The 1153433-nt window shown below is 37.1% G+C and overlaps 4 protein-coding genes, 4 long non-coding RNA genes, 3 other non-coding genes and 9 pseudogenes across 55 annotated transcripts in view; 9 read left to right on the forward strand and 11 right to left on the reverse strand.

The window, feature by feature from the left end:
* Nucleotides 1–20474: 20474 nt before the first annotated feature.
* LOC143665372 (uncharacterized) lies at nt 20475–47422 on the reverse strand. Its single transcript, XR_013166920.1, has 3 exons — nt 47244–47422; nt 21901–22432; nt 20475–21012 (listed from the first exon to the last, which is right to left on the reverse strand). It is a non-coding gene; the product is annotated as an uncharacterized LOC143665372 (long non-coding RNA).
* On the forward strand, nt 45138–45209 carry TRNAG-UCC (transfer RNA glycine (anticodon UCC)). The gene has a single exon. It is a non-coding gene; the product is annotated as a tRNA-Gly (tRNA).
* Nucleotides 47423–49447: 2025 nt separating the features above from the next.
* LOC143665617 (V-type proton ATPase subunit S1-like protein) lies at nt 49448–107740 on the reverse strand. Of its 22 annotated transcripts, none has more exons than XM_077139228.1 (13): nt 107362–107438; nt 106535–106621; nt 105491–105562; nt 96884–96989; nt 96161–96309; nt 94615–94762; nt 65261–65361; nt 61935–61975; nt 61623–61681; nt 60265–60500; nt 55188–55238; nt 53509–53749; nt 49448–49879 (listed from the first exon to the last, which is right to left on the reverse strand). In XM_077139228.1, exons 6-13 carry the CDS (start codon nt 94627–94629, stop codon nt 49577–49579), a joined length of 1047 nt encoding a protein of 348 aa, XP_076995343.1. In that variant the 5' UTR covers nt 94630–94762; nt 96161–96309; nt 96884–96989; nt 105491–105562; nt 106535–106621; nt 107362–107438; the 3' UTR covers nt 49448–49576. The 22 variants fall into 22 exon arrangements, with proteins under 22 accessions (XP_076995343.1, XP_076995342.1, XP_076995340.1 ...); XM_077139227.1 differs by having other exon boundaries at nt 105491–105631; XM_077139225.1 differs by lacking the exons at nt 105491–105562; nt 107362–107438 and adding an exon at nt 107593–107740.
* On the forward strand, nt 107661–109663 carry RPS23 (ribosomal protein S23). Its single transcript, XM_077139245.1, has 4 exons — nt 107661–107825; nt 108306–108465; nt 109222–109342; nt 109466–109663. Exons 1-4 carry the CDS (start codon nt 107822–107824, stop codon nt 109610–109612), a joined length of 432 nt encoding a protein of 143 aa, XP_076995360.1. The 5' UTR covers nt 107661–107821; the 3' UTR covers nt 109613–109663.
* Nucleotides 109664–113571: 3908 nt separating this feature from the next.
* On the reverse strand, nt 113572–550749 carry ATG10 (autophagy related 10). 5 transcript variants are annotated; one of them, XM_077139249.1, is made up of 8 exons: nt 550581–550749; nt 537520–537639; nt 376182–376289; nt 272105–272243; nt 224084–224181; nt 127536–127633; nt 126780–126899; nt 113572–113737 (listed from the first exon to the last, which is right to left on the reverse strand). In XM_077139249.1, exons 2-7 carry the CDS (start codon nt 537625–537627, stop codon nt 126800–126802), a joined length of 651 nt encoding a protein of 216 aa, XP_076995364.1. In that variant the 5' UTR covers nt 537628–537639; nt 550581–550749; the 3' UTR covers nt 113572–113737; nt 126780–126799. The 5 variants fall into 5 exon arrangements, with proteins under 5 accessions (XP_076995364.1, XP_076995361.1, XP_076995366.1 ...); XM_077139246.1 differs by lacking the exon at nt 113572–113737 and adding an exon at nt 113803–117144; XM_077139248.1 differs by lacking the exon at nt 113572–113737 and adding an exon at nt 119863–119954.
* Nucleotides 118860–120266, reverse strand: LOC143665621 (cytochrome b-c1 complex subunit 2, mitochondrial pseudogene; annotated as a pseudogene).
* Nucleotides 292566–292665, forward strand: LOC143665817 (U6 spliceosomal RNA; annotated as a pseudogene).
* LOC143665623 (uncharacterized) lies at nt 302156–358721 on the reverse strand. Its single transcript, XR_013167119.1, has 4 exons — nt 356971–358721; nt 354048–354120; nt 303748–303886; nt 302156–302700 (listed from the first exon to the last, which is right to left on the reverse strand). It is a non-coding gene; the product is annotated as an uncharacterized LOC143665623 (long non-coding RNA).
* Nucleotides 380113–412255, forward strand: LOC143665781 (high mobility group protein B1 pseudogene; annotated as a pseudogene).
* Nucleotides 500745–502965, reverse strand: LOC143665373 (pleckstrin homology domain-containing family A member 1 pseudogene; annotated as a pseudogene).
* On the forward strand, nt 517033–517504 carry LOC143665620 (mitochondrial import inner membrane translocase subunit Tim17-A pseudogene; annotated as a pseudogene).
* Nucleotides 550750–630688: 79939 nt separating the features above from the next.
* LOC143665207 (large ribosomal subunit protein uL6 pseudogene) lies at nt 630689–666368 on the reverse strand (annotated as a pseudogene).
* A 79974-nt stretch (nt 666369–746342) lies between these two features.
* Nucleotides 746343–750775, reverse strand: LOC143665208 (motile sperm domain-containing protein 1 pseudogene; annotated as a pseudogene).
* Nucleotides 750776–773735: 22960 nt separating this feature from the next.
* LOC143665628 (uncharacterized) lies at nt 773736–781555 on the reverse strand. The gene is made up of 3 exons (XR_013167122.1): nt 781465–781555; nt 774527–774658; nt 773736–773952 (listed from the first exon to the last, which is right to left on the reverse strand). It is a non-coding gene; the product is annotated as an uncharacterized LOC143665628 (long non-coding RNA).
* Nucleotides 780381–1126260, forward strand: SSBP2 (single stranded DNA binding protein 2). Of its 19 annotated transcripts, XM_077139277.1 has the most exons (21): nt 872003–872064; nt 872637–872738; nt 874555–874627; nt 888941–889075; nt 893913–893962; nt 894563–894729; nt 894936–894997; nt 912391–912475; nt 1037581–1037670; nt 1057347–1057406; nt 1067743–1067809; nt 1068515–1068585; nt 1074496–1074563; nt 1079559–1079607; nt 1094571–1094606; nt 1096492–1096546; nt 1100159–1100229; nt 1103743–1103821; nt 1105999–1106027; nt 1112310–1112408; nt 1120391–1126260. In XM_077139277.1, the coding sequence occupies exons 6-21, from the start codon at nt 894661–894663 to the stop codon at nt 1120418–1120420; spliced, it is 1020 nt and encodes a 339-aa protein (XP_076995392.1). In that variant the 5' UTR covers nt 872003–872064; nt 872637–872738; nt 874555–874627; nt 888941–889075; nt 893913–893962; nt 894563–894660; the 3' UTR covers nt 1120421–1126260. The 19 variants fall into 19 exon arrangements, with proteins under 19 accessions (XP_076995400.1, XP_076995398.1, XP_076995384.1 ...); XM_077139281.1 differs by lacking the exons at nt 872003–872064; nt 872637–872738 and adding an exon at nt 782199–792109; XM_077139276.1 differs by lacking the exon at nt 888941–889075.
* Nucleotides 912176–912282, forward strand: LOC143665873 (U6 spliceosomal RNA). The gene has a single exon (XR_013167268.1). It is a non-coding gene; the product is annotated as a U6 spliceosomal RNA (small nuclear RNA).
* On the forward strand, nt 1026114–1026220 carry LOC143665827 (U6 spliceosomal RNA). Its single transcript, XR_013167228.1, has one exon. It is a non-coding gene; the product is annotated as a U6 spliceosomal RNA (small nuclear RNA).
* On the reverse strand, nt 1061265–1061370 carry LOC143665839 (small nucleolar RNA SNORA70; annotated as a pseudogene).
* LOC143665627 (uncharacterized) overlaps nt 1121514–1153433 on the reverse strand; it is a 39731-nt gene continuing 7811 nt past the window's right edge. The window contains exons 2-3 of one of the 2 annotated variants that reach the window (XR_013167120.1): nt 1124639–1124685; nt 1121514–1122180 (exon numbers count right to left, since the gene is read on the reverse strand). This is a non-coding gene — a long non-coding RNA (uncharacterized LOC143665627). Of the gene's footprint in view, nt 1122229–1124638; nt 1124686–1153433 lie in introns of both variants that reach the window. The other variant, XR_013167121.1, reaches the window with a different exon arrangement.
* The window catches only part of LOC143665626 (transmembrane emp24 domain-containing protein 7 pseudogene), a 5819-nt pseudogene continuing 5337 nt past the window's right edge, over nt 1152952–1153433 (forward strand).

The following is a 1153433-nucleotide window of genomic DNA, read 5'->3' on the forward strand; positions in this document are numbered from 1 at the left end:
AAGAGGCCAGATTAGATGTTTGCTGGGTCAGAAGGAAAACTACAGTTCCCTCATCTCCATCAAGGAATCACGGAACTTTCAGTGATAGAGATTTTTGCATTTTTTTCCGATGTACTTTTATTTCTCCCTCCCTTCTCTTCCTTAACTGGTTTACAACATTTGCCTTAAGTAACTTTGAAAACCTTGCCCATTTTCATTACTTCACACTGGTGGCCCACAGGACAAACCACCTTGTCCCTCAAAAGAGTTTTAATAAGAGTGTATTTCTTTCATGCATTCTATGGACTCCTACATCTCATTTCACCCTTGACATTGATTTATTCTTTTGTTCCTCGTTCCCATACCTTGGATGTAACTTGGATTCATGCCCTCCCAGATACTAACAAGGAGATCCCAGAGATACCTGGAAAGCGTTTCCTGAGGAGCATCGAGATGGTCTACCCCAGGAATTAAATTTCTTTAAGGATTACAAATGCCACGTTTATTCATGACAGCACATTTATTGCATTTCCTTAGAAAAATGCAGAACTGTTTCTGTACCCCATTTGCACATATAAAACTTTATACCAATTATGCGTCACACACACAGAGGCCTCTGGAACTGCTAAACTCCTGGCACTTGAGTATCCCTGCTAGCTATTGGGTCTGTCTCTAGAAAACAAAAAAATTGGGATTAAAGTCTGTTTTGCTGCTCACGTTTTGTTTTAGGAATTATTTTAAAATATAAAAAGTTTCCAATTATTCTAAAACTCAAACACAAATTGGAAGAACCTACATTTTGCTGCCAATTTCAAGACAAATTCAGACCTTAATCTTGGCTGGGTCATAAAAAAAAATCCATCTCAGTTTTGAAATTATTTTTCTAAATTGTGCTGCTTCAGATGGTCACTTGTCAAAATACGTATACAACAATTAAAAAGATAATAATAGTCCTTTTACAGATGGTATAATAATACCATAAGGAACGAGCAAATACCAAGTGTCTCTGGCTACACAACTAAAAGGCCTTCCTTCCCATTTCCACCTCAAAATCAACCATAGAAACAGAAAGCATAACAGAAATATACATAAAATTTAATAGTAATTCGTCCTCCCTTTCCGCCCCATTCTATACAAAATAAGCAAAGAGAATGAAATGTACGTAATCTTCCCAGATGAGACTCGAAGCTACAACAAAGAAGATGCACAAATTTTTGCTAAGACAAAATGAACTCAAAAGAATTACACAAGTGGAGACTGAAGGGACAAATATTCTAGTACGTGCTGGTTTGTTGGTTCATGGCGAAGCTCAGGAAACTGAGGTACTATATATTTAAAAGGAGGAGAGTCAAAAGGCAAGAGTAAATAGAGAGTAAAACTAAATTTTATAGGGAATTCAAATATGACCCTTCCAGACAGAGAAATAGCACTCCCACAGATTTGTGACAGAAACAATAAAAGTGTCTATTTTAATCTAAAGCCTTATTATGTACACTTTCTCACTGCAATTTTATTTTCCTTTCCCAAATTTTCTTACCTAACTACTGAAAGTATATAGATATGCATGTTAGTGTGTGTGTGTGAGACTGTGTGTGTGTATATATATGTGATATTAAAGTGTATACTCACAAAATATACTAGAAAGACATTCCTCTTGAATTAGGGATTTTTCTTCTTTTTATTAGACAAGTTGTGGGTTTACAGAGCGATTATCATAAAAAGCAGGATTCCCTTATACACCCTTATTCCTGACACCTTGCATTGATGTGGTACATTTTTACAATTGATGAAAGCATATTTTTATAATTTTAGCATTAACTATAACCTGTAGTTTAACATAAGGTGCACTGTGGTATGCATGCAGTTGAATGGAATTTTTTTAAGTATTCACTCTAGCAATATATATATACAACCTAACATTTCCCCATTTAACCACATTCAGATCTGCATTTCAGCGCAGTTAACTCTTTACCTTGTTTTGCTACTGTCACCCTCATCCATTACCAAAACTTTCTACCACCCCAAATAGAGCTACTTTATAATTTAAGCCTCAGCTCCTATTTGCTACCCCCACCCCTTTCCCTGGTAGCCTGCATTCTCCATTCTGACTCTATGAGTTTTCTTTTTCTAATTATTTCAAGTCAGTGAGATAGTAAAATACTTGTCCTTTTGTGTCTGGTTTATTTCACTCAACATGAGGTCTTCAAGGTTCATCCATGTTATCTCTTATATCTGAATGCCATTCCTTTTCTGATCAAACAATATTCCATTTTGTATAAATGACACATACTGTTTATCCATTTATCAGTTAATGGACTCTTGGGCTGCTTCCATCTTTTGGCAATTGTGAATAATGCCACTACGAACATGGGTGTGCAAATATCTGTTCGAGCCCCTTCTTTCAATTCTTTTGGGTAAATACCTAGTAGAGGGATTGCTAGTTCATATGGTCGTTCTATATTTAACTTTCTGAGGAATTGCCAGACTGTCTTTCACAGCAGCTGCACCATTTTACATTACCACTGGCAATGGATGAGTGTTCCTATTTCTCCACATCCTTTCCAACATTTGTAACTATATTTTAAGACCTCCTGGCTTTGAACACTAATAGAAGGAGATGGATTGTATCAATAGCAACGAGGTACGGGCTGCGAGCCCATCATCTGTAAACCTTATCTGAGCTGCTGCTTTGACTTGAAGTTCTGTTCCAAGATTATAAACAGGTCCCTCTGATTCATAAACCCCCGACGGCAGATGAAACCCTTTCCACTTTGTTGTAAGTAGCCTGCATTCTGGAAGGAGGTACAGAGGACCTACAGAATTTGGACCCACATTTGGGCAGTTTTTCACTTTCACAAGAGCATTCTATTTCCCAGGACACCCGCAAATCAATGGTTGGTCCACACACACAAAACAGATATGTAGCTATACATGACTGACTGATGGGGAGTTGGGTCCTAGAGCTTTTTAATCAAGGGGTTAAAGAGGAGGAGGAAAAGAAGCAGGAAAACTTTCTTTTCTTTTGTTTCCTTAGTTCAATCCAACTCTGAAAGCACAGAGTCTTTGAGTAACACTTGACAATATTTCTACTGCATGGTCAAAATCAAGGACCATGAACTTGGTGTAATAATAAGCTAGCTTCTCAGCTACTTTCATCCACAGAGCGAAAACCAACAATCCAGACATTATTCCCATTGAGGCCAGGTTCTTACTGACCAGACGGACCAATGGGATGCCTTCGGCATGGAGACACCTTCTCCAGTGGGTAGTTTCACCTTTGCTCCTAAAACTAAAGTAAACCAGTCATTTGAATCCCCTTTCCCCTTTGCGCGCGCGCGTGTGTGTGCGTGTGCATGTGTATAAATTTTAATTTTGCAAGATAACACCTGGCATCTAGTGTGCTCACCTCTTGAACAATGAGCCTGTAGCCCACCACATCCTGCTGCCACACTCGAGGCTTCTGAGAAGACAGGGAACACTCTGAATTGTTTACTTCCTACTGAGAGTTTCTGTGACAACCCCTTCCTCTCATCCCCGAATCTGCTGAGCTCAGTTTCTCTTCCTTCCCTGAGATCCATGAGCTCTCCATATACAAAGCCAGGCAAAGCACCTTGCCCTGACCTTCCATCTCCTATGCTCCTCTCAATCCTATGAAGGTTAGAACATGGAATTTGCAGAAATTTTCATTTTATTCAACATCTATTTTCTAAAATCACGAGAAGTTCAGAAAAAAATTTTTAAGTATCAACTTAAGAGTTGGCATCATAATCCCTCTTAGGAAAGAAACCATCTTTCTTTTGGATAATGTCTTATGATAAAACCATCTTTCTTTTGGATAATCTCTTTGTACCTGAAGGTACAAAGTTCATCAGGCACAAAGGCACAGAGGAAACAGCTACACTGCTCTGCTAGTGTTCCACAGGAGAGAGTGAGAGGGCCCTGGGGTTGCTCTAAAATGAGAGAGGGAGAAGAGGAGAGGTGACAAGCCCTACGAAGGACCTGGTCTGGGGATAAGGAACTGTGTAAGGCCAGGGAAGAATCCACCCCCTTGAGCTGATTGAGAGACTTTTAAGAATAAAAATGGCTAAAATTAAGAACTGGTGCAAAAAAAAGAAAACAAAATAGTTCAAAGTTGCTTGCATTTCTGCAGTGAATCCCTTCTTTAACTCTCCATCCATCCCCGAAGGCACGAAGGCACGTGGAGGTCCAGTGAGTGGCACCCCCTGGTGTCCTGCATGTTGCCTGTGGGGCCATTCACTGAGACCATTGTTTGTAGTTCCTTGTTTCTTTCAGGCTGTGCCACTCCATACCACACCAATTACTCAAATCTTTATAAATAATTAAAAGAAAGAAGTAATGCAGTAAATTCATAAATTTGGTAAATTCAGCAAATTGGGTTTTGGTAAGTTGAACCAATTGTCTCAGAGCTAGGGGAGCAAAATCATTTCCAGGCTTTGGCAAGTCTGCCCACTTCAGAGCTCTGATGTTCACTCTCCCCATTCCTCTACTTTCCCCCATAAATATCAAAGTGTCTGAAATTTGAGGACCAGCCCTCATTCTCTAAGGGAGTGATCAGTGGTGTAGACTCAGGCCCAGAGAGATGACCTCTGACAAAAGCTCAGACATACAGGCCGCCTTTAGGCAAAAAGTTTAGAGAACATTATTAACTAGGTTCTAGTCATAAGAAGAAATAGCCACAAATGAGCGAATCCACTGTCAACCCTGGGTGAGATGACTTCAGAAGTGGGGCATGGACCAATGGTTATATTGGTGATGGGGCCCAGGGCAAGATGGTGAGGTCGTTTTGTGCAGAGGCCCGCCATTCAGCCCCACCTTTCATTCCATGCCATCTAGATGGGGAAGGCAGAGGAGGCAGATGGCACTGCCCAAGAATCAAGCTCATGCCCTTCTCCTTTTTCTCTCTGTCATTCTCTCATTATATCCTTCAGGATTTCAACCCCATGCTATGGAGTAGGCAGTGCTCAGACCCTTTTCAGGTGAAGGCATTCTCTGCCCTCTGGAGAAACATTCCTTCCCTGCGACTGAGTAGCAGCATGAGACGGCATTACTTCCCTGGTGCCGCTCTTCTCACATGGCCCAAGGATGCGCTCCAGAAAAATCCCTAAGTGTGACCACTTCATGGGATTGCTCTGCCTCAGAGCAGAGCTGGGTCCTGCCAGGAGAAATAGAGGCAGAAGGGACTTTGGAGCTGGGGAAGAAGGAGAGAACAGCATCTGTTCTTCTTACTTTATTCAGTCCCCTTATAATCATCTCTCTCCTTCACCAAGAAAGATAAAGAAAGCTAAACATATCCAGAAGAGAGGTTTTATTGCAGTGACCTGGAAAACTCCTGCTGGGAGCACTAAAAGCACAAACAAGCATCCACTGTACATGACACCCCCTTTGGCAGCCCCTGGAGCTGGATCAGCCAACCCTCTGCATCTCGACAGCCAAAGACACATCTGCAGAAATGCACATGATCCCATAGTCGCATTAGAATCTCATCCTGGGGATGCAGGTAGATGAGGATGTGAGCCTCCCCCATCACCCCATGCACAGCTCCCCAAGATTTTGCCTAGCAACAAGCCAAGGAAAGTGCTCTCCATCCATGCCTATTGAGGTAGGACAAAGTGGGGATGTCAATGTACCCAACATCAAACCTGGGATCTTCCTGCAATGGCCATTTAAGCAGTGGACTAGTTACCTTAATTATACAGAACAGGACGTTGTATGAATAAGGACCCAGCATCTCTAGTCTCAAGTATTTAAAGCTAGTATTATCATGAAGAAATGAAGTCCCTCTTGGGCCTTGTAGTCAGATTTGGGGAAGAGATAGGTTTGTACAGCTCTGTATTATGGAACTTAAAGCAAAGGCCAAAAGACTTGTGCACAGCTAGTTCTCTCTAGCAATCTCTGGAGAAATACAACCTATTATTAATAATACTCCTTGATTTACTGAAGTGGGGCCATCCCACAGGCTGCAGGATCAAATACTCAGCACGGAGCTGCGATAGATCCCAGTGGCATCATCTGTAGCTGCATGCACACTTTTCAGAAACCATCAAATTTAATACCCCAAATAACGAAGGTGGAGCCTTTCAGGAGAGGCCAATGCAGCCCATGATTATTTTTAAATGACACATGGCTCTGAAATTTGAGAGGAGGTCTGACAGGGTCAGCCTGACAGGGTCAGCGGGAAAAGACCCACAGTCCTGTGGGAAACCACCACAAGCCTTCCAGAAACAGCTTGTTCTACTGTCTCCCCAGACCTCAGTTCATTCCACTTCCTGGGCTTAGATGAGAACAAGGCAAGGAAACAGAAATGGTTCAGATTTCATCCTCCAGCCCCAGAACTACAAAGCCCCCAGTTACACAGCTTCCTCTTAGGGTTCCCAGAGTGCAGCTGCTTCCAGGATGGACCTGGATCGGCCCTCTCTGGCCCCTGGCTCAGCTGTGGTGTGCAGTGACGTTTCACACCATCACCTCGTTGTGAAGACAGCCTGGCACAGAGTCCTCCTGTCCTGATGGCACATTTAATTTCATTGGTTTCAAGTCAAGTCACAAAAGTTGAGAGGGACCTCTTTCCCAGGAGATAAGTTTATGAGTTTGAGAGGGAATTTGGCTCTGCTAGGGGCCTTATCTCTGCATTAGAAGAGCCTTTTAAATGTCATCAGGCAAAGATCACAAGCAAAAACTTTCTAGCGGATTTCCTCTTTGACCTCTGTAACCCAAAATATCTCTGCTATTCATCTGAGGAGCTCCTGGGTTCTAGTTCCCCAGGCAAGATGGAAGCTCCTGGGTACGATGCTATAGAATGTGTCAGGAGAGCAAAAGTTACAGAATTCAGAGCTCCAGAATCCCCTGGCTTCTTCACCAGGTGGCCACTTCACAGAGACTGAAAGATAAAACACATGGACAGGGCACATAAGGAGCTGAGTGTAACTCAGCTGCTTCTCTCACCATGGCTGGGTAAGCAGCTGTAAGAGCAGGAAATCAGAAGGAATGGAGATGGGCAAGAGCTCATCTTTAACCTCTCTGGTCCCTTGGCCAAGCAATGTTAGGTGAGGCTCAGGACTGAGTAGGGTTCCTGCCACAGAACAATAAGCTCCTATGGTGCCCGGAAATTAGCCAACGAATCAGCCATTTTTGTTGCCCACCTCTGCTGGCTCTCACTGAGCTGAGCTTGTGGAGAAGCCAGAAGCCCAAGATATGGTCCTCAAAGAGAGTAACACAGAACAGGCAAGGCAGGGTGGGCAAGGACTCCAGATCCACTCTGCCTGGTTTAAATCCAAATTCCATTGCTCGTTAGTTGTGGAATTTGGGGCAACATAGCAATAAGACCAATCTTAGAAGAACTGTTGTGAGAATCAAATGAGCTGATGTGCATAGGCCACTAACTTATATAGAGGTCAGCTATTACTAGGATAAGAGAAAAAGATCCAATGGGAAGCCAAAAAAGATAAGGGGACAGATGGGATCCTAGTCCACTAATTCAGGTGGGGTAAGAAATATCACTTCTTTACATTTTCTTCAGATCAGCTGGGATCCAACTGAAGCCCTCCAGCAATGCGATTGCATACATTTTTGAGGCCCCCTCTCTTCCAGAGGTGAGCAATGCCTTCCACAGCCCCAGGACATGAGGGAAGCCTTCTTCATCCATCACCTGCCTCCGTGCTGGTTTCTGCTGAGGTGCTTGATGTCCCAGCCCATAAGATCCCTTCAGGGCTGACAGCTGTGCCACCATCCTCCTCCTCTTATAGAGGCTTCACAATCTAACCCCTTTTCTTTGGGGTGTCCCTCTTTTCTCTTCCTGCTTGTCCACAATGGAGGTCTCCATGGCCCCACACTATCTCTCCATCCCAGCCAGGACACCTCGCATAAGCACTCCATAAAAAGCAGGAAGACCTCACTTCAAGCAGTTTCTGGTTTCCTCCCAGAGGCATTGATTGAAAAGGGCCTGCCAACCACCTGCTTAAATGGGGAAAGGAAAACATGCAGCAAGGAAAACACAAATTAATAATATTCTGCTGCAATAGCACATCAGTCATTAAATGTTAAATTGTACAAGCTGATGGCAGGGTGACCAGGAACAATGATGTTAAATAAAACCTTCGTGCTCAACATCTTCTCAGCCAGTTCAAGTTTGGGATGGGCCAAGGCAGCTGTCTGGTCACTTTAGCCCATTTGAGGGTAGGAGCAGAGACAGAAATCTAAGCCTGGGGTAGGGAAGTCTTCCTATAGGGGAAAAGGCCTTTGGCAGCCATGCAATGCCTCAGGGTAAAAGGACATATTTAAAGATAAGCAATTTAAAGCATTGTTTTCATAATAAGACAACTGTAGGTCTATTAGTGAGCAAACTGCAAGATTTGAGTAAATCAAAAAGATAAAACAGGAACATTTTTTCACTTATAAAGAAGACATCCCCATATTCCCTGAGGATTTCATTCATCCTCTTTAGTTCCTGTCATGGCCTGGTTCATATGCCAACTTGGCCAGGTGGTGGTGCCTGATTGTCTAGTCTTCTGCAATGAGTGATGCTTAATCTAATCACCAGAAGGCTCTTAAGTAAGATTCGGAAGAGTCATTCTTCCTGCTACAGCTGGCGAGCCTCTCCTGAAAGTTCATTGAGGATTTTCATTGGCACTGCCAGCTTGTGGACTGCCCCACAGACCTTGGCCTCTACATCCCCATGGTTATGTGAGACACTTTTATAAACTTTATATTTGTCGATATCTCCTGCTGATTCTGTTTCTCTAGAGAACCCTAGCTAATACAGTTCCTAAATGCCTTTCCATAGAGATTTTGAATTCTTTAGATTAATAACTTTCCATTATTTTAAACAGGATTCCAACTTAAAAACAAAACAATTCATTGCCACCCAGTACACACACACACACACACACACACGTAACTACTAAATATTACATATAGTGTTATTCTCACTATATGAGAATAATTCTCTTTTCTGGTGCAGTCTACACTAATCTAGTCTAATTAATTTTGGTTAAAACTTTTGTCACAGATCAATAAACTGATTTCATGACCCACTGTTGGGTCTCTACTCACAGTCTGAGAAACACTGCCTTGTGGAGCCACTGGAAACATTTCAACTAGAAAGTGACCCAATTGGATCTGTGTTTTAATAAATCACTGTCCAGGCTGTGTAGAACTTCACTTTGAGGTGGATTAATGAAGGAGGGCAGACCAGTCAGGAAGTTGTTTAAATTCTTGGTATGACCCTCATAAGTGTCCCATACTAAGGAAGAAACAATAGGGATAAAGAGGCAGCATCAGTTGCAAATACTTAGGAGCTAGCATCAATAGGACTTGGCACTCAATGGGACATGGATCTTGAAGAGGCAAAAAGGCTTCTAGCTTCTAGTTATAACTATACAGACTGATATGTTGGAATCATCAGTATATGGGTAGCAATTAAAACTGTGGGAGTGGGTTTGATCACCCAGAGAGACTTCTACAGTGCCTGGCACATAGATGGTTGTTTCACTGTTGGGGTGTGAGATACATGTATACACACACACACACAGTATTTTACATACAGAATTAATTTATTGCTGTCATATTTTATTCCTCCCCCTACCACACACACACACGCATGCACACATGCACAGAAAACAAAATTAGCAAAGTAATCCCAGACCTCAAAGTGTAACTCAGAGTTGGAAGATATGCTGTTGTCATCTGTCCCATCAAAGCAATGTGGATCTCCCCTCTTATGCAAGGCCATAAGCTCCGCGAGGCTGGCTTTTTGCTTCACCTGCATATTCAGTCCATTGCTCAGCATGGTACCTGGCACACAGTAGGCACTTGGTGGAAATTACTAATGAATGAAGCGGTCATCCAGCCTCCATATTTTAACCATCGCATCCACGCATTGATGTACTCTAAGGTCAGGATTTCTGTGTGAATGGTAAAGGACCATTCTATTATAGAAAAGAGGCACAAATGATGACTATATAATGTGGATTACTTAGAAATATGGCCATTTTGGGGGGCAAAATATGACAAAAATTAAATCTATACCTAAATTCACAATATATGACAGAAAAAAAATGCAATCTTCTACTGTGAGAATGTGATTACTGTATTCCTAACAAGTCTAAGAGTCATGCTCAAATGAATTAAATGAATAGGTCCTCTGCTTTGACTAAAATGCATTTCCTTACACAAATACATGATTTCACCAAGATGCCACATCAAATAATTTAAAAGTATATCAGTGGCTTATAAAAAAAACATTTCATTTTAAACTTTTAAAAATATCTTTAAATATGTAATGGATAAATAAATCATTAAATCAATAAATTATTCCATTCTTTAAAGTAATATGTCCTTTTTCCACTTGAGCACACATTAAAAACAAAAGATGACTGAGACCATTTCATAAATTGGTTGAATGAAAGGCAAAAGGACCACATAAAACCTTCTAACCAGGATTCAGATTTGTTTTTGTTTGACATTTTTATTCTTTCTATGCATAGAAGGAGCTTAATCATATCTTCAATGATGGTACCACAGAGACTAATGGTTTTTAAGGCTGTGTTACATTGCCTTTCATTTATTATAAAATACTTCTGAGTAAACAGGGTGATAAAAATGTGTGTGAGCCCTAGTTTAGCCTGAATGCTGCAGGAGCAGTTAGTGTTCAAAATACCCTATTTTGGAATTGCCCCAGAGAAGCCTACTACAAGCAACTTTAAATATTACTTTCCAAAACTCCATCAGAAGATATAATTAGCATAAAGGATGTCGAGACAAATTTTCACTGGTGAAATAAAAGGTAATCCAAAGATGTGGTCAGATAAAAAGAGTGTGCAGACACCACAACCTTCATATTGAACCAAATATAGCCATTTGCGAAGTTTACCATCAGTGAAGCACCCTCGGTCTGGAGCTCCATTTGGACCAGTCTTCTGCCACTTAACAGAGGATTTTGTTGCCTGTTCAAACTAGAAGACCTTTTTTTCCCTTCCAAGAATATTGCTCTATCTACGTCAAAGTGATCTTTCATGCAAGGTATTTGTCTGAGTGCCTAAAAGGCACTAAGACCTCATCAAGCTTTAGGGAAGCAGATCACATGACACCTTCTTAATGAACAGATTATATGGTAGAATTCATCTTGAGACTTGTGTCCACTAGAACCTAACAACTAGTGACTAGGATGTGAGTAAGGACATATCCAGTTCCCACTTACTTCTAACAGTTGGAGTTACCAATATTTACCAAAAGAAGCTGATATTTTCAATGGCCAAATTGGCTTATGTGAATTCTCAACACTCTAATGGAGAGACAACCAGGGATATCCAGAAATAGACGAGCTGAGTCCCTTTCCTGTACAACTGGAAGCCTGATTCTTCCTATACTCTGAATATCCTCCAAAAAAAAAAAAAGACATATAAGATTAAAGATATAAAGCTTCTTGAGCTAATAAACAAATTCAATAAAGTGGCAGAATATAAGATGAATGTACAAAAATCAGGAATGTTTCTATACACAAGAAATGACCTAACTGAGGAGAAAATTAAGGGAAAAATTCCATTCAAAGTAGCAACTAAAAGAATCAAGTACCTAGGAATAAATTTAACTAGGAATATAAAAGATCTGTATACAGAAAACTATATAACATTGCTAAAAGAAATCAAAGAAGATCTAAATAGGTGGAAACGCATGGCCTGCTCATGGATAGGAAGGTTAATTGTAGTCAAGATGTCAATTCTACCCAAACTGACCAACAGATTCAACACTATACCAATCAAAATTCCAATAGCCTACTTCAAAGATTTGGAAGGACTAGTTATCAAATTCATTTGGGAGGGAAAAGGAATTCAAATAGCTAAAAATATGCTAAAAAGGAAGAACGAAGTGGGAGGATTACCACTTTCTGATTTTAAAGCTTATTATAAAGTCACAGTGGTCAAACGGCATGATACTGGCACAAAGATAGAACTATTTGACCAATGGAATCGAATCAAGAGTACAGAAACAGAAAACCAAATCTATGGTCAACTGATCTTTGACAAGGCCCCCATATCTGCTAAACTGGGCCAAGATAGTCTTTCCAATAAATGGGCATAGGAGAACTAGATATCAATAGCCAGAAGAATGAAAGAAGACCTTTACCTTACACCCTATACAAAAAATTATTTCAAAGTGGATCAAAAACCAAATATAGGAGCCAATACCATAAAACACCTAGAAGAAAATACAGGAAACATCTTGAAGTAGTAATATGAGGTAGCTTCCTAAACTATGCCCACAGCACAAGCAATTAAAGAAAAAATAGATTACTGGGAACTCCTCAAAATCAAATTCTTCTGTGCCTCAAAAGATTTTCTCAAGAAAGTGAAGAGGTATCCAACTCAATGGGAGAAAATATTTGGAATTTGCCTATCAGATAAAGGTTTCACATCATGTACACATAAAGAAATCATACAACTCAACAACAAAAGAACAAACAACCCAATTATAAAATGGGCTAAAGATATGAACAGACATTTTTACCAAAGAACAAATGCAGATGGCTAAAAAGCACATGAAGAGATGCTCATTTTCATTAGCTGTAAAGGAAATGCAGATCAAGACTATACAATGAAATATCACTTCACACCTATAAGAACAGCTGTTATTAAACAGACAACTACAAATGTTGGAGAGGATGTGGAGAAATTGAAAGATTTATGCCTTGCTGGTGGGAATGTGTAAAGGTGCAGCCACTATGCTAGACAGTTTGGTGGTTCCTTAGAAAACTAAATATTGTGTTGCCCTATGACCCAGTAATACTACTACTTGGTATATACCCGAAAGAGCTGAAAGCAGTGACACAAATAGACATTTTCACACTGATGTTCATAGCATCATTATTCACAATCACCAAAAGATGGAATAATTCAAGTACCTATCAGCAGATGATTGATTAACAGGGTGTGGTATATATATATATATACGATGGACTATTATGCAGCAGTCAGATGAAATGAGGCCCTGAAGTACATGACAACATGGATGAAACTTGATGACATAATGCTGAGTGAAATAAGCCAGGCACAAAAGGATAGATAATGTACGATTTCACTTTTATGACCTTGGTAAAGGTAAATTCAGAGGCTTATGATACAGGATATAGGGGACTTAGCAATACACAGAAGCTAGAGATGGGTGAACGATTAGCTAATGAGGTTGAACTTAAATGTAAAGGAATGAATAGACGTGAAGGCGGCTCATTAGTTGGTCTATAAGTAATATTGCCATATTGAAGGTGAACATGATTGAAAGGGGTTGGATAGAGCCATGGATCCCAGTGATTAATACTACAAATATAAATAAGTTCTTGTATGAACTACTTCAAAGATACAAATCTTGTACAAAGAATAAATAATATCAAAGTACAGGGGGAAAACTACTATTGCATGCTATGGGCTATAACAACAGGAGACAGCAACAGTGTAACAGCAATACCAGGGGTAAATAATTGGGGAGGAGGGACAAGAGCTATGGGGAGGTTTGGACTTTCTGGGTGAGGGTGTGTTTATTGGTTATTTTGCTCTTGGGAGCAATGAAAGTTGTCTAAAATTGAGAGTGTTGATGATTATACCACTAAGTGAGGATAACGTAAGACATGGACTGTTAACTTTGGACATTATACATGATGCCCAATGGATGGAGGTGCTGAAGGAGGCACTCACTGAGAAAGAGAATGGTAAACTGTGGTGTATACATATGATGGAATATCCTGCTACTCCAGAAAGGAATGAAGTCATGAGGCACGCAATGTGAATAAATTTGTGGGATGTTATGTGATGCAAAATAAGCCAGAAACAAAAGAGCAAATATTGTATGGTCACATATAGAAAATACTTATGAGAATACTGGGGCCTAGATTGTAAGCTCTTACAGCAGTCACATTTAGTCCAGAGCTGTAATTGTTATTTCTAGATTTTAAAAGGCTGTACTATGTATGTATAACCTGATATTTCCCTGGAACTTTGGGTACCTAAGTGACACAAAGACTCAGAGTAGGAGTAGGAAGGCAGCATTGCCACATAAAACAACTGTTAAGAAAATTGAAAAAGGTATCAGGCTTCAGAGATAAGAACAAAGCTGATCAGGTCAGGACTAAGGTAAATCAAAATACAGGGGTAAGGAGGACATTGTCTGCATTTTAGAACCTCAGCTACTCTATGAGACCAAAGGAAGAGAAGTTTATTTTTACCAAAACCTAAATTTTCTTAGCACAAAATGTACCTCAACTTGTCTGGATAGAGCATTTAAACAGCCCAAACACAAGGATCCCAGAATGGGAACGAGGGCCTGTAATTCTGTAGAGCTTAATGTAATGCCCAGACACATCCCCAGGGTATGGTGAGCAGATAATCAAAAAGTATTGTCAAAGTTCCTTGAGGAATGGGAGAAAAAATATAGAACTATTAAATTTTCCCACTGGGGAAACCCCAGATACTGCCTCAAACATTAGGGACTCCCACCTCAATAGGCCAAGCTACTGGTGTTGAGGCTTGCTCTGGTGAAGCTTACTTATGTGGCAGAGAAGCTAAGCCTGCCTATGGTTATGCCTGAGAGTTGCTTCCAGGTACCTTCTTTTGTTGCTAAAATTACTACCGTCCCCTCTATGTGGGACATGACATTCAGCGGTGAAAGTCTCCTGAGCACCGTGGACTCAACAAATGCTTTTCTGACCAAAACGGGGAAAATAATTGCAACAAAATAAGGTATCAGTGGCTGAGAGAGTTCAAATAGAGTCAAGAGGCTACTTCAGAGGCTACTCTTATGCAAGCTTCAGCTAGATATTGCTATTTACCATAGTTTGCCAAACCCTAACCAAAACCATTCCTGCCAACCCTAAAGAACACCTTGGGCTCTATCTGAGATTCTACAGAGGCTCCTTGTACCACGGTTACTTTCAAGAAACCTACAACCTCCAGATGGGTTCCTAGGCCAGATAAGTCCTGAAACTCAGAGAGGCCAGCCCCTCCAGAACATCAGCTAGTTCTATCCCTCCATCCTATATTATTGACAGCCCTTTACAACATGAAAAAGTTAGAATGGGCATAGCCCAAATACCTGCTAAGGATTGGGAGAAAGATCAAAGGAGAAGTTGGCGTTATAATAGAGAAGATAGGATTTAACAAATGTGTATGACTGCTGAATAAGAGATTTCTTTTAGTCTCCAGTATATTAGAGCAGCTAGAAGGAAAAAACTAAAATTGTGGAACTGCAACCCATACTAAACTCTGAAATCGGTTCTATAATTAATTGTTGCGACGTGCTTTGAAATTTATTGCTGTTTTGTATATCTGTTATTCTTCACAATAAAAAAATAAATTAAAAAAAAGATTAAAAGTATAGAACCACTGAACTAGTCTAACTCTCATATTACAGAAGAAAGAACTTCAGTCCAGAGAAAGAAGAGACCAGACACCCACAGGGCGCTGTGACGGCCCCACCCACTGCTGCAACACAAGCTGAAGCCTGGGCGGCAGAGAAGACTCCGCCCCACTCTGTCCTGAATGCAGGACTGGCTCTTCCTTGCCTGTGGTGATTCAAGGGTTATGGAAAGACTGTCACTCTGAAGCACTACTGCCCACAGGGTGCCGTCAGTTTTTATATGTTCTGACATGGATTTGAAGTTTGAATGGGTTAGATAATCAGAACAAATACCAAAAGATGAAGATGTTTGAGATTGGGTCTATGGCTGAAATTTCAGTCAGGGGCTTAGCCTATAGGATTTAGCACGGCTTTCTCCATGTTTAAAGACACCACATTTATCCAGCGAATATTATTTGAGCATCTATTGTATACCAGGTATTGCACTAGGTACCAGGAACACAGAAATTAAAAAGACAAAACTGCTGCCTAAATCGTCACCCAGTCCTGGAAATGACATGTTCTTAGTAACAACTTCATAGGACTTAATTTATCTGCATGTTTTCCTATAAAACCGGGAAGGACCTGGGACATACCGAGAGCAATCTGAGTTAATAAAGGGGAGTTCAGGTAAAGTACATTATAAGGAGGGGAGAGACACCAAAAAAGGTTCCTTCTGAAGTCAGGCTTCCCAGCATCGCCCCTTTGCCCTAGGGCCTGCCCTAACTCTAAATGAGATCACTGAACTTATTAATGAGGTGAGGGAGGAAGGACCCATTGTCAAAATGTAGATCCCCAGGAGACAGAGCTAGCTCTTGTCTTGAGAAGAATAGAAACTTAATACTTCTTCTCTAAGTATTCACGCTTTTTCCTGTTTGCTCCCAAATCCTTCCAGTGAAGAGACGCTTCTTCTTTTCAGTTTCTATCATCCATATGAACTCAGAGTAATCTGGAGTTTGCACCATACAAAGCCTCCAGTGAAGCAGAGGTAGAAGAAAGTAAAACACATCCTGTCCCTCCCGCCAAGTTAGAAAATAGACCCAAATCAGGCCCAGATGTGTAAATCATGCCATATCATATTTTACCCTTCCAGAACTCTGCTCCTCGGAGAACACTTAGAAGCAGGGGCAGGTAAATGCTGACTGCTACAGAACTTTTCTCTGAGAGGGAAACAAGGCTTTCAGACGCAAGCAGAAAACTTGAATTCTCTGGTGCAGAGTATTGGGTTTGCCCTTGGCAACATACTTAGAACTCTTTGAAAAAGTCAAAAGGCTTGTTAGACATCCAAAACTCTGAACAATGTTTTAATGATTTAAGTGTAAATGAATCCTTGACACATGTGGATTAAATTTCCTTTACAAGGCACATGCTGAAAACCTGAAAGGAAATGTCCCTGACAAGTCGCATGTTCACCTCACTTCCTGGGTGATGGGGCACCTGTGGGTACAGTTGTGTGCCCTCCTGCTGGACGAGTGCCCTCCCCACAGGTGGACATATCTCAGGCCCTCACCAAGGCTCCTCCATCCGACAACTTCAAAGTGCGCTGGAGGGGCACAATGGGACTTACCACTCACAGCTCCTTCCCTTTGTCCTCCTTGACCCTACCTTTCCTCAGTACTAGATCCTAGGTCTCTGATACAATACCAAATGTATTTGATTGAATAAGCATTTGAGATATAAAATAGTTTAGGCAAATAGAGTAAAATAATGGAGTTAAACCTTCAGAGCCTGTAAGCAACTCATAACATGGGCATTGTATTTTTAACTGGAGAGACAAAGTTCTGGGGCTATCAGCTTTCCTAAACATGTTATGGTCAGTGAAAACGGGAAAGTAACTGAAACTGGCCTCCTCATGTTTCCTACATGAAAGATACTGTTTATTATGATGGGCACAAAAGCTGTAAATCCCAGAGCACACATTTATTCCCAGAGGAAGCTGGACGGTCTTCACTAGAAACACAACCATGCCTTGCCTTTGCCACAGTTGGATTCATCAACCTCTCTACTCAAATCATCAAAAAAGTCATGATGACAACATCCTGGAAATCTACAGGACACCACCTCAGCTCTGCATGTTGTGAAAAAGGACAAATAACAGAATCTCCAAACTTGGGATTCTCTTCAAGTGTTTCACTTTCAGAAGTTTTACAACTTTTCCCAGCTCCTGGGAAAGTGCTGAAAACATCAAAGGATTGAACTGTGTCTATAAGGTCACATCAAGGCATGTAAACCAGACCAGCTGGCCGGGGCTCGGCCTGGCAGAAGGTTGCCTGGGCTTAAAAGAAACATGCGACAGGCATCTTCAGATTTCCATGAAGATAAAAAAATTTTACAAAAATCATTATCTTTGTGATACAAGCAAGAATGGGAAGAGATCATGGGAATTTAGCAAAGCTTGCAGAAAGTACACAAGAATCTTAAAAGGTCATTATTTTTAACTTCTCAGCAATATTAAGTAAATCATTATCCACTTGGAAAAATAAGAGTCTAAGGGGGTAAAAATAAATAAATAAATACATGAAATATAGATTTGCTAATACTCCTGCTTTGGTTTACTGGGTTCTAAAGTAATCTTCTTGGCAAGAGAAAACTGAACATTTTGAAAGCTAAAAAGTCTAGATTCATCTTGGGACAAAAAACTAAGACTCTTATTATTTGGGGAAAAATAATTAAGTTTTATGTGTGTGTGAATCCACAGTACATTCATAGAAAACAAGACAGTCATAACTCTAGGAAGTAAGAAACTAAGGTTTCTTCAGAAAGCAGCAATAATGCAAAATAATTCCAAACCTGAATGTGTGACTAAGCCCATTCATCTAAAGCTAAATCTGGGTGAAAGTGTGAAGTGTAGTGTCATAAAATTTAGAGATGAGTGAGGAACAATAGCAGTTGAGTAATTGTCCTGACTGGTCTTCTCTGGATTTTATGTCCATGACACTTCTCTAGCCACATGTAAATGTTTGAAAATGCATTAAGAAACAAAATCAGCTGTCCTAGCATGGGTTGACTGTTTTATCTTTGGATCCAACTGATTTCATTTTTATATTTTCTAGAAAAAATCATTGCAACTATTGCTAACTCCCAAAAACATTCCGTAAGAAGGTTCTAAGATAGTCTGTGTGTAAAAAGAAAGATGAGAAGAAAGGAAGGGAGGGACTGAGGGAGAGAGGAACTAATGACATACCAGAGCATTGGAACAGTTATAAGTGCACAGTTATAAGACTTGATTATTAGACTGTGCACTTGAAAATCAGAAGTAAGATGAAAAATATAAGAGAAAGCCGAGTAAAGAGAAACAAAAGGCAAATCAGGAAAATTTATTTTAAGCCATAAGCATTCTTGTGGAATGAAATGGGAGTTTTAGATGAAAGAATGGGTAGGGAAAACCCTAGCTAATTTTGATTTTTTTTTCAATTTTCCTATTTCCATACTGAATTTCAAACACATTTTAAACTGCCCACTCTATCCTCAAACGATTTGATTTCATGTTTCATCACTTGGTGGGTTTAATCAGTTCCATAAAGGAAGAAATGAATGATGGTCAAGTGAAAACATAAACTTTGAGAGCTTGGGGATCATTAGCCAGGAAGCCTGCTCAGCTGTGGACACTGCCCAGAATGAGAATCTCTTCTGAAGTTACTAGCACCTTAAGACAAAGAGTGAAAAGTGGAAAATACAGAATCGGATTATAAAAGACCAATTCTCACTAATTACTCAGCCAAGATCTTTTTTGGAAGCAGCAATAAGAGTTTCATGTATTTCACATTTCTCCCTAGAACGGATTTTACCAAATTTTAGTCAAGACACATGGAGAGAATTCTTTCTGGGCATTAACGTGAATCTCTTTTTCAATACTTATTTTTAGACACTGAGTCCTGTGGTTGGCATTACAGAAGTGTTTCTGGAGAGCAGCCACGTTGCCAATGATTTTTAATGGATGCCAAAGAAGAAAAGAAACATTCTAGCATGGAAGGAATAATTTAGGCCAGAGAAGAAAGCATCAGGCAGTCTAAATGCAAACCATCTTTGTTAAATAAATGCAGCCATTCCGAAATAATACAGTTAGAGCCTCAGACAAAGAATATTGCAATATTCTTATGGGTTCCAGAGAACCATATAAGAAACATTACAGGAATGATCCTTTTTTGCACTGGGGAAAATTAGAGTATTTGTCTCAAACATTGTGCTATGGGTAAAACCCAGTCCTAGCCACAAATTCCTTCTTCCTTGCCAAACTAAAGCAGATATGTGAGCAAGAGTATCTCAGGGTACCAGATGGATGATGAAGCCTGAGGACAGAGGTGGTGTGAAGTAATGCAAGTGTCCCAAAAGGAAGTCCAAAGACTCAGATCTAGTTCTAGGTAGGTCATTTGCTAAATACAAACCACGAGAAAGTATCCATCTATTAATCAACTTCTATTTCTCATTAATAATAAAGGGATGATAATTATTGCCCTCTTGAGGTTTTTAGAAAGATCAAGTGGCAAGTTGATAGTAAATTTGAGGGACCAATAATAAATCTTTATATTCTGAATCATTTAGCAGGGAGAGAATGCCTTCTGCCTTAAAGAAGAAAGATGGAGCTTCAGTTTTGCAACAGAACAAGTTTAAGTGATATCAGAGAGTACTAACATACATTTAAGAATTGCAAGATTGAAATTTTAATTTGAACCTCAGACAGGGTCAATGAAAGTTTCTTTGGTGCCCAAGGCACTGACAGTTCATCAATTCAGCATCTAGGGATTCTCAAAGGCATTTTTATTCCAATATAACATCACTCGATGCCATCCCATGGATGACGTAGAGAGTTTTTCTAGACTCTCACGCAAACAGAATCTTTCTCAGGCTCCATCTTTCTCAGTCTCACTGGAAAAAGCACGTGGAAAAAAAAAAGGTTAACTTATTTGACTACAACAGGGTATTGAGTTTCTCATGTCAGGGCTCTAGAAATAAGACATTATTCTTAGCCGGGTTTACTAGTGAAATATTTTGCAGTGGCGGTTGACTATTCTAGGAATGACTGATTTGGGAAGGGATCAGTTTGGTGCCTCCACTACAAAAAATGTCTGTTCTGTGAAGAAGGAAGCATAGGGATTGTAACTTCAGTTCAAATGTTTTAAACAATCTTATGTACAAACAGAAGTTCCTGTAACCCATTTCCTCAGCTTAATTCACCCATGGCTCTGAGATTACTTGTGAAAGGTGAGGGGTATTTCCAGTTAGCATGGCCTTCACTGCTACGTTATTTGATTAAACTCACTACTTCCACCGATGAAAGATGGAAATTTTATATGCAAGGAAAGGCTTTGGACATCCTCAACACATGCCACAAATATCTCCCTAAACGGCTTACCATAACTCCTCATATTCAATACTGGAATCAGTCCACAGCCTGCCCCAAAGCATTAGAAGTCACAGTTAGAGGCACAGAAACAGGGAACTGGAGTGAGAGACTTGAGGAAGCAAAAGCCAACGTTAGGGCCCAGTTTGCATCTGAAGGCTGGATAACATGCAAGCATGCTTTGCTTTGTTGACAATTTTAAACATGGTGGGCTGTGGACATGAAAAATAGTTCATCATTGTCCATGTCCAGGCTTTTGCAAGATCACAGCTCATATCCAACCTCTTGTATTCCACCTGTCAAAGAAGAAGAATCTATAATAGTTCATCAATGTACTTCCAATCACGATGTAATTTAATCTAGATGAGTATAGCACTTAGAAGTTGTAAGGCATTTAGAAAGTCCCCAGGACATAGTAATTGCTATATAAAAGTTAAATAAAATTTAAGAATTTACTTCACCCATTTTTAAATGTCAACATAATTATAAGCTCCTTGGGACTTCTAAAAAAATTTTTCCCACAGTTCTATCAGAGTTCTGGTAACATATTAATCAGATAATAAATACTATTTTCTAATTGGTTAATTTCTATTTATTCATTACTCTATTTATTTAATACCTGTAGGGTCATTCCAAAAGAATGGAACACTTTCAAAATTTATTGCTCAGTAACTAAATTGTGCATGAACATATTGTCAAAATGAATTTGTAAAGGTATCATCACAAGCATTTCTTTACTTTTGTAGACACTCATTCCAAGCCTGCATGTCACATGGCAGCCCTCAATCCTGCATCTAATTCTTCCTAGACTTCTACAGCATCTCACCATCATTGGTGGAAATGGCAGCCTCAGTATGGTCTTTCATGTCTTCAGATCTGAGAGAATGAGGTGGTCCAAACACAATATTCGTGACATACTCCCAAAGGAAGGAGTCTCATGGCATGCAATCTGGGGCTCTCGGGCTATAGCTCCAGAATAGGTAGGAGCAAGGCTCTAAACTCAGGGCAACATGCTGGGTTTATTGAGACCAGGCAATGCTACCCACATTAAGGTTAAACAAACAAACAAAAAACCTTCCCCTAAAAGAACTTTTCTCTGAACCTTAAAAGTTATTTCTCATTCTCCTTCTCAGCACACTTACCTTACATCAGTAAATAATGACTCATGCTTTTCTCATACTCACATTTCATTCTCCTACTTGTTTCTTTCAGACATTTCTCACTTTTTCCATTTAAATTCCCCACTTCTGGAAATTCTTCTCAGTCTATCTGCTCTTCTTGAGAACCAAATTTCAGGGTAAAGGACTTATTTTCCCAATACGTACAGTTTGCCATTCATCGGTATCTACATGAGCATCAACTTTAGGTCCTGTTCACCAAGTTTTAATCTTTCCTCTTCTTCAGATGAACTATACTTTCCAAAAATCCGCTCCTAGATTTCAGAACTTTCTGTCTCGTGTGTTCACTTGGCATTGGAAGGCTCTCTTAGTATGCCTCTTGCCCAGTTTCAGTTACATATTATTTTCCAGAAAATTATTTTCAAAGACGTTCAATAAACCGAAACCACATGACCTCTTCTTTGCTCTCCCCAATCCAGTAAATATCCAGATAGTCTCAGCCCTTGCTTCTTGTAGCATGTTTCCACTCACAGGTAGCAAAAAAACAGACAGTCCTGTTCATCTATAAGTAGCTTCATAAGTCAGATTTCACCATATCCTAAAAGAAATGCTGAATTAAAATACAGTCAAATCTACCCTTTACTCTTTTTTGGTCCCCTAACAAAACTGTAGCCTCAAGAGCAGATACCCAGTATGTAATAAATGAGTAGTTCATGGAAACACAACTCTGCTCAAGATTATTATCATTTCATCAGTGGTGAGCCCAAGAAATTCCAGAGATGCAAGAGGGGGTACCACATGAATTATCTCCAGAAAAGTTACTTCCTCATTTTATTGACCTCAAGGCAACACTTTTACTCTTCCTTCCATGCATAAAAGGCCTCAGAGAAGATACTTCTTTTAAGACAAGGAAAAAATGAAAAGACCTAGGACCCAAAGGACTGAGAGGGATTTTTCTGAAGTCAGTTTTTCCCAGGCTGAGGCTGAATTTATTCCAATAACTGAAAACCAAGGATCTGATACATATTGCTCCCTCATATACATATTGCTCCCCTCACAACCTATTTTAGTTTCCTTGGATGCATAAGCAAATACTGTGAAATGGGTTGGGTTAAACAGTGGTGATTTATTTGCCTATGGTTTTGAGACCAGGCAAATGTCAACATCAAGGCATTACCAAGGCAGTGCTTTCTCCCCAAAGATTGAGGCATTCTGGGGATGACTGCCCGTAATCCTGGGGTCCTTAGCGTGTCACGTGGCAAGGCACGTGGCCAGATCTCCTGTTCTCTCCTTTCTTTTCTGGGTTCAGTTTCTTGCCTTCTGCCTCTCTCTCTCTCTAAGTTTCATTCATTCATAAGGGACTCCAGTAATAGGATTAAGACCCAACCTGATTGAGACTGGGCACACCTTAACTGAAGTAGCCTCATCCAAAGGTCCTATTTGAAATGGGTTCACACACAGGATACAGAGTAAATTTAAGAACATGTTTTTCTGGAACATCAGCTTTGAACCACCATACATTCCAACAAAAATAAGCCCATTCCTACCATGCATTTTCCCAGGGGCTCTATTTGTTCTTCCACCAACTTCCCACCATGTTCCCCTTCTCAGCCCTCTGCTCCCCAAATTCAAGGGCATGAGCAAGGAACAGGAAGACTGTAACATCATCGCCCTGACCTCCACCAGGATTACAGACTACATAATATGACTGAATGGGTCATTGATTCATGGGATGTCAGATCTCATAGGAACTGGACATTCAGTGTTCAACAAATGTTATTTACTATTCAACTGGCCTCTGAGCAAGGCAGGTCATCTCACTTTTCTCCCCAAAATGCCTCTAATCCCTACCAGAGCATCTGGGATCTAGTAGGTGCTCAGTATCTGTTTGTTGAATAAATGAACAAATGAATAAATGAGCAGGTGAGTGGGTGGGAATTCAAGATCACTAATACCAGATATCTGTTTTAAGCATGATTCTATACAGCAATAATAATGGGCATGCCACATTTGCTCTTTAAAGTCCTACAGCATTTCAGGTTTTAAATAATATAAAATAATTTAAATCGCTTGCCTAGTTTCTCACACTTCTAATACCATCTTCTTGGTGCTCCTAAGCTCCAAATAATATTCAGGTTGTGAAACCAGCTCCAGTAGGACCATGTGAATCTGTATACATTCACAGGCACAAACCCAAAATAAAATTTTTAAAAATATATTGATATGTTAATAAAACGTGAATATTCATAAAATATGCACTATAATTTAATGTAATTTATGCACTATAATTTAGATGCTACTATGCTATTCAGGCACTTGTTGATCACTGACTAAATAATTAATATCACCTTGAAATTAGTAAGAGAATGTCAAGCTAATGCCAACTTTGCTAGTTGGTCAATGTTTGCATGTTGACCATTTGTTTGAGTTAGCTGTAAAAGCAAGTCCTATAGGGGAAAAGTTATGGGATGATTGGAAATAGAAGTAAGGTGTTTTTATATCATCAGCACAGTGAAATACATGTCTGCATTTTGAAATTGCAGGTTGGGTTCTATGTTCACTAAAGAGAAAGGTGGAGGATTTCAGCAACTGTCCAGGTATTTCAAAAGGAAAAACACATTTACTTATTCCACTAGATATTTCATATGACACTAAGAGCTGATTTTGTTTCACACAATCTGGTAAATAGCCTCAGTACCCTCCTAATAATCTGGGAGTTACAGGTAACAAATAATTTTTCTTCCGTGGGGAAACCTAGTTTTAGTTGATTCACTGGTCAACTAGGTTATATGTGTTGTAAAATGGGCTACATTTTATTATATTACTAATCTAGGATAAAAGAACATAAAAACTGAATATGTTGATCTAGAAGAAGGGAAAGAATAGCTTTGTTTATTAACCCACATGTTATATAATAAACATTATGTATTAGTTAGGGCTCTCTAGAGAAACAGAATCAACAGGGAACACTAGCAAATATAAAATTTATAAAAGTACCTCACGTGACCACAGGAACGCAGAGTTCAAAATCTGCAGGGCAGGCTATGAAGCTGACAATTCCGATGGAGGGTCTGTACAAACTCCACAGGAGACGCTCACCAGACAAAACAGGAAGGGCCTGTCTCTTCTGAATCCTCCTTAAAAGCCTTCCAGTGATTAGATTAAGCATCACTCATTGCAGAAGACACTCCCCTTGGCTGATTACAAATGGAATCAGCTGTGGATGCAGCTGACGTACTCATGATCTAATTCTATGAAATGTCCTCATTGTCCACAGGCCAGCACTTGCCCAACTAGACAAACAGGTAACTTGTTTGGCCAAGTTGACACATGAACCTGACCATGACACATCATATCTTTGACTCTAAATACAAATGAATCTAGTCAGATACAAAACAATTACTACCCATCACACAGACTGAGAAATCCACCACCGTGCATGATGGGAAACAAGGCCTGCCGCATACTATTCTGAAACAAGTGCCAGCTGATGGTAAAGCGATGACTCATTAACTTAGTTTTCTCAGAGAGAGAAACAGATTGTGTGTGTTGATCCATATTCTTAAAATGCAAATATTTTGAAGATTTAAAAAAAGGAAACTTGGTCCCCAAAAACAAATGCAGATTTAGAAGAATAGTTCTTAAGAAAAGACTGGATGTGTCTAGATTTTCCTTCCTGAATACTGCAACCAATTAAATAATTTAATGTGCAAAGCTTGTTAGCAGGATAGAACTGGAAATAAATGTACTCATTCTGACAGGTTTTCTATTAGAAATATCAAGGAACGACTGATGTCTCTTGGAAAGGACTTAAAACAACACCCTTTTGGCAATCAGCTGTGTTTTCTTTGGTCTAATTTTTTTCCCGTCTTCCACAGCAGAATTTGCGTAAAGACACCTGTCCCTGATCTGCCTGGCTCTCTTCCATGGGAATCAGAACTTCTATGTGATGCCTTGTCTGCTTTCCCACAGCGAGCAGGGATGTCATCCTGAGGCTCATGGGGCTTGTTCTCTCAGGGCAGTGAACACCCTGAGAGATGAACCATAGAAAGGGAAAACATTTCCCATTACCAAAAGCAAAAGCAGAAAACCAAGAGAAAAAAAGAAATCCTTGGTTCTGAGGTTGGAGGCAAATATCTGCTGCCTTCCAAAGAGTATATTAGAGAGGACAGAATCTTTCTGTCTCAATGCACATCTTGCAACAACCCTAGAAGCTTTTTGAGGAAACAGTGCAGGAGCCTAAATGGTTTTCTGTTTTGACATTCAAACAAAGAAATGTGGCTGTTTGGGAAAACCCTACTGACTACAAAGGAACCATGTGGAACTTATTATGATATCCTGCCTTATTAAAAACCACCATTTCACTTTTGTACTTTGAGTTTCTCCACTGTAGCTAATTAAGATTTCTCCCATGCCTACCACGATTCATATAGCTGTATATACCCAAAGCTTTCTCAGAGTTGTGTCGAGATTATTGTCATGAGTGGCAGAGAGTTACAGATTTCTCCAGGTTTTGTTTTTTGTTTTGAAAGACATTTTCCAAGTCCTCTTCAACAGATAGAAGGAATAGTTTCAGAGCAGATTTGTGGTTTACATCATTGTAGCATTACATTTGGACACCATGAATGCAATGCACTCTTGTCCCTGCAGGATTGTGAGTTCTTTGCATTCAGGAGATTTTACAGATTCAGAATACATGAAGTCCAGCCCCTCCCTCCATATCCTGTGAGAGACAAAGAGGTTGCATATCATCTCCTACCCTCAGAGTGTCAGACCCTGGACCAAATGAAATAAATCCTTCCTCTTGCAGGTTACTGACTAGAGGTAGATGGCTCAGTGGTGGCATACCTATGATGAACTATATTTCAAATATTCCCTTTTAAGAGGATGACTTTAAAGAAGCTTCTAGAGTCTCTAAAATCCATCTACTTCTTTGTTCAGTTACTAACTAAAAACTGAACTGGAAAAGAGGTAACATTAGTTTTGGTGGGTGATTATCTTTTAAACCATAGGAAAAGGATGAGACTTCTTACTAAAGAGGTAGGAAGATAGTCATCCTATTTTGCCAAAGAGTAGTTTCTTTTTCCCATGAAAGAACTGTAAGCAACATGTCGGGAAAAAAAAGAAAATATTTTTGAAAGTAAGTCTCTTGATTCTATCCTTCTTTCCCTGCTGGCCATTTCCCTACCCCAGAGTCTGGCTGGGTCAAGCAAAAGAGAGAAAAGAGCAACTGGACTACTTGTGGAATCTCTGGCAAAAGGTTTAGTGAAGGACAAGGTTCAACCTAATTTCTACAGAAAATTTTTCGAGTATTATTGGTACAAACTCAGCCTGTTCCCCATTACCACAGATACCAGGAATTAACTGTAATTTTGCTTGTATTTGATTCCCCGTAGGGACAAAACCACACTTTTAATGCCAACACATGCACATTCTAACATTACAGCAAACGTTTTTCTGACGCATTTACAGATTCACACACACACACAAGGAGATAAACTGAAATACTTGGCTTAGATTTAGTTCCTTCACTGAGATCCAATATTTCAAAAAACTGTGCAAAGCAGAAATTAATAAATCCATTCTTTAAAAACCCTCAGGTTAAAGTCTGAATCACTAGAAAAAGAAAGAAATGCAAATTGTTTATTATTTTCACATGTACAGTAAATTCAAAAAATTGTACTTCTTTCGAGAACCATATGGGAGAAACTTTCTTTTCATCAGGAGTGGTTCTGCTTGTTGAGCCAAGAGCTAAAAAGATGTTTTTAATAACCAAAGCCAGTTTGTTAAACAATCTGTCTGGATCTTGCTTTTGAGAGAGATGAGGATGACTTGGGTAGGAACTACACGGTGACGGAGGAGTTGTCTGAGATGACAGAAAAGTTAGATGAAACCACAACCCAAAGGGAGCATCTTTAACTCATGGTTCTTACCAGAACTGTGTATTTCACTGGGTATTTTACTGTGGAGCCATGAAAGGTTACTGAGGCTCCTTTTGTAAATGTAATTGTGTTCTTTAGGCGGGGGATGTAGCAATGAACTGGGTGTTGCAGACATGCCTCCTAAATACACAAGTTTGGTGCAAGTCAGGGTTTCACCCAACAACAGCCTGGCAGGACCTTGGAAAACATGACTGCTCACCTTGAACCAAAGGAAGGCTGGTATCCTGCCTCAGGGTCTAGGAAAAGAAGTTATGAGGAATGAGAGTGATCCTCAGAGAGTCACCTAGATGTTTCTTAGTACACCTGTTTTTCAAAAAAACATAGATTGGAGTATGAGGGTATCTTGCTGGTAGAATTCCTGCCTGCCATGCAGGAGACCTGGGTTCGATTCCCAGCCCATGCACATTCCAAACAAACAAAGAAACCAACCAAACAAACAAACACAAATTCAATAAATGATGCTGCAATAACAGGATAACTCACGTGGAAAAATAATGAAATGTGACCCACCATACAGCATAAAAAGAAAAGAAAAAATATATATATAGGTCAAAAACTAGTGCCAGACCATGGTGAAGTTTGCATGGTCCATGATGAAGTGAGAAAATTAAGAAAAATGTAGTGCATTTTACATAAGGTTAAATGAATCTATTTTAAGGGCCAGTCCGTTATTGTAAAAGTATGTCCTTCCTGTATTTCTCCAGTTAAAATATGCTTTAACATATTAAGTTGAACCACAGGAAATTGCCAATATTTGTTTTTGACCTCCAAAATGATTCAAACTTACCCTAAATGGTGATGATTGGACATGAGAGCTTCCAAATTGCCTTGCATGATAAAATAAAGAGCTAGTAACCATATGTCACCAACCAAATTGGTTCTGAAAATGTCTAGCCCATAAAATCCAGAGGTGGTCATTGAAGGTGCCATATAACTATAAAATGCTACTGAAGGGCATCCCAACTGTCAACCTTCCAGATTTTGACTACTGTAAAACAAATTAAAACAAAAGAGAAATGGAAGAAAGACCTAGGAATGCTGACTGGGGTATGGACAGTGGGAGTTAGCTCTATGTAAAGGAGAGGTTGTAACGCCCGAGCCTTGGAATGCAGGAGCACCATAAAGAATTAAAAGGGGCACTGTGTGAGAGAAAATTTCTTGTTCCCTGCCCAACCTGTCAGTTTAAGGAGAAAAGTACTTGCTGACCACCCTCATTCATATTCCTTCAAGTGAAGGACACAGAAGTCAATCTTCCATTGAACTACAAAGGTAAAAATCTACCAATAGTGTGGTAGAAAAGGAGTTCCAGAAATTTGGCAGTAGATGTGAAGGAGAGAATTCAGACCTCTCACTTGTACAGAAGACGTGACTGTGTAAGACTCCCTATGCCGAGGAAGAGTATTTTTACTGGCTCTGCCGGTCCAACAACCACCTCACTGTAGACAAACCAGATCCTCTTTGACTAGGAATCTGGATTTATGGAAGATGAGCTAGAAGGTCACAAAGTCTTGAGGCTGAGGCTACTATTTTGAAATGGCCATGATAGCCAAGCAAACAAGCAGAATGGATGAGAGATTTCATACCAAAGAGAAAGAGATGAAAAGACAACATGGCAATGAAAAGACCTCCCTTGTTTCCAAATTGCATTCCAGTCTCCTGGTCTAGCCTCCCTCAGAAGGCTCTCTGGAGATCCTTGAGATAGCCCCTAAGACTAATTTTCCTTACTTAAGCTAGCTTGGTGGGTTTCTGATTCTTATACACAAAACATCCCTGAAGAGTTACAAGTGAACCGTTGAGTTGAAGGAGAAATGGAATTACAGAACCAGTTAAGGATAATAGCAATCCAACTCCATATTCCTTTTAAATCTCACCACTTCCACGTGGTTCATTCTCTGCCCTTTATTTCCTTTTATGAGGCAGGTGTGTTTTTCTAACCCCTCATTTGGAGATGCAGCTAACCTTGGATGGCAAATCAGTAAGTATTGGCTGCACAACAAACCACTCCAAGATGTAGTGGCTAAACAAAGCCACTGAGAAGAGAGTAGGCTGGGACTTACCTGATATAGCTGGAGAGCCTCCAAGATTCCTAGCATTAGCTTGGAATAACACTTGAAATTTCCACCATTAGAGTAATCCCTTTTGTGGCTAAGACATAGTAAAAAAAATCACGATGAAAACATAAATGTGTTTCAAATACATTTGAAAATATAACTCAGTGACTCAATAACAATTTCTCATTTTTCCTCTGGAGAGTTCAGATCCTGAGAAAAAATAATCAAAAAGTAAATTTTGATGAGAAAATCTGATAGGTCAGGTGGAGGAGGCAAGAAGGAGCTCATGTAACCAGGTGTTTGCATAAGGATAGAGGGCATGGAAGAAGGGGTAGAAGGAATGATCTTGCAGTGAGGCCCCACTTCGCATCCTTCATAAGTTTGTCTGGAGTCAGCCTTGTGGTGAAGGATGTAGACTGGGGAGGGGAAGAGGAATGTATGGTGAGTATGACAGTTAAATTCATATATCAACTCAGCCAGGTTATGGTGTCCAGGAGTTTGATCAAGCAAGCACCAGCATGACTGTTCCTGGATGATATTTCATGGATTTAAATAATCAGTGAGTTGATTGCATCTGTTGCTAATTACATCTACAATCAACTGAGGAGTTTGTCTTCAATAATGATAGAAATCTCATCCAATCAGTTGAAGGCCTTAAAGGGAGAACTTATGATCACAAAGTCAGAAGGAAAACTTCCATCGCTCTTTCCACCAGCCAGCTTCATCCAGGGAATTCATTCAAAGCCTTCATCAGAGTTCCCAGCTTGTGATCTGTTTTGGACTTGCCCATCCCCACAGTCACAGGAGCCCAATTCCTATAAAAATTCTCATAATATTTATATTATAACTATATAAGATATGGATTATATGTGGATCCTTGCTATTACATTGAGTCCATCTGGATAATTCAAGATAAGATCCTAATTTCTAGATCCTTAACCATATCTTGAAAAGTCCTTTTACAATGTACGGTATCATATACATAGATTCCAGGAATTAGGTCATGAACATCTTTGGGAGGTCATTTTCCAGCTTATCACAGGATCCATATTCAACACACACGTGAGTCTAGGAATTATATATCCTTTTTCAATATAATTAACACTAGCACAGATCAAAAGTTGAATCCTGTGAAGTTATGGATAAGGAATGCATTAATTCTCTTTGGCACCACAAAGGACCTGTTTTCCCATTGCTGAGTCCTGGCTAGCAATAGAACAAAATCAAGAACTTGACAATGATAAAATGTCCATCACCCATTGTTTCAGTTTGCTAAAGCTGCCAGAATGCAATATACCAGAAATTGGGTGGCTTTTTCAATGGGAGTTTACTAGGTTACAAATTTACAGTTCTAAGGCCATGAAAATGTCTAAATTAAGGCATCAAGAGGAAAATACATTCTCGGAGGAAAGGATTCGTCATCTAGGGTTCCTCTGCTACATGGGAAGGTACATGGCAACTCTGGTAGTCTTTCCTTCAAAATGTTTCTGGGCTTCTGTGGGTCCCAGCTTCTTTCTCCCAGGGCATTTCTGTCTCTAAACGCTCTCCAAAATGCCTCTGTCTTTTTTCCTCTCTTAAAGGATAATTCCAGCAAGGGAATTAAGACCCACCTTGAATGGTCTGGGTCACATCTCCATGGCAACAATCTAAGCAAAAGGTCCCACCCACAACAGGTCTGCACCCACAGATGGATTAAAAGAACAAAGGTGGGTGGTGCAATGGTGGCTCAGCGGCAGAGTTCTTGCCTGCCATGCCACAGACCTTGGTTCGATGCCCTATGCCTGCCCATAAAAAAAAGAGAAAAGAACAAAGGCTTTCCTGGGGTATGTATCAGATTCAAACCAGCACACCCATCATGATAGGTGCTTTCACCCCAGAGACTAACTACTTTTCTCACCCCAACCTGAAGGCAGAAGTATAGAGCTCATTCCAGCTGGAAGGACTCTTAGAGATGATAGACCTTGTGTAACAGGTAAACAAACTATATATGGTAGTTAGGTTCAGGTGTCAACTTGGCCAGGTGAACGTACCTAGTTCTATTGCTATGCACATGAGCCATTGGCATGTAAACCTCATGTGTTGCTGAATACATCTGCAGTGGCTAGGAGGAGTGCCTACTGCAATTAATGATGTTTGAGTTAATTGGCTGGTGCTTAAATGACAGACCTCAATGTAGCACAGCCCAAGCAGCTCAGCATACCTCATCTCAGAACTTGGAGATCAGCCCAGACCTTTGGAGATGCAGGAAGGAATCTCCCTGGGGAAAGTTGTTAGAACCCAGAGGCCTGGAAAAGAAAACCAGCAGATATTGCCCTGTATCTTCCCACATAAGAAAGAACCTCAGTTGAAAGTTAGCTGCCTTTCCTCTGAAGAGCTACACATTTTTAACTAAATAAATCCCCTTTTACTAAAAGCCAGTCCATCTCTGGTGTGTTGCATTCTGGCAGCTAGCAAACTAGAGCACTATACCCAAACAGATTAAAGATTTGACAATGGTCACTGTGCCGGTCCAAATCTGGTGGACCCCAGAAAAGCCATGCCCTTTAATCCTCATTCAATATTTCTGGGTGGGAGCATTTTGATTGTTTCCATGAAAATGTGACCCACCCAATTGTGGGTGGTAACTTTTGATGATGATTTCCATGGAGGTGTGTCTCCACCCACTGAAGTTAGAGTTGCTTACCGGAATCCTTTAAAAGCAGAAACATTTTGGGGAGAGTCCTTTTTTGGTAGAGCCACTAGGAAACCACCAGACACCGCCATGTTCGCCATGTGCCCTTCCAGTTGATACAGAAAAGAACGTCGTCAGCCTTCTTGAACCAAGGTATCTTTCCTCAGATGCCTTAAACTGGCTTAAACTGGACATTTCTATGAACTTGTTTTAATTGGGACATTTTCTCAGCCTTAGAACTGTAAACTTGCAACTTATTAAATTCCCCTTTTTTAAAAGTCATTCTGTTTCTGGTATATTGCATTCTGGCAACTAGCAAACTGGAACAGTCACACAGAGACAAATGACTAGTCCCCTAAGTACAAATTCAGCATTGCCTCTACTGAAAATGATCTTGTCTTTTCCCCTAAATCCCTCATGTACTCAAGCCACAAAGTATTTTAGTTCAAGTTATAGGCTTAACATTGGGAGAAAAAAATTTGAGAGCTAAAAATTGCAAATAAAGCAAATCCAAAAGTATTTAAAGAATCCCAAGAAAAAATAGAATTTTAAAATAATTACTGAGCAGTTATAATTCGGTTTAAGGATTTTTTTTTGTTGTTCCCCATGAGCTAAAGAAATGATGTACTATTCTAGTTCCCACAAAAGATCATTTAATCATAGGGTCATGAAGCTGGCAGAGATCATGGGATCCAATAGTTTTCAAACTTTAGTTAGCAGTGGAACCCTTTATTCAAATGAAATAGTAAGCAGGAATCTAATACATAAAACAGTTAAGAGAGGAGTTATTCTGATTGATGCATTAATCCAGGAGTCTCACTCACTCACCCCCATATCTCACATTTTAGATACTGAATTTATTATGATATTTCCTTGGAACTCTTGTTTTCTGAAAAAATGCAGTTAAAACATCACTGTCATTGTCCAGTCCTTCTTCTGTTATGGGTTAAGGATCTTTGCCCCCAGAACCAGAATTCAAACAAGTCAGGGTACCCAAGAGCCATTTCCAGAGGTCTCCTTTGTTTACAGCCCCAACAGGGCTCGGGAGAAAATACCCAGCCAGACAGTACTGCTGAGCCTCACGGGACTCAGGCTGTCAGACAAAGAGGTGGGACATATGCTGCTCCCTCATCTCGTGGAGGAATGTGTAGTGTGAAAAGACACCTCACCCTGAAGTAGAAGAGCAATTAAATAGCTCACTTCAGTCCAAAAAAGGATCCTTGACTATTGGCAGAGACAGATGTTTTTAGGAGGGAAAGGTATGGAGTGACACATATTGTCCTCCCTCAGAAAGTGCTGTTACCCATCTCAATACAAATAAGACATGATGACAATGTGATAACAAGCCGAAGAGAAACACGGGATCACTGTGAGGAAGCAGAAATAGCAATGTCACTGAAGTGGTGACAACCCCCAAAGGTAGATCAGGAATCCAACTTCAGGAGTGCCTTCATGACAGCAATGCCAAACTCACAGCCAAGTCTGCAAGGGAACTGAAATGTCTACTGGGGAAATGACAGGAGCCACTATAGGAGACAACTAGAGAGAAGGAGGAGTGAAAGGAAGAAATGGGACTAAAAATCTATAGGTGAAAGCTTGAAACCAGTAAGCCAGTACACCTTGGGTATGCAAGTATAACAGGAATGAGGAAATCAGCTTCTAAGTGTTTACAAAATAATTACTTAACACTAAAAACCAGTCAAAAGATTCTTAGTTATATTTAAAGAAGCATCTAAATAAAGTCAAGTGTAAATTTTTAATTCACTATTATAACCCCATTACTTTAGTCTGCTAAAGCTGCCAGACAGCAATACACCAGAGATGAATCGGTATTTGTGTGTGGTGTGTGTGTGTGCTGTATGGCAGGGTCACATTTCATTCTTTTTTCACGTGAGTAGCCCATCATCGCAGCACCATTTGTTGAATTTTGTTCGTTTTTGTTGGTTTCTTTGTTTTCTTTTGGGAAGTGCATGGGCTGGGAATTGAACCCAGGTCTCCGCATGGCAGATGAGAATTCTACCACTGAACTACCCTTGCACCCCTGGATCAGCTTTTAATAAGGGGATTTATTTCATTAAAAATGTATAGTTCTTTGGAGGAAAGGCAGCTAGCTTTCACCTCAGTTTCTCTGTTCCATAGGAAGGCACACGGTGACAGCTGCTGGCCTTCTCTCCTGGCTTCTGGGTCCCACTGGCCTTCTATGGGACAATTCCTTTCTGCATCTCCAGGAATCTGGGCTGAACTGCAAGTGCTGAGATGAGGTATGGCAAGCTGCTGAGTTCTCATCTGACTTCTCTCATTTAAGCTTCCAGCTGATTAAATTAACCCTCATTCATTATGGAAGGCACTCCCTTTAGCTGACCACAAATGTAATCAGCCAAAGATGAATTTCACATACTGATGATTTAAGTCCACAGAAACAGAACTATGGGCATCATCACCTGCCAAGTTGACACCTGAAGCTAACTACCACATGTTCACCCTTTGTCAGCTTGGCAACTACCATTGGTTCCACATATAATGAATGCAGTAAATCTTTCCATATACAAAATACATTCATTTCATCATAATATCACAAAAGCCTTAAATCATTTCAGTGACAATACAAATACAATACAAAGTTAAAACCAGTACAAAATTTCAACAAAATCTGCTACAGGCATGATCTGTTCTAAGGCAAAAATTCTCTTCTGGCTCTGGACTTGTGAAACTCAGAACAAGTTACCTACTGCCAAGATACAAAGGAGGTATGGCTATAGAACACATGTTGTCATTACCATAGGAAGAAATCGAATGGGACACAGTGGTCACCAGACCCAAACAGTCCTGAAAACGTTCAGGGAAAATGCCACTGGATTTCAAAGTCTGAAAGTAATTTGTTTTGGGTGCTTTAGAAAGTGGCAGTCCACACCTTCCAAGGGCCCAGGTTTATGTGTCCCACCCTCTCCAATGCGTGGGGTGGGAAAACTTCCTGAGCAATGAAGCAGAAGGTCCACCCTCTGCTCCTGGGGAAAAGTCACCCTCTCCACATATATGGGTGGGTCCACTCTCCTGACGCGAGGCTTCTTGACTTCAGACCTTAGCTTCCATGGATCTCTGTCTCTGTAAACTCCAATTTGTCTCTTTTCTGTCCCTTTCTGTCCAGACTGGCAGTGATTCTGTTTACACCAATAGTCTCTTCAAAGCACTCCAGGCCTTCTCTATCAAGCTCCTCATAATTCTTCCAAAATCTTCCCCTTATCCATTAAAATTTTTTAAAAAAACCATTCCAACATATTTGGTATTTACAAACTTTAGCAGCACCCCATTTTTCTGGTACCAAATCTGTTTCAGTTTTCTGAAGCTGCCAGAATGCAGCACACCAGAGATAGATTAGCTTTTAATGAGAGGATTTATTTGGTTTAACATTTATAGTTCTTCAGAGGAAAGGCAGCTAGCTTTCACCTGAGGTTCTCTGTCATATGGGAAGGCACATGGTGACATGTGCTGGCCTTCTCTCCCAGCTTCTGGGTACCAATGGCCTTTACTGGAGTGAGTCCTTTCTGCATCCCCAAACTTCTATGCTGAGCTGGGAGTGCTGAGATGAGGTATCCTGAGCTGCTGAGCTCTCCTCTAACCATTCTCTTTTAAGCCTCCAGCTGATTAAATTAAACCTCACTCATTGTGGAGGGCACTCCCTTTAGCTGACCACAAATGAAATCAGCCATAGATGAATTTCACATGCTGATGATTTAAGTCCACAGCAACAGAACAAGTGGGCACCATCACCTGGCCAAGTTGACCGGGAACCTAAGTACCACCTCCATGATACCATACAGACTTAGCTATTCCCTTTCAGTATTATCATCTCCCATTGTGAAGAGGTCATTATGTAGGAAACTTTCCTTCAGGATTTCTTCCTCAGATTAATTTTTCTTTCCATTCATCTATCTCCCTGTTTTTAATTTATTCTGGACATAGGAGTAATTGGATGAAAGATGAAGTCATAGTGACTAGATGGGGGCCCATCAATTTTGTGGTGGTGGAGGAAAAACAATAACCCAGGTACCTGAGGAGAGAACATTTTAGCCCTCAGACGAGTCAGCGAAGCGAGGAGGAGGAAAAATGTTTGTCTTTTATAACTGCAGGAAAATGACCTAGGATTGCTCTCTCAAACTGCTGCACACACCTTAAATTTCACTGACAGCTTGCTCTGCTGTAATTGGCCATGTGGCTCTGGATGCAATTTGCTCACCAATCCTCTTAACCTTACTGAGAAGTCTACCACAAATGCAAGCAAGTGATGGCGCTTGAATTTGGGGGGACACTTTATCACTGAAATATATTTGGAATTAAAACTTAGCTCCTAAACCAAAAGCTAATAAGTTTGCATTCTACAGACAAGTGATCTGGGAAGGAGAAAACTTTTTTTTAGGTTTCCAAGCTTTTCCATGATAAGTTTTTCATTGAAGAGCTAATATGCATCTTCCATGGCCTAAATTAATATGATTTTAAAAATATTTTCTAACATTAAAAAAACCACATTTGTCCTACATATGTAACAGGATAGAAAGGTGATGATGATGATGATGATGATGATGATGATTACATATAAATATATAAGAGAAATAACAGATTTGTAGATAGATGATGATAGCTAGGCCAACAGATAGGTAGAGATGGACACACAAACCAATAGCTGTCATTTTAAACCTGGCTGCAGTTTGAACTGAATAGCTCAAATAGAAAGAATTCTTTTGATTAAGAACCATTCTTTTCTTCAGGATTAACACCATACTCGGCAGGTTGTCCATGAAAGGTGAAGCTTTCAAGTCTAACCTAGATAAGAGAGCTCCAAAAAATAAAAATTAAATTGCTCCAAATTAAGGAAGAGAAATGTGGAGTCTTTCACATGGGCTGGGAAGAGAAGGTTTTGTAGGTCCTGGGACTGGGGAGATGCACAGAGATTTGGGGAGGAAGAAAAGGGGAGGTCTCCAAGATGGTGAAAAGTTCAGGACCAAAAGAGGAACATGGCTAGTGAGAAATACTCTGCCACAGGTAGTGAGCATTAAACTTCCATGAAGAAAGAATTTGAAATTATTTCTGCCCTACGCTGTGATCATCCTGTTACACCCCAACTGGCAGTAAAGTCTCTGTGCTACTTCATGGGCATCAGGCAGCAGCTCCAGGAACAGAGAGCGATTAGAGAGAGACCCCTCCAGAGAATGATTAGGGAAGAGACTGAGCATCAACAGAGGCAGCAGATCATAACTAAAAGAAATAAAAATGTAAGTCACTATCCTTGATACTACCAAACTACCCCCTGCTGAACTCTCAGAAATCTTGGGGAGCAGACTTATTTCTCATATTAAGGGGACTCAAACCATTTTTATTAGGGGAGAAAATGAAAAGGTTGACTCTAGAAGGCTGGAGGATTTGGGGACATCCAAGAGTGGCCAACATCTGAATGCTATATGTTGCCTATTAAATTTGATCACCTACATTTGCCCTATTTTTTCCTTAGTAACAAAATCAGAAAATTCAAATGACATTTTAAATTCCATTTATTTGGAGTTAAAGGTTTAGTGCTTAGCATTTGGTCCACAAAAAATATTGTTGCTCTCAGGAGCTAAAAGCATCATGTAGCAAACATTGCAAGTCCTACGATGTAAAGAGAAATCTGAAATAAAGGCAGGTTGTCTCAGTCACATTGTGAAGCTGGTTTTATTCATTTCATTAATTATCTTTCAACCCTTGAGGTGTGAGGGCTCATGGCACAAGCAGCGAGACACAGAAGGACAGCTGCTCAGAAGGTGGCATCTTCCCTCCTCCAGAAGAGAATCCTGTAACACTACAGTTTCTCTGAGGACCTTGTTCCACCCATTTTATCCCCTCTCTAGTATATATATATATATTTTAATCGAACTTTATGGAGGCAAAATGTATATATATATATATATATATAATTCACCTATTTCAGTTATACAATTAGATGATTTTTTAGTTGTGCAACCATCACCCTAAATCAGTTTTAGAACATTTTCATAATCCCAATAAAATTCTTCTTATTCATTAACTATCAATCCCTGTCCCCAACCTGGTCTCTATAGATTTGTCTTTTCTGGACATTTCATCTAGTATGTTGTTCTAGTTTGCTAGCTGCCGGAATACAATATACCAGAAATGGAATGGCTTTTAAAAAGGGGAATTTAATAAGTTGCTAGTTTAAAGTTCTAAGGCTGAGAAAATGTCTCAATTAAAACAAGTCTATAGAAATGTCCAATCTAAGGCATCCAGGGAAAGATATCTTGGTTCGGGAAGGTCGATGAAGTTCGGGGTTTCTCTTGCAAGTGAGAAGGCGCCTGGCAAAATACGGTCAGGGTCTCTTCCTCATCTGGAAAGGCACGTGGTGAACACAGCGTCATCTGCTAGCTTTCTCTCCTGGCTCCCTGTATCATGAAGCTCCCTGGGAGGCATTTTCCTTCTTCATCTCCAAAGGTCGCTGGCAGATGGACTCTCTGCTTCGTGGTGCTGTAGCATTCTCTGCTCTCTCTGAATCTCTCGCATTCTCCAAAATGTTTCCTCTTTTATAGGATTCCAGTAAACTACTCAAGACCCACCCAAATGGGTGGAGATACGCCTCCACCTAAACCAGTTTAACAGCCACTATTGATAAAATCACATCTCCAGGGACATGATCTAATTACAGTTTCAAACATGCAATACTGAATAGGGATTAGAAAAAACGGCTGCCTTTACAAATTGGAATTAGGATTAAAAATGGCTTTTCTAGGGTACATACATCATTTCAAACCAGTCCATATGTACTTTTTTTGGGGGGGTGGGGTGCATGATCTGGAAATCGAGCACACGTGTCCTGCATGGAAGGCGGGCATTCTAACCACCCATGCACCTCTAGTCCATACTTTTTCATCTTTCCCTTTTCCCTAATTCCTTCCTCCCAATGCAAGGGTTCTCAGCTGCAGAGACAAATCAACTTGGTAAGGTGCCCATGCAGCTTCTTGATAATGATTTTACATACTGATTACATAAATTAGAGAGTATGCAAGGGTGGCAGTGTCAAATACCACTCTCTAATTCAGATATGCTTTTGTTTTTTACTTAGAAAGTCCCAGTTTACCCTCTGGGAATTGTCTGTATCCCACAACCTATCTCAGTTAAACCATGGACAATGTGTAGCCAGATATTAAGACTATGTAGCTGCAGAGCCCTGAAAACTGGGGTATGAAGGTACCAGCCTCTGAGGATTTCTATAGGAGTGCATTACACATGTGAATACCAGTATGAATAACGTCACAGCAGGCAAACAAAACCAAAACCAAAAACCCTCAAACCCCTTGGTTTACCCCATAACACGCTCAACCTTCTTCCATCTTACTGAAATGACTGTCTTAAATTTTTTCTGAAAGAAAACAGTTAAACATTGTTTTAATTTTTTAAAGTCTCTGTAAAAGTCTGTATCCCAATTTAAGGAAGGTTTATATTCAAAGGGACCATTTCTCCTTGTCTCAATTGGATAGAATAGAAACACAAGAGTTAGTGTAATAACCTCAGGCTAGTGACAATGGAACTGTGACTATGTCTGAGTGCCAATGGACAAGAAAAAGAAGTTACCGAAACCCAGAAAGAGAGAGTTATGTAGAAGAAGTCATCCTGAGAGGAATAGTGAACTTGAGAAAAGATACAACCCATCCAAGTATTACCTTTAGGAGAAAATTGGGGGAATAAATACCTTGAGCACTCTCTACTCCTTCTTTTCCATGAGTATGATGTTCATCAATGACAAGCAACTAGCCATATCCAAGGAATAGACACTTCTTAGTTCTTTTCTTAATTGATTTCTACCCAGCATTTGATAAGGTTGCCTGCTCCCTTATCTTGAAAGTATTTTTTACACTATTCTGTCTTGATTTGCCTCCTTCCTGGTTTCTCCTTTTCTAGCTCCTTTACAGATTTCTCCTTCTTCTCCTCCTCCATCAATGATGGTGCTGCTCAGGGTTCTATGGTCAGCCTACTCTCTTCTTGCTGACCTTATTTATTCCTCCACCTCAACTACCACCTTGGCCTTGACTTCCCCCATATGCTCATTACTGCTTGTCTCAGTTTGAGTTTCCTGAAAAGCAGACCCTGAGACAAGAATTTGAATGAAAGTAGTTTATTGTGGAGGCCACACCAGGAAATACCATGAAGGGAGCAGGGGAGTGAGACAGGGAAGAAAAGGAAATCAATAAAGTGAACATTGCCCAGCAAGATAATGGGAGTGGGCAAGACAACTTAGTTCTGCTGGGGAGCTTCTGGAAATAGTGTATAAAACACACTACCCAGAGTGGAAAACCAAAGGAGCTGGGCATTTATACAGAAGTTCTAACAGTCACTGGTTGAGGGCAACTCCTGGTCATTAATTCCTCAGCACTTCCAATTCTACCTGCATGGACACAGGCAGAGTGCCTCTGAGGGCATGTTTTTTGGGAGATAGGCCAACATGTACTGAAATGATAAGGACAGAGCATTATGGGTAGGACATTGACACATCTTCTATATTCCTAAATTTCTATGTCTAGTTCAAATCACTCTATTTTACTCTAGGTCCATATATTAAACTACCAATTTAGATCTCTACTACACAAAACAAAATGCTATTTTAGTTTTAGAATTTTTGTCACATTTCCTACAACCACCCTCACATGATTAATCCCTGATTTCAGAGCCTGATGCCACCATCTCCTCAGAAGCCCAAATTAGACACTTACATTCAGTTGTGACTTGCCAACTGGTTACCAAGTCTTACTGAAGCCACCTCTTCTAGCTCCTTTCCTCCACCCCATCCTCTTAGTTCAGGTCCCATTATTGTTTACCTAAACTATTGCAATAATCTAATTGGCATTTCAGTCTCTTTTCTAGTGACAATTACATATTGTGTAATCCTCTTAAAATACTTCAACAGCCTACCATCACCTAAAGTCAAGTTTTGAAGTCTTTGAACTTCAAAAGACAGATAGCATCTATCTTTATGTCCAACTTCATTCCTTTTTTATATTCTTTGTTCCTGTCCACATAGATCTATTCAGATTTCTCCACACATGATAGAGTCCAGCCTTTGTATACGTGTTTTCTTGTGCCAGATTTGCCTTTCTCTAACTACCTACCTGGTCAACTCTTAATCGAGGGTCAAATATCATTTACTTGGTCATCTTATTCCAGATCTCTCAGGGAGACAGGTACCTCTAGGCTGTGTACCCACAGCACACACAATCACAGAGCAATAATCACATAACTGCCAGGTTATTATCCACCAGAATGGCATAGGTTCCTTTTTATTGAGAAATATCCACACACATACAGTCCAACCATATTATACAATCAGTGCCTCATAATATCATCCATAGTTGTGTATTTCTCACTATGATCACCTTTAGAAAATCTGTATCACTACAGAAATAGAAATAAAAATAAAAATAAAGAACTCTTACATCCCATACCCCTGACCCCTCTCTCTCATTGACCTCACGGTATTTCAATCTACCCAACTTTTACCATTTATCTCCCCATATTATTTATTTATTTATTTTACTCATCTGTTCATACCCTGGATAAAAGGAGCATCAGACACAGGGTTTTCACAATCACACAGTGGCACTGTAAAAGCTATATACACGTATACAGTCTTCAAGAATCAAGGCTTCCCTCTAGCCACTCCAATACATCATAAACTAAAAAGGGATATCTATATAATGCGAAAAGTATAACCTCCAAGGATAATCTCTCAACTCTGAAATCTCTCAGCCACTAAGACTTTATTTTGTCTCATTTATCTCTTCCCCCTTTTGAGTAAGAAGACTTTCTCATTCCCATGATGACAGGTTCTGGTTCATCCCCAGGAGTCAGGTCCCACATTGCCAGGGAGATTTACACCCCAGGTAGAGGGGAGGAAGTGAGTTCACCTGCCAAGTTAGCTTAGAGAGAGAAGTCACATCTGAGCAACAAAACAGGTTTTCTGGGGGTGACTCTTAGGCATAATTACTAGTAGGCTTAGCTTCTCCTTTGTGGGAATAAGCTTCATAGGGGCAAGCTGCAAGATTGAGGGCTCAGCCTATTGATTTGACTGTCCCCACTGCTTGTGAGAATATCAGGAATTCCCCAGATGGGGAAGTTGGATATTTCTTCCTTTCTTCCCAGCCCCCTCAAGGGAAATTTGCAAATATTTTTTTATTCTCTGCCCAAATTACTCTGGGATTATCAGGACATCAAATTAACCTATACAAACCAACACGATCCATGCCCTATTCAAGATTCCATGTAATTATCAAATTGAGTGTTCAGAAATAAACCCTCTCATCTATGGACAACTGATCTTTGATTAGAAGATCAAGCCAACCCACCTGGGAGAAAGCAGCCTTTACAATAAATGGCATTTGGAGAACTGTATATTCATATGCAAAGGAATTAAACAGTACCCCTATCTCATACCTTATTCAAAAATTAACTCAAAATGGATCAAAGACCTAAACATTAGAGTTAAGACCATCAAACTGTTAGAAGAAATAACTTATAAATCTTGTAATAGGAGGTGGTTTCCTAGACCTTATACCCAAAACACAAGCATTGATAAAAGAAATAGATAAATGGGATCTCCTCAAAAGTAAACACTTTGGGGCATCAAATAACTTTGTCAGGTAAGTAAAAAAGCAGCATACACAATGGGAGACAATACTTGGAAACCACATATCAGATAAGCATTTAATATCCAGAATATATAAAGAGATTCTTCAATTCAACAACAACAAAAGCCCAATTAAAAAATGAGCAGAAAACATGAACAGACACTTTTCAGAAGAGGAAATACAAATAGCTAAATGGTGCATGAAAAGATGCTCAACTTCACTGGCTATTAGGGAAATGCAAATCAAAACCACAAAGAGATATTATCTCACACCCACTAGAATGTAAAACCACAATGAGATATCATTTCACATCCACTAGAATGGCCATTATAAAAAAAAAAAAACTAGTGTTGGAGAGAATGAGGAGAAAGGCGTGCACACTTTCCACTGTTGGTGGGAATATAAAATGGCATAACTGCTCTGGAAGACAGTTTGGTGGTTCCTCAAGAAGCTAAGTATAGAATTGCCATATGAACCAGCAATACCATAACTAGGTATATATTCAGAGAAACTGAAGGTAAGGACATAAATGGACATTTGCATACCAATGTTTATAGCAGCATTATTTACGATTGCCAAAAGATGGAAACAGCCCAAATATCCATCAGCAATATGAGTAGTTAAACAAACTGTGGTATATACATACAATGGAATACTACACAGATGTGAGACAGAATTAAGTCATGAAGCATGTAACAATATGGATAAACTTCACCTGAGGACATTATGCTGAGTGGGATTAACTGGAAACAAAAGGACAAATACTGTATGATCTCACTAATATGAACCAATATTAATGGGTGAACTTCGAGGGTTGAAGTTAAGAACACAGGTTATTAGGAAATAGAAAGAGGGTAGAATTTGGGCATTTGGTGCTGAAAGAATATAGACTGTGCACAGGACTGACTGTAAAAATTCAGAAATGGAAAGCACAATACTACTTTATGTTAGCACAATAATAAAAATACACTGCCTGAAGCCGAATGTGAGTATGGGTGAGGAAGAAGGGCTGGGGGCATGTATGAAACCAGAAGGAAAGATAGAGGATAAAGACTGAGACAGTATAAGTTAGGAATACTGTTGTAGTTTGCTAGCTGCCAGAATGCAACACACCAGAGATGGATTGGCTTTTAATAAAAGGGGATTTATTTTGTTAGTTCTTCAGAGGAAAGACAGCTAACTTTCAACTGAAGTTCTTTCTTATGTGGGAAGGCACAGGATGGTCTATGTTGGCCTTCTCTCCAGGCCTCTGGGTTCCAACAACTTTCCCCGGGGTGATTCTTTCTGCATCTCCAAAGGCCTGGGCTGAGCTGCAAGTGCTGAGATGAGGTATGCTGAGCTGCTTGGGCTGTGCTACTTTGAGCTCTCTCATTTAAGCACCAGCCAATTAAGTCAAATGTCATTCATGCCTCCTAGCCAACTGCAGATGTCATTAGCAATAGATGAGATTCACGTACCATTGGCTCATGTCCACAGCAACAGAACTAGGTGCCTTCACCTGGCCAAGCTGACAACTGAATCTAACTACCGCAAATACCTAGAGTGGACAATAATGATGATTAAAGATACAGTACAAAAACGTTTTTGCATGAGGGAGAATAAATGAATGCCAACATTGCAAGGGTTTGAAAATAGATGATATACAGGAAAAGGTACAATCAATGCAAGCTAGGGTCTATAGTCAACAGTAATATTGTAATATTCTTTCACGGAAGATTACAAAGGCATTATGCCAAAGCAGTGTATGGATTCTTTGTGAAAGAAAAGGAAATATCTTCATATAGATTGTAGTGGGAAAGGCATGTCTATTTACTTAGGTTGGATTGTATGATGTGTGAGTAAAATTGTTTAAAAGTAAGCAGAGAGGGGCAGGCCATGGTGACTCAGCAGGCAGAGTTCTTGCCTGCCATGCTGGAAACCCGGGTTCGATTACCAGTGCCTGCCCATGTTAAAAAAAAAGAACATTTAGCTTTAGGGTGCATGGGTAGTTCAGTGGTTAGAATGCCTGCCTTCCATGCGGGAGACCCAGGTTCAATTCCTGGACCATGCATCCCACCCCACCCCACCCCCCCAAAAAAGTAAGCAGAGAGAAATAAGTGCTAGAGAAAATGTCGAGAAAGAGATGTATCTATTCACTGTTGGTAGGGAAGCTGAGAGGTGCAGCCCCTCTGAAGGGCAGTGTGGTGGTTCCACAGGAGGTTAGGAGTGGGGCTGCCATATGATCTTGCAGCTCTGTTGCTAGCTATATACCTGGAGGAACTGAGCGTGGGGGTATAAATGGACATTTGCACACTGTGGCAGTGTTTGTAATTCACAATGGATGGAGGTGGCCTAAGGATCAACAACTGAGGAATGGGGTATTTACATACAATGGACTACTAAGCAGCTACAAGAAGGAATGAAGCTGTGAGACATTCACTAGGTGAATGAACCTTAAGGATAATATGTTAAGTAAAATGTTGGAAACAAAAAGACAAATGTAAGAGTCACCCCCAGAGAACCTCTTTTGTTGCTCAGAAGTGACCTCTCCCTCTAAGCCAGCTTGGCAGTTGAACTCGCTGCCCTCTCCCATATCTCAGACATGACTCCCAGCAATATAAGTCTTACTGGCAACACGGGACCTGACTTCTGAGGATAAGTCAGGACCCAGCATTAGGGGAATGAGAAAGCCGTCTTGACCAAAAGTGGGGAGAGAGAAATGAAACAAAATAAAGTCTCAGTGGCTGAGAGATTTCAAACAGAGTTGAGACGTTATCCTGTAGGTAATTCTTACGCATTATACAGATATCCCTTTTTAGTTTGTGGTATATTGGAGTGGCTAGCAAGATGTACCTGAAACTGTAGTGCTGTGCTCCAGTAGCCTTGATTCTTAAAGAAGACTGTATACCTATATAGCTTTTACAATGCCACTGTGTGATTGTGAAAACCTTGTGTCTGGTGCCCCTTTTACCCAGAGTATGAACAGATGAGTAAATAAATAAATAAATAAGGATAATAAATAATAGGCAGAGATAAAGAGTAAAAATTGGGTAATTGGAATACCGCGGGTGAAGGAGAGAGAGGGGTTGGTGGTATGGGACATATGAGATTTTTCTTCTTTTTATTTCTTTTTCTGGAATGATGTAAATGTTCTAAAATTGATTATGGTGAAGAATATACAACTATACGATGATATTGTGAACCATATTGTGTCCTCCCTCAGTGACATCCACATTCTGACACCTGGAAAGTGTGACTATGTTACTTGCGTGGTAAACGAGACTCTGCAATGTGATGATACTGTGAGCCAGTGATTGTGTAGTTTGAATGGTTTGCATGGTGTGTGAATATACTCAATAAAATTGTATTCAAAAAGAGAAGAAAAAACTAGCACATTTAATCCAAAATCTCTGATAAGAGAACCCTTGACAAAAATTCAGCCCAGTCTAAAATTATGCACCTTGCTTCCTAGTCTAGCACCTCCAGTATCCATTCCCATATGTACTTCCCAAAGTCTTTTTTAAATCAGCAAACCCTTGCAGTTCTTTTGAAATTCATCTCATGTTCTCACAGATTTAACTTTGCAGTTGGTTCCCTGGGATATGCTAGAATGTGACTCTAATTACCTAGAGGCAGTGGGAAAATTGGCACCCCTGGCAAGATAACTGTCTTTGGTGAGGTCACTACAGGGCATTCGCGCAAGGCAGGAATAGCTTCAGCACACAAGGGCTTCCTTTGCACGCAAAAAAAACAATGAAGTTTGGGGGAAGTGTGTCAATATTCTTGTAGTTATCTAAATCCTCCCACATATCACTAGTCCCACTCTCAAGAGTCTTCTCTTTCCTAGTCAATGTTTAATGTTCACCTAAGAGGCATGGCAAAGCTTTGAATTCCACTTTCAATGCAGTTTAGCAACTTGCAGATCAAATCTGATCCTGATTTTCAACTATGTCAGCCTTTTGGCAAAACGTAAAAGATGCTTTTAGGGAAGTCATAAAAAAATCTCCCAAGATCTTTGACCTTGTCTTGAGCTTTGAATTCAAGAACTTCAACTATTATTTTCTTTCTGAAAGCCCTCCAATAGGGTTAGAATGAGGCAGCTTACCCACAGGACATCATCCAAACCTAGGGTGACTGTACAGCCTGGCATCATCTGTTTATGTCGGTAGGCTTGGGCTTTCACTCTCGGTGTCCCGATTTTAATAAAAAATTATATGTAGAGGGCACGCAATGGTGGCTCAGTGGCAGAGTTCTTGCTTGCCATGCCGGAGACCTGGGTTCAATTCCTGGTACCTGCCCATGTTAAAAAGAGGAAAAAAAATATGCATAGACCCTTTCTATATTTCTAGCCAATCACAGTAGCCATTCATATCAGCAATAGTCACTTCAATCAAGCCAACCACATTGATAATCTGCTTCATTACTGAATGACATGAATTATCAATTCCCCATAATCTAATGCTAACAGCATCCCATCTGGTTTTAAACCAAACAGACTTAGATAATCAATACTAGAAACCCATTTTCTCAAGGGTGTGTCCCTGCAAATATCTCTGGTACAAGTAATTATATAAGCCAAGATCCTTAGTTGCAGACTACAGAATCTAGTCTTGGTAGAAAAGCAGAAATGAATTTACTATAGAGTATTAGTTGCTTAAAGAATTCCAAGAGGGCTGGAACCAAAACTACATTCACAGCTATGAAAATACAGTTAGAAAAATGCCCAACATCAGTCTGTTCTGGCAGAAACTCAATTGTCATTTCCACCCACTGTTTGGCACCTAAGATGGGAATAGACATGCAGAACCCATCATCGCAGGTACACATTTCTCTGTGTGTGCCCTTCCACCTCTGACCTACTGTTTTACATCTGCATTTTACGTTTTGTGCAGTAGCATCTTCTTAGTGGAACTAGGTCATGTATGGGGCTGTAGTTTGAGAAAATGTAATGTACTTTGTACATTTAAGATCTCTTTAACAAAGACATATTAGAAGTTTGGTGGGGGTGCCCAGTGAGCTGATCTTCAGTATCTGCTAAAAACAGAAAAAGCTGGAGAAATCCATGTGGAGAAGGGTGGTGAGAGGACCAGTGGTGGCACCATAATTTCTCCTAAGGAGAGTTTAGGGGAGAGAGAATGACACTCTCTCCTCAGGTGGGGAATTAGGGGATTTGCCTTGAGACTATGTTTGTATAGCAAGCACAAAGTTCTGACTTAGCTCAGTTGCTTATTTCAAGTGGCACATTAGGGCAGCTTTCAGGGGTCTAAATCAAACCAACAAATCAGACAAAACTTGGCACTACCATCAGATGAGTATGGTAAGCTACTGCCAAGACTATTATCCCTACTTCAGGACTGACCTGGGCTACCGCAGAACTGCAAAGTGACAGGAATGAGGCAGGTTAGATAGGGAAGGAGGGAGGGTGAAGCGACCCTATGACCCATAACAAGAAGTTCCCTTTGGTGTGTGCACACCTAGCCCTCACTCAGGTCAGCACCCAAAAAAAAAAACCAATAAAAGTTGCAGCTCATCAACCCCTTATTAGCATAATGAGCGGAAGGCCCCTTGTTCAAGCCCTTATAATGCAAGGATCCCGACTTCAGAGCCCTTCTCTTCCTTTGGAGAATGCCTGCGCTCAACCCGTTTGAGTGCATACTTTCACTACACATTAACGTTTTGGACTGTACACGCTGACCAGTCCTTGAATTCTTTCCTGGCTGGCTCAAGAACTTTCATGGTGTCAGCCCCCGAGGTCTTCACTTCTCTGAAAATTCCTGGGGCTCTCTGGCAGCGAGCTTATTAAACTATCTGGCTGTATAGTCTGACTAGTCCTTGAATTCTTTCCTGCAGCTGAGTCAAGAACTCTCATGGCACCAGCCCTTGGTTGAGGTCCTGATTTCTCTGGGAACTCCAGGGCTGTACAGCATCAGAAAGGCCTTAGAATATTCTGCAATATTGAATAGGAGTTTTCTGCTAACATTTCTGTGAAAGGGAGGGGAAGATCCAAATTTGGACATAATTTCTGAAAAGTACCAATTACGTTACAAAACAATACAAAATGTCAATTCCGAATTTTCAGATAACCTTTGGCTTACTATTTCTACACCTATCACAGGCAAACTGGTATAAACAAAGAGGACCATCTGCATTGTACTGTTCTTTTTTGGTCCCATTAACTTGAAACATCCCTTTGCTTTCAAGACAGATCTGGGGCAACAATCAGGTTTTGTCTCTATGAGATCCCTGGGATGCCTTTTTCATCTAAATAGGCCAATAGATGTTTCAAAAGCAACTCATTACGCATTTGCTTTCATTTTAAAAAATCAAGCCATTTGGTGGAAAGATTTAATGGATAAGTCAAACAACACAGAACAACAGAAACATCTCCTGGCAGAGCCCACTGTGGGGGCTGTAAAGGAGAGAGACAGGTCTCCCCTGCTAAACATAAATTTTGCAGATCTGCTGGCTTCTCAGTTCATAGCATTCTACTCCCTGGCTCCTCAGTAACTCCTTCTCTTCTGCCACATCTCGAGCTTTCACCTGTGGGAAGTGGGCAGGAGAGGCAATGAAATCGTAGTGCTGATCCAGATGCCGCAAGTAGATGAGCATATGCAGGGCATAGGCCAGCACCAGCAGCAGAACGAGGGACACTGCCAGGCCAATCAGGATGGCCGGCGAGAAGGAAGAGGCGCAGTCTCGGGCCTTGGCAAACTGTTCTCCCTTGATGGCAAAGCCCTGGATCTGTCAGGAGAAAGAAAAGAGATGGGGTGACTTATTCTTTCTCTCCTAAGATCTACTGCCAGTTGGACTGTGGGTTTCTGGGCCCTTGTTAGCAAAATTTAAGTTACAGTGCCCAAATTTTCTGAATAACTTGAACATATGACCTAACAAATGTGAGTATGCTATGAGGACAATGAAACCATTTAAAATCAGGACTAATGGGGAAACTCTGGGATATATGGCTGTCATAATTAAGAGGCTCATGATACTCAAGGCTCTGAAATAAAACTTTTATTATTCTGATATGCAGGAATATTCCGGTTCATCTAAAACCACTACAGCTGTGATATCTCTAAAATTCAAAGCATACTAGAAATTTCATAAGCGTTAGTACAAGTTTCATAAAGAGTTTGAAAACTGTGTTCTGCCTTTGAGCTTACTGATTGGAATTGAACAGGAAGAGTCTTTTGAGGTGGGAAATCATGATTTCCAAGGAGATAAAACATAACAAAGGCTAACACTTACTATAGGTTTCTTTATGTACCTCACCCTGTCTTAACACATTTAATACTCGCAAACTCACAGGACCCTATGAGTAAGTTACTATTTTATGGATGAGGAAACAGGCCATAGAAGCTTCAGTAACTTACCCAGAGCCACACAGCTAAGAAGTTCTGTGAAGCTGGACATCAAACCCGGGCAGTCTGGCTCTAGAGTCACCTTTCAGTTGATGACTCTACTGCTGCTGCTATGCTCCATTTCTTCTTCCTCCCACCACTACCTCTCCCTCTTTATCAATTGTACCATCAGACTTGGTACCATTTTTGGATGAGCCACATACCAGCCCTCTCTTGTATCCTACACAGAGAATAGAAAGAAAAGCTTTCTCATTTGAGTAAATGAAGTAGTTTGTTTACTTGGAACTCGGAGAGGCTCAAATAAACAACTCACCCTGATGCCTAAATATTGTCAAAGTGTTTTTTTAAAAGGGGGCAGGGATTCTACATCTACTTCTCTGGAAGTAGAACCCAGACTAGATCATTTCTGGAAAGCAGCCTCTGCATCTTGTCGGTTTTTAGAGTAATAACCCTTCATTCAGTCACCTTGCTGGCTTCCATATGGCACATTAAAAAGTTGACTTATCCATTAGCGGCTTACTGAAAATTCATTTTTATGACCTAAGTGAGCATTTTAGCATTTTTCCATGCTAAAATTATTGTGGGTGCCCATTACACCACAGACCTCGGGGGCCTTATCTGCCCAGTTGTCTATGTTCTAGACTGAATCCAAAACTACTCTGAAAGAGCTTCCTGGCCTGGCCTCTGGGACTCTTGGCCTGCCTCCCTCCATGAGCACACAGAATGCCTTCCCTGCAGACCAGTGTCTGAAGAGTCAACTCCTCAATGACAAAAGATGACTGCAGCACTGGATGCAGCAACTCCAAAGAGAAATTCTCAAAGAGAATGTCCTCAGATTGACTAATTCTTCACAAGACTTGGTTGAGAAAGCAGAGTGCCTGAAGGACATGTTGTTTATTCATTCTTCTGGACTAGAGATTGTACACTCTGTATCTAGACCACAGGTGAGTTCTGTTTGGCCCCAAATTCTGAATACTCAGACATTTTCCCATAAAAATCCAGATTCCTGTCTTCTGTTGAAAAGTCAGAAGACTCAGTGACCTTGGGCCAGCATTCTTCTAAAACAAAAGTCAGCTGGAGTTGAACTAAAAATGCTCCTGTAATATTGGCTACAATTTGTCATAGTCCCCAATTGGCCTACCTCACTCATTTCCTGGAGGCATCTGAGTTTGCCAGGTCTGCTCCAATCTCTTTATACTTTATTCCTCAACCAACCCAATGAAGCAAAACTGCAGCCATGGACTGCAGCCTTTTGTCTATATGCCTTAGACACCACCACCACCACCACCACCAATCACCTTTTCCCTGGACTCCGCATTCTGCCACTGTTTACATTAAGGATGTTTTAATAAGGGCCCATGTGTTTACTGAAAAGATGCTGTTGAGGTTGTGGGTACATGTTGCACAATACCAGGGGTAGATACACTTCTCAAAAGCAAATTTTCAGTAGTCGGGTGGATCCTGTGAACATGTACCTCAGTGTGTTTCTTTCTGATGTCAGATGCTCCAAAATCTCAGAGCCAGATTACCATGCCCAGCCAAGACAGACACACAGTTTTGTGGTTAGATGTTCCAACCTCACTGGTGGCGCTAGTTGATCTTTTCTTCCTTTGTTTTACCTTTGTCTCCTTGCCTTTACCCTTTTTAAAAGTTATTTTTCTTGGAGTATTTCCATATGTCACCTTAAGTCATTTTTAGAACATGGTAGAGGTATAAATCAATCAATTCCTTGTTTTAATTAGGCAAAACTATGCATAAATTATTCCTCTTTTAATTATTACCTCCTCACTGCTTTCCCTACCTGTTCCCGCTTTGTTTAAAAAGAGAGAGAGAGGGAGAGAAAGACAGAGAGAATGAGATTGTATTATTTTTTGAAGCCAGGCAGCCCCAGGATTCAAATTCTGCTGCTACCACTTACCAGTTGAATTGCTTTGAAAAGTTATTAAATTATTAAAAATTATTTACACCTCCTATGTAAAATAGGAATCATAACAGCTAACTTGCAGAGTTATAACTTCCAGGGTATGTAAATCAACTGCGACAGTCCCAACACACAGAGGGGACTCATAAGTATGGATTCACAGTCATGTTTTATCTATGCCCAACACGGTGCTGGGTGCTTTCACATATATTAGGCCATGTACGCTTTACATCCATAAACATAGGTGAGAATTTGAAAGAGGTTATGCACCTTGCCCAGGGGGCCGAGTCGGAATTTGAAACCATATAGGTCTGCTCCAAAACGCAAACTCCTTAGCTACTCCCTTTCCTTAACACTGACCCTCTCCAGGAAGGGGGTGGGGGTGGGGGAGGAAGAAAAAGGCGTATGTATATAAAGGTTGGAAAGTACAAATCCCGCCTTTCAGTGGGGTGGAGGAGCAAGTTCATCTTCTCTCTCAGGTAAACAGTGAGCAGGGAACTGGACAGAAGGTCTCAGCCCCAGACGCGTGGTGAAAAGGAACCTCTTAGGCCCCCACGCCTTCCCCCAAATACTTTCAAAAGTATCTTTGGGATATTTTTGACTCTCTGGCTGACAGTTCCTTTTCTACTAACTGCCAAAGCTGTCGCTCACGCTCCAGTTGTACTTCTTATCTGCGCTGATAGGATCACTGCTGCACTCTCCGGAAGGAAATAAAATAATCGTCCGGTAATTCCTCCCCCTAGAAGGGCCTCTCACTGCAGGAAGCGTCGGTCACTGGGCTTCACGCCACAGCTTCGCTCAGCCTGGATTGCTGGCATTCCTCACTGATAATTACTAGTGACCTGATAAACCTGCATGTAGAAGCGAGCCCCCCACCCCATTTTGTTCTGCGCGAGAGGAGGGGGCGGCACAGGAGAGGAAACCCTCCATCCCATTCCTTTTCACACCTTGGAAGACAAAGATGAAAACACCGGTCTATTTGAAAGGTGCCGCACCTCTCCTCGGGAAGCATCTAGGTTCCAGGTGTTTTTAGGCTAAGCCTGAATATTTGGGGCACCAAACACCTATGTTTTCATGTATTTATTTATTACCTGGAAATCAACGAAGGTGACCTCCCACAGGCTGGAGGCCCCGTGGGCGCGGCGGGGCAGCAGGAGCGCGCCGGCCCGCTGCAGGGTGCTGACGCGCTGGCAGCGGTAGGAGTGGCTGGTGGGCGCGGAGATGCCAGTTGCATTAAAGGTTGCTTGGATTGAATTATTGGAAATTATCTCGACGCGGTGTAAACTAAACCAGCTCTGAATGGACAACTTTTTGTAACTGGTAAGGATGAATCTGAAAATGATTATAAAACAGCATTACCCCCTGCCCTTGGTGAGGCAGGACGTCGTCTATGAGCAGTACAATAGCGCCCTCTTTCGTCAGGCACTAGAACTGGCTCGGGCAGAGCGCTCAGAGCAGGAGCCTCCCGGGGGGCGGAAATCAAGGCAATAATGACAGGACAGTCCCCCAAAGTAAGCGACACACATTCCACAAAAGGAAGACCACAAAAAGCTTGTTTGTTTTCTTTTTTAGAATCAGCAGTCGATTATGCGCTTATTGCAAAAAATGAGAAAAACTTAAATGTATGTGAAAACAGAATTCATTAAATAAACTATGGTTAAGAAGAATAAAAACAGCTTTTACTATGTGCCAGACACCCTTCTATGTTCTTTATGTGTGTTATTTCATTTAATCTTCACAACAACACCATGAGAGAGATGATACTATTATCCTCATTTCACAGTGAGGAATCTAAGAGGTGGAAGATAGAAATAACTTAAAAGGATTAGAGCTGGCATTCAAATCCTATCTGATTACTGAGCTCTTTATCATGGCCATTTTGAAATGGACCATTCTCTACCCCAAATTATAAGTCTATATGCTGTGATTTTTTTCATTAGAATATTGCATAGAAAAAGTCTGGAAGGACAGAAGTCAAAACATTAATGCGATTACAACTGGTGGTTGGATTATGATTACGGGCAAATTTTAATTTTCTTCTTTTTATAGTTTAATATTTTCTGATTTTTCCTTTTTCAATGGACATGTACTACCTCATCTTAGTGGGGGTTCTTTCAGAAGCAGATTCTGAGACAAGGATGTGGGGATAATAAGTAATTTGAGAGGGCAATCCCAAATTTATTCGGGAATTTATTCATTCAAAAATATGTAGAGTGTGGTTCAGTGGTAAAATGCTCACCTTCCATATGGGAGACCCGGGTTCAATTCCCGGACCATGTACCTAGAAATATATATATATTTATATATATGTAGAGTGGAGAATGACGAAGGAAAGGTAGCCAAAAAAGGGGAGCATTATTAAACAAGTTTCCACTGTTGGCAACTAGGACTTAATCCTCTTGATCCTTGAAGTTATCTCACCCGAGGGAGAGGGAGCTGGGGTATATGTTCACTTCTGCCAGTCATTGGTTGAAGCAGTAGTGTTGGGAGGCAGTGGGTGCATCTGGCCAGAGGAAACCTTTAGGCAAAGGGATGCTGACAGCTGAAGGTGGAGTGGTGAGCTGTGCTGCTCTCAAATAGAAAGGCCACGACAGTACAGACAGGGCGCTGACAGTGTCTGCTGCATAGTTTCATTGTAAGAAAATAAATAATAAAGCTATTTTCCATTGTTCCCCACTTCTCTATGAAACACATACTTACAGGTACTTGATCACCTTCTGGGCTTATGTTTTCCTTATAAAGTTGTTCTGAAAGAAGTCTTAAAACTTACCTTACAGCAAGAACCCTGGAGTTTTCAGCATCACCAAACTTCAGAGAAAGCCTGAGAAAACAGCAACAACACATTCCTCAAAATAGAAATGAACCTCATCTCACACTATACATAAAATTAACTCAAAACAGATCAGAGACCTACATGTAATACCTAAAGCTACAAAACTTATAGAATAAAATGTCTTTGCAATCTTGGGATAGGCATTCATTTACTGACTACAACATAAAAAAGTATGAACCATAAAAGAGAAAGTTGATAAATTGGGCTTCTTTAAAATCAAAATCTCTCACTCTGTGAAAGACACTGTTAAGAAAATAAAAAAGGCAGGCAACAAGATGAGGGAAAAATATTCACAACACATATATAAAAAGATCTTGTATCCAGAATACATAAATAACATTAACAATTCAACTAAAAATGGGCAAAAGACTTGACCCTTCACAAAGGAAGATACACAAATAGCCAATAAGTACACAAAAAGATGCTCAGCATCATTAGTCATCGAGGAAATATAAAGTAAAACCACCCTGAGATACCATGTACACCTATTAGAATATTTAAAACAAAACATAAAACCTGGCTAAGTTTTTAATCTCTATATTTATTCACACTATCCTGACAGTAAATACAGAATTTCCCAGAGCAGGGACAAACTAGATATTACTTACCTATAGCAATAACTGCATCAGTTCCTATTTAACCCAATTCTTTCCCCCTGGGCAATGTAATGAGAGCCAGATGTCATCCTACTCATACTGGAATTTGTAATACAGGTGAGGAATCCCCAAAATATGAATCTTGGGGTTTATACAGAAGCGGGAGAGCTGCCCTCCTCCCTAATTCACCTTTTGAGACAGCGAGAGAAATCTCTGCTCTCTCAGAGTAAACAAATTCTCCTTGGAAAACAAAGGGGTAAGAATCCTGGGTCCCTACCCTAGAATATAAGCAGCAGAGTTACAACCCCCACCCACACCATCCCCACCCACCCTACCCTGGCAATGTCTCCAGAGTCCTGGACTTCATTACCCCTTGAAATGTAAACAGATACTTCTGAGGAGGTAAATCTCTTACAAACTCCCAAGGCTTATCTGTTAATTGAGATCCCAACAAAATTTGTTTTGAAAGTTACTAACCCTGAAGAAACAAAAATATTTTCTCTACAGCTCCATATTGACCATACCAAGTGTTGGTGAGGATGTGAAGCAGCTGGAGCTCTCATAGAGTGTCGGTGGAAAGGTGGAATGGTACAACCACTTTGAAGAACAACTTGGCAATGGCTTAAAAAGTTAAACATTCACAAACAGATGATCCAGTCATTCCAGTCAATCACTGATCCAATCATCTACTCTTAGGTAATTACCCAAGAGAAATGAAAAGATGTGCCCCCTCATATTCACGAATGCTTATAGCAACTTCATTTGCAATAGATTAAAAAATGGAAAAAAGTTCCCATCAACAAAAAATTTTTGTACATCCATACAATGGAATACTACTCAGCAATAAAAAGAAACAATCTCTGATACATGGAACAATATAGAAGACTATCAAAGGCATTATGCTAAGCAAAAAAAAGCCCAGCTTAACAATATTCCACATTCTATGATTACATATCTTTAAAAATCTGGAAAATGTAAACTAATCCATACGGATAGAAAGCAGATAAGTGATTGCCTAGAGATATGGGGATGGCAAGAAGGATAGATTACAAAGTAGCACAAGGAAATCTGGGGGGATGATGAAAATGTTATCTTGGTTGTATCAATGCTTTTGTGGCTGTATATATTGCGTCAAAACATCAGATTGTTCACTTCAAATATTCAGTTTAGTTTACTTTACTTATATTTCAATAAGATTGAAAAATAGGAATGACAACATAAACAAATAATTGAAATGTGAAAAATGTAAATGCACAAAGGATGAAGCAGCTCTGTGACATAATGTCTGTAAGTCAAAGCACCTCAAAATACATTTTAAAACCAGAAAAACAAAATTAGATCGGTTATTTAATGTTTAAATATAAGTTTGAAAAAAATACCGCACATATATAATCTCATTAATTTGGTCCCACAACTTTCAGCGGTGGCTTGAATTTTATATTAATATTATTTATGAGGAAAAGTGCAGTATTTGAAAATAAAACATATAAATGAGATTTCTAAGAAGTATTTTTATTTCCTAACAGCATAAACATTTTAGAAGCACTCATTTACAAATAAGCTAATTTACTCATTAAGGCAAAGACTTTTCCCTAACAATATTTTAATAGTCTGTTACAAATAAAATCCTTTAAAGAAATAAAATGCATTTCTTGAAGGTATTTTATAAATCTGACTTTTCACTTATTCTAAAAAGAATTTCCTAGTTCTTCTATGGTATTGGAACAGCTGGGCTCTCCAGCTAAAGGACTAAACCTTAAAGTAAAGCACTTGCCAAGTCCACCCTAATCTCTGTCGCATCTCCTGACGGAACAGTTTAAAAGCCTCCATGCTTCAGATCCTCAGGGGGTTTCAGTGGAAGCTTAACACCGCTCTGCTTCAGAGGAAAGAACATGAGACCTGATTTCCACAAAATAAATTCAACACTCATTCACTGAGGCTCTTCCAAGTGCCCAAACTGGGCATACACAGGAGAAATACAACCCTAGAGCAAGAGAGCAGCTCAAAAACTGGAACTCCTTTTATTCTTTCAAGCACCCTACTCTTCCATATTTAAAACAGGTTCTGAATTCTTCAGACTGTAATTGCCTAAATTCAAAATATACATAGACACTGGGATTACATTCTATTTGTGGAGCTTTCAAGATTCAAAAAGATTTCTGTATAAATCTGCCTACCAACAATATGCGTCTTCTGAACATATTGTTACCAAGAGCTAAAACATGGTCATCCTTTTTTAATCCACGCTTTGACCTTGCATAGTTATGTCTTTTCCTGGGTCTGTTCTTTCAGCAACACCTATTCTGGTTCTTGAGGACATAAGACTTCCTTGCCCACACAACAAAGGCACCTCACTAATCTGCTATTCACAGGAATCAAGGACACTAAATCTCAGCAGCTGGCCCTTAAGCAGCTCCTGCTCCTTGGGTGCGGCAGGAGCACTTAAGCAGGACCCCAAGTAGTGAATTCTACATACCCAGGGGGTGAAGGCTGAGTAGAGCTCTAGGGCAGTGATCGAGAAGACAAAAAGTTGGTCCTGCCGAATCATGAATTTGTGTGCTATGAAAGCCAAAGTACCTGAGCTTCTCCACCAGGTAACTAGATGCTTGTTTTACTTACCCTTAGTAGGTCAGGGAGACAATACGACTGCTTTGATTAGAACTTGACAAGTTCTCAAAGGGCTTCTGCATACATTTCCTCATTGACTTTATTTTTTACAATCCAGTGCTTTTTAATATATCTGCTAGGTTGTGCAACTATCACCACGATCAATCTTAGATTGATCATTTCATCATCCCCCAAAGAAACCCTATATCCATTAGCAGTCACTACCCAATCTCTCCTTCCCACTAGTCATTTAGTTTTCACACCACTGTGAGATGGAGAGATAAAATACCATTTGTAGCAAGTTTCTTAACCCCTTTGAGCCTAGGTGTCCTCGCCTGAAGCAGGGAAGCACAGATGACATTAGCAGTTGTGACTCAGGGAGTTATTCCTTCTGCCTGTGAGGACTCAGCACAGTATCTGGCCCAGGGAAAGGGCCTGAAGGTCACGAGCTGCGATTAACAGATGCCAGCATCTCTGCATCTCCATCTCCACCTCCCACAGGATGATCCTAGCCTTCTGCTCATAGTCACACAGTTTACCGGGCCTAGAAGCCAACTTCTCATTCTTTCCATCTCTAAGTTCCCAGTGACCACTACGTTTTCTAGAGCCCAGCACAAGCTGCGGCACCCTGATTTTCCCCACTAACACCCTTGGGTCAGGATACATGGAATCATGGGAGCCAGTCAGCCACGGGTAGGCAAAATTATCCCCAGGCAACCAGCCTCTTCGTGCAACTGGCCACAAAGAAAGAACCTTGATTAGAGTCTGAGGAAAAGTCCTGAGCTTTCAGCTATTGCTGGATCTCTGATAAAAGATATAAAAGAATAAACAAATCTGGGTCAACTCTGGATGCCTAAATTTACAATTCCCTAAATCCCTAACAAAAGAGAGTCAACTGAATAGCAAAATACTTAGTAATGACTTGTAAATAAATGTTAATACAATTAATTTTTATTAAGAATTTTTGAATGAGAAGTAAAATTCAGGTATAAAAAGGTGTTTCCAGCCAAAGTATGTAAAGTAGATAAGGAACACACACACACACACAGCATGTATGATGCATACAGAGCATCCTGCCTAACTAAACTAGGCCAAAGCAAATGCAGAGACTCTTCCAAAAGCATCCATTATAACCTCAAATACTGAAAGAGGGGTGTATAGAAAACAAGTGTGTAGAAAGCAGGCTTTCTCCAACTGGACCAAAACAAAGAATTTTTGCCTGGATGACTAAAAAGCTGAGAAAAGAAATGGGAACTGATTCCTTCTTAGATATTTGTTTAGCCTGCTTATTTCATATCAAAATTACGTATTCTAATAATTTTAAAACGTCCTAAAGAATTATCTGAAATCTGGCCATTCAAAGGTACCCTTGCGCATTTGCAAACAGGCAAAGTCCCACACTTCAGAATACCCCTTACAAGACAAGCATGTGCTCTGCCTAGTGTCGGGCAACCTGTTTTACCCTCTAGAGTATGTCCCTGCTCTGTGATTATAATGTCTTCCCTTGGTGACAACTGACTTTGGGAGTTGATACCAAGCCTGGAATCTCTTTTTTTTTTTTTCTGAATGAGTTTGGGTACTTCATTTCCAGGACCTTCATTTTCCACAAGTTATTAGGATTACTTAAATTTTCAGAAGAAAATTGCTGGGACGAAGGTAACAACTTTTAAAAATTTATCACGGACTTGTTCTTTCCTTTTGGACTTTAAACACTTACTCAAAAAGACTATTTCCAGGACATATTCAAAAAAGCCTACTTCTCTTTCCTGAAAGGATGGAAAACTGGACAGCCAGTTAATGGATCAACTTACGTGGCACTTTCTTCACTGCAGTTTGAGTTGCCAGAGTCCACTGTCGCCTTCTGCCCAAATGCTTCATCAGTAAGGTCCAGTTGGGTCTGATTCTTAAATTTAATTGTTATTCTTTTGGACCAGAAGAGAATGCAGGGAACTCCACCGACGGAAACGTTAACTGGGCTCTGATGGCTGAATGCATTCCAAGGTTCTTTTTCTAAATGATCTTGTTTGCTCAGACTGTTGTTGAGAGTCTAATTGAACAAATAAAAGAAATTTAAGAGACCAGTTTTTTTTTCCATGCCACAAAAGTCTTCCCAGAAATAACAGGGTTTATTGTTAGTCTGTTATCACTCTAATCTGCCCAGCTCCAGAGCCTGTGCTCTTGTGGGGGAGAGGAGAAGATGCACAGGACCATATAAGTCTAAATTGATAGGTATACCTGGAAGGTACCTTAACTCAATTCCACAAAGTACCAAAAATGGAAAGCACTAAAGTGTAAAAACAAATGGACAAACAAAATTAAAAAAAACTTTGGAAAGAATACTATTCACAATATTGAACACTTTTAAAAATGCACTATGCTATGAAACTAATAGTGATAATCTTAGAAACTAATAGCATAAGAACCCAAATACCATACAGATTTAAATAAGCAAATGAACATCCTAAACAAAGAAACAAGAGGCTCCTAGAAGTCAATCATAATTTCTTCATCAATGTCCAGTAGAAGGTTCTCCAGTGACTAGTGTGACTGAGGAACTTAATTTTTAATTTTTTTAATGTTAATTAATTTGAATTGAAATTTTAAAAGCCACATATGGCTAGTGGCTACTGTATTAGTTAGTGCAGCTCTGGACAATTTTATCTATATAAACTAGCAAGGCATTCTTACTGTTCTATATCTTATGAAATCATCAGTCAATTTCCAAGAAGCCCAAGACAATGCATTTCAGTATCTGACTCAGGTTACAAAGGAAATTTCATATCAGATCTGATCAGTCATCTAGACCAACTATTCCATACTAATTACTCCTGTTTAAACATGGAGAAAACAAAAAATTAGTTAGCAGGTATTAGCGCCTAAGTTCAATGGAAACAAAGGGTAAACTTTTATAGTAGTGATCCTACCTGGGCAGCAACAAAAGTAAAACTGAATATTGTAATGAAAATAGAAGAGAGCAAGTAAAATTTGCTACTTTGGGCCTTTCCTAAATATAAGATTACCATAATATATTTGCCTACCCAAAATTTAAACAAGATTATATTAGCTATTAACAGAATTATTTATATTTTCACAGTGGCTCTGATATGATTGAAATGTAATTAAATCTCTTGTTAAAGATATAATCTGGCTTTTCCTGACACAGCCATACCTGTGTGATTGGTATTGTGAAATTCTGCATTGGCTTCATATCTCCATTATTCTGTTGATCTGTCAAATAAATAATGTGAGTATAAAGACTAAATCTCATCAATTTATTAATGTAATTGAGTATAAATAATATGCTAAGCATCTTGTAAACCCAGAGATAAATAGTATAGGTTCTAGGCTCTTTGGGCTTATAATTTAGAATATACTAGTTTAAAGGTTCTAACATGAGAAACTCTGTATCAATGAAATCCAGCCCCCCAAAAAGCCCTTCTTCAACCCTGCAAAGCAAGCATAAGGTCAATTACAATCTTACCATTGTTTATAACCACCTCTTTATTTGATGATATCCAAGAACTGAAATTGGAAAAAAAAAAAAAAAAGATGAATACATATCTACAATTCAGATTTCATATTAAGCTTCAAGAGGGATGATTCCATTTATTACATCTCAGAGCAGAGAAGCAGAGTCTTAGCCTGCAAAATGGTCCATTTTTAATAGTGAATTTCTGATCTGAAAAGTAATACATTTTCTTTAAAGAAAATGTGGAAAGCGAAGAACATTCTAAAATATGTTTCATAAATGGCCTATAATCCTTATTCATTCAATAATATGTTTTGAGAGACTACTACATGCCAGGTAGTATCCTAGAAACTATGTCTTAACCAAACTTATGGCATAATAAAATGTTTTACGTTGAAATTTTATACTTACAGAGTACTGTTAACTTAGTAAAGCCCAAATATCCAACCCTTTTTATTTAAAAACAAGGACAGTCGGAATTACCAAAAAGGTATTTCTGAGGATATAAATTTTGTATATATACTTCCCACCTCTCTCTTTACATATACACACTCCACATACACACATAATTTGCTTTTTACAAAATTTAAAAAGAGATTTTTGTGAATATACTAATTTGGAGCTTGTAATTTTTAACTTAAAAACAGATCACCAATATTTCCCATATTATTACATATTTTTGGCATAATTTTGAATGCAGTATAGTATTATGTCATAAGTATATCATAATTTATTTAGCCAAATTCCTAAATATTTTTTAGTTGTTTCCAATTTTGTGATATAATAATAGTACTGCAAAGAACGTTCATATGAATTGTTTGTAGCCATAATTAGTGTTGTAAGATAAATTCTAAAAATTTAATTGCTAAGTTAGAAGATGAACACTTTTATTATGGAGAAGTTCATCTATATGCAAACATAAACACTTTTTTCTTTAATTTATTAGAAGTGTCTTGGTATAATTAATGCTTTAAAACCATACACATTCATTACTCTGATAAATTTTGTAATGCTTTTGAAGATGCTCTCATTTAAGACTTGATAAATTGATATTCTAGTTTATACTCTGAGTCTCCTAGGTGGTTAGTGTGAACCCAGTCACATCTAGGGGCACTAACAAAACTGAATTTCCTGAGCAGAAAGTTAGACTACAATCAAAGTAATCATGTAATTATAATAAACAAAAGATCTCTACTTACCTACATTCCAAACTGTATAATACAAGTCAAAATGTAACTGAATATATGAAAGAAACACTAATACCCAGGCAATACTTCTTAAAGAGCATCAAGCTTTCTGATCATAGAACCATATGCAAGAAGATTTTTAAAATTTCCTTAATTCGAACTTTATTCATTCAAAAATCATGTTTCATGATACAGGTTAACTATTTAATGTTTAAATGTCTTAATGAACAAAAACATAGAAAATTATGATATATAATTTCTACATAAGATAAACATTTATTAAATTTTGGAAGTATTTAGTTAGCAGTTTAATAAATAAGGGGAGTTTAATAAATGTTTATTGATTACGTGTCAGAATGAATGAATGAATGTTTATTGATTATGTGTCAGAATGAATGAATGAATACCATTAACATGCTTTGCTTGAGACGTTTTTTACTAATCAAAATGTCCATGTGTTCACTAATGAAAGACTTCTACTAGACAACCCAGGCTTACTGTAATTTCAGTGAGTCTGTAATAATGAATATATGATAATGCTGCTGCATTCCTTTCTTAAATAGATTATAATTCAGATAAGCCTTGCCCATACCCATAAGCCTGAACTAATTAAGTTTTCTGGAAATCATGACACATGAAAGTCAAAATACACATGCTTCTTTCCATCACAATATAGTCTCTCCACTAAAGTAAAAAATAAAAAATTATCTGGTTAAGAATTATCTGTGTGAATAAACTCAAAAACACTGGTTAAAAAAATTAAAGCTATATTGTCACTAAAATATTCAGATTCTTTCCTAGTAAAAGGGATTACTCGTCTCTGCAAAACCTGAAAAAGTAATCAAGAAACTTAGGCTTGTAGTAGCTACTGCTATATTTGTTATTTACCAGGTCTTCCATGGTGAATCTCCCAAGGATGCCTTCATGAAGGTGAACGAGAAGCAAGTCCTTCATCATCCTACTAACAGATTTCCAAACTTAGGATAATGATCACATTCCCATCCTACAAGGTCCTAAAAGACCTCTACATGCCAACTGTGTCTGCCTCATTTCAGCTTTTTCTTGCTTCGTCTGCTCCAGCTACACTAACATTCTTTCATTCCCTGCAGGCTTCAAGTTTATTCTTTCCTCATAAAGGCCGTAGCACATGCTGTTCCTCTACCTGGAAGATTTTCCATCCTTCCTTCCCCCCATCTCCTAGTGATTTCCTATACATCCTCCAGAACACAGCTCACTTCCTAGGAAAACTGTCACTGACTTCTCAAACCAGTTCATATGGCCCTGTTATTATTAAATGTGCTTATAGTTTCCTCTATTTTTCTTTCAGGGAACTTTTCAAAGTTAATTTGTAATAACATATATCATTTGATTAATAAGCATCTCTCCCACTAGACTTAAAGTTCCATAAGAGTAGGGATTATGTCTGTTTTGTTCACCATAGTAAGCACATAACATCTAGCACAGTTTCTAGCTACTTAAAAGTACCAAGTATTAAAAACTGTGTGTTACTTGCAAGAATGAACGAATGAAAATGAATGAATAAACTCTGAAAAGGAGGTGGAAAAACACACACAAGATCTATTTGAGAAGGGGAAGATTGGTTCAAGCATAATTAAATTTGAGGAAGGAATATGTAAAGAAAAATGGTGACCCCTACTGTCTATATGCTTAGGAAACATGTGTTAAGCTTAAAATAAAATCATCCTTCTTAGAGACTTAACAATATTGAATTGACTCATGTATAGTTGAAAGATGTTTTTAATTTTAGATTCATAATTGAAAGAACATTCAGAAAACAGCAACTATGTTCTCTTTCAAAATGAATTCATATGCCTTCTATTAGATTCAAATGAATACTGGTTTATGAGATTTCTAAGGCCCTTCTGAAACTAAGATTATTTTAACCCATTGATCCCTTTCAAAATGGTGTTTTTTAAAGTTCTTGGGGTACATTTTAGTAGTGTAATACACAAATCAGTCTTTCTGTAAAAACCAGACAGGGAAACATTATCAAGCTTTAACCATCTAAAGAGTAGAAGTCATTTGCTATTTAAAAGTGAACCTAAAGGAAAGCAGTAATTGATTTGGAAATAATGGAGGAAAAAATTTTTAAATGCCTGTACTTAAAGCATTTATCTACTGGTGACTTACATATTCTTTAACACGTGTCTTAGCAGATCACCTTTGCTGCTGGCCTTTGTGTTCACACAAAATTCCCTGATGAATTTGTTGAGATGGCACATTATGAATAACTGGGAAATACGACATAAATTAATTGCTATTCCAGATTCTAAATATTCTTCTTCATAGATACATCCCTGTGTCCTCTTATATGGTATAAAAATAAGCCAAAATACAATAGAAATATAAATAGAAATTTTGTTTGTTAATTTTAAATAATATGTATTCACAGAGAGTTACCAACTCCTGCCAGTTAAAATGACTTACTTTTTTTTTAGTATATGACAGCTTACATATTTCTGAGGGTTTTTTCCCCCCTTACTCCATTCTAACATAATAAGGGCAGGAGAAACTGTAAAATTAACATTTACTTCTAAGTATAAAATGAACACTGATACAAGGAATCATTTTCTCACAATTATATGCTTTGATTCATAATGCAAATGTTTCATGGTATTTTGAACAAATAATTCTTGCCACTTATAATAAAGATTATATTTTTATCTCTTTTTACAAACTCTAATTCAATGATCTTAGTAGCTAAATGAATGATCTAATAATGTAGCTTAATGATTTTGAATTGTAAACAAAATGTAGCGATGCAGCAATATAAAGAAACTACAGAACCACCTAATTTCACACCTGTACTTAAGTTTAAGAATGCATTGCATTAAAAGATGTGCAATTAAAAAAATAAGTGCAATTACTCACCTTACATTCTTTCTGGCAAGTATCTGCTCCAAAGTTAGTGAAAATCCCACAAATAAAAAAATGAGTGAAACACTAAACAAGATTTTTCTTCCCATCAAGAATCAGTTTCTTTAAACCAAAGCGCATCTGTTAATTCATAAATGCAAACAGAGCAGGGGCAGTACTTTTCATGCCATGTAACTGATAGCATATTCAACCAATTAAAGGACAGCTTTTCCAGGCTGCATTATGTATGGAAGACAGTAGAGGGCGGGTAAATTTAGCATTTAGAGTGAAACCAATGTGTATATTTAGATTGTTTGATTATTCATCTTAATGAAAAATTATTAGATATTTTAGAGAAAATATATCTGCTAGATAAGCTTTTAGAAATCCACAGTATTTTGATACTGTCATAAACTCTTTTTTTTTTTTCCCCATGGGCAGGCACCAGGAATCAAACCCGGGTCTCTGGCATGGCAGGTGAGAACGCTGCCTGCTGAGCCACCATGGCCCACCCTGTCATAAACTCTTAATAAGAATCACATACTACTTTTCAGGATGCTAGTAAATTTCTACCCCCAAACTATAAAATATATATTATTATATGCATTTTTCAGGTGAACAAGTAAGTTTAAAGCTCTTAAACTTACTTAAATTTACATATGTTTCCTGGTTCACAGTTTATTGTTAGATTATTTCCTCGGTTCCAAAATGCATAATTGGAATAGATATACTCAGCACCTGGCAGAATCCCTACACTGGATCTCTGACTTATGGAATGAGAGCTATGATATAGCAAAGGCCAATTGGAAGCCTCTACCTAGCAAAACAGTAAAGCAAAAGCAACACTGCATTCCCGGAAGGAGATTAGTGCCACCATCAAAGACTTGAAGGATGAAGGCATGGTGATTCTACCACATCTTCGCTCAATACTCATATTAGGCCTGTTCAAATAATAGATAGATCTTGGATGATGGTAGATTATCAAAAGCTTAACCAGGTGGTGACTCCCATTGCAGCTACTATTCCAGAGCAAATCAGCACGTCCCCTGGTACGTGGTATACAGCTATTGATCTGGTAAATGCTTTTTCTCAATACCTGTTAGTAAGGATCACAAAAAATAGTTTGCTTTCAGCTGACAAGGCCAGCAATAAACTTCACTGTCATATGTCAAGGGTATATCAATTCTCCAACTCTATGTCATAATGTAGTCTGCAAGGACCTTGATCACCTCTCCCCTCCACAAAAACCATCACAATATTATATTGAAGATATTACGTTGATTGGACCTAGTCAGCCAGAAGTAGCAACTACTCTAGACTTATTAGTAAGGCATTTGCTCGCTAGAACGTGGGATATAAATTCAAAACAAATTCAGGGGACATCCACATCAGTGAAATTTTCTGTGTCCAGTGATGTGAGGCACGTTGAGATATCCTTTCTAAGGTGAAGGATAAGCTGTTGCATCTGGTCCTTCCTACAACCAAAAAAGGCATAATGTTTAGTTGGCCACTTCATATTTTGGAGAAAATATATTCTTTATTTGGGTATGTTATTCTAGCCCATTTACCATATGACCCAAAGAGTTTTGAGCAGGGACTGGAACAAGAGGAGGCTCTGCAACAGAGATCCTGGCTGCTGTGCAAGCAGCTCTGCCACTTGGGCCATATGATCCAGAGATCCAGTGGTGCTGGAAGTTTCAGTGGCACAGAGAGATGTTGTTTAGAATCTTTGGCAGGCCCCTTAAGGAGAATAACAGGGCAGTCCCTTAGATTTCGAGGCAAAGTCTTGCCATCTTCTGCAGTTAACTGCTTTCCTTTTGAAAAACAGCTTTTGGCCTGGTACTGAACCTTGGTAGAGACTGAGTGCTTAACCATGGGCTGCCAAGTTAACAAAAGACCTGAATTGCCTGTCATGAAATGGGTATTATTTGACCCACCAAGTCATAAAGTTGGGCATGCACAGCAGCTCTCCATCATAAAATGGAAGTACTATATATGCAACTGGCCTCAAGTAGGCTCTGAAGACACAAGTAAGTTACATGAGAAGTAGCCCAAATGCCAATGACCTCCTGTTCTAATTTGCAAGCTGCCAGAATGCAATATACCAGAAGCGTAATTGTTTTTAAAAATGGGAATTTATTAAGTTGCTAACTTACAGTCCTATGGCCATGAAAATGTCCCAATCAAAGCAAGTCTATAAAAATGTCCAAATTAAGGCACCAACAAGAGGCTAATTACACTCAAGAAAGGCTGATGAACTTCAGTATTTTTCTCTCAACTGGAAAGGCACATGGTGAACACGGTGACATCTGCTAGCTTTCTCTCCAGCCTTCTTGTTTCATGAAGCTCCCCCGGGGGCATTTTCCTTCTTCATTTCTAAAGGCCTCTGGCTGTGTGGGCTCTCACGGTTCTTATGGCTCTCTCATCTCATGGCTCTGTTGCTCTCTCCAAAATGCTTCCTCTTTTAAAGCATTCCAGTAAACTAATCAAGACCACGTGGAATGGGTGGAGTCACAACTTCATGGAAGTCATGTAATCAAAAGTTAATACCCACAATTGGGTGTGTCACATTTCCACAGAGATAATTTAATCAAAAGATCCCACCCTACATTATTGAATAGGGATGAAAAGAAATGGTTGCTCCCATAATATTGGATCAGGATTAAAACATGGCTTTTCTAGAGTACAATATCCTTTCAAACCAAAACACAATTATCTGGTTTATTCCTGCCACATTATCTTCTCTTTCCCAGCCTGTACCTATAGCCTCTGGGGTAGTTCCCTATGATTAAGCTGACTGAGGAAAAGAAAAGTCAGGCCTAGTTTACAAATGGTTTTACACGATATACAGGTACCACCTGTAGTGAGTGGCTGCAGCACTACAGCCCATTTCTGAGACATCCCTGAAGGACAGCACTGAAGAGAAATGCTCCCACTAGGCAGAACCTTGAGCAGTCACCTGGTTGTTCATATTGCTTGTGAGGAGAAATGGTTGGGGATGCATTTGGATAGTGATTCATGGGCTGTGTCCAGTGGTTTAGATGGATAGTCAGGGACTTGGAAGGATCATGATTTGAAAATTACTGGCAAAGAGGTTTGAGAGAGAGGTATGTAGACAGACCTTTCTGAGTGGGTAAAAAAACACAAAGATATTTGTGTCCCATGTGAATTTTCACCAGAGGGTGATTTCAGAGAGGAGGATTTTAATAATCAAGTGCATAGGATGACCCATTCTGTGGATACCTGTCAGCCTGTTTCACCAGCCACTCCTGTCATTGCCCAATAGGATTATGAACAAGTGGGCATAGTGGTAGGAATGCAGGTTATGCATGGACTCAGCAAGAGTGACTTTCACTCATTAAGGCCAACCTAGCTACAGCCACTGATGAGTACCCAAATTGCCAGCATCAGAGACCAACACTCAGTTCCTGATATGGCACCATTTCCTGAGATGGTCAGCTTGCTACCTAGACAGGTTAACTACCTCCAACATTTCTGTCATGGAAGGGGCAGCATTTTGTTCTAATTGGAATAGACACATACTCTGGATACAGACTTGCCTTCCCTGAACACAGGGAATGCTTCTCCTAAAACTACCATCTATGGACCTACAAAATGCCTTATCCATGGTCATGGAATTTCACATAGCACTGCTTCTGACCAAAAACCTACTTATCGGCAAATGAAGTGCAAGAATGGGCACATGTTTATGGAATTCACTGGTTTTACCATATTCTCAATCATCCTGAAGCAGGTGGGTTGATAGAATAGTAGAATGGCCTTTTGAAGACTCAGTTATGCACCAACTGGGGGGCGAAACATTGCAGAACTGAAATAATGTTCTCTAGGAGGCTATATCTGCTGTAAATCAGTAGGCACTCTATTGTACTTTTTCCTCCCCTAGCCAAGATTCACAGATCCAGGAATCAAGGAGTAGAAATGGGACTTGCATCACTAATTATCACCCACAGTGATACACAGAAAAATTTTTGCTTTCTGTTCCTGCAGCCTTAAGCTCTGCTAGTCTACAGGTCTTAGTTCCAAAAGGAGGAACGCTTCTACTAGGAGACACAAGAATGTTTCCACTGAACTGGAAGTTTCCACTGAACTGTCACCTGGCCACTTTGGACTCCTCATGCTTCTGAGTCAACAGGCAAAGAAGGGAATTACTTTATTGGCTGGAGTGATTGAACCTACTATCAAAGGGAAATAGGATTTCAACTACACAACGGAGGTAAAGAAGAGCTTGCCTGGAATCCTGCAGAACTCTTAGGGTGTCTCTTAATACTACCTGCCCTTGATTAAAGTCAATGAGAAACTACAACAACCCAATCCAGCAGGACTACTGAGGCCTGAAAACTTCAAGAATGGACATTTGGGTTACCCCACCAGGCAAAGAACCATGACCAGGTGGGATGTGTACTAAGGATAAAGGGAATGTGATGGAAGGTGGTGGAAGAAGGTAGTTATTAAAAAAAAGCTATGACCACATGACCAGTTATAGACACAACGACTATAATGGTTATGAATATTTCTTCCTTGTTTTGAGTACATTTATATATACAAAAAAGCAAATATCTTTGTTTTCTTCCCTACCTTATCCCCCAATAATTTAACATAAGTTGTATTAACTTTCTCATAGTATTTAAGTTACAGGATATCAAGTTGAAAAGTAAATATTACCCAATGACTTGTAACCTTTTCTGGGGAAAGAATTAACACGTTTCCAGTTGTATATAAGAGTTGAATATTTTTTTAGGTGCAAATATGAATGTTATTGTTTTTATTTAGAGATTAAGTGTAGCTTAATGATGTGTGTATGGGTGCCATTGACAAGGCGTGGATTGTGATGGTTAAGGTCATGTGTCAACTTGGCCAGGTGATGGTGTCCTGTTGTTTGGTCCAACAAGCACTGGCCTGATTTTTATTGTGAATATATTCATGAATTTAAATCATCAGTTGTATCTATTGCATCTCTGGTTGATTACATCTACAATCAACTGAGAAGATTGCCTTCAACAATAAGTCTCAACCAATTAGTTGAAGACCTTAAAGAAAGAACTGATGATTTCAATAGTCAGAAGGAAGAATTTCTATCTCTACTTCAGCCAGTCAGCTTCTCCTGGGGAATTCAATGAAAACCTTTATCAGTGTTCCCAGCCTGATGCCTGCCTTGGAGTTCAGACATGTTCATTCTCACAGTTACATGAGTCAATTCCTACCATACATCTCATAATATTTATGTTATGCATATTATGTCAGTTCAGTTTTCCTAGAGAACCCTAACTAATACAAATGAGCATAAACAAAAATCTCTTCTTTCTTCAATGCCTAGATAAATAAAGAATACCTGTTATTTCTTTATTGCCTACCTCTACTCCTGTTTCTGTTTACTAAAGTTGTCAGAATGCAATATACCAGAAATGGGTTGGCTTTTTCAAAAAGGATTTATTAGATTACATTTTTATAGTTCTAAGGCCATGAAAATGTCCAAATTAAGGCATCAAGAGGGAGATATCTTCTTTGAGGAAAGACTGCTGGCATCTGGGTTTCCTCTGTCACATGGGAAGGTGCATGGCAACATCTGCCAGTCCTTCTTTCTTGGATTCTGGTTTTATAATGGCTCTCTCAGTGTCTGTGGGTCCTTTCTCTCCTGGGGAATTTTCTTTCTCTCTCCAAATGTCTTTCAGCTCTCTCTCTCTCTGCTTTTACTATCTTTTTATTCTCTCACAAAGGACTCCAATAAAGAGGAATAAGACCCATCTTGAAATGAGTGGGTCACATATACATGAAAACAACCTAATCAAAAGGTCCCACCCATAACAGGTCTGTACTCACAAGGACAGATTTGAAGAACATGGCTTTTCTCCACAAAGCCAAAAATAAATAAATAACAGTTTCAAACCAGCACATTCCTCTTTGTTGGTTTTCACCATCAAAATCAGCTAAGGTAAGGTCTGTCCTCTAGCTGTGGACTTATGAAACCCACAGCAAGTTATCTGCTTCCAATATACAAAGGAGGGACAGTCATAGGATAAATGTTGCCTTTTCCACAGGGAAAATCTGGAAGGAAACCAGGGTCAAAGATCCCAAACAGTTCTGAAAACCTGCAAGGCAAACTCCATTAGATTTCAAAGTTTGAAAGTCATCTACAGAAAGACATTTTATCCTCAGGGCTTGAGAGAGTGGAAGTCCATCCTTTCCCAGAGCTTACTTAATGGCCCTGCTCTCTTCAAACACTGTGGTGAGGCTTTAATATCTCCAAGTATTTGGAAGACCACCTTGTTCTTGGTCCCATCCTCCTCAAGCATCTGGGTCACACCCTGGACTCTCTGCTATCTCTAGAGCACATGCTCAATCCCTTCAGAACAGTGGCAAGGTGGCCAAGCTCTCCCCAATCCCTGGGGAATATGTGTCACCCTCTCTGAGGTCTGGGACAGTAGAATTTTTCCTAAACGCAGCTGAGCTCTCCTCAATTCCCCTGGCATCTGAGAACCCTAAGACAGAAGCACTCTTCCTGAGTAACAGAGTGGAAGACCCATCCTCTGCAAACTCACCCTTTCCACGTGCATAAGCAGGTCTGCTCTCCTGGCACAAGGTTTCTTTGCTCCAGACCTCAGTTTCCATGGTTCTGCATTTAAAGTTATGTTTCCTTCAATCTGTCCCTTTCAGTCCAGACTGGCAGCGATTCTGTTTTTACAGATCTCACCACAAACTTGTCTGTTTTCCATGCAGCATACTGGGGTCCCAACTATCAGATAAGAGGACTTTCCACAAAATTGGATAGCTGCGATTCCAATCCTGATTCCCACTGACATGGCTGATTGGTTCTTGCATGTTTGGTTAAATCCTCACATGGGGCACCAGCCATTGGGGTCTTCCTTTTTGGAAGCCCAGAATTTTTCAGACCATCAATTTCTGATTTCTTTGTACACTAGAGTTCAGTTCTCAGCTTGTCCCTTTCCTGTCACATTTTATTATAAGCTGCAAGGAGAAGACAGGATGCATTTTTCACATTTAGTTTAGAAAATTCCTCAGCTAGATATCCCTGCTCATCACTTTCAAATTCTGCCTTCCATCCTATACCAGGATTCAATTTTGCAAATTCTGTCACTTTAAAACAAGGGCTACCTTTCTTCCAGATTGCAATGATACATTCATCATTTCTGTCTAAGCCTTATCAGAAGTATCTTTAGATTCCACATTTCTACCAACAGTCTCTTCAGAGTAATCCAGGCCTCTCTTATCAAACACCTCACAATTCTTCCAGAATCTTCCCCTTATCCATTTATAAAGCCATTCCAGCATTTTTGGAACTTGCAAATCCCAGCACCCCACTTTTCTGGTACCAAAGTCTGTTTCAGTTTGCTAAAGCTGCTGAAATGCAATATACCAGGAATGGGTTAGCTTTTAACAATGGGGATTTATTAAGTTACAAGTTACAATTCTAAGGCCATGTAAATGTCTAAATTAAGGTATAAACAAAAGGATACCTTCACTGAAGAAAGGCTCCTGGCATTGGGGTTCCTCTGTCACATGGGAAGGCACATGGCTATGTTTGCTAGTTCTTCTCTCCTGTATTCTGGTTTCAAAATGACTCTCTCAGCTCCTGTGGTCCTTCTGGCTTCTCCTGGGGCATTTTATTTCTCTGAACTCTCTCCAAAATTTCTCAGTCTTTCGTCCTCTCATAAAGGACTCCAGCAAGGGGATTAAGACCTATCTTGAATGGGCTGAGTCACATCTCCATGGAAACGACCTAAGCAAAAGTTCCCACCAAACAATAGGTATGCTCCCATAGGAATGGATTAAAAGAACATAGTCTTTCCTGGGGTAGATAACAGATTCAAACAAGCAAAACTCCCATTCCTACCCCCAAGGCATACAAAAACAAAACAACAAAATCTCTAAATGTTATTTTGCACTAAAAAATGCAACTACCATGTCACAGTAAAGAAAAACCTCTAAAATGAAAGAATCAGCATTTTAGGCACTTAGGAAATTTGATCTCTTTAGTGGTAAAGCATGTATAGCTGAAAATAGCTATTTGTAAGTTAAGTTTCAGGAAGATGATGAATTATAGGAATGCTTGGGAATAACATTGAGGAGAAATTCCTCCTCACCATCCACTTTGCACACACAACCCTTTCTCCCACCATGGATCTAGAGACCCCATAGAAAATGAGAATAAATCAAAGCACAACAAGGGGAAGGAGAGGAAGCAGGAATAAGGAGGAAAGTTACAATAAAAATTTGTTAAATAACAAAAGGCCACTGGCTATAAATGTGGTCTTTCCATGTTCTGTCTTATTTCCACTTCCCTTCAAATTCCCTTTTCTTCTGTTATTTCATTTCACCCAACTCTCATTTGTCACCTCTCCTTTTACCTTCCCATCCTTTCCCCAAGTCTGTGTAATTTCAAGTACAAGATGGGTTTGGACAGGAGGCGTTTAGACTTAGTTATTTTTGCCAGAGAAAATACAAGACACCTAGTTAAATTTGAATTTCAAATAAACAGCAAATAATTCTAATATAAGTATTTCCATGCAATAATTGGGGCATATTATACTAAAAATTATTTGTTTTATATTAAAATTAAATAGCTGGGAGCCCTGTATTTTTATTTGCTAAATATGGAAATCCTAAGCATAGGGACTCTCTGCTACTCAAATTTTAATGTGCATACAAATCACTTGGGACTTATTAAAATGAAAATTCTGATTCAGTAAATCTGGGGTGTGGCATGATTCCTGCATATCTAACAAGGTCCCAGATGAAGCTGCTGCTACTGCTCTGAACACTGCCCTTTGAGCAGCAAAGCTCTAGAACAGCATTGTCAAACAGAAATACACTGAAAGCCACTTGTGTAATTTTTTTCATCAGTTTTTTTTTAACTTTTTTTATTGTATAGTATAACATATATACAAAATAAAGAGACAAAAAAGCAATAGTGTTCAAAGCACTCTACAACAAGTGGTTACAGGACAGATTGAAGAGTTTCTCATGGGCTACCATACAATTCTCTCGCATTTTTCCTCCAGAATATAGGAGGCTAGAGCATTTAAATAATTTTTTATCACAATTGACTTTTTCCTTTTGTGTGTGTGTGTGTGTGTGTGTGAAAAATAGCACCGCACCACAATTAGCTGTAGAACATATTTCAGAGTTTGACAGGGGTTACAGTTTCACAATTTTAGGTTTTTACTTCTAGCTGTTCTAAAATACTGGAGACTAAAAGAGATATCAATTGAATGATTCAGCATCCATATTCATTTTTTAATCCTATCTTTTTCTATGTATAACTCCACCATCACCTTTGATCTTTCCATACCTCTCACCGGGGTTGTTTGGCCTATGGCAATTATAAATTTTTGATATTGGAAAGGTCTGTCACTAATATGGGGTAGGGAGATGGAACTATTTGATGTTCTGGAGAGGCTGGGCTAGGTTTCAGGACTTATCTGGACCAGGGACCCATCTGGAGGTTGTAGGTTTCTGGCAAGTTACTCTATTACATGGAACCCTTGTGGAAACTTATATATTGCCCTAGGTGCTCTTTAGGATTGACTGGAATGGTCCTGGTTGGGGGTTGGCAGGTTGGTAGTAAGGTCTAACTGAAGCTTGCATAAGAGCACTCCCCAGAGTAGCCTCTTTACTCTATTTGAACTCTCTCTGCCACTGATACTTTATTCATTATACTTCTTTTCCCCCTTTTGGTCAGGATGGAATTGTTGATCCCATGGTGCCAGGTCCGGATTCATCCCTGGGAGTCATCTCCCATATCGCCAGGGAGACTTTCACCCCTGGATGTTTTGTCCCACATAGGGGGGAGGCCAATGATTTCACTTGCAGAGTTGGGCTAAGAGAGACTGAGGTCATCTGAGCAACAGAGGTCCTCCAGAAGTAACTCTTAGGCATGCCTATAGGTATTCTAAGCTTCTCCACTACCTACATAAGTTTCAGAAGAGCAAGCCTCATGATCAAGGGCATGGCCTATTGATTTGGGTGTCCCTAAAGTTTGACACAGTATCAGGGGATTCCCTGATGGTAAGGTTTAATAATTCCGTATTTTTTCCCCTTCCTTAGGGGTCTTTGCCAATACTTTTTGATTATCTGATTAATATACTTTAGAACGTTTCCAGGCATTACAACAATCTATACAGGTTTAAAGGACCTCTTTCTTATTCTGTGCTTCCTTAGTTTCAGTTGCTCAAATGAGTATACAGATAGGTTGAATTAGCTTATGCACTACAGAAAATTTCAGCTGCAGATCAAATAAACCTTTCTTCCAGTAGTTCTAAAATATAGACACTGTCTTCCTTACCCCTATGTTTTGAATTACTTTAAGCCAACCTGTTCGGCTTCATTCTTATCTCTAAATATCAGACTATATATATAAAACAGCCTCTCAAAATCCAGAAATAATAATCACCACTCCAGACCTAATGCATCTGCTCTAAAAGCTTACAATCTAGGCCCCTGTCTTCTAATAAACATTTTCTAAAGGTGACCACACCATTGTTGTTCTTTTGTGTCTAGCTTATGTTGTCTCACCAAATGTCCTACATGTCCATTCACATCATTGCATGCTTCACAACTTTGTCCCTTTTTGTAGCAGCATAACCTTCATTCATAAGTATACACCATAGCACACCAATCTACTACTCCATCAGTGCATCCTCAGCCACCTGCATTCATTGGGTATCATGTAGAAGGCCCAAAGTCCATAGTCCACCAACATTCTCAATTTTATATAATTTCATTTTCCCAAGAGAAAGAAAACCAATAAACACACCTTTGCCAAATAGGAAATCAAAACCTCCTCTTAACTCTTGTCCCTCCCCCCATTATTTACCCCTGCTATTGCTGTGGTACTGCTGATAGTTTCCTTTTGAATATAGCTCATAGCATGCAATAGCAGTTTTCCCCCTGTACCCTGGACTTATATACTCTTTATACAAGAATCATATCTTTGAAGTAATTCTTGTGAGAACTAATTCATATTTCTAGTGTGAATCAATGGGACACGTGGGTCTATACAACCCCTTTCAATCTTGTTCATCTTCACTATGGTAATATTACTTATAAACCCACTAGAGAATCACCTTTGCTCCTATCTATTCCCTTACATTGGAGCTCAACCTCATTAGCTAATGGTTCACCCATCCCTAGCTTCTATGTGTCTCTAAGTCACCTATATTCTGTATTATAAGCCTCTGATTATACCTTTATGCTGGTCATAAAAGTGGAATCATTACAGTATCTATTCTTTCATGTCTGGCTAATTTTGCTCAGCATTATGTCCTCAAGGCTCATCCATCTTGTCATGTGCTTCAGGACATCATTTTGTCTTACTGCTGCATAATATTCCATTGAACGTATATACCACATTTTTTGATCCACTGTCTGCTGATGGGCATTTGGTTTGTTTCCATCTTTTTTGGCGATTGTGAATAATGCTGCTGTGAAAATCAGTGTACAAATGTCTGTTTGTGTCATTGCTTTCAGCTCTTCTGTGTATATACCAAGTAGTGCCATTGCTGGGTCAATATTTAGTTTCCTAAGGAACTGCCAAACAGTCTTCCATAATGGCTGCACCCACCAGCACTGCATAAGTATTCCAGTTTCTCCACATCCTCTCCAGCATTTATAGTCTCCTGTTTGTTTAATAGCAGCCATTCTTATAGGTGTGAAGTGGTATCTCATTGTAGTCTTGATCTGTATTTCCCTTATAGCCAGTGAAAAGGAGCAACTCTTCATTTGCTTTCAAGCCATCTGTACTTGCTCTTCAGAAAAATGCCTATGCATAACTTTATTCCATTTTATAATTGGGTTGTTTGTTCTTTTGTTGTTGAGTTGTATAATTTCTTTGTATATACAGGAAATCAAACCTTTCTCTGATATGTGATTTCCAAATATTTTCTCCCATTGAGTTGGCTGCCTCTTCACCTTTTTGACAAGGTCTTTTGAGGTGTAAAAGTATTTGATTTTGAGGAGTTCCCATTTACCTATTTTTATTTTTGTTGCTTGCACTTGGGTATAAAGTTTAGGAAGCTACCTCCTATTACTAGGTCTTGAAGATGTTTCCCTACATTTTCTTCTAGAAGCTTTATGGTGTTAGTTCTTATATTTAGGTGTTTGATCCATTTTGAGTGAATTTTTGTGTAGGGTGTAAGGTAGGGGTCTTCTTTCATTCTCTTGGCTATTGATATCCAGTTCTTCCATGCCCAATTATTGAAAAGACTATTTTATCCCAGTTCAGAGGATTTGGGGACCTTGTCAAAAATCAGTTGACCACAGATTTGGTGGTCTATTTCTGCACTCTCAATTCAATTCCATTCTGTCTTTGTGCCTGTTCCATGCTGTTTTGACCACTGTGGATTTATAATAAGTTTTAAAGTCAGGGAGTGTTAACCCTCCCACTTCATTCTTCTTTTTTAGGATGCTTTTAGCTATCTGGGGTCTCTTTCCCTTCCAGATGAATTTGGTAGTTAGCTTTTCCAAACCTTCAAAGTAGGCTGTTGCAATTTTGATTGGTACTGTATTGAGTTTGTAGATCAATTTGGGGAGGAATTGACATCTTAACTATATTTAGCCTTCCTATCCATGAGCGGGGAAGGTCTTTTCACCTATTTAGATCTCCTTTGATTTCTTTCAGCAATGTTATGTAGTTTTCTGTGTACAACTCCTTTACGTCCCTAGTTAAGTTCATTCCTAAATATTTGATTCTTTTAGTTGCTATTTTGAACGGAATTTTTTCCTTAACTGACTCCTCAGCTAGGTCATTGCTTGTGTATAGAAATGTTACTGATTTTTGCACGTTAATTTTATATCCCACCACCTTGCTGAATTTATTAGCTCAAGCAATTTTGCTGTAGATTTCTCAGGATCCTTCAAGGATAGTATCATATCATCTGCAAATAATGAGAGTTTTACTTCTTCCTTTCCAATTTGGATGCCTTTTATTTCTTCGTCCTGCCTGATTACCTAGCTAGACCTTCTAGCACAATTTTGAATAACAGTGGTGACAGCGGGCATTCTTGTCTTGTACCTGATCTTAGGGTGAAAGCTTTCAGTTTCTCCATTGGGTACGATGCTGGTTATTGGTTTTTCATATATTCCCTTTATTATATTGAGGTAGTTATCTTTGATTCCTATCTTTTGGAGTGTTTTTATCAGAAAAGGATGCTGAATTTCGTCTAATATTTTTTCAGCATCAATTGAGATGATCATGTGATTTTTCCCTTTCAATTTGTTCATGTGCTGTATTACATTAATTGATTTTCTTATGTTGAATCATCCTTACATTCTTGGTATAAATTCCACTTGGTCATAGTGTGTAATTCTTTTAATGTGCTGTTGGATTCGATTTGCTAATATTTTATTGAAAATATTTGCATCTATGTTCATTAGGGAGATTGGCCTGTAATTTTCCCTTCTTATAGCATCTTTACCGAGTTTTTTATATTAAAATGATATTAGCTTCATAAAATAAGTTAGGTAGAGGAAATCCTCTTTCCTCAAGTTTTAGAAAAAGTTTGAACAGGATTGGTGTTTGTTCTTTCTGGAATGTTTGATAAATTTCCCCTGTGAAGCCATCTGGCCCTGGGCTTTTCTTTGTAGGAAGATTTTTGATGACTGATTGAATCTCTACTTGTGATTGGTTTGCTGAGATCTCCTATTTCTTCCTGAGTCAGTGTAGCTTGTTTGTGCATCTCCAGGAATTTGTCCATTTTATCTAAGTTGTCTAGTTTGTTGGTATATAGTTGTTCAAGGTATCCTCTTATGATTTTTTTTATTTCCTCAGGGTTTATGGCAATGCACCCTTTCTCATTCTTATTTTGTTTATTTGCATCCTCTTTTTTTCTTTGTCAGTCTTGCTAGTGGCCCATCAATTTTATTGATTTTCTCAAAGAACCAACTTTTGTTTTTATTGATTCTATTGTTCTTTTGTTCTCCCATTCATTTATCTCTGCTTTAATCTTTGTTATTTCTCTTCTCCTATTTGCTTTGGGATTAGTTTGCTGTTCTATCTCAAGTTCCTCCAGGTGTGTTGTCAGGTCCTGGTTTTTGCTCTTTCTTGTTTTTTAATATAGGCATTTAAGGCAATAAATTTCCCTCCCAGCGCAGCCTTTGCCTTTATCTCATAAGTTCTGATAAGTTGTATACTCATTTTCATTCATCTCCAGACAACTGCTGATTTCTCTAACAATTTCTTCTTTGGCCCACTGGTTGTTTAGGAGTGTGTTAGTTAATCTCCATATATTTGTGAATGTTCTCGTTCTTTGGTGGTTATTGAGATCCAGCTTCATCTCACTGTAATCAGAGAGAGTGCTTTGAATAATTTCAATGTTTTTAAATTTATACTTGTGCAATTTTAAACTGTGTAGAGCCACATTGAAAAAACTAAAAGTAAACAGGTGAAATTAATTTTAATAATGTATTTTATTTAACCACTATATCTAAAATAATATAATTTCAAATGCAATCAAATTAAAAATTATTAATGAAATATTTTACATTCCTTTTCTGTAGTAAGCTTTTGAAATCTGCTATGTAATTTACATTAACAGCACCTCTCAATTTGGACTACCTAAATTCCAAGTGTTCAGTAGCCACATATGATCAGCAGCCTCTGCATCAGACAGTCTAGCTCTACAAACTTGTCCTCCAGCTGCCAAAGCAACATCTCACATTCTCCCATGGCAGCAGCAGTGCCTGATCACATTGCTTTCTAAATCCCTGATCAGGAGGAAAGTGAGAGTCCAAACTCCTGATGATCCTTCACTGTTTCTGTATACTGAGAAAGCATAGTGTTAGCCCCTTAGCAATTACCATATAAGAATCTTGCAGGGAAAAATGGTTGGATTATATTTTCAGACACACACAATACACATACACTTTTTTATTTTAAATTAAGTATAATTTTAATATGTTTTATGTCTTGATGATGCTAAAAAATTTTTGATACTAAAATTCTAACAAAGCATTCCTTCTGTTGTTGAACCATTCTCCCATTTGGCTAAGAATATTTAAGACAGAATAATTAGAGAAGTTTCACACATGTGTTTTAGAATAGAAGTCACACTTAAGTTGTAATCATCTGAGAATAGCTCATCTTGTGACTTTGGAAGAGAAAAGCGGTGACAAAAAAATGCAAATATGATATCTTACCAGCTGCAAATCACCAAGGTATCACCTGCCTGGCATTGTTCCTGCCTACCTAGATTACTGAGGAGTCTCTGTCAAGAACTGTGAAGGGTCTGAGATCTTACCCAACTTGCATGCTAAGTCTCTTATAATAGGCAGTAAGCCTACCTGCCCTTTGCATTAGACAGATGTTTTTACCTTTCAAGGCTATTATTTATACAGACATTTTAGAAAAGATATTTCATAGCCAAGAGCAGTTAGTTACTCATTCACAAGACATGCAGAAATGTGAGAGCCCCATGAAAATTTTTCAACAGTCACTGTGAGAGAATAAGAAGTTGTACATCCACCAGGATGTACAACTATCTGCTTTTCGACTGAAAAAGAACTCAGGTGTGCTTCAGTTTTGATTTACCATATAATATTAAATGAAACTTAAAAACTAGAACAGCAAAAATCTATCTTCACATAATCATTTATTACCATATAGAACTGTCTTCTCAAAGAAAAAAAATAGATCTAACCTAACCCTAATATTTGCCTTAAGGAACACTTAACATTTGTCAGAGCACAGTCTATTTATCCAAAGCTCTCAGACCAAAAATCCCATTAGTAAAATGTTTAAATCAATTATAATGGTATTTGCACAGTTATTCAAAATCCAAATGCACCCACATCCTACAAAGCCCTGTAAGACCTGGCCCTGCTGTTTTCTCTTGCCTCATTTCATACCAACTCCTCTGCCCCCACTACACTCCAGGCACACTTGTTTGCACTCAGCTTCTCAACACCCTCAACATGCCAAGTTCTTTTTTCTATTTTAAAGCATTTATTGAGCACCGAACTATGCTTTCTAAACAAGAGCTTAAATGATATGTAATTTATATACAATGCAATTCACATATTTAAAGTGTTCAATGGTTTTTAGTATGTTTGCAGAGTTGTTCATCTATTACCACAGTCAATTTTTTTCATTAGAAAAATTGTAGGTTTACAGAAAAATCATGTAAAAAACAGTGTTCCCATGTACTCTCTCCCTATTATTTACACTTTACATTAGTGTGGTACCTTTGTTATAATTAATGAAAGAATATTATAATTGTATTATTAACTATAGTCCATAGTTCACATTAGAGTGTATTTTTTCCCATTACCACCAGTGATGATTAGGTTCATGTGTCAACTTGGCCAGGTGATGGTGCCAGTTGTCTGGTCAAGCAAACAACTGGCCTACCTGTTGTTGTGAGGACATTTCATGAACTTAAGTCATCAGCACATTGATTGCAACTATAGCTGGTTGCATCTTCAGTCAGCTAAGGGGAGTGTCTTTCACAATGAGTGACATTTAATCTAATTAGTTTGAAGGCTTTAAAGGAGAAGTCAAAGAGAATCTCTCTTACTCCACTTCAGCCAGCTAGACTCTCCTGGGGAATTCTTCAAAGCCTTAATCAGAGCTGCCAGCTCACAGACTGCAAATGGAATTTGGACATGTGCATCCCCACATTTGCATGAGAAACTTTTATAAAACCTCATATTTACAGATATCTGCTATTGGTTCTGTTTCCCTACAGAACCCTGACTACTACAGCTTTTGTAACAGGAGTGGTCCTTGAGAAACAAAATCTTGAAAGCGTTTTTCTTTCCTTAGGGTTCACTTTTTTATTGTATGGTTCTATGTGTTAAATTGAAATATCTTCATGCACAATACAATACATCCAAAGTATACAATCAATAGCTTACAATATCATCACATAGTTGTGTATTCATGACCATGATTATTTTTAGAACATTTGCATAACTCCAGTAAAGAAATACATAGACAAAAGAAAAAAAAACCCATACATCACAAACTCCTTACTTCTCCCTCCTACTCCCTCAATGACTACTATTGCAATCTACTCAGCTTTTCACCCCTTATCCACCCCATTATTTATTTATATTTTTGTCATTTTTAAGTCAGTCTTTTTTTATTATTGTGAAAAATAACATTTATACAAAAAAGCAATAAATTTGAAAACACACCACAACAATCGTTATGGAACATATTTCAAAGTTTAGTATGGGTTACAGTTTCACAATTTTAGGTTTTTCCTCCAAGACACTGGAGACTAAAAGAAATATCAATATAATGATTCAGCGGTCATACTCATTTGTTAAATCCTATTTTCTCTGTTATAACTCCACCTTCTCCTTTGTTTTTTACTCCCAATCTTTAGGGTATTTGGGCTATTCCCATTCTAACATTTGCATGTTGGAAAGGGCTGTCAATAATATGGGATAGAGGGATGGAAGTAGTTGATGTTCTAGAGAGGCTGGCCCCTCTGGGTTTCAGGACTTATCTGGCCTAGGAACCCATCTGGGGTTGTAGGTTTCTGAAAAGTAATCATAGTGCATGGAGCTTTTGTAGAAACTCATACAGAGCCCTAGGTGTTCTTTAGGGTTGGCAGGAATGACTTGTTGGGGTTTGGCAAACCATGATAAATAGCAATATCTAGCTGAAGCTTATATAACAGAGCCTCTAGAATAGCCTCGTGACACTATTTGAACTCTCTCAGTCACTGATACCTTACTTTTTTCCTGCCTTACAATTCTTTTCCCCCTTTTGTTCAGGAAGGCATTGTTGATCCCATGATGCCAGGGCTAGGCTCATCCCTAGGAGTCATATCCCACATTGCCAGGGAGACTTTCAGCCCTGGATGTCATATCCCATGTAGGGAAGAGGGTAATAATTTTACTTGCAGAGTTGGGCTTGGGGGGGGGGGGGTCCACATCTGAGCAACAAAAGAGGTCCTCTGGGATTAACTCTTAGGCAAAACTATAGGTAGGCTTGACTTTTCTGCTACACAAATAAGCTTCAAAAGAGCAAGCCTCAAGATCAAGCACTTGGCCTATTGACTTGAGAGTCCCTAATGTTTGACACGGTATCAGGGGTTTCCCCAGTCGCAAAGTTCAATAGTTGCATATTTTTTCTCCCATCCCTCAAGGGATTTAGCCAATACTTTTAAATTATCTGCTCAACAAACTCTGTGATGTATCTTGGTATTACATTAAGCTATACAGAATTACAAGCCCCCATTCCTTGCAAATGTGTTTTTGCAATTGGTTTTCTACTCTGATTAAACTCAAAGGCTCTAATGACTCTGGTTCCAATAATCAAAAGGGCACTAACAGTCTATGGTGTGAGTTGGCAACAGAGAGATGCAAAATATTATGACTTGATTCCCCTAATTGTATGCTTATTCAAGGCAAGATTCTGGGTGACAGTGTTTTTGACACCTTAAAAAAAAAGAGGTGTTGGATAGTTATGAAAGAAAGGAATGAGCTGAAGGCTTCAAATTTACAGCTTCAACACTGTATGAAAGAGGTAAAAGTTTTTATGTGTGCCCTGAAAGAAAATCCTATTTCCTCTGGCCACAGACTTGGGATCTCTGAAAACCAGACCAAGGGTCTCATTGTTTGAGCAGCACATTTGAAACATAAACTGAAATACCAACTTTGGAGAGTGTCTGCTTTTAAAGTAAAAGCATTGCTTGGAAAGGAGTAGGATCCTAAAAACTGGCGTGGGGATATATGACTTGATATGCCAATCCTGACTTTTTCTGAAATGACTAACTGGTTCCATGTTCGATTAAATTCTTGTGTGAGGCACTATCCTCTGGGGTCTCACTTTCTGGAAGCCTAGAATTTTCCAGACCACCAATTTATCTTTGTACCCAAGAGTTTAGTTCTCAATTTATCCCTTTCCTGTTGTATTTTAATATAAGCTGCAAGGATAAACCAGGCTGCATTTTTCACATTTAGTTTCGAAATTTCATCAGCTAGATATCTCAGCTGGTCACTTTCAAATTCTCCCTTCCTTTCAGCACCAGGACACAATTTTGCCAAATTCTCTGCTCCTTTAAAACAAGGATGGCCTTTCTTCCACTTTGCAATGACACATTCATCATTTCTGTCTAAAGCTTCATCAGAGGAATCTTTAGAGTCCACATTTCTACCAAAGTCTTTTCAAAACAATTCAGGCCTTTCCTATTCACCTACTCACAATTCTTCCAGAATCTTCCCCTTATCCATATAAAAAGCTGTTCTAGCATTTTTGGAATTTGCATTTCACACTCTGGTGCCAAAATCTGTTTTGGTTTGCCAATGCTGCCAGAAAGCAATATACCAGAAATAGACTGCTTTATAATGGGGATTTATTAAGTTACAAGTTTACAGTTCTAAGTCCATAAAAATGTCCAAATAAATGCATCAACAAGAGGATACCTTCACTCAAGAAAGGCTGATTCTCCAGCCAATAAAAAAGTATTTGAAAAGTCCCCTTGGGGGAATGGTGAGAAAGTGGGAAAATTCAACTTCCCCCAAGTGGAGAATTCTTGATATTCTCACAAGCAATGGGGACAACCAAAGGATAGGCTGACCCTACTTAAAATTAGGCCTAAGAGTCACCCCCAAGAGAACCTCTTTTGCTGCTCAGATGTGGCCTCTCTCTCTCTCAGCCAACATGACAAAATTAACTCACTACCCTCCCCCTCTCTACATGGGACATGACTCCCAGGGGTGTGGCAGCGTGGGACAGAAGTCCTAGAATGAGCCAGGACTCAGCATCAAGGGATTGAGAAAACCTTCTCGACCAAAAGCAAAATGAGACAAAGTAAAGTGTCAATGGCTGAGAGATTCCAAACAGAGTCAAGGGGTTATCCTGGAAGTTATTCTTATGCATTTTATAGATATCATCTTTTTAGTTAAGGTGTAATGGAGAGGCCAGAGGGAACTGCCTGAAAATGTAGAGCTGTGTTCCAGTAGCCATGTTTCTTGAAGATGATTGTATAATAGAGCTTTCACAATGTGACTGTGTGATTGTGAAAACCTTGTGTCTGATGCTCTTTTTATCTACCTTATCGACAGATGAGTAAAACATGTGGATTAAAAATAAATAAATAATAGGGGAACAAATGTTAAAATAAGTTTAGTAGATTAAAATGCAAGTGATCAATGAAAGGGAGGGGTAAGGGGTATGGCATGTATGAATTTTTCTGTTTTCTTTTTATTTGTCTTTCTGAATTGATGCAAATGTTCTAAGAAATGATCATGACGATGAATATAAACTATGTGATGACATTGTAAGTTACTGATTATATATCAAGAAAGGAATGATCACATAGTAAGAATGTTTGTGTTTGTATGTGGTTATGTTCAATAAATAAATATTTATTGAACTACGAAAAAAGAAACTATAAAAAAAAAAGGTTGATTCTCATCAGGGGTTTCTCTGTCACATGGGAAGGTGCATGGTGATGTCTGTTGATCCTTTTACTCCTGGATTTTGTTACTTTCAGGTGCTGATTCCAGTGGCCTCCTTTCTGAGCTTCTGTATGTCTCAAGCATCTTCAAATGCTGAATCTGTTACTGCTCTGAATTGTTTTGCTCTCCACAAGCTCTCCCAAAGACTCCAATAAACTAATTAAGAACCACCTTGAATGGGCAGAGTTACTTCTCCATCTAATCAAAAGGTCACACCCACAATTGGGTGTGTCACATCTCCATGGGAACAACACAATCAACAGGTTCCACCCTAAACAATAACTCTGCCCCGACTAGATTTGATTAGGATTAAAAGACATGCCTTTTCTGGGGAGCATAACACTTTCAAACTAACACATGTATGCCTAAGAGTCACCCCGAGAAAATCTCTTTTGTTGCTCAGATGTGGCCTCTCTCCAAGCCATCTCCACAGGTAAACAAACTCACTGCCCTCTGCCCTACATGGAACATGACTCCCAGGGATTAAATCTCCCTGGCAACATGGGACATGATATCAGCAGATGAACCTGGCCTTGGCATCATGGAAATGAGAACGTCTTCTTGACCAAAAGAGGGAAATGAAATAAAACAAAACAAAGATTCAGTGGCTGAGAGATTTCAAATAAGAGTTGAGAGGTCATTCTGGAGGTTATTCTTATTCAGTACATAGATATCCCTTCTCTAACTTAGAGTTTTAATGTGTGAAAATGTGACTGTGAAAACCTTGTGACCAACACTCCCCTTATCCAGTGTATGGACAGATGAGTAAGGAAAAAAAAAGACAAAATAAATAAATTATGGGGGGGGGCAAGGGGGTATGGGATGTTTGGGTGTTCTTTTTTACTCTTATTTTTACTTCTATTCTTATTTACTTTTTTTAAAATATAATAAAATATTCAAAAATCAATTGTGATGCTGAATGCACAGCTATACAATGATACTCTGAACCACTGATCGTACATTTTGGATTATAAGACATATGGATATATATCTCAACAAAACCGCATTTTAAAATAAAAGGTGACCAACATTACCTGAGGTTGAAATGCCAGAACTGCCTTGGTATAATGTAGATGAGGGGATCCAAAGGCTTAGAGAAATTGAAATGTTAGAGTGGATTTACTATGGAAGACCTGTCCAAATATCCTAAGCATGTCCAGAGGACACACCTTTTATCAGGACTGTGAAGAATAAATTTGTGAGACTAGCACCATCATCCCTGAAGAGCTCTGTAGTCGCCCTTTTCTATAGGTCAGATATTACTGGGGTATGTACTGTCCCTGAGCTGCAATCCTTAAACACAATGAGGATGACTGGATCCTGAGTTGGCAGAAGCCAGATCACGGCACTTAACTGCAAAGACAAGGTGGGCCAGGCTGTCATAATGGGCAGCAGACTCAAAACAGCAGTCAAAATACTTTGGCTCAGAGAGACCTATGGCACTAGTGAGTAGATCATGGGGTACCTACAAGTAAAATAGATGAACACTCTACTAAATTCTTGTTTGAGCTGTATAAGCAGAAGAGTTCTAGGTCAAGTGAACAAAAGTCTAATTTGAATTACAAAAACAGAGAGCCATGGCCCATCTTCCTCCCAGCCTTCCCCAAGGAGACCTATGGCCTTTTACCAGGGCAACTGTGCACTGAGGAAAAGGAAATGATCATATATTTGGGGAATTATTAGACAGTAGCTCAGAAGTGACATTAATCCCAGTAGAACCAAAATATCACTCTGGTCCACTTGTCAGAGTAGGGGCTTAAGGAGATCAGGTAATAGATGGAGTCTTAACTCAGGTCCATTTCACAGGGGTCCAATGGGTCCCCAGACCCATTCTGTAGTTACTGCCCCAGTTCCAGAATGTGTGATTAGAATAGACATACTGAACAACTGGCAGAATCCCCATCTTGGTTCCCTGACTTGTGGAGTGAGGGCTATTGTAGTATGAAAGGCCAAGTGGAAGCCATTAGAATTGCCCCTGCCTAGCAAAATAGTGAATTAGAAGCAATACTTGATTCCTGGAGGGATTTCAGAGATTAGTGCTACTCTTAAGGACTTGAAGGATGCAGGGGTGGTGCATCCCTCCAAGTTCCCACTCAGATTTCTTACTGGGCCTACACAGAAAACATATGGGTACTGAAGGATGACAGTGGATTATAGTAAACTTAGCCAGGTGGTAACTCCAATTGCAGCTGCTTTTCCAGATGTGGAATCATTGTTTGAGCAAACCAACACATCCTCCAACACCCGAAATGTAGCTACTGATCTGGCAAATGTTTTTTTCTCAATAGTTCTTTCTAAGGACCACCAGAAGCAGTTTGCTTTCAGTTGGCAAGGCCAGCAGTATACCTTCACTGTCCTATCTCAAGGACATATAAACTCTCTAGCCCTACGTCATAGTCTTGTCACAGGGACCTTGATCGTTTCTCTCTCAATCAGGACATCACACTGGTCCATTATATTGATGATATCATATTGATTGGACCTAGTGAGCAAGAAGTAGCGCTGCTCTAGACTTGTTGGTAGGGCATTTTGTGTGTAAAAGGATGGGAGATAAATCCAACAAAACATGGGGGACTTCCATCTCAGTGAAATTTCTAGGTGTTCAGTGGTATGGGCCATGTTGAGATACCCATTTTAAAGTGAAGAATAAGCTATTGCATCTGGCCTCTTCTGGGACCAAAAAAAGAGGCACAATGTCTAGTTGACCTCTTGGGATTTTGGAGACAACATATTCCTCATTTGGGTGTGCTACTACAGCTAATTTACCATGTGACCAGAAAAGCTGCTAGTTTTAAGTGGGGAGCTGTGCTAGTCAGGGTTTTCTAGAGAAACAGAACCAACAGTAGATATATGGAAATATGAGATTTATAAAGGTGTCTCATGCAACCACAGGAATGGAAGTCTACAAAATCTGTAGTTCAGGCTATGAAGCTGGAGGCTCTGAGGAAGGGTCCAGACGAACTCCATAGGTGAGGCTTGCTGGCTGAAGAAGCAGTTAAAGAATCTCTTCTTCCAGTCTTCAACTGATTGAATTATCTTGTTATGGGAGACATGCTTTAACTGATTGCAGATGTAATCAGGTACAGATGCAATTAACTGACAAATGATTTAATACACCAGTCTTCCAGTTAATCAACCAGCTATGAAATATCTTTGCCTGACCAGACAACTGGGCATAATCACTTGGCCGAGTTGAAACCAGAACCTAACCATCACAGGACCAGAACAACAGGAGGCTTTGCAACAGGTTCAGGCTGCTTTATAACCTGCTCTGCCAATTGGGCCATACGATCCAGCAGCTCCAACGGTGCTGGTAGCATAAGTGGCAAATAGAGAACTATATGGAACCTTTGACAGGTCCCATAGGAGAATCACAATGCAGGCCCTTAGGATTTTGGAGTAAGGCCTTGTCATCCTCTGCAGATAATTACTCTCCTTTTGAGAAACAGCTTTTCGCCTGCTACTGGGCCTCAGTAAGACCAAATGCTTAACCATGGGCCACCAAGTTACCATGAGACCTGAGCTGCCTATTATTAGCTGGGTGCTATCTGGCTCACCAAACTATAAAGTTGGGCATGCACAGCAGCACTCCATCATAAAATGGAAATGATATATATGAATTAGGGCCTGAGTGAGACCTGAAGGCAAAAGTAAGTTACATGAGGAAGTGGCCCAAATGCCCATGGCCCCTAGTCCTGCCACATTACCATCTCTTTCCCAGTCCAGAGCTATGACCTCTTGGGGAGTTCCTTACAGTCAATTGGCTGAGGAAGAGAAAACCTGAGCCTGATTTACAGAGGGTTCTGCAGGATATGCAGGTACCACCCAGAAGTGGACAGCTGCAGTACTCTAGCTCCTTTCTGGGATGGCCCTGAAGGACAGTTGTAAAGGGAAATCCTCCCACTGGGTGGAACTTTGAGCAGTGCACCTGATTTCTGCTTGAATGGAGAACTAGCAGGAGGTGGCCTTGGATACTTGGCTATTCATGGGCTATTGTTAATGGTTTGGCTGGATGGTCAGGAACTTCAAAGGAGCATGATTGGAAGATAAGTGACAAAGAGGTCTCAGGAAAAGGCATGCAGACAGACCTTTCTGAATGGCTAAAAAACATTAAGATATTTGTGTCCCAAGTGAATGCTCACCAGAGGGTGACTTCAGTAGAGGATGTTTACTACTCAAGTGTATAAGATGACCCATTCTATGGAAACCAGTCTCTTTCCCACCCATTCCTGTCATTGCCCAATGAGCTCATGAACAAAGTGGGCAGGGTGGTAGAGATGGAGGTTATGCAGGGGCTCAGCAACATGAACTTCCACTCACCAAGGCTAACCTGGCTATGGACACTGCTCAGTGCCTAATCTCCCAACAGCAAAGGCCCACACTCAGTCCCTGATATGGCACCATTCCCTGAAGTAATCACCATGCTATGCGGTGGCATGTTGATTATATTGGACCACTTCCATTATGAAAAGAACAGTGATTTGTTTTAACTGAAATAGACACATATACGGGATATGGGATTTTCCTTCCCTGTATGCAATGCTTCTGCCAAAACTACCACCATGGACTTACAGAATGCCTTATCAACTGTCATGGTATCCCATATAGCACTGCTTTTGATCAAGGAACCCATTTCTCCACAAATGAAGTGCTGGAATGGGCACACGCTCATGGAATTCTCCAGTCTTACCATATTCTCCATCATCCTGAAGCAACTGAATTGATAGAATAGTGGAATGGCCTTTTGAAGACTCAATTATGGCACCAAGTAGGTGGAAATACCTTTCAGGGCAGTGTTCCTCAGGATGTTGTGTATGCTCTGAATCAGCATCCAGTCTATGTTACTGTCTCTCTCATAGCCAGCATTCACAAATCCAGGAATCAAGGGGTAGAAATCGGAGTGGCACCACTCACTACTACTCCTAGTAAAATTTTTTGCTTCCTGTCTCTGCAACCCTGAGCTCTGCTGGTCTACAGGTCTTAGCTCTAGAAGAAAGAGTGCTTCCACCAGGAGACACAACAACTATTCTATTGAACTGTGGCCACCTGGCCACTTTGGGCTTCTCGTGTCTCTAAATTAATGAACATTAAAAGAGGATTACTATACTGGCTGGGGCAACTGATCCTGACTATCAAGGGCAACAAGACTGCAACTACAAAATGGAGGTAAAGAAGAGTTTTCCAGGAATGCAGAACTCTGAGGGCATTTCTTAGTACTACTATGCTGTGTGTTTAAAATCAATGGAAAAAATGCAACAACCAAAATCAGGCAGGAGTACCAATGGTCCAAAAACTTCAAGAATGAAGGTTTGGGTCACCCCTCCAGGTAATGAATCATGGCCAGCTGAGGTGCTTCTGAGGATAAAGGGAACATGGAATGGGTAGTAGAAGAAGGTAATGATAAATATGAACTATAATCATGAAACCAATTACAGAAATGAGGACTGTGATGGTATGAATATTTCTTCTTTGTTTTGTTATGAGTATGTTTGTATTTGTACATAAAGCAAATATCTTTGCTTTCTTCTCTATCTTATCCCTTTATCATGTCCATGTTATAGTATTTAATTTTTATAGTATATCAAGTTTAAGAGTGAATATTACCCAAGGACTTGCACTCTATTCTGGAGAAATTTAGTGCATTTCTGCTTTTATGAAGGACTGTTGTATATTGTTAGATGAAAAATATGTCTGCTATTGTTTTTAATTTAGAAATTAAGCCTGGTTTAAGTTGATGTGTGTAGCTGCCAGGTTGACAAGGAGTGGACTGTGATGATAAGTTCATGTGTTGACTTTGCCAGGTGTTGTTGCCCAGTTGTCTGGTCAAGGAAGCACTGGGCTATCTGTTACAGTGAAGACATTTTGTGGACTTAAGTCATCAGTACATTGATTGCATCTATGGCTGATTACATTTGCAACTGGTGAAGGGGAGTGTCCCCCACAATGAATGGCATTTAATTCAATCAGTTGAAGGTTTTAAAGGAGAAGTTAGAAGAGAGAATAACTCTCTCCACTTCAGCTGGCCAGCCTCTCCTGGGGACTTAATCGAAGACATTCATAGGAGTTACCAGCTCATGGCCTTTGGAATTTGAACTTGTGCATCCTCACAGTTACATGAGATACTTTTATAAAATCTCATATTTACAGATAATTCCTGTTGGTTCTATTTCCCTATAGAATCTGACTACAACTCCCAGGTTATACCAGATCAATAGCAAAATACCATGGTATACACTCCTTGCTCTTTGTGTTGGCCTATTATTCTTTACTAAGTTTAGAAGCTAATGCTACAATGATTCCTCCCAATTCCCATCAAGTCAGTTTCTAATTCGATTAGAATCATGATAATCAAATAGTTGTAAGTGCTTTTGATTTAAAAACTAAAATTTCTCACTTTAAATATTCCTTTGACTTCATGGAACATGGAAAATATACCATATTATTGCTATATTTTAATATTCTGTGTGTTCAATCTAAACTGAGATAGCAGTCCTGCTCTTTCATAAATGTGTCCATTCTACAACCACTGATCGGTACTGTGCTAGATGCTAGGAATGCAAGGTAGAAAAGAGACAATATTTATCCTCAAGAAATTCCCAGTCCAGTAATTCACAGAATGTGAACACACAACTGATGTGATGAACACCTGAGATGTTCACCCAGAAAACAAGATAGGAGGCCACACCTCCATCCCAGCCAAATGGCTAATTAAATAAGGGACAGAGAGAGAGGCCATTTTTAATAGGTAAAGAGACAAGAGACCAGACAGATCTCTTTTGAAGAATTTAAGCAACTTTCCAATTCTTGGTTCTGTACTCTTTCACGGTTAATGTGCATTTCTTGCTGTTGGGGGTTGCAAGTCACCTCAGTGTCCTTGCAAAAACTTGGCTTTCATTCTTAACACAATTTAAAATACTTTCTGTTACTTGCAGTGCAAAAGAACCTTTACTAGAAAGATTTGCTAAATAAGGAGTTTAGAGTAGTATGGTCATGAAGTGTGAGGCTGTGAGGCTTGAGGTCAGGGATCAGACCCACAGACCTATGTCCCAGAGAGGAAAAGGCCTCCAGTTCCCTGAGATATGCTCTCACCAGGCACCTGCAGTGTGCCTGCCTGGAAAGAGAGAGGAATCAGAGTTTAAATGACTGAGATAAAATTCATCTTGAGAATATGTGTGGTGTGATGTTGTTCTATATTTTAGACTAGCATTTATAGCAAAAGTAAAATGGATTCTTTGGAGTAAAGTTAACCAGTTTCAAAGCATACTCAGTGTCAAGGAGAATATGGCACATAATTATTCAGTAACAAATCCAAGATTCTAGATAATTAACATACATTTGGAAAGTTAAACTTGAAATCCATGTGAGCCGGCTTGAAAGGATTTATGTACCTTAGAAAAACCATGTTTTAATACTAATCCCATTTTGTAAACAGCCATTTCTTCTAATCCCTATTCAATACTATATGTTGGAAACTTTAATTAGATTATCCCCATGGAGATGAGACTCAATCAAGTGTGGGCATTAAACTTGATTAGGTAGAAACATGTCTCTGCCCGTTCTAAGTGGACCTTGATTAGTTTACTGGGATCCTATAAAAGAGGAGATATTTTTGGAGAGAATGCCTTTTGAGAATGATGAGAAAGCCACAGCAGTACCAAGCAGAGCCATGAGGCTGAGAGAACCAGAGAGTCCAGCAGCCAGCAACATTTGGAGATTCTGAGAGAGCAGAGAGGGGCAACAAAATGCCACAGAAGAATGAAGCAGAGTCCACCAGCCAGTGACTTTGGGAGATGAAGAAGGAAACGCCTTCTGGAGAGCTTCATGAAACAAGAAGCCAGAAAAGAAAGCTAGTGACTTCACCATGTGCCCTCCATCCGAGAGAGAAAAACCCTGAATGTCATCAGCCTTCTTGAACCAAGGTATCTTTTTCTGGATGCCTTAAATTGGACATTTCTATAGATTTGTTTTAATTGGGACATTTTCTTGGCCTTAGAACTGTAAACTAGCAACTTATCAAATTCCCCTTTTTAAAAGTCATTCCATATCTGGTATATTGCATTCCAACAACTAGCAAACTAGAACACCATGTAAGTCAGCTTAAAAATTCATTGATACATGACTACATTATTTCACAGAATGGGAAATGACCATATCTATTAACTGGTTACAGACGCACTCACGCTGGTTATCTTCATAACCAATAATGATGCCTAGAACCAACAAGATCAAGAAGTCATTTTAAAAATCAGTGGAAAGGGCAGGCCACAGTGGCTCAGCAGGTAGAGTTCTTGCTTGCTGTGCTGGAGACCTGGGTTCGATTCCCAGTGCCTGCCCATGCAAAAGAAAAGAAAAAAAAAAAATCAGTGAAAAATTACTCCTACCCTTTTGTGTAATTATATAAACCCAGAACTCCCTCTCTTCTTTTCTTCCCTTTTCCTTCCTTTTTTTCTTACTATTTTTTCTTTCAGTTCAAGGGGGAAAAAAATCTTGTTTTATACTATTTAAATAACAGACTTACTAACATAAAATGCTAGTATGTTAAATGTGCAAGTAGTGCACATTTACTTTTATTAGGGGGGTTTCTATTTACTTATTTGCGTGTTATTACATTTATATAATCTAAAATATAATCTAAAAATAATCATGATGAATCTTCATTTTATTGTAAACTTGAAGGGTCACAACAATCACCCCCTCCTATTCTCCATCACTAAAGACTAACTGGTCCTCCATGACCTCAGAAACAGCACAGGTCTGGCCCATTCACCTGCTCCTTAAATATTCCCAGGTAAGGAGATTCTAAAACTTAATATTCTTTTGCAGTGAGAAAAAATGATCCTTCCTTTCCTAGGAAGAAAGATTATCTTTTCTATTATTATTATTATTATAAGCCAAAAGTCCCTGCTAATATAGAAGGCTGTTTCCTTTGTTCGGGTCTTCACCAAATTAGAGAACACCTGGAGAATAATAGAACTTTCAATATGCATATTAAAATTAGTTTCCTTCCAGGAACTTCAAAAGGTCATCAAAGAACAGCCTTGTCAATTCCCTCTAGATTTTGCACAGAGGCTTAATTATTAACAGGAACTTAAAGATCTGAATATCAGTAAGATTATATGACAACATACACATTTCTTTAGCTTCACTTTGGCAATCAATGTGAGAGAAAATAGTCACTGCACTGAAAAGTAGCTAGAATGAGAGGATAAGAAATCCCCATTTGTTGTGGATAAAGGGAAAATTATGTTTAATAATTTAATCAGATAAAGTGAAGCACTCAACATTCATCACTAGTAGTTTTAGAGAACATGTAATCCTCAGTTTTATTCTTATTGGCTCTTCATTCTCACTTAGACCTGTTATTTTATCTGGTCACATTTCCATAGCGACTGCTACCTCAATTTTTAAAGTCCAAGCCCTAGGAATCATTTTTATTCGAATGTTCCCATATCAGTTGTCAATATTGTTAAAAACCCTTGGCTGCTCTTCACAAAAACTTCTCAGTGTAGTCATTTGGCATCACTGTAGTAGAAAGAATCAGCACCACTCTTGACCTAAATTTCCTTATCAACTGATATGATTTGTGAATACCAAGACTAATCTTTCTTCTTAGTTGTGAGAAAGGGTTTCTTGAGATGAGTCAAATAATGACACCCCTCTACCTGAACTAAGAAGGCTGAATCAATTGAGAAGTAAAACAAGGAGTAAGACAATTAGTAGCCCTACCTCCTTTTTGCTGTGAAAAGTCAGGATGGAGGACAAAGCTTACCGTAGGAGTCAAATGGATGGTAACTGAATCTCATGCCTAGAATTAGACAGCCATAACAGCCAGGTGTGGCAGCACTGGGCGCTCAATAGGGAAGAGAGGCCTGCCCCTAAAGAAAAAGAAAATGTATACTCTGTGAGTAGGCTGGATCCCAAAACAGAAAAACAAAAGAACATGCCCAGTTTATTCTTCTTAAATTTACCAAAAACGATGCTATCACTCCTTACCTGGAATAGAATGAGTTAAAATAGCAGAAAGAGAAAGAGAAAGGGAGAGTAGGAGTTAACTAACTGTTATGTTCTACAAAAAGGAAATATCAAGAAAGAGGGATAATTGTTCTCCTTTCCATTTCTACTTCCCCAACATTGCAAGACCTACCAAATATGATAATTCTGACAGTGTCTATCAGTTTTCATATACCTCTGGTAACCAGTTACGGGTTGAATTGTGCCCCTTAAAAAGATAAACTCAAGTCCTAATGCTCAGCCCTGTAAAGGTGACCTTATTTGGAAATAGGGTCTTTGAAGGGATTTAGGGTAGGTCCTAATCTAATATGGTTGCTGTTCGTATAAGAGGAAATGTGGACATAGAAATAGACAGACATGAGAGGGCAGACAGCCATGAAACAATCGAGGCAGAGACTGAAGTGCTGTAGCAGCAAACCAAAGAATGCTAAGGATTACCAGCAAACACCTGAGGCTAGAAGAGACCAAGAAGGATTTTCCTCTACAGGTTTCATAAGGAGCTTGGCCTGCCAACACCTTGATTTCAAACTTCTAGGCTCTAGTACTGTGAAAACAATAAACTCATGTTATTTAAGGCACACAGTTTGTAATACTTTGCTATGGCAGCCTTAGGAAATGAAGACCTAACCCAAGGATATCAGGTTGCAATTTACATAAAGAATACTTTCATTTTAACAACTATAACCCCTTACTTTTTCTGGTGTTTTGCTTGCTAGAACTATTTTCCATCTACTTTGTGCCTTATTTACTAAACACTCATTAAGTTATTTTCTAAACTCCTTAAAAATCAAGATTCTGCCCTATTACTAATTGGTAAAACAACAAATATGCTCCGGTTAAGCAAGTTAACTTCTTTAACTCTCAGTTTCTCTTTGTAAAATGGGGCTAATGATAGTACCTACACATAAGGGTTGTTCCGAGGATTGAAGGAAATTCTGCATCAAGTTCTTAGCACTCCTATACCTGCCACCTAAATAGTACTCAACACATGCTAAACAGTGGTGGTGTGGATGATGATGCCAATAATTTTGTTCCTTCTCTCATATACCAACTCAAAAACATATCCTGAACCTTACTACCTCTTTCTACGTCCAATGCTGCTTCATATGATTTTTCAACTGGGCCATGCCAACAGCCCCCTTATTTGACAACCCACTTTCTTTCTCGCCCTTCTATGGTCATTCTTCACAACGTAGTCACACTGATCTTTAAAAAGGTAAATTAGATCTTGTCCCTTCCCTACTTGAAGCCCTCCAATGACTTCCCATCACACTTAGAATAAAATCCATACTCCTTACTCTGTGTCACAGACGGGACAGGAGCCGGCCCTGCCCGTGTCTCTAACTCCACCTTCCTCTGCCCACCCACTGGCTCACTTCTCTTCAGCCACATAGGAGCTCTTTCCTTTACTCTAATTCCTCCGACTGATTCTTGTTTGGGGGCTCTTTTAGGGAAAGTTAGGGCCCAAGATTAAAAGAAGATTTCCTTCTCCTTTCAGGTCTCAAATTCAGTAATATGTTCTTCATAAGTAAATGAAAGCTTCCAGAAACAAAAACTAAATCTCTATTTTTTTCTTTTCTGAGCTATAGGAATCATAATCCTTAATTCATAATAAACTATGATTATTGGCTCATGCTTTCTTTGTTTCTTTTTTTTTTATAATAATGCAATAATTAAGTCTACCATTCAAAGCAAACCTATGATTCTCCCCTACCCACACCTAACACACTACCGCCCTAGTTACAGGCTACAGAAAACCTGAACAGCACTAACAACCACGCTGGTTAATTAACATTTCCAGAAAATTCCACCCAGCATCAACAAAACACACTATCTTTTCAATGTACGTGGAAAATTCACTGAGTCTGTATTCTAAGCCATAAAGAAAACCTCAGCAAAGTTTTAAAAAACAGAAATAAAAATGCATGTTCTTAGACCATAATAAAATTAAACTAGGAATCAACAATGTAAAGTTATCTGGCAACTTCTCAAATATTTGGAAATTAAATAGCAGACTTTCAAAGAATTTATAGGTCAAAGAGTAAATCATAAGGGAAGTTAGCAAAGATTTCAAACAGTTAAAATTAAAACATAACACATGAAAACTTGCAGCATGCCGTTTAAGGAGTACTTACAGGCATATTTATAGTATTAAATATTATTAGAAAGATCATTTACTCAAGTTTCCACTTTAAAAAAAAAAAACAAAAACTAGAAAAGAGATGCAAGGGTAGTTCAGTGGCAGAATTCTTGCCTGCCATGTGGGAGACCCAGGTTTGATTCCTAGTCCGTGCATTTCCCAAAAAAACAAAGAAACAAATTCATCAAATGGGGCTGCAATAATGGGATACTCACATGGAAAAAGAATGAAATGTGACCCCCACTGTACAGCATACAAAACAAACAAACAAATTAGAAAAAGAAGAGTAAATTTAAATCAAAACAAGCAGAACAATATAAATAATAAAGAAAAGAGCAGAAATAAATGAAATTGAAAACAGAAAAATAGAGAAAATCCATAAAACCAATAGCTGGTTTTCTAATGGTCAAAAAAACGATTGGTGTGCATGGGCAGTTCAGTGGTAGAATACTTGCCTGCCATGTGGGAGACCTGGATTCAATTCCCAGTCCATGCACTTCCCGCCCGCACTCACCCCCCAAAAATTCAACAAATGGAACTGCAATAACAGGATACTCACATGGAAAAAGAACAAAATGTGACCCCCACCATACAGCATACACACACACACACAAAAAGCAATTACCAAAATCAGGAATGAAAGAGGATACATTACTATAAATCTATGGATATTAAAAGGTTAATAAGGGATTATTACAAACAATTTTATGCCCATAAATTCGACAACTTAGATGAACAAATTCTTTGAAAGGCACATTCAACCAAAGTTCACTTAAGAAGAAACAGATACTCTGAATAGCACTATAGCTACTAAAAAAATTGAATTCATACTTAAAAACCTTCCAACAACAAAATAAATATACCTACCTATATATATACATATGCAAGCATAATACTGTCATACAGTTTTTATGACAATATTTTGTAAACTTAAGTGAAATGGACAAATTCCTAGAAAAATGACTCACCAAATCTGACTCAAATAGAAATCAATAGTTCAATGGACAGTTCTTCAACTATTAGAGAAATTAAGGCTGTGGTTAACAATGCTTCTATTTAGAAAAAAAACAGAGATGGTTTTACAGAATGTTTTATTAAACTTCCAAGGAACAAATCATCACATTTTAATATGAACATTTCTAGACAATTCAAAAGGGAATACTCCCTGTGCCAGTCTGGTGGTGGACCCCAGAAAAGCCATGTCCTTTAATCCTCATTCAATATTGCTGCGTGGGAGCTTTTTGATTATCCAGGAGATGTGGCTCAACCCAATTGTGGGTGGTAACTTTTGATTAGATGGTTTCCATGCAGATGTGTCTCTACCCATTCAAGATGGGGTTGCTCACTGGAGTCCTTTAAGAGGGAACCATTTTGGAAAAAGCTTTAAAACTAACAGAGCCAAGAGAACCACACAGCCAGAGATCTTTAGAGATGCAGAAGGAAAACACCTCTGGAGAATCCTTATGAAATGAGAAGTCAGGAGTGAAAGACAGCAGATGTTGTCATATGCCTTTCCAGCAGACAGAGGTGTCTTGGACATTGGCCTTTCTTGAATCAAGGTATCTTTCCCTGGATGCCTTAATTTGGACATTTTCATGGCCTTAGAACTATAAACTTGCAACTTAATAAATTCATTTTTTAAAAAGCCATTTCATTTCTGGTATATTGCATTCCAGCAGCTTACAAGCTAAAACAGATTTTGGTACTGAGAATGGGGTGCAGCTATGATTTACAAATACCAAGCATGTTGGTACTGGTTTTCCCACTTCTACAAAGTAGGCTGTTTGTACTTTGATTGGGATTGCACTGAATCTGTAAATCAATTTTATTAGAATTGACATCTGAACTATACTTAATCTTTCAATCAATGGACATGGATTGTCTTTCCATTTATTTAGGTCTTCTCTGATTTATTTTAGGAATATAAAATATTCCTAAAATAAATTCCTATATTACAGTTTTCTGAATGCAGGTCCTTTACATACTTGGTTAAATTTACTCCAAGATATTTGATTCTTTTAGTTGCTATTGTAAATGGATTTTTTCCTTGATTTCCTACCTACAATAATCATTATTAGTGTAAGAAACACTACCAATTTTTGCGTTTTGATCTTTCAACCTGCCATTTGCTGAACTCTAGCAGCTCTGTCATAGATTTTTCAGGACTTTCTACTATGGGATCACATCATATGCAAATACTGAAAGTTGTACTTCTTCCTCTCCTGTTTGGATGCCTTTTATTTCTTTTTCTTGTCTAATTGCTCTAGCCAGGACTTCTAGCACAATGTTGAATACAACTGGTGACAGTGGGCATCCTTGTCTTGTTCCTGATCATAAAGGGAAAGTTTTCAGTCTTTCACAATTGAGTAGGTTGTTAGCTGTCTTCTCGCCACCATGGTTTCTAATAAGGAGTCAGAACTTAATCTAATTGGGACTCCCTACTATGTAAAATGTTGCTTTCCTCTTGCAGCTCTCAGAAATCTTTCCTTGTTCTTTGCATCTGATGGTGTGATCACTATATGATGGGACAACATTGTTCTTCGTGTTTATCCTATTTGGTGCTCTCTCAGCTTCTTGGATGTACATATTCATGTCTTCTGCTAAGTTCTGGAAGTTGTCTGTTGTATTGGTTTGTTAAAGCTGCTGGAATGCAATATGCCAGAAATTAAAAAATGGCTTTTACAAAGGGAATTTATCAAGTTCCAAGTTTACAGTTCTAAGGCCATAAAAATGTCCAAACTAAGGCATCCAGAGAAAGGTACCTTGACTCAAGAAAGGCCAATGTTTGTCACATGTGATGGCATGTAGCTGGCATCTTTGGGCCTTGTTCCTGGTTCCACCGCTTCCAGTTTCTGATGCCAGTGTTTTCCTCTTTAAGTGTCTGTGGGCCTTTACTTAGCTCCTCTGGGACACAACTTTCAAGTTCTAGCTTGCATAGCATCTCATGGGAAGGCACATGGTGATATCTGTTGGGCTCTGCATCTCCAAACACCCATTCAAAGGCATCTCTGTCACTACTGAAGCAACTGTTCTCCAAACATCTGAGGTTTCTCAAAAATGTTTCCCTTTTTAAAGGACTCCAGTAAACAATCAAGGTCTACCTTGAATGGGTATAGTCATATTTCCATATAACCAAAAGATCATAACCACAACTAGGTGTGTCACATCTCCAAGGAAGTAATCTAACCAAAAGGTTACATGCACAATTGAGTGGGTCAATCTCCATGGAAACAATCTAATCAAATTTCCACCCTAAACAATAGGTTTGGCCCCACAAGACTGGATCAGGATTAAAACATTTCTTTTCTGGGGTACATAACTGGTATGTCTGTCATTTTATACCTCTGAATATTCCTTCTATCCTTTTCTCTTCTTCTGGGAATCAATAACGTGTATATTGATATACTTCATGGTATTCCAGAGGTGTCATAGACTATTTACGCTTTTAAGATTTCTTTTTTCTTTCTGCTTTTAGCTTGAACATTTCAAGTGTCTTGCCTTCAAGTTCAGTGTTTCTTTCTTCCGCCAGCACCAATCTACTCTTGAAACCCTTCTGGGTTTCAGTTATTCTGAGCTTCAACTCCAGGAGTTCTATTTCTTTTTAAAATTTTACTAAGATTGTCTTATTATTCATTCACAGTTTTCCTAATATCTTTTAGTTCTCTTTCTGTATTTTCCTCGAAGATTTCTTTTTTTTTTTTGTATGCTCTATGGCAGGGGTCACACTTCATTCTTTTCCATTTGAGTATCCCATTATTGTACCACCATTTGTTGAATTTTGTTTGCTTTTTCCTTTGTTTATTTGTTTTGGTGAAGTGCATGGGCCAGGAATTGAACTCAGGTCTCCCACTGGCAGGCGAGAATTTTACCAATGAACTATTCTTGCACCTCCCCCTCCCCCACTACCTTTGCACGCCACTCCTCAAGCATTTTTAAGGTCAATTTTTAAATGGCTTTGTTTGGTATATACACATTCTCATCTTCTTTGTTGGTGTTTTCTGGATTTTTATCAACTTCCACTGGATGGGCCATCACATCCTGTTTCTTTGTTTAATATTCTTTTATTGCACACTGCACATTTTAAATATTTAAAAATGTTAACTCCAGGATTTATTTCCCAAGATGTCTAGCTTCTGGTTTTGTAAACAGCCAGCAATAAGAGATTTTCTTGATCTTCAGCCCTCCTATCAGGAAGGTCTGCTCAAGATGAATGCAGTGTGTAGCATTTTCCCTGTCATTCTGAGTCATTGTCTCATCCTGGGCTTTTGCTTATTAACTGTTTTGGGGTTCTCCTGCTTACAGGAGTTTGTTCCCTATTTCCCAAGAAACAGACCTCACGCTCCTGGGTGTTCGAAGCTGGCAAGCCTTTATCCCAGACTATTCAACTCTACAGCTTTTTACACCCCTTTCATTGTCTCAAGCTGCTTTTACCTAGAAGGCAAATACTGGGATGAGAGGCACCCACACAGGATTTTCCCAAGTAAGTTTTTTCCAGAAAAAACAGGGCCAAGGACACATGATGGGGCTACAGGCCAGCTCCAATGTGCCCTGGGGATGGGATCAGGAAGGGTGCCAAGAGCTTCTCCAATCCCTCCCCAGAGCTGAGCTTTCCTGGCCTGTACAGCAAGCACAGCCCTTCAGCTAACTGTCCCCATGTTCTAGTTTGCTAGCTGCCAAAATGCAATATACCAGAAATAGAATGGCTTTTAAAAAGGGAAATTTAATGAGTTGCTAGTTTACAGTTCTAAGGCTGAGAAAATGTCCCAATTAAAACAAGTCTATAGAAATGTCCAATCAAAGGAATCCAGGGAAAGATACCTTGGTTCAAGGAGGCCAATGAAGTTCAGGGTTTCTCTCTCATCTGGAAAGGCACATGGTGAACATGGCATCATCTGCTAGTTTCTTCTTCTGCCTTCCTATTTCATGAAGCTCTCCAGCATTTTCCTTCTTCATCTCCAAAGGTCGCTGGCTGGTGGACTCTCAGCTTCTCGTGGCTATGTCTTTCTGCTCTGCTCTCTCTGAATCTTTTTCATTCTCCAAAATGTTTCCTCTTTTATAGGACTCCAGAAACTTATCAAGACCCACTCAAATGGGTAGAGACATGTCGTCACCTAATCCAATTTAACAACCACTCTGGATTAAATCACATCTCCAGGGAGATGATCTAATTACAGATTCAAACATACAGTATTGAATAGGGATTATTCTGCCTTTACGAAATGGGACTTAGATTAAAACATGGCTTTTCTATGGGACAAACATCCTTTCAAACCAGCACACCCCCACAGTCCAGAGGAAGTGCAGTATCTTTAAATCTCCACCACTACCACCCCTGTTCATGGCAGGTTGAAACAATGGCTGCCACCACCTTTGTCCCAGAGGGTTGAGATAATGGCTGCCCTCAGAGTTGGGCCTGCAGTGACCCGAACTTGCTAATCAAAACCTGTGATCAGTGACTGGCTGTGAAAAAGAGGATTTTTATATGCCTCTTTCTGTCGCGTGTGATAGCCAGGGGCTGGGCGCCCCCAGCAGCCTGCCATGAGAGTGGGGGTGGGCACGAGTAGCTGCCACACAGAGAGGACAATTTACTGTTCTTTACAGTAATGTATCAGCCTTTTCCTCCCACACTTCCCTGGATGCTATACAGTTTCTTCTGGCCTCTGGAGTTCAAAGCGCTGTTTCAGATCGGTCCTGGCTCTTTACTGTTTTGTGGAAGGACTGAGTCCTGGGACTCCCTACTTCACCATCTTCCCACAATTGCCCATCTTTTGCTAATTTCTGTTTTAATGGCTTGTTTATTCTTTTCTTGTTGTATAGAATATAATCCTTTGTCAATTTTATGACTATCTACTCGCAGTTTGTAACTTACCTTTTGGCTCTCTTTCAAGTGTTTTGATGAATGGAGGTTCTAAATTTTAGTACGGTCAAATTTATCATTCTTTTGTTGTCTTGTTTTGAAATATTTTCCTTTCTCATGTCAAAGATATTTACCTCTGTTTTCTATTAAGAGTTTTAAGGCTTTGTTGCTGACTTTTAAGTCCTTAATCCCTCTGGAGTTGAGTTTTTATTTTAGTATGAAACAAAGATCCAAATTAATATTTTATGTATGTATGTAGCTCCATCTGTTTGGCATTCTCTCCTTTACCCATTGATCTGACATCTACTTTGGTCATTTGATAATATCTTATATTCATGTAGGTTTATTCTGGGTTCTCTATTCTATTCATTGGTCGATATCTCTTCTATACTAATAGCACCTGGTTTATTTGCTTAGCTTCGAAGAAATTTCTTATATCTGATAGGGCAAGTCCTTCTCTGGAAATATCCTGGCTATCTTGGCTCTTTGTTCTTCCAGCTCTGAACCCGAAGTCCATGACTGTTATCCTTTCCTTGCAATCCTCCTCAACTCTCTTGCCCTTCCTCCGTCACATTTATCTGAGTAGACCCCAACCATTAGCCTGTTTAAATCCGGTTCTCCACCTACAGAGGCACTACGCCCAAACACCTGAATGCATCTGAAGATACACACAAAAACATGCTAATTGATGTCACTTCAAATTTATAAATACATATTTCAAATGTCCCTCAGAACTGTCCAGCAACTTTATGCTATCTTGCCAGTGTACCTCCAACTTTCCTAGATTAGGAGATGAGATCTTGTAGCACTTAACTGTAAGGCTCTAATTCTAGATTTCCTGAGTTCAAATTTTAATTCTTTCACTAAATATGTAACTTTTGGCAAGTTAAACTTCCCATTCGCAAAATACTAGAAAATATTTATCGTTTAGAGTTGTTTTGAGGATTAATTAATCAATAAATGTAAGACACCTAAAATAGTGTCTGCCACATAGTAGGTACTATCTAGGGCTAGTATTGTTATCCTAGATGATGATTTCACACATTACCTTCTCTCCTTAAACAACTTCTCCCTACTCCTCCTCTCCACTGGTGGCATTGCTTCTTATTTCTTTGAGAAACTAATAGTTAAATGAGCAGTTCCATGTTTTCCCATCAGCTTGCATCTGTATCCATATACTCTGTCTTCTCTACCATTGATAAAATTTTATTACTCCTAAGGTCAGCTCCTCCAATCAAGCACTGCTCTAGTCTACTCAAGGACTTCCTTCTACAAATATCCCTTTCTCTACTGAACTCTTCATTTTTCCTCCTCTACTGGAATAACCCATCAGCATAAAATACATTGTAATATCTATCATCTTAATGAAACCCACCTTGACTCCATACATAGCGACTTTTCTCTGAATGTTTTAGAAAAACTCCTTGAAAAAGTGTCTACAGTTGCTGTCTAATCTTCCTTTCCTCTCATATTCTCTTGACTCCAGTCCAATCAGGGTGTTATTTTCAGCACTCTGTGGATCCTCACATTGCCAAATCCAAAGAAGGACTATTCTCAGTCCTCATCCTACCCTCCTTTCTAGCTTTGGTTAGAGGTATATAGCATTGGCTCGGTATATTTCTCAATCTCTTTTGCTTTATCTGCCTTCTCTTCCTTATTACTAAATAAGGAAGTATCCAAGGGTTCAGGCCTCCAATCTTCATCTGTTCTATCTATAGTCACCCCATTGGCTATCTCATTCAGAGACAAGGTTCTCATTATCTAGTCACTGATGACTCTCTTAAACCCATACTCACATATCCAATTGCTCGCTTCACATCCCTACTTGAACATCTAAAAGGCATCTCAAACATAATACATCAAAAATAGAACTCTCGATTTCCCCCTTCAAAATCAGTTCCTCCCCCAGTATTCCCCACTTAGTAAATTAACACCATGATCCACCTAATTGCTCAGGTTAAAAATCATGGAGTCCTCACTCACAACCTACAGCCTTTTAGGAAATCCTGTTGGTTCTACCACCAAAGAGAATATAAAATCCAACCACATCTAACCGTCTCCACTGAGGAGCCAAGCCACCATCAACTCTCACCTGGACTCCTGTAATATTCCAAGTGGTCTCACAGCTTCATCTCTTGCTCCCGAACAGATTTTTCTCCACACAACAGCCAGAGTGATCCTATAAAAATGTAAACCATATCTCCTGTTAAAAACCTTCCAATGACGTTCAGTCACGGAGGAGTAAAATCTTTACTACTGTCCACAAGTCTCCACATTATGTGATCCCCTGTGCACCACAGCCCTTATCTAGGGCCACACTACTCTTCACCCGCTGGGCTCTACCCCAGGGACTGTCAATTCTTCAAAAGCCCCAGCTCATTCTCCTTAGGGGTAACTCCTGGAAGGCTCCACTCCCTATAGACTTGTCTCACTGGGTCCTTCTCTCCAGGATCTTGGTTCAAACATAAATGTTCACAGACGCCTCCCAAAGCCCCCCTATCCAAGGCGGCCGCTCCTAACCCAAAGTCACTAATATCTAACCATTTCCATGTTCTCTCTCTACAGTGCTTCTCAATATGTGAACGCAACCTTTTTGTTTACTTATATTGTCTGTCTTCCTGAAAATATAAACTTTGTTAAGACAAGAAATCTTCACTGTCCTGTTCACTGCTGTATCCCCGGTGCCTAGAAGGGTGCCCGGCCCAGGGAAGACATTCAAAAATATATTTGCTGAACGAACCGACATCTCAGAAAACTCATTATCACTCCATTTTACAGTAGAAAATGAGGTTTAAAGAGACTAAACGAATGACCCAAGGTCGCACAACCAGTTAACAGCAACTTTGGGAGTTAAAGCCTAGTCTGACTCCGAAGTTTGGGCTTTTAATAACTCCACCAAATTGCCTCGTTATGTTTTACAATTTACTATGCCGCTTGTGCGTATGAGCCAGCTCGGAGATCTAACTTTCCAAACTGTAGGCTGAAGCTACACAAACACCCCGCCAGGAACTTAGCCTTCGTCACGCCAAGCTCCGCGGCGGCCTCTGCCGGGAGCGCCCGCGCGAACAGCCGGCCTCACGCAGAGGGTTCTGGGATCGGTAGTCACGTTCTTTTTGTCCCTGCAATTGACATAAAAAAGAAATAAACCACCATGAAAGTTAGATTTCTCTGAGTTTCATGCAAGTTAAACAAGGCTCAAATTCTGGCTCAGGAGAGCGCCGCCAACGCGACTTTTTCGTATGAGAGGCACCAGCCTTGGGTCAGGCGGTGCGCTGACAGCCCCTGGGGGGTCCTTGAGTGGGCGGGGCTTGCTCGCGATGGCTTGTGGGTCCTTCCGGTGCTGCTTCTCTCTTTCGCTCGGGCTCGCGGCGCCGGCAAGATGGGTGAGTGTTTCGGGGTCGGCTGAGGAGACCGCCAGCGGTATCTGGGCTCTTGGGGATGGCACGGGAATGGGTCGGAGCAGGGCAGGGTCACGCTGTAGAGAAGTCTGACGGGAAAGGGAGGCGCAGCTCCCACAGGCACGTGGCCGAGCGCCTAAGGGGTCCACGCGGCGTGGAGGTGCGGATCTCACCTTACCGACGGGCGCAGGGCTGCGGACGCTGCTGCCGAGCATTGACGTGGGGTTTTCATTGCCTTGGGTGGGTGAATGCACCTTGGGATGTCCTCACCTCTCGTAACTTGAGTGTTTGATACAAGGAATCTTGTGGTTTGGCCTTATGTTTGGCTCTTAGGCCTAGCTAGATGTGTTGCAAAATGCCGGTTTGAGAGTTTAGTCCAGGTGAGTTAGTTTTAGAAGATGTAAAAAAAAGATCCCGTGGCGTGTTTTTTGCAGAGCACCTTAGTCATTTCTTAAAAATTTTTAGGCAAGTGTCGCGGTCTTCGTACTGCCAGGAAACTCCGTAGCCACCGACGGGACCAGAAGTGGCATGATAAACAGTACAAGAAAGCCCATTTGGGCACAGCCCTGAAGGCCAACCCCTTTGGAGGCGCTTCCCATGCAAAGGGAATCGTGTTGGAAAAAGTGTAAGTAAAAGACCGCTGTTTCTTTGTAATTTGCCGTATTACGGCAATTCGAGACATTTGTCCAGTGCTTTTAAAAGAAGTGATAGAGATTCTGGAGTTTTGGGGTGTATGTTTGGGTATTTGGGTAAAATTTCAGAACACTTTGATTTAAAATCTGGTAAGATTAGAGATAGATATCTAAGATTTTTATTCTTGTTAACATTCAGTAAATCAAAGAGGAAATGGAAAAAGTAGTAAATATGTGGAGGATACAGGTGACCATTTGCTATGTGAAAAAAGCAATGACATCGATCAACTTTTCAAAAAAATTTTATAGTCACATTATGTGGTCTTTTCTATTTGAGAAAGTCATACAGCTAAGGTTGAACCATAAGGATTTGCCAGTATTTGACTTTTTTTTTTAACTAATAAAGATGGTAATTTCATGTCTATCAATTAAGTGGCAGAGTCAGGGTTTAAATCTAGAATTTCCAGCTGTTTCTTTGTTGTTTTAGATACCTTTGCAAGTTTATAGGGGCTAGAAATTCTCCACTTGTGCTTAACTGAGGAAAAACTTGGTTGAAATCAGAGGATTTTAATGATTTAAAATAAGATTGGAAACACTGAAATAAGCATTGAGTTTTTTATTTCTGATCTTAAAAATACTGCATTTTTTGTATCACAAACCATATAATTTCTAGTAGGTTCTGTCTAATGAACTTGGAAATGTATCCCTTTACTGAAAGCCAGTTCACTTTGCCATGCCGTTTGTTTCAGAGGGGTTGAAGCCAAACAGCCAAATTCTGCCATCAGGAAGTGTGTCAGGGTCCAGCTGATCAAGAATGGCAAGAAAATCACCGCCTTCGTGCCCAATGATGGTTGCTTGAACTTTATTGAGGTGAATGCTTCAGATCTATTCTAGCTTCTGTTCTTGGAGTGATTCCCCTCTGCCCCCCAGATTTTTACATGACGGAGTTTCCTGATTACAGCTAACACCAGAAGTAAACTGTTTTTATTCTAGGAAAACGATGAAGTTCTGGTTGCTGGATTTGGTCGCAAAGGTCATGCTGTTGGTGACATTCCTGGAGTCCGCTTTAAGGTTGTCAAAGTAGCCAATGTCTCACTTTTGGCTCTATATAAAGGCAAAAAGGAAAGACCAAGATCATAAATTTTGGTGATGTAAAGCAAACAGTAGTAATAAATTTTCATATACCAGAAATACGTTTTGCCTCTTATTTTTCCTCTACCCACCACAAAAGATTCATTGGGTGCTTAACCAATTTTAGGAGATGTGGGATTTATAACCTAAGAAAGTGTTCTCCCGTCTCACTTGTGTAAACATAATAACACGTATAGATCTTTTAAGTTACAATGAATATTGGATACCCTTAGAAATGTATGGCCTTGAAGACATAACTTTATTGTGTCATACAGCATGTACAAAGCAAAGAAAGAAGAAAGCAATAATCTTCAAAGCACTCCTCAACAAGTAGTTACAGGAGAGCTCCCAGAATCTGTCATGGGCTACCATACCATCATCTCAGATTTTTCCTTCTAGCAAGGCAGTTTTAAGAATTTTACCATAATCTTGCCTATAATTGGATGCCTTCTGACCTCATGGTTTATTTCAAGGTACCCAAAGCTGTGGAAGTGATGAGATCTTGTGGCAAAATTGGTTTTTTTGTTTTTTGGCTTTTTTTTTGGCATAGGCAGATTCCGGGAATTGAACCCCAGGTTGCCACTTTAGGTAAGAATTCTGCCACTGAGCCACTGTTGCACTGCCCCAAAATTGGTTTTTATAGTTGACGCTGATTGTTGGGTACATGGATATTTTTGCTGACTGTAAGTTTTTGTTGGAAAATTGGAATAGAAAATAAGATTTTGATTAAAAAATGAGGTTATTAGCCTTTCAATTTAAGTCATCTGAGGAGCTGTTCACTTTGTAAATAAATTTATTTCAGTGTTTGGCTCCACTAAGTTTTAATTGTGAAAAATAACATACTAAACAAGTTTCACAGCACACAGCAACTAGTTACACAACAGTTTTCAAAGTTTGGTATAGGTTACAATTTTAGGTTTTTCCTTCTAGCTGCCAAGACACTGGAGGCTAAAACATACCAACCAACGTAATGAATTTAGCAGTCAGGCTCCATTGCTAAATACTATCTTTAATGAGTTAGGGGATGGATCTAGTTGATGTTCTTGGAGAGGCTGGCCCCTCTGGGTTTCAGTACTTACTGGCCTATGAACCATCTGGAGGTTGTAGGTTTCTGGAAGGTAATAGTTCATGGAAACTAAAATCTGAGTCTGAGCTGTTCTTCAGGGTTGGCAGGATGGTTTTGGTTGGGGTTTGGCAAACTGATAAAAATAGCAATATGTAGCTAAAGCTTGCCTAAGATGTAGCTTCTGGGCTCTATTTGAATTCTCTCAGCCACTGATAGCTTACAGTTCCCACTGTGCCAGGGCCAGGGTCATCCCTGACAGTCATATCCTGTTCTAGTTTGCTAGCTGCCAGAATGCAATATACCAGAAATGGAATGGCTTTTAAAGGGGGGAATTTAATAAGTTGCTAGTTTACAGTTCTAAGGTCAAGAAAATGTCTCACTTAAAACAGGTCTATGGCGGGCCGCGGTGGCTCAGCGGGCAAGAGTGCTTGCCTGCCATGCCGGAGGACCCCGGTTCGATTCCCGGCCCCAGCCCATGTAAAAAACAAACAAACAAACAAAATATAATAAAAACAAGAAAATGTTTAAAAAGATGTTTCCCTTTCTTCCTCCCTTCCTTCCTTCCATCCTTCCTTCCTTCTCTCTGTCTTTCCTTCCCTTCCTCCCTCTCTCTTTAAAAAAAAAAAAAAAAAAAAAAAAAACAGGTCTATAGAAATGTCCAATCTGAGGCATCCTGGGAAAGATACCTTGGTTCAAGAAAGCCTATGACATTGTTCTCTCAGCTGGAAGGGCACATGGTGGTCTCTCCTGGCTTTCTTGTGACTCTACAAAAGGGCCTCCAAAATGTTTTCTCTCTTGAAAGGATTCCAGTAAGCAAGTCTACCTCCAATGGGTGGAGACACACCTCCATGGAAGTCATCTACCACCCCGCAATACTGAATGAGGATTAAAAGACATGGCTTTTCTGGGGTCCACCGCGGATTCAAACCAGCAGATCCTCCTTGCCAGGGAGACTTTCACCCCTGGATGTCATGACACATGTAGGGCAGAGCAATGATTGTACTTGCAGACTTGGGCTTAGAGAGGAGTAGGCTAAGGTCTTTTACCAAAAAAAAAAGGAAAAGAAAAGGAAATTCGTGGCTTCCCATTCCCCACAGGGGAAAGACCTAAGACGTTACCACAGCACAGAACTGTTGTCTGTTTTCAGCCTTGCTCCAGCCTTCCTGCTCTTTGCTCTCCAAGCTTCAGCAACACTGACTTCTCATTTGGAGTCTATTCACCGTCTAGCCTGAGACCTCACACTTCACTTCTATCGCAGCTCTCTCTGGCCTTTCAGGCTCCTCCGGTACCGTTCCTCTCGTCACCGAAATTTGTACGATGACGCTCCTCCCCCACAAGGGCGGAGAGGTGGCTCCCGCTTTCTATCCAAGCGTCTAGCGCGTGTGGTTGCAGAGTCCATATTTAAGCCATTCCTAAAAGCTGGTAGGCCGCTTTCGGATGAGTTCCGCTTAACTCAGATCTGCGGCTAAGAGAAGATTCCCAGACGCTGCTCACCTGGCTGCAGACGCCAGCCTGCCCTGAGAAAGGAGAGGCCGCGGACGACTGGGGGGCCCCGCCCCGGGCGTCAGGTGCGGCGCGGACAGCCTCGCGGGGGGCGGGACCTCGGGCCTGCGGCAGCCGGAACGGCGGCGCGCCGCGACCCTGGCCCGGCGGCGCAAGGAGAGCGCCGGCGAGAGCCTCTGCGCGGGCGCCCCTGGGCCCAGCAGCGGGTCTCCACGTCCCTGTAGTGCTTAGGCGCCAGCCGATCCGCTAAAGAGGAGCGCGCCTAAGAGCGTTCCGGACACCTTCGCCATGGCTTCACACGCGTAGTCCTCAGGCACCCCGACAGTAGACCCGATTAGGCTACTGCGCTGTCCTCCCGTGACCGAGTGGCTGCGGGGATCGACCCTGCAGTTCCCCTCCTGCTCGGCAGCGCCACACGCAGAACTCCACCCCAGATGCTTGCAACCGGTCTCTGTCCTTCTGCGTCCTCCCTCTACCCCCTTCCTTGCCCCTCGCCTTACCCCCGCTGGTTCCCTATCCGCCTTTGATGTATCCAGAATAGAGGGTGCAAGGCCGGGTCTAAGGTGAGAAATGAGGCACTCACCTTGCGTGCAAAATTAAGGGAATGGAAAAAAAAACCCTCAGTAATCAAGATATAAGGCATAAAATATTTGATGATTGCTGAGGATACAGTAATGAATGATAGAAAACGAAGAGCCCCAGGCCATAGTCAACTTGGGTTTATAATCCGTTTCTCTCAGAATTTCGCTACCAGCCTCCCGCAACCTCTGGCGGAATTGATCCAGTAGCCTCCTAACTGCCTAGAGTTTGACCTTGTTTGGCTGATGCGCCCTCGTTCCTCTGGAGCAACGTGTTTAAATGCACAATAGCTTCAGCTAAGCTCCCCAATCATGCCATTAGGAAATGTGGGTAAGTCTAGTCTGTAAATAATGGCAACAAAAGTACAGCCTCTGTTCTCAGTGATAGTTGCTTGACATTTACTGAAGGAAATAATTCACATATTTAAAAGAATATTTGGGAACGGAAGGGTACTTCCTCCTAAATAGTTATCTGAATGCTTCCTTCTAATGTCTAGAAAAGGCAAGGATGTCTACTTTTGCCACTCCTACAACTAAAACTCCTATGTACTGGAAGTCTTAACGTAATAAGCAAGACAAGGAAATAAAACGTCCCTATTTACAGATGACACGTTGTCTACAACGTGAAGTTGCCACTTCATTCAGACTGTCACTACAAGTTGTCTACAAAGAAATGCCCAAAAAAACTAGCAGGATACAAGGTCAATGCACAAAAATAAATGATATGTCTACATAATAGTAATTAATGGTCAGAAATAGAAATTTAAAACAAGACCATTTATAATCTCTCCTTAAAATTAAATATTTAGGAATAAATCTAACAAAAAAATGTACCGGATCGGTGGTTGCCAGCGATCAGGGGTGGGGGCAGGATCTGATTATACAAGGGTAGCAGGAGGGAATTTCTTTGTGGTGATGAAACAGTTCTGACGCCCTCATTGTGGTGATGGTTAAACAAATCAATACATGTGAGGAAACTTCACAGCACTACACACAAAAACAGAAAATAAAAAGTACATATAAAAATAATAATAAAATCCAAATAAGGCTTGTTAGTTTAGTTAATAGTATTATACCAGTATCCTTTGGTTTTGGAAATGTACTCTGAATAGGAAAGTTGATATTATTAGGGAAAGCTAGGCGAAGGTACACATAAACTCTATACTAGTTTTACAACTTCTTGTGAAGTCATTTATAAAAGTAAACAAATATATAAGGATGGTTAGTTATGTTAGTCTTATTTAATCCGTGTTAGCTCTTTCATTGGCTCTAGTAAAGCTCAAACAAATCAAATTGTTAGCGCAGAAGGAATCTGAAAAGCACTCGAATTTGTGGTTCACAAATCCAGGGAACATCAGACTTCCTTAAGGCACTTATTAAATTACAGATACTCCCAATCTTCTGGAAGAGAATCTCTACAGTATCTCAGGAGAAATTTGTCTTTATGTTGAGCTCTTAGATGGTGCTCCCCCAACTTACAGGAATTACTGACCGTATCCAGCCACCTCATCTTATAAGTTAGAAGCCTAGAGGAGGTAGCTTTTAAGCATTTTAGAAATAACCTATTCAAGTGGTTGGCACAGTTGAGATCAAAACCAATGTTTGTCTTCTGATTCCTAAATGAAACTTGCTATCAGAAATCCACTCATAGCTTCACAGGTAGCTGCTGAGCCAGTTCAGGCATAAGTGATGGTAGGTAATTAGACTAACAATTACTTGTATAATCTTTATTTTGACCTACAAAATCGGTTTAAAGGAATCATTCAAGTATTAACTCACATTTCTTATGACATTGTTTGGGGATTGTTTTAGCGTTTGGCTGTATTGAGCATTCTTTGTTTCAAGCATAACCCCTATCCATACTGTTTGGTAAAGTGAGGCTGTGTTTAGGTTTTGTTAGCACATGAGGAGGAGAAGTGGATTTCAAACTTATTGTCACTGTAATGCCACCATAGGAGTCCTAGAGAAATGCATGAAAACATTTAACAATTAAACGATATCAGCATAAATTGTCCAATAGGTGAAAATCGTTTTTAGAGAAGCACATGTGAAGGAAACCATGAGTGACAGATAACCATGTCCACATAAGCACATGCACAGTTGCCACTTCATTCAGACTGTCACTTAAGCCTTTAATATGTGAGGTATATCTTCAGAGAAGAGGGAGCCACTCACACCTGCCTCGGGGACTTCGGCCTGCATGACAGGCACCATCGCAAATCCCTTCCTTCAATGCACCTGCTTCCCAGGAGACCTGCTGCTTTCAAACAGCAACCCTGATGCCCAGAAGTTCTCCCTTAGGAGGCAATGTGGCAGTCACTGTCCCCCACATAGCTCCTTCAATTTCAGTCTGGGAAATACCAGCTCCTTCCCTCAGATCCTTTCCAGTCATCTGTTTGATTATCTGCAGAAATATGTTATTGACATGAATGCTGTTCTTCCATCTATCCATATGTGGGTTTTTTTTTTTAATCTAGCTTTCTAATGCTTTTTCATTGTCGTTAATTAGCAGTAGGATAAGAGATTATGTTATTTGGCCGGATTAAAAGTGTAGGACATACTGAGTATACCAAATTTTCAAATAAGTTTAGATGCTAATGAATATATTATAACGCTTTGGTACCTCCATTAGTAGCCAGCTAGTGTTTAAAACTGACAGTAGTGGCCAGTTTGTACAGTAGTGGGCAGTTGAAGCCACATTTAAAATTTTTCATTTCAATCACAGCTGAGAACAGTTCAGAGAAATGTTACTTGTCAAAACATGTTTTATCCATTAATACCTGCTTTGGAAACAGTGATATGAAATAGATTTTGTCACATTTTTTTCTCTATAGCTTTGTGATTTTATTTATTCAGCTTATAATAAAACAATTTTTTCTGTATAGTTGACAGCATCATGTACTCTGTTTGGTGTATATTTGCAGGTAGGCAGGACCATTTTCCCCCTCCTTAGGTTATCAGTAGGTTCCAAGTGTTTCCCTAGGCTTTTAATTCCAGTATGCAATAGTTCATTTACTCATTCTGTATTTTATACATTTTCTTATGTTTATAGTTAGGTATTGTTTTTTCTTTCATTATCCCTGTCTCTCCTGCCACCGTATGTATGTAAGTATGTATGTATGTATACTCCCAATCTTCTATATGTGTGTAGACATATATAATTGTATATATATATCCATTTATATACATATGTGTGTGTGTATAAATAGAAGAAAGCCATTCTGAATGGAATTTGGACCTAAGGTTTGTTCCATAAATAGATTTCAGAGGGTCTGTGAATCTCTTGAAACTATATGCAGAATTTTCTAATTTTATATATACACATTCTCACACACATTTTTCTGGAAATGAGTTCTATACCATTTCATAATTTCAAAAAGTTTCCTAACCCAAGAAGCCAGCTGATACTTAATCTGGTTCAGTGGGAAGATCTAGTGATTTTCCCATAATTTTTCATTTACTCACAGCCAAGAACAGTAGAGGTAAGTTGTCTGCGATTTGACAGAAGTTGTCTATGGTTTGTCATTTATCAAACGTCTAAGTGAAGCAAGGTAAATAAGGACAAATATTTTGCTTATATGAAATATCTAGAAATAGCACATTTGTAGAGATAGAAAGATTAGAGGTTAAGAGAGGACAGGGAAGAGCAGTTGTTGTTTAGTGGGTAGAAGTTTTGGAAAATTTAAAGTAAAAACTTTTAAGTAAATAATGGCAGGAGCATTTTAGCTTAATGGTTCATAGAATGTAAGTTTACTTAGCTCTGGCTGCAGGCATTAGGAAGAGATAAAAACTATAAATACCTGGGTCACAACAAAGCCCAATTCTTTAGGCCTGAAGAACACTGGAATTCTTAGGTTATAAAACTGAGGATGTGATAAAATTTGTGATGTACATATAGGAGTCCTTAATGCTATCATTTCTCAGTGAACCCCACAACAGCCTTGTGAAATGGGCACTGTTATTAGCATCCCCATTTTACAGAGGAGGGAACTCAGACTTAGATTTTTAAGCTCTTCTGACCTGGTTGTCCCTCTGCATGAGCGCCTTCTTTGGGTCCCAGTGGTGGTTCTCAGGCTTCAGTATATGTAACACTCATCTAGAGAGCTCTCTGAGAAGGTAGATTCTGGAAATTCTGGTACAGAGGGCATGGGAAGGACCCAGAATTTATCATTTTAATAAGCATCTGAGGGGATATTAGCGCAAAATGAATAAATTTTCACACCCAAGCACAATCCACACGGTCCACACTCCTTGGCCTGATGATCAAGACCCTATACAAGCTGTCCCTGAGGACATTTCTGCAAAACTCCTGCTCACACTTCAAGTCCAGTTCAGAAGACATCTCTGTCATAAGGTCTGGCCAAACACCTACACACCAGGCAAAATGAAGCATTCTAAAAGAAAAAGAAATTGTGGACAAATTTAGTCACATACGAAATATATTTTCATTTTAATCACAGTTGAGAGCAGTTACCATAATTTATGAAATGCTCCCAATGTAGTGAGTTCTGGAGGGCAGTGCATCTGTGGATGGATGATCCAGTCTGAAAAAACCCACTATGGGCATATTTTACATTCTGCTTTGGTTACATTGCTGACCTAATTATGGAACATGGGCCACTTTAGGGAAAGTTTCCCCAAAGGTAGTCAAGGTAAAGAGGTATAAGCCCAACCCTCACAAATCAAAGTGGAGGACCAAAACCCAAAGGTGTTTTTTTTTTTTTTTTTTTTTTTAGAGAGAGGGAGGAAGGGAAGGAAAGACAGAGAGAAGGAAGGAAGGATGGAAGGAAGGAAGGGAAACATCTTTAAACATTTTCTTGTTTTATTGTATTTTGTTTGTTTGTTTGTTTTTTACATGGGCTGGGGCCGGGAATCGAACCGAGGTCCTCCGGCATGGCAGGCAAGCACTTTGCCCGCTGAGCCACCGCGGCCCGCCCCCAAAGGTGTTTTTAACATCTAAGAATGGAGTAAAAATTCACAGAATAAGCAAAAAAAATTTTTTTTAAATTGTAGAACATACCACAATGTCTGTGATTTGCTTTAAAAATATTTCAGCAAAGAAAAGAAAATGAAAAAAGGGATAAATGAAGCAATTATGGCAAAATCTTGCTGACTCTCATTTATAGGTACGTGGGGGTTCATTTTTCATAACAATTAAAAAAATTATGTGCACATCACAATTGTGTAACTGCTACATTCTCTGGTTATACTAGCTCCAGTACAAGTACAGTCAGCTCTGCCAGAAGCACAGTGGAAAAGTAGGGGCAATCAGGTAGACGAGGAAGAAGCTGGGAAAACTAAATCCGGCAGTACTGAGAAATATAGAACCTATCAGGATGAAAAGAAGCTGAGAATCTATGAAAATTTCAACAAGACAGAGATAAATGTACAATTTGGTAATAAAAGCAAAGTAAAATGAAATTATTTCAAAGATTTAAGGAAATGATAAAACACAAACTGCTTTTGGAATGTAAATTGGTATACCTTACTGGTGAACAATTTAGCAACATGAATCAAAGTCTTAAAAGATGCAATATTCTTTGATCTGTTAATTCTCTTAAGAACTGTAACCTAAGGAGACAAGACGTGAGCAACTGTTTCTACACAGATTTCTCATTGCATTACTTTCTGCAAGCTCCCTGAAGGAAGGGGCTTTGATTTATTGACCACTATGTCCCTACCACAGTCCTGACCCTGTAGGAAGTAGATGCTTAATGAATGAATTTTATTTTATTTATTTATTTTTTACATAGGCAGGCACCCCGAATTGAACCCAGGTCCTCTGGCATCGCAGGCAAACATTCCTGCCTGCTGAGCCACCGTGGCTCGCCCAATGAATGAATTTTAAATGAACATTGAAGAATTAGAAACAAGTTCAACAATCGGTGAACTATTTGGTATATTCTGATATAGAGTAAGACCTAGTTAATCTTTTTTTTTTTTTTTTTTTTTACATTTAAACAGAATATTTTATTTACTTTAGGTCAGCTGGGAGTAACTGCCTGCACTGAGAAAAAAGATAAATGTTTTATTAGAGACTTTTAACTTTCAAACATCTGCAGCTCTGGACTGAGAAAATGTTTGTTCTCCTGTAATACGTGCTTCATTATTACAACTTGTCAACGAAAGGTGCATGCCCCAAATTTCCACTTGCTGCCATTGACTTCTTGCCAGAAACAAACTTCTTTGCTGCATCTGTGCTATCAGCAGCAGCCACTGAGTCAGTCTGCTGAAGGACTGTGGTTGGTGGCGCATACGAACCAGCAACCAGAGCCTGGGACCCAACTTCATCCAAGAAACCCTCAGAAGACTTTTCTGACATTAGGCATCCAGCTTTCAGCTTGTCCTTGGCAAATTGGACATCTGTATTGGAAAGGTTTCCTTGAGCGAATGTTTTTACTTGGTTATAGGCAGCCTTGATAACATCTCCAGCAGCTGCAGACTGTGAGAGAGGACAAATCCCAAAAAGTCCAGATTCCGAGTGACTGGCATTAAAAGAAGAGATATCAAGTGGTGGCGAATTGCTTTGGCAATAGCCTGTTATAGAGAGCTGGTAGAGGTGCTGCCCCTCTTGACATGTGGTCCAGCACTGAGGACATGCTGGAGAACACTAGATGCACTGGCTCTGCACTTCCTGTGGCAGAACTTTCTGTTACAAGAGCAGCATGGACAAGACTGTCTCCATTCTGTTCTCGAATTTCATCTCCACAGTATCTGGCCTTTGTGCCGGATAAACCAAGCCCTCATGTTGAGAAACTGTTGACCAACGTGCTTTTTAGAACAGGATGGCTCACACCAAGTCCAGTCAAAGCCACTCTTGCACTTGTAAAATAGTTCTGAACATAGTAATGTAACTCTTCTGGTGTCACTGTTCCAATCCTATAATGAGGACAACATAAGGAGATAGCCAAGGCATTCTGGTAAACTGGAACATGTAAATTTTCAATGATACAAGCTTGTGGATTCTGAAAAGCCACAGCTTTTTCAATCTTCAGCAGAGGCTGAAGGGCAGAGACTTCCCAACAATGAAATTCTGGTGCTGTGTTGACACTGAGCAGGAGCCCCAAAAGAATCTCAGTATCAGCCCACCAGCATTCTACAGTGTAAGCCAAGTTTTCCTTTGTTGCAGTCACATTTAATTTACCACCAACTGCTTCAATTCCACGGGTTATCTTGAAAGATGAAGTTCCTTTTGTAGTCAAACCTGTTGCAAGATGCAGCAAATAAGAAGTTCCCAAATTACTACAGTCCCATATCTACTGCCTGCCTTAATGAACAAACCAATTCTTGATGTAGGAGCATAATTTTCCAGAGAAGCAATCACTAAGCTATTCAGTAATTTGGTAAACTCAAGATCCCGAGGATATGGAGGTGCTCTGGAGGGGCAGCTATGGCTTTAACTTTGGGACCAACTTTGAGGGAGTAAAACCTCAAAAAAGACCCCCCTTTGGTTAGCAGCTTCATAGCTAAAGATTGCTCTAACCCACAGTCATTACCGGCCAAAAGGAAAGCAAGATGGTCCTAGTTAGTAATTTTAAATTGTACTTAAAAAACAAACATTAAATGATATGAGAAAATGTTCTAGAAATAATGTTAAGGAGAAAAATTCAGGGTGTAAAACCACATGTAGAATGATCCCAATTAAATATGTTTAAAATTTGTAGAAGGAAATATATAAAAATATATATTAAAAATTTAGCTGTAGTTACCTCTGGGTAATACACACTTAGGTGATTTTTAAGTTTTCTCCTTCAAATGTTTCTGTTCCTTGCCCCTCCCCACCCCCACCCCAATTTTCTCTAAGGACAGAAATCGTTTATTAAAAAATGTATTTTCACTTCCACGTTCTATGGTCAGTTATGTGTAACATTACAAAAAGAGCAAAAGTCATTTTTGACCCCCAATTCCAACCTGAGTTTCCATTCTCTCCGATCACATGCAGCTTCCCTTGTAACTGAAGTTGGTATGTGTCCTTCTAGACCATTTCTTGTATTTTTGCACACACGTATATATGTGCCTATAGAAAATGTGTGATATTAGTGTGGTTTGATATATATATATATTATCAAGCTGTATGCATGGTTCAGCATCTTGTTTGGTGTTTTTTGTTGTTTTGTTTTTTATTTTGATTTTTAACTCAACAATCTGCTGAGGAGGCCTGCCACTATGGAGTCTCAATTCATTCTTCTTTACTGCTATGTAGTACCACACTATTTAGCCATTTTCCTACTAAGTTCCTGGTTAAGCAGGAAAGTTCCTGGTTATACTTTCTCTGAATCTATTGAAAGAGGAGGCTGAGACTATATCCCACTCTGTTGCTGGTAGCAGGGGAGGAAAATCTTCCCCAAAAGTGAGTGGTATTCATTTCCCAGCGCCTGCCCACCAGAGCATGCCAAAAAAAAAAAAAAAAAAAAAAGTGACTGGTAGCTCCCAAAAGGGAAAGCAGGCCCAGTCCCTGTACCTGCAGACAGGAGACCACAAGAGCTGGTCTGAGCCTGAGCAGGGTCTCCCAGTTTAGAATCTAAGACAGACAAGTCATGACAATTGTCTCTTATTTCTCTCCACAGCCTGTTCTGGTTCTTGCAAAGTCTCTGACATTAGTCCCTTTGTCTTTTCTCTGTCACCAGCCTAATTTAGGAACTCACTAACTTCACTCTATTTTAGCTTCTTTGCACACTCCTCCCCAAGTCTCTCTTCCTTTTAATTTATCCACACAGTACTCAAATGAGTACTCCCAAAGCAACTCCATAAATCACCTTTACATGTTAAAACCCTTTAAAGGTGCCCTATTGCATTTCTCTGACCTAGTCACAATTCCCAGTTCAGACTTCTGGGGCTTCTAATTTACATGCCCTTGGGCCTCTAGTCTCTTATGAAATTTTTGTCTGTACTTCAAATTCCACTTTCCTTGAGCTCAGTGATTCACCCATATATCCAGGCATTCGGCAAAGAATTATTGAGTGCTACCAAGTGCCAGGCACTGCGCTAGAACCTGAAGATGTGGCATCGAAACAATGAATCAAAGGCTGCAGATATACAGGACTATGATTTCTCATTACTTTATCAAGCCATGCTTTGTCAATTTCTATCTCATCAATACAGCTAACAGTGACTTCTGGGTATGTGGAAAGCTTCAAAGTAATCCAAGAAAGCATCGCACAAGTTATCAGCTTTATTTATTCCTATGCATATTTAATTTGAATGTAGGAACATATGAATCTTCAGCTTTTTCCAAAAATAATTTGCCAAATAGGACTTGGTGACCTCGAAAGAACACATCCAGCTCTGTCTAGAATACTGGGCACTTGCAATAGGGCTCTTTTACCACTAGGTGTTGCTATTGCTAACATAAGAGTTAACTGAGAGTGAGGGCTTTACATTTCAGTACTGCTTGAAGGAACACTATCAAATGTAAGAACAGAAATGTGACAGTACTTTTATAGACAACCCTTATAAAAATTCCAAAGAATAGCTGCAGAGACCTATGTCTACATTAAAGTAGCCTAGTGTCATGAGCACAGTAATAGTTCAGTTCTTCCTATATCTTTTAGAACAGCCTTTAGCAACTTAATGGTGAGCCAGCACAAGAAGGGCTATTATTCATTAGTTTTCAAATATTTGCTTTCTGGAACTAGAAATACATTCTATATCACAATCCAGCACTCACACACACATGCATACACACACACACACACACAAAGTTTCACAAAAATATACCCTTATTGATATATATAGAGACAGAAATATATATATATTTATATATATATAGAAAATATACCCTTTGATATTTTCTTTATGTATTCTATTTTACTTTTAAAATACCAGCTATATATCAATAAATTGATTTTATTTGATTTAATACCATTCTTTCCATTAATACATCAGGAAACAGACTCAGAGGGATGAGGTGTCCTGCCCCAGATAATACAGTAAGCCAGGACTCCTCAAGACACTGGCAGGTTTTTGTTTTGGAAGGCCCAAGGTAAAAATAAAAAAGTGTCCTGGACACACACCCAACCCCTCCTGCACTCCTCTTCCTTTTAAGCCTATAGCCAGAAAAAAACCTGCAAAGTGTGTGTGTGTAATTAGTTATACGCAGTAGTCATTTTACAAATATAGGTTCTTTCTAAAATTTAACTCTTCTGCTTGATTCTCGTCAGTAGTTCCTTGTGGCTTTCGATACCGAAGCCAAAGTCTCACTGTGGCAATTAAGGCCCTTCCAGAATTGTGCCAGTCCCATTAGCCAGCCTCATTCTTCACCACTTCCCCAATAGCACCTTCAAGGCCTTTCCCCTATTCTTGACTGTCTAAAATCTAAGGTTTTCAAGACTCTACTCATTCTTCTTCTGCAAAGCTTTCCCTGGCACATACTTTCCACACCCCTGTCACAGCCTCATCCCACTGCTCAGAATCTTCTCCTTGTCTGTCTTCTCCACTAGACTGTAGCATGCTTATGTGTCAGTCCTGTCTTTTGGTTTGGTATCCCTGGCACCTCGTCCAAGGCTTGGCACATAAAAGGAGCTCAATAAATATTTGCACAGTCTTACACTCAAAGTTTTAGTCCTAAAAAACAAAACAAAACAAAAACCCTACAAACATTTCATTGGAATATCAGCTCTCTGAATTATGTAAGAGCTGTTTTGACAATGCATATCTCCATTTTATAATATCCTGACAGTATGGATGTAAAGAGGACATACTTATCTCAGGAGGAATGGATGTGAAAACCTAGTTTTGACTTCCTTTTTTTTTTGCATGGGCAGGCACTGGGAAATGAACCTGGGTCTCTGGCATGGCAGGCGAGAACTCTGCCACTGAGCCACCATGGCCTGCCCTTGACTTCTTTTTATCCACTTTATTTTAATAAGTTTTTTTTTTTAGTTTATAGGTTTCCTAATTAGATTGTTACTCACAGAACTGACCCATCCACTCAAATCCTTCTTGAATCCACTTATAATGGGCAAACAACAACCCTTATGTACATACCTCTATAGAATATACCAAAAAAAAAGTGGCCATCTCCTTAACTCATTCACTATCAATCATTAATGAGGGGAAGAAATCGGAGTGAAAGAGAGACACTGAAGTGCTCAGAATGAGTAATTACAGGGCGCAGTGAAGGGCGCGCTCTCTCAGCAGGGCTGTGGTCGTGAGAGCTGGCCTTGTGAAGAGGGAACCACACAGAACAGGCAAGACCTGGGCAGCAGCATGAGGAAGGAAGACCTCCTAGACGGGACCCCGCAAGAGCAGTGTCCAGATGAGGATGGAGACAGAGAAGACTCTCCTATCAGAGAGCACATTTTGCTTGGGGAGGAGTTCAGCATGGAATGAGATAGGAAGGAGTAGACACCTGGAGCCCACATTTCCAAGGCCCTTGAGAAAGCCAGACAGGCGGCGGGGCCAGCCACAGTTAGCAATAATTGCCCCTGTTCCATGAGGCTTCTGTTGTTCTGCAGCACATTCAGATTTATATATCGTTTCGCTCTTCTTTGTATTCTCGTTAATTGCTGGTCACACAGCCAGCAAGAGGTCCAATCAGGCTCGACCCCAGGTAGCCGGACAGTCTAGCTCTCTAGGTTTCACCCTGGTTCATGGATTCAAGTACTGGAGGGAGCCTCAGAAGTTGCATGGCTGGACTTCCCCATTGCACAAATGAGTTAACTAAGAAACTAGGAGATGAAGCAATTTTTCCTAAAACCCAAATTTTAGAAAACTGGCAGGTAGCATCTTTAACCAGGCTGATTTCTGACTGAAAGTGCATTACCTGTTAGCTGAGGAGGAAACTAAGAGGGGAAAAAACCTCATATTGCACAGAAAGAACAGCTATTTTGGCAAAACAAATATTTTCTTATTTTTAAAAAATGTTTTATACCCATTGGGATGTCAGTCTATTAGCACAGCTGCATTTTTAAAAATGGAAATTTTCATCAACCAAAAGTTAAAAGTTTAAAATATATATATTTACTTATTTAATTTTACATTTTTACAAACACATTTAAAAGTTCAGAAATGTAAAAGGTGCCTGAGGAGATGGATCTTTAGAATATTTTTTTTTTTGCCACAGATGAATTTTTAGGTCTTCAGTGATCAGAGAAAAAAACTAAACACTGCACCCTCAAATGATGCAACAGTATTCTCAGTATCTCTTAAATGATGACTAATATTTCCAGATAAGTACCTCATCCACAAATAATCCATTATTAGGATTTTTTTTTTAACACCAGAAATGACATGGCTTGAGAAACCTGTTTACATTAGGGAGAGTCAGGGGAAGGGGGGATAGGAGAGGAAATCCATTGCAGAAATTGAAAAGATGTTAAATGGTAAATACTAAAATGCCCAGCAAGCATTTAAGCAAGCTCTCATCCTAGCATGAATATGTACAGCTCAGCATTTTAAAATTTACTTTTGGCTTTTCTAGCAGTTTGAATTAACCCTTGTTTATTCCTGCATTCTTTTTGTGAGAGTTTGGCCCTTAACCTAGAAATGTGGACTGGAGGGGCTGTCCTGCTCCTTCATGATTCACAGATAATTCCCTCAACATAAGCATGCCACCTTTTGAACATGTCTCCTAAATGTCTTCAATATCCAGTGATGCCCAGATGGAGTTTAGGATGTTAGTTCAACTTGCCATAGCTATACACAGAATTGGAAAAGGTGAGTTGGGAGACTGAAACAATACAAATAAATGCAACAATAAAGGTAAATTCAGAACAGAGTTTCTCCAAGGAGCATGTGCATCAGGGCCACCACGGGAGGCTGTTTCAGAAGGCTGAGCATGGGCCACCAGTACTTGTGGTTATAAAAGTTTCTCACATAATTCTAATGTACATCCTCATTGAAGGACACTAATCTAAATTCTCTAAAGACCCAATTTTTTTTTCTCTTCATTCAAGCTCCTAGCGGGTTAAAATGAAAAACAAAACAAGCAACTCAAGCCAGAAAATTCTTCCAGATCAGGTTCATCTTAAGACCTTACTAGCTATTAAACTTATTTACAGACTGAGTGAATGATGATCAAATATAAGAAAGGTCAGCATTTGATGGATATTTGCACACTACTTACAATATTTTATCATGCATTACTGGTTTCATGTGGTTCTCACAACAATGCTTTGAAGTAACCTGCTGTTCTCATATTAGAGATAAGGAAGAGTCTTAGAGACATGAAGATTTTTTCAATGTCCCTCACATAGTACAGTAGGGCAGTTGCAGGTTTGATAACTAAAGGAACAAAATGACCATGGTTTCATTACTATAGTAAAAGGACTAAAAATTTTTTTTTTACAACAGGACATTAGCTTTTAGGACATGTAAATCCTGCATTTTAATTTTATTTTCTCATATCAAAATGAACATACAAATTCATTTCTCAATCAATTCCCATATCATAGGAAGGGATATGAAGTGGTTGACAAAGGAGAGAATGACCTGGAATTGCCCTAATAATGCCAATATTTCTAGTATTACTGTGTTAAATTCATTTTTTGCTTCTTATAGTGATTTGTGTCTTTGATGTGTTTCTTTTAAATATTCAGTATGTCATTTGCTGTTAGATGTTTGCTTCCAAGGTGGAAGAAAAAAAATCTATGTCATCATCTAAGTAAGATAAAATATTGCATGGTATTGGTTAAAACCAGGGCTGGCCAAGACAAACTCTAGGCATCCTTCTTCCAACAATTTCTAAGAACTTTGAGCTCAATGGAAGAATATAAAAAAGAATAATAAAACAAAAGTGAAAAGAATAACATCAACTGACTAGTAAAGAGATATTTCAAGGATATCAATGGTAAAATAAAACTATCCTGTTCTATAGTTGGATGGGTGTTATTTATAGCAAAGTAAAATGCTTCCTAAATTAATCAGTGGGACACTCATTGGAAAATTGCAGAAGTAAGTCAGTGCTCAGCCCATCAATGATGAAAGCAAACTTAATATATGGTGGGGCCAGCAGGGGCATATCTAAGTCCAACAAAGACACCATGGTCATTGTAACAGCAAAACATTAAATCCAAGCTTTTCTTTTTACCTTGTCAATTAATCAGCATTTCATTCATCCTGAGAAGTTGCTGTAGCATAACTCAGAGGTAGATTCAGCCCAACAACTGGCCCTACAATGCTCAGCCATGAAGTGATGTAGTTGACATTCCTGGGAAACAAGTGAAAATTCAGACAACACTAATGCTTCCGTTGTGGTTTGGATGAATTATAGAAAATCAGTCTGTCAACAACAAAAGTGCAAGTGAGGCTTTCTTCAAAGATAAGTGCTCACCATTTGAACTCCTAGCATTTTCAAATGCCAGTTCTATTAACTAACAAGGATCTGAGATCCAAAGAGACTGTGAGGATCCCTCACTGAGTAGTTAAAGTGTGAGGCAAGGCATAGACTCCCCTTTGATGATTCAAATTCTACATGTAGAACTGCATTTGCTCAAGTAGCATGGCTCCAGAGCAAAAATGCCTGGGTTCAGATCCCAAGTCCACCATTTAACTAGCTGGGTGGCATTGGCCAAGTAGTTGAATCCCTCTGTGTTTAGCTTCATCCTCTATAAACTCGGTAAAATAATGGTACCTGGTTCGTAAGATTGTTATTAAAAATCAAATGTGTTAACTATATCTTAAACATTTAGAACAGTGCCTAGCACACGGTAAAAATCAGTAAATGTTAGCCACTGTTACTATTACAAAGAATATTTCTTTTCAGACTGGCTTTTAGAGTCACATAAAAAGATTTACACTTTTAAAATAAGAATATAAGTCAGTGTATCTTGATGGTGTTTCTTACCTATTGATTTTTCGAGACTCCTTTAATATAGGAGACATGAATTCATTCGTCTTGCAGGGATGAAGTACAAAAAAAGGTTGCCCAAGTATTGGATGTTCCTGTAAGAATTAAAGTTGATCCAGGATTGTCAGTGTGAGTTATTTTGAAAAAGTTAAAACAATCTGTTTTACTTCTTTAAAATAAAGGCCTGCTTTAAATTCTAAGTTATTAAATTAATACAGGCTGATTTCCTTTTTGAAACATAATTTATAATCCAAATAAGAGAATTTGTGAGAAGGAGCAACTGATAAATAGTATGGTTGAGTGCAGCAGGACAGACTTTTGCTTACATGGTACAAACTGTAAATATATTTTATCAATTCCTCTAACTCTATGTGAACGAATGTTTCCCTTTGGCCTACAATTATTCTTCAGTTTCTTCCTGAAGGAAGTCCACAAAGCCCAGCAGCCTGAACATCTGAACAATGTATTTCGTTCACACTGTTGTCAATGGTAAGGCCACCAAAATCATTCACACATTTTTTTCCCCATAAATATTACCAGTGGATTCAAGCCTAATTGCATCCAGTGCCAATGGATGCAAGTTCACTGAGTAGTATGGGGGTGGCTGGAGGTGAAATGGCCTTCATTATTTAAATTGTTCTATTACTACTTGCCTATTTTGCTCTCTCATGTTTCTCTGTTTATGTTTCTCTCCCAATCCTATAGGGCTGAGTTCCTACAATTTAAAAACTCACATGATGCAACTCCACTGCCTTTATAAAAGAATGACTGGATATAAGGTAAGGGCCAGACTGCTGCTAGATTATGAAATGTAGACATCATTTGGCAAGCAATGGGGGGCACTAGAAGGTTTCTCTGTAGGTGAGTGATCTATGCACAAATTCTAGAAACACAAAAACTGTTTCTGATGATACAGGATTAACTCTCTTATGCCGTAGACTGCAAAATCAAATACTCTGTGAAGATCAGATAAGTGGCCTAAAGGGGTGATGCCAGTTACAAACCACAGTAGATGCTGGGTGTTGTGGGGAGCTAGAGACTGTGCCCAACCAAGGATGTGCTTGCTACTCTAACCAACTGTGCCACATAGAATGTGGGTTCAGTTTGCCAGATCTTCTCATTTTTTCAAAATAATCTGAAAATCATGTATTTTAAGTACAAATACCTTTGTTGGCATAATTTTTGTTTTAAATATGGTTTGGACCAAATAAGGCAAGCCTATAGGCTGGAATTTGACTAGGGGCTGCCTAGTTCCTTCAGTTTTCTTCTCTTCTCAGCCAGACCAAGGAAAAGCTGAACTCGGAGCTATCGATGAAAGGAATCATGGGGTTGTCTCTGCTGCCTCCACCCTCCAATGCCAAAACATTCATGTGTGCATGGATGTGCATACACACACATAAGAAATAGGAGGGATAATTCCATCTGTATTGGTGACCCTGGGTGTAGAGACTGTTGTTGTGTGAGGGTTGAGGGATCCACTGGTTGTAGGTAGCTGTGTTTCTCCAGTAGTTTTAGCTCCACTTGGTATTTTATCTCTTTGAGTCCCACCTGCAGATGTCTCTGCCCAATAGCCTGATTCTTAAAGCAATGCCTGAGCTTCCTCTCTCTCACTCTCTCTCTACTCCACATCTTCATCCCAATCTAGTTCTGGAGTCATAGCCCAGTTGTATTAAGACTAAATAGGTGTGGGTGGTTTAGTGGTAGAATGCTCGCCTTCTATGTAGGAGACCCAGGTTCAATTCCTAGACCATGCACCCCCCTAAAAAAATAGACCATAGAAAGTTCTGATCTTCAGTTTTTATCTGGCTTCCCTTATTGCCTTAACTAATATTTATTAATTCAAGACATATTTATTGATCATGTCTTTGTATCTTTCAGGTAAAGTTTTAGATATATTTATAGAGATCATTCTCTCCTCTAAGGTCCCTGATCTCATGGAACTTGGACTCCAGTGCAGGTGAAAGACAATGAGCACACAGAATGAATTAATAAACAAACAAAATAATTCCAAATAATGATAAATGCTATTAAGGAAATATGATTCTGGAGGGAGAATGATGATCATTTAGATTTGGTGCAGGGGAATACCTTACTGAGAAGGTGATATTTGAACTGAGATCAGAATTACAAGAAAGAACCAACCATGCAACTCTGGGGACAGAGTGTTGGAGGCAGAAAAACCCTAATAGGAAGGAAGTAAACAGGAAACGCAAAAGTAATTTAGAATTATCCTGGACTAAAAGTTACTATTTGGAGATTTAGGATTAAAAAAGCTGAGTCTATCTTAATCTCTTTTTGGATTTCTTATGCAATCAACAATTGAAGGAATAAAGACTGCAATTAAATCTTATCAGTGTGAAGACATGCTTCTTTCTTTCTAATAAGAGTATCCTCCAAGACATCTTAACTCTTCACAGTTCAGTTTCCTCTCTGAGGACTTGGTGACTCTCATGAGGAATGGCTTCATCATACAGGCAAGACCTACCTCGTACTTACAGATCTCTGGCCTAACCCTTACAAGTCCTCAAAAGAATAACCATATTAGAGCATAACATACACCCAAAATAAACATAAACACAATTCAGGGACTACTTTCTAAAAGCAGACTTAGATCTATGTCATATTGCAGCTCTGCTCATTTGATGTTGCTTAGTAAAGTCTCGGTCTTCACGTCCCCAAATCATCTTTTGCTCATTCCATATAGCAAATGAGCATGGGTTCTGTATGTTTGGGATCAGGTCTCCCTCCATCACTTAGTAGCTGTGTGCTTTTGGGCAAACCAATTAACCATTCTGTGTCTCTGTTGCCTACTCTGATAATTAGAGCTAATGATAGCCTCTATCTCACAGATTTATTATGAGCCCTAAAACAGAGACAATAGCAGAAAAGTGCTTAGAATAGTGCCTGACACATAGTAAGCACCTCATAGGCTATTATTATTTAAACACACTAATGTCTAAACAGACAGGGATAACAGCATCTGAATTGAGTTTTATGAACCTCAATATTAAAGCCTAATTTCAATATTAAAAACAGGAAACTCCTAGAGCTATGCAGCATGGTAAAAAAATATCCCTGATTACTGTCTAAATGTTTAGGAACAGTTGATAATTGATTATAACAGAAAGGAAAAGAAGTCTGAATTAATACAAAGTCTAGGTATATATGGCAACTAGATCTAGCAATATACAGATACAAAGGACAAATTAATGAAAACTAATTTAAATAAATTTAAATTAAAATAAACTAAAAGCTTATGCACTTGAAAATCACTTCAGCAGCCTGCCTCAATCAAGATGGTGGAGTGAGACACTCCAGAGTTCCATTCCCTCAAAGAAGCTTTGAACAGCCAACAAGAACTGGCAGAAACATCTTTCTCCAAGCTCCTGAAAATAGGTAAAGGACTGTAGCAACAGGGCAAGCACTGAATCAAGAAAAAGGCGACTGAAAAATAGTAGAACCTCCTGTTATCCTGGCTGGCTCCTCCCCCGTTCCTTCACCAGCTTGGTGCAGAGCCAGCCCAATGGTTTCAGTGCAGGTGCCTGGTCATGGTTCTGGTGGAAGGAGCATAACCCTCATGCACATACTGGGGGCACATATGTCTGTGCCATTCTTCCTAGTGGCAGCCTCAAGGACTGAACCAGGACACACAGTATGGGTTTATGTCCCAGGACTTGCCGGGCATGTAGAAGTACCAGTTTCTCTTTGGAAACCACAAAGGCAAGAAAGTGGTGGGATGCCACACTGAAAGTGCTACAAGGAAAAAAAAATGCCTACTAAGAATTCTATATTTGGTAAAACTGTCTTTCAAAAATGAGGCACAGATTAAGACATTCCCAGATAAACAAAAGCTGAGAGAGTTCAACAGTACTAAACTGGCCCTTGAGCAATGTTAAAGGGAGTTCTGAAGAGTGAAAGGAATGGATACTAGACAATAGATTGGAGCATCATGAAGAAATAAAGAATTATGGTAAAGGTTCTAGTAATGGATGATGGTAAAGGTATATAACATTGTGAATATAATTTATTCTGCTGAATGATATGCTTAGAAGTGATAGAGATGGGAAATTTTATATTGAATATATGTTTCCACAATTAAAAAAAAAAGAAAAGAAATAGCAACTAAAGAGATAATGACAATTAAACATAATATGTGATTCTGGATGGGATCGAAAAATGGAGGAAAAAAGGCCCAAAAGGACATTAATGGGATACATGAAAAAAAATGGAATATAGACTGTAAGCTTTATATCAGTGTTGAAGTTCTTGAACTTGATACTGTACTTAAGATGATTAAATATGTGAATATCCTTGTTTTTAGGAAATATGCATGGGAATACTAAGTGGTCAAGGGGCATGATATATATATAACACTCTCAAATGTTCAAAAAAATAGATATATGCATGGATGATGGATAGGTAGGTAGGTGGGTAGATAGATAGAAAAAAGAAAGATAGGAAAATAGGTAGAATGATTTGGTAAATATAGTAAACTGTTAAAATTGGTGGATCTGGATATCAGGGGGTAAGGGAGTATCATGGAGTTCTTTGTATGAGGTTTGTATTACATTTACAACTGCCCCATAAGTTTGAAATTATTTCAAAATAAATGCTTAAAGGAAAAAAAAAACACTTCATTAATCTACAACATTTTAATATTCATTTTTCCTTAAACACTTTATTTTGTTTCATTTCTTTTCCCCCTTTTGATCAAGAAGACATTCTCAATCCCATGATGCCAGGGCCAGGCTCATCCCTGGGAGTCATGTCCCACAATGCCAGGGAGACTTACACCCCTGGGAGTCATGCCGCACATAGTGGGGGAGGGTAGTGTGCTTATTTGCAGAGTTTGCTTACAGAGAGGCCACATCTGAGAAACAAAAGAGGTTCTCTGGGCAGTGACTCTCAGGCATAATTAGGCATTCAGAACTGCAGAACTCAGAGTTAAGAGTCTCAGGTGTTACACAGATACCAAAAGTTCCAGGGAACTACCAGGTTATACACAAAAAGCACAGCATCTCAGAATTAAGAAATAACAGTTAACACTTAGGAACAGATGTAACTGCTGTAAGAGCTTACAATCTAGGAACTTTTATAGTCAACCTTATTAAATATCCTGTACTTCTTAATCATTGATTGCCCAATATCTGCCCATTCTTTTTCCCCAGATAACCTATGCTCTCAAATTCAATTCTCAGAGTTTGCTCAGTATAGCTTATATTAGTGAGACCTTACAATATTTGTCCCTGGTATATTAGATTTTTTAAAATGGATTTTTAAAAATTATGTTGCTTGGTAAGATGCTTTGATTTAAAAAAAATCAAGCTGTGATATATTAGATCAGCTTAAAATAGCAATTATGATAAGGCATTTTTCTATATCTTTTAAAAAATTAATAAATAAATAACAGTGTGAGGTGGGACTTCCAGCTATGGCAGAATGAAGAGGTCAACAAATTGTCTCCAGAAAACAAGTGTAAAGCTGAAGAAGAATGTCAAAACGACTATTTCAGGGCTTTCATAAATAACCAAAAAGAAGTAAAAAGTTGGAGAAGTGATTGATTCATGAAAGGCTGCTGTACCTGCAGTTAGAAACAAAGGGTGTCTACATCCATCTTGCCTAGAAATGCTCCCATATCTGGTCTCCTCCCTCTGTAAATCAGTAGCTGGGCTGCTAGAGGGGCTTATGATTTCTAATAGAAGGTGAGAACTCCTGCCCAGCAATGTTGTCAATAAAAATAGAAAAATAGTTCACAAATGAACAAGTTAAACCACAGCTCTGCTAGCCAGAGGTTGCTCTCACAGTTGGGGCAAGCAATAGACCAGCCAGAAATTTAATGGACAGATTTTGGAACTGAAAGAGGTGTAGAATGACCAGACAAGCTCTCCAGGAGTTCTTGGCTGGCTGGGAATCTATGTGGGTTTACAGGGGAGACATGAGAGGGCCTGATGGAAAGTAAAAGAAAGACTTGAAAATTACCTGAATTTTGAATATGCTTCCCAACCCCCACTTATGTCCATCAGCAAAGGAGCAAAACCTTATGGGTTTATTTGAGCACAATCTCTGTCCAATTACTGGGTCACAGGCAAGATATGCAGACATAGCTTGGCAAGCTCTAGGGAGCCAGGCTGAAAAATAAAACTAAGAATAAAAAAAGAGATAGCAGAAACATTATGTTACACAGGTGCAACAAATTTTGCAGATGAAGAATGGGCAAATTATGAAAAAACAGAAACAAAAAGAAAACAAAATGACAATAAAAAACCTAATCCTCAGGGAGAAAAATCAGAATTCAGACTTGCTACAGTATATTATCTCATATGTCCAGTTCTCAAAGAAATTTATGAGACATGCAAAGAAAGAGAAAAGTGTGATGCAAATTCAGAAAAAGTCACTAATATAAAAACTCAATAGCATGGGCCCGCCCAGCTTTTGGGTTTAGCAGATAAGTCAAAGCAGTTAATATAAGTATGTTCAAGGAATTAAAGAAAATTATGTTTAAAGAATAAAAGGGAGAAAATTATAATAATAATTCTACAAATAGGGAATCTCAATAAAGAAATAGAAACCATATAAAAGAAACAAACAAAAAATTCTATAGCTGAAAAGCACAAAACCAGTGATAAAAATTCATTAGGCAGGCTCAATAGCAGATATGAGATGGCAGTAGCAAGACTTGGTGATTTAAAGTTATATTGATGAAAATTATTCTTTTTGAAGAGAAGAAAGGAAAAAATTATTGAAGAAAAATGAACAGAACTTCAGAGACTTGTGGGACAACATCGAGCATTTCAACACATATGTAGTGGGACTCTGAGAAGGTGTGCAGAGAAAGAAAGGGGCAGATAAAATATTTGAAGAAATAATGGCTGAAAACTTTCAAAATTTGATGAAAAACACTAATATAGAGATCCAAGAAGTTCTACAAACTCTAAATGGAAATACAAAGGGATTCCTACATCATAGTCAAATAGCTGAAAGCCAAAGACAAGGAGAAAAATCTTAAAAGCAACCAGAGAAAAAAGATTCATCACATAAAGAGATATAACAAAACAATTAATGCCTAACTTCTCATCAGTCCAGAAAACAGAAGAATGACATATTCAGAGTGTGAATCAAGAATCCTGGGCCTAGCAAAACTACCCTTCAAAAATGAAGGTGACATAAATACATTCCCCGGCAAATAGCCTGAGGAAATTCCTTGCTAGCATCCTGTCTCATAAGATATACTAAAAGAAGTCTTCAGGAAATAATATCAGAGGGTAACTCAAATCCACAGGAAAAAATAAAGGACAACATAAATGATAAATATAAAAGACCATTTAACTAATTTTTGTTTTCTTAATTTCTTTAAAGATATAAGATTATATAAAGCAAAAAAATAATATTCTATTGTTGGGTTTACATATAGATGTAATACACATGAGAATAATGGCACAAAGTTGGGGAGATGAAATGGTGCCATACTGGAAAAAAGTTGCTATGTTTTAGTGGAAGTAAGCCAGTTAGCAGTTAGCATTATTTTTGAGACCATTAGGAATCCAACAGCTCCTTCTTGATGCTGAATAAATCCTTTTAGTATGTGTTGATCATGGCCACTCTTCTTCTGGCAATGGGTTAAAAGCATCTATAATTAACTATTTAGGTAAATTGTACATTGTTCATCACCCAATACTTCATCACATGTATCAGTTTCTGTTGTGGCAAATTAGCAAAATCATTAATAAGTTTTCAAATACAGATGGAATTGATTTTAGAAATACTCAGAGTAAATTCTTGGTTTCAAATATAAGGTTATAAATATATAATGATTAAGTTAGGAAGAATATAAATAATGGTTATATTATATAGAAAAACATAAAGTTTCCCTGATGTGATTAGAATTCATATGTTCTCTCATTCATTGATTTAGCAAACATTAAGTCTTCTTGTGTGAAAATTTTATAATTATTTAACCTTAACTAAAGGTCAAAGGTATGTACCTAAAATGTGGTTAATTTTATGGATATATTAATGCTGTAGAAATGACAGAATTCAAAGTTAGCCTTGTGATTTGAGTCGATACTATTTTTAGTCACATTCAATCAGCTGATCCCACAAGCCCAGCAATTTGTTTTCAGACAGAGTAGAGAAATTACAATAGATTTGAGGCAGTTGATCAGTGAAGATCAATCTGAATAGTATCCTCCAAAACCCATTTTTCTGAGATGGAGATTATTTAAGGTTTATTTTATCAGGGAATATTATCTGTATTTTCCATTTTCTCCTTCAGACAGCCAAAATTAAAGATGAAAGGAGTCTTCAGTTGGATTGAGAATTAGAAAGAATGTGTTTGAGTTCACAAAATCCTAAAATCCTACACCTTATTTATTTAACATACCATTTTCGGAAATGGAAGAACATCAAAACTGTCAGGATCTTTTTAGTGACATTTCTTAGATCAATTCAGAAGGTAAATTCATGTGAAAGTGCTACCATCTGCTGTCAGTACTAATGAACTGATGCAAATCTGCGCTGAGAAAAATGTCAGTGTGGAAATACATGCAGCCAATGAACTGTGTTAGTCTTACAACTCAATAAACATTTTCTCTGGAACAAAGTTATGCTAAATGGTTTTCTGTGAAGATAGAATTGATGGGTCAGATGTCTATCTCTGGAACTCTAGAGCAGTTATAGAGGCCCATTCCTTTATGAAATTTAATTTAGCAATGGGTAAATGTCTCATAAAATAAGTCTGACATGCATACGGTGAACTGGTTTCAGAACTATTAGATATGACTATCATAAGAAAATGATAATACTGCACCTTCATTCTTACATCTAATAAATATGAGTTACTTGGTTCACTTCTTAATTTTGTTGGCTCTCCAGGAGGGCATGAATGTAATTTCACATATGAAGCTTTCATCCAGTTTCATATTTCAGACTGATCAAGTCTACCTCCCACTATCTTCCTCACTATACTTCCTCAGGCAGGGAACGGAAAATGACTACTGAGCACCTACTAAGCACCAAGTGCTTACCACAGTTAATTGATCACAATAATTCTTCGAGGAAGGCTTTACAATTGCCACGACAGGAAACAGGTTTAAAGAGCTTCCATGTGCGTAAGGTCATTCGTGTAGTGAGGGACAAAGCGCCCCCACACATCGAAAATTCCCCCTTTACCCTGGAACTCCTCACCCCACCGATCAGATTTAGTGTCAAGTTTAATCCTGGCTTCAGTCTCTCTAGTCCACCACTTGACAACTTTATTTCTTTAAAAATAAAGAAAAAGTAAGGTGCTTGTAGGAAATTATATGAGTAATACATATAGAGCTTTCATAAAATATAGAAAAGAACAAAAATTAAAAGCAGGATAATCTAAAACTTCCCCACTCAGATTTAATCACTGTTTGGTGAGTTTTCTTTCAGACATTTTTGTAACCATATATATATGTAGTTTTTTATTTTATTTACCAGTATTTATAGAGTGCCTACAATGTGCCAGTGCCTGTCATATCCTTGTTTTCTATTTTACTAATTTCTTCACTTTACTACCTCTCTCCACCTTTACTTTATTTTGTTGCTCTTGTTTAATTTTTTAATGTTTCATGTATGCTTAAAATATGCATAAAGAATATATAATTCTTCAGTTGTTGGCTACAGTGTTTCTACATATGCCCGTTAGACCAAGCTTGTTAAACGTGTTTTTCACATCTTCTATATCCCTGTCTGCTTGATCTGCCAATTTCTAGGAGTTCAAAGCTCTCTTGTGATGGTAGATTTGTCCATTGCGGCTCAAGTTTGTGAATTTCTGCTTTATATATTCTCAAGCTGTGTTATGGAAATGCATAAAAGTATATCTTCCCTAGAGAACTGAAACTTTAATTGATGTGATCACATTTATTTCTAATTATGCTTTCTGCCAATAAAAGTCTTTTTATCTGATATTAATATAGCTACACTAGTTTTCTATTTACCTTATGCATATTCTTTTTTTTTTTTTTACTTTCAATCTTGCTGTGTCCTCATGTTTGAGACATTTCCTGTAAAAGGAACATAGATGGATTTTTAAAAATATGCCCTGGCAATCTGTCTCTTAACTGGAATGTTTAGTTCACTTACAGGCATTGTGATTGCTGATATAATTTGATTTCATTCCTTCCATCATATTTTGGGCTTTTTACTTATTCTATTTTTAATGCTGCTTCTTTTTCTTTTCTTTTTTCTTTTTTTTTTCTTCCCTAGCCTTTCTTTGGATTGACTGAGGATAGACTTTTAAAAATTATTTTTCTCATCAATTTTTCTCTTTTTATTAGTTTGAAAGTTACATATATTTCTAAGCTTTTGATATCCTAAAAATTTTAAATAAATATTTCACTTATAAAGTCTATAGTTATTCAATATCTTTACCTTCCTCCCAAACAATTCAAGAACCTGAGGATGCTTAACTCTTATCATTCTTCCTGCATGTACTATTGTTATCCAATATTTCCTTTCATCTCATTTTTTTTTTTTTAATTACATGGGCAGGTACCAGGAATTGAACCCTGGCCTACAGCATGGCAGGCGAGAACTCTGCCTCTGAGCCACTGTTGCCCATCCTCACCTCTTGTTTTTTAATCCCACAATTAGCTGTTTTTAGTGTTTTATAAATAAATATTTGTTGAGATTTACTTATATTCTTATTATTCTTTTTGCTCACCATTTTTTCCTGTATCTCAGACCTTCCTTCTGGGATTATTTTCTTTTTTGTTGAACTATGTCCTTCTGTACACCTTTTACTGAAGATCTGTAGGTAGTAAATGGCCCCATACTGTGAGTGCTTTATCCTATCCTCACTTTTGAAAAATAATTTTTTACAGGTATAAAATTCTAGGTAACAATCTCATCCTGTCAGCATTTTGAATGTTCTATCCCATTTTCTTATGGCTTCCATTTTTTTTCTATTTAGTAATCAACTAACAGTTTAAGGTCATGATCTTTTAAGATCATTTTTCTCTCTGATATTTCACTACACTGTGTCTAAGTGTGAATTTATTTTTATTTATCCCACTTTGGATTCATTGACCTTATTTAATCTGAAGATCTCTTTTTGGAACTCTTATTAACATGTGCTAGTCTTCCTCTATTCCTTATATCTCCTAACCTGTTATCAAAATGTCTTCCTCTTTATCACTGTTATATATGTAATTTCTTCAGATCCATCTTTCAGTATTTACTTCTCTCTTAAACTGTATTTATCAGTTTTTTTTTTTGGTCTAGGCCTTCTAATTTATTATATATTTTTCTTCCTAAAAGTTCTATTTGATTATTTCTTAAATTTGCCTGATCAGTTTTGATAGTCTCTCCTTCTTCTTTAAGTATGCACAACATAGTTTTGGTAGTCTTTTCCATATTTCTTTAAATGTAGTCAACAAATTTATTTTATATTTTTGCACCCAATCGTTTCAATATCTGAATTGGTCTGATACTGGAGTTTGTTGTTTCTGTTGGCCCTCTTTCATAGTGTTTTGTTATAAATTCTGTACTTTTTTACTGTGAACTTATAGTGGGACTATAAATATGGTAATTCTTAGAAGCCTGGGACTCCAAGTTCCTCCCTCTAGAGTTTATAGATGCTTCTGCCTGGTACCCAGGAGAGGGTAGGGAAAAGAGGGATTCCAACGCCATTACGTGAGGGCAGACCTGTGGTTAGGAATTCTCTAGGAAAAAAATCTCTTTTTATCTGTTTGACAGAGTCAAAGCTGAGAGAATCAAATGGGGAGAGAGAAAATATTTAAAATATATAAAGAATGATGATGATGGAGGACGATTTTAGATAAGTTGGTTAGGGAAGGCCTCTTTGCAGAGGCAATATTTGAGCTGGATTTGACCAAATGAGGGAGCAAGCCACTAAATATTTTGGAAGAGAGCATTTCCAGCTTGCCAACAAGTGCAAAGAGCCTAATGTGGGCTTGGAATGTTCAAAGAACAACAAGGAGGCCAGTATGGTCAGGTAAAACGAGAAGGAGAAGTGGAAGGAAGGAAGTTGATGAGATAGCTAATAGGCAAGTTAATGCAGGTACTTGTAAAGTATGGAAATGACTTGGGATTTTATTCTGAGTTTGATAGGGGAACTGAAGAAGATTCTGAACAGAGACATTATGTGATCTGATTTACATTTTAAAATATTATTTTTTGATATTGTAGAAGGGCAAGAGGGCAAGCAGGGAAAGGAATTAGGAGGCTATTGCAGTAGCCTAGGCAAGATGAATTGTGGACTGTACTAGTGATAGTAGTGGGAGTGGGGAAGAATGGTCAGATTTGGGATTTGCCTTGAAGGTTAACTAAAAAATTAGATATATGGCATGAGAAAAAGGAAAAAGCCAAGGATTACTCTAAGGTGAAATATCTGTTCAGGCTTTCTTGACCATTTGTCTATTGAGGTTTTATGAGGGTTTTTTTTTTATTATTAATTTATATTAGCTTGTTAGTATCTTTTGAGGATCCTGACCCTTTCTACTCATTCAAGTACCAAGTAAGCCATGCACAGTTTACTATTAGTTATCTGTGGGGGCATAAACAGAGGCAATGTCTGCTCTCGTATAAGTTGCTCAAATATTTATGCAAAATATTTTTCTTTCCAGATTGGTACGTGCCTTTATGTTCATGATGATTTTAAAATTGGACTGTATTATTAGAAAATTAATTTTTCTCCTTTGTGATTTACTCTATCACTTCTATGTTTGAAAAATCTTATTCAGAACTATAAATCAGATATTTATCTATAGTTTAGCATTAATCTACTTGCAGTTTCCCAAATGCACTGCCCTCTTTTATCTACAAGCCTCTCCATGCTGTTCTCTCCACCTGGAACATACTCCCCCTCCCGCCTTCACCTGACATATGTCCATTTTCCCCCAGAGATCTCAGCATTTTTTTGTAACTTCAATTTTGAATCAGATGCCTTCCCTCTGGGTTCCCACTGCACTCCATGCTAAAATCTACTGTTTACTTCTCACACTGTTCTGTATAGATAATTGTTTACAGGAGCCTTCCTCTATTATATGGTAATTCCCTCAGGGCAAAGGTAGTATTCTGATTATTATTTTAATCTCAGCATCTAGGACAGTGTGGCGTTCAATAAATATTGATAAGATTAATGCATAGGTAAGGATATGCTCTTGTGCCCAAGTGAATTACTGGCACAGGTAGATTGCTCCATAAAGGAGAACATTTATGTGGAAAGTACCGGTGGCTGTCTATGCCACTGCAGGGACAAAGAGAGCTGGAAACATTCTCTTGGCATAAAATCAGGGACAGTACCTCATTGTACATTTATGTGGATCCTCAGGTAATATAAGAAGCTCAGTACCTGTTTTCTCGAATATTTTTTTCACAGAGTATCTAAAAGGAAAGGAGAGGGCCTGAAGGCATAGTTAGGAATAACTCTCCACGTTTGATTTACTTTAAAATTTATCTCAATTATGCAATATATTTTCAAATCTATTGGTTTCCAAATACAATATTTTTAATTGCCACTGAAAAAAAATGGATGCACCAAGATGCATATTTTAATTCTGTGAGTTAGTCTACCCTCTGCCACATCACTGTATGCCTCCAAATCAAATGAAACATGGCACCTTCTCTCCTTGCCATGCTCCTGCAGGGCATCTGCAGGTATCATGCGCATATAAAACAAATTATGAACCTGGCCACCCAAAAGTTACAAAATCAAGGAGTGTGGGAATTCAGAGAACAAAGAGGTCACTTCTGACTGGTGGAACCAGCAAAGGCTTCCTCAAAATGTGGTATTTAATCTGGTACAAGCCCTAAAGGGTGGGCAGGATTCGGGAGGCACAGGAAGGGAAGAACATGTTAGCAGAATTTAAAACAGAAAGATTACAATCCAAGTTTAATGGGAAAGGAATTGTGAAAAATACACAGACTTTCACCTACTAATATGAGAAGTTTGATAAATTTGGAGAAGGAAAAAAGTCTTTTGTTGTTTTGTTTTGCATTAGTTTTCGTGGTTTTTTTCTTGGGTGTTGTTAAATGATTGAGGCAATCCTTGTTAGATTCAAAGTATTCTCTGGAAGTAAACAACAAAGGACATAGGCACCACCTATATAAGACAAAGAAATAAGGTTTGATATACAAGAAATCTTATTTTACACTTGGAACTTGGAGGGTACCTGAAGATACAGATAGACAGAAAGACAATGAAAAAATGTAATAATTTTAAAAATTATATAATCATAGAAAAGAAATGAAAGTCTCACCAAAGTACCCAGAAAGGTCAGCAAGTTTCTTATTCCCGCGATGGGCAGAGGGAACCAAGTGAAGCCACTCTTTGCTCTTAGCAGCAACTGTTGATATTTTGTGGCCAGTTAATTAGGAAGAAAATTCTAATGGCATTTAGGAAGGTGGGTTTAAAAAAAGAAAATTCATATGCTGAACAGAAGCCACCAGACTTCCTAGAATTTTTATTAAAAATTACAGACATCACAGTAATCATTTCCAGATACCACCTCCTCTGCTAGCAAAAATCTTCCTTTCATGGCTCCAAAGGGAGCTCAGAAACTAATTCTCTCACCCTGCAAAACTCTACAAAGAACTCCCTCCCTGGGCTTCTGACAGTTTCAACTCCAACTCCTGGATTAGAATAGAAAGTTTAAATATATTTACAGAATCTAAAGAGGTTGTTGCTCTAAGCAACACCATTAATATGCCAGAACTCTGAGTTCCCTAATTTACTCAGTTATCAATTTTTTGTACATAATTTAATCTCTACATTTTGATATGCAAAATGAAAATAGCATTGCTGATGCTTCACAGGGTGAAAAGGAGATAACCAATAAGACCATTATAAAGCTTGCTGGGGGGGAAAAGAGCTTTTGTAAATGTCTATTAATTAAACAGCAATGGCTGCACAACTAGGTCAGGCATGATGACAAGACTGAAGAACTCAACCCAGCCACCAGCGTAAGAAGAAGAAATGAACATTTAATCCTAATAGCACTTGTTGAATTTTATAAAGAGTATTAAATTGTAATATCTGTAACAAAACACATAGTAACATATTTCACACCATTTTCAAAGAATTCTTGACAGAATGTAAACGGATTAGAGACAACGGCCAAAAACAAAAACAAAAAAAAAGCAAAGCAATTACTAATGAAGCACTTGTAAAAAGCTAATCAAAGCTCTCATCCAGAGAAAATGAGAAAATCTGAGGCTCAGAATGATTTTGTATATTGATGAGATTTTATATAGCATCACAGAAAGGAAAACAAAACAGATTTAAATGAAGACAGAAAAGACTCTAAGTCTCTATTTAAAAGGCTTGTTATGTTCCATATCAGTGTTGTTATTAAAATGTTCTGTTCGGTGATAACATCCATTTTTCTAAAATACCTGATGGGAGGTGTTGTCAAGAAGGAACATCCTCGATCGCATTGTCTTTCTAGTCATATCTTTGAGGGTCAGGCAGAAGGGGAGGGTGAGGCAGAGGAAACTTCATTCAGTCCACCCAAAAACTGCAGCAGGCAGTATGGTTGAGAATATAGTCCCAACTATTTTTCACCATGTCAAAGAAAAAAAATTGTTTTGGGGAGTAATGAACCTAGCGTGAAGATATGAGGAGAATCACAAGAAGAATGTGAGATTAAAGATGGAAGAGACTGAATGGAAAACAGTGGAAATAAAGTCTCAGGAGAAGTGGGCAATAAAAAAACAGAGCAAGCCTTCTCAGAGTGTAAACCAAAGATCACCAGAACATTTTGGGGTGCTCATTGACCATGCAGATTCCTGGGCCCTCCCCCAAATCTATGATCAACTCCATAGGTGATTTGCATTCATACTAAAGATTGAGCACCCTTTTCCTCCATAGGGGAAAAAGTTAGCTTTTTCCAACACAAGTAGAGGGTAAGAAAGAAGATGATTGCAATGATGTGCTGAGTTGAAAGGGTAATACAAAGAAGATAGTTACTGTGCCAGTTTGAAAGGATTATGTTCCCTAGAAAAGCCAAATTTTAATCCTGATTCAATCTTGTGGAGGCAGCCATTTCTTTTAATCCCTATTCAGCACTGTAGGTTGGAAGCTAGATTAGATTATGTTCATGGAGATGACTCATTCAATTGTGGGTGTTAGCCTTGGATTAGAGGGAGTTGTGACTCCATCCATTCCAGGTGGGTATTGATTATTACTGGAATCCTTTAAAAGAGGAAGCCAGCAGATGTCACCATGTTTGCCATGTGCCTTTCCAGTTGAGAGAGAAACCCTGAATTTTATTGGTCTTTCTTAAGTGAAGGTAACCTCTTGTTGGTGCCTTAATTTGGACACTTTTATAGTCTTGCTTTAATTTGGAAATTCCCACAGCCTTAGAATTGTAAACTACAAACTTATTGATTCGCTTTTTTAAAAAACCATTCCATTTCTGGTATATTGCATTCTGGTAGCTAGCAAAGTAGAACAGTTCCTCACTCCTCAGTAAAATAGGGGGTATATTTATCCCCTAGAAGTCTGTTCAGAACAACTGATGAATTGGGAGAAAATTGTGTGTGATTCCCATTCCAGGTGTGTGCCCCAAAAGAAGAGAGATCTGACAGGCAGGAGTGAGGATCAGGATTAAGTGGGGCAGCACAAACATATAATGGGCAACTTTTGAAAGTCACTGCATTTTCCTCCAGCAATGCTTTGCCAAACAAAAAGGAGTAGGCCATGACGCCGCGCTAATCGTGCCACCCTGGGCGACTTGCTGGTTGAGTCTGTGTCCAGTTGGCAGACCCTGGAAAGCACTGAGGAGGGTTTGGTGCTGAGGATCTGTTGCGGAGCTCTTATACATTTCTTCTTGCTCTACATCTGGAGGTTTCTGTAGTGTGGGGAAGGACACTCCAAAAGCGGCCTATAGGTCTAGAGGTTCAGCAACCGTGTTTTTCCTGCCCTGCAAGCACCCCAGGCTCATGGGCGCCTTGAAGCTTTAAAGGGAGAAACAGTTCCAGAGTTCCAGGTCCAGCATCTGATTGGGAGATCAAATAAAAACCTAATGCAGAACTTCCGGAGAAGATGGTGGCTTAGTAAGACGCGCGGATCTTAGTTCCTCCTCCAGAACAGCTACTAGGGGAGTAGAAACGATACAGAACAGCTCCCGGAGCCACAACACAGATCAAAAAGACAGCATACCCCATCCTGGAACGGCTGACTGGCTGGGAGAACCCGCTGCGGTGAGATCGCCGAGGGGCGTGGGCTTCCCCAGGCCGGGGCGGCAAGCGGCCGGAGTCCCTCCCTTCCTCCTTCCCGGGCCAGCTGGGACAATTGGACAGGCAGTCCCCTCAAGCCGTGGCGGCTGGCGCCCACCCCCCACATGCGGCCCCCCGGATCAACTGGGAGAATTGGATCGGAGATCCCCAGGCCGCAGAGAACGGTGACCGGGGTCCCTTCCAAACACGTGACTTCCCGGTCCGGCTGGGAACGGTGCACTCTCCCAGACCACGGCGGCTGGTGCCCTCCTGCCACGCTTGGCGCCCTGGGCCGAATAGGCGATTCGGACGGGCTCTATCCCGGGCTGCGGCGGCTGGCGACCCTCCCTGCGTTCGGATCCCCGGGCCAGCTGGCACTCTTCCAAGCCGCTTCGGCTGGCGAACCTCCGCCAGGGCAAGAGTTTTCCAAAGTTAAAGGACCCACAGCACCTTTTACTGGTGGGATCCGCAGACAAAGGTGTGCCACGAGCGCCACCTACTGGGCAGGATAAGAAAAACAGAACCCAGAGATTTCACAGAAAAATCTTTCAACCTGTTGGGTCCAACACCCAGGGAATTCTGACTAAATGCCCAGACGCCAGCAGAAGATAACGGATCACACTCAGAAAACTGAAAACATGGCCCAGTCAAAAGAACAAACCAATAGTTCAAATGAGATACAGGAGATGAGACAACTAATCCTGAATATACGAACAGAAATGGAAAACCTCTTCAAAAGTGAAATCGATAAATTGAGGGAGGACATAAAGAAGACATGGGCTGAACAAAAAGAAGAAATAGAAAAACTGAAAAAACAAATCACAGAACTTATGGAAGTGAAGGATAAAGTAGAAAAGATGGAAAAAACAATGGACACCTACAATGATAGATTTAAAGAGACAGAAGACAGAATTAGTGATTTGGAGAATGGAACATCTGAATGCCAAAAAGAAACAGAAACTATCGGGAAAAGAATGGAAAAATTTGAACAGGGGATCAGGGAACTGAAGGACAATTTGAACCGCACAAATATACGTGTTGTGGGTGTCCCAGAAGGAGAAGAGAAGGGAAAAGGAGGAGAAAAACTAATGGAAGAAATTATCACTGAAAATTTCCCAACTCTTATGAAAAACCTAAAATTACAGATCCAAGAAGTGCAGCACACCCCAAAGAGAATAGATCCAAATAGGCGTTCTCCAAGACACTTACTAGTTAGAATGTCAGAGGTCAAAGAGAAAGAGAGGATCTTGAAAGCAGCAATAGAAAAACAATCCATCACATACAAGGGAAACCCAATAAGACTATGTGTAGATTTCTCAGCAGAAACCATGGAAGCTAGAAGACAGTGGGATGATATATTTAAATTACTAAAAGAGAAAAACTGCCAACCAAGACTCCTATATCCAGCAAAATTGTCCTTCAAAAATGAGGGAGAAATTAAAACATTCTCAGACAAAAAGTCACTGAGAGAATTTGTGACCAAGAGACCAGCTCTGCAAGAAATACTAAAGGGAGCACTAGAGTCAGAACCGAAAAGACAGAAGAGAGAGGTATGGAGAAGAGTGTAGAAAGAAGGAAAGTCAAACATGATATATATAATACAAAAGGCAAAATGGTAGAGGAAAATATTATCCAAACAGTAATAACACTAAATGTTAATGGACTGAATTCCCCAATCAAAAGACATAGACTGGCAGAATGGATTAAAAAACAGGATCCTTCTATATGCTGTCTACAGGAAACACATCTTAGACCCAAAGATAAACACAGATTGAAAGTGAAAGGTTGGGAAAAGATATTTCATGCAAATAACAACCAGAAAAGAGCAGGAGTAGCTATACTAATATCCAACAAATTAGACTTCAAATGTAAAACAGTCAAAAGAGACAAAGAAGGACACTATATACTAATAAAAGGAACAATTAAACAAGAAGACATAACAATCATAAATATTTATGCACCAAACCAGAATGCCCCAAAATACGTGAGGAATACACTGCAAACTCTGAAAAGGGAAATAGACACATATACCATAATAGTTGGAGACTTCAATTCACCACTCTCATCAATGGACAGAACATCTAGACAGAGGATCAATAAAGAAATAGAGAATCTGAATATTACTATAAATGAGCTAGACTTAACAGACATTTATAGGACATTACATCCCACGACAGCAGGATACACCTTTTTCTCAAGTGCTCATGGATCATTCTCAAAGATAGACCATATGCTGGGTCACAAAGCAAGTCTTAACAAATTTAAAAAGATTGAAATCATACACAACACTTTCTCGGATCATAAAGGAATGAAGTTGGAAATCAATAATAGGCGGAGTGCCAGAAAATTCACAAATACGTGGAGGCTCAACAACACACTCTTAAACAAGGAGTGGGTCAAAGAAGAAATTGCAAGAGAAATTAGTAAATACCTCGAGGCGGATGAAAATGAAAACACAACATATCAAAACTTATGGGACGCAGCAAAGGCAGTGCTAAGAGGGAAATTTATTGCTCTAAATGCCTATATCAGAAAAGAAGAAAAGGCAAAAATTCAGGAATTAACTGTCCACTTGGAAGAACTGGAGAAAGAACAGCAAACGAATCCCAAAGCAAGCAAAAGGAAAGAAATAACAAAGATTAGAGCAGAAATAAATGAAATTGAAAACATGAAAACAATAGAGAAAATCAATAAGACCAGAAGTTGGTTCTATGAGAAAATCAATAAGATTGATGGGCCCTTAGCAAGATTGACAAAAAGAAGAAGAGAGAGGATGCAACTAAATAAGATCAGAAATGGAAGAGGAGACATAACAACTGACCTCACAGAAATAAAGGAGATAATAACAGGATACTATGAACAACTTTATGCTAATAAATACAACAATTTAGATGAAATGGACGGGTTCCTGGAAAGACATGAACAACCAACTTTGACTTAAGAAGAAACAGATGACCTCAACAAACCAATCACAAGCAAAGAGATTGAATTAGTCATTCAAAAGCTTCCTAAAAAAAAAAGTCCAGGACCAGACGGCTTCACATCTGAATTCTATCAAACATTCCAGAAAGAATTAGTATCAACTCTCCTCAAACTCTTCAAAAAAATCGAAGTGGAGGGAAAACTACCTAATTCATTCTATGAAGCCAACATCACCCTCATACCAAAACCAGGCAAAGATATTACAAAAAAAGAAAACTACAGACCAATCTCTCTAATGAACATAGATGCAAAAATCCTCAATAAAATTCTAGCAAATCGTATCCAACAACACATTAAAAGAATTATACATCTTGACCAAGTAGGATTCATCCCAGGTATGCAAGGATGGTTCAACATAAGAAAATCAATTAATGTAATACACCATATCAACAAATCAAAGCAGAAAAATCACATGATCATCTCAATTGATGCAGAGAAGGCATTTGACAAGATTCAACATCCTTTCCTGTTGAAAACACTTCAAAAGATAGGAATACAAGGGAACTTCCTTAAAATGATAGAGGGAATATATGAAAAACCCACAGCTAATATCATCCTCAATGGGGAAAAATTGAAAACTTTCCCCCTAATATCAGGAACAAGACAAGGATGTCCACTATCACCACTATTATTCAACATTGTGTTGGAGGTTCTAGCCAGAGCAATTAGACAAGAAAAAGAAATACAAGGCATCAAAATTGGAAAGGAAGAAGTAAAACTATCACTGTGTGCAGACGATATGATACTATACGTCGAAAACCCGGAAAAATCCACAACAAAACTACTAGAGCTAATAAATGAGTACAGCAAAGTAGCAGGTTACAAGATCAACATTCAAAAATCTGTAGCATTTCTATACACTAGTAATGAACAAGCTGAGGGGGAAATCAAGAAACGAATCCCATTTACAATTGCAACTAAAAGAATAAAATACCTAGGAATAAATTTAGCTAAAGAGACAAAAAACCTATATAAAGAAAACTACAAAAAACTGCTAAAAGAAATCACAGAAGACCTAAATAGATGGAAGGGCATACCGTGTTCATGGATTGGAAGACTAAATATAGTTAAGATGTCAATCCTACCTAAATTGATCTACAGATTCAATGCAATACCAATCAAAATCCCAACAACTTATTTTTCAGAAATAGAAAAACCAATAAGCAAATTTATCTGGAAGAGCAGGGTGCCCCGAATTGCTAAAAACATCTTGAGGAAAAAAAACGAAATTGGAAGTCTCACGCTGCCTGACTTTAAGGCATATTATGAAGCCACAGTGGTCAAAACAGCATGGTATTGGCATAAAGATAGATATATCGACCAATGGAATCGAATAGAGTGCTCAGATATAGACCCTCTCATCTATGGACATTTGATCTTTGATAAGGCAGTCAAGCCAACTCACCTGGGACAGAACAGTCTCTTCAATAAATGGTGCCTAGAGAACTGGATATCCATATGCAAAAGAATGAAAGAAGACCCATATCTCACACCCTATACAAAAGTTAACTCAAAATGGATCAAAGATCTAAACATTAGGTCTAAGACCATAAAACAGTTAGAGGAAAATGTTGGGAGATATCTCATGAAACTTACAATTGGAGGCGGTTTTATGGACCTTAAACCTAAAGCAAGAGCACTGAAGAAGGAAATAAATAAATGGGAGCTCCTCAAAATTAAACACTTTTGTGCATCAAAGAACTTCATCAAGAAAGTAGAAAGACAGCCTACACAATGGGAGACAATATTTGGAAATGACATATCAGATAAAGGTCTAGTATCCAGAATTTATAAAGAGATTGTCCAACTCAACCACAAAAAGACAGCCAACCCAATTACAAAATGGGAAAAGGACTTGAACAGACACCTATCAGAAGAGGAAATACAAATGGCCAAAAAGCACATGAAGAGATGCTCAATGTCCCTGGCCATTAGAGAAATGCAAATCAAAACCACAATGAGATATCATCTCACACCCACCAGAATGGCCATTATCAACAAAACAGAAAATGACAAGTGCTGGAGAGGATGCGGAGAAAGAGGCACACTTATCCACTGTTGGTGGGAATGTCAAATGGTGCAACCACTGTGGAAGGCAATTTGGCGGTTCCTCAAAAAGCTGAATATAGAATTGCCATACGACCCAGCAACACCATTGCTGGGTATCTACTCAAAGGACTTAAGGGCAAAGACACAAACGGACATTTGCACACCAATGTTTATAGCAGCGTTATTTACAATTGCAAAGAGATGGAAACAGCCAAAATGTCCATCAACAGAAGAGTGGCTAAACAAACTGTGGTATATACATACGATGGAATATTATGCAGCTTTAAGACAGACTAAACTTATGAAGCATGTAATAACATGGATGGACCTAGAGAACATTATGCTGAGTGAGTCTAGCCAAAAATTAAAGGACAAATACTGTATGGTCCCACTGATGTGAACCGACATTTGAGAATAAACTTGGAATAGGTCATTGGTAACAGAGTCCAGCAGGAGTTAGAAACAGGGTAAGATAATGGGTGATTGGAGCTGAAGGGATACAGACTGTGCAACAGGTCTAGATATAAAAACTCAAAAATGGACAGCACAATAATACCTAATTGTAAAGTAATCATGTTAAAACACTGAATGAAGCTGCATCTGAGCTATAGGTTTTTTTTTGTCTGTCTGTTCATTTGTTTGTCTTTTTTTTTTTTGTACTATTATTATTATTTTTATTTTTTTCTCTATATTAACATTCTATATCTTTTTCTGTTGTTTTGCTAGTTCTTCTTCTAAATCGATGCAAATGTACTAAGAAATGATGATCATGCATCTATGTGATGATATTAAGAATTACTGGCGGGCTGCGGTGGCTCAGCGGGCAAGAGTGCTTGCCTGCCGTGCCGGAGGACCCCGGTTCGATTCCCGGCCCCAGCCCATGTGGGAAACAAACAAACAAACAAAATATAATAAAAAACAAGAAAATGTTTAAAAAATGTTTCCCTTTCTTCTATCCTTCCTTCCTTCTCTGTCTTTCCTTCCCTTCCTCCCTTTCAAAAAAAAAAGAATTACTGATTGCATATGTAGAATGGAATGATTTCTAAATATTGGGTTAATTTCTTTTTTTTTCTTTAATTAATAAAAAAAAAAGGAGTAGAGGAAAGGAATTAGGCAGCAGAACACAGCATGTGGGTGGTGAGCATATTAGGGAAGGTGAGTCTGAGGAGGCTGTGAACTCAGGCATCCATTGAAAAGGAAACAATAATGACACAAATGCTTGCCAGGTATTGATCACTTACTAGGATTTTTACTTAACACTAACAACAACACAGAGATTGATATAAAACTATTCTGAAGATGAGAAAAATGAGGTGTAGAGATGCTAAAAAACTTACATAAGTTCAAACAACTTTGAGGTTTGATTTCAAAGTCTGCTTTGCTTTCTAAGTTTTTCCAGGGCTGGCTTGGCCTTCTATTAATGTGCATGACAAATGACACTCAATTCCTATCATGTCTCCATGTCTGAGGGAGTTTGGGGCCCAGGATGCAGAAAGAGGCAATGGGCTAAACTGTCTCCGCCCAAATCCAGGGCGGGGTTGACACAGACCCGTCCAGCACTGGCCCTGCAGGCACAGGCCCAACCTCTGCTCAGGGCCAAGGACAGTGAGAGGTGGAGTTCAGGTAGCCGGGGACAGAGAGGCCTGGGCCTTCGCTCAGGTTATCTGTGTAACTACAAAACTAGGCGGCATCTGCATCTGGAACCCAGACGTTGTGCCAGCTAATGCAGCTAGAGGATCTACTGGGAACAGCTCTAGGGACTGGAGATGCCACAGTGTAAGGGCAGGTGCACACAATTAAATTCCTCAGTTTAAAGCAATGATGATTAAGAATGATGTAAAAAGAAGGTAAACAAGAACCCAAAGGCAGATTTTAAAATTTGAAAGAGGCAAGTCTAAGACAAATAAAAGAAGGAACTATCTTAGGGATAAGTACAGTTAAAATATATATATATATTTTTTCTGTTTAATTTATGGATGATAGATTGCTTCTGGGATATCATAGGCAAAAAGGTGTTGCCTATGATAGGTGTTAAAGGGATAATCCCTTAATCATTTTAGGCTTATATTACAGTAAGTACCCTAGTGATGGTGCCAAAGATGGAGTACAAGCCCTCCTTTCTGAATTCCCATGTTCCTTGATCTGTACTTTTTAATTGGGCAGGATCATAATCTGTTGTAGATTACAGTGATTTCTCCAAACCAAAAATGCTACATCTAACAAATTAGACACCTAAGGTATAACTAAAATATGACACTTCCTCTCCTCTTCCCAAGCTCCATCAGGGCACCTGCAATTCAAGGGTTACAAGAGGAAAACATTGCCTACTTAGATTTTGCTCAAGTGACTGAAGAACTAGAAAAGTCAATATTGCATACTAAATGAAAAAATACATATACCTGGAAATTTTTTTCCAAAGAAATTGCTGCATTTCTTAATTAGTCTTATATAAAGGCATCAGCCCCACATCTTTTATATAGTTTAATAATTGCAGAGCCATATTTTAAATCTTAACTTTTCAACCACTTCATAAAATGTCCTTCTTCACCGAGTAGCCACATGCCCACTTTGTGGCAGGTGCTGGGTGCTTGTCATAGGTGCTGTGAATATGGTGGTCTACAGTGGGGAAGAAGACAGACGAAGCCCTGACGGAGCTTCTATTCTAGTGGCCACCTCACTGAGGAGGCCTGAGTTGAAACCTGAAGGTTGAGAAGGAACCTGGGGAAAAGCTTTCTAGGCAGAGACAGGAGTAAGAATAAAGGCCCTTGGGATGAGAGCTGCATGTGTTCAGATTGCAGCAAAGGAGGCAGTGTGGCTGGAATACAGGGAGGGAAGAGAGTGCAAACAGGCCTCAGGAAGGAATGTGCAGTCATTGTACTTTTTAAAAATGTGTGGGAGACCACTGAAGGGTTTAAAGTGGTGAATGGCATGATCTGTTTTTTTAATTTATTTTTGTTTTGTTTTGTTTTTGCATCGGCAGGCATGACAGGTGAGAACTCTGCCACTGAGCCACCGTTGCCCTCCCGACATGATCCATTTTTCACTTTGAAAAAACCACCCCAGCCACTCCATTCTCTGGATGGAGGATGGGTCACAGGAAGGCAAGAGAGGTGGGGAAGAAACCGAGGCTCCAGCACTGAGAAAGAAGATGATCAGATTAGAGTTGAAAATGGAGAGATAAATGAATCTGAGATATATCTTGGAATAGAAATAAGAGGCATTACTATCACATTGGGATTAAGGAAAGGAAGAAATCAAAGATACGCATTAGTATATATCATCCAATTAAATTTTCACAGTGCTATAAAGTTGGGTATTGGTCTTCCCATTTTGGAGAAATTTGCTCAGAGGTGTGGCTTAGCTAAGGTTATGTAAATGTAAATGATGTAACTGAGACTCATATCCAGGTTCAAGAATAGAACTTAGACCTTCCTTACCAAAGCCAAGCTTGCTAAGACTAAATACAGAAATTTAGCGTGAAGCAACCTTCAGGCACTATAATTATTTTATTTTTATCTTAGAAGAAAACAACTGGGAGCCTGTACCTTCCAAGTATTAATCCTTTTGTTTTCTCCTTCCATTACATTATGTAATGGTGACAACTTTGGGCTTGTTAAGTCTATTTCTGAGATATACACTAAAATGGTGATACCACTTTTAGAGCTAGGCAGGTTGGGGAGCAGACTGGTGAATCAGTAATCAGAAATCCAGGGATTTTCAGCAACAAACTCACAAAAACAGCCTGATTTATTCATAACCAGCAGCGATCACACAGGAAGATTATTTTTTGAGCAACACAAAATAAAATAGCAATTTGTTAGTACACTGTTCTAGTTTGCTAGCTGCCGGAATGCAACACACCAGAGATGGATTGGCTTTTAATAAAAGGGATTTATTTTGTTAGTTCTTCAGAGGAAAGGCAGCTAACTTTCAACTGAGGTTCTTTCTTACATGGGAAGGCACAGGGTGATCTCTCCTGGCCTTCTCTCCAGGCTTCTGGGTTCCAACAACTTTCCCCGGGGTGATTCCTTTCTGCATCTCCAAAGGCCTGGCCTGAGCTGCAAGTGCTGAGATGAGGTATGCTGAGCTGCTTGGGCTGTGCTACATTGAGCTCTCTCATTTAAGTACTAGCCAATTAAATCAAACATCATTCATTACACCAGGCATGCCTCCTAGCTGACTGCAGATGTAATCAGGAACAGCTGAGGCTCACATGCCATTGGCTCATATCCATAACAACAGAACTAGGCACCTTCACCTAGCCTAGTTGACACCTGAACCGAACTACCACATACAGTATAATTCATAGGGTGGTATAGAATAGACTATTAAAGCAACAGAAAAACACACAGATGATTGTTCAAGATAATTTTTTAAAATACCATAATGCTTTTCTTTAAATAAATATAATCAATGCAAATTTCTAATAAAGCATTCCAGTTTACAACTAGAGCTCCTAATAATTATGTACTTCCTTCCTGCTTCTTACTCAACTTTGATAATAAAAAGATTCCTTTTATTCCCAGGAGCAGCTTTCCCAGTGAATTCTCTAAGCTAAAATTAGTTTTTCTCTTTAGAAATTGTTTCAAAATATATATATATATAATATATAAATTTATCTATATATAAAATATATGAATATATATAAAATATATATAATATATAAATATATATAAAATATATTTTTTCTGTTTATTTTCTGTTTATTTTTTCTGTTTATTTTCTTCATCCATGAAGAAAATTCACCCTAATTCTTCATCCATGAGGAAAATTCCTAAGGATGCAATAAACTAATAACAAAATCTGTTATTCCCCTCCTAACAATGAAAACTGTTAGGTAAAGACCTGATATATAAAAACTTAGCTGCTATGGAATATTTTTGCCACTTTCTAGACTACAAATAATTTGAAACTAGGTAATAACAATACTAACAAGAGGCAGTATTAAGAAATCATAGTCTTCTCTATATAAACATAATCATAGACTTTTCCTGACAGAATTGTATTCTGGTGTCTTGCAGACAAGTTTAGAAAGAAGAATAAACAGATACATATGGGCAAGAATGACAGTTTCTTATTTTTTAAAGTATTTTACTAAAAATTTAGTAACAATTATGTCAAGATAAAATAATGTACAGTCTAATTCCATTTCCTGATCATATTAAGTCCTTACACTTCTCCATAGTCACTTCTATTGGAATGCTAAGAATTGATTTTATTTTTTTACTTAAAAAAACCCAAATTTATTAATTCTATTGTTCTGGAGATCAGAAATCCAAAATGAGTATTGGGCTAAAATCAAGATGTTGGCAGGGCTGTATTCCTTTTGGAAGCTTCAAGGGAGAATCTGTTTCCTTGCCTTTTAAGAACTGATTTTTATAGTTTGGATCTAGTTCAACATTTTCTAGAACAGAGAGTCTAGGTTCCAAAAAGAGAGTCTAAGATCCAAAAAGAAAACAGGTACCAGGAATGACAGACACAGGCTTTCCATACAAATTCATCAGATGAGCCATGATTTAAAGGCTGAACTCTCAACTTATTACTCCCTGAGTGGTCCTTCAGACTAGCAAAGTTCAAGAAATCTCAGGATTGCTTCAGAATGGGGCATCTTTGAACTCTTTATTTCCCCTTCTACTGAAAGACTGATTTACTTCCAAACTTTAATAATTAGCTATTTATCTATCATCTACCAAAACTCTCATCTGTTTATCTATCATAGTTGGGTATACAGTCAATATATAGTTTTGTCATTTAGTTTTTCCTCTTATCTCTTCACATTATTTCATTTGTAATTTTCTATATTTTGCATAACCCTTCTATCTTTTCTTTTAGCTATATAATATTCCACCTGATTAATATCGCATAATGGATTCAATCATTTTCCACTGTTAGACACTTAGAACATTTTCCAGTTTTATACTATTACAAATTATGCATCTATATCTATATATCTTCTTTCTCATGGATTTGTTCCTTATAATAAAATTTCAAGAATGAGTTACACAGTCGGAATATGTATATGGCTGTTGTATATGGCTGTTGATCTAAATTATCACATCTCCCTCCAAAAAGATTAAACTAATTTATATTGCCACCAATATAAACTGTTTTACCAGTCCCTCACTGTTTTAAGTAGCACTTTTTTAATGTTAGAACTAAACCCTTCTTTGAAACATTTCACAAAAACATCACATAGACCATATAAAGGCCCTGTGGGGAATCAGTACAGGCTTTATGCCATGTTCAACTTGGGCATATGATATAACCCTTGGGAGGACTGGCTTGACGCAGGAGAACATATGGGGATGGGTGAGAGCTTGGGGTAGGTGGAGTTGGGTGATTTTCTGGAATGACTGTAAGCACAATATGTCCCTGGATGCTGCTTTTCCAAATTGGCTAGGGTGTGGGGTCAGCAACTTTTTAAAAATACTATGCCAAGGCTCTGATCTCTCAGAGCAGGACTGCATTATCTGACTTGAGTCTCTAACAACCTGGTAGCTGGGCTCAAAGAGCCATGAAAATAGGCCATAGTAAATCATATTAACTAATGCTCATGCTCTCCTAGGATTCTGCACGAGTGGTATAAATATGGCTACAGTATTATCATATCACTGCTCTAAAAAGCCTCCTTTCCTTGGCAAGGCTCTGAAAAATAATGTTAAGTGTAAAAACTAGCTCCCAAAATTGTATATTCTCTATGGTTACAACCACGGATATGCTGGCATGAAACCTGCCCAGTGAGAAAGCAGAATCCAAACTTTCAACTTGAGACCTGGCATGCATTAAAAATAAAGACTAAAATTGTACACGTCAAACCTATAGAAATACAATCAGCAGTGAACACACCTTAGGACAAGTACATTTTCTTTAGCATTTTTTTTATATATATAGAAAATAATCAATTTCTAGCCTTGCAAAAATAATCACATTCCTTGCAAGAGTTCCATTTATTCTTTCCTGATCTGGCTGGTGTGCCTGAGTTAGTAAGAGGTGCCATTCCCAGCACAAAGTAAAATGGTCTCAGAAAGTCCATCAGAGCAGTCCCAATCTCTCCACTTCTGCCGCAGGGCAGGGATCTACTCGGAGCCGGCCCCTCCAGCTAATAGCCCAAAGGACAAAACCAGCTCCCCAGCAAAGGCAACAGCTCTCTCCCAGGCATCATTCATTAACTTAGCAGCAAAAGCACTCTTTGCCCTCTGACCTTTCTGTGAAACACTAGAGAGCCTTCAGTCAAATGAGTCCACATAGTCAAACTGGCTCTGCCAGGGGAACTTCATAGTTCTGTAATTTTACTTAGTTCTCCAACTTTATATATTAATCATAAGAAAAGCGTCTTTCTTAAGTACTTAGCTAAATATTCAGAAAAACCTAAATTATACAGACAATTTTATATCTCTAGTTTCACTTACATCTTTACTCCTAGAAATCAGTGTTTTATTCTGTCTTTGAAGTTTTTGCTTGCATTCCCCTAAATCTTAAGAAGATATATTCATATGTCCCTAGGTACATAAGTGGATCTCAAAAATTTTTCATTAAACAGTTACAAAGGATGCAATATCCAGTGTATTGGAAATATTGACATTTTAAATAAAACTATTACATCACTCTTTTTAATATATTCAATTGGATATAAATGTCACAGTATTATGACATCCACCATCATCCATTTTCAAAATATAGGAAAAATTAAGAATTTTATGTTTTTCTCCTTGAATTCACAACCCCATTCTGCTTATCTCAAAAACTTTATCCTAATAGTTTATACTTAAAAGCCTTCTATTGGTCTTCTTGTAACCAAAAAGTATAGAGGAAAAGGAGCTAATTTGTTAAATTTCTGTGATACTTATGCTTTGAGTGTTAACTTAGGTGTTTGATTGAGTTGTCATTACAATTATTGGTAGTATTCAATTGATCAAAACCACATAAGTAAGTTATAAATTTTGATAAATCTTGATAATAAATATTTAACGTAAAATGATTGGAATATTATTAATAACATCATAGTCTACTACTATGTCACATTTAAAAATATATATGTATCCTCATAATATCCTACTATTCATTCATCCTCACAATAGCCTACTATTATTATCACTACTTTACAGATAAGGAAACTGAGTATGCTAGTTTGATAGTATTGTGTGCCCCAGAAAAGCCATGTCCTTTTATCCTGATTCAATACTGTAGGGTAGAAACCCTTGTGATTAGATTGTCTCCTTGGAGATGTGGCATGCCTAACTGTGGGTGTGGCCTTTTGGTTAGATGGAGATGTGAATCGTCCCATTCAAAGCGGATCTTGATTAGTTTACTGGAGTCCTTCAAAGGGGGAAACATTTTGGAGCAACCTTAGATACAGACACTTGGAAGCAGCCAACAAAGCTGGCAGAGACACCTGGAGAACAGCTGCTTCAGAGCCAACAGGAGATCCAGACGTTTGGAGATCCAGAAAGAAAACGACCTCGAGGAAGCTGTTTGAGACCCGAAGCCAAAGGACCAGCACCAACCACGAGCCTTCCCAGCTGGGTTCTGGGCCTATCGGTCCTTCTTGAGTCAAGGTATCTTTCCCTGGATGCCTTAGTTTGGGCATTTTTAATTGCCTTAGAACTGTAAATTTGTAACATAGTACATTCCCTTTTTAAAAGCCATTCCATTTCTGGTACATTGCATTCCAGCAGCTTTAGCAAACCAAAAGACCGAGGTAAAAGAAGTTTAAATGACTACTCAAGGTTGCTAGTAAGTTGCTGAGTCTGGATCCAAACACAGACCAAACTCTCTGATTCCACAGGCCAGGCATTTAACTACGACCCTATACTTCCTGACTCTTAACAATATGGATAGGGGGGCTGCATGGGTGGTTCAGTGGTGGAATGCTTGCCTTCCATGTGGGAGACGTGGGTTCAATTTCCGGACCATATACCCCCCCATCCTCCAACCCCCAAATATATATATATATATATATATATATATATGGATAGGGGCCTAGGGGCACTTTAAATCAAGGAGTTGTCAAATTGCTTCTTTGTTTGATGCCGTGGCTAAGCAATGCATCATGGTAAGGGACGGGATGTGCCTTCCTTTAGTATAGTGAGAGAAAAGGGGAGGTGTGAAAGGAGAACTTCAACTATGACCACAAGTCCCTTCTCAGGCAGATGAATTTTACAAAAGGGGATATGTGGAGGCTGAAGATCTGGAATTAATTCATTTAAAACTCTGCATGTTCATAAATCCTTTGGGAAAGCTTCACGTATAGCCAATTGTACATGTACTCCGGTCTAAATGCCATTGGTCCATTCAATCTCTGATACAATATAAATTAGAGAAGATTTTGTAAAACATTTTTAATGCTTTAGAAACAAAATTTAATTAAAATTTAAATTATTTTAACCCTTAAATTTTATTTTAAAATGGCAGTTAATTTCAATAATTTGGAAGAACGCAAATGCTAAAATGTAACCGGATAGTAATAACCATAACTATAATCTACATGGTAGGTTTATAATGATTAGATGTAATGCATGAAAAGATAGCAGGTCAGTAATATAGCCACGTGTAAAATGCTCCTCTCAAAATCTTTATTTGCATTTCTATTACTGGAATCATTTCCTAATAATGAAGTTGCCATGAGAGAAGCTCCATTACTAAGGAATCAATGCTACAGAAACAACGTTATTAAAGCATTGCTATGTACAGGAACTTTTATTCGGGTGATACAAGTTATATATCATTGTAATAAAGCTTCCATTATAATCCTAATTGCATAAAGCTGTGTTACAGTATAGCAATGCTAGAGCTGTAGGACTTTTAATAAAGTCAAAATAATGTTTTCATAATAGGATTGTTTAGAATTCTAATATTTCAGGGAAAACTGACTGACTAATGGATACTGTTAGTATCGCTGACTATACATGCTCTATCAAGAAATTAAAAGAAAAAAAAGAAAAGAGTCAGGCACATGCAGTGTCAAAAATGTATGTGCTCAGGCTTATATACTAGCTACCTTTGATATAAGTCCATGTCTCCAACTCACTTACTGGTACAAGATAGCAAATTATTAATATGGAAATTTATAATTGTGATTATTAAAATACTTAATTTTCACAATTACATATACCCACAAAATGCCCACAGACAATGACAGAAAAATCTTCAGAGAAATGTGAGTTTTGTGGAGGCAGAGAGAAGGGAATGTGGGGAGAATGGATTCACTTATTTTAAGAGGTTAATTCTTCTGCTTCCTCCATCAAACAGTAGAATATTTAAATAGTATATAGATAATTCACAATAACATGCTACTTTAAATTACACATAAACAATATAGTGATCCTTCTGAGTTATGGCTAGAAATTAGTATTGGATTTGGGTTCACACTAGAGACTGGTAGAGGACTCATTCAAATGTTTGTTTTTGTGTTTGCCCTAACTGAATCTGTTCCCTCTAGAAACCTATACAATTTTTGCCACCAGAGACCGCCAGAGTGCCATCCAATCATCCCTTTGGTTCTGAGACAGTAGTTATAACATACCTGCTGTTGTGGCAAAAGGCAAAGAAGGCACCAGGCTGTCTGTAAAGGGCTTTGGTACAGGTTAAGGTAGAAGAAGCCCTCACCAGTGGTCTTACACAGACATATTTTCCATTTGATAATGGGGCCAAGGCCATTTCGATTTTGACACCATTTGCGGCTTGCCTAAATAGCAGCAGCTGGATTGACTTGGGATCTGCTTCAGAAGCAAAGTGCTTTTAAAACAGCATCTCCTTTCCATAGCTCCTTCTTGACCTCTGCCTTCCATAGGGAAGATCTGCAAACAGTAGGGTGGGGTCAATTTACAACCCAGGAGGTTCATTTTCCCTGCTGTCTAAGGTGATTAAGGCAGAGGTTAGTATTCTCCTAATATTATGGTCTGGGAATCTTAGCATTACCTGAGGGGGAAGTACACGAGTGTTTGAATGCTAAGTTATCCGGAAAAAATTCTTTTTCAGGATTCTAATCTTTTCTTCCATTAAATTGACAGACTGTAACCATTTTTGAAATACCTACAAAATTTGAAATCTTCTCTTGGCTTGGGACTGTATGACCTTGAAAGAGTGGAAGGGCTTAATTAATTAATTGGTTCATCAAATGGCTACAAAACAGGGAACCCATTAAAAATAGCTAAAGAAATGTCAACTTCCATGACTTTTAACCAGCTATTTGAAATCATATGCTTTTGAAATAAATTATTTTAATTTTGGCATTCATGTTCATGTAATTTTGCAGTTCACCATTCAGTGATGTCCTTATCTTAAATATATTGGAGGACATTCCAAACTTTCTAATCAGAACTTGCGAGAAAAGTCACACTTCCCGTTGTGACAGGAACAGAGTCCTCACATGAAAGCCTTCCACGGAAGTGGTGAAGATGCAAGAGATCTGAGTAAATATATGTTGACTGATTTATTAGGAAACTGATTCTAATTTTTCTACCTCTTATTCTCTCATCTTCTCCACAAGCATTCTGTCAGCACCCCAAAGCATTAGTTTTCCTATGAACAACCTCTCTCTCTCTCTCTCTCTCCTTTAAGGCAATGAGGCCCATACATGGGACACTGCAACCATCTTTTCACCTCTCCGCCCTCCAGAGCTTTCTCCCTGGTTTCCTCTGCTCCAGGGTCCACTCTCTCCTGTCCCTCACCCCACAAATACATACCTTCTTCATAGTCCCAATTACCCATTGTATGTCAGTCCACTGTTAAAAAATATTCCGTATTACCTCATGCTTATTAGGTGACGCTTAACCTTTTGGGTACAAGGATCCCTTTCAATAACTGTTGAAAATTATGGACCTCAGATAATGCATACTGCACACAGTCTCAGCATAAATTTAAGAGTTCACTCATCTCCTGAAAACTGGAGATTTATTATCACCCCATGTTAAAAACCCAATCCTATCTAATAAATTTTAAACTGCATTCCCTTCTATTCAATTTCCCTGAAAGTTGGCATCAAACTATTTTTTCATCCTTATCTTCTGTCAGATGCCCCTGATTGCAGATAAGAGTGAAGACTTTGTTGAGTACCTACCACCATGCCAGGGATTATTCTAAGCCCTAAATACACAGCAGTGAATAAGATAAGGCTTTTGTGTTCTAGCAACTCATTAGTAATCCTGTGGATTCTTACACCTTGACCTACTACTATTCCACGTCCCCAAGGATATGCAATTCCTAGTATTAGAGGTCTGGCTCAACATGTATTTTCTACTCTTGTTAAACTGGTTTGCTCTCTACTCCTACTTCACATAGTGCTTCCTCACCTCCGTGCCTCACCTCCCCCTACCTGAAATACTCCTCCATATGTCTTCCCTTCTACCAAATCTTCAAAGAGAGTCTCAAGCTCTTCTTCTCCTCCCCCACCCCCAAATCTTTGCAGAACCATTTCAGCCTCAATGAACAAACTCTCCTCTTCTAATCTCTACTGATGACCTGGCACTTCACCCTATACTGCCTTGTGGCACTTCTTTAAAGTTGTCTTCTTATCTAATTTATTATTATTGATTATTCTACATAAGCTATGCATTATCTTCCTATCTTCGGAGAGAGGAAATTATGCTATATATTTGTTTCCTGAATAATGCTATCACAGTACCTATTACACATAACAAATCTCTATTTGTTAGCTATTGCTGATTGATTGCAAGAGATGATGCTACTGAGATGATAAAAGTTAATTCTAACTTTCAGTGGTGATCCATAGAAATTTTGGAGAACCTTTCTCTGCTTGGGGATTGATAATATGACAAAGGTGATGCACAACTTAGCAAACCAACCTAACCACTGTTATTCATCATTCTGACTAAGAGTCACACATGTGCAGTCATTGGCAGGCAGACAATGTGTAAGAAGATTCTTTTTATTCCCAATAATAATTTGCTTTTGCTACCTACATCCAGTAGAAATTGGAAGCATTCTTATCAGATCTTACTTTCATGTTAATACCTGAATCACATTCTTTGAAGGCAACAAAAGCTACCCTAAAACAAACAAACAAACCAGATAGTAAATGATAATGATATAGGAATGAAGCCTTGTTTGGTGCTATTAGTCACTGTGAATGCATTTGCTATCTCTGGTCTGCATCTATAACACTCACCCTCATTTCCTTGCAGACTAAACAAATGATGCTTATAAACTTCCAAACACAGCCAGTCTTTGTAGGATTTTCAAACCTACCAACTTGCTTAAGAGAATCAAATGCCTTATTAAAACCAAGTTATAAGGCATACAAATTATACTGCTATTCTTAGGACTGTATCATGGATGGTGTGACTAAATTTCTTAAGTATGATACTTGTTTTTTTGAAACCTGAAAGAACAATATGTCCTGATTGTTTTTCTGGCATATACAGTTCTACTCATGCCTGTGCAACTGCATAGTTGACATGGAATTTGAAATCCTGAAGAATGCTTTCTGCCTTCCAGAACCTCGGGCAATCTCCATGTGGGTTGGTATTTACCTACATGGCAGGTTTCCACACAGCTATAATCACTACCAGATGGTCCACCAAATGATGATCGGTTGGATGGCAAAAATATAAGTATGATATTATTTTACTTGAGCTCATGTCCTATACAATCCACATAGTAGCATCAATTGTGGATATGATGACTGAATTATTGGAGACTATGTTTATCAACTTGAGATATGATCATTAATAATAATCATAGCTAATATTGTGTGATTGTATACTATGTGCTAGTGACTATTCTAAGCACCTTTTATTTAAAATTTAATTTAATCCATGTAGCACCTCTGTGTGGCATATATATTACTACTGTCATTATTTTTACAATTGAGGAAACTAAGGCAAGGTTCAGTACCTTCCAGTTTTTGCAGCTAATATGGAAAAGCTCTCATTTAAATCTAGGTAGTATGGCGCTCAATGGAATGCTCATAAGCATGTTATACTATTACTCATTTAATTAGTTTCATTCTTAAAATAGGAAATTTGGGTGTCACTAACTATACTCTGTCTTGCCATATGAGGGGGAAAAATGATGTCATATATATATCATGACTCCAACTATATGGCAATTGGTTGGTCTCTAGGTTTATAGTTACTGGTATTAATAATTTTGGGTTTTCCTCCATTCATGTAAGGGAATTTTACTTTCATTATGAAAGATGCTTCCTACCATTGTTTATATTATAGGCTTTGCGATGGCCAACAGTTTGCCTAACTAGATGGTACCAGTTTAAACAAACACAAAATCACCGAGAATGAGGCTATTTCTACAACACTGGGGAGAAGGTACTAGACAAACCATCACAGAAATTTTCTCTGATAACATCTACTTCTCTAATATAGGAAGAAATGCACTAATCAATATCCCATTTTGACCTACTTCAAGCATGACCTTTAATGCAACTCTGATACAAGCTTCTCTGCTAGTACAATCACTAAAAGACTAGCAGCATGTTTCTTTAGGTTATATTCTGGCTGGAGTACAAAGTCAGGGCTTCAACTTCAGAATTAATTTTGAATTTGCAAACTATATACTCAAGGTCTAATGGTCTTCAATGTCTCCTCTATATTCCTTTAGCATATAAAATTCTGAACCATTCATTGGTACTTAGCATTTACTTGCTGCCATCACTATATTTATTTAATATATATAGACATAAGTTGGAGATACTATGAGTTCAGGTTCAGGCCACCACAATAAAGCAGATATCACAACAGAGTGAGTCACATGAATTTTTTTGTTTCTCAGTGCAAATAAAAGTTATGTTTACACTATACTATAGTCTATTAAGTGTGTAATAACAAAAACAAGTCCATACCTTAATTTAAAAATATTTTATTGCTAAAAGATGCTAATCATTATTTGAACGTTCAGGAAATCATCCTTTTTGCTAGTGAGGGTCTTGGCTAGATGTTGATGGCAAGCTGACTGATCAGGGTGGTGGCTGCTCGAAGGCTGGGGTGGTTGTGGCAATTTCATAAAATAAGACAGCAATGAAGTTTACTGCATTGATCAACCCTTCCTTTCATGAAAGATTTCCCTGTAGCATGTGATGCTGTTTAATACCATTTTACCCATAGTAGAAAATTGGAGTCAATCTTCACAACCCTGCCAGTGCTTTATCAACTGAGTTAATATAATATTCTAAATATTTTTTTGTCATTTCAGCAATGTTCAGAGCATCTTCACCAGGAGTAGTTTTCATCTCAAGAAACCACTTTCTTTGCTCATCTAATAAGAAGCAACTCCTCATTTATTAAAGTTTTATCATGAGATTGCAGCAATTCAGTCACATATTCAGGCTCCATTTCTAATTCTCATCCTCTTGCTATTTCTACCACATCTGGAGTTACTTCTGCCACTGAAGTCTTGAATCCCCCAAAATCATTCATGAGGGCTGAAATCAACTTCTTCCAAACTCCTGTTACTGTTGATATGTTAACCTCTTCTCATGAATCACGAATGTTCTTAATGGCTTCCAGGATGGTAAATCCTTTCCACAAAGTTTTCAATTTACTTTGCCCAGATCCATTGGAGGAATCATGATCTATGGCAGCCATAACCCTACAAAATGTATTTCTTTTTTTTTTTTTTTGGCATGGGCAGGCTCCGGGAATTGAACCCAAGTCTCTGGCGCAGCAGGTGAGAATTTTACCACTTGAGCCACTGTTGCCTGCCCCAAAATGGATTTCTTAAAAAATAAGATTTGAAAGTTGAAATGACTCCTTGATCCACTGGCTACAGAATGGATATTGCACTAGTAGGCTTGGAAACAACATTAACTTTGTCGTATATCTCCATCAGAGCTCTAGGTGACCAGGTGCATTGTCCATAAGCAGTCCTATTTTGAAAGGGATCTTTTTTCTGAGCAGATCTCAACAGAGGGCTTAAAAAGTTCAGTAAATCATGTTGTAAATAGATATGCTGCCATTCAAGCTTTGTTATCCCATTTATAGAGCATAGGCAGGAAAGATTTAGCATAATTCTTAAGGGCCCTAGGATTTTTGTAAGGGTAAATGAGCATTAGCTTCAACTTAAAGTCACCACATGTATTAGCCCCTAACCAATCAGCCTGTACTTGAAAGCTTCAAAGCCAGGCATTGACTTGTCCTCTGTAGCTATGAATGTCCAAGATGGGATCTTCTTCCAATATGAGGCTGTTTTGTCTACATTGAAAAAACTGTTGTTTAAATGTAGCCACTTTTAGATCTGGATAACTTGCTGCAGCTTCTACATCAGCACTTGCTGCTTCACCTTTCATTTTTTATGATATGGAGATAGTTTCTTTCTTCAAACTTCATAAACCAAACTCTGTCAGCTTCAGACCTTTCTTCTGCAATTTCATCACCTAGCAAGTTAGGGCTTTGTTCTGGATTAGGCTTTGGTTTGAGGGAATGTTGTGGCTGGTTTGATCTTCTACCCAGACCATTAAAACTTTCTCTGTATCAGCAATAAGGCGGCTTCATTTTCTTACCTTTCATGTTTTCCCTGGGGTAGAACTTTTAATTTCCTTCAAGAACTTTTCCTTTGCATTCACAACTTCACTAAATGTTTGGTGCAAGAGGTTTAGCTTTTGGGCTATGTCGGCTTTTGACATGCCTTCTTCACTGAGCTTTATCATTTTTAGCTTTTGATTTAAAATGAGAGATGTGCTAGTCTTCCTTTCACTTGAACTTAGAGGCAATTGTAGGGTTATTTACTGGCCTAATATAAATTTCTATATTGTTGTATCTCAGGGAATAGGAAGGCCTGAAGAGAGGGAGAGAGATGAAAGGATGGCCGGTTGGTGGAGAGGTCAGAACATACACAAATTTATTGATTAAATTTACTATCTTATGTAGGTGTGGTTCATGGCACCCCAAAACAATAACAATAGTAGCAGTAAAAAAATCACAGGCCCATAACAGATATAATAATAATGAAACAGTTTGAAATATTGTGAGAATTACCAAAATGCAATACAGAGACATGAAGTGAGCATATATTGTTGAAAATGGTGCCAAAACACTTGCTCAATGCTGGGATGCCAACAACCTTCAATTTGTAAAAAAACACAATATCTGCAAAGCACAATAAAGTGAAGCAAAATACAGCAAGGTACGCTATATTTTTTTGCATAACTATATCTTCTATTGCTAGCATCAGGTCTTTGAACTATCGCTACCATGTGGATTTTGAGTTCAGTCAAATGGCCTGATGCTGTCATGGCTGTTTGGCTCCCCTGGCTGTTGGAGAGCCTGCGTGCACAGACACTGGCAACATCTGGACATGCTGACTGGGTTCCCTGTCCCTGTGATTATTTGATGTCTGGGTGTCTTGTAAATTTTTATGAAGCTTAGTACCTGCTTTGCAATCTGAAGAAATATATATAGTATGCTCATCTATAAGAAGTAGCTCCTCATTTATTAAAGTTTTATCATGAGATTGCAGCAATTCAGTCCTATATTCAGGCTCCACTTCTAATTCTCATTCTCTTGCTATTTCCACCACATCTGCAGTTACTTCCACCACTGAAGTCTTGAATTACTTCAAGTGAATTCATATATATATATATATATATATATATATATATATATATATATATGCATGTATGTATGTATATGGAAAGAACCACAGAAGCAAAGGCTTGGATTCATGAAACAGTATTGTGTACACAGGTAACCATAAGAGAGCTGGAGAACACAGGAAGAAGTTGGAGTTGGGTAGGATCATGTACTTCTTTAACCTGCCCTCTAAGTCTTATAGATTTTCCTCCTGATGATTCCTTCTAACATTATTTCCCAACTAATAATAATATTCTTCTCCATCCCAATTATTATTGGCCCACCACAATAGTCTCCTAACCAAAAAGGGGGTTCTACTGCTTAAAGCAAAGAAAGTTGGAGAATCACTGCCTATATGATATGCCCTCCTTGATATGTCCTCTCTGTTTGTCCTGCTCAGTTTCTAATCCTCTTCCATGATCCCAGGCACCAGCATTAAGCTCTGACCGGTCTGGTCATACTGCTCACTTTCTCTCCCTTATGCCCTTCCCCACATATATGACCAACAAGTTCCTATTCGCTGGAAGAGTACTCCTTCTATGAGTAATCCATCTGCTCATTCTCCTAGGCAGAAAATGGCACTTGTTTGTTCCCTAGCTGCTTACTATACACATTTCATATTGGCTCTTACTCTGCTGTTTTGCAATTGCTTGTTTGCAGAGCTGTCTCTCCACCAGAATGGACATACTTCAGGATCAGGACTATGTATTAACTGTGTTCTACCTCTGGCACTAACCACACCTCCTTGCTCATAATAGGTACTCATTAAATGTGATGCAAAAGAGGAAGCTAAAAACAAAATCAAGCATTTCTGCTTTCTCCCCAGATTCTAACAATAAGCCCAGAAGTAATAAAGCATGCAGATCAAACAAAATATTAAAAATCAGTATATGTAAAGGTAATGCTTCCTTGTGAGGTAAGGCTTCTCCTGTACCCAGGTGAACCCCAGCCAGTAGGCTTTGAAGGGGTTGCAAGTGTCTGCTCTGACAGTCCCAACTAGGACAGTGCAGTTGAACTGGCATTTGGCTGCTGGCCTGACTCCTCCAGCAACATAAGCATTGGGAAATCTGGCTTGTGAAATTCTTCTCTGTCTAAAAAGCTACAGCTAAGCAGAGAGGACTATTTGGGTGAAAAAACCATTGCACACTAAGACTATTTCTGGAGAACCTAGTAAACAGTCAGTGCCTATTAATGTTTACTATTAATATGGCTTTTTCACTAAAAGAGAAGGAAATCAGTAGAACCAACATCCTAGCAGGCTAATTAATTCTCTGTGTGAAAAGAAGTACTAATCTCCATTTTAAAGCATCAATCATGGAAAAGAAACTGAAATGTGACCAGATTTTAAAATGCTCCTTGTTCTAAAATCAGATGTAAATGAAAGCTTCCAAGATTCAGAGACGATAACATGGTGCTAAGAAACCCCATTTAAACTGAATGTTCTAGGAAACTTTAAAATATTTTTTCCAGTTTAAAACTGTTTCTTAATATCACCTTTTACATGCTTTCTTGTCTAAGAAGCTTTGTTCAACAAAAATTTCTCTCAATTTCTAATTGAAATATTACAGAATTTCCCAGAAGCATTAGCAATGGTTCCTTAGCAACTGTTGATGTGTCTCAAAACAACCTGAGACAATCTTGTCCGAGACATGTAGTCTCTCCCTCTCTCTGCTAACAGATTCCACAATATGGCACAAAAGATTCGTGGGTCTAAAAATAGCTTCCAACACACATTTTAAAAGTTGAAGGAGTCCTAATGATTTAAGTCTTCCATATCACAGCTTTGGTTAGGTGTGCTTCAACAACGGTATATCAACGGGTTCTGTGCAGAGAGATTTTAGAATCTTTTCCCTTTTTAATCACACCATTAACACTCTTGACATTTCAGAAATAATGTTTATCGATTTTGGTGTTAGTACTCCCATAAATTAAGTGATGTAATGGACAGAATTATTGTAGTACTATAAAGAAAGTGTCATTCAGATTGTTAACTACATATTAGAAAAAGTACAGAGTCTGGATTCATGTAAAAATAGCCCCAGATATGGATCGTAAATAGGAAATGAAGGAAGCTGATATATTCCAGTGAATATGTCTATCCTTACAATTCCCTCCTGCTAGTGTCTGAACACAACTGAACTTGTTTAAAAAAGAAAAAAAAAAATCAAGCCACAGTAGCAACAACCATATTGTACAAAAAAATGACCAAAAGATGAAAATAAGACCTATGAATTCAAGTTTATCATTCCAAAGAAATAAGTATAAATGAAAAGTATTAGGAATGGAGAAAACAAACTATTTAGATCCTGCTGCAAAAAAAGAACCATGTGGTACAGAAAGCAGAAAGGCCCAAATAATCTGTGGGGCTAGAAGCTTCCACAAGGAACTTCCTACTATCATTCTAGTAGAAGAGAGAAGAGATTAACTAAAATCTGTGACTCTAGGTGTATATGAGGGTATAATAGGTATATGGATACATGTGGGAGAAGAAATGTAAAATTACAGTCTCATAGGGTACTAATGAGGAGTAAGTAAGCTGATGCACATAACTCAATACAGCACCTAGTACATAACAAGTGTTTATCAAAGGTTAGCTGTGATCATTGTCATCACCACCACCATCATTTCCCCCATTTTATATAGGAAGACAATGAGCTTCCAGAGAAGTTAGGTAACTCACCCAAGGTCACACAGCTAGCAAAGGGCTGGACAGAGACTTATGTCTGTTTAATTGCAAAGCACGTGACCTTCCTAGTTTCACCACAGGGCTATCATTCTTACTGAATGGATAAGTGTTCAGCGTTTATGAAATGAGTTTCAAGTAGAAAGAGAATATAGTCACTATTATCATCTTCATTCTTAGAGTTGTAACTCAAATAAATCTAATGGAAACTCTAATAGCATGAGTTTTATTGGCTAGGTATATTATAATTATCTGTCAGTAGGCTAGGACATTTCCTGGTCAGAGGGCAAGTGTCTAGAAGTGGCTTTTGCTGAAGTGTTGCCAGTTTATCAATGATCTCTCATTCTCTACATATGCAATTAGTATTCTTGAAGTCATACAAGTTGCTGAGGTTTTGTTATTTTAAACCTGATTTTGTTATTTTAAAACAATAATATTACTATGGATATAATGACTATTTTTTACCATATTAGAATATCAAAATTCATTCATTAAAGAATCCATCAAATAAATCTAGACATAAATTAATAATATATGTCTGCATTGTGGCTTGGATATTAAGAAGGAAAGTTACTTGAAAATAAAAGGACAGAAGATTTATTTTTAGTATAGAATATGCTTAGAGTTAATCGTTCTAAGCCAGTCTGGCTCAGGGCCAGAGCAAAATTCACTAATTTGAATTTCTTTCTGTTGCCCTTCCTCTTTACTCTCAAGTAGACAAGCTAATAAGCGGTGGGGAACAGATCTAGGATCTACAGAATATGTCTGAAGTTTCTATTTTCAAAATCATCAAGCTATTCTTTAGTTTCATAGAGAAGTTTTTCAATTGTTGAGGATCATTCTAGAGAAAGGCAATTTGACTTCTATCCTTGGCTCTTTGATTTTACAGTCCCTCATTACTAAACATTGATTAAAGCCTTGCAATACACTCCATTGTATTTGAGTCTTTTAATTCTCATAAGGTCATATTTATTACAATGTAAAAATCTGGAAATATTTTAAAATTTGGTCAATACAGGTACAGTATTTATCAGTGTTAGCCTGTTTTGTTTCAAGAAAAAAATAAACTGATGTTTCTTAACAAATAGGACATTTAGTTCAAATGTTTTGAAAAAGGATATATGAAAAATAAACACTCTTTCTTTTTTCAGAATCATCACTGTGATGTCTTGAAGTAGTATGTACCCGAGAAAAAACATGTTCTTAAATCTAATCCACTCTGTGTATGAACCCATTGTAAGTAGGATCTTATGATGAGGCTACTTCAATTAAGATATGACCCACCTCATTCAGTGTAAGTCTTAATCTTCTTACTAGAGTCCTTTATAAATGGAATGAATATGAGAGATAGCCACAGAAGCAAGAAGCTAAAAGCAATGAAACCTGGAAAAGAAGGGATAGACCAGCAGCTGCTGCCTTGCCATGTGATAGAGGAGCCAAGGATTGCTGGCTGCTGGTCTTGGGGAAGAAAGCGTCACCTTGATGATACCTTAATTCAGATATTCTCATGACCTTAAACTGTACACTAATAAACTCCCACTGCTTCAAGCTAACCCACTTCATGGTATTTGTTGTGGGAAGCCTAGAAAATGAAAACAATCATTAAAAAACCTCAAGGTCTATGATAGATAGCCTTCTAAATGGGTCTCAAAAATCCTGGTCTCCTGGTATGCATTCCCTTGGGTAATCCCCTCTCCTTGAGTGGAGGCTGGACGTAGTGACTTGCTTCTAAACAGAATATGGCAAAAGTGATACCCTAGTCATTTCCATGATTAGGTTACAAAAGACTGTGATTTCCATCTTGCTAGCATTCTCTCTTGCCAGCACTGTCCCTTGCTCATTTACTTTCTGGCTCTGACAGAGCAAGCTGCCATGTTGGGAAATAGAGGGAGGCCTCAGTCTAAACGCATGTGAGGAACCGACTTCTATCAACAACCACGTGAGTAAGCCACAATGTGGGTCCATCCCAGTCAAGCCCAGTGAGTGGTGGAGAATCAGAAGACCCAGTTAAGCTGTACTAGAATTCCTGGCCCACAGAAACTGTGAAATAAAAAATGTCACTTTAAGGCATAAATGGTGAGGTAACATGTTACACAGCAATAAATAACCAAATAAGAGGTCTAAAATATATAATATCATCATTAATATTACTTAATAAATATTTAATAAAAGCCTATTATGTGCCAGGCACTTGGCTACATACTGGGAAGACAGTAGAGAATGAAGCACACATGGCCCTTCTCCTTGGACACTGTGTGCTCTCTCCTGGTTGCCAATTTGTACTTGGTTTCTCCCAGGAATGTTAAGGAGTGTGAGCTGTCTTCTGACAAGAGAGCCCCTCCACCTTGAGAGATACACTGCTGCAGAGGCCTTCGGTAGGCTGTAGCATGGTCTGGACATAGGCCCCATGCTGAAGGTGTGATGGTCCTTCCCTCAAACAGAGTAAGATCCCTGACACACGTAAGTAGTGATTCTATTATTTAGATTCTTTCACACATGAAGGGTAAGAATGAGTTTTGAATAAATTTTCCTTATATTAAAAAAACATGCCATTACTCTAATCATAATAGTAATTATAATTGGAAGCCAATTATAATCGTTGCAACAACAATGAAACTTCAAATCATTTGTAAATGAGTAGTCTTCATCTGCTTCTACTAAATTATTCCTATCAAGCTGATGAAATATAATAGATTTAGCTTATTATAATGCCTATTTATTTTATTCTAATTTGATCTATCAGGAAAGTTGACCATATTCACATGATCTTCAGATTTTGAGGCACATTCTTTTGGTGGTAAATCTATATTCTTAAAGATCAGTTTCATTCTTGGAAGTCTTAAGTCATCCATATTAAGTCTTTGTGAATTATGGAGTAGTGTCCAAAGGTTACCATGAGCACAACGGTATGAGTAGACACTTTCCTCTACCAGCTTCTGGAAGCACAATTGGGCCAATAAGCAGTTCAGGCAGTTTACAGAGATGACAGTGAGGTAGAACCTCAATTAAATTAGTGAAATCAATCCCAAGAGTCTGGGACAAAATTTGTTCAAAACTCCCCTTAAAAGACAATATCTAGGGTGGTGCAATGGTGGCTCAGTGGCAGAGTTCTCACCTGCCATGCCGGAGACCCAGGTTTGATTCCTAGTGCTTGCCCATGCTAAAAAAAACAATATCTAATGCCCAAAGTGAAGAGGCAGCAACTCTGGCTAGAGTAATTCAGAAAGAACATGTCAACAAAAGACAGATATATCATATAGATCAGGAAAAATGGATTCAGAAGAGTAGACTTTGGCAGTGCTCACCTAGCACCACCCAGGGCAGAAAATTCTTGGAATATTCATCCAAGTACTAAGTGCTGGGTTTAATAAGACATGAATCCTGCTTTCACGAAGCCTACATTCTAGTGGATCCAATGACAAGCTAACTGATCTAGTAGGCAGGAATATACATGGTAGAACTGACCGTAACAAGCTAAATGTTACTGTTAACATTATCTAACTCCTCTTAAAATGCTTTAAGTTCACCAAATAATAATTCTTGTTATAAGATGGCATCCAATAATCTTCCAATAATCCAATGCTCATCAGCTGACACGAGCTTTCCCATACATTTTTAAGTTATCATTTATAATTATATAGTTATAAAATTATGTTTTAGTTTTCTATATCAGTTAATTAAATGCTTATTCAGCAGTCTCTGTTTTTTGTTTTCCAAAGAGGTGGTGTCCAGAGATAGAAAGGTCACCAGGCAGAACTCAGAGATAGCTGGAAGCAGCCAAGGTGGGGATAGATGGAAAGCCAGGACTGTTGGCAGGAGGGAACATGCTCCTAGCCTAGAAGATAATTTGCTTGAAGTCCAAAGGGGAAGCTTAAAAGAGAAATTGGAGAATATAAGGAACTAAGACAATATTTTAGAGTTAAGTTAAAAAACAGAATAAAATAAAGGAATGAATAGAGGCAAAAAGTTCAGGACTAAGTAAACTTAAAAATGCTGCTACGTTTTTAGCCTGAGAAACCAGGAGGACAGTGATATCATTTATTGAAATGGAAAAGATTTGGTTGGAGGAGGAATAGATCTGGGGAGAAGGAGATTCAATACTGTTTGGCCACATTAAGTTTGAGATAACATCCAATTATCATAGAGGCCGTTCGGATAAACCAGTCTGGAATGCAGATGAGATTCTGAGCTGAAGATTTAACTTCATGAGTTACTTACTGGCAGATAAATGGTATTTAAAAGCATGGAAATGGGGATATCAACATTTCTTGGCTTAATAGAGGATGAACTCCAAGAAGTGGGATTCCTGGGTCAAATAGCAGATGCATTTGCAATTTTTACAGTTATTGTCAGATTAACCTCTATTGAGGTTGCATGTGTTTACTCCCAACAGCACAGTAGGAAGGTTCCTTTTCCCCAAACCCTTCCCAATACTATGTGTTTTCATACTTTTAGTATCTTTGCCAGTATGGTAGATTAAAATGGAATTATAGTGTAGTTTTAATTTGCATTACATTTTTTATGATTGAGCTTGAGCATCCTTTCAAAATTTGAGACATTTGTTTTTACCTGCCTGTGAACTGCCTATTAATAATCTCTGAAGGAAGGTTTCTCAAGATGGGTGATAATAAAGACATTTGTATAGTAAAGGGATGGATGCCACAGCAGGGAGACATGGTGATACAAGAGAGAAGGTATAAATGCAAGAAGCATCATGCCCTTGACAAGAAAGAGGGCACAGGATCCAGAGCACAAGGGAAGGATGTGGTATTGGAAAAGGGTAGGTCTACTTTGCAGTCACTAGAGTAAAGGCAGAGTGTGTGGGTACAGATGTTGGTAGGCTCTAGAATTGGTGGTAAGAAGATGACGTGGCTCTCTTCTGATTATAGCTCTTCTTACTATGAGGTATGAGTGACAGAAGAGGAGTCTGAGTCATGAAGAGAGAGAAAAAGGTGTGAAAGAGTGCCCTCAGGGAGAGGGTGAATTTACCAGGAGAAAGTATAGTATGACTTGGTGTTTTGCTTATCCTTTTGAGATCTGAGGTCATCATTTTGAAGTTAGTCCTGACATTGTGTTCATATGATTTTTCACCAGAGATGCTCAATTGTTCAAAGTGAGAGAGACAGAAGGATAAGAAGGTACTTGTTTGAAAAAGAAGGGTTATTGTCTTGAGCCACAAAATCTGCACTGTGTATCAGATGTGAGAACATGCAGGTGCGAACAGATAGTGAAAAGCAGTAGGGTAATCGGATTCTCAGTGAGGTTAGGGGACTGTTTGGTCAGTACATGAGAGCAATCAGGAGGGTGGGGGGTGGGTTAGCATGGGCTTCCAATGAGCTGGAGTTCACACAAGGAGGAGGGAGTTCAGAGCCTGAAATAGTTTGAAATGCTCAGGAAAGACAAACCTCCTGTAGTGACGGTTGCAGAGGAAGCAGGATCCTGTTGAGAGAGCCAGGGTTCAATTTAGGACAGTGGCTAAGAAAATGTTCAGTGGAAATGCTGACAATGTGGGGAACTTTTTTCCCCAGGGATGAAGAATTCTAGACAGCACAATGCAAAGTATGGCATGGAGGAGAATAATGGGAAACAGACAGGAGAGAGAAAGGACAGAAGCTCAGGAGAGGCTAGGTGAGTTGAGATACTTACATTGTAAGCAGAGAATAATCCAGAATCTGTAGGTATAGAAATAATAAAATCATAATACAGGTTAAGATATGAAGAAATGAGGCAATTGTATGCTACAATGAATATTTAGAATAGTAAATTCTTAGCAGATAACATTGAAACTGGTTCCCTTTGGACTTAAGATTTTAAAATCTCATTTTTAAATCCTCATGGAAGGAAGCTAGTTCAGTGTTTTACAACTGGGAGCTAGAGTACTGAAATTAAAACCAGGAAGTTTTCTTTATAACAATAAGCCTCCTTATCTCTACAGGAGAAACTTTAAGTCCTAATTAAACTTCTAAATTAACCTAAATGGAAGCCCAGCTCATTTAATAAAATCCTAGAATTTCAAATTACATGGAAACTTAGTTGTCATCTAGTTCAACCAGCCTCTTCCTAAACAAGGAAAAAAACCACACCTCTCATATTAACCCTCCCTACCCCAAACTCTCCAATTTCTTCAACCTCTTCCCCACATATATCCTTTAACTGTTGTCCTGACTAAAACCTGGCAGCTGCTGAGGACAGCTTCCCTTACAACCTTTTCAAGTAGAAACTCAGTGTCTGGAGGTGGGGCAGGTACATCACTTCCTACTCCCATTTCCAAAGATTTTCTCCCTGGACCTTCTCCAAAACCCCCAACTCAAATGAGTTCCATGCCCAGGAATTAGGAAAGCCGAAAAAAAATTATTGTTTGTGTGAAGACATCAAGGAGCTACCGAAATACTGAAGGGTTGCAAGACAGACAATCAGAAGAGGAAAACCAGAGAAGTGAAGCTGGCCTTTGGAGCTGTCTTTACCTTTTGTGATTGTGGATTCTGAAAGTTCCAGTATCTACCAAGAAGGAAGAGCCCTGGTAAAAACAAGGATTTCAGTTGGGAGTGAAAAGGCCTACATTTTAAAACTAATGGTACTTTGAACAGATCAGCCCTGATAAGGAATGAAACCCAACTTCAAACATCTCAGTCCTTGGCTAGATTAATGTGATTGGCAATTACTAGTATCCCTAAACTAGCTGCCTCCCTGAAGCAGAAGTGAATCCTCTCCAGAGGAAAATAGCATTTCCCAGGGCCTTAAATTATCTCTAAATATTTTTCATACACACAACACTTGGCTATAAACAAAAAAGGAGCTACTTATATAAGGAAAGACTTTGCCAAAAAACAAGAGAAGAAACAAATAATAGAAACTATCCACATAATCCAGATAAAGGAGTTATCAGACATGACTCTCAAACTTCTGTTAACAGGCTCAGGACAACCTCAGAATTTTGGTATGGAACTGGATTTTTTTTTTTTAAGAACCAAATGAAAATGCCAAACCTGAAAATACTTAACTCAAATTAAGAACTCAGTGAAAGGTTTTCATAGCAGATTAGACAAAGTAAAATTAAAGCTAGTTGTTCTAGTTTGCTAGCTGCCAGAATGTAACACACCAGAGATGGATTGGCTTTTAATAAAAGGGGATTTATTTTGTTGGTTCTTCAGAGGAAAGGCAGCTAACTTTCCACTGAGGTTCTTTCTTACGTGGAAGGCACAGGATGGTCTCTGCTGGTCTTCTCTCCAGGCCCCTGGGTTCCAACAACTTTCCCCGGGGTGATTTCTTTCTCCATCTCCAAGGGCCTGGGCTGAGCTGCAAGTGCTGAGATGAGGAATGCCAAGCTGCTAGGCTGTGCTATGTTGCGATCTCTCATTTAAGCACCAGCCAATTAAGTCAAACGTCACTCATTGCAGCAGACACGCCTCCTAGCCGACTGCAGATGTAATTGGCAACAGATGAGGTTCACGTACCGCTTATGTCCGCAGCAACAAGATTAGGTATGCTCACCTGGCCAAGTTGACAACTGAATCTAACTAACACACTAGTTCAGAAAGAAATATCCAGAATAAAGCATAAAGAAATAAGAGCGGGGGAAAAACTATAATAGATATAGGGGATCTGGTTAAGAGGTCTAAATATCTGTAGTTGGAGTCAAAGAAAGGGAAGATAGAAAGACTGAAACAGAAACAATGTATTTAAAGAGGAAATGGCTAATTTTTAAAAATCAAAGATAATCATCAAGCCACAGATTCAAAGGGAACCATGAATCCCAAAGAGGATACATATAAAAAATAGAACACATACCCCTGTAATAGTAAAAAAAAAAAAAAAAAAAAAAAAAAGGTTAGTCTTAAGAGCATCCAGAGAATAATAGCTGAATAATACTATATCTATTGAAGAAATTGGATATTTTATTAAAAACCTTCTCCGGATCCAGATTGTTTCATTGACTGATTCTTTCAAACATTTAAAGAAGAAATAAAACCAACATAACACAAACTCCTCCAGAGAATAGAAAATGAAGGTTCCTTCCCAACTTATTTATTTGATGGTAACATATGCTTGGTATCTAAACTGACAAGGACACTATAAGAAAGAAAAATTACAGACCAATTTCTCCTATGAATATGGATGAAAATGTTCTAAGCAAAATATTAGCAAACTATAATCTAGCAATATATTAAAAGGATAGTGTGTCATAACAGAGTTGGACTTTTTCCCAGGAATGCAAGGCTGAATTGACATTTGAAAATCAATCAATGCAATTTATCAAATTAAAAGAATAAAAGAGTCTAAGTATATACTCAAATGAACTGAAACCAGGGATTCAGACAGAGATTTGTATACTGATGTTCATAGGATTATTTACAAAGTCAAAAGATAGAAGCAACCCAAGTGTCTTATTAACAGATGAATAGATAAACAAAATGTGGCCTATATAAACATGTAATGCTAGTAAGCCATAAAAAGGAATGAAGTTCCGAGACATGCTGCTATATGGATGAATCTTGATGACATCATGTTGAGTGAAATAAGTCAGACACAACAAAATAGATATTGTATGATTCCACTTAGAAGAATTAGATAGAAAATGTAAACTCATAGAGAAAGAAAGTATAGTACAGGTTACCAGGGTGGAGATGGGTGGCCAGGGGGGATAGAGAGACAGTGCATTAAAGTTGTTGGGCTTCTGTCTGGGGTGATGGGAACGTTCTGGCGATGGATGCTGGTGAAGGAAGAACAACATTGTATTATGACTGATTCCACTGAGTGGTATGCTTAGGAGTGACTGGGATGGGCAAGTTTATTTTGTATGTTATGTTTCCACAGTTAAGCAACTAAAGAGGCAATGGCAAGTAAAAATATAATACTTGATCCTGGATAGGATCTAGTAATGGAGAAAATGCACAAAAGACCATTATTGGGACAGAAGAAAAAATTGGAATACAGACTGTAGGTTTTATATTAATGGTAAATTTCTTAAGGTTTGTACTTACGTGAATATTTTTGTTCTTAGGAAATGTACATGGAAGTATTATGTGCTCAAGAGCATGGTGAATACAATGTTCAGAAAATAGATAGCTGAAAAAGGGAGAATGAGAGAGAGTGAGAGAGAAATATGGCAAATGTGACACAAAAAGTTAAAATAGGTAGATCTAGCTGGCTGGGGGTGGGTATGCTGGAGTTCTTAATACAGGTTTTGCATTATTGGGGCAACTGTTCTCTAAGTTTGAAATTATTTCAACATAAAAAGTTTAAAAAATGAAAATAATAGAAAATAATTATCTGGTCATCTCAAAATATGCAGATAAGGCATTTAATAAAATATTAACATCTCAAAAGCATTTTAGTGAACTAGGAATAGAAGGAAACTTCCTTAATTAGATAAAGAATATCTACAAGAAAATCTAACACAAATCTCATACCTAAAATACTGAAAATTTTCCCTCTGCAACTGCGAATGAGATAAGAATGTCCATATCAACACTTGATTCAACAATGTACTAGAGGTCCTAGGCAAAGCAAGAAGGCAAGACAAAGGAATAAAATATATGACAATTGAAAAGGAAAATTAAAATGTCATTATGTGCAGGATCTTATATATAAAGAAATCCAAAAGAATCTACTGATTAACTATTAGAATTAGTATATGACTTAGCAAGGTTATCAGATACATCGTTAATAAACAAAATCAGTTAAATTTCTATATATCAGTAACGAATAAGTAGAAAATGAAATTTTAAAAAGATAAAATTTACAGTAAAATAATAGAAATGAAGGTCTGTATGATATTTATGAATACATTCTTTAAAAGATATGCATATTAAATGAATACTATAAAAATGCTGAAAGAATTAAAAAAAAAACCAAACCTGCATGAATAGAGGGATATATTAATACAATGTTCATTGATTAGAAGAATCAGTAATTTATAATTTTCTACTCTCTCCAAATTAACTCCTAGATCCAATTTAATTCCAATCAAAGTTCCAGTATGATTTGTGAAAATTGACAAGCTGAATCTAAAATGTACATGGAAATGAAAAGTGTCAAATAGCTAAGAAAAAGAATGAAGTTATTTAACTTTTTCTACTGATTGTCAAAGTCAATTATAAACGTACAGTAATAAAGATAGTGTGGTATTCACACACAGACAAACAGTTGAATAGAACAGAGAATCTAGAATCAAGCACATACATATGTGGAAACTTAATATATGACAAAGGTGACAGAGCAATATGGAAAGGACAATCTTTTTAATAAATGGTACTAGGCTAATTGGATGTCCAAATGGAAAAAAAAGGAAATTTGACCTATATACCTCATGCCATAAATAAAAACCAACTCCTGCTGTCTCATGGAAATAATCTGAAAGGTAAAATAATAAAGAATCTAGAATTGTGCTGTCCGACATGGTAGCTCTTAGCTACATTTGGCTTTTAAATTTAAATTAATTAAAATTAAATACATTAAAAAATCCACTTACTGATCTTCACTATCCTCATTTCCAGTGCTCAGTAGCCACAGTCATATGTGGCATTGAACAATGAAGATACAAACATCTACAATACTGCATTAGTTTCTATTGGACACTGCTATTCTAGAAATAACAGACTCTCATCATGACTTTGGCTATACAACACCCCAATACCTCTTAAAGAGGCCACAAAAAACATTAATCACAGGCACAAAGATAAATAAATTAGACTACGTGAAATTAAAGACTTCTGTTTATCAAAAGGCATCATTAGAGAGTCAAAAGGCAGGCTACAATGTAGAAGAGATTACCTGCAATACATATACCTACAAAGGAGGTCATCTCCAAAATACAGTAGGACTACAAATCAATAAGAAGACAGGTGACCCAACAAACAGGCAAGAGGACTGAACAGGTACTTCATAAAAGAGGAGATCCAAATGGCAATAAATCATTAAAGGGTGCTCAACCTCATTAATTATCAGATAAATCAAATTTAAACCAACATAAGATACCAAAATGCATCCATCAGAATGGCTACATTTGAAAAACTGACAATACCAAACATTGGTCAGAATATGAAGCAACTGAAACTTTTGATTACATACCACCAATGAGAGTGAATATTGCTTCAATAAGTTTGAAAAACTCTTTGCTACTACATATTAAAGTTGAACATATGCACACCCTAGACCCAGAAATTCCATTCTTTGTATATACCCAACAGAAATGTGCAAATATATGCTTCAAAAGATATGACCATAAGTGATCATAGCCAAAAATGAAAACAACTCATATGTCCATCAATAGTAGAAATAAATTATGGTGCAGTCATACAAATTATAGCATGGTCATACAATGAAATACTATACTACACAACAATAATTAATGAACTTCTGCTACATGTAACATCATGGATGAATCTCACAAACACTATATTTTGCGTAAAAAACAAAATTGAAAGAATACAATTCATAGTATACAACTCCATTTATATAAAATTTTAACAACAGGCAAAACTAATAGAAGGTTTTAGAAGTTGGAATGGTGATTATATTTATGGAGAAGGGAGAGAAAGTAATTGGGAGGGGTATGAGTTGGGGGCTTCTGGAATCTTAGAAGTTCTATTTTTTGACTGGATAGTGGCAACACTGGAAGAATTACTTTGTGATAATGAATGATCTGTATATTTCTGATCTGTATATTTTCTGAATATATGTGATACCGCAATAAGATAAAGTTTAAAAAAAATCAGCTCCTTTGAAGCTCATACCGTCTGGCTATACTAACTTCTAGCCACTCTTTATTACTATTATTTACTGACCTAGCATCTCTCTGTGATTTTAGTATTCACTTCAATCTTTCCTTTTACCTCAAGCCCCACCATCATCCAAGGTGACCTTATATCCATGTGGATGACCCATCCAAAACTCAGGCCTCTCTTTCATAACTTCAGCTAAGCATTCCCATAACTACACTCAGGAACTTATCAATACCAAGAGTCACTTCCCCTCTAAAACCACTCTCAGACCAAAACATATCATCTTTTCAGACCTCTTAATCAACTCGTCCCAAGATTTCCATTATTCAACATTATTGGGACCTCTAGACCATATTTTCTATGAGCTCACCTACTCTCTCCCTTATTAAGCTTTGATTCTGTTACCACTTCAACCAATTTCTAACCAATATTCTCAACTTCCTTGCTTACTGTCTCTCCTGGTTTTATCACCTGAAAAAACCGCAATTTTGTGCAATTCTACCTTTTATCCTTGTGTTCCACCTATTATACCTTGTATCTAGGTCATTGGGCACTGCTTGAGAAAATCACAAAAGTTGGCATATTTCAAGAGGAACCTACATGCTGGTCATGAAGCATTCTCTAGTCTACTTTTCCATTCATCATGGAAGGAATTAAAATATTCTCCATTCTTTCTAAAGCTCTGAAATCCCTCTTGTCAGCAGATGAGTTTGCTTCCAATTTCACAGGAAAAATAGAAACTATAAAATGTCCTTTCTTGTCAAACTAAAAATATACCTGCATGATACCCATATTCTGTCCTCTAAATCTTCTGTTACAATACAAGATCCATTCTTTGTCCCTCATCACCTCCACCTTTGCTCTTTCCAACCTCTACCAACTTTTTCTGGGGCTTTGCTCTTTCTTTTTTCTCCCTCCTGTATCTTCTCTCTGTGTTGGATCTTTCCCATTAGTTTTTAAAATACTCTAGACTTCTCTACCTTAAATTAATTGCAATGAAAAATAAAGTTCTGTTCCTGTACTGGAGAAAGGCAGTGGATTTTTTTGCCCAGTGTGCTCAATGCCCAATTCTGGAGACACTGGGATTTCAAAGAGAAAAAGTTTATTACTAGGCATATAACAGGAGAACAGATGGCCTATCGGCCCAAAGTTTGTCTCCTCAAACTGCAGTAATTCTGATAGTTTTAGTAGAGGAAAACATGGGCAGGGTTTAGAATAATAAGCACAGTGGCCCCAGATGATGTAATTAGAGGTAATCTAATTATTGAGCATGTGCAGACTGATTACATGCTTAGTCATAGAACATATGTAAGAAAATGGCAGAATAGATATAAGTAACTTGTAGGTTAAAGTCTAAGCTACTGTGCATATCAAGTGGGCCCAATTTGCTTAGATCCAGTCTCAGTTATCAAGATAACTCTGGACTTAGGGTGAGTTCATTTTGGGCTGACCAAAGACCCCTCATTAACAAACATTAGGGGCTGTCAGTGATTACAAGACTCTGAAGTGAAAAAACTGGATAAGTGGGTATAAATGAAGGTTAGTCACAAGGTTTTTACAATCACAAGGGCAGAAGATAAAGGCTATACAATTATTTCAAGAGATCAAGGCAGGTGGATTACAACTTAGAGATTTCAGTTCCCTCAGTCTACTCCAATATACCAAAAAAGCAAAATGGAATATCTATATAATGATTCAGTAATCAAAACAATCCCTTAAATTCTGATTTTTCTGTTACACTCCCATTCCATGTCCCCTTTAACTATCACACTATTTCCCTCTCCCACTTCTTGGAAGAATTATTTATTCTGTGTCTACTTCCTTTTCTCCCCATTCAAGGAATCAAACCACAAGTTTACTTTTACCCATCACAAGTACACAAATGACCGCGTGTTGCTGAACTCAATCGGCACATTTCAATTTTGTGTTATGTGAATTCTCTGAAGCACCCAACACACTCACGGTGCTGAAAACCATGCCTCCCCAGCTCCAAGGCTTCAGAATCTCCTCACTTTCCTCCTGCACTTTTGGCCATGTTTCTTAGAGCCTTTCATAGGCAGTTTTCTGTTCATACTTAAAATGATAGTGTACTTCGGAATTCTCTCTTAGGCCATTTTGTTTTTTCATTTTACATATGCCTGGGTAACTACATCTATACCCATGGCTTCAATGACCATTCCCTGCTTATTACTCCCAAATCCATATTTATATTTCCAACATGTCTCATGAGGCTCAGAGAAATGCCATTCTAATATCTCACATCCTTCCTAAACTTAGGATCTTGAAAACTAAACTCATCCAATCTCTCTCCTGTGGATAGCATCATCTACCTCCCAATTTCCCCAATACTGCCAATACCCTTATTCTCCCTCTCACAAAAATATAGCTTCTCTTTACCTCTAGTGTTTTTATTTCCACATGCCTCCACCTCAGTCTATACCATAATCATATTTTTCCTGGATCATTATATCTCTCTCTTAACTGATTTCCTGACCTCAGTCCTGCACCCTTCTAATCATCACACTGTAATCAGAGTAAAATGAAATTGTTTAAACATTTGCCTTCTCATTAAATTATAAGATTCATGAGAACAGGAACCAGTCTATATTGCTCATCACTGTAAACCACTGAATTTACTAGAGATACTGGTACATAATGAAATTGAAAAAATATTTGTGCAAGAGATGTGTAAGTATTGGAGACTTCATCTAATATGGAAATAATATAGAAATAACCCTACACAGGAATGCCATGTCTGTTTTTGCTCTCCATTGTATCCCAGATATCAGCACAAATCTGGCCCATATTTGGTGAATCAATAAATGTGGATAAAAATGAAATATGAGATAGTAAAGTACTCTGGAAAATTAAACATACAATGAATAAAGCAGCAATATTTCTTATATAGAGAAGGGAGCTAACTTGCGAGTTTAAAATTGCCACCTCTACCCTACCACTATTTCCTACCCTACTTCCCTGATTTATATTTTCCATAACACTTTTCACCTGCTATCACATCGTAAAATTTACTTATTTATTTTGCTGGTTGTTGTCTTCCACCACTACAATGCAAGCTTAATAAAAACAGTGATTTTTAAAAATCTCTTATATTGTTTAACATATAATACTTGCTCAATAGATAACTATTCAATTAAATTGACTGTGTCTACATATTTCAAACTTTCATCTTATTTAATCTTTAAAATAACACTGCCCAACATCACATTCAAAGATTATTTACTGACTAAGTAGGATTTATCCCAGGAAGGCAAGGGTAGTTCAACCTAAGAAAATCAATCAACAGAACATACCACATTAACAGAATTAAGGGGGAAGAACACATGATCATTTCAGTTGATGTAGAAAAGGGATTTAACAAAATTAATCACCTTTTCCTGAAAAAAAAAACCAAATAGAAAACTAGGAATAGAAGGAAACATCTTCACATGATGAAGGACATATATAAAAAAAATACATTAAGAATTACTGATTGTATATGTAGAATGGAATGATATCTTAATGTTTTTTTGGTTAATTTTTTTTAATTAATAAAAAAGTTAAAAAAAAATACACATCGAACTCAATGGTATAAAAGATTGAAAACTTCCCCTTATAATCAGAGATAAGACAAGTGAGCCCAATTGCACTTTGTTATTCAACCTTGTACTGAAAATGCTAACCAGAGCAATTAGAAAAGAGAAAGTCATTAAAGACATTCAAATTCCAAAGGAAGAAGTAAAATTACCCCTATTGTCAGATGACATGTTCCTATATAGAGAAAATCCCAAAGAGTTTACACAAAAACTACTAGAGCCAATAAGTGAATTCAGTGAAGCAGTGGGGTCCAAAATCAATATACAAAATTCAGTGGTATTCCATACACAAGCAATGAACAATCAAAAAAGGAAACTTAAAAAACAATTCTATTTACAATAGTGACTAAAGGATCAAACATTAGTAATAAATTTAACCAAGGATGGAAAGAACTTGAACATGGAAAAATATAAAACACCACTGAAATAAATTTCTGAAGACCTAAATAAATGGAAAGATAACTCATGTTCATGAATTGGAAGATTTAATATCATTAAGATGGCAATACTATCCGTGCTTGTTTGAAAGGACATATGTCCCCTAGAAAAGCCATGTTTTAATCTAAATCCCATTTCATAAAGGCAGAAGAATCCCTATTCAATACTGTATGTTTGAAACTGTAATCAGATCAACTCCCTGGATATGTGATTTAATCAAGAGTGGTTGTTAAGCTGGATTAGGTGACAACATATCTCCACCCATGTGGGTGGGTCTTGAGAAGTTTCTGGAGTCCTATAAAACAGGAAACATTTTGGAGATTGAAGAGATTCACAGAGAGCAGAGCAGAGCAGAACGACATAACCACAAGAAGCAGAGTCCACCAGCTAGCGACTTTTGGAGATGAAAAAGGAAAATGCCCCCCGGGGAGCTCCATGAAACAGGAAGCCAGAAGAAGAAGCTAGCAGATGATGCTGTGTTCACTATGTGCCCTTCTAGATGAGAGAGGAACCCTGACCATGTTCACCATGTGCCTTTCCAGATGAGAGAGAAATTCTGACTGTGTTCGCCATTTGCCTTCTCACTTGAGAGAGAAACCCTGAGCTTCATCAGCCTTCCTGAACCAAGGTATCCTTCCCTGGATGCCTCTGATTGGACATTTCTATGGATTTGTTGTAATTGGTATATTTTCTCAGCCTTAGAACTGTAAACTAGAAACTTATTAAATTCCCCTTTTTAAAAGCCATTCCATTTCTGGTATATTGCATTCCAGCAGCTAACAAACTAGAACACTACCCAAAACACTTTAAAGATTCAAATACATCCCAAACAAATTCCAACAGCCTTCTTTGCAGAAATCGAAAATCAAATCATCAAATTCATATGCAATGGCAAGGAGCCCTGAATAGTCAAAAACATTTGAAAAAGAAGAACATAGTTGGAGGACTCACATTTCCTGATTTTGAAACTTATTACAAAACAGTGTGGTACTGGTAATTGAAAGTTTAGGAAAAAAACCCACACATCTAAGGCAAACTGATTTTCAACAAGTGTTCTAGTTTGCTAGCTGCCAGAATGTGTTATACCAGAAACAAAAGGCTTTTAAGGGGAATTTATTAAGTTGAAAGTTTACAGTTTTAAAGCCATGAAAATTTAAAGCAGGGCTATAGAAATGTCCAATCTAAGGCATCCAGGAAAAGATAACTTGGTTCAAGAAGACCAATGATGTTCAGGGTTTCTCTCTCAATTGGAAAGACACATGGTAAACCTGCAACATCTGCTAGCTTTTTCTTTAAGCTTCTTGTTTCATGAAGCTCCCCCAGGGGCATTTTCTTTCTTCATCTCCAAAGGTCTCTGGCTGCGTGGGCTCTTGTGATTCTCATGGCTCTGTGGCTCTCTCCAAAATGTTTCCTCTTTGAAAGGATTCCAGTAAACTAATGAAAACCCACTTGGAACGAGTGGAGTCACATCTCCCTCTAATCAAAGGATAATACCCACAGTTGGGCAAGTCACATTTCCATGGTCATAATCTAATCAATTTTCCAACCTACAGTACCGAATAGGGATTAAAAGAAATGTCTGCCTCCATGACATGGATTAGGATTAAAACATGGCTTTTCTAGCATACATAATCCTTTCAAATCAGCACAACAAGTATGCCATGTCAAGTCCACAAAATGGGGAAAGAATAGTATCTTCAAATATGGTACTGAGAAAACTAGAGAGCCATATGAAAAAGAAAGAAACCTACCTCATGCCATATATACAAATTAACTCAAAATGGATCAACAACATAAATATAAGAGCTAAAACTATGAAACTCCTAGAGGAAATCATAAAGAAATATCTTCAGGACCTTGTATTACACAATGGTCCTTAGACTTCACACCAAAAGCATGTACAGCAAATACAAAATAGATAAAAGGGACTTCTTTAAAATTAAAAAACCTTTGGATATCAAAGGACATTATCAAGAAACTGACAGCCTAAAGAATGGGAAAGAGTACCATTATCTAACATGGGTATAATATCCAAAAATATAAAGAACCACAAGTCAATACAAAAAAGACAAACAACACAATATAAAATGAGTAGAAAACCTGAACAGGTATTTCTCCAAATAAGATATACAAATGACCAAAAATCTATTTGATAAGATTCTTAGCATCATTAGCCAAATCAAGACCACAAAGATCAAAAAGAAAAGACCAAAATGAGATACTACTTCATATCCACTAGAATGTCTAATATTAAAAAAAAGGAAAATAAATGTTGGCAAGGATGCAGGAAATGTCCACTGTTGGTGGGTGTGTAAAATGGTGCAGCCGCTGTGGGAAACAGTTTGGCATTCTTCAAAAAGTTAAACTAGAATTACCATATGACAGCCAATCCCATTTCTAGGTATGTACCCCAAAAAATTAGAAGCAGAGACTCAAAGAGATGTTTGTATACCAACATACATAGCAGCATTATTCACAAAACCAAAGGGTGGAAGCAACCCACGTGTTCATCAACAGATGAATGGATAAATAAATGTAGCATATACATACAATGGAATACTAATCAGTCATAAAAAGCAATGAAGTTCTGATACATGGGACAGCAAGGATGGATCTTGAAGACATTATGCTGAGTAAAATATGCCCAACACAAAAGAATGGATATTTCTTGATTTCCTTTAAATGAAATAACTAGATACGCCAATTCATGGAGAAAAAAGTAGACTACAGAATACTAGGGGTGAGAATGGGGGATGGGAATGGAGAGTTAATACATAAAGGTTGCAAGGTTTCAGTTTGCGGTAATGGTAAAAGTTCTGGTAATGGACAGTGGCAAAGAAGAACAAAATTGTGATTGTGATTAATACTGCTGAACTTCATACTTATAAGTAGTTAAAATATGAAATTTTATGTTGTACATATGTTACCACAGTAAAAAAAATTAAAAACTCAAAAAAAACTAATATCCTGGGTAGATCCTTTTATTTCCATTTTAAGGTAAAGAAAGGGAGCTGAATAAAAGTTAAATTAGTTGTTAAACATGTAGCAGAATATTATGGAAGGACATAGAGGATGAACAGAAACACAAGATGTAAGAAAAAATCCAAACATATCAGTCATCATAATAAAGGTAAACAGATTAAATCTCTGGTTTAAAGATAAAAACTACAGACTAGATTTTTAGAAGCATAATATATGAACACATATTACATAGTTAAGTGACATATAAAACTTAAAACATAAGGACCCAGATTTTCTAGTGCCAGTTAAGTGAGCCCTCTACAAACTACCGCTCCCATTGATTTCAAGTAAAACTTCAAAAAAAAAATTTAAAAAGCAACTACCCAAAGACTCTGAAGAGTTATCAATAGCAGCAGATTGGGTAGAGTAGCCCAAACTTCAAGAATAACATCTGTGAGGATAAATTCCTTGTTTTTCCTCTTTTATCGCTTAGCTTTGACTCAAGTGTGATCTGCTATGGAACTGCTCAGGGAGTAAAGGAAATGAAAGCACAGAGAGAAACCCCCCTTCCAGCCAAATAACTGGGAAAAGGAGCCGGTAGGAACTGCAGGGGATGAGGAAGAGTGCCATTATTTTTTTTTCATTTCTTTTTCATCTATTTTTCAGAGTTCTGACCCAGGGATAGCCTCATTCATGGAACTGCACTGCTTAAAATCTGAGAGAAGTCTTACTAGCCATAGGAACCTGGAAAAGGGGCACTAGGGTCTGAAGACCATAGAGGAATACCAGTTTTTTCTTCTCTTTTCTCTTCTTGATTTGCCAAGAGGGCAATTACAGTAGCATGGAACAGAGCAGGAAGATTAAACTCTAAGAAAAACCCTGCCTTTCTAGCCAGAGGATCAAGAAAAGGAGCCCCTGGGTCCAGAGTGGGTGGGAGAAATTTTGGAGAGAAGTGAACTGGATAATTAGATCCCTTCCATCTGTATATGAATCAACAGAAATCCTAGACTCACCCCCAAGTTGTGAATGTTAAGTGTCAGGTATCAGAAAATAAAACTTAATATACAAAATGGATTCTGTGACATGGGGCCCCCTTCAGTTTCTCTCCCTCAGCAGCTCTTCTGACAGAATGTGATGTGACAGCAAGATAGCAGCTCAAATGTGCCGACACTCCACCCACCAGAGACCAGACCAGATAACCATGAGTGTGAAGTCATAATCTGCACCCAACTGATATCTCCTGGTGATGCCTGCGGCCACACGTCACTCACACCCCTCTTCACATGGTTTTTCCTATAAAACCACAAGCTGTCAGAAAAAGAGTTGGAGCCATTTTTCCTTTGTTTTTGCTGGCAGGTTTTGCTGGCTCCCACCTGCCTGCTCTTCCTTTGCTCTCTGTCAATCTGTTTATTTAAAGTCTAATAAACTATTAGGCTTTATTGCGCTGTCTCATGTGAATCCTTTAGAGACCCTGTGCCTAACTGTGAGGAGCAGACCCCAACCACCTAGTAAGGCCTTTGAGAACTGAACTGCAATATAAACCCAAATCCTGGACTAACCCCTGAGAAAAGCAGGCAAAGGAGTGCTGCAAAGCAGCATGGCAAATGCTTTGAAAATTAAACTAATATTGGAAATACCACTCAGAGAAGATGAGACATAATTTGCAGTCTAAATCTAAGTGGATTGATTGCCTGCTAGAACAAACAGACAAACAAACAAACAAAATTAAGACTCTTCATAGGATTTTAACAGGACCCAGAGTCTTATAACCGAATAGTCAAAATTCCTAAGATACAATTTTGGATTAGATTTCCAAGATTATTTGATGAAGAACCAGAAAAATGTGACAAATTCTCAAGGGAAAAGGCAGTCAACAGACGGCAATCTCAGGACATCCCCAATGTTGGAATTATAAATCACAAACTTTAAAGTAGCTATTATAACTATGTTCGTGAAGTAAAGCTAAATATACTTGAAATGAATGGAAATATATAATTACCACAGATAAAGAGAAACTATACAAAATAAACAAATGAAAATTTTATAACTGAAAAATACAATATCCAGAGGGGAATGAAGATGACAGAGGAATAAGTCAGAAAACCTGAATGTAGATCAAGAGATACTATTTAATCCAAAGGACAGAGAGGAAAAAGGATTGAAAAAAAAGGTGCCTCAGGGACCTGCAGGTATATATAAAAAGGTTCACTGGCTATTCATGCCTCCAGATAAAGACCAAACAAAACAAAAATCCTACAAACTGTAGATCAATATCTCTCATGAAAACAGATGCAAAAATCTTCAGCAAAATATTAGCAAATCATAGCTAAGTATATATAAAGAGGATAATATAACCAAGTGAGAGTTATCCAACAAATGCAAACCTGGTCCAGCATTCAAAAATAAATTAACGTAATGCATAATATTAATGGCCTGAAGAAGAAAAATTACATGACCATTTGAATGAATGCATAAAAAGTATTTGACAAAATTTAACATCCATTTATGATTTTTTAAAAAAAATCTCAGCAAACTAGAAAGGAGAGAATTTCTTTAATCTGTTTCAAAGCATCTAGAACGGGGCATCTAAAGTCAATATTAAACTCAATAGAGAAAGATTGAATGCTTTTCTTTTAAGATTAGGGGAAAAGTATGGATGTCAGCTCTCATCACCAGTCAACCTCATTCTCTAAGTCCTCACCATTGCAATATGGAAAGAGGAAAGAAAAAAGATATACAGATTAGAAAAGTAGATATAAAACTGTCCCTTTCACACAGATGACAAAATTCTCAATGTATAACATCCCCCCACCCCACCCCAAATTAGAACTAGTGAGAGTAGCAGGGTCTCAGGATAAAAGGCTGATATATAAAAAAATGTATTTGTATATAGTAGCAATGAAAAACTGGAATTTGAAATAAAAAGTAGTAATTATAGTAGCAACAAAATTGAAATATTTATGTAAAAATTTAAGAAAATATGTATGTGGCCTGTAAGTTCAAAGTTATAAAACACTGATGAAAGAAAGCACAGAAAGCATGCAAAAATGTTGAGTTATACTTTGTTCATAATTTGGAAGGTTCATTATTATTAAGATGTTATTTCTCCCCAAATTGATACATAGCTCCAACATTTTCCCAATTAAAATACCAATAGGATTTTTTTTTAATTTACATGGGAAGACAAAGGAAATAGGACAGCTGACACAAATTTGAAAACAGAACAGTTGGAGGACTCATACTCTGTAATTTTTAAGGCTACATTAGTCAAGATAGTGTAGAATTGGTCAAAGGATCAAAAAATAAATCTCCAGAGAGAATCAACAGAACAGAGTTCAAAATAGACCCACTCATATATAGCAAATTGATTTTTTGAAAAAAAGTGCAAAGGTAACACAAACAACAAAGAAAAGTTTTCAATAAATGGTGCTGGACAAATTTGGATATCCATATGCAGATATATACATCTCAACCCAAACTTCACACCTTATATAAAAACTAACTCAAAAGGGATCACAGACATAAGCAAAAAAGTAAAGTATAGAGAGACTTCCAGGAAGATAGAAAATAGGACAAGCAGAGCTAACTTTTCCACCATGGAATAAACAGAGAAAAGGCAGAAAACAACAGGGATAGAAGTTCTAGGGTACAAGCAGCCAGAGAGGGACTTCTTTATATAGGGAGGACCTGGATGAAAAAGCAGAGAAATTATAATTGAAAGGATTCGGTGGATTTACTTTATTGTGGCTGTCAGGTGCCCGCCCAGAGTGGGTAAGGGAGGAGCTGAGCACTCTTGCATTCCCATCTCGGCAACCAGTTGGGGAGTCATCTGTCAGCCCCACAGCCAGGAGCTCCCACAGAGGAATTCTGGAGTCAACAGACTTATTTTAGCCGCACACAGACACTTTGCTGTGGCCCACAGTCCCTATACCCCAACCCTGAGGCAGGCCACTGCAGGGACCTGGTTTGGGGAAGATTGGGGCACCCTCTCTTTGGGAGACAAGGAAACACAGAGCAAAGGAGAGCCTGCCTGACAATTAGCAGGTGAGAAAGATGCTCGTTTTGCTGCCTATACCCTTTCTCCACAGAGGTCCGCTGTGTTCATGGTGTGTATTGGCATAGAGGCAGGGACATGGAAGAGAGCCACACAGAAACATCTAGAGATCCTTCCACACTCCAGTGGCCTGCAGGTACATGGTGGGCAAGGATCTTGTGGGCTGCCGACTAGCAGGGCACTTTTAAGCTGGTTGAGAGCTGGGGATGGTGAAACTCTCAGCCCTACAGTCCAAGGTTTTTCCATTCAGAAGCCTGGTATCACTAGACTCAACATGCCCTCAAGAGGATTCTCTGCTAAAGTGCACAGTGCCTATCTCTCACCCCCCTGGGGCGGGGGGGAGGGGGCGGTCTCCAGCATGTATGGAAACCTCCTACATTGACTAGAATTTCACCTGGTTTGGATCCCACCCAGCCAGAAGCCACAGTCATGGAAAAGCAAGGTTGAGGGGAAGGGATGGCCTATGAGTGCCATCTTCTGGGAAGCAGGGAAAGTGCAGTCTTGATCATTTGACTTGCCCATATCTTCTTGTATCTTCATGTGCTTGGTTATTTTCTGCTGAGTTCTTCAGATTTTATTATCTTGACTAGATTCTTTGCAAGTTGATTTTCCTCACTCACCTAAGATTATAGTGGCTTGGGTTTGCATTAAAATCTTATGTGAGTTAGGGAAATCAACTTTCGAAAGAATCTTATCAAGATAATCAAATCTGAAGAACTCAGCAGAAAATAACCAAGCACATGAAGATAACAAGAAGATATGGCCAAGTCAAATTAGCAAATTAAAAAAGCCAGAGGAGACTGAGGATTTGAAACTAATCAAAGAAGTACTTACAAATCTCCAAAATAACTTCAATGGGCTGGCCAAAGACATAAAGGATATCAAGAAGACACTAGAAAAGCATAAAGAAGAATTTGAAAAAGTAAATAGAAAAGTAGCAGATCTTAAGGAAATGAAAGATACTGTAAACACAAAATTATACTAAAGACAGACAACATCAGCTTTGAAGAAAAAAGAATAAGTGAACTAGAGGATAGGACAATTGAATGAAAATGCACAAAAGAAAAATGGTAAAAAAAAAAAAAAAGATGGAAAAATTTGAGTTGAATCTCAGAGAAATGACGGACAACATGAAGTGCACAAATATAAGAATCACCAGTGTCCCAAAAGGAGAAGAGTAGGGTAAATGGCTAGGAAGAGTATTTGAAGAGATAATTGGGGAAAACTTCCCAACATAAATATGCAAATCAAAGAAGACCAACAAACTCCAAATAGAATAGATCCACATAGACCCACTCCAAGACACATACTAATCAGATTGTGAAATGCTAAAGAGGAGAAAGTCCTGAAAGCATTAAGAGAAACGTGATTCACCACATACAAGGGAAGTCCCAAAAGACTAATACTGACTATTCAACAGGCACCATGGAGGTGAAAAGGCAGTGGTATGACATACTTAAAATTCTAAAAGAGAAAATTGTCAGCCAAGAATTCTTTATCCAGAAAAGTTGTCCTTCAAAAGTGAGGGAGAGTTTAAAATCTTCTCAGACAGACAAATGCTGAGAGAATATGCTAAAAAGGGACTATCCCTGTAGGAAACACTGAAAGGAGTTCTGTTGGCTGAGAAAAAAAGACAAGAGAGAGGTCTGGAGAAGGGCACAGAATTTAAAAGTATTAGTAAGGGTAACCTAAAGGATAAAGAAAGAGAGAGGGAAAAAATAGATTTGACAAATAAACTCCAAAGGATAAGATGGTTGTTTCAAGTATTGCCTTTACAGTGGTAACTTAAAATGTGAATGGATTAAACTCCCCCAATTAAAAGATATAGATTTGCAAAATGGATTAAAATGTATGATCCAGCTATATGCTGTTTACAAGAGGATCATCTTAGACCCAAGGATATAAATAGATTGAAAGTGGAAGGATGGAAAAAAAATATTCCATACAAACTGTACCCAGGGGAAGTTATACTAATATTAGAAAAAACAGACTTTAAATGCAAAGAAGTCATAAAAGACAAGGAAGTACACTTCATTTCAATAAAAGAGACAACTCCTCAAGAAGAAATAACAACCACAAATGTTTATGCACCCAATCAAGGAGCTCCAAAGGTACATACGGCAAACACTGGTAAAACTGAAGGGAGAAATACTACTCTCCTCTATAGATAGAGCAACCAGACAGAGGATCAATAAAGAAATAGAGAACCTAAAGAATGAGACCAATGAATTAGACCTAATAGATATATACAGATGATTGCATTCTAAAACACCAGGATATAAAGTCTTATCTAGTGTTCATGGAACACTCTCCAGGATAAAGTATATGCTGGGGCACAAAACAGGCCCCAGTAAATTAAAAAAGACTGAAATTATTCAAAGCACTTTTTCTGACCATAGTGGGATGGAACTGGAAATCAGTAACTACCAAAGAAACAGAAATTTCACAAGTAAATGGAATTAAACAACACACTCTTAAACAACCAGTGGGTCAAAGAAGAAATTGAAAAAGAAATTGATAAATAACTGGAAACAAATGAAAACAAGAAAATAACATATCAAAGCCTATGGGATGTAGTGAAGGTGGTGCTGAGAGGGAAATTTATAGCTCTAAATGCATATATTAAAAAGGTAGAGCTAAAACCGAAAACCTAACTGAACACCTGAAGAAATTAGAGAAAGAACAACAAACTAACCCTAAAGCAAGTAGAAGAAAAGAAATAACAAAGATTAAAGCAGAAATAAATGAAATGGAGAACAAAATAAATAATAGAGAGAATGAATAAAACCAAAATTGGCTCTTTGAGAAGATCAACAAGATTGACAAACCTTAGCTAGACTGACAAAGCCAAAAAGAGAGATGTAAATCAACAAAATCAGAAATGAGAGGAGGGATCATCACTATGGATCCTGAAGAAACAAAAAAAATCATAAAAAGGCACTATGAACAACTGTATGTCAACAAACTAGACAACTTAGGGGAAATGGACAATTTCCTAGAAGCACATGAACATCCTATACTGACTTAAGAAAAAATAGAAGACCTCAACAAATCAATCACAAATAAAGAGATACAATTAGTTATCAAAAGTCTTTCCACAAAGAAAAGCACAGGCTTCACAGAGGAATTTTACGAAACATTCCAGAAAGAACTATCTCAAACTCTTCCAAAATATTGAAGAAAAAGGAACACCACCTAACTCATTTTATGAAGCTGACATCACTCTAATATCAAAACTGGAAAAGATTACAAGAAAGGAAAACTACAGGCTCATCACCAAAAGGAAAACTACAGGCTCATCACCAAAAGGAAAACTACAGGCTCATCACCCTAATGAATATAGGTGCAACAATTCTCAACAAAACATTTGCAAATCAAATCCAAAGGCACATTAACAGAATTATACACCATGACCAACTGGAATTCATTCCAGGCATGCAAGAGTGGCTCAATTTAAGAAAATCAATCAATGTAATAAAGCACATTAACAAACTGAAGGAGAAAAATCACGATTTCGATTGATGCTCAAAGAGCATTTGACAAAATTCAGCACCCTTTTCTGATAAGAAAGCTTCAAAAGGTAGCAATTGAAAGAAACTTCCTCAGTATGATAAAAGACATATATGAAGAACCCACAGCCATCATCATACTCAACCTCGAGAAATTGAAAGCCTTCCCCTTAAGATTGGGAATGAAACAAGAATGCTTACCTTCACTACTACTATTCAACATTGTGCTAGAAATTCTAGCTAGAGCAATTTGGCAAGAAAAAGTAATAAAAGGCATCCAAATTGGAAAGGAAATAGTAAAATACCAATTATTTGCAGAAGGTATGACCCTATATTAGGAAAATCCTGAGAAATCCAGGACAAAGCTACTTGAGCTAATAAATTCAGCAAAGCAGCAGGATATAAGATTGATGTACAAAAATCAGTAATGTTTCTGTACATTAGTAATGACCTAACTGAGCAGACAACTAAGAAAAAATTTATACTCACAAAAGCAATTAAAAGAATCAAATATCGATATAAAAGTGACTTCCTGGAAGATGGCGGCTTAGTAAGACGCGCGGATCTTAGTTTCTTCTCCAGGACACCTACTAGGGGAGTAGAAACGATACAGAAAGCGCCCAAAGCCACAACAGAGATAAAAAAGACAGCGTATCCCATCCTGGAACGGCTGGCTGGCTGAGAGAAGCAGCTCGGGTGAGATCGCCGAGGCGCGCGGGCCTTACCGGGCGGGGTGGCAAGCGGCCGGAGTTACTCCCTTCCCCCTTCCCGGGCCGGCTGGGAGAATTGGAGAGGTGGTCCCCTGAAACCAAGGCGACTGGCGCCCACACCACGCGCAGCCCCCGGACCAACTGAGAGAATTGGATCGGAAACCCCCAGGCCGCGGAGAACGGTGACCCCGTGACTCCCGGGGAACGTGCACTCTCTCGGGCGGGCCGCTGCCACTGGCGCCCTCCCGCCACGCTTGTTGCCCAGGGCCAACTAGGAAATTCGGACGGGCTCTTTCCCTGGCTGCGGCGACCAGCAACCCTCCCTGCGTTCGGACACCCTCCCTGCGTTCGGACCCCGGGCCGGCTCAAGCCACTTCGGCTAGCGAACCCCCAGGACGGCGAGAGTTTTCCAAAGTTAAAGGTCCCACAGCACCTTTTACTGGTGGGACCCGCAGACAAACGTGTGCCACGAGCGCCACCTACTGGGCAGGATAAGAAAAACAGAACCCAGAGATTTCACAGAAAAATATTACAACCTTGCTGGGTCCAACACCAAGAGAAATCTGAATAAATGCCCAGACGCCAGCAGCAGAAGATAACTGTCCACGCTCAAAAGATTGAGAATATGGCTCAGTCAAAGGAACAAACCAATAGCTCAAATGAGACACAAGAGCTGAGACAACTAATGCTGAATATACGAACAGAAATGGAAAACCTCTTCAAAAATGAAATCGATAAATTGAGGGAGGACATGAAGAGGACATGGGCTGAACATAAAGAAGAAATAGAAAAACTGAAAAAACAAATCGCAGAACTTATGGAAGTGAAGGATAAAGTAGCAAACATAGAAAAAATAATGGATAGCTACAATGATAGATTTAAAGAGACAGAAGATAGAATTAGTGATTTGGAGGATGGAACATCTGAATTCCAAAAAGAAACAGAAACTATAGGGAAAAGAATGGAAAAATTTGAACAGGGTATCAGGGAACTCAAGGACAATATGAACCGCACAAATATACGTGTTGTGGGTGTCCCAGAAGGAGAAGAGAAGGGAAAAGGAGGAGAAAAACTAATGGAAGAAATTATCACTGAAAATTTCCCAACTCTTATGAAAGACCTAAAATTACAGATCCAAGAAGTGCAGCGCACCCCAAAGAGATTAGACCCAAATAGGCGTTCTCCAAGACACTTACTAGTTAGAATGTCAGAGGTCAAAGAGAAAGAGAAGATCTTGAAAGCAGCAAGAGAAAAACAATCCATTACATACAAGGGAAACCCAATAAGACTTTGTGTAGATTTCTCAGCAGAAACCATGGAAGCTAGAAGACAGTGGGATGATATATTTAAAATACTAAAAGAGAAAAACTGCCAACCAAGACTCCTATATCCAGCAAAATTATCCTTCAAAAATGAGGGAGAAATTAAAACATTCTCAGACAAAAAGTCACTGAAAGAATTTGTGACCAAGAGACCAGCTCTGCAAGAAATACTAAAGGGAGCACTAGAGTCAGATACAAAAAGACAGAAGAGAGAGATATGGAAAAGAGTGTAGAAAGAAGGAAAATCAGATATGATATATATAATACAAAAGGCAAAATGTTGGAGGAAAATATTATCCAAACAGTAATAACACTAAATGTCAATGGACTGAATTCCCCAATCAAAAGACATAGATTGGCAGAATGGATTAAAAAACAGGATCCTTCGATATGCTGTCTACAGGAAACACATCTTAGACCCAAAGATAAACATAGGTTGAAAGTGAAAGGTTGGGAAAAGATATTTCATGCAAATAACAACCAGAAAAGAGCAGGAGTGGCTATGCTAATATCCAACAAATTAGACTTCAAATGTAAAACAGTTAAAAGAGACAAAGAAGGACACTATATACTAATAAAAGGAACAATTAAACAAGAAGACATAACAATCATAAATATTTACGCACCGAATCAGAATGCCCCAAAATACGTGAGGAATATACTGCAAACACTGAAAAGGGAAATAGACTCATATACCATAATAGTTGGAGACTTCAACTCACCACTCTCATCAAGGGACAGAACATCTAGACAGAGGATCAACAAAGAAATAGAGAATCTGAATATTACTATAAATGAACTAGACTTAATAGACATTTATAGGACATTACATCCCACAACAGCAGGATACACCTTTTTCTCAAGTGCTCATGGATCATTCTCAAAGATAGACCATATGCTGGGTCACAAAGCAAGTCTTAACAAATTTAAAAAGATTGAAATCTTACACAACACTTTCTCGGACCATAAAGGAATGATGTTGGAAATCAATAATAGGCAGAGTGCCAGAAAATTCACAAATACGTGGAGGCTCAACAACACACTCCTAAACAACGACTGGGTCAAAGAAGAAATTGCAAGAGAAATTAGCAAATACCTCGAGGCGAATGAAAATGAAAACACAACATATCAAAACTTATGGGACGCAGCAAAGGCAGTGCTAAGAGGGAAATTTATTGCTCTAAATGCCTATATCAGAAAAGAAGAAAAGGCAAAAATTCAGGAATTAACTATCCATTTGGAAGAACTGGAGAAAGAACAGCAAGCTAACCCCAAAGCAAGCAAAAGGAAAGAAATAACAAAGATTAGAGCACAAATAAATGAAATTGAAAACATGAAAACAATAGAGAAAATCAATAAGGCCAGAAGTTGGTTCTATGAGAAAATCAATAAGATTGATGGGCCCTTAGCAAGATTGACAAAAAGAAGAAGAGAGAGGATGCAAATAAATAAGATCAGAAATGGAAGAGGAGACATAACTACTGACCTCACAGAAATAAAGGAGGTAATAACAGGATACTATGAACAACTTTACGCTAATAAATACAACAATTTAGAGGAAATGGACGGGTTCCTGGAAAGACATGAACAACCAACTTTGACTCAAGAAGACATAGATGACCTCAACAAACCAATCACAAGTAAAGAAATTGAATTAGTCATTCAAAAGCTTTCTAAAAAGAAAAGTCCAGGACCAGATGGCTTCACATGTGAATTCTACCAAACGTTCCAGAAAGAATTAGTACCAATTCTCTTCAAACTCTTCAAAAAAATCGAAGTGGAGGGAAAACTACCTAATTCATTCTATGAAGCCAACATCACCCTCATACCAAAACCAGGCAAAGATATTACAAAAAAAGAAAACTACAGACCAATCTCTCTAATGAATACAGATGCAAAAATCCTCAATAAAATTCTAGCAAATCGTATCCAACAACACATTAAAAGAATTATACATCATGACCAAGTAGAATTCATCCCAGGTATGCAAGGACGGGTCAACATAAGAAAATCAATTAATGTAATACACCATATCAACAAATCAAAGCAGAAAAATCACATGATCATCTCAATTGATGCAGAGAAGGCATTCGACAAGATTCAACATCCTTTCCTGTTGAAAACACTTCAAAAGATAGGAATACAAGGGAACTTCCTTAAAATGATAGAGGGAATATATGAAAAACCCACAGCTAATATCATCCTCAATGGGGAAAAATTGAAAACTTTCCCCCTAAGATCAGGAACAAGACAAGGATGTCCACTATCACCACTATTATTCAACATTGTGTTGGAGGTTCTAGCCAGAGCAATTAGACAAGAAAAAGAAATACAAGGCATCAAAATTGGAAAGGAAGAAGTAAAACTATCACTGTTTGCAGACGATATGATACTATACGTCGAAAACCCGGAAAAATCCACAACAAAACTACTAGAGCTAATAAATGAGTACAGCAAAGTAGCAGGTTACAAGATCAACATTCAAAAATCTGTAGCATTTCTATATACCAGTAATAAACAAGCTGAGGGGGAAATCAAGAAACGAATCCCATTTACAATTGCAACTAAAAGAATAAAATACCTAGGAATAAATTTAACTAAAGAGACAAAAAACCTATATAAAGAAAACTACAAAAAACTGCTAAAAGAAATCACAGAAGACCTAAATAGATGGAAGGGCATACCGTGTTCATGGATTGGAAGACTAAATATAGTTAAGATGTCAATCCTACCTAAATTGATTTACAGATTCAATGCAATACCAATCAAAATCCCAACAACTTATTTTTCAGAAATAGAAAAACCAATAAGCAAATTTATCTGGAAGGGCAGGGTGCCCCGAATTGCTAAAAACATCTTGAGGAAAAAAAACGAAGCTGGAGGTCTCGCGCTGCCTGACTTTAAGGCATATTATGAAGCCACAGTGGTCAAAACAGCATGGTTTGGCATAAAGATAGATATATCGACCAATGGAATCGAATAGAGTGCTCAGATATAGACCCTCTCATCTATGGACATTTGATCTTTGATAAGGTAGTCAAGCCAACTCACCTGGGACAGAGTAGTCTCTTCAATAAATGGTGCCTAGAGAACTGGATATCCATATGCAAAAGAATGAAAAAAGACCCATCTCTCACACCCTATACAAAAGTTAACTCAAAATGGATCAAAGATCTAAACATTAGGTCTAAGACCATAAAACAGATAGAGGAAAATGTTGGGAGATATCTTATGGATCTTACAACTGGAGGTGGTTTTATGGACCTTAAACCTAAAGCAAGAACACTGAAGAAGGAAATAAATAAATGGGAGCTCCTCAAAATTAAACACTTTTGTGCATCAGAGAACTTCATCAAGAAAGTAGAAAGACAGCCTACACAATGGGAGACAATATTTGGAAACGACATATCAGATAAAGGTCTAGTATCCAGAATTTATAAAGAGATTATTCAACTCAACAACAAAAAGACAGCCAACCCAATTACAAAATGGGAAAAAGACTTAAACAGACACCTACCGGAAGAAGAAATACGGATGGCCAAGAGGCACATGAAGAGATGCTCAATGTCCCTGGCCATTAGAGAAATGCAAATCAAAACCACAATGAGATATCATCTCACACCCACCAGAATGGCCATTATCAACAAAACAGAAAATGACAAGTGCTGGAGAGGATGCGGAGAAAGAGGCACACTTATCCACTGTTGGTGGGAATGTCAAAGGGTGCAACCACTGTGGAAGGCAGTTTGGCGGTTCCTCAAAAAGCTGAATATAGAATTGCCATACGACCCAGCAATACCTTTGCTAGGTATCTACTCAAAGGACTTAAGGGCAAAGACACAAACGGACATTTGCACACCAATGTTTATAGCGGCATTATTTACAATTGCAAAGAGATGGAAACAGCCAAAATCTCCATCAACAGAAGAGTGGCTAAACAAACTGTGGTATATACATACGATGGAATATTATGCAGCTTTAAGACAAGATAAACTTATGAAGCATGTAATAACATGGATGGACCTAGAGAATATTATGCTGAGTGAATCCAGCCAAAAACTAAAGGACAAATACTGTATGTTCCCACTGATGTGAACGGACATTCGAGAATAAACTTGAAATATGTCATTGGTAACAGAGTTCAGCAGGAGTTAGAAACAGGGTAAGACAATGGGTAATTGAAGCTGAAGGGATACAGACTGTGCAACAGGACTAGATACAAAAACTCAAAAATGGACAGCACAATAATACCTAATTGTAAAGTAATCATGTTAAAACACTGAATGAAGCTGCATCTGAGCTATAGGTTTTTGTTTTGTTTTGTTTTGATTTTACTATTATTACTTTTATTTTTTTCTCTATATTAACATTCTATATCTTTTTCGGTTATGTTGCTAGTTCTTCTAAACCAATGCAAATGTACTAAGAAATGATGATCATGCATCTATGTGATGATGTTAAGAATTAATGATTGCATGTGTAGAATGGTATGATCTCTAAATGTTGGGTTAATTTCTTTTTTTCCGTTAATTAAAAAAAAAAAAAAAAAAGAGAAGGGATAATTGGAGATGAAGGGATACAGACTGTACAACGGGACTGGATATAAAAACTCAGAAATGGACAGCACAATACTACCCAATTGTAATGCAATTATGTTAAAACACTGAATGAAGCGGCATGTGAGGTATAGGTTTTTTGTTTTTGTTTTTTTTGTTTTTTTTTCTTTCTAGTATTGTTTTAATTCTTATTCTGTTGTCTTTTTATTTCTTTTTCTAAATTGATGCAAATGTACTAAGAAATGATGAATATGCAACTATGTGATGTTATTGAGAATTACTGATTGTACATGTAGATTGGAATGATTTCTAATTGTTTTGTTAATTCTTTTTTTAATTAATAAAAAAAAAAAAAAGAATCAAATATCTATGAATAAGCTTTACCAAGGATTAAAGCATCTCTACAAAGAAAACTACGAAACTTTGCTAAAAGAAAACCTAAATAGGTGGAAAGATATTCCATTTTCATGGATAGGAGGATTAAATGTTCTGAAAATGTCAATTCAACCCTAACTGTTCTACCAATCAAAATTCCAACAACCTAACTTGCAGACTTGGAAAAGGTAGCTACCAAATAAATTTGGAAGGGAAACAGACCTCAAATTGCCAAAGACATCCTAAAAAAGAAGAACAAAGTGGGGGGACTTACAGTTACTAACTTTAAGGTTTATTATAAAGCCATAGTAGTCAAAACAGCATGGTATTGGCACAAAGATAGAAATATTGATCAAAGGAATCGAATTGAGATTTTGGAAATAGACCCCCCGATGTATGGTCAGTTGATCTTCAACAAGGCCTCCAAATCTCCAAATCCCCTGGAACAGAACTGGAACAGAATAGTCTTTTTAATAAATAGGGCTGGGAGAAGTAGATATCCATAGCCAAAAGATGTCAACTTCTTTCATAACCATAGCACAATTATCAAGAATGGGAAATTAATATTGAAACAATGCTACAATCTAATTTGTTGACCTTATTCAAATTTTGCCAATTTTCCCACTAATAGTCTCTCTTTTTTTGGGCAGAGGGGGTCCAAGATAAATCTAGAATCACACATTACATTTAGCAGTCATATCTGCTTTAATCTGGAACAGTTCCTAAGTCTTTTTTTCTTTCATTTTTTTTTTTATTAGAAAAGTTATAGGTTTACAGAAAAATCATGCAGGAAATACAAATTTCACATATACCATATCTCACAAAATGGTTTTCCTTATTAACATTTAGCATTAGTTTGGTACCTTTATAATAATTGATGAAACAATATTATTATAAGTATATTATTAACTATAGTTCATAGTTTATATTAGTGTTCATTGTTCATGTTGTATAGTCTCTTATTGTGTGAACATAGTCCCAAGTTTGTGTTGTATACTTTTTTTTATTCTGTAAACATATACATCCCAAAATTCCCCCTTTTAACTACATTCAAACATATAATTCAATGGTGATAATTACATTCACAATGTTGTGTTACCATCACCACCATCAATCACCAAAATTTTTCCATCATCCCAAGCAGAAATCCTGTAACCAATTAAACACTAGTTCCCCATTCCTTACCCCTTACCGCAGCCCCTAATAACCTGTATTCTAATATCTGATTCTATGAATGTGTTTATTCTAATCATTTCACATCAGTGAGATGATAAAGTATTGATCTTTCTGTGTTTGGCTTATTTCCTTTAACATGATGTCTTTGAGGTTCATCTATGTTATCACATGTATCATTACTTCATTCCTATTTTTTTGGGTGGGGTGGGGTGCATGGTCTTGGAATCAAACTGAGTCTCCCACATAAAAGGCGAGCATTCTAGCACTGAACCATTCATGTACCCACTTTATTCCTTTTTATGACTGAATCACACTACATTGTATGTATACTAGACATTTCGTTTATTCATTCATCAGTTGATAGACACTTGGGTTGCTTTCATCTTTTCGTAATTGTGAATAATGCCACTAGGAACTTCAGTGCGCAAATATCTGTTTGAATTCGTGCCTACAATTCTTTTGGGGATAAACCTAAAAGTGGAGTTTTACCAAGTTATATAGCAATTCTACATTTAACTGAGGAACAGTTAAGTCATTTTCCCCAATAGCTGCTCCATTTTACATTCCCACCAGCAATGAATGAATGTTCCTATTTCTCCACATCCTCTTCAACACTTATTTCCTAATGTTTTAATAATACCCATTCTAGTGGATGTGAAATGTTATCTCATTTGGTTTTGATCTGTATTTTAAGTATGTTGAGCATTTTTTCATGTGCTTTTTTGGCCACCTGTAAAACTTCTCTGGAGTCCATTCAAACTTTTTGCCCATTTTAAAAAATGTGCTGTTTGCCTTTTTGTTGTTGAGTTGTAGAGTTTCTTTATATATTCAGGATACTAAACCCTTATCAGATATGTGGTTTCCAAATATTTTCTCCCATTCTTTAGGTTATTTTTTTTACTTTCATGATGAGTCCTTTCATGGGCTAAAGTTTTTAGTATTGATGAGGTCCCATTTATCAAACTTTTATTTCGTTGCTTCTGCTTTTGGTATAAATTCTCAGAATCTATTGCCTAATGAAAGGTCCTGAAAATATTTAACTATTTTTTCTTCTAAGAATATTATAATTTTGGTTCTTACATTTAGGTCTTCGATACATTTTGCATTAATTTTTGTTTATGGTATGAGGTAGGGGTCCACCTTCATTCTGTTGCATACGGATATCCAATTCTATCACATCATTTATTGAAGAGACTATTCTTTAACTATCAAGTGGACTTGGCACCCTTGTCAAAAATCAGTTGGTCATAAATGTAAGGGTTGAATTCTGAGCTCTCAATTACATTTCATTGGTCTATATTCCTGTCCTTTGTGCTAGTACCATACTGTTTTGAGTATTATAGCTTTAACAAGTTTTAAAATTGGAATGCATGTCTTCCAACTTTGTTCTTTGTCAAGATGGTTTTCGATATTTGGGGCCCCTTAAACTTCTATCTAGATATAATGATTGGCTTCTCTATTTCTGCATAAAAGGCTGTCAAAATTTTGATTGGGATCATATTGAAAAATAATTTTATTCTTAATCATCAAAAACTGGAAACAACCCAAAGGTCCTTCAGTAGATGAATGGATAAACAAAATGTTGTAAATTCAAACAATAGACTATAATAAAAAAGCAATGAAAACTCACAAACTATCAATATACACAATCTGAATGAACTTCAAGAGGTTACCCAAAGTGAAAGAAGCCAGACTCAAACCCCATATATTGTATAAATCTATTTATATGACATTCTGGAAAAGATAAAACATAGGGACAAAGAATAGGCATTTGGGATGGGAAGTGAAGATGACTACAAAGGGCAGCACTTTCCTGTCTCTTGATTGTGGAACTTTCCTGTCTCTTGATTGTGGTGAAAGTTACACATCCCTATGCATTAGTCAAAACATACCATAAAAGAGCAAATTTTACTTGTATGCAAATTTAAAAGGTCATGTTCTACTTACCAAAAAAATGAAGACACAGAAAGATTACAATTTAAAGGATAGAGATAGATTTATCAGACCAAACCTCACCAAAAGAAAGATAGGTAGCTATCTTAATGTCAGGCAAAATAATTTTTAGGTAATTTGTCTCAAGACATATAGCTCATAAGGGGTAGATCCAGTCTCTAAACCTAGCTCTTTCATGCTATAAAGTCTGTGTTCTTTCCAATACATAAAAGACTCACATTCTCATTATTAAGACTTGGGGAATTTGTTTAAAAGGAAGAGCATTAGAAAATCTCTCACCAATATACAACTTCTACCACAAAATAAATGTAGTTTTTATATTTTGAGAAAAGTCTATAGAAATCAATAAATATATACATCCTAGAAAATGTTTGCTTAATTAATATCATTGAAACTGTTTTTGTTTAACTTGGAGATACCTTGTTTTCTTTTAATAATAACAGAATTCATCAAAACTCTCACCTAAAATTTCAAAAATTGTATTAGATTTCTTTTTAGAAATCAAGATTAGTATTTAGCTTGAAGAATTCCTCATGGTTATGATAAATGACCAGAGGAACTGACCTGCTTTTAACTTAAAACATTTGCAGGAAAACTAAGGAAAAATTGGATACATAATGTATCAGTGCATCAGCTGAATGTGCACATTTACCTGGAAATACATACCACACATCACGCTCCTAACAGGAATTTAAAGGTAAATGATGGTATAAAACATTAAGTGATATTTTCACTGACAAAAATAAGGATGTTTAGTTTTCATAAAAATTTATGTGAAAAGTCAAGCAAAACAACAATTAAATAAAGTTTCAACCAAGTCCCTAAATCCCAAGAAAATATTCTAAAACTGTTCCCTTATGGGAACTTTTTCAATTAAAATACAAAAGCCATCTGTCCCTAAAATATGGCAAAATGAGAGCTTTAACCCTAGACCAGGGATTCAGGTTGTGAAATCTCTGCTTGTGACAGTGAACTTAAAGTTAAGCTAAAGCCACAGAAAATAAAATGTGCATCCTCATCCTAACATTTTATTTTATTTATTAAATGCGGATCTGGTTTCTTTTACTCACCTATATGTCACTTGAGAGGAAAACTGAATTTATTATGCCATTCTCTTTATATGTGGTCTAATATTACTTCATTGTAATGTCTAGAAAGTAAATTTCCACAAAAACTTAGACTTGGATGGGTGAATTAAATGAAAAAATCTCAAAGGAAAGACACTGCATTACCAGTATTACCAGTATTATTTAAATCTCCTTAAATAACATATCCCTAGGCCATTCCCTACTCATCTGCCAATTTCCCTCATGAGGGCTTCTCTTTCCATGAAAAGGGCATGTTGCACCATGTATAAACCAGGGCCTGGAGAAAACATTCATAGATCAGGAAAAGGACTTTACTTCCTGCTAAATCTCAGTTTTTGGCAAAAGAATTCTCTGGGCATAGGGGCTAAGCAAAGGAAGGCCACTTGAATCCTTGAATGTGATAAAGTGTAATGATCTTGGTATGGGTGTATATATGTATTTTATCTATAGATTGATTGACAGATAGATAGAGGTATAGATATAAACTAAGGGATAGCTCAAAGGCATAATCAAAGTAGGATGCAATTACCCATAAGAGAATGTGGATGGACAGAAAATAGGAATGTTTCTCCTATGCCCATCCTTCCTTTGTATATTGGAAGCAGATAACTTATTCTGTAGGTTTCACAGGTCTACAGACAGGGCAACCATGCCCCAGGACAGAACAAACTCATAAGCGGCTTTGATGAGACTTTGTCCTTGGCATTATTACTCAAATGACTTAAGGCTTTTGGGATGTTGTTATGGAATGAATGCATTTTGCATGTGGGAAGAACATGCCTTGTGAGGTCCAGAGGATAGACTGTGGTAGTTTGGAGAAAAACATGTTTTGCAACTTAATCCGTTCTTGTAGGCATGAACTCTTATAATTTGGACTTTTGATGACATTACTTTAGTTAAGGTTTGGCTCACCGGAATCAGGATGAGTCCTAATCTTATTACCAAATACCTTATGGGAGCAGCCAGATGCACGAAGTCAGTGGAACCAGAAAAGAAAGGAGAAAACAGGAGAGGCTACCATGTACATTGCCATGTGAAAGAAAAGCCAACAAACAAGGATTGCTGGCAGCCAGCCCCAAAACACCAGTCTTATGGGAGCCTTGGTGATACCTTGATTTTGGGCTTCTCTTAGCCTCAAAACCATGAGTCAATGAATTTCCATTGTTTAAGCCAATCCATTGCATGGAATTTATTTAGCAGCTAGGGAACTAAAACAGATGCCAAGGTGATTAAATACTTTGTTAAAAATAATTGTTCTGGGACAACTGACTACTCATGTATCAAAGAATGAATTTGGACCCTTACTTCATACCTTACATAAAAATTAAGTCAAAATGGATCAAAGTAAGAATGGACCAAATGTAAAAGGCAGAACTATAAAACTCCTAGACGAAAACATAATTATAAATATTCCTGATCTTGGATTAGACAAGTTTCTTAGATATGACATCTAAAGCATAAGCAAGCAAAGAAAAATTAGATAAACTGGACTTCATTAAAATTAAAAACTTCATGAGCCAGAGGACACAATTAAGAAAGTGAAAATACAAGACACAGAATGGGAGAAAATATTTGCAAAACATATATCTTACAAAAATCTAGCATTCATAATATGTAACATAACTCTTACCATTCAATAATAAAATGACATATAACTAAATTTAAAGATAACAAAAGATTTGAGTAGATATTTCTTCAAAGAAGCATACAAATGGCCAATAAGTTTGTGAAAAGATGCTCAACATCATTAGTCATTCAGGAAATGCAAATTAAAACTACAATGAGTTACCACTTCACACCCACTAGAATAGTTATAGTCAATGGCCAATTACAATAACAATAACAAGTGTTGGCAAGGATGTTCAGAAATTGAAATAATCATATATTGATAGTGGGAATGTAAAATGTTGCAGCCTCTATGGGAAACAGTTCCTCTATGGAGAGTTGGCAGTTTCTCAAAAAGTTAAACTTAGAGTTGCCATATGACCCATATGTGCCATATGTGTATATGCATACATAAATTGAAAACATATGTCCATGTAAAACTTGTACATGCTCATAGCAATACTATTCACGATAATCATAATAGTCAAAAAGTGGAAACAACCAAAATGTCCATTAACTGATGAAATGTGGCATATTTCCATACAATGGAATATTACAACATGGATGAACCTTGAAAATATTATGCCTAGTAAAGGAAGCCAGACACAAGAGGCCACATACTGTATGATCCTATTTATATAAAATCCCCAGGATAGACAATCCAGAGACAGAAGGTAGAGTAGTGGTTGCCAAAAACTGAGGGGAGGGGGATTGAGTAATGATTGCTGATGGCTATACAGTTTCTTTTGGGGGTGATGAAAATATTCTGGAATTAGATAGTGGTGATGATTATATAATCTTGTGAATATATTTTAAATGACTGACTTATATACTTTAAAAGGGTGAATCTTTAAATAAGTGAATTATATCTCAATTTAAAAAATCAAGACAGGCCAAAGGTATTCCTGATGGAATATGTATTACCAGCACTGTGCTACAATATATTAAATCATCTAAATATATTTGTAATATGGCCAAAATTATTCAATTTAAAACCAGCTGCAATACAAAAACAAAGAAAGAAATAAACCACGTATCAAACAAAACCAGATTTGAATCCTGGTTCTGCCATTAATTAGCTTGGAGGCAAAGATTATTTATAATCTTTGAGCCCCAGTTTTCTCATACTTAAATTAGGAATGACAATACCTACTTTTTAGGTCATAATGAAGATTGGCTACAACATATCTTAAAGCATGTAGCAGAGCATTTGACATGTGGTAGGTACTCAAGAAATGGCAAGTAATAAGTTATTGGCAGACTTCCAAAGCAAAGTGGCCAGTATATAGGATTCAGACCTTGCCATTAATTTTAATCAATTTGGAGTTTTTTCTTCACCTAACATAACAATTTCTCCTTTGTCCAAGACCTGACTAACAGCCCAACTGGCAAACCCAATCTCTGATAATAAGATCTCTCTGCCCTCCAGCATGAACACCTCCCAGATATCCTTTGGGCCAACCCTCACTGACCCACACTTCATTCATTCCCTTCCATCACCCACAATATCATTGTTGCTTTTAGACAAACTGGTTCTGAAAAAATCCTATTTCAGAGTGACAGGTTGGTCATTCTGTACTTCAGATTTTCAGATAATGTCCAAAAAGAATTGGGTATAGTTAGGTCAGGTCCTGCCAAATTTGGGGGTGAGAGTATTGCTTGTTGGCCAGCAAAAGAGAGGAGGAATTTTCTTCAAGTGACATAGGGAACAAAGATCCAGGTCAGTGTTGGTAAAGGAGAGCTGAGGCTTTTGCGTGAAGATGATTGCTCTCAAGTACCAAGATACCAGGACCAGACTGGGTTCAACATTGGGGTTACACAGCAAAGTACTTGAAGGCAGGCATGAATGAGACAGGAGTGAAAGCAGACTGCGAATAAAAAAGAAAAAGGGGGTGTCCTGTACAATGTTCCTGAACTCTTGGCATGTGTGCATGTTGGCCATTGTTAAGATCCCAGTGAGCTAGATTAGTTTACAGAGCCAGACGCAAGAGGGATACTATCAGCAGGGGTAGAAACTTAGGCTCTTTAGGTTCGAAGATTAACTGGCTATATTTTCTGATTCTAAGGGAACTCCAGAACATATCCGGAAGATAAAATGTCTCACTTCAATAATGTGCAAGGATGAAGAGCTACATTCAAACAATCGAATCACCTTCTTACTGAGTCATAACAGTGGTTTAAGAGGCCTCAGTTTGAAAGAATGAACTCCGTAATATCCAAGGTTGTGGATTCTAAGAAGCACTTTTTTTCATTCAACAAAATAACTTTGGCAGATAAAAAGGCAGGCTTGGACATACTGATCTTCATAAACCGAAAGGGCTTTTTTTCTGAGCTACCTGGTAGAAGCAATAAAGACTTACATGTTCCTGATATGACTACCTCAAAAGGTAGACCAGGCATATTCAATATGAAGATTTCTTTTTATCAATGCGCAAGGCAATGTTAATTGTCTGGCTTTAACCTGATAGTCTTTAAAATCATATCTAGGCAATGTGTCCAATATCTCAAAAGTTTTTAAACTTTTTAAAGCAGCAGAACACTTTTCAAAAATAAAACTTTACCAAACACACACACACACACACAGAAGAAAGTGGAGGTACTTTGGTTGAAATAAGGTGGAGGGCTCCAAAGACCCATCTATTTTATATGGTCTCTTCCAAATGTGTCGCCTCCACCATGATATACATCCAAACACACATAGAACAGTTCCTGAAATAACTCTACTCACACTTAGGGCTTTGCTGAACCCAGTATGAAACCCAAATTAGCTGACACAACAACATCATGAGATGAATATATGAAACAATAACGATATGATTAAAGCTCCACCCCTATAGGAAAGACCTATTTTGAGAAGATTGTTCCCTTAGCCTTCTTAATGATGAGGGAAAACCTTTGACCAAATTTGTCTAAAGTTACAACATAATTCTCTGAAATCACAGTCCAAGTGGAAACATCATTCTCATATTTAAGAGGTCAGCACCCTTGATTGTTCAGCTTTTTCTGGTGACAATAATGTCACATGTCAAAAGTGCATGTGAAGAATTTGAATAAAATTATTCAAAATGTGGAAAATAGTTGCATTTTTCCAATCACTTCTACTTATGAGATGGACTTTAGAGGATCAAAAGTGATCACTATATAGGACTCTTAAACTTATTTTCTTCCTTAATAAACTGTTGGCAATTAATTTGACTGTGTGCAGACCTGCAAGTAAACGGGGGAGAGGAAGGACTTAGGAACCTTTAAAGTTAACCATAAGTAACCTTAAAAAGTCTAAGGCTTTGAATGTATGGCCATCTTCTGGTGCTTTCCCACTGGCTACAGAGCAACAAGTTTGAGTCTGAAAATCTTGCCTGGATCGCTCTGTGAGAGTGTGAGGGATGGGCCGCTGCACACTGGGTTATTAAAGACTTTTCAAATGGGGCCAGGTGCACAGGTGGAGAAGAACGCCCAGCAGAAAAAGAGCATCTTGATCAGAGAAACTACCTAGACATTATTCAGTTTAACTCCTTTCACAAGCAAGTATTTTAAAAGTTGACTACATGATTGATAATTGTTCAATTCTAGATATGTAGTAGGGTTTGTTAAAATGTGTCTATGTTTCAACAGGAAGCTATAAGTTTAGCCACAAGACAATGACAGTTATAAACTGTAGATAAAATAATGGCATGGCTCACAGAAAGGCTCTGTGGAGGCTGATTCCAACCCAAGCCTAGGTGGATTCCTCCCACTGCCTTTGCAGCCTTGGGATATTCCTCCCAAGATTTGCCAATTTCATCTGGTAACCAGCAAATCCAATTAGCCATCTAAAGATGAACTTCTTTCCTAAATAAGGAATTTTGCTACCAGAATTTTTTTGAATCCTCTTTTGAATGAGAATTACAAAACTATTTATCTAACTGAATAAGTAAATGTGATCCCTACATACTCTATGTTAGCTTCCTCCTCAATAACCTGTCAGACTGGGTCTGTGAAAATATTGCTGCAAGAAACCAGACTTGAAGCGCAACAACTCTTCTGTCTACTGCAATGTTCAATTTTATACAGAATAGAAATTACGCCTACTGCTCTTACTTTTCTCAACATTTATAGATTAATACTAATAATAATAGCTACTATTCATATTATCAACTATGTATCAGGCACTATGCTAAGCATATAACATGTATTGACTCATATTATTCTCACAACAACCCAGTGAAATAGTCCTTATAATTTCCTCATTATGGAATACTTTCCTATGTTGCAGATGGGGAAGGTGGAAGGTCAAATAACTTGTTCTCAGTCACTCTGACAGCAAGTGGAAGAATCTAAATAAGAACCTAAGTGTTTGTGATTTCAGAGCCAAACTACCAACCTGTTGAAGAAACTATCTTTGGATCAAGATTCAGTTCCAAAAAAACAAACTCTACCCTGGCTAAATGAAACCTCCATAGGTAAGGCTGAAGAAACAAATTCTAAATAGCTCTCCAAGAACAATTTGCAAAGCAATACTACAGAACTGGACACCATGGGGCCCACTGCTTCTTCTAGGACAAGGAATCTATCATGCTAGAATCACAACCCCACTGCCATGATCCGAAAGCTACCTCTACTGCAGCCACCTCCAGAGCTACACAAAACCTGCTGCAATTCTCAACACCAAAATGTTTGCCCCATGGTCTGCCTCTCAACACACAAAGTGACTGATTGGCTACTGGAGACTCTGCTGATGTCTCAGACGACGCCCATGACCAGCAATGCTTCCAGCAAAGTGTAGCCTTCACACATTTCTGCCCTCCTAATCCTCCACCAATGCATCAAAATCAAAATCCAAGTTGGAGTGCTATCTGCGAGGGAGCCTGAGAAATGTTTTAGCTTTCCAGTATCTACAGTACAGGCTTTCCTATACCGCACAAGAAGAGGTTGAAATGGATGTTGAGTTCTACTCCATTATAGACATGACAAATTCCGTGGATTTTTGATGTTGTGCAGAGGTCCAGGGGACTCCGGACTAGAGTTGCAAAATTATGTGTGTCTGGGAAAAGATTCCAGAGATTCTCAGATTCTCAAAGGTGTTTACAACCCTAAAAAGGATAATACCTACTTTAATATAATATCTTTATATGTTCATTTTAAACATAAGGTTAAGACTGTGGCAGATTTTAGACAATGGCATCCCCACAGTTGCGTGAGACACTTTTATAAATCTCATATCCAGACAGATCTCCTACTGGTTCTGTTTCCCTAATAACCCTGACTAATACATATGGTAAGTAGATAACCAATAATTCCAGCTCCCAGAAACCTTGCAATCCAGGATCATAACTGCCATGCTTAAGGGGCAGGATTTGAGGGCTTCCATGGAGTTCAATTATTTGCACAAATCCCAAGAAGTTTACAAAGGAAAGCCTAGGCCCTAGTGGCACATACTCCTGCAGATCACCTGTGGGCAACAGAAACAATTCTCAGTCTTGGCAGAAATAAAAAAAAGGGGTATGGGATATATGGGCTGTTTCTTTTTTCTTTTTATTGCTTTTTCTGGAGTGATGCAAATGTTCTAAAAATGATTATGGTGCTGAATACACAACTATGTGATGATATTGGGAGCCACTGATTGTATAACTATAATTGGACTGTGTAAGTGTGATGATTTCACAACAAAAATATTTTTTAAAAAAGAATAAAATCAGAAACTTTAATTCCAACAACATGTCTGCTTGTGTCTAAAATATGTCAATCAACTGCAAGAGAAAACACATTTCAGTAACCCATCAGTATCCTCTGTAATTTGCTCACAGAGCTACAACTGTACATTGCTCCCTTCCCCTCTCCTAGAGTTAGTTTAGTGATATCTACAAGGAAGACATTTTTAAAAACACTTGCAAAATGACTGTCCTCGAGTTTAACAAAAGAAAAATTTTGTCTCTTTCAATAAACTTGTCCACTTCTTTCCATAACAGAATACAACAATGTAGTTGGTCTTTTTACTTTTTGTCCTAGATCAGAAATCAACAGAAATCATCCTTTGCGTAGGTTTTCTGATACAACTGTCCTCTTCCCTCTATTACCTAGTTCTTACTCATTTATTCTGATGGGTATAGTATACTTATGTACTATTACTATATTAGAGTGCATGTATTTATACATATATATAAATAAAGCACCACTTAAAATATTTTTAAATTCAGAGGGAAGTAGAAATGAATAAATATACTGAAAAAAAAAGTCGCCATACAATAAAACTGTCATGACATACACAAATACTTTATATATTTTATTATTATTATCTCTTTTGGCTGCAATTTTAATTATAAACTATGGACTATGACTATAATATGGGCAATTTAGCAGATGATATGGAAAAGAACAAGGGAAAAAGGTGAAAAGAGAAACAGCTAAAGGGGACAGGAAGTGGAATTATAAAGCTAAAATAATTTCACTGTAGAATATATATGTGCAGCAATCATCAAAATATAAAATAAAACAAATAGAATCTTATGGAGGACTCAAAAAGTATCCAATGAGCCTATCAGTAGAGTATACCCCTTATTTCCTCTTTGAGTCTGTGCTGCCTTTAAATTCTTCAGCCTTTTTACCCCCAGGGCTTCTCCACCTATGACTAGCCACTGCTTCACCAGTGGGCTCAACATAACCTCTTTCTCAAAAACTGGAAATGAAAATATAAATATTCCTAAATTGAAATTTTGGAACATATTTATTAAAAATTAAAAATTGATGGTGGGTAATTATCAAAATGAAATGTGCTAAAATTAATAATATTAAAATTAATTATTAAATATTTTAAATGATATTTTATTTTTGTATTTATAAGCTGCTCCTTTTTTATGAATAGCAATACCAGGGGTCAGTGAAATGCTGGGAAATTTTTTAAAGGGTGTATATAAATTCAACATATGTGCTGAGTTCAAAGTAGAACTTTAAGGGTTAAAAGCTAAGCAATATTCTGATCAACCAGATATAAATATTACAAAGAATATAAACCTGCCTCTTGCTTTTATTATCTGGTGAAAACAACTTCAATTTAAAAAAGGTAAAACCCAAAAATAACAGTATAACCTGCTTATTAAATAAGAAGCACATTCCTTGTTTAACTATATATCTCAAAATCTCATTAAAATGGAACAAAACAAAACATCCTAGAAGTTAATTTAATAAGACAGGAGTCTTGAATAATAAATCATCCTCCCTTTTATTTAGATTAATCTGAACACTCAATTAATGGTTAGTGGTCAGAAAAGTTTAGAAAGTAAAAGTTGGATGAGAAAATAATATTACATTAATACCTATAAAACATTTAATATGCAGTTAGGACATTGCAAAAACACTCTGGAGAGGGGGCAAAAATTTTGGGAGAAAAATAAACTACTCAAAGATAATGAGAAAGAAGTTTTATATACTATTTAATATAAGGAAAGTCTAAGGAACAAACAAAATTCATTAAAATTTTGTGTTCTCCCCAAATAAAAAAAAAAGTATAATGGAGTATGAATCACAATGAATCAATAACAAAAATGAATATGGGAAGTGAAGTACTCTGACTATATATGGTACCCACAGCATCAGTGTTCAATAAATATTAAAAACCACAATGCATGTACACACTGATGACCCAAAACAATTACTAATGCAGAGAGAAGTACTGTCATTATTACCCTGAGATACCAAAGAAAGTGAGGATGCAACATTTAAAGCATAGCTCACCCTTAAGACCCCTAAGTCAAGAAAGTGTGGTAGAATCACTGAGTACTGTTCAAACATTGGAAGTTTTCTACAAGAAGCCTTCAAATTGGATACTAGGTTTATTATGGCACCAAAAATCTACCCACTAAAGTGACTTATTAATGACCCAACCTAATACCTAGAAACCGATTCAACAAATCAGGAGCAAATTGCAGAGAAAACAATTACATGTTGTCTGTGGTCCCATTTAAATTTAATTTTATCTCCACCATGAAAGAAGTCAGCAATGGAGCTGGCAGTGATTGCTGAAGAAGCAGCAGCAATCCATAAAGCCTTCTTAATTTTATTGTCATTTAAGAATTAAGCCACTTCCAGGTCACACGATCCTACCAGGTGCATTAAATTGATGTCATTATGAGACATCAGGAAATACCCACCGAGACCTATACCAACACTGGGAAGTTTTGTTCAACAGCTGTGTGTTTTAATTGATTTGTATGATTCAAAGCAGGAACAGTTAAAAGTCAGTTATCGGATGTTGTGTAAAAGAGATGCCTAAAGACTCCAGGGAGACTAAGTTCAGAAGAAAGCCAATCACTGGAACTTCACTCGAGCACTTAAGATTATTACTAGAGGAAGCACAATTAAATCATCTTAGTTTATCAGCTATCATTATAAATCACCAGGCAACATATCAAGCTTCATTATAGAAGAATTGTTAACCAGAGACTTCCTGCTTTGTTTGAGAGCCAAAAGCAATCTATTTACCAAAAAGAACCTAAGGAGTTTGGCTTTTTGTTGTTTTGATTTTTTTTAACTCTGATAAATTTACTATGGTAAGAAAGTAAAAACTCACTGAAGTTAATTATCATATTTTTGCATGTTTTAGACATGCCAAAATTTTCAAAATGAAACCAGTGGTATTTGGGATATGCAAAATGTACATTGTACAGGCTCCTCCCATTCCGCTCCCTACAAATATTTAACTCAGTTCCTTCACAGTGCTTGTGTGGGGGGCTTATGTGAGAAATAATAATCAATGATTTTCTTGCCACTATCCATTGAACCCCATTCATTTATACATAATGACAGCCTTCCCCAGTCAGACATGTGGAATCAAAAAACTTTAGTTCCCAAATGTAAGGTGCACAGTTCAGGTGTTAGAAAGCATATATTTGAAAGGAGATGATGAGTTTTGTACATAGCCCCCTCTCCATGCTGAGCTGGGAAGTAAAGTAAGGACTTGGAGAGAAGGCAATTTTAAAAAGGCCATTCTCCAAGAAAGATTTATGCATATGTGTGTACACGCATGCACATGTGCACATAAGATGACACAACACAACAGAACTCCTTGTGCTTTGGGAATTTACAAATAAAGGGGACCTGACTTTAGCTTCATGGGTTTCAGGAGCTGGCAAACCTCAGAGAAAAGTTCCTTTCCTCATCATCATGTCTAGGCAACAGTAAAGTCAAAATGGCAGCAAAACTTTTCTGGCCATGAGAGGGCTGCAGATGCCATTTGAGTTTTCTGCAGCCCTGTTATGGTAGCAGAAAGGAGTGGTGTACAGTACAGCCAACTTGTCCAATCACCAAGCAACATATCAAGCTTCATTATATAAGAATTGTTAACCAGAGACTTTCTGCTTTGAGAGCCAAAAGCAATCTATTTACCAAAAGGAACCTAAGGAGTTTTGCTTTTTGTTGTTTTGATTTTTTTTTAACTCTGATAAATTTATTACAGTAAGAAAGCGAAAACTGAAATTATCATATTTTTGCATGCTTTAGACATATAGAGATAATCCAATCAGTTGAAGGCTTTAAGGAAGAAGAAAGATTCTTTCCCTGCTTCTTCAGCCAGCAAGCCTCTCCTGGGGCGTTCGTCCAGACCCTTCATCAAAGCCTCCAGCTTCACAGCCTGCCCTACAGACTGTGGACTCTTCCATTACCATGGTTGCCTGAGACACCTTTATAAATCTCGCATTTACAGATCTCTCCTGTTGTTCTGTTTCTCTACAGAATCCTAACACAGGGGTCAAATCCTGAATCTAGTTTAACCATCAAATGACTGAAAAAATTAATGACATAACTGGGTTTACCAGGACATAATAATGATTATGATAATTACTTAATATATTTACCACTGATAACATGCTGAGTGGTGTTCAAAGTATTTTGCATACATTAATCCAGTTAATCTTCCCACCAACTCTATGAAGATGCTGCATTTTATCTCTAATGGGAAGGTGAAACTAAAGCACCAAGAGTCTTAGTCATTTTCCCAAGGTCATCCAGAGAGGAGTGGTGGTGCTCCGAGTCCAACCACACTGGCTCCAGCACCCAGCTGAAAGGAATTATGCCGCCTTGGAGAAATGGCTGACTCCAAGTCTAGACAGGAATTGCACAACGTGAAAGTGCCAATACTTATACCAAAGCTAGGAAGCCATCAAAGCTACTTGGCTATATCAAAATGACTCAGGAGCCAACTTGAAGGGGCTTTCACTGGCCAAAGATGGGATAATTTAAGCATCGATATGGCTCTCACAACAATGGTGTGACATGCATAAAACATTTATATCTACGGGTTAAGATATATTTTTTAAAGTTTTTGGTTATCTTTGGACAATGGTAAAGAATAAACATTTTTTTGAAAGTTAGAACATAAAGGGAAAGAAGTAAGCATTTATCCTGATGCTCCATACGAAGCATACCTCCAGTAACTAAGCTGACGAGGGAAACTTTGTCATTATGGAAGTAGGCCAGCTAATAAACAGTGAATGACAGAATTAGAACATCATTTTGCAATCCCTAGTGAGGCCATAATCATCAATGGCTGCTCACATCTCAAGGAGAGAGCTATGTGATTTCCATGGTACCTAAACCACCTATGAAGTATTCTCGCCAAAAAAAATCAATTCTGAATCTGATCAAGCCTCAAGATACAGCTGCTAGCTTATAGGAAATATAGAGGGGAACATATTAACAACACTGTGGTACACTTACTAAAAGATCCAGACTATGAAACACTGCAAGACAAACAATCTTGTTCCTTTAACAAAAATTTACAAGGAAAAAAAGAAAGAGCAAGAGGAAGGAGAAACTTTAAATTTTTAAAGTGTTAAGAGATGTTAACCATTTTAATGTGTAAACCTTATTTGGATTCCGAGGCAAACAAACTGTATAAAAAAATATGAAACAACTGGGGAAATTTAAACATTAATGATATTAAGGAATTATTAAAAATTTTAGTTGTACAAATTGAATTGTCTTCACATTTTAAACAGTTTTTACCTTTTCAAATTTTAGACAATTTACTATCTAAATAATAATAAATCTAAATCTAGATAAATAATAAATTAGATAATAATTTGCTTATTTTACATAATTGCAGATTCAAGTGCAGTAGTAAGAAATAATACAAATATATCCTTCATACTTTTTACCCAATTCTCCCAGGAAGTAATATTTTGCAAAACTATAGTACAATATCAAAACCAAAACATTGACATCAATGTGGTGACAATATAGGACACTGCCATCAGTACAGGGATCCCTCATGTTGCCTTTTGTATGTACCCACTTCCCTTCCACCCATACCTGACTGCTCCTTAACTCCTGGTAACCACTAATCTGTTCTTCATTTATATAATTTTATCATTTCAAGAATGGTATATAAATGGAATCATATACCATGTATCCTTTTGGAATTGGCTTTTTTCTTTTTAATTTAGGATAATTCTCTGAAGGTTCAGTCAGGTTTTTGCATGTACGGATAGCCCTTCCTATTATTTGCTGAATAGAATTCCATGGTGTGGATGTACCACAGTCTCTTTAACCATTCACCTGTTGAAGGACGTCTGGAATATTTCCAGTTTGGATTGTTATGAATACAGCTCTTCTAAATATTCATGAAGTGCCCTTACCTTTTCAAGATGCATGCTTCAGTATTTATGGATAAAATCATACATCTAGAATTTGCTTTATTAAAATCCCAGATTGGTTAAGATACAGAAAAAATAAGATTGGCCATGGAATAAGTGCCTTATACTAGTATCTCTACTTTTGCATATGTTTAAAATTGCCAACAATGCAAAGTTTTAAAAAAAGAAGGTAGGAAAAATTTCTTATTAGACCACTACACATCCTTACACATAAACACACACATTTCATGTAAAATTGCAAGTATGCATTTTTAACCTTCTGTCTTTAGCCCATGCCAAGATCACTGGAGTTCTTTGTCTAAAATAGAGTGCTCACACCTTCCAGTGACCATTATTGTAATATTCACTAGAGACCAATTTAGGTAGATACAACCCAAGCATCTGTTTAACTCTCTTTAGGAAGTCCTCTACTCTACAGAGTTGAAGTAATAGGTAGTCCGTTACGTTGGACAAAAGCAGGTAAGTGATCACCATAATCAAATGTATGAGATTTAAGAGTGGCTTCTCTTCAAAAGAGAAGGTTCATGTCTGACATGAACAGGTCCTCATCATCAAGATAAATTTTCAGAGAACAGAAGTGTGATTACTAAAGATGAAGAGCAGCACACTATATGGGGACAATCAGTCCTGAAAATGAAGAGCAGTGCATTTTATATTTTGCAAAGACTGCTTTTGTTTTTAAGCCACTCTGGAGGACAGGATATTATTATCATGTTCCGTTTGCAAGTAAATGGTTCTTTTGCATAATTCTGCAGAACTGTGTCTACTATTAGGTGCCACTTATACTCTAGCAGCTCAGGCTCTCCTAGTGCCAGATCACATCCCTCACACACTCCACTTCACTGAGGACATCTTGGTTTTCTCCACATGGGGCTTCACAAAACTGAAGTCCCACTCTCTTAAAGATCTAAAGCAAAGAAGAGCATATGCATATCTACTTGTTATTCCGATCTGGGATTAAAAGCCAAGACCTCCAAAGAAAATATTCATGTGACTTTAAACTGCCAAGCAGTATAATGGCCACAAATGAGTTTTGCTTGCTTGTGCTTTAATGCCTGGACATGTGTTATGATGAGACAATTCTAAGGCTTACATAAAGTTTGCTATAAAAAAGTGGGACACCTGGCCACAGATCAAATCCTAATAAGACAAATTCTAAAGGACCATCAGAATGTTAGTTGTGTTATAGTTTGGGCATATCAAGTATCACTTCTATTCAGTCAACCCCAGCCTTGTTGTTAGAAATAGTAATGCTTGTTATGATAGGATTTGATCTGTGCTACCATACTACAATAGGTAGGAAAAAGATGGTCCACCAATAGGCTATCTGTATGACACTTAAGTGTCTATAAATTGAAGTAAATTCCACTAAAAATAATCACTTTACAGACTGGTTCAGTCACTAAGGGAAAGAAATCTATTGGCAACATTATGTTAGGACAGTAAAAAAAAATGAAGTTACAGTCAAAACCTTGTTCATATGTCATGAGGAAGAACAAAGACATGAAATTAAAAACCAAAATGACAGGCAGCACCAGGAATTGTGCTACAGACTTGCACTGAAGTCCTTAATAACAGGGCTGCTATGACAGAAAAAAGAAAAGGATAGGAATTAGTGGAAAAAGTAATTGAGATATAGCTAAGAAAAAACGTATGAAAGTTAAATCCATATGTACCTTTGGATATTCTCTTCCCCTACCCCTTGCAGTCTTTTTGACTTTCATAACCAAACCTTTTCTGGGTCCTGTGGATTCAGACTCCACAGTATACATTTCTGGACAGTTTGTGGTCATTGACAAAACACTGGAAATTGAAACTCTTCAGACTCACCTTGATATACTGGAAGGTTAACCTAAAATAGTTTGCATAAAATCAAATGCTCTTGCCAAAAATATTTAGGGCTGATTTGCTCATAATCACATTATTCTTCTTCATGTCTATTCTTCATGTCTGGTTTATAGAACTTGAATTTCACAGGAGGTCATTATTGTGGGCTGAAGTGATATCAGAAATTGGAAAGTATAAGAGAGCAGGGAGAAAATATACAGAACAAAGAGGGGAGGAATTAAAGTGAGAAAGAATTGTACAAGTTAGGCTCAAGGAAATGAGTAATCCACTTTGGCTTAAGGCTGTCTGGAGGGGAGGAGTAGGAGACAAGTTTAAAAGAGTGGGGTGGGGCCAGGAAGTGGCAGCCACTGAAGCACAGGGTAGGAATTTAGACCACATCCCATAGGCTCTTGGAGAGCTACTGCAGATTTGAGCATGGGTCAGATATAAGTAAAGCAGTGGATAAGAAGACTAGTAGTAAGGGGCAAGGAGGAAAGGAGCACAAGACCAAAGATAGGAAGCATTACTAATCGTGCCTGGTGAGGTCATAGGGCTTGATTCAGGAGGGTGAAAATGGGAAGGGAAAGGAGAGGACCAATTTGAGGGGCAGTGTGAAGTATTTAAATCTAGTTTTGTCCTCAATTAAAACCTAGAGAATGGTCACTTGCAGTCATTGTCAAAGCACTACTTATGTGTTGCTAAGGATTCTTAACTTGATTAGGAGATAAACTATCATTATTATGATCAAACATATAAGGGGCCATAAAAATTCTAATGGCTGATAAAAGTCATTTTTAGAGAAAGCTTTGACTAAACTTAACCAAGAGTAGGGAAAATAGGATTTTTAATATAAGCAAAAATGAATTTTAAGGAGAACATGATTGGTTGCAAGTTGATGAGTATTTTTAAATTTCTAAAATAATTAACTGCTGATTTTAGCAAAGCAGTAACGACTTCTATGATTGACAGATCTATTTTTCCTACTTTTAAAAATCCACTTTCTACATCCACCTTTGCAGATCTATTCTCTATTTTTGCAAATCACTATTGCAAATCTATTTTTAATAAAAGATTACTTTGTTTTGTACATGGATCTACTATCCAAACCTTGAAGCATTAGAGATGATAAGCTAAACCATCCGTTTCTCAGTATACATATGCCAACTTAGTGTCTATTCTTATTTACTTAATAAATTTTTCTTCAGCACCTACTATTTTGCTAAGAACTGTGTTAGGCATACAATGAAGAGTAAAACAGACATGGTCTACCTTCATGGGAGCTCACAGGCTAGTGGGAAATACAGACATTCATACAAAAGTCACACCAATATATCATTGACAATTATGATACGTGATATGAAAGAAAATTATAGGGTGCTATAAGAGCTTATAACAAGGGGCCTGAACCAAGTTGGGATCTGGGAAGATATTTTTGAGGAAATGGTCTTTGAAATGAAATCTGTAAGCATGTGGAGCTGTGGAATAGGGAAATGGGTAGGGGAGAGAGAACTTTATAAAAAAGATAAGGAGAGGGAAAGAATCACATAATAGAATGAAATATTCCCCAACCTGTTGGGTAATAGTCTCCCATGGTCCTTGCACAAGCCGTGTCCTATAGCACTCATGGACTCCTTCCCATATGTCCTTCAGAGTTAAAGGTCTTCCATCTGTGAAGACACATATTAAAAATGGTGTTAGTAATCCCATGTGACACAATAGTGCTTAGTTTCTATCAAAAAGAATACTATGATTTTCAAAATATCTTTACCACTGGCACAGGCTGTTTATATATCCAGAGAGTGCTGTATGAATTACTACCTTCTTCCTGAGGGAAATTTAAACATTCAGGTTTTTCTCCTTTGTATTCATCTAGCAGTTAAATTATGTGTAAATTATGTGCCTGCTCACTGCCTCCAGGAATCTTACAAAATAAATAAAACCGAAATGTGTTTTAGGGAGAACTGAATGATGAAAGGATAGGCAGAGGATCAGGTAGACAGATTCCCTTATTCACAAGGGTGCACTACGGATAACTCTGGAGTCTTAATACTTCCTCTAGTCCTTAAAATCGAAGAGACCACACTGATGTTTCTTTGACTCTCTCATTTATTGCGTACTTTTAATGTTCAAGACTCTCCAAAAGGCATCCTAGGGAATGCAGAGTAGAAGAACACACAATTTCTCCTGGTAAGGAGCTTACCAACTACTAAGGAAACTATGACAAGTATATCAATAATGAAAGTACTAGGTAGAGAGTAGAACTGCCAGAGGAAAATTACAGTTCTATGACAGTCAACAAGAGAGAGACATTAACAACACTCAGGAGAGAAGGGGGACAGCTGGGGGTAGAGGGAGGTGAGAGGGGTTAGCTCAAAGAGATTAGTAAACCCTTTAGTGTACAATAATTTCTTTTATCTGCTTAAACAGCCACATTATCCACCAGTATTCAGGAACTAACCCAAATAATGTGTTTTATGAAGACTGCCATGGCACTTAAAATATACACAAGAGAAGAAGAGTGGAAAAAAGAAAGCATGAAGAAAGACTTTTAAACCACTTACTGCTCGAAAGAAAGTAATCAAACTGATGGAATTTAGTGCTACTTGGCCTGTTCACAGCTATCAAGCCCTTAAGACTAATGGGTATGCTCCTTTCCTTAGGATAAAGAAGGCATATGATGGCAAATCAAAAATGTAATTTAAAGAAACCATGTTAATATTCTAAGTTATTAGATGCAGAGAAATATTTCAACATCAAGTACAGCAAAACTTGGGGAAATAAAAAATTTTTTTTTAAACTCCCTGAATTCAGATTTCTAGAAGTTTAAGTAGAGATATGGAGTATAGCAAGCAGAAAGAGCACTAGATGTGGAGTCCAGGCTGAGTTTGAATCCTGGTACTGGTGCTTACTCTCTGTTAGACCTCAAGTTATTTTGCTTTAAGCTTCACCTGCAAAATGAGGAAAATAATACTTTCCAAATGGTGTTCTCATGAAGCTTACATTAGTGAAAGCATGGAAGGCCATGTCAGGCACACAATAAAAGCTAGATAAATAGTATGCATCTCCTTTCAGGCCCCACTCTGCTCTTCTAGTAATTCTCACATTGATGTAAAGCTCAAAGATTCATTCCTAGAACTGTATTTCTTAGAATTTCCCAATGGTTCTATATTATGTGCATTGTGCTTGATATAAGCAATCCATAGGCAGGGCATTTCTCAAGGTAGATCTGAAAAGCTGAACTTTTCCTCAACCTTTATTTTCAATAAATAGCAACAGAAAATTTTGATACATTTTCAATAAGTATCTTCATCTTGGCATTTATCTGGTGGCAAGAGACCATTATCTTGTGATAAATAGTTTTATTCCATTGACATTTTCATGTCTGTAAAATGAACAAGATTTATTCATCCAATTAACATTTGAATGTCATGTTTAGCTACAAGTTAAAAACAAGCTGCCTTGAATATCTGTGTTATATTGTTTTCTGAAGACATTTATAGAGTAGGGCCAAACTTTGCCATTAAGGTAAGCACTACACATCTTCAAAATAGAAACATGCACACACACGTGTGAGTGTATGTATTGATGTTGGAAGAGGATCTTAAGGACTTTAACGTCAAATAGTAAGCTAAATAATCAAGTTATAAAGAGATGACGTGCTTTCAAAATAACTTTAACTTGTCATAGTTAGAAGAAATCAAGACAGAGAATGATAAAAATGTTAGCGCTGACATAACCACCAATTTTTATAAGACAACCAAAGCCTTGGGAGATGTATACCTGCCAACATTATATAGTCATTTTATGACTAACCTGGAGCTGGAATCCAGGTCTCAGAACTCACAATCCAGAGCTCTTTCTACTATTCTATGCTGCCTCTGAGGGCCTGGGCTGCATCTATTCCAGTTACTACTGCTATCCCTCTGTTTAGTTCGATGCCTCACACATTGCAAATGATTTATAAATCTTTACTGAATAATGATAAAGGAAAGAATCCTTGCTTACTCTGTTTTCCTCTAAGAGAGATCAAGGCTTTGTAGATCTAGAGAAGCACGCTAGGCTTAATAAATAGTAATCGGTAATTCTTTAATTTTATTCCTCAAAAGATTTCCATTAACAATCTAAGAATGGAGTCATGGTTTGAATCTTACAACTGTCAGAAAGTTGCACACTCTGCTAGAAACATTCATACAAAATGCAGTAATCAGCAACATAGCAACAATGTGGAGAGACCCATGACGAAAGTTGTGGAATATTTTTATTATACGATGCTGAAATTGAGGATATGTGCCACAAGTTTTCAGGCAACACCAAATTTAAAGAAAAAAATGTAGTACCTTAGAATATAGAAATTTTAAAATGATCTGGAAAAAATTATCTAGCAGATAATCATAAGGAATTGAAAATAATTTATAAAAACTGAATGCACATTTTCATATGTACAATAATGCATTTATTTTAAATGATGAGCACTTTCTATGTTTTTCCTTTTTCTAGTTTTTTAAAAGACAATACCACATTAGTAGCATTTAGGCCTTTTCTATGTCATTTAATAAAAGAGAATTATTAATAGAAACACATTTTATATATCTCCTGATTTTAACTTAATTCCAAAAATTACAGTAAAGAAAATAATCTTATTTCTACTTTTTAAAAAAACTTTTTTTATTGTATAATATAACATCTACGCAAAGCAAAGAAAGAAAAAAGCAATAGTTTTCAAAGCATTCTTCAACAAGTAGTTACAGAATAGATCCCAGAGTTTGTCATGGGCTACCATACCATCATCTCAGATTTTTCTTTCTAGCTGCTCTAGAACACTGGAGGCTAGAAGGAGTAAATACTTTTTTTTTTTATCATCACAATCGACTTTTTTGTGGGTGTGAAAAATAACATACACACAAAAAGCAATAAATTTCAAAGCACATAACCACAATTAGTTGTAGAACAGATTTCAGAGTTTGACATGGGTTACAGTTCCACAATTTTAGGTTTTTATTTCTAGCTGCTCTTAGATACTGGAGACTAAAAGGGATATCAATTTGATGATTCAGCAATCATATTCACTTGTTAAATCATATCTTCTCTGTACAACTCCACCATCACCTTTGATCTTTCTATCTCTCTCTTTAGGGGTATTTGGGTTATGGCCATTCTAAGTTTTTCATGTTGGAAAGGGCTGTCATTAATATTGGTAGGGACATGGAACCATCTGATGTTCTGGAGAGGTTGGGCTAGGTTACAGGATTTATCTGGACCAGGGACTCATCCGGAGGTTGTAGGTTTCTGGAAAGTTACTCTAGTGCATGGAACCTTTGAAGAATCTTATATGTTGCCCTAGATGTTCTTTAGGATTGGCTGGAATGGTTTTGGTTGTTGGGGTTTGGCAAGTTATGATAGGTAGCAATGTCTAACTGAAGCCTGCATAAAAGCAACCTCCAGAGTAGCTTATTGACTCTATTTGAACTCTCTGCCACTGATACTTTATTAGTTGTATTTCTTTTCCCCCTTTTTGTCAGGATGGAATAGTTGATCCCATGGTGCCAGGGCCAGACTCATCCCTGGGAGTCATCTATCATGCCGCCAGGGAGAGTTTCACTCCTGGATATCATGCCCCATGTAGAGGGGAGAGCAATGCTTTCACTTGCAGAGTTGGGCTTAGAGAAACTGAGACCACATCTGAGCAACAAAAGAGGTCTTCCAGAAGTAACTCTTAGGCATACGTATAGGTAGGCTAAGCTTCTCCACTACCTACATAAGCTTCACAACAGTAAGTCTCAAGATCAAGGGCTTGGCCTATTGATTTGGGTGTTACTAAAGTTTGACAAAGTATCAGGGGATTCTCTGATGGTAACGTTTAATAGTTTCACATTTTTTCTCCCATCCCTCAAGGGACTTTGCCAATACTTTTTATCTGCTTCAACCCCTGTGTTTTTAATTGCCTCAATCCCGACCTGATCAACTTCATTCTCATCTCTACATACCAGGTTATACATATATAAAACAGCTTCTCAAAATCCAGAAATAATAATTACCACTTGGGACTAAATGTGATGCTATAAGAGCTTATAATCTAGGCCCCTGTTTTCTTATAAGCATTTTCTAAAGGACACCATACAATAATTGCTCTTTTGTTTCTGGCTTATTTTGCCTCACCAAGTGTCCCACAGGTTCATTCACCATGTTGCATGTCCCACAACTTTGCTTCTTTTTGTAGTAGCACAATATTAGATCATATATATATAAACCATCATTCACCAATCTACATCTCAGTCAGTGCATCCTTCAGCCACCTGCACTCATTAGGCATCACATATAATGCCCAAAGTCCACAATCCATCAACACTCTTAATTTTAGATAATTTCATTGTTCCAAAGAGAAAGATAACCAATAAACCCACCCTCACCAAACAGGAAATCAAAATCTCCCCTTAACTTTTGTCCCTCCCCCATTATTTACCCCTGCTGTTGCTGTGGTACTGCTGATGTTTTCCTGATAAACGCAGCCCATAGCATGCAATAGCAGTTATCCCCCTGTACCTGAACTTAAAACACTCTTTGCACAAAATCATAGCTTTGAAGTAATTCATGCAAGAACTTATTTATATTTGTAGTGTTAATTGGTGGGACACCACATAGGTCTATACTACCCCTTTCAATCATGTTCACCTTCAATACGGTAATATTACTTATAGACCCACTAGTGAACTGCCTTCACTTCTACCTATTCCCTCATATTTGAGTTCAACCTCATTAGCTAACTGTTCACCCATCTTTAGCTTCCATATATCTCTAACTCCCTTATATTCTGTATTATAAGCCTCTGATTTTACCTTTACCATGGTCGTAAAAGTGGAATCATACAGTATCTACCCTTTTGTGTCTGGCTTATTTCACTCAGCATTATATCTTCAAGGCTCATCTTGTCATGAGCTTCAGGATGTCATTTCATCTTACTGCTTCAGGACGTCATTTCGTCTCACTGTTGCATGATATCCCATCATATGTATATACCACATTTTGTTAATTCATTCGTCTGTTGACGGGCATTTGGATTGTTTCTATCTTTTGGCAATTAAAGCTGCGATGAACATCAGTGTGAAAATGTCTATTTATGTCACTGCTTTCATCTCTTCTGGGTATATACCAAGTAGTGCTATTGCTGGGTCTAGGGCAACTAGATATTTAATTTTCTAAGGAAATATCAAACTTCCATGGCAGCTGTACCATTACACATTCCCACCAGAAGTACATAAGGGTCCTAATTTCTCCACAATCTCTCCAGTGTTTGTAGTTTCCTGTTTGTTTAATAGCAGCCATTCTTAAGGTGTGAGGTCGTATCTCATTGTAGTCTTGAGCTGTATTTCCTTTAGAGCTAATAAAAAGGAGCATCTCTTCATGAGCTTTTGAGCCATCTGTATTTGTTCTTCAGAAAAATGCCTATTCATATCTTTAGCCCATTTTATAACTGGGTTGTTTGTTCTTTTGTTGTTGAGTTGTATGATTTCTTTATGTATACAGGATAGCAAACCTTCGTCTGCTGTGATTTCAAAATATTTTCTCCCATTAAATTGGTTGCCTCTTCACCTTTTTGACAAAGTCTTTTGAGGTACAGAAGCATTTGATTTTGAGGAGTTTCCATTTATCTATTTTTTCTTTTGTTGCTTGTGCTTTGGGTAAAGTTTAGGAAGATACTTCATATTAATAGGTCTTGAAGATGTTTCCCTACATTTTCTTCTAGAAGCTTTATGGTACTAGTTCTTATATTTTCATGTTTGATCCACTTTGAATTAATTTTTGTATAGGATGCAAGATAAGCGTCCTCTTTCATTCTTCTGGCAATTGATATCCAGTTCTCCCATGCCCATTTATTGAAAAGACTATTTTGCCCCATTTCAGTGGATTTGGGAGCCTTGTCAAAAATCAGTTGACCATAGATTTGGTGGTCTATTTTTGCACTCTTTATTCGGAAAGTCACTTTTTAATTATGAAAAAAATACACCACAAATTCCCCACATTAAGGTTTTACTATGCTTCTTCTCTATTCCCTACATATTGTTGCTGAGCCAGAAACCCAAGAGTCATCCCAGATGCCTCTCTGTTTCTTAGCCTTATATCCCATACTGAAAAATATTGTCCCTTATACGTTCTAAATTTCTCTGTAATCTGTGCTCTCTACTCCACTGCCATCGCACTGGAGTTCAAGTCTCAAACCTCCAACGACAGCCTCTATCAATCCTCCCTCCCCAGTGCTTAGTTCCCCCTCAGTCTAAAACACAACTCTAATCACTAATCTTTGGCTGAATGTCACTCCCTCGTTCGCCTCCTCCCACAGTATAAAATCTAAACTTCTAGGTTATCTGGCTCTGCTTACTGGCCTGACTCCTGTTCTTCTTCCCTGTGCATCAGCCCTCAGGATGGCTACTCCTTCCCACCACACAGTTACACAAGCCAGTTACCCCTTTGTGCTGTTTTTCTTTTATCATAGCATGTATCACTTCCTGGAATTTTCTCACTTGCTTGTTTATATTTTATCATTTGCTACCTATCTCCAGTTCCATGAGGGAAGGGATCTTGATTATCTTGCTCCTGGCTATTTCACAGCACCTGAACCAGGGACTGGCACATAGTAAGTGGTTAATAAATATTTGAGAAATTAATGGTATAGATGGAAGTTGTAATTTTTTTCCCCACACAGTATTATAATGCAAACACTCCCCACTTTGGTAAAAAGCCATCATTATGATTTTGTTGGCTGTATGATACTATATTAAGATGATATACTTTAATTTACTTAAGTATTCCTCTGGTGCTAGTTTTTTAAACTATTACCAGCTTCCAAAGGTGCCTGGCATAAAGGAGATTCAAAATAAGTCATAGCAATTTTTCTTCTTTCAAATTATTTCCTTTTGATAGATTCCTTAGAATGGAAAAGGAGATTCCTTTTCAGAGCCAGTTCCCAGCCCTTATGGTTCACCAGTCAAGAACCAGAATTGGTACCCAGCTCTCTGTGCCTCCCTTCTTAGGGCAGAACCCCCTTCCAGAACTCTGAGCTTGGTCAATTCCAAAAGCCTCCAACTTTGTTCTTTTTTATTTCATTTCATTTTTTTTTTTCCATCAGCCCTGCCTCTTCTTTTCTGGGAAAGGACTCAGGATTCCTTTCCTTCTTGGTCTGGGTTTCTCTGTGCCTAGATCTCATATTCAGCAGCCCCAATTTGTTAGTTAAAACCACAATTGGAGTTTGGCCGAGCTACTGTCCCTCATTTCCAGTACACACTGCTTGAAGATATGTGATGAGTTAAGTGAGGAGAGAGAGGTTTGGAGAAGAGTGTAGAAATGAAGTCTATTGGGAATCATAAAAAGAGGGAGAGAAAAAAATAAGATATGGCATATAAAATACTTAAGAAAAAATAGAAGAAAGTACTACCTTTATAGTAATAACATTAAATATTAGTGGATTAAACTGTCCAATAAACAGACATGGATTGGCAGAATGGATTAAAAAATAGGATCCATTCATATGCTGTCTACAAGAGACTCACTTTAGACCAAGGACAAAAATAGGTTGAAAGTGAAAGGTTGGGAAAAGACATTTCATGTAAACAACAACCAGAAAAAAGTGGAAGTAATTATACTAATATCAGACAAATTAGATTTCAAATGTAAAACAATTAAAAAAAGATAAAGACTGATGTTATATATTAATAAAAGGGAAAATTTATCAAGAAGATGTAACAATCATAAAGATTTATGAACCAAGACAGACTGCCCAAAATACATGAGGCGCACAATGACGACACTGAAGGGGGAAGCAGATACATCTACAATAATAGTTGGAGACTTCAATACATGGCTTCATCAATGGATAGAACATCTAGACAAAGGATCAATTAGGAAACAGATGTTGAATAGTATGATAAATGAACTAGATGTAACAGACATTTATAGACCATTACACCCCACAACAGTAGGATACGTATTTTTCTCAAGTGCACATGGATCATTCTCAAGGACAGACCTCATGTTGCATCACAAAACAAGTCTCAATAAATTTAAAAAGGCTGAAATTATACAAAACACTTTCTCAGGTCATAATGGAATGAAGTTGGAAATCAATAACAGGAAGAAGGCCAGAAAATTCACAAATACATGGTGGTTAAACAACATACTCTTATACAATCAGTGGATCAAGGAAGAAATTACAATAGAAATTATTAAATATCTCAAGGAAATGAAAATGAAAGCACAACTTACCAAAAATTATGAGATGCAGCAAAGGCAGTGCTGAGGGAAATTTATTGCCCTTAATGTCTACATTAAAAAAGAAAAAAGCAAAAATTGAGGAATTAACTGTTCACCTGGAGGATCTAGAAAATGAACAGCAAACTAACCCCAAAGTAAACATAAGAAAAGAAAAACACAAAGATTAGAAGAGAAATAAATGAAATTGAGAACATGAAAACAATAGAAAGAATCAACAAAACCAGAAGTTGGTTCTTCAAGAAAATCAATAAAAATTGATGGACCATTAGTGAAGCTGGCCACAAAAAAAAAAAGAGAGAGAGAGAGGAAGCAAATAAAATCAGAAATGGGAGAAGGGATATAACTACTGAACTCACAGATAAAGGAGATAATCAGATGATATTATGGGCAACTAAATGCTAATGAATAGGCAATGCAGACCAAATAGACAACTTCCTAGATAAGGAGAAACAACCAGCATTGACTCAAGAAGAAACATATGACCTCAACAAACCAATCACAAGTAAAGAGATTGACTCAGTCATCAAAAAGCTACGAAAAAAGAAAAGTCCAAGACCAGATGGCATCACATATGAATTCTACCAACTATTCTAAGAAATAATTAGTATGAATCATGCTCAAACTCTTCAAAAAAAATTGAAGAGGAGGGAAAATTATACAATTCATTCTATGAAGCCAAAATCACCCTAATACCAAAACCAGACAAAGATAATAAAAGAAAATTACAGACCAATCTCTTCAATGAATATAGATGCACAAATCCTCATCGAAATACAAATCAAATCCAACAGAAAATTAAAAGAATTATACACCATGACCGAGTGGGATTTATTCCAGGTATGCAAGGCTGGTTCAACACATGAAAATCAATTAATGCAATACACCACATCAATAAATCAAAGTGGAAAAACTACATGATCATCTTGATTGAGCAGAAATGGCATCTGACAAAAGTCAACATCCTTTTCTTGGTGAAAACACTTCAAAGGATAGGAATAGAAGGAAACGTGATAAAGGGAATATATGAAAAACCCAACATCACCCTCAATGGGGAAAAGACTGAAAGCTTTCTCTCTAAGGTCAGGAATAAGACAAGGATGCCCACTATTACCAGTGTTATTCAATATTGTGCTGGAAGTTCTAGCCAGAGCAATTAGACAAGAAAAAGAAATAAAAGGCATGCAAATTGGAAACGAAGAAATAAAACTTTCACTGTTTATAGATGACAAGATGCTATATGTAGAAAATAATGAAAAATCTACAGCAAAGCTACTAGAGCTAATAAATGAATACAGCAAAGTGGCAAAAAAAATTAGGAGTGTTTCTATATCTAGTAGTGAGCAATCTGAGGAGGAAATCAAGAAAAATCCATTTACAATAGCAATCAAGAGAATAAAATAGTTAGGAATAAATTTAATCAAGGCCACAAAATACCTATACACATAAAACTACAAGAAATTGCTAAAAGAAATCAAAGAAGACCTAAACAAATGAAAGGACATATTACGTTTATGGACTGGAAGATCAAATATAGTCAATGTCAATTCTACCCAAATTGATATATAGAGTCAATGCAGTACCAATTAAAATCCCAACAACTTACTTTAAGAAATAGAATAGTGCCCCGAATAGCTAAAAATATCTTCAGAAAGAGGAATGCATTGGGAGGTCTCACACTACCTGACTTTAGAGCATATTACAGAGGCACAGTGGTCAAAACAGCATGGCACTGGTATAAGACAGAAATATTGACAATGGAGTCAAATTGAATGTTCAGAAATAGACCCTCTCATCTATGGACAATTCATCTTTGATAAGGTGGTAAAATAAACTGAACTATGACAGAGCAGCCTCTTCAACAAATGGTGGTTGGAGAACAGGATATCCATATTCCAAGGAATGAAAGAGGACCCCTATCTTACACCTTATACAAAAATTATCTCAAAATCGATCAAAGACCTAAACATTAGAGCTAAGAATCTAAAACCTTTAGAAGAAAATGTAGAGAAATATCTTAGTGATCTTTAGATAGGAGTTGGTTTCCTAGACCTTATATCCAATGAAAGAAATAGATTAATGGGATCACCTCAGTTGAACATTTTTGCACATCAAGGACTTTGTCAGAAAAGTGAAATGGCAGTCTATGCAATGGAAGACAATATTTGGAAACCTCGATTCAAATAAGGGTTTAATATCCAGAATATATAAAGAGATTCTATTAATCAACAACCAAAAAGACAACCCAATTAAAAAATGGGCAAAAGTCATGAACAGACACTTTTCTGAAGAGGAAATACAAATGACTTAAAAACATATGAAAAGATGCTCAATTTCAGTGGCTATTAATGAAATTCAAATAAAAGCACAATGAGATATCTCACACTTACTAGAAAGGCCATTATTAAAAAGACAACAGAAAATTACAAGTGCTGAAAAGAATGTGGAAGAAGAATCACACTTATTTACTGTTAGTGGGAATACAGAATGGTGCAACCACTCTGGAAGGCAGTTTGGTGGTTCCTCAAGAAGCTAAATATAGAACTGACATATGATCCAGAAATACCATTACTAGGTATATATTTGGAGGAGCTGAAGGCAGACCATGAATGGACATTTACACACCGATGTCTATTGTAGCATTATTCATGATTGCCGAGGGATGGAAACAGTTCAAATGTCCATGAACAGATGAATGGATAAATAAATTGTGGTACATACATATAGTGGAATATTATGCAGCTGTAAGGCAGAATAAAGTCATGAAACATGCAACAACATGGATGAGACATTATGTTGAGTGAAATTGGCCAGAAACAAAAGGATAAATACTATGATCTCACTAACATGAACTAACATTACTGCGCAAACTATGTAATGTAGAGACAGCATTTGATGCTGAAGGAATACAGAATGTTCAATAGGACTGATTGTAAAGATCCAGAAATGTGTAGCACAATATTATAAATACACTGAACAAAGATGAGCATGATTGAAAGAGGAAAGCTAGGGGCATGTATGGCAAGTAGAAGGAAAGTAGAAGATAAAGACCGAGATTGTAAAACTCAGTGAGACCTAGAGTTCAATGATGGTAATTAAATGTTCAAATATAAGAATATTTTTACATGAAGGAGAACAAATGAATATCAAACTGCAAGGTGTTGAAAATGGGATAGTATATGGAAAAAATACAATCAATGAAAACTAGTCTATAACAGAAACATTGTAATATGCTTCTAGTAAATGTAACAAAGGTAATATACCAAAGCTAAATGTCAACAAAAGGGGATATAAGGGAGGGGTATGGGATTCTTGTTGTTGTTGTTGCTTCCCCTATTTTATTTGTTTTTAATTTTTTATTCTTTTTTTCCCCTCTTCCTCTTTCTTTGCGGAAGAAATGGAAATGTTCTCACATAGATTGTGGTGGTGAATGAATAACTATGTGATCATACCAGTAACCAATGATTGTTTACTTAAGATGGGTTGTATGGTGTGTGAATAAAACAGTTCAAAAAATAAACTGAAAGACACAAACACTGGAGAATGGATGTAGGGAGAGAGATGAACCTATTTACTGCTGGTAGGGAAGTAGAATGGTGCAGCCCCTCTGCAGGGCAGTGTGGTGGCTCCACAGGGGGCTAAGTATAGGGTTGTCAGTATGATCCTGCAACCCTGTTATTAAGTGTATACTTAGAAGAATTGAAAGCAGGGACATGAATGTTCATTTGCATATCTAATGGTGTTTATGGTGGCAGTATTCATGATTTGTAATGGATGGAGGTGGCCTAAGGGTACACTGACTGATGAACTGAAGGAGGAACTGTGGTGTATGCACACAACTGAGCAGTAGCAAGAAGGAATGAAGTTGTGAGGCATGCAACTAGGTGAATGGACCTTAAGGATAGTGTGTTGAGTGAAATAAGCCAGAAAAGCAATGGCAAACATTATAATGCCTCATTAATATGGACTAAATATCATATGCAAACTCTGAGAATTAAATCCTACAACATGGGTTATAGTAGAAGTCTTAGTGTAAAGGTTCCTAGATTTTAAACTCTTACAGCAGCCACAGTTATTCCTGAGTTATAACAATTATTTCTAAATTCTGAAATGCTGAGCTCTTTGTGTATAATTCGGTTGTTTCCCTGGAACTTTGGGTATTCAGAGATAGAGTACTGCAGTTACGAAAGTCAGCATTACCACAAACAGCAATGGTTTAAAAAGCTGAAACTCAGAGACAGAGTACTGCAGCTATGGAAGTCAACATTACCCCATACAGCAGCTGTTAAAAAAGCTGAAAAGGAGATCAGACTGCAATTAGAGATATGAATAAAGAAGATCTGATTAGGACTAAGGTAAATCAGACTAAACGGTAAAGATGATCGTGATTTGTGCTTTAAAAATTCAACTTCTATGTGAGACCAAAGGAAGAGATGTTTATTTGGTGCAAAATTTATATTTTCTGTAGCATACTATCTAATTTAACTTGTATGGTCAGTTTATTTGAACACCATACTTACATGAAACCTTAAATAGAGAGTGAGGTCTTGTTAGTTTGTACAGGCTACTATAATGCCCCAACACATCCCAAAGTAATCTGGCCAGAGAACAAAAAACTATTCGCAAAGCTCCCTTGAGGGACTGGGGAAAAATGTGGAAATATTAAACTTCCCCACTTAGGCAATTTCGGATATTCTTGCAAACATTGGAGACTACTAATTTAATAGGCCAAGCTCTCAATCTTGGGGCTTGCCCTTATGAAATTTATGCCTGCAAAGGAGAAGCTAAGCCTATCTATAATTATGCCCAAGAGTTACTTCCAGAGAACCTCTTTTCTTGCTCAGATGTGGCCTCTCTATCTAAGCCAACTCCGTAGGTGAACTCAGTACCCTCCCCCAACTCTGTGGGATGTGATTTTCAGGGGTATAAATCTCCCTGGGCAACATAGAACGTGACTCCTGGGGATAAGCCTGGGCCCAGTATCATGGGATTGAGAAAGCCTTCTCGACTAAAAGGAGGAAGAGAAATGAAACAAAATAAAGTTTCAGTGGCTGAGAGATTTCAATGAGAGGTCATTCAGGAGGCTTTTCTTATACATTATTAGATATCCCTGTTTAGTTTTTAGTGTATTAGAATAGCCAGAAGGAAATACCTGAAACTGTTGAATTATAATCCAGTAGCCTTGATTCTTGAAAACAATTGTATATCTATATAGCTCTTACAGTGTGACTGTGTGATTGTGAAAACCTTATGATTGGTACTCCCTTTATTCAGTGTATGGACAGATGTGTAAAAAAAATGATAAAAAATAAATATATAATAGGGAGCATGAGGGGTATGGGATGTTTTAGGTGCTCTTTTTATCTTTGTTTTTATTCTTATTTTTACTTTTTGGAGTAATGAAAATGTTTAAAAATTGATAGTGATGATGAATGCACTATATGATGATACTGTGAGCCATTGATTGTACACTTTGGATGATTATATGGTATGTGATTATATCTCAATAAAATTGCATTAAAAAACTAAAAAAGAAAATAAAATGTACAACTCAATGATATTCACAGACTTGTGAAACCATTACTACAATCAATTTTATTACATTTTCATCACCCAAAAAAGAAACCCCAAACCCATTAGCAATCATTTCCATCTTCCCTACAACTTCCCCAACTCTAAGCATCAAGTTTTCTACTTTTAACTGTTACAGATTTGTCTATTCTGGAGATTTCATATGAATGAAATAACACAATTATTTGATCCTTGATGTGTAGCTTCTTTCACTTAGCATAATATCTTCAAGGTTCATATTACAATAAATATCAGTATTTCATTCCTTTTGATGGCTGAATTATATGTCCATTATATGGATTTATCACATTTGCTTATCCATTCATCAGGTAATGAACATTTGAACTGTTTTCATTTTTTGGCTATTATGAACAATACTACCATAAACATTTGTGAACAAGTTTTTATGTCAATATATGTTTTCATTTCATTTGGGTTTATACCTAGGAGTTGAACTGCTGGGCCATATGGCAACGGTATAATGTTTTGAGGAACTGCCATAGTGCTTTACAAAGTGGTTGTACCATTTTATATTCCCACCAGTAGTAAATGAGGTTTTAATTTTGCCACATCCTCATTAACATTTGCTATTATCTCTCTTTATGACTAAAGCTTCCTAGTAGATGTGAAGTCTGATACCTCAGTGTAGTTTTGATTCACATTTCCCTGATTACAAGTGAAGCTAAGCATCTTTTCACATGCTTCTAGGCCATTTGTATCTGATTCTTTGGAGAAATGCCTATTCAGATCCTTTGTACATTTAAAAACTGGATTGTCTTATTATCGAGTTATACATTATTTCTATATTCCAGATATAAGTCCCTTATCAGATAAATTATGTGCAAATATCTTCTCCAACTCTGCTGGAATTTTCACTTTCTTGATTGTGTCCTTTGAAGTAAAAAGTTTTAAATGTTGACGAAGTCCAATTTATTATTTCTGCTGTGTTTATGGTATCATATCTAAAAAGTCCATGCCTGATCCAAGGTCACAAACATTTATTCCTATGTTTTCTTTTAAGAAGGATTCTTACTTGTACTCTGAGTGAAACAAGGGGGAATTACAAGTGACATCATCTGACATATTTGAAAACGATTACCTATATCTCTATCAAGAATTTAAATTGAGATTTAAATGCTTATTGTCTTCATTGCACACACAACTTACTAACATTATTTTATTGTTTGTTTATGTATTAGTTGGGACTCTCCCTAGGTTAGAATGTAGGATTCATGTTGACAGGAATTTCGATAATTTGTTTCCCTGACTATATTCCCAAGACTTAGATCATTTGATTGGGGGTAGTGCTGGACTTTATAATACGGTATAAAATGGGGGCCAGGGCTGGTGCCACAGAAAGCCACAGCAATGCTCAGGCCCAAGTTATAGAGACACAGAAGTCAGGGGTAAGTAGGAGAAGCTGGTCTGCAGAGAAAGAAGGGTGTACTTGTATGGTGAAAGGCAGAGACAAGAGGCCAAGAAAGTGTCTACCGCAGTGGACTCCCTGTCCGTGGTCCCAGTGAGGTCTGCCTAAGCTTTTTTCCTATGAATCGACTTTTTCTTCATAATAAGCCCTATTTGCCTCTCAACCCAGTTTTATGTATTAGTTTGAGTGCTTCTCTGATTTTTCAACCAAACATTGGTTTGCAAATATTTTGCAGTATATTCTGCTGCTTCCTAGAGGAATTTATGGAAAAGTTGGTAAGAAAACAAAAAGTTAGCTCCCAAGATCATGGGTCTGAAGGCCATTCTGTTTGAAAAGGCTCATATAGTAAGTCATCCATGAGAAGTCCCAGCAAACTGTGGTCTCTAGCTTTCAAAATCTAATTTCCTTTAAAAACTGAGAAAGGTCAACAAACAATTATCCCCCTGTTAAAATATTTGCTCCTTATAGGCCTATAATCTGGGTATATCTCATGGGCCATTCAGGGTCTCTAAAAACTCTCTTTAGGTTCTGTGTTGGCATCCCATGCCAGTGGCATGCTAAGCCTGGTGGAACTATAAGGATTAGAACTTCAGTGTTGAAAACGGGCACATCAGGTTTTAAATATCTAAAAGAGCACTGTTCTTCAAAATGGTCATCTAGGGAGGTTACACAACTACTCAATAATTCTACTACTTTTATTCTAATAATGCTGTAATGCTGTCACTGGTACTGCTTTTGGAAACCAACAAGAAACTAAATACTTAATAATCACAAATAAGTTTTAATCAAAGGAAAAAATATTTCCATTTTATATCCAATATTTGGCTCCAAATGGCTTTGCTGTTTTAAAATAAATTCACCTTTAAGGGGCAACCATCTGCCAACTTTTAGCCACAGGGACTAGAAGAAATTGCAAAACCAGCAGCTCCCAAAATGAGTTGTGTATTGGTGGTATGGTTGGTATGTGCTGGTTTGAAAGGATGTATGTCCCCTAGAAAAGCCATGTTTTAATCTAAATCCCATTTCATAAAGGCAGAATAATCCCTATTCAATACCGTATGTTTAAAACTATAATCAGATCATCTCCCTGGAGATGTGATTTAATCAAGAGTGGTTGTTAAGCTGGATTAGGTGACGACATGTCTCCACCCATTTGGGTGGATCTTGATAAGTTTCTGGAGTCCTATAAAAGAGGAAACATTTTGGAGAATGAGGAGATTTGGGAGAGCAGAGAATGCTGCAGCACCATGAAGCAGAGAGGCCACGAGCCAGTGACCTTTGGAGATGAAGAAGGAAAACGCTTCCCAGGGAGCTTTATGAAACAGGAGGCCAGGAGAGAAAGCTAGCAGATGATACCATGTTCTCCATGTGCCCTTCCAGCTGAGAGAGAAGCTCTGATTGTGTTCGCCATGTGCCTTCCCACTTGAGAGAGAGACCCTGAACTTCATCGGCCTTCTTGAATCAAGGTATCTTTCCCTGGATGCCTGTGATTGGACATTTCTATAGACTTGTTTAATTGGGACATTTTCTGTGCCTTAGAACTGTAAACTAGCAACTTATTAAATTCCCCTTTTTAAAAGCCATTCTGTTTCTGGTATATTACATTCCAGCAGCTAGCAAACTAGAACAGCATACATCTATAACTTTCTTTTCCTCTGTTTCCTCATGAATCTTTTCAATTTCTGCTGACCATCTGCAGTGTAGAAGACCTGGATAAATATTGCTTTTTTTGTCACATGCAGAGATGACAACAGTGACTGAAATATAATGTGGGTCCTTTTCCCTAAGCCCTCACCATTGGTTTGCCTAGTCATAGTTCATACTTTATGATCAAAGATATGTAAAAGTTAGCTTTTCCATCTTTTAATTAAAAAAAAAAAGGGTTTTGACCTAATCAGCAATATCTTCAAAACCCTCTTGTACAGTACTGATTAAAATATATTCAAACGTGACTACAACTTTAATTATTTCAAAAACATATAGAGAGCCTTCAGAAATCCATTGGGAACTGGGAGACCCAAACATAAAGAACCACATCATAGAAAAAGAATTTAAGTAAGGAAGAAATGATTTTGTACATTTGTATCTGTTTATGAAAACTGAAGATCCAACACTGCAACTTGAAATAAAGGGGGCCAAAAATACTCAGTTAAATCCATGAGACACATTATTATGTATCTACATGTTCAAAACAGGGTCTCATCTCTCAGAAACTTTAAACCATGTTAAGAGGGTCTAATCTTCCCTGTCTGGCCTCACTCAGGGGAAACATAAGCATACTCAATCAACAACTCCCAAGTTTCAGACACAAGATACTCAATAGGAGCAATTTTAACATGCTTAGAAATCTCTTTAATCACACTGAAGCTGAAGAGATCAGTAAAATCCCTTGAATACTTGAAAAACTGAAGTAGAAGCCAAAATAATTTCAGCAGTGACCCACAAAGTGGGCATGGCAAATTGAGGTCATTTATTCTATAAGTGTTTATTGAGTGTCCACTATACTATCTGGCAATATCATCTTGGAATGATAACACACATTGAAGTTAAAGGCAACAATCTAAAATGTCACTGACCATAGAGAAATAGATTTTGGATGAAAAAGAGAATAATTAAAAACTACAATCTTAGCAACTGCCAGTACCATTTAATTTAACATCTTCATATAAAATCCCTCAATTGAATAATAAACTACATGCCAAGTAGTCTATATATTGCTCAAAACGTGTAGCTTTCTAAATTAAATTTCTCAGGACTATTAGTTTTCATGTGTCAAATAATAGGATGCGATATTTCACTAACACTACCTAAACTCTGGTGCAAGGATGCTGAAGTCACCTCTACCTTTATTGTGCATGGTTTCACTAAAATTTCACAACCTCTAAAATGAAGATTATTATGTACCTACATGTTCAGAACAGAGTCTTTCCTATCAAAAACTTTAAACCATGTGAAAACGGTCAATCTCGTCTGTCTGGCCTCACTCAGGAGAGACATGCATACTTAATCAACAACTCCCTCGTTTCAGACACAAGATACTCCATAGGACCAATTTTAACATGCTTAAGGCCTATAATCTGGGCCTTAATAAATAATTCCAGTGAATTACAAATAATTTTCTGAATGAGGTCCCTAAAATCAAAAAGAAAAGAGATTTTTCACAATGAAATATGTCATTATTCAATATATTCTCTTCAACGTAGCTTCTGACAGGATGAAAACTCACGTCATAATCCACAGTGAGGCAGAGATGATGCACCACTGAAGGGGAAAATTCATTTTGCTTCAATGAGAAAAGTATATTGTGATTTGAAATAGTCACTAGTTGTTCATGTACATTCATATCAGCACTATGGTAGCTATTTCTGTAACTTTTATTTATTCCTGAATTCCTGCATTTTGTGTCTTTATTAATATTAGGAAATGTGACTGAAAATTCTTTTTATTTTATAACAACAATTTATTAACTTAACTCATATGTTTGTTAAATTTAGGTTAAGTTCTTCTAACAACTAATAGCTGGGAGCAGTGAAAAGGGGGCTATATAGAGTTCAAGTCCCAACTCCATGGCTTTCTATGCACTCCTGAATAAATCATTTAACCCTTCTGAGCACTCAGTTTTTATGTCTGTACATGATGATAATAATAGCTCCTAATTCAGAATGTTATTGTAAGTGTCAAGACACATAATTCAGCTAACATTACTGAAAGGTACTATGGGTCATGCCTCATTTCATATATTAACTCAAAATCCTCCCAACTCTATAAGGTAGGTTTTATTATAATCTCATTTTTATAATCTCAGATGATGAAAGAGAGGAAACAGAAAAGCCCAGTGACTTGCCCAAGAGCTAGTAAGCAGCAGCTAGGAATCAGAACCAAGGCTTTCTGGCTTCAGACCCTGTACTTTTTACCACTACTTAGGTCTCTATGTGCAGGAACTCTTTGTAAACTATAAAGCAATACTCACATATTAATTGAGTTATTTTTGTTGTCACTCCTAATAATCTCTATCAATACTGCCTAACTGAGAAGAATCTGGAATTTTGCATTACCTGGTTTTCCTAGCCTAGCTTGTCCTTTCCTGCATCACTGCATTAATAAATCCATGTGTAGCCAAGACCTCTCTTCATTACCCCAGTTAAAGGTGATCTTGGTTTCTGAGTCCTGGTGCATTTTTCACCTTTCTTATGGCCCTTAACAGATTGTAATTGTTATAGTGAATTATAGGCCAGTCTTGTCTCTTTCGCTAGACTGTAAACTTCTTGAGGGTACCATCTGTCTCTGATTTCCCTATGTTCCAGAAACATCCTCATATCTTGTGCATAAATATCTTCAAATGGATGGACAGATGAAAGTTCAACATCATTTTTAGAGCACAATTCTTAATAAGAATAAGGACTAAACAGCCATGATTTAAAAAAACTATTGATGAAATGTTTTGCATTTATATTAAAAGCCCTTCATACTAATGTAAATTCATAGCATTAAGCAGATGCAGATATACTTGATAGTTGATTTCTTAGTACCTAAACACACTTCCAATGTGGGAGAGAAATTCCAAAATAAATGGGAGACAGAGCCCTTTGTCCCACCATTAAAGCCAAAGCAGATATTCTCTGAGCTTGTCACTCTAATGCCACAGTTAACTCTATGAGTGACCCATCTAGTAAGTTATTTTCTATCAGGATCAGGCTCATGTATTTGCAACCAAGTATTCCTAACTAAAAGAACACTAATAGATTATTGAAAAGCTTTTCTTATTAATTATCCATTTTCAAAATTATCAATCCAAATGTTCAATTGTTATATATTAGCCTAGCAATTCAGAGAAGAAAAGAAATGCAAGACTTTTAAAAATTACGTGAGAAGAGTGTTTGGCGTGTTTTGAGAAGTGTGCAACGTTTAGTCTTTTGTGGGCAATGAGGCTAAACAGAACCAAGCGCCAAGCCTGCTAGAAACTTGGACTATTAGACTTGAATGTAAGCAAGGGAGGTATTTAAAATAAAATCCAGAGACCTGGGCCAAGATGGCGGCTTAGTAAGGTACGTGCATCTTAGTTCCTCCTCCTCCAAAGCAACTACTAGGTGAACTGAAACAGTGCAGAACAGTTCCCGGGGCTATGGCAGGGAATGGACACACAGCGTATCCCAGTCTGGACTGGCTAGTCTGACTGTGAGACTCGGCTGCGGTCAGATCCCTGAGCGGCGCGCGATTTCCCGAGCAGCGGCAGCTGCGGCGGCCGGAGCTACTCCCTCCCTCCTTCCCAGCCGGCTGAGAGTCTCGGAGAGGCAAGTTTCCCAAACCGAGGCGGCCGGCGCCCCTCTTTTGTGGGCGGCTGCGAGTCTCGGCTTCGAATCCGCGGCTACGAGTCTCGGAGCAGAGGGCTATCCAAGCCGCGGTGGCCCCCCCCCCCCCGCGGGCGGCTTCCTGGTCCAGTGGAGAATTCCCCAGGCCGCGGCAACCGGTGACCGATGCCCCTCCCCTGCGGGCGACTTCCTGGTCCGGTGGCGAATTCCCCAGGCCCGCTGCGGCCGGCGACCACCCACAGGGTCCCCTCAAGCCGCGGCGGCTGACGCCCCCACCATGCGTGGCCCGTGAACCAACGGAGAGAATTGGATCGGAAATCCCCAGGCCACGGAGATCGGTGACCGGGGGGGATCCATTCCAAACACGTGAGACAAACGTGTGCCACGAGCACCACCTACTGGGCAGGATAAGAAAAACAGAATCCAGAGATTTCACAGAAAAATCTTACAACCTTGTTGGGTCTGACACCCAGGGAAATCTGACTAAATGCCCAGACGCCAGCAGCAGAAAATAAGGGTCCACGCTCAGAAGATTGAGAATATGGCCCAATCAAAGGAACAAACCAATAGTTCAAATGAAATACAAGAGCTGAGACAACTAATGCTGAATATACGAACAGAAATGGAAAACCTCTTCAAAAATGAAACTGATAAATTGAGGGAGGACATGAAGAGGACATGGGCTGACCATAAAGAAATAGAAAAACTGAAAAAACAAATCGCAGAACTTATGGAAATGAAGGATAAAGTAGAAAAGATGGAAAAAACAATGGATACCTACAATGATAGATTTAAAGAGACAGAAGATAGAATTAGTGATTTGGAGGATGGAACATCTGAATTCCAAAAACAAACAGAAACTATCGGGAAAAGAATGGAAAAATTTGAACAGGGTATCAGGGAACTCAAGGACAATATGAACCGCACAAATATACGTGTTGTGGGTATCCCAGAAGGTGAAGAGAAGGGGAAAGGAGGAGAAAAACTAATGGAAGAAATTATCACTGAAAATTTCCCAACTCTTATGAAAGACCTAAAATTACAGATCCAAGAAGTACAGCACACCCCAAAGAGATTAGACCCAAATAGGCGTTCTCCAAGACACTTACTAGTTAGAATGTCAGAGGTCAAAGAGAAAGAGAGGATCTTGAAAGCAGCAAGAGGAAAACAATCCATCACATACAAGGGAAACCCAATAAGACTATGTGTAGATTTCTCAGCAGAAACCATGGAAGCTAGAAGATAGTGGGATGATATATTTAAATTACTAAAAGAGAAAAACTGCCAACCAAGACTCCTATATCCAGCAAAATTGTCCTTCAAAAATGAGGGAGAAATTAAAACATTCTCAGACAAAAAGTCACTGAGAGAATTTGTGACCAAGAGACCAGCTCTGCAAGAAATACTAAAGGAAGCACTAGAGTCACATATGAAAAGACAGAAGAGAGAGGTATGGAGAAGAGTGTAGAAAGAAGGAAAGTCAGATATGATATATATAATACAAAAGGCAAAATGGTAGAGGAAAATATTATCCAAACAGTAATAACACTAAATGCTAATGGACTGAATTCCCCAATCAAAAGACATAGATTGGCAGAATGGATTAAAAAACAGGATCCTTCCATATGCTGTCTACAGGAAACACATCTTAGACCCAAAGATAAAAATAGGTTGAAAGTGAAAGGTTGGGAAAAGATATTTCATGCAAATAACAACCAGAAAATAGCAGGAGTGGCTATACTAATATCCAACAAATTAGACTTCAAATGTAAAACAGTTAAAAGAGACAAAGAAGGACACTATATACTAATAAAAGGAACAATTAAACAAGAAGACATAACAATCATAAATATTTACGCACTGAACCAGAATGCCCCAAAATACGTGAGGAATACACTGCAAACACTGAAAGGGGAAATAGACTCATATACCATAATAGTTGGAGACTTCAATTCACCACTCTCATCAATGGACGGAACATCTAGACAGAGGATCAATAAAGAAATAGAGAATCTGAATATTACTATAAATGAGCTAGACTTAACAGACATTTATAGGACATTACATCCCACAACAGCAGGATACACCTTTTTCTCAAGTGCTCATGGATCATTCTCAAAGATAGACCATATGCTGGGTCACAAAGCAAGTCTTAACAAATTTAGAAAGATTGAAATCATACACAACACTTTCTCGGATCATAAAGGAATGAAGTTGGAAATCAATAATAGACAGAGTGCCAGAAAATTCACAAATACGTGGAGGCTCAACAACACACTCCTAAACAACGAGTGGGTCAAAGAAGAAATTGCTAGAGAAATTAGCAAATACCTCGAGGCGAATGAAAATGAAAACACAACATATCAAAACTTATGGGACACAGCAAAGGCAGTGCTAAGAGGGAAATTTATTGCTCTAAATGCCTATATCAGAAAAGAAGAAAAGGCAAAAATGCAGGAATTAACTGTCCACTTGGAAGAACTGGAGAAAGAACACCAAACTAATCCCAAAGCAAGCAAAAGGAAAGAAATAATAAAGATTAGAGCAGAAATAAATGAAATTGAAAACATGAAAACAATAGAGAAAATCAATAAGGCCAGAAGTTGGTTCTATGAGAAAATCAATAAGATTGATGGGCCCTTAGCAAGACTGACAAGAAGAAGAAGAGAGAGGATGCAAATAAATAAGATCAGAAATGGAAGAGGAGACATAACTACTGACCTCACAGAAATAAAGGAGGTAATAACAGGATACTATGAACAACTTTATGCTAATAAATACAACAATTTAGAGGAAATGGATGGGTTCCTGGAAAGACATGAACAACCAACTTTGACTCAAGAAGACATAGATGACCTCAACAAACCAATCACAAGTAAAGAAACTGAATCAGTCATTCAAAAGCTTCCTAAAAAGAAAAGTCCAGGACCAGATGGCTTCACATCTGAATTCTATCAAACATTCCAGAAAGAATTAGTACCAACTCTCCTCAAACTCTTCAAAAAAATCGAATTGGAGGGAAAACTACCTAACTCATTCTACGAAGCCAACATCACCCTCATACCAAAGCCAGACAAAGATATTACAAAAAAAGATTGGCCTGTAGGCCAATCTCTCTAATGAATATAGATGCAAAAATCCTCAATAAAATTCTAGCAAATCGTATCCAACAACACATTAAAAGAATTATGCATCATGACCAAGTAGGATTCATCCCAGGTATGCAAGGATGGTTCAACATAAGAAAATCAATTAATGTAATACACCATATCAACAAATCAAAGCAGAAAAATCACATGATCATCTCAATTGATGCAGAGAAGGCATTTGACAAGATTCAACATCCTTTCCTGTTGAAAACACTTCAAAGGATAGGAATACAAGGGAACTTCCTTAAAATGATAGAGGGAATATATGAAAAACCCACAGCTAATATCATCCTCAATGGGGAAAAATTGAAAACTTTCCCCCTAAGATCAGGAACAAGACAAGGATGTCCACTATCACCACTATTATTCAACATTGTGTTGGAGGTTCTAGCCAGAGCAATTAGACAAGAAAAAGAAATACAAGGCATCAAAATTGGAAAGGAAGAAGTAAAACTATCACTGTTTGCAGACGATATGATACTATATGTCGAAAACCCGGAAAAATCCACAACAAAACTACTAGAGCTAATAAATGAGTACAGCAAAGTAGCAGGTTACAAGATCAACATTCAAAAATCTGTAGCATTTCTATACACTAGCAATGAACAAGCAGAGGGGGAAATCAAGAAACGAATCCCATTTACAATTGCAACTAACAGAATAAAATACCTAGGAATAAATTTAACTAAAGAGACAAAAAACCTATATAAAGAAAACTACAAAAAACTGCTAAAAGAAATCACAGAAGACCTAAATAGATGAAAGGGCATACCGTGTTCATGGATTGGAAGACTAAATATAGTTAAGATGTCAATCCTACCTAAATTGATTTACAGATTCAATACAATACCAATCAAAATCCCAACAACTTATTTTTCAGAAATAGAAAAACCAATAAGCAAATTTATCTGGAAGGGCAGGGTGCCCCGAATTGCTAAAAACATCTTGAGGAAAAAAAACAAAGCTGGAGGTCTTGCACTGCCTGACTTTAAGGCATATTATGAAGCCACAGTGGTCAAAACAGCATGGTATTGGCATAAAGACAGATATATCGACCAATGGAATCGAATAGAGTGCTCAGACATAGACCCTCTCATCTATGGACATTTGATCTTTGATAAGGCAGTCAAGCCAACTCACCTGGGACAGAACAGTCTCTTCAATAAATGGTGCCTAGAGAACTGGATATCCATATGCAAAAGAATGAAAGAAGACCCATATCTCACACCCTATACAAAAGTTAACTCAAAATGGATCAAAGATCTAAACATTAGGTCTAAGACCATAAAACAGTTAGAGGAAAATGTAGGGAGATATCTTATGAATCTTACAATTGGAGGCAGTTTTATGGACCTTAAACCTAAAGCAAGAGCACTGAAGAAGGAAATAAATAAATGGGAACTCCTCAAAATTAAACACTTTTGTGCATCAAAGAACTTCATCAAGAAAGTAGAAAGACAGCCTACACAATGGGAGACAATATTTGGAAACGACATATCAGATAAAGGTCTAGTATCCAGAATTTATAATGAGATTGTTCAACTCAACAACAAAAAGACAGCCAACCCAATTACAAAATGGGAAAAAGACTTGAATAGACACCTCTCAGAGGAGGAAATACAAATGGCCAAAAGGCACATGAAGAGATGCTCAATGTCCCTGGCCATTAGAGAAATGCAAATCAAAACCACAATGAGATATCATTTCACACCCACCAGAATGGCCATTATCAACAAAACAGAAAATGACAAGTGCTGGAGAGGATGCGGTGAAAGAGGCACACTTATCCACTGTTGGTGAGAATGTCAAATGGTGCAACCACTGTGGAAGGCAGTTTGGCGGTTCCTCAAAAAGCTGAATATAGAATTGCCATACGACCCAGCAATACCATAGCTGGGAATCTACTCAAAGGAATTAAGGGCAAAAACTCAAACGGACATTTGCACACCAATGTTTATAGCAGCGTTATTTACAATTGCAAAGAGATGGAAACAGCCAAAATGTCCATCAACAGACGAGTGGCTAATCAAACTGTGGTATATACATACAATGGAATATTATGCAGCTTTAAGGCAGGATAAACTTATGAAGCATGTAATAACATGGATGGACCTAGAGAACATTATGCTGAGTGAGTCTAGCCAAAAACTAAAAGACAAATACTGTATGGTCCCAATGATGTGAATCGACACTCGAGAATAAACTTGGAATATGTCATTGGTAACAGAGTTCAGCAGGAGTTAGAAACAGGGTAAGATCATGGGTAATTGGAGCTGATGGGATACAGACTGTGCAATAGGACTAGATACAAAAACTCAAAAATGGACAGCACAATAATACCTAATTGTAAAGTAATCATGTTAAAACACTGAATGAAGCTGCATCTGAGCTATAGGTTTTTGTTTTGTTTTGTTTTGTTTTGTTTTGTTTTTACTATTATTACTTTTATTTTTTTTCTCTATATTAACATTCTATATCTTTTTCAGTTATGTTGCTAGTTCTTCTAAACCGATGCAAATGTACTAAGAAATGATGATCATGCATCTATGTGAGGATGTTAAGAATTACTGATTGCATATGTAGAATGGTATGATTTCTAAATGTTGGGTTAATTTCTTTTTTTCCGTTAATTAAAAAAAAATTTAAAAAAAATAAAGAGAAGGGGTAATTGGAGCTGAAGGGATACAGACTGTACAACGGGACTGGATATAAAAATTCAGAAATGGACAGCACAATACTATCCAATTGTAATGCAATTATGTTGAAACACTGAATGAAGCTGCATGTGAGGTATAGGTTTTTTGTTTTTTTTTTTCTTTCTATTATTGTTTTAATTCTTATTCTGTTGTCTTTTTATTTCTTTTTCTAAATCGATGCAATTGTATTAAGAAATGATGAATATGCAACTATGTGATGTTATTAAGAATTACTGATTGTACATGTAGAATGGAATGATTTCTAATTGTTTTGTTAATTCTTTTTTTAATTAATAAAAAAAAATGGGGTGGGCCGCGGTGGCTCAGCGGGCAAAGCGCTTGCCTGCTATGCCGGAGGACCTCGGTTCGATCCCCGGCCCCAGCCCATGTAACAAAAAACGGAGAAACAGAATACAATAAAACAAGAAAATGTTTAAAAATGTTTCCCTTTCTTCCTTCCTTCCTTCCTTCTATCCTTCCTTCCTTCTCTCTGTCTTTCCTTTAAAAAAAAAAAAAAAAAAAAAAAAATGGACAGCACAATAATACCTAATTGTAAAGTAATCATGTTAAAACACTGAATGAAGCTGCATCCAAGCTATAGGTTTTTGTTTTGTTTTGTTTTGTTCTGTTTTGTTCTTACTCTTATTACTTTTATTTTTTTTCTCTATATTAACATTCTATATCTTTTTCGGTTGTATTGCTAGTTCTTCTAAACCGATGCAAATGTACTAAGAAACGATGATCATGCTTCTATGTGACGATGTTAAGAATTACTGATTGCATATGTAGAATGGTATGATTTCTAAAAAAAAGGAAGAAAGAAAAAAAAATGGACAGCACAATACTACCTAATTGTAATGTAATTATGTTAAAACACTGAATGAAGCTGCATCTGAGCTATAGTTTTTTTTTTCTTATATATTTTTGTATTTTTTATTTTTATTTTTTCTCTATATTATCATTTTATTCCTTTTTCTGTTGTCTTGCTATTTCTTTTTCTAAATCGATGCATATGTACTAAGAAATGATGATCATACATCTATGTAATGATATTAAGAATTACTGATTGCATATGTAGAATGGAATGATTCCTAAATGTTGTGTTAGCTATTTTTTTTTAATTAATAAAAAAAAAAATTACGCGAGAAAGTTTATGCATGTTGCAATTTGAGAAATGTGCCAAGCAACACATACTCAGTAACTCTGAGTTATCTTAAACTGTCCACTCACTGTGTTAAGAAACTTATAATAATGCAAGTGATGCTACAGCATCTCATTAAAATTAAGTAAAGTTAGCACTTAAGTAGAAGAAGTAGATCTAAGAACTTCTTCAGGAATCTCTGAATCAGGGAATGTCCCAAGAGAAGGAACACTGGGTTCACAAGATATCCTGGACATCAACCTGGGATACCACTGTTTATCAAGTCTCTGAGGAGCTGGACTATATCACCAGATGAATATCCTCAACCTTAGGCCTGCTGGTTCCAAAGCAGAAGTCACTGTACTGTCAATTCTATCCAAAGTATTCTGAGATATTGATCTCAACCTCTTGGTCTGATACCCAGGACATAGCATTTTGGACTCCTGGCTTCCTTTAACCCTCAATAGCTACAGAACATGGGTTTATTACTCCTATACTAGCACCTTGCCCATCCTGTTCCACCTTCCAACAAGGTCTCCTTCCAGTGGAAAGTGCCATCTTAGTCTTCTCACACTGCCCCTTATGGAAGCACTTTAAGAACTCTACTTGGACTGTTTGGTGTGTGAAGCTATCTCAGTAAAATCATTGAAAAAAAGGCAAAAAAAAAATAGACTCTACTTTGATGATTTTAAAGGTGGAGAAAAGCAATAAACTAGTTTCAAGGTGGGCAGTGATTTTTCCTATATATTGTTAAAAGAAGTTCTTATGCTGTGCACACAATAGGCACTCAATAATACTTCACGTAAAGTAGTTTTATTTATGGTATATATTTACATACCATATGTAGTGGTTTGCTAAAGCTAACAGAATGCAATATACCAGAAATGGAGCTGCTTTTAAAAAGGGAAAGTATTATATTACAAGTTTATAGTATTAAGGCCATAGAAATGTCCAAACTAAGGCATCCAGAGAAAGATACCTTAACTCCAAAGAAAGGCCAATGTCTGTTACATGGGAAGGCATGTAGCTGGCATCTCTGGTCCTTGTTCCAAGTTCCATTGCTTTCAGCTACTGATGTGAGTGGCTTCCTCTCTAAGCATCTGTGGGCCTTCACTTACCTCCTCTGGGACAAAACTTTGGGTTCTGGCTTGCTTAGCATCTCATGGGAAGACACATGACAACATCTGCTGGGTTCTGCCCATGTCTAGGCATCTGCTCTCTCTATCGGCACTCCAAGCATCTCTAAATATCTACGTCTCTATCAGCTCTGAAGCAACTGTTCTCCAAGCATCTGCACCTGAGGTTTCTCCAAAATCTTTTCCCTTTTAAAGGACTCTAGTAACTGATCAAGACCCACCTTGAATGGGTGGAGTCACTTCCCCATCTGATCAAGGCCACACCTACAACTGGGTGTATTACATCTCCATGTAAGTAATCTAACCAAAAGGTCACACCCACAACTGGGTGTGTCACATCTCCATGGAAACAATTCAAAGTTTCCCACCCTAAATAATAGGTCTGGCCCTACAAGATTAGATCAGGATTAAAACATGGCTTTTCTGGGGTACATAACAGTTTCAAACCAGTACACCATACAATCCATTCAGAGTGTACAATCAATGGTTCTTCATATAATCACAGGGTTGTGCATTCATTACCACAGTTTTAGAACATTTTCATTACTCCAAATAGAAAAGACCTATTCCTATTAACAGTCACCTCTCAATTGTTCTATCTTTCCCCAGCCCTACATAACCACTCATCTAATTCTGTCTCCATAGATGTATTTATATTTACATTTTATATAAATGGAATCATACAATATGTAGTACTTTATGTCTGGTTTCTTTCTCATAGCATAATGTTTTTGTTTTTTAAAAATTATTGCTATTGGGCGGGCAATGATAGCTCAGCGGCAGAGTTCTTGCCCGCCATGCCTGAGACCTGGATTTGGTTCCCAGTGCCTGCCCATGTCAAAAAAAAGAATAACTAAAAATTAATGCTATCAGGGGTGCAAGGGTAGTTCAGTGGTAGAATTCTTGCCTGCCATGTGGGAGACTTGGGTTTGATTCTGGGCCTATGCACTTCCCAAGGAAAAAAAAATCAACAAGTGGTGCTGTAATAATGGGATAGTCACATGGAAAAAGAATGAAATGTGACTCTCACCACACAGCATACAAAAACAATTATTGATACCATCTTTTTAAATTAAAGAAGTTGCAAGTTTACAAAATAAGGCATAAAAAATACAACATTCCCATATACCCCCTTATTGTTGACACTTCGCATTAGTGTGGTACCTCTGTTAAAAGTGATGAAAGAATATTGAAATATTGCTGTTAACTATAGCCCTAATTTACATTAGGTATGTTTTTTTCCTATAAATCCCCTTATTAACACCTTGTAAAAGTGTTGTACGTTTGTCATGATTCATGAAAGAACAGTCCTATATTTATACTGTTAACCACAGTCCATCATCCATAACAGGGTTCACTGTGTTATACAGTTCTATGTTTTATCTTCTAACTTTCCTTCTTGTAACATAACCCAAAACTTCCCCTTTCAATCATAGTAACATACATAGTTCAGTATTGTTTATTATAGCTACAATAACGTGCTGCCTTCAGCACTATCTATTTCCAAACATTTACAATCAACCTAAGCAGAAAGTCTGCACAAATTATCAGCTCCCCCTTCTCTACCCCCATTTTATCTCCTGGTAACCTATATTCCAGCTTCCAACCACACAAGTTTACTTATTATAACTAGATTATATCAGTGTGGTCATGTTATATTTGTTTTTTTGTGTGTCTGGTTTATTTCACTCAACATAATGTCCTCAAGGTTCATCCATGTTGTCAAATGCATCAGGACTTCATTCCCTCTTACATACCTGAATAATATTCCATCATATTTATATAACACATTTTGTTTATCCATTCATTGGCTGATAGACACTTGAGTTGCTTCCCTCTTCTGGCAATTATGAACAATACCAGCAAGAACATCGGTGTGCAAATGTCTGTTTGAGTTCCTGCTTTGAGTTTTCAAGCTATAAACCTAACAGTGGGATTGACAGATCATATGGCAATTCTATACTTAGCTTCCTGAGGAACCACCAAAATATCTTCCACATTGGTTGCACCATTTTACATTCTCAGAAGCAATCAATGAGTGTTCCTATTTCTCCACATCCCCTTTAACACTTGTAGTTTCCTATTTTTGAATAGTGGCCATTCTACTCAGTGTGAAATGATATCACATCGTAGTTTTGATTTGCATTTCCCTAACAGCGAGTGATGTTGAAAATCTTTTCATGTGCTTTATGGCCATTTGTATTTCCTCTTTGGTAAAAAGTCTATTCAAGTCTTTTGCCAATTTTTAGTTGTTATTTGCTTTTTTTATTGAGTTATAGGATTTTATTATATATTTGGGATATTAAACCCTTATTGGCTATATAGTTTCCAAATATTTTCCTGTTTTTTGAATAGTGGCCATTCTACTCAATGTGAAATGATATCACATTGTGGTTCTGATTTGTATTTCCCTAACAGCTAGTGATGTTGAACATCTTTTCAACATCTTTTTAACATCTTAATGATATTTAGTCTTCCAATTCATGAACATGGAATGTCCTTACATTTATTTAGGTCTTTTATTTTAGCAATGTTTTGTAGTTTTCCATGTATAAGGTCTTTATTTGGTAAGGTCTATTTCTAAATATTTAATCCAATTAGTTGTTATTGCAAATGGAATTCATTTCCTATTTATCTCCTCAGATTGCTCATTACTAGTATATAGAAACACTACTAATTTTTTTTTTATTACATGGGCAGGCACCAGGAATCGAACCCGGGTCCTCTGGCATGGCAGGCATTCTTGCCTGCTGAGCCACTGTGGCCCGCCCAACACTACTAATTTTTGTTTGTTAATCTTGTATCCTGCCACTTTGCTGGACTCATTTATTAGGCCTAATGTAGATTTATTGTGGATTTTTGGGGGGACTTTCTAGATATGGGATTATATCATCTGCAAATAGTGAAAGTTTTACTTCTTCCTTTCTGATTTGGATGCCTTTTATTTATTTTTCTTGTCTAATTGCTATAGTAGAACTTTTAGTACAGTGAGTGTTGACTAACAGTGGTGACACTAAGCATCCTTGTCTTGTTCTCAATCTTAAAGGGAAAGCTTTTAGTCTCTCACCATTGAGTAGAATGTTAGCTACGCATTTTTCATATATGCCTTTATCATGTTCCTATCTTTTAAATTGTTTTTATCAAGAAAGGATGCTGGATTGTTAAATGCCTCTTCGGTATCAATTAAGATGATCATATGATTGCTGCTTTTTAATTTGTTAATGTGGTACATTACATTAATTGATTTTCTTGTGTTGAATCACTCCTGCATACCTGGAATAAAATCCACTTAGGCTCAAATTGATGTAGGGTGTTCATGTGTTTACAGGAAATTACTAATTTCATCTACATCATCTAATATGTTGGTATACAGTTGTTCATAGTATGCTCTTATAATTGTGGGGTCAGTAATAATGATCTCCCTCCCTCTCATTTCTGATTTTATTTATTTGCTTCTTTTTTTTTTTAGTCTAGCTAATGGTTTGTCAATTTTACTGATCTCAAAGAACAAACTTTTGGTTTTATTGATTCTCTCTATTGTTCTTTTCTTCTCAACTTCATTTATTTCTGCTCTAATCTTTGTTATTTCTTTCCTTTTGCTTGCTTTGGGATTAGTTTGCTGTTCTTTCTCCAGTTTCTCCTGGTGTTCAATTAGCTCTTTGATTTTAGCTCTTTCTTCCTTTTTAAAGTTAAGGCTTTTCAATGGAAGTTTTTCCTTTTAATTTAAGGCTTTAGGGCTATAAATTTCCCTCCCAGTACTGCCTTTGCTGCATCCCATAAGTTTTGATATGTGTGTTCATTTTCATTTGTTTTGAGATATTTGCTGATTTCTCTTGCAATATCTTCTTTTTTCCACTGGTTGTCTAAGTGTGCTGTTTAACCTCCATATATTTGTGAATTTTCCTGTTCTCCAGCTGTTACTTATTTCCAGCTTCATTCCATCATGATGAGAGAAAATGTTTGGTATGACTTCCATGTTTTTATATTTATCGAGACCCCTGATGTACCCCATCATGTGTTGTATTCTAGAGAATGATATAAAAAGCACTTGAGGAAAATGTCCTGCTTTTGGGGGGTACAAAGATCTATATATGTCTCTTAGGTCCAGTTCATTTATCATATTATTTCTATTCTCTGTTTTCTTATTGATCCTCTGCTTAGATATACAAACTATTGATGACAGTGGTGTGTTGAAGTCTTCCACTATTATTGTAGAGCTGTCTGTTCCTCCCATCAGTTTTGCCAGTATTTGCCTCATGTATTTTGGGACACTAAGGTTAGGTACATAGGTATTTATGTCTCTTATTTATTCTTGGTTAATTGTTCCTTTTATTAATATATAATGTTCTTTGTCTCTTAAAACATTTCTGCATTTAAAGTCTATTTTATCCAAAATTAGTATAGCTACTCAATTTTTTAATTTTTATTTTTTGTTATTGTTTTTGTGGAATATTTTCAACCTATTTGTATTTTTGAGTCCAAAATGAGTATCTTGTAAAGAGAATATAGATGGATCATATTTTTTTGTACATTCTGCCAATCTGTGTTTTCTGATTAGTGAGCTTAATCCATTAATACTCAGTGTTATTACTGGAACGGCAGTACTTACTTCAACCATTTTATTCTTTGGCTTGTATTCATCATATCTTATATTTCTATCTCCTTCTATCCTTTTAATTACCCTTACTGATAATCCTCCAAGTCTTTCTCTCCTATCTTTTCTTTTCAGCCTGCAGAACTCCCTATAGTATTTCTTGTAAGGTAGGTGTCTTGTCAATGAAGTCTCTCAGTTTCTGTTTACCTGTGAATATTTTAAACCCTCCCTCTTTATCAGCTTTACCTCATAAAGAACTCCTAGCTGGTAATTTTGCTCTTTTGGTATCTTAAATATAACATACACTGCCTTCCCACCTCCATGGTTTCTGATAATAAATTGGCACTTAGTCTTATTTGGCTCCCCTTGTATGTGGTAAATCACTTTTCTCTTGCTCCTTTCATAATTCTCTTTTTACTTTTGGCATTTGACAGTTTGATTAGTATGTGTCTTGGAGTAGGTCTATTTGGACTTATTCTGTTTAGTGTACACTGAACTTCTTGGATATATATGTCTGTTATAAGAGTTGAGAAATGTTTGGCCATTATTTCCTCAAATATTCTTTTTGGCCTTTTTCCCTTCCCTTCTCCTTCTGGGACACCCATGATGCATATGTCAGTGCACTTCATGTTGTTAATCATTGCTGAGTGCCTGGTCAAATTTTTCCGTTCTTTTCTCTACCTGTTCTTTTGTCTGTTTGAATTCAAATGCATTAATCCTTTCTTCTGCCTGTTCAAATTTGTTGTTGTGTGCCTCTGGTGTATTTTTAAATTCATCTGTTGTGTCTTTCCTTCCCATAAGCTCTGTTATTTTTCTTTGTATGTTTTCAAAGTCTTCTTTATGCCTACCCAGTGTCTCATTAATACTCTTTATCTCTGTAACCATCATGTTGAATTGATGTAGATTTGTTTGAACATCTTTGAATTGTTGTTTCAAATTCTGTGTCACCTCTGACTTTTTAACTTATTCCTTTGACTGCCTCATATCTTTCTGAGTCTTGGAATGGTTTATGACTTTTTACTGATAGTTGGGTATCTGATTATCTTGATGGGTTTATTCTGGAGGTTGGTTTCTCTCTCTTGTCTAGGATTTTATTGTTGGTTGGGTTTCCGTTAAGGTTCTACTTAGACAGTTGGCTTGTTAGTATTTCTAAACAAAAATAGGGCCAGATAACTGTACAGAAGGCTCAGACCAGATCTAAATGGCCCTAGGGGATAGGAAAGACTCTAAAAGCCTTTTTCTGTTTCCTCACATGTCACGAGACTACACTCTGATGGCACTCTGCAACAACCTCTTCCCCTCAGCTCTCCAAAGAGGCTGTTATGGCCCTTTGCCAGTTCTGCTTCAGCCACAGTTGAAACAAGGGTTCCTGGCAGCATCTGATCTGGATGAGTTGGAACAGTGGGTCCCCACATTCTAAATTTGCCAGCCAAAATGGGCTCAATACTGGGCTGTGTCCCACTTTGTACTTGAGGCAGAAGACTCCAGCGGCCATCCTAGTCCATAGCAGCCCCCCAGACAAGGATCATATTGCCTGTTGCTGCTTCCCTCACAGGGCTTCATTTGCCCAGAGTAAATAAATAGATGCCTCTTCCATACAGATCACAGTACAAACATTCATCTCTCAAGGGAAGTATAGACTTTTGTAGGTAAGAAAATAAATTTACTTTTATGTCCTCTTCCACATCTCCAGACCCATTTAAAATCTGTTTACATGTGCATATGTATGATATGTGTTGTACTAATACAGGTTAGGAACAATCTTTTTCCTAATTAGCTGTCCCTGCAGTTTTGTTTCTCATTTTTTAACAACTTTCCTTTAATATACTTTTTTTAATATTAGCACATGATTTTTTAATTGTGTATAATGAAATTGTGTCAACATTTGAAAGATCTTCATAACTCAGGAATCAATATTTTCCAAATGATCAATAGATGTTGTTACAAAATCAGGCAAGGGTAAAGAGACAAGCAAATGGCAAAATAGGCCAATGGATTTTTTTTTCTTTCTTTTTTTGTGAAAAATAACATATATACAAAAAAGCTATAAATTTCAAAGCACATTATCACAATTAGTTGTAGAACATATTTCAGACTGACATGGGTTACAATTTCACAATTGTAGGTTTTTACTTCTAGCTGTTCTAAAATACTGGAGACTAAAAGAGATATCAATTTAATGATTCAGCATTCATATACATTTGTTAAGTCCTATCTTCTATGTATAATTCCACCATCACCTTTGATCTTTCCATACCTCCCTTTAGGGTTGTTTGGGCTACAGCAATTCTAAATTTTTGATATTGGATGGGTCTATCACTAATATGGGGTAGGGAGATGGAACCATCTGATGTTCTAGGGAAGCTGGGCTGGGTTTCAGGACTTATCTGGACTAGGGACCCATCTGGAGGTTGTAGGTTTCTGGAAAGTTACTCTAGTGCCTAGAACCCTAGTGGAATCTTATATATTGCCCTAGGTGTTCTTTAGGATTGGCTGGAATAGTCCTGGTTGGGGGTTGGCAAGTTATGATGGGTCGCAAGGTCTAACTGAAGCTTGCATAAAAGCAACCTCCGGAGTAGCCTCTGGACTCTATTTGAACATTCTCTGCCACTGACACTTTATTCATTATACTTCTTTTCCCCCTTTTGGTCAGGATGGAATTGTTGATCCCATGGTGCTAGGTTTAGATTCATCCCTGGGAATCATCTTGCAAGTCACCAGGGAGACTTTCTCCCCTGGATGTCATGTCCCACATTGGGGGGGGAGGGCAATGGTTTCACTTGAAGAGTTGGGCTTAGAGAGACTGAGGCCACATCTGAGCAACAACAGAGGTCCTCCAGAAGTAACTCTTAGGCATGCCTATGGGTAGTCTAAGCTTCTCTGCTACCTACCTAAGCTTCACAAGAGTAAGTCTCCTGATCAAGGGTATGGCCTATTGATTTGGGTATCCCTAAAGTTTGATACAGTTCAGGGGATTCCCTATTGGTAAGGTTTAATAGTTCCATAGTCTTTCTCCCCTCCCTCAGGGAACTTTGCCAATACTTTTTGATTATCTGCTTAATATACTCTAGGATATATTCAGACATTACAATAATCTATACAGGCTTAAAGGATCTCTTTCTTATTCTGTGCTTCCTGTGTTTCAATTGTTCAAATGAGCTATACAGATAGGTTGAATTAGATTATGCACAACAGAAAATTTCAGTTCCAGATGAAATAAACCTTTCTTTCATTGTTCTCAAAGAGTATGTGTGGTTCTAAAATATAGACATTGTCTTCCTTACCCCTATGTTCCAAATTACTTTAACCCCACACTATCTGGCTTCATTCTTATCTCTAAATATCAAGCTATATATATAAAACAGCCTCTCAAAATCCAGAAATAATAATCACCACTCTAGACTTAATGTGTCTGCTCTAAAAGCTTACAATCTAGGCCCCTGTTTTCTTATAAGCATTTTCTAAAGGTGACCATACTATTGTTGTTTTAATAGCAGCCATTCTTATAGATGTGAGGTGGTATCTCATTATAGTCTTTTTCTTTTTTTAATGCGGTTGGTGGTACAGGCATTCTTTTTTTTTATTTTATTCTATTTTATTTTATTTTATTTTATTTATTTTTTACATGGGCAGGCACCGGGAATCAAACCCGGGTCCTCGGGCATGTCAGGCAAGCATTCTTGCCTGCTGAGCCACCGTGGCCCACCCTCATTGTAGTCTTGATCTGCATTTTCCTTATAGCCAGTGAAAATGAGCATCTCTTCATCTGCTTTGAGCCATCTGTATTTGCTCTTCAGAAAAATGCCTATTCATATCTTTAGCCTATTTTATAATTGGGTTGTTTGTTCTTTTGTTGTTGAATTGTATGGTTTCTTTGTATACACAGGAAATCAAACCTTTGTCTGTTGTGTGATTTCCAAATATTTTCTCCCATTAAGTTAGCTGCCTCTTCACCTTTTTGACAAAATCTTTTGAAGTGCAGAATCATTTGATTTTGAGAAGTTCCCATTTATCTGTTTTTTCTTTTATTGCTTGTGCTTTGGGTATAAAGTTTATAAAGCTACCTCCTATTACTAGGTCTTGAAGATGTTTCCCTACATTTTCTTCTAGGAGCTTTATGGTGCTAGTTCTTATATTTAAGTGTTTGATCCACTTTGAGATCATTTTTGTGTAGGGTGTAAGATAGGGGTCCTCTTTCATTGTCTTGGCTATTGATATCCAGTTCTTTCATGCCCAGTTACTAAAAAGACTATTTTGTCCTAGTTCAGAGGATGTGGGGGCCTTGTCAAAAATCAGTTGACCATAGATTTGCTGATCTATTTCTGCACTCTCTATTTGATTCCATTGGTCAATACTTCTATCTTTGTCCCAGTATCATGCAGTTTTGATCACCATGGCTTTATAATAGGTTTTAAAGTCAGGGAATATTAAGCTTCCCACTTTATTCTTTTTTAGGAAGCTTTTAGCTAATTGGGGTTTCTTTCCCTTCCAGATGAATTTGATAGTTAGCATTTCCAAACCTTCAAAGTAGTCTGTTGATTGGTACTGTGTTGAATCTGTAGATCAACTTGGGGAGAATTGACATAACTATATTTAGCCTTCCTCTCCATAAGCAGGGAATGTCTTTCCACCTATTTAGATCTCCTTTGATTTCTCTTAGCAATGTTATGTAGTTTTCTGTGTACAAGTCTTTTATGTCCCTAGTTCAGTTCATTCCTAAGTATTTGATTCTTTTGGTTGCTATTTTGAATGGAATAATTTCCTTAACTGACTCCTCAGCTCATTGCTTGTGAATAGAAATGTTACTGATTTTTGCACATTAATTTTATATCCTACCACCTTGCTAAATTTGTTTATTAGCTCAAGTAACTTTGCTATAGATTTCTCAGGATCCTCCAAGGATAGTATCATATCATCTGCAAATAATGAGAGTTCCACTTCTTCCTTTTCAATTTGGATGCCTTTTATTTCTTCGTCCTGCCTGAGTGCTGTAGCTAGAACTTCTAGCACAATGTTGAATAACCGTGGTGACAGTGTGCAACCTTGTCTTGTACCTGATCCTAGGGGGAAAGCTTTCAGTCTCTCTCCATTGAGTATGATGCTGGCTACCAGTTTTTCATATATTCCCTTTATCATATTGAGGTAGTTACCTTTGATTCCTATCTTCTGGAGTGTTTTTATCAGAAAAGGATGCTGAATTTTTCAAATGATTTTTCAGCCTCAATTGAGATGATCATGTGATTTTTCCCTTTCAATTTGTTCATGTGCTACATTACATACATTAATTGATTTTCTTGTGTTGAACCATCCTTGTATTCCTGATATAAACCATACTTGATTATAGTATATAACTCTTTTAATGTGCTATTGAATTCGATTTGCTAATATTTTATTGAGAACTTTTGCATCTAAGTTCATTAGGGGGATTGGCCTGGAGTTTTCCTTTCTTATAGCATCTTTACCCACTTTTGGTATTAAAATGATATTAGCTTCATATAGAATCTTTACCCAGTTTTGGTATTAAAATGATATTAGCTTCATAAATTGAGTTAGGTGGAGCTCCTTTTTCCTCAATTTTTTGGAAAAGTTTGAGCAGGATTGGTGTCAGTTCTTTATGGAATGTGTGATAAAATTCACCTGTGAAGCCATCTGGCCCTGGGCTTTTCCTCATAGGAAGATTTTTGATGACTGATTGAATCTCTTTACTTGTGATTGATTTGTTGAGATCTTCTATTTCTTCCTGTGTCAGTGTAGCTTGTTTGTGTGTCTCCAGGAATTTGTCCATTTCACTAAGTTATCTAGCTTGTTGGCATGTAGTTGTTCATACTATCTTCTTATGATTTCTTTTATTTCTTCAGAGTCTGTGGTAGCGCACCCCTTTCATTTCTGATTAATTTTTTTTGCATCCTCTCTCTTTTTCTCTTTGTCAGTCTTGCTAGTGGCCCACCAATTCTATTAATTTTCTCAAATAACCAATTTTTGGTTTCATTAATTCTCTCTATTCTTTTCTTCTCCCATTCATTTATCTCTGCTTTAATTTTTATTTCTCTTTTCCTATTTGTTTTGGGGTTAGTTTGCTGTTCCTTCTCAAGTTCCTCCAGGATTTCTGTTGAGTCCTCGATTTTTGCTCTTTCTTGTTTTTTAATGTAGGCATGTAGGTCAATAAATCTTCCTCTCAGCATAGCCTTTACTGCATCCCATAAGGTCTGATAAGTTGTATTCTCATTTTCATACATCTCCAGATAGCTACTGATTTCTCTAGCAATCTCATCTTTGACCCTCTGGTTGTTTAAGAATGTGTTATTTAATTTCCATGTATTTGTGAATATTCTCATTCTTTGGTGGTTATTCAGATCCAGCTTCATCCCACTGTGATCAGAGAAAGTGCTTTGAATAATTTAAATATTTTAAAATTTATAAAGACCTGTTTTATGCCCCAGCATATGATCTATCCTGGAGAATGTTCCATGAGCACTAGAGAAAACTGTATAACTTTGTGCTTTGGAGTGCAATGACCTATATATATCTGTTAAGTCTAATTCATTTATCAAGATATTTAACTTCTCTATTTCCTTGTTGATCTTCTGTCTGATGTTCTGTCTATAAAGGAGAGTGGTGTATTGAAGTCTCCTACTATTACTGTTGAAACATCCATTGCTCCCTTCAGTTTTGCCAATGCCTAGCTCATGTACTTTGGAGCTCCTTGATTGGGAGCATAAACATTTATGATTGTTATATATTCCTGGTGAACTGACCCTTTAATTAGCATATAGTGCCCTTTTTTGTCTCTTATGATGTCTTTACATTTAAAGTCTATTTTGTCCAATATTAGTATAGCTACTCCTGCTTTCTTTTGGTTATAAATTGCATGGAAAATCTTTTTCCATCCTTTCACTTTCAATCGATTTGTATCCTTGTGTCTAAGATGAGTCTCTTGTAGGCAGCATATACCTGGATTATGTTTCTTAATCCATTCTGCCAATCTGTATCTTTTCATTGTAAATTTAGTCCATTAACATTCAAAGTTAATACTAAAACGGCATTTCTTGATTCCACCATCTTATCTTTTTTATTTTATTTCTCAGATCTATATACTCTTTTCCCTCTTTCTCTTTGTATTATTTATCTATTTTTCTATATCCCTTACCAGTCCCTTTTATTAATCACTAACATTTCAATCAATTAAATTTATTTTAACATTTGTTCTTTAATTAAATACTTAAATTACCCTTAATGGTACTCTTCAATTCTCTGCCCTCCTCCAGACCTCCCTCTCCTGTCTCTTTTTTTCCAGCCAGCAGAACTCCTTTTAGTATTTCTGATAGGGCCGGTCCCTTGTTGACAGATTCTTTTATAACTTCTTTGTCTGGGAAAACTTTAATCTCTCCCTAACTTTTTTTTTTTTTTTTTTTTTTTTTTTAAAGAGAGAGGAAGGAAGGGAAGGAAAGACAGAGAGAAGGAAGGAAGGATGGAAGGAAGGAAGGGAAACATCTTTAAACATTTTCTTGTTTTATTATATTTTGTTTGTTTGTTTGTTTTTTACATGGGCTGGGGCCGGGAATCGAACCGGGGTCCTCCGGCATGGCAGGCAAGCACTCTTGCCCGCTGAGCCACCGCGGCCCGCCCCTCTCCCTAACTTTTGAAGGACAATTTGGCTGGGTAGAGAATTCTTGGTTGGAGGTCTTTCTCTTTCAGGATCTTGAATATATCATACCACTGCCTTATCACCTCCAGGGTGCTAGTTGTGTAATCTGAACTCAGTCTTATTTGACTTCCCTTGTATGTAGTAGATTGTTTTTCACTTGCCACTTTCAGGATTTTCTGCTTCTCTTCAACATTTGACAGACTGATTAGTATGTGCCCTGGGGAAAGCCTATTTGGATTTATTCTGTTTGGAGTTCTTTGGGCTTCTTTGATTTGTATATTTATGTCCTTCATGAGGGTTGGGAACTTTTTTCCCATTATGTACTCAAGTACTCTTCCTAGCCCTTTATTCCTCTCTTCTCCTGCTGGGACATCATTGATTCTTATATTTATGTGCTTTGTTTTGAGTAGCCCATGAAGATGCTACTTGCGGTAGTTAGATTCAGGTGTCAACTTGGCCAGGTGAGGGTACCTAGTTCTGTTGCTGTGGACATAAACCAATGGCATGTGAACCTCATCTGTTGCTCATTACATATGCAGTCACTAGGAGGCATGCTTGCTGCAAGGAATGATGTTTGATCTAATTGGCTGGTTCTTAAATGAAAGAGCTCAACGTAGCACAGTCCAAGCAGCTCAGCATAACCTCACTTCAGCACTTGCAGCTCAGCCCAGGTCTTTGGAGGTACAGAAAGGAATCACCCCAGGGAAAGTTGTTGGAACCCAGAGGCCTGGAGAGAAGGCCAGCAGAGATTGCCTTGTGCCTTCCCGCGTAAGAAAGAACCTCAGTTGAATGTTAGCTGCCTTTCCTCTGAAGAACTATATGTCAACTAAATAAATCCCCTTTCATTGAAAGCCAATCCATTTCTGGTGTGCTGCATTCCAGCAGCTAGTAAACTAGAACACCGAGGGTTTGGTTTTCAATGAGATTCTATACCGCTGTATTAGTTAGGGTTCTCTAGAGAAATAGAATCAACAGGGAACCCTCACAAATATAAAATTTATAAAATTGTCTCACATGACCGTGGGAATGCAGAGTCCAAAATCCACAGGGCAGGCTGTGAAGCCGAAGATTCCAATGGATGGTCTGGATGAACTCCACAGGAGAGGCTCACAAGCTGAAGCAGGAAGAAGGCCTGTCTCTTCTGAATTCTCCTTAAAAAGCTTCCCATGATTAGATTAAGCATCACTCATTACAGAAGACACTCCCCTTTGGCTGATTACAAATGGAATCAGCTGTGGATGCAGCTGACGTGATCATGATCTAATTCCATGAAATGTCCTCATTGTAACAGACATGTCAGCACTTACCCAACCAGACAAACAGGTAACTTGTTTGGACAAGTTGACACATGAACCTGACCATGACATCCATCATTCTCTTCACAGTTCCTCCCAAATCTTCCCCTTATCCATTTAAAAAGCCGTTCCAACATGTTTGGTATTTGCAAACAGCAGCAGCACCCCACTCTCAGTACCAAAATCTGTTCTACTTTGCTAGTTGCTGGAATGCAATATACCAGAAACAGAATGGCTTTTAAAAAGGAGAATTTAATAAGTTGCTAGTTTACAGTTCTAAAGCCAAGAAAATGTCCCAATTAAAGCAAGTCTATAGAAGTGTCCGATCAAAGGCATCCAGGTAAAGATACCTTGGTTCAAGAAGGCTGATGAAGTTCAGGGTTTCTCTCTTAAGTGGAAGGGCACATGGCAAGTACAGTCAGGGTTTCTCTCTCAACTGGAAAGGCACATGGTGAACATGGTCAGGGCTCTTCCCTTATCTGGAAAGACACATGGTGAACACGGTGTCATCTGCTAGCTTCCTCTCTCCTGGCTTCTGGTTTTGTAACACTCCCCAGGAGGCTTTTTCCTTCTTCATCTCCAAAGGTCTCGGACTAGTGGACTCTCAGCTTTGTGGTGCTACAGCATTCTCTGCTCTCTCCAAATCTCTTATTCTCCAAAATGTTTCCTCTTTTGTAGGACTCCAGTAAACCAATTAGACCCACCTAAATGGGTGGATACATGTCACCACCTAATCCAGTTTAACAACCACTCTTGATTAAATCACAACTCCAGGGAGATGATTTTATTACAGTTTAAAACATACAACATTGAATAGGGATTATTCTGCCTTCATGAAATGGGATTTAAATTAAAGCATGGCTTTTTTAGGGGACATACATCCTTTCAAACCAGCACATTCCACCCTTTGGACCCTAAAAAAGACATGTTTTCCCCATATACAAAATACATTTATTCCATAACAATATCTGAGAACCTTAAACCATTCCAGTAACATTTCAAATACAAGATTAATACAAGATTAAAATCAGCACAAAGTCTCATCAAAGTTAGTTAAAGTCATGGACAGTCCTAAGGCAAAATTTTCTCCATTTTCTCTGGACCTACAAAACTCAGAACAAGTTATCTGCTGCCATTTTAAAACAAGGCTCATCTTCCTTCCAGCCTACAATAATACATGTCTCATCTCTGTCTAAAGCCTGGTCAACAGTATTTTTAGAGTCCACATTTCGACAAACTAGAACACAAGTGGACAAATCTTCCAAGTGAAATAGAAATCTGGGTTATATTTTTAATTCTATATTCTTATTCTCTGAGCCAATAATAGAATGGATCACCAGAAAGGACAGACAATCCTTTCTGAATGGAAGAAATGTTTTCCTTCCTATTCATAAGCAGTCCTTCTGACTAATTAAATATGTCAAAATAGTTATCAAGAACCCACATGTCAGTTAAAGAATTAAACATTTTGAAAATGAGAGGAATGTTGTCCATTTTTCAATACAGACTGAGAACAAAGGAAAAGAAAAGAGGTGGAAGAAATGAATCAGAATTCAAGGTGAAAGAAATAAGAATTCTAGTTATAAGGAGAAAAATTTTAAACTTAAGACCCTGGTGATCCTAAAAGCCATTCTGCTTAAGACTTTTACTGCATTTCTCATATTTGTGGTTAGCTTTTGACCAAAGCAAAGCCCCCAAATGGCAAAACAGGGCATTAAAAGCTTAGAGAATGATGAACATGATATGGCGTGGATAGAAGCCTTTGGCATGACACAAATATTTCTTTAACATAGTGGGCAGTTGAGGAGGTCAATGCCATACAATAAGTGTATGGGCTATAAAGCACTATTTGAGTGTAGGCTATTCTTCTTTTTCTTGTTCTTGTTATTCTTCTTATCATTATTGTTAATTGAGAGAAGTACAATTACAGTTCACCCACTGGTGGGTGGCAAACTGTATATCACTCATGCTCTACCACCTCTCCCAAATCTGCAATGACAAGAGTAGTCAGACTGGGGGGAAACAAAAGTTTGGGAAGACTTATTTCTTCTTTTAAATTCATGTTATCCCTTTGGGAGCTAAGCTCCTATAGGCTCAGGCAGTATAAATGAGAGGCACTCGGAGGCAGAATGCAGCCTCAGCTTGACCATCTGCCTTGGTCATTTATGACCATCAAATAAAAATGAGTGTTTATAGATGTGGGACAGCTGCTTTAGTAGCCTGGATGTCCACTTCTGTATCCTCAAGACTTTCCATCTTCCTCAATCACCTATTCCTGTGGTCTCCAATAAGTAGCAGACTAGGAAGTAAAAATTTATAAATCGTTTGGGTCCTGGGTGTCTTGGATATACAACAATTACTTCCTTTGTTATTACTTATCATAGACATTCAGATAAGACACCATCTAAGTATTTAATGTTGGTTGGAACTGTATTCAGAAATGGTTAGAAATTCCTCATTATTGGTGCATTAAATAAACATTTGTTGACACTATGCCACAGCTGATACTGTAGATGTCAAAATGAGTAAGACAAATAAGACACAAAGACACACACACACACACATATCACATACCCATGACATAACACATACAAATACACACACAACACCACGAATAAAGTTTGTCATTTTATAAATAACCTTAATTCCCATCCTCCCCTCATTTTTCCTTAAAACTTTACCTTCCAGCTCATCATCTTATAGGAAAATGGACAAATAAATATATAATACTGTTACAGAGCAACTAGTGATTGATATAATCTGACATAACAAATATGATATATGATATAGCATGGGAGTAACAAAGAGCTGGTGGCATTTTAGCTGAGGCTTGGGTAGTGGTTGACTTTTGCAAACACTGGACCATTTAGAGGAGTAAGATTACAAGAAACAGAATAAAGATTTATTTTAGAATCTAAACTAGTCAATAAAAGAAAAGGTAATGTGACATTTAAACAGGAACTACTTACATTTACTTTCTCCAAAAAAAAATTTTTTTTAAATAGGTTGGGGAAGAAAATTCAGAGCAAAACAGAAAAATTAATTTTCACTAACAGTCAAATACAAAAGAAATTCTAATTATCTGTCAAAACCAAGGCTAAGTGAACTATTTTTAAAGCAAGAAAAAAGACCCCAGGCCAGAAATTTTATAGTCATCTACTTTCCAGGTCGGAGCTCTCTTAGAATGAGACAAAGGAAAATGTGGACCTAGAATAAGAGGAAGACATTATGAATCCATTCGCTAACACTGACAGAGATTTGTTTAACAAACAGAAGAAGGGCCGGAGTAATCAGATATCACAGGAAAATGGAATGGACTGAGGGAAATAAACGAAAAATCATGACTCCAGAGTAAAGGGGATACCTTTTTAGGATACCCATTAAGCTAGGTGGGAAGGAGGAGAAAAAAAATTATTAGAATATGATAAAGGAAGAAACCATTTTCATGTTGCTCCACAAGAAAACATTCCATGTGCTCTGCAAAAATAAATGTAATATTGTAATGTACCTGAACAAGCTCTAAATGAATTCTGACTGAAATGAACAACAACAACAAAAAATTGCTAGTACAATATAGATTGGAGGGTTTGGGGAGATGACAAGGAATGCTTCTACATAAAATAAATGACTTGTTTTGGTTTCTTATTATTAAGCATAAATGCACAGTATCTTAAAAGTACTTAAGGAGAGCCCAAGAATGCTAGTCTTCTTTGAAGAAACAGAAAACCATCATGGAGAAAGGATCTTAGGATGTATACAAATGCCATTAAAATATAATTAGACTTGTAGAAACAATTACTGTGCTGTACTGTAAGGGGAGCTGTTGGCACATAAGAGCAAAGCAAACACATGAGCTCATCCACTGGCTTTGGCAAGACCCACTTCAGCTAGAAGCAGTCATGTTTCAACACCTCCGATTCCCTAATGCTGACAAGCTAAACAACTTGTTTTGTCTCTGGGAGCTCTTCTCTGGTGATTAACTGCTTATGGTGAATACTAATTATATGAAAATACAGTACTGAAGATGTGTCCTATTTCCTCTACCTGCAGCCTTGATATGCCTTTGAATCTCGAAGGTATAGCATAGAGCCAGGATAAACTTAAACCAAGAAAAATATTTCCCCCCTAACTGGAAAATAAATAAATCTCCTTCTGTTTTCCAATATAGCAGAGTGACCTAACAAGAAATCTCCTTTAACCTCTGGGCTCCAAACCAAGTATAATTACAGTACAGTGAGTGTTTTAAACGCTTGTTAAGAATGATATGGACAAGCCAGCAGCAAGAGTTTGTGAATTAATGAACTATCAGTGTCCTCAATTCCCCATATCCCATGTCGGAAATTTACCCCAAATTGTCAGTTCTTAGGAACTGCACCTCAGATTAAAATCTTCTCACCAGGGAGCCTATGAGAATTTGTTCTTGTGTTTTAAATCCTAAGTGCTTGTTAAACCGCCAACACTGCAAAATTAGAGACCATTAAACAATATAAGGCTGCAACTGATTAAATCTACCAAATACACATTCAAAGCAGCTTAAGCTACTTTTTAATTAAAAATAAAATATCACTGACTAAATTCAGATGTCTTAGCTATTCAGAAAAAGTTAGAAAGCTGTATAAAAAGTAAAATGCTGCCGATAAGGCCAGATCGAAAAGGGGAAATAGGGTAGCAGGTGGGCTGGGAAGAGGACTGTCTGGGCCCCTGAGCCAGCCGGGGCTGCGAGGCCTGGTGACGTTGACTTGGTTTGGTCAGTGCACATCCAGGATGATGACTCCGGGTGGCCGCTGATGAAATAGGCTTTTATTAGCAAAGTTCTCAAAGGAGACAAGCTGTTCCACCTCTTGGCAGGGGAACGGGTGAAGTAACAGCAGCAAGGGAAGCTAAGGCATTTGAGACGTATAGATGGCCAAAGGAAATGTTAGTGCTATTTTTAAATATAGCTTAAGCTAATTGATAAATAGTTCTTGAAATAGTTAACATTTGGAGAAAGAGACATTGAACCTGAGTTAATGGCATCGTTTGAGATTGAAGAAAATTTTTACTGTAAGTCAGAAGTAAATAAACATTGTAGCTTTAAGTTCCTATTTGTTCAAAGTAAAGAAAAGAAAAAGGGCCAGGGGGCTTAGTCAACTCTGGGCAGGATGCCAAGAATCTGAAGATTAGACTTGAGGCTGGGATGATATCATTCACTCTGAAGTCTTGATACTCATTCTGAAGCATGAGAAAATTTACTGGTAAAACCTTACCTCACCCACAGTTTTCTTATTTTTAACTCTATTTTTTTTCTCTCAAGAACACTTTTCTGAATATGTTTTTGCCTTATATGTAAATGTTATGAATTTACTTTTAGCTTCAGACATGGTCTTACCTAAAAAGCTTGCTCTGAAGTAAAGCACAGGCACTTGGTAACTGCAGGAATATAAGACATGAAATTCATATTTAATCACTTCGGACTCCGCTGCAGTCGCGGTCACTTCAAAATCATCAGGGGGTAGCTCTAAAGCCTCCTGAAAAGAAAGCCAAAACAAAATTGTGTTTGTCAATAAAAAAGTAAGCTAACATAGCAAGAGAAACAAGAGTTTCTCCTTGAATAGCAGTTAAATATAGTGCAATGAGCTTAGAAAAAGGGAGTTTCCTATATTAATGCTTAACATTTGAGTCCTGGGTAAATAGAAAACATAAAAACATAAGCACTAAGTAATTCCATACCGTATTTTTTGTTTTGTTTTGTTTTGTTCTTTTGAGAGACAAAGAAGCTCGGGGTAAAGAAACAGGAAAGAAAAAGCAAAATGATCTATCTCAACAGCAACCCTGAAAAATCTTTACTGTACAATTTTAGCAAACAGACGATGGCTATAGAAGCTACCTTCTTCCCTTCTTCCCTACCTGTGAAAGCTAAGAACATCCTAACAATTGAACAAGAGGCAGTGAAATGTCCCTAAAGATTCTATTGTACTTGCCAGAAGATGATTCATTGTGTGCTGAACAATTCCCAGCTCCATTTTGAATAAGAAAGTTATTTGGCAAGGGGTTGAATTTGTTGGGTACATTACAAAAGATGAGCTGAATCTCTTTTCTTTATTATTGTGCTCTCTTTGGTATATGTCTACAGTAAATCTTGATTGATAATAGAGTAGATGGCAAATACTAATGTCAACTCAGAGTTCTGAGAGCAAAGATGGTTATAGTCATCTCACTTGTCACCTAATCATCCTTTACTGGTTGATTTTTTCATTATGTATGGGGGTTTCTTAAGAGGTATCTTAATGCTTGGGAGCAATTAATTGGACTTGAGTCAGAATCTAGTTCCATCCATATTCATTTATTTATTTGGGTTGAAGACTTCCTTTGAAATTAAATTTTAAGTAAAAGGAATGAAGCAGATTGGTTTGGCTCATTTCTATCTGTCATTAAAACAGTATCACAACAATGCAGTATCGGAAAAAGCTCCAGAAAAGATTTTAAATTTTATCAATATGAAATAAGGTCTCCCCTGGAGATAAGGAAAGCCACTGACTACTTCCCAGATCTGTATCTCCTTTACTATTTCTCCACTCACAGTCAATTTATTGGGGGAGATGTTATAATAGATAAAACACAATTGGAGCTATTTGTAAAAAAAATTTTTTCCACAAAACTCCAGTAAACATTATCAATTAAACACAATGAATTAAATATCAGAGAGAAATCACTGAAGCAAATATTTAAGATACAGAGAATTCAAACACTAAGAGGGCTTTTTACTTGCTTTTTAAAGTTTTTCATCAGGCATAGGTATCTGTATCTTCTTTTACAGCAATTCTTTTAACCAAATTCTTTCCTTTTGGTCAAAGATTGGATTGTTTAGCATTTATAATTTCTTTTCTTACTTAACATTATAGAAGCATTACATCCTGTAATAAAAATTAATTGCAAACAGTGCACAAATGCATGAAATGAAACGTGAAATCTTCCTCATCCCAGGAGATGTGTAAACATTTTTAACAGGTTAATATGTATTTTTTCCAGATTTTTAAAATTTTTGGCATACAAAAACATACATATACATACACACTCCTTCCAAGTTCCCCCCAATCCCTCCAATTAAATCATGCTGAATATAAATATGGGCCAAGACTTGATTTTTTTCACTCATGGACATCCTGCCATGTCCATGTGCTGCCATGTCATTGGTATAGATTTAGCACCTTCTTTTAATGGCTTCACAGTATTCTATAGAATGACTATGCCATAGTTTATTTAGCATTTCCATAATTAGATATTTTAGATTGAGTATAATTTTCAGCTACTTCAGATAAAGCTGCAATGATGATCCTTGTTCTTACATCTTTGCACAACTATATTTTTCTATGATGTAGATTCCTAAAAGTGTTATTACTGAATCAAAGGGCATGGGCATTTCTAATTTCAATAGATATTGCCAATCTATTCTCAGAAAAAAAACATATCAATTTATATTCCCAGGAGTGATTTCTGAGAGTGCCTTTCCTCTTATCCCATAAATACTGAATATTATTCATGTTTTTAATATTTGCCAATTGGAAGAAATTTAAAATGCTAATAACTAGTGAGGGTGTACATCTATTCACATGTTTTTTGGTGAATTTTATTCTTCCATGATTTGCCTGTTCTTATCCTTTGCCCATTAAAAAAAATTTTTAGTTTGTGTTTTTCTTCTTGAGTTATATAAACATTTTGTATACTAAAAATAATAATCTATTATTGGTTATATATCAAATATTTTCACTCAATTTTTAAATATTCAGTTTATTATACTTTTTATCATACAAAAATTTTTAAACTTTTATGTAGTCAAATCTGTCCATTTTCTACTTGCAGTTTCTGAGTTACATACTTTATTAAGAAGACCTCCTGCCATTTAACCCACCTCAACCTTGAAAATTATAAAAATTTTAACTCCTTTTATTTATATCTAAGATTCCATTTAGATCATTAATTCATGTGCAATTTGTTTTTGAGTATGGTGTGAGGTAGGAATTTATCCCAAATAATTTCTAATAGTCCATTCTTTTTCCACTGATTGTAAATGTCGCCTTGACATAAATAGAACTTCGTCTGTATTTATCTCATATTGAGCTTTGAACTATTTCTCTTCTTAGACCATCACTGTCCAGTTGTTAAGTGAATACTGAACTAAGAAAATGGGTAATCAGGTCATTCATATCTGTAGAAAACTGCAGAAGGTGAGTGCCTGAGACCCAGTCCTGCTAGGGAGGATGAAATGCCTGGGAAAGATGTCCTTCACCCAAACTCAAATTAAGCATTCAGAAATAATTTGGGTTTGACACCAGTTACTTGCAACTGGTGATAAATAAGGCATAGATCTGGATTCTCTGAACAGTTAGAAAGCCCCAAAAGTAGGTGGGAAGAGGACAGAACAAGCTGCAATTACTGTTCTCACTGATAGATGAGTGCCTTTGTGGTATATGAAGGCCAGGGGCAATCGGCCTTTAATTGAGAGTGTTGCTATGTCTGTCACTCCCATCCTTTCCTCTGGTTAATCATCTATGTGCAGAGACATTTTGCACATTTCACTCATATTAAATGAATTTGAAGACTTGGCCTGTGTCTGTCGGGATCTTCCCATCATTCGTGGTCACCTGTGTGATGCCCATGCAAGTCATACAATTTGGAAATTTCTGCATATTTTCTGCTTCTCTTTCCAGTTAAAAGTGCAAAATTGTTTTAGAATTGCAAAAATAAATTTCTTGTCCTATTCATCTTTGTATTCCCAGAGGATCTAGGATGGAGCTGAGAACACCATTAAGCAACATTTTCCATTTCAGCCTGCAGCTCTGTTTCCTCCTAGCTAAGTATATTATAACAAATGTTCATAGGTAATTTACCGGCAACCCTCCCACCCCACAGTCTGAAAATAAGCAAAGGAGTATAAATGCAAAAGATCACCAAAAAGGACACACAAATGGCAAATAAGCACATGCAAAGATGTTCAACATCATTAGCATTATGGAAATGCAAATTAAAACCACAATGAGCTATCACTACACATGAATCAAAATGGCAAAAATGAAAAATAGTGACAACACAAAATGCTGACAAAGATGTGAAGAAACTAGATTGCTCGTCTATTGCTGGTTGGAATGTAAAATGGCACAGTTACTCTGGAAAGCAGTATGGCAGCTTCTTATAAAACTAAATATGCAATTATCATAGGACCCAACAATTGCAATCTTAGGGATTTTTCCCCAAAGAAATGAAACTTTATGTTCACACAAAAACCTGTCCATAAATATTCATAGCAGTCTCAACATAATAGCTAAAAACTTGAAACAGCCTAGATGTCCTTCAACAGGTGAATGATTAAGTAAACTTGGTACATCTACACGATATTACTCAGTAATAGAAAGGAGCAAACTATGGCACACATAACATGGATGACTCTCCAAGGAATTACTGGGTGATAAAAGCTAATAATAAAAGGCTATTATGCTAATTTGAAATTGCCACGTACCCCAGAAAAGGCATATTTTCCTTCCTAATCTAATCTTGTGGGGGCAGACCTTTAGGGTGGAAACTTTGATTGGATTGTTTCCATGGAGATATGACACACCTGATTGTGGGAGCAACCTTTTGATTAGATGGAGAAGTGACTCTGCCCATTGAAGCTGGGTCTTGATTAGTTTACCAGAGTCCTCTAAAAAGGGAGACATTTTGGAGAAAGCTCAAAGCCAACGCAGATGCAGACAACTGGAGATGTGTCGGGGTGTCAACAGAAAGAGCAGACACCTAGACATGGACATTTGGAGATGCAAAGCCCAGCATACATTGCCATGTGCCTTCCCATGAGATTCTAAGCAAGCCAGAACCAAGAGTTGTGTCCCAGAGGAGCTAAGCGAAGGCTTAGAAAGGAAGCTGCTGGAATCAGAAGCTGGAAGCAATGGAACCATGAATAAGGACTAGCAGATACCAGCCACATGCCTTCCCATGTGACAGACATCAATCTTTCTTGAGTCAAGGTATCTTAGTTTGGACATTTTCATGGCCTTAGAACTGTAAATGTGTAACCAAATAAATTCCCTTTTAAAAAGTTATTCCATCCCTGGTATACTGTATTCCAGTAGCACTTAACAAACCAAAACTGTTACATATTGTGTGAGTCCATTTATATAACACCTTTGAAATAAAAAAATAATTAGAAATAGAGAACGGATTAGAGGGAAGGAAAGTCAAAAGGGAAGTAGGTGTGGTCACCAAATGGCAACCTGAGTAACTCTTAGGGTGATGGGATTGCGCCGTTGTTCTGCGTCTTGGCTAGTGGTAGATATGCAAACCCACCTGTGAAAAAATCTCACAGACCTAAATATGCATACACATACACATATAAAGTAATACAAATAAAACTGGGAAAATCTTGAATAAGATCAGCATATTGTATCAATGTTAATATCCTGTCTGTGATGTACTATATAGTTTTGTAGAATGTTATCAATGGCAGAAACTGGGTAGAGTGTACAAGGATCTCTCTGCATTATTTTTTACAACTTCCTGTAGCTCTACAATTATCTCAATAAGAATTTCAATTAAAAATGAAAAGGAGAGAAATAGTGAGGCATTTTAAGGTTTGTTAAAACAAAAGAAAATTTCTAAGACTTCAAGGACCTAACATCACAGATGGCAGAAGAATTATGTTAATAGAGTTTAGTGTCTGGAATTTGTTTTAAAACATCATAGGAGAGGACTTCTGGGTCAAGATGGCGGCTTAACAACATGCGCGTTTTAGTTTGTCCTCCAGAACAACTACTAAAATAACCAGAAACAGTACAGAACAGCTCCTAGGGCGACATCAGTGACCAGACACACAGCGTACCCCAGTCTGGACCAGCTGGACCAGCTGCGAGCACCCCCCCAAACCGTGAGTTCCCAAAGCTGCGGCGGCCAGCGCCCCTCCCCCACAGGCCACTTTCCAGAGAGGAAAGGAAAGGACTTTACCAGCAGCAGGGACTGGGCACAATCAAACGCCAATTGTGGAACTAATTAACAAACTCTGACTACTAAAAATAGGCCCCCAGCTTAGGTGAACCTGATCAAAGCAGAGGTTGCTCATTTTTGCCCCGGCGCCAAGGGGGCAGGACTGACAGAAAAAGGGTGGGGGAAAAAAAGAAGGAAACAGAGCTTTTTGTGGCTGTGTATCTACAAAGGCTTGACTGCCTCTGGATACAGCGGCAGGACTTTTCAGGCTTCAACTGCCCCAGGCATAGGCAGAGGTGAGCTCTTCTGGGGGCTTGTCTGGAGCTTGTGCCTTCCCCAGGGGAGGGGTGAAGTCCAACTCAGGTGGAATCCCTCCATCAAGGAATTCAGACACCAGGGCTTGGTAATTTGAAGCCATTAAAACCAGCCTACAACCTCTCCTCTGTCTCCACCATGCCCCAAGCAGGAAGGTCTGCCAAAGTTAAAGGTACCACATCACCTTATGCTGGTGGGACCTGCAGTCAGACAAGTGCCACACACAGGGCAGGATAAGAAAAACAGAGCCCAGAGACTTCACAGGAAAGGCTTTCAACCTGCTGGGTCTTACTCTCAGGGAAAACCAATGCAGGTGACTCTTTCCTCCTGATAGGAGGCCAGTTTGGTCTGGGAAAATCTGGCTGGGGTCTATAATATCTAAGTAGACCCTCCTAAGTGTGTGTGGGGGAAAGGCGCCACACAAGCAGGGCAAGAAACAAGAAAACAAGAACTGAAAAATTCTCCTCTGTTAAACAAAACTTAAACTAAAGGTCCAGATAAAGCTGAATGGAATGTCAAAGAACAGATAGACAACAAATTCATCCAGCAAGAAAACCTTAGATAAAAGAAATGAAAGCAATCTCCAGAATAAACTAATTAAGGTAATTAAATGCCTAGACGCCAGCAAAAAATAACAAATCACACTAGGAAAATTGAAGATATGGCCCAGTCAAAGGAACAAACCAACAATTCAAATGACATACAGGAGCTGAAACAATTAATTCAGAATGTACGAACAGACGTGGTGAAAACCTCATCAAACGCCAAATCAATGAATTGAGGGAGGATATAAAGAAGGCAAGGAAAGAACAAAAAGAAGAAACTGAAGGTCTGAAAAAACAAACCCAGAACTTATGGGAATGAAAGACACAGTAGAAGAGATGAAAAAAACAATGGAAACCTACAATGGTAGATTTCAAGAGACAGAACATAGGATTTCAAAACTGGAGGATGGAAAATCTGAAATTCGACAAGAAACAGAAACCATAGGGAAAAAAAAAGGAAAAATATGAGCAGGGACTCAGGGAATTGAAAGACAATATGAAGCGCATGAATATACATGTTGTGGGTGTCCCAGAAGGAGAAGAGAAGGGAAACGGAGGAGAAAAACTGATGGAGGAAATTATCACTGAAAATTTCCCAACTCTTACGAAAGACTTAAAATTACAGATCCAAGAAGTGCAGCGTACCCCAAAGAGAACAGATCCAAATAGACGTTCTCCAAGACACTTACTAGTCAGAATGTCAGAGGTCAAAGAGAAAGAGAGGATCTTGAAAGCAGCAAGAGAAAAGCAATCCATCACATACAAGGGAAGCCCAATAAGACTATACGCAGATCTCTCAGCAGAAACCATGGAGGCGAGAAGGCAGTGGGATAATATATTTAAATTATTAAAAGAGAAAAACCACCATCCAAGAATTCTATATCCAGCAAAATTGTCCTTCAAAAATGAGGGAGAAATTAAAACATGTTCAGACAAAAAAATCACTGAGAGAATTTGTGACCAAGATACCAGCTCTGTAAGAAATACTAAAGGGAACACTAGAGACAGATATGAAGACAGAAGAGAGAGGTGTGGAGAAGAGTGTAGAAAGGAAGACTATGAGTAAAGGTAAAAAGAAGGAAAATTAGATATGACAGATAAAATCCAGAAGGCAAAATAGTAGAAGAAAGTACTACCCATGCAGTAATAACACTGAATATTAATGGATTAAACTCTCCAATCAAAAGACATAGTCTGGAAGAATGGATTAAAAAACAGGACCCATCTATATGCTGTCTCTATTCAGAGGACACGAGGCCAAGGACACAATGGACATTTACACACCAATGTTTATAGCAGCATTATTAACAATTACCAAGAGATGGAAACAGCCAAAATGTCCATCAACAGACAGTTGACTAAAAACTGTGATATTTACATAAAATGGAATATTATGCAGCTGTAAGACAGAATAAAGTTATGAAGTATGTAACAACATGAATGGACCTTAAGGACATTATGCTGAGTGTGATTAGCCAGAAACAAAAGGACAAATACTGTATGGTCTCACTAATATGAACTGACATTAGTGAATAAACTTGGAATATTTCCTTGGTAACAGAGACCATCAGGAGATAGAAATAGGGTGAGATATTGGGTAATTGGAGCTGAAGGGGTACAGATTGTGCAACAGGACTGAATATAAAAACTCAGAAATGGACAGCACAATACTACCTAACTGTAATGTAATTATGTTAAAACACTGAATGAAGCTGCATGTGAGAATGATAGAGGGAGGAGGGTTGGGGACATAAATGAAATCAGAAAGAAAGATAGATGGTAAAGATTTAGATGGTATAATCTAGGAATGCCTAGAGTGCATAATAATAGTGAAATGTACAATGTACAAATTTTTAAAATGTTTTTGCATGAGGAAGAACAAAGGAATGTCATTATTGCAGGGTGCTGAAAATAGATGATAATTAATACTTTAAAATGTCACCTTATGTGTGAGACTAAAGCAAAAAATGTTTATTTGTTACAAAATTTAGATTTTGACTAGCATTTCCTAATGTAACTCATGTAGATAGTTTGATTGAATGTCATAAGTACTTGGAATCTCAGGTAGCACATGAGATTTTGTTGGTTTTCCAGAGTGATGCCCCGATGAATCCCAGAATGATTTGATCAGTGAGTGGAAAAGTATTTGCAAGCCCCCTTTGGGGAATGGTGAGAGTGGGGAGAAATTCAACTTCCCCAAGTTGAATTCTTGATATTCTGACAAGCAGTGTGGACAACCAAAGCTATAGGCTGAGCCCCCAGTCTTGTGGTTTGTTCATATGAAACTTAACCCCACAAAGGATAGGTCAAGTCTACTTAAAATTTAGGCCTAAGAGTCACCCCCAAGAGAGCCTCTTTTGTTGCTCAGATGTGGCCTCTCTCTCCAGCCAATATGACGAGTAGTCTCACCACCCTCCCCCTCTCTGCGTGGGACACAACTCCCAGGGGTGTGGACCTTCCTGGCAATGTGGGACAGAGATCCTGGAATGAGCTGAGACTCAGCATCAAGGGACTGAGTAAAACCCTAGAATGAGCTGAGAATTAACATCAAGGGATTGAGAGAACCTTCTCGACCAAAAGGCGGAAGAATGAAATGAGACTAAGTGTCAATGGCTGAGAGATTCCAAACAGAGTTGAGAGGTTATCCTGGAGGTTATTCTTATGCATTAAGTAGATATCACCTTGTTGTTCAAGATGTAGTGGAGAGGCTGGAGGGAACTGCCTGAAAATGTAGAGCTGTGTTCAGGTAGCCATGTTTCTTGATGATGATTGAACAATGATACAGCTTTCACAAGGAGACTCTGTGAATGTGAAAACCTTGTGTCTGATGCTCCTTTTAGCCACTATATCAACAGAAGAGTAGAACATATGGAATAAAAATAAATAATAGGGGGAACAAATTTTAAAATAAATTCAGTTTGAAATGCTAGTGGTAAATGAAAGTGAGGGGTAAGGGGTATGGTATGTACAATCTTTGTTTTTTCTCTGTTATTGTTTTATTTCTTTTTCTGTTGTCTTTTTATTTCTTTTTCTAAATCGATGCAAATGTTCTAAGAAATGATGAATATGCAACTATGTGATGATATTAAGAATTACTGATTGTATATGTAGAATGGAATGATATCTTAATGTTTTGTTTGTTAATTCTTTTAATTAATAAAAAAAGTTAAAAAAAAAATCATAGGAAAGGGGTAAGTGGATGTTGATGTGGAAAGGGCAGGAATGGCCACAGATTGACAGCTGGTGGGTTGCTTGATGGGTCCACAGAATTATTAATATTAATATTACCATTTTGAGTAAGTTTATTAGTATTTTATTATTTTTCATTATTATGTGATTTTTAAAGGATTCAGGCATGCCTAATTTTGATTTTAGGAGTTAATGGAAAATAAGCCACATTGCATTTATTTTCCTTAAAATGTTGCTATTTCATTAAACGAGAAGATACCTGTGTTTAGAAAATTGCATTAATTCAAGTAGTTAAAGGATTAAGTGGCTCACATTAATTATAGAAACCGTGAATTTATTGAATTCAATTAACAATAAGTTGACAGTGATCTCTGGTTTAGAAAATCTGATATGAATTAAGCTTTATACCTAAATTCCATTAAATAGAGATCATGCTGAAGACATTTCATAGATACATTGTTGAAAGCAAACCGAAATTGCATATTGGGCTTTAGATATGAGATTCATATCTGTTTAGCCAACAGGGAAAAGTAATTGAAGGTAGAAAACCTTTTCTTCTATCCCCAATAATCTCTGTTACTACTACTGAGCCAACACGAGTAACAAGCTTTATTCATAATATTCCTTGAGGAAAAGAGAGTCAATTTGTTTATCTTCTACCCATCAGGTCTTTAACTCAAACCTAACATTTATTAGTGGGTCAGAATCTCAGCCAAGAAGCCAAAGTGTCCATAAGTACCAAAGAGTAACAGAGGATATGTACTCAAGTGGACACATAAACCACCCAATCACTAAAGAAAGATGGGTTATGTGACAAATGCTTCACTTCTAGTTTTCCTGAGCCAACAACCATATAATATTTTCAGAAGTGAGAAATATTATAATATTAATATAATAAATATTATAATATTGTAACAGACTTCTGATAAGCCATTGAAAAATCAATTCTGTAAGAAAGGAAATTCCTATTATTACAACATTTAAAGTGGATTAGAAACAATTTTATGGAACTTTAACCAGCTCCTTCCCACCTTTTTTTCGTTTCACATGCTCATTATTTTACAATGGGGTGGTCTTTTCATTATATTAACCGATAAAGTGACTCTTGGTTGGTTGGTTTTCTAATCTCTATGGCTTTCAAGTAATTGTCACAAGAACCTTTCCAAGGATGTCATTCTTTTAGCAAGTATAACTTGTATGTGGTACATAAGAGAGCATGTGTTTGGCAGCATCCAGAGCAACACTGAAACAAAGGATGGTCACCAAGATGATCTTCCTAAATAGCATTCAGTGAGGCTCCACCTTTCCCAGCAATGTGATCACTACTACTGATTTTTTTTAGAGGGGGAGGAAAAAGAGGCAATATTCTTTGCTCTTCCAGCTACATTGGAAGGGAGTGAATTTGCATCAGCATGGTCAGATGGGTTCCCACTGAGAGAAGGAATCTGTCTCCCTTGTGGGATTAAATCCCACAGATTTAACAGATTGGCGTTCTCAAGGGTAAAATAGGAGGGGAGGGTATGCAGAAACCGGTTGCAGCACATCTGGCAGTTTGCTGGATGTTTACCACTGGCTCTGTTGTGCCTCCTTCTTTAGAACCTGTTTCCTATAAGAAAGACTGTGCAGGAGACAGCATATGTTGGGCAGCCAGCAAAGAGATCGGGCAGAAAGCAGAACTGTGTAAGACAGTCTCTTAGATTCTATGCTAGAGAACTGGCAGGAGGATAATAACAATCCTGATTAAAACCTACTGTGTGTTAATGACAATTAGTCTTTACATCACAACAATGTATACAAAATATCATTGTCTTAGAAAAAAATCAGGTCTCAGAACAAACTTTTTTAAAGGTAAATTAGGTCCTCGTCTTTTTTTTTTAGGATTTCTGCTGCAGAAAACAATGTATACAGCTAAACACAAAAGAATTAGCAGGATAAAGGATTTGAAAATCAGACATTTCTATGGAAATCATGACTAGTTAAAGAAAAGGGCAATATTTTTACTTGGTGTGGTGGTTTGAAATTGTATGTACCTGAGAAAAACACAAAAATTTAATTCACTCCTGAGGGTGTGAATTCATAGTAGGTAGGACCGTTTGATGAGGTTACTTCAGTTAAGAAGGTGTAGCCCAGCCAAATCAGGATGGGTCTTAATCCTATAACTGGAGTCCTTTAGAAGGAGAGTGAAATTCAGTCAGAGAGAGAAAACCACAGAGGAAGCAGACAAGAAGCTAAAATTGATGGAATCTGGAAAAAAAGAGAGACCAGGAGATACCACCATATGCTTTGCCTTGTGATAGAGGAGCCAAGGATTGCCAGCAGCCAACCTCAGAATGCCACTGTTTTTTTGGAAGAAACCATCACCTTGATGATGTCTTGATTTGGACTTTTAGCCTCAAAACCATGAGCTAATAAATTCCCATTACTTAGCCAACCCGTTTCACAGTATTTGCTAGAGCAGTCTACGTAACAAAACACTTGGTATTCTGCACTTCAGAAACTAGTCAAAATGTGTTTCTACCTAGAATTACCCTTTGCAGGTTATTTAAGAAAGACTAGCATCGGTTGTAAGATTTTATAGTTTTTCTCAGCAAATTTATGTATATTATGTCACTTGCTTCTCTGCTGTAGCAGAAGGCCAAAGATCACCCAGTAAGTAAGAAACCGATCCAGCACGCACAACTATGTCTTCAGTTCTAAACCCAGGGTAAACAGTTGTATTCCAGGGCTCTATCTCCAAAATTCTATGTCAGTTGGTCTGAGGTAGAACTCCTGACTTCATTTGGTTAACAAAGCTCCAAGTGATGCATGCAGATGGTCAGTGGATTACTCCAAGAAGCCTCCTCTCACACAAACTTGGAGGGTCTACATTGGAATTCTTTACTTTTGTGGTGTATGGGATTTTAAGGCCAGGAAAGCCCAATCACCAACACTCCAAATTATACCATAAACCAGTTTGCTTTCACTGGCTGGCCACCTATGTTTTCAGGTGCATAGTTATCTCATTTGACCCCCTCTTGGCAGGAAGCATAATGGGCCCCCATTGGGTTATGACATCCCCCACTCCCAGTTCAGCCTGCCCCCTAGGGACAAGGCTCTTTCACTGGACTTTTCCTTAATCTCCTCTTATCCCCCAAATCTTTCATTTTCTTCTTCTCCTTCAACTCAATTAAAACTAATTCTTGCTAAATTACTAATGGCCTTTAATGGCTTAATATGTTTCTCCTTTATCATTTATTAAAATCTGCAAAGCAGATTTGCAGCTGATAGCCCTAATCAAAAGGAATCTTTAATAGTGCATTTGGGTATACCAAAAAGGAATAAGTTTGCACTACGGATGTAACCACCAATATGTAAGACTTGCCATAGAAGACATTCTATCTTTCATTCCAAAGCTAGGAAATTCTTATGCTATAACATAAATCGATTTCCACTAGGTTCGTCATTGCAGAAAATTCAGAAACAAGCATCATTGTCTTCTATTAATATCCTCTAAAAAATATAAACAAACTTACTTGTCTTCAGATTTCTCTTTCCTATTTTAAAACAATCCTAGTCTTTCTAATTTTTCTTATACCCCAGGCCAGAGGTCAGCAACTATTTCTCAGTCAGATAGTCAAGATTTTAGGTTTTGTGGGCCATAAAGACTCTGACCCAGCTATATAACTCTGCTGTTGTTGCAAGAAAACAGCCATTGACAAGACATAAACAAATGGGTGTGGCTATACTCAAAGAAGTCTTCAGAAGGCCCTCTTTAATTTTCATTTTATTATAGTTTTATAAGCAGTAATCAGTACCTTATTAAAGGAACATGTGTTTCCATTTCTTTAACTTTCTTCCCTTTTCCAATCTTAGGATATTATGTTAGATTTCCTGAGAGGATAATAAATTCTGAGCCTTAAAAGGGTGATGATAATTGAATCCAATGGGCTGAAGTTTGGCTGAAGTCATTTTCTAAAGTATGAAGTAGTGCTACCCTAATTTAGACTAGTGAGATTCTTAAATGTCTTGACAAATAAACTGCAAATTCCTTCGGCATATGAAAAACTTCTAAACTCAGATCCAAAATGAATAAATTTCACAAACAGTGAAAATTATAAGGTCTTGTTAAATAGTCCAACAGGCAATTCATAGTAATACATTTTAGAGGACAGGAAATCCTAAAATATGGGCCCTTTTACCATGTGTACAAGAAGCATTAGGTAGGTCCAAGAATTAGCAAATCTAGAGGACCCTCAAGTAAACGATCGGTTCCTTCCCCTTCCTCAAAACTGTCTCTGGATAATATGGATGTGAATAAGGGCTGGTTGGCTTGCTTGTCTACCAGGAGGATCCTTAAAGAGTTCCACAAGTGCTTATCACTTGCCAGGGACTGGGCTCGGTGCCAGAGCAAAGACTACTATATGGCTGTTGCTTTTAAACAACATTTCAGCAAAAATGAGAGGACGATAAAAGTGCTCATTTTTCTACAGGAATTCAAGGGGACCCTCAAATCTCAGATATAAACATCTAAATTTTACTTGGGGGAGCACAGTATAGTCAAAACAACAGAGAGAATGGAATTTGGAGTTGGGACCTGGGTTCAGTTCCTGACTCTGCCACTCACTCAATGGGCAGGTCACTTAATCCCCTGAGCCTCAGTTTCCTCACTTGCTAAATAAAGGCACTATTTCCCTCACAGGAGTGTGTAAGCATTAAATGAGGTGACATGTAAAACTACCTGGAACATAGTATGTGCAGTGTTTAATTGTTAATTAATACATTCATCAAATGTTATAAGGTATCTTCTATGTTCTAAACCAATAGTCAGGAAACATTTTTGTAAAGGACCAAATAATAAATATTTTTGACTTTTTGGGCCATACAGTCTCTGCCAAAAACTAACCAACTCTGTCTTTGTAGCACAAAAGCAACATAGACAGGATATGTAAATTAATATGTGTCTTTGTTTTAGTAAAGCTTTATTTATGGAATCAAAAATTTAAATTTCATATAATTCTAATGTGCCCTAAGATATTTTTCTTTTGTTTTTTTTTCCCCAGCCATATAAAAATGTGAAAATCATTGAGTGCTTGAGGCTGTACAAAAATAAGCAGCAGACCATAGTTTGCCAGTCCCTGTTCTAGAGACTTTCCTAGAATCTGGGAATAGAAGGGAGAGCAACAGACTTTATGCCCTAATGTGAGGGGACACATTAAACAAATAATAACACAAATGATTTTAAAATTATAATTATAACGAGTGCTATTAGAGAAAATATACATAGTTCCCAGAGTATATATTAATTCCCCGTGTCTGTATTTGGTTTGTGAGATTTAAATATTTTTATTTTTTCAGCTTGTTCAAGTATAAACCAGTTTTATGTATCATGGACGGCTTTATAATATCCTAATCATGCTATCTGAAGGTTCATTTTCAGTTCAATGAACATACTACCTACACAGATAAATCTCTAGGAGACTTTTTGTTTGGTCCAAGCCCACTAGGCTGCCCAGTCACCTAGAATTTGTCACCCTCTTACCTCCAGCCGTCTGAGCTTCTGTCTAGCATACTCTTCTTCCAGCCCACTACAAAGTCTCCTTCCACATTTCATTCTATTCAATACAAGTTCTTCTTGCCCTAGCCATAGTTTCTACTTGAGAATGTCCCTGGGTTTCCTTCTCAGCTTTACACATACTTATACACGTGTTCCTGTATGTTCATGTGTGTGTATGCTGGAGTGCGTGTACTCTGAACATAAGCACACTCATTCATGCAATGATTGCTGAGAAAATCCTATGTGCCAGACGTAGTTCCGAGCAAATGAGAGATGTTGCTGAACAAAACAGAATGCTCTTTCCTCTGAATGGCCTGATAATTAGTAGGTAATGGGGGAGAAAACAAATAATTGCATAAGCATTTATTTGTTATAGTGTTGTAAATGCTATAATGAGAACTGGTACTATTAAGAATGCATCTTCATCTGGTATGGGGGAATGGAGCATGGAAAGGCTTCTCCTACTGTGGCGTGCACATATCCCCTAGACTGTGAGGGCTGTGAGGACAGGGCTTTTGCCTCTTTTATTCACTCATGTATTCAAGAGCACACTGACCATGACCTGGAAAACAGACATTTTTGTTGTTGATGTTGATTTGCTGAATTAAATAAATAAATGAAGGAATGAGTATAAATTCTTTTTTTCCATTCCCAGCCTAGAAGTCAGGTCTCTAAATATTTTTGACTGCCAACCTCTATGAGTCCAAAGATTTAGGTGCTCATCCCTAATATGTATATATTTACTTATTGAACAGTTATGTACATGTATTTCTGTACTAATATACTACAGTACACTGTAAAACATACATCAGAATAGAAAATTTTAAAGAATGAGACAAAGATGAAGAAAAAATGGTTTCAAAGTACTTATTTCAGTTAGGTGATGGAAGTAACACCCTATGCTAGTCTTTGCTCTAAGCATCATGGGACCTTGGTTGGCACCCAGATCTCACCCCCTCAGTGGGCACCTTGCCCATTTTGCTTTCAGTTTTCTGAGCTCCTGGTTGTGGCTGAACTGAGTTGCAGGTGTTGACTTAAAGTACCTGTTGAAAAAACACCTCAGGATGGTGAAACAGGTAAATTACATGCAAATGAACACGCAGGTGCTGACTGTCCCTGGGCTTCAGGGTCCAGAGTCAGTGCTGCTCAGCAGCCAATCCTGATCGGAGTCTGAGTGGTTGGACACCTGGATCCCACATGCACAGCTGGCCTGCCTCTCACTGCAGCAAGGAGGGCAGTAGCCTTAATTCAAAGGAGACTCTGAAAAGCCAAAGGTGATTTCTTTTCTCCTCATAAAGAACCTTGCCTAATCTGTATATAGATGAAGGGCCTCAGGTTCCAAGGGTGCAAATCAACATAGTAGATAAAATGCTATGGAAAATAAAATTATTTTACTTATTAATGGTACACTTTTTTTGTTAGTAATATTTTGATGAGAGCAATTTGATTGAATATGCTGCAGTTTTTTTGTTTGTTGGGTGGTTTTATTCTTGGTTGTGATATAGCATTGCAAAGGTGTGGCTTTAACTCTTTTTTCATTTCTTCAATAGGTGATTTTAATGGTTCCAATACCTGAGAAAGATCTACAGATCCATAAGGAAGAAATATGTCACTGGCTGTGTTTACTAAATCCCCTTCTCTAGTGGTCAAAGGCTTCAGAGTATCTTTGGGTAATCTCAAAGTACAATATATATACATAGGTTGAGGGTCATCATTAATGATAGTGGATGAAAATCCATTCTTCAAATAATCCCTTTAATTTCAAATGTGGATAGCTCATTTTTGGATCTCTTTGCTTTTTACATTTGCTATTATATTTTTGTCATTCGGATTTCTTTGCAAGTATCTTGTAAAGCTCTTAGTTTGATAAATGGGAGTTAGTGTAAAGCAAAACTAGATGATACCATCTCCGTAAATGCAGGGCACTGGTAAACTGCAAGAGGGAGGACACCACTGTTCCCTCTTTTCTACTGTCCAACACCCCCTGTTTCCTTTTGGATGCACTGAATAACACTTAGAACACCTGATATGCTGACAAATGAACTGAGTTAAGGTACCAAAGTAAATCCATATTTAAGATATTTGTAAAGCTTAATTTTTTAAAAATCAAAGTAAATATAAATAGAGCTTCTGATGTTTTTCCCCACATCTAAACAAATTGTTTTCCATGCCTTCAGAGTGAATGCATCCACTTTAAAGACACTATGCTAGTGGCCCAGCCCATTCTTTTACAAAACTCTGAAGAAGGCAAACTGATTTTTCATATCCCCTAGTTCTTGTTTTGCATAGCCTTGTTTTCATCTTTCAGCATAACACTTCCAAGTTCAGCATTCTGGTCTATCTTCAGAGGAAAGGGACCTGAAAAACTCACCAATACTAACTGTTACAGGCTGGACAAATTTCTCCTATCAAGAGTCTTTGCCTTTTAAGAGAAGTGCTCTTTAACAGCAAAATCTTAATGAATCATCAAGTATGCAGTTTCTGTAATGGAGAATACCACCTAAGGGCCTGCAGTAGTGGCTTCTCTGGCACCCTTCAGAACACAGTAAAGAAGGGGTTAGCCCCACCAATGACCATACAAAGGGAAATGTGGAAATGACAAGTGCCACAAGAGTCAACTTCTGTACTTCATGATCTCTTTCTGAGTGACAGGAGTTGCTCACAGAAGGATCTATGCTTGACTTTCAGATGCTGAATCCCCATGTCCTGCTAATATGCCTGGGCATTCAACTTTTTCTACTTGTAAAGCTGATGATAAATCAACATCCAAAGGAAGTTTCCAAGAAGAAAATAAAGAAGCTTAAGCTGGTAATACTGGTATAATACTTATAATGGCAAACAATTATTTGCATAGTAAGAAAAATGCTAATTTTATTAAAGTGTTATTAGATGAGGCTTTTAGACTAACTTGCATCACCCTAAAAAATTATACAAAATGGCTTGATTTGTCTATTCTAACCTCTTTCTAATTGCCTGCACAGTTGCCATACTTGGAGGAAAAACCAAATCCAAAACTGACTTGTTTCCTAAATGAATTGGGAAGTTGTCGCTAAGAAGCATCTGCTACTTCATTGCATTCATGTAAAAGCATTCTTGTGCCGCTATAACGGACGACTGAACAGATGTTTTAGAGCACTATACCCACAGCAATATGTGTATCATAAAAAAGATAAGGCGCTCCAACGTAATTAATGATTTCAGTTCCTCTATAAATGAATTTTATTTTTTTTTAATGGATTAAAAGTTGCATCAAGAACTTCAACTTCAGATTCAAGCAAGTCACTTGCAAGAAAATGATGTGTTTTGGATGGAATTCACAGATTTGGGGATTTTCAAAAAGTGATATAATTTTAGAAAAGTAATCCTCTATATTATATTATACTTCCTCCATCTGGGCAGAACCTAATGTTCAAACATATTAATAATACTATAAACTATCTAGACCTAACCAACATATATAGAACACATCATCCAATAGCAGCAGAATGCACATTCTTCTGTAGTGCACATGGATCATTCTCCAGGATAGACCATCTGTTAAGTCACATATTGAGTAGAAATACTGGGATCATACAATGTATCTTTTCTGATCACAAACAAATGAAGCTAAAAGTCAAGAAGAAAGGGAAAACAGGAAACTTCAAAATAGGTGGAAATTAGACAATACACTTTTAAATAACCAATGGGTCAAGGAAGAAATCACAAGGGAAATTAGGAAATATCTTCAGGCCAATAAAAATAAAACCAGGACACATCAAAAGTCTGGGATGCAGCAAAGGCAATGTGGGGAGGGAAATTTATAGCACTAAATGCTTACATTACAGATTGAGTTCAATCACGTGGACACTAATTCTATCGATCATGCCTAGATAATGAGACCCTATATAAGCTCAGGACACTTGAAACCCTGATGAGCTTCCATGATTGATAATGGCATTGTTGTGCCAGGTAGGTTAGGCATTCTGACTCCATGCAGAGAGGATGTAGAAGTTTTTATTTGAGACCCCTTCAGACCTTGCACATGTATCTCTTCTTTTGGCTTCTTCTTATTCATACCCTTTTACAAGAATAAAACTATAATAATAAGTATAGTGATTTCAGTGAGTGCTATGGGTTATTCTAGTGAATTAGCAAACCTAATGGGGTGTCAGGAATCCCCAAATTTGTAACCAGTTGGTCAGAAGAGTGGCCTGGACCCCTGAACTTGGGATTGTGGTCTGAAGGTATTCTTACAAAGGATTTCTATCAAACTGTGGTGGTCTAGCCTAACTCTGTTAGAGTCAGAATTGAATTGAATTGAGTTACTGCAATATTTGCAGTTAGTATCAGAAGCTATTGGAAGTTTCAGAAGCTTTTATACCTTTAAATGAAGGGAAAAAAGAAAAGGAGATGAGAGGATACGAAGAGGAGGTGATAAAGGAAAAGAGAAGACAGACAAAGAATACTATGAAAAAAACCACCAATAAAAAGTGAGAGCTAGAGGAAGACTTAGCAAAATAACAACACTTGTTCTATGCTGCTATTCTCCAATTATATTGTTGTTAAAATTTACTCTCCAGGGTGGGCCATGGTGGCTCAGCAGGCAGAGTTCTCACCAGACCTGGGTTCATTTCCCGGTGCCTGCCCATGCAAACAAACAAACAAAAAAAATCTACTCTCCAAAATATTGGTATAAGAAGACAGAAAGAAAGTAGAGAATATGCATGTGGAAGAAATATATAAGAATTGCCTGAGGAATCTACTAATTGACAGTTATCAGCATTAAAAAGAGGATCACGACCCACACACCCTATAAAAATAAATTATCCTTGTCTTCTATAAACATCTTTGTACTTAACGGCTGTATTTTTACTTCTGAACCTTTGCCTAACCCATCCCTGTGCAAGAGTAGTCTCCCCTCACTATCAGAACAGTTTCCTCCTTTATAAATTTTGGTTTAAAATTCTTTTCTTCTAGAACAGTTACACTGTCTAACCACATCAGCCAAATGCTGGATTGAATCTCCTTAATAATGAACTTTTGTAAATATTACATCTGAATATTCTATTCTCTGTAGACTAAATGTAGAATGGTGGCCAGAGTTTCTAATAACATTTTTTAGTTCTATAAGTACTTTTATTCATCAGGATTCCTGTAGCCCTCTCTGGTGAACAGCCTTAACATTTCCATTTCAAGTATTAGAATCACTATACCTTCAAAAATCTCCACAGGAAAATAAAAATGCAGCCAAAAGTAAAGATTTTAAAATCAGAATGCTGATAAAGGTTTCAACCTTTCAAAAAACAGCAGTCTTATGTTTTCTTTGGCAGAAGATCTACTAAAATTGGAATGATACAGAGATTAGTATAGCCCCTGTATAAGCATGGCATGCAAATTCATGAAGCATTCCATATTTTTCAATGACTTTTTCATATTTCAATGATATTTTTCAATGGGATTAACTTGAGAACTCAGAAATCAACCAGCACATTTATGGCCAACTGTTTTAACATGAGGGCAAAGACCACTCAACTGGGAAAGAATGGTATCTTCAATAAATGGTGGGAAAACTGTATCGCCACTTGCAAAAGAATGAAGGTGAACACTTACCTCACACTATATATAAAAATCAACTCAAGATGGAACAAAGACCTAAATATAAGAGTCTAACTCTTATAAGAAACTATCTAACTCTTAGAAAAAATGTATGGAACCATCTTCAGGACTTTGTTGTTGGACGATGGTTTCTTAGACTTTACACCACAAGCACATACAGCAGAAGCAATGATAAATGGAGCCTCATTAAAATTAAAAACTTCTGTGCAACAAAGAACTTTATCATGCAAACAAGATGACAATCTACACAATGGGTGAAAATATTTGAAAACCACATATCCAATAAGGACTTAATATCTAGAATATGTACAGAGAAATCCTTCAACTCTATAACAAAAAGACAACACAATTTTTTTAAAAACTGGAAAAGACTTGAATATACGTTTCTCTAAAGGAGATTTATAAATGGCGAAAAAGCACACAAAAAGATATCCAACATCATTAGCCATTAGGGAAAGGTAAATACAAACCACAATGAGATAACATTTCACATCAACTCATGCCTTGCTGGTGGAAATGTAAAATGGTGCAGCCACTGTGGAATACAGTTTAGCATTTCCTCAGAAAGTTAAGTATAGAATTACCAAATTATTTGGCAATCTCACTTCCAGTTATATATCCAAAGTATAGAAGAAAACCAAAGTATAGAAGAAAAATCTATAAATCCATAGTGATATAAATACATTATTGGATAAATAAATAAATAAATGGGGAAGAAGAGTCAAATTTCCTGAGCAGAATTCCAAATAACTTATGAAAGTATGTCCCTCTCAAGAAGGTGGAGCAAAATTCCACATCTTTCAAGTGATATGTATAGTGACTTTCTCTCAAAGAATGCAGTTTAAAAGCAGAGGGATAATTTTTCAGTGAAGAAACCTGGCAAACACTGCCTCGGTATCAGATGATCAAAGTTAACCTCAGTAGTAATAAGTCATGTTGATAGCAAGTACTCTTGCTATGATTTGAGAATATTTGCATCTTCCTCCTCCAAAAACAATCATTTCAATCTAACCATGAGAAAAACATCAGACAAATCCCAATGAGCAGCATTCTACAAAATGCCTGACCAGCACCCCTCAAAACTGCCAAGGTCATCAGAAAAAAGAAAAATCTGAGAAACTGTCATAGCCAAAAGTTACCTAAGGAGGGATAACAACTCAATATAATGTAGTATCCTGGATGAGATCCTGGGACAGAAAAAGGAAACAGGTAAAAACTAAGGAGATCTGAATGAAGTATGGATTTAAATAATAATATATCACTAACAGTTCATTAATTGTAACAAACATACCATACTAATATAAGCTATTACTAGTAGAGGAAACTGGTTTTGGAGTATATGGGAATGGTCTGAACTATCTTAACTTTTCTGTAAACCTAAAACCATTCTAAAATAAAAAGGTTATTTTAAAAGGTCAAAATGTAATGAGTCATTTTATTTAAAATAAATAATATTGATACTAGTGTGTATTTTGAAAAATCTGGAGGAATAGATACCAAATTGAAAACAGTGGCTATCTTTTCCACTTTTATGTTTTATACTTCTGTAATGTTTGAATTTCCAGCATCAAACACAAATTGCTTTTTAATCGGATATTTTTTATGATAACAATTAGTAAGAATCAGATGCAAAAAAATTAACTACCTCAAGAAAAATATCAGATACAATACTTCAAGCCTATATCCTTCTGGATGAACTTGAAATTATACTTGGAGAGAATAACAGAAGATCTTTTTAATATTTCATTTTGAGAAATGGCATTTTATTCTCTCAATCTCTCTAACTTCTGATTTAGAACCAGGGCATGAACATATATTGGGCAAATGGAAACTCATGTGAAACTGCTCAGTGCCCACCTCTGGAGCACTGAACCCAGCATATCTAGAGAGCAGTTTTGTGCTTTAATCCTTTTTAAGACTGTTCTCTCCATGGACAAAGTAACAGTACAATTAGTAACAGGGATGGTGAAACATAATTCCAATTCCTAAAACCTCCACCTCATTCTGTTTTTATGTTCTACCATAGCAAAGATCTGGATTTGGAACTAAGGACAAGACTTTCCTGTTTCGGGGGAGAAGGCTGGGGAGTGATACTTTTTTAAAGGGGGATTTCAATCAGCTACTGCTATGGGCAAACGTCTCCCACCAAAACATGTTAAGAACCAACCCACTGTTGGCAGGAGGAACTAGAGGGGACAGTGGTAACAAGCTTATTCCTATATTTCGGGCCTCTTGTCTTCATCTGTCCTTCCCCCTCAGCATACGAAAATCTAAGCATCTCCCAAAAAAATATGTAAAAATAACTCCCCCAAGACCCTGTTTCCCTAAGAGAACTCTAATACAATTCTCTTCTTATTTCATACAATCTTTAGATAATTTCACTCTGTCCCATAACTCCAACATCCACCTCAGTGCTGATGCTCTCTGTAACCTCTAACTCACTTTCATGACCCTGAAGACCACTGTTCTATTTTCCTAGGCTATCTTTTTGCTCACAAACTCCCAGAGAAAGAAATCTACATTCAGTGTCTGGACTACCTTCCCTTCTACTCACTGTGCAGGGCTACCTGGCTTCCTTCCACAGCCTACAAACAGAAACAGCTCTCACCCCGGTCATCTCTTAGGACACTAACCACTCCCAGAAGGCACCAACTTTCTCATGCCCTGCTTTCTGTGACGTCACTCCCTCCTGGTTCTCATGCTGCCCCTCTGTCACTCCTTCTCCTTCACTGACTAGGTTCTTTGACCTCTACCTGGATCATAAATTTAGGTTTCCACAAGGATCAGGTTTTGACTCTTGTGGTGGTTAAGTTCATGTGTAAACTTGCTGGGTTAGGGCATCCAGTGGTTTGGTCAAGCAAGCATTCACCTGACTGTTACTATGAGGATAATTCATGGGCTTCAGTCATCAGTAAGTTGATTCCATCTATGGCTGATTGCATCTACAATAAACTGAGGAGATTGGCCTCAGCAATAAGTGAAGACTCATCCAATCAATTGAATCTTTGAAAAGATAAGTGATGATTTCAGCAGTCTGAAGAGAGAATTTCTATCTCCATCTTAGCCAGCAAGCTTCTCTTAGGGAATTCATCAAAAACCTTCTTCAGATTCCAAAGTTGCAGCCTGCCCTATGGAATTTCAACTTGCCCATCCCCACAGTCACATGAGACAATCTTATAAAAACCTCATAATATTTAAATATATCTCTTTGTCAGTTCTGTTTCCCTAGAGAACTCTGACTAATATAACCTTCTTGTCACTTCATACACTCTTTAAGTAATATCACTCAGTCCCACAGTTCCAACATACTCCTCAATGCTGGTGGTCTCACTTATCCCTCACTTATTTTCATGACTCTGAAAACCACTGTTTCAGTTTCCTAGACTGCACTATTCAAATACTATGAAATGGGTTGACTTAAACAATGGGACTATATTAGCTTCTGGTTTTGAGGCCATGAAAATGTCCACATCAAGGCAATGCTTTCTTCCCAAAGATCTGTAGCCAACATTCCTTGGCTCCTCTGCCACATGGCAAGGCACATGATGTCATCTTCTGGTTTCTTCCTTCTGTACTGGGTTCATTGCACCTTCTTGCTTCCTGTTTATGAAGGACTCCAGGAACAGGATTAAAACTCATCCTGAACAAGGTGGGTCACAACTTAACTGAAGTAAACTCCTCAAAAGGTCCTACTTACAATTAGTTCATGCCCACAGGAATGGATTAAATTTAAGAAAATGTTTTTCTAGGATACATACAGATCCGAAACACCACAATCACTAACTCTCCTGCATCGCTCTGACAATAATCTCTGTGCTGACAGTCTCATACACATCTGTGGCTCTGACTTACTGTAATGATAGTTTCATCCACTCCCAAGGTTCTGACTTCTATCTCTGTACTTTTGTCCTCACATAAAACTCACTTCCATGACCCTGACAACCAGTGCTGAAGGTTTTACTCCCTTCCATGAGTCTGATGACTACTTCTCTGTTGAAGGTTCTGCCATATATACCTTTAGCTTAGGCCTCTTTTTCCGTACCAGATCAAAATTGAACTATCTCCTAAAGGAAAACTACTTGTCCTCCTGAATTCACTACTTTGACAAATGGCACATACATAATACTCAGCTGTCATGGCAAATGTATGCCTCATTCAGCCCATGTTACCTCTTGCCTGGAATATTAAAATAGTTTCCTTACTAATCCTCCCTCATGTCTCAACCACTTCCAATTTACTCTCCACACTGCCGCCATAGTACTCTTCCTAACACATGATGATTACAATAACAGATCAAAATCCTATCTAATTTCCAAGTGTAGCATTTCATTTGCAGGAGCATCCCTGCCCACTTATCTGCCCTCATCTTCCACCTCTCACCTATTAGCATCACTTATTCGCTGTCTGCATGTATTTGTGGTTCTCCTGCTCTCTGGACTCCCCATGCCTTTAAATATGCATCACCCCCAAGCAAGAAGGGCCTCCCTCGACTCTCCACCTAAAAAGTGCCTACTTATTCTTCTCATTCAGATCAACTCCACCTCTGCTAGGAAACCATTCAGAGACTTTTCTGGCAAACGTAGATCCTGATTCTCATAGACCCTTATAATACATGTCTTAATGATAATGGTTATTTTTATTATATTTTCATTATAAGTGAGTCTGTCCATGAAATTGTTTGCTTGGAGAAAGAAATGATGTCTTTTAGTCTTTGTAACCACAATACCCTGCTGTTCTAGTTTGCTAGCTGTCGGAATGCAATATACCAGAAATGGAATAGCTTTTAAAAAGGGGAATTTAATAAGTTGCAAGTTTACAGTTCTAAGGCCAAGAAAATGTCCCAATTAAAACAAGTCTATAGAAATGTCCAATTACAGGCATCCAGGGACAGATACTTTGATTCAAGGAGGCTGATGAAGTTCAGGGTTTCTCTATCAAGTAAGAAGGCACACATTGAACATGGTCAGGGTTTCTCTCTCATCTGGAAAGGCACGTGGTAAACACAACATCGTCTGCTAGCTTTCTCTCCTGGCTTCCCATTTCATGACGCTCCCCCAGAGGTGTTTTCCTTCTTCATCTCCAAAGCGCTAACTGGTGGACAGTCTGCTTCATGGTGCTGCAGCATTCTCTGCTCTCTCTGAATCTCCTGGCTTTCTCTCTTGTCGTTCTCTTTTATAGGATTCCAGTTAAAGACTCACCTAAATGGGTGGAGATGCGCCTCGCCTAATCCAGTTTAGCAACCACTCTTGATTGAATCACATCTCCAGGGAGATGATCTAATTACAGTTTCAAGCATACAATACTGAATGGGGATTAGAAGAAACGGCTGCCTTTACAAAATGGGATTAGGATTAAAACATGGCTTTTCTAGGGTACATACATAATTTCAAACCAGCACACCCGCCTAAAACATAAATGCTCAACAGATATCTATTGAAGTACTATATGAAGCAACTCAGGCTTGTTCCAATACTGAATGTTATTTTCCCACTGGATCACTCAGCTCTAAACTCTGTGTATTCCAGAATACTCACAGTAACACTATACGGTAGGTAGAAAACTTATTTTGTGACTCAAAGAATTAAAACTAAAATAACTTATACTTTATAAAAAGGCAATTTAAAGTTTTTTTAAATGAGCTAAAATGTCTGGGCAAGATGATAATAGCAGTACTACCTGGGAGTTGAGAAGATCACAAGAGGCTATCCTTGGGCAACTGGAATCTTCCATGTAACTTTTTAATGCACTTACTGTATGTGTGTATGTATATGGGAGTGTGAGTATAAGTGCATCCTTTCATTAGAATTTCCAACTATAAAAAGTAAACACAAATGATCCTTAAGACAGAAGAGGAAACTACCCTAAGCAAAGGAAAATTCAGAAAATTCCTTAATTCTATACCTAAATCTTATACACTCATTTATTTTTTTTCCTTTTATACACATTTTTTTATTTAATGTCTATTATCCTTGTCTATATTTTTTGGCAGCTCTGGACAAAATGCCCAGTTTAGTGCAATTATTTTTTTATATGTTCAATCTTTCCTGGGACTATTGTGACTGATACTTTCAAATACTTTTAAATGGTAAGTTAGCATACCTCTTTATTTTTATGCCCTCTCCTTAACTACTGTTTTGACTGAGATGAAAAGCAGATGCTAGGAAGGAAACACACTTCTGCTCAGTCCACAGATATTCTAACTAAAGGACACATCAAAGCTGAAGCTCCAAAGGCAATTTTATTAATTAGCTTCATTAGCAATTATTGTGATCAAATCAAGTACATCAGTTGAAGAAACCCTTTAGAACATGATAGACTTTAATAAAAAAATTTTAATTACAGGCCATTAATTCCTATTTTAATTCAAATCCTTATTGGTGGCTTCAAATTCTGTTCTTTACAAAACAAATTCCAAATTTTAAATAGTCATATGTTTATTGTTACTGCTTTCTACAAACATGACAAAAATATTTTTAAATGCTGCATATTCTTAAAAAACAAGAAGACCAAAAGTCCAGGAAAGCAGGGGAATAAAACAAGAATTAGATAACCTTTTTTTTTTCCTAAGGTGTGAAAATTTTTTATTTCTCTGACTATCTTTACTGAAAGTTTTCTGAGCTTAGATAGAAGTCTTGGGTTATTAAGTGTAAGTTCTAACTAGCACCAGTTCTTGGTCCCAGATTTCAAGTCAGGTTCAAATTCAGATTCATACTGATGCTAGAACTACTATTACGTCCACAGTGTATGTGTGTGTGTGTGTATATATTGTTCTTACTGTTTACTAGAGTAAATGTAGGTTTGCAGAAAAATCATGAAGAAAGTAAAGGGCTCCCATATAGCCCCTAAATAACCTAATTTTAACTCAACCATTTCTTTTCATTTTAGTAAGTGGTTTAGGGTTGTTCTAGACTCTACAGGCTCCATCTCCAACTTCTAATTATAAACAACAGTATTCATAAATAAAGCAAACTATCAAGCTTCCAAGAAATTTTAGCCTAATGCACAGCTTTGCAAAGGGCCCACCCTTTTTATGTTTAACTGTGAGCATACAAATTAGAAAATCGTCAACAGGGTGTTCTTTTCCTGTATCATCTTCTCAGTGGCCCCTGTAGGCAGGAACATGAGACTGCAGCTATCTATGATCACCTTAGGAGTTCCCATAATCCTCCCCACGTTGAATGGTGTCTCTTAAAAATTAATATCCACCTGGAACCTATGAATGTGATTTCAAGTGGAAATAAGGTCTTTATAGATATAATCAAGTTAAGATGAGGACATGGATAAAATCGATAGGGTAGGCTCTAATGCAATGACTAGTGTCCTTATAACAAGAAGGAAATTTAGATGCCGAGACACAAAAGGAAGGATCCCATGTGGCAGAGATAGAGCGATGCAGCTACAATCCAAGGAGCACCAAGGATTGCTTGCAAACACAAAAAGCTAAAAGAGGCAAGGAAGGATTCTCCCCTAGAGTTCAGAGATCTCAAAGCTGTAAGACACGTTGATTTTGCACCTGTAGCTTCCAGAACCATGAGAGAATAAATTTCCATTGTTTGAGGCCACAAAATGTGTGTACTTTGTTAAGATAGCCCAAGAAAATGAAGACATTCCTGTTCCCCCAAGTTACAGTTGTTTTTACAGTTACCTCTTAAAAACCTGTGACAACTTCTTAAGGAAGGAGGCTCCTTACTCTCTGTTGGGGTTACAGTACTCCATTTTTCTGAATGTAATTTTATCATTTCACTCATTCAGCAAACATCTTGAATACTTATTACATATAAGCACACGTCATAGGATTTTCAAATAAATGCAGGTAAAAGATAAGGATCTTTCTGCTAGAAATATTAAAACCCTTAAAACCTAAATAGGTATATGACACTCATAGCCCTCACTTTGGTTCAAGCCACTTGACCTCCAAAACACTTAATGCCTCCTGGTCTAAATCCTGGCAGAACTACAACCATTCCTTGGGCCAAGTCCTTAGCCTTCTGCACAGCCAACGGAAAGAAAGAAAAAATATAATATCTGCCAACAGTGAGATTTGTTAGAGGAAGAGGCTGAGGCTAATTATACAAAAACAAACAAACAGAAAAAGTAAAATCATGTATTCTTTTTCATCTCTTTTATCCATTACCCAAGTCAATCTTTCTCTATCAAGAAATCCAGGGAAAAGCCTAATAGATCAATTCTCTTCAATATAGTCACATCCATCCTACTACAGCTAAGATTTGCCATTATCAACAAACCTAAATACTCTTTCTAGAGGTCTTCCCTGGCTTTTTCTAACTCAGTCTTTGCTCCATCTACGTTGTGACTTTGTTCTGTGCGTAACCCACAGGCTATGAAATTTGCTGCTGGGTTAAGGTACCTGGACCTTATGGCATGGCTGAAAACTTTCCCAGGACCTGACCACAAAACATTAGAAGATCCAATCTGACTCTCAATGAGCCAGGGATGTTTGTACTACATAAAACAACTGGGGGATCACAAGGCTCAAGCTTTTGCATATAACTGCAACTAGTCAGGCATCTTTGAAACATAAGGTCATTTCTAATTCCTGGCAACAATCAATCTTTCAACCCAAATTTACTAAACACCTAGTAGAAACACAGTACAATACTGATGGGGTCTATTTTACAAGGAAATCTATTACACTAAATGAGCAATCAGATTTATCAATTCAGAGCTACAAAGCAGATCTTTATGGAACCAACAGGTTTACATACATATATAAAATAAGCTGTGGATTCCTGCAGCCAATAATTCTTCAAGTGTTTCTATTTCTAAATAAAGTGTGTTTTGTTTATCTTTTAGTTCTGTCTTGCTAGTTGATAAGGAACCTAGTCTATTGCTAAAATAATTTGCTTTTCCAAAGAAAATCAGAAAAATAAAAACAAAAGGATGGTTTTTATTATTTTTTTTGTTTTAATTCATAACTCAAAAGACCTATATATCAAAGCAACGCTTTCAAATCAAAACTTCACCCTACCACACACACTAGTAGACATTATAAGAATATTCCTATGCATTATCATTGATAGTAGCTGAAAATTCATTTTTCTTTTATTGATTTAAAAATGCTATACACACTCGTCCTCGTGTATATCCTGTCTTAGTTAAAGGTATTAAATTTCACCTATAGCAGTTTCTTGAAATCAATAAATATTTATTGAATGAATAAAACTAGTCAATTGGTCAACAACTATTGAATATATTATTATAGTTGGACATTATACCACATGCTAGGGAATATAGACATAAGCAAGAAAGGCAAAGTCCCTGCATTCATGGAGTCCAGTCTGTTAGAAAAGATATCCTTAAATAAATGGCAAGTATAATGAATATTAATACAGAAAAGTAACTCAACCAATCACCCCAAATAGAAAAATTGAAAATATCGTCAATATTTTTCTTTCCTTCACCCTCAGCTTCCAATTAGTTATCCAATCTCATGGGTTTCATTTCTAAAATTTTTCTGATTTATTCTTTCTTCTCCATCATTACTGTCTTACTCAATTCAGGGTCTCATTATCACTTGCCTTTTACTAGCATCCCTGACTCCACTCTCTTCCTTATGGTTCTGTCACAGGAGACTGTTATCTTCCACAGCACAGACCTGACGGCGTCACAACACTCTTGGAAACCATCTATGGGTGCCTCTGCCTGAAGAATGAAGCCCCAAATTCATGGTTTCATGGTTTTCACAGTTCGGCCTTCACTCAGACTTTCCTTTTCTGATACTGTACCCCAGAAAAAAAAAATTGGCTGGAAACACTGTAGTACTGAGTGGAGTAGGAGTCTGGGGCCAGATCACGTGAGTGAAGTTCCTACAAGAAGCTGCAATAAGTCAAAGAGAGAGGCTGTTACCAGAAACAGTATACTTGTAGGGTCCCAAGTCTAACTCAGTACATATTCTTTGCTAGGACCACCATAACAAAGCACTGCAAATTATATGGTTGAAAACAACAGAAATCTATTGCCTCCCAGTTTTGGAGTCTAAAGTGTAAAATCAATCTGCCCGCAGGGCCATGCTTCCTCTGAAGTTTGTAATGAAGAATCTGTTTCATGCCTTCTCCTGGCTGCTGGCTATAGCTTGCCAGTAATGCATGGTGTTCACCCCCATCTGTTTGTGTCCAAATTTCCTCTTCTTACAGCACACTAGTCATATTAGATTAAGAGCCCACCCTAATCCGGTTTGGTCTCCTTAATTATTAACATATCAAAGGCCTTATTTCCAAATAAAGTCACACTCACAGGACCAGGGGTCAGGTCTTGAATGTGTTTTTTTGTTTTGGTTTTTTTGGTGGACACAATAAACTCATAACAGATAACTTAAAAGCAGGTCAAACAACTAAAATGGAACAGATGTGGATCAGGATAAGCTGGACAAAGACCAAAAGTTATGGAACAGCATATATGTCTGAGGAAGACAATGCAGAAATTGAACCAGCAATAATTTCAAAGTTAAGCATAGATGGTTTCTATGAATTTTTTTAAATATGGTTATCAAAATTGCTAATATTAATATATTAGGATCTCTACTCAATTTCAGTGGACACGGTAGCTACTCCTACCCTACTCCACCTCCAACATAATCCTTTTCTCCATAATACCCCCATGGTCTTTTGCATATGCCTCCATTATAACAATTGTCACACTCAATTACAATGATTTACCTACAAGTCTGTTTGCTCAGCTAAGATGTGAGCAGCCATGAGGGTAGGAGGTATGCCCTTTTCATCCTTTTATCCTAAATTAGAATACATAGTAAGTTTTTTGAATAAATGAATGCATGGACATAGTGAATGAAAGAATGAGCAAATGAGTACACTGTTTCTATCTTAATAGTTATAATACTAGTAAATATAAATATCTGTTACTAACCTTAGACCTCGGAAGCTTGTTGCTTTTGATCGTAGAATTTAGAAGATGGCACAATAGTGAGGGTGAGGGCTGAATACTTTTCCTTAGTTTGACATAAGAGCTCAGAAGTGGGACCCAGAAAGAAACATTCGAATTGCCCCTGACAGGTGCAAATAGAATACAATTTGAAAATAACATAATGTCAATATAATGTGTTCAATGTTTTGTTCTGCTTTGCTTTCAAGTTCTAGTGAGGCCACAGTATGAAAGACCTTCCACTCAGTAGCTTATTCCTAGGCAGGAATAGTTTATTTTCTGAATTCCTCCTTTCAGATATGAAATATAAGGCATAGACACTTTCAGCGTTCTTCTAAAATGTATACTACATAACGATTCATTCACTTACCAGTGGGAGAAGTTCTTGCTTAAGAATAGTCCTGAGACTAGAAAAAGTGGAAATACAATTCATAAATTATGTTCCATAAAACAAATTTGCTAATAATTCTTCTCCACTTTATCCAATAATCAATTTAACCAAGTTTTTGCATTGCTTGACCATTCCTATCTATTATCTATCCACTAACTCAAAATCTTCTTGAGAGTATGTATAATGGAAATTTTGTGATCTTCTTGGTACATAATTCAATGCCAACTATGTTTTAGAAATGCAGTAAGAATTTGGTAATATCTAAAAATAAATGGGTTGAATTAAATTACCTCAGTATACTCTTTTACATAAAAAAGTTAGAAAATGATCAAGTTCCCTGCAGACAAGATTATGACACAGGGCTGGAGAGTTGATATACTCCTGAGTTAGCACCCTGAAAGTAAAAGGATTAAGACCCACCTTGAATTGAGTGGGTCACATTTCCATGGGAGCAATTTCATCAAAAGCTCCCACCCAGCAATAAGTCTGCCCCCACAAGATTGTGTTAGAAGAACAAGACTTTTCTGTGGTACACAACAGATTCAAACCTGTATAGGTAGATATACTAATATCAGTCAAAATAGATTTTAAATACAATGTACACATATATTTATCTCTTCTATTGTGCCTTTCATTCCCATAAGTTCAGTTATTATTTTTGCATGCTTTTTGCTCACCAGGATCTTCTTTGTATCCTTCATCTCTTTTGTCACATTTTCCTTTATCTCCTTGAATTGATTTAAGAGATTTATTTTAACATCATTAATTAATTGTTTCAACTCCTATATCTCATTTAAAGTTTTAGTTTGTTTCTTTGGCTGTGCTATAACCTCCTGTTTCGTAGTATAGCTTATAATTTTTTGCTGGTGTCTAGGCATCTGATTTTCTTGAAGAATTTGTTCTAGAGGTCAGCTCCTCTCTTTGCCTAAGGTTTTTTGATTGGCTTGTGCTAAAGCTCTTCTTTGACATTTGGTTCAACTTATTCTAGACCTTTAGAATAGTTCATGTTTAAATGATCAGATTTTTTCAGCTATTATTCATCTGACTCTTGTCCTGAATATGTGGTGTGGTTTTTTGAGATTTTACCATTTTTGTAATTGTTTCACCCCCAAGAAAAAGCTCCCTTATCCCTCTTCCTCTTCTGGGAATACTGATCTGTTTATCTGTTTCTATTTGTTTTTAACATTCCTTTCATTATCTCCGGTTACTTTTACCTTGAGGCTAATTCTGAGAGGAGCATCCCTGCTGGAGAGTAAGTTTTTCCCCATCAAAACAGGCCTAGGACCCACAAGGGGGTATAGATCAGTTCCAAAGTGCACTGGGGAGGAAACCCAGAAGGAGGTTTGAAATGGAGGCTGCCAGTTGTTTTCTGTCCTGAGCTGGTTAAAACTATAGCTACTCTCTAGGAGCCAGAATCCAGCACTCTGAATTCACTCTTCAAAAGCCAGAGTTAGTGCCCTGCCCCACCTCACCTTTTCCCAGGGAAGAGCTGTTTCTTGGCAAACTTCTCACTATCTGGAGAAATTACTGTGTCTCTCAGTCAGCATTGCTTCCACCCCTTCCAGGGTAGGCAGGCTGTCAGTGCTTCCTATTTTGGGTTGTTTAAACCTGTAGCTGTTCTTGGACCTGGAACCCAGCGCCCCAAATTTGCTGATCAAATGCTGGAGTTGGTTCCTGGCCTTGTCTCCCCTTTTCTTGGTGAAAGGTCAACCTTCAGTAAACAGGATTCTGCTGCCCCAGAAGTTCTGTGTCTCTCAATCCAACCTGCTTCTTCTCCTGCCAAGAGCAAGGTTAAAACAGAACCTGCTGGGTGCTTTCTATTCTAGGTAGGTTGTAAATTTAGGTGTGCTCAGAGCTAAACAGTCTGAATTCACTGATCAGAAGTCACATTTGGGGCCAGCTGAGTACCCCACCCCTTCCTGGGAGAGGGGGTGTCTATTTCAGCCAGGTAGTGTCTTCCAAGGTACCCTGATGTGCCAGTGGGGTATGGACACCAGTCTCGGTACATGGAAAGTTCTCATAGCTCTTCATCGCAATTTATCATTCTCTTTCTTCCACTCTTCCCTAGTTGGTGTGTGGTATTCTTTGGGTCTCTGCAGCCCCCAAACAGTTGTTTCAGACAGTTCCTGGCTATTTACCAGCTTCCCTGGAGGACGAACTGAATCCTAGGCCTCCCTACTCTGCCATCTTGGGAGAAAAAAAAGTACTGCTAATTATTAATTAAATAATCATGTATAGAATGCAGTTTTAGACCCTGACCCCCATAATTGTAAAGAATTTTGTGTGTTACAGCTATGATTTATTGCACATTAATGCTATAATTTTTAAGAACCTTTAATAATGATTTTAATGTGAAATGACAAAAATGCGGCATGAAGGAAGTACCTTGCATGTATGGCTAAAGTTAGTAATAACTGGTAATTAATGTTATGTTAATTTATATTGGGAAACTGAAGATTTTCTTAAATTAAGGTGCATATTGAAAGTGATGGAATATTTTATAGATGATTTAACAGCAAACTTTGTTTGGAGAACCATATTGTACGATTGGTAATAATAAAATTGGTATTAGTCTTGAGAAATCAGCTGGATTTATTTTTAACTTTTATGCAGATACAGTTATTAAAATGTACATTTCAAGTACATTTTGAGTGCCTTTCAAAGTGTTTTTGAATGATTTCCATTTAAGAAGTAAGGATCTAGGTTTGTTAGTTATTAATCCAAAAATAGTAATATAGCTTACATTATTGGTCTATGATTCTTTTTAAAATACGAGTGTGAAAAGTCATAGACATAGTTTGTTGACATATTGCAATCCATATGTGTGCTTTTCTGATAAGGAAGGTATAGCATATACCATCTCTCCAGAACATTTAGCACCAGATTTATGATTTTTCTCATTTGGTTTGTAGCTTGCCAAAGAGCATGTGAGTGCATATTTGATCAGAAGCATATTTTGCCTTGAATCAGATGAAGAATATTTAATGAGTCACTGCCAAGAAACAATGCAGGGAGGATGATTTGTGTGAGAGTGGTGGAGTAGGAAGCTGCAGGCATCAGTTCTTCTACCAGACCAACTATTAAACAGGCAGAAACTGTCTGTGTGTACTATTTTAAAACTCAGGATTCAAGTAGAACATTGTACAATGTCCAGGGAAGAGTGGGAGGAAGAGGCTGGTAAACTGTAGTAAATACCAGTTTATTGCTCACTCCCTGTGGTGGTTACCAGCACCAATCTCCCACTCTTGCAGCAGGCAGCAGTGGGGTCCAGCTCCTGGTTTAGCATTCTAGTGCCAGAGAGGGACATAAAAATCCACTTCCCCAAGATCCAGGGGAATGGGGGTGGTGAGGATCCCTGAGCACTGCCACTTCAGATTTTGGGGGGCCTGACTCTGAGGGTGGCCATTGTTCCAACCCACCCTGGACAAAGATGGCAGAGGAGACTTGAAGATGGTGTACTTCCTCGGAGTTACAGAAGACACTTGAAGGCTGCATTGGATGGGCAGGTGCTAGCCAAGAAACTTCAGGTGTGGGAAGTCTTGGTAAAAGCTCCTGGTGGACTTCCTGGCCTCTCCTTTCTCTCTTCTGAAGAATAATATGGAGCTGGCTAGTGCTCCCTTTGTGGGCCTCTGACCTTGTTCCAGCTGGGAAAGACTGTTCTGGGAAACTACCCCTCTTTAAGGAAAACAGTATAAGAAAGAATTCATGCAGATGACAGGAGGCAAAAGCTTATCTGCTAGTCTGCATCTTCTCTGCATTGCTTCTTCTTTTATTACAAGTCATGTAGATGCCTATTAGAGGCTTTACGGGCTTATTATCTGATACAAAGTTTCATGGCATTAACTTCATTATACAGAGTTTCTATTTGGGGTGATGGAACAGGTGGGATTTAGACCATGGGTCTAACCTATTAGAGAGTGATTGATGTCATAAAAGATCAATAGAAATGGAAAAAGCTACAGTGGTCAAAACAGGATGGTATTGGCATAAGGTAGATATTTTGACCAATAGAACTGAATTAAGAGTTCAGAACTAGATACTTATATCTATGGTCAGTTGATTTTTGACAAGGTGGCCAAGACCACTCAACTGGGACAGAACAGTCTCCTCAACAAACAGTGCTGGGAGAACTGGATATCCATATGCAAAAGAATGAAAAATTATCCAAAAATTAACTCAAAAATGGATTGACAACCAAAATATTAGAACTAGAATGATAAAACTCCTAGAAGAAACTGTAGGGAAGCACCTTCAAGATGTTGTGGTAAGAGGTGGTTTCTTAGACCTTATACCCAAAGCACAGTCAATGAAAGAATACATGGAATCTCTTCAAAATTGAAAACATTTGGGCTTCAAAGGACTTTGTCAAGATAGTAAGAAGGCAACTTATTCAATCAGAGAAAATATTTGGAAAACATATATTTGATAAAGAGTTAATATCCAGAATATATAAAGAGAGCTTATAAATCAACGATAAAAAGACAAAGATATACAAATGTTTAAAGAGCACATGAAAAGGTGTTCAACATCAGTAGCTATTAGGGAAATGCAAATAAAACCACAATGAGGTATCATTTCACAACTACCAGAATGGCCACTATTAAAAAATGAAAAACTGCAAGTGTTGGAGAGGATGCGGAGAAAGGAACACTTATTCACTGTTAGGGGAAATGTAAAATGAAACAGCTACTTTGGGAAGCAGTTTGTCATTTCCTCAGGAAGCTAAGTATAGAACTGCCATATGATCCAGCAATCCCGTTACTAGATATATATTCAGAAGAACTGAAAGTAGGGATGCAAACATACATTTGCACACCAATGTCCATAGCAGCACTATTCACAATTGCCAAAAGATGAAAGCAACCGAAGTGTCCGTGAACTGATGAGTAGCCAGAAAACTGCAGTATATACATATGATAGAATATTATCCAGCTGCTAAGAAGTAATAAATCCTGATGCATGCAACAACAAGGATGAAGTTTGAAAACATTATGTCGAACAAAATAAACCAGACACAAAAGGACAAATATTGCATGGTCACACTAATATGAACTAATTATATGAGCAAACCCCGAGACTTAAAATCTAGAGTATAGGTTACCAGAAGACAGAAAGATGTAGAAAATGGGCAGATGATGTTTAAGGTGTCCATATTTTTTAATAAGGTTGATTGTAAGTGTTTGGAAATGGATCGAGGTGATGGTAGCAAAATACTGTAAGTATAGTTAACAGCGTTGGGTGTGAATATGGTTGAAAGGGTACATTTAGGGTCGAGTATGTCACTAGAAGGAAAGCTAGAGGATAAAACATGGGACTGTATAACACAGCAAAACCTGTTGTGGATGATGACTGTGGATAATTGTACAAATATTAAAAGTTCTTACATGAACTAGAACAAATGTCTGTAACTATTGCAGGGTGTTAATGATAGGGTTGTGTATGGAAAATATACAATTATTGCAAACTATGGATTATAGTTAACAATTACATTGTAATCTTCTTTCATCAATTGTAATAAAAGTATTATACCAAAACTAAAGAGTCAAAAATAGGGGAGGCAGGAGGGCAACCGTGGCTCAGAGGCAATGTTCTCACCTGCCATGCAGGAGACCCGGGTTCAGTTCCCGGTGTCTGCCCATATTAACAACAACAGCAAAAAAAAAACTATTAAAAAAAAATAGGGGAGCATAAGAGGTACGGAATTGTTTTTTGTTTTTGTTTTGCGCAATAAGAATGTTCCCAAAGTGATTGTGGCAGTAAATGCAGAACTCTGTGATTATACCAAGAGATACTGATTGTACAATTTGGATGGACTGTATGGTGTACAAATAAAACTATTTTAAAAATTAGCAGAAATCAAATGTTGCAAAATGAGATTAAGGTAGACGCTTACTCTATAAAAGAATAAAACTTTCTATTGAAAATATGAAATATGTTCATCAAAATTCCAATCACAAGATTAAACACAAGAAATAACTAAAAAAAACTAAAAAATTACTATCTTTTAATACTGTACATTAAATTATCTATATTAAAATTCTAAGCCTCCCTCAAATATATTTTATAAAATAATGATTTAAATTTAAATGATTTAAAAAATACTTATAATCATCATTCAATAAATATTCATTGTAGGCCCACTACATGCAAAGTGCCAGGCTATACCATAAAGAGCAGAAGGATTTTTAAGCCATCTTTCTTGGGCTTCTCAAGGAGGAAACAATCTAATAGCAAGAATAAGATATGTATACACATCCCAGAACCATGGAATTTCATAGCATGAAAGGAATTCAAGTGTATCTATCTAATCCAAGGTAGGTCACTAGTCATGAAACATCCCTTGTGTTCAAACATTTCCTGTGTTCAAAACAGGAAAATTTCTTTCTGACACACTAACTTTACCTTTCAGCCTATTTTAAATGCTTTGGAATTTTCCCTTCTTTGAATTCCTCTATTGGTAAAATGTCTCATGTGCCCTTTAACCACTTTTCTTTTCTAATGTTGGTTTTATCACAGGTAAAGGCACACATACACGTAACAAATATCTGTCCTCTATCATGTATGTAAATATTTTACCTGTTACAATTTGTTCTTTCATGTTATTTATATTTTGCTGTGTTTTTTAATGATGTAGAAAAATCTATAGATCAGTCCTTATCATTTCTATCTTGAGGTCACTCCTAGAAAGATTAGAGAATCACCAGAATTATCATTTAGTAATTGTATGGCTTCACTTAAAAGTTTAATTATTCAGTCCATCTAGGATTTTATTCTGTGGCAAACTGTGATATAAATATTCAATATAATTTATTTTCTACATGCTTATCAATTAGAGATTAATAGAGGGTACCAAAAGCTAAAAGTAAGAAAAAGAAAAAAGGAAATTATACTCAAAGTCAAGAACAATCAAGCTGTCCTCAGACTTGTCCACACCAACTTTTGACCCCAGAAAACAAATTCATAGCATCTGCAGAGTTCTGATAGAAAGAAAACATGGCCCGAGAACAAACAGTCTACTAAACCAAGATATCTATATAGGATTAATACAATAGAAGGCATTCTCAAAATGAAATAGCCACTTGCAAGACCTTACTAAACAATTCTACTTAATGTTGAAAACCAGGCAATTAAGACATTAGTTACAAAATTAAAAACTCAGGAATGAAAAAGTAAAGGTAAAAGTGATTGTGGTGAGGACCGAATTCTAGTTAGATATAGAAATAGAGCTAAAACAATTATAGGATGTAATTACAAAACAGAATGTAAATCTACAAAGTTTGAAAAAGTAAAAATAATATACCTAACCAATTATAACAGACCATTCTTCAGCAGTACAATAGGAAGAAAAGAAGGGAGGGAAGAAGAGACAAAGAATGAAGGGAATTAGATTGTATTTCTGGTTATCTAAGATTTTTATGATAGTGATTTTGCAGTGATTTTTAATCTTTGATTATTTTATTTTGCTTGAATTTTTATAATAAACGTATATCATTATACAAATATAATAGTGTTTTTTCTGTATAAAAAATCAAATAAAAAGTAGTAATAAGATACATAAATAATCAAGGTTACAAGGGCAATGTATACCTTTTAGAAACTATAAAAATGAGTTTGGTCCACAAACAACTCACCTGAATATCAAATAATTTGCACTCCTACTATGTACAAGACAATGAAGCCTGAATGTCAAAGTTAAAGTTCACAAATTTTGGAGGTCAAGTGATGGACTCCTCAGAGTCACAGAACTTCCTTCTCATAGTGCTCTCAAGAACAAGTCAATTTTGACTACTAAAGTTCTGTGCTTATTTAGGAAATCTGATCTTTGATGACCTCTCTTAGTTCCTATTCTAAATCGTCCCTTGCCACAGCTGACCCTGACAATGTACCCTTCTTTACACTCCAGACCAAGGCTTCTTTGCTTTGCGTACAGCAGGAGAGCAAAGAATTGCCGAGTGACGAATGTGGCCGTCTCCTGACTCTCTGCCTATCTGTCAGTTTCCAGCGGCCACTTCACTGACTCTTCTTCCTTTTCTCAGCCTCATGTAAGCATTTCTCCAAGACTTGCTTCTCACTTCACTCCCATTCTCAGGCTATGCATGTTGCCTAAATGATTCCTCCACTCCTAAGCTCTGGCTTATCTTCTGAGCTCTAAACCTAAAATTTTAAGCATACACTAGACAACTCTCTAAGAATGCCCTCCTGCACTTCAAATCCAGCATGTCAAAAGCAACTATCTTTTCCCCTCCCTGATATGTGTATATGTATGTGTGTTTGTATGCATTATATGTACATATGAATGATTCAGGAACAATAACTGTGCCAGTTTGAAAGAATTATGTATCCCAGAAGAGCCATGTTTTAATCCTGATCCATCTTGTGGAGACAGCCTTTCTTTTAATCCCTATTCAGTACTGTAGATTGGAAATTTGATTAGATTATCTCCATGGAGATGTGGCTCACCCAATTGTAGGCATTAACCTTTGATTAGAGGGAGATGTGACTCCACCTATTCCACGTGGGTCTTGATTAATTTACTGGACTCTCTTAAAAGAGGAAACATTAGAGAGAGCTATGAGAACCACCAGAGCCCACGCAGTCAGAGATATCTGGAGATGAAGAAGGAAAATGCTCCTGAGGGAGCCTCATGAAACACGAATCCTGGAGAGAAAAATAGCAGACTTCTCCATCTTCACCATGTGCCTTTTCAGTTGAGAGAGAAACCCCAAGCATCATCGGCCTTCTTCAACCAAGGTATCTTTCCCTGGATGCCTTAGATTGGACATTTCCATAGTTTGCCTTAATTTGGACATTTTCAGCCTTAGAACTTTAAATTAGCAGCTCAATAAATTCCCCTTTTTAAAAGCCATTCCATTTCTTTTATATTGCATTCCAGCAGCTTGCAAACTAGAATAGTATATTACTATATTTGCATACAGGTCTCTTTGTACATACACAAAAAGTATGTATGTATTTATGTGTGTATGTATATGGATATGTATACACATGATGTAAAGTATTACTATTATTATTATTACCAAGGCTGTTATTATAATGTCTCATCTGGTCTAGTACAAAACAGCCAGTCTTTAATATCAGAATTCTCCAGGCAATCTTTTACCCTGAATCATGGGTTGTTTTATTAAAACATTTGTTTCCTTCTAGAAGATCTGCCGGTTGTTCTTCTTTCCCAATAGATTAAAATAAAAACTCTTTAGCATGGACTTCAGCTTAGCTTCCTGACCTCACCCCCCCAATACATCCCCTCATTGCCCAGGTTCTATCTAGTCACTACTCTATAACTGTCCATTTCCCAAATAAATCATGTGCTTATGCTGTTCCCTCCAGTCCAAGATTTCCACTTTTGGAAACCTCATCCTTCAATGTCCAGTTCAAATGTCACCTTCTCTGTAACACCACCTTTCATTCTCCATCAAGAACTAAGCCATCTGGGCAGGCCACGGTGGCTCAGCAGGCAGGTATGCTTGCCTGCAATGCCAGAGGACCCGGGTTCGATTCCTGATGCCTGCCCATGTTAAAAAAAAAAAAAAAGAACTAATCCATCCTCTACATTTGTTAATATCATTCTGACTTGTTTATAGTAGGATCATTATAATTCTGTCACTACGACTAGATTGAAATTCCTGAAAAATAGAGACTGTGAGGGATTTGCCTTTGATTTTCAAACATTTATCATGTCTTATATGCATAGGCATTTTTTTTTCGTATACTGTATAGCAGGGTCGCATTTCATTATTTTTCCATGTGAGTATCCTATTATTGTAGCACCATTTGTTGAATTTTTCTTTCTTTGGGTTTTGTTTGTTTGTTTTTAGGGGAAGTGCATAGACCAGGAATTAAACTCGGGTCTCCCATATACACAGGCATTTTAAAAATCATTTTTTAACTTTTTTGTGTGTGTAGTATAACATATATATATATATAAGCAAAATATGTCAAAGTACCTTTTAAGAAGAAGTTATAGAACAGATTTCAGAGTTTGGTATGGGTTACTGTTCCACAATTTCAGATTTTTCCTTCTAGGTGCTCCAAGACACTGGAGAATAAAAGAAATATCAATATAACGATTCAGCAGTCATACTCATTTGTAAATCCTATCTTCTCTGTTATAATTCTTCCTTCTCCTTTGCTCCTTCTCCCAATCTTTAGGAGTATTTCTGTTATGCCCATTCTAGCTTTTTTATGTTGGAAAGGGATGTCAGTAATATGGGATAGGGGGACGGAACTAGTTGAAGTTCTTTGAGAGGCTGGCCCCTTTGGATTTTAGGACTTCTCTGGCCTAGGAACCCATCTGGAGGTTGTAGGTGTCTGGGAAGTAATTTTAGTGCATGTAACAATTTTTTTTAATTGTGAAAATAACATATATACAAAAAAAAGCAATAAATTTCAAAGTACATTCTAAACAAGTAGTAATAGAACAGATTTCAGAGTCTGGTGTGGGTTACAGTTATACAATTTTAGGCTTTTCTTTCTGGCTGCTCCAAGACACTGGAGAATAAAAAAAAATACCAATGTAATGATTCAGCAATCACTTATTTGTTAAATCCTACCTTCTCTGTTATTACTCCACCTTCTCCCAACCTTTAGGAGTATGAATTAGTTAGAATTTGGGCTATGCCCATTCTAACTTTTTCATGTTGGAAAGAGCTGTTGATAATATGGAATAGGGAAATGGAACTAGTTGATGTTCTAGATAGGATGGCCCCCCTTGATTTCAGGACTTACCTGCCTAGAAACTCATCTGGAGGTTGTAGTTTTCTGGAAAGTAATCATAGTGCATGGAACCTTTGTAGAATCTCATCTAAAGCCCTAGGTGTTCTTTAGGGTTGGTAGGAATGGTTTGGTTGGGGGTTAGCAAACCATGATAAATAGCAATATCTAGCTGAAGCACACTGTCCCCTTTGGGGTACATGGGTAGTTCAGTGGTAGAATTCTCGCCTGCCATGAAGGATACCTGGGCTTGAATCCTGGCCCATGCACTCCCATAAAAACCTCAAAATATCCAACAAATAGAGCTCTGATAATTGGATATTCACATGGGAAAAGAATGAAATGTGACCCCCATCACACAGCATACAAACACAAAAAATCTAGTGAAGCTTGCATAAAAGTAGCCTGTCAATTCTATTTGTACTCTCTCAGCCACTGATACCTTACTTACTACAATTCTTTCCCCACTTTTGGCCAGGAAGACATTGTTGATGCCATGGTGCCAGGGTTAGGCTCATCACCGGGAGGCATCTCCCATGTTGCCAGGGAGGACTTTCACCCCTGGATGTCAAGTGCATGAAACTTTTGTAGAATATCAGATAAAGCCCTAGGTGTTCTTTAGGGTTGAGAATGGTTTTGGTTGGGGGTTGGCAAACCCTAGTAATCAGCATTATCTAGCTGAAGCTAGCATAATACTAGCCTCCAGAATAGCCTCTTGACTCTATTTGAAATCTCTCAGCCACTGATACTTTCTTTTGTTACATTTCGTTTCCCCCTTTTGGTCAGGAAAGCACTGTCGATCACATGGTTCCAGGGCTAGGTTCATCCTTAGGAGTCATGCCCCATGCTGCCAGGGAGACTTTTGCCCCTGGATGTCATGTCCCACATAGGGGGAGGGTAAAGATTTTAATTGCAGAGTTGGGCTTAGAGAGAGTGAGGACACATCTAAGCAACAAAAGAGGTTTCCTGGAAGTAACTCTTAGGCATAACTATAGGTAGACGTAGCTTCCTGGCTATAGAAATAGCTGCACAAGAGCAAGTCTCAAGGTTCAAGGGCTTGGCATATTGACTTTGGCGACCCTAATGTTTGAGACAGTATCAGGGGTTTCCTTGATGGCAGCGCTTAATAGTTTCATATTTTTTTCTCTAAACCCTCAAGGGAGTTTGCTAATACTTTTTAATTATCTGCTCAACATACTCTGGGATGTATCTGGGTATCACATTGAGCTATACAGAATTATAAGCCCTCATTTCCATTCTGGGCTTCATGTGTTTGGGTTTAAATGAGCTATCCAGACAAGTAGAATTAGATTATGTACTACAGAAAACTTAGGTTTTGGACAACATAAACCTCTCTTCCTTTGGGCTATACAGTAGGTGAAAAGTTCTAAAATATCAACAATGCCATCTTTAACCCTGTATTCTGATTTATCTTAGTCCCTACTCTATCGGCTTCATTCTTATTTCAAATTAAAGCCTGATCTCTTTTTTGGTTTCTTTAACAGCTGTTGTATGTAGCAATGCTGACTTTCAGAGCTGCAGAACTCCAACTCTGGGTCTTAATATCACACAGGTAGCCAAAGTTCCAGGGAGATACCAAGTTATACATATATAGTGCAGCATGTCAAAATCTAGAAATAACATAGCTCCGGACTAAGCATGATCGCTATAAGAGTTTATAATCTAGGCCCCTGTTCTAGTTTGCTAGCTGCTGGAATGCAATATACCAGAAATGGAATGGCTTTTAAAAAGGGGAATTTAATGAGTTGCTAGTTTACAGTTCTAAGGCCGAGAAAATGTCCCAATTACAACAAGTCTATAGAAATGTCCAATCAAAGGCATCCAGTGAAAGATACCTTGGTTCAAGAAGGCCGATGAAGTTCAGGGTCTCTCTCTCAAGTGAGACGGCACATGGCGAACACAGTCAGGGCTTCTCTCTCGGCTGGAAGGGCACATGGCAAATACGGCGTCATCTGTTAGCTTTCTCTCCTGGCTTCCTATTTCATGAAGCTCCCCGGAAAGCGTTTTCCTTCTTCATCTCCAAAGGTCACTGGCTGGTGGACTCTCTGCTTCGTGGTGCTGCAGCATTCTCTGCCCTCTCTGTGTCTCTCATTCTCCTCTTTTATAGGACTTCAGAAACTAATCAAGACCCACTCAAATGGGTGGAGACATGTCATCCCCTAATCCAGTTTAACAACCACTCTTGACTAAATCACATCATCCAGGGAGATAATCTCATTACAGTTTCAAACATACAGTATTGAATAGAGATTATTCTACCTTTATGAAATGGGATTTATATTAAAACACGGCTTTTCTTAGGGGGCATACTTCCTTTCAAACCAGCACAGCCCCAATTTTCTTATATGTATTTTCTAAAAGAGACCATAAAATATTTGCTCTTTTATTTTTGGCTTATTTTGTACCACATAATGTCAAGGCTTATTCACCTCGTTCCATGCCTCACAACTTTGTTTCTTCCTGGCACAGTACAATATTCTATTATATGTATGCATACACTTTGCCATTCTACTTCTCAGTCAATGTATCCTTCAGCCACCCCTTTCATTGGGCATCATGTATAATGTTCACAGTCAATAATCTCACATTATCCTTGCTTAGTTGTACAATCATCAATACTCTCAATTTTAGACAATTTCCATTGCCCCAAAGAGAAAGATAACTGATAGCACACCCTCACCAAATAAAGTTCCAAACTTTCCCTTAACCCTTATCCTACCCACCCCCGCCCCCCAACTATTTACCCCTGGTATTGCTGTACTCCTGCAGTTGTCTTCCTGTTAAATTCAGACTATAGCATGCAATAGTAGTTTTCCCCTATACCCCTCTATTATTACACATAGGCATTTAAAGAATGTTTATAAAATTAAATTAAATAAGACCCCTTTAAGTCTTTTAATTTCACAGAATTAGAAGCATATAGAAAGTGAAAACTAATCAGTGACAATATAACCAATAAATGATTAGTTGTAGACATCTTTTTAAATGAAAGTGTAGGAAAATTTTAAAACAAAATAAAAAGTATATTAAGTTTTAAGCTAAACAAAAATATTGTTTGGTGCTCCCTCTAGTGGCTTTGCAGCACCAACTTAAGAATGTTGAACAATAATCTAAATAAGTAAATATAGACTTAGCTTATCTGCTTCTTTTACGTCCTGCAAATAAGCAGAGTGGAAAATTTCCATTGAGCTCATTTGGTAATAATGCTATCTGTCAAACGGTTCGTCTATGAAAATTGTTTATGATGAGGCAAACTGATCTCATAATTTGACACAAATTCCAGCAGGAATTTTGTTTATACCTTTGTTTTCTAACTAAACTCCCTATTTTATGTATAAATAATTTTAAATTTTAGCTGAAACTGTTGCGGAACAGTGTGGGATGAGATCTTTTTGATTCCTAACTATTCTATAGCTTAAAAAAAATGATTAGGAACATAAGAGGTTAAATTCTTCTTGTGTTTCTAAACAGAGTTATTCTGAGTACCCTGAAGGCATTTAATTCCAAAACAGGAAGCCACAGAGAGGAACACTTGGTTACACTAATGCTATGCAGATCTTTTGGAACATATTTCCCTAAACATTTGCTGAAAGAACCTTTTCTATACTGCACGCATCACATGAAGTTGGAGAAGGGTCCCACAAATATCACAGTGCATTTATTGCTCAAATTGCCCTTTATTATCTCTCTATTTTCCTTCACTTTTCTTACTTTAAAATGGTCTTTTGCTTGCTCATAAAAAGAAAATCAGGTTGGGTAAGGGACTGTTTATTCACATACTGCAGTTTAGCTGTTTTTGCATATATGTGTACAAAAGATATGATATGGTTTATGGCAGTCAATTTTTAAAAAAATGATTTAGAAGTGATATTATAATAAGATTAACCTGTGACCAACATTGTTAAAGATCAGTGTCTTTTCTATAAATTCTTGTTTTATAGGTTTTATCTCTATTATAAACCCCCTTTAAAACATGTTAAATAAGATCTAACTCATAGATGAAACAAAGAAAAATAGAAACCCCACAGGCAAATGCAAAGAACAGTACATTCATGTAGTTAAGATACATGGGTGCTGGAGCTACTTCTATTACTGAGCAAAATTACCAAATACTGTCAGATCAATTTCCCAATCTCTTAAATAAGGATTCAGACCACTAGTGATCAGCAAGACTCTGTCTACCATTCCAGGACTAATCATGGGAACTAGATAGAGTCATTTTAAATTGCTGAGGTGTTAGATAGTATAAAACACCAAGGTGAGTGTGTTTTTCATAATTTAATGCCATTTTTTTTTAAAAAAGGCTTTTTCTTAGTTTCTGTCTTAGTTTATATTCAGTTATGTTATAAAGAAAGTAAATGATCACTAAGCAATTATCCTTCTGTGCTGGAAATTAAGGTTTCATGCATATTCTTGATTATCCATAAAAATGAAGTGCAGTAATATTAAAAGCACAGTGTAGCTGGAAGAAGCCAAATAGGAAAAACAATATATTTGAATTTACTCATGATTACTTTCAAAGAATTTATAAAAATATTTTTTCCATTCTTAACTTTTAGGTGCTAAGAATTTTCTTTAAATCAGTAATGAGAAAGTAAAAATAGCATTTGTTAAACCATTCTATATAACTTAGAAATTATTTTTCCTTACAAAGTGTCCATGTGAATGACAAGGGTTTAGCTACTACAGTGAGCTGCTGCTACTGGCATTCTGGGGCCGAGATTCTTGTCGATTACCCTGTAACTGCTGAGATCAGAGAATGATTACTGAGTGCCAATGCTGTAACCATAAGTACCTCTCTAGGAGGGCTATACAGACAATGGCAGCCAGGCACAGACCAGCAGGCAGAGAGGGTCAGAGCACAGAAGGATATTCCCAGGCTTACCCTATCAGTTGATACATGACAACCTCTAAAATGCTGAGCTTCTGTCTTTTGAATAGGGCTGTCAAATCATTAGATTTGTTTTTGGAATTTCAGTTCATGAATATGTCCTCTAATGTTCAGAGGGCATCCTCACTGAAATGCACAATTACATATACAACTGCAGCAAAGAAATCCTTACAGCTCATTAGTCCAAAAGATTTAGCAGCAATTCTTTCTCACACAATGATTCATTTCACTTTAAATTATTGAATGCTCTAACCCAAATGATACAACAAGGTTTCAGAGCTGTAAATTAGCTGGCAGTTAGACATTATCTAAAGTGTGCAGGAAAAATATTCAGGAAATATGATTTGTTTTCATTTAACATAATGTAAATCCAACGATGAATGAACACGGGAAACATGATGTAGTTTGTTGCAAAAATTAAAACAGTAGTATCCAATAAAAGCTAGGCTTCCTGTGTGCCTTATGGTAATCCATTTACCCTATTAGCCAATAACCAGTACAACAAACCATTGAAGGAGCTCTGTAGAGACACGGAAAGCCATTTACCAGGCTCTGTCTTAGATAGCATCATTAGAACAAGTGTGAGAACATCAAACATTGATGTTAGGTGTTTACCATAATAAACAAGTCTTTTCCAGATGCTATGATGCAGCAAGAATTGATCACAAAATCAAGTCATATATATCACATTTTTTTTTCAAAACATCCACATCAACAAACACCAGACATTTTGAAATAAAAACATATTAAGTTGGATTTTGAGAGGCTGTTTTATATATAACTTGATATTTAGAGATAAGAACGAAGCCAAACAGGTTGGGATTAAAGTAATTCAGAACATAGGGGTAAGGAAGACAGTGTCTATATTTTAGAACCACACATACTCTTTGAGACCAATGGAAGAAAGGTTTCTTTGATCCGAAACTAAAATTTTCTGTAGTGCATAATCAAATTCAACCTACCTGTAGAGCTCATTTGAACAATTGAAACACAGGGAGCACTGAATAAGAAGGAGGTCCTTTAATCCCGTATAGAGTATTGTAATGCCTGGATACATCCTAGAGTATATTAAGCAGCTAATAAAAAAGCATTGACAAAGTCACCTGAGGGATGGGAGAAAGAATATGGAACTATTAAACCTTACCATCAGGAAATCCCCTGATACTGTGTCAAACTTTAGGGACTCCCAAATCAATAGACCATGCCCTTGATCAGGACGATTCTTGTGAAGCTTATGTGGGTAACAGAGAAGTTTAGACTACCTATAGGCATGCTTAAGAGTTACTTCTGTAGAACCTATTTTGTTGCTTACATGTGGCCTCAATCTCTCTATGCCCAACTCTGTAAGTGAAATCATTACACTCCCTCCCACGTGGGACATGACATCCAGAGGTGAAGGTCTCCCTGGTGGCATGGGAGATGTCTCCCAGGGATGAATCCAGACCTAGCACCATGGGATCAATAATTCCATCCTGACCAAAAGGTGGAAAAGAAGTATAATTAATAAAGTATCAGTGACAGAGAGAGTTCAAATAGAGTTGAGAGGCTACTTTGGAAGTTGCTCTTACACAAGCTTCAGTTAGACCTTGCTACTGATCATAACCTGCCAACTGCCAACCCGGACCATTCCAGTCAATCCTAAAGAACAACTAGGGCACCATATAAGATACTACAAGCGTTCCAGGCACTACAGTAACTTTCCAGAAACCTACACTCTCCAGATAGGTTCCTGGTCCATATAAGTCCTGAAACCTAGCCCGGCCTCTCCAGAGCATCAGATAGCTCCATCTCCCTATCTCATATTAGTGACAGACCCTTCCAATATCAAAAATTTAGAATTGCCATAGCCCAAACACCCCTAAAGAGAGGGATGGAAAGACCAAAGGTGATGGTGGAGTTATATAGAGAAGATAGCATTTAACAAATCAGTATGCATGCTGAATCATTAAATTGGTATCTCTTTCAGTCTCCAGTATTTTTTTATTTTTTTATTTTTTTTCCATGGGCAGGCACCAGAAAATGAACCCAGGTCCCCAGCATGGCAGGCAAGAACTCTGCCACTGCACCACCACTGCCCACCCAATCTCCAGTATTTTAGAGCAGCTAGAAGTAAAAACCTAAAATTGTGAAATTGTAACCCATGCCAAACTCTGAAATATATTCTACAACTAATTGTGCTGTGCTTTGAAATTTATAGCTTTTTTGTATATATGCTATTTTTCCCAAAAAATAAAAAAGGAAAAAAGTTGATTGTGATGATAAAAAAATATTTTAAGCCCTCTAGCTCCTCTATTCTAGGAGCAGCTAGAAGGAAAAATACGACAGGACCGTATGGAAGCCCATGACAAATTCTGGGATCTGTCCTGTAACCATTTGTTGAAGAGTGCTTTGAAAACTATTGCTTTTTTATTTCTTTGCTTTGCATATATGTTATACTATATAATAAAAAAAGGTTAAAAAATTAAAAAAATATATTAAGTGAATATAACTTCACATTCTAGATTATTTTCCCCTAGGAAATATTATAATGATGAAAACAATATCTATAATTCAACATGATTTTACATTTAGCTTCAAATGTAAACCTTAAATTTGTTCTCCCCTTTAGGCCAACAGGTCTCTAAAAGGATACTTTCTCAGACCATGCTTAAGGTTAATTTTTAAAATGATGATTAAGAAAAAGCTATTACTTTCAAATTGTTATAACTCTGTTCTATTACATTCCGCTAATCCCCATCAGGTAGTCAAAACCAGTACAGAATCTGGTCAATTAACATGTCTATTTAGTTGCAACAGCAAATGTTAAATCAGTTGCTTAAATAGTATACAGAAAAATAGATTGGCTGTATTTAATCTTTTTCACATTAGTATTTTGAAACTGCACAAACCTAGATCCAAATTGATTTAAAAATTAATTGTTGCCATTATCTTAACACTGACAGTTAATTTTGGAGACAGTAGATGATAAATTCTCAATATAGAGTTAATTTAATTCATTCCATGAACAGAGTAGGTTCTTTTAAAACTATCAGACAAGTATGAGTGTAAATTATTAGAATTACCTTGGATGATTTTTTTACAGAATCTACTGAAGTTAGACATATTGAATCCCTATGACTTAGCAATTCCACTACCAGATATAACGTGTGTGTGTATATATATATATGTATATACTTCAAAAAAGATGTATAAGACTATTCATAATAGCACTCTTTGTAATAGCCAAAAGCTGAATAGAAGACAAATGTCTATCATATAGTAGAATAGATAAAGAAATGTGGTAGAATCACGTAATGGAATTGTATATAGCAAGTAAAATGAACAACTACTCACAATTTGGATGAATTTTACAAGCACAATACAGAACAAAAGAAGACAGATACAAAAGAATATGTAGCTTATGATGCTTTTATATTTACATAAGATTAAGAAAAAACAGACAGAACAAATCTAATTAGAAGTCAGATTAGTAGTGATCGTGGGGAGGAAGTAGTGACTGCAGGTGTCAAGAGGGAGGTCTTGGGTTCTGATTATGTTCTCTTTCTGCATCTGGGTGATAGGTGCATATGACCATTCACCAAGCTTTAAAAAAACCTGTAGGCAGATGCAATGTGAGAGCCTTTGAACCCTATCCCAGGCATACACATGCATGCCAATATTTAGTATAAATTTCTAAGGGGGAAGGGGTACAAGTGGGAAGCAAAATGAGGGAAAGAAGCTTAAGAATGGACCTATTCAAAACCACAGATATGTGGTAGAAGATGCAGAGAAAGAAGGGCAGGGACGTTTATGGAAGAGTGAATCCTAATCCCACATCCACTGTGTATAAGAGCTATACACCTACAGGTTCGTGTAATAAAGCTTGACTATAGGCTCATATTATGACTTCATTTAAGAATACGAGTGGAATCAACAATTGTTGATCTCTATATATCAGATCCTGTACAAAAAGCTTGACAAGTAAATTACTCTACATTTTACTGGAACAAGAAAGAATACAGCTCAAAACATGTTTGCAGCAAATTGAATTATTTACCCCAGAAAAACATGTTCTTAAACTTAATCCATTCATGTGGGAGTAAAGCTACTGTAAATGGAACACTTTACATTTTACTGGAACAAGAATACAGAAAGAGCTCAAAACATGTTTGTGGAACATGTTGATGAGGTTATTTTTAGTTAAGGTGTGGTCAGCTGAATCAGGATGGGGACTTACTCCATTGCTGGAGGCCTTATAGAGAAGGCCACTGAGGGAAGCCATGGGAAGCAGCCAGAATCCTGTAAGTCAATAGAATCCGGAAGAGAAAGAAGACAATGCATTGTTATGTGAAAGAGAAGCCAAGGACTGAGAATCACTGCAGTCTGCCAACCCCAGCATGCCATCGTCTTCGGGAAGAAAGGCTCACCTTGCTGAGGGCTCGATTTTGGGTTTTTCCCAGCCTCAAAACCTTCAGTCAATAAATTCCTATTGTTTAGGCCAACCCATTGTATGTGCATTTGTTTTAGCAGCCTGGAAACTAAGACAGTTTGTTTATTAAATTAATTTAATTGCTATAATCCTTATATGATAGGTTTTATAATTCATGTATTACAGATAAAGAACCTAAGGCTTAGATGAGCTCTTTGCTCAAAGTTTTAGAAATAGGAAGTAGTAGGGAAAAGTTAGCTCTTTTTTGGGTGGGGGGGGAGTTGGAAGAAGGAAAAAAGCAAAGTAACTAGACAGTAATCATTCCTTCCATTTTAACTTAATCTTTCTTACTCCATCGAAAAATTAAAAAAAAAGTTGTATAACCTTTAGAAAATATGGCTCAATTCATTTGAACTCAGTGCATATTTATATTTAAGTCCTTTAAGAGTACAATCAATGGTGTTTACCATTGCATTTTTACTGATATTTGGAAAATTGAAAAGAAAGTTTCTTTTTTTCTAACTTCCTTTTTAGTTTGGTGAACAATGGCTTTCCACTTTCTCTTCCTAATTGAGCTGACATCCATATCCACTGTTTAACTTCTTACTATAATTTGTGTCAGAAAGAATGAATGAGTAATGGCTCAGAGGTACCAGAGTTTGTTCAATCTTACTTCCTATAGACTTAAGGTGCAAAGCTGGGTATTATGGTCTGAAATTGCTCATGCACCCTGGCCCTCCCTGACACGCCTCCTTAATGTGGTGTGGCATAGGCCTGAGCTCCTATTGTAGATGCCTGGCCCTGTTCCAGAGTTAGCAGAAAAAAACCCTTTGTGAGTACTGGTGTATCAACTAGCACCATGAGGGACTGAACCAGAATACTCTTCTCTGGCTCATCCTTCCAGAACTTGCCCATTAGGCAGAAGAAGTTTACTTACAGCTAAAGCAGTATAAGAGGCAATTAAATCCTAGTGGGCTGAAGTAAAGGATTACTAATTTCAAGACATAACAATAGAGTACCTGGGAGGGAGATAGAATATTTCATAGGGAGGAGGGGGACCTTAGATCCCTTTAAATAGGGAAATGCCTAATACAACCAGTGCATACCTAGAACAAGACACAGATTAAGAAAAGACAAAGAAGACTCCTCAATTTCTACACGGGATAATCTTCCTAGTATGAGGGCTAAACTTTGAAGGAGAGCGCCAGATAAAACAAGCCCAATTTGCAAAAACTGTGGAGGGTGTATTTTGCATTGATTGGTTTGTTTGTTTTAGCTCTTAGCACTCAAGGAAATCACTATCATATCATAGTTGGACACAAGCTTAAGGAACAGACAGTTCAAGGACTAAATCCCTGAGTTAACGAATTAAAATATTAAAACATGCTGTGTGCAATAAAAGATTACAAGATGAACAAAGAAACAGTAAATGGTGGCCCATCCAAAGGAACAAGATAAAACTTCAGAACCATCAATGAAGAATATAAGATTTTGGAAATACAAGAAAAAGACTTTTTAAAAATGATCTTCCATCTGCTCAAAGAGCTAAAAGAAAATACAGAAGAAAGACTAAAGGATATGAGTCATATGATGAACAATATAAGAGTCTCAACAAAGAGATAAAAATTTTTTAAATGAACCAAATTGAAAAACTAGAGTTTAAGATCATAACAACTGAAATAAAAAATCGCCTACAGGATTTTAACAGCAGATTAGAGCTAGCAAAAAAAGAATAAGTAAACTTGAAGCTAGAACAACTGAAATGATTCAGGAATGAAAAAAAAAGTGTAAAGAGCCTAAGGGACCTGTGGGATATGAATAAGCATACCAAAATATGCATGATGGGAATCCCAGGGAGAAGAAGGACAACAAAGGGCAAAAGGAAAATTCAAAGAAATAATGACAGAAAACTTACCAAATTTCATGAAAGAAATGAATAGACACATTCAAAAATCCCAAGCAATCCATATCCAGGCAAATTATTGTCAAATGTCAAATTTCAAGGACAAGGAGAGAGTTCTGAAAGCTTCAAGAGAAACCTGAATAAAATTAAAATGCTGATTTATCAGAAACCAGGGAAGCAAGAAAGCAGTGGGACAAAATATTTAAAGTACTGAACGAAAATAATTATCAAACCAGAACATCATTACTGGCAAGACTGTTTTTCAAAAATGAAGGAGAGATAAAAATATCCCTAGATTAACAAAATCTGAGGGAGTTCATCACCACTAGACCTGTCCTGAAAGCAATGCTAAAGGGCGTTCTTTAGAGGAAAGGACACCAGACAGTGGATCAAAGTGTCTAAAAAAAAAAAAAGACCTCCATTAAAGCAAACCATGTTAGTAATTATCAATGTCATCACTATTGTATTGTATATTTGGAATGTAACTCCAATTTTTACTTCTTACAGGTTCTAAAATATACTGCATAAAAAGTAATGATGGGGGTGGGCAATGTTGGTTCAGTGGCAGAGTTCTTGCCTGCCATGCTGGAGACCTGGGTTTGATTCCCAGAGACTGTCCATGTCAAAAAACAAACAAACAAAACAAAGAAAAAAAAAGAGTAATGATAGGGGTTGCAAGGGTAGTTCAGTGGTAGAATTCTCGCCTGCTATGTAGGAGACCTGGGTTCAATTCCTGGTTCCCAAAAAAACAAGCAAACAAACAAGCAAAAACAAACAAACAAAATTCAATGAATGGGGTGGGCCATGGTGGCTCAGCAGGCAAGAATGGTTGCCTGCCATGCCAGAGGACCCGGGTTTGATTCCCGGTGCCTGCCATGTAAAAAAAATATTCAATGAATGGTGCTGCAATAACAGGATACTCACATGGAAAACTAATGAAATGTGACCCTGCCATACATCATACAAAAAAAAAAAGAAAGTAATGATAAATCTATGGTTTTGGACACATGATGTGCAAAGATATGATTTGTAACAAGTACAACAAAAAGGTTGGGGGAATGGAGGGATATAGGAATAGTGTTTGTGTATGCTATTGAAGTTAAGGATCAAATCAAACATTATTATAGATTTGTGGTGTTAAATTTAAACCCCACCATAACAACAAAGAAAATATCTGAAAAATATATACAGAGAAAAATGAGAAGGGCTCAAAATGATACACTGCAAAAAATCAAATAACCATGAAAGTAGATATTAACAAAAGTTTTGAGGGTCAAAATAGGTATAGAGCTTACAAAGACCAAATAGCAAAATGTTAGAATAAAGTCCTATATTATCAGTAATAATTTTAAATGTAAATGAATAAAACACTCTAGTCAAAAGGCAGAGATCAGCAAAATGGATTTTAAAAGCATGCCCTTTACCTAATTTAACTTGTTTGGTCAGTTTAGTTGAACACCATAAGTACATGGAATCTTGAATACGGCATAAGATTTTGTTGGTTTTTCCAGGTTAGTGCGCTTCCCCGATATACCCTAGAGTGAGCTGAGCAGAGAACAAAGAAGTATTTGCAAGGTCTCCTTGGGGTACTGGGGAGAAAGGAGGAAATATTCAACTTCCCCATTTGGAGAATTTCTGATATTCCTGCAAGCAGTGGGGACAATCAAATCAATAGGCTGAGCCCTCAATCTTGGAGTTTACCCCTATGAAACTTATCCTTGCAAAGGATAGGCTAAGCCTACTTAAAATTAAGCCTAAGAGTCATCCCCAGAGAACCTCTTTTGTTGCTCAGATATTGCCTCACTCTCTCTCTCTCTAAGCCAACTTGGCAGGTAAACTCACTGCCCTACCCCGTACATGGAACACAACTCCCAGGGGTGTAAATCTCCCTGGCAACATGGAAAAGAATTCCTGGGATAAGCCAGGACTCAGTATCATGGGATTGAAAAAGCCTTCTTGACCAAAAGGGGGAACAGAGAAATAAGACAAAATAAAGTTTCAGTGGCTGAGAGATTTCACACAAAGTTGAGAGGTTATCCCTGTTATTCTTATACATTATATAGATATCCCTTTTTAGTTTATGGTGTATTGGAGTGGATGGAGGAAATGCCTGAAACTATTGAGCTGTGTTCTAGTAGCCTTGATTCTTGAAGATGATTATATAAAGATATTAAGTTTTACAATGTGACTGTGTGATTATGAAAACCCTGTATCTGATGCTCCTTTTATCCAGGGTATGGACAGATGATTTAAAAATATGGATAATAAATAAATAAATTATAGTGGGGATAAGAAGTAAAATAAATTGGGTAGATGGAAATACTAGTGATCAATAGGGATGGGGATAAGGGTTATGGTATGTATGAGTTTTTTTCCTTTTTATCTCTTTTTTTGGGGTGATGCAAATGTCCTAAAAAATGATCATAGTGATGAATACAGAACTATGTGATGATACTGTGAACCACTGATTATATACATGTATGGAATCTATGTGTGTGAAGATTTGTCAATAAAAATATTTTTAAAAAAGCATGCCCCAACTATTTGTTATACACAAGAATTTAATCTTACATTTGAAGACACAAGTAAGGTGAAAGAAAAAGGATGGGAAAAAATATGCCATTCAAATAGCAACCAAAAGATAGCCATATCAATATCAGATAAAATAGACTTTGTCAAAAACTGTTACAAAGGTCAAAGAAGAACACTACATACTTATAAAGGGTTAAATTCAACAAGAAGATATAACAATGAAAATATATTTGCACTTAACAGCAGAGCCCCAAAATATATAAAGCCAATATTGACAGATTTGAAGGGGAAAATGGACAGTTCTACCAGAGCAATATTATAGAAAAGAGAGCAAAAAGGAAATAAAATACTTGAATGATATGCTGAACCAACAAGCTCTAGTAGATCTCTACAGAACAGTTTACTTAACAGCAACAGAATATGCATTCTTTACTGAACACTGGTCATTCTCCAGGTTAGAATATATGATCAGTCAATAAAAAAACTCAATAATTTCAAAAATATTGAATTATATAATGTATCTTCTGCAATCACAATGGAATGAAGCTAGATATCAATAACAGAGGGAGAACTGACAAATTCACAAACAACACATTCTTAATCAATGGTTCAAAGAAACTACATGAGAAATTAGGAAATATCTTGAGGTGAATGAAAATAAAAACATACAATATAAACAAAAATTATGAGATGCTGCAAAGGCAGGGCTCAAAGGGAAATTTATAGCTCTGAATACTTACATTAAAAAGAAAAACTATTTCAAATCAGAGACCTAATCTCAAATCTGGAGACTCTAGAAAAAGGATGAGCGAACTAAAATCAATGGAATCAAAAGGAAGGAAATGGGCCACAGTGGCTCAGCAGGCAGGAATGCTTGCCTGTGATGCCAGAGGACCCGGGTTCAGTTCCCGGTGCCTGCCCATGTAAAAAAAAGGAAGGAAATAACAAAGATTAGAGATAAATGAAATAGAAAATTAAAAACAAAACAAAAACAAAAAGTTGTTTCTGTGAATAAATAAATAAAATTTTAGCAAGCTTTTAGTTAGACTGGCAAAAAAAAAAAAAAAGAGCGAATTCGAGTAACTAAAATTAGAAATGATAGGGGGAAAATTACTGACCCCACAGAAATAAACAGGATTATAAGAGAATACAATAAACAACTATGTGCCAACAAATTAGATAACCTAGATGAAATGACAAATCCTAGCAAAATACAAACTACCAACATTGAATCAAGAAGGAAAAGAAACTCACTCTCTGTGTCTCTCTCTGCACCTGAGAAGATGGCAGTGCAGCTGCCCAAAGTCGGTGCTGTTTGTACATCTGGGTAACATTTGTCGTTCGCCCATTGCAGAAGCAGTTTTCAGGAAACTTGTAACTGATCAAAACATTTCAGATAACTGGAGGATAGACAGTGATGCAACATCCAATTATGAGACAGGAAACTCTGATTATCGAGGGTAAGACGGCATGAAGAAGCACGATATTCCTATGAATCACATTGCTGAGCACGTACCAAAGAAGACTTTGCCACATTTGATTAAACACTGTATATGCATGAAACCAATTTGAGAGATTTGAATAGAAAAGGTAGTGAAGTTAAAAATTGCAAAGCAAAAATTGTACTACTTGGAGCTATGATCCCCAAAACAACTTATTGAGGGTCCCTATTATGGGAATGACTCCAACTTTGGGACTGTGCACCAGTAGTGTATTAGGTGCTGCAAAGCAGTTTTGGAGAAGTCACAATAAAGCTGCATCCATTCATTGCCAACACTGATTAACATCTTTACAGTGATGTTCTAGGTTTTTCAGCCAGTGTATTAAAAGTGTACAGTTTCATAGCTCAAGGCCACAACTTTTTTTTCAACTGACTTATTGTTTCAATAAGTATTTTTACTTATTGTAAAAAATAGTTGTAGATGGAAATCAATGTTGTGTTTGGCAAAAGAATTAATAATAAACTTTGATTTAGACAGCTTATGGAGTACATTAAATGTTCTTAAACAAACTGGACCTCTTATCTTGCCCTAATTACAAAAATAGTGGAACAAATGAAATAGTGGAACCACAAAATAGAGTGTTTTGTAACAATTATTTCTTTCTAGTGTTTAACCTTAAAGTACTATCCAGAGATGGCTAGCCTCTAGTAGGCTTAATTATGATTATTTTTAAGTAGAAAGTATTTTTATTTTATGTAAGTGCCTTGAGGGATTAATAAATATTGAAGAGGATTCATTCATGCCTCTCTTTAATACTACCACTCAACACAGAGAAAAAAGTAAAGCTTCCCAATTCTTAATGAAGCCAACACTATACAAATTTGCTCAAATTGGGCAATTACAAGTATTGGCTCTAAAAGGGACCTAGGGACCTCTGTCCCATGACTTCTTGCATCTTGTGAATGCCCAAAGTGGCTCTACTCAGCCTTGTCCCAGTATAAGTCTGATGAGCCACCATCTACATCTTCCTGAGTCTGTCAGTGCAGGTTTCAGAACTCAACTATTCAGAATACAGGTATTTGCCTGAAGACCTGGGTTGGGTGACAGGTGAGAGTATCCTGTGTCCTAATTTATCTTAAATACTCTGCACAGATCCTCTTCTCTGACCTTCTCTGTTCCAATTTGATGAACATAACTATGATTATTTCTGCCTTCCCTTCAGCTCTGGCCTTGACTTTGCATCTTTTGCTGTTCTCTTGGGTTCCTCACCTGAAACCCTAGTCTCTCTCTCCTCTTCACCTGGTTTAACAATCTAACTTTTGCTTCTGGCTTTTTACCACCTGTATTTATTATTCTTGACCCTGAATACAGGTTCCAATTATTTGTACACTCAGGTAGAATCTGAGCTCTTTCACTAAAAAGTCAGGACATCTGTATTCCTTGCTTCTCAGTAACCAAGATAGCAGCGAGCAGAGAAATTTGAGAAAAACAGTTTCAGGTTGGTGATTCCTGCCTTAGGAATGTTCTCTGCATTATGTTCAAGTTAGCCCTCACCTGTTAACAAACACAATAGATCAAGAGCCTGTACAGGTAAATAAAGGGATCTTTTCACCCTGGAATGGAAGAATCATGTCTCAAGATTCTAGAAGTACCCCATTGGTGTCTATAAGATTTACAGAATTTTCTGAGGATGAGAAACCCTTTTAGTAGAGGGAAGAACCAAAGGATAATTATTATCTTAATAAATAATTAAAATATCACTTTCAGGCCCAAGACAATATCTGAGCCCACTGAGATTTTTGAATAATCTACCTCTTTATTAAGCTGATATGTATAACTTGATGGACAAATGTCGTCTATTCACCTATACTATCTCTCTTTTTACCCCAGGACCTTTTACTGAATTACAAACTCCCCTAGTCTTAGGCGTTCACAATCCTGATTACAAGTATTTTGATTCACAAATACCCAGAGTGTACACTTGTATGTTAAAAGGATAGGAAAGAGAGTAATTTATGGTTAAATCTTTAGCATTATTCTTAATTTTTGCTTATCCAGTTTATTTCATGAGGAAATCAACTTTTCGTTCCCATTTGGGTCATTTTGCCTCTGGAAATTTAATTATATCCAGAAAGGATATTGTATACTGCTTCATCTTATGCTCACTTTGACAAATGTGTCTGCTTTATATGTACATATAATGCAAATGTTAAATATTATGTATTGGCTTAAATGAGAAAAAATAGTTTAAAAAGCTGGGAAAAGATAATTCTATTATGTTGAAGTGATCTTTTATTAGTGTTTCATTTATAGGTAATTTCTGTATTCTTTGAGATAACTAATTTCAAATTCATTTGGATATATATGTGTGTGTGTTTTCTGATATATATCAGTTTTCAAAATAAACTGGGGAGTACAAAAATATTATTGACATATAAAAAAAGAAAAACTAGGAAAGCTGAATAGACAAGTAATGAGTAAAGAGATTAAATCAATAATCAAAACATTCCAACAAAGCTAAGTCCAGGGTCACATGGCTTTGCTGGTGAAATTTACCAAACATTCCAAGAAGAATTAACACCAATCCTGCTCGAACTCTTCCAAAAAGTTGAAGATGAGGGAACAATCTCATTCTACACAGCCAACATCACCCATACACCAAAGCCAGATCAAGGTACCAAAAGAAAAGAAAATTGAGGACCAATATCTCCTATGAATTTAGATGCAAAAACGGTCAATGCAATACCAAAAAACTGATCCAAAAGCACATTTAAAGAACTACAAATCATGATCAAGTTGGATTTAGCCCATGTATGCAGGGTGGTTCAGTATAAGAAAATCAATTAAGGTAATATACCACATTAACAGAACAGAAGACAAAATCCAGCATCCCTTCTTGATAAAAACACTCAGAAAACTAGGAATAAAAGGAAACATCTTGTACATGATAAACAGCATATATAAAAAAATCGACAGCTAACATCATACCTAATTGTGAAACCCTGAAAGTTTTTCCCCTAAGATCAGGAGCAAGATAAGGATGCTGAACATCTCCATGCTATTCAACATTGAACTGGATCTTTCAGCCAGGACTATTAGGCAAGAAAAAGAAATAATAGGCATCAAATTGGAAAGGAAGAAGTAAAACTCCCCCTATTTGCAGATGATACAATCCTATAAAGAGAAAATCCTGGAAAATCCACAACAAAACTACTAGAGCTAATAAACGAAATCAGCAAAGTACCAGGGTACAAGGTCAACATACAAAAGCAGTGTTCTGAATACAAGTAATGAACAACCTGAAAAGGAGATCAAGAAAATAAAATTCCATTTATAATAGCAACTGTATTAATTTGCTAATGCTGCCAGAAAGCAATATCCCAGAAATGGAATGGCTTTTAGGTAGGTAATTTAAAGTTCTAAGGCTATGAAAATGTCCAAACTAAGATATCCAGGGAAAGATACTTTAATTCAAGAAAGGCCAATGAGTCTGGAACACTTCTGTCAGCTAGGGAGTCATGTAGCTGGTGTCTGCTAAAATCTTTGGCTTCTGGTTTCAAACAGTTTCCCAGGGGCTATTTTCTTTCTTCATCCCCAAAGATCTCTAGCTATGTGAACTCTGTCACTTCTGCTCTCCAAGCATCTGCATCTCCAAGCATCTCTGTCATTTCTGAATTTTCACCAAAATGTTTCCTCTTTTAAAAGATTCCAGTAAACTAATCAAGACCCATCTTGAATGTGTGGAGTCACATCTCATTTAGTTAAAAGGTCACACCCACAATTGGGTGTGCCACATCTCCATGGAAATAATCTAATCATAAATTTCCACCCTACAATGTTGCATGAGGATTAAAAGATATGGCTGCTCCCACAAGACTGAATCAGGATTAAAATATGGCTTTTCTGGTGTACATAATACTTTCAAACTGACACAGCAACTAAAAGAATTAAATACCTAGGAATAAATTTAACTCAGGATGTAAAGAACTTGTACAGGGAAAACTATAAAACATTGCTGAAATAAATTAAAGAAGATCTAAATAAATGGAAGGACATTCTGTGTTCTTAGATTAGAAGACTAAATATCATTAGGATGTCAATTTCACCCAAATTTATTTATAGAATGAATGAAATCTCAACCAAAATTCCAACAACCTTCTTTGCAGAAATGGAAAAGTCAATCATCAAATCTATACAGAAGGATAGCCCCAAAAAAGAAGTTCAAGTATACACACTTCTTGGCTTTAAAACTTATTACAAAACCACAGTAACCAAACAGCATAGTAGTGGCACAAAGGACAGATATACAGACCAATAGAATCAAATTGGGAGTTCAGAAATAAACCCTCACATTTATGACCAATTCATTTTTTAAGGTTCTTTCACTTTTTTTTTTTTTTTTTTTTGGCATGGGCTGGCACCGGGAATTGAACCCGGGTCTCCAGCATGGCAGCCAGAATTCTGCCACTGAGCCACCGTTGCACTGCCCTGACCAACTGATTTTTGACAAAGGTACCAAGTACACTCAATTGGAAAGAACAGTTTCTTCAACAAATGATACTGGGAAAACTAGATATCCACATGTAAAAGAATGAAGGTGAACTTCTACTTCACACCAAATACAAAAATTAACTACAAATGTATCGGAAAGCTAAACTTAAGAACCCAAACTATAAAACTCTTAGAAAAAAGCAAAAGCATACCTTGTGTTCATCAAAACCTTGTGTTAGGTAAGTGTTTCTTAGACTTTATACTAAAAGCATGAGCAACAACAAAAAATGGATAAATGGGACTTTGCCAACATTAACAACTTTTGTATGCAAACCACTCTATAAATGGTAGAAATGTTTGTAAATGACATCTCTGATAAGGGTTTTTATCCAAAATTTATAAAGCAATCCTACAACTTAACAACAAAAAGACAAACAATCCAACTTAAAAATGGACAACAGACTTAAATAGATATTTCTCCAAACAAGATATATAATGGTCAATAAAAACATGAAAAAATTTTCAACATCATTAGTCATTAGGGAAATGCAAATCAAAACCACAAGATGCCATTTTATACCCACTAGAATAATTACTATTTTTAAAAAATGGAAAATAGTAAGTATTAGAGAGAATGTGGAAAAATAGGAACACTTGCTCATTGTTGGTGGGAATATAAAATGGTGCAGCTGCTGGAAAACAGTTTGGCTATTCCTCAGAAAGCTAAGTATAAAAATACCATATGACTTGGCAATCTGACTTTTAGGTATATACCCAAAAGAACTGAAAAGCAGGTACTCAAACAAATACTTGGATACCAGAGCAGTATTATTCACAATTGCTAAAAGAGTAAATCAACCCAAGTGTACATCAACTAATGAATGGACAAAAAAAACATGCTATTAATATACAATGGAATATTATTCATCTGTAAAAAGGAATGAAGTTCTGATACATGCAACAACATGGATGAACTTTGAAGACACCATGTTGAGTGAAATAAGCCAGACACAAAAGGATAACTGATCTCACTCAAATGAAATAATTAAAATATGCAAATTCATAGAGTCAGAAACTAATATACATATTTTCAAGCGCCAGGGTAGGGGGCAGGGAATGTGGAGTTTATATTTAATTGGTATAGGTCTTCTGTTTCAGGTGACAGAGAAGTTTTAATAATGGATGGTGCTGACAGTTACACAACATTGTGAAAGTAATCAACACCAACAAATTGTATATTTGAAAGCAGCTAAAATTTTAGGTTGTATATATGTTACCAGAATAAAATACTTTTAAAATCATAGAACTATGCAGTACAGTGAACCCTAATGTAAACTATGGCGTATAGCTCATAATATAAAATAATTATATTGTTTTATGAATTTTAACAAAGGTACTGTGCTAATGCAAAAGGTTAATAAGGAAAACTGTGTTTGTGAAGCATGGTATTTATAAATCTGTACTTTCTTCATGAGCTTTCTATAGGCCCAGAACTCCTCTCATTTAAAAATGAGGAAAAGAGAAATAAAAGAAAATTCTAACACAAAATAAAACTGAGGCTATACATTTCATGTGCATAAATCTTAAAATATATCTATCTTGTAGCTATATTGAGTAAAATTTGAATCAATTAATTGATCAATACTTTCCTACAGCAAATTATTCAATAATAAAACTCACAAAGTACAGAACTGCATGTATAAGAACAAACGCCAAATATAAAAAGCCAGTATGCATCCATGGAATCATATTTCACTAGTGCTGAATATGCTGGTTTTGAGCAAGACATGTACTAAGTCTTCACTTTTAAAAACACTTGTCATTGATTTCAAGTAAATAGAGATCAAATTTTACTGAAATCTCTTATAAGAAAAGTTATTCATAATAAAACTCAACAGGGCCTCTGAATACAGATATTGAAATAGAATCTTGATACATACAGGATTAGAATGACTTGTACAAATCAGGTTTCCCTCTAAAACTACTCTGATAGGCAATTTCCTAGTTGCTTTTGAACATTCTGTGACAGAGACAATCAGGACCTGTAACAAAGTTAATTCAATATGGGGCGCATGTAGCTATTAGGAAATTCTTCCTTATATTAAATAAATTTCCCTTTTTTTAACTTCTACACACTGGTTCTATTATGCCTTCTGAAGTTAGATATGCTGCATGAAGCTATTTGCCTTTCGATACTCATCCTCCTATTTCTTCTTTAAAAACAGAATCCTTGGCAGTATATCTAGCTGGAAAGCTACATTTCCAGCCACCACAGCAGCCCGTTGTGGCTATGAGACTAAGTTATGGCAAAAAGATTTAAGTGAAAGTGTTTGTGGAAATTCCAGAGAAGCTTCTTTAAAAAAGAAGCCACCCTCACCCACCCTTCTTCCTGCTGTCCGGAACATGGATGTGATTGTTAAGCTCCAGTAAATCTACCATGAGGTGATCTCATGAATGGAAATACATTGAGAATATCAGAGCAGAAAAACGTACGTCAGAGTCCTCAGTGACTTTGAGGAGTTGCTTTACCACTCTTGGACTGTCTGCCTCTGGATTTCTTTTACACACTAGCATAATACTGTGCTTTCTATGGTTCCCCACGACAGAATGTAATTTCTAACTCATATGAGTTTTGATATTTGCAGTTTTCAATATTTGAGTCTGCAGATGAGTTTTCAATATTTGAAGAGCAACATCACATTCTACCTTTATTCTCCGTACTTTTAACCTAATGTTTTCAGCTTTCTTGTCACATGAGTTATCTTCTTCTGTTAACAAGATTTTCAGAACCCTTCTTAAAAGTTTCAGGATAGAACTCAACACAATCCACCATATAATACCTGACCAGTGAAGAGAGTAAAGGGATTGTTAGTTCCCTTTTCCAGTTCATTCCAAATCAACCTTAGGCATTATCTTCTTTAGCAGTTCTCAAGATTGAAGATTCACCCTGTGGTTATAGGCATCAAAAAAAAAATCTAGTTTTTATTTTGTTTTCTTTTGCTGTTATTGTAAGTGTTGTTAAGCCAAGCTTTCTCTATGCTGTATATGTTCAACTGTTTTGTTTTGTTTCTCTTTAACCTCACTATACAACTTCAGATTTGTCTTATCAGACGTTTCTTATTATCAGTTATAGACTATTACACCACACGATGTTAATAAATTTTGAACCCCAATTATGATATCCAACCCAATTATCCTTCTTCTGTTAGCAAGTGTTCTGTGTCCCCACCAAGTCCTTGGTAAGTGTGATAATGTGGCCAAGGCAAAAGACAAAGCTCTTTAGTGATCCACTGAAGACCTCTGTGCTGGTTTGAAAGGATTTATATACCCTAGAAAAGCCATGTTTCAATCCTACTCAATCTTGTGGGAGCAACAGCTTCTTTTAATCCTGATTCAATACTGTAGGTGGGAAACTTGATTAGGTTATCTCCAAGGAGACGTGACTCACACACTAGTGGGTATTAACCTTTCATTAGAGGGAGATGTGATTCCAACCATTCCAGGTGGATCTTGATTAGTTTACTGGAATCCTTTAAAAGAGGAAGCATTTTGGAGAAAGCTTGAGAATGACAGGAGAGCAACAGAGCAGAGTCACAAGAACGACGAGAGCCAGAGCCCATGCAACCAGAGACCTTTGGAGATAAAAGAGGAATATGCCCATGGGAGAGATTCATGAAACAAGAAGGCTGGAGAGAAAGCTAGCAGATGTTGCCATGTTTATCATTTGCCTTTCCAGCTGAGAGAGAAAAACACTGAATGTCATCAGCCTTCTTGAATCAAGGTATCTTTCCCCAGATGCCTTAGATCAGACATTTCTATTGACTTGCTTTAATATTGACTTGCCTTAGAACTGTAAACTAGCAACTTATTAAATTTCCCTTTTTAAAAGCTGTCCATTTCTGGCATACTGCATTCCAGCAGCTAGCAAACTAGAAAAACCTTTCTCCCAAGAGACAGAAAGCTGGGAATCAAATCTCTGGGAGTGCTAGTTCAACCAAGTCTGAGTTTCCAAGTATCTTTTCCTTCTTCCAAAAACTCAGGGCCAAGGACAGGGCCACAGGAGGCCGATCAGGCTGTGGCTGGCAAAGCCCACTACCCATACCACCACCCAAGGAGATACTAGCAATATAAGCTGACACTATGGAGGTGGCTAAGTACACAGTAGAAGGAAGGTTGGGGACAGGGAGGAGAAAGTCAAAGAACAGCACTCATTTATGTAATAAATACTTAGAATAAAAGGAATCATGGTCTCTTTAAAAAGACAAAAAGCTGTTAGTAAATAGTTGAATACAGGGTGGGGACTTCACTAGTGATTGATTGACAATGCAGTGTAAATTTAATAACTACCCATTTGCATAGATACTGATTACAGGGGGCTTCAAATGACTGATTATGCTGTTTTTCAGATTTGAAATGATGTCTTTTACATTAGCCCTTTAGAAAAACTAAGGTAGCAAATGTTAGAGAACTTAAATGTGCACATGTGTAAAAATATTTATGATTAATGATAATTTATTAAAGTACAATACTGTGCTAAATTAATCTATGTAGGGTATGACTGACTTGAGCTATGGGATTTTCTTGTTTGTGATTATCATTATTGACTTTAAAAGCACTACTATTTTCTGAACAAGCCCAAACATACACAAAGTTAAACACCTAGATATTGACTTCAATGTCACTGTTAATTTTACGTAGGTTCAGTCACTCTAAATGAAGAGTCTGATATATAAATATCATTCCATTTATAGAAAAGAATAAACAGAAATGATATTTAAATATAAATTTATGAATGTACTTATTTCTGATTAAAAGATAAACAAAGTAAATTTGAATAAAGTAATACTTTACCAAAAATAATTACACATGGGTCCTGCCCTAAAAGAATTTAGAGTTCAGTGGATGACGAAAAGGGAACAAATATCATAGGTTTGTTTGGAGCTTTACCTTGTATTTGTAAATTACTTTAAATAAAAGGAGCTTTCAATTAAAAAAAATTATATCAACATCACTTTAAAAAGTTACACCTGAGTTGAAATTATCCAATAATTACACAATCATTGCTTAATAATTAACTACTAAACATTTTTATTAATCTGTTATCCAGTCAATGTAGTTTTTTTAATTTATCAGACTATCATACATAAGAGACAAATTGTACCTATTCTTTTCTCTTTGGAACTAAAGCTTTTTTCAGACTAAATAATACATTCATGTTTGGCTAACAGATATTTAGATATTCTAGGGATTTTTTCTCCAGTGAGTAATCTGAGAAAATATAAATCTAAACACGTGCAGTTTGTACCATTATGATGGCTCCCCCACCCCCACCCTTTTGGTGAAGAAAAAGAAGATCTACAAATTATTATGGTTTTGTCTAGTTTGTGGTTCATGGTTCATATCAGTTCAAGTCCCTGGTTAAATCTAAATTAAATTAAATTCAAGATGTAATACTATTTTATTGCTCTTAAAAGGCTCATTTTTCTATTTTACTTCAATGCTGTCAACAAGTCTGTGTGTTGTGGGTGAGCTGGACAAAGGACTATGCAATTGGGTCAGGCTAACTTGTGGGGATCATCTAAAGGAAAACTATCTATTCAATACTTGGGAACTCATATTGTTCCTGCAGCTGCCTAGGACTGTTTCTATAAATCTTATTCAATTCTGAACAACCTGAAAAAATTTTATTGGTCCCTTTGCTAGTAGCTTTGTCTTTAGGTCAAATAATGCATGGAAGTCCAGGAGCAATGATCCCTCCAACTGAGCTGTGTTAGTTAAAATTAACATTAGCAAATAATTTTAAAAGAAAATGGCTGAGTTCAAATAAAAAATAATAATGAGCTCACCATAACCATATGTTCTGTTTTTATTAAAATTCTAAATTTCAGGGAGGTCCTAAATGTTTCATTCTTGTTTCTCAAAGCTGATTAATTTATGTAAATTAAAAGTATTCAACCAGTTTAGCTGGCCTTAGCTTTTGAGAGTTTGGGCTGAAAGATAACTTTCCTGGCCATTGTTGAGTAAAACAATCCAGACTGCAGCAGAATCCAAACTAAATCCAGACTGAAAACAAGATTTCCTTAGAGTAACAGTCCATTCCTTTCTATATGGTATCTTTATTGGTTGTTGTTCTAGCTTGCTAGCTGCCAGAATGCAATATACCAGAAATAGAATGGCTTTTTAAAAGGGGGAATTAAATAAGTTGCTAATTTACAGTTCTAAGGCTGAGAAAATGTCCCAATTAAAGCAAGTCTACAAAAATGTCCAAATTAAGGTACCAATAAGAGGCTACCTTAACTCAAGAAAGGCCAGTGAAGTTCAGGGTTTCTCTCTCAACTGGAAAACCATATGGTAAACATGGTAACATCTGCTGGCTTTCTCTCCAGGCTTCTTGTTTCATGAAGCTCCCCCAGGAGTGTTTTCCTTCTTCATCTCCACAGGTCTCTGGCTGCGTGGGCTCTCATAGTTCTCATCACCCTGTCCTGGCTCTGGTCTCTTGGAATCTCAAGTCTTTTCAAAAATGCTTCCTCTTTTAAAGGACTCTAGTAAACTAATCAAGACACCTGGAATGGGTGGAAGCATATCTTCTTCTAATCTAATACTTTCAAACCAGCACACTTGTGTTTTTTATTATTAAACCTGTCTTAAGCTGTCCACTCTTTTCCTTCCAGTTCTTCACTTCAATACTCTAATTCTCTCCTAGCCCAACACTGTAAACTGTTTCTCTCAGCCATGTTGCTTTGGGAAATAGTAAATTACACCCCAAATTTGCAAGATTGCTTTGGTTTTATGAGCAATGTGAACACCAATCAGAAAAAAAATCTGCTAGTGTGGAAATATGTCCTATTATTTTGCACCCTAGAAGACTGGCATCTTAGATTATTTAAAAAGAGATAATAGAAAATTGTTTGAAATGCATTTAAAGATTAAATGAAAAACTGATTCATGTTTCTAATTTTGGTTTAGTTTTTAAACATGGCTAATCTTGTTGCTGAGGATGAAATTCTTGCAGCATGCATCTATTGTCAGTACTCCTGAGACCTCTTTCAGCAAACACCATGGTATAATTTAAGATGGTCCTAGACCTTTTGATAAATCTTTCCATATAATTTAAACAATTGTGAAAAGGACCTCTAAATACTTTGATATTTTACTACTGAATCATCATAATTCTCTGACCTTTGATCTTCATTCAGGAATGTTTGGGTTTGGCAAGAAGAAGGTATTTTTAAAATGTAATACTAATATTTGTACAGATAAAGGTCATTAGTATCCATAACAATAATAATTCCTTGTGTTTACATAGCAATCTTCTTGAAAAATAAAAGAAAATTCCTTCTCTAACAAAAAGTCAAGGTTTACTGTAAAATCTGTTTTACAAATATGTAACAAGTTTAAGATATTAAAGGTATAACTGGTTATAATTTTGTAAGGCATTTAGTTTGACTAAATTTAAAACAATATAGTATTGCTTCAAAAAGCATATGCAACTACTAAGTAAAAGGAGGTAATTTACCTTAACCTAAAGGTAACTCAGAAGATATTTTTTATAGGTAATTGCACATGCCTCTTGTATTTCTTTGTAGGTAATTTAAGAAAGAATAAATACATTAATATGAACACAAAAGACAGTATTAAAAGACATTTGATTAGATAATTTTTTTAAGAAGATTGAGGCAGTGGAGCGGTGGCAGAGCACATTATGAAAGTATATGAAATTACTAATTAATAACTAATAATTTCTTTTAAGTAAGGTCATTAGTCAACATAATGTGCTCATAGACACTTTTCATTTTCGGATGAAATGCTAAATTACCATCTCACCAGGATCTTCCCAACAATATCAAAATCTTTGTAAGATTTTAGATAGATGAGTTCCAATACAAGCTCTCCAGACTTGAATAACAAAGCCAGCATGGTTACCCACAGCCTACTAGACCCCTCACCTGAACACCTCAGATCCTGGCATAGGCAGTCATCAAGGAAATACAGTAATAGAAGATGACACCAAAAGGTTAGAGGGCAGCAAAAATTGTAAAGCAGTGTTAATTCAACAGACTGAAAAAGATTGTAAGGCACAGAAATGAAAATATTCCAAACTTGAAGCTTGCATTTTGAGTTAACTTTGGATTTAAGTCATTCCTCAGGAAACAAGATTGAAGATGTTCTAAAGTAAATATGAAGTTAGGCTTATGAGAGCTAACTCTTAAGCTGCTCTACTAATAGCAGAAATGGCTTAAATTGATGTCTGCAGAAATTTTAAGCTCATTTTCCACTCAAATCATCTGACAAAATAGAAAAATCTTAGAAATAGATGTGTGAGTGCACCTGCTTTTCTCACAGCAGTGCATAAAAATATTCCAAATCTAGACAGACTGTAAGAATTGATGCTTTTTTGAGTCTTTATTTGACTATACAACGATATCCACGTGATAGCTGATGTGCCAGTGTTTTTATTTTGAAAGATTTGTAATGTCTTTGATAATAAACCTTGCTTCTTAATCTACAATATTAGTGGCAAAAAAACTTTATTTAAGGCAAAGGAAAAAAGCTGATAGACTTCCTGCCTCTGCAAAGTTTCCTGAGCTAGGCCATGTAAAGGTACACAAAAGAAAATAAGTATTTCCACTTGACGTGTTCAAGACTCTGCACAAGCCATGAGATCATTAAGTATCTACTGAATTTTCTACAAATAATACCTAGTCGTGAGAAACAAAAGGTTCTTCTTATTCTTCAGAGCGAGCCTATTTCTCAGAGTAAAGGAACAGTTAGGAACTAAGAGAAAGCTGAGAAATCCCTGTGAGTAAGGGTACAAAGTCACTGCCTGACATTAAAATCACTTCCCAATGTCCAAAGCAGTAGTATTGGCTGCTGTGCTTGCCTGCTTAAACTCATCCTTCCCTAGCTGGAAAGAGCAGTCAAGCAGGATCAGCAGTGGGCTAAGGCCCACTAAGGGAACTCAGGCCCAGAGGAATTATCAGCTGCAGGTATATACACCACTTCCAGCTAAAACAGAATAAAACAAAATGCTCTGTGGTTCTCTTAATTGAGGATAACATTTTAGACCAACTAAAATTGAGCCTAATTGAAATTAAAGATGGCAGCTCTCATACAGAGATAATTAGTATTGGCTAATTGCACCATGATAATAATAAGCTCATTCCACAATACAAGTAGATTTTTATACCTGGTAAAAACTATTCTCTTATCTTAATTTCTTAAAAATAATTTCAAATAATAAACTATCCTTTACAGTGTTTACATTAACTGTGGTCTACATATAATAATTACATGATATAGTACCATTTGAAAATATGACTTTTTATAAAAAACTATGTTTATGAATTGAATTATGTCCCTCCAAAAGATACGTTCAAGTTCTAACCCCCAGTCCTGTGAATGTGAACACATTTTTAAATAGGATCTTTGAAGATAGTATTAGTTAGGATGAGGCCAAACTGGATTAGGGTAAACCCTAATCCAATATGACCAGTTTTCTTATAAGGAAAGGAAATTTGGACACAGGCAGAGACCCAATGACAGAGAGAGAGAGAGAGAGGGAGGCAGCCATGTGACAGAGGCAGAGATTGAGTTATGCCACCACAAGTCAAGGAACACTATGGATTGCCAGCCACCCACCAGAATCCAAGGACATGGTATGGATTTTCCCCATTAAGAAGAAACATGGCGCTAATGACACCCTGTTTTTGGACTTCTAACCTCCAGAACTGTGAGACAATAATTTTTTGTTACAGGTGTCCTGGCAAAATAAGACAATAATTTAAAGATATTAAGTAATTTACCCAAGATCACCCACCAATAAAGGAAAGAGCCAGGATTCAGATATGGCTCCTGCTTTTTCTACCACCCAGACCTCCTGACTGAGAAATCACAGGTTTCATCCTCATTTAACAATTTAGTTCCTAGGAAACTTCTAAGGCTTATCCACGAAGATTTTCTTTCCATGATCTCCCTTTGAAAATATAGTAAGAGCTTTATTTATATACTTATTTGCTGACTCTGACTAACAAAGCTTAAAGGCAAGACTTGAAAGGATCAAACTGTTTCCAAATAGCCTGTTTCCCAGAGCAAAGGTCAAGAATATTATTAAATAATATAAAAAATATCCAGCACCCAAAAAAGATTAGATGTACTAATATTTGGTATCCAATAAAAAATTACTAGGAATTTTCAAAGAAACATAAAAATACAAACCAAAATGAGAAAATCAATCAATTTGAAACTAATCCAGAAATGATACAGATAATAGAATTAGCAGACAAAGCAGCAAAAGTATGCTGAAGCAGCCCAGGGGTCATCAAACCTTTTCTGTAAATGTCCAGATAGAAAATATAATCTTAGGCTTTGCAGGCCAGATAGTCTTTAAAACCACTACTCAACTCAGCCATTGTAGTGTGTAAACAGACAATGTATTAAAAAAAAGTGGGTGTGGCTGAGTTCCAATAAAACTTTACTTACAAAACAGGTACATCATGGGTCTTCATTTACTGATACCTGACCTAGAGGAAAGGTTGAAAATGTTACCTAGAGACATAGAAGATATAATAAAGACCCAAATCAAACCCTTAGAGATGAAAACGACAACGTCTGAAAAAGAGTTAAAGGCAGACTGAACATGCAGAAGAAAAGATTAACAAGATACAGCATGAGAAACTACCCAAAATGAAACACACAGAGAAAAAAACTCAGTGAAGAAAAAACAGAGCATCAATGAGCTATCAAGCAACCTAATATACATATAGTTGAAGCACCCAAAGGAAAGTAATTGGGGAACAGAATAAACATTTATAAAACTATAAGCCCACATATACAAGAAACTCAACAAACTCCAAGCAAAGAGAACACAAAGAAAACTATACCAAGGCATATCATTTTCAAATTGCTTAAAGCCAATGACAAAACTATTACATTTCTGAATTAAGAAAATGCAAGTATGGCTGGAAAGTTCAGATAATGATAGTTATTATATAATTGAAATCTATTTAGATCTTGTGTTTCAGATAACAAGCAGCAAAGGTTCAGGTAGTAAGGGATTTATCTAAAAATTTATCCAAATCTAGTTGTTATTTGGATAGCAAGAGATACTGTAGGAGATTATAATCATTGTACTCAATGAACTATATATACCTCACTATGTCCTCATCCCTTTACAATGTAATATTACTGCTTGCAAGGTACAAGGTGCAGACTCCCATAAATCTGGCCAAGCTTTCGGCTTGTTTTGAACAAAGGAATGTGGCAGTAGTGATATTGTATGAATTCTGGAGCCTATGACTCCAGATGCCTTGTAGCTTCTGCCTATGCTCTTTGGGACTCAGTCACCACGTAAAGTGTAAGCTTAGGTTAGACTAGTGAATTATAAGGTACCACAAGGGAGGAGAGGTCATAACCTTCTCCAACTAAGCCCAGATATGTGGGTAAAGCCATCTTGGGCCTTTCAGTTCTGGCCAACCCACCAGAAAAAAGCTACCTCACAAGTAAGTACAGGTGTGAGATCTCCAGAACTCCTTAACCAATCTATAGACTCTTGAAAAATAATATACCATTATTGTTTTAAGTAATTAAGTTTAGGAATGGTTTTTGTTATATACCAAAAACTAATGGTGTATTAGTCAGGGTTCTCTAGGGAAACAGAACCAACAGGAGATATCTATAAATATGAGATTTTATAAAAGGTCTCATGCAACTGTGAGGTTGCATTAGTACAAATTCAGTAGGGCAGGCCATGCGCTGGCAACAACGATGAAGGTCTTCGATGAATTCCTAGGAGAGGCTGGCTGGCTAAAGTAGAGACAAAAGCCTCTCTTCTGACTGCTGAAATTGTCACCTCTCCCTTAAAAAGTCTTCAACCGATTGGCTCACATCTAGCTGATTAGATCACATCCAGCTGACTAGATTCTCTGATTGCTGAAAACACTCCCCTTAGTTGATCATAGTTATAATCAGCTATAGATGCAATCAACTGGCTGATGATTTAAGTCCACAAAATGTCCTCACAGAAATGGTTAGATCAGAGCTTGCCTGACCAGACAACTGAGCACCACCAACTGGCTAAGTTGATACATAAACCTAACCACCACAAATGGCAACAAACATTTTTGTTTTTTAGTGTCAGGCTTAGAAAGTTCTTGCCACTTCATATTATAAAAATATAAACCTATGCTTTCCTCTAGTGATTTTACATTTTAATTTTGTACATTTAGCAGTTTAATTTGTTTTGGCATATAATATGAACATGGGATCCAACTTGTTTTTCTAAATAGTTCTCCAGTTATATTAATAACATTTAATAAACAATCATTCTTTCCCCCATTGATTTGACTGCTATTTTTACCACATACAAAATTTTTGAGGATCTCTTAATGGCACAAATCCAAAAGAAAATGTTCAAACCCATCTTTATATACAGTAGCTTTATACCAAGTTAGTATGTATATAGACACCTTATTATAAATATTCTTTTTCAGCACTTCAAGAGGACAATCAAAAACATATGTTTTCCTATAGTGTGTCATGGAAATAGTCTTACGTTTCAGAAAGCTTTTTAGTATTGTATTACTGTAATACAATTTTACTGGTATAATTAACCCTGCTCTTGTAACGTGGTCTCTACAGCTGCCTGACTATGTATTAACCAAATGACCTTAAGTCAGCACTAATCGAACTGAAAATGCTCCTTGAGAAGATTTCATTGTAATCTACAAATATGAGATAAAATTGAAGTCAATTTTTTCCACATTATAAAAATATAAAATTGAAGTCAATTTTTTCCACATTATAAAAATATGAGAGAAAAACAGAGCTCATTAAATTCCAGACTTTGCCAATATGCAGGTCCCTTGGAGTTTTTCAGTACCTTTATGTGAAATCTGTAAGTAAGAGGACATTCTATGGAAATTATTCTAATAGCAAGATTAAATCCAATGTCTCTACCCACAGAGTATGCTAACCAGTCGAAGGAGACCTTGTTAAAGGAGATATTCAGTTTCTAACTTTCAAATAAAGTCTATACACAAAGGATTACTGTTGAGTTGCTTCCTCTTACCTCCCCTCTATTGTTAAATCTTCTCTTATAAGTGTCACAGAAGCCACTGAATTGGGGAAGGAAAGAAGCTTAAAGAGGCAAAAATAGCAGAGAGGAGCTAACTCCTAGATACAATCAATACAAGGACAGCCTGCATACACATTATATTCCCTACCAAAAGAAGTCTACATTGTCAGTATTGCTTTATTTGGTCATATTTCCCAAAATCACATCAATTAAAGATTCATTTCAGTCAATAAGCTTTCTCTTTTTAAAATATGTAAGTGTACACCATCACATTTGTGTGAATTTGTTCTTTCATTTGCTTTTTTAATAGTGGAAATCACTTGAATTGAAGGAGTGAAACTTTCCTAATTACATGTAAAAGCATCTTTGTTTTCCTAGTTATTGGCTTTGAAATCAAAATCATTTTAATTAAACTTTTAATTTTGAGATAATTATAGGCTCACAGGTAGTTATAGGAAATACTACAGAAAGATCCAATTTATTCTTTACCAATTTTCTCCTATGGTAACATCTTGCAAAACTATAGCACAAAATCACAAGGATATTGACATTGATACTGTCAAATACAGAACATTTCCATCCCATGAGGGTCCCTCATATTGCCCATTTATAACTACACCCACCTACTTCCCCCAAACACCCCATCTTTAAACCCTTGGCAACCAGTAATCTGTTCTCCAATTCTATAATTTCAAGAATGTCATAAATGGAATCATACACTAAATAAGCTTTCAGGGTTAGCTTTATTCACTCCTCAGTACAGTTCTCTAGTGGTTCATTCAAGGTGTTATTATGTATCAGTAATCTGTTCCTACTTATTGTTGAGTAGTATTCCATGATATGGCTGTACCACTGTTTTTATTTCTCTGACATAAATTTCTAGGAGTGTTATTGCTGATTGGTGTGCGAGCTGCACATATAGGTTTTTTTTTCATTGCCCAACTGTTTTCCAGAGTGGCTGTATCATTTTATACCTTCACCAATGAAGTATGAATGATTTAGTTCCTCTATATCTTGAACAGCATTTGGTGTCATATTTTTTTTTAATTTAGCCATTTTGATAGGCGTGTAGTGATAGCTCATTGTGGCTTTAATCTACATTCCTCTAAAGGATAATGTCAAACATTTTTTCATGTGCTTGTAATATAGTGTTTCAGTTTTCTAATGTGGTCAGAATGCAATATATTAGAAAAAGATTAGCTTTTATAAAAGGGATTTATTAAGTCTTCAGACTTATGATTGGCTTGGGGTACTGAGTTTTAGGACATTATGCAACTACATGTTACATTTCCTCATCCACTCATCCTTTAAGGCTGATGAAATCTTTTGGATACAAACATGTGTAATTCCCTTCTTGCTTCAGGTGTATCTGGCACACAGAAAGTGTACAGTAAACATTGATGAAGGGATCTGACTGTTCAGTGGATGACTGTCAGAGGCAGACACAAAATAAGTTCAAGATGCCATTGTGACCGTATTTCTGTCTTGTCTATAAAGGTTCACGGAAACATCCTGGCTGGTCCCTGCATTATCTGTATCCTTGCTACTCAAAGTGTGGTCTGTGGACTAGCAGTGATGGCAAAATCTGCTAGCTTGTGTGAAATACAGAATCTCATGCCCTGTTCACAACTGCTGGATCAGCATCTGCATTTTAACAACATCCTCAGATGATCAATATGCACAATAAAGTTTGAGAAGCATTGATCTATACGAGGGGTAAGCAAACTTTTCTTGTACAGAGCCTGATAGTAAATATTTAAGGCTTGGCAGGCCAGATGGTATCTGTCACAATTACTCAACTCTGCTATTATAGCATAAAAGCAGCCATCAGAAGTATGTAAGTGAGTAGACATGGTTGTGTTCCAATAAAATTTTATTTACAAAAAAAAACCCCAACATTATTATTCAACCACATGCAAAGCAGGATTATGATTAATTTTTAATTGCATTCATATCCCTAAAGTTATCACTATTTTATTTGTATTTTTGTTTATATGTGCTATTATTTTGTTAATTTGACATTTTAAATGCATTTTGGCGATGAATAGAAAATAAACAGAAATAATATGACTATCTTTCAATACAGTTTTTGAACAAAAACAGTTACACCTTTTTCTAAAAGCCTGTACAAACTTTTACCAAGTTACTGAAAATATCTATATTTTTACTAGTTTACTGAATTAACAGTTTCTGAAATATGTAGTGAATACCTGCTGCAATTGTAGATTCTATATGTGCCATTAATATTTTTAAATATTCTACTATAATTATTTACATAACTAATTTACAAAATTAGAGATTTCTAAACATTTTAGTAGTTTGGGTGGAAAAAAAAAGAATGCAAAATAAATGATCAACAGTTGGATCAAAGACTGAGGATTAATTTTAGTCCCAATATATTCATAATATACTTTTTTAAAAGAGAAAATCTAGAAGTCCATCAGCCAGAAAATATATTATAAAAGGTATTTAGAATAAATTAAGCATTCTCAGAAGACTCTCAAGAGGGTCTTCAGAAAGAAACAACCCATGAGACAGGACATTAGTCAAGCAATTGGAAAAACACAAGTCAGGCTGTCTATTTAGTGAGATACTTTGAAATCCAACAAATGAGAATATATAAAATAACAGGTATTTAGGTGTTGCTACATTCTTTAGAATTTTTCATGCAGTAACTTCACTGAATACCAGAATACATAGATTGCTATAAATCACTGTAGCCAAGAGGCCTTGAAAGAAAGCCAGTCTGATTTTACCCTTTGTAAGACAGAAATTTGGCTGTCAGGACTCAGTCTATCAAGAAAACTCAATGATTGGTTTAGTCCAGATATAACCATAGACCAGCAAACCAAACTGTAAAAGGAAGAGAGAGATCAAATTACAAGGGTGAGGCTAGAAACATAGAGAGATTCGTACAGAACCAAGTGCAAGTGAAAGCAGAAAAGTGGACCAAGTGAAGAGCAAAATTCAGAGTTAAGTTGTGTTCTAGTTGGCTAGCTGCCGGAATGCAACATACCGGAATCAGAATGACTTTAAAGAAGGGGAATTTAATAGGTTGCTAGTTTACAGTTCTAAGGCCGAGAAAATGTCCCAATTACAAGTTTATAGACATGCCCAATCAAAGGCATCCAAGGAAAGATACCTTAGTTCAAGAAGGCCAATGAAGTTCAGGGTTTCTCTCTCAAGTGGAAGGGCACATGGCGAACACAAAGTTTCTCTCTTAGCTGGAAAGGCACATGGTGAATACAGTCAGGGTTCCTCTCTCATCTGGAAGGGCACATGGCAGACATGGCATCAGCTGCTAGCTTCTTCTCCTGGCTTCCTGTTTCATGAAGCTCCCCGGGGGACATTTTCCTTCTTCATCTCCAAAGGTCGCTGGTTGGTGGACTCTGCTTCTCGTGGCTATGTTGTTCAGCTTTGCTCTCTCTGAATTTCTTTCATTCTCCAAAATATTTCCTCTTTTACAGGACTCCAGAAACTTATCAAGACCCACCCAAATGGGTGGAGACATGTTGTCACCTAATCCAGGTTAACAACCACTCTCGATTACATTATATCTCCAGGGAGATGATCTAATTACAGTTTCAAACATACAATGCTGAATAGGGATTAAAAGAAACAGCTACCTTTACAAAATGGGATTAGGATTAAAACATGGCTTTTCTAGGGGACAGATATCCTTTCAAACCAGCACAGGTTGGCAAGAAAGGGTCAAAAGTACCCATTCAAATCCCAGAGAGGGAAAGTGAAGCACTGACATTTCAGTTCATACCTGGCACTGCTCCCTAATAGAGAGAAGGCTAACTAGTCTTAGCAATACACCAGGTTTCACCTGTTATTAGTTCCTCCTCCACCTAACTTCAGTGCATGTGTTAATCCCTGAACACCTAACCCTAAGAGTGCTAATATAACTGTTATACGCTTCCAGAATGAAAAGAGTTGTATATGTCCCCTCTGGTATTCCTGCAGCAGTGTCAGAGCAGACGAACGACTATACCTTTGTATGACAATGTAATTCCAAAAGGTAATTCCAAAGAGGTAAAATAATCATTTTATCTTCCAAGATTTCTGGGGTCTTTTTCTTTGGATATAAAGATGTATACTAAAAGCCTTCACTGTATATTCAAGAAGAAAACTAGCAGGAAGGAAACTATCAATCCAAGAATTATGGCTACATAGTGGCTAGAAAGGAATGTATTATCCTTCATATATTATAAATCCTAAAAGCTCAATATTTAAGATTCTTCAACGAACAGAGATGCTTGGAAGGTTACAAGTAAGAAAAATTATGTTACATTTAAGTTAGAAAGTCAGCATTTTTCCATTCTTAAAAACCATGATCCCAATTAATGAAGACCTTACTCTCTAATAATAATTGATCAAAGGAGAGTTATTTCACTGCTTACTTGTACTACAGGAAGTGAAAGATCAGAACCTACAAGAACCTGCCAACAAATACAAAATCTATGAAATATAAAGCGTATATGCCCCACACCATGAGAAAAGAAGATCTTACAGCATTTTCTAAAACATCAATCACATCAGAAGGAAGCACCACAGAGAAGATTTTGCTTTATGAAGTGCTGGCTTCGTTCAAGGTCATTCATGATGGTGATGCGAAGACGTCTGCAATACCATGCTTTCAGTCTCACAACTAGAGAACTGCCTAGGGTCCTTACTTAATGAGTTTACTAGCTGATCTTCATCTTAATAGAAGCAGCTGAGTTCTTAAAAATAAAATAAAATTAAAAAAAAGATGATCTCAGCACAGCGCTGCCTCTTTCACAGTTACAAAAAAAAAGTACACTTATTATATAGTAATGGATACTGAATTAAAATAAATATGACACCCAAAGACCTACTAAATATTATTACAAACACAAATTTCTCCCATTTATTCATCATCCTGCTCAAAATCTATATAAATATTTGTTTCAACACTGAATTTTACTTTTGTTGTTCTCCTTTCTACCCTTCATTTACTAAACCTAAAATTATTTGAAAGATAATTCAAATTACAAAGCATATAAAAATCCTAAACTAATGGATTATGAGGCAAAATTAAAATTAGGCAACAGATAAATCTGAAATGTGAGCTTAGCATACATTTTGTAACTACCAGAATATACCTGCACCTCAGAGAGCTACTGTGCACTCTCAATATATTTAATGTATTATTCTAATACTATACCACTACTACTAATGTTTTTCCATTGATAACCTTGTCTGTATTTACTGTAAGGACCATCACTGATTACTATTCATTTTCCTAAGCTCTCTGGTTATACTTACACAATTCCACTGAAAAAATATTTTAATGAAAACTTTGTTTTTACCTCCAAATTACTTTTATTACTACTAAACCATAAACTACACAAATAACATAAAGAGATATTTATAACTAAACATCATTTATTAAAATAATTTTAGATTTTGGGGGAGGGTGGGGTGTGTATGGGCTGGTAATCGAACCCAGGTGGCAGGTGAACATTCTACCACTGAACCAAAATTTTAGATTATTAACAAACAAATTTTCTAAATTTAATATTCAATAAAGAGCAAAACTGAAAGACATACAAACAACCAGTACAAGCTAAATAACTTTTCTTAATAAACACAATCGTTATTGAAAGCATTTAACTACATGATTTAACTTGGATGTCAGATGTCCATTCAAAAATCACTTAATTTCTCTCAATATGATTCCAGCACTGAAAACACCCTCAGTCTAACCTCTCTGTATCTTTCTAACAAGCTCTTTCTATCTTGCCTCATGGTATTTTCCAACTGTCTGCCTTAAACAAAGAATCCTTGCTGGCATTGGCTTGTTGCTAGTCAGTATTTAGCTCTCTCTTTCTGTAGTTATGAGAGAGCAACCATCTGCTTCACACAGCTTTTCATCTCTATGATAGCTTTCTACTCTTCCTTCTTCCAACTCAGAAACAGAAAGTCAGAGATATAACAAAGCATCTTAGGTCCATAAGAAGCTGCAGAACACCCAGAAGAGCTTCCTTCCAATCAGGAAAACGCTTCCTTAGCAACCTAGTTACTAAGGCCAATTAACCTTTTTTCTCCATCAATATTCAATTTATATTGAAACCCTGTTCGGTTAAGGCTTTCAGTTTTACAGTGAGCTTTCAGCCAGAGAAAAGGGTGCTTCTGTTTTAAAGGAGCCAGGCCCTTCCCCCTGGGTGTAATCTGAACTTAATATAAAGTGTTAGATGATTTCTTAACACAATTTAAGGGAGTGGAGACATAGAAATGGCATAGAAATTAAGTGCAGTCAACCAACATACACCAAGAGTAATGCTGAACCACTTCAGAAGAACCAGACACAGGATACTGTGGAGAATAAGAGATGCGGAAAAGATGCTGTGTAGCTGTCATCGCTTCATACTTACCTTACCTGATTTATGTCCCTTCCACACAGCCAACAAAGCCCAGGTCACCACTAAATAATCACAATCTCAGTAGAATCTCTGGAAAAAGATGAATGGAAGATTGGGGCACAGACAGTAACAAATCAAGGAGATTCAATTAAGAAAGTCCAAAATTAAAACTAGTGAGGATCTAGCATTTCAAAGTCAAAAGTAGTAAAAACCATTATACATTTAAAGAAAAGGAGGTGGTTTTATAGAAAGTATTCCAATGTACAATGACAATTCTACCCCCTCACAAGATTTTAAGATGTGAGATGGTGAGTTAAAATTTTCCAAGTCTTGCCCTTAAATTGGTATGCTGTATTTCGGTTAGAGTTTAAAAAGGCTGACAGAAATATTGTACAATGGTAATTAGCTGTTTTCTGATATCATTTTACAGGTCTTGATGAAAGAAAGTCCTTTGTTGAATAATTTTAAAAGTTTCTTCAAATTCCATTTTAATGTAATATAGAACAACTTCAAAAGCATAAAGTAATTTCAAATAGAAACCATAAATCATACTTCATCAATTTTGATAGCAGCATTCCAGTATCAACATATAATAACCATTATATCTCAAAACAATCCTTACTACTAACAGCTATAACACAGAATTTCAAAAACAGTTTTGTATTCTAGTATTGTCACTTAACATTTGTCCAACTCTCCATCCCACTTGCACAAAGATTTATTCTGGAAAGCTGCACCTAATAAAAATTAACATTTGCTCACCCTTTGATCCCATCATCTTATTTGATCCTCATAACCATCTGAGACAGAGATTGTTATTACTCTTTTCTCCAGTTGAAGTGTTTGAGGTTAAGAGTGAGGAGAAGAAACTAAATTGTATAAAGCACCTACCACAATAGATGTTTTACTTTCATGACACATCTAATGCACATATCCACTTCCCTTCTTGTGCACACCTCCCAAATTCCCCATCTCCTAGCCCCTTAAGAATTAGGAATCCTGTTTTACAGATGAAAGATTTACAGCTCAAAAAGGTTCAGTAAGATGTTTAAGGCCACAGAGTTAAAATGAGGGAAGGTAAGGATTTAAAAACCAAATTTGACCACTCCAAGCCCTCGCTCTTTAAACCGCCCTACACCACCTGCTCCCCAAAGCCTGTAGCAGCTTCATTAAACTATTCTCCAAATCCCTTCTACTGTCAGTTAGAATTGCCAAGGATCTAAGGTAATACTTTTCAAATGCAAGATATGATTCATTAATAGGTTATGAAATCAATTTGGTGGATCTCAACCAACACTAAAAATAAAATAAAATAGAGCAGAATAGATTAGCAGTGTAGACTAAATCAGAAAAAATTAGAATTGTTTCATGAGCCTAGGTTTCAGATATGTGTGTGTGGAGTGTGTTGGATACTGATATAAATTGTATTTCTTATTGTGGGCTTGCATTCAAAAAGTCTGAAAGTCCCTGATCACAGTGAATGCTCTTACACAAATTTGGATTTGGAAGAGACTTATCAAGGGACTAATATCTACTCAATGCTCAGCTCTTTTCTGTTAAGTAACATCAGGAAACATAAGACAGGAAGCCCCTGCTCAGACAAAACAGAATAAGGATTACCTAGAATCAGCATAGGAAGAGGATGCTGATTGTATAATTACACACCTCCTTCACAGCAGCTCCAGTCCATCAAGGAGGTAGTACGGTTTATTTTTTACAGCACTAATTATGTAATTATCCATAACATTAAATCAGTTGCAGCTGATTCAGTCTATCACAGGTTTCCTGAAACATTCTTTTGTTTATATTTTTTTAAAAAAAGAACACTAAACTACCGATCGTTTTATAGGTAAAATTTCCAATGTAGAATCTAGATAAACTTGCCTTGAGAAACATCTTGTGGCAAATATGGCACTTTGAGAGAAATGACAACTGAAATTTAATTTTAATATACCATGGAGTTTCCAGCGTATTCTTATATTTTCTTCATTATTTTACAAAATGCCTATTGTAAAGCAAAAATGCACATGGGATGTTTTCACAAAAAGTTTTTCTATACAAAAAGCAGTTGTTCTTTATAATACTTCTTCTGGTATGTCATTATTCAAAATTATTTCCTGAGATTGTGCTACGAAGATAAATAAGCTATGAATCCTGCACTCAAGGAACAGACAATTGATTAGGGGACTATGGTTCCTACTTTGTTGCTTCCTAGCACTTCAGAGTGAAGCTAAAATCCCCAGCTACCAGCCAATACCTACAAAAGGTTCAGACCATCAGAAAGGGTCTCATAACAAATGAAAAAAAGAATACATAGAAAAGGACAAAAGTAAGGAGAAAGCAACAAATTGTAGAATGCCATCTAGTTCTCCTATACACATATTCATACTACCCTCAGCTTTCTCCACCTGCCCTTTAACCCCTCAAACCTGTCTGACACAGTCAAATCCCATTTACTCATTAATAGCAAAAAAGAGTCAGCACACCTCAAATTGGCAAGAAAAATCACTCGGGATCCTCCTCACTTGTTCCCCACCTAAATTTACTGCAATCTCATCTCCGTCTAACTCCAAACCCTTGGCATCAACTTGCCCTCTAATTCTTTGGGTCAATGTTTATACTGCACTTCCTGGTACTTAAATCTCAGTTTTCCTTAATAGATTCTGACTTGGTCCTTCTCTCTGACTGTCTGTATTCCCCACGAACTTGAGTAGGAATCCTAGATTCAAGAACCTAACAACATACCAGAACTTGGCTAATGCCCTAGCACAGCCAGCTTAACATACTTCACAAGGAGAGATTCAGAGAAACCCTACCCAAAACTCCAGCTACTTCTCAGACCAATCTTAAGGCACAACTCAATACTCTCAGGCTTCACCCAAAATTACTTTCCTCAGTGTATATTCCTTCTTGCTTCCAGTCATTACTTTCTACACTTACCTCCATATGTACTCTCCCTATAGCCGTTTCCAAGAACTCATGGTGCAATATAAGGTAGGAAAGCTGTTAGATGCCTTTGGCACTGTTTAATTCCAACACACTGTGTCACCAAAAGAGTATGATTTGGAGGAAGATTTTGGGGAGTTGGCATTCCATATCAAGGGAGCTCAGGATGTGCTGTCAACCCCTCTGTAAGTACTGAGGATCACTGCAGAAACCAGTATTAGCTAATGGATTTGTAAGGCAAACAGAGGGAAAATGAAATCCATACCCAGCCCCCAAATTCTTCTTATCAGATCCCAAACCTATATTTTTAAGTCAGTCTGCCAGATGACAAATTGGAAAGCTATGGACACTTCAGTTTTACTTGTGGCAATTACTCAAGACTCTCTATGTTTAGCTCTATCCTCTTCATCCTGATTTGCACGGGTTGAACTTTCAACATTCCCCTGGGACTCTGACTTAGAGGAGATGTTGGAACAAATGGCACAGAACAATAGTGAGAATGACCAGCCAGGGAATAAAAAAATTCACTGTCACCAGGGTAACAAAGACAAAAAAGAACAGAGAATTTTAAGAACAAAGGGCTTAGTCAAAGTTTAATATGTGCAAGATCAAGGAGGATGAAGACACTGGATATGTTGATTATTATAAAGTAACCAGTATCTTGGAAGGAAGCAATTCCATAGCCTGACTTTGGTAGAGACCAAAAGAAAAAAAGGGTTGAAGTTGGAATGAATGACAAAAGAATGAAAGTATAATAGAATATCTGATCTATACAAGTCATCTAAAGGAAAGAAAAGAGTTGGGGTATAGAAGAAGATTGGGAAGCAACAAAATAGATATGGTATTAAGTCAAGGCCAAGGGTAGTGGTGTGGTAATTGCCAAAATGATAAAGGTTGACTAAGTAAAAAGACAAGAAAAACAGAAAAAGGGACTGATATTATTGAAGGCCTTGAGTCAAAAGGAGTATACAGAGCATGTTCAGAGGGAGAATGTATGCATACAGTTAAAATTAGTAGGTTGCAAACAGAGGAGAAGATTTGAGAGCTTGAAATCGTATTTTTTTCTTTCTGTGTCACATCTAAGAGATATTAAGAAGTCAGGTTGAACCATTTCATAAATGATTATTGGAAAGATGGCAATTAATACTGTCACATCAGAATGGTGACTTTATCTCATTCAAATAAGCCTTAGTTTCAGATGTACAACTACTGCTTTTCTTTTTCTTCAAAATAAGTAAGGGTCAAACACCTAAAGCAGAGTATTGAGGCCAGATTTAATCTGCCAAGCTTCTGTACCCTCTGACCACTGGCCAAAGAAGACAGCATCCTCCAGGGCATCCATCCAGGTGTTCTTTGTGTAACACTGCCAGCCTTCCTATTTTTTTCAATCCTTCCTAACTAGGCTATAACTAAGACAAACATGCAGTCTTTATCCTAAGGCTCCTTAGAGGTCAGCTAATACTAGATGAAACCTTCTCTCAATGCTTCCCACACTTACAGAGAAACAGTCTGTAAGAGCAAGGAATACGCTCAAACAGCCGATTTGCAAACACCATAAGGAAGAACATTACTGAAGTTCCCATATCCCACTTATGCAATCAAGGACTGCTGTTAAAACACTTCAATGCTTCCCTCTTCAAGAATTTTCCCCCTTTTTCATTTTGAAAACCTTTAACACAGCCCAATACTTGGTTATTTCCATTTACTTTAAGGTAAAAAATTGTTATTTACTCTTAGGCACATATATTCAGAAATATACTTTAACAAAATGTTCCCAGTCACTTTTTATTTAATAAACAGACAATAAATTAATAATGACAAAATATTTACACTAAGATTGCTGACTCTTCATTAAGTTAGCAGTATATTGGGGAACCCAAGAACCCAAGCAGTATACTGGGGAGAAGGAAAAAAATCTAGATCCCAATCTGGAAAAACCAAGATACAGTCTCTGTTAGTTCCTAGCATATCTGTTCCAGGCACGGAGCTAGATGCTAAGGGCATGGTGGTGAGCAAAGTGATTACAGGTTAGCACTTAGAGTCTAGTAATAGGATTCAGAACTACTTACTCTTCCAGTTGAAAAATGGCTTGCCTTCACTCGGCCCAGCCCAAATAACCCAGCCGCATTTTTAATAAAGGCTCTGTATACAGGGAGCATTTAACATCCCCGTGGAAGAAATGCGGGGACCACATGAGGTTAATTTTGGTAGGTACCATCTACATGTGTTTAGTTTTGGGCAATCATTTTACGGTAAAATAATACTCCATATAATGCTTAGTTTAACTTGATGTTTTAAAATTCCAGACAAGTAGCTAACTTCATCCAAGTTACCCAAAGAAATTCAACAATCCTTTTTTTTTAAAAAAATTTTATTTATTAAACATACCAACATACAAACACAAACATTCTTACCATATGATCATCTCATTCTTGATATATAATCAATAACTCACAATATCATCACATAGTTGTATATTCATCATGATCATTTCTTAGAACATTTGCATCAATTTAGAAAAAGAAATAAAAAGAAAACAGAAAAAAATTCATACATACCATACTCCTTACCCCACCCTTTCATTGATCAATAGCATTTCACTCTACTAACTTTAACATTTGTTCCCCCTATTATTTATTTATTTTTAATCCATACGTTTAACTCATCTGTCGATAAGGTAGATAAAAGGAGCATCAGACACAAGGTTTTCAAAATCACACAGTCACATTGTGAAAGCTATAGCATTATACAATTATCTTCAAGAAACATGGCTACTTGAACACAGCTCTACATTTTCAGGCAGTTCCCTCCAGCCTCTCCATTACACCTTAACTATAAAGGTGATATCTATATAATGCATAAGAATTACCTCCAGAATAACCTCTCGACTCTGGAATCTCTCAGCCATTGACGCTTTATTTTGTCTCACTTCACTCTTCCCCCTTTGGGTTGAGAAAGTTTTCTCAATCCCTTGATGCCGAGTCCCAACTCATTCTAGGATTTCTGTCCCACATTGCCAGGAAGGTCCACACCCCTGGGAGTCATGTCCCACATAGAGAGGGGGAGGGCAGTGAGTTTGCCTGTCATGTTGGCTGAGAGAGAGAGAGGTCACATCGGAGCAACAAAAGAGGTTCTCTTGGGGGTGACGCTTAGATCTAATTTTAAGTAGGCTTAGCCTATTCTTTTCGTGGTTAAGTTTCATATGAACAAACCCCAATATTGGGGGCTCAGCCTATTGCTTTGGTTGTCCCCACTGCTTGTGAGAATATCAAGAATTCTCCACTTGGGGAAGTTGAATTTTCCCCCTTTCTCACCACTCCCCCAAAGGGACTTTGCAAATACTTTTTTATTCACTTCAACAATTCTTTTAACAGCTGAAGTTTACAGCTTAATGTGAGATTCCACATTTCTCTTTTAACATTAAATTTCTTTAGGATATATGACAGGATTGTTTTGCAGTCCTGTATAGAAAATTGTGCTGATAGATATTTCTTTCCTTCCAAAAATTATTTTTTAAGATTAACCTTCTCAATTTCCCTAAGGAAGAAAAAGAATTTTAAATATAATTAATAAAAGTTTTTTTAAATAAAATATTTTAGATTATATTTAATCTTTTATGAAACAGTTTCTGCTGAAACTTATTTTAAATGTAATATATCCAGCAATATATCTCTCTCCACACACTGGCTTCATAAAAAGAAAAAAAAGGGGGGGAAAGAAAGGGGTGCTAAATAGTGGCTTTACTTTCATTTATTTTAAATTTGATTATAAAACCAATATATCCTGCTCAAAAATTCTCCATGAAAAAAGACCCACATAAAGTTTGAAACCCACAATCAACCCACTATGCCCTTTTAAAAGCAGTATCATGGGACACATCTCAAATTCATTAAAAGAAATGGGAGGAATATATAATTAGAGCAGTTAAAATAAAGCATAATAATCCTTTCTTAGAAACAATTGGTTCCTAAGTTTTACCTTTACAACCAGACAAATAATTCAGCATCGAAAACTCTAAAACTTTCGTATCCTCTCAAGTTCATGTCTGTCATTAGAAATTGATCTTTCTTTTGATAAATAAATGTAAATATAGTAATTCTGAAAATGCACATAGTTTTTGAGAGTTAAATGATATTTAAGATACTGTTTAATATTAAGAGTTCAAGTAACTCCGATACCTGTATTTATAGACTTTTTTCCTTCCTTGCTTTAAATTTGTTTTTGTTTTCTTCTTTTTATTATTTTTTCCTTCCTTTAATTTTAAATTGGTTTATGAAACATATTGCACAAACAGGCTTTACAATGATTACTTAGATTTTTTTTTTAATATGCCTAGGAATAAGCAAATTAAAATATCCACTTTAGGTGGTTAAGATTTCCAGATGTTAATTGCAAACATATTTGTATCTTCATATTTTCCTGAAATAAGGAAAATATTTAGTAATATAGGTCATTCCTACAGCAATGCAGATATTTGTAAGAACTTTCTACTTGATATTTTGAGAACATTCAGAATTTTGACAGCTGATCACATGTTATCTAAGTTAGTTTTTTACTTAGAATTTAAGAACTTTGCTATCTGAATATGGTAGATTTTTTTCCTTGTTGCCTTAATTTTAAATTGGTTTATGAAACTTACTGCATAAGCACAGGCTTTAAAATGATTATATGGATACTTTATTTAAATATGCCTATGGTTACCTTAAGATATGTATTTTTAGTGGTTCTAAATGTATTGTTTGTTTTTTTAAATAAAAATATGTAAAAACAAAAAAAAGAATAAATTTGGATGATCTCCTATATAACTATAAAAAATTGATATATCAATATTGGAAATATATATGAGGAAGTTTTCTGATATAATTCATTGCTGTCTTAAAATACAGTGGCTATGACAGGTATTTTTACAAAGACTTTTCTGTTAGCTTCTTAAGTAGAAAGGAATTAGTTACCTATCTGGATTTATTTATTTGATTTCTCTCTTTCAAAAAGAAAAAAAAATAGATTCCAAACACAGCAGAGCACAGAGAATTTCAAAAGTAACCTTAGGGACTTCCGGAGAAGATGGCGGCTTAGTAAGACGCGCGGATCTTAGTGTCTTCTCCAGGAAAGCTACTAGGGGAGTAGAAACGATACAGAACAGCTCCCAAAGCCACAACAGAGAAAAAAAAAGACAGCGTACCTCATCCTGGAATGGCTGGCTGGCTGAGAGAAGCCGCTCGGGTGAGATCGCCGAGGCGCACGGGCTTCACCGGGCGGGGCGGCAAGCGGCCGGAGTCACTCCCTTCCCCCTTCCAGGGCCGGCTGGGAGAATTGGAGAGGCGGTCCCCTGAAACTGCGGCGGCTGGCGCCCACACCACGCGCGGCCCCCCGGACCAACTGAGAGAATTGGATTGGAAATCCCCAGGCCACGGAGAACGGTGACGGGTTGGGGAGGCCCCTTCCAAACCCGTGACTCCCCGGGAACGTGCACTCTCCCGGGCGGGCCACTGCCACTGGCGCCCTCCCGCCAAGCTTGTCGCCCCAGGCCGACTAGGAAATTCGGACGGGCGCTTTCCCGGCCTGCGGCGGCCAGCAACCCTCCCCGCATTCGGACCCCGGGCTGGCTGGCACTCTTCCAAGCCGCTTCGGCTAGCGAACCTCCCGTACGGCGAGAGTTTTCAAAAGTTAAAGGTCCCACAGCACCTTTTACTGGTGGGACCCGCAGACAAACGTGTGCCACGAGCGCCACCTACTGGGCAGGATAAGAAAAACAGAACCCAGAGATTTCACAGAAAAATCTTCCAAACTTTTGGATCCAATACACAGGGAAATCTGTCTAAATGCGCAGACGCCAACAGAAGATAACGAATCACGCTCAAATAATTGAAAACATGGCCCAGTCAAAGGAACAAACCAATAGTTCAAATGAGATACAGGAGCTGAGACAACTAATGCTGAATATACGAACAGAAATGGAAAACCTCTTCAAAAACGAAATCGATAAATTGAGGGAGGACATGAAGAAGACATGGGCTGAACATAAAGAAGAAATAGAAAAACTGAAAAAATAAATCACAGAACTTATGGAAGTGAAGGACAAAGTAGAAAGACAGAAAAAACAATGGATACCTACAATGATAGATTCAAAGAGACAGAAGATAGAATTAGTGATTAGGAGGATGGAACATCTGAATTCCAAAAACAAAGAGAAACTATCGGGAAAAGAATGGAAAAATTTGAACAGGGTATCAGGGAACTCAAGGACAATATGAAGCGCACAAATATACGTGTTGTGGGTGTCCCAGAAGGTGAAGAGAAGGGAAAAGGAGGAGAAAAACTAATGGAAGAAATTTTCACTGAAAATTTCCCAACTCTTATGAAAGACCTAAAATTACAGGTCCAAGAAGTACAGCACACCCCAAAGAGATTAGACTCAAATAGGCATTCTCCAAGACACTTACTAGTTAGAATGTCAGAGGTCAAAGAGAAAGAGAGGATCTTGAAAGCAGCAAGAGAAAAACAATCCATCACATACAAGGGAAACCCAATAAGACTATGTGTAGATTTCACAGCAGAAACCATGGAGGCTAGAAGACAGTGGGATGATATATTTAAATTACTAAAAGAGAAAAACTGCCAACCAAGACTCCTATATCCAGCAAAATTGTCCTTCAAAAATGAGGGAGAAATTAAAACATTCTCAGACAAAAAGTCACTGAGAGAATTTGTGACCAAGAGACCAGCTCTGCAAGAAATACTAAAGGGAGCACTGGAGTCAGAACCGAAAAGACAGAAGAGAGAGGTATGGAGAAGAGTGTAGAAAGAAGGAAAGTCAGATATGATATATATAATACAAAAGGCAAAATGGCAGAGGAAAATAATATCCAAACAGTAATAACACTAAATGCTAATGGACTGAATTCCCCAATCAAAAGACATAGATTGGCAGAATGGATTAAAAAACAGGATCCTTCTATATGCTGTCTGCAGGAAACACATCTTAGACCCAAAGATAAACATAGGTTGAAAGTGAAAGGTTGGGAAAAGATATTTCATGCAAATAACAACCAGAAAAGAGCAGGAGTGGCTATACTAATATCCAACAAGTTAGACTTCAAATGTAAAACAGTTAAAAGAGACAAAGAAGGACACTATGTACTAATAAAAGGAACAATTAAACAAGAAGACATAACAATCATAAATATTTATGCACCGAACCAGAATGCCCCAAAATACGTGAGGAATACACTGCAAACACTGAAAAGGGAAATAGACACAAATACCATAATAGTTGGAGACTTCAATTCCCCACTCTCATCAATGGACAGAACAAATAGACAGAGGATCAATAAAGAAATAGAGAATCTGAATATTAGTATAAAGGAGCTAGACTTAACAGACATTTATAGGACATTAAATCCCACAACAGCAGGATACACCTTTTTCTCAAGTGCTCATGGATCATTCTCAAAGATAGACCACATGCTGGGTCACAAAGCAAGTCTTAACAAATTTAAAAAGATTGAAATCATACACAACACTTTCTCGGATCATAAAGGAATGAAGTTGGAAATCAATAATAGGCAGAATGCCAGAAAATTCACAAATACGTGGAGACTCAACAACACACTCTTAAACAACGAGTGGGTCAAAGAAGAAATTGCAAGAGAAATTAGTGAATACCTCGAGGCAAATTAAAATGAAAACACAACATATCAAAACTTATGGGATGCAGCAAAGGCAGTGCTAAGAGGGAAATTTATTGCCCTAAATGCCTATATCAGAAAAGAAGAAAAGGCAAAAATGCAGGAATTAACTGTTCACTTGGAAGAACTGGAGAAAGAACAGCAAACTAATCCCAAAGCAAGCAAAAGAAAAGAAATAACAAAGACTAGAGCAGAAATAAATGAAATTGAAAACATGAAAACAATAGAGAAATTCAATAAGACCAGAAGTTGGTTCTATGAGAAAATCAATAAGATTGATGGGCCCTTAGCAAGATTGACAAAAAGAAGAAGAGAGAGGATGCAAATAAATAAGATCAGAAATGGAAGAGGAGACATAACTACTGACCTCACAGAAATAAAGGAGGTAATAACAGGATACTATGAACAACTTTACGCTAATAAATACAACAATTTAGAGGAAATGGACGGGTTCCTGGAAAGACATGAACAACCAACTTTGACTCAAGAAGACATAGATGACCTCAACAAACCAATCACAAGTAAAGAAATTGAATTAGTCATTCAAAAGCTTCCTAAAAAGAAAAGTCCAGGACCAGATGGCTTCACATGTGAATTCTACCAAACGTTCCAGAAAGAATTAGTACCAATTCTCCTCAAACTCTTCAAAAAAATCGAATTGGAGGGAAAACTACCTAATTCATTCTATGAAGCCAACATCACCCTCATACCAAAACCAGGCAAAGATATTACAAAAAAAGAAAACTACAGACCAATCTCTCTAATGAATATAGATGCAAAAATCCTCAATAAAATTCTAGCAAATCGTATCCAACAACACATTAAAAGAATTATACATCATGACCAAAGAGGATTCATCCCAGGTATGCAAGGATGGTTCAACATAAGAAAAGCAATTAATGTAATACACCGTATCAACAAATCAAAGCAGAAAAATCACATGATCATCTCAATTGATGCAGAGAAGGCATTTGACAAGATTCAACATCCTTTCCTGCTGAAAACACTTCAAAAGATAGGAATACAAGGGAACTTCCTTAAAATGATAGAGGGAATATATGAAAAACCCACAGCTAATATCATCCTCAATGGGGAAAAATTGAAAACTTTCCCCCTAAGATCAGGAACAAGACAAGGATGTCCACTATCACCACTATTATTCAACATTGTGTTGGAGGTTCTAGCCAGAGCAATTAGACAAGAAAAAGAAATACAAGGCATCAAAATTGGAAAGGAAGAAGTAAAACTATCACTGTTTGCAGACGATATGATACTATACGTCGAAAACCTGGAAAAATCCACAACAAAACTACTAGAGCTAATAAATGAGTACAGCAAAGTAGCAGGTTACAAGATCAACATTCAAAAATCTGTAGCATTTCTATATACCAGTAATAAACAAGCTGAGGGGGAAATCAAGAAACGAATCCCATTTACAATTGCAACTAAAAGAATGAAATACCTAGGAATAAATTTAACTAAAGAGACAAAAATCCTATATAAAGAAAACTACAAAAAACTGTTAAAAGAAATCACAGAAGACCTAAATAGATGGAAGGGCATACCGTGTTCATGGATTGGAAGACTAAATATAGTTAAGATGTCAATCCTACCTAAATTGATTTACAGTTCAATGCAATACCAATCAAAATCCCAACAACTTATTTTTCAGAAATAGAAAAACCAATAAGCAAATTTATCTGGAAGGGCAGGGTGCCCCAAATTGCTAAAAACATCTTGAGGAAAAAAAACAAAGCTGGAGGTCTCACGCTACCTGACTTTAAGGCATATTATGAAGCCACAGTGGTCAAAACAGCATGGTATTCGCATAAAGATAGATATATCGACCAATGGAATCGAATAGAGTGCTCAGATATAGACCCTCTCATCTATGGACATTTGATCTTTGATAAGGCAGTCAAGCCAACTCACCTGGGACAGAACAGTCTCTTTAATAAATGGTGCCTAGAGAACTGGATATCCATATGCAAAAGAATAAAAGAAGACCCATCTCTCATACCCTATACAAAAGTTAACTCAAAATGGATCAAAGATCTAAAAATTAGGTCTAAGACCATAAAACAGTTAGAGGAAAATGTTGGGAGATATCTTATTAATCTTACAACTGGGGGCAGTTTTATGGACCTTAAACCTAAAGCAAGAACACTGAAGAAGGAAATAAATAAATGGGAGCTCCTCAAAATTAAACACTTTTGTGCATCAAAGAACTTCATCAAGAAAGTAGAAAGACAGCCTGCACAATGGGAGACAATATTTGGAAATGATATATCAGATAAAGGTCTAGTATCCAGAATTTATAAAGAGATTGTTCATCTCAACAACAAAAAGACAGCCAACCCAATTACAAAATGGGAAAAAGACTTGAACAGACACCTCTCAGAAGAGGAAATACAAATGGCCAAAAGGCACATGAAGAGATGCTCAATGTCCCTGGCCATTAGAGAAATGCAAATCAAAACCACAATGAGATATCATCTCACACCCACCAGAATGGCCATTATCAACAAAACAGAAAATGACAAGTGCTGGAGAGGGTGCGGAGAAAGAGGCACACTTATCCACTGTTGGTGGGAATGTCAAATGGTGCAACCACTGTGGAAGGCAGTTTGGCGGTTCCTCAAAAAGCTGAATATAGAATTGCCATACGACCCAGCAATACCATTGCTGGGTATCTACTCAAAGGACTTAAGGGCAAAGACACAAACGGACATTTGCACACCAATGTTTATAGCAGCGTTATTTACAATTGCAAAGAGATGGAAACAGCCGAAATCTCCATCAACAGAAGAGTGGCTAAACAAACTGTGGTATATACATACGATGGAATACTATGCAGCTTTAAGACAGGATAAACTTATGAAGCATGTAATAACATGGATGGACCTAGAGAACATTATGCTGAGTGAGTCTAGCCAAAAACTAAAGGATAAATACTGTATGGTCCCACTGATGTGAACAGACATTCGAGAATAAATTTGGAATATGTCATTGGTAACAGAGTCCAGCAGGAGGTAGAAACAGGGTAAGATAATGGGCAATTGGAGTTGAAGGGATACAGACGGTGTAACAGGATTAGATACAAAAACTCAAAAATGGACAGCACATTAATACCTAATTGTAAAGTAATCATGTTAAAACACTGAATGAAGCTGCATCTGAGCTATAGGTTTTTGTTTTGTTTTGTTTTGTTTTGTTTTGATTTTACTATTATCACTTTTATTTTTTTCTCTATATTAACATTCTATATCTTTTTCGGTTATGTTGCTAGTTCTTCTAAACTGATGCAAATGTACTAAGAAATGATGATCATGCATCTATGTGAGGATGTTAAGAATTACTGATTGCATATGTAGAATGGTATGATTTCTAAATGTTGGGTTAATTTCTTTTTTTCTGTTAATTAAAAAAAAAAAGAGAAGGGGTAATTGGAGCTGAAGGGATACAGACTGTACAACGGGACTGGATATAAAAACTCAGAAATGGACAGCACAATACTACCCAATTGTAATGCAATTATGTTAAAACACTGAATGAAGCTGCATGTGAGGTATAGGTTTTTTTTTTTTCTTTCTATTATTGTTTTAATTCTTATTCTGTTGTCTTTTTATTTCTTTTTCTAAATCGATGCAAATGTACTAAGAAATGATGAATATGCAACTATGTGATGTTATTAAGAATTACTGATTGTACATGTAGAATGGAATGATTTCTAATTGTTTTGTTAATTCTTTTTTTAATTAATAAAAAAAAAATTTCAATTAGAAAATGGGCAAAATAATGGAGCAGACAATTTACCACCAAAGGGGAAATACAGATGGAAAATAAGCCTTTATTTTTCAAAAATGCAAAGACAACAACACAAAGAAAGGCTGGTGAATTGTTCTAGATTAAAGAATACTAAAGACATAATTAAATGCAGTGCATGTTCCTGGACTGGATTCTAGAAAGGAGGGAAATAGCTATCAAGATATTACTGGGACAATTGACAAAACTTGGATGTAGATTGTGTATTAGATAGTAGTAAGGAGTAAATGTCACATTTTCTGATTGTTGTAACTGTATTATAATTATGTAAAAGAATGTCCTTGTTTTTAGGAAATACACACTGAGTATTTAGGGGTAAAGGGCACTTGTATCCAATGTACTCTCAAATGATTCATATAAAATTATACATGCATATATAAAAACATATACATTTATACAGAAATCATTATAAAATAATGGGACAAAATATAAGCAATTGCTGATTCTTGGTAAAGGATCTATGGGAATTAATTGTACCATTCTTTAAGATGTTCTATAAATTGAAATTAAATCAAAATTTAAAGTTAAAAATAAACAAGAAAATTAAGCCAAAAAAAAAAAAAAGTAACCTTAGGAAACCATTTAGGTGATAGGTTCTCATTGCAAAATTCTAGGAGTGCGTTAGAACCAAAGTGATATAACACATGTACCAAGGGACCAGAGAAGAAAGAAGTTTCTGTAGGATGTAGGAACCTGTCCCTGACTCTATATAAGACTTCCTGCCTTCACAGCAGAATAATAAATTGCATTAGGACCTCTAAGTAACAGATTTCATTAGATAATTAAAATAGTTTTAGTGCCACATCTCTATATGTGGTTTCTGATGAGTTTTAAGAATAAGTAAACATTACATTTTCGAGTACTAGGAACAATCATACCTATTACTCATCACTTACCTTTATCAAAAGGCCTAAAAAAATCAGTTGCTTTACAGAGAAAATGTTATACTTACTGAGAACTGTGACTTGTCATTTATTCTATTATAAAGAAACATAATATTCTGACATATGAGCCTGTTTTAGACATACAAAATAGAATTCATCCTAGAAGCCACTTAATAAAATCCTTAGGGCAAATGAGCATATTTGAAGCCCTGGTTACCTCAGAGATCATCATTCTCTGAATATGTTCTTTTGGCAATTGAGATCATCCCCTATTACTGATTCTCAGCTTTATGCTTCAGGGAATTTATGATAGGTTGTTTCCTGCTGAAGGCCCCGCTCTCTATAATATTCTACCTGCTCTGGTCTGAGGAAAGTCCCAGTTAGTGGACTACAAGGCCCTAGGACAAAAATCTTTTTTTCCAGTAACATACTATTGCTATTTTTACGATCCTATCATTTTCATAGTTTAAAAAAAAATGCAATCTAAAGGTGTAACCTGAGGCTCTAAAGTAAAAAGGATAGTAAATGAATAAATAAAATATGTTCAATACCCATCGCTGACACATTCTCAAAAGGAAGAAACGGAACTTCAGCAATCTAACTTCAGATAGAAGAATACAAACCTCAATAATATAAAAATTATTGACCAACTCAAATACGTATGAGCACCTGAATTGTTTTAATCAAAGGGCAAAATTTGGGGCATTGGGATTCTATGAAAATGATTCAAATTTTCATAAATGAAGAAGTTATTCTTGAGCTATCATTTCATTTATTTAAGACTTCAATAAGGGCTTTTCTACAATAAGCTCCCATTCATTAAAGCAGATAATTATTAAATCATGTTTTTCACTACTGTTAAATGATCCCATCTTAATTTCTCTATGAAAAGCTTTCAGTTTAATACAAGAGAATCATAAATTGATAAAGTGAAGTTTTACATTAACACCTATTTATGGAAATGTGTCACATATAATAAGATATTCCCAAGGGTTTGGGAATACAAGCTCATGTTGATAATATTCATTTATATTTGGAGGATTTTAAATCAAAGCAATGGATTTCTTTTCATCATTGGTAACAAAAATATCTTGTTCAAATTCTGCCACAGTCCTACATGTCATTTCACAAATTCAGAAATGCTGCAAGAAGCTCACACTAGCTACTCTCAATTAATGTCTAATGTATTATGATTAACCTACAGACACTCTTGTTCCCCAAAACTAACACTAAAAGACAGCCCAATATACTTGGTAGATTTCTGAATGCTCTCATTTTTTCACTACCTCATAATGTAACTATCATTTTAAATTATATTTTAAAAATTCAAAGAAGGTACAACTTATGACTTTTCACAATGACTTCACTTTTCATTCTATTTCATTTTGATTTTAAAATCCTATGAAAGGGGTGGGCTATAGCAGCTCATCAGGCAGAGTTCTCCCTGCCATGTCGGAGACCCAGGTTCGATTTTCAGTGCCTGCCCATGCAAAAAAAAACAAACATCTTATGAAAGTCCTATTCTTTTAGCATAGGAGATAATGTCACAGACAAAAATCTCCTAAGTCTAGCTATCTCTCTATAACCAAAATTGCTGGTTCAGGTTAGACCAGGAAAGAGACATGATTTCCCATGTAATTGCAACAACTATTAGCAGAGACTTTCCTTTTAAATAGCTTTTAATAGAAAATGTATGTACAGGTATGGAACCATGGGTCTTTAAATTTCTAAGAGAATTTAGAGGCCTCTAGTTCAGTCTTCTATACCATGCAGGCACTTTTTTCTGTAATATTCAAGACCAGAGGTCATAAACTTGTGACCTGAGGACCATTTGCAGCCCATAGATAACAGTCTGTTCGGCCTGCACAATATTTTCTTTTCTTTTTATTAGGCCAACACATAAAACTCCAGATCTCTGCCTTCTCTTGAAAATTGACCTGGAGCTAAGTGTCTTCTGCCCCTTTGGAAAAGACATGTCCTCGCTATTTCTCCATAGCTACCCCACTTCCAATCAGTGCACTTCTTTCAGCTCATTACCAGTAGGCACCTGGGCATTTGGGTCTATAACCACTGTTCAAGAGAAATGGTTATCCACTCAGTAGCTGACTATCTCCACTAAAGAGGATACAGCTCACAATACTGCAAGCTGACTGTAGGCAACCATACACATTAGCAATATCTGTCTAGGATAATCACCAGACACTGGAACTAGTTCTGTCTTCTGAGGCAATGCAAAGAAAGTTTATTCTCTTCAACAGGAAAACTTCTAGAAATCAGAAGATAACTAACTTTCCTAGGTCTTCAGGTTTAATTTAATCTTCCCAAGACCTGCAAGCATCTCTCATAAAGATGTTTTGAAGTCCACTCATTGCCTATTTGCTGAACAAATCCTGATGAAGAAAGAAAGAATGTAAGAGAAAAATACAACTGTGACCAATATTAATCTAGGAAAGTGAGACATTATATGTGTAGTTCAAATGAAATGCTTTAACTATTTTATTATATTTTATATTTATAGTACTAGATATTTTATCATATATTGTTATGTTGCATATTATATCATATTATTATGCTTTTATTATTTAAAAATGGCTTAATAGTATAACGCAATTTTTAAATGAGAATTATTCTCAGTTGTCTCTGTACCACTCAATGACATAGTGGTGGTAATAGCTGAAGTAACAATTATCTTCCAATGTGGAGATTATTTCCAATCTCTAACAGGCAGGAACAGATCATGACTAGAAAGGAAAAGTTACAGAGTCTCTGCTACCTTTTAGTTCCTTCTAGTTTCTCCATCCACATCCCTGCAATTTTCTTGCATAATTATAGAATATCCAGAAAAAGACAATGCTATGTGTAACATGATAAGTGTTAGTAATTGTGGAAATGAGGTACTATATGGTGTGTCATGAGAACATAGGCTCAGGCACTACAGAAACTTTCAGCAAATAATCACTTTATTACGTGCACAGCACAAAGGGTCCAAAAGAGCAGGGGGAGAGATTCCATTATGGCTGGTCTCCTGGGGAGACCAACTGCTCAGGTCAGGATCAGTGGATGGCAGCTCTGCATGCCCTACTTCCCATTGTAGAGGAAAGACAAATCGGTGCTTCCTGAGGTCAGGGACATGGGAAGGGGGCCCTGTCATGGGGATGGGGAGACTGCCACTGAGAGTTCCTGCCTTGACAAGCAGCTGGAACTGCTTGTTCTAGGTTTTCATTTAAGTATGTCAGGACACTCCATGAGGCCTAACATTTTCCCCAGGTTGCTGAATGGAAATATTGAAACATCTGCACACAAACAGAAAAAAGAGTAGGGTAGGCAATGGCTGGGAGGCGGCCTCTAGTTATGTCCCTGGCTTCCCCAGCAATAATAATAGAACTATATACTTATTAAGTCCTACCAAAAACAAACAAGTGAATAGGATCAGTATTTGGATGAGAAACTGAGGTTTCCTCAAGGTTACATTGATAGTGTCTGAGATACAATTACAAAACAGAACTTCTGACTCCACATCTAGCACTCTTTCTTGTAATTGTCCTGTTGTTATAATCTGTGCGAGGAGTTTCCAGAGAAAGATAGTCTAAATTTATCATGTTACCAAATAATAATTTAAAATAAAACATTGGATTTGACCATAAGACCATAGGTTTATCATCAGATTCCACTCCTGTGAGTACTCTTCCAAAGATATAGGCAAATCTTTCTTTTTAATTTATTATTCATTTTTCTATGTAAATTTAATTATTAAAAAAAAATTTACTTTAGTAGGAACTAAACTCTTAAGAATTCAATCAATTCTAGGTAACACACTTAACAACAAAGTACAGAGGCATCTAATCCTTCAAGTGAGCTGGTTCTAAGGGAAAGCAAATCTCTTTGATGGGTTAGTCAGATATTTGTTGAATCATACCTCCATGGGTGGTAGTCTAAGGAAGCACTGTGGTTTTAAACATTTCTGAGGAAGAGAAATAGAGGACATGCTTTATTTTCCTAGGCTGCTCAAAGTGAATGCCATGAAATGGGTTAGCTTAAACTAGAGGGATTCATTAGCTTACAGTTTTGAGGCCGAGAAAATGACCAAATCAAGTCATCATCAATGCGATGCCATCTTCCTGAAGATGAGCTGCTAGAGATCCTTGGCTCCTTTGCCATATGGGAAGACACATGGCAGCATCTTCTGTTCTCTCCCTTCTCGCCCAGATTTTATTCCATGGCTCTCTCTCACTCGCGCACTCTCTCACTCGCACTCTCTCTCCATATTCATTCCACAGATGAAGGACTCCAGTATTAGGGTTAAGACCCATCCTGAACGAGATGGATCACACCGTAACTGAAGTGGCCTCATCAAAAGGTCCCACTTACAATGGACTGGCCTTCACAGAAATGGATTAGATAGAAAAACATACTTTTCTGGGGTATATACAGCTTTAAACCACCACAGGAAATACAACTTGTAAGGCAAATCTTTGAAAAGAAAGAAAAGGAATAAAAGATACCAAAAAGAAAAGTGGTTAAGAAAATCTTATCTGATTGGAAGGGGGTAAAATATTTCTAGGCCATATTATAATTCAGGTAGATATGTGTATGTCTATGCAATAGTAATCTTTCAATTACTGTTTCCTTTGTGGGGTTCAGGGAGCTTGGAGAAGCACTGAGATGAGGTACTGGACTGTCTTTCTCTAAACTTTAAAATCTTCATCTGTTATTTGTGAAGGGAGAAAATAAAATTCCCATCAAAGCTACAGCAGTAAAGGAAGCTTACAAGGATTGATGGAGACTCCAAATGAAGCCACTAGACAGAGCAAAATTAATCCTAGGGATTTCAATGAGGTGAGAGAAAAGAGTTAAAGGTTTCACTCTTTGAAGAGATAAACAACAGAGAAAAGGAATAATGATTTAAAATAACAGTCAATGCATAGTTCAAAATTCTATTGTTTATGCCATAAAACCTATTTTTTTCACTCAACTTGATATGGGCATTAAAGCCTTGTAATTAGTCACCTAGAAGATAATTTTTAACGATGCATCCATCATAGAGATATGCTATAACTAAACCAATCCATTACTGTTGTGCAACCATTTCTCCTATTATAAAAAAAACGGTGAGATGAAGATAAATCTTTGTGAGTACTTCTGATTGTTTTATGAGTATTTGTAACTTACTTTGATGTAAAAGTATTGCCTCAAAAAAATATGATGCATTGATTGATGGATAGAGGGAAAGATACATAATAAAGCAAGCACAGTGAAATGTTAATGGCAGAATCCAGGTGGTAAGTATATGGATGTTCACTGTAAAATTCTTTCAACTTGTCTACATATTTGAAACTTTTCACTTGGAAAATTTTACATTTTATGAAAATAAACTCCTAGAATTGGAATAGATTGTCCATAGTCTGCCCATTCTTTAAACTTTGTGAAATTAAAACCAACTAGAAAGAATCATTTCATACTTGCACAACCACTTTTGAGTGCTTTTCAAACCTTTGCCAACTTGCTAGGGAAGAACTGATAATTCATCTCTTAAATTATCATTTGTATGTGCATTTTTAAAGTTAATATACAATTAATTGAAAAGCTTCCTAACATACTTGGCTTCAGATTTGATGTTTGTTATTTGAACCATGAAGCAATAATCAAGATTCCAGCACCCACCTGAGGGCACTTAGCTTATTAGTAAGCACAATGCTCTCAAGAATATTCACCTTGCAAACCAAATTATACTGGCAAGAGTTTCATTCAGGCCAGCATCATATGCAGACAGAGGGCGGGCAATGCCTGATTGTCAAATGGGTCTAATTTCACAGGTCATGAGAACAGACTCTTCCTTCACAAAAAATTCCTCTCCCATTTTATCATGATGCTTGGAATTCTAACCGTCAGCAATTTCTTCCTTTGTGTTTAAGGAATCAGGTTCCCACAAATCATCTTTTTAGGTTCAAGTACCTTACTTCACTATGGGCACCACATAATTATATAATTATATTCCATGGATGGAATGCAGTAGAGCCATTAAAAATTACTATGGAATTCTAACTCTACAGACATGCAAAAGATACTCATGATATACTGCTCATTGCAAACAACAAGTATGCAAGTGTGTGAATGACAGAAATGTGTGAAAGATATTTACTAAAATATTAATAATGGTCACCTCCAGTTCAGAGAATTATGGGAGATTTTTAATTATTATTATTTTTACAATGGATGTATATCATTTTCATGAAAAAACAATAAGACTATTTGTTAATTTAACTTAGCAAGATTTTCAAGTAAAAGTTAAAGTTGCCTAAATGATTTCTAAATGTTGTGTTAATTTCTTTTTTTTCTTTAATTAATAAAAAAAAAAAAACTGAAAAAAAAAAAAAAGTTAAAGTTCCCTAAAGAATGAGACTCAGATCCAGCATATTTTAAAGGGGATAGGAGAAGAGGGTTAAATGTAAAGTAGGCAAAGAGGTCTCCAGTTATGCATAAGGCAGCCTAGAGATAAGTTATGTATTATGTATTACTAGAAAAAAATCAATAGGCAATGTAATGCATGTGTGGTCCTCAGATCCAAGAGAAACTAAAAGGGAAAAGGCACACTAAAATCTGCTTAAACTCTTAACTTTACTATATTTCCTACTTTCAACATTATAGAAGAAAATACCTCCTTACAAATGATGTTCACTTCTCCCGCTACAGCAGACCCAGGACCCCTTGACAGTTAATTATTTTAAAAAATATTTTAACATATTTAATTTTTCTTAATCTATACCTTACAAAGCCAAAAAAGGAGAACATGATGTGCTAAATTACTCACCTCAGTAAGAAGACACGTCTGTACACAGGCAGATGTTCCCTGTTGTGCCACCACGGTTCCATTTTTAATTTGAATATGTGTTTTGCACATGTATCCATCAGAACAGTCCTGTGTTCCATCACCAAAACCACAAAGAAAATATCAATTACTTTAATTCATCATTCTAAGAATTACTACTTCCCATAAATTCCAAACCAAGCAATGAGGAGCTAATAGTATTAAATGAGATGAAATAATATACTGAAAGCACCTTGTCCAATACCCTCCCCACATTGTAGAGTTTTAGTCCTTTCCCTTTCTTATTAATACCTTTCCCCTTCTCCTAGAAAGCTCTTTTTTTGCATGGGCAGGCACCGGGAAAAAAGCTTTTTTAAATTATAGAAGTTGGATATTTACAAATAAATATGCAAAAAATACAGTCTCCCAGAAAGTTTTAATCAAATCTGCCCTCCACACACACACACCTTTATTTATTTATTTATTTATTTTAGCAGTCCTTAGCACCTAGGTGAGAGAGCAAAGCTTTATCTTTGCAGGTATTAAAAAGCATTTAAACTTACAGACATATCTTGCCACATAATTAATATTGCTTGTCATGCTTATATATATGCCACATATAAAGATTTTAGAAGGACTAGTACGATCTTGAAGAACTGAAAAGACCTTGCATTTCAATTTCTTGTTCAAGGCAAGAGTTCCATTAAAATGTCCCAAGAAGGTAATAATGCAGCATCTGCCTTAGCACTTCTAGGAACCAGCCCTTTACTTCCTTACGTGACAGCCCTCTCCATTTCAGTGTATTTTACTCTGAGAAAATATTGCCATTTTGCATTGAAGTATTTCCCTTTAGCCCTACCTCCCTTGATCTAGTTCCACCCTCTGAAGTCTAATCCCTTTCCCAGGAGCTGATCGTCAAAGAGTTGGAGACAACCAATATCATTTTCGGACATGCCCTGCAAGATACGGTTTCCAAGCCCTTTACCAATAGTATTTCTCTCCTGTTTTATATACGTGCTCTTAAAGACACTAATGAGTAATGTTTACTTAATCATGGTCAGTTCCATTTTTTTAATGCATAACTTGTTTAAATCAACAAATTCATCTAGGAATATAATAACTCCTCATGCACAAGCATACTACCATGGCACTTAATGAAGACTAATCCTCCATTAAATTGTCACACTAACGTTCACATTTTACTAGAATTAAATAACAACTATAGAATATGTGGTTACAGAGTCTGATGCAATAAAAAACAGGGAATAGAATTCCAAATATATATAAAGATCATAATTCATTCAAATACTTCTGCTAAGATTTGAAATTTTCCGTTTTTAAGTATAAACTAAGAAAAAAATTATGGGTTTTTTTGAGGGTTTAATATTGAATATTTTTAAATTGTGTCATACAACCTATGTAAAAGTATTTGTTTTTTTGAAAGAAATGTGGCAGCATCTCTTAACAATGCCACCACATGCCTCCCTGTAAGCTGGGCTGACATCCCCTCAGCACTCACACACGGGACCACAAAGTACACTACGATAGTTGTTTATGATGAGCAGCACTTCTGATTGGCTGGAATCAAGTCATTCCAACTGGTTGATGCCACTGCCAAATTGGATGTTAAATATTTTGAATATCAGTCCTGCTTGTAAGATAAGTGATCAGATAACCAATACTATAATTTTTGGAACTATTTCATTAAAGTTGGTAATTTGTAGATATATTTATTGTTTTAAATTCCAGCTCTATATCATCCAACCTTAAAGCATGCTTTCTGATGGTCTTCTATCACTAAATTCTTTGTATTTATACCAATAAATGAATATTAATATGGTCCTAGATTGAGAAAGATACATATAGTCAATGTCGTTGATTTTTACCAAACTTGTGGTCAGTCAATTTCCCTCTAAGGAATTGTCCCCTTCTCTACTGTCAGTGTCAACATAGCCTTCCCAGCTCCTGGGGTAAGAGGGGTTCTGATCTGACCATCAGGACATCAGTTCTCCTATTATTGAAGACTCAGAAGAGCAAAGGATCAAATCAAAGCCAATGAGAAGCATTAGAGACTTTGGTTTGGTAGGAGATGGAGGAGGAGGGAGGGTGCTCCTTTCTTTTCCACTGGATTTGAATCAGAGATAAAACCCTGGCAGTGGTAGAAGCCTACATGTAACTAAATAGAGCCTGAGAATGAAGCCAACACAGAGGAAAGCAAGACCATGAGATGTGACTAAGAGACCAGATCCTGATGACAATGCTTACACCATCCATACCCAGATCTATGTCAACCCCTCAATTTTTCATCCACATGACCCCAAAAAATCTCTTTGTTGCTTCACCCAATCTGGGTTAGGTTGTATGTAAATTGCAATGAAAGAAACTTGCTGAAAACATGACATTAGTTTAAGGTCTGACCACCTACAAGAGATGCTACCAGCACTTCTCAGACCAACATGGTACAGCTTAAATAAAGACTGTCACTACTTCCAGGAAGATGGTGGAAGAAGAGAGGCTGAGTTAACTTCTTCTCCATGGAATAACTAGAAAAGTGACAGGAAAATAACTGGGATAGCAGTTTCAGGGTACAGTGAAAAAGAGGGTATCCTACACTATACAGGAAGGTCCTGGATGAAAAAGCACAGAAATTGGGATGGAGAGAATGGGATGAATGTACTCAGTTGTGGCTCCACCTGGCATAAGCAGCAGTGAACAGGAAGGAATAGGTCCTGAAGGTGCCAGGCACTCCTGTACTCCTTCCTGCCTCAGCAGCTAGCTCGGGAGATCCCAGCCTCACAGCTGGGAACTCCCATGTTGTGCTAGTTTGAAACTGTTGTGCATCCCAGAAAAGCCATGTTCTTGAATCATGATTCAATCTTGCTGGATGGGATCGTTTTAATTGTTTTCATGGAGATGTGACCCACCCAATTATGGGTGGGACCTTCTGATTAGGTTTCTATGGAGCTGTGTCTCCACTCATGCAAAGTGGGGTTGTTTACTGGAGTTCTTTAAGAGGGAACTATTTTGGAAAAAGCATTAGAGCCCGCACAGCCAGAGAACTAAGACATGCAGAAGGAAAACATGCACAGGAAAGACTTATGAAATGAGCAGAGAAAGCTAGGAAGACACCACCAGTGCCTTCCCAGCTGAGAGAGGTGTCCAGAAGCCAAAGACCACAGCAGACACCAGTCACATGTCTTCACAGCTGACAAAGGTGTTCTGGATGGACTCAGCCTTTTTCGAGTCTTGTTGGTACCTTAATTTGGACGTTTCACAGCCTTAGAACGGTAAACTTGCAACCTAAGAAATTCCCTTTTTAAAAGCTGTTCTGCTTCTGGTATAATTGTATTCTAACAGCTTTAGCAAACTAAAACACATGGGGAAGCCAGCCCAATTGGTTTGACTGAACACAGAGACCTTCTAGCCAGTGCAGAGTACCTGTCCCTGATCCGAGGCAGGCTGCTGTGGACACCTTGTTTTTGGCAGAGACTGGGGACCCTTCTTTTGGGAGGAGGGGGAGACACAGAATGGAGCTGGTATGACAATTGGTCAGCAAAAGAGACTCACTGGGTCCCACTACCACTTCTCATTCCCCACAGAGCCCTAGAGGCCTCAGGCATGCATGGGCAGAGAAGTGCAGCTGAAGAAGCAAGCTGAACTGTGTAACACAACCAGATACTTCCATATTGACTGAGCGCAGGGGCAGCTGAAATACTCAGTCCCACAGCCCAAGGACACTCCAAGTGGGAGTCTGAAGAGCACCAGACCCACAAGCAGATTCTCCACCAAGGTGGACATTGCCCACCCCCAAGCCCTGGCTGGGGTTGGCAGCTTTTAGTATGCACCAAGTCCATAAGCCTTCACTGGAACTGTACCGGTCTCCATGCTGCTGATCTGGCTGCTGCAGTCAGGGAGAGGTGGACCTGAGGCGAAGATGTCATCCAAGAGCACCATCAGCTGGGGAGACGTGGGAAGTATAGTCTGGCAAAATGCCCATCTATCTAGCTTTCAACAGATCTTTGAGTAGTGTTGCATATCCTGCAACAGGTCTGGGCCTTGGTTTGGTGGGGAATTACTGACAAAGAACAATAGGAGACCTTCAACGCAAACCCAAACAAATACAAAACTTTAGATGAGCAAGGGAAATCAACTTTCAAAATAACCTTCTCAAGATAATCAAATGCCTTGCAGCCAACAGAATATCACAAAGTACATGAAGATGCAGGCAGATATTGCCCAGCCAAATGACCAAATTAAAACATATGAGGAGACACAGAATTTGGAGCTATTCAAAGATGTATGTGCGAATCTCCTAAATAAATTCAGTGGGTTGGCTCATGCCATAAAGGATATCAAGAAGATACTAGAATAGCATAAAGAAGAATTTGAGAGAATAAATAGAAAAACAACAGATCTCACAGAGATGAAAGATATTGTAAACCAAATTAAAAATATGGTCTAGACACACAACAGCAGGTTTAAAGAGACAAAAGAAATCTTATTATTTTTCTGAACTAGAAGACAGAACAACTGAATTTGAACACACAAAAGAATGAATGGCAAAAAATAGGTGGAAAAATTGGAATTGAAACTCAGGGAAATGATGGACAACATGAAGCACACAAATATAAGAATTATCAGTGTATCAGAAGGAGAAAGGAAGAGTAAAGGGTTCGGAAGATTAGTTGAGGAGATAATGGGGGAAATTTCCCAACTTTTTATAAAAGACATAAATATGAAAATCAAAGAATCTCAATGAACCCCAAATAGAATTAATCCAAATATACTCGGTCCAAGACACATACTAATCAGAATGTCAAATGCTGAAGAGAAACAGAAAGTCCTGGAACCAGCAAGAGAAAAGCAATTCACCACATACAAGGGAAGTCACATAAGACTAAGTTTGGACTACTCAACAGGGAAAATGGATATGAGAAGGGAGTGGTATAATATAGTTAATATTCTGAAAGTGAAGAACTTCTGGCAAAAAAATCCTTTATCTAGAAAATTTGTTCTTCACAAGCAAGGGAGAGATTAAAATTTTCACAGATGAACAATTGCTAAGAGAATTTGTTTACAAGAGGCCTGTCCAGCAAAAATACTAAATGGAGTTCTGTCAGCTGATAAAAGAGACAAGGCAGGGAGATCTAGAGAAGGGCACAAAATGGAAGAATATCAGTAAGGTCATCTTAAAACACAAAAAAGGGAGAGGGAAAAGAATATATAGATCTGATGGATAAAAACCAAAGGATAAGATGGTAGATACTGTAAAGGTGGTTCTCCAGGAACTATCATATGCTGGGACACAAAACAGCTCTTAATAAATTAAGAAGATTGAAATTATTCAAACAACTTTCTCTGACCACAAGAACTACAAAGTTGGAAATCAATAACCATCAAAGAATCAGACTGTTCACAAATATACTGAGAATAAATAACACTTTCTTAAATGATCAGTGGGTAAAAGAAGAAATTGCAAGAGAAACTGGTACATATTTAGAGATGAATGAAAATGAGAATAAAACATATCAGCACTTATGGGATGTGGCAAAGGCAGTACCGAGAGGGAAATTTATCACCCTAAATGCCCATATATAAAAAGAAGAAAAAGCAGGACTTAACTGCTCACCTGGAGAAACTAGAGAAAGAACAGCAAACTAACTCCAAAGAAAATAGAAAAGAAATAGCAAAGAATAAATCAGAAATAAATGAATTGGAGAACAAAAAATACAACAGAAAGAATCAATAAAACCAAAAGTTGGCTCTTTTTCATAAAATCAACAAAATGCATGGACCCCTAGCTAGGCTGACAAAGAAAAAAAGAGAGAGAATTCAAATAAACTAAATCAGAAATGCGAAGGTGACAATTACCACAGACCCTGAAGAAATGAAAAAAAAAAATCATAAGACCATACTATGAACAATTATATGCCAACAAAACAGACAATGTAGATGAAATGGACAAAATCCTAGAAACACACAAACAACCTACACTGACTAAAGAAGTAGATCTCAATAAACCAATCACAAGTAAAGAGATTCAATCAATCTTCAAAAATCTTCCTACAAAGAAAAGCCCAGGGCGATGTGGCTTCACAGGAGAATTTTACTAAACGTTCTAAAAACAACTAATACCAATTCTGCCCAAACTCTTCCAAAAATTGAGGAAAAAGGAACACTGCCTAACTCATTTTATGATTGTTCTAGTTTGCTAGCTGCTGGAATGGAACACACCAGAGACGGGTTGGCTTTTAATAAAAGGGGATTTATTTCATTAGTTCTTCAGAGGAAAGGCAGCTAACTTTCAACTGAGGTTCTTTCTTATGTGGGAAGGCACAGGATGGTCTCTGCTGGCCTTCTTTCCAGGTCTCTGGGTTCCAACAACTTTCCCCAAGATGATTTCTTTCTGCATCTCCAAAGGCCTGGACTGAGCTGCAAGTGCTGAGATAAGGTACACCGAGCTGCTTAGACTGTGCTACACTGAGCTCTCTCATTTAGGCACCAGCCAATTAAATCAAACATCATTCAATACAGCAGGCATGCCTCTTAGCCGAATGCAGATATAATGAGCAACAGATGAATATCACATACCACTGGCTCATGTCCACAGCAACAGAACTTGGTACCTTCACCTGGCCAAGCTGACAACTGAATATAACTACCACAATGATGCTAATATCACTTTAATACAAAAACCAGATAAAGATGCTACAAATAGGAAAACTACAGGCCAATCTCCCTAATGAATATAGTTGCAAAAATTCTCAACAAAATGCTTGCAAATCAAATCCAATAACACATGAAAAGAATCATATACCACAACCAAATGAGGTTTATACCAGGCATGTAAAAGTGGTTCAATACAAGAAAATAAGTAAATGTAATACAATATAGTAACACAACTGGAAGGGAGAAATCAAATGATCCTCTCAACTGATGCTGAAAAAGCATTCAATAAAATCAGTATCTTTTTCTGATAAAAACACTTCAGAAGGTAGGAATTGAAGAAAACATTCTCAATATGATAAAGGGCATATATGAAAACCCACAGCCAGCATCATAATGGCAAGAGATTGAAAGAATTCTCCTTAAGACTGGGAATGAAACAAGGATGGCCACTGTCAACATTATTATTCAACATTGTGCTAGAAATTCTAGCTAGAGTAATCTGGCAAGAAAAAGTAATAAAGTGTACCCAAATCAAAAAGGAAGTAGTAAAACATTCATTATTTGTAGATGACATGATCCTGTACTTTGAAAAGTCTGAGAAATCTACGACAAAGCTACTAATTCAGCAAAGTGGTGGGATACAAGATAAAAGTGTAAAATCAGTAATATTTCTATCCACTAGTAATGACCTAACTGAGGAGAAAATTAAGAAAAAAGTTCTATTCAAAATAGTAAATAAAAGAATCAAGTATCTAGTAATAAACTTAACTTAGGAATAAACTTAACAGAAATGTAAAGGAATTGTACACAGAAAATTATAAAACATTGCTAAAAGAAATCAAAGAAGGGGTGCCAAGATGGCGGCTTAGCAATGTGCGCGTTTTAGTTCGTCCTCCAGAACAACTACTAAATAACCAGAAACAGTACAGAACAGCTCCCAGAGCCATGATAGTGACCGGACACACAGCGTACCCCAGTCTGGACCAGCTGGACCGGCTGCGAGTCTCCGGAACCATGAGTTCCCCAAGCCACGGCGGCTAGCTTCCGGCGCCCCTCCCCGACAGGCGGCTTCCTGGAGGGAAAGGAAAGAGACTCTAATAGTAGCAGGGACTGAGTCCAACCAAATACCAATTGTGGCATTAATAAACAAATTCTGACTACTAAAAAAAGGCCCCCAGCTCAGGCGAAACTGGTCAAGGTGGAGGTCGCTTATTGGGCTAAATGAAAAAGAGGAAAGGGGACAAAACAGGTTTTTGTGGCTGTTTCTATGGAGGCTTGGCTGCCTCTGGATTCAGCGGAGGGACTACTCGTGCTGCAACTGCCCCAGGCATAGGCAGAAACAGACTGTTTTCAGGGCTATCTCCCACATGCGCCTTCCCCAGGGAGAGGTGAAGCCCAACTTAGGGGGAATCCCCCTCTCAAGGAATTCAAACCCCAGGGCTTGGCAATTTGAAGCCATTAAAACCAGCCTACAATCTCTCCTCTGTCTCCACCATGCCCCCAGCAGGGAGAGCCTTCCAAAGTTAAAGGAGCCACAACATCTTTTGCTGGTGGGACCCATAGACAGACAAGTGCCACATACTGGGCAGGATAAGAAAAACAGAGCCCAGAGACTTCACAGGAAAGTCTTTCAACCTGCTGGGTCTCACCCTCAGGGAAAACTGACACAGGTGACTCCTTCCCCCTGATAGGAGGCCAGTTTAGTCTGGGAAAACCCCACTGGAGTCTGTAATACCTATGTAGACCCTCCTAAGGGTGGAGAGGGAAAAGTCACCTTACAAGCAGGACAAGAAACAAGAAAACAAGAACAGAAAAATTACCCTCTGTTAAACAAAACTTAAGCTAGAGGCCCAGAAAAAGCTGAACTGAAGGTCAAAGAACAGATAGACAACAAACTCATCTAGCAAGAAAACCCCAGGTAAGATAAGTGAAAGCAATCTCCAGAATAAACTAATTAAGGTAATTAAATGTCTAGACGCCAGCAAAAAATAACAAATCACACTAGGAAAATTGAAGATATGGCCCAGTCAAAGGAACAAACCAACAATTCAAATGAGATACATGAGTTCAAACAATTAATTCAGAATATATGAACAGACATGGAAAACCTCATCAAAAACCAAATCAATGAATTGAGGGAGGATATAAAGAAGGTAAGGAATGAACAAAAGGAAGAAACTGAAAGTCTGAAAAAACAAATCACAGAACTTATGGGAATGAAAGTCACAGTAGAAGAGATGAAAAAAAACAATGGAAACCGACAACGTCAGATTTCAAGAGGCAGAGGTTAGGATTAGTAAACTGGAGGATGGAATATCTGAAATCCAAAAAGAAACAGAAACTATAGGGAAAATAATGGAAAAATATGAGCAGGGACTCAGGGAATTGAATAACAATATGAAGCGCACGAATATACGTGTTGTGGGTGTCCCAGAAGGAGAAGAGAAGGGAAAAGGAGGAGAAAAACTAATGGAAGAAATTATCACTGAAAATTTCCCAACTCTTATGAAAGACCTAAAATTACAAATCCAAGAAGTGCAGCGCACCCCAAAGAGAATAGATCCAAATAGACGTTCTCCAAGACACTTACTAGTCAGAATGTCAGAGGTCAAAGAGGAAAGAGAGCAAGAGAAAAGCAATCCATCACACACAAGGGAAACTCAATAAGACTATGTGTAGATTTCTCAGCAGAAACCATGGAGGCAAGAAGAGAGTGGGATGATATATTTAAATTACTAAAAGAGAAAAACTGCCAACCAAGAATTCTATACCCAGCAAAATTGTCCTTCAAAAATGAGGGAGAAATTAAAACATTTTCAGACAAAAAGTCACTGAGAGAATTTGTGACCAAGAGACCAGCTCTGCAAGAAATACTAAAGGGAGCACTAGAGTCAGATATGAAAAGACAGAAGAGAGAGGTGTGGAGAAGAGTGTAGAAAGAAGGAAAATTAGATATGACATATAAAATACAAAAGGCAAAAGGGTAGAGGAAAGTACTACCCAAACAGTAATAACACTAAATGTTAATGGATTGAACTCCCCAATCAAAAGACATAGACTGGCAGAATGGATTAAAAAACAGGATCCTTCTATATGTTGTCTACAGGAAACACATCTTAGACCCAAAGATAAACATAGGTTGAAAGTGAAAGGTTGGGAAAAGATATTTCATGCAAATAACAACCAGAAAAGAGCAGGAGTAGCTATACTAATATCCAACAAATTAGACTTCAAATGCAAAACAGTTAAAAGAGACAAAGAAGGATACTATCTACTAATAAAAGGAACAATTCAACAAGAAGACATATCAATCATAAATATTTATGCACTGAACCAGAATGCCCCAAAATACATGAGGCAAACACTGTAAATACTGAAAAGGGAAATAGACACATCTACCATAATAGGTGGAGACTTCAATTCCCCACTCTCATCAATGGACAGAACATCTAGACAGAGGATCAATAAAGAAACAGAGAATTTGAATATTACAATAAATGAGCTAGACTTAGCAGACATTTATAGGACATTACACCCCACAACAGCAAGATACACCATTTTCTCAAGTGCTCATGGATCATTCTCAAAGATAGACCATATGCTGGGTCACAAAGCAAGTCTCAACAAATTTAAAAAGATTGAGATCATACACAACACTTTCTCAGATCATAAAGGAATGAAGTTGGAAATCAATAATAGGCAGAGTGCCAGAAAATTCACAAATACGTGGAGGCTCAACAACACACTCTTAAACAACAAGTGGGTCAAGGAAGAAATTACAAGAGAAATCAGTAAATATCTTGAGGTGAATGAAAATGAAAACACAACATATCAAAACTTATGGGACACAGTAAAGGCAGTGCTAAGAGGGAAATTTATTGCCCTAAATGCCTATATCAAAAATGAAGAAAGGGCAAAAATTCGGGAATTAACTGTCCACTTGGAAGAACTGGAGAAAGAACAGCAAACTAACCCCAAAGCAAGCAAGGAAAGAGATAACAAAGATTAGAGCAGAAATAAATGAAATTGAGAACATGAAAACAATAGAGAAAATCAATAAGACCAGAAGTTGGTTCTATGAGAAAATCAATAAGATTGATGGGCCCTTAGCAAGATTGATAAAAAGAAGAAGAGAGAGGACGCAAATAAATAAGATCAGAAATGGAAGAGGAGACATAACCACTGACCTCACAGAAATAAAGGAGGTAATAACGGGATACTATGAACAACTTTATGCTAATAAATACAACAATGTAGATGAAATGGACAACTTCCTAGAAAGGCATGAACAACCAACTTTGACTCAAGAAGAAATAGATGACCTCAACAAACCAATCACAAGTAAAGAAATTGAATCAGTCATTAAAAAGCTTCCCAAAAAGAAAAGTCCAGGACCAGATGGCTTCACACGTGAATTCTACCAAACATTCCAGAAAGAATTAGTACCAACCCTGCTCAAACTCTTCAAAAAAATTGAAGTGGAGGGAAAGCTACCTAATCCATTCTATGAAGCCAACATCACCCTCATACCAAAACCAGGCAAAGATATTACAAAAAAAGAAAACTACAGACCAATCTCTCTAATGAATATAGATGCAAAAATCCTCAACAAAATTCTAGCAAATCGAATCCAGCAACACATTAAAAGAATTATACATCATGACCAAGTAGGATTCATCCCAGGTATGCAAGGATGGTTCAACATAAGAAAATCAATTAATGTAATATACCATATCAACAAATCAAAGCAGAAAAATCACATGATCATCTCAATTGATACAGAGAGGGTATTTGACAAGATTCAACATCCTTTCCTGTTGAAAACACTTCAAAGGATAGGAATACAAGGGAACTTCCTTAAAATGATAAAGGGAATATATGAAAAACACACAGCTAATATCATCCTCAATGGGAAAAAACTGAAAACTTTCCCCCTTAGATCAGGAACAAGACAAGGATGTCCACTATCACCACTGTTATTCAACATCATGTCAGAAGTTCTAGCCAGAGCAATTAGGCAAGAAAAAGAAATAAAGGAAGGAGTAAAGAAGGAAAGGAAGAAGTAAAACTATCACTGTTTGCAGATGATATGATACTATACATCAAAAACCCGGAAAAATCCACAGCAAAACTACTAGAGCTATTAAACGAGTACAGCAAAGTGGCAGGTTACTAGATCAACACTCAAAAATCTGTAGTGTTTCTATACACTAGTAAAGAACAAGCTGAGGGGGAAATCAAGAAACGAATTCCATTTACAATTGCAACTAAAAGAATAAAATATTTAGGAATAAATTTAACTAAAGAGACAAAAGACCTATACAAAGAAAACTACAAGAAACTGTTAAAAGAAATCACAGAAGACCTAAATAGATGGAAGGGCATTCCATGTTCACAGATTGGGAGACTAAATACAGTTAAGATGTCAATTCTACCTAAATTGATTTACAGATTCAACGCAATACCAATCAAAATCCCAACAACTTACTTTTCAGAAATAGAAAAACCAATAAGCAAATTTATCTGGAAGGGCAGGGTGCCCCGAATTGCTAAAAGTATCTTGAGGAAAAAAAAACGAAGCTGGAGGTCTCACACTGCCTGACTTTAAGGCATATTATGAAGCCACAGTGGTCAAAACAGCATAGTACTGGCATAAAGATAGATATATTGACCAATGGAATCGAGTAGAGTGCTCAGATATAGACCTTCTCATCTATGGACATTTGATCTTGATAAGGCAGTCAAGCCAACTCATTTGGGACAGAACAGTCTCTTCAACAAATGGTGCCTAGAGAACTGGATATCCATAGGCAAAAGAATGAAAAAGGACCCATATCTCACACCCTATACAAAAGTTAACTCAAAATGGATCAAAGATCTAAACATTAAGTCTAAGACCATAAAACAGTTAGAGGAAAATGTAGGGAGATATCTTTTGAATCTTATAATTGGAGGTGGGTTTATGGACCTTACACCTAAAGCAAGAGCACTGAAGAAAGAAATAAATAAATGGGAGCTCCTCAAAAATTAAACACTTTTGTACATCAAAGAACTTCATCAAGAAAGTAAAAAGACAGCCTACACAATGGGAGACAATATTTGGAAACAACATATCAGATAAAGGTCTAGTATCCAGAATTTATAAAGAGATTGTTCAACTCAACAACAAAAAGACAGCCAATCCAATTACAAAATGGGAAAAAAACTTGAACAGACACTTCTCAGAAGAGGAAATACAAATGCCCAAAATGCACATGAAGAGATGCTCAATGTCCCTGGCCATTAGAGAAATGCAAATCAAAACCACAATGAGATATCATCTCACACCCACCAGAATGGCCATTATCAACAAAACAGAAAACGACAAGTGCTGGAGAGGATGTGGAGAAAGAAGCACACTTATTCACTGTTGGTGGGAATGTCAAATGGTGCAACCACTGTGGAAGGCAGTTTGGCGATTCCTCAAAAAGATGAATATAGAATTGCCATATGGCCCAGCAATACTATTGCTAGGTATCTACTCAGAGGACTTAGGGCAAAGACACAAACGGACATTTGCACACCAATGTTTATAGCAGCATTATTTACAATTGCAAGGAGATGGAAACAGCCAAAATGTCCATCAACAGATGAGTGGCTAAACAAACTGTGGTATATACATACAATGGAATATTATGCAACTCTAACACAGAATAAACTTATGAAGTATGTAACAACATGGACGGACCTTGAGAACATTATGCTGAGTGAGACTAGCCAAAAACTAAAGGACAAATAATGTATGGTCTCACTGATATGAACTGACATTAGTGAATAAACTTGGAATATTTCCTTGGTAACAGAGACCATCAGGAGATAGAATAGGGTAAGATAATGGGTAATTGGAGCTGAAGGGATAGAGACTGTGCAACAGGACTGGATACAAAAACTCAGAAATGGACAGCACAATACTACCTAACTGTAATGTAATTATCTTAAAACACTGAATGAAGCTGCATGTGAGAATGATAGAGGGAGGAGGGCTGGGGACATAAATGAAATCAGAAAGAAAGATAGATGGTAAAGATCGAGATGGTATAATCTAGGAATGCCTAGAGTGTATAATAATAGTGAAATGTACAATGTACATATTTTAAAACTGTTTTTGCATGAGGAAGAACAAAGGATTGTCATTATTGCAGGGTGCTGAAAATAGATGATAACTAATACTTTAAAATGTCACCTTGTGTGTGAGACTAAAGCAAAAAATGTTTATTTGTTACAAAATTTAGATTTTGACTAGCATTTCCTAATGTAACTCATGTAGATAGTTTGATTGAATGTCATAAGTACTTGGAATCTCAGGTAGCACATGAGATTTTGTTGGTTTGTCCAGAGTGATGCCCCCATGAATCCCAGAATGATTTGATCGGTGAGTGGAAAAGTATTTGCAAGCCCCCTTCAGGGGATGGTGAGAGTGGGGAGAAATTCAACTTCCCCAAGTTGAATTCTTGATACTCTCACAAGCAGTGTGGACAACCAAAGCTATAGGCTGAGCCCCCAGGCTTGGGGTTTGTTCACATGAAACTTAACCCCACAAAGGATAGGTCAAGTCTACTTAAAATTTAGGCCTAAGAGTCACCCCCAAGAGAGCCTCTTTTGTTGCTCAGATGTGGCCCCTCTCTCCATCCAACATGACGAGCAGTCTCACCACCCTCCCCCTCTCTGCGTGGGACATGACTCCCAGGGGTGTGGGCCTTCTTGGCAACGTGGGACAGAGATCCTGGAATGAGCTGAGACTCAGCATCAAGGGACTGAGAAAAACCCTAGAATGAGCTGAGAATTAACATCAAGGGATTGCGAGAAACTTCTCGACCACAAGGGCGAAGAATAAAATCAGACAAAGTGTCAATGGCTGAGAGATTCCAAACAGAGTTGAGAGGTTATCCTGGAGGTTATTCTTATGCATTAAGTAGATATCACCTTGTTGTTCAAGATGTAGTGGAGAGGCTGGAGGGAATTGCCTGAAAATGTAGTGCTGTGTTCCAGTAGCCATGTTTCTTGATGATGATTGAACAATGATATAGCTTTCACAATGAGACTCTGTGAATGTGAAAACCTTATGTCTGATGCTCCTTTTAGCTGCTATATCAACAGAAGAAGTAGAACATATGGAATAAAAATAAATAATAGGGGGAACAAATGTTAAAATAAATTCAGTTTGAAATTCTAGTGGTAAATGAAAGCAAGGGGTAAGGGGTATGGTATGTATAGTCTTTTTTTTCTCTATTATCATTTTGTTTCTTTTTCTGTTGTCTTTTTACTTCTTTTTTTAAATCGAGTCAAATGTACTAAGAAATGATGCATATGCAACTATGTGATGATATTAAGAATTACTGATTGTATATGTAGAATGGAATGATATCTAAAGGTTTTGTTTGTTAATTTTTTTTAGTTAAAAATAAAAAAAAGAAATCAAAGAAGATCTAAATAGATGGAAAGATATTCTATGCTCAAGGATTGGAAGGTTAAATGGTATTAAGATGTCAGTTCTATCTAAATTGATCTGCAGATTCAACACAATACCAATCAAAATTCCAAAAAGATACTTTGAAAACTTGGAAAAGCTAGTTATCAGATTTATTTGGAAGGAAAACGACCTTCAATAACCAAAAATATCTTTAAAAAGAAGAGTGAGATGGGGACTAATACTTTCTGATTTTAAAGCTTATAAAGCCACAGTAGCCAAAACAGCATGGATCTTAGAGTGGGCCACAGTGGCTCAGCAGGTAGAGTTCTCACCTGCCGTGCTAGAGACCCAGGTTCAATTCTTGGTGCCTGCCCATGTTTAAAAAAAAAAAAAAACAGCATGGATCTGGCACAAAGATAGACAGATTGATCACTAGAATTGAATTTAAAGTGTGGAAATAGACTACCAAATCTATAGTCAATTGGTCTTCAAGAAGGCCCCCAAATCCACTGAACTGGAACAAGAGTCTTTTCAATAAATGGGCCTGGGAGAACTAGATATCAACAGCCAAAAAAATGAAAAAGGACCCCTACCTTACATTCATCACAAAAATCAATACAACGGTGCAATGGTGGCTCAGTGGCAGAGTTCTCACCTGTCACACCAGAGACCCGGGTTCAATTCCCAGAGCCTACCCATGCCAACAACAACAACAACAAAAAACACAAAGTGGATCAAAGACCTAAATGTAAGAGCTAGTGCCATAAAGCTCCTGGAAGAAAATGTAGGGAAACATCTTCAAGACCTAGTAATAGGAGGTAGCTTTATAAACTTTACACCCAAAGTGCAAACAATAAAAAGAAAAATTTGATAAATGGGAATTCCTCAAAGTCAAATGCTACTGTACCTCAAGGGACTTGTCAAAAAGGTGAAGAGGCAGCCAATTCAATAGGAGAAAATATTTGAAAATCACATATCAGATAAAGATTAATATCCTATATACATAAAGAAATCTACAACTCAACAACAAGAGAACAAACAACCCAATTACAAAATGGGCTACAGATATGAATAGATGTTTTTCAGAAGAGCAAATATAGGTGGCTAAAAACACATGAATCAATGCTCATTTTCATTAGCTATAAAGGAAATACAGATCATGACTACAATGAGATACCACCTCATACCTAAAAGAATGACTATCATTAAACAAACAGGAAACTACAAATGTTAGAGAGGACATGGAGAAATTGGGACACTTATGCACTGTTGGTGGGAATATATAATGGTATAGCCAGTATGGAAGACAGTTTGATGGTTCTTTAGAAAACTAAATATTGAATTGCCCTATGACCCAGCAACACCATTATTCAGTGTATACCCAGAAGGGCTGAAAGCAGTGACAGAAACTGATATTTGCACACTGATGTTCATAGCAGCATTATTCACAATTCCTAAAGATGAAAACGATCCAGGTGCCCATCAACAGACAAGTGGTTAAGCAAAATGTGGTATACACATGGAATATTATGCAGCAGCAAGCCGAAATGAGGTTCTAAAGCATAAGACAACAAGGAAGAACATTGAGGCCATAATGCGGAGTTAAATAAGCCAGACATAAAAGGATAGATACCATATGATTTTGCTTTTATTGCCTTGGTAAAGGTAAACTCAGAGGCTTATAATACAGAAGATACATGGAAAATACACAGAAACTAGAGGTGGCTGAAGGGTTATCTGATAAGGGTGAAATTAAATATAAGAGAATAGATAGAAGTGAAGGAAGTTGATTAGTGGGTCTATAAATAATATTACCATATTAAAGGTGAACATGATTGAAAGGGGTTATATAGAGCCATGTACTCCACTGATTAACACTACAAATATAAATAAGTTCTTGCATGATCTATGCCAAAGTAATGAATCCTGTACAAAGAGTTTATAATAGGGGTATAGGGGGGGAAATACTATTGCATGCTATGGACTATTTTTAACAGGAAGACATCAACCATACCACAGCAATACCAGGAGTAAATAATTGGGTGGGAGTGGGGAAGACAAGAGTTAAGGGGAGGTTTCGATTTTCTATTGGATGTGTTCAATCAGTTATTTTTCCCTTGGGAGCAATGAAAATTGCCTAAAATTAGAGTATTGATGATTATACCACTAAGTGAGGATAATGTGAAGAAAATATAGGGAAATATCTTATAAATCTTGTGATAGGAGGTGGTTTCCTGTACTTTATACCCATAGCATGAGCAATGAAAAAAGAAATAAATGAATGGGAGCTCCTCAAAATTAAACATTTTGGGGCATCAAAGAACTTTACCAGGAAAGTGAAAAGACATCCTAAGCAATGGGAGGCAATATTTGGAAATCACATATCAGATAAGGGTTTAATATCCAGAATATATAATGAGATTCTACAACTCAACAACAAAAACACAAATAACCCAATTTTAAAATGGCCAAAAGACATAAACAGACACTTTTCAGAAGAGGAAATATAAATTGCTAAAAGGCATATGAAAGGATGCTCAGTTTTACTGGCTATTAAAGAAATGCAAATCAAAACCACAATGAGATATCATCTCACACTCACCAGACTGGCCATTATCAAAAAAACGGAAAATGACTGCTGAATCATTATATTGATATTTCTTTTAGTCTCCAGTGTCTTAAAGCAGCTAAAAGGAAAAACCTAACATTGTAGAAGTGTAAAACCCATATCAAATTATTTTACTTCCAGTAAACCTCTTTTGTTGCTCAGATTTGGCCTATCTCTCTCTAAACCTAACTCTGCAAGAAAACCATTACCCTCTCCCACACGTGGTACATGACATCTTTGTGTGAAAGTCTCCCTGTCAACGTGGCATATGACTCCCAGGATGAGCCTGGCCCTAGCACCATGGCATCAACAATGCCTTCCTGACCAAAAAGGGGATAAGAATTGTAACAAATAAGTTTTCAGTAACTGAGAGAGTTCAAATAGAGTCAAGAGGCTACTCTGGAGGTTACTCTTATGCAAACTTCAGCTAGATATTGCTATTTATCATGATTTGCCAAACCCCAACCAAAACCATCCCTGCCAACCCTAAAAAGCACTTAAGGCTTTATCTGAGATTCTACAAAGGTTCCATGCACTATGATTACTTTCCAGAAACCTGCCACCTCCAGATGGACTCCTAGGCCAGATAAGTCCTGAAATGCAGAGCGGCCAGCCTCTCCAGAATATCAACTAGTTCTATCCCCCTATTTCATATTATTGACAGCATTTCTAAATGAAAGAGTGTGAAGGAGAATAGCCCAAATACCTCTTAAGATTGGGAGAAAGATCGAAGGAGAAGGTGGAGTTATAACAGAGAAGACAGGATTTAACAAACTGGTATGACTGCTGAATCATTATATTGACATTTTCTTTCAGTCTCCAGTGTCTTAAAGCAGCTAGAAGGCAAAATCTAAAATTGTGGAAGTGTAACCCATACCAAACTCTGAAATCTGTTCTATTACTACTTGTTAAAATGTATTTTGAAATTTACTGCTTTTTTGTATATATGTTATTTTTCACAATAAAAAAAACATGAAGAGATCTTCATCTTCATTAGCTGTAAGGGGAATGCAAATAAAAACTACAGTGAGATACCATCTCATTAACCAACAAGCAACTACAAATGTTGGAGAGGATATGGAGAAATTGGGACACTTACATTGCTAGGGGGAATGCATAAAATGGCACAGCCACTGTGGAAGATATTTTGGCGGATCCTCAAAAACTAAATATCAAATTGCCCTATACCTGGCAACACCACAACTCAGTATATACCCAGAAGAGCTGGAAGCAGTGATACAAACAGACATTTCCACACCAGTGTTCATAGCAGAATTATTTATGATTGCCAAAGATGGAAACAATCCAAGTGCCCATCAACAGACAAGTGGATAAACAAAATGTGGTATAATATGATGGAATATTATGCAGCATTAATACAAAATGAGGTTCTGAAGCACATGAAAACATGGAGGAACCTTGAGGATATAATGTTAAGTGAAATAAGCCAGGCACAAAAGAATTGATACTGTATCATTTTGCCAATACAACCTGGCAAAAGCAATGAAAATTGTCTGAAACAGAGCAATGATAGTTGCACAACTAAGTGAGGATACTGTGAGACATGGATGATTTATTTTGGGCATTGTCCATTATGCCCAGTGGATGGAGGTGGCCAAAGGGTACAATGACTGACAAGCAGTAAGGCAAACTGTGGTATATATATATATGATGGAATATTGTGTCACAGAAAGGTACAAAGTTGTGAGGCATGCAACAAAGTGAACAAACCTTGAGAACATTGTGTTGTGCAAAATAAGCCAGGAACAAAAGGACACCTATAGGAAAATTGGGGCCTAGATTGTAAGCTCCTATAGCAGTCACATTTATTCCTGAGCTTTAAGTGTTATTTATAGATTCTGGGGTGTTGGGCTATATGTGTATAACCTAGTATTTCCCTGGAATTTTCGGTGCCTGCATGACACCTAAGAATCATAGAAGGGGTTCTGCAGCCATGAAAGTCAGCATTGCCACAAACAACAACTGCTAAAGTAATTGAGAAAGAGATCAGGCTTCAGTAAGAGATAAGAACAAAACCAATTTGGCTGAGACTAGGGTAAATCAGAATACAGGATAAAGGATGATATTGTCTCCATTTTAGAACCATACCATTGTGAGAGACCAAAAGAAGAGAGCTTTATTTTGTCCAAACCTAAATTTCCTGTAGCATGGAATCAAACTTAACTACCTGAAAAGTTCATTTAAACACCCAAATACATGGAGCCCAGAATGGGAACAAGGGTCTGTTTCCTGTGTAGCTTAGTGTAATACCCAGTTACACCCCACATAATTTTAAAGTATTGGCAAACCCCTTGAGGGACTAGAGAAAATATATGGAACTATTAAACTTTCCTACCTGGGAAACCCTGGATACTCTCTCAAACACTAGAGACTTCCAAGTTAACTGGCTAAGCCCTTGATCTTGAGGTTTGCTCTCATGAAACTTATTTATGTAGTGGAGAAGATAAATCTACCTACAATTATGCCTAAGAGTTGCTTCCAAGAAACCTCTTCTGTTCTTGAGATGTGGCCCCTCTCTCTCTCTATGCCCAAATCTGTAAGAAAAATCATTATCGCTTCCCCGTACATGGGATATGACACTAAGGCTCCCTGACAAAGTGAGACATGACTCCCAGAAATAAGCCTGGCCATGGCCCTGGCACTGTGGGATCAACAATGCCTTCCAGATCAAACGGGGAAAAATGTAACAAAATAAGGCATCAGTGGCTAAGAGTTCAAATAATTATGAGGCTACATATGCAAGCTTCAGCTACATATTGCTACTTACCTCATTTTTTGCCAAACCCCATTTACATCATTCTTGTTAACCCTAAAGAATACCCAGAGTTCTATTTGAGATTATACAAAAGTTTCACAGTATTAAGTTTACTTTTTCAGAAACCTAAAATCTTCAGATGGTTTCTAGGCCAGATAAGTCCTGAAACCCAGAAGAGCTAGTCTCTCCAAGAACATCAATCAGTTCTACTCCCATGCCATATTTTTTACACCCCTTTACAAAGTGAAAAAGTTAGAATGGGCATAGCTTAAATATCCCTAAAGACTGGAAAAAGGATCAAAGGAGAACGAGGAGTTATAGCAGAGAGTTAGGATTTAACAAATGAGTACGACTACTGAATCATTATATTGATATTTCAGTTTAGTCTCCAGTGTCTTAGAATAGCTAGAAGTAAAAACCTAAAATTGCAGAACTGTAACTCATACCAAACTTTGAAATCTGTTCTATAACTACTTATTAAATGTATTTTAAAATTTACTGCTTTTTGTATGTTATATTCCACAATAAAAATGTTAATAAAATATACTTTAAAATTTATTATTTTTTATATATAGTAACATATTATATAATATATAATATGCTATATTTCACTATTAAAAAGCTTTTTATATGACATTAGTTTTAAAATAGGAAATTTTCTACTGTACTATATTATCACTCTTATTATAGTAAATATCAGTAATTGGACACATAAAAGACCAAAATACAACAAAACTATAACAATATGTGTTGATGAACAAGTACTGGTGGTCTACAGCTTCAAAAAGATCTAGCAATAATGAGAAAGAGCAAAACTCTTGAGATATTCAATGAAAGAGCTAAACTGTGTGTACTAAATGTAATTCATAAAATGAGGGTAACCATTCAACTTCACATTTTTCTACACCTACACTCTGGTCATATAACCTCTTTTTAATGGAATATAAAATTTAGTAAAACTCGACTTACAATACAAAATACATTTCCTTTGAGATCAAAAGACGGTGAGTCCAAAATTCCTGAGTATACTGTAACATCAAAACAAATTATCTAGTCCCATTCTCAGTGAGCTAAGATATAAGTAACAATTTATCGTTTTAAATATACTTATAGTTCAAGAAATTTTTTATTTGCATTTTATGTCATTTCTGATACATAGTATCATTATTATTATTATTATTATCATAAGGAGATACACAAAGGTTTTTGACTCAGACTACATTTGGTTGTGGTGATTTTCTTTTCACCATCAATGTTAACAGTCAAGATTAGCCTTAAAAAATTAAAAGGAGAGTTCGTAACATTTGGTTCCCCTTCAAACATATGCTTCCACAAAAGTAGGCCTTTTCTCCTATATTGTTTGAATTTAAGGTAGACAAATATCTTTTGTATCTTCCCTATTGAAGGAAGATAAAAGTCTGGAAACCCAGAGGAGCCAGTCCTGGGAAAAGGATCAAAGGAGAAGGAGGAGTTATAATAGAGAAGTTAGGATTTAACAAATAAGTATGACCACTGAATCGTTATATTGACATTTCTGTTTAGTCTCCAGTGTCTGATGAAAATTGCCAGCACGAGTCAGCTCTCTAGTTCAGCTATTCCAACAAATGACTCTCAAATCTCTGCAACAAAGCTTTCCCTGAATGTTCCAACCAACACATCTCTCTAGCTTCCCAGAATTCTTTTTGTTCTTACCACAGTTTACAATTTACCATCTTACTCTTCTTTAACATTTGTAACTTTTATTTCCACCACAAGATCGCAAGCTCAGGGCCTACGCCCCAGCCCCTCACAAAGAAAGTCCCCTAAAGAAAGTCAGGTTTCTAACCTCAGAATCCAGACTCCAATTCCACAAAACAGCCTGATTCAGATAGAGTCTGAGAACATCCTGGACCAGTATCAAAGGATGTAAGAACAAAGGGAACCTTGTAGTTCATCCAGTTGAACACTCTAGTTTTAGAGATAAGAGGATAGGGGGCTGAAGCACTTAAAAAAAAAAAAAAACTTGTCTCACAGTTAACTAGGAGCACAGTTGGGAGTGGAAAGTAGCTCTCTTGACTCCAGTGTTCTTTCTGCCAGAGAGCCGGATCATGCCTGAAGCATGCTTATTGACATCTCATGAACTGGTGCAGATCAGTGCTTACTCTTAGAGTATAGATCAAGTCATTCAAATGTGGGCTAGGCACCAGCATCACTGGGGAATATTTAGAACTCCAGACCCTCAAGCCTCACCCTAGACCACCTGAACCAGAATCCGTACTTAACAGGATCCCCAGGTGATTTGTATGCATATTTGGGAATACAGAAGCAGCTGACACTGTAATCCCTAATGCAAAGGGATTACAACTGATTGCTTTAAATAGTGGTTCTCAATCCTAGCTGCACATTAACAATACCTGGGAATTTTTCAAAATGTTGTTACTGGAGTCCCATCTTAGGATCAATTAAGTCAGACTCTCGCCAAGCAAACTCTAATGCAGCAGCCAGGCTGGAGAACCACTATCTTAAATTCAAACTCAATGGGGTTTCCCTGTTGAACTCAAAGAATAGAGCCAACTAAGTAATCTGCAGCTGCCTAAGGAGAAAAGACCACAAAACACTCAAGAACTTCATGAACACTACAGCTTCCTTGGAGCTCTTCATAATGCTAAAATTCCCTGTTGATGCTCATCTTGGAAATGTCCATCCCAACGCTGCATTTTAAGTGATCTTCACTATCACCTCAAACCTACTTCCTGACCTCTGTAATTGCCATTAATCTTGCTGGCAAGATAACGTAAAACTATCACTCGCCCCTGTCCAAGTACAGTTCAGCCATCAGGACTTCTTGCTGCCTATTCACCATAAAACAGATTACTTCACTCTGTCATTGTAGAAGAGAAATACTTAGGAAATGTCCAGGTGCTATAACAGACACCACTAATAAAAAATATAACATTTTCTCACAGTCCTAACTCTTCAAGTTATCTTGAAAAAAAAAATGCCCTTGCCCTATACCAAAATAAGGAATAAAGACTTAAATGAAGAAATAGTACCCTAGATGTCCTAGATGAAAATAGTGGAAAATAAATATATTAAATAATATAATAAAAATTGTACATTCTCTATATAGAATATAGAAAGAGAATATACAATTTTTTAAATATTATTTAAAAACTCCAAAGTCATAAAAGATTGATAAATTCTACTGCATAGAAAAAAGTTCCTTAACCCCTTAAAGTCAAAAAGTAAACATCAAATTGTGAAAAAAAAATTTGCAACTCATCTCCCAGAATGGACTAATTTTCTCAACATATAAATAGTTTTAGTTTCCTCAAAATATAAACAGTTCCAATAAATCAATAAGAAAAAGACCAAACAGTCCAAAAGGAAAATAAGCAAAGGACATAAACAGATAATGCACTAAAGAGGAAATACAAATGAATATTAATCATATAAAAGAATGTTCATCAACTGCCCTCCCCCCATACCTGGGACATGACTTCTGGGGGTATAACTCTCCCTGGTGAAATCGGAAGTGGCTCCTGGAGATAAGCCTGGCCTAGCATCACGGGATTGAAGGAAACTTCTTGACCAAAAGGGGGAACAGAAATGAAACAAAATAAAATTTCAGGGGCTGAGGGATTTCAAATAGTCAAGAGGTCATTCTGGAGATTATTCTTATGTAGTATACAGATATCCCCTTTCAGTTTTTGGTGTATTGGAGTAATTAGAGGGAAATACTTGAAACTACTGAGCTGTAATCCAATGACTTTGATACTTGAAGACAACTGACTAACTATAGATCTTTTAAGGTATGATCATGTGATTGTGAAAACCTTGTGACTGATCTCCCTTTATACAGTGTATATATAGACAGATGAGTAAGAAAAAAACAACAACAAAAAATAAATGAATAGTAAGGGGGAATATGGGATGTTTGGGTGTTCTTTTTACATTTATTTTTACTTTTATTCTTATTTTTATTTTGGGGAATAATAAAAAATGTTCAAAAATCAACTGTGAGGACAAATGCACAGGTATATGATGATACTGTGAATCAGTTTTTGTACAATTTGGATGATTATATGGTATGTGAAAATATATCTCAAAAAAGTAAAGATGTTCAACATGACCCATAAGAAATAAGCAAATTAAAATTGTAAGATACCACTATAAGTTGGCAAGAATCAAAAAGTGTGAAATGAAGATGGCGGCTTAGCAATATGCATGTTTTAGTTCATCCTCCAGAACAACTACTAAATAACCAGAAACAGTACAGAACAGCTCCTGGACCACGTCAGTGACCAGACACACAGCGTACCCCAGTCTGGATCAGCTGGACCAGCTGTGAGCCTCCCCAGAACTGTGAGTTCCCCAAGCCACAGTGGCTGGCACCCCTCCCCCACAGGCTGCTTCCCAGAGGAGAAAGGAAAGAGACTTTACCAGCAGCAGAGGCTGAGCCCAACCAAACGCAAATTATGGAATTAATTAACAAATTCTGACTACTAAAAATAAGCCCCCAGCTCAGGGGAACCTGGTCAAAGCGGAGGGCGCTCATTTTTGCCCTGGTGCCAAGGGGGCATGGCTGACAGAAGAAGAAAAAAAAAAAAAAACAGAGCTTTTTGTGGTTGTGTTTCTACAAAGGCTTCACTGCCTTGGGATAGAGCAACAGGGCTCTTCAGGCTGCAACTGCCCCAGGCATAAGCAGAAAGAAGCTTGTTTGAGGGCTTGTCTGGAGCCTGTGCCTTCCCCAGGGAAGGGGTGAAGCCCAACTCAGGTGGAATCCCTCCCTCAAGGAATTCAGACACCAGAGCTTGGTAATTTGAAGCCATTAAAACCAGCCTACAACCTCTCCTCTGTCTCCACCACGCCTCCAGCAGGGAGAGTCTGCCAAAGTTAATGGTACCATATCACCTTATGCTGGTGGGACCTGCAGGCAGACAAGCACCACATACTGGGCAGGATAAGAAAAACAGAGCCCAGAGACTTCACAGGAAAGACTTTCAACCTGCTGGGTCTCATCCTTAGGGAAAACCGACGCAGGTGACTCTTTCCTCCTGATAGGAGGCCAGTTTGGTCTGGGAAAATCCAGCTGGGGTCTATAATACTACGTAGAACCTCCTAAGGGTGGGGGGGAAAGGCAACATACAAGCAGGGCAAGAAACAAGAAATCAAGAACCGAAAAATTCTCCTCTGTTAAACAAAACCTAAGCTAGAGGTCCAGAAAAAGCTGAACTGAATGTCAAAGAACAGAGAGACAAAAAATCCATCCAGCAAAAAACCCTAGGTAAAAGAAGTGAAAGCATTCTCCAGAATAAACTAATTAAGGAATTAAATGCCTAGACACCAGCAAAAAATAACAAATCACACTAGGAAAATTGAAGATATGGCCCAGTCAAAGGAACAAACCAACAATTCAAATGAGATACATGAGTTCAAACAATTAATTCAGAATATATGAACAGACATGGAAAACCTCATCAAAAACCAAATCAATGAATTGAGGGAGGATATAAAGAAGGTAAGGAATGACCAAAAAGAAGAAATCGAAAGTCTGAAAAAACAAATCACAGAACTTATGGGAATGAAAGTCACAGTAGAAGAGATGAAAAAAACAATGGAAACCTACAACGTCAGATTTCAAGAGGCAGAGGTTAGGATTAGTAAACTGGAGGATGGAACATCTGAAATCCAAAAAGAAACAGAAACTATAGGGAAAAGAATGGAAAAATATGAGCAGGGACTCAGGGAATTGAATGACAATATGAAGCACACGAATATACGTGTTGTGGGTGTCCCAGAAGGAGAAGAGAAGGGAAAAGGAGGAGAAAAACTAATGGAGGAAATTATCACTGAAAATTTCCCAACTCTTATAAAAGACTTAAAATTACAGATCCAAGAAGTGCAGCATACCCCAAAGAAAATAGATCCAAATACGTGTGCTCCAAGACACTTACTAATCAGAATGTCAGAGGTCAAAGAGAAACAGAGAATCTTGAAAGCAGTAAGAGAAAAGCAATCCATCACGTACAAGGGAAGCCCAGTAAGACTATGTGTAGATTTCTCAGCAGAAACCATGGAGGCGAGAAGACAGTGGGATGATATATTTAAATTACTAAAAGAGGAAAACTGCCAACCAAGAATTCTATATCAGCAAAATTGTCCTTCAAAAATGAGGGAGAAATTAAAGCATTTTCAGACAAAAAATCACTGAGAGAATTTGTGACCAAGAGACCAGCTCTGCAAGAAATACTAAAGGGAGCACTAGAAAACTTCCCTGGCCATTAGAGAAATGCAAATCAAAACCACAATGAGATATCATCTCACACCCACTGAAATGGCCATTATCAATAAAACAGAAAATAAGAAGTGCTGGGGAGGATATGGAGAAAGAGGCACACTTATTCATTGTTGGTGGGAATGTCAAATGGTGCAACTGCTGTGGAAGGCAGTTTGGCGGTTCCTCAAAAAGCAGCATACAGAATTGCCAAATGATCCGGCAATACCATTGCAAGGTATCTACTCAAAGGACATAAGGGCAAGGACACAGACATTTGCACACCAATGTTTATAGCAGCATTATTTACAATTGCAAAGAGATGGAAACAGCCAAAATGTCCATCAACAGACAAGTGATTAAACAAATTGTGATATATACATACGATGGAATATTATGCAGCTGTAAGACAAAATAAAGTTATGAAGTATGTAACAACATGGATGGACTGTGAGGACATTATGCTGAGTGAGATTAACCAAAAACAAAAGGACAAATACTGTATGGTCTCACTGATATGAACTGACATTAGTAAATAAACTTGGAATATTTTGTTGGTAACAGAGACCATCAGGAGATAGAAACAGGGTAAGATAATGGCCAATTGGAGTTGAAGGGATACAGATGGTGTAACAGGACTAGATACAAAAACTCAAAAATGGACAGCACAATAATACCTAATTGTAAAGTAATCATGTTAAAACACTGAATGAAGCTGCATCTGAGATATAGATTTTTGTTTTGTTTTGTTTTGTTTTGTTTTGATTTTACTATTATTACTTTTATTTTTTTCTATATATCAACATCCTATATCTTTTTCGGTTATGTTGCTAGTTCTTCTAAACCGATGCAAATGTACTAAGAAATGATCATGCATCTATGTGATGATGTTAAGAATTACTGATTGCATATGTAGAATGGTATGATTTCTAAATGTTGGGTTAATTTCTTTTTTTCCGTTAATTAAAAAAAAAAAAAAAGAGAAGGGGTAATTGGAGCTGAAGGGATAGACTGTACAACGGGACTGGATATAAAAACTCAGAAATGGACAGCACAATACTACCCAATTGTAATGCAATTATGTTAAAACACTGAATGAAGCTGCATGTGAGGTATAGGTTTTTTTTTTTTTCTTTCTATTATTGCTTTAATTCTTATTCTGTTGTCTTTTTATTTCTTTTTCTAAATCGATGCAAATGTACTAAGAAATGATGAATATGCAACTATGTGATGTTATTAAGAATTACTGATTGTACATGTAGAATGGAATGATTTCTAATTGTTTTGTTAATTCTTTTTTTAATTAATAAAAAAAACCATATAAAAAAAAGAAATAGTTTGCAGAGATTTGACATTAGGAGATTATCGTTAGCATGTTTAAGGTATGGTTGATGGTATTGTGGTTATGTTAGTTTTTTAAAAAAATAAACATAGTACGTTCTGAAATAAAAAAAAAACACTGAATGAAGCTGAATGTGAGAATGATAGAGGGAGGAGGACTGGGGACATAAATGAAATCAGAAAGAAAGATGATAAAGATTGAGATGGTATGATCTAGGAATGCCTAGAGTGTATAATAACAGTGACTAATTGTACAAATTTTTAAAATGTTTTTGCATGAGGAAGAACAAAGGAATGTCATTATTGCAGGGTGCTGAAAATAGATGGTAACTAATATTTTAAAATTTCAACTTATCTGTGAGACTAAAGCAAAAAAATGTTTATTTGGTACAAAATTTACATTCTGACTAGTGCGTTTCCTAATATAACTTATGTAGATAGCTTGATTGAACACCATAAGTACTTGGAACCTTGGGTAGGACATGAGATTTTGTTAGTTTGTCCAGAGTGATGCCCCAATGAATTCCAGAGTGATTTGATCAGTGAGCAGAAAAGTATATTGTACCAGGGAGACCAAGATGTAACTCAGGAGTAAGGAAAGTTCAATCAAGATTTCCTTCCACCCTCTACACCCTTCAGGGAATGGTGAGAACAGGGAGAAATTCAACTTCCCCAAGTTGAATTCTTGATATTCTCACAAGCAGTGTGGACAGCCAGGGCTATGGACTGAGCCCCCAGTCTTGGGGTTTGTTCATATGAAACTTAACCCCACAAAGGATAGGTCAAGCCTACATAAAATTAGGCCTAGGAGTCATCCTCAAGAGAACCTCTTTTGTTGCTCAGATGTGGCCTCTCTCTCTCCAGTCAACACAACAAGCAAACTCACCACCCTCCCCCTGTCTACGTGGGGCATGACTCCCAGGGGTGCAGACCTTCCTGGCAACGTGGGACAGAAATCCTTGAATGAGCTGAGACTCAGCATCAAGGGATTGAGAAAACCTTCTTGACCAAAAGGGGGAAGAGGGAAATGAGACAAACTGTCAATGGCTGAGAGATTCCAAACACAGTCGAGAGGTTATCCTGGAGGTTACGCATTAAGTAGGTATCACCTTGTTATTATTCAAGATGTAGTGGAGAGGCTGGAGGGAACTGCCTGAAAATGTAGAGCTGTATTCCAGTAGCCATGTTTCTTGATGATGTTTGAATAAGGATATAGCTTTCACAGTGTGACTGTGTGATTGTAAAAACCTTGTGTCTGATGCTCCTTTATCTATCTTGTCAACAGATGAGTAGAACATATGGTATAAAAATAAATAATAGGGGAACAAATGTTAAAATAAATTTAGTTTGAAATGCTAGTGATCAATGAAAGGGAGGAGTAAGGGGTACGGTATGTACAATTTTTTTTCTGTTTTCATTTTATTTCTTTTTCTGAATAGATGCAAATGTTCCCAGAAATGATTATGATGATGAATATTCAACTATGTGATGATATTTTGAATTACTGATTATATATGTAGAACGGAGTAATGTTTGCATTTGCTTTGTGTTTTTTGGTATTTAAAAAAAATAAAATTTTTTAAAAAGTGTGAAATGCATTTTGTTGACAAAGATGTGGATAAAACAGGAACTCTCATAGATTGCTGTTCTAGTTTGCTAGCTGCCAGAATGCAATATACCAAGAACAGAATGGCTTTTAAAAGGGGAATTTAATAAGTTGCTAGTTTACAGTTCTAAGGCTGAGAAAACGTTCCAATTAAACAAGTCTACAAGTCTAAATGTTGGGTTAATTTCTTTTTTTCCGTTAATTAAAAAAAAAAAAAGAGAAGGGGTAATTGGAGCTGAAGGGATACAGACTGTACAACGGGACTGGATATAAAAACTCAGAAATGGACAGCACAATACTACCCAATTGTAATGCAATTATGTTAAAACACTGAATGAAGCTGCATGTGAGGTATAGGTTTTTTTTTTCTTTCTATTATTGTTTTAATTCTTATTCTGTTGTCTTTTTATTTCTTTTTCTAAATCGATGCAAATCGATTAGATGTCCCATCTAAGGCATCCAGGGAAAGATACCCTGGTTCAAGAAGGCTTATGAAGTTCAAGGTTTCTCTCTCAATTGGAAGGGCACATGGTGAACACAGAGTTTCTCTCTCATCTGGAAAGGCACAGATGAGGGTTCCTCTTTCATCTGGAAGGCCACATGGTGAACACAGCATCATCTGCTAGCTTCTTCTCCTGGCTTCCTGTTTCATGAAGCTCCCCGGAAGGCATTTTCTTCTTCATCTCCAAAGGCGCTGGCTGGTAGACTCTGCTTCTTGTGGCTGCATCCTTCTCTCCTCTCTCAGAAATCTCCCTCATTCTCCAAAATGTTTCCTCTTTTATAGGACTTCAGAAACTAATCAAGACCCACCCAAATGGATGGAGACACGACTCCCCTAATCCAGTTTAACAATCACTCTTGATTAAATCACATCCCCAGGGAGATGATCTAATTACAGTGTCAAACATACAATACTGAATAGAGATTAGAAGAAATGGCTGCCTTTACAAAATGGGATCAGGATTAAAACATGGCTTTTCTAGGGTACATACATAATTTCAAACCAGCACATTTAAATTAGTATGAACTTCCTGGAGTGCAAGTTAACAAATTATCAAAATTAAAATGCACATATCTTCAACACAGCAATGCTATTTCCAGGAATTTATCTTAAAAATATAGTCACACTTGTGGGAAATAAAATCCATGCAATTTTAAGTATTAAAGTGCTGTTTTAATAATATAAAATGGGAAACACCTAACGTACATCACTGAGAATTCGTTAAATAAATTATGATCCATCCAAATGTTGGACTGCCATATGTATTAGTCAGGGTTCTCTAGAATAACAGAACCAACAGAAGAGATCTGTAAATATGGGATTTAAAAAGGTGTCTCAGGGTGGGCAATGGTGGCAGAGTTCTCACCTGCCATGCCAGAGACCCAGGTTCAATTCTGGTGCCTACCCATGGCTAAAAAAAAAAAAAAAAAAAATTGCTTCTAAAAAGGTGTCTCAGGTAACTGCAGGAAAGGAAGAGTCCAAAATCTGTAGGGCAGGCTGTGAAGCTGGAGGCTTCACAGGAGAAGCTTGCTGGCTGAAGAAGCAGTGAAAGAGTCTCTCTGTTTCCTTAAAAGCTTTTAACTGATTGGATTATCGCAGATGCAATCAGCTGACTGATGATTTAATACACCAACCTTCTGGTTTATCATCCAACCACAGAATATCCTTGCAGGAACAGTCAGGCCAGTGCTTGCCTGACCAGACAACTGGGCATCATCGCTTGGCCAAGTTGACACCAGAACCTAACCATCACACCATACAAGTCCCACACACACAAAAAAGAATAAATTCTGTAAACATTTATATGGAATTAACATCAAGAAAAATTGGAATACTGTGTGGAACAGCATGTAGCTTTGCTACAATTTCTTCAAATATAAATGCACATGCTAGTATGTACACTAAAAATATCTGGAAGGACACCTAAGAAACTGATATCAGTGATAACCTCGGAGTGTGTGACTGAAGAGACGGCTATAAAGGAAACTTGTCTTTTTAATGTGCAAACCTTTTTGTACCTATAAATAAATAGAACATATTTCTAAATAAATACTTGAATACATTGCCCATTTTACATATGACTCCAGGCCATCACACTACTACAGTGGATTCCTATCTTAACTTTTGGGGAGAAAATATCCTGTAGGCCTAACAGAACCCCAGAGGGAAAACCAACTTTTCTAGCATAGTACTGACTGCATTGTGGATGGAGATCTGAGGATTTCCTGACATAATATGTTTGCGTCTGCTTTCTTACAAGCTATCATAGGGCTTTGTCACCCAGCAAATGATGTTATGCCTATTGGAATCCAGCTACTGAAATAATTACAGGGCTTCTGTTGCTGGATTTTAATAAGCTTTTGAAGATATCCTCTAGAAAAAAAATATGCTGCTATCTAAAAAATTGGAGCGGTTATCTAAGGGTCTCAGCTGTACTTTGGAATAAAGCATTACATCGAGAACTTAAACCCAAATGAACTGTCCAGACTGATTGGCTGCTGGAAGCACTTAGCCATGCCATCAGGGAGAAACTAAGACAAGTTGAAGTTTCTAAGTTACTGCTGTCACCAATCAATGATTTGGCCTTCAAGGTCAGTGGCCACAAATCGCGAGTGATTGTTTTTTCCTTCTGTAGAAGATCAAGTAACTGCCCGAAAATTATTGAACCTGGGGACAAAAAAAAAAAAAGTAAGGAATGCCTCCAAAAAGCATAGTTTGCATAGGGTAAGTCAGACATTGAACTGGAATCTGTACAGATCCTCCAGAATATAATTCTGACTATATTGTTTCCTCCCCACTCCCACCCAATCCCACTGTCATCACTTTTAATCTGTGATACACCTTCCAAATGCATGTATGAATTCTGGCTACAGCTTCCTCTGATGCCTCTGGTAATTCTACATACAAAGACAGATTATTACAAGAAATAAGCAGACCTTGTCAAAGTAATTCATGGTTAATTGCTGACCTCTGGTTCACTTAGACAAAAACTCAAAAGACAAGAACCCCAAAACTCACAAGTAGAAATAAGGACATAATATATCTCACCTTTGAAAAATACCTTTGTATGTATTTTCCCCTGGTCTGGTGATATTTGGGGGGGGGGGGGGGGTTATTAATATGACATAGCCAATAATTAAATAGTCAGCCCCTACCTCAGAATTTTCAGGGGAAAGGGTTGGAATATACACCTCAGATGAGGAAACTGGGCTTGTCCTTCTAGGAAAGAATGAAATTTTTCAGATACGTTCAGTCCAATAAGGTTTGATGCTCCCTTACTTCACCATTTATATACATAATCCACAATAATTGCTTTTATTTATGTGAGTATGAATCCCTTCTCCTTGATTGGGGGTTCTCTGTCTCTGCTAATTTAAAAGAGCTTTGTCAGTGTAGTTATGGTATAAGACTAAAAGAGAATCTGTAGGATTTTGACATGAAACATTCTCTATCCAACAGCAGCATGTGATTGGATTATACTGCCTTCTTTTACAGTACTTGGTACTGCAGCAAATTATGTTTGTAAAATCAGGCTCATTAGATATTTTCCTTAGGTTTAAATTTTTTAATCAATCTATAAGCAAATTAGTTACTGAGAAGAACCTAAATGTTTAAATCTTGATGATGTAAAAGTAATAATATAATTAATTTAAAAATCAGAAGGAAGAAAAAAAAGGTGGGAGGCAGTATAAGTACACTAAATTTCTCATTCATCATAACAAGAATCAACAGTTATTGTCCAAAATGACAAATCAGGAAGTTGAAGTATATGAATTAAGGTTTTTAAGTAACCACCAGAATAACTAGGGATTATTCTTTAATAGGAGTTCCATTAAACAAATTAAAATGATTCAGTCAATTCTAATAGCTAAAACTACGTAGCTGTTAGAATTAATGAGATGGTTCTATATATTCTCACAAAGAAAGACATCCATGAAGTAATGTTAGGTGGAAAAACTAAATTACAGAACAATGATCCCATTTAGGTGAAACACATGGTGTGTGTGTGTACATATATTCATATATACACAGAAAACAAGCTACAGAGTCCAGTAAAAGGAAGAAAAGATTTTCATCTTTATTAATACAAAGTCATGTATCACTGGAATTTTTACAATGTCATGTATTGTTTTATCTTATGAACAATTCAACAAAGTAAATCAAGTAAAATAAAGATTCAACCCAAGAAAGAAGATAATATTGTACCAGGGAGACCAAGATGTAACTCAGGAGTAAGGAAAGTTCAATCAAGATTTCCTTCCACCCTCTACACCATGAAATGTTCTTGCATACAGGAAAATATGTTTTATTTTCTCTCCTTTTTGAACTACACTTCTAGCTGTAAAACCAAATCAAAGCCAATACTTATTTCCTAGTTACTACTTAATTATTGCATACCTTCAATTTGTTTTTCAAGTCAGACATTGTTTTTAGGCCACTTAAGGGCTTTCAATTTTCAATTCCATTCCAAGAAAAGACATGCTGAGAACCCCAGCACTGTACTCATTTGTATAAGAAGTTAGTTTTCTTACAATATTCCTGCTCCCATTCCTAGTAGGACTCTCAGACTTACTAAGTCTCCTCCTAGTAACTTTTCACCTGTAGTCACTTCTGACTTCCTAAATTAGGAGAACACACTGCTCTCTCCATTCTCCTAATGCAGGTCAAAACACAGCCAGAGAAATGGCTATAAGAAAAAAAGTAGCAAAAGAAAATCAATTACTTGTCAGGCCCGAAAAAGTTAATGGGGACAATTTGGTGACCTTATTTGGGGGAACGCACATATGAACATGGGTTTATATATACATATAGCCTGCTTATCTCACACAAATTTTTAAAGAATGATTACAGTTTAAATGATGCTAAATCCCTTCCCTTTCTTGGATTGAAAGTATCAAAAATAAGTTTTAAACACACTGGATCCATTTCCCCTATTAACACTTTCAACAGATAGCTCTACGATGTCAAATTTCACTATTAATCATTTTCTGGTGGGGGGGAGCGGTTATTACATTTCCCCTCTTCTGATTTTCAATAACATATGGTTTTTGGGTTTTCCAATTTGTCCATTTTGAGTTTTCAGTTTTGAATTCATAGATTTGGGGCCTTCATGTGTGCCCTCATATTTTTTATTATATTAAACAATTTGGTTTGGGTTCCCAGAGTGTTCCTGCTTATTTGTTCCCGGGGACTGCCCGACTGACTCTATAACTACTGAATGGGATCGAGGGGGAAGGGGTAGGGGCGGATGGGGGGTGCAGCTGTAGAAAAATATTTTTTTCTCCTTTTTTGTTTCTGCTTCCAAGGTATTTGTATAAATTTTACCATATTTTGTTTTCTCCAGTTGAAATGTTCCCAAAGGTTTTTCTTTGCTTTTCCAATATCATAGAAAAGAAAAATAAAATATACAAAATAATCCAAGTTTCTGAATTACTCTGTTCTGATTTCCCTGTCCAAATTTTATTCCTTCCAGAAATAAATTGCCGCATTGTAAAACATTGTCTGTTATAGGGAAATTATCTTGTAATTTTGTACTTTATTAAACTGAAAGAAATTTGATATTACTGAGGGTAAAAAATTATCAGGGGTAGCAAGTAGTCACTTTGATTTCAAAGCACTATCCTTACAAATCAGCACAAAAAAATGTATTAACTTTTCCAGTTTGTAGTGAAATCAAAAGCACCTGGGCGACAGCCACTGCAGGGCATTAAGCCTCATAGAGGCAGCGCCAGGCAAGTGCGGGCCAGGTGGGCGCTCGGCTCTGAGCCTCGCCAACAAAAAATAACTAGACAGGGGCAAGGGAGACCCTAAGAAGCCAAGAGGCAAAACGTCATCACACGCCTTCTGCTTGCAAACTTGCCAGGAGGAGCACAAGAAGAAGCACCTGGACGCCTCACTCAACTTTTCAGAGTTTTCTAATTAGTGCTCAGAGAGGTGGAAGACATGTCTGCTAAAGAAAAAGGGAAATTTGAAGACCTGGCCAAGGCAGAGGTAGCCCGTTATGAAAAAGAAATGAAAAATTATATCCCTCCTAAAGGGAAAACAAAAAAGAAGTTCAAGAATCCCAATGCACCCAAGAGGCCTCCCCTCAGCCTTTTTCTTGTTTTGTTCTGGGTATTGCCCCCAAATCAAAGGCGAGCACCCTGCCTATCCATTGGCAACGCTGCAAAGGAACTGAGAGAGCTGTGGAATGACACCACTGCAGAGGACAGGCTGCTAAGCTGAAGGAGAAATATGGAAAGGATAGTGGTGCATACCAGGCTAAAGGAAAGCCTGATATGGCAAAAAATGGAGCCGTCAAGGCTGAGAAAAGCAAGAAAAAGAAGGAGGAGGGGGAAGATGAGGAGGAAGAAGATGATGAGGATGCATAAGTTGGTTCTAGAGCAGTTTATTTTTCCTATGAAAACATTTAAACCCCCTATACGAAACTCACTTCTTCTAAAGAAAAAAACTGAAATGTAAGGCTGTGTAAGATTTGTTTTTAAACTGTACAGTGTCTTTTTTTTGTATAGTTAACACACTACCAAATGTGTCTTTAGACAGCCCTATCCTGGAGGCCTTTTCAGTAACCACTAACCTTGCCTGGTACAGTGAATGGGGTGGTAAATTGGCATGGAAATGTAAAGCAGGTTCTTGTTGGTGCACAGCACAAATTAGTTATATATGGGGATGGTAGTTTTTTCATCTTCAGTTGTCTCTGATGCAGCTTATTCGAAATAACTGTCATTCTGTTAACTGAACACCACTACATAATGGGAAAAAAAAGGTGCAGCTGTTTTGTTGACATTCTGAATGCTTCTAAGTAAATACAATTTTTTTTATTAGTTTTTGTTAAAAAAAAAAAAAAAAAGTACCCGGGCTTCAGCAGTTTCCCGCCTCAGGGAAGTATTTATTACCCAGGTGAGAAGGACAGGACAGGTGACAAAGGCCTTCAGCTGGGATGAGTGGAGAGGCAGGAAGAGATGACAGAAAAGCAGTCCCTCAAAGCCGATACCTAGCACAGAGGCAGCTCTTTTCTAAATACGGGGAGCACAGCTTGCACCTAACACAGAACAGCTGAGGTAGGACAAAGTCAACAGCCAGTGCTTCAGAAGCTGTTCCAGCCTGAGGACATTGAGGCCAGATTCTCAGGGCAGTAGCTGGAAACCAAGAATGGAAATGAGGGTACTGACAGCTTTCAGAGAAGGCTGCATAGTAGTACTATCACTACTATTTATCCATGGAACCTTGAATAATGACAGATTGAAGACTTTAATGAGGTCATTCTCCTTGCCAAAAAGAGCATCCAATATCCACTACTTGAGTCAATACCAGACCCGTGGCAAGCTCATACTGTCAGCAGAGAGGAGGGAGAAGGGGGGATATAAAGGAGGGGGGGATGTTATCCAATCAGCCTTTTTTATTAATATAACAAAAGTTTCTTGAGATATTTCCCAGAATGAGTCATAATCTCTGCCCCTTCAGTCCCTTCCACTCCAAGTCTGTACATGTAAAGCTTTTATACTGAATTCTCTCTCCTTCTATATCTTCCATCAGATCTCCTGCTTCCCATGGCTTGACATTAGTAAGTCTCAGAAGAAGGAGAAAACCTGTTGCCTATGCCTCAGGTGGGGAACTGTGCAAGGCTTGGCCAACATGATGCAAAAGCAGAAGGAGATGAATCCACCCACCCCACCCCATGCTTGAAAGTTAGGGAGTCTCCTTAATACCTCTTCGCCTTTATGTCTCTGAGCTAATCATGTTCTCCTGCTGCCATTTCCAATCTTAGGACTGGAAACAGGCCAATTCAACTGATAATCAATTCTCTAATAATGTCTTAGCTTAAAGTTTGTATTAATCAAATTTGCATTTCATAAAAGTGAGGGTGAATACTTGTTACCCTGCAAGAATTTTTGTATCCTCCTAAGTGTTTCCTTGTTTTTCTGGTCATGATGAAAAAACAAAGACTAGATTTATCCTTCTACCTTAAACTACTAGAAAACCAGTCAAAAAATATGAAATCAGGTCATCAGACACTGAACACAGGCAGTACAGGATAGTGATCTCTGAAAAAGGGAAATAAACAAGATGAGCCTAAAGTGTCCAGCTCACTGCCTAGAGAAAATGTCTAGGTCAAAGCACAGGGAAAGGGATCCCAAATAGAGGACACAGTCTTGCTGAGTTGAAAAGACAGAGTTCAGAATCCAAGGAAAACAAGGTGTTTAGAACTTATGGGACACAGTACAAGGAAGATACAGAGAGAAAGAACTCTGGAAATCTGCAGGGGAGTCCCCTCCAGTCTTTGGCTGAGTACTGATCTGCACACATGTACGAGGAAACTACCAAGACTTGGGAAGAAATAGGAAAAAGAAGTAGTAGAATGATCCTCAGAGACCACATAGGGCCAGAAATAGTTCATATTCCCACCAACCAGAAGAGAAAGACTTCTTACCAGACATGACAATGAGTAGCATCCTCAGAAATGAAATGTCTCGGTGGTGATGTAAATTATCTCTGGCTAAAGACTGATCAGGACCTACCCAAATGAATCTTAAAAACAAGCCTTTAAAGAATCAAACTGGTTCTCTCATGGAACTTATATTCTAGTAGTGAAGAGAGACAATATGGAAAGGAAGAATTATATAATATTATGTCAGGTAATGACAAATGCAGTTTAGACTAAAATAGCTAAAATGCTAGCAATTGGAAAGGTGAGGAAGTGTTTTGGTTTGCTGAAATAGCCGGAATGCAATATACCAGAACTGAATTGGCTTTTAAGGGGATTTAATTAAGTTACAAGTTTATGGTTCTAAGGCCATAAAATTGTCCAAATTAAGGCATCAACAAGAGGACACCTTCATTCAAGAAAGGCTGATCATATCTGGGATTTCTCTGTCAGCTGGGAAGACATATGGCTGGTGTCTCCTGGTTCTCTGCTCCCAGGATGTATTGCTTTCAGCTTCTGATTCTAGTAGCTTTCTATGTCGGCTCTCCAAGCATCTCCATATTTCTGTGTCTAAGCATCAACTCTCTGTGTAGGCTCTTTTAAGGACTTCAGTAAACTAATTAAGGCTCACCTTGAATGGACAGGGGATCACATTTCTATGGAAATAATCTAATCAAAAGGCCCCACCCACAATTGTGTGGGTCACATCTCCATGAAAACAACCTACTCAAAAGGTCCCATCCAACAGTATGTGTGCCCCCACAAGACTGAATTAAAAGAACATGGCTTTTCTGGGGTATATAACAGTTTCAAACCAGCACAAGAAGGAAGTGTTTTTAGGTAAATAATCAGAGAAAATCTCTCTGAAGTGTTGACTTTTGAATAAAGCAAAGATATTTAAATAAAGTGAAGATGCAAGCCACAAAACTATCTAAGGAAAAGAGTTCCAGCACAGGGAACAAATCATGCAAAGGTTCAGCGCAGGGGAACGAGTTTGGTGTATGAGAGAAACAGCAAAAATGTCACTAGAGATAGATCATCTTGGCCAGGACAAGAAGTTTATAGTTTTACCCATTTTATTCCAAGTATTTAAGCCGAGATTATCCTAAAATATAATACTGGATCACAAAACATTATTTGAATTTTTCTTCAATAAGTAATATGTGCTCATTATATAAAATCTAGAAAATAAAAGCAGAAGGAAAATAATTATCCATGGTTCCATCATTCCAACACACTAAGACACCTACTTAGAATTGCAGTGTATTTTCTTCTAATGCATTTTCTATGCATAGGTTGGTTTAAGCTTGGTTTTAACCATACTGTAAATACAACTTTGTAACCTGCTTTTTTCAGGTAGGAATGCTTTGCCATAAGCATTTTTCCATGTTAACGTCTATAGAATATCACTTTTAACAATTATATAAAATTGCACTTGAGTGGTTGTAACAGTTTACAAGTACACTCAGCATTGTTAAAATTTGGGTCGTTCAACTATTACACAAATTGGGTGGGCAACGGTGGCTCAGTGGCAGAATTCTCATCTGTCATGCCAGAGACCCGGGTTCAATTCCCGGAGCCTGCCCATGCCAAAAAAAAAATTGTGTTCCCTCAACTTTGCCACAAATAATATGTATCCTTGTGCATAGAATTCTTCCCATAAGAACTCAAATAGTAGAATTTTTTAAAAAGCTTTTTATATCTAATGCCAAGATTCTTTCTAAATCTACTTTCCAATGCTACCAGTAATGTATGAAAAGGCACGTTTCATAACACAACTGGTTCTTACCATTCTGGTTGGTGTATGTGTATATGTGTCACTCTGTTATGTTTTATATGTATATAAAACATACATATGTATAATATTTGTTCTATTAATAATTTTGGTGCATTAAAGATGGCATCAAAATTTTTGACAACTCCTCCCATCAAAGTTCATTTCCCCTCTCCTTGAATCTGACTGTTCTCTGACTATTTCAACCAACAGAATTCAGGGGAAGTGACCCCGAAGCAATGCCATGCCTAGGCTTGAAGAGGACTGGATACCTCTGGCTTGGTCTTTTGGAGCCCTGCACAACTAAGTAAAAAGTCCAATCACAGCCTGAGAGACCTTGTGAAGATGCCCAGGGACTACATGTAAAACCTTACTTCATCCTTAACAGCAGTCCTGCCAGGTACGTGAGAAAAACCATCTCAGACCCTCCAATCCAGCCCAGCTGCCAGCTGATTACCACCAAATGACCCCAGGCAAAACAACATGAAGCAGAAGAATCGCTCAACTAAGCCATGGCTGAATTCCTGACCCACAAAGTTGATTGTGAAGTACAATAAAAAAAATTATTTCATAAGACATGTTTTGGAGTAGTTTGCTATAGAGCAAGAGTTATCTGGATCATGAGTTACATACTGTCTTTTTTGAACTGTCTAATCATAATATTTACACTTATGCTAATTTATCTATTGGGGTCACAATGTTTTTAAAATAATATATTTTATTTGTTCTATAGAAGAAAAATACAAATATTTATCTGTCACAGTTTTGAATATATATTCCTAGCATGTATTTGATTTTTAATTTTGATTAAAAGTTTGATTACAAACATTTAAAATTTTTTAGAATTTCAATTCAAAGTTTAAGAATGTCTTCTTCCAAAATAATATTTATTTTTATGGCATTCTAATATTTCTGAAATTTTATAATAAATTTATAGAGAAAGAGGTTGATCTTTATCCATTTTGAATGAATTCTGCTAACACTTCATTGGATAAAAGAATCTTAACAAAACTTCCAAGTTCCTCCTCTTAACTGCCTGCTTCTCTCCTCTGTTTATGACAAAGCAGAGACATAAAATAGTTCAGAGCAAGAATGATATTGCTCATCTATGTAACATTCTATCCCTAATTACAAAGAAATAAATGTCCCCTTCTTCACATATGAATGACTTTCTCCAAAAGTTTAAAATTTGTTTGTTTTTTGGGAATTAAAATGTAAAAGGATTTAGATAAATTAGAAAAAAAAATCCTTAAAATATTCAGAAGTGAGAATAGAAAGTTATACATAAAAGAACATAAAAATCCACAAAATAAACTGAAGTGATCATGCATTCCAAGAATGAAAAGTGTGATAGATATAAAACCAGATATTAGGCAAATATATTTTTCTTCTCTACTTTTCCTTGATTTGCCATATAGTGTGACCATCCTGGCATCTCCATTACTTCAAACACCAGTTTCCTTTTTTCATTTATATTTTTTGTGACTGTGCATGGGCCTAAATGTGCTCAGGTCTAACGTGTGGCTGCAGATGGAGACCTAGAATAATAGGATTGAGGTGCATCAGACACAGTCAGAGGTGGGTGGGTACCTCTGCATGATTTCCCTAGTGGCCTGTTCACCACTCTGCCCTCCAGGTCATGCTGACTGATTAAAGGTGAAGCCTATGCTAGAGCCAATCAAATTCTCCTTCTCAAAATTAAACGTAATCAAAGAGGAACAGTGAATGGAGTCACCTTAATGGCAGTGCCCCCAGAGAGGCAGCCCGAGAATTTCTACTGAGATCCCCAGAGCTGCCATGGTTTCTGTTTCCCTCTTTAACTGTGAATGTATTCATCAGATTCAAAAGTAATTTTCTATTTCCAGAAAAAGATGTTTTATTTCCTCTCTTGATGCAATGACTAATAAAGAGACAGACTCACAGAGTTTGGATGAAAATCCAATCATGTCATCTCTGTTAGAATTTTTCACCACCCTAGTCAGTATTATTTAACTCCTACAGATGGGGAAGAAGAGAGGTAGTGGACATTGTCCCAAAAGCCATGGGTCCTCTGATGTCCGGGTCCTTTCTCAGCTGACCAGGGAAGGACATCACTTCTGTCAGTAAATTCCACAGGTACACCTGCAGCCACCTAGACGTCATATTCTCCTATTACCTTCATTTTACAGAGCTACTGCTATAATCCTAAATCTTTTCAAAAGTGACCAAACAAACAGGGACTAAGTAGCCAAAGTACATTGAGGATGACCTAATATACTGAAAGTTATCAAATTTTCAGGGGCTGGAGCTTAAAAAAAAAAAAGTAATCATAAAAATTAAAAGCTAAAATCCAATCAAACACATAATTAACATGACAGAAGAATAAACCTAAAATACATCAGACAACTTTACTTCAAGGACCAAGGCTTTATCAACTTTGGGGGACAATATGGCAACAACAAAAACAACAACAAAGGCTTGATACGGTGTAACAACATACGTCTTGCTTGGAACAGTTTAGACAGATAGAACTGATGCAGAAAAATCATATCAACACTCAGAAACCCCAGTGTGTTGGACACTTCTCGGGCACCATCTCAAAACCTTTGAAAATGTTGACACATGATCCTACAACCCCGTTATTAGGTATATACTTGGAAGAGCAACTGAATAGACATTTCCACACTGGTGTTTATGGCAGCATTATTCACATTCGCCAAAGGAGGGAGGTGGCCTCAGGGTACATCGACTGATGAACGACAGCAAAAACCACTGTATACATAAGAATACTGTGCAGCTGTAGAAAGAAAAGAAGTCGTGACGCATGCAAGTACGTGAATGAACTTGAGGACGTTATGTGAGGGAAATAAGGCAGAAGCAAAAGGACAAATATTACATTGTCTCACTAACATAAACTAACTATAATGAACAAACTCTGAGAATTAAATTAGAGACCATAAGGTTTCAGGGGATAGAAAGTGGGCAGGGAGTGTGAAATCAATGACTAAGGAGTACAGAATGTTCAATAAGGCTCATTGTAAAGGTTCCTATATTGTAAGCTCTTACAGCAGTCACACTTATTCCTGAGTTTTAACTGTTATTTCTAAATTATGAGATACTGTACTCTATGTATAACTTGGTAGTTCCCTGGAACTCTAGGTATCTCTGTGACACCTGAGATTCAGAGTTAGAGTTCTACAACTCTGAAAGTCAGCATTATTCTATACAGCAACTGTTAAAGAAGCTGAAAAAGAATTAGAGATATGATATGAATAAAGCAGATCTGGTTAGGACAGTGTAATGGATGATATTGTCTATATTTTAAAGCTCCAACTTCTGTGTAAGACCAAAGAAAGAGATGCTTATTTTATCCAAAATTTAAATTTTCTTTAGCATACTATCTAATTTAAACCCTTCTGGTCAGTGTATTTAAACAACTTAATAACTTGGAACCTAGATTAGAGAATGAGACCTTATTATTCTATACAGGTTAACGAAATACCCTGATACATTCCAGAATAATTAGGGAGAAAATAAAAAAGTATTTGCAAAGTCCTCTTGAGGGACTGGAGAAATAAATGTGGAACTATTAAATTTCCCCACTTGGGGAGTTCCTCATATTCTCTCAAGTATTAGGGACTCCCAATTTAATAGGCCAAGCCCTAGAACTTTTCTTTATTGGCAAAACAACATACAAACATATGAACATTCCAAACTGGTATACAATCAATGGCTCACAATATCATCACATAGTTGTATACTTATCACCATGATCATTTCTTAGAACATTTGCATCACTCCAGAAAAAGAAACACAGAGAAAAAAAGAAAAAACTCATACATACCATACTCTTACCCCTCCCTCTCATCAACCACTAGTATTTCCCTTACCCTATATATATGTTTTTTTCTTTTTTGTTTTTTTTTGCATGGGCAGACACCGGGAATTGAACCCAGGTCTCTGGCATGGCAGGCGAGAACTCTGCTTCTGAACCATCATGGTCTGCCCTACCCAATATATTTTAACCTTTGTTCCCCTTTTTTTTTTTTTCCCTATACCCCTTCCTACTCCCTTTCATTGGTCACTGGTATGTCAATCTATTCAATTTATTTTAACATTTGTCCCCCTATTATTTATTTTTTTTTCATATTTTTTACTCATCTGTCCATTCTGTAGATAGAAGGAGCATTAGACACAAGGTTTTCACAAACACAGTCACACTGCTAAAGCTATATCATTATACAATCATCTTCAAGAAACATGGCTACTGGAACACAGCTCTACAGTTTCAGGCACTTCCCTCTACCACTCTCATACACCTTAAACTAAAAAGGGGATATCTATATAATGCACAAGAATAACCTCCAGGATAACCCCTCAACTCTGTTGGAAACTCTCAGCTACTGACACTTTATTTTGTCTCATTTCTCTCTTCCCCCTTTCAGTCGAGAAGGTTTTCTCAACCCCTTGATGCTGAGTCCCAGCTCATTCTAGGATTTCTGTCCCACATTGCCAGGAAGGTTTACACACTGGGAGTCATGTCCCATGTAGAGAGGGGGAGGACAGTGAGTTTGCTTGCTGTGTTGGCTGAGAGAGAGAGAGAGAGAGAGAGAGAGAGAGAGAGAGAGAGAAAGGGAGAGGGCCACATCTGAGCAACAAAAGAGGTTCTCTGAGGATGACTTTTAGGCCAAATTTTAAGTAGGCTTTGCCTAGCCTTTGTGGAGATAAGTTTCATATGAACAAACCCCAAGATTGAGGGCTTGGCCTATTGATTTTATTGTCCCCACTGCTTGTGAGAATATCAGAAATTCTTCAAATGGGGAAGTTGAATTTTCCCCCTTTCTCACCATTCCCCGAAGGGGACTTTGCAAATACTTCTTTATTCACCGTTCAAACCACTCTGCCATTTATCGGGGCATGACACTGGACAAACCTACAAAATCTCATGACCTATTCAAGTTTCCATGTACTCATGGTGTTCAATTAAATTGTCCATAAAAGTTAAATTAGGAAATCAAGCCCTAGATCTTGAGGCTTGCCCTTATAAAACTTCTTTCTGCAGTACCAAAGCTAAGTCTACTTATAATTGTGCCTAAAAGTCACCCCCAGAAAACCTCTTTTGTTGCTCATATGTGGCCTCTCTCTCTAAGCCAACTCTTCCTGCCATGTGGGGCATGACTCCCAGGGTGTAAGTCTCCCTGGCAATGTGGGACATGACTCTCAGGAATGAGCCTAGCCCTGGCTCCATGGGATTGAGAATGCCTTCTTGACAAAAAGGGGGGAAAGAAATGAAACAAAATAAAGTTTCAGTGGCTGAGGGATTTCAAATAGAGTTGCAGAGGTCATTCCAGATACTGCACATTGCCACAGCACATCGCCCCAACCAACAGTACTCCTAGAAGCCCTACAGAATACCCTGGACTCTATCTAAGATTCTATAAATGTTTTAGTTAGTAAGTTTATTTTTTTCAGAAACTTAAGGCCTCTAGATTGTTCCTAGGCAAGCTAAGCCCTGAAATCCAGAGGTAAAAGTCTGTCCAAGAACATCAACCAGTTTCATTCCTCTATCCCACAAGATCAACATCCCTCTCCAGCCAAAGAAGCTAAAATAGTCATTGCCCAGATATCCCTGAAGATTGAGAGAATGATCAAATGAGAAGGAGGAGGTGTAACTGAGAAATCAGGATTTAACAAACGATTATTACTACTTTCTCATTATATAGAATTTCTTTTTAGTTTTCAGTGTATCAGAATAGCCAGAAGGAAATACATGAAATTGTTGAACTGTAATCCAGTAGCTTTGATCTTTGATAATGATTGTATAAGCTATATAGCTTTTATCAAGTGACCACGAATTGTAAAAACCTGTGACTAAAACTCCCTTTACCCAGTGTATGGGTAGAGTAATAAAATAAAGACACCTAAAAAATAAATAAATAAAAAATAAAGACAACCATAAAAAAATAATAATAATAGGTCAGAAATCTGGGGGGAAAATACCCCTACGTAAACTATGGACAATAGTTATAGTATTACTTTAATAATCTTTCATAACTACTGTTAAAAAATAGAATAACAAAAAAAGTGTTATCATCAATTGCTATTTGATATGATATGATAAATTTCCACACTGATGCAAGTGTTGGTGGTGCAGTGGTATATAGGAATCCTGTATTTTATGCATGATTGTTCTGTAAACTCATAACTTTTCTAATACAAAAAAAATTGAAAAAAAAGAAAAACCTTTACTCCAGTTATTGATCCTCCAACCACTGCATGAAGGATGCGACCACTTTGCACCAGTGCAAATGGTCTACCCTCACAACGCTGCAGCTTCACTCTGGTTGTGGAATGGGATCTCAATCTCTACTCATACATTCACACGATCCAGAAATGCAGGCTACATTGTGGGGCCACATTTGACCAACAGGAAACAATGGATAAATGTTCCACTTTATCTCATAGATGGACTGCCTTATTCTATATGCCTCCTCAAATTTTCTAGAAGGATTGAGAACCAGGCTCCAGTGGGAACATGTCTTAGTTTCCAGGCTGTTATGAAAAATGTCACATAATGGGTTAGTTTAAACAACAGGAATTTATTGTCTCACAGTTTCAGAAGCTGGGAGGCTTGCTGCCTCCTGGGGTCAGCGACTGGCAATCCTTGGATTGCTCGGCTTTCCTGACACATAATCATATGTTCTCCTTTTCAATCTGGGTTCCCACTGATTTACAGCTTTTAGCTTTTCTCCATGATGGTTTTCTCTTTATAAGGCCTCCAGTAGTAAGATTAAAACCCATCCTGATTCAGTTAGGCCACACCTTAACTAAAATTAACATCTTCAAAATGTCCTATTTGCAATGGGTTCACACCCACATAAATGGGATTGAGATTAAGTGTTTTCTGGGATACATAGCTCAATCTACCATAGGACCCAATCATCCTTGTAGTAACTTCATTCTTCCCTGCTTTACTTTCCCTGTCCTCCATTCCTGCTTCATGTGATTATTTTCCAAAATAAACACCTGCATACAATTCTTTGTCTTAGAAGCCAAAGGAAACTCAAACTATGATACCTCAAATCCTGAAAATAATCTCTATTTTTGCTTAAGTGAGTCATAGTCCATTTCTTTGACAAGCAAAAGAAATATTACTACATAGCTAAAAACTAAAAGGAAAAAAAGTGAAAACTGTATTTAAGAATGAGAGAAAAGTAGCAAAAAAACTCACATAAGATATTATCAAATAGAATCTAAAAGCATATGAATGTATAAAGTATCATGATCAAGTAAATTTATAACAGAAATACATGGAAGGCTCACCATTAGGAATCTATACAATCACTACATTAATAGATTAAAAGGGAAATCCATATGATTATCTTGATAGATGTTGGAAAAGCCTGTAGTAAAATACAACACAGTTCCAATTTTTAAAAAAATTTCTTCAAAAAAGCTACATATTCAAGTCATTTTTAATTTGATGTAAAGTAATAAAAATTACAACAAATACACTTGATGAAATATTATAAATATTTCCATTAAAGCAAACAAAAAACATTCACTATCAAAGCTCAATGCAACATTGTACTAGAACACAATTACATATGAAATCCAAATATTGTAAAAGAAAAGTTAAAACTGCTGGTTAAATAATCCAAGAGAATCAACTGAAAAATTAATAGAATAAGAGAGACTCAAAGAGTGGTCAGATAAAAGATCAATGTATAAAAAGCAATAACTTTTACAATTGTAATAGCAGTCAATTAAAATTATAAAGATAAAATATATCATTACCAATATAAACAAAAGCTCAAATATACAGGAAACTAAGTATCTACAGAATTAAAACTTTACTGTAGCACACATAAATTCTCCACAGGTTTTTTATGAAACTCATGCAGCGATTCTAAAATTTATTTGAAAAAGTTAAGAAAATTTAAAAAGAGAAAGAACAATGAATGATAGGATTATAGGGATCAAAGAAAATCAAGGAGCATTAGTAATAATGAAATGTTATATTATTGGCAAAGAGAAGACAAATGGATGAGAACAGAATCGAAGTCTGGAAACAGACCCATTCATATATCAGAATTTAATATATGGTGAAGAGGAAATCTGGATCAGAGATGGAAGAACAGATGAAGAATATGCATGAAGGCAACAGGATCCCCATTTAAAAAAAATTACAATCCTACATTATACAATCCCCCCAAATAAATTCCACATGGATTAAAGCCCTAAACATAAGAATAAAATAATAAAAGATCTAAAGATAAAAGAGAGTTTTTCATCATTTAGAAGCTGGGAAGAATTTCCTAAGCAAGATATCAACCCAGAACCCATAAAGCAAAAGACTGGCAGATTTATTAAAAATTAAAAACTTCTGTATGACAAATGATACTATTAACAAAGTTAAAAAAGAAGTGACAGACTGGGGAAAATATTTGCAATACATATAGGAGATGAAGGATTGATAGTCATAATATATGTCACTCTTACAAATCAATAGTAGAAAGATAAACAACCTTACAGTAAAAGAGACAAAGGACATAAGAAATTCCCAGAAGAAATACCAATGACCAATAAGCATAGGAAAATATGCCCAACAGTGGTCACAATGAGGAAAATGCAAATCACAATATATCATTTTTCATCTCTCAGAATGCAAAAATTAAAAAGAACAGGAATATCCAATGTTATAGAGTTATGAGGAAATGGACATATGCATATAGTTTTTTATAGAAATATAAATTAGTAGAGTCTATTTGGAGGGAAATTTCATTCATTTTCTCATTTATTAACTTGACAAATATTTATTGAGAGCACCTTCTTCATGTAATGTGTTGTACTAGACAACAGGAATACAAAAATGAGCAAAAGAGACTAAAGTTCTTGCCCTAATGGAGCCTTACATTACGGGGGACAGGGTAGAAAAGACAAACAATAAACAGCCAAAAATAGAGAGTAGGTGGCTTTAAGTGCAATAAAAAAATAAGTAAATCAGAGCAAGGGAGACCAAAAGGACCAGAGTCAGAGGGCACTATTTTATATAGGATGAGTTGGAAAGAGCTATCTCATTGATGAGGTGACATTTGAACACAAATCTGAGGGATATAAGGGATTAAGTCATGAGGTTACCTAGGGGAAGAACACACTAGACAGTACGACCAGGAAGTGCTAATGCCCCACGCTGGGAACAGCAAGAATACTGGTATAGTTGCAGCAGGGTGAATGAAGAGGAGAATAATAGAAGATAAGATTACAGAGGAAAGGAGTGGGAACCATCTAGGATCTTGGAAGCCAAGTCAAAACTTTGTATTTTACTCTGAAATAGGAAGTCATTGGAAGATTTTGTGCAAAAGACTTATATGACTAGACTCATTTTTCAAAAGGACCACTTTGGCTGCCACATAGATACCAGATACTAAGTGAGCATTAATTAGGAGGCTACTGCAAGAAGGTAAAAGGTGATGGCAACTTGAGCTAAGACGGTTCAGTGGAGATGATGAGAAGCAACTGGATTGTGGGTATAATTCAAAGATAACATTATTAGGATTTACTAATGAATTAGACATGGGATGTAAGAGAAGGGAGTCAAGGGTAATTTCAGGTTCTTGTCTTTAGCAACTGGCAACTAATATTTACTGAATGGGGAAGTATATGGAGACCACAGCTTTGTTTTCCTTTTCTGCAGAGGATGTACTGGTTTGAAAGTGTTGTGTACCCCAGAAAAGCATGTCCTTTAATCTTGATTCAATATTGTAGGGTAGAAACCTTTGATTAGATTATTTCCATGAAGATCAACCCACTCAATTGTGGACATGGCCTTTTTTTTTTTTTTTTTTTTTTTTTTGGCATGGGCAGGAACCAGGAATCAAACCTAGGTCTCTGGCATGGCGTGAGAATTCTGCCACTTAGTCACCATTGCCTGCTAGGCATGGCCTTTTGATTGAATTGTTTCCATGGAGATAAGACACCCCCAATTTTGAGCGTGATCTTTTGATTAGACGGAAATGTGACTCTGCCCACTCAACATGTGGGTCTTGATTAGTTTACTGGAGTCCTTTAAAAGGGGAAACATTTTGGAGGAAGACATTAGAGAACAGTTGCTTTAGAGTCAACAGAGAAGCAGAAATTTGGAGATGCTTAGAGTGCCGGCAGAGAGAGCAAATGCCTAGACAGAGATGTTTGGAGATGCAGAGCCCAGCAGATGTCTCCATGTGCCTTCCCATGAGATGCTAAGCAAGCCAGAAACCCAGAGTTGTGTACCAAAGGAGTTAAGTAAAGGCCCACAGACACTTAGAGAGGAAACCACTGGCATCAGAAGCTGAAAGGAAGAGAACCAGGAACAAGGACCAACAGATGCCAGCCATGTGCCTTCCCATGTGACAGACAGTGGCCTTTCTTGAGTCAAGGTATTTTTCTCTGGATACTTTAGTTTTGGTATTTTTATGGCTTTAGAACTGTAAACTTGTAACTTGATAAACCCCCTTTATAAAAGCCAACCCATTTCTGGTATATTGCATCCCAGCAGCATTTTGCAAACCAAAATGGGGTGGGGAAGTGAGTTAAACTGGAATAAATATGTAGGCCTAGTAGACATTCAAATGGAATGTCACTTATAAAATATAAAAACATGATGTTCAGGGATGTAACAGGAGCTAAAAATATAAATTAAAGAGCCATCAGTGTATATATAGCATTTAAGCCAAGGAGCTAGATAACATCTCCAGGAGAGTGAGTCCAATGGAGAAGAGAAATCTGAACACTTGAGTCCTGGGGCATATCAGTGTTTAGCAGATGGAGGGTAAGAAGGAACAGCCAGTAAGGTAGGAAAAAACTGAGATAGCAGCATCACCGATGCCAAGCAAATAGTATTTGAAGAAGAGAATGATCAATTGTGCCAATTTTTTAACTATCAAAATGTAAAGTGATCATAATCTCTCATACAGCAATTCTATTCTGAGCTATCTATTGTACAGATGCATGTATACCAAAAAAAATTGTATTGCATATATTTATTGAAGTATCATTTGTAATAGCAAATGAAATATGCATCAATAGAGAAATAAATTATGGTGTATCTGAACTAAGGAATAAAATGTTACAACTTCAAAAAATCAGGGAAAGTTAGGTTACTGATATGGAATGTTTCTGTGATATAAATGAAAAACACTACTTCAAGAATAATCATATAGAACTATTGACTCTAAATATATAGATAAAGAAAACATATACGTATATGTCAACCACTGAGCAGGTAGGATAATATGCTGAGAGAAAGCATGAGCCTTGAATTGGACTTTCTGGGACAGAAATTTGGCTCTTCCACCCTAGACATGTTTATTAACTTCTGACATTCCTTTGCCCTTGTTTAAAATGCCTCAAAAGGAAGTTATATAAGGGTTACATGAATTAATATACATCAAAGGCTTGGAACAGCACCTCACACATAGAAAATACTCTAGGAATATTAACCTAATGAATAATAACCTAAAATGTGTATATTGTAATATATAATAACATATGTAAGAGCATAGGAAGACGTTTTGAAGTTTTCTTTCCAAATTGCTAGCACTGGTTATCTTTAAGGAGGAGTTTGGGATTAGGAGCTGACAGAGGGGGTAGGAGGAGACTTAAATATTTTATCACATATATTTCTATATTAAATTTCTAATAAGATATTAATGCAAAAAAATTTTTTAGGTAGAAAGCAGAAAAAGAGTAAAAGATTATAATACTCTCAACATCTCTTTCTGGCAAGTTTAATTCAATGACCTATGGTTCATCTGACACCAAAAAAAAAAATCAAAGAATTGGGATACCCCGAGGAAGGCAATATAACATTTTCTAGCCATTTCTAAGAAAGATACACAGACAGATACATGGCAATAAAAATAGAACAGACAAAAAATAAAACGCTGAATAGAATGAAATAAAAGGAAGAAAATGAAACAGAGCACAGATTCATAGACTCTGAGTCTAGCCATTCAGGCAAATCAAAAGCCCCATGTATAATACCCACCTAGTGTCTCCTTCCACATATCTAGCAACCTCATGGATAGCGTAGACTAGTCAGTTACATGTTAGATTAACCAAATGTAGTCCCTGGATGGTCCTCTTTGTCTCATCTGAATCAATATAGAATTAAGACCACTCTCTCTTGACCAAAACAGACTTTCAGCCTCATATTCTGGCCCCACAACCTTGTCTTGGCAGGCCCAGCCCCGTTCAGTGAAGAGAGGGGGCATTCCAAGCAGCAGGTTGCTACAGCTATTGCCAACAGGTAGAATAGGTCAAAAACAATGTGAATATACAACAGCATGACTCTGGACCCTGACTGAATTCCACCAGAGAAACAACAGGCATTTGCAGGCCAAAAATACTAGTGTGTACTCTATGCCGACTCTAATTAACCCTTTTATATACAACTCAAAATCTTTCTTTCATCACCTCTTTGTCTTTGGTACAAATTCCTCACCAGCCCCTCCCCAGACCTTCTCAAGGTGGAGCTCACTAGTCCATGTATGGCTCTTCCTCTAATTACTATTTATTGCATTTGCATGTGTTTTTTCTCATTTTAATGCCATTAGCATGCAAGGAAGCCCCGTTGCCAGGGCAACCAGGAGTGGTGAATGCAAGGCACAGCCTTTAATGAAAACTTAACCCAACTTCGTTTAATTCCCACTGTGTTTTTTGGCTTACTTCACTTTTGTGGTCACAAGAATGGAAATATCCTGTAGTTACCCCTTTTTATTTGGTGTTGTTCCAAGGTCTTAGGAACCTATGTATGAATATACTAACAACATATTCTATTTCTACCAAGTAACCATTCTCCGATATAATAAATTTCCCTTCTGATAATACTGCTCACTCAACACAGTCCTTTGAATATCTAAAATAGTCCATTTATCTCCAAATTAAATAATCTCAGGTTCTCCAAACAATAAAATTTCCAGAGTCCTTACCTGTTCACCCACCTCTGAAAGCTCCTAAATGATTTGATTGACATCAAAACTAATTCTATGGCATTCTGCTGATCTGGAATAACCCTCCCAAAAAGAAATAATCAGTTAGTTTGATATGATATTCTTTTAGCCAACCTATAGAGGTATGTTTATCAAAACTGGGAATAATAATATCTGTCAAATGATCAAATCAAGATTAAAAAATAAAACTCAGTCATCATAGACAAAAATGAGAAGCTACTTAGCATGAATCTTGAAAAATCCTAAATTTAAGCTCAAAATCCAACTACACAAATAGAAAAATCTCTTACTTAAAAATATGCACGTTTTTAAGATACAAGAGTTACGGATGCCTGTAAATTAAAAAGCAACCAAAGTGTCACATGGCTGTCACATAAAGATTGCTTAGAATTCAATTTGTAACTCTTATATTTTGCAGGTTGAGGTAAAATGAACAAGGTTAATGTGCTTCCGTATTGCAAGAACTATTTTAGGAAAGCAAATCTTGCATGAACCAACAACAAATGACACAAATATCTATTATTTTCTGATGGTGTTGTCAACTGCAATATGAGGAAAGACAGAATCAGTGGGGGAAATGAGAAGTAAGGCAACCTGAGCAGGTAGGAGACAATAGGAAATAAGTTCTCACTTTTGATGTAGTTAACTTGAAGAGGACTAGTGGAAATACTTCTTGTAGAGAAATGTCAGTAAAACCATTTTCCATGATAGAACTGTTCTTGAACCTTCTAAAGTGGTAAGCACTAGCCACATACAGCTACTGAGCACTTGAAATGTGGCTAACACAACAGGGGAAACAAAATTTTAATTTTATTTAATTTTACTTAAATTTAAATAGCCACCTATGGTATGGCTACAGCACAGCTCTATATATAGATGGGGCTGCAGGATGAATGTTCAGACAACATTATAAATCAGACTACATTCCTCAGTTTTCCCCAAACAAGAAACTGGGGCAAGGCCCGAAACATCCAAGTCATAGTCTGGAAGGAGGCCCTACTGTGGCACCATCTTAGGCCACATGCTCAACAAGGGAAGGCCCAGGATGGGAGTTAAAAGGATGGGTGGCTAGTGCTACTACAAACTTGAGAAGTAGTGAAGTAGTCAAGAACACGCTTCAGCCAAACTGCTTTCCAGCTCTGCCACTAACAACTGTGACCTCAGTTTCCTCATCTATTAAAGAGGGACAATAATGGACACTGTTGAGGATTGTCCCCCACAAAAGTCACGTTCGGTCCCAACACCTGGTCCTATAGATGTGAGCCCCTCTGTTAACCAGGACATTTGAAGATTTTATTAGTAGTGGTGTGCCCAAACTAAACAAGGGTGGGCCTTAATAAAATAAAACTAAAGTCTTTGTAAGCAAAGAAAATTGGACAAAGAGAGAAACCATCACCTGGAAGAGCCAGAAGCTGGAAGTCAATGGAACCTGGAAGAGAAATAAAATGCCACCATGTGCATTGCCATGTGACAAAAAAGTCAAGGAACCCCAAAAATTGCTGGCCAGCCAGAAGACAACAACCCTTCAAGGAAGCAAGCTTTCTAGCTTCAAAACTGTGAGCCAATAAATTCTATTTTAAGCCAACCCATTGAATGGTATTTGTTTTAGCAAGTAGGAAACTAAAACAGGTACTAATATACTTTTAAAAATTTTTATTAATAAAATCAATCAACATACAACATGAACAGTCTTAACATATGAACATTCCAAACTTGATGTGCAATCATTGATTCACAATATCATCATATAGTTGCATATTCATCACCATGATGATTTCTCAGAACATTTACATCACTCCAGAAAAAGAAATAAAAAGAAAAAATAAAAAACTCATACATACCATACCCCTTACCCCTCCCTCTCATTGACCACTAGTATTTCTCTCTACCCAATTTATTTTAACATTTATTCCCCTCATTATTTATTCATTTCTAATCCACATTCTTTACTCATCCATCCATATCGTGGACAAAAGGAGCATCAGAACAAGGTTTTCACAATCACACAGTCATTTGCGTAAGCTACTTCATTATACAATCATCTTAAGGAAACATGGCTACTGGAACACAGCTCCACAGCTTCAGGCACTTTCCTCCAGCCTCTCTAATACACCTTAAACTAAAAAGGGGTTATATATATAATACGTAAGAATAGCCTCCAGGATAATCTCTCAACTCAATTTGAAATCTCTCAGCCACTGACTGTTTATTTTGTCTCATTTCTCTCCTCCCCTCCTTAAATTGAGAAGGTTTTCTAAATCCCTTGATGCTGAGTCCCAGCTCATTCTAGGATTTCTGTCCCACGTTGTCAGGGAGGTTTACACACTGTGGGAGTCATGTCCCACGCAGAGGGGGAGGGCAGCGAGTTTGCTTGCCATGCAGGCTGAGACAGGCCACATCTGAGCAAAAAAAGAGGCTCTCTGGAGGTGACTCTTAGGCCTAATTTTAAGTAGGCTTAGCCTGTCTTTGCAGGGATATGTAAAACAGGTATTATTAACAAACAGCAGGAAGATAACCTGAGTTAATGCATGAAAAACAGTTAAAATAGAGCTTGGTACCAAGCAAATGCTAATAAGTGCTTTTTTCCAAAAACAGTGCACGCTTTTCCTTTAAAAGTTACCTTATTTTGATCAATCTCCATAGTAAGGTAGAGAAGGCTAGGATAATCTATTTCTCCTCCTAGGCCTTTATTTCTCTACACAATTCAGAGGCTCTCTGAACAGCTATTTGGCTCAGTCCAGCCCAGTTTCGTTCATCATCCTCCTGCTATTTACCCATCAACCCCCTGCTCACCCACCCACCCCATCCATAAGACATGAGTAACAGCAGTCTCTGCCCCATCACACATGCCTATTGTTTAATATATTTCCAGAAACAGAACCTTTACCCTCTCCCAGATCTTGCTCTTTACTCCAGTCTCTGACTTCTTTTAGTTACTGGATTTGGGGGGTGTTACAGTTAACATTTTTGTCTCCAGCCTCTCAGCTGGTCATATGATTCAGTCCAGTACTTCCCAACCCTTTTCACATCATGCCACACGTAAAAATTCATTGAACAGTATAACAGGCTAAACTGGAGGAGATTTGGTGGTATCCATATAAAACTTTGTGCACAAAAATTTTAAATACATTTTCTTTATATTACATAATTTTTACAGCCAATCCCCATTCCTAACCCTAGTCCCAGGCAACCACTAGTCTATTTTCTGTTTCTATAAAGGAGTATTTATCACTTTTTCTCCAAATGATGGAAAGTCCTTTCTCATCAATTCTCTGGAATTTGGATAATTCAAATCTAAATTATACTTCAAAAATGCTATCATTCATTAAATCAAAAAGCTCTTCCTTTACCTCCACTGACAAACATAATGTTAAAATTTCTTATGATAATAGGCATAAATTGCAAATACAATTGAAATAAAATAATTCAAAACAATAATGCAACTTTTCCTTAGGCATACAAGATGCTGATCTATTTGTTTTCATAATTACTCTTTACATTCAAGTTATAACACATATTAAACACCATGACTGAATCATTTTTTGCGATTTTTTTTTTTTTTTCGCATGGGCAGACACTGGGAACCAAACTGATACATCATCACAAAGTCCTGGCAATTTTCTATTAGGTTAATTCAGTCAGCTAATTTAAGCTATTTTTTAAAAGCCAATAACTACTTTTAACAAATCTTCAAAGTAAGAATTGTTTACCACAACAGTTTCAGTTCTTTTTCCAGTTCAAAAATTTCTGACAGAATTCTTCTTTGCACATCTACTGCCCTTCAGGATAAAATAGTGGAAAGTTTTATTCCAATCCCATTTCTTCACATAAAGCTAAAAACAGATGTGACTGAAACAGTTTGAGTTGTATTAGATTCTCTATTTAGATAACATCAAACTGTGGAAATCAGGAATAGGCAAACTTTTACATAATAGAAGTTATCTGTGAATAAAAAAGTATTACTTGAATCTCCATGTGTTCACATTAACTCTCGACGTAAAGCCATTACACCTCCTTGTCATTGCAGTCACCTACAGTACACAAATTTAAGCACATTCCCATAACACTTTATTTGTTCCAAAGTATGAATTTACCAGCTTCAATATTTCATCCTGTAATGGTTAAGTTTATGATAATCCACTGTTTCCTCAGAATACCCTAATTAATACACATCCCTAGTAATTTGTTTTGGTACTTCTTCACAGAAAACTGATATTTTACCCAGTATCTCTCTTTCAGAATTCTAACTTCTGCATGAATTGAGCAGATTTTAATGTGTGTAGAATCATCAGTTGGAAATGAAACCTTTTAAATTTAATAATCATCTAAGTTAATGTTGTCTTTATGGCATCTGATATGACATAAATACATTTACTAATATAGCTTGAGAGTACCACCTTTTCCATTTCTTTTGCTTCCTTGGTCTCAAACAATTTCCATATTGGCTGATAAAATGAGGACTTCCATCCTCTATGAGGCAAAATTAGCTTCAGCTCTTAATTGTGTGACTTTGTAACTAGTTTATTCAGTTTAATCTAGTATTGTTGGAACCAATCTCAAACACAGCTTTGGTTCTATATATTGCTTTTGCAACTCTCAAGAAAATTCAAATTTCAAATACCCTACACAGGATGGGTATTTGTGGTGAGAGGCATGTATACTTATCTCGGCACCCTGTCTACACTTGATAGCTCTTTCTTGCCTATAAGACATTTAGGCTGAGGGGGGAAAAAGGGGTTAACTATGCACACACATTAAAATTTGAGAGAATTCTCATTTCATTGCCTAAGTAGCGGCTTTAACAATTTTTTAATACTGTTTTTGTCTTGTAAATCAGATGGCTGTCCAGTTTTAATGAAAAGTTTTCCTTTAAGATGGGAAAATAAGTAAAATATCTGTCAAAATTAAATCTTTTCTAAATATAAGGAACATTTGTGGCCCATAGGCCTTTAAATGACACAAAATCTATTTACAGGGATAAGAATTTTCTGAATTCATTAAAATACTTGAAGACAAATTCCATCACAAAATTCAAATAATTAAGTACTGAATTTTGTTACTTCAAATATTAGAACTTTGAAAGATTCAGAAAAATAAATAGTGCATACACCAATATATGACTTAAAATATATATTGACTTTTTTTGAATCTATAAGGCTTTCCAATGAATCAACTTAATTAAATTACATTATATCATTACTTGGGTTTAAAAATAAGTACTTTTTAATTTCCAAAAAAACCAACAGTTCATTATGAAATTCTATCAAGAATCTGACTTTAGCTAATTTTTAATACCAAAAGTCAAAACAAAGTAAATAAAGAAGTAACAAAACAATGTTTTATTTGGCACACAAAGGACCAAATAATGACAATAAAAGTAACAAAAATAACAATTACATATACCTTCTAAGTTAGCAAAATTGTAATAAAAAAATAGTAAGAGCAAACAAAATTGAAAAGTAAGGCCTTTTGATGAGGTTACTTCAGTTAAGGTGCGACCCATCTAATCAGAAAGGGTCTTATCCTATTACTGGAGCCCTTTATAAGCAGAATGGAATTCAGCCATAGAGAGAGTAGGCCACAGAGGGAGCAGCCAGAAGCTGGACATGACAGGAACCCAGAAGAGACGGGAAAGACCAGGAAACACTGTCGTGTGCCTTGCCATGTGACAAGCTAAGGACCGAAAATTGCCACAGTCAGCCCCAGAACGCCAGTTACAGAGAAGAAAGCATCTCCTTGAGGATGCCTTGATTTGGACTCTTTTTCCAGCTTTAAGTTATGAGCAAATAAATTCCCCTTGTTTAACTGGACCCATCTAATGGTATTTGTTTGCACAGCCCAGGAAACTAAAACACTATATAACTCAGTTCTCTATGTTCTCTTTCCTCCACCTAAAATTCTGCCCCAATAACAACAAAAAAAATCTCAATTTGGCAGTAACGCATCTCCACTGAGACACAAATCATGGTTAGGCTTCCTAAAATTCTAATGAGAATATCAACACCACCTTCCGCTCAGTGGCCTCTAGGGCATATGGACCTGCTTTTAATGAAAACACAGAAAGCCTTCACTTCAGGTTCTGCTGCTATCCAACCACAAGGTTATTAATCATTCAATGTCATCGAGCTGTTTTGCTGGGGGTACTGGAATCATGAATGATGGTCTTTTCTCTTTGTTCAAATTTTAATATCTAATGTTATGTTATGGAGCAAAGGGGCATAAATCAACATTTGAAAATCTTATCCTAGACCAAATGCTTCTCAAACCATCTGGGGTGAAAGATCAGGATTTTATTTCCAATCTGTCATAGGCCATACATTTGTGAAAAACAATAAAAATGTGTTACTAGAAAAATAAAATAAAAATCCAAAAACATACAAAATATAAGCCATTTTTATTATTATTAGATTCAATAGACATAAAATTACTCCGTCAAATTTCTTTAAAGTTTCTAACCCCTCATTTTCAATTTCCGTACTTATCTCCTTGTTCCTTGCAGTGGTACCAGTCCAGAACCACACGCTGAGCAGTGCTCAGAGTATATGGTCTCTCAACCCAACCCAAATACCTACCTCCACCCTGTCACCAGAGTAAAAATAATCCTCTTTCAGAATGAACTTGGAAGATAAAGAATGGTATGTTCTATGGTTAATGAAAGAGCCATTTGAGGTTCATACACATCTGCCATCTATAGATTTCTAATTCACAGAAGCTGATTCTTTTTCATAAGCTACTCACCAATCTAGCTCAGTTTTCTGAGCATAACAGGATCTGGAAGTTCCATATATACCTTTTACTTTGAAACCTCTTACTTTTCCAGTTAAAAACTTAGTTAAAAACTCCTATTCTGTTCTTGGTTATTTACATAATAAAGATCCATTTAAATGCACAGGCACTACACCTCCTGAAACCAGCAGGAGGTGAACATGAAGATCTGAAACCAAACTTCTCTGTATGTGTGCAAAGCATGTCTCCATTGTGCAATCCCTCTACAAATAAGAAATAAACTCTGGGTTTATAAAACTTGGAAGAAAAGGTTTATGGCTTTGACTGTTTTCCATTACTGGAAAATTTACATGCTGAAAGTAGCAAAAGCCAGTGCAAAAGAATAAACAGCAAGTGCACTTCAAGGGCTTGTTTCTTTCAAGAACCAGGAGCAAAACTGGGTTTTATTAGCTGTTTCATTAAGTTTTACTTTGGTGAAAAACAAACAGTGAAAGCATATGTGCAACATCTGATGAAAAAGAATTTTATTCTAAACAGTTTCAGTATAAAACTCATTAATGTAACATTACATGTGAAGACTTGTCTAGCAATTTAAGGATATTTTACTCATTTAAGTTTATAATTTCTGACAGAGTTTTTTTAACATATTCTAATCTTTAAATCACCATATGTGCTAAATTTAATATATTTAATCTGCCTTTTCAATGATAGTTTTCAATAAATATCTACTGCATCTGTCAAAGGCAATTAGTATATGAAGTTTTTATCAAATTTAACACCTAAAGTATGATAATACAGCTGAATATTGATAATTTGGAAAACTCATGAAAACAGATGAGTTCTTCTTAGCCAAACTCCTCATTTTAACAAAGTTCCTTTAATCACATATACTTTTAAATATAAAATATGTGCTACTTTAATCCAACATCTGAAATTTAAGCATCTAATATAGTCAAAGTATTAAATAAAAGTAAATGTTTTCTTCTTAGATCAATTTCTTTTTAGGTCCTTCGAATTTGCTAGCTTTTCCTTTTTAAAACAAAACAGTTGTAGGGATACAGAAAAATCATGCAGAAAGTACAGTTTCCACATACCACCCACAAACTCACACAATTTTCCCTGTGATTAACATTTTGTACCTGTGTAGAACATTTGTTAAAATTGATGAACTAATATTACAATTATATTAATGAAAGTCCACTGTTTATATTAGAGTTCACTCTTTGTTTTGTAGAGTTCTATGTTTGTTTTGTTTTTTAATTTTGGTGTGGTAGTGTATATACAACAAAAATTTCCCATTTAGAGCAAATGTATACATGCTGGATATTCATCATATTACCAGTGGAAAAAGTTATCTAATTGCAATTTTTAGTATTTCAAGACTAGATATTGATAACAAGCAACTAAAGTTGTTAGTAGAAGAAAAAAAAAACACATATTCTAGTAGATCTAGTTGACTACATGATAACGTGAGCCTCTAATATGAAGAAGATTAAACTTCAGCTTCTAACTCAGTCGATGAATATTCAAATACAAAACTACAGGTTAGGGGTAATGACCATGGCCTTTGAAGGCAAACACTTGGTTCCAATCTTTACCCTCTTACATAAAGGGTACGTAACCTTGGACAAGTCCTTAACTTCTCTAAGCCTAAATGCCACAGATGAAGTAGAAATAATAATAATTAATTTATGGGTTATTTAGGGGTTAAATTTAAGATGTATATGGAAATAACAGCACAGTGACTGCTGTTCTGAAAATAGCCACTAAACGTTACTATTATCACTTTTTAAAAAAAAATTATTATTCATTTTAATCACAGCTAATATACCACATAGCTTAAAAAGTTAAACAGCACCAAAACAAATAAACAGATAGCAAAAATCAGTACCCCAATTCCCACCCACACTTTAGCCTCTGCCCAGCCACTTGCAACTCTGCTATTTCTTCTTGTAATTATTAGTAAAGTTTCCAACATCTTAGGTATACAACTATCTCTTGATACATAAAATTTAGATATTATCTAATGACTTATTACGGCAGATTGTATATATTCAAATTCAGTGTGACCTCCAAGTTTAAAACCAGGATCATCAAAAAATGACCTCTATTAAACTCATATACTAGAAAGAATATATAGAAGAAGTGGTCTCTGCTCTTAGGAGCATCTCTAGTTTTAGGAACCTATGAAGTTCAAATCAATTGTAATCTATTATTCTCCTCAGAATATAATTATAAAATGATTCTATTTTTTCCAATAACTGCCCTTAACTCTCCTGTGTGGAATATCCTTTTCCACTTGGAAATCATGATATATTGATTGCATTAATGATCCCAAGTTTTCATACCTCCTTATATCCAAGCCCTTTGGTAGTGCCTTCCCACTCACTCTAAGCTTGGCCCCCATGACAAGCTCAAGCAGAGACCTGAAAAGGGACTTATACTCCCTCCCTTGCATCCTCATCATGACCATGAAAACAAGCTCAGGCTAGCCTGCTGGAACTTGGAAACAAGCCAATCATCCCAGATGAGGCCATTTGAGACAGCCAGCCCTAGTCAACCCCTAGCTGATTACAGAAACAGAAGCAAGCCAAGCATATATCAGCCAAGTCTGTGTTAACTCAGCAGAACTGTCCAGCTAATCTGCTAACTTCTGAAAATTAATAAATAGCTGTTGTTTCAAACCACTAAGTTCTAGAATTTATTCAGCAATACCTGATATTAGGGATCGTTAAACAATAATTTGGTCCTTGTCCGTAACTTTTTAGATGCTCTCAGTTATTAGAATCCTCTCATTTAGATAATAAAGATTCCATTATTATTTTTGTTATTTTCAAAACTTCAGCCTCAAAATCAATTCAAACCACTTTTCTCCCAATAGTTCAGCCTATATCCTCAGCAGCTTGGAAAAGAGATAGGGAGCACGGTCTAGCTCAGAGGAAACTCTCGCCCTCCTTTTTCCAGAAGCCTGTGGCTTGGAAATTGAAAGTAGAAAGGAGGGCCATCCTCTTGCTTAACTGAGTGCAGTCACATTCTTCTTTTTGGTTGCTGTTGCTTCTCTTGCTAAAACTGACTCAATATCAATGTCCTTCATGTGATAAGCTACAGTTGCTAGCCCCTTAATGGGATGTTTTATGGGTTCTTCAGAGGATCCAGCAGGGAGACAATACCCTGGCACATTTACCTGATCCAAGCAGTCACCATCCCTCCTCTACAGCTGCTGAGGTCCTTTTACCTGCTGATGGCCTTCTTGAACAGAACAATAAAAAATTAAGTCAGGCCTAGCTACTTTCTGCAGTGGCCTCATTAAATAGTTCTCCTCTGCCCTTAAGTCACTATTGCTCTCAACTCCCTTTACCCCTACTTAAAAAAGAAAAGGGCAGATCAATGAGTCCTTCTTCTGGGGAAGTCATGGACACACCCTCAGAGGTCATATCTCAGCCTCACCTTCCCCTCCCCATTCCCAACTACTTTGCTATTGTGCAAAGTTTCAGTCTGTTTCCATTCCAAAACCCAAGGAAGATGGTAGGTCTTATGAAAAGACCTAGTCAGACCTTGAACCTGAAAACTAGGAAAAAGCAGCCCTAGATGCTTATCAGGGCAGGAATTCTCAGTGGCAAAATTTATCCCCCCCTAGGATGGACAGATACTTCATGCACAACCAGTACATGGTTTTGCCCCTCTAACATGAAGTGGGACATATGGAGCTGCCATCCAATGACCCTGACCAGATCTCCCTGGGAGACGGACCATAATAGGATCTCCTACTCTGCTCCTATGAAGCTTTTGTGCTGTGTAAATAATAAAGTAGTCATTTGCTAAAAGTTTCTCTTTGGCTTGGACCTGTGTTCCCATGACGCACCATAGGGCAACTTGCTCCACACCATGGCAAAGCAAATGCCCAAAAATGAGAATCAAATGTCCAACCTCCCAACTTGTAGGCCCCAATATTCTTTACAAGTGGTTCTTTTGAAAAGCAATCTCAGCTCTTGTTGAAGGTGAGGGTGTGAGGGATCCCAGTTCTTCTGGAATGGTTTCTCAGTTGTCCCTGAAGGGAAGTCTCTGACTGCAATGGCAAATAGATTATCCATACCAATCCAAATATAGAAAATTAGTTACTTATAGTCTTTTGTCTTCAGCTTGGGACTGTAGCTGCAATTCTGGAACAAGATAAAAAGGTCCATTCAACACACTGTTACATGGTTATTTTTAAATCTAAAGTATGCATTAAATTCTACTATACTGTATATCATTATAGAAAATTTTCATTTTTACAAAAATGGCAGTTTTATTAAAAAGACTGCCCTGAAGAGATCACTTGAATGATATTTATTAATTTTTTATGTAAATTTTATGGTGTTTTCATGGATCCTAATCCACCAATTAAGAGACAAAAGATGAATAATTTTCTTTTTTTAATTTCTCATAATGTTTCAAATAAAACTTTTTACCTAATAAAACTCTTCAGACAAATTGTGAGTTTTATTTTTTTCTGGAAAATCAGATAATCATTAATTTAACAAAAGTTTTTGCATGCCTACTTTATACCAGGCACTATTATACTTGCTTTGGGTTATCAAAAAACAAAACAAAGATCCCTGCCCTCACAGACAGAGCAGAGAAAGAGACATTAAAAAACAAACATAATAAATAAGTTACAGAGCACCTCTAACATAGAAGATGAATATTATTATGAAAAAAGAGCAAAAAAGAAAAGTAAGATAAGAGGAATCAGGAGTTCCAGGAATGAGGCTGGCAGGTAAGGGAAACAGGTGGTTTGAATTGTTGAACAGGTTGGTCAGGGAGCCCTCATTAAGAAGATTGACATGTGAATAAACACTCAAAAGACCTGGAGGAGTTAGCCAAATTTGGAAGAAGAACATTCTAGACAGAGGGGCCAGTCATTACAGAGGCCCTAGGTGTGTGTAAAGCATGTCTGGTGTTGTTTAAAGAACAGCAAGGAGTTTAGTGTGCATGGACTGGAGAGAATGAAGGAAAGGGAAATAGGAGGTGAAGTCAAGAAGCTGGGAGAGGGGGGGAGCAGATCAAATAGTTCATAGGCCATTGTAAACTCTTTGGTTTTCACTTTGAGTAGTGAAGTGACACTATATGACTTGCATTTGAAAAGGTTTATACCTTAGGAAGACAAGGGTAGAACCAGGCAGAGTAGCTAAGGAAGAAATCCTATAAGACTTGAAGGTGACTTACAAGGGAGTGGGGCAGGAAATAAGAAGAAATGGCCCAATTTTGGATATACGTCAAAGGTTGAGGCTACAGGATTTCCTGTTGAATAGAGTGAGGGAGAAATAGAGGAGTTAAGATAATTTCAGGCACTTGAGCAACTGGAAAGATGGAACTGCCATTGTATTAGTTTTTTTTTTTTACATTTTTTTTATTAATTAAAAAAAGAATTAACAAAACAATTAGAAATCATTCCAATCTACATGTACAATCAGTAATTCTTAATAACATCACATAGTTGCATATTCATCATTTCTTAGTACATTTGCATCGATTTAGAAAAAGAAATAAAAAGACAACAGAATAAGAATTAAAACAATAATAGAAAGAAAAAAAAACAAAAAAAACAAAAACAAAAAACCTATACCTCACATGCAGCTTCATTCAGTGTTTTAACATAATTGCATTACAATTGGGTAGTACTGTGCTGTCCATTTCTGAGTTTTTATATCCAGTCCCGTTGTACAGTCTGTATCCCTTCATCTCCAATTATCCCTTCTCTTTTTTTTTTTTTTTAATTAACGGAAAAAAAGAAATTAACCCAACATTTAGAGATCATACCATTCTACACATGCAATCATTAATTCTTAACATCATCACATAGATGCATGATCATCATTTCTTAGTACATTTGCACTGGTTTAGAAGAACTAGCAACATAACCGAAAAAGATATAGAATGATAATATAGAGAAAAAAATAAAAGTAATAATAGTAAAATCAAAACAAAACAAAACAAAAACCTATAGCTCAGATGCAGCTTCATTCAGTGTTTTAACATGATTACTTTACAATTAGGTATTATTGTCCTGTCCATTTTTGAGTTTTTGTATCTAGTCCTGTTGCACAGTCTGTATCCCTTCAGCTTCAATTACCCATTGTCTTACCCTGTTTCTAACTCCTGCTGAACTCTGATACCAATGACATATTTCAAGTTTATTCTCGAATGTCCGTTCACATCAGTGGGACCATACAGTATTTGTCCTTTAGTTTTTGGCTGGATTCACTCAGCATAATATTCTCTAGGTCCATCCATGTTATTACATGGTTCATAAGTTTATCTTGTCTTAAAGCTGCATAATATTCCATCGTATGTATATACCACAGTTTGTTTAGCCACTCTTCTGTTGATGGAGATTTTGGCTGTTTCCATCTCTTTGCAATTGTAAATAATGCTACTATAAACATTGGTGTGCAAATGTCCGTTTGTGTCTTTGCCCTTAAGTCCTTTGAGTAGATACCTAGCAATGGTATTGCTGGGTCGTATGGCAATTCTATATTCAGCTTTTTGAGGAACCGCCAAACTACCTTCCACAGTGGTTGCACCCTTTGACATTCCCACCAACAGTGGATAAGTGTGCCTCTTTCTCCGCATCCTCTCCAGCACTTGTCATTTTCTGTTTTGTTGATAATGGCCATTCTGGTGGGTGTGAGATGATATCTCATTGTGGTTTTGATTTGCATTTCTCTAATGGCCAGGGACATTGAGCATCTCTTCATGTGCCTCTTGGCCATCCGTATTTCCTCTTCTGAGAGGTGTCTGTTCAAGTCTTTTTCCCATTTTGTAATTGGGTTGGCTGTCTTTTTGTTGTTGAGATGAACAATCTCTTTATAAATTCTGGATACTAGACCTTTATCTGATATATCATTTCCAAATATTGTCTCCCATTGTGAAGGCTGTCTTTCTACTTTCTTGATGAAGTTCTTTGATGCACAAAAGTGTTTAATTTTGAGGAGTTCCCATTTATTTATTTCCTTCTTCAGTGCTCTTGCTTTAGGTTTAAGGTCCATAAAACCGCCTCCAGTTGTAAGATCCATAAGATATCTCCCAACATTTTCCTCTAACTGTTTTATGGTCTTAGACCTAATGTTTAGATCTTTGATCCATTTTGAGTTAACTTTTGTATAGGGTGTGAGAGATGGGTCTTCTTTCATTCTTTTGCATATGGATATCCAGTTCTCTAGGCACCATTTATTGAAGAGACTGCTCTGTCCCAGGTGAGTTGGCTTGACTGCCTTATCAAAGATCAAATGTCCATAGATGAGAGGGTCTATATCTGAGCACTCTATTCGATTCCATTGGTCGATATATCTATCTTTATGCCAATACCATGCTGTTTTGACCACTGTGGCTTCATAATATGCCTTAAAGTCAGGCAGCGCGAGACCTCCAGCTTTGTTTTTTTTCCTCAAGATGTTTTTAGCAATTTGGGGCACCCTGCCCTTCCAGATAAATTTGCTTATTGGTTTTTCTATTTCTGAAAAATAAGTTGTTGGGATTTTGATTGGTATTGCATTGAATCTGTAAATCAATTTAGGTAGGATTGACATCTTAACTATATTTAGTCTTCCAATCCATGAACACGGTATGCCCTTCCATCTATTTAGGTCTTCTGTGATTTCTTTTAGCAGTTTTTTGTAGTTTTCTTTATATAGGTTTTTTGTCTCTTTAGTTAAATTTATTCCTAGGTATTTTATTCTTTTAGTTGCAATTGTAAATGGGATTCGTTTCTTGATTTCCCCCTCAGCTTGTTCATTACTAGTGTATAGAAAAGCTACAGATTTTTGAATGTTGATCTTGTAGCCTGCTACTTTGCTGTACTCATTTATTAGCTCTAGTAATTTTGTTGTGGATTTTTCCGGGTTTTCGACGTATAGTATCATATCGTCTGCAAACAGTGATAGTTTTACTTCTTCCTTTCCAATTTTGATGCCTTGTATTTCTTTTTCTTGTCTAATTGCTCTGGCTAGAACCTCCAACACAATGTTGAATAATAGTGGTGATAGTGGACATCCTTGTCTTGTTCCTGATCTTAGGGGGAAAGTTTTCAATTTTTCCCCATTGAGGATGATATTAGCTGTGGGTTTTTCATATATTCCCTCTATCATTTTAAGGAAGTTCCCTTGTATTCCTATCTTTTGAAGTGTTTTCAACAGGAAAGGATGTTGAATCTTGTCGAATGCCTTCTCTGCATCAATTGAGATGATCATGTGATTTTTCTGCTTTGATTTGTTGATATGGTGTATTACATTAATTGATTTTCTTATGTTGAACCATCCTTGCATACCTGGGATGAATCCTACTTGGTCATGATGTATAATTCTTTTAATGTGTTGTTGGATATGATTTGCTAGAATTTTATTGAGGATTTTTGCATCTGTATTCATTAGAGAGATTGGTCTGTAGTTTTCTTTTTTTGTAATATCTTTGCCTGGTTTTGGTATGAGGGTGATGTTGGCTTCATAGAATGAATTAGGTAGTTTTCCCTCCACTTCGATTTTTTTGAAGAGTTTGAAGAGAATTGGTACTAATTCTTTCTGGAACGTTTGGTAGAATTCACATGTGAAGCCATCTGGTCCTGGACTTTTCTTTTTAGGAAGCTTTTGAATGACTAATTCAATTTCTTTACTTGTGATTGGTTTGTTGAGGTCATCTATGTCTTCTTGAGTCAAAGTTGGTTGTTCATGTCTTTCCAGGAACCCGTCCATTTCCTCTAAATTGTTGTATTTATTAGCGTAAAGTTGTTCATAGTATCCTGTTATTACCTCCTTTATTTCTGTGAGGTCAGTAGTTATGTCTCCTCTTCCATTTCTGATCTTATTTATTTGCATCCTCTCTCTTCTTCTTTTTGTCAATCGTCCTAAGGGCCCATCAATCTTATTGATTTTCTCATAGAACCAACTTCTGGCCTTATTGATTTTCTCTATTGTTTTCATGTTTTCAATTTCATTTATTTGTGCTCTAATCTTTGTTATTTCTTTCCTTTTGCTTGCTTTGGGGTTAGCTTGCTGTTCTTTCTCCAGTTCTTCCAAATGGATAGTTAATTCCTGAATTTTTGCCTTTTCTTCTTTTCTGATATAGGCATTTAGAGCAATAAATTTCCCTCTTAGCACTGCCTTTGCTGCGTCCCATAAGTTTTGATATATTGTGTTTTCATTTTCATTTGCCTCGAGGTATTTGCTAATTTCTCTTGCAATTTCTTCTTTGACCCAGTCGTTGTTTAGGAGTGTGTTGTTGAGCCTCCACGTATTTGTGAATTTTCTGGCACTCTGCCTATTATTGATTTCCAACATCATTCCTTTATGGTCCGAGAAAGTGTTGTGTAAGATTTCAATCTTTTTAAATTTGTTAAGACTTGCTTTGTGACCCAGCATATGATCTATCTTTGAGAATGATCCATGAGCACTTGAAAAAAAGGTGTATCCTGCTGTTGTGGGATGTAATGTCCTATAAATGTCTATTAAGTCTAGTTCATTTATAGTAATATTCAGATTCTCTATTTCTTTGTTGATCCTCTGTCTAGATGTTCTGTCCCTTGATGAGAGTGGTGAGTTGAAGTCTCCAACTATTATGGTATATGAGTCTATTTCCCTTTTCAGTGTTTGCAGTATATTCCTCACGTATTTTGGGGCATTCTGATTCGGTGCGTAAATATTTATGATTGTTATGTCTTCTTGTTTAATTGTTCCTTTTATTAGTATATAGTGTCCTTCTTTGTCTCTTTTAACTGTTTTACATTTGAAGTCTAATTTGTTGGATATTAGTATAGCCACTCCTGCTCTTTTCTGGTTGTTATTTGCATGAAATATCTTTTCCCAACCTTTCACTTTCAACCTATGTTTATCTTTGGGTCTAAGATGTGTTTCCTGTAGACAGCATATAGAAGGATCCTGTTTTTTCATCCATTCTGCCAATCTATGTCTTTTGATTGGGGAATTCAGTCCATTGACATTTAGTGTTATTACTGTTTGGATAATATTTTCCTCTAACATTTTGCCTTTTGTATTATATATATCATATCTGATTTTCCTTCTTTCTACACTCTTTTCCATATCTCTCTCTTCTGTCTTTTTGTATCTGACTCTAGTGCTCCCTTTAGTATTTCTTGCAGAGCTGGTCTCTTGGTCACAAATTCTCTCAGTGACTTTTTGTCTGAGAATGTTTTAATTTCTCCCTCATTTTTGAAGGACAATTTTGCTGGATATAGGAGTCTTGGCTGGCAGTTTTTCTCTTTTAGTATTTTAAATATATCATCCCACTGTCTTCTAGCTTCCATGGTTTCTGCTGAGAAATCTACACAAAGTCTTATTGGGTTTCCCTTGTATGTAATGGATTGTTTTTCTCTTGCTGCTTTCAAGATCTTCTCTTTCTCTTTGACCTCTGACATTCTAACTAGTAAGTGTCTTGGAGAACGCCTATTTGGGTCTAATCTCTTTGGGGTGCGCTGCACTTCTTGGATCTGTAATTTTAGGTCTTTCATAAGAGTTGGGAAATTTTCAGTGATAATTTCTTCCATTAGTTTTTCTCCTCCTTTTCCCTTCTCTTCTCCTTCTGGGACACCCACAACACGTATATTTGTGCGGTTCATATTGTCCTTGAGTTCCCTGATACCCTGTTCAAATTTTTCCATTCTTTTCCCGATAGTTTCTGTTTCTTTTTGGAATTCAGATGTTCCATCCTCCAAATCACTAATTCTATCTTCTGTCTCTTTAAATCTATCATTGTAGCTATCCATTATTTTTTCTATGTTTGTTACTTTATCCTTCACTTCCATAAGTTCTGCGATTTGTTTTTTCAGTTTTTCTATTTCTTCTTTATGTTCAGCCCATGTCCTCTTCATGTCCTCCCTCAATTTATCGATTTCATTTTTGAAGAGGTTTTCCATTTCTGTTCGTATATTCAGCATTAGTTGTCTCAGCTCTTGTGTCTCATTTGAGCTATTGGTTTGTTCCTTTGACTGAGCCATATTCTCAATCTTTTGAGCGTGGACAGTTATCTTCTGCTGCTGGCGTCTGGGCATTTATTCAGATTTCTCTTGGTGTTGGACCCAGCAAGGTTGTAATATTTTTCTGTGAAATCTCTGGGTTCTGTTTTTCTTATCCTGCCCAGTAGGTGGCGCTCGTGGCACACGTTTGTCTGCGGGTCCCACCAGTAAAAGGTGCTGTGGGACCTTAAACTTTGGAAAACTCTCACCATCCTGGGGGTTCGCTAGCCGAAGCGGCTTGAGCCGGCCCGGGGTCCGAACGCAGGGAGGGTTGCTGGTCGCCGCAGCCAGGGAAAGAGCCCGTCCGAATTTCCTAGTCGGCCCTGGGCAACAAGCGTGGCGGGAGGGCGCCAGCGGCAGCGGCCCGCCCGAGAGAGTGCACGTTCCCCGGGAGTCACGGGGTCACCGTTCTCCGCGGCCTGGGGGTTTCCGATCCAATTCTCTCAGTTGGTCCGGGGGCTGCGCGTGGTGTGGGCGCCAGTTGCCTTGGTTTCAGGGGACCACCTCTCCAATTCTCCCAGCCGGCCCGGGAAGGGGGAAGGGAGTAACTCCGGCCGCTTGCCACCCCGCCCGGTAAGGCCCGCGCGCCTCGGCGATCTCACCCGAGCTGCTTCTCTCAGCCAGCCAGCCGTTCCAGGATGGGGTACGCTGTCTTTTTTATCTCTGTTGTGGCTTTGGGCGCTTTCTGTATCATTTCTACTCCCCTATTAGGTGTCCTGGAGAAGAAACTAAGATCCGCACGTCTTACTAAGCCGCCATCTTCCAGGAAGTCCCATTGTATTAGTTTGAAAGCTGCTAGAATGTGAAACTGGAGAGGCTTTTAAAAGGGGAATTTATTAAGTTACAAATTTACAGTTCTAAGCCTATAAAACGTCCAATGTAAGGGATCCTCAGAAAGATACCTTTATTCAAGGAAGGCCGATGGGTCAGCAACACCTCTGTCAGCTGTGAAGTCACATGGCTGTCATCTGTGGGTCCCTGTTCCTGGGCTCCCTTGCTTTCAGCCTCTGTTCCTGTGGGTGTTCCTCAATTTACTTCTCTGGGGCTGGTTTTCATCTCTTAGCTTCCCTTGGCTTTCTCCAGGCTCTGGCTAGCTTAACATTTCAGGGCGATGTGTGCTGGGCTCCAAGCATCTGCATCTGTTCTGTTGGCTCTGAAACTTCTCTGATTTCTCTCTCCAAAACGTTCCCTTTTTTAAAGGAATCCAGTAAACTAATCAAGACCCACCTGGATTGAACTGAGATACATCCCCATCTAATCAAAGGTCACGCCCACACTTGGGCATGCCACATCTTCATGGAGATAATCTAAGCAAAGGTTTCCAACTTACAGTATTGAATCAGGATTAAAAGAAAAGGTTGCTCCTACAAGATTGGATCAGCATTAAAACATGGCTTTTCTAGGGTACATAATACTTTGAAACCAGTACAACTATTAACTAAGGAAGGGTTGTGGTTGCATGAACAAGTATGGGAGTGGGGAGTTGGGGTGGGTGGGGTGATTAGGAATTTAATTTGGGGCATATTGAATCTGCGATCTAAGAGGAGACATTCAAGCAGAAATGTCAAATAAGAAGTTGGTTTTCTGAATCTGGAATCTGGGCAGAGGATATACATTTGGGAATAATTGGCATATAGGTGGAATTTAAATAAGCCCCCCAGGTCATGAAAATAGCCAGAGAATTGAATAAGACAAAGGACGGAGCCAGGGCACTAATACTATAGGCTGTAGAAAAAGAAAAAGCAAAGGATACTAAAAAGAAGTGAAGAGTAACATAGGAAGTAAACTAAGAAAGCAAGGAAGCCAAATAGAGAAAGTATATCAAGGAAAAAAGAACGATGGATCTTGTCAAATAATGCTACAAGATCAACAGAAGAGAACTAAGAATTTACCAATGAATTCAGCAACTATAAGGCACTGATGGCATCACAGAATGACACTGGGCCCAATGGCTCATGCTACTTAAATGCAATTTTACAATTTAATGAAAATATTTCTAAAACAAATGGGTTTTTAAATTTCAGTCAAGAACCACTTATTTCAAACAGCACATTATAAAATAATCTCAATTATAATGAAATGCATTTATACAAATAAAAAACCTGGCTGAACCCCTTGTAGTTTATATGTTTTTATTCAATTAAACAAATGCAAATAGAGTGCTTCTTGAGCTAAGAACAAGGATATAGAAGAAGACACAGTCCAGGATCTCAAGGAGCTTTCAGATTGGCATGAGAGTTAATCAAGGAAGTAGATAATGACCATATAGGATTGTATGTCAATTGTATTGAAGTACAGAGGAGGCATATCCAAGCCAAACTTGGGCATCAAGGTTGCCTTTCTAAAGAAGACGATGCATAAATTTAATCTAAAAAAAAAAAAATGTGATATTCACATCTAAGATTAGGTTTAAAAAAAATTTATGTAGTGCTATGGGCAAAAAACTTAGCCACACAAATCACAAAAGAAGGTACCATATGACTAACAAACATATGAAAAAGCATTCAACTGAATAGTTTTTAGGAAAATACCAATTAAAAACAAAAGCAGCTTCAGAAGGCAGGGTTCCAACTATGGTGCAGTAAGAAGGTTGTCAAACCCTAGTCCTCCAAAAAAACAACTGCAAAACTGAACATAATTGTTAAAAGCACCCATTTCAGGTTCTAGAAATCAACAAACAGCAAATAACATATTAAAAAGCAGCTATTCATTCTGGGATCTTCAACTACTTGTTGAAGAGAACTTTGAAAACTATTGCTTTTTCCTTTCTTTGCTTTGTATATATGTTATATTATACAATAAAAAAAGTTAAAAAAGAAAATAAAAGCAGTTATTCAGTGGGAGGAGGGACAAGAAGGTGGTGGAATTAAGTTAATCCTCAAGAGTAACTAGTAAATAGTCAGGACATGTCTGGAACAACTGTTTGGAGGACTTCTGTGACTGGACACACATCACACACCAGTCTAGAATGGGTGGAAGGGCCAAGATCACAGTGAAGAACTGAAAGTTAAGTCTCACAAATTGTGGAGACTGGCGCCCTGCCCCCACTGTTACAGCAGGCTGTTTTAGAGACACATTCCTGTGAGAAAAAGAAGCAGTCTCTACTAGAAGCAAGGCCAAGAGACCTCAGGCAAGTTCCAACTGCAGGTTTAACTAACAAATTTAGACTGCTGAATACAAACTCTGAGCACAGATATACCCAGAGCAAGCATAAAAGGAACCTTGGGGTCTCTTGGAAGAGAGGATGCAGGGCAGATGAAAAATATATATATACAGCTTTTGGAGGCCGCTGAGCTCAGAATTCTTTGGCCCAAGAAAAGGGACACATAGAGCTGGATACCAACTCCAGCTCTTGATTGGTGAACCTGGGGAGCTGGGGACCAGATCTGAAAAATATTTTTTTAAACTTTTCAGCAGCTCATTAAAAAAAAAGTCTCAAGCATTTTCAATTGTCAACACTGACTCAGGCAAAGGTGGAGTTAAAGTATGTCTGAAAGACAAAGTAACTAGTCAAGTGAAGGAGATAATTCCTTAAAAGGCATATCTTCCCCAAGAAGCCAGGGAGGGACAGGGCCAAGCACAAGTGGTGGCTCTCATTCAGAGAATTCAGACCCCAGGAGCCTTCTACCTCAGCCTCTGTCTCAACCACACCCCTGGCATGAACAGGGTCTGCTGATAATTAAAGGCACCATACCACTTTATCCTGGTGGGGAACTGTGGGCTGACAAGGACCACCTGCTGGGCAGGACAGGAAAAGCACAGAGTCAAGAGACTTCACAGGAAATACTGGCAACCTGCTGGGTCAGCCCTCAGGAAAACTTGATGCTGATTACATTCTCTTCCTGAGATCTGGGCCTGTCTGCTCAGGAAAATCTGATTAGAATTGAGCATATCTGGGGAGACCCTCCTCAAAAATAAGTTCCATATAAACAGAGCAAGAACCAAAAAAACAAGAGCTAGAAAATTCTGAACAGAAGCTATGCTAGAAATCCAGAGTAAGTTGAATTGAATGTCAAAGAACAGATAGAGAACAAAGCCAATAAACAAGAAAAACCTAGTTAAAAGACCTCCAGAATAAATTAATCAAGGAAAGCAGATGCCTACCCATCAGCAAAAAAATCATAAGTCATACTAGAAAGAATGATGATATGGCCCCTTGAAAGGGACAAACTAACGCTTCAAATAGATATAGGAGTTGAAACAACTAATTAAAGATGGTCGAACAAATCTTATAAATCAAAAAATCAATGAAGTGAAGGAAAATAATGGCAAAAGAGATGAAGGAATAAAGAAGATCCCGTGTGACTATGCAGAAAAACTCAAAAGCTTGAATAAACAAATGGGAGAACTTATGGGAATCAAACGCTCAATAGAAGAGATGAAAAACACAACGGAGACATACAATAGCAGATTTGAAGAGGCAGAAGAAAGGAATAGTGAACTAGAGAACAGGACATCTGAAATCCTGCACACAAAAGAACAGATAAAGAAAAGAATGGAAAAATATGAACAGGGTCTCAGGGAACTGAATTATAACATGAAATGCATGAATATACATGTAATGGGTGTCCCAGAAGGAGAAGAGAAGGAAAAGGGGCAGGAAGAATAATGGGGGAAATAATCACTGAAAATTTCCCATCTCTTATGAAAGAAATAAAATTACAGATCCAAGAGGCGCTGCAAACACAAAACAGAATATATCTAAATAGACCTACTCCAAGACACTTACTGATGAGATCATCAAATGTTAAAGACAAAGAAAGAATTCTGAAAGCAGCAGGAGAAAAGCGATCTATCATATATAAGGGAAGTCCGATGAAGACTATGTGCATAATGCTCCCCAGAAACCATGGAGGCAAGAAGACAGTAGTATGATATATTTAAGATACTGAAAGAGAAAACTGCCAAGTAAGAATTCTAGATCTGGTAAAACTGTCCTCCAAAAATGAGAGAAGGCAGATTTTTGGGTTGATTGGCCATCTGATCTCCCGCTTTGCACCTAGTAATAAATTTTTTGTTTCTTTGAAACCCTGGTGTCTCAGGAATTGGTCATTGAGTGCAGGCAAAAGAATATACCACCTCTGTCTAGTAACAATTTGGCAATTCTCACAGGACAAAAGGTCCTAGGAAGCAAAGAAGCCATCTGCCTGAGGTTCTGGGGTCCTGGTAGAATAGATAGCATGGAAACTGAGCCTTTTGTGGCCACTAGAGGTTTTTTAGTCTAGAGGTTCAGCAACCGGGTTTTCTCTGTTCTGCCAGCATTCCACACCCTTTAGCACTTTAAAAGGTTCAAAGAGAGAAACCATTTCCAGTTCCAAGTCCAGACATCTGACTGGGTGAGTGGTCATAAGGGTAAAAGTGTATCAAGGAGTTAATACACAGTTGCAATCTCCCTGGACCTGGCTTTAAAGCCCAGCCCTGCTCCAGAAAGATCCCCTTTACTCTGACCTCTACACTTATCTGTTTTTTGGGGTACCATTATGTATGGGGCTTGAAGCCCTGACCTGAGTTGGTTGTTAAGTATACTTCTGGAAAATAAGTAATCCAACAATTATCGGTCTTCAGTGAAATTAAGTAAGCCTGTTTAACTGCTAGCCAGTGTGTGTGTTAACCCTAGATAAAGTGTTTAATGCTTGTTTGTTAATCAGTGTGTTAAACATTTAATGCCTGTTTAATACTTAGTTGGTGTTCAGTCTAGTTATTAATTGGTGTTACAAGCCTAACGCGTGTTAAGATTCTGTTTAAATTTGTTAGTTGGTGTTCTATTGCATTTGCATTGGTCAAGTGTTCCTAATTGGTAACTTATTATGGAAATTCCTTAAAAACAGAACCTTTGAGCTATAATGAAAATTGGAAAGATTTTAGTTAGAGTCTAGGAGAAAAAGATTGCTTTCTGTAACATAATCTGGCCCCAATATGATTCAGAATCAGGAGAGGAATGGCCTGAGAACAGCTCTATGGAAAATCAGTACCACTACAATTAAAGGTAGAGATATTAAAGTTAAAATCGTTGTGATAGTTTGAAACTGTTATGTACCCCAGAAAAGTCATGTTCTTTATCCTAATTCAATCATGTGAAGGGCAGACCTATTGGTGGGTGGGATCTTTTTTGTTTTGTTTTGTTTTGTTTTTCTGTTTTATTGTTTTTAATTGGGCAGGCACCGGGAAATGAACCTGGGTCTCCGGCATGGCAGGTGAGAACTCTGCCACTGAGCCACTGTTGCCTGCCTGGATCTTTCTGATTAAGTTGTTTCCATGGAGATGTGATCTACCCAACTGTGGGTGGGACATTATGATTAGGTAGTTTCCATGGAGATGTGTCTCTGCCCATTCAAGTTGGGTCTTAATCCACTTACTGGAGTCTTTTAAGAGGGAACAATTTTGGAAACAGTTCACAGTTGACACAGAGAGAGAGATTTGGAGATGCAGAAAGAAAACACCACCAGGGAAGCCCTTTGAAACTAAAAGCCAGGAGACAAAGTCAGCAAATGTCACCATGTGCCTTCCCATATGACAGAGAAACTCCAAACACCATCACCCTTTTTTTCAAAGTCAAAGTATCTTTCTACAGATGCTTTAGTTTGGACATTTTTATGGCCTTAGAACTGTAAACTTTTAGCTTAATAAATTCTCTTTACAAAAGTCAATACATTTCTCGTATATTTCATTCCAGCAACATTACAAACTAAAACAGTGATTCTGAAAAAGAGAACAGATTTGGGATAAGATGATGTATATTCAATCTTTTCTTTGTCCCTCTCAAAAGTATTTTGGAGTTTCAGTTTCTTGAGTAACTAACTTTCTATTTGTATCTGTCTACCAGTTCAACGTATATTCTGCACATATACAATGGGATGTATTACATACCTCTGTATGGTAATAGAAAATTAATTTAAAAACTCTTAAAGATACAGTTTCATTTTGGGGTGAGGAGACCATTTTAAAATTTATTATGGTGAGGGATGTACATATAACTTGTTGAATATACTAAAAGCCATTAACTTGTATACTTAAAATAGGTAAATTTTATAGTATGTGAATTATATCTCAATAAAGCCATTGTATATACAAAAAAAAATTCTTAAAGAGCTCTATGGAATTGCTTTAAAAATAAATAATAAATTAGTACCCCTGAAGTCCCAAAAAAAAAGAAAAAACTCTCTGGGCAGCAAAATTCAAAACCTTAGTTATGTAATTACTGTAAACAAACCTGGACATTAGAAAAGAAGGCCCCTGGAATTTTCCTAAGGTAGGAAAATGTTGCCAAAGTGTTGCTTCTGGGAAAGGCAAAGACCTCTTCCAATTCTCCCAGTCTCAGCTTTTAGTGAAACAGATCTAATAATTAGAAATAATTAAAAGAAGGGCGTAGGAAAATCAAATTCCACCGCCCTTGCTTAAAACTTTTAAATCCCAGTTCAACAAGCTTCATTCTTTCTGTCTCATCTATCCCTGCCCCCAGGGCCTAAGCAGCTAAGACAGCCTTGAAGAAATGTCTAGGTGCAGAAACGTGGGAAAGGTGAAGTTTAGAATTCTTTCTTTACTGGGCCTGGAAGTTAGAAGTGGTAAGTGCAGAATAGGCCATGTTTGTTAAAAAAAAAATTTCCCAGTAATATCTTTGCAATGGTAACTATAGAAATCAGATCATTAAAATAGGAATAGCCTTGGGATAGGAGGAACTGAATAAAATCTAATTACCAAATTTCAGTAAATAAATGAATTGTCTTTGAGAAATATGGAAAAATTTTTCTGGATTTAAGCTTGGGACAAATTAAACAATTGTAGTGTATTTTCCAGAACTTGATAGGCAATGTACTTTTAAAGTTGTTTGTAATTTTAAGTTATTATCAAAGCAAAGAAATTTTTTTTAACCTCCAATAAAAGGAATCATATTTTTGAATTGAACAAATATGATTTTATTCTCCTTAGGTATGTTCTCCCGATTTTTACACAAGCTTACTAATAAAAATAAACTAGTGTTATAAGTACATGCTCAAAATTCACATATCTTACTTAGGAAATCAGTTAAGTTTAATAACAAATATAAAGAAGATTTTTTATAAGCTTGATTACATGGATTCAAAGAATCTGGCTTTTCAGTGACTTTGCCATTTGTTATCCCTATATGTGGAAGAATTTGAATTTGCAGTAGCTTTTTTTAATGTCAATTGGTATTTGATAGTAAGTACTGTCATAAATAGGAAAAACATAATTCTTAGCTTCAAAGGGTCTATATTCTAGTTGAGATGTACTTGTGCCAGGACATAGTGTAAGACAGTAATTATAAAAGAATAAACATGCTGGAAGAATTTTAAAGGCAGGTATATAAAGAATGACCTAAGAAAAACCTCATAGAAGAGATGACATTCTGTAAGATGTTCAAATAAGAAAATAGCAATTGAATAAATAGAGTTCTGAACTAGTTTTTTAGAAGTTATAACTTAATTTTTAAACAAACATATTTTTCATATTATTTCACACTTGAGAATAATGTTGAGAAAAGTTTTGAGTTTTTCCTGGGTATAAATCCCTTAATTATTGAAAAGTTGATTGTATTTCAAACTTAGATCTCTTCTGACCCTTGAACATATTGCTGGACTGGACTGAGAGATTTTAGGCATATTATAAAGTAAACATTTTTAAAGTATGTAAATGTCTACCTGTGATCCAAACCCAAGCATAAATTTCTTCCCTTCCATTATTTTGTAGTATCTCTGTCTCTTCTCCCATTCATGGATACTGTTATTGAAAGGAAGTACACAAGTTCAAAAACTTTGTGAATTTGTTAAATTTATTTCTGATAATATACAGTCTGGATAAATAATAACTATAGGGGAGATACATGGTATCATTACTATTTTCCATACTAAGATGATCATATTGTCTGATTAAAAGTGAACTTTGCCCGTCCCATATTATTGACAACCCCTTCCAACATGAAAAAGTTAGAATAGGCATAGCTCCCCCTAAAGAGTGGGAGAAAGACCAAAGGTGATGGTGGAGTTATACAGAGAAGGTCGGTTTTAACAAATGAGTACAAATGCTGAATCAGTATATTGATATCTCTTTTAGTCTCCAGGACCTTAGAGCAGCTAGAAATAAAAACTGAAAATTGTGGAATTGTAACCCATACCAAACTCTGAAATCTGTTTTACAACTAATTGTTGCAACATCCTTTGAAATTTATTACTTTTTTTATATATGTGAAAGAGTATAATAGAGAAGATAGGATTTAACAAATGGATATTACTGCTGAATCAATATATTGATATTTCTTTTGATCTCCAGTGTCTTGGAGCAGCTAGAAGAAAAAATGACAAATCATGGAACTATAACCCATACCAAACTTTAAAATCTGTTTAATAACTACTTGTTTAAAATGTACTTGGAAATGTATTGCTTCTTGTATATATATGTTATTTTTCACAATTAAAAAAATGTTTTAAAAAAACATTTAAATAAAAGAGTAAAGGGCTAGGAAAAGTATTTGAAGAGGTAAGTGGGGGGAACTTTCCAACACTTATAAAAGACATAAATATGCAAATCAAAGAAGTCCAACAAACTCCAAATAGACCCACTCCAAAACACATACCATTTTCGTTTTTTATGCTGCCAGAAATGCAATATGACATATATGTGTAGGCTTTTATAAAGGGAATTTATTAAGTTACAACTTTACAGTTGTCAAATATTGAAGAGAGGGAGAAAGTACTGAAAGCAACAAGAGAAAAGCGATTCACGATATACAAGGGAAGCCACATGAGACTAAGTACTTACTGCTTGTTATTGTTGGTTCATATGTCTGCTTGGCCAGGTGATGGTGCCCAGTTGTCTGGTGAAGCAAGCACTGGCTTAACAATGACTGCAAGGACATTTCATGACTGGTTAATAAACAAGAGGCTTGTTTTTTAAATCATCAGGAGGTTGATGGCATCCATGGCTGATGATATCTGCAGTGGGCCATAGGGACTGTTCCACAATGAATGATGTTTAATCTGATCAGTCAAAGACTTTAAAGGAGAAATCAAAATCTCTTTCTCTACTTCAGCCAGCCAACCTCTCCTGGAGGATTCACTAAAAACCTTTATCAGAGGTTTTCGGCTCATGACTTGCCCTATGGAATTTGGACTCATGTATCCCCACAGCTGCGTGTGACATTTCTATAAAATCTCATTTTTACAGATATCTTCTGTTGGTTCTGTTTCTCTAGAGAACCCTGATGAATATACTACTCAAAGGCCACCAAGGAGGTGAGAAGGAAGTGGTATGACATATTTAAGAGTCTGAAAGAGAAAAGTTTCCAGCCAAGAATTTTTTAGACAGTAACACCAACCTTCAAAAGGGAGGTTGAAAATCTGCCCAGACAAACAAATATTGAGAGAATTTGTTAACAAGAGACGTGTCCTGCAAGAAATACTGAAAAGATTTCTGTTGGCTGAAGAAAAAAAAAAAAAAGACAGGAGAGAGAGAAGTGGAGGAGGGCATAGAATTGAAGAGTACCAGTAAGGGTAACTTAAAAACATAAAGAGAAAGAGGGAAGGAAACAGATCTGACAAATAAAAACCAAAGGATAAGATAGTTGGTTCATGGACTGCCTTTAGTGTAATGACTTTGAATGTAAATAGATTAAACTCTCCAATTAAGAGATGCAGATTGGTGGTCAATGAGAGGGAGGGGTAAGGGGTAGAAGATGTATGAATTTTTTCTTTTCACTTATTTTTCTGGAGTGATGTAAATGCTCTAAAAATGACCATCACAATAAGTGATGATATCATGAGCCACTGATTATATAACATGTATGGACTGCATGTGTGCAAAGATTTGTCACTAAAAATATTTTTTTGAAAGTAAAAAAAAAAAAGTGAACTTTGTTTATATGCTGACTACAAGCACTGAATTAATATAGAAAGCTATAGAAGGTTTATAAAAGTGAATTCTACCTGTCATATTCAATGCTGACCAAAAGTCTAATAAGCCTCTTATATATATCTTTTTTGAAAAGAAAAAAGGCTTTTGTGTTAAACTGTGTTTTCACACAAAAATAAAGTTAAGTTTTCTCTCTGTTGAAATAACAAGATAGTGCAGATTATTAGTCTGTTCTTAATGAAAAAAATTTTTTTAAAATAGTTTTTCTTAATCATCCAAGTACTCCTGTCTGGAAAACAAAGATTTTTACATCAAAATAATATCTTTATTAAAGTTTACATTGGCCTTATCACCCTTTATTTCAGAAGACAAGACTTCTCATTTTTAAGGGAAAAACTTACAAAGAATTTGTTCCTTCACCTCATAAAAGTAAGATGCTAAACTGGTTTAACATATTGCATAGGAGGTGTTTGGGAAGCATTACAGTGGTTACAAGTGATTTCTATCCTGTTGTTAGTTAAATTCATATGGGTAAAATGTCATCATATATTTAAAGGTTGTATAAAAATTCCTAAAGACTTGGCAGTGTTCTCACTGTCCATGTTATATCCTGATATGAATCTGTATGTTGTTAAACTATGGTATGATGTTGTTAGTCATGGTTTTAGTCATTCTTTTAAAAAAGGCTACAGATAGTAGAAATAGTTAAATTTACTTGTCAGTCACACTGCTGGACTCTAATGCTTCTCTAAAAGTATCCATGGTCAGCTAGGGGACCACATAGGTCAGAGCATCATTTAACAGCAAGGAGAAACCTTAAAACAGTCAAGACAAATATATAAATTATATTTCATCTGTTAATTAACATAACTCTGGTAAATATACAAAGGTGAAACAGGACAAAACTCCCTCTGGTATGGTTTGTCAGTATAAAACAACTGTCAAATGTTTTTTATTTTGAAAGCAGCATCATTTAAAATGTTATATGAAAATTAAGGCATAAATTGTAAGTACTTACACCAGTCACATTTACCATTTCAGCTTTAATTGGAATTTGTAAATTCTGAGGTGATTTGCTCTTTGTATAATATGGTAGTTCCCTGGAACTTTATCTGTGAAACCTGAAACTCAGAATTAGCTCTCCAGCTCTGAAAGCCAGCATTACTTCATTTAGCAATGATTAAAAAAAAAACTGAAAAAGAAATCAGACTCCAATTTTAAAATGTGATTGAAACTGATCTGGAAAAAACTAAGGTAAACCAATATTCAAGGTAAAAAATTAATAATATTGTCTGTATTTTAAAACTTTAACTTTTGTGTGAGACCAAAAGAAAAATGTTTATTCTGTCCAAAATTTAAATTTTCTGTAGGACACTATGTAATTTAACCTGTCTGGTCAGTTTATTTAAACAACCTAATTCAGTTTATTTAAACAACCATATATGATATGGAACCTAGAATAAGGAATAAAATCATAACATTCTATACAACTCAGTGTTATACCCTGATGCATTTTGGAGTATCTGGCACAGAAAGTGAAAAAGTATTTGCAAGATCCCATGAGGGACTGGAGAAAAAGTGTACCTACTAAACTTCCCCACCTGAGGAATTCCTGATATTCTCTTAAGCAATAGGAGCTCCGAATTCAATAAGCCAAGGCCACAATCTTAAGGCTTACCCTTATGAAACTTATTTCTGAAATGGCAAAGCTGAATCTACTTGTAATTAGCGCCTAAAAGTCATCCCCAGAGAACTTCTTTTGTTACATGTGGTCTCTCTATTCCTAAACCAAACTCGGTCCTTCTCCCTTATGTGCAACATGATTTCCAGGAACATAAGTTTAGCCCTGGCATTGTGGGATTAGCTGAACAAAATGGAGAAAAGAAATAGAGTTTCAATGGCCACAAGATTTCAAATCGAGTTCAGAGGGCATTCTGCAGATTACTAGACGCAAATTTCAGCCAGATACTGCAAACTGCCACAGTATGGAAAACACCTACCAACAGTATCCCTAGAAACCTTGAAAGATATCCTGGACTCTATAAAATTTTACTTATTAAGTTTGTTTTTTAGAGACTTAAAACCTCCAGATAGTTCCAGTGGCAGATAAGTTGGAAACCCAGAAGTACCAGACTCTGAAGAACAACACCATCCCTCTGCCCCTTCCAGACAATGCCCCTTTTTAGCCATGAAGAAATCAGAAGAGTCGTCACCCAGATGTCCCTCCTTACCAAATGAGAGGGAGGAGTTGTGTCCAAGAAGTGAGGGTTTAAAAGATGATTATGATTACTAAATTATTATATAGATATTCCTTTTTACTTTCTGGTATGTTAGAATAAACAAGAGGGAAAAACCTGAAATCTTTAAACTGTAATCCAAATGCCTTGATTTCAGATAACAATTGTATAGCCTTTATCTTGTGCCCTTGTGATTTGTAAAAACCATGTAATTAATTTATACTTGTACCCATTTTTTGCTAGTTTGAAATTCTTAGGTACCCTAGAAAAGTAGTGTTCTTCTAATCCAATCTTGTGGGGGCAGACCTATTGTTGGGCGAGACCATTTAATTAGGTTGTTTCCAGGAATATGTGACACCACCAGTCAAGGTGGGTCTCCATTAGATTATTGGTGTCCTGAAAAGAGAATCACAGAGAAGAGAAAACACACATCGCTACTTCAGCCAGAGAGAACTTTCATCTCTATTTCACCCACCCAACCTCTCCTGGAGAATTCATCAAAGACCTTCATTGCTGTTGCCAGCTCATGACCTGCCCTATGGAATCTGGACTTGTGTATCCCCACAGTTGCATAAGACACTGTTGTAAAATCTCATATTTACAGAAATCTCCTGTTGGTTTTGTTTCTTAGAGAACCCTGACTAATACACCATTTATCTAGTTCTTCAAACTTAGAGTCTTATGATCACTAGACAGCTCCTAATATTTATTAATGAAGGATCTTGGGTCAGCCCAGAACTACCCCATTCCAAGTCCAAAGTTATCTTGAAAACCAGAACTAGAAGAAAATAAAATGGGCCCACCTGACATGTGCAGTGGCTTAAACTTTAACCTATATGTTACCTATACCTCATCATAATACTAAAAATCTTGCCCAACACCATATTAAGGCTGCCATTTTCTTACATACATTCTGTGACGAGCATGTAATCAAACTTTGCATGCCCAATAATTAAATAACCTCTAATTATATCATCAGGGGCCATTGTGCTCATTATCCTCAAACTTGCCTATCTTTGTTTTTATTATTTTTATTGAGAAATATCCACACATGTGGAGTCAAACCATACTATACAATCAATGGTTCGCAACATCATCATTAATAGTTGTACACTATTCACCATGATCATTTTAGAACATTTGCATCACTCCAGAAAAATAAATTTAAAAAAAAGATCACATACATCCCATGTCCTTTACCTGTCCCTCTCATTGAGCCGCAGTATTTCAATCTACCCAATTTTTACCCTTTATCTCCCCCTATTATTTATTTATATTTTATCCTTATTTTTTTTATTCATCTGTCTATACCCTGGATAAAAGGAGCATCAGACACAAGGTTTTCACAATCACACAGTCACATTGTAAAAGCTACATAGTGATACAATCTTCTTCAAGAATCAAGGCTACTAGAACACAGTTCAACAGTTTCAGATACTTCTCTCTAGCCACTCCAATACATCATAAACTAAAAAGTGATATCTATATAATGTGTAAGAATAGCCTTCAGGATAATCTCTTGACTCTGAAATCTCTCAGCCACTGAAACTTTATTTTGTCTCATTTCTTTCTTCACCCTTTTGGTCAGGAAGGCTTTCTTATTCCCATGATGCTGGGTCCTGGCTCATCCCCAGGAGTCAGGTCCCACATTGCCGAGAGATTTACACCACTAGAAATCCTGTATCATACAGTGGAGAGGACAGTGAGATCACCCACCAGGTTGGCTTAGAGAGAGAGGCCACATCTCAGCAACAAAAGAGGTCCTCTTGGGGTGACTCCTAGGCATAATTACCAGTAGGCTTAGCTTCTCCTTTAAAGGAATAAACTTCATGGGAACTCACCCCAAGATTGAGGGCTCAACCTATTGTGTTTATTGTCCCCACTGCATGTGAGAATATCAGGATTTCCCCAGATTGAATGTTGAGTATTTCCTACTTTCTCCCCAGACCCCAAGGGGACTCTGCAAATACTTTTTTAATTCTCTACCCAAATTACCCTGAGATATATTGAGGCATCAGGGCAACCTATATAAACCAACAATATCTCACTCCATATTCAAGATTCCGTGTAATTATACTATTCAAGTAAACTGATCATACAAGTTAAATTAGATAATGTGCTACCCAAAATATAATTATTAACTTGCCAGTCTTTACTGCTATAAACTATCAGAATAACTGCAGTTTGGGGAAACAGACTTTGGGACGATAAGCCATCTGATCTCCTGCTTCACACATGAACTTGTCTTACTGTTTGAAAAAAAAAAAGATGGGGGGATTTTAAAATCTGAAGTAGCTCTCGCATGAACTACTTCAAACAGACACTGAGAGAATTTGTGAACAAGAAACCTGCTCTACAAGAAATACTTAAGGGAACACTACAGGTAGATAGGAAAATACAGGAGAGAAATGTTTGGAGAATAGTGTAAAAATGAAGATTATCAGGAAGGGTAGAGAGAAAAAAATAAGATGTATAAAATCCTAAAAACAAAATGGTAGAAGAAAGTAATGACTTTACAGTAATAACATTAAATGTTAATGGATTAAACTTCCCAATCAAAAGACATAGACTAGCAAAATGGATTTTAAAAGGACCCATCTATATGCTCTCTACAAGAGACTCACTTTAGAGCCAAGGAAAAAAGTAGATTGATATTTTCCTGTTAAACATAACCTACAGCATGCAATAGCAGATAGAAGTGAAGGCAGTTCACTAGTGGGTCAATAATGTTACCATATAGAAGATGAACATGACTGAAAAGCGTCATGTAGACCTATATGTCCCACTGATTAACACTACAAATATAATAAGCTCTTGCATGAACTACTTCAAAGATATGATTCTCATACAAAGAATGTTTAAGTTCAGGTTACAGGGGGAGACAGCTATTGCATGCTACAGGCTATATTTAACAGAAAAACATCAACAATACCACAGCAACACCAGGAGTAAATAATGGAGGGAGGGACAAGAGTTAAGGGTAGGTTTCAATTTCCTATTTGGTAAGGGTGTGTTTATTGGTTATCTTTCTCTTGGGACCAAGGAAATTATTTCAAATAGAGAGTGCTGATGGGCTGTGGAATTTGGGAATTATACATGATGCCTAATGAATGCAGGTGACTAAAGGATGCAATGACTGAGAAGTAGATTGGTGAATAATAGAGTATACATATGATCAAATGCCTTGCTGCTACAAAAAGGACAAAATTTTCAGGCATGCAACATTGTGAATGAACCTGTGGGACATTTGGTGAGGAAAACTAAGCCAGAAACAAAAGAGTAACTTTTGTTAGTGTATGGTCTCCTTTAGAAAATGCTTGTAAGAAAACAAGGGCCTAGATTGTAAGCTCTTACAGCAGTCACATTTAATCCAGAGCAGTAATTATTATTTCTGGATTTTAAAAAAAGTAAATTAAAAATGAAAGGTTGGAAAAGATATTTCATGTGAACAACAACCAGAAAAGAACAGGGGTAGCTATACTAATGTCAGACAAATTAGACTTCAATTGTAAGACAATTAAAAGAGACCAACAAAAGACATATATTAATAAAAGGGACAATTTGTCAACAAGGCATAACAATGATAAATATTTATGTACTGATCCAGAGTGTGCCAAAATACATTAGGCAAACAACTGATAGCACTGAAGGTAAAAATAGACACTTCTACAACAATAGTTGGAGACTTCATTACACCACTCTCATCCAGGTATAGAACATCTAGAGAGAGGATAAATAAGGAAACAGAGATTTTGAATAATATGATAAATGAACTAGACTTAACAGACATTTACAGTACATTACACCCCATAACAGCAGGACACACATTTATCTCAAGAATTCATGAATCACTCTCCAGAATAGACCACATAGTGGGTCACAAAGCAATTCTCAATAAATTTAAAAACACTGAAACTATACAAAACATTTTTATGGATCATAAAGAAATGAAGTGGGAAATCAATAACAGGAAGAAAGCTGGGAAAGTCTCAAATAGATGGAGGCTGAACACTCTTAAACAACTAGTGGATCAAGGAAGAAATTATAAGAGAATTCAGTAAATATCTCAAAGCAAAGGAAAATGAGAACACAATATATCCAAATTTATGGGATGCACAAATGCAGTGCTGAGGGGGAAATTTATTACCGTGAACATCTCTTTTAAAAAAGAAGAAAGAGCTAAAATTGAGGAATTAACTGCTCACCTAGAAGAACTAAAGAAAGAACAGAAAACTACCCCAAAGCAAACACAATAAAGGAACTAACAAAGATTCTAACAAAAATAATTGATATTGAGAACATAAAAACATTACAGAGAAACAACAAAACCAAAAGTTGGTTCCTTGAGAAAATCAATAGACCCTTAGCTATACTGATCAAAGAAGAGAGAGAGAAAGGATGCAAATAAATAAAATCAGAAATGGGAGGGCGACATAACTACTGACCCTGCAGAAATAAAAGAGATAATGAGGAGATACTAAGAGCTGCTGTATGCTAACAAAGTAGACAACTTAGACAAAACGCACAGCTTCCTAGAAAAGCATGAACCACAAGCACTGACTCAAGAAGAAAGAGAAGATATCAACAAACCAATCAAAAGTAATAGGTATGAATCAGTCACCAAAAACCTCCCAACAAAGAAAAACCCTGGACAGATGGCTCCACGTGTGAATTCTTCCAAGAATTCAAGAAAGAATTAGTACCAATCCAGCTCAAACTCCTCAAAAAAACTTAAGCAGTAAAGCTACCTAACTCATTCTATGAAGCCGAAATGACCCTAATACCAAAACAAGAAAAAGATACTGCAAGAAAAGAAAATTAAAAACCAACCTCTCTAACGAATATATATGCAAAAATTCTTAACGTAATATTTGCAAATCAAACGCTGCAGCACATTAAAAGAATTATACACCATGACCAGGTGGGGTTGATACCAGAATGCAAGAATGGTTGAACAAAAGAAAATCAATTAATGTAATACAACACATTAACAAATCAAAAGGGAAAAATCACATGATAATCTCAGTTGATGCTGGAAAAGTATTAGACAAAATTCAACATCCTTTTCTGATAAAAACACTTCAAAAGACAGAAAACAAAGTAACTTCCTCAATATGATAAAGGGTATATATGACAAACCAAAAGCCAGCACTGTACTCGATGGAGAGAGACTGAAAGACAAGGATGCCCTCTGTCACAACTTGTTCTAGTTTGCTAGCTGCTGGAATGCAATATACCAGAAACAGAATGGCTTTTAAAAGGGGGAATTTAGTCAGTTGCAAGTCCAAAGTTCTAAAGCTGTGAAAATGTCCAACTAAAGCTAGGCTATAGAAATGTTCAATCTAAGGTATCCAGGGAAAGATACTTTGGTTCAAGAAGGCCAAGACCTTCAGGGTTTCTCTCTCGACTGGAAGGGCATGTAGCGAAGATTGCTAGTTTCCTCTTCCAGCTTCTTGTTTCATGAAGTTCCCCAGGGGCATTTTCCTTCTTCATCTCCAAAGGTATCTGGCTGCACAGGTTCTGTGGCTCTTTCCAAAGTGGTTCCCTCTTAAAGGGCTTCAGTAAGCAACCCCAACTTGCATGGGTAGAAACACACCTCCATGGAAATCATCTAATAAAAAGTTACCACCCACAAGTGGGTGGGTCACAACTCCATGGATAATCAAAAAGCTCCCACCCAGCAATACTGAATGGGAATAAAAGGACATGGCTTTTGGGGGTCCACAAATTCAAACCAGCACACCAATATTATTCAACATTCTACTAAAAGTTCTAGCTAGAGCAATCAGGCAAGAAAAAGAAATACAATGCATCCAAATTGGAAAAGAAAAAGTAAAATTTTCATTATTTGCTGATGACATGATACTATACTTGAAAAATCCTGAGAAATCTGCAACAAAATTACTTGATCTATTAAACAAATTCAGCAAAGTAGCAGGACATAAAATTAATGTGCAAAAATCAGTAACGTTTATATACATAAGCAATGACCCACTGAGGAGTCAGTTACAGAAAACTCCATTCAAACTAGTAACTAAAAGTATCAAGTACCTAGGAATGAATTTAACTAGGGACATAAAGGACTTGTACATAGAAAACTACATAACATGTTAAAAGAAATCAAAGAAGAACTAAATAGGTGGAAAAACATTCCTTGCTCATGGATAGGAAGGCTAAACATAGTTAAGATGTCAATTCTAACCAAATCGATCTACAAGTTCAAGCAGTACCAATGAAAATTCCAACAACCTACTTTGAGGACTTAGAAAAGCTAGTTACCAAATTCATCTGGAAGAGAAAGAGATAAATAGCTAAAAGAATCCTATAAAAGAAGAATGAAGTGGGAGGATTAACACTTCTGATTTTAAAAATTATTATAAGCCCACAGTGGTCAAAACAGCATGGTACTGGCACAAAGATAGAATTATTGACCAACAGAATAGAATCAAGAGTGTAGAAATAGACCATCAAATCTATGGTCAACTGATCTTCAACAAGGCCCCCAAATCCACTGAACTGGGACAAAATAGTCTTTTCATTAAAGACTATTTGGGGGGTGGGGGGGGGCATGGAGAATGGGATATCAATAGCCAGAAAAATGAAGGAGGACCTTTATCTTACACCCTATAAAAAATTAACTCAAAGTGGAGCAAACACCTAAATATAAGAACTAGTACCATAAAGCTCATGGAATAAATGTAGGGAAACATCTTCAAGACCTAGTAATAGGAGGTAGCTTCCTAAACTTTACAACCAAAGCACAAGCAACAAAACAAAAAAAAATTGATAAATGGAAACTCCTCAAAATCAAATGCCTTTGTGCCTCAAAAGACTCTGTCAAAAAGGTGAAGAAGCAGCCAATTCGATGGGAGAAAATATTTGGAAAGCACATATCAGACAAAGTTTTGATATCCTGTATATATAAAGAAATCATAGAACACAAAAATAAACAACCCAATTATAAAATGGGTTAAAGATATGAATAGGCATTTTTCTGAAGAGCAAATACAGATGGCTAAAAAGCACATGAAGAGATGCTCATTTTCATTGGCTATAAGGAAAATGCTACAAGACTACAATGAGATACCACTTCAAATCTATAAGAATGGTTGCTATTAAACAGGAAACTACAAACGTTGGAGAGGACATGGAGAAATTGGGACACTTATGCACTGCTGGTGGGCATGTATAATGGTATAGCCACTATGGAAGACAGTTTGGCGGTTCCTTAGAAAACTAAATATCGAGTTGCCCTATGACCCAGCAACACCACTACTCAGTATATACCCAGAAGAGCTGAAAGCAGTGGCACAAACTTACATTTGCACACCAGTGTTCATAGCAGCACTATTCACAATTGCCAAAAGATGGAAACAATCCATTTGCCCATCAACAGACCAGTGGATAAACAAAATGTAGTATATACATGTGATGGAATATTAAACAGCAGTAAGTTGAAATGAGGTTCTGAGGCATAAGACAAGATGGGTGAGCCTTGAGGACATAATGCTGAATGAAATAAGCCAGACACAAAAGGATAGATACCGTATAACTCCACTTTTATGACCACGGTAAAGGTAAAATCAGAGGCTTATAATTCAGAATAGAGGGGATACAGAGATACATGGAAGCTAGAGATGGGTGAACAAGCTAATGAAGTTGAACTCAAATGAAAGGGAATAGATAGAAGGGAAGGTGGTTCACTAGTAAGTCTATAAGTAATATTACCATATTGAAGATGAACATGATTAACACTACAAATATAAGTAAGTTCTTGTATGAACTACTTGAAAGGTATGATTTTTGTACAAAGAGTGTTTAAGTTCAGGGTACAGGGGAGAGCTGTTATCGCATGCTATGGGCTATGTTTGACAGAAAAACATCAACAGTACCACAGCAACACCAGGGGTAAATAATGATGGGAGGGACAAGAGTTAAGGGGGGTTAGATTTTCTATTTGGTAAGGGTGTACTTATTGGCTATCTTTCTCTTGGGACCAATGAAATTATCTAAAATTGAGCGTGCCAAAAGACTGTGGACTTTGGGCATTATAAATGATGCTTAATGAACACAAGTGACTGAAGGATGCACTGACTAAGAAGTAGATTGATGAATGATGGGGCATGCATATGATGGAATACTGTACTGCTACAAAAAGGAATGAAGTTTTTTGGCATGCAACATTGTGAATGAACCTGTGGGACATTTTGGTAAGCCAAAATAAGCCAGAAACAAAAGGGCAATTTTTGTATGGTCTCCTTTAGAAAATGCTTATAAAAAAAGGAGGGGCCTAGATTGTAAGCTCTTATCCCAGTCACATTGAATCCAGAATGGTAACACTTCTGGATTTTGAGAAGCTGTTTAAATATGTATAAACTGGTGTTTAGAGATAAGAACAAAGCTGAGGCAGCAGCCGAGCCGCCCGACCTCCTCCCCCCCTCTCTTTCTCCGCCGGCCCGCCGCGCGGCGCCCACGCCCCGCAGCAGCCGAGCCGCCCAACCTCCTCCCCCCCTCTCTTTCTCCGCCGGCCCGCCGCGCGGCGCCCACGCCCCGCAGCAGCCGAGCCGCCCGACCTCCTCCCCCCCTCTCTTTCTCCGCCGGCCCGCCGCGCGGCGCCCACGCCCCACAGCAGCCGAGCCACCCGACCTCCTTCCCCCTCCTCCTCCCCCTCCTGCTCCGGCTGCTCTCCAACCACCACGGTGCCCTCTTCCCCCGCCTTCATCGTGCTCCTCCGCCACCAGCCTCGACAGCCTTGCTGCCCTCACCTTTCCTCCTCCAGAACAGCTACTGGGGGAGTGGAGATAATACAGAGCAGCTCCCGGAGCCACGAGGGAGATCAAAGGGACAGCGTACCCCATCCTGGAACGGCTGTCTATCTGGGAGAACCAGCTCCGGTGAGATCACCAAGGGGCACGGGCTTTCCTGGGTGGGACGGCAAGCGACCAGAGTCCCTCCCTTCCACCTTCCCGGGCCAGCTGGTAGAATTGGACAGGCGGTCCCCTTAGGCCGCGGCGGCTGGTGCCCCCACCACACGAGGCCCCCCGGAACAACTGAGATAGTTGGGTCGGAAATCCCCAGACTGCGGAGAACAGTGACCGGGGGATCCCTTCCAAACACGTGACTCCCCCGTCGGCTGGGAACAGTGCACTCTCCCGGGCTGCGACAGCTGGCGCCCTCCCGCCACGCTTGGTGCCCCGGGCCGACTAGGTAATTTGGCCGGACGCTCTCCTGTGCTGCGACGGCCGGCGACCCTCCCCGCATTCGGAACCCCAGGCTGGCTGGCATTCTTCCAAGACGCTTCGGCTGCCGAACCTCCCCTACGGCGAGAATTTTCCAGAGTTAAAGGACCTACAGCAACTTTCACTGGTGGAACCCACAGACAAACGTGTGCCACGAGCGCCACCTACTGGGCAGGATAAGAAAAACAGAACCCAGAGATTGCACAGAAAAATCTTTCAACCTGTGGGGTCGAACACCCGGGGAAATCTGACTAAATGCCCAGACGCCAGCAGAAGATAACGGATCACGCTCAGAAAATGGAACATATGGCCCAGTCAAACGAAGAAACCAATAGTTCAAATGAGATACAGGAGCTGAAACAACTAATGCTGAATATACGAACAGAAATGGAAAACCTCTTCAAAAATGAAATCGATAAATTGAGGGAGGACATGAAGAAGACATGGGCTGAACATAAAGAAGAAATAGAAAAACTGAAAAAACAAATCACAGAACTTATGGAAGTGAAAGATAAAGTAGAAAAGATGGAAAAAACAATGGATACCTACAATGACAGATTTAAAGAAACAGAAGATAGAATTAGTGATTTGGAGGATGAAACATCTGAATTCCAAAAAGAAACAGAAACTATCCGGAAAAGAATGGAAAAATTTGAACAAGGTATCAGGGAACTCAAGGACAATGTGAACCGTACAAATATACGTGTAGTGGGTATACCAGAAGGAGAAGAGAAGGGAAAAGGAGGAGAAAAACTAATGGAAGAAATTATCACTGAAAATTTCCCAACTCTTATGAAAGACCTAAAATTACAGATCCAAGAAGTGCAGCGCACCCCAAAGAGATTAGACACAAATAGACGTTCCCCAAGACACTTACTAGTTAGAATGTCAGAGGTCAAAGAGAAAGAGAGGATCTTGAAGGCAGCGAGAGAAAAACAATCCGTCACATACAAGGGAAACCCAATAAGACTATGTGTAGATTTCTCAGCAGAAACCATGGAAGCTAGAAGACAGTGGGATGATATATTTAAAATACTAAAAGAGAAAAACTGCCAGCCAAGACTCCTATATCCAGCAAAATTGTCCTTCAAAAATGAGGGAGAAATTAAAACATTCTCAGACAAAAAGTCACTGAGAGAATTTGTGACCAAGAGACCAGCTCTGCAAGAAATACTAAAGGAAGCACTAGAGTCAGATACAAAAAGACAGAAGAGAGAGACATGGAGAAAAGTGTAGAAAGAAGGAAAGTCAGATATGATATATATAATACAAAAGGCAAAATGGTAGAGGAAAATATTATCCAAACAGTAATAACTCTAAATGTCAATGGACTGAATTCCCCAATTAAAAGACATAGACTGGCAGAATGGATTAAAAAACAGGATCCTTCTATATGCTGTCTACAGGAAACACATCTTAGACCCAAAGATAAATATAGGTTGAAAGTGAAAGGTTGGGAAAAGATATTTCATGCAAACAACAACCAGAAAAGAGCAGGAGTGGCTATACTAATATCCAACAAATTAGACTTCAAATGTAAAACAGTTAAAAGAGACAAAGAAGGACACTATATACTAATAAAAGGAACAATTAAACAAGAAGACATAACAATCATAAATATTTACGCACCGAACCAGAATGCCCCAAAATACGTGAGGAATACACTGCAAACACTGAAAAGGGAAATAGACACATATACCATAATAGTTGGAGACTTCAATTCACCACTCTCATCAATGGACAGAACATCTACACAGAGAATCAATAAAGAAATAGAGAACCTGAATATTACTATAAATGAACTTGACTTAACAGACATTTATAGGACATTACATCCCGCAACAGCAGGATACACCTTTTTTTCAAGTGCTCATGGATCATTCTCAAAGATAGACCATATGCTGGGTCACAAAGCAAGTCTTAACAAATTTAAAAATATTGAAATCATACACAACACTTTCTCAGATCATAAAGGAATGAAGTTGGAAATCAATAATAGGCGGAGTGCCAGAAAATTCATAAATACATGGAGGCTCAACAACACACTCTTAAACAACAAGTGGGTCAAAGAAGAAATTGCAAGAGAAATTAGTAAATACCTAGAGGCAAATGAAAATGAAGACACAACATATCAAAACTTATGGGACTCAGCGAAGGCAGTGCTAAGAGGGAAATTTATTGCCCTAAATGCCTTTATCAGAAAAGAAGAAAAGGCAAAAATGCAGGAATTAACTGTCCACTTGGAAGAACTGGAGAAAGAACAGCAAACTAATCCCAAAGCAAGCAAAAGGAAAGAAATAACAAAGATTAGAGCAGAAATAAATGAAATTGAAAACATGAAAACAATAGAGAAAATCAATAAGACCAGAAGTTGCTTCTATGAGAAAATCAACAAGATTGATGGGCCCTTAGCAAGATTGACAAAAAGAAGAAGAGAGAAGATGCAAATAAATAAGATTAGAAATGAAAGAGGAGACATAACTACTGACCTCACAGAAATAAAGGAGGTAATAACAGGATACTATGAACAACTTTATGCTAATAAATACAACAATTTAGATGAAATGGATGGGTTCCTGGAAAGACATGAACAACCAACTTTGACTCAAGAAGAAATAGACGACCTCAACAAACCAATCACAAGAAAAGAAACTGAATTAGTCATTCAAAAGCTTCCTAAAAAGAAAAGTCCAGGACCAGACGGCTTCACATCTGAATTCTATCAAACATTCCAGAAAGAATTAGTACCAACTCTCCTCAAACTCTTCAAAAAAATCGAAGTGGAGGGGAAACTACCTAATTCATTCTATGAAGCCAACATCACCCTCATACCAAAACCAGGCAAAGATATTACAAAAAAAGAAAACTACAGACCAATCTCTCTAATGAATATAGATGCAAAAATCCTCAATAAAATTCTAGCAAATCATATCCAACAACACATTAAAAGAATTATACATCATGACCAAGTAGGATTCATCCCAGGTATGCAAGGATGGTTCAACATAAGAAAATCAATTAATGTAATACACCATATCAACAAATCAAAGCAGAAAAATCACATGATCATCTCAATTGATGCAGAGAAGGCATTTGACAAGATTCAACATCCTTTCCTGCTGAAAACACTTCAAAAGATAGGAATACAAGGGAACTTCCTTAAAATGATAGAGGGAATATATGAAAAACCCACAGCTAATATCATCCTCAATGGGGAAAAATTGAAAACTTTCCCCCTAAGATCAGGAACAGGACAAGGATGTCCACTATCACCACTATTATTCAACATTGTGTTGGAGGTTCTAACCAGAGCAATTAGACAAGAAAAAGAAATACAAGGCATCAAAATTGGAAAGGAAGAAGTAAAACTATCACTGTTTGCAGATGATATGATACTATACGTCGAAAACCCGGAAAAATCCACAACAAAACTACTAGAGCTAATAAATGACTACAGCAAAGTAGCAGGTTACAAGATCAACATTCAAAAATCTGTAGCATTTCTATACACTAGTAATGAACAAGCTGAGGGGGAAATCAAGAAACGAATCCCATTTACAATTGCAACTATAAGAATGAAATACCTAGGAATAAATTTAACTAAAGAGACAAAAAACCTATATAAAGAAAACTACAAAAAACTGTTAAAAGAAATCACAGAAGACCTAAATAGATGGAAGGGCATACCGTGTTCATGGATTGGAAGACTAAATATAGTTAAGATGTCAATCCTACCTAAATTGATTTACAGATTCAATGCAATACCAATCAAAATCCCAGCAACTTATTTTTCAGAAATAGAAAAACCAATAAGCAAATTTATCTGGAAGGGCAGGGTACCCCGAATTGCTAAAAACATCTTGAGGAAAAAAAACGAAGCTGGAGGTCTCACGCTGCCTGACTTTAAGGCATATTATGAAGCCACAGTGGTCAAAACAGCATGGTATTGGCATAAAGATAGATATATCGACCAATGGAATCGAATAGAGTGCTCAGATATAGACCCTCTCATCTATGGACATTTGATCTTTGATAAGGCAGTCAAGCCAACTCACCTGGGACAGAACAGTCTCTTCAATAAATGGTGCCTAGAGAACTGGATATCCATATGCAAAAGAATGAAAGAAGACCCATATCTCACACCCTATACAAAAGTTAACTCAAAATGGATCAAAGATCTAAACATTAGGTCTAAGACCATAAAACAGTTAGAGGAAAATGTAGGGAGATATCTTATGAATCTTACAATTGGAGGCGGTTTTATAGACCTTAAACCTAAAGCAAGAGCACTGAAGAAGGAAATAAATAAATGGGAACTCCTCAAAATTAAACACTTTTGTGCATCAAAGAACTTCATCAAGAAAGTAGAAAGACAGCCTACACAATGGGAGACAATATTTGGAAATGACATATCAGATAAAGGTCTAGTATCCAGAATTTATAAAGAGATTGTTCAACTCAACAACAAAAAGACAGCCAACCCAATTACAAAATGGGAAAAAGACTTGAGCAGACACCTCTCAGAAGAGGAAATACAAATGGCCAAAAGGCACATGAAGAGATGCTCAATGTCCCTGGCCATTAGAGAAATGCAAATCAAAACCACAATGAGATATCATCTCACACCCACCAGAATGGCCATTATCAACAAAACAGAAAATGACAAGTACTGGAGAGGATGCGGTGAAAGAGGCACACTTATCCACTGTTGGTGGAATGTCAAATGGTGCAACCACTGTGGAAGGCAGTTTGGCGGTTCCTCAAAAAGCTGAATATAGAATTGCCATACGACCCAGCAATACCGTTGCTGGGAATCTACTCAAAGGAATTAAGGGCAAAAACTCAAACGGACATTTGCACACCAATGTTTATAGCAGCGTTATTTACAATTGCAAAGAGATGGAAACAGCCAAAATGTCCATCAACAGACGAGTGGCTAAACAAACTGTGGTATATACATACGATGGAATATTATGCAGCTTTAAGACAGGATAAACTTATGAAGCATGTAATAACATGGATGGACCTAGAGAACATTATGCTGAGTGAGTCTAGCCAAAAACTAAAAGACAAATACTGTATGGTCCCAATGATGTGAATCGACAATCGAGAATAAACTTGGAATATGTCATTGGTAACAGAGTCCAGCAGGAGTTAGAAACAGGGTAAGATAATGGGTAATTGGAGCTGAAGGGATACCGACTGTGCAACAGGACTAGATACAAAAACTCAAAAATGGACAGCACAATAATACCTAATTGTAAAGTAATCATGTTAAAACACTGAATGAAGCTGCATCTGAGGTATAGGTTGTTTTTTTTTTTACTATTATTACTTTTATTTTTTTCTCTATATTAACATTCTATATCTTTTTCGGTTGTGTTGCTAGTTCTTCTAACCCGATGCAAATGTACTAAGAAACGATGATCATGCATCTATGTGATGATGTTAAGAATTACTGATTGCATATCTAGAATGGTATGATTTCTAAATGTTGGGTTAATTTCTTTTTTTACGTTAATTAATAAAAAATAATTTAAAAAAAAAAAAAAAAGAGTTCATCGTTTTTAGGCAAGGATCTTTGTGTGCCCAGCTGAGGAGGCTGGCTGAACTATGGACTGAAATAATGAAGAATCACTATGGGATTTTAACCCGGGGCGTAATGGACTGGAATTACGTTTCACAAGATCACTTTGGCAGGGTGGAAAGCAGGCTGGTAGAGGGCAAGATTGGAGACAAATAGACCAGAATTAAGAATAGCTTGAACAAAGTTAGTGGCAGTGGGAAAGGAATACAGGGAATGCAGAGTGAGCCAATTTGAGACATTTTTAACGGTGGAGTAAACTGATATAATGATCTATTAGGTATAAGTATTGAGCAGTCAAGGAAATGTGAAAGCCTTCAAGTTTATGGCTTGAGTCTAAAGGATGAGGGATCCATCTGCTGAAATAAAGGACTCCAAAAGATTGACGCAGAGGCTAGAAAACAAGTACAGTTTGGATCACTGTTGCGTTTGATGTTGACAGATCTCTATGCTATGAAATTGCCTATATAATTAAACTTCATATAAAATTTATGATTCAGAAAACAGTAAGGAACATATGGAAATATGTATCTGTAGTGTTCCAAAGTCCTGGGTTCTTGTTCTAGTTCTAGCTCAAACTTAGGCAAGTCAATTGTTATCTTGGTGCTCAAGATTATACATTCATTCAAGTTATCTTGGCGCAAAATAAGGTCTGCTTTGTATATTTACAAAAGTGTTGTGAGCATACAGAGGATGCTGTAAAACAGAATATGTAAAATTTTTGTTATTTGTGGAATATTTTTCCAGGAAGTCATAACAATTAAAATATGACCAAAATGAAGCCATAAATATTGGAAAAGGAACCATATTTTATTATCTCAGATAACACAAAAAGCACCAAAGAATTATTTTTGAAACTAGCAGAACTAGTAAAGTAAGCAGTTATAAAATATACTTACTAAAATCACCAACTTTCTACACATAGCAATAACCTATTAGAAATTAAAATGGGGGGGAATCTCACTCTCTATATTAAAGCTAGCTCTATACCTATCCTATCCTCTCCTATGAGCAACTTAAATTAATACAGCCTATATGAAGAAACCTTCAAACTTCACTAAAGATTTAAAAAGTAAAAACCTATCATCAAGTCTACTTAAAATTTAGGCCTAAGAGTCACCCCCAAGAGAGTCTCTTTTGTTGCTCAGATGTGGCCTCTCTCTCCAGCCAATATGATGAGCAGTCTCACCACCCTCCCCCTCTCTGTGTGGGACATGACTCCCAGGGGTGTGGACCTTCCTGGCAACATGGGACAAAGATCCTGGAATGAGCTGAGACTCAGCATCAAAAGACTGAGAAAAACCCTAGAATGAGCTGAGAATTAACATCAAGGGATTGAGAGAACCTTCTCAACCAAAAGGGGGAAGAGTAAAATGAGACCAAGTGTCAATGGCTGAGAGATTCCAAACAAAGTCGAGAGGATATCCTGGAGGTTATTTTTATGCATTAAGTAGATATCACCTTGTTGTTCAAGATGTAGCGGAGAGGCTGGAGGGAATTGCCTGAAAATGTAGTGCTGTGTTCCAGTAGCCATGTTTCTTGATGATGATTGAACAATGATATAGCTTTCACAATGAGACTCTGTGAATGTGAAAACCTTATGTCTGATGCTCCTTTTAGCTACTATATCAACAGAAGAGTAGAACATATGGAATAAAAATAAATAATAGGGGGAACAAATGTTAAAATAAATTCAGTTTGAAATAGTGGTAAATGAAAGCGAGGGGTAAGGGGTACAGTACATATAGTTTTTTTTTCTCTATTATCATTTTATTTCTTTTTCTGTTGTCTTTTTATTTCTTTTTCTAAATTGATGCAAATGTACTAAGAAATGATGACTGTGCAACTATGTGATGATATTAAGAATTACTGATTGTATATGTAGAATGGAATGATATCTAAATGTTTTGTTTGTTAATTTTTTTAATTAATAAAATAAGTTAAAAAAATCAATCTGTATTAGAATTTTGGTGATTCTAATCAGTGGGGGTTACAAGTTGTATATTTGAAAAGTTCACTGAACTGTACAATTAAAAAATGATTTTTTTCACAGAAAAAAAAAAAAAGTAAAGACCTATCATGTTCCTAAAAGGGAAGACACTGTTGTAGATATACAATTTCACTCTAAATTTATAAATTTAATGGAATAAACAAAACCACAATTAGAAAATATAGCAATACTTATGTTTGTCTACTAAAAGTACAAAAAATAATTTTAAAAAAAGTACAAGTAACTAAAAACTGAAAGTCTATGTATGAGGAGAACTCAGCAAAACCACCACAATTATATTAGGTTGTGGATTTATTGACTATTTTTTCCCTTCTTTTTTTTGTATGCTGTATGGAAGGGTCATATTTTATTATTTTTCCATGTGAGTATCCCATTACTGCAACATCATTTGTTGAATTTTTGTTTGTTTTGCTTATTTGTTTGTTTTTTGGGAAATGCATGGACCAGGAATAGAACCCAGGTCTCTGACATGGCAGGCAAGAATTCTACCACTGAACTACCTTTGCAACTCCCTCCCTCTATTTTTCTAACATTCATAAATGATCACACTCCTGATATCTGTAGCTTAAGGCCTTCACCAAGGACTTGGGAATAAGGAATATAAGAAAGCATTTTATGGGAGGGCCACGGTAGCTCAGCAGGCAGCATGAGCTGCCCATGCCAAAAAAAAAAAGCATTTTCCAAGTTCAAACATGAAATTAACTCATATTAGATCTGAAAAAGAGAGAATACCTCCCAACAAGCAGAAAAGAGACTGGTCAGCCATAAAACTTAAAAATAAGGTAAATTAGATCAGTGAAGTAAAGATTAACAGTGACCATTACACTGTTCAAGAGAGGTATTGTTACCATACACACTTTCAACAATTTGGCCTCAATAGTAAGACTATTCCCATTGCAGAGGGAGAAATATGATGCTGCTCTGTTCTAGTTTGCTAGCTGCCTGAATGCAACATACCAGAAACAGAATGTCTTTTAAAAAGGGAAATTTAATGAGTTCCTAGTTTACAGTTCTAAGGTCGCGATAATGTCCCAGTTACAAGTCTATAGAAATCTCCAATCAAAGGTATCCAGGGAAAGATACCTTGGCTCAAGAAGGCCGACGAAGTTCAGGGTCTCTCTCACATCCGAGAAGGCACATGGTGAACATAGTCACGGTTTCTCTCTTGGCTGGAAGGGCACTTGGCGAGCAAGGTATCATCTGCTAGCTTTCTCTCCTGGCTTCCTGTTTCATGAAGCTCCCCAGGAGGCGTTTTCCTTCTTCGTCTCCAAAGGTCGCTGGCTTGTGGACTCTCTGCTTCTTGTGGCTATGTGGTTCTTCTCTGCTCTCTCTGAATCTCCTCCTTTCTCCAAAGTGTTTCCTCTTTATGGGACTCCAGAAATTTATCAAGACCCACCCAAATGGGTGGAGACATGTTGTCACTTAATCCAGCTTAACAGCCACTCCTGACTAAATCACATCATCCAGGGAGATGATCTGATTACAGTTTCAAACATACAGTATTGAATAGGGATTATTCTACCTTTATGAAATGGGATTTTGATTAAAACATGCTTTTCTGGAGTCCATACATCCTTTCAAACCAGCACATGTTCTTAACTTATTATGGCATTAAATATCTCATTTCATGCAACTATTCATGACAATTTGTACTCATTCTTTACTCACATGATTTTGATTTGACTATAAAACAAACATGAACCATCTTGCTGAGAAGAGCATTCCAGTTCATTTGACAATTCTATACATTATAAGTTAATATATTGCATTCTGATACTTATTTCTCAGTCCCTTCTCTGATATATTTATCTCAGTTGCTTATCATTACTTAATGTGCGTCCCTCTTTGAGGGAAGGATCCCCTTCTGAGGTGCTAACCACATCAGATTTCTGAACCAGAAAAGCTGAAGGCCAGTTTCTGGGCACAATAAACCTGCCAGTGAGTGTAAAGATGACGCCCTGCAGGGCCTTTTGAAATATACCCTGCCGGCATGCCCAGTGTACCCAAACATCACTGTTAGCCAAGCATGTGCTTTTATCTGTTAAACCTTCACAATTACTATCATTATTTAAATTTTAATTCATAAATTTGCAAAGTATTATAGCTTTCCTCTCTAAAATACTCCTTTGATAATCTTTAAAAACTGTGTTCATAAGTATTTAATTCACAGTTATACAACCTGTTCTTCCTGAAATGATTGCTTAAGATTTGCATATGCTTAAGCGACAAATCATATCATAATACTCAATAAATTATGAATGAAAAATTGAGTGTGATTGACAAGGAATCACTGTTTATTAAAAAAATAAAACATGCTACTCCAAGTGCATTTTTCTCTTAATCTCCAAAGATAAACTTAGAAAAAGGAGGAAAATCCTTTAGTCTCTTCAAGAAACTATATGAACATAATATATTTAATTTTTATTTAATGATGTTTGGGGCCAGAAAAGATATTTTATTAACCCAAGTAGATGATTTAAATAATACAGTATCACACTAAAACTAATAGCATTAACATACCCACAACCCCCTACAAAGATTTATTAATAAAGGGATGTACAATAACTCATAAAGTAAAATAGAGGAAGAAGAAAAAAGCTGGCCAAAAATTAAACATCTCAAACCCACAAATTTATTTGTCATTCACAAAAAGCAATGTTATACCTAATAAACCCAGGGTAAATGTCTATTTCTTTTAGTGAATCTTAAAAATATCACTAAATTTTAGGAAAGAATTTAAGTATATTGTATACATGAAGATTGGAAGATGTACTTGGATACTTAATACTTCACCTTTGCAACTAAAAATTATTACCTACAATAGCTTAATTTATAATTAACACAAATACAAATAGGCAAAGCCAAGTCACTATATTTAAGATATGAATATCATTAAAAAATGCAATCTCTTAACAGAATGAGGCCAAGTAATTCAAGAAGTCAACTAACAGCAATTTATTCCAAACTCTCTCTTTAGCTCTCTACTTCATAAATCTTAACCCAAAATATGTAAAAGTAAGATTCCATGTCTATAGGGTATTCTCCTGAGCTCGTTCATTAATTTTAATATATAATGATAAATAAATTTATAGGGTGCTCCTGAAGAATCCATAATTTTAAGACATAACAAAAAAATCCAAATTAATTAAACTGAGATATATTAAGAGTGCCGGTTTGAAAGTATTATGTACCCCAGAAAAACCATGTTTTAAACTTGATTCCCTCTTGTGGGGAGCCATTTCTTTTAATTCTGATTTAATAACGTAGGTTGGAATCTTTTGATTAGATCATCTCCATGGAGATGTGACATACTCAATTGTGGGTATTGACTTTTGATTAGATGGAGAAGTAACTCCACCCGTTTCAGGTAGGTCTTGATTATTAGTTTACTGGAATCCTTTAAAAGAGGAAATATTTTGAGAGCCTACAGAAATGACAAAAACCTCAGAGTCGACAGAAACTTCACAGCAGAGCTGACACAGATGCAGACACATGGAAAACAGAGACACAGATGTTTTGGAGATGCTTGAAGCCTAGCAGACATCATCATAAGCAAGCCAGGACTTGGAAAGAGCCAACGGAAGCCCAGAGATGAAAGCCAGCCCCAGAGAAGCAAAGTGAGGAACCCCACATGGACAGAGACTGAAAGCAAAGGAGCCCAAGAGCAAGGGACCAGCAGATACCAGCCACGTGACTTCCCAGCTGAAGCTGTTCCAGAGTCATCAGCCTTTCCTGAGTGAAGATAACCTCTGGTTGAAGCCTCACTTTGGACATCTTCATGGCCTTAGTATGTTAAACTTGTAAAATAACAAATTCTCTTTACAAAAGCCATTCTTTTCTGGTATATTGCTTTACAGCAACTTACAAAACTAATACAATGTGCTACAAAAATATAAATTTTGCACAAAATAAACATCACTTCCTCTGGTCTCACACAGAAGTTGAAATTTTGAAATTTAGATCATGTCAGTCTCTACCTTGTATTCTGATTTACCTTAGTCTTATCCCAATCAGCTTCTTTCATATCTCTACTTGAAGTCAGATCACTTTTTCAAATTTTTTTTTTGTTTGTTTTTTTGTCTTTTTTGTCAAATTTTTTAACAGTAATGTTGGCTTTCATAGCTTCAGAACTCTAACTGTGAGTCTCAGGTGTCAAACAAATACCTGAAGTTCCAGGGAACGACCAGGTTTTACACAAATAGCTCAGCATCACGGAATTTAGAAAAAATTCTGAAATAAATGTAACTGCTGTAAGAGCCATATCTAGGAACCTTAACAATAGGCCCCAACTTGATAACCCATGCTCTCAACTTCAATTCTCCTAGTTTGTATATTAGTTCATATGAGTGACACATAATATTTGTCTTTTTATTTCTAATATTTCATTCAGTATATTGTCCTCAAGGTTCATTCACCTAGTTGCATGCCTCACAACTTTATTCCTTTTTGCAGCTGTTCAGCATTCCATTGTATGTATATACCACTGTGTTAGTTTATAAGCTGCCAGAGTGCAATATACCAGAAATGGAACAGCCTTTAAAAGGGAATTTAATAAGTTACAAGTTTTTACAGCTCTAAGCCTATAAAAATGTCCAAACCAAGGCATCCAGGGAAAGATACCTTAATTTAAGAAGGGCCAATGGGTCTGGAACAGCTCTGTCAGCTGGGAAATCACATGGCTAGCATCTGCAGGTCCCTTGCTACTGGATTCCATTGCTTTCAGCCTCTGTTCCTGTAAGGATTCATTACTTTGCTTCTCTGGGGCAGCTTTCATCTCTTGGCTTCATTTGGCTCTCTCCAGGTTCCGGCTTGCTTGACATCTCATGGTGATGTCTGCTGGACTCTAAGCATCTCCAACATCTGTGCTCCTGTTCTCCAAGTGTCTGCATCTGTGTCAGCTCTGCTCTGAAGTTTCTGTCAGCTCTGAGGCTTCTGTCCTTTCTCTAGGCTCTGTCATTTCTGAGGTTTCTCCAAAATGTTTTCTCTTTTAAAGGATTCCAGCAAACTAATCCAGACCTACCTGGAATGGGTGGAGTCACATCTCCATCTAATCAAAAGTTAATACCCACAATTGGGTGTGTCACATCTCCATGGAGATAATCTAATCAAAAGATTCCAATCTACATTATTGAGTCAGGATTAAAAGAAATAGCTGCTCCCACAAGATTGGAAGAGGATTAAAACATGGTTTTCTGTGGTACATAATAGATTCAAACCAGCACAAGGACCATATGACAACCCCACCTCTAGCCCCCTCTGTCATTTTTAAACAGTTTTATTTGCACATCATACAATCCAACCTAAGTAAAAAAAATTAATGGTTTCTGCTATACTCACCTAGCCATGCCTTCCCCATCACCATCTATATGAGGACACTTCCTTTGCTTTTGCAAAGAATTCATACCCATCCCCCATATGTCCTACTCAATCGCATTTAGTTTTGGTATACTGCCTTTGTTACATTCAATGGAAGCATATTACAATGTCACTGTTAACTACAGACCCTAGCTTGCATTTTTTTCCTGTATATCATTCCCATTTTCAGCACCTTGCAATGTTGACATTCATTTGTTCTCCCTCATGCAAAAATATTCTTATATTTGTACATTTAATCACCATTATTGTCCACTCTAGGCATTCTTAAGTTATACTATCTCATTCTTTATCCTCTATCCTTCCTTCTAGTGTCATACACGCTCCTAGTCCTTCTCCCTCAACCATACTCACATTCAGCTTCATTCAGTGCACTTTATATTATTGTGCTACCATCAGATAGTATTGTATTGTGCTATCCATTTCTGAATCTTTATAATCAGTTCTGTTGTACATTCTGTACTCCTTCAGCACCAAATGCCCAATCTCTACCCTCTATCTCTTGGTAACCTGTGTTCTTAACTTTAACTCTGGAAGTTCATTCATTAATGTTAGTTCATCTTAGCTTTTACAGGTTATTGATAAAATTATTTCCCTTGGGTTTTCCGTTCTCTTTTCTCACTTTTGTACAGTAGATGAGAGAACATTTAGATACTGAAAACAAAATATCTTACATTCTTGAGATTGTTTATACACTGATAATAGATTATTTTGTATATTACTTTTCAAACCTAAAGAAGAATTAGAGTCTCTCCCCATTAATCTCTCGGCTCTTGAGATAAATCTACTTGATTGTATTTTGAAATTTACATAGCTTCATACTAGGAATATTTAGATTACCTTTGTTACAGTTTAGGAACTGCCCATTGAAAGGGCTTGTTTCCTAATTTATATAGAGTAAAAATTTTTAATATCATTTTACTAAGGAGATTCTGAGTAAAAATTTAAACTGCTTTTATGATTTTTTCCTTCCAGTATGTTTCTGTTTGGTTAATCCACATTGCTTTCCTTAAAGCCCTTCACCATTATTCTAATTACATTAAATTTATATTTAAAAAGTAGATTCTAAAATATCTCCATATTTTACTTTATTCCATCTTTCAAAACTATCTGTGTATAAGGCCCACCATGAATTCCCCATCATTCTTGTTTTCCTGTCTAATTTCATACCTTGTTTACCTGCACACCTATTTTTTATTTTTAATGTCTTATGAAAAATTTCAAGCATACAAAAGTTAAGGGAATAGTGTAATGAACTCCCAGGTTCCTCTCACACATTTCCCACAATTATCAACTTGTGGTCAGACACATACTGCTTTAAAGCATCTGTGGCTGATGACTTAATGTGTTAGCAAACTGCCAGAATGCGACATACCAGACTGGAATGGCTTTTAAAAAGGGGAGTTGGATGCACCACATCTTTATAGAGATAATATAATCAAAAGGGTTTCCACCATACAAAATTAAATCAGGATTAAAGAATGTGGCTTTTCTTGTATACACAACATGTTCAAACTAGCACAAGCATTATCTAATTTAACTTGTATGGTCAGTTTATTCAAACACAGTAATTACATGGAATCCTGAATACAGAGTGAGATCTTGTTGGTTTGTACGGGTTAGCGTGATATCCTGATGTATCCCAAAGTAATCTGGACAAAGAATAAAAAGTATTTGTAAAGTCTTTTTAGGAGACAGGGGAGAAAGGAGAAAATATTAAACTCCCCCATCTGGGGAATTCCTGATATTCTTGCAAGCAGTGAGGACACCAATTCAATAGTCTGAGCCCTCAATTTAGGGGCTCACCCCTATGAAACATTCCTGAAAATGATAGGCTAAGTCTACTTATGATTATGCCTAACAGTCATCCCCTGTTTTGTTGCTCAGATACGGCTTCTCCCTCTAAGCCAACTTGGGAGGTGAATTCACTGCCCTCTCCCACTACGTGAGACATTATTCCCAGGGGTGTAACTCCCTGGCAATGTGGGGCCTGACTCCTGGGGATGAGCTAGGATGTGACATCATGAGCTTAAGAAAGCCTTCTTGACCAAAAAGGGGAAGAGAGAAATGAGACAAAATAAATTTTTCACGGCTGAGAGATATCATACAGGGTTTAGGGCTTCTCCTGGAGGTCATTCTCCTGCCTTACAGCTTTTACAACGTGACCATGTGACTGCGAAAATGGTGCATGTGATGCTCCCTTTATTGCGGGTTTGGACAGGTGAGTAAAAATATAAGGAAAAATAAATAAGTGAATAAATAAATAGGGGGTTAAGGAGTTAAAAAAAATGGGTAGATTACAATACTAGTAGCCAATGAGAGGGAGAGGTAAAGGCTGTGAGATCTATGGCTTTTTTCTTTTGTCTTTTTTTTCCTTGCCTGGAGTGTTGCAAATGTTCTAAAACTGATACAACAATGAATACACAACTGTGCCGGTTTTAAGCTATCATGTACCCTAGAAAAGTCATGTTCTTTAATCCTCTTTCAGTATTGCTGAATGGAACTTTTTCATTGTCTCCATGAAGATATGACCCACTCAACTGTGGGTGGTAAATTTTGATTAGATGGTTTCCATGGCAATGTGTCTCCACTCATTCAAGGTAGGGTTGCTTACTGGAGCTCAACAGCATGGGTAGAGCCCTGGGGAAGCCATTGAAGAAGCCTGGAGAGAAAGCTAGCAGAAATCACCAGGTGCCTTTTTAGCTGAGAGAGAAATCCCAAACATCACCGACCTTCTTGAACCAAGGTATCTTTCCCTGGATGTCTTAATTTGGACATTTTTATGGCCTTGTCTTAAATTGGACATTTTCATGGCCTTAGTAGCGTAAACTTGCAACTTAATAAATTCCGCTTCTTAAAAGCTAATCCATTTCTGGTATATCACATTCTGGCAGTTTTTGCAAACTAAAACAACAACTATGTGATAATATTGTGAGCAACTGATTGTATACTTTGGATGGACTGTATGGTGCATGAAGATATCTTACTAAAAATATTTAAAGAATAATAACCTGTAAAAGGTTATTATTAAAGTTTATTATAATTTTTTAATAAAAAATTATAATAGAGAGTTTATAGAGAACTGATGTCCTAAACTAACATACTTATATCTAGTAAAAAAAATTCCAGTTTGAAGTTCTGACTCTGTACAAACCCCAAGATAAGGCTAAGAACATTTCTAACTTTGAATAAAGCTTAGGGAATAAGAATAAATTGTGATAAGATAAAAGAAAAGAAAGCATATATACATATATAACACACATAAAAGTAGAGAGAATAATACCCAAAAGATATCCATATACTCATTACTCACCGTCAGTAGGCAATATTTTGCCACATTTGTTTAATCTATCCCTGGGGTTTTCCCCCTTTGTTGAAAAATTTTAAAGCATATCCCAGACATCATGTCATTCAGTCTCTATATTCTCAACATACATTTCTTTTTTTAGTACATTTCCTTAAATAACCATAGTGCCATTAACACATCTAACAAAATTAACAAAATGTCCTTGGTAACATTTTCTATCTTAGTTCATAATCAAATATCCCCAATCGTCACACACAAAAAAGTCTTTTTACATTTGATTTGTCTATATCAGAATCTAATAAGGGTCACACATTGCATAGGGTTATGTCTCTTCAACCTCTTTTTTTTTTTCCAGATCATTTCTTAAACATTTTTTTAACTGTGAGATATAACGTATATACAAAAAGCAATAAATGTTCAAGTACATTTTAACAAGCATTTATAGAATAGATTTTAAAGTTTGCTATGGGTTAAAGTTTCACAATTTTTCCTTTTTTTCTTCTAGCTGCTCCAAGACACTGGAGACCTAAAGAAATATCAATATAATGATTCATCAGTCTTACTCATTTGTAAAATCCTATCTTCTCTGTTATATGCCTCCTCTTTTTTTGTGAAAAATAACATATAGACAAAAAAGCAATAAATTTCAAAGCACATCACAAGTTGTAGAGCAGATTTCAGAGTTTGGTAGGGGTTACAATTTCACAATTTTATGTTCTTATTTCTAGCTGCTTTAAAGTACTGGAGACTAAAAAACAAATATCAATATAATGATTCAGCAGTCATAACTCATTTGTTAAAACCCACTTTCTATGTATAACTTCACTGTCACCTATGATCTTTCTCCCACTTTAGGGATATTTGGGCTATGCCCAGTATAACTTTTTCATGTTGGAAGTGTTCATCAATAATATGGAATAGGGGGATGGAACTAGTTGATGTTCTAGTCCCTCTGTATTTCAGGACTTATCAGGTCCAGGGACCCACCTGGAGGTTGTAAGTTTTGGAAAGTTACCCTAGTGCATGGAAGCTTTGTAGAATCTTACATAATGCCCTAGGTATTCTTTAGGCTTGGCAGTAATGGTTCTGGTTGGGGTTTGGCAAGTTATGATAAGTAGCAATGTCTAACTGAAGCTTGCATAAGAATGTCCTCCAGCATAGCCTCTCAACTCTATTTGAACTCTCTCAGCCACTGATACCTTATTTGTTACACTTCTTTTCCCCTTTTTGGTCAGGATGGCATTGTTGATCTCATGGTGCCAGGGCCAAGCTCATCCCTGAAAATCATCTCCCACAACCCTAGGAAGACTTTCACCCCTGGATGTCATGTTCCACATAGGAGGGAGGGCAATTGTTTCACTTGCAGAATTGGGCTTAGAGAGAGAAAGTCCACATCTGAACAACAAAAGAGGTCCTCTGGATGTGACTCTTAGGCATACCTATAGGTAGGCTAAGCTTCTCCACTACATACATAAACTTCACAACAGCAAGCCTCAAGATCAACGGCTTGGCCTATTGATTTGGGTGCCCCTAATGTCTGACACAATATCAGGGATTTCCCCAAAGGTAAAATTTAATGGTTCCATATTTTTTCTCCTATCACTCACGGGACTTTGCCAATACTCTTTGATCTTAATATACTCTGTGATGTATCCAGGCATTACATTAAGCTATATAGGATTAAAGACTCTCATTCTTATTCTGGGCTCCCTGTGTTTGAATTGTTTAAATGATATATCAGACAGGCTGAGTTAGATTATGTGCTACAGAAAAATTAGGTTCTAGACAAAATAAACCTTCCTTTCTTTGGTCTCAAAGAGTTGGTGAAGTTTAAAATACAGGCAATACCTTCCTTACTCTTCCATCTCTTTTAATGTAGAATGTGGTCCACTATGGTGCCAGTTCAAGAACTAATTGTTACCAATCCAGAAACTGCAGTCCTTAAGCTCTTCACTGTAGGTCAACAAGACAAGTACAGAAAAGTACAAGTACAGAAAGTGAGCACTTAGAACCTTCTATAGCAAGTTATCAGTGTCAAGACATCTAAGTAAGTGCAAGATCAGGGGCTCTTCTTACTGAACCAGGATGGGTGTTTTTAGACTCCCATTGTGAACAGAGCTGCATACTAGTCAAGGCACAGTCAGACCACTAACTGATCCCTGTCTCATTAAGTAATAAAAAAGAAGCACACATACACAAAAAGAATCCTTAACTCCATATAGCTTGAAAAGCACTCCTCATCCTTCCTTCTTTACCCACTATTGATTGTTGAAGAAATTGGCAGCTATCCTTTAGATTTCTGTATTTGTCTGTTTGCTTCCTTGTGGGATCTTTTAATTTCATGCCCCATCACCTGATTTTCTAAAATTTTAGTTTCAAGTCTTGATTCTTTCCAGGTTCTACTTTTGGGGCAATAATATTTTATAGATGGTATGACATGATTCATGTTGTAAAACTTTAAAAGGTAGCATAATTTCTGGTCATCCAATGTTTAGTTAGGCCAAGATGAATCACTAGGTTCAGATAACAGTAGTTCAACCCCTCCTTTGTAAATTTCCCAACAACTTTTCATTTAATGGTTTCATCCACTGAATATCATTGTCTCGGTTGTAAGTAACTGGTGCTTCAGACTCATATAATAATTTTCAATGAGTTCAGGCTGGAGATTGTTCTGGTTCTCTCTCTCACTCTCTCTAACTTTATGAACTCATGAGTTTTAAAGACATTTATTTCAAGCAGTTAAATTCATTACTATTTTTATGCCATTCAATGTCTTACTTTAACCACTGGAAGCCCCATTAATGTTAGCCTTTGATAACTTCCCTTGTGATGTGATGACCAAGATAACCCTGACATGGAATCAGACATTTCTCCAAGAAATCAGGTTCCTTATAGTGGGGAATGCATTTACAGACAACAATTGGGGTGATTTGATGAACAAAAGTAAAAAAACTATGTAGCTTTGATTTGTTATTGGTATTTTTTTTCAGATGAATATTATAAGATTTTTATGTAATTTCCTTGATTTTATATATTTTTGTGAACATAGTTCTTTTTTATTTTATGCTTCAAAATTGCTTAAATTTTAGTAATTGTCCTAGTATTTCTCAAATACAGTAGTGTTTTATTAAGGTGCACCTCTAACAGCATTAAGATGGATTACAAGCCTTTTTTTTTTTTTCATAGAAGTTGTAGGTTTACAAAAAAATCATGCATGAAATACAGGGTTCCCATATACCACCAATACCTTGCATTGGTATTCTACATTTGTTATAATTATTGAGAGAACATTTTTTAAATTATACTATTAACTATAATTGATTATTTAATTTAGGGTTTCATTTAATTAAACTGTGTAGTGCAGTTCCATGGATTTTTAAAATTTTATTCTAGTAGCAGACAACATAAAATTTCCCCTTTAACCACATTCAAATATATAGTTCAGTGTTGTTAATTATGTTCACAAAGTTGTGCTGTCACCACCACCAACCATTACCAAAATAATCCCATCTTACCAAATAAAAACTATGTGCATTTTAAACCTACACTCCCTATTACCTACCACTGCCACAACCAAACCTATCTTCTAAATTCTGAGACTAAGAGTTTGCTTATTCTAATTATTTCATATCAGTGAGATTACACAATATTTATCCTTTTGTGTAAATTTTTTTCACTCAACATAATGTGTTCACAGTTCATCCATGTTGCCACATGTTAAATAACTTCATTCCTTTTTTACTTCTGATCAATACCATTGTGTGAATATACCCCATTTTGTTTATCCATTCATAGGTTGATGGACACTTCAATTACCTGTATCTTTTGGAAATTGTGAAAATGCCATTATGAACATAGGTGTGCAAATATATGTTCAAATCCCTGCTTTCAATTCTTTGGGGTATATACCTAGAAGTAGAATTGCTGAGTCATGGTAATCCTATACCTAACTTTCTGAGGAATTGCCCATCAGAATTCCACAGTGGCTGTATAATTTTACATTCCCACAAGCAATAACTGACTGTCTTATTACTCCATATCCTCTCCAACAGTTGTAATTTTGGGTTTTTAATAGTAGGCATTGTAGCAGATGTGAAATGGTATCTCAATATCATTTTGATTTGCATTTCCCTATTGGCTAATGATGTTTAACATTTTTTCATGTGCTTTCTGGCTGTCTGTATAATTTCTTTGGAGAAATTTCTATGCAAGTCTTTTGCCCATATTTCAATTGGGTTGTTTCTATTTTTATTGTTGACATTTTTCTTTTTATATTCTGGATACAAGCCCTCATCAGATATGTGATTTCCAAACATTGTCTCAAATTCTGTATGTTGTTTTACTTCCATGATAAAGTCCTTTGATGCACAAAGGATTTAACCTTAATGAGGGCTCATTTTGTTATTTTTTTTCTTTGTGGCTTTTGCTTTGTGTATAAGGTCTAAGAAACCATGCCCTAACACAAGATCCTGAAGATTCTTCCCTGTGCCTTCTTCTAGGAGTTTTACAATTCTGGTTTTTATATTTAAATCTATGATCCATTTTGAGTTGATTTTGGTAAATGGTGTGAGGTAGAGATCCACCTTCATTCTTTCCCAAATGGAGATACAGCTCCCAATATCATTTGTTGAAGATACCATATTTTTCTAAATGATTGGTCTTTGCCCTTTGTCAAACATCAGTTGACCATAAATGTGAAGGTTGATTTCTGAGCCCTCAATTCTATTCCATTGGTCTATATGTCTGTCCCTGTGCCAGTACCATGCTATTTTGATTACCATAACTTTATTATGTTTTAAGACAGGGAGTGGAAGTCCCTATATTAGTTAGGGTTCTCTAGAGAACAAGAAACAACAAAAGATATCTGTAAATATGAGATTTATAAAAGTGTCTCACATAACCCTGGAAATGGAAGAGTCCAAAATCAACAAGGCAGGCTGTAAAGCTGGCAGCTCCAATGAAAGGTCTCAACAAACTCCAAAGGAGAGGCTTGCTGGCTGAAGAAGCAGTGAAAAGCCTTGCTTCTTTGTTAAAAGTCTTCAGCTGATTGGATCATCTCTTTTGCAGCAGACTTGTCCTTGGTTGATGACAGATGTAGTCAAGAACAACTGCAATCAACTGACTGAAGATTTAATAAACCAGCCTTCTGATTTATTAACCAGACACAAAATACCCTTGCAGCAATGGTTAGGCCAGTGCTTTCCTGACCAGATAACTGGGTACCATCACCTGACCAATTTGACACCAGAACCTAACCATCACAGTCCCAACTGCATTCTTCTTTTTCAAGATGGATTTGTGTATTTAGGGCCACTTACCATTCCATATAAATTTGATGACTGTCTTCTTTATTTCTGAAAAGAAAGTTGTTGGAATTTGGATCTGGATTTTGGTGAATCTGAAAAGCACTCTGAATTGACGTATTAACAATATTTAGTCTTCCAACCCAGGAACACAGAATATCCTTCCATTTATTTAGGTCACTGATTTATTTAGCATTTTTAAAATAGTTTTCTGTACAAGTCCTTTATATCCTTGGTAAGATTTACTCCTAGATATTTGATTTTTTTAGTTGCTATTGGAAACAGAATTTTTTTTCTTGGGTTTTCCTTCTGATTGTTCATTGCTTGTTTATAAAAACACTACTAATCTTTAAGTGTTGATCTTATACCTGACACTACTGAATTCATTTTTATTAGCTCTAGGACCTGTATTGTAGATTTTTTAGGATTTTCTGTATATAGGATCAAGTCATCTGCAAACAGGGAAAGTTTTAGTTCTTGCAAATTTGGATGACTTTTATTTATCTTCTTGCCTAACTTCTCTGGCAAGAATATCCAGCACAGTGTTGGCTAATAGTGGTGGCAGTGGTCATCCTTATCCTGTGCCAGATCTCAGAAGGAAAGCTTTCAGTTTTTCACTGTTAAGTATGATACTAGCTATGATATTTTCATATGTACTAATATTATGTTAAGGAGGATTCCTTCTATTCCTAGTTTCATAGGTATTTTGTCAAAAATGGATGCTGGATTTTGTCAAATGCCCTTTTTGCTTCAATTAAGATGATCATATGGAACTTCCGGGTCAAGATGGTGGCTTAACAACGTGCGCGTTTTAGTTCGTCCTCCAGAACAACTACTAAATAACCAGAAACAGTACAGAACAGCTCCTGGGGCCACGTCAGTGACCAGACACACAGCGTACCCCAGTCTGGACCAGCTGGATTGGCTGCGAGCACCCCCCTGAACTGTGAATTCCCAAAGCTGTGGTGGCCAGTGCCCCACCCCCACAGTCTGCTTCCCAGAGAGGAAAGGAAAGGACTTTACCAGCAGCAGGGACTGAGCACAATCAAACGCCAATTGTGGAACTAATTAACAAATTCTGACTACTAAAAATAGGCCCCCAGCTTAGGTGAACCTGATCAAAGCGGAGGTTGCTCATTTTTGCCCCGGCGCCAAGGAGGCAGGACTGACAGAAAAAGGGGGTAAAAAAAAAGAAGGAAACAGAGGTTTTTGTGGCTGTGTATCTACAAAGGCTTGACTGCCTCTGCATACAGCGGCAGGACTTTTCAGGCTGCAACTGCCCCAGGCATAGGCAGAAGTGAGCTCTTTGGGGGGCTTGTCTGGAGCCTGTGCCTTCCCCAGAGGGGGGGTGAAGCCCAACTCAGGTGGAATCCCTCCATCAAGGAATTCAAACACCAGGGCTTGGTAATTTGAAGCCATTAAAACCAGCCTACAACCTCTCCTCTGTCTCCACCACACCCCCAGCAGGGAGAGTCTGCCAAAGTTAAAGGTACAGCATCATCTTAGGCTGGTGGGACCTGCAGTCAGACAAGCACCACACACAGGGCAGGATAAGAAAAACAGAGTCCAGAGACTTCACAGGAAAGTCTTTCAACCTGCTGGGTCTCGCCTCAGGGAAAACCGACGCAGGTGACTATCCTTCTGATAGGAGGCCAGTTTGGTCTGGGAAAATCTGGCTGGGGTCTATAATATCTAAGTAGACCCTCCTAAGTATGGTGGGGTTGGGGAAGGCACCACACAAGCAGGGCAAGAAACAAGAAAACAAGAACTGAAAAATTCTCCTCTGTTTAACAAAATTTAAGCTAACGGTCCAGATAAAGCTGAACGGAATGTCAAAGAACAGATAGACAACAAATTCATCCAGCAAGAAAACCCTAGATAAAAGAAGTGAAAGCAATCTCCAGAATAAACTAATTAAGGTAATTAAATGCTTAGACACCAGCAAAAAATAACAAATCACACTAGGAAAATTGAAGATATGGCTCAGTCAAAGGAACAAACCAGCAATTCAAATGACATACAGGAGCTGAAACAACTAATTCAGAATGTACGAACAGACATGGAAAACCTCATCAAAAACCAAATCAATGAATTGAGGGAGGACATGAAGAAGGCAAGGAAAGAACAAAAAGAAGAAACTGGAAGTCTGAAAAAACAAATCACAGAACTTTTGGGAATGAAAGACACAGTAGAAGAGATGAAAAAAACAATGGAAACCTACAATGGTAGATTTTGAGAGACAAAACATAGGATTTCAAAACTGGAGGATGGAACATCTGAAATCCGACAAGAAACAGAAACTATAGGGAAAAAAAATGGAAAAATATGAGCAGGGACTCAGGGAATTGAAAGACAATATGAAGCGCATGAAGATACGTGTTGTGGGTGTCCCAGAAGGAGAAGAGAAGGGAAAAGGAGGAGAAAAACTGATGGAGGAAATTATCACTGAAAATTTCCCAACTCTTATGAAAGACTTAAAATTACAGATCCAAGAAGTGCAGCGTACCCCAAAGAGAACAGATCCAAATAGACATACTCCAAGACATTTAATAATCAGAATGTCAGAGGTCAAAGAGAAAGAGAGGATCTTGAAAGCAGCAGGAGAAAAGCAATCCATCACATACAAGGGATGCCCAATAAGACTATGCACAGATCTCTCAGCAGAAACCATGGAGGCAAGAAGACAGTGGGATAATATATTTGAATTATTAAAAGAGAAAAACTGCCAACAAGAATTCTATATCCAGAAAACTGTCCTTCAAAAATGAGGAAGAAATTAAAACATTTTTAGACAAAAAATCACTGAGAGAATTTGTGACCAAGAGACCAGCTCTGCAAGAAACACTAAAGGGAACACTAGTGACAGATACGAAGACAGAAGAGAGAGGTGTGGAAAAGAGTGTAGAAAGGAAGACTATGAGTAAAGGTAAAAAGAAGGAAAATTAGATATGACAGATAAAATCCAGAAGGCAAAATAGTAGAAGAAAGTACTCCCCATGCAGTAATAACACTGAATGTTAATGGATTAAACTCTCCAATCAAAAGACATAGTCTGGCAGAATGGATTAAAAAACAGGACCCATCTATATGCTGTCTCTACTCAGAGGACACGAGGCCAAGGACACAAATGGACATTTACACACCAATGTTTATAGCAGCATTATTAACAATTACTAAGAGGTGGAAACAGCCAAAATGTCCATCAACAGACAGTTGATTAAACAAACTGTGACATTTACATAAGATGGAATATTATGCAGCTGTAAGACAGAATAAAGTTATGAAGTATGTAACAACATGAATGGACCTTAAGGACATTATGCTGAGTGTGATTAGCCAGAAACAAAAGGACAAATACTGTATGGTCTCACTGATATGAACTGACATTAGTGAATAAACTTGGAATATTTCCTTGGTAACAGAGACCATCAGGAGATAGAAATAGGGTGAGATATTGGGTAATTGGAGCTGAAGAGGTACATATTGTGCAACAGGACTGAATATAAAAACTCAGAAATGGACAGCACAATACTACCTAACTGTAATGTAATTATGTTAAAACACTGAATGAAGCTGCATGTGAGAATGATAGAGGGAGGAGGGTTGGGGACATAAATGAAATCAGAAAGAAAGATAGATGGTAAAGATTGAGATGGTAAAATCTAGGAATGCCTAGAGTGCATAATAATAGTGAAATGTACAATGTACAAATTTTAAAAATGTTTTTGCATGAGGAAGAACAAAGGAATGTCATTATTGCAGGGTGCTGAAAATAGATGATAATACTTTAAAATGTCACCTTATGTGTAAGACTAAAGCAAAAAATGTTTATTTGGTACAAAATTTATATTTTGACTAGAGCATTTCCTAATATAACTCATGTAGATAGTTTGATTGAATGTCATAAGTACTTGGAATCTCAGGTAGGACATGAGATTTTGTTGATTTGTCCAGAGTGATGCCCCGATGAATCCCAGAGTTATTTGATCAGTGACTAGAAAAGTACTTGCAAGCCCCTTCGGGGAATGGTGAGAATGGGGAGAAATTCAACTTCCCCAAGTTGAATTCTTGATATTCTCACAAGCAGTGTGGACAACCAAAGCTATAGGCTGAGCCCCCAGTCTTGGGGTTTGTTCATATGAAGCTTAACCCCACAAAGGATAGGTCAAATCTACTTAAAATTTAGGCCTAAGAGTCACCCCCAAGAGAGCCTCTTTTGTTGCTCAGATGTGGCCTCTCTCTCCAGCCAACATGACAAGCAGTCTCACCACCCTCCCCCTCTCTGCATGGGACATAACTCCCAGGGGTGTGGACCTTCCTGGCAAGTGGGACAGAGATCCTGGAAGGAGCTGAGACTCAGCATCAAGGGACTGAGTAAAACCCTAGAATGAGCTGAGAATTAACATCAAGGGATTGAGAGAACGTTCTCGACCAAAGGGGGAAGAGTGAAATGAGACTAAGTGTCAATGGCTGAGAGATTCCAAATAGAGTTGAGAGGTTATCCTGGAGGTTATTCTTATGCATTAAGTAGATGTCACCTTGTTGTTCAAGATGTAGCGGAGAGGCTGGAGGGAACTGCCTGAAAATGTAGAGCTGTGTTCCAGTAGCCATGTTTCTCGATGATGATTGAAAAATGATATAGCTTACACAATGAGACTCTGTGAATGTGAAAACCTTGTGTCTGATGCTCCTTTTAGCTACTATATCAACAGAAGAGTAGAACATACGGAATAAAAATAAATAATAGGGGGAACAAATGTGAAAATAAATTTAGTTTGAAATGCTAGTGGTAAATGAAAGCAAGGGGTAAGGGGTATGGTATGTATAATCTTTTTTTTCTCTGTTATCATTTTATTTCTTTTTCTGTTGTCTTTTTATTTCCTTTTCTAAATCGATGCAAATGTTCTAAGAAATGATGAATATGCAACTATGTGATGATATTAAGAATTACTGATTATATATGTAGAATGGAATGATATCTTAATGTTTTGTTTGTTAATTTTTTAATTAATAAAAAAAGTTTAAAAAAAAGATGATTATGTGGTTTTTACACTTCATTTTGTTTATTTTTTGTATACTACTGATAGATTTTCTTATGTTGAACCAATCTTGCATTCCTGGAATAAATCCCACTTGATCATGGTGTCTAAATCTTTTGATGTGCTGTTGGATTCTCTTTGCTAGTACTTTGCTGAGGATTTCTGTATCTATATTCATAAGACATATTGATCTGTAACTTCCTTTTCTTGTGGTATCTTTTTCTGGCTATCTTATGAGGGTGATATTGGCCTAGTAGAATGAATTAGGGAATGTTCCCTCCTCTTCAATCTTTCGGAAGGAGGACTGGTGTCAATTCTTCCTAGAATGCTTATTAAAATTTCACTGAGAGGGATATGTACAGACAGTTACACACCAATGTTCATAGCAGCATTGTTCACAATTGCCAAAATATGGAAACAATCCAAGTGTCTATCAAAAGACAAATGTGGTATATACATATAATGGAATATTATTCAGCAGTAAGAAATAATGAAGTTACAATGGACTATTGAGCAACTGCAAGAATGAATGAAGTTAAGGCATACAACTAAGCAAATGAATGTTGAGGACAGAATGGTGAATAAAATAAGCCAGAAACAAAAAGAATAAAATATACTAACTATAATATACAAACTCTAAGAACTGAATTCGAGAGCACAGGTTATCAGGTGAAGGCCTATAATAAAGGTTTCTAGATTGTAAGTTCTTACAGCAGTCACATCTAGTTCAAACTGTTATTTCTAAAGTTTTAGATGCTGAGTTCTTTGTGTATAAGCTGGTTGTTCCCTGGAACTTTGAGTATTTGTAGGACACCCGAGACTCAGAGCTAGAGTTCTGAAGCTATGAAAGTCAGCATTACCCCATACAGCCACTGTTAAAAAACACTGAAAAAGTGATCAGACTTCAATTGGAGATATGAATGAAACTGACCTGGGTACAAATAAGGCAAATCAGACTTTAAGGGTTGTAACAGTTTGTTAAAGCTACCAGAAAAGCAATATACTAGATATAGGTTGGCTTCTATAAGGGGAATTTATTAAGTTAAACATTTACAGTTCTAAGGCCATAAAAATGTCCAAAACTAATGCTTTCAGAGATAGATACCTTGACTCAAGAAAGGGCTGACGATGTTTGTGGTTTCTCTGCCAGCTAGGAAGGCACATGGTGATGTCTGTTAGCTTTCTCTCCTGGCTTCTTGTTTCAAACAGCTCCCCAAGGGACATTTTTCTTTCTGCATCTCTAAATGTCTCTGTGCCAGCTCTGAAGCTTTTTCCAAAATGGTTCCCTCTTAAAGGACTCCTTGAATTGCTGGAGACACAGCTCCATGAAAACCACCTAATCAAACGCTTCCTTCACAATTGGATGAGTCATATCTCCATGGAAACAATTTAATTAAAAAGATCCCATCTAACAATATGGAGTCAGCATAAAAGAACATGGCTTTTCTGGGGTACAAAACAGTTTCAAACTGGCACAAGAGTAAAGGACGATACTGACTACATTTTAAAACTTCACCTTCTGTGTGAGACCAAAGGAAAAGATGTTAATTTGGTACAAAATTTAAATTTTTGGTAGCCCACTATCTAACTTGTATGGTCAGCTAACTCAAACATCATAATTACATGGAACCTTGAATATACAGTGAAATCTTAGTTTTCACTGGTTGGTGTGATGCCCTGAGACATCCCAGAGTAATCTGAGCAGAAGATTAAAAAGTATTTGCAAAGTCCCCTTGAGGGACTGGGGGAAAAGGTGGAAATATTCACCTTCCCCACTTGAGAAAGTCTTGATACTCTTGCAATCATTTGGGACTGCCTATTTAATGGACCAGGCCCTAGATCTCGGGGCTTGTCCTTATGAAATTTATTCCTGCATAGGAGAAGCTGAGCCTACTTATAATGCTGTCTATGAGTCATGCCAGAGAACCTCTTATGTTGCTCAGATTTGGCCTCTCTCTCTCTAAGCCAATTCTGCAGGTGAATTCACTGCCCTCCCCAGTATGTGGGATAGTCTCCCAGAGCTGTAAATCTCCCTGGCAATGTGGGACATGACTCCTGGGGATTAGCCTGGCTATGGCATCAAGGGATTGAGAAAGCCGTCTTGATCAAAGAGGGAAGAGAAATGAAACAAAATAAAGTTTCAGTGGCTGAGAGATTTCAAATAGAATCAAGAGGTCATTCTGGAGGTTATTCCTACGCAGTATACAGATCTCTTTTCAGTCTTTGGTGTACTCGAGTAGCTAGAGGGAAATACCTGAGACTGTTGAACTGTAATCCAGTAGCCTTGATTCTTTTCTTTTTTTTTAATTCTGAGTAGTTTATTCTCAAGTCATTACAATGTTCAACCAGTTTGACATATAAAGAAAACATATAAAAATAAACATTGAGAGGCACACATATATTTCTATCAAAGAGAAGATACGTTTTACATATATTGTGCCAGTTTGAAAGGACATATGTGCCCTGGAAAAGCCATGTTTTAATCCTAATCCCATTTTGTAATACTTATTCAGTACTGTATGTTTGAATCTGTAATTAGATCATCTCCCTGGAGATGTAACCCAATCACGAGCAGTTCTTAAGCTGGATTAGGTGGAGACATGTCTCCACCCATTTGGGTGGGTCTTGATTAGTTTACTGGAATCCTATAAAAGAGGAAACATTTAGGAGAAAGCTAGAGATTTGGAGTGAGCAGAGAATGCTGCAGCACCACGAAGCAGAGAGTCTACCAGCCAGTGATCTCTGGAGATGAAGAAGGAAAACGCCTTCCTGGGAGCTTCAAAAAACAGGAAGCCAGGAGAGAAAGCTAGCAGATAACACCGTGTTCACCACATGCCCTTCCAGCTGAGAGAGAAGCCCTGACTATGTTTGCCATGTGCCTTCTCACTTGAGGGAGAAACCCTGAACTTCATCAGTCTTCTTAAACCAAGGTATCTTTTCTGGATACCTTAGATTGGACATTTCTATAGACTTGTTTTAATTGGGACATTTTCTTGGCCTTAGAACTGTAAACTAGCAACTTACTAAATTTCTCTTTTTAAAAGCCATTCAGTTTCTGATATATTGCATTCTGGCAGCTAGCAAAACTAGAACATTTATACATATAGACTGCAACAAATATTAAGGTATCCAAAGTAATTTTTGACAATTCAGATGCGACTTAATTAAATGAAAAGTATAAATTTTAAAATAATTAAATAGCTTCCATAGAATTATAAAAGTATGAGATAAATATTAGGAGATTTTAACAATCATAAGAACTTTTTCCTATGCTGTTGAATATAAGGGTAGTTTTATGAAAAGTTGCAAAATAAACCTAATGATTTGTCACTATAAGTATGCTAAATACCAAAATATGCTAAAATGAACATGCAATGTGAGAGCTGTACCAAAAAAACAACAACAACAACATTAGACTTTTGAATATTGCAAAATGTCTACACAAGATTTCTTAGCTATGACCATGAGAAGGGAACTTTAAAAAAAGCCATTATTACTGATGCTATCTACTACTTAAAACCTTCTGATTCTATCATTTGCAAATGTAGCTGCAAAAGAGACCCTTAATACAACTTTTTCAAAATACTAGCTTATGAATTAAAAAGTTGAATGGTGAATTCTTTATATATATATGGATTATTTAAAGTGAAACTATGTAATTCTATTAAAATAGATATTAACCTCTGGATCCCACTGTTGTAGTAAGAAATTTCTCTCTCTCCCTCTCATAAAAGAAGTCAACAGAAGAGGAGAAATGGTGACACATTTGAGTTCCAAACAAAACAGCACTTTAAAATAGTAAAATATAAAAATAGCAGCATGTGAAATTCAAGACTGTTTTCTTATTATAGCAAATGTTTAAGATTGAACCCACTAAAAAGGTACTTGTTCAAACTAATCTATTATTCAATACCTGAAACTAAGGATGGTTTACAGGTGCTTACATTTATGATATGCCATGATCAAATGTATACTCAAATTTGTTTTTTACAACATATATATTGCACAGGGAGTAGGATACCAGCATTCTGTTATCTCTAATATAAGATGCTATCTACCACATTCAACTATATTACTGAAAATCAATTTTATCACAAAGTTTAATACCAATTATGTAGGACCTGTGAGTACATTAATCTTAAAGACGAGAAGAGACAGGTCCTTGAATATAGGTTATTAGTGACAAAAATTAGGTCACAATTGCATGACTAAGGGCAGTTATCAATCATGTCTATACACATAAACTTGAGGTCTTTCACTAAATCAAATATAGAAACAAGAACTATTTACAAAACTTTGATAAGAAAATCAGATTTCCCCAAAATCTCATACCAAATAAAAATGATCAGTGAGTAAAAGCACTGACTGCTACAAGTCTTGAATAAGCTTTTTTCAAACAAATGTCTAAGATACGTGTTTGAATTCTAAATTTCCCTCCCCTCTAACCCAATTATCACCCACAACCCTAACCAATGATGTAATAATATCCTCTATGCAAAACTTGCCACTTTTGAGATCCAGGGCATCAAAAAAGGTTATTTTCAAAATTGATACCTGGTTGTATAAATTTTACAGCACCACAGACATCATGAGTTTAGATACCTTAGTCTGACAATATTTCATCTGATAATATTAATAAGAATGTGTAAATATTGAACATTTAAAAGTAAGCCATAGTAGCATTTTTAAATGGCCAAAATAATAAGCACTTTTAATGTTTCTTTTAAGTTGTTAAACATTAATACTGTCAAATTCACTAGGAAAAAAAAAATCACATTTTTTATTACCCAAATGAGAGCACACAAAGCATCATAGTTGATACTGAGATACATAGGTTTCTGTTTCTTCTCTTCTTTAATTTTTTAAGAAATTACATTTAGTTTGGCCACTCCCTAGATTCTCAGTTTACCAGCTTATGAAAACTACATCTAAGAGGCGGTATAACATCTGCACTAAGAACCACCTCACCCTTTATCATCTTTGGTTAAAAACATCATAGAGAAAGGAAGGGATTTCCGAGGTGGGTGGGGCTCCACGGGCTTCCGTTTTTACACAGCACTGGCTGGAACGCTTGCATCCCCCAAGACTGCACTAGGCCACTGGCACTTTCCTGAGGGCTGTTTTTACTTTGAGGTTTTAGCAGAGTACTCAGTCACTTTGGAAGCAGTTCTCTTGGAGAGACAGTCTGAACCTTGAAGTTCCCTGGCTTGACCTTGGCAAGAGATTTGAAAATCCTCGCTTCTCCATGGTAAGGCTTGAGACCAAAGAGAGGCTGGGGAATGCGAGTTGGCTGCTGTGGCTGGCAGGACACGCCCAAAATCTTGTTTGGCTTCTGCAGCACAGTGGGGTGCTCCTGTAAGGAGGTGTGGTGGTCAGACGTGGGCAATCATTCTCTCCATATGCTAGAATTCGACAGCCTTCTGGCCTGCCATATAAAAGATGCTACCAGCAAAGTTCCAAACACTGTTACACTTTCAGAGGTTGTCCCTCATCATTATGTCACTTTGCTTACATTCCTGAACTTTATGAACCTCTTTAAGTGGTATTGCTCAGAGAGGTTCCTTTTCCAGTTCAGGCCTGAAGTAGCCTATTGCATTTTCATCCAATTGAAAGTATCTTCTCTTCTAGTTTTTCAGTACTGCTCCTTGTTTTACACAATATCCAGCTTTGATAATTGCGCTATCTGGAGGTGGTTTAGGACAAAAGGAAGATGCCTTTGGGACTGTTTCAAATTATTTCTGTCAACACTTTCACCACATTCATTTACTTCTTTCTGAGTTGGGGTAATGATGGGTACACCACCCACAATATCAGTTCTGTAGGACATTTGCTTCTTCCCACATGGACATTCACCATGGCGACTTACACGATTAGAATGAGGCTGCGAGTCTGACTGCTTTGGTACTGTAATTTTTATAGCTTTGTTCAATACATTTATCCATTCTCCTAGATCCCACTGATCATTGGCTTGAAAGAGGCATTTCCTCATCCCTGCATTCCTAACAAAACAGAACTCAGCCTTTGGCCTTGGCTTAGCTGCACTGCTAACCTTTGAATGTAGGTGAGTTTAATGGCGGCAGCACGTGATGATCCAGAAGATGGGTTCTGTGGATTATCCATGTACCATACAAAACTATCTTCTCTGGTACCCAGTATGAAGTACTTTTGAAGAAGTTTCCCATTGCTTTCATTTTCTTCAACGTCTGGAAAACCACAAATGGGATTCTTGATGATCCACATAAGATATTTCTGAGCGCGACACCCACAGCACCCTCCGGCCCTCTGCGGGCGCCAAACTCCAGAGGCGGCTCCTCGCACAGAACTTTCTCGCTGCCCTTGGTCCACAGCATCCGCGCCCCGCGGCTGGGCTCCCACAAACTCAGAGCTGTCGGTACCGCACCCACCATGGCCTCCTGCGCCAGCCTTGATTCTTAAAGATGACTGTATACTGTAGAGCTTCTAAGGGATGTGCGTGTGATCCCAAAAACCTGGTGACCAACACTCCCTTTATCTAGTGTGTGGACAGATGGGTAAGGAAAAGAAAAATACTAAAAATAAACAGAGGGGTGGGGAGAATGAGATGTTTGGGGAGCTCTTTTTTACTTTTATCTTCATTCTTTTTTTTTTAATGGAGTAATGAAAATACTCAAAAAATGTGATGCTGTATGCACAGCTATATGATGATACTCTGAACCACTGAGGGTACACTTCAAATGATTACATGGTATGTGAACATACAATAAATCTGAATTAAAAAGAAAAAACGAACAAGAGTAGACACACACAGAAATACCCCAGTGCTAAGTAAAGATTCATAGAAGCAGCCAGAACCTGGGGAGAATCAAGGGCAGCTAAGAGACGAAGTCCAGAGTTTGCCCGTGAGAAACTGAGAATCCACAGACACTTAGAAAGCCACTGGAATTAGAAGTTGAAAGCAACCCAGAGCAAGGACCTCAGACGCCAGCCACATGCTTTCCCAGCTGACAAAGTTGTTCCAGATGCCGGCTGCCTTTCCTTCAAAAAAATATCCCCTTTTGACAGGACTGAATACAAAAACTCAGAAATGGACAGCACAATACTACCTAACTGTAATACAATGATGTTAAAACACTGAATGAAGCTGAATGTGAGAATGATAGAGGGAGGAGGGCTGGGGGCATAAATGAAATCAGAAAGAAAGATAGATGGTAAAGATTGAGACGGTATAATCTACCAATGCCTAGAGTGTATAATAATAGTGACTAAATGTACAAATTTTAAAAATGCTTTTGCATGAGGAAGAACAAAGGAATGCCATTATTGCAGGGTGCTGAAAATAGATGGTAATTAATATTTTAAAATGTCACCTATGTGTGAGACTAAAGCAAAAAATGTTTATTTGGTACAAAATTTATATTTTGACTAGTGCATTTCCTAATATAACTTATGTAGATAGTTTGATTGAACACCATAAGTACTTGGAATCTCAGGTAGGACATGAGATTTTGTTGATTTGTCCAGAGTGATGCCCCGATGAATCCCAGAGTGATTCGATCAGTGAGTGGAAAAGTATTTGCAAAGTCCCCTTCGGGGAATGGTGAGAATGGGGAGAAATTCAACTTCCCCAAGTTGAATTCTTGATATTCTCACAAGCAGTGTGGACAACCAAAGCTATAGGCTGAGCCCCCAGTCTTGGGGGTTGTTCATATGAAACTTAACCCCACAAAGGATAGGTCAAGTCTACTTAAAATTTAGGCCTAAAAGTCACCCCCAAGAGAGCCTCTTTTGTTGCTCAGATGTGACCTCTCTCCCCAGCCAACACAACAAGAAATCTCACCACCCTCCCCCTGTCTATGTGGGACATGACTCCCAGGGGTGTGGACCTCCCTGGCAACATGGGACAGAAATCCTAGAATGAGCTGAGACTCAGCATCAAGGAATTGAGAAAAACCCTAGAATGAGCTGAGACTTAGCATCAAGGAATTGAGAAAACCTTCTCGACAAAAAGGGGGAAGAGCGAAATGAGACAAAGTGGCAATGGCTGAGAGATTCCAAACAGAGTCGAGAGGTTATTCTTACGCATTAAGTAGATATCACCTTGTTATTCAAGATGTAATGGAGAGGCTGGAGGGAACTGCCTGAAAATGTAGAGCTGTGTTCCAGTAGTCATGTTTCTTGAGGATGATTGAATAATGATATAGCTTTCACAATGTGACTGTGTGATTGTAAAAACCTTGTGTCTGATGCTCCTTTTATCTACCATGTCAATAAACGAGTAGAACATATGGAATAAAAATAAATAATGGGGGAACAAATGCTAAAATAAATTTAGTTTGAAATGCTAGTGATCAATGAAAGCGAGGGCTAAGGGGTACGGTAGATATAATCTTTTTTTTTCTTTTCTGTTTTCATTTTATTTCTTTTCTATTGTCTTTTTATTTCTTTTTCTGAATTGATGCAAATGTTCTAAGAAATGATGAATATGCAACTAAGTGATGATATTGTGAATTACCGATTATATATGTTGGTGTTTTATTTGGTTTGTTAAATTTTTTTTAATTAATAAATTTTTTTTTAAATCCCCTTTGGGTGCCTTGATTTGGACATTTTCATGGCCTTAGAATTGTAACTGTAACTTAATAAATTCGCTTTATAAAAACCAAAAAAATAAAGAAGTAATGAAATCCTGAAGCATGCAACTACATGGATGAACCTTGAGTACATTATGTTAAGTGAAGTAAATCAGATGTAAAAGGACAAATGTTATATGATCTCACTAATATGAACTAATTATAATATGTATACTCATAGACAAAATCTAGAATATAGGTTATCAGATATAGAATGAGGCTAGAGAACGGGGAGCAATTGTTTAATATGTGTTGAATTTTTAATTAGGTTGAAATTAAACATTTGGAAATGGGTAGAGGTGATGGTAGCCCATTACTGTGAGTATAATTAACAGTGCTGAGTTATGGGTGAATTTAATAGAAAGGGAAGTTTAGAGTCACGTATGTCACCAGAAGGAGAGTTGAAGGTTTTAAACAAGGAAATGTACAACAGTGAATCTTGTGGTAGACGATGACAGTGATAACCAGTACAAGTATAAAAAATGTTCTTTCATGAACTAGAACAAATGTATGACACTTGTAATAGTAATTACCTTCTTGTAATAGAAGTTAATAATAGAGGGGTATATGGGAAAACTGTACCTATGGCAAACTATGGACTATAGTTAACAGTAATATCTTACTATTCTTTCATCAAGAATAACAAATGTGCCACACCAATACTAAACGTCAATAATAGGAGGGGAAAGGTGTATGGAATGTTTGAGGTTTTCTTTTTTATTTTTATTTCTTTTTCTGGAATAATGACAATGTTCTAAAATTGATCATGGTAATGAATGCACAACTATGTGATGACACTGTGAGCCACTGATTGTGTACCTCAAATATATTGTATTCTGTATGGATATATCTATATATATTTTTGAAAAATTCCCCTGAGAAGCCTTCTAGTCTGGGGCTTTACGTTTTGGGGAAGTTTTTCGTTACTGATTCAATCTCTTTACTAGTTATTAGTTTGTTGAGATCTTCTATTTCTTCTTGAGTCAGTGTAGGTAGTTTTTGTTTTTCTAGGAATTTTATCCATTTCATTGAGGTTATCTGATTTGTTAATGTGCAGTTCTTCATAGTCCTTTTATTTCAATGAAGCCAGTTGTGGTGTCCTCCTTTTCATTTCTGATTTTAGTCATTTGTGTCTTCTTCCTTTTTTGCTATGTCAGTCATGCTAAAGGTCTCTGAATTTTATTTATCATTTCAAAAAACAAACTTTTGATTTTATTGATACTCCCTATTTTTTTCCTAATGCCCCATTTCATTTATCTCCACTCTAATCTTTGTTCTTTTCTTCATTCTGCTTACTTTGGGTTTAATTTTCTTTTCTTTTTCTAGTTCCTCCAGTTTTGAGGTTAGACCTCATATTTGAAGTTTTTTTTTATTTTTTCAATTATTTAGTGCTATAAATTTCCCCTTCAGCACTGCCTTTGATTCATCCTATAAATTTTTGGTATGTTGTAATTTCATTTTCATTAGATATGTCCTAATTTCCCTTGTGATTTACTCTTTAACCCACTGTTGTTTAAGAGTCCATTGTTTTATTTCCACATTTGTGAATTTTCTATTCTCCCTGAGTTATTGATTTCTACGTTCATTCCTTGTGGTCAGAGAAGATACAATGTATGACTTCAGTATTTTTTAGTTTATTGAGACTTGTTTTGTGTCTTCAAATATGGGCTATCCTGGAGAATGACACACATGCACTTGAGAATAAGATGCATTCTGCTCTTGACTGGTGAAGTGTTCTATTATGTCTATTAGGTTCGTTAGTTAAAGGTATCTCTCAAGTCTTGTATTTCTTTATTCATCTTCTGCCTAGATGTTCTTTTGTCCATTATTGAAAGTGGGTTATTGAAGTCTTCTACTATTAATGTGAAACCATCTATTTTCCCTAAAATTTTCAATATTTGCTTCATATGTTTGGGGACTCTGCTATTACATGCATATATATATTTCCAATTGTTACCTTTCCTTGTTGAACTGATCTCTCTGTCAATGTATAATTTTTATATTTTTTTCTCTTTATAGGTTTTGACATACTGCAATTACACCAATATTAGTATGGCTACCCCAGCTCTGTTTTGGTTACTACTTGCATGGCATAATTTTTTTCTCTTTTCACTTACAACCTACTTATGCCTTTGAATTTAAGGTGAGTCTCTTATAGAAAGAATATCGTTGGATCATGCTTTTTTATCCATTTTACCAATTTCTACCTTTTGACTGGAGAGTTTAATCCATGTACATTAAAGTAACTATTGATAATGCAGGATTTCCTTTTGCCATTTTGCTACTTAGTTTTTGGAAGTTTTATGCCTTTTCTCCCCCCTTAATTCTTCCATCAATGCTTACTTTCATATGTATTTGATTTTTTTATATTATACCATAATGAATCCATTCTCATTTCTACATCACTATATTTTTCATATATTTTCATTGTGGTTACAATGGGGTGCAAAGTTTATAGCCTAAATATATAACAATCATATTAGGTTTGATACAACTTAACTTCAGTAGCATGCACATATACTTTTCCTATATCCCTCTGTCTCCCCACCATTTTTTGGTACTTGTTACCACTTGTATCTTTGTATATTGTATGACAAAAAAACCTAGACTTATCATTAATTTTTATGCATTTGCATTTTAGCATCTGTAGGAAGTAAGAAGTGGAACTACATATTAACTAATAAAATCTGACATTTATAATTACATAAATGGTTGCCTCTACTACATGTCTTCATTTCTTTATATTGCTTTGAACCACAGTCTAATGTCCTTTCCTTTCAGACTGAAGAACTCCCTTTAGATTGCTTATAGGGCAGGGCAGGTGGTGATGAACTCCCTCCGCTTTTGTTTATCAGGAAATGTCTTAATCTCTCCCTCATATTGGAAAGAAAGACTCGCCAGATATAAAATGCTTGGCTGCCAATTATTTTCTTTCAGAACATAAAGTATTTCAACCCACTGTCTTCTTGCCTACATGATTTCTGATAAGAAATCAGCACTAATTCTAATTGGTACTCCTTTGTACACAACACATTGTTTTCAAAACTCTCTCCTTGTCCTTTGCATTTGACACTTAAATAAGAAACATATTTTTCTCCAAGTTTATCCTGTTTGCTGTTTTCTGGGCTTCTTTCTTTCTTCATCTTCCAGGAATCCCATAATGCATATATTGATATATGCATATATTGATGGTATCCCAGAGGACTCTGAGGCTATTTTCACTTTTTATAACTCTTTCTCTCTCTCTCTCTCTCTCTCTCTCTCTCTAACCTAACTTATTTATGTTGTCTGGTCTTCAAGTTCACTGATTGTTCTTTCTGCCAATTCCAATATGCTGGTGAAACCCTCCTGGGAATTTTTCATTTCAGTACTGTGGTCTTCAACTCCAGCTGAAGTTCTGTTTGGTTCCTTTTTAAAATTTCTATCTCTTCATTGAGATTCTCATATTTACCATCCATTCTTTTCCTGATATCCTTTAGTTCTTCTCTAAATTTTCCTTCATCTCCTTGAGCATGTAGAAGGTACTTTTTAAAAAGCTTTCTCTGGTATGTCCACAGCGTGGACTTCTTCATTGATGTTTTCAAGATTTTATCTTCTGCCTTTGGATGAGTCATTATACCCTGTTTCTTTGTTTTTCTTGTAATCTTTTGTTGCACACTGTATATTTTAATATTTTAAAATGTTAACTCTGGGATGTATTCCCTGAGATGTCTGTTTCTTGAGTTTGTAATCAGCTTGTGATATAACAGATTTTCTTGAGCATCAGGAGCTAACAAAACCAAGCAAACATAAGTAAAAACAAAAACAAAAAAACACCTTTTCACCATCTTTGCAAATTGGCTTTGCATTGACTAGTTCTCTCTGTCAGAGTTCAGCCCTCCTATTAGGAAGGTCAACCCAAGGCAAATGCAAAGTGCATGGCCCTCCCTATCTTTTCTGTTCCTGAATCTTGACCTAGGCTTGTGTTTGCTAGTGGCCTTAGGAGTTCCTGGCTTATAGGAGTTTCAATACCCACGCTACTTCCCAGGAAACATACCTTCTCCTCTCCAGGGTGTCCCACTACAAGACCTTGAGCATGTATGCCTTTGCTCCAGGCCACCCACCTCAATTGTTTCATACACTGCTTTCATAGTTTTAAGCTGCTTTTGCCTGGAGGGCAAATCTGGGAGCTGGGCCAAGCCAGAGAGGAGTTTACCAAATCTGTCTTTCAAAGTCCCAGCAGCCCCAGGGACACACAAATGGAGCTCCAAATGGCCCTGGGGAGGGAATGAGAGAAGAGCCAAATAGGGGCCAGGAGCTTCTCCCATGCTTCCCCAATGGTTTGCTTTCTCAACTAGGCACCTACTGAGTCAATGCAGCCCTTTAACTGTCTTCCAGAGCTCTGAAGAAGTGTACCATCCTTAAGTCTCCTATACTGCCTTTGTCCAAGGAAGGTTGGAATAATGGCTGCCTTCAGTGCTGGGCTATGAGCAATCCAAAGTAGATACTTAAAAGCAATGATCAGTGATCAGCCCATGACCTCCCCATATCTTCGGGAAGTGGATTTTTATGTTCCTCTCTGGCACCATCAAGCTCGGCCAGGGTACACAAGAGCAGTAGCGAGGTGATATACAGAGAGAGCAATTTAGTGGTATTTACTGTAATTTAAGCATCTCTTCCTCCTGTTCTTCCCTAGATGCTATACTGCCCTGTAATGGATTACATATTTTTGAAATAGTTAATTCAGGTAGTTCATGTGTTTTAATATTTGTTCTGGTGGAGGAACTTGTTGTAAGCTTCCTACTCTACCATCTTCCCACAATTCAGACTTTGATTTATATTGATTATTTTTATCTTACGTTGTAAATCTTGGTTCCTGACAACATTAACATAAGTATCTATTTGCATTACTATAAAATATATATAATTTCAAACAATTTGATTTTAATGAAGTTTAAGATTTAGTTATAGCCCTATTCACACTTCAATATACTCCATTAAGGATGTGCAGTGAGAAAACTGTGTACTTGGGTGACCTGAAATAATTCTTTTCTCTAATTTGGTATAAATTTGGCTAATTTGGTTAGGGTTATTATCAATTTTTAGGATTTTTTTTAATTTACTATTTTGAATATGTAAAAAAAAAAAATGTTTACAAGGTCAGATCCGTATAACAAGTTGTAGTCAAAGAAGACTTGCTTCCATTACTGAACTCCCCAATCCCACTCCACCCCATCCCACCTAGCAAATACTATTTTTGAGGTTTTGCTTCCAGTGCTTCTTTTTGCAAACATATATATTAGTGAATGTGGAAGTAGATAAAAGAAAAGGAGAGAGGAGAGGAGGGAAAGGAAAGGGATGTGAGGTGAAGGGAGAAGAGCAGAACAAGAAAGCAAGCTTTTTATAGTGGTTTATTTTCTTTGTATACCTTTAGGTTATATCTTTCTCTCTTTCTTTAGTATTACAATGGGTTGGCTGGTAATTACCCTATCCCCTCCTGTATTAGTTTGTTAAGCTATTGGAATGCACTATACCAGAAATGGAATGGCTTTTAAAAAGGGAATTTAATAAGTTACAAGTTTACAGCTCAAAGGCCATGAATATGTCCTAACTAAGGCATCCAGAGAAAGATTACCTTGGCTCAAGGAAGGGTGGTCTGAGAAGGCATGTGGCTGGTGTCTTCTGGTCCTTGTTCCCAGTTCCATGGCCTCCAACTTCTAATGCCAGTGGTTTCCTCTCAAAGCGTCTGTGGGCCTTCACTTAGCAGCTCCAAAACAAAACTCTGCTTTCATCTTTTAGCTTAGCATCTGTCAGGGCTAAAGATTTCTTGTCTTCAGGTTCTAGCTATTTTTGTCTCAATCTCCAAATATTTACATCAGCTCTGCCTGTCAGCTCTGTTCCCTCCAAAATGTTTCCTCTTTTAAAGGACTACAAAAAACTAATCAAGACCTCCCTGGAATGGGTGGAGTCACATCTCCATCTAATCAAAAGGCCACACCCACAATTAATCAGGATTAAAAGAAATAACTACCCACAAGATTGGATAAGAATTAAAACATGGCTTTTCTGAGGTACACCCTCTACCTTTTCCCTTTTCCATCCTCTAATTTTAGTCACTAGTATTACGTTAGTGTTAATATTTACATTACATGAGCTCTACTATTTATTTAATCAGTTTCAAGGTATATCCTTAATCTCAGTTTTCTAGTTTGCTAGCTGCTGGAATGTAATATACCAGAAATGGAATGGCTTTTAAAAAGGGAAGTTTAATAAATTGCTAGTTTACAGTTCTAAGGCTGAGAAAATGTCCCAATTACAAGTCTGTAGAAATGTCCAATCTAAGGCATCCAGGGAAAGATACCTTGGTTCAAGAAGGCCAATGAAGTTCAGGGTTTCTCTCTCAAGTGGAAAGGTACATGGTAAACATGGTGAGGGTTCTTCTCTCATTTGGAAGGGTGCATGGCAAACACAGCATCATCTGCTAGCTTCTTCTCCTGGCTTCCTGTTTCATAAAGCTCCCTGGGAGACATTTTCCTTCTTCATCTCCAAAGGTCACTGGCTGGTAGACTCTGCTTCTCGTGGCTATGTCATCCTGCTCCCTCCAAATCTCTGAATCGCTTTTATTCTCAAAATGTTTCCTCTTTTATAGGACTCCAGAAACTTATCAAGACCCACCCAAATGGGTGGAGACATGCCATCACCTAATCCAGCTTAACAACCACTCTTGATTAAATCACATCTCCAGGGAGATGATCTGATTACAGTTTTAAACATACAGTGCTGAATAGGGATTATTTGGCCTTTACGAAAAGGGATTTAGATGGCTTTTCTAGGGACATACATCCTTTCAAACCAGCACACTCAGTGTATATCTATAAAGTAATAAGTGAACTTATTCTCCTTTCCAATTACTGTAACTCCTCTCATTTTTTGTTGCACGTATTATTTCTACATTGGTGGAACACATGACACAAATATATTTGTGTCCACCTTATCTCCATCTTTTGGACCTACCTATACAAATAAATATATCCCTGTATTTCATGTTTTATTCTAGACATTATGTCAAAACTTGTCCATCATTATGATCATTCTCAATAGATTCCTGAAAAAAGGACTTATAGGACAATATTCTTAAGGTTCTAACATCTATACAAGTATTTGCTCATGGCCTTTATACATGAAGACAGTCTTAACTATGAAGTTATTCCCTCATATTTTCATTCCTTGAGTATCTTAAAAATATTTCTCCATGAGGTCTTCAGCATAGCAACAAAGACATCCTCTGGAAATGTCTCCCCTCAGAAACAACTAAGAAATGGAAAAATTCCACTGGATTGATGTCAGGAGTACAATAGAGCCTAGAGAGGATTCCACATATGCTAAACCTAAGAAAAGGAAAACAAACACCAAAATCAGGTAGGAGATTTCTGTTCCACACCTGCCAGTCCAGACCCTTTGCCTTCACTCAGTCTTGCACATCTTGGGAGTCACACAGACAGAGCACAGCCCAGGTTCCTCCTACCAAAGATGCAGACCATAGAGTCACTCAGAGCAAAAGTTAGAAACCCTCACATATTCAAGCACTGAGAGCCAAGTACATAGAGGCCCAGAATGGAACACAAGTGGCTAAAGAGTACTGCATTAAAAATGCCCCCAGGGTAAAAAGAGATCACAGAACTGTTGGCAGGAAGTATAAACAGTTAATCCAGTCTCTGGTTGCTGGATCACCTAAATGCAAAATGGACCTCTCTGGATTGATCCCATCTAGGTCCCCAGAGCGGATACCCTAATGAGGCAGAAAAGCTTCCAGAAAAAACAAATGGGGGGGGAGGGTCATAATTGAACTTCTGTAAGAGAATATGGGTCCCAAAACTGAAAAGTGTAAGGAAAAGGGACGCTAAGTAAGGGAGAATCTAAACAAATCGTAGGAATGGGGTTAAAAAAAAAAACTAGAACAAAGCAAGCTTCCTAGAGAAGGAATAGAAGAAAGGAAACTTTATATTGGAGCTGAAACAATTGCCCACATAAAGGGCAATCTTAGATATTGTACTACATATCCAGGGCAAGAATCATGTGCAGATGAGCAGGGAAAGCCTGAATAGTTAAGTACAGGCTACTCTAATGATCCAAAATAAGTTGGACCAAGCATCAAAGAAGACCCTTAACACAAAGCCAATCAATAATAAATCCCTAGATAAGAGAGAGAAACTAACCCTCAGAGTTAACACATCAAAATAATCAGAAGCCCAGTATAAAATTACACGCCATGCTAGGAAACAAGGAAGATACAGTTCAGTAAAGAGAACAAATTAAAACTTCAGAGAAGAAATAGAATTAGGAAAAACTAATTAAGAATAATTGATTAAAAAGTTCAAACAAATCTCCTAGTTCAAGAAGATGAAGGAAAATATGGATAGAAATAAACTAAAGGTGGATAGAGAGCTAAAAGACATTTAAAAGATAATATGTAAGCAAGGGGATCCAAGATGCCTGATCAGGGACAGGCTGAACTCACTTCTCTCCCATTAAAACAACTAGGGGCCAGACAGAAACTGTCTGCAACAATGGATCTGGAGCACTGGAGATCAGGGGAGTGCTCTACAACACCCAAGAAACTGTGGGAGGAAGAAATGCAGAAGCTTTGGTGAGAAAACGTGACTAAACCTCCCTCCAGCCCTGACTCCCAGTGCATATCCACCAATCTCAGGGCAGAAAGCATCCAGTTCTCCAATCTCTAGCAGGTAGGCAGCTGTAGACTGAAAGGGCAGTGGAGGACCATTCTCCCAGGAACAGGGAGGGACATGATCTAGCACTATGCCAACTATTGGCTGGCAAATTTGGACTGCAGGGACCACCAGCTATGCCACTGTCTGGAGTTGGCAGGGAGCTAAGAAGAACCAGCCTTCAGAGGGCTGAGGGGATCAGGTTGCCAAAGTGTGCCAGCTATTGGCAGGTGAGGAAAACGCACCTCCAGGAAGATATCTAAAATGCTTTTAGGTGAAGAGGGTCATGTGCTGGGCAGGCCAGAAAAGAGCACCCTTAGGGAGCAGAATTAAAGGCTTTTAGCCAACTTAATATGAGCCTCTCCGTGGAGCTAGTGTACACCCCTTCATCCCAGACCCAGCCCTGGTTGGGTAATACTGATGAACCAAGTGTCAAAGAAGAGAAATAACATAAATCCAATCAACAATAAAAGCTTTGACAAGAGAGAGAATCCAACCTTTAGAGTAATCCAATGCCCAGACATCAGCAAAAAAAAATAAGCCATATTAAGAAAGAAGATATGGCCCAGTCAAAGGAACACAGCAAAAAGTCAAAGGAAAAAAAAGTCAAAGGAGATGCAGAATCTGGAACAACTAATCAAATATGTTCAAAGAAATCTCCTAAGCAAATTCAAAAAGACAGAGTATGTTAAGTAGACGCTGGGTGAGCATAAAGTAGAATTTGAAAGCATGCAAAGGAAAATAACAGATCTTATGGAATGAAAGGCACAATAGATGAAATTTGAAAATACACTAGAATCACAAAACAGTAGAGATTTGAACAGGCAGAAGAAAGGAGCCGTAAGCGAATAGATGGAGCATCCGAATTCAAACAAACAAAAGAAGAGAGAAAAGAATGGGAAAAATTGAGCAGGGACACTGGGAACTGACTGACAGTACAAAGCACATGAACATTCATGTTATAGGTGCCCCAGAAGGAAAAGAGAAAAGGAAAGGGGCAGAAGAAATACTTGAGGAAATAATGGCCAAGAATGTCCTAAATCTTATGATAATCAGATCCAAGAAGTACAATAGATCAAAGAAGTACAACATATCCCAAACTGAATAAATCAGAATAGAACTAGTCCAAGACAAATACTAATCAGAATGTTGAATGCCAAAGATAAAGAGAGAATTCTGAAAGCAGCAAGAGGAAAGCAACTCATAATATATAAGAGACTTCCAATAAGACTACAGTCTGATATCTTATCAAAAACCATAGAGGCAAGAAGGCAATGACATATTCAAAATACTGAAAGAGAAAAACTGCCAGCCAAGAATATTTGTCTTTATTTTTTTATCATCAAAAATGAAGGAGAGGGCAGGCAATGGTGGCACAGTGGTAGTATTCTCGCCTGCCATGCCGGAGACCCAGGGTCGATTTCCAGTCCCTATACATGCAAAAAAAAAAAAAAAAAGAAGAAGAGTTTTAAGACATTCACAGATAAGGAGACACTGAGAGAGTTTGTTAACAAGAGATCTGCCCTAGAAGAAATACTACAGGGAATCTTGCAGGCTGAAATGAAAAGACAGGAAAGAGGCTTGGTGGAGAATGTAGAAATGAAGATTATCGTAAGGGTAACCGAAAGGGTAAAAAAAGAGATAAAAATAGGATACAGTGTATGTGCTGGTTTGAAAGTGTTATGTACCCCAGAAAAGCTAAGTCTTTTAATCCTGATTAATATCGCAGGATGGAAACCTTTGATTAGACTGTTTTCATGGAGACTGACCCACTCAATTGTTGGGTGTGGCCTTTTGATTCAACGAAGATGCAAAGAGTATCCAAAAGAAAAAAAAAGCTGGGGTAGCTATACTAATATGGGACAAAACAAACTTTAAATGCAAAGAAGGATATTATATATTAATAGAAGGGTCAATATACAATCATAAACACATATGAACCTACCAGGGTGCCCCAAAATGCATGAGGCAAATGCTAACAAAACTGAAAGGAGAAATAGATGTATCTGCAATAACAGTTGGCTACTTTAACACACCACTCACCTCAATAGATAGCCATCTAGACAGAGGATCAGTGAGGAAATAGAGAACTTGAATAATTTCATAAATGAACTAGACCAAACAGGTATATAAAGAAAAATGCACCCCTAGACAGCAGGCTATACGTTCTTCTCAAGTGTTCATGGCTCATTCTCCAGGATAGATCATATGTTGGGTCCCAAAACAGGACTCAATAAATTTAAAAAGATCAATATTATACAAAACACTCTGGTCATAACTGAATGAAGCTGGAAGTTGACAACAAGCAAAGGACTGGATAATGCACAACACACTCTTAATCAGTAGGTCAAAGAAGAAATTAAAAGAAAAATCAGTAAATGTTTCAAGATGAATGAAAACAAAAACATGATATATCAAATCAGAAAGAAAGATAGATGTTAAAGATTGAGATGGTATAATCTAGGAATGCCTAGAGTGTATAATAATAGTGAAATGTACAAGGTACAATTTTAAAAATGTTTGCATGAGGAAGAACAAAGGAATGTCATTATTGCAGGGTACTGAAACTAGATGGTAATTAATATTTTAAAATGTCACCTTCTGTGTGAGACTAAAGCAAAAAATGTTTATTTGGTAGAAAATTAATACTTTAACTAGTGCATTTCCTAATATAACTTATGTAGATAGTTTGATTGAACGCCATAAGTACTTGGAATCTCAGGTAGGACATGAGATTTTGTTGGTTTGTCCAGAGTGATGCCCTGATGAATCCCAGAGTGATTCGATCAGTGAGTGGAAAAGTATCTGCAAAGCCCCCTTCGGGGAGTGGTGAGAACAGGGAAAAATTCAACCTCCCCAAGTTGAATTCTTGATATTCTTACAAACAGTGTGGACAACCAAAGCTATAGGCAGAGCCCCCAGTCTTGGGGTTTGTTCATATATTAATTTTAAGTAGGTCAAGCCTACTTAAAATTAGGCCTAAGAGTCACCCCCAAGACAGCCTCTTTTGTTGCTCAGATGTGACCCCTCTCTCCAGCCAACACAACGAGCAGTCTCACCACACTACCCCTCTCTACATGGGACATGACTCCCAGGGGTGTGGACCTTCCTGGCAACGTGGGACAGAGATCTTGGAATGAGTGGAGACTCAGCATCAAGGGATTGAGAAAACCTTCTTGACCAAAAGAGGGAAGAGGGAGATGAGATAAAGTGTCAATGGCTGAGAGATTCCAAAAGAGTCGAGAGGTTATCCTGGAGGTTATTCTTATGTATCAAGAAGATATCATCTTGTTATTCAAGATGTAATGGAGAGGCTGGAGGGAACTGCCTGAAAATGTAGAGCTATGTTCCAGTAGCCATGTTTCTTGAGGATGATTGAATAATGATACAGCTGTAACAATGTGATTTGAAAATCTTGTGTCTGATGCTCCTTTTATCTACCTTGTCAACAGACGAGTAGAACATATGGAATAAAAATAAATAATAGGGGGAAGAAATGTTAAAATAAATTTAGTTTGAAATGCTAGTGATCAATGAAGGTAAAGGGTAAGGGGGATGATAGGTATAATCTTTTTTTTTTTCTTTCCTGTGTTCATTTCATTTCTTTTTCTATTGTCTTTTTGTTTCTTTTTCTGAATTAATGCAAATGTTCTAAGAAATGATGAATATGCAACTAGGTGATGATATTGTGAATTACTGATTATATATGTTTTATTTTGTTTCTTATTTTTTTAATTAATAAATAAATTTTTTAAAAAACTTATGGGATGCAGCCAAGGCAGTGTTAAGAGGGAAATTTATAGCTCTAAATGCCTACACATGAAGGGAAGAAAGAGCTAAAACCAAAGACCTAACTACACAGCTGGAGGAACTACAAAAAGAAGAGCAAACAGATCCCATAGCATGCACAAAGAAAGGAATAACAAAGATTAGAGCAAAAATAAGTGAAATTGATCACTCACACCGGTGCAGTCAAGATGGAGGAGTAGGCACAGGAGCCTTGCCCCTGGTAAAATGTGGATGATTGTGGTGGGGCCTTTACAATGGGTACCACAGGCAGGGGTATCTTTCAAACTATCAAATGTTTTCATGATTCTCCAGTGGGAGTAAACCACAGACCACAAGGGAGCTTGACACAGTTGAAAGGTTGCTTTGCAGCTTGGGGAGGTTCAAGTTAGAGGCAAATAAGATCCCTGGAACTCCATCACAAGTGGTGCCTTAACATGAGCCATACTGGTGGCAAGAATTGGACCAGTGACCATAGTTGGGTTAGCTGTGATGGTGGCATTCTCCTAGCTTTATTTGAAGGAGCTGGTATCTTGACAAGATTTGCCTTTATGCAGTTTCCGAGTAGTCTTCCCAGTAGTAGTCTTTGCTGAAAACCCCTCCCAGTTGCCTTCAATTCAGGTATCATCCTCACCTTTTGGAAACTATCAGAGGTATCAATAGGACTGGTATCCCAGAATTTCTTTAACAGAATGAGCTCTATTTCAAGAAGGATTTTGGAAGACCAAGTTTGAGTCTTGGTTTTTAAAACCATAGGTGGCACAACTATAGCCAAATAGGCTATGATGATACATTTAACATTTTTTTCCTATTTAAAGGACCATAGTAGGGGGGAAAGCAGTTTAAAGGGTAATACATTTAACACAAATGCTTGGGTTGCATTTATGATCAAAATAAATGTCTGACTAAAGCAAAAATATTTATTTGGTAAGAAACTTACATTTTGACTAGTGCATTTCCTAATATAACTTAAATGGACAGGTTAATTGAACACCATAAGTACATGGAACCTTGAACAGGGCATGAGTTTTTGTAGGTTTGTCCAGTGTGATGCCCCGAAAAATCCCAGAGTGATTTGAACAGTGAATAAAGAAGTATTTGCAAAGTTCCCTTGGAGGAATGGCAAGAAAAGGGGGGAATTCAATTTCCCCATTTCGAGAATTCCAGATATTCTCACAAGCAGTGAGGACAACCAAATCAATAGGCCAAGCCCTCAATCTTAGGGTTTGTTCATATGAAACTTATCCCCACAAAGGATAGGCTAAGCCTACTTAAAATTAGGCCTTAGAGTTATCCCCAGAAAACCTCTTTTGTTGCTCAGAAGTGGCCTCTCTCTCAGCCATCATGGCAAGCAAACTCATCACCCTTCCCCTCTCTACATGGCACATGACTCCCAGGTGTGTAAACCTCCCTGGCAACATGGGATAGAAATCCTAGAATGAGCTGGAACACAGCATCAAGGGATTGAGAAAACCTTCTCAACTGAAAGGGGGAAGAGAAAATGAGATAAAGTGTCAGCAGCTGAGAGATTTCAAATAGAGTCAAGAGGTTATCCTGGAGGTTATTGCTGTGCATTATACAGATATCCACTTTTTAGTTTAAGGTATGTGAGAGTGGCTAGAGGTAAGTGCTTGAAACTGTAGAACTGTGTTCCAGTAGCCATGTTTCTTGAAGATGATTGTACAGTGATATAGCTTTTACAATGTGACTGTGTGATTGTGAAAACCTAGTGTCTGATGTTCCTTTTATCTACAGTATGGACAGATGAGTAAAAAATATGGATTAAAAATAAATAAATAATAGAAGGACAAATGTCAAAATAAATTGAGTAGATTGAAATACTAGTAATCAATGAAAGGGAGTGTTAAAGGGTATATAAAAAAAGATAGGGGAACAAAGGTTAAAATATATTGGATAGATGGAAATACTAGTGGTCAATGAGAGGGAGGGGTAAGAGGTATGATATGTATGAGTTTTTTCTTTTTATTTTTATTTCTTTTTCTGGAGTGATGCAAATGTTCTAAGAAATGATCATGGTGATGAAAATACAATTATGTGATGATATTGTGAGCCATTGGTTATACATCAAGTATAGAATGTTCATATGTTAAGAATGTTCATGTTTGTATGTTGTTTCGTCAACAAAAATATAGAATAAAATAAAAATAAATTCTGATATCCTAAAAAGGAAATCTAGTAAATGCTTAGAAGATGAAGAACTAAAGGGACAATAACAGTGAAACATTTCCTTGGAAACTTCTCTGCTTGGCATTGTATGTTCTGTTATTCAAACAATAAAAACGTCTGGAACTTGCTCCTTCTTTTATGATAAGTTGTAGAATTCTACTGTTTCATCCTTGAATAATACCAATAATGCAAAGTCCATTCAAAACTATATGTTTTAGGGTAGGCCACGTGGCTCAGTCAGCAGAGTTCTCGCCTGCCACGCTGGAGACCCAAGTTCAATTTCCGGTTCCTAACCATGCAAAAAAAGAGAAAAAAAAAACTATATGCTTTATAGTTTACTTGAAGTGAACTGTATGTGAAAAGAATTAAGCAATCAACATGGATCATTTCAGAGTAAAGTATAAAGGATATGGTAAAATATTTATCCTTTACTTTGAAAGTAAAATACGTCTTGATTCTGAGTATGTTGACTACAAAGCTGTTACCTTTAAAGCTATTGTGCCTTCATTCCTGATCACCAGAAACCTCACCGGAAAACAACTTGCTTCCAACATACCCAATTCTATATGAAAAGAGTTCAAAGAGGATACAGTTGCCATTGGAAAAGTTTAGCATTTATTACATGCTTGCAAATAAAACATATACTGTTGTTAATGTGAAAAAATGAATGGAATTGAGAACAATAAAACAATAGAATCAATAAAACCAAGAGTTGGTTCTTTGATAAAAGCAACAAAATTGACAAGCCCTTAGCTAGACTGACAAAGAAAAAAAGAAAAGATGCAAATAGATAAAATCAGAAATAAGAGGAGGGACATTACTAGTAACCCCATAGAAATAAAACTTTTTAAAAGGATTCTATGAACCACTCTATGCCAATAAGCTAGACAACTTAGATGAAATGGACAATTTTCTAGAAACACATGAACAACACACATGACTCCAAAAGAAATAGAAGATCTCAACCAACCAAGTACAAGAGATTGAAACTATCATTAAAAAAAAAAAAAATGAGAACCAAGTGGCTTCACAGGTGAATTCTACCAATCATTCCAAGAAGAATTACTACCAACAATCCTGCTCAAACTCTTCCAGAAAATTGAAAAGGAGAGACCACTACCTAACTCATTCAATGAAACCAGTATCACCCTAATAAATAAACCTGATAAAGATATTACAAGAAAGGAAAATTATAGACCAATCTCTCTAATGATTACAGATGCAAAAATTCTCAAAAAAAAAACTTGCTAATCGAATCCAACAAGGTGGCCAAGTCCATTTAACAGGGACAGAATAATCTCTTCAACAAATGGTACCGGGAGAACTGGATATCCATATCCAAAAGCATGAAAAAGGACCCCTATCTTACAGTTATACAAAAATGAACTCAAAATGGATCAAGGACCTAAATATAAACATCAGAACCATAAAACTCCTACAAGAAAATTGTGCCAGTTTAAAAGCTATCATGTACCCCAGAAAAGCCATTCATTCTTTAATCCTCATTCAGTATTGCTCAGTGGAATCATTTTTATTGTTTTCATTCTGATATGACCCACCCATTTGTGAGTGGTAACATTTGATTAGGTGGTTTCCATGGAGATATGTCTCCACCCACTCAAGGTGGGGGTTGCTTACCGGAGCCTTTTAAGAGGGAACCATTTTGGAAAAAGCTTCAGAGCAACCAGAACCAATAGAGTCCACAAAGCCAGAGATCTCTGCAGATGAAGAAGGAAAATGCCCCCTAAGGAGCTTCATGAAACAAGAAGCTGGGAAAGAAAGCTAGCAGACAGCCCATGTGCCCTATAGCTGAGAGAGAAACCTCAAATTCATTGGCCTTTGTACCTCTTGTTGGTGCCTTAATTTGGACATTTTCACAGCCTTATAACTGTAAACTTGCAACTTAATAAATCCCCCTTTTTAAAAGCCATTCCATTTCTGGTATATCACATTTTGGCAGCTCTTGCAAACTACAACAAAAATGTAGGGAAGCATCTTCAAGATCTCATAGTAGGAAGTGGCTTCTTACATCTTACACCTAAAGCACAAGCAACAAAAGAAAAAATAGATAAATGGAATCTCCTCAAAATTTAATACTTTTGTGTTTCAAAGGACTTTGTCAAGAGGGTGAGAGGGCAACTAATTCGATGGAAAAAATATTTGGAAAACACATATTCAAAAAGGGTTTAATATAAAGAGATCCTACAACTCAATGATAAAAAGAAAGCCAAACTTTAAAAATGGGCAAAAGACATCAATAGACATTTTTCCAAAGAGGATATACAAATGGCTAAAAAAGCACATGAAAAGATATTCAACATAATTAGCTGTTAGGGAATTATAAATTAAAACTACAACGAGGTATAATTTCTCACCTATTAGAATGGCTGCTATTAATAAAACAGAAAACTTCAAGTGTTGAAGAGAACGTAGAGAAATAGGAACATACATGCCTTCACTGTTGGTGGGACTGCAGAATATACAACCGCTGTGGAAGACAATTTGTTGGTTCCTCAGGAAGCTAAGTATAGAACTGCCATATGATCCAGTAATACCACTGCAAGGTATATACTCAGAAGAACTGAAAGCAGGGGCATGAAGAGACATTTGCACATTGATGTCCATGGTAGCATTATTCACAACTGCCAAAAGATGGAAAGAACCCAAGTGTCCATCAACTGATAATGGATAATCAAAATGTGGTATTCAAGCAGTGTCTCAAAGATGTGACAGCATGAAGCATATAAAATCTGCATCGTGAGTGTCTCAGAAGAGAAGGGAAAGAGGGCAGAAAGAATATTTAAGGAAACAGTGACTAAAAATTTCCCAACTCTTATGAAAGACATAAATATATATGTCCAAGAAGTTTAAAGTACTCCACATAGAATAAACCCTAATAGACCTACTCTGAAACAAATATTAATCAGAATGTCAAATACCAAAGATAAGAGAATTTTGAAAGCAACAAGAGAAAAGCAATTTCTAACACACGAAGTATATTCAATAAGGCTAAGTGCCAATTTCTCATCAGAAACCATGGAAGTGAGAAAACAGTAGTATAATATATTTAAGGTACTCAAAAAGAAAAATTGCCACCCAAAAATTATTTATCCAGCAAACTATCCTTCAAATATGAGGCAGAGTTCAAAATATTCACAGATAAACAGAAACTGAGACAGTCAACAAAAGGCCTGTCCAATAAGAATCACTAAAGGAAGTTTTTAAAGCTGAAAGGAAAAGAAAGGAAAGAACTGCTTGGAGGAGTGTGAAGAAATGAAGAGCTTCAGTAAAGATAACTAAAAGGGTAAATGCTAAGCCCAGTAATACTATATTCCAATATATTTGCATCCCAAGGCTCACAGAGGCGTTATTTGCAATTGCCAAAAGACAGAAGCACCCCAAGGGATCCAGCAACCAATGAATGGATAAATAAATTGTGGTATATACAATTCAAAAGAATATTATTCAGCATGAAAAAGGAATGATATCCTGATACATGTAACAACATAGATGGACCTTGAACACATCATGGTGAATGAAATAAGCCAAACACGAAAGGACAAATATTGTACGATCTCCACTGACTTGGAACAATTAGAACAAGCAAACTTACAGAGTCAGAATCTAGAATATAGGCTACCAGGGGATGGTGTGGAGACAAGGAATGGGAAGTTAAGGCTTAAAATCTACAGGGTTCCTATTTGGAATGATGGAAATGTTGTAGTAATGGATGGTGGTGATAGTAGTACAACACTGTGAACGTGATTAACAGCACTGAAATATATATCCGAACGTGAATTAATGGGGAAACATTAGATTGTATAGATGGTAACAGAATAAAAATGTTTTTAAAAATCCGTGGAACTGCACTACACAAATATTGAACTCCTGGTTACACCATGGACTATAGTTATTAGTACAATTATAAAAATATGCTATCACCAATTGTAACAAATTTACCACATCAATGCAAGTTGTTAATAATAGAACAGTATATGGGAAGCCTGAATTTTATGCATGAATGTTCTGTAAACACAATACTCTAGTACATAAAAAAAAAAAAAGAAAATCTTAACAAAGAGGTCCTATCATGGAAAAGAAAGTGGTCCTATCATGGAAAAGAATAAATATATTTAATGTATAAGAATACATATTTTTCAAAAGTTAACAAACAGGGTGAAAGTTCAAATCCACAGTCAAGGAAATGCAAAGTGAAATAAAAAGCACTTTGTGGCAAAGATTGTTTTAAAAATGATAACAAATGTTGGAAACTGTATAGTGACACAAGCAAACTTATCCCTTGAAGGAAAGAGGTAAACCTTTCTAGAAAGCATCATAGCAATATGTTTTAAAAGGTTTTAAAATGCTTATTTTTTCCCCTAGTAATCCCAATTTTTAGAATCAATCCAAAAAACTTAACTGAAATTAGGAAAATGATTTTTATAAAGACACCCATTAGAACATTGAAATTACAAGAAACAAACAAGCAAACAAATAGGAAGAAATATAAATATCCAATAATGGAGGATTGTTTAAATAAAGTGTAAACAATCCTCCTTTATTGGATAATAAATAAAGTAAGACTCATTCACTTAATAGGATACTCCACAGCTATCTGAAATTAGGTTAGCAAAGGATTTTAGGCAGGGAAGTGATACAATAGAATTACGTGAAAAAATTAAGATAATTATACACATAAATATAAAAGGAATCACATATATAGGATACATATATTATATATACATGTATATGTACACATATAAAATATATATATTATATATGTGTGTATTGCACACACACACACACACACAAGCTACTACTGAAAAATATTAATAAATGTTTTCTGACACTTGGAGATAGAAAATGTCCTGGGAGATGCTAAGCTAAGTGATGAAATCCAGAGTTTGTTCCAGAAAAGCTAAGTGAGAACCCACAGGGGCTTGGAGCAAGAAAACACCCCAGGAAGAACCAGAAGAACCCACAGGAGCTGAGAGAGCCATTTAAGACCCAGAAGATGCCTCCATGTCTCTTCCCATGTGACAGAGGAAACCCAGATGCCATCAGCCTTTTTGGGTGAAGGTATCCTCTTGTTGACACCTTAATTTAAACATTTGCATGGCTTAGAACTATACATTTGAAACCTAATAAATCCCCTGTATAAAAGCCAATCCATTTCTGGTATATTGCATTCCAGCAGCATTAGCAAACTGAAACACTCAGTAATGGAATTGCCCTTACACTCAAGGTGGAGCCCTCTGGGCACCAGTTTTATGCAGGGCTCACCCATTTGTCTCCCTCCCTCCAGAGGCTCTAGGCCTTATTTTAGTAACCCATGATGCCACATCAGGGTTTTATAATACATATTCCTCTAGCCAAAACTGATTTTAGAGCTGCTTACCTTCCTCAAAATTCCTACCTTCACCTTATTTTTGACCCATGTGGGTTTCTTACTTTCTTGCTAGCTTGGCTATATAATATAGCACACATATTCTGAAGAGCTTTCTAAAATATGCTATCAAGTACATTTATATTTTTAACAGAAGTTTTGTTCAAGATAACCATTTAATTTCATCTTTTACTGTTAGAAATTGAAGTATTTCCCTTCCTGTTTTTTTTTAATTTTTTTTATTAATCAAAAAAAGAAAAGAAATTAACACAACATTTAGAAATCATTCCATTCTACACATGCACTCAGTAATTCTTAGTATCATCACATAGATGTATGATCATCATTTCTTAGTACATTTGAATCGATTTAGGAAAAGAACTAGCAAAACAGCAGAAAAAGATATAGAATGTTAATATAGAGAAGAGAATTAAAATAATAATACTAATAAAAAAATATATATATATAAAAAGGAAAAAGAAAAAACAAAAACAAAAGATACAAACAAACAAACAAACAAAAAACTATATTTCAGGTGCAGCTTCATTCAGTGTTCCAACATAGTTACATTACACTTAGGTATTATTGTGCTGTCCATTTTTGAGTTTTTGTATCTAGTCCTGTTGCACAGTCTGTATCCCTTCAGCTCCAATTACCCATTATCTTACCCTGTTTCTAACTCCTGCTGGTCTCTGTTACCAATGATATATTCCAAGCTGATTCTCGAATGTCGGTTCCCATCAGTGGGACCTTACAGTATTTGTCCTTTAGTTTTTGGCTAGACTCACTCAGCATAATGTTCTCTAGGTCCATCCATGTTATTACATGCTTCATAAGTTTAGTCTGTCTTAAAGCTGCATAATATTCCATCGTAGGTATACGCCACAGTTTGTTTAGCCACTCGTCTGTTGATGGACATTTTGGCTGTTTCCATCTCTTTGCAATTGTAGATAATGCTGCTATAAACACTGGTGTGCAAATGTCCGTCTGTGTCTTTGCCCTTAAGTCCTTTGAATAGATACCTAGCAGTGGTATTGCTGGGTCGTAATCCATTCTGCCAGTCTATGTCTTTTGATTGGGAAATTCAGTCCATTAACTTTTAGTGTTATTACTGTTTGGATAATATTTTCCTCTAACATTTTGCCTTTTGTATTATATATATCATATCTGATTTTCCTTCTTTCTACACTTTACTCCATACCTCTCTCTTCTGTCTTTTCGTATCTGACTCTAGTGCTCCCTTTAGTATTTCTTGCAGAGCTGGTCTCTTGGTCACAAATTCTCTCAATGACTTTTTGTCTATAAATGTTTTAATTTCTCCTTCATTTTTGAAGGATAATTTTGCTGGATATAGAAGTCTTGGTTGGCAGTTTTTCTCTTTTAGTAATTTAAATATATCATCCCACTGTCTTCTAGCTTCCATGGTTTCTGCTGAGAAATCTACACATAGTCTTATTGGGTTTCCCTTGTATGTGACAGGATTGTTTTTCTCTTGCTGCTTTCAAGATCCTCTCCTTCTCTTTGACGTCTGACATTCTAACTAGTGTCTTGGAGAACGCCTATTTGGGTCTATTCTCTTTGGGGTGCGCTGCACTTCTTGGATCTGTAGATTTAGGTCTTTCATAAGAGTTGGGAAATTTTCAGTGATAATTTCTTCCACTAGTTTTTCTCCTCCTTTTCCCTTCTCTTCTCCTTCTGGGACACCCACAACACATATATTTGTGCGCTTCATATTGTCATTCAGTTCCCTGATCCCCTGCTCAAGTTTTTCCATTCTTTTCCCTATAGTTTCTGTTTCTTTTTGGAATTCAGATGTTCCATCCTCCAGTTCACTAATTGTAGCTTCTGTCTCTTTAGATCTACCATTGTAGGTATCCATTGTTTTTTCCATTTTTTCTTCTTTGTCCTTCACTCCCATAAGTTCTGTGATTTGTTTTTTCAGATTTTCTATTTCTTCTTTTTGTTCAGCCCATGTCTTCTTCATGTCCTCCCTCAATTTATTGATTTGGTTTTTGAAGAGGTTTTCCATTTCTGTTCGTATATTCAGCATTAGTTGTCTCAGCTCCTGTATCTCATTTGAACTATTGGTTTGTTCCTTTGACTGGGCCATATCTTCAATTTTCCGAGCGTCATCCATTATTTTCTGCTGGTGTCTGGGCATTTGATCAGATTTCCCTGGGTGTGGGACCCGGCTGGTTGAAAGGTTTTTCTGTGAAATCTCTGGGCTCTGTTTTTCTTTTCCTGCCCAGTAGGTGGCACTCGTGGTGCTCGTCTGTCTGCGGGTCCCACCAGTAAAAGATGCTGTGGCTCCTTTAACTTGCCAATCCGAATCTCGCAGTCGGCCCGGGAAACCGCGCGTGGAGGGGGGGTCGCCGGCCACCGCGGCTTGGGGGAATGCCGGTCCAAATTGCCCAGCTGGCCCGAGACGCCAAGCGTGGCGGGAGGGCCCCGCTATCCAACGTTCCCAGTCAGACCGGGGAGCCACGTGCGTGGAGGGGACCCCAGTCGCCAGCCGCCCCGGCCAGGAAAACGCGCACCCCTCGGGTATCTCACCACAGCGGATTCTCCCTGCCCATTCAGCCGTTCCAGAATGGGGTACACTGTCTTTTTGGTCTCTGTCGTGGCTCCGGGAGCTGTTTCGTATTGTTTCTGTTTCTTTAGTTGCTGTTCTGGAGGAGGAACTAAGACCCGCGTGTCTTACTAAGCCGCCATCTTCTCCGGAAGTCCCTTCCTGTTTTTATACACACATTTTATTTTATATAATTTCAAACTTAGAGAAAAGTTGCGATAATAGTATAAGAAATTTCAGTATACCCTTTACTTGGCTTCACAAGTTGTTTATATTCTGTCCATCTGCTCTACCATTCCCTCTCTCTCCCTCTCTCTTCCTCCCTCCTTTCTTCTTTCCTTTCTTCCCTTATTCCATCCCTCCCTTCCTATCTATATTTTCCCTTGAACAATTTGAATGTTTGGACATATCATGCTCCTTTACCATTAAATATATTAGTGTGCATTTCCTAAGAACAAGAACACCAGAACATTCTTTTATGTAACCTCAGTAAGATAATCTAAAGGAAGAAATCTAACATTGATATTATAATGTACTATATTATACCATACTATACTATTACATGATGATCCACAGTCCATATTCAAATGTCATCAATTGTCCTAATGTTGGTTATAGCTTTATTCCCCCAAACAGGAATCAATTCAGGATCACCCATTATATTTAATTGTCATGTCTCTTTAGTCTCCTTTCTTTCTCAATCTTTCTTTTGTATTTTTAGGCCTTGACATTTCTGAAAAGTACAGACCAGGTATTTAGTGAAATAACCCTTAACTTAAGTTTGTTTGATGTTTCCTCATGATTAGACTGCAATCATTCATTTTGAGAGCTCAACACATTATACTGTGTAGCAACATCAATGTTTTCATTTTGTACATATACTTAATTGCCTTATTTTAATCAGGCCAAGTACTTATTACAAGTAATAATTTCTATTCATTTCCTATTGTACTGATACCGCTTTCAAAATATTCTTCAGTAGTCTCTTTCTTCTATTCTACCAAAAATAAAATGTCAATGACGCAAAATTATGACCAAGATTTAAACATTAGTGTTTTATTACTTTTTGTAGGCCAACATATGTTGAACACTTCCTATGTATCAGGTACTCTGCTAAGTACTTTTATATGTGTTTTCTCATTATCCTCATAATTTACATTGGAAATATTTTTATCCCCATTAGATGGATATGGAAACTGAAGCTTTGAAAGGAAAAATCCTTGTCCAAGGATACAAAGTCCTATCTAGGAGTTAACCTAGGTGTGAGCAATTCCAAAGGCCAAGATCTTAACCATGGTGATATTCTGCCCACAGACTTTACTGTCTGTTACAAATCTCTCTTAAACTTTAGGACAGGACCACCACTTGCTACTGATGCATGTGCTCTTTGATGTGCCTCTCTGAAAAGCAACTACTAGAGGCCAATGCGGCCTGGACTGTGGAACAGGGACTGTGCATCCCTCTGCTCTGGCCTCAGCACCATTAACAATTAACTACACTTTGTGCTGAACAAATGAAGAAACTGAGAACTAGACTGGCAAAGTGGGTCTTGCCAAGGTATCACAAACAATCAAAGCAGAACTGAGATTAGTATCTAGGTCTGCACCACAATCTCAGTTTATAAATACAGTTTTTGTCGTTACATTCTTTAATTCTACATAATTTCTCCACAACACAGACTTATTTCCAGAAATAAAATTCAACTATAGGCTATTCTCAACTTTTAAACACCGGACTTTTAAATAGTAAACACTTTTGTGAATTATTACATATACATCTTTAAATTGTCTTACTTATTCCAAATTAGAATGTTCCTTCATCAGCTGATGACAGGACATTTTGAGCAAATGCAGGGTAGCACTGTCTGCCAGCAGATCACTTTCATCTGGGTCACCAATTTTTATTTTTTGCACTTTAGCCTTCATATAATTATTTGAATATTTAATGCATTTTGCCTTCATTATTTTTTTAATGAAGAGAAAACAAACAAAATGAAACTGTTGGTATTTAACATAAGAAGTTGTTTTAGATTCCTAGGCTGTTCAAAGTAGATACCATGAAATGGGTAGGCTTTAAACAATAGGAATTTATTACCTTACAGTTAGAGTCTGGAAAAATGTCCAAATCAAGGGATCATCAAGGCGATGCTTTCGCAAAGGCCAGCTGCCAGCAATCCTTGGGTCCTCTGCCACATGACAAGGCATACAGTGGCATCTGCTAGTCTCTCTTCTTTTCCAGGTTTCATTGCTTTCCGCTTCTTGCTTCAGTGGCACTCACTCGATCATTCTCTCTCTGTATTCATCCCATTTATACAGTGCTCCAGTAAGAGGATTAAAACCCACTCTGGGCCACACTTTAACTGAAGTAACTTCATTGAAAGGTCCTTCTTACAAGGACCCATGGGATTTATTAAGATGTAAACCCATGGGAATATATTAACTTTAAGAACATAATCTTCTGCAGCACATACGGTTCCAAACCACCACATAAGTAGAGCTCAAATATAATACAAAAGTGAGAAATCATGAGGCAGCCCAAAAGTGTCAAATCTTCCCCCCAGTTAATGTGTGGGCCTTAAAGGGCTCACCTGTCTTAAATTGGGTAGGTAGAGAACATAACAAACAAATGAAATTCCTAAAAAACATCATTAAAAGTTGTATCTAAGCCATAGCCCAAACACCCCTAAAGAGAGGTATAGAAAGATCAAAGGTAATGGTGGAATTATATACAGAAGATAGGACTTAACAAAAGAATATGAATGCTGAATCATTAAATGGATATCTCTTTTAGTCTCCAGTATTTTAGACCAGCTAGAAGTAAAATTGTTTCACCTAAATTGTTTCACCTAAAATTGTGAAACTCTAACCCATGTCAAAATCTGAAATATGTTCTACAACTAATTGTGGTGCTGTGCTTTGAAATTTATATATAGCTTTTTTGTATATGTTATTTTTCACAAAAAAAAGAAGGAAAAAAGTCGATTGTGATGATAAAAAAGTATTTAAGTCCTCTAGCCGCCTATATTCTGGAGCAGCTAGAAGGAAAAATATGAGAGGATCATATGGTGGCCAATGACAAACTCTGGGATCTGTCCTGTAACCACTTGTTGAAGAGTGCTTTGAAAACTATTGCTTTTTTATTTCTTTACTTTGTACATATGTTGTACTATACAATGAAAAAAAAGTTGTATCTAAAAAGTAAGGTGACACTTTCTGCATGTTTCTGTAAATCTACACATGATCTAATAAAAATGACCAAAATTTAAAAAAATAAAATAAATAAAAATAAAAAGTGAGGTGAAATTTAGTATTGTATAATGTTTCTCAACTCCCTAGAACTGACAGCAGGTCTATTATTAGGGTTTCACATATTTAATATTCAGATACATAATTCAGCATCCAATAATGTACAAAAGTGGAAGAACTATCTGTGATTCTTAGCACCTCTGTACAGGGAATGTTAGTTTATGGATTAATAAAACAAGAGCCTAACATCTTAGAAAAAAAAACACTTTTAGATGTATTTTATGATCCATCATAATAAACATCCATTGACCATGTGGTTTGGGGGTGACCCTAAGAAGAACATTAGTAATTCATATGTTTGCACCCATCATCTCACCAAATACAAAAGCACCAACTCTGCAAACCACAAAGGCTAGAGTAAATGTGAATTTTAAACATTTCTGTAGAAAAGGGTACTCAAGAGTAAAACTGATTATCCAAGTGTAAAAGTGCTTTAGGGTTTGTTAGCTTAATAGTTTTACTTCAAAGTATCTTCTAAAAAAAAAGAGGAAAGGAACTCAGAACTGTATTTAGTTCTGTATTAAACTGTATTAAACAATCTCTTGAGTTTAGGGCACTCCCTCCCACTCCCCAACATCCTCCCCTTTAACCACAGGCCTTTCTTAACCCTGCTTAGGGGCTTGGCTCCTTCCCTCAATGCGGTCATATCTGTTTTCAACCTTTCAGGAATTCATCAGGATCTGTGATCCCTTGATGATATTCTTTTTCCTTGGCACTGGTAAAACTTCATTGTTGTTGTTGTTGTTTTCCTAAATTAGTATTAAGTAAAATAAAATAGCTACCTGATTGGACATCACCTGGAGAAGACCCCTTTTTTGAGAAGGTTTTTCCAGAGGACCAAAACAATTGACCTGCAGGGGATTTCCAAGTAAAAGAACACCCTACAGGGTCACTGATAATAGGTTCACTGATAAGCAATACCTGGTGATAAAACTAGTTTGACCCAGTAAAGCTTTTCAGAATGGACAAGCATACCATACTAATCAATGTGTATCTGCTCCCCATTTTTTAAGGACCCCCCCCCATGTAAAATAGAAACTTAAATGTCAGCTAATCAGAACACTTCCTCACTTGTTTCTTGTTAGCCCTATATGAGTTTCCCCTTACTACCCCCTCTCATTCCATGGAGCTCTCTCTTCCACATACTGAATGGGAGGCTGAATCACTCAATAAAGTTGTGAGACCCCAAAGTGTATGAAAAGTTTTTCTTTTATCAGTAGCTTTTCCTTTGTGTCTAGAAATTTGGAGAGGGAGGGAAAGGGAATGAGTTTGAGAGTGGACAATGAAGCTGAAGAAGTAACAGGAAGCTATACTGTGGAAAACTGAACACCCTGTTATGGAGTTTCTATATTATTCTGTGATAAGATAAATAGAGATCAAATGAATACAAAGTAACAAACATGTAGGCAATGGGACTCTATCAAAGATATTTTTAAAAAGCTTCACCATGGCAGCAATATGTCAAAGGAACTGGAGAAGAGTTGGCAGGCTTCTGAACCAGACCAGGTGAGAAGCTATGTGGTCTTGAACTAGAGCAGAGGCAGCTAAAGTGAACACTGAGGAGACTATGGGTTGAGGAAGAAAAATGGTCAGCATTTTGGTAAGGCCCTTTGTTCTAGTTTGCTAGCTGCCAGAATGCAATGTATCAGAAACACAGTCACAGTTCCTCTCTCATCTGGAAAGGAACATGGCGACCACGGTCAGGGTTCCTCTCTCATCTGGAAGGGCACATGGTGAACATGCATCATCTACTAGCTTCTTCTCCTGGCTTCCTGTTTCATAAAGCTCCTAGGGAGGCATTTTCCTTCTTCATCTCCAAAGGTCACTGGCTATTGGACTGCTGCTTCTCGTGGCTATGTCATTCTGCTCTGCTCTCTCTGAATCTCCCATTCTCCAAAACGTTTCCTCTTTTGTAGGACTCAAATAAACCAAGACCCACCCAAATGGGTGGAGACATGTCATCACCTAATCCAGTTTAACAACCACTTTTGACTAAATCACATCATCCAGGGAAATGATCCAATCACAGTTTCAAACATACAGTATTGAACAGGGATTATTCTACTTTTATGAAATGGGATTTTGACTAAAACTTGGCTTTTCTAGGGGGCATACATCCTGTCAAACCAGCACATTCCACCCTCTGGCCCCTAAAAAAGAAATGTTTTTCCCATATACAAAATACATTAATTTCATAATAATTTCAGAAACCTTAAACCTTTCAGTAGCAGTGCAAATGAAGTACAAAATTAGAGACAGTATAAAATCTCATCAAGTCAGTTACAGGCATGTTATGTCCTAAGGCAAAATTTTCTGCATTTTCTCTGGACCTTTGAAAACTCATAACAAGTTATTTGCTGCCAACATGCAAAGGGAGAACATTCATAGGATACATATACACATTTCCATAGGGAGGAAGGAACACAAGAGTCACTGGATCCATAGTTTCGAAAACCCGCAGGGCAAAGTCCATTAGATTTCAAAGTCTGAGAGTCATTTATCCTCGGGGCTTCTGAAAGCGGCAGTCCCACCCTTTCCAAGGGCCTACGCAGAGGCCTGCATCTCTTGGAATGCAACCTTGGGGGACATTGGGGAGACCACCTTCTTCTATGCTCCACCCTCTCCAAGCATCAGGGCTGTACCCGAGCTCTCTGTCATCTCCGGGGCACATGCTCAACCCCTCCATGTGGTGGCAGCCAGGCTCTCCCCAAACCCCAAGGAATGTGATTCACTCTCTCCAAGGCCTGAGGCGGCATGACTCTTCCACTGCAACTGCTTTCTCTCCTGGCTTCTGGTTACTACTACTTTTATGAAATGGAATTTTGATTAAAACATGGCTTTTCTAGGGGGCATACATCCTTTCAAACCAGCACACCCTTCTTGACAAAGGAGAAGAGGGTGTTTTCTTCTTAGGCTCTTCTTCTTTCCTCCTTATCTTCTGGAGAATGCAAAGCAGTACAGTATATGGTGCTAAATACGCTTTCATTGACTTCTGCTGAGAACCTAACAATAATTTCATTTATAATACTATTTTTTTAAGAAAAGATACTGAAAATTTCAAACCACTAACTAAAAATTATAACTATAAGATGACTTTCTATGTGCTAGAAACTGTGCTAAAGCTCTTTGAGTGCAAAATCTCATTTACTCTACACAACAACCAAATAAACTAGGTATTACCCTTCTTTCCATTTTAGAGATAAAGAAAACAGAGTTCCGAGATGTTAAGCATCTTGTCCAAATTCAATCAGGAATTGAACTCAGGTCTATCTGACTATGAAGCCATGTTCTTAACCACTGTCTAATAACTGAAGACCATCATGTAGAACAATGGTTCTCAGTGAGATTATATCACTTCTCTGAGGGGTTTGGGAATATTGGGGTTGGTGAAATAGGAAGAATAATCCTGTCCAGATATGAATAGCATTCAGGCCTGCTGAAAAAAATATTGATTTAGAAATAGTCACCCTATTCTGCATAGCTCCATATGTAAGAATTAGGATTGCTCTGACTACTTTAAGAAATTGCTTCCTTTAAAATTTTAAAATAATTTACCTTTTCATTAAATCACACTGCTTTCCTCATCAACTTTGCAGGAAAAGTCATGTTTTACCTTATCTATGAAGTTGAATTATACCAATTCTCTAAACATTGTCAGAATTCTTTTTAAGCTAAAAAATAAAATAGATGTTGGCAAAGTGATTTATGAGCAAATCTGAAAGTATGAGTGTGTACTTTTAAAGGAGACTATACAGAGGGATAAACAAGATCCTTTGTAAAGAATAACTTTTAAAAATAACTTTCAGGAGCAGGAAATAATAGGAGAGAGATTACAAAGCGGCACAAGGAAATTTGCCGGAGTGACAGATATGTTCACGCTCTTGATTGAGTGAAGGTTCATAGGGTCTATACATATGACAAAACCAATCAAATTGTACACTTTTAATATGTGAAGTTTATTGTGTACCAATTGTATCCTAATACCACTATTTTAAAAAATAAAAATAACTTTCTAGGGCCTGAAAAATAAAACAATAGTATAAGTATAGCCTCTAAATAGTATCAGAAAAACACCAAGACATAAAGGAGATGGAGGGGTTTGAAAGATATAACCAGGTGAATGAGTCACAATTTCCTTCATAAAAGTAGTACAGGATTGCAGAACTTAAATAGCAGTAATATTAACATCTCAAGTTCAGAGGTGATAGGGCTTTGCCTTACATGTAGCCCCTTTCACTAATTCAGATCAATAACATGCATTGAGGCAAGACTGGGTGGGAAAGCAATCATGCCATGCAGACACCCAATCCCCTAAGTCATAAACTGGCCACCCATAGTCTACATATTACGCATCATAGATATACTTGGCTTGGCCATCACTGTGTTTGAAAAATATCTTTCTCAGTTAGTTACCAATGTTTCTAAGTTTATAGATTTCTCCTTCCAAATCTAGATTTTTTGCTTTTCTTGAAATATCAAAAAATCTGGTAACATTTGGATCCATGTTTCCCACCTGACAACAAACCAAGCACTCTGATTAGCCACATACTGCAAGACTCAGTCTCCATACTGTTTGAACACTGGCTACTTGACCTATTTACATCGCGATATCTGGCCGCCACAGACTTTTCTGTTTGCTGTCCCTGCCCTAAGGTAAAAGAGGTTTTCTCAGAAGTGCTTTGTTACTATCTATGGCATTCACCCCCCACATTAAAGGGTACCATCCTTAATTAGAGGTGCAACTCTCTCTCCAAAGCATAGGGATCCTTTCCATCCCTGGCAAGCAGTGGCAGCAAAAAAAAAGAGGCTGGACTTATCCATAAGTCTGCTCCTGAAGCAGAGCCAGACCAATAATAAAAACAAATTCCAAACACTGGTTCTTGAGGCATTAGTTTCAACAAACTCAAAGGAGAACATGTGAAGACAAAATCTCCCTCCAGAGGACAACCACTGCCCCTCATCTCCCTACTCCACCCCCAAACACATTCATAGCCCCAGCTCCCTCCCTAACCCTCTCCTTCCGCATTCTGCTAAATTACTGAAATGGTAATAAGAATCTTTATCATCCTGCCCTACAGCTTAAGATACAAGAAAAATGCTTTTTAAAAGAATCTGGTGTTGCTTAATGGACACAGGGTTTTCTTGAGGGGTGATGTAAATGTTTTGGAACTTGACACAGTGGTGGTTGGACAATGCTGTGAATTGTTAATTCTAGGTTATGTGATTTCACCTCAATAAACAATCAACCAATTGGAAAAGAGAAAATTCTCAAGGAATAATCACACAAATTAATATGGGTCAAAAGGGATCAGAAACCCATCAATGAATAAACGACTAAAGTTTTATTTCATCATCATATACCCAATGCATTAATATTAAAATCAGGCTCAAGACAAAGTAGTGATACCTGATATCACTACTATAGCTTAACATTTTTTCTAGTCAATGCATCAAATAATAGAGAGCAATATTGCAAAAAAAAGCAACAAAAACTTTTGATTTACAGATGACATCACTCTATCTAGAAGTCCTAAGGAAAACTATCGAAAAACTAAGAAAAGTAATAGGAGAATTCACTAAGATGAATGAATGGTTACAAAACTAAAATACAAAAAAATTAATAGTTCTTATTTTTTTTTATTTTTCTTTTATTTTTTTTGCGTGGCAGGCACCGGGAATCGAACCCTGGTCGCCAGCATGGCAGGCAAAAATTCTGCCACTGCCACTGTTGCACCACCCAACAGTTCCTTTATCTCCAATAACTATATAAGAAATATGATGAATGAACATTCCCAAAACAATACCAAATAAAATTATACAGGAACAAACTTAATAAAGCATGCTTGCAAAGTCATGTTATTCTAGATTAGGGGACGTCCTAGAGGTTTATGGATTCTTCAACCATAATTTAAGAGAGTGGAGCTGCAATCTACCCCTCCAGCTTAATCTTGGCCCAAGATGATCCAAGTCTCTCCACAGTCCCACTCTGGACCTGATCAAGACCTGTATCTTTCTGGTCTAGTTCTGAACCATATAAATCGGGTCAAAACTGTTCAAGTCTGTCTGGATGCATATAGGAAATAGAACCAATCAGCAGAGAATCAGGATTTCATCACTTTTCAGGAATCACATAAAATATCAACTAGGGAAAACTTACTTATTCTCTAAAAAAGGGATTTCAAGGAACTCTTAAAAAGGTTTTGGCAAGAGAAACTTACTAATTGTATGCCTGGAAATACATGAGTACACAAGCCTTTTATATTATTATTACCGAACAGAGCCAAAAGAAAAAATGTTTTGCAATAGTAGCTTGGAGCAATGTACCCCAGAAAAACATGTTCTTAAATTTAATCCATTCCTGTGGGTGTGAACCCAGTGTAAATAGGACCTTTTGATGAGGTGACTTCAGTTAGGGTGTAGCACAACTGACTCAGAATGGGCCTTAATCCTATTACTAAAGGCTTTATAGGGAAAGCCATGGGGAGAGAAAAAGCTACAGGGAGAAGCCAGAAGCTAGCCATCCTGGGAACCAAAAAGCCAGGAGAGATCACCATGTGCACTGCCAAGTGACCGAAAAGCCAAGGACCAAGGATCACCAGAAGCTAGCCTCAGAAGGCCACAGTCTTCTGGGAGAAAGCCTTAATGACACCTTGATTTTGAACTTCTCCTAGCTTCAGAACGTGATCTGATAAATCCCCATTGTTTAATTCAACCCATCATATAGTAGTTGCCTCAGCAGCCAGAAAACTAAAATAAAATGTGTTTACATCATTGAGAAATTTGCAATTAATACAGTGCTAACTGCTTCAAAAATTTTATTTGTGACTATGGTTTGGTTTCAGCATTCTTTTTACTCTCTGGGCAAAAGTGGTTTCCTAAGAAAATTAACAGTGTAAACAAATGGTTTGAAGGACCACAGAAGCATCTGTTTACATTCAGATAATTGATATGCTAAGCATCCTTACCTAACAAATTAAAGCAGGTCACCTAAGGACTTTTCTAGATAATACCTCATTAGCCTAACTATAATGAGTATACAGTTAAAGTAATAAAATCGGCATCTGTTTTAAAAGTCTTCAAAAATAATAAAAATAATAATTTTTAAAAACTCTTCAGTTTAGGTCTTTTACTAAATCAAATTAGTGTTCAAATATTAGTTTTGACTACTGAGGTTTTATGTGGGATTAAAAAATCTCCACTTAAATAATAAATTAAAAACTTCTGTTCTTACCTTTGAAGTTCTCCATTCCCAGCCATCACCTATCTGCTGTGAATGTTTAATGAATTCTGCACAGTAATGCTGGAATGCTTGTTCCCCACAGGACTCATCCTCTTCCATGTTAAATGACAACTGTGATGTAAAAACTAAGCATTAACTTCAACTGTAGAATGAATAGTGAAAGGAATTCTAATTCACTTATTTCCTTAAACTAAAATTGGGGATCCAGAACGGAAAATAGCCTCAGGGCCATTCCAAGATGCGGTTTCCTTTTTTTTCCATCTTTCTCAGGCCACCCATTTTCTACCAGGAAGAAAATGCAATCAACATGAAAACCAGAAATCTTGATTTGTAACAAATACACATCTGTAGTCTTTATAATGACTAGGATGATATCGAACACAGTATAAATCCTTACTATTATATTTTAATAGGATTTGGATTTTGAAAAAAAAATTGGCTTGCCCAAAATTTTAGTTTCACAAGCTTAATTTTAACTCACTTATTCTAAGCCAATCCTTCTGAACCTCCTGCTCAGAATTTCTTTCTCTACCTCCAACCTTAGTTAGCTCTTACACAGATTGTGTGAGAGTGATCAGTGGAGCTAAGTTGTTCTTCATACTTTATTTAAAAATTCAATTCACTAATAAATGATGGTCTAAAGACAACTGTTCTTCTTCAAAGTGTAAGATTACAATTACCTAATTAATTACTTAGTCTAGCAAGTCTACAAATGTGGCACATCAAGGAATACTCATATATTTGTTCTATAAATCTCTCCAAAACATGAAACATTGCTTATAGAAAGAGAATTTTAGAGCTGGAAGGAAACTCACAGATCATGTAGTTCAAGCGCCCAAAGGAAAAAAGTTAGGCCAAGTGAATTCCCCACATTCTCCTCACTGATGATAAGCATCATCATAATAATTGGTATTTGTTGACTGGTTACTATGTCAAGCACTATGTTAGACACTTCACATTCTCACCTAATCCTCATGCAACCCAAAGGCTGTTGTTATCCCATTCCTTCATTCCTCAGATGAAAAAGAGAGAGTTAAATAATCTGTTGATAAGAACGCTAGAGAGAAAGGGCTCAACCCCAGTTTGGCTCCAGGGTTCAGATCTGACAACAATGGTGATTCCCAGTTTAGGGTTCTTCAAATTTAGTATAGTATATAAATTTTTCAAATTTAGGATAACCTCTGTAAGAATTTATTCATTCATCCAACAAGTATCTATGAAGTACTAAGCACTATGTGTTTGATACACAAAGATGAAAAAAAAAAGTATATATATATATTTATATATAGTTCTTGACCTGTAAGAGCTCATGTTCCAATGAAGGCAGATATCATTAAAAATAATTATAGAAACTCCTTTGTAAAAAAAATCCTGACTGATGTTTATATGCTGATCATAAAGTACATCTGCTCCCATCAGTTTAGTGTATGTTCACAAACCATATTCTATATTATAATTACATAACCCTATTAAGTATTACACAAACCAAAACAATAAAACATAAGTGAAAAAGAAAGACAACTGTCATTGCTATGATTTAATGCTTTGGAAAGACTCTATAAAGTTCAGTCTCTGAGTTCATAAGAAAATAAGCTGCTATTGAATTTGTTGTAGAAAATGCAGCTGAAAAGATTGGTAGGGAGAAAAATTAAACAAATCTAGAATTCTGCACTCAGACTGCTTCACAAATGACTTTAAGTTATTTCATTTAAACCCAAACTCAAAATCTAGAGGATACATTATGGGTGCAGTTTAATCAAGAAAGAATAATGAGGGTGGGCAATGGTGGCTCAGTGGCAGAGTTCTTGCCTGCCATGCCGGAGACGTGAGTTCAGTTCCCAGTGTCTGCCTATGTATAAAAAAAAAAAGGAAGAATAATGAATTCCAATGAGAACCTATACTCAAAGAAAAGGCTTTGGTTGTTTATCAGAAAATTGGCAAATGAATGTATTCATATGTTTTAAGTTAGAAAATAAATTTGTAAAGTATTGTTCTTTTAACCCCAGCTTTACCAACTTCTTCAATTAACTGCACAACTATTGATTCTGGTAACATGGAATAGAAAGTCTCTACTAAAAGTATATAGAAAATGGAGATATGCACAAAGATTATGGTAGGCCCAAGAGTTGTCACTTACTAAATCATGAGGGAGAGGAGAAGGTGGCAGGTAGAGAAGAATCTTTAAGTTAAATAGGAGTTTTTGTCAAACCAATTGTCAGTGGTTTGAGCAAAGCAGCTAGAACAGTGGTCCAGGCAAAGGGGGCAGTGTGACTAAAGGCAAGAAAGAACTACAACAAGCTTGGTATTACTGAAACACGATGCAAGGAGTGAAGAGAGCTAGAAAGGTAGTCAAATCACATGTGAGATAAAAACAGTCTGCCCTCAGAGTGAAGTATAAATGGATGGGAATGGGCTCAAACATATAAAACAGAAAAGCAACAGACTGCCTGAAAGTAGGCTTGGGTGCCATCCAAGAGTTTGAGCTGTTTCATAGAAAATATGGAATTGGAGCTTGGAACTGAGACGGTCACATTAAATAAACCACTGGGTTGGGAGAGGGGGTTCTGCAGAGAATGGATTTGAAGGGCAGAAGGATCATGAGGAACTGAAGCAATGATTCCATTATTTTACAAAGATTGTTAAAGAGTCTAAACCAAAAAATTAAGAACCTCCATACAAAGGGAGAAGAGCAGTGGATTAAAAAAGAAACCATAAGGACACTGATATTTAAGGGCCTGCAGAGGAAAAGGAACCAACCAAAGAGCTAGAAAACAAAGGAGCAAGCATCAGGAGACTCTAACAAGGACAGTGTCACAGAGACCAGGAATGAGGGTTTCAAGGTAGTAGAGAGTAACCTATATATAACCAAGTGTCAGAAATAGAGGAGAGGCCTACTAAGAAAAGGATTGAAAACCTCTATAGGACTTGACAATTAAGCAGTCACGGTGACCTTGGTGAGCAGTTTCAGCAGTGGTGGAGGGAGAAGTCAGGTTGCAGGGGCTAGGGAGAAAATCAAGACTGAGGAGATCAAGGAAACTTTGCAGACTATCATTTCAAGAAGTTTTGTTGAAAATACATTAAAACTGGTAAGTAGGGAGGATTTCTCTATTTTTTCTAAGAAAGGAAAACATCTGAATATATGTTTAAGCTGAATAAAAAAAGAGAAAAGTGGGAAACTACAAAGAGTGGCTGAAGAAGTAATATGACAAAGGGGTTGGAAGGGAATGTGGTCAAGAGCACAAGAGGACGGGTTTGAACAAATTAGTAGACACCCTGGCCCCCTGCAACTGGAGGAAAGGCATTTGAAGGTGAATATAAAATGTTAAGAAGTTTTCAAAAGGAAAGTTTCCACAGTTAAGGAAGAAGTCTGCTGGTCACAAGATTTTTGGGGTGTATGGGCAGGCAAGACATACTGCAACATGAGAAGGTAATGGCAAAAGAAGAATGTTGGAGAAAACTAGTGTAGACTTGGGATTGCTGGTGAGGGACATGTAAGGCATTTAAAAATAAACAGAAGTGACGGCCAGCAGAGGTTGGAGACCCTGAATTTACAGCATAATACCCTACACAGTGGTGTGCTTATCTTCAGCAATGCTCAGGTCCCCAAGGACAGGAACTAGCAGAGAGGGCTACATTAACAAGGCATGTAAAATTGAGGCTTTGCTGGGTTGATTCCATGGAAAGATGAAGGTGTGAGAGGGACCAGGATATGCCAGTAAGAATAACTCAGAGGTCAAAGTAGATAGGAAAGAAAAGTGCCAAGAGAAGGTTGAGGACGCTGGGAAAATATGGAGATATGGAGGAATACACGATAGCAAAAAGGACTAAAGATGACTGCAGTAAAAGACAGGAGGTGGAAGAATGAGAAGAATATGAGATTTTGACAAGCTGATGAGATCTCAGCTGTAGCCATTGGAGTGAGCATATAAAGTAGTTTCAAGATGGTCATTGGAATTCTGGAAGTTTAAAAAACCATGAGGCTACAATGTTTGTTGTTTTCCTACAGAAATGTTGAAGTCATTTAGGATTATCCTGAGATTTGGTATTGCGGAAGGATCTTGGAAGAATATGGAAAATCAACGAGGAGATTCATAAATGACAAGAAGCAAATAGGAGAAGATGAAACAACACAGCAACAGTAACTGACACATGGTACACACTGCCACATCCATACAGGAAGAACACTGGTCAACCAATACATGTGTTCCTGACCAGCCAGAATACAGCCTTGAACTCTTTCTCAAGATGGCACTAAAGGGAGCTCCTAGTAGTAGACAGCCTGCCTTGCCTGATCTGGTAGAGCTAAATTACACAAGCTTCAAAGGAGCAGGGATGTTTAAATGAGGTTGGAGAAATAGCAATTTAAAAGTGGTGCTGGGGAGGAGGGGGCAGCCAGTAATCTCCATAGCCTAAATCACATGGGATGGAGGAATAAGCAGCTTTCACTCAAAGGTTTCAGTTTTTTTTTAAAAGCCAAGTATTCTTTCAAACTAGTTGGTAGAAGCACCGTTCTGTAACTATGTTACCATCACATGAGATTTAAGTGTGGACACTGATCCACACCAGAGGCCTTTTCTACCCCCATTCTGGGAAGTTTACAACCACCTTTAGTAGGCAAAAGCCCTGAAGACTACTGTGGTGAGGAAACAATTTGACTCAGGGTTTCCCACTTCCTTTGACCATCGAACACTTTATTTTCCCTGGGAACACATTATTACAACTTATTCCACAGAATGTAATAAAGGAAATGCTGAGTCAAAAGTTCAGGTGAGTTTGTTTACCATGGATGTGCACGCTTGAGATCATGATGGAAAATCTGAGAGTTCAGGGGAACAGTGGGAGAACTGGTTTGGGAAAAGGAAGCACTAAGTAAGTATAGAATGAAAGATAAACTGTAAATACAGAATGTAAGTACAGAAGAAAAGATAAACTGCAGGAGATTCCACTGGGACAGCCATCCCCTGGGGCACTTGTATCATGGTTACAAGCAGAATTCTGGTAAAAGGTGCTTCAATGCAGGTATGAGATGAGAAAGTGACTTCTAAGAAAACACTAAAAGGAGAACAGGAGGTAATCAAGCAAAAGGTAGGAGTTAAAGTGCAAAATCTGAATATAATTGAGGAACTCTTTTTTTTTTTAACTGAAGTAGAAAGCTGGAGGAAGGGAATGGGAGACCCCCTGCTGGCGAAGAAAGGACAGGCTTGTAGCCTGAGGGCTCAACTGTCCTGATTTGCATTTTGGCTCCTAGTGGAGACTGCACGTCTTGCTTGACTGTTTAAAGACCAGTTTAAAAGGTTTTAAAATAATTTAGATATAATGATGCTAAACCGAGCCAAAGAGTGGCAGAACTGAAGTGGGGGGATTCAAGACATTTTGATAGTAGACTCATTACAACTGAAGGATCTTGGTATTTAAGAAATAGGGGAAAGAGAAATTCAGGAAAGATTCCCAGCTTTCTGCCTTAGGTGTTGATCTATTGACCAAGAGAAAAATTCTGGGAGAAAGAGTAGATCTGGGTAGAAAAATGAGTTTAGTTTAGCCATATTTATTTTGAAATGTCTGTACAACACCCAAGTGAAAGGGTCTAGTTAGCATTTTGAGAGAGGTCTGGGACTCAGAAGGAGAGATCTGGGCTGGAAATACTGCTTTGAAATCAACATTATATATAATGGTAACAGAACCTATTGGATCATGCTGGGAGAAGATACAGAACTAGAATAGGAAGACTAAAAAGGATCAGTCAGAGAAATAGTTTTTCCAACTGCAATGATGATCCTGACTTATATTGAGAAATACTAAATCGAAGAAAAATTTAATTCACAAGAGTGATATATTTTGGAATTTGTTAAAAATTCAAAACAAACCCTTAACAACTAAATTGAATTAAGTATAAAACACTCCATTCCCTAAGCCCTCTAGTTACTTGAGGTTTACTAAACAATTCAAAATGTTAGTTGAAACACAAAATTTAACTTAATAGCCACAGTTTATCCAATTAACAGTGCTGTGCTACTAGCAAGGTAACTGAACATCAAAACCCTAATCAATATTAGGTTGAATACTTTTTTAAATTATCTAAAGGTTGGGCTTTGCTGAAAGATATTATATACTATAATACAAACATTTTATATTACAAAATTAGGAACTATACTACATTAATATCCATCTCAAATCATAATGTACCATAATGAAACATCACTTAATAATTATTAATTATTGTTTCTGTGCACAAGCAAGAATATCTTCAATTCATTCAAAATGAAAATATAGTACAATCAACATTTTTATACACAATACTCTCAGGTCCTCTACCAAGAGGTAGAAATCAGAAGCTCAGAACTTCCTATTATAAGATAGTGAAAATATGTTTAAAAATAGAAATAACCACAACTCCAACTTATTAAGGAGTAGTGGCAAGAATAATCTTTATTTTACAAATGAAAAACCTTAGACAAGTGAACTGCCTATGTATTCAAACTTAAGTTTTCTCATACTAAATTCAGGCTAAAGCTGAAAACAAAACACAGTGAACTCTCAGTAAAAGGACTAATTTCAATTCTCATCTCACACTAAACAATGAACCTCTCATTTGTTATAAGTAAAAATTAGAAATGAATCAGAGCTCCTTATGTGACAAAGTATAAGGTGTTAATATATCTATTGCTTGAGTCTCACTCTTGTTGAACAGCTGTCTGATTTTTTTTTTAAGCTCAAACAATCAAAACCTCTCTTAAAAGGCTTCAACAGACACTAACGATTGAAAAGATAGAATAATTTTTTTCCCAACCAAATGAAAGTAGTCTTTCCAAACTATGGGTTATACTCAGACAAGACAGCGTGAAGAAGCTTATTCTGTCACAATTCAAATAATGTCTGCTCAGAAAAGAAATCTCAGTGAATTCTAACACCTCATACAATCATTGTTCAAATGATCTTCCTTTTTAAATAAAAACAATTTTTTTCCACAACCATTCTCTATATTTTTCACATGATTTTACGTTTTGTTATTTTTTTTGGTCAGAGACATTATCTTTTTATGAATCTATAAATCAGTATGTATCAGAGTCATGAGAATAAAAGACTAAGAGAAATAAAATTAATTTCCCTGGAATTTAAGATCACTTACAAGAATGTGATTATGATAGAATATATGATACATTCATTTAAACATTAAAGATCATTTTCGACTAATAAAGTAGGCAATTTCTTCTATATCTGTCCCACCCAACAATGATTCCACATTATTCTCACTCTAGATTTAGACTCTCTCCAAAAAATATACAATTATGAGCTGAGAGAAGTAAGAATCAACACATTACCTTTAGGATAATTTGGCTTGACTTCATTTAGACTAATCACTTACCTCTTTGGGAGATGTTCCTCAAACTCTAGTGAGCAAACAGTGGAAATTTAAATGTGGAATCCTAGGCCCTGGCCCCAAAGATTACCTGATTCTGATGGCCCTCAGATAAGCATCTTTTAATTAGCACCAGAGTACTTTTAAGGAATAATCCTGCTGGAAAACTGAGACAAAGTTGATCATTTTGATTGGACTAGTGAAAGTCATGGATTTCAAGGCAAATGGCATTCTGGGTGTGGCACAGAAGGGATGGCCCTGGGAAATGCAATAAATAGCATGAGGGAAAAATTAAATCAGAAGAAATGAGTTCAGTCTTGACAGCAGCTGGCCAGCAGGGCTTAATTCTCTCTTTTTGCTTTCCCATTGAACTATATATTCCAAATCAAAGTTCAATCAGGAAACAACCTTGTACATGAAGTGAAAGAGGGATCTCAATTGGCAGCTGATGCTTACGTTGACCACTGCAGCGGGAGGTCCAGTTACAAAGAGAGTAAAAAGGCATTTCCCTCTCCCCCCATAGTATACTGCCTTCAGAGAAACACAGCCTGAGTTGTGCCCAATCCCTACTGGCTTACAAGCCCATATTGGTAATGCTCTTTCAAGTCAATTCTCTCCCAAAAACATAATGTGCATTGCCAGAGTAGAAGGTGAAACATGGTACATTGCATACTGGAAACTAAAGTCAGCAATAAGTAACTGGAAGCAGAATGACCCCACAAAATTGAACACTCCAGCTAAAGTACAGTATAAACTATTTCTAATCACACAGAAATACAGCCGCTCTTTATAGACACAGGACCAGAAGACTAAACAATGGCAAAGGAAGACTCCCTCCTTAGTACAGAAAAAGATCGATCCTTCACATTTAGTACTGAAAAAGACTGATCCTTCACATTTGGCTGTGTATGTCACCTGCTCTCTAACCTAAAATTGAGAGGGAGATTTTTCCGGCACCCAAGTATTGCAAGGAAGATGATGGGGAGCTTGCTTGTTCTGACCCAGGTGAACACCATCCATGCACAAATCCTTCTTCAGCCCAAATAAGTAAACCAAAAACATCATGGGGCCGATCAGAAACTATATGGGGCCAATAAGAAGCACCTGACACCTCAAAAATGGGGGGCACTGCCATGAAGAGGAAGAGGGAAAGCTTGCTCTGTAATGGGCTTATCTTGGGAAACAAAAAACTACCTTAAAAATGGCCTATTTTATGTACCTAAAATAAAAAAAAGCAAAAAAGGCCTCTAAAAGCAAGGGATGAAGGGAGAACAATGACAACAAAAATAGCTGAAATATAAAATGAAACTAGATAAGAAAAAATCAGACAAAATTAAAACATATAATCATAGAGGCTTACATTCTACATTAGCAGCAACAAAGAGTAACAGAAGTTGGAAAAAAATGAATTAGTGCTTTAGAACATATGCATAAGTTAATCACCAAAGTATTCAGAAGAAAAAGGATCAAAATGAAAACAAAGCATACAAAGAATAAAGAACATAGATCCAACCCACAAGCAACTCACATTTCTGAACTAACTCAGAAGCAGCCACGCCACTTTAAAAAAGGTTCCCAAGCTGGATAAATAAATATGTATTTACTCTGATGAACTGAAAAGATTTACTGCGTCTCTGAGAAAATTGTTGGAAAGAAACCTGTGCCTAGATTTAGCCTAGTGGAATATCTGAAAGAATTTTTTAAAAAAAGGATCAAGGTAAAAAAAATCAGTCTATCTACAAAGGAACAAAAATCAGTCTAGTCTCAGACATCTCCTCCACAAAGAACACCAGAAAATGACAGAGCAGTGCTTTCAAAGTCTGAGGATTTCTGACATTTGTATCTTAGCACCTAGAACACAGTTCTAGAACACAGTTAAGCACACAGTAAACAGTAAATAAAGTATGAAATGAATAAAAATGTTCAAAGATGGAAACGAACTTATTCTATATATATCTCTACCTCTATCATAAATTTCTTCAACATTTAAATCTATTAAGCAATTGGAGCTTTTCCCTTCCAATAAACAGATTTATGACATCTAACCTTTCTGATACTAGTGTTATTGCTTTCATAAGATTATAAATTTTTATATATAAAACAAGGCTTCTCTGCAAGCACACATGAGAAATTGTTCCACCTAGCGACAATTTGAGCTGAACCACCCACATTCTCTTACTGCTCATGAATAGTGGAACTTTAGAAACAACTCTAGTCAGCACATATGTAATTGGACAAGAACAATAAACTAGTGGCTATGACATTGGCCAAAGATATACAAAAAATAAGAAGGTACAGAAAAGATCAATACCATATCAGAAGCTACAGACTCAGTGCCAGCCTGAATACAGATGATAAAGTAATATATTTTTAAAATATACTGCCAAGTGCCATTATTTTTGGGAGAAAAAGTAAATGGTGGAACATTTTTACAAAGAAAGACATTCCTCTAAAATTGTTCTTCTTACAAAGTTTCTATTCATAGATTAATGTTTTATTTCCACAAACCTTTTTTCACTCACTAAGCATCTACAATATCCCAGGATGCACTGTGTGAGCTCCCAAGAGTATCAAACTTTTCCTGAAAAAATCAGGGAAGACTCCACAAAAGGAATTTTTTAGTTGAATTATGAAATGTGAATTAGCAGCTACCAGGTAGAGAAGATGAACAAAGGCATTACAAAGAGGAACGAGCTCAAGCAAAGGCAAGGCCTGAAAAGAGCAGACTAAATTAAAAAACAAAATGGCAGTGGGTGGAGCATAGGTTGTATGGAGTGAAGTAGGGACAAACAAGGTCCAGTGGCTGCCAACTTCAGTGGGGGCCACCCTCAAAAGGACATTTGGAAATGCGTGGGAGCATTCTGGGTCATCACAAAGAAGATGGGTCATGGTTTGCTATTAAGTGTTCAGAGAAGAATTTTCCTAGCAAAATGCCAGTAGAGTCACCTTTGAGAAACACTGGGAAGTAGGTGAGGTCTTGACAAAATCTGGGACTTAACATAATGGCATTTTAGAGTATCTTTGAAATCTGTGACCACAATCTACATTTCATTCAATAAATATTAACTTCCAATGAAGCCGTTTTTCCTGAGAAAGTGATACGTTTTCTTCTTTTCTTTGACCATCAGGAAGCTCGTAACTTAATCTGTGGCCCACCTTTAGGAATTGCACAATGCTTCACAGTATATATTTCAACATAACACACCCCAATCTCATCTTTATATTCAAGCTTTTTTTTATGACTTTATTTTGGATGTTATTACATTACATATCGTTGATAAGCTACCTCAAATACTTTGGAACTAGGGGAGAAACTTCAAAATAAAAGCAGAAGTAATAAAATGGAAAAATAAAAAAGAAAACTAGATAGGCTGATGGGAAGAAAAAATATTATCCTGAGATCCCAAAATCATCCAGTTTTTTTGGGAAAAAGTATGATATACAGTCTTTGCCCTCAACAAACAGTTTGTAATGAACTTTGTAAGAAAATATGCAAACTACAAAGAATATTAGAGAATAAAAGACAGTAAAAATTAGTGATAAACTGAGTTACCAGTTTACAGTATTACAATGGATTAAAATAATGAAAACAATGACAGTAGTATATATTAGCACTTACTATGTATCAAGAACTGTGTTAACTTGTTAAATCTTCACAGCAACTCTATGAGGCTATATTTTCTCCATTTTACAGATGAGACAATAGAGACAAGATTAAGTAATGTATCCAAGGAAACAAAACTGTTAAGTATGGAGATTTGACCCAAGGCAGCCTGGAACTAGAGCCTGTGGCTGGTTAGATTTGAGCTAATCCTTGAATTATGAGAGGATACAGAAAAGCAGAGATAGAATAGGGGGAAAAAAAGGATGGGCTGGGTGAAGGTGGAAAGGGGCAATGAACCTAGGAACAGATTGAAATGAGAGCGAGAGGTTAACCAGCCATTCACTTACTCTCCAACTGTTTTATACCCAGCCTGCTTGGCACCTGAAGACACATGTTTTTTTTAACTCCTAATCATCAGGTAATCTCTATAATTCTTTATTTTTGTTATGGTTCCCTGATTACATTCATGATTCAAACGCAGCCTCTAACTCTCAGCAGGGTCCCAAACACATCTCTAGGCTTCAAAGATCTGAACAATCAAATCAAGCCCAGTCTTGAGTTATCTATTTATATAAGCTTTACTCTGCTTGTTTTTCTTAAGAGGCTGCTTACTTTTCTTAGAAATTTATAAGCATTAGGAACCGCTATCAGCATGCAATTTGTCACAAAGCATTATGCCCCCCTTGATTGCCCCAATCAGGTAGCAAAATCTCAGTTAACCTGATTCTAAATAAAAACAGGGGTTGAGAGGAGTGGGGATGGGATTCCACGTTGAAGTGAATTTAGCTTAAAACCATTTCCACTGGTTTCCTCAATTAAAATATCAGTAACAAAATTTAAAACCCTATAATGTGCAAGGCTTTAATTTGATTTTCTCAACATAAATATTTCATCTTTGCCAGGTTTTCATGTTGTACATGTTTCTTATGTGAATACTTGACCTTTGGGTAGCAAGAAGGAAGGACTTTCCTCGGAGGATCTATGATGTTTTCAGGGCCCTAATATCTTCCAATGCTGAAAAGTATAAACGTAAACTTTTGCCTCTAAGAGTGGAGGGCAAAGTCAAATTATAATTTTTAAAAAGTTATAAACATGACCCATACAAACAAAGTGAACCTGTGTCAAAGATTTATAGAACTCATTCATGAGGGAGCCAGATGAATGGTCAAAGGCAGTTCAAACAAATCTGAGGAACTTACACACTTTTCAGTATGTTGGTGTAAGATTGCTCGATTAGATACAAAAGTGCTTAATATAGGATAGGGCAAGAAAACTACAACCTTCAGCGCCTCCCCCCTTCCCCTCCCAGTCAGAAATCACTCGCATCTGCATGAGATGAAAACATGTAACTTCAGAGCCAGGATCCTAATGAATCCTGTCAGACGAACGTGTTCTTTCCCTCGATAATTAAACCATCCTCACAAGAACCTGTTATTTTGAAAGGACATGTAGCCAGCCAGCCAGCCTTTCACTTTATCTCCAAGATTTTCAAAATAATTTTTACTATCACTGCAAGCATGTTTCTATAAATCAGTTAACCACTCCCTTATTTCCCCCCAGGGGGAATATTTCCCCTTTCATTCCTGACTTTATACCATGAGTGAATAGTTTTTTATTTCTGAGGGAAAAAAATTTGTAGGCTATAAATATTAGGTTATACTCCTGATACGCAGACCCACGTGACAACTAAGGAGGACTTAGCCCCCGGAACGGCCGTTAATTTGATCCTCTTTGTATCGCCGTTCCAGGGACAAAGCCCTCCCACTCGTGGGCAGGTGGTGGGCGCGTGGCAACGACTCCCGCCCGCGAGGGCGAGGCCGCGGGGCGGCGGCCCAGGAGTGCCCGTCAGGCCGGGCGCGCGCGGCGGGAACCGGACTCCGGGACCGGAGGGAGGGAGGGGACGCCGTCCCCTCACCCCACCCCGAGGCCTGAGCTGCGGCTCCAGAAAGGCAGCCGGGAACCGGACCTGCATTTCACCGGCGCGCGCCCCGCTTCCCGCCCCCCCGCCCTTCCTCCCTGTCTAGGCAGGAGGGTGATGGCGGCCGTGGGGGAAGCAGAGCCGGCAGCAGCAGCAGCTGTGGGAATACTCACCCCGCTCCGCTAGGCCCCTGACCCCGCCGCCCGGCCCAGCGGGGCGGGGCGACGGGGCTGGGGGGCGGGGAGCCGGGGAAAAGCAACCAGGCTGTGTGAAACCGCCGCCCTGCCAGCGGCCGGTAGGAGGAGGGCGGCGGCGGCGCCGGAGCCGAGCTGGCTCACAGGAAGCCCCACCGGGCGGGAAGGCGGGCCCCTCCCCCACTCGGCCCCGCCGGCGACCGCGGAGCATGCGCACTGCGCCTCCGCGCGCCGCGGAGACCGGCTAGCGCGGATGGTTGCGGGCCGCGGGCCGCGCGCGCACAGCGGGTCCGGGAGGAGCGTGACCTCCGTCTTCGCCGGTGACGTCAGCGGCTGGGGCCCCGCCCCTCGCTCCACCTGGGACGACCCCAGGACAAAAAGGTGGCAGTGCTTTCCGCAGAGCACAAAGGCAACTTCTTGAGAGGGTGCAGGAGGCCGGCCGAAACCTATGCGAGAAGGTGCCAGCGTTCTCAGAGGTCATTGATGCCTCTGCAGACCCTCCTGCAGCAAAATAGCCAAATGTATAGTAAATAAGGGGTGGCCAGTGGAGAAGGAGTAGAGAAAGAAAGGGATAAACTAGGTAGTGCTGTTAGCATCCTCGAACAGGTTATTGACCTACGCGAGATAACCGATCCAACCTACACACAGTGCGCAAAGTAGTATAAACAGCGCAGCACTTAGGTATAAGCGCAACTACCACTTTAAGAGCTAAGGACAGAGGGATTCGAGTATTTGGCAACAGGACCATCCGCGACAAATATCTCCAAAAAGGAAAGCAAAAAAAAAAACCTAAGTGCAAAATTAAATTGGGGGGAAACAGTGGGGATAAAGAAAAGAATAGGGAAAGATGTACGGAACTGAAATACTGAAAATGCAAGAGCAGACATCTGAGGGAAACCAGCATCTGGTCCTTTTAACACAACAGAATTAAATTAGTGTGAAAAGAAAGCAGTGAACACAGGCACAGTAAAAGGGAAACCTGTCTTCAAAAGTACAGGGTAGTTTTAATATTGGATTTCTGTTACATAAGATGTCACCATTGGGAAAAGTAGGGTGATGGATACACGAAACTCTACTAGTTTTGCAATTACTAATGTCTGTAATTATTTCAAAATAAAAAGTTTAAAATATATGTGTGTAGGGACAATACGGATTAGGGACCGTGGGGGAGGGGAGGGGCCGACTATGAAGAGTTTGAGGGAATTCTGAAGGGAGGGTGATGGGTTTTTATTGGTGATTACGCAACTGCTTTGTCAAAACTCTTGAAAGGGGTAAATTTTCCTGTGTGTAAAATTTGCTGAAACCCAATTTTAAAATATTTCTTTTAAAGATGAATTTCCACTAACATGTTTGAGCAACTGTGGATATAAATTAATTGAATAGCTGCCAGATAAAATTATCCTTGATTTTTCTCTTTAAGTAAAGAGCATTGAGTTCTATGTGAGAGCGTCAATTGTTGGTGTCTCAGCACAGTAACCTTAGAAACAAAGTTTTCACATTTAAAAATAAGAGGTCATTGTTTTACATTGGACTCAGTATTTTGGGAGCACTTTACATGCACCAATTGCACCATGCTAATTAAAAAAAAATTGCATTTGAAATGGATTTAAATTTCCTATTTCATCTACCAAAAACAAGGAAGTAAAAAAGAAGTACATTGAGCAACTTCCATGTACTTCTGATCATATCACTGAAGGAATGATACAGTCCTATTTGTGTGTTTACCCTGCAACATTATAATTAAGTTAATCTTATTAAATCCCATTCAGTCCTTGTTTTATTGAATTTGTTTCATTTGGGCATACTGATCACTTTTTAAAAGTCGTGTTTCCCATAGCTTCCATAAAATCACAGTCCCTTGATTCTCCTTCCAGTTTCCTGGCTATTCCTTTTATTCTCACCCTCAGGAGCTTCTGTTTGTCTCCTACACACTAAATGTCCATGTTTCCCGTAAGGACTTCTAGAGTTAAGAGAAGTTGGGCATCTTCTGGCATTTTATGTTTGGTTTATTTTTTTGAGACACACAAAATGAAGGAAAAAGTCCAAAATAGGGTTATACAAACTATATTTATTTATACACTTATTTATATAATGTATATATTATATTTAGAGTGTTTTCTCTTAACCAATGAATGTTTTTACTATCAAAAATTACATATGACTTTACAAAAATTATAAAACAATTTAACTATATCTTTCACATGATAATTACAGGATTTAAATATATTAATTCACAGTGTCCTTTAGGTAGTGTTGTCCACAATTGAAGTTTCATGACAAATGTCTTTTCTCAATCTTGTCATTCCTATCACTTGTACATATCCTTTCTATTCCTATCCAGTAGACCATGCTTATCTGCAAGGGAAAGTAGAAAATGTAGTCTCTGGTTAGGTAGCCATGTGCCCAGTCAAAGCTTAACAGCATGTGGTTGCTCTGTTATTAAAAAGAAGTGGAGAATGGATACTGGTGGCTAATCATCATTTCTGCTGCAGCTTGTAATAGGCAGAGCTCTTCCACCACCCTTCAGAAGCTCCTCAAGAAAAGATCAATTATATAAAAAGAGAAAAGAGGCAATCTGATTGGATGGCAGGATTAAGAAACTTGTCTTGAAGTTGTGTGTACATGTGACAACTAAAAGTGTCTGTGTATATGGGGATTGGAGGACAGGGGGAGGGCATTGGTTTGTTAAGCTACCAGAATGCAATATACCAGAAATGGAACAGCTTTTTTAAGGGAGGTTAATAAGTTACAAGTTTACAGTTCTTAGCCTATGAAAACATCCAAACTAAGGCATCCAAGTAAAGATACCTTAATTCAAGAAAGGCCAATGGGTCTGGAACAGCTCTGTCAGCTGGAAAGACAAGTAGTTGGCACCTGTTGGTCCCTTGCTCCTGGGCTCCTTTGCTTTCAACCTGTTCCTGTGGAGGTTCCTCACTTTGCTTCTCTGGGGCTGGCTTTTATCTCTTGGCTTTCCTTAGAACCTCTCTCCAGGTTCAGGACATCTCTTGGCCATGTCTGCTGGGCTCCAAGCATCTCCAAACATCTGTGTGTCTATTCTCCAAGTGTTGGCATCTGTGTAAGCTGTGTTCTCTCCAAAATGTTTCCTCTTTTAAAGGGCTCCAGTAAACTAATCAAGCCCAACCAGAATGGGTGGAGTCACATCTCCATCTAATCTGAAGGTCACACCCACAATTGGCATGCCACATCTCTGAGGAGATAATCTAATAAAAAGTTTCCATCTATAATATTGAATCAGGATTAAAAGAAACAGCTGCCCCCACAAGTAAGATCAGGATTAAAAAATGGCTTTTTCTGGGGTACATGATACTTTCAAACTAGCACAGGGGTGGGGGGGCGGGACAAAAAAATTAATAGTCCAGATAAAGAATATAAAGAAGGGGATTGATAAAAATCACAGGGAGGTGATTAAAGATACCATTTAAACTACTTGTCACTCCTATTAGTATACATGCAGTACATATACAACTTGTTTCACTTTTATACTTTTAATAGATTTTTTCAGGTATCATTTACATGCAATAAAATGCTAATATTTCAAGTGTATAGTTCAGTGCATTCCATGTAAACATTACCAAAATCAAGACAGAACATTTCCATCACCTCCAAAAGTTACCTCATATCCCTTTACAGTTAATCCCTCTCCCTACCCTCAGCTCCTTGGCAACCACTCTAGATTAATCACTCTAGATTAATGTCACCTGTTCTACAAAATGATATTTTACAATATATACCTTTTTGTGTGTGTCTGCTACTTTGGCTCCGCATAATGTTTTTGATAGTCACCTATGTTGTTGCATTTATGAGTAGTTAGTATCTTCTAATTGTTAAGTAGTGTTCCATTGTATGGGTACAACACAACTTGTTTATCCATTCATATGGGATGGGCATTTAGGTTGTTCCCAGATTTGGGGTGTTATGAATAAAGTTTTTACGAAAAATCATGTACCACTATGTTTAGGGTCATAAATTTTATTGTTCTTGGATAAATACCCAGGAATGACACACATTTTGTGATCAAAATGGAAATACAAATTGCACTCTGTGAAATGACTCTATTGATTACATTCCTTAGAATGGGGCTTGTCTTACTTGATGATTATAGAGAAATTTTTGTTGCTGAATTTAGTTACTTTCTATTATTGAACATTTTTGGAAGTGATTATAAATTTTATTTGCTCTTAGTTGTAGGCATATATACTTACATTATATAAAATAGAGAACTGTGATGTGGCATGTTTAATTATTCTAAGTATTCAGATATTTGTATGGAACCAGCAATGGGGAATTAACATTCTATAATCACCTGTATTTCCTTTGAAAAATTTTTTTAGGATTTTTCTGATGGTTACTGGAAATTAGTTGTAAAGCTGTTGATGACGACAAAGGACAAAGTGAATGTGGAATTTGCAGCAGTGATAGGCTATAGCTAATAATGCATAGCAATGGGATTCTAGCTGCACTTGTGTATGGGGGATCTGATTTTAAGGGTCTAGTTTGTTCTGTGAAGGACATGCCAAGTTTCAGGAAATTTTCCAATTTTGAACTGTCAGAATAAGGTTAGAATATATTACTAGTGAATTTCATGAAATTTGATATTTGCTTTGTCTTTGTTTTCTAATATTCTTAATTGGATATTTTTATCTGTTGAGTATTTGAGGGCATTTGGGAACTACAACTTGGGTTTTAAGTTTAAGGGCGTCCCTTAAACTTTCAAAGTTCTGAAAGTTTAAGGGGACGGCAAAGTTCTGAAAGAAGAACTCTAGTAGTAGTCTGATATTACCTAGTATACTTGATTGTTTTTCCACTAACAATGGCTGGAGGACCCTGTTCTCTTTTACTTTCAGAGGCATAGAAAAAAAAGTGTTTCTTTAGAAATCTGTGCATTGTCTATAACAAAATCTTCTAGGTTATCAGATCTAGCCTTGTTCATAGTTTAGTCCATATAAATTTGTGCTGCTTTGACTTTTCCTTTGAACCGGTTATAATATCTGCCTGGTTCCCTTAGATCACATGAGTAAAATTAATTCTTTAATGTATGTTCATTATTATATCTATATGAGTCACGATTTTACCTTTTACTGAAAATTATCATTTCATAGGGGCCTAGCAGTTTGCATCCAGTAACCCCCTAAGATTATTCCCTCCATGTGAACTTTCAATCTCAAGTCTCATTGAAATGTCCAGGACCCCTGAAGGGAAAGAAATCCCAGGTCTTTAGAAGAATAGGAGAATGGTTGTCTGGATAAGTGAACCAAATCTTGAACAAAAGCTCTTTGAATGAAGAATGGTGAAGGATGATTTAAGGCCCAAGAAGAAGAAAATAATAAAGTAGATAAAAAGAACTATCTGTGATAAAAATATGTACGACACCTCTGGACTTTGTGGATAAAGAATATCCCACAAGGATATCTGCAGCACCCTATATCCAGAACCCATTGATTTTGGAAAGCAATGGTGGAGAATAAAGTAGTTACAGAATCTTATGGTGCTATGCAGCAATATGCACTCCCCTAGGGGACTTTACCTCATCATCTATGATGATGATTACAAGGGTAATAAGAAAAGGTTTATGTACATACTTCTAGGGTCCCTTATGCTAGTAAGAACTTGAATGCCCTTATTCAATGATGATCTATTTTCTTTAATGTTTTACCACCATGTTTACTGATCAAGAATTAATTCTGATTGTAGAATTTAATTACATTTTCATATTGCTGTGCTGTAATAATGTTTTGCATTAAGAGAAGTTCAGTGTGCAGCCCCTAATGCCTTTGTACAGTTTTAATCCAGGAAGCTGCCCAAATTCAGACCAGATCAGAAGTTGCTCCTGAGGCAATGACTCCATTCAGTCTACTCTTAAATTAAAATAAAATAGCAAAACAACAACATGCATTTGTGCATGTCCTTCATCTGCACTAGCTCAGTAGGCATGCAGGAGGCATACTGTGCAGAGGACATCAGTTAAGATATCACGGTGCAAATTTTATCCCTGATCCTTACTTGGTATGTAAATTTGGGACAGTCACTTACACTCTCTCCTCAGGATCTATATTTCTATAAAATGGAATTACTAATATTCTCAGCTTTGCAGGGCTATGGAGACAAAAATGTTCAAATTTATGGAACTCATGCATACAATAATGGAAAAATACAATTATTAATATAATCATATAATGTATGTGCTTCTAACATGGACCAATGACCAGTATACAAAACAGTATGTTGAAGTATGATCTCATTTATGATCCTATTGGAAAAAGGAAAAAAGGTCACAGCTGAAAATCAGTAATGGCAATCTCTAGGTAAGGAGAGTATGAGTAACATTTCTTCTTTATGTTTTTTTTATGGTTCAGAATTATTTAAAAAAATAATGTATTACTTTTTAAATAAAAACAAAAAACACTATCTCCAATAAAAGTTATAATTAATGTCTGTGTGTTTAAATGGGAGGAAGTTGTTTATAAACTTAACTTTATTTAATGTAGACTTAATACAAGGAATGTATTATGGATATAAATAATATCCTATTGTTCTGTAAAGGGAGTAACAGTGGACGGAAAGAGGTCAACTTCAGAAGAAGAAAAGCCAAGATGTGGTGGCCAGCAAAGGATGATCATGAGACATTCCAAATATACAGTGTCCTACTTTCTGCAACCTAGACTTGGCCATGGACAATGGCCCTGTGTGGTTCAATCTTTCTCAGATGAAGGAACTGATAGTATAAATACATAGGAATAGATAGTAGAAGGATGGAAAATAACCTCCTTCTATATATACTCAAGGAATGTTAAAAGGCATGTTATGGAACATGAATTATGAGAGGAAAGAAGGAAGCAACCATGAACGCTGTCTAGTCCCATTGTGATTACATGTAGTTAGAATGAATAGTATTGCTACATTTTCCATGTGTTTATCTGCTCTGGTATTATGATGCTTTTAATTATCTACATTACGTGGGATAAATAGAAGATGAAGAATATCGGCCACATAGACTTATCTCTGATATTGGCTCACAATAGGCGCAACACACATCCTGCTTGTAATAGTCAGATGTTAAGTCTGGACAATGGGAAAATCTGAGTTCACTTGGCTGACTAATTATGATGTCCTCATGAGGATGTAACAGTCAAATGGCAAAGCGCAGTATTTGAAAGGACCAAAAAAAGTATTGCCATGCCTTCCTGGATGCTTATTAGTTTCACCACCCTCAATAAATCTGTTGAAGTTATTGGCTTGTGTGATGCTTGGCCTGGAGATTCCAACAATCTGAAGCTGCCTACAGCTCCAGCCAGAGAAATTGCACGGGGCTGAAAGACATCTATCTGCCTGGAATAAGAAGACAGGATATGGGAACACTCCGTATGTAAGCTGTATCCTTGTCATATCACTGTGCTCTTTCAATAAATGTCTTCACTAGGTAGAATGTGGGTTATTTCATTTCTTCAGTTTTCATAAATCTAATTAAAAGAACTTGGATTGGACTATCCAAAGGAGAGATCCAGAAGTCAGTTTTGTATCTGAGTCTGGCATTCATGAAAGAGGTCAAGCTGAAAATATATACAGTGGTATTATGTCCTATGCTTACTTAACTTACTTTACTATATATGCTTGGCAAAAACCAAACACATATTTTTCTTATAACATGGCCCTAAATGCAAGCCAACAACTTCATCTGGTGTTCAACTTACGAAACAACCTTCTGTTCCAATAGCTAAGGAAAACTGGCTGTGTAGGATTTTTTGATTGATGGTATATACATTCAAAATCATGTATACAATATTTTAGAAGAGATTTTAAGGATTTTCAAAGGCAATTTTATCTCAACTCTATTTTTGCCTTTCACACTGACTTTAGATCCTACCCCCCTCAGAAAAAGTCACACCCTGCATTTGGATATAGTTGATATATCAGTGGTAAGTGCAGCTGTGGTCACAGAAGAGACTATTCAAGTGAGAAAAGATGTCTGAGGATGGAATCTTAGAGGATGCCATTATTTAAAAAGAGGCCAAGGAGCCCACAAGGACTCTAACAGAGTTAGGAAGGGGACTAGGTCTGCCGGTTTGAAACTGTTGTGTATCCCAGAAAAGCCATGTTCTTTAATCCTCATTGAACACTGTTGAGTGAGATCTTTTTGATTAAGTTGTTTCCATGGAGACATGACCCACCCAGTTGTGGGTGGGATCTTTTGATTGGGTGACTTCTATGAAGATAGATCTCCACCCAGTTCAAGGTGGGGTCACTTGCTGGAATCCTTTAAGAGGGAACCATTATGGAAAAAGCTTCAGAGCCAACACAGAGAGAGATGTTTGGAGATGCAGAAAGAAAATGACTCTAGGGAAGCAGTTTGAAATGAGAAGCTGGAAGAGAAAGCTAGCAGACATTGCCATGTGCCTTTTCTGCTGACAGAGAAACATCATCAGTCCTTTCCTAAGTCAAGGTATCTTTCTCTGGATACCTTAGTTTGGTCATTTTTATAGCCTTAGAACTGTAAACTTGAAACTTAGTAAATTCCCTTTTTAAAGCTATTCCATTTCTGATAAGTTGCATTCCAGCAGCTTAGTAAACCAAAACACCAGGAAAGACAAATATTACAAAAAAATCAAGAGCCATCTCCAGAGAGTGGCTACTGGTATCAAGAGTAAAGCAAAGAAGCCAAGGAAGATAAATACTGAAAGTGACCATTGGATTTGGACATTAAGAAGTGGATTTGGACACTAATGGTCTTAGCAGTAGCAGTTCTGATGTTATGGTTGTAGACCAAGGCAGACTCAGATGGGTCACAATGTGGATGGGTGTTTTAAAATAATTTTTAAAAAGCAACCAAGTGAAGGGGTGGCAAGGAAGTAGAGACCTCAAAAAAAAAAAAAAAAAAGACCTTTTTTTTTAAAGGGAAAAAATAGAATGAGGCAGCTGCAGGAGAATCAGATTCCAGGGTACTTTGGTATTTCAATTTTTAAACGGATGTGAGTTGATCATGTCCATAGGTCAAGGACAGGAATCAAAAGGAAAGAGGAGATCATTAAAACAGCAAAGAGCCCTTGTGGAGACAGGAGGGGGTGGGGTCCCAATTTCTAATTAGCATTAGCAGGAAGGAGTACAGAAAGGAAAGATTTCAGATAAGAACAGAAGCCTAGGACTTTGTATTGAGATAGCAGAAGTGCTGGCAAAGAGAAGTGTAAGAAAGTTCTTGTCTGATAGCTTCTACTTTTCCCTGTGAGATAGGAAATCAGCAGAGCCATTTTCTAAAAGTGAGGAGAGGGGCTTAAGGAAACAAGTAAAATTTTATATGAGTCCTTGAAGGAATTGGGAGACGCTAAGAAGGAGTATATAGGATTTGAAGGTATAGCTGAGATTGAATTTCTATACTTCGTGGAGGTATAATTCTTATGGAAGTTTTTTTTTTTAGTACCATTTATCCTGCTTGAGTGAAGTAGCATAAAAAGGATTCAGAATCACAGGGTTGCAGGGGTGATGAAGAGAATTTAAAGGGAGGTGGTAAATTTAGGTTGCTGGTAAGTTGGTGGTTAAAGTGAAATCCATGAGGTCTGGGCTGGATGATAAGGAAGTAAGGCTAAGAGGGGACCAACAGACTCAGGAAAAAGAAGAATGAAGAGTGAAGGTTATCATGGTATCAATTGGAGAGTAAGACTGTAGAAACAGGAGTGAGAGGACAGGTAGAAAATGAAGGTATGTTTAGAGAAGAGGAGGGTGGTATGTAAGGTTACAGAGGTGGATAGGTTAGTTGTGGGTGAGAACAAGGTCCAACCCAAGGTGGGTTGCTGAAGTTGAGTGGAAGTAAAGGCCATGAGTATCAACCAATCATAGACCTGTAGAACATGAGTGAGAGATAGGTCTGTGGAGACCCAGGGTCCAGGCCCACCTCCCAAATTGAGAATAAGATAAGCCACTTACAATGACCAGAAAAGATGTTAAAGGTCATCGAATTTCTTTAAGAAGGGGGAGGGTGTAAAATGTACAGATGTTATTGTAAACAAAGCATTAAAACTTCCCTCCCTAGATCACTGTTGATAACACACCTCCAACCCCCTGTGTCATAAGACCCTGCTGAAACTCTGTCCTCACACCCTTGTCCTAAACCCTAATAAGCCCCTGCACACCCCATCATTTTGTGGAGCATTAACCTCCATTTCTCAACAGCCACCACTGGGAAGAACCTTCTGCTGTTCGTAAGTCCTAATAAAATTCATGTCTAACTCCATGCCTGACCTGTCATTTGGTTTTCAGGCTACCCTGACCCAAGCTCTCCAAGAGCTGGTTTGGAAAAATTGGTGATCCAGCCAGGAGAACAAAGAGCTACCCGCAATAGTGGGCATGAATCTTGGGAAGGGAAAATCTGTGGCAGAAATCCTAAATTGGGGGCGGGCCATGGTGCCTCAGCAGGCTGAGTTCTCGCCTGCCATGCCGGAGACCCGGGTTCGATTCCCAGTGCCTGCCCATGCAAAAAAAAAAAAAAAAAGAAAATCCTAAATTGGCCTCTATCATCAAGGTGGGGAAGGGTGGCTGAATGAGGACCACCATGAAGTATGGGGATGCCCTGAACACTCTGGTGGGGTTGTAAATTGTTTTGAAACAGATAGCAGGACAAGGAAATTAGAATAAGAAGGAAGGAGGCTGCCAAATAGCGGCTGCCATAGCATGGCTCCTGTTATAAGCCCTGTGAATGGCCACTGAGGCAGAACAAGTAGCAAAAGCCACTTGCCATTAGAAGAGGTTTGGGAAGCAAAGGATAAAGTAACGCCTCCTTTGAATGAAATGGTTCGAAAGGTTGACTCTTTGCTACAAGAAATTAGCACTTAATGTCATTACTTTGCTTTAGATTTAACTAATGTTTTCTTCAGTACTCTCTTAAATAAGGCCAGTCAACCTGCTTTCACCTTCACCTGCGAAGGAGAATAAAGGACTTTCACTATGCTTCCACAAGGCTATTCACATAACCTGACCATCTACCACAGTCTCATGGCAAAAGATTTGGCTAGGTAGAAAAGTTTGTTTCACTACATTGATGATGTCATGTTAACCAGTAACTCTCTTTCAGAACTAAAAGAAGTCTCCGGCTCATTGTTACCAAGAGTCAGGGATGGACAATTAATCATAACAAACTACAATGTCTTGGCTCTCTTGTCAAATTCTTAGGTGTTTTATGGTTGGGTAACACAAAAATTACTCCTTCTGCAGTTATTGATAAAGTACAATGTTTTCCTACTGCAGACACCAAAACAACTAATGGCTTTCTTCGGGCTGTTGGAGTGTTGGAAACCTTTTTTTCCTCATTTAGCCCAAATGCTACAACCTTCGTATGTGCTAATCAGAAAAGGCCACACTTGGAAATGGGAGGACCTCCAGCAGGTTGCTTTTGAAAAGCAAAAAGTGCAATAGCATAGGCACAAGTGCTGAGGGACCTAGATCCAGACCCACCCTGTGAATTGGATGTGGCCAGCACCGATACTGGCTTTGGGTGGGGTCTGTGGCATAGGCAGCATTCTATACAGACACCCCTTGGCTTTTAGTCACAATTATGGAAAGAGGCAGAACTGAAATAAAGCCCCCTGGAAAAGCAATTTTGTGCTGCTTATAATGCCTTATTGCAAGTAAAGGGACAAAAAAGATTCCCAGTGACCTTGAAAACAGCCATCCCTATTCAGGGATGGATGACCGACACAACTTCTAAGTCACACTCTAGCAGTGCCCAACTGAGCACACTGACCAAATGGAAAGACTACCTGCTTCAGTGCAGCATTTTCAATACCAGCCCTGTGAGTGCAGAAATGCACAAGATTCTCAGACCAGTGTCCTATATAGAAGATTCAATAGCTGAAGTCACTGCACTTGAAAAAGCTGCTGAAATGCCCAGTATAGAAGGCCTGGTTACTAGTATCAAAAATTTAGGTGAATGTGAAAGACTAAGAAGAAGATGGCAATGAGAGGGGGAGTAAGTGGCACAGATGGATTGGTTACAGCATTCAACAGAAGAGACATTTTGCTTGATAGGAAGTAAAATGGTCTGGAATTGGCATCTTCAAGCTGGGAGAATGCTAGTAATACTTCCAGGCTTTGAAGAAAGGAGTCTTGCTAATGCGAAGAAGAAATGGAAACTGTAAAACCAGTTAATATTCATTCATTGTTTTCACAAACACTTTATCAAGAATCTAGTATATGTCAGGCACTGTGCTAGGAACTGGAAATATAACATTGAACAAGACAAGCACTACTCCCGCTCTAACAGAGCTTTGACTTTTAAGTCAGCAAGACCCCAGGCAAACAAGGAAAAAAACTGAACATGCTCTAGGCTTGTGTAGTTATGGTTGTTGGAAAGTTAAAGGCTAAATCAATCAAGGCATTCCCAAGAGTATAGATACGTACTCACCTGATCTGGTTGGCAGTGATAATGGAAATGTTGAAAATCTTCCAGTCTTTGAAAGAATCACTGATAGAACTGTTTACTAAAGAGCAAAAACTAGTTTACTGTATCTTTAGGGGATATTTACATTGCAATAAGGCTCAGAATCTATTGATATGGAAATCAGTTAAGAAAGCTTTAATAGCAAAACAACCATAGAACTATATAATGTTATTCTAAAACATAATACCTAAGTACCACATGAAAGTTAAATTTAAATGTTTTTTGCATGTAAGATGGAAAATTTCCCAGAAGCTTTAAAAAAATACAATTATAGATTGCTATTCTGAGTATCAAAAGATAAGAGCAGGGAAAAGAAGTACAAGGGGATTAGAGGTAGATACTATGTGACAACCACATGTAAACGCATGTAACATTCCTTTGATGCTTGGCCAATATTAGTATTTTCAATCACAATAAGTATAATTCAGAGAGAAACATTAAAATCTTTAGATTCACTTTCAGGTTTTTTTATATCACCAGGTCTACAAATACAATCAATATATTGACAATTTTCTACTAAAAGAGCAATAAGATTGGGAAAATAAAATGTAAACTAAGTGTCATGTTATCCATATAAAACTTCCCATAAATACATGTAATAAGATAATAAAGTATAAAATTGAAAACAATAAATTACCAAAATCTTTAAAATATATTATAGTATAGTGAGGAGAAAGGAGAGAATAAAGAGGAAGAAAAAAGAACATAAAGCAACAAAAAATGTTCACAGTATACCCATATTCCTAGAGTACAAGAATGTTCAAGCCTCAAATCCTGAAGCCAACAGTTCCTTTTAGCCTTCTCAGCACATCCTCATAACCTGAGGCTTGAACATAAGCTCTTAGGGCTGAGTAAAGCCTGTGGGAGGCTTGCCACCTCGGGTTTCACTGTAGATAAGGCTCAATGAACAAATATCAGGCTGAAACACAAGCTGACCTTCCCTTAGGAGGAGGGATTTGGCTTAGGGTAGATTTAGGGATTTCAGCCCTGTGTTTGCTTCCCCAACCTCCAGAGTGATTGTGTGAGAGGCCCCCTACCTCCCTGCAGGCCTGCAGATATTGCATTGGTGTTACTTGTCATAGAGAACATATACATTTCAGACAATGTCAATTAATATTTAATCAAGTAAATTTTCTTCTTACTTAAATTAAATCAGGGCTATGGTATCACAGAAAACATAATCGAGTAAGGTGTAAAAACCAATAGCCACTTGTTCATGCAGCAACTCACTGCTCAGTAACCGCTAAGCACAAAGCACTTTGTGAAAAGCAGCATAAAAATGAGGTTTTTTTATTACAAGCAATAGAAACTGACTGGTTGACTTTAGCAGGAAAGGCATTTATTGGCAGAATACCAATTAAGTCATAGAATCAGTGACATAACTGAAGAACCAAGCAAAGTAAGTGGGTAGGAACAATCAGCAGTAAGAACCACCACAAGGTCACATGCCAGTTTGGTTAGGAAGCTTCTGCTGACTCTGCCCCAGCCAGTGGCATATTGCTAGGCACCATATGCTTGGAACACTGACTATCGGGAATATATTTCAACCATCCTTTTCTACTTGCACGATTCACTTCAGATTCAAAGTCCCAAGTCTAATTGGCCATACCTAGGTTTCATGCTCATGTCCTAGCTACTGGGGGTAGGGAAGAGAAAATTTGGCTTTTGGAATAAGAGTTTGTGTCCTACTGCCCACCAAGACTCTCACAATGGGGGCTGTCCCTCAAAGTAGGAAGAAAATTTGTATGTTCAGTGGCCAAATATATATATATATATATATATATATAAATGCCCAACATATACCTTTTCCCCCTACTTCTCCCGAATCAGATATTGCATTGGTTTTACTTGCCAAACAGAACATAATACATTTCATCCAACATACACCTTTTCCCCATACTTCTCCCAAAGAGATACTATGAATAATGCTTCTGCACCTTGTCAGTATGCTATATTTGGTATTTTATAAAAACTCTCCTATTCTACCCATTCCAGACTCCCCTTGCCTTCAGCTGATTAAAGTTCTTTACCCAAGGAAACAATCATGTATAGGATTGTAGACATCTCTCATTACTCTCACCACTGGACCTGGTTGAATGAGGAGGTATTATAAGGGGTCCCCTAGTTCATATCCTTCCCTGCCTCCATTATAGAGAATTCTTATTTTCCCTTGATAATCTGAATCAGTCAGCCCAGCCAAGACTGTAATGTAAACTCCTTTTTGGTCCATTTGCCAATCGACTATGGAGAAGAAGAAGCCAAAATGGTCTGGTAGAAGTTTCAACTTCTTATTCCAGTAGAACTATTGTGTCCTCTGGTGGAAGCTTTGTTTTCTAAAGCAGAAAATTCGAGAACAGAAGCTGGCATTATACGAATGGGCATTAGGAGTAACCCTAATAGGAAGTTCCATGCCCCTTTCCCACTCTTGTTTACTTGACTAATTTATAGGAAAAGCATCATCATAAGTGATTCAGACCATTCTGCAGAATAACACCCAACCTTACAAGTTTTTTTTCCCCCGGCTGAAGTTGTAACTGAAAATAAGCTATTCATGTTCTGTAAGTGAATTTATTGCTTCTGGTGATGGGACATATCATAAGACAAAGAAATCATTCAGGCATTAGCATATGGGCTTTACTTTTTTCTCTGTAATGTGAGATCCTTTGTTAGTAGCAAATGGGAATCTATGAAAGTGGATATCATTTAATAAGTCTAAAATGATGGTGCTGGCAGAGTCTTAGTGGGCAAGAAAGGCAAATCCGAAGAAATGATAGGTGTCTATTTCAACGAGGAAATCAATCTCTCCTCTTCCATGATAGAGGTCCATTGTAGGTATTTTGCTACCAAGTGGCCTACAGGCCCCCACTTCCATCATCACTATCAAGTTATGGTGCCAGAGACTTTAGGATTGATAGCTGTTATAAACACATCAGGCACTTACTATGACAATAATTAGGTCAGCCTTGGTAAGAGAAATTCTGTTATTGAGCAAAAGCATAACTTTCATTTTCACCATGAAAAGACTATTTAACAAGCACTGGGGTTCTTCCCCAATTGGGATAGAAAGTTACTTGTTATCCTTAGAGTAAGTCATCTTGTCTACCTTCTGTAATAGGAATCTTTTTTTTTAAACTTCTTTTATTGTCCAATATAACATATATACAAAGCAAAGAAAGAAAAAAGCAACAGTTTTCAAAGCACTCTTCAACAAGTAGTTGCAGGACACATTCCAGAGTTTATCATGGACTACCATACCATCCTTCCAGATTTTTTCTTCTAGCTGCTCCAGAATATAGGAGGCTAGAAGGAATAATATTTTTTTATCATCGCGATCAACTTTTTTTTTCTTTTTAATGAAAAATAACATATATACAAAGAAGCAATAAATTTCAAAGCACAGCACAACAATTAGTTGTAGAATAGATTTCAGAGTTTGGTATGGGTTACAATTCCACAGTTTTAGATTTTTACTTGTAGCTGCTCTAAGATACTGGAGACTACAAGAAATATCAATTTAGTGATTCAGCAATCATATTCACTTGTTAAAATCTACCATTTCTGTATAACTCCACCATCACCTTTGATCTTTTTATCCCTGTCTTTAGGGGTATTAGGGCTATGCCCATTCTAACTTTTTCATGTTGAAAGGGGCTATTAATAAAATGGGGTAGGGAGATGGAACTATCTGATTTTCTGGAGAGGCTGGGCCCTCTAGATTTCAGGACTTATCTGGTCCAGGGACCCATCGGGAGGTTGTAGGTTTCTGGAAAGTTACCCTAGTGCATGGAATCTTTGTAGAATCTTATATATTGCCGTAACTGTTCTTCATGATTGACTGGAATGGTTTTAGTTAGGGTTTGGCAAGTTATGATAGGTAGCAATGTCTAACTAAATCTTGCATAAGAGTAACCGTCAGACTAGCCTCTCAACTCTGTAATAGGGATCTTTTGTTTTTTTATTTGTATTGACAAAACATAACAACAAACAAACACAAACATTCTTAAATATGAACATTATGTTCTTGGTATATAATCATTGACTCACAATTGTCAATGAACATGTTCATTACCATGTATATTCATTACCATGTTGTATATTCATTACCATGATCATTTCTTAGAACATTTGCATCTCTCCAGAAAAAGAAATAAAAAGAAAAAAGAAAAAACTCATAATACCATACCTCTTACATTTCTCTCTCATTGCCCACTACTATTTCCATCTACTAAATATATTTTAACCTTTGTTTCCCCTATCTTTTTTCTATACCCCTGACTACTCCCTTTCATTGATCACTAGTATTTCATTCTACTCAATTTTGTAATAGGGATCTTTTGATGACCATTTATATAGGATATAAATACCATAATTTCAGCCCATTCCAAGAAATCCATCTTTAACATCTTTCTTAAACCTTGTTTCCAATCATACAAGTCCCTGACCAAAGTAAACCAAGAAAGCAATGTAAATCCTTACCTGAAACTCACGGAGGCTTACATGAAAGCCATCATAGACAATATGTAAACAAATGGGGATGTAGGTAGTTTTGCTCCAACAAAATTTAACTTACAAGACCAGGAAAACTAACATGAGCTGGCCAGTGGGCTATAGTTTGCCAGCTCCTAGTCTAGAGCTTAAGGGGGTGGGGGGTGGGGGGTTCCTGACCCTTTCCACATGGAGTAGTCAAGCTGCCTTATGTCAGTTGGGGGTCTTGGACACAAGCAAGTTTCCGGCCCCTTCCCCAGTGGCAGTAGATCTCTGCTTTGTATCAGTGAAGGTCCTGGGCACGAATGGGCCTCCTGTCAGCAGCAGACGGCTTATGCTTTGTATGAAAGAAGTCTGGGGCACGGGCAGATTTCATTCCTGTCACCCATCAGCAGCTGATCACCATGTGATGTTAGGTTCATGTGTTAAATTAGCCAAGTGATGGTGCCCAGTTGCCTGGTCAAGTAAGCACTGGCCTATCTGTTGCTGTAAGGACATTTTATGGACTTAAATCATCAGCATGTTGATTGCAACAATGGCTGATTACATCTGCTGCCTGTGAAAAGAAGCATCTTCCTCAATGAGCTATGTTTAATCTAATCAGCTGAAGCTTTAAAGAAGTTAGAGGAGTGTGAGGTAGTTCAGTGGTAGAATTCTTGCCTGCCATGTAGGAGATGCAGGTTTGATTCCTGGCCCATGCACTTCCCAAGCAAACAAGCAAATGAAAAACCAAACCAAACAAAAATTCAAAAAATGGTGCTGCAAGAAGGGGATACTCATATGGAAAAAGAATGACATGTGATCCCTGGCATACAACAAAAATGAGGAAAAAATATATAAAATAAAATAAAAATAAAGGAGAACTCAGGAAAGAGACTCTCTCTCCACTTCAAAATTTGGATTTGTGCATCTCTGCAGTTACATGAGACATTTTTACAAAATCTCATCTTTACAGATATCTCCTATTGGTTCTATTCCCTAGAGAATCCTGACTACTATAACCACTTTGTCCAAATGAGAGCTCTGGCTGTGGACAGGCTTCTGTAAGCACTCCTGCTTTACCTCCAAGCATTGGCAGCCCCTGTATACTTGTAGCACCTGGGGGGCTTATGTCATGCTTCCTGCTCTGTCCCTTCTCGTGAGTACCCAGAGTGGGCACACAGAAAATAGTAAGTGCAGACTTCTTTTAGGTTTGGGGCTTCTGGAGATTCTAAACTTGATGTTCTAGTTTGCTAGCTGTCAGAATGCAATATACCAGAAATGGAATGGCTTTTAACAAGGGGAATTTAATGAGTTGCTAGTTTACAGTTCTAAGGCTGAGAAAATGTCCCAATTAAAACAAGTCTATAGAAATGCCCAATTTAAGGCATCCAGGGAAAGATACCTTGGTTCAAGCAGACCAATGACGTTCAACATTTCTCTCTCAGCTGGAAGGGCACATGGCAAACATGGCAGCGTCTGCTGGCTTTCACGTAGCTCCACCAAAAGGGACTCTCTCCAAAATGTTTCCTTTTTTAGGGGATTCCAGCAAGCAACTCCACCTTCAGTAGGTGGAGACACACCTCCATGGAAATCATCTAATCAAAAGTTACCACCCACAATTGGTGGGTCACATCTTCATGGAAATAATCAAAATGCTCCCACCCAGCAATACTGAATGAGGATCAAAGAGTATGGCTTTTCTGGGGTCCACCACAGATTCAGACCAGCATACTTGACCTTAAAGAAATTGTTAAAATTTTGCTTACTTTCTTTTTTGCCCACTTTTATGACTTATGCCTCTTTCTCTCTTGCTCTGTCACGATGAAGTTGTTTGTACGTCTCACTATAGAGGGGTTTGTCACGTTCAGTAATTCAGTTCAGTTGGTCATCCTGAGACCTCAGTTTTCTGATGGGCTCTAAATTACGATTTTGTGGATTATCTAGCTTTTTCTTATTGTTAGGTTGGGAATAATATTTACTTGTGGCTTTCTCCTCCTAAGCCCAACTAAACATTTTAAAAATCTAAAATAGGGGCGGGCCGCGGTGGCTCAGCGGGCAAAGTGCTTGCCTGCTATGCCGGAGGACCTCGGTTCGATTCCCGGCCCCAGCCCATGTAACAAAAACGGAGAAACAAAATACAATAAAACAAGAAAATGTTTAAAAGATGTTTCCCTTTCTTCCTCCCTTCCTTCCTTCTATCCTTCCTTCCTTCTCTCTGTCTTTCCTTTAAAAAAAAAAAAAAAAAAAAAAAAAAAAAAATCTAAAATAGAAAAATACAGAACGGAGAATATAATATAAATGTAACCCTTTACAATGTAAGGAAGGTTTGGAAGATAACAGATTATTTTGGAAACAAAAAGTAGTGTGTGTATGGTATAATGAGCCATGATATAAAATTTATTTCCTACTGTGTGTGTCAGATAAAAAAATGACAGGCCAAGCGTGATCTTTCTCTACTTTTCTCCTCTCCATCTGTCCGCCTAACTCTGCCATACTTTCACATCTTAGATTCGATGTTACTTTCTCTAAGAAGTCATTCTGAGTTAAGTGGCATGGTGGGTGCTCTCATAGCACCTTCCCTCATGTTAGATCTTTGTACCTAATGTAGCTCAGGCTAGTTTTCCTGCTCCCAGAAGAGAGATTTGGGTAGGATGAAAGAAAATGGAGAGATCACCAACCAGCTCAACCAGTCCTTAAAGGAGGAGGGATTGTACCAGAAACTATTCTCATATCCCCCACCCCCCCAACCCCCCTTTAGGAATTAATTTCTTTTCTCTATAAAGGCAACTCCTATTGGTCTAGATTTTGAGATAATATTAGGGTACATGTTCTACACGAACATCAGTATTGGGGGTAGGAGATAGTGTTCATGTTCCTAAGAGTGAAAAGTCAATTTTAAAAAAGCACACTTTTTTCCCGAGGTGATAAAGAACATACTAGTGATCTGTAGTAGATAAAACAAGCCGAAATCAAGCAATAAACGAATATGAAAGGCTGCTGAAATAAAGGAACATAAAGGCATTATACTAGCATAGCAAAGACAAACAAGATAAAGTTGCCCTCTGAGATCTTAGAGAAGAGCAGAGTGCCAGACATTCTCATAGACCATTAGAATGCAGTGTGAAAAGTACTGTAATAGAAATACATACACGGCTCTTTGGAAGCATGTGAAAAGGATGCTAATCTCAAATGTTGGGGGAAGGGTGGTAAGATGGCAGGGAAGACTCACTGGAGGATGTGAGGACATGACAACTTGATCTAAAGGATGAGTGGGACTTAGCTACTATCTTACGCACATTTTTATAATCAAGAGCAATAAATCACTCAGACAGCAGTTATGCTGCATTTTTATTGAGAACAGTTCCAATAGCGCCCTTTAGTTCACCTATCATAACACTTACCATGCTGTATTATAATTACCTGTTCTCTTGTCTATCTCTCCAAGAACCTTTATGCTCTGTGCTGACAGGGAGCATGTCAGCTTCAGTCAGAGTTGTGTCCTTGGTGTCTAAGAAAGTGCCTGACATAGGGTGATCAATAAATGTTTGTTAAAGGAAAGAACAACATGAAAACATTTTATACATGGACTTTAGAAATAACTGCTGGAAAAAATTTGACAAATTAGTTATAATACTGTTAAATTTTAAAGGTAGCTTACACATAACTTACTTTTATTCAGTACTTACGATAGTAAAGTCATAAAACTAGGGTTCTATCTTGATATGCTGTAAAGGATCCAAAGACTCAACTACTTCTTGCTAAATAGAAAAGCAATGCAAAAGAAAGGTTAGCTTCTTAACCCTTTGCACTTGCCCACTAAGTTAAATGATAAGCATTCCTTAAAAAAAAAAAATAGATGATTAAAGGGCAGTGCTGCAACATAACAGAAAGAATAACTCAAAAGAGAATCTAATATCTCTATTCTAGCTAGAGAAGCTGTAAACTTAGCTTGAGGGGAAATGTTTTATGATTCATGGAAACTTAACTGTGGTCACAACACCAACAACATCTGGCTGCATAAAGGATTTTTTTGCAATAAAGTAAATCCTAAATAGATTATATAGTAGTGGTTCTCAACTTTAGGTGCAACAGAATTACCTAAAGAACTTGTTAAAATATAGAGTGCCCAGCCATTTCCCAGAGTTTCTGATTCAGTAGATCTGGGAAAGAATCAAAATTTGTATCTCTAACAAGTTTCCAGGTGATACTGATGCAGCTGGTAGGGGACCACACGTTGACAAAAACTGGACTGTAGCAATTCCTTAACTTTTACCACAGCTTTACTGATTTTATTTATAATCACCTTCTGTTCTTCAAGTTTAAACACCTTTCCTCATCTTAGAAAATTCAAGATTTCCTTTTATGAACTTTTCTATTTGGGAATCCCTTAAGACACTTACATAGTCATTGCACTAAATATACATTTTCTTTGTGTTCCCTTAATAATAGGATGGGAAGGAAAAAGTTCAGAAATATAATAAAATGTTAAAATCAAGAATTATGATTTCCTGTTCTGGCAATATAACAGTCAAAATAACCTAAAAACTCTACCACTAGACTGTTCCAAGTACTGGAAAAAATATTAATTTAAATCCATAATTTGAGGGGCATTTTTTTTATTTAATTTTTTTTTAGGGGCAATGATCAAAATGCAGATCTTAGAAACATAATGCCTGGATCTGAATTCTGGGTTTCTCATTAATTACCTTGTGACCTTCAGCAAGTTACTTATCTGTGGTTCTGTTTCCTCATCCATAAAGTTGGGAAAACATTACTACATACCTAATAGAGGGTTGTCTGAGGATTAAACATAAAATGTTCACAGTATCTGGCCTGTTGTATGCTCTATAAATGCGTTAGCTCCTATTATTTTAGTTTTTATTATCATTGTTTTCCAAGAAAACAAGGGAAATACGCAGGTGTCCAAATGAAAAGAGAACAGAAAACTAGGCCAGTCACTGTAGTTTGCTGGTTTCAGTAATGAAAGGATTTTAGTTTTTATGCCCATGCAGGAAGTTCTGCTTATAGATATATCCCTAATAAAAAGGTCAGCAAAATTTCCACTTACCAGATAAGAAAGTTTGTCTAGCATGGCCTGATACCTAGGTAGGGGTAAAAACCTCCCTCCAAAATCTATAGCCATCGGACTCTGATTCCCACGACTACAGAGCTCATATTTACATTATAGAGCCCTTCATATTAAGAAATTAACATTGAAAATTAATCCTTACCTACTGATATTCCTATAGCACCTAGAAGAAAACATAAATCCTCTCTGCAGAAATACATCTGATTCTCTGCAGCCAAAACTTCACTGAAAACCTGCTTGAAATTTAAAATAACAAAACATATACGAAAATAACCCACCTTGAGGAGAATCCTAAGAGACAGCAAATAGTAACATTTGATCCTACATTTGATCCTAGTATAATCTAAAGAGACTTGAAATTGAACATTGAAATATTGAAATATTGAAACATTGAAATGTTTCATGTAACATTGAAATATGATCATGTGCTGGTTTGAAGCTATTATGTACCCCAGAAAAGGCCATGTTCTTTTAATCCATTCCTATGGGTGTAGACCTGTTTGAGAGGGAACTTTTGAGTAGGTTGTTTCAGTTGAGATGTGACCCACCCAATTTGAAGTGGGTTTTAATCCTTTACGAAGATAAAAGATAGAAAGATCCCAGAGAGCTCAGAGAAAAACACCCAGAGAGAGAGTTGAGAAAGAAAAGCCCCAAAGCAAGCAAATATAGATAGAAATATAGATAGTAAAATATGAGAAGGTAAGAGTAGGGTGACGAACCATCCTGATTTGTCTGGGACTTTCCTGGTTTTAGCACTGAGAGTCCCACATCCCTGGAAACCTCTTAGTCTTGTGCAAACTGGGATGGTTGATTATCCTGGTTAATAGATATGAAGAACTGAATGAGAAGGTCCAACATAGGAATTCCAGGTGGAGAAAATATTGAGAATGGGGGAGAAGAAATACTTGAAGAAATAATAACTGTGAATTTTCAAGAATTGATGAATATGAATTCTAAGATTAACAGAACATGAATCTTAAGATAAAAAAAATCAAAAGCATGAAAGATAAATAGAAAGATGTCTATCTAAATATGTAATAGTAAACTTCAGAACACCAAAGATAAACAGTAGCTCTTCAGAGCTACTGTTCTAGTTTGCTAGCTGCCGGAATGCAATACACCAGAAACGGAAAGGCTTTTCAGAAGGAGAATTTAAAAAGTTGTTAGTTTACAGTTCTAAGGCTGATAAAATGTCCCAATTAAAGCAAGTCTATAAAAAATGTCCAAATTAAGGCATCCAGGGAGAGATACCTTGATTCAGGAAGACGGATGATGTTCAGGGTTTCTCTCTCAAGTGAAATGGCACATGGTGAACATGATCAGGGTTTCTCTCTCATCTGAAAAGGCTCACGGCAACACGGTGTCATCTGCTAGCTTTCTCTCCAGCTCCCTGGGAGGCATTTTTCCTTCTTCATCTCCAAAAGTCTCTGGCTGGTAGACTTTGTGGTTCTCTCAGCCTTGTGGCTCTGCTTGGCTCTACTGCAGCTTTCTCATTGTTCTCAAAAGGCATTCTCTCAAAAAAGTCTCCTCTTTTATAGAATCCCAGTAAACTAACCAAGACCCACCTGGAATGGGTGGAGACAGTTCTCCACCTAATCAAGTTTAATATCCATACTTGATTGAGTCACATCTCCATGGAGATAAGCTAATTAAAGTTTCCAGCATACAGTGCTGAAGAGACATTAGAAGAAACCATTGCTTCCACAAGGTTGATTGGGATTAAAACAGGCCTTTTCTAGGGTACATAAACCTTTTCAAACCGGCACAGCTACCATAGAGAAAAAACAGCTTACTTACAAAGGAATAAAATATAGGCTGGAAGCAGATAATATAAATATTATGCAGAAGTCAATATAGTGATAATTTTAAAGATCTGAGATGAAATAACTTGTCACTTGGAATTCTATACCCTGTTTAAAAGTATTTAAAGATTAAGATTAACACCCTCACTCCCATACCACAAAAGGGCAGTCTCACATTCTTGATATAAAAAGAGGCAGTACCCCTGGCCTAGCGCCCAACCCCCAGGGCATACAACTATACCCCAGCCCAAGCTTGCCTCTCTATGAGATGCGGAGAGACAGGGTACACATGCAGCTGCTGACCTCCTTTGCCAAGTGCTGTTGCTAGTGTTCACCCTGAGTTTATCTGCATAAGAAAAGGAAATCCACAGGGCCCAAAAATGAAAAAAAAAAAAAGCTGAAAACAGTGACAAGTGGTAAGAAAATTCCTCAGGTCAATTTAAGAGATCTGCCAATACAAAGAATCGAGGGCCTCATGTTGAATGGCAATGCAGAGTACATGAGAAGAAACCTTGGGTCCGTGAAATGGAGACGTGGAATCGAGGCCTTCACATACATTAACTGAGACCTCAGAAAGGCTATAGTGAGAAAGTTAAAGAGAAAACTCTCTGCTGGAAAAAAAAGCCATCGAGGAACTCTGTTTCTCACAAACATTAGTTAACATGGCATGAATGAGGGAAAAAAGAGTTTACCTGGTGAATTCATAAGCATAAACATGAGAACACATGGGTTTGGTATTGAAATGTACTTTTGTAGCCTAGAAAGTCCATGCCAAATGCTTCTGGCTCAATAGTGACCCAGAACATCTGGCAGAATCAAATGCAAATATTCCTAGGAAGAATGCAATTTAAACTCAGGTTTCATAGAATTTCCACAGATTCAGACAAACAGAGAAAGCTCACGATACATATTGTGAAACTCAAAGGAAAACAAGACATCACAAATGAGAATCAACAGGAACCACAAACAACAGAATTAAACTCTCCAAGACTTCAAATATCGAAATCAAGTACAAAATATAAACTAACTTTATTTAAAAGTTTCACAGATATCAAAGGAGAAAATGAAAACATTAGCAGGAACAAGAGACTATAAAACATTATCAAAAGTTTTGTGGGAAAAAATAGAACTTTTATAAATTTAAAAATATAATCATTATGTTAAAAAAAATTAAAGAACAGATTAAATAGCAGATTCAATGAGGTTAAGAAGAAAATTAGTGTCCTGGAAGACAGCATAGAACACAGAGAAAGGAATTGCCAAAGAGTGGCAAAGAGATAAAGTACGGAAAAAAAAATGAAAATAAGCATATATGTCTAATTAGGGTGCCAAAGAGAATGGAGAGAATGGGGAAAGATCTCTGGAAAGATAATGGCTGAGGATTTTATAGATTCTTGAGAGATGCCAATCCTTCAACTCAGCAATCACATGACACCTATGAGGATAAATAAAAAGGAATCTACACACACACATACATATATTCACACAAATGTGAAATTATAGACCACCAAAGACAAAAAGAAATTCTTGAGAGGTACCACAGAGAAAGTCTTGCAACAGCAACAATGGAAACCAGAAATTAAAGGAATAATATTTTCAAAGCACTGGAGTAATAATTGTCAACCTAGAATTTTAGATTAGGTTAAATTATATTGAATAATGACAGAATAAAAATAGCATTTTTCAGATAAAGAACAACCAAGAAGAGTTTATGACTAAATTAACTTCTTATATTTCAGGAAGAAGGAATGATTCCAGAAGAAAGGTCTGAAATCCAAGAAAAATTGCTAAGCAAAACATGAGTACATCTAAAAAAAAATTAACATATCTAAAAAAACAATGACTATTAAAAGCAATAATAATTTCAATTTGGGGAGAAAATATAGAAGTAAAATTTTGCATATCAATCACTTACAGTTTGGGAAGACTGTGACTGGGGTTGAAATGTTCAAACTTCCCCATATTGTTTGGGAGTAGAGATGCTTAATTTTTTTTTAAGTTAAATATGTTAAAATTTAAGTGTAGCCACTAAGAGAATGGAAATGGAGTGTATACATCTTAAAAAAGAGAGATTGAAATGGAATTTTAGAACTCAGTCAAATATAAAGAAACCAGATAAAAAAGAGAATACAAGCAGCACAGAAAAAAAGGACAAACAGAAAACAATGGAGATGGCAGACATAAAACTAAACATGTCAATAATTATGGAAAAAATATGGATGAAACTAAGCAGTTAAAAGGCAAATACTTTTAGATTAGAAAAAAAAATTACCAGTTAGAATCTCTTTACAGAGGATGCTTACAACCTAAGGTCAGAGAAAAGTTAAAAGCGAAAGAATAGAAAGAGATATGTTAAAGATCTTATTCAGGGAATATTCAGGAGAACAGAAATCACTCTAGGTATTTCAAGCAGAAAGGAAAATAATACATTGATTGATGGTTTCCAAAAACATTAGAAAGGATAGAAGAACAAACTCAGGTGAGAGATAAACATTTTAGGCTTGTCTTTTAGATGGAGTCCAGACAGTTAGTGCTGTTGCCACATGGAAGATTAGAAAACTGCAGTAAACCACTAATAGCATGCAACTCAGTTACCTTGCACCCCTGAGGCTGGGCACCAGTAGGGGTATATACTGGTTTGAATCTGTTATGTACCCCAGAAAAGCCTATGCTCCTTTAATCCAATCTTATGGCTGTCGTGGGTGGGACTCTTTGATTAAGTTGTTTCCATGGAGATGAGAACCTGCTCATTCAAGGTGGGTCTTAATCCATTCACTGAGTCCTTTAAGAGAAAGACATTTTGGAGACAGCTATGGAAATCAGAACACAGATGCTTGGTGAGAGAAAATGCCCCAGGGGATGCCAAACTGAAAGATGAAATCCAAAGTTTGCCCCTAACATGCTAAGAGAAGACCCACAGAATACAGAGAAAAAACCACTGGAATCAGAAGCTGAAAGAGTGAACAAGGAGCAAGGACCAGCAGATGCCGGTCACGTGCATTCCCAGCTAACACACGTGTTCCAGAAACTGGCAGCCTTTCTTCAGAGTCCAGATATCATCCAGTTGATGCCTTAATTTGGACATTTTCATGTCCTTAGAAGTCTGAATTTGAAACCTAATGAATCTCCTTTGTAAAAGTCAATCCATTTCTGGTATATTGCATTCCAGCAGCATTAGCAAACCAAAACAGATTTTGGAACCAGAGAAGTGGGGCACTGTGATTGCAAATACCAAAATTGCTGGAATGGCTTTATGAATAGATAAGGGGAAGATTCTGGAAGAACTGTGAAATGTTTATAGAGAAGGCCTAGACTGTTTTGAAAAGATTATTGGTAGAATATGATTTTAAAGATACTTCTGATGAGGTCTGTTCTAGTTTGCTAGCTGCCAAAATGCAATATACCAGAAATGGAATGGCTTTTAAAATTTAATAAGTTGCTAGTTTGCAGTCCTAAGGCTGAGAAAGTGTCCCAATTAAAGCAAGTCTATAGAAATGTCCAATCTAAGGCATCCAGGGAAAGATAACTTGCTTCAAGAAGACTGATGAAGTTCAGAGTTTATCTCTCAAATGAGAAGGCGCATGGTGAACACAGTCAGGGTTTCTTTCTCATCTGGAAAGGCTCATGGCAAGCAAGGCGTCATCTACTAGCTTTCTCTCTTGGCTTCCTGTTTCATGAAGCTCCCTGGGAGGTGTTTTCCTTCTTCATCTCCAAAGGTCACTGGTTTCTGGGCTCCCTGCTTCTCGTGGCTATGTCGTTCTTCTCTGCTCTCTCTGAGTCTCTCATTCTCCAAAATGTTTCCTCTTTTATAGGACTTCAGAAACTAATCAAGACCCGCCTAGAATAGATCCAGCTTACCAGCCACTCCTGATTGAATCACATCTCCAGGGAGATGATCTAATTAAAGTTTCAAACATACAGTACTGAATAGGGATGAGAAGAAATAGCTGCCTTTACGAAATGGGATTAGAATTAAAACATGGCTTTTCTAGAGTACATATATCCTTTCAAACTGGCAGAAGGTCTTAGACAGAAATGATGAAATTGGCATTGCAATCTAAAGGAAGGCAGTGGGTAGAAGGAAAAATAACTTCAAAGGCAGAACAATGTAAGCTAATGACTGGAGCAAAGAAATCTTACAGATGGAGAGAGTGAGTCTGCCTTGGAGGCAGAGGGAGGGTTTTCCTCCTTGGTGTTCAGGAAATGTTTTGGTGCCCTAGGCCTCAGAGAGGATGGAGCACAGTTCCTGGAAACTGGAGAGTCTTGCTGCACCCCACTGTTCTGAAGGGGTTGAGCCTGTGCTCTGGATATGGCCCAGAGACCAGGTGACACCCAGATGCTTGAGGAGGGTGGGGCTGAGAACAAAGAGTTCTACCCAATGCTCTCTAATGTGGCAACCCTCACCCCAGTGTTTGGAGAGATCAGGGCCACTGTGTAAGCCCTTGGAAAGGGTGGGACAGCTGTTCTCTCAAGCTCCAAGGATAAAATGTCATTCTAAAAATGACTCACAGACTTTCGGATCAAATGGAGTTTGCCTTGAAGCTTTGGGGACCTGTTTGGGATCATTGAACCCTGTTTTCTTTCCAATTTCTCCCTATGAAAATGGGAATGTTTATCCTTTTTTTGTATATTGGAAGCAGATAACTTGTTCTGAGTATCCTAGGTCTACAGTCAGAGGAGAATTTTGCTTTAGGACCATGCCTGTAACTGATTTTTAAAAAATAATTCTGTTTAAAGTTTATTTCTGAGTTGCAACAATTATTTCCCCTTCCCTATGGTTTTAGAATTTCCTGTATTCCCCCATTCAATCTTGGCTGCCACAATCAGATACACAGAAATTGCAAGGACCTTGTCTTCTTACATGTGCACTGGTAACCTTAGCAGCAGATATGCCTATAGCTGACTTAAATGAAACATTTTACTGCTTCTGGCTTTGTATTGGATCTATATTGTTGCTGAAATGATTTAAGGCTTTTGTGATATTGTGTTGGGATGAACATATTTTGTACATGGAAAGAACATACCTTTTTGGGGTCCAGAAGGTAGAGTGTGTTGATCTGACTCTGTTATGTACCCCAGAAAAGCATATGTTATTTTAATGCAATCTTGTGGGGACAGACCTATCGTTGAGTGAGACCTTTTGATTAGGTTTTTTCCTTGGTGATGTGACCCCACCTATTCAAGGTGGGTCTTAATCCACTTACTAGACTCCTTTAAGAGAGACACATGTTGAAGACTGCTATGGAAATCAGAACACAGATGCTTGGAGGCACAAAATGCCTTGGGAAATGCTAAACTAAGAGATAAAAATCAGATTTTTCCCCAGAGAAGCTAAGAAAGGATCCACAGATAACTAGAAAGAAAAACACCCTGTAGATGCTAATAGAAGACCTGTAGAACACAGCGAGAAATCCACTGGAATCGGAAGTTGGAAGCAATGTACCAGGAGCAAGGATTAGCAGACGTCAGCCACGTGCCTTCCCAGCTAACAGTGGAGTTCCAGATTTTGATGGCTTTTCTTCAGAGACCAGTATCATCTTGCTGACGCCTTAATTCAAACATTTTCATGGCCTTAGAAATATAAATCCATAACCTAATAAATCCACTTTATAAAAGCTAATCCATTTCTGGTATATTGCTTTCCAGCAGTTTTAGAAAACTGAAACAGGGTACATACAGTTCAGCCAGTTTTTAAAAAAACTCATAGCTCTTAAAGTCCTCATGTCTACTCTTACCAGTTACAGAAGAAATATGGCTTCTACCTCCCTACTGCCCAACAAATCTTGCCAAAATATATCTCAGGGACAGAATCTAACTAAACATAGAAAAGAAATACCGGAAATGTAGTGTTCAGCATCCAGCTCCTTGATAACGGGAATGGATAGATGAGGCTGAAATGGATGCTGAGTACCAACAGAAAAGATTCAGCATAGCAAACTAAACGAGAGAGGCCATAGGTAGTGAAATCAGACAAAATTGATTGAAGAATTGTCTTAGTTTGCTATGGTTGCTGTAACATAGGATCACAGACTAGTTGGCTTAAGTAACAGAAATTTATTGTTTCACAGTTCTGGATACTGAGAAATCCAAAATCAAGGTATTGTCAACAAGGCCACACTTCCTCTTAAAGGGAAGACACAGTTCCATGCCTGTACCCCAGATTCTAGTGAGTGGACAGACATCTGTGGGGTTCCTTGGCTTGTGGCAGCATAACTCAGTCTCTGCCTTTGTCATATTCCTGTCTCCTCTCTCTTACTGTGTCCAAATTTCTTCTGCTTATAGCAACACCAATCATATTTAATTAAGGACACACTAATCCTGTTTGACTTCATCTTAACTAATACTGTCTCCAAAGTACCTAGTTCCAAATAGGATCACATTCACAGGACCAGGGGTCAGCTAGAACATGTTTTTTTGAGGGGACACAGTTCAATCCATAACAGAAATGAAGGATTTTAAAGAATGGAAATAGTCACTATATAATCATAAAGGGAATCTTTTTATTTGAATGACAAAACTATTTTCAACTAATAACAGAGTGGGAAATTTTAATATTCTTCAATCAGTAATTTAGAAATGAGGTAGATAAAATTAATCATAATTCCAAAGACTTCAAAATTGCAGTTAAAATCTTGATTCAAGGGATATATATAGAATATTGTGCCCAACAAATAAGAATTCAAATTATTTTCAATCACATGGAACAGTGATAAAAAAATGACCATAAGTAGACTACAAAAAACTCAAGATCAAAAAAATCAATATAAGATAAACTATGTTCTCTGACCAAATGCAAATCAATTATAAAAATATTTTTAAAATCACACTTTGATTCTGTTCTGAAAACAGAATACATAACTACTCATGTGTCCATAAATGGTAACAAAAGTCAGCAATATATTTTGCTCCAATAAATTTTAATAATAGTTCAGAACACTTTCTCTATGATGCAAAAAAGTAAAAATCAATGACAAAATTTTAAAAATAAAAAATATCCTATCTTCTGGAAAGTTTTAAATACTCTGTACTGGTTTGAAGCTGTTATGTATCCCAGAAAAGGCCATGTTCTTTTAATCCATTCCTATGGGAGCAGATCTATTGTAGGGGGACCTTTTGCTTAGGTTATTTCCATGAAGATGTGACCCAGCCCATTCAACATGGGTCTTAACCCTTTACTGGAGTCCTTTATGAGGATAAAAAAGAGAAAACATAGAAGGAGAAACACCCAGAAATATTTGGAGAGAGCTCAAAGACAAAAAAGAACCAGAAGATGTCAGCCATGTGCCCTCTCATGTGACAGAGGGACCCCAGATGCCAGCAGCCTTTCTTCAGAGACAGTATCTTCCTCTTGGTGCCTTTTGGTGCCAGGAATGGGGTGCTGCAATTTACAAACACCAAAAATACTGGAATGGCTTTATAAATGGGTAAGGGGAAGATTCTAGAAGAATTGTTAGATGCTTCATAGAAAGGGCTTAGATTGTTTGAAGAGACTGTTGGTAGACATATGGATGCTAAAGTATTTCCAAAGGGGCCTTAGACAGAAATGATGAATGTGTCATTGTGAACTAGACGAAAGGTAAACCTTGTTTTAACGTGCCAGAGAATTTGGCAAAATTGAGTTGGATGGAATGGAGACTTTGAAAGCAATGAGCTTGGATATCCATCTGAAAAGATATCCAAATTAAACGTGGAAAGTGCAGCTTGGCTCTTCCTTGAAGCTTACAGTAAAATATGAGTGGAAAGGGAAAAGCTGAAAACTGAACTCTGTGGTACAAAGAAACAAGAAATTAATGGTTTGGAAAATTCTGAGTTTCCAGAAAAGAGTCCCAAGAGAGTAGATCCCCAAGTGAGAATTTAACCAGTCAACCAATGCAAGTAAGGATTGGCAATGGAGTTATCCAGAAAGAATCTGTGGAAAGCCCTGTTGTCTGATGGTTGGAATCCTGTGTGCTACATGTGAAACCAACAAATTTGTTATAGGATCTTTATAAATGGAACCATTGCCAGCCTTGACTAAAATGGACACATTGAAGGAAGAATGACTTCAAAGGCAGAGTCATGGAAACTGAGGTCTGCAGCCAAGAAACCTCACGCCAGGAGAGTAGACCCACCCCCTGCACATGGAAGGGTGAGTTTGCCCAGAGTTTGCAGAGGGTGGGCATTCCACCTCACTGTTCAGGAAGAGAGTTACTACCCTAGGTCTCTTAGATGCCTGGGGAATTGAGAAGCTTGGCTGCCTTGTTGTTCAGGAAGAATGTTGTTGCCCCAGGCCTCAGAAAGTGTGGAGTACATTCCTTACAGATTGGGGAGAAGCTGGCTACCACCCCACTGTTTGGAGAGTGATGAGCCTGTGCCCCAGAGATGGTAGAGACTCCAGCTGCCACCCAGATGCTTGAGGTGCTTGAGGATTATGCTGTCTCCCAAATGTCTGGAGGTGTTGGAGCCCTTACCCCAGTGTTTGGAGAGAGCAGAGCCTCTGCACACACCCTTGAATAGGGTGGGACTGCCACTCTCTCAAGGCCCAAGGATAAAACATCATTCTATAGATCATTTTCACACCTGGAAGTCTAATGAAGTTTTCCCTGTAAGTTTTTTTTTTAACTTTTTAGGAACTTTGAACCCTATTTTTCTCTCAATTTCTCCCTCTGGATAAGGAAACATTTATCCTATGACTCTTCTTCCTTTGAATATTGGAAGTAGGCAACTTAAATTTCATAGGTTCACAGCCAGAGGAGAATTTTGCTTTAAGACAGACCTTGCCTGTAACTGATTTTGATGAGACTTTGTATTTAATATTGTTACTGAAATTATTTAAGGCTTTTATGATATTGTGGCAGAATGACTTTATTTTGTATATGGAAAGGACATGTCTTTTAAGGGTCCAGAGGGTGGAGTGTGTTGATTTGAAGCTGTTATTTACCCCAGAAAAAGGCCATATTCTTTTAATCCATTCCTGTGGGGCTAAACCTATTGTGGGCAGGACCTTTTTCTCAGTTTGTTTCCATGAGATATGACCCAGCCCATTCAAGATGGGTCTTAATCCTTTATTGGAGTCCTTTATGGAAATAAAAAGAGAGAGCTTAGAAAGAGAAACACCCAGAAACATTTGGAGAGAGCTCAGAGACAGAAAAAGACCAACAGACACTGGCCATGTTACTTCCCATGAGGCAGAGGATCCCCAGAACCAGCAGCCTTTCTTTAGAGAAGGTATCTTCCCCTTGCTGCCTTCATTGGGACATTTTCATGGCCTCAGAACTGTAAATTTGTAAACTAATAACTCCTCACTATAACAGCTAGCCCATTTCCAGTATATTGTATTCCAGCAGCTTTAGCAAACCAAAACGTACTCTTACTTCTTGGATAAAAGAAAAAAATCAAGCTGATGGAAACTACATATCAGAACTTCTTGGATACTGCTAATCAGTATTTGTTAGAAAAAAAACTGAACTTTGACAAAATTCAACATTTTTTCTTGATTAAAAAGTAAAACTCAATAAAACTGGAATTGATGATTTGAACATGATAATATATATAAATCCCAATAAAATCATTATTATGCTTAATGGAGAAACATTAGATACATTTTATCAAAGTTAAGAATAAGACAAGGTCTTTGAATATCTTTTTCTTCATTCTACTTATTATTGTCTACCTATAATGCAAAGCAGTTTAATATAATACTAAAATTTTATTTTGTCCCATGAAAAAGAGAGAGCAAACACAGAATGATCATTTTTAAAATGGAAAATAACAAGGGTTGGTGAGGACGCAGAGAAATAAGAATCTTCAGGCATTGTTGGTGAGACTATAAAATGGTGGCTGCTGTGGAAAATTTTCTTATTACTAAGAAAGTTAAACATAGAACTACCCTATGAGTCATCAGTCCCACTTCTGGGTATATTCCAAAAGAATTGAAAGCAAGGACTTGACCAGACATTTGTACATCATTGTTCATAGCAGCATTATTCAAAATCACCAACAGGTAGAAACAACCCAAATGTCCATCAACATAAGAATGGTAAGCAAAATGTGGGGTATATAGACAATAGAATATTGTTCTTCAGCAAAACGGAATGAAGTTCTGCTCCATGCTACGACATGGATACACCTTGAAGATATCATGTTGAGTGAAATAAGCCAGACATAAAAGGACATATATTGTATGATCTCACTTATATGAAATAACTAGAAAATTTGTAAATTCATACAGGTAATTGGGGCTGGGGAGGGAAAGGGATGTAAAGTTATTGCTTAAGGGGTACAGAGTTTCTATTTGGGATGATAAAAAGTTTGAGTAATGAATGTTGATGATGATAACACAACAATATGAATGTAATTAATACCACTGGATTGTATATTCGTAAGCGATAAAATGGAAATTTTTTATTTTGGGTCTGTGTTCCCGTAATAAAAAATCTTGAGAGCCCATGGAAACATGCAACACAATAGTGAACCCTAATGTAAACTATTGACTTTGTTACTAATATAATTCTAATAATACTGGTTTATCAACTGTAACAAATGTACCACATTAATGCAAAATGTTAATAATCGGCACAAGTGTGTATGTGTGTGTGGGGGGTATACGGGAACCCTGTATTTTCTGCATAATTTTTCCATAAAGTTACAACTGATCTAAAAAATGAAGTCTATTAAAATAAAAATAAAAAAAGAACAGGACAAGGACAGCTGCTATTGCCATTCTTTTTTAACACTTTTCTGGATGGAGGTACTAAACAACTGAATTAAAAAATAATAATAATTTTTAGTTGTGGTAAAATATACATAACATATAACTAATTTTAACCATTTCAAAGTGGATAATTCGGTGACATTAAATACATTGACAATACTGTGTATCTTTCATCACTATCTTTCCCAGACCATTTTCATTATCCCAAACTAAAACTAATTTGCAATAACTTCCCATTCCTCCCTCCCTCCACCTTGGAAACCACTATTCTGCTTTCTGTCTTCATGAATTTAATTATTATAAGTATTCATGTAAGACAAATCAGACACTATTTGTCCTTTTGTGCCTGACTTATTTCACACAACATAATGTCCTCAAGTTTCATCAATATTGTCATGTGCATCAGGACTTAATTCCTTCTTACAGCTGAATAATATTTCAACATAAGTATACACTGCATTTCATTTATCCATTCATCTGTTGATGGACATTTACTTGAGTTATTTCTACCTTTTGGTGATTGTGAATAATGCCACAATGAACATTGTTTTGCAAAAACCTGTTCAAGGCCTTGGATATTTTATCATTTTGTTGCCGTTTCTAGAGGAATATCTTGTTCTATTATGTTTTCTGAGTTTTGTTTCTTTTGTGTAAATGAAATCTATTGATTTCTGCATGTTAGTTTTCTATCTCACTATTTTGGGGGTTGAATCATGACCCTTCAAAAGGCATGTTCAGGTGTCAACTCCTGATCCTGTGGGTGTTCAATTCCTTTGGTTATACACTTAAGAGTGGAATTGCTGGGTCATATGGTAATTCTATTTTAAACTCTTGGAGGAACTGCCAAGCTCCCTGTGGTTCTCATCCTTGTCCAATTTGTTTTTCTTCAAAGGATTTAAACTATATTGGAGTAAGGTTGACTATCATTCACTGTGGGTACACCTTAACTACTAACATCTTCAAAGGCCTTATTTACAAATGTATTCACACCCACAGGATCAGGAGTTGACACCTGAACACGCATTTTAAGGGGTCATGATTCAACCCCCAATATAGTGAGATAGAAAACCAACATGCAGAAATCAATAGATTTCATTTACACGAAAGAAACAAAACTCAGAAAACATAATAGAACAAAATATTCCTCCAGTAATGGCAACAAAATGATAAAATATCCAAGAGTAAATCTGAAATGTATTCAAAACCTACATAAAGAAAACGATAAAATATTCTTAAACCATGTTCTTGAAGAGGAACACTTAATATCTAGATACCAAGTCTCCAAAATAATCTCAATAAAAATATGAACAAATTTATTTTTCAGATTTAGAAAAGTGAGTCTAAACATTATTGTATTGGTTTGCTAAAACTGGCAGAATGTAATATATCAAAAATGGAATGACTTTTAAAAAGGGAATTTATTATGTTACAAATTTGCAGTTCTAAAGGTATTACAATGCCCAATCTTAGGCATCCAGAACTTGACTCAAGAAAGGCCAACAGGTCTAGAACACCTGTCAGCTGTGAAGGCATGTGGCAACATCTGCTAGCTTTCTCTCCCGTCTTCTCCTTTCAAAGGACTTCCCTGGGGCATATTCCTTCTACAGCTTTTGAGATGTAGCTTCTGGCTGTATGGGCTCTCAAGCTTTTTCCAAAATGGTTCTCTCTTAAAGGGCTCCAGTAAGCAACTCATCTTGAATGGGTGGAGAAACATCTCAATGGAAACCACTTAATTAAAAGGTCTTACCCACAACTATGTGGGTCACATCTCCATGGAAACAACTTAATCAAAAAGATCCCCCACAAAATATGAATGAGGATTAAAGAACATGGCTTTGCTGGGGTACACAAAAGTTTCAAACCAGCACAATTACATTATAAAAATAGCCAGGAAAACTTTTTTAAATGAGCAACATGGAGGAAAACTAGACCTACTAGATATTGAAGGGTATTATAAAATCTCAGCAATGAAAGGAGTGTGACATCAATGAATATATACAGATAAATGTTACAAATTAAAAGTTCAGAAAAAGACCCAAATGAATACAGAAATTTAGTATATAATAAAGATGGAATTTCAAAGCAGTGGGGAAAAATGTACCATTCTGTAAAAACTATTGGGTCAACAGGACAGCCATTTGAAAAATAAGTAAATTTGGATCCATACCTCATGGTATATCAGGAAAAAATCCAAATGGATTAACAGCCTAAATATAAGAAGATGAAACTATCAACATGGTAGAAGAATTGTTATAACTTCAGAATTGGGAAAGCCTTTGTGATGGTTAGGTTCAGGTGTCAACTTGGCCAGGTGATAGTGCCCAGTTGTCTGGTCAGGAAAGCACTGGCCTAACAGTTATTGCAAGGATTCTTCATGGCTGGTTGATAAGCCAGAAGGCTAGTTTATGAAATCATCAGTCAGTTGATTACAGATGTGGCTAATTACATCTATGACCAGCTAAGGGTGTGTCTTCTGCAAGGAGAGAATCCAGTCAGTTGCATTTGATTCAATCAGTTGAAGACTTTTAAGGGGGAAGAGAGAATTTTCACTGCTTCTTCAGCCAGCCTGTGGAGTTTGTCAAGGAACTTCCTTGGAGTTGCCAGGCTCATGGCCAGCCCTATGGATTTTGGACACTTGCATCCTCATGGTCGCGTGAGACACTTTTATGAATCTCATATTTACAGATCTCTCCTGTTGGTTCTGTTTCCCTAGAGAATCCTGACCAATACAGCCGTCCTATGACCAAAAGAAAAGAAAAAATACCAGCTTTGACTATATAGAAACTTCAAATTTTCGGCAGAGCAAAAATTATTGTGTATAAAGTCAAAGGACAAAAAAAATACTAGAAAATATTTTTAAATGATAAAAAAAAATTCAATTCATCCTGCTAACATATTATGAGGTCCTACAAATCCATAAAGAGCAACAATCCAAAATGAAAATTGGCGAAGGGCATGAGTTGACAAGGAAATGCAAATATTGCTTATATGTGAAAAGATGCTCAATTTCTCTCTTAATGAGAGAAATGTAAATTGAAACCATTTTTCACCTATCAGGTTGGCAATGTTCAAAATAGCTTTCATTTATACAAAACAGAATAATACCCAAGACAGCATAATGGAAGGAAATATCTCTTTTAAATAGCAGCAAACAAGGTAAAATATTTTAGTATAAACTGGAGAAGTGTAAATTGTACAACTTCTATAGGGATAATTTGACAATATTTCATAATTACAAATGCACATATCCTGTGACACAGCAGTTCCACGTCTAAGGAATTTATCCTAGAGATACACTTATTTGAGTGGTAAATAATGCAAAAACAAGGCAATTCAAGCATTGTTTGCAAAAGATGAAATTGCAAATAATTTAAATGTCTATCATTAAGAGCCTGGTTAAATAAACTATGAAAAAAATCTATGCTATAGAATACCATGAAGCTATAAAAACAAGAGGGAAAGCTCTTTCTGCCCAAAATGGAGAACACTTTAAGATATACTGCTAAGCTAATTCATGGAGCCAGAAACTAGAGTACCCAGGATGGGGGTAGGGAATGGGGGGTTAATGCTTTTTTCCATTTGCTAAAGCTGCCAGGATGCAATATACCAGAAATGGATTGGCTTTTATAGAGAGGATTTATTAGATTACAAAAATTTAAAGTCCTAAGGCTGTGAAAATGTCCAAATTAAGGCATCCAGAGAAAGATACCTTGACTCTGAAGAAAGGCTGCTGGCATCTGGAACCCCTGTGTCACCTGGGCAGGCACATGGCTGGCATCGGCTGGTCCCAGGTCCCAGTGCATTGCTTTCACCTTCTGATTTCAGTGACTTCTCCAGGACAAACTCTGGACTTCATCTCTTAGCTTAGCACCTCCAAATGTCTGTCTCTTGGTTTCATTGCTCTGCTCTCTGTTTTGGCTCTGAGCTCTCTGTGTGTTTTCTGCCTTTTATTGTCTTCATAGAGGACTCCAGGAAAAGGATTAAGACCCACTTTGAGTTGGGTGGGTCATGTCTTCATGGAAACAACCTAATCAAAAGGTCCTGCCCAACAATAAATCTGCCCCCACAATTGATTAGAAGAACATGGTTTTCCTGGGGTGCATAACAGTTTCAAACCAGCACTACCCTCAGTTGGTATAGAGTTTCTGTGTGGGGTGATGGAAAAGTTTTGGCAATGGATGGTGGTGATGGAAACACCACATGACGAATATAACTAACACCAATGAACTGTATATTAGAATGCTGTTAAAAGGGAAATTTTTCAGTTGTATATGTGTTACCAGGATAAAATTTTTTAAAAAACTTAGGACTATACAACACAAAGAGTGAAACAATGTAATGGGCTATAGTACAATTATAATAATATGTTTCACCAATTGTAGCAAAGTCACCACACTAATGCAAAGTATAAATAATAGAGAAAACTCCATGTATGGGAAATCTGTATTTTCTGCATGATTTGCTATAAACTTATTACTTCTCTAATTTGAAAAAAAGCTCTGAAAAAAGAGATGCAATGCTAAGCCAAAAAAAGTTACAAGACATAATTTATGCAAAAAGGGAGAAAAAGAATATATATATACATTTGCATATATTTCATATATATAATTCTGAAAGTTTTTACTAAAAAATAATGACATCAATTGCCTAAGGAGAGTCAAACTGAGTAGCTCAGGGGATAAGGGTAAGGGAGAGACATTCCTGAGTTCACTTTTATTTTTCAAATTTCCAGTTATGTGAATGCTATCTAAAGAACACAGTGTTGGGGAAAAGCAAGTATATTTTGAACAGTTTTACCCACACACTATACAATCCACCAAAAGTGTACAATCAGTGGCTTTCAGCATAATCACAGAGTTGTGCATTAATCACAACAATCGATTTGAGAACATTTTTATTGCTCCAAAAAGCAAACTCCCATACACCCCAGTATTATTGATACTTAGCATTGACATAGTACCTTCGTTATAATTGATGAAAATATATTACAGTATTACTGTTATCTATAGTCCATAGTTTGCCGTAGTTTCATTTTTTCCAAAATATCACCCTATTATTAACGCCTTATAATAGTGATATACGTTTGTTCTTGTTCATGAAAGAACTTAGTCACCTGCCTGCTTCCCAGGGAGATTATGGACTCAAGAATTCCATCAAGAAGGAAACTCACTGCCACACTAAGCTTTCTAAAATACTAATATATCACTCCATTTTTTTGCTGAAAAACCTTCTGGATGTTTCTCTGCTTGGTTTCTAGGACATTTCATAATATAACCAACCGTATCTCCCAGTATTCCCCAAGACTCAACTTCCACTCCTTTCAGACAAACGTCCTCATTGTTATCATGGATGACATGATAGTCTAGTCTACAGGCTTTTTTTCCTACACAATTACCTCCTCTGGATTACATCGTCACCGTCCCTCAACATTTACTTACTTTTTCACATGACATCCCAGTTCAGGTCAAGCCACATTTGAGTCTTCTGAATTCAGCCTGAGAGCACCAAAAGGTAATTAAAAAAAAAAAAAAGAAAAAGGGAAAAAATACAATTATCAAATTGTTTAGAGAGATATAAAAGTATGGTAAATTTTGAGCAGTCAGGACAGAAAGGTGGATTTTTGGAAAGGAACATAAATTAAACTTCAAGAAATGTTCCTTAAGACTAATCTCTTTCATGAATTAGATTTGGTAGCATCCTTTATGGTGGGCAACATAGCAATAGCTATAAAAGTTGAAATGTATATATTTCTTTAATCCAAATATTCCGGGAGGGCCACGGTGGCTCAGCAGGCAGAGTACTTGCCTGCCATGCCTGAGACCCGGGTTCGATTCCTGGTGCCTGCCCCATGTAAAAAAAAAGTTCCAAATATTCCACTGCTGGAAATTCATCCTATAAATGACATACGCAAGGTTACAAATTATATCATTGGCATAAAAGCAAAGATTGGAAACAAAGTTTCTGAGTCACAAGGGTCTAGGTTGTGAAGATTAGGCAGTTGTCCTCTCTACTCTCACACAGAAAGAGTCCCAAAATAAATTAAGTGAAATGAGGATAAAGCAGAACAAAGTGTATAATATCCCACCATTTATATAGAATGGGGGAGGGGAGGAGGAGTAAGAATAAATAATCATAGTTGCTTGTATTAAATAAAGGAACTTTCTGAAGTTACACAAGAAACTGATAAAATTAGCTATCTGTTGTAGGCAGGGTGAAAAATGTGCAAACAGGGAAACTGAAGTAGGAAAGAAACTTCATTGTACAGCTTTGTATTGTTTTTATTTTGGAACTAAGAGAATATGTTACTTATTAAAAATTTTAAATGATGTTTTAAGGAAGTAATATAGCCTAGCAAAACTCCTATACGGTGTGGTAACAGAATATTCTCCTATTACAGAAACATATACCACAATGAAAGTGGAAATGCATTCACAAAAGGTGCTTTGCCACACTCAGTTCTAATGCCCCAAAATATAAATGTGTCCTTGTGTGTGTGTGTTTATTGATATGTTAATAGTCCTTCTGGTGAATATTATGGAATGTTATTATTCCAGCAGCTCAATATATCATTAGTGCTAAAATTGAATTCCTTTTAGATTTCAATAGTTACTGACCTATTTGCTCAGGTATATATTCCTGAAGATTCTTACTTCACAATTTAAGGCAGTATATAATCTTCAGTGAACTCCCTCATTTTTGGCAATCGGTGTTTTGACATTTTAAAAGTTTAAGTCATTTGATCTGCTAATATGCATAAAATTATGCCACTCTCTGGGTCTTTGATTACATACTTACCAAATCACCTACAGACCATCATTCCATAAGGCTTCTTTTATTCAAAATAACTTTCTTTTTAGTGTTTCTTCAACGACTACTAGCTTCTAATAAAAGTTGTCATGATTTGGGGGAGAGTGTTAAAATTATGTTCTGTTATCATCCCTTTTATATCTAGCTTAGTATGAATTATGTGATGGGTTATTTAATGTCTATGTGGTTAGAGACAGAGAAAGGAGGAGGCTATGGATAGAAGTTGACAGAGGTTGGTGTTTTGGGTGTCGAGTGTTAGCACAGATCCTGAGATGCTCTGCAACTGCAAACCAAAATGTCCCCAGGTTTCAACTACCTGGCCTGAGGGTAGCATCAACTTTCATAACTGCGACCCCAGCACCTTGCCAGTTCTCTTCCCAACCTCTAGTCCTTCTGGGGGCCTCTGGGGATGTTTCAGATATGTTCAAGATTCCACGCTCTGACTTTTACACTAAATCATTTCTATACATCCGTGGTGTTGTGGTGTCTGCAGACTTGACCTTGAGCACAAAAACCGCTACTGGGTTGCTTCCTCTGCTACTCAGGATGGAAGTTGTTATGCCCAGGGTGCAGTCCCCTGTGGCAAAAACCTTCAATTTGCCTGACGTGGGAGCCAAGCTCTGTTAGATGCAAAAACGGGAAGAATGATCTTCCATCTTCAGTGATCAGTCCTGGTCCATGGGCAGGACTGAGAAACGAGATGTCATTTTGCTTCTACCATCTCCTTGCTGCATCTTTCCCAGGGCCCAAGTACAAAAAGAACTTCCCTTCACTCCCATCACTTTATAAATAGATGTCTGCATTGCAGCTTACGCTCAACCAGAACATCCAGTAAAAAACATTTTCTTATTCATTCAGAAAAAACAGCAAATGGTACCTATTATGTGCAGGGTGCTAAGCAAGGAGTCGTGGCAGACACAAGGAGAAATTAGAGGCACCTACTCAGACATGAGATTTGACATTTCTACCTGAAACAGATGGCCAAGGAGTCTATCATGTTCTTCTAAAAAATTGTATCAATCCTAACATCAACCCTGCTGCATTTTCAAATTTGACATTTAAAAATCTGATTTTGGAACCACGGGAGGCTAAGTAAACAAAGACAAGCCTAAACAGCTCCACAAGGTTAAGAAGGATGGGGAGGTTGAGTATTTGGGAAGATGAATAAAAATTCAAAGCGGCTTCAATCAGGCATGTGCTTGTCCATGAGAAGCCATCATCTCTTGGCACCTAAGCTACCACCAAGTTGCCAGATGCTTTGGAGAGCTGCACTCATTCTTTGAATAGTTTCCTGTGTGGATCAGTAAACTGCTGGGACCAGATGAAGATGGCTCCCTTAATGAGCATACCTTCTCATCCTTGTCCTGAGACAGAAGGTGACAAGGTAGAAAGGAGAGTTCTACATCATTGGAGGTAAATTAATAATTCATATCAGAACTGACACCTGACCATCAACTGACTGTGAGGAGGAAGGTAAATCTTAATGCTGACACCTAAAGGAGAAAAGCTTGCTACCAGAGGGAGGAAGACTCTAACACAGGTGGTTTCCTATTGTGTGGAAATGCACACCAGATGGTACATTTAACAGAACAAAAACAAAGTCTCCTACACCCTGAATTTCTTTTCCATTCCCCGAAACTCTGTGGGATGTATATCTAGTGTTTCAGTTTGCTGAAATTGCCAAAATGCAATATACCAGAAAGGGACTGGCTTTTAACAATGGGGATTTATTATCTTACAAGTTTACTCTTCTGAGGCCATGAGAATGTTCAAATCAAGCCCAACAGGTGGATGCCTTCTTCCTGATCAAAGGCTGCTAGCAACTGGGAAGGCACATGGCAGCGACTGCTAGGCCTGCTCCCCTGGGTTCTGCTGCTTTCAGCTTCTGGCTACTCCATCTTTGGCTTCTTTTCTGAGCGTTGGTGTGTTTCTCTCTCTTAGCCTCTGTAACTTTCCCTGAGCTTCTTTGGCTTACTTTTTTAGCTTTTCTCTCAGTTCCTCTGAATTTCATTTTTTTATAAAGGCTTCCAATAGGAGAATTAGGACCCACACGGGACAGACTTTAACTGAAATAACCTAATCAAGAGGTTCCGCCCACAATAGGTCTATCATTTCTGAGGTCCATCACAGCTCCACACTACCACTTCCAGAGATGGATATTTTAGACCTGCAGTGTCCAACAGGAGAGCCACTAGCCACATTTGCCTATAGGGTTTTTGACATTTGGCCAGTCCAAGGTGAGACATGTAGTAAGCATGTAACAGACACAACATTTCAAAGACATTTTTAAAAATGCAAAATATTTCATCAATATTTTAAAAGTATTGATCACATTGAAATCATAATACTTAGAATATTTTGGGTTAAATATATTTTTAAAAATAATTTCCCTTATTTCTTTTATAATCATAAACTTTATTTCTAGGACAGTTGTAGGTTTACAGACAAATTACACAGAAAGTACAGTGTTTCCATATTCCCCTTCACCTCACTCACACCATCCCCTCCAGTACACAGTTTCCCCAACTATTAACGTCCTGCATTAGAGTGGTATATTTGTTTCAATTAGTGAGCTAATATTGATACATTATTATTTACTAATCTATAGTTTACATTAGGATGTTTACCCATTTACAAAGGGCATATTTTTTCTTTAAAAATATTTTTTTGACATATCTTCACACACATACAGTTCATACATGGTGTATAATCAATGGCTAATAATATCATCTCATAGCTGTGTATTCATCACCATGATCATTTTTTAGAACATTTGCTCACTCAAGAAAAAGAAATAAAAAGAAAAGCCTCATACATCCCATACCCTGTACCCCTCCCTCTCATTGACCACTAGTATTTCCAATTACCCAATTTATTTTACCCTTTTTATCCCCCCTATTATTTATTTATTTTTTTACCCATATGTTTTTTTACTCATTTGTTCTCACCCTGGATTAAAGGAGCATCAGACAACTTGAGGGTGGGCCATGGTGGCTCAGCAGGCAAGAATGCTTGCCTGCCATGCCAGAGGACCCAGGTTCGATTCCCGGTGCCTGCCCATGTATAAAAAAAAAAAAAAAAATTTGGGCTGGCCACGGTGGCTCACCAGGTAAGAATGCTTGCCTGCCAAGTCTGAGGACCTGGGTTCGATTCCCAGTGTCTGCCCATGTAAAAAAATAAAAAAATAAAGGAGCATCAGACACAGGGTTTTCATAATCACACAGTCACACAGTAAAAGCTATGTCTTTATACAATTATCTTTAAAAATCTAGACACAGCTAACAATTTCAGGTACTTCCTTCCAGCCACTCCAATACACCATAAGCTAAAAAGGGACATCTATATAATGCATAAGAATAACCTCCAGGATAACCTCTTGACTCTGAAATCTCTCAGCCACTGAAACTTTATTTTGTCTCATTTCTCTCTTCCCCCTTTCGGTTAAGAAGACTTTCTCAATCCCTTGAAGCCTGGTTCTGGCTCATCCCAGGAGTTCTGTCCCCCATTGCCAGGGAGATTTATACTCCTGGGAGTCATGCGCCACATAAAAGGGAGGGCAGTGAGTTCACCTGCTGAGTTGACTTAAGAGAGAAAGGCCACAGTTGAGCAACAAAAAAGGTTGTCTGGGGGTGACTCCTAGGCATAATTTTAAGTGGGCTTAGCCTATGTTTTGTAAGAATAATTTTCACAGGGGTGAACCCCAAGATTGAGGGTTCAGCCTAGTGATTTGGTTGTCCCCACTGCTTGCAAGAATATCAGAAATTCTCCAAATGGAGAACTTGAATATTCAACTGGATGTCCAGTCTTTCTAGCATCATTTATTGAACAAATTATGCCTTCTCCATTGAATCACCTTTGCTCTTTTGTCAAAGATCCGTAGCTGTATCTGTGCGTGTCTATTGCTGGGCTCCCTGCTCTGTCTCATTGGTCTACTTGTGTACTCTTTTGCCAATGCCACACTATCTTGAGCAAAGTAGGCTTGAAAATGGGTAGTTATCAGTGTGTTTTGGTTCCTCAATAGTGTGTTTGCTTACCAAAACTGTGTTACTGTTAATGTGGTTTTTTTTGTTATTTTTGTTTTTTTGCCTTTCCACATAAATTTTAGAATAAGTTTGCTGATATACACAAAATGCCTTGTTGGGATTTTGGCTGGGATTGTGTTGAGTCTATAGGTCAAATTGGGAAGAATTGACTTCTTAATAATACCGAGATTTCCTATCCATGAACAAGGACTATCTCTCCACTTATTTATATCTTCTTTGATTCCTTCATCAGAGGTTTTTAGTTTTTCTCATATAGACCTTATGCATATTTTGTTAGCTGTATACCTAAATATTTCATTTTGGGGTGCTAGTGTAAATGCCATTGCATTTTTTTATTTTAAATTGCAAATGTTCATTGTTTGTTTATCTAAAACCAAATGTCTTTTTTATATTAACCCTGTGTCCTGAAACCTTGCTATAATTTTTTATATATAATTTATAATTTTTGTTCTCAAAAAAATTGTGAACAAAGACTGTTTTATTTCTTTCTTCCTGGCCTGTAACCTTGAATTTTCGTTTAATATAACCACCTAAATCTATATAGTCTCATTTGATTTGATACCAACTTAACTTTTTTTGTTCTTTATTTAATAAAAGTGACATAAAAGTTTGAAAGTAAATAGAGGAGTTAACATGATTTTAAAAAGACAATTTTTTTAAAAGTAAGGAGGCATTGTCTAAAACAATGAGGAAGGAGATGGTCAACATACATATCAATAAACATATTGGTCTGATAAGACATAGAAACTTTGTCATTTAGACAGATTACTCAGATGGTTAAATACATTTTATAGCTTCTCATTAAGTAAACAAATAATCCAAGGAAACATTGTCATTTTAACAGAGTGAAGACCAAATTCTTGTTTTGTACAAAGATATATCTGATAAGGAAACTATTAAAAATCTTACAAAACTATAGTCTTAGCCAACCTTAACCGCAACCAATAACATTCACTTCCAGCAAGACTTCTACAACTTTCTATATCCATCCATTTTGTTCTATGCATTCCTGTTCCTCATTCTGCAACAATTAGTTATTTTACTTTAGGGAAAAAGTATTCTTTTTCCTTAACAAAACTACTTCCGGCATAATTTGCATATTTAAATTACCGAAAAAAGTCTTGAAATCAGTCTTCAAGCCAACATCCTACAAAACACGTTCTTCTTTTTTTCTTTTTTTGTGAAAAACAGCATATGTACAAAATACACATATATACAAAATAGCAGTAATTTCAAAGCACATCGCAGCAATTAGTTGTAGAACAAATTTCAGAGTTTGGTTTGGGTTACAATTCCACAATTGTAGGTTTTTACTTCTAGCTGCTCTAAAGTACTGGAGACTAAAAGAAATATCAGTATAACAATTCAGCACTCACACTCATTTGTTAAACCCCACTTTCTCCGCATAACTCCACCATCACCTTTGATCTTTCTCCCTCTCTTTAGGGGTATTTGGGTTATGCCCATTCTAACCTTTTCATGTTGAAAGGGGCTGTCGGTAATATGGGATTGGGGATGGAACTAGTTGATGTTCTAGAGAGGCTGGCCCCTCTGCATTTCAGGACTCATCTGGTCCAGGGACCCATCTGAAGGTTGTAGGTTTCTGGAAAGTTTCTCTAGTGCCTGGAACCTTTGAAAAATCTTATATAATGCCTTAGGTATTCTTTAGGATTGGCAGAAATGGTTCTGGTTAGGGTTAGTCAAGTTATGATAGGTAGCAATGTCTAACTGAAGCTTGTGTACGAGTGACCTCCAGAGCAGCCTCTTGACTCTATTTGAACTCTCTCATCCTCTGACATCTTATTTGTTGCATTTCTTTTCCCTTTTTTGGTCAGGATGGCATTGTTCCCACCGTGCCAAGGCCAGACACATCCCTGGGAGTCATCTTCCACGCTGCCAGGGAGACTTTCACTCCTGGATATCATGCTTCACGTGGGGGTGGGGGGAAGGGCAATGATTTCACTTGTAAATTTGGGCTTAGAAAGCGAAAGACCATGTAACCTTTGATTTATTTTTTCTTTCTTTCTTTTTTTTTTTTTTTTGTCTCATTGCCTTAGGGAGGACTTCCTGTACAATGTTGAATAAGAGTGGTAAGAGTAGAGTAGACATTGAGGTCTAATTTAAGGAAAAGAATCTAGTTTCTCACTGTTAAGTAAGATGTTGGTTGTAGGTTTTTTGTAGATGCTCTTAGTCAAGTTGGGGAAGTTCTCCTCTATTTCTAGTTTGCTGAGAGTTTTTTTTTTTTAATCATGAATGGGTGTTGGGTTTTATCAAATGCTTTCTCTGCATATACTGATATGAGCATATAATTTTTCATCTTTACTCTCTTGATGGCATGTATTACATTAACAGATTTTCAAATGATAAACCAACTTTGCATATCTGGAATAAATCATACTTGGTTGTTGTACATACTTTTTTATGCATGGTTGGATTCAATTTGTTAATTTTTTTTTTGAGGATTTTTAAATCTTTGTTTATAAGAGATATTTGCCTTTTCTGTAATGTTTTTGTCTGGTTTTAGTTTTAGGATAATGCTGGCCTCATAGAATGAATTAGGATGTGTTCCTTCTGCTTCTATATTCTGGAAGTGATAGTAGATCATTGGTTTCATTTTTTGTTTCTTTAAAAAAAAGTTGTGGGTTTGTAGAACAGTCATATAAAATACAGATTCCCATATTTTGAAGGTCAGAAACTGTAGTGTACCCTAGAAAAGATTACATTCTTTTTTTTTTTTTTGTATGCTGTATATGGGGGGGTCCACATTTCATTATTTGTTCATGTAAGCATCCCAATACTGCAGCATCATTTGTTGAATGTTTTTTTTGTTTTGCTTATTTGTTTGTTTTTTGGGAAGTGCATGGACTGGGAGATTATGTTCTTTTAATCCATTCCTGTGTTATAGAGCTATTGTGGGTGGGACCCATCTTGAGTGGGTTGGGTCACATCTCCATGGAAACAAGCAAAGGGTCCCACTTCACTCAAGGTGAGTCTTAACCCTCTTAATGCAGTCCTTTATAAGAGGATAAAGGACACAGAGAAGTTCAAAGGAAAAAAGCTCAGAAGCTATCAGAGAGAAACTCCAGAGAAGCTAAGAGCACCGGAAAAGCTGAGAGAAAGCCACTGAAGCCAGAAGTTGGGAGCCACAAAATCCAGGGAAGGATGAGCAGATGTCACCTTGTGTCTGGCTATCTAACTGAGAAGCCCGAACTCGCTGATAGCAAGTCTTCATTTAAGGTATTGTCTTGTTGATGTCTTAATTTGGACATTTTTCACAGCCTAAGAACTGTAAACTTGTAAGTTAATAAATCTCCATTGTAAAAGCCAACCCGTTTCTGGTATATTGCATTTCATTAGCTTTAGCAAACCAAAACATAACATACCACCCTATTATTAACACCCAGCATTGATGTAGAACATTTGTTACAATTGGTGAAAGCACATTTTAATCATTGTTCTATTAGCTCTATAGTCCATGGTTTAAATTAGGGGTCACTGTTTGTGTAGTGCAATTCCATGGATTTTTTTTTTTAATTTTTATTTTGTTACCATGTATTTCTTTAAATGGTTGCTAGAATTTACCAAACTCATTTGTGAATAGTCTCTGAAGATCATGTTAAGGTACAGCTCAATTGAATCAAGGTAGGTCTTAATCTCTATTACTGGAGGCCCTGTAAAAAGAAGAAACCAGAATAAGGAATCAGAAAAGGCGATAGGGTAAAGCCAGAAATCAGTGTAAATGAGAAGAGCAGACATAAGGAAAAGAGAGAGAGAGAGAGAGAGAGAGAGAGAGATCATGTACCGGGAGGTAGAGATGCAAGACAAGGAACCCCAAAGATTGAGGAGGCAAGCCAGAATCAGAATGCTACAGATTTGGGGGGAAAGCATTGCCTTGCCAACATCTTGATTTTGGAATACTGGTTTCTGAAATCATGAGCTACTAAATATCTGTTGTTTAAACCTCCCCATTATGTGGTACCTATCATAGCAGCCTGGTAAACTAAGGTCATACTTAATATTATCTATATGCTTAACATGGGTGTGATTTTACTATGAGCTTGTCTATGCACTCCCATTTTTTGCCTCTTGGTTATATCTGCAAAAGTGATCATTTTAATGAGGAAGTTTATGTGCATTAACTTAATTTACTGTTTCACACACAAATATGTGCTAAAAATCATGTCAACACTCTAGCTGAAGGGGCATTTTTTTAAAGGTATAAGAAATTTGCATTCCCAATGTTTTGATCCAAAAATGAGCAATAAAAGGAAAAGGGAAATGGGTTTGCTCCTGAAACAAATGGATTTTAGTGACACCGTTAGTGAAATGTATTCATTTAGACAACAAATATGTGTATTAGTGACAGTTTGCTAGGATGACAGGAGAGTCAAAGAGACAGTTTGCTAGGACGACAGGAGAGTCAAAGATGCATGAGAGAGGGCAGGCCACGGTGGCTCAGCAGGCAAGAATGCTTGTCTGCCATGCCAGAGGACCCGGGTTCGATTCCCGGTGCCTGCCCATGTTAAAAAAAAAAGATGCATGAGAGAGACATCTGTCCTCAAGAGGCTTAAGTACAAATAGAATGCTACGGTATGGTAATAGAATGTTAGGGAACATTCTATTCACTATGACTGAAGCAAAGGCTGAATGAGGGGAAGTGAGGTAAAATAGAGCAAGAGAAGTAGGCAGGGGTGCACAGGTTGTTCAGTGCTAGAATTCAGGCCTGCCACGCAGGAGAGCTGGGCTCGATTCCCTGTTCATTCACCCCCTGCCCCCGCCCTCCTCCCTCCCCCAAAAAAAGAGACATAGAGAGGGGCAAAATCATGAAGGATCTTTTGCACTAAGCTAGGGGGCTGATATTTATGCTGAGAGCTATGGACATTCACTGGCAGTTTTTAAGGAAAGGAATGGCATACATTCATTTGCTTAGAATTACTGAACATTTGCTGCATGGCTGGGACTGGCTGTAACTGCACAACACAATCACCTGTGTTGCTTTTAAACAGTCTTTGAGCCCAGGCCCCACCAAAACCTACCCATTCAGAATTTCTAGGGCTAGCAAATAGTTCTGTGCTTTGGAAAACTCTCCCAGTGATTCTAATGCACAGCCAAGTTAGGCAACCACCACTGAAGGATGTAATTAAAAAAAAAAAAATAGAAGAAAAGTCTTTGCCCTAATGTGCTGCTTTAGTTTGTTAAAGCTGCCAGGATGCAATATACTAGAAATGGAATGGTTTTTAAAAAGGGAACTTAGTAAGTTGCAAGTTTATAGTTCTAAGGCTGTGAAAATGTTCAAATTAAGGCACCAATAAGAAGTTTTCATCACTCAAGAAAGGCTGATGCCATCCGGAACCCCTCTGTCAGCTGGGAAGACACACGGCAACGTCTGCTAGTGTTCTCTCCTCATTTCTTAAGGCTTCCCTAAGCGCGTTTTCTTTCTGCATCTCCAAAGGTCTCTGGCTGTGTGGGCTCTCAAGCTTTTTCCAAAATGGTTGCCTCTTAAAGGATGCTAATAAGAACTTCACCTTAAATGGGTGGAGACACATCTCCAGGGAAGCTACCCAATCAAAAGGTACCACCCACAACTAGGTGGGTAACATCTCCATGGAAACAATAAAAATAAAAAAGATCCCCTGGTAATTTAGATTCTAGCTTCTGACTCATGAGTTTGCTTATTCCAATTATTTCATATCAATGAGATCATGTAATATTTTTCCTTTTGTGTTTGACTTATAAACCCAACATGATGTCTTCCAGGTTCATCCATGTTGCAGGTATATCAGAACCACATTTCTTTTCATGGCTTTTTTGTGACTCAGACCTCAAGTTTATTATTGTAGCTATTATTTTTAAAATAAACACCATGCCTTAATCTTATTAGTCTTTTATTTTTTAACTGTTACTATGAATTACTGTTTATAGTACATATTACTGTTGTTTTTTTCATTAAAAATCCCAAACTACCTCTCACTTCCCTTACCCTTTCCTTTGTCTAGGTGTCTCTCCTCGTGTCCATGCTTTGACTGGAAGTCAATTATGACAAGGAGGGTGAAGTGGGAATAAAAAGCATCTTGCTAAGGCCTCCTGCCAGGGACAGATGCGCTCACTCTCTTGTGCTTCTTATGCATAAAGGATGCTTATGCTTTAAAAAGGAAAGCTTGAAAGAAAACAAGGTTGCATGCATGGGTGCAGGCTGTGCACTGCACAGCTCGGGGGTGCTGTTTGCACCCTTAGATTTGTCTGTATAATATCCGTCAGATGGAAATTAAGTGTCTTGAGGAAGAGGTGCTTTTTTCTCAAATCTCACTAAGGCACAGTAGGGTTTAGCAACAATGCCGAAGGAAATCTCTCAGTCTTTCTCAAACCATAGTCTTGTCACTAACTGTGTCAGAATATTTTGGGGAGCTGACTTAAAAATGTAAATTTCTGGCTCTCACCTCAAATTACTGATATGGGCTTTGGAAGTTGCATTTTTTTTTTTTTTTATTGTTTTGCATGGGCAGGCATCGGAAATGGAAGTTGCATTTTGAACAAACTTTACCAGGTAATTCTTATGTTCTATTTAAACACAACTTTTCACTTACTTGACAGATGACTCAGTTTTCTCTCAGCCAAGCACAAATTAATTAATTAATACATGTACACTAATCCTTTTTACTACAAAACAAACGAGAGAGCACATCCTTTCCTAAATGTCCTTCTATTTTAGAATAAAAGTGTGGGAATAAAAATGCAGATAAAGATGGTAAAAAGTATGCTTACAACTTTAATGCCAGAGATACAGAGGTGCTTCAAAATAATGTAAGAAATGCCATACTAAGTCACATCTGGATCTGCCCATCCAAAATGTGCCCTTGACCTCAAAAAGTTACAAGAGTATATTTGAAACCTTCCTAACCTGCCCATCATGGATTATTGATCAATTTATACAAATTCTTATCAAGCCTATGTACAGTTCCCGTCTGCACAAAACCATGATATCAAAACAGTTCTTTTTTATCACCTAATGTGTAAATTTCCACCTCTGATGTTCTGAAAGGAACTTTTTTGAGCTTTAAGTGACACTCTCAGTCAGCTGTGACAGTCAGTGCCACACCATGGTTTCTGACGGACAAAGTGGTGTTTGCCTTATCCCGTTTCTTCTTGATTTATAGGCTGCAGGGCAAGCCTCTTTCAAGGGTGAAGAGCCCTAATTTTTCAGTCTGTTCTCATAATGAAAACTGCAATAGACTTTTTAGTCATTTTAGTTGTCCTGGCAAGGACCATGTTGTTTTTTTTTCCTAACCCTTTCTGTCTTTTTAAAGGTTTGGTGACCTGAGCTACACATAGCAGTCCGTATTTATATGGATACGCCAAAGTTTTCTCACAATCATAAGATCACATATGCATTGTTTCTAATTTCATGCCTCGTAATACCATTGCTTCCTTGGCCTTTTGAGCTATCAATTTGAGAACCCAAAAAGCAATCCCAGATATTGAGAAATCCCGTGAATTTGGTAATAGTGGAAAATCACAAGTCCTTTTACCCAGGTAGAGAAGCCGAGATGAATTGAATAACATGAGCCAGCTGTTTTCCCCTGAGTAAAATCACTTTCCATCTTACCTGGACTAACCCTCAGCTGCTTGGCTTCCACCCAAGCCCTCAACTTGGCCAGGAAGTGTCCAAGGTAAGAAACGACACTGCAGGGACCTATGGAAAAGAAACGTATAACAAAGCATCATCTGTACCACGATGATTCTGCGTCTTCCATATGCCTCCTAACTACTTAAAAGATTGAGAGCCTGGCCAGCGCATTCAGCCTGTGGCATGTGGGTGTTAGTACCGCTTTATCAAAAAAAAAGAATGGCCTGAAGACCAGCACAAAAAGCCCAAAGCTGAGTGGTTTTGAGCCTTGCTTGGCAGTGAGACACAGACTTAGGTGTCGCTCCCGCCGAGGGTCGCTGTGCGCCTGGTGAGGGTGGCAGGGCGCTGCCACGGCAAGGACAGGGCCCCGCATCCCTCCCCATCCCCGCGCCCGGCGCCCCTGCGCATCACTCTGCTTTGCTCCCACTCTGCTGTCTCTGGGGTGCTGCTCTCTGAATTCACCCCGCGGTTCCTTCCTTCTTTTTCATACTCTCATCCCGGAAGACCTGGCGGCCTCCTGCCGTGAACGCCCACCATGGACCCGTCTGCCGGCCCAGGCGGCTGCCACCCAAATCCCCAGCAGAGCCTCAGGCCGAAAGACGTGCTACCCTCACCCACTCCGCAGGCCCCGTTTGCTCTAGGGTTTACAACGGTGGGAAACTCAAGGCGGAGAATTCGAGAAATCAATCCAACGGAGCGAGGGCAAAGGGTGGAAGGAGAGACAAGGAAATCCAATATGCAATTGCATCCCGGCCATGTATTCGGGTGATGGCAGGGGGAGTGGGCAGGGCCAATGTAAGTGACTTTTTAAGGGAAGCTGGAGGATTGAGCCCTGTGCCATGGGGGCAGCACTTACAGGGCCCTCCCAGCCCTCTCAGAGCCGGAGCTGTTAGTCACTGTACGCGCTGCTCTCTGGCCTGTTACTGGCCTCTTCTCGGTCGATTAGAAGCAGCGTTGCCTTCGCCCTTCCTTCCGCACCTTGGACCTGCCCCCCGGGTCCTGCTGATCTCTGACTCTCTCCATCACTTCTGCCACATTGGCCGCCTTAACTCTTCTGTGTGCCTTGCCCGGCCCGGCCAGCTGTCCAGGACCCAGCCTCAGCTCAGGCCTCTGCTACCAGCATTCTCTCCAGGTTTGTCCCCACCTCAAGACCAGAACTCAGTTGCCTGACAGGTGGTTTGGTTATGAGGCATAAGACACTGCAGGGATGATGTGTCCTGCGGTGATGGGGAGAATGTAGTGTCTCTGTATGGAAGTGGAAAAGTCAAGAAAAGTTACTAGTGAAAGGGGTCTTTTAAAATTTATGTTATTTTTAGAATTGACCCATTTATTTAAAAGGCAGAAATCAGTGGTGTAAAACAGGCAAAGTGAGATGGGGTCAGAGATGAGCCTAGTGGGACAGGGTTCGAGAAAAAGCACAGGAGAGAGAAACTTTTGATAATGAGTATTTAGACATCTCTGGGCAGGAGTGTTGTTATAAAGAGGAGTGGAGAAATAAGCACTAAATGGAGGGGATGTGAGGGGTTTATAAGAAGGTTGTATTTAGTGGTTGAGCTCAGAGAGGTAGATACAGCTCCAGAGTCTTTTTAAGGTGAGCTATCGGCAGGCTTCTCCTCTGCAGTGTCCATCCTCACTGGCCATGCTGCAGGGACTGTGTGCATTTTGTCTTCCAAGGTCATACTAGCCTCAGAAGTATCTGGGCAAATGCAGTCTACTTGTCCTGAGCTGAGGAGTGAACTAAAGCAGAGGGAGCCAGCTAGCAGATACAGCCAGCCCTGTCATCTAACAGGATCTTAGATTCTGCAGCAGTAGGAGGGGACCCAGTACCCAGAACCAGCCGTACCCGGCCTTAGTCCAGCCATTGCGTCCCCAGAACCTGATGACTATGACTTTTGCCAGCTTCTTAGCTTGTCACGGCTTCAGTCTCCATATCCAAACCACCCAGAGAACACTTCTATCACAGACCGGTGGAGTTTCCAATCCATAAGTCTGGGGTGGCCGATGGAACCTGCATTTCCAACAAGCTCATGGAGGCACTGAGGCTGCCGTCCCCAGACTCCCTTTGGGAACTGCTTACAAGCCCATTTCACAGAAGAGGCAACAGCAGAGGAGCAGGAGGCACCAGGTGGCCCCCCACCCCTCCCAGCCCCCACCCACCTCACTGTCCATGGCTGGCTGGGCGTCCATACCATCACTTTTCGCACAGCAAATTAGAGGTGACAGTGGGACATCGGAATGGAAATGTCCAGTGTAAAGCCTAAGGTTGTGTAGGAATCCAAGAGGGAGGTGAGGGCCGGTGCCCCAGTGTGCAGACACATAGGCTGTGTTCCACAGAACCCCAGGCAGTGCCATGCAGACGTCAGTGCCAATGGTATCCCCTGGAGGTATGCAAAGCTGCAGCCCTGGTCAGGGCAGAAGAGGCCGATTTGAGAATCACCAAGGGGAAATAAATAGAGGAAGCTAGGTCATAACAAGACTAAAAGGAGAAAGCAAACTGGGAGAGGGGCATAGGATGGAGATTGCATTTTGGGAAAAATGTAAAGGCAGAAGAGAAATTATCAAAGGATATAGAGGAAGGAAGTAGCATCATGAATTAAGTAGGACATCAAGGGGGAATAATCAATAATCCTAAATGGCTCAGAAAGGTCAAGGAAGAAAGGACCTAGAAAAGGATTTACAAGGGTGTATAATGTGATGAAAAGAAGATTCTAGTGGAAGTGCCAAAACAGACAAGGCCCCTCAATTCAGTGAAACTTTTTCTCATCTGCTACAATAACAATCATTGCTATGGAAACAAAAACTCATCTTTTATGGAAAGTTTCTGTGTGCGAGGTACTGCTAGAAGCACGGTATGTATGAGCTCATTTCCTCTCCAAACCATCTTATTGGAGGATCCCTAGGAACCAACGGTAACCTCATTTTACAGATAAAAAACCTGAAGTGCCGAGAGGCCAAGCCTGAAGTTACACAGCCAGTAAAGGGCAATGCCAGAACCTGTGACATGAGATGGCTTGGCCTGCTGTAGGAGGACTAGACTCCTCTGTCCTGTCGTTTTAAGAAATACAAACTAGAAGGTGGCTGGAGACCTTCAGGAGCTACATGGAATAAAGGTGGGAGAGTAAAAACATGGTGATGAGAGAAAGGAAATTTGGCAGTCAAAAGGAGAGAAAAAGGATTGTGAGCATTAAAAGCAACAGGGTCAAGTAATGATTGTTTCAAGAAATATGAGAGCTGCGCGTGTTGTTGCCTGAGGGGACGGAGACAGTGAAGAGGAAGAGAGTGAAGATGCCGGTGACTGGGGAGAATTCACAGAGCAAGATTCCAGAGAGGGCGGGCTGCCTCTGTCCTAGTGTGCTCGCTGCAGGAATGCAATACACCAGACACAGAATGGCTTTTAAAAAGGGGAATGTTTAATAAGTTGCTAGCTTACAATGCTAAGGCCATGGAAATGTCTAAATTAAAGCAAGTCTATAAAAATGTTCAAATTAAGGCACTAACAAGGGGTTACCTTCACTCAAGAAAGGCCAATGGAGTTCAGGGTTTCTCTCTCAACTGGAAAGGCTCAAGGTGAACATGGGGACATCTGTTGGCTTTCCCTCCAGGCCTTTTGTTTCATGAAGCTCCCCTGGGGGCACTTTCCTGCTTCATCTCCATAGTTCTCTGGCTGTGTGGGCTCTCGTGGTTCTTGTTATTCTCTCCTGATTCTCGTGGCTCTATCATTCTGAAGCTTTCTCCAAAACGTTTCTTCTTTTAATGGATTCCAGTAAACTAAGCAAGACCCACCTGGAATGGGTGGAGTCACATCTCCCTCTAATCAGAGGTTAATGCCCACAATTGGGTGAGTCACATCTCTGTGGAGATAATCTTATCAAGTCCAGCCTGTAGGGATGAATAAGGATTAAAAGAAAGGCTGCCTCCACAAAATGGGATTAGAATTAACGCATGGCTTTTCTAAGGTACATAATCCTTTCAAACCAGCACAGCCTTGAAAAGGGAAAAGAACACCAGAGAGCAGGAAAGACAGGGATATTCACATCTGAGGTTCTTACCTTTAGAAAATAAGAATTAAAAGAACAAACAGGCTCAAAGCAGACACAGACCTCACTGGAAATTTTTTCTTCTGCTTTATTGTTATAGAATTAGAGTGTGCTCACCACGGGGAATTTTGGGAAATTGCAGAAAAGCAGAAAGAAACATCATCTAGGACGCTGGAACCAAAGATAATCACTAGAGTATATTTCCTTCCAGCCAGTTGGGTGTTTATTACCCTTAACAAATGAACATTAGCATTTCTAGCTATCTGGGTTTCATAAAGCTCACTTTTAAAGTGCATTTAATATTTCACTAAGTGGATATGCTATGATATACTTAACCATTTCCCACATTTGAGCTGCTACTAACTTTTTTATTTTATAAATAAAGCTACAAGGAACATCTTTGCACATAAAACCTATTCTATATTAAGAATTACTTTCAAAACAGAGCCCTGAAAGTATAACTACTGAGTCAATTACTAAGCCTAATTGTTGAACATCTTTTAAGTTTTTGACATTTAACACACCATTTTACATTTTATCAGCAGTGGACGAGAATACCATTCATATGCCCTTGCCAGAATTGATTATTTGCCAAAACCAAAAAAAAAAAAAAAAGAAAAAAATTGTTTTTGTGTGTGTGAGAATGACAAGTGAAATCCAGTATTTCATTATGTGGCATTTCTTTTACTACTAGTGAGGTTCACTAATCTTTCATATGTTTTTTAATTGTTTTTTATCATTTGCAAATTGTTTATTTTTTTGAACATTTATCTCTGGGGACCACAGTGTTTTACTATTTTATCACTATTTTATTCCCTGCTATCTCCAGAGAAGCATCCCAGGGCTTTGTGACAGTCTCTAATTCTCTTCCCTTCTCATTAAGAATCATATTTGTATAGTAACTTTCAGACCATTCAGTATTCATTGGGTCACTCCCATTAGCAAGTAGCTGGAATTGTGAAGGTTGGAGTAGTTAGATCTTTAGCTTTTATTTCTTAATGTTTAATATTATCATCGATGTTGATCATGTTGTTGGCTTTTATAAACTCTAAGTGAAGAAAGAGCCTTGTCTCCCCCTTTGCAAATGGTAATGAAGCACTGTTTGCAAATAAAAAAGAGAAATCCAGTATTTTATTATGTGATATTTCTTTTACTACTAGTGAGGCTTACTAGTATTTCTACTTATTTCTTTATATGGTGAAATAATAGTTCATTGTATATTCCAATGTATATTTGACATTTTATTATCCACTCATCAGCTGATGGACATTTGGTTTTGGTCCACCTTTTGGCTACTATGAATAATGCTGCTGTGAACTTGTGTACAAGTCTTATGTGGACATATGTTTTCAATTCCCTTCAATACAATCCTCAGATCTATAACCTGGGAGTGGAATTGCTAAATTATATGGTGTACCAGTTTGACACTGTTATGTATCCCAGAAAAGCCATGTTTTAATGCTGATCCAATTTTGTCGGACCAGACCTTTGGTTTAGGGTTTACACCTTGACTGGCTTGTTTCCATGGAGATATGGCACCCCTAGTTATGGGTGGGACCTCTTGATTAGATGGAGCTGTATCTCTGCCCATGGAAGATGTGTCTTAATTAGTTTACTGGGGTCCTTTAAATGGGGAAGCATTTGGGAAAGAGCTGACAGAGAGAGCCAACATGAGACCCAAATGTCTGAAGGTACAGAAAGAAAATGCCCCCTGAAAAGCTGTTTGAAACCAAACGTAGCTATTATGCCTTCCCAGCTGGCAGAGGTATTCTGAACACATTGGCTTTTCTTGAGTCAAGTTATCTGTGCCCATTTGAAAGGATTATATACCACAGAAAAGACATATTTTAATCCTGATCCATTTTGTGGAAGCATCAGGAAGTTTCTTTTAATCCCTGTTCAGCAGTGTAGGTTGGAAACTTGATTAGATTATCTCCACAGAGATGTGACTTGCCCAATTGTGGGAATTAACCTTGGATTAGAGGGGGACGTGACTCCACCCATTCCAAGTGGGTCTTGATTAGTTTACTGAAACCCTTTAAAAGAGGAAACATTTTGGAGAAAGCTAGAGAGCCACAAGAACTACAGAGCCCATGCAGCCAGAGACCTTTGGAGATGAAGGAAAACACCCCTGGGGGAGCTTCATGAAACAAGAAGTCTGGAGAGAAACTAGCAGACATAGCCATGTTCGCCACATGCATTTCCAGTTGAGAGAGAAACTCTGAACATCACCAGCCTTTCTTGAGTGAAGGTAACCTCTTATTGGTGTCTTAATTTGGACATTTGTATAGCCTTATTTTAATTTGGACATTATCACAGGTTTAGAACTGTAAACTAGCGACTTAGTAAATTCCCCCTTTTAAGAAGCTGTTCTATTTCTGGTTTATTGCTGTTCTAGTTTACCTGCTGCCAGAATACAATATACCAGAAACAGAAAGGCTTTTAAAAAGGGGAATTTAATGAGTTACTAGTTTACAGTTCTAAGGCTGAGAAAAACGTCCCAATTAAAAGAAGTCTATAGAAATGTCCAATCAAAGGCATCCAGGGAAAGATACCTTGGTTCAAGAAGGTCGATGAAGTTCAGGTTTTCTCTCTCAAGTGGAAGGGCACGTGGCGAACACAGTCAGAGTTCCTCATCTGGAAAGGCACTTGGTGAACACAGTCAGAGTTTCTCCCTCATTTGGAAACGCACATGGTGAACATCGTCAGGGTTCCTCTCTTATCTGGAAGGGCACATGGTGAACATGGCATCATCTGCTAGCTCCTTCTCCTGGCTTCCTGTTTCATGAAGCTCCCCGGGAGACATTTTCCTTCTTCATCTCCAAAGGTCGCTGGCTGGTGGACTCTGCTTCTCGTGGCTACATTCTTCTCCTCTGCTCTCTCTGAATCGCCTTCATTCTCCAAAATGTTTCCTCTTTTATAGGACTCCAGAAACTTATCAAGACCCATCCAAATGGGTGGAGACATGTCGTCACCTAATCCAGTTTAACAACCACTCATGATTAAATCACATCTCCAGGGAGATTATCTGATTACAGTTTCAAACATACAGTATTGAATAGGGATTATTCTGCCTTTATGAAATGGGATTTAGATTAAAACATGGCTTTTCTAGGGGGCGTACATCTTTTCAAACCAGCACAATTGCATTCCAGCAGATAGCAAAGTAAGATAGTATATTTACCTGAATGCCTTAGTTTGGGCATTTTTATGGCCTTAGAACTGTAAACTTGTAATTTAATAAACCTCCTTTATAAAAGCTGTTCCATTACTTGTATGTTGCCTTCCAGCAGCTTTAGCAAACCAATACATATGGTAACGCTATGTTTAACTTTTTGAGAAACTGCCAAACTGTTTTCTATATTGGCTGCACCATTTTACATTCCACCAGCAGTATAAGAGGGGAGGATTCCAAATTCTCCACATTCTGTCAACACTTGTTAATGTGTCATTTCGTTATAGCCATCCTAGTATGTGAAATGGTATCACATCGTGGTTGTGATTTGCATTTTCCTTTTCGTGTGCTTATTGGCCATTTGTATATTTCTTTAGAGAAATGTCTATTTGAATCCTCTGCCCATTTTTAAATTGGATAATTTATCTTTTTGTTCTTGGGTTCTAGAAGTTCTTTATATAATTGAGATACGTATCAGATATATGATTTGCAAATGCTGTCTCCAAACTTGTGGATTGCCTTTTCATTTTCTTGATGGTGTCCTTTAAAGTACAATGGTGTTTAATTTTGATTAAATACAACATCTATTTTTGTTGTTGTTATTTATGCCTTGTTTGTCATATGTTAGACACCATTGTCTAATCTAAGGTCACAAGGATTTACTCCTGTTTTTTTTCTAAATGTTTTATAGTTTTAGCTCTTATGATTGGGTCTGTAACCCATTTTAAGTTTTGTATATGGTGTGTGGTAGGAGTACAACCTCATTCTTTTGCTGGTGGGTATTCAGTTGTTCCAGGACTACTTATGAAAAGACTATTCTTTCCCCCATTAAACTGTCTTGGCACACGTGTTGGAAAAAGCATGTCTGCTTTTAAAAACTTGATATTTTGTTCTAATAAAAGGTGGTAGAGTGAGAATGGCTATCTTCTGGGCTCTTGGCAATTTTCTGACATGTTCCTGAATGGTTGTTACAGCTGTCATTCATATTCGCAGATGGCTTTCACACAGAGAAATCGCTAATTCTACAACTCATCTAACTGAAATGGGATTTTAAATGGGACTCTGTCTTGGTTTCAGCGGGGGTTCTGGGGTAATAGGTGTCTTTGTACAAATTAGCAGAAAGGGCACCCCCACTGGGCAGGTGAATTACAATAAGTTGTACCTTCTGGCACACTGTGGGGCCAAAGAAGCAAGGGCTGGGTTTCAGACTTTACCCATTCCCTTAGCCAGGCATCTTTGTGAAGCACCCAGGGAGCACAATAATTAGTGGTAGTCCTAGATTCCATCTACAGCAACATTCCAGACTGAGTTGTGAGACCAGCCAAACGGGACTTACAAAACAGGTGGTAAAAATTGCCCACCCTAATTACATGAAAAGAGGTTGGAGAAGCCAGGAGAGAGAGAGTATCTCTGGAGAGAGTTGTGCTGTGAGTCTATCTCCCCCAAAGGGGAAGGGAGGGAGATGATTCCTCCTCCCCTTAAGTGTGAGTGTCCTTTTGGGGCCACCCAGAGTGTGTCTCCTGTGCTCTCTAGAGTGTAGTGGTTGCATGTCTGACACAGGCCTGGAAAAAGATATCTACTGGCTCAAGCTACCTATAGCCACAGGATAGAGAAGAATAACTATAGTATCACAGCCAATGTTCTGTGGACATGAGTGAGCCATAAATGAGCACGTGAGGCTGGAGTTGTCTAAAATCCATCCAAAAGGACCACCTGGAAAGTCTCAGCCTAAAGGGGTAAAAGTATTCCGCCAGACTCCAGGGCTAATGGGGAAATCAGAAAAAACCAGCTGGAAAAAATACATTTCCCTTTTTCAAATACCCATCCGGTGAGAACTCTCCAATGATATGGGGGTCTCCAAAAAATGAATAGAAATGTCCATGAGAGAAAAAGTCAGGTTTAAAAATTCACCAAGTCTGAAGAGCCCAGCGCCGGCTCAGGCTAGTACCAGCCAAGGCAATGTTTGCCTGTGTCCTTACCTCTTGTTTTCTCCCTCACCCATACCCCAACCCTAGAGGGTCAGAAGTCACAGCTGGTGAGTGGCAGGAAGATGTGGCAGAGTAAAGAGAGAAGCCAACTACTGGCACGTGGCCTCCCAGTGGAGACTCAAACATTGATAAAGGCACTTTAAGTTCAAATCCATGTTTGAAGTTTTAACTATTACACAGAACTAGGCATTTTAATTACTGACATGACTAAAAGTTTCCTACAGCCTTTGTATCAGCTAAGAATATGTATATGTGCAATAATTTCTGTTCAAAGGCAGGGGACAAACAATCTCCACAGAGTAGATTTGAATAAGCACCAAGTGTGTGTTTGTAGATGGGCAGGGTGGGTAATATTGTATTTTGTTTGCACCATTTATTCAACATGTCCATTTGTCAACTACCAAAATCAATAAAACACAATATGAAAAGTAGCCATGCCTCTATATATCAGATAATGCCACTTCAAGGATCTTTTTAAAAATTCAATTCCATTCCATTTAATGCAATTCAAACAATACTTTAAGGAACTCCCTAAAGAAATAACCATATTGTAATTTGGACATTGATAGCTCTAACATGATTTAAACACAGCTTCACTTTTTCTGTCTTAATATGTTTCCAATCCTCTGCATCCTTTTGTGCCTAGTTTTGATAATCCTGTCACTTAGGGAGGGTTCTTTGGGCTCGGTTTCAAGGAGTCAACAATTAATGAAATAAGCTCAGCAGAGGGATATGTTTTCAAAGACTTCTCCACATTGTTTGAAAACATCCTATATAATTCCATCATACTTGATTATAACATGAAGAGAAACAAAAAAGCTAATCGTGACATAGAAGCAACTTCATGTCAAATAATGCCCATGAATGAGCCAATTTAGTAAACTGTGAATTTACTTAGCCTCTTTGAACATCCATAAAAGGGACTTAGCAACAACTGTATTTCCATATGCCAGGTGAAATCCTCAGAGGGAACAGGCCTCAGTTTAATAATGAAAGAGAAGGGAAAGGGCTGATAATTATTCTGTCTAAACAGTGTTTTGCGGCCTAACATTGATTGTGTCGTGAAATCTCCCATGAGACTGGAGCAGGCAGCCTTGCCTTGGCTTTCACAAACCTCATGCAAATTATTTAAACATTTTTGCAATTATTTTCCTGAAACCAAGTTTTGGCCCGATGCCTAGAACGGAAAAGTCATCACAGCGCACCCAAGAAACCAGAGATGCAGGTTCCAAAAATTCTCTGGGGATCCTTACAACTGACTGTCTTGGAGGCTGATTTCCATATCACCATGTAAACATATGAGTCTATTGGTCCTGCCTTTAGAGAGGCTTCAGATAAGGACAGCACAAGTAAGCAAATGTTTAGGCAATTCAATTCTAGTTATCTTGCTATAACTTGACTGTATGTGCAGTTTCTTTTAATGTCCTTTCTAACTATCTGTGTAAAAAAAAAAATGTTTCTGTTGGCACTTTCTTAAATCCTTGATGTGTCTATGACTCCCCTTTTTAATGTTAATCACAGAAAGAAGCCTGTCCCTTCCTTTTTACTGTTTCCCAGACTTTATATCTGCTTATTTGTAAGGATAATTTTATAATTAATGCAGATGACTGGCCTAAAAATGATGACCCTCTTTTGTACTATTACTTCATGCTGAGGACAAAGAGGATACAGGAAAATTACTCCTTGGCCCAGGAAGTTTATTAAAATGCTAAATGAAGGTCTGGCGGCAGCTCAAAGAACTTTAAATAACCTTGCGGTGGAAAACCTCCAAAACCTCTTTTTACCGTCAGCTTAAACTAGGCTGGCTGTGACAAAGACTAAGAAAATAAGTAGTTTCAAGAGTGCAAAAACACATCTATTTTTAAAAGGTAGGTCCATCCAATGGTTGCAGGCAAATGTGACATGGCCTCCGAAGGATGATGACGTTGGTTTATCGTAAAGCAGTTTTGCCAGGTTCGCAGGCTGTCCTCCACAGATTCAGCGTGCCAAGCGTGGCCACAGGTGTGCAGAAGGAAGTGTAATGACATCATGGTCGGTGCAGTTTTCTCTCGTTAGTCCGCGCAAAACAAGACACTGACGCTTTCTGTGAATGATGTTCTTGTGGCTAAAATTGCATGGAATTAAAACATAGAGTTACATAACGTAGAATGGCAATTTTCTACTCCAATTAATTCCACCCTCAGAGCTGAGGACTCTTACTCCATCTATGGTGTCCACTCTAATAGGTTTGCCCAATCCTTCAGCTTCAACAAGTTGCAGACTTCCTAAAAGATAAGACTCTCCAGGGCAAAGGGGTTGAGCTGTGGAATTTGTAAATTATGACTAGGGGATCTGAAACTCTTATTAGGATTTTCAGGAAACTCTGAAGGAATGGAGGCACCACATAAAGTTGCTCACGGAGAGAAGGTAACCTTTTAATGGGATCTCAGGAAGAACCAAAGAAGTAGAGCTCTACAGCCTCAGACAAGCCAACAAAGGCTGGAGAGAAGGAATGTTTCAGAGCTCTTATACGGAGTGCTAATATCCCATTCCCTATCCCTGCCCTTTCTTTTCAGTCTTCCTAACTCACAGATGTACAACCTCAGCTAATAGAGTTCGTCTCACATGGCCTTGTTCCCAGCTCCTGATGCTGTCCTCACTGGAACAGGGGTACATGGGAAAGAGATCTCCCTGGGCTCCATCTACGCGTGTTCTACCAACCCTTGCCCTGCAGCTGAACATCCCAGGTCCAGCTTTAGTCAAGAAGGACTTAAGGAAGCCTGGAATCCAATATTGTACAGCTGGCCAGCTAGCATGGAATGTGTGTCTTAGTTCTGATACCAGGGCTTCGAAGACCTGCTCCCATCTTATTCACTGGTCTTAAAACTGCAGCCCTGCCATTTATGCTCCTGTCCTGGGGCTCCACCCTGGTAATTCATCTGTTATGAGTCCTTCTAGATCTAAAGTTCATCTTGTTCTTATTTTTTGCCTCCCAGGCTGCTCCTGAACCTCAGACCATGGGCAGGACACTCAATCCTTGCATGTCAACAGCTTTCTGGATTCTTCGTTAGGCATCATGCCCCAATCCTGCCAGCCTCCTGACTGGACTTCCACCAGGTCAGATATCAAGTTCTTTTGCTGTTGGACTGAACTCCTGGAGCTGGGTTTGTGCCCCCCACAGCCTGTTTCAGCCTAGAGGGTCGAGACAGCTCCTTATTCTGCCCTTTCCAGTATCTGACTCATTCTGGTTAACTAGGCCACCTCAGGCAGAGCCCTGAGATATGAAAGCTTGACTCAAGTGGCTGACTTCTCTCTGTCTGGTGCTAATTGAAGCTGGAGGCATATTTCAGATTATCTTGTACCATGATCTATGCTTCTACCTCTGTAGCTGCCATGCTTTTCAAGGCTTCTTTAGGACAGTTAATATCACATATACTATTTACTGATCAAATTGAGGCTGTTGTTACACATGCATTGAGAATCTTAATTTTGAAAAATACTTCATGTTTTAGGACAATAGACATGATTAAATGTTTGAGGGAGAAACAGGCTACAAAGCTTTAGAAAGCTGTGTGCTTCCACTGTGGCAGATATCACATGGGATTTTGACTGCTTGACATCTAACCTGCCTTACCAGGCTTGCGACCTCCCACCATGTGATTCTTATGCAGAGAAACTTTTACAGAGGCAAGAAACTGTGAACCTCTCCATCACCGCTCCCTCACTGCTGGGGCAGCCATGTCGCCTGGGCTTCCCCATGCGCCCAGACCCACCCAGGCTTGGAATTGGCAGTCAGTAACCTACAGAAGCAAGGACAGTGGAAAACCCATTCATCAGCGAGAACAACACAGTTTCCAGGGCAGTCGGACCCACAGAGCCGGCATCAGTGTCTGGGCTGCCAATGGCAGACGTACAAGATTTGGTGAAAAGTCTTCATTATGGCAGCATAAAGGTCTAACCAAAATGATTCCATGGCACCATCTAGCTTGTGGTTTTGGTTACCCAATCGCCTTGTGTTACTCTTTCTCCTATTTTTCCCCAGGATTGGTTCTCTAGGCTTTCCTGTGAACTTCTGAGCTACCAACTCTCTTTTCAATAAATTCCTTTCTACTTAAGGGAACCACAGCTCTCTGTTGTTTACAGCTAAGAATCCTGGCTAGTACACTAGTGTTATTTAAAATGCAGATGAAAAGACTTGATGAACACTAAATGTTAATCATGGTTATCACAGATTTAAATTCTCTTTTTTCTTATGCACATTTTCTAAAATTTTAGTAAAATTGTATTACCTTTTGCTTCAGTTTGCTAATGCTGCTGGAATGCAGTATACCAAAAGTGGATTGACTTTTACAAAGGGGATTTATTACTTTACAAATTTACAGTTCCAAGGCCATGAAAATGTCCAAATTAAGGCACCAACAGGAGGATACCTACTTAGAGGAAAGGCAGCGGGCATCCAGGTTCCTTTGTCACATGGGAAGTCACCTGGCAACATCTGCTGACCTTCTCCCAGCTCCTAGTTTCAAAGGGCTCCCTCAGCTTCTGCCATCTCCTGGGGCATTTTCCTTCTGCATCTCCAAATGTCTGCATCCTTTCCAAAATGTCCCTCTGTTAAAGGACTCCAGTAAATGGATTAAAACCCACCTTGAATGGGCAGGGTCACATCTCCATGGAAACAACCTAATCAAAGAGTTCCTCTATAATAAGTCTGTACTCAGAAGATTGGATTAAAAGAGCATTTTTGTTTGTTTGTTTGTTTGTTTGGGAGGGTACAGAATGATTTCAAACCAGCACATCTTTGTAATCAGAAAAAAGTAAGTTTCAAAATTTGAGATTGCTTTGGATCCTTATTGTCCTTAATTGTTGGAAAAACTACTTGATAGCTCAAATAGAATTCATTTTGCTTCTATCACAGTAGGGTATCTGCTATCTTTAAGCTTGGCCTGGGCAAATCATAGTAATGATAAGAGAAATATCATTACATTTGGTAAAAACTCCCCAAGACTAACTCTTACTTCTTAATCTAATCTATACATATTGTTTATCTGTTTCAGAGCTCAATAGTTCTTTGAAGGATGCCCTGAGAAAATTAAGCTAATGTTTGTGGAACTTTCACACAATCTGTGAAAGGAGGAATTTCTTAATAGCTTTGATATTTACAAATGTGCATGTATAAGCATAGGAAGTTCTCTCTAGAATAATCTTTCTGGAATATACCTATAGAATAATCATTTAGAATACTAGAGTATTGAACTCACTATTGATTCATGCAGTTGGCCTGAGTATTTACCAATAATGGTTTGAGTAGCACAGAGGAAAATATATAATAGCTTCCCTCCTTAGAACAAAATCCCAATAATTAAGATGAAACAAAGCCCACCACTGCTAAGAAGCAGAGATGGACCCTTACTCCCTGTGGGATCATCCAGAGGTTCTCAGTGCCCCAGCCTCACACTATGAGATTGCTGGCTTTTGGTCATGGACCAAAGATCAACGTCACAGGAGTTAATGGCTTCCTATAACTCCATCAGTACTTCTGAAAAAGAAGTCAAGGGAACTCAGTAGATCTGGACCAGTTGTGGTCACTGGCTTGCTGCAGCTTTCCAAGTACAGGGACCATATAGATCATGTAAGCTCAAACAGTATAGCATAGCATAGCAGAAAGAGCATGGAATTTAACCTGACTTGGTGCTTAACAGTCAGCCATTGGTCAGCTGTGTGACTTCCATGAGTTACTTGACTTTTCTGAGCTCAGTTTTACTGAGGAAATACAAGATACATTTGAATATCAGATCCATGTAATGACATTAAAGGAGAAAACATATGTAAAGCTCTCAGCATGATCCTTGACTTATAATGGGCACCAGTAAATGGAAATTCTCTCTCTTCATATCCATCACCCCTCTTCCCTTTATTTTTCTGGGAAAATATTTATATTTTAGAAAGACTGACTTCAGATAGAGTTTTTGCAATAAGACAGTTACTTTATTTAAATCTCTCATATCTTGTGAAAGGCCGTCATTACCTTTGAATTATTATCTAGAAAGAGATGCCTTGCCCAAATCATGAAAAATTATTGATAATAGGAAAGATTCTCAATTAGCTGAGCAAATGCTTTATGTCAATATCACATGTGACGGAAATGGATGGTCATTTAACATGTAGGAATCAGTGTTAAAATTCAGGAAAAAGGTGTTAGAGCTCCTGGGACTGAACAGTTCAACAAAAAAGAAGGATTGACATTTGCTTGGTTAAGCATGCCAAGCTTTAACAGATAGTCAACATTTTCTTCTGCTCATTGAATAAGGAAATACTCCATATTGAGCAAAATGCCTTCATAAATTCTTTGCGTATAAATAATTAGCTTGGACATTAAGATACAGCTTCCCATATCCTTCCAAATAGTATTTTTCTTGCCAACATGTAAATGGGACTGTAGTCTCTGCTTGAGAAGGTGACGCAGGAATAGAAGTGCAGAAAAGAAGGAAAATCAAACTGAAGAAGAAGCTCTGTCAAAAAAAATCAATAATTTTGCTGCTGAGAAATTGCTGCCACCCTTATGCAAGAAGGGGTAGAAAGGTCAGACCAAGCTAAATTGTGTGATAAATTAGTCTATAAAGTAGTATGTATCAGGGTGGGCCATGGTGGTGCAGTGGCAGAGGTCTTGCCTGCCATGCAGCAGACCTGGGTTCGATTCCCAGTGCCTCTCCATGCAGGAAAAAAAATAAATAAATAAATAAATAATAAAGTAGCCTGCATCAGGAGACTAATTTAACTGCACTTTTTACAGGTTTTTCCTTCATTAAAATCTTAAAATTAAGCTGAGTACAAGACATACCACATCTACCTTAATGATTCAAACAGCACCAACCATGCCCAGGGAAAACAGCATTCGTTATTAGTATGATCAATGTCTACACAAATATTAAAACGAAACACAATTTTATTTTTCTTCTTAACATTTTAGACAATTCCAAGTCATAGAAAGACAAAGGAAATATATTTTTGTTTTACTAAATATATTTTTGTTTTTGGGGAGGGCCCAAGTGTCCACTAATGTTCCCACATTACAAATTGCAAGTTATAAATAATTAGATGACCACACTGAGATTTATATGTTTATAAACACTCAGATGCGGGCTCTCAGGTGTTGTCCTCAGTTTCCCTTGTGAAAAGAAAAACTTTTCATGCAATTTAGGATCTCACAGCTTTATTGAGCAATTCGTGAATCCGGCAACATCCCACTCATAAGTAGAAGGGAGTGGAAAAGAGAGCTTACACAGGGCCAGTGCAGAAGCCAGTGAGGAAGTGCTCTGTTTGGCTGATGTAGGTTTCCATTTACATAGAGGAGTTTAGGAAGAGGGGGGCAGGTGTACATTGATTACTATGGCATGCTTGTCCATTCTGATATGCTCTCTCTCCTCGACTGAAACTGCTTTATCACCAGGTGCTACTAGCCTGCAGATCTTTATGGTGTGTTCCATTGTTCCATCTTCTCAGAAAGTCCCTGCAGGTCAATCGTTTTTGTCTTCCAGAAGGGCCTTTCTTGAAAAGGGATCTTCTCCAGGTAATGCCCAATGCAGGTGGCCACTGTTATTTTACTTAACACCCTCATCTTTACTTGTTATTAAGGTAGTTATATGTTACAAATAATTTACATTCTACTGGTTGTCACTTTCTATGTTAAGAGAAAGATAAGATACTAGGGAGATGAACTTCAATTTTAAAACATAGTTTTATCCAAGTTCCCTACCTTTTTAATATGAATAACTCTAAGAGTTATTTTTTTTAAATTCTAGATAAAAAAGTTCTAAATTAGGAGCATGGTTAAAAAAGCAAACTATAGAACAATGCAATCCAGACAACACATGCCTGCTAGAGTATAAGATGGATGCGAGGGTAATTTAGTGGTAGAATTCTCACCTGCCATGAGGAGACCCTTTGTGGTTCCCAGTCCATGCACTTCCCAAAAAGCAAACAAAGGACAAACAAAAATTCAACAAGTAGTGCTGCAATAACGGGATAACCTACGTGGAAAAATAGCAAAATGTGACCGTGTGATATAACTTGCAAAAAAAAAAAAAGGCCAGTGCAAGGTTAAATATATTAATGTGGGTTTCTCATGAAGAACTGCATTGGTGCACCAAGCAAATAATCCTGAGCATGGAACTTGCAAATATAACTTCCATATGTAAGGGGAATATTGAGAATAAAAGAGGGGAAAGTGTCAATGAAGTATCACATCATGTGTTTTGATGATATTGATAGGAATTGATTTTTTCAAATGCCAAATTTAAAAGGTTCTAAAGTGAAATAAAGTTAGGAAACTGTCTTAAAGCTAATGCTTTGCTTTTTCCTCCTATTTTCATTTTCGTTTTTTTTTATTATTATTTTTACTTCAACAATCCCCTAATCCGCCAAGAAATTAAAATACACTGAAATCTTCCAAAGGGTAGCAATAATATAGAGTTCTTCTAATGCAAAAGAAAGCTAGGTTTACATACTAAAACAAATTGCCTGATGGAACACTTTCCTAAAGTTTCTAAGATTTTTATAGCGTAGGTATATTAAAATTTGCATCAGGGAAAAGAAAAACGTTCTCCTATCCTCACCATTCCATTCCATCCAACAATAAATCCCATCAGCTCAGTATAGCCATGTGTCATCCTCATTTTACAGCAAGGGAGGTAAAGATTGAGAGAGGCTGAGCAATTTATCCAAGGTCTCACAGCTAGTTCCTCTTCTATGTTATACTGATAATAAGTTGGGAACAAGATACCTACACTGAAAGTTTTACTTCATAATCCCCCCAAATCTTAACAATGTAAACTACTTCCCAGCCCTCAAATAATTACTACCACAACAAAGTCTGAAGTTAGTTTCTTTCTGGTTATTGCAAAATATATATTGTCATCCCATTTATCAAGCACTTGACTGTTTTAAATAAGTGAATCTTTCAGATAACTAAGGCTTACTCGTTAAATGGCAAAACTTCATTTAATTACATCGTGTTTGGTAAAATGCTTCTATGATGTACTGTGTATTTTTCAGTCTCCTTAAACAGAGTATATTTAGCAGAATCAAATGTTTTTAGAGTAACGCATGGTAATTTTTAGGAACATTACTTATTACTCTGAACAAAAAGAGGTTCCTATTTGTCATAACAGGACCAGATATATAATTTTCAGGGCCCAGTGCAAAAACGAAAATGAATGGACCCCTGTTCAAAACTTATTAAGAATTTCAAGATGATGACATCAGAGCATTAAGCCAAGTTGCCCAAGAAATTGCCCCTGCATCATATCCCACATAGTGCCTTATACATAATAAAAATTCAAAAGTATTTATTGACTAATATCCTTAAGATTGACTGAGTGGTGTTGGACTGTTTCCTCTACTTTAAATAAATACATATGTTATGATGATGTAAAGATAAAATAGCATCACTTGAGTTATGCATTAAGCACTATTCTAAGTGCCTTACATGCCTTATTTCATTTGATCTTCAGAAAACCCTGCTGAAGAAGTTTCATGTAGGATCATATGGCTGCAAGTAGCAAACCCAGCTGGACTGGTTTCACCAAACTCAGGCTTATTTTTCACACATGACAAGAAGTCTGCAGGCAGGCAACCCAGCAGCTCCACAAATCAAGAAATCAGACCATTTCTCTCTCTCTGTTCCACCACTCTAAGAAGTGGCTTTCGCCCTCGTGGCTGTAACGTACTTGCCTCATCTCCAGGTGTCATTGCCCTGTTCTAGACAGCCAAAAAGGAAAGAAAGAAAAAAAGTGACAAGGTAACACCTAGTTTCTGGCAGGAAATAGATGGCCTACTCAAACTGAGGGAAATTGAGGAAAGTGCCACAAAAGCTCAGCCTACAACAATGTGGGCAAGGATAAGGGAAAGACGAAGGGGTGAACCCCCCTGAGGCTAACAGTAGTGGGAAGCCTTGACCCTGCTGGGGCCTGGAGGGCAAGGAGGGGGAGTGGCAACCAGAACCCAAAGAGGGTAGTTACGGCTGAAGGTCAAGGCCGTGCTCTGGGCAGTACTACCCTCCTGCACCTGCCAGTCTTGTGACTCCCATGGCTGAACCCAGCTGACGGCTAGAATCCATAGAAGGTGTGAATCCGCGTAGGTTTAGCGCTGGACACGCAGAGGAGAGAGGAAGGGGATCTAGAATAGAAAACAGAAAACATCAGCAGTGTCTAGATCGAGAAAGCAAAATTAAAAAAAACAAAACAAAAGCAGATTTCTGCTTGTGTCTCACTGATCAGAATTGTGTCATATGGCACTCTTTGCTCAGTGGGGCTGGGATTTTAGACACTGGGGTTTTGTACGCTTCCATTCCAAAAAAATGGGATTCTATTAGTAAAGAAGGAGGGGAGAATGCATCATAGGCATATAACCAGCAATATTTAATAGATGTTACTACCTTCCGACTCCTCCCCCATGTGAGAAATGAGGAATGTGAAGCTCATAGACCACCTTTGATCTCTAAGTTTAAATTCATATGTCTCCCTTTTCTATAGTTTTTATGTTCATTCCCCATTGGCACTTCTCATTGTTTTCATTGTGCCTCCTTTGAGCAATTCCCTTCTTCTTATCTGCTAATCTTAATCTGCTATGGTTTGGGGCATTAAATTGACAGGAGTAAATGGGCTCAGAGCAGGACCTAAATAGCTCCCCCAAGAGTGCTTGCACATGAATGTCACAGAAGCATTGCTTAAAATAGCCAAAAAGGGAAACAACCTTATAATAGCCAAAAAGGCCTGCCAACTGATGGATGGATGAATAAAACGTGGCCTATCCATACAATGGAACATTCTTCAAGAAAGAAGTACTGATTCTTGGTGCAACGTGGCTGAACCTTGAAAACATTACGGCAAGAGAATGAAGCCAGACAAAAAGGCCACATATTGTATGATTCTGTTTATATGAAAAGTCCAGAATAAGCAAATCCATAGGAACAGAAAATAGATTAATAGTTGCCCAGGGCTGAGGGGAGGAAAGTGTGTGGAATGACGGCTAACGGGTTGGGGCTTCTTTTCAGGTGATTGAAATGTTATGGAATCAGATGGTGATGATTGCATAACCACTGAATTATACACTTTAAAGGAGGGAATTTTATGATATATGAATTCTAACTCAATAAACCTGTTACATTAAACAAGAAAGAAGAAAAGGCCCAAGCAGCATACATAACATTTAGACACATTTGGAAGTTTAGAGGCTTTTTGCTCAACTTCTGGTTTCTACAAATATGTCAGTGGATTGATGTAAGTGCAAAAAGGGACTCCAGATAAATGAGCTACTACTAAATAAAAACAAGAAATTCAGAGAGAAAGGGAAAGGGGAGAGCAGAGCAGTTTCTTTTGTTAGGGGTCTATGTTTCTTGCTACTCTGCTGATCTTTCCGAGTCCTGGAATTCAATTTGAGAAGCACTGGTCAAAGCCATTTGGTAGATCCAAGAGAATTTGTATCAGGACCTCACATTTAATCCAAAGGACTATGTCCAGTCATCTGAAAAACACTAGAAGGGGTCTAGAGTTGTTTGACACTCTTGTCAGAGATCTAGTGATGGAGAGAGACATGTTGAAGAAAAGTAATTGCCTGGAGGTGTTAAATGCTTTTGTAGATAGCTATCTTGGTTCTATACTTTAAAATAAAACAACCTGCAAAGTCATTATCAAGCTTTATATTGAGAAATTTAAGAGCTGAAACAGAATGACATTGCTACAGACGTACAGCATACAAGGAAAGAGACAGGCTTAAAGAAGTGACTCATTCCAGGGAGAAGCTCAAAAATGATCACGAGTTTATAAGCCAAAATTGAGTTCAGAGGCAGAAGCCTGAGGGATGTTGCCCCAAAAGAGAAATCGTTATTCAGGAGGCTTACTTCAAATATTCCAGAAGGAGAAAATTGCTTCTGACACAGGATGACCCTGTTTTTTTGCAAATTAAAAGTAAAAAAAAAAAAGTAAGTCAATTTGAAATAATGCAGCATAAAATAATTAATAAATCTTCATTCACAAAATGGAAAGAATGTAAAATCTAAAACCGCTTCTAAATATATTGAGAATCTCAATTTCAAAGCTAGTGTGTAAGGGATTTGTAAATTGGCTCTATGCTAATGCTGCAGTGATCTCACTTTTAGCTGATTAAGTAGAAATTGCTATCCTTTTTTTTTTTTTTCGGTCATGATTAGGTTGCCATTGATGGAGCTTTGAATCCACTAGGTCTTCAGAACTTCCTCCTTCGTGGAATGTTACTGCCCTTTGAACGGATCATGGGAATTCCCAACCCCAGGGATCTCTACGTAATACTGATGAGAGAAGTGGTTCCACAGAAACCCTTTTATCCAAAATAATCAGGACAGGAGTGGTTAATTAATGGAAGATGTTGGTTAGAGAGGTGAATTATTTTAAAAAACCATAAATAAATAAATAAAACTTTTATTTTTAATGAAAATGTCCATGTGTTAATTTGCCAAGCTTTTGATATAATGTCCAGTTTTTTCCTTTGAATGTTGGTCAGTTGATTGTAGTTCAGACTCATCCTTTCTTGCATAAACCACATCCATTACACAGCCTCTATTATTTCCATTTATAATTTCTTTAAAAGGAAGCATAAACTTAAAGACACCTGCTGAACAAACTGAGCTATGGGTCCTTCTGGATTTTTATCATTGCTTTTCCACTTTTATCATTGCCCAGCAACTCATTTTTATTGTTCAACGAAATTTTCACAGAAACAACTCTTGGTTTTTGCAGTCATATTTCTTATGTTTGTATATTTCATTTAATTTAGTTTATTAATGGTAATGATGTTTCATTGGCATAGAACAAGCCTGGACACAAATAACCTGAGTATAGAGCTCAACTTATAGGAGCAGAAATGGCTCTAGAGAGTGGGCTTCTCGCTGCAAGGGCTCAGGATGTTGTAGGGATCAGTATATGTTTGTTTGCAAGTTAGGCACACTCTCAGCAATTTGTGTCGGGCCAATTGGAGCTGCTCTGCACCACCAGTTCTGCACTCTCCCTCTTCCTCACTGCTAGATGTTCACTTAAAAGTCCGGGCCCCTCCTTTCTCAAACAGTTTAGCTACTAGTAGAAGCCAGGTCAGACCAGCCGCATCAGGTACTGGATGGGTGATGGCATGTACTCACATTTTTTTTTTACTCATATGCTATGGATCTCTAGCAATGTCACTCTGTTTTAGCTCTTTTGGGTCATGATCTAGCATTCTGGGGTGACTGTTCATTTGCAATAAGCAATGCCTAGGTCTTATTCTTTAATCTGCGGCTGGTGAGGTGGTGCTATAACATGTAAGAAACTGTTCCAAAAGCCAGATGTTAATCAAGAGCAGTTTTTGCCACCATATAAAATAATTATGTTGGCATTTCAGAATGGTATAGTAGGGGTTACAGAGTGCAGGGAAAGCCTCTCTCTGGTGCCTCCTCCAGCCTAGAGGTCCCAGCCTGAGGCTCTCCACCCTCCTGCGTTTCTCTTGGTGGAAATAGGGAAGACCTTAGAGCACATTCATGACTCATGACAAACTTGGTATCATCTCAAAACTTTCTTGAACCTGGATCCTTTAAATCTGAAAGGGTAAAGTCAATTTGCATAGTGCTGTGTGACAGAGTGTGCAGCCTCAACCACCCTGAAACCTGATGCTCCATGGAAGCAAGTCTACAGAATACTGCTTCCTTTCTCTCCCATTTCAAATCAACTTGCTGGTCAGCTACCCTGGATTTAAAAAACAATGGGGGGGGGGGTGACTTTCATTTTTTGAAGCATTTAGTGTAAAAACAGGGTAAAGAAGCTCACGGGCTAGAAGATCCTTAAGAATGGAATCGAAATTCAACATGATGTGTGTACAGTAGGAAAGAGATCAGAAATAGATAGAAGTGGGTGGGCCATGGTGGCTCAGTGGCAGAGTTCTTGCCTGCCGTGCTGGAGACCTGGGTTCGATTCCCAGTGCCTGCCTGTGCCTAAATAAATAAATAAATAAATAAATAAATAGAAGTTGCCCATTTCAGAGAAGGAATAATGGACGTTGAGAAAATGAAGCCACGTGGAAAATGGGTATGAAACAGCTAAATGGAAAACAGCCAGGACTGCTGAACAGGAAGAAACCTGTGTGTCCCCTGCTGCCCTGGGACTAGAAGAGAACAGCTTCTAGGGCACAGTTTAAAGTTGTGCTATTTCAGGGTTCTAAGTCCTTTCCATTATTTTCCTGTTGTCATCTTTATTAAACACTTTCCAAATTACAGCATGGTTTCCGTATGGTCCCAAGAGAGGAAACCCTGTGTCCAGGCTTTGTACTCATCCACACGTCTCATGTTACTGAAGAATCCACCGCCCAATTGCTCTCATATTTACCCATTTGGAGGGGAAACTTTCTTCTTCTGGCCTACTTCACCACAAACTATAAACAAATCCCTTAGCCTCATTGCTCCTGCAGTAACCCAGTGAAGGGCTTACTTTTGTCCCTGAGTGAAATCCTTCCAAAAATGTTTCCTCTTGAGGTAGTTCTCCACAAGCCCCACTCTATCCAGGCTAGATTCCTCGGCCCCAAGTTGTTTTGTGTGAACTCCCATAAACCTACATTGCCCCACATCCCTACATGTTTGAACAAAACCGTCTCCATTCTCTATCCGGGTTTTATATACCTGCAAAGTCTCCAGTAATTGTATAACCCAAAGAGCAGCTGTCCTCTTCTCCATGTGGGTTAACTGAGCACACACTACACTGCTGCCACATGGCCCCTCCCTCGCCAACTTCCAGGAATCTGGTCACCCACCCACGTTGGGATCTGTGTAGTTTCCCTGGTGATTTATGAAGAAGCACCACATCATACAACGCCAGCATCTCACCAGAAACATCCATCCCTATTAGATATCTCACCTCAAGTGTCTCCTTGGAGCTGAGAGCCACCAGAGAGCCCTACTCCCAGACTGTGCCTGCCAACCCCCAGGCCTTCTCCAGTTTTGTCTCCTTAATGTTCAGAGGCTCTTTTTCCTCCAGGTTGAAACCAGGCCCTGAGGCTTTCTTCCACCCCACAACTGCACACTTAATCAATACATCTTCTCAACAAAGGCAGGTCTCTCCCTACAGAAATTCACTCCTAGCCACTTGATTTATTCAGCTCTTGTCAGTTTATATCCGCTGGTGTCTCTACCATTGGTTAGCCAACTTCTGCTTTCCCTACCAGTGTCCAATTCTCCACTGGCTTTCCCTGCTGGGTTCTAGTCCTCCCTAGCTCCCTCCCCAGTAGCTTATCTGGACTTCTGATTTTTGGCAGCATTCTGTCACCACCTTTGTAGACCTATCTTAACATCAAACGTAACTGCCACATATTACTACCTTGTGAAATTGACCAACAGTAAACACTGCCACTCAAACAGAAGTCTGGAAAGCAACTCTCCTGGGGTGTCATTCTTGGTACAAAGAAACTAAGTATTTCACGTATTTTGCAATAATTAACTCCCCGCTTCCACCATCTTCCTGGTTATCTTAATACTCTCCACATGCTAGCGCTTGTGAGGTGACCTGGCACAATTCTGGATTTCATCCTGGTTATCTTGCTGAATGTCATAATTACCTCAGATTCAATACCAAATCCTTGATCATTGTGTATCCCTCAAGGAACCCATAGTGCAATTTTTCTTAAGCTTTAGGCTGTATTAGGATCTCTTGGAGAGCCTATTAAAAAGACAGATTCCCAGATCCCTTCTCCCAAAGACTCTGATTCTGTGAATCTGTGGTAAGGCCCAGGAATCTTCCTTTTTAACAAAGCCCCCTACTGATTCTGAAGGAAGTAATGGGCTCACAGTCTTTCCCAAAGTGGGCTATTCTTATTGCGGTGGCCCGATGGATTTTAATACTTATGTACTTGTTTTCATTTACATTAAGAAAAACCCTAGAGCATAGCAAAAGCATGGTTTCATAGATTTTATTTAGGAGACTAAGTAAAACTAGTGAGTCAGTTTAAAGAACCATTAATAAATAATGGCAGAGGTAGACCTCATGACAGAAATTGTGCAAATGGTGCACACATGATGAAATTTGAGGAACACTATTTCATGTCCTAGGACTGTTTCTAAGAATAGTTGAAGTTATTTTTAAATTTTCTAGAATGTTTCTTTTATGTATGGCACTTGCAATTTTATTTGATTATAAAAGGCAACATTTTCATATTAGAAAATCTGTAAAATAGAAAGTTGAAAATAAAAATTACTGAAAAACCATCATCGAGAGAATACCACTATTAACATTTTGTACACTGCCTTGTAATCTTTTCCTTCTCTTGTGCTCTCTCTGTCTCTCTCTGTCATTACCATTTTGAGAATATTGCATATACAGGTTTGTCGGTCTATTTATTTTGTTTGGTTTTGTTTTTTTGTTTTTTGCTATTTGTTTTTTTGTTGTTGTTGTGAAGAACAACAAGCAATAAATTTCAAAGCACACTGCAACAATTTGTTATATAGAACAGATTTCAGAGTTTGGTATGGTTTACAGTTCCACAACTTTAGGTTTTTCCCTCTAGCTGCTCCAAGACACTGGAGACTAAAAGAAATATCAATATAATGATTCAGCAGTCATACTCATTTGTTAAATCTTCCCTGTTATGACTCCACCTTCTCCTTTGAGCTTTCTCCCAATCTTTAGGGTGTTTGGGCTATGCCTGTTCTAACTTTTTCATGTTGGAAAGGGCTGTTGATAATATGGGATAGGGGGATGGAACTAGTTGGTTCTGGAGTAGGCCCGCCTCTCTGGGGTTCAGGACCTATCTGGCCTAGGAACCTATATGAAGGTTGTAAGTTTCTGGAATGTTACCCCACTGCATGGAACCTTTGTAGAATTTCAAATACAAGCCCTAGGTGTTCTTTTCTTTTCTTTTTTTACATTATGGGAAATTTTAAAACTTTAATGAACCTCCATTATCCAGTTCCAACAATTACCAACTCACAGGAAATTGTTTCTTCTAGAAGCCCACCTCAAATATCTTTAATCAAATCCTAGATTTCATCCATATTTCTTTTAAAAACCTATTATCACTCCTATTATCACATATCCAGTGGGCTCATCTGAATGAAGATTTAAGCAAGATCCATACTTTTTAACTGATTGCTATCTTACTTTACTCTTTTATTGAAGCTATGGGTCCCCTATTTTTCCTTGCTTAATATGTTAATCCTTGAACATATTTTTTTTTTTTAAGAAGGCAGAGCCATGGGTTCTCCCAGTGGGATGTGTAAAATGGAACTCAAGGTTAACTCTAAATTTTGCCTCAGAAATTGGAAGGTTGAAGTTATCATCTAATGAGATGAGCAAGACAGGAAGGGGTGTAGGAGTAGCCTCTTGAGTTGGTCTATTAAACCAGCGCTATCCAAAATGCAGTCCATGTACCAGTACTGAACAAATTGTTGAAATAAAGTTCAGATGCTAAAAGTATTTTAAGATAGAAATAGAAATTTGGTAATAACTAGGAACACGTGGTAGCATCAAATGGTATGTAAAGTGGGACAGAATGAAACATGGAAAAGTTACCAGTTTTTAGAATTATTGAAAGGCCCTTACCTAACAGTTACTTGTTTACCATGAACACAAACTGTGTTGTGTCTCTAACTCTTGCGTAGGTAGTGCATCAACTTTGTTTCACTTAATAGGTGTTTTTTTTTTTTTTTGACAAATTCTGATACAGACAAGTGACTCAGGCATCCAAATTCATGACTCAGCAAAATTTACCATCTCCCCAAAGTTCCATATCTGATGACAAACAGTCTTATGTGTTAGTGGTCACTGGTACTATACTATTCCTCTTCTGAAATATAATCTGCAAGAACCAAATTCAAGCCATTTCACCCATTAAGTCCTACCTGGGACAGAAAATGCCTTTACACTGAAAAAAAAAGTCTCAAATTAACAGGTGAACTTTATCACATCTTTAAAATCAAATGGGTCTGGTATCTTGTTGTTTCCATTGTTGCACAACTCCTTAGATCGTATTCATCAGCCTGCTGAATTGTTCCTTTTTCAGAGACATAGATGCCATCCAAAAATGTTCTTATATCCTTGTTTGTAACTGTTGTGGCTTGCTAAATCAAAGCAGCTGAATTTGATACAAGTTCAATGTCATTTTCTTCAAGAATTAACTCATATTTCTGGGCTTGAGATGTTGAACAGGCAACATTTGGCCTCATCGAAACCCTATGGATGTATTTTTCACACAATAAATTTTGGATTTCAACCAGAGACTCTCTGTTCTGAATGACAACACTGATGGGGAAGTGAGCACACTCAGACCTCAGCTGGTCATGGAAGCCCCATGTGACTTCCTTGATCAGGCTCTGTATGTGACTATAGATAGTGCCAACTGCAGCCCTCTCCTTTCTACGTCCCTGCCATTTGTCAACCCAAAGCCTCTCTTTTTCTTCCCAAGTAGACTGAGTTCTACATTGATATGATTGAAGTCCCTGCAAAGGGGCCCCTTCACATTAACTGTGCATCCCTTCAGCGTGATGTCTACATTTTCCAGAATGTTGATAGTCTGGTTGCTGAGAATGGTCTTTATTCTTGCAGTACCTGTGGCAAAGAGCCCCCTCAGTGTTCTTTAGGGTTGGCAGGAATGGTTTTGATTGGGGTTTAGCTAATCATGTAAAAAGTGATTTCTAGCTGAAGATAGAATATGCATAAGAATAGCCTCCAGAATAGCCTCTCAACTCTATTTGAAGTCTCTCTGCCACTGATACCTTATTTGTTACAATTCTTTTCCTCCTTTTGGTCAAGAAGGCGTTGTCAAGCCACAGTGCCAGGGCCAGGCTCATGCCTGAGAATCATATCTTGTTGCCAGGGAGACTTCACCCCTGGATGTCATGTCCCACGTAGGGGGCAGGGCAATGATATTACTTGCAGAGTTGTGCTTAGAAAGAGAGAGGCCACATCTAAGCAACAAAAGAGGTCCTCTGGAAGTAACTCTTAGGCATAACTATAGATAGACTTAGCTTTTCCATTACAAAAAAATAAGCTTTACAAGAGCAAGCCTCAAGATTAAGGGCTTGGCCTACCGTCAGTGCTTTTTATTTTCCTAAATCTTTACCATGCCATTAAATATTCTCCAAAAAAATAGATGATTGTAATGTTTTAATAACATTCTGGCATTGAGAACTACTTAAAAGCACATGCTCTAGAGTCAACCCTCTTGGTTTCAATCCCTGACTCAGCCCTAGTAAATGAGATAACCATTGTTAAGTACTCAAAAAATTTTAGACACTATAATTCCATATGTAATACCATATTAAAAACATTCCTTTAATTTTGATATTTTTTATTCTTTAGAATATTTGTGATTCCTGTAGGACCAAAATTCGACTCAGAAATCCATGTATGATGGTTTGGGTGGGGGAGGGGATACAGAAGCTTAGACATTCACTAGTTCCCATGACCTGTCTATTTTGTATTTTTTTTTTTTTTTTGGTCCTTACGTTTCTTCTAACCCTGACTTTTTTTTGCTGTTGTTCAAAATGTCTTCCCATTCTAGGCTACCAAAATCTGGCTCAGACATATATGACAATATCACACCGCAGGTAGGCGGTTCTTGAGGCTTCATATACCTTACTATATTGCTGTGGTCCTGTGACTATAGGACACCCCCGCCAGAGGTAAGGACTATTCTTTCAAATATGATTTCTTGTCTGTAGCTTTTCTTCTTCACTACCACCAAAGGAAGCTTATGCCCTTAGTTCGAGTATTATTAACACAACCATCGCTAATATCTAAGATTTTAACTTGTAGTTCTGTATTTCAATTATTCGATCAGGAGGCACATCTTAATTAACCCTATCGGCAGAAAGTCTGTCCTGACTACTTCATTATGTCCTCTTCTTGCATCATTTTTCTGATGTAGTGACTTAGGCTGTATCTTGGTTAGTTTTCCTTATATTAGGACTCCGTTTCTTATACTTGGATTTTGCTGACCAGAACTGTTTGGGAGATGGATGTAGAAAATAGCTACATACCGTCTTCTAGAGATCAGATTTTCCACAGTGGTAAAATCCCTCTATTCTCGTTAAGTAGTTCTATTTGGTTATTCTGTTGGTGAGCACAGGGCCGACCCTCTTGCTCCTGCTCACTAGAATCCCTATTGGGAAAGGAAGTTCTTTCTCCATCTGGCCTTTTGGCTGGTTTTGTCGGAAACCTTCTGCCGAACTTTTTTTTTTCAACTTTTTTTACTGTATAGTATAACATATATACACATATATAGCAAAGAAATAAAAAAGCAATAGTTTTCGAAGCACTCTTCAAAAAGTGGTTACAGGATAGATCCTAGAGTTTGTCATGGGCTACCATACAATCCTCTCATACTTTTCCTTCTAGCTGCTCCAGAATAGAGGAGGCTAGAGGACTTAAACACTTTTTTGTCATCACAATCAATTTTTTCCCTTCTTTTTCTGTGAAAAATAACATGTATACAAAAAAATCTATAAATTTCAAAGCACAGCACTACAATTAGTTGTAGAACATATTTCAGAGTTTGACATAGGTTACAATTTCACAATTTTAGGTTTTTTACTTCTAGCTGCTCTAAAATACTGGAGACTAAAAGAGATATCCATTTAATGATTCAGCATTCTATTCATTTGTAAAGTCCTATCTTCTATGTATAATTCCACCATTACCTTTGATCTTTCCATACCTCTCTTTGGGGTTGTTTGGCCTATGGCAATTCCAAATTTTTGATGTTGGAAGGGTCTGTCACTAAAATGAGGTAGGGAGATGGAACTATTTGATGTTCTGGAGAGGCTGGGCTAGGTTTCAGGACTTATCTGGACCAGGGACCCATCTGGAGGTTGTATGTTTCTGGAAAGTTACTCTAGTGCCTGGAACCCTTGTGGAATCTTATAAATTGCCCTAGGTGTTCTTTAGGATTGGCTGGAATGGTCCTGGTTGGGGGTTGGCATGTTATGATAGGTAGCAAGGTCTACCTGAAGCTTGTGTAAGAGCAACCTCCAGAGTAGCCTCTTGACTCTATTTGAACTCTCTCTGCCACTGATACTTTATTAGTTACACTTCTTTCCCCCTTTTGGTCAGGATGGAATTGTTGATCCCATAATTCCAGGTCTGGATTCATCCCTGGGAGTCATCTCCCACGTTGCCAGGGAGACTTTTGCCCCTGGATGTCATGTCCCACATGGGGGGATGGCAATGATTTCACTTGCAGAATTGGGCTTAGAGAGACTGAGGCCACATCTGAGCAACAACAGAGGTCCTCCAGAAGTAACTCTTAGGGATGCCTATAGGTAATCTCAGCCTCTATGCTACCTACATAAGCTTCACAGCAGTAAGCCTCATAATCGAGGGCATGGCCTATTGATTTGAGTATCCCCAAGATTTGACACAGTATCAGGGGATTCCTGATGGTGAGGTTTAATAGTTTCATAATCTTTCTCCCCTCCCTCAGGGGTCTTTGCCAATACCTTTTGATTAGCTGCTTAATATACTCTAGGATGTTTCCAGGCATTACTATAATCTATACAGGATTAAAGGACCTCTTTCTTATTCTGTGCTTCCTGTGTTTCAGTTGTTCAAATGAGCTATACAGATAGGTTGAATTAGATTATGCTACAGAAAATTTCAGTTCCAGATCAAATAAACCTTTCTTCCATTGGTCTCAAAGAGTATGTATGGTTTTAAAATACAGACACCGTCTTCCTTACCCCTATGTTCTGAATTACTTTAACCCCAATCTGTTCAGTTTTGCTCTTATCTCTAAACATCAGGTTTTATATATATATATAAAACAGCCTCTCAAAATCTGAAGTAATAATCACCGCTCCAGACATAATGCATCTGCTTGTGCTGGTTTGAAAGGATGTATGTCCCCTAGAAAAGCCATGTTTTAATCTAAATTCCACTTCATAAAGGCAGAATAATCCCTATTCAATACTGTATGTTTGAAACTATAATCAGATAATCTGCCTGGAGATGTGATTTAATCAAGAGTGGTTGTTAAACTGGATTAGGTGATGACATGTCACCACCCATTTGGGTGGATCTTGATAAGTTTCTGGAGTCCTATAAAGAAAAAAACATTTTGGAGAATAAGAGACTCAGAGAGAGCAAAGCAGAATGACATAGCCACGTGAGCAGAGTCTACCAGTCAGCGATGTTTGGAGATGAAGAAGGAAAATGCCTCCTGGGGAGCTTCATGAAACAGGAAGCCAGGAGAAGAAGCTAGCAGATGATGCCGTGTTCGCCATGTGCCCTTCTACTTGAGAGAGAAACCCTGAACTTCATCAGCCTTCTTGAAGCAAGGTATCTTTCCCTGGATACCTTTGATTGGACATTTCTATAGACTTGCTTAATTGGGACATTTTCTCAGACTTTGAACTGTAAACTAGCAATTTATTAAATTTCTCTTTTTAAAAGCCATTCCGTTTCTGGTATATTGCATTCCGGCAGCTAGCAAACTAGAACACTGCTCTAAAAGCTTACAGTCTAGGCCCCTGTTTTCTTATAAGCATTTTCTAAAGGTGACTGTATCGTTGCTGTTTTTGTTTCTGGCGTATTTTGTCTCACTCTGCTGAACTTTTGAGTCTTAATTGACTCAGTGGCACTTTACAGCCTATGATTGCCATCTACCTTTATTTTTCTCTGATAACTCTTATGTCAGCTTTTGATCTGTTTCACAATAATATATACAACCGGATGAAATATTGCAAAGGGAACCCTGTTGACTGAGGTAATATTCCACATAGTTAGTGGATTCTAGAAAGTACTCCTGAGACCTATCAGGAGTCTAGTTCGTTATTTCTTCTACCACACCAATTTTCCTTAAATTATACAGATAATCTACACAGAGATGTAAATTTTACTTCTATTTTATTCTTCAGAAGGAATTCCTTGGCTCTGCAAGATCTACTACAGGTGGTAGCTATGGGAGAGAATACATAGCACAAAGCAAACCTATTACTAGAGGACAGAAATAGGCAGAGGGCAATTTTGTAGACCCTGAACCGGATGGTCCAGCATTGCCTAATCTGTGTAATAGCAGAACGCTCCTTACTCTTCTGCCGAGCAGTAGATTACTACCTAGGGCTTTATTTCCCTTGGCTTTTATTTTGAAAACTTGCAAAGCAACAGGAAATTTGCAAGAATAGCACAATGAAAACCCAATATTCCATATCACATTACTTTCTCTCTCTCTCTGCACATTTATCTAACTATCCAGCTATCTACCATCTATCTTTCATCTATTATCTACCTACACACATTATTATTATTATTATTTTGCTGACAGTTAACCCCTAAGAATAAGAACAGCCTCTTGCAGAGCCATAATTATCAGACTGGAATTTTAACATTAACATGATAACCTTATGTAATGTGCAAACCATATTCAAACTTCCCCAACTGTCTCTTTAGTCAGTTTCCAAGATTTCTCTGTCTTTCACATCATGATATACGTATTTTATTGTTTATTGTGTTGTTTTGTTTTGCAGAATATTCCTCAATTTGAATTGTTCCTATTACTTTTCCAAAATTAGATTCAAGTGAAACTGTTTATGAGTGGGCAGGAATATACAGACATGATATCATGTCTGTATATTAGGGGCCTCCTGGTGTCAGTTTGTACCTTGTTGGTGCTAGGTGTCATCACTGGGTACAGGTGGGATTCATTAGATTGTTCCATTATTAAAGATACAGATTCTCTTTGTGATAAACAAGGAATCCATGGAATAAAAAGGTTTAAATATTCCATTTTCCAGTGTTCTTTCATCTAATGGTTTTAACATCCATTTATGATTCTGGAATAATAATAAATAAATTATTACTCATGGGGGTCGTAAAACCATTTCCTACTTCTGTTATTCATTCTACATCTATTAGTTGACATTTCTCATAAAGAACTTTTCCTTCTTTCCCCCTTTAAATTTACTTCTTATTTGTATAAATGCATAGATTTTTTTAAAAATTCAATGTTATAATCAAAACCTGTCATTGTTAATTCTGATGCTCAGATTGCTCCAAATTTGGCCTGCAGAAACACTTTCAAGCTGATTGTGCCAGTTTAAAAGGATTATGTACCCTAGAAAAGCCATATTTTTATCCTGATTCATCATGTGGTGGCAGCTGTTTCTTTTAATTCCTATTCAATACTGTGAGTAGGAGACTTGATTAGATTATTTCCATGGAGATGGGACACACACAATTGTGGGTGTTAACCTTTGTTTAGAGGGAGATGTGACGGCACCCATTCCAGGTGAGTCTTGATTAGTTTACTGGAATCCTTTAAAAGTGGAAACAATTTTGGAGAGAGCCACAGGGCCCAGCAGCCAGAGACCTCTGTGTGAAGAAGGAAAACACCCCTGGGGAGCTTCATGAACTAAGAAGCCTGGAGAGAGAGCTAGCAGATGTCGCTATGTTCGCCATTTGCCTTTCCAGTTGAGAGAAACTGGCCTTCTTGAACCAAGGTATCTTTCCCTGGATGCCTTAGATTGACACATTTCTATAGCCTTGCTTAAATTTGGACATTATCATGGGGTTAGAATTGTAAACTTGCAACTTAATAAAGTCCCCCTTTTAAAAATCATTCTGTTTCTGGTATATAGCATTCTGGCAAGCTAGCAAACTAGAACACTGATCAATATGTTAAAAAATAGTTTTAATTGTGACAATATGTGTATAGCATAAAAGTCAGTATGTGCAGTTCAGTGAATGAAATTGGATGTGGTACTACCATCACTAACAGCCATCACCAAAACTTTTTCATTATTCAAAACAGAAACTCTATAGTCATTAAGCTAAAATACCCTATTTCCATCCCTTTAGCCCCTGTTAACTTCAAAGCTACTTTCTATTTTTATGAATTTGCTTAATCTATATATTTCACATAAGTAGAATCCTACAATACTTGTCCTTTTATGTCTGGTTTATTTCACTTGGCATAAGGATTTGAAGGTTCATTGTTCATCTATAGTGTAGCATGTATCAGCTCTTCATTTCTTTTTATGGCTGAATATATTCCATTGTGTGGATATACCACATTTTGTTTTTCCATTCACTTGACAGAGGACATTTAGGTTGTTTCCACTTTTTTGGCTATTGTGAATAATGCTGCTATGAACAGGTGTGTACATCAACGTGCTTTTGATGGAGACTTTGTACTCAGAGTCCGAACTCAAAAGAGAACATGGTAAAAAAGGATACATCTCATTGGCTGTACTGAACACTATACATGCATGGATTCACAAATTCTTATAAAAATCTATCCTATAAAGTAAATACTACATATTTTATTGAGATATTTTAGAAATCTGTAATTACTATAAAAGTCCTGATGTATAGATTTTACAGCACTGGTGAGCATTCAGATTTTTTGATAGAAAACACAAGAATATCAGCAAAGAAAAGGAAGTCCCCAACAGGGAGCAGCGCTAACATTTCCTTTATCCACACCTGATACCCATATTTTTGCCTTTAGGTATATGTCCATGTATGTTCAACCAATTCTTCGGTGATGTTGATGCAGAACCATGCGGCATATTCCGTGTAGTGAACTACACATATGCTCATGCTTAGCTAACTTTACACAATGGAAGCTCTCAACTGACTTCCACTTAACTAAATTGCAGGATTAACAGATGCTCTCCATTCCTTTTACTGAACTGAATTTTCTGAAATACACAGCACGCCAAGCGTTCGAAGGCAGTAAACTACTCTGCAATATACCTGAGGATTTCTGCTCCCACTTCTGCTATTGTTTATACTAAGCAGGAGTCAGTTGTATTTGTTCCTGAGTCTGTTTGGATTCCTTACACTTGTGATTGTAGTATTTTAATGAATTAAATTAAGCTTCTTTAAATTAAATATGAAAATCAGCAAACTAGGCAAATGAAAAAGAAAAATGTTCTGAAAATTAAGTTGAACGCTTTGGAGAGTCCCAATAATTCCAAGTCACTAAGAAAAGAAAAATTACTATAATAGGTGTGAGCAAGATAAGTTTAATTTAAAAGATTTTAATAGGAATCAGGAAAATCCCATCAGGTTCTGGGCTCAGATCACCTAAAAAATATCTGCTTCACTTTAAATAAATTGAAACTAGAAATAGATGCATCATGAGCATGATTTATCCCAGAAAAACTCCAAAAAACAGATCTACCCTCAGGAAAAAAAAAAAAAAGGCCTTAGCCCTACAAATGAGTATGCATTATGTTTTATGTTACTGTGTTTTTAAAGACTTCAGGGTTTAACAAATTTTTTTTATTGATTGACCCATTACTGTTTTCGATCTTATCAAATACGAGTACCTACTTGAAAGTTTTCATTCTACAAAGAATTCAATCAATTCTTAGTTAACGTTTCTGCATCTTTAAAAGTCTGAAGTTAAAGAACCATGTTAGATATTATTATATATCTATACTTCGACTAGAGACACCCATCGTACCAGTGCAGTCAAGCTCTGGTGCCCACAAGGGCTGCCTAGGGCGTGCAGCCCCCCAGTGAGATTGTGCCTGAGCAATGCTTTGTGTGTCGGCATCACCCAGGCTTTCTGGGACTTTCTTTGCTACCTATAAGTTGTGTGTTATATGGTGTATATTAGTCATAGGTTAAATTTTCACTGAATATCTGTGGTTTGGGCAAGGCTACCACTTCTTTCAAATCTCTCTAACTACTTCAGACTGTCCCCACTTTTCCTAAATTAGACTTTCAAAAACATTAGATGAGAAGATAATACCAAATAGCAGAGCATTGCAGAGGCAGTGATTCCATGGCCTGACACCTGCATATACCATTCCTAGCCCTTTCCTATTCCGACGTGAGTTCAAGCTTTTCTGGCTGGAATTGTTACCTCACCACCAATACAGGGCAGAGCAAAAGTGCTGCTGCTTATCTAGTTAAGTACTTAAATAAATATTTGTGGGTGATGATGTTTCCTTTCTTTATCCTTGAAAAATATTCTGAAGCTCAAATAATGCCTAACTAGCTAGGGCACAGAGACCACACTCAAGGGCTAAATTGCCCATCATGGGGGCAGGTGTGGGGAAATATACCCAAGTCTCACCTATTGTGCTCTGCCTTCCAAGTAAATCTGCAGAACAGAACCAATCTCTCGGCCAGAGGCTGGAGAGCCAGGCTCACCCCCTCGGCAGGCAAATGCGACTGAGTACAAAAACGTGGGCATCAGAGCATAAAGAGAGCAGCGTCATGTCACATCATGTCACATCGGCTTCGATGGAGCCCCACTGCCGACGGTCGCATCCACATTCCTCAGGCTAACATCCGAACCCAGAGACCACATGACTGCCGCTCACCTCCCAGCTTTAGTCCCAGTACCCCCACTTATATAAACCATGGCTTCAGCAAGACAGAACCTCTTTCCTCGATGAACCAGCCAACCCTGTCTTTACCTGAATTGCCTTTCTCACTCCATTCACGCCAACCCCATTCCAGCCTATTGAGGGATCCTAGCCATCCCTCATGTCAAATGTTGCTTTGCCTTAAAACCTTTCTTGATTTCTCTAACCCATGGTCATCCTCCTCTCCTCCGAACCCTTAGGACACTGAGCATGTTCTGACTCACTGCACCATCACTTTTTTACTTTACTTCCCTGCGTTCCTTAGGGAAAGGCACTAGGTTTACTCAATTTGCATTTCCTGTAATATCTTGCCCAGTCAGCGCCTTGCACATAGAAGCTGTTTAACCTTTAAAGAAATGCTTGGCAGACGTTAGTTGAATTGTATAAGCTCTCGACTCTATAACCAAGTAGTGCAGTGCTGTAAAAGTATACGGAATGTTTTTAGGAGTTGAAAAGTACACAGGTTTAGAATGAAAATAATCTACTTCTAAACCATGAAATCCTCTGAGCTGAAACATGATGCTTAGAATTCAGATGAAATATTCAACTTCCAGAGATGAACCTTTATGTATGCTATAAATAGATTTAGGGTTTAGTCCAAGGCAATTTTTATTTACTAAACATAAGGGAAAATGTTACTTCTCTTTCATTTTCTTGATGCTTTAAAATTCTCATCTTTAACACTTTTAGCTCGTATTGCTCGTTTAATTGTTAAAGTATCAACAGTCTTAACAAAAAACAAATTATTTAAGATTTAAGCCATGTGGCATTGAATGGTCAAATATGCAATCCTAAAGACTGATACTTCAAGTAAAGATAAAGAACTACTCCTTATATATCAGGCATGCCTGTAATTTATTATTGATACATAGTACACTGTTATATCTATTTCCTTCTTACTCTGCCATGAAGTTGGGTAGCAGGCAGCTGAACAAGCACTAAAGAACTTTCCTTATTAACTTTATTCTGCTGTTCAGGATGGATTGTGACATTGACAGCATTATGGATCATTCAGTATCCTCCCCTCCCCCTTATTTTTTTCTAGTATTTTGTTCTCTAGGCGCTGAGGGGCATTTCAAGGTGGGTTCAGTGCATTAAATATGTGTGTGGTCTGACTACAGTACCAGAATGGTATACACTAATGACCTCGTTCCAGTTTCTGGCTTCATTTTTCTCTCTTGTGTGCACAGTACACACAGCTAGACCATAAGCAGCCCGGCACGCTCCTGATATCACTCATCTCACTTATTTGCTGAAGAGTTGCCCCGTGTGCCATCCAAACCAGTGTATCTGTTAAGTTTGGAAGTGCGTGTCCTTAAAATGTTATCAAGTACAGATTTTGAGCATCTGAAAATGAAATGGATGGGTTGAAACTGCAAAGGAGACAAAAGAGCTACCTTCTGGTGGTTGGCTTTGACATAATTACTGGGCTTCACTGCTTCAACGCAAAACAGCCAGTCGTGGGTAAATGCAGAAGATAACTTAGTTATTTCTGCTCCAGATTTTGGACCTACAGTGATTTTTAAAAGGAGATCCTGTTCTAGCTTGTCAAAGTCAAATACTTTGGGAATGATAAATGAAAAATGACCAGTGTTTCTTGGGTCCCCATTTTAGTCTCCTGGGCTGCTCAAAAATACCACCATGAAATGGGTTGGGTTAAACAGTGGGAATTTATCAGTTTACAGGCTGGAAGCTAAAACGAAGTCCAAATCAAGGTGTCATCAAGGCGATGCTTTCTTCCCGAAAACTGATGTAGAAGGGGCTGAGTGCAGCATCCTTGGCTCCTCTGTCACATATACATGGTGGCGTCTCCTTCCCTTCTCTTCCAGGTTCTGTTGGTTTCAGGTTCTTACTTCCTGTGGCCTTCTCTCTCTATCTCAATTTCATTCTTTCATTACTCCAGTAATAGGATTAAGACCTATGTTGATTGAGGTGGCACATGCCTTAACTGAAATAACCTCAGCAAAAGGTCCTACTTACAGTGGGTTCATACACACAGAAATGGATTAAATTTAAGAACATGTTTTTTCTGGGGTACATAAAGCTTCAAACTACCACAGTCTGCCTTCATAGAATTATGGGGATTTTTGAACAAAAGCCCTTTCTTTTGGGGGTTTCCAGATTTCTCATACGCACATGCACAGGGCTTTGCAGTTGCAATTCCTTCTGCCTAAAATGCTTTTCCAACAGATATGTACATAGACGTGCCCTCTCATTTCCTTCGAGTCTTTGCCCAAATGCTTGTTTCTTTTCGATGGGAAGCCACTTTGTATTGAAGTGGTCACCCTACTGAAAATTGCAAAGATCATTTCTATCTTCCTTCCCTACTTTATTTTCTCCATAGCACTCATTGCCATCTGAATGATTGTATATTTCCTTGTTTATTGTCTGTCTGCCTCCACCACTTGAAGCTTCACGAGGGCAAGGATTTCTTACTATTTTGAGCCACTGCTGAACAACCAGCCCCTTGAAAAATGCCTGGCACATAGTAGGTAAGCACTAAATATTTAGTGGATGAAAATGAATGAAGTCAGACTTTTTTTTCCTTTTAAAAATGTTCTCAAGTCATCTTTCCAAAATATAAATCTGATGATGTTACTCCCATGTTTCTAAATTTTCAATAGCTCATGACTTATAAAATAAAACTCAAATGCCTTAGCTTGGCACGCAGAATCCCAACCCAACTCTCCATTTTTTTTTTCTCTTAGCACTCATCCATTTACCAACAAACCAGCCACACTAAACCTTGTTTGACATTACCCCAAGTTGGCTTGCTTGTCACATTTCTATGCTTTTGTACACTATCCTTTCCACCTGCAGTGCCTGTCCCAACTTTCTACCTAGGCCACTCCTGATTATCTATTAGGACTCAGTACAAAGTCATGCTTCTCTAGGAAGTTTCCTTTCCCCTCCTAGGCAGAGTAAGCCTCTCCCTTGCTTGGGCTCCTACTTTTATTATAGTGCATAGCATTACGATTATTTATGCATCTGTCTTCTTCTACTAAACTGTGTTATTACCCTTTGCCTTCCTTAGTCCCAATCGTTAATTAAGACTACATAGGCAAAGCTTTGCACAGTATCCAAGACACAGTGGGTACATAATTTCCCTTCCTTCCATTCTTCCCAGCCATGTCTCAAAACTGACTCTGCTTAAGATATGACAGGAATTTTTCAAGCACTGGAAATATATTATAGTAATCTTTGAACTCTAGTGAATTATGTGTAGGCTAATGCTTTGCATACTTCTTGAATACAATGATGTGGATGGATGGATAGATGGACGGACAATTAGGCAGATGGGCAGACCACCAGAGGCCAAATTTCCTTTCATTTTTTGCAATACTACTTTTATGCATAACTGCTTCATTACTGTTCTTTCTTATACGTACAATTATCCCCTCATGTGTCCAATTAGGTGATTCCACATGATTTGGAGGATATAAATGATTAATTGTAGACCCAAGTGATTAACTTTGGGGACCTAAATTGTGTGTGTAAAAAGGTTCATCTGAGGCCAGGCTGAAATTCTGGACAGAAAAGTTCAGAGACACTGTGTACAAAACATCAGCTTGCAATTTTTCAACTTCTAAATGTATTATTCAGTCTTCAGGGAATAAACAATGAGCAAAAAAAGTTAGAGTCGAACGCATTGGAAATTGTTTCATACTTGGTTCCAAAAAGGGATTAAAAGGACTTGACGTAGAAGAGAGTGATTTCATCAAAGTAGAGGACATCGTGGAAGAAAGGTCATAGAATGTAGCTGAAAACACAGCGACTGCCATAAATCACATTAGCAATCAACACGCCCAGTGTTCTATGCCCACCAACAGTGGCCTGTGTTTGAAAGAAAGGTGTAAATCCCTCAACCAGCACTGTTTTGCAATTCTGTGCTGTAAAAAAACATTTCTTTTTAAGACCATGCAGGGAACAGTATATGAACTGATGAATAGCCCCATTTTATTCTAGTCACTAGAAACATATAAAAATATTTAAAACAAAACAAAATATGGAATGGAGAAGATGACAGCATCCACAGTGAAGGGTCAGGGGGTAAAAGCCTTCGTGGTTTCCACATGGGACACTCGGGGCCCCATTACCCCCAGGCCTCCTTTTATACTCTGGAAATCACATCTGTCACCACTTGACTCAATCCAGCCAATTCCTGGCAGGCTCTTATTCTAACACCTTGAATGTCAAAATCCCTCTCTCTGACCACAGCCTTCTATCTTTTACATTCTACTCTTTCCCCTCTGTTGTTGAACTCATTCTCTTCATGACTTCCAGAACCTCAATTTGGTAAGATAATGGTATGCTTGCAGCAGAGAATGCTAGCTTACTTCCAATATTACCCCTTCTTTCTTGTAACAATAGAAGTCCCAAGTTTTACCAGGGCACACAGCTGTTCTGACTAAAGACTGTATTTCCTCGCCTCCCTTGTAACAAATATGGCCTTGTGACTAGGTTCTGGCCAATGGGATGGGATCAGAAGTGACATGTGCAATTTCAAGGTTGTTTCTCTAAAAGGAAAGCGTGTACTCTCTTTCCCGATCTCTGCTGTCTAGAACGTAGTTATAGGGATGAGTTGTTCTGGGTCATGTGTTTGAGGGCAACAATGTAGAGGTAGCAAAGCAGCATTTGGGGAGAAAATATTTGTAAATCATACATCTGATAAGGGCCTAGTATCCAGGATATATACAGAACACTAACAATTCAACAATAAAAAGACAAATCACCCAATTTTTAAATGGGCAAAGGATTTGAATAGACATTTCTCCAAAGAAGATAAACAAATGGCCAACCAGCACATGGAAAAATGCTCAGCATCATTACTCATTTGGGAAATGCTAATAAAAAGCTCAATGATATACTACTTCACTATCACCAGGATGGATATTACTAAAAAAATGGACAAAAACAAGTGTTGATGAGGCTGTAGAGAAATTGGAACCCTCCTACATTGCTGGTGGGGATGTAAAATGGTGCAGTTGCTATAGAAAACATTTTGGAAGTTCCTCAAGAAAGTTAAACATAAAGCTACCACATGACCCAGCAATTCCACTCCTAGGTAAATACCCCAAAGAATTAAAAACATATGTTCGTGGCCCATATTTTTAAAACTTCAACTTCTGTGTAAGACCAAAGGGAGAGGTGCTTATTTGAATCAACATTTATATTTTGGGTAGAACATTATCTAATTTAGTTTGTATGGTCAGTTTACTTGAACACCATAATTACATGGACTCTTGAATACAGAATGAGATCTTGTTGGCTTGTACAGGTTACTGTGATGCCCTGATATACCCCAGAGTAATGTGGGCAGAGAATAAAAAAGTATTTGCAAAGTCCCCTTGGGGGACTGGGGAGAAAGGAGGAAATAGTAAACTTCCCCATCTGGGGAATTCCTGATATTCTCTCAAGCAAGGGGGACAACCAATTCAATAGGCTGAGCCCTCAATCTTGGGGCAAGCTCCTATGAAGCTTATTCCTGCAAAGGAGAAGCTAAGCCTACTGACAATTTTGCCTAAGAGTCACCCCAGTGAACCTCTTTTGTTGCTCAGATGTCACCTCTCTCTCTAAGCAAATTTGGAAGGTGAACTCACTGCCTTCCCCTCTGCAGGGAACATGTCTCCCAGGGGTATAAATTTCCCTGCCAACATGGGACGTGGCAAGTTGCAGGGACCCAGCATCATGGGAGTGAGAAAGCCTTCTTGACCAAAAGGGGGAAGGAGAAATTAGACAAAATAAATTCTCAGTGGCTGAGAGACTTCAAACAGAGTGGAGAGGCTATCCTGGAGGTTATTCTTATGCATTATACAGATATCCCTTTTTAGTTTATAGCATATTAGAGTGGCTAGAGGGAAACACCTGAAACTGTTGTGCTGTGTTCCAGTGGCCTTGATTCTTGAAGAAGACTATACAACTATATAGCTTTTACAATATGACTGTGTGATTGTGAAACTTTGTGTCTGATGCTCTTTTTATCCAGGGTATGGATAAATGGATAAAATAATAATAAGGATAATAAATAAATAATAGGGGGAGATAAAGGGTAAAAATTGGGTAGATTGAAATACTGTGAGTCAATGAGAGGGAGAAGTAAGGGATATGGGATGTACGAGTTTTTTTTTTTTTTAATTTCTTTTCCTGGAATGATACAAATATTCTAAAAATTATCATGTTGATGAATATACAATGTGATGATCCTGTGAGCCATTAATTGCCCATTATGGTTGGACAATAAGTGTGTGGATATGTCTCAATAAAAGAATTTAAAAAAAAAAAGAAAGTAAAAAAACCAACATAAGTTCATGCAAAAAACATGTACATGAATGGTCATAGCAACATTATTTATAATAATCAAAAAGTGGAAACAATCCAAGTGCCTATTAGCTGCTGGAAGATAAACAAAATGTTGTGTGTGCATACAATGGGATATTATTTGGCCATGAAAAGGAAGGAAGTCCTATTATATACTACAACATGCATAAACCTTGAAAACATTATGCTAGGTGAAGGAAGCCAGACATAAAAGACCACATAATGTACAGCCCGATTTATATGAAATGTCCAGAATAGAAATCCTCAGAGACAGAAAATAGATTTGTGGTTGCCAAGAAATAGGGGGTGGGGTGGGTGTGAAGGAAGGTAGAATCGGGGTTAAGTGTTATTCATTGCAGGGTTTCTCTTTAGGGGTGATGGATGTATTCTAGAATTAGATAGGGGTGATGGTTGCACAACATAGTGAATATACCAATAATCACTGAAAAACACACTTTAAAATGGTGAATTTTATAAGAAGTATGCCTCAATTTTTTTAATGTTAAAAAAAAAAACAAGAGCTTGTACATCTGATAACTTCTGAGAGCAGAACTACCCAGAAGCTAAGTTGTAAGATAAAACTTCTATTGTGTTCAGCCACTTTTAATTTGGATGCCTGTCACAGCAGCCAAACCTATACCCTAACCTGTACAGTTTTTCACAGTGATCTTTCCACCAAGCACATTTTTCCATTCCTCACAATTCTTCTGTAACTCCCACTCCTCATACTCAACTCTCTACTCACATGAAATTTGCTACCTTTTTCTACACAAGGACTCCCTTTTATGTCTTTGTACATGCTATGCATCCAGCATATCTCAAACTGGCAGCCCTCACTCACCACCCAAGACTTAACTCAAATATGGCACTGTTAATCTTTTGTCCTAGCTATCTCTTTCACCTGTCATTGCTATATATTCTCTTTGCTCCTCCAGATCCACTCTCCACCCTTCTCCCTCCTGCTCTGTGCCCCAGAAAGGATGATGCCTACATTCCATTGCCTTGAAGCAACTGTGAATGAAATTGTTTTCTTAATTTCATTTTTGGAATCATTCATTGCCAGACTATAGAAACAAAATTGATGTTTGTATATTTATCTCGTATCCTACAAACTTCCTGAACTCATTTATTAGTTCTTTTTGTCTTTTGTGAATACCTTAGGATTTTCTATATATAAGATCTCTTCTGTGAATAGAGATGACTTTACTTCTTCCTTTCAAAACTAGATGCCTTGCCTCATTGCTCTGAATCCACCAGATGATTGACATCACTGCCAAAAAGGGACAGAATTTAGGGATTGTAGAATAGTTTGACTGATAAAAGCCATTTACTTAATATTTAAAGGTGAGAAAGTTATATGCCTCGTAAGAGTTTCACAAATATCCTAGTGTTTACTTAGCAGACAGAACAAGGAAAGCATAAGGATGTGACTATCCAATAAATCACCAATGACCTCTTATATGGAAAAAAAATCTGGCCAGAAAATGAAGCTCCCATTATGCTGAGTATAGTAGAAAGAGAAAATATTCTCTAGTTTGAATGCCAGCTCCACCACTTAATAATTGTGTAACCTTGGGTATACATTATTTAATATCTCTGAGCTTCAGTTTTCTAAGCTATAAGATAAATAATACCTAACCCATGTGACTATAGTAAGAATAAAGTAAGGATAATGCAAAGAGCCTGGAACTCCACTGCACCTTCCATTTCAGCCCCGTACTCTCTACCTCCACTTGCTTCAAATTTGATCTGCATTCTTGGATTCAAACTAGATGAAATACCAATGAGAAAAAACGTTTCATCTACCCTTCAAAAAGGCCTGATTTCTTCCTAACCCCATCCCTAAATTAGTAGCAAATACAAAGATTGATAAATTCTTCAAGAAAGAAAATGATATTGGATAATGTGGTGTCATTAAGAGATCACAGGCCTACAAGGACAAAAGTCCTATTGAGAACTTTCAATGACTAAGAACATGTCATCTCAATAAATCCTGGAGCTCCATGCAGCTCACCTCAGAACTGAGTTACATTTTAAAAATCACAGTCCCAATGCCAAGAAATTAAAAAGAAAATCCATTTTTTATCTAAATATTTTGAAGGGGATTTAATTTTTAGCTTACAGAATCATATCTTCAGATCTGCATCTCTTTCTTCTCTAATTCTGTCACACTTCATAGTTGTTTCAAAACCTTCCAAATCCTTAAAATAACCTCTCCATGACAGCTCACAAAAACGTCCCAGCCATCCTACTCTTTTATGTAACCCAACCTAACCTCTTTGGCTATGTCCTTTTCTTTTACTACTTCCTGTCTACCATGTCTTCTTTATTTCTACCCTTTTGTTTTACTTTCCTAGGCTGCTTAAAGCAGGTACCATGAATTGTATTGGCTATAACAATGGAAATTTATACACTTATGTTTAGAAGCCAGAAAAATGTCCAAATCAAGGCAACGCCTTCTTCCTGAAGACTGGCTGCCAGTGATCCTTGACTCCAATGCCACATGGCAAGGCACAGGGTGTTGTTTGCTCATCTCTCTTCCTTCTCTTCTGGATTTTGCTGCGTTCAGCTTCTTGCTTTCATGGCTTTCTCTCCCTCACTGTCTCTCTATTCATCCTGTTTATAAAAGAGTCCAAGGCACTGTGACAGTGGCTCAGTGGCAGAATTTGTGCCTACCATGCTGGAGACCTGGGTTTGATTCCCGGTATCTGCCCATGCAAAAAAAAAAGACTCCAATAAGGGGATTAAGACCCACCTTGGGCATTGTCTTAACTGAAGTAACCTCATCTAAATGTCCTACTTACCACTGTCTATACCACAGGAATGGATCATGATTAAGAACATGATTTTCTGGAATACATGCAATTCCAAGCCACCACATCATTTACCCAAGCCTGCAATTTAAAAGATACAGAAACCAAGCTGGCAAAGAACACTCGCACGTTAATAAGCCTTGTACCTATTGTACCACTTAAGATTCTCTTATAGATCTCTCTTCTAACCTTCCCTCTTCCTTAAATTAAAAAAAAAAATCTGAAAAAGTCATAGGTAAGTTACTGCTTTTAACTGTAGTTATTAATTAATTCCAAAATATTTATTGAATATCTACTGTAGTCTTCAAACTGATAATTCATGTCCTTGGAGGAAATTCTATAAGATTTATAATTACTATCTCAGTTTTTAAAATTACCCTGTTGTTTTCCTTCCAGTTTCTTCTAAGGCTTTTCTAAGATATCAACAATAGATGATCAGCTAACTGATGGGAATGAGGAATTCACTCTTCTGCATTTTGAGAGAATTCTTCAACAGAAGATGCATGATTTAATCGGAACCAGACCAAGGTGGAAAACATATAATTGTCTCTGCCATCAACTGCAGATTATAAACACCTATGGACTATGTCTGGCTTCATTTGCTTTTAATTTTTCATGAAAGCTGCCATCTACTCTCCTTAGTCCAGAATTATATTGTAAATTTAGACCTTTGTTTATTTTCATCAGGCAGAAGTTCTAAAAGAAAGTTTAAAAGACAAAACAGTTACCTCTCTGTTCCCGAAAAAGTGGAACCAATAAGCTATGTATTTTCTGGCTTCAGGTTGGTAGAGACTAAACAATGTTGAGGCTAGATCAGCAGTTCTCAGCATTGGTTGCATTACATTATCACCAAGAAAGTATTTTTAAAGTATCTTGGTGCTTAGAGCTTATCCCAGATCAATCACATTATAATTTTTGTGGGAGACTCAATGCATCAGTATTTTTTGAGTTTCCATGGGTGATTACAACGTGTAGTAAAGGTTTAGATGGTCTGCTGATGTCCCACAAAATAATAGAATCTATTCCTAGCCTGAACTTGAAATGTCTCTCACTTAAGAATTTGATAGAACTTTTCAATATCTTGCTCAAAGTTTGGAAGACTCCCAATTTAACCACATGACCTTTTCATTTACTAATCTAATTTTTCTATGACTCAGACTACTTTCATGAACCGTACAACTAACATTTTGAATACTATGCAGATATAGAAACAGGGAATACCTGAGAGGACGAGCCACCATGTGCCCCATTATCTAAGAAAAAAGTAAAGTTAACTCCAAGAAGAACTAGGTACTTGGGAGAATTTTTCATTCATGTTTAAAATAAACAGATCATTTTTCAGTGAGGCAATAAGTCCCCAGGCCTGAAAAATTTAAAAACTGAGAAAAAGAGAGAGAGTAATTGAGAGTGTGGGTGGATATTGAAAGAAAGAGGTGCAGAGAAGTAGAGAAAGACTAGCAGAGAGATGGACCGTTATATCCATACAGGGGCCATTAAGGTTCAATTCCCTTGTCATATCCCTCCCCCTCCACTCACTCAGCTCCTGTAAATAACTTTTCTGACTTACAGGTCAGGGGAGGGGCTGTTCATTTCCTGTGTATTAGCCCATTACTTACTAATAACTGAAACCAGACTGAGAAATGGTATAAGTTAAAAGGGGGGAGGGGGGGAGAGGAAATTGTAATTTTATGAATTTATTCTTTTGGATATGTTTTGCCATTGGGGTCATTTCACCTGCTATCTGTTGTGACAAAAATACTATAATAACAATAAAATTGTGAGGAAGGGAAAAGCAAGGATTTTAATTTTGAGTGACAAAAATGGTAAGCCCTAGGACTGATTATTTTTTTAAAATTTGCCTTAAGGTATCCAAAGTCTGAACAAATACACATGGTTATCACCTTCTTAGGCTGTTCCTCAGCTAATATTCCTTCTCAGAGGATATTCAGTGGAATCATGAGATGGCGTGCCCCTAGCTAGAGCCAGCAGGGGTTGAAGAGATGCCATTTATAAAACAGCAATTTGTCACAACTTAAATCCAGCGGTTACGGAGCAGTAAATGATGTAGAGTCAGCTATCAATGAGCTCTAACATGAAGAGGGCAAATTGTAACAGCCCTCATTTGAGTTAGCAGGTAGGAGTTGGTACTTACCTATTTCTGTTTGCATTACCAAAGCCTAGTCTAGGTCAGGACCCAACATTTAAAGTGACTTAAGAGAAAAGGCTCTTGAAGGTTGACAAGAGCTGTTAACCTTGTAAGTAGTCACAGAACACATCCTTGTTGCCTAAACATTAAAATAACCATTTCAGAAGTTTATTAATTCATAGGAGGGGAAGTAACCATGCATCATAGAGCAGGCATGCTCCGCGGGGGACAGAGGCAGCTGGTGTGTGGTCAGACACTTTTTATCTGTAACATTTTATTTGATGCCCTATTGGGCTTTCTTTACCAGAATCTTGCAATTCAGCCTGTAGTTTTTAGAATGTCTCTTCTAAAGGGAAAGGACCATGTGTCTTTTGAATAGGGGTTAGCTCACTAACTAATTGTACATACACATACAAAACGTCTCAGAGGGACACTATTGGGCTGTTATCCAGCACTCTGCCCCCACTCCCCACCCCCAGACCCTATTACAACCCTCGCCCCGGGAAGTGAATCGTGATTGGTCCAAGGCCCTGATGACATCACCACACCCTATTTAGCTAGATGATTGTTCTCCCAGCTTCTTTGCACTCGTGGTGGCCATGTGACCAGTTCTGGCCAATCAGATATAAGAGGGGCCCTCCAGGGGCTTCTGGGTAAGCTCTTACTTTCTGATAAAGGAGATGGGCATTTAAAGAGGTTTCCTTGTGTTACTCCTTCCATTGTTCTTTCTGCATGAGATACAGATGTTAGAGCCTGATGCTTGGAGTGAAACATACAGCTAGTGAGTGCCAGTGGGCCAGCACGTGCTTTAGAAGGCCAAAATAAGCGTCTGGGTCCAAGATGCTGACCCAGAACCCTGGCACTGTTGAGCTACTGGACAAGTCTGGAGATTGCCTACAACTAGACTCTTGTTAAATTAACAAGAAATATGCTTTTGATTTAAAAACGATGTTAGTTGGGTCTTCTGGTATTTGCAGCCAAAAGCATCCTAACCAATCCCATTCCTTTGCTTTCAGAACCTAGGTTTTTATTACTTTTTATGTTATCAGACTGATGATTCTCCTTCACCTTGTCATTTTGATTTATTAATCCAGTTTTATATAAATTTTACATAATTGGCACCACCACCCCCAAGAAAAGAAATTGAGTTTTCTTTCCATGATATCTACGATAACATTACTTAAAAATGTGAGCAATACTAGTCATGAACACTCAGAGTACTGCAGTCATCTGTGTTTAGGAATTCTAAGGAATGTGGCATGGCGCACATCCTTCATCTGAAGGTGCTAACTATGAATATAGCACTACCGTTCCCATGTTGATGGATAGATATTGTTGTGTATTTGCAATAAAGAGCAATTTTTTACTGGACTTCAAATTTTATAGAGTGCTTTCACATATATGAGTCCAACTCTCAAGGTCAAGAGGCCAATATTATTTTTAACCCTGATTTACAGGTGAGGACACTAAGACTAAGTAACTTGCTCTTGCTAATTCAATTAATAACTGGAAGGACTTGGATTGAGATCAAAGCTTATGTTCTTCCCACAGATGAAGAAGAGTCGGTTTTGAGACTCTCACTTTTAACCCTCCACCCAAATATTTTCAGATTTTATGGTGTATTTTTCGTATGTTGCTTTGAACTTTACAGAAATGAAAAAAGCAGAGCAGTTATCTCCCATAATTATAATAACTTGTTACTGTAAAGAACAAAAAGCAATATAAATATTGGTAGAACTGGCTTAAAACAGATTTTGCAAAGCCCTAATATGGCACCAAGGTGATACTAGAATCACTCCTTCTCCTGGGACTTCTGCGTGACTTTTCTTACTATTATTACCTAAGTCATGTTAGAATTAAAATGTGAGCCATCAGGGCAGAAAATCTATCTTAGTTGTTTTTATTTAGCACAGTGCCTACCACATAGTAGGCATACCATAAACATTTATTAAATGAACAAATGAATTGCCAATCTAATCACTCATAGGCACAGAAGCACCATCATCTTTCCTCAAACACATTAGTCCACTGTCTCAGAAAGTTGCTTTGGAGAGCCAAGAGTTCCAAGAAGGGAACATTTTAAGTACTTTCTTCACACTTTGACTTCTTCAAACTGGAGGAAAGTATTCAAAAAACAAGAGGAAAGCAATTAATTTTCTCAGTAGTAATGGTAGTTTCTAGAAGTAGCTTATCCATCTTCCATTGGCAACTGTCTCTTATCTAATCACTTTTCTTCTCATGCTGGATTAGTTTAGAAACATTATGCCCAGAGTTTAGCACGTCTTTGATTTTCAATATTGAAATCATATCACATAGGTTGTGAAGGAAGATAGCTGTACTGAGGAAAAATACACACCTATTAAAATGTTAAAAGAGTGAAATTATACTTACCTGCCATGCCGGAGACTCAGGTTCGATTCTCAGTGCCTGCCCATGTGAAAAAAACAAAAAGTGAAATTTTTATATCACAGATCATCTTAATTTTCTGTGTAAGTTAGAGGAAAAAAAGTTTCTTTTAAGAAAATCCATGTTCTGGTGTTTTTGAAATGGGCTTCCATTTCCATTGAATTTAGTCGCCCTAATGAAAGGAAGAAGCTCATAATTGGAAAAATCTAAAATGTTTCAAATTATCACTGTAGAAACCGAGTTTGCCCCAATGGTTTATGCTTGGATTTTATTTTCTTAACTGTCTATTCAAATCCATTTTGGTGATTAAATTCTTTTTAGAAGGGTGAATAAAATGACCAATAAAAATATTCAGGCACTAAGTAATCTGAATTAACTTTGCAAACAACTAGATGCTCAAAAACCACAGGACTAAAATATAGGCCATTCCGTGACCCAAAGAAGGTACAGATAGCTACAGTTACCATAATTTTAGAAATAAGAATCTTAGCATTGATGGTAACATGCAAGAAAACTTTTAGGAAAATGCGTGCTGTTACAATCCAATATACACCAACACCTGTATTTCCAAGGAGGAATTTCTTGAGAAGGAACGGAACAGTGAAAATAAATGTTCCTGCTGCATACTGGTATGAATCGGATAGGTTTCTAACCATTTATAGACAACAATACATCATGCTTCTACCAGGTGGGCAGTGACTGAGTTTACAGACACCTAAACCTGCTTGTTTCTTAATTTCATCTCATGGCCTCTATACATTTTATTTGTCTTCATTTTGAAATAGCTAAATGGCATGCTGGCAAAGTCAACGAGAAGATTGCTAATGGTGAAGATAGGAAAAGAGAGAATTTTATCCAGTTTTTTTCATCTGCACCTTTATCTATGGAAACATACATGATACATTTAAAGAATAGATTTTAATAAAAATACATGAAATGCAAATAGCTTAGAGCTTTGTTTTAATACTTAGTAATTGTATGGTGAAAAAATTCTCACCTATCATTTGGATGCTGTAAGGCATGTGCTTCAGTTTGCTGAAGATGCCAGAGTGCAATATACCAGAAACGGGTTGGCTTTTACAATGGGGATTTGTTAACTTAACACAGTTCTTAGGCCATGAAAATGTCCCAATGAAGGCATTTATAGGATACCTGGACTCTGAAGAAAGGCTGTCAGCATCTGGGACACCTCTGTCACATGAGAAGGCACATGGCCAGCATTTGTTGGTCCTTCACTCCTGAGTTCCATTGTTTTCAGCTTCTGATTCCAGTGACTTTCTCTCTGAGCATCTATGGGTCTTCTCTTAGCATCTCCGGATTTTTCCCCCTCTGTGAGCTCTGGGTGTTTCTCTCTGGGCTCTCTTTGGGTATTTCTCTCTTTTATCCTCTTATAAAGGACTCCAGTAAAGGATTAAGCTCCACTTTGAAAAAACATTTTTTAAAAAATCCACTTTGAATTGGGTGGGTGTTTTAGTCTACTAAAGCTGCCAGAATGCAACACACCAGAGATGGGTCGGCTTTTAAGAAAAGGGGTTTACTTAGTTAAAAACCAACAGTTCTTCAGAGGAAAGGCCGCTAACTTTCATCTGAGGTTCGCTCTTACACAGAAAAGCACAGGCTGATGTCTGCTGGCCTTCTCTCCCAACTTCTGGGTTCCCACAGCCTTCCCTGGGGTGATTTCTTTCTGCATCTCCAAACATCTGGGCTGAGCTGCAAGTGCTGAGATGATATATGCTGAACTGCTTGGGCTGTGCTGCGTCGAGCTCTTTTCTGACCTCTCTCTTTTAAGCCTCCAGCTAATTAAATTAAATATCCCTTGCTGGGGAAACCACTCCCCTTAACCGACTGCAGATGTAATCAGCGACAGATGAGCTTCGCATGCCATTGGCTCATGTCCACAGCAACAGAACTAGGCACCATCACCTGGCCAAGTGGACACCTGAACCTAACTACTACAGGGGGCCACCTGTCAACTGAAACAACCTAATCAGAAGGTCCCACCCATAATAGGTCTGTACCCACAAGATTGGATTAAAAGAATATGGCCTTTTCTGGAGTAAATAACTTCAAACTATCACAGCATGGTTATCAAAATTTAAATATATATTCATTTTAACACTAGGATCTTTTTTTAATTCAAAATTTTAAGCCAAACCACAATACACAAAACATCCCAAAGTAGTGTGGTCCGGTTGAAGAAGGAGAACCATTAACTCTCTCCCCTAAGGTGGCTCTAAGGTATCCCCAGAGATCCCTAACCTTTCCAGAAAAAACTATTTGAATGTGTCTGGGAATGTGCCTTGAATTCAAAACCGGGCTTTAGATCTGGCTCCACCACCAGAGTTTTGCCACTTCAGAAAAGTGGTTTTGCCCCTTCCGGCCTTCATTCTCTTACTTAATAGAATGAATGATCTCTAAGATCTGCTCATATATTGTTATGATTTCTGCATATAACTACTCACATTAAGACCTTGCAAAGAAATCCGTGGGGGATGAAATACAAAACAGGCCACCCATGATTTGCATTAGCATTAACAGCATGTTGATGTAAAATATGATGTACTTATTTACTCTTAAAAAATACAATAAAAATCATCCAAACCCTCAGGGTTGCATATCTTGCTCTAAAATCATTGTATTCCATCTTCAGTTTAAACCATACCATATCACTACACTTCAGAAGGAATATTTGCTACCTCCTGTGTCTGCAGCCCTCAATATTTTAATGGCTTTATGATCATGTATGTAATATTTTCATTCTCATGTTGGCAAATTGGCAGGTGTCTTAGTCTGCCAGGATGCTATGACAAATATCACCCCGTGGGTTGGTTTAAACAATGGGAATTTTTTTGTTCACATGTTTTAGAGCAGAAGTCCAAATATGAGGTATCAGCAAGGTGATGCTTTCTTCCCAAGATCTGTAACACTCTGGTGTGGGTTGGCAGTGACCCTTGCGATTCCTTGGCTTGTGTCCCTGCCTCGCATCACATGGTCATACTCTCTCCTTTCTCTTCTGGGTCCCTTGGCATCCAGCTTCTAGCTCTCCCTATGGCTTTCTCATTATAAGGCCTCCAGTAACCGAATTAACACCCATCCTGATTTAGTTCATCACCTCTTAACTAAATAAATAAAAATAAATTAATTAAATAAAAATAACATCTTCAAAAGGCCCTGTTTACAATAGGTTCACACCCACAGGAATGGGATTAAGATGAAGAACGTACTTTTTTTCTGGGGTACGTAATTTAAGCTGCCATAGCAGGTGTCTCATTTTCACCTAGAAAAGATACCCTTACTATTCTATATGCTTACTATAGTTTGGTCAGTAGTATTTGCTTGAGCAAGTTACAAAAAAGTTAAGTTCTTATTTTTATTTTTTTAAAAAAGTACACTCACCTTAAAGCATGTTTCACAAGTTGATTTTTAGTTTCCTTGCACAGCTGTTCTATATTATGCAACTATGTTGAGAAGTATTTGGTTTATAAATGTTCGAGTACACCTGGTATAATTAGAAATGCTGTGGGCGTTGAGGAAGTTATAAGGGTAATGCTGAAGTGGTTGCCCAGAATGGGCAAAGAGATGAATACATTCGTAAGGGATTGGTAGGCTAGATAAGGAAGAAGGAAAGTGTCAAAAAAAAGTTTTACATTCTAGTGTTGTTCAAGGGCAATGAGAAGGGTAGAAGTGATGGTCAAAGAAGGGAAGACTTGAGGTCCAGATCTCAGGGGTAAAAGGAGCTGAGCAATGAGTTCTAGGTATAGACATGCAGGTGTGTTGTTGAGAGAGCATGAAAGAAAGGGTTTCTGAGGCCAAGAGAAGGGGAGGCTGGGGACTTGAGGGATCATAAGTGAGGTCCTAAAGTGGCTGAGGCAGAACTATAGCAAGTTTCCACCTCAACATTTTGCTTCAGGTTATTACTACCACATATCCTAAAGTACCCAAGCACAGATTGGATGGCCACTGTTCTGGCTTGAAACTGTTATGTATCCCAGAAATGCTATGTTCTTTCAATCCTAATCCATACTTGTGGGGGCAGCCATGTTCTTTAATCCTAACTCAATACTATAGGGTAGAATCTTTTGATTAAGCTGTTTCTATGGAGATGTGACACACTCAGTTGCCAGTGTGACTTTTGGATTAGATGGAAATTCGACTCGCCCATTCAAGGCGGGTCTTGACTAGTTTACTGGGGTACTTTAAAAGGGGAGATATTTTGGAAAAGCACAGTTGCTTCAGAAGTAACACAGATACAGACATTTGGAGATGTTTGGAGCATTGAAGGAGATACTTGGAGTGCTGACAGAGAGAATCAAAGCAGACAGAAATGTTTGGAGATGCAGATGAAAAATGCTCCCCTGGGAAGCTGTTTGACAGCAGAAGCCAAAGGACCAGCAGAACCCAGACATGAGCTTTCCCATTAGTCTTTCTTGTGTCAAGGTATCTGTCTCTGGATGCCTTAGTTTAGACATTTTTATGGCCTTAGAACCATGAACTTGTAATTTAATAAATCCCCTTTATAGAAGTCAACCCATTTCTTGTATATTGCATGCCAGCAGTATTAGTAAACTAAAACAGCCCCCAATCTGATGGGATTCCAAGCCACCAATCAGGTGGAAGATTGATGGGATAATAATTCCTGTAGCTCCTTCTTATTCCTAAAGTTTAGTCATTTCTTCCAAGAAAAAAATATTAAGTTGATGTGATTTGTACATAGCATAAGAACTTGAGATTAGGAATCAAAATTGATTCAGAGCACTTTGCAGTTGCTGACAGATGTGAATGAACTTTAATATGGTAAACTTTTAAAGATCCTACAGTGCTGGCTCTCCATTAGACAGAAGAGAAAATGAGGCCTAGGAAAAGTTCATGAAAAGGGTCATGAAACAAGTTTAAGGACTCTGGATCCTGGATTCCTTTCCACTATACTGTGCATCCTGTAAGCCATTTAAATTTGGGGCTGATCTGTAATTGGAGATGTAAGCTAGTCAGACCTATGTGCAGAAAGAAGTGCAGATTTGAAGTTTCAGATAATTGAAACCTGGTCCTTTCATTTTATAAAGTATTTTTCTGAATAATTACCTAATTTTCATTTTACTTTATTAAATGCTCAATATATGGAGATATCAGTCTTATCACTACAAGGTGTCAAAAATCAATGATTCCATTAACCAAATTCAATATCACCAATAATAGGACAACTTTCTGGTGCTGTGCATTAACAACACAATCTCTGAGGTGGAATTCTTGTCAAAAATGCTTAACCTGAATCCATCCCTATGGAAACAATCAGATATATATTGTGGGATATTCTACAAAATTACAGGTCTGGAGTCTTCAAAATGTCAATATCATGAGAGTAAAATCAAAAAAAGTGGGAGATGGTTTTAGATAAAAGGATATTAAAGAGACATGAAGGCTAAAAGCAATACATGATTCTTGATAATATTCCAGGTCAGAGGGAAAAAACCACAACAATACATCAAAAAATCAGAATTGGGACAATTATGCAAATTTTAATATAAACTATATATTCGATATTTTATCATATCAGTACTAAATTTCTTGAGTGTGACAATTTTGGCTGGGTAGAAGAGAGTCCTTATTCTTAGGAGATGCATGCTGAAGGATCAAGACGTGAAGTGAGATATCTGTATTTACTTTCAAACTATTCAGAAATAAAATTGTACAGCATGTGTGTTCAGGGGCAGGACAAAGGAAGGGCAGAGAAAAAAAAGACCATATATGCAAAATGTTGGTAATTGGTAATTCTTGGTGAAAGATATCATGAGTTTTCATAGTATTTGAAATTTTTCAAACTAAAAAGTTGGAGAAAAAATTGTAAGCAGGGTTTTGTTGCTCTCCATTCAAAATCTACAATAGGAAAATGAGTGAAATGGGAACCTTTACACCTTGCCCAGTAAATTATTACTTACCCTTGTCAAGCACCTATTAACAAGGCTGTTAGAAATCACTTTGTAAGTATAAAGTCTGAATGAAATGCTAAATAAATGACATATCCTGTTGGATGTGTTTCCTAAGGGAGTCTCTCTCCAGTTATTTAGGAGTTCAACAATTTTGTTAACCACACTTTTCATACATGATATATATTAGATATATATATATATATATATATATATCAGGTAATTCAATCTCTAGAATTACAGAACAGCAGGTTCCTTAGATACAACTAATCAGAGGCAATGAATGTGTTTGGGTTTTTTTTCGTCCCCCATTTAAAAAAATCCCAACATACTTAGCTAGGTGTATTTAGCATGAAGCCCATTTTTACCCCATAAAATGTAGGGGTTTTTTTTTCTCTCTTCCTAAATAGAGAGAGGGTAATTTGTGTGTGTGTGTGTCTTCCTGAAACAGAGGAAGGGTTTTCTAACACACTATGTTTAAATGGGACTGGCAGTTGGCTAAGAAGATTTCCTAGAAAACGTGTCACTTGGGTTTTGGGAGGTGGAGAGGGTAAAAGGGCATTCCAAAATGTGGTAACAGAATGAACAAAGTCAGCTGACAACAAACCGGTTTACTTAACTATAAAAGAAGATTTATCATTTCAGAGTGTCTGTGGGTGTTTCCCTCCCCCTTCCCTTATAATTCCTTTTGTTTTGCCTTTGTTCATTGACAACAGAATAATGATCATATCCTTCATATAGGAGATAGCTATTTCTATGCTGATAACTTAATGTTTCCAAATTATGCTTTAAGAGGAATTATCATAAATGTCTTGGAGTAGACAAATCCAGAGGCATCCTTTGGAGCTGGGACTGAGACTGATGCCAGCTTTCCCTTTAGTACATAGCCCTTCGGTAGCATATGGATGCCTGGGCACAACTGGGATTTTGTTGGCAAGGAAGAAGACAGAGAGGATGTTTGTTGAGTAGGTAGTTGTTTTGGTTCGCTAAAGCTGATGAAATGCAATATACCAGAAATGGACTGGCTTTTGACAATGGAGATTTATTAGCTTACGAGTTTACAATTCTAAGGCCATGAAACTGTCCAACTCAAGGCATTGACGGGATAAGCTGGACTCTAAATACAGGCTGCTGGCCTCCAAGACACCTCTGTCATGTGGAAGGGCACGTGGCTGGCATCTGCTAGTCCTTTGAGCCTGGATTTCATTGTTTTCAGCTTCTGGTTCCAGTGGCTTCCTCTCTGAGCTTCTGTGAGTCCTCAACTTCTCCAGGGCTTTTCTCTATGAGCTTCTCTTAAATCAACTCCATCACTTCTGTGTGTGTTTTATACTCTTATAAAGGACACCAGCAAAAAGACCAAGACTTACCCTGAATGAGCTGGGTCACAGCGTAATTGAAATAACCTAATCAAAAGGTTTCATCTATAAGACGTCTGTACCCACAGGAAAGGATTAAAAGAACATGGCCTTTTTCTGGAGTGCATAGCTCCAAACCACCACAGTGGCCTTCAGTGTCTACTACAAGGAGAAATGGATTCACTAAATATTTTGGAGATAAAATTGTTAGGGCTTCAGGGTGAGGGTAAAAAGGCAAAGTGACACTCATGTATTTAGCTTGCATGGCTGGGAAATAGTGATACCCCAAACAGATAGAGAACATGGCAGAGAAAGCAGATTGGAGACTAATACAATAAGTTCTGATTTTATTAAATTGACTTTGAGGTGCCCTTGGAACATCAAAGTGTACATACATAACAAAGTTTTAAAATTCCATGTAGAGTAGTGTATTGGATATATAGAGATCTGAATGCCATCAACATATGGTGAAAATTAAAACCACGGCATAGTCAGATCTCCCAACGAGAGTATGAAGTATGAGAACAGTAGTGGACAGAATAAGAAAAACCTATAAGGGAGATAGAGAAGGGACAGATAGGGAGGTTTTAAGGGACTTGGAGAGAGCAGTGTCCCCAGGGCACAGGAACAAGATGGAGAGCTGTGAGAAGTAAGTGAAAGACATTGTCAAATATAAAAGAGATGTTCAGTTAGCCCAGACTAAAGATGTCATTGAATTTTCCAGTATAAAATCACCATGAGGGCTGTGCAAAGGTTGCTCAGTGGTAGAATTCTCACCTGAAGTTCCCAAGACCTGGGTTTGATTCCCGGAGCCTGCACAAGCCAAAAAAAAAAAATCACCAGTGACCCAGAGGTGATGGAATAGGAAAGCAGTGAACAGAGAAGAAAATGGAAGGTAAAAAAGCAAAGAGAATAACTCAAACTCACACTTTGAGTAGTTTAGGTGAGTAAGGGAAGATCGAGATGTGGCATGTTTGAAGACAGAAAAAATGAGCACTTTTAAGGTAAGAGTAAAGGAAGAAAACAGTTGAAGATAGAAAAGAGAAAGAGGTAATGAAATATGGGATAAATTCTGGGAGGCACCAATGAGGGTGAAGTGAGGGGCAAAGGAAAAGGAGTAAGACTTAAACAAGAGGGTACCAATCATTCTATGGACCAAGGAGAAATTATATGATAAAGAGAAATGTATTGACTGGGCAGGAGTCAAGGAAAGCAATTGTGATACTCTCCATTTTATCATTGATTAGGAGCAAGGTATGTGAGTCAGGATGTTTTCAGTTGCAAGTGATAGAAATAAAACTCAATAGACATAAAATAGTTTAAGCAAAAAGGAAATGTATTAGTTTCCATAACTTAAAAGGAGGTATACTGTCATCGGGTGCAGTTAAAACTAGATATCCAAATGATGACATCTAAAATCCCTCTTTCCCTTGGCTTTACTGATCTCTCCTGATTTTATTTTATTTTCAGGCAGAAAGTACAGATGTATCTGTGTCCAGGAGAAGAGAGTGTCTTTTTAGAGTCACACTTCCAAGAGCCTAGGAAAGTTTTGATGGGCTCACGTTAGGTCACATGCCTATTCCTGAACCAATCATTATGGCCATGAAGACATGGTCATCCACCAAAACCACAGTTCAGAGACTGGTGAATGGATCTTTTCTCCCCCAGGAATAAAGGGGGATGGATGCTAAGTGGGCAACAATAGATGTCCAAGGTCATTTGCTAATGGGGAGGGCATTGAGAGTTAAGTAGAAGACTTAACTTACAGAAGGTTGGAAATAGTTCTCAAACAAGTAGGGGAACTTTACTTCACCAAGTTACAAAATTGACAGGCAGAAACATTAAGGATTCAGGTGTGGCCACTCAATCAGCACAGCCACATTTCATCAAAGTGCTTGACTACTCAAGAGTAAATAAAAACAACAATAATCTATATGTGCTAGGAGTTGTTCCTAGAGAGTTGTGTGTGCTGACTTATTTCATCTTCATAACAACTCCACAAGGATGATGTGAGGATCAAATTGTGCAAGAGCAGAGAATGCTGATCATGGCATTGAGATTTTGATGATGGTTACAGTGAAAGAAAAGTGCTAGGAATGGGTCAAGGGTGTTGGTGAATGCTAAGGATGGAGGACACTGGAAGGAGGCCAGTGGATGGGAAGAAAAATAAGTTGTTGAGACTCTGAGGGTCTCTATAAGGTTGCTTGAGGAGCTGGAGGTACAAGAAAAGCAGACTTGGATGAACTGAAAGTCTTGGTCAGAAGGTAGGGCATTAGAGTTTGAGATTTTAGAGTGTGTGCTGGTTTGAAGTTGGATATATCCCAAGAAAAGCATGTTCTCAAATCTAATCCTTTCCTGTGAATGTGAACGTATTGTAAGCTGGTTCTTTTGATGAAGGTACTTCAGTTGAGGGGTGCTCCTTTCCATTCAGGATGAGACTTTATCCAATTACTGGAGTCCTTCATAAACAGAATGAATACAGAGTGAGAGGAGAGAAAGCCATGGAAGCAAGAAGCTGAAAGCAATGAAACCCAGAAGAGAAGGGGGAGACCAGCAGATGCTACCACGTGCCTTGTCGTGTTGCAGAGGAGCCAAGAATTGCTGGCAGTTGGTCTTTGGGAAGAAAGCACTGCCTTGCTGATGCCTTAATTTGAACATTTTCTCAGCCTCAAAACTGTAAGCTAATAAATTCCCATTGTTAAGCTGAACCATTTCATGGTATCTGCTTTGAGCAACCTAGGAAACTAAAACAGAGGGCTTCAGATTTATTTCTGCCCAACTTTCATCCCTATCTCTAATATCCAAAAATAAAGTCTTCAAAGTCAGCCTAACCACAGTCTCTGCTTGAATCTCAGCTCTAGCTGGGTAAGCTTGAGCAAGAAATTCACCTTCTCTGAGATTCAAATTTCTTCAGGTATAAACTTGACATGATAATATATCCATCTCACAGGTTACTGTGTGAAAAGCAAATGAATTGATGAATGTAAAGAACGTAGTACCCTATCTGGTATATAGCGGATGCTCAATCTACTATTCATGTTAACTATCACTTTTAAGTTATTATTATCACGATTACCAAAAGCATATACACAGTTAAGAGAAGCCTCAAAGACACCATAAGGGCAAGACTCAATGTTTCATTCATCACACGTGTATCACACATGTGTATTATTATGACTTAACACAGAGCCTGGCACAAAGGGGTACTCAATGAATGTACATATGCAACTCAAATATCTGCTACCTTCCATTTCAAGAATCACCTACGTCTAGTGTAATTGGGAGAAAACAGTTTTTTTCTCATCTGCTTCTGACTCAGTTCACACTGAAGACTGCTTCTCTGCCTGACTTCACCGACCAAATATTTATTGAGATCTACTTTGCAGCAGTTACTATGCTGGAGATAGAACAGTGCAAAAACTGAAATGGTCTTGGCCCTCGTGGAGCTTCTGAAACACAAGAGAAGCAGACATTAGTACAATAATCTTGCAAGCAAATGTAAAAGCGCAACTATGAAATTTGTTACTAAGGAGAAGCCATCAGGAGGGAATTGACCGAGTCAGGAAGATCAGAGAAAGTTTCTCTGTGCAAATGACAATTGAGCTGAGGATGAGAAGGAATTAACTTCACAAAAAAGGAATGGAACAGTGCATGCAAAATTTCTAGGAGAAGGAGTAAAGAAGAAATAAAGGAAACTTTACTCTTTATCTTAATTCCCTATACACCACTAACACAAGACTGCTATGAAGAGCAGAAGTTTTATAGAAAGTTTGAGTAAAGGCAGGGGAAATACAGCATAGTTCAGGACTTCAGAAAAATAAGTAACAAATATCATTGGTCTTAAAATCTACTATGGCCATCTTGCAAGGCCATCTTTCAGTCCAAACTCAGGTAGGATGGTAAACCGAGGCCACCTATTCTGGGTGCAATGCAATTGCAGTTCTTGTTCCTGCTGGTGGTCGTTCATTTTCTTTAACTCATCCCAGGTCCGTTTCTTACCTATGACTTCCACCACTACAGACAAGAATGCAAAAGAGTTCATTTCTTCAAGTTCATCTCTTCCATCACAAAAAAAAAACCACTGAGAACTCCTAGGTTGGCCCACTGACAATCAGACAGATGACTTTCTACAGTCAAACTTCCTTTAATAAAAAAAACTTGTACCATTGAAAATGTTTCATTCATTTAACAAGTATTTATATAACACTTAAGGTGTGTCATAGACTGTTCTTGTCCCTGACATATCCTTGTAGATTATGGTCTTTGGCCTGGAAGAGCTCACAAGGCAAACAATTTCAATGTAATACCTTGTGATGATGCTATAAACAAGGTACAACAATGTTTTGTGGGAGCACAGAGGAGAATAATTCTCCCTGGGGAAATAGGATAGGAAGGACTTCACCCTATTTTTGTTTCATTCTGTTTTGTTTTACACGGGCAGGCACCAGGAATCGAACCCAGGTCTCCAGCATGGCAGGTGAGAACTCTACCAGTGAGCCACCATGGCCTGCCCGAGATGTGGTCTTGAAGGATGAATTGGAGCATTCCAGGAAGAGAGAGAAGAAGGTACATTCCAAGAACAGGGATCAGCACATGAGAAGGCACGCTGAAAGTGTTGGAAACCCTATCTGGGGAGATAAGCCAGGAAGTGTAGACCAATTTTATGGTCTTAATAAAGATATGGTATAAACAAGTCATTTTCTTAAAGCTGACTTCAAATTCTGGCAAAGCCATCTTGGCACCATTGCCACTTACCATTTTAAGATATTTTCCTTAGAGGTTGTTACATTAGTGAAAAATATTTAACCAATTGTCTTGGGTATTTAGAAATGATTTTCAGGTTTCATCCTGATGGGCACTGGATGAACCCAGCAATAGATCTCTAGCCTTTTAGCTTGTTCACCTCCCATTCATTGTGTCCCAAATCAGATCCCTGAGTAGCCACCAGGAATTGGTTTTCTTATATAAAAGAAGGATGAACTACATGAGCAAAAGTGTAACTATTAAGCTCATTCTGAAAGCCCAGTCAATTACTGGTTATCTCTATGTGGATTATCCACTATTTGGTTTGCTCCTTTTACCTGGTAAAATAAAAAAAAAATCATTTACCGAGTGACTATTACATGTCAGGTGCTTACCTATGTAATTATCTCTGACCCTCACACCATCTTGAGGTAGGTGTTGGCCCTCTGTCAGCTGCCAGGAAATGAAACTCGCAGAATCACTTGCTGGTGCCAAGTGGTTAATGGCTAGAGCTGTAGTGCCACATGCCTGGGTTTGAAACCTGACTCTGCCACTCATCTTGACCTCAGCAAGTTGCCTGACGTCTCAATGCCCAAGATTCCCCATCTTCAAAATGGTGACACTGCATCAATGTACTTAAAAAGTGAGTCCCATGACTTTTTGCTGTTATTATTAATGGCTAGATTAAAACCTCTCAGTACCCCTGTGCTGCCAAGTATTACCAATGTAAAATCTGCCCTAGCTGAAGGAACTGGGAGGGAAAACGTGTTGCGAAAAAAATGACTATGGTGCTTCCAAATGACTTCCGGTGAAGTCTTTACTTCACTTCATGATTTGGGATAATGGAAAACTGACATTATTCTTAGGCTCTGTAGCTAAAGCTCTCATAATCCATCACATATAAAAATCACTGGTGCAGAGCTGGCACCTTGGGATCAACAATTCCATCCTGACCAAAAGGGGGAAAAGAAGTGTAATTAATAAAGTATCAGTGGAAGAGAGAGTTCAAATATTCAAGAGGCTACTCTGGAGGTTGCTCTTATGCAAGCTTCAGGTAGACCTTGCTACCTATCATAACCTGCCAACCCCCAACCAGGACCATTCCAGCCAACCCTAAAGAGCACCTAGGGCAATATATAAAATTCTACATGGGTTCCAGGCACTAGAGTAACCTTCCAGAAACCTACAACCTCCAAATGGGTCCCTGGTCCAGATAAGTCCTAAAACCTAGGGGGCCCAGCCTCTCCAGAACATCAGATAGTTCCATCTCCCTACCCCATATTATTGACAGACCCTTCCAATATGAAAAACTTAGGATGGCCATAGCCCAAACACCTCTAAAGAGAGGGATGGAAAGATCAAAGGGGATGGTGGAGTTATACAGAGAAGATAGGATTTAACAAATGAATATGAACGCTGAATGATTAAATTGATACCTCTTTTAGTCTCTGATATTTCATTTTTTTTGTTTTGCTTTGTTTGGTGATTTTTTTTCTTTTTTTTATTAATTTTTAAATTTTTAAAAAATATATAGCAACAAACAAATACAAACATTCTTAACTTATGATCATTCCATTCTACATACATAATCAGTAATTCACGATATCATCACATAGTTGCATATTCATAATCATGATCATCTCTTAGAACATTTGCACCAATTCAGAAAAAGAAATAAAAAGACCACAGAAAAAAATTCATACATACCATATACCTTACCCCTCCCTTTCATTGATCACTAGTATTTCAATCTAAATTTATTCTAACATTTGTTCCCCCATAAGTCTCCAGTATTTTAGAGCAGCTAGAAGTAAACACCTAAAATTGTGAAATTGTAACCCATGTCAACCTCTGAAATATATTCTACAACTAATTGTGGTGCTGTGCTTGGAAATTTACAGCTTTTCTGTGGATGTTATTTTTCACAAAATAAAGAAGGAAAAAAAGTCGATCGTGATGATAAAAAAATATTTAAGCCCTCTAGCCTCCTACATTCTGGAGCAGCTAGAAGGAAAAATACGAGAGGATTGTGTGGTAGCCCATGACAAACTCTGGGATCTACCCTATAACTACTTGTTGAAGAGTGCTTTGAACACTATTGCTTTTTTATTTCTTTGCTTTGTATACATGCTATACTTTACAATAAAAAAAGTTAAAAAAAAAAATCACTGGTGGAACTTGTGAAAGCTTCAGAATCCTGGACATTTCCCTCCCCAGCGAGACTCTGGCTCATGAGGTCTGGGGTGAGGCTTTGGCACTCCGCTGCGGGCCAGACTCGGGAGGGCTCAGACGCAGTGGTGCAAGGACCATATCTTGAGAAACATCTTGAGCAACCGGACTGCTCCTCTGGCCTGGAAAGGCTCCTCTTGGAGGAGAACACAAGGAAGAAAGAGAAAGTGGTCAAGATTCAGGGTTTCTCAAACTCTGCTTATTATTTCAGGAAAGCCTTGACAAAGTTGATAAAATGACTGAATCCCAAGCTTCTCAGCTGGTGTGCCAGCATTCTAGGATTGCCAACATACTGATTTCCCTCAGTCTCCAAAATAGCTATAAGCCCTCTGGCCACAGCCCCCAGGGGAGCTGCCACCTACTGAGGGAACCTCATTTACTTAGTCCAGTGTGCTGTTTAAACACTAATGCTTCCTTTGCATGATGTTAGTGGGAAAAGTGGAGAAGGTGTTCAATGAGTATTTCTCTGTGCAGTGCATAAGGCAATGGAATTAAACCCAATTATAACAAGGGGCAAGGAATAATTTATTTCAGGCACTGTACCTGCTCTCAAAAGAAATGAATAAGCAAATGAATGAATGCATGCATGCTAAGGACTTCCTAAATATTCCAGGCATGGAATCTAACAGAGTCTAGAGGTCAGAAGCCAGAGTTTATGGTTGCATCCTGGCAGCTGAACCAAATGGGACCAAAACCTTATCTGTGTGATTCATCACAGCCATTTGTCTAACTCAGCTACATGGTGGGGACCCAGAAATACCAGTCCTGGCACACACATCCCAGGCCTGCAACTCACATCATGTCAGTATCTCCATTCCACTCTGACTTGGCCACAGTTTGGAGCCTGATCTTAGAAAGGCTAAATGCAAACGAACAGTAACTGGTCCACAGAATGAAATATAACTACTGAGTTCTACTGTCATGCATTACTTAAAAAGAGAAGGATAAAGAATATTTTTCTGGTTTTGTTTTGTTTTTGTTTTCTACTGTTAATTATATGAACCACCTGCTGAAATCCCTATTATTAACCTGCAACCAGGGGAAATTTCTCCAAACTCAAAGCTTTATTCTCTTTCTTGTTCCGTTGGCTCCAACCCAATGCCTGGGTTTCCACAGGTCCAGAATTCTCAGAACTCACAACTATTTCACCTGCCTTCAGGAGTAGGGAAAGAGGACTGACTTCCCAAATTTTAACCCTTAAGAAATAACTTCCATAGTTTAACACATACAAAACATGAGTGTGTTAAAGCAACAGTTGCGGTATTGATCACAGCCTTCAATATTTCTTTTCTTATAAAATTAGGGAAAACACTAGTGTTCCAGTTTGCTAGCTGCCAGAATGCAATATACCAGAAAGAATGGCTTTTAAAAAGGGGAATTTAATCAGATGCTAGTTTACAGTTCTAAGGCCGAGAAAATGCCCCAATTAAAACAAGTCTATAGGAATGTCCAATCTAAGGCATCCAGGGAAAGATACCTTGGTTCAAGAAGGCCAATGAAGTTCAAGGTTTCTTTCTCAAGTGGAAGGGCACATGGCAAATACAGTCAGAGTTTCTCCCTCATCTGGAAAGGTACATGGTGAACACGGTCAGTGTTCCTCTCTCATCTGGTAGGGCACATGGCAAACATGGCATCATCTGCTAGCTTCTTCTCCTGGCTTCCTGTTTCATGAAGTTCCCTGGGAGGCATTTTCCTTCTTCATCTTCAAAGGCCGCTGGCTGGTGGACTCTGCTTCTCGTGGCTATGTTGTTCTGCTCTGCTCTCTCTGAATTTCCTTCATTTCCTCTTTTATAGGACTCCAATAAACCAATTAAGACCCACCTAAATGGGTGGAGACATGTCATCACCTAATCCAGCTTAACAACCACTCTTGACTAAATCACATCATACAGAGAGATGATCTGATTACAGTTTCAAACATACAGTATTGAATAGGGATTATTCTACCTTTATGAAATGGGATTTTTATTAAAACATGGCTTTTCTAGGGAGCATACATCCTTTCAAACCGCACAACTAGAAAGGAGAAATGAAATAAGAAGCTGAGAAAATATCACAATTTCCTTTCCCCTCTCAAAGAAACTTCTTGAGGAAGGACAAATCCTGGGGAAAGGACATTCTAACATTTCACAGAAATTAGAAAACATGGAGACCCAAGGGGGAAACCCCACCTCCCATGCAGAGCACACACTCTCTGAGGACACACTGGAGTCCAGACCAAGCTGGCCTGGGAAATCCTGAGGAAACCTGCCATGCCCAGGTTTCCTCCCCAGCCGGAAACGTGCCAGGCCTGTCCTCTCTGCCTTCCTGCACTGGATCCCCAGGCATCCCACATTCCCTGGGCTCAGTCCCACCTCCATCAGCCCCCCAGACAGGAGGAGACCCAGAATCCGCTCTGCCCCGTGTCGGCACTGACAACCGGAAACACTAGGCCAGGGAGACAGCCTCCCGGGCAGCCTGTTTTTGCTCTTTCCCAATCTGTTCAACCTGGTTTCCTGCCGGCGGGAGTGTTCTTTTTTGCCAACTGGAACCACCGAGTGCCCTGGGCATGGGCCGGGCCTCTGGAGCTGCGCCCAGTGCTTGGCCCACTGCCCAGGAGTTGTCAAGTGTCTGGACCGGGTATCTGTCCCTTCAGCCACACATCCTCCAAGCTTCTCCTTAGAACAGTGAGATGGGAAAGATCCATCCTTGTCATGTTTCCAAGCCTACCCAGAAAGCTTCTCCATGTCTTTTAAGGGAATAGGCTCGGTGGTTGCAAGCATCAGCTAAATGAGAAGGGAGGGTGCGAGGACGTTCAAAGGTATGCAAGGATTCCTTCTGAGCCCTTCACTGATGATAAAACATTTTAAGAGACCTCTGGGTCTGGGCTGCAATTCTCCAGGAACCACAATCTGAACACAGCCTTGGCTTACAGGCCTCTTCTAGAAATTCCCCATCCTTAAGATCGCTTGGCTAAATATAGCATTTTGGAGGAAAAAAAAATCCGGTTAATTTTAGCATTAAAAGGCTTGTAGGTGAGGCTGAATCTGTCAAACTGTGCCCCTAAGATGTTATATAACCATTCAACAGCCATCTTCTGGTGCTTCCACAAAGGCCCAAAGAGGCAAACTACAGGGGAATGGCCAGAGAAGAGTCAAACGTGTGGGATGGAGAAGGAACCTCCTGACCAGAAGGACACAGAGGCTGGAGTCAAGGCTGGAGGCGCCTACAAGCTCCGAATTCCCACTGCAGGCTTCTGAGCACAGAGGTTTACACCGTGCTTAGTTCTCCAAATTCATATGGGTTCAGAAAATTGTAGGAAAGTAAACATGTTATTTAACCAATGGGTGGGTGGTCATACATGTTACATATCTGAAAATTTAATTCAGAACAGCTTGAACCTTTCCATATCCAATTCCCAATAGTAGCTCTGAGCTGGGTTGGGACTGTTTATTAATAAAACCAAGGTTTCTTGAAGGCCATTAGCCCTTTACATAAATCTATCTATATAAAAATATTTTGTTTCCAAACTCATAAACAAGAGAGCCAGAATTTTTTTTTCTCTTTACTCTCTTTTTTTTTTTCAAATTTAGGATTCTTTGTTTCCATATGTAAACAGAAAGAGATGCCCAGTCTGGTTTTGCAGAAAGCAAGTTTTGCTTGCATAATAGGCAGTTAGAAAAATCTCAATTGTACCTTTATGTACAACAAATTTACGGGAAAAAACATTGGTTTATTGAATGTGAAAATGTTAATTGCCATGATGACTGACAACAGGCACAATCAAAAGATACTCTAAACTTTTAAACCCACAGTTTAGTTGATAATTTCTTTTTCATGTCTACTTATTAAACAAGTCACAGAATAAGTGGTCATTTAGAGCATTCTTTATCGAATTCCCACATGTGCGATGAGCTGGAGTTACTTTCCACATTCTACTTATAAAAAGTCACTAAAAAGTATGTGGGTCACAGGAGTAAAATTAAACATCCTGCCATGGATAATGATAAGAGAAATTGCAATCAGTAGCCCTGGGTGTAAGATTCACCTCATTCCAAAGCATTCCCAAATAAAATAATTTTAAATTATAAACTTTTCTTTAATATGCCTTATGGACAAAAGAATTCCATAACAAATTTAGAAGGAAAAAAGCCTACTCTTCTATGCAGTATTAAAATGTTTAAAATTTTTTATCCACAAACTTACAATTATTATCAAGGGTTTACTACATTTAGGATTTTACAATCTTTACTGTCTAATCTTAGTATAATGCACTTTTTGGCTAAACACATAAGTGCATTATAATATCAACACAAAGCAGCAGCAGCAGCTTTTCTAAACATGTAAAAACATGTTACAGGTTATAAAACAGCAATAGATTTCAAGTATAGTCAATGTAATCTCAGATTAAAACTGGTTTCAAGTCCTAATGAACAGACTCACCTATCAAATATCACTAAAGATTATACTGCTTATTAAAAACAAAGAAGGAAAACAGAAGTAGGACACTAGAATATAGAATATATTAATTAATTAATAATATTATTATTAATACACAGAAAGTCCCAAACAGCCTATGGGAAGCAGAAATCTCTCTCTCTCTCTGCACCTAGCTCTTTCTCTCTCAGATTTGCTTTCATTTTGACCCAAATTTGCTGATTTACAGTTTGATTTCACTTTCCTTGTTACAAATTCATTTGAAGTAAAACTGCAAAATCTTGAAATTCAGAGCATAAAAATTATTTATCTCAAGGGAGTGGATTCTGCCATTATTTAATTTCATGTACTATTTCCTTTATTTTGCCATTCATTCAGTGTTAAATTTTGCAAATTTAGTCTAATCCTATCATTGATCTGCCTGGTAAACTTGCCTTAGCAGACAGATTTCCAGATCATAAAATAGCCTATCTTAATGAAAGAAATATACACAAACATTTACACATTACCAAAAAAGCAAAACAAAACAGGTTGGAATAGAGGGGGTCAGTTGATTGACATTCATTTATCACTTTCATTGGAAAATTTTGTTGGCAACTTCCAATATGCCTGGACAAATTTAGCTGAATGCAAGCACTGACTAATGATGCTATTATCAATATATCCAATGTAAATGAAGACCTGAAAATCCTGCGTCACTCAGGTGGGCTGCTAGAATGAGGGAGGAGGGAAACTTGGAAAAATGAGAAAGAAATGTCTTAAGATGGCAAATTAATGAAAAGAAATACCATTCAGCTATGTAAAAAGATAAAATATGCTGAGCTTTTGGGAAGAGATCTGAGTCAAGTAAACAAGTCTTATTGTGAATTGCAAAACACATTCTCTACAATCTCTTAGTAACAAAATTATTTTAACAATCAATAACTAAAGGTTATTTCAGGAGAATGAAGTCAATACATTTGTTTTCCTGAGGCAGGCAGGGGCAGTATTGTGCTATTCATAAACTTCATTAATATTCATTAATTTTTAAAGCAGTTTGGTTAGCTGTAGCTATTATCTACACAGATATTTTCCCGTTAAATAAAAATAATCCCAAGAACTTCATTATTTAAAAACGTAATTTGCATGAAATTCAAGACCTACATTTTCATTAGAGGCCATTAGTCATTGGCGGGCATATTTTTTTGAGGGAAGGGTCTGTTTTAATTGAATTACTGGGGTGAAATTCTAAAAATCACACTACGAAAATAACCAAATGTAAACAAAAACAAAAAAGGAAGCAATTTTTTTTCCAAATTAATCTACGCTTTAAGAAACACCATAATTGACCCAATCACTTCTGCCATCAAATTCTGTAGTTTGACATTCTTCAGCATTTCACTGCAGACTATTTTCACCCGTCCAGTGCTTTAAGATCCCCTAAGATCCCAATGCACGTTTAGTGATATTTACCTTATGAAGTAACTAAATCCAGATGAGCATACAGCTCACATCACTGCAAAAAGAAATTGTTTCCTCATGCAAACCACTCCCAGACTCCCAGACAGGGACTAGAAACTGAAAGTTATCATTGTGCAACTATGGAAATTGTGGACAGAAATGCAAAATAGCCTTATTTGCAAATACGCCCAACCGTATGAACCACAGAGTAACTTTTTCTGCAAAAGTCCTTCAGCCTTTGTAAATCAGTCTTTTAACACCATGACAGATTAACCACCAGGGCATCTAATTCATGCACATGGAGTTGGAAATGGGATCACCGGCAGGTCCTTTTAGATTCAGGTCCATCCCGAAATGGAGTAGTGCTACAACGTTGAGTAGGACTTTGTGGATCCTAAGAAAATGAATAAATAAAGATAAAAATGCTACCCAAGGAAAAGAAGTCTGAATAATTCAGGGAAATTTTTGAGGCATGAGCAAGGAGAAAATTCACTATCGTGAACAGCTAAACTTTCAAGAAAACACACATTTCCTTGACATGTTTTTATGGACTGCCTGCTCTTTAGGTATCCTTGGGTCCAGGAGGAACGCCTCAGATGCCTTTTCTTTAGATTTTTGTTTTTGGCTTTTTGTTTTGTTCTGTTTTTAATGTAAGCTGGCCTCCTCGGGCTAGCAGTTTTCCTGTTTAGGACAGTGTGAGAAACAAGGGAAGGCATTTTGGTTCTTGTTATTGAAGATACATGACTGCAGACCTCATTTTTCTAAAATCCTGGTTACTCACAGTTTACCAACAAGACAAGTAAATTGAGTTCCTGGTTCCCTAAATAGATTAAACCTGCCTTCCCTGCCCCACAGTATCATGGCATCATGGGCAATGATTCTCTTCTGAGATTTTTATTCACTCTTATTTTTTGAAGACTAGAAAAAAATTTTGCTGTACTCACAAGTGAACAGATTTGAATGCAAGAGAACAGGCTTTGGGTTGCCTACTTTAGGGATTATGAATCCTCTCGGCTGGCTCCTTCTGACATGACACCGGGCACACAGCAACCCCTTCTCTGATTTCTACTGTTTGAATGCAGAATGTCTGTTCCAAACTAGAAACAAAGTTAGCACGTGTCTGAGGTCCCAGCCCTCCACGAAAACCTGTGTCCCCACGTGGCACCACTTCCTGAATGAGCGGGCGTCGCAGCTCCGCAAAGCAGGCCTGGCTCCCTGGAGCAGGCTGAGCACTGAGCCTGTGCAGGTAGACACACGGGAGGGAGAGGGATCCTCCGAGACCCCCAGCGCCCGCGGCATCGCGGCAGGGGGTGAGGGGTGGGGCAACTGGAAAGCACAAGCACCCAACCTGGGCTGCAGCAACTTGATCTAAGCACTGAGACCTGGCTGAGGGAAGGGAGTCAGTTAAGTTTGGAACGAGTGGTTTAATCAAACTATCCGGACACCCATTAAAGACAGAAAAGGTGGAACATCTCTGCCCTCAAATCCCCTGGCTTTCTTTTGTGTTGCAATTGAAGCCTCAAAATACATCTTTTGACCCCAATGCCCTTTCTCCCGCCGGAGGTCACCGAGTTGTCCGCAGAAGTGCGCTGCAGGGGTGTGGAAAGCGCAGTGCGAACCCGGGGCCCCCCACCCGCCCGCCGGCATCCGCGGGCTGGGCCCAGCCACGGCTGCCCGGGAACCTTTGTAACGGGGTCTGGAGACCCCAGACCACCTCCTCCTCCTGCTTCCCCAGTCCCGGCAGCCCCAAAACCTGCGGCAGCCAATGGGCTGCGGGATCAACTCGCGGGCCCCCAACCCCCAGCCCCTCCCGCCTCTACGCCCGCCCCCAGCCCCCACTGCCGCACGCCCCCTCGGCTGCCTCTTCCCCACCTCCCCACCCCCGGGGGCCGTCTCTCACCCCAGAGAACCCCCCCAGGCACTCTCAGCGCCCACCAGCAAATTCCTATCAACCCCAGCCATTCCAGGAAAGAAAAAAAAAAAAAGACCATGACATCACGGGCAGGTTTATTTGGGTTTGTTTGTTTGCTTGTTGGCTCGATTAAATACTCGTGGAAGGTGAACGTACCCCACACAGGAGAAGTTTGATGTTGACAAACTTCGGGTGGCAGCGAGACTGTGTCAGCACAACTTCCGGGATAATGAGAGCTGCTTTGCAGGGAGCGCGGCGGCGGCGGCGGGGGGCGGCCGCAGGACGGAACAGCAAATGCTATTCAGCCCGAGCAGTTTCAAGCCGCCCGAGCTGGGGAATTACTGTAGTCGAGCTTCGGCTCTTACCACCGGCGCTGGATCTGGGCGCGCGTTAGGGGGGGAAGCTGCAGGCTCAGGGCGCCGAGAGGGGAGCTTTCAAGTTACTTTGCTCCTTCCCTGCACCCGGTGGAGGCTTGCAGGCTGCGTGGTAACTGCAGACATCGTGTTCCCCGCTTCTTTGGGCGCCCGCCCTGGACCCAACCAACTTTTCTCTCCCCCCCAAACTCCCTCTTTGTTTCAAATAGGACTCTCCAAAATTTATTCTTGGGAAGACTGACAGCCGGGGTCAAGAAACAGCTGTTGAAGTTAATGTTTCTTCCTCCCACTTCGTCTGATGGTTGTGCCCTGCCAAGACAAAGTGAGAGGCACTGCCTGGTGGCTTCTTTAAACAGACGTGCATTTAGCCAAAAAAAAAAAAAAGGAGGGGGGGATATTTTCCTGCTTAACATACAATCTGATCAGAAATGCAAGAGCATGTGCCTTTCAACTTGTGTTGATTACTTGCTGAAAAGATGCTGCAGGCCTTAGTTTTGAACACTTTCAGCCAGGGGGGTGGGGATGGCGTGAGTGACTCTATCCACGTTTAGGTAAAAGGGCCGAATTTTTAAATGTCCTGCTTTCTCTGACCCACCTTTCACCCTCCAGGAAAGGAAGCATGTCCAAGGGGGACGAGGGGGAAGAAGAAAAGAGAGTTGCATTCCTTTGCAAGGTTTAAGTCACATTTCCAAATTCAAATTAATATGCAGAACAAGGACCTAGCACTGGCCAAACTGTTTTTATTTTGAGATCTGGGCCAAACCTAGACGATGTTGCCTGCTCTTGGCAGTTTTCTCCAAAGTAGCTTGTCTCCTCTTCTCTTCCCTAATCCAACTAACTCCCTTGCCTTTTCCCACAAGGCACCCTCTGGAGGGTTGCTGTGGGGGGGGGGGGGGAGGGAAGCTGCCCTGTTCTTTGTACTGCTTTCTCCAGGGTGAGAGCTGGTTTTGCTCGGCCCTCCCTCTGCCCTGCTTTTTGAGTGGCTGTGGACGGCTCAGGACCCCCAGCCCCACCTCTCCTCCTGAGTCTCGGTCCCCTAACTGAGCTGCTTACTCCTCAGCCAGCAGGCTCTCTGTAGAGGGAACTCTATTGCTTCACAACACAGCGCTTAACCACTCTTCCAACAAGTCCATTCTCCTTTGGGGAGGCTGGGCTTATTTGGCCTTCCTCAGACAAAGTCATATGAAGACATAAAAGGCCTTTCCTCGCTACCACCAGGTTATCCTGTCACCACATCGCAATGCAGTGCCATCACAAAGTGATATTGCATCAGGCCCAAGGATATTTTAGGAAGCTCTCAAGCTGGGTCCAGCAAGCTTTCCGTGCAGGCAACAGTGGCCACCCTGCCAAAATCAGGGCTGCGGAGCTGCTGGACAGGTGGCGGTGATGCCCTCTCTATTCTCAGCTCGATTGCCCACGGGCTCCCCCCACCCCTAAACAGGCAGATCCACTCCCCATTCTGCTTAGCTCCTGAGTGCCACCACCTCTGTTTTCCCTCATGCCTCTTTGCAGCGTGTTCCGGTCGACCTTCTGATGTGTTTCCTGTTTTTCTGCCCGCCCTGGCCACTCGCTGAGACCTTCGTTAGCGTAGGCCCTTATTAGCTATAAATCATCGGAATGACCCTTGGAGTTGCGATGGCTGCTGCATGGAACCCCTGACCTGCAAACTGCGTGTCTGCAGAGCCCCGGCCTTCCTGGCTTGTTCGACTTGGGTGAACTTTCTCATTCCCTCAGACTCTGCCTCTCAGCCGGGCTGGCACAAGGGCAGCAGCCAAGAATCACTGCACCACGCTCAGCCAGTGCCCCCTTCTCCGAGTCCTGTTAATGCAATCCAGCAGCCAATTGACTTAAATTCCTTCCGCTTGATTGTTCTCCTCAGCTAACGGGGCTGGGAGGCAGACCTCCCCTTATCCTGGGTTGTAATTCCCCACTGCTGTTCCTGCAGTTTTATTACAGCCTCCTTTTAGCTAAGGTCCACAGGCATAAACCTCCAGTGAGGAGGCCTGCAACAGCGCCCTCAAAGGCTTCTTTGTGTGCAAATGTAACCTCAGGGCAAAGTGGGGCGGGCTCCAGGAAAGGCCCATGTATGCTGCTACAGGGAAGTACTGTGCTGGGGCAAACTTCAGGATTTCTCCTTCTGGCTACCCAGGAGCCACCCAGAAACAATGCCTTCTCCCTCCAGGTGGAAGAGAGCCTAGTCTGATTTTTTTGGGGAGAGCACGGGGAGGTTCATGGGTGGGAGGCATTGAGGAGGCAGGAATGCTGTAAGAGGAGACTTGTAGTGGCTGACCAAAGAACTCCCCCTTCAAACCGAGGAAACAGATATCCTTGCTTCAGTGAGTGGGTCTCTAAGTACAGTCACTCCTGAAGCCCGTCATTGTCTGTGTGGAGCAGCCCACCTGGGGTGAGAGTTAGCACCATTTGCTCCTCTTGGGGTGCTACTATTCCCTAACAAAATACCCTTGGGTCCCACAGAGGAACTGATCTATTTCATGCAGGCCTGGGGTTAGACAAATTACTCCAAAAGCAAGGGTGAAAAAACACAGAAGCTCAATTTGCCATGCAGGATTATAGTCAGATTTAAATCAGGTAGAATTGCTAAGGGATTTAGGGCCGGTGTCTTATTTCCAAAAAGGAAGAGGGCTGAAGACTCCTCATGGTTGAAGTACAGGGGTGTCAGGAATATGGCATCCTGTGTTTGGGTTTGTCCCCTGCCTTTTAAACATCTGTCCATATTATTCATCAATCAGATAGAGCAGTAATCGGAAATGAGATTATCCGTTGCACATGATTAGCCATGAACTATTCCATACAGACATGTGCAAAGAGGAGGGAAGAAGGTGTGTCCTTGTCAACACAGAGGGGTCCCTGTAGGAACTCAGATTGCACCTGGATTAAGGGAAACATGAAATATAGCTAATTAAAGAAGTTGAATTTGGAATCAAGAAGAGGCAGGAAAGACATGAACACAGTTCGTGTAGAATCTAGTTGAGATGTGTGTTCAGCCCTTTTGCGCCAGGAGCTGAAGTTATTAGTATTGAGAGATCAACACAGTGCTTTTAGTTAACTGTTTTTGAAAAAAGAAAATGTATTTTTTACGGCTCTCACAGAGTCAAGAATGTGGGCAGAGAAGGAACTGGAAACAAGGTGTTATCTTTAGACAATATTTGAGATTACAGAACACAGACAGAAATAAAAATACACGTGCAATTCTTTTCTCCCATCCCTTTTTCCTCCTGAGTCTAGGAGGGTGTTTAATTTTGGAGGAAAAAGCTCCCTGTGGTATCTCCTTTAGCTTCTCCAGTTATCCCATCCACATTCCAGTTCTGGTTTTGGGCAGAGCTGCAATTGTCCTTTGTACAGAATTGCATGCAATCCTGTGCTGCTTTTCTAATGTGGGAAAATGTCTACTAGGGAGGCTAAGACCACCAAACTAGTTTCATTATGACCCAAGATGCACTTAAATCCAGCCCTTCGGTGATGAGTGACCAGCCCAGCACGCTCTTCTTCTATAATTCTCATTAAAATGTCATTTGCATTTTACAGTGTGGTCCCAAGCCATAAATTGGGAATTTTTATCTTGGCAAATAGAAAAGAATACTCTTTTCTATCAGGGCCTGCAAAGTGATATCAGGGCCTGCAAAGTTTTAGCTTCTACTATGGACCCACTGGTGATTTTGCAAAACAAGGTTGTAGCACATAGAAATTGTTCCCATTTCAGCTCAGAGATGTTTCATGGAAGGGCAGAATAAATAAAAACCCCATGATCACAAATTCAGACTCATCAAATCTGTTTTAACTTTTACCTTCCTCCTAAAAGTGAATTTGATGTTTGCCAAAAGTACAAAATCAACAACTCTGAAGACACACATTTTATACTTTGTTCCTGAACCTACAGCAAAGGTGGGCAGTCTTCATAACTGCACTTGCTCTCCTTGCGTTGGAACTCTCATTCACAAAACCAAAATGATTCCAGATCCACAACAATACCTTTAATCCCAGTCACTTTTAGATCAACCCAACTACATTCTTATCTTAACAGGCCAAATTAAATGAACATTTTAATAATGTGTTTCTGGCATTGTTCATGCTTCATATAAGAGTAGCTCATTTTATTTGCTTCAAGGCAACAAGGCTATGCAAGTGGTTCAAAACAATGGGTCTTTGCAGACCCAGAAATAAGATTTCCTTGAGTTCTTCTCAGGCAGCAAAGATTCTTCAGAGACTACAGGCTCAATCATATGATGCTATCACCTATCTGAGACAACCATTAAGAATGACGGCTTGACCCAGTTAGGAGAATAATTTGTTTTTTTCAACATCTCCATGAAGGCCAAATGAAAATCAAAGCTCATCTCTCAAATCTAAGGCCTCTTTGGAGATATTTGACATCTTCCCGTGTGTCATCCAAATCAAACCCTGGGTAGGATATTCTCATCTGAGTTTCACTGGCTACCAGTGAGAGGCATTGCAGAATAATGAGTGACCCACCTTTGAGTGCTCTAGTTAGAGCCTAAAATGCCTGATGACGTTCCTGGGCAGAGGGGTTGGAGAAGACATGTCAGCTCTTCACCTTTCTACAGCCTGATGATACCAGTCTGGGGGGCCCCCTTAATCCTGTGGTTGGTCTGATTCTGGGATTATTATGATTGTTATTTGGAATCCTCAGCTGAAAACAAAGAGCCCTTTCTCAGTTGCAGAATGATGAGCAACAAGGTCAACTCCAGAGAACTTTTTAAAAGCAAAATTAAGGGAAAAGCAAATACTTCACTGACCCGGGAGAGCTTGTGTTGCCAACCAGCAATCTCAGATCCCAGGAGTCACACAGAACATTCGGTTTCCAAAAGTGTTTATCTCCCATAAGATCACAGTAAGATTCCCAATATTTTCTTTCTTCCTTCCCTAACCAACAGGTGACACCAAAAGGAACCTTACCATTTCTGTTCAAAGAAACTATGTGCCAGGCTGTAGAGAAAAGTCTCTGTATATACAGAGTGTCTTCAAATATATGAGAAGTGTATCTAGAGACTCTCGGCATCGTGCATCTCCAAATTAACAAATGCCATCACTTTTCAGCACGAGCACTAGCAGTTGACTTTCTTTTCAGGGCCATTTTTCACAAAGAAATAAAGTTATTATCTCTTCCCAGGATTTATTGCAGATGCAACAATTAGGGAGCGCCATAAGATCTTGCCTGAGACGAGATGTGAATGCCAGGTGGATGGCTGGGCATCCTCACGAATCGAGCGATTGCTTCTTAGACAATGACGTTTGGGGTTCCAGTGCTTGCCTCAGCAAAATGCAAATTCTTATTTTTCACAGATCTTTGAGGTTGTCCATAAATCATTGCAATGTTGAATGCTAAATCCTCACATTCTCAGAGATAAGGAGGGCAGAGAAGGAGAGAGAGGATTTTTAGCTTATTACCCGCAGATTATTTTCTTTATAGTTTGGGATGTGGAGAGTAACTTTTTAAAAAATTTTCAAGGCAACACATAATTCCCAGACATTTTCTTGACAAAGGGGCATTTTTGCCTTTCAAGTGCTATTCCAAGAGTGAAAATAAGAAGCAGTTTGTTTTTACTATAGAACGAGGGGAGTGGCCTAAATAATTTTTGTTGTATTTCATAATGATCACACTTGAGGACTAAAACAGCCTTTTATTCATTTTTCTCTCTTTCTACATTTATCTATTTATTTTTATAGTATTCAATTCTCCTATACTACTGTTTTGCAAGCTGATACATATAATACATTTTGCGTGGAAGATTAAATGTTTTTTTTCTTGTAAACAATGTACACTTTTTAAAAATTTTTAACTCTCTCTGAAATGGGTCATCAATTCAATCTAAACTTTCCCTATACTTCCAATAATTCTGAATGATTTGGTACAGATAAGTGGTAAATGTTATGGTTTACTTACTTATCACTACAGCTTATGTTATCTAGCTCATGGAAAGCTCTTTTGTTTAAATAGTGAGTATGCTTTACAAAGTGAATCCATAATTGAAGTCTCTATAACAGCAACTTTTTCAAAGTAATTTTGTTGAAGCTGAATTCAGAACCCAAAGCACCTCTGATTATCTACTCCTTAGGCAGAATAGAGGCAGAAGTAAAAGTGTTCTTCTGTTACAGTGCTTCAACTCTGCCTTAACGAGATTATTTCCTGGACTGGAAAGGAAGACCAAATCTAAAGAAATCCTGGCAACCTCTTACCCAAGAGGACTATAGAGATTTGATGGGTTGTGATATTGTTTGCTAGGAGGTACTACCTTTCTGCAAATTCTCTTCCCGTAGCTGGTTGCCTCTTCTTTCCTCTTTTCTCCTGGGGTAAACAGCAAAGTAAATATACACATTGTTTGGTGCCATGCGTGACATCCCTTCTTAGTACAGGTGCCCTGTGATGGCCTTTGGATCTATCTATGGATTTCCATTTCCATAGATGATCAAGGGCTACCCTTTCTCTGAAGGGTAATATCATATGCACTGAGCATACTTGAATCTATAGAATCTAGAATCACAGATGGCGGGTGGGACAATGGGAGGGAGACTCTGGAAATCAGTTTGCCAATTTCTCCACCTTCACTCAGTTGTACCATATTCCTCAGGCCTTGGGCATCAGTCCCAGGGTGCTGTTGCCTTCCTCACTCAGTAAGTGAGTATCTTCTTACCTTTGCAATTAGACTGTTGGTTTTTTTGAGAAAAGGCTCTTACAGGTCTTACATATCCTTGTATTCTTCTGAGCAGTTAGGGGCAACACAGCACCTTGAAAATAATAGGCTCTCAGCAAATATTTGTGGCTTGATTATTTTGAGAAGGAGCCCCAGGTTGTTCATAACAAAACAGGTTCCAACTGAAGAATCTTATCGTGCCCCTTCAGATTGGACCTATAAACTCTTTCTAGAAGTAGACTGTTTGGAGACTAATCTAGTGGCTTCCTGTTTGTCTTTTCTTTTTTTAAGCTTTGGCCCTTTTTCAGGGGCACTAGTTTTTGTATTTGTTTTTTTTTTAATTTTTAATTGGCTTTTTATCATATTTGAAAATGTATTAAAGGCTCGTTTTTGAAAACGTTCCCCAGATACGCTTTCCCCCTTCTCACATACCCACAGAAGTAACTGCTAACAGTTTGGGGTAAACTCTTCCATGTGGTTTTGTCTGTTTATCTAATTTGATGCATATACCAATATTTATTATTACTTCATAGAAATATGGTTATACTATCATACTCTTTTGGAACCTGCTGTTACAAAGCATTGTGGACATTTTCCCACGCTGATAAACACCTCATTCCTTTTTTAATGCTGTGTAGTAGTACTTCCTTGTTATCCAACTATTCATTATCATTATTTGACTCCCAGCAGTCACTAAATTGTGTCGGGAAGCAGAAAGTGGTCATAACAGGAAAATATCCACTGATGAACTGACCACTTACTAAATTAGTCCCCACTCATATAGCTCTCTGACTTAATATCGGCATCTCTTTCCACCCAGTCAACTTTGCTGAGTGTAGATGTTATAAACATCTAACAATACAATGTAAATAAAATGCATTTTAGTTGCTGTATAAAACTGCTATTCTTGCAAAAGATGCAAGATTTTAAGAAGTCACTGATGGTGATTTTGGAGAACTATTCCATAAGCAAATGAATCTCTGGAAGTGTAAGACCAGTTAACAATTAAAGAGGAGAAGAACAGCAAAGGATGACAACAGGATAAACTCTTCAAAAGGAAAATTATTTGAATATCAAAGGATTAATAGAGGTTCTCAGAAAAACTGATATGACCCTCACTTCTTTGCAAAATGACCCTTGTCATGATTCTGCCATAGAAGTCAGTGTAAAGTGCTGGGTGTCAAAATCTGTTATTAAATAATTTTATCAGAAAGATTTCCCCCTTTCCAAATCAACACTTCATTCATTCATTGTTCATTGTAAAAATTAGGGCATTGTTGTAGTTGCAGTATATGCTAAATTTTTTTACACATAATAACGATAAATAATGTTTAAAGATAGATGAGAAAATCTTCAGTTTTTTTTTAAGACGTCTCAATCAAACTTTTGTTTCATTCTTTATTTTCCAATGTTGGCCCCTATTTATTACTTTTACAGCCTTCAGCAGTCACATTATGGCCAACAGAAGCAACAGCCACTGAAAATAAGGCTCCTAATAGACTAATCAGATTCTGTCCTTCTCTCTCTGTGAGGCATTTAGAAGCAGGACTGGCCACTTTGCAAGGAGTAGAGAGCCCCAGGGTGACTGGACAATGCAGGAGGAGGGGAAAGGCCTTCAGAGAAGGGACAGGCTGGGGACTTCCTCTGGCACTAATCCGGCGCATTGATGTTTGGGTCTAATGTAATTGGAAAAAATAAAGAAGACGTAACCTTATTTGTGCCCAAGCTGGTTAAGCAAGTTATACCAGTTAAATGTGAGCATATCAGGATTTATTTTTAGACTTTACCTACTGGCTGATATTTGAGTTGTTTCCAATTTTTTGCTACTACAAGCCAAATGGCAATGAAATATATACAAATATATATCTTGGTGTACTCATACAGGTGTCTCTGTAAGAAAAATTCCTCTAAGTGAAACTCCCGGTTTGGGAATCAGGTGCATTAAAAATGTTAACAGTAAAAAAAAAATGTTAAGAGTCATTACCAGATTATCCAGCCATTTAATGCCCACCTAGAGTATCAGAAAATACATTTCTCTATACCCTTGCCAATGTGACTGTTAACATTTTTTTTGCCAGTCTGATAGCAAAAATATGCTATTCCTTGTTTTCTTTTTACTAATATAAATTCTTGATCTACAAGGTAAACTCTGCTTACTGCCTGCTTAGAATCGGTAGGAAAATCTGCAGATTTTCCAGATGCAGGGAGAGATTTGTCATATTCCTGGGAATGGGTAGAAACTAACAAAATGAAATGAGCTCAACATGCATCCTTCTGCTTAAAATTACCTTTTTTTAAAGCCATCATAATCACTGCCCGCACAAAGATAAAGTGTTCATGGTTAGTAGTGAATGATTGGGATGGTTATCTTTGCAAATTCCTGATTTCAGGACTGTGAGATTCTTTACAGATTTCAAAATATGTGAACAGATAAAACTAGTAGATCCTAAAACTAGATACCTACCTGATTCAAACTCTTTCCCTCAGGATTTTGGCCACAGAAAGAAAGTTTCAGCACTCTAATTGAAAATTTCTTACATATATTGAAGACCCAAAAAAGAAAAAGAAGAAAGCAACCTGGAGTGTGCATTTGTCACAACTCATCAAATAGTACACTTAAGATTTGTGCATTTCATGATGCATAAACTTTACATTAAAAAGAAATCATAAAAAAGCACTGAATTCTAAATATGTATGCCATAAGAGTTTGGGGGTGAAATGTATCGATCTCTGCAACTTACACTGATATGCATCAAAAAATTAAGATGAATTGGTAGATGGTTAGAGGAGCGAATGAATATGTGGCAAAGTAAATATAACAAATGTTAGTAGAATCTAGGTGGTGAATATATGGATGCAATTCTTTCAACTTTTCTGTACTTTGAAATTTTTCTTAATAAAATGTTGGGGGAAAATGACCTAGACTAAAAAAAAAAATAACTAGCAAATAAAAGATTCTTTTTTTTCCCCCAAAAGATTCTTTTTACAACAAATTCACTTTGCTTCTGTTAATTACGGGGAGTAATTTCACCTTGGAGATTTCTTCAAGGAAATGGTATTTATTTTTGTTTGTTTTCAGTAACTGTCAGACAGAAGCATTTATTAGACAAGTATTGGACAGGTATTGAGTCACAAGTGACTCCATGATATTAAAAATGAACTCAATATCACCAAAGTTGATAAGTATCTCTCTATGTATATCAAAGGCAAGGGTCATAGTTCAGCTGCTTTTCCTATTTGTAGGACTTGACCATGAGCAGAGGGAAAGACTTCCAGACTACTCAGTCAAATGGAAAAAGATGATGAAAAGAGACAGCCTATGAGGACAAGGAGCTTTAGAGTGTTTGAGACTGAAGTTTCTCCTGATGAATATTAGCTAATTGTAGAAGTATAGTAGATTATAAATAGCAGCTCATTTACTCATAGAAACATTTAGAAAGCTCCACATTCCTTTTCTTTGGTTCATTAAAAAGCAAACAGAGAAAGACTGCCTCCATTTCTGGGGTCTCTACATTGCAGGTGTACTTAGGCAGTTTTATAATTATAGCAGCATGCCATCATCCTACCCAAACAACAATGGAATAAACATCTAGAGCTTCAGAGATCACAAACTCAATGCCTACAGGGGCCACGACATAAGCCGAATGACTGAATCAGGCCAGTCCAAATAAGGTGTGTGGCCTCCTGGAGAACCTGTATCCTAGTTAAAGGAGGAATCCATGACTCAACCTTAGCTAAGCAGCCCAAAATGGCCAGATAAGTTGATTCTTTACAAAGCAGTTTCAAATCTGGATTTGTATGTAAAATCCCCCCAATTTAAATGTAGGCAACTGATCGAAGTGCTTTGCAAAAGCACTGTATGTGTCAAACAAGACGCCTTTGTTGACACACTGGAACTTCCCATGTGTGACTGCTAATGTCTGTGAACAGGATGAGATTGTCCCATTCTCTTTGACGCTGATATGCAGTAATATCCTGACCTCGCATGATTTTGCTCTTTGGGGTTTTATGCTCAACTGGTATCACCTCCACTCCCCCAGTTTCTCCTCTGTAACTGTGCCATATGAATTGTCCAGGCTTTTATCACTTTAAACAGAAAGCAAATATTTCACCACTTAATGTTTGTACAATCTGTGCAGTCAAATGTTTATTAGAGGTCTACTTGTGTCAGTTATCTTTTGCAACCTAAAAGAAGCAAATCAAGCAAAATCTATAATTTTGGGGAGTCCTCAATTTGTTTCCGTGTAATAAGCCCAAAATAAATGTGTCTGGAACTACGATCGCATTTTCCTGTAGGATGATAACGAATGTTTAATGAATGCCGCCTTGAGCTCATTTGCTATGTGCCGCTTGTGTATTTAGCTTCTTTAATTCTTGTGTCATTATCCCGACTTTACAGATAAGGAGACAGTCTCCGAGCAGTTATGTGACCTGACAAGTTGGTAAGTGTCACAACCAGGAATCAAACACAGAGACGACCAGGCTCCGAGGCTTCCCTGTTCTTTACTTCTTCATCACTCCAATGCCTACATTTCAGTGTCCCGCCTGGTGTTAGGGCCCCGACAGGCCACCAAAGACTGTTGTGTCCATAATATGCTTCAGAGCTATATTCCGTATATTCTGCTTATACCTGAATCCAGTCTCCTGTATGGTTATGCCTCCTTTTTTTTTTTTTTTAACTCTCCTTACTTCCATGTAGAAAAAATGTATTTAATTAACCAAGTGATATATGGACACATGCTCAATGTGAAATATCCAAACATCACTGTAGTATACAGAGGAAGGGAAACCTCGCCTTGGCTTCCTCCCCCGCCCCTGATCCTAAGCCTTCTACCACTAATGAACAGTTTGGCTTGTGTGGTACTTGGATTCAGTTGTCAACTCGGCCAGGTGAACATGAGCCAATGGTACGTGAACCTCATCTGTTGCTGATTACATCTGTAGTCGGCTAGGAGGCGTGCCTGCTGCAATGAATGATGTTTGATTAATTGGCTGGTGCTTAAATGAGAGAGCTCAACATAGCACAGCCCAAGCAGCTCAGCATACCTCATCTCAGCACTTGCATCTCAGCCTAGGCCTTTGGAGATGCAGAAAGGAGTTAGCCCAGGGAAAGTTGTTGGAACCCAGGGGCCTGGAGAGAAGACCAGCAGAGACCATCCTGTGCCTTCCCACGTAAGAAAGAACCTCAGTGGAAAGTTAGTTGCCTTTCCTCTGAAGAACTAACAAAATAAATCCCTTTTTATTAAAAGCCAGTCCATCTCTGGTGTGTTGCATTCCAGCAGCTAGCAAACTAGAACAGCTTGTTTCGTCCAGATTTTTCCTATGCATCTTCATGCACATATGTATGTATGTAAATATACATGTAGCCATGTTTCTGTGGTAAAAAATTCAGAATTCCAACTTGGGATGTCAGGATACTTTTCTTTTGCAGCCCTAGCAACCTCCCCAACTCCAAGTCAATTGTCGGAGAATCTGGGGCTGAGGTCAGGGTGACGATGGCTGTATTAATTATCTGTTGTCGTGCAACAATTGACCTCCCGATTTTCAGCTCAAAACAACAAACATTTATTATCTCACACAGTTTCCAAGGGTCAGGAATCTGGGAGCAGTTTATGAGGTTGGATCTGGCTCAGGATTTCTCACTCGAGGTGTCGACTGGGGACGTAGTCAGTTTGGTGCTTGACTAGGTTTGAAGACTCGCTCCCCAAGTGGCTCCCTCCGTGGTAATGGCTGAGTGGCCTCAGCTCCTTGGCTGTAGACAGAAGTCCACACAGTTCCTCACCAGGAGCTCTCCTCCATGGAGTGCTCTTAGACAAAGCAGCTAGCTTCCCCCAGGGTGGGTGTCCCACTGTCCCCAAGGGAGGGCAAGGAGGAGGCCACAGTGGCTTTTGTGACCTGATCTGGGAAGTCCACACCATCACGTCTGCCATACTCCATTCATTCACTCGCCCAGCCCACCCTAGAGAGGCGATGAATTAGACCCACCTTTTGAAGAGAGGAGTGAGCAAGGAATCGTGGGCATATTCTGAAACCAGTTCAAGGGCCATTTTGGGTGGGAAAGAAAAGGGAGAGTGGCAGAGTCCAGGGTGGAAGCAGGAAGGGGAGGAGAAGCGTGGAGAGGAGCTAACAGTGTGGGGACAGGTGGGATAGCTTCGCACCAAGGCTGGCAGTCCTGGCCGCACACTGGAATCACCTGGGGAAATTTTTAAAGTCCTGCTTCTCCTGGCTCTACTGCAGATGAATTAAATCAGCATTTCTGGGATGGAGGCCCAGGTATTAATATTGTTTAATAGTTCTCCAAGTGATTCTAATGGGCCACCAGAGTTGAGAACTGTGTAAGAGCAGAGGTGCCAGATGGAGTCAGACTGCCTGGGCTGAAGTCCTGGTTCTCTCAATTAGGTAGTTGTGTGACCTTAGTCGAATAAATCATCTTTTCTCTGCCTCATCTGTAAAATGGAGGTATGAAGTGTACTTTGTCATAGAGTTATGTTACCTAGGTTAGTAACCCACGTAAAGTACTTTGAACAGTTCCTGGCATGTAGGTGCTGTTTGAATGTTACTATGGTTACTATTAGTAGTAGTAAGATTCAGTAGCCCTCTCCTCCCTCCTGCCTCTCTTTCCCAGATGCCTCAGCCTGGAGAGTGGGATGGTTTCCTGCGCCCTCGCTCCTTCCTTTTCTCTTGAGAGCATTCTGTTCAATCTCTGCAAGCCCTGCCTGACCTCGGGCAGGTTCCCGGGGAACTAAGAAGCAGGACTGCTGCTACTGAAATTGTGGGAGCAGCTGCAGAAGAGTCTTCTGCATTCTGGGAGACAGGATGAGAAAGCAGCATCCTGGGGCAGTGAAAAGGATGGAACCACCCCCTTCAGTCTCCCAGAAGCAGTCTGTTCACACACCTTGCAATTCCTTCAAAGCCATTCCTGACCTCTCTGGTCTCTAAATCACCTGCTGCCTTATACTTAATTTATTTGCCTTCTGTGTTTTCTCTCCATCAGATAGTCAGTTCTTTTAGAGGCATGGGCCTCTGTCTTCCAGAAGAGATTTCAGTGAAAGTAGGGAAAGGAAAATAAAGGAGGGGAAAAAAGTATGTTCTGTGTGGAATATAAATATCTCTTGGATCTTTAAAAACTTACATGTGGTGGGAAATGTACTCTGCTTCTTTAACTCTCTCCCGTCTTTCCCCCATACAACTATAGCCCTAAATGCCCCTTCCCCTAACAACCATTTTCATGGAAAAATAGCAAGCATGTTATTTCTTCTGCTTTTACAGCAAAGGTTAATAAATTGCCACTATTTCAGGGTATTCCAGCTGCTATTGATGAGGCAGGTACAGAAATAAGCTAATGGGTGAGTTTCCTATAGAGAAATGTGTTTCCCAAGCATAAAAGCACTCTTCTGTAGGAAAGAAGATTTGTTTCTCTCAACTCTACTAGGATAGATGGAGAAAAAAGAAATAAAAGAATACAGAAAACAATAATTAAGCTGTAAAACAATTGCTGACCAAATCCCTACACAAATTTTCTCCCTGTTCTCCAACATTAAATTAATAATGACTTAAATAGGCTGTCTTCTCAATTCTCTGATTTTTTACACCACTCTCTGTGCTGTAATTCGTGATTTGGATCCTAAAAGTTAAAGACCTTTTTAATTACAATGTATCAGACAAAAACATATTTAAAACCCCTGCTGTTTATTAAGTATACTTTTACAGTAAATGTAACAAAAGAAAATGTGGTATTAATAGTTATGCCTATGGCAAAAAGGTGCCTAATTTCAATAGCACTTATGCTTGGCTGTAAAATACAGACATGAACATCATGGCTAAAAATTCTGGATATATGGGGCCTGCTCCCTTGCAGATCAGAGATGTCAAAACATGAAAGTATCTTGTTAACAAGCATCTACGTGCTGGAAAGACGTCACTCTAGATTCTGAGCTCTCCTGGCTGAATTCTCTCATTGCTGCCAAGGCAGGGAATCCTGGATTTTTAACCCTACAAACTAAATAAAAATTAACCCCAAACCTAAAAATGATTCTTGAGAGATATGGCCTTATACTTACATAAATAGCTGATTTTATTGGTTAAATGATTCTCGTGTGTTCTTTTGAAGCTTCTTCATTGATTGCCATCTCAGCTACCAGAGAAGAATAAAATGATGAGCTCAGCCAATAAACCAGCAGAAGGTTTAGTAGGAACCACTGACCTTCCTAGGAAAGCTACCCACCTGCAAACTGAAGGAACATGGCACTGAGACCCAGCAGCAAAATTCAAGAAACTGAAATAAACTCAGCGTGCCTGCCTGGTCACTAACGCTGAATATATTTACGTGCTATTTTGACAAGAGAGCATGGTGGCTTTTTAAGAATTTCATTTTTAAAACTCTAATACAATTTTGGTCTTCTAACAGCATCATCCTGTGCCTGTGTATTTGTTCCCAGTGAGGTCATTATTAAGTGAATTGAATTATTGTTCTGTTCAAATGACCTGTGCATTCAACAATGTGTTCAGAGCTCCAGCAAGAAATGTTTTATGTATTATTGGGAGATGGTCATCTGTGGCACAAACCAGGCCTCCCAACATGCAGAAATGTTGGGAGATAGTTTATGTTCAGTTTTATCTATGATCAGAATTCCATTTATAAGCTTTTTTCATCCACTTGTCAACACTGTTCACTATAGCAACACTGAAAATGGCCAGAAATGAGCAGATTTATCAGCACAATGTGAGGTCAGACTGTATGTTTCAATTACTGAATATTGGATTTTTATCATACATTTAAAATTTTTTCATAAAAAAATAAAAATTTTTATAACATTGTAATAAAAATGGAAGTGGTTTGCTTTGACCAGCTTCCAGTTATTATAAGTTGCAAAATGAACAAGCTAGATTTCATGATTTTTATTAGATAGCATGTCTATTTTATCACCTTAGAAATGTATATTTTAAATGCTACATTCGTTGTTCATGCCAAGAAACATGGATTGTTTTTTGCAAGTCTGAAGGGTACTGCGCTTCCCTTTCCTGCATATGTAATGGAACAACATGGCAACGTATAAAATTGAATTTTAAAATTACGGATTATAATTAAACCACACCCTCCCAACCTTTTCATATCTTTTTCAAGTAAACGCTTGATGATGCCAGGGGGTGTGCAGAAACGAATGCTTTCGAATAATGTAAATATGGCAGATATCCTGTGCTATCGATTTAAAAGATTTTTAGATATATTGAGGGGGTGTTTTTATTCTTGTTGCACTGATGCCTCAATTAATAACAGGAGGTCCTTAATAATGAAGTATAAAATCTCAGATGTGGAAGAGGACTTTTAGAAGTGAAAGGGTTAACTTCCTTCCTTCCTCCTTCTCTCTCTTTTTAAAATAAAAACCTTCTAAATTGTATAAGTGGTGTTCGCTTTGGACATAGAGCATTACAATGTAAATACATTCGGATTTTAATTTCATTTGCAAGTATGGGAGATATTTGTTAGAAAAATGTCTGGTATCAGCAAACAGGTAGGAAGATAAGCTTTGTTCACAGATGTGTCCCTGGAGTCATGTTACACTCACTCACCTTGAAAAGTATCATAATGCAAACGATGGTAATAATGATATAATGATGATATAGCAGTGCATTCAATGCACACTTTTTCCGTCTGGAGCTAGGCTAAGTGCCTCAGAGGCACTGTCTTCTTTTCTGTTCACCACAATCCTGTGAGAGCAGGTAATTCTATCTTCAGATGAGCAAACTGAGGTTTCTTAAGCAAAGGTGCATCCCAAGATCACTTACTAGGACTCCATCCTAGGTGGATCCATCCTGAGATCTCTCCAACCTCCTGGAGAGAAGGTGGAAAGCGTAGAATATGTGGACACCATCCTTCATTTCCCCTAAGTGGGTAGTAGAAGTCAAGGCAAGTAGAGGCTGGTGGCCTTGCTGTGGCTGGTGAGAAAGCTGAGGCGTCTGACGTTGAAGGGGGCCCACTCTGGATTCCCTGCCTTTGTCACTCTGGATTCCCTGCCTTTGTCACTCTGGATTCCCGGCCTTTGTCAGGCCTTCCAACACTCAGCTCTGCCCCAGATCAATTTAGCATACACCCTCCACCTCCCCTTTATCTCCCCTTGGTACCTCCTCCTTCCTGGTGCATTTTACACATACTGGTGCAAATAAATGTTTGTGTGCATATGGTTTTTTAAAGACAAGGTGTAGGCTTACAGAAAAATCATGCAGAAAACAGAGTTCCCATAGGCCCCCTCCCCCATTATTAACACCTTGTGTTTATGGTGCTATATTTGTTACAGTTGATGAACGTATGTTATTTTCATTGTACCATTGCATATAGTCCACGGCTGACATTAGGGTTCACTGTGTTCCCCTTTGTTGTTTTTAAAAAATTTTATTCTAGTAACACATTATACAACCTTAAAGCTCAAATGCTTTTGTTTAATATTTGCTTGAGAGTTCATGCTATGACTCTTGTTTTCTGACGTCCTGGAACACAGGTGCCATGGTGTGCTTCCTGATGGCCCTAGCCTCAACAACTTGAGTGAATTTGAAGTCCTGAAAAGAGGGTGGCAGAGGCTGTCTTAAACCATAGGCTCTCAAAGTGTGCTCCCTGGACCAGTGTAGTGACTTGAAGCTGTATATACGCCCAAAAACATGTTGTTAAATTCAGTCCATTCTGGTGGGTATGACTGCATTGTAAGTAGGATCTTTTGGTGAGATGCTTCAGTTAAGCAGGTGTGGCTCACCTCCATCAGGACAGGTTCGAATCCTAGTACCGGAGTCCTTTGCAAGCAGCGTGAAATTAAAACAAAGCCGCAAGAGGCAAGAAGCTGACCTGGGAAGAGAAAGGAGAGGCCCGAAGATGTTGCCCTGTGCATTGCTATGGGGCAAGCTAAGGACCCCAGAATCACCGGCAGCCGGCCCCAAATAGCCACAGTCTTCAAGGAGAAAGCGTCACCTTGATGATGCCTCGATTTGGACTTTCTTTTAGCCTCAACACTTTAAGCAAATAAATTCCCATAGTTCAGGTGGAACCAATGCTTTGGTATTTCCTTGAGCAGCCCAGGAAACTCCCACACCTGGGAATTTGATAGGAATGCAAATCTGCAGGCCTCAGCCCAGTGCTGCTGAATCAGAAACTCTGAGGAGGGGCTTCCGGAATCCTGGTTTTAACAAGCCCTCCTGGTAATCCTGACGCAGTTAAGTTTGAGCATTTCTGCGTTAAACCACCCTTTCAACAGTCCCTCGTTTAGGTGGTTTCTCCAAAGCACACCCAAGTGCTTTGGTCCAAGCTGCTGGGTCCAAAACACTGGGACATCATTTTCCTGTATCCACAGCAGGCCTCTTGCCACAGCTACAACCCATCCATCCACTGCCACCTCGGTCACCTAGGTAGGTCCCTGAGAGAGTTTGAAGAGTAAGGAAATGGTCTGCTATGACAAATATCACACATGGGTCGGTTTAAACAACAGAAATTTATTGTCTTACAGTTTTTGGAGGCTGGACATCCAAAATCAATGTACCAGGAGGCCATGCCTTCTTCAGAGTCTGCGGTATGCTGCTGGGGCTTGCTGACAGTCCAGCTCTCCCTCCACCCCATGGCGATGTGTCTCCATGGGTCTCTCCACAACTGTGTCTAAATTTCCTTTGCGTATAAGAACTCTGATCATATATATAGCCAGGGCGGGCCACGGTGGCTCAGCAGGTAAGAATGCTTGCCTGCCATGCCCAAGGACCCGGGTTCGATTCCCGGTGCCTGCCCATGTAAAAAAACAAAACAAACAAACAAAAAACTCCAATCATATTCAGCTGAGGCCCACCCTAATTCAGTTTGGCCTCACCTTAATTAATAATGTCCTCAAAGATCCTATTTACAAATGGGTTCGCATCCACAGACCCAGGGCTTAGGTCTTGAACCTGTCTGTATTGGGGACATGATTAAATCCCCAGCAGGTCATCTGGGGCAGTGTACTCCTGCAATTTGAATGTGCACTCGTGTGCACAGGCCTAACACACACATTTAGAGTGCACTGGGGGGGGGGGGGGTGCATTTCTCTGTGTTAGCAGCACAGGTTCCTTGTGGCCCCAGAGATTTCAGGAGGGATGCTTGGAGGGGCCTCATCTTTGCCAGGCACCGAATGGGATTTGCTTAGGATTCTTCATGCACTTAAAGAGGAAAATTGATCCACAAGTGTTTTCCTACCCTCTTTTCCCTTTTATATTGTTAGAAATTTGAGAGTATATTTTCTCCATCCTCCGAAAATCATTATGGTCTCTCACAAGCGTGGTGTATATCGTAGGTATGGAGGACGTGACAAATTCTGGTGGTCCATTTAGGTCTCCACTGCTCTTGCTTCCAAGCATCAGCTCTGGTTTCTGGCCCATGTATTCAAAAATAGACATCTTCTCTGCATAGCCGAAAGTTCCTAACGTTAAAATATCCCTCTTACTATTGAACAAAGAAAGTGCTTTTGGATTTCATAAAGTTGTACATTTTAGAAGGTGAAGTCATCAGATATATGAAATAGAGACTCGTTTTGGTTAAGTAAAGTTATTTGAAAGCCAAAGATCATTAATCTTAAAAGCAAATGAGTTTTAATATTTACTCTTAGAATTTTGTACAATGAACTACTCCACAACTTCACCTTTAAGCTGAAACTGTTTCTCCCAGGAAGGAGTTCTTATCCTAAAGTAAAAGAATCTGCAAGCAAGGATTCATAACAGAAGTGCTACCTTAGCCGTGTTGGTGGGATTGCAAAGTGATCATTTAATTTGATTACATTATAATGTAATATCCCCTGTGCTTCCCTGGGAGCATTTTGAGGACAGAGTTTGGAGCGACAACGAGGTCTTTGAGACTGCAGTTAGACTAGTAAAGGGGGAGGGTGCACCCAAAATTACTAGCTAGATTTTTTTTTTAAATCTCAACATCTGAAAATATTTAGCTTGTTAATTTTTTTGACATAAAATAACATTCTTTTCCAAGGTCATTCATTTGCATTCTCATAAACAGAGTTAGACTTTCCAAAATACAGTTGAATTTTTATTTGCCCAACTAATGATTCAAGCTCTCGTCTCTAAAATAGGAAGAAGGAACAGCAGAGAGCAGTCATTTCCCCATTCTTTAATTATAACACCAGTCCCCAATCCAGGCCCTAGAAACTGCCTAGAAATCTGTTGTCTTGGCTTCTTCAGTAATTCTGGGAGTAAAAGACAGATAGGACTTATGCCAAATTTCACTTTGTAGTGAATTATTTAAAATTGTTTAAAAGGATAAATATGCTGGAAAGTAAATGTGACAGACTGTTAAAAATCACCCAAGGCAACTTTTAGAAATCTTAAGATTTCTATTCCATTACCTTGGGTAAACAAAAAAAAAAAAGGTGATGCTGATAACAAAGAGAGAAAGTCTGAAGGAGAATTTAAATTGTTAAGAGGAGGATGAGTTTAGTTTCCACATGGTGAATTTGTGGTGGGACTGTAGTGGACTCTGTGTTGTGTGCCTGAATTCCACCTTCAGGACCAAGGCACTTTCCCTCCTAGCTGTTGGATGTTACCTGTTGATTCCTAGGTGTTCTAGTTTGCCAGCTGCCATAATGCAAAATACCAGAAGTGGAATGGCTTTTTAAAAAGGGGAATTTATTAAGTTGCAAGTTTACAGTTCTAAGGCCATGAAAAATGCCCAGATTAAAGCAAGAATATAGAAATGTGCAATCTAAGGCATCCAGGGAAAAATACCTTTATTCCAGAAAGCCAATGAAGTTCAGGCTTTCTCTCTCAATTGGAAACGTACATGGCGAACGTGGCAACATCTGCTAGCTTTCTCTCCAGGCTTCTTGTTTCATGAAGCTCCCCCAGGGGTGTTTTTATCTCCAAAGCTCTCTGGCTGCTTGGCCTTTCATGTGCCTCTCAAGACTGTCAGGTTTTTTTCCCCAGAAATGTCTCCTCTTTTAAAGAACTCGAGTAAACTAATCAAGACCCACTTGGAATGGGTGGAGTCATATTTCCATCTAATCAAAGGTTAACACCCACAATTGGGTAAGGCACATCTCTGCGGAGATAATCTAATCAATTTCCAGCGTATAGTGCTGAATAGGGATTAAAAGAAACGGTTGCCTCCATGAGATGGATTAGGATTAAAATAAGGCTTTTCTAGGGTACATAATCCTTTCAAGGGTACATAATCTCACACTATGTGAGACCTTCTCCAGGAACTGCCTCCAGCAAAAGGAACTATGTCCCCCAAAGTTATGTCTCCTTCCCCAGGGAAAGCTTGTATCCAATAACTGGTTGATTAGCAACACCAAGTCCTAGCTCCCTCACCTCAGCCTGAGGTCATCTCTCATGGGCCATCCCAGCTTCAGACACCTGGTGGGATTGTCTGGGACCATCACTACCACTGCTTCACTGGTCAACTTCACTTGCTGCCCAATCCCACTTAGCTCTTCCACTTAAAAGTGAGAACACGGTGGCTCAGCAGGCAGAGTTCTCACCTGCCACTCTGGAGTCCCGGCTTCAATTCCCAGTGCCTGCCCACGCAAAAATGTGAGAACACCCCAGTACCATTTTTGCATGCATAGCTACATCTCTGTTTCCTGGGGAACCCAACCTGGAAACCCTAGGAACTGAACAAAGATGTTAATATGAGGGAAAGATAAGGCAAGAGGTGGGAGGAATGATTTCTTGACTATAAGTCCATCTTAATGTAAAGGAAATTCCTTCTAGGGTATGAGCCTTTGATTCTTGGCATCCCTTTGGAATGATTTGCTGTATTAACGTAAATAATACCCACACAAATCAATTAGTCAAATATTTATTAAGCATCCATTAGGGTACTTAGTTTTTGACTGAAAATCCCCATTAATTGTGCAGTTTGTTTATAACACAACCTGCTCAGATATTTAGATGGTTTTTAATTTTGATAATAAGCTCATTTTTAAAAACTTTATAATTAGACCATGTGATTTCAAGGGCTTAAAATTGGATGGTGGTGGTACAATATTATGAATGTAATTAGCAGCATGGAAATACATATCTGAATATAATTAATACTAGATGGTATCTGGTACTAGATGGTATATGGTAACAGAATAAATTTTTTTAAAAATCCATGGAACTATGCTACCCACACAGTGAACTCCAAGTTAAACTATAGCCTAGTTAACAGTACAATTATAAAAATGTGCTATCATCAATTTTTTTTTTGCTATCATCAACTTGAACAAATGTTCCACACCAATACAAGTTATTAATAAAATGCTTGATCGTTCTGTGAACCCACAAATTCTCTAATAAAGCACAAAAACAAGTGAGCTATTGACCCAGCGTAGAACTCATCTGATAATTTTCCATAAGCACCAGTCACATACAATTAGTCCTCATGAAATCTATTGCAAATATACTTTTCGTTTTTTAATCACACAACCGGATAGGTCAGAGTCCTCTGTGTAATGACTATATTCAGTGTGATCAAGACACATGGCTCAGCTTTCTAGATAATATTTAAAACGGTCCAGGATTCATTGAGAGGTAAGAGCCTGAGTGTAGCATCTCTCATCCCTACACTTCTCCCTCATTAACACTTGTGCCTGGGCGACAGGAGCTGCCTGGCGGTCTACTGTTACCTCCCCAGGTCTCCCAGGAAGAGACGAGACCGTGACAGGGGTGTCCAAAGCAGTAAGCCTATATAATGGTTTTTGTGCAACTTTTCATTTTCTCATGCCCAGCTACTCGGTTTCTGCTTGCTTCTCATTGATGTTCTGCAGGCTTGGGTTTGAGAACCCAGAAAAATAGCTAATTATCCCAATTTTAAAGCATGCTCAAGAGACATACATTCTCTAGACCCTCTCTTTAGTCCATCCCTGGGACCCCCAAACTCTGTGGCATTTCCTGCAGGAGACAGCACCCCTCAACCATGACTGACCACATGGATTTTGCAGGGAAATACACAGCAATGGAAGATGAATTTTAGCAGTCTCTCTCTCTCCTTCTGTAATTTGATATTAAAATAGTGTTTAACATTTTAATGTGGCATAGTTGACAATGCAAGTTTTTGCAATGAAAAGATAATTGCTATGACGTTTAAAAATATTTCATTATGGCATTTGTTTTTAAATAAGAAAAACAGTCAAATGCTTTTGTGTTTTAGACTCAGCCAAAAATTTAAAAATCATTCAAATGACAGGATGTAGAACACTTGAATGTTGTATATGTGCCCATGAATGATTTAGGGGAACTATGAAATTGTATTAAATTTGAAGAATACAGTTTAGTGTAGGGGGAGAAAAAAACCCTAATGACTGCACAAGAGAAATATTTATTGGGATATCATGTTACTTTTGTTTGTAGCATAATGGTCTCCGAGGGACCGAGTGAGATTGTTTTGATGGTAAATTTATTACATAGTTTTTAGGAGTCTGGGCCTGAGGGATCTTGTTGAAAAGGTTTTGTGATCCCAGAAGCTGTAAGGAACTTTGGCCTCTCCCATGGCGTCTCCACAGGATCAGTGCCTTTGGAGAACCAAAACAGATGCTGCCCAGGGGGGAGCAAATGTTTCAAGTTGGTGTCAGCTCACCAAGGAAGGGAAAGCAAACAGCACATATTTCACTTCTGTCAAAAATGCAGTATTTCCTTTAGGATAGCAACTCCCAAACATCCTTTGTCTCTTCTCATTAAAGCTCAGGCTGGGCTATTGAACTACTTGAGCCAGAATGCAGCTCTACCACTCACTGGCCATTTGACCTACGACAAAGACCTCCCTGAGATGGTTTGCTCATCTGCAAAATGGAGACAATAACAGGACTCGCCTCATAGGCTTGTTAGGACTAAATGAGGCTCTCTAACCATTATTATTGTCGTAAATAGCTAATTTTTTAAAAGAAACAATATATAGAGGGGTGACTTGTTTAACCGAGTCTGTTTAATTAAATCAAGTTTAATGCCTTGAACTTCAGCTTCACTTTGGGGGCCTGCAGACCCACAAGGAAGTTCAGGCTAGGCCTGGCATGAGGCCAAGGGTGCATTAGCTCTATTTCGTGGCCACTGTGTATCTTGGAGCCTTAGAGGTGCCAGCCCATGGTAGAGTCCCCAGGACAGCAGAGAGCCTTCCAGACTGCTCTGTCAAGGGCCCAGAGATTCTGGACAGTCCATAGGGCACAGTGATTGCACGTCAGAGTTTACAAAAAAAAGAACATGCTTCTCTCCCAACAGCACTGGCAAGAATTTACCCGGCTCCCTGACCTTGCCGTTCTTTACGTTAATGACCACCATCTGTGTGCTTAACCTTACCCCAGATTTAGGGACCAATCTTGCCCTTTTTCAGTGAGACTTGAAGAAGAACTCAACCACTTTGGTTATTCCACGTTGAGACAAGGCTGTAGCTTCCTCTGCTTTGATCATTCATGCCAATTCCAGAAATGATAGCATTAACAACAATAATCAACAATCTCAACACTTACTCTGTGCCTGCCCCATTCTAAACACTTTACGAATATCAGTTCATTTACTTCTTACGGAAACCCTAGGAGGTGAGCATTGCTATTATTCTTGTTTTATACGTGAGGACACTGGCACAGAGATGTTGAGTAACTTGACCACTTACATAGTGAGTCACAGAAGGGAGATGGAACTCAGGCAGGCTGCTTAGAGCCAATGCACTTAACCCATTGTCCTTGAACTTCTCCTTCGTTCCTGTCTCAGCACCTCCACCCCAACCTCTGGTATCCGGATTGCTTGTGGTGATGAGATGCCCGGGGCCTTGGTCTTCCCCACAGACCCAGGGGGGCGTGGTCTGGTAGGGGGGGCGGGGCTTGTGCTCTGACCTTCAGCTCCAGGTCACAGCTCTGCTGCTTCCACACCGGGTCAGGCCTCCGTGCCCTGGAATCCTTCTTGGGCTGCCACCTAATGCCTTTCTCTGAACTTTCCAGGTGCTACCTTTCTGCCTGGGCTTCCTCCATCACCCGCAGTGGTTTTGGTCACTGAGCCTCTTGCTCACCTCAGTCAGTACATCTCACATCCCGGCTCCAGCTCCCTCTCATGCTCCCTCCCTCCTACTGCCCTGAGCCAAGCTCCGGTTACTGACAGCGCCCTGCTGGGGCTCCTCTCTGCGAGGAGTGCTCTGGCTGCCCCCACCTTAATTCCCCACCACCACCACCCCCCCACGCCCGCCTTCCATGGCTGAGTCTGTGGTGGGAGGAGGGGGTTTGGGGGTGCACTTATATGGAGTCTCAGATACACAGAATGGGCCCCACCCAGAAGTCCTTGGCCAGCTCGACACGTGTGGACAGGCTTTTCACCGTGTAAACAAAAAGGGCACTGACTGAGCCCCTTAAAAACCTGCAAAGAATATTCAAGATCCCTCTAAGTAGGAAAGGGAAAGTTAGCTTACTATATGCAAATGATCGACCAGATGCTTTTCAGTTTAATGCCCAAGATACTGAAATGTCACGTATCCCATCCTGTTTTGCTAGGCCATTTGAGACTAACTGAGTAATAAAATATACCTAAAGTAGTAGGAAAGTTAGGGGACTCCTTAATTATGAAAGCATGTTTCTGGTAATCAGATAAAAAAAAAAAAATCCCCCCTTAAAAAGGGAGCATATTAAACACTTGAGGAGGCACTACATTCCCAACCTAGAAAGTGATAAAATAATTAGCCTCCAAAGCAAGCCAATACATGTCTCAGGGACAAGGACATCAGACCTGCCTAAAACCTCAAAGGATGATACCCAAAGTCCTTGATACGGGCCCAGGAAATCCTTAAAAAAGGAAGAAATACATAGACAAAGCTAGTTCCACTGGAATGGGGCAGGAAGCAGAGAGGGTAAGGGTCTCAGCCGAGTTGCTCAAGTCAGAAATCACAATGGAAAACATTTTCAGATTATATTTACCAAAAATTAAATTCTCTAAGTTAGAGGTGCTACAAACACAATTAACTAGTTCAAAAAAAAAAAATCCAATTATAGGAGACTTCATTTCACTGACTAGCATCCGGGATGAAAAACCCAGATATTCACTTTCTCTGCTCCCTGACAACAAGGATACAGGCTGGATAGAGGCTCAGCCTGTCAGACACTATGGCCTGGGCCTCTGTATCAGGGACAAAAAGAGACTCCTCTTTGGTGGCAGCAGCCTCAGGATTGCAGGGTGAGTGGGGACAGAGGTGCCACAATCAAGTGCCAGCATCAAGTGTCAGCATTGGCAGAGTCCTTACCTGCTGGTTCCTCCCACGTGACTTTGACTGTGGTTTTGTCTGCCTAGCCTTCTTTGGTGCTATTATATTTCCCAGGTCTAGTTTTCTAGCTTTTCCAATAATTCTGTGACCTACCAAATATCCTTTTAAAACGTTTTTTTTTTGTAACATTCAAAACTGGGAATGAGCCAACCAGTGTCTGTTGCTCACACCCAAGAAACCCTGACAATATGCTGCGAAATGTACTTGCAGCATTTTGCAGGTATAAGTAGAATATTCTGAATGCATAAACAGTCCTTGAAAATTCAGTAAGAAAAGATGTGTATCCCAATAGAAAAAAGGGCAAAGAACATAAATGGACCATTCACAAAGGGAAGTACAAATGGCCAGTAAACATAGAAAAGACATTTGCTCTCACATTTCTAAGATGCAAAATTTTCTAATATTGTTGAGAAATCTATCTTGGCAATGGCAGTAAGAGTGGTAAAGCTCACTGGTGGTGAGGGTTTGGGGAACAAATTGTTGGGTTTTTTTTCATTCCCTGTGGTAGAAAGTGCACCCTACCTCTCATCCAGAGTCAGACTAATGGAGAATTCTCCAGATGTATGAAGAAGTCAGAGGCTAAGCAGTGAAAGAAGGAGATTCTTCTATAATCTGATTGCTGTTTTACTAGATAATTGTGTTTATTGCACCTCTCACTTACAGAGAATTTAATTTTTTTGTGAGTATAATCTGAACTGACATAACCTTTCTAGGGGTGTGGAAATCTGATATTATGTATCAAAATTTAAACTGTTCCCTTTGGCCCAGCAATTTAGCTTGTAGGAATTTATCCTGAAAAAATATGTCATGACCTATAAATTTCAATCCCTAATGTCTTTGAATATACAGTTCATGTAATTCCAAGTAACTTCACTGTTCAAAGTAGTCTCAAAATAACTGAAGCCCTTTCCTTCCTTGTAGCAGACATCATGGAAAGAATGGGCTCACAGAATTATATCATAAATCCCTTTTTATTCTCTCTCCCAATTCACTGGCCCTGTATATTGTAGTAGTGCTCCTCAAAATTCTGCCCTAAATCTCTCCTCCTGCCCTTGTTCCAGGTACCAATTCTCCATATCTTTTCCTTTTGGCCAAGAATATATCTGGTTGGACAGGGTGGTTCACTGAAGGGCAAAGGAGGAGAAGAAATTGAAACTGGGGGTGTGGAGGTGGGAACATTTGCAGATTAATAATTGTTTTAAAATCTGTTATTATTGAACGTCTATTTCTCCCTTAGTTGTGCCAATTTTGTTTCATGTATTTTGGGGCTCAGTTATAAGTTTCCTATACATTTGTAATTGTTATATCTTTCATATGATTGACACTTTATTATTATGAAATGCCCCTCTTTATATCTGGTAATATATTTTTCTAAAGTATATTTTGTATGAGATTACCATAGCATCTTCACTTCTCTTATGTTTACTGTTTGCACAGAATATCTTTTTCCACCCTTTTACTTTCAATTTATGGATGTCTGAATCTAAAATGTGACTACTGTGAACACCGTGAACACCATACTGGTAGATCTTGTTTTATCATGTCTCACAATCCTTAGTTGCAGTATTTAGTCCATTTACATTTAATGTAATTGTTCATATGGTTGTACTTACTGCCTTCATTTTGCTGCATTATATTCTTATGTCTCATGTGTTTTTTGCTCCTCTGCTCCTTCCTTACTGCCTTCTTATGTATTAAATCAGTTCTTCTAGTATAACTAGAAGGAGATTTTTGCCTGTTTTTTTTTCACTGCTTCATCACCAGTTTCCCAAACAGGGGCTGGCATATAGTAGATGATCAAGAGATATTTGCTAATGCAAAAATATCCTTGTTAATGTTTATAGAAAAGAAAACCAAACACCCTAAATGTTCTTTAACTGTACATTTGTTAAGTAAAATACACCACATACATGTAATAGGTTAAAGGCACTGTGCTAGGTCAAATTATAGCCCTACAAATATATCAGATTCTAATGTCTAGACTCTGTCGCTGTTACCTTATTTGGATAAAGGGTCTTTGTTGATGTGATTAAGGATCTTGAGTTGTGTAGTTCATCCCGGATTATCTGGGTGAGCCCTAAATGCCATCACAAGTGCCTTTATCAGAAAGAGGCAGAGGAAATTTCACACGCATACAGGGGAGAAGTCTATGTGAAGATGGGGGACAGAGAGAGATTTGAAGATTGGAGTAATGAGGCCACAAGCCAAGAAATGCCAGAAGCCACCAGAAGCTGATAAAGCCAAGGAGCCAATTTTCTTCTATAATCACTGGAGGGAGTATGGCTCTGCTGATACTTTAATTTAGTCCAGAGATATTTATTTCGGGCCTCTGGCCACCAGAACTGTGTGAGAAATTTTTTCTGTTGTTTTGAGCTATGAGATTTGTTTTAATCTATTGCAGCAGCCACAGGAAACTAATATACAGTCCTAACTTTTAGACTGCTACTATGGATTGCCACATAATGAAATTTTCTCTCTGAATAGAGGCACTGTGGTTGTAAAAAATGCCTCAATTCCTTTAATTTTTTAAATGAAACTTAAATTTTGTGATAACTGTAGATTCGCATACAGTTCTAAGAAGTAAAGCCTAAAGATCCTGTGAATCCTTTACCCAGGGTACACAGGAAAACATCTTGCAAAAAATAGTGTAATAACATAGTAAGGCTATTGACATTGATGCAGTAAAGATATAGCACATTTCCATCACCTTAGGAATATCACATGTTGTCCTTTTATATCCACCACCACCCCCCTCCTGCTCCCACCTCCTTCTTCTACCCTGGAAACCACTAATTTGCTTTCTATTTCTATAATTTTATGATTACAAGATTGTTATAAAAGTGGAATCATAGAGTAGATAAACTTTGGGGATTATTTTCCCCCCAGTATAATTCTGTGGAGATTCATCTAGGTGGTTGCATTTATCAATAGTTATTGCTTTTTATTGCTGAGTTACATTCCAGGGTATAGATGCACCAGTTTGTTTACCCATTCCTCCATTGTAAGATATCTGGATTGTTTCCAGCTTCAGGCTCAGGCAAAGGCCTTTCTTGGCATATGTTTTGAGGGCACGTGAAAGAACATGTACTCTGTTCCTACTGGGCGGAATGTTTTATAAATGCAATTCTATCCTGTTGGGTGATGGTGTTGAATAATTCTTCTTTATACTGGCTGATTTTCTGTCCACTTGTCCTACTGATTACTGAGAAACAAATGTTGACATACATCATCAAGTAAAATTCTGGATTTCTCTGTTTTTCCAGTTTCTATCAGCTTTTGCTTCTTATATTTTGTAGCTGTCATTTGGTACATACACATTTAGGATTACTTCTCTCCTTTGTAGATTGACACTTTTTAATATATACTTTATATAATGTGTCTCCCTGTACTGATAAATTTCTTTGCTTGAACTCTACTCTACCTGATATTAAAACTGCCACTCCTGGTTTTCTTTGATTAATGTTTGCATAATAAATATTTTTATATCATTTTACTTTTAACCTGCCCGTATTGCTGTATCTGAACTGAGTTTCCTGTAGACAGAAAATTGTTGGGTCATATTTTCCCCTTTATTCTTGCAATTTGTCTTTTAATTGGTCTGTTTAGACCATTTAAATTTTATATAATTATTGATATGTTAGGGCTTAAATCTATCATTTTATTTTGGTTTTCTGTTTGTTGTCTCTGTTTCCTTTTCTTGTCTGCCTTTGGCTTATTTAAGCATTTTTTAGAATTCAATTTTGATTCATCTATAGTTTTTTTAGTGTAGTTTTTAGTGGTTGCTTTTAGTATTATATTATATGCTTGTAACGTCACTGGTGTCTACTGGTATTGTCATTTTACCAGTTTGAATGAAGTATAAAACCTTTCCTCTCTTCACATCCCTTTACCTCCACCCCCTATGTATAATGTTTGTGTTAAATATTTTCTCTACAAAATTTTTAGAAACATTAGAGTTATATTGAATCAACAGTGAAATATAATCTAGAAAAATCAAGAGAAGGAAAGCCTGTTATATTTACCCATTTATTTGCTTAACATGTTTTTTCTTCCTTCTCATGTCCCAAGGTTCTCCTTTTGTTCATTTCCTCTCTATTTAGGAACCATTCTTTAACCATTCTTTAGAGTAGATCTACTAGCAAAGACAAAAAATTCTATTAATTTTTCTTCAAGTGAGACAGTCTTGATTTCCCCTTCATTCCTTGTGGAGAGCCGCCTCCCGGGTCAGGCCTAGTGGACGCGCTGCGGCCTGCTCTAGAGTTCCCCCCGCCCATCGAGTGAGTCAAGATGGCGCCCGCATCCTGTTTCCGCGTACGACGCACGCGCCCACCAACCCTATCTTCCAATCACCTCTGTATACGTGGCACTAACCTATTGGGTTTGGGCACAGTATATAAGAGGTTACCCGGACAGGGTGGGTGGAGACGACCCACAGGGAGCCGTACCTGACGGCCGCATAGAGGTTGTCCCCCCGCGGGGTATTCTGTCCCGCGCGGAATCTGCCTGAGAGTATGCAAGCTTGACTCCAGTAAAAGCCTGTGCTTACGACCGCCGTGTGTCTCGAACCCGTGTCTGTCACTTGAGTCGGTTTGTCTGCGTCTGTCTCTCTCTCCCTCCTGTTCCCTCCGCCGGCCGGGGACCAGAAGCTGAGCGAGACGGCGCCGGACAATTCCTGAAGGATATTTTCTTTGGGTATAGGATTCTGGGTTGCCAGTTTTTTCTTAAAGGATTTGGAAAAAAATTGTGCCACTTCCTTCTCGTCTTTATGTTTTCTGGTGAGAGATTTGATTTTATTCTAATGGCTTTTCTCATTTTCTGAGAAAATGTCATTTTCTCTGGTTGCTTTTAAGACTTTTTTCTTTGCTTTTAGTTTTCAGTAGTCTGATTATGATGTATTTTATCATGGATTTCTTTAGGTTTATTTTATTCATGGTTCATCTTACTGCTTTTTAAAATATACTTTTATTGAGACTCTTCACACACCATACAATCCTTCCAAAATATACAATCGGTGGTTCACAGTGTCATAACATAGTTGTTCATTCATCGCCATGATCATTTTTAGAACATTTGCATCATTCCAGAAAAAAAAAAAAAGAAAACCCCAAACATCCTTCACCCCTTAACCCTCCCTCTTATTGACTACTTGTATTGCGGTTGACCCAATTTTAAGACTTGCAATAGAGGTAGGTTAACTAAGACAATGTATCATTGACAGAGATAGTTATATATGTATCAGTGGACCAGAACAAAATATCCAGAAGTACATCCAACAAACACGAGCATCTGACTTTTTTTTTATATAGTTATACAATCTTTATCAAAGATCAGGGCTACTAGATTACAGATCAACAACTTCAGGTATTTCCTTCTGGATATTCTAAAACACTAGGCGCTAAAAAGAAATATCTATATAATGAGTCAGTCGTCACAGTCATTTGTTAATTCTTAATTTCTCAGTTACACCTTCTCCCTCTCATTCGATATTTCTCTCGATCATCAGGGATATCTGGGCAATGAAGACTTTAACTTCTCTGTACTGGGAAGGTTTCTGGCTTCTTCAATTCCAAGTATGGGATAAGTGAGCACAAAGAAAACCCAGGGAACTCACCATTGTAAGATCCTTGGGTCCCAAGGTCCCTAGCAGGTCTGCCTTCTCTACACTTTTTTTTTTTTTTTTTTTTTTTTTTTTTTTTAAAGGAAAGACAGAGAGAAGGAAGGAAGGAAGGAAGAAAGGGAAACATTTTTAAACATTTTCTTGTTTTATTGTATTCTGTTTCTCCGTTTTTGTTACATGGGCTGGGGCCGGGAATCGAACCGAGGTCCTCCGGCATAGCAGGCAAGCACTTTGCCCGCTGAGCCACCGCGGCCCGCCCTTCTCTACACTTTTCAGAGTCTGTTTTACATAATGCCCAGGGCTTTTAGTTATATTTAATGGGAGTAATAGAGAAAGGATTTCTGCAATTGAGAAGTACTCAATAGTTTTAATTTTATGTGTGAATAAATTCTGGAATTTGTGTTTTCCACTTACAGGAAGAGTAAAAGAATGGAGTGTTTGGGAGGCTCCGCAAAGTAGAGAAACCCACTGCCTCTAAACATTTCCAGTGTTACAATTGTGCTTAAATAAATCATCTTAATATTTAGGTACATAGTTTCCCCTGAATAATACTTTATTTTGCACGTTTTTATCCATTTCTTATAAGTGCAATTTTTCCAATTCCACCATGAATTCTTTAGAAAAGACCACACCTTATTCTTTTTCCTTTCCAGCTTTGTTAACCACACAGGGAGTGTCCACTTGTTGAGTGAATGCATGAAAACATATCTACCACAGACTAAGCAAGATGGGGTATTAGAGGAGTGTGTAGGAAAAAAAAATCACCGTATTCTTAAGTGCCTTAGAGTCTAGCACAGAGTGAATTACTCTTGGCTTCCCTTTGATGTCAAGTCCACCTACTTGGTTTTGTACGACATAAATGAAAAGTTAGCTCACTCTATGGGATATTGAGCCCAACCTTTAAATCATAGCATGTAGTGTTCTGGACTGTTTTGTAAGTCAACTGGTGCTTGAATGTGATGGAGGTAGAGACATAGGTCACAAAATCTTCCACAGTTTCTAACAGCTTCTGACAACAACTGCAAATACTGGAATGACTCAGTTCAATTCAGTTCTAGCTCTACCTCCGCAGAGTTAGGCCATCATCCACAGGCCACTCTCTACAAGACTGACCTTCAACTATCAGTTGCAGGTTCAAGGGCAATGATCGCCAGCACTTCTAACTGGCTACAAATTCAATCACCACCCCCTCAGGTTCGACAATTCGCTATGATGCCTGAGAGAAGGCACTAAAACCTCTATACTTGATTATAGTTTATTATAGTAAAAGATACAACTAAGAAGAAGCCAAAAGAAGAGATGCAGAAGCCAAAAGAAGAAACACATAGGGCAAGGTCTGGGAGAGTCTTAAATGCCAGCTTTCATGTCCTTTCTACCCAGAGTCAGAACACATCACCTTCCCAGCACAGTGATGTCATTATCGATCATGAGTGCTCACCAGAGCTTCCAGTTCTAGTTTATATGGGGTTCCATTACATAGGCATGTTTGGTGAACCAATGCTCACATGGTTGTACTCAATCTTTAGCACCCCACCCCTCCCAGAGGTTGGGGAAGGTTGGGCTGACATGATATCTCAAAGCCCCAATCCCCTAATCATGTGGTTGCTCTTTCTGATGAGACCAGTCTCCTCCTACCCCAAGACCAAGGTGTGGCTGGCCCCACCCTGTCATCTCTTCATTTACATATGAACTATCAGCTGTGGTCCTGAGTTGTCCATGAATTTTAAAAGTCACTCCCATCATGAGAAATTCCAAAGACGTAGAGGTTACTGCAAGATTTGTTATGCTACAGCTTACAAATTCTACAGGTTCATTCACTTAAACATTTATTTTTAGATTATTTTCTGGAAAAGGCTAAAGATACTCTATGCTTCTAGTTAAATGATATCTGGAATAAGCAACTTTTAAAAAGTGAGCTTTTTCCACATGGTAAGGTACTTCAGCTCACCTACCTCATAGCCACAGTGTCCTTCCCATTGGGCCTGAAGGAAGACCAGGACAGATAATCCTCCCAATTGTATTTTATCTTCTGGACAGAATTCTTTCAATTAGTAACAGACAGCTCTAACAGGCTGTCAACAATGGACAGAGATGGTCATACGTCTTGTGGAACCACCATTATTGTGGCCTCTGGAACAGCACAGCAGGTCTAAGACCTTTAAGGCTCCTTTTTGAGTACCCAAACTCCATGGACATCAACAGCTTTCTTCCTCTGAGTCTTTCAAGCTGAAATGTCTCATCCTCTATAGGTTTTAACATCAGTGGTTGAGGCACAAGATTGTCTTTGTATCTAAAATACAGATAATGTTGGGATTGAGGCCATTTTGTTCTACCTTGACTCTTCCTTGACATTCCTATAAATTGTTAACCTCTTTATACCTCCTCACTGGGACATTATAAAGATAGCCTCCTCCCTTGAATATTATAAATGAAACATATATCAGTAGAGTGTTTTTGATATGAGGTGCACTCATGAGAAAAAGTAATGTCCTTGGGCTTCCGAGCTACAGAGTTTAATCTTCAGTCCCCAGTGTCTGAACTCTTGGTTGATTAATTCATATCAAATCTTCACACTTTCAATGGTTTTCTCTTTTCCATTCCAAATTCAAATCTCAAGGACAATATACAGAAATTAATTTTTGAGTTAGAATGGGGGAAGTTGTGTTAAATTCCTTCAGAGAATTCATGTGGAGTTAAATGTATTATTTGCCCACTCTGCACTGATTTTGCTTGCAGTTGTCCTGCCATCTTTACTTTAATCTTTTATGTCTCTTTTTATAGCAACTATTTGCATTTAGATTTACATTTTACAATAATGTTTGAGAAAAGGGAAAGCATGGCTGGTGGGTGGGGACAGTTTATCTAGATTGGGTAACTATTTTTGAGTACAATGTATTTTCACCATTGCTACCTGGAACGTGGAGCTTCTACCTGATTGTGATAATAAGAGACACTTTTTGTGTGTGATGGATAATTCATGGTAAACTGTTGTTGTTGTTTTCTAATAGCAAAATCTTTGATTCCTCACACATTTGAAAAACACATTTAAAGTTATGATAAATCTGAAATAATTTAGAAACGTAGTTCTGGACAACTCTTGTTCTGATATTTACAGATTTTTGATGAATTTCATTTATGAATTCAGATGATTTGTTTACCATCATTACTCACTTCCAGGATATCATGGGGAGGATTAACTGAAAGGACGAATGCAAAAATAATTCGTAAGATTAAAGATAGTTTAACATTGTAATCTTTATACTCTTTGTAATTGTTCTTATCAGCAGCAGTACTACCTCTAATGATGTCATGTCTTTTCCTTCTTTTCTGCTTCTGTTAGTTCAATATCCTCTCTCAATCCTCACCACTTCCATCTCATTCTCTTTCTTTAAACCCCTCCTCTGTCTTCCAGCTTAAGCAACCTCACATTTATCCAAAAGATTCATTTTCTCCTCTAAGGCTTTTTGCTTGACCACAATAACAATCTCAAAAATGCCCAGTGTCAGTAGTGACTGATGACAGAAACTATCCTCTTTCCCTTCTGTCTGTTGGCTTTGTCTTCCACACATTCCATTCTTCTCACTTTAAATGCCATCTCTCTATATTGAGAGTTACCACGGGGAACTGGTCTCCTTCATCTAATTTATTATCAGTAGCCATCATTGCTATTTATGGGTGAGGCATGGTAAACATTAACATAACCTGCTCTGGAACTAAAGATGGCATTGGAAAGCAGTGTTCCTAGACTGCACGTTGGGGATCTTTTCCAAGTTAAAGAGGAATGGTACCAAGCCATCACCGATGCTCTCCTATATTCTCTTGCCTATTGGAATACATTTAAGAAGTAGATATTGTGGGTTCACTTTGTCGCCATGGAATAGTGTTTTTCTTTGGTTGCTTTACACACCCCATTCTATACCTCTCAACTCTTGGCATCAACTGGGGTATTAACTAAGCATCCTATTTCCAGAAGATAGTTGTCTCCAACTTTTGACATCTGAGTGACACTCTAAAATGTAAGTAAAATCTAAAATGTAGGTACCATCTAAGGGACAATCTAAAATTAAATGGTTATTTATGGGGTTGAAACTTATTTAAATGCATCTCAATACAGAGGGTTTTCTTCAACCCTTAAAGCTATCTTTTCTTGCTGTCCAAATTATAATAACTACTATTTATTGCACAGTCACTAGGGGTCTTACATATATGTCTTTACAACAATCCTGTAATTTATACAATCCTTATTGTATAGTTGAGGAAATGTAACTCTAAGGGGCTAAGAACTTTGCTATTGTAAGCAAAACTAGCAAATGGCAAATCCAGGTCTGTCTTTTCTACCATGTCATTCCAGAGACCATTTTCTACACCCAATTTGGTGTCCCATCCTACAAAACGGTTTCCCTACTTTCTAATGAATTTTCCTATTTCCTAACTTTTAGTTGTCAGGAAAAAAGCAAGACAATTTTCTGCCTAAATTAATTTATGCTAAGGTATTAATGACTTTTACCCAAAAAAGAAGAATCCAAGTCACGCATAGTCCCCACCCCCATACCTGTCTGTGCTCCTGTACATATCCATCCCTGAAGAATAGGAGGTTAATGGTTTGACCTCAGGTTTAGCCAACTGAGCTAATGACTCAGTAAGAATTGACAAGCAAAGACCTGAACCCTGGCTTATATAAGGGATTCAAGGTTCATTTAAATATTAGTCTACTCAAAAAGCTACTAGTCTTTCCAATTAGCCAAATATAGGACATGTGATGTTCAATGCTTCAAGTTTAGCTACTGGAGAGAAATTATTTGAAAAGAAAACTGATAAGGGACCTGACAGGGAGACACACATCAGTATATAGTCACTTTTCCTCTCTCACTATATTTCTCTCTGGGCCAGTTTGAAAGTATTATATACCCAAGAAAGGCATGTTTTAATCCTGATTCAATCTTGTTGGGGCAGCAATTTCTTCCAATCCTGATTCAATACTGTAGGTTGGAAACTTTTATTAGATTATCTCCATAGGCACGTGATGTACCTAATTGTGGGTGTGACGTTTTGATTAGATGGAGATGTGACTCCACCCATTCCAGGTGGGTCTTCATTAGTTTACTAGTCTTTAAAAGAGGAAATATTTTGGAGAAACCTCAGAGGCCTCAGAGCTGACAAAAAACTTCAGAGCAGAGCTGACACGGATGCCAACACTTGAGATGCTTGGAGCCCAACAGACGTCACCATGAGATATTAAGGAAGCCAAGAGATGAAATCAGCCCCACAGAAGCAAAGTGAGGAACCCCCACAGGAAAAGAGGCTGAAAGCAATGGAGGCCAGGAACAAGGGAACAGCAGATGCCACCCATGTCACTACCCAGATGAGAGAGCTGTTTCTAACCCATCAGCTTTCCTTGAATTAAGATATCTTTCCCTAGATGCCTTATGTATTAGTCAGGGCACCCTCGAGGAATGGAATGGAATGGAAGAGTCCTAAATCCTAGGGAAGGCTGTGAAGTTGGCAGCTCTGATGAAGTTTTTGGACAAACTTCACAGCGGCTCACTGACTGAAGAAGCAGTGAAAAAGTCTCTCTTCTTCCTTAAAAATCTTCAACAGATGAAATTATCTCATTGGTAGGAAATGTGCCTAAGTTGATCACAGATATCAGCCACAGATGCAATCAACTGACTGATGATTTAATACACCAGCCTTCTGGTTTATCAATCAGCCATGAATATCCTTGCAGCAAAGGTCAGGCCAGCACTTGCCTGACCAGACAACTGGGCATCATCACTTGGCCAAGTTGATACCAGAACCTAACCATCACAGTCCACCCCTTGTCAACTTGGCAGCTATACACATCACCTTGAAACACACTTAATTTCCAAATAGAACACCATAACAGACATATGTTTTTCCTTTACAATATTCAACTGTCCTGCATAGAACCAGAAATGCACTACCATCTCTCCAGAATAAGGCAGAAGTCCTTAGGTAAACATCACTCTTAAACTCCATATCCTATGACTTAAATACTGTAACATGAACAACATAACTTATGTCATATGATAAGAGGAAAACAAGATACTTGCTTATGTACAAATGCAAACATACTCATAGCAAAATAGGGTGGAAATATTAATACAATCAGTCCTCATTTCTGTACCTGGTCACGTGATCAGAGTTTATATCTATCACTATCATCTTCTACTACGCATTCCATGTTCCCTTTACCCTCAGCAAGCACTGTGGCTGTGGTTCTTTGCCAGGTAGGGTGACCCAGACCTTCATTCCTGCCTGGACTGGGTTGTTGCTGTTTTCCATTGACCTTAATCACAGGGCATAGTAGTACTAAGAGATGTCCTAGAGGATCTCCTGTATTCCAGAAAAATTCTTCTTTACCTCTATTGTATAGTTGCAGCCCTGTTTCCCCTTAATAGTCAGGATCAATCACTCCAGACAGAACAGCAATCCCCTTTCATGCCTATTGATTCAGTGGCATGAGAAGCCCAGAGTGGCCAGGTGGCAATCTTAATTCCAGTTCAATGGAATCATTGTTCTGTCTCTTGGTAGGAGCATTCCTCCTTTAGAAGATAAGACCTGCAGACCAGCAGAGCTTAAGGTTTCAGGGACAAGAAGCAAACATTTTTCTAGTTAATCACTAGAGGTAATAGTGGGTGGTGCCACTCCCATTTCCACCCCTTGATTCCTGGACCCGTGAATCCTGGCTATGGGAGAAACAGCACCAAGGAATTGATGCTGTATCAGAATATACACAGCCTCCTGGAGAACATTGCCCCAGCCCTGCAAGTTGTCGCCAACAAATTGGCACCATAATTGGGTCTTCAAAAGGCCATGCCACCATTCTACCAACCCAGCTGCCTCTGGATGATGGGGAACATGGTAATACCAGAGAATTCCATGAGCATGTGGCCATTCCTACACTTCATTTGGTGTGAAGTGGGTTCTTTGATTAGAAGCAATGCTGGGTGGAATACTGTGATGGTAGATGAGGCATTCCATAAATCCACTGATGGTAGTTTTTGTGGAAGCATTGAATGCAGGGAAGGCAAACCCATATCTGGAGTATGTGTTTATTCCAGTGAGAGCAAATCACTGCCCCTTCCATGACAGAAGTGGCCCAGTGGAATCAACCTGCCACCAGGTAGTAGGCTGATCAGCTCAGGGAATGGTGTCATATTAGGGACTGAGTGTGGGTCTCTTCTGCTGGTAGATTGGGCACTCAGCAGTAATAATCATAGCTAGTTGGCCTTGATGAGTGAAAGTCCATGTTACCGAGCCCATGCATACCCTCCATCTCTACCACCATGACCACTTTGTTCATGAACCCATTGGGTAACAGCAGGAATGGCTGAGGAAAGAGGACGACTTACATCTACAGGATAGGTTACCTTATCTACCTGATTATTAAAACCTTCCTCTGCTAAAATTACCCTTTGATGAGCATTCACATAGGGCAAAATATCTTCATGTTCTTTGCTACTCAGAAAGGTCTGTCCACATACCTCTTCCCCAGACCTTTTCCAATCATACTCCTTCCAAGTCCCTGACCATGCAGCCAAAGCATCAGCAACCATGAGTCAGTATACAAATGCACCTCCGGCCAGTTCTCCTTCCAAGCAAAATGAACAGCCAGGTGCACTGTTTGAAGTTCCACCCACTCAAAGGATTTCCTCTCACCACTGTATTTTAAGGACATCCCAGAAAAGGGATGTAGTGCTGCAGCTCTCCACTTCCAGGTGATCCCTTAATATCATGCAGAACCATCTGCCAACCAGGCCCGAGTTTTGTCTTTCTCAGTCATCTGACTGTAAGGAACTACCCAAGAGGCCATAGCTCTGGTCTGGGAAAGAGAAGGTAAGGTGGCAGGAGTGGGGGCCATGGTCCTTTGGGCCACTTCCTCATGTAACTTGTGCCTTCAGGAACTGCTTGAGCCCTATCTCTTATATGCCATTTCCATTTTATGATGGAGAGCTGCTGTACTCAACTTTATGGCATGCTGGGTCAGACAACACCTAGCTCATGATAGGCAACTCAGGTCTCATGGTTACTTGGTGGCCCATGGTTAAGCATGCAGTCTCTATTAAGGCCAAGTAGCAGGCTAAAAGCTGTTTCTCAAAAGGAGAGTAGTTATCTTCAGTGGATGGTAAAGCTGTGCTCCAAAATCTTAAGGGTCTGCATTGTGATTCTCCTATAGGGACCCGCCAGAGGCTCCAGAGAGCATCTTTATTTGCCACTGACATGTCCAGCACCATTGGATCTGCTAGATCATATAGCCCAAATGGCAGAGCACCTTGCTCAGCAGCCTGAACATGTCACGAGCCTCCTCTTTTTCCTGTCCCACTCAAAACTAGCAGCTTTTCTGGTCACTTAGTAAATGGGCCAGAGTAGCACACCCAAATGAGGAATATGTTGTCTCCAAAATCCAAAGAGACCAATCAGGTGTTGTGTCTCTTTTTTGGTTGTAAGAGGGGCCAGATGCAACAACTTATCCTTCATCTTAGAAGGTATATCTTGACATGCCCCACACCACTGGACACCTAGAAACTCCACTGAGGTGGAAGGCTTCTGTATTTTTCTTGGATTTCTCTCCCATCCCCTGATACACAAATGCCTTACCAATAAGTTTAGAGTAGTTGCTACTTCTTGCTCACTAGGTCCAATCAACAAGATATCATCAGTATAATAGACCAGTGTGATGTCTTGTGAGAGGGAGGAATGATCAGGACCCTGCAGACAAGATTGTGACATAGGACTGGAGAGTGATATACCCCTGAGGCAGGATGGTGAAAGTATACTGCTGTCCTAGCCAGCTGAATGTGAACTATATCTGGTGGTTCTTACAGCTATTAAGAAAAAAGCATTTGTCAGATCAAGAGCTGCATATCAGGTACCAGGCAATGGGTTGATTTACTCAAGCAATGATACTACATCTGAAACAGCAGCTGCAATTGGAGTCACCACCTGGTTACGTTTACTATAATCCACTGGCATCCTCCAAGACCCATTGATTTCTGCAAGGCCAAATAGGAGAGTTGAGTGGGGCTTTGGTAGGAATCACCATCCCTATATCTTTCAAGTCCTTAAGAGTGGCACTAATCTCTGCAATCCCTCCAGGAATACAGTATTTCTTCAGTTTCACTATTTTGCTAGGTTGGGGCAGTTCTAGTGGCTTCTATTTGGCCTTTCCTGCCATAATATCCCTCACCTCATGAGTCAGAGAACCAATGTGGGGATTCTGCCAGTTGCTGAGTATATTAATTCCGATTATGCATTCTGGAACTGGGGAAATGACCACAGAATAGATCTGGAGGGTCACTGAACACACTGTGAGATAGGTCTGAGCTAAAACTCCATTAATTGCCCTACCTCCATAAGCTCCTACTCTGACTGGTAGACGAGAGTGATATTTTAGGTCTCCTGGATTAGTGTCACTGTGAGCCAGTATCTAATAATCCCCCAAATATCTGGTCATTTCCTTTTTCCCAGTGCACAGTCACCATAGGTCTCCTTGAGGCAGGCTGGGAGGAAGGTTAACAGTATAAGTTTGGGGCAGTTTAAAATGGTCCTTCCCCCAGGGTACCTGGCCCTCCCATCAGTGAAAGCTCTCTGGATCTGTAAACTGTCTCAAATCTGAGAATTGATTAAGGGGCCATGACTCTCTGTTTTTATAATTCAAGTTAGATTACTATTCACTTGATCTAGAATTCTTCTGCTTATACAGCTCAAACAAGAATTTAGTGGTCTGTCCATCTATTTTACTTCTAGGTACCCCATGATCTACAAGCCAACACCACGAGTCTCTGTGAGTCAGATTATTTTGACTGCTGCTTTGAGTCTGCTGTCCATTATGGTGGCCATGCCCATCTTGTCTATGGTGATTAACTGTCACCACATGGCTTCTGCCAATTTAGGACAATAATGTCCATTCTTTTTAAGGATTCCAGCTCTGTCACAGCAGTTCCCACAGTAATATCTGGCCTACAGAGAAGGGTGACTACAGAGCTCTTCAGGGATGATGGGGCTAGTCTTAAGTATTTCTTTCTCAAGGTTCTGGTGGAAGACGTGTTCTCTGGGTATTCTGGGGTATGTGAGCAGGTCTTCCATGATAAACCCACTCTAATATTCCCATCTCTCTAAGCCTCTGGGGCCCCTCATCTACATTATACCAGGGCAGTTCTGGCATTTCAACCTCAGGTAATATCAGCCACCTTTTGATCCATGTTTCAGCCAACCATCCAAACAAACTGTCAATGCCCTTTTTAACCCTTTGAGCTACAACATTGAATGCAGAATCTCTACTTAGTGAGCCCTTATCAATAAATTCAGCTTGATCCAACTTTATCCACTATTATCCCACACCCTTAATATCCATTCCCACACATATTCCTCTGATTTATTCCTATATAGATTGGAAAACTCATACAGTTCTTTTGGAGTATAGCATGCCTCCTCATAGGTGATACCTTGTACCTCATCTTTCCAGGCCTGTTGGAACTTTAGTCTAGTCACAGGTTTTGAAGAAAGAGGGGTGGTGGGGGTGGGTCATGAAAAGAATTAAAAGTGTCTTTCAAGTCAATTACTTCAGGGCATTCCATTGCAGTTTCATCTGGTGAAACAAGATTAGTCCCTCCAGATGGAGGAGTGAGGGCTGTTTCCCCAGGGGAGGTGGTTACAGGGTTAGCAGGCACTGAAGGGTTAATCTCACTAGCTAAAGGTTTGATAGCAGACTCCTCTGGGCAGACTGGAGGTCGGAAAGCTGTTTCCTCAAGGCAGTTCATAACAGGTTTATCTAGCAAAGGCGCAGCAGATTCCAGGGAGTCCATCTCCCCATTGCCATCATTATCAAGCCATATATCCCCATCCCATGTTTCAGGACCCCATTCTCTTCCAATCAAAGCCCTTACTTTAACAGCAAACACCCTACAAGGTTGAGATTTTAGTTTACGTTGTACATCTGCTACTTGCACAGTGAGGCTCTCTGTCTGGTTTTCAGAGATCTCAGGTCTGCAAGCACAGGAAATAAGATTTCCTTTCAGAGCAGACATGGAAACTTTTACATTATTCATACAGTACTTAAGTTGCAAATTAGAAGCCTTCAGCTCCTCCCTTTCCCTCATCACTATATCCAGCATATTTTACAATAACCAACCAACATCATTATACCTTTTAATTCCACAAAGCTCTGTAAAGGTGTCAAAAGCACTCTCACCCAGAGTCTTGCCTTGTATAAGCATACAATTAGCAGAATCTAATGGTGATATTTTGCCTAGTTCTGTTGCCAACTCACCCCATGGACTACCAGTGCCATCTTGATTATTGGAAACAGTCATTGGTACCTCTGAGGCTATTCAGAGTAGAAAAGTGATTGTGAAAGCCCATTCTTAAGAGTCTATTTCTCAAGAACCACTCCCAGTACCAAGCTGTATTGGTCAGGATTCTCTAGAGAAACAGATCTAACAGGAGATATTTGTAAATATAAGATCTATAAAGGTATCTCAAGCAATCACGGGAACAGAAGAGTCCTAAATCCATAGGGTGGGCTGTGAAGCTGGCAACGCTGATAAAGCGTTTGAACAAATGTCACAGGAGAGGCTCACTAACTGAAGAAGCAGTGAAAAAGTCTCTCTTCTTCCTCAAAAATCTTCAACAGATTGAGTTATCTCATTGGTGGAAGACGTGCCTTAGCTGATCGCAGATGTAATCAGTCACAGCTGCAATCAGCTGACTGATGATTTAATACAGCCTTCTGGTTTATCAACCAGCTATGAAATATCCTTGCAGCAAAGGTCAGGTCAGTGCTTGCATGAACAGACAACTGGAATCATCACTTGGCCAAGCTGACACCAGAACCCAACCATCACTCCTTAGTTTGGACGTTTTTATAAGCTTAGAACTATAAACATGTAACTTATTAAATTCCCTTTATAAAAGCCACTCCAATTCTGATATATGGCATTCTCGCAACTTATAAACTCTCTCTCCCTTTCTCTGATACCCCAACCCCGTCTGAAGTCTATTATTGAAAACTTTGAATCCTATCTAGTAAGACTAAATAACTACATTTCTAATCAGGATCCCCATGTCTCTTTGAAAAATATTTCACTTCAAATTATACTACTAACACATAAATACAGTCTTACAATAAAAAAAAATTAGAACAGTACAGAAATATAAAGAGCAAAAAATAAAATCCTATATCATTCTTATTTCCATTTCATTCCTTTCCCACAAATAAATCAGTATTCATAGTTTAGTGTATAACTTGGTCTAAACTCTTTTCTATAATTTATATACAGATAATTTATACACAGATTTTTTTTTATTTTTCATGAGACTGAGTTTATTCTAAATATAATTTGCAATTTACTTTGTTTAATGTACATCTGAGATGGTTCTGTGTTTATACAAATACATACCTTATTCGTTAAAATAGCTGCATAATGTTCTATTTTGTAGATGTACAACAATTTATATAACCATTTTTCTATTGACAGACTTCAGGTGTTTCCAAATTTTCACTCTCTCTGGCATTACTGAATTTAACAGAATATTTTGTGGGATATATTCCTAGAAGTTGAATTGCTAGTCAAAGACTTCCTAAGTTTCTGTGCACAATCAGCTTTCTGAAAGTTTGCTTCATTAGAAGTCTTCCAGGTATGATGCATGACTTTAGGAGAGCAGAATCTCCCTAGTCTTAAAATATTGATGTAAAATAATGACTTTTGAAACAGAGTGTATATTCTAGTATCACACCAAACACCCACACACTTCTAAATAAGGCACTCTATAGAAGTAGACCTAGTTGTACTATGTTAGGCATAGTGGGAAAAATGTCATAATAACAATGATAATAACAGCTAGCAATTTTTTGAGTGCTTGGTTTGTGCCAAGCATTGCCCCCATATTTTACTCAATTATTTCACTTAATCCTCACAAGCAACTCTACTTACTTCAATGCTTTAGAGAAATCAATCTATTCTTAGGCAAGTCATTTGATCTCTTTAAGCGTCAGTTTCTTGCTTCTGCTGTTAGAGAGGCTCCTGCTGGCACTGACTCTTGCAAACCGACTGAACACGTCTCTTCCCAACCCCATGTTCAGAAGTCAGGTTGGAAGCTTTGAGTCTAATTTGGCCATGATGGGGGTATTAATACCACAGAATTTGACAACTGCTATAGACCAGGTCTTTCTGCCCACACCACAACTTTCCATGCCAAAGAAGGTTGTGAAACATTTATCAGTACACAACTGCTTACATCATAGGTTATGGGGACTGATGTAAATACTGTACACACTGGGCCTGGCGGATAGGAGGTGCTCAACCATGTTAACTGCTTTCCCTGTTTAGATTAGGAAGTTGCAGCCCAGAATGGTTCAGTGCATTTGCCCAAGGTTGCACAGCTGTTTATTGACAGAGGAGAGACCAGAACCTGGGGCACCTGACTCCCGGGCAGAGATTTTATTAAACCAGCCGTTCTCGGACTGCAGTCGAAGGGCTCCTGGGCATGTTCTCCATTTTCCAAATGTCTGTGTGAGGCTGGATTTTTTTTCATATACTTCAATTGAAACAGCACAGCACAGGCATTAAAGCTATTTATAAAAATGTAAAAGAAACTGTTGTGTATTTTCATAAAGATGTTACTTGTGCTAATACATAATGAGTTGTAATCGTTATTTCAAAATAAAGATTTTTAACTGTTTCAGTTTTCATTTTTAATATGGTAAACATCGATAGATAAAACCCACATAGACCAAATTCTTTAGCATCCTTAATTTTTAAGAGAATAAAGGAGTCCTGTGTTAGTTAGATTCAGTTGTCAACTTGGCCAGGTGAGCATACCTAGTCTTGTTGCTGCGGACATAAGCCAATGGTACGTGAACCTCATCAGTTGTTAATTACATCTGCAGTGGGCTAGGAGGAGGGTCTGCTGCAATGAGTGACATTTGACTTAATTGGCTGGTGCTTAAATGAGAGAGCGCAAGGTAGCACAGCCTAGCAGCTTGGCATTCCTCATCTCAGCACTTGCAGCTCAGCCCAGGCCTTCGGAGATGCAGAAAGAAGTCACCTGGGGAAAGTTGTTGGAACCCAAGGGCCTGGAGAGAAGACCAGCGGAGACCATCCTGTGCCTTCCACATAAGAAAGAACCTCAGTGGAAAGTTAGCTGCCTTTCCTCTGAAGAACTAACAAAATAAATCCCCTTTTATTAAAAGCCAATCCGTCTCTGGTGTGTTGCATTCCAGCAGCTAGCAAACTAGAACAAGTCCTAAAGACAAAAAGTTAAAGAACCCCTGTATGAAGACACCCTGCCCTTCCTAATATGTTACAATGCTTCTGCGTATCAAATAACAAGAAGGAATGACAGTTACACAAACTTTAAATTCTCAAATAATTTAAAATGTGCTAGAACAAAATTTGGAATCTAGGAAATTTAAAATGGCATCAGAGTCAAGAAACGATTAGGTGAAGGTGGATGCATAGAGAAAGGTCTGCTCTGGGCATTAGCAACTGGCAGTTTAGGTCTTAGTGATCTGGGGAGTCGGAGCCTTCCAGGGCCTGTTGGGCAGATGCGTGTGCTTCAGTCCTGGTGGGGCTGCGGCTGAGGAGGGGGCACCTGTGTGCAGGCCGGGCCATGGGTCCTCCGTTCCTTCCCCCCTCCCAGCCCCCTTTCCACACTGACGGGGGCTGAATGAAGGTTCTTTCAGGTCCCTTGCCCTTGGTGGAGATTTCTTTAGGAAAAGAAAACCCATGACTTCACAGGAACACTTCAGCAAGGCTGTATTTTGATTAAAATGATGTTACTCTACTTGTCAGGAGAACCTTCTCAGGCTGGTTGGGGCAGGAGTGGTGAAAGGAGCAACGGCGACAACCTGGTTCTCACTGAGAGAAGTGTCAGCAGGCATTTGAACTAAAGAGCAGGGCAGGCGGGGGACTGAGGAACAGAATTTCATCACTCACAAGCTCACTTCAGGTTGGTTTTTTCTTTCCCCCTTTTTCAATCTGAGTCTGTTGGAACTAGTTTCTGGGGGATTCATCAGTGGAGGTATCTTAGACCGTTGGCCATGGCCATAAAACACACTTGACCTGAGTATGATATAAATACCTTCTACTCCACTGATGTATTGATTTGTTTTCATTTTACTCTCACTATGTACTATACATATCCATCTCCCAGCCTGAGATCCCAAAGAGAGAGGGTTGGCTTGGAGAAATTCCTTTTGAAAATACAAGAGGCCAAAACTATTGTACCTAAGATATTGTGGGCATTTAAATATTAAGCATATCCCAGCTCCACCACATTTAGTAGCAAAGGGAACCAAGTTTCAGATAGGGTATATATGTAGTATGGGATAATATTTTTAGAAGCATTCTCTGCTGTCTTTTCCCCTCTGGGTGAGTCAGGGGGTTCTTGTTGGTTGGTTTGTATCTTTGCATGTTTAACAAACTTATGGGCAGGGACTGAGCCTGAGGCCAACTGACCCAAGTAGTGGAGGAGGAACACAGCGAGGGAAGAAGGAAGTAAAAGTGGAAGGGGAGAGTGGACATAAAATTTCCCAAAATGTGGGTGGTTCAGTGGTAGAATGCTCACCTTCCAGGCGGGAACCCCAGTTTGATTCCAGGGCCGTGCACACCCCCCACTCCTCCCCCAAAATTCCCTAAATAGATCATTTGAAACTAAAGGATGCTGAATAGCATGGAATGTACAAATTTAACATTTTTTCCCTATTTTTGAGTGGAATGGGAGTGAGACAGCAAGTTATCAGTATCTTTCAAACTCCTCTGATGCACAGTATGAAATGTATTTAGTGCATTTGACTGGTAAAACACATGCACAGAATATATGTCTATATTACTGAAACAAGTTTCATAGAAAAATAATTAACCCTTACCATGTGCAATACATTCTGTTATTCTCTTTTCTATTCTATTCTTTTTTTTTAATGTTGATTGATTCTAAAAATTTATTTGATGACCCATTTAATTATCAGCAACCTCATTTGGAAAAACAGAGAACTATCAAAAACTTATTTTGTTGGCCTAAGTAACTTGTTCAAAGTAATGTACTATAACCTTGAATATAACGTAATAAGGCCACCATATTTTTTGGCCAAGCATGAACCTGCTCTAGGATGGGTAGCTAGACGTGCCCAAGATACAACTATCCTTCAGCTTCAGTTCAGGGAGAAACAAATTCCCCAATTCTGGGGAATCCCATCTGCTTTCAGTTACTAAATGTTTCTTCCTCCACAATTTATAGAACTATGGAGCTGAGGGCAAAATCTGAAGAACTTTAAACAATCAGGAATCATCAAAGAGAATAAAGCCAAAGGATATTCTCCCCACTGTAAGGGGAATTTCCTGTGTAGGTGTACCTTTGTTCAGGAGAAAAATATAACATATGCCAAGTTCATGAAGGACAGGAAGTAAAAACTCTCTTCCCTATGGGCCGCCTAATCCCACACCCAACCCATCCGTCCCCATTAAGATAAGAACTATGGAATAGAGCTGAATCAGGAGCAAAAACAATTCTCCCTTTACTGACTTTCTCCACCTCTCCACACACTGTGACTTCTTAGCCACTTTTCCACCCCCTATTAATTTTTTTCCACAATTTTCCTCATGTTAATTGTATTTTAGGGTTGGATATAATGTTGAAAGAAAAACCAACAAAAAACACCTTTCTTTGCATGAAGTAGCTTAGTGAGACTTTTCCTGAGGGGAAAGGTGGTTGCCCAAGGAATTTGAATTCCCAAGTATCTCCTCAGACCAAATTGGAAGTCTTTATCTCCAGTACATAATCCTTTATTTTATGAGTGTTTCTAGGCTGTGATAGTCTTTTTGGGAGGACCTAGAATAAACCTGGTCTGAAATGTTCCTCATAATTCATTTGTCCATTCTGCTACCTCTCTTGGATTCCTGTCATTCCTTCTGCTGGGACAGGAAATGGGTCAGCCAGATAAAGTTGTCAGTTGATCTCCCAGCCCTGAGGGTTCTGGCCTCTGCCTTTCTGTTACTTCCTTACTCAGGCACTAAGCTCAACTCACTCTGGTCTTTCAGGTTTTTGAAGAAAATGAGCACTTTCAGCCTCAGATACTTGGCATAAGCAGTTGGTCTCTGCAAAGCTCAGCCCTTGGTGCTTCACAGGAGTTGATTCATTCTCATTCTTTGGGGTTTAGGTTAAATGTCACATTTTCAGAGAGATTTTCCTCAATTGTACCAACTAAAGTAGGCATCATTTATTATTCCCTGTCTTGGCCCTTGGTTCCTTTCATGAGGTCAACTACAGTTTGTTAGTAACTTATTTGTGTCTTTTATCCTACCTCCTCCAATATAATGACAGTTTCCAAAGGCGTATGAAGGATGAAACTTAAAGTGAGTCCTCTGCTGTCTCTTCTTCCTCCACTTCTAAGTTCATCTGTTCATCATCTAATTAATAGATAATTTATTGAGGACCTACTTAGTTATTTTGCATCAGATATTGTATGTACTACATGATAAGGCAACTCCTGCTCACTTCTGTCCATGTTGCAGCCAACCAGAGTGATCATTCTGAAGTGTACTCTTTTGCTTAAAACCTTCATCAGCTTCCAAGTGCCTTCAGGATGAATTCAGAGCTTCTCAGTATGAAGGGCAATGCAGACCCTCCTTCTTCCTCAACCACATGTCTTGGTGCTCCTCCTTTCCTGCCCTAGAAGCTCCTTCAGAAGGCAAGTGGCAATCACAGAGGTCCCTCAGGCTTGCTCTTACTGCACAAAAGGAGGGCAAATAATGGTGTTTCTCTCTCTCTCTCTCTCTCTCTCTCTCTCTCTCACACACACACACACACACACACAACCTGGAACATTCACTTACAATGCCTTCTGGGCTGCTCATACAGAACCTCAGTAGTACATTTCTCTGCTGGTGGGTCAGACAGCCTTTTGCTCCTACCTGAAGGATTTTTTATAATTGGTATCACAAGCAAGTCAGAGGCTGAGCTGGCCTCATGACTTTAGCTAAGGCAAGCTTCCATAAAGGAACCCCAACTTTGCTGGGTCACATTGTGACTGGCAGTTTCAACAATAGCATGAACTTTGCTTGCTCAGAGGATGCTAAGTATCTAGGAAATGGTAAAGAGGGTGTCAGGAACTACACACCTAAAAGCTTTGTATCAAGAGGCTCTTCCCTGGATGAGTCAGAACCTTGAGTTCATGCCCTATTAGAAGGGCCAGAGAGAAGTGAATTTAGAAGGGCCAGAAAGAAGTCAATTTAGCTTTGCAGTTTATAAATATTTACCTCTTACTTTCAATTTCACATCTTTTCCAGGGTGCCGCTATAGACCTTTACAAAGCTTTCTCTTTTTTATTTTGAGCTACATGTGTCTTGCCTTTAATTTTTTTTCCCTTGGGGAAATATGAACACAAGGCTTAGAGAAAAGGGATTTCTTCAGCTTTTCTGGGAACTTGCAATGGTTTGTCTTCTAAATGTTTTATCTTCTAAATTTCTTTTTCTATAAAATGGGAAATTAGTAAAACTAATGAAGCTTTGTCTTTCATGAAATGTTTTATAATACCACATTGGATAGGGGCTGTGCAAGTAATATGCTAAGGAGTGATAGTGTTTTGTTAATGTTTATAAACATAATTTGAATTTTCCATTAATTGGAATTAATCCTGTTTATAAAGAAAGACCTTTCCAATTAAACCACTGGTGTGCAACATTAGGTGGCTGAAGCCTTCATTTTGCTTTACTTTTAATAAAATGGGTTCTTATTCTATTTTGGGTATATTCTTAATTTGCATCATCCTTTGGCCAGTTTCAATGAAGTAGTCTCACCTTTTGTTTAGTTTCTCTAAACATTCTTATTTGTGTTAGAAATGTTCTATGCCTCTTCTCATTATTGAAAATCACTTTACAGCTGAAGGTTAATAACAATGTTTATTCAAGGTAATGTTACTATGTGCTTTAAGAGTTTTAAATAAAAACAGATAACCTTTTGTTAAATCACTATTTTAGTAAATCGTATTTGATTTTCATCCTAGATGCATGATATTCCTTTTCCTAAAGATCAAAAATTTCCTTAAGCATCACTAGCCAAAAATGGTGATGAGCTATATACATTTTAGTTTTTTATAAGTAAAGGGTCACCTGGTTCTCGCATTGAGATATGTTTTAATACTATTTCATTACTTCCAGGCCTTTTAAGTCCTGGTATACTCTTCTCTTTTCTTGAAAAGTAGATTTTCGACATTCCAAGATATGCCTTGAATCTAAATCCCTCAGTTACTTTCTAAATAGTGCTAGTCACTGAAATAATGTACATGATATTAGGCAGGTTGGAGTATAAATTTGTCCTTTTCTAAGTGGTGCCAATAGAATTAGAAACCACAGAAGACTAGAGTGTGTCCTGACCTGATTCACTCATTTGATGACTTTGAATCTGAACCCATTAAACTTTGTATACAGACAATTCATTGCAGTCTGGAATCATACAAGCTGATTTCCTCTGACTCAAGACCCTTGGATGAAAGAAAGACAATACAAGTTTCTAAATTATTTCTCCCTGTAGTGATTTGAAGTTGTGTGTATCCCAGTAACACATGTTCTTAAATGCAATCCATTCCTGTGGGTGTGGACCCACTGTAGGCAGGACCTTTCGATGGGGTTACTTCAGCTAACGTCAGTCAGGATGGGTCCTAATCCTACTACTAGAGGCCTTTATTAGTGGAGTGAAATTCAGACAGACAGACAGAAAGTCTCATGCATCCAGGATGAAAATCAAATATGATTTACTAAAATAGTGATTTAATGATCAGAAGCTGAACATCACTAGAACTTGGAAGAAAAAGAAAAGACCAGGAGACAATACCATGTGCCTTGCCATATGACAAGCTAAGAACCAAGGATCACCAGCAGCCAATCCCAGAAGACCAGTCTTTGGCAAGAAAGCATTACCTGATGACACCTCGATTAGGACTTTCTTTTAGCCTCAAAACCACAAGCTAATAAATTCCCATTGTTTAATCCAACCCGTTTCATGGTAATTTCTTGAGCAGCCTAGGAAATGAAAACACTCCCCATCCTAAAATGAGGGATTCCAAATAATTCAGGGAGACATACTCTTTCTGTTCCCCAGTTACCAAGCTAAATTGATTAAAATTCTGGGGGCATATTTCAAGAATGATATTTAAGATATATAGGGCAGTGCAAAGGTAACTCAGTGGCAGAATTCTCACCTGCCATGCCAGAGACCCAGGTTTGATTCCTGGAGCCTGCCCATGTAAAAAAAAGAAAAAAAATTATATATATATAACCTGGAACCTGCCCATGCAAAAAAAGAAAAAAAATTATATATATATATATATACACATAGTCCATAATTGTCAATTAGGAAGTTCTTAATGAACATTAGCCTCCACTGCCCCTCCACCCCACCCCCACTATTGGATCTCTATGATTGGTACAAACTTGAACTTGGTCTTCAACAATGTCTCTAAGTCAAGTTGGTATTTTAGACCTACTCTAAACAAGATCATCACTCCTCAGTTGTCTGCCTACAAATAATCTTTACAGACAGGAGGCTGTACAGTAAGACTATGGTCTAGATGGCCCATACTCAGGGAGGTTTCCGTAGCCTAATATTTCCCTGGTGGATATTTATAGAAATATGTCATCTGAGATGACTCATACTAAGTATTCATATGGTACCTAGTTCATAGATACTTAACACATGTTTGTGCTTACTTCCTTCTTTCTTTAGAAAATTTGGAGTGTGAGAAAGCTGGGAAAAATATGATATGAGTAAAATCAACAGACAATAGTTTAGACAGCAGATATTTATTTAGCTTCATTCTCCCCTTAGAGAACAGAAGAATTCTGGCTATACACATCTCTTGTGCCTACAGGGACTTATCAACTGTCTACTGCCAGCCACCTAGCTGTGCTGGACTAGATGTGGGAGAAGAGCAATACTTGTTCTGAAACACCCCACTGCAAAGTCTAGATGATGGCAATCAAAGCCCATGTGAAAAACATCTTAAGGTTAAGTTGAAAAGTGAGGAATGTTGAGCAGTCATTTTCTGCAATCTAGGAAGCAAGAAGGCATAGTTGAATGAAAACCACTACATATCCTCCCACCAAGCTTTCCCCATAGATCTTACAGTGCTCCTCAAGGCACGTATAGATACCAATGGTATGAAAAATAATCTGCTCAATCTAAAAGCATTATCAGTAATGTAAAACTCACCAACATCTTTGGGAGGGAGACCAAATTGTGTTTTATACTGCACTCAACACAAGCACACTCTCATACACCCTTTATTCAGCAGGGCTTCTCTTCCCAAGTCTCTCAAGAACGCCACTACACCCAGGCCACAGCAGGTCTTCTTCTCTTTTCTACCTCATCCCCCATGTAATATAACGTTCAGCCTTCCGGACCATCGGTCTCCTAAAATTGCTTTATGTATTACCATTTCGCCAGCTTCTCTAGCTTCTCCAAACTTGCATTCTCACATGCAGATACAGAGGACAAAATAACTCTCCAAGGCAACACTTAGAAGGAAGAGGTGGGTAGGAATGGATAACAACTCCACCTCCATCCAGACATGCCATTTGTAGAGCATAATTTAACAGTTATTGATTAGGTAATTAGATCTGAAATGACAAGGCTAACAGTTGAAGCCAGGTCTAGAATTAAAGATTCATTTCTCTACTTCCTCTCAGCTTGTTTGGATGATGGGTCAGGATAAGTTTATCTACTCAAAATGTAACCAAGTAGCCTGTTGATTCTTGCTGAATCATGTCTCTCAAGGAAGGAGGCCAGATCTACCTGATCCGAAGAAGACTTGGGATTGCTTTTTCCTTCAAATTATAGGCCCTTGGGAGGCTGACTTCTTTGGAAGTCCACAGAGAGATGCAGGAGGATGTGCATTTTAAAAATGCATAATAAACATATGTTGATTCCCCTCTAGTCTCTCTGAGATTCCCAAATTGCAAAACTCTTTTAACACAAAAGTAGTGTGGTAGTTTTAAATAGTTGTGTAACCCAGGAAAGCCATGTTCTGTAATCCTGATTAAATATTGTTGGGTGGGATCTTTTTGATTAAAGTGTTTCCATGGAGATGTGACCCACCTAATTATGGGTGGGACCTTTCGATTAGGTGGTTTCCACAGAGATGTGCTCCACCCATTCAAGGTGGGTCTTAATCCATTTACTGGAGTCCTTTAACAGGAAACCATTTTGGAAAAATCTTCAGAGCTCATAAAGACAATAATATTTGGAGATGCAGAAATAAAATACCTCTGGAGAAGACGTTTGAAAGGAGAAGCCAGGAGAAAAAGCTAGCAGACCTCACCATGTGCCTTCCCAGCTGCCAGAGGAACCCCGAATATCATTGGCCCTTTCTTGAGTCAAGGTATCGTTCTCTGGATGCCTTGGTATAGACATTTTTATGGCTTAGAACTATAAATTTGTAACTTAATAAATTCCCTTTTAAAAGCCACCCCTTTGACACCCCTACTTACCCTCCCCAGAAACCCTTGGCCTTGCCCTGCCTCTTCTTTATTAAGCAGAGTCACCTCCTTCTTGTGCATAAAGCCTGGACCCCAGCAGAAAGCTTACTCCTACCCAGTAGTAAGCTTCTCAGGGTCTTTTTATAAGAAAGCATCCTTCTTCCTATGAAGATATTCTCACACCAGTATGTAACATAACTTTTATTTTTTGAACGGTGGTACTGTGTTTTTGTTGAATTTAAATATAGCTATTCAGATTCATTTATGCAACAGATAATTATTGAAGGTCTTGTATGTACCAGGTACTGGGCTAGGAACTGGGACTTCAAAAGTGAACAACAGAAGGTACAATGGCAGTTCAGTGGTAGAATTCTCATCTGCTGTGCGGGAGACCCGAGTTCGATTCCTGGTCCATGCACTTCCCAAAATACAAACAAACAAAAATTCAACAAATGGTGCTGCAATAGTGGGATACTCACATGGAAAAATAATGAAATGTGACTTCGCCATACAGCATACCAAAAAAAAAAAAGGTGAACAACACTCAGTACCTGACCTTAAGGAGCTTAGTAACTAGCAAGGAAGGACAAGAAACAAGCATTTAAACTCAGAGTGTTAAATATGATATTGGGCTACATATTATCTGTTATGAGAACACTTTTATGAGTTATCTACCCAGATCGGGGGAAAGAAGATTTGGGAAGTCTATCCAGAGAAAATGACATTAGTAGCAGCCAGGCTGATGGGGAAGTGGGGTACAGGCAGCATTCAAATAAGAAACAGTAGGTCTAAGACCCAGAGGGGAGAGGTGGACATAGCCTGTCCAAGACCACAATAGTTCACTGTGGTTGGAGAATACAAAGGGTAAGGAGGGGCAGAGAGGTAAAGGATGAAGCTGGAGAAGGAAGCAGGAGAAGTCATAACTGACTTGTAACACCATTTTGAAGAATGTGGATTTTTTTGTTTGTTTGAAGTCAGTGGGAGAAATTTGAGGCAGGAAGACAGCATAGTTAGATTCCATTTCTTTAAAAAAAAATCTCATTGGATGCAACATAAACCAGAAAAGATGAAGCAGACAAAGATGAAGAGGAAGGAGGAGGAGGAGGAGGAAGAGGAGAAGGAGAAGAAAAGTAAAGCAAAAAAGGTCTATTTATGATAAATGGTGTTTGGGTTGTGTACAAAATGCTAAGAAGGCTCCACAGGGGCTGAGAGACTCCCGCAGTGGTGGTGGGGTCAAGAGAGCCTTCTAGGGCATGTGTGCTGGGTGGTGAAGGGACACTGCAGCAGCACAAATATCTTGCTTCTTAAATGTGTTGGTTTTATCCAGATGCACATCCTTTAATTCTTAAGAACTTTGAAGACAGTATTACTCAAGCACTTTCTGAAAGCCATAGTCCCATTTATTATTCATCTGAAGCTTCTGATAGCTTTCTTTTTTCAAGGATATGAATTGAAAGAATTTTAGAGCCCAGATGATAACTTCCTTGAATAAATTATTTTCAACTTTGAGGAAAATTATAAATATACAATAACAGTATTAGGAATCTTAAATGAATTTTGGTGTTGTTTCCCAAATGATCTATAAAATCTCCAAATCCTATAAAAATGTTGGAAGTTGAACTCTGTATGATCATTAATTTAGATGTTCTGCCAGAGAAAGCTTCTGTCCTCTAATGAGGGCAATATTTTTGTTTTTTAAAATTGAATCTAGTTAGAGGGACTTGGGCATGTAAACAGGAGGTGCCTTCAGCAGAAGAGGATTTTAATGTCCACAGATGACCCATTTTGTGGGTACAAGTCAGTGTTTTTCTTGTCATTGCTCAATAGGCTCATGAACAAAGTGGTCATGGGGGTAGGGATTGAGGTTATATGTGGGCTCCACAATATGGACTTCCACTCACCAGGGCAGACACGACTACAGTTACTGCTGAGTGTCCAGTCTGCCAGCAGAAGATGAACACTCAGCTTCTTGTTATGGCAACATTCCCCTGAGGTGATCACCTTACTGCCTAGTGTCAGACTGATTATTTGGGTCACTTCCATTGTGGAAGGAACAGCATCTTGTTCTTACTGGAATAGACACATACTCTGCCTTTCCCACATGCAATGTTTCTGCCAAAACTACCGTCCATGGACTTCTAGAATGCCTCAGACACCATCATGGTATTCTACACAGCATTATTTCTGATTAATGAACCTCCCTCACCGCAAGGGAAGTGCAGGAATAGGCACATGCTGATGGGGTTTCCTGGTTTTCCATGTTCCCATCAGCCTGAAGCAGCTGGATTGATAGAACAGTAGAATTGCCTTTTGAAGACTCAATTACAGAACTGAGTGATGCTATCTTGTAGCATTGGGACAGTGTTCTCCAAGAGGTTGTATAGACTCTAAATGAGCATCTGCTCTATTGTATTGTTACTTCCATAGCTAGGATTCATGGGTCCAGGAATCAATTGATGGAAATTGGCGTGCCATCAGTCGCTATTACCCATAACGATCCACTAGAAATATTTTTCTTTCTGTCCCCCAATCTATAGCTCTGCTGGTCTGCAGGTCTTAGCTCCCAAATGAGAAGTGCTTCCACCAGGAGAAACAACAATGATTCCATTGAACTGTTAAGACTGCCACCTGACCATTTTGAGCTCCTCTTGCCTCTGAATTAACAGGCAAGGAAGGAAACTACTGTAGTGGATGGGGTGATTGATCTTAATTACCAAGGGAAATAGGACTACTACTACTCAATGGAGGTAAAGAAGGGTTTGCCTGGAATACAGGATAACCCTTAGAAGGTGTCTTAGGACTACGGTTCCTGGTGATTAAAGTCAATGGAAAACAGCAACAATTTAATCGATAGAAATGAAGGTTTGGATTACCCCACCAGGCAAAGAACCATAATCAGGTGGGTTGCTTGCTCAGAGTAAAGGGATTGTGGGTGTGTAGTGGAAGAAGGTAGTTATAAATAAGAGTGACAACCATGTGACCAGATGCAAAAATGAGGGCTAGAATGCCTGTGAGTATTTCCTCCTGTTTTATTATGAATATGTTTGTATATGTACATAAAGCAAAGTCTTTCTTTTCTTCATTATCTTACCCCCTTATTGAGTAATATAAGTTGTATTAACTTTCTGCCATAGTGTTTCAATTACAAGATATCAAGTTTAAGTGTGAATATAACCCAAGCACCTGTTTTCTCTTGGAGAAAGGATTAGTGCATTTCTAATTACACACAGGACAAATGAAATATCTTAGACAAAAATGTGAATGTTGCTACCTTTATTTAAAGATAAGCATGGTTTAAGGATTTGTCTTTGCCAGATAAGGTGTCAAGTTGACAAGGGGTGGAGTGTGAGGGTTCAGTTCACTCTGTAAACTTGGCTAGGCTATGGCGCAAGTTGTTTGGTCAAGTGAACACTGGCCTTATTGTTACTGTGAGGGCATTTCATGAACTTAAATCATTAGTCAGCTGTTGCATCTATGGCTGATGACATCTACAATGAACAAAGGAAATTGCCTTCTTCAGTGAGAGCAGTCCCATGCAACCAGTTGAAGAACTTAAAGGGAAAATTGATCATTTCAGCAATTAGAAAGAAAAATTTCTATCTCTACTTCAGCCAGCCAGCTTTTCCTAGGGAATTCATCACATCCTTTATTGGATTTCAGACTTGCAGCCTGCCCTACAGAATTCAGACTTGCCAATGCCCACGATTGTGTGAGCAAATTCCTAGAATAAATCTCATAATATTAAATATAAATATATATTTACATATATATCCTATTGGTTTTGTTTCTCTGGAGAATCCTGACTAATACACAGCCCACATTCCCAGTGTGGACCCTTGGTTTTGGTTCCAAACTAAGCAGCATAACCTTTGTACACATACTGGAAGCATGTATCTCTGGAGCAATCACTTTGGTGGTGACTAGAGGACTCACCATCCAAGAACATATTCTGTGTGCAGAAGGTGGTTCATGGAGCTCATTTACAGAAGGCTGTGGGAGAGCAGTCAAATGGATGCCTGGAACAAGGGACTGCTGCCAGTTAGATAAACAGTGCATTTCCTGGGATCATGAGAAAACTGTTTCCTAGGAGAGAGGGGCCACATGTGTATTCTCAGGACAAGACCTATGGGCAGAAAGGACCAGGGCAGCCCCTATGCTTTGGCCTGGAACTATTTTCCAAACTTATTGAATGAATAAGCTCTGAAGGAGAGCACTTGCATAGGTTACTTTGCAAAGACTGGGAGAGGTGTTCTCTTTTTTACTTCTTCTATTATTATTATTATTATTTTATGCATTTCTTGGCATTCAAGGAAAGCTCTGTCATAACACTAGCTGGATACAACCTTAAGAAATAGACACCTCAGAATCTAACTTCCAGAGATCACACATTAAAATATCAAAATGTCCAGGTTCCCACACATGATTGAAAAACAAAGAAATAGGAAGTGAAGACTCAGGTGACGGAGAAGATTAAAGCATTAGAAACCATCAATGAAGAGGATCAGACTTGGGACATAACAGACAAATGCTTTTTTAAAATTGTCCTAATTATGGTCAAAGAGCTCAAGGAAAATCTGGATATAGAGCAAAAGGAAATCAAGAAAACAATAGACCAATACAAAAAGAACATCAACATAGAGGTGGAAATTATGAAAAGGGACTACACAGAGATGAAGACCACTGCAACAGAAATTTAAAATTCCCTAGAAGCATTCAACAGCAGCTTGGGACTGGCAAAAGAACGCATCAGTGAACTGGAAGATAAGGCAAATGAAATTATTCAGTCTGAGAAGCAGAAAGAAGAATAAACAGAGAAAAGTGAAAAGAGTCTGAAGAAACTGTAGGACACCATCAAGTGTACAAATACATACATTGTGGGAGTTCCAGAAGGAAAAGAAATAGAGATATGGGTCAGAGAGAACAAGGGACTTTAAAGACATTGAAGAAATAATGGCTGGAAACTTCCCCAATTTAACTAAAGATATGAAAACATATGTCTATGATGCTCAAAAAATTCCATACATGATAAACCAAAATAGATCCATACTGCACCATGTTATAATCAGACTTACAGATGGAGAGATAAAGAGACAATTCTGAAAGCCATGTTATTATTAAGTGCAGATTTCTTATCAGAAATCAGGGAGGCAAGAAGACAGTGGGAAGACATATTTAAAGTGTTGAAAGCAAAAAATTGTCAACCCAGAATTCTATATCCACCCAAACTGTCTTTCAAAAATGAAAGTGGGATTAAGACATTCCTAGAGAAACAAAAGCTGAGGGAGGTTGCACCACTAGACCAACCCTGCAGGAAATGCTAAAAGGAGTTCTGAAGGTTGAAAGGAAAAGATACCAGACAATGACTGAAGTCACATGAGGAAATAAAGTTCTCTGGTAAAGATAATGACATGGGTAATATAAATTCTAGTAGTTTTGCTTTTTTGGTCTGTAGCTGCAACTTTTTACTTTCTATAGGATATAAAAGGCAAATGCATAGAATATAATGCTAAATCAATGGGTTTTGGATATAATAAATGTATGATTTGTGCAAGAACTACATAAACATTGGGGGATGGAGAGTAGAGGAACATAGTTTACATATGCTATTGAAGTTATTAAGTTGGTATCAAAGCAAAGGAGATTGTTATAGATTTAATATGTTAAATTTATGTCCTCTGGTAACCACAAAGAAAATATCAGGGAATATGCAAATTCACAGAGACAGAAAGTAAAGTACAGTTTACCAGGGAATAGGGGAAGGGGTACAGGAGAGTTAATACACAATAAGTGTGTGGTTTCTGTTTTGGGTGGAGGGAAAATTTTGGTAATAGATGGTCGTGACGGTAACACAATATTGTGAATGTGATTAAACCCACCAAGCGGTATGGATGGAAGAGGTTGGGGTATGAGTTTTATGTTTCCACAATTTAAAACAAAGAAAAAAGAGAAACTAAAGAGATGATGACAAATACAATACATGATACCGGATAGGATCTAAGAATGGAGGAGAAAAGGCTCAAAAGGACATTATTGGTATATAAGAAAAAATTGAATATAGAAATAACTTCATATCAGTGTTAAATTTCTTGAACTTAAAAGGTGAATACATATGTGAATTTTTTCCCACTGGCAATGTGCATGGAAGTATTATATGTTCAAGGAGTATGATGTGTGCAGCCTGCTCTCAAATGTTCAGAAATATATATATGTACATATGTACATATATATATATATAGAAGGAAGGACAGAAGGAAGAAGGGAGGAAGGAAGAAAGGAAGAATAGAGGTAGCAAAATGTTAAAATTGGTGGATCTGGTTATCTGGGGCAGGTCAGGGTAGGAGGAGTTTTCTGCAATGGATTTCTGTCATTTATTTTTTCAACAGGCCTGTAAGTTTGAAATTATTTCAAAATAAAAAATGTAAAAATCCTCAATTCTTTGATTAAATGGAAGAGAAAAAATAGTTTAAAAAATAAGGGGACTCATTCTTACCAAGTGTGTTTTTGCATTATGTCATTTAATATTCAAAATAGTCCTATTAAGTAGGTACTAGTATTGCCAGCATCCCCATTTTACAAACGAGAAAGCAGAAACTCAGAAAGGCTGGGTAGCTTGCCTAGTCACACAGTTAGGAAGTATTAAAATTAGAATTTGATCCTAAATCTGTCTCCAGAGCTTATATTTTGATTTTTGTTGCTGCAATCCTTCTTAGAGTCCCTCAGGATCTCAGCTCCGCCCTTGGGACTAAAGATTAGCTATCAGCCTTGGAGAATAATTGCAGTAAAGATATACATGTAGCCTTCCTTTACTTTGGATCACCATCATCTTTATTGAGGGCCATTGGATATGGCTTTAAATTATTTATTTTTCCTAGATCGTACAATTCTGCCCAACTAGATCACTTTCCATTCTCAACAACCTATGGACCTTTTATGATGAAAAGGGGCTGAAACTGCTGCCAATATCAATTGTTTTCCGTTATGGGGAGCAAGTTTCTGTGAGTGGGTGGAGTATAAAGTAATGGTGAAGAACACTGGCTTTAATTCTAGTTCTGCCATTTTGTAGCTGCATGTGCAGAGGCAAATTAAACTTCTCACAGCTTCAGTTTCTTCCTCTGTAAAATGGGGATAATAATACCTACCCTGCAAGGTTCTTAATTATTAGGTTAGTTAATATCTGTAAAATGTTTAGCCTAGGGTCTGTTATTTGTTGAGCATTTGTTAGGGAGTAGTTTTGCTTATAGTGAAATCTGCTTTTTCCAATGTTACCAGAGGATAAAATATTGCAGCAGGTTTGGCATGGTTTGTTCACAATATTTCCTCTTCCCTGCAGGGCATCACACACTCAACCTTTCTCAATAAATGTTTGATTATCAGGTTGACATAGAACCTGGTGGGGATGATTAGAGGAAAGGGTTCACTGGCTCAAGCTGCCATCTATAAAATGCGTGTATCAGAATCAAATGTGCACTTGGCTCTGTTTCATGCTCAGATCCAGGTGACTTTTTAGGAATGCATCATTTGTAAAATATTGGAGTCCTCGGTCAGTTCACTCACCTACCTGGGGTCTGACTGTTGGTCTGAAACTGTGCCACCCACTCAAAGGTTAGGTTTGCCTTTAGAGCTCAAGAACTGGGTTGGTTTTTAAGCACAATGCCAAAGGGTCTGAGTGCAACACTCACTTGAACTCAGACAAATGACAAGTTTATTCCCTTGTTTGCTGATTTGGTGATGGATTTATTTTTTGAACACAAGGTCTCCTCTGTGTCAGCCAAGCCTCCTTCCCTGAGAACCTGCGGAATTGATAACTCTGCCTGCCCATGTGCAGTGCGAGCGCTAGATGTAAAAGACCTAGCGTTTCAGTGTGGGTTTTTGTTTTTGAGATATAATTCACTGTTTAAAGCGTAAAATTCAGTCGTTTTTAATAGATTCCCAGGGTCATGCAGCCATCAATATTAAATTTAATGATTCTTATTTCTCCAAATACATATGCACCTGATGACTCAATGAGATCCTTGCTTAATATCTGCATAAGTTGCTTGTGCAAAAGATCCAATATTCTGACTGGAATGTTTCGTCCTTCATGCCACTTTAGTCTGTGTATTAAAGTAGGCCTATTAAGGGGTTCCTTCTATGAATTACAAGCTTATTCCTTTTTATTTAGGTGTTTTCTCCCCTACTTCCAATGATGAAAGAAATGACTGTGAAACACACAGAGCTCACACATTTAATTTTTTTCATTTCATACTGAAGTTACTTTTCCTGTTGACTTTACCCAGCATATACCCAGATCAGCTCTTTCCATAGAGTGAAACTCCAGACCCCCAACTCTATTATCTTCTAATACCATCCTTCCTTACTATGTAAAGATAGAGGTGTCAATTCTCATATTGTTTCATAGATCCCACTCACATTTGGTAAAAATTAATTAATTTTTGCTTATCATACTTATCTTTTCAAATTTACCTTCAGTGTAGTCACTTTGATACTATCTTTTTAAAATGTAGACTTCAGAAGGAGTAGATAACTGGGGGTCATGGCTTGTATATGAAGGTATTACTCTGTAGCTATTGGGTCCATGTTGAGTTGTTTTCCAGCAGTAATGAAGGAGTTGTACCAATGGTTCAGTTATAGCTGTAGGGAAACATAAATATCCCAGGCAAGAGATGTACCAGTCAGTTAATGCCAGTGCAGACAGCATTACGTAGGCACAAACAGCCCCTCTGTGTTCTGTTGATATCGAGCTGCTCATTTTTAGATGGAGACATCAGAGATGAACAAAAGAGTCTAGAAGATTTCATATGAAAGGCTACAGTTCCATGCTTAGTTCCTTCAGATAGTGCTGATGAAGAAATGAAGGCCACATCAATTGCAGTGTGGTGATTCTAACTAGTGCCATTGCTATATATCCGGGGAACTAGTTTCCACTTCACATCCAATTCTATTATAAATTGTTCACCCATTCCAATGTTTATGAAGCATCTACTATGTGTGAAACTTTTTATTAGGGACTTTTGTTAAGCACTTTAAAATTCATGCATTCTCACATGACAAAGAATATAGTTACAAGGTCAAATCCCATTATGCAGACTTGAAGGAACATCCAAATTATTTTATTTCAAAACTGGAATTTTTTATTTCAGTATGCTTGAAATAAGCAGTTATTAGCTAAGGCTTGGAAACCTTTTTATAAGAGTGAGGTATTCATTATGAAGGTATTTATTGTAAGGGGCTCTGAACTGTAATATAATACAATTACAATCATAAATATAATTACGAGTGTGTAAGCGCTGAGGGAATACAGAAGAGGATAATTAGAGACAGGTGGTTCTAGGGCTTCTCCAAGGGCTTCCGATTGAGTCAGGGGTCGATCCTGGCTCTCTCTAGACTTCTCTTTGCTCCCAAGAGCCTCCTATGCTGAGAACTCCTGATGGAGAAGGGAAGGGTCTCTTTCTCGGCACACAAATCAGAAGGCCTTTCAGCTCCAACTTTTAGGATGCTCTGGAGTCTCACCTTATTTCTTTAAAATAACTAATATTACTAGAAAAAGAATATATTACCCATTAAAGGACTTATCCTTTGAGACCTTTGGTAATGGAAGTTTTCCTCAATTTGAAAAACTGCCCTTTAAAGATGAAGTGTCCTGCAGAGCACTGGGGTCAAACCACCCAAACTCTGTTGAGGGACGGGCATGCCTAGTTACAGACCCCATGAGTTGTGAAACCCGCAGGGATCTTGAGATGGTCAACATTAGGGCACCATGTCACCGTCATATGACCAGTTCTGCAAGAGGTCTTACTTACATTAGGTCAGGGATATAACAGCTCCCCATCTCTCTGTCTTCTCATACACATTTCACAGTCTTGCAGATTTGATGAGAGACTCTCCCAACATTAAGCAATAGGGTCGGCTGCTAGGTGTAAGATTCCTTTTGCAGTAAGCTGTTTGGATAGATATAAACTTTTGACTATCACATACCACAGACGATTTTAAAACTCACTCAGGGAAATAAAAACAGCACTCGGCTCGGCTGGATATTCTTAGCACTCTAAGCTTCAGGATGCTTATGCACAACAAGCAGCAATTAAAAGTTCCTGGATGACTTTACCTGGACTATCCTTGGTCTTGGGGTTATTTTAATGTATCAATGCACATTTAACTGCCATCAATAAGAAGCAGAAATAAAATTAGTCAAACTTCAATGTAAACCAGAATTGAGAATGTCGTGGAACTCTTCCTCCAGAGACAATACAATCAAATGTACTGTACTGACCATCCATTAACTGTTGGGAACCCTGAGTCCTGATTTCAGCTTGGTGATGACTCATTCTGCAATTCCAGCTGAGTCACATAAGCCATCTGCTCCTCAGTTTCCCCACTCATCTCCCTTTAATATGTATGCAATGACCTTGCATAAGAAGGCTTCCCCCCCCCATGACGTTTTCAACTATCTGAGTATGTTATTATTTTACAGGAACAAAGAAAAGAAAGTTTTAACAAAACAAACTTCTAGCCTGGGTTGATTTTACATCAATTCCAAACTACAGTTTCTTGCTATATAATAGGTTTGGAAATCAGCAATCAAGCCAAAATGAAGTTCCAAGAATCTATCCTGTTAAAGTGCCAGCGAGCAAAAAGGTAGCTTGTCATGTTTCTATACAACTGGAAAAATGGGGACAAGCTGAGGCAGGTAGTTAGGAAAACCTTAGGCAGGATGTGATAGAGCCCCAGGGTTAATAGGAGGAGGGGAGGGTGAAGTGGGAGCTATGGCACAACAAAGTGGTTAATTGCCATCACATGATTCAAATATGTTTGTTCCTTAAACCTCCACCAGGAACTAAGGTAGAAGGGAGGTCTCTTTAGCTACAGATGACCCATTAACAAAACACAGGGAAAGAAAGAAAGAAAAAAGAAACACTGTAATTCAAAAGCCATCAACATCCTTTGTCTAAAGGCTGAGAGCAACATTTTAACATTATATTCTCAGCCCCAGCTACCAGCAGAAGCTCCCTAAAGAAGGAAGCTCTAGCAGTGTCAATACAGCAGAGAAGGAAGTCATCTGCAGTAAACCTCACCTTCAAGACGACAGACAGATGACAGGGCATTTCACCCTGAAGGTGTACGTGTGATTACACAAAACCTTCACTTGGTCATTTTTTTAGGAGTTTTAATAATGCTGATGCAAAATAAGAGTAAAATTACAGGTGCCAGTTCCCTGTGTAGAATGCTGATAAACAACTTACCATTTTGCAGTGGCTGGTCACATCTGGAGCCTTTTGGGATGCAAAAGTACTGGAAGGATTATTGCAAAACTTAAAGACACTTTTGCTGCCATTACTTTGTTTTTAACCTAAATTAGTAGGGTTTTTGGGGGGGAAGGGTATGCTTTTTAGAGCATCGTCATGCTTATATGATAAACTTATTTAGTTAAACTCTCATCCGATAGCAAAATGGAAAGAGAGGGTTACATTTAAAGTAGTTGCTTGAAAACTTTTCCAAATTGACCTTAAATAGGCAGAGGCTGGTATAAAACCATGGATGGGTGGATTATGGTTTATTAATCTTGGCATGCTATCAAATTCCCTAATTTAAGTGACCTGCTTAAACTTGACTTGTCATTGTGGATGCCTCTCTTCTAACGTTGAACATGTAAGAATAATCATACAAATAGAAGTGCACTGTCCTTATTCTTTATGGAGCTATGCTTTTCTCATAACCACAAAAGAAGAATACCATAAAATATGTTTAAAATCTTTGGAATAAAGTTCTTCCTTTAGAATATAAATACATCTCTATATTTTATATCCTCTAAGGTTATTTGGATCTGGCTCCAGGATGACACACAGATGCATGGAGAGTCTGGGTCTTATGCTTAAAAAAGTATTTCATGATTTTGCACATTCTCCATCAGCATGCTTGAGGAATAATTATGCATGTGTATAGCTAATAGGGCATGATCCCCTTTCTCTCTTTTCTTTTTGTGCTCCTACTTTGAGAACATGCGATCTGAATCTTAGGCTGAAACTGGTCCTGGGCACTGAAGCCTGGCTTCCAGGAGATTACTTGCTATATCTATCACGTAGGAAATCAGACATTTTAATGAACGCACATGTTTTTCTATAGCATTACATGGACTGACAGGGCTGGAAATGTCTGAAATGATTTGGTTAGACTCATCGCACTCGTCCAGAAATCATTTCCTGTGATCTCATGCATGCATTTCTCATAGGGCTTACTTGTCAAGAATATTCCTCTTTTAAGCTAAAAAATAACTTATGGAGCTTAATAGATTTTCTTACTGAGCATTGAAGCAGTGTTCCCTGTATATGGGGCATTCTAGCTTTTTTCATGCAAATGAGCAGATACGCATAACACGTCAATCTTGAATCTATTTGGTGAAAAAAGAATCTTGCTCCATCGGCTGTGCCCTATTAGTACATGTAGACACAAGCACATGCTGGCTTGGAGATGTATTAGCATTAGATTTTACTTTACAGAGAAAGTGATCTGTTGATCAAAATATGCATCTCTGAATGAAAGGAGATTGTTATGACGCTCTCTTCCATTCCTGCCCCTCCTGTCTAAAGTCATAATTTAAGCCCTATGTATGTTCCCCTTTTTAATAGTAATGTAGGAAACTCTCTGGCTGACTAAGTCAACAATCAAAAAGAGCTTTTCTATTTTCTTCCAGTTTCCACACCCTGTTTATTCATTTGGAGTTATCCTCTGTGGTGGGTTGTAAAATAATATAACACACATGGTGAGAGAGAGGAAATGTCAAGTTCTTTCCATAAATTGTCTCATTTGTTCCTTAGGACAAACTGAAAGGGAAACGTTGGCAATATATAGATCAAGACACTGAGGCTCAGAGAGGTTAAATAATTTAGCGTAATTCACAGAATACCTACTTAGTGGAGCCAGAATTTCAATCAGGGTCCATCTCTAGACGGTATTTCCACTGTACCATGCTATCTTCTATGGATGTCAAACTATCATGTAAGGAGGACCAGCGAGAGAGTACGCCTCGGGAGGATAACATCTCATTTTGTTTCAAGTACATTTTCAAACCAAGCGAGTAAATCTGTGTGTAGAAAATTGCGCCTATTCTTGAATCTTTTAATCTGAAGTCCAGCTTGCACTTTTTAGCTAGAAAGAGTTTTACCTTGCTAGCTACCAAGGACAGTGGGAAACTTCTGCTTCTGGTACAACAAACTCTATAGTGTTCTTGGTAATCACCTTTTCATTTGTGCTGTTAATGGTTTAGTCAAAGCTCTACTGCTTTGCCAAGAAGAAAAAGTTTACGATGGGGTTAAAATAGGCCATTGTCTGGCAATCTTGGGGGGAGAAAAATCAATATAGAACTCTCAGACTGGATCACGGACAGGATCTAGAACCAAGCTGCCTCCTCCGTTTCCCTGCCACTCATGCGTCATTCTCCACCTCTCTCCACCTACTTTCAGCATGTGGCTGAAAATGGCCACCATGGCTCTCAATTCTTCATGACCACCCAACTGCTAACTGAAGATGCCTTTGGCTCTCTTTCATTTCAAGAGATGTGATTCCTCATTGCCACTGGTTGTACTTGGTCAGGCGTCCACCTCTGGTCTCCCAGTGTCACCATGGAGAGAGGTAACAAAATGCCTGCTATACCTATCTCTTTAGCAACAGAAAGGGACTCTGGATGTAGTAGGCACTTCAAACACCTCTTCAATCATAAACAAAAATTATTTAAATATAGTCCTAAAGTTTTGAAGTGTTTTCATGTACATAATCTCCTTTGATCTGGAATGGTTGATCCCCAGCTTGTACTTATGGAAACTGTGACCAACTGGTTGAGCAACTTGCCCGAGATCATTTGAAAGGTATTTCTTCATGTCCTCAAGAAAGGAACAGTCTGGTAATTGGAGGGGCCAAGACTTGAGACCAAAGCTCAGGTCTTTCCATTATCTTAGGCTGAGTGGAAATGGACACAATTTATGGAACAATGCTTTTTTTTTTTTAATGTGCAGTTCATTCGCAGTTAGCATCCATGAATGAATTTGCTAATTTGGAACCACAATGGTTTTCAGCTTGCCTTCATTGTGCTTCATTTATGTGTGAAACTAGTCCAGCAGAAGCTTGTGACAGCATTGCCTGATATTGGTTTGGTATGAAATTGTAGGAATGATGGATACCAAGAAAGGACTGAACTGTATAGATTGTTAGAACTATAGGGTAATTGTGGTTAAACTCTGTACAGGTAATAGAAAATGTTTTTTAAATCTCACATGGTGGGGGTAGGGGTGGAAAATTTTGGTTAAAGGGAGGCATTGGCTCCATAAAGTTGGGGATGCACTGAAGGATTGTTGCTAAAATGCATGGACAAATAATCCTTTGGTTAGGTTTACACCCAGGCAGGTGTGCCAAGCTTTTCAATGATTTCTAAACCTCAAACTGAAAATCAAGAAAAAAATATTTGAATTAAAATCCTTAGTGTTATTCTCCTTGCCCAGAGATGACAAAATTTTCCCATGCTAAATTCTGTTAATTTTTCCAAAATTTAAACAGGTGGTAACATTTTAAAGATGAAAGGAATTTGTTCCTCTCTTCAAGAAAACAACAGTCTGGTTTAATGAAAAAACTGAAATGATCAAAATAGAAAGCATTGCTTTATTTCATTCCTGGTGGACATGTCGGATGGCCATAGCCACAAAGGCAAGAAAAGGATGGAATGTTTCCTGAAGAAACATTACAAATAAATTTCTGCAGTGTTTTAAATGTTTGGTAAAGTCTCCAGAAATGGGCCTTAAATGGTTACACAGTTAACATTCAGATATCAAAGAATTCAGCAAAATAGAAACTGTTTAAATATTAAACATCAAATTTTCCTTCTTTCAAAGGACTAATAACTTAGTGATAAAAATTGTCTTTGAAACTTGCCATCACCAGGTCTCAGACAGGCAGTGGATTTTCAATAAAAATTGCAGGCAATTCCTATTTAAGCAAAATTAATAGCTGAACAAGGAGGAGTGAATAAGTGGCCTGCTCAAACTCAGCTTGACCAAGGCAATAGTCCACCTCCTCTGCAACACAAGCGCTTCTTGGTGGAGCTGCCTACAAAGTGAAACTGCCCAGTATCCGTGCTGTCAGGGAAATGCTTCTGCACAGAGGAAAGGCATAAACGGAGTTCCCCTGCCGCTGCTGACCTGGCCCTTAACAGAAAGGAAGAAACACTGAGCCTTGAGAGGAGACGCGATGGTGGGCAAGTGGAGAAAGGAAATACAATAAAGGGGGAGCACTTGTGCTTGAAGATGACGGGCCACCCCTAGAATAAAAATCCCTTTGTCCACAGTGATCAGGAAATGCTTCATTAAGATGTTCTCAAATAGACCCCCCATGTAGGGCGGGCGTCAAAGGGTGAGGAGATTGCTAGGGCTGTTCCTATGTTGGGAACTGAAGCCTCAATACCAGTACTGAAATGGGAGCCCTGTTACTGGACCGGACAAGGAAGGGAGAGCCCAATTAAAAGAAGCAGAAAAAGTCATAATCTGGGATGCATGGAAAGCTAGGGAACATCAAAATATTTTACTGTATTTGTGTCACTTTGAAAAATATTGACTCTACTTGGTTCCCAAGAGAACACTTGGGAACCAAGCAGAGATAAAGAATCACGACGTCATAGAATCTTGGTTCTGACAATTACCTAAGGCTTTCTAGTCTGACAACCTATAGACAAGGAAAAGGAGACTTGGAAAGATCCAAGAACTTTCCCAGGGTCACATACAAATTTGGGGTAGACAGCTAGGAAGAACCAAAACCAATTTCTCTTAGATCTCAGGACAGTATTGGTTTTTTGTTTTTTTTTTTTTAACAAAATAACAAATATTGTTTTAATTAAAGTCTTCTGTGCAATAGGTACAGATATAAAAAGAACTTCTTCAAATAATTTCATAGGTGTCACCTTAGAAGCATCCTTGCTGTCTGTAAGTTAAGGTGCTAGAGTCCTTCAAATAAGATTACAGAGTAATTTAAAATATATATTTTATATTTGCAATTATTTTAAATCATTCAATAGTTTATAGCGTGTTAATGGAGTGAGACAGAGGTAAAGGCAGTTCACATTCATGATATTTTGAAGACAAAATTACTTCAGAAGTTAATTGAAATCCTTGCTTATGGTCTAAGCATAGCCAGTGTGATAAGACCTAAAATACAAGCAGCTACTAATTTTTGATTCACACTTAAATGGAGGTAGAGAGGTTCCATTTATTCTGCATCCCTCAGCGCTGGAAGCGTTGGGGCTGCGGTGCATGCCAACCCTGGAAGATGGGTAGTAAATGGGGCTCCAAGGAGACAGTTTTGTTTCTTGGTTGAAAGGACTGCTCAAAACAAACTTTCTCTTATATGTTCCTTTATTCTTTTTCCCTTTTCTTCCTTTTGTTATTCTTTTGTAGATGGAAGAAGAGTAGCAACGACTTCTTTCCTTCCTAAAGCCTTCCTCTGGCTTTGCTCAGAAACTCGGAGATGGAATTTGTCTGTTACACCATAGTGACGGGTTCCAACATCCCTGCGACGGATCACAACACCCACGCAACACCAAGGCTCTGCTGCACATGAGCATCAAGGACAACATGGTTATTTCGAGTAGTACACAAAACTTTGAAATTTCAGGCAAACTCATAGGGATTATATGGAGTCAACCCTTGTGTATGTGTTGACTGATCATAAATACTAGCTCTGTGGGAAACACAAAAACGGGAAGATTTCCTTCCCTTAACTTGGGTTGTCTTTTTTGGTTGATGGCACTAATCCCCCCTTGCTGCAGCTTCTGTTTCTACAGTCTCATCTATTCTGGTCTTTTCTTAGATTCATTTAAAAACTCCAAAGCATTTTGGCAATCTCGGGAACACAAGGTCCTCAGAAAGCAGCTGCGACAGCTCCCCTGGTCCCTTGTGAGCATCCTCAGGACAGTGCTTTTGGAGGTCCAGTAACACTTCCACACCTCTGAAGCCTTTCAGTCATGGGCTCATGTTGGAAAACTATTTCAATTAGGTTGAAATGGAGCACTATGGGATAGTTAGCAATAAAACCGGTTTTATAAATAATGACGTCTATAGGAAATATAACTCCAATCGGTTAACCCATAAAGTGCATTTTTTATGAAGGATGAGTTGTGTCCCTGCTGGATGTCAGGGATTCCTTTCCAGACATTGTCACCAACAGGCTGTTACATAGCATAGACGTGTATGTTAAGCCAATAACTTTCAACAGTGAAATCACGGAGCCCAGAGCATCAGAGTAGCACAGCAGACAGCACCATTGCATCCAAAGCACCCTCTTTGTTTCCTCTTTTGTTTGATTAATTCATACAAAAACAGTGAGAGTTGTAAGGAACCAGGAGGGAAGTTGGCTGGAGTAGTTTGTCTATTAAAGACCTCTGCTCTGGAGTTCTTTAGGCAAATGTTTCATGCTTTCATCTCTAAAAGTAAGAGGAGATTGTGTAGTGGCAACCACCTCTTTTTGAAAAGTATCTGCTACTAAAAGACATATCCTTTGGATATATTTAGGTTATAAATAACTAAGAATATACAGTATAACCCAAGAAGGTACATGCCAAGGCCACTATAAAAAGCAAAAAGCACGCTTTTCAGAGGCTCATTGTAGTAGTTAGATTCAGGTGTCAACTTGGCTAGGTGAAGGTGCCTAGTTCTATTGCTGTGGGCATGAGCCAATGGCATGTGAACCTCATCTGTTGCTGATTACATCTGGAGTCGGCTAGGAGGCGTGCCTGCTGCAATGAATGATGTTTGATTTAACTGGCTGGTGCTTAAATGAGAGAGCTCAACATAGCACAGCCAAAGCAGCTTGGCATACCTCAACTCAGCACTCACAGCTCAGCCTAGGCCTTTGGCGATGCAGAAAGGAATCACCCTGGGGAAAGTTGTTGGAACCCAGAGGCCTGGAGAAAAGGCCAGCAGAGATTACCCTGAGCCTTCCCACGTAAGAAAGAACCTCAGAAGAAAGTTAGCTACCTTTGCGCTGAAGAACTAATGAAACGAATCCCCTTTTATTAAAAGCCAATCCATCTCTGGTGCGTTGCATTCCGGCAGCTAGCAAACTAGAACTCTCATCTACTTAAAAACCTTCCACTAGAGTGTACATCACCAAGTAACTGAAAGGTCTAAGGAGAACAAGTGGTAAAATACAACGAGAACTCGAGAACCCGTGGTAACTAACACATACAAACATTAGTAACATTACAGAAGTATTTATTCAACTTTTCCATAGGTGCTGCTTGGGGATGGGGGAGGGGACACGCCAGAGAAAACACTCAGTTGGCAATTTGCCTGCCTTTGGGAAAAAAAGTAAATGAGAGGTGGGTAGGCCACGGTGGCTCAGCAGGCAGAGTTCTTGCCTGCCATGCCAGAGACACAGGTTCGATTCCCGGTGTCTGTCCATGCAAAACAAAAAAAGTGAGAAGTATTATTTCAGAATAAGTTAGATTCTCACTGATCCTAACACATACTCAACAATATGTTTTAAGCATCTATTTTGTGCTAGATAATGATGCTAGGTGCTGGGGATATGTAAAGATGGAAGCTAATGAGCAAGTGGGAAAGATGACCATGCAAATAAGAAATTGCAAGGCAGCATGAGCATTCTAGGACCCTAAAAGAAAGCAAGCTTAAGATTTCAAGAGGAAGAGAGCACAGGCAACTCCAAACTCGGGCCAATCCAGAACAGTAGAAGGAGGGGGAATTTGGGGCAGATGGAACTGCACTGTTCAGAGGCATGAATGTAAGAGAGATTGATGTCTTCTGAGAGTTTAAGTGGAAGGGTGGGGTGGGCAAGTTGAGCCATGTAAGCTCAGAATGAATAGGTAGCTGGAGTCTGACCAGGAAGAGCCTCCTATTTGAGTTATTTCCAGTTTTTTTACTATAATGAATAAAAAGACACTGCTCTGAATATTGCTTGTCTTTAGTGTACACATTTTAAAAAATTTCTCTTGGATGAATTCTTAAGAGTAGAATTGCTGGACCATAGAGTAGATATATGTTTAACTTTATAAGAAATACCAAACAATTTTCCAAAGTGGTTGCAGCATTTTATTCTCTCTCCAGAGCTGATGAGAATTCCTGCTGCTGCATAGACTCACCAATATTTGATGTTGTCAACATTTTTATTTTTCATCATTTTATTGGATATGTAGTGATACATCAGTGATTTTAATTTGCATTCCCTCATGACTAATGATGTTGAACATCTTTTAAAGTACTTTTTGGCTATTCATATGCCTTCCTTTGTGACGTAGCCAAGTCTTTTGCCCATTTTTTGAGTATTGTTTGTCTTTTTTATGAAGTTTTAGATGTCTTTATGTATTATAGGTACAAGACCTATGTCAGATATGTGTGTTGTAAATATTTTTCAATTTATTAATTTTTTTCTTTTATAGTTAGTGATCTCTGCATCCAGTCTAAGAAATCTTTGCCTACTCCAGGTTGTAAGGATTTTCCCCCATATTTTCTTCTGAAAGATTTATAGTGTAACTATCTTACATTTGAGTCTATAGTACATCTGAAGTTAATTTTGTATATGATGTGAGATAGGGGTCAAGTTTCTTTTAAATGGATATCCAATTGTCCCAGAACCATTTATTAAAACAAACAAAAAACAACATTCTTTCAATCCCATTGAATTTCTTTGGTGCCTTTGTTGGAAATTATCTGACTAATTCTGGACTTCTCTGTTGTGTCGCATTGATTTCTTTGACTACCCTTTTATCAATACCATACAATTTTGTAGCTTTATAATAAGTCTCGATATCTAGTAAATTAAATCCTCCAACTTTGCTCTCCCCCTCCCCCCCCCCCCCCCAAATTGCTTTCGCAATTCTAGGGCCTTTGCTATTTTAGAATCAGCTTGTCCATTTCAACCAAAAAATCCTGTTGGAATTTTGACTGGGATAGCATTGTATATATAGATCACTTTAGGAAGAATTCACAGCTTAATAATACTGAGTTTTTTATTCCAAGAACATGTTTATCTATTTACTTAGGCCTTTTAAAAATTTCTCTCAGCAATATTGCGTATTTTTCAGCACAAAGTTCTCACGCTTTTTATTTTAACAAAATTACCCCTAAATATTTAGAGTTTTGGTTGTATTGTAAATTTCATTTTGTAGTACTGTTTTTTAGAAATCAAAAATTCTCATTTGTTTTCTCATTATGGAAAATAAAAAGATATTGAGAAGAAAGTATCATTAATAATCCTACCACCCAAAGATAATTATTACTCACATGTTGGTGTATATTCAGAAGTCTAGCTTCCCTGCATACCTGCACATATGCTTTTTAAAAATATAAATGATGTCTGTCCTTTAACAATAAAACTAATCCAAACCAGCACCAGTATAGACCAAAAGGTGCTAAAAGGTAGTCCAAGACTACACTGGGTTACTTTTTAGATCCCTATGTATGCATGTTCCAAAATCAGAACACATTTCCCCCCATAGAAACAAGGTTTAAATGATAATTCGATGATCAATTAAGGCCAAAAAGAAACCCCACTTAATCCATAACAGCTTTTTGCTTTCTAACCTGAGCCATTTCTAAACGCTCCCATCCATACTCTAAGGTCAGTGCCACATCTTTTGTCCCTATAAGTTTTGGGTCTTCAAAAGCTTATAATGGAGCGGGCCGTGCTGACTCAGTGGCAGAGTTCTCACCTGCCATGCCGGAGACCCGGGTTCGATTCCCAGTACCTGCCCATGCAAACAACAAACAAACAAAACCTTACAATGAGAGAGATTTGAGGTGGAGCTGGCAGACAAGGGTGGAGAAGGCCTTAGCAACATCAGATGACAGGAAGTGGGCAGGGAGTCCCATATCAACAATGGCTCAGAGTTCCTATATCTAAGCTTCAGAAGTGAGGTGGGCTTTGACACCAAGAGAACTGAATGGGAGCACCAGTTTACCTGGATTAATCATTCACAAGGTAATTCCTCCAAGGCTGAGATCCGGTAGCTCCAATTTCAGGTTAGTCATATTTATTGCCCAAGAAACATGGTCCAGCAACTAGAAAATAATTCCAAAATAATTATGATCTTTACTCGCTTCTCTCAAACAGTGACCTGTCAATACATAGTCCACAGAAATATTTGAAATCTCCTTTTGTTCTGCCATCAGCCCCATCCTATAGCTTTTCTAGAACTTCTTCTCCAAATCCTGAAGAACTTTTCTCCTACCCATATCGCATTTACCTTTTTGTTTCTTCTTTTACCCATTTTCTCCCACTTTTCAGTATTCTCTAAACCCAAAGAAGCCTCCAGGCAGTGTCAGCACCCTCTCTGTGTAGACGGAGACAAGGGAAATGTGGGGAAGCCCCTACATTAACAACTTCCATCCCATCTCCTTGATGTGGTAGTTCCTAACTCAGGAAGAGTCTGTGCAGCTTGGAAGACTTCTCAACAGTCCTAAAGGCCGGGGAAAGAGAAGACATTTGTAAAAATGGAATATACAAGCTATAAGTATACACAAAGTTATTCTAGAGGCAAGTTGTTTTCAATAACTCTTCATTCTATTTGCTCTGAGCCTCCACTGCAAAACTACCCAACAAATTGGCTTAGCCCTGGATGCCAGAAGATCCCAGGTTTAGAATTGCTTGGTAGTTGCAGGTCAGGAGGGAGCTGCTTTGGCTGTGCAAAACAAGGAAACTGGCACAATGGCCGTCTGCACTGTGTTGATATTTTGGTTTGATACTTTTTAGTTTCATTTTCTTTTAAGTATGAATTGAACAGTAACATTCTTCTGGTTTATTATTTAATTTTAATAATAACAGCACATTGCCATTAGAGGGGCTTCTCAGGTCACAGTATATTGAAGAGAGTAGGTAGTTAATTAAATGGAAAGAAGGAAGATGGGAAGGAAGGAAGGAAAGAAAGAAGAGAAGAAGGAAATCATCAGTATATAAAATCGGTACATAATTAGCAAGCTGCCCCCCAAGAAGCAGATCACATTACACTCCATCCTAAAAGGAACAGCTCTGCTGACGAGGCACTGACATAGTTAAGAGAAACCATGAATCACGAGGGGCCAGGAAAATGGTGCTGCCCAGCTCACATTCAGAGGCAGCATAATTTATGAAGCACTGAGGACAGTGGGAGGTAGGCTGTCAGAAATGCTAAGTTCTCTGTGGAATTATTACATCCCCTTTGAAAGATTTGATGTCATTGAAACGAGGTAATCTGGGGAAGCTTGGAGATTCTGTGCTTTTGGGAAAAGTGCAAAAATATTTGGAAATGAAGCCAAATTTCTTCAGCTCCTTTCCCACTGGAAATCAAACCCAAGGTCTTATGAAAATTGACTTTCTTTTCAAGCATCAGGAGAAAATACTGCAATATGGATGCCTTTGGCACTTTGAGACTTCTGGAACACCTATACTAGAAAGGCTAGAGATGTGCAGAGTTACCACAATCAGGCCTGTCACCTTAAGGATAAAGCAAACAACCTTTGTTTTATCCTTAAACACACTCTTTTCAATGATTTAAGTTCAGATACTGTCTATGGGTTCAAGGGAAAGAGAGAATGTCAAAATGAACAATACATGCTGGTGACTTGAGTAAACTTATTATTATTACTTTTGTTAGGTAACCATTTTTGACATTTTTTTTGAGGGCTTACTAAGTGCCAACGCCAGTGCTGAATGCTTTGCATGGGTTATTTTACTTAATACTGCCATGAATGTAAGTACCACCTTCAATTTAGAGGTGAGGAAACTGAGGCTACAAGAGGCCAGGCAACGTGTGCAAGGTCACATGCAGTTTGGTCAGGGCTGGAGGCTCTATTCCAGTAGTTTCCTGTGGCTTTTATAAAGATAGCCCATTTCAAGCAAATGAAAAGATTAAAATGACTAAATCTACCTGACACTTTTGAACGGAATGTGATGCCCCTTGAAGAAGGGCCCTCTGGATTTTGGCATAGCAGACGGGATATTTCTTTGTGGCGAATCATTTTTATACAATTCCTTGCTGCTCTGTAATGGCGCTGTGGTATGTGCCCTCTGCATGTAGATGGAAGCACTGCACCGTTAATGCCTCAGTGGAACATTCCCTCAACAAGAGAAAAAGTTTACTCAACTTTGGAAAGTGGTATCTGTAAACTATTTCAAAACCGCCTCAAGCTACTTTCAAACCTTTTTTCTTTTTACCTGTTCATATACTCAGCTTGTCCATTAGGACTTGGATCAGAAAGAGATTTCTTCTAATGGGTTTTATTATTTTCTGTCAAGCAGCCATTTATTTCCTTGGAGGTCTATTGTACCTGCTATCCATTTCCATGGGGGTAGATAGTCCTATTTCTGAGGTATTTATAAAAAATTTTATAACGGTTTCTATGGTGATCCAGGATGAGAACATTACTTCAAGCCATTTAAAATGATAATTCACAAAAACAAGTGCCTACGTTTCTGTTTACTACTTGGTCATTGAAAGATCTAGGGTAGCGTGGTTGGCAGTTTGAAGAAACATGTTATTCTTCACTTCTTTGGGTCAGGCTGCTACCTGGTCAGAAAATTGATTTCAAGACACATGAGTGGTCACAGAACAGTTTTAGCAACAGTTTCAGCTGAGCCTCTTGCAGTAAACAATGCTATTTCCTGGGTGCAGAGTGATTGGACTTCAAAATGAACCACCTGGCCCACAGGCAAGTTCAGTAGGCAAGCAGACCTGCTTCCTAGGGTGGTCCTAAAGCTTTTCTCTTCTGAATGAAATATCAGAACTAAGCCTTTACCATTTCTGTGTAATACGAGAATAAATAGAGGCCCCACACAAGGGAAGTATTTTGAGTCAGCTCGGTTCAACAGATGGTTACGGGGATGCAGCCTGGCATTGTGGAGAAAGAGCAGACCCTGGGCCCACCAGAGCTGGATTCAAATTCTAGCTTTGGCTGTGGGGCTGTTAGAAAATCACTTTCCTGTTCCAAGGCTATATATTTACCTAGAAATTAGAGACAGTAATGCCTCTACCGCCAGGGCATTTTAAGGATTAGAAATAACATTTATGTAATCTGGGAACCACATGGTCCTATCATGGAGATCAAAGAAAAGACAGAGGAGGCAGTTAGAAGTAAATCACTTCCTTTGCTTGTGTTCTCAGAGCACAACACAGGAGGTCCTGTTTATAACCTATAACAGCATTTCATAAAAACACCTCTTTCCTAGTGAAGAAGTCTCGGAAGCGCTGCCCTCAGAGTGCTCTTCTCTTTTCCCTCTGCCTTCCTCTCACCTCACTTCTATCTCTCTAGCCCCCAGTCTCTCAAATCTATATCCCAGAAGACCAGGAATCTGGCATAAATCTGATTTATTCAGAGGGCAGAGAAGAGGGAGAACGTAGAGAGCGAAGTCAGAGTTCTCTTTAGATAGCAGAAGAGGAGTGTCAAAGGTTGTGAACACATACCGTAGTGCAGTTTGCTCCGTCATATACACATAACACTTAACACGGTGCCTGGAACCTAGTAAGTACTCAATAAAACGGTCTAGCCTAATGAGCATCTCCAATTTGCCATTACGTCCCTTGGAAGCGTGGGTGTGGGACAGGACGTGAGTAAGGCAAAATCCCTGCCTTCATAGAGTTCATTGCATACAAGTTATTCTTGACTGTGGGTGTCTGTTTTAAGCAGCTCATCATCACCAAAACAATGAATATACACTTACTCCCATCAAATATCCTAGTCATAATAAAACATCTACATATAAATGATGAATTCATATATCGGTGGCTCTGTTTCAGAGAACTAATTTCAAAATGGCCAGGCAACATTCCTTACAAACAAAGACAAAAGCAAACAACAGCAACAAAACAAAAACAAAAACAAAAAATCACCTTAAGCAAGTTATTTACAATATGCAATTACCAGTTATACATTTAGCACCAAATGTTATTTGTGGGTTGTATAATAATTAAAGTGCTAAATGTACATAAATTATTTCATCTCTGTTTTATCAGTTATGTCCTGCGTGCTTGGGTTAGAATGACAAACCACAGATATTTCATTTACTTATTACTTGCTTCTTTCCTTTTTTATTATTGCTACCCTATTCAAGTCCTGAATGGGTTGTGGCATTTATTTAATGAGTTTCGAGGCAAATTGCTTTGCTTCTTAAGCTTCAGTTTCAACATCTGTTAAATGAGATTAAATTTAACAGTATTTACCTTACATGTTGTAAAGATTAAATGAAATAATGCACGTTTAGCACCTAACACAGAGTCTGGCACACTGTAAGCGCTCAACAAATGGTGTTATTATTATTTTTTTTTGTTATTGTCATTGTTTGTAATTACTATCATATCAATTCTTTATAGGAGCCGGACTCCATGAGGTACAAACAGAAAATAACTTTCTTTCTAAATTACATTGCCCTCAAACATGTGCTGTCTAATCTTGCGTTTCTACCCCTGAATGGTATCTCAGGCAGATCCTGTGGATTTATTTTCCTGGTATTTTAGAATAGTAGATAGCAGCCTTGATTTTAAAAAGTCTAGTCCAGTTGTTCTAGTTTGCTGGCTTCCGAAATGCAATATATCAGAAATGGAATGGCTTTTAAAAAGGGGAATTTAGTAAGTTGCTAGTTTACAGTTCTAAGGCTGAGAAAATGTCCCAGTTAAAACAAGTCCATAGAAATGCCAATCTAAGGCATCCAGGAAAGATACCTTGGTTCAAGAAGGCCAGTGAAATTCACAGTTTCTTTCTCCGGTGAAAGGGCACACGGTGAACACGGCATCATCTGCTAGCTTTCTCTCCTGGCTTCTGGTTTCATGAAGCTTCCTGGGAGGCGTTTTCCTTCTTCATCTCCAAAGATCACTGACTCATGGACTCTCTGCTTTGTGGTGCTGCTCTCTCTGAATCTCCTTCATTCTCCAAAATGTTTCCTCTTTTATAGGACTCCAGAAACTTATCAAGACCAACCCAAATGGGTGGAGATATGTTGTCACCTAATCCAGTTTAACAACCACTCTTGACTAAATCACATCATCCAGGGAGATGATCTGATTAGTTTCAAACATACAGTATTGAATAGGGATTATTCTACCTTTATAAAATGGGATTTTGATTAAAACATGGCTTTTCTATGGGACATACATCCTTTCAAACCAGCACACCAATCTAAACTAAAATTGCCTTTTCTCATCCACTTTAAAGCCTCTCCCTTTGCCTGGATCAGGACTAGCAGGGAACTGCAGGTCTGTGGGGGAACAGCATAGGTCTATACTTCAGCCCTCCTTGCTCTTCCTTCTCTGTTATTAGAGCTTCTAGCTCCTTCAGGGTTGAAGACAGGGGAAAAAGGTTTAAAAGAGATAGTAGCTGCTGCTCCTTGTACTTCTCTTTTGACTACCAAATGGCCTCTGTCCTGGCAAATGTCCAACTAGCTGGCTCTTTCTTTCTTGGGACATTTTTGCAAGTTCTTTTGAGACTCTCACTCCTCCGTGCCCCCACTAACACAAATGTCTTTCCCTGCACTGTTCTCACAGGAAAGCAATGCTCTTGCTTTGGCCCAGAATGGAGTCCTAGAACCCAGCACCGTCCCGTGCTGTATATTTGGCTTATGGGAAATTCACCCACCCTCTCCCTGCCAAACTCTGAGAGGGCAGGCTCTCCCACTGCTGGTCTCTCTGACCCTGCCCACTACCCAGTACGAGTCAGACCATGGGTCTCTCTGTTCCCCAAAGTCCAGGCAACATATGATTTGGGGGAAGGAGAAACCATGGCACTTTCCTACAAATTCCCCTAGATCTCAGAATCTTCTCTCTGACTCACTAACCTATATAGGAGGGGGGCATGAGAGGATGGACAAAGGACCAGTTAGCAAGGACAGCACTGATGATTTAGCAACCATTTTAGAATATGTTCAGGCTCTTATTGCCTATTGTCCTCTGCCTTGGAGCTCCAGCCGGAAACCCTGAGACAACAGGAAAAGCCCCATCCAGCATCCTGTTACATTTTTATTATGCCTGGATTTTTACAATAGTCTCCTAATTGGTTTTCCTGCCTCCTATCTCCTATCACTCACCATTCCATCCCATATCTAACTATTAGATTAATTTTTCTAAAAAAAAAAACAACAAAAAACACCCCACTGATTCCTGTCATATTTCTCTTTACAGTCAGTCACCGTGGCTCCCACAAATTGGTTACCATCTACCTGAACAGCCCTTTTCAAATTAAAGTAAAATGCTAATGTCCCCCAAACTGAATGTAAGCTCAGAAGGATATGCGAGGTATCACAGTGATAAGGTTTCTGAGAGTCCCCAAATCTCTTGTGCAATGGCTCCTTTTAACTGTTTATTATGTCAAATAAACTCTCCAGGCTACAAACATAAACTCCACTAATTCAGTGAGGTATTTATGGTCTGATCAGAGATCCCTGAGGCACTAGAAGGTTTGTCTTAATATAATTCTTGTTTCGTTTTGTCAAAATCCTCCAAATACTTAGGAGTGACCCACTGGCTGAACATTACCCAGATCACTTAGAGCTAAATTCTCCTAGAGCTGTGCTCTTCCTCAAGACAGTGCAAAGGATGCTTTTAATGAGCTACAAGTTTAGAACTAGATAATATCTAATTCAACTTTCTTGTTTTACACATGACAAAACGTTGACTCAGAGAGGTTGCAACTTGCCCAAAGTCACCAGATCATTTGAGACACAAGTAGAATCAGCACTCAGGTCGCCTGATTCCTAGACTAAGGCTGGTTTCACCGTCTCAGCTGATAGTATGCCAGTTGGGTTCATTTCTTTGTAAACCACTGTCAATTTTTCGTTCCCGTATTGTAGAAGGACACCAACTTGTACTGGAAAGGGAATGAGCTTTCTAAAATTGTTATTAAAGCCTGCTCTAATAGTATGTAGGGAGAAGATTATTATTATTAAAAGGAATTAATTTAGACTGCAGATACAGATTTTGTCTTGGAAGATGCAAATGAATTTTGTTTTTCTTTGGTTGTGAAAGGGAAGGCCTGGGACTTATCCTGCTGTATCAATTTGCTAGCTGCTAGAAGGCAATATACCAGAACTGGAAGGACTTTTAAAAAGGGGAATTTAATAAGTTAGAAGTTTACAGTTCTAAGGAAGTAAAAGTGTCCAAATTAAGGCACCAACAGGAGGTTACCCTCACTCAAGAAAAGCCAATAGGTCAGGAACACCTCTGTCAGCTGTGAAGTCACGTGACTGGCATCTGCTGGTCCCTTGCTCCTGAGCTCCGTTGCTTTCAGCCTCTGCTCCTGTGGGGGTTCCTCCCTTTGCTTCTCTGGGCTGGTTTTCATCTCTTGGCTTCCCTTGGCTCTTTCCAGGTTCTGGCTTACTTAGCATCTCATGGTGACGTCTGCTGGGCTCCAAGCATCTCCAAACTTCTGTGTCTCTGTTCTCCATGTGTCTGCATCTGTGTCAGCTCTCCTGTGAAGTTTCTGTTGGCTCTGAGACTTCTGTCATTTCTCCAAAATATTAAAGACTCCTGTAATCTAATCAAGACCTACTTGAATTGGGTGGAGTCATGTCTCAATGTAATCAAAAGGTCACACCCACAATTGGGCACGCCACATCTCTGTGGAGATAATCTAATCAGAAGTTTTCAATTTACAGTGTTGGATCAGGATTAAAAGAAATGGTTACCTCCACAAGATTGAATCAGGATTAAAACATGGCTTTTCTGGGGTATATACTATTTTCAAACTGGCACACATGGCTAGGAAAATTTTGAGATGAAACAAGCTATATTGCTTTAAGTTATAAAGTAACAGGAATTTTCCTTTGCTATTAAGGAAAGGGAAGGAGGTATTTTGGAAGGCTCAGGACTTGGAGAAGAGAGAAGAAGGGAAAAAAGGTCCCTAGAGAGGGGTGAGTGGGCAGACCAGAGGGGAAAAAGTATAAAAAGAGATTCCCTGTAGTAGAGAACTTTAGAATTAGTGAAGTTTTATATTAAAATTTAAGTGCTTTTCTATGCTGTGTTGTGAGCACCCTCCATTATCCATGAATGTTCCATAAAAATCCATTAGACACAGCAATGGCTATTAAAGGTTACTTGAGGAATTAAGAATGGGGCAGTTTGCCTATGCTTGGGGTGGATAAGAGTGGAGAGAATTAAAAAACAAACAAACATGGACGTTTCTGAACGCTAGGTTGCTGGGGGAGGCAAAATAATGGTCCCCAAAGATGTCCACTCCTAATTCCCAAGACCTGTGCACATGTTAGGTCACTTGGCAAAGGGCAATTAAGGTTGCCGATCAGCAGATAAGAAGATTATCCTGGAGCATCCCAGGTAGGCCTAATGTGATCACAAGGGTCATCAAAAGTGGAAGAGGGAGACAGAACAGGAGGTCAGAGTGATGGAGTGTGAGGCGTAAGTCCTTGTGAATTGACTAAAGGTCTGTGGACAGTCATTGTCGTTCTAGTGTGACAATGCATTCTAAGTTCTGCAATTGTATTTTTAGAACAGCAGGTTCTGAAGTAGACAACTTCATCTAAGACGCTCCCAGTTAGGAGTTGTGTGATTGTCCAGAGCAGGTGGTCAAATGAAAACCTCCTGCACCCTTGGTCAGAAGAGCAGGTATCGAGTCTCAACTTCACCCAAGCAACATTCAACATTTTTCTGTCTTCGATTTCTTCATTTATAAAATGGGGTGATTAATGATGATGTTACAATAACAATAAATAACATGTGTTCTACATATGTTAAAGGCACATAAGGAAGATCTAGTGAGACAGTGATATGAAAGCACTTTGGAAACAGTAAGGCACATATGAAAGTAGAATATTATTTAATTAACTTGCTTTTCCAACAGGGACAAGAATGCTAGCCCATAAATAACCTCAAACCTTATGTGTTTATTTATTTTTTTGCAAAACACTTCAAACCAAATTATTTTCCAAACACTGGTAATACATTCACTTATTTTCATTCATTTTCCACTTTTAGATCTTCTCTCTGGTGGAGGAGCATGCAGTGACCAAGAGGAAGATGGAATCAAGGGAAGGAAGTTGGAATCTGACATTTAATAAACTGGATTATCAAGATAAGGTAGATAATTGTCACAGCTAAGCTTCAAGTTGTGTCTGATTGATTTGGAAACAGTACAAATGGGGCAAATTCTATGCTCAGATTATCTGGCAACTTTGGATCCAAAGTTATTAGCTGTCACTTGACCTTCCCTTTGGTGAGAAGCAAAGACATACCTCTGTTGACAAATTTAAAATTTAAAATGTCATCCTGCGTCTCTGGAACACCACAGTTGTTTCATTGATTTCATAGAAGAGCAGGGAAAAGAGTAGGAAGAACAGAAAACATTACCCCACTTCTCCACTGTCCATCGCATTTGACAGGGCAGGGAAAGACCACCAGGTAATTGAATGATGGCAATGTGGGTCTGGCTCTTTCAGCTCCAGGACTGGGATAATCTATTAAATTATCTCACTCACAGTTTCCTAGGTGTTCTTGAGCAATAGTCAACCTCTTTGGTTGACTTAGAAGAGGGGAACTCTGAATAACCTGTTGAAGTGTCAATTATCTGAGGGATTGGGGTATGTTAAGTCCAGACTGGCCATGAAGTTTAATTTCTTGCTCTATTTGTTTGAAAATGGAACCTGTAGCAAAAGCGGATGTGCTGTGCAGAAAAGACTATTTTAAAAGTCTCCGTGGCTTCTTAGGATAATGACGGAAGTCATGGATGATGCTAGAAAGGTGAGCTACACAGGCAAACATGCACAAGGAGAGCACTGCCCTATCATGGCCATGTGCATTTAGGTTTAGTGGTCACTTGGAGATGAGGAGTGTCTCTGTAGATAACGCAAATTGGCATCTAATTTAGAGATAATTACTTCGAATCACCTGATTGCTTTCCCTTACCAGAACCTGTACTTTGGGAAAAACTATTTTTGTGTACTTTTGTCATTTGTTGTGAAATGGGTAATACTTTATGAGCATTTGCGAATATTTTATTAGCTTACATGGGACTCTTTCCAAATAGTTTTACTTATATATTACTATATTCGTTTATCTTAAAAAAAAAAAAAAAGGGATTACAAGACATGTTACAAAACCAATTCATTTCGATTCCTGGAAACTGCACTTCCCCCCTCTCTCCCCTCCCCCCCAAAAAAGAAAAGCCTCCTTTAAAAACCAATTCATTAATCTAATACAAGGTGAATCACTGGTTTGCCATTTCATAGGTACAATTACTCTTTATTTCATCCATGGTGATTTAATGTTAAAAATATATATATTAGAATCCAGTATCCTTTATTGTTCTGCTTTAGGTTTTACTTTAAATACTTAGCTCATAACACCAATTTTAGTCACTAGATTGGAATTTTCAATGGCAGATTAATTAGCACAAATCCCTTGTTGTGGTTGAGGAGGGGACTGAGCAATGGAGAAACAAGATTGAGAAAAAGTGAGGGAAACCATTTATTTCATCTTCCAAATATAAAATTCACTGGAAAAAAGCTTCTTGGTGATCATCAGGAACATCAGCCCCTGTACATGCATGGAAGAATGGGGAGCAAAAAGAATTTCAATTGCTTTTTCATGAATTCTGACCCAAAGTTGAACAAAGAATTCTAAAGCTTTTGCATATGCCACTTTTTAAGGGGGACATCAATCTTTTCCCCCTTCTTTCTGCTGTTGCTTGAACAAAAAGAATTATTGAAATTGAACCTGTTCAGGTTTTTATAAATCAAGATGTCAACAAATATAAGCACTAGTCTAGTTACAATAAGAGACTGTAGTTTAAGGAATAAAACTACCACTGTTTTTTTTTTTTTTAAAGCTCTACAAAGAACACATTGTTTATTCTTGTGTAAAAACGTCATGTAAAGAAGCTTTCTGTCAGGTACTCAGGTACTCTGTTTTTATTTAGTTGTTTCAAAACTCAATTATAATGTTCCCTCTGCCTAATAATTAGCAAATGCATAGTAGCAAGGCTTGAAAACCTGTATTTCCCCCCCACCCCCCCACTGAGTGTCAGTTAAATTTCCAAAATGTTCTGAGGAGTGGATTGTGTCTGTGTAGGTGAGTTGGCTCTCTCTGCTCCTCTGGCAGCTGCCCCTGTGCAAGAACTGAGGGTCAGCTCTTGGAGAAAGGCCCAGCCAGAGACCTGAGCAGGGACTTCCGGCCATCTAGAACAATCTGGAGTACGGGAAAAGTGTCAGCAAGACACATTCAAATGACTCTTCTCCAGCTCCCCGGGGATGACCATTATCGCCCCCCAGTTCCAGCACTGGGCCTAATTTAACAATCTCTACCAGTAACCTGATGCACACGTTTTGAGCTCTGAGTTTGGTTGCATTTCACTCTTACAACTACTTGCCACATGCATAGTTTCTGTGGCCACACTCCACCTTTTGAACACCCTATCCTATATGTGAGGAATTTCCCACAGTACCACTCCTGCCTTCCCAAGAGAGAAGCCTCAAAGGCACTCTCCCAGCTTCTCTTCTAGCTAGGGTGCAAATATATGACCTAGGCTCAGCCGCTAGTCCTTGCTTGCAGGAGACGTTGTTTTGGAAGAGAACAATGAGAGGAAGTAGGTGCTTCACGGAATCCATCTTCTGGCAAAGGTAGCAGTGGGGGCGTCTTGCTTTTTGGGACAACAGTGGTAGAGGTTCTGGCATCCAGAGCTCGGTGTTAGCAGAGCCCATGGTGATGGGGGAGGGGATGAGGCACTCTTCCTGTCGCAAGTGTGATGGATACAATGCCTAAGACCAAGATTTTCTTTACAGTTAAAAGTAATGTACAATAATAAAGGAGCTTGACGTATGCAACCTATTCTTAAATATTTAAAAATAGGTATAGATAATGACAAGACATAGATAGATAGAGAGATAGATAGATAGATAGATAGATAGATGCTGTTTTAGTTTGTTAAACTGCTGGAATGCAATATACTAGAAGTGGAATAGCTTTTATAAAGGGAATTTAATGTTACAAGTTTATAATTCTAAGCCTATGAAAATGTCCAAACTAAGGCATCTAGTTAAAAGTATCTTAATTCAAGAAAGGCCAATGGGTCTGGAACAGCTATTAGTTGGGAGGTCACGTGGCTGGCATCTGCTGGTCCCTTGCTCCTGGGCTCTGTTGCTTTCAGCCTCTGTTCCTGTGGGGTTCCTCCCTTTGCTTCTCTAGGGCTGGTTTTCATCTCTTGGCTTCCCTTGGCTCTCTCCAGGTTCTGGCTTGCTTAACATCTCATGGTGACGTCTGCTAGGCTCCGAGCATCATCAAACCTCTGTGTCTCTGTTCTGTGGGCTGTGGCTCTCTCCAAAATGTCTCCTCTTTTAAAGGATTCCAGTAAACGAATAAAGACCCACATGGAATAGGTGGAGTCACATCTCCATCCAATCAAGAGGTCACACCCACAATTGGGCATGCCACATCTCCATGGAGATAATCTAATCAAAAGTTTCTGCCTGTGATGCTGAATCAGGATTAAAAGAAATGGCTGCCCCCACAAAATAGGATTAGGATTAAGACACAGCTTTTCTGGGGTGCATAATAACTTCAAACCAGTACAAATGCCATAATAAGTGTGGCAAAATAAAAAGTCGGTAAATATCTGTGAATCTGGGTAAGCAATATATTGGATTTCTCTGTATTATTTTTGCATTATGTTTGCAAGTTTCCTGTTAAGTGAATTATTTCAGAGTAAAAAATTAACAAAAGATAAAATATATTTTGAAATTATTTCAAGATAAAAAGTAAAAAAAAAAGAAAATCTAATGTAATTGTTCATTAGATACATACATTCTGAACATCAAGCATTTAATCTGATTTTTTGGTGTTTTAAAGTTCCAAAGACCAAAGTGTGGGAAACCAGCATGGCAGAATTATCTGTCAGTATTTTGAGGACAAATGGGTATTTATATTTTGTTTGTGTATTATCATTTACTGATTTCTGAGTTCTCTTCTCCTTCCTCCTCCAGCTCTCTTCTCACATCTCTATTATTGCATAAGTCTGATTTTCCCCTAGGTGTGGATGGACAGAGGCTCTCTGGAAGACAGCACGGCTCTTAGGCAGGAATGCAGAGCCACGTTAGTTGGGTGGGAGAGAGGTGACAATGCGAACTATAATAGCCTTTCCTAGTGTGAACGAAGAAACAAAAACCCCATCCAAATTAGTGAAAAATAAATTTTTGAAGTAAATTAAATCCCATTTTATTATTTCCTAGATAATTTGTATATTATACAAAAAAATGATGTCACAAATAAGTCATTTAGAGTTTTAAAATTGCCGATCATTATTGGCCAATGGTCCCTACCTTTTTTTTTAACTTGAGAATTTGGAAGTTTACAGAAAAATCATGCAGAAAACATAGTATTCTCATATACTCCCCCATATTTCACATTTTGCCTTAATGTGGTATCTTTGTACATCTTTATTACAATTGATGGGAGAATATTATTATAATTATCCTAATAACTGTAGTCCACAGTTAACATTAGAGTTTGTGTTATACAGTCCTATGGTGGGTTTTTTTTTTTTTTAATTTTATTCTAGTAACATATATACAACCTAAAATTTCCCTCTGTTAACCGCATTGAGATATTTAATTCAGTGTTGTTGTTACTTATATTCATAATGCTGTGGTACCATCACCATCTCTTACGAAAACTTTTCCATCAAATTGAAACTCTGTGCCAATTAAGCATTAACTCGCTATTCCCTATCCCTCCTATTGTTTTTAGAGTTAAAATAGAATCTCCGTACCAGTTAAGCATCACCTTCTCATTCCCCATCCCTTTGATTGTTTTTTTTTTTTTTTTTAATATTATTGTCTTTTTATTATTTTTTGTTTGTTTGTTTGTTTCTTACATGGGCTGGGGCCTGGAATCGAACCGGGGTCCTCCGGCATGGCAGGCAAACACTCTTGCCCGCTGAGCCACCGCGGCCCGCCCTGATTGTTTTTTAAAGTTATCTCCCTTTCCATCCTCTTTTTCAGGTCATACTTTCTACATGGTAGTATTCCTACTGCAAGCACTGTTCAATTATTAGTGACTCAAGCAAAGGGAACTTAAATATCTTAGTAAGTAAAGGTTCCTCAGGTGAGGCAGTAACTGGCTGTATAAAGAAAGGAAACCACAGTTTTCTCCTATAGTTCGACTGCTCTATATCACTTCTTAAAGTTCATTCTAGCTCAAATAAACTACACAATTTCTTCGTATGCTTTATAATTCTGTGATTTCCACTACATATTCAGAAAGGTAAGAGAAGAACAATTATCTTCACATCAGTATTATTTTTCTGCTTTTCTTCTAATTCCTATTGGTATCTTATTATTATTAAATGTTTTTAAATTCAACTTTGAATTCTTTTCTCAACAGCATTTCTGTGTCTCTATGATTCTGAAAATAGCTCTTCTAAGTATAGGAGCTATAACCATCTGCTGGAATGATCTAGATATAGTTCTACCAAGGGTAGGAATATGGTCCCCCCTACCCTTGGGTTCCATCCAAACTGGGGAGCTCAGGTGCAGGGAGTCCTTTCAAGGAAGGACTTACTACCCAACTGCAGCGAGTGTCAATATCTTCAGAGCCTGCCTCAGTTGCCAAGAACCACTTCTCTTGACATTAAGCCCCCATGGGGAAGCTCATATCAGGTGAGGGAGTGAGCGAGACTGGAGTTGGAAGAACAGGCCATCTGGGCTGGCTGAGGAACGCTCTGACGGACAATATTGTCTCCAGAGATCTAACGTCAGGTGTGCCTTGCTGTTTGACTTCTTTCCCTCTCTAATCCCGTTTTCTCCCCCTTCCTTTCACAGGATTGATCCCTGATAAACATCTTGCATTCCAAACTCATCTCAGAGTCTGCCTTCAGAGAACCCAACCTGCAACAGCAGGCAAGTAGGATGGGATCCCGAAGCTTATTCAGGGAAGGTCTGAACGAGCTAAACCAGAATTTTGCTATGTTTGTTATCCCTAATCTGTATTATGTTTTATATACATATAATTTTTGTTTTTGTTTGGTTGCTGTTTTAATTTTGTTTTTTTTTTTATTTGTTTTTGAGGTTTTACTTATGTGTTTGTTTATTGGAAGGAGCAGTAGGTAGCGCTTTATACATTAGAAAACTAAAGAGAATAAAATGCTGATTTTCCCATGTTTTTGGAAGATGTATTCCTGTTGAAAAAATATTTGGTTTTGTCACATAAAATAATCTGCAGTTAAAAGGCTCATATATGCAATATAAGCAGTAAATTATCTTTGCCTATGTTTAACCTGCATATATTTAATTGATATAAATGGTCAAAGAGATCATCTTTACTCATTTTTTGGGGGGGTGATGTGTGGTCTGGGACTCAAACCCAGTCTCCCGCATGGAAGGCGAGCATTCTACCACTGAACTACCTGTGCACCCTACTCATTTTTTTTTTTTTTAAGTACACAGTAGTCCCAGTGTTTTCATTTTCTCTCCATCTCCAGATCACATACGATTCCCTCTTCTGCATAACTTACAGCACCAAGCTTGGGTCATACCTTCATTGGTTCTCACTTGGATCCTTGTGATATCCCCTCAATATCTCCTCTGCCAATTTCCTTGCCTCCTCCTACCATTTACCCATCTTTCACACAGCTTTTTAAAATTGCAAATCACTCAACATGGTGTCTTCAAGGTTCTTCCATGTTGTCACACGTATCAAGACTTCATTCCTTTTTATTTCTGAGTAATATTCCATTGTATTTACCCACATTTATTTATCCATTCACCAGTTGATGGACACTTGGGTTGCTTCCAACTTTTGTCAATTGTGAATAATGCTGCAGTGAACACTGGTGTGCAAATATCTGTTTGAATCTTGGCTTTCAATTCTTTTGGGTATATACCTAGTAGTGGGATTGCTGGTCATATGGTAATTCTATACTTAGCTGTCTGAGGAACCGTCAAACTGTCTTCCACAGTGGCTGCACCATTTTACATTGTCACCAGCAATGAATGAGTGTTCCTATTTCCCCACACCTTCTCCAACATTGTTATTTTCCTTTTTTAAAAAAAGTAGCAGCCATTTTAATGGGTATAAAATGGTTTCTCATTGTGGTTTTGATATGCATTTTCCTGATAGCTAATGATTTTGAGCATCTTTTCATGTGCTTTCTGGCCACTTGTATATCTTCTTTGGCGAGATGCCTGTCCATGCCCATTTTTTAAATGGGCTTTTCCTCTTTCTGTTATTAAGTTGAAGGATTTCTGTATATATTCTGGATATTACTCCTTTATTGGATATGTGGTTTCCAAATATTTTCTCCCATTGTGCCAGTTGCCATTTTACTTTCATGATAAAATCCTTTAAAGGAACAAAAGTTTTTAATTTTGATGAAGTTCCAATTATCATTTTTTTCTTTTGTTACTTGTGCTTTCGGTGTAAAGTCTAAGAAACTATTGCCTAACACAAGGTCCTAAAGATGTTTGCCTATGTTTCTTCTAGGAATTTGATAGTTCTAGCTCTTGTATTAAGGTCTTTGATCCATACTGAGTTGATTTTTGTATATAGCATAAGATAGGGATCCCCCCCTTTTTTTTGCAAATGGAGATCCAGTTTTCCCAGTACCATTTGTTGAAGAAGCTATTCTTTCCCAAATGAGTGGTCTTTGCCACCTTTTAAAAAATTAGCTGTCAGTAAATGTGAGGTTTGATTTCTGAGCTTTCAATTCAGTCCCGTCAGTTAATGTGTCTGTCCTCATGTTAATACCATGCTGTTTTGATCACTGTGGTTTTGTAATAAGTTATAAGATTGGGAAGTGTGAGTCCTCCAACTTCATTATTACTTTTCAGGATGGCCTTAGCTCTTCGGGGTCCCTTATTCTTTGATACAAATTTGATGATTGGCTTTTTCATTTCTACCAAGAAGGTCATTGGAATTTTGAATGGATTGCATTGAATCTACAAATTGCTTTGGGTAGGACTGACATCTTAACAATATTTAGTCTTCCAATCCATGAAGACAGAATGTCCTTGCATTTATTTAGATATTTTAAATTTTCTTTTAACAATATCTTATAGTTTTCTGTGTACAAATCTTTTACATTTTGGTTATTTTTAATCCTAAACATTTGATTCTTTTAGTTGCTATTGTGAATGTAATTTTTTTCCTGATTTTTTCTTCTAATTGTTCACTGCTTGTGTATAGAAACACTACTGATTTTTGCATCTTGATCTTGTATCTACCACTATGCTGAATTCATTTATTAGTTCTAGGAGCTTTGTTGTGGATTTTTCAGGATTTTCTGAATATATGATCATATCATCTGAAAATAGGTAAGGTTTTACTTCTTCCTTTCCAATTTGGATGTCTTTTCTTTTCTTTTCTTTCCTTTTTTTTTGGTATAATTGCTCTGGTAAGAAATATTAGTCCAGTATTGAACAACCACAGTGGTGACAGTGGGCATCCTTGTCTTATTCCTGATCTTAGAGTGAAAGTTTTCAGTCTTACACCATTAAGAAAGATGTGAGCTGGAGCTTTTTCATATATGCCCTTTATCACGTTGAGGAAGTTTTCTTCTGTTCCTAGTTTTCGAAGAGTTTATATCAAGAACAGGTGCTGGATTTTTTCATATGTACTTTCATCAGTTGAGATGATCATGTGTTATTTTTTTCCCTTCTTTCTGTTAATGTGGTATATTACATAAATTGGTTTTCCTGTGTTAAATCACCCTTGCTTAACAGGGATAAATTCCACTTGACCATGTTGTATATTTCTTTCAATGTGCTATTAAATTTGGCTTGCTAGTATTTTGCTGAGGATTTTTACATCTATAGTTTTAAGAAATATTGGTCTGTAGTTTTTTTTTCTCTGGAGCTATCTTTATTCTGTTAGTATGAGGGTGATGAGGGTGACGTTGGGCTTGTAGAATGAGTTAAGGAGAGTTCCCTCTTGTTCAATATTTTGGATGCATTTGAGCAGAACTGAAGTTCAGTCTCCTTGGAGTGTTTGATAGAATTCCCCTGTGAAGCCATCTGGTCCTGTGCTTTTCTTTGTCGGGAGGTGCCCAATGTGTCCCTCCAAGGCATTAAGAGGCTCTCCAAAGCTTTACTTTCCTGGCTTGCCCAACTAATGCAGCCCTTCAGCTAACTGAGCTAACTGTCCCCCGCGGCCCTGAGGAAGGTCAGTGTCATTAAATCTTCACCCCTTTAACCTCCGCCCCTGTCTGGGGAGGGGATGAAACAGTGGCTGCCTCTGCCTTTGTGTGCCATGGGTTAAAACAATAGCTGTTCCTGGAGCAGGGACCCATTGATCTGAATGTGCTAATCAGAAGTTGTGGTCAGTGATAAGCCTTGCCCACCTCCTGGTCTTGGGGAAGAGGATTTTTATCTCACTTTCTGTCAACAGCAGCTAGCCTGGAACTGGACCTCATGGTGACTTACTGTGAGAGTAGGGAATATGTGTCTGTAGCTGCCATACAGAAAGAGTAATTTACAGTTCTTTACCATAGTTTATCAGTCTCTTCCTCCTACTCTTTCCTGGATGGTATACAGAGTTCTTCTGACCTCCAGAGTTTTAAAATAATTTTTTCAGACAGTTCCTGCCTACTTAATCATTGTTTTGGTGGAGGGACTGAGTCTTAGAGCTCTCTACTCCCTGTAAGTCTTTCTTATTTTATTTTTCTTATTCTTCTTTCAAGTCTCTACTCAAATGTCAAGCAAGCTCTAGGCAGAGGTATCCCTCCATGTCCCCAGATTACTCTTTGCCTCTAATATACTCCATAGTACTTGCAACACTATACTGAACATATAACACTGTTATATTCCTCTCCAGTCTATGAGCTCCTCTAAGTCAGAAATATTATCTGTACACGCTCAGCACTTAGCACAGTGTTGAGCTTGTACAGGTACTCAGTAATGTTTGTACCCTTCTCTAAAACTCCTTTATACTAGGTGCTGTTTCCTATAAATATTCACATCTTCTCCACAGTCTAACAGAATGCTTTATTGCTCAATACTGCATATGATAGGTGCTCAAGAATATTTGTTGAGTAGATGATGCTGCTGGCTGGTATTTTGACTATTATGATTCTACTCCCGATAGATTCTTACAAGACTCCAACTGTCAGGAATAGCTTAGCAAAAGATTTGACCAGTAGATGCATCTGAAGATTCTTTTATTTCACTTCAGATCATTCACCTACAAGTTTATAGTATTCACAGGAGAGCAACTTTTCTGTTTGCCTAGACCATTTGTGATATTAGCTACACAAATAAATATTTTGATTGTTCCTTTGGGAGAAGAGGATTTCTTGATGACTGTCTTGAAGTACACGTAGGCTTATTATGAGGAGGAGAATGACTCACTTTCCCCTATTGCTACAGCTGACTCAATTGAGGAAAAGAGCTTGTGTTGTATTGATAGTTAAAGATAAGAAAGAATTTCTATGTTGGAATCCAGGAATGTTGCCCAAACTCCCTTTTTGGAGATGTGACTAGACAACCTCGTAATTCCAGTTTTTACCTTTGAATCTGGGAAATTTGAAATGATGTCATCACAGTGAACAACTGCTACCAAAAAAAAGAGGTAAATCTGTTAAATTTGGCATTATATTTACCATTCACAGACTTCAGAGAAGGGTTAGTGGGCCCATAGGGTACTATGAGCATGGGAACTTCTAGGGTGCCGCTAGAGAATCAATGCATCCTCCTTGCACCTGTTTCTCACTTGAGAGACAAGAAGAGGAAAAGTTAAGTTCTAGTAATAGGCAGCTTATTATTATATATGGTACAGATGATAAGAACAGAGAATGGCTCCCAGTGGTGTTAGAGAGTCAAATGGGCAAAGGAGAAACCAGTCCAGCAAGGGGAACTGCATGTGCAAAGTGATGCACTGCTGAGCTGGGCTTGGTATGTTTGTAAATGGTTATGGACCCTGTAGGGTATAGACCCATACTACCAAGGAGGAAAACATTCATACGGATTTGTTAAGCACTTATGATGTGCCCAGCACTGTGCTAAGCCCAGTACATACATTTTCTCATTTAACTTCACAACAACCCTCACATATAGTTAGTAACATGATCTCAGTGTGAAGTCATGGAGAGGGCAAGTGACTTGCCTAAGCTCATACAGCTTATTAATGGAGCAGGGATTTCAAACCGAGGTTGTCATATTTCAGCTACTGGGACTAAAGTTTAATCCCAGAAACCTGTGTAAGCCCGTCCTAAGGGCAAGGCACAAAGTAAGTGAGGAATTCTAGGACTCAAAAGCTGGAAATATTTTCTTTGACAAAGTATTCCCTCACATCAAACCCAACATGTAGTGTGCTCTAAATGTCTGTGAATGGACAGCTATTTTCAAGAAGTTTGTAGTCTAGTACGTGAGATGGGTATGCATAAATGACTACAATATGCAGAAAGTTATGGTCCTGATGGATCAGACTGCATAAAAATCTGCAGGGGGAGGGAGTTTCCTATAAGCAGTGAGGAGACACTGAGGTTTTTTTGAGCAGAATAATAATATGATGAAAATCTATTTCTAAAAACTGTATCTGCTGTGTCCTGCTTGTTTCCTTATTGTCAGCAACAATTAACCCACTTGGAACGTGAAGCAGGTTGGATCTGCAGTAATAGAAGAGAGGAGGAGATGTTTCCCTCTTTCAAGTCCTACTCACCAAAATTCTGCTAAATTGGTTTAGATGTTGGGAAAATAAATTGGAGTAGAAGTAGAAGCCTAAAATCCAAAAGTGTCCTGACACTCTTATCGTTCCTGAGAGTAGGAGGAGCTCCACGTGACAGGGGTTGGGTGGAAGGCTGGCGTGGTCATATGTTATTACTATTTAAGAGAGCTAGGATCGAAGGTCTTTCATGTGTGATGGTTTCAGAGTTATCCATTCATTCAGTGAATATTTGTTCATTGAGCACTACCTGGTACTATTGAGCAGTACCTGGTACTATTCTAGGTCTGGGGATAGAAGGATTTTGTTTGAGAAAAAGCACAGTAAGACCACTGCTCCGTGGAGTGTGCAAGCTAAGTAAATGTTTACAGTCTGCTAAACATTTCAGATTCCAACATGTACTATAAAAAAAATAAGGGAACAAAATGAGGAGTGACTAAGGATGGAGGGCAAGCATTTTAGAAAGGACTCTAAGAGAAAACCTCTCTGTGCAATGACATGCCAGCAAACTTCAATAACGAGAAAAAGCCAGCCAAGCAAAGAGCCGAAGGAAGAGCATTCCAGGCAGAGGAAATGGCCAGGGCAAAGGTCCTGAGGCTGGACGTTAGAGGAAGAGGCAGCAGGAACCGTGGGCTTTTGCCATTAGCCAGATTCAGAACTTTGAAAAGCACATCTGAATTGTTTCCTTTTCAAACACAACACCAGTGAGAGATTTTAACAGTTAAAATTCAGAGTTCTCCTTATTAGATTTGTTCTTATTAACCAATTAAAATTTTCAATCTGAAAAAAAAGTGAATGTTTAAAAAATTAATTTGGTTATAGACTGACAAATAGCAAAAAAGAAATGAAGGTATAGATAATATGGAGCCACGACAATGGATGAAGTGTTTCAGAAGTTCACCTTGGGACAGGGGTGAAGGAGAGGGTGGGAAATGAAAGGCTGAAAATCATGTACTATTTATTAATTTAATAAATCTGTCTTGATGTCAGTGTAATAGAATGTTGCCACAAAATAATGGTCTCCTGCTGCTACATAAATGTTGAGGACAAGCTCTGATGTTTATTTTCAAGACAGGCGACATTGATCCTTCACTAATAGAATACTACAAGTTTATTTCTATTATGCTAAGTAACCAAAGTTGATTTCATTGTTTGATTTGATGGATGTTGGTACTGTCAGAGTTCAGAATGGTTTGGAGCTCAGAGGATGAGTATTTTGGGTTTTTTTTTTTGTCCCTAATAAGCATCCTTGGATTTCATTCTAAAATAAAATCAATAAAGTAAAACTTCATGAATACTTAGTCTGTGGACTCTTTCTTTTGATGACCCAGGTATTGGGACTATTTGTTCTCCCCTGAGACCAAAAAACTCTAGAGCCAGACTGTGAGTGTGTTGGATGGGGCCCCACCGAATTGGAAAAGCCACAGGAAATGTGATGAGAGGAAAAAAAAGACAGCCACAACAATAGAAGGAGGAAGTGAAGCCAGAAAAACAAGAGAAGAAGAAAAATGAACAGTGACCTGCAATCATCTATGAGGGAAGGAAAACCACGCAGGAAAAAAAAAAAGAAGGAAGAAAAAGCAAAGGGAATTGCAATAGACTGATTTAGATATTGGCCCCCAGTTTCTCACCATTTCCAGAGGTCGGATCATTAATTTACAGAGATCCCGTGAATGGATGGTACTCCCCAGATTTTCCATTTTCCTAAGCTGAATGTGAATTAAAACGAAGATCTTAATTAGGGGGTTTTATCTCCCACAGATCACAGGCAGAGATCTGGTAAATGTGATTGACCGAAAGAGGAATAAAAAAGGTGAAGACTGGAAAGAGGATATGAGGGGCCAGGGCGGTGGGAGTAAGGAGAATTGCTTCTGTCATATTTCAGAGGAGAACTAGACACACACCAAATAATTTCTCCATTTAATATTCCATCGTGAGCCAAGGTATCCACTTTACAATAGTCAAAATGGGGAGAAAGGATGATCTTAATAAAGGACAAGGCTCCAATGAAACAGTGTGGCTTGATGCTTCTGAGGCTTGATGCTTTTGCCAAATTAAAGGAGTTTAACTGCAAGAACAGAATTCAGCTGCTTTCCAGGCTGAAGCGAGATCTGCAAGCCGTGCTTGCATGGCCCCACCTGTATTTAATCCAACCTGTATTCACAGAGAAGTTTGTGTTTCTAAATTCACAGTACATGAAAGAGTAAACAGTAATGGGAAGGAGTGATTGGAAAGATCTGTGCTTCAGAGTCCAGAGAGAGCCTAAAGAGGTTGCCTGAGGGCAAATTACAATCCTCTCATTTATTAGTTGTGTGAGTGAGAAGATGCTGTTAATAATAGTACCTACCTCAGTGGATTATTAAAAGTATTAAGTGATATACTCTATGTAAAGTACTTAGACAGTGCCTGGCACATTGTAAGACATTGATAAATGTTAGTGTAGTTCATATGTAAGGAGCCTGAGGTGTGGAATGCAACAACTGAAATTCCTAAAATTGCCAGCGGCCAAGACTTTTAACCTACAAAGCTAGTGGTTTCATAGACTTCAGCTTAACGTGTCCCCACTAAACTTTCCCAGCCCTCTTACATGTTTGTCTCTTTGTCAGTGGTTAATGGCGAAGGCAAAAGAAAGGGGAGAGGAAGAAAGAGGAAGAAGGGATAAAAGAAAGAGTGGGAAGGTGGGGGAATGTATAGTCAAGTGCTCTGACTTGAGGCAATTTGTACCCACCAGGAATTGAGGGGATGTGAGGCAGTCCTGTTCTCCTGGCATAAATCCTTTAGCAAGCGCACCAGGTCTGTAGAAAATTCCTGAGACATGGATGTGACATAAGTCTCCTTGTGCCACAAATGATAAATGTTTCTTTGAAATAAAGAAAACAAAACAAAATGTGAACAGAACCGGCCTCTTCTGAAAGGACAGAATTGCTCAGGCTAGAAGGAAGGAAGCTGTGGAGGAAAGTCGGGGTGTAAGGGCAACTGTGGGGAGAAAGTGCCCCAAGTGAGTTCTCCTTGATCCACCCTTCTCCCCAGGCCACCTACACCATTACCACACTGCCTTCTTTGCTGACCTCCCTCCCAGAACTGAACTAGGCTGCAGAGCCCTGGTGAATGGATACAGTGCTCCTGAAATGCCTCTCATTTCTGGGTACCTCGATATCAAATATTATACCAAAGAAGACTATTCCAGAGATCCCAGACCTGGTGAAAACAAGGTAAAAACTCTCCTTCACAACAACTCCAGCCCTAAGTCATATCCAGAGGAATGGTAGTCACTGATAAAGGTTCTTCTTAAAGAACTAAATATGTCATGAGAGTTAGAGGGAGGGCAATAGAGGAGGGAAGCAGAGAGTGGGACTGCAGTCAACAGATTATAAGACAAATGTATTCTTTCTTAATTTTCTGAACATTACTCCCCCCCCACCCCCCAAAGCACAGATAATGTGGGGGTCGCAGAAGCTGGGTGAGGCTGGTTGGGATTTTTCTTGTTACTGTTAATAGCTCAGCACTGAGCAGGAGCAGTCTTCTATCATTTACCTCAAGAATTTAGGTCGAAGGAAAAAGACCTGCGGAGTCTGGAAAACTGGCGATAACAAGACTATACAATCATTTATCTGATGAGGAATTTGACTATACATGTAATTCTTATAAGTTTTCAAGAATGGTTGCACTTATATATCACAATACATAGTAGGGTGTAGCCCAATTGGTTTCCATGACCACCCCAAAATGAGATATTTAAAATGCTCTTTTTATTTTTGGCAAGTATATATGGCCCTGATAAGGCTGATTATACCTTATAGCTTATAATTTGCAATAGGTATATTCAGCATTTGTCTTAAACAGATTTTGTTTAGCATAATAAATATGTTTTTGCCTTTTTCTTCTTCTTCTTTTTTTTTGATATTTGCCCCTTTATTCTTAAACTACTTTATGGTAAACAACATTTGATAGTGGTATAATTTTAGTCATCTTCCTTTTCTGTCACACTTGGTTAAACAGATCCGATTACATTGAAAGTTATGAAAAGCAAATGTAGCAAGTATTTCTTTTTTTATGTTTCCATTCTCAACAGAAGAAAATGACATTTCTTGGGATGTTGCACAGCTTCCCTCTTGAGATTGGGACTTTTGTCAATTCCAATGGTGCAAAGACATAATATTGGCATAACCTTAGTAGGTAAAAAATCATTGTGAAGATTTAGGAATGCACTAAAAAAATTAATACTTTTGAACAGAGAATACTCTTTGGCACCCTTCCTATTACATAATTCTCAACATTTAATGACAAAAATCCAGCCAACGAACACTGCAATACATGGAATTTGTTTTGCAAAATGCACTAAAGTATGTGAAATTGCCTTACATGGTAGCCCTGTTTTTTTCTCACTTTTCTTCATCTACAGCTTATGTACAATTCTTTGTATCAGGATTATTTTATTTCAAGTTACTAAACTTCAAATTCTTGGTGGTGTGCAGAAAGAACAGGCACTTTTGAGAAGAAACTGTTTGAAACTGAGACTCAACACTGTCTCTCTAACCCACTGGTGGGTTATGAATATATTAGATGGGATTTCAAAAATGCAGTGAAAAGGTTAAGTGAATAGCCATTGTCTCATATTAAGTGACATTAAATCAACAACGGTGTGCCAAATAATGTGAATTTGAGCCCACTTCATTTATTATTCTGGTGTAAATGACTTGGTTGCATAGTATTATATCTGCAATGACACTATTCATTCCATTACTTTGGTACATGGAATTTGAACAGCTTGTGAATCTATTCTGCCTGGGAATGAAGTTTCATAAGGTAGTTTGAGTGACAAACATCTCAGAGCTTGCTTGCATTCCTCTGTGGAATAGTCACTTCTGAGAGGGAGAGGTGCGGCTTCGTGGTCTGGGAACAGGACTGTCAGCCAGGAACATGGAGTTCTCCTCCTGGAACTCCTTCTATTTGCTTTATGGATCAGATCATGCTAAAGAATCTTTCTAGGACTCAGTTTACACCTTTTGAAAAGCTGGTTAGGCAAATCTAATTAACTGGGGAACACTGGGTATTAAAGAACGAATATCTATTAAATGTTTTGAAATGAAAAGTGATAAGAGAGTAACTAAGGAGATGTTATTTTTATAAGCTAATTAGTTTTATGAAACAAATAAGTAATAGAGCAGTTTTGTTCTTTAGAAAAATTGACTAAAACCAAGAAAATTCATTTCAAGGTTTAGTTCGATTTTTCTATATATTTTCTATTTCAAATGTTTTTCTTTTTGGGTAGGTTAATATGCAAATAATTACATTTATGATTAGCTTCCATTTAAACATAATGAGGAAGTCTCTTTGTTCTATAAATACAGGGAAATCTTTTCTAAGTTTCCATGTACTCTAAGAATATAGACATTATTAACCTTAAGGCTTTAGGAGAAAAAATTAGTATCTAAGAAATGTATAGTCAACGAAAGCTCAAGCAGGGTGGTACAACGAACTGCCTGTTTTAAAATGATAAAGACTTCCAGGAATAAGATGCAGGTTCCAGAAAGAGAAAATTGTGCATATGTGCTCAAACAAAATGGGGGTGGGGGAGAAGACCTAATGATTGAGTAGTTTTGGAGTTCTATATTTAACTGAAGAAAGCTAAAAAAAAAAAACACACCAAAATACCCCATTCTGGCGGATCAGCTGGTCAGCATCCCCCTATACTAAGTCTAGACCCCCAAAATTAATCAACCTCACGAAGAAAACTTCTCAAAATACACTGTGAGTCTTTACACTGTGAAGCTTTAAATTTCCTCTCTCTTCCTTTTAAAAATCAAAACAAAACAATGGGTCTTCAATTCTGTGTCTGAGATCTCAAATTTGGCTCAGAATATGTGTTTCAAATCTCATTAATTACAATATTGGCCCCATGAGATACAGTTGCTGATGCAAAGAACACTCTTTGTATTCAAAGTAATTTGAACAAGGGCAAAGAAGCATTTTATTTACACGTGTAAACATTAAGAGGAAAATAAAACAGAGAATGTTCAGGTAGCTGTTGAGATGTTTGGATAATTGATTTGATTACTTAAGCTTTAAGGTTACTATATACAGGAATAGTCATGGTTTCGCTTTGTTCATTTGTTGGATGAGAACATTCTTGTAAAGGTAACTTTGACATTAACTTGGCAAGTTCTGAACTAAGACCTTTTAGCATTTCATTCTTTCCAGACACTAAGACCAAATTGTTCTGAATTCTATACCCCACTGTGCAGGTCTATAATTTATTTATTTTTGAAATATCAGAAAATATGCCATTACCCAGAGGACTCTTCTATGTATCAAATTTAGTAAAAACCAATCATATGAGTAAATTACAGCAGTAGATAGCAACCAGCCTCTCCCTTTTTTTTCTTCTCTTCGGAATCAGCAGGTTAAACGATGGCTATTTGTGGTCTTGTCCCTTAAGAACACATGTGGTCATACATTTTCATCCTTGGGTGGCTCACTGGTGGAATGCAAAGTCCACTGTAAAGACAACTTACTGCCTTAGATCATGGTTAGGTCCTTCTGCTATGCACAGCCACAACCTAAAAATCTTCTAAACTCTGGTAGTGCCCATTGGCTGTCTTTAAGTAGATCCTCAAGACCAGAGGTTAAGTAGCCCTGGTTATGCATAAGAATCGGGTGGAAAATACAGGTGCCTTGGTCCATCTCCAAGGTTTCTATGCAGTTAGTTTGGGGTAGGATTCCAGACGCTGTATTAAAAAAAATGCTCCCAAGGAATTTCTAATGTGCCACAAACTGAGAACCACAGGTAGAGAATCCCAACACCAGTGCAAGAATATTATCTAATTTTCTTTTTAAATAACAGTACTTAGCCTACTCTTGGTTTTCAGTGGAAACCATCCCTTATTCCAGGGGTGGAAGAGAGTGGGCCAGTAGCCAGAGCTCTCTCCTTGACAACATTATCAGAGCAACACCTGCCTTACAGGGAGTGTTCTATGGGTGATGGAGCCTGCAGATGCTAATAGTTTTCTGGGTTAAAGCCAATGGAAGTAGGGAATTGAACAACAAATTACATAATGCTGTCTTCAAAGGTAGAATCTGTAAACAGTGGCAACCTTATACACATTTGAGCATTTTGAGCAAAATTTCATCAAAAGAGAGGGTTACTGGATCATCTTCATGCCTCCCAGTTCTTCAGGGTCCATGTATGCAATGTTCCAAACCCCAAATTACTCTAGGTCATTAGAAACAGAAAGGATACTTTCAGAGTTGGAAATGGCAAATTACTTCTTTTGGAATTAATCTTTTCAAGCCAAGGTGATCCCCCCCTCTCCCCTCCTCCACTTTCCTTCTCCTTATTTATTCTATTTGCTTTTTCTGAAGTTTTGTCTTTCTACTAAAAGCACTTTCATTTTTCTTGTATGTTCTTTCATAATGTTAGTCCTCTGTTATTTCTGTCATCTCTTCTTTTGCTATCATATTCTATGGTTTCTTGACTTAATCCTGTTTCTTCTATTCTTCTTTCCTATCCTTTTATACCTTGCCTTTTCCATTTTTTCCCCCCATTTTCCCTAACACCAGTACAGTAGGACCTTCCTCTTCATCTTTCCAACATTTGATTTGTTTGGTTGCCATCCCCACTCTTGATTCTCTACCTCTCGTTTTTACTAACTGCCCTTCCTTAAACTTCTGTTGATGTTTTATTCCTATCTTGCTCTCAATGGCCACACAAGCCCATTTCTTTCCATTCCAAATATCTCTGTATCTCAATATGCATTTTTATGACCCCCCTACTAAAGGCATAAAGCTGTGAGGAATAAAGATATCTTTCTCCACTTGAATCCTATTTCCTCTCTTCTCCCATAGCTGTTTTATATCTATTCATCCTTCCCCAATGTTTTCTCTAGTCCCACCCCAACCTGCACCCCTCTTCCCTGTCACTCCCCATCTGAAGCCCTTCTCTTCTTTTTAACCCCACGTGCACCCTGCCTGGTTTTACAGCCACGGATCCCGGGTAGGATAAAGGATGGAGTATCACTGGGAACCAGGCTGTGTGGCAGAAACTTTTGTACATTTACTGCAACGGGATTAGGGACTTGGATCCAGTAATATTTCTGGCAGTCTTTCAGCTCAGGCAAGACTTTGCACACCTTGGAACGCTGCTGAGCCCTGTTCTGCCGGGCAAGGGATGGGGGATCTTTTAAGGCCTTCTCTGACCAGTTCCTTGCCAGGGGTCAGGATGAGTAGGTATCGTCATCCCAGACTGTAAAACCAAAAAACCAGGCCTGGGAGTGGGTGGGGGAAGCTGGGGCCCTTTTCTAAGGCAGTAGATCTAGCAGGGGAGCTGGCGTGCGGTGCCCCGCCGGGCTGCGGGCGTGCAGGGGCCGGACTAGGGGGCCACTGTGCCCCCAGGAGTCGCCTCTCCCTCTTGGGGAGAAAGCTCACCCATGAGAGGAGGCAGGGCTCTCTCCTGGGGCGCAGGGCGCCGCCCTGGGAGCGGTGCGACGCCACCCCAGCGGCGCCAAGGGCTGGAGGCGCAGTCCCTCCCCAGGAGGGCAGGCGGGTCTCTCCCGGTGGCTCAGCTAGAAGGTCGAGGGAGCCGCGTGGGTGTCCCTGGCCTGCCGGCCCTCCGAGAGCAGGGCGAGGGCGACACCCCAGGGAGCGGGGCTGAGGGCGGCAGAGATCAATCGTGTGCACCGGCGCGCGGTACAGGCAGGAGAGGAGCGGGAAAGGGGATTGGTGGGGGTCCCCAGGGTGGCTGGGGCCGTGGGTCTGTCCTTGTACTCGCCGGCGCCCCAAAGTCTGGGGCTCCAGCTCCGCCGGCTCCTGCCGCAGACTCCAGGCCGCACTTTCCCCTCCTCCCGGCGCCTTCTCTCCAGTGAGGAGCCGAGCGCGGGCGGCGCGGGGGGAGGGGCGGCGGCGGGGAGAACAGCCAGTTGTTTAAAATCCTTCTAGAGCAGTTTCTAATTCCCCCCTTGCGCCGGGGTTCGGAGGGGGGAGGGGGGAAGGAGAGCGGGAGGAGGGCGGAGAGCCGAGAGGGAAGGAGGGAGGGAGGGAAGCTGGGAGGGAGGGAAGGAGGGAGGAGGCTGCCGCTTAGGCTGTAGCCGCCACGGCGCGCTTCGGAGGGTCGGAGGGAGGGGGACGCCTGTCAGTCTCGCGCGTTGCCTGGGTGAAGGGGGCGGAACCTTGGCGTGGGGCGGCCAATAGTGGGGGTGGTTGCGTGGGTCGCCATGGGGACGGGGCTGTTCCCGGAGAGGCTGTGATGGGTTGACAGGTGCGTGACAGTGGGAGCTGCTCTCGGCACAAGCATGTACGGCAAAGGCAAGAGTAACAGCAGCGCCGTCCCGTCCGACAGCCAGGCCCGGGAGAAGTAAGTGTCTCCGCTTCTCACCCACCTCCGCCTTCACACGCGCGCACACACGGGCATGCACTCGCACACTCTGTCTCGGCGACACAGACACTCTCCGCCCGGGGAGAGCCGGGGGTGGGATGGCAGGGGGAGGGGTGCGCGAGGTGGGGGCGCGCGGTGCGGGGAGCGGCCGTTTCCCCGGGGGAGCTCGCGCGCGGGGCGGGCAGCCGTGGGGGGCTGCGGGCGGGAGGGAGCGGGTGCGCCGGGGGAGGCGGCGGCGCTGGTGGGGAGGATGGAAACTTGTTTGGGTGACTGAGGGAGAGGACCCGCGGGTTTACCTCCTCACAAAGTAACTTTAGAGCTGGGGTGTGGAGCTGCGCGGGCGCGGGGAGCCGCCGGGGGTCGCGGGGCGCGGGCAGCCGCGTCGAGGAGGGCGCGCGGTGGGAAGGCGGGTGTTCAGAGGAGCGCGCGGGGGCCGGGGCGGGGAGCGCGAGGAGCTCGGCGGCGGGGACTCGGGGGCTGGGGCCGGGGCTTGGGTCCCGGAGCGTCGGGCGCGGCGAGGGCGGCGGTGTCGGGCGCGCGGAGGGCGGAAGCCGGGCGCCGAGCGGGGCCCCGCGGGGCGCGGAGACGCGCGTGGGGCGCGGAGGGCGTGTGCGGGCCGGGTGGGCGTCGGGGCTTTCCCGAGCCGAGCGGAGGGACGCGGCCTGCGCAGCCCCCGGCGCCTCGCGGAGCTGGGTGGGGACGGTGGGCGCCGCTGAAGTTTGGGTGTCTGAGGAGGACCGAGTTTCCTGGGAGGAAAAGTGTGCCGGCGGGGACTTCTGGACGAGGCTGGCGTTTCTGCCTCTCGCGGCAGACCCAAACTCGCCGGCGACTGGAGAACTTTTTGCGGAGACTCGCTGTCTCCTAAACGTCTGGGGGCCGCGGGGGCGGGCGGGCCGGGTTCCGGGCGGTGGTCGTTGGGCGCACGCGGGGGAAGTTGGGTGCGCGGCGGTGGCGGCGGGCGCGCCTCGGGAGCTCTCTGCGCCGGGGAGGGGGCGGTGGTCCGGAAAGGGGGCTGCGGGAAGGGGAGCAGCGTGGAGGGCGGGAGGAGTTTTTTGGTCGGTGTTGTGGGGGAGATACAGGTGTTCACTTCCGTGGGGAGCTCGAGAGAAAACGGGCGAGAGAGGAGCCCCTCCCGGCCCGGGATGCCACCGTCACGGCACACTGCGAGGCAGGGTTGTTTGCTGCTATTCTTGTGTACTTGTAACGGTGACTTGGTTGTTACTAAAAATGAGAGCGAAGGGTGACTGTGACCACTGAGGAAGAACCCCTCCTTTCTGTGCAGCAGATCAAACAGTGATTCCCTGTAGCCGCTTCAGGTCTGAGGGTCAGGTTTATCTGGTCATTGAAAGCGCGCTGCCTTTCCAAGGGGGTTCAGACGGGAGAAGAGGGTCTGAAAGCATCTCTCAAAAGGGACTTTGGTTACCTCGCGCACAAAAATAGCTACGTAAATAAAAAGGGATTGTGCAGAAGACCGAGTTTCTCTTCTTGCTTTAGGCAGTCTTCCCCTGAAAGTTTCTTGTGCCCTAGGGATGGGAACGTTTCCTAATCTTCGTGTTAGTAGCAACACACATAATTCTCATAGGATTTGGGGATGGCAGGCCTTGTGTAGCAAAACAAAACAAAAGGAAAATTAACGGAGAGATGCTGGGTTTTTTGTTTGTTTGCTTGCTTTTTCTTTCCCAGAGATATTTTCTGAGAGGTGCATTGGAGATCTTGTTGCTGTGACAAGGCATATCCAAAAGGCATAGGATTATAACCTGGCTGAGAAGCAGAAGTTATTGAAGTTTTGAAATAACAGCTAAATTTGGGTGCTGTTATTGGTTGTGATAAAATAAAAACGTCTGAAGGAGGATTTTTTATGTTGTAGTATTAATGATTACCGAATATTTGGACTTTATATTTTGGGGGTGAGGGAATTGAAATGTATTGAGGCACAGTCTACTTTGTTTTGGGGTGGCTGAATCTGAATTTGAGAATCACACTAATTTTGGATTCCCAGGAATAGGTGAACTTTGAGTCTAATCTGTATCCTGATGATTTTGTGAAAAATGGCTTTACTCTCTGAGATAATAAGGGTGAAGTTGGCCTTGGTGTTTCTGTGTTCCCTTCTAGCTCTCTAATTCTGATTGTGCCCTGATAACAAATAATTGCTGCTTTTGCTGTCCTGTTACCAAGCTTGAGCGCCAAGTAACATCTACTCTTGTGAACCAAGTGGTGAGGGTTCTGCTAGATGGTGCTGTTTGATTTAAATTGTTCCATTCATTATAATTGGCAGCAGGACTCTGGGTTGGTTTGCCTTTTGAACTAAATATAGGTGAAACATATACTTTTGGAGAATTTGACAATGACTATTTTCTGATGCTATTGCATTAATTTTTTAGGTGAATGTTCTTTGAATCTAAGAAAAACATTTTGTAGGTTCTAGTTTATAGAATAAATTTAGTTTCATTTTAGTGGGAGAGTTGACCACTCATTTTTCCTGGCTGGGACTGTTCTATAACAACAGTGTAATAACTTCTGAACATAGGAACCTGGAAGTGTCTTTAAAATGGATGTCAACAAATTTCTTTTTTGATTTTTAATTTTATCTGAGCAAAGAGAAATTCTTTCAGTAAGCAAATGAGAACAGGTTCTGATCTTAAACAATAATAAATAGTTTGTGTTTTCAGAAATATATAATACAGACTTTGACAAGAAACATGAGGCATTGTAATAACGGTATGGACATAAAAATAAAATCTGTTTTATAATTTATCAAGAAATGTGTTTTCTAATATGAGCTCATAGTGGATAGCTGCCAGGTGATTACCTATATCTTTGTTTTTCTTCCATTTCTCAATATTTGGAATATTTGAAATTAATTTGTTGGTTTTGCACAGTTTCTATGATTTCACTATACAGTTCTGAATATAAAGATGGCCAGGGTCAGGTTAATTACTTGTTTTGTTGCTTTTTTAAACCAGAGAAATCAAGTCTATACAAGGTTTGGATTAGGCATGATTACAGAGAGAGAGATTGAAAATCCTTGGAGAGAGGTGGGATATTTGTGTAGAAACTTTAAATTCTGCTCCTGTTAGGTCGTTTACACCTGAAGCAGATCTCATGGAACCCTGTAGGTTTTCTTTGTAACACTGATCACAGTGGTACTTATGTGCAATTGGTTGTTTAAATGTCTGGCTTCCCCTAAAATGTAAGTTTCTGTAGGGCAGGAAATGATACTTAAAATTTTTTCTCTGAGATACTTTAAAAAAAAAACTTTTATTGATAAAACCAGTCAACATACAACATGAATATTCTTAACTATGAACATTACTTGGTGTGCAATCAGTTCCTCACAATATCATCACATAGTTGTGTGTTCTCACCATGATCATTTCTCTCTAAGATACTTTTGACATTAAGGACAGTGCCTTCTAATGTGGAAAACACCAAATAAATACTTGTTGAATAAATGAAAGTGTTAGATTCAAAGGAATTTTTCCAGTGTGGAAAAAAAAAAAGTAATGACCTCCAAAATGAGGATTTGGAAGTTTGGGTTCCACATTCTCTAGCTTAGTAGTATTTCACAAATACCTAATAACAACGACAACAGCCCAGCAACAGTAACTTCATTTATTTGCTATGCATTTGCCAGTCACTGTATTGAGTAATTTATGTATATTTTCACTAATTCTCCTACAATCTTGCTTGATAGGTGATTTTTTTTCCCTCCATTGAAGAAATGAGGAAACTAAGACTGAATGGTTAAGCAATTTCCCCTAAGGAAACACTGCTAGAAAATAGGAAATCTGGGTTTCTAACACAGATCTCTCAACTTTAGAACCTAGATTGAAACTGAAAGACACATTTTTCAGTAACCAGCTTGCTTCCCTGATCTAGGGTATGATGCTACAGATTTAGGAAACAGTGCTATGTAGTCAAATATAATAGACTTTCAAGAGTTGATAAGATACGCAGTCTTAACTATTGATACACTGTGATGTTTATACCCTCCATTTTGAACAGACTGATAATGTATATGTGGTGCTGGAGATGTGTAGAAATTTTAGTAATAAAAGATGGCACCCTAACAATGAAGAATCCTTGTTTCCTAAGATTTCTTTTTCCAGGAATTTTATTTGATCACCTAAGTTTTAAAAGTAGGTATAATAGGTTTGAACCGTTCCTGTATGAACTATTGCTGAACCTTAAGCCGCACAGTACCATAGAAAGAATAATTGACACTTGCAAATAGATGAGTAGTGATATTAATTTTTCATTATCTGATTTGACCTTTTAAAGTTATATGGTAGCACAGAAGGGTGAATCTGCTATAAATCAAAGTGGAACTAAAGGTGGTTAATATCTAGTAGATACTCAGTGACATTTGTTAAGTAAACTAGTTAGAAACTACAGAAGTCAAACTGTGCATCTCACCTGGGGCTTTGAAAAGTAACTTTGGTTTTTACATTGTGAATCTTTTAGTTGAATGTAACAAGAAATACCATATGCTTATTTTTAAGTGGTTGCAGATCTAAGGAACATTTAAATAATATTCCATATATAAAAAAAAGAACTTGTAGGGATTAGTATCTGCTAGTGCTACCTTATTTCCTTCCCCCCTTTTTTGCTATTTAGTCCCCTTCCCCCTCAAAATTACAAACTTTCCTTCTTTCTTTCCTTTCTCAAGGAAATAACATTAAGGCAAGTGAAGTAATGCAAGTCTTTTCAGAAACTTGTTTAAATAAGCAGTGAATGTAACTCAATATTAAACTAATGAAGGAGTACCTTCATGGGAATGAAATTTTCTGTATATCAAATTGACTTTCCCCCTCCCAGTCCCCAGGATGTTTCCTCCAAATTACTAAACAACTTCTGTTTACAATGGCATCTTAGCTGTAAGAGTTTTCTTTTGATTGATTGGTTGATTTTCCATTATTTTAAGAGAAGTATCAAAAAAACCTAATGAAAGAAAGAAAATATTTAAGATATTGAGAGTTCAGTTATAGTATTGTTTACCTGGAGATTTATTGTGACTGTTAGAAATAGTATTAATATTGTAGTGAATTTTTTTTTTTTTCGCAGCTGTGGATGAAAACAGACCCGTATCTGTTGGGTCCATCTATATTAAAGGTTTATTTCCACACTTTGAAAATTAGTTTGCTATGTAAAACCAATTCAACTTGAGAAAAAAAAATCATTCAATATTAGTTTCTATGCAGTAGTGGACCAAATGCGTCTTTTGTCTTCAACTATTACTGGCAAGTAGAACTGTTTTTGTTTTAAAATTAGAACACACTTGGTGGAGCAGAGTTTGGAATACCCAGCTTTCAGTTTATTAACATTGCATCTTAATAGTTTAGAGTTGGAAGTAAAAATTGGGAAGAAGCCATTTTGAATTTAGAATCTTTCCTCCAAAGAAACCGCAACTGTTACATTAGTACTTGGACATAGGGCAAAGGACTAAAGTACTGGTTCCAAAGATATGATCTTACTGCTGGCAATATGTAATTTTAAAATAAGAATTGAAGATAATTGAACTGTTTATTTTGGAATACATGGAAATATTTTCTATTGTGTGTACATTATTGCCTTGACCTTGGTGTGGGAATGACAGATGAAATGGTAACATTTTATTGGTTAGTTATATCCAAGCCTCTCTAAATATATGCTAAGATATTATTATTAAGAATTTATGTTTTCCAAAGGAAGGATTTAAAATAGCATTAAACTATAGGGTAAGATATATTTGCTAATATCTGAAGACACTTTTGAGTAAAAATTAAGTGGCTATATTCAGATTTTAAATTTTGTTTATATTTTTAATATATATGTATAATTTTACACATATTACATATATATGTATGGCATGTATTCATGTAACATTTTAATATGTGTACACACTGAACGTAATAGAATGGTGAGAGTTAACTTTCATACCAAAGTTTTTGTATACTACAAATGTGACCGAAAGGGTGGGCCATCAGTCTGTACCTCCTTCTTGTTTTTAGTAATGTTTAGTGATAGATAGTAGACACTGTTCAGACCTTCCCAAAACTGTATGTCTTTTTCACTGTTTGAAGATACTGAAAAACAGGTGGAAAATGGACCACCCAGGAAGAATCAGTTGTTTCAGGTAACTTTTAATAACTCTGCAGCCTGCCCAAATTTATGGTTGGTCAGAATGCGTTACCATTGGTTGGTTGTAATGGACAAATGATCAGTTTTGTCAGAAAAGATTAATAAAGATAAAAAGGTGAAGCTAATGATGTTCTCGTAATGTTGAAAGGACTCCAAAATTTATCTGGGCTCAGAACCGTCTGGGCATTCCCAGTGCAGTGGAAGAATTAATATTCATTTGTAGTTTGCTTTATTTATTTTATTTATTTTGCATGGGCAGGCACCGGGAATCAAACCCAGGTCTCCGGCATGGCACGTGATAACTCTGCCTGCTGAGCCACCATGGCCTGCCTTGTAGTTTACTTTTAAGAGATAAACTCAGTTGTCATTTCTTTAAATTTTACTTTAAGAATTTTGATTTTTAAATTTTCATATAAGACCCAAAACAGCTTTTAGACAATAATGAACCACCCTATCATTTAAAATCACAATTCAGCAAGAGTGAACTACAGTCAGTGACCTAGCAATCTCCAGTTTTTGATCTTCTGAATTAATTTTGCTTCATGAGCATGTCAGACAAGTAGTTTAGTACAAAGAAAATTATAGAGACTGAAGTGTAGCACTTTGTTTTTTTCTATTTTTAAAAAGATTGTAATTGTAGATATTAAAAAATATAGTTTTAATGACTAATTTCCTTTAATTACTAGTTAGTATAATTTAAACCAATTTAAAATACTGATAACATTTGAGAAGACAAGAATACTGAACTGTAGCTTTATTCATTGCTAGTACATGAAAATTTATATTTATCACTGCCTATGTAAATTTAAAGGAGTTGATACTAAACAATAGGCTCTTACCTGAAATTAATATGCTTATTCTTCTTCAGTGATTTAATACTTACCTTGATTCTTCTTTCCTCTACTTACTTCAGATTTGAGAAATAATTAAAGCTGTTTTATTGATGGGAGAAAGATAGATAAATGAATTATTCTATTTGAAAAGTTTTTATTTAAGCAGACTTGTAATGAATGGTTTTTGTTAAATAACAAAATCCTAAAATACCATATGAAGAGTCTTGTTATAGGAAGTTATTGTTTAAGGGTAGCAGTAGCAACAATGTTATTATTTGAGTAGTTTGTTTATGTTTGACACTTTACTTGCATTGTCTCATTTCATTCCTTAAAGAATCTAGTAGGTTGTAATTTCTCTTAATATTACAGAAGAAACAGAGGCATAAGAGTTGATCGCGCTTTTGTCTGCAGGTATCAGAATAGCAGATAAAAAGTGGCTTAATTAATCAGGGTTCACAAATGAATCTCACGTAATAGAATGTCTGGAGGAGCCAGTTTCAGAGTCGGTTCAGTGGGCTGGGAAGAGTAGGCTTCAGCATCAGGTTCTCTGCAGTTCTCCTGGTCTTCCTCTCATGAATGCAGTGTGGCTGCACTAGGCTCCAAGTATCTCTTTGGCACACAGCTAAATATGCAGGCAGGAAGAAGGGCAGGGCTTTTCTTCTTCATGTCAGGGAGGAGAACTTTTTCTTGAAGTCGCTTAGCAAATATCCTCTTATGTCTTACTGGTGAGAGCTGTAAAACTTAAAATGTGAAAGGTAACGAACTACCATAATTGGTTTAAATTAGTCCTTGCTCATCCTTGGCTGGGACATTGCTCTGCTTTATCTGAACTACATAAACAAAACTGGGAATCTTTAGCAAGGAAGATGTATCTTGAGATTTTTGAGATGATAAAATGGGTCCCTGCTTTCGTGAAACTTAACTTTCAAGTTGGAAGGCGAAACATATAATAATAAAATCAACAAATATACCAGATAATTTCAGGTAGTCATAAATGGTATAAAAGTAGTAAAATAGGGTGATATGATATAGAAAGTGGTTGAAGTACAGTTGATTGGGCAGACAGGGAAGACTCCTTGAGGAAGGGAAATTTAAGCAGAGATCTGAGTAGTATTGAGAGGTCCTGTCCTGGGAGGACTTGGGTTGGAGCTAATCTGTCAGAGGGAATAGGTCTCAACCAGTACCATTGAGAAAACCTTTAAGCATCAGCATCATTGTTCAAGAATATGTAAAATTTGAATCAGACTTGGGATGAGCATCTATGCATCCTGAAGCCTGGTTTTGTTTTTACTGAGAAATTGGGTGGTAGGTCCAGTCTACCTGGGTCTCCCTAGATAATAGGGTTAATTATTGCTTATTTCCCAGACCCCAGGGGTACAGTTGTCCCTAGAATGAAGACAGTGGGGCATATGGCTATCACAATGATAGAAATAGCTAAGATTTATTGAGCACTTAAAGCCTAATGGGTTGACAAAGGATGGTACAGCTGGCACAATTATTTCCCCTAAACCTCTTAGATTCAATTAGGCCCCCATACTCTATGCTTTCATAGCAACGCCAGTTTTTCCTTTTTTAGCATCTGTCATGAAAAATGAAATATTTGTTTAATATTTTGTCCAGTGTCTCATCTTGTCAGATTGGAAGCTTCCTGGAGGCAAGGACTAGGCAGTCTTCTTCACCATTGTGTCTCTGTTGCTCAGCACAGAGCCTGGAACTATAATTACCTATTTGTGGAATAAGTAAATGAAGTAGGTAACATATAAATATGTCTGTAGCAGGATATCACTGTATCCAACTCATTTTCTCCCGAGAATTTCTAATGCTTGATATCAGAATTAATATATAATTTCTAAAGAACAATTATCTGTAATGTAGGCATTTCATAGTGTTTCTGTTGAATTTCAGGACCGCAGGAAGTTACCTAGTTGTATTACAATGAAATGTATACATTTTTAATATAAGTATTTGATAGAGTAATCTCTCCTTTTCTCTGTTGTAACAAATTTAATCATATCAGTGAAAGTTGTTCTTTATAGTTTTCGAGGTATTTAACGCACCTTATTTTACTTAAGCCTCACAATTACTCTTTAAGGTAGATGGTAATGCCACTGACTATTGAGATTTATAAATGGAAATTGACTTTACTTAACTCAGGTCATACAGCTAATGAGTAGTGGAGCTGAGCCTCATTGAAATTCTTTTGGTTCCAAGGCCAGTGTTTCTATCATTATACTACAGCTGCCTCTTTTTAAGATGAGAGATTCTTATATTTTGGAAGAAGGTTTAGGTATGGATCTGGTTCAACAGAGAATTATGGATTAGATGATAGTTAAAAGTTGATGTTAATGCTTTAATTAAATGAAAAATATTGTCACGAGTTAAACACAATCCTATACAAGGACTTACTTCGAAAAGTTCCACATAATAAGCTGAATAGGATTTTTGTTTGAAATCCATATGCTTTTGTTATATTAGTGGATTGGTATGGGGATTTAGGTTAGTTTTGTTTTTTTAATTTATGTGAAGATTTAGACCAAATTTGACCAGTTAGCTTCTTTTGCCAGTTAGCTTCAATTTGGAGTGTAGGAGTAGGGAAAGTTTCAAACTTTCTCCAGTAATGGAGGGAAAGTCTTTTGATACTGTTAATTGATAGAATCTTCTTTTCTGGCTTAATCCTTACAACCAACTTCTTAAAGTAGATATAATCCCCATTTTTCATATGGAGAAACTGAGTCTTGGAGAGGTTGTATATCTTGTCCAAGTCCACAACAGTAAATTGCATAGTCTGGATTTAGACTTAGGTTTCTGACCCCAGTGCTTATTTTAACGGCTTTTCCTCATTGTATCTAATTACTGCAGAAGGATGCTTGAGTAGTTGTTTTCACATGTGTCCATCATTTTTAGCTGGGATGGAGAACAACGGAGAAGAAAAGAGAGATAAAGGAAAGATTAGAAGCAGTTCACAGCTGTTTAAAAGGTGGGGCGGATTATAGGGACCAAAAGTGCTCCCCAATAGTTCCATATTCTTTATCCAGTACTAACATTTAACAACTTGAATACAATGATTGTCAGAGAGAAAGATGCCAGTTGAGCGCTCAGGGTATAATTTCAGGTAGAGATGTTTTCTCATTCTTTCTGTATCTAATGGCAATGTAATTTGGCCTAAGTTACTTCACTGGGTAAACTTTGGAGTCAGGAATAAATAGAAGAGAAATATGTAATGTCTAGAAAAAAACTTTCTTCTCTCATTATGAGTTCCCTGTACTTATTATCTTTTCTACCAAGCATATGGCCTGTTGGTTTTTTGTTTGTTTTTGGACTGTGGCATCTGGAAAGTTCCACGTGGTCCAGGAGCAATAATACAACCATATTGAGTCTATTACTGTTCATTTCTGTTGTACTATTGTTTCTGTTTTTTCACAGCATCATGAGCTATTTGTCATTTATAATTGGATTAAAATTCTGTGACAATTACACTTTATTAGTGTGTTTAAGCAATAGCTATTATTAGGAAGCTATTAAGGTATTTCAATAAGCGTTTTTTTAACCTGAATTAAACTCAGCGACTGATATTGTTATTCCTTCATTTGGAAATATTGTAATGGGAAAGCTTGTATTAGATTTTTACCATCAAGTACATTACACGTACACATGTGCATTTGCTTACATTTTGGGAGTAGTTTTCAGGTAACATTCATCTTGGGAGGTGACTTACTATACATTTTGAATTCAAATGGATACTGGGCCATTTATGTGAGTTGGATTTATAAATTCAGGGCCAGAAAGATTAGGATATGGGCAAGTTTTTACTAAAACATTAAAGGCTGTTGATGCTTTTCTGTAAGATGGGTGTATCATTGACCTGAGATCTGATAATACAGCGAATATTGGCAAAATTGCTGCTAGTTGACAAACTGTGTTTGTTTTAGGTCTTCAGCAGGAAACAGATGGCTCCCATAAAGGGATAATTGAAGAGAGCTTAGTGAAGGTATGTGCAGGATTAAAATCAACAAGGATGGAGAAACACCCAGGGACTAGCAATAAGGGAAGCCTTATTACCTGTAAGTAGGAAGGAGCAAAAGGCGAGCACTTACCAGAATCTGGTGAGAACTATAATCATTGGCTAAGGGCCAACCTCCTGGAGCTCTGGTTGTATGAAGAGGACACGGCCACTACTAAACCCTTCTGATCAACAAAGGTGGGAGGCCAGCAGGAAGGGGTCCTGCCTTCTTCTCCTGCCCTCTGATCTGCTGGTGCATCTTTCTGTCGAATTTGACTGGGAGCCAGAGGGTGAGGGAGCTTAGGTCAGGCCATACAGTCTGTAGATATCAGCCTTCCAAGTCACAGCTGGGCAGTAAGGATGGCGAGGAGAGGTAGCAAGTAGAGAAGGGTAGATCTCGCAGGGCGGTTGGAGAATATACAGCCGAATGTTTAATTTTTATTTATTTATTTTTAAATTTAAACAAGTCTTCTAGTTCTTTGTACAGAATGGCCTAAGGAAACAGAGCTTTCTAAAAAGTTGGGTTTTGTCAAAACAGCATTTAAAAATGTTTTTAAAATTTAGCTATTTATAGTAGTATAAATTTATATAAATTTGTTGAGATGGGATCATATTCATCTTCTTTCCACTGTGTCCTTATTCCTTCATTTGTTTAAGAAATGTTAATTGTTCTATATTAGCCTTTGTTGGTCTTGCGTGAAATCAGATCTGAATAACCTGGTAGTCTGCTCTCCAGGAGCTTGCTATGCACAGGGGTCTCACTATCAGAAAGTGTGCAGAGTAAGTTACTCTGCTCTCTTATAACAGCTGACAGTCCAGAGTAACAAGTACCTAATGGATATTCAAGAAAGTACGACAGAGAGTTCTGAAAAAGGGCATTAAATTGAGCCTAGGGTTGTGGGAGTGTTAGAAGATATTTCTAAGAGTAAAGAGTATTCTAAGGAGAGAGAAGCATTCCAGAACATGGAGGCATTAGAGTATGGTATATTTGTGGAAATTCTGTAGTGGGTAAGTCTGGCAAGTCAAACAGGAACTATTTCGAGAATAGCCTTGAATAAGAGTTTGATCTGGGATAAATTGATAAGATATATTAAGCAGAAAAGTGACATCATCTGAGGTGTTTTTTAGAAGAATCATTTTGGAAGCAATATGAAGGGTGGGGCAAGGAGGGAGACAGATGCATTAGGAAACTGTTGTTGTAAGTGAGCTGCTGTATTGTAGCTTTTTATGTTCTCAGTTTCTGTACCACTGGCAGTGCAGTGGATATTTAGATATAGAATAGATAGGATTTAGTCTCCTAAATAGGAAAAATCAGGATTTTTTAGATGGGTGTGATTGTAGTGTGGAAGGGTAGAAGTTTTAGTCACAGACCTTGAGGGAATACAGGAGGAAGAACCAGGCAGCTTAAAGCTGAAGATAATGAGCCCAGTTTGAAGTGTCCGCAGACATAAAGATAGAATAGTTTGGAAGGAGGTGCATACATGGTTCTTGAGCTCAGGGAAGTCTAGGCTGGACATGCAGAATCGAGAGAGGATAGGGAAAGAGGAGTACAATTTCTTAGTGTAAGGTGCCTGTGTTTCAAGTACTGTGCCAGGAACTTTATATATTTTAGCTTATTTTCTTCTCTAAAGTTTTATAAAGTTGGTATTATCATCTCTGATTTACAGATGAAGAGTCTAAGGTTTTTAAGAGAATGAGTGGATTTAGCCAAGACACACATGTCAGAGCTGAAATAAGAACTCAGGTTTAACTTATTCCTTCTCCCTGTTTAAAAAGCTAACTATTAAAATATGATATCATATAGAAAATGTCATATCAGTGTAACCTTGTTGAATTTTCACAAACTTAACTCATCAGTGTAAACTCCTAATACAAGAAGAAAGTTATCAGCACTTGAGAAGCTCCTCACATGTCCTCTCCCCTGACTTTTAACAGCACAGATTAGTTTGCCTGCTCTTACCCCTTTTATATGGCCCACTTTCTTTGCGTTGTGTATCATTTGAAGCTGTGAAATAGGAATGAAGCTATTCTTCATGGAAAATATCCAGGTGAAATATGTGTAGAGATCAACGCTGGAGCCCTGGGGAACGTTTAGGGGGCAGGTGGGAGAAGAGTTTGAGATGGAGAGTGAAAAAAGGCACCAGAGAGGTGGGAGGAGACCCATGAAGAATTTGTGTCTCCAAAGTCAAGGAAGGGGAGTTTTGAGAATGGAGGTGTGATTTACCACGGTAAATGTAGTAAAATGAATGAGAAGGTTAAAAGTTTGAAAAATGCCACCTGCACTTTTAAGTTAAGACATCATCTGTGATCTGAGGAAGAAAGCTTTCAGTGGTGGCCAAACCCGAGCTAGCATGCAGTGGTTTGAGGAGTAGATCGAGATGAGAGAGTGGAGACATCTAATGGGGACTCCTTCCACTTGAGAAAGCAAGGATAGAGAACTAAAAAGCAGTATAGATTTGTTACTTGGGGGACTTTAGAGGGGGGCTTAGCTGGGGGACACTGTTTAGTTTTAGTCTGTAAAAAGATTTTGTCAACTTCTTTTGACAATTTTTTTCTTTTAAAAGATGACAGTATATACCAAGTTGAACTGTATTCCTAGTAACCTTGATTCTTGAGGATGATTATATAACTGTATAGCTTTTACAGTGTGACTGTGTGATTGTGAAAACCTTGTGGCTGATGCTCCTGTTATCAGGGGTATGGACAGATGAGTAAAAAAATGACAAGAACAATAAATAAATAATGGGGGGCCATAAGGGGTAATAACAATAATAAGATGACAATATCTGGATGCCATCAGGAACACAAGGAAAAGGGAAAAGTGGTTGTAGCTTTAGTATGTGGGCTTTGAAAGTGAGTGTGAGATTACAATTGCCTGCTTTTGTCAACTGATTTTTAAAAGCTTTTTAGAATCTTAGTTGATAATGATTAGAATAAAAGAGATCATTTCCACATGATCACTGCGAAATGATTGTGGTAGAGGTAGGAAAACTAAATTAATCGTTTCCTGCTGTGGCTACCAACCTCCAGACATTTAGCTTTTAAAGCAAAAGTTTGCGGGAGGGGAAAATATTTTTAAAATCTTCTGCTGGTTAGGAAACTCCAACCCTTTCCTATACAGTATCTCTTAGTTTTCTTCCTACTTTAAAAATTTGTAGGCAGCCCAAGTGAGAAGACTTGAATAAAACCCCTCTTTACAGGTCCCAATTGAGTTCATTTGATTAATTTACTAGTACTCTTCAAAATGCTTCTTATTATTTAAGTAATGTTCTTACTAGGAAATTTAGGAAATACAGATAAGTGAAAAGAAGAAAATATAAGCTTCTCTTATATACTTTAAAAAGTATCTATACATGCATGTAAAATTTTTGATATTATTTAGTAAGAAAAACATCAAAGCCACTTGACCAAAAAGCCTTTTAAATAAGAGGGAGAAAGGCAACAAAAAGATAACAGTGGTGAGCATTTATTTTCCATGTTTCCAACAAATCCCTCTCTCAAAAGTAAAAGTTAAAAAAAAATCTCCTTTTTTTCCTTTTATTAACTCATTAAATACTCAAGATCCTCTCCTGTGCCATGCATGGTACAAGGCAGTGGGGATAGAGCAGTGAACAAGATAAACCGTGCCAGAGAGGTAAACAGGGCTTTTGGCATGGGGAACAGCTTGTGCTTGGGAGAAGTCCAGAAGTGAGAGAGACCATGACCCTCTCTAGAAACCGAAAGTTCAGTAGTGCTGTAGTGTGCATGTTTGTTTTGGGAGTGGGTGTTTCTGGAAAAGTAGTATAAAGCAGTGGTTAGTTCTTGAAAACCAGGCTAAGAATTCTGAATTCATCCTGAGATCAGTGGAATTCTTTATAAGGTGTTTAGGCAGGGAAGTGATGTGATCACAGTTCGATTTCTACTATTCTAAAAACAAGAAACAAATAATATGAGAATGTTAAAAAATATCTTCCATTTTACCTAGATGTAATAAAGCCAGATGGATTGATAAATGTTTTTTTTGTTTGTTTTTTGTAACTGAAGAAAGCATATAGAAAAGACAAAGGGTGGTTTTTTTTTTGTTGGTATTCTATTTTTTCTCTAATATTCCATATGATAAATTTATATTTGTCAGTTTATCTCTGTCAGTAGGGAAGTTTACAAAATGTTATATGATTATCATTTATAGACCTCTGGTTCCTTACTGAAAATTATTTTAAAATATGTTTAAATTTAAATGTAAAATTTTAAGGTATAAGTTATAGGCCTATGTAAATATCATTAATAGCTTATTTGTTCTTACATAAACCTCATGATGTTTATTAGCGCTTTCAAATAAAACTGACAGAATTAGGGTTGACATTTATTTTATGTTACAGAGTTATAAAGATGTAATAAATTAACCATTATCAATATATACTTAATATTATTTGCAACATCCAGCATGAGATGAATTAACTAAAGTTTACAACCATTGCTGTTCTAAGCAAAATTCTTTAAGTACTTTCACTTGGTCATTAATTTAGCCTGCTTATGTTCATTTAAAATCAACAATGGAGCATATGCAGGTCAATCCGATTTTTCTGTTAGGAACTTTAGTTAAGTGGCACTTATTTGAATCATCTTCCAAGAAGGGTAATGGTCTTGATAATGTAAAATAACTATAAAATAACAATTATTGATAGGAGGGGCAATGACGACTGGCTTAAGACTATAACATGCCATATCTAAATGTTCTTCCTTATAAATACTCTTTACAGATAGAAAAATCTTTCTACTTGACAAATCCACGAGTCTTTATAATCATTTTCTTTTTGTGGTTGTCTGTTAGTATATTGTGAGTATTGGGAATTTGTTTATGTTACCAATATATTTCTCATTATTTATTTTGCTTGTCCTTTTGACCAGGTTAGAAGCTTTGAAATATGCAAAAATTGTGTAGGCATTATAGTCCTGTCATTTAGAATAGAGCTGAGGGAAGGATGTGGTTGTGTCAAACTGCAAACTAAATCCAGGATGAAAAAAATCTTACTTTAGGTTTGCCAGTCTTTTGACGTATTAAAGATTGCTTAGAGATACTTTGTAACATTGTCTATTTCACTTATTTTTTTCTTATTTAATGTTAATATGGAAGTGAAATAATGGCCTTTTTATCTGAGTTTAGGAAATTATAAAAGACAAAGAATCAGGTATAGGTTGGCGTCACTCTTCTGTATCATCTTCAATTCAGTTGAATAATTTTAGCCCCAATAAAACAAAGGTGCTTGACTTCCTATTCCAATTAGCAAATGTCATCTCTTTGTCCATTTACTCTAAAGGAATAGGTATTTATGTTACAATGGTCTCTAGTTACATTTGATTTTTTCAGACAATTGGAAAAGGCTGATGATGCTTTCCAAAATTTCAGACTTCTCCATTGACAAGGCAGAGAATATTTTCATAACTTTTTTTAAATCGTGGGAATTTAAGTAGTTGAAATATGTGCTGTTTAGTATTCAGGGCCCTATTCAGACAAAAATAGTCGCTGTAACTGAGGTTTATGGGCAGTCTTTCAGTTTCCTAAGATGTATTGTTATAGGCACTATACACTTTTGAGAAGGAAGTTCTGCGACGTTTGATCAAATCAAGGTGTTATGTAGAAAGGAGAAAGGCATCTATAAAATATAGGGTTAATTTCTTAGATTTCATAGCAGATATGATCTGTCAATAGAGTTGGAAGATTAAAAAGGACAGTTCTTGGGCCTGTTTGATTTTAAATAATCCAGTTTAGATAGACTGTAATAAATATTTTCACATTATGTGAAATATATATTTTACTCCTGAAGATGCTTCAGATTAAAGACTAGTGCCCGTGGGGGCTGTGATAGGGTGGGTAGGCTCTCATCCTTCTCTTCTCACTGATGGCACTCCCTATAATCCTACCCCAGTGACTAAGGGAAAGTCATTCTTCTATTGTTTGAAAGTCATGGGAACCCATGGGAGCCCTCTCTATTCCCTCTGACTGATTTACAAGTTATACTTTCCATTCATTGGAATCCTGAAATTGAAAAAAAATTTTTTTCTGTGTATGATTGATAGTATTTCATCTTGTTGATTGACAATAAGATGAGCATAAAATATTTTTTTATTTTGGTGGAATTCTGAGTTTATTTATTTTGCTTGTCAAAGAAGCCTGATATATTTAACAGATCCCTTAGAATATTTTGGAAATTTAAATCTTTTGAAATTATCGAAGTTGGAGGAACTTGGCACTTTGAATTACATTTTGAGGCTCCTTTCTTTCTAGTTAGGGGAGATAATAATTTTTAACTTTTTAAAATGCAGAAGTTTTTTCTTGAATTTGCAATTGTCTAATTGTGTAAGATGACAAGAAATCACTTCTTACGAATGAATCTCTTGTGAAGGTCCAGATACCTGAGGGGTAAGAGGTGTCCTTTTTTTTCGATGTTGACTAGAAAGTGCACAAAATACTCTATTGTAGCGATAGGTATCTTTGCCCAAAACTCAATTTTCCCTGTAGTTAGGGTTTCTTCTGTACAAATTCACTCAAAGTAACCAGGTCACAAGCTTATAACTACATATAAAAGCAGCATTCATATTGCTTGTTTTGCTTTTATTTATTTGCATATGTACTTTATTATACCTGTAAAAAGGGAAGTTCTTATAAAAAGCAACAAAACAGGAAAAACAAGCAAATTGTCATCTCTGTTTTAGTAGATCATAATTCAGTTTAGTTCAAAAACTTAAATTTGAGAGATTCCATTTAATCTCAGTAGAATTTTAATAGAAATTTGAACATATAAAACGAAACTATAAAAGCATTATTTATAAGATGCTGAGAGTAAATGTACAGTGTGCATTGTTGCTACTGTGTATTGGATGTGTTGTATCCCAGGCTGTGTCTTATTACTACTCTGTTTCATAGAGACCAGTAATTTTCAATATATGCTTATATTGAAGTTTTATCCATACTGTGGATCATGGATTGCAACTTTATTTTAAAAAGAGGAATTATAGTTCTCATATTTCAAAATTGAGGAAAAAGAACTGAAAAAATTTGAAGGACCAGGTTGTTCAACATTATATGCCATTTTTACTTATTTTAATTTATAGTATAAACTTTGTATTATGGTTCTGATTAAGTATTTTTTTCTACTTTTGATGTAGCATTTTTGAGGATTGCTATTAAGACTGTTTAATTCATGTAAGTGGATAATATTTGAGGCATCTTATGAAGCCAGTTTTAAAGATTTAAAATCCTTAAATACAGTGTTAGAAAAGCAAGAATTTTTGTTCTTTTGACACAGTGTTTGAAATGATGATAGAACCATTCATTTCTCTGTTTAAGTTTATGCTACTAATCAAGAAAAGTCAGTTTTGAATTTTATCTTATTACCTTCCGAAGTTACACAGAACCAGTAGGGAAGGAAGCAGAGTTTTGGGTATTATCCCTCCTAAGGAATCTACAAATGGTTCGTTGTTCAAAAGGGGGAAAAAAAAAGGTACCTTTTAACTTTGGATGGTGACCTCTTCTATAAGTGTATGTTAAAACCTGGAGTTTGAAAAAAATCTTATTATTGGAACCCTCACCCTTGCCATTTGAATAAGGTATTTTATTTGGCCTTCTATTTTTTAAGATACTTTACTGGAACACTTGAAGAAGATAAGTCTTTTTGCCTGTCACTTATTAAGGCAGCCAGGAAATCATTCTCCCTTACTTGGCATTAAGTAAAGATAATTTTCCATATGATATTGTCAGAGGTTCATTTGGCTTGGCAGTTGCATGGACTGTTTTGTGATTGCTTCTTGGGGACAGTAATTCTACCCATGAAAAATCAGTCATTTTGAATCCAAGGTCATCTAAAATAATAAAAGATAAATGTATAATTTCCTAATAAACTTTTAACATTTTAATGATTTAAAGAATATAAGGTTGTTAAGCTGAGTACTTCATTCATCATCTTATAGTCCTAAAGAGATAGATATTATACCCTATTTTATGGATGAGGAATCAAACAACAGCAGTTAGAAACTTAAGGTTTTCATTTTATTATTTATAGAATCTATATTTGAACCCAGGTGTGTCTGTTACACATTAAAGTTGTACTAGGAGTGACTTTCATTTTATTTATTGTAAAAATAAGTTTGTAGTGAAGAATAACAGGAGGTAAAATGTTCAGTACAAACTTCAGAAGAACCTGAGCTTTCTACTTGGGTTTGCATTAGCTATAAAGGTCTAGTTTTCTTTTTTTGCTATGAGAAGTTTGTATTTCTTTTTTTTTTTGCATGGGCAAACACTGGGAAGTGAACCTGGGTCTCCGGCGTAGCAGGTGAGAACTCTGCCTGCTGAGCCACCGTGGCCCAGTTTATATTTCTTTTAAACATTTAGTTAATCATGGAAAGTTGAAAGATAAGGTGATATAATCAGGATCATGTACTAGGGAATAAGTGCATTTCAGTTTGTTACTCTGAATGAGAAGTCCACTTTTCAATAGAGATAAAACTCAAGTAAGTCTACAGGTTTTAATTTCTTTAAAGAGACAATTTTTCTGAAACTGTTTTTTAGTAATGAGAGTAAAGCATTCACTTTTAAAATAGAGTAAAAAGTGTGTATTTGACAAGAGTTACATATTTTAGTAATGCCAAGATACTTGTGTTGCCTTTGCATGTAACAGGTTTGAAATCTGTCATCTCATTTAATTAAGTCAGTCCCTGTTAAAATCTCTTTTTTATTGCTTTATCTCCAAGAGACAAGCATTATCTTACCTGAAATTTGGTTTTCTTTTATTCTCTAAATTTGTTATCCCTTGTATTTTTTTAGATTGAATTAGGAATTTAAATTATGATATTTAGTGTATCTATCTAATGTTTGTTTATTTTGACCTTAAGTGTGGTGGGTTGAGTTAATGATACTCAGTTTATGGCACAGTATCATCGCTGGTCCATGCCAGGCACTCTTGCCATTTAATTAGTATTCATTCATTTATTATTTCCTCCCATTCCCCATTTCTACAACCGTCAGCACCATAGGAAACCATTCTAATATATTTGATATGTTTCCTCTTTCTATGTTTTCTTAAACACAAAACTGGTTGTTTTGAGTACACGTATTTTTAATTTGTACAGATAGCTTTTTGTGTTGTAGATCTGACTGTATATATATATCCAGTCCCTATTTCTAATTGGTACATGGGAGATAGATGATTTTACATGTCTAACTATTTGAAAATTCCTGTCTTCAAATTCTGTAGGTATATGTATATAAATATTTTTAAAAAGAGAATGTAACATATTTGAAGATGGGCTAGTTTAGATTAATTGCGCTAAGGGCAAGAAAAGCCTACTTCAGTGATTTTAAAAAAGTGAGTGTAATCTTTTGCAAGGATTGAGAAATCTGTGGAAGTGTATTGTTTACATTTTTAACATTGTTTTTTAACTCTAAAAGTAATTAAAACCTAAATTTCATTTTCTGTTAAGCATCAAATTTAGTTTTTCTTTGCCCTTGGCTGTATCATTGCATAGAACCTAAAATGTAGTAGGAATTACTAAATGTGTTCATTCCATTAGATGCCACACTTACCAATTTGTAAATTGGCTTGGCTGAGGATAATTCCGGCTTTGGGGGCCTTAATATTTCAGTATTGTTTGGACATCAATGAAGCAACTGGAATTTGTCTCTTATAATAGCAATAAAAGATGTAGTGTCTAGTTTACAATCTAGTTGATGACCATCCCTCCCTCCAACATTATCGCTTTTGAACTATGCTTCTCTTGTGTGTGGTAAGCATGTCAGGTATTATTACCATTTTAATAAAGGAGGGGTTGTGATTGACCAATGTTCTTTGTTCTACACCCTTATCTTCAAACCCTTCCGGAAGGAACTGAAAGAGGAGGCATAGTATGGGATAGGGACCATTTTAGACCAGCTCCATTGTTAACGTTTTTATTTAACGGGTACAAGAAATGTTTCATTTAACAAAAAAGATTTTGCTGCTTTAAATGAAATTTTGAAAATCATTGTGCAGTATTGCTGCTGTTTTGTTTTGGAGTGGAAGTTTTAAATCAAATTCGTGGATATTAACTCCATAAGGGAATGACAAAAGTAGTCTAATATTCCTAAAATATTTGGTGCATTTATAGTATGTCTTATCACTCTGCATTACATTTAGAATAAATTAAATAAATATAACTTGTACTTCTTACTGTGTCCTACAGGACCCTGAATAATCTGCTCCCTGAATAATCCTCCAGACACATTTCTTGTTATGTTCCGTCTAATTCACAATCCTGTAGTCTCCATAGCCTTTTTCCTGTTCTTGAATATACTAGTCTTTTCACGTGTCAGGACTTCTGTACGTGCATTTCCTCTGCCAATGCTTTACTTCCCCAGCCTTTCTCTATCCGTGACGTCTCAGAGACCTTCCTGACCATCCTTTCTGAAGTGGGTCCTCCTTATTCTCCATCCAGCACCTTGTTTGTTTGTTCATACCCTGCAACACAAAGTGACTAAATGATCAGTAGACTTCAAACTCCGTGAGTGCTTTGAAGCACTCTCATTCACCACTGAATCCCTGACCACTTTGAACATAGTTGGCCCTCATTAAATATTTAGTGAATGAATTAGCATTGAGTGAATGAGTTATCAAGAGATGGTTAATTTATATTCACTGCCCCCTAAGAAAAATCCCAAAGTATATACGTTTGATGATTTCCTTAAAAAATGATTTTAAGGCTTCATTGCTTAATAATAGTTGGAGTAGTTGTTGTCATGATTTAAAAAAATGCTGTGCCAGTTTCTTTTCTCTTTTTTTTTTAAACTTTTTTTTTATAAAATATAACATATATACAAAGCAAAGAAAGAAAAGGGCGATAGATTTCAAAGCACTCTTCAACAGATAGTTAAAGGACACATCCCAGAGTTTGTCATAGGCTACCATACCATCATCTCAGATTTTTCCTTCTAGCTGCTCCGGAACGTAAGAAACTACAAGGAATAAATATATATTTTTTTATCGTCACAATCAACTTTTTTTTTTTCTTTTTTATGAAGAATAATGTAAATACCAAAAGGCAATAAATTTCAAAGCATAGCGCAACAGTTAGTTGTAGAACAGATTCAGAGTTTGGTGCGGGTTACAATTCCACATTTTTAGGTTTTTACTTCTAGCTGCTCTAAGATACTGGAGACTAAAAGAAATATCAGTTTAATGATTCAGCAATCATACTCATTTGTTAAACCCTACCTTCTCTGTAGAGCTCCACCATCACCTTTGATTTTTCTGTCCCATTCTTTAAGGGTATTTGGGCTATGGCCGTTCTAACTTTTTCATGTTGGAAGGAACTGTCAGTAATATGGGGTAGGGAGATGAAACTAGCTGATGTTCTGGAGAGGCTGGGTGCTCTCTCTAGGTGTCAGGACTTATCGGGTCCAGGGACCTATCTGGAGGTTGTAGGCTTTTGGTAAGTTACTCTAGTGCATGGAGCCTTTGTCAAATCTTATATAATGAATGCCCTAGGTGTTCTTTAGGATAGGCTGGAATGGTTTTCTTTGGGGTTTGGTAGGTTATGATAGGTAGCAATGTCTAGCTGAAGCTTGCATAAGAGTGATTTCCAGAGTAGCCTCTTGACCCTATTTGAACTCTCTCAGCCACTGATACTTCACTGGTTACGCTTCTTTTCCCCTTTTTGGTCAGGATGGCATTGTTGATCCCATGGTTGTGCTAGATTCTTTAAATGTGATTTGTTTAATACCTACCACAACTTTGTGGGTTAATAGTATATGCCTACTTTTTTGATGATAAAATAGACTTCAGGAGGTTCATTGACACTGGCCCAAAGCCACTTACTAAGTGGAAGAACTGAAATTTGAATTTAGGTCTCTCTAATTCAAGCCAGCACTGTTTTCACTCTACTTTGCTACTTCCTAAATTAATGCTAAAGTTGTCTGAAAAATTTGTTTCTGTAGAGCACTTCCTTTCCCAATGATGCTGGATAAATGAGGTGTTACTATAATAAGATGCTAATTGAATGGCTCAGGGAATAAGTGCAAAAGAAATTAAAGAAGGAAAAGGTGTGTGCTGAAGTCATCAGGGAAGCTTCTTTGGGTAGCTGTGGGACTTCAGTTCATTCCGTTAATGCTATGAAATTCTTCTCAATACTTGACCTTGTAAGATGTATGGAATACACATATAAGTAGAGAGAGGAGAGGGTGTTTTAGTTTGGAGAAAGTGCTTAGCAACTTGGAGGTGTTTTCATTAATTCGGGAAGGAATAAGGAGCCATTTAATGTGTGACTGGAACAGAGGATTTATATTGGGAGGAAAGTAAGATATTTGTTGAAAAAACCAGGTGAGGAATTTAATTGTTTCTGTGGTTGCCCAAAGTGGTGGCATTGTGGGTAAAATAATCCTTTAGGAAGTTTAATCTGGGAGCTGTGAATATGTTTCGAAATCAGAATACTGCAGGTTTGGTAGCACAGTGAATGAGTGGCATTTCTGGTCCTGGGTTTGAATTCTGACTCTTCTGCTTGCTGATTTGTGAGCTTGAATATTATTTCACTTTCTTTACTTCCATTTCTCCTCTGTGAAATGAGAATTGAGCAGTAGTACCTTTTGTTCAGTCTCAGATTCTGATTCAGTGGGTCTAAAGTATGGGGCAGGAATCCCTCGCTCAGTTCGATTTAGTTGCCCCTCTTCTGTGATCCTAGAGCACTTTATATTTGCTTGTTTTTTTCTTTTTGACCTCAGGTGCAAAAAGTTGAATTAATCATATTCCTCAGATAATGGCACATCATCAGCTTTGGCAAGTACTAGGTTCCCCTTGTTTTATTTAAAATAGTTCTCATTTACCCTCAGTTCTCATGCTCTGTCTTCCATAGACATCCATATTAATGTTTTTAGAAATGTATGTATCTTAAAAAATATGTGGTGGTATTTTATGTACATATTTTTAAAAAATTTATATAAATGATTTTGTGCTATAGATTTTCTGCCTTTTTTCCCCCACTCAACAGTTTAAAAATGTTCTTATGGAAACAAAAATGGAGAGACTAGAATAATGTACTCCCTCATATCCATCCTTGAGCAGCAACAATTATCAAATCATTGCCAGTTTTGCTTCACAAATATTTTTAACCATTCCTCTCCCTGGCACCCCTCTCTCCCATGACTCTACCTCCAAAAAGTATATTATTTTGAAGCAAATCTGAGACATAATTTTCTTCTGTAAATATTTCTGTGCTCAATACTTAAAAAAAAAATCAATCATTTGGCTCTCGGCATATCTGTCATAACTTGTGATGGTTGCATTTTGGAGTATACAAATGCCATATCTTACTTATCTGGTCTTCTGGTGAAGGTCAGCTAGGTCACTTCCATATTCATATATGTCCTCTTATGGACTTTAAGAACTCTAATTTTCCAGAGCGCCATCTCTGGGTTATAGCACATAGACATACTTCATGTCACTAGGTACTGCCAGATTGCTTTCCAGAATAGCTGTACCCCCCTGTATACTCACTAGTGGTACGTGAGGTTTCTGTTTCCTTGTATTTCCACTGACATTATCTTTATCTGACATTATATTTTTACCAGCCTGATTTTTGTAATAATTTAAATTTTCGTTTTCTCTGATTTTCAGGGAGATTGGTTATCTCTTCATCTGTTGCTCTCTGTTTTTCTTTAAAGCCGCCTGTTCTTTTTGTTTATTCTACGTAAAAAACTTTTTCCCCTTATTCACGTGGTTTGCTCACTTCATTCAGATCTCTGCTTAGTATGCTACCTTCCAGACTTTCTCTAATCACTTTGTCTGAAACAGTACTACCATCATCACTTTCTTTCACTCTGCTTTATTTTTCTTCATAGCATTTATCACAACAAAACATATTATATTAATTGTAGTATATATTTATTTGTTTTTTTGTTTCCCCTGCTTAAGTTCCTTGGAGACAAGGACCTTATCTGTTGTATCACTAGCACCTAAAAAAGTAGGTCTTCAACATTTGTTGAATGAGTGAATGTAAATTGGCTATTCATATCCTTTGCCCATCTTTCCCACTCAGATCAATTTCTTGGATGTTCTAGACATTATTCCTTGTTGGTTTCAGACCTTGTAATATAATCTGTTCGTTTCACCCCTGGTTTCCTCCTGTGATAAGGAATCCTTAATTTTCAAGTGTTTAAATCATCACAAAGAAGTCAACACATTATAGTTTGTGTCATTGTAGTTTTAAGAAGTCTTCTTCTACCCTGATATCACAGAGCTCCCTATGTTTTCTACTTGCTTTAGAGGTTTATGTTTTACATTTTGGTCTATGGCTCAGAAGTTTACCTTCGTATAGGGCGAGAGATAATAGTGTTTGATTTTATTTTCTCCCTGTAGAATACAAGCAATATATACTTTGCCTGCTGATTTGTAGTTCACCCTGATCAAATACCTGTTCTTCCTTATATTCCATTGTTCAGTTGTGTATTTCTGGCTGGTATCACGGTGTTTTTAGTACAGTGCTTTGCACTATGTCCTAAGAGGGCATGCCCTGGTAGCACAAGTTTTCCCGCTTTGCTCTTCTTTTTCAAAGTTGACTTAGTAACATTTAAAATAGCAGCAAAAATAAGCAACTAACCTAAAAAGGAATGCACAAGACTATTATGGAGGGATTAAAAAACTCTATTAAAGGAGATAAAAGAAGACACGAATACCATGGGATGACTTAATGATATAAAGATGTCAGTTCTCTCCAGATTAATCCATAAATTCAGTGCAACCGCAATAAAAATTTCAGCAAGACTTTTTGCAGATCTCCCTACCCTTATTCTAAAATTTTTTTGGAATTCACTGAGAATATATGTCAGTTTCTGAAATAAATGCCTACTTTCATAGTACTTTTTATACTGTTTTTTTAGTGACAGTTTTTGTGTTCTCATGGATGGGCAGTTGATTGGAGGCAGCCGAGAAGAGGGAAGAGAGTGGCAGAGATAAGTGTTTTGATTAGAATTGATAGAAATGGTGGTGGTGGCAGCAGTAGCACTCACAGCAGGAAAGCATCGAAAAGATATAAGATAGAAAACTGAAGGGTTATTGGAAAAATAGATCTTCCTCATCTCTGGGAAAATGTACCTGGCAAGAACAGAGCACAAACAGCCATCGGTACTCTCCCTCAATTTACTGCCCTTGGTGTGCTGTGCTAATGGTGTATACCGTGTTTAGTTCAGCAGTCTATGTGGAATACCTTCTGTCTGGGGTATAGTATCTACAGTAGCTGTCTCTGAGGTGTAGCTCAGTAAGTGACACTCATAAATGATGATGGCCCTGAGCAATCAAGAAGAGCTTTAAATATATTCTTTTTTAAAAAATATTTTATTGACAAATCTTCACATACACAGTTCATACATGGTGTACAATCAGTGACTCACAGTCTCATCACATAATTGTGTATTCATCACCATGATCATTAAATATATTCTTGATGTTATCTTTCAAGTGTCAGGGAAATGGGTGTTAGAAAGTTTCAGTAAAAATCAATTAAGGTAAAAATATACATTTGCATGTGTTGATGCTCATCCATTAGAAAACAAGGACATCCAGAGCTACTTGTTCCTTGAATTTTCATAGTCACGGTTTTATTCTCCGAATCTTGTGTGTGTACACTTGTTATATAGTCCAAATTGAAAATAGAATGAAACCACTCTTTATGTTTTTAAAGAGGACTGGAAGTAGAATTGAGGAAAATTAACTTCTGTACTCTACTTCCAGCAATAAGTGACTTTAATGATATCATTATGTTAACTGGTCATTATGAATTTTTCTTCTACCAGAAAACCAAGAGGCAAATTACTCATTCTTTCTATCTGTCTGTCTATGCATCCGTCCATCATCCATCCATCTATGACTCCTAATAAAAATGTGTAACATTAATGAAAGGAGTTATGTGATCTCAAACAAGGTACTAACTATTCATTTATAATTTGTATAGAAGTCTCTTTCTATTATTTAGAATAGCCTTTGCTTCAAAATGGATGACCATTAAAGGGGATTTGTTCAAACTGTACTTTTATTATCAAAAAGAAAGTTTCTGGCTTTACGTTGATATTTTCACTTGAAAGATAAAACATGTATACAAATAATCATAATGGTATTAGAGAGGTACTAGCAAAGTATTATGAGGTTTCAAAGGAAGAAGAAAGCACGTTCTACTATATATCAGGAAGGGAACTATTTGAGCTGAGCTTTTAAAAGTAATTAGAATTTTAAAGTTGTGGATTGTTTTGTGCGCAAGAAGATGGGCAGGTCAGTTTTGTTGATTCTGTGTTATTGGTTTTTATGGAGATTTAAAGGGACAAGACTTAATGTGTGTTTCTACCATTTAGCAGATATTGTGCCAGACACTTCGTTTACATTGGCACACTTAACACTCATAAAACTCTTTGAAGTGGGTCTTATTAACACTGTAAGATGAGGAAGAAACAAAAGTTTAGAGGAATAAAATACCTGCTAAAGGTCCTGTAAGTGATGAGAAGGATTATCTCTCTATTGCAGTTATTTTAGCATATCTATTTGCTAGCTATTATCTGAGTATGTCCAGGTTAGCTAAAATAATTACTACTTCAAGAATAATACACAAAATCTGTTTGTATACCACCATTATTGATAAGCCTCTTCTAATTTTAATGTTTAAAAGAGTGTATTAGGGTTCTCTAGGGAAACAGCTAACGGGAGGTACATATGTATATGAGATGCTTTATCGGAATCAGCTTATATGACTGGGGGATGGGCAAGTCTGAATTCTGTTGGATAAGGCCACAATCTGGAAACCGTGCTGAGAGTCTTTGATGAATGCCACCAGGAGAAGCTGGCTGGCTGAAGTAGAGATGGAAATTCTCCTTGCTGACTGCTGAGATCACTGCTTCTCAACTGACTGGATGAGACTTCTCTCATTGCTGAAGGCAGTCTCCACAGTTGATTATAGGTGTAATCAGCCATAGATACACTCAACTAACTGATGATTTAAATCCACGGAATGTCCTCACAGTAATAGTCAGGCCAGTGTTTGCTTGACTCGACACAGGATCTTAACCCTCATGATTGAGTGAGGGATATTGTCTGTGTCCTCAGCTTTCCCTTTCCTCCCCTTATTTTTCCATTCCCTCTTACTTACAGTATGTGTCGTTTTTGTAAAAGGGTGGTATTGTTAAATAGGAGAAATTCCCAGAAATGGAAATTAAATGGCAGAATTAGAATTGTTCTCTTGGCTTCGATGATGAGGGAGTGAAAAATAATGCTTAGAGTAAGAGGCAGGCCTTGAGTTGGAAAGAGTGAACTCTCACGGTGTGCTTGTCAATTTATTTCATCTTTGGAGGGCCGTAGTATAGCTATCTTACCTGTATTTAAGACAAAGCCTTCATGCCATGGGTACATGCTAACTCTAATAAGATACTAATACTCGATATCATGTAAGCCAGGCTATTTTGTATTCATTTTGTTGTTCATTTTCCTATTAATATTTGGTGAAATCTTTTTGAAAATTGCAATGAATAATATAGAGCTTTGCATGTAGCAAAGGTATAGTAGAAAGAAGGAAATGTTTTTGTATTCTAACCATAATTTAAACAAGGATCAAGGTGTCACAGTGGACGAAAGAAGGAGAGGAACAGCAGGATAAGTACAATAACCTTAGTAAGGAGATGATATCCATGGGGATAAAGTCAGATTTTGTTGACCATCTCCTATCGTTAGACCTTGGAGAGTATTTGTTTCAATTTACTATGGGATTTGTTCTTGTACAGTGACATTGATGAAATGGTTCAGAAAACCAAATGTCATGTCTGTGATCTCATAATCTATTAGAGAGTACTCTTGTTTTAGGGACTTTTATTTCAGGCTTTGAATTTGCTATAGGACAGTGAACTTTTGACTGCCAGTGTTTCAAAAGACTTGATGGCAACCTAGTTTTATTTTTAGTTTCCATGTTCACAAGACACTGAATTGCCCACACGTTTTATTGCTATTACAGTTTTTAGGATTCTGAAAACCTTTGACTTGTTTGTAGGACATGGGTATAACTTAATTGTTTTCTGTTCTTTGCACTTTAAGTGTATGAACTGGTTCATGATCTTTTTATTTGTTGCTTTAATGCTGCATCAGTCCTAAGTGACTACCATAGGATTTCCCTTTCTTTTTTAATTGGAGAAATTGTGGGTTTTATGCAGAAAAGTCATGCATAAAATACAGTGTTCCCATATACCACCTTATTATTAACACCTTGCATTAGTGTAGTATATTTGTTACACTTTATGAAAGCGCATTTAAAAAAGTGTACTATTAACTGTAGCTCATGGTTAACCTTAGGGTTCACTGTGTTATACGTTCTCATAGATTTTATTTAAAATTTTTATTCAGTAAAATATATACAGCCTAAAATTTCCCACTTTTAACCACATTCAAATAAATAATACAGTACTGATAATTATGTTTACATTGTTGTGCGACCTTTGCCACCATCCATTACCAAAACTTTTATATCATCCCAAATAGAAACTGTGCTAATTAAGCATTAATTCCCCATTCCCTATCCCTCTCTGGCTGCTTATAACCTATAGTCTAGATTCTGACTTACTACTTATTATAATAAATTTCATATCAGTGAGATCACACAATATTTGTCATTTTGTGTCTGACTTATTTCACTGTTGTCTTCCAGGTACATCCAAGTTGTTTCATGTATCATCAGAACTTTCATTCCTTTTACTACGAAGTACTTTTCCATTGTGTGAGGATGTCACATTTGTTTATCCATTCATTGGTTAATGGACATTAATGGCTAATGATATTGAGTATCTTTTCATGTACTTTTTTGATCATTTATATATCTTCTTTGGAGAAATGTCTATTCAAGTCTTTTGTCCATTTTAAAATGGGTTTATTTCTCCTTTTATTGTTGAGTTGTAACAGTTCTTTATATATTCTGGATATTAAACCCTTATTATATATGTGGTTTCCAAATATTTGCTCCCATTTTGTAGGTTGTCATTTTACTTTCTTGATAAAGTTCTTTGAGATGCGAAAGTTTTAAACTTTGACGAGGTTCAACTTATCTATATTTTCTTTCATGTCGCTTGTGCTTTGAATATAAAGTCTAAGAAACCATTGACTTAACACAAGGCTGTTTTCTTCTAGGAGTTTTATAGTTCTAGTTTTATAGGTCTTTGATTCACCTTGATTGGATTTTTATATATAGTATGAGGTAGTGGTCAGCCTTCATTCTTTTGTACATGGAGATCAGTTTTCCCAGCACCATTTGATGAAGAAAATATTCTTTCCCACCTTATCAAAAATCAGTTGACCATAATGTGAGGGTTGATTCTGAGCTCTCATTTCGGTTCTTTTGATCTATATGTCAGTCATTGTGTCAGTACCCTGCTGTTTTGATTACTATGGCTTTGTAGTAAGTTTTAAGATAGGGAAGTGTGAGTCCTCCCACTTTGTTCCTCTTTTTCAAGATGACTGGCTATTCAGAGCCCTTACTCTTGCATGTATACTTGGTAATTGGATTTTCCATCTCTGCAAAGAAGGTTGTTAGAATGTTGATTAGGGTTGCATTGAATCTGTACATTGCTTTGGGTAGAATTGACATCTTAACGGTATTTAATCTTCAAATCCATGAACATGCAATGTTTATCTGTTTATTTAAGTCTTTTAAAAAAATCTTTTTAGCAGTATTTTGTAGTTTTCCATGTATAAGTCCTATATATATATGTATTTGATTAAATTTGTTCATGGATCTTTGATAATTTTAATTGCTATTGTAAATGTAATCTTTTTCTTGATTTTTTTTCTTCCATTTGTCATTATGATTGTCCAGAAATACTACTGATTTTTAGGTGTTGATCTGTACCCTGTGGCTTTGCTGAACTCAGTTTTTCGCATTAGATGCTTTGTTGTGGATTTTCTGTGTAAAGACTCAATCTGCAAATAGGGAAAGTTTTACTCTTCCTTTTCAATTTGGATGCCTTTTATTTATTTTCTTGCCTGACTGCTTTGGCTGGAACTTCTAGTACAGTGTTGAATAACAATGGTGACAGTGGACATCCTTGTCTTGTTCCCTCACCTTGGAGGGAAAACTTTCAGCCTTTTGCCATTAAATACCTTAGCTGTTAATTTTTCATATTTTCCCTTTACAATGTTGAAGAAGTTTTCATTTGTTCCTGTTTTTTGAAGTGTTTTTATTAAGAAAGGATAATGGATTTTTTTCAAATGCTTTTTCTTCATAAATTGAAGTGTACTTGTGGTTTTTTCCTTTGTTATGTTAATGTGCTATAATACATAATTGATTTTCTTATGTTGAACCACCCTTGCATACCTATGATGAATTCCACTTGGTTATGGTGTATTACTACTTTAATGTGTGGTTGGATTTAGTTTTCTTTTGATGTGTTGTTGGATTTGAGAATTTTTTCATCTATATTCATAAGGGATATTAGTCTGTAATTTTCTTTTTTTATCTTCATCTCATTCTGGTATTAGGGTAATATTGGCCTCATAGAATGAATTAAATAGTGTTCCCTCTCCTTCAACTTTTTGGTTGTTTGAGCATGACTGGGGTCAATTGTTGAAATTTTTTTTTTGTAAAATTCCCATATGAGGCCACCTGGTTCTTAGCTTTTCTTTATTAGGAGGTTTTTGATTACTGGTTTACTGAGATCTTCAGTTTCTTCTTGAGTCAGTATAGGTAGTGTGTGTGTTTCTGAGAATTTTTCCATTTTATCTAGGTTATCTAGTCTGTTGGCACACAGTTATTCTTGGTATCCTCTTCTAGTACATTTTATTTCTGTATATTTTGGTAGTAATGTCTCAAATTTCATTACTGATTTTAGTTGTTTGTATCCTTTCTCTTTCTTTATTGTTCTAATTAAAGGTTTGCCAATTTTATTGTTCTTTTCAAAGAACCAGGTTTTGGTTTTGTTGATTCTCTTGTTTTTTTTTTTTTTTTTTTCCTTTTCTTTTCTATTTCATTTATTTCTGCTCTAATCTTTGTTATTTCCTTCCTTCTGCTCTCTTTGCATTTAGTTTGTGCTTCTTATTGTAGTTCTTTTGGTTTTGAGATTAGGTCTCAAATCTGAAGTAGTTCTTTTTTTTTCACATGGGCAGGCACTGGAAAATGAACTCGGGTCTCTCCGGCACGGCAGGCAAGGACTCTGCCACTGAGCCACGGTTGCCTGTTCTGTTCTTTTTTTAATGTAAACATTTGAAGGTATAAATTTCCCTGTCAGCCCTGTCTTGGTTGCATCCCATAAATTTGGTGTGCTATATTTTCATTTACCTCAAAATGTTTCCTTATTTCGCTTCTGCTTTCCTCTTTAATACATTGATTAAGATTATATTGTTTAATTTCCACATATTTGTGAATTTTCCATGTCTTCTTCTGTTATTGAGTTCTAGCTTCATTCCTTTGTGGTTGGAGAATATACATTGTATGACATCAGTTTTTTAAAAATTAATTGAGACTTATTTTATGACCTAACATATAGTCTATCCTGGAGAATGGTACCTGTACACTTGAGAAGAATGTATATTCTGCTTTTGTAGGATGAAGCGTTCTGTATATGTTTGTATGGTCTAGCTTGTTTAGAGTATTGTTCAAGTCTTATATTTTCATATTGATCTTCTGATTAAATGTTCTATCCGTTATTAAGAGTGGTCTTTTAAGGCTGTTATAGCCTCCTTTATTAATGTAGAACTCTCAATTTCTTCCCTTCAAATCTGTTTGTATTTGTTTAATATATTTTGGGACTTGGCTGTTAGAAACATATATATTTAAATCTATTTAAATTTGTTACATCTTCTTGTTGAATTGACCCCTTTATTAGTATATAATGACCATTTTTGTCCCTTGTAATAGATTTTGACTTAGTCTGTTTTATCTGATATTAGTATAGCTACCCCATAGCTATACTTTGTATCTTTGAATTTAGGGTGTGTCTCATGCAGACACCATATATTTGGGTCATGCTTTTTTATTCATTCTGCCAATCTCTGTCTTTTCACCAGAGAATTTAATCCGTTTTCATTCAAAGTCACTACTGATGGTGTAGGAGTCTATTTTGCCATTTGACTATTTAGCTTTTTTAGGTCTATTACCTTTTTAGTCCATCAGTTCTTCCATTAGTGCCTACTTTTATGTTTATGTGATTTATGTGTTGTACAAAAATTGAATACTTTCTCTTTTATCTGGATATATCTCTTCTTTTCTTTGTGGTTACCATGAGGTTAGAATTAAACAGTGAATATATAACAATCGTATTTGGGTTGCTACCAACTTAGCTTCAGTAGCATGAACATATACTTTTCCTATACCCCTTTGTACCTCCACCTTTTTCTTTGTATTTGTTATCACTTATATCTTTTTATATTGTATATCTGAAATCATAGCTTCATCATTACTCTTTAAGCACATTTGTAGGAAGTAAAAGGTGGAGTTACATACCAAATAATACAGTGCAATAATGTTGTTATTTATGATTACTGGAATGGTTACCCTTTCTGCAGGTCTTTGTTTTTTATGTTGCCTTGAACAACTGTCTAGTGTCCTTTCATTCTGAAATAGTTCTTTTAGCATTGCTTGTAGGACAGGTCTAATGGTTATCAACTCATTTAATTTATGTTTATCTGAGAATGCCTTAATCTCATTTTTGAAAGAGAGTCTCGCTGGATATAAAATTCTTGGCTGGCAGTTGTTTTGTTTAGCCCTGTAAGTATTTCAACCTAGTGTCTTCCTGCCTCCATGGTTTCTGATGAGAAAATGGAACTCATTCTAATAGGGACTGTCTTGTAGAGAACACATTGCTTTTCTCCTGCAATTTTCAGAACTCCTTCCTTTTCCTTTACATTTGATAGTGTGATCAGTACATGATGGGGTGTATTTTTCTTCATGTTTATCCTGTTTGCTGTTCTCTGAGCTTCTTAGATATGTATATTCACATCTTTTGCTAAGTTTGGGAAACTCTCTGTGATTATGTCTTTGAGTATTCCTTCTGCCCCTTTCTCTCTTTGTGCTCCATAACACGTATATTGGTATGCTTGATGGTGTCTTAACAGTTGTCTTTGGCTATTTTCATTTTTTATAATTCTTTTTTTTACCCTGTTCCTTAGCCTGACTCATTTCAAGAAAGGACATTTGTCTTTGAGTTCACTGACTCTTTCTTCTCCCAATTCCATTCTGTTCTTGAAACCCTCCTGGGAATTTTTCACTTCAGAGATTGTGTTCCTCAACTCCAGTAGTTCTATTTGATTCCTTTTAAAAATTTCTCTCTTAACTGAGATTCACGCATTGCTCATTTATTGTTTTCCTGATATCCTCTAGTTCTTACTCTCTACTGTCCTTCATCTCCTTGAGTGTTTTTAAGATAACTTTTTTAAAGACTTTTAAAGACCACATTCTGGTCTTTGTTGATGTTTCCTGATTTTTATCCTTTTCCTGTGGATGGGCCATCAGTTCCTATTTCTTTGCTTATCTTGTACTCTTTGTTGCACACTGTACATTTTAATACTTTAAAATGTTAAATCTGGGATTTATTCCCTGAGATGTCTGTTTCTTGGTTCTGTAACCAGCTGGTGATGAGACAGGGATTTTCTTGAGCTTCAGCCCTCTTATCAGGAAGGTCTGCCCAAGGAGATTGCACTGTGCAAGGTTTTCCCTGTCTTTCTGGGCCTTTGTCTTGTCCTGGGCTATCACTTTATTAGTTCTTCTGGAGTTCCCCTGGTTATGGGAGTTTGTTTTTCCCCTCTGCTGGGTTTGTGAAAATGGCGAGTCTTTGTCCCAGACTTCCACCTCTATAGTTTCTTACATCCCTTTTTTGTGTCAAGCTGCTTTTACCCAGCAGACAAATTTTGGGAGGAGGAGCACGTTGCTGGAGAAGACTTTTCTCAGTCAATCTTTCACATGTGAAACAGAGTCCGGGACCCATGAAGGGGGTGCAGACCGGTTCCACAGGAGGGGACTGGGAAGTGCGCCCATTGGCTTCTTGCATGACTCTCCATAGCTGAGCACAGCAGATGCAGCCCTTCAGCTAACTGTGCCTTGTAGCTTCCTGGAAGGGCAGTGTCCTTAAGCCTCAATTGTTGAAGTCCTGGTCTGGTTATGTTGAAACAGTGGCTACCCTCAGAGCTAGGCCCCCTGTGATCTGAAGCCACAAATCGAAATCTGTGATTAGTGATATGCCATGGCCAACCCTGGTCTAGGGGAATAGGATTTTTTTAACTTTTTTTATTAATTAAAAAAAAAATTAACAAACAAAACATTAAGATATCATTCCATTCTACATATACAATCAGTAATTCTTAATATCATCACATAGTTGCATATTCATCATTTCTTAGAACATTTGCATCGATTTAGAAAAAGAAAAAGACAACAGAAAAAGAAATAAAACGATAACAGAGAAAAAAAAGGTTATGCATACCATACCCCTTACCCCTCACCTTCATTTACCACTAGCATTTCAAACTAAATTTATTTTAACATTTGTTCTAGGGGAATAGGATTTTTAATGTCCTTTCTGTAACAGGCCGTAAGGTGGCCTGCTGTCATAGCAGGGCATGGGTGCTAGTAGCCCTTGGGTGGAGAGAACAATTTAGTGTTCATTACTACCTCTTCCACCAGCTCTTTCCTAGGTGCTGTACATTTCATGCAAATGCCTCTGCATTTCAAAATAGTTTTTCCAGACAGTTCTTGCTTGTTTAATAGTTATTTTGTACTCTGCCATCATCCCGAAGTCCTCCTGCACTGGCTGAAGGCATTTTAAAGTAGAAAAAAAATTTTTTGTTCAGAAACTTAGAAACAGAGGAGAGGGGGGTATTCTTTAATATTTATCTAGTTAACTTTATTGCCTTTCTTCTGGGAGATGATAAACACTAGTGATATCTTTGTATAACAAGCGTTATTTTTGTTTTCCTTTTGTTGAAATTTGATCTGTGCATCTAAACAGTAACTTGTGAAGATCTTAGCATGCAGGTCTTGAGCATCTGAAACTTTAGAGTTCTGAATGACTATTATAGCTAATGTGTGGGTTTCCAGATGTCGTTTTGATGGGTTATGACACAGATTTTTAAATTGTGATGTGAACGATCAATATGAAGCCAAGGAAAAACTATTTAGAGCAAACACTCTGATACATTTTCCTTTAGTGCATGGTAGTGGTGACTCAGGGTGGAGGTTAGATTGTCGGTGCTTGTATTGGTAAGGATAGCTTTTAGCTTAGGGGAACCCTTGAGCTGAGAATGGTTGGTGTCACCAGATTTTACAAAAGGATGTAAAATCTGGATGACCTCTGAGTTCTAAAATAATCTGGGCCCGACTCTCTAATGGGCTTCCCTTAGAGATCTCTGGCTAAGCCTCAATTCAAGGTGGGTAGAAAAATCATGGAAGCCTATGGTGTTTCCAACGTCACTGTGATTCCTGAGAAAGTGCGTTGTGTACCTTCCCATCCCCTTTGGTGTGGATGTTGAGAAGTCCATGCAGGGAACCTCCTTTTAGAAGGGGTAATAGGCTTGGCTAGACAAAGACAGTAATCTGCCCCTCCTTTTTTGGTATTGTCTTTAGCTCTTCTTTAGGTGGGGTATGAGATGGGGAATGGAGTAGCAGTGGTGGCTACATGCACTGGAGAAGGGGAGCAGAATGACCTCTGGAGGGAGGTCACATAGCAGCTGCTCATTGCTGCAGAAGGCATGGAGCAAATTCCCCTCATTTTGCTGCTGCTTATCACCTAAAAGCATCCCTTGAATTTCTGTAGCAGGAGTTTATTATCATGCTTTGTTGTAAAATTTTTGATGATTTCATCTGGATCCTAATGTATAAATGAGGATGCTTTAATAGAAATGCTGTTGGAATAAGTGTTTACTGAAGAAAAGATGATATATAATTCTGGATAAATATATTCTTTTTTGTTTTTTTATAAAAAGTGTAAATGGAGGAAAAATGCAAATTGTATTTTAAGAGATTTTGTATAAGTAATGTCTAGATCAGAAGTTGACATTAGAATTTCTGTAGTTCAAACAGCCATTCTGCGTTAAGGAAGCTACAGATTTATTCGCTATAGCACTATTTATATAGTTAAATATTAGGGAAGACCTTAGTCAGTGCGTTTCTTACATAAATTCCTCTAGGGATTTAGTTTCATTTAATATTGACAAGTTGTCATATTCTCTTCTCAAATGTGGTACTTCTGGGAATATCTGAAATGCAAAATTTATATTCTTATCATGGTTGCCTTAATAAATTTAGCTAATGTAGAGCTGCATCAATTCAGAGCTTGCTGGGTGAAGCTGGTGATACCCTCAGCCCCCACCAACTTCCTGATCACTTAAGTCTCAGCCACTTTCCTTTGAATTTGGGCAAGTTTTTCACTTAGATTTTCCATCTTCGCAGTCTTAGTTCTGCTTCCTATAGTAGGCTGATTGGTAGTTACTTACAACTACATATTGGTAGTTGTGAGTTCTGCTACTTTGCCTGCTTTCAAAGGTAATATTCTTTTTTTTTCTTTTTCTTTTTCTTATCATTATCATCTTTCTTTTCCCCCATAGTTTTTGTATGGCTTTTTCTTTGCTAATCAGTCACTTTGGGTCTACTCATTCCAGTTAGCCCTCTGAATTCTGCTTGCTTTGTGGTACATTATTTATATTACAGCTATAATGAAAAGCACTGATAGTTTCCTCCACCATCCACCCCTTTTTCGGTCAACTCCTAAACTATTTTTCCTTACTGATAATGTATCACTGTGAGTGTCTCCATCTCCTTTTTGTTTTTTCCAAAAATATGATTTCTTAGTTATTTGCTTAATGTCTGGGAGGGTGTGAAGGTCTATTATAAGAAATAAAAATTATAAATAAATGATAAACACATTTAGCACATTTAGCATTCAGAGGGTGGTACAAAAGAGTTCTCAGGGGCTTAAAATTAGAATTCAAGAGAAAATAAGAACAAAAAACACAAAAAAATTAGAACTGAAGTCAAAGAGGTACTAATATGCTTCAGCTATATATTAATCAAATTTTTTATGTGGAGAGACCACAGCCATATATGCCACATTGCTTGGTTTGGTGTACCTTTTGGCTAGGCTCTGTGAATAGTTTGGGTATGGGCTTTATAATCTTATGGTTGGAGAGGCAGTGTATTGACAAGCTCTTCCATCTAAGGGCATGTATGCAATAAGAGAGGGAAAATGAAAATATAAGTAGAATACTGAAGTTTATTTGTTTGGGGACAAAGAGATTGAAACAATAAAAAAGTATAAGCAGGTGGAAAAATAAATGTACAATAAGTTGAATTTGATGGGGAACATGAATTTTCATGTTATGCTTATTTTAAATGGCTGGTAAGGAAGAAATGGCAGTATTACTAAATAGTTTAAGTTAATTCACAGAGGCTGTGAATTGCCAGGAGGTAAGTTGTGAATTGCCCCATACTTAAAAGTTATTGTTATTTTTTCATGGTGGTAGAAGACTTGAGACCCATGGATCAGAGAAAAGGAACTTTCTTACGCCTGGTACAGTAAATGAATATCGATGCGTGTTTGGTCTAGTTCTCCTTGCCCCCAGGTTCGCTGTGAGTGAGACTACGTAGCGCAGATAGGTGCAGTGCATGCAACAGGTTCTAGGTGAGGAGCACTGAACTTGGAGACACTACTTCTTTTACAGTAAGCAAGATTGCTTTTTGGCCTGGAATGTGACTTTACCTCATTCTTTAGGGTTGCACACTGCAAAGCCAGCCCAGAGAAATGGCCTGGGTAAAGAATGGTCAGGACATTGCATTTGTGGCATAGCCAGCGAGATATGTCCGATTACAAGATGCTGTCAGGTCATGAGACAGCCATGGAGTAGCATCTCCCAAAAGGTTGTGTAAGAATCAAGGAATACTATTCTGTTTTTCTTAAGTTTTAGAACTCCAAATATAGTATTTAAAGAACAATTAACTAAATTAAGTCAGTTTTTAAATGGAAAATTCTTCTAATGGGGGTCAAGCATTTCCTTAATTATAAAAAAAAAATGCAAAGTGTATACCAAACTTCACCTTGCCAATGCAATTAAAATAAGACATTATATTAGATAGTCAAGCTTCAAGTAGTGTTTGGTGCTGTTTTTAATTTGTAGGACTTCCATAACAAAGTACCGCAAATTTGGCTTAAAACAACAGAAATGTATTCTCTGAGTTCTGGGTGTTAGAGTCTAAAATCAGATGTCAGCTGGTCATGCTCTCTCTGAAGACCCTGGGGGAGGATTTTTCTTTGGCTCGCTTGGCTTCTGACATTCTTTGGCTTGTGTCAGCATAACTCCAACTTTGCCTTCATTGTATCGTAGTGTTCTCCTTGTGAGTCTTTATCTCAGTGTCCAAATTTCCCTCTTCTTATAAGGACACCAGTCACATTGGATTTAGGTCCTACCCTAATCTGGTTAACCTCATCTTAACTTGGTTACATCTGTAAAGATCCTATTTCCAAATAACATCATATTTACAGGTTAAGACACAGCAGCCACTTACTTTTTAATAGACACCGGAGATACAAAGATTAAACAACACATAGCATTAACTTTTGTGAAGTGAGGATCAAATGGAAGGACCAATAGCTAAGTTGTGCTATAATGTAATATCCCAGACTGCTATGGAAACAGAGAGGAAGGACCCCCAAGTCAGCCTATGGTGAGCTGGTTTGGAAAAGTCTTCTTGGAGGAGCATAACTTTAAGCTAAGTCTTAGAATTGAAAAGCTAACAAAATAGATAATAGAGGATGGGTATTATTGGCAGATGGACTAGAAGGGACTAAGAGGTAAGGGAATTTATTATGTTCAGGGACCTCCCAGCAAAAGCGAAGTATTGCTGCTATAGTATTTCACATGTGAAGAAAAGGTCATTGAAGAATTCAAAGTGAGGGACTGACAGGACCAAATTTGTTTTATTAAAAAAATCATTTTGGTAGCACTGAGGGTATAAGGCAGGTGAAATTGATGCTGGAGGTATGGAATTCTTGATAGACTGTTGAGGTAATTCAGGAGAAATCTGGTAAGCGACAGAACTTAGGCTGTGGCAAAATATCTGGAGAAGAGAGAAGGGGACAATTCAAAGGATTTGAGAAACAGAATTGACAAGCTGTCATTAATGGGAAGATGGCATAAGGAAGACATTTTATGGAAGGGAGAGGATATGACAAATAAATTCAGTTCTGGATATGTTGAGTTTGAGGAATCTAAAGGATATCTCGATGGAATGAATCTGGAGTTTGGGAGAGAGGTTTGAATGCCAAGATACACATTTGGGGATTACTTATTCCCTCAACATATATTAACTAAGCATCTACCATATTTAAGGCATTAAATATTAATGCCTTCAGCAGCCCTACAACTGCCCATGCACACAACCCTCACGTCACTTCCCAGCTCTGAGAAAGTGCTGACCTGCGTAGCTGGGTCACATCTGCCCCCAGTCCATGAAAGCATAATGCTGACCTGCTGCCACAGCTCTGCACATGCACAAGAAAGGGCTCCGTGCCTTAGACAGCGCACACCAGGGCTACATCCCCTAGACCGGTGCACCCGCACGGCTATGTCCTCCCTGGCTGCTGGGTGTCCATGTTCACAAGCACCAGCATAACATCTCCAACCTGCACCCATACCTGCCCTGAAGCAAATCACCATACTGAATGCTCCACCCTGTGCCCTGCTCCCTGCTGTACAACCACCCTGCACACACAAGGCCTTAGACTACTGAAAGAAATCAACTCCCAAAGTAAATCAATCAGGATATCTACATGCGATGAAGACAGCAGAACATCACTAAGCATATCACAATGCAGAGACAGATGTAGCCTTGCCTAATGACCAGATGAAAACACCAGAGGAGAAACAGATGTTGGAACAACTAATGAAAGATGTTCATACAACTCTCCTTAATAAAATAAGTGGGACATCAAATGACATAAAGGAGATCAAAAAGACAATAGAAGAGTTGCACAGAGGAATTTGAAAGAATAAACAGAAAAATAGTGGAAATCAGAGATTAAAGACTCTGTTGACCAGATAAAAAATATACTAGAGGCATGCAACGCCAGATGTGAAGAGACAGAAGAAAGAATAAGTGATATAGAGGACAGGATAATTGACTTCGAAGACTCAAAACAGCAAATGGCAAAAAAGATGGAAAAAATTGAATGAGAACTCAGGGAAATGATAGACAAAACGAAGTGCACAAATAAGAGTATCATTGGTGTCCCAGAAGGAGAAGAGAGGAGTAAAGGGCTAGGAAGGGTAGTTGAGGATATAATGGGGGAAAACTTCCCAACCCTCATAAAGGACATAAATATACAAGTCAGAGAAACCCAAAGAACTCCAAACAGAATAAATCCAAATAGGCCTTCTGCAAGCTATATGCTGCTTACAAGAGACTGATCTTAGACACAAGGATACAAATAGATTAAAAGTGAAAGGATAGAAAAAGACCTTCCACACAAGTTGTAACCAAAAGAAAGCAGGAGTAGCTCTACTAATATAGGAGAAAATAGACTTTAAATTTAAAGACATCATAAGAAACAAAGAAGGACACTGTATACCAACTAAAGGGTCAATTCACCAAGAAGATATAACAATCATAAATGTTTATGCCCCCAATCAAGGAGTTCCAAAGTATATGAGACAGACACTGGCAAAAGTGAAGGAAACGGTAGTTGTTTCAACAGTAACAGTAGAAGACTTCAATACACCACTCTCCTCTGTAGATAGAACAACCAGACAGAAGATCAACAAGGAAATAGAGAAGTTAAATAACTTGATGAATGAATTAGACCTAACAGATATTTATAGGTCATTGCATCCCAAAGCACAAGGTTATAAATTCTTCTCTAGTGCTCATTGAACATTCTCCAGGATAGATCATATGCTGGGGCACAAAACAGGTCTTTATAAATTTTAAAATACTGAAATTATTCAAAATACTTTCTCTGATCACAATGGGTTGAAGCTGGATCTCAATAACCACTAAACAATAAGAACATTCACAAATATATGGAGATTAAATAACACACTCTTAAACAACCAGTGGGTCAAAGAAGGAATTGCTAGAGAAATCAGCAGCTATCTGGAGATGAATGAAAATGAGAACACAGCTTATCAGAACTTATGAGGTGCAGCAAAGGCTGTGCTGAGAAGGAAATTTATTCCTTAAACGCCTACATTAAAAAACAAGAAAGAGCAAAAATCGAGGACTTAACAGCAAACCTGGAGGAACTCAAGAAAGAACAGTAAACTAACCCCAAAGCAGACAGAAGAAGAGAAATAACAAAGATTAAAGCAAAGATAAATGAACAGGAGAACAAAAGAACAATAGAATCAGTAAAGCCAAAAGTTGGTTCTTTGAGTAAATCAGTAAAATTGATGGGCCACTAGCAAGACTGACAAAGAAAAATAGAGGATGCAAAAAACCAGAATCTGAAATGAGAAGGAATGCTTTACCACAGACCCTGAAGAAATAAAGAAATCATAAGAGGATACTATGACCAACTATAATACACCAACAAACTAGACAACATAGATGAAATGGACAAATTCCTGGAGACACACAAACAAGCTACACTGACTCAGGAAGAAAAAGAAAATCTCAACAAACCAATCACAAGTAAAGAGATTCAATCAGTCATCAGAAATCTTCCTACAAAGAAAAGCCCAGGGCCAGATGGCTTCACAGGGGAATTTTATCAAACATTCCAAAAAGAACTAACACCAATCCCCCTGCTCAAACTTTTCCAAAAAACTGAGGGAAAAGAAACTCTACCTAACTAATTTTATGACTCCAGTATTATTTTGATTCCAAAACTGGGTAAAGATGCTGTAAGAAAGGAAAGCTATAGGCCAGTATCATTTTGATTCCAAAACTGGGTAAAGATGCTATAAGAAAGGAAAACTATAGACCAATCTCTCTAATGAACATAGATGCAAAAATTCTCAGTAAAATATTAGCAAATCGAATCCAGCAGCACATTAAAAGAATTATAACCCATGACCAAGTGGGGTTTATACCAGGAATGCAAGGATGGTTCAACACAAGAAAATCAATTAATGTAATACAGCACATGAACAAATCAAAAGGGAAAAATGACCTGATCATCTTGATTGATATTGAAAAAGCATTTGACAAAATTCAGTGTCCTTTTTTGATAAAAACACTCCAGAAGCTAAGAAACAAAGGTAACTACCTCAATATGATAAAGGGAATATATCAAAAACTGATAGCATCATACTCAATGGAGAGAGACTGAAAGCCTTCCCCCTGAGATCAGGTAGAAGACAAGGATGCCCACTTTCACCACTGTTATTCACATTGTCCTAGAAGTTTTAGCTAGGGCAATCAGGCAGGACAACGAAATAAAAGGCATCCAAATAGGAAAGGAAGAAATAAAACTCTCATTATTTGCAGATGATATGATACTATACTTAGAAGATCCTGAGAAATCGACAGCAAAGTTACTTGAACTAATAAACAAATTTAGCAAGGTGGTGGGATATAAAATTAATGTGCAAAAATCAGTAACATTTTTATACACAAACAATAAGCTAGTTGAGGAGTCAGTTAAGGAAAAAATTTCATTCAAAATAGCAACTGAAAGAATCAAATACTTAGGAATGAACTTAACTAGAGACATAAGGGACTTGTATACAGAAAACTACACAGCATTGCTAAAGGAAATCAAAGCAGATCTAAATAGGTGGAAAGACATTCCCTGCTCGTGTTTAGGAAAGCTAAATATAGTTAAGATGTCAGTTCTCCCCAAATTGATCTACAGATTCAACACAGTATCAATCAAAATTCCAACAACCTACTTTGAAGATTTGGGAAAGTAACTACCAAATTTATCTGTAAGGGAAGGAGACCCCCGAATAGCTAAAAGCATCCTAAAAAAGAAGGACAAACTGGGAGGATTAACATTCACTGACTTTAAAACCTATTATAAAGCTGCAGTGGTCAAAACAGCATGGTACTGGCACAAAGACAGAAACATTGACCAGTGAAATTGAATCGAGAGTGCAGAAATAGATCAGCAAATCTATGGTCAACTGATTTTTGACAGGACCCCCAAATCCTCTGAACTGGGACAAAATAGTCTTTTCGAGAATTGGACATAGAAGAACTCTATCAATAGCCAAGAGAATGAAAGAGGACCCCTATCTTACACCCACACAAAAATGAACTCAAAGTGGGATAAATACCTAAATATAAGAACTAGCACCATAAAGCTTCTAGAAGAAAATGTAGGGAAACATCTTTGAGACCAAGTAATAGGAGGTAGCTTCCTAAACTTTACACCCAAAGCAGATGCAACAAAAGAAAAAATAGAGAATTGGGAACTCCTCAAAATCAAATGTTTCTGCATCTCAAAAGACTTTGTCAAAAAGGTGAAGAGGCAGGCAACTCTATGGGAGAAATATTTGGAAATTACATATCAAAGGTTTGATTTCCTGTACATACAAATAAATCATACAACCCAACAACAAAAGAAAAAACCATGCAATTATAAAATGTGCTAAAGATATGAATGGGCATTTTTCTGAAGAGCAAATACAGATGGCTCGAAAGCAGATGAAGAGATGCTAGTTTTCACTGGCTGTAAAGGGAAATGCAGATCAAGACTGTAATGAGATACCACCTCACACCTGTGGAATGGCTACTGTTAACCTGTCAGGAACCTATAAATCTTGGAGAGGAGTTAGAGAAACTGGGACACTTAGCACTGTTGGTGGGATTATAGAATGGTGCAGCCACTGTGAAAGACTGTTTGGCAGTTCCTTAGGAAACTTAATATCTAGTTGCCCCAAGACCCAGCAACAGCACTACTTGGTATATACCCAGAAGAACTGAAAGCAATGACACAAACAGACATTTGCACACCAGTGTTCATAGCAGCATTATGCACAATTGCCAAAAGATGGAAACAAACCAAATACCTATCAACAAATGGACAAATGGATCAACAAAACGTGGTATATACATACAATGGAATATTATGTAGCAGTAAGACAAAATGATGTCCTGAAGCACATGAGAAGATGGGTGAGGCTTGAGGACATAATGCTGAGTGAAATTAGCCGAATAGAAAAGGACAGATACTGTATGATTTCACTTTTATGATCAGCATAAAGGTATAATCAGAGACTTACAGTACGGAATACAGGGGACTTAGAGATACATAGAAGCTAGAGATGGGTGAACCATTAGCTAATAAGGTTGAACACCGATATAAGGAAATAGATAGGAGTGAAGGTGATTCTGTAGTGAGTCTAGAAGCAGTGTTACCATGTTGAAGATGAATAAGATTGAAAGGGTTTGTATAGACCTATGTGTCCCATGGAGTCACACTAGAAATATGAATGAGTTCCTGTAAGAATCACTTCGAAGATGTGATTCTTGTACACGGTACAGGGGAAAAACTGCTATTGCATGCTGTGAGCTATGTTCAAAAGGAAACCATCAGCACTATCACAGCAATAGGAGAGGTAAATAATGGGGTGAGGGACAAGACTTAAGAGGAGATTTAGATATCCTATTTGGTGAGGGTGTGTTTATTGGTTTTCTGTCACTTGGGAACAATGAAATTATCTAAATTGAGAATGTTGATGAACTGTGGACTTTGGGCCTTCTACATGATATCCCATGAATGCAGGTGGCTGAAGGATGCACTGACAGAGAAGTAGAATGGCAAACAATGGTGTATACTTATGAACGAAGGTTGTGCTGCTACTAAAAGGAACAATGTCGTGAGGCATGCAACGATGTGAATGAACATGTGGGACATTTGGGGAGACAAAATAAGCCAGAAACAAAATAACGAAATTGGTATGGTTATCTTTAGAAAATGCTTATAAGAAAACAGAGGCCTAGATTGTAAGCTTTTAGAGCAGACACATTAAGTCTGTATTGGTGATTATTATTTCTGGATTTTGAGAGGCTGTTTTATATATATAACCTGATATTTAGAGATAAGAATGAAACTGAACAGGTTGGGGTTAAAGTAATTCGTAACATAGGGGTAAAAAAGACAGTGTCAACATTTTAGAACCGTGCATACTCTATGAGACCAGTGGAAGAAAGGTTTATTTGATCTGGAACTGAAATTTTCTGTAGTGCATAATCTAATTCAACCTATCTGTATAGCTCTTTTGAACAACTAAAACACAGAGAGCACAGAATGAGAAAGAGGTTCTTTCATCCTGTATAGGTTATTGTAATTCCTGGAAACATCCTAGAGTATAGTAAGCAGATAATCAGAAAGTATTGGCAGAGTCCCCTGAGGGAAGGGAAAAAGACTATGGAATTATTAAACCTTACCTTCAGGGAATCCCCTGATAATGTGTCAAACTTTAGAGACACCCAGATCATTAGGCCATGCCCCCGATCATGAGGCTTACTCTTGTGAAGCTTATGTAGGTAGCAGAGAAGCTTAGATTACCTATAGGCATGCCTAAGAGTTACTTCTGGAGGACCTCTGTTGATGCTCAGATGTGGCTTCAGTCTCTCTAAGCCCAAGTCTGCAAATGAAATCATTGCCCTTCCCCCTAAGTGGGACATGAGATCCAGGGGTGAAAGTCTCCATGGCGATGTGGGGAGGACTCCCAGGGATGAATCCAGACGTGGCACTGTGGGATCAACAATTCCATCCTGACCAAGTAGGGGAAAAGAAGTGTAATTAATAAAGTATCAGTGGCAGAGAGAGTTCAAATAGAGTCTAGAGGCTGCTCTGGAGGTTGCTCTTACACAAGCTTCAGGTAGACCTTGCTACCTATCATAACCTGCCAAACCCCAACCAGTACCATTCCAGCCAATCCTAAAGAGCACCTAGGACAATTTATAAGATTCCACAAGGGTTCCAGGTACTAGAGTAACTTTCCAGAAACCTACAATCTCCACATGGGTCCCTGGTCCAGATAAATCCTGAAACCTAGCCCAGTCTCTCCAGAACATCAGATAGTTCCATCTCCCTACCCCATATTAGTGACAGACCCTTCCAGTATCAAAAAGTTAGAATTGCTATAGCCCAAACACTCCTAAAGCGAGGTATGGAAAGATCAAAGATGATTGTGGAATAGTACATAGAAGATAGGACTTAACAAATGAATCTGAATGCTGAATCATTAAATCGGTATCTCTTTTACTCCCCAGTATTTTAGAGCAGCTAGAAGTAAAAACCTAAAATTGTGAAATTGTAACCCATGTCAAAGTCTGAAATATGTTCTACAACTAATTGTGGTGCTGTGCTTGGAAATTTATAGCTTTTTTGTATATATGTTATTGTTCACAAAAAAAAAGAGGGAAAAAAGTTGATTGTGATGATAAAGTATTTAAGCCCTCTAGCCTCCTATATTCTGGAGCAGCTAGAAGGAAAAATATGAGAGGATCGTATGGCAGCCCATGATAAACTCTGGGATCTGTCCTGTAACCATTTCCTGAAGAGTGTTTTGAAAGCTATTGCTTTTTTATTTTTTTGCTTTGTGTATATGTTATACTGTAGAATAAAAAAAAGTTAATATATTAATGCTTTCAACACCATATTAACGTGTTGAAGATCCAACATTGAGCCATGTAGGCATGGATGGTCTTTGCCCTCATGGCATTTACATTCTTCTGCGGCCAAGGCATCAATAAACATGAAAATGGTAAATTTTTTGTCTTTAAGTTGCTGCCTGTCCTATAAGTCAGAGATCCAGTGTTGTCCAACTCCACGGCCACCTGGTGTGCAACTTGAGAGTCTTGTTTGACTGAATTCTGAAGGATGACAGGGGCCACAGGAAGAGTTGTTGGGGGTGTGGTTTGGAAAGTGTTTCAGCCAGAGGAACTAACACATGCCAAAACCCTAAGGCAAGAAAGATCTTGTATGGTCAAAGAACAGATAGATTTGTGTGGTAGTAGCATAGAGAATTGGAGAGGGATGGGCAGGGGCCAGATTAAGTAGGACCTTGTAGGCACAGGAGAATTTTGGAATTTATTCTGAAAGCAGTAGTCAGCTATTGAAGGGTTTTAAGCAGGATGTCATGACATAAGTATAGAGTTGAAAAAGATCACTGACAGTTATGTGCAGAATGCTTTGGAAAGGGGCAGAAGTGGAAATTGGAAGATCAGTTAGGACTCGAGGTTAGTGATCATGATTGGATTAGGGTGGAGGTAGTGGAGATGGACGAAAGGTGTTGGATTTGACATATGTAAAAAATAGAATTAATAGAACTTGGTCATTGTCCTTAATCAGGGTATCATTGTTATTGGAGTCATCCAGAGTGAGGAGAGAAGATGGAGGAAGAAATCTTGAGGGATGCCAGTATTTAAGGGGTAGTCTGAGGGGGTGTGTAAGTAGGCTTAGCTTCGCTATTGAAGAAAGAAGTTTCATAAAGGTAAGCCTCAAGATTGAGGGCTTGGCTTATTAAATCACAAATCAGTCCATTCTAAGTCTTTATCTTTTGATTGGGAAGTTTAATCCCTTAATATTTAATTTTATTACTCTAAAAGCAGTATTTATTTCTACCATTTTGTCATTTAGATTTTTATATGTCAAATCTTATTTTTTCCCTCTTTTTACCCTTTACTGTAAAATCTTCATTTCTACAGTCTTCCACAAACCTCTTTCTCCTGTCTTTTCTTGTCTGCCTTTAGCACTCCCTTCAGTATTTTTTGTAGAGTAGATCTCATGTTCATGAACTCTCTCAGTTTCTGTTTGTCTGTAAATATTTAAACTCTCCCTTATTTTTGAAGGACAATTTTTCCAGATACTGAATTCTTCATTGGCAGTTTTTCTCTTTTCTTCAGTATCTTAAATATATCATACCACTGCCTTCTTGCTCATGGTTTCAGCTGAGAAAGCTTCTTTTGGTCTAATGGAGCATCCCTTGTATGTGATGGATCATTTTTCTCTTGCTGCTTTCAGAATTATCTCTTTGACATTTGACAATCTGAGTAGTAAGTGATTTGGAGTATGTCTATTTGGAACTATTCTATGTTTTTTTTTTTTTTTTTTAAAAAATACGTTCTGTTCTAGTTTGCTAGCTGCCGGAATGCAATATACCAGAAATGGAATGGCTTTTAGAAAGGGGAATTTAATAAGTTGCTAGTTTACAGTTCTAAAGCCAAGAAAATGTCCCGATTACAACAAGTCTATATAAATGTCCAATCAAACGCATTCAGGGAAAGATACTTTGGTTCAAGAAGGTTGATGAAATTCAGGGTTTCTCTTTCAAGTGAGAAGGCACATGGTGAACACAGTCAGAGTTTCTCTGTCATCTGGAAAGGCACATGGTGAACACGGTCAGGGTTCCTCTCTCATCTGGAAGGGCACATGGCAAACACAGCATCATCTGCTAGCTTCTTCTCCTGGCTTCCTGTTTCATGAAGCTCCCCGGGAGACATTTTCCTTCTTCATCTCCAAAGGTCGCTGGCTGGTGGACTCTGCTTCTTGTGGCTTTGTCGTTCTGCTCTGCTCTCTCTGAATCACCTTCAAGGAGAATGTTTCCTCTTTTATAGGATTCCAGTAAACTAATCAAGACCCACCTGAATGGATGCAGACACACTTCTACCTAATCCAGTTTAATAGCTGTTCTTGATTAAATCACATCTCCAAGGAGGTGATCTAATTACAGTTTAGAATATACAATGCTGAATAGGGATTAGAAGAAATGGCTGCCTTTACAAAATGGAATTAGGATTAAAACATGGCTTTTCTTGGGTGCATATATCCTTTCAAACCAGCACACATTCTGTTCTTGTTTCATGGATACTTACATTCTTTTGTCTCTTTAAGGCTTATTAATGATAATTTTGGGAAGTTTTCTTCTGTTTTATCTGTTTCTTCCAGTTTTCTGTTTGCTTATTTTGGTCTGTCTTTCTACTTCATACTCTCTGTAAATATCTGGGGGTCCTTGGCTGTCTGTTCATTTTCGAGTTCTACTATACTAGCTGCCTGACTAAGTAGCTCTCAGTCCCTGGGTGAGGCTTATAGATTTATGGTTTTCATTTAGGGTAATCTGGCTGGACTGTTTAATTGAGATAACTCCTACACATATTTTTGGGTGTTTTATTTAGGCTGGTTAGGTTCCCCAGAGAAGATTCTTTGTTACCTACTTGAGATGTATAAGCTTGTATTTTGGAAGCCAACTTGGGGAACAAGCACATACACTTTTCTCTTTTATTTCTTTTAAGTGTAAATCACTATTCTAAACGATGTCTCATGTCATCATTTTTTTTTTTTTTTTTTACATCATCCAGAGAATAAACTTCCAGTCTTCTGCATCACTGGGGAAGGGGCAGCCACTTCAGTGTGTGGGACGGGGTAGGAATAGGTGGGAAATTGGGAGTTCAGCAGCTTCTTAAGCAGGTTTTTAACAAATCCTCCTATTGGTAATTTTTTCTCCCATATCCAGAGCCTTTAGGACTGCCAGTTTAGCCTTCTGGGGATTCTGTAGTGTAAATTGAGTTGTTTCTACTTTCCCTTTTGCCTTCTTAGTATTCAGCTTTCTTAGGTCTGAAAAGTCATTTACCGTAAATTTGTTTTTGTAGTTTCATCTCCTGGGCTCTTTTTCCTCTGAATTTGAGCCTTAAAAAAAATCCTTTTTAGTAGGTGTTCTAGTTTGCTAGCTGCTGGAATACAGTATACCAGAAACAGAATGGTTTTTGAAAAGGGGAATTTAATAAGTTGCTAGTTTACAGTTATAAGGCCGAGAAAATGTCCCAATTAAAGCAAGTCTATAGAAATGTCCAGTCAAAGGCATCCAGGGAAAGATAGCTTGGTTCAAGAAGGCTGATGAAGTTCAGGGTTTCTCTAAATGAGAAGGCACATGGTGAACACAGTCAGGGTTTCTCTCTCAGCGGGAAGGGCACATGGTGGACACGGCATCATCTGCTAGCTTTCTCTCCTGGCTTCTCATTTCATGAAGCTCCCCAGGAGGCATTTTCCTTCTTCATCTGCAAAGGTCGCTGGCTGGTGGACTGTGCTTCTTGTGGCTATGCTGTTCTGCTCTGCTGTCTCTGATTCTCTTTCTCCAAAATGTTTCCTCTTTTATAGGACTCCAGTAAACCAATCAAGACCCACTCACATGGGTGAAGACATGTTGTCACCTAATCCAGTTTAACAACCACTCTTGACTAAATCACATCATCCGGGGAGATGATCCAATCACAGTTTCAAACATACAGTATTGAACAGGGATTATTCTGCTTTTATGAAATGGGATTTTGATGAAAACATGGCTTTTCTAGGGGGCGTACATCCTTTCAAACCAGCACAGTAGGAGAATGTGCTTGTAAAATATGAGTTGAGCCCACTCTTTAACCAGAAATCAGTAATTGTTGTGTACTTATTTTAAAACATGATCTTTTTTCCTTTTTTAATGTGTAATAGATGATAAAGGCTTGTTCTTAATTGACATCATCTTTTTTTAGAAGGTCTGATGAATATCCATATGTGTATTTACAAGCTCTATTTCAGCGAAAATCCCTTACAGCTTACTCAGACTGTAACTCATGGTGTTTTATATGGAGAACTAGTACTTACAGACAGCTGCAATCGGTAATTCAAAGAAATATCTGAAGCTCCAGTATAGCAATTTAGGCTATTATAATACGAACAGTGATAATCAAAATAGCTTAAATAGCTAACAGTTGCATACTGAGTGCACAGTTAAAAGCAACTGTCAAAGTTCTTTATTCATATAATAATTCTTTTAAACTTACACCAACTTTTGGAATATGTACTATTATTCCCTTTTAAAGATAAGGAAACTTAGGCACAGAGAGGTTATTTAACTTAGCCAAAATCAACAGAGTTAAAATAGTAAGTAGGAGCATAAGAATATAAATCCAATCTGTTGCCAGAATCCACAGTCTTAACGAGTGTGTTATACAACCTTTGGGAATTATCTTTTTTGGTTAAGATAAAGGTTTTAATTTTCTCCTGTTAAGTAGAATCATCAATTTATTTGTCCTCTACAATTTGTAGATCTCTTTTAGACATTATTTATGATAACAACTCCACAGACCTAAAATATTATTTTCCTTTGGTTTCTGAAACTATCATTCATATGAAGATAAATGGTTTGATACTACAGATTTCTGTAGTGCCTTTTAAAATGTTTGGCTTTTTTCTTCCTCCAACAGTGGATGTTTTTCTGATGATCAAAACTGTATTACCTTTTTTAAATTGAAGTATCGTTGTTGAAGCCTTTTCATAGACTACCTCCTGCTTCGTTCTAATGCTATTCCAACAGCTGGTAAATTTCTGACAGTGGTGAGCTCCAGGAAAATACCTCGTTTACACATACAATCAAATATTAATTATTTGGAAAGGGAATTAAACATATTTAGTTATATTTGAAACATATTTCTCAGACAGCTTATTGAATAGAATCAGCTAAATCCAATTAGGCTAGATTTAGTTATTTGAAAATATAAGATGCTTTTCATTTCCTTTGTATTCGTTGGAATTGGAAGAAAGGTGCTCTTAAAGACAAGCATCTAGTTACTTAATTGCATTCCTGCCCAAGACATAAATAGACAACCAAAGTATGACGACATTTACTTTGCTTTAAGCCATTGCACCCTCATAACTCTTAATTTATGACCAAAAGGGAAGAAACAGTTTGCTATTGTTTATTATTAAATGAATTTTAAGAGCATTAGACCCACTCATATTCAAATATATGAATATATATTTGTATGTATGTATTTATACATATATATACAAAGATATATGTTCATGCCTGATACTTTAGGATTTATCTATTGTGATATGTTAAAGGTGTTAAAAATAATTGCCTTTCTATATCAGCAACTCTTGGAATTAGGTTTAATTTTGTTAAATTAGTTTTATTTTTTATTTCCATAGTAGTTTTTTCCAAATTAGTTTTATATTTTTGTCTCCATACCTATAGTATTCTTTCCACCCTACCACTTTTTGCTTTTTACCTATGTTAAAACTTAGCGTGCTCATTTCTTTCTTTCTTTTTTTTATTCCTGGCATAGGCAGGCCCCGGAAATCGAACCCGGGTCTCAGCATGGCAGGTGAGAATTCTGCCTGCTGAGCCACCGTTGGGCTGCCCTCTCATTTCTTTTTAAAACTCATCTATTGCTTAACCCATCTCACTGTTGTAAGAGTGCTGCTTTGGTTCCCTTCAGCACTCATATATTCATGCTGTTTCGGAGGTGAGGTTTTATTTCTGTGGAAATGTACTTTTAGTTTCCTGTTTGTAGGTTTATATTTTTCAGTTAAGGATGAAAAGTTGTTTTCTCATCTCAGTCTTTTAGTTCTTTTACTGTCCATCAGCCTCTCATACATACTTTGGCTTCTAGAAGATGATGAACAAATGTTGATAACCGCAATTTCATAGATAAATTTGACTAAATTTCATAACTATATAGTCCTTATTATGTCATTTAAAATTTTATCATCATCTGCCCAGTTCCAGTCAAGGGTTACACTAGCCAGTACTAGTCTTTATCATACAGTTCCTTGTTTGGGATTCCTTTAGAAGGTAAAACTGATGCCAGTACGTATTCACATTAGAGTAGAACATCAGAGAGTGCTGCCTTTGTGAGGAAGCTACATTTTTCTCCCTACTAGGCAACCCCTCTTTCATTATCTTACATTTTCCACCCCATTATAGTTGGATTATAATTACCATTGTATCACATAACTTCACCCAGTTTATGAGTTGGGGTCTAGTTCATGGGTGGAGTGTTCTCAGTTTGAATTCTTTTAATGGAATTCGTGCTTCCTTAATTTTTTTCCTAATTTACAAACACTAAGTTTGCTCAATTTGAGGGCACTGTGCAAGAGCCATCTGTTTATCTGAATATTTGAATTGGTAACGTAAATGTAGAAGCACAAACACAAGTAATGGTAAGAAGTTATGTCTTTGTTTTCCTTCTCATAATGAATTATTAATTTTTAAATTAAAATATTACATCGAGAGAAGACTGCATCCCATACAATCCGAGTCCTAAATCACTTACAAAGAATAATTCTCTAAGTGTTACACATCTAGCTATGACAATGTATATTTCACTTGATTGGATTATTTTGCTGATCTTTGTTTTTTTTTTTTTTTTTTGCATGGGCAGGCATCGGGAAATGAATCCGGGTCTCTGGCCTGGCAGGCGAGAATTCTGCCACTGAGTCACTGTCTTTGCACTGCACCCCTCATTGGATTTTAAACTTCCAAATAGTGGGGGTCTTTTTTTCTGCTGTTTTTGAAACTCCTGGATCTTAATAATGTCAGCTCAGTTTTTTTTTTTCCTGGAGATTATCTGCTTTGTGTTTTAAATTTTGCAAATGCAGCTTTCATGGTCTTATTGAACAAAGCAAACAAAGACTTTTTTTGAGTCATTTCACTATTTCATGCTTACTTTTTCTCACTTCTGTGTAGCTTTGATTCTTAGATCAAACTAATTTATAGGGAAACTTTGATTAACTTAGATTAAAAATGGACCAGTTATTCACATACTAGATTTTTTTCCAAAAAAAAATAAACCAGCAATTCACAATAAGTGTTTTTCTTGTGTATTTAATTGTGTTTAAATGGACTTTCAGGTCCCCCCTGCTCCATCTCCCCCTCTGCCCGGAGACTATCAGCTCACTATCCTGTCTCTTCTGTATTTAGAACTATAGTACCATGCCAGATCACTGATGCTTAGATGATTTCTAAGGTCTTGGAAAATCTTTATCTATTGTTCTAGTTTGCTAGCTGCTGGAATGCAATATACCAGAAATGGAATGACTTTTAAAAAGGGGAATTTAATAAGTTGTTAGTTTACAGTTCAAAGGCCAAGAAAATGTCCCAATTAAAACCAGTCTTTTGAAATGTCCCATCAAAGGCATCCAGGGAAAGATACCTTGGTTCAAGAAGGCCGATGAAGTTGAGGGTCTCTCTCTCTCAAGTGAGAAGGCACGTGAACAGGGTCAGGTTTCTCTCTCATCTGGAAAGGCATGTGGCGTACACGGCATCATCTGCTAGCTTTCTCTCCTGGTTTCCCTTCCTGAAGCTCCCTGGGAGGCATTTTCCTTCTTCATTTCCAAAGTTCACTGGCTGGTGGACTCTGCTTCTCATGGCTATATCATTCTGCTCTACTCTCTCTGAATCACCTTCATTCTCCAAAGTGTTTCCTCTTTTATAGGACTCCAGTACCAATCAAGCCCCACCCATATGGGTGGAGACATGTCATCACCTAATCCAGCTTTACAACCACTCTTGATTAAATCACATCTCTAGGGAGATGATCTAATTACAGTTTCAAACATACAGTATTGAATAGGGATTATTTTGCCTTTATGAAATGGGATTTTGATTAAAACATGGCTTTTCTAGGGTCCATACATCCTTTCAACCCAACACAGCCATTAAAGATAGATTTAATTAGAATACATTGCCCATACCTACAAACTTGAGAAAAAAAGGTACTTTGTAGAAGGAATTTAGTAAGGGTTGAAACTAGAATTTTCTGGTTTCCTCTTAAGGAAATAAAATTCCCATTAACTTGTTCTAACTATGATTGTCTTCCCCAACCTAAGAGAATACTAATAATGCAAATTTAAAGAAAAAACTATTTTATTTGAGCATGCTTTAAAAAAACTGAGAGGTGTTCTCAATCTTGAACATTAAGCAATGTTTTATTAGCAAAGAGTTAAGCAGGAAAGTTGAACAACTTTTCAGTTAATTCGTTCAAGTGTTGCTGTTATTCTGTTGTCTAAAGCATTGTCATTCCAGAAAACTACCGTACTCAAATATAGCTACAAATGTAAATATCTATTATTTGGTACCATGTGCATAACTGTTATAATTTATGTCAGTCTTTATTTAATCAGTTGCTATTTACTCTTCTGTAGAGCGAGCTCTTTGAAGGGAGGGACCATGTCTTTGAGATCTTTAAGATTTAACTCAGTGTCTGGAATATAGTAGGTACTGAACAAGTGCTAGCTGAATTAACTCTTATTTTAGATCTGAATATATGTGTGTGTGTGTGTGCTTTTCAAGGGATTGCAGTTTAAAGAATATACAAATAATGAAATATTGACCATTAAGTGCTTTAACTTGCACTGTATATTTTAGGTTTTGATTAACATTTGAATTCATTAGCCTTCTCATTTTTGAGTAAGAAAAGTGGGGATCACTTATACCTTTATCCTTCTGTAGTTATTTTTTTGTAGCTAAAAGCCAGATGTGTTAAGATTCTTGAATTTAAAGTTGAGTGTTATTTTGTGTTACGTGATAGCCACCTTTTTAGTTACTTCTTGTTACTTTCCCTTTCATAAAACAGGCCTGATGGGAGATGTGGATTTTCTTTCTAAGGACTTAACAGAAATTCTTCATTTGAAACTTGCTGGTCTGTTGCCTCTAAGAGGAAATTAATTTAATACCTGTGTTTGGAGGCAGTTTTAATTGAACCATTTCTTTGGTTCTGAGGGTTATGGAGCTATTTAATGATTAGTTTGTGGGAATACCTGTATTTATAGTTTTCTTTCCCTGGAATTTTGTTAAGCTAGAGCACACGTAGTTAACTGAGAGCTAAGCTGTTCTCTTGGGGTTAATCTCTTAAAGTAAATCTGTCACCTCATGTTCCACCTCTTCTCCTGTGCATCTAAATGGCCCCACTTCTCCGGAAGACTTAGGCACATGATCAGAGTCTCTGAAGGGAAGTTTAGGTCATTCAGCCTATAAAGTAGCTGACTCTGTATTGTTTACTTTATTCCAAAACCTGTGAATAAACAAATGGTAAGACTTCTTGAATAGTAAGATTCGTATGGAGACAAGGAACTTTTCACAATTATTTAGATAAAATACTGATGTACTAGAACTCTGGTAACTATACTATTTAGTTTAATTGAACTTTCCCCAATACCACAGTTAAAAAGAAAGAAGCAAATCATGCAAAACAAAGGCTGCCATAGGTAATTAGATTTTAACCAGATCACCTGCATATTCTGTGTATCATCAGGGTGATACAGTGATTAATGTTAAACAAAATGATAATCTTGAGGCAATGCAAAGTTCTTGGTTATAAACACAGTTTTTTAAAATACTTATTAAAACTGAAAGGTGACCCAGCAGAGTGAGACTCTTCAGGGCTCTGTCTCCCCCCACAGAAAGCTTGAACTGCCAAGAACTGGCAGAAACATCTTTCTGAAAGCTGTAGAAATAGTAAAAGGACTGCAGAAATAGAATGAGCACCAAATCAACAAAAGGCTACTTAGAAGTGGTAGGTTCTCAGGTTCCCTGGCTGGCACTCCGCCCCCTCACTATCCCACCAGGGATCCGGCCTGTGTGTGGATCCTGGTCCTGCTCCTGGAGGGAGCAGAGAAAACTCTCGTGCGCATACTGGGAGTAAGTATGTATGCTTGGCCAAGTCTGTCTGGTGGTGGCCCTAGGGACTCGCTGCCCCATAATTTGTGCTGCATATAGAAGGTAACTCCCTGAGCTCACCTGTAGAACTCTGTAGAGCAGTTAAGTCATGCTGCATGGCGTCAGAGATTGCTGACTGTAGGAAATACAGTGCAAGGCCAGGAGTGTGAGAAAACCTTTTCTTAGGGAAGAGGGACATTCATATCTGTGTAAATAGGGAAATTCCTAGGGCCACACACATAAGTCCAAGATAAAAGGCAAGAAGGGATCAGGGAGGCCTCTACACTTTGCCTTGAACTGTTCTCCAAACTTATTGTATGGATAAGACCTGAAGGAGAACAATGAAATTTGTCTGCAAAGATTGGAAAAGATGTTTTCTTCATTTCTTCCATTTTATTTATTTGTTTTTGGTTAGCTCCTGGCACTCCAGGAAGCTCTGTCACTAGCTGGATATGAGCTTAAGAAATATACTCCTCTGAGTCTAAATTCAGGAGATAATACCCTCAAATATAAAAATATCTAAGTTGCCATAAAAGATGACAAAATATACAAAGAAATAAGAAGTAATGGCCCATGCAGAGAGTAAGATTAAAGCATTGGAAACCATCAGACCTGGGGCATTTCAGGTCATAAAGAAATGATCCTAAATATGCTTAAAGAGCTAATGGAAAAGATGCACAAAGAGCTAACTAAAATCAGGAAAATGATAGATGAACACAAAGTAAATATCAGTAGAAAAATGGAAATTAGGAAAAGGAATCAAACAGAGCTGGAGACTGCTGTATCAGGATTTAAAGTCCCTTAGGGGGATTCAACAGTAGATTGGAATTGGCAGAAGAAAGAATTAGAGAACTTGAAGATAAGACAATTGAAATCAGTCTGAGGAACAGAAAGAAGATGAAGAAAAATGAATAAACCTGAGGAAACTATGGGGCACCATCAAGCATACTGAAATATGTACTGTGGGAGTTCCAGAAGGAGAAGAAAGAGAGAATGGGGCAGAGATACTCAATATTCAAAAAAGTAATGGCTAAAAACTTTCAAATTTGTGAAAGTCTAAGAACTCAGTGAAGTCCAAGCAGGATAAATCCAAACAGACCAATGCTCTAGCACATAATAATCAAACTATTTACTATGAAAGATAAAGAGAAATCTGAAAGCTGCAAACATGTCATACAGGGGGCACCTCATTAAGATTAAATGCTGATTTCTCATCAGGAACTATGGAGGCATGAAGTCAGTGGGAAGACATTTAAAGTGCTAAAAGCAAAAAAAACTGCCAACTAAGAACTATGTATCTGGCTAAACAGTCTTTCCCAATCATATTCCCAATGAATCCAATTCCCAACTAGTTGGATAAGTTATTTTACCATTGTAACCTTCCTTATTTTATCTGCACCATCGGGGATTTGCAGATTTAGGTCTGAAACTTTATTGTTCTGGGAAACAGTTTGTGTGTTTACTTAGTATATGGGTGTATACATTGGATTTAGAGATTCTGAGGTGAGTGAGATAGATATCTGTAAGACATGCTTGCACAGATTTCCAGAAGGTTGTGTTGGCCGTGCATAGATGAAGGGAAAAGGATGGGGGGAAAGTTTCAAGCATAGATGTAGAGGCTGGAGATGTAAGTAAGGTTGTTTCTAAATACAACATATGCTTATCATGAATGTCATTGGGTTCCAACATGCTCAATTTAAAATGTTTTAACCACTTTAGATTTCATGTGTAAAAATATTAATAAATATCCACTAATTTTAGTATTTTTCCTTGGGTTTGCAATTTAAAAGCCAGGAATAAATTTAAGGAGCAGAAAGGACATGAATTATTAAGATTTTGATGTTCAAGGTAAGATTTTAAATAATTAGTTTTATACAGTTATTGATTGGTTCATAACTAATTAGGATACATTTGTCAGGAAATATTTATGATTTTTAAATCCTAAAATGTTTATTTACCTTAAGCACACTTTAAATTCTTTTAGATTTAATAGAATCGCCTGATTAGTTTTTGTTTCAGACATCTAAGGGAAGCTATGACGTAGTATGTATTTTAGTTGTTTCTAGAAAATTGTGTCAAAAGTAATTTAATATATATTGGTGACATTTAGTATTAAGAGACTTTTGTGAGGTAAATAATATTTCCTTGGTTTACCCTTTATAATTTCTTAAGGGAAGATTAGTTATATTCTATTTCTTTTAATAGATTTTTAAAGAATTTTAACTAAGTGGGTTTCAAAACTCCATTATTCTATGGAGTTTAATAAAAGAGTGATAGAAAAACGTTTTAGAACATATTCCCAGATTTTTTTTTATCTCCCCTAGTACCAAGCACGAGACTGTTCATATATATATAGGCATGCAATTTATGTACTATCTCTTGGATAACTTAGTGGGATGGGTGGGTAAAGAGAAGAGTGATTAAATAGATACATTCAGGTTTTTTGCTTTGAATAGTTTGAGTAAGTATTTTCCAAGGTATGTACTGTGAAAATATTCCAAATAGGTTTGGAAATATGGTCTATTACGCTCAAGAAATTCCTAGTATAGATGAGCCCTGTTAAAGGTTCTGAGAAGTTGAACAGTAAAGAAACTTGTTTAAACTTAGGCCAGCATTTCCAAAAGTAATATTAATATGGAAAGTTTTGGTTTTTTGATCCCTGAATAATATGTGTATGTGTGTATACATGCAATATTTGGAAAACAGTGGATCAGAATTAAAATTAGCGTTTTTATTTAATGTCAGTGGTAGAGCCAAACAGATGTTAGTGATGAGATGGGAGCAGCGATGCTATTTCCTAAGACCCGTAGGTAACTCTGGAAGCATATGTAAGATCACAGGTTTTATAGTAGTTCCTGAACTAGGGAAGAGGAAAGCCTGTTGTACACTTCACAAATTGTAATCATGCCTTCCTTAATTATATACCTCAGTGCGAGGGCTGAGAAAGGAGAACAAAAGAGTACTAGGTACTTAAGAAGGAAAATCTCCCAAACTTCATTCATTGCTCAGTTAACACAATTACCAGAGCTGCTCTGTGACAGTAGCTGTTGCGCTGGCTCAGACCGCCTGGCGTCTTGCCTGCCTTGGGTCTGTACTCACTGCCACTCACCCACATTCCTCGGCTCCCGGTTTTCTGTTCATATGTCAAGGAAAGCTCCGTTGCCAGGTACTCTTGGCATTTATTCATTTTAGGTCCCAAACTTTTTCAGCTCTACCTCAGTATATTTTCTATACAAGAAAATATAATAAGGAAGCAAAATGTAGAGTTTACCTGGGGATATGAGGGAAAATTTTGCTCTAGTTTCTAGATCTGTAGATTGAGAGGGGAAAAAAAAATTCTATAAATAAACAAAGATATTCTGAAATAAGTTGACTTTATTAGGCTACTTTTTGGTCTTTCTCTTTTAAGAGAATATGTTAATAAACATTAATAAATACAGTGTTACCTATTATTTGGAAAATAAACCCAAGGACTTAGACTCAATGTTTAATAGCTAAGTGAATAAAGAATTGAACATAAATGCTTGAATTAAAAAATAATTATTTTGACTTTTTTTCCCCCTGGAAATATGTGTATTGTTTCCCTCTGGGCCTCCTCAGATTACTTTATATACTTCTCTAGTCCCTGAAAAATCATTGTATCAGTACCTGATTTTGTGTATTCAATTGATGGACACTGCAGATTATGGCCTCAAATGCCTCACCTTTGGGGATTCTTCCATTGTAGGCTGCTCAGTTATTACCACTACGTGTGAGTTCTACCATGACTGGCATATATATTTTGTTCATACTCAGTATCTTCATGTATTCTCAAAACTAACTTTTAAATCTAATCTTTAAACTTCTATTAAGTTATTTAATTAATTTGAAAAAGCTATGTAAACACTGAAGGTTTTTATAATTTAATGGGCAAACTGTTTTACCATTTAATCGTTAATTAAATATTGAACCACTTTAACAAAGTAGCCACTACACAAGAATACTAAATAAGGTATGTGCAGGTGGATTTCTTGAAAAATGGGAGAAAAGAGATAAAATCCCTCATTAAAATGATCAGTTTATTGTAGTAAATAGTGGGTACTATGTGCATTATCTGCTTTTATTTCCAGTTATTAGAGCTTGAGAGCATTAAGTTTTAACTATAGCATGAGAAATCAAAATTCTTTTACTGTCAAATAGTTTAGTTTGTGACTTTAATGGGAGCTTGGAGTAGGTCACAGATCTCTTAGCTGGCTGAAGGCTATGAAGATATTATGTAGCTGTTTGAGGGTATGTAGTAGAAGGAGGCAAAAATAAATCCCAATCCTATCCCCTTATAATGAAATGGCAGGAAAATGCGGTGACCCAGTTTGAATTGGCATTTGGGTCATATGCCATAGGGATTCTCTCTACTGGGATTGAGCACTAGCAGAGTTTTCATACTCAAATGTTTGGATGAGCTGTAAAATGAAAGTATAAAATGATAAACTTGATTTTGGAAAAATAGTATAAATGCATTTGTTCAGAACTTAATGGCAAGGGATCTCATATGCATTGTATTTTCAGATGTTTATTTCGGAGCTTCCATTGCTTTACTTCTATTGTTTTGCATGAGAGCTGTGTATTTTAAGTGGATTGAGTAGTAGGACAGTGCTTTGGTTTTACCCTCTTCTAAATACCACAACATTTTATTATTATTAAAAAATAATGGCATTAATTTCTTTTACTATATGCCGTATTAGCCTCATATAACTTTGATTCTAATCATCCCTATTAATGAAATAATAAAACTTAAATTTTAACCCTCTGTGAAAACATTAATGCAGCATTTTCCAAGCTTTTCGTTAACTACTATGTAAATTGGCGCTATAGGATAAAAGGGTTCTGGGGTCAGATAAGTTTACAAAATGGTGCATACTACCTATATTTTTAGAGATTGATAATGTACATTATAATATGTAAGGCTCTGAAAGTTGCTGAAGTAAAAATTTTTGCTGAGTCTAGAGTTTCTATGTGAGTCAGGGATAGAATAAGGTGAGAAGGATGTGTGTTGTCTTAGTATTTTTGTGTTTTGAAGGGCTTGTTTTGATATGCCTAAAATAAAAGACCTTATCAGGTTAGTCTAGTCAAAAAGTTCTACTTTATTTGAGATATCCTTGATGGAATCATTTAGCACAGTGCTTGGCAATAGTAAATGCTTAATGAAAAAAATAACTTTTAGATTGGTCAAGGATGGGCAGTAGATTAGATTGACCTCTTGTAGTGTCTAACATTTCTGTAGAATTGTACTGGGGAACATTTTCCCTAAATTATCCCTCTAACTTTGTCTGGTTCCATGCACAAGGTTGTAGAAATGGAGGATGGGGAGATCCAAGAATCCTGGAATCCTGGAACCCTGAACCCCACGTGCTGTAATAGTGCTTCATCTATGGCTGGTATCTCCTTCCATTCTTACTCCAATTTGGGGCCATAATCTGCAGTGTCCATCAGTTGTATACACAAAATCAGGTACTGATACAATGATTTTCAGGGACAAGAGAAGTATATAAAGTAATCTGAGGAGGCCCAGAGGGAAACACAATACACGTATTTCCAGGGAGAAAAAAAGTCAAAATAATTATTTTTTGATTCAAGCATTAAAGTTCAATTCTTTATTCACTTAGCTGTTAAACATTACTCACCTAGTCCTCATGGGCTGTTTTGTCTGTTGCCTTGTAGGGCTGCAGCTGAAGTTACTGCTGGATTGGAAATAATTAGTCCTGTTGAAATTACCGTCATAATTCTTATGCTTTGCTTTAGAAATCCTGAAGGCTTTCACAACTTCAGCATTTACATTTCTGGCTTCTTCAGTCCTGCTTGAGTGAGAGTGAACTCTACTTTCATGATGTGTGCAAGTTTATGCATTTATTAAATATCCAAAATATTTACAGCAATAATGATGCTTGCTATTGTAACCATAATATGCTAGGCATCGTGCTAAAACTTTTATATAGATGATCCGTAATTCTCATAACAGCCCTAAGAAGTAGCTACCAGTTAATCCTGTTTTACAGGCAAGAAAGTTCTTAAGAGGTTGTGTGTTGTTTTTGTTGCAGTTCTTCCCCTAAAATCGTCTTTAATTCATTTTTCTAAAATTGTTTTTAAAGGCTTTAGTGAGAGTCACAGTGGGTTAAATAGTATCAGTAGGGAAAAATATTTGCTTCTTTTTAAAAATTCATTCTTATTTTTGCTCATTTATATATTATCATTTTACTGACCCAGTAGATTAACCTTTTTTTCTTTTTGTATATGTCATGCTTATACAAGTATAAGTATACCCATTTAGTATACCCATGCTAAAAGAAAAATGCTTGCCAAGACCAAGGAATTAACTCTTCGTTTCCACTTTACCCACTACTTTCATATCCATGAGTGAGGGTAGCAGTTGATGCAAAAATCAGAATTATCTGAGGGAAAGAAAATGCTGTGGTTCTAAGATAGGCAGTTTAACTTCTTGTCTTCCTACCATCTCGGCTGTCTGGGAGATCTTAGTTTTTTTTTTTCTAATATTTTTATTGTGAAATCTTCACACACATACAGTCCATTCATGTTTACAATCAGTGGCTCACAATATTATCACATAGTTGTATATTCATCACCATGATCATTTTTATATCATTTGCATTACTCCAGGAAAAGAAGTAAAAAAAAAAAACAAACCTTTATCCCCCCTATTATTTATTTATATTTATCCTCTTTTTTTTTTTTTTTTTTTTACTCATTTGTCCATATATTGGATAAAAGGAGCATCAGGAACAAGCTTTTCACAATCACAAGGTCACATTGTAAAAGCTATATAGTTATACAGTTGTCTAGAATCAAACCTCTGGAACACGGTTCAGCAGTTTCAGGTACTTCCCTCTAGCCACTCCAATACACCATAAACTCAAAAGGGATATCTGTATAATGCATAAAAATAACCTCCAGGATAACCTCTTGACTCTGTTTGAAATCTCTCAGCCACTGAAACTTTATTTTATCTCATTTCTCTCTTCTCCATTTTGGTCAAGAAGGCTTTCTCAATCCCATGATGCCAGGTCCTGGTGCATCCCAGGAGTCCTGTCCCACATTGCCAGGGAGATTTATACCCCAGAGAGCTATGTCCCATGTAGGGGGAGGGCAGTGAGTTCACCTGCCCAGCTGGCTTAGAGAGAGAGAGAGACCACGTCTCAGCAACAAAAGAGGTTCTCTGGGGGTGACTCTTAGACATAATTATAAATAGATTTGGCTTCTCCTTTGCAGGATAAGTTTCATAGGGGTGAACCCCAAGACTGAAGGCTCAGCCTATTGAATTGGTTGTCTCCATTGCTTGTGAAAATATCAGGAATTTCCCAATTGGGGAAGTTGAATATTTCCTCCCTTCTCCCCAGTCCCCCAAGGGGACTTTACAGATACTTTTTTCTTCTCTGCTCAAATTACTATATTGGGGCATCACATAAACCTGTACAAACCAACAAGATCTCACGCCCTATTCAAGATTTCATGTAAATATGATGTTCAAATAAACTGACCATACAAGTTAAATTAGATAATGCACTACCAAAATACGAATTTTGCACCAAATATAAACATCTTTCCCTGTTTGATCTCACAAAGAAGTGGAGTTTTAAAATATGAACCAAATCATCCTTTACCTTGTTTTCTGATTTACCTTAGTCCTATCCAGATCAGCTTCATTCATATCTCTAGTTGAAGTCTGATCATTTTTTGAACTTTTTAAATAGTTCCTGTATGGCATAGTGCTGACTTTCTCAATTTCAGAGCTCTAACTCTGAATCTCAGGTATCACATAAATATCCGAAGTTTCTAGGAGCAAACAGGTTACAGACAAACAGCTCAGTATCTCAGAACTGAGAAATAACAGTTACAACTCCTGGCTATATGTGACTGCTATAAGGGCTTACAATCTAGGACCCTTTATAAATAGGCCCCACCTGATAACCCATGCTCTCGATTCTTAGTTCTCCAAGTTTGTATATTATAGTTAATCCATATGAGCGAGGCATGAAAATATTTTTTTTTGTTTCTGACATTGCCTTCAACATACTGTCCTCAAGGTTCATTTACCTGGTTACATGCCTCACAACTTCATTCCTTCTTGCAGTCACTCAGTAGTTCATTGTAAGCACCACAGTTCCCCCTTCCATCTCTCATCATTGTACCTGTGGGCTACTCCATCCATCGCAAATCATGAACACTGCGCCATATTCGCTGGTGTGCAATGTCCATTTGTGTCCCCCGCTCTCAGTGCCTCCAGGTTTATACCTACCAACAGGCTGCAGGACACATGGCAAAGCCACCTCTAGCCTTCTGTGGAACCACCACCCTGCCCTCCGGAGGGGGTTAGCAGTTTTTTAAGTGGATTTTTTCATGATGTGGAAATTAAAGAATGGCTATCCAAAGTGGTTGCTTTGGTTCAATAACAAAGACACACTCCATCTTACATTACATTTAGTAGTTATTTGTTTGAACAATTACACTATTTTGATCTTGAATATTAATCTTAAATTGATAAATGAGAACCCTGTAGTTGGGGTCTGGTGCTATTTCAGTTAACTAATGATCTCAATATAATTGAAGATTACTAAAGCTATTAAAGCAGAATTCTGCCAAATCCTGAAAGCTTAAATTATGTGCTAATACTAATACCTCTTGTGCTTTATTATTCCTTAAACTGATTCCAGGTAGAGTAAAGTTGTAAAGGTTTGTGAGAGTCTACTTTCAACCATGGACTATTTGATTTTTATATAAATTGTACCATAAGTTTGGCATTTCATGTTTTTATTAGTATCTGGTGAATGCATGATAGTCTAAATGAATGCGTTTTCTCCTCCCACTTACTTTGTCATCCCTCTAACTCTATGTATTGTTAAAAATGAATTATTTGTTAAAAATAGGGTAACTTTTTGTAATCTTTATCTTGAGGCAAATTGTACAGTTAGGGAAACTGATATAAATTAAGAAATGTGAAGTTATGTGGGACATTTAGCCAATATATACTATATACCTATAGTATATAAAGCTTTATGAAGCATTAGGTTGCCTATATTATCGTTTTTACAGAATGTAGAACTAAATATGCCAAAATATCTTAAAATTAATTTTGACTATAATCTTATTTTTTGTTGTTGAATTTTATAATAAAAATATTTTATTTTCTGTGTATTTTTTTTAAGTCATTTATATTCTGTTAGTCATAGATTGATTATTTTAGATGGTCACATAAATTTTCCAGTAGCATCTTTAATGTTTGCGACAATAGTATTTTGAAAAAGAAGTTGAATATAAAACTTAGCAGGCATACATAAAACAGTGTGAAGAACTTATGTCTTAAAAGAGTATATAGATGAGATATTTAGGTAAATAATTTCATCTGAGAAGCAAATAATTAATTATACTTTGTAATGTCAACTTTTGTGTAGTCTGTATGTTTCTTTATCTTCTTAATGCATCGTTTGGATATTTGAGTACTTTTTTCTGGATTTAGGAGCTTAACGCTTATAACAATGCAACATTTACTCAAATTTTTACCTAGCCTACTCTGAGAACTTTGTTCCTGTCTCTGTGGATTTTTAGTGATTTCTGTAACAAGTAGATGGCAGGGCTAGAACTCTAGGTCCTGCCCTCACCTTGTTCAAAATCTCCTAAGTAGTTCTAGGTACAGTAAGATCGAAAACCTTTGGCTGGTAATCATCGCAATTAGCTATTGTATTTACCTCTTTGTGCTTTATTTCTTGAGGCAGTAGTCTTATTTGGATTTATGTCGATCTATTTAAAATAGAGGATCAGACAAGGGATATTTATGAAGTTTCAATATATATAAATGCCAGATTGTAAATTTTAGTAAAAGCTATCATATTCTGTTGTAATGAAAACTCCCTTAAGAATATGTTTATTTAAGTGGATGAAATAAGAAATGGGACCCAAAACAGTGAATCTGGATAATTTAGTCTGAAGGGTTTTCTGCTCTAGGAAGTCGTCTTTTCCCTCCTCCTGGGTCTGACACAGAGAATGTCCTCAGCCCCTCACACCACCCCACCCTGACTGGTTGAAGTTGAAGGTATGTATCACCTCAAGTGACTTTCTAGTGTTACCAGTGAAAGATGACTTAATATCTTAAGTTCCAACTGAATAGGCCTAATTTTTGATACGCTGTCCTGGATAAATAAGGATTTTGACCATGGATAGTTAAGAGTATTTTAAAAGGAATCCCCACATATGTTCTGTAACCTGAAGTATAAAAAGACTGCTTTCTTCCAGATGTCTGAAATGTCCCTGGTTCCCCCTTAAATAATTGTAGGCTCGAGATCATTGTAGATGCCATCCCTTGGGGATGTTGGACCTCTTCCCACACCCACCTTCCTTCCCTGGATGTTTGCTGAGCATTGTTAAAGTGTGTCAAATGCTGAACAAGACAGACAAGGCTCCTCCACTCAGGAGCTTACAGGTTTCCTTCCCATGCTATTTATTTCTTAGTACAGCGAGACATGAATTAATAACTCTACATAATGACCCCAGTATTTAAAGTCTTTTCAAAGATGGTTAGTCATCAGATAGTTCCATCTCCCTCCCCCATATTAGTGACAGACCCTTCCAGTATCAAAAATTTGGAATTGCCATAGCCCAAACACTCCTAAAAAGAAGGATGGAAAGATCAAAGGTGATGGTGGAGTTATACATAGAAGATAGGATATGACAAATGAATATGAATACTGAATCATTAAATGGATATCTTTTAGTCTCCAGTATTGTAGAGCAGCTAGAAGTAAAAACCTAAAATTGTGGAATTATAATGCATGTCAAAGTCTGAAATATGTTCTACAACTAATTGTGGTGCTGTGCTTTGAAATTCAAAGCTTTTTTGTACATATGTTATTTTTCACAAGAAAGGAAAGAAAAAAGTGATTGTGATGATAAAAAAATATTTAAGCCCTCTAGCCTCCTATATTCTGGACAGCTAGAAGTTAATGTCTGAGAGGATCGTATGGGTAGCCCAGGACAAACTCTGGAATCTGCCCTGTGACGACTTGTTGAAGAGTGCTTTGAAAACTTGCTTTTTTATTTCTTTGCTTTGTATATATATTATACTATACAATAAAAAAAAGTTAAAAAAAAAAAGGTGGTTAGTGAATTGGCTTGTTTTATACAGAGAACATATCCCTAGCAGAGAAAATATTATAAATTGTCCCAACAGCATTGTGGTTTCCCACTGTATGTGGATCTGTGAATTCCAATTGTAAACCTAAAATAGAATCTACTGTGCTTTTTAAGCAATTCTAATAACCAGAAGAATGTTCCTTTCCCCCACCCCCACCTTCCATATCTCCTAAACAACAGGTATTTCTTCAATATCTTCTACTGACAGTGAGAGGGGATTTTTTTTTTTTTTTTTTTTTTTTAGCTTCTTATGATAGTGGCCAGCGGCAAGAGGGAAGTGACTGTCCTTTGCAGCTGGGCCAAAGGAGAAGGCATGGGCTCCTGGGAGTTAGGAAGGAGGGTGAAGTGGTTGTACTTGGAGACCTATAGTTGAAAGATCTTTCTGGGAATCGAGAATCCTTAGCAACTAGAGAAAGAAGTGTGGGAGTTCAGGGAAGATGTATTGGAGTTGACATTGAAGGAGTAGGACAGGGTAGGTTGCATGTGGTATTTTCTGTGTAGGACAGAGAATGCAGGGGATATTTTATAGTTAGTGGCAGGAACTGGAACCTTTACAGTCAGCCCAGCCAGGGACTTTTATTCCTCAGATGAGACAGACACCTGCAAGTCAGGTCCTGTTCCTTTCTTGACACTTTTTAAATGAGTAGTTTTATTAGGAAATATTTATATATTCCTAGAGCAGATGGATTAGTTTTAAAATGTTACTTTTATACATTTCAGATTCTCTATTAAATTTTTGTCAAATTGCACTATCTTAGGAGTATTTTTAAATATCAGCGTTCTAGTTTGCTAACTGCTGTAATGCAATATACCAGAAATGAAATGACTTTTAAAAAGGAGAATTTAATAAGTTGCTAGTTTACAGTTCTAAGGCCAAGAAAATATCCCAATTAAAGCAAGCCTATAGAAATGTCCAATCTAAAGCATCCAGGAAAAGATACCTGGGTTCAGGAAGGCTGATGGCATTCAGCGTTTCTCTCTCAGTTGGAAGGGCACATGGCAAACATGGGTGTCTGCTGGCTTTTTCATGACTCTACAAAAAGGGACTCTCTCCAAGTGTTTCCTATTTTAAAAGATTAATGGGTAGAACCACAACTCTGTGGAAGCTGTCTGTTCAAAAGTTACCACCCACAGTTGGGTGGGTCACATCTCCACGGGAACAATCAAAATACTCCCAGCCAACAATATTGAATGAGGATTAAAGAATGTGGCTTTTCTGACGTCTACCCGATTCGAACAGCACAATCAATATTATCCCTTTTAGCAATAAACTAAAAAACAATGAAAAATAAAGTTCCACAAAGGAAGAAAGCACAATTAAATAAGAAAATATGCTGATTAAGCTTTATAGGGTTAAAGCAAAAAAGAAGTATCTAGCAGTTATAATCTTAATCTAAAAGGAGACATGATTTACTTATGGAGTATGAGCAAATATAGAAGAATGACTTTAGTGTTTAAATTTTCAAAGTTAATTTCTTTAAAATAATTTATTTAAAATAAGCCTTTAAAGACTAAGCCAGAATAATTTTTCTCAGTCACTTTTTGGTGTAATTTATTCTGCATTTGCTAGGTAATTACTATTTTTATAATCTTCAGAAAAAGGAAGTTTTAAATAGAAAAATTGCAGACACCTTCCCTCAGTTTTTGCAAGCTGATTCTAGATATTTAAGTAGTTATTTAAGTAGTTCTTTAAGTTTAGTTTATATTTATACATTCAAGAATGAGATCTTGGTGAAAGAGATATATTTGCCAATTATTTTCTTGATTACTCAAAATATTGAACTTTTTCTCTAAAAGGAGATACACTGAAAGGTGTATAAGACTTAGTTATTTGAATGTTGAATGGTACTACCACTTTAACTTGAGGTGATGGGGTGGGGAGAGGGAAAGGAAGGAGAAAAACACGTGTCAGGAAGGAGAAATAGGGGTTTAAAACATCCAAATAAAGTGCTTTTCATTGAGGACAGAAGAAAAAAATTTTATTGTAAAGCCAGAGTAATGAGGGCTAATCTGGAAAATCCAGCCCTCAAATTTACTTAGTCATTTTTTAAAATCATGAATTATTCAGCATTTACTAGGTAATTACTAGTTTTCTAATCTGTTATGTATTGAGAAAATACAACCTTAGGATAAACAATTGTTAAATTAAAAATTGTGTATACTTTTTATGACTTTTAGATATTTAAGTACATATTCTAAAAGTTGGTTTATATTTATAAAATGAGAAGTGGTATATGTTTGCAATGTATCATTAATTTAATGAATTATTCAGTTTTATTCAGTAAACTTACAATATGAATTTGATTTATATTAAAAATAGCCAATGTATCTTTTCCATTTGAGTTAACTATAACTAGGATTAGTTTTCATTTCATCTACAAAGCATATATATTTCAATTTGAGATAATTATTTTTTGGTGGCATTTAATGGGAATGTGACTGATGAATGTAGCTTTTTATTTTAAAGGAATGACTGTTTGAATGAAATAGTGACACTTTTTGGTTCCAATTATAAGTTAACTTAAATGCATTGTTACTTTTTTTCTTTTGTTGAAGTTGGTTCTTAGCTCTGTTACTCCCTAAACTTTTGGGAGAAGTTTTGAGAAGGCAGTCAGAATTCTCCAAATTCTCCAACGTGATTTGAAGAAGTTCATTTACAAAGTAGTCCAAGGAAAACTCTCCTGTCATGCAGTTACTCATTGTGCATTATTTTTAAAGCAAATTATGTTATTGATTACACATATTTCTAAAGAAAATGGGGTGTGTTTAGATTAATATAATTTAGTTTTGATACTACAGCAAGAGTAGTTTGGGCAGAATCGTGTGGAAGCCATAGTATAGGAAGACAGGGGAGTACAACTTGATTTATCAGTGTATACAAGTTCGGACTCGATTAGGTTGCAGGGAATGGGAAACCCCCAATGGTAAAAAGATTGCAATTTATTGCCTCATATATGCAAGAGGACTGGAAGTTGAGAGTCCAGGGCTGAAGTGGCCATTTCATGAAGTTGTCAGGGACCCGTGGTCCTTCCACCTTTTCACTCAGTCATCCCTAAAATGGTCTCATTCTGTGGTCAGAGATGGAGGCTCAAATCCAGCCATCGCACCCGCCTGACAGCTTGTAGCAAGATGAAGGAATGGAGAAAAATGTTCTCCTTTGAGACTTCCAACTTCAATCTATACCTTGTTGGCCAAAATTCAGACAAGTGAACATACCCAGCCACACGTTTAGCAGGGAACAATGCTAAAACTTTCCTTTGTTATTTCTGGGGGAGAAATCCTGGAGGCAACTAGCAGTCTCTGCCATGAAGAGGTTAAAATTGTGTGTGTATGTGTGAGTGCATGTATGTTGGGGTTGGAGAATAGAAACTTTTAAGGCTCTGTACATTTACTTAATCTGCTGTTCTGGAGCTTGTGTGATATTTCTACTGGGCATTACTGTTGATACTCAGGAGGGAACTGTTAAGATAGAGGAATAGATTATGCACCTGACAAGTACCTTGATTTGAAAACCATTCTGCTTTCAGACAGATTTAATTTTGTATGTATTTAGGGCAGTCAGTTAAGGTTGGCATACCTTTGGTAAAATATTTTACTTATATTCTGTGAATTATATTTTGAAGTGCTAAGAAAAAATGGAAATGGCATAGTGATCTGATTTAGTACCCTGAACCTGTTATAACACATTTTCTCTTTAGCTGGTTTTGTAATTGTCAATATTGGTGTAATTTATCCCCTTAAACTGTTTTGGAATAAGAAATATGATGTTTAATTACTGGCTGGATTAAGTTAAAAGGTTTAAATTAATGTAGGATGTAGAAATTCTCTGCTTTTTGAAAAGCTAACATCTGGAAGAATTTGGAGGGAGTAAATGTCTTCAGTAATTGCATATTCTTTTAGATAGAGTTTTATAGTGATATACCTCTTACCATTTATTGCTTGGAACTCTGCTTGCTCTGAATTTACACATTGAACAAGCTGAATATATATATGTTCATGGAGACAGTTGAATAATCTTTAAAGATAATCTTGAATTATTTTTAATAATCTTTGACTTTTCAATCTTTAATCTTTAATCATGGGTAGAGATATTTTAGAAATCTTGTATTTTTGGTTTGGAAACCTTGGAACATTGGGGCACAGTCAGCTATCAGGAACCACATGGGCATATTATGGAAAAACAGTTCCGGTCTTAATGTTTGAGTGGAGGGAGGAGGTGGTAGAAGATATGGTTGTGTTGGCAGTTGTCTTGGGTTCAGTTTGGACAGACAAACTTGACACGTCTCAGTCCTTCAGTTGGTCACAATGTCATGTGTTCTGGGAAATATAATTTCTTTGAAGGAAGATATTAAATCATGATGTTACTCTGTATTTTTCTACATACAGTGGGACTAAACTGTAAGAACATACATTCTGATGTCATTTCATCTACTAACCAGTTCTGTTGTTCTGGGAATTATTCAGTTGCTCTGGGCCACATTTTAGTAATCATTCAATTTTTATATTCTTGTACTTGGAAACTTCTATTCGATATATAAAGCCATGGCTACAATATCCCCAATTTCAACTCTTTCAGAAATTGAGCACTCAAGTTTCCCAGCCCCAAAATGGTTCACTTCCCAACACATAATATTTTTTTGGTGGTTCTGATGACATATTAAGTTAGAATTTGCCTTCTTTTTGCCTCTCTAACACATTGGTTTCAGTTCTACCCTTTTTGTGAATATAAAATATTCTTCCTGTGAAGTAAAGCCCTCTAATACCTGACAGTCCATTAAGATTTGAGCTTTTCTCTCTCTGCAGGATATGCATCACCAGCATTTTCAACGATTCTTAATGACTTGTCTTAATTTTTCCTCATCTTTCCAGGACTATTACCTCTCCTTTTCTAGTTCTTATACTACTAATTCATCTTAAGATAAAATTAGCTCTTTTGCCAGGGCAGTCAAATATGCTATTGATTTATATTGAATTTGCAGTCAACTAATAATCTGTGCCTTTTTCACATGGACTGTTGTTAAGTTATATTTATCTATACTGTATATCTTTGTGGATTTAAGTACAGTATTTTATGTTTACTTTTAAGTTAATCTTATTAGGTTTGGGGCAATGTGTCAGAGTGCCTTATTGTTTTGAGATAATTCAGGAATCTTATTAGTCATGTCCTTAGTTTTATTTTCAAATTTGATGATTATGCCATGATTGTTTATACAAAATCAAGGAGTTAGTCTGATTATTTCCAGCCATTGAATTCTGAGATTCTTTCAGTGGATTCATGATAGTGAGACATTTTAATTCATTCTTCTTCTATTGAATTGAGGCATTCATGGGTGTTAAATGCTTCTTGATACAACTGGTTGATGATTATCTGGAGATTAATTTAGTAGAGGTTCAGTTTATATTTAATCCTGTTTTTCCCCTTGTCTATTTTCTCCTTTTATCTCTTGATTATTTTGGCTTTCTTATATGGTGATACATTTTTTTAAATGTCAGATATAATAATTTCTGAGGAATCAGAATAACTTTATCTAGATTTGAAAAATATGTATTTCACTTTCTGGGATTTAAACAAAATTATGGTTTTTTATTTCTTTTTTGGCCACTAAATCAGTTTTTGTGTTCCAAAGTTTTTCATCATAACCTACATTTTAGTTAAGGAGTACCACAGGAAATGCCATCTATATGAACATTGTTTTCTATTGAAAATTCACATTATAAAGCTTATTTTAATATAAATTGAAAAAAATAAAAAGAACAATGTGTGAAGAGATTCTTAATAAAATAACATTACTGTAAGTTGCTACTAAATAATTTAGTTTCATATGTAAAGCACTTTTTAAGCTATAAAGCACTAAATGCAAGTTGCCTTTTTAACTATTTTTTATTCCATAATAATAGAGTAAAATTCTTCTGTTCCATACTTTGTGGAAATTTATCTCAATAATAGAGTATTTTATGAAGCCATTTTATTATTCAGGTACATAGATAATTTTATTTTGGTCACCACTGTTATATATAGATAATTTTTTCATGCTGTTATCCTTCCCTTTCATATTATTGTCCTTTCCTTAAAAGTTCCCATTTCTCTCTGCTTACTCCATTTCCCTTACCCTGGTTTGAATGCCATTTCCTCTCTCAAAAGTTCTTTCCTCAAGGGTCTTTCACTATGGTCTCTTTCTATTCGGAATTCTTGATGTTTTTATCGCCTGTACACCCATCATATGCTATTTTGTATTATTGCTCCTGTTTTTAATGATATGTTTTGTCCCCCTAACAAGTCTGCAAATTACCTGAGGGTAAAAACTGTGTTTTCATTTTGTTTTTGTCTGAGACCTAGAAGAGTTATTAATAGGAGCTTAATAAATGCTTTTATGTATGTTTTCTCAGTGTATTTGAAAATTAGGTTTTTATTTCTAACGTTAGCTGCTTAGAATTATCTTTATGCTACTGAATTTTTAGACAAACTTATTCTTGGTATAAAGATATATTTCCAGATCATATTGCCACAAATTCTGTATTAGTGGTTCCTAAACTAATGAAGTTTCATTGGTTCTCAGCATCTTACACAAAGTAAGTATTTAAGAGTTGTTTAATGAAGAATCAAATCAAGGTCTCAAAGAACAATTGCTGTAGATATCTTAACATATTGAACTAAAAAGGTAGAAGTTAGCTTAAAACCAGGGGAAAAAAATCCTGTAATTCTGATTATTTTATTTGGAGCTTTTAAAAAATAGTATCTCTGATTATCATACATTTATGCTGTCTGAAAAACCAGAAAGAAAAAGAATCAACCCGTGTTTATACTGATTGGGACTTTGAATACCTACCAACATCTTTCTGTGTTTATTAGTGTTCTGGATGCTGGGTGTTCAGATGTATTCCTGTAAAGTGTCACCTCCTGCCCATTCTGCCTAGGAAATATGCCTAAGGAGCGCTGGTCAGAGATTTGCTATGAGAACAACTTTTCCAGAATTCCTTGAGAGAAAGTCAAAAGTGGTCTATAAGTACTAAACTCACTTCATAGTACATGTTCATGTGGATCCTTAAAAATATAAGAATGATGATATAAGTGCAATTAAAGACATCACCAAATGTGTTGCAGCTGGATGATCACAGAAATTTGGCTGAGGGTAAGGAAGAAACAAGGGGAAACATTAGAAAAAAATGTTCAAGAAGGAATAGGGACTGTAGCATGAGTGCGAAAGGACAGCATATATAAAACAAAGTAAGTTTCAATGCCAAAATGGCTTGTGGAAAGATTAGAGAAGAGAATGAACAGGAAGAACTGAAAAAAATAAGAGTGGTAAAGTCAGAAATAAATCTTGAATACTTTATTTTCATTGTTTAGTAGTCAAAGGAAAAGCACTATAATGCTTCAAAGCATTTTCCACTTATATTATTTAGAAAGAAGATTTTTCTTAGTTAGTATAGATTGAAATACTTTCCTGTTAGGATAAACTGTTACTCTTCATCTGTACTTAAGGCAGATGTTACATGTAGATAATAATTTTGATAAGCTTGGAGAAAAAGGTAAGAACTCATGACTAGTTTTTTAATAGTTTTTTCTTGATTATAGAAAATTTGGAAAAAACAGAAAAGTGTAGAAGACAAAGTAAGAAGCTCCACTACCCATTGTAATGACTTTTTAATGTTTTATTCCATATACTTCTATTTTATGTTCACACGTGTGCAAATGATGTTCCAAACTTTGAGTTCCTTATAGTTGGACATACAGGTTATTTCCAGTTTTTGCTATCAGTAAAGCTCTGTCATGAAAATCCTTTATGTATATCTGTTTACATGTTTTTCTTCTTTAAAACAGATTCCTCAAGGTAGAATTGTTCTATCAAAAGGTATAAATGAATGAATGAATAAATGAATTTTTTAAAGTTTCAGAACTCTTAATTTATGATCATTTTTGACTTAGCTAAAATTATTTCTTTGGGAGATAATTTGCAAAGAAAAATTTCTTTTCTCCCTTTAAAATTACTTTGCAAACATTGGGAACCCTGAATAAACATAATATAAAGTTTAACAAGACCTTAATTAAAAATATTGATTTCAAATGAACAAGAAACTTCTTGGGATTTAATGTCATTTAACTGATTTTAGTAAATAATTGCGCTTTATTCACCAGTTTTCTGAGGAAAGGGCTGTTTGCAATTATTTTGGAGAAAGGACACTTAAAAATTATTCAGCTTTAAAAATAACCAAAATTGAGTATTAAGAAATATGAAATATACTATTTATGAATTAGAACATAAGTTTAACATGGTTAATTTCAAAAGTAAAAATGAAACTTCATCATTACTCCTTTCTCTCTGTCTCTCACTTTCTCTCTTTCTTTTTCTTTCCCATGAAAATTGAGCTTCGAATGAAGATAATTAGGCTGAATAAAATCACATAGCCTAGTTATTTTTAAGCTCTTTAAGAATATTTGGTTAGAGTCATTGTGCTCTGGCTACTCATATTGAATGCATGATTTGTCAGTTTTACTACAAAACTGACAAATGAAAATTTATATGGAAAAATACTTTTTTTTACCTCCGTGTAACTTCCGTGTTTAGTCTAGGTCTACAAGGTAGAACTTAGCTGATTCAGTAGTGTTTCTTGGTCTTGTATTACCACCTAGAAATTTCTAACAAGGGTAATTATATCTTATCTTATTTAAATATCAGTACCGACTTTGTCCTCCAGAAACAAAGCAATGCTCATTTTCTCCGCTTGAAAAAAGTAATTCACTACTAGTTATAGGATTATTCCCTGAGGAGGGGAAAATTATATCCCATTGGCTCTAAATATAACTATAAGTAACTTCTGATTGTTGAAATAATTATTCTAGGGCATTTTGCCATAGGTTGAATTTAGGTGAACTCTGTTTTCCATTGATATCATTTCAAAGTTAGAGATACAACTTGCTAGAAAAACTCTGAGTTCTCCAGAATAAAATGTTTAATATGAAAATGGGGTAACAAAATCTTTGTTGTTGTCTTGGTTTTTCTTACTGCTTCATATTGCCCTCTCTCTAAAGATAACAGTTCTCACAATTTTAGCAATTTGTCCAAGTCTTTTTTCAACTTGAAACCTATTTTAATGTCTCTGACATCATATCCAGTATCCCCTTTTTTTTGTACTTCAATCAATGCTACTAGTCAACCTTATAGCCACATTATTCTGACAACACTCACATATTGTCTATAGACTTGATTTTGAGATTTTTGAAACCACCTACAATTGTTAGGGTAGATATATAGCTGTTTTACTCTGGGACTTGTTTGGCGCTACCACTATGGTATGACTGTCTGATGTTCATTGAGGTCTTTCAACTCGGTATGGCAGAACTCTACCTTTTTCCAGCCTTATTTCACTAATAGGTCTTTGCCTGTCCTGGTGGAGTTTCTCTGTACGCATGTACAAAGTGAACTCCTATGCGATTTATGCTGCAGATTTTCTGCATAGCTCCCTCCTCTCTGGTACTTTGCCCTGAAAATTTCAGCTGCCTCACCCTTCCTCAAATTTGATCTCTTGATCAACTCTTTTTTTGTATGGTGTATGGTGGGGGTCACATTTCATTCTTTTTCCATGTGATCATCCCGCTATTGCAGCAGTATTTATTGATTTTTTTTTTCCCTTGGGAAGTGCATAGGTTGGGAATCGAACCCAGGTCTCGTGCATGGCAGGCGAGAATTCTACCCTTGCTGCATTCGCTGATCTCTTGATCAACTCTTGATCAACTGAAGAGACTGTTGTGTTATAGTTGGATGTCCCTCTCTCTGCGCTGTAGTCTGGAATGTGTCTTGATGCACAAAGCCAGGGTGTGGTAATGGTAAAACTCACTTTGTTACCTTTTTCTCAGATATTTTAGGTCTTCACTGCTTGTCGTACAATGTCTAAAAACAGTTATTTCACATTATGCTTATTTTTCTAGTACACAGCAGGAGGAAATGTCCAGTCCACACAACCCTCTATGACATAAGTGGATTCTGGTATCTATTGTTTATTTTGATGTTAAGATGTCAATATAGAGTATGAAAAACTTCCACGCTTAGTCAACAACCATTAAGAAGCGTCTAGTATTCTGGGTGGATATAAAGGGCATTCTCCTCTCTGTGAGGATAAAAAAAAAAACATGCAGAAAGTAGAGACCATTAATTAAAACTGTGTATGTCAAGGTTGCATAGCAAAGGGGGAGCCTGAGTAAAAAGGTATACTCTTTCAAGCTGTACTTGGCTAAGTCCTATTAGCAAGTGTATCCAGTGTAGTATTAGTCTAATGTGTACTGCTCGCCTAGAAGAATGGATGGAAAATTTTACTAAGTACTATGAATTACCCCATTTCTTTAAATTAGTTTAAATTAGTTTTTAATTCTCATTTTTATAGCTTTACCTTTTTCATTTCCCCAAAGTTGATAGTAGTCATTTTAATCTTGCGCTTCTCAGTGTGTAAGGCAAGCATTTCTAAGCACACTAAATAATTTAATTCTAAATCCATACTCCCAACACTGCTTGTCTGTATATCTTCAGTGAAATACCAAGCAAAGGAATTTTTTTATACCCAGCTTCTATACCTTTTTTTTGGGTTAAATCTTTCATTGGCATCTATGTCTTTAATAACTGATGGAATTGTTCCTGTCCTTGGACATCCTTAGTGCCCAGTTTTTAGTATCTTTAATACCTGAATGCATATCAGGCATCTGTTTCTCTAAAAGTGATGTTGGGTGAAGAGTATTTGAAAAAAATGGATGTTTTAAGTATGTTTTAAACAAAGGCTAGATAGTAGTATTATTGTATGGTTCCATAGATACAGTTTTGACCCTTTAAATCTAGTTTCTAATTTCACTGTCAATGATGAGGAAATTTAAAAAGACAGTATTAGAAACAGATTTATAATTTTTCACACTTCCTTAACACCAGGTTGTGAACTTTGTTGAAGTTCTGATCAGGCTGATCTAGTTTCACTGTTAATAACTTCTTCAGCAGCCTCTCAATGCCTCCAAATGCCCCTGCCACTCTAGCTCTCTCTGATTCAGTGAACTATCGGCATTTTATCATCTGGGAATTACAGTGAAATTATACAGTGACTCAGGAATATAGATCTCTTTTCTAGATCTAATTTGTTTCTAAAAGACCCTTAGGTTAATGTATTCAGTTCTAGATTCTATATAGCTGAGATTTTTCTGATTATTGACATTGCGATGTTGTAGTAAAGATGGGGAATGTATTTTACATGTAGAATTTTGGAAGTACAGTAATCATTTGTGCTAAATGGCAACAGCTGGAATAACTGGGCTTTCTAAAACACCCGTCCTTACCCCCACCTTATTTTTTGTCTTTATTCCCTGACCTTGCTATATTTTCTATAAAACAGGGGAAAGTGTGTGGTGTGTGCTGGTGGTGGTGTGGTTGTTAATATCTTTTTAGGACTCGTTTTATTAAAAATAGCAACAAATGAAACAAAATCTACCTACTAAAATTAAATAAACCAATTTGTTTCTTTAAAAGATAAAAAGAAATACAATATAATGATTCAGCAGAGATACTCGTTTGTTAAATCCTATCTTCTCTGTTATGGTTCTACCTTCTCTTTTGATCTTTCTCCCAATCTTAAGGGATATTTGGGCTACGCCCATTCTAACTTTTTCATTTTGTTTAGGGCTGTTGATAATATAGGATAAGGGGATGAAACTAGTTGATGTTCTAGAAAGGCTTGTCCCTCTGGACCTAGGAACCCATCTGGAGGCTGTAGGTTTCTGGAAAGTAATCATAGTGCATAGAACCTTTATAGAATCTCAGATGGGGCCCTTGGCGTTCTTTAGGGTTAGCAGGAATGGTTTTGATTGGGGTTTGGCAAACCATGGTAAATAGCAATATCTCACTGAAGTTTGCAGAAGAGTAGTCTCCAGAATAGCCTCTCAACTCTATTTAAACTCTCTCAGCCACTGATACCTTATTTTGTTGCACTTCTTTCCCCCTTTTGGTCTGGAAGTCATTATCAATCCCAGGTTCCAGGGCCAGGCTTATCCCTGGGAGCCCTCTCCACGTTGCCAGGGAGACCTTCATCCCTGGATGTCACGTCCCACGTAGTAGTGAGGATAATGATTTCACTTGCAGAATTGGGCTTTTGGAGAGAGAGGGGCCACATTTGAGAAACAACCAAGGTCCTCTGGAAGTAACTTAGGTATATCTACAGGTAGACTTTGCTTTTCTGCTACATAAATAAGCTTCATGAAAGCAAGCCTCCAAATCACGGGCTTGGCCTATTGATTTGGGTATCCCTAATGTTTGACACAGTATCATGGGTTTCCCTGGTGGTAAAACCTAACAGTTTCATATTTTTCCTTCTATCCCTCAATTCTTTTAAATTATCTGCTCAACATACTCTGGGATGTATCTAGGCATTACATTAAGCTAAACAGAATTATAAGCTTTTCTTCCCATTCTGGGATCCCTGTGTCTGGATTGTTTAAATGATGTATTTAGACAAGTTGAGTTAGATTATATGCTACAGAAAATTTAGGTTTTTTACGAAATAGAAAATAGCTCTCTTACTTTGGTCTCATAGAGTAGGTGAAGTTCTTCTGATTTACCTTAGTCCTGACCTGATCAGCTTTATTCTTATCTTTAATTGAAGGCTTATCTCTTTTTCAATGTCTTTAATAGCTGTTGTATGTGGCAATGTTGACTTTTAGACCTGCAGAACTCCTACTCTGAGTTATAGATGTCACACAGGTACCCGAAGTTCCAGGGAAATACCAGGTTAGAGAGAGGCTAAATCTTAAGGATACTCTGGGGATGCTATCCTATAATAGATATCTAATGGGAGACCTTGAACTTCTCTCTTGATTGCCTTGAATGGAAGAAATCAAGGGAGTCACGAGTGCCTTATACCTGGCCTATTTGTTCAGTACCTTCTGTTTTAGGTACTAGAGCTATAGATATAAACAAGACAGATAAAATTGTTATTTGAGTAGGAGGAGGTATGCTTATGTTCTTGTGGGAGGAGGAAGTCAATAAATAATTGAGTGAGAATTTTAGTAAGTTTCATGAACAAAAATGAAGCAAAGTTAGAATAATAGACAGTGATGGCAGGCCAGGGTGGGGGTGGGATGGGATAGTTTAGAAAGAGTGGTAGGGAAGTCCTTTCTGAGAAAGTGATTTTTTTTTTTTTAGCAGAAAATGAATAATGTGAAGCCGTGTGAGGATCTAGGGAAGAGGACTCTACACAGAGGGTATAGAAAGTGTAAAGACCTTGAGCCAGCCCCTTAATTGCATTAACAGTGGCAAGAAGTAAGAACTTGTCAACCCTACAGGCTAGGGAGGTAGAAGCAGTAATACTCCTAAAGAAAGAAATGGAAAAGATTTTTTAAAATAGAAGTGACCGATATTCTAATATAATGAAGTTCTACAATATTGTTTAAAAATCACTGCTCATCACTTTCTATGGTGTGTTGACCTTTTTGGAAGAAAATAAATGTTATATAAACCAAGTATACAAAATTGCAGTAGCCAGATCTCATTTATGAATTACCCATTTACTTAGAAGTTTTTTTAAATTTGAACTTTTTAGATTCAGAGGCCAACTTTTTTCAGGTCTTTTGCATCTCTTATTAATGAGGTTTGCCAAATCTTGCACGAAGTTTTATCTTGAATAAAATTATCATTAGCATAGACTTGTTAAACATAAATGACTAACATCCTATTATTGATTAAAATATGAATTTGAGGGATTTGAAGTTGTACTGACAAATGATAAAGTTAGGTTACAGGAGCTGAAGAATAGGTCTCGCAGGAGCCAGGGTATGTCCAATGGACTGCAATTTGTCCAGACCTGTTGAAGGCATTCTCTGAGGATGATGTATAAGTTTAACTAAGGAAGATATGTAATGGTTAAAGAGAAATGGAGAGATGAGAAAAATGTTCTAAGTTTGTGCAGAGATAACAGACCTGAGATAATAGGGTGAATTCTTAAAAATGGTTATGGTGTAGAGTTGGAGAGTGTTAAAAGATGGTTTAGTAGAGATAGGGAGTAGGCTAGATTATGCAGGACGTCATGTATATCATGAATGCATGTATTTATGACTATATTTTAGGAATATTGAGAAGTCATTGAGGGATTTTAAGTACAGGAATGAAACAAGATTTCTGGAAAGTCACAATGGAAGTGTAATACAGAATGAATTACAGTGAGATCACAAAGCAGATGGCTAGAAGGCTGTCCCTATAGCCCTGAATGAAAAAAAAAACAACTGCATGGTGGTGACTTGGATTAAAATATAGTAGTAAGGAGAGGATAGAAAGGAGAGGAAGGATTGTAAAGAAAAACCTTGCAGGTAGGACTGCTGATCACATGGGGAGAAAGTATGGCTAAGGTTGGAGTCAAGGAACTTCCAAGGTTTTTAATTTGAACAGCTGGCTAAATAGTGTTGTCATTGACTGAGACATGGCCACTGAAAGAGTAGCAGTTGGTGAAAAAGATGATGAGTTGATTGTGAACATGCTGAATTTGAGATGTCACTGTAAGGCACTGTGTAGGTAGTTGGACACACAGGCTTTAAGCTTAGAAAAGAAATTCAGCAGGGTTTTTTGCTTAAAACCAACATTGTGGCCTGTGGAATAGACTAATTTGTTCCTTAGAAGGAAATTTGACTTTTGGTTGGAGGTATAGTTTATGGAATATTGGCATGTAGATAGCAATTGAAAATCACTGGTATGGAAGAGTTACTTGAGATAATGTGTAGTGTAACTGAACAGTGTAATATAAAGAGAAACAGGACCTAGGGAATGCCAGTGTTTAAAGGAGAGGAAGAATATGGCCAGGGAGGGAGGAGGAAAACCAGGAAGACTACACAGGCTGCTATTTTTGTAGGTCAAAAATGATCAAATACCAGATTTTTCATAGGGTTCAAATTCAAGACAAGGTTTTCCTTCTGACCAGCTGTTTTTCTTTCTTGCTAGAATCTTAGCTTCATCCATGAAGCATCAACCTATTCAACTCAGAGTCTCACTTTTTATATAAGCTTGTCTTTTTCTCAATTTAGTTCACAGAGTCATATGAACATGAGCTTTGAAATCAGGCAAAGCTGGACTTTAAATCTTGTCTCCATCTTTTACCGGTTAAGTGAATTTGGACAAGGAACTTCAACTTTCTGGAGCCACAGTTCTCTCATCCATAAAATGTGGAATACATACCTTTGTAATAAAATTGCTATGAAGTGATGACCACAGTATTACTTAAAGTTTTCAGATTCCTTAACCTTCTCATTTTTCCTTCATTTTTAGCCCCCATATTTCCTCCCCATAATTAAAATTCCCTTTCCTTAGATCCTCTTTGGTAGTTTTTGATGTGTTTGAAACAATTATTAGATGACTGAATAAAAATAATTGCAGTAAGGGAAACTGGCACTTCCAGTGATTTTTTTGTTTTGTTTTGTTTTTTCTTTCCCTTCCCTCCCCCTTCTGTTCTCTTCCTTTTCCCTTCCCTCCCCTGCCTTCTTCTCCCCCTTGTGTCTGGAGCTCCCTTTGCTGCCTCTCTTCCAAGTGAGATTCTGTTTTGTTTTTATTTTTAAATGTAATCTAACAGGTTTCTATTTGAAAGAGTTTAGGTGAAATAATTTTCATGGGATTGGGAATCTTCCTAATTTACTTCATAAGAAGTCCTCCTTCTTGCACATACACACATGCCCGTACGTTTCCATGGAATCAGCATGGTGTTACAACATGAAGCTACGGTCTTAATGCTGTCTCTCCTTCAACTTTGTGTTCAGGACTTCGTATACTCAGGCCTTCATGTAATAATTGGGTCATCATTGAAAAAAATCACGAATTAACCAAAGGAATTTAATTTTAAAATTCTAAATGGGGAGCTATTAATTTGAAGACTCTGTATTTGAAAAGTAGCTTCAGTTCATTAGAGTTCACTTCCATAGAGAAAAACTAACACATTGTACAGTACTTATTTTTACAAGTGATAATATCAGTCAAGTTAGCAGATGTATGTTGTTTTACTTGCTTTATCTAAAAGTTACTGAATTCAAAGAAGAAATTACTTCGTTTCATAGAACTATTAATAACCAACAAGGTCAATGAAAGAGCAGAAATTAAGTTATTCTTAACCTGCCAGCTTGGGCCAGGTGTATATATTTTGATCTGAGGGGCTGTGATCTGATTACTCCTTTGAATTGAGATATTGAGGCCCTTTTTATAACAAAAATGTATTATTTGTGGAGGTTAGTCTATTATGTGTCATTATCCATTGATGCTTTGGCTGATTGGCTGTCTAGTCCCCTACGATGGGAATAAGATAGAATCTAATTAAAATTTGATTTGGGGGAGAAAGGAAAATACATGAGTTTAGATGAAATGTTATTCAAAAAGATTTCTAGCCAACTGATGGCCATTAATTAGACATGGGTCTCAAGCAATATAGAGTCTAATAAGGGAGAATGACAAAATTAGAAAGTATTTATAATGCAGATTGACCAGTTTTGCATGAAGAGTAAGCAGAGTTGGAGTACATGGTAGAGTCAAGGAAGACTTCTTGGAAAAGGTGACAACTGGACCAAGTCTCCTGGAAGTTAGAAGTGATTGCCACAGGATGCCTTATTGGCAAGTCTGAAGAGACCCAGAGGCAGGAGTCCTTTAGAAGCTGCTGATAGTTCAGTAAAAATCAGGGACAGAGAGAGTATGAGGATGTGGTGGTGACAGGGGCCTGATTTTGTAGGGCCTTGTGATCTTAGCTGAGGACTTCGTTCATGATTCTGAGGCCGAAAGAGAATCTTCACAGTTTCCGTGAGGAAGTGACTCAATCAGATTTGACCTGAGGGAGACACCCCTTGCAAGAGAGAACCAGTATTTTCCTTGTGTTTTAACATTTAAAGCATTTTCTATATCTTCTTTAAATTCATTCTCACAGCCCTATGAAGATGATATACCTGGTAAATATTATTTTCTCTCATTTTAAACTGAAATTTGGCACATTGTTCATTGGCACACAGTAAGTGCTTATATCAGGACTTGAGTCTAGCTCTTTTCTTTTTTTCAGTCTGTGCTCATTTCACTGCAAAAACCATTTACTACTTAAGAATTGAAGTACAACTTGATTGGGCAGTCTTGAAGCTTGTTGAATGTATCCATCTATTTCATTCCAGTGACTCTCTCTCTCTATATATATATGGCAAATGGTTTTTGCTCTTTAAGGTAGAAACTTGGTTTAGGTTTTACATAAAATGCTTCTGAATATTTTCCAAAAATAGGCTTTATACAGTACATTATAGTAGTTTAATTTGAAGATTTCAGTTAGGAACTGTTATTTTTTTGAGGCTGTTATCCTACTTTGTCTTTCTTTCACTTTTTCACATATATAACTCTCTTAGTATAAAAACTTTTTTCAGCCTTGGGGAGAGATCATTAATTGACCAAAGAATTTTAAAAATCCAAATGAGGATCCATTAATTTGAAGCCTCTATTTTTACTAAATTCTGTTTTTCTTTTTCCTTGCTAAGCATAAGAAGATGGCAAAATGCTCACAAAGTAATTTATTATCACTGAAGTTTTGGATGGTGTGTGTTTTCCCATATTAAATGGCTAATATCTATCGCTTTTCAGTTTCAGCACTACATCCTTTTGGAATATTAAAAGAACAGCTTGCAGTAGACAGGTTCTTCAATAGGCAGTAAATAGACCTAAATGAAAAGTAGATGCAGAATATTATGGTCAGGTTAACAGACATGGCTGTTTATTGGTGTTGGACTTTTCTTTGTGTAGGTATTTGCGTAATGTTATTTATGCATGGTTCTTATCTCTGGATGATTCACAGGAAAACTGTGAGGATATTAAATCTTAATCCATAAGTGACAAACATTCTAGTAAGTGTTCCTGAAAAGTTTTGCAAATATTAAATTATATGTTGTTATATTTAGTACAAATAATTTAAAGGAAACTCTTGATAATCATATTCACAAGGTTAAAAAATCCTTTCTATGATGTGAACAATCGTGTCCACTTTAACTGTTCTTTAAATTCAGGTTTTTTAAAAAGCTATTTTTTTATTAGCTTCATCTTCTGAAATAAGGATTTGTTTTATATACATGTGTTATACACACATACATGCATATATACATATTGATGTACATATATATGTATACAGAAAGAAAGAGAGGAATTACCTCTGAGTTACAAACAGTATTCACCTTTCATTTATGTGAGGCTTGGTAAACCTGTTTTCAAATTAGCAATAATGTCTTAGAAACATCCATTTTTGTATCATATCCATAGTTCCTAGTTCCTTATTTTTTTACCTTTTCATTCAGAGGAAGAAATTTTGTTCTCAAATTAGATAGCTAGATGTCAGAAAATATTGAGTGAAGTAAGGCCTTTACCTCTTTCCAGACTGTGAAGTCTCTTCATTTATGTGGATATTTGAGTATTTGTTGTAATTAAAATTCTTCAGTGACAGTCTCAGTTGTAGATGGCTAATTAGTTAAATAGTCAGTCTATCCTCTTAATGTTAGATGATGCCTATTTGCAAACATGTAATAGATTTTATTTGTGTGAATGGTAAAAAATTAAAGTTTCTTTTTTTCTGTTAGAATTTATAATTTTAATAATGTAAATGTGAAATAATTTTATTTGATGGTGTAGTTATTAAGCACAGAGACATCACTTGAACATTTGTTAAATGATTGTCTGTAAATTTTGAATTAAATTTTTAAAAGCTAATTAACCAATGCAAATTATTTTACAGGAAACCTAGCCATTTTCCTTTTTTGTGGGTGGAATCACATATTTTTTGGTTAAAAATCCTTATGCATAAAGCTTTTCTACATTTAGGATAATTTCTTTAGGCTTGGTTCCCAGTAACAGAATTACTAGGTAAACCTATTGCCAAATTAGTTTGAAAAGGACTTGGGTATTATTTCATTATGCATTATGAATTTAAGTGAGAATTTACATCCTATTCTTACTTTAATATATATTTCCTTTTTTTTTAAAACAGTAGTTTCACATTTTCCGCGTACTTTTAAATTAATTGTGATATGTATTGTCTCTTCCCACTTATCCATAAGGGTTTAGGAATTGTCTTTTAAGACTGATTATTTCTAGATTAAAAATTAAAAATATCTAAATGCTCCATTCCCCAAAGAAAAAACACAATTAAGTCAGACAACAAACTGGGGAAATGTTTCCAGAATATAGATTAGAGGTTTAATAATTTTATGTAGCCGAACACCTTGTACTTTATGTAGTATGAGATGTAAAGCTGCCAGTAGGATTGTTAGAGTACCATGCTATAACAAGAGTTGCCCTCAAACCTTCTGAGGGGGTGATGGGGTTTTTGCCCCTTCTCCAAGTAGGCCATAGTGGTTTTTTTGCTTTGCTTAGCTTTTCTGCCCCCATCTGTGTTAGCTAGACTTTACCTGTCACTTCTTATTGATGTGTCTACCAGTAAAAGTAACCCACATTTCCTTCTACTGTAGTTCTATACACATTATACCTATATATTTGGATCCTTTTCATTTTGACAATGGTTTATGGACCTTCATATCATTAAACATTTTTCAAAAATATGTTTTCCCATCACAGGCATATACCACAGTCTAGTTATTCCTCTTACATCAGATACGTAGTCTGCCAGTTTTTCACTGCTAGAATTTTGCCACAAATTCATTATGAATTAATTTTTGAGTTTGATTAATTCCTTGGAGTAGTAATTTAGAATAAAAATTACTGGTTAAGATATTAAAAGTTTTTTTTTTCTATTTGCTTGTTTGTTTTTAAGTAGGTAATATCAGCATGATGAAAATAATCAAATGGAAGAAGAATATATGCAGTAAAAAGAAGTCTCTCTTTTATCCCAGGATCCTTTCTCTAGGCAAAGAGTCCTGCAATAAAAGATGTTGCTTGAGCACATATGATTCCAGGGGAGCGGGGAGGGGAGTATGGCAAGTGCAACTTATTCCTGTGCCTGAATATGCATAAAATATCTCTGGAAAAAATATATATGTTTGGACAGATGGGAGCACACGATGTGTGCTGTTCTGTATCCTGCCCTTTTCACTTTTTCACTTACCTTTCACCTTGCTGTATTATATTATTGAAAAATTATACTAATGTACACTTCATATTTTATGCTTGTAGGCATTGATGCTTTAATATTTCTAGAGTCCCTGTCTAGAAGTTTGAACATTTTCCTTACATTTGCTTACTAGCAAACTTTTCATTTCCAGCCTGACTCATTATTTAATAAGGTCTTTGTATTCTGGAGGATCATTTTATATAAGCTCTTTATATGTAAATTAAGCATAGTAGTCTTTTGTCATCCTACAGATTACATGTTCTATTTTCTCAATAATATTACTTTTTAATCTGATTTGATTTTCACTCAGGTTTGTCATTTTTATGTATCATTCATTCTCTTCTAATTTTACACTTATTTTAAATAACAAAATGACTTCTGTTAGAATCTGTATAAACAAAAAAACTAGAATCCCCTCTTCACTGTTTTCTTTTTTTAATAGCTTAGGAGGTTAAAGTGTAGACCTTCTCACATCCAAATGATTAGAAATTTTGAATTCATGAAGCCTGGTTGAACATTTTACTGTATCAGAATGGACATTGATGGAATCAAATTGTGGAATTTTGTCATTGTTGATAGATTCTTCTGTTCTGTCTCCTATGGCATTTGTGAGTGAATGTGTGTTTAATTGAGGGATAATGAATTAAGCAGTACATCGTGAGTAGGTGATAAGTAATTACTGTTTTGAGGGCAGCCCCAGTGGGCTCAGGTTTTGGCTTTTATCTGTGTTCTTCTCATTTTAGCCTCTACTTTTTGCTCTCTTTAAAGTTTAAAAGACTGTAGTTACAAGGGAGTAAAGAAGGCATAGAGCTATATCAGATGTATTTTGTATTTCTGGTTTTGGCTTCCTCTCTAGAATTATTGGCTAGGATTTAAATAGCTTAGTTATTGATATCCAGTTGAAAATTATAGTGAAATGAAGATAAATATACATGATCCATGAATCATTGATACACTTTTTCATAATTCAACGTGAAAAAATAAAAAAGGTTAGGCCTACTTTTTTGCAACCTAACACTCACTCTTTAATTGTCAATTTTTTTTCTATGTATTTTGGTTACGTTATAAGTTACTAGTTAAATAGCCACTCTAATTTAGCAGAAATAGTTAAATTGAGAGTATGCATCATTTAAATATTTGTATATTCAATATTTATCTTAAAATTTCCACTGTACAACAGAAATTGAGTCAAAATAAAAAGTTATTTTCTTATGTTTAGGAATCTCATAAGGCGTATGGGATTATGCTGTGATTTACCTGGCAGGATAGACACTTGTTATGTCTAGGTACAGGGGCAAAAAGTGTCACTCCATATATTGCCCACATCCTTGGAATCATTTGCCTTCAGACAGTATCTTTTACTGCAGTTTTTGTTTTTCCCTTAGAACTTCCTGGAGATTCTTATTTCTGGTGGCCCCCTTGTCTTTATTGCTGAGAGATAATGGAAAATATGCAATATCCAAATCTGAAGCTAGAGCAAGTAGCTCCTGCTATGGCTGTGGCTCCCGAGAGGCAGGAAAGGAATAGAAAGAAATGGCCAATGTGGGAGAGATTGTGGGGTACATTGTACAGCTCGGTGTTCTGTATTACTGGGTGTGAGAGAATTAGCCAGAATCGTAATTGGTACCATTTACTATGCTCTTGCATCCTTTCCACAATACCACAAGGCCACTTATTCTTCCCATTTTATAAATGAGGAAAGTGAGGCTCATCAGAAATTGTGTTTAATTCAAGGTGAACACAGCTACTGAAAACAGATGGAGAAGATGAATTTAACTTTGCATGTGGCCAATTTAAGGTGTAGATAGGAACATTTTGTTGGAAACTTAAAACAGTAATTTGTTTAAGCAGCTTGGAGTGTGGAGGAGAGGATAGGGCTAAAATGATAGTTTTGGAAAATCCATGTGCAGAGGCGATAGGAAATTTTCTGGTCATGTATCGTGGAGTCCTCATGGCAGGGGAATGCATTAGGAGGATGCATATGCACTGCTCCCTGTCAGTCCTTTTGGAACACAGGTCCTGACTGCATACCATTAATTTGGTTCAGGAGAGAATGTGTGTGACATTACATGTTTTCTCAGCCCTGTCCCACTTCAACATCTCTGTTGGTGCTCATGGGCTACTGCAGCAGATATTCTGAGTGTACGAGGACTGGCACACTCCTTTGGAATATGCTTCAGAATCTCTCCAGTTATGCCGTTGAAAATCCTTTTCCCCTGTTGATTCCAAGTCTGTTCTAATTCATGTTTTTTTTTTTTAGAATCACTGTTCTAGACCTATGGAGAGAGAGTGGGGATTGGTTTTAACTCTACTCATAAAGAGGTATATTTTGGCTACTTAATTGGGAAAATAGAAAAAAAATAGTCTTAAATCTTTCTTAAAGAGATTTAAGAAAACAAAGAAGCAATTTAACTTGAAGCAATGGAGTTGATTGCAAGAACACAGTAACGGCTCTCTCTGGCCTTGACTACTCTGCTATCTATTCTCTTCTCCACCCTTCACTCTCTGCTTCTCGCTGGCAACTTCCCCAAGCTGGGTGGAACATCCTTATTGTTCAGCATTTGTTTTAGGCTTGAACCTCTGTCTGGCCTGCACCATTGTTTTGGTGTTTGGCCTGGGGTTTACGAGGCACAAGGAATTTCCTGAGGCTACATCTATTCTAAGTTAGGCAGAAAGGCATAGCAGCAGTGTCACTTGCAGGTGATTCTGAGGCTTAAAGTCTTTCCAGGAACAAGTTATCAAATATTCTCCTTTTTCAATGTAAAAAGTGATCATCATGGTCAGCAAAAGGTGTGATAGGGTTGAGAAAGGTTAGTGGAGGGACAGGGTGTATGAAGTAAGTGTTTTTGAGAAGGTGTTATGAGAATTACCTGTAGGTTTCTGTTTGTTTTTAGAAACTACAGGGACTTTCCAATTTCCCTCCTCTATCATGATGTAGACGAGCCACACTTCCAACAATGAGACAGTCACCGAAAGGAGTACATCTTATCCCTCAGGTGTGTTAGATAAAAGAAGAGTTGAGAAATTAGTTTCCTAGCTGCTATCACAGATGCCATAAAATAGGTTGGCTTAAAAAAACATTTTCTGCCTCATGGTTTTGAGGCTAGAAATTCAAAATCAAGGGCTCAGCAAGGCAGTGCTTTTTCCCCAAAGAATGTGTCTGGCTGAGGTTATCCTTGGCTTTTCTGTCACACGGCAGTGCACATGGTGACGTCTTCCTTCTCCTCTTTGTTCCCTTGATCTTCAGCTTCTGGTTGTTGCCAGTGGCTTCTCTCCACATCCGATTTCCTTTGCTTATAAGGACTTCAGCCACACTGGGTCGAGGCCCATCCTTATTCTGTTTGGGTGCCCCTTAACTGGTAACATCTTCACAGGCCCTGTTTCCAGATGGGTTCACGGCCACAGAAGCAGGGCTTGGGATCTGAACTTGCCTTTTTTGGCAGGGGTGGGGGCTGTGCATACTTCAATCCCCCAACAAGGAGTGATCTAGAGTATGTGATTCATCTTGAAGAGCCTAGAATTGTTTCTAAATTGTATGAGTATGCCATCAGCAATGCTGCTCACCTGTTACTTCAGCACATAGCTAGTCTCTCTCAAGGTTTTTAGTACATGCAGAATAATTGTCATTTTTAAGTTTTTGGCAGTTTGGGTTGGAGATAAAGAATTAAATGAACAGAGCAACTGATTTTGTACAGACTTCTTTGTTCTGAGAGAAACTAATGTATTTTCATGAAAATGGAGAAAATACTCATTTTTGCAATGCCATCAATCTTTATCAAAAATTCTCTTGGCAAGAGAAGTGGTACAGCTATACAGAATTGTGGTTATTGTTACATTGTATTGTTTACTGTAAACCTGGTTCAATATTGGTAAATATACTGTAGCAGAAACTGAACTGTTGTGAGCTATCTGGGCACCGGTCCAAGATATCATTAAAAATACTGCCTCAGACTAATTTGGGTTTATGAATAATATTTTGTTAACAGCTCAATTGAAATTGAGCCACATGGTGTCGCTTAAAAACTGTGAATCTACAAGATAATGAGAGTAGTATAAGTTCATACCACACACTTAATATTCAATATTTGAATGACAAACATATGTAAATTGTGTTAACCTTTAAACTCTAAGCACCAAATGTTTACTATTATGATGTCTTTAAAGTTACTCTGTGTTGTGGTTCCTGTGAATATGAATCCTTATAAGCTAAATACTATTGTTTTAACAATCAAAATCTAGAGAATAAGGAGAGGTTGCTAAAAAATATTAAAATGGACTTTTAATACCTCTACTAATCACTTTCTCTTGACATGGATGTACAAACAGCTAAGGCTTACATGATCATTTAAGCAAAAAGATTGGAGGACATAAATTTGTTAGAAAGAGCCAATAAAATAATCCATTTATATTCCTAATGAAAGATAATTATACCTTAAAATAGGATATGAGGATTATTAGTGTTTAATTATAAATTATTAACTATATTAGGTAGAACAAAGGGATTGAGGTTATGATAAGAGAGATGATTCAAGACAAAGTCCATATTTGGATATTTATTGTCAAGAAAAGATGTTTGTTCTTTTCTTAGTGTGCTACTTTAATTAGTTTAAGATTTTTTTTGAACATATATATATAAACTCCAATTTCTGCATGAATATATATATGTAGACTCCCATTGAAGGGTATGGGAAGGATTGAATTTGTGTCAGTTTTATGGTATAAAGTATTTTTGTTAGAGAAAGGTACATGTATTATTTAAAGAATGAATTTTAAATATTTCTTTTCTCAGTAAATGTTTTATTCATTTTCCAGGTTAGCACTCTACGTATATGAATATCTGCTCCATGTAGGAGCTCAGAAATCTGCCCAAACATTTTTATCAGAGGTATGTTTTATGTATTTTCTGTATTTTTTATGAAAGTAAATAAAAAATATACTGAAACAGTTATTTGAATTTTTGATATTTGTATATTATACAGTGATTTCTCAGTTATAAATATATTGTTTTATATAAGCTGTTTTAAAATTTTTATTTTAGTAACAGATATACAGCTTAAACTTCCCCCTTTAACCACGTATATACATATATAATTAAGTGGTGTTAATTACATTCACAATGTTGTGTACTATCACTGTCATCTATTAGCACAACTTTTCCATCACCCCCAACAGAAATTTTGTATAGTTAAACTTTAACTCCCCCATCTACACTTTCCTGGTAACCTGTGTTCTAGTTTCTGACTCTGTGAATTTGCTCATTCTAATTGTTTTATATCAGTGAGAGCATATGGTATTTATCCTTTTGTGTCTGACTTATTTCATTCAGCATGAGGTCTTCAAGGTTCATCTATGTTGAACAGTAGAACTTTGTTCTTTTTCCTGGCAGTGTAATATTCCACTGTGTGTACAAACCACATATTGCAACCATTCAGCAGTTGATGGGCACTTGAGTTGCTTCCATCTACTGACAATTGTGAATAATGCCTGTATAAACATTGGTCTGTAAACATCTGTCTGAGTCCCTCCTTTCAGTTGTTTTGAGTATGTATCCAGGTGTAAGATTGCTGGGTCATAGAGTAATTCTATACTTAATTTTTGGAGGAACCACCAACGTGTATTCCACAGTGGTTATACTTTTTACATTCCCGCCCCGATGAATGAGTGCTCCTGTTTCTGTACATTCTCTCCAACACTTGTTATTTTTGTTGTTGTTTGTTTAAATAATAGCTATTCTAGTGAATATAAAGTACTATCTCATTGTGGTTTTGATTTGCATTTCCCTGATGGCTGATGATGTTGAACATCTTTTCATATCTTTTTTGGCTATTTGTATATCTTGTTTTCAAGAAATGCCTATTTAAGTCTTTACCATTTTTAGAATGGTTTTTTGTTGTTGTTGTTCTTGAGTTATAGGATTTCTTTATAGATTCTAGCAATTAAACCCTGAGCAGATAAGTTATTTCCAAATATTTTCTCCCATTGAGTAGGTTGTCTTTTTGCTTTCTTGGTGAAGTCCTTTGATGCACAAAAGTTTTTTATTTTGATGAGGTTCCATTCATCTATTTTTTCTTTTGGTGTAAGGTCTTAGAAACCAGTGTCTGATACAAGATTCTGAAAATGCTTCCCAAGTTTTCTTGCAGGAGTTTTATAGTCTTGGTTCTTAAATGTAGGTCCTTGATCCCTTTTTTGGGGGGGGGGGTGTGGGGGGCATGGTCTGGGAATCGAACCCAGGTATCCCGCGTGAAAGGTGGGCTTTCTAACCACTGAACTACCTATGGAATAAATTGCATATGGATATCCAGTTCTTTCAGTACCATTTGTTGAAGAGACTATTCTTTCCTCAATGGCATCCCTGTGAAAAATCAGTTGGCCATAGATGCGAGAGTCTTTTTCTGAACTCTTAATTTGATTCCATTGGTCTATATATCCATGTGCCAGTACCATGCTGGGTTTTTTTATTTTTTCAGATGGGCAGGCACCGGGAATCAAACCCGGGTCTCAGGCATGCAGGTGAGAACTCTGCCTATTGAGCCACCATGGTCCACCCATTACCGTGCCTTTTTTTTTTTTTTTGCATGGGCAGGCACTGGGAGTTCAACCCAAGTCTTTGGCATGGCAGGTGAGAATTCTGCCACTGAGCCACCATGGCCCACCCTACGATGCTGTTTTTTTTTTTTTTACATGGGTAGGCACCAGGAATTGAACCTGGGTCCTCTGGCACAGCAGGCGAGCATTCTTGCCTGCGGAGCCACCATGGCCCACCCTACCATGCTGTTTTTTTTTTTTTTACATGGGCAGGCACCAGAAATTGAACCTGGGTCCTCTGGCACAGCAGGCGAGCATTCTTGCCTGCGGAGCCACCATGGCCCACCCCTACCATGCTGTTTTGATCACTGTAGCTTTGTAATAAGTTTTAAAGTAGAGAAATGTGAGTTCTCCAACTTCATTCTTCATTTTCAAGATGTTTTTGGTTATTCAGGGCCCCTTATCCTTCCAAATAAAATTGATGATTGGCTCTTCCATTTCTGCAAAGAAGGTTGCTGAATCTCAATTGGGATTGCATTGAATCTGTAAATCATTTTTGGTAGCATTGACATTTTGACAATATTTAGTCTTTGAATACATGGACATGAAATGCCTTTCCATTTCTTTAGATCTTTGATTTCTTTTAGCAATTTTTGTAGTTTGCCATGTAAGACCTTTGCTCTCATGTTTAAATTTATTCCTAGATATATTATTCTTTTAGTTGTAATTGTAAATGGAATTTATTTCTTGATTTCCTTCTCATATTGTTTATTACTAGTGTATAGAAACACTGCTGATTTTTGCATGTTGATCTTGTACCCTGATACTTTGCTAAATTCATTTATTAACTCTAGAAGCTTTATTATAGATTTTCTGAGATTTTCTCTATATGGGATAGTCTTGATTGCAGATAGTGAAATTTTTACTTCTTACTTTCCAATTTGGGTGCCTTTTATTTCTTTTTCTTCCCTATTGGTCTGGCTAGAACTTCAGTATAATGTTGAGTAACAGTGTTGACTGTGAGCATTTTTGTCTTCTTCCGGATCTTAGAGGAAAGGCTTTCTGTCTCTCACCACTGAGAATGACCTGAGTCAGGAGTTTTTCTTATAGGCCCTTTACTATGTTGAGGAGGTTTCCTTCTGTTCCTATTTTTTCTGCATGGTTTTATCAAGAAAGGATATTAGATTTTGTTAAATGTCTTTTTCTCCTCAGTTGAGATGAACTTGTGGATTTTTCCCTTCATTGTGTTAATGTGGTGTATTACCTTAATTGATTTTCTTATGTTGGACCACCCGTGCTTACCTGGGATGAATCCCACGTGATCTTGGGATATAATTCTTTTAAGGTGTTGTTGGATTTGGTTTGCTAGTATTTTGTTGAAGATTTCTGCCTCTGTGTTCATGAGGGTATATATGTACAGGCCTGTAATTTTCTTGTTGTATATTTATCTGGCTTTGGTATTATTGATGCTGACCTCATAGTATGAGCTGCATCGTGTTCCCCTCTATTTAATTTCTTGGAAGAGTTTGAGCAGGATCTGTGTTTATTCTTGAAATATTTGGTAGAATTCGCTTGTGAAGCCATCTGTTCCTGGGCTTTTCTTTATGGGAGGTTTTTTATTACTGATTCATTCTCTTTACTTGTAATTCATTTGTTGAGATTTTGTATTTCTTCTAGAGTCAGAATTTCATGAAGAATTTCTAGGAAATTCTTCAAATTTCCTGAAGAATTTCTAGGAAATTTCTTCTAGGAACTCACAAATTCCTAGAGTTTGTGTCTTTCTGGGAATGTATCTGTTCTAGTTTGCTAGCTGCCAGAATACAATATACCAGAAACAGAATGACTTTTTAAAGGGGAATTTAATAAGTTGCTAGTTTACAGTTCTAAGGCCGAGAAAATGTCCCAGTTAACTCAAGTCTATAGAAATGTCCAATCAAAGGCACCCATCCAGGGAAAGATACCTTGGTTCAAGAAGACCGATGACGTTTAGAGTTTGTCTCTTAAGTGAGAAGGCACATGGTGAACACAGTCAGGGTTTATCTCTCAGCTGGAAGGGCACATGGTGAACACGGCTTCATATGTTAGCTTTCTCTCCTGGCTTCAGGTTTCATGAAGCTCCATGGGAGGTGTTTTCCTTCTTCATCTCCAAAGGTGAGAGTCAAAGGCTTGTGGACTCTCTACTTCGTGGTGCTGCAGCATTCTCTGTTCTCTCCGAATCTCCTTCATTCTCCAAAATGTTTCCTCTTTTATAGAACTCCAGAAGCTTATCAAGACCCACCCAAATGGGTGGAGACATGTTGTCACCTAATCCAGCTTAGCAACCACTCTTTTTTTTTTATTAATTAAAAAAAAAGAAAAGAAATTAACACAACATTTAGAAATCATTCCATTCTACATATGCACTCAGTAATTCTTAGTATCATCACATAGATGTATGATCATCATTTCTTAGTACATTTGCATCGATTTAGGAAAAGAACTAGCAAAACAGCAGAAAAAAGATATAGAATGTTAATATAGAGAAGAAAATTAAAATAATAGTAATAATAAATATATATATATATATATAAAAAGGAAAAAGAAAAAACAAAAACAAGATACAAACAAACAAACAAAAAAAACTAGTTCAGGTGCAGCTTCATTCAGTGTTTTAACATAGTTACATTACACTTAGGTATTATTGTGCTGTCCATTTTTGAGTTTTTGTATCTAGTCCTGTTGCACAGTCTGTATCCCTTCAGCTCCAATTACCCATTATCTTACCCTGTTTCTAACTCCTGCTGGTCTCTGTTACCAATGATATATTCCAAGTTTATTCTCGAATGTCGGTTCACATCAGTGGGACCATACAGTATTTGTCCTTTAGTTTTTGGCTAGACTTACTCAGCATAATGTTCTCTAGGTCCATCCATGTTATTACATGTTTCATAAGTTTAGTCTGTCTTAAAGCTGCATAATATTCCATCGTAGGTATACACCACAGTTTGTTTAGCCACACGTCTGTTGATGGACATTTTGGCTGTTTCCATCTCTTTGCAATTGTAAATAATGCTGCTGTAAACATTGGTGTGCAAATGTCCGTTTGTGTCTTTGCCCTGAAGTCCTTTGAGTAGATACCTAGCAGTGGTATTGCTGGGTCATAATCCATTCTGCCAGTCTATGTCTTTTGCTTGGGGAATTCAGTCCATTAACATTTAGTGTTATTACTATTTGGATAATATTTTCCTCTACCATTTTGGCTTTTGTATTATATATATCATATCTGATTTTCCTTCTTTCTACACTTTACTCCATACCTCTCTCTTCTGTCTTTTTGTATCTGACTCTAGTGCTCCCTTTAGTATTTCTTGCAGAGCTGGTCTCTTGGTCACAAATTCTCTCAATGACTTTTTGTCTATAAATGTTTTAATTTCTCCTTCATTCTTGAAGGACAATTTTGCTGGATATAGAAGTCTTGGTTGGCAGTTTTTCTCTTTTAGTAATTTAAATATATCATCCCACTGTCTTCTAGCTTCCATGGTTTCTGCTGAGAAATCTACACATAGTCTTATTGGGTTTCCCTTATATGTGACAGATTGTTTTTCTCTTGCTGCTTTCTAGATCCTCTCTTTCTCTTTGACCTCTGACATTCTAACTAGTAAGTGTTGGAAAACGCCTATTTGGGTCTATTCTCTTTGGGGTGCGCTGCACTTCTTGGATCTGTAATTTTAGGTCTTTCATAAGAGTTGGGAAATTTTCAGTGATAATTTCTTCCATTAGTTTTTCTCCTCCTTTTCCCTTCTCTTTTCCTTCTGGGACACCCACAACACGTTTATTTGTGCACTTCATATTGTCATTCAGTTCTCTGATCCCCTGCTCAAGTTTTTCCATTCTTTTCCCTATAGTTTCTGTTTCTTTTTGGAATTCAGATGTTCCATCCTCCAGTTCACTAATTGTAGCTTCTGTCTCTTTAGATCTACCATTGTAGGTATCCATTGTTTTTTCCATTTTTTCTTCTTTGTCCTTCACTCCCATAAGTTCTGTGATTTGTTTTTTCAGATTTTCTATTTCTTCTTTTTGTTCAGCCCATGTCTTCTTCATGTCCTCCCTCAATTTATTGATTTGGTTTTTGAAGAGGTTTTCCATTTCTGATCGTATAGTCAGCATTATTTGTCTCAGCTCCTGTATCTCATTTGAACTATTGGTTTGTTCCTTTGACTGGGCCATATCTTCAATTTTCCGAGCGTGATCCATTATTTTCTGCTGGTGTCTGGGCATTTGATCAGATTTCCCTGGGTGTGGGACCCGGCTGGTTGAAAGGTTTTTTTGTGAAATCTCTGGGCTCTGTTTTTCTTTTCCTGCCCAGTAGGTGGCGCTCGTGGCGCTCGTCTGTCTGCGGGTCCCACCAGTAAAAGAAGCTGTGGCTCCTTTAACTTGCCAATCCGAATCTCGCAGTCGGCCCGGGAAACCGCGCGTGGAAGGGGGGGTCCCCGGCCGCCGCGGCTTGGGGGAGTGCCGGTCCAAATTGCCCAGCTGGCCCGAGATGCCAAGCGTGGCGGGAGGGCCCCGCTATCCAACGTTCCTAGTCGGACCGGGAAGCCACGTGTGTGGAAAGGACCCCGGTCGCCAGCCACCCCGGCCTGGGAAAAAGCACGCCTCGGGTATCTCACCGCAGTGGATTCTCCCTGCCCATTCAGCCGTTCCAGAATGGGGTACGCTGTCTTTTTGGTCTCTGTCGTGGCCCCGGGAGCTGTTTCGTATTGTTTCTGTTTCTTTAGTTGCTGTTCTGAAGGAGGAACTAAGACCCGTGCGTCTTACTAAGCCATCATCTTCTCCGGAAGTCTTAGCAACCACTCTTGATTAAATCACATCTCCAGGGAGATTATCTAATTACAGATTCAAACATACAGTATTTACTAGGGATTAGTCTGTCTTTATGAAACGGGATTTTGATTAAAACATGGCTTTTCTAGGTTATGTACATCCTTTCCAACCAACACAGTATCTATTTCATCTAGTTGTCTTAATTTGTTTGTGTTTTAGTTTCTTTGACTGTTCAAGCAAATGCCATGGAAAGGGATGGTTTATACAGTGTGAATTTGATGGCTTACACTTTTAAAGCCAGGAAAAAGTCCAAATCCAGGCATTGTCAGAGTGGTGCTTTTTTCCTGAAGACTACTGTTGTAGGTCCGGCTGCCAGTGATCCTTAGTCCTTGGCTATTGTATCACGTGGCAGTGGCCATGGTGCCCTCTCATAGCTCTCAGTTCTCTTCCAGCTTTTTAATTTCAGCTTCTTACTTCCTGTGGCTTTCTCCCTATCTGAATTGTTTTCTGCTTATTAAAGATCCCAGTAATAGGGTTAAGACCCATCATGATTGAAGTGGGCCATAGTTAACTGAAGTAGCCTCATGAAAAGGTCCTACTTAAGAGATTTTACACCCTCAGGAATGCATTAAATTTAAGAACATGTTTCTGTGGGTTACATGCAATTCCAGATCACCAAAGTTGGCATACATGTGTTGATAGAATCCTCTTATGATCCTTTTTGTTTTTGTTGTGCTGATAGTAATGTCCCTCTTCTCATTTCTGATCTTACTGATTTGCATCCTCTGTGTTTTTAATTTGTCATTCTATTTAAATGTTTTAAATATAATTGATCTTGTCACAGAACAAACTTTTTATTTTGTAATTGCTCTCTATTTTTTGTTTGCTCTTTCATTTATTTCTGCTCAAATCTTTATTTCTTTGCTTATGCCTACTGTGGATTTAGTTTCTGTTGTTTTTCTTCTTTCTCCTGGTGTACAATAGAGCTTTGATTTGAGCTCTTTCTTTTGTCATGTGAGCATTTAGAGCTATAGACGTCCCTCTCACTACTGTCTTTCCTGCATCCCATATGTTTTGATATATTGTGTTCTTGTTTTCCTTTGTCTCATATATTTACTGATTTTCCCTTGAGATTTTTTCTTTGATCCATTGTTTGTTTAAGAGTGTGTTACTTCCATATACTTGTGTATTTTTCACTTCTCTTCCTGTTATTGATTTCTAGCTTCATTCCATTTTGGTCAGAGAATAAGCTTTGTATAATTTCAGTCTTTTAACATTTATTGAAACTTGGTTTGTAGCCAAAGATGTGGTTTATCCTGGAGAATGAATCCTTGTGTACTTGAGCAGAATATGTATACTGTTGTTTTGGGGTGCAGTATTCTGTATTTATCTGTTAGGTCTAGTTCATTTATCATATTATTTAAGTTATCTGTTTTCTTGTTGATCTTCTGTATAGATGTTTTACCTACTGATGAGAGTGCTGTACCGAAGTCTCTGTTATTGTTAGAGGTGTCTGTTTCTCCCTTCCTTGTTTTTTCCACTGTTTGTCTTATTTTGGGGGTCCACTGTGGTAAGGTGCATAAATATTTATGATTGTTATTTATTCTTGGTGGATTGACTTTTTTATTGATATGTAGGGTACTTTGTTCTTTGTAATAGTGTTTGACTTAGAATCTATTTTGTCCAATATTGGTATAGCTAATCCAGCTCTGTTTTGGTTACTATTTGTATGGAATATCATTTTCCATCCTAGCACTTTCAACCTGTTTGTGTCTTTGGATCGAAGGTGATTATCTTGTAAACAATATATAGTTGGGTCTTGCTTTTTTTATCCATTCTGCCAATCTGGGTCTTTTGGGAAGTTTAATCCACTTACATTCAATGTTATTACTGTAAAGGCAGTACTTCAGTCATTTTGTCCTTTGTTTTTTTTTTCACTTTCAAATTTTATTTTAAAGCATTTGACACAAAAATGATACATCAAATGACTGTTACTTTGGTCATGATTCTAATAAACCACTTGAAAATTTCATTAGCTCTTTGTGTTTTTTTTCATGGTAGATTTTTCTCAGTGTTTTAAGTAGTTGAGTTGTAAAAAAAGAAAATCTAGTAATAAGTACCCCTACTGAACCCCTTGAAATCTTGGGTCTGGTTGGGTAATCTATCAATTTTATAGTTTCTTTTTCTTTTAATTTTAACTTTTTTATTCTGAAATATAACATATATACAAAAAAGCAATAAATTTCCAAGTACATTTTAACAAGTAGTTATAGAACAGTTTTTAAAGTTTGGTATGGGTTACAGGTCCACAATTTTTTGTTTTTTCTTCTAGCTGCTCCAATACACTGAAGACCAAAAGAAATATCAATATAATGATTTAGCAGAAATACTCATTTGTTAAATCCTGTCTTCACTCTAATACTGCTCCTTCTCTTTTTTTTGTGTGTGTGTGTGTGTGTGTGAGAAATATCATATATACAAAAAGCAATAAATTTCAAACAATTAGTTGTAGAACAGATTTCGGAGTTTGGTATGGATTACAGTTCCACAACTTTGGAATTTTATTCCTAGCTGCTCTAAGGTACTGGAAACTAAAAGAAATATCAGCATAATGATTCAGCAATCATATTCATTTGTTAAACCCTATCTTCTCTGTATAACGCCACCATCACCTTTGGGCTTTCTCCCATTCTTTAGGGGCATTTGTATTATGCCCATTCTAGCTTTTTCATGTTGGAAGGGGCTGTCGATAATATGCAATGAGGAATGAAACTAGTTGATCTCCTGGAAAGGATGGCCCCTCTGCATGTCAGGACTCATCTGGTCATGTCCTTTGTTTTTTATGTCATATATATTTTGTCTTTCTTTTCCTTTATTTTATCCTATTTTTCTATACAGTTGATCTTTTGTGATTTTTTTCATTGATCCCTTTCTCACTTCCATTTCTGTATATATTTTTAAATACGTTCTTTGTGGTTACCCTAGGGTTTGCATTACACAACCTGTATCTATAACTTGCTAACTTGAAAAGATATTAACTTCAATAGCATACATACTCTTTCCTCCCACATCCCTACCTTTCCCCTTTGTGTTGTTTTTTTCCCCCACATTTGCTCTGTATATGTGTCCATTATCAGGAAATGTGATTGTTTCTTATTCAACTGTATTATAAGTCTTATAGGAATTAAAGACTCGAGTTGTATTTTGAGGATACACTTCTCTTCATTTTTGCAAGTACCCATTTGTTACCTTTACTGAAGATCTTTACTTTTTCATACAGCGCCAAGCCACTCTCTCCTGTCTTTTCCTTTCAACCTGAAGAACTCTCTTTAGCAATTTTTGTAGGGCAGGCCTTTTGGTGACAAATTCCTTCAGTTTGTGTATCTGTGAATGTCTTAAACTCTCCCTCGTTTTTGAAGGATGGTTTTGCTGGATAAAGGATTATTGGTTGACAGTTTTTCTCTTTCAGTACATTAACTATATTGTATCACTGCATTCTCACCTCCATGGTTTCTGATGAGAAATCCATCACTCGGTTTTATTGAGGATCCCTTGTATGTGATGAATCGCTTCTCTTTCTGCTTTCAGAATTCACTCCTTATCTTTAGTATTTAACATTCTGATTAGTATGTGTCTTGGCATAGGTCCTTTAGTGTTTATCCTGTTGGGAGTGTATTGCACATCTTGTACATATATGTTTTTGTCCTTCATAAGAATTAGGAAATTTTTGGTCACTGTTTCTTCAGATATCATTTCTGTTCCTTTTCTCTTGTCTTCTATTTCCCAGACTCCGGTGCTATGTTTTTGCTGTGCTTCATGCTGTCACAGAGGTCCCTTAGTGCTCATTTTCTTTCTGTTCTTTTCTCTATATGTTCTTCTAGCTGTGTGATTTTGATTGTCCTGTCCGCTAGTTCACTGATTCTTCTGCCTGTTGAAATCTGCTATTGCTTATGTTTAATATGTATTTAATCTCAATACTTGTATTTTTCATTCTCATAATTTTTATGTTTCTATTTAAACTTTTTTACTCTTCCTTTTGCGCACACATTTTTAAAAAAAAATATCCGTTAGCTCTATATCCTGTTTTCCTGTATCTCCTTGAATTGATTTAAGAGATTCATTTGAACTTGATTGGCTAAAAATCTGTGTCTCCTCTGAAGTTTTAATTTGCTCCCTTGACTCAGTCCTATCTTCTTGTTTCTTAGTATGGCTTTGTAGTGTTTTGCTGATTCTGGGCATCTGATTATTTTGATGTGCTAGCTCTGAAGGTCAGTTTCTCCCTTGTGCCTAAGGTTTTATTGTACATTGGCTATGTGTTATGGCTTTTCATCAACTCTTGGCCCAGCTTATACTGAACCTTTAGAGTAGCCTGTGTTTAACGTCAGATTTTCTCTGGACTTCTACATCTGTTTCTTGCCTTGGACGTGTGTTGCAACTTTTTTAGATTGCCCTTTTATAACCAGTGGTTTAATCTCCAACAGCAAGCTTCTTTTCTCTGTTTCTTCTCCAGGAGTCCTGATCTATTGTTTCTTTTTGAGTAGAATTTTCTCCCAAGCTCCTATGATTTGTTAAACCACTCTCCCTTGCTCAGTGCATACCTTTTATTACACTTCTCAGTCCTGGGCCCATCCTACCTTCCAGCAGTTCAGTTTTTCTTTCTTTTCTGTGAGACTTCCTCTTGTAATTTTCCCTTTAGAGTATGCCACCCCTGGGTCTCAGGTGGAGTCAGTGTTTAAAAAGGCCCGCTTTTTTGTTTAGATTCTCCAGTAATGAGACCCCAGGTTGGGTGTGTGTGCCTCTTGCTGTATTTCTTTTGTCTGTATTTCTTTTGCTTTCTTGCTGCCCTTTTGTATGCGCAGGCTCACCAGCCACCTGGGTTCTGTGTTGGGTCTGGGAGGATTTGGTTCCCTATTCCTGGATATGTGTGGGGTTCTTACTCCCTACTGTGGGTGGCTCTGTGATCTGCATCCACAGCAGGAGGTGCCTGGGCTGTACTGCCACTGTGTGCTCATAAGCTGCCTTGAACCACGTGAGGCGGAGGGGTCTGGAATGGCAGGTCCCTGTTTTAGGTCCCCTCTTCTTTTTTGTTGGGAGTGTTCTTTTCTTTCTTTGGCTCAGCATTTGTAGAGTCCTTCTTCAGTCTCTATTGTCTTCCAAAGTTCTAAGCAAGTGGGAGTCTTCCTCTTATTAGTTGTTTCTGAGGGGAGAAGACTTTTCCAGGGGATGTCTTACATTGCCATGTGGTTACATTACTTCTTTACAGGCATTTATGAAATCTTCAAATGTCATTTCCATACCACTCAGTAACTTCCTTGTCTACTTTTCAGTTGTTTTTTCCTTAGAAATGCAAGCTAATATTAGTCTTGGCAGCAATAATCAAAAGAAAGCAAATTTCTATTTTATAACCAAACACCATATTTCTAGTTCTAGTAATGTCTTCTTTTGGCATTAGTCATGATTTTTTTTGTTTTTTATTTGATATGAATAATAGTTGACTAGTGTCATCATTTCAGTTAAAAACGTTTTGAAAATCATATTTCAAATTCTTATATCTTTCTCTTTTTCTCTATACTTTTTCAAACTTTGACCTCAAACTCTCTCACTGAAATACTTTTTATTTTCTTAGCACTATGATATAATGACAGTGAGGACGATAGTTATTTTTATTCATTCCTGTTATGTGAAAATTATCTCTAATCTTTATAAGAATTTTTCAAGTCAAGTAGTAGTATTCCCCTTTTACCCAGGAGAAAAACAGGGCTCGGAAATTCACGTAACTGGCTCATGGTCACACAGTTTAGTGAGTTAGGAATCTGGAATTAAAACCTAGGTCCACCTTAGTTCCTAAATCCCTAGTTTTCTGTCTGTCTCTGTGTTGTCCAAGATGGTAGCCAGTCGCCATATATGGCTTTTGAGCACTTGAAATATAACACATTCAAATGATAATTTTTTGAGTTGTTTTTTTTTAACTTTTAACTTTTTCCCTTTTTAGCCAACTTCCCCCCCCCCCCCCCTTTTAATGTAGCTACTAGAAAATTTAAAATAACCTATATGCTTCCCCTTTGTGGCCCATGTTGTATTTCTTTTGGGCAGTGCTGTTCAGAATTGTGCTGTGTCTAGTGGTCACACTAGTCTGGCCCCCACTGGATAAGGACACATAACAGAGAACCCATTGTCCAAAGTGTACTGCCTAAGGTACAGCCTTCTTGAGGTTCTGCTTTTCACACAAACAGCCACAGCCCACCCCCAGACTTTTATCTAATTAATTATCCTTTGTGAATTAATAGGGCCCATTTGCAAGTGAGGAATTTGAGAGATTTGGTCAGAACATGTAAGAACTTTATTGTACTATATAGAAGAAATGTATGAATGTAATGAAAATATTGGTTTCAAAAGTTTATTTACGTCAAAACAGAAGTTTGATCTATCTGCATTTCATTAAATCATTAATTAGAAAACTTTGGGCTGTGAACTTTCCAAGTCACATGCACGGTGTAATATGACAGAGGAAGTGATAGAGATCACAGAATGGATACTTTTAAAATTTGTAGTCTTAATCACTGTCAATTTGTGGTATATTTAAAGCTGATGATGGTGATTTTAAAATTTTATTTTAATGCAGTTGAAAACTTGATGAAAGGATTTACTTATCTCTTTCCTTACATCAAGGGTCGTTTTGAATTGGTTTAACTTGCTGGATTCTCAGGGGTTCCTAGATTATTTCTTACTAACATCAGAGATACAGTAATTATTGAACTTTGTCAAAAAGGAAAATATTGCTAACTTATTTAACGAAAATCATATATTTGTACTCATACTCTGAGCACACAGTAAAATAATGGACATGCAAAATTTCCAAGGTTTTTTGGTAGAAATAAAATTCCAATTTAAGAAGATATTCACACAGTTAGACAAGCAGTTACCATGATTTTATTTTATACACTGCACTTAGAATACGAATCTGAGGCTCTCTTTGAATTTTGAGAGAGGTAATTTTGGCATATTATTTATTTATTTATTTATTTTTTACATGGGCAGGCACCAGGAATCGAACCCGGATTCTCTGGCATGGCAGGCGAGCATTCTTGCCTGCTGAGCCACCATGGCCCACCCAATTTTGGCATATTTTCATAAGAAGAATTGGTTAACCTGAAAGTAAACTATTAACCCAGAAGAGATAGTATTTCTTTACTTTGGAGGAGAGTGTATTTGATTCCCAGAACTATTCTTCATTTTCTAGTTTGCCAAACTCTGAGTGGCTCTCATGTGGTGAAAACACACTCTTTTTACCTAAATCATCAATTTAGGGGAATGACAAATTTAATTGAGGTACAAGTTTGCCATAGTAAAAGGAGTTAGATCTGTTTGGCCTTGCATGGGATCCAAAACATTATCCAGTAAAAGAAGCAAGCTGAAGTACACCATGTATATAGAAGTGCTTGCACACAAAGCAATATTGTTAAATTTTGGGGAGATGCATATTTATGAATGTAAAGTCTAGAAAAAGTTCAGAAATTATACACATGCTAGTAGTTAGTTGCTTCTAGGAGTGGAAGTATTAGAGGGGTCAGAATAGATTTTATTCTTAGCTGTTGGATTTTAAATTTAATAATAATCATAGAGAAGATGTATACTCTTGAATTATCTCCAGACTAGAAAACTAGAGGCAGATTTGTGATAGGCTATTGCTGAGTATGCTCTAGAGGTCTTGATAATTTCAACTGGTTGAATTTCAATAGTTGCTATGCTCTCCCTCTTAAGTTTACTGCTGGTGTTTTCCTGTACATACTGTAAGGTTCTATCATCTGGGTCTTTACTCAATGGTATGTTCTTTGTCTAAATCCCATTTTCCCTTTCTCGTTTTTTCTAGGAAGGCTTTCTCAGAGTTATACCTCACTGTGCTTATAGTACACTCTGCAGGGGCCTGAACATAAAGACATTTGCCTACTGTGCCAAGAAGCTTAGACTTTATCTTTGTCAAAAGGGAGACTTTGGAAGTTTTTAAGTAAGAGAATAACATTAGATTTATATTCTGGTGTCTTTGTGAGTGACAATAACCCTCCCCATTAACTATAGACAAAGAAAGGAGAATCTGATGTATTAGAGTATTGTGCTCTATTTTGGGTTGCTTTCTCTGTTTCATTTGGATTATATGGAAATTTTAAGGCTACTTCTTATAAAATGTTTTATTAACTAGTTTGAGTTAAACAACAACAACAACAACAAAATCCTGCCTCTTTTATCACCAGGTTTTTACTTAATTCAAAAATGGTATTCCAGGTACTCATGAAAATGAGGAGACCTATCTATTTGGATTGGGTATTATGATCAGAAGGTAATGATTGAAGTGGTACTTTACTGAATCAGTCCATATTCCAACTCTGGTCCAAAGTGCAGTAGAATACTTGTTCCAGTTTTGACGTTCTGCCCTAGCAAGAGTATGGTAGTAATGATTGTGATGTTAATGAGCTCTTTAAACCAGGACTTCTCTGTGCTGCTCCACCATTTTCATTGATATGGCTTGTTCTTATGGCAGAAGTTGTGAAGGAGGAAAGATTGGAACTTCAAGCACCATGTGAATAGGATACACATCTCAGCAATTCAGTCTTTCACTTGGCTTAGCCTCTTTAATGGTACTCTTGACTTGGATCGTTAGAAACTGACCTGCTTCTGATTATTCTTATTACCAGTCAGAAGAGTAGGAGATATAACTGTTGTTAGCTGAGGTTTTTGTTTTTGTTTTCTTAATAAAAAGAGGTAACATTGGACTGACAGTAGAAATCAAACCATTTTCTTAGTCAGATGGTGCTAACTAGTTATCTCTAATTCATAATGGATTTTAAACCAGAATCCTAAAATATAGTTTGTATGACTTTTCTTTTTCTTCTCCCCAAGGAGAAAAAAAGAGAGTCTTCTTTAGGAATATTCTCATTACAGAGCCCTTACTCTGCTTTATCTTTCATCATCCTTCAACATTTGATAATTATAAACAGAGTGCTAAGAAATCTTTACAGTTCTACACTAATCTTTGTTGCTTTGGATTCATTAGAAGCTATCTTTTCCTGGTTATATTGTTTTGTTATACAAAGATAATTCCTGCTCTTTCTTGAAATTTTGCATGATATATTTGCCTTGGATTGAAGCTCAGTGTCCTTAACAAATAAAATTAAGAATTAAGAGTATTGCAGAAATTCTAGATTTGTTTTACCCTTTGAAGAGTCCTGTTATAAATGCCAGCAAGTTGATGGGAAACAGAAGTTTAAAGAACTGTTAATGGATACTTCTTCAGATTCCATTAAGACTTCTGTTATAAATCCTCAAATTCTGTTCTCTTTATCTTTAACATTTTTGAAGAGAGGAAATAATAAGGGTGATGATTTCTTATCCAGTTTTTTGAACTTTAATTTGGAGGCAACATAGTGTAGTAGGCAATCATTGTTGCTTTGGGGGACTGTGTAGATTTTATTGGGTTCCACATCTCACTGTGATTCAGTATCCTTAATTATCAAAAGAAGATAATCATAATACTTTAGAATTGTGTTGAGATTTAAATTAGTATATACAAAGTGCTTAGAATAGTGCCTGGATGTAGTAGGTGCTCAAAAGTGTTAATTTTTGAACAACTTTTTCTACCTTGTGTTAGTTTCTTTCTTTGGAGTACAAGTATAAAAATATATCCTACATGTAATATCTGTGTGTTCCAAGTGCCTGTCATATCCTCCAATCTTTTGGGGTTATGCTTTCAACTTAACTGGCTAAAATATCAGCTCTGATCCCTAATATTGTAGGCTGTCTCAAGCACTCTCCAATATCTCTGAGGGTTATCAGTAGGCTGAATATTCTCTTTGTCACTTCTTGCTCTGATTTCTTGCATCTGCTGAATTTTACACCCCCACTCTGCTACTCCCTCTTATGGCTGATCCTTTTTCTCTGCCCTCATAGCTTCAGAGCAACAATTAATAAATTGTCATTGTGTATAGAGATTCTCAATGAAAGTTGAAGTATAACTGAAGAAGACTACTCATTATACAGTGCAGACAATGACATTAACTCGTCCGGTACAGCTTACTCAGTTGTGAAAATGATCTGTACTGTCCAGTCCAGTTGCCAGTAGCCACATGTGACTGTTGAGCTCCTAAAATGGGGCTAGTGCAACTGAGGAACATTCACTTAATTTAATTTCAAATTTAAATAGGCACATGTGGCTACCAGATACTCTGTGAAACAGCACAGTTCTAAAGTAACTGGTTCAAAATGCAGTCAAATTTTTCTTCCTGTTGGATCTTTATTGACTCTTATTTTTAGAATTAAGATGTGAAAAAGGTTTACTTTAATTTCTTTTTTACACTTAATATAGGGTATAGATGTATTCATACTTCCACACATGGAAGTGGAAACAGTAAGTTATATGTCTATTGGAATTCTTATGAATTTTGTCTGGGAACAAATTAATACATAGTCCTTTCCCTAACACAGGAAGTAGGTTTGTCCTTTAATGGTGTTAAAAGATTGTTTTGAAATACTGGTTCCTATATCCGTGCAAAAGGATATAGGAAAAGCCTGGAACCCATAGATCTCCAAACCTGCTGCTGTGCTGTTTGAGAGGCTGTTGAAGTGGGTCTGGCTTGCTGGAGAGATCCCACATTGATAAGGACTACGACCTCCAAAAATGGTGCTATGTGACATACAGAATGGCCTGCCATGCTCCTCCTACTGCTGCCACAGCATCTGCCAACAACTACTTCTCTGTTGGAGTGAAAAGCTGGAAGCTTCTTTTCCTCCTCCTGCCTTTTAATCTTTTGCTCCTGTCTCCTAATGGTAGAACCTAACAGGAAATCAGCTGGCAAGGGAGCCTGGGAAATTCAGTTTTCACTATTGTAATTCCAAGTATAAATGTGTGTAGAAGGGTGAGTGAGGGACTGAAAGAGAATAGGTAAATAACCAGGAAGTCTTGCCAGAAGCAAACAATGATAACAGATTTTTATGAATCCATCCTGAGATATTCTAGGCATACATAAGCAAATGGACATTTGCATATATATGTTCATGTATATTTGTGTGTGTGTATCTTTTGTGTTTACTACTATCCAGTGCTTAGAATCCAGTGTATAAATACCAACCCATATTTCTAGTTTATAAATTTACTTTGTAACATGTATGTAGTTAAAAATTTTAACTTGGGGTTGATGTTGATTGTTTTTTAAATTTTGATTACAGTGAATACTAGCTCATCTGCAATACAAACAACCAGACAGTAAAAATTACCAGTTTTTTAAATTCTTGCTTAATGAAAGACATGTCTTCCTACCCCAGCCACTCAAATCAAGAATCTATCAAAAACTCAGTCCTTAAGGCATAATTTAGAGTTTGTGTAGATTAAGTCCAATCTCTTGAAAACCTCTTGGTTAGTGAGGTTAGATAATTGTTGTTCATACGGATGTTAAAAATGGTGATATTGATGCACTTTAAGATCCTGAAGTGCTTTCTACTTCAACAAACAAAAAAACAAGCAAACACTTCAAAAAGTCAGTTTTACTTAGGATAATATTTTCAGTTAGTCACCTGAATTTGATATACATGATAACTCTCAGTTAAACAGAACAACAGTTCCCAAATGACTTTTCAGTAAATGGGAGCTTAATTTTCTGTTTAAACCATTACTTTTTACTTGACTCTCTCATTTGTACCAGGAACGCAGAATCTCTTAATCCAATTTTGTTTGCTCTTTTTCCTTGTCATAAGCGCGGTCACCATTATCCTGTCTTGGTTGTAGGCCTCAATCATTCTAACCCATATGTTTATATTTTGCCTTGCAGTCCACAAAATTGTGGAATGTATTAACAAATGTAGAATTTATTATCCTTTAGAAAACCTGGTCGTGGAAATCTCGTAATTGTTTAATAGGATCATATTAAATAATTTTTTGAAGTTTGTGTTCTTCTATTAGTTTCTCAACTGCTAAAGCAAATACCATACAATGGCTTGGCTTAAACAATGGGAATTTATTGGCTCATTGTTTTTGAGGCTAGGAGAAATCCAAAGTCAAGGCCTCCGCAAAGCAGTGCTTTCTCCCTAAAGACCGAAACCTTCTGGGGCTGCCTGCCTGCAATCCTTGGGTTCTTGACTTTTCTGTCTCAAGGCAATGCACCTGGTGGTGTCTTCTTTTTCTTCTGGGTCCTGTAACTTCCAGTTTCTGGCTGCTTCTTGTGTATTCTCTCTCCATGGCTTTCTCCATAAGCCCTTCAGTAATAGGATTAAGACCTATTCTGATTTGGTTGGCCATCTTTACTAAAATTAACATCTTTAGAAGATCCTACTTACAATGGGTACACATCCACAGGATTGGATTAAGATTAAGAGTGTGTTTTTCTGGGGTTCATAACTCCAAGTTACCACAGTACTGAAACTAAAAGTGTGCTTATTTACATAGAATTCACATCCCTTTAGGCATTTAATATTTAGTGAACTATTAGGTTCTTATAAAATAGAAGAATTTTAACCACTTTTTATTATAAAATCTGCCTCCATAGTATTCACTAACCCTTATCACCTGGCTCTTTTACACTGATCTGATTGGCAGGTAAAATGATTGTTTGGCATATCCTTAAACATGTGAATGTTTTTATATGGAATATCATTGGATTTTTGTCTGTGATAGTGATAATGGTGTAATAAACTTTCAGAATGATGCTCTTCTAGGTAAAGGGAAAATAATAATAGCAACCCATAGTTATTGAGCACTTACTACATTTCAGGGACTCTTTTAAGTGTTTTTCATATATTAGTAAATTTATTCCTTCCAACAACCCTATGCGATAGGTATCATTTTCTCTATTTTATAGATAAGGAACTAAGGCACAGAAGAGTTAAGGGACTTTTCCTAGCTTACACAGTAAGTAGTAAAGCTAAAGTTTAAGCCCATGCCTCCTTCTACTTAAAAGAAATAGCTTTAATATTCTTAATCTAATGAAGGGATATGAGGAATGTATCAGTCAGGATCCATACGTGATCATTAAAACTGTATTAAGTAAGTCAACAGAGAGAATGTTATATAGGGAAATAAACAGATAAGAAAGCAAAAAGGAACACTTGAGGTAACATGAAAGTTAATAATTGCAGGAAGCAACCACTAGGTTTGGGCTACCACGAAGAAGAGTTCACAGTTATCAAAAAATCTGGGGGAGACCTCCCAGAACTGGGTCATAGACCTTTAAGGAGGGGGAACTGCTTAGCTGGTGTTGGTTCTTTAAGAGCTTGAGGGAACCTTCTGAGACTGGACTTCAAACCTTTAAGGAGGGGATGTTGCCCAGTTGTGCTGGTATTAAGGGGGGTATGAGGAGGTAAGTTCTGGTAGCATTGGGAAAAACTAGAGTAGAACCACCTGGTTCTGGCTATTGCTGGTAAAGTGTTGCCGTTGGGGCTGACAGGAGCACAACCTAATAGGAAAGAGCAAGACCCTTCTCCCTTCTTCCCACTTCCATTGTCTCTGTAGAGCCTTCTTAGGTTGTTGGACCTAACAGAAAGGCAGCAAACAAAGGAAAAATATATTATGCACAGCCCCAGCCTCAGCGTCTCAACAAATGCAGAAGGATGGATTTAGAGTTAAGAGGTGACAGTTTAATATCTGGAACAGTGGGGAAACAAATCAGAATAATAATGGTAGGCTTATTTTCTCATTGATTAATCCTGCCCACAAATTACTATGTAAAATGAATATTTGTAAAACTTGAATAAAGAATAATATGAAAATTACAGAAAATTTATGTATTACCTTAATATTTAAAATGTGAAAAATATTGTTTTGTGACCTATGTGGATAAAAGCATTATTAGGAAGTTGTTTAATATCTCTTTTATTCATTTTAGATAAGATGGGAAAAAAACATCACTTTGGGGGAACCACCAGGATTCTTACATTCTTGGTGGTGGTAAGTACCTTGTTTTACTCTGTTTTTACTAAATTGATGATGTATCCCAATAGGCCTGCTCTATACGTGTTTAGGATGCCATCCATGCTTTCCTTTATTTTTTCCCCCATTTTCTAAAACTGTTTTCTGAAAGTTAGCACTTTTTTTAAAAACAAAAAATGAGCATGAGTGTTATTTGACTTAAAGATACTACTATTGAGTCAAGCTGGAATTGGGATCATTGTGTTGAATCTCCACATTTAAGTATGATTCCTTTCTCATCTTGCACTGGGAAATGAGAATGGCACTTTTTCTTGGCTCTCTGATTGTTGTGCTAGCTGGAAAGTTAGCTTTCTGCTGAGGATGCTGGCAAGTTGTCATAATGCCAGACCACTATATAGGTAATTATAAGCACTGGCGTGTCATTCCAGTTCCTTCTTTGAACACTACAAGCCCTCTTAATGGGATGGAGTGTAGGAGAAGCAACTCTCATGTTTAATTGATGTCTTCTGCAATAGGCCAATCCTGTTTAAAAAAGTAATAGGTATTCAGCAAAAAACTCCCAAAAATAAGAAGGGAAAAGTTTAAAAATAGGCAGGTACTTGAAATACGTTTATCTTTATTCTCCTGAGATGGAAAATCATATTTATGAGTACAGTTGCCTGATACGTGCTCAGCAGATTTTTAATCAGTTGAATGGAAATTTTTTTTTTTTGCTTTGAAGAAGTATCTGTCATACCTTTATATTTTTTATGTTTTTGCCCTATGGTGGTGCTTTCTTTAAGTTTCATTTACTCATGAAGCTTTGAGCATATTTCTTTATGCAAACCTAGTTAAGTTTGTTATTTATTGCATTCATTTGACAAATACTTATGGAGGCACTAAACTAGATACTTGGGACATAGTGAATAATCAGATATCCCTACCCTCTTGCTGATTATAGGAAAACAAATAATTAAGTAAGCAGTGAAAAAGAAGTGTTTTAGGGGGAATATGCAGTATACTGTGTAGGCATGGGCCAAACACATTTCACCTGGCATAAGAGAGTCAGGGAAGGCCCATGGGAGGAGCTGGTATCTAGATTAAGGCCTTGGCTAGGTGAAAGAGTTGGCCAGAGAGGCAAGGAAAGAGAATACTGCAGACAAATGTACAAGGACTTGGAGTTGCAAGGCAGAGAGTATGGCAGGTAGGAAGAGTGGAAAGAATTTCAGTACGTTGGAAATTGAATGTGAAGCAATAGAGTTATGAGGGATGAGGCTGGGTTGGTAAACTGGGAGTTTGAACTAAAAAAGCAACAACAAAACACTTATAAGAAGGAGAGTAATGCTGTTAATTTACGTCTTAATAATAGCACTCTGGTTCATAGAGTGGAGAATGGATTGGACAGGAATCAGCCTGGACCAGCAAAACACTTAGAAGGCTATTGCAGTAAGGGATAGAGAATGGTCATTTGAATGAAGGTATAACCAATGGAGAGGAAGAGAAGTGAGAAGATTTGAGGGATGTGAGTCTGAAAATAGAATTGTCAGGATTTGGTGATTGATTAGGTTTGGGAAGTAGATAAAAACTTCAGTTCCTTAGAAATTCTGAAATTTAAATACATGATACCCAAGTGACAATACTGAGCAGGCAGCTGGTTTTATGGGTCTGACATTTAAAAGAGCGGGAAATGGGTGAATGGAATTCCACATGAGTAGAGAATTGGGCCTAGGATGGGATTCTTGCAACACTAACATTAAACATATGAGGAAGAAGAGGAGACTTCAAAAGAGACAGGAGTAATAGTTACACAGATAAGAGAAAAGCCGGGAGGTAGTGTCACAAAACCGAGTGTAAGGATGTGTTTCTGCACTTCATATATTAGAAGCATTTCCTGCTCCGTGCTTTATACCCTCATCTCCCAGCATCCTATTTAAAAGAAAATGTTATCTTGTGGTGCCATACATATAGTCTGTATGTTATTTAATACCATCATCTTTTTAATCTCTAGCCTGAGAGCATGCCTCAGAAGTCCCGTGGTGAATGTCACTACCCTTGGTCAGTTGTGGTTTACTTGTGGATTTCCTTTGTTTGTTTCATATATATATATCAGGAACAGGTATAGTCCTTTGGTTTGGAGTTTTTCCTGTATTTGGAACAACGGTTCATTGTAGTGAAGCACCGTCATTGTGCTGTTTTCCTATGGTTTAAGAATGATTTTTTTAATGTATAATATTATAAAAGTCAAATTCTCATTCTATATGGTATGTATTTATGTATTTATGGTGATATATGTAGGTAAGGAATTCTTGTTGTTTTAAATTTCTTCCCGTAAACTACTAACATATACTTTGAGGTACTTTCTTCCTCTATATAAATCAGTATTGTTAACAATTTTGAAGTCATGGAGTTCTCTGTGAACTGATGAAAGCTATGGAACTCTCTCCCAGAAAATGCCCACTCCCCGCCCACTCACATCCTAAGCTTTCCTGACCATTGTGTGTAGCCAGCCCTTACCATGGGCCTTAAATTTAGCAGATGCCTGGCCTTTTTATTCCTAACTTTTTGGGGCCATAATCTGAGCTTCATTAGAGAGGACTGTAATAACTGTTGCCTTGCTGACATCAACCAGGAAAGCTGTGGCTGCTGCTGAGGTCCAGATGATTAGGATAATGATTGTTTGCTCACATGGTCAAACAAAGTTTCCCTGTTGCTGGACCAGTTGCAATTTTATGACTTCGTTTCACTTCCATTATTTTGCATGATATTTGAAAATGGAATTGCCCTGTCATTTCTACAAATATTTACATAGTATGAAACTGTGTTGCCCTTATGGAACTCAGTAATAGGAGAGATGAAGAATTAAAAGTATTATAATCAGAGATGAGTACTGGTTATGATTCTCACTTCAGTTTGGGAGTCAGCAAAGACTTCACAAAGTGAATCTGAGCTAAATTGAAATTTGATTGAAGGAAGGATGTTTTGAGTGAGAAATAGTTAGTATGAACTCTCAAAAAGAATGATTTTACATTCACAGAATGACAAGTATTTTGGACCAGTTGATCTGTAGGATCAACTATGATGGAAAATATGACTGGAGACAAGGAGTTAGATGAGGAGTTAGATTGTGACGTCATGGGTACATCAAGGATTTTGGACTACCGCTCTGAGATTTTAAACATAATTAGATTTGGATTTTAAGATGTTTGCTTGGCATCAACATAGAGATGGATTGAAGAGGTTTGAGAACAGAGGCAGAGATTAGTTACAAGGCATTTGTCATTGTCCCGATGAATGGTGATGAGGTGTAGACTCCAGGTAGTGAAGGGTGTGTAGAAAAGTCTGGTGTTGGAGGTAGGAGAGGAGGTCCCAGGCTTTAGATTTGGACAGTGAGATGAATGGGGATGCCACTGACTGAGTGAGGGAATGTAGAAAGAGCCTCTGGTTTTGGAGAACAGACCAAGAATTTCATCTTGAACAGATTAAATTTTGAGAAGACTCTGTTACATCCAGATAGAGATGCCTAATAGACAGAGATCTGGGTCTGTTTCTCTAAGAAAGGTCCTATAATGGGTTGGACTTATCAGCAGAGGCCATAATATAGTTCATACTGTTCCTAGATGAAGCTGCCCAGTATTAAAAGTAAGAGCAGGCATGTGGTTGGAACCCTGGGAAGAGCTAAAATTTAAGTGTGGTAGATGAAGAGTCCTCAAAGAAAAGTACTTGAAGAGGAAGGGTCAACAGAAGAGAATAATGTATGGGAACCAGTAAAGGTATTCAAAGCAGAAAGCATCTAACAGCCAAATTCAAATCACTCAGCAAGTGTTAAGTTTAAAAAAAAAAGAGAGACTCTGTGAAGATTGTCCTGAATTGTAAAGTTAGGTGAACTTTGGTGATCTTGGGAAGGATAGTTACAGTGGAGTAGTGAAAGTGAAATTTAGAAGGCTAGTATAATTCATTTCTACAGCTGGAGGGCGACCAAAGAGACATCTGTAAAAGTTTCAGAATTAATGATAGGACAGGACCTAACAGTTTTGTTTTTAAGAGAGAATAGGCTGAGTATGTATACAGCCTGAGGTGACCGAGCAGTGGAATGGGAGTGGTTGAAGATGAGAGGAGAGTGAGAGCGAGAAGAGCAGCAGTTGTGCACGCGGACAGGCCTAATAAAGTACAGGAGGGACGGGAAAGGAAGGGCCTGGAGAGGAGGAGGGGAATTTCTACTTGTAGTATGGGATAGAAGAACGTATGTGATTTTACTTTCTGTAGCTTTTTTTCCTTATTTCTGATGTGATTTCCCTAACCATTTCTTTTTTCTTTCCCAGTTTGTCCCATGCCTAGTGTTAACAATATTTCCATGCCCCAGTTCACTACTTTTACCTGGGTTAAATCCTCTTTAAAAACTTAACTTCTTATTTGTACCCTTTATTAAAAGTTCCTAGGGTGGGCCACAGTGGCTCAGCGGGCAGAGTTCTTGCCTGCCATGCCAGAGACCTGAGTTCAATTCCTGGTGCCTGCCCATGCAAAAAAAAAAGTTCCTAACCCTTTCATGAATTCTGGGAATAGAAATGCCAGTAAACTTCTTTCCTCTTTGATTAATGTCCTTTTAAACTTCTGCAGTTTAAAAATAGACTTTACAATCTTCCAATTAAGATTTTAATGGAAGAAACTATGCCTTGTTTTAAATATACACGCACACACGCATATATATACATACACATATTTTACCTTTTGAAATAACTTTGGGCCCATGGAGTTAGTCCTGAAATTAAAAATATATCATGTTGTGAAGAAAATAAACTAATAACTAAGATTCTCATGAGAATTTACTTTCTTTCACCTGACTTCAGTTGGAAGTCAGATCCTGCAGTACACTAGCATACTAATTACTGTAGGATCTAATGGATGATATCAGGCATGCCTAAGAATAGCCAGATGCCCGTATGAGAACAGTGGCTTTGCAGTCAATTGGCTCACTAGAATGGTATGATATTTATGGTCAGCTGACTGGTCAAACTCATCTTTAATGTCTTTTCTATAGTAGGCTTTGGATAACTAGTTATTTATTTGAATTGAGTTAAACTATGCGATGATATATGACAAGTATAGGAGACAACTAGGATAGAAGGAGGAGTATAATTGGGGAGGATGGAAGAAAGAGATTGGCAAGAGAGGAAACAAACAACAGAAGTGGTCAGGTTACAGAGAAAATACAAATGTAGCTTGGGAGATGAGGAAAGAAATATGGAATACCAAGGAAAATGTTGAGTTGGTGGGGAGAATATATTGAAGAAATACAAGATTATTCTATTGAATGAAAGTATTAGAAAGAATAGAAAGGGAAATTTTACTCAGTTAACAAGAAAACTTTTTTCTGGCCTTTAAACTCATTTTAAAAGTACTTTTATGTGTATCTTCTCTGCGTATTTGTACAATAGATAGGTATTATTTTTTTCTATTTTTGCATAAGGAAACTAAGGAACAAAGCTGTTTGTTCAAGGTCAGTTTCAGTATTAGAACTGAAGTTTCCTGAATTGTAACTCAGTGGTCATCCCAGTAACACATAGTTTCTTAAACACAAAGCTGAGTGCAGTGGCCCACTATTAATTAGAAATTAACAACATTTCCCTTTTTGAGCATGTCAGGTGGCTAATTACAGGCAGTTGATATAAATGGGAATCAGAAAAGTTGTCTCTTCTAAGTCCCATATATTGAGGAATCCCTAAGTCACTGGTAGCTGTGTAGAGGGGGAGGGGATGGTTTCCACAGTACTTAAGAAATGAGTTGGAGTACGTAGAAGACAAAGGTAGGATTACAAAGGCTGTTTTATCTTGGACAGGTATCTACCACATTCATATAATGGCTGGTATTGCTCAGATATCATAAAACTGCCCATAATCAGAAGAAGGAGGCTTGAAATATAAACAATTAATACTATACTCACACAAGAGGCAAAATAATATAATAATAAAAATTTTTAAATTCAGATTTGCTTCTAACTTTGTGACCTTAGGCAAGTTATATTTAACCTCTAAACTTCAATTTCCTCATATATAAAATGGAGATAATATAGGAGGATTAAATTATGAACATATGATATTTTGTATATGCTTGAATTAAGTACATGCTTAATAAATGCTAGCTATTTTGTTGACACTTTAAAATACAGATTTATTGCTAATCTAGGATTCCTGTGGGAATTTTATGACGGGGGCAAAATTTAATGGTTGCATATTAAAAAGTATTAAGTAATGCTAAAAAATAATACAAGTACATGGAAATCAGAGTTCTTAAGGTGAAGAGCAGGTCTATGTATATTTCATGTAAAACCTTTGATCTTATGAAAGAATAGTTTTCTTCGGTAAGGATTATGAGTAACTAACATTCATTGATTATATATTTTTGGGCCAGCAAAAGAGAAATGACCTTCTTAGTTATTAAGATTTGAATTTAAAATAACATAGCTTGTTCCTTAGAAAAATTGTTTTCCATGGGATTTGTCTTTAATTTTTATTTTCAGGTAGTCCAGATCTGGCCAGTGGCATAAATGCTATATTATTATGCTAGCATTCTATCTTCTGGGACACATCTGGCATGTTTATTCATCTTTGTAGCCTGTTCCTACAGCAATTTTACTTTCTGTGTTCCCTTGAGATATTAGCAGCTAGCTCAGTCATTTCTACTTATATCCTCAGGAAGAGAAGGGAAAATAGTGTTTGAGTGAGGACCCTCAGTTTTGGAATCCTGAGGTTTCCCCTGATTTATGTCTGGAAAGCACTTAATAAATAATGATACATTCAAGACCAAAGTCTTTAATATTTTGTATGTTTTGCTTTACTGTAGTTAGTGTCTATCTTCTTCATCTGTAAGATACAAATTTTCACTTGTTTCTATCAGGAATAAAGAAACTGTAAATCTATAGCCTATTTATAATGATGAGTCCCCTATATTTCAGAGATAATAATTTTGTTTCATTTTTAGTAGATGGAAGGGACTAGAGGAATTGAGAAGCTCCTCAGTCACCACCATTTCAGATTGTAGAGAGAGGAAAGCTGTTTCTATGGAGGTCCAGAATTTCATGCCCCTGGCTTCATGAGAATCAAGGAACCAGTTCAGTGGGTCATTAGAGTACCTTAATAACATAGATCAATAAAATCCCTCCATCTTAGGACAGATCAAGTTCTGTTATGAACCTTACCTACTAAATAGCCTAATTCTTCCTCTAACAGATCAGTCTACATTTTCATATGATTATTTTCACATTGTTATTATATCAGCCAAAAGCATTTGCCAAGAACATTTGTGAAATTTTAATGGTGTATGAGGTGTAATGTCTACATAGACATGTCCTTAGTTGCTTTAGGAAATTGAGAAATATTTCATGATTAAACTCATTACTAATTGTGATATACTGCATATACGTAGTATATTTGGTATACTATGTACCAAATACCTGGTACGGCATATTGCATGTACTAGGTATTTAATACATATTTGAAATATTATTGGAAGAAAGTCATTGTTTTAATTTTTTTAATTCATGAAGCATTTGTAGAACCCTTCTGATTTACCCTTCATATTTTCTAAATAGAAAGCAGGACTAGAAAAGTTAAGTGATTTCGCTACTATTCAGGAAAGCTACACTTGGATAATTGCAAAATGTGGACTAGAGTCATGTGTGTCCTGACCCTTAGTGCAACTTTTTTCATTCTTACGGTATGGCCAATTGTTCTAAAACATTAGCATGTGTTTTAGTTTGCTAATGCTGCTGGAATGCAATGTACCAGAAACGGGTTGGCCTCTATAAACAGAATTTATTAAGTCACTTCTTTACAGTTCTAAGGCCATAAAAATGTCCAAACTAAGGAATCCAGATAAAGATACCTTGACTCAAGAAAGGCCAATAGCATCCAGAACACTTCTGTCAGCTGGGAAGGCATGTGGCTGCTGGTCCTTTGACTACTGGTTTCAAACAGCTTCCACAGGGGCACCTTCTTTCTGCATCTCCAAACATCTCTGGCTGTGTCAGCTTTGAGCTTTTTCCAGAATGGTCCCCCTTAAGGGTACCATTAGCTGATTAAGACCCACCTTGAATGGGTAGAGATACATCTCCATGAAACCCACCTAACCAAAAGGTCACATTCAACTGGGTGGATCACATTTCCATGGAAACAGCTTAACCAGAAGGCACTACCCTAAACAATAGGTTTGCCCCACATGGTTGGATTTGGGGGAGAACAAAGTTTTCTGGAGTACATAAAAGTTTCGAACCAGCACAGCATGGCTCATAAAACTAGGGCAAAACATGGATTGAGTTTTCTGGAAAGATATCTTTCCCATGTGTAATCACTTCTTAGGGGTAAGAAAATAGAGAGGCTAATAAAATATATAAATCACTTGTGAACATATGAATATCATAGCACTAAAATAAATTTTCCACATTTGATTTTTACAATTAATTTGATACTTTAAATTTATTGATACATTTAGTTCTGGTTTGCTAGCTGCTGGAATGCAATATACCAGAAACAGAATGGATTTTAAAAAGGAGAATTTATTAAGTTGCTAGTATAAAGTTCTAAGGCCAAGATAATGTCCCAATTAAAGCAAGTCTATAGAAATGTCCAATCTAAGGCATCCAGGGCAAGATACCTTGGTTCAAGAAGGCTGGTGACATTCAGGGTTTCTTTCTTGGCTGGAAGGGTACATGGTGAAGTCTGCTAGCTTTCTCTCCTGGCTTCTTTTCACAAAGCTCTCTGGGTGGCATTTTCCTTCTTCATCTGCCAAGGTCGCTGGCTGGTGGACTCTGCTTCTTGTGGCTATATTGTTCTGCTCTGCTCTCTCTGAATCTCTTTCATTCTCCAAAATGTTCCCTCTTTTATAGGACTTCAGAAACTAATCAAGACCTGCCCAAATGGGTGGAGACGTGTCATCACCTAATCCAGCATAACAACCACTCTTGATTACATCACATCTCCAGGGAGATGATATGATTACAGTTTCAAACATACAGTATTGAATAGGGATTATTCTGCCTTTACGAAATGGGATTTTGATTAAAACATGGCTTTTCTAGGGTCCATACATCCTTTCAAAGCAGCACACTTTTCTTAGATTATTGTGGACTTAATTATGAATCTGTTCTGTCTGAATTTTTAAATTCAACATTTGTCCTACTTCTTATACTATTATTTAATTTATCCTTACCATCTCATAACTTTCTGTTGGCCTCCTCAACTATATGATCTTTGAAGGGCAGAATAGTTTTTGAGTTTATAGAAAGGAGTTCATACTTGTCTCAGTTACTATTAAAATGGGACTTAGAACAAGACTGGCCATCGGTCAGTTTCTTTTAAAAGATATATTTCTTTACCTTTTGTGCCAGTCACAGTTAAGGGAAACAGAACTGACAAATATTTGTAAATGTTACTAGATTTTTATAAAAATTGTCTCACATGATTATGGAGATGTACAAGTTCAAATTCCATAGGGCAGGCCATAAGCTGGGAACTCTGATGAAGGTTTTTGAAGCAGTCCCCCAGGACAAGCTAAGCTGGCTGGCTCAAGTAGAGATGGGAATTCTCTCTTCTGATTGCTGAAATCATCACTTCTTTTAAAGCCTTCAACTGATTGGATGAAACTTCTGTTATTGCTGAAGGCAGTCTTCTCAGTTTGTAGCTATAATCAGCCATAGATATAATCAACTTATTGCTGACTGATGTCCATGAAATGTCCTCCTGGTAACAATCAGGTCAGTGCTTGCATGACCAGGCTCAAAGTGGCCGTGAGGCAGTCTTAACTGCCAGTTCAATGGAGTTATTGTATCTTTCTGGTAGTAGCACTCTCCCTTTGGAACTAAGACCTGTAGACCAGCAAAGCTTAAGGTTGCAGGCACAGGAAGCAAAAATTTTTTCTAATGGACGCTAGGGGTAATAGTGAGTGGTGCCACTTCTGTTTCTATTCCTTGATTCCTGAACCTGCGAATCCTGCCTACGGGAGAAATAGCACCATAGAGTGGATGCTGATTTAGAGCTTAAACAGCCTCCTGGAGAGTATTGCCCCAGCCCTGTAACATTTTGCCACCTAGTTAGTAGTGTAGTTGTCTTTTTCTTTTTTGGTGGGGGAGAAACTGTATGGGCTGGGTATCAAACCCTGGTCTCCAGCATGGCAGGAGAGCATTCTACCACTGAACCACCTGTACACACTTTGTAACTGAGTCTCCAAAAGGTCATTCCACTGTTCTGTGAATCCTGCTGCTTCAGGATGATGAGGAAGGAACATGACGAGGCTAGTGAATTCCATGAGTCTGTGCGGTGGGTCCCTTGAGTGGAACCAATGCTTGGAATACCGTGACTGTGGATAGAGCATTCTGTAAGTCCATGGATGGTAATTCTGGAAGAAACACCGCGTGCAGAGAAGGCAAACCCATATCCTTAGTATGTGTTTATTCCTATTTGAACAAAATGCTGCCCCTTCCAGGTTGGAAGTGGTCAGTGTATTTAACCTGCCACAAGGTAGTAGGCTGATCACCTCGCAGAATGTTCCCATTTCAGGGATTGAGTGTAGGTCTCTCTGTTGGCAGTCTGGACACTTAGCAGTGGCTATAGCCAGGTCGACCTTGGTGAATGGAAGTCCGTGTTGCTCAGTCCATGTATAACCTCCATCCCTACTAACATGGCCACTTTGTTCATGAGCCCACTGGGTAATGGTAGGAGTTGCCAGGGAAAGGCAGACAGTAGCCACAGAATAGGTCATCTTATCTACTTGATTATTAAAATTTTCCTCTGCTGAAGTCACTCTCGTGAGCATTCATAGGGGACATAAATATCTTCATGTGTTTGTCTACTCAGAAAAGCCTGTCCATATAACTCTTCCCCAAATCTTTTTATCACCACTTCTCCAATCACGTTCTTATCAAGTCTGTGACAGTCCAGCCAAACCATTGGCAACAGCCCATGAATCAGCATACAAATGCACCTTTGGCCATTTCTCCTTCCAAGCATAGTGAACAACCATATATACTGTTTCACATTCCACTCCCTGGGAGGATTTTCCTTCACTACTGTCCTTCAGTGATGTCCCAGAAAACGGCTGCAGTAGTACAGCTGTTCACTTTAGGGACTTGCTGTATATCATGCAGAACCATCTGCGAATTTCTCTTCCTCAGTCAACTGATTGTAAGGAATTCCCCAAGTGGACATAGCTATGGGCTGAGAAAGAAAAGATATTGTGGTAAGAGTGGGGACAGTGGGCATTTGGACTACTTCTTCATGTAATTTACTTGTGCCTTCAGGACCTGTTCAAGACTACATTGTCTATACTACTTCCATTTTATGATGGAGTGTTGCTGTCCACCCCCAACTTTATGACTTGATGGGTCAGACAACACCCAGTTCTTGATAGACAACTCAGGCCTCGTGGTATATGTGACCCATGGTTGAGCATTCGGTCTCTGCCAATGTCCAGTAGCAGACCAAAAGCTGTTTTTTGAAAGAGTAGTATTTATTTGTAGAGGATGACAAGACTTTGTCCCCAAATCCTTAGTGTCTTTATTGTGATTCTCCTATAGGAGTCTGCCATAGGCTCCATCTCTATTTGCCACGGACACTTTTGGCACCATGGGATCTGTTAGATCATATGGCCCAAGTGGCAGAGCAACTTACAGCTCTTGTTCTGGTCCCCACTTAAAACCAGCAGCTTTTCGGTTCACTTAATAAATGGGCTAGAATCGCACGCTCAAATGAAGAATATGTTGTTCCCCAAATCCAAAAAGGCCAGCTAGATGTTATACCTCTGTTTTTGTTGTAAAGGTGCCAGATGCCACAGCTTTTCCTTCTCCCTAGAAGGTATACCTTGACATGCTCCACACCACTAGGCACCTTGAAATTTCACTGAGGTGAAAAGCCATTGTGTTTTTGTTGTATTTATTTTCCATCCTTTGACATGAAAAATGCCTTACCAATAACTCTAGAGTATTTGGTACTTCTTGCTCACTAGTTCTGTATTATGGACTAGTGTGATGGTTTGTGGGAAGGAGAAATGATCAAAGTTCCTGCAGGCTAGATTATGACATAGGGCCGGAGAGGTAGGCAGTGAAGGTATATTGCTGGCTGAAAACAAACTGTTTCTGGTGGTCTTTACTAACAGCAATTGAGATAAAAAAGCATTTACCAGATCAATAAATGAATACCAGTTACCAGGGGATGTATTGATTTGCTCAGGCAATGATATTCTGGAACAGCAGCTGCAGTAGGAGTTACCACCTGGTTAAGTTTATGATAATTCACTGTCATCCTCCAAGATCCATGTGCTTTCTGCACAGGCCAAACAGGAGAGTTGAATAGTAATGTGGTATGGAAATCACCACAAATGCATCCTTCAAGTCCTTGATGGTGGCACTAATCTCTGCAGTCCATCCAAAATTCATTGTTGCTTTTGATTTACTATTTTGCTAGGTGTATGGGGCAGTTCTAGTGGCTTCCTCTTATCCTTTCCTATCATAATAGCCCTCACTCAAAAAAGTTAGGGTACCAGTGTGGGGATTCTGCCAATTGCTGAGTATGTCTCCTTCAATTATGCATTCTAGAACTGGGGAAATAATTACAGAATGGGTCTGGGGACCCACTGGATCCACTGTGAGATGGACCGAAGCTAAAACTCCATCGATCACCTTACCTCCATAATCCTCTACTCTGACTGGTGGACCACAGTGATGTTTTGGGTCTCCTGGAATTAATATCACTTCTGAGACAGTATCTAAAAATTGCTGAAATATCTGATCGTTTTCTTTCCCCCAGTGTACAGTTACCCTGGTAATAGGCCATAGGTCTCTTTCGGGAAGGCTGGGAAGAAAACTAACAGTATAAATTTTTGGCAGTATAATGGTGTCCTTTGCCAAGCCTTCCCTTCATTCAAGGGGCTCTGGGTCTGTAAACTGTCTCAAGTGTATGAATTGATTAAGGGGCAGTGACATTCTGTTTTTGTAGTTCAAGTTGGACTTTTGTTCACTTGATTTAGAACTCTTCTTTTACAGATCAAGCAAGAATTTAGTAGATTGCCCATCTATTATACCTAGATAGATCTAAGTATAATAGATGGGCAATCTACTAAATTACATAGGTACCCCATGATCTACTGTCCAGTGCCGTAGGTCTCTTCAAGTCAGATTGCTGCTTTGAGTTTCTGTTCATTATGATAGCCAGGCCACTTTGTCTTTGTCGATTTGGTGCTGCCACTAGGCACCTGGCACCCCAGGATCCGATCATCCCCGTTGTGTTTAAGGATCCAAGTTTAGTGACAGTAATTCTCACAATCATATCTGACCTACAGAGGAGAGTGACCACAGAGCTAGTCAGGGAAAATTGAGTTAATCTTACAAATTTAATTCTCTCAGACCTTCTGAAAAGTGTGTCTTCTGGACTTTCCTGGAGTGAGTGAGCAGGTCTTACATGATAAATCCACTGTAACATTCCAATGTCTCTAAGCCTTGGGGATTTTTTATCTTCATTATACCTGAGAAGTTCTGGAATTTCGAACTCAGGTAATATAGACCACCTTTTGGTCCCCGTTTCAGCCAGCCACCGGAACAAACTGTAAGAGCATTTTCTAACCCCTCAAGCTATAACCCTGAATCTATAATCTCTGCTTAGTGGACGCATATCAATAAATTCACCCAGATTCAATTTTCTATTCTTTCCACCATTGTCCCACACCATTTCCACACCTATTTCCATGATTTCTCTATATATAAATTGGAAAAATCATACAGTTCTTATGGAGTATAGTACATCTCCTCATGGGTCACATTTTGTACTTTTGGGGACTGTTGGAACTTCAGTCTAGTTATAGTTGTGGAAGTATAAGAGGGGTGGTGGGGGTGGGTCACAAGAAGAAGTAGAAGTGTCTTGCAAGCTCACTATCTCAGGGCATTCCATTTGTAGTTTCATCTAGTGGAAAAGCATTAATCTCTTCAGACAGAGGAGTGAGAGCTGTTTGCTCAGGGGAGGTGGTTACAAGTTTATGAGGCATAGTAGGATTAATCTCATCAGGTGGAGGTTGGAAGGCAGATTCCTCAGGGCAGACTGGAGGTCTGGAGGCTGGTTCTTTAGGGAAATTTGGAGGCTGGGTGGCTGGTTCCTCAGGGCAGACTATTACAGGTTTATCTGGCTAAGACAAAGCAGAATTTAGGGTTTCAGTGTACCCATAGCCATTGTTAATCAATCCATATGTCCCCATTCCAGTTTTCAGGATCCTATTCCTTTTCCAGTCAGTGCCCTCACTTTAACAGTAGACACCCTGTAACGTTGGGGATTGAGTTTATGTTGTAATTCAGCCACTGGCACAATGAGACTCTGGGTCTGGTTTTCAGAAATCTCAAGACTGTGGCTATGTGAAATAAGATAATCTTTCAGGACACACCTTAAAACTTTCATATTCTTTATGCAGTGTTTAGTTTCAAATTTGAAGCCTTAACTTTATCCTTTTATAACTGTATACAGCACCTTTAGGAGCAACCAGTCAACATTATTATACCTTTTAATTCCACAAAACTCTGTTATGGTGACAAAAACACTTTCATCCAGAGCCTTGCCTCTTGTAAGATTTGAATAGCTGGATCTGGTAGTGATATTTTGCCTATCTTTATTGCCAACTCACACCATAGACTATCAATACTATCTTAATTATTGGAAATGCAATCATTTGTACCTTTGAATCTAATCAAATTTGAATAACCAATTCCCAAAACCCCAGAACCAATTCAGAAATCTCATCCTTAAGATTCTTTTTCTCAAGAACTACTCCCGGTACCAAAACTGTATTAGTTACAGTTCTTCTGGGGAACAGAAGTGGCAGGAGATATATGTAAATAGTATTAGATCTTTATAAGATAGTCTCACGCAACAGTGGGAATGTGTGAGATCAAAGTCCACAGGGCAGGCCACAAACTGGGAACTCAGGTGAAGTTTTTGATGCCTTTCCCCAAGAGAAGCTGGCTGACTGAACTAGAGATGGAAATTCTCTCTTCTCACTGTTGAAATCCTCACTTCTTTTAAAGCCTTCATATGATTGGGTGAGATTTCTGTCATTGTTAAAGGCAATCTCCTCGGTTGATTGTAGATGTAATCAGCCATAGATACAATCACCTTATTGATGATTGAAGTCCATGAAATGTCCTCAGAGTAACAATCAGGCCAGTGCTTGCTTGATCAAACAACTGGACGCCCAAACTGGACCAAGTGGATATATGAACTTAACCATCATACCTTTATTAAAGGAGATCATGTATAGGTAATACAGGATTCTCAAGAATACCATATATAGAGTTATCCTATTTCAGTATAACTTATTATCCCTAAGCTCGATCTTGTAAACTTTTGCTCCTCCACTAAATCCATAAAAGCAAACTTAAAAACAAAAGTTTAACAGTATTAATATTCTAAGATGAACATTTAACTTAATTGGGTGTAAGTAACTGTATCTAATATTTATTTAATAACTTTTAGGGCATACTCCAACTATAAATTATATTTTTCCAGTTTGTGTTACAAGATAACCTTTTAAAAGTAATATTGTAGTAATTTTCAGCAGAGGTCTTATGATACTTGCAAGGAAATTTAAAAAAAGAAGAAATATTAAGCTGTTTATCATAATATTATATATAATATTCTGTGATTAAAGTAAATAAATATAATTTAAAGACTACATTACAAAATTATGGCTTCAAGAACTTTGAAGTTCCTTATGGACATGAAAATAAAAGTGATTGCAGTATATTATAACTCATAACATACCTGATTCAACTGAAGAAATTTTTGTATCCTTTGTATAGCCCTGTACCTTAGACTTTTTGGCTCTTAACCCTGTAGGGGCTGTAGGGAGGCCTAGTGCAAATTTAACTGCTATTACCCTTCTGAAAATTTGTAATTTACTTGTGTTATTTTTGACTTGATGGATTTTTTTGTGTTTTTTGCAGATTGTGGAGATTTAAAGGGAAATGGTACCAATATCCAATCTTCCATGTTTTTCATCTTTGAGGATAATCTTACTTACTGAATTAACTGAGACCTTTGTGTTGTAGGCCTATAGCATATTTTCTCCTAGATGAAGATGAGAGAGAGGGGAGAGAGAAAGAAAGGGATGGACTAAGTTTTTGAAGGCCTGGTTCAAATGTACCAAATTTTATTGTACCGTTATTACCTGTGCCCTCAACCCAATATCCTGTCTTAACAATATATGTATTTTAAGCTAATTGTAATTTTAAGCAAGCTTATTACAGTGTTGATATTATTAAAAATATGCTTACTGTATGTCAGGCTCTGCTCTTCTATTATGTGGTTTAATCTTCTCAGCAACCCTTTTTATAGAGGATGATATTGTTTCCTATCAGTTTAAGTATAACTTGTTCAAGGGTTCCCACAACTAGTAATTAACAGAGCTGACTTCTGACTCAGATATGTCCTACGTCAAAACCTATGTTCTTAACCACTTGGCTTATCCTGTCTTTCGCTTCTAAAGAGTGGAGAATGTGTTTAAAAAATAATTCTATTGATCATTATAATTGCGTTTAACCTAGCGAATACTTTTAGAGGTTTGTTTTCCTGACTTTTGTATTCTTTGCCATGCATGTTATTAGTTTGACAGATGGAAACATGACCACAGTCATGTGTTTTACAAGCAGTGTAAGTTGTTGTTCCCAACCAGTTCTACTTTGCCTCAGCTTCCCATTTTTCTTGAATAGAAGAAAAAAAAAGAATTTTTAAAATTTTCAAAATTGCTAACTATTTTGGTAATTGTAGGGGAAATGCAGGAGGACATTTTAAGAAAATGTATTTATTTGACATGTGTGGTTTAATGGACAGGGATTGGCCTGGGAATTGAACAAAATTATCTTGAAAAGTTAATGAATTACTTAATTCCTTAATGATTAAGTTAGAATATTTTCAGTTTTTTATTTTTCATAGGATAATTGCGAAAAATGTTTGATTGTTTCAATTAAGTGTAGTAAGTCAAATAGAGTAAACAACCAACGAAGGATGATGGGTTTTTTTATTGTTTAAAAATTATCCTTTAGAAAAATCTCATTTAGCATTTCTGAAAGGTGTCTAGGTGTCTAGATGTCGAACTCCTCAACTATTGCGTAAAGAGTCTTGCTTGAATTTAAATTTTTCTAAAAAATATTTGTCGTGGAGAAGAAAACACATTTTTTATAAAGAATAATATATCATGCTCGCTTCGGCAGCACATATACTAAAATTGGAATGATACAGAGAAGATTCGCATGGCCCCTGCACAAGAATGACATGCAAATTCGTGAAGCGTTACATATTTTTTTAAAAGAAAAAAAAAGGAAGAATAATATATCCCTTCTAGTTTTGAATTTGTGATTTTTCATATTGGCATTATATGACTTCTTAAATGTTATTTTAATTACTTTATAGTGTATTTTGGGATCTCTACTGTGCAGCTCCAGAGAGACGGGAGACATGTGAACATTCAAGTGAAGCAAAAGCCTTCCACGATTATGTAAGTTAAATATAGTTTTACCAAGTTATAGTGTCAGTTTTCTTTTTAAACTACTGGTCTTGAAAACCCATTGGCACATCTGTTCTTTTTCTTTGGTACTTAAGAAACTGTTGGTTCTTTGTTTCTTGAAAATAATAGGGTCGTAACTTTGAAGTAAAGTATAAATGGGTGCTTGATTCTTATTGAAGGAGAGTAGTCCTAACTCCAAGCTATTAAAGGTATTTATCTTTAAGCATGTTTGATTTGCAAAATTTCAGGCTTATAAAAATTAAGTAGTAATTCCTTATTTTGCAAAAAGATTCATCATAAAGTTTCTGTAAATGATAAGCTCCTCTTTTGCACATTCTTAAAATATCAATTTAAAAAAAATCAATATTCAATTCTTCTCTTTTTGAAACTTTTGTTTACATATTATATGACTAAATATCTCCCCTCTGAATTTAGCTGTACAATAAAATGTATTGTAGCTTAAAGGAAAAGACTAGGCAAAAGAGCAGAAATATCAGTGCAAAAATAAAAATATGAATTTTACAAAAGAATTCTTAAAGGTCAGTGGACTGTAGTTTGCTAGGTGATACACATTTAGTATTCTTCAGAAGAATGGCAAACCTGGTTTTAGAGAGCTGATAGCATCAGAAATAATTATTTTTTAAAAAAGAAAAGAAAAAAACAAGATTTTCTTTAGGAAATAATTGCAGATAAGAATGAAGAAACACTACTATAAAGAGACTGGGAAACATTTTATATTTTTAAACTTGACCGCAATGGAGGGCAGATTGAATTGGGAATGGAAGAAATCTAGTTTCCTGGGTTGCGAGGAAGTGGAATTAGAGCTGGAGCCTGAGGAAATATCTAATAGTAGGAACCCAAAACATATCCAGGAGGATACTTGTCTAGTTGGTAGAGGGGAGCATCATTCTGAATAAATAATCTCATTAACCAGAGCCAGGGTCCAAAAGTGAACAAAACTTGTTCTTCTAAAGGAAATACTTCGTTTGTAGACTGAAGAGTAGAAATGGCCAGATGAATTCTAGTCTTAAATATAGCTCAAGGAAGAGTATGACTTAAGAGAAGCAAATCCAGGGGCACCTGGCAGGGACTGTGCAATACTTTAAACTTGTGCTAACCTCATTAAAGTAAGAGAATATGTAATTACCTTGTCTGATATTGATTGAACTCATAAAGGTTGATGTGTACTAAACATAGCTTTTGGAGACAAGGTGAACAAAAGGGATGCTACTGCACAAAAAAGAAAAACTAGAGAAAAGGAAGGGCCCAGGACACAGTTTTTAGGTGAACAATCTCTTCTTTCTTTTTAACCTCTGGGTAATGGCAGAAAGTAAAGCAGAGATCCATAAAGAGTATAAGGAATCTAACTCGAGTGAGGTACCCCATCTCATCCGTCTGTTATATCAAGAGAGATGTATCTAGATTTGGCCTGCCAATCTTGAGCAAGTTGTTTTTAAAATAACCACTAATTTTGACAAAAGGATGGCATTGGGTGGTGCCAGTATTCTACTCCTGAAGAAGGTACACTATTTGCAAATCTATATTATATGAAATTAATTATATAAATAATTTTTGAAATTTCATGTGTGGAAAGGTTGCATTTTACTGTTTGCTATGGAGACCTTATGGGAAATAGTGGCCTAATTAAGCAGCTCTTTTTAGAAACATTAGACAATTCATTATTGTTGTCATCATTGTCATCAGCTTGCATTCGTAAAGCACTTTCGGAAATTCAGAGAACACATTCCATTTATTAGCTTTAGGATCCCATTTAAATATTTCAAAGTTTTTGAAAATGACCATTGGCCAGGGGGTGAAATGATATTAGAGGAACTGTAAAAGACGATCAGTACTTTAGCATGTAATTTGGTCCTAAGAACATGTACTTTAGAAAATATTTTCCATTTCATTCAGAATTTGGATTTTAGCAGACATTTAACTTTATCTTACATATTGGTTTTAAGAGGTTCGAATCATCCTCAAATGACATTTTTATTACATCCTCAAATCAGTTTCTTTTCAGTGAAAATACAGCTACAATTTTCTTTTGAAATTGAGGTTGATGAAAAGGTAGAACTTGACTTATGTAATTTTATTTTACAGTTGTATTTTAGAAAAACATTTGTTTTTTAATAGTACAATTTTATAGTAATTATATGAATATCATAGCCTGAATTCTTGTTAGTAGACAATATCTGAAATGATCAACATATAGATAATGAGGTTTAACAAATAGATAATGAGGTTTTAAAGACTTGGGGTAAAAACAGGAAATATAGAAACAGACAATAAGATTTTGGTAAGAGTCTAGAATGTACATTCCTGTATTAAAGGTCATTACAGAATCATTTCTATGATGGTAATTAATATATATACATACTGATTTTCATGATAGTTCTTAAGGAAGCGTTATGAACAATATTTTCTTCAATAGCTGCATCTTTTGAATAAAAAAATTACTCTGGTATGTTAAAAAGTAGTCTTGCTATGTTATAGTCATCCCTTATAAGATTGAAAGGATAATAAAGATAAACTAGTTGGTTTAAGAAACAGTGGAGGCATGAGATAAGTAATGTATAATCCTTTTAATTAAAAAATAGTCTAACTTGTTAAAAGTGATTATCTTTTGATATTAAGATTATCTATGATTATGATTTTTGCCTACATTTGAATGTTTTCCAAATATCTATAAATAATTTTAATTTATATTCATAAAAGTTATGTTTAAAAAGATGAATTTTACCTTTAATGAGTTCTGCTCTCTTCTAAAATTAGAACCTGAAAAACCTAGTAAAATGAAACTTAAATTTGAGGATGGCCATATGTTTTCATATCTCCATGTTACATACATAAGCATTTATCATCAAAGATTTTTTTTATATGAACATATTAAGAAGAGATTGATAAACTGAGTAAATATAATTTGGGTCATACTATGATTTTTAGTAAACTGTTGCTCTGTAATTATTGTTTGGCTTCTTAAATTTTTAAATTTGTTTTCTGATAATTTATTTCCCTGTTTAGAATACAGATTTTTGTCACTTTATGATTTTGTCTGCCAAATGATTATAGATGCAGTGTTAATTAATATCCTTTTCCTGGAAAAATCCCTCTGGCCATACTTATTGTGAGAAAAAAAAGAGAGAATATGCTTCAGATGAGTAAAACCTTGATCTTCTTGCATTTATATTTTAAAATATGTGAATTTAAATATTTAGCATCTGTATGCGATGTAAATGTAAAATAAAATTTAAAAATCAGTAGGAAAGACTGTGTAGCGATGCACTTTTGGATGTCAACATCATAAAAGCCTCAAGAGGTATGAGTACTGTATAAGTTAGGGTAATGGTTCTTGATAGGAATGAGAAGGGTTTAGGATTGGGGTGGTGCTCATGGCACGGGCTTCTGAAGTAGGTGACAAAGTTCTCTTTTTCTCAACCTGGGTATTAATTACAGGGGTATTTGCTTTATAATATTTCATAGTGTCATGCATTTATCTTGCATGGTTTTCTGTATCTGTTTTATTTTATAATAACAAGATTAAAAAACACAATTAAAGTAATTAACTTTAGAAAAAGAATAGGCACAGTAGTTTATAATGTTTTTCTGGGCGTTGCTAGATTTGATCCTGAGAACTGGTAACAGAAAATCTAGTGATGATTCCCATTTCAGGGTCTGTTCCCTCTCTGTTGTGGCAGATGCTATGAAGTACATATACCTGTTGATTTTCTAGAAGAAATGGGAAAATAAGATCCAGGGATGCTGGAAGGAAATTTAATATTTAGGAATTTATTTTATATGAGATTCTATAGAGATTTTACTATGGAGTGATTGTATTGATTCATTGCTAGGAGAGATCTAGCATGGCCCTGATATTTTATCCTGAGTTGAAGCCAGGTTCATCTGAGTCATAACATTTTAATTATTGCATATTATTATATCATCATTAAAAAGTAAGCCGTCATCTCAAGTGACTAAAAATAATACCTACTAACCTGTAAAGTTTATTGTGCTAGCTTTTATTTTCTCCCTATTACGTGTTTTTATTTTGCTCTGAAATGAAAGCAATGCTTTAACTGGACTGAATGTTTTTCAGATTTTTTTTTTCCTGCTACAACTTGACATAGAATTGCTTTCTCAGTGTATTTTTGTTTCATTCATTTCCAAAATATTTAGAAAATTTATCAGTTTGTACTGTGAAACTTTTAAAGAAAAAGAAGTATGGGCCCCACCCTAATCAAACGGTGGAGTGAGATGCTTCAGGGTTTGGGTCCCCCACAAAAGCTTTGAACAGCTACCAAGAACTGGCGAAACATCTTCCAAAAAGCTTCAGAAAACATCTAAAGGACTGCAGTAACAAAACAAGTGCCAAATAAAAAAAAAAGACCTCTTAAAAGTGGTAGGTTCTTGTGGCACCCTGGCTGGCCCCTTCCTCATCCCCTCATGGCTTTGTGCAGAGCTGACTCTCGCTCCCAGTGTAGATCCCCGTCCAAATCCAGAGGGAGCTGAGTAACCCTCTTGTACACAGTGGGAGCGTGAACATCTGGCCCATTCCGTCTGGTGAGGGCCTGAGGACCTCACAGTCCCAGAACTTGCCCTGGGTGTAGAAGGCGGCTCTTGCTCCAAAGAATGCTGTAGGAGAGCAGTCAAGTCATACTGCCTGGAGCAAAGGATTGCTGGCTGTACGACAGATAAAGCAATGTCTGGGACCCTGAGGAAAATGTTTCCTAGGGAAGAGGGAGCATTCGTGTCCATGTAAGTGGGAATTCCTGGGGCCATGTGTCCATGCCCAAGAATAGAAGCTTGTGCAGAAATTATCAGGAAAGCCCTTACACTTTGGCCTGGAGCTATTCTCCAAACTCAACTGTTTAAGACTTGAAGGAGAGCATTCCCACAGTCTGCAAAGACTGCATCGTTCTTCTTCTCCTTTTTCTTCCTTCTTCCCCCTTCCTCCTTTTTCTTCTTTTTTGTTCCCGCCAGGCACTCAAGGAAAGTTCTGTTGTAACATTAGCCGGACACAAGATTTAAGGAACAGATAACTCAGGATCTAAATTACAGCTATAGCACGAAAATAGCAAAATGTCCAGGTTTCAATAGAAAATTACAAAGCATACAAAGAAACAGGAAGCAATGGTTTAAGCTAAGGAGAAGATTAAAGCATTAGACACCATCAGGAGGAGGATCCAGGTCCGGGACAATCAAGACCAAGACTTCTAAAAAATGGCCCTAATTATGTTCAAAGAACCAAAGGAAAATATAGACAGAACTAAACCAAATTTGGAAAACAGTAGAGGAACACAAAGAGATTATTGATAGATGGATATTATGAAAAGGAACCAAACAGAGCTGGAGACCATAGTAACAAAAGTTAAAAATTCCCAACAGCAGATTGGACCTGGCAGAAGAAAGAATCAGAAAACTTAAAGATAATTGAAATTGTCTAGTCAGAGATGCAGAAAGAGGAGTGAATAAAGAAAAGGGAGCAGAGCCTGAGACGCCATCAAAGATACCAATACATGCTTTGTGGGAGTCCCAGAAGAACAAAGAGGACGGGGCAAAGAGAATATTCAAGGAAATAATGGCTGAAAACTTCCTGTTCTAGTTTGCTAGCTGCCGGAATGCAACACACCAGAGACGGAGTGGCTTTTAATAAAAGGGGATTTATTTTGTTAGTTCTTCAGAGGAAAGGCAGCTAACTTTCCACTGAGGTTCTTTCTTACGTGGAAGGCACAGGATGGTCTCTGCTGGCCTTCTCTCCAGGCCCCTGGGTTCCAACAACTTTCCCCAGGGTGACTTCTTTCTGCACCTCCAAAGGCCTGGCCTGAGCTGCAAGTGCTGAGATGAGGAATGCCAAGCTGCTAGGCTGTGCTACATTGCGCTCTCTCATTTAAGCACCAGCCAATTAAGTTAAATGTCATTCATTGCAGCAGGCATGCCTCCTAGCTGACTGCAGATGTAATTAGCAACAGATTAGGTTCACGTACCATTGACTTATGGCCGCAGCAACAAGACTAGGTATGCTCACCTGGCCAAGTTGACAACTGAATCTAACTAACACATTTCCCAAATTTAAAGATTGACATGAACGCCAAACAGGATGAACTGAAATAGACCTACACTGCACCGTGTTATAAACTGTTGGATGCCAAAGATAAGGAGAAAATCCTGAAAGCTACAAGAAAGAAGCAATGTAGGCTGTATGAGATTAAGTGCTGATTTCTCAATGGAAACCCAGGAGACAGGAAGGCAGTGGGAAGACATATTTAAAATGTTGAATGCTTAAAATTGCAAACCAAGAATTCTTTGTCTAATAAAACTCTTTTAAAAAATGAGGGAGGAATTAAGACATTCTCATATAAATAAAAGCTGAAAGAGTTCATAACCACTAGACCAGCCCTGCAAGAAATGTTAAAGGGAGTTCTTCAGGTTGAAAAAAAAGGATCCTGGACGATTGACTAAGGTCATGTGAAGAATTAAAGATCTCTGGTAAAGAACAGGACATGGATAAATACAAATACTAGCACCACTGTATTTTTTTTTAAATTTATAATTCCACCTTTCCTAAAGGAACTAAAAGGCAGATGCATAAAATATAATAAAAAATCAATGGTTTTGGACTTGATGTATAAAAATATATTTTGTGACCAGAACTATATAAAAGTGGGGGGTAGAGGAACATAGTTTATATATGCTATTGAAGTTAATTTGGTATCAAAACAAACGAGATTGTTGTGGATTTAGGATGTCAAAATTTAAGCCCCTTGATAACACAAAGAAAATATCAGGGAATGTGCAAACTCACAGAAACAGAAAGCAGAGCACAGGCTACCAGAAGTTAGAGCAGGGGCAATGAAGGATTAATGCAGAAGGAGTGTTGGGTTTCTGTCTGGAGTGAAGGGAGGGTCCTCGTAGTGGATATTGGGGAGGGGACTGTAGCACTGTGAATGTGATTAATCCCACTAAACCGTATGCTTGGGAGAGGTTGGGATGGGAAGATACATGTTGTATATATGGTTATGCAATTTAAAAAAAAGAGAGAGAAACTAAAGAGATAATGACCCTTAAATGCAATACATGATACTGGATGGGATCTAAGAATAGAGTGAAAAGGCTCAAAAGGATATTATGGGACATAAGCAAAAAAATGGAATGGAGAATGTAAGCTTTATAACAATGCTAAATTTCTTAAATTTGATAACTGGACTTAAAGTGGTAACATAAGTGAATATCCTTCTTCATAGGAAAAGTGCATGGCGGTATTATGTGTTCAAGGAGTAAAATGTAACTAGCCTGTTCTCAAATACTCAGAAAAAGAATATAGACAGACAGAAAGATATGGCAAACGTGGCAAAATGTTAAAATTTGTCTATCTGGAGAAGCAGGCATATGTTGGAGTTCTCTGTATGGGGTTTTTGTATTATTTTTGCAACTGTCCTGAGTATTTGAAATTATTTCAAAATTGAAAATAAAAAGTCGAGTGAGTATAAGTTCAGTTCTCTATTATGAATGAAAGATATCTTAAATGTCCTAAAGCAATAAGAGAGCCAAAATATATTATTGCTTTAATGTGATATTTTGCTACCAAAATCACAGTATTGTATTTAACTCTTTGAAAGTAGAGAATTAGACTTGATCTGCAGAATCTGTCAAATAGTAGGTCCTCAATAAATACCAACAAAATGTACTAGTCTGTTAGTTGGGATCTGTAAAACCTAATAGGGAATGTTTCAGATCGTTCAAATGTTCAGGTAAGGTGACGGGCTTGTGTCGTAGTTGTTGATAACATGTGACTGAATTTTTGTATTCTTCCCTGTTGATAACATCCAGAAGGAATTGTATTATAGGTTTGTTATAGTAATGAGATACTTTTTAAAAATGATATAGAAACATTTATGATATTATTTAAATAAAATAATAGATTATTTTTCATTCACACCTCTTGAAGAGTTTTATAGATAATCATATATTATTTGGGGAAAATATTTTTATAGAAAATCCTCCAAAGTCAGGTGCTCTCCCTCTGCCATGATCCTGTGACGTCTTCTGCATACTTCCTTAATGGCTCCGAAACATTATATTATTGTAGTAACGTGTTTTCTTAGTAATTTGTGAGCTTCCTCAGGGAAGAGGTTTTTTTTTTAAATTTTTTTATTAAGTTTTGAAATTAAAAAAATATGACAGGAAGGAAACACAAACATTCTTAACATGATCATTGCATTCTCTATATATAATCAGTAATTCATCATATCATCACATAGTTGCGCATTCATCATCATGATAATTTCCTAGAACATTTGCATCAATTCAGAAAAAGAAATAAAAAGACAACAGAAAAATAAAATGAAAACACACAAAAAAGTTATACGTACCATACCCCTTACCCCTCCCTTTCATTGATCACTAGCATTTCAAACTAAATTTATTTTAACATTTGTTCCCCCTATTATTTATTTTTATTCCATATGTTCTACTCCCCTGTTGACAAGGTAGATAAAAGGAGCATCAGACACAAGGTTTAGGGAAGAGGTTTTGTCCTATGTCTCTTTCATCCCCTGTACCCAGGGGATGGGTACCTGACTTGAGATATTCAAATTCATGTCTGGTGTTCATGTAAATGAATGAATAAAATATTATCTATTACTTGTTTGTCATCTCTTATATTAATAAAACTTGTTATATAGTTGTAGGAAGGTTATCTAATACTCCTTTTTTACACACTTTGTATCTCAATACCAATTTAGATAAGTTGTAAGAATATAATTGAATTAAAGCAGGTAGCAGAGGCTTCATATATGGGGCAGCCCTGGGAGATACAGCAGTGAACAAGAGAGATACAGTGTCTATTCCAACAGGCTTACCAGACATAGAGCAAAGAGACCTTTTCCAAGAAGTTTGAAATACCAAGTAGTGAAATACATGCAGAATTACAGAGATATAGTATCATCTTATATTGCTGGATCAGCCAAAATTTATAGATATGAAAGAACATGGAGAGAGACCAAAGCAGATTGTACGCATAACTTTCAATGTGGGTTTAAGTTTTGGCATGTAATAGGGCCTTAGTAAATGCTGATATGAATGGTGTCACCACGGACTGTCATTCTCCTAAACTGAATTAGAGATCCTAATAGATTGGGATGAATGAGTAAAGTTACATTTTAAATCCATTAAAAGGATAGAAACCTTTTTAGGATAGATTAATGTCCATCAGTTTGTATATAGGCCTTTGTTTACATCGACAGGTGGGGTCATTTATGATATTCACTTTTAGCCCTTTCTTATCTACCGTGTTGGGTCTGTCCTGGTTGTCATTTCCTTTAGGATCTGGTTTTAATTCTTTTGTCTTATATAAACCTTATAAACCACTGATATTCCTTCTAGGGTAAGGCAGTCTTTATTTTCACTTGCTTGCCAGCTTGTTTAGTTTTGTTTTTTTTCTTCATGTAAAGTGTGTTGATTTGAAGAAATACATTCACTCACTTTACCTGGTGCATGTGGCTGAATTCCTAGCTTGTCATTTGGGCCTGGGATTGTTTCTCAGGACTGTAATGGCTGCATCTGCTATTTTTCTTATTTTTTTTGAACTGAGATTCCCTGTAGGGCAATAGGTCTTTTCAGCCCTTTGATGAGAAATATAAATAAAGGATGATGATCCAGGAGACTATAGTGTCCTGTGGAAGAATTCTACTTTACCTTAAAAAAATGTACAGCATTGTAATGTACATAATTTTATCAATAGTATGAAGTCCATGAAGAAATGAATGAAGAAACTAACATAGAAAAGAAAGAAAAACAGATGACTTCATTTAAGATTTGATTTTGATATGCAAAGTAGTATTTTGTTCAAAGTATGTATTTTAAAGGAAATTCGTGATAAATTCCTCTTCCCCACTAATATATTAATTTTTATTAAAATCTAATTTCTGGTGAATTTTAAAAAATAAAAAAAATCTTTATTTACTATTTTTTAAGCTGAGTTGCACTGCCTATAATTATGTTGCCAATAAATAAACTAAAATTTGAAATATACTACTCTTTTAAAAATGACATGCATTTCTTATTTAATGTTAGTGATATAAAATTCATAAATTTAGATGTCTAGAAGATAAATTATTCTGAGATATTTTTAAGTAGGAATATATCTAAATACTTAATTTGTGTCATATTTCTATAACAACTTTTTAATATGTTATACAACTTGGTTTAAAATAAATATATTTTAGTAATTAAAAAAGTGAAGTTCTCTGTTATTTCTATTCCTTTTCCCTTTGATATGAGGGAAAGAAGCTAAAAATCACTGGTAAAACTACTAATCACTTATCCCAAACCAGTTTTCAGTTGGGTTTTATTGTTTTGTTGCGGGGGGGGGGCTAGTACTGAGAAGATTAGGTGTTATCTCTTTTCAAAATAAGTGCCTTACAATTTTATTTATTGTGTCTTTGAATAAACATGTTCTAGGAGGTGGAGCAATAGTTAGCCAAGAAATAATGGATATTTCTAGAATTTGTGACACACTATTTTGTACTCATAAGAAGGGGTTACTTATTTTCCGACTCCATGAAATATCTATAAATTTGATTGCATTTATTTTGAATATTAAGTTTTGCTTTCTTTCACGTATATTTGACTGATGATTCCCCTGTCCCTTGGGTTTAAAACCACAACAACTGCTACTTTAATACTAGGAATTATTTGCAGCTGGGCAGTGTAGATATTATCAGTGCCCAAAGCTTAGGTGGTAAATTTTGAAACTTCTCTCTATAAGTAGATTTTCAGAATTTCTTCAAAAAGAAGGTACAGCTCTTTTAAAGGAGGATTTAAGTTTTTTCTTAACAGAGTAAAACTTTTAAGATATGTGTGATGCTTTGTGTTAAGATAATTATATTTTTAAAGGAGAAGAAAGCATAACTCTGCTCTGGAGAAGATTATTATTCAGGGCAATAATTTGGGGACAGAATTTAGTGTCATTCTTCTTATATTTAGTTTATTAACTCTCTTTTGAAAACACATTTATGTACAAGTTACCTTGATGGAAGGTGCAAAGATTTATGAATATTTCTCCCCACCAGGGACTCATAATCTGTTTGGAAGAGGTATATGAGCTGTGTATCAAAGGTTAATTGCTACAGGTGTAATATGGATAATAATATGTGCTAGACTGTGAGTTCAGACATTGAATGTGCACTGGCTTTTAAATGATAAGTAGGATTTATATTAAAAAAAGATGTGTGGGGGAAAGTATATCAAAGAGAATGACATGATGTAGGGAACATTAAAGGTACATTTAAGGATCAGTAAGTAGAGTGGTTTGACCAGGGTAGAAAAATCAAATAGAGAATCATTAGGAGGTCACTAGCTCCACAGTCGAAAGACTGCAATGCTTCACTTACAGATGGTAGAATTGTAAAATTGTAAGAAGTCTGTGAAATTTTCCTTTGAAATGGTTTCATACTGAGTTCCCTGGAACCTTGGAGTACAATGGAGCATCCATAGATGGTGCCTGTATCTGGGAAAGGGGAGAACACCCAGCAGAGATACTCTTGGCATCCTTCTCTTTGAACCAAAACAGCTCAGTTCTCACCTCCCCAACACCCTTATTTTTTCTTTCTAATTAAATGGCATTTCCATACAACTAGTTGCCTATAACAAAAAGGAAGCATCATCATCTTCTTCTTTTTTTTTAATCCCTTTTATTCTTCTCTTTTATCTCTAACTGGTCATTTAAAAAAATCTGTTAATTCTATTGCCTAAGCATTTCTTACACATGTCCTCTTCTCTCTAATTCCGATGCAAATGCCTTAGATTTGGGTCTTAATCAACAGCTTTTCTTGCATCTGCATCTCTTTATCTACCCTTGAATGACCAATTCTTTTTTTTTCCTTTTAAACTTCCTTTATGTATTTATAAGGCCTGAATCCAAAACAATCCAAAAACTTTAAATAATAAAAAGGTTTAAAACTGCTTATTTGGTCCAACTTGGTTATTTTATTGGATAAGAAATTTGGTCCCCAAAGAAGTAAAGGATGTGCCATTGTTTAAAAATTTAATGTGGTTTAGCTAGGGATATTCAGGTTTTCCAAATTTTCATTGAGCACTTTTTCAACTAGATGAAATTTTTGTGTCTGCAATGGAGAGTCATTTTGTTAGCAAAGTAGACAATTGTACTTTAAAATGATTAATCTGAGGGCAGAGAAACTGAAAAAAGAAAGGACTAAAGGCAAAGACTATGAGGAGGTTATTACTTTGAGATGAGCTGAAATGACCCTGAACAAGGATTGTGGCAGATAAAATAGAAAATAAAGGATGAAAATGGAGACTAAAAAGATGAGTTGTAAAGATTGAGGAAGATAGAAACATAGAAAATAATTTGCAGTTAATATGACTGATGAACTGAGACTTTGATAATATTAGCAGGAATCTAAAATTTGGAAGGAAGAAAATAGAGAAATTACAGGAGTGGGTTAAGAAGTAAGTCAGTAGGATACAATAAGAATTGAGGATGAAGGAGAGAAACTTGAAATAAATACTCATAACTTGAACTAAATACTCATATTTAGGGGGCAGTAGGAGAGAAGGAGTTAGAATTAAGGGAGACAGGAAAAAATATAACACATTGAAAGGTAAATACTACTCTACGAGACTGTTTTCTAAAATGAGGGGAAGATTAAGATATTCCTAGATAAACAAAAACCAGTGGAGCTTGTCCCCACCAGATCTGCCCTATAAACAATGCAAAAGGGAGGTGTTGAGTTCCAGGAGTTAACAAAAACAAACCAAGGTGAAAAAAGCACACATCTTTCATGATGGCTGCAGATTGGCTTTGTGTTAGCTGCTTTCCTGCCAGGAGGACCCGCCTGAGGGGAGAGTGGGGAGCAGGGTCTGCATCTTTTTTGAGCCTGTATTGTTCTGAGCCATGCTCCCTTGTGGCCCTAGGAATTCCCCCATTTACAGGAATTCCAGTAACCTCTCTCCTGCCCATGAAATAGATCCCTCCCACCCCTGTCATCTATTGTATTTCTGTAGATTTACAGAGAAACCATGTTAAAAAAAAAAAAAAATGGGCAGGCCACAGTGGCTCAGTGGCAGAGTTCTCACTTGCCATGCCAGAGACCTGGGTTCGATTTCCAGTGCCTGCCCATGCAAAAAATAAAATAAAATAAATCCAGAGAATGACATTTTAAATGACAGAAATAGAAAAACAAAACAACAACAAAAAAATGCAGTGTTCACATATACCTCCTCTATTATTAATACTTTGTATTAGTGTGGTATGGTTTATTAACAATTGCTGAAATAATATGATAATTGTGGTTTTAACCATAATCCAAAGTTTACATTAAGGTGTATTTTTTTCCCAGTAAACCACCTTATTCTTTATACCTTGCATTATTGTGGTACATTTATTATAATTCATGAAAGGGCATTTATATAATTGTATTATTAGCTTTAGTCCATTGTTTGTAGTAGGGTTCACTGTGTTGACCAGTCCTATGTATTATCTTTTCATTTTTATTCTAGTGACATATATATATATATATATATATGCCTTAAAATTTCCCCCTTTTAACCACATTCATATATGTAATTCAGTGTTGTTAATTACACTCACAGTGTTCTGCTACCATTCCATAATTCATTTCCAAAACTATACAATCAACCCAGACAGAAATTCTGCACAAATTAAGCGTTTACTCCTTATTCTCTACCCCCAATTCAGCCCTTGGTAAACTATAGTCTGGATTCTAATGCCATGAATTTGCTTATTCTAATTTTTTATATCAATGACATCATGCAATATTTGCCTTTTTGTGTGCAGCTTATTTCACTCAGCATGATGTCTTCAAGGTTCTTTCATGTTGTTGCATGTATCAGGACCTCATTCCTTCTTACGGCTGAATAATATTCCATTGTGTGTGTGCGTATATATATATGCCAAATTTTGTTTATCCATTCATCTGTTGATGGACACTTGGGTTGCTTCTATCTTTTGGCAGTTGTGGATAATACTGCTATAAACATCGGTGTGAAAATATCTGAGTCCCTGCTTTCAATTCTTTTGGGTATATAGCTAGAAGTGGGATTGCCAGGTCATGTGGTAATTCTACCCTTTGCTTTCTGAGGAACTGCCAAACTGTCTTTCACTTTCATGGTGAAGTCTTTTGATGCAAAAAAGTTTTTTTTTTATGTTTTTTCTTTTGTTGCTTGTACTTTGGCATAAAGTATGAGAATCCATTGTCCAACATAAGGTCCTGAAGATTGTTCCCTGTGTTTTCTTCTTGGAGTTTTATGTGTTTTTTCCTGTGTGTTTAGGTCTTGGATCCATTTGGAGTTAATTTTTGTACATGGTGTGAGGCAGGGGTCCTCCTTCATTCTTTTGCATATGGATATCCAGTTCTTTCCGCACCATTTGTTGAAGAGATTATTCTTCCCCCACTGAGAAGACTTGGGACCCTTGTTTATAAATCTGTTGACCATAAATTTAAGGGTTTATTTCTGAAATCTGAATTCAATTCCATTGTTCTATGTCCATTGACAGCTTGTACCATGCTGCTTTGTTTACTCTGGTTTTGTAATAAGTTTTATGATCAGGAAGTGTGAGTCATTCAACTTTGTTCTTCTTTTTCAAGATGACTGGCTATTTGCAACTTCTTTCTGATCCATATGAACTGGATTATTAGTTTTCTATTTCTTCAAAGAAGATGTTTAATTGTAATAACATTGAATCTATAAATCATTTTAGGTAGTATTGACACCTTTACAATATTTAGTCTTCCAATCCATTAGTGTGGAATGTTCTTCCATTTATTTAGGTCTTTGATTTATTTTAGCAGTGTTTTGTAGTTTTCCATGTGAATGTCCTTTATATCCTTGATTAATTTGATGTTTTAGTTGCTATTGTAAGTGGAATTTATTTATTGATTTCCTCCTCAAATTGCTCATTAATAATGTATAGAAATACAACTGACTTTTGCATGTTGATCTTGCACCCTGCCACTTTGCTGCATTTATTATCTCTAAGAGCTTTGTTGTAGATTTTTCAGGACTTTTTCTATATAGGATCATGTTATCTGTAAATAGGGAAAATTTTACTTCTACCTTTCCAATCTGGATGCTTTTTATTCTTTTCCTTACCTAACTGCTTTGGTTAGAACATTCATTGCAATATTGAATAACAGTGGCTACAGTGGGCATCTGTCCTTCTCTTGTTCCAGGTCTTAGAGGAAAAGCTTTCTTTCTTTCACCATTGAGTATGTTGTTAGCTATGGATTTTTGTTATGTGTACTTTATCATGTTGAAGAAATTTCCTTCTGTGATGGTCTGGAGGCTGTATGAACCCCAGAAAAGATCATGTACTTAAAGTTAATCCATTTCTGTGGGTATAAACCTATTGTGGATGAGGACTTTTGATTGGGTTATTTCTGTTACGGCATAGGCAGGTCTTAATCCTCTTATTGGACTCCTTTATAAGAGATGAAATAGAGAAAAAACCATGAAAGCCAGAAGATGAAAGCAGTAAAATCTGGACAAGAAAGGAGATAGTAAACACTGCCACGTGCCTTGCCATGTGACAGAGGAGTCCAGGATTGCTGGCAGCACGTGTTTAGGGGAGAAAGTGTTGCCTGATGATTCCTTGATTTGAACATTTTTCTCAGCTTCAGAACTGTCATCTTGTACACTAATAAATCCTTGTTTTAAAAGCCAAACCATTTCTGATATATTGCATTTAGTTTAGTATAGAAACTAAAACACCTTCTATACCTATTTTTATGTGTTTTTATCAACAAAGGATACTGGATTTTATCAGATGCCTTTTCTGCATCAGTTGTGATGATCATGCAGTTTTCCACTTTGTTTTGTTAGTGTGGTATATTAAGTTAATTAATTTTCTTATATTGAACCACTCTTGAAAACCTGGGATAAAACCCACTTGATCATAATGTATAATTCTTTTAATGTGCTATGGAATTTGATATGCCAGATTTTGTTGAGGATTTTTGCATCTGTATTCAATAAGAAATTTGCGTGTAATTTTCTTTTCTCTACTTTCTGGCTTTGATAGGAAAGTAATGTTAGTCTCATACAATGAATTATTCTCTTCCATTCAGGATCGGTATTAATTCTTCTTGGCACGATTGGTAAAAATTCACTGTGAGGCCATCTAATCATGGGTTTTCTTGTTGGGAGATTTTTGATGACTGATTCAGTTTACTTGTAATTGGTCTGTGAGATCTTCTGTAGCTTCTAGAGTCAGTGTAGGTTGTTTTGTATGTTTCTAAGAATTTTTCCATTTTATCATAGTTTTCTAATTTGTTGGCATACAGTTCTTCATAGTATTTTCTCATGCTCCTTATTATTTCTGTGGGGTCAGTAGTAATGTCCCCTTCTAATTTCTGATTTTATTTAGTTGCATCTTCTCTCTTTTTTTCTTTCTAGGTTAGCTAAGATTTTTTTTTTTTTGGTCAATTTTATTGATCTTTTGGAAGAACCAAGTTTTGGTTTTGTTAATTCTCTGTATTGTTTTTTTTTTTTTAATTGTCTGTTTCATTTAATTCTGCTCTAATCTTTGTTATTTCTTTCCTTCTGCTTGTTGTGGGTTTAGTCTGCTGTTCTTTCTCTGGATTCTTCTGGTGTGTTTGATTTTTTATTTTGGTTCTTTTTTTTCTTTTTTCTTGAAAACATTTAGGGCTATAAATTTCCCTCTCAGCACTGCTTCACTATATCCTGTAAGTTTTGGTATGTTATGTTCTTGTGTTCATTCATCTCAACATATTTACTGATTTCCCTTATAATTTCTTCTTTGATTCATTGGCTTTCTTCTTCTTTTTTTTTTTTTTTTAACTTTTTTTGTGTGAAAAATAGCATATATACAAAAAAGCTATAAATTTCCAAGCACAGCACCACAATTATTTGTAGAACATATTTCAGACTTTGACATGGGTTACAATTTCCTACAATTTCAGGCTTTCACTTCTAGCTGCTCCAAAATACTGGAGACTAAAAGAGATATCAATTTAATGATTCAGCATTCATATTCATTTGTTAAGTCCTGTCTTCTATGTATAATTCCACCATCATCTTTGAACTTTCCATACCTCTCATTGGGGTTCTTTGGGCTGTGGCAATACTAAAGTTTTGCTATTGGAAGGGTCTTTCACTAATACGGGGTAGAGAGATGAAACTATCTGATGATCTGGAGAGGCTAGGCTAGGTTTCAGGATTTATCTGGACCAGGCACCCATCTGGAGGTTGTAGGTTTCTGGCAAGTTACTCTAGTGCCTGGAACCCTTATCACCATCACCTTTTATCTTTTTCTCACTCTTTAGGGGTATTTGGGCTATGGCCATACTAATTTTTTCATGTTGGAAGGGGCTGTGAATAATATGGGACAGGGGAGTGGAACTAGTTGATGTTCTGGAAAGGCTGGCCCCTCTGCTTTTCAGGACTTTTCTGGTCCAGGGACCCATCTGGAGGTTGTAGGTTTCTGGAAAGTTACCCTGCTGCCTGGAACCTTTGTAGAATCTTATACAGTACCCTAGGTGTTCTTTAGGATTGGTAGGAATGGTTTTGGTTGAGGGTTGACAAGTTATGATAGGAGTAATGTCTAACTGAAGCTTGTGAAGAATGACCTCCAGAGTAGCTTCTCAACTCTATTTGAACTCTCTCAGCTACTGACACCTTATTTGTTAAATACTTCTTTTCCTCCTTTTGGTCAGGATGCGTTGTTGATCCTATGGTGCCAGGGCCAGGCTCATCCCTGGGAGTCATCTCCAGGGACTTTTTATCCCTGCATGTTAATTCCCATGTATAATCCATTGGTTTTTTTGTGTGTTTTTTAACTTCCATATCTTTATGTATTTTCTAATTTTCTGCCTACTATCAATTTCCAGCTCCATTCAGTTATGATTAGGGAAGATGCTGTGGTAGTTAGATTCAGTTGTCAACTTAGAAGAACCTAGTTCTGTTGCTGTGGACATGAGCCAATGGTACATGAACCTCATCTGTTGCTCATTACATCCGCAGTCGGCTAGGAGGCGTACCTGCCGCAATGAATGATGTTGGACTTAATTGGCTGGTGCTTAAATGAGTGAGCTCAACGTAGCACAGCCCAAGCAGCTCAGCATACCTCATCTCAGCACTCACAGCTCAGCCCAGGCCTTTAGAGATTCAGAAAGAAATCACCCCGGGGAAAGTTAGTGGAACCCAGAGGCCTGGAGAGAAGGCCAGCAGAGACCATCCTGTGCCTTCCCACATAAGAAAGAACCTCAGTTGAAAGTTAGCTGCCTTTCCTCTGAAGAAATAACAAAATAAATCCCCTTTTATTAAAAGCCGATCCATCTCTGGTATATTGCATTCTGGCAGCTAGCAAACTAGAACAGATGCTTTGCAGAATTTCAATCTTTTAATATTTATTGAGACTTGTTTTGTGACCCAACATATGATCTATCCTAGGGAATGACCCATGTACACTTGAGAAGAATGTATATACTGCTGTTTTGGAGTTCAGTGATCTGTATATGTCAGTTAATTGTAGTTCATTTATCATAGGATTCAAGTTCTCTGTTTCCTTATTGATCTTGTATCTAGGTGTTCTATCTGTTGATATCTATCTCATATCTTTATGAGAGTGGTATATTGAAGTCTGCAACTATTATTGTAGAAGTGCCTCTTTCTCCCTTTAGCTTTGCCAGTGGTTGCCTCATGTATTTTGGGGTACTGCTGTTAGGTGCATAAATATTTGATTGTTTTTCTTTTTGAAAAACCCACCTTCAATGGTTGTAGTCACATCTCCGTCTAATAACAAAGCCACACCCACAATGGAGCATGTTACATCAACATGTAAGTAGGCCAATCAAAAGGTTACACCTACACCTGGGTTTGTCGCATCTCCATGGAAACAATCCAATCAAAGTTTCCTACCCTAAACAACAGTTCTGGCCAACAAGATTGGATCAGGATCAAAACATGGCTTTTCTGGGGTACATAATGGTTTCCAACCAGCACACATAGAATATCTTTTTCTGTCCTTTCACTTTCAGTCTCTTATGTCTTTGAATCTTAGGTGAATCTCTTGCAAACAACATATAATTGCATCATGCATTTTTATCCATTGTGTCAATCTTTATCTTGACTGGGGAGTTTAAACCATTAACATTCAGTTTTATTACTGTAAAGGCAATACTTACTTTAGCCATTTTCTCCTTTGGTTTCTATATGGCATATCTTTTTTTTTGTCTCTTTTCCTTTAATGTAACCACCTTTTCTGTGTAGCTAATCTTTTGTCATGTGTCTGAGTGATCCTTTTCTCATCACTATTTCTGTGTATTTTTAAAATATTTTCTTAATGGCTAACCACAGAGTATTATTCAACCTACATCTATTAGCTACTAATCTGAAAATATGCCAGTTTAGCTTCAATGCATGTTCTCTGTTGCCATGTCCATCTTTTCCCCCTGTTCATGTTGTTTTTGTCCCATACTACCTCTTTGTGTTTTGTGTGTGTGCATTATCAGGAAATATGCCTTCTTCTTGTTCAATTGTATTCTACTCTTATAGAAATTATAGAAATTAAAGAGTAGTGTTGTATATTGAAGATACAGGACTATTGGGTTTTGCATTTACCCTGTCAGTTGCTCTAATTGAAGATTTTCACTTCTTCACATTTCTCCCAGTCACTCTTTTCTGTCTTTTCCTTTCAATCTGAAGAATGCCCTTTTTTAATTCTTCTAGAGTAAGTCTTTTGTTGAAGAGCTCTCTCAGTTTCTGTTTTTCTGTGAGTATTTTAAACTCTCCCCCATTTTTGCAGAGCACTTTTGCTGGTTAAAGAATTTTAGATTGGCGGTTTTTCTCTTTCAGTGTATACCACTGCCTTTTGCCTCCACAGTTTCTGATGAGAAATCAGAACTTAGGTCTTTTTTAGGATCCCTCGTATATCATGAATCATTTTTCTCTTGCAGCTTTCAGAATTCTTTTTTATCTTTGGCATTTGACATTCTGATTAGTATGTGTCTCGAAGTAGGTCTGTTAGGATTTATTCTGTTTGGAGTACAATTCTTGTACGTGTATATTTATGCCTTTCATAAGAGTTAGGACATTTTTGGCCATTATTTCCTCAAATATTCTTTCTGCCCCTTTTCCCTTCTCTTCTTTTTCTGGAATACCCTCATGTGTATGTTTGTGTGCTTCATACTGTCACTCAGATCCCTGAGACACAGCTCAATTTTCTCTGTCTGTTCTTCTGACTGTATGGTTTTGACTATTCTGTCGTCTTTTAGTTCACTTATTCTTTCTTTTGCCTATTCAAGTTGCCATTGCGTGCCTCTACTGTCTTTTTAATATCCATTATTGTGCCTTTCATACCCATAATTTTTGTTATGTTTCATTTTACTTTCACATCTTCTTTATGCTTACACATTGTCTTCTTAATATCCTATAACTCTATATCCGTATTTTCCTTCAACTCCTTGAATTGATTTAGGAGATTTGTTTGAAAGTGTTTGATTAGTTCCAAATTTTGTGCCTCCTCTTTTTTTTCCCTTGACTTTTGTTCCCTGTTTCCTAGTATGACTTGATAAATATTTGCTAATATCTGGGCATATGATTATCTTGAATTAACTCTAAAGAACCATTTCTCACTCTTGTCTGGGTTTTGTTTGTGTTTGGTTCTGTGTTAAGGTTCTTTTTTGACTCTTGGCCAAACTTACTCTGGACCTTTAGAATAGCCCCTGTTTGTTCAGATTTTCTCAGCTGTTCTTTATCTGATTCTTGTCCTAGATATGCAGTGTAATTTTTAAGTCTGCACTTTTGGTGCAATTATTTTATCTCAGAATAAAGCTTCCTTTCCTCTCCTCCTTCTCTGGGTATCTTGATCTGTTCTATTGGTTTTTGTGCAAATTTTCTCCCTAGAGCCTGTGATTTGTTTAAATTCTCCCCTTCATTTGTTGCCCTCTTTTCCTTACACTTTTAGTTCTGGACCCATCATATCATGTCTTATAGCAGTTCTATTTCCCTTCCCTACTTTTAAAATGTTCTGTGAAGATTTCTGCCTCTGGTTCTTCCCCATTAGGGTATCCCACCCTGGGGACCCAGACTGGGTAAATTCAGAAATGTTGGTCAATCCAGAAATGTCCATTTTGTGTTTAGGTGGTCCAGCCAAAAGAATCTAGATTGATTAAGCACAGGTCTTGCTAACAGTTCTGTGGTGGTCTTCCCCAGCACCCCCAGCCTTTTTTTTTCTTTTTTTTTAAGCATATCTTTAGTTTTTTTTTTTTTTTTAACTTTCTAAAGTTGCATAATATAGCATACATACAAAGCAAAGAAAGAAAAAAGCAATCATTTCCAAAGTACTTCTCAACAAGCAGTCACAGGACAGTCCCCAGAGTTTGCCATGGGCCACAATGCCATCATCTCAGACCTTTCCCTCCAGCTGCTCCAGAACATAGGAGGCCAGAAGGAACACACACCTTTTCATTACCACAATTGACCTTCTTCCCTCCTTTCTGTGAAAAATAACATATATACAAAAAAGCAATGACTTTCAAAGCATAGCACAATGAGTTGTAGAACAGATTTCAGAGTCCATAATGGGTTACAATTCCACTATTTTAGCTTTTTACATTTAGTTGCTCTAAGATACTGGAGACTAAAAGAAATATCAATTTAATGATTCAGCAGTTTTGTTAAACCCTACCTTCTCTGCGTAACTTCTTTCATCTTTCTATCCCACTCTTTAGGAATAATTCGGCTATGGCCATTCTAATTTTTTCATGTTGGAAGGGGCTGTCAGTCATATGGGGTAGGGAGATAGAACTAGCTGAAGTTCTGGAGAGGCTGAGCCCTGGGGCCCTTTTGTACTTAACATACCTCAGTGGCTTTGTTCCATCCTGAGTCTCTCTACAGCCTAGGGTCCCTGTGCCTGGATAAGCATGGGTTCTAAGTTGCTGCTGCAAGTGGCTCTATAGTCTACATCCCTGGCAAGGGATCCAGACCGTGCTGCTTCTATACAAGTCCCAATCTGTGTGGGACCGAGTGAGTGGGAAGGGTCCAATCTGGTGGCTCAGGGAAGAAAATCCTCTACCTTTCTTCAATTCAGCATTTGTGTAGTCGGTCCTTCTCCAGTCTTCAGAACTCCTCCTGAGTTCTAAGCAAGTGGGTTTTATCCTTTTAGTAGTTGATTCTGAGAAAAGACCTATCCAGGAGCTGTCTTACATTGCCATATTGATCTCTTTTACAATTTTTAAAGCTGCATTTTCTTGATTCAGCCCCTGTCTAGTTACTACAGCCATCTGACTGTTTTCCACAATTTTGAGGGAAATGACTCTGACGGTTTTAACTTGTTCACAAATTCTGTGGGAGGTGGCCCCATGGAGCACCTTATGCTGCCATCTTGGTTGACCAGAAGCCACAGTTATAACTTTGTAAAATGATGGCTATATAACCTTTTATATAGTTTTCCACATATGTTATCTTTTTTTTTTTCTTTTTTTTTTTTTATTAATTAAAAAAATTAACTAACACAACAATAGAAATCAATCCATTCTACATATGCAATCAGTAATTCTTAATATCATCACATAGGTGTATGGTCATCATTTCTCAGTACATATGCATCGATTTAGAGAAAGAAATAGCACTACAACAGAAAAAGAAATAAAGTGATAACACAGAGAGAAAACACAAATAAAAATAAAAAGTACAAAAGTATATAAGAGAAAAAAAAACAAAACAAACAAAAAAAAAACTATAGATCAGATGCAGCTTCATTCAGCGTTCCAAGATAATTACATTACAATTAGGCAGTATTGTGCTGACCATTTTTTTTTTTTAGACGTCATACCATTCTACATATGCAATCAGTAATTCTTAACATCATCACATAGATGCATGATCATCGTTTCTTAGTACATTTGCATCGGTTTAGAAGAACTAGCATTATAACAGAAAAAGATATAGAATGTTAATATAGAGAAAAAAAATAAAAGTAATAATAATAAGAACAAAACAAACAAAACAAAACAAAACAAAAACCTATAGCTCGGATGCAGCTTCGTTCAGTATTTTAACATGATTACTTTACAATTAGGTATTATTGTACTGTCCATTTTTGAGTTTTTGTATCTAGTCCTATTGCACCGTCTGTATTCCATCAGCTCCGATTACCCATTATCTTACCCTGTTTCTAACTCCTGCTGAACTCTGTTACCAATGACATATTCCAAGTTTATTCTCGAGTGTCGATTCACATCATTGGGACCATACAGTATTTGTCTTTTAGCTTTTGGCTAGACTCACTCAGCATAATGTTTTCTAGGTCCATCCATGTTATTACATGCTTCATAAGTTTATCCTGTCTTAACGCTGCATAATATTCCATCGTACGTATATACCACAGTTTGTTTAGCCACTCGTCTGTTGATGGACATTTTGGCTGTTTCCATCTCTTTGCAATTGTAAATAACGCTGCTATAAACATTGGTGTGCAAATGTCTGTTTGAGTTTTTGCCCTTAATTCCTTTGAGTAGATTCCCAGCAATGGTATTGCTGGATCGTATGGCAATTCTATATTCAGCTTTTTGAGGAACTGCCAAACTGCTTTCCACAGTGGTTGCACCATTTGACATTCCCACCAACAGTGGATAAGTGTGCCTCTTTCTCCGCATCCTCTCCAGCACTTGTCATTTTCTGTTTTGTTGATAATGGCCATTCTGGTGGGTGTGAGATGATATCTCATTGTGGTTTTGATTTGCATTTCTCTAATGGCCAGGGACATTGAGCATCTCTTCATGTGTCTTTTGGCCATTTGTATTTCCTCCTCTGAGAGGTGTCTATTCAAGTCTTTTTCCCATTTTGTAATTGGGTTGGCTATCTTTTTGTTGTTGAGTTGAACAATCTCATTATAAATTCTGGATACTAGACCTTTATCTGATATGTCGTTTCCAAATATTGATTCCCATTGTGTAGGCTGTCTTTCTACTTTCTTGATGAAGTTCTTTGATGCACAAAAGTGTTTAATTTTGAGGAGTTCCCATTTATTTATTTCCTTCTTCAGTGCTCTTGCTTTAGGTGTAAGGTCCATAAAACCGCCTCCAATTGTAAGATTCATAAGATATCTCCCTACATTTTCCTCTAACTGTTCTATGGTCTTAGACCTAATGTTTAGATCTTTGATCCATTTTGAGTTAACTTTTGTATAGGGTGTGAGATATGGGTCTTCTTTCATTCTTTTGCATATGGATATCCAGTTCTCTAGGCACCATTTATTGAAGAGACTGTTCTGTCCCAGGTGAGTTGGCTTGACTCCCTTATCAAAGATCAAATGACGATAGATGAGAGGGTCTATATCTGAGCACTCTATTCGATTCCATTGGTCGATATATCTATCTTTATGCCAATACCATGCTGTTTTGACCACTGTGGCTTCATAATATGCCTTAAAGTCTGGCAGCGTAAGACCTCCAGCTTCGTTTTTTTTCCTCAAGATGTTTTTAGCAATTCGGGGCACCCTGCCCTTCCAGATAAATTTGCTTATTGGTTTTTCTATTTCTGAAAAATAAGTTGTTGGGATTTTGATTGGTATTGCATTGAATCTGTAAATCAATTTGGGTAGGATTGACATCTTAACTATATTTAGTCTTCCAATCCATGAACACGGTATGCCCTTCCATCTATTTAGGTCTTCTGTGATTTCTTTTAGCAGTTTTTTGTAGTTTTCTTTGTATAGGTCTTTTGTCTCTTTAGTTAAATTTATTCCTAGGTATTTTATTCTTTTAGTTGCAATTGTAAATGGGATTCGTTTCTTGATTTCCCCCTCCGCTTGTTCATTGCTAGTGTATAGAAATGCTACAGATTTTTGAATGTTGATCTTGTAACCTGCTACTTTGCTGTACTCATTTATTAGCTCTAGTAGTTTTGTTGTGGATTTTTCCGGGTTTTCGACGTATAGTATCATATCGTCTGCAAACAGTGATAGTTTTACTTCTTCCTTTCCAATTTTGATGCCTTGTATTTCTTTTTCTTGTCTAATTGCTCTGGCTAGAACCTCCAACACAATGTTGAATAATAGTGGTGATAGTGGACATCCTTGTCTTGTTCCTGATCTTAGGGGGAACGTTTTCAGTTTTTCCCCATTAAGGATGATATTAGCTGCGGGTTTTTCATATATTCCCTCTATCATTTTAAGGAAGTTCCCTTGTATTCCTATCCTTTGAAGTGTTTTCAACAGGAAAGGATGTTGAATCTTGTCAAATGCCTTCTCTGCATCAATTGAGATGATCATGTGATTTTTCTGCTTTAATTTGTTGATATGGTGTATTACATTAATTGATTTTCTTATGTTGAACCATCCTTGCATACCTGGGATGAATCCTACTTGGTCATGATGAATAATTCTTTTAATGTGTTGTTGGATACGATTTGCTAGAATTTTATTGAGGATTTTTGCATCAATATTCATTAGAGAGATCGGCCTGTAGTTTTCTTTTCTTGTAATATCTTTGCCTGGTTTTGGTATGAGGGTAATGTTGGCTTCATAGAATGAGTTAGGTAGTTTTCCCTCCACTTCGATTTTTTTGAAGAGTTTGAGGAGAGTTGGTACTAATTCTTTCTGGAATGTTTGATAGAATTCACATGTGAAGCCGTCTGGTCCTGGACTTTTCTTTTTAGGAAGCTTTTGAATGACTGATTCAATTTCTTTACTTGTGATTGGTTTGTTGAGATCATCTATCTCTTCTTGAGTCAAAGTTGGTTGTTCATGTCTTTCCAGGAACCCGTCCATTTCCTCTAAATTGTTGTATTTATTAGCGTAAAGTTGTTCATAGTATCCTGTTATTACCTCCTTTATTTCTGTGAGGTCAGTAGTTATGTCTCCTCTTCCATTTCTGATCTTATTTATTTGCATCCTCTCTCTTCTTCTTTTTGTCAATCTTGCTAAGGGCCCATCAATCTTATTGATTTTCTCATAGAACCAACTTCTGGCCTTATTGATTTTCTCTATTGTTTTCATGTTTTCAATTTCATTTATTTGTGCTCTAATCTTTGTTATTTCTTTCCTTTTGCTTGTTTTGGGGTTAGCTTGCTGTTCTTTCTCCAGTTCTTCCAAATGGATAGTTAATTCCTGCATTTTTGCCTTTTCTTCTTTTCTGATATAGGCATTTAGAGCAATAAATTTCCCTCTTAGCACTGCCTTTGCTGCGTCCGATAAGTTTTGATATGTTGTGTTTTCATTTTCATTCGCCTCGAGGTATTTGCTAATTTCTCTAGCAATTTCTTCTTTGACCCACTCGTTGTTTAGGAGTGTGTTGTTGAGCCTCCACGTATTTGTGAATTTTCTGGCGCTCTGCCTATTATTGATTTCCAACATCATTCCTTTATGGTCCGAGAAAGTGTTGTGTAAGATTTCAATCTTTTTAAATTTGTTAAGACTTGCTTTGTGACCCAGCATATGGTCTATTTTTGAGAATGATCCATGAGCACTTGAGAAAAAGGTGTATCCTGCTGTTGTGGGATGTAATGTCCTATAAATGTCTATTAAGTCTAGTTCATTTATAGTAATATTCAGATTCTCTATTTCTTTGTTGATCTTCTGTCTAGATGTTCTGTCCCTTGATGAGAGTGGTGAGTTGAAGTCTCCAACTATTATAGTATATGAGTCTATTTCCCTTTTCAGTGTTTGCAGTGTATTCCTCACGTATTTTGGGGCATTCTGGTTCGGTGCGTAAATATTTATGATTGTTATGTCTTCTTGTTTAATTGTTCCTTTTATTAGTATATAGTGTCCTTCTTTGTCTCTTTTAACTGCTTTACATTTGAAGTCTAATTTGTTGGATATTAGTATAGCCACTCCTGCTCTTTTCTGGTTGTTATTTGCATGAAATATCTTTTCCCAACCTTTCACTTTCAACCTATGTTTATCTTTGGGTCTAAGATGTGTTTCCTGTAGACAGCATATAGAAGGATCCTGTTTTTTAATCCATTCTGCCAATCTATGTCTTTTGATTGGGGAATTCAGTCCATTGACATTTAGTGTTATTACTGTTTGGATAATATTTTCCTCTAACATTTTGCCTTTTGTATTATGTATATCATATCTGATTTTCCTTCTTTCTACACTCTTTTCCATATCTCTCTCTTCTGTCTTTTTGTATCTGACTCTAATGCTCCCTTTAGTATTTCTTGCAGAGCTGGTCTCTTGGTCACGAATTCTTTCAGTGACTTTTTGTCTGAGAATGTTTTAATTTCTCCCTCATTTTTGAAGGATAGTTTTGCTCGATATAGGAGTCTTGGTTGGCAGTTTTTCTCTTTTAGTATTTTAAATATATCATCCCACTGTCTTCTAGCTTCCATGGTTTCTGCTGAGAAATCTACACATAGTCTTATTGGGTTTCCCTTGTATGTGATGGATTGTTTTTCTCTTGCTGCTTTCAAGATCCTCTCTTTCTCATTGACCTCTGACATTCTAACTAGTAAGTGTCTTGGAGAACGCCTATTTGGGTCTAATCTCTTTGGGGTGCGCTGCACTTCTTGGATCTGTAATTTTAGGTCTTTCATAAGAGTTGGGAAATTTTCCGTGATAATTTCTTCTATTAGTTTTTCTCCTCCTTTTCCCTTCTCTTCTCCTTCTGGGACACCCACAACACGTATATTTGTGCGGTTCATATTGTCCTTGAGTTCCCTGATACCCTGTTCAAATTTCTCCATTCTTTTCCCTATAGTTTCTGTTTCTTTTTGGAATTCAGATGTTCCATCCTCCAACTCACTAATTCTATCTTCTGTCTCTTTAAATCTATCATTGTAACTATCCATTATTTTTTCTATGTTTGCTACTTTATCCTTCACTTCCATAAGTTCTGCGATTTGTTTTTTCAGTTTTTCTATTTCTTCTTTATGTTCAGCCCATGTCCTCTTCATGTCCTCCCTCAATTTATCGATTTCATTTTTGAAGAGGTTTTCCATTTCTGTTCGTATATTCAGGATTAGTTGTCTCAGCTCTTGTGTCTCATTTGAGCTATTGGTTTGTTCCTTTGACTGGGCCATATTCTCAATCTTTTGAGCGTGGACAGTTATCTTCTGCTGCTGGCGTCTGGGCATTTATTCAGATTTCTCTGGGTGTTGGACCCAGCAAGGTTGTAAGATTTTTCTGTGAAATCTCTGGAATCTGTTTTTCTTATCTTGCCCAGTACGTGATGCACGTGGCACACGTTTGTCTCAAGTGTTTGGAATGGGTCTCCCCCAGTCACCGATCTCCGTGGCCTGGGGCTTTCGGATCCAAATCTCTCCGTTGGTTCAGGGGCCGTGCGTGGTGGGGGCGTCAGCTGCCGCGGCTTGAGGGGACCCTGTGGCTGGTTGCGGGCCGCAGCGGGCCTGGGGGATTCCCCACCGGACCAGGAAGCCTCCCGTGGGGGGGGGGGCTTCCGCGGCTTGGATAGCCCTCCTATCTGAGACTCGTATCCGCGGACTCGAAGCAGAGACTCGAAGCCGCCCGCAAAAGAGGGGTGCCACCTGCCTCGGCTTGGGAAACTTTCTTCTCCAATACTCTCAGCCGGCCCGGAAAGGGGGGAGGAAGTAGCTCGGACCACCGCAGCTGCCGCTGATCGGGAGATCGCACGCCTCTCGGGGGTCTCACTGCATCCGAGTCTCGCAGTCAGTCTAGCCAGCCCAGACTTTGGATAGCCCTCTGATCCGGGACTCGTAGCCGCGGACTTAAAGCCGAGACTCGAAGCCGCCCGCAAAAGAAGGGCGCTGCCTGCCTCGGCTTGGGGAACTTACTTCTCCGATACTCTCAGCCGGCCCGGGAAGGAGGGAGGGATTAGCTCGGACCGCCGCAGCTGCGGCCGCTCGGGGGTCTCGCCGCAGCCAAGTCTCGCAATCAGACTTGCCAGCCCAGACTTTGGATAGCCCTCTGATCCGAGACTTGTAGTCGCGGACTCGAAGCCGCCCGCAAAAGTGTGGCGCCGGCCGCCTTGGCTGGGAAGCTTGTCTCTCCGAGTCTCTCAGTCAGCCCCGGAAGGAGGGAGGGATTAGCTCGGACCGCCGCAGCTGCGGCCGCTCGGGGGTCTCGCCGCAGCCAAGACTCGGAATCAGACTTGCCAGCCCAGACTTTGGATAGCCCTCTGATCCGAGACTTGTAGTCGCGGACTCGAAGCCGCCCGCAAAAGTGTGGCGCCGGCCGCCTTGGCTGGGAAGCTTGTCTCTCCGAGTCTCTCAGTCAGCCCCGGAAGGAGGGAGGGATTAGCTCGGACCGCCGCAGCTGCGGCTGCTCGGGAAATCGCCCGCCGCTCGGGGATCTCACTCACCGCAGCTGAGTTTCGCAGTCAGACTGTCCAGCCCAGACTTGGTTACGCTGTGTGTCCATTCCCTGCTGTAGCCCCGGGAGTTGTTTTGTACTGTTTCTGTTCACCTATTAGTTGATTTGGAGTCGGAGGAACTAAGACGCATGTACCTTACTAAGACGCCATATTGGATCCCACATATGTTATCTTAATGTAATCTTCACCACATCCCTGTGAGTTAAATAGTTAAGATGAGGAAAGACATTTTGAAAAAGAGATATAATACTTATATTAATCCTCATATAACTATTAAGTAAGAAAAGAAATTCATCATTTAAGTAGTTTTAGAATCTATTAAAGCAGAAAACACATGGTTTTAGGCATCTGAGTCTCTATAGTACTGGTGTAAAAATGATTGTGAGATTATATTTGCTCCAGAATGATAATACATATTTATTTCTCCCCTCCACCCCATCCCATACACAGTCCTCCTTTCGTTATGCTATTCTGTTTCCTTGGCATGTCTTCATCCTTCTTTTTTACCATCCTTACAATACCCATCTTTAAGTCCATTTCTGCCCCTTCCTTAAAGCCTTCCCCAATGAATCAAGCCTACTTTAACTTTTCCTTCTCTGTATACTACATATAAGGAAATCCTAAATCTAGGTATTATTCTAAAATTTCATTTGCAATTTAGTAGTGTGAAAAATTGGAAAGTTTTTTTTTTCTTCTGAATGTTGTTTTATGTAAGAAAACATAATATTTTTCACAATTCTTGACTGTCGCACTAAAGCCTTTTAAACTCAGAATAGTAGAAATACTGTTTGAGGTAAAAAGTAATAGAACAATTTTTTAAAATTTTTAATTTTTAAACCAATAATTATGGAAATAAAATTAGCTTGCTGTAGATATTAGTGTTTGTTCAATTAGCAGGACATGAGGAAATATACCAGAGTTCTGTACTGCTTCTGAATACAGCTCCTGAATGTTTTCTAAGAAGGAACTTCAGGGTCTAATGGCAGTGCCTTAATTTCCCAGGACTTTTTAAGGTTTAAGTTGAATTTAAAGGGTTGCTGTATCTAGTATGGCAAAGCTATGTAACAGCAAATATTTCTTTATATTAATAAGAGGTTGATATTATTTTCATGAATGCTTAATAACTATCTGAAATGTACCAACACATTGTAAATATGTATGAATATTTGTCTTAATGTGAGAAATTGAGTATATTTTGTAATTCTTTCAAATATAAAGTATATTGCAGCAACTATTTGATATTCAGCTAAACAATCATTGTGTACTAATAGAACAAACTCTTGATAAACATAGAAGAAACAAGTTTTATACCAAATATTTGAGTATTTCACTGACTACCATAAAGATAAAAACTACCTAGCTATCAGTGAATACATCTATAATTAGCTGAATTATTCTTTTCCTTCAGATTTCTAGTGTTTATGAAAACACTTTTAGAGGCCATTAAGTAACATACATCAATATCATACCTACTAAATATTATTTGGCTGTATAAGACTAACTTTTGAGCGTAGAAACAACTGTAATATAGTTATTATATTTAAAAATTCAAGAATAGCAAATGTTCTTAGCATGTGTTGTAATATTAGTTTAAAAACTGCATTTAGTGAAGTTGGATTTGAAACATCAAGAACTAGAACTCTTCTATTGGGAGACATTTCTGGAATGAAATAGGCATTTGGTATCTAAATATTTACAAGACTATATTCTTCTTAAAAGCGAAGATGCTGTTTTTTAGAAATCCTTTCCATATCTATTGCCAGTAACCTAATGTATTCTAAAATCAGTTGGGCAGATACATGAGAAGCCGATTTTCAAACAGTAAATGTGTCAAAATAGTTGCCTTTTAATGAATGAGAAACCTACATGTAAGTAGCAATTATTTTTTGCATGTGATAGAGTTTTCAGAATAGTTGTCTTTCTTTGTTTATTTTTAACAGTCCTATATGTTAAAAAAAAGGGTACTACTCTTTGTCATATGAAGAGTATATACTATCAAGTTTCAATAATTATAGAATTTTTCTTCAGATGTATCATTTATCTTCTATAAATGCAAAGTGCATTTTAGGAAGGGAATTATACCGTGTAAGAGAAGTCTAATGTAAAAATTGAATTTAAACACATTAGGTTCAGTATAAACTTTTCAGCAAAATGCTTGCTTTTTATGAATTTATGGGAATACTTATTAAACTAGTTAAATGATTTGTTCTTTAAACAAAAATCTCATCCTTTTAAATCATGAACTTTACTTTTAAAAGTATAATTTAATAAAATAAGGACACAATTTTGTTAACTTTTCTTGACATGTTTAGAATTTAAATTTTGTTAAAGGGGGAAAAATAGTAACAGCTAATAAACCTTAACCCCAAAGAGAGGAATACTTTTGATTTGTGAAGATGGCCTTTCTTAGAAATAAACAATCAGAGCTTTAACCTCACACTTAAAGTGAGGTTATGTATACCAAGGGAAAAGCCGTCTACTCTGAACTCAGTTTGTTAAGAAGGCATTTGACTGATACTCTGTTTATCCAGTATATGGAGAAATGAGTAAAAATATAAGGACAATAAATAGATAAATAATAGGGGTGGGAATAAAGAGTATGGGATGTTTTGGGTGTTCTTTTTTTATTTTTATTCTTTTGTGTGTGTGTAGTGAAAATATTCAAAAATTGATCATGGTGACAAATGCACAACTATATGATGATATTGTGAACTGTAATCTGATTACTACCGATAAGGATGTTTCTATATTTTTTAATGCAATAAGCTTTAGATATAAATTTATGAATTTGATATTTTATAGTTAGAATTGTACTTAGAATTCATACTTTGAATAAAATTTAAATTAATTCTTTTTTAAGCAATTCTGACCTTCTCATGTTTTAATCGTGTTTTTCTACACACACACCTGCTTAAAATGGAGCCAGTCAAATGGGAACTATTGAGAAGAAGGGCACAGAACTCCATTATGAGAACAAGACTATTAGCTTTTTCCACAAAATATAAAATACATTTTATTTCTCAAATTCATAGGCTTTAAAAAATCTTTATACTCTGGCCAATTTTAGACCACAAGGAGCGAGTGAGTGATAGATTCTCCCAGCAGAAGCATCTCCCTCTGCCTGTCTTCTCTGGAGGAAGTGATCATTTTTTTTTTTTTTTGTCTCTACTATTTTTAAAAGGTCGAAATTGAATTTTTCATTTTAGTAGAGTTACTGTTGTTCTTACTGGATCTTTCCTCTTGGCTCTACTGTTTTCTTTTAATATGGTACAAAATTGTAACGTATAAAGTAACAGATTTTTAGAGCTAAAAGTGACTTTTCGGATCATCTCTTCAAACACCTTCACTTTACATTTAACCGAGATGTCAGCTCAAGTCTTCTGTCCATTGTCCCTTGGTCTCCCTAGTATTGGTACATGTCCTCAGGAATTCAAAGCTCTTAGTTACTTCCAGCTTCAGATTTCTGTACCTTGGGACTCTTGATCTCACTTTGTAGCATACCTTCCCCACTATTCCCTTTCTCTCTGTTCCTTAAGGGCTTAGACAGTAAAAGTTTGAATTGTAATCAGTTATTCGGTACCAGACCATTAATATGCCTACTTGAGCTCTAGTAGCAGACTGCATATTTGACCTATAAAATCTGTACTTTTGCATAAATTTCTCTGGATTATGTGGTTCTCTAGGTAGAAAAGCAGAATATGTTATTTGGTCTGTATTTTTCCTTCATTTTAGGTCTGAGGTATTAAGTTTTGTAAAGACCTTCATAGTGAAGATGATTATTTTGAAGATTATCCTTAAACATTTCATGCCTTTAAAAAGTAGATTACTGAGATAATTCTGAAACCAGAAGCTGAGAATGACCAAATTTGCATTTCATATGTCATTTTGTTTCTTTGTCTTCTGTTCCAAAATTGATTGTTTATTTTTAATCTATACTTAGGACTTTTCAGGAAAATTCCAGTTAAAATGTTTTGCCTGATAAGTACCTTGACACTGAGTGGGTATACTTCAGGTAGTAAACTAGGCCTGAGGATGATAAAGAAATGAATAAGATGTCATCTCTTTAGCCCAGAAACAATGTACTAGGGTCACATAATAATTCCAACACAAGGTAAATAAAAACAATAAAATATAGTGAAATAAACATACAGGGTCAGGAGATTAGATACAGCATTGCTCTTTTCCCGATTAAAAATTAAGATTTATGGTCTGAAATTAGAACTGATAATAGAAAACCAGTATATATTTTAATTTTGTATTGGATATCTTTTTTTTTCTTTATTAGAGAAGCTTATAGGTTTATGGAACAATCATGAGTAAAATACAGGATTCCCACATACCACCCTGTTATTATTAACACCTTGCATTTTTATGGAACGTTTATTACAATTGATGCTAGCACATTTTAATAATTGTACTCTTAACTGTAGTGGGGGTTTTTTTGGCATAGGCAGGCTCCGGGAATCGAACCCGGGTCTCCAGCCTGGCAATGGAGAGAATTCTGCCACTGAGCCACCATCGCACTGCCCTCAACTATAGTTTTATGTATCTTTTGGTGATTTGTCAACTTATCTTTCTTCCCTAAAGGTCTTGCTTGCTCAGTAGAGCCAGAAAGGTAAGTTGGTAAGTAGGTCAGTGTTCATCAGCTGAAAATCTGTTACTTTATACCTTACAATTTTATACCATATTAAAAGAAGACAGTAGAACAAAGAGGTAAGATCCAGCAAGAGCAACAGTAACTCTACTGAAGTGAACTTGGAGTTAACATGGCTGATGATCTTGCAGTCAGTATTTTAATATCAGAGAAATGCCAAGAGTATGACCTAATGTAAATTCTTCACTGTTTAGGACATTTCACTGTGACTGTTATTTTACCCTATTAGCACAACTGTTGTTTCTCAGATATATCCTGTTTGGTTGGTTACACAGTGAGACTGATTTCTCTGAAGTTCCTCTTTTACCTTATCACTAGTAAACCATTTCTTTGGCTCTTATTTAATATGTTGTATCATAGAAACCATAATTTAATATACATATAGGAGTTTTTATTCTATAGGAAAGTCTCTGCTCTGAACCTCATGCTAATTCCTTCCTCAAATTTTAAATTTTCAAAGTAGAAACCAAGAGATGGTAATTTTTATTTGCTCCCCAGAACCTGTCCACAAGGCCCATTAAAATAGTAAGTTCTTGTTTATAGAACATTAACTGCAAATTAAGAACAATCAGAAGTTAAGATAAAGCATTCGTTAATTTTAAAATTATATTTACCCACAACCTTTCGTGAATATATCTCGAGTTCAAAAGAACTCCAGTTTATGAAGTGCTTCTGGTCTGTATTTAATGACATGTTTTAATTAATTGGGCAGAGTAAACTAAGATTAAAAGTAAGATTAAAATTAGAAGTAGTTAATGTTTAAATAATCCTGAATGAGATCTATACATTTTAATGTAATGTGATCTCTCCTTTTCCTTTTGTTAATCTTTTTTTTACACATTAGCACCCAGAATTTCCTCTCTGCTAGTATTTCTCTTCTGCCCTCATAATTCACTTTATTGTCCTTGCTGGGATGACTCCAAAACCCTTTCAACCTTTTAACCTTTCTTGGATATTTGTATATGAATGGCATTCTGTCACTTTAAATTTAATGTTTTAAAAATAACTAAAATGATTGCTATCATGCCCCTCTCCCAGCCAATTCTAAACAAAAAACTATATGAGCAAACAATAAGAAACTTGTTTCTCTTTCTGCCTTTCATAGTTCTATTCTTGAAATCATCTTCCTTCTCTTTCTTCTGTGACTTGAAATTTTGACTACCTCCTCCTCCCCGCCCCGTGCTCTGCCACGATCCTCCAAAGTATCTTTTGCCTTTGGCACCTTACCTACTGCCAGACTAATAATCCCTAAGTATTGCTTCTATCAAATAATTCCTCCACTCAGAAATCTTTAATGATTGCTTAGTACTTTCAGGAAGGAATCCAAATTTCTTCACCTGACATTCAGTTTCGTTGAATATCTGTTCCTTTTCTCTGTAATCATTACCAAGTTTCTACTCCCATCCAGTTCACCCAAGCTTGCCTACATATTGTGCTGTGAATAATTTAAAGTTATGCTCATCCTATACCTTTTAAAGCAATTCAGCCCTTTTGTTGATTTCAGGATGATCTCCTGAGGTTTTCTAATGGACAGACCCTCTTCCCCACCTGTCAAACCTTCCTTAATCTATCCTTTGAGATCCTACCTTAGATATAATTTTCTTTTTGAAAACTTTCTCCATTCTTTCAGTGTATGCACTTCTTTACAGGGCATATCTTTTACAACTCCATGATAGCAATGGCTGTTAACAAAAGTAAATTATAATTGTTGATATAATTCTTCGCTATTATATAGTTGCATACTTCACGTGTCATAGCAATGATAATGTTTATTTATTTTTCTCACAGCGCCAAGAACAATGCCTGGTGCTTTTCATTTAAGCATTTAATAAATATTGAATGATTAATTATTTTGCTGCTTTTATTTTGTACAGTAGATAATGTAGTATAATCAGCAAGGGCAGGCAGTACCTTTGGAGTCAGATGGCTAGATCTAGGTTTAAATTCAGATTCTGTCATTTTCATGCCATGTGATCATGTATCATAAGCAATATGTTAATGAACCTCTCTGAGGCTCATTTCCTGATCTTTAAAATAAAAAGCGAGCTTTTATTCAAATATAATATACAAATACACAAGTGTATAAGCATGTATATATATTGTTAATGCATTCAGCCTTTTTCTTATTTACTTTGTGTTAATACTTTGTTTTTTAAGAAAATTATTTATATATTTTAGGATCTGGAGCAGAATTATTACACCAAAGCTAATTGATTGGCCCTGTTTTCCCTTGAAATACATACCAGGGAGAGTATGTTAGGAGAGAAAGGAAATATCAGAGATGCTTGCGTTTGCTTTGCTGTCTGCTTTGCCAAAAGTTCATTCCAGGCCATGATGCCATTTCTTGACTACCACTTTTTATTTTCTGCTTGCTGACCAGTCTGGGTGGATCATTTCAAATGAGACAGTATAAATAGTATCTATAAACGATAATGTGAACAAAATATTATTATTGCTGTTATTATTAATTATGCTAATAATATAATCTGCTAAGAATTAGAAGAGATCGGCAAGATGCTTATTATTTGCAAAATATAAGAAATTTGATTTTTTAAAGTATAAACCAGGGACTGAACTTGTATTCTATTAGTTGAAGACCATTTAAGGGAATTTGAAAGTCAATTCAATCTTCATGTAACATATACGAAATTTGTCCCTTCTATTTCGGATGGTACATGTATTTAGCACTCTTTTGGTTTTAAACTCTTGTAAAAACAGTGGATCTGATAAAGGTATGGCCAAAGCTGTGCCTGTACCTCCAGAGGAGAGACTTCGTTTAGCCTTTTCTCTAGCATTGTGAATTTAGAAAACAACCTTTCTGCTTGAATAAAAACATCTGCTTAAGTTTTTAATACTGCCATGATGGGCAAATTTAATTTATTTCTGTTACAGAGCTGGAAGCAACATATTACTGCCTGTTTGATGAACCATAGATTTGGTTCTATTCTCATATCTAATATTACTTGATTTTTTTATATATTCATTTTTGGATCTTTGAATACCATTATCAAGATTCACCAGTCATGTGATGGCAGCTTAGCAGTTTGTAATTAAGTATATCAAAAGCAATTTTTTTTGTTTCGTTTTTAAAATAGTATTTTCAGTTTAACTTTTCTAAGTATTTTAGTTTAACATTCCTAAGAAGGAATAAAATTTATTAATGGGTCTTATATATAGAATTAAATGATAAAATCTTTGTCTCTTGTGAAAATATTTTCATGTGTCAATTTAAGATTTTGCTGAAATGAGCAGGTATGATATAACTTAATATTTTAGATGTTTTGTTAAATAACATTTTTTGGAATTATAATAGTTACAGTATTTTGAAAGTCATTGATAACTTCTTCAGCATGTCAGCTAAATTAATTATTGTTTTAATTATCATTGAAGTACAGCAAATAGCAGCTTTTAGCTGTAGTAAAGATTGTTTTATTGCAGAGATCATTGGGTTCTAATTCTTTTACTACCACTAGTATATAATATTCTATCAGGTTTCCGGATTTAAGAGGCATAGGGTCAGCATAAAAATATTTTTATAGGACATCCATAGTGTCTTAGTCTCCAAATTAAAATTTGTTCATTCAGCAATTCTAAAAATATTGAAAAATTCCTACTAATGCAAAGTACTTTACTGATTGCTGAGAATATAAGGGAAAATGACATCTGTCCTATTCTTGGGAAGCTTAGCCAGCAGTATATAGATCTCCAACATTCTTGTATTTAACAATTACTGTTTCATATATATTTGCAAACAACTTGGAGGTGGTCCTACATGTGTACATTTGCACTTTTGCTGAAATGTTGCTTTTCTGCTGTTTGTTGTACTTGTGTCCGGTTCAGCTACTTGTCTATTTGTCATTTTGTCATCAGGTGTGCATTTTATGGAGGAAATTATATGCTGTTGTGATAGTTGGGGATATTTTACAGTCTAAACATTCCCTTCTCAAGTGCCAAGAGCCTAGTGGGCATGTTATTTGCATCACAGGGTTCCCAACAGTGTTCAGAAAGAGTTTTGAAGATTGATGAATTAGGTAAAATAAAGTACAAGTGAAATCCTATCTAGAGTGCCTCAAGAGACAGTGTGAAAGTGTGGAAGGAAATTGAGCTTTAAAGTTTGAGAAACCTGGCCTGGAATCAAGTACTAGCAGTGTGATTTTGGAAACTTTTCTTCTCTGAACCTCTGATTTCTCAGCTATAAAATGGAACATATGATAACCACTGGATGCAAGCCTCAGCACATAGTAAGCCCTCAAATGGTGGCTGTTATTATGACTATATTATGATTAATAAAAGTCCACTTCAGTTGAATTATAATTAAAATCTTCCTTTCCCTCTTTCAACACCCCCCCCCAATTTTTTTTTTTAAGAGAACTACCCAACTCCTTTGGACTTGGGTCTTTATTTTATTCTTTTGTCTCTTTTATCCCTTTTACCCCTCAATCACCAATTTCTATAGATTCTTCATTATTAGTGAATCTCAGATTGGTCTCTGTCCTGAATCAAGATTGTGTTTCTTGCACATAATAAAAAAAATCAGCTGTAGTGGCTTAACCAAATAGATCTCTTTCTTTCCTTTTCCATGTCCTTGTCCTTTTTTCCTCACCTGGCAAGAAATCTGCAAGTAGGCATTCCAAGGCTAACACAGCTGTTTAGGAAAGGTGCTAAGGACCTGCCTCCTGGTTCTGCTCTTCCTTAGCACAAGACTTTCATATACTAGGTTGCAAGTGGCTGTTCCAATTCAAATAACATGTCTGCATTCAAGTAGGAAGAGAGGAGAAGAACATGGGACAAAAGTTGTTTATCAGCTAAGTCTGTCACTTTTTATTAGGAATAAAGTAGCTTTTATGGAAACCACAGCTAATAAACATACATTTACTTCTTTTAGCTAGTATAGTGTATCAGGAACACCTTTAGCTATAGGGAGCCTGGATAATCAAATTTTTATACTGGGCATATTTTTGTCCCAAACAAAATTGGGATGTGTTTAGTAAGGAAAAAGAATAAAAATATAATTAAATAAGCAAAGAAATTTGGATGTGGTTAGTAAGCAAAATAGGTGAAAGGATAGTAGGTAAATATTTTCTGCCATGTGTATCCCGTTGAATTTGGGAGGGCAGATCTTGGTTGTGGTCGATGTGTGGTAGTTTTACTCTGGGACGTCTTGGCAGTGAGTTCTAGATGATCAATAACAATGTTAAGTGATTTTGTAATAACAAAGAGTTCAAGAGCTACATTTTAAGAGCAAGTTGGTTGTTTTTTAAGATACTATGGTAGTAAATAGTTGTCAATTTTTACCTGACACATCTGTTCCTAGTGTGTTCTCGGGTAGCAGCACATTTAGTTATCAGAGGGTTTTTTCCTTCTTCTTTCGTTTTTTTTTTTAACATAGAAAACTGTTGAAAAATTACGTGAACTGATTCTAGAAATAGATTCTGTTTTCATTATATGGTCCTTCATTTGACATATTATAATTTCCGCCTTGATTCTTATAACATCGAAATGGTGTTGTTTCTAATCCAGACCAAGTTACAATGGCTGGAAGGTCATTATTTTTGTTTTGTTACATAAACCCTTAATAACTAGGAAGATACTCAAGCATTCTTAGTAACTACTTTGACAGAATGGATGGCCATTCTTGAACATGTATGATTCTTATAACATCGAAATGGTGTTGTTTCTAATCCAGACCAAGTTACAATGGCTGGAAGGTCATTATTTTTGTTTTGTTACATAAACCCTTAATAACTAGGAAGATACTCAAGCATTCTTAGTAACTACTTTGACAGAATGGATGAACATTCTTGAACATGTTTTTTTTTCCCAAAGAGAGGTGGATTTTATATCTTTATCAGTTTCCAGTTAGATTCCTTGGGCATATTTTCAGATCACTCAGAAGCTAATTTTTAAATATATTTATCTGGTTGTAAATAAATCATTATATCTGAGAATATTCTTTTATTGAGGCAGATTATATTTATAATTAAATTGTCTTCTGCGTTTAATGCCAGGATGTTTTTAAATAAGCTCTAGTAGCACATATTCTTTTTATTTTGTGAAACAAGGTAACTTTTGTTGAATTTGGATTTATATTACATACTTATGGTTAAAGCAATATTCTTAAATGAATATTCACTGTAATACACTGTAATACAAAAAATAATAAGTTTTGTATAAATGAAGATATCTATGTAAATGAGTATTAATCTGAAGAAAGACTAGTCTAGAAAGCATCATTCTTTTTGATTTTGGAATTCTTTATAATAAGTATATTTTTGTCTGGTTGGAAAGGGCCTTCTAATTTCACCTAATATAAGTAATATAGTTACCTTTGACGGAAAGTATACTTTCTGATGTTATAATATATTGCAGAAAAACAGTGTAACGTGATTAATACTGTGTTATGAAAATACATTTAACATAAAATAAGAATCCATAAAATACTTTTAAATATTTCATATAACCATTTAGCCTCTTAAATATTAATTTATGCACTTCAAAATGAACAAAAATTAATAATAGAGGAAGATAGACTGTGACTATGGGACTAGGGTATTTCATTAGTATTATCCTATCATACAGAATTGAGGAAGTGTGTCTGAATAGCTACTGAAGAACAGTAATATAGGAAAAAAAAGGATTGAAGTGATCTATAGTAAGTAGATGCTTGAAAGAAACGAATGGTCCTTGACAGAGGTTTTTCTTCTTTTGCTATGAGCCTATATTTTGTGATTACCGTTACTTATGTAAGTTTGTACTTTACTTTTGTAATTTACTTGTGATCATTTTCATTCTTAAATACTCTCCTTTTCTCTCTTATTCATTTTCTTCTCTTTTCTTTTTCTGTATTCCCACTCACTCACTCATCTATTTTTCCGTTCTATTGCTTTCATTTCTTTAATACATTTAAAAAAAATTTCTGGTCCTGTCTTTTCTGCTCATTATTTGTATATATTTGTGACATGCAGAAGCAATTTAAAATTCCATCATACAGCAACTCTTTACAAGTAAAGTTTACTTTCTGATTGACATAATAGGTCAAGGTGGTTTTTGTAATGCTGCTCAGATCCTCCCCAAGCCTGAAGTTCTTTGCGATTTGGGATTGGCAAGGAAGAACAAGGAGAAGGAAATACTTCATAGAGCTGTTGTCATTATGGGGCTCTGGTGGTTCTGTAATTCACGCATCCTCTGGTTCTTATTTGAAAGTAGTTACTAATGTGATATCTTTGATCTGTTATTTAGTCTGTATGCATGTAACTTTGATTAAAGGGAAATTTGAATCAAATGAATAATTATAGAATTATAAGATGCTTTTATTACATTTTTGAAAGTTTGTAAGTGTGCTCCTGGTTTTACCTACCTGGGTTTAAATTTCAGCTAAACCATTCATAAGCTGTGTGATCTTTGGCAAGTTTTTTAAGTCTTCTAAATCTTTGTTTTTTACTATTTGAAATGTAGCAGATAATAGTATGTATCTAATAGAGGTGTAATGAGGATTAAGTGTGGTAATTCATGTAAACATGTTTACACATTCTAGCACAGCATTTAAGGTTAACTACTACTTCTGCTATTGCTATTAAAACTTCTACTGATGAAAAAATGCTGTGGAAATAGTGGTGCAAGTGACAACATTGTCAGTGTATTTAATGTCAGGAGTGTACACTTAAAACTGGTTAAAATGATTTTTATGTTATGTATATTTTACCACCTTGAAAAATGAAACACTAAGTTTGGATATTAAAACCTCCTTTTAAAATAATAATAATAAATTGGTACCTTCATGACAAAAAAATATAAGCCCAGTAAAGGCAGGTGAAACACAAGTTGGATGGCTTAAGAAGGGAGCCATGCCCGGCCAGGCCTAGGCCTTTGCCTGTGCTTACCTGTGCCTTAAAGATTTTCTGTATTTCAGTCTGCTCTGTAGAGTGCTCTAATTGGCAGTTAAATCACAACTTTGAGATATGGCAAATAATCCTGTACACAGACCACGAATTGTTTTGGTTCTTCTTAGCTAATTCTGAGAAGAATTAAGTCTTATCTAAAGAAGCTCTTTCAGGTGTTCATTAAAAACACTTGAATCCAGGTGGGCCCTGTTACTCAGATTCAGCAAAGTTTAGTGTAAACCCCTGGTTCGGTATAGCCTTCGTTAATGACCCAGAGCTCATCGAGGGCCGAACTAAAAGGTGGTGAAGGACTTTAGGGTGCTCTCTAGTCAGTGATATTATTGCATTCAGGAAATATTTTCAGATAAAAAGTTTATAACTTCCCTTGACAAGTTTAAGAGAACAAGGGAATCCACATAATTAAACAAAGAAACGAAAAAAGCAAAACCTCCTTTAATTAAATTCCAAGGGGGCAAGCAAGCTTATTAATTAAATGTTTAGTAAACATAGCTGGCATATTAGTTTTAGGTCATGTTTATGAATATGCTATATAAAATTGTGCACATGTGTTTTTATATTGCTAATAGCATAGGAGTATATGAGCCTTGTATAATATACGAGCCTTGTATAATAAATGTACAGAGCATATTTATATCTTTTTATCATTACATTATGACTATATGGTAAAAGAATTTAATAGTAATATTTTTTATTTTTTGCCTTTTACTGTGTTATTAGCAATATTTTTATTTGTTTTACAATTAACATGATGTAGGATCATATTCCCTAATTGTATCTTTTTGGTGAAAACACAAGTCCATTTTATGATGATTTGCTTTGTAGTTCTAAATAATTTAGATTCATGGTCTGTGGCTGAAAATAAGAGGGTAAAATAAGATGGAAGTTTATTTTTCCCACACCTAAATATCTGGGCTAGTATGGTGGCCCCACAAATATCAGGGACACAGGATTGTGGCTTTTATCCTCAGCTTCCATCCAGTTTAACAGCTAACATATTCTAGTCAGCTAGAAAGAGGAAAAAGAAAAAAAGAGACCATACATCCTTTCCTTTGAGAGAATTGACTTGGAAGTTGTACCTATCTCTTATGCTCAGGTACCTGTAGCCGGAATTTAGTGACATGGTCATACCTAGATACAAGGGAGGTTGGGAAATACGTTCTTTGACTACATGACCATGTGTCCAACTGAAAATTTCTGTAAGAAGAGGAGAAGGGATTTGGGGGGTGGGGGGGACAGAATTAGAAGTCAGTATTAAAAATACACTGAAGCTAAAACTAGGAACTGCCTTTTTTGTGGAAAAAACAATTCTTTATAATGATTATCAAGGAAAGTATTTCAGAAAAAATAAAACAGCTTGCATTTTATCAGTAGTTCTTTTCTCTTTATTCTTATAGTTATCTTAGTTTGAATTATGCTCCGAATTTAGGAGAGTTAACAATGAAACTGTATGGAAAGGCATGGCATTTGTTTAATTTCTATAGGGTTAAGAATATCACTATATAATAGAGCTTTACTGCTGAAAATCAGGATTTGAAAACTGACTTGTAGGTAATTGTGGTGGTTTGGAGCTATGTATCCCAGAAAAATATAGGTTCTTAAAACTTAATCCATTCTGTGGGTGTGTGAACCCATTGTAAGCAGGACTTTTGAGGAGGTTACTTCAGTAAGGTTTTGCCCAACCCATTCTGGAGGGGTCTGAATCCTATAACGAAAGGCTTTATAGGGAAGGTCTGCCCATTTTATGTTACATGTTCCTTTCCTTTCTTGTTTTCTTTTGATTTTCTTAGGCCATCCTTCTGCTCACCTCCCACCAGTAGTTTGTTATATTAATGGAGATTATACTACCCATACTTGATTTATTAAACTATGTTATAAAATTGTCTTAGTACCACTTCTTGGGCTAGGAATAGATCTTCCACTTTAATCCATTTAACAACTCCTCAACTTAAATGCTGCTGTTGTGTATTCCAGTTTTATATGTATTTTAAACTCCATGAGGTACCATCATTATTGTGCCGGTTTGAATATTTTATGTACCCCAGAAAAGCCATGTTTTAATCCTGATCCAGTCTTGTGGGAGGAGCAATTACTTTTAATCCTGATTCAGTAATGTAGGTTGGAATCTTTTGATTAGATTATTTTCATGGAAATGTGACATGTCAATATGGGTATTAAGTTTTGATTACATAAAGATGTGACTCCACCCATTCCAGGTGGGTCTTGATTAGGTTACTGGAATCCTTTAAAAGAGGAGACATTTTGGAGAGAGCAGAAATGACAGAAACAACAGAAGCCTCAGAAATGACAGAAACTTCAGAGGTGATAGAAAGAACAGAGGCATGGATGTTTGCAGATGCTTGGAGCCCAGCAGATGTTGCTATGAGATGTTAAGCAAGCCAGAACTTGGTGAGAGCCAAGGGAAGACTGGAGATGAAAACCAACCCTGGAGAAGCAAAGTGAAAAGTCTCCACAGGAACAGAGGGTAAAAGCACAGAGCACAGGAACAAGGACCAATAAGGGACCAGCATGCCTTCCCAGCTGTCAGAGGTGTTTCTGACTCATCAGCCTTCCTTGAATTAAGGTGTCTTTCCCTGGATGCCTTAGTTGGACATTTCCATAGGCTTAGAACTGTAAACTTATAACTTACTAAATTCCCCTTTTTAAAAGCTGTTCCATTTCTGGTATATTGCATTCTGACAGCTTGCAAACTAACACAATTATCATGGTTTTTGCAAAAAGCATTCCTTTCTGCATCTCTGAGATTTCATCTTGAACCATTTCCTTTTTTTTTTTTTTTTTTTCCCACGTGAGCAGGCACTGGGAATCGAACCCTGGTCTCTGGCATGGCAGGTGGCGAGAACTCTGTCATTGTGCCACCATTGCCTGCCCTTGAACCATTTCCTTTTTTTATGAAGAAAGTGAAGAATGCACTTTAGTTAGTGTATCCTTTGTGTGGCTTGGCAGATGGTGCATTCTCCATTTTGTTTATCTGCAAAATGTCTTCATGTCACCTTATTTTGAGGGACATTTTTATGCTGTTTTACCGAGATATATTCGTATAGCATATAATCATCCAAGCTGTACCTTTAGTGATTCACAGTGTCATCATACGATTGCACATTCATCACCATGCCCAATTTTTGAGCATTTTCATTACTCCCTAAAATTTAAAATAAGAATAAAAATAAAAAATATAAAAGAACACCCAAACATCCCATACTCCTATTCCTTCTATTATTTATTTATTTTTGTCCTTATTTTACTCGTCTGTCCATACAGTGGATAAAGGGAATGTCTGCCACAAGATTCTCATAATCACATGGTCACACTGTAAAAGCCATATAGTTATATAGTTGTCTTCACGAATCAAGGCTACTGGATTACAGTTCATCAATTTCAGGTATTTCCTTCTAGCTATTCTAGTATACTCTAATATAAGGGACATCTAAATAATGCATGAGAATAACCTCTAGAATGACCTCTCAACTCTATTTGAAATCTTTCAGCCACTAAAACATTATTTTGTTTCATTTATCTTCCCCCTTTTGGTCAAGAGTGCTTTCTCAATCCCATGATCCCAGGTTCAAGCTCATCCCCAGAAATCAGGTCCTACATTGCCAGGGAGATTTACACACCTTATAAATCATGTCCCATGTAAGGGGGGGGGGGGGGCAGTTGAGATTACCTGCCAAGTTGGTTTAAAGAGAAAGATCACATCTGAGCAACAAAAGAGGTTCTCTGGGGGTGACTGTTAGGCATAATTATAAGTAGGTTTAGCTTCTCTTTACAGGACTAAATTTCATAAGGGTGAGCCCCAAGGTCAAGGACTTGGCCTGTTGAAAGTCCTCAATGCTTACAAGAATATCAGGAGTTCCCGAGGTGGGAAAGTTTAATTAACTTCCTCATGTTCCCCCAGTCTGTCAAGGGGGCTGTGCAAATACTTGATTATTATTTGCCCAAATTAGTCTTGGATGTTTTGGGGCATCACGTTGACCTGTACAAACCAACAAGATCTCACTCCCTATTCACGGTTCCATGTAATTATCGTGGTGAAGGACATTTTTTTTTTCTTTTTTTTTTTTATTAATCAAAAAAAAGAAAAGAAATTAACACAACATTTAGAAATCATTCCATTCTACACATGCACTCAGTAATTCTTAGTATCATCACATAGATGTATGATCATCATTTCTTAGTACATTTGCATCGATTTAGGAAAAGAACTAGCAAAACAGCAGAAAAAGATATAGAATGTTAATACAGAGAAGAGAATTAAAATAATAATACTAATAAAAAAAAATATAAAAAAAGGAAAAAGAAAAAAAACAAAAGATACAAACAAAAAACCATATTTCAGGTGCAGCTTCATTCAGTGTTCCAACCTAGTTACATTACACTTAGGTATTATTGTGCTGTCCATTTTTGAGTTTTTGTATCTAGTCCTGTTGCACAGTCTGTATCCCTTCAGCTCCAATTACCCATTATCTTACCCTGTTTCTAACTCCTGCTGGTCTCTGTTACCAATGATATATTCCAAGCTGATTCTCGAATGTCGGTTCACATCAGTGGGACCATACAGTATTTGTCCTTTAGTTTTTGGCTAGACTCACTCAGCATAATGTTCTCTGGGTCCATCCATGTTATTACATGCTTCATAAGTTTAGTCTGTCTTAAAGCTGCATAGTAGGTATATGCCACAGTTTGTTTAGCCACTCGTCTGTTGATGGACATTTTGGCTGTTTCCATCTCTTTGCAATTGTAGATAATGCTGCTATAAACACTGGTGTGCAAATGTCCGTCTGTGTCTTTACCCTTAAGTCCTTTGAGTAGATACCTAGCAGTGGTATTGCTGGGTCGTAATCCATTCTGCCATTCTATGTCTTTTGATTGGGAAATTCAGTCCGTTACCTTTTACTGTTATTACTGTTTGGATAATATTTTCCTCTACCATTTTGGCTTTTGTATTATATATATCATATCTGATTTTCCTTCTTTCTACACTTTACTCCATACCTCTCTCTTCTGTCTTTTCGTATCTGACTCTAGTGCTCCCTTTAGTATTTCTTGCAGAGCTGGTCTCTTGGTCACAAATTCTCTCAGTGACTTTTTGTCTATAAATGTTTTAATTTCTCCTTCATTTTTGAAGGACAATTTTGCTGGATATAGAAGTCTTGGTTGGCAGTTTTTCTCTTTTAGTAATTTAAATATATCATCCCACTGTCTTCTAGCTTCCATGGTTTCTGCTGAGAAATCTACACATAGTCTTATTGGGTTTCCCTTGTATGTGACAGATTGTTTTTCTCTTGCTGCTTTCAAGATCCTCTCTTTCTCTTTGACCTCTGACATTCTAACTAGTAAGTGTCTTGGAGAACCCCTATTTGGGTCTATTCTCTTTGGGGTGCGCTGCACTTCTTGGATCTGTAGATTTAGGTCTTTCATAAGAGTTGGGAAATTTTCAGTGATAATTTCTTCCATTAGTTTTTCTCCTCCTTTTCCCTTCTCTTCTCCTTCTGGGACACCCACAACACGTATATTTGTGCGCTTCATATTGTCATTCAGTTCCCTGATCCCCTGCTCAAGTTTTTCCATTCTTTTCCCGATAGTTTCTGTTTCTTTTTGGAATTCATATGTTCCATCCTCCAGGTCACTAATTTTAGCTTCTGTCTCTTTAGATCTACCATTGTAGGTATCCATTGTTTTTTCCATTTTTCCTTCTTTGTCCTTCACTCCCATAAGTTCTGTGATTTGTTTTTTCAGATTTTCTATTTCTTCTTTTTGTTCAGCCCATGTCTTCTTCATGTCCTCCCTCAATTTATTGATTTGGTTTTTGAAGAGTTTTTCCATTTCTGTTCGTATATTCAGCATTAGTTGTCTCAGCTCCTGTATCTCATTTGAACTATTGGTTTGTTCCTTTGACTGGGCCATATCTTCAATTTTCTGAGCGTCATCCATTATTTTCTGCTGGTGTCTGGGCATTTGATCAGATTTCCCTGGGTGTAGGACCCGGCTGGTTGAAAGGTTTTTCTGTGAAATCTCTGGGCTCTGTTTTTCTTTTCCTGCCCAGTAGGTGGCGCTCGTGGTGCTCGTCTGTCTGCGGGTCCCACCAGTAAAAGATGCTGTGGCTCCTTTAACTTGCCAATCCGAATCTCGCAGTCGGCCCGGGAAACCGCGCGTGGGGGGGGCGTCGCTGGCCGCCGCGGCTTGGGGGAGTGCCGGTCCAAATTGCCCAGCTGGCCCGAGACGCCAAGCGTGGCAGGAGGGCCCCGCTATCCAACGTTCCCAATCAGACCGGGGAGCCACGTGCGTGGATGGGACCCCAGTCGCCAGCTGCCCCGGCCGGGAAAACGCGCACCCCTCGGGTATCTCACTGCAGCGGATTCTCCCTGCCCATTCAGCCATTCCAGAATGGGGTACGCTGTCTTTTTGGTCTCTGTCGTGGCTCCGGGAGCTGTTTCGTATTGTTTCTGTTTCCTTAGTTGCTTTTCTGGAGGAGGAACTAAGACCCGCGCGTCTTACTAAGCCGCCATCTTCTCCGGAAGTCCGTGAAGGACATTTTTAGTGCATATAAATTTTTAGTTTGACAGTTTTTTTTAATATGTTGAAGAATAATTCTAGTGCAGTCTGGCTTTCATTGTTTTTGCTAAGATTTCAGCTGCCGGTCAGAATGCGACTCATTTTTAAATTTTCTTTCTGGCTACCTTTTTTTTTCTCCCTTGGTAAGAAGGTAAGTTTTATTAGGAATGCATTCATAAGGAATTGGAGGAAACCTTTCTAAGACTATTTCAAAGTGAGGAAGGGAGATTCAGGTTTTATAGTCCAAAGAGACAAAGAAATGACAAGGGTGCTGGCTGCTTTTAATACTTACCTATCTTTAGTTTTTATTGGATTTTATTGTTATTTGCATTCATATTGTTTTCTTTGTATTTATCTTGCTTGGGGTTTGTAGTATATTTTAAATCTGGGATTTAATTATTTTAAACAGTTTTGGAATATTTTCTGCCATTATCTTTTTTTTTTCAAACATTGTTTCTGCCTCAATTTTTTTTCCTCCTTTAATTCAGGATTCCAAATACATGTATATTAGACATTTTACCATATTCTCAGTATTCTTTACACTCTTTTTTTTTTCCCCTCCCATATTTGTTTGGATATTCTTCGCACTTATCTCCTAGTTCCACAAATTTTTTTTTCAGCTGTGCCTAATATACAGTTAAAGTCCCGCCATTTAATTCTTAATTTCACTAAGTGTATTTTTGGTTCTAAAGTTTTCATTCATATTCTTCATTCCACATTTTTGCTGAAAAATTCTCAAAAGTGTTGTCTACTCCGTTGGACAAAGGCGTGATGGTTTTAAGCCCACCTCTGTTATCTCCATATTTGAATCCATAGTGGGTCTGTTTTCTGTTTTCTCTCTTGATTCAGATATTTGCATCCATTGTCATTTCATATGCCTAGATTTTTTTATCTTGTATATGTTGATATGAAAAAATATTAGAGAAAATTTGAAAAGCTCAGTAATCTTCCAAAGAGGATTTATGTTTGCCTCTAGCAGGCAGTAAGACTAGGAGCTCTAGCAGTCCCAGGTAAAACATTGTATAGAATGAGATCATTTAAAATAGGCTTTAGTACCTGTGAGTGATGGTCAATTCTGGTTTCATATTCACTCCTAGAGCATAACCCTTTGGGGTTCCTACCCTTACTAGGTTTTTTGGTTTGTTAAATCCGGCTGGAATGCAGTATACCAGAACTGGAACAGCTTTTTAAAAAGAGGGCTTTATTAAGTTATACATTTATAGTTCTAAAGCCATAAAAATGTACAAACTAAGGCATCCTGAGAAAGATACCTTGACTCAAGAAAGGCTAATGTCTGTCACGTGGGAAGGTACGTGACTGGCATCTGCTGGTCCTGTTTCCAATTCTGTTGCTTCCAGCTTCCAGTGCCAGTGGTTTCCTCTCTAAGTGCCTGTGGGCCTTCACTTACCTCCTCCGGGGTAAAACTCTGGGTCCTGGCTTGGTTAGCACCTCATGGGAAGGCACATGGTGTCATCTCCTGGGCCTTGCATCTCTAAACATCCGTGTCTAGGCATCTGCTCTCTCTGTCAGCACTCCAAGCATCTCTAAATGTCTGCTTCCGCCAGCTCTGGGTTCTGTCTAGCTTCTGTTGATTCCCAGCTTCTGGCATCTCCTGGTGCTTCTGCACTTTCAAACTTCTGTGTCTGCATCTTCATCTGAGGTTTCTCCAAATGTTTTTCCTTTTAGAGACTCCAGTAAACTACTCAGGACCCATTTTGAATGGACTGAGTTACAGCTCCATCTAATCAAAAGGTCATACCCATAATTGGGTGTATCACATCTCTATAAAAACAATCCAATCAGAGAGTATCCACCCTACTGTTGAATCAGGATTAAAATAAATATGGCTGCACCCACAAGACTGAATCAGGAAAAAGACATGGCATTTCTGGGTACATAGCAGCTTCAAACTGGCACACCAGGTATTTTGTAAATGCAATCAAAAGTTAAAATATTTAAAATAATACTTTAGAAAGAAGACTCATTTGATAATCTGAAAGCCTCCAATACAATTGTTTTCATCTGTGTGGGGATGATGAATAAAAAGGAGTTTTCTTGGCCATTCAGATAGGGCAATCAATTGGCATGTAAGTCTGGTGGATGTCCATAAAGGTCTATGCTGATTTTTCAGCTTTAATATTTAAATGATTAAACTTTTGTGGCACTACAGGTCTGTGGGTGAGGAAGTAGGGGACAGTTTCCATCATTGTGACTGTTATTCTCCATTCCTTATGCTCTGGACGAAAGGCTGGGGCTAAGAAGTACTAGAGTTCAGAGATGATGACAGTGTAGGTGTCTCATTCTTATCATGAAATTCCAATTATGTGGCACAGTCTATAAGAATGGCATTGTCTTGTTAGGGTGGTGTTTTAGAGATGTTCTCAGAAGCTAGTTTGGGATGAGACAAGTTAGAAGAGAAGAAGTTTTTAAGTCAGATTTCTTGTTCATGACTATGCCTTTGAACAAGTCACTTTACCTCTGTAAAGAGCAGGTGTTTCAATTTGCTAATGCTGCTGGAATGCATTATGCCAGAAATGGATGGGCTTTTATAAAGGGGATTTATTTAGTTACAAGTTACAATAATAAGATTATGAATATGTCCAAAATAAGGCACCAATAAGAGGATACCTTCTCTTAAGAAAGGCTGATCAGGTTTGGGGTTTCTCTGTCACATGCGAAGGATGTCTGCTGTCCTTCTCTCCTGACTTCTGGGTTTAAATGGCTCTCTCAACTCCTTCTGCATCTCCAGACGTCTGTGTTTCTCTGCTCTATCAATTCTAAACTCTGTGTTTCTGCCTTTTATTCTCTTCATAGAGGACTCCAGTAAAAGGATAAAGACTCACCTTGAATGGGTGGCTCACATTTCCATGGAAACAACCCAGTTAAAAGGTCCTGCCTAACAATAGGTCTGCACCCCCAAGATTGGATTAGAAGAACATGGCTTTTCTGGGGTACATACCAGTTTCACACCAGCACAGCAGGTTTTCCTTTATACTGATTAAATGATCTCTAAAGTTTTATCCCACCTCTAAAATATTTTAGTACTGTGTTTTTACCTAAAGCTTTTGTTACAATCTTTATACCAATAAGCCATTCCTTATTCTAAATTACTGCTAGAATTTATTTGCAGATTTGTAAATCAAATGTAAATAAGCCACCTTTTTAATGACCATTTAAATCTTCCCTCTGGATTTATCCACCGAGCCATAATGTTTACTGACATGCCTTCCTGTGATGTGGTACTTAATTGGGAAGCAGATCTTGTAAGAGAATTATAGTCTCCAAATGGGATAATTCCTGTGGTTTAAAAGTTTCCACAAAAGAATTCACTGGCATTAGAAAGCGAAAACAGATCTATTCCTCAATACTTAGTCCCAGAGGTCCTAAAATGTTAACTATAAACTCAGAATGTTCTTATAGTTAACAAAATTTATTTTCAGGTTAATTGGTTATTTGGTATTTTTCTGGAAACCAGTTAATTAATATTCTGTAGAAAGTGCATGTGCGTTGGGCCATCAAAATGATATGAAAAGTAAACTTTGCCCTTTTCACGAAATCTCTGATGTGATGCTATACTTAGAGACTGGTGGTTGATTTTCCCAAATTGATGAATTGTAATTTCTTGAAACATTTTTTTCAAATAAGACTTTGTATTTTATCTGTATAAATGCAGATTTGGGCCATTTTACTGAACGGTGTCTCAATTTAACTGCCATTGTATTGGGGTACATACAGAGTTTTTTTTTTTTTTTCTTTTACTGTGAAATTTTTGCATGTGTGTGAAATATAACATATGCAGAAAAGTGATAAATTTCAAAGTACAGTTTAACAGGTAGTTAGAGCAAATATTAAAGTATGGTATGGGTTACAGTTCCACAATTCCAGGTATTTTCTTCTAGCTGTTATAAGACACTAGAGACTAACAAGAAATACCTATATAGTGATTCATTAGTCACAATCATTTGTTAAATCCTCTCTTCTCTTTAACAGTTCCTCCTTCTCATTTGATCCTCTTCTAGTCTTCAGGGATATTTAGACAGTGACCGTTCTAACTTCATGTTGAAAAGAGGCGTTGACCTTATGGGGTAAAAGGATACAACTAGTTTATATTCTTGGAGAGAGAGGTGCCTCTGGGTTTCAGGACTTATGTAGCATAACAACAATCTGAAAGTTTTAATATGAAAAATAAACTTAGTGAGAACAACCTTTATAGAGCCTCAGATAGTACCCTGCCTGGGTATTCTTCAGGGTTTTCAGGAGTTCTTTTGGTTGGAGCTTGGCATACTATAGCAATTAGCAATATCTAGTTAAAGCTTGCATTAAGGATAACCTCCAGAACTCTGAAATCTCTTAGCCACTTGTACCCTATTTTGTTACATTTCTTTTCCCCCTTTTGGTCAGGTAGCCATTGTTAATCCCATGGACCAGGGCGAAGTCATCCCTGGGAGTCATGTTTCATGTGGCCAGGGAGACTTACACCCTTGGAAGTCATGCCCCATGTATGGTGGAGGGGAATGATTTTACTTGCAAAATTGGGTTGAGAGAGAGAGAGAGGCCACATCTGAGCAACAAAAAAGATTCTCTGAAGGTGACTCTTAGACTTAATTATAAGCAGGCTTGACTTCCTTGTTCCAGAAATAAGTCTCATAAGAGTAAGCCTCAAGATCAATGGCTTGGCCTGTTGACTTGGGAGTCCCTAATGTTAGAAAGACTATCAGGGATTTCCCAGGTGGGGAAGTTTAATAGTTCCATATATTTTCTGCACTCCCTCAAGAGACTTTGCCAGTAATTTTTAATTATCTGCCCAACATACTCTGGAATGTATCAGGGTAATACATTAAGCTATACGGAATTACAAGATCTCATTCCCAGTTCTAGGCTTCATGTGTTTAGGTTGTTTGAGTGAAATGGGCAGGCAGGTTAAGTCAGATGGTGTGCTATAGAAAATTTAAGTTTTGGACAAAATAAAACTCTCTTCCTTCGGTCTCATATAGAAGGTGAAGTTGTAGAATACAGACAGTATCATCCTTAACCCTGTATTCTCATCTACCTTAGTCCCAACCAGATCAGCTTTGTTCTTATCTCTGATTGAAGTCTCATCTCTTTTTTGATTTCTTTAACAGTTGCTGTTTGGAAAAATACTGACTTTTTCAGAGATGGAGAACTCTTAACTCTGCAAATAGATACCTAAAGTTCCAGGGAAATACCAGATTATACACCTAGAGCACATCATCTCAGAATTTAGAAATAAGACTTAAAGCTCAGGAATAAATTTGACTGTTGTAAGAGTTTACAATCTAGGCCCTAACTTTCTTATAAATATTTTCTAAGAGACATCATACAATAGTTGTCCCTGTGTTTCTAGCTTATTTTGCTCAACATAATGCCCTCAAGGTTCATTCACCTCATTGCATACCTCATGAATTCCTTCCTTCCTTTAACTGCACAATATTCTATCACATGTATACAGCAGTTTGCCCTTCTGGTTCTCAGTTGATGTACCCTTCAGCCATCTCCATCAATTGGGCATCAGGCATAATATTGCCATAAACATCAGTGTGAAAATGTTTATTCAAGTCCTACCTTCAGTTCTTCTGAGTATATTCCCAGCAACAGAATTGCCTAATAATATGGCAAACCTATATTGAAACTTTTTAATTTAAAAACATCTAGCAGCTTTTAAAAATTACTCAAGTTATCCATTTCATTGGGTAGAAGTATTAGAAAACACAGAAAAGTATAAAAGTGTTTTCTGAATTTGACAGATTGCCACAATTGTTTCAAAACTGACTTCAGTTTTTTCTAAGGCATTTTATATTTGTAACATTATTTAAATTCAAGTTCCTTTTAGTTTGTTAGAACTTAAATAGGAAAAGACAGCAGGAGAATAAGAAGCTTTCTGCTCACAGATCTTCTTGACGGATAATATTGTTGAATATTTTAGTTTATTTTATTTAATTGTAGAATCTATCCTAGAAACTAAAAAAGAAATTGATAATTTCATGTATCTAATTGAACTTAATTATTTGAATCTTTTATTTATATTTATATTTATTTATTTATTTATTAAAAAATTAAGAAACTAAAATAAAACATCAACATACATAATCAGTAATTCACAATATCATCACTTAGTTACATATTCATCATTTCTTAGAACATTTGCATTAATTCAGAAAAAGAAATAAAAAGACAATAGAAAAAGAAATAAAATGAACACAGGAAAAAAAAAAAGATTATACCTACCATACCCCTTACCCCTCGCTTTCATTGATCACTAGCATTTCAAACTAATTTTATTTTAACATTTGTTCCCCCTATTATTTATTTATTTTTATTCCATATGTTCTACTCCTTTGTTGACAAGGTAGATAAAAGGAGCATCAGACACAAGGTTTTCATAATCACACAGTAACATGGCTACTGGAACACAGCTTACATTTTCAGGCAGTTCCCTCCAGCCTCTCCATTACATCTTGAATAACAAGATGACATCTACTTGATGCGTAAGAATAACCTCCAGGATAACCTCTCGATTCTGTTTGGAATCTCTCAGCCATTGACACTTTGTCTCATTTCACTCTTCCCCTTTTTTGTCAAGAAGGTTTTCTCAATCCCTTGATGCTAAGTCTCAGCTCATTCTAGGGTTTTTCTCAATCCTTGCTGAGTCTCAGCTCATTCCAAGATCTCTGTCCCACGTTGCCAGGAAGGTCCACACCCCTGGGAGTCATGTCCCACGTAGAGAGGGGTAGGGTGGTGAGACTGCTCGTTGTGTTGGCTGGAGAGAGAGGCCACATCTGAGCAACAAAAGAGGCTCTCTTAGTCCTAAATTTTAAATAGACTTGACCTATCCTTTGTGGAGTTAAGTTTCAAAGGAACAAACCCCAAGACTGGGGGGCTCAGCCTGTAGCTTTGGTTGTCCACACTGCTTGTGAGAATATCAAGAATTCAACTTGGGGAAGTTTCTCCCCATTCTCACCATTCCCCAAAGGGGGCTTTGCAAATTAAGTATTAGAATTTTAACAAATTATGAAATCCAACATTAGTTATAGAGATGAAACCAAGTTTATATTTAAATTAAAAATAGAATGTATGAATCTAGAGGTCTGACAACATAGCACGCTAAGGAAAAATATAAATATAAATATAAATGAGAGCTTTAGGAAATTATAAGTTGAATATAATACTCCAGTATTGAAGGAGGTAATAGTTACGCACTAATTTGTTTTGGGTTTGTTATGCTTTCTTTCTGGACATTACTTTTTAAGGAAAATAATTTTGGCTAGTCAAGATGCTAATACAGGGCTACAGAGTGGGTTTATCCCCTGTTCGCCAGCACCACCCTAAATAAGAACCTTGCTCTTAAAAACAACAGCAGAAGAAAAATAAAATCAACAAAATAAATGTTTAAATCTACAAGCTGTTGTGTCAAAACTTGATTTGTGGGATAAACTGAGTATGTAAATACAATATCTACCTTTGGAATAATTGGACAAGTATTAGGAAGACAAAAAATAGTGTTTTTATAAAAGCTAAGTAACAACTGTATATTTGTTCTGCAATTAAAACTTCAAGACACACCCCTTAGCTTATCTGACATATAAATTCTGGAGTAGCCATGTCTTGAAATATGTCGTGTAATAATGAAACAAAGAACTGAAGTTATATGCATTGGAAAAGAGCAGAAAAAAGCAGATGTGATGGTTGACTTCAAAAATCCTTTAAGGCTATCATGTAGAAGAGTTGTAGAAGCAAAGGGCAGATGTTTCAGGGAGACAAATTTTGGCTATGTGTAAAAAAGAACTCCCTAACAATGTTTTGTTTGTTCACAGAAGTACTTAAATATAGGTTGGAATGCTATTTGATAGATTCCTTCATTAGGAGGTAGTGGAGAGACAATTAATGGCTTTAAGATTCTATCTGATATGTTTCTCCCAGTAATACTGTATTGAACTACTTTAAAAGTTGTCAGTGTAAAATTTTCTAGGAAGTTTTAATAATATTTACCAGTACAATTCCTGTACCCTGTAGAAACATGGCTTACCTAGTGAAGTGGGTTGAATTCCAGGCTTGTCTGCTTCCTCAGCCAGATTCCCCTTGCAGGGATCTTTATGCATCCTCTATACAGCCATTCTCAGCAGCTCTGATTGCTTAGTAGTCTCGAGACTGATTTCTGGTATAATGTGATCTCCTTACTATCTCTGACTGCTAGTCTTGACGGAGATCATTAAAAAATTAATCATAAGTATTATTATTCAAAGTGTGTTTCCTCTGAATGAAGTAGTTTCTTCTAGCAACAAGTTTGTATAATTTGCCTGATTTCTGATAACTGGAAGATTTACTTTTCTAGAGCCCTGCCACTATACACATTAATCAATGAGAAAGTATTAATTGAGCCATGACTTTGATTACAGTACTTCTAACACCAGTTATGCTATTAATATTAGAGGCAGCTGCAGGGAGACCTTCTATGTGTGTTGTGTGTGTGCACATCTTGTTATTTTTTGCTGATGGCAACTTGAACAAAATGGTTAAGTTAGACACGTGGGTTCTGAAAAGAAAATTTTCCCTATCCTTTTCCTTTGTTGGATTAGTAATGTAACATTTAAATACAAGGATGTATTGTTAATAATCCTTTTGTGGTCTGCCTTTTTTCCAAAACAAAGTTTTAAACATTTTTATGTTATTATAGTTTTGTCTTAAAAAGAAGATTTGAAACTTGCCAGAGTCAAGGGTGATATAATTGAAATTAATTCTGAAGATTCAGACTTTAGGTTTTCCTAAACCATGTTACACTGCCATGATTATTACCATAACAAGCTTTAATTTGGTGTCACTTTGAATTTAGATCATGATGTCAAACTGTGCTAAAAGAAATTCTCTGATGAGTAGAGCTATTCAGCAACAGCTGTTGCTCTACCTGTGAGAAGACTTACAAAAAAAAAGCAAACAGCAGTCTGATATGCCTTTTAAATTATTACTGTATTGGTTGCTGTTATATATATGTACAGGGAAAGTTTATTTGTGGATGTTTTTAAGGATATTACTGATGTAATTCTGTGGAACAAAGTCGATTTGGCATGACAGTACAGCTGAGGAGATAGTACAAGTAGAGGAGAGCAATCAAGTGTTTAAGGAAAAGCCCCATGCTAATTTTATGTTTTGTTTTACCATGTAGCATCCTGGAGGCAGGGAAGATTTCTCCTAGTTTGTTTGTGTGTGTATTTGTGTCCTTTAAATGAGTTGTAAAAGCTTACTTAAATATACCTAATCCTCCCCTCCCTTGACTTCTCAGTCTACCTTTATATAAACTGTTGCATTAATCAAAATATAATTATCTTTATAGGTAATGGTTGGGAAGAGATTCAGGAAACAAAGACCAGCATGAGAGACTTTTTGGGTGATAGAGATGCTGATTGTGGAGATGGTTATACTATGCCTTTATTAGAACTCATAGAAATGCGCACTCTGAAATGGGTGAATTTTTCCACATGTGATAAAAAATTTTTAAAAAAACTGCAGCAATTCATTCTTTCCTTAGAAACTTCTTGAATATAATTAGAGAGACTAGGTTTCCCCCTGCTCTTACCTCTGCTTCAAGACCCAGATTACTAACCCTGAAGTGGAACCCAAGCTTAAAGCCCCTCAGCCAATCCTGTGGGGTCCAGAATGCTTCAGAAGACTTGGATGTTTGGGCTCAACTCTGGAAGGTCTTCACCCCTGGGACTCATCCACCCTTCCTGTTTCCCTTCCCCACCCCCTCCCTTCCTATCTTCCTCCATCCTCAATATTTTTCTACTTACCTTTGTTTATGGCATTTTCACACATATGTTTTTATTTCTTACATACACCTTCCCACAAGCTAGATAGCTTATAGTCATTTACACAGGACATAGCCCCAGTTCCAAATGGTGGTTTGTTATTTATGGAAGAAACTTTTGTTATGTATGTATAGATGGAAATTTTTAAATGGCTGCATTTGTTAAAATTTAAAAGCATAAACATAATAATGACTTACTTTTTTAAAACTTGCTTTGTTATTTCTATTGATAATGATGTTTGTACATGTCAGCTACATTATTTCCTTTATCCTTGCTTCTGAATAAAGCCTGCATTTTCAGAATAAACTACGGGACAGAAGAAAGCTTTCTTGTTCACATAGGGAGTGAGTTTATAATCTGAGCCTTATATGTACAATAAATTATCATTATATAAACAATGTTATTGAGCAGTTATTTGTGAGGGTCTAAATAGATTAATAAATTTTATTACTCATAGGCCTATCTTAAATAATCTAAAAATTTTGTCCTTAAATTATTGTTGTTAGATTTTGTATGTGCATATTTAGTAATGAAGGAATTTTTCATTATTACAGTCCTCCTTGAGTTTTATATTTTTTCCTTTGAGTTCTTACTGCTATATGACTGATGAAAGAATTATTCTGAACTGAATAGTTTTTTTTAATTAATTAAAAAAATTAACAACAACCAAAACATTAAGATATCATTCCATTCTACATATATAATCAGTAATCCTTAATATCATCACATAGTTGCATATTCATCATTTCTTAGAACATTTGCATTGATTTAGAAAAAGAAATGAAAAGACAACAGAAAAAAAAACAAAACGATAACAGAGAAAAAAAAGATTATATATACCATACCCCTTACCCCTCGCTTTCATTTACCGCTAGCATTTCAAACTAAATTTATTTTAACATTTGTTCCCCTTATTATTTATTTTTATTCCATATTGAACTGAATAGTTTTTAAAAATGGAAGTTGAGAAATATGAACACACAGTTTTCCTTTTTCGCCAGCTTAAGAAGGAAGCTGAGTGTGTAAACTGAAAACAATTCCTTTTTATTGTTTTTGAAATATGGCGGGAGTCATATTTCATTATTTTTTCATGTGAGTATCCCATTTTTGCAGCTCCATTTTTTGAATTTTTGTTTTTGTTTGTTTGTATTGCTTGTTTTTTTGGGGGGGGGGGGCGAGGGGTACATGGTCTGGGAATCTAACCTGGGTCTCCTTCATGGCAGGCGCGAATTCTACCACTAACCTACCCTTGCACCCTAGCAATTCCTTTTAAATATGAGTTGTTACAACTTTAAGGATCAGTAGCCCAAATTTATATAACCATGTCACTAAGATATCTAGTGAGCTGTACATCTACCTCATTAATAAAATACTTTTTAAGTATCTACTCTGAGGTGAACACTCTTAAAGATGCTGATGACTCCAAAAGGAAGGATGCAGTTGGCTCTTTGTTTATTAGCTTATGGTCTGTGAGGAGACAGATTCAAACAACTATAATGTTGCACAGGATAGATTAGAATAGATTTATATTATTATAGAATGGGGAAAGCAACTTAAAAATACTCAAAATCACATTGAATTATTTATATATTTTGACACTTCTGATTATCCTGGGTGACCTTTAAAAAGTTTTCTTTTGGTCTTAAAAATTTTAAGCCAGTCACCTTAAAGCTTGAATGATGTGAAGAAATGAGTCTGTAGTTTTTAAAAATAATTTTTTCTATGTTCCATATGTTTAAAATTATATTAAAAACATTTTAAAACAGCTGCTATCACCTGATGATAACTAACACACATTAACTTCTGGTTAAGTGATTTTTTTCTAGATTTTTCTGAGATTCTAATTTCAGATATTATGCTCCACTGTTGAACTATTTGAGACAAACAGTCCCGAGTTTTGATTTAGAAATACATTACTAGAAGTTGAAAAAGTTAGTAAATTGCTTCTGTTATATAATAAAGAATCATTAAGCATCACATATGGAAAAGGAAGAATATTGAGAGGAACTGCTACATAAAAAACTGTATATAATTATTCTTGTGTGAAGTTGACTTTGAGGGGTCAGGAATCATGGGGATTGATTCTTTACAGATGCCATTTTAGTGTCTTAGAAATGTTAGTAGACAGGGAACACAGAAGTGTAATGATGTAGAGCAGCTGCATAAGATGTCTCTAAAACTAATTTGCTTGAAATGAAACGATATGGCATTAGAAGGAGCAAGAGACCAGAGAAGGTCAGGAGAGACTTTTTATACCAAAGCTTTAAATGACTGGTTCATTCTTTAGTCTAGCTTTCTTGACTTCTGGTACCCCACAACTTTATTTTGCATGGGATTTTACGCTTCTAAGTTGCTAACTACAAACCAGACTCTACATCAGCTTAAGCATTAACCACTGGCTGTATGAGTATAGGTGCCTTAATTTACAGTCTTGGAGAATCTGATGGGCAGGCTATTTTGGATTAGACATCTTCCTTTGTACCGGTCTCCTATTGGGAGTAGGTCATGCAGTCCTTAGGAATGACAGTTCTAGGAGTTTTAGTAAAGAAAGTTTTTCTGAAAGAGGTTGAAGGTAGAAATGAAATATTTTTAACATACCACTTTAATAAAAAGAAATTTTATTTTAAGGACTTATGAACTGGACATAGAACTAAAACTGGAAAACTGTTAGGTACCAAGGAAGCACTAGGTTTGAGTGTCTTTCTTCATTTCTCATTATCCAGCCATTTCATGTAGGTACTCTAATAGCAAATCCCCACCCTACCCCTACCTCCCTGTGTGTGTACATACTCACAGCATACCCCCTCTTGAGTGTAGACTTTTCCTTTTGCTGCTGACTTACAAGTAGATTCTCTTGCGTTAACATTAGATGGATTCAGTCTAACTGGCTTAACAAATTATCATTACTCTTTATAAACAGAACGCTTTAAGCCTACCCACCTCACAGGTCACCTAAGTTAACCTAGGCTGTGCAGCAGTGTATTAGTTTGTAAGTTGCTGGAATGTGAAATATCAGAAATGGAATGGCTTTTAAAAGGGGGAATTTAATAAGTTACAAGTTTACAGTTCTAAGCCTATAAAAATGTCCAAACTAAGGCATCCAGGTACAGTTACCTTAATTCAAGAAGGACCAATGAGTCTGGAACATCTCTGTCAGCTGGGAAGTCACGTGGCTGGCATCTGCTGGTCCCTGGCTCCTGGGCTCCATTGCTTTCAGCCTCTGTTCCTGTGGGGGTTCCTCACTTTGCTTCTCCAAGGCTGGCTTTCATCTTTTGGCTTCCCTTGGCTCTCTCCAGGTTCTGGCTTGTTTAACATCTCATGGCAACATCTGCTGGGCTCCAAGCATCTCCAAACATCTGTGTCTCTTTTCTCCAAGTATCAGCATCTGTGTCAGCTTTGCTCTGATGTTTCTGTCGACTCTGTCATTTCTGGCTCCCTCCAATATGTTTCCTTTTTTAAAGGATCCCAGTAAACTAATCAGGATCCTCCTGGAATGGGTAGAGTCATATCTCCATCTAATCAAAAGGTCACATCCACAACTGGGCGTGTCATATCTCCATGGAGATAAACTAATGAAAGTTTCTAGCATACAGTATTGAATCAGGATTAACAGAAATGACTGCCACCACAAGACTGGATCAAGATTAAAACATGGCTTTTCTGGGGTACATAATACTTCAAACCAGCACAGACAGGTAACCACTATTTGACAATAATCCATCAATGGTGCTTCCCCAGTTGAGGGTTGCAGCAATATAAATGAGAAGAGGAAGGTGGTGGATTAATTTGTGTGGATTTCGCTAAGAAGAGCACTTTTTTTAAAAGTTGTTACCTTACATTCTAAGAATATGGTACTTGTTGGAAAAACTTAGGCTTTCAGAAGAAATAAGGAGTGAGGGACAAAGGTAGGAGGAAATATTCTTGAACTGTTTGGACATGGAGCTAGGTACTTTCTGTTAGTCCTTGTATAAGATAATCTAAGTGACATTTTCAAAGTTATATAGTGAATGGCATACTTTGGAGTTAAAGTTAAGTTCTGTGTATCTGTCTGAACCAAAGTCTATGATTTTTTTCCAAACGTACCCTAGTGTCATTACTTTGTTTATATATTGGTGACACATCCTTCCTTGTATTGTTACTTTAAGTCAATATGTGTTCAATACATGAGAAGAGATGGTCTTGACAGTAGAGGCCACACGTGCCCTATTTATTTACTCTTGCATATTACCTGTATATACAATAGGTACCCAGTTATAATTTTTTTAGAAATTTTATTTTAAATGTTATTTCAGCTGTTATAAATGATATACTATTACCTAATTGTAGTAAAATCTTGAACAGCATCCAGAACTAGCTTGCAATTTGAAAAGGTCAGTTTTTCAGCCTACATTTATAATCAAATAACTTACACTTTCACTGCCTATTTATATTTTATTTCTTACTTCCTTATATTAAGATATAGTTTAGTTATAATTTATTTTTTGCGTATGTTCTAAAAGTTTTGACAAATGCGTGGAGTCATGCAGCCACCACCAAAATGAAGACATAGAACAATTCCATCACCTCCTGCCCCTTTGTAGACTCCCTCCCCTCCAGCTGCTGGTAAACCACTGAAATGTTTTTTGTCACTATAGTTTTGCATTTTCTAGGATGCCAAATAAATGGAATTATACCGTTAGTAGCTTTTTGAGTCTAGTTTCAGTCCTTTAGCATATGGTATTTGAAATTATTCATATGTTGATTGTACTAGAGTTTCGTCCTTTTTATTGCTGAGTAGTATTCCATTATGTGGATATAACGCAGTTTATTTATCTATTTCTCAGTTCCCATATTTGGTTTGTTTCCAGTTTTAGGCCATTATGAATCAAGTCGCTGTAAACATTCTCAAACTGGCTTTTATCAAAGTATAGGGTTTTGTTTTTTTGTTTTTTGTTTTTTTCATTTTGGATAAGTATCTGGGAGTGGGATTGCTGGGCATATCATAAATGTATGTTGAACTTTACAAGAAATTTGCCAAACTGTTTTCCAAAATATCTGTACCATTTCACATTTCTACCAGCAATGTAGAAATTTCTGGTTGTTCCATGTACTTGTCAGCACTTATAGTATTTTGTTGTTGTTTCTTACTTTTAGCCATTCAGATAGGCATGTAGCAGGCATGTACAAATTAAAACATTGTGGTTTTAATTTGTATTTCCCTAATGACTAATGATGCTGAGCATCTTCTCTTCTGCTTGTTTGCCATCCCTGTATCTTCTTTGGTAAAATGTCTGTTTAAATATTTTACTTTTTAAAATTGGGTTTTCTTATAATTAAGTTTTGAGAATTCTTTATATATTCAGAATACAAGAACTGTATATAAATGTGATTTGCAAATATTTTCTCTCTGACTTGTCTATTCATTTTCTAAATAGTATCTTTCAAAGAACTCAAGTTTTGTTTTGCATAAAGTAAAATTTATCACTTATTTCTTTGGGTATTTAAAGAATCTTTCTCTGAACTGAAGTTACATATTTTTCCTGTATTTTCTTCCAGAAGTTTTCAAGTTTTATGTTTTACATTTCATTCTAATATTCCTTTTTAGATAACTGGGTCCAAAGTTTGGATTAATTCTCTCTCTCTCTCTTTTTTTTTTTTTTTTGCCTATGGCTATCTAATTATTCTAACACCATTTGCTGAAGAGATTCTCTTTTCCTCATTGAATTTTATTTGCATCTTTGTGAAAAATCATCATATATAGGTGGATCCTCCATTCTGTTCCATTGGTCTGTTCTTTCTCCACTACTGTGTTGTTGTTATTGCTGTACTGTGTGTGTGCGTGTGCTTTTCATTTATAGGTAATCTTAAAATCAGTAGTGTGAGACCTCTGACTTTGCTCTTCTTTTTCAAAATTGTTTTTGTTATTCTAGTTCTTTTCCATTTCCATATAAATTTTAGAATCAGCTTTCAATTTCCACAAAACAATCCTTCTGCAATATTGGTTGAAAATGTATTGAATCTATTTATCAGTTTGTGGAGATTTGAAATACTTACAATATTGAGCCCTCTCATAATGAACATTATGTATCTCTCCATTTATTTGTTCATTTGTGTTCTTAAATTTCATTTATTAGAGATTAATAGTTTTCAGCAAATAAATTTTGCACATATTTTGTTATATTTACATCAAAATATTTTTTGATGTTCATGTTGTAGTAAATGGTACTTCTAAAATCTCATCTAATTTAAAAATACTGATTTTCTACCTTGTTAAACTTGCATTTTAGTTCCTGTAACTTTTTGTAGCTTCTTTTAGCATTTGAATGTAAACAGTCATGTCTACTTAGCATGCCACAAAACAGTAAATTTTGTTTTGTTTTATTCATGAGACTCTTAGTATGTGGTATCGCTGTTAATTCATGCTTCATGCTTAACATATGGTTCAGTGATTGTTATAGCTTGTTTTGTTTTCATTTTTATTTGGCTGCTTTTAGCTTTAATAGTTTGGTATTGAATAATAATCAGTTATCTCATATAAAATGCCAATATCTTGCCATAGTCATGATAGTTATTTCCATGAAAAATGAATGTTTCTTTAGTTCTCTCTGTTAATGGGATTGGAAAGAATGTGTATCTTACTTGCTATAGGCAACTGAGATAAATGATAAAAGTGGAAAATACCTTCTTGCTAGAATTGTACTTCTTTTTGTACTGCTTAGTCATCATTGTTATATAAGTAAGTATAAAAAGCACTTTATTTGTGTTTAAGGCTTCCTTAATATTTTGTGTGACTTTTAAAAAAAGGAGTTCTGGCATTGCTTTAGTGAATTCTCAAGACCTTAAAAATGAATCTTTAATTTGAGCAAATTATGATGAATGAGAGGCATTTGCAGTGTACAATTGCTATCTGGATGCAATTCTACTTTGTAGTGCTTTATTGATTTTTTTTGCTTTTCACATTGCCACAACTCAGGATTTCTTCTCAGTAATATAGGGTCATTGAAAAGAAAAGGCAGTTGGTTCTAAATAGTTTTTTATTTTTTTGGTTGGTCTCAATCCAAAATTTCCTTCTGTTTAGTTGAAGAATTTTATGTAATCATTGCAGCTTGCTGTTTTTGTTATTGTTGTTTTAACAGTCTCTGTTTGAGGGACATATAACCTAAGGCTCTTATCTGGACTAAAATTCATTAGTAGAATTAGTTTTTAGGACTGATAAATGAAAAAACACAGACTGTGTATTTTTTTCAGGCATTGTGTTGCCATCTCTTACTTCCATGAATAAGACAAAACTTTAAAAGTACTTAGTAGCCACATTTTAGAGATAATAGTCTATGTTTTTTAGGTTTAAAGATATCAGAAAAAAAATTCTCCTTCCTTTTAATGTTCTTAGTCTCTTCCACTGGCATTTTTCTCAGCCAGTGTCATAGTAAGTAGAAAGGAGGCCCTCTTAGATAATAGTTTATCAGGGTGTTATATTATTTTTTGTGACTTTTTACTCTAGCCCTAATAGACAATTATTTATCAAGTAAATGAGAAGACTGTTGTTATCCATTGGAATAGTTAATGAAAACAGCACTTATGAATTTTTATAGTCAAGCCTCTTAAAATATATCTCTTTATAAAACCCAAGAATAACTATTCTTACCCATTCAATACTGCTTCTCTTCAGACAGGATGTAAAGAGAGTAATAATAAGAAGTAGGGGAAAGAAGAGGTAGAAAAATACTCATTGTGGTAGCTTTCTCTTTCGCTAGAATAATACATCTGCTACCTGCATTGGCATAACAATCCCTTTCCCTACAAGCCAATTCTGAAATTCTTCCAAAGAATTATTTCCTTTGTTTTGGCAGGAAAAACTTAAGCTCTGGCTGCCTTTTTTTTTTCTTTCCCTTGCAACTCTTTGGCAATATTGAGTTTATAGCCATAGCTCTGTTCCTATCTAAACAGAGCAGAGCAGTGAAATGAAAAGGGTTTCTGAGTGTTAATTTATGGACTTGATATTTTACGAGCCATGAAAACTATCCATATCTTGAAAATTTAGCAGAACTTTATTTTAAATTTGAAATGACATAAGTATCTAGACTTTTTTTCCCTAACCAAGTAGAAACTGTTATGCGGTTAACCATGGCATATAGTAAAGGGCTGATTTGATATTTTGCTATATTCTGTTATTTAATATAGAGTTCATTAAAGTTTGATTTTTTAGGGGAAATAAAAACTAATTCTTAGTATTGCTCACTATAGAAATTATATGTATGTTAAAGTCACAAAATAATGGAAAGAAGTTGAATATTAGTTTATTCAAGATAATTTTGCTTCCTTTAACAAGGTAATTAATAGCTTATTTAAATAATTTCAGGGTAGTTACTGACAGATGACTTATTCAGTACTCTTTCTATCAGAGTAGATTGCTTATTATTTGTGAAGTCAAGTGTCATTAAAATCTATTGTTTAAAGAAACCTTATATCCTTGAGATTTTGGCAATTGTTTTATTCAAAGACATTTTTATTAATGTACATAGCTGAATATATAAAAGGCTAAATTTTTATGATAATAAGTATTAAAATGTAGGATCCATTTTAGAAATGTTAAGTGGTATTTTGATATGAAGGCAAATTGATTATAAAATCAGTAACTCAGAATTTAAGGCAGGAATCTATTACTAGTTTGAAGTTCATTTCAATTATTTCTTTCTTATAATATTTTAAAGCACATTTTAAGTTTAAAAATACACTTTGAAACATCTACGGTATGCTGAGTTTCATGGTCATTTCACAAATAATGCTATGTATTATAACACTGTTTAAGAGATCAGATGTCCATACTCTAGATAACAAACTCGAGTAAAAATAGGCACTAATATCACTCTGTAGATAGATCTTTTTGCTTTGACCACTAGTTTGCTTCATAGCCTTATATGAAAGAGATAGAAGGGAAAGAAAAGACTTCTTAAAACAGAAGAATAGCAAAGTACAAGATAGGCCAAGATTTTTACATTCTAGCTTACAGGTGGCTATGATTTTCCTAAAGGATGAAAGTACACCACTATCTTTAGGAAGACATGTGTTGTAAGAAAGATTGGTAAGGTTGATAAATTTACTGCCAGACCTATCATTAAAAACGGATACAAATGGACAGTATCAGGAGTGAGAAAGATGATATCACTACAGATTCTATGCATATTAAAAGGATAATAACAACTTATGCCAATAAATTCTACAAGTAGGATGAAATGGGCAAATGCCTTGAATATACAAACTAACAAAGTCCACTCAAGAAGAAATCAGTAGCCTGAAAAGTTCTTCATCCGTTAAAGAAATCAGGTTTGTATTTTAAAAACATTCCACAAATCAAGATACAGGTCCCGAATCAAGGCTTCACTAGTCAATTTTGTCAAACATTTCAAGAAGAAATAATAACGAATCACACAAACACTTCTGGAAAATTAAAGAGGAGGAAATACTTTCAAACTCATTCTAAGAGGCCAGCATTGTTCTTACACAATAATGAGACAAAAACATTCCAATAAAGAAAGCTACATACTAATATCCCATATGAACATAGATGCAAAAATTCTTAACAAATTTAGCAAATAGAATTCCACAGTTTATAAAGAGGAAATATGCTGTGTCCAAGTGGGGTTTATTCCAGGAACATTTGAAAATAAATAAGCACACAGTGAGAACCATTTGACAAAATCCAACATTCATTCTTGTTAACTTGTAGCAAACTGAGAATAAAATGGAACTTCCTCATTTTGATAAAATTCTGCCACTAATATTATATCTAATAATATGATTGAATATCCTCCCCTAAGATCAGCAATAAAACAAGAATGTCTGCCTTTACTACTTCTATTCAATATTGTGATGGAGGCTCTAGACAAAATACTCGGTAAGAAAAAGAAAAAAAAAAAAAAGATATCCAGATTAGAAAGGAATAAGTAAAATTATCTTTTTTTGCAGACATCTTCATTACATAGAAAATCTGATGGAATCTACCAAAAAAGGCCTGTATTTTAAAACTTTATTTAGAACTTTATTAAAACATTTTTTATGAATGTCTGTGGCTACTTTTAATTAATTCAGTGACAGAGTTGAATGGTTTCAGCAGAGACCAATGACCTGCAAAGCCTAAAATATTTACCAGCTGGTATGTTTCAGAAAACTGTTTGCTGACTCCTTGTCTAAACGAATAAATCAGTAAAGACTTGGAAAAATTTTTGAGAAAAAGTAAAATTAAGATATTAAAAATGTGAAGGGAGTTAGAAAACAGAAGATGTTTTGGACATATTTTTAAATGGAAAAGATCACTTTACAAACTGATATAAGTTATATATTAATCTAAATTAAAAAAAATTATATAAAAATGTTAGTTTCTGAATGGTGGGATTACACTAGACTTTTATTTCCTTCCTAGTTCTTAATGTGTTTTCTGATTTTTCTTACAATAAACTTGTGTTATTGTGTTAGTAATAAACCAACTAGTAATAGGCCAAGATGAGAACATTGATGCCAAGGCTAATTAGAAAGCGAAGAAGAGAGAATTTGGCAGGGTTAGGCAAAGATGAAACATCCTAAAAGATGTATAAAGAAAGTCTCAGGGTTTATTACCAAAGTAGTTGGAAAATTTTTTTTGATAATGCCACAAGGAACGCTTTCAGAACCTGTAATTCCTTGTATTTAACCATAATATACAAGAGCTGCTGTATGAACCCATCCCAAAAATGAAGTTTCTCACATACATACAAAAAACAATCAAAAGGAAAAGAGAGCTATTTAAGTTATAAGCTTATTTAGGATTATTTCTTCATTTTCAAAAGATAAAGATTTTTAAATTTAGATTATGGAGATGTTCTTAATTTTGTGACTTTTAGTTAGTGCTTTATACTAGTGATTTCATTTTAATTAGAAAAATCAGATTCAGTTGTATAAATATAAATGATACATATATTTTAATATAGTATAGAAATTGAGGGCTTGGTTTGTTTTGCATGGAGTCACAATTACGCTTTAAAAAGAAGGCAAACAGATTTTATTTGGGCGAAGTGTCCGAAATTACAGAAAGTAGTCTTTTCAGTGAAGTACTATTATTAAGCAGACGAGGATGCACGCGGTTTTACTGTGGTGTTCAATTCTAGCATCTGCGTCGTGACGCTACCCAGATGCTCACCATAAAGCTCAATGGATCTTGACAAGCATTAAGTTGATTTTAGTGGCTGTACTATGTGAGGAGTCATCAAAACAAAAGAGAAACCATTTTTTACCAAATTTCATCTCTTAGGTCAACATATTTTTTGTTTAAATGATGATTATGAATGACATTTTTTAATCATCTCTGTATTAACCAGATTAGTTGTTGAGAGCATTTTCAAGGTTGGAGCTTAGTATACGTTTTGCTGGCTTGTTGATAAATTTTTATGCAAACGAACAAATCCTAACTCATATTTTATTTCTTGTTGAAACTGTGATCTCAGCCAAAACCCTATGTTAGAAGGAAGGATTAAGCAAGTAAAGGAGAATGAGAGAGGGGGAAGCTGGGAATAAAAGAAGGAAAGAGGGAAAGAGGGAGGAAGGAAAGGAGGGGGAGAAAGGAAGAAAAAAATGAAAAAGAAAACAAAGAACATTATGCAAACATTTAGTCCCTTGTACAAGACAAATAAGAAATTAAATGTTCTATTAAAATAACAAGACCTCAGCTATACTCCTTGCTACCCTAAATAATAGCATTATATCATACATAAATACATGAAGTAATATGTGTATTTTTATGATGTTGCTGTTACTGAGTTCTAAGCAATTTTAATTGAACCATAAATAGCAGTTCATTATATATTTTTCTCAGTTTCCATAAAACTCCTGTTAAACAAGTGTCCATCTCCTCTAGCTTTCTAAGTTCATTTCAGTAATGACATTTATTGATGTTATGAGTAAAGAAAATATCCCGACCAAATTTGGTGGATGACTAGTAGCAGAGTGAGTAGAAAGCTGACGGGGTGTGGTACAGGTAGGGCATGTGCCTCAGAATCTTGCTAGGGAAAGAGGACATATTGATTAAGTATTTTCATATTATAAATTATAGAAGATAAAAGTCAGTATTCTTGACTGATAGGGATACATGAAAGATGGAGTGAAAAAGCTCCATAGGGACAGATTTTAACAGGTTGACAGACACTGCTCTGAGATATTAAAGTGGCATTTTCTAAATGATTCTTAGAGTTTTGAAAAGTAAATATTTGAGAAGTTGTATAGTTTCTCAGACTGCAAAGTCAGATGGAACAGTCCTCAAAAGACTGCCCTCATTTCAGACACCTGCCGCAAGTTCGAGGGTCTACAAATGCAGAGGTCTCCACAGCCAACCTCAGGGGTGATAATTTGCTAGGAAGATTTGAGCTCGCTAAAAGCTATTATACTCTCAGTCATGCTTATTATTAGGAAAGGGTACAAATTCGAATCAGTGAAAGGAAGAGACGCAGAGGGCTGAGTCTGAGAGGGTCCAAACACGGAGCTTCTCATCATCCTCTCCCAGCGACTCATGAACGATGCTCCCTCCCTCCAGCTACAATATGTGACAGTACACAGAGAGTGCTGCGAATCAGGGAAGCTTACTTGTACCTTTGGTGTCTAGAGATTTTACTGGGATTCAATCACACACTACCCTCTTAGCTAGCTTTAGTCTCTAGCCCTTCCTTGAGGTCAAATTAATGCCTTTAATGTCCAGTTCCTCTGGAAGTCAGAACTTTTTTTGCCACGGCTCAAATCCTCCGTGATAAATCACATTGTTAGACTGTCCAGTGGCCAAAGCCCCCAGGCTAACAAGACACTCCTATCAGGAAGGAGTTGCCAGCCGCCTCTCCTAGAGAGCCTCTCCCAGTGGCCAAGGGCAAAGGCAGGACCTCTTTTGGGGTAAGATTAATTCCTGACTACATAGTTGGTCTTTCCAATTTATAACACAACAAGTATTAAATTGAATTCCACTCTGTGTTTGTCAAAGTTCAAGTGTCTGGCCCAATTTCATGACTTTGCTTTCAAATTTTGTCCTATATAGAGTGAAGGAAAAGTACAACCAATATTTTGGAGGCTGCTTTTTTTCTTTCCCCTCTGAAATAAACATTTTCTCTGAAAGACCCTCATAGTTTTAGAATTAATCTCTCTTATTAGCCTTTGTGATTTATGTAAACATGCATGTTGTCTTAGAAAAAATAAAACATAAAGTATACTTACAGAGACTAGGGTCATGAATGAAAGAATGTATTTTGAATGTAGAACTCCTCATGGCTCTGTTTGACCTTATAACACATTCTTGAAGAAAGTGAACTCAGTATTACTATTAAAAATCAAATTACTGATAGTTTAAGTGACTCACCCAAGGTCACAAAGAAAATGAGTGAAAGGGCTGGAATGAGAATTCATGCCTCCTAAATCTGATTCTCAGCAGTCTGCAGTGTCGCTGCCATCATGTCTTCAACTCCAGCTGTACTCTTAGTGCTTCTCCTGGCAGTTTGTATTCTCCCTCAGAAGCTATAACCAATTTTTATATTTAATATTCAGGTGAAGAGATAATATTGCATGCTATGATTTATACAAACATATATAGCAGACAGATGAAGAAGTTGTAAGCCCTGAACCTACCTGGCATCTCCATGCTCTTTACAAATACTAAAAATCTATCATGAGTCACAAGTTAACTAAAAATTTAAATGCCTTGCTCAAAACCATATTATTTTTCTAGCACCCCCCACCACACATACCTTTACATTATTTTCAAAAATATTGTTTCATCGTGATTTGCACATGTAAATCTCAAGTTTCTTCACACAGTATCTGTTTATAATTAGATATTTGGTTGCTCTGTTTCTCTAAGTCTTTACTGTGTGAACCCACCCATGTCATATGAATTGGCAACTAGTGCTAAATTTACCTTTAAAATTCGTATTTGTAGATGTTTATCTCTACACAAGCATTAACACAAGTATTCACATATTCATGGAACTGCCTGGTTAATGCTAATGTTATTAGTTTCATGCTACAAAATAAGGTAAATCTATTTCTAACTTTTTCCTAATTCCGAATAAGTATAACTAAAAGAGAAATGAGTGAGTGATCACAGATATTTTTAATAGGTAGGTAGTGAACTGTGAGTTGAAACATTTTTGCCTTTTAATAGTTGAGTAAATTCGAATTTCTTAATATAGCCTGATCCAAATTTTTAGAAATTCCTTGAAATGTATAATTAACATCAACAATATAAAATTCATAGTATTAGTTTAGCTATACTTAATAGTTACAAGCATGTTAAGAAAAGAGTCTTCTAAGTATTTTTTTATAAAATACCAGCATAATGACATAAAAATAAGCTTAAATTATAATTGTTTCTGAATTTGATGAAGTTTAATTTTGGAATTCTGGAAAACTTAATTGTATATTGTTTTCAGAACTGAAAGATAATTACTAAATCTTTTAGTTGTCAGGTAACCATCAAAAAATTTAACCAAGATATAAATGGATAAACTGTACTGAAGGAAATGCATTACATTCCCTTACTTAAATAAGTACTTTTAATAAGTTGTAGAGTTTAAGTGGAAAATTCACCCTTACAGATTCATTTGTTGTTCCAGCTTTTCCTTTGAGAAGGACTGGTTTTAGATTATAAGGATTTTATAGGTTGACTCTGTATGAATACAAACCAGCATTTGCATTTCTAAAGTTTTAACATCATGAGTGTAATAAAACCCAAAAAGATGTATACTTAAAATGCTTCACTTGAAATACCATTAATTAGGGAACTGGTGCTTACATATGTATTAAATGTCTGAATATAGGATTAATTAGATTTGTTGGTATAAAACAGACATATTTTTAAGAAAAATAGGGTCTTGTTTTTCCAATTCCTCAAACCAAATTTTTAAAATAATATAATGAGGTAATACAGAAGGAGAAAAAAATGTTAGGGGCTGGTTAATTAGCTGTTTTAATAGTAAAAAGAAATTTATTTCTAGTTAATTATAATAACATAAGCTTTCTTTATTCTAAGATTACTAAACTTCTCTTATAGGAAAATATGGTCCTTGTGTTTAGAATTTCTTATCTCTTTTTATATGGGATATAAGTGGGTGAAACCTTGGTATTTTATCTGTGGTTTTAATAAGCCAAATGGAGATTTTTGGTCACTTTGTGATTTATGTAGGGAATCAAGTTGTCCCATTCAGCTCAGTTAAAATCAGCTAAGGTTTATTGACATTTTTAACCATTTGCGTAAAATAAAAGATCAAATAATAGATTTTCAGCCCATTCTAATATCTTTAAGACGTTGCTTTCCATTTTTTTCATTAATAAAATTACTTTGGTAAAAAAAAAATTCTGGGTAATTTAATGTGATGTTCTGAAGCACTATTTTTAAGTCCAAGGTGCTGAACTCATTTTTGGTAGGTAATACAAGAATATAAGACATGATTGTGGCCCTCCCAAAATTTATGGATTAGGTATAGAGTAAAGGCTCAAATAACATAAAAAGTTGAACAACAAAAAAAAGTTAGTCTTAGACTAAAAATAGTATCAGAAGCAGAATTATGCTTTCTAAATATCAGAAAAAGGATTTGGAGTAGAAAATCCTGATTAATGATTAATATCTATATACAGTAGCATAGGCTAAAATTCATTTACCCTTAAGTTTAATCAGTTTGTTAACAAGCAGGAATAAACATATCAGAGATACTCTTTTCTTTGAGTAGTGAATCTCAACGGGTGTTTGAAGGTAGGGGGGTGGGAGGTAAAGTATGGGGAAATGTTACAGAAAAGACATAGGGTATCCTCTTGAAAGAGGAAAGGAAAAGAGGGTACAGAAGGAGAGGATAGAATGGATACTCGAAAACCCAATTGATCTTAAGGTTATGACATCTAATGGTACTTAAAAAAAAAGTCAAGTTGGCATATTAACTAACAGTCATTAAATTGACATTTCAGTAAAATCACTGTCATAATAAATAATAGGAAACCTTTACTTGGTATAATTTTTGTGTTAATCATTCATTCATTTGTTCGTTTACTAGGTATACTAAAAAGTATTGTATATGGAGGAAACTACTGTTTTTTCAAGGGACTTACAGTTTTAGTTTGGGGAACAGATGCAATAAGATAAGTACACTAAACTGTATCACAATGTAGAAGATATAGGAAGGTAATAGTAGAAATAAGACCTGGAAACCTAGCTCAGATTCGGAGCATGAGGGGCCTTTGTTATAAGGTTAAGAAATGTAGACTTAATTAATTTCATGGGAATCATGGAATATTTTGAAAATATCAATGACTTGATCAGAGCAGAAATATTGACAGAGTGGTGTAACAGGAAAATAAGACAGATTGATCAAGAGAATGATAAAGGCAGAAAGACAGATCAAATGATTTCTTATTTCAGTGCTACAATTAACGTATGGTAATGAATGAACTAGGGCTTCATCATTATAGATGAAAAGGAGGAGAAAGATGATTTTGAAAAAATTGGAAATTTAAAATATTTTTAAGTTTTAAACCTTGAAGTCAGATAGTATCTAATTAATTAGAGGTTTACTGTGGTAATTTAAAAAGTATGATATACCTTGCATATTAAGCCTTTAGGCTATTCTATTCTTCCTTTGATAAAAATAAGTCAATATAATGCCAATTAAGTATGTCTTAAAAATTTCAATTTTTATAAAAGATAAAAACATCCCCCTAATCGTATACATTTTAAAACATTTCATGGCCTGCATTAGTAAATTCACTGGAGGAAGAGACAGGAAATGTGTTTTGTGATTCATTTAATTTGTGATTCATTTCATTCATACAGATGTCAAGAAATACTGCTTGGGCAGAAGTAACAAACATTAGATCCACAGTTAGTACATGTTTTCAAGAACTCTAAGCCTTATGTTGTACCGTCTGCACATGTATTTCATGATAGATGCTTTTTTTCTTTTTTGGTCAAAATTTGTCCTTTACTCTAAAAGCCCAAACGATGATTGATGATTTAGTCTAGGAGAAAACTCCTAACAATCATTATTCTAATACATTTCTTGAGAATTGTTTGTGAGTAATTTTTGAGAAAATGTGTATATTCATATTCTGTAGAACATATTGTGACATTTAAAATTTTGTGTCATAATACTGGCATTGTATAAGGCAAATTTCTCTTGAAAGGTCATTTCTTACAGAGTTAATCAATAAATCTACTTGATTTTTCTGTTTTCCAGTTGCCTGTCTTAGCAGTTATTATGGAATCGTAACATTTTACTAAAAACACTGAAGAGAAAAAGTGGAAATGATTCTTGTTCTAAGAAAAATAAGGTCCTTTTAAACAAAGACTAGCAGTTTTCTCTTTGGACATATTTGACAGTGCTTCCTTCTAATGAAAATTTCATTCCGTAGCCTCAAAGACCTATTAATGTAAAAATAAGAGTAAATTTGGGTATAAAACGGAATAAAGGTCTTGAAAATTAAGATTGAAGACACGGGAATGTTCCACACATCTTGTGGTAGCAGCATTCTTTTTCAGTTTGTGGTCTTACATCGAGAAAGATAGTTTTAGATTTCACCTAGAAATGGACTCTTAGACTAGTGTAACAGCTCAAACTGTATAAAATGGGTTAAAGACCTCACTGGGTTGAGATATAGATTAATCAAGCTGAAAAAGACCTTATGCAAGGTGGCTTAGTGATCAAGAAAACAGGCTTTGAAATCAGAACTGAATTTAAAATTATCATTTTGCTACTTGGTAACATGTAACCTTGAACAAGTTGTATATCATATTTGTGCCACAACTTTATTTGTAACGTGGGAAGGATAATGCATATTTGGGGCTATTATAGTGATTAAATGAGATTACATAAAGAATTCGGTTCAAAACCTAACACCTAGGAGGTGCCCTGTAAATGGTAGCCATTGCTTTTGTTTTTATTAAGAGCCATCAGACTTGAACTTAACCTTCACTATTAAAGGAAAAGAAAGGGAAAAGAATTTCATTTGTCTAGTTCACCAAGAATGGGTGGGCATTAGATTTTGGGAGCATGGACTTCTGACAAAAAAAAAAAAAATCAAAATAAATAATTCTCTTTGCCTTCTTACAAGTCAGTATTTCTCTTATCACTTCTGTAACACCTTTTATGATGTCAGGATTAAAGATTTTGCATTAACAGCGTTTTCTTTCCTAATTTGGCATGTACTGCTTTTTGCATTATGGAAGGTTATTTTAACACTTGTCTAAGCTGCCCTGCTGTGCCCCTGAAAGCATGAAATATGTCTTATTCATTGTTATGTATCCCAAAGTACATCACATCTAGAATGTACTCAATAAGGATCATAAATAAATTTCATGAATCTCAGCTGTTGCATATAATGAATATACTTGAGAGTCACAGATAGCTGGTTATCAGCTTAACCACAAATAATCTTATGTGGTGATGTTTTCAGACTTCATTCACAAACTTAATTATTTCTATTGCTATTGTTAGTATTATTGCTACTAATTATTTCTGATACTGTTCTTGAAAATAATATTTTTAATTTTTTAATTTATCAAGATAGCAAGTGGCTATTTTATTGTATCAGTGACAGTACAATAAAAGTTTATTTCTTACGTCAGTCTAGTGTGCCAGGTAAAATACAGGATGCCCAGTTAAATTTGAAGTTTAAAAAAAGCAATGAATAATTTTTAGTGTGGTTATGCCCTGAATATTACATGAGCATAGTTATACTAAAAAATCATATGTTGTTTAACTGAAATTCTCAACATCCTGCATATTTATTTGCTAAACGTGGCAACTCTAACTTGGTGAGTGATGAGTGGAAGAGGAGGGTGACTCTACTCTATATGACCAAGGATCCCACATTCCTTCCAGTGTATGGCTTCAAGCATACTCTTGGGCCTTATCCTCCTCCACTTTATCAAGATGTGGAGAACAGTGGAACGTCTGTAGGGCATTGTAGAAGAGGTTTTATGGGCCAGACTTGGGCGTAGTTCCAACCGCACCATATTTGCCATAACTTGGTTATTTGACCCCCTCCAACACAATCGGGGCTGGAAAATGTAGTGTGGCTGTTTCCAAGAAGAAGAAATAGGATTAGTGAGCAGTCAGCGTTTACCACATCCCCTACTTTATCAGCAACAATAAAGTTTGTTTAATCAGCAAACAATTGTGAACAATAATGTTCACAATATCAGCAACATTATTGTTTTCATTTAGCAATGTTTTGCCTTTTAACAAATGGGATGCATGTTTAATCTTAGTTTCTCCCCGCTCCTTCCCAAGTAATTCCTTTTAAACATTTCATCCTCTTATGTCATTCTCTGGAATAATTAAACCAAGTTGAACTATTTGTCTAAAAATTAGAGTTTAATAGTACCATATCAGTAAGCAAAGTTTATGAGACAGGCCTCCCCATTTCTTGTCCTGATATAAAGTGTTCAGGTAATACAACTGTTCTCTGGAAAGATGCTTGCTTGCCTTCCAAGGGTCAGGCAAAATTCCCTTGACAATGAGAAATGAAGGTAGAAATTGGGTGTAATAGCTGAGATCAAGTATTGCATCATGAGGATAAAGAGTCAATATTCGAACATATAGCGATTTTTGAACATATATTGCTCGTTCCAATATTGTATAGCAAGTGTCTCAAAGTTCTCCATTTTTATTTATGGTAAATTATTTTGGCAAAATACTAGACATGTTTATCAGAGTGGTTATACTTTGGTTTAAGACAAAAAAAATGTTAGTAATTTGGATATCTTGTTTTAAATGCCATTATATCCATTTGTTTGTTCATTCATTCTTTCATTCATTAAATAGTTATTAAATGCCTATCATTTGTGGGATAGAGGAGGTATAATTGAAATTATACATGAGTGTCCACAGTCACTGTGAAGAGAACTGTCATGTTTATCCCTTCATATTGAAGGGGCTCACCCTCAATATCATGCTTTCTGAATTATCTGAGTAGTGATGATGGTTTTGTTTCAGTCCCCAAATCGGCTGCCTCTTGATTTTCATGGTGGTCACTGACATTTTGAGATGTCTGCCTAGAGTTAAGTTTGCTATCTGTGGCCTAGCTGCAGAACAGACTAGTTCATATGAGGATTAATGCTTAGATTTCATTAGTATTGTCTTCTATCCAACTTACCAACCCCCAGGAAGAAGAGAACTATGTTAATAGTTAAGAACATTTTTAGGTAAATTAACTTTTAGATGTTGATTATAGAAATTCCATATTAATGTTTTGGGTTTTTAATTAAAAAAAGTCAGACAAGCTCAATGAAATTGGAACATGTTAAAGATATTAATCATAACCTGTTATTTCTCTGGAGAAAGTTGATAAATGAAAATGAAATGCTTTAAAATTCCTTTCAGAAAATAAATATGATCTTTCCCAGAATGGATATCAAGTGCTGCAATATTATTAAGAAATATAGTTATATATGCTGTTTCAATACCACAATTTTTAAAAATAAGGCACAGTTTTCCCTATCCTAAACACGTAAGTAAAATTTTAAAAATTAAGACAATTTTCTAAATACTACAGGAAAAAAAAAAAACAACCCTCACATTTGCCTTAATTTTTACTTCATGTACAATTGGCATTTCAGAATCATTTTTCTAGTTAATTTCTCCAGTTTTCTCATCTGTTTTCATTTATAGACATAAACTTGTAAAAAGGTGAGTTTTTAATATGTTGTAAGCCCAATATTCCAAACACTTTGCCTTTTTAACTCATTTAATTTTCACAGCAGCCAATCTAAGATAGATACTCTTGGTGATCCTATTTTTCAAATGAAGAAATTAAAAAAATGAGATTTTAAGATTAATTACCCATCTTGTTAAAGACTGTTTTTTACCTTCTGATTTTCTAGAACCTTAAATGCAATACAAATGTGGGGAGGCTATTTTTGGACTCTCTTTTGTCCACAGGTCTAAATATCTATTCTTAAGTCAGTTGACACTGCCTTGATTGTTGTACCTCTATAGGAAGTCTTGAAGTCATTTACTTTGAGTCCTCCAACTTTGTTCATTTTTTTTTTCAAGATACCTTGGCTATTGTTAGGTCCTTAGCATTTTCATCTACATTTTAGAATAACCTCATTAGTTTCTATGTAAAATGTCATGCTGGGGTTTTGGTTGGGATTTCATTGAATCCATAGCTCAATTTGGAGTGAATCGGCACCTTAAAAATACTGAGTTTTCTCATCCATGCACATGTCTGTCCACTGGTTTAGTTCTTTAATTTCTCTCAGCAATCTTTTATAACTTTTAGTGTATAGGTCTTAAACATATTTTGTTAAATTTATCCTAAATATTTTACTTTTTTGATGCTGTTGTTAATGGTATTTTAAAAATAATTTTGCAGTTTTGTGTTGGTAGCATATAGAAATATAACTGATTTTTGTATATTGACCTTTTATTCTTTAATTATGATAAATTCACTTATTACATAAGTCACTTGTTGAAGATTCCTATGTACATGATCATGTTGTCTGTGAATGAAGACAGTTTTACTTCTTTCCCAACTTCTATGTCTTTTATTTATTTTTCTTGCCTTGTTGTACTGGCTAGAACCTCCAATAAAATGTTAAATAGAAGTGGTGAAAATAGGCATCTTTGCTTTTTTCCTGATCATAAGGGGCATTCAGCCTTATTAAATATGACTCCAGGTATAGGATTTTCAAAGATAGAATTTTATCAAATTAGGAAGTTCCCTTCTATTTTATGTTTTGTTGAAAGGGTTTTTAAAAAATTATGAATAGGCCTTGAATTTTTCAAATACAAATTCTTTTTTTATATCTGTTAGTGTGATCATTTGGTTTTATACCTTTATTTTATTTATTTGATGCATTGTATTGATTTTTGTTCAAATATTAAATCAACCTTGCATTTCTGGATAAAATCTCACTTGATCATGATTCTTTTTATGTGTTCCTGATATTATATTAAAGAATTTTCTACCTTTATTAAGGATATTGGTCTGTGTTTCCTCTTCTGGAATTTTCTTTGTTTGATTTTGGAATCAGAGTAGTGCTGTCCTCATAAAATGAGTAGGAAATTAGCTCCTTCTCTGTTTTCTTTCTTTCTTTTTTTTTAACATGGGCAGGTACCGGGAATCGAACCCGGGTCCTCTGGCATGGCAGGCAAGCATTCTTGCCTGCTGAGCCACTGTGGCCGCCCTTTCTCTGTTTTCTTGAAGAGTTTGTATAAGACTTAGGATTTCTTTCTTAGATGTTTGATAAATTTCACCAAAATAGCTCTTTTGGCCTAGAGTTGTTTTGGTGAGAATATTTTTATTAAGAATTCAATTTATTTATCAAATATAGAGATACTCAGATTTTCTATTTCTTGTAATTCCAGCTTTGGCAGTTGTTTTTTCTCTCAAGGTTTTTGTCCATTTTATCTGTTAACAAATTTATTAGCAAAAGATTATTCATAATATTCCATTTTAATGTTGGTAGAATTTGCATTTTGATATTCCCTGAATCATTATTGATAAAGATAATTTGTGTCTTCTCTCTTTTTTTTATTAGTCTAGTTAGAAATTTATCAGTTTTTATGGGCTTTTTAATGATTCTGCTTTTTGGGTATTCATTTTCCCTGTTTTGTTTTGTTCTTTTCATTTTCTGTTTTATTGATGTCTGCTTTTATTTCTGATATTTCTTTTCTTCTGCATACTTTGCTTTTCATTTGTTTTTCTTGTAGCACTACTTTAGCTGTGTCTCACAGATTTTTAGATATTGTATTTGCCTTATTATTCAGTATAAAAGATTGTCAGACTTTCCACATGATTTTCTTTTATACATATTTAATTTAGGAAAGTGTTTAATTTCCAAATATTTATAGATTTTCCTGATGTATTTTTGTTAAATACCACTGTAGTCAAATAATGTTCAATTTGAATTATCTTTTAAAATTTACTGACACTTGTTTTATAGCCCAGAATATGATACATGTTGGTGAATGCTTTGAGAATACACATGGAAAGCATGTATATTGTGTTGTTATTGGATGTTGTGTTGTATAAATTTAACTAGATCTAGTTGGCTTATAGATTTGTTAGATATTTTATATTCTTACTGATCTTCTTTGTACTTGTTCTATCAATTGTTGAGACACTAGTTTTAAAATGTCCACTTATAATTGTGAACTTGTTTTTCTTACGGTATTTAGATCATTTACGTTTAATGTAATTATATTTTGGGGTCATTTACTATCTGTTCTCTATTTGTCTCATATTTGTCCCACCTAACATTTGTCCTCCTTTCCTCCCATCTGAATTTTTCTGGCAAATTATTTTTAGTAGGTCTTTTATTTAGCCCTCTGTTTTATCTCCATTAGGTATTACTTTTTGTTTAATGTTTAAGTGATTGCTCTAGAGCTTAAAATAGCGCAAAAATACTATAATTAGATAATTATCTAATTACATTAGTTAGATAATTAGATAATTATGGCTTATGTGGATTATTAATATGCATCTACTAAATACCAGAATATTAAACTAAGGAGTTTATAGTTTAAAGGTATAGTTTTAAAACAAAAATTGAGTACTACTTTACTCTTAGTCATTCATATTCAGCCTTGATTCTGTCACCACTTCTTCCCCTGTACTGAGGGACATTATCTTCATCAAATAGTCTTTGCCCTTTTAGGAGTACATTCCCCACATAAAGTTGACCCTGAATCCTCCTTGGCAATCCTACTACTCTTCACTCATCAAATATTAATTTACTGTTCAAAGCAAGGGTGAAAGTTTCAAGCATTTTCCTGCTTCCAAATGCTCTCTATTACAAACTCCTCTAAAAAACAGCTGATATCTTCATATATTTTGACTGGGGTGACTGAGAACATCTGGAATAAGTTGTAAGATATTCTGCTTTCATCTCAACTCATTCCTGCTTTCCTTGCCAATAGGCAATGATAATTCATCCTTCCTTGATGTCTCAGAAGAGATGGCCTTCTCTCTTTCATGACATACTCCTTAAAACTGTGCTTTGAATATCATTTCTTTGTCTCAGAGAATGTGCTCTCATAATTTATCTACCTCTTGTACTCTCCTCCTATCTGGAACAAACCTCCACTTGACTGCTGTTCTTTTTAGCTGCCTTTTGATTTATGTACCTTCTTAGCCAGCATCTTCAGATAACAGCTTTGTAGCTACTAACTCTGTTTCCAAATAACCCACTTCCTTCTTTACTCTTTTGAATCTAGCTTCCACAGCTATACTTTGCCTGGTTAATGCTTACTCACCTTCAGGACTAAGCCCCAAAAGAAAGCATTTCAGAGAAGCCTTCTCTAAACTCCCAGGTTGGACTTCATGTGGTTATCTCTTTTTGATTAATTTGTGTCCAGTTCCCATTCTAGACTATTAACTCTTTTAGGGCTGTAATCATGTCTTATTTGTATTTATATCCTCTGTGTCTAATATATAAGCTCACAGTTAATTTTGTTGAGTTGAATTGAAATTTGATATCTTTTCCTCTTCTAATTTTTTTGACTGGTGTGTCATTCAACATTGTTAATCTTCCTCTTGAAATTATCTTCTCTTCTAAATCTTTCTGGTTTATTCCTTCAAAATTATTTTTTGAGAAACAGTTATTTACAAATGCTTGACAGTATAAAAATTGTGATGTGTAGTCTTCAATGGACACATTTTTAAAACTGTCATGCATCTATATACAGGAGATTCAAAGGTTAAAAAGGCAAAGCTTATGAAAATGAGAACTTTTGACATTACGTAGAGAAGCACTCAAATAATTGTAATAATGTGTACTCAGCACTGCGCTGAGTAGTCTGGGAAATGAAGTATCTTCCTTGTTTTAAAGATTTAATGTGAAGAAGTGATGTGAGCACATTTGTTTTTATAAAAAGTTAACTCGATTGACAACTTAAAATGTGAATTGAATAGGAAAGAAACAGGAGAGAGAATCATGTGGCTCTGGTGATAGACTGTATAAAGACTTGATTATGTCAATGGCAATAGAATGAAGAGGAAGGAAAAAATACCAAAGATATTTATCTAATCCTGTCCTTCCGCCTGTTTCAGTTTTGTGTATCCCAATGTATTCTCAAACAGCCCTAATAATATATCAGCTCAAACTTAACATAAACAATAATGGTAATAATAGCTAGTATTTATTGATCCCTTACTTTGAGACATTCTTATCATTTTGTCTGAATTAACTCATTTAATCCTAAAACAACTCTAAAGTAGGTATTATCCACATTTTCTGAGGACAGAGAGTTTCAGTAATTAGTCAGTGTCACTCAGGATTCATGTTTTCTTTCTTCTTCTTTATTAAAACCAGAGTGCTATACTGTCTGAAATATATTTCCTTCCTACCTTCTCTTGTAATTGCTTTCAGTTCTCAGTATCACTATTTCTTTCATCCGTTTTCCAGCTTGAAAACCAAATCACTATAAATGCTATTGTCTTTGCTTTCAATCTTTCCTTGTACCTCTTTTCTCATAACTTCTGGAGAAATATCACTATCATTTTACTCAGTTACTTCAGATCTTTTGCTCATTGAACCAAATACATCTTGGCATGAAGAATTCCCAGAACCCGGTTTTACCTCACAAGTATAACTCTTCCCTGTCCCCACTTAGTGATTGAGAAGGCAAGGCCTTCCTTTCTTCTTTTTTTTTTTCTGTCTTCTGTAGTTTAAAAATTATTGTTTCCTTTGTTTTACCATGTTGTTCTTCCAGTCTGAATTGTTTTTTTTTTTAATTCCTTTCTATCACTTTCACTTTTCTTCAAGAGTTGGCTTAACTAAGACTATCTTTTGTGAAGTTAATGTTCATTGTTTTTTCATTACTATGAATTTCTACAGCACTTATAATAAACTGGCTCTGAATTCTTTATGCCTTAAGTAGGGCATTGGTCTTCTGAGTATTGTGGGGAAGGCTGGCACTGCTCTGGCGACCAAATTACTTGAGCTGTATCAAAGGAATATTTGCAGACAGGTGGCAAAGCTTCTGCTTAGGTATAAATACCCAAGTTCCTTACATATATATAAAGAATATATAATTATGTTTACTTAAGTGCTGAGATGCACTAGAGTTTACTATAACTTCTTACCCAAACTGAATGGTGTCTTTTTATTTCTGAGATACTTTTTACATTCCACTTTGATGCAGTTTAAGATGTCAGAAAGCATAGAGTATTGCTGGATTTATCCTGTAGTTATGCTTTTATATTATACTTGATTGCATGCATTATATTAGAATCTTAAGTGATTATTTTCTGCTGTTTCTGTTCTACCAAAAACTTCTAGAATAGAAACATGCGTTCCACGTCACTAAACTGTGTCTGGCAAGTGACAAGTCTAAAGTAGAAATGTAATAGCTAGGTTTGTATAATTGTAAAAGAAACAAAAACAATAAGCCCCCTACATGTATTATTGTACAGGCATAAACCAAAACATCTAATAATTTCTAGTTTTTATCATTACTCAGTATGTGCATTTAAGCTACGCACTTTCTCTAAGTACTGCTTTAACTACATCTCACAAGTTTGATATGTAGTATATTTGCAGTTCAGATTTCATCAGTTTCCCATTGTGATTTCCTTTCCTTTAAGAATTGTAAACATATATATTTAGAAATATGTATTTGTAGTTTCCAAAATTTTCAAGTATGTTTTGTTTGCATTTCTAGTGTTATTGTTTTATGTTCAAATAATGTAGTCCATGTTTTATAATTTCTTGTCTTTTTTATATTTTCTGTGGTAGTCAGTTTTTTTGTAAATATTCTAAGACTGCTTGAAAAGAATATTTATTTCTGTTTGGGGACCCAAGGTTTTATAAGTGTCCATTAATCTTGTTAATTGTGGTCAAATCTGATTTTTAGTATGGCTAATAATATCTGTTTCTGAGGGGACTCTTAATCTCTAACTGTGATTGTAGAGTTGTTACTCTTTATAATTTTGTCAATTTTGCTATGTTTATTTTGAGGTTATGTATTTGTTAAATATATTCAGTTATGTTATAACTAGCTCATAATTGTTTCCTTTATTATTAAGGAGAGACTGACTCTTTGTATCTACTGGTGCATTTTGCCTTAAGTTCTATTTTATTAAACAAAGCATCTGGGTGCATCTAGTTTAATAATCACAGATGAGTGATTTCACACACACACAAATGTTTACTTTATGGCTCCATTTTCAAAATAGTGTTTAAAATCATGTTAACTTAATGGTTATTTGTTATTGACAACCATATAATAGAATTTGATCCTGAAAGTGAATTTTGTGATCATCCTACAGTTGTCAAATTACCAATCATATGAAATGATATAGCATCATTGATTCATGTACATCACTTACAGTACTAACATGATGTTTATGTAATTTATTCCATTATAGTGTCCTTTAAAACAGTCCAAACGTATTTAAAAAATAGTGAAGCAAGTATCAACTACATTGAATTCTATCAATTTGTCTCCCAGGAACTTGTTACACTTACTTGACTTATTAAAATAGTCAGGTAACTTTAGATTTATTAACACTGTAAATGATATAACATTTATTTTAGCCAGAAACAAAACAAATCATCATAATAACTCCGGTTAAGTTCAGCCAACTTTTATTGACCTCGTGCCAGGTATTACGAAGTATTACATATACTAAAGCAGGAAAACATAGGCACAGCCCTTTTAGGCCTAACAGTTTGTCAGACTAAGAATGGAAAAATTTCAATATAATATGGTAGGTACTACACTAGAACTTACTGCAAGAGTTACAGAAACCATAAATTATTTTTCATTGTTTTATACTAAAGGTGGTAGCCAATTGTTTTCTCTGCCATTTAGGGAAAATAGAAAAAAGGGTGTTAAATTAAAAGAATTTAAAATACAAGGTCCACAAATAAACACATTAGGAGGTATGTAATTTCCTTTTTGGAAAAGTTTCTGAGAATTGAATTGTCAGTAAATGTTCTTGCTCAAAGTTTTTACACCCTCCAAATTGAATTTATGCTTCTCTCCTACCTCTTTTCTACCCTCCCCCAAAATTTAGTGAACATCCAGTGTTACCTGTCGCATTGTACCATGACCTGCTGTTACTTATGCCAGAAATCTGGGAGTCATCCATGACTGACCACCTTCCTTCATTCCCTTTTGTGAGCTTTCATCTAATCTTGGCAATTTTTAACTTGGAAACATATTTTGAATCCATCCACATTTTTTCTCCATTGCTGCCCAAACCACTTATTATTACTCGTAATCTTTCAGGTATCTTTTTTGCCTCCTCTCTTTCATTCTCTGCAGAGAGCTACCAAAGTAATCCATTTAAAATTGGACCTTTGGTTATGTACTTCGTTTCTCAAAATCCTTCAATGACTTCATGTTGATTATATGAAAAATAAAAATCATCTTCAATCACTTCTTAGAATCATTGTGATTTAATCACATTGACCTTTCTTAAAATTTCTGGTATTCTGCCATTTTCATGCCTAATCTTGGGCCCAAACACATGTCATTGCCTCACTTTTTTTTTATGATCACAGTATAATTTTTAAAAACTTTTTAATTGTATAATATATATATACAAAGCAAAGAAAGAAAAAAGCAATAATTTTCAGAGCACTCTCCAACAGGTAATTACAGGACAGATCCCGGAGTTCATCATGGGTTACCCATACCATTCTCTCAGATTTTTCCTTCTAGCTGCACCAGAATATAGGAGGTTGTTGCCTCACCTTTTTTTTTTTTTGGCATGGGCAGGCACTGGAAATTGAACCCAGGTCTCCAGCATGGCAGGTGAGAAGTCTGCCTGCTGATCCACCATGGCCTGCTGTGGGTTGCCTCACTTTTTAATTCTTTCTTGCCCCCTCATCATTTCTGCTTTCTTCATGTCCTAGCTTAGATGTTACTTTAAGGACCTCCTTTGACTTCTCAAAGTACACTCTTTCTTTGCATCTCCTCCTTTCCCTTCCTAGCATTTATCACTTTGATAAATAAATATGTATGTGTAATTGTCTGTTTCTCTCTCTAAGACTTGTTCTCTCCAGAGAACAAGAACAATATCTGCCTAGCACAGTATAACATAGTCTGCACAGATATATTTTGGAGAAATAATTGTACTAGTAAATTCAAATTATGAAGTTAAAAGGTAAATTTAATAATGTATAAAAGCTTAAGACATCTCAATCATGACACTTTAAAACGTTCAAATTTTTGCAATTGAACTCAAAGCCATTTTATGTGAAGAACTGTCATATTTTAGTTTTTTTAATTCAAAACCTTTTTACCCAATTTTAGCACCTACTGTTTTGGCAACACTAGAACAAATGAATTTTGCCTACTACTAGAAAGCATATTAACTCTTTAAGGAAGAAAATTTTTATCTTGAGACTTTCCAAAAGAATGTGCTACAGTATCTGAAGACAGATCCAAAAAAAGGGATTCCATGTGATTGAAGGAGTGATGGCATCATTGGATAAAAACATACTGTAGAGCCCAATGTGATTGCTTTAAGGAGGCAACACTTCTTTTGAATATGAGATTTCGTATATTTGTTTTAAAAGAACATGCTTGCTCTTTATATTAAAACTGTGATTAGTTAGCTGTATTTTTCTGATGCCTAAATATCTTAAAGAAATGTGTTCCAATCACTGTTCCATGAATTGTTTTAAAGCAAATCCCAAGGATAATTTTCTTTATCTTTGCTTCTCTCTTTTAAAGGTGAATACCCAATTATTTGCTGAATTCCTTTCTCTCTCACTCTTATTCTGATTAACTGTACTTTCATAGATATCATCTTTAGGATCTTTGAAAAAGCATTTTTAGATTTTCTCCCCACCAAAACATATTACCCAGCTATAAAAGCACCATTTACAGGAATCATTTCATCTATATCTTTATATGTGTTTAGTATAGTAATGTTTTATTTTTGCTTTTCTTTTTGGCAGCAATTAGTTTAAAATCCATGGGAGAATTAAGCATAATTATATTCTATATTGAGAAAAAAATGCTTTAGAAATCTGCTTAGGTGGCTTTGCTGTTCTTTCTAGTCTGTAACTAATCTAGACAAGTATTTTTATTTATTTATTTTTATTTTCATTTTGTACTTTTTATGCCACTTTTAAGAAAACAGTAACTAACATGTTTTAAAACTAAACAGTATCAGAAAGTGGTACATAAAATCACTATATGACCTGTCAATCCTACTTCTATGTGGAATTTACCCCAAAGAATTGAAAACAGGCATTAGTCACAGTAGCAAAAAAGTAGAAGCAGCGCAAATATCTGTTAGCAGATGAATGGATAAACAAATATGGTATGCATATATTCAGCAATAAAAAGGAACAATTCTGAGATATGCTATACCATGGATGAACCTTGAAGACATGTCAAGTGAAATAAGCCAAACACAAAAGGACAGATATTGTATGATTTCAGTTATATGAAGTACTTGCAGAAAGTAAATTATAGAGATTATTAGGAAGTAGGTTTGGAGGCAAAAGGAGCTATTGTTTAATGGGTGTGGAGTTTAATAGGTGCGGAGTTTAATGGGTGCAGAGCTTCTGTTTGAGGTGACGAAAGAGTTTCAGTAATGGGACGGTGAGGATGGTAATATAACACTGTGAATATAATTAATACCACTGAACTGTATGTTTAAAAGTGGTTAAAATGGGAAATTTGGGGTTGGCTATATGTTACCATAATAAATGTTAAAATAAAAAAGACGAATCTACCCATATATATATATATATATATATATAGTCACTGGCATACTCACACACACACAACTAAATAATGTCTTTGCTGTGCAGGTTACTTTTAAGTTTGCTTTTTATTGTAGTAATAATATTTGGCTGTAAGATATTCCGAATAACTAAACATTAAGTGTTGAAGCTTTAAAAATTACTCTTATTGATGGACATCATCCTAAATGCAAATGCAATTTCAGAGGAGATGAGCCATCTTACTGAAGTATAAGAGATATGATTTTTAAAGAGATTAATATATAATCATACCTTCTTTCTGGCAAAGTCAAACATACAAACAAAAATTACAATTCATGCTATCGATGCAGAAGTGTATGTCTGTGACTGTCATCTCTGTTCTGTCACAAAGACTTTGAGAAGTTTTTAAATAGAGGTGATGTGGTAGTTCAGTCAGTGAAAGTATGCCTTGGATTCTGACAAGACGATTCCAGGATGACAGAGTAAGCAGTTGAGAAAGGTTTGGCAGCAGACAATTTGAAGGAAGTCAAGGCAGGTTGGAAGATCAGGAGTTCTTGGAAACAGGTATCAGGTAATAGGCAGAGGCACAGCAAGTGGTGATCATTAGGATGGTATGGAACAAGCAGTCAAAATGCTCTGCAGGTGGGAAAAGCACTAGGAATATATGGTAAGAAATAGAGGGTGATGATCTAGGCAGTTGAAAATTTTGGCATCAGGGGACTCTGGCTTCAGGTACCGGGGACTCAGCTGAGGAAATGGAAGTCCAGTGCCAGAATGTACTCATTGATAATTAATATGAGGAAAGAGCTCAATAGAATGTTAGTTCTCACCTCTGAGTCATTGAGGTAGTAGTAGGATGGGAACTGAGACAGGGAGCCAAGCAAATGGGTGTAAGAAGTGGACCCTCACTGAGCTTTTAGCACAAGGATTAAGGCTGGATCCTAGTTACTCTGAATCAAGAGTGCAAAGTCAGACAGGAACCACCAGCCAAGTTCGCTTTATGGTAAAACCAAAAGTATGGTTTCAGGAGTCTTTCCCCTATCCTAGGAGCTAGCTTGACTAGTTTGCTAGCTGCCAGAGTGCAATATACCAGAAACAGAATGGTTTTTAAAAAGGGAATTTAAGAAGTTGCTAGCTTACAGTTCTAAGGCCAAGAAAATGTCCCAATTAAAACAAGTCTATAGAAATGTCCAATCTAAGGCATCCAGGGAAAGATACCTTGGTTCAAGAAAGCTGATAAAGTTCAGGGTTTCTTTCTCAAGTGGAAGGGCATATGGTGAACACAGTCAAAATTTCTCTTTCATCTGGAAAGGCACATGGTGAACACAGTCAGGGTTCCTCTCTCATCTGGAAGGGCACATGGCGAACATGGTGTCATCTGCTAGCTTCTTCTCCTGGTTTCCTGTTTCATGAAGCTCCCCAGGAGACATTTTCCTTCTTCATCTCCAAAGGTTGCTGGCTGGTGGACTCTGATGGCTGTGTCATTCTGCTCTGCTCTCTCTGAATCTCCTTAATTCTCCAGAATGTTTCCTCTTTTATAGGACTTCAGAAACTTATCAAGATCCACCTGAATGGGTGGAGACATGTCATCACCTAATCCATCTTAATAACCACTCTTGATTAAATCACATCTCCAGGGTGATTATCTAATTACAGATTCAAACATACATTATTGAATAGGAATTATTGTGCCTTTATGAAATGGGATTTAGATTAAAACATGGCTTTTCTAGGGGACATACATCCTTTCAAACCAGCACAACTAGAGTTAGATATGATTAGTAGAACCTTCAGTTAACAGTTAAGGGGATGTTCCTCTGTGGCTAAGAGGAGGACAGAGGTAGAGGCATGGCAGGTCCTTGTAACTGAAGTAGAGATGCTGTGTGCACCATTCTTTCCATTGCTGTTGTCCCGCAGTTAACTGTTAAAGGGCGAGAAATTATTCACACAGCATGAATCAGAGCCACTTAAAGAACTATGAGACCAGGGAATCCATAAAACTAAGCTTCGTTAAACCTGGGATTTATTTTTGTTTGTTTATTTTTAATCAGAAGGGCAGTTGATTTAATCAAAAGGAAATAATCAACAGATATTTTTCTATAACAGGCCAAATGCAATAACCTCTAAAGATCCATAGAGTTCCTTAGTTTCTCAATGTCCCATGAAAAACATTCTCCAAAATGAAATAATCTTTTGGAGGGTTTATTAGTTTTTATTGCTATAATATATTGTGAATGTTAATAAATTTCCATAAACTTAGCAGCTTGAGACAGCACAAGTATATTATCTCACAGTTCTATAAGTCAAAAGTCTGGCTTGGTTTGGCTGGTATCTTGTTTTATAAGGCAGAAATCAAGGTGTCAGCTTGCTGAGTGTTCATCAGGATGGTCTATGAAGAATCTGCTTTCAAACTTATTCAGGATAGCGGCAGAATTCAGTTCCGTGTAGTTGTAGGAGTCAGGCAGAGGCCTCTCTGAACTTCTAGGGATCACCTATGATCACAGGTTCTAGGGAGTATGCGTGGACAACTTTGGGGATCACTCTGCCTAGGACCAAGGGAATTTTTTTCCCCATGGGATGACTCTATCCAGTTTGTCTTACTAGCTGCCAATAAGAATAGCTAAAATGAAATACCTATTCTCTCAAACAAATAGAAGCCCAGGAATTTTTGCACTGAATAAAAAAGTTTGTAGAAAAGAGCTAAAGGCTTCCATCTTTAAAGTCAAAAGGTAAAAAAAGTAGGCCAGTGACCAGAATCTACAATAGTTTAAGATTTGTGAGAGAAGGTGCAACATAAATATAGATTTCTAACATATTTTCTTTGTGTTTCTCTTTAAACACATGCATTTACAGGCCTGTAGTTTGACTGTATGGCCATAATGCAGGGTTTTTTCTCTAATAAAAATTTACCCAGCTTCTTAAATGTATAAAGACAAAATATATATATGATATATTTGTTATATATCATATAAATGCTAAAATAGCATCACAAATACCTCCATTTTTTAAAAAATATTTTTTATTAATAAATCTTCACACACATACATTCCATACATGGTATACAGTCAGTGGATCACAATGTCATCACATGGTTGTGTATTCATCACCATGATTATTTTTTGGAATATTTGCATCTCTCCATAAAAAAAAGAAAAAGAAAAAAGCCTCATGCATACCATACTCCTTACTTCTCCCTCTCATTGACCACTAATATTTCCATTACCCAATTTATTTTACCTTTGGGTAAAATAACTTATTTATTCTTTATCCATTTTTTTTTTTTACTCAATTGTCAATACCTTGGATAAAAGGAGCAACAAATACAAGATTTTCACATTCCATAGTCCATTGTAAAAGTTTTATCTTTATACAGTTGTCTTCAGGAATCAAGGCTACTGGAACATAGCTCAACAGTTGCAGGTACTTCCCTCCAGCCACTCCAATATACCATAAACTAAAAATGTATAGCTATATAGTATATAAGAATAGCCACCAGGGTAACCTCTCAACTTTGTTTGAAATTGCTCAGCCACTGAAACTGTTTTTGTCTCATTTCTTTCCTCTCCCTGTTGGTTAAGAAGGCGTTCTCATTCTCTTGATGCTGGGTCCCAGATCATCCCAGGGTCTCTGCCCCACATTGCCAGGGAAATTTATACCCCTGGGAGTCGTATCCCACACAGAGGGGGGGGCATTGAGTTCTGCTGAGCTGGCTTAGAGAAAGAGGCTACAACTGAGCAACAAAAGAGATTCTCTAGAGATGACTCTTAGGACTAATTTTGGTGAACCGCAAGATTGAAGGCTCAACCTATTGATTTGATTGTCCCCTACCTGTGAAAATATTTGAAATTCTCCAAATGGGGAAGTTGAATCTTTCCTCCTTTTTCCCCAGTCCCCCAAGAGGACCATACAAATACTTACTTATTCACTGCCCTAAACTCTGGGATGTATTGGGGTAACACACTACCTGGACAAACCAACTAAACTGAACATACAAGTTATTTTAGGAAATGCACTACCCAAAATATAAATTTTGTACCAAATAAACATCTCTCCCTTTAGTCTCACACAGAAGTTGAAGTTTTAAAATATGGACCATATCATCCTTTACCCTATATTCTGATTTACCTTTATTCATATCTCTACTTGAAGTCTGATCACTTTTTTTTTTTTTTAACATGGGCAGGCACCGGGAATCGAACCCGGGTCCTTGGGCATGGCAGGCAAACGTTCTTACCTGCTGAGCCACCGTGGCCCGCCCTCTGATCACTTTTTAAACTTTTTAAACAGTTCCTGTATGGGCTACTGCTGACTTTCATAGCTTCAGAGCCTTAATTCTGAGTCTCAGGTGTCATATAAATACCCAAGGTTTCTGGGAACAACCAGGTGATAAACAGCTCAGTATCACAGAATTTAGAAATAGCAATTCTAAGTCCTGAATATCTGTAACTGCTGTAAGAGTTTATGATCTACGACCCTTAACAATAGGCCCTAACCTGAAAACCCATATTCTCGAATTCAGTTCACTGAGTTTTTATATTATAGTTAGTCCATATGATTGAGGCGTGATAATATTTGTCTTTTTGTTCCTGACATTTCACTCAGCATATAGTCCTTAAGGGTCATACACCTATTTGCATACCTCACAGCTTCATTCCTTCTTGCTGCTCCCCGTAGTCCATTGTAGGTATATACCAAAGCTCTCCCTTCCATTCCTCAGTCCTTGTACCCTTAGGTCATATCCATCCATTGTGGATCTGGAGCACTGCTGCCATGAATACCAGTGTGCAAATGCCCATTCCTGTCCCCGCACTCAGTTCCTCCAGGTATATACTGAGCAGTGGCTTTCAGGATCATATGGCAGCCCCACCCCTAGCCTCCAGTGGAATCACCACACTGCCCTCCAAAGGGGTGCACCTCTCAGTTTCTCTACTGACAGTGAATAGGGAAATCTCTTTGCCTGCATTTTTTCCCAGCACTTGTGTCTCTCTGTTCGGTTTTAAACAGTTTTATTAACACATCATAAAATCCAGTCTAAGTGTACAGACATGCCTTCCCCTCCATACTCTATCTGAAGACATTTCCTTTTCTTCCATAAAGAATCCATACCCCTTCTCTACCCCCCTGCCTGTTGACATTTTGTTTTGGCATAATGCCTTTGTTACATTCAGTGGAAGCACATTACAATGTTTCTGTTGACTATAGATCCTAGTTTGCATTGATTGTACTTTTTCCCATATAGCAGATATTTTCAGCACTCTGGAATACTGACATTCATTTGTTCTCCATCTTTCAAAAACGTTTTATTTGTACATTTAATAACCATCATTGTTCACTCTAGGCATTCCTAAATTATACCATTTCAGTCTTTATCCTCTATCTTTCATTCTGGTGTCATATGTGCCCCCAGCCCTTCTCCCTCAGTCATAGTCACATTCACCGTCATTCAGTGTAGTTATATTATTGTGCTACAATCAGGTAGGATTGTGCTATCCATTTCTAAACTTTTACAATCAGTCCTGTTGAACAATCTATATTCCTTCAGCACCAGTTACCCAATCTTTACCCTATTTCTGTCTCCTGATAAGAACCTGTGTTCTTCACTTCAGTTCTCAAAGTTCACTCATTGATGTTAATTCATATTATTTAGACCATACAGTATTTGTCCTTTTATTTCTGGCTAATTTCACTCAGCATAATGTCTTCAAGGTTTATCCACATTTGTGCTTCATGACTTTATTCTGTCTTACAGCTGCAAAATATTCCATCATATGTATATACCACAGCATGTTTAGCCACTCATCCGTTGATGGACATTTGGGCAGTTTCTATCTCTTGGCAATTGTAAATAATGCTGATGTAAGTATTGGTTTGCAAATGTCCATTTGTGTCCTTGCCCTCAGGTCCTCTAAATATATACCTAGCAATGGGATTGCTGGTTCATACGGCAATTCTACATTTAGCTTCCTCAGGAACCGCCAAATTGCCTTCCGGAGCAGTTGTACCATTTTACATTCCTACCAACAGTGAATAAGTGTATCCTTTCTCTGTATCCTCTCCAGCACTACTCATTTTCTGTTTTTTGGGTCATGGCCATTCTAGTGGGTGTCAGATAATATCTCATTGTGGTTTTGATTTGCATTTCCCTAATAGCCGGTGAAGTTGAGCATCTTTTCATGTGCCTTTTAGTCATTTGTATTTCCTCTTCTGAGAACTGTCTTTTCATGTCTTTTGCCCATTTTTTGATTGGGTAGTTCATCTTTTTGTTGTTGAGTTGAGAAATCTCTTTATATGCTCTGGATATTAAACGTTTATCGGTTATGTGGTTTCCATTGTCTCTTATTGTGTAGGCTGCCTTTTTTGCTTTCTTGACAAAGTTCTTTGATCCACAAAAGTGTTTAATTCTGAGGAGATCCCATTTATCTTTCTTTTTTCAATACACCTGCTTTGAGTGTAAGATCTAGGAAATCATCTCCTATTACAAGTTTGATAAGATATTTCCCTACATTTCTCCTAAAAGTTTTATGGTCTTAGCTCTAATGTTTTGAGTTAATTTTTATATAAGGAGCAAAGATAAGGGTCTTCTTTCACTCTTTGCATATGGATATCCAGTTTTCCAAGCACCATTCATTGAAGAGACTGCTCTGTCCCAGGTGGATTGGGTTGACCTTCTTATCAAAGATCAGTTTTCCATAGATGAGAGAATCTTTTTCTGAACACTATTCAATTCCATTGTTCGATATAGCTGTCTTGATGCCAGTACCACACTGTTTTAACCACTGTAGCTTTGTAAATTGCTTCAACGTTGGGTAATATGAGATTTCCCGCTTCATTTTTCTTTCTCAAGATATTTTTAACTATTCAGGACTCCCTTCCCTTCCAAATAAATTTGGTAATTGGTTTTTCTATTTCTGCAAAATAAGCTGTTGGGAATTTATTGGTGTTACATTGAATCTATGAATCAATATGAGTAGAACTGATGTCTTACCTATATTTAGTCTTCCACTCCATGAGCACAGTATGCTGTTCCATTTATTTAGGTCTTCCATGATTTCTTTTAGCAATTTCCTGTTAGTTTTCTTGTATAGGTCTTATGTATCCTTAGTTAAATTTATTTCTAAATATTTTATTCTTTTGGTTGCTATTGTAAATGGATTTTTCTTCCTTGATTTCCCCATCAGATTGCTAGTATGTAGAACCACTACTGATTTTGGGGTGTTGGATATTGTACCCTGCCATACTGCTGTACTCATTTATTAGCTTTAGTATCTTTGCTGTAGATTTTTCAGGATTTTTGGCATATAGTATCATGTTGTCTGCCAACAGTGAGAGCTTTGCTTCTTCTTTTCCAATTTGGATGCCTTTTATATTTTTTCTTATCTAAATGCTCTGGCTAGAACTTCCAGCACTGTGTGGAAGAACAGTGGTGACAGTGGGCATCCTTGTCGTGTTCCTGATCTTAGAGGAAAGCCTTCAGGCTTTCCACATTGAGGATGATGTTAGCTATGGGTTTCTTAATATATTGCCTTAATCATATTGAGGAAGTTCCCTTCTATTCCTATCCTTTGAAGAGTTTTCATCAAGAAAGGATGTTGAATTTTGTCAAATGCTTTTTCTGCATCAATCGAGATGATGTGTTTTTTCTGCTTTGACTTGTTCATATGGTGTATTACATTAATTGATTTTCTTATGTTGAATCATCCTTCTCTACCTGGAATAAGTCCCGTTTGGTCATAGCGTATAATTCTTTTAATGTGCTGCTGGATTTGATTTGCAAGTATTTTGTTGATGATTTTTACATCTGCATTCATTAGAAAGATTGGTTTGTAATTTTATTTTCTTGTAGCATCTTTGTCTAGCTTTGGTATTAGGGTGATGTTGGCTTCATAGAATGAGTTAGGTAGGTTTCCCTCTTCTTAATTTTTTTTGAAGAGTTTGAGCAACATTGGTACTAATTTTTCCTTGAATGCTTGGTAAAATTCACATGTGAAGCCATGTGGTCCTGGACTTATCTTTTTTGGGAGCTTCTTGATGACTGATTCATTCTCTTTATTTGTGATTGATTTGTTGAGGTCATCTATTTCTTCTTGAGTCAGTGTTAGTTGTTCCTGCCTTCCCAGAAAGTTGTCCATTTCATCTATGTTTTGTTGTCTAGTTTATTAGCATGTAATTGTTCATAGTATACACTCATTACCTCCTTTATTTCTGTAGGGTCAGTGGTTATGTTTCCTCTTCCATTTCTGATTTTATTTCTTTTCATCCTCTCTTTCTTATTTTTTGTCAACCTAGCTAAGGGTCCATTGGTTTTATTAATTTTGTCAAAGAACCAACTTCTGGTTTTGTTGCTCAGTTGTTTTCATGTTTCATTTATTTCTGCTTAATCTTTGTTACTTTCCTTTTGTTTGCTTCGGGGTTAGTGTGCTGTTCTTTCTGTAATTCTTCCAAGAGAATAGTTAATTCCTTGATTTTTGCTCTTTCTTCTTTTTTAATATAGTCATTTAAGGCAACAAATTTCCCTCTTAACACTGCTTTTGCTGCATCCCATAAATTTTGATATGTTGTGTTTTCATTTTCATTTGTCTCGAAATATTTACTGATTTCTCTTGTAATTTCTTCCTTGACCCACTGGTTGTTTAAGAGTGTGTTGTTTAGCTTCCATGTGTTTGTGAATTTTCTAGCCTTTTGCCTGTTATTGATTTCCAAGTTCATTGCATTATGATCCAAGGACATATCTTGTATGATTTCAGTCTTTTAAAATTTATTGTGATTTGCGTTGTGACCCAGCATATCGTCTATCCTTCAAAATGATCCATGAACACTAGAGAAAAATGTGTATCCTGCGGTTGTGGGGTGTAATGTTCTGTAAATGTCTGTTAAGTCTAGTTCATTTATTATCATTCACATTCTCTGTTTCTTTGTTGATCCTCTGTCTAGATTTTCTGTCCATTGATGCGAGTGGGAAATTGAAGTCTCCAACTATTATGGTAGAGGTGTATGTTTCTCCCTTCAGTGTTGTCAGTGCTTGCCTCATATACTTTGGAGCACTCTTGCTCGCTGGATAAATATTAATGATTGTTATGTTTTCCCGTTGAATTGTTCCTTTTATTAATATATAGTATCCTTCTTTGCCTCTTTTAGTTGTTTTACATTTATGGTCTAATTTGTGGGATATTAGTACAGCTGCTCTTGCTCTTTTTTGATGGTTGTTTCCATGAAATATCTTTTCCTAACCTTTCATTTTCAACCTATATTTGTCCTTGGGTCTGAAATGAGTTTCCTCTAGAGAGCATATAGATGTGTCCTATTTTTTAATCCATTCTGCTAGTCTATATCTTTTGATTGTAGAGTTTAATCCATTAAATTTTAATATTATCACTCTAAAGGCAGTACTTCTACCATTTTGTCTTTTGGATTTTATGTGTCATGTCTAATTTTTTTTTTTTTTTTTTACTTTTTACCTTTGCTGATAGTGTTCACTTCTACACTCTTCTCCAGATCTCTCTCTCCTGCCTTTTCCTATCTGCCTGTAGTTCTGTCTTTAGTATTTTTTGCAGAGCCAATCTCTTAGAAATTCTCTCAGTGATTGTTTGTCTGAAGATATTTTAATCTCCCCTTCATTTTTGAAGGACAGTTTTGCTGGATTTAGAATTCTTGGTTGGCAGTTTTTCTCTTTTAGAATCTTAAATATATCACACCAGTGCCTTCACCTCCATGGTTTCTGCTGAGAAATCTACACATAGTCTTATTGGGTTTCTCTTGTATGCTTTGGATTGCTTTTCACTTGCTACTTTCAAAATTCCCTCTTTGTCTCTGACATATGACAATCTGATTAGTATGTGTCCTGGAGTATGTTTATTTGGATCTGTCTAGTTTGGGGTATCCTGTTCTTCTTAGATCTGTAATTTTATGTCTTTCATAAGAACTGGGAAATTTTCAGTGATTATTTCCTCCATTAGTCTTTCTCCTCTTTTTCCCTTCTCTTCTCCATCTCGGACACCTACAACACGTATCTTTGTATGCTTCTTGTTGTCATTCAATTCTCTGAGATCCTGCTAAGATTTTTCCATTCTTTGCCCTATATTTTCTTTTTCATGTCAGATTTCAAATGTTCAGTCCCCTAATTTACTAATCCCTTCTTCTGCCTCTTCAAATTTATTGTTGTAGATTTCCATTGCTTTTTTTTCATCTTTTCTATTGTGCCTTTCATTCCCTTAAGTTCTGATTTGATTTTCAAATTTTCAAGTTCTTCTTTTTGCTCACCCAATGTCTTCTTTATATCCTCCCTCAATTCATTGATTTGATTTTTGATGAGATTTTCCATGTCTCTTCGAACATCCTGAATTAGTTTTTTTAACTTTTATATCTCATTTGAAGTGTTGATTTATTCCTTTGACTGGGCCATATCTTTGATTTTCCTAGTATGTCTTGTTATATTTTGCTGGCATATAAGTTTTTTATTTCCTTAATTGCTTTATCCTGGAGGTTGTTTTCAGTCTTTTACCTAGGATTTTCTTGCTGGATGGCTTTGTTCTCTATCTGCTCTTCAGTTGAACTGAGCATTCAGTTAACTTATTCTAGACCTCTAACATAGGTTCTGTTTAACTGATTGAAATTTTTCAGTCCTTGTTTTTCTGTTTCTTGCCCTGCCTATATGGACCCTCTTTTTGTTTTGTTTTTTTTGAGGAGGGTCTTCTCAAGTATTATAGACCCCAGTCAGCTTTTCCCCAACCAGACAGGCCCATGTCTCAGGAAGAAAGAGTCACCAGCATCAATTTTCCCTGAGGTGAGACCTAGCTGGTTGTCAGACTTGCCTAAGAAGCCTCTAGATGCTGTGCTTTTCCTATCCTGCTCAGCATGTGGCACTTATCTGCCCAAGGGTTCCTACCAGTATAAAGTGATGTGATGCCTTTAACTTCAGCAGACTCTCCCTGCTGAAGGTGTGGTTGAGACGGAGGTGAGGTAATAAGATGGCTTTAATTACTTCAGTTTTCCAGTCCCTAGAGCCTGAATTCCTTGAAGGAGGGATTTCTTTTGAGCTGGGCCCCACCTTTTTCTTGGGGAAGATATATCCCTTAGGGAATTAACTCCTTTCACATGACTAGTTACTTTGTCTCTCAGACAAGCTTAATTCTTCCCTTGCCTGGGGCCATGCTGGAGCCTGAGAGGGCTCCTAGTTCTATCTAATGAGCTGTTAAGGAGCAGAAACAAAGCAAAAAAAAAAAAAGCTGAAGTTGGTTCGTGGCTTTTTGTATCTCCATGCTCTATTTGCCCCTTTTCTTGGGGTCTAGCCCTTTTCCGGTATTTTGTGCAGTATGATTCCAAAAGTCTCTCTCTCTTTTTTTTTTCTCCCTGTTCTCCCTGCCTTCTCCCCTCTTTGCCAGGGCAAAAACTCCTAGTACCTTTAGTGCTTATTCCAGATTTATCTGTGCTTGGGGCCTTTTTTCAGTAATCACAATTTGTTAATTAATTCAGCACTTGAAGCTTGTTTGAGCTAAGCCCTTGCTACGAGTAAAATGTGTTTCCTTTCCCCTTGTGGAATCAGCCTGCCATGCCCATGGGGGATGTTGCCAGTCTCCACAGCTTGGGGGACTTACACTTCTGTGTAGGGTCTCAGCCAGTCCACCTGGTCCAGGCTGGTGTTCTCTGTGTCTGGTTACTGATATGCCCCTAGCATTTTTTCTGTACTGTTCTTGCTATTTACTAACTGCTCTGGAGGACAAACTAAATTCCACACCTCACTAGGCCGCCATCTTGCCCCACCTGCTCCATTTCACTTTTAAACAGAAATTTTGGGGGGTGGGGGGATGGGGGGTAGTGCATGGTCCTTATCTTCATTTTAAGGAGTAATCACACTAAATTCAAAATTGCGTTTGATTGAAATGTACCTATGCATCTTAGACATCACCAGATACACAGCAGGCACTTGATACTTGAAATACATAACAGATGTGAAGTTATATCACCTAGAACTTATTTTTTTCAGAGTGAATCCCTGATATGAGCCCTTTTCTTATAATTTCACCTTTTCTAATTAAAGCTGAGTACTGAATGCAAGGAGCCTGACTTCTGAGCCATAAAACATGGCTGCTGTTCGGAAAGTAAACAACTAAATCAAAGGTTCTTTCCTAATGTATTCTCATACTTTTAATGAAACCATCACTAAAATATCAAGATTTTTTTTTCGCTGGCACTGAAAGCATTTTTTTTAATACCAGTAGCTGCCTCTCTTCTGTTTTCTATCCTATTTCTCATACTTCTTGGCCTTCACATGAAAATGTTAGCATTTTATTGCCAGTCTACCAGAGCACTCTTTTTCTTCTGCATGGCAAGTATCAGTTATAATATTTAGATCATCAATTCTTTGGCATTTTATTTGTTGTTGAGTGCTCAGGGATTACTTCCTCACTGATGTTTTGTTTGTGTGTTCATCATTGTTTGTTGGTAAAGGTAAACAATATTGTTTCAGTTTTTACTTTAATACGTTTAAAACTTGGAATAAAGAAAAGATTTATTTTTTTTAATTTAAAGGATACCTCCATTGGAGTGATAAAACAGGTTTATACCTTTGAAATGAGAGAAGAAAAAATGGAAAATTTACAGATCATAAAAAGAAATGAAAGGAAATGGCAAAGTAGCATAAAAATTATAGAATACCAAAGTAGACTGATAGAAGTAGAATGAAACATAGTAGTTATGACAGTAAACACAATTAGTGCAAAAGACTACAAGGAGAAAGCAAAATATCCAACTTTTTTTTGCAAACAAGAGAAGCAGGTGAAAATAAAATATAGCATAAAGTTAAAATAAATGGATGGATAATCATGGAAACAAACAAAATGAAAGCAAAGTTTACAATATTAATTTTAAACAAAATAACTTCTGTGATTATTAAACATGAAAAAGAAAGTCATTTTTATTAAGGAATAAAATCTATAGTAAAGATGCAACAAGTATTAAGACGTGTGCCAGTGAACACAATTAAAATAGTTAAGGCAAATGTTTATAACAGCATAAGTAGAAACAGACAAACAATGGTTGTGGGGATATAAATATAAAGTATCCACAGGAAATTATGATTGGCCCATTAGTGTTAGACCATCGAGAATCATTCAACACATTTCTAAATACAGGAATTGTATGGTACATCTTACTCCAACATGATTGGGAATACTAGAAATTAATGACAAATTAAAAATAAAGATAATCATTTAGAAATTAGACTATATTTTTGCATCTTTAGGGTTTAATGTTTTTGAGTTTGTTTCCTAAATCATCTCATGAGTAAAATTTTGGTTTCCAATTATATCCAATAATTGTTTAGGAAATGAAAATTATACTCATTAGATGATTTAAGGAAAAAATGAAATCATCAATACCAAAATGTCTAGATGCATTTAAAGAGACTATAGTTTTATAATCTTTATTTTTTTTATTATTATTATTTTTTACATGGGCAGGCACTGGGAATCGAACCTGAGTCCTCTGGCATCACAGGCAAGCATTCCTGCCTGCTGAGCCACCGTGGCCTGCCCTATAATCTTTATTTTTAAAGAAAAAGGGAGCTACTAATTTAAGAAGTTTGAAAATGAGCTATAAAACTAAAGAAAGCAGAAGTATGGAATTAATAAAGGAAAAGAAGTAAACATTAATAAAGCAGAAAAATAATAAACTAATAGACTGACTGGCAAAGATAATGTTGTAAAAACAAATTCAATTTAGGAGACAGAAAATAAAGTTTCTGTGTTAGGGCAAACAATCCAGAAAGGATAGACACCAAGGCTAGTGGGTGCTCTGCCATTCTACAGGGCGTTGTTTTTGTCTGCATGGCAGAAATTAGATCTCTGAAACAGTTGGGTTCCAGACAACAGGAAAGAGAAAACATAAGTTAGAGCATTCCAAAGTCTTAAGACTAAAAGCCTGGAGTGGCACATACGTCTGCTCACATTCCATCCTTGAGAACCTAGTTCTTGGTGAGTACAGAGGAGGGTGGGAAATGTAATAAAGCTAGGCTGTCTTGTGCATGGTTACAGTTCCTCTGCTGCTGGAGAAGGGAAAAACAGATTTTCGTGGTCGCCATCAGTTGCTACAGAGGACTTTTTAAAAGTATGTGAAAATAATGTGTATATGGATGCAACTAAAAATGTCAATGAAATGAAGTTTCTGGGAAAAATTTAAATGAACAAAATTGAAGTGAATAGAAGTAGAAAGTCTAAAAAGAATAATAATCATAATTACTTCCAAAATTGCCTCTGTGTTTCAGCAGAGGTGATTTTTTTAAACTTTGGTAAAGCAGATAAATGTCATATTATATAAGCTTCTGAGAGCCTTATAAAAGACAGTGTGCCATCTAATTCATTCTGAGATGAAAGGATAATCCTGATGCTCAAGACAAATACAGTAGAGCAAAGAATATTCTAGAGCTGTTTCATTTATGAATATAGATGCAAAGATCCTAAATAAAATTTTAGCAAATATAATACAGTAGCATTATCGAAAGCATTATTCATGATGATCAAGCAGGGCTTATCACAGGCATACAATGATGGGTGAAGTTTAAAAACTATACATATATCATGCTTATCCAAAGAAAAACCAAATGATAATACCAATCAAAAGTGAAAAGGCAAAAGGCATCTGATTAAAATTTGATACTCATTTCCTTAAAATTTGTTTTTAGAATACTAAACAGAGAAAGATTTTAGTCTGATAAAAATGTCTTCAATCTATATTTAACTGTACTTTTGCATTAAAATTATCAAAACAAAGTACCTACTGTCACTATTTTAATTATTTCTCAAAGAAATATCTGCATATGTCTTAAAAAGAAAACAGATTGCGTAATACAACAATAAAAAAACTCCACAATAATATACTGCCCTGTATCTCCCCTACGTATCCATCTCATTCTTTCCCCTTCCAATTTTTGATCATAGTATCGCTATTTTAATTACTTTATTATTACATAAACAACTTTCCATATACTTAAAACCCATTTCCACCAAATATAAATTCTAAATCTTGATTCCATAATGTCTACTTAGGCAGCTGACTCGCTAACATCCTTGGTAAATAAAACTGTTAGTTTTTACATGTGTAAAATCTTAAATGCTAGTTAATTATATTTAGCAATCAATTACATCCCAATTTTAGTTTTAAGCAATTTTATTATATATCTATTACTTTGAAACCTCCATACAGAGCTATATACAACTTATTTTTACTATCGGAGGCACCAGTGGTGATAACTAAGGTTAAAATAATAACTCTTAACTTTTATGACAAGTTTTGTTTTGTTTTTACATGGCCAGGCACCAGGAACCAAACCCAGGTCTATGGCATGGAAGGCGAGGACTCTGTCACTGAGCCACCACTGCCCGCCCGACAAGTTTTTAACTTAAGAGAAAATATAAAAATAATAATATACTTGTTTTTTTTTTGTATTCAATGTTTAATTTTAATTGTATTATCTTTTTTTAATCATTTTTATATTTCAATACTTATATATATATACCTGTATACCACTATACATATATACCTGTGAAACCATCACCCCAGTGAAAATAATGGAACCTCTAGGGTTCTCTAGAGAAGCAGAATCCGCAGGAGATAAATTTACAGATTTATATCTGTAAATATAAAATTCTTAAAAGTGTCTCACACAACCATGGGGATGTAGAGTCCATGTCTGCAGGGCAGGCTGCGAGGTGGCTGCTCCAATGAAGGTCCTCAGTGAACTTTCAGGAGAAGCTGGCTGGCTGAAGCAGGAAGAGTGATTGTCTCTTCTGAGTCCTCCTTAAAAGGCTTCCAGTGATTAGATTAAGCATCATTCATTGCAGAGGACACTCTCCTTGGCTGATTACAAATGCAATCACTTGTGGATGTAGCCAATGTGTTCATGATTTAAGTCCATGAAATGTCCTCATCACAACAGACAGGCCAACGCTTGCCCAACCAGACAACTGGGCACCACCACCTGGCCAAGTAGACACAGAAACCTGACCATGACAGTCCACCCCTTGTCAACTTGGCAGCTATACTCATCACCTTAAACCATACTTAATGTCTAAATAGAAAACAATAAAAGGCACATTTTTTTCCTTGCCAAACAATACTCAACTCACCCACGTGTAACCGGAAATGCATTAAATCTCTCCAGAATAGAGTGCAAGTCCTTGGGTAATATTCACTCTTAAACTTGATATCTTACAACTTGAAAACTATAACATAAACAAAACAACATCGCAGTCCTCGTTTCTGTAACTGATCGTGTAGTCATGGTTCAGATTTATCCCTACCTTCTTCCACTACCCCATTCCATGTTCCCTTTACCTTCAGCAAGTACTTCAGCTGACCGTGGTTTTTTGCCTGGGGGGATGACCCAAACCTTCATTCCTGAAGTTTCAGAGGTATTGATAGTCCTGCCTGGATTGGGTTGTTGCAGTTTTCTATTGATTTTAATCACAGGGCATGGTAGTACTAAGAGACACCCTAGGGGATCTCCTATATGCCAGAGAAAACTCTTCTTTACCTCCATTGTGTAGTTGCAGTTCCATTTTCCCCTGATACTCAGGGTCAATCACCCCAGACGGTAAAGTAACCCCCTCTTGGCTTGTTGATCCAGGGGTATGAGTAGCCCAAAGTGACCAGGTGGCAGTCTGAGATTCTAGTTCAATGGAATCGTTGTTTCTCCTGGAGAAAGCACTCCCCCTTTTGGAACTAAAACCTGTAGACCAGGAAAGCTCAGGGTCTCAGGGAGAGGAAGTAAAAATTTTCCTAGTGGATCATTAGGAGTAATAGTGAGTGGTGCCACTCCCATTTCCACCCCTTGGTTCCTGGACCCATGGATCCTGGCTATGGAAGAAACAGCACCATACAGCAGATGCTGGTTCAGAGCATATACAGCCTCCTGGAGAACATTACTCCAGTCCTTCAAGGTACTGCCACCTAGTTGGCACCGTAATTGAGTTTTCAAAAGGCCATTCCACCGCCCTATCAATCCAGCTGCCTCTGGATAATGGGGAACACGGTAAGACAGAGAATTCCATGAGCATGTGCCCATTCCCGCACTTCATTTTCTGAGAAGTGTATTCCTTGACCAGAAGCAGTGCTGTGTGGAATACCATGACGATGGATAAGGCATTCTGTAAGCCCATGGATAGTAGTTTTTTTTTTTTTTTTTATTAATTAAAAAAATTAACTAACACAACAATAGAAATCAATCCATTCTACATATGCAATCAGTAATTCTTAATATCATCACATAGGTGTATGGTCATCATTTCTCAGTACATATGCATCGATTTAGAGAAAGAAATAGCACTACAACAGAAAAAGAAATAAAGTGATAACACAGAGAGAAAACACAAATAAAAATAAAAAGTACAAAAATATATAAGAGAAAAAAAAACAAAACAAACAAACAAAAAACTATAGATCAGATGCAGCTTCATTCAGCGTTCCAAGATAATTACATTACAATTAGGCAGTATTGTGCTGACCATTTTTTTTTTTTTTAGACGTCATACCATTCTACATATGCAATCAGTAATTCTTAACATCATCACATAGATGCATGATCATCGTTTCTTAGTACATTTGCATCGGTTTAGAAGAACTAGCATTATAACAGAAAAAGATATAGAATGTTAATATAGAGAAAAAAAATAAAAGTAATAATAATAAGAACAAAACAAACAAAACGAAACAAAACAAAAACCTATAGCTCGGATGCAGCTTCGTTCAGTATTTTAACATGATTACTTTACAATTAGGTATTATTGTACTGTCCATTTTTGAGTTTTTGTATCTAGTCCTATTGCACCGTCTGTATTCCATCAGCTCCAATTACCCATTATCTTACCCTGTTTCTAACTCCTGCTGAACTCTGTTACCAATGACATATTCCAAGTTTATTCTCGAGTGTCGATTCACATCATTGGGACCATACAGTATTTGTCTTTTAGCTTTTGGCTAGACTCACTCAGCATAATGTTTTCTAGGTCCATCCATGTTATTACATGCTTCATAAGTTTATCCTGTCTTAACGCTGCATAATATTCCATCGTACGTATATACCACAGTTTGTTTAGCCACTCGTCTGTTGATGGACATTTTGGCTGTTTCCATCTCTTTGCAATTGTAAATAACGCTGCTATAAACATTGGTGTGCAAATGTCTGTTTGAGTTTTTGCCCTTAATTCCTTTGAGTAGATTCCCAGCAATGGTATTGCTGGATCGTATGGCAATTCTATATTCAGCTTTTTGAGGAACCGCCAAACTGCCTTCCACAGTGGTTGCACCATTTGACATTCCCACCAACAGTGGATAAGTGTGCCTCTTTCTCCGCATCCTCTCCAGCACTTGTCATTTTCTGTTTTGTTGATAATGGCCATTCTGGTGGGTGTGAGATGATATCTCATTGTGGTTTTGATTTGCATTTCTCTAATGGCCAGGGACATTGAGCATCTCTTCATGTGTCTTTTGGCCATTTGTATTTCCTCCTCTGAGAGGTGTCTATTCAAGTCTTTTTCCCATTTTGTAATTGGGTTGGCTATCTTTTTGTTGTTGAGTTGAACAATCTCATTATAAATTCTGGATACTAGACCTTTATCTGATATGTCGTTTCCAAATATTGATTCCCATTGTGTAGGCTGTCCTTCTACTTTCTTGATGAAGTTCTTTGATGCACAAAAGTGTTTAATTTTGAGGAGTTCCCATTTATTTATTTCCTTCTTAGTGCTCTTGCTTTAGGTGTAAGGTCCATAAAACCGCCTCCAATTGTAAGATTCATAAGATATCTCCCTACATTTTCCTCTAACTGTTCTATGGTCTTAGACCTAATGTTTAGATCTTTGATCCATTTTGAGTTAACTTTTGTATAGGGTGTGAGATATGGGTCTTCTTTCATTCTTTTGCATATGGATATCCAGTTCTCTAGGCACCATTTATTGAAGAGACTGTTCTGTCCCAGGTGAGTTGGCTTGACTCCCTTATCAAAGATCAAATGTCCATAGATGAGAGGGTCTATATCTGAGCACTCTATTCAATTCCATTGGTCGATATATCTATCTTTATGCCAATACCATGCTGTTTTGACCACTGTGGCTTCATAATATGCCTTAAAGTCTGGCAGCGCAAGACCTCCAGCTTCGTTTTTTTTCCTCAAGATGTTTTTAGCAATTCGGGGCACCCTGCCCTTCCAGATAAATTTGCTTATTGGTTTTTCTATTTCTGAAAAATAAGTTGTTGGGATTTTGATTGGTATTGCATTGAATCTGTAAATCAATTTAGGTAGGATTGACATCTTAACTATATTTAGTCTTCCAATCCATGAACACGGTATGCCCTTCCATCTGTTTAGGTCTTCTGTGATTTCTTTTAGCAGTTTTTTGTAGTTTTCTTTGTATAGGTCTTTTGTCTCTTTAGTTAAATTTATTCCTAGGTATTTTATTCTTTTAGTTGCAATTGTAAATGGGATTCGTTTCTCGATTTCCCCCTCCGCTTGTTCATTGCTAGTGTATAGAAATGCTACAGATTTTTGAATGTTGATCTTGTAACCTGCTACTTTGCTGTACTCATTTATTAGCTCTAGTAGTTTTGTTGTGGATTTTTCCGGGTTTTTGACGTATAGTATCATATCGTCTGCAAACAGTGATAGTTTTACTTCTTCCTTTCCAATTTTGATGCCTTGTATTTCTTTTTCTTGTCTAATTGCTCTGGCTAGAACCTCCAACACAATGTTGAATAATAGTGGTGATAGTGGACATCCTTGTCTTGTTCCTGATCTTAGGGGGAACGTTTTCAATTTTTCCCCATTAAGGATGATATTAGCTGTGGGTTTTTCATATATTCCCTCTATCATTTTAAGGGAGTTCCCTTGTATTCCTATCCTTTGAAGTGTTTTCAACAGGAAAGGATGTTGAATCTTGTCAAATGCCTTCTCTGCATCAATTGAGATGATCATGTGATTTTTCTGCTTTGATTTGTTGATATGGTGTATTACATTAATTGATTTTCTTATGTTGAACCATCCTTGCATACCTGGGATGAATCCTACTTGGTCATGATGAATAATTCTTTTAATGTGTTGTTGGATACGATTTGCTAGAATTTTATTGAGGATTTTTGCATCAATATTCATTAGAGAGATCGGCCTGTAGTTTTCTTTTCTTGTAATATCTTTGCCTGGTTTTGGTATGAGGGTAATGTTGGCTTCATAGAATGAGTTAGGTAGTTTTCCCTCCACTTCGATTTTTTTGAAGAGTTTGAGGAGAGTTGGTACTAATTCTTTCTGGAATGTTTGATAGAATTCACATGTGAAGCCGTCTGGTCCTGGACTTTTCTTTTTAGGAAGCTTTTGAATGACTGCTTCGATTTCTTTACTTGTGATTGGTTTGTTGAGATCATCTATCTCTTCTTGAGTCAAAGTTGGTTGTTCATGTCTTTCCAGGAACCCGTCCATTTCCTCTAAATTGTTGTATTTATTAGCGTAAAGTTGTTCATAGTATCCTGTTATTACCTCCTTTATTTCTGTGAGGTCAGTAGTTATGTCTCCTCTTCCATTTCTGATCTTATTTATTTGCATCCTCTCTCTTCTTCTTTTTGTCAATCTTGCTAAGGGCCCATCAATCTTATTGATTTTCTCATAGAACCAACTTCTGGCCTTATTGATTTTCTCTATTGTTTTCATGTTTTCAATTTCATTTATTTCTGCTCTAATCTTTGTTATTTCTTTCCTTTTGCTTGCTTTGGGGTTAGCTTGCTGTTCTTTCTCCAGTTCTTCCAAATGGATAGTTAATTCCTGAATTTTTGCCTTTTTTTCTTTTCTGATATAGGCATTTAGAGCAATAAATTTCCCTCTTAGCACTGCCTTTGCTGCGTCCCATAAGTTTTGATATGTTGTGTTTTCATTTTCATTTGCCTCGAGGTATTTGCTAATTTCTCTAGCAATTTCTTCTTTGACCCACTCGTTGTTTAGGAGTGTGTTGTTGAGCCTCCACGTATTTGTGAATTTTCTGGCACTCTGCCTATTATTGATTTCCAACATCATTCCTTTATGGTCCGAGAAAGTGTTGTGTAAGATTTCAATCTTTTTAAATTTGTTAAGACTTGCTTTGTGACCCAGCATATGGTCTATCTTTGAGAATGATCCATGAGCACTTGAGAAAAAGGTGTATCCTGCTGTTGTGGGATGTAATGTCCTATAAATGTCTATGAAGTCTAGTTCATTTATAGTAATATTCAGATTCTCTATTTCTTTGTTGATCTTCTGTCTAGATGTTCTGTCCCTTGATGAGAGTGGTGAGTTGAAGTCTCCAACTATTATAGTATATGAGTCTATTTCCCTTTTCAGTGTCTGCAGTGTATTCCTCACGTATTTTGGGGCATTCTGGTTCGGTGCGTAAATATTTATGATTGTTATGTCTTCTTGTTTAATTGTTCCTTTTATTAGTATATAGTGTCCTTCTTTGTCTCTTTTAACTGCTTTACATTTGAAGTCTAATTTGTTGGATATTAGTATAGCCACTCCTGCTCTTTTCTGGTTGTTATTTGCATGAAATATCTTTTCCCAACCTTTCACTTTCAACCTATGTTTATCTTTGGGTCTAAGATGTGTTTCCTGTAGACAGCATATAGAAGGATCCTGTTTTTTAATCCATTCTGCCAATCTATGTCTTTTGATTGGGGAATTCAGTCCATTGACATTTAGTGTTATTACTGTTTGGATAATATTTTCCTCTAACATTTTGCCTTTTGTATTATATATATCATATCTGATTTTCCTTCTTTCTACACTCTTTTCCATATCTCTCTCTTCTGTCTTTTTGTATCTGACTCTAATGCTCCCTTTAGTATTTCTTGCAGAGCTGGTCTCTTGGTCACGAATTCTTTCAGTGACTTTTTGTCTGAGAATGTTTTAATTTCTCCCTCATTTTTGAAGGATAATTTTGCTGGATATAGGAGTCTTGGTTGGCAGTTTTTCTCTTTTAGTATTTTAAATATATCATCCCACTGTCTTCTAGCTTCCATGGTTTCTGCTGAGAAATCTACACATAGTCTTATTGGGTTTCCCTTGTATGTGATGGATTGTTTTTCTCTTGCTGCTTTCAAGATCCTCTCTTTCTCATTGACCTCTGACATTCTAACTAGTAAGTGTCTTGGAGAATGCCTATTTGGGTCTAATCTCTTTGGGGTGCGCTGCACTTCTTGGATCTGTAATTTTAGGTCTTTCATAAGAGTTGGGAAATTTTCAGTGAAAATTTCTTCCATTAGTTTTTCTCCTCCTTTTCCCTTCTCTTCTCCTTCTGGGACACCCACAACACGTATATTTGTGCGGTTCATATTGTCCTTGAGTTCCCTGATACCCTGTTCAAATTTCTCCATTCTTTTCCCTATAGTTTCTGTTTCTTTTTGGAATTCAGATGTTCCATCCTCCAAATCACTAATTCTATCTTCTGTCTCTTTAAATCTATCATTGTAACTATCCATTATTTTTTCTATGTTTGCTACTTTATCCTTCACTTCCATAAGTTCTGCGATTTGTTTTTTCAGTTTTTCTATTTCTTCTTTATGTTCAGCCCATGTCCTCTTCATGTCCTCCCTCAATTTATCGATTTCAATTTTGAAGAGGTTTTCCATTTCTGTTCGTATATTCAGGATTAGTTGTCTCAGCTCTTGTGTCTCATTTGAGCTATTGGTTTGTTCCTTTGACTGGGCCATATTCTCAATCTTTTGAGCGTGGACAGTTATCTTCTGCTGCTGGCGTCTGGGCATTTATTCAGATTTCTCTGGGTGTTGGACCCAGCAAGGTTGTAAGATTTTTCTGTGAAATCTCTGGGATCTGTTTTTCTTATCTTGCCCAGTACGTGGCGCACGTGGCACACGTTTGTCTCAAGTGTTTGGAATGGGTCTCCCCCAGTCACCGATCTCCGTGGCCTGGGGCTTTCGGATCCAAATCTCTCCGTTGGTTCAGGGGCCGCGCGTGGTGGGGGCGTCAGCTGCCGCGGCTTGAGGGGACCCTGTGGCTGGTTGCGGGCCGCAGCGGGCCTGGGGGATTCCCCACCGGACCAGGAAGCCTCCCTTGGGGGGGGGGCTTCCGCGGCTTGGATAGCCCTCCTATCTGAGACTCGTATCTGCGGACTCGAAGCAGAGACTCGAAGCCGCCCGCAAAAGAGGGGTGCCACCTGCCTCAGCTTGGGAAACTTGCTTCTCCAATACTCTCAGCCGGCCCGGAAAGGGGGGAGGGAGTAGCTCGGACCACCGCAGCTGCCGCTGATCGGGAGATCGCACGCCGCTCGGGGGTCTCACTGCAGCTGAGTCTCGCAGTCAGTCTAGCCAGCCCAGACTTTGGATAGCCCTCTGATCCGGGACTCGAAGCCGCCTGCAAAAAAAGGGCGCCGCCTGCCTCGGCTTGGGGAACTTACTTCTCCGATACTCTCAGCCGGCCTGGGAAGGAGGGAGGGATTAGCTCGGACCGCCGCAGCTGCGGCCGCTCGGGGGTCTCGCCGCAGCCAAGTCTCGCAATCAGACTTGCCAGCCCAGACTTTGGATAGCCCTCTGATCCGAGACTTGTAGTCGCGGACTCGAAGCCGCCCGCAAAAGTGTGGCGCCGGCCGCCTTGGCTGGGAAGCTTGTCTCTCCGAGTCTCTCAGCCAGCCCCGGAAGGAGGGAGGGATTAGCTCGGACCGCCGCAGCTGCGGCTGCTCGGGAAATCGCCCGCCGCTCGGGGATCTCACTCACCGCAGCTGAGTTTCGCAGTCAGACTAGCCAGCCCAGACTTGGTTACGCTGTGTGTCCATTCCCTGCTGTAGCCCCGGGAGTTGTTTTGTACTGTTTCTGTTCACCTATTAGTTGATTTGGAGTCGGAGGAACTAAGACGCATGTACCTTACTAAGACGCCATCTTGGATCTCCAATATACTTGTTTTTAATTCAGAACTAGGGTATTAGACAAAGAATAAAAATATTTTAAAAGTTCATTTCTACAGTATTGGCATTTAAGAGAGAGGGTATTGGGAAAACATGCTGGACAGAAATGATGTAAATGCAAAATGTTCCAGAGAGGAGAATGACCACACAGAGGAAGAAAAGATAAATACATGGAAACATGAAGAAAGATCCAAAGATGTTCTATAATACTGCTTATTGTTTAAAAATAGGCAGCCCTCTATCTTAAAGAAAATGTATTACCATAAGCAGATCTTTTAATTTTTCAAATGTTTAAATTCTTATATCTAAAAAAATTCAAATACTGGCTAAGTCTAGTCTTAAACTTCATTTTCAAAAGAAAACTACCTCTCCTTCACCCCATATTCTTCTCTGAAAAATATAAATTATTATATTTCATTTCAGAGAAAATGAGGAACATTCTCATGGACTAATATTACAATCTTTCAACCTTTTGGATCTTGAACAAAAGTATTTTTAAATCATAACATTTTTGTTATTATAGATATAAATAATATATCCCTTGACTTATGAGCTATTTAAGTTAACAGATTATACTTTCCCTAATCATAATTTATGTAGTAGACATATTCCTGGCATATATTTATGTTGATTTTTATATAAATTTGGCTATTATTAAAAGTTCATTAAAGCTATTCACTAATTATAATAATCTAATGGTAATACTTTAAATTGAATTTTAATATTATTTTGAGAAAGCAAAAATTTGTTCCATAATTTAGTTGATTTGAGAAAACTAAATATATATTATTTATAGAAAGCAGGTAAAATTATATTAGTGATTTCTACAGAGAAGATTTGCATGGCCCCTACGCAAGGATGACATGTAAATTCATGAAGCATTTCATATTTTTTTTAAAGAAAGGAAGAAAAAAAAGAGAAAAAATTTTATTAGTGATTTGGGAAAATGTAAAAACAATAAATTAAATCTCATCACTCTAAAAGACTTCACAGTTTAAGATGACATAGTAAATAACAGTGAAATAATTTAAAAGCAGTTAGAAAATACTTATCTTGAAGTACATATTATAAATGTCCAACTTATTCTACTAGATAGAAAAAGCAAAATACTTTCTATGACAATATTTTTACATCTACACTGAGGTCTTAGGTATCTAGTTTACCTTGGAGTAATATTGAAATCTGTAGTATTTATTTATGTATTTTAAGAGAGAGATTCTAAAAAGTCAACCTAAATAAAGACTCATGGGAATGTTATATAAGGAAATTTTTTTCCATGGTACTTTAATGGAAATTCACTTAAGTTTAGTAGTAGTCTTAATATAATTAGACAGTTTGCTCTCTTTTGTGATTTGGTCACAACATATCAAAATAATATGTACTTTATAAGTTAGGGCCAACAACAACTTTCTGTGGATAAATTTGACTCATGAGTTGGAATTAAACTTAAGACATCTCAGTAATTTTAGCAGTGGAACCCAAGAAATTTGATATTTCTTCCTTCTATGAAAAACCCTAACCTCAAAAAGCTTGATTCTTGTTTAGCTTACAGTTTTCAAAGCAGCTATTATTTATATTACTACTGTACATAAATTAGCAAGTAAGGCAGTTTGAGAATTATAGCATTTACAATGCTTGGAATATGTACTACCAGAGGTATTTAAAATCAGAATAGCATATTTTAGTGATCAACATGACGCACCAAAGTGTATTCTAAGCTTGAATCCATATAGTACAATAAAGAGAAATAATTCCTTGTCAAAAAATCCCAGAAGAGGAGATGGCTAATTTGCTTCAAAATTATGATAAACAAAGTCGAGTTTGGGCCTAAGTGATTAGATTAGCACTGTACTGGGTACACTAACTAGATAATTACCAATATTCTGTTCACTTTTTTGTCCTTAGGCTAATGATAGAAATTATTTTTATACTAGAAAACTTTATGTCATCACACTATATGCTGTTAATCATGTAGCTATAAAACTCTTCATTTTCAAGGTAATTCTATTGTGCCCAAATTATGAGTATTAAGAAAGGGAAATCTCCACTAAAATATGCCACTGTGAGGAAATAGATGCAAGCTGTAAGAATTGGTACATCTTGAAGTGAAGAAAAGCAATCTCAACAACAGAGGCAGTAGGATATTTAAATCCATTAATAGTCACTATAACCTGATCCATTAGTTTGTGTAATTGATTGGTTCATTCCCTGGCTATCCTATTTAAAATGATAATCCCCATCCTTTTTTTTCTAGGAAGCCTCCATTGCCTACTATTTTTTTCTTCCATAGCACTTATTGCCATGACATACTATACATTGTGCATGTTTGCTTTGTTCGTTGTTTTTCTTCCCTTAATACAACGTAAGCTTAAACAAGTAGCAATGGAACAGATTTCAGAGTTTGTTATGGGTTACCATTCCACTATTTCAGATTTTCTATGTGCTCCAAAGCACACACTGGAGGCTCAAAGAAATATCAATATACTGATTCAGCAGTCATACTCATTGTTTAATCTATTTTCTGTTATAACTCCTTCTTCTCCTTTGATCTTTCTCCCAATCTATAGGGATCTTTAGGCAATGCCCATTATGACTTTTTCATGTTGAGAAGGAGTGTCGACACTAAAGGATAGAGGCATGTAATTAGTTGATTATCTTGGAGAGGCTGGTCCCTTTGGGTTTCAGAATTTATCTGACCTCTGGAAATTATAAGTTCCAGGAAGGCAAACTTAGTGCATCACACTTTTATAGAGTTTCAGCTCCACCCCTAAGTGTTCTTAAGATTTAAGAATATTGGAGTGCTATTGGTTGGGGTTTAGCAAGCCATGGCAGTACTCTTATGCAATACTCTTATGCAAGATTCGGATAATTAGTGCTAAGAGTATCCTCTTGACTCTTGGATGCCTCTTGGTCATTGATGCCTTATTTTATTACACTTCTCTTCCTCTTTTTGGTCAGGAAGGCATTGTCAATCCCATGGTGCCAGGGCCAGATTCATTCCTAGAAGTCATGTCTCATGTTATCAGGGAGACTTTCACTCCTGAATGTCATGTCCCACTTAGGGGGGAGAGTAATGATTTTCCTTGCGGAGTTGGGCTGAGAGAGAGAGAGGCGACATCTGAGCAACAAAAGAGGTTTCCTGGAAGCAACTCTTAGGCATCATTATAGGTAGTTTTCACTTCTCTACTAAAGAGACGTTTCATGAGGGTGAGCCCCGAAATCAAGGAAGGGGTTGGCCTATTTTCTTGGAGTCCCCAGTGGTTGAAAGGGTGTTCATGGTTTCCTGGATGAGAAAGTTTAATAGTTCCTTTTTTTTTTCCTTTGGACCCTCAAATGACTCTATCAATCTTTTTAATTATCCACCCACCATAGTCTGAGATGTATCTGGGTATTACATTAAGTGATAGAGACTTACAAGTCCTGTTCTTTTCTGGACTCCAGGAGTTTAGGTTTTTTAAACTGATTTTTTTTAGACTGATTTAGATTGTGTGTTACAGAAAATTTAGGTTCTAGACACAATAAACTTCTCTGCCTTTGGTCTCATACTGTAGATGGAAGTCTAGAATACATACAGTGTCATCTTTTACCTTGCATTCTGTTTTACCTAGTCAGCCAGATTAGCTTCATTTTTATCTCTAATTGAGGCTAATCTCTTTTTTGGTTACTTTAACCAGAAATCTCTTTTTTGGTTACTATAACTGTTATTTGTGTATAGCTATGCTAACTTTCAGGACTGTGGTACTCCGTTTCTGGGTCTTAGCTATCACACAGCGTTCCAGAGAAATACCGGCTGATACACATGTAGCTCAGGGTCTTAGAATCTAGAAACATACCTACAAATTCAGACTAAGTTTGGTTGCTATAAGGGCTTACAATCTAGGCTCCAATTTTCTTATTAGTATTTTCTAAAAGAGACCTTAGCATACTTGTTCCTTTGTTTCTGGCTTATTTTGTGCAACGCGTTGTCCACAAGGTTTATTCAGTTCATTGTGTGCCTCTCATTGTCCTTTGTTTTTTGTAGCTGCACCATATTCTATCGCATCAATGTATCACAGTTCACCATTCTGCTTCTTAGTCCTTATACTCTTTGGCCCCCTCCATCTATTGGGCATCATGGATAATGTCCAAAATAAACAAACCATGCCTTACAGTATCCTCATTTGGTTGTACAGTCAGCAGCACTCTCAATTTTAGACAATTTTCATTGGTCCCTAGAGACAAAGACCCAACAAACACAGCCTTACCAAATATCAAATCAAAACTACCCCTTCTCTCTTGTCCTTTCCCCACAATTGGTTGCCCCTGGTAGTGCTGTTGGTACTATTGATGTCTTCCTGTTAACTATTGGTTATAGCATGCAATTTTAGTTTTCCCCATGCCCCTCTACAACTGACTCTGTCTAGTATGAAACTTTTGAAATAGTTTCTCATGTGAAAACTTATTTATATAGTTGTAGATTTAATCAGTGGAATACATGACACTATACATACCCTTTCAATCATGTTCTCCTTCAATATGGCATTGTTACTTATAACCCCACTAATTAGTCACCATCACTTCTATCCATTCCCAGCAGAGGTTTTTTTATTTCCTATTGAGGTAACTACTATATAATAGAGCTTAGAAAGGGTCCTTGACAATGTATTTTGATTGACTTTATTAAATAATTTTGAAGGCATGAAATGAAAACTCAGAAGGCATTTGAAAGATTTAACTTGCTTAAATTTTCATGTGAATCATTTATTTTGATTCACTTTTAAATGTGAAAATATGTATTTCACAGGAAACACATATAGTGAAGAACTTTACAGAAAAAAGGTAGCATATTATATACCTTTAAGCAATGTAGCCCCCCCCAGATGAGAATAAGAAATGAAGAAGCAAATGATGACATAGCATCTTTCTGTTGAGTTTTAATTTAGATGTAAGTGGATATTTTTTTCCTTTGGGTAGGCAAAAGATGAATCTGTTATTAGCTCCCTTTATATACTTTTTTTTTTTTTTTTTTACTGGAGAAGTTGTTGGTTTACAGAAAAAATCATGCATAAAACACAAAATACAGAGTTATCATATATCTTCCTATTATTAATACCTTGCATTAGTGGTATATTTGTTAACATTAATGAAAGAACATTTTTATAGTTGTACTATTTGTAGGGAGATTTTTGATGACTGAATCACTTTACTTGTGATTGGTTTGTTGAGATCTTCTATTTCTTCCTGAGTCAGTGTAGCTTGTTTGTGTGTTTCCAGGAATTTGTCCATTTCATCTAAGTTGTCTAGTTTGTTGGCATATAATTGTTCACAGTATTCTCTTATGATTTCTTTTATTTCTTCAGGGTCTGTGGTAATGTACCCCTTCTCATTTCTGATTTTGTTATTTATATCCTCTTTCTCTTTTTCTTTGTCAGTCTTGCTAGTGGCCCATCAATTTTATTTTCTCAAAGAAACAACTTTTGGTTTTATTGATTTTCTGTTGTCCTTTTCGTCTCCCATTCATTTAACTCTGCTTTTATCTTTGTTATTTCTCTTCTTCCATTTGCTTTGGGGTTAGTTTGCTGTTTATTCTCATGTTCTTCCAGGTGAGCAGTTAAGTCCTCAATTTTTGCTTTTTTTTTGTTTTTTAATATAGGCATGTAGGGCAATAAATTTCCCTCTCAGCACAGCCTTTGCCACATCCCATAAGTTTTGATATGTTGTATTCTCATTTTCATTAGTTTCCAGATAGCTACTGATTTCTCTAGCAATTTCTTCTTTGACCCACTGGTTGTTTAAGAGTGTGTTGTTTGATCACCACATACTTGTAAAAGTTCTTATTTTTTGGTGGTTATTGATATCCAGCTTCATTCCATTGTGTTCAGAGAAAATGCTTTGAATAATTTCAATGTTTTTAAATGTATAAAGTCCTATAAAGCCCCAGCATATGATCTATCCTGGAGAATCTTCCATGAACACTAGAAAAGAATGTATATCCTGGTATTTTGGAGTATAATGACTTATATGTATTTGTTAGGTCTAATTCATTTATCAAGTTGTTTAACTTCTCTGTTTCCTTGTTGACCTTCTGTCTGATTGTTCTGTCTATAGAGGAGGGTGGTGTATTGACGTCTCCTACTATTATTGTTGAAATATCTATCACTCCCTTCAGTTTTGCCAATGTCTGTCTCAAGTACTTTGGAGCTTCTTAATTGGGAGCATAAGCATGTATGATTGTTATTTCTTCTTGGTGAATTGACCCTTTTATTACTATATAGTGTCCTTCTTTGTCTCTTATGATGTCTTTACATTTAAAGTCTATTTTGTCTGATGTTAGTATAGTTACTCTTGGTTTTTTTTTGGTTACAACTTGTCTGGAACATCTTTTTCCATCCTTTCACTTGCAATCTGTTTTTATCCTTGTGTCTAAGATGAGTCTCTTGTAAGCAGAATATAGCTGGATTATATTTCTTAATTCATTCTGCCAATCTCTGTCTTTTACCTGGTAAGTTTAGTCTGTTAACATTCAGAGTTATTACTGAAAAGGCATTTCTTGATTCCATCATCTTATCTTTTGGATTTTGTCAGATCTATATATTCTTTTCCCTCTTTCTCTTTTTATCCTTTAAGTTACCCTTACTGGTACTCAAAACTGTGCCCTCCTGCAGACCTCCCTCTCCTGAAGAGGCAGAAGAAAGAATAAGCAAAATGGAGGTCAGGACAACCAATTTCAAACACTCAAAGCAGCATATGGCAAAAAAGATGGGAAAATATGAATTGGATCTCCGGGAAATGATGGACAAAAGAAGGCACACAAATGTAAGAATCATTGGTATCCCAGAAGAAGAGAAGAGTAAAGGGTTAGGAAGATTAATTGAGGATATAATAGAGGAAAACTTCCCAACCCTTATAAAGAACATAAATATGCAAGTCAAGAAAACTCAATGAACTCCAAATAGAATAAATCCAAATAGGCGTTCCCCAAGACACACACTAATCAGTCTATCAAATGTGGCATGTAAATATCTCTTTTTTTTTTTTTCAACTGGCAGAACTCCCTTTAGTACTTCTTATAGGGCCAGTCTCTTGTTGACACATTCTTTCAGGGTTTGTTTGTCTGTGAAAATTTTAACCTTTCCCTCAGTTTTGAAGGACAATTTGGCTGACTATAGAGTTCTTGGCTGGAAGTCGTTCTCTTTCAGGATCTTAAATATATCATACCACTGCCTTCTCGTCTCCATAGTGCCAGTTGAGTGGCCTGAACTCAGTTTTATTTGATTTCCCTTGTATGTAGTAGATTATTTTTCTCTTGCCACTTTCAGGATTTTCTGCTTCTGCTCAACATTTGATAGACTGATTAGTGTGTGTCTTGGGGAACGCCTATTTGGATTTATTCTATTTGGAGTTCATTGAGTTTTCTTGACTTGCATATTTATGTTCTTTATAAGGGTTGGGAAGTTTTCCTCTATTATATCCTCAATTAATCTTCCTAACCCTTTACTCTTCTCTTCTTCTGGGATACCAATGATTCTTACATTTGTGTGCCTTCTTTTGTCCATCATTTCCCGGAGATCCAATTCATATTTTCCCATCTTTTTGCCATATGCTGCTTTGAGTGTTTGAAATTGGTTGTCCTGACCTCCATTTTGCTTATTCTTTCTTCTGCCTCTTCAAGTTGTGTGTCTCTAGTATGTGTTTTATTTGGTCTACAGCATCTTTAATCTCTGTAATATCTGCTATTTTTCTATTTATTCTTTCAAATTCCTCTTTATGCTGTTTTAGTGTCTTCTTGAGCTCCTTTCCTCCCATTTATTTATTTATTTATTTGCCTTGTGTTGTTTTTTGCATGGATAGACACCGGGAACCGAACCCAGATCTCTGGCATGGTAGGTGAAAACTCTGCCTACTGAGCCACCGCAGCCCACCCCCATTAATTTTATTTAATAGAGTTATATGAACATCTTTGATTGGTTGTTGCAATATCTGTGTCTCCTCTGGTGTTTAAATTTGGTTGTTAGACTGGATATATCAGCTGCATCATGATATGTTTAGTGATCTTCTGGTGTCTTTGTGGCATGTAAATATCTTGATTGCTTTACTTTGGAAGTTGATTTCCTTCAGTAGTCTAAAGCCTTGTATTTGCGGGATGGATATGAAGCAGGATAAAGGGTGTGGGGCAGGGCACGATAGTGCAGTGATGGGTTGCAGCCCAGGTATAGGCGCAAGTTAGGGATGCTACACTGATGCTTGTGAGTGTGGGCGCCCAGCATTGGGGAGGAAGTGGCTGTGCAGGTACATGGGTCTGGGGGGCGGGGCCCTTTATGCGCATGCACAGAGCTCAGGGCAGTGGATTGGCATTGCGTCTGCATGTGCTGGGGCAGATGTGACCCAGCTGTGCAGGTCAGCGCTTGCCCAGAGCTGGGGGGGGCGTGACTGGGGGCCATGTGCATGTGCAGATCTGGGAGGGCTGTAAACTGATGTGCACATGCGCAGAGCTCAGGGTGGGCAGGATGGAGTTGCACAATTGTATGTGCTGGGGGTAGGTGTAGCCTGGGTATGGAGATAAGCACCTGCAGCCTTTATATGCTGTCTACTGCCTGCAGGAGGCAGGGACATGAAGGTAGCACTCGGGAGGGGCGGGGTGAGACTGCACTTTTGCAGGAGAGGTGGGTTGGGCTAAGGCAGGCGTGCTCATGCTTGGGATGGGGGCGTGGGGCAGGTGACGGGGTTCAGGTGTGTGGGGTATGGGGTATGGGGTGAGTCTCAGGTTGTGAGGCTGTACTGGTGAGGGTAGCACATTTAAGGAACGCAGCTTGGCTTACTTTCTAGTCCCCGTCTCCCCATCCGTGCACTCCTGAGGGCTTCGGGGTTCCGTGTTAAGCTGTTTGCACCAGCTGCATGGTCTCTGGTTCTCTGCTTCTCAGTTCCTCAGCTTTTGCAATCTGGACCACCCTATGTAGTGCAGAAGACTCTCCCAGGTCACTTACACCCTGGAATCACTGTCTCAGTTACCCTCTCATCCCTTCCTTCTCTAGCTGTTCCTTGGAGCAGGAGCGAACTTGATCTATTCTATTCTACCATCTTCCCAGAACTCTATAATTTACTATTAACTATAATTTTATTAACTATAGTCCATCATTTACAATAGACCTTGCTGTTTGTGTTGTACAGCTTTTTAAAATTTTTATTCTAGTAACACATATGCCACCTAAAATTTCCCCCTTTGAAGCACATTCACAGATATAATTCAGTGCTGTCACTTACATTCACAATGTTATGCTACCATCACCACCATCCATTACCAACACTTTACAATCAACCCAAATAGAAACTCTGTACAGCTCAAGCATCAGCTCCCCATTCCCTATCCCTCTCCCAGCCCCTGGTAACCTACTCCAGATTCTGACTCTATGAATTTGCTTCTTCTAATTATTTCATAGCAGTAAGATCATATAGTGTGTGTTCTTTGTATCTAGCTTATTTCACTGAATTTGATGCTTTCAGGGTTCATCTATTTTGTCACATGTATAAGAACTACATTCGTTTTTACAGCTGAATAATATTCTATCGTGTGTGTATCTATCTATCTATATATGTATATTATATGACCTGGGATTGCCAGGTCATATAATAATTCTATATATAGTTTTGTGACGAACTGCCAAACTGTCTTCTACAGCAGCTGCACCATTTTGCATTGAATGAGTGTTCCTATTTCTTCATGTCCTCTCCAACACTTGTAATTTTCTGGTTTTTTTTAATAGTAGCTACTCTAGTGGATATGGAATGGTATCTCATTGTGGCTTTGATTTGCATATCCCTAATAGCTAATGATGTTGAGCATCTTTTCACATGCTTTTTAGCCATTTGTATATTCTCTGTGGAGAAATGTCTATTCAAGTCATTGCCCATTTTTTAATGGGGTTATTTTCCTTTTTATTAAGCTGTTGGATTTCTTTGTGTATTCTGGATATTAAACCCCTAGCAGATCTATGGTGTCCAAATATTTTCTCCCATTGAGTTGAGTGTCCTTTTACTTTCATGATAAAATCCTTCGATGCGCAAAAACTTTTATTTTTGAGGAAGTCTTATTTATCTATTTTTTCTTTTGTTGCTTGTGCTTTGGGTGCAAAGTCTAAGAAACCATTGCCTAACATAAGATCCCGAAGATGCATCCCTACGTTTTCTTCTAGGCATTTTTTGAGTCCTGGTTCTTATATTTAGGTCTTTGATCCATTTTGGATTAATTTTTGAGTGTTGGGTGAGGTCCAGGTCCCCCTTCATTCTTTTGCATGTGTGGATCCAGTGCTTTCAGCACCATTCATGGAAACTACTGTTCTTTCCCAGTTGAGAGAACTTGTCAGCCCTCTAAAAAACCAATTGATCATAGATGTGAAGGTCTATTTCTGACCCTTAATTCCACTGGTCTATATACCATATGCCAGTATTGCGCTATTTTGACCACTGTAGCTTTGTAATAAGTTTTAAAGTCAGGAAATATAGGTTTTTAACATACTTTTTAGGGAGTTAGAATTGAGGTAGAAATAAAACCTTTAAACTATACTAAGAAGTTGCAGTAATTAATCACTTTGGTGTTTTATTTTTAATACAATCAACACTTTTATCAGAGTATAATTAATATGATTTACAGACCTGTGTCTTTTATACAGAAGTCTTGTACTACAATTAAACATTGATGTCTAACTTTTAGTACTAAGAGCAAATTCCACATGATTGTAATTGAAAAGCTTAAGGTTGTAGCTTGAATCTTTCTCCCTAGATCTAATTGTAATATGTTTTTAAATAAAAAGAGGACAAATGTTTGGTGGTAATTTGCCTCATAACTAACATTACATCTTAAATTTTTACAAGAGTGTAGTTAAAATGAAAAAAGCAATTTGCCTTTCATTTTTGAAAACATGATTTGATATATAAAGCTAAGTAGAACAGTACCTAGTAAATGCTAGGTATTCAGTTATTGTTACATGGAATGAAATTGCATGTTTTTACTTAAAATAATAGATTATTATTTGGCTTAATATCTTAGAAACTTTATTTCTTCTTTATATTAATATGCTGCATCAGAAGTTTAAAATAATTTAAAATTAGGACATCCATAGGTAAATAAAATTATAGATAATTGTATTTAAATTTAGACTTCTTTAAGGAAATCCTAAAATCAATTATTGGCTTTCATTTTGAGTAACTATAGAAGAAGCATGTTTAGTATTTTTATCAATTTATTTTCCAAAAAACTATATGCTACATATATTGAGATATAACATCATTCTCTTAATGAAATATTAATACATGCATGAATACATTCACATATATATGAGGATAGTGCAACTAATATACTAGATCCAGGATTTCTTTTGAGTTCTTTTTAGAGCAGAAGTGTTGGATTTATGCTGATCTGTTGTCAGTATCTGTCTGGTCCCTTCTTGACTGCTCCTGGTATTTATAATATGGCCAACCAGGTTGAGGGATGAAATTTTTGTTGTAGAACAATCCTGTGTATAAATGTTGTATGTGAGTATTAGATATATAAAGTTATTTGATTGCAAAAAGTCTAACCCACAGTTTTTCATACTCCTCTATTTTATGAAACTCTAGTGTTCCCTGAAATAATTTGCAAGTGAACGCAGACTCTGAATTTTCAGTCTCATTTTTTTAGAATTTGTTTATATGTGACTAATCTCTTAAATTAATTCCCTTTCTTATTCAGTCTCTTAATTACTCTTTCATCTTCACCACTCTGTAGTTATATTTGGCTATCAATTATAGCATATAAGAAAGTGAATAATGTGTTACCACCTGTAGGCAGAAAATTAACTACACTTGTTTTATGACATATAGAAAAGCATAATCTAAAAAAGAGAGGTCTTGCTTTCCAATTTCTGTAACTACCATGTTCGAATGCATTACATTTACCTATTTTTGTTATTGATGTTGCCATTTCAGGTGCTTATAATTAAAGAACGTCTTACTTTGTCGTATACTATTAGTGTTTTTTCTACATCATTTAAACATACCACCTTATTAAGGTTTTGTTACTTCAATAAATTTTAAAAGACCTGTTTAAACCAACTGACTTAACCAGTCATATGCTAAGTTAACTGTTGGGTCTTAGTTTAAATCTGGAGTGGGGAAAATGACAAATATCTGTTCCTGGGAATGAAAAAAATGACCTTTCCTACAATCTATTATCATTAGCCTTTTGGTTTTGTGCCTTCTCTGTAATGATATGGGTTTGTTTTTCCTTTATTCTTTACAGAGTGCTGCAGCAGCTCCCAGTCCAGTGCTAGGAAACATTCCCCCAGGAGATGGCATGCCTGTAGGTCCTGTACCACCAGGGTTCTTTCAGGTACTCAGAGAAACTGACTAGGATTGTTAAGGCATAGGAACTCCGGTTTGATTTTATTTAAAGATGTGGAAGAAGATGAGGGTATTTTAATTCCTATGGTAAACATCTTACTGTGCAGCCAACTCTTGATTATTCAAATCACTTATCCAGTGTATGTTAGCCCGGCCTTCCTGTGCTTAATTATGTATTTGTTTAGTCATTTCATTGCTCAATTAAGAAAGAAAGGGGGTTGAAATGCAAATTAGATCAAGTTAACTGTGGTAAAGATTTGGAGGGAGAAGAGGCTGAAGATGAAGTTCTGAAAAGATCTCTGGATTTTAATTATCCAAGCTATCCATATCTACTCATACTAAACATAATTAAGATTTGGCTGTCCTTTAAAAATATAGCTAAATCATAACCTATTCATTTATCAAGAATTATATGCTGTATCAAAATATTTTTGTGAATCATCTTTGTGGCTAAGATGGAATTTTTATTAATATCTTATTTTGAGATAAGATTTTCAAACATGTATGCTAGTATTTAAAAATTTCAACAAGACAAATTATTTTAGCAATTGTGTTAGTTTTTAAATTACAGTATAGCATATTTAAATTTTATGGCACTCGCATCTTGAATCTGCCAGTTTTCTAACCCAAACCAACTTAAATTCTGAAGTTTATTTTTTAATACATAATTAATTTTGCAACAATTTGAGAAAACTAAGATGAACCGAGTTGTTATAAACTAGAGTTAGAGAGCATAACAAAAATTAATGTAATCACATTAGGTACATATAAACTAATTTGTCACTTTAGTGGAACTTTTGTATTTACAAAGTCCTCAATAGTTGTTAGTTAATACATACTATCATTGCAGGGTAGGTTAATGTACTTATAAAAATGAAAATGGAGAAATAAAATAATAAATTTTTCAAAGTACAGCAATTACTGAGCAAAAAAAGTAGTAATTAGAACCTAATACCAACTCAAATATAAAGTCCCTTTAGAACATGCTTATTTGCTCAGCTACTCTTTAATGTCCACATGGTCTGGAATATTCAAAAGACTTCTCAGAGCTCACATTCTGTTTTGGAGGTGCTTTCTTATAATCTAGGAGCAGATTGTAACTCCTGATTTTAAATTTAAAACCACCATTTAAAATATTAATTATAGCTAATATTATTTGCCATGCTCTATTCTAAATGCTTTATATATATTAGCTCTTTTAGTCCTTAGAATGATCCTATGTGTGAAGTAATATTATCACCTACATCATACAGATGAAGAAATCAAGGCATCAACTGATTTGTAATTTGCACCAAGTTAGAAAATGACAGGGCTGGGATACAAATTAAAGCAATCTGGAATTTTGCCATTGAATTTACTTTTTTAAAGTCATGATTGATCATTATTTATTAAACGTTCCAGCCCATTTATTGTCCCCATTGCTTTTATTTGTCTTGCCAAGGACAGGTTGGAGTAGGGAGTAAATAAGATTGTATCTACTTGAGAGTTGGTGAGAAGTGCTCCAGGGAGCACTTGTAAAAAGAGGTGATGGGATGGGGAAGAAGCCAAATTCTTTCATCCTAGGGTTAAACAAAGATACACAAACCCATACCTTTTTATTTTCTCATTTCATAAAATGAACCATCTCCCCTTACCTGTCTTCTATCTTGAAGTCTTGATAAAAGTAGTTACAGTAGAGTCAGCCTTAGGTCTTCTTTCTTTTTTTTTAATTTGTCTTCCTGCATATATGTACTTCTATACATACACACACACAGAGGCACATATATGATATGAATAACAGGCAATTCTGTTCACAGTGTGTTTGTTTATTTGTTTTTTGGGTACGTGGGCTGGGAACCAACCCAGGTCTCCTGCCTGCCTGGCAGTCGAGAATTCTACCACTGAGCTACCTGCACACCCAACTTTGGTTATTCTAATGTGGTATCCGAGAACTACTAGATGACAAGCACTATGGTAGATGAGTAGGTATATTGTGTCCCTTGCTGAAGCACATTGTCTACACCGTGAGGCAGGATTAAAAACAAATAACTGCAATACAGCAAGATATAGTTCTCTTAACTGGGTAAATATAAAGTTCTATAATAACCTAGAAGAGAGAAGCTTTAGGTCTGCCTAAATTTGGAAAAAGTTTTCCAGGCAAACAAGCAGAGGAATAACTGTTCAGAAAGTAGAGCCAGTATAAGCAAGTGGAGGCCGTCAATTATATATATGACGGAGAGTTGTTGAGAGTAATACATACAGAGGGTAGAAGGGAGAAGAGGCAAGAGTTCCTGTAATTGAGATTGGAAAGATAGGCTCTAGCATATTGAGAAGGGCCTTATTTACCATTTATTTAGTTGACACATGCGAGTCATCAGAAATACTTAAGAAGGGCAGTGATACGCATTTATGCTGTACAGTGAATTCAGATTCTCTCAGGCACCTATGGTAAAAATATATACAGAATCCCCACCCTCAAAAAGCTTACAGTGTGGTGATTGAGAAAGAGAGAATAGAATATATTAGAAAAAAATGGCTATTTAAGTGAGTAAATAGAGTGTGCTCTTAAGGCATATCAGAATGTTTCTACACCGAACCTTGAGAGGGGGCATAGTTAGGGAAGCAGTGTCAAAATAGTAAATGAAATCAAATTGGTATCTAAATATGAGTTGAGTTAAGCAAAGTAAGGGGGTGCAGTCTTTCCAGGAAGAGGGGGAAAAAATATGTAAAAAGACCCAGAGGGGAAAGGAAAGAGACACCAACTATTTCAGCAAAACTGGAACTTCATTAGCTAAGAGGAGAGTGTCTGCTAATGAGGCTTAAGAAAGAACTGTGGGGGCATGCCATGGTGGCTCAGCAGGCAGAGTTCTCACCTGCCATGCTGGAGACCCAGGTTCAATTCCCAGTGCCTACCCATGCAGAAAATAAAATAAAATAAAAAGAACTATGAGGCCTTGTAGATTCGGTAAGGATTTGGGCTTGATCTTAAGGGCAGTAATAAGCTATTGAAGGATTTTAAGTAGGAGAGAGGCATGTTCACATTTGCATTTTTAGAAAAATTATTGCAGGCTATAGTGTGTAGCCAGGGTTGCAAAGGGGCAAGTCCAGAGGCAAGGAGACTATTTAGGAGGCTGTTAGAACAATTTGGGTGAGAATTAATGATGGCCCAAACTAAGATAATGGGAACAGGTATGGAGACATATGAGGGATAGAAATTTGAGGGATAGATGTAAATATGGAGAATGAGAGTGAAAGACTTTAAGGATAATACACTGGTTTCTCGTGCTAATCTTGGCAGATGGAGGTATCATTTTCTGACATAAGAACCACAAAATGAGAAGTAGGTTTAAGGTGGGATGTGCAAGGTTGCTGTGGGAAAACTCAGGTAGAAGTATCTTTTAGGCAGATGGATCTACAGATTTGAAGACTATGACAGTAATCTAGGCTAAAGATAAAAATTAGAGGGCTATCATCATTTTAAAGGCAATGGAATGCAAAACAGTGGCTTAATTGTGTTGAGAGAAAGTATAGGATGAGAAGGAAAGGTGGTGTACAAAGAATAGAAACATTTAAAAGATGAACAAAGAGAACAGAACCCATTAAAGAGACTAGATGCAGGTGTATCCATTGGTTGGCTTATTGTAGTAGTTCGAAGCAGAGACTTTCTGAACCTATTCAAGAACAGTGGTAATAGAATTGGAAAGGAAGAAGCAGTTTGTCATTATATTAGATCGGCCTTAGCAGATTAATCAAATCAACAGTAGAAGAGGAAGTGTTTGGGAAATCAAGGATAATTCTGTGGTTCCTACGTTGGGCCTTTGGATAATTTTAATGAACTTATCTGAGTATAGGAAGATAAGAGATAGAAGAAATTTAGTTATATTTAAGTTTGCGATACAAGTCATTCCTCTTTTTCACAGCAGGCTACTCCAGCTAATCTCAAATATTCTTTTCTGCTTCACAGACTTAAATTTACCCTCACTCTCTAGAAATGCCTCTCTGAAATAATGAAAAACTCAAACTATTAAAATTTCTAAAAAAAGAAATCTGATTTTATTTTGGTAAATATAACGATGGGTCTGGCTACTCAAATACTACCTAACTATCAGCATTGGTTTCCGGGAAGGACTGGGTTATGCTTCAGCATGACTCTAGCTATATTGCCATAATGCATGTTGTTAATGAGAAGTAGCTACCTTTCATGAATAGAAACAGCAACAGACAATCGTAATTCAAGTACAAAACACCAGGTCCTAATCCAGTTCCAAAGAGCTATTGGCCTCTAAGAATGATCCAAACTAGATAACTAGGATACGGTATAATTTCAGAGTTCATAAGTTATAATGCTTGAGATCAGCAAGGCTAGGGAGACTGGAAGCTACTGGAAAAGAGCTGGCCGTGTTTCTTCTAAGTGGGTAGGTCCAGATGGCTGGCTGGAATAAGGACTCAGGCTCTCCCCAAAAGCCAGAGACTCTGATATCAGAGAAAACCTAGTTTGAAAGAGATTTAGAGGATTGCTAAGCAGCTCATCAAACTTCTCTGCTTGGATGTAGCTCCTAAATTCCCATTTTCTTTAGCCTCTGAGTGAAGTATGAGAATGGTTTTGAATCGCAGTTCTTAATGAGAAAATTCAAAACTCACTCGGGGACAGCTCAAATGGGACTAGACCAGGAAAGAATTGAGTTTGTTGAAATTTAATGAATAAATGGAAATCAAGAATAATAATTTGTAATTAGCACAAGAAGCAACAGCTTAACTGATGCTTAACTGAGTTGTGCTTACTATATGAGTAGTTACATACCTTGAAACAGTTCTCCTAACTAGATGAACATATTCCTTTTATTCCTGTTAGCATTGTAGAGCTAGTCCCCCTTTTCCATTATAAGTATAGACTTAAGGTCATTACCCAGTGGAATTATCACAAAATGAATTCATAACAACAGTATTTGAATAATGGCAATTAACTCAAGCTCTCAAATCAGTAGTTATGATTAGTGTCCATATGTGTAATAAACCCAGCCTGGAAGGCAGCTGTTAGATTAGGGTATTTCTGTTTGTGATGGACATTAGCATTGTTTATACTTATACTTTGTTTTGATTGGAATGAAGATCTGTTGTTGAGTAGGAGACCGGTTAAGTAAAACCTGTGGGAAGAGTTGGACATGCAAAAGGAAGTATCCTTTAATAAAATGAAAGCCAATTCAAGTAAAACACATTTGTTTAACTTGGTTTCTTTTATGAATGGGATAATGTGTATAAGAAGCCCTGTAATCCTCACAGTTAACACTTATCATCCAACTGGTGAATGACATTAGAGCAGCTTTCTTAATTTTGAAGTCTTAGTGCTGGAGTTGGAGGAAAGAGAAAAGAAGTGGCCAGTAATACAAGGAGAGTTTAACTGGAGATTTAGTGGAAGACATTACAATGTAGTGATGTGCTATGACGTACACAAAGTAGACACCTAGCACTGAATCTGTACACTAACTCTCCTGTCCCTATGCTGCAGCCTAATTCAAAAGTTTCATTGTGTGCTAAGAACTTTGAATTATATATTAAAAGCATCAATCTGATATTTATTCCCTTTCATAACATTTATATAAGACAATCAGAGGACTTTGATTCCTGCAGCATTATTGAAATAAGCTATTGTGTTTCTTACATTAACTAGATTTTCTTTTCACTTATGTCTAATGATGAAAATACTTTAGAAAATATCACAAAATAAAACAAGGGAAAAATATTCACCATTTTGTCCTGTAAAAATTAGACTATTAATTTTATGGATTTGAGTAAAAGGAAAGCTACTCTTGTGAATTTACTATAACTTATACTATATTAAGAAAAAGGACATTTCTTATTTCAACCAAAAACTTTTGAAGGAGGTGAAAATAATTTCACAAGAAAACTTTAAGAAGAAAACTATATCTGCTTTTTACTCACTTTAGTAACTAAGCATATATCATTTCTATAAAAACACAATATAATTTTAATAGATGCAAATGTAGTGTAATATCTTTGAGTTTGTAACTAATGTGAAATGTACTTATAAATGTTCATTTTTACCATGTATTCCATTTTGTTTTTATTTTTATCTTGATAGAATTACTGTATTCTAGTCAAGGATCTTCAGTGTTTTCAACTGAAGCTGTTGAATAATAGTGATGTTAGGTCGTAAATGTAGGGCTTTGTCACATATGAGGTTATAAATATTTGTTAAAGATAAAGTATACGAAGTAATTTGTTTTCTGACCATGGTGGTCATCCATATTTTAAAATCTGAATTGATCAAAATCAGACGTGGTAGCAAATATATTACAGCGGATTTGTAAGGTACATCTATTTGCAAGGCATCACATTGACAATAGTAAAGCTGCTTTGCCATCTAGTGGTGGTCTGCAGACGTCTCCACTTGTTCCAGGCGTATTTTCCAAAGGTGCTATTTTTAGCAAGACTGCACTGTAGCAAGCTGACCTAATGCTTTGACATGGTAAAAACACAATAAGAAGAAAATAATAGAAATATATTCCCCCTTTTCCATGGTTTCTTATTGCCTAGAAAAGACTTAACGTAAATAACATTCATAAAGCAGCAAAGACAAAACAAAGCTCAGGGTTATACAGTATGCTTGATATTTTAAAAGTAAAGCAGCAAAATTAATCAAAAGTGGGAAAAGTAATTATTTAACGCTTGAAATTTAAAATGAAAGGCAAAAGAAATGTTTTTATAAGCTCCTGAGTAAATGTTTCTGAGAAGATATTTAACTTATTCCTGGAAATAATTCCTACATTTTGAGACTACATTTGTCTCTAAGTATGTTCATCTACTCTTTTATTCCTATTCAAATACTCAGAATTCAACCATGTTATTAGTAGTATACATATAACTAGTCCACGGGTCTTCTTAGTTTCCTTCTGTTATTAACCTGTGTATTGTTTTCACTCTGAATGGTTTGCCTTTCTTCTTATCCTTCCTAGGTATGGCCATTTTAGACATCAGTCTTAGGAACGACTCTAAACCAGGAAAAAAATCCCCTTCTTTCTAAAAGGTTAGATGTTGTCTTTGATCTTAGATAATGAACCAAAAAATTAGTTATCATATCCTTTCTTGGGTTTGAGTAAGTATTGTAATGAAAATCTCAAGCAGAATTGACTAAGTCAACTATATTATCTAATGTTATCCATATACATAGTTTAAACACTCAGGTAAATCTCAGGATTAAATATTCCAAGATTTGGATATCAAGAATGGGAGGGGAGAGATTGCTCATTTTAGTAAGTTCAAGAAAGAAAAATTAGGTTTAATTTTCTTAAAAATGTAATTTAAAAATTTTAAAGGACAGAAATTCTAAATATAGGAAAATTGTTCCCAGTCTTCCCTTAGCAAAAAGATAAAAGCAGCCTAAAAAATAAAGGTGCCTAACAGCTGCTGGCTTTGATAATGCTATCCTGCCGTTGTGGTAATAGTTTTTCTGGCCTCATCTATTAGAACAAATTAAAACTGCTCAGCTTGAGTAATAACTAAATAAGCTTTTTTTTTTTTTAATTGTAGTTTCAAACACCTAAAAACCCTTCAGCAGTGACTAGTTGGACAAAGAGCAAAGAAAGAAGTGTAGGTGTTCAGTCTCTACTTGGGTTTTCCAATTAGGATAGAATAGAACAATTGCTTGTCAGAAATCTTACTTTTTTTGTTTGTTTGTCAAAATGAGTATTTAGGAAAAAAGTTAGTTTGACAATAACAGCCTAGTATTTGGTTTTCCTTTCACTTTCATGTTACTCATGCAAATCAAAGATGTCAAGATATTTAGTATGAAACAATGTAATATGATATTTTAAATCACATTTGTGGTAAGAGTTTAGCTATTTTTCAGATAAATTAAACATAGTTTTTCCTTTTAAAAATATATTATTGAAAATTTTTTCTAGAGTGCTATAGCCTTTACTAAAATCCCTTACAAAAGCATTTTTATATAGCAAATTGCAAACATGCAAAGGCTGTTTATTATACAACTTTGCATTTTTATTAATGTTGGTTACAGAAACAAAAATCTTTACCATTCTTTGGAGAATTAAAGGTAAGAAACAGGTTGTTACATTTATTTTAAGTTCCCTATATGGGACAGATTTATCTTGGCTATACATTAGTATGCCTTCAGTTTTTTTTTTTCTTCTTTTTTTAAATAACCTTGTCACTAGGTGGTGTTCAAGAATAATTTGTCTTATGTTCTATGTTGGGGTCAAAAAGCTTCTTCTATAAATAAAAGACCAGATAGTTTAAATATTTTAGGCTTTGCAGGTTACCTGGTCTTTGTTACAACTACTCATTTCTGTTTTTAAAGTGTGAAAACAGCCATAGACAATATATGCGCTAAAAGCATGACTATGTTCCAATAAAATTTTATTTACAAAAACAGGCAGCAGGAAGCCTACCTGTAATTATGCCTAAGAGTTACTTCCAGAGAACCTCTTTTGTTGGCTCAGATGTGGCTTCTCTTCTCTAAGTCCAACTTTTGCAAGTAAAATCATTACCCACCCCCATGTGGGGCATGACATTCAAAGGTATAAGTCTCCCTGGCAACGTGGGACATAACTCCCAGGGATGAGTCTGGCCTTGGCACTATGGAATTGACAATGCCTACCTGACCAAAGAGGGAAAAGAAATGTTACAAAGTATGGTATCAGCTGCTAAGCGATTTCAAATAGAGTTAAGAGGCTATTCTGGAAGTTACTCTTATGCAAGCTTCATCGAGATATTGCTAATTGCCATGGTATGCCAAGCCCCAACCAACAGTATTCCTGTAAACCCTAAAGAATACCCAGGGCTCTATTTGAGACTGTAAAAATTTCACTAAGTTTATTTTTCAGAAACCTAAAACCTTCAGATGGTTCCTAGATAGGATTGACCAAATGAGTATGACTACTGAATCAATATATTGATATTTCCTTTTATTTTATTCTCCAGTGTAAAAGAGTAGCTAAAAGGAAACTCCTGAAAGTGTGGTACTGTAACCCATAACACACTTTGAAATTTATTCTATAACTACTTGTTAAAATGTACTTTGAAATTTATCACTTTTTTGTATATTTGTTATATTTCACAATAAAAAAATACAAAAAAAAAAAAAAAAAAACAGGCATCAGGCCAGATTTGGCCCACCAAGTATAATTTGTTGTATATGAAAATGACCACCACTAGATAGCCTATAAGAGATCCGAAGGGTAAGGACTAAGAACAGTGTGTTCTCTTGACACTGATGTGAGAATCCTGGGAGTCACCCCCTTCTAGTTTATCAGAATTCTTTGGAAGTGGGGGAGGGGCTTGAGAGCCTTTGTTTGTTTAACACGCTGTTCTTTTTTTTTTTTTTTTTTTGGCATGGTCAGGCTCTGGGAATCAAACCCAGGTCTCTGGCATGGCAAACGAGAATTCTGCCACTGAGCCCCCGTTGCCTGTCCAATATAAATATTATTCTTACAAACTAAAGCTTGAAAACCATTGGCTAAGATTGCCAGTGACATTCAGCAACAAATATGTATTGCTCCTGTTTTAGTTTCCTTGGCTGTTCAAGCAAATATCATGCAATGGGTTGGCTAAAACATTGGGAATTTATTGTCTCATGGTTTTGATGCTTGGAGAAGTCCAAATCAAGGCATCATCAAGGCAATGCTTTCTTCACAAAGACTGGTATTCTGAGGCTGACTCCAGTGATCTTGGTCCTGTGATCCTCTGTCACATGTGAATGCACATGGCGGACTCTCCTGACTTCTCCATTCTCTTCCAGGTTCTACTGACTTTCAGCTTCTGGCTGCTCCCTCTGGCTTTTTTTCTCTCTCTGAATTTCATTCTGCTTATAAAGATCTCCAGTAATAGGTTTAAGACCCATCCCAAATGAGTTGGGCCACACCTTAACTAAAGGAACCTCATCAAAAGGTCCTACTTAACAATGGGTTCACACCTATTGGAATGGATTAAGTTTAAGAGCATATTTTTCTGGGGCACGTGGGTGCAAACCACCATAACCCCCATGCTAGGGTTACTGCAGTGAGTAAGATAAATAGAAATCCTGTCATTCATAGAACACAGAGGCTACTAAGGAGACAGTCAGCAAACAAAATAAACAGTTATTTTAAAAAATACCATATATTAGACAGTGATAAGGTCTAGGGAGAAAAAATGAAGCAGAAAATAGGCAGTGTTGATGAAGTTTTTATAGGGTGGTCAAAAAGATTCATTGAGAAGATGCCATTTGGATAAAGGCATGAAGAAAGTGAGGAACAAGTCATGCAGATATCAAGGACAAGAGCGTTCTAAGCTGAGGAACAAACAATTACAGTGCCTTGAGTACAAATCATTGCTGGCTTTTCCAAGAGGCAGTGACATATCTGAGTAGCTGAAATGGAGGGTCAGTTGGGGAGAATGGTTGGATATGAAATCGTAGGTAACAGAAGGCCAGGTCAATAAGAACCTATAAGTCACTGTAGGGACTTTGATTTTTTTCTCTGAGTGGAGACTCTTAAGAGTCATTCTGGCTGCTCTGTTGAGAATAGTCCGTAAGAGAGAAGGGTAGAAACAAGGAGACCAGTTGGAATGCTATTGCACAAACTTTGGCAAGAAATTATTATGGCCTAGATGAGGTGATAGCAGGGGTAAGAAGTGGTTGGATTCTCAGTGTATTTTGAAGCCAGAGCCAACAGATGGATATGTATTATGAGAGAAATAGACCAATAGGGGATGACTACAAGGTTCTTGGCCTATTTAACTTGAAAAAATAGAGTTGATATTTATGAAGGTAGGTAAAATTTCAAGAGGAAGAATAGAGAGAATATTAGAACCTTAGTTTTGAACCTATTAAGATTGAGATGGCTATCAGATATTCAAGACACGTTGAGTAAGGGGCAAGATACCAGAATTGGCAGTTTTAGCTGTGAGGCCCAGAATAGCGATTTTTCAGAGTTATTAGTATATGGGTAGTATTTGAAGCTATGAGCCTGGATGACATTATCAAAATAATCAGTGTAGATGACACTGACCAATTCTTGGGCACTCTAATGATAAGTCAGAGAGATGAGGAGGTAACCATAATGTAGAATTAAAAGCAGCAGCCCATGGGATTGGAAGAAATCCAGCAATGTGGTATCCTGGAAGCCAAATAAAGAAAATGTTTCAAGGAAAAGAGTGATCCGTTGTGTCAAATGCTACTGATGGTTGAGGACTAACTGACCATTGGATTTCACAAGGAGGTCATTGTGGCTTTGGTAAGGTCAGTTTCAGTAGGGGTGAAAGCTTAATAACAGTGGGTTCAGGATAAACTGGAAAGAGAGAAGTTGGGAAGAGCAAAACCTCTTCTAAAGGAAAAGTGGAAAATGAGCCAGTAGCTAGAGGGAGAAGGGGATAAAGAAATGTTGCTGGGCTTGAAGTGTTGGCTATTATAAACTGCTCTGTCCTGAGGGAAACAAAGACGACAATTCTGCTGGCAACTATGGGAAGAGAATATAGGATACGTCAGATATCATCCATTCTCCTTAGTCATCAGGTATTGGTCTTAAGTGTAAAAACTAATATCAGGGAATAGAGCAATTCAGATGCCTTTTGTGTATACGAGGATACTTATCAAGAAAGAGTAAAATGGAATTAATTACTTAGAATGCCTAGAAACAAGAATACTACCTGTTTTAGGTCATTTTTATATTCTATAAATGGTTCTCTGATATTACAAATACCTTTGGAATCCGTAAATTTTTTTCCACTTGAATTTATATGTATCTATTTTACTGTGTACATGTACTTTAGGGCACATGTATTTCAAAACGAATATTTTAAATTGGAGGTGCAGAAATAACTTAGTACAGTTTGGATTCTCTCATCTTGCTTATATTTATACTTTTAAGAAATAGTTAAATTAGTAAATTTTAGTTTCGAAACAAGCTTGTTGGTATACTAATGATTTCCTTAAAAATCTGTAATGTAGAAAGACTTATTATACAGTTCAGACATGAATTGAGTAGCTTTAAGTATAGACTCTGTAAGTAAGTAACCAAATGAATATGGGATCAGCATTTCATTTCTAAGGAAAGCGAAAATATATATAATCAGCCACTGTATCTGCAGACCACACCCAAAGATGAGCTTCATTAACATATGCCATTATTCTGCATGTGAATTTAAAAGGACTGCTCCTTAATCAGTTGCAACTTTTCTAGCATATCAAGATATCAGAAGGGTAAGAAAAAAATGGCCTTTTTTTTTTGCAGTGGCACATTTAAGTAAATTAAAGTACATATCTCCCCAGTACTCTCATCTAGAACAAATTATATCCAGATGTGAATATAAAAGAAGAAAAAGTGAGAAAATTTTCTTTAATGAAAAGGGTGTTTTTTTAAAAATTACTTAAAGTTTTAACTTCTGTTTTTATTGAGTCAGCCTAATACTCTAAGTTATAAATCCCAAGTTTTTATTTTCATACCTGTACTATTGTTTTAAGGTGGGTTGATCTGTCCTTGTTACTTAGATCACTAAGTGGGAAACAGTACTGATACCAAATTCAGCTTTGTAGAACTCCAGTAACTTGTCTTACAGACACTAAAAAAAAAATGTATCTGTGTATATTGCTGAATATAAAGTAAAACAAATTTTTAAAAGTTTTTTAGTGGGTAGGACAATGGTGGCTCAGTGCCAGAATTCTTGCCGGCCAGGCCGGAGACCTGGGTTCAATTCCTGGTGCCTGCCCATGCGAAAAATAAATAAATAAATAAAAGGTTTTTTTAGAATGTTATTCAAACTTTTATAATTTATTGGACCAGCAGACAGCATAAACCCCATTCACAATCCAGAACTCTATTGCCATATACCAATATCTAATGACTATATGGTAATAAAAGCTTGAGAAATAGTCTCATCTTCTTGAGAGCTCTGTAATGAGAGTGACCAATTTTGATACTCAGACTAAATGTATATCAGACTGCTTATAACTCTGTGATCTCTTGGGTTAGTTTTGCCCAGGTACATCCAGGAAACTGGAATTGTTATTACTTTATAGTTATTTTATGTATTATTTTAATTTAAGTGTTGATGATGATAGAATATCTGAGCTGTGTGGAAGATAAACTACATATTTAGGCTTATCAGCAAAATATGCCAATAGAAGTATGTCATTTTGTGCTCTAAATTAGTTTAGTACTAGTTGGAATTAAAATGGGTTAATCAATAGTGCTTTATCCTCTGGGGTGTCAATAATATCTGGTGGAGTTATTTATGAAAAAAAGAAAAGAAACTAAACAAATTAAGATATATGGGTTGTAAAATAACTTTGACAAAATTCATTTCATTTATAATTTATGCTTCATTACTTTTCTTAAGAAAACTCATGAAGTATCTCTTGGAACTTTCAAAACAAAAATATGTAAATGTGAAAGATTCCATATCAAAGATAGCTGAAATGAAATAAGCAAGTTATAACACTGTAATAATCTTTCAAAAATCTTCTAAATATTATTTACCATTGATAGCACATGACTTCAAGAAAGTTAACAAACTGAAGCAAAAATAGATTTACTTCTAATTAAAATGGAGAATAACAAAATATAGAAATCTTTTTCTAGAAAATCATGAACATTAAAGAGAACTGAGTTAACTAAAAAATGGGCACAATGAGTAAAAAGTAGTATTTAATTTTTAAAAGAATGTTTATGCTTTTGGTTAAATCTTATAATGAACGTATTTTTATTACCTTTCCAGGACTATGAACATATAGTTACATCCCGCCATATTTAACATTTTCTAAAATCATCATATTATTTCAGAAACTTACATATATATATTTTTTCTCAGCAATCAGAAATCAGACATTCTCATTGTCTGTTTGACTTCTTCTCAATGTCTGTTTGACTTCTTTTCTAATTATTTTTAAATTACCATCGGATTTAGAAGGGTCCTATTGGTCATAATAGAACTTCTTTGAAGAATTTTAGGCAATTATAGCATTTTCTTTATTGGGTGACATTTTTTTCTTTATTTTACTAAGTAATTTTATTTAGGATTTTACTCTCTGCCACTTGTAATAAATGAGGGCTTTTACACTTATGTGAATTATTTGAAGACTCATTTATTCAGTATCATTTATGGAGCATCTACCTTCTGCAAGGCACTGCACTAGGAGCTGTTGCAGATTCAAAGATGTGTAAACCTTTAGGACCTGACCATAAGGAGCTTATACTCTAGTAACACAGCTATATACTCTATAACTATACTCTCTAACAATAAGGTATTGTTATACATAACTATCAGAAAAGTTAAAATCTGGAAAGTGTCATTTGAAGAGAGGTTATAAAAGAACCTATAGAAATGGAAGGAAGGACACTATAGCAAAAGAAACTGTTAATCTGATCTCAAGGACAGAAAGCTGAGAACTGATAATTGGGGGAAATGGTGAGCAGTCTAATTTGTCTGCATAATTAAAACATACTGAAGAAAAATAGTGGGAACAGATTTAAAGATGGTTAGAGATTGAATTGTGGAGGGCCTCAGATGTTAAGCCTAAGGAGTATTATCCCTGAGAAGAATATTTTCAATTATATTTTAATTTAAAATAAAAAATCATAATTTATGATCTCACAGAAGTGAATGGGAAAAATTTAATCTGCTCAAATCAAGTTCATCAAGTACTTCTGCTCTTCCTCAGAGAAGCTAGATAAGCCTAAAAAGTAGACAGAAAATGTTTGAATGTATACCCAATTTTATCTTATCCTTTAAAGCTTGGAATACTTATGCAATGGGAAAAAAAACCATTATAGTCACTTATACAATGAAAAAAACAAAATGATAATCCACAAAATAAATGTTTAATTGTTTTGGCAAAATGTATGTAAAAGTTTTCTTAAAAAGAGGGCATGATTCTCTTCCTCTAAAGTTATATCCTTTTGCTATAGTTTCATCATTTGGCTTGAAGTATTAAATTCTAGATTATCAAAAGCACCATCGTGACAAAAATATGAATATAAAAATAGTTATAATTTCCTTGTTTTATGCATAGCATAATTCTGCTTCATTGACACTGACAATCTAAAGTTGATGATGCAAAAGTAAGTTTTCTGTTCTACAAAATATGAGTAAGAACAATGGAAGTGTTTTGCCTTTTCCTCTACATTTTTCCATCAAACCCCAAAATTCGTAAGTTTTTCATTCAATTGGATCAGCAAATTCTTCTGAGTGTCTAATATATACCAGACCATATATTAGACTTGGAGGATCCAAAAATATATGTCATCTAGGCCATGTCCTCCTGTATTTCACATTCCAGTAATACAAACACACATTTCATTATACTGTAGCATGTTAAATCCTCTCTGGTAATGGTAGAATAAAGTGCTAAGGGTGTAGAGAAGGAGGCTACAGGGATTCTTTAAAATGAAAGTGGCATTTAAACTGACCCTTGGGATTAGTTGAATTTTACTTGGCAGAGAAAGAAGAGTATAGAAGAATCTCAAGGAAAAGAGAATATTTTGAATCATATTTCTATATTTTTAGAAAATATCAACAACACTTGAATAATGTGTCATTTACGATGTCCAGTTTAATTGTATGCATCATAAACAGAAGTTTGAACTCACAGTTCATCTCATCTGGAATTTCAGTACTAGCAATTTATATTTAAATATTTCCATTGAGGGGTCTGGGACCTTCAGAGAAGGAAGGAATTGGATTGGACAGTTTACCTTCAATTAATATAAGGAAAGGGAAAGAGTTGGTTCTTTTTAATTCTTGGAAAATGGAGATACAACAGTAAATGCTTCTGAAAGAGCAAATAAGAAGAGGAAAAGTGCTATGTTCCACTAGCAGAAAAGACAAGGAATAAAGAAAAAAATATTTTAGGAAAGAAGTTTAATATTCCCTGAATAATTCTTGATAGGATAGAAAACAGTTATCCTTAAAATGTAATGGCATTCATTCTGAAATAAAATATGATTCTAAATGGTATTACCTTTTCTCTAAAAGATGATTTGGGAGAAATGAGCTGAACATTTGGTTTGTATTTCTACTTTCTACTAGAGTATTTTTTTCACCTTTTACTTAGGCACCAAATTTTTTTTTTTTTCTGGCTTTGTATGTATATTTTATTCTTTCCACTTTGGGTTATTCTATTTTTTCTGTGCAAATAAGTAAAACATATAGAAATGAGAATTCATACCTGTAATATAGTTCTCATATGTCAGTGTCCTAACCGTGCTACTCAGTTTATCTTATAAAGAACCTTGTCCTGGGAGTTCTGCAAAAGCAAAACCTTAATTTTTTCAGTCATTCTTAGCACTACATGTTTTATCAAATAGGGATGATGTAATATGACTTCTGAGCAAAGGCACAGACTGAAATATTCTTTTATTTGGGTTTTCAGTGATACCATTTGGTGAGGAGAACATTCTCTTTCTTAGAAAACAGTTTTTCTGGAAAATTGTTTCTCTTTTAATTGCAAGACTGTAAACTTTGAAGCATCCTAAGCACAGAGCAGCAATCTTCATCTGCTTACATGTTACATACCCAGTCACCTAGAACAGTGCCTTTGTAGGTGTTTAATATTTGTTGAATGAATGACTCTAATAAATATAATGACTAATAAATATAATTTGTAATGAATGGTGCAGCTTTTTTATTTTCCCATTTGACCTTTAATCTGAACAAAGGGCATCTTTGTTTGTTAGAGGATTTCTTCTTTAAACTGTTCTCTTTTTTTCTGGACAGCATAGAAATAATTTTCTCTAGCTCCTTGATGAAGATGATTTGTGCCTTAAGGCAATTACTGCACCTTTAGGGCATTTGCATGTATCATTATCCCTAGTTCACACACAGTACAAATATATATATAGCTATCTGCAATATACTTCTATTTATGCTTAAAGATAATGCTGAAAATCATTAACACAAAAACATGGGTTTTTATTTTTTAATTTTAAAAAAGACTTTAGAAAATTAAAGCTGTGAAATGTTATTATCTGAAACCACTCTGCTAATCAGTAGTGTACGAAAACTAGAATCCAGGCCCTCAACTGCCACTCAGATATCCTTTCTATACATACTATAAATAACATTGTCAAGATGAAGGCCATAATATCTCCTTCAGGCAAATATATAGATGACCAAACTATTTTTTTTTAAAAAAAAACATTGCCCCAAATATAAAGAGTAAGCATACTTTAAAGTCCAAGAACTCTTGTAGACCCTGTTTTTGCCAGGTTGCTAATGTAAGGGAGTATGATATGTCTGTCAGTATATTTTGAGTTCATAATCTTTGGGGCAGATTATAACTGTTAGCATAAACTTTAAAAAAATATATATTGAGTTATATTTGAAAGCAAATTGACATTTGAATTAGGAAGTACAGATATTAGTTCAGAATATTCTTGGTTGCTAGGATGCAAACTCTTTTAGGTTCTGATGCTATCTCTACACAAACTGATGAAGTACGTAATTGAAGATTTAGGTGGTTATCTGTATAATTTAAGGTTAGGATATAATCACTATATTAGTGTTATTGCAGCAATAGTTTTTAATTAAAAATGATTTAACCATAGCATTGTGAATATTTTAAAGAAAATGAGTAGGTTTTTATCTAAATTAATTAGGATTTTGTCATTTTTACACTTTAATTGTATAGCTATAGATTAATGTTTACAAGTGGTTTTCATTATTTTTTGTTTTTTTTTTTACCTAAAAATTTACTTTCATGCTTCTTGGAAGAGGACATAGAAGAAAGAAATTGGCTTAAAATTTGAGACTTTCTCTCTCCCAGTCTTATTCTGTAGGATGTGGCCTGCAGGCTCACATCCACCACATATACAGCCCTTCCTCCCCTTGATGGGACTCACAGTCAGGTAGGAGGGTGGAGACAGCCCCATCAAAATACATTAATTCACAGTGCCATAGATTCAATTAGTATGTAACATGATTTTTACTTTTGGTTGAACATGCACATCTCTGGTAAGGCATTTCTCAATATTTATCTCAGCATTTGGTATTCAATTATATTTTAAATTTCTATCCTTATATTGCACTTTAAAGTGATTTTATTATAAACAGAACTTATTAGTAACCTGTTTTTATTTCTCCATGTTTCAAAAACTAAATTTATATCCTATTTTGGATAAATGAATGTCATAAAATATAACATTGTGAAAGAAACGCAACAATTCCAAAACCAATGACAAAACATTTATCACTTTTTTAAAAAATGAGTCCATAATTAGGAAGACAGTTTCACAAATACATCAGGAAATTTAGAAAGGAGAGGGAAAATAGCAGAGGGAATGTCAATACTGGGATAAGTTTCTGGTTGGTAGTTTATATAGTTAAGTAATCTGATTTAGAATTTCAGAAATCATTTTTTAAAAAACTTTGATCAAATATCTGAAAACTGAACAGTTTTTTTAAATCGTTATTAAAATTGGAAAATCCACTTAGGTTTTATCAGCTGGAGGTGACAAAATTACCTGATGAACAATCCATTGTTTCTAACCATATAAAATGAACACATTAACTGTATAAGAGCACAGGGAGAAAGAAAGTAAAATTGCTTGCTTAATTTATTAAAGTTCTTCTTGATTTGTCAGACCCTCAAAAAGATATTGTAGAAAAAAATCTATATAGCATAAATTTATTAGGACTTTATTTTTCAGATACTGCTTTTAAAGTAGTTCTGGAAAGCATGCGTAGCCAAGAACTGTAGGCCTAATTTCTAAAAATGTTTGTATTTAATTCTGTAAAGCTTAATAAGTTTGGCTTTCTCAAGCCTTTCTTCATGTGTTATGTATTAAATTGATAATTTATGCTAATCCATTCTTAATTGTTTACTTAATATTCAGCTCTTTAGAGTTGAAGCTCTCCTTATATTACATGTAAGGAATAATCTTATATTTTAGTAAATTATAAATTCAGATGTAATTGAACAAAATTATACTGTGATAATTTCCTATTGGTTCTAGAAGAAAATAGTATAACATTGAATTTTGAATGATTTTAGAAATAAACTTCTAAACTGAGTTGTGCCCAACTCTGAGTGATAAAAAATATTCCCTTCTTCTACAACATTTAACAATCCCTAAAATGATACTTTTAGGGTATTCTTTAGATAATTTCTGGACTGATAGTTTTAACATGTATTAGGAGCCTCTAATTCATCTAACAAGATAAATTAAGTTGAGTTTTAATATGACAATTTATATCTTTTATTAAAAATATTTTGTTCATAATTTGCTAGGTCCATAATATGCGAAGAAATTTAAACCTTATAATCTATAATTAATGGACAATTCAGTCAAAAGTATACAGTCAGAACCTAGCTTGTGTAATATTGTAACCAATAAGGAAGGCTTCTCCTGAAGGAAGTGCCTAAATTTCTTAATCATTTTTTTGCCAGTTAGATAGCATTATCTTAATAGGAATATATATTTTTTAATTTCCCATAATTATTTTAGTCATCTTTAATGTTTTCAAGTGTTATAAAAATAAAAAGTAGGGTAGTAATTTTTCTTAAAAACATTTATTCTACTGAAAGTAGCTAAAAAAAGAAGTCAGTTGATTTATAATTTTGTATAGTTCTAAATTTTTTTAAGTAGGTAATTACTTTTCAAGTCTGTATTTTACATTGTGCTGCTTTTTTTGTTTTTGTTTTGTTTTTGCTTTTTTTCGTCTGTTTTATTTCAATAGCCTTTTATGTCACCTCGGTACCCTGGAGGTCCCAGGCCCCCTTTGAGGATACCTAACCAGGTAAGATTTACATGCAATTTAAGTTTTGTTTTGTTTTGTTAAAAGAATCAATAAAGAGCATGGAAATGTCAAACTGGTAAAAGTATTAGATGGTCCTTTCTCTTCCCATTTAATAGTACTTCAAGTAATATAATCTACTTCAGGAATTGGCAAGCTGTGTCCCATAGTCTTACTTTTGTAAATGGCCCATGCCCCTTTTTTTTTTTAAATAAAGTTTTATTGGAACATAGGCACATATTCATTTATATATTTTCAGTGTCTGCTTTTGCATACAATGACAGAGTTGAATGATCACGGCAGAGAAGAGGTGTGATCTGCACCTAAAATATTTTATCTGGATCTTTATAGAAAAGGTTTGCCAACCTTGGACTCTAACTTACACAATTACCCTATTATAAAAAAAAAATGTAAACTTTGTTAAGTGCTGATTATTTTCTTGTTTAAAGGATGACTGAAAATTTCCATGAACAGACTTTGATTTATTTTCATATAAATATGGTTTCAATATCATGGCTGTAACATTCCTATCAATTTGGCTCTTTAATGACACATCAGGAATATAATTAGCTACTTCTAGAAGGGTTGTATCTATCAATGAATAAATTGCTAACCTGACAATAAATCTCCCAGCTTTTTTTTAACCTTTAGAAGCTTTGAGGTTTCAGATAGTTTTATTTTCAAATAGTTTTCCATCACTATTAGAAAAAAATTATGCTAAGAAAACAAAGTACAATTTTTCTTACAAGGAATTTCCAGTTTCTTTGGGATACAGAAATTGTGAATATGTAATACAAGAAAAAACTGACTACTTAGCTGTATGAAAAATTTATTTCAAGACAATTTCACTTTCTCTTATTCTATTACTTGTATGCTTCAACTTTATCACAGATCTGAAGTAAACACTGTTGTCCCAACAAATTCTCTTTTTTATTGTTATTCTATTTTCACTTACTTTCTGACCAAATGTGAAGCAAAAAAAAGTTGTATTTACTGAAATCTTTTATAGTAATAGAATTCTGCTGCTCATCTCCTAACTCCAAATGGAATTATGCAAAATCCTTGAAGTGTCCCTGTTAGCTAGTGTTCTCTGCTTTGAGGGCACAGCAGTAAGTGCTAACACCTAGATTCACCTGTAGGGGTCAGCTTTAAGCAGGAAACAATGGTAGATCATTTGATGGTTTTAGTGCTTGGCAGTCCCCATGTGGCAGTTAGAGCAATTTTCTCCTCCAGACTGAATCTGCATTCACTACACAGGACCAGGGAAACATGACAAGATATAGGAAAGGGAAGTGCACAGTTGGCAAGTGTCCCAACATAGGGGAATTTTATTTTCTCTGTGGGTGAACCTGTATTTATTGACAGATCTACTTAAATAGGTGCCTGAGTCTTTTAAATTTCTTTTTGAAGGACAGAAATTTGCATCTTTTAGTGGAGTGTTCATGATATTTCAGACGTCCCATTCATAACTTTGCATATTTTATAGGTCTGAGAGGCTCCTGAAAATCTGAATGAGAGAATGTGAGATTCTTGTTGTGTGTGTGTTGTTAGAATTGTTTTCGACTTCATATATTCCATATGATTGATGAAAATGTGATGAAAGTATTGGAATTGCATCCATTTGGCATTGTAAATGCCTGCTATGTGTAAGGTGCTAAGTTAGCTTCCATATCTATAGAGACTAACAAAGTATAAAACACTTTTAGGAAGAGGAGTGGGTTGGTGGTGGAGTGTGATATTGTAAATCTAAATCATTTGCATTTTTTACAAACAAATATGTAATGCCTTTTAAAAGATTTTTAAAAGAGGCAATTAAATAGTTAAAGAAAACAGTGAAGATTTATTATACACGTTCTCTTTTCTCAAGAATTTTAAACAGTCTTTAGCTAAACATATTAAAACAATTGTACTCTTTTATAAGCAGCTCTTTTTTAATCTTGTCTCATATATAGTTAAGTGTCATTAATTCAGACTTGTTATTGAAACTCACAATAATTTACATTTATACTATTTTTAAGAAGAATTTGCTGAGCAAATTCATCATGCTAATAATATAAACAGTATTGTGTGAGGAAGTGTTGAGAACATTCAGGAGCATGACCTTTTTAAGTAACAAACATTCTTTATGACTAAATAATAAATCTCATTATTTAGTCATAAATGAGAATTGACAAAACTATTTTTGATGATTAATTGGATGATCCATATAAAAATTTTTAAATTTTTAAAATTTAGTCTTCATTTATATTGAAATATAAACTAATGAAATTTTATTTTATTGATAGGCTCTATCTAAGAAAATAAAACGTGAACTCTTAATCCCTTCAATGATGTGACCAATTATTTTATACTGAAAGAATCCCTTTAATAAACATATCTTTCATAATTTATAATTACTAGTGATCAGACTAAAAATTCTAATTTAAGTTCTCCTGAGATGATTTTCATGATTCTGAACTTAAGTCCACAATGGCTTATACTGCTTGTATATTTATAGGACTGGAAATTTGGAATAGGATATTATATCTGTATGCTGAAAAAATGTAGTAAAAGGCAGTTGTCTCTGAAATGACGAAAAGAAAGTCAAATTACAAATCTGGAAAAATAATAATGCAAAGGATAAATATGAGAAAACATAATATATGAAACAGAAATGAAGTCCACATAATATATTTAACTATACAGTTTTTTAATGGAATTGTTTCAGATACCAGAAGGGGTCCTTGGTATTGAGGCACCCATAATCTGGAGTAGAACAGTGTTTATCCTTCTCATGGATAAAATGTCTAATCAGAAAAATACACTATGCTGAGGAAATCGAGTCAGGCAAAAATAAAGAAACTACCAAGCAGATGAAGTGACACCAAAGATCATTAAACTGTTGTTTTATTGACCCTATAGAATTTGGGGGATTTATGCTTTCTCATTTTCTTGAAATTGTCAACAGGTATATGAATTTAAATGATGCATAGTTAATAAGTCTATTGTCCATTTTGTATTCTAAAACTGAATTTGGTATTCTAAAAGCACATGGCATGGCCATTCTCCTGAAACTGTCAAAGGATACCTTCCAATAATAGATGAATAGTTAAGTAAATTATGGTATATCCATATGATGAAATATTATGCAATTATTAAAGGACATATTATACAATTAGATTTATTGATAAGATGTACATGATCTAATACCTAATGGAAAAAAAAAAGGCCAAAAAGCATTTTATATAGTCTATTATTTTTTTTCCTGCTTCTGTCCTTTCTCGTCTTGGTGGCTCTCTGACTGTTATGCTCAAGGTCCCTTTTTCATTCATTCTGAATTTTTATGTCATATAGTCACAGGTTGGTGACTTTGTAAGCATAAGATAAGAATGCAAATTCATTGGGGCCTTGTGAGCTTTTTAGTTAGCACTCAGGTCCACCATGTCCTGGTGGTGGTCTGTGGACAAAATCACTCTTTTTTTTGCCAGGAGATATTTATTGGTGGGCACAAGTCCAGTGAGGGCAGTCCTGGCAAGGCTTTCATGAGTGCAAACCTGCCACTTGTCCAAGGGGCCACAATTGGAGATGTGTTCGACACCACAATCATTCAGGTTGAGGCACTTCTCAGCTACTATATATTCCAATTTGTCAGCATTAAACTTGGTCAAGTCCCACTTCTTAGAGATATGGATTTTTTTGGTAGCCAGAGAACTGCATTTGACTCTGCATAGTACCTCAGTTACATGCTTCTTGTTTTGAAGCTTAGTGCAGATGGAGTGGATGACTTGGCCAATATGGATCCTGGCTACTGTACCATGGGGTTACCTGTCTGGAGTCTAGATTGGGACAGCATGAGGTCATACATGAATTTCAACAAGAAAGGGCTCTCTCCAAGGCCCTTCAGGCAACCCATCAAGCAACTCCTCCTCAGCCACTGTACACCAGGCCCCCAGGGGGAAAGGAGGACAGTCAGCTTAATTGGCTATAAATAGTATATCACTTTTGATATATAAATGTACGAACTCAGAGAATTCCCACTTCTGCCAACCCCTGCCCCCCACCCCCTCACAATATACAACCTTTGTCAAAAGGATTATAAAGACTAAATCCTTTATTTTTTGGGTGGTGGGCATATGAGGGATTTTATTTTTGATTTCTGTTTTTTTAAACTTTTGCATTCCACTTGTGAATTGAAAAAAATTATTAGTTATGTTAAATACATTCATGAATAAGAAGAAAAACATAATGGATGCTAAGGATAGGCAAATCTTAAAGAGACTTTTTTTCACCACTTTTTGATAGAGAAAAATACAGTAGGTATTTGAACAGAAAAAAAGTTGTTGGAACACTGAAAATAAATTTACTATATCCCAGTTTAACCAAGGTACTTGTATTTCAAACAGATTGCATACATCCTCTTTTTTAAATGTGCTCTTATTCAGAATAAATGGTACTTACCATACATGCCCTTTATGAATAATTCTCTGTCTTTATAATTTTTCACATGCAGAGTTTGACTTTTATTTGGTATCAGTATGGAAACATAAGAGAAAGACCTCAGCTGCTTAAGCAGAAATTTGCATTTAATTGAGTAAATAATAGGAACCTACATATGAAATTGTAAAGATGATGAATTTAGTAAATATATAACTTTAAAAATTAAATACATTTTATCTGTTTAATATAAATTAGTGGCCAGTGATATAAGTATAAAGTAGCTTGTTTGGCTAATTCAAAATGTTCCCTTCTGTCATTGTGATCTCCTGATATTTTTGCTGTTAACAATAATTATACTGTTAACATATGTAAATTATTATTTGAAATCCAATGAAACAGGATTGAGAACATATTATTTCCTTATGGCTTTGAATTATGATTTGTATCCTGGGATATATATCTTTTTCCAAATATTTTCTACCCTTGCAGAACAGAGGAAATTAACAAATCCAATATTTATGGCAGAAATGAAATACATTATACTTCCCAAACCAAGAAAAGTTTATGTAATGAATCCTGTGCAGTCCTACCCAATTGAAATTCTAATTTTATAAAGATTTTTGGTAAAGGTTTATTTACTTCTCTTGCCAAAAGATTTCTTATAGCCATTTTGTCACACACATAAATACCCGTTTTGGATATAAGCGAATACAAAAATACATATTGCCATATATTTGCTTAGAAAACTCATAGGGCCATACAAAGTCACTCTCAGAAATACCAAAACATTCAACAAATATTTGTTGATGTTTACTATGTGCCAACTGTTCTAGATGTGGGAATACATTCATCAACAAACTAATGAAAGTCTCTCCTCTTGTGGTGCTAGCATTCTAATGCAACCCTGCCCAAAAGAATCTTCTGGGACAATGGAAATGTTGTCGTATATAGGAGCCTAGATATTTGGAGCACTTTTGAGCACTTGAAATGTTCTAGTGCAGTTGAAGAACATTTTGTATTGTGTTAATTTTAGTTAATTTAAATAGCCACATGTGGCAGGGGCTAATGTGTTGGACAGCATAGTTACAGTGGTTGAGAAACAGAAAAGAGACAAATAAGTAAATACATTCATCAAATGGTGAGTTATGCTATGGAGACAAATATCTTCCTACATTAAATATAACATTTCTATATTTTAATGTCTTTTCTATTGACATTTCCATTTTATAGAAAAAAATGACAGTGGTTGTTGTTAAAAGGACCTCAACGTGTCAAGTGTCTTAGGTCCAAATACCAGCAATGCAAATACCAGTATGACTTTGAGTAAGTCACTTAACCTTTCTGGGCCTTTGTTTTCTTACCTGTAAAATGAGAGAGTTATTTCTACAATTCCTTCTAGCTCTAAAATATATTTATTATATAATAGAATTATGTCATTTCATATAATTGAAGGGTACATAAAAAAATTTTATTAACGTTTTAACCGAATTATATTTTAAAAGCATTGAAAAAATTGCTATTTTTTCATCACCATTGAGTATTTAGTCTATATGTATAGACAGTATAATGGTATTCAGGGAAATATATTCCAGAATCTTAAGATCCTAGAGGGGCTTGCTGTGGTAATCATATGATGGATCCTTTTTATACTAAATAATCCCTTTATGAAGCAAATAATTCATCCATTTAATTATTTCTGTTTTAATAAAATTTCATATTTTATTTAAGTCGAGGATGCTGTGTTTTTTTAATTAAAATTTGAGCATATATATTGAGTTTTTTAGATTGTGATATACCCATACGAAGGTAGAGGACATTATAAGTTTGCCTTTTTTTTTGAAGTACAGTATGGGGATCTAATTATAAGTCCTGACTCTGCTGTTTACCATTTATAAACCTAGATAAATTAACAAATTACTTATGTATCACTTATAAACCTCAGTTTCTCATTATCAGGAAGGATTAATGATAATAAGTTTATAGGACTGGAATAAGGATTGAGTAAAGTAATAAATAGAAAGAATTTAGCACAATTCCTAGTACAGATATAGTGACTCACAAGTATATACTTTTGTTATGGTGTTTGTTATTAAGCACCCTCATCATTAATGTATTTTCTCTCAGAGTGAAAAGGAAGACCTTATATAGAGCAAAGAATGTGTGCCAAAATTTGGGACTTTGTCAAACAAGTATGAATGGAATATATTTTACATGTGAAGAATAATAATATCAACCCCAATATTATTAACTTATTTTTCTTGATATTAAAGGTGTAAAGAATGCAGTAATTCTGCCTTTATTGACAAGCCATCCATGGACTGATAAAAGTGCTTTGAAAGTTTTAGATTTGACTTATTCTAAAAGATAAAAACTGATGACTAAAGAATTAAATTTAGATAAAGGCATTAATTTTGAAAGACAACTTGACCTTGATCAAGATTTCTATAAAGATTTTGCTATAATTTAAGTGATGAATAGAAACAGAGAAAGATTTGTCAATGGATCTGATGTGCCAAGATAAACTACAAAAAGTGAAATTTTGAAGAAAATGTTTACGTGATGAAACATCTCCAGTGAGTCTTGGAAATTGTGTCAAAGTTCAGAATATTAACCTCTAACCACTTGGAGACTTAAAAACACAACTTTAAATTCACAAATGAATATAATGTTGATTAATTCTATTTTCAATCCTCATCCTACTTCAGTCGTTTATAACTTGGTAATGCTTCTTCCTTTCTGAGGCTCTCGCATGCATTCTTGAGGTCTTGGTCCCCTTCCTAACATCTTGTCCAGTTTCAGTTTTCTTTCCTACCTTTCCTTAGTATTTTTAAAGAATTATATATTTAATCTTTTTTTCTTCTTATTCTTTGAAGTCTATTCCATTCCTATAACTTTATCACTGATAGTCCCTAAAATTGTCCATTCTAAACCTAATTCCTTTTATTTCTTAAATAAGTATGTATTATTTAGTGCCACTTGGCACAGAGGGGTCCCTGCCCTCACAGAGCCTACAGCCTGCTGGGGATACAGAGAAAAGAAACAAGCAATGATAGTATTTGAATTCTATGAAAGTGAAGTATAAGATCCTATAAAAACAGGCAAAAAGCCTTTCCCCTCCCTAAGTGCTGGGACTTTTTGGAAGTAGGGAGGATTCACACAGAAAGAAGAAATGGCTATTGTGGTTGGGTGATTGATGGTTACATTGAACAAATAAGTAAATATATTAAGGATATGGAAAGCCAGGTTCTCACTGTTAGAGAAAAGATTTACAAACATATGAAGAAAGAAGGCTAAAACCAATCCTGAAGTATCGAATTGGAATTAGAGGTGTTGAATTTGTGTCGAAAAGTGTGAATTTATGGCATGTATATATACCATATACACACACAGGCACACAAATGCGTATGTATGTGTGTGTGTGTATGTATGTACATAGAAGCTATATAGATCTTAGACCTCAGCAGCATCTGCTAAGAGGGCCTAGAAGTAATGACACTCAAATAGCAATTAACACTCTGAAAACTTTACATCTTGATTGCTAAGTACTTCCCTCCACTAAGAAATCAGCGCCCTTTGGAGAAAAGGTCGATTCTGAGAAATACCTGGAACATGTACCATAAAGTAAGGAAATGCTCAAAAAATGATGGAGCCATGTTAAAAGGATACCGAGAGTCAGCTTGAATGGCTTCCCAGTGGCCAAATCTGGGATAATTTGAATATTGAAATAAATGATGATAGTAATAGATTACAACCCATTAAATAAAATAGGAATCTGAGTCCATACTGATTAGATAGATAGACAGACAGACAGACAGATAGAGAAAGAAGGGAAAGCACTTCCTTACGGAGGAATACCAAGTAATAAATATAGAAGGAATGATGGACATGGAATGTCACAATTTGGCATCTGTCATAGTGATTCTGAGTTGTCAGTGGAGGCCAAGGCCAGTGGATGAAGGATTGATGAGGCTACTGACAAAGTCAGAATACTTCTAAGACTAATAATAATGTATTACAAAGGGAAAAATAATGATCTTATGGTATAGAAACAAGGCAGACACCAACACTGTCAGTAGTGGGGTGGAGTGACCATCATATTTCCTCTGATGTGATACACTGACAAGTACAGCATCATTTCTGTGGGATTACTGCTAAGTTTGACCTAAGTCTGAGTCATGACAAAATATCACATGGTCATTGTATGAAACTTAAGGCTTCTTTTCTTTAAAATTGTTGAAGATATGCGAGAGAAGGAAAGACTAAGGAAATACTCTGTTTCGAAATGAAGAGACAGAAAACTAAATGGAGCATGTGTGCCAAGTGATCTTGGTCCCCAAAAGAAAAAAGAAACATTGTTGGAACAATGGTGAAATTTGAATGAGGTCTGTGGATTGGATGGCAGTGTTGTATCAATGTCAATTTCTTGACTTGGAATGTTGTATTGTGGTTATGTAGGAGAACATCCTTGCTTTGGGATCTATGCCCTGCAGTATTTAGGGATGATAAGGCATCATGTCTTCAGTTTAATTTCAAGTGGCTCCAAAAAAAGACTAATGATAACAGGTATATATAGAGAGAGAGGGAAAGAGAGTGATGGGACAAAAGTGAAATATAAAGAATTGGAATCTGGGTCAGGATATATGGGAATTCTTTGTACTGTTGTGAAACTATTCCGTAAGTTAGAAGTTGTTAAAAAAAACATTTAGTACATAAAAGTCTTATATACCAGACTAAGAGTAAGGAAGAATTTTGTAAGTAAGTTCTGAATTGGAGTCTAAAATATAGATTTGAGAGATTTTTTTAGTTTAGTTTAGTTTTTATGGTTTGTATTTAGATATTTGTTGATTGAATGCATGAATTGAAGAAGTGAAATTTAAAATGGCTGGACATTAGAAAATGAGTTGCAGTGGCTAGAAATTAGATTAGAGAGGTAAGCAGAGAACAGAACATATAGTAGGAACTCAAATAGGTATTGAGTGTGCTTGTTCAAAAAAAAAGTTCAAAATAGTTCCAAAAATGGTATGAGAAATGGCAGACCTGTATTATATCCTGAAATGACAATAAATATTTCTGATCTGGATATCTTATGTTATTTAATGTTAATTTTCTTTTGAAGTATTAAAAAATTTTAACTAATTCAGACAGGATTTTTCCTCCTCTATATTAAATAAGTGAACCTTATTTTTAAAAAATCCTTCATAGAAATTCTCACCAATTATCAGGATTTTTGTATATGTATTTACATGAATACTTTATAGGATCAGCAGGATAAATCATGCTTAGCCCTAAGTACTGCTCAGACAATTATTTATAGAAACTTGTGAATCAGTATGTATCCAGAAATGTACCCCAGCATAAAACAAACCCTGTCTGTTAATCGCCATCTATTTCACTTCTCTCTTCTATAAGCTAAATTGTTTGAACTTAATTGGAGTATTATTTTCTAAATAATTTCTTAGGGAAAATATGACTGCAAAACAATATTCATTGGGCCCTTGGCATTTTAGCCTGCTGATATTATAATCCCAAATGTCTAAAATATTCTTTAGGAATAGAGAGCTTACATTTAAGAAGCAAAATTAGTATTTTTTCAATACCCTTAGTAAATTACCTTTTAGAAAAGCCATCATACTTCTCAGAAAGAAAAGGCCGATTCTTGACTAGACTTTTGTTCCCCCAGAATACTTATTTTATATATCACAAAATTGTACAAAGGTAGGATCTTTTAAAATTAAGAACTAACATTAGGTATATAGACCTATAAAATTTATGAATGAATGTGAAATATAAGGAATGTTGAGAAATAGACAAATACAGTTGTATTACAGAGAGAATAGTTCAGTTTTAAAAGGGAGTTGTTAAAGTACTTATTTCATAAGTATTTATAATATTACTTTTTGTTTTATTTTATTAAATATACTAGGCACTTGGAGGTGTCCCAGGGAGTCAGCCATTACTTCCCAGTGGAATGGACCCAACTCGACAACAAGGTGACTACTCTAAAGTAAAAGTGAATTTGATATGTAGAATCTCAAAGGAAAGCCTTCATTTTTTAAAGGAAAATTTTATTTGTGTAAATCTTCCGTAATTATACTCGTTGTATTTTTGCAGGTAACATGGCTAAACACTATATTTTTAGCTAACTCTTTATGCATGATAGTGAGGGCAATAATAGCAAAGGAAACAATATATAAATTATCCAGAAATCCATATTTTAGCTAGTAACTTCAGAAAACATTTTGTATAATATCTAACAAGTGAGAATTGAAGTTATCTATGTGACCTCTTATCATGGCCCTACACTTTTCATATGGAGGGGCTGAAAGATGAACAGAAGGAAATGGGGCACTAAGACACAAGGGACCTGATTAGTTTAATAGACCCAACAGTCAGATCCTTTCAAGGGATGTTTACACACCACAGGTATCTAGGGCTCTATTGTACTGTGACAAAAGAAAGAGAAGCGAGTAATGTGACAAGTAGTTCAACACAGAGCAGGAACAAAATTTCAGTTGCAAGACATTAATGGGGAGTGTGGGTAGGTTAGGTGCTGGTAAAAGAAAGAAGCACTGGAAGCCAAGATAAGATGGTATCAGTAAGCTGTCCATTTGAAAATAAGACATTGTAATACCAAGCAGGGACGAAGGTGTGTTCATGTTCGCTGCTAATCTCTACTTCTGTTTTGATTTCTTCAGGTCATCCAAATATGGGTGGGCCAATGCAGAGAATGACTCCTCCAAGGGGGATGGTGCCCTTAGGGCCACAGGTAAGTAATCTCTGTGTGAAATTAGGTCTTCACCTTAAAGAAACAATGTTTTTTTTAATGCAGTGATGCTTTGATATACAGGATTGTTAGGCTCTTGAGGACATAACATCTGTGACACATCCAAATCGATATAATAATGAACCATATTTTAACAGGGTGCTATCATGTATGCCTTAAGAAAATATTCTGTGTAGAAATACACTATAGTGATTATTATAAAATAACAACTATTCACCTTTTGTTAGATATGATGAAGAGATGGTTATTTTAATTAAATAAAACCTAGTTGATTGAAAATATTAAATAGTATAATTCTGTGGATCTTTTAAAATGCTATTGATAATTTACCATATATAACCATATTTCTTTATAGAATGAGAACTCTTTAGAAATAAACACTGAATAGGTCTTATTGGACAAGAAATATATTATCAGTATAATTAGCCTATCTTTCTAACACAATTTTCCAGAAATAAAACACTGAGGTAAGCCTGTTCTAACTGCGGGTGACATTTTAAGCACACTATTTCAAAATATCTATTTTGAATACACACTATTTGGTTTAAAAATATCCTTCCATCTATTTCAGGAAAACTGCATGGGATAGAAATTAATTTTATAAGGTTGTATTTCAAAAACCTAATTCAAAATCCAGAATTTTAAATTTCTGCCTCATGGGTCAGAGATTAACATGTCATCAAGCTGGTTATCAAGAACAAATTAATTTTATTTTTCCCTTCCAAGAACAGCATTATAAGGGTTTCCTCTTTCTGGAAATATTACAGTTGTTCAGAATGTACAATTATATTGTTCAGAAAAAAAAGTGTTATTATTTTTATATTTATCATATTGTAAATTCATTTTGGATGCTATACTTCAGTGACTTTTGGTCATATTTCCTTGTGCTGAAATAGTACTTCTGAATTTTTGTTTTATTCATTTGTTTAGCATTTATCCATCAATACTTATATTCTTTAGCTTTTAAAAGTAGCATAGTAGTCTCATTCTTTTAAATATTTCTCATTCTAATATTTTCAGAACCAATTAATTAGAATCTGTACACTAGCTTGAACCATATGAAATAGATAATATTTGACCATTTTTTAATTTACAAAAACAGCAATTTCATATAGTTCAGATAGCTAGCAAACATCCTTACTTAATTAAAGCAAATTTTAAAAATGAATGAAATTTTCCCTTTGATAAATTTAGGAACTTATTTCATGTACCTACATGAAAAAATTTAATTAATGTTTCATTGTGTCCCTCAACAAGTCAGAGAATTATGTACCTAATACCCACATAATGTGACTTAGGCCTAGGAGTTTCCAAACAACAGCAATAATGTGTACTCATTATATTGAAACACAAGGCTCATATGAGCAAATTTTTTTAGAGATGATATGATACGGAAAAAATTCACTGTATAAATATATGTGGCCTCCCCAAAGTCAGAAGAAACCAATTTCTTTTACTTAGGCTCAGTTCTCTGCTATGTATTTTTTCAAGAGAAGATCTTATAAACCTGTGATTTGGATATTTAAATTTAATCTTTCCCTACTTCCATTTATATTGGAGATGATTACTTCTGTGACCAATCATCATTAAGCTATTAATAGCAATTAGAATTTATTAGATCTATAGGATACTTCGTTGACTGAATGTACTTTCAGTTTCTAATAAACTAAGCTAACTAATTTGGCTGTACAGAATTTAAAGATTTTTTAAAAATATTTTCTTCATAGATAAAATTTAATTATACATTAGAAACTTCAAGCCTATAATTTAGTTATCATTGTTCTTGCAGTTCATATATTTTTCAGCTAACTGCTCTTTAGGGTTTTGTCATTCCCAGCACAATATTTCTAGCACCATTTATAAACTAGAGTCTGATTTGCAGGTCAGTTTTGTAGTGCTTGAAGATATATACCAGTGCTTACCTAAGCTATAGCATACTTAAATTTCATTTGAAGATGCAGAAATTTAAAAAGCATACTGATATGTATGCTTTATGTTATTAATATCTAGCTACATGCTATATGTTTTGTATTATAAGTAAATTACAACAAAAAATAACAAAGCTTCTATTTCAGGTGAGTAATCTCTTATTGATGAGTTTTAATAACTAAATTATTATGTAATTGTGAATTCTTCCTTTACCTTTTCACATCCAAAGAGAATAGTTAATTTCTTCCATTTGAATTAGCTTAATCTTTGTTATTTATTTCTATTTAATTTGAGGGAAATATTCCTGGTGCCTGCCCATGTGGAAAAAAAAAAAGAAAAACTTTAATTTGAGGGAAATTAAGTACTTTTATATGAATTAACCTCAGTAACTAGAAAAACCTACAATAATTATTTTAAAATCCCAGTACACAAAGTGTAAAAGGGGAAAGGAAATTTTTTTTTATACATAACATGTATTTAAGTAGAAACAAGAATCTTATTCTTATGAATGGTAGCACAGGAAAAAATGTCAGGTAAAATAATTTGAAATGGGGGGATTCTTAGGGGATATTTATTTTATAATATCTGATATATAAAAATATGCACTTATAAACTGTGAGCTTTGTGATAAAAATTGAAAGATAATGGAAAAATAACTCTTATAAAAGATATTTAATTACACAGATGCTACCCAAGACCAGATCCATCTGCCTTATTGTAGTTGGAGAATAGAGACAGTCTCTGGATTACTGTCGCTATCTTTATGCACAAACAAAATAAACATGTATGAATGAAAAAATAAAAGTTTGACCTCAAATCCCAGCATGTTTTGCCTACCTCTTACCTATTAACAGCCTCCTTTTAATAGAAAAAGCTGATTTTTTTTTTAGTCAACTATATTTGAAGTCCTTTTTCTGCTTGCTTTTATAATAAGATGTACTTAGCTAGCCTGTGTTCATGCTCAGTGTCATATGTTAACAGAGAAATTGACCATTACTAGCCAACTTGTTCTAGTTCCTCCAGAAATCTACAAGCAGGAACTTAATCATAATTTCCAAACACTTGGTGTGGGTAAATGGTGGGATGAAAATAGATTACGTTCTACTGTGTGAAGAGAAAACAGGCTGATCCTGCAAAGGGTGGTAAGATTTAACTCAGTATAAGGAAGATTTTCTAGGAATTGAATCATCCATTCACTGAAAATCTTCATAAACTTTTCAAACAGAGCCTGAACAACCATTTTGTCAGGAATATTGTATTGGGTAAAGTTTAGACCAGATGGGATTGTATAGTTACCATCAACTTTAAAATTTAGTTTTTCTAATTAGTTCTTCCCATTCTGTCTTTTTGATACCACTAGGAAAGCCAGTTGTTATTTTTTGTCTTCCTGATTTCTTTTGGCTTTAGATCATTCACAAAATGAAAGTATTTTGTAAACCTATTAAGTTAGATATTTAATCATCTCTTACTGATTTCCTGTGACTGTTCAGTTTAATTTATCTATCATTTATTGAAAGCTTATTATGTGCCAGACACTGTACTTGAACAGTAGATATACAAAGATAAATAAAGCACAGTCCCTGCTTCAGGGTGCCTATGGTTTAGCAGGAGATATAAACTGAAGAAAAAAATGATTATATGGAGGAACAAGTCTAGACTAGAAATATGCATACTCTCTTATGGAATTATTACATGGGCAAGCAAGTAATTCTCTTAGGGTTGAGAGTTCATGGAAAGCTAATGAGATGAGGACTCATTTAAATTAATCCTTTATTAATGGTGAGAAGAAACAGTTAGCAGCTACTTTTTTTGAGCACCAATCACTGTGATAGTTGCTTTATGTGATTTCATTTTATCCTCCAACGAGCTTATAAAGGAGGTGATATTATGACTTTACAGATAAGGAAATTAAGGTTGAGAGACTCATTGGCCCAAGATCACACATCTAGAAAAAATACAGAGGAAGAGGGCAGTGGCAACAGAGATTCAAACTGATGTCTTGTCCAAAATATAAGGAAAATTGTTTTCCTTGATAAAATAAAACACAGATCCTCTAAAACCAACAGTGAAGTAAGACCTTCCTGTGATGCATTTCTATTATATTTTACTATTCACATTTTATATCCAATAACTTTTTTCTCAGAGATCCCTTGATAGTACAGCTGCTGCCACCACCACACATGATTTAAAGGCTAAGGGAAATACCTGTTCCTTTAAGCAGTGACTCAAATGTGCATGGAGACCTTTCAAGTATCACATAGCACATAGAAAGTAGGAGTTTATCATTTCCTTAAAGTATAAGTAAACAATGAGACTAGCATGCAACCAGATAGTTTATCAACTAACCTACTCTCTGGAATTAGACATTCTCATATTGAACATTTCCTGGGCAGCTTAGTATTCACTACTCAGAAGGCCAAGGGAGATGAGTTAACATAAGTATAAAAGTGTGTGTTTCTGAGCCAAGAAATCTAACCAGCTGGAGGGTATGGTTGGGAGAAGGGGAAGAAGTTGAGACTGTAGGAAATAATGACAGGAAAGATAGGTTTGTCTGAGCCGTGAAAAGCTTCATAGAGCCATGTGTGGAGGAGTTTAAACTTATTTGATAGACAGTATAGGCAGTCATGACTTTCACGTGGCATGAATAGGACTAAAATTTAGAAAGAAAGCTCTGGAGGCAGTATGGAGAACAGATCGGAAGGGTGAGAGACTGAAGTCAGAGAGACCAATTAAGACCAGACAAATGGCAAAGATTAGTGATAGGAAGGAGAGCACGATTTCAAAAGCTAATTCACAGTAATAGACTTTGGTGACTGACTAGATATGGGAACTGAAGGAAAAGGAATAGACTTCAAGGAACTTTCAGACTTCTGGACTAGTGTGTGAAAGATGACACCATCAACTTACTGTAGAAGGCAGGATGAAAAACAGTCTTGAGAAGGTAATATGGAGTTTACTTTTAGGTATGTTGAGTGTGGGATAGTATCTAATGGAAAGGACCCATGTGTTCAACTTATGAGTTATCTAGGAGCTTAGAAGATATATCATGACAAAAGATAAAAGACATGGCATTGTTTATTAAACAGTGACAGATAAGATTATTGAAAAAATGGGTATTTAATTGAAAAGATTGCTATGGATTAAACATGGGGGAAAACTACATTTAAAGAGTTACCAAATGAAAGGAAGTCAGCAAAGGAAATTGAAAAAAAGTAGTCAGAAAGATTACAGTAATAGTTGTATCCAAAAGCCAAGGATGAAAATGGTCACCATAATAATAAGTAATGATAATGATAAAATTAATCTTTGGGCCCTTATGACAACTAAAGTAAGCTAATATGATGTGCATGTTTTGAAGTCACATAATAGTCACTGAAGCCTATTGTCATTATAATTCATAAATGTATTTTGAGTACACTTTAGTTTTCATGTATTTTTGTGTATTTATATATTAGTGAATTTCTGTGTTGGGAAATTTATTTTGGGGACAGAAATTTCCTTTCAACTTTCTTCTATTGGGTTCACTTGGGTTTTGTTTGTCTGTTTAGGCTTTATATAATTGTTCTGGGTCTGATAATTTCAAACATGTTGAATAAATCTTTCCTTTAAAAACAAAGTTCTGGATTTATAAAATATTTTTTATTTGAAAAAGTTCACTATTGTACAGATACTAAGAAATGAATAAAAGTATGTCGACTATTATAATTGCAACCATACCTTAAATCATTTAACATACTTTAATGATCTAACATATCCACATAAATTTTAAAAGACCAAACTGAAGTAATTGTTAAAATAGAAGCAAACGTACAAGAGTGGACCCTTCAGAGAATGAATTGCACAGGCCTTATCCAGTCAGGAGTTGTGTAGGGAAATCATTAACCTGCTCTCCTTTCTTTCCCCCCTCCTCTTTGGTTTTGTTTTTTTGTTTTGTGGTAGTCTGACCCTTGGTTATCATTACAGAACTATGGAGGTGCAATGAGACCCCCACTGAATGCTTTAGGTGGCCCTGGAATGCCTGGAATGAACATGTAAGCAGAATGCTATATTATCCTGTTTATACTAAAGTGTTTTATTTACTGTCTACTAAAGCAACACTACTTTGTGAAAAAAATTGAACTTCTAAATCTCTATATAGTATAAAAATGAGCTGTAATGTTTGGTTCATTTTCACAGCATGTCCTCTATGTTTTTATTCTTTCCCTTGCAACCATTAAATTTTTTTCCATTTTCAGGTGCTGTAAATGCCAACTTTTATCCTATTTACTTTTTCATTTTCATGTTTTATTTGTTTAATCATCACAAAATGTCTTTCCTAAACGTACACATAGTCCCCAAATAATGTTGACAAAAGTATGAAGAGATGTTGACACCATGACCATGAACTTAACTCTGTAGAAGTAGATAATTGAATCGTTTAAGCCTCATTTTAACAGATGCATAATGATCCCTGAGAGCAAAGTTTTAAACTCTTTTAAATATATATGTCTTTATTTTTGCTTTGTTGGGACCTCGCTCAACAAAGGAAGAATTCTCTCTGGTATTTCTCATATTAAAGAACTTTCCATGGTGTAATGTCCTTAGGTAAAAAATAGACGAAAAGGTTTCACTGAAAAGAACTTTTCAAACATATAGAGAGCAGTTTGTTTCTATCAGGCAATATAGTGGAATTTGTGAAGGATTTTAAATTTATTTTTCATTATTCACCTTGCCCTCAAAGTTGCATAAAGACCAAGTTCTTGTTAGTGACTTTACATAATAGAATCAGTTCCATTCTGTGGCCTAAAGAAAAGTTACCAGAAATAACGAATGTGTTCCACATAGGGTTGTGGGTGGGCTCTCAAATATATTTTCCTTAAGTCCATGTTTTGGTTACTTACATGTCAAATTAAATAACTCTGCCTTCTCTTAATGGCATTGAAGACATGCTGTCAGATACGCTCTTTTTTATGTATTGTAGGGATTGTTTTTTAATCATCTGAAACCATTTTCATGGAAAGCAATTTTGCCTAAAATAGAAAATAGGTTAATAGATGGGTACCAGCCAGACCCATAACTAGCAGAACAGGGGAGAAAGTAGGTCATATTTTCCTATCTTCTCTTTTCACTTTAAACTAAAAATGGATAGACATGGAGTTTGACTCTTCTTAAATTCTTCAAAAGCTTAGACTTTTATAATGGTTACTATAGAAATGGGTGAGTGATAATTTGTGCTTCTGTCAAAGGCTGAAATTCTTACTTGTAGGATGGAGATAATAAATAAAATTTGCCTACCAGATATTTTCACTTTGAAATATAACAGATATAAGGAATATATATTTTGAATGGTATGATCAATCAGAATTATCATTAAATATTCATGTATCTAATATCATTCTGTATATTACTCTGCATTATGATTGCTACATGGCCAATTTTAATTCAACTTATTTTTGCTCATAGGAAGGGGGAAAAATCTTGCTCTGACCATTGGGAGACTCAAATAGCTGCTTAAAATTTTCTATTTCCATTCTTACTTACACTTAAACATATACATATGGGTACATTTAATTCCCTAGATTTTGGAGACTAAAAGTATGGTTGAAATTTTTAATATTATTTTTGTTGATATTTTGGTTGGGTTTCTCATTTAGATAAATCCAGATACAGATGCTTCAAAATTTTTCTATTACATAATGTTTTACTATTTATATAATTTCTAGTTCTTAAGAACGTTTAAGCCTTACAGACTCAGATTTCCATGACTTGTTACTATTGCCTTTTATTTGGGGCCTTATGCCATTTTCAGTTTATAAATTTGGACTCCTTCAAGGACAATGAAAATGCAAATATTGTGTAAACTCTATTACAGGGAAAGTTCTAAAGTGTAAGATCCAACCAAAGAGAATTCTTCTAGTACTGATATTGGTCCTAAGAAAGCAAACGTGAATTTGAAGAAACATTATCTCCATTGTACTCAATTAGTGGACTTTATTGAAGTTCATGTCATAATGTAACTGTCTTTAAAATAAAGTACATTTGTACCACTAGCAATAGTCAAGAGGGTCTTCAAGACTCCCTCAGCTCTAAAACTTTGGATTTCCAGCTACCTTAACCCTTTTGATAGATTTAAGGACTTGTTTACAAATAGTTAACTTCATGGCAGAGACCTTGAGTCTACCAAAGAGTTAAGAGCCACAATCAAATAAAAATAGCTCATTTCTAACACTATAATTCCCAAAATAAGTAAATTTGATTGAGGAAATAAAATAATAAAGTAAGCTTTACTACGTACAGACAAGTATTTCTATTTTAGGCTTTCTTCATGTCATTTCTTTTATATATTGGGAAATTTAAAAATCTAGGAGAAAAGTATTAGAATGGTGTTGCCCTAAGCAACATCTTATCTCTAATAGTCTAAAATTTTTGTATACTGGAGAGTCCTATCTGGATGATTTTTCTTTAACTTGTCACTTTTTATTATTTATCAATGAAATTATAAATGACAATAAAAAATACCCAACCCTGATCTCTAAAGTAATAATATCATAGTGTAAACCATTTGGAACAAAATTTTTATGATTTTGCTCTTAAAAAATATTGACTACCTCCAAAGAAATGGATTATGCTGATTTAATCTTTACACTTCCTTGTCCTAAACATGAGATCAATTACAGTGTGATTTACACTTAAAATAGGGATTATTTTAGTATTTCTATAACTAATATCATATCTGTTAAAGTAAAAGCTAGATTTTAATTTAAAGTAGAATTTATAAAATATTGCCAGAATAAAAATATTCTCAGGTACATTATAGATTATTTTTAAAGGAAACTCGAATAGTAGTGTATTTCTAAATTAACTACATTTATATAAATTCCCAAAGAATAAAGGATTCAGCATTAAAGCATTTCTAGTTCACCTTTGATACCTTACTATTTTATGGAAACTAAGAGGAAAAAGGCATTTCAAAGGATCTTCTTGTTTCAGATTATATCCTCTAGAACTACAGTTTGTATAGTTATTATCTTGAAATAAAATGACTGTGAATTACAGAGGAAAGGAAGGTTTAATTAAGGTTTTTTAATCCTTGGTAGTCATTGTGACTTTGATCTTATCACATCCATACACCCTTACCAAAAAATACAGAATTCTTTAGAAAACATTTTTCTCTTTATTTTTAAATGAGTGTAACCTGATTCTACTTCAGAAATTCCCATTCAAAATTATGTCTTGCATTATGCTTTATAAAATACGTTCTTGATAATACTGATGGCTTCAAAGGATTGGGAATTTCTGAGTTTGAGTAGTTGTTCTAATAGAACCAGTCACTCTTATAACCCATATGTCATTCAGTGCTATTTGTGAAACTTAAAATATGTTTCTAAGACAATGATAATGTTGGGTGAAATTTTTCTTGTCAATGCAAATTATTTTTTAACCTCTTATAATATTAAAATGTTATTTAATATAAATATACAAATTAGCATTTATTAATTAAAATGTATAAAAAGTTATTTTATGTTATATAATACATCTTATTCATGCAGTCCTTGTTTAGACATGTTTCAAAATTATGAGATCATCACCTACATAAAAAATAGTATATAAATTTTTGTCATGATTTGGATATGCTATTTATTTTTATGTTGTGTTAAGATAAATGTTTCCCAATGTTCTGTATTTCTAAACAAATTGTATGCCCAAAGTGTTCCTGTAACTAATTATAAAATGATAGTTATAACAATAATCTTGGGGCAGCAGTTTCCATAGGCAATATAAGTACCTTCCACCTTCTCTTTATGTGGTGCATGCAATATTTTTGGTCAAGTCCTTATTTTCTCCTTCTATTCCTCAAGCAGAAATGCAAAGAAACTCCCCCTGGGCATGTTTAATAGTGTGCTTGCTTGCTGTTTACACCCCTGGAGAAGCCCTAACCCAAACCAAAACTCATTCTAAATATTCAAGCAAATAAGGGTAATATAATAAATAACGAACAACCTGTTTATCTAGCATTTAGAATATTAGGTTTAAGGTCCCTGGAATAAGAAACCGGGGACATGTTTTCTTATTTAAAAATGTTATTGTCTTAGCTTTTAGAGGACAGGAGATTTTGAGTGACCCTAATTACAAAGGATCAACTGACAGAAACCTGTGTTTCATCAATCGGTATTTATTTGAGGATACTTTGTCATAAAGCATGAATATATTAGGTTTTGATTGAATTAACTGGGGATTAATTTTGTCTTAAAATCTTTTTAAGTTACTTCATATCCTTCTAAGCTCTGAAATACAAATTTCTCCACCACCCTAAAATGAGGTAATATGTTGGCAAACTTTGGCAGGTATTACCTCCTGCTTTTTCCAAGACTTACACCATCCACCATCTTGACCTAAAATTATGAAAACATGAACTGTGATTCCTTTAGTTAAAAAAAAAAAAAAAAAAAAACACAGAAATAGCATATCCAAAAACTAACTCATGAATGGCACTGAAAGATAGATTGATATATAGATATATAAAGTAACATGTATGATTCACTATAAGATGTGATTTTCGAAAGGGAGGCACATTTACACACCTTTTATTTACATTTATTTGTAGCTTAATATGAACAATTATTTTATACATATAAAATTTTACAAATAATTTCATTTTTAATGAGATACAGGTGACATTTATATTGATGCCACATTATAGTTTAAATTTATTTCATAATTAATGCTTTTATCCTTAAAAGTTTGTTTTATAATTATTTAGATATATATATATATTTACAGCTATATGGTGATTACTACTTTTAATGCTTATTACAATAACTAAATTTAATATTAAAATAAAACTGGATTAACTGAAAGTAATTTGATTTGGGGAGAAAACTGTTTAATGAAATAAAAATTTTTATCTAACAATTAAAAGAGTAATTTCAGTACTGAACTAGAGCTGCAAGGTAACTCACTTGGAAAGTTAAGTTTTATGGTTTGTTATTGCTTATTGTCAAAAATTCAAAGCTAGGATAAAAGTTCATTTGGTATATCGTTTATAGGGGTCCAGCCGGTGGTAGACCTTGGCCAAACCCAACAAATGCCAATTCAGTGAGTATAAATATTTGTTATAATAATAATAATTATTATATTATTATTATTGCAACTTGTAGATTTAACACTAATAAAAAGTTGCTTTTGAAACCCTGGTAATTTGTATTAACTTTTTTTACAGTCATCATTCAAAATAGATGCTTTATATATATGATTTTGAAAAATACAAATATTTTTTTAAATATATTTTTTGCTTGAAGATCTAACAGAAACATGCATTCTTTTTAGATTACCAGACTTTCAAAACTAAAGATAGAAAAAGTATGATTTGTGTAGCATTTATATAGTGTTCTATATTTCTACTTCATAATAGCTATTATAATTTCTAAATTGCCATTAAGGATTATTCTCTGTCAGAGATTTGCAAGATATTATGATTTTATTTGTTGTACTGATTACACCTAGCTTTGGTCTCTAACTGCCCCAAGAAACAAGTGCATATTTGCCTTGTGCCTGTGAGCTAAATTGCTATCCTTGGATATCCTATCTATGTACCTGACATCCAGGGAATTTTCCTTACATGTTTTCTGTCAATGGTTTGATTACGCAACTATTTTTTCTCATAATAATATCACATAAATATATGCACGAGTTGAATTAAGCCATCAATCTTAAAGTTAATATGATCCTGAGGATGCTTTCTATCTTGACTTTGAAATCTTGAGTTCCTCCAAGTATAAGAGAAGACTGCTATGTACATTTGTGTAGTATGTGAAATATACTTTATTTATATATACAAGTTATATTTCAGATACTACATTTGTGTAGTATCTGAAATATAACTTGTGTTCCATTCGTGAAGCCTAGGGATAGCTGAAGGGGTGCCTTTTGCTAATATGCACAAAGTCACCTTCATTGACTGACAGTGGCCTTACTGCTAAATAAACATGAAACTGATCCAGTGTTTAAGGTTAATTTAAACTTCAGTTGAGGTGTGTATAGTATAGGAAGACTCATTCTAAATCCATTATACATACTATTCTAAAGCAGAAATCACTTTCTTCCCAGAAAATAGTTGGTAACTGTCTTATTTTTAGAGGAAAAAAAAATTGTTAATTTATATTACCTACCTCTTTCTTAGTTAATACCTATAGCATTTGTTATTTGAGTGAAATTAATTTGGTTTGAAGAGAATGATGATGTTACTTCCCTTTGAGCCTTTAATAGACTATTTAATTTCAGCAGATCTGCTTGCTTAGATACTGTTTTGCCAGGTATTATGTTATAATGTGAATGTCTTTACTCCTCCAAAATTTTCAGTTTGATGAAATGCTTTTCAAAAGCTCTCATTTCTTGTTGCTTCTTGCTATTTGCCTTTACCAATTCATTTGATTTTAAATGGCATCTGGCTAGTATCTCAAGATAAACTTCTTCTGTTTCCTATTAAAATACCCGTAAGAATGCGAAAGACAAAAATGTTTGTAGCATTGAAAACTCAATCTCAATAATCTTCCTATGCCAGAATGTGGAGTTTCCATTATCTGCATGTCTGATGAAACTGGATTAAAGATTAAATGCACAATCAGTGGTCCACTCTATGTTAAGCCTTTCCATGTAGAAGGAAAACCCTTTTCTCTTACTTCAGCCATCCATCCATCTCCTGCCCATTGCAGACAGCCAGATAGCACTCAGAGGCTGCCCACCCCATCAGTACCTCCTTTTATACTCTCGTCCACAGACTCTATCTCCCAAAAGCTATATAGAAAGGTAGGCAGTGTTTAGGAGTAGTTATGTTAAGGATGGTGCATTGTTCCAGTAAAGAATATTAGAGACAGAAATGAGAAGAGCTGTAGTAGAAGTGCATTCTGGCAATTTTTGCTGTTTTTCAGTACTTCATCTCTTCAGGGTTCACAGAATCAAGCACTGTGGGTAGGAGCATGTGCTGTATCAGGTCAGCAACCCTGCATTATTTTAGAGCCTGATAAACATGAGGAATTAGACTAAGAGTAGTGCACATCAAACTACTGTCCAATGGTCAGTCTTAAATGGGCATTTAACCAGCACACATACAAAGAAATAGTACAGTTAGAAGCATGCTGCTGCTTAATACACACCACAACTGGATAAATCTCCCCTCACTCAAGAATGTTAGTAGGGAAAAAAAATTTCTCTTCAGAAAGAGAAAGAGGACATCATCCTGAATATATACCAAGGAAAACATTCTTATAAAAAGAATTAGGAGAACAAGGAAAAAACATAGGAAACTGATGACGTTCTAGCAAAAATATAGGGTCTCTATGAAACAGGAACAAAAATATTAACTAGGGATTTTCCCCCCAAACCCCTCTTTGTATTAGTAGTGCCAACGCCATGGTCCTTAGACTTCCTGTCCATATTTAATATTACATTCTTCATTTTGTATTGGTACAATAAGTCTCTGGCTCCTCAGGCAGGATATTAAAGTGGTGATTTGTTTTGCTTTTGATGTTTTCAGATGTGTTTTACTTTTTTCTTTTAAATATTTATTTTGTAGTAACTTCAGATTATAGAAAAAGTTGCAAGAGTAGTACAAAGAATTCCCATATATTACTTTACTCAGATTATACTGCATTTGCTTTATAATATATTTTTTCTGAAACGTTTGAGTTGCATATATTATGGCCCTTTGTACCTAAATATTTGAGTACATGTTTCGTAAGAACACAGACATTCATACCCACTGTACAATGATCAAAATAAGGAAATTTCCTTTGATACAATGCTGTATTCTAATCTACAGACTTTATACAGATTTCACCAAAAGAAAATTCCAGTTGACCTGTTGCATTTGTCTCTCATGTCATACCTTTTCTGTCTGCTTTAATCTGAAACAGTTCCTGAACTTCTCTTTCTGACAAGTTTGTTGAATATAAGCCAGAATGTACCATAATTTGGTTTTGTCTGTTTCCTCAGGAGTAGATAGAGCTTGTTAGAATGGATTAAAAAAAAGTATAACCTAAACTGAAGTTCAAAATCACAACTAGGTTGAAAGTGAAAGGATTGAAAAACTATATCATGCAAATAGTAGCCAAAAGAGGACTGTGGTAGCTATACTAATATCAGATAAAATGTATTTTAAGTTGAGAACTTACAATGGACAAAGAAGGCCACTTTATACCAATAAAAGATTCATTCAACAAGAAGACATAATAATTATAAATAAATATGCACCTAATAGCAGAGCCCCAAATATATGAAGCAAATATTGACATATTTGAAGGGAAAAATAGATAGAAAATAATAGGAGATTTCAACAAGCCACTTTCAATAATGGATATAATATCTGGACAGAAAATCAATAATGAAATAGAAGACTTGAGCAATCGTTTAAACCAACTAAACTTAACAGACATATATAGAACACCCCACCCAATAACTGCAGAATATATGTTTTTCTCAAGTGCACATGGATCATTCTCCAGTTTATACCATATGTTGGGTCACAGAATAAGTCTCAATAAGTTAAAAAAAATTGAAATCATACAATTAACTACTAGAGCTAATAAAAAGTTTCTGCAAAGCTGCAAAATACAAGCTCAATATGCAAAAATCAGTAGTGTTTCCATACAGTAGTAATGAACGAACTGAGGAGGAACTCAAGGGAAAAAATCCATTTACAATAGCAACCAAAAGAATCAAATATCTACAAAGAAATTTAATCAAGGATGCAAAGGACTTGTGCACAGAAAACTACAAAATATTGCTTACAGATTTAATTAAATGGAAGAACATGGACATTCCATATTCATGGATTGGAAGACTAAATAGCGTTAAGATGTCAACACAAATTGATTTACAGATTCAATGTAATCCAATCAAAATCCAACAGCCTACTTTCCAAAATTGGAAAATCCCATTACCAAATTTATTTGGAAGGGTAGGGGTCATGAATAGTAAAAAACATCTCGAAAAAGAAGAATGAGTTTGGAGGACTCACATTTCCTGACTTTAAAGCATATTACAAAGCTGCAGTGGTCAAAACAGCATGGTACTGACTTAAGATAGATATGCTGACCAGTGGAATCAGATTGAGAGTTCAGAAATAGACTCTTCCATTTATGGCCAATTGATATTCAACAAAGCTGCCAAGTCTACCCAGCTGAGACAGAACAGCCTCATCAACAAATGGTGCTGGGAAAACTGGATATCCATATTCAAAAGAATGAAAGAAGAACCCTACCTTATACCTTAAGCAAAAGTTAACTCAAATGGATCAAAGATATAAATATAAGAACCAGGATCACAGAACTCCAAGAAGAAAATGTAGGGAACACCTTCAGTATCTTGTGTTAGGCAGTGGTTTCTTAGATTTTACATTCAAAGCACAAGCAACAAAAGAAATAATAGATAAGTGGAACCTCCTCAAAATTAAAAATTTCTGTGTTTCAAAGGACTTTGTCAAGAACGTGAAAAGGTAGCCTATGTAATGGGAGAAGATATTTGGAAATATTTTCAGATAAAGTAATCCTACAACTCAACAGTAAAAAGACAGACATACCAATTTTTAAATGGGCAAAATACTTGAATAGGCTTTTTCCAAACAGGCATACACATGGCCAAAGTGCACTAGAAAAGATGCTCAGTGTCACTAGCTCTTAGGTAAATGCAAATTAAAACTACAATGAGCTATCACTTCACACCTACTAGAATAGCCACTATTAAAAAACAGCCGTAAATGTTGGAGAGGATGTGGAGAAAGAGGAATACCCATTTGTTGCTGGTAGGAATATAAAATGATGCAACTGCTATTTTAGACAGTTTGGCAGTTCCTCAAAAAGCTAAGTATAGAATTGCCATATGAACTGACAGTCCCACTACCAGATAACACACCCACGAGAACTGAAGGTAGTGATGCAAACCGATATTTGCACACAAATGTTCAAGGCAGCATTACTTGCAATCGTCAAAAGATGGAAGCAACCCAAATGACCATCAACCTGTGAATGGATAAGCAAAACGAGCTGTGTGTATATATATGTAATATACACTAGTATATATTATATATATATAATTTGACATTATTTACCAGTAAGAACAAATGAGATCCTGATGCATGCGACAACATGAATGAAATTGGAGGACATTATATTGAAAACAAGTATTGTATGATCTCACTCATTTGAACTAAGTATAATAAGCAAATTCATAAAGTTAGAATCTAGATATAGGTTTACCAGGAGATAGAATGGGGATAGAGAATGGGAACCTGATGCTTAATTCGTGCAGAACTTCTATTTAGATTGATTATAAATGTTTGGATAGTGATAGAGGTGATCGTAGTGCATTACTATGAGTATACTTAGCAGCACTGAATTGTGTTTGGAACGTGGATGAAAGGGGTGGTTGGGGGTTGTGTATGCAACTAGAGGATAAGACATGGGACTGTATAACATGGTGAACCCTGCGGTGGACAATGTCTGTGGGGAATAGTACAAATGTAAGAATGTTCTTTCATGAACTATTATTAACCCAGTGTTAATAATAGATTAGAATGTGGGAAAAATACACCTCAGGCAAACTGTAGACTGTAGTTAACAGTAATATTTTAGTATTTTTTAAATATCAGTAAATCTATAGAGACAGAACTGGTTTAGGGATTATGTAGGGCTAAGGAAGGCTAGAGGGATTGAGAGGTGACTGGTAAGGAGTATGGGGTTTATCTGTTTCAGAATAATGAAAATGTTCAAAAATTGATTGTGGTGATGAATGTACAACTCTGTATTATACTAAAAGCCATTGATTGTATGGTATATGAACAGTAAAATCGCTTAAAATTTTTTTTGTGCATCAGAGGACCTCATCATGAAAGTAAAGACACAGGCTACAGAATGGGAGAAATTATTTGGAAACTGTACATCAGAGAAGAGTTTAATATCCAGAATATATAAAGAAAACCTAAACTCAGTAACAAAAAACAAACATCCCAATTAAAAATGCCCAAGTACTTGAATAGATGTTTCTCCAAAGACATTATACAAATGTCCAAAAAGCACATGAGAAGATGCTCAACATCATTAGCCTTTAGGGATATGCAAATCAACACCACAATGAGATTCCACTTCATACCCATGAATATGGCTACTATTTTTTAAAAAAGTAACTTAACAAGTGTTGGTGAGGATGTGGAGAAATAGGAGCATTCCTTCATTGAGGAAGACAGTTTGGCAGTGCTTCAGGAAATAAGCATAAAATTACCATATGAGTCATCAATCTCATTTCAGGGTATATACCCAAAAGAATTGAAAGAAGGGACTTGAACAGGTATCTGTACAGAGATGGCTCATAGCGCCATTTTTGACAATTGCCAGAAGATGGAAGCAACCCAGCCATCAAAAAGTAAATGGATAAACAAAATGTGGTATATAAAACAATGAATATTACTCAGCTGCAAAAAGTAATGAAGTTCTGATACATGTGACAACATGATGAAACTGGAAGGTATCATTTTAAGTGAAATAAGACAGACTTATGAGGATAAATGTTGAGTGATCTCACTTATATGAACTGTTAGAATAAGCAAATTCATGGAGTCGGAAATTAGAATACTGATGTTCAAGGGCTAGGTTAGGGATAGGGAATGTGGATGTAATGCTTAATTGGTCCAGAATTCCTATTAAGGATGATGGAAAGTTTTGGTAATAGAAGGTGGTGATGATGGCACAAGATTGTGAATGTAAGTAACACCACTGAATTATTTATTTGAATGTGTTTAAAAGGGGAAATTTTAGGTTGTATATGTGTTAGTAGAATAAAAAAATTAAAAAATACCATAGAACAGTACAACACAGTGGACCCTAATGTAAACTGTGGCCTATAGTTAATAGTACAATTATAACAATAGTCTTTCATCAGTTGTAACAAAGGTACTACACTTAATGCAAGGTGTTACTAATGGGGGCATATATGGGAACTCTATTTTCTGTATGATTTTCCTGTAAGCCTACAAATTGTCTAGCAAAAAAAAAAGTTATTTTGGCATGTACTGTATGGCAGGAGAAGAAACATTTTTGTGGGCAAACATTTTTAATTCAGAATCAAAGATGTGATTTTTCATTTTAACTCCTATGACTCTGAGGATTACAGAATTAGCCTCATATTTTTATTTGGAAGTTTATTTACAAATTCACTAATTCTATTTTTTTTTTCTCTTTCACCAGGAACTGTGTCTTTGGGTTCAGTTGTACAGCAAGTTCTAGTCATTAGGGAGCAATCACTTTTTATTGAAAATATCTCAGTTTTCTGCATCTGGACACCCTTTTGATTATAAGACAGAAAACCAAACTATGCTCATATTAACAGCAAAGATTTCTAGATCCCATATCTGAAAAGTCCAGATGAATATTTGGCTTTGGTGACAAGGGCTCAAGTAATTTCACCAAGACCCTGTTTCTATCCACTTTATTCCCTTGCCATGGCAGGAGAGCTATTTGAAGCGCTAAATTTATATCCTCACAGCAACCAGATGAGCACAAAAGAGCATAAGTAAGCACAGGTATTGGGAATAGCTCTAACTGAACTGAACTGAATTGTACTTAGTTTGAGTCACATGCTCATTTGTGAACCAGTCATGGCCAGGAGATACAGTGCGCTGTCAGCCAGGCCTAGTTTACAATGCCCACTCTTTGAGCCTCACCCAAGCCACATGAAGTAAAAAAAAGGGAGATATATGTATTTTCACCAAAGAATTTGTATTAGGGTACTCTAGGGAAACAACCAACAGGAGGTATCTGTAAATATGGGATTTTATAAAAATGTCTCACTCAACTGTGTGGATGCATGAGTCCAAGTCTTGTAGGGCAGGCCATAGGCTGACAGCTCTAATGACGGTCTTCAGTTAGTCTCCCAGGAGATGCTCGCTGGCTGAAGTGGAAAGATTCTCTCTTCTGACTTCTCCTGTAAAGTCTTCAATTGATTAGATTAAAAGCCACTAATTGTGGGAGATACTCTCCCTTTGCTGACTGCAGACGTAATCGGCCATGGATCGGTCAATGTGCTAATGATTTAATAAACCGGCTTTCTGGCTTATTAACAGGCCCCAAAATGTCACTGGGGTAACCATTAGGCTAGCGCTTACTTGACCAGACAGCTGGGCACCATCATCTGGCCAAGTTGACACATGAATTTAACCATAACAACTGTTAGCAGAAGATACTGGATAGACAAAAATAACAAATGTTCAAGATAGCATTGTTTTCATCAACTTTTGCTAGGTCAACAGGATAAAGAAAAAGCAAACTCCTTTAAGAAAGAAAATAAAGATCTGTAATGACTGAGCTTAAGGAACTTTATTGTTTTACTCCAAATATGCTCTGCTGTCTACAAACAGGTGCTTATTCACTTAAAAGAGCATTGGAAACTAATGGAATGTTTTCAGCTTTTCACTGGCACAGATAATGTCCTGATGTAGCTCTCCCTAATTTCTAGTAACCCCATGCTTATAAAATATTTTTAAGCTTCTCTATTGAAGAAAGCTCCTTAGGTAAACTGTTATTAATAATTAAAAAACCAAAACAAACAAAACATTCTAGCTTCTCTTCCCTACCTCAGTCTCACAGCTGTGGGTCTTAGGGGTCAGGATGGCTGAGTTCCTGTTAACAGCTCTTGAATTTTCTGTTCTGCTTAGCCAGACAAGATCTAAGGCTCTACGTTTTCTCATCTGTCAGATGGAAGGTTCTTCTAGCTCTAAAATATTATGATTCTGCTTCTTTATTTTTTGTATCTTCGATTTGAAGATTAATTACATTTGGAAGAATCTGGACAGTAAAAGTAGAGAGAAGTTTAAACAAAAAGAGAAGGGAATATGGATGAACTTTTCAAAGAAAAATGACTAGATCGTTAGTGGCCGACAGGATAGACAGTTTGGGAAGGCAAGGAGAAAAATAAAGCTGAAAAGGGAGACCATTATGTGTAGAGGCTTTGAATGTTGAGAAATCTGAAATTTATTGTTAGCTATGTGGAAATATTCTTTAGGAAGATAGTATATAAAATGGATACAGCAGGGAAACACAATCAGGAGATTACAGTAATAGGCCGAATAAAATATAATCATAGGTGTTTCTAAACAGTTCAACATGAAATTACTGTACGACCCAGCAATTCCATTCCTAAGTATATACCCACAACAATTGAGAATAGTGGTACAAACAGATACTTGTAGGAATCTACGCCTTGGATGGATTGTTTACAGCATCCAAATTGTTCTCTTGGATGCTGTGAACATATCCAGTGTTCAAGCAGCAGTATTCACAGCAGCCTAAAAGTTAAAACAACTCAAGTGCCCATCAACAGATGAATGGATAAACAAAATGTAATCTATTCATACGATGGAATACTCTTCAGCCTTAAAAAGGAATGAAGTTCTGATACATGCTAAACGTGATGCATCTTGAAAACATTAAGCTAGGTGAAAATAAACCAGGCACAAAATGACAAATATTTCATGATTCCACTTATATGAAATGTCTAGAATGAGAAAATTCATAGAGACAGAAAGTAGAGTAGAGGGCAGTGGGGAGTTATTACTTAATGGGTACAAAAGTGCTGTTTGAAGTGATGAGAAATTTTGGTAATGGATGGTGGTGATGGTAGCACAATATTGTGAATGCAGTTAATGCCACCGAGATGCACTCACGAGCTTGCCTTCCCAAACTGTCTATCCTGTCGGCCACTAACGGTCTAGTCATTTTTCTTTGAAAAGTTCATACATATCCCCTTCTCTTTTTGTTTAAACTTCTCTCTAATTTTACTGTCCAGATTCTTCCAGATGTAATTAATCTTCAAATTGAAGATGCAAAAGATAAAGAAGCAGAATCATAATATTTTAGAACTTAATAAATGGTTAAAATGGCAAATTTTATGTTATGTATATGTTATTACCATAAAATAATAATTTAAAAAAGGTAATCTTAGACTAAAGGAAAGTGAAAAAGGAGTGGAAGAAAGAAGTTTCACAAATGGAATAAAAAACACTTAGTGTTTTTGGGGATTAAGAAAAGGAAAAAGTTAAAGATGATGAGGAGCCTTAAAAACAGTTTTTGAGTAACGTTAAATATATTAGAACATAGAAGAAGATACGGGTTTAGAGGTAGACAGTTTTGAGGATATTAAATTTTAAGTATTTGTAGAACATCTGTTCTTCCACAACAAGTAATGTCTATGCATATAATTATACTTAACACATTTTGTATGATTTAAACCTATAATGTTCAATTTTGGTTGATTCCACGCTGTTGCTTGATCAGCATTTTTCTACTTTTCCTTAGTCAGCTATCTTCCTTTTTTCCTCAATGGCTGTTAGAATTTTTTATTCTCATTGTGGCCCTACCTTATTTTTAACATCATATATATCAGCTGAAATTTCTCATATTTTAGAGGGGGAAGGAAGACCATTAGATTCAAATTGCTTCAGATTTTACCCTTCACCTCCAATATATTATCAGACTTTAGTCATCTTTCTTTTCTCTTGTCTCAGAAAAAGAAATGATTTCTTTTCAATGATAACCTTTCTATTACTTTTATTCCATCTCTTCCTTTCATAGCTTGTTCTTTCATTCTTCCAAAGGAATCTTCAGTCTGTCCCTTTCCATTAACTGAAACTTTCTTCTAAGGCTAAACCAATGAACAATTTCAAGACAGTCTTAATCCCCTGTTCCTCTGCTCCCCTGCAGCTGGGAGGGAGTGGCTGACAGAAAACTTCTCCCGACCTTCTCTCAGTCTCAAACCACCACCCCATCTCTCACACTTTACTCCTTCGCCACCCATTCTACTAAACAATGAATTCCTTGACCTTTTTCTCATTATTATCACCACATGGAATTGAGTGTCTGAAACACAGGCAATGATGAAAGAAGATTTATTGAATTGACTTCTCAGCCTATTCCAGTTCCCATGCAGGTCCTATTGGTTACTAATGACCTATCTACCAGCCTCACATAATGACTAATATTCTTCCTCATCTACCTGACCTCTGAAATATTTTACTCCTTGGCTTTATTTTAAATTTCTTTTCTTCATTTTAAGAATTTTTCTTTATTGTTTCCATATTATTAGTACTAACAGCCATTGAGGAAAAAAAGGAAGATAGCTGACTAAGGAAAAGTAGAAAAATGCTGATCAAGCAACAGTGTGGAATCAACCAAAGTTGAACATTATAGGTTTAAATCATACAAAATGTGTTAAGTATAATTATATGAATAGACATTAGATGTTGTGGAAGAATAGATGTTCCTTTTTATTATTTATTCTTAGGTATGTCACAGAAAAGTTGCAAGCCTTGAGACTGATAGGGCTCAAGAATAAACCTGCTTTAGGCATTTCCTAGCTAAGCTGTACCCACTCCCTACTTCTGCGAAGTTTGATTTGCTTAAAATTTTATAATACACTTTCTCCTAATTTTCCTCCAAATTATCTGCCTTTCTCAACTTGTAATGTTCTCTAATTCCATTCTTAGACCTTTTTTCCTCGTCATTTTAATATTTTCATGTGACTTCACTAAATGTAGTTGAATCCTAGATCAAGTATAGTGCCCAGCATAAAGTAAGTTCTCAGTAATTATTTGTTGAGTTGAATAGAAACTAGTTAAATTGAAGGTGTATCTCTAGTTCTGAACTCTCGTAAGGTCCATATCTATATTTCTAAATGGCTGTTGTTCAGATCTACCCCAATGTTTAAAAGTGCCTTCAGATTCAACATGTCAGACATTTCCCCAAACCTGCCATCCCTCCTGAACTCCCTGTATAGATTAGTAGCACCATCATTCACCCAGTCACCAAACTGGAAACCTGGAAATTAAGGATGATTTCTTTCATCCCTTGTCCATCACACCCACTTCATCATGAAGCTCTATCAATCCAATTGTGAAATGTCTCTCAAATACTGCTATTCTGATGAAAAATATATACTTTTTCATCATCTCTTGTCTGGACTTTCTACAATAACCTCTAACTTGTGTTCATATTCCCAGATACCTCTGAAGTTAGCTTACTAAAACATGTATTTGAACATGCTAACATCTGTGACTCCCTGTTTTTTACAGCATACATTCATTCTAACTATAGCTTTATCACTTACCACAGCCCCCATAGATCCCACACTGTAGCAGCTGTATCACATTTTATACCATGTCCCAAATAAACTGTGTACTTTACTTTTTTTTTTCTTTCTATTTTTTATGATGATCCTTCTCTTTGCCTTTCTGGTGAGCAATTAGTCTTTAAATCCCAGCTGCCCAGCTCAAATATATCCTCTGTACTGACATAGTACTTCTACCTATGTTATTATAGTTCATGTTTTTCATGCTAGGCTTTCAGATCCTGCTGGAAAACATTAAAGAATGAAGGTTCAGTAAAGTGCTAAGAGTAGAAGCCAAATGCTGATTTTAAATGAAGGCTTGAAAGAATATGAAGTAGAAACAATGTGAATGAACCAGAATTAAAGATTTTGATAGGGCAAAATGAAAATTGAACAACTAGGTGAGATAACACAGTTTTAAAACTATTCTTAAAAGTTTATTATATTTAACTGTGTTTGAAGGAGCCTTGAAGGGAGAGATATGTTAAATATAGAAGCAGCAAGGACTTAGAATGGGATGGTCAGGGGTGGCCAGCTTAGTAAACAGAAAATTTTATCCTAGGCTTTTTTTTCCCTAGGATAAATGGATAAAAATATAAATCTATAAGCAATGAACTAACACATAATAAGAACCTGATGCTTTCATCTATGAAAGGAGGGTAAAGAATCAACTAGAATCATGGAATCACCATCGGGGCCAGCTCACCATAGTCAATTGTTAAGAATTCAGGAATTTTGTGAGGTGGTTGTTAAACCATTGATAGTTTGAAATCTGCCATGGTGGGAATATTTACACCACAAAAATCAGCAGATATTACTGATTGGGACTTTTGTTTTCCCCCTGAAGTTTACCAGCACACCCTAGTATGCCTCAGGGCTTCCATAAAGTCTGAGATGAAATGTTTCCAGATATTACTGAAGACTAGGTTTAAGTTAGAGAATATGATTATATTTTGGAACTTTTCAGTCTTGTTTTCTGTTTCACTTCAGGAAATCTCTGCTGTTAAGCAAAAAAGGTGACTAGGGGGTGATAAAAATCTTTAAAGTTGACTTTAAGATAAGGAGTTTTAAGATATTAGAGAGAGAAATAAAATTCCAGTGGTGGTATGGGGATGGGACAAAGGCAACCTAAGTAGTAGGAAACTAATAGGAAACTAATGAACTAAGCAAATATGGAGGAATTGTGATGGGAGAATATTCTGGTTGGAATGTAAAGTAATTTTTGTGAGTATCATGAGGAATAAAAAAGATGTCAGGCAAGGGAGTTATTCAGAAGAAGAGAAGATGCTAAATAATTATTTCTGTATAAAGAACTGTAAAATGTGGTCATGCTCATTAATGGAAGAGAGAGAAATGTATTATAAAGTAAAGGGTAACAATAAACTGCAAATTCCAAAGACCTAAAAGGTGGTCAGATTGTATCTTGAAGATACTTAAGAGTGAAGGTGGACAATAGAAAGAGGCAGAATATAAACTAGGTGTTACAGGAATATGAAAATTGGTGCTAGGAGCAATAGATAAGTTGGTGATTTGGAGAGGCAGATGCACATGTTGCAAATGATGAGAAGCAGAGGATGGACGTTAGATCATGAACCAAAAGGGGCCAAAAGAGCCAAGTTGTGTTCACTCACCTAGTCCAGTAAATGTTTACTGCTGTAGAGATCTGAGGACTCATAGTGGAAGTAAGCCTCACCTCCAGTGATGCTGGAAACGCTAACAATGGCGATCTGTAGTACAGAATCACCCAGGCAGACCAGGCAGGAGCCTCAGGGACATGTGTTCTGTGCTTACGGCAAAGCAAGGGTATATCACACAATGGAAAGAAAAGCTTTTGAAATGATTTAATGTTAAATATTCTCAAAAAAGCATCGAAGTATTATTCATCTAGGAAAAATCATAACTTTATTAAACTTCCTCATACTTTATGATTTCATATTATTTTTATGTTTAATTATATGGCAGGTCTGGGGTAGAGAAAGGTTTTAGGGTATAGGTATTATAATCTTTTCACTATTCTAAAGGTCCTACTCTGGCTCTGGCTGTCTGACTCCTCAATTAGACAATAATTTATTGGCTTCTTTTCAAAAGGCAAAAATATCTTTTCTGGGTGTGGAGAGTAGTCATACAAATGAATTTATACAAAAAGAAAATATTTGAATTTAACTTTCTCTATTAATATCCACATTCAGGGGCTTATTTTTGAATAATATGTTTTCCAGTTTTTTCATTTATTTAATCACAGCAATGTGATTATTTCTACCTTCTAATCCCTAGAAAAAAGCTTGGTTAAGAGCTTGATCTGAAGGTAAAGGGGGGAATTTGTTACCCATATCTGATCCCCACAAATCAGGAGACTTTGAGAATATTATCAAACTCTTTTGCATTTATTATATTATTTTCTAGTGCTAATTTTAAAGGAAAGGGGGAAAGGTAAAGACTATATACCAAGTAGAGATCCATATTGCATGAATGGGGTATTCTGAAAGCTGTCTTTATAGAAAATGATGCTTCCCATCATGCACACAGCCTACAGGTTATATCTGCAAAGTCTACTAATTTAGAAACCTCTAGTTTCTGGGTTTTAGTAGTACAAATATATATTTTCTAATTACAGAATAAGGGTCATTAGTATCAAGTAGTGAGTACAAATGCCCTGAAACCAATATAATCTGAAGATACAGTTCTGTCTGAATTCATCTTGAAGAAAATGTTTGGTTTTTTTTGTAAATCCAAGTTAATATTGAAGTTATTCAGTTTTCTAGCACTCAAACAAAAATGCCCTTTTTCTTTACCATTCTTTTTTATGCATTTTAAAACTTGATAAAAGTCAGAAAAAAAAAATCCTTTTAGGTCAGTCTTCATACTGCCACATGAATCAAACTATGTGTTTTGTTTTGTTTTGTATGTTCTAGATACCATACTCCTCAGCATCTCCTGGGAATTATGTAGTAAGTACATTTGGGTTTGTTTGCTCATAACAATTGATGTTACGTTTTATTTGGGCAATGAAATAGTTGTCCAGATGTTAAGAAGAGCCCCTGTGTACTGGCCAAGAAGTGAACATCTGATTTGTATTGAGTTGTTTCGTCTGCCAACCTCAGTACATATGTTGATGTTCATTAGTGAAACAGTTATCAATCTGGCCAGAATTGCCCTGAGTATTGTTTTTTACTTCAGCATATGTTTCTGTAACCAGTACAATACACTCTGTCCAATCATAAAGGAAGCCATCCCAGTTGTACAATGATATGCTTGGGTTTGCAGTTCTCCTGGAGTATAATCTGCACCACCACCCCTCCCTCTCTCACACTACATCCCAGTTGTACAATGATATGCTTGGGTTTGCAGTTCTCCTGGAGTATAATCTACACCACCCCCTCCCTCTCTCACACTACATCCCAGTTGTACAATGATATGCTTGGGTTTGCAGTTCTCCTGGAGTATAATCTGCACCACCACCCCCTCCCTCTCTCACACTACTCCACCTAAGAAGCCATTAGGGGGGAAAAAGACAACTGAACTTTCTCCCAGTCACAAAGTGAGTCAGACAGCAGAATAATGACTAGTAATTTCAGGGAAATTTTTAGTTTTTTTGTCATTCTTAGAAATTCAAAACACTTATTTTCTTATTATTTTTTAGCACATCAACATTTTTCCAATAACTTATATAAACCTAAAGTCAAGTTAGCAGGTTTAGCATCATCTCTTGAGCTTACAATCTCAAGACCACCATAGAGGATAATCTGTTTCAATATTTAGGAAGAAATGACTAACAGAGAAGCAAGGATAAAATGGCAAAAAGCGAAATCTTTCCTGAAGAAATTTTCAGAGGTTTGTGGCTAACAGGAGTGGGAGTAAAGGAGTACTTAAGAAGATCAGTGATCATTTACTCTCTATGGATTATTTTTTATAACCACAGTGAGAAGCACAGTGTTTTGGACCTGTCAACTTACTGCTTAAAGAAAGGCTAACTTTTTTCACATTTTCTATGAAACAAGAACAAAGTAAGAAATTTGAATAAAACCTATTTTTAAGTCACTTAAGAAGGAAACTGATATATGGTTTTGTGAAATTATAGACTTGTTTGAAAGGAAATTTAAGTTGTTAATTAAGAAGAATAATGAAAATAATTGGTAAGCTGTGTCTGTATAGTCAGAATGAAGCAAAAATGTGGCCACTTGATTTGATTACTGTATATATAGCATCTGACTAGCTTAAATTCTAGAACATATTGCTCGAATTATCCATTTTAGCTATCTGAAATAACTGAATTAACTTTAGAATTATCTAATTTCCATTTCAGTTTGATTGTGTAGCTGCAACCTTAGTAACCCACAGCCTTAGCCAGCATTGCTCCAGAAGCATTGCAATTGGTGTTGATTGCCTGAAGGAAGAAATACCATCAATATATTTTCAAACATATGAATTTCTAATAGAATATCTTTTGGTTTTTACTTTCTGATACAAAATTTAAGAAAAATTAGAGTAAACTGAATTACAGATGCATGAATTATTTCTATTTTATGGCTTTATAAATGTCCTATTAAATGGTTTCTCCTTAACCTCATTATAGCCAATGTGATTAACTCAAAAAATAAATCAATGTTGTAGGTTCATTGTTTTTTGGAAACTTATCAAAATATTTTTGACAAATTTAAATTATGTTTTACATAATATTGAAATGATTGTGCACTCAAAGTAAATTATGGAAATTTATTTCCCCTTATTTTTAAATTGCATTATTATAGAGATAAGTCTAGCTTTTCTTCTGTTTTTTCTTATCATGTTGAATGAAATGACTTATTTTTGTTGAAATTTTTTACAATCATGTAGGGTCCTCCAGGAGGTGGAGGGCCACCAGGAACACCCATCATGCCTAGTCCAGCAGGTATGGTAATCCACCTAGTCACATGGGAATCTGATTATTAGAAGAAAATCACAAACTATAGATATTGTTTAGGAAGAAAGTTAGTAGTATTCATTATTTCATGATGAATCTCATGATCTCAGAAGTATATTACAGATAGCAAGTAGGAGGAAATAGTCTAATTACTTTACACATTTAGAAAATTCTTATGTGTGGTTAACAGATTTAATCCCCTATGAATGAATGTTGTGTTGATCTGTATGAATTGCCCAATAATTGATCTGACTAAAGGATTCCCTGAGACTGAGGAAAAGAGTCCATATATCCAAATCTCACAATTTAGAAAAAGTCTGCTTAAGTTAAAAATGAAATACATGAAACTATTACGTTTAAAATAGCAAAACAGACCCACTATAACTATCATCTTACTAAGATAGATATATATGTGCTTACAGATTATTTACCCTACATGTCTATAGGTATTTATTAGTTAACTAAGCTATCTACAAGGTAGTGGAAAAGGCTTTTTTTAATCTACTAAACTAAAATATACTTTAATGTATATATTATATCATTATTTTAATAGCTTTATATTTTCCTTTTGAGACTTTAGTGCAGACTGTTAAATGTGTTATGTCTTAGGCACTCTAACGCTGGGAGTTTAAATTATACTGCCCTCCAAGAAAGTGCCCTGGCAACATGTATCAAGAAAAGTTTCACATCCTTTAACTCTACAGTCCTACTGCTAGAAATTATCAGAAAAACAATGCAAGATTTACATAGAAGCAAACTCATTTGTTACAGTTAATGCTGAAATAATAGACATAACCTTCACATCTAATCTAATTATAGTAGATATATTAAGTAATCTATTTATGGAATGTGATGGAATGGAATGTAGCCATTAAATTTATTTTCAAAGAATCTGTAATGACATGGAGAAATAAATGCTTACAATTCAGTACATTATGATCACAACTTTATTTTAAACTGTATGGACACAGAAACCTCAGGGCTAGAAAACAATATGCTAAAACTTTACCAGGGTTACTTCTGGGTAGTGAAATAGACATTTATTCTTTTTACTTTGCTAAATTTAAAATATTTCACACAGTGTATATTATTTCTATAATTAGGGAAAAGTTTTTAATTATGTTTTGCTCTTAATGCCTATGTTCTTAACTGGTTTGTAAAATCTAAAATAAAAAGAAGTTATTAATTACCAACAAATTATAAATTTTGTTTTGTTTTGAAACTTTTTAATTAAGAAAAAGCATAAATTCACAATTTATACAAAATTTTATTTTGTTTCATTAATTCCTTGGAATATATCCATAAATATTTCATGAATCTCAGTCCTCAGAGCATCTTCACCGGAACTGGAACAGAATTCATAGAAGATAGAAATAGGGGAACTGATCATCTTGCCCGTATTTGCATTCTTATATGACCTCATTGAAGTAAATGTTTAATTTATGAAGTTAGCGCCTGATTAATAAATGCTTCACTATAAAACTAAAACCAAAATTTTAGGGTAGCACTAAATATTACCGGTAATAAGTAGGTTGATCATTTCTTCCTTTTAAGCCAGAATTGGCACCAGTTTATCTTCAAAACTTTTTGCATACTCCTTTATATTCTAATTCTTTATCATAGTCATTCCCCTAACATGATGCCAGTAGCCCTCCAGAATACATGCAGAGGTTCACTTCATTGTAAAATTTTTCTGTGTAAGAAGGGGAGTCAGAAATGTCCTAGAAAATTTTTCTCTTCAACTTTATTCCTCTCTATGTTTTTTTCAGATGAGATTTTACTTTTCTCCTTCAGTGATTTTTTATTGAGATATAATCATCCAAAATGTACAGTGGATCACAGTATCATCAGTAAGCTGTGCATTCATCATTACAATTGATTTTTTAACATTTTCATTACTCCAAAAACAATAAAAATAAAAGTAAAATAGAACACCCAAAACATCCCATACCCTCTGTTCCCCCTTATTATTAATTTTGTCTTTTTTTTTCCCTCTTCTTATTCATCTGCCCATACACTGGATAAAAGGAGTGTCAGTCACAAGGTTTTCACAATCACACATTCACACCTTAAAAACTCTGTAGTTATTCAATCTCATTAAACTTGATTCTTGAGATTGTATTCTTAGTTTGTCTTAAAGGTGATAATCCCTTTTTCTTTCTACATAATTAAAATATACAGCCTATTTTCCTTTCACCAAGAGTAAAGGCTTCCCACGTTAAAAAAGCAATCCAGGTTTTCTGAAAGATAACTTCAGTGGGAGAGATTATTCCATTATTTAAATGTAAGTTAGCAGACTTTTATTGTATGCCATACACAGGATGAGTTAAGACATGATCCCTTTCCTTCTCTTAGCGAGCTTATTATAACCTAATTAGAAGCAGGAAAGAAAGAATGAGACAAATAAAATATTAACTATAAAAATATTTCATCATATTTAAAAATATATTTACAAATAGACGTCAACCTAAGGTGGACATCCAACTTTTTCAACATTATGATGTATTAATCTAAAGGTAAAAATTAATGTCTAGATTTAAAGATCACTTTTTCAAAACAACTGATAAATGACACCTACTCTACTATGTAAGTGGTACACACTAAAAAATAAACTTGTTAATGTCTAATCCATAATTATATAATAAGAGAAAAATAATTGCCCATTTCTCACACTATGATTACTGCTATGAGAAAGCAAATAATATTTTTTCTCCTGTCTTGAATCAGTACAAAAATTCTGAAACACATTTATTTCCAAATAGAAAAGCCTATACTACATTATATTTAAGAAAACCGTATGATTGTGAAATAATAGAAACCCATATTTCAAAATCGCTATTTCTTCAATGTTAAATGTTCAGCCTTTCACTCTGGGTTTTACAATATAAAAACATATATACTCAGAATTAACATAGACATGAAATGCAAATAATTAAAATACTGTAAAATGCTACATATATATATACATTTAGTCTACACTTATTTTTATTCTAATAAATCAGAAATGAAATGAATGAAAAAATGTTTTTTAATTAAAAGCTGTGCTGGAAGAAGCTGGTTTTTGCCTCAAGCAAGAGAATTTTTAATCCAATTCTATAATTTTGTTCCATTCTTTCTTTTGGAACTATGCCAGATTATTCTACAAGCTTTTACTAATTACTAGCTAAATAAGCTGGGGGGTTTTTTATTGGTATATAGGAAGCCTAGGAAAATAATGAGAAATCCAAAGCTACTAATTCTGAATTTTTAAAGAGATTTTTGTTATATGTGTACATATAATTGCTTAAGTAGAGAATTAAAAAAGATTCCTTTTTTTTTTTTTGAAAAGGAAAATTTTACTCTAACTTTTTAGACTTTTAAAGACATGTTCCTTTTGGCCTGAATTATTCAAGTAATTATTTTTTACCATATACTTAATTTACAACTTCAGAATGATAATGGGGGGATGACTGTAGGTATTTGTTTCTGTACATTAACAATAACCACTTCATGTGCTTTAGCTGTTAAACTGTGTATATATCTAGATCATCTTTATTACTTTGTGATGACTTGGGTGTCATTTATTAGGAAAGGTACTAATTAAATACTAATTTGTTTCAGATTCAACCAACTCTGGCGACAACATGTATACTCTAATGAATGCAGTACCTCCTGGACCTAACAGACCTAATGTAAATATGAATTGTTGGTTGTTTTTTTTTTTAATTTTTGAAGTGTATTTAAAGACTTTCAAACTCTAATTAAATCCCATTTCCTGGATATTATTTAATCTTTATATTTTACTATCCAGGAACTTATTGGATATTAAAAAGAATCATTCTTTCTATGCTCTAGGTTGAAAAACCATAATATATAACATATATATAACAGAAATTTTACATCAATAAAATTTAAATGCAAAACTGAGCCTAATCAATTATCAAATGTTAGTGCCAGGTCTTATTTTACAAAAGAATACTCAGTGATTAAAACTATTTGAAAATGACAAGTAATGTATAATCATTTATGTAAAGTTCAATTTTAACATCACTAAATTTTCTTCAGTATATTTGTTCTAGTTTGCTAGCTGCCAGAAAGCAATATACCAGAAATGAAATGGCTTTTACAAAGGGGAATTTAATGAGTTGCTAGTTTACAGTTCTAAGGCCGAGAAAATGTCCCAGTTAAAACACGACTATAGAAATGTCCAATCAAAGGCATCCAGGGAAAGATACCTTGGTTCAAGAAGGCCAGTGAAGTTCAGGGTCTCTCTCTCATCTGGAAGGGCACATGGCGAGCATGGCATCATCTGCTAGCTTTCTCTGCTGGCTTCCTGTTTCATGAAGCTCCCTGGGAAGCGTTTTCCTTCTTCATCTCCAAAGCGCTGGCTGATGGATCTCTGCTTCATGGTGGTGTAGCATTCACTGCTCTCTCTGAATCTCCTTCATTCTCCAAAATGTTTCCTCTTTTATAGGATTCCAGAAACTTACCAAAACCTACCCAAATGGGTGGAGACGTCATCACCTAATCCAGTTTAACAACCACTCTTGATTAAATCACACCCCCTGGGAAATGATCTGATTACAGTTTCAAACATACAGTATTAAATAGGGATTATTCTGCCTTTATGAAATGGGATTTATATTAAAACATGGCTTTTCTAGGGGACATAACATCCTTTCAAACCAGCACAATATTCATTTATTTTTTTTTTTAATCCCAACAAAGTTGAGAATAAATTATGAAGTTGGATATGCTTAGGTTTGGGTTTTTTTACTTTTTGTTTTTTTAAGATTAGGAAATCTAGAATTTAAATATGGAATTTAGTCAGTTAATTTGAGTATTCTTAATAAAGAATATGGTCATGATTTTTAATTTAAGCTTATGAGATCCTCATGTTAACAAAAATATGTATAATAGTTTATAATTAATACACACACACGTATGTCTATAGGGTAGCTCAAACATATAAAGAATTGCCATAATATACCAAAAACCAGGAATGAAATAATTATTACACTTTAGCTTCCTAACAGTGAAGACAGCAAAGGGAAATCTTAGATCCATTTTGTCCAGTATGGTAGCCAATGGCCACATATGACTATTTGGTACTTGAAATATGGCTAGTTCAACTGAGATGTACTAGAATGTATAAAATACTCACTGGATTTTGAAGGCTTATGTGAACAATATAATGTAAAATATCTCATTAGATTTTAATATTTTATAAAATTTTAATAATTCAAACTGAAAGCATAATTTTTATATATTTGGTAGATAAGATAAATTAGTAAAATTAACTTCACCAGTTTCTTTTTACTGTTTAAACATGGCTACTAGAAAACCTAAATTTACTTACATAGCTCATATTTGTGGCTTGCATATTATTTCTGTTGAACAGCATTACCTTCAGTTATCACCATCTCTTTATATAATTATATAAATGTTTTTCAGAAAAAAGAAACAATATCCTGAAACTAATGTCCAAAGGCATTTTCACAGAGATCTTAACATGAAATATACTCAATATTTTTACTCAGTATTTTACAGAGATGTTGTAAACGATATAGAAAAGCTCTTTATACTTTAATTTCACATCTTCAAACTTGGATAAAAAAACTTGATTAATATTTAGTAGGGAGATGGGAGGGTGGAAACCAAGAGCATTTGGTATTAAAGACATTTTTGTAGGCAGCTAGGCCAATGTGATCCAAGTATGTTCCATTTTGTTAACTAGATACAAATACAAAAAATCCAAGAGAAGTGAATCATGAACATGTCAGATGCTTTCTGGGACCCGGCCTGCAGTGTAATGTGCTAAGCTAACCAACCATACGTACCCCCAATTATAGTGGCTTTTAAAATGCCACTGGGAGGTGGGGGGGTGGTCGTGGCGCACAGATAAAAGGGCCAAACCAAGTAAGTTCATGGGCTGTTGGGCTTACTGGCACCAGTTTCTTAGCCCAGATCTAAACTATGCTTTTGAGAAAAGCTAAAACACAGCAGTAAATTCAAAGTTAACCTCATTTACCTATATCACTGAGGTGTATACATTACAAATTGTTTAGTGAAAATCAAAACATAATGCTTTTTAAGATATTCAAAATTTTAGGCAGCAAAATTGGCTGGCAATCTCTTGGGAAAATTTATAAGCATGTGGCCTTATGCTCATAAAGTGATAGAAGACCATCTTATTTTCACACAAAGATGGTCATGTCCGAGGTTGTCTGCTGAGAGCAATTTTTGTTTTCCAAAAGCCTGTATGATTAGTAACCTCTACCACACCATCTACGCATACACACACCACATTCAGCATTCGGCACCAGAGAACATGGAAGAGATGTTTTTGGCATGGAAATTTATAAGAGCAGTTTTCAGAAGGCTGTCTTAACTGTTTTATATTTAAGTGAGGAAACTAAATGACTTGTATTCATATTGGCCTCTGGGTTTTCTCAGAAGTATTCCAAGGAGATGTGGGGAAGATTAAAATGGGCAGGCCAAGGGTTCTCTACCATCAGACCTACCACAACACATCTGTTCACATCTGTTTTGTACTGGACATCTAATGTAAGCTTTCGTTTGGAATGTTGGAATAAAAAGGAGTAGAACTCTACTTTAAAAAAACCTTATAATGTAACTGCTGTAGAATGTCCAACTGTCATTGAACTGTCTTAGTTGAGGCTGCAAAGAAAGATTAGCTATATTAAGCTATCCCCTTGTATTTAACCTATACGATGAAATTATTTATTATGTCCTTTTGAACAAAGATAGATTGTCTGCTGAGAATAATGTTAATATTGACATAATGATGCTGAATAGTTATTAATATGCCAGCACCTTTTCACTGCTTCTTAACAGTCGTCTCTGTTTAGAATAGCAAAATTTGTCTGTAGCATAGAACAGAATGCTTATCTTTTCATTTGTACTAGAGTACAAAGGCTGTCTAATCAAGTATATCTGAAGGAGAAAATTTTGGATAAGACAGGATTAGCCTGTTCCAGACCCTGAGAAGATGAGATGAAAGAGGCGAGGCAATTCAATCAGAGAATCTACAAGGCGGAAAAAATACTTGGAAAAATCTCCATAAATTGAAAGTGAAAATAAATTGTGGGAGTGTCTCACAGTGTTAATGACAGATACTGTAACATTGAGATAAGCAATTGTTTTCAATGTGATCACAGTCATTTTCTTCATTTTTTAAATAGTTTCCAATGGGCCCTGGGTCAGAGGGTCCCATGGGTGGATTAGCAGGAATGGAGTCACATCACATGAATGGCTCTTTAGGTAAGGATATTAAATTTGATGTTTAGTAATAAATTCAAAACTAAAACCTTACTTGTGCAAAGTGAATATTATGGTTTGCAAAGTTCTCCCATATATAGATTCTCATTTTGAAGTCCTTCAACTTTTGCCCTGACTGATAGTTTAATCTTGAGTATACTGGTTATGATGACTGGAGATCACATGAAAAGCAGAAATGTGAAAATTCTCTAAAATAGCTCATATTCACAGGTATTTACTTTACTCTGCCAAAATTTGTGACTGGCAGTGTTTTATGATAAAAGAAGGCATTGCTGCTTTCGGTATACGTATCATTAATGCCACTCCTGGAGGACTGCACTACTCTCCCAACCAGTTTCTTTGTCTCTAGTTTGTGGACACAGTGCTAGAAGAACTGCATTTCACTGCAGGAATTTCTCAGTTTTGTTATCCATTTTAATGTTTTTCTTTTTTTAAAACATATAATTGGCAATTATATTTTGAATAATCTGAATAATTCACTTATGACAGAGCACTGCCCACTTTGTGTTAATGATAAAGCTGATACTAAATAGTGTGATTTTAATGGTTCCTTCATAAATGATGCCTTCACCAAATGAAGCCAAGTATCTACAAAGTGGAAGAAAGTTTCACAATAGCAAAGAACAGAGAGACAGGTGGTACAGACTTGACAAGGTCACACAGCATACTATGTGTACAGACAGGCCAAATGCAAAACAAAACAACACATTTATTTTATATTTGCATATAATTAAGTAACATTATAATAAACTAATTTAAAACTTGACAGTGGAGGTGGGACTTTATGATGAATTTTTTTCTTTTGAAGAATTCATACTTTACTTGAATTGGAGAAACTGTGTCCATGAGTCACTTAGGTTGCAGCCAGACTGCACTCTCCCAACCCAGGATCAGGAACCATCTCCCTCTAATACTTTGTAAACCGTGTAACGTTGATAAACCAAGAAATTATTTGCAACACTGATAGACTTTCATGCTTTTAAGAATCCATACTTATTTTGCCTAGTATTCAAAGTCTTGATCTGCATTGTCCAATTACAGTAGGCACTAGCCATGCATATATGACAACAATTTTAAAATTAGTTAAAATTAAATAATATTAAAAATTTAGTTTTTTGTTGCACTTAGCCACATTTCAAATGCATAATAGCTACATATAGCTAATGACTACCATAAGATATAAGTACAGGGAGATATTTCCATCATCACAGAAAATTCTATTGGACAGCACAGGTCTAGAGTTTTATTTCCAGTTTATTGTAAAACAATTCATTTTCCGATCTTTTAAAATTATTCACAAAACATGACATTTGGTCACAGTAAAAAGATTCTTAGGTATATGATTCATGAGAATAGAATTTGCATTAGAATGTCACATATGCTTTGCATATGGCTCATTACTTTCTATAATGAACATTATTTCACATATTTATATATATATATAAAATCGCATATATATATATTCTTTAACTGTTTATTATACCTATTTACAAATTAATCATGTTAATAAGCTCTAACTTTGTGAATGATGACTGAATGTTTTTTAAATTGAAATACATTAATATTTTTATGCCAGTAAAATTAATTGTTAAGATGAAACAGCTTAAAATAAAACTAATATTATGGTATAAAGATCTGATTATTGTTGTCACCTAGTGCATGATTCCATTTCCTACTTCAGAAAAGAAATTAACATTGATTATTCATTTCTCCCAAGACTAAAAAATAAAACAGTATTACATTTGAAGTCATTTTTAGGTTTGAACCATGAATGTTGATTGCTGTCACATACTTAATATTTCAAAGAATAGTTACATATATTGTATATACATTTTATAATTTTGAATTGAATAGGAAATAGAAATGATTTCTCTATTTCACCTTCAAGAATCTATGACTATGATTGTTTTCTTCATTCTGCCATTATCAAATAAAAAGAAAATAGATGATTGGGAACTTAAGGTAGAACCCTTCCTTTTATTTGCCATCAGGTAATACTGATTGACCGTCAATACAAGAGAAAAGTAATTTTTTAATATTCAAAAACACAAGAGATATTCATGGGAACATACATGTAACATACTGCATTTATTTAGAGGAGCACTTAATTTATTAATTAAATCACCTAATAAAGGTTTTCTTTTCATAATTTGTTTCAGGCTCAGGAGATATGGACAGTATTTCCAAGGTGAGTATTAGGTGTTCTCTATATGGTTTGTTAACAGTATTTCAACCACACATAACTCTCATGAAGGTTATAGAGTAACCTTAGGAATTTTGTTCTTAACAAGAGTTTGAAAGTAGAAAGCCAGGTATAATTAAGTAGAATTGAAATATATTAATGTATAAAACATGTGGAAAAGTGTAAAAATGATTCTCTTAAGATTGTTCTCTTAAGATGCAAAGGTTCACTAACAAGAGATACTCTTATGCAGTTAATTGATATCCAAGTCATAATCAGTCTAATCTCATTATGTTGCATTTGTAAAGCAAAATGTCATAGGTTACATAATCTTTTGAAAATGTAAAGAAGTCTTGAGCAATATAAGAAGAGGTAAATTTGAAAAAATTGGTTACTGGGTCATAAGGGCATTGCATTATACATCTCATTAGCCTTTCAAACCTTCATTACGTAATGCTAATATCCTCAGTCATTATGCTGATTCTCCAAAATGATTAAAAATAGTAAAGAATAGTTTTATTAAAGTAAGTAGGAAAGTGAGCCTTGCGATAGTATGTGTCATCATTTTTCCTCCCTCAATAGTTTATCTAAAATCAAGCCTTTGCTTAAATGCCTTATATTTTAAAAAAAAGAATACCTAATTACATTTTAGGTGATGATGAATTTCAGTTAATTCTGTACATGCCAAAAATATATTTTTATTGGTTGATAAGAGCTAATAACTACTACTAAAATGGCTCTTAGAAGTTCACTTTTTATCAGTAAATACAGAAATTCTTTAGAAGATGGCTTCATTTTTTACTCCATTTCTAATTCATATTCATGAATAGTAAAGTTCCTAATGCCAAGGAAAATAAGATAAATAAGAAAATAAGGAAGAATGTACAAAATATTTTACATTAAGACCATGCAAAACAAAGTTACTGGCATTCTGACGTTATACCTGCACTTGTCTAACAAGTTCTGTATGCGCTTTGGATGTCTGTGTTTAGAAACCATAAATATTTATAATGGTCACTAGCTTACCTCTTTGAGTGTTAGGGAAGCTTCGAAAGGCCTGTTGGCAAAATAACATTCCCTATATAATTCCATTAATGCCCTTCTCTGGGAAGCACCTTGCAAGTCAAATGAGCAGGATTGTACTGGCTCTCTGAAATGATTCTAACAATTGATATTAGCTGAATTGTGCTTTATGATCATGAGTAAAATTTCTAATGTCATATTTGAGATGCATATTTTACTATCTAGAGTTGATTGTTAATTACACAAGGTTGGGGTCATCCACATTGCTTTTGGCCATATTCCTAAAAATTTCCACTGACAACCAGGTTATGGTTAGAATAGAAGAAACAGTAGAAACAAAATTCTTTATGTGAAAGTACTTGGTAATTTCACTTTAAAATTTAAAATAGAGTCATAATGATGAATTAAATGCCATCTTCTAGTCTGCCCTTATGTCAGACTGTTTTTATTCCTTCTGTATTTGTTCTTCCATTCCTATTCCTGAATACAAGGTTTTTCTATATATGGTGCCCACTGCTGAGAGCATTCTCCTGCTTAATGGTGTACTGGTTTTTCTCTAAGCATTGACTGACCACCCACCATGCACTTTGGGGTACTGGGTACTGCCTTTATGCACTATGCGAGATATGAAACTTTTAAAATGCAGACATAGTCTCCGTCCTCAAGTATCTCATATTTAGGCAAGAGTGCCTTCATTCAGTAAGCATTAATGGGCCAAAATTACTCTGGCTCTCAGAATCCAAAACATGAACAAGATGAGGTCTCTGCCCTCAAGAAGCTCAGTTGAACTGAGGAGACTGAATAAATACAATAAGGAAAAACTTACAAAGCCCCATGCATTTAAATTAATATAAGATGATCCCTAGTAATAAATATCCCACTGGCAACGTACTAGAAATGGCTAGTTGCATCTGCATTCTGGTGAGCTTCTAGGCAGCTCACTTCTGCACTGCTCGCCCCCTTAACCACTCCAAGTTCATTGGCTCCCAGCTGTAACCCGGATGGGACCTGGAGGATGTTGCCACTAACGTCTGTCCCTCCTCCACCACATTGTAGCCACTGTCTCTCTTATCATCAGCATCGTGCACATGCCATTGTGCTCCCCAAACCCCCTGCAATTGTTTTCCCTCCCTGCCTCTTAGTGTTCACAGCCTGTTCCATCTTTTTAACCCCAGGTATGCACATAGTCACTAACTCCAGTTTTCCCACCCTTCTTCCTTTTCCCACACGTCCAGCTATCTCAAGAAATGCTTTCATTTTCTATTTTTTCCTGAACTCCTCTTTCCCTCCTATTCTTTTCCTAGTCATTCTTCTTTGTGAAGCAAAAAACAAGCTTGGTCATTACTGCTAAGCAATTTTGTTCAAATGGGTCTTCACCTACATGTTCTTAGTTCTCCTGTTAACTTTATTTTTGTCAAGAATCAGTATTACGTATATATATATATCTATAGATATAGATATATATCTATAGCTATATATAGATATAAAACTTCTGAATTGTCATTTATTAGTACTACATCAACTCTTTAATTTTTTTATTTTAAATATGCTTTAGTTTATCCATTTTATATGTAAGAAAGGGTTTACTAAATCAAGAATCAGAAGTGTGGTGCTAGTACTTGGGAACATGTCACTTAATCTTTCTTAGGCTTAGTTTCTTCAATCTAAAATGGAACGTGTAATTTATTTCCTGCTTCATAAAATTGTTGATAATCAAATGTGGACATGTGCCAAGGACTATTAAACGCTATACAGATACTAAATGTCCTCCTCCTTATTAATTATACAATCCTTAGTGGACATGGCTAGGAGCTCACACTCTAATGACTGTACTTTGACAGCATTATTTCAGTGGCAAAAGGAGCTTAAAGTTCCAAGTGAATAATTTCAAAATTATCTCCTGCTCAATTAAGAAATACCTAGTAAAACACTTATGTCTCTCAAGATACAGAATTCATCTTTAATTTAGATACTCTTAGATGCCTTTTTTAAATGAAATGTGAAATTCCTTTCATCCCTTTTGCAATTAAGAAGACACCCATTTAATCAATGGAACAAAAACAATTTTCCCTTTGAGAGGTGTTTTAGAGGTAGGTGGTGAAGAGGAGCATGTGGTGTTTTTGTGCATACAGTTCTTGTCTTGATGATGAAATCTGGAGACACTGCACACAAATGTTGCTACAGTTGAATATAACATACACATATTTCACTGAAACCCCACAGCCTGCTCTGGGCTGACTTTTGGGATTACTGTCTTAGCTGTTCCTCTGATACCAATATTGAGTGTGCTCTTTAGCCTTTTATTCTCATCCTGTCACTCAGTGATCATGGATAGCACAGTTTCTCTCAAGACTCCCCACTGAAAACATTTTGTTGTTTTCACTACATTTTGCAGAGAATACTTCAGTTAAAAAAGCAAAAACATTTTGTCTTATCACTTTAAGCTTTTCAAAATGGCCTGTGAGCTGGATGAGAGAATAGGTTTCAGAGATGTGATATTAGTTCAATGTTATATGTTAAATGCATCCCTTTAATTTTTTCTCAGTGTCCTCATATACCAGAAAAAGTACAATCTGAGCCATGATGCTTTGAGGAAATCACGTGAAAAGCAAATTATAACACCCGAATTATTTTTTTAAATATTTAAAATATGAAGAGTTCAGACCCAGAAATTCTGCTCCTGGGTATTTTTCCAAAAGAACTGAAAATAGGTATTCAAATAAAAACTTGTATATGAATGTTCATAGCAGCACTATTCACAATGGCCAAAAGGTAGACATGACCCAAATATCCATACAGTGGAATAATATTCAGCCACAAAAATGAATGCAAAACCGACATATCGGGCGGGCCGCGGTGGCTCAGCGGGCAAAGTGCTTGCCTGCTATGCCGGAGGACCTCGGTTCGATTCCCGGCCCCAGCCCATGTAACAAAAACGGAGAAACAGAATACAATAAAACAAGAAAATGTTTAAAGATGTTTCCCTTTCTTCCTTCCTTCCTTCCTTCTATCCTTCCTTCCTTCTCTCTGTCTTTCCTTTAAAAAAAAAAAAAAAAAAAAAAAAACCGACATATCCTACAACATGGATGAACTTTGAAAACATTTTTCTAAGTGAAAGAAGCAAGACACAGGGTCACATATTATATGGCTCCATTTATAAGAAATGTTCAGAATAGGCATAATCGCAGAGATAGACAACAGAGTAGCAGCTGCCAAGTGCTGGGGGGAGGGGGACTGGAGGAATGGGGAGTGGCTGCGTACTGGGCACCAGTTTTCCTTTTGGGGTGAGGAAAATGTTCTGGAACTAGATAATGGTATTGGTTGAACCACATTTTGAATTTAGCAAATGTCACTAATGGTAAATTTTATGAGCATTTTACCACAGTAAATAAAATATTAACAATGCAATGTTATTTTCAAATTCTGAATGTTTTTAAATCAGCACTTTGAGTCAGGAATCATATTTGAAATCAACTATCTTTTAAAATTGTAAATCAAGAAATGACATTAAAAAATACTACAACAGAAAAAAGAACACCCCAACAGAGTCAGAGAGAGGTGATACCTTTCTGAGGATACCTCATACTGCTGAGGATGGGAATGTTGGACAAGAGAGCTCATTCCATTACATTTATTTAAGTATGTAAACAGATACAGCTCCCAAATGCAGTCTTAAAATTACTCATTATATATATCAGATTATTTTTTATTGATATTACCAGTTTCTCCATTATGTATTAAATGACATAGATCTGTCTTCACCAAAAGGATTTTTAGATTTTGTATAAATCTTACAATATTTTTATAAATTTAGTTTCCTTTTTGAGCTACGTTAACATTGTCATTCCTGTTTTCAAAGTGCAGTTTATTAATTAATACTTGATGAGCTTTATTTTTTAAGACAGTATATTTAGTTAAATTTAATGTTTTTTTTTTCAGGAAATCAAGTTATCCATGTTCATTTCAAAGTACTGTTGCTTTTCCATGTACTTGGGTAACTAGCATTTTCTGAAAAAAAAATTTATCAAAAAAAATAGAATCATCTTTATGCTATTAACCCTGGCTCCTCAACCCCTGAGGTTCACCGGCATATAGAGCTCCTGCGGACTTCAGAGGCTCTTTGCTCTCAGCCCCTCCCTGTGGGGTGCACAGCAAGACAGACACAAGCTGTATTTCCCCCAGTTCATCTACCTGTACCTGCCTTATAGTTTAACTGTGTTCTTAAAAAATACATATTCTTCTGGGAATAATTCATTCATGAAATTTTAATTTTTATGACATAACTTGCCTTTAGTTAAATCAAAATCTTCTGAGCAATTTTCTTAAAACTTATTCCAAAACAGAATACAAAATGGCAGTGGCTTTAGGGGGAAATCTAAAAGCTTTCTTCCATTTGAGATAACAAAAATTTTTAACCTTTAAGGTTTTTTACATGCCAGTAAATTAGACCTTAAAAAATATTTCCCTCAATCACAGTTAGAATATTATATAAACAGATTTTATACACCAGTGCTATTCGGTATTTCCTTTCAGTGAGGGAGTATCAGCTATCCTGGCATAATGGCAAAAATTGCACAATAATAATGAAACTAGCACATTTAAATAGAACATGAAGCAATGTACTTCTTAGTATTTGATTAGATTGCTAATATCAGTCATTTTATCTTAAAGAGAAGTTTGAAAGTAAATTTACCCTAAACTAATGATAGGGGAAGATTCTGAAACAGTTTACTTTTGTGCCTCTATTTCCTTTAAAAGTAACACTTCTCCAGTCCTAAGGTGTCTCCTTAACTACAGTGGTTAACTTTCTTCCCTTATTCTTGATGATTCGCATCAAAAAAATAGTTGAAATAGCAATATATATAAAGTGCATACAGAATTATTTATTAAAAGTTATTTTTGCATTTTGATTAATAAAACAACCAAGGGAACTTATTGTCCCCTTTTGCCTTACCGGAGAGTGGGTTTTCTTCATCATGGCCCTGCTGAGAGTGTGCTTACACTCCAGAGTTTCCGAGTTCTCTGAGACAAGGGTAGGAAATGGAATAAATACTGATTCTAAGACTAAGAAAAAAAATGTGGTAGTTATGGTTTTTAGATTTTTTTTTTTATTTCATTTAGGAAAGCAAAGAATGAACTAGAACACATGGCAGAAGTCTAAGATTGGAACTGTACATCTGTTTTGCCCTTAGAGATGTTGCTATAGATTTCATTTATGAAATAGTAAAAATCTTCAACATTGCCTTGTTTTCTATTTGTTTACAGAATTCTCCCAATAATATGAGCCTGAGTAATCAACCGGGCACTCCAAGGGATGATGGTGAAATGGGGGGAAATTTCTTAAATCCTTTTCAGAGTGAGAGTGTAAGTATTCCTTTAATTATGTTATACCCAGATTTTATTTCTGAAGCTCTAATAAAATAAATGCATAAAACCATTTTACCACTGTTTATCTACATTCAATAAGATTGATCTTTTAAAAATTAGAAGAAACGTTAAGAATTTTTTGAAAAAATTAAAAAAAACATTTACTTCTATGTACACATTTTCAAAAGCCATAATACTAATTTTCTGGGAAAGAACAAAATGCAAATAGGGTGCTTATTTGATACTGCTTATAAGTTTTCATGTTACTAAAGTACAGCTAGGCTTTGCAAACCAATGTCTGTTCTTAGTGCAAGCTTTAAAACTCCAAAAGTTATATGTCTATAAGTATGTCCTTTCTTCATGTACTAGGCCTCACTGGACTAAAGGCCAGTATCAATGGTCTGTTAACCTGCTGTTTATATTTTACTTGAGCCGAATACAGTCATTTTTTGTGTGTGTGATTACAGTATTAAGCAAAAGCAGTATCATTCTATATCTCCACAGAAGTAGACAAAAGCAAAAATAAAAGGAATAAAATGCATTCATTCATTTAACAAACAAGTACTGAGCACTTACCACATGCCAAGACAATAAGCAAGCACTAGGCCAAAAGGACAGTATGGTACTTATTCTCGAGGATCTATTATATAATAGAGTGGTTTAAAACTAAGATTATCTATTAGAATCACCTACAGAATTTTTTTAATTCTGCTTTCCAAGAACCCTCCCTATATCTACTCAATCAAAATTTAAGGTGAGGCTAGACATACCAAGATGTTGGAAAAGCTTTATCATTGATTCCGTTGTACATTCTCTGTTATATTCACTGAATATAACATAAAAGATATCAAAACCAAGCTAATTCCATCTTTGTAGTGATTAAGTGCCCTTGCAAGCTGTGCCAATGTTAAAGTTTATTATGAAGGCTGTACGAACCACAAACACAAGCAGATGAGAAAACTACCCGCATTTTGCCTGAGCTCAACTTTTCAGAGGTGATAACCATCAGAATTTGAAGCAATAGCTAAATATAGTATGTCTGCTTTTGCACACGATGGCTGAGAAGTTCCAAAATGGCAGCAAGATTCAGTGTTAAATGGATTCTTTTACTTCTTGGTTTCAACCTAGGATCTCTGCATGGGCCACGACTCTTACCCTGTTTTTAGACTTTGCTTCTTTAAAACTAGAAGTAAAGTTATGCTTATCTTCAGTTTGTTATATTTGCAGGATATATATGATTAATAGAGACAAATGAGATAGCAATAAAAGTTTATATAAAAAATTTAAAGATTTGGCATTGATGTGGAAATAGAAAAACATAAAAAACTGTATAAGTCATAATGTTTAGAATGTTTGAATTTATTTTTTAGATCCTAGTTCTTTCACTGGTTTTCTGTAAGACTATGGATAAATTAGTTCATTTTCCTATGTTCATTTTATCTAATTTAAGAAATTTATTTCCTTTTTTAATTCCTCCAGCAAGAAAATGGTCTATGATATTTTAGACCTATGAAGTCGATGATAATTTAGCTCAGTTCAGTTTAACATTTATTGAGTTTGCTATATGTAATGTACTAAAATAAGGGCAGTTATTCTGAGATAAATATAATACATCCCTACCATCAAAAAACCCCACAATCTGATGGGAAAAACAGATGTTTACCCAGTTAACTAAATCATAAATCAGATTAATAAGTGCTGTAATTTGTATAAACCATGTGTTTTAACAGTACAAAGGAAATGACCGATTTTGGCTTGGAGAAAAAAGCTTTTTAAACAGGTTCAGCATGACTTTAACTTTCATGTAGGAACAAGAGGAACTTTTCCCTTGCCTTCTTTCCCAGATTGTTCATTGGTGACAGGTAGCTACCTTGTTCAACAGTCTGAAAAGGGGTGCCTGGTCAAAACTGGCATCAGAAAGCTCTTCATAGTCATCAAAAAAAAAAAAAAAAAAAAAAAAAAGCAGCCCTAGCAGGACTTGAAGAACCTCTTTGCACAGGATAAACAACCTCACAGTTTAACCCCAACTAGACTATGTACTTGCAAAACCGCAGATCCCATCAATTTTTGTACAGAAAAGAGAGCCCCTGAGCAGGGCTTGGAAGCCTCCCTGACTCAGTCTCTCTTCCTCTGAACCAACAAGAAGATAAAATGCCAATCCATGGTATAGAGTTAGCAGAAAACAGAAGCTCCTTCCCTGTTGCCTCCCTCCCTATCTCCTGTCCCCGGTGGAAAAATAATTGAATCGTGAAAGAGATACTCCACCATTGCCCTGGAGGGTAGTGCAGCCTTGGAGGCAGTTCCACCCCAGCTGCTTTGCTCTTTCTTCTGTCTAGAGAGGACAGCTACCATGCTAACAGTATCATCCTTATCTCCAGCTTTGTCACATCAACACTCATTTTTGTTTAGACCTTTTTAAAAGATCAAGAAATGAGGGCAAAGGGGAAAGAATACAAAAGACATTTTTTGCTGACAAATACAATGATTTAAAGAAATAAAGTGGCTAGATATTTCTGACAAGTATGCCTCACTGTAATCAAGGAAAAACAGAGCAATTGAATTCAAAGAGAAAACATTTTCCAATAAATGAAGCATGCAGATTCTTGTGTTTTTTTAACTCAATTAACTGAGAAGCACATATTTTTTCTTAGCAGCCTGCCTTCTGAGAATTTTGTCAGTGTTTATACTGAAGTTAAGGCACAGAAAAAAGAGTGGGGTGAATGAATAAGCATTCATCTAGAATGCTTATTATGTAGCAGGCACTATCCTAGGTCTTTCACACATGTAATTTCATCTAATATAGGAATGACAGTGACCAAAACAAAATCAGAAACTTTGCAATGCCAGCATGTTTTACAGGGCAAAATGTGACACACAATGTTTCACTATTCAGCCTCTATGTTAGGGATCTTCAAGAAACAAAGATGCCCCCTAGTGTTCAAACTCTGGAATAATGTTTGTTTTTGAAATCACAGAATGCCAAAAAGCTTCGTTCAAAATAGTTTTTCATGCATTTCAAGTGAAGAAAGCAATTGCTCTTATATCTTGAAAAAACAGGATATTTTCCCCATGGCACTGAACTAGAATCAATTAAATAAACATGATATTAAAATCATGGTATCAAATAGAAATTACAAACAAGGTAATACATCATCTCCTATTGAGCTTACTCTCCTTTGTCATTTTCTGCTATTGTAAAAACAAAATCATGTTAGCCCAAATTATTTTATGTAGTTACATAAATGCTAAATTTATTTAACTTCAGTTTAGCTTGGAATAGCTGAGCTGTTTATTAATTTATTTCTCTCTGATTAAGAAAATATTATATAGATGCTTCGAAAGAGAAATATAATGAGATTTGAGGTGACTTATATAAACAGGAATTTCTACACATTGTTCAAAGATTTAGAGAACATCATCGATGGATCCCATGGTGTGTGAACTGCATATTCGGAGAAAAATCTAAATTCTCCAGTTCATGCCAGGACACGCCATTTTAAAATATATTTTAAATGAAAAGGTAAAATCAGTCGGTTTATGTTTAAAATATAACCTTATATATATTTTTTGCTAAACCAAACAGTAATGCTGTCGACAGCTTTGCAAGAGCCATTTTATTATGTGACCGAGGAGCATCAGACTAACAGAATAGTTTTTTAAAAGGGCAACCTGATATCACACATTTTGGCACAAACATTATGTCATTGCGTATTGATGCAGCAGTACAATAGAAACATTGCAGTGTGGTCTCAGGACAGTACACCATGAATATTTTATGTCTCTAAATATGATGCTCCATTTAACATCTTTTCCTTTACTTCTGGAAAAGTATAAACTTCTACTTTGAGGAATAGTGGTCTTCAAAGCTGAAATCCCTTTTTGTTTGTACATACTGTAATTTTTTTTTTAGACATTTTGTGATTTTCTTAAATTTCACTTAGTTGAAGCAGTTTCAAGAAAGACAGCTTCAGTAGAGCAGTTTACAGCCTTAGCTGTGCAAACAGCATGTTGTTTATGTAGTCAGTCTTAAGAGACAATCTATTTTACTGTTCCAAATGCATTTAGAGTGTTGACAGTTACTAATACTACTCAGAAATTACACTTTATTAGATGCTTGCTATTTTTTCCTGACATGTATTGCTTAGAGCTGATTCTTCCATCCTCTCTAACTGAATTTGGCCCTTAATTTCCTTATTGCTATCATCTTACTTTTCACTCAGTTGCCTCCGTAGGCAGACCTAGCTCTCAACTTCCCAGCAAATCTGTTGCAAGTCACCATTTTTCTGGAAGATTTGCTTAAGACATTTGAAATGTCACTAATTAAAATGTTAATTGATATGAGCAGGTAGCATCCAATAAAAATGCGTGATAACAAAGTATATGCATATGTAGATGTGTAATATATTTTTAACCATATTCCCTAATATTACATGATATATGGATAAACTGAAAAAAGGATACAAGTAACTCTTGATTATTCAGGACATTCATTAAATGAGATGGACTATTGAGTTAATTACGGCTTACCCAGGAACATTTTTTCAAATATTTCCTTTGACAACCTTTCTGAAATGCTCTAGTATCTTTTACTGTTTTATATTATTGGCACAATGTGCCCAATAAAATGTTTGTATAGAATAATGTTGATCAAGCACTACTATTTTTTTTATTTTTAATTTTTTTAGCAACTGGTAAATATATATATATATATTTACTTTTTTTATTGTATAAAATTACATATATTCAAAGCAAAGAAAGAAAAAAGCAAGTTTTCAAAACACTCTTCAACAAATAGTTATAGGACAGATCCAAGAGTTTGTCAAGGGCTACCATACCATTCTCTCAGATTTTTCCTTCTGGCTGCTCCAGAATATAGGATGCTTGAAGGAATCCTATATTCTGTGATGATAAAAAAATATATATATATTTTTTTATCATCACAATCGACTTTTTTCCTTTTTTGTGAAAAATAACATATATACAAAAAAGCAATAAATTTCAAAGCACAGCACATCAATTAGTTGTAGAACAGAGTTCATAGTTTGGTATGGGTTACAATTCCACAATTTTAGATTTTACTTCTAGTTACTCTAAGATACTGGAGACTAAAAGACATATCAGTTTCATGACAGAGCAACCATATTCGCTTATTAAGCCCTACCTTCTCTGTATAACTCCACCATCACCTTTGATCTTTCTGTCCCACTCCTTAGGGCTATTTGGGCTATGGCCATTCTGATTTTTTCATGTTGGAAGGAGCTGTTAGTAATCTGGGGTAGGGAGATGGAACTAGCTGATGTTTTGGAGAAGTTGGGCCTTCTAGGTTTCAGGACTTACCTGGTCCAGAGACCCATCTGAAAGTTGTAAGTTTCTGGAAAGTTACTCTAGTGCATGGAACCCTTGTGGAATCTTATACATCGCCCTAGGTGTTCTTTAGGATTGGCTGAAATGGTCCTGGTTGGAGTCTGGCAGGTTATGATAGGTAGCAATGTCTAACTGAAGCTTGCGTAAGAGCAACCTCCAGTGTAGCCTCTCGACTCTATTTGAATTCTCTCTGCCACTGACACTTTATTAGTTACACTTCTTTTCCCCCTTTTTGTCAGGATGGCATTGTTGATCTGATGGTGCCAGGGCCGGACTCATCCCTGGGAGTCATCTCCCACACCGCCACTGAGACTTTTACCCTCAGGCACTGCTATTTAACTTGATTAAAATCAAATACATTACATTTTCCAATCCTAAATTGCACTAGTTACATTTCAAGAGCCCAGTAGTCCCACATGGCTAGTTACTATATTGGACAGTGCAGAATAGAACACAGTCAACATCACAGAAAGTTCTATGGGGCAGTACTGATTGGTCTTCAGTTGTTATTGTGTATAAGAGTAGCTGTAGAGGAAATAAATTAAAATTTTTTATTCCCATATTGACTTATTCCCTTAGTTTTCTATTTTAATGAAATATTGGTACTCATTTATTTTCTTGTTTATTCTTTCTCCTGAAAGTCAGGCACCAAACTATAATTCCAATTAGTCAAAGACTGTGGATAGTTAATTGAGGTGCTGGCATTATGTGAGATCTTGTAATGAAATAGGGGTATAAATATAATAGGGGCATATTCCAGCACACAGTCTGGAGTGGTCCCCATTTTGTCAGTTCTTGTCCATGATCATTTGGGTTTTTCATTTTGTTTTGCTTTGCTTTCTGCTGTTATTACCAAGGTTAAAGTGGGGAGAGGTGTGTCTGTCGCACAAATCCCCTTCTGTTCTCTTGCAGTCTTCCTTTTTATCATCTTGTTCACTATGATCTAATATACAATCAGTTTTTAAAACTTAGTTTTTCTAATGAAAGAAAATTTTAGGCAATTATGTGGTTAACAAGTAGATTTTCCTTGATTTGGCAAGTGTTAAAAGAAAAGCAGTCCCTTTCTAAAGTCCGGCGACCCTTTCTCCAGGCCTAGCTGGAAAACATCTACCATGTTCTTGTTTGCTTGATTTGTTTAGCCCTAGACGTACCCCAATGACTTCTAGTCCAGACTTTTGCCAGCTGAGCCACTGTCACCCTGAGCTCTTCCCTGGGGAATCCTGCTTTCTCACTATTAATGCATAATCCATCCTTATTTCAGTAAACCTTATACCTCTGGTTCCTGCAGCATACCTCACTTCATCTAGGAGTCACCCCATTGTGTTCTCCTGCTGCTACTTTTCATAAAAGTTTGTTTCCTCTCACCTCACCCCCTTCATCATTTTTCCTAGTTAAGTCCCTGCAACTAGAGCCAATCCCTTTGACTTCATCTGCCCCTTTGTGTGAGGCACAATCATTATTAGCATGTTAAAAGAAATCCCCATTTTTGTTTCTAATAAAACATTTAAAATACTTAAGGATTCAGGTTTACATTTTTATCCACTGGATATGAGTGGAGTCACTCCCCATATTTCAGACATTCTATAACTACCCTGTCCAAAATGGTAGCCACAAGTCACATGTGGATATCTAAATTTATATAAATTACATTTAAATAACATTTAACCCCTCATTGCACTAGCCCCATGTCAGATACTCATCAGGGATGTGTGGCTGTTCACTTCTGTGTTAGATGACACACATTATAGAACATGTCCCTCATCAAAGAAAGTCCTATTTGACAGTGCTGCGCTACACCCTCTGTCACAGTCTGGTCCCCAGGAATGTGAGGATAGAGTAGCATAATTATAAAATAATTGCTTTTTGTTTCCCTGAATGTCTTACCTTTTATCAATTGTTATCAGCTTCAAACTGCCAATTAAGTATGTAACAAAAATGCCCCCACTCCTGTCCAAAAATGACTAGGGATAAGAGACTTATGTGATAAAGTATAAATCAGACTCTTATGTATTTTAGAGGCCTTTAATAAGAACTTCTCAGAGCTAGCTGGGAGTTGTTTTCTCATACATTCACCTAATATTTACTGAACACTTTCTCTGTATTCAACAAGTACACGTTTTAAGGATTTTATTTTTGATCTTCCTCAAATGCCTTTGAGATTTATGCTATTATTAAACCTGTTTTCTAGGTGAGTAAATCAAAGCACAAAGAGGTTAGGTCACTTCCCAAATTCACACAGCAAAGACTGTTCCTCACACTTAACTTTGTTATAACAGAGTCAACATTGGACTGAATTTACCCAACTTGTTACAAGGCCCTGGGAAACATAAATAGCCTGAGATCTGCGTAATGTCAGTATCCTCGGTCTCCTCAGTCTGGGAAGAGAAAGGGACTAAATGGTTTCCAGAAGAAATACTTAAAGTTTCAGAACTAACTTGAGTCTATTTAAGCTTACTATGTGTTAATAATTTCTTTTTGTGTGTGTGTATGAGTTTAAAAGCTTGAGCATAAAAGATTATAAGAAATAAAAATTCATAGTTATTATTGTTGCACTAAGAACCTTAGTGGTCTGGAAGAGCATTATTGTTAAAATATGGATTCTTCTCCCCTTCCAGTACTCCCCCAGCATGACAATGAGTGTGTGATCCATTACCAAGTCTCCTCATGAAAACCACAGTGAGTCAGCCCTTCACAGAACTACTACGGAAGAAAATTATTCATCACGGTGTACAGTTAAACAAAGGAATCTCAGTCACATCAAACCAACCTTTTTATTTCCTGCTCTCTCCCCTATTTTGTGAAGAAAGCGGGTCCAAACGTGATTCAAATAACTGTATGGAGCGGCATAGTAGAATTGCCCTAAACTGAACTGCAAATAATTATCTGTGTATGTATATGTGTGGGAAAGAGAATGTACTGTATATGTGTATGTTATACAAACATATACACATACATACACTGACCCACAGGACATTGTAAAATATTATCACGTGACATCTTAAGTAGAAATAAGTAGGGACTTTTATTCCATCCTTTTTTTCACGTTTACATTTTAATTATTAAAAGTTGCTCCTGCCCCTCCCTGAAATATTTTGTGCTGTGTATATCACTGCTTTATATAAGTTATTTTTTAAGGTGAACTCAGATGTTATGGTTTTGTAAATGTCTGCAATCATGGATAGGAATAAAATTGCTTATTTGAGAGCTTTCATTAAATTGCGTCTGATGCAAGTTATCCTGTGAATCTCAAAGTGTACTGTCTCAAAAAATAGAAGAAAGTGTGTTTTCATCTGTATGTTAAAGAAAAGGTTTCTCAGTTACCTTCAGTGAAAAGTATTTTTGTACTTTTTGTTTAGGAAAGAACACTTAAAATCAACAAAAGTTTAACTGGGGTCTAACAGTATATTTCTGCAATAACTATTTTAAATGGAGTTCTTCATTTGTTTGTCTTGGATGACACAGAAAATCAATACTTAGCCCTAATTGCTTAGACCATAGCAATAAAGTGACAGGGGTTATCATACTTTTAGCAACGTGTTTTCTCTTTAACATGGGAAAGCTCAGAGGTGATAAGAAAACCAATTTGTCACTTCTTAGCAGGAATACTGGGACCAAATTTTTAATAGCATACCAATGTGAAATAGCTTCTGATTTTTATTCACACTTCTTGTGAACATTTCCATGTACATATTACAAAACAGATACATCGAAATGATTGAAACTTTCGGCATGGGGTGCGGGTGGGAGGGAATGAATCTGTAACATGCCTGTAGGAGCTCTAAAGAGCTACTTTGCTATCCAGGTATCTTTCTTACTAGCAGCAGAGTTGACTGGTAACAGTCCATTCTGTACATACCTTCTAACTGAGAGTAAAGCACCTGCTCTGTTCCTGGAATACAGGGCTTTTATTCAGAGGCAAATCATCTATGGTAACTGCTTCATCTGGCCAGCAACTTCAGGTCAAATCCACATTGTGTAACTCCTTGTTCAGAAAAGAGAGTAAATGTGTTGTGTGGGGGGGGGTGTGTGAATCCACTTCCCTATGAAAATGTCTTGCTCTGTGGCACTTTCTTGATCTTTGTGTGTGGGTGTGGGCGTGCATGCACACATTTCAGTATACTTACAAACACCTAAATCATAACAGAAAAATATGAAGACTCTAAATTTAGACGTAAAAGATAACTCAGCGATCCTTTCTGTTAAAACTGCGACACAAATACCCTTGATAAATATCAACTGTATATCCAAACTACAGACACTGTGGAAAGCATTGTTTAATCTCAGGTAAGAGGATTCTCTATTTCCTTTAGACTTATGATCTCTAAAGTAAAAATTTGGCAGTATATTTGGTACTTCCTGGTCCCAGATTCCTTGCTTCTCTCAAATCCATAATGATTTATTCCTTCTGAAAAGTAAAGATTTTGCTGGTGTATGACAGGGATGCTGGGCAGAGCTGCTAAGGATAAAGAAGCAGAATTAAATTTATGTTACTGATTTAAACTATAATGAAATGAGCCACCATTACTCATAGTGTGCAAGAGTCTAGGACTACACACAGTGGAGAACAGCTTCATGCTCTCAAGCTGCGGAGAACTTGCTTGACAAACTCAAACTAAAAGGTCTTTAACTCAAGCTAAGGTAACCTGAAGATAAGAATTTGTACAGACATTTGAATTTACCAACAATAATTTAAACTTTCACTTTTTATGACAATTGTGCAAAAATTGACATTTCTTTGAATGTTAAGCTTGATCTTATAATGCTAGAGTTTTCAAGCACTTTGTTGAATTTTTTCCATTGTTACTGATCTTGAATTTCTTTTATATGCCTCCTGAAAGGTATTGTTTCTTACCATCACAAAGAATCATGAACCTGATTTCAATTGCTCTTATTTAGGGATAAAACTGGAATAGGAATGGCAACATGGGTCCCGTTATTTCTAAGCTATTTGATTAAAAAAAAAAACAACTCATCTTTTTCAAGGTAGAACAATCATCTCATCATAGGTATTTATTTTTCTGTCTTGGAACTTAGATTTAAAACAGCTATTTCAGGTAGAAAATTTCCTGAAATCGCTTAAAAATTTTTCAGGAGAAAATTATATTCAAGGATACCAGAAAATCTAATTTAAAAGTTAAAATATTAATTTAAATATCCAAATAATTTTTCATATACCAAATAGATAGTATATATGTATATTCATTTTTGCTTAAGTTTTAAATCATTTAAACCTATCATTTTCTCTTGTAAGATCATTTAAGGTTTTTCTCTCATTTTTTCCATCACCACTCATGCGTTTGTGTTGGCCTTGGTTTATATCAGCTAGCTGTGCCTGGGTTGCTTTTACACATTTCAGCTTACAGGAATATCAACAAACAAAATACCTGTACAAACTGCAAAACTATGTAGAGGGTGAAAACATTCTCATTACTCAGCTTTACATTTTGCTTAATTCGCTACAGTTGAAAAAATACATGTCCAGTTCTTTCTAAGGTACCTATGAGTCCTAGCCAACTGTCTTACTTGTGCAAAGTTGACCCTGGGACAAAGACTGTAGGGGGCCACTGAACTGGTAATCCCCCAGACATCTGATGGGTGAATTTCTGCACCCCTTTAAGAGTGTTCCCAGTTTAGACTCAGTTGCTAGTAAAGAGGAATTTCACAGCTAGGAATCTGATATTCAGACTTCCCTATTACTAAAAGATTGAGTAAATCTACTCCCTAAGCCATGGAAAGTGCCCAAAATGCTCACCCTACCCCATAAAAATAAAATAGAGGAAACTTCTTCCATTTCTATTTTTATAATTCTCTAAGATACCTGAACTCTGTTGCTTTTCATATAGTCATGCAGCTAGCACCTTTTCTATAGTTTAAGACAGTACATGGAAATAAGTTCAGTTTAGGCAGGAGAGAGCCCCACATCTGTCCACACCGTTTCTTCATCATACCATTCTGGGCATGTGCAGCAAAGCATTTGGAATCTCTTCCTCCACAGGGAAGTTTTTCACAATCCTTACTACTTTGAAGTTTTGATTTGCTTCTTCTGTGATGTACTCTATCCCTTTCTCCCAAATTGTGAATTCCCAAATAGAAATAAATTACAGACAATATTTTTACCTTCTCAACTCTTACAATTTTCATTTCAAAAGCATATAGTTTATAGTACTAATAGTAATTTCCCCAGGGAAAATAATTACAATTTCATTTCTTGCTTATCACTGTTAATCAGAAGCAGTGCCACAAATCAGATATTTCACTTTGGAATGTATTATAGTATTTTGACACTGACTTCCTTTTTTTTTTGTTTTATGTACTATATTTCTCTTTCCATTAAAAACACTAATTGATATGAGAAGTAGGCCATTTCACAGCTAGTGTATAATGTGGGAAGAAGTCCAATAATGGGAGAGGGGTAGAGTTGCCATGCATTTTCCAAAAAGTAGATTAGTCCTTTTTTTTTTCTCTGTGCTTTCCCTCCTAGTAGGAGATTCTTACTTGCCACAAAGAACAAAACTCCCTCTTTGGTTAAAGCCCTGGGTCTGTGAACCATACCCTGAGAAATTCTGGGAAAGTAAAAGAATGGTAAACCACTATTAAAAACATCTCCATTTCCGCATACTAAACATGTATGTGCGCACATGTGTGTGTGCATGGCATGATGGGGTGGTAGTATGGATTCTGCGCACATAAAACACTCCCAGTATGATTTGCATTATTTTGCAGTACAATGGTAACTATTAAACACAATTCTTTCCTTTGACTGCTTTTTGTTTTAATGGTGAAATCGCTGATAAAAGGGCTTCGAGGTGGAGAGGAATACAGCCCCTAAGCAGATGGAGTCTCCCTGCCCAGCTTTTACTTACCCATGTTAAGCTTGCCCATAGTAGGCCTTCTTGGGAAGGCACTGCATCTAAAGGTAAGCGTATAAATCATCATTTAATCCCTTATTTTAATGATATTGTCAGGAATCATGCAATAATTGTAGTTTTTTATGGGGACTTTGTTCACAAGAAATTGAATTGGAATTATTAATTTGTTTCACCAGAACTGTCAACCTTACCCATGAACTGTGATTCAGATTGAAAGAGATGACATGACCTATCAGTGAAAAGTTTCTAAGACCACTGTGATTACTTCACTAAACTTAAATGTATATTCTAAAGAGAAAACCTCAGTCGAATAAATCTCCTAAGGAAACTTTCCTCTGTTGGAGCTTCCCCTGTTAATGTAGTGTAACAGGCTTCCCTGAATAGAAGAAAAAGAATTTCTGTGAGTTGTTTAAATGTGAATATTTTTACTGTTTACATCTGTAAAAATGAAATACAGTAGTATAGAGAAAATGTGCAAATTTTAAAATGGGAGTAGGTGTTTTCATATACAGAATTACAGTTGATCTCTTTCCCTTTTGTGGATTTACTGACTATTCTCAGGATAAGTGTTGAGCTCATTTTGAATGTACCAGTCAAATGTTATAATGTGTCCCTACAAATATTTAGCATTCATTTTAAAATTAGATGTATCATTAACATAACAAAGGTGAGTCTTAATATTCCTAGGAAAATATGAAAGGATGCATTTCAGTTAACGTTAAAACTTCATCCTACTTTCTCTTTTTTTGCACCAAATGACCTCAGTACATTACCAAGACAGTGAAATTTGGATTCCTCACAATGTCCTCAGAATACAATATGTTGTCAACTAAATTTCCACCATGTCTTTCTGCTAAAATTGCTCCCTTAAATGCAATTACCTAACTACTTATAGGAAAATAACAATTCAAATAATCTGTGTAATTTACATCATTTGAAAACAAATCTTTAAATTTAGCAACTCTTTGGAAATTTTCTTGGTATTAACTACTGATTGAAATCTGTGTATGGCTCTCTGTCAAATCTTATTTCAAAATGTTCTGCTTTCCTTGCACTGACAATTAAAAATGTACACAAACTATATGTTCGAATGAATCATTTAAAGAACATGCTCTTGTTTCAAGCATGAAAAATGGAAAAAATCTTTATAAACAGAATTCTTTACTCACGATAGCCATCAACTTTATTGAATTGCTACTTTATCTAATTGTGATTTTAAGAATTTAAGATGTTTTCTTACTACACGTGGTAAAGTGTTATAATGTCTTCCTGGAAAAAATAGAATTATTTGTAAGGCTTTTATAAATGCACAATTCATGTATAAATAAGATTGGAATATGGGATAATTTAGTAATCTACTATTCTTTACTCAACCATGGCCACCAGCTCCCTGACACATTTTGTATATTTAGCATCAATGTGTGTGTGTCTGACTTATCTGTTGCATGTGCATTACTACATTTTTTTCTCAAATGGATTTATCACTTAATGTTTTTGTACAAGTACCTGAGATATTCATGTAATGGGAAAAGTTGCCATAAAAGTGTACATAAATGTCCCTTAATTTGGCACATGTTTTCACATTTAATTAAAAAATACCGCATTTCATTTATAATTTCTACCCTTTCATTTATAGCTTTTACTTCATTACTTACTGAAAAAGTAAAGTGTCCATATGAAGTCAGCATAAATGTTTTCTGAATGACAAATCAAAATCTAATATACACACCTGTGTATATAATTGCATTAGATATTATGCCTCATATAAAATCCAGGAATCTATAATATCAAAAGATTGATATGCATTTAACAAAAGGCTCTGATGAGGGACTGGTTCTCATGTGGTCAGATACCAGCTTTTTTATATAAAAAAAAATAACCAATGTTTTTAACAATCATGGATAAAAGTTCAGCATTTTATTCAAAATAGGATTACACATAATGTGGAAATCTAAAGCAATTAGGAGGATAATTCATGCAAAATAGCTTCTCCTCAATCACATTCATCTTTCTCATGACCTACAATGGCTGTCTCAATTTATCATGAACATTTGCCTAAACAGAGGCACTGAAGTAGGCTTTGCATACTATTCCACAGGTAAAATATAGAGAACAAAGGTCTGTAAATGGAATTAAGAGTCTATCCTTACATAGCAATGGAAATACATGAACTGTTTTTTCAATAATTCTTAAATACTGGTTCCACATTATTTTTTATGGCTATAAACAAAATCAGATCTAATTCAGAGATGCAGCACATTTGTATATAGTGATTAGAAAAGATAATACTATAAATCCCAGATAGCCAGATCAGGGTTTGGGGGTGGAAGTTGATGAGCAAGGTAATGACAGGATCCCTGAATTTAAAACAGAAGTCTTACGTAACTAAGAACTTTTCTGGAAGTTGATAATTAACTATCTGTGCACAAAAACGGTTATTATATTATATTGGTGATAGCACTATGTAGTTGCAGGACAGGAACAGCATAAATAAAATACAGCAGAATTAGTTAATTCCTCCCTCAACTTCTCTTGTGAATATGATTTTTTTTAAAAAATGAAACTATCCAAACGGAATGAACAGGGGAATGAGAGTACCTGCACATCCAGCCACCAAGCAATCTGAGTAACCAAGTGCTTGCTTTTGGCTAGTGTATCCTTCAAAGTGAAGAATCCCTTTACATCAAAAGAGGCATGAAAATTAAAGAAGAAAAAATCCCAGAAATTTCATTCCCTACAGAACTTTTTAAATGAGAAATAGGGTGAGGCATTTTAGAAAGTTCTATAGCCAGCAGACATCGAACATAGAAATACTTAGCTGTCTCATACAGTACTTTTTTTATATGCTGGATATTAAACACATCAGATATATGACTTGCAACTATATTCTCCCATTCTGTGTCATTTCATTCACAAAATTTCTTAATTAATTTAACTTAAATGAAGTATACTTTATCTTTACTGATGATTTTAGTGTCATGTCTAAGAAATAGTTACCAAATCCAAGGTCGTGATAGCTTTCCCCTAGGTTTTATTCTAAGAGTTTTATGGTTTTAGCTCTTATGTTTAGATCCTTGATCCATCTTGAGTTAATCTACATACCGCATGAGGTAGAGGTGCAACTTCATTCTGTTGCTTGTGCATATCCAGTTTTCCCAGCACCATTTAATGAAGAGACTATTCTTTCCCCCATTTAATGTACTTGGCACCTTTGTCAAAAATCAGTTGTCCACATGTTTGGGTTAATTTCTGATTGCTGATTTCATCCCATGGGTCTTTATGTCTATCTCTGTGCCAGTACCACAGAGTTTCCATTGCTGTGGCTTGTAGTAAGTCTTGAAATTGGGTAGTGCGAGACCTCCAACTTTGTTCTTTTTCAAGACTGATTCAGCTATTTGGGGCCCTCAGCAATTCCATATGAATTTGAGGGCTAACTTCCATTTCTGAAAAAATTAAAAAATTAAAAAAACGGTTGCTGGAACTGTGATGGGGATTGAGTTGAATGTGCAGATTAATTCGGGTAATACTGACATCTAAATTGAGTCCATATTAATTCTTCCAATCCATGAACACAGGATGTCTTGTAACTAATTTGGTCTTTAATTTCTTTCAGCAGTGTTTTGCAGTTTTCAGTATACAAGTCCTTCACCTCTTTGGTTAAATTTATTCCTAGATACTTGATACTTGATTATATTAGATACTATTGTAAATAGAATTATTTTCTTGATTTCCATGTCAAATTGTTCATTGCCGATGTATAGAAACGCATATGATTTTTGCATGTTAATTTTGTTCCCTGAAACTTTGCTGAATTTGTTTATTAACTCTAGTAGCTTTCTTGTGTATTCTTAGGGATTTTATATGTAAAGGAACATGTAAATCAAGGTAATTTTCTTTTTCCTTTCTAATTTGGATCCTTTTATTTATTTTTCTTGCCTAATTGCTCTGACTGTAACTTCCAATACAGTGTTTAATAGCAGTGATGATAGTGGTCATCCTTGTCTTGTTCCTGACCTTCAAGGAAAAGCTTACAGGCTTTCACCATTGAGGATAATGTTAGCTGTTGGTTTTTATAAATGCCATTTATTATTTGAGGAAGTTTTCTTCTATTCCTGTTTTCTTGAGTGTTTTTTATCATGAAAGGATGTTGGATTTTGTAAGATGCCTTTTCTATGCCAACTGAGAAGACTGTGCATTTTTCCTTCATTCTATTAATGTAGACTATTAAATTAACTGAGTTTCTTATGCTGCCCCACCTTTGTGATCCTGGGGTGGATCCTGCTTGGACATAGTGTATAATTCATTTAATATGCTGTTGGATTCTATCTGCTAGCATTTTGTGGCGGATTTTGGCATCTAAATTCATAATGGAAATTGGTCTCTAATAACCTTTTCTTGTGATTTTTTTATCTAGCTTTGGTATCAGAGGCATCTAGCCTCATATGGGTGCATTAGGTAGAATTCCCTTCTCTCTAGTTTCTGGATGAATTTGAGAAGCATTAATGTTAATTCCTTTTTGAGTATTTGGTTGGATGCTCTCATGAAGCCCTCTTGGTCCTAGAATTTTCTTTTTTAGAAGGCTTCAACCTCTTTTCTTGTTATATGTCTATTGAGATCTTCTGTTTCCTCTTAAGGCATTTAAAGTAAATTCTGAGTTTCTAGGAAGGTGTCTGTTTCTTCTAGATCATTAGCTTTGCCTTCATACAATTGTTCATAATGTCCTCTTATAATCCTCTTTATAGTGTCCCCACTATCATTTCTGATTTTAGTTATTTGTGTCTAGTCTCTTTTTTCTTTGTTGAAGGTTTACCAATTTTACTGATCTTTTCATGAACCAACTTCTGGCTTTCTTTATTCTCTCAATTGTTTTAAATTCTTCATTTCGTATAGATTTAGTTTGCTATTTTTTTTTCTCATTCCTAAAGATATGGTTAGGTTATTGATTAATTTTTTTCCTTTTTTAATGTAGACATTTACAACCAAAAATTTCCCTCTGAGCACTGCCTCACTGAATGCCATAAATTTGGTGTGCTGTGTTTTTATTTTCATTTGCCTCTAAGAATTTTCTGATTTCCCTTATGTCTTCTTTGGCCCACCAGTTGTTTAAGAATTATTTAATTTCCATATATTTGTGAATTTTCCAGTTCTCCCTATTGTTCATTCACACTTTGTTCCATTGTGGTCAGAGAGATGCCTTCTATGATTTCTTTTTTTTTTAAATTTTTGAGACCTGCTCTGTGCCCTACCATCTGGTCTGTCCTCGAGCACGGTCCATGCGTACCTGAGAGGAATGTGTAGAATGCTGTTGTTGGGCAGAGTGTTCTGTTTGTATCTAGTAGGTCTAGTTTGTTTATGATATTGTTCAAGTTCTTTTTCTTCTTCACTTTCTGTCTAGATGCTCTATTCATTATTGAAATTGGTGTACTGAAGTATCTACTATTGTAAAACTGTCTATTTCTGCCTTCCAGTCTCTCAATATTGCTTCATATATTTTGAGGCTCTTTTATTAGACATATATATGTTTATAATTATTATAGCTTCTTGATGGATTGACCCTTTTACTAATATATAATGTCCTTCTTTGTCTCTTTTAACAGTTTTTTACTTAAAGTCCACAGTCTAGTCACTCCAGCTCTCTTTTAGTTATTATTTGCATGGAATATTTTTTTCTATTCCTATCACTTTCAACCTATTTTTGTTTGACTATAAGCTGTATCTTTTGTAGTAAAGAGTATATTGTTGGATTATGTTCTCTTATCTATTCCACCAAACTATACATTTTGACTGGAAAGTTTAATCCATTTACATTAAAGGTAATTAATGTTAAAGCAGGACTTAACTATTTTGGCTTTTTTTTTTTGTAAGTCTTGTACCTTTTTTTGTCCATCATTTCCTCCACTGCTGCATTATTTTGTGTATAATTGGTTTTTTAAGGTGAAATATTCTAATTCCCTTATCATTTCCTTTTCTATATACTTTTTAGATACTTTCTTTGTGCTTACCCTAGGGTTTACATTTAACATCCTAACTCTATGACAATATAGTTTGAACTGATGCCAACTCAGTAATATATATCTCTCCTCCCATACTTCTCTATCCTCCCCTTACATTATTCCTGTCACTAATTACATCTTTATTCTCTGTACCCAATAACAGAATAATGTTTTTTTTATTTGTACTTTAGACCAGGAAAAACTAAATAATAGAGTTACAAACAAGAAAATACAATAATACTGGCATTTATATTTACCCAGGTAATTACCCTGGTTCTTTATTTTTTCATATGGCTTCAAGTCACTGTTTAGTGTCCATTCCTTTGATCCTGAAGGACTACCTACCTTTAACATTTCTTATAGGGCAGGCCTAGCGGTAATGAGCTCCCTCAGCTTTTGTTTATCATGGAATGTCTCAATTTTGCTCTCATTTTGAAGGAAGTTTTGCCAGATATAGAATACTCAACTGACAGTTTTCTTTCAGCATTTTAAATATGTCACTCCAGTGCTTTTTGGCCTCCATGGTTTCTGATGAGAAATTGGCATTTAATCTTATTGAGGATCACTTGTATGTGATGAGTCACTTCTCTCTTGCTGCTTTTATGATTCTTTGTCTTTGACCTTGTGTACTTTGACTGTAATGTGTCAAGGTATGGGTTTCTTTGAGTTTATCCTGTTTGGAGTTTGCTGAGCATTTTGGACATGTATTTCATGTCTTTCATCAAATTTGGGAAGTTTTCGGATATTTCTTCAATATTCTTTCTGCCCCTTTTTCTTTTTCTTTCTCTTCTCCTTCTGGGACCCCCAAACTGCTTCAAGGTACCCCAAGTTCTTAGACATTGCTCCCTTTTTTTTTTCATTCTTTTTCCTTTCTACTTCTTATACTAAATTTCATTTATTGTATCTTCAAATTCACTAATTCTTTATCTGTTCAAATCTGCTGTTGAGCCCACTAGTGAAATGTGTATTTCTTGTGTTGCGGTTTTCATCTCCAGAATTCCTGTTGGGGTTTTTTTTTTTGATAAATTTCTAATTCCTCCATTTGTTCACATTATTTTCCTTATTTCCTTTAGTTCTTTGTCCATGTTTCCCTTTACTTGATTAAACTTATGCTGAATAGTTGACTTAACATCTTTGATTAATAATTCCAACATCTGACTTTCCTCAAAGGTCATTTCTATCACTTTTTTCGTTCCTTCAAAATGTCATCTCTTCCAGATTCTTTGTATGCCTTGTGTTTTTTGTTGTTATTGTCATTGTTGAAATCTAAAAGCCAGATTCTTCCCCCTTCCCATAGTTTGTTGTTTTGTTGTGATTTGATTATAAAGGATATAGTGTAGATAGGCACTGTGTAGAGGCTCTCCTTCAATGCTTAGCCCACTTTATACTGGCCCCCAGATCAGCCCAACGTGAACAGTTGGGTTTGTTTCAGATCTTTCTGAGCATGCCACTTGCCCTGTGCATGTGTGGTAGCTTAAAAAAAATCCCCCAGAAGGCATCAATGCTCTTGGTTTCCACTCTGAAAAAAAAAAAAAAAAAAAGGAATTATCTCCCAGCTTCTCCTGGGCTCCAAGTGCGATATTTTATATCTCAACCATAATCTTTTGCCCCAGGTAGCTAAGGTTTGCTTGTTTCTTTTCCACTTTTCTGTACTGCTTCTGTGCACCAAGTGACCTGTGGGTTAAGTGAAACAAGTGCCTTGAGTCTGTCTTTCAGGAATCAAATTGGAGCAGACATACACACACTGAATGTATACATTAGGTATGCTAATAATCACATACCAGAGACCCACACTAGGAATGCAGACCACTACACACTTCCACTGCTGTACTGAGCCATGGGAGCAGGTAGACCAGGGCAAGTGGAAGTGCCATACAGCTTTTCTATTCATTTTAAGTTCTCTTTAACCTGCTTCAGCATTCACTTGGTTACTATTTACCCTTGACTGTCTTCTAGAGTTCTGGGAAAGCTGGTCCTGACATCCTGACAGTTTCTGTTTTGGTTTTTTTGTTTGTTTTTGTTTTTTGGATTTTTTTATTTTTGGAGGGCGGGGGGAGGTTAGCATTCCATCAGAGTTTCTTACTCCAGCATCTTGCTGACATCAGTTCCATGTCTTGCATTTCACAACCCACAGTTCTTGATGGGAATAGGAAGGGTACTCGATAGCTAGTCATGTCATTTATGGAAATGCACTTTTAAATGTACTCTAAATATAATATCAGTAATCATGCATAGTATGTAAATTAGTATAGGTTATATGAAATAATTCATTACTGCTTATTTATTTAAATATTGTTTCAGAGAAGGAGATGGCTTATGAATTGAAAAGCCCAATCTATTCTCTATCTGGTCTTTTATATTTTCGTGCTCACTGTTTTGTCATCTAGCTAGCCATTATTCAATTATGACTGAAGGGATATTAAACATACTTAGTAGTCTCAAAATTGTTTAACAGAACACATCAGCCACTGGAAGTGATTCATTTTAATTTTGAGAACTCAAGCATACTATTACAACAAGCAATTACTAACCAAATTTCATATGTTTACTTCATCTTTATTTGAAAAGTACGTACCTGGACACACTTTTTGAGTCAATGGAAAAATCTATAGAGAGGTAACTTATATCCACTGAAAAAAAGGGAATCCAATTAACAAGCTGTTTTAGTCTACCAAAGCTGCCAGAATGCAATACACCAGAGATGAATTGGCTTTTAATAAAAGGGGATTTATTTAGCTAAAAATGTATAGTACTTCAGAGGAAAGGGAGCTAACTTTCAACTGAAGTTCCTTCTTACACGGGAAGGCACAAGGCGATCTCAGCTGGTGTTCTTTCCAAGCATCTGGGTTCCAACAACTTTCCCCGGGGTGATTCCTTTCTGCATCTCCAAAGGCCTGGGCTGAGTTCCAAGTGCTGAGATGAGGTATGCTGAGCTGCTTGGGCTGTACTATTTGAGCTTTCTCATTTAAGCTTCCAGCCAATTAAACATCATTCATTGCAGCAGGCATGCCTCCTAGCTGACTGCAGATGTAGTCAGCAAGAGATGAGGTTCACATGCCACTAGCATTAGTTCTGTTGTCCACAGCAACAGAACTAGGCACCTTCAACTAGCCAAGGTGACACCTGAACCTAACTACCACACACGTTTGAAAATATAAAAGTCTTGGGCAGTGTGATGGTGGCTCAGTGACAGAATTCTCACCCGCCATGCCAGAGACCTGGATTCATTTCCTGGTGCCTGCCCACGCAAAAAAATATGTATATATATGAAAGTCTTAGATGAAAATAGAAGCACTTACAATTACAAGAGAACCATTTAACAATAAAAGTTCCCAAACTGATGCTCAAATTCAAAATGGAAGGGTGGGCCACGGTGGCTCAGTAGGCAAGAATGCTTGCCTGCCATGCCCGAGGACCCGGGTTCGATTCCCAGTGCCTGCCCATGTTAAAAAAAAAAAAAAAAATTCAAAATGAAAAATAATTCTCAGCTTAACAGTTAGAAATGAGAAGAAATTTACTGAACCATATAAATAACCAAATCAAAATCAACATAGGAGCCATATCTAATTTGCACAAAAGATGGGTTAACAAATCAACCATCAGGTTTCTAAAATAATGGTTTTAGAACCATTATTTTAGAATGGTTCCACAAATCAGAACATAGCCTAACCCTCAATAATGTCGCCAGAATTTAAAATTCAATTAATTTAGCAAATACCATTGAAAACAGGCAGCATGATAATAATCTCAGGCTTTTCTCAAATATATTAATCATGCTGAAAGATTACTAGTTGAGTAATTACATGATCCAGCAAAGCTCAGTTTAGAATGCAAAACCTTCAAGAGCCAAATCTCTGCAGAACTTGACATTAGTTATCTCTAAAATGGGCCGCCTAAATCATTTCAGAAGGGAAGTGGTCTGTGGTGATAGATGTTTTACAAGCTGTTTCTGGTTACTTCACTTCCTGGATTATTTAAAACCGTCTTTGGAGAGATATTTACTACTGTATTTTCAAGTTCTAGAAAGAAATGCATGATGTTCCTATGTAAGAGATACTGAAGTTGTATTTGCAAAAATAAATAACCGATATCAAATTTTTTTCTTCAAGTAATCAGAAATATTTTGCTGTCTCTCTCTTGCAATAAGCACTTCAGAAAGCAGGAAATACAAATTGAAAAAGCATATGCCCTAGAACTTCATGCCCACTTGAAGTTTGTTTAAAATAAAATATATTTCTGATTTGCTTGGCAGTATCCGTTCTCATCAACTTTATCATGATTCACACCATTACACTGGGCCTCAAAACTTGAGATTCTGTTCATCCCACGTGTGCATTAAAGCAGCACTGGAAATGGTTAAGCTTCTCCAACTGAAGAGGGGTTTTGAAGCAGACAAGTGAATTAGATGAGCAATCTTTTCCATTTGAGTTACACAAATAGATGTTATTACTCCAAACTGAGTAAAAAATTGGCATCTAACAAGATTAGACTAATTGCTAAACTGTTTCAAAGTTAAATGCATACAATGTAATTCCTAACCTATTGTGGGTACTTTCGCCCTCTGAAGATGACAATGTATACTAGAGGCTTATATACTCCTTCATGTTGTGCTCTTGATTCTTCTTGCCAAAAATCAGCTACATGTTTCTGTTTTCAAATACAAATGCCAACAATTAAAACATTTTTCATCTATTTCTTGCAAAAAAAATCTATACACAAAAGATACAGAGAGTTTGGAAACTAAGAACTTAACCAAAAGAGAGTTAAAAATGCCTAAGTAATTTTGGCCTTTGGGAAAGGAAGTCTGTATGTGCAAGCAATGATTTATTAATATATTTCAATGTTCAAACACTTTAGAGTAAATGCTTGTTATTTCACAGACTGAATTTATATTTTACCATTGGTTTAAAATAATCAACCTAAATATTCAGAATGTTCTTAAAAGTTACAAGACATTCCTTACTTAGCTACTTGGCTAGGGTTTTTTTTAATTATTATTATTAATAAGATTGTATTCTCAATGACCATGCTGAAAGAGTATATTTAAATCTTCAGATTCTTAATTGTAAGACAAATCAGTCATAGACTTAAACAAATTGGTTATTCTGAGGATGTTTGTATGTACAATTGATTCATCCGGATGGCATAGTCTGCATAATTCTCGAATACAAATACAGATTTGTGTTATAAGATTAGTGTCCCTTTAGAAAATTTTTATTCTCCTGAGACATATAGCCAGAACACAAGGATATGACAGTAGTTGTGTGACATTTACTTTCCAGAGGGGATGAGACCAGAAGAGGGAGTCTTTCTGATGCAAAGGACCTTGGAGGGCTGACTTGTCCTCCTTTGTGAGAATTCTGTTAGTTTGCCCAACTATGAACGCAAAACTACCTTTCCTGCAGCCAAAGTTTGACAGCCTCTGCCTACTTCATAGAAACCATGTTTAATACAAAGAAGGTAGAAGTACGGTGGGGGAGGTGGAAATGTAAACCTCAAAAAAGTCACAAAAAAGGACCCATTTTTTCCTTCACAATGAGAGGCATTGAAAATACGATTACAGGTCAGTGAGGAAATTAATTAGCTATCCAATCATGCATATCTTGATCAATTGAAATCTAACTTGCTCAATAAGAAATTCACATAATTTTTTTGTGAGTGGAATAACTGCAGTAAATTCATTCTCCCCCTCCCTCTCTGTCTCGCTCTATTTCAGAGTCTGTTGTCTCTAATACCTACAGTCAATTCTTATAGTTAAGGTTCTAGTAAAAATTATTGAAAAATTAGTTAACCTTCATAAGTTGCAATTAGCTTAAAAGGATTAATGTGGCTCTTGAAATACATACTTTATTTCTTAAGGAGTAATTTGGACACTGGTAAGAATAGAGTCTAGTCTTTTTTGGTACATTATTAGGATGAGGAAAACATAGTTAACTAGAAGCCTACATTAATACAGAGCTTAACTACTGTGGCAAGTGGTTATGGCATCTCACAATTACTGTAATCTTTACTGAAATGAAAGATTTTCAATCATTTAACATTTTGATAAAATAATTCAGTTTATCCATTTAGCATTCATTCAAGATGTTTTGCTTTGGGGCTAATCATACTCCTCAATTCCACCATAAGACCCATTGTCTTCCTTCAAGCCAGTTTGCAGCAATCTTTCTCAATCTGTTCCTACTTGTATCCCCCCAGAGTAGGCCCTGGAGTCCTATGATGGAAGCCTTGTTAGTGAACAATTATCACAAAATCAGCAGCAGGTCAAAATAGCACATGTTGTTTAGCAACTCCTTAGAATGTACCACAACTGTGCCTCACCTAGCTCTCTCAGTTCCTGCAGAGAGCCATGAAACTATTAGCCATTTGCATTCATCTCAAACTTCTAATTCCCTTTTTTTTTTTAACTACATACAGATATTTTTTTTTTGAAAGAGTGAGGGGAGAGACTCATTTTAGTAGGTGAACTATTTACATACTTTACCCTTTTTATATTTTCCATAATTTATCATCACAATAAACTTTTTTTCTTTTTTGTGAAAAAATGACATATATATAAAAGCAATAAATTTCAAGGTACATCACAATAGTTGTAGAATAGATGTCTGAGTTTGGTATGGGTTACAATTCCACAATCTTAGGTTTTACCTCCAGATGCTCTAAGATAATGGAGACTTAAAGAAATACCAATATAATGATTCAGCAATCACACTCATTTGTTAAACGACACCTTCTCTGTATAACTCCACCATCACCTTCGATCTTTCTTCCACTCTTTAGCGGTATTTGGGCTACGCCCATTCTAACTTTTTCATGTTGAAAGGGGCTGTCAATAATATGGGATGGGGAAATGGAACTAGTTGATGTTCTGGAAGGTCTGGCCCCTCTGCATTTCAGGATTTATCTGGTCTGGGGACCCATCTGGAGATTGCAGGTTTCTGGAAAGTTTTCCTAGTGCACGGAACCTTTGTAGAATCTTATATAACACCCTAGGTGTTCTTTAGAATTGGCCGGAATGGTCTGGGTTGGTGTTTGGCAAGCTCTGATTAGTAGAAATGTCTAACTGAAGCTTCCATAAGAATGACCTCCAGAGTAACCACTGTTACCTTATTTGTTACACTTCTTTTTCCCCTTTTGGTCAGGAGGGCATTGTTGATCCTGTGGTGTCAGGGCCAGGCTCATCCCTGGGAGACATCTCCCACCCTGCCAGGGAGACTTTCACCCCTGGATGTCATGTCCCACTTAGCGGGGAGGGCAACAAATAAGCTTCTAATTCTTTATCAAAAGTTTTTAAGACAGCTTGTTTTTTTGTTGTTATTCTTTTCTGTTTTTAAGTTGTACTCATCTATCTGGGTTTTTTAAGGAAAGAAGCAAGCAAAGTATTCAATGAATGATAGAAAATGATAGCTCAGTAACAAACTGATTATGTTTTCTTTTCATTAAACACAATTACTGGGTTATATTGATAAATGTTCAGCATATCATATTAAGTAGACATATGAGCCTTAAAGATCCTCTATTCACTCTGCTTTTTCATGCCACATAGCATATTAGAAAACTGAGACAAGTGTCTATTGGTATTTTATAAATGTGAATAACATTGTAGTCAAATGCTTCTAAATATTTAAGTTTTGAACCAATGGAGAAGATGGAAAGAGGGAGAGAGCATGCCCCTTGATCCTTAATTATTAGTCTTTTACATGGATGAAATACGACCTGATCTTTTTATAACAAGCCATATCTACCTAAATATGTTTCACAGTAAGTGCATCTAGGCTTCTAAGTCTTGCTTCCAAAGAATCTATAAACATAAGAAATATAAATCTTTTTTAGCCTGTATACTCATTTCATCTAGGAATTGTTTCTGTGTACCTAATGCATCAAAGTATGCCAGTGCAGTACTTTTCAGTCATTTTCATCCAAACACATTCATTCAGTTACGTGACCATCTGATGGGGATGGGGAGAGGAGCAGTTGATGGTGTGACAATCAACTAATTACCCAGTTACAACTGATAAATTGTATGACTTTCAAAAATTAAAATAGTAAGCATGCTTTTAAGGAAAGTAACTAAATTATAGTCCAGCATATTTCCAAAACCTGGGTATTTGATAATTTCTTACAATAATTAACAGCTTATATCCCTGAGGTAAGACATGCTCCTTTGTAAATAGGCAAGTAAAATTAATCAGTGAGTATGCTAATTAAAATGTTGTACTTGACTCTGTATCCCAAATAATTCACAAATATCCTCCCAGGCTGAGCGGAAGAGTGAGGATGCAGGTGGGCTGGAGGCACACAGGCAGACTGCGCCCCGGCCAGGCCTGCTGGGCTGCACAGTGAGTATGCACACACCACTCCTCCCAGAACTGTGGGGCCCAAAGGACTCCAGAAATATCAGCATCAGTATATTCCCAGTGGATGGTCAGTACCAACATTAAAAGCAGCAGCTGCCTTAGAAATTTTAAAGCCTGTATGTTTAAATATATTCTTAGAGCCAGGCTGACTCTTTTTCGTCCCTCCCCACATGCAAAAACATGAAACAAAATAAAATTTGACTCTTTCTAAAACAGGAAGATGGAGATATATTCCTGATAAGAATACTTGTAATTTCTGGTATTAAAAAAATATATATTCAACTGAGCTACTGGCTTTCAATGTTTTCTTTTTGATGATTTTTAAAGTACTCTAAATTTTTTTTACTTTACACAACTTCAGAAATGAGAGACCTTTTGTTCAAAGCAGTGTAGTATCACAGAGTGACCAACCACAGTATCAGCAGACAGAAAACATGGGTTCTAATCTTGCTCTCACTGTTTGACTTTGAATAAGTGATTTAGGTTCTCTCTGAGCCTCAGTTTGTTCAGCTCTAAAATAAGAATAGTGATTTGAAAAATCCATAAAGCCTAACTAAAAACTTTTCAAGCACTAGCAATGATAAAATGTCTCAATGTTGACTACCCCAGTATGCTGCTGCTGTTGCTGATAATAATACAGCTAACACTGTTAATATCAAGATAAATTCTGATTGATAAATAGCTAGAAAATTGTATCAACATAGAGAAATGACCTGAAGAAAATGTTTTAATCGTTTTCCTACCAATAAGAGCAAGTTTTGGGATCTAAAAATTTGTCACCATTTTTTATTTCACTTTCCTGGCTCAGTAGTCAGTTCTCATTGAAAATGCCAGGAAAACAGTCCAATGATGTCAATGTTCCCAGATAATCTCAGATTCCTAAAAAAAAGCAACTAAGAGGTGGTGAGCATCAAGAGCCACCTGATTAAATATGTCACTGTCAGACGCATTATGCCGATTCGAAGAATACTGAATGAGAAAAAAAATGTATAGGTCTCCATGGGACAAATTTATGTCTCCTTTGACCATACCCTGAACCTTACTGTATCTGAGTTTTGAACTCCAACCTGGTTAGTTGTTAATATCATTTCAAGAACTGAGGTATTAAAGCATAAAGACACTCTGTTTTATGAAATCATCTTGTTCTTGTGGAGATTTTTCTATTCTTTTTCATTGTTTTGAAGATAAATGTGAGTACCCGCTTGAGGGGAGAAAGCCGCCAGAACACCATGATACAGTGCGTGAGGTTTCAGTGCCTGAGCATGTAGAGTAGGAGTCCAGAAGACACACTAATGAAGAAAGATGTCATGAGAAGGCAAATTTAATGAAAAGGTCTTAAAATGCAAAGGCTTTAGTAAATCATGTGGTACTCTAACATAAGAATTGACCAAACCTGACTTATTTGGGAGAAAAGAAAAGAGGAAGCAGGTGCCAGATCAGATAGGAGATTTTGGAACTAAATGCATTGACAGTCATTCTAGAAAATCATCCTTTTAGTTAGGCTATTTTTGTTATGGACATTTTTCCTTATTTGGTTGTGCAGTTTGTGCTGAATTAGACTATAATTAATTTGAATTATTTATAATTATTAATGATAATGTGCTCTGTATCTGCATGGATTCATCAAATATTTATCTATGGTTTTTTATTTCAATTCAGTTTTGTATAGTTCTGTATTTTACTTTGACTATGATTTGGAATTATACTAGAGCCAATATATAATTTAAATTGTTTTAAGCAGAAAAATACTTAAATTGCGTTTTATTGATGAAGTCTCAATATAAAGGCTTAAAATTATATTGTTTATGTTGCACCATTCTCTGTATATATACATTTATTTGTTTCAATGGTGCGTAGTATCTTGCAATTTTGAATACATTATAAAGGTTTTTTATGAAACATTTCCAAACTGTGCTGTATTTCTGTAATTATAATTACTTTAAAAAACACACTTTTGAGGATAAAGTCCAGATTAATTTTGATAAGAAAGTAATCATGACAATATTATAAAATAAATAGCAAAAATATCTAGAAAATTATTATCATAACCCAAGTAGTAGGTTCACTTTGACATTAGACTGCCCTGGCTCAATGTATGACTTCATCATTTCTCCACTGTGTGACTTTTGACAAGGTACTAAACTTTTCTGTGCTTACTTTCTCAAATATAAAAATGGGAATTATTAATAGTACCCTAGACCAGTCCATGTAGGATGTTGTGACAAGTATATGAAATGACGCATGTAAAACATTTTGCATACTGTTTGGAATACAAAAAAAAAAATAAAGGCTGGTATATTACTAACAGTAACAAATAAAATCTAATGATTCTCTTTTATAACTGGAAAATATCAAAAGAAAAAAACAATTCTTAAATCGATCCCATTACATGAAGAAATATTTAGAATTTACAAAAACAAACCTAAATTACATATGTATTTTTATCTCAAAAACAATAGAAAATTTCTTTTTTTAACTGAAAAATTAATGTTTTGCTATGTTTCAGTCTCTAATGTACATTGGCTAAGAACTTATAACTCCAGGGATTCTTATAATTTAGTTAAAAATCTCATGACATGTATAGGACTAAGTTTTTAAAAATATTTTCCAAAACTCACATCATAGTTGATTTGGCATTTTTAAAACTTCCCTGGCTAAATGATGTCTTTCAAATTTAAATCAGTTACAGAAAAAAAATTAAGTAAAAGCATCGAGTATCAATATGTTATTACTTTCCTACTAGATAAGAGCAAGAAGCAAAAAAATAGCTTATTTTTAAAGTCCACTAAAAGAATTTTGTAGGGTATATTCTGAATTCATGTCATATTTGGCCTAGTCACATACTCTACCTCTATATTCTGTTCATTGATCATCGAGGTGTTTCAAGATCCAGAAGTATCACAGGTTTTACACTCATTACACTATTGACTCTATCAGGAAAGGACGCCAAAGTACTTGAGTAAGCTTTTCATCGTGGGCTGAGGGTCAAAAAGTGGCTCTGTTTAGCCCTCAAATATCAAGAAATCGATTTAGTTAATCTATCCTCATTCCCAGGCATGCTCATTATTCAATATTTTACTGTATCTTTGGATCTTAATCCTTAATTTGGAGTGCACAGACATTTTATGATGTAAATCTTTAATTTACTCTGATCCCATAGCTTTAAATGCTATCAATATGGTGGTAAATTAAAAAGTCTGAACTCTAGTCCTGGCCTCTGCCTTCAGCTTCGGGCTGTATGATCCAACCTCTACTCAACATTTCCTCTTGGACATTTAATTGATGCCTCAAATTTAATATATCCAAAACAGAATTCTTGGGTTTTCCCAAGAATTCCTCAAATCTATTTGTTTCCAATCTTTGTTATTTCATCAAATGGCATCCCCAAAAACCCAACTTTGGGGGCATAAAACTTAAGTCCACTTTACATACATCACATCTAATCCATCAGCAAGTTCTGCAGACTCTACCTCCAAAATATCCTAAATTTAACCACTTTCCATCATCCTGGCCCCTATTCCTTTCCCTACACTGTTGAAATAGCTTTCTCACTGGCCTCTCTGCTTCCATTCTTGTCCCCACTCAAAATCAAATTATCCAGGGTGGTGCAACGGTGGCTCAGTGGCAGAATTCTTGCCTGCCATGCCAGAGACCCTGGTTCGTTTCCCGGTGCCTGCCCATGCAAAAAATTTTTATATACTAAAAATTTTTAAAATCAAATTATCCATTCTCCATGCAACAGCAAATATGATCTCTTAGAAATATAAATCAGATCCTATACTTTCTTTGCTTATGACCCTCAAGGGACTTCCCATGGCACTGAGAGCCCATAAAAACCAAACTCCTTCCTGTGACCCTATGAGGTCCTATGACCTGGCCCCTGCCTACTACTTTCCTATCACCCTCCCCCACTCCACTAGGCACTAATCAGGCCTTCTTTCTATCCTCAGACATGCCAAGCCACTTCCCATCTCAGGGCATTCATATCAGCTGTTCTATCTGCCAAGGTAGAGCTTTCCACTCCCCCACCCTCACCCAATGCTTGCATGACTGCCTCATACTCTTCATCTGGGTTTCAGCCTAAATATCAACTCCCCAAAGAGATCTTCCCTGACCCATAGCTTGTCACCCACTCCAATGCCATTACCTGCTTTATTTTCTTTATTGTGCTTATGGCTATGTGAGATTAGCTTACTTATTAATTTGTTGATGTGCTTATCTTTGGCCCTCTCCTACTAGAATGTGAGCTCTGGGAGAGCAGGAATTATACCTGCCTTGCTCACTGCTGTTCCTAAAACAGTGTCTGGGACACAGTAAGTGTTCTATGAATGAACAATGATGAATGAATGAAATAAAACAATGGCTAAATGTGAATTGCATAAACGATAGGTTAGTAACCTCATCATTTTTCATATTGCTGGGCATTGGGGGGTTAGTAATATAACCTTATATTAGTTAGCTTTCCACTATTGTTTCTGAGACACCTGTCCTACATGGAGCAATGACGTGGCAACACCCTTGCAGCCAGGCACAAGTCGCCCCATGCCCTGGGTGGTATCTTTGAAGGGCTCTGTGTATCACAGGCACCCTCACACAAGTTTATTAAGCCATATATGAGATACTCTGTCTCTCAGGACCCAGCACTCAGTACTGGCAAGCACCAGCTTTAACCCTACATATGCACTCTGATGAGCAGCATTCTCCAGGCCTCAGGAAGTTCAACTGGGGACTGCAACCCACTTCAGTAAACATTTGTGCCTTGTCAGTGTCGGAGATAAACACTGCTTTGGAATGCAAGGTGGAGTTGAGTCAGAGAAGTTCTCAGGTAAGTGGAAGGGAAATAATTAACTTGACAGAACTTTGCTGTGCTATCATACATATTCAATAGATTCTCTTGAATACCAAAATATTTCCTAGTAATGCTGACTGTGGGTTTGTCCGATCTTTCTTCCTTCCTTTTCTTTTTCTTTCATTCATTCTCTTTCTATATTTATGTCTTCATTCCTTTCCTGTTTTGCTTTTCTTCATGTTCCAATTCCTCTTTCTGGACACCCTGAGGAATTAGGGCAGTATTTGCAAAAGTAGCACAACAGCTGTGTAACTTTTTACAATATGAAAAATAACTTAGCCAAACATCATCAGCCCATCTACAGAATAGGCATGTAGTAATAATTCAGTTGTGTTTTATTTTTTGCCAACTTTGTGCTTGGTCATCATGTATATAATATTTTAAGATGGGATGATAGAACATAGTTAGCCCTCTGCTCACTTTAAACATTTGGACATGTGCTGTGTGGGCCTCCACTTGAACTCTTGCTCTGGGATCCACAATTTAGGGGTAGACCTGCAATGAAGAGAATGTGTTCTACCTTGGATCCCTGTTCTAGTCACTATTGTGTGTACCCCCAAATTCAGTGGTTTAAAAAAGCCACTTTATTTTTTTTTTATTTTTTTTTTTTTTACAAACAAACAAACAAAAAACTATATTTCAGGTGCAGCTTCATTCAGCGTTCCAACATAGTTACATTACACTTAGGTATTATTGTGCTGTTCATTTTTGAGTTTTTGTATCTAGTCCTGTTGCACAGTCTGTATCCATTCAGCTCCAATTACCCATTATCTTACCCTGTTTCTAACTCCTGCTGGTCTCTGTTACCAATGATATATTCCAAGCTGATTCTCGAATGTCGGTTCACATCAGTGGTACCATACAGTTTTTGTCCTTTAGTTTTTGGCTAGACTCACTCAGCATAATGATCTCTAGGTCCATCCATGTTATTACATGCTTCATAAGTTTAGTCTGTCTTAAAGCTGCATAATATTCCATCGTAGGTATACACCACAGTTTGTTTAGCCACTCGTCTGTTGATGGACATTTTGGCTGTTTCCATCTCTTTGCAATTGTAGATAATGCTGCTATAAACACTGGTGTGCAAATGTCCGTCTGTGTCTTTACCCTTAAGTCCTTTGAGTAGATACCTAGCAGTTGTACTGCTGGGTCGTAATCCATTCTGCCATTCTATGTCTTTTGATTGGGAAATTCAGTCCATTAACTTTTAGTGTTATTACTGTTTGGATAATATTTTCCTCTACCATTTTGGCTTTTGTATTATATATATCATATCTGATTTTCCTTCTTTCTACACTTTACTCCATACCTCTCTCTTCTGTCTTTTCGTATCTGACTCTAGTGCTCCCTTTAGTATTTCTTGCAGAGCTGGTCTCTTGGTCACAAATTCTCTCAGTGACTTTTTGTCTATAAATGTTTTAATTTCTCCTTCATTTTTGAAGGACAATTTTGCTGAATATAGAAGTCTTGGTTGGCAGTTTTTCTCTTTTAGTAATTTAAATATATCATCCCACTGTCTTCTAGCTTCAATGGTTTCTGCTGAGAAATCTACACATAGTCTTATTGGGTTTCCCTTGTATGTGACAGATTTTCTCTTGCTGCTTTCAAGATCCTCTCTTTCTCTTTGACCTCTGACATTCTAACTAGTAAGTGTCTTGGAGAACGCCTATTTGGGTCTATTCTCTTTGGAGTGCGCTGCACTTCTTGGATCTGTAAATTTAGGTCTTTCATAAGAGTTGGGAAATTTTCAGTGATAATTTCTTCCATTAGTTTTTCTCCTCCTTTTCCCTTCTCTTCTCCTTCTGGGACACCCACAACACGTATATTTGTGCGCTTCATATTGTCATTCAGTTCCCTGATCCCCTGCTCAAGTTTTTCCATTCTTTTCCCTATAGTTTCTGTTTCTTTTTGGAATTCAGATGTTCCATCCTCCAGTTCACTAATTGTAGCTTCTATCTCTTTAGATCTACCATTGTAGGTATCCATTGTTTTTTCCATTTTTTCTTCTTTGTCCTTCACTCCCATAAGTTCTGTGATTTGTTTTTCCAGATTTTCTATTTCTTCTTTTTGTTCAGCCCATGTCTTCTTCATGTCCTCCCTCAATTTATTGATTTGGTTTTTGAAGAGTTTTTCCATTTCTGTTCGTATATTCAGCATTAGTTGTCTCAGTTCCTGTATCTCATTTGAACTATTGGTTTGTTCCTTTGACTGGGCCATATCTTCAATTTTCCGACCGTCATCCATTATTTTCTGCTGGTGCCTGGGCATTTGATCAGATTTCTCTGGGTGTGGGACCCGGCTGGTTGAAAGGTTTTTCTGTGAAATCTCTGGGCTCTGTTTTTCTTTTCCTGCCCAGTAGGTGGCGCTCGTGGCGCTCGTCTGTCTGCGGGTCCCACCAGTAAAAGATGCTGTGGCTCCTTTAACTTGCCAATCCGAATCTCGCAGTTGGGCCCAGGAAACCGCGTGGAGGGGGGGTCGCCGGCCGCCGCAGCTTGGAGGAGTGCCGGTCCAAATTGCCCAGCTGGCCCGAGACGCCAAGCGTGGCGGGAGGGCCCCGCTATCCAACGTTCCCAGTCAGACCGGGGAGCCACGTGCATGGAGGGGACCCCAGTCGCCAGCCGCCCCGGCCGGGAAAACGCGCGCCCCTCGGCTATCTCACCGCAGCGGATTCTCCCTGCCCGTTCAGCCGTTCCAGAATGGGGTACACTGTCTTTTTGGTCTCTGTCGTGGCTCCGGGAGCTGTTTCGTATTGTTTCTGTTTCTTTAGTTGCTGTTCTGGAGGAGGAACTAAGACCCGCGCGTCTTACTAAGCCGCCATCTTCTCCGGAAGTCAAAGCCACTTTATTTTGATAATAATTTTGTGCATCGAAATACAGGAAGGGCTCAGCTGAGCAGTTTTCACTTGGTGTATCTGTGGCAGTTGCAGGCAGATGCTAGCTGGGACTGCAATTATTTCTGAAGGTTCAGCTGGGTTGGTCGCCCGGGAAGGCTCACCCTGATGACCAGCAGATGATGCTGACCACCAGCCCAGAGCTCAGCTGGGACAGCTGACCAGAGACCTACGACAAGGCTCTTCAACATGGATGTCTTAGGGTAGTTGGAATTCTTATAGGACACTGGGTCCCCCTGGAGGAAACAGTCCCAAGAGAACCAGGCAGAAATACATGGCTTTTAATGACTAAGTCTCTTGAAAAAGCATAAATATATTATCTTATAATCTGGAAGTTAGAAGTCCAAAATAAATCATTAAGGATACATTCTTTCTGAAGGCTCTAAGGGAGAATCCATTTCCTTGCCTTTTCCAGCTTCTAGGAGCCATCTACTTTCCTTAGTTTATAGCCTCTTCCTCCATCTTTACAGCCAGCAGTTTAGCATATTCTCTCCTGTCTGGTTTCTTGCCTTCCTCTTATGACAACTTTAGTGATTATGTTGGGATCACCCAAATAATCCAAGAAAATCTCCCCATCTCAAGACCCTTAACTTAATCACAACTGCAAAGTTTCTTGGTAACATATTCACAGGTTCCGGGGAGTAGGATATGGATATTTTGGAAGGCCATTGTTCTGTCTAGCATAGAGGGAGAAGTTGAACTGTGAACTGTGATGTAGTTGGCTTAACAGTATTATAGGTGGATAAGGTGGATCAACTGCTTGATATGAGCTATAAATGATTCCAGTGGCTTTTTCTCTAAGCATCTGTGGATCCTCTCAGTATCTCCAGGATGTTTTCTCTAACTCTCTATCCATGTTTCTGCCTTTTATTCTCTCATAAGGGGCTCCAGTAAAGGATTACAACCTGCCTTGAATTGGGTGGGTCACATCTCAATTGAAACACCTAACCAAAAGGTTCCACCCACAATAGCTCTGCACCAAGAAGAACGGATTTAAAAAGCAAGGCCTTTTCTGGGTTACACAACAGCTCTAAACCACCACACCAATGTTCCTGCCCACCACTAAATGCGCTTGTAGAAATCACGGGAATTTTTTTTATTTGTACACCTTTCATTCTCTCTTCTTAATCAGAACTCTTTGGGGGAGTAACTTCTTCTCTACTGTGTTTAATCTTCGTGAGAAAGTAATTCCAGACACCTGATTCATCTTTGCTGAAACAGAGAGAAACTGATTTTCTCTCTCCCTGTGCTTCCCCTTTCCCCAGATCTCGGGTCACGGGCAGACATCTGACTTAAACCTAGTCAGGTAGATGCTCTTTCCTGGGGCTTTGAATTTTGAGCAGTTCCATCACAATGGCAACAGCAGGGGCAAGGCCATACCAGAATCTTCCTGCTAAGCAACAATTTTCTGTGCTTTCCAGCCTGCCACACAGGCTTTGCTGTCAAGCCAGGTTCTCCTCCATGTCTAGTCAATTCTGGGAGCCCCTTAAGGCTTCCCCTTGGCTTGCGCTGCTTGGGTTCTGCTGTTTGACCGATAAAGCCACGAAGCCTTTCTGAGGGTGCTCATGCAAGGAGGTGCCTCCCTACTCCGTGTCCCCATGACACTGTCTACCTCATCTGATAGGCCCTTATCATACTGCACTAGTGATTCACATATACACTACCCTCTGCATTCCTACCAGACCTAGAGCTCCCTGAGAACAGGGGTCTTAACCACAGGCTTAGTCCTGTGTCCGGTCAATATTGGGCATTCTTCAAAAAAATCTGTGTTGAATGAATGGATTCTTAGATAAATTAATCTCTTTAAAGAGAAAAGATCCTTTCATTACACAATTTTAAAATTTCAAGCCGTATATTATCAAGCACAAATAATAATGGCTCTTAACAAATTGTCAAACTGCCACAGAAAAATTTTTAGGCTGTTTTATGTGGAATTACTGCACAATCTTTGAGGCTTTATGTACTGTCAGGACTAATCTTGTTTCATGCCTGAAATTTAATCTGAAGGCTTCATCAGGAAAGATTGATCCCTGTCTAATATGGGATAAATATTATTCGTTTTGCCACCAGGAAAGGCCTCTGCTAGTTTAAATGCATGCCTTTGTCTAGAACAAAACAGAGTGGCTAAATTCTCCCAGTTGGTTTTAGCCTCACATCACTACTCCCCCGGAACCAAACACTATGCTTCCTCAGCAGTGTAAAAAGACCCACTTTGTCCTGCCGCCTGGGCAGCGCAGTGGCTTGGGATGCAGCGCAGGCTTCTGTTCCCTCCTTTGACGTCTGGAAAACACATGCAGGCCCAGCTGCTCCCCAGGGACACAGCCAATTCTAGCATGCCACACATCTCCGGGTGGAACAGGCAGTGCCGGGGAGTTGGGGGGCTCAGGCAGTGGTAGCAGAGGGCCGGGGGTAAGGAGACATAAAACCCAGACTGGCCTTCCTCCGCTCCTCTTCTCCTTCCTTCTCCTTCTCTTCAAGAACAATGCAGGCGTAAGGCCGTCAGGTGAGACAGTGTGGTCGGGGGAAGTACGTGGGGACAGGTGCAGCCCCTGAGTGTAGCGGGGAGGCTGTCCCTACAAAGGGCCACCTGTTGCAAGGCGTCAGAGCCTGAATGGGGTGAGGAGGGTATCTTCCCAAGTTCAAGGGTGACAGAGGAGATGAGAGACTGATTACATACAGGGAGAACAATAAAATAACTAAATAGATTAAATATAATGGAAGATGGAAACCATGGTTCTCATTTGCCAGAAAAGAGAATTACAAATAAGGGAGGTAAAGAAAACTGGAATGAACCCTGTTGCTGTACTGGATTGGAATTGGATGTATCAATCTGAACTCATGGTTGTATAGATAATGTGTTCATTTCTCAGGCAGTGTAACAGATTTCCAAAACTTGGATGGCTTAAATCAGAAACGCATTCTTTCACAGAACTGCAGGCCAGAAATCCAAACTCCAGATATTAGCAAATACACACACACTTCCTAACTCCAGCCACAGAGAGCATCTGGGAGCAGCAATATTCAAATAGCAATAAGCATACCTAGCACCCAGATCTTGGCTTCTATGTACTGTTTTCCAATAAAAAAGAGTCAGCGCTTCATGGAGAAATGCCTGATCCCATCCCAGGGCTGGGGGAGAAAAAATACAAGATGAGTCTGGAATATATATAGTTTCACCAGAAAATGAGGAATTGCTCAAAGAATAGTGAGTCATGTAAAAAGGACGCAGAAGCCAGCTTGAAGGGGCTCCCTCTGGCCCAATCAGAGATAATTTAAGCATCAAGATAAATAATGAAAACATATTTTAATGTCTTAAATAAATTAGGAAACAATGAGTCTACAGATACCAATAAATAAATGAAAAAATTAAAAAGCAGAATGGGATACTTACATAGTTTCAAAGAACCTCCTCACAAAATGCTTATTAATTACAAATAAGAAAAAGAATAAATTTACGGGGAAAGGCCTGGACATCACCTTAATGAAATGACCAAAATGAACACCGTTACTAATGGGACAGACTGAAATCATGCACCACCTGATGAGATGCACTGAAGTGATGGCAGCATCACTTAAGGACATCCCTTGCCCAAAGATGCATAAGCTCTATCTAATTATAAGAAGACTTCAAAGAAACCCAAATCAACGGTCATTCTATGAAATAACCCTGTGAAGTTCAAAAGTGTCAAGGTCATGAAAGTTAAGAAAAGACTGAAGAAATTTTCTAAACTCAGGAAGACTACAGTGACAACTGAATGTAATGTGTGACTTGCTACACGACATCGATGAAATAACTGATAAAACATAAATGGTGTCGAGGCTTACAAGGTAGTAATGTATTAAAGTTAACTTCCTCATTTTGATAACTGCATTAGGATTAAGTAGGAGATTGTCCTGTTTACAGGAAATGCACACTAAAGTTTTCAGGGGTAATGGATTATCAGGTTGGCAACTTGCTTTCAAATGATTCAGGAAAAAAGTTCTCACTGTGCTTCCAACTTCTCTATGAGTTTGTAACGATGAAAAACAAAAGAACACAAATCAAATCTCACTTTAAGTCTAGTAGATGGTCAATTGCAGGATATAATTTGAAGAATTGCACAAAGCCTTTATTTAGTTTCTACACATGTTCAGATTCCATTTCATCATTGTAATAAATATTTGTGAAGCACTTTCACATGCTACCCATTAGACTTCGAGTAGTTCCATAAAGGCAGGAACAGCATCTGATTTATTCACCAGCATTTACTTTGACACCAAGTAACACTCACTAATTATGCACTCGTGGAATGAATGGATGAAGGTAGCTTGGACTAGAAGAAGCATGGCCTTTGGACTTACACAGATCTGAGTACCACTCTCATATCTCTCTCTTCCTCATTGTGTAATCCTGAAAGCAAAACCTAATGGACATAAGTCATTTAGTGATATATTGAGTGATGGTGAGATATGCTAGTGAGAGACAGAGTCCAACTCATACACATATCCTTCTGGATTCAAGATTATGCCTCTTTCTCCCATATCATTAATTCCTTCAGTGATCTTAAAGGGCTCCCTGTGAAAAAAAACATTCTTGGGAAAGTTCCCCATTTAAGCTTTATCCCTTTGAGTAGTGGTTTATAAACATTATTAATGTTTGTAAACATATAATTGCACGCAGGCTTCTTAAAACACATTTTATTTTTCCACCCCTGAATTTCTGATTCAGTAAGTCTGGATGGGGACAGAGAATTTGCATTGCAAAACAGGTCCAAAGGTACTGCTAGTGCTGCTTTGAGAACCACTGCCTTTGAAGTTACTTGAGAGCCAAATTGGAAAGCAAGGAAATGTTGGGGGCAGGAGGTTAGAGAGATCTGGAGGACCACAGTGTTAGAAAGGGATGGCTGCAGGGATCAAGAAGAGATGGAAGGGACCTGTGACAAGATGAAAAGCAACAGCCATGATTTGAGCTCAAGAGCTACCTTTGGCAAATCACCTTTTCTAAGATGGACCCATTCCTCAAAAAACAAACTACCACACCTCACCCAAAATGAAATTGATAACTTGATTAGCCTTATAACCATTAAAGAAATTGAATTAATAGTATTACAACATCCAAAAACGAAACCTCCATACTCAGATGGTTTCACTGGAGAATTCTACCAAATATTAAAAAAAGAATTAGCACCAATTCTATACAATCTCTTCCAAAATGTAGAAAATGGGGAGGTGTGTGTGGGGGGGAGACAAGTCCCAATTTTATAAAACTGGTATTACCCTGACATCAAAACCAGACAACTTGCAACAAACACCACTTGGTCAAAGTGTATACATTTTATATGTGAATTCTACATGCTAATATTTTGTTAAGGATTTTTGTGTCCATATTCATGAAAGAAATTAGTGTGTTATTCTGTTTCTTCTTTTCCTTTTTCTTCTTTTGTCTGGTTTTGATGTCACGGTAAAGAAGAAAAAGGAAAAGAAGAAACAGAATAATACACTAATTTCTTTCATGAATATAGACACAAAAATCCTTAACAAAATATTAGCATGTAGAATTCACATATAAAAAATATACACCTTGACCAAGTGGGGTTTGTTGCAAGTGGCAAGGCTAGTTCAATATTAGAAAAAAATCTATGTAACTCACCATATTATCAGACTAAAGAAAAGAAATCACATGATTACATTAAGATTAGAAAAATCATTTGGCAAAATTTAACACTTACTCATGATATAAACTGTCATCAAACACCAAGGCTTGGGTGAACTTCACCGACTGACAATATTCTTTATATGTTGTCAGGGAAAAATCAATACTGTCCATACAACTTCACTGGAAGAGGACAACTTGAAAGTTGTACTTGGTTTCTCCTGAACTCTGCCCTATGAACATTTCACTGTTACTGATTTTCATCTGTGTTGTTGCTCTGAAATAAACAATAACCACAACCATAACAGCTTTCTGAGTTCCGAGAGCCCCTCTACTGAAGCTTTGAATCTGAGGACGGCCTTGGGGACCACCAACACAAAGAATGAGCACAGTAAAGATATTAATTACCCCTTAATTTATATACAAGTTTAACACAATTCCTATCAAAATCCCAGCAACTTCTCCGCTCCTTTTTTGTTGGCTTCTCTCCGTGCTGCAGGTCGCTCCGGCCCCTGACCCCTGACCCCTGACCCTCAACGGCTCTCACTGGGTCCGAGAGGCTTGCTGCTCATCCCGAATCTCCCCGAGGCTCGGCTCGGGGCGGGCCTGCAGGGCGTCTTCCTGGCGGCTGGGCTGAGGCCTGCGGTGTGCGGTGAGTGCCGCGCAGACCTAACCCGGCGTCTCCTCCTCGCCCTCGGTCGAGGCCGCCGCCTCGGGATGCCGCGACCCGGATCCGCGCTGCGCTGGGCTGCCGTAGCTGGCCGTTGGGGCTGCAGGCTGCTCGCGCTATGGCTGCTGATACCGGGACCTGGAGGCTCCTCCGAGATCACCTTCGAGCTGCCGGGTAACGCCAAGCAGTGCTTCTACGAGGACATCACACAGGGCACCAAGTGCACCCTTGAGTTCCAGGTGATTACTGGAGGTCACTATGATGTAGACTGTCGGTTGGAAGATCCTGATGGTAATGTGCTATATAAAGAGATGAAGAAACAGTATGATAGTTTCACCTTCACAGCCTCCAAAAATGGAACATACAAATTTTGCTTCAGCAATGAATTTTCTACTTTC

This window comes from Tamandua tetradactyla, chromosome 21 (genome assembly GCF_023851605.1).
Source record: "Tamandua tetradactyla isolate mTamTet1 chromosome 21, mTamTet1.pri, whole genome shotgun sequence".
In the NCBI taxonomy this organism is placed as follows: Eukaryota; Metazoa; Chordata; class Mammalia; order Pilosa; family Myrmecophagidae; genus Tamandua; species Tamandua tetradactyla.

Coding starts and splice junctions, on each gene's coding strand:
- LOC143665617 (XM_077139225.1), bottom strand. Junction 61,976..65,260: donor AGACACGTGTTAAAGAATAT/GTAAGTCACCAG, acceptor TTCCAATTTCAG/TTCTTGGATATCATCAAATA. Junction 61,682..61,934: donor AGAGGTGGTTATAAACAATG/GTAAGATTGTAA, acceptor TTTATTTGACAG/ATCAACAGAATAATGGAGAT.
- RPS23 (XM_077139245.1), top strand. Junction 108,466..109,221: donor GGAATCGTGTTGGAAAAAGT/GTAAGTAAAAGA, acceptor CGTTTGTTTCAG/AGGGGTTGAAGCCAAACAGC. Junction 109,343..109,465: donor GTTGCTTGAACTTTATTGAG/GTGAATGCTTCA, acceptor TTTTTATTCTAG/GAAAACGATGAAGTTCTGGT.
- ATG10 (XM_077139249.1), bottom strand. CDS start 537,627: ATGGAAGAGGATGAGTCCTGTGGGGAACAAGCATTCCAGCATTACTGT. Junction 272,244..376,181: donor AGACGTGTCTTCTTACTGAG/GTGAGTAATTTA, acceptor CTTTCTTTTCAG/GAGGCTTTAGAGCTACCCCC. Junction 126,900..127,535: donor GAGTCTCGAAAAATCAATAG/GTAAGAAACACC, acceptor CTTGTTTCCCAG/GAATGTCAACTACATCACTT.
- SSBP2 (XM_077139263.1), top strand. CDS start 787,209: ATGTCTTTTTCACTGTTTGAAGATACTGAAAAACAGGTGGAAAATGGA. Junction 1,037,671..1,057,346: donor TACCACCAGGGTTCTTTCAG/GTACTCAGAGAA, acceptor TTATTTCAATAG/CCTTTTATGTCACCTCGGTA. Junction 1,103,822..1,105,998: donor TCACATGAATGGCTCTTTAG/GTAAGGATATTA, acceptor AATTTGTTTCAG/GCTCAGGAGATATGGACAGT.